Here is a 1,153,433-nt window from a genome sequence, read left to right on the forward strand (position 1 = left end):
AGTAAATTAGGGGAGTTGGACTGTTAGGTGTCACACTATGTATTTCTAAGTTCCAACCTATGTCTGAGCCTGTTAACGTCAGACTTTCGTTAATTGGCCGAGTACTTAGAGAAAGTGACATGTTGAAGTTTTTTCTTCTTCTTGGTTCTGCTGACTAAATTCAACACTTTCTGGATCTTGTCGATCCCTATGGTGTGAAGGTGGTTTTGTTGAACCGTCTCCTTGATGTTCTCATAGTCAGAGTAGCGACTCCAATACCAAATGGAGCGCTGGGATATATGCTGGACCCAGCACATCGAAGTTGGGTAGAATGTTATCTGTTGAGTTTACATCACCGTTGTCATTCGGTGATCGGTGCTGTTTCGGAACTAGATGTTTGTTAGGTGAGCTGTCATGTCCCTTCACAATCGGAGAACAGATGCATCTAAGACATGAGAGTCCACAAAGACGTTGGTTGTGGTCTCTATGGCATAAGGTGCTTCTTTAGGAGACCCCCTAAGAATCTCGTCAACCTCGTGGACCAAAGCTGCAGTGACGGACGTGACACACAAATTTTGGTGCAGTAATCGTTGTTGTCCATCAAGGTTCAGTCAAGGCCACAGGGGTGGTTCTACTGAAATTGGGAGTGCATGACTCCACTTGATTGGCTGCATTTTTCGATGTCGGAGTAGGTGTCACTCCGGTCTCCCCTGACAATGGCATGTTTTGAATCAGTTAGGCTGCAAAGGTAATTTTTGATTGTTTGGTGACTGTCAACTTTGTCCTTCAAAAATCTTTTTATGGTTAGCTCTTGCGGGCTACTCAGATCTGTGGTCCTTGATTGTTTAGTTCTTAAGGCTGATGCCACTTGGTAAGTATCAATTTGGTAAATACTTGGTGGAAGTCATTGTACAGAGCTGCTAATCTATAGCCTCCTTTTTGGCTTTTCTGTTAAGGAAGTAATGCGAGCTTGTTGCGTAGAAAAAAATAGAAAACAATGAAGATGTGGGCCTTTTCTCTCTTTTTTTTTTCTTATTTTTGGTGTTGCCTTGTCTTCAATTGATGTTGTAACAGATTTATCGTTTGTCGTTTGATAAGTAACTTGATGGTAATGATGATTTACCTTAGTTGTATCAATTAAGCTAGTACATAGGATCTAGAGGTTTGGAAGTACATTTTGGGTTTAGTTCGTGGAAGTTGTTCAGCATTTTTCTGTTTTTGCTGGAATCGGCCAGTTGAATGTACGGCTTTCTAAGTCTGACTGCTGGGCACAAGCCTCTGTTTCAAGGCAGCACTCTGACAGTCCAGCCTGAGCCACTCAGAGCAACACTCGGATGTCCTTGAATAAAGTGTACAGCAGTCCCATTACACACACGTGCGATTAGAGATTATTTAAAGCTGCCTAAAAAGGAAAAAAAAAACGGTGATCTTCACAGTGATTCCAAGGCTACACTAACTAGATATGCTCCCTGTTGGGCCTCGTGGGCCTGCAATAATAAGGACGCGACACTTAGAATAAAGAAGACGTAGTAGAATTCTCCAATCTATATGCGTACTGACTTTCTTCCCCCCCCAAACTCCTACCCTTCCTTCCCCCATGTGACTTCTCCGACTCGTAAAGGGATAGAGACTGGCAACATCACCCCCGGACAGATGTCCAAACGTCCAGCTTAACATTCTTCTACGAGGCGAGGTGGTTTTCTGATCTTTCGTTGGGGCCTCTCTCTTCGTTCGCCTGGCAGAGGCACTCCTGTCCTCTCGACTGGTTGCGCCACCTGGTGACGTGCCTCTTCACGGGCGACCCAAGGATAGTCTCTTGGCTCCCTTGGCTCAGGATCTGGTTCAGGGGGTGGAAGCTCACCCTCCTCCGTCTTAATGAGGTGTCTGAATTGTGAACTATTTCTTGTGATTTCGCGATCTGCCTCTTGGGCAGCCACCATGGTGCCTTTGATGGCAATGATCTTGAGTGGCTTCAGCACATACCGTGCCTCTGTCTCCTTTGTTGTTGCTTGTTGCAAGAGCACTTCATCGCCCACTCAGAAGTCCTTGGGCACCGCTCCTCTTCTCAAGTCTGTGTCCTTCAGAGCCCTTTCTTTTCTTTCGGTATCCCTTTTAATCATCTCAGTGTGTTCTTCCTCGTGATCACCCGGTGTTAGGCAGAATCCTGTGCAGTTCTCTTAGGGAGCACTACAGCAGATTAGGACTACAGGTATATGCAATAAATCCCCTTTGGTATCAGTCTGTACCACAAAGATTTAGTTGGTAGCTGTGGCTAAGCAGTCAGACTTATCTCAAGAAGGAGATGAGCGGTATTCAGGGTTTACACAATGGGACTACAATACTATGGAACAAGGAAGCACTGACCAAAGCTTTGTATCAAAAATAATATATATATTTATTTTACACACTCTTAAGTTCACACACAAATCAAATCACTATCATTAAAGTAAGTTAAAACCGTCAGGAAAAGTATACACAACTCCCTAATTAAATTGTAGACAAGTTTGAGCAAGAGTGAAAACTGAGCAAAACGGCACAGTGTAAACCAAGCAGAAATGGCACTCTTAACAATTTCATCAGAGGGAGGGAAAAGGACAAGTCCTACAGGATTAGACTCCTAAACGCACCAGCAACACTTCCCAATTGGATTGTGAACAAGTTAGGCAAGGCAATACTTTAGTATAAGCAATACTTTGGTGAACACCGAGCAAAATGGCACTTCAGCAATATAGAAAGGGGAAGGAAAGGTGGTTATGAGTTTAGATGCACCAACACATTTCTTAGTGAGAAACAATCTAGAGAAGGCGGTTGAAACAGATTTAGCCGGAGTCAAGAGGCTGGTGCAAGAGTCAATGGTACAAGGCAAGTGCCCAGGATCAAACTATTCTAGTAGCTGCAGTCAAGTCTTTGTTTAACAAGTTGAAAAAGGTGGTTGCAGATGTAAAAAGATAATGTTAGACGAAAGGGGCGGCCAACCCAGAAGGTAAGTAAAGGATTTGAAACACCTTTAGCAGTACCCAACGAACCGGGAGACCTGGCGGAACAATGTACCTTGAAAGGGGAAGAGGCTCCTGCGGTGGTTCCTGGGAGCTCCTGCAGTTCGGGGGATCCAGCAGAGGAAGAGAGGCTCTCGTCATGGAGGAAGGTTCGAGTTACTGCGCTGCCCAGGGATGAAACCAGCCGCGGTGATGCCAAGATGAATAAAAGGTACGCTCCTTTAAATAGCGGTCGTGGTGGACGGGTGCCTGGCTATCCGGTCTCCTAGTGCTTGGCACTGGCGATTCGACCACGGCAGGTCCGGGAAGGTGATTGGTGAACTGGTTGGCCCCACCAGCTCAAGGGAAGAAGGCTCTTGCAGGTGAAGATCTTCTCAAGTCGTTGGAGAAAAGTGGTGAAGATCTGCAGCAGGGCTTCACCGGTGGTTCAGTCGTTGCAGATATCTTCAGATTCTCGCCTCTTCGGCATCTTAGTTCCAGTGGCGACGTCTTGTCCTCCAGTCCTCAGGACCCTGCTTTTATGCAGCAAGACCCCCATTCATACAGCCTAGCTGTCACTCATACAGTGGGGTGGCTATTCTGACGGGATAACCCCCCAGCCTATCAGGGCAGAGTGCGACTTGGGTTGGCTAGGTAACCCTGTCCAGGGTGCCTGTTCCCCCTCCCACACATCCTGTCTACCCCAGACTCTGTGGCGCCGAGAGGAGGGCTTCTGTGCAGAAGCCCGCCAAAAGGACGAACAAAGGATCCCCGACCCGGGTTAGGATTTCAGAGAAAGACACAAGAAAGAAATATTAACAAAGATCTGGCAATAAAAACCTACCGGAGTAAAGTTAATAGTAAAATAAACCGGCGGTATGTTAGAGGCTGTCAGTAAAAGTGGTAGCCTAGAACAATGGGAAAATCCCATAGGGAAATATTTGTGGTCGAATATTTATAGTAGTAACCACTGCCACCAGCAAGAAACTTTGGAGAGAGGGACTGGACGGTACCCCCTCGAAAATGAACACTAGGGAAAAACTATTAACCCTTTCCAGTACTTCCATAGTGTGATGGTTTGTACTGGTTTTTGTTCATTATTTTTGACTAGTAAAGTCAATGGGGACTTTACATGCCCTGGGAGACAGTAGTCAGTCCCAGGGTATGGAGTCTATGTTTGGGGGTCGATAAGACACCCCTGTGTTACTGCAGTGAGGGTGCTGTGTAACACACATGTAAAAAGATGATACCTATGAGGGTGAGAAAAACCCCATAGACCATAAGCACACAAAAATAGCCTAAAACACACATCAGCAACATGTCTAAGAGTGGGGAAAAAAGAGTCTCACTCTTAGCAGGAGAAAAAAATAAACCCTTCAAATCCAGCAAAGCTGCTCGGGGACTCTATAGGTAAGGGAAATTAGCCATAGAATGAGAATTCTCCCTAACACCCGGATGTCTCACATTGCAGGTGTGCACCTCATACCGTATCATTAGTTCTGCTGGTGGCTTTGTGCAGTGTATTCCGGTAATCACGTAGTAGGCTGCACAGAGCCTGTTGAGGGTTTGCGCCTTTTATGTGGGCTCTCTGGATTGTCTTTTTAATGGAAGCCATAAATCGTTCGGCCATTCTATTAGCTTGTGGCCATCTGGGGATGATTTCTTTTGGTGGGTAAAACCCATGTGTTTGGCAAAGGCTGCAAACTCATGGCAGTTGAATATAGGGGTCCATCATCAGATTTGATTGTCCTGGGGATGCTCCTTTCACTGAGTACTTCATTGAATGTTGGTACCACATGGCGTATGCAGTAATTGCCACTTTCTTGATAATTGGGAATCTGAAATATTCATCGATAAACAGAAGATATTCTCCCGACTCCAAAGCCCATAAAAGTCGACCGCTACTCTGTCCCACGGCCGGTCTGGGATGTGCATCGGTTGTAGCGGGGCGGGGCCTCTGCCCTCGCTATGCATTGGCATGCTAGGCAGTTCTTGACCCACATGTCAACCAAAGAGTCTAAGAAGGGAAACCACACTTGGCGTCACAGCTGTCTTTTCCTATTGTCAGCACCCTGGTTCCCTTCATGCGCCGTCTTGATCACTTCGCTCTGCGTGTCGCAGGGATGACTAGCTGACACCCTATCAGCAGAGTGACATGGTCTTTGACAACAAGTTCAGTGTGTATCCTTGCCAACCTGTCCAACGCTTCTCTGCACACCCCTGGGTGGTTTAGGACGGCGCATTGGTAGTCCTTCCACTGGCTGTTGTTTGTCAAGCTGATGGCTATGCCATGGACGGGTCAGCGGTCTCGAGTGAGATCGCTGGTGGGAGTGCATTGGAGGCCACGTAAATGATATATTCAGTGTCACTCTCTCTGGTGACTGGCATGCCTGCTGGGTGGCGAGACACCAGAGCCTAGTGCTCCGTGATGAGTAACTGCCGCTATGCTCTCTTTTTCAGCCTGCGAGTAGACGGATTCAGGGGCTGCCAGAGCTCTGCTTGCATATGCAACGATGTGTCTGGGGTGTCCAGCCCATTGGTCTGTGACAGGATGTCCCCTACACCCGTAGGGCTCGCGTCGACTATGATTTGTGTGTGCCAGTTAGGATCGAAGTACACCAGGCGTCGGGCTTCAGCTAGAGAAGTCTTTATGGAGTCAAATGCTTCTTGGCATTCGGCTGGCCAGATGAACACTATCTTTCTGCAGCAGGTGTTGTAATGGTTTGGTGAGGGATGGGTAGTGGGGGGAGCTATATCGTGCACAGTCTCTGGCCATCCCTAGGAAAGATCGGACGTCTGCTGCCTGGGTAGGCTCCTGCAGGTTCGAGATGGTGCTGACCTTGTCTGGGTCAGGTGTCCTGCCATCCGCAGAGAAAATGTGTCAGAAGAATTTCAAACAAGTATATCAATGCTATAAGCTACCTTAATTGGATCACATGCCTAATGGCTTCCTGACAGACTTCAGCTGCTGGCGAGATGCCGAAGTTGAGGTTGTCGGTAACGATAAAGGCCCTCATGAGTGGCAACGGTGGTAATGCCCCTCCAATCAGGGTTGCGTTCCAACTGATGATACCCTTGATTCGGGTCCATTGTGGAGAACATCATGGATTTGTTGACTTGGACACCAGGGTGTCATTCTCTTTGTATGGCAGTGTTTGCCATTCTCATATCTACACAGCTGCAACCGTCTGGTCTGCCTTCCTTGGGCACAATGACTAGAGGACACTCCCAAGCGGCCGTGCCTGACGCCAGCTCGATGATGCCATCACTGAGTAGCTGGCTGAGTTCTTTTGACACTGCCTCTTGCAGGTGGAATCCCACCCTACTGGGATGTTGGGGATGGGCCTGACGGTATTGTCAATGTGCAGTTTAATGGGAGCTCCTGAGTCTCCTTAGTCCCGTGCATATGTGTGGGAAATTGTTTAGGATTGTCTCCTTTGTGATGAGGTTGACCCAAGTGGGGTTGGCATTCATGGTGAACACTTTCTTTCCTGGCGCCTGGAGGAGCGACTGAGTGAATCATGTCCTCATAGAAATGGATGTCGATGAGGCCTAGGCAGGACACAATGTGATAACTCAGAAGACATCTTCCTTTCGTCGGGCTCCGAATCACATGGAAGACTCTGGCCACCGTCAGACCCTTGTGTACGAGTTGACGCCTGAAGTGTCCTATGGAGTTGAAGGGGAAAGCGTTGCTCCCCATTGAAAAATGTTCTAACTCGTTTTGGCCAGCGTCGGTTTCTCGGGTATTTGATGGTACTCTTGTTCGCCCATGATGTTGATGGTGGCGCCAGAGTCGACCAGAAAGCAGAAATGTTTTTTTCCAATGTTGACAGCTATCCTGGGTGCCTCTCTCGCCTCTCGGTCGTCCATGATGAGGTTAACCTATTCGTCCTGATATGATTGGTCATAGTCGTCCCATCCATACGAGGGTGCTAATTGCTGGTGTAAATTGTATTCCTGGTATGTTTGCAGGGGTCCGTCGTTTTCATCTTTGAGTTGAGGGTTCTGGTCATAGTGTTCGTAGTCTTAGGCGTAGTCCGCCGAGTGGCATTCTTCAACGGCTCTCACATCGCCTCAGTCCTGGTTGGTAGAATCTGCTCTGGTATGTTGCGCCTTGGGGGTTCTGACCATACATTCTGCTTTGTGGTTGTGGAGCCATTTGCGGGGTGGGGAATGGCCTTCCTTCCTGTAGACGGACTGGAAGTGTCATTCTATTCTGCAGTTGGTGCACCTTGACCCAGAGTGTGGAAATGCTATTCCTCGGCAGTAGCGCTGCCTTTGTGGTCTGGGTCCTTGTGGACCGGCTCCCCAAAAGGGTGTGGCTCCTCTGTCACCTGGTCGCTGGATTGTTGGTTGGATCGCTGCAATGAATTCACCTTTGTCTTGCTTGGAGCTGGGGGTCCCCGTCATGGATGCTGTCTGTGCATCCACTCTCTCAAAAATACTCGCCAGCTTGCTCACTTCGTCGATTGATAGAGGTTTCAGTAATTGTTTCTTGAGGGCAGGGGACAGGCATACCTGTATCACTCGTAGTCTTATCACCTCATCCAATCCAATGAGAATGCATTGAACTGACAGTGTGCGCCTTTAACCCTCAGGCGAGTGAACTCAACTGTCTCTTCCCCTCTGTGCTTACACTGATTGAACATGTATCGTTAATAGTCTTGATTGGGTTCGATCACAAGCTTCTTGTTTAGGGTGTTTATTAGCGAGGTTGAATCTGGTTGTTCTTCTGGGGGGATTGTCTTAACAATGGTCTTGATTTCGCTGCCAACAATGTTTATGAATATGTCCTGTAGGTTAGGTGACTTTTCCTCACCAGCTGCTTTTACAAAATGGTTAAAGTCGTCCATCCAGTTATGGGGTCATTGTGAACAGGAGTGGCATGTGCAGCAGGGTTGACTGACCTGGGTGGAGTGGGTGGCGTACCTGGGTCGCTAATTGTGGCAGGTGTGGCAGTTGTGGTCTGGGTGCCCCTTTATGAGCAGGCCCCCTTGGTTGTGGTTGTTGTGTAGGCGTATGTGCAACCTGTGCGTTAGGCTCTGCGTGGTGGTTGACTTGGGTGTGCTACTGGCGTTGATTGGCACCATTTGCATTGTCTTCTATATTGATTTTCTTCTTAATCGCTCCTTTGCAGTATTTTTTTTTATTTATTTATTTTGATACAGCTGAAAAATCAATCAACTTTTCAAAATGACATAATTACAGAAATGAGACAATTAACAATTACACTTTCACTTTGGAACAAAACGAGAGACAATGAAGCAATTTAAAAGTTAACATAAAAGACAAAAAAAAAGGATTAACATATACATGTTGTAAAGACCAAAAGACTAATCAATTAGTTTCCCATGAAAATAGCAACAAATATATACGCATAAAATTGTGAAACGAATTGATTATGAATAGATTTCAGTAGGTAAAATGGTTTCCAAAAGATGAACCAGGGACTTTATGACCGAAAATCTGGGATTATTAAATAAAATGCTCCATGTCTCAATTTCATCCCGTTCCATATACAAATTCATCAGATTTGTAAATTGTTTAGCTCGTCTATCCTTTAACTTGGGACACGTTATTATTACATTTTGCAAAGTTTCTCTCACACTAAGAGATTCACAAAATCGACAACATTTTTCATCAGATGGAATAATTTTTCGCAGCACCAGCACTTCCCGCGTGGGCCATAAGTTCATCCTTAGACGTAAAAACTGATTCCTAATTTTTGCCGAAGGACATTTCAAAAGATAGTCGGCCACTTTCCCCATCCGTTTAATACCAAAGATTTTGGTATTAAAATCTCTATAATTTGAGCAAATGTCATAGTTTTGAATCCAGACCCATTGATAATATTTAGCTTTAGCACTTGTTGGATTTTCAATTAAATACTGTAAGGAGATATCAGCTTCCAGTAAGGTGTTCAAGACAAGAATTCGCCATTTTGAAGCAAAGGCCAGAGTGGAAGAGGACAAATAGCTGGCAACCGTACTCAATATGTTGTTATTAGTAACACCAAGCAAACACTTACGAAAAAAGGAGCACATTCTCCATTTAACCCTGCTAGATAATGAATTCAAACCCAATTCAAAACGCAGGATAGGCATGGCCAAACAGTTTGGCAAATGTAACGCCTTTCTCCAAAAAGCAGCCTCCAATTTATCCCATGAATGATCATTGGAGTACAATTTTGATTCGGCACCATATATAAGTATGGGGATGACTTTTGTTCATAAAACATGAACAGATGCTTTAGAGAAAATGTACCATACTTATAGACAAGAATTTTGGCCTGTGACGTGAGAGTCAAAAGTTTTGCTTGCAACATATTCGAATATCTAGAATCACCCACACTATTTAGGATGAATAAACCTAAGTATTTATATTCTGAGACTATGTCCATTGGTTCTTGTTGCAGACACAAAACTGCATTTTGTGATTTGGATCTCCCTGTGGGCCTACAAACCATGATCTGCGTTTTTTCCAGATTTACAGTTAATTGGTTCTCCAAGGCATATTCAGACAAGGCAGATAGTAAATTCTGGAGACCCTTTGGCGTTTGGGATACTAATACAAGGTTGTCAGCATAAAGGAGCCACGGGATGCGCTGACCACCCAATTCAGGGGCATCCGACAGTATTCGAAAAAAAGAATGACACATATAAAAAATGAACAAATTGAACTGTATTGACGCCAAGATGCACCCCTGTTTCAGTCCCAAAAAGGTGGCAAAAGATGATGATAGATGGCCTTCAAAAGAGAGCCTGACACGCATGGAGGTCTCCGTGTGTAACTGAATGATTATTGACAACAGAGAGGAAGGGCAACCAAGGGCATTTAGCTTGTGAAATAGCAGATTACGATTTATAGAGTCGAACGCTGAAAGAAAGTCAAATATAAAGATTGTTTCCTGGCCGCGTATTTAGACTTGAGCATGTTTAATGTAATCATATTAGGGAGAGTACTTAGGCCACTAACAAAGCCTGATTGCAGGGGATCTGTCTTGGAGCATTTTTTGCCCAGTTTTTCCACTGCCTCCATATTAATCGAGAGTAAATCTTCCCAGGAACATCAAGGAGGGAAATGGGACGATGACTAGCTGGATTGGCTCGATCACCCTTCTTATAGATGGGGATAACAATCGACTGTTTCCAGGACAACGGGATCTTCTGAGAAACATTAATGGTTTCAAATATAAGAAGTATGTCTGCCCAGATGTCCGGGAATCGTTTAAGATGTATGTTGGAGAGGCCATCCGGCCCAGGTGCTCTGGAATTACTTGCTTGTTTTATTAAGTACAAGATATCGTCCCTGTCAAAAGCTATATGGAAAGGAGGTAAGGAGTCAAGGATGAATAAACCTGACCGTGATGGGGGTGCTGCAAATAAAGCAGAATAATGCTGAATCCACCTTTCCTCCGTCACATCATTCGTTTGAATCGCCACCTGATGACCTGCTGTGGCTTGGTTTATGATGTTCCATGACTGTGCTGTGTTCTTAGAGGCCAAGGCTTTCAACATATTATTTCTATCAATTTGATAAAGCTTAGCCCTCAAACCTCTTACCCAGTTTCTGTACTTGGTTTTGATGTGAGAGAGGACGGATGCTCGCATAGATTGCGGAAGCTTAAGAGTGGCGCTCCTGTCTGCACGCAGCATGGCTTTCCTAGCTCTTATTTCATGATCATATATATGCAGATGGGGTGTTTGTTTCTGTTTGTGTGCAATGGAGCCTGGTTGGAACAATTGCATTAAATCATAGTATACTATATCAGCAGGGCAGAGGCCCAGCTTTCCACTATTCAGTTCAGCGTGATAGCAGTTTCCAAAAGCTGCCAAGGATGTCTCGGTCCATGTCAATCTATTCCTAGCAGGATTTACCTTAAAGGAGCCCGGGATGGAAACAGAGTTGGCTTGAGCAGCAAAGGAATTTGAGGTCCAGATCATATGTAACATATTACGGTCACTTACTTCTGAATGAATTATTTCAAAAGCTGTGACATTGTTTAGCATATATGCATTTGTATACATAAAATCAATAGTTCCCTCGCACCTGCCTCGATGCCAGGTAGACCTCAGTGGAATATCCGGTGGAAAAATTCCATTCAACATGAACAAATTGCGAGATTTCACGAAACTTGTCCAACTCCCAATACAAGTTTTTTCAGATTGACATGGAGGACCCAGACAATGCAGATATAAGTCACCAGCTATAAGGATAAGGTCAGTAAGGCCCTCAAGCATAACAATATCAAAGGCTTTGGCCATAGAATCCAAAAAGCAATCATCTGAAATGCCCACAGGATTCCAATAGACATTTATGGCGGCGCAAGATAACTTTTCCCCTAAGATTTTTGTCATTTGCAAAAAGGCGTTTGGTGAATTCCAAGGTTCGATTTTTAGGGTTGAAGACTGCTTAACAGCCGTCAGCAAACACGATGTAGGACGTCCCCAAGAGCCTTTTTCTGCTGGTATCAAGAGAACATCAAAATTGTTCCATGATGGAACATTAATAAACCAGGCTTCTTGCAGCATAATAACATCATGATCCAATAGCAACACATTCTTATTATTCAGCAAATGTCTGTTTCCTCTGGAATTCCAGCTAATGAAAGACAAAGCACATTTTACAGATACCTGATTCTAACATTGACTATTTTTAGAGTCACAATTGCATGTATGGGAAGTTGATAGTTGTTTTTTGCTTAAGGTTTGGTTTAGATGTGGAGTCTGTGGACAGTTTACTAAAGAGTCTGATGAATCCGACATGGTCTGGAGAATGAAGCCCAACCCAAACAGTTGAGATTTCACGGCCCATATGGTATTTACCACAATCCTCAAATTGATCCAAGGATTTACAGAAGTACGATTTGATTGGTTAATGAATTCTACAAGCTCAATGTCAATGGTACCAATGTCATCAAGTTCAGGAATCTCCCCAAAAATTGCAAAGACAGATGCACGATTGAGATTATATTGTTTGGCTGGCGTAGGCATGCAACGAAGTGTCAAAGCGTGAACCGCTGGGCACTAAGCCTACAGTCATGCGCTTTTGGTTTGCTGTCAAAAGCGAAGCTTTGATACTTTTCTGATTTACTGCACATACTTTAGTTTGAGAGAACGCAGAATTCTCAAAAAACTTGGTCAATGAGGACTGAATCAGAGTTTCCATGTCTCCAGCAGCAACGGTCTCAAAGGCAGACACATTTGGCTTAGTCTGAACTAGCGCCTGAGGGACGATTTGTCTAGGCAACATTTTGTAAGGATATTTGCGATGGCTGTGCGACAGGCGCAGAGGATTTAAGCATAGGGGCCTGTTCGCTCGTGGCAAAAGTCAAGTTTTTAGGAACAGATTTGGTTACCATATATTCATCGATGGCATGCCTTAATTCTTTAAGTCGCGTTTCTTTATCTACACAAATCATTGATGAGGCCGCATTGAATGAAAAGCCATTGGATGCCTGATTTTCATAAGAATTTTTAGACATGTCAGACGCCACACGAATCAAATCATTTAATGGACTATGATCTACAACCGGGGCTACTAGTGCCGGGATTGTCCGTGCTTTTCGTGTCTGGGATTGTGAAGAATATTTTTTAGCAATCACTTTGGCCGCAACTACTGAGTTTGCAGTCGGGATGGAAAGATTTTTGACAAAAGATTTGATTTGCAAGGAACATTTGGCCACAGCTTTGATGTTTTTAGATTTTTTTGTGGGGGCGGGCTTTTTGAACCCCAACCTACTAACATCAAATGGGTTTGTGTCAACATCAAACAATGGGTATGTTACTTTTTGTTGATGCTCTGGGGGAGTGTCATGTATACCACTCAGATGATCTGTTATGGGATTTAAAAACACGGAATAGTCTGATATACTTGTGAAGAAGGTGCAGTCTGAAGAGAAGTCTGAGAAGCTACAGACTTCCTACTACTCGATGGAATGTCAACATGTGACAGACTTTCCAATTTAATGGCAAGCGTAAGATGCTCTGCCAATAGCTGATTAAGTTGAGTAGAGTGCAGGTCAGCCTTTATGACTAAGACCTCAAACAACTTAGCTAAAGCTAAGATAGCAGTATTCATTGAAGTGAGAGCTACCCCTGTGTTTACACTGAGTTTCAACCAAACCAGACTCGATAATACCATGCGTAGCTATTTTACGCGGAATTGGGGCTATAAATGAGAAATTAGCTACGGAGTGAGCAGCACTAATATTTGTGAACAAATTAGGAGATTTAGATACATTTTCAGAAAAAGTATGAGTTGAAAAAGCAGTAGCATTTGTGTCAAGATCAATTACGGGCATGACCCCAGTATTCGAAATAGGAGATGTTTTCGAATTCAAAGAGTCACTTATGGATATGGCAGCGGTCTCAGGAGATTCAACGGGAGGAACAGCAGCGCCAGTCAACACGTTATTTAACAAAATGCTATCTGTGAGAGACACATTTTCTTTGGCAAAGGTGACTGTAGCAACAACCGCAGGGCCAGATTTTATCGAATCTTTTGTTATACCCTCCTCCGCTACCATCTTAATTGGGTGTACGTGAACTGAGTCCTTTTTTGCAGCAGCAGATGGTTGATTCATAGGGCCAAGTGGAGTGGGTATGTTATTTCCATTAAGTTCTGGAGGGTTCGGGAGACTTGAATCATAACAAAATGGTTGAATGTCCATCCCTACTAGCATTTCTGCTTTTGTTTTAGACTTTAAGTTCAAGTTGCTCACACGAGGGGTGCAGCTCAAACCAGGTTTCTTGATTATAGCAGATGACAAGTTAACGATTGAATTTTCTCCATTGGAGAAATGTAGAGCCGAGACTGGGGCATACCTGTTTTTAAGGAAGAAATGGCACGTTTCATTTTCACGAGGTACCAACTGCAACCAAATACAACCAAATTGCAGCGTAGAGAACCTCGCCACTCACCGCAACAAACGCGGCAAAGCGGGACTTGACTGGGACGTGCTCCGGTGCGCGCGCTTCCAATGCCTTATAGCACCGCCCACAGAGAACAGCAGCAAAGCCTATGAAAAAGAAATGCAGGTTAAATCTAGTCCAAGTATACTCGTGTAGAACGTAGTATGCTTCTATTTTAATTCATCTTCTGGGCGTTGTATTGCAAAAATGTCCAAAGTTCGAGTAGCACTGCAGGAAGTCAAAAAAGGGCTCAGCGAGGAAGCGGCTAAGCGGGACTTGACCGGAATTCGCTCCGGTGTTCCTTTGCAGTATTTCCAGTGTTCAAAACCCTCGTGGGTTAATTGGTGTGGGACAAATTTGTCAGTGTGTGATTGGCTCCTACACGTGTCTCTCTCCCCTGTGATGCTGCGGGCAAGCTGCAGTACGTGCCCCTGGCGTGTGATTAGTGGTCTGGCGCGGCCGTCGTAAGGAGGAGACGGGCCACACTGGTGCTGCACCTGTTGAGTGGCAGGTATGCAGGAAGGGCCGTCGTGTGGAGTAGACGGGTGCGATATGGCGGGGTCACCAGTAATGGGATGGGGGGGTTGGAGGCACCAACCTGTGTGCTGTACGTGAGCGCATGTGCATCGCCTCGTGGAGGACTGCTGGCAGAATGCTACACGGTCAATACGCCAGACAGCCGTGTTCTTCACTTCAGATGAGGTGTGTCGCTGGAGTGTGGGCGGTCAGAATGCCCCTCCTTTTTAAAAAAGAAAAATGTTTCAGCCCGGGATCGGGTGTAGCAACGCTGTGCCGCAGGATCGCTGGCACTCGGGATGTTGGCAGACCGCGCACTGGAGAAGGAGATTGGGAGGCTGGATGACGTGGTGAGAATCACCCACCAGCTGGAGGTCTCCGGTTCGCAGGATACTGCCTCGTCGCCAGTTGTTGGGCCTCATGGGCCTGCAATAATAAGGACGCGACACCGGAGAATTCTACGTCTTCTTTATTCTAAATCTACATGCGTAGTGACTTTCTTCCCCCCCAAACTCCTCCCCTTCCTCTTTCTTCCCCCACATGACTTCTGTCTCTTAAAGGGATAGTGACTGATAATACTCCCCTAACCTGCACAACTTACTCCTAATGCTGTGGCTGGAGTTCTTGTGTTCATTTCTGTGCAGTGCTGTGCAGCAAGATGTCGGACAGAAATGACAGTAGAGGACACCTCCATTGCAGCTGCACTTCATCTTACTGTGCCTTTCCACATCAGGGATCAACAAGCTTTGGGCCTGCGCAGGGAACGTTGGCTGAGACACTGTGAGAACTATCTTGCAGCCTACAATGTAAACGCGTCTGTCATGTTTGCCTGAAGGCTCCTGATTAATCTGGTAGGCGATGAAGAGGGAAATCTCATTCCTCCTTTCCCTCTGAACCAAGTGGAGTCCTACACTGGACGGAAGGAAGCACTTGGTGCGTATTTTGATCCTCAACGGAATGTTGAACATGAGCGACACACCTTCAGTATTAGAAGTCAGCCGATGGGTGCTCCGTGGATGCCTTCGCAGCCCGTCTTTGCAAATTAATAGCTTGCTGTGACTTTAACAAGTTCTTAAGCGAAGAAGCCATTCGGCTCTGGATCATGTTTTTATTTTATTTATATGCCCTTCATTAAAAAAAAAACTACTGGAGGAACCCCTTGCCACAATACTACTTGTGGACAGAATGAAAGCCAGAGCCGGAGCCCAAGCGACTCAGAAAGTGGCAAAGAATCTTACCAGGAAGCAAGTGTACCAAGTGTCCCACGGGGTAAAGAACACGTTTTCAAGCAACATTCCTCGAAGGAGGTACTCATCAAGGGGAAGATGTTGGCGTTGTGGCCTACCTTTCCCGCATGATGAAGGGGTAAAGTGCCCGGCTCTGGGCCAAAGTTGCAGTAACTGCAACAGAGAAAATCATCTATCCACTGTTTGCAACTCGATACCCACAAGAACAGGTGCAAGGAAACCCATGCTGATCAAGCAAGATACACATGCATATTGTAAGGAAAGACCTCCAAACAACCATCAGTAAAAAAAAATACTCCTAAGGAAAAGCGCTTGGTGCACCTCTTTGCAAGGAAAACAAGATTTATTTTATATACAAAAGGGAAAAAAAAGTGACGGAGCGTCGTGTGGAACCAAACTGCCGGTACAACATTCATTCGTTGCCAGGGTTTTTATCCTGGAGTTTTGTGCTGCTGATGTTCGGCTGAAAAAACTCATCGAAAAATGTGGAGGGGGTAAAGGGAGGCAGGGGGTGTGGGGAATAGGTAGTTACAAAAACTGGGAAAGGGGGATATGGTGGGAACCACCCAAATTTAAAAAAAATATATATATCTCTAAATTGTTCGGGCAAAAATCGATGGCAAAAACTCTGCAGGGGGAAAAATAACCTGTCAATGGAATGACCTAGAACCAAACTGCCACAGAGTTCTCTGTTAGTTCAAAGCAAGTATGAGGTTTTAAGGGAAGAGAGCGTTACTCGTGATGTGAACATTATACAGTGTTAACCCTACCCTTATTGGCTCCCACCTATATACATACTACCAGTCCCCTGGCCATTGGCCACATTCTAATACATCTGCCCTACAACACGTTTTCCCCCTACTGCGTCATCTTGTTCTCTGCTACCTGATTGGCGATGTATCTGGAATGTTACCCTCCCCATTAGGTTAGTCTAGTCATGTGGCGTGCAACTGGGCGTTAAGATGAGCTCAGTGGATAACTCCATGGTCAAATTTGCTCCTTAGAATAATGGTACGCTTCTCTTCATGCCATACATGCAGGCACCCACACTATGCTGCCCCGTCACTAAACTAAATTTGTTGGCATCGCCTCCTGCTACTCCTATCTCAAATCACATGGTGATTCACTCCTACCCCCCCCCCCTTATCAGCTGCCCCTCCCTGGAACTTTGTCTGAGCCTTTCGAGGACCACAGTAATCAGCCAAATTCTGATGGATTTAGATATTCTGTTTTACAGGCGCTAGTGCCCTAAATCTAGACTGGACATTTTGGCAGCTCAGACCTTTACCCCGGCTCGCATGGGTTTGTCCTTCGGGATGGGTACAGCACACTCCCGTGCTCGACCATTCACACTCATTTCTAGTTTTGCACTCCTACAGTTCAATACAATTAAATGTTTATCTGTTCGACCTGAAGGCCTCTATGTCCAGTTTCTCCACTTGGGGATATGATTTAAACTCTATTGCGCTATGCTGCCACACTTCCAACGGGGATTGCAAAATACTAGGCCTTACTTCCAATGTGGCAGTGCTTGGGTATTTCTCGCACCTTGGACCAGGGTCTACGTCATCATTGCTACATACTATATTTTGACTTCTATACTAAAATATCACTCGTACCTTATACCTGGGCCTATCTACGCTTCCATAACTATTACAAAACATCTATATCTATTCCCACTTTGCAAGTTCCACCCCCTGCAGCCGCGCACTTTCACTTTTAAGTGCACTAATAGATTTTCCTGAGTGTGAATCATTTGGGTGGGCATGGGTGTTGAGTGTGTATCCCAATATTCTAAATCTACACCAGTGAGAATGGATGTGAATGCGAGAGAGACCTGGTGAGTCATGTTCAGCAGGTGACCGGGCGATCCCCCATCATCTCCGCCTCCCAGATGTGGGGACAGGAATTACTATGCCTACATGATGACTGATCACCTGTTGGTGAACATAAGGCCAAATTTGTCATTGCTACTGGGGCACCGCTGAACACCATGTGCGTTTCACAGTTCAACAAGATGATGAATAGAGGGTCTCTGGAATGTCCCTTGTGTCCCCTATTCGCATGACTGCCCAAAGGACGAGAAATGACAGGTGTCAGTCACTGTTTGACCAAGCCCCAGGTGGACCGGTGCAGCACATGTCTGTGAGCAGATACTTGCTTAGGCAACTTTTATAACCCTTTCCAGCTGATGTCTTTGCGGATACAGGTGCCCCATCACTGGACCAGGTTTACTAATGGTAAATATCCAGCCGTGCTGGCGTCATTAGTGACACCATGACATAGTAACATTAGTCAGTAAGTAAACTCGCATCCCTGCACGAAGTTAAACAGACACACACGAAAAACATGCATAAACAGTTCTGTAGATAGAGGACATATGGAACTACAGGGATGTGTAAAGAACCTGGAAGAGCCGAATACTACTAATACTTAAGGAGTATACTACAATATATATGTAGGTAAACCATAGAATGGCTGTAGTGAATTCACATAAAGCCACAGGCCTCAGAATAAGGGACGAAGAGATGCAGACTCTGCAGCATGAAGCACAGGGCCAGTGCTCGCAGCCAAGGACAAGTGAAACATTCCTGCAAAAGAACAGAATAAATCCTCACTAATTGCAGACTGCAAAGCTCAGTTTTGCGGTCCTCAACCATGTGACTCAGCCAAGCTGAACAATAGCCATTTACCCGTGGTGGGAAGAGAAGCGTTCCCAGCAAAGACAGACAGAATTGTAACATGTGTTGCCCAATGCACATTGCAACCTGCAAGCACTCTCCCAGGCTAGGTCGCTCTGACAGTGGCAACAATTGGGACACAGTCTTTCTCATTACCTTGAGAAGGTACACTGAGCGCTGTGAACAGAACAAGGTCCCAGGTCTGCAGTGCCAAGCAGGGCACACAAATCCTGGGGTGTTGTGTAATGGGGCAAGAACCAATGGTAATCCTGTGACCCTGCAACAATGTAATAGTTTTTGGGGACGTCTCAGGCAAACCCACCTAACATGGAGGGACCAGTTGGACCACTCATATAGGAGATACCTATAGGTGATAGTATGATATGGCATTTGTAATGTGCCTATACATTAGTGTTTCAAGGTGCGACGAGGCAAGGGAGGACGGACAACAATCCTACTAGGCCAGGTGTCATTCAGATCGCGCAAGTGCGTGGGAAGGGGACAGGGACATTGCAGTACAAGGTAAAATGATAACGGGTAAAGTAATGGCCAGCATGTGGCAAGTGAATGGGTAAGTGCAGACATCAGGTGTCAAGGGCTGGTGGGGGACTGTGGGGGATACAGGAACAGTCCGCCAGTGCGGGGGTAGCCTGGTGGGCAGTTCAGGTGTGGGACGCTGGCGTGGGAGGACCTGGGCCCGAGATCGGAGGTGTCCACGTAGCCAGTGCAGTTCTGGTTACAGCCAGGAGGTCAGCAGAGGAAAGGAGGAGAAAAAGCAGAAGCAAAGCGAAAGGTTTTGAGGTGCTTCCGGAACCAGAGATGGTTCCCCTCAAGATTAAGGGAGGCAGGCAGGCTGTTCCAGAGGGAGGCACAAGCCGAAGAAAGAGATCTACCACCAACTCGTTGCTTGGAGAAGCAACTGACCCTGAGGGGGTTGGAGGTGGATGAGCGAAGAGCTCGAGAAGGAAGATATTTTAGAAGAGCGAGTTGAAGGTATTGAGGCCCCAGGCCCCATAAGGCTTTGTGGACGATGCAGAGGGTTTTGAATTTAATCCTCGCAGCCACTGGGAGCCAGTGCAGTGATTTCAGTCCTGGAGAGATGCAATCCCTGGACTTGAGGCCAAGGACAAGTCTCGCAGTCCTGTTATGAATAAGTTGCACAGGGCGGAGAGTGGAAGCAGGCAGATTTCGTAGAGGCTGTTGCAATGGTGCAGCCTAGAAAGAACCAGAGCTCTGGAGATAGGGAGCTTCTGGGGGAAGGAGAGGAAAGGAAGAATACCTCTGAGGAGGTGTAGTTGGTAGTTTGACTTCTTGGAGACGTCAGAGATGTGAGGAGAGAAGGAGAGTATGGAGTCGAAGATGACCCTGAGGTTTTTAGCCTTGCAGGTGGGAGCAGGAAGAGGGCCAAGAGAGGCTGGCCAGAGAGCTACAGGGAAGGAGGGAGCGGGTGTGCCAATGAGGAGAATCTCAGTCTTACTGGCATTAAGGCAGAGGTCATTAGCGGCACACCACTCCTGGATAGCGGATAGTCAGTTAGAGATGAGGGAAGGAGAGGAGGCGGCCGAGGGTAGCCTGAAAATGAGCTGGGTATCATCCGCATAGCACTGAAAGTTGGGGCAGAGAGCGGTGATGCGATGGGCAAGGAGTGCCAGGTATTGTTTGAACAGTCAGGGAGAGAGGTTGGACCCCTGGGGGACACCACAGGCATAGAAAAAGATAGTGGAGAGGAAGGACCCAAGTTGGACCTGGGAGGGTCGGTCAGAGAGAAAAGAAGTCAGCCATGCCAGAGCCTGACCAGTGATACCCAGGTCATCACGGAGACGGTTGAGCAGGATGGCATGGTTACCAGTGTCAAAGGCAGAAGAAGGATCAAGCAAGATGAGAACGCACAGGATGTTAGAGTCAAGGTTGGAGAGCAGGTCTTCACAGATGTTCAGGAGAGCAGTTTCCGTGCTTCTGGCAGCTCTGAAGCCAGACTGATGGTCATGAAGACAACCAACAGATTCAGTGCGATGGGCAAGGAGTGCCAGGTATTGTTTGAACAGTCAGGGAGAGAGGTTGGACCCCTGGGGGACACCACAGGCATAGAAAAAGATAGTGGAGAGGAAGGACCCAAGTTGGACCTGGGAGGGTCGGTCAGAGAGAAAAGAAGTCAGCCATGCCAGAGCCTGACCAGTGATACCCAGGTCATCACGGAGACGGTTGAGCAGGATGGCATGGTTACCAGTGTCAAAGGCAGAAGAAGGATCAAGCAAGATGAGAACGCACAGGATGTTAGAGTCAAGGTTGGAGAGCAGGTCTTCACAGATGTTCAGGAGAGCAGTTTCCGTGCTTCTGGCAGCTCTGAAGCCAGACTGATGGTCATGAAGACAACCAACAGATTCAGTGTGGAGGTTAAACTGGCCAGTTTCTCCACGAGGTTAACCAGGAAGGGTAACTGAGATACTCAATAGAACATGCTCTTAGGTTTCTGGGAAGGGTTAGGGGTTGTGATGTCACAGTGGGATGAAAGCTTGTGAGATGGTCTCAGGAGCTGTGATTGCTGGAGATTTTGTTATTTCCTGTATGATCATTGTCTGTTTGGAAAATAAGACAGTTCTGCTTTGTCCCATGGCTGAGTCCTGTGTCATTTCCAGGGGAGGGCTCGTGGGTACTGGGTACTCTGCTAAGCTGTGATATGTGGTGCGAACCCCCGATCCTCGGGTTGGTTTATAGTCTTTTCAATTAAAAAAAATGCATCGAAAAAGAAATCCATCGAAGTAAAAGCACCAAATGTATATGCATCGAAATGCTATCTTTTACATTTAAAAGTACATATCCATCGAAACTTGTCCTTTGAATATAGGAATGGACAAGTTTCGATGGATATGTACTTTTAAATGTAAAAGATAGCATTTCGATGCATTTATTTTTCACATTATAACGTTACATGGAGCTGTCCAGTGCTGAAATCTTCAAAGTATTTTGGCACTGGCCAGCTTCATGTAATGTTTCAGTGTTTATTAGGGTTAGGGGTGTGCCCTCCAAGGCCCCCCCACCTAACCCAACCATAACCCTAATCGAAATCCAACGAAATGTATTCAATTAAAGTGCATTTTGATGGAAATGGCTTTCAATTAATATAATTTGTTGGATATTAATTCAATGAATCGAATTTCGATGGGTAGGCTAGATAACCCTCTGGACTAGTTTACAATCACTCATCCACCTATCTTGGTACCGTCTGAGTTAAGTGTGTTTCAATGGGCTGGTAGGGTCCCCTGAAGGACCATGGAGGTTTTGCACAACGCTTCAATACAAAGAAAAAATGAGTATCTTCTGAAATTCACGTTCTCCAAGATGAAGCATCAAGAAGCAACCTGCTAGGACATGCAACTACCATTGAGATGAACATTGCATCCGTGATGTGTGCAATTTCCTCCTCTTCGAAGGCTTGGGGACACCTCAAAGGAGATCTCGTGACGCTCCACATTGATGAATGAATCACCCTGGTGGCACAACACTCTAGAAGAATACTGTAGGGAAGGCATGGTATCGAACAGTGAAGACAGATACAAGTGATAACAGGTCAATGGTGTTTATTGTACTTCAATGTGTTGGTTGAACGCCTATCTAAACCTAAAGCTAAGGATGGAAGCAAGCTACGACCATAAAATAATAACGCAGTCCTAGTAGAGTCTCTGTCAAAATAAAAGGGCCTATACTAATAAACCTATTGCCAAAATGTGTGGGACAACAATGTAGGCAAAAGAAAAGGGTTCAAGAAATTATGTCAGTATAGTTGAGCAGTTAGCTTCCTTTCCCCTTGGTTTCAGCACGGGACAAAGCGGCACGTTTGAGCTTCACACACACTCTGGCCTCTTGGCCATGAGGAAACCATTCAAAGCATAGGTATCGGCGCCTTCTGCCAAAGTCTCTCTCCCAATCACCGTCTCTCATTGCAGAGGGCTTGGTGTAACAGGACCTGGCTTAACAAACACCAAAGTTCCTTTCTTATCAGGATTTTCACATTCACAGGTTCGCAACTGGTCTCCCTTGTTCGGGTTTGGACCACGGATCCCCCATGTTCGGGCTCAGATCGCTTTAGCACAAAGTTCACGATTGGTCTCCCTTGCTCGGACCACAGATCCCCCTACCCCCTTGTTTGGGCTCAGATCCCTTTAGCACAAAGTTCATGATTGGTCTCCCTCATTCGGGCTCGGACCATGGTCTCCCGCAGTCAGACTCTGGCCTTTTGATCACAATTTCTGCTTCTCTCTCTCGTTCGGGCTGGGACCCGTTTGGTTTGCAAAACGTTATCACAGTTCACTTCCTTTAGCCTTCCCTCCTTCGGGCTTGGGCCTACACGTAGCATACAGAGTCTTTCGAATGGGCGTACTTTCGTTTTCCGCCGGACCACTGTTACTTTATTTTGCAGTTGCTTTCACTTTACAGTAGGTGGTCTCCCTCGGTCGGGCTTGGACCACTTTAATCTTGCTTTCCTTTTGGTATCAAAATTCATAGACTTTCGACTGTGCGATGGGTCTTCCTTAAACCATCGCAGGACCACTTTGATTCACTTCATTAAAAAAAAAGAACTTCAAGTCCCGTAATACCTTTCATGGGACTTTCATTTCCTGCTTTCTTTCTCAAATTCAATGTGCAGGATCCCCCTCCGGCCACACACATGCTTACCGGGAGTTCCTCTCTTGCCATGAGACTCACCCGGTTAGCGCGCTGCTGGTGAGCAACTTCTTTGGAGCTTTCTGGGTCGAGGTCCGGGTCTTCCCACTTGCCCATCAGGCACCTGGGCTTCTCTTGACATGCCCAGGGGAAACAAGTACTCCTGTGGATAGTCAGCAGGATCTGATCTGCCCACTCTGGCTCTTGGAAGGCGCAGCTCCTCAGCCCTGCTGCAGCTCTTCAATGACACAGGATCAGCATCTTGGCCCTCCGCTCCCTTCCAGACTCTCCAGGATTCTTTAAACGCTCCCCTCTGCTCTTCAGCTCCTCTGGTCCACACTGCACCCCAGCTCGCTCAAAGTGTCTCGGTGCTCCACCTTTATACTGACAGGGAGTGTTAATTGGAGTTAGGTGGAAACAGTTGTCCAGCCCTGCCTGACTCTACCTAGCCTCGTTGATGGGACGAGATGGAGGCTGCCCATAGGAATCCATGGTACATTGGTTCCTATGGGCAATCTTCATAGCTATGTTCCTCTTATTCCTCCTGGTGATTTTGATTGAAGGCACTGGGGAGATAGTATGGGAGTTGTAGTTTTCCCTAATGGTGGAGTGAAACTTTTGTAAGTGTTTGTGAGGTTGAAGGGGCAGATGTGTGGTTGTAGGTTAATGGGTTCTCGATGGTGATGTCCCATATTTACTGTGGGGATGGCGGATAGGGATATATTTCTTCTCCTATGCCTCCTTTTAATGTTAGTACCTGTTGGAATTGGGAAGGGGGCATCGGGACAGTATTCATAACCTATAAAGTTGGAGGAAGTGTCAGGTAGGGGTTTGTCAGAAAAGGGGGAATACTGCGTCTCTCCCGAGGGCATTCCTCCAACTGTCCCCAAGGACCACCTGCTCCGGTGATGATCCCGCACTGGTCCACCCCCCCGGTCTGGTTCCAAAAGCGATGGCTGTTCCCGGCCACCTGAACAAAGAATCCCTGGGGTCCTTGAGTGAGAAAGCCCTCCGGTTTCTCACAAAACCCATTCACCTACAAATACAAGTCAAGAAGGAAATAAAGTGTTTACTGGATAGCAACATCATTGAGCCAGCATCTGGTCCCATTCCGTGGGTGTCGCACATCATGGCAGTACCAAACAAAGGTGTGAAAGACGGCATACGCATATATGTTGACATGAGAAAAGCAAGCAAAGTAATTGGCAGGGAGATGGCTGCCAGGCATGCACTTAGATGACCTGATTAGTATGTTAAATGGGGCGTGATTCTTTTCAAAACATGATCTGAACAAGGGATGTTATCAGACTGAACAGGACATGCACTCCAGATACATCACCACGTTTGCTACTTACTGAGGTTTAATTCGTTACAAGTGTTTCCGTTTTGGCATATCCTCAGCTGCCAAGATATTCCAAGAGAGCATCCATAGAGTGATAGGTCTAGTCCAAAGCTCTCAACTACAGTGATGACCTCCTTTGTTTTTGGCTTCACAATCGAAAAACATGATCAAACATTGCTGCAAGTGTGTACCGCGCTGACGGATGGAGGTCTAATTCTCAACCTGAACAAATGTGTGTTTCACAAATCACACCAAGTTTTTGGGTATATTTTCTCCCAAAAAGCAATGAGCCCTGACCCCGTAAAAGTCAAAACCATCTCAGAAATCTCACCCCCTGAAAATGCTGGTGATGTTCGATTGTTCTTCGGGAGGGCCAGTTATTGCAGCAAATATATCGGGGATTTCACCACAATGAGCACGCCTCCGATAGAACTCCCCAAACAAGGCATTGTGTTTCAATGATTGCATGAGTGTCCTCAAATAAAATGAGACATTGCGTTGGCCGAACACATGGTGTGACGGTGAATGTAGCCCAGTAGGGGGCAATTCCAGCTAAACACTGTCCCAGGAGAGAGTCACCAAGAGCAGTAATAGACTATGCCAGCAAAAGCCTTTCAGATGCAGAAAGATGGTACACGCAACCTGAGAAAGAAGGACTGGCCATATATGAGAACCCATGATGCAAGATGCCACCAAGAATAGACGGATGGGGTCTGCGGCTGCAGGACTTTGATTTCACTATGATTCACAAACCAGGCAAGGAGTATCCAGCAGATTCATGGTGCAGCATCCACTTCCTGGTCTGACTACTGAGGCCCCCATGGCATCAGGAAGATATCAATTTTCTCACTCAAACTCTCCCATCTCGTCCGATATCGTCAGCTCTTGAAGGGGAGTGTACTCGGAGAGATGACACATTATGGAAGGTACAAGAGCTGATCGTGTTCCGGTGATGGGGGTCAGTATTTCCAGGAGGGTCTCAATGGAGAGGCATCTCAGTGGTGGAACTTTGTACAATTAAACAGGTGGCAGTACTAGTTTGTCATTTATATAGCGCCTTTATTGTGTTAGTATGGCCTCACTGTGTTGTGGGAACTCCCTCAGGGGACCGAAGTCCAAGATATGGGAAAATTGTCAGGAGGATTATAATAAATGTGTGCATTTTGGCCAAGATAGGGGTTAGGTGGGCTGGCTGAGATTCAATAAGATACCCATGAAGGTCAGGCATGTGGCTGGGTGCTGAGAAGTGATCAAGAGAGTGCACGAGTGCAAGAGACTTATGTGTCCAGCAAGGTTGAACTTTTCATCGTAGGTCGTTGATGTATACTGATGCAAGCGACTCGTTATGTGTCCAGCTAGATCACATTTTTGTCGTTGCGCGTAGCTGCGTTCTAATGGCAGACGTGTTGTGCTTTGTGTTTAGTCTGGTGTATGGAGGAGAATGCGTCCGCATGTGCCTGTGGCTGAGGTTCCATAAGCATGGAGTGCAACAAGTTTCAAATGCATTGGCTATATTCCAATGAATGCCTTAGTGCGCTAGCTACATTCAACCTTCACCTTGAATCTCTACATCAATGTACTGGCTACATTCTACATTCAAAAACAAAGAGGTGATGGCTGGAAGGTTTAGACTGAATCTTAACCACTGGCATTGCTCGGGGCAACCCTCCAGACCATCGTTCTTCGCCTGCCAAGCCATTACAGAAGGGGAAAGACATATGCAAATCAGGCTTGGCCCCACCCCAAAAGGGGAAGTCCAGCCCGAACTGCTAGGTCACATCCCTTCTGCACGAGACCACAAGCATCCCCAAACATGTTTCACCCTTGTTGGGGCTCATCAGTGAGGAGTAGCTTGGGTCTCTAGGCCCAGCAGGCACGGGACCCACGTCTGGGCATACCCGTCCCACTCGGGGTGACAAAGCAAAAACAAAGAGGTGATGGCTGGAAGGTTTAGACTGAATCTTAACCACTGGCATTGCTCGGGGCAACCCTCCAGACCATCGTTCTTCGCCTGCCAAGCCATTACAGAAGGGGAAAGACCATGTGCAAATCAGGCTTGGCCCCACCCCAAAAGGGGAAGTCCAGCCCGAACTGCTAGGTCACATCCCTTCTGCACGAGACCACAAGCATCCCCAAACATGTTTCACCCTTGTTGGGGCTCATCAGTGAGGAGTAGCTTGGGTCTCTAGGCCCAGCAGGCACGGGACCCACGTCTGGGCATACCCGTCCCACTCGGGGTGACAAAGCAAAAACAAAGAGGTGATGGCTGGAAGGTTTAGACTGAATCTTAACCACTGGCATTGCACGGGGCAACCCTCCAGACCATCGTTCTTCGCCTGCCAAGCCATTACAGAAGGGGAAAGACCATTTGCAAATCAGGCTTGGCCCCACCCCAAAAGGGGAAGTCCAGCCCGAACTGCTAGGTCACATCCCTTCTGCACGAGACCACAAGCATCCCCAAACATGTTTCACCCTTGTTGGGGCTCATCAGTGAGGAGTAGCTTGGGTCTCTAGGCCCAGCAGGCACGGGACCCACGTCTGGGCATACCCGTCCCACTCGGGGTGACAAAGCAAAAACAAAGAGGTGATGGCTGGAAGGTTTAGACTGAATCTTAACCACTGGCATTGCTCGGGGCAACCCTCCAGACCATCGTTCTTCGCCTGCCAAGCCATTACAGAAGGGGAAAGACCATATGCAAATCAGGCTTGGCCCCACCCCAAAAGGGGAAGTCCAGCCCGAACTGCTAGGTCACATCCCTTCTGCACGAGACCACAAGCATCCCCAAACATGTTTCACCCTTGTTGGGGCTCATCAGTGAGGAGTAGCTTGGGTCTCTAGGCCCAGCAGGCACGGGACCCACGTCTGGGCATACCCGTCCCACTCGGGGTGACAAAGCAAAAACAAAGAGGTGATGGCTGGAAGGTTTAGACTGAATCTTAACCACTGGCATTGCTCGGGGCAACCCTCCAGACCATCGTTCTTCGCCTGCCAAGCCATTACAGAAGGGGAAAGACCATATGCAAATCAGGCTTGGCCCCACCCCAAAAGGGGAAGTCCAGCCCGAACTGCTAGGTCACATCCCTTCTGCACGAGACCACAAGCATCCCCAAACATGTTTCACCCTTGTTGGGGCTCATCAGTGAGGAGTAGCTTGGGTCTCTAGGCCCAGCAGGCACGGGACCCACGTCTGGGCATACCCGTCCCACTCGGGGTGACAAAGCAAAAACAAAGAGGTGATGGCTGGAAGGTTTAGACTGAATCTTAACCACTGGCATTGCTCGGGGCAACCCTCCAGACCATCGTTCTTCGCCTGCCAAGCCATTACAGAAGGGGAAAGACCATATGCAAATCAGGCTTGGCCCCACCCCAAAAGGGGAAGTCCAGCCCGAACTGCTAGGTCACATCCCTTCTGCACGAGACCACAAGCATCCCCAAACATGTTTCACCCTTGTTGGGGCTCATCAGTGAGGAGTAGCTTGGGTCTCTAGGCCCAGCAGGCACGGGACCCACGTCTGGGCATACCCGTCCCACTCGGGGTGACAAAGCAAAAACAAAGAGGTGATGGCTGGAAGGTTTAGACTGAATCTTAACCACTGGCATTGCTCGGGGCAACCCTCCAGACCATCGTTCTTCGCCTGCCAAGCCATTACAGAAGGGGAAAGACCATATGCAAATCAGGCTTGGCCCCACCCCAAAAGGGGAAGTCCAGCCCGAACTGCTAGGTCACATGCCTTCTGCACGAGACCACAAGCATCCCCAAACATGTTTCACCCTTGTTGGGGCTCATCAGTGAGGAGTAGCTTGGGTCTCTAGGCCCAGCAGGCACGGGACCCACGTCTGGGCATACCCGTCCCACTCGGGGTGACAAAGCAAAAACAAAGAGGTGATGGCTGGAAGGTTTAGACTGAATCTTAACCACTGGCATTGCTCGGGGCAACCCTCCAGACCATCGTTCTTCGCCTGCCAAGCCATTACAGAAGGGGAAAGACCATATGCAAATCAGGCTTGGCCCCACCCCAAAAGGGGAAGTCCAGCCCGAACTGCTAGGTCACATCCCTTCTGCACGAGACCACAATTCTACATTCACCTAGATTCAGTGCAGTAGCGTCTTTCTACTTACACCTACATTTAACGCACTAACTATATTCTATCCAGTTCTACTGAGTGCAGCATGGGCTAAACTTGCCACATTAAAGTGAAATATACTGGATAACTTACACTAGTCTTCTAAGTGTGATACATGCACTAACCTACGCAATTTTCTATGAGCAATATATGGCATAACCTACACATTTCTTCTAGGTGAAAAATAATGGATAATGGATAATAATGGATAATCTACACAATTATTCTGAGTGTGATAAATGGGCTAATTTACCCAATTCTTCTGAGTGTGATACATGTGATGATCTACACATTTCTACTGACGCCCGATTACGGATAACGTACACATTTCTTCTAAGTGTGACAGATGTGCTAACCTACACAATTCATCTAACTGCAGCATTCAAGTTAACCTACACAATTCATCAAAGTGTGATGCATGCAATTGTTGGGACTGATTTTCTATACTCTGACCTGGTGGACCGATGTATAGAAGACCAACCTATATTGTGACGGGGACAACTCTGGGAGCTGTAGTCAAACCAGTTCACAGTAGCAGTGACAAGGGTCTAGGCGAAGTCCTGAGAGGTGGTGAACTTGTAAAGGGTCCACAATGAGTACATACAATGGGAATCACAAATTGCACTTAGACAGTATATATAAAAAATAGTTTATTTATGGCCAAATATCACTATGAAAAATTACTACTAACAAGTAGAAGTATCACACAACACTAATAATAGATTACATATATACAGTCACTAGAATAGGGCGCAATACAAATCAAACTCCTGTAAAGAAACTGAAGATTGGTTTCATGTACTATAGGTCCACAGAGAATTAACCCTAACTTCAAAGGTCCTTCCCTAAGTTGTCTGGGGCCTTATGCCCAAAAGTTCAGGACAAGTTCCGACACAGTTTGTGATGCAGGAAAAAATGAAGGTACGGTCTCTGGGGTCCCGTGACCAGTTCCATGGGTTAGAGGACAGTTTATTCTAACTAATAGAAGTGTCCCCAACTTTCGGAAGGCTTGCGCGAACAAGCAAAGCCAAGGTATATCAACAGTTTGAAAAAAAGTTGGGAGAACCTTTAGAGGGGGTTTAGGGGCAGGTAAGAACCACTGTAACTTACCCCCATACTCCGATCCTTCCCAGGACTTGGCAGGTCAATGGAAGAAGGTCAGAGGTTGCTTTTCCTGCCATTAGCCGCAGTCCTTGATTCACAGGGGTTGCAGGTTCTAGCTGATCTCCGATCAGTGTCTTTCGCTGGTGCAAGGACTCTCGGATGAAGAATGCAGAAAAACACGATGCAGGACCCCAATCAGGACTGGACTTGGCTAAGCTGTTTCAGATGGTGGTCACCGCAGCACGGCAACGCAAAGGGCCTCACTTGTTGCAGTCAAACTTTCCCTCCAAATCTCAGGTCCCCTTGATGCTAAGACTCCGAAATTTCGCTGAGGTCAATATTGAAGGGGAGGCTGAGGATCCCCCAAGATCCAGGCCTCAACTCGGAAAACAGTGAAATCGGTAGCATGGTAGCCCAAACTCAGAGCTGGTCAGCCACTGGACAGTCCCAGGACACTTCCGACGGCTCTTTGCAATGTACCGAGCAGACCTCAGCAATGGATGTTCCCTCCACACCCAGGGTAGCAGCTTCCTCACAGGACTGCTGAAGATCAATAGCAAGACAGAGCTCCACCAGGACAACAGCAGCAGAAGTGGGTCGCCAGGCCTCCTTCAATCTGGTCTCCGGTCTCGTCACAGGTCTCACAGCTGGACAGGAGTCTTGGCTCCTTCAGGTTACTCCAGGATCTCTGAAGAATGGGTAAGGGTTAACCTAAAAGCCAGGTAAGAGCCACATCTCCCACTAACCAATAGCAGAACTCGCCCCACACACTCCCCAGCAGTGGTCCTATAGGGAGCACTGAGGAGCACTCATGCACAACACTCATACACACTGAAACCAGTTTGTGGATTGTGACCAGACAGTCCCAGCCCACGTCCTGCCAGCAAACACACATAGCCCTCCAGTAGCCAGCCAAAGGCCTCTGATTTCCTGGGCACTGGGAGTCCATATAACGATTTTCCTGGCCTCACAAACCAGGAAGAAGGCTAAAAGACAAGATGGCCAAAGGACAAGCGAAAAACCATGTGGCATGGCCATGTTTGGACACTAGCCACAGTTAATATCCAAACTCGATAAAGCTAAAACGAAAAGCACCAAAAAATGGTAGAAAGTCACTGCTGCCACCACCTGGAGTAACCAAAAATTCTGTGAGTGTTAGTCTAAGGCAAAAACAAAAGTGTACCCCATTGTACTGCATTGTTCAATGATAAACGTTACCACAAGTTATGATAAATTACTAAAAGTAGTAACAAAGTAACTAAACTAAGGGAAACAATGTTTCCCGGTACTGCCAGCCTGAAGGACATGTCAGTTTCCCAGAACAGATGAGCAAAAGACAGTATAGTGAAACCTTTCACTGCACTGTAAAAAGTGCAGGTCAGGATCAAATAATAAAAGCAAAAAGTTTGGGGGTCCATAAAAATGAAAGGAAAGGTTCAGTAAAGAGAAATCTTTCCTAAGAGCAATGACGTACACAATTCTTCTAAGCACAATATAGTGGCAAACTAAACAGACCCTCCAGTTTATAGCGATTTTGCAATCCTGCAAAATGCTGTGAAAACGACCTTTTTTTTTTTAAAAGCACGAAATTGGCAATTTTTGCAAAAAATGACAGCAAAAAAATACACCAGTGCCAGGATCTCAAAACTTTGTTTGATGCAAGAAATGAGATGCACAAGCACAAAAAAGAACTATTATAATCTCATTACTTGCGCCTAAAAAAGAGCAGCCAAATCCACAAAGGACATCTGAAAGGGTGCATTTTATATGCACCTATTCAGATGGCCTTTTTCACCCCTTTGCACAAGTTAGGGGGGCATTTCTGCACATTTAAAAGTACATCCCAAATTTACAAACAAGATGCGCTTTTAAATGTGCAGAAATTGTAGGCTACCCTATGCACCTGCTTTGGATAGGCACACATGGGTGCTGCTCATGCAATATTTATTTTTATTTTTTGTTGTGTGACAGCAGAGGTATGAACCACTGCTATCACACTTGTATTTCTGTTCCTCAAATGAGATACAAATGCGTTTTTTGGGTCGCATTTTACAGTGGGACACCCCTTTATGGCCTGTCATGGTGAAATGCGCTGGGATCCTGTTGAACATTGTCAGGGGAGTGTTTCCGACACTAACATATTCAAGGCGGTTGGCCAGCGCACCATTTGTGCTACAACTCAGCCCTGTGGAAATGCGCAGGTCACCTTTTGAAAATAAGGTGACCTGCTCATTTCTATAAATGTGTTATCTAAAAATACCACATCCTCTGCTCTATTTTTAGATGCCCCATTTTTTGAGGATCAGGGCCAAAATCTACATTTTTAAAAAAATGGTCATAACATAAGAGGGAGAGAGGAGTGATCGGCAAGAAAGCCGAGGGAGAGCAGTGGGTCAGAGGGAGGGGGGGGGGAACGGTGGGCAAGAGAGCAGAGAGGAAGCAGTGCAGCAGTGGGCCAGAAATCAGTGGGAGCGGCGGTACAGAAAGCAGAGGGAGTGGCGGTACAGAAAGTAGAGGGAGCGTGTGATCGGAGGGAGCAGTGGGCCAGAAAGCAGAGAAGGAGCAGATGGCAGTAAAGAGGCACTGAGCTGCAGATTGGGAGAACAGGTGAGGGAAGAGTGTGATAGAATGGGAGAAAGGATGCAAAATGAAGTAGCATGAAAGAATAACTGCGGGAGGAATTGGGGAGCATAAGGTGCGAGTTGGAAGTATGATTTGGAGCGCGGCAGGGACTGGGGAGTGCAAATTGTGACTTGGAAGTGTGACAGAGCATGTGAGTATGTGTATGGCTGAGAGTGAGGTTCGGGAATACAAGCTGTGATGGGGAATTGGTGAGACGTGTGAGGTGTTTGGGGGATTGGAGAGCGTAGAATGGGAATATGTTTCATCCTTACAATACAGTTAATAATATTAACTAGGTATGCACATTAAACCAAAAATGCCAAAACAAACACTGCCCGGCCAGACACATCTGGAGCTCTTCCTATTAAATTGATACAAAAGCTACACATACTGACACCTTGGCTCTCGTGTAGCCTTGCACGCTGCCTCTTTCCTGCAATGTGCCAATCTTACACCCTCCAGTCAATAAAAAAAATGTGCAGCAACAATGCCACAATTGGTAAAGGTTTGTGCCGCAAAATTTGCCATTTCATGCTGCAATATCCTGGAGGGTTTGACTGAAGAGGGCAGTGCATATCAACACAGTGCTATGTGGGTGGTAGTAATGTAGTTGGTGATAGTAAAATTGTTGAAGAACTTCTTTGAGCTAAGGTACGTAAATGCATTCTTATTTTACAGGCTACTCCACACAGGTATGACGCCCAAAAGGCGAGTGGAATCAAATGTTGGAGACCAAGGGACTCATTTACATTGTTATCCTATGGAGGACAAGGGGCCAGGGTGGGGGCGACAGCTTTACTTACCCACTAATTCTTAATTCCCCAGATGTCGTTGTGGGTCGCTGGGGGAATTGATCCTGGGCCATTGGTTCTGCTGAGTGAAGGCCAGGAGTTGCGCGTTCGAGGATACTTTTGGTCGGATGCAGCTGCAAGATGCAACCTCTGTCAAAGAAGAAATGCAATGAATACCTCAGGACACCTCACAGGTTTTCAAGTTCCAGCGATGGTCCCCGCACACAGGTGATGACAGGTGTCCTTTCAGTCATGGTCACAGAAGCTGCTCCAGGACAGGATCTCTTGATTCTGAAATTCGGGGAGAGTGCGACTTGCGGCACACGTTGGCAACCACCGAAGTACCAGGTTTGAGGATGGAATGGTGATGCTTTTGCTGAGGTAGCACATGAGTCCACAGAGGGGCATGTCATGAGAGGCAATAGAATGGTTATTCCCTCAGAGCTGCGACAGCAGATTGTTGTCCTAGCTCATGAAGCAAATAGAGAGGGGATGTAGCTACGAAATGACAGATCAGGGACACAATGTGGTTTCCCTGGAATGATGCACTTGTCAAACGCACCGTCAGATCATGTCATCTGTGTCAGAGCACGATGTAGATGGATCACCCAGAGCCTCTTGGAATGTCAGTTACCAGATGCTGTATGGAGGCATGTTGCGGTTGACTTCTTTGGATCATTCAGAGATGGCACATACTGGTTAGTAATCATGGATGAATACTCCCAGTTCCCCATCTTAAAAATGGTTTCCTCTACTGCCGTCAGCACCATAATTCCAGAACTGGACAACATATTCTCAGCATGGGGAATTCCAGAGATGCTCCAACCCGACAATGGACCACCTTTCAGTGGTCTGGAATTTGCTTGATTCATGCAGTACATGGGGATTCATCACAGAAAGATTCCTCTTGTGTGGCCTCAGGCCAACAGAATGGTTGAAGGGCTCAGGAGTAGCCTGGTACCACAGGAAATTGTCCCGCAGAACTGATGTTTGCACAGAAGTGGAGGATGTGGCTCCTTCCTCTCCCCTGACCAGTGTCCGCTCCCAATTAAGAAGTGAATGGGGTGGCTCATGCAAGGAATCCGGACATGAAGAAACATGCTGGTCAACCGAAGTATGCTGTGGAATTGTCAATACAAGCTGGAGACCGAGTTCTGGTCTTTTGCAGACGAGAGACATACTCTCGTTTTGATCCAATACCTCTTACAGAGTCACACGCCAAAGTGTTGATGGTAATGGCTCAATTGCTTGACCGAGTAATAACAAGTCATGTGTTTTACTTCAAGAGATACCCTGAGAGAAGTGGAAGAAAGTGACGACGAGCAGTGCATTGAGGAATCTGTAAGTCATGAAAACTCTTGAGAAGAAAGTGACCCGATTGATTTGCATTCTAGACCGGTAAGGTGCATCCGACGGCCAGTGTACCTCATTGAAGAAATACAAGACAGCCAATCACTCAAGGGACATGGGGATTTTAGTTTGCCCAGGGGAGATGTTGGGTCCAGGGCATGACCGGGATATCCCTGAATCCGTGTGTTGCAGAGATGCTCGTCATGTGTATGACACGGATGGCAGTCCAGGACGTGAGATAATTAAAGGAGGTTGATGTTCACTCGGCTCAGTGTCTTTCTTGCTGCTCAGGGCCCTGTGTTCCTTGCGCAGGCCACTTCGATAACCCAGACCTCAAAATTCTTACCTGCAACTTAGCTCAGACCCTGTTGCCATGACACCCCATCTCAGTGTTATTTTGAACAATGCATTTGAGAATCTTGTTCCATGGGATACCATGCAACTCATCTGTATTTGGCAAGTAGCACCTGCCCTGGGCGCACCCTCTTACCTCCAGGCAGATAGCTTCCACAGGCCTCCACATAACATTACAAAGGGACATTAGCAAAGCCGAAACTATTGTCATTAAAATAAGAGCTTTAACCAGAGAGCTTGAAATAGGAGCTTTGAATGTAGGTTTGTAATGCTTTTCAATGCACGTGACCTGTGAGGATGGATGTGTCCGACCCATTTAACGGCCATTGCTAAGTGAAATCTATACATTTCTCCTCCCATTCCCACTCATTTTCCCTCCAACCACACCTCTTTTTGCACTCTTTGGCTGAATTTCTACTGTGTGGTGAATTTGTCAGCCATGTTTACTTCCAACATGGCGGACACCATTTGTTAATGTTAACAAAAAGTGTTTTGAATTGATTGATGCTTTAAAAAATATTTACTGAAGGGTTTCAGTTATGTTACATATTGTAATGTATTTTGTAATCCAAATAGCAAGTTACTGTTATAAAAATCTTTTTGGCAAAATGTCTGTAAAAATGTCCATGTACTTTTTCGTGGCTGTGTGTCTAGGGTGTTCTGATGAAGCAGAACCTGGTTGGATATGTAGTGTATTTCGTATTGTGTGAGTGTTAGCTGCTACATTGTATTGCCTTGTTATATTGGTTTTTATTAAGTCGAGTTGAATGAAAATTATATTCCGACTCCATCTAGATTTGACTTTCTAATAATTCCTGATTTTAGCAATTTTGAGAGAGTACTTCACCTTGCTTTTAGGAATTTTAACTCCGATTAATTTCATTTTTGCTTAGACATCGCCTGTGCTGCTTGTAACCAGCCCAAGATCTCGTGAAGGCTGATTGGGCTGCAAACTACAATTCCCCAGAGGAAATGTGGGTGCACATTTGAGCAGTTGTTAGGCGCGTCAGTGACTAGCAAGTCTGTGCTGGTGCTGATCCCTGCTTGGGATTTGGAGTACCCTTCCTTGCTTGATCGGTACGTACACACACTTACTGTAGAGCACTGCTTGCAACTCCTTATTATGCAGGCAGAGCAACAAACGCTGCTCCATGCACAAAAGGCACGGAGACAATACATTGTAGAAAAATATCTGGTCTTCAGTGCAGATACTGTATCGACATTGCTGCTCCCCATGTGGCTGATTGTACATTGAGCTGGGTGCCGGATAACAGCTAAGATAGCCAGGGGGATATTGAAAGGATGTCCGGCCAGCTGTTCACTCTTCTAGCACCTACTCCGGTTGAACATATTCACATCTGCCTGGGACATACTGTCCCCTTACCTGCAGACATCGTCAGTGATCCTATACCACCAGTAACTGAAATGGCACCCTTTTCTGGCTCCCTGAATGACACGACAAATGGCACTGGTCATAGTTTTGTCAGGATTTCTTTACTTAACACTAGATCTTTAGACAAGCATGCCATGGATGTGGGGATTACATAGTGGAGCATAATATTAATATCACATGTCTTATGGAAACGCGGCTACAAGACTCTAGTGGCCCTAACATACACGTGGCTACACCGGTGGATTATACTTTCTTTGTCCAAAATGGAGACTGTAACGGGGGAAGGGGGATTCTGGCTCAGAATTGCTTGAATTATTTTCAAGCACCTATCGCCTGCAAGGGCTGTGAAATGATGTTCCTTAAAACCACCCGGACTCCTAATAATTGCGTGAATATCCTGCCCATTTACTGCCCACCTAATGACATGCATGATTTAATGAGGAAATGGCAGATATCCTGTCATCCTTGAACTAACCAAACAACTCCACGATTGTGTTAGAAGATTTCAATAGATTGTTTGGCAACCCCCAGGATCCTGAAGCTACCTAACTTGAGCAAATATTCAAGATCAATGACTTCACTGTCTGTAGCAAAGAACCGTCTCCCCTTATGGGTAATGTGTTAGACTGGGTTGCTAATAAGAACCTGGTGCTCAGTCCGTTGCACATTGGATCTTTTATTTGGTCTGATCACTTTTTGTGACATTCAACTGAACATTCACGATCTTTGTAGCTCAGAAAAAGAATATCTTGAAGAAAGTTGCAAGGAGGAACTATAATAAGAATCGCCATAGTAATCTGGAACATTGACTCATAGTGCTTATGAACTCCACCTCCGATTGTGACTCTGCACACTCCCTCGTGTTGGAATATGGGGAGCCGTTGACTAGCTTATTGGACTGAGTAGTGCCCATTAAGTCTAAGACGCTTGGAGAAAAGATTAATAGATAGAAGTGGTATACTTCTGACTTGACCGCTCAGAAACAGGAGAAGAGCTGAAAGAATCTGGAAAAAAGATCCATCACAAGCAAATAAGGATACATGGACGTCTCTGGAAAAGTTGGTCCGCACAGAGATCCTGCTGGCCAAGAAGTTATTTTGACAATGAAATTGTTATATCCAAACATGACTCGAAGAAACTCTTTGAGATTCTTCGGGACTTGGAAAAGCCTAAAGCTGTGACACACCAATTTAATCCAACTATTGCAGACTGTAAAGCAGTCCAAAAGGCTTTTACAGAGAAGATCGCAGCAGCCCATGCTCATACTAAGAAAAACCTCAGCAATATTGACCAGGAAACCTTGTCTGTAACTACGGATGTAGGAAGTATGCCAGCCTGACCGACCTATCTTTGCCTTCAAACCTACTTCTAAAGGAGTTATGCCGGAAGTGCTAAAAAAAATGAGACCAACCACATGTGCTGGCAAGGTCCTCCCTTCCAAAATTATTCTGGAAAATAGTGAGCTCTTCCTTCCATTTCTGATCCGTTTCACTAATACGACCTGCAGGGAAAATCAAGTGCTGGACTTATTCAAAAATGTGCCGGTGACTCCCCTGATAAAGAAACAAGGGCTGGATTATAAAGTCTACACCCATTTTAGGCCCATCACAAATGTGCCCTTTTTTGATGAAAAGAATTGATAAACTGGCTATGTTGCAATTGCCAAACATCTGGAAAACTCAAGTCTTTCATTCTAGGCAATCTGGTTTCAGGTCTTTCTATGGCACGGAATGTATTCTGGTGGATCTGCAAACAGAAATGCTAGGAATCATGTACAAAAGCAAGGTTAGTCTGCCGATGTTGTTAGATCTTTCAGCAGCCTTTGACCTTGTGGACCACAAGAAGCTTCTGGGCAGATTGAAGAATATAGGTAATTGTTCCAGTGAAGTAGTCACCTGGATTGTCTTTTCTGCATAACACAATGTCTAAAATTGTATGGGGTGATGCTTTTTCTAAGCAAAACAAAAGAGTTGATGGCTGGAAGGTTTAGAATAAACCTTGACCTCTGGCATTGCTCTGGGGAACCCTCCAGACCATCGTTCTTCGCCTGCCAAGCCATTACAAATGGGGAAAGACCATATCCAAATCAGGCTTGGTCCCACCCCCAAAGGGGTAGTCCAGCCCGAACTGCTAGGTCACATCCCTTTTACACGAGACCACAAGCATCCCCAAACATGTTTCGGCCTTGTTGGGCATCATCACTGAGGAGTAGCTTGGGTCTCTAGGCCCAGCAGGCACGGGACCCACGTCTGGGCATTACCTTCCCACTCGGGGTAACAATAGCAAAACAAGAGTTGAAATAAACCAGAGATGCTGAAATACAGTGTACCGCAGGGCGCATGCCCCTCTCCAGCCTTATTTAATATTTACTGTCACCCTCTGTGCAATCTACTGGTTAAATTAGGAGTGTGTTTTACCAACTCTGCCGATGACACTCGGCTTGTCCTAGAATTAAGTGGAGAGTATGAATAAGACACTGAGAGGATCTCCCTAATCTATAGCTCAATCCAGAATTGGATGGCGACAAATGGGATGTGTTTGAATGCAGCCAAAACCAAGCTTTTGACCTTCACTTCATCCGAAGCAGGTGCTTAGCTTGCCGGCCAGTACTCTGGCTTTGCCATTGAGAACCACCTCATCAGTGCAGCTGCCAAGGTTAAGACCTTGGGGGTTGTCTTGGAATCTTCCTTGAGCTCGGATGTGTATATTCCTTATGTTCTCAGTAAAACACAATACAATTTGAGATTATTATGTTTAGTGAAACCTTACATTTTGGAAACCAATTCCAAACACTGGTGCGAATATGCCTAGGATGGATTACTGTAGTGCGTTGCTAGCTGGTGCAAGCAAGAGTAGCTCGGGGAGATTACAGATCTGCCCCCCCCCCCACTTAAAAGATTCTATCAAGGTGCTACATCCCGCGAGAAGCACTAGGTCTAGTGACAGATCGCGCTTGACCTGTCCCAGGAACAAGCGGACCAGAGGAAATGGCCGATCATTTCCTTTCCGGTACAGGTGGCTTTGGCCTGGAATAACGTGCTGACAGGAACTGAATGACCTTAGGAAGTGGCTGAAAGTGGTTCTTAGTAATTCTTTGCTCACCCCACCTTTGACCTGTCTGTTTTTGGTAATCGTTTCCTCTCCTTCTGTGCCCCGATGCCTGCGGCGCATTCCAAGTAAATAAATAGCTTAAATAAATAAAAGATGTCACTAAGATGTGATTGGTTGTACAGTTGTGCTTTTTTGCCACACAGCAGCCATTTTGTTTCACCGAATCGGCCAAGCTTCCAGGGATAGATGCTGCGGCCTGTGGGTTACTCATGCACCACCCCCGCTCCTAAAATGCTCCCTCCACTGGAGCCACAGGGTTTTGTATGCAGCATTAGAATAGAGAGAAGTGGGGATGTTTATTTTGAATTTGTTTATAAAGATGTTGCATTGAACAAATGTGACCTTGCAAACCGAAATTAAAACTGCCGAATGCAATGCCTGCATTGCCTGCATTGCGATCTTCTGTGAGTGCCAAGAGGGAGAGGGCGGGGCCTGGCCATTTCACCCATTGCAAAGCTTTGAATGTTCTCTGATCCTTACCGACAATTTGTTACGCGGTGTAATGGCGGCGCCATTACGCACAGATGGTGCCTGGTTTTTGCTTTGGGTGTAAGGCAACCTTCTGACCGAATCGAAGCAGAGTGCAAGTGTTGAGGACCACAGAATGGCTGTCCCAACGCATTCTGGGACCTGTGGTCTTCACTTCATGAACAGTGTTACTTCGCTGCTCTGTCTGGGATGAAGCGTGCCTCTTTTAATTTGACAAGCAAGAAGCTTTTTCGTGTTCACTTCCTCCTCACTCTCGGACGTGGATGCTTGCTGACCGGGAAAGGCGCCCAGAAATCACCCAGCAGGTGATGCAGCATAAGAGGGGCAGGGGCACCCTCCCTCTGTCCCTTTTGGGTAAACCTTTGCAGGTTACACTTTCCAAACGAACCAATGCAACTTGTGGCTGTGCCAGCGGAGACCACATCACTGGACAATGGTAAATAGTCATTGGAAGGTCCCATGCTCACCCACCGTGGAGAGCCAATGGAAGCTGAGGCCTGAATTCCCGCCCCTGCAATATCCAGGGATTGTCTGCTGTGCTGAGGCTGGCCTTATCAGAAGCTGCATCTACTTCATTTTCAGTCGTACCCAGTTTTAGTGCAAGTGTCAGATAATTAACGGGCTTTTCTTGGTTCCTGCACCTATTGAAATGTATCCAATTGTCAGCGATCAGCTCTGAACCTAAGAATGTCAGTTTATTCCAATGAAATCCCATTGGTTGGACGTGGGAGGTCAGGGAGGGGGCATTCGTCTTGGGGCATGCCCCCAGCCTTTCTGTGGATGAAACCAGGAAGGGTAAATGCGTTTTCCACTCTGCAGTGGGCTAACCTGGGATTCTCAAGTGGAGTGCTACCCTTTTATCGTTTGCGTTTTATGAGTGTTGCTGTGCAGGCTATTTGATGTGAAGGCACACACGACAAGTTACACATCAGGTTCTAACACTGGAACGCGTTCGTTGGGCCTTGTCCGAAGTAGGCGCCCCCGTGCATAAGCGAGCCAAATGACGCTGTAGCTGAAAAGGGAAATGCTCCATTACATTGGTATTCTAGACCTTTGCAACCGAGAAAGCAGCGTTTGGTTGCACGTTTCCAGTGCTTCATTTCATGTTGGATTTTGTCCGTTGGTAAGAAAAAGAATGGGCGGACCCTCTTTTTTAGGGGGCCTGACTCGAGAGGGTAGAGAAGTACAGAGATACGAGGGGGTTGAGTCAAAGGCTTCCCAAGCCAATAGCTTGATAGGAGGTTACTGAAGCCTTGCAGAAAGAGCTAGATTATTACTAGCTCAGAACAAAAAATCACCGTAGAGGAACAATACAATATAAATTTATTTAACAGGAAGACATTTTTGAGTTTTTTTGTGCCATTATGTGGCATATATGTATACAATAGATCTGCATTATAGTGGATTAGTATACAATAGTGACAGTCTATTTTCTGTGTTGTTTACTTTCACAACACATCAACTTTGTCGACACTTGAGTATGTGTTTCTGGTTCGGTAAATAGATGAAATGAGGCAGTGGCTGATGGAATTGGAGCAGCGCTGCACAGAGGATACCGAACTGTCTTCAGGACTTGGAGGTCGATTTCAGACTGGGTGAATGAGTGGGGCGTCATCCATATGAATGTTGATTAGCGCCATGGCTGTGGTCTGAGTAAATAGCAGATCTATTGTATACATATATGCCACATAATGGCACAAAAAAACTCAAAAATGTCTTCCTGTTAAATAAATTTATATTGTATTGTTCCTCTACGGTGATTTTTTGTTCTGAGCTAGTAATAATCTAGCTCTTTCTGCAAGGCTTCAGTAACCTCCTATCAAGCTATTGGCTTGGGAAGCCTTTGACTCAACCCCCTCGTATCTCTTTTGTCCGTTGGTGACTACCAGGTTGTTTACCCACTAAATCACATTTAGATGGAAGTAGCTCAAGTAATAAACTCTTGCAGGGACGTCATTTAGGGGTCCTCAGGGGTCGCAAATGCGACCCCTAAGGTCTCCCTTGCCACCTCCTTAAAAAAAAAAAAGTTTTTTTAATGCAGGGCCCTGGGCTGTGGCTAGCTCCATGAGGCTCTTTGCTTCTGAAGTGTCTGGCTTTCTTTTTCAGGCTTCTTAAAAATAAAAAAGAACAGGGGTTCCACAAGTCTAACACTTTCAGCAGTGACCCTAAATAAGAAAGAATGGGAATATCAAATAATTTGTCTTTCTAGAATTCTATACAATAATTGCTAGACTCATTAAAGGTTTATTTCAGGCACACTTCAGGGGGAGAGTCACTGATTTAGTCTGTTCTTAAACACCTCAACTCAGCCTTTCATCCTTCTGAGGTCGCGCTAAATGACTACCAACACAGGTTGGCTGATATTGTATGTATATTTGTTGTACATAAAGCGCTTAAGCGTAAGTGCTATATAATATCAAACCATTATCATTTGGCCATGGATGTCTGCTTGCATCCACACTAATTAGGTAATATGGGCCAAATGATCTTAATGATACATATGGCGTTCCATTCTTGTATGAAATATATATCAAATTATAGTGATATTGTAACCATATTTTTCGTAGCGTGCTTAGGAACAATGCTGTGTGATGTCACTTCCTGTTTTGTCAAGGGGTGAAAGGTCGTGTTCCATCGCTTCGTGTGATATCACTTCAAGGTGGGGTCAAATGACACCACTACCTGTGATGTCATCAGAGGTCAAGTGTCATATGATGTCAGTTTCGCTACCCCTGGCATTTTTGTGAAATGACGTCCCTGGACTCTTGCCTGCATTTACTAAACCATTCCATGGAAGTGCACAGGTAAAACGTACCAGCTGCTTTCAATTAACCCGCGCATCAAAGAACGGTCCAAATGTCTAACGACTTCCTTCCACCAAAAGTACACTCCTGAAGCAAACATTCTAAAGTGTATTCTATGTTTGGAAAAGCCTAAATCATTGGTTATCGTTCTTTACCCCATGATTAGTGGTGCACATGTTCATTTGAGCTGGACAGAGTGTTGTATAGTGGAAGACAGTTGAGCTTGGCGGAAAGTGGGCTGCATTAATTTGCTTAATTCCAGTGTCTGGCATACCAAGACTGCTAATGACCCTGCACGCTGTCTCTCTCTCGCTCTCTCTCCCACGCACGCTCTCACTCTCCCCTGCGCACACTGTCACTCTCTCGCTCCCATGCGTACACTCTTTCCCCCCCCCCCCCCCTGCACAATGTCTCTTCCCCCTACGCACGCTGTCGCTCTCTCTCTGGCACTCTTGAAGATATCCACTTATTCCCTCTTCTCCAACGCTCACCTTTGCTCTCAGCCCTTACTTTTTCCTCATCCTTCCACTCACTTGTTACATGGGGCCTGCTCACGGGTGCTGCGCTCATCAGCACCTTTAGAGGGCCAGTGCCTCAGTAGGTTGCTGGGGGACACCTGGTCTTAAGTGGGGGGCAGGGCGGGCCATACCTGTGACCATGCACACCCTGCCACCTTGCTGGCTCAAGGGCCCCACAGCATCATGGCGTGCAGGCCTGTGCTCACATGGGGTGGGCCTGCAGACCTAAATGAGAGACCGACTCAGTCATTCCTCTTTGGGAGTCTGCAGCCGTTCTGGTGCACGTGCCTGCAGGGGCTCCATTTATTAGCTTGTGCCATGACAGTCGCACATGGGAGAGACACATTCCCTTAAATAGGCAACACACTTGGGAGGGTCATACACCATATCACACTCACTTTTCTCTTACTCTCACCCTTTCTTGCTCATCTTTCCTCGTGCTCATCATCGGAACCCCCATCAACTGCTTCCTCCGTTACTCTATTCCCCATCTCATTCCATTGCACACCTGCACCCCTTCGCCTTGCACGCCCAAATTCGACCAGGCTGAAGAGTAGTTCCAAGGGCTTTGTGGGCTGGTTGGTCCCACCAGGCTCAAGTGGAGAAGACTCCTTGCGGATCTCCTCTGTCGTCGAAGTTTCAGGCGATTCAGACCTGCAGCAGGGCTTCACCGGGATGTCCAGTAGTTGCAGCAGTCGTCTTCCTTCAGCTCCTCATTAGTTCTCTCGTTCCAGTGGCAACTCCGCCATCCAAGTCCCAGAAACCTGCTTTTAAGCAGTTTTACCCCATTAACACAGCCTGGCTGTCAATCCCACAGCAGGGCGGCTGTCCTGGCAGGACAGTCACCTAGCCAATTAAACTAGAGTGCGACTTCGGTCTCCAAGGAGACCCTGTGCAGGGGGCCTCAAACCCCTCCCTCACATCCTGTCCACCCAGACACTCAGGCGCCTAAGGAGGGCTTCTGTGCAGAAGCCCGCCAAAGGACTGCGAACAAAGGAACCAAACCTGGTTTGGCGTGCAGAGTAAAACACAAGAAAGACCTTTACAAAAAGAAGTGGTGAATAAACCCAACTGGAACCAAATAAAATTAAAAGGGGTCCAGCGGATTAAAGTTCAAGGCTACCACCATAGCCTCTAACAGCACCGAGGCTATTTTCATAGCTCGCGGTAAAATAAAAATGGTAGATACCACTGCCACCAGCCAAATCTTAGAGAAAGGGGGACGAAATAATGTTCCATGAGAAACAGACAAAAAGGGACTCTATTGGAAGATAGTTGTACTGGGTCTGTAAATTTTAAAAGACTAGTAAAGTCAATGGCAGCTTTACATGTTCTGGGAGACAGTAGTCAGTCCCAGAAAATGGAGTTTAAAGTGGGAAGTCTAAAAAGACAACCCTGTGTCACTGCACTAAAGGTGCTGTGTGACACACAGTAAAAAAAGATGATGCCTATGGAGTAGGTGAGTCTCCATAGTCCATGAGCACAAAATGTACAACACACAGCAAAACGCATGTAAGAGTGGGAAAAAAGGCTTACGCTCTTACCAGTTGAAAAAATAAATCCTAGAAATCTAGCAAAGCTGCTGAGGGACTCGATAGGTAAGGGAAATTAGCCATTCTGGAGAATTCTCCCTAACATCGCTTAATGTGTTGTTTCAGCTGTCAAAGGTCATGTGATGCCACCTCCAAAAATGTTGTCGAGGTCAAAGCAGTTTTGAAAACGTGGCGTTAGCGCTGTTACTTCCACTGCCGCAACTTTGCTGCTGAGTGGATTTCCCACACGTTTCGCTTGCTTAGATGTCCGGTGCCCTGACACCTCACTGAGTGTGAGTTCTAGGGTGTGTCTAAAACCTGCTACGCGCCGGAATGGTACCCTAATATATGAAATGGCAGAAAAATTCACCTGGAAATGATGCAAACACACATGAAGAACATTTTGAAATGAGAAAGGTGCACCAATATGCTGTCATTAACCCATTATTGCCCAAAATCTACATTTTATCACGAAAAAGTACCCAGAACGGGCCAGAATGCTACCCTAATATATAAAACGGCACCGAAACTCACCTGAAAATGATGCAAACACACAAGAAGAACATTTTGGAAGTGGGGAAGTTTGATTAATGTGCTGTCATTAACCCATTACTGCCCAAAATCCACATTTTGTCACGAAAAAGTAACGGAATGGGCCGGAACGCTACCCTGATGTATGAAATGGCAGCAAAACTGACCTGAAAATCATGCAAACACACATGAAGAACATTTTGGAAATGGGGAAGGTTGAACAATGTGCTGTCAAGAACCCATTACTGCCCAAAATCTACATTTTCACACAAAAATGTACCCCGAACGGTAGCCTAATATATGGAAAGGCAGCAAAATCAATTGAAAATGATACAGATACACATGAACAACATTTTGGAAATGGGGAAGGTTAAACAATGTGCTGTCATTAACCCATTACTGCCCAAAATCCTCTGCAGTAAAAAGGCAGCTAATAAGTAAACTCAAAGAGGGACTTTGTGATGACATATATAATGTACTAGAAAATCCTCATCTCCCTAAATATACTCTAGTCACATAAGGGTAGAATTGTGACGCATTTGATTTGATTGAAATGAAGGGAAATTATATATTTGAAAATATTCCTAGAGGGTGACTACACCATACTCAACACTAGAGGGAGCAGTAACTGTTTAGTTTTGTTCATAGGTTTTCTTTTATGATATGATATGGCATTTATAACGCGCCTATACACAAGTGTTTCAAGGTGTGATGAGGCAAGGAAGGGGGCATAGAGGGAGGACAGACAAACGATCTTACTAGGCCAGGTGTCATTCAGATTACTCAAGTGCAACAGAAGGGGGAAAGAAAGGTGCGGGGGGAGGGGGAAGGGAGAGTGCAGTACATGGGATAATAATAATCAGATAAAATAAATAAAGAACGGCCGCTGGTGGCGAGTGCAGGGCGAGTGCAGACATAAGTGCCGGTTAGGGGACTGTAGGGATACAGAAAACAGTCCCCGGTGCAGTGTTGCCAGGGGGCAGCGCAAGCGTGCAACTGGCAGGGCTAGGGCCCGAGATCAGATGGGTGGCCAGGAACCCGTGCAGTCTCATTTTCAGCCAGGACTTCAGCAGGGGAGAGGGGGGCGGGGGGAAGCAGAAGCAAAGAGGAAGGTTTTTAGGTGCTTCCGGAACCGAAGATGGTTCTGCTCCAGTTTCAGGGAGGCGGGGCGGCTAGAGGTAGGCCCCAGCCGAAGAGAGAGATCTACCCCCAACCCGTTGCTTGGAGAAGCGACTGACCCTGAGGGAGTTGGAGGCGGATGAGCGAAGAGCTTGAGAGGGAAGATCACTTCCATATCCTTGTTTTAGGAAGTGGTAGCATTTCACATGTTTCTTCTTCCCTTAAATTTTGCAGCTTAATCTTTTCTGTGCTGATCGCCTTTACTTTAGATACAGGTCAGATTTATGTTTTCTTTCTCTTTGCAAGCCTTGAGCATAACAGTGCAACAATGGATTGCTTCCTGCTGACTAGAACATTTCTTATAGAATAGCTCTGCGGCAGCAACTTTGACAAATGTAGGACCACCCTGCCTTTTCACTACTTGGTTGGAAAGAGGTCTTCAAGTGGACAGGGCCCAGCCTTGTATGTGACACAGCAAGGATCATAAAAGGTCTTCAAGGCGGCTCAGCAGCTTATAAACACATTTCATGCAAACAAGGAAGCATGAATGCCTAAGAAGGGGCCCTTAAAAATCAGACAGATCATCTCTTCTTAGGAGAAACCTAGATATACATCATGAAGAAAGCAGTTTCATTGTTTTCTCTGTGTAATGTGTTATGTCTTGCTTTCTCCGCTGTTCCTTTGTTGTGAGCCTGGGTGCTGTGGAATGCTTGTAGAATGCCTGCCTCTGGAATGTTGAGAGAGTGTTTGAGAGCTCCGTGCAGCTTGGAGGCCGGGGCTCGAATGATGGCATTGAGGCTTCAGCGGCCAATCAGAGAGGATGTTGTGACATGGCTAATGGCTGAGGATGTCGGATGATGTGCCATTGAGGGGCACGGAGAGCATCACGCACTGTACAACGGTTTGCCGGTGCATGCCTCTAAGGGTTTGAAGAGGGTCTCGGAGGAGGAGGAGGTGTGTACTGATAGTATTGCTGCTGAAAAGAAAAAGCGGCAGGTAACATCTAGTGTGGGCACCCAGCATGGAATGCTATCCGAGCCTGAGCTGGAAGTTGTTTCAGGAGTGCTGTGTGTGTGCTGTCAGCATAGTGAACAGCTGGTTGCTGTGTTTGGAGAGCTGTGTGGGCACAGTCAGCTCAGTGAACAGCTAGTACCTGAAACAGTCAAGTTAGCAGTGATGGAGGTTGGTCCCAGCGTGTTTGGGGTCGTGGTCACAGGTACCAGCTTGACAGCTGCTCCGGGTATGGTGTGGATGGCACTATTCTGTATCCGGACTGCATTTCTGGGGAGCACGAATTGACTGTTCCCTGGGAAGAGCTCTGGGGTTTTTGCCTTGGTTGTGGGGCTGCCCTGGGTGATGCAAGAAGTCAATATACGGCAGTTTTCCACGAGCTAGATTAGGGCTATATGGACACTCTTGTGGCGCTAAGCCTGCAGTGGAAACAAGGGTGCAGTGGTGTTAGGCTGTTGGGCATGTGGACTGCAGATGGAAGCATCATACAAGTGAAGGTCAGAAGCATATTTGGATTAAGAGAGCAAAGGAAAATATTGTATACCTAAAAACTTCATAGCTTGTTTGGGGAAAAAAATGCAGAAATCTACTAGCAGGTCGCTGGGGGGGTGCGTGGGGGGGGGGGAGAGTCGGACTAAGGCAGCTCCGCAAGCTGTCGGGCGTTCCCCGCCCTGCCAGTGTGGAATTCAATGTTAACATAGTCTGACTATATAATCTGATAGGAGACCTGTTTCCTCAGTACATCATTTAATGTGAGCTGGAAAAGCGGTAGGGGTCTGCAAGGTGTTCCTCTCCCCCACCAGAAGATATAAGAAATTATATTTTGTTTTGAAAATCGACTTATTTAATATTAATGGTAAAGTAAGGAAGGCAATCCTTATTTTCTTATGTGCTTTAAAGACAGTGATTTTTTAGACAGTTTTTTTTAACTGATTATTATATAGAAATAATGATTGTAAGTAGGATAATATAAGTTTACCTGCTTTTTAACTGAATGGTATATTAGTGAAATTAAATACCAGAAAAAAGCACCTTACAGTCGATTTTTTTTCAGAAAATAATTTGACTGATTGCCTATATTGTATTTAATGCTTCAAAGAAGGACAACTTTATAGAATTTGAACAGTAAATGTTGGACTCTAATTGTAGAGTACTAGATTGATACTTTGGCCGGTATAGGGAGACTGGTTTAATTTCGATCTCTTGTTAGGATCAGATTCGCTTAATGACTCTATTAGACTCTTATATAGTTGCTTCTCTCTAGAGATATTATGGCCCCAAAATTGAGGTCATATATTTCAAAGAGAGGCACAATACAGACAAGTAACATCGTAGAAATAAGTCAGGCTCTGAAGGGAAATAAAAAAGGACTAGCAGATAAAAGGAATATGGCTCTGAATAGGTCAAGAATGGAACAAACCAAAATATCGAGCTTTCTCCAGAAACAAGATAAAAAATATAGTAAATGATGAAGAAATTATTATTCTACCTCCGGCTAATAGCTCTATGATGGACAATAATTAATTATTGAATTTATGTCAAGATTTTAGATGTCAATCTTTGGGTTTACCAGTGATCCTAGATTCATTACAGGGTGAACAGGATAAGGGTGATGTGCCCTATATGGACAATATAATAGGTATTGACCTCTCAGCTACACCGGACCTGGAGAAATTTTCCCAACCAGAGACAGGAACAGAGGGGGAGGATAGGGCATGGGAAGAAACCGAAAATGAAGTAGACTCTTCAATGAGCTGTGTAGCAAAATTAGATGCCCTCACCTCAATGGTGGATATGCTGTTAGGTATCTGCACAAAGGTATTGAGTGAACAAGAAATATTTAAGAAACTGGTATCAGAGGTATTAACCAATGTAAAAATGTATGTAATGTACGCGTCTGCGCGCGTTTCCCGCGATTTGGATTTTAGCGCGTGTGCGTGTTTCCCGCGACTTGGATTTTTGCGCGTGTGCGTGTTTCCCGTGACTTGGATTTATAGCACGTGTGCGTGAAATTCGCAACGTGAATTTTTCATCGCAAGTTTCAAACTCTTCATTTTCTAAAGACTATCTTAATATTTAAAATAGAAAAAAGAAACTCCAAGATTGGATCCATGGGAACTTCCTTTGCTTCATTATAAACTTTGAGACTTTGTTTAAGTATATTGAAGATGAAGAAGTACTGAAGAGACTGCTAACACATTCAAGGACCTAACTAAGAAGGCTGAATGATCATTAAGGTTCTTGGCAACTAGTAAGGAAGTCTTATCTTCCAATCACTTCTCTGGGCATTTTGAAGAGAAGTACCGGGTATGGTCTTTATAACTATTTTGAAAAGGATATAGTATTTTAAGGTCAGTAACCCAATGAGTAAATTAGGTGTTTTATATGCTTATGTTTTAACTACAGGTGATGAACCAGCTAGTCAAAAGCTTCCAGCCTGGTGTTTGTTAATTTGTCCCTTTCCCCCTTTCCCCTGGAAGTGTGGTAAACTGAGCAGTTAAATAAGTCTGAGCTCAGAGTGCCACATTTTGGGTGGATTGTCGGGGGTTCAGCAGCTTCCGCAGACACCAGGATCTCAGCCTGACAGAATGAAAGGCCTATAAAATTAGTCTTCCCGAGCTGTTATGAACCCTGACGAGACAACCATGGAGGCGTTGGGAGTAATGGTTAGGGAAATGCGGGAAGAGTTACGGGTGGCTCATCAGGCATATTCAAATCTTTGTCAAAGGATGGAGGAGTTAAATTTAAAGGTAACTCAAATACAAGAAGTAGAAGTTAGAAGAGAAGTAGAAGTTGCTGGGGGGTGCAGGAGACCCACCTGAGTTGGTGAGAGTGGGGGAAGAACAAGAATCTAGGCTTCCAAGAAGGGTGGTTTAGGAACTTTAGTTATGCCTGTTCCTTTTGCCGCCCCAAGCGTTTTTTGGGAGATTCAAAAAAGTTTCAAATATTTCAGACTCAGTGTGAATTGCATTTCTTAAGTCGTCCTGAGTTATTTTCCACGGATGCTTCAAAGGTCACATTTACTTTATCCTGTTTATCAGGAGAAGCTTCTGCGTGGGGAAGTCTTTTGGTGAGCCAAAAGAGTTTGGCATTGAATAATTATTCCCTTTCCCAGGCCGAATTTAAGAAAATGTTTGATAAAAGGCAGGTATCTCTAGAGGTTGATGGAGAACTACTGGAGCTGCGTCAGGGAGGAAAGGAGTTGATTTCTTATATCACTCAATTTAGAACTTTAATTCTAGAGAGTAGGTGGCCAGAGGAGAAGAGGGCTTCTTTATTTTATAGAGGCTTAAAGGATGAGTTAAAAGATGCTCGGGCTGGAGTTTTGGAGCGACCAACTACTTTAGATGCTTTAATTGATTTGGTAGTTCAGTTAGATTTTCGTTTAACTGAAAGACGTCTAGAGCGTAGACGTTCTCAGGGAGAGGTTAGTTTTCCGGGAAGGATGGAGAGGTCTAAGGTTGAGGTGGTGAACAGAGAAGTGAAGTTAAAAGTGAATGATCAGCAGAGTCGGGTGAGGGGTCAATTGTCCAAGGAAGAGAAGGCTAGAAGAAAGGAGAATAATTTGTGTCTATACTGTGGTACGAGTGGCCATTTTCTTGAAAACTGTCCTTTTACCCCCAACAAGATCTTCAATTCTTCAGGCAGAGTACAACAAGTGGCTAACACTATACAGACAGCTGTTCCTCACATAACTATGAACGTATCCTTGATGTTTGAAAAAGTAATCTTCGGTTCTGGGCCAATTATTATTGACTTGGGGGCTACGGGTAATTTTATGGACAGGGGATTGGCAAAGACATTAGGTGTTCCTTAAGTGGCAAAGAAAGAAGTGGAGCAGGTCAGGGCAGTTGACGGGACATCTCTTTCTTCAGGTCTGATCGCTCATAATACAGAGTTACCTGAGATGGAGATGACTGGAGGTCATAAAGAAAATATCTCTTTTGAGTTAATTGACACTCTAATCTTGAAAATGATTTTGGGTATGCCCTGGCTTACTCTTCATAATCCTAGAATTGATTGGGGTGCAAGAATTGTAGTCTTAGAATCAACCTTTTGTCAGGAACATTGTTTCTCAGGAAAAGATCATGAAGAGGAAGAAAGAGTCGTGAATTCAGTTTCATTTTTGCCTGCAGAAAGAAGGGCAATAGGTTTTGACATTGGAGAAGTGTTGGGTGAACTTCCTACTTGTTATCAGGATTTTTGGGATGTATTTGATGAAAGGAAGCTGGATAGTTGCCTCCTAATAGGTGCTTTGATTGCACGATTGATCTGGAGCCTGGAGCTATTTTACCTAGCAGTAGGGTTTATGCCTTGACAGAAAAAGAGAATGATTATTTGAAAGAATACTTAAAGGAAAATTTGGCTAAGGGATTTATGCAGCACTCTCAATCAGTGGCAGCTTCGCCATTGTTCTTTGTGCCAAAATCTGATGGTTCTCTTAGAACTTGTATAGATTATAGGGTTGTAAATAGAATGACTGTGAAAAATCGGTATCCTCTCCCTCTCATTTCAGAAATGTTAAATCAGATCCAAGGTGCCACCATATTTTCTAAATTGGATTTACGTGGAGCTTACCATCTTGTACGAGTCCAAGAGGGAGATGAGTGGAAAACGGCATTTAAGACCAGATTTGGACTGTATGAGTACCAAGTGATGCCTTTTGGTCTCTGCAATGCTCCAGCGGCTTTTCAATTTTTTATCGATGAGGTTCTTAGGGAATTTCTTGATATTTTTGTTATCGTTTATATTGACAATATTTTGATTTTTTTCCCAGAATTTAGAGAAACATAAGATTCATGTCCGACAGGTCTTAAGAAAATTGAGAGAGAATAATCTTTATGCTAAATTTGAGAAGAGTCAGTTCCATACTGATTCGGTAGAATTTTAAGGTTTTGTGATCACTCCTAGTGGCTTGGAAATGAATCCAAAAAAGGTGGAGGCAGTCCGTGATTGGCCAACTCCAACTAAGGTGAAGGAGGTCCAGAGTTTTTTGGGATTTGCCAATTTTTACCGAAGATTTATTCAGGGCTTCTCCAGTTTAGTAGCTCCAATTACTCGACTTTTGAAGAAAGGAGTTCCGTTTATTTGGGAGGCTAAGGCCAATGAGGCTTTTCAAATTTTGAAGGAGAGATTTGTTACCACTCCTATCTTGATTCATCCAGATACTTCCAAACCATTTTTTGTAGAGGCGGATGCTTTCAATGTGGCAATGGGAGCAGTGTTGTCTCAGAGGCATAATGTTACAGGGCAATTGCATCCAGTGGCCTATTTTTCTAAGAGGTTCTCTCCAGCGGAAGGAAATTACACCATTTCAGACCGAGAGCTTCTTGCTATTAAAGCTGCATTTGAAGAATGGTGACATTTCCTTAAAGGAGCACGTCACACTGTGACAGTATTAACTGACCATCGAAATTTACTTTTTTTGAAGACAGCAAGAACTCTGACGCCTCGACAACTTGGGTGGTCCTTATTTTTTGCAGATTATGATTTTGTAGTTACTTTTAAGCCAGGAAATCAAAATAAAAAAGCAGATGCTTTGTGACGGCAGTTTCCAGAAAGTGAAGTTAAGTTGGTCAGTGAGCCACTTCCATTAATCGCTCCTGAACGTTTTGTTCTTGCTGGAATTGAAAAGGAGAGTGACATTTTCAAGAAGGTACGGGAATGCATCTCTGAGACACAAATTGAAGATTGGGCTCGTTTGGATCCAGCTCACAAGATTAAAGATGGTTTACCTTATCTCAATAACAGACTCTATTTACCATCTATAGAACTTAGAGAACATTTTTTGAAGGAGTGTCACAAATCTGTTTTGGCAGGACATCCTGGATATCGGAAGACTCTGGAATTGGTCAGAAGACATTTTTGGTGGGATAAGATTCGACAAGATACACTTCATTTTGTTTAGACCTGTGAGGTTTGTGCAAGATCAAAGAACCTCGTCGGAAAGCCTTCTGGATTATTGGAGCCGTTACCTGTTCCACCGTGACCTTGGTACTCCGTGTCTTTAGATTTCATCACGGATCTTCCACAAGATAAAGGGTGTACATGGGTGTTGGTTGTAGTTGATTTACTCACTAAAGAAGCACATTTTATTCCAATGGAGGGAGAGGTTACCGCCGATAGATTAGCTCACAGTTTCTTGCAAGAAGTGGTTAGACTACATGGAATTCAGTCAGGTCATCTCGGACAGAGGGTCTCAATTTATTTCCACGTTTTGGAGAGCTTTTCATAAGAGGTTGGGAGTTGAGGTATGTCTCATCAGGTTACCACCCCGAAACTAATGGTCAGGTAGAAAGGATAAATCAAGAGTTGGAGAAATATTTGAGGTGTTATCTGCAGGCAGGTGAAGAGTGGGTAGATTTGTTGTGGGTTGCAGAATTCGCATATAACAACTGTAGTAAAGATGCCACTTCTATGTCCCCTTTTTATTTAGGACAAGGTTGTCATCCTCGTTTCCTAAGTATTGAGGTAAATAATGATTCAGGAAACCCTGAGGTGGAAAAAAGACTAGAAGTTATGAAAAGAAACTTGGAGAAGGCTAAAGGGGTGTTGGTGGAGAGTAAGCAAAAATACAAAAGGTTTGCTGATCTTAAAAGGAAGACAAGTCATCAATATAGTGAGGGAGATTTGGTGTGGTTATCAACCAAGTTTTTAAGAATTGAAGGAAGAAAGTTTTGCCCTCGTTTCGTAGGACCGTTTGTTATTGAAAAGGTGATAAATCCTGTGGCAGTTCGTCTTAGATTACCAAGACATATGAAAACTCATCCAACTTTTCATGTTAGTTTGTTAAAACCTGTGGTTAAAGGAACTAGATTAACACCTTCTCCTTCGGCAGTGGTGTTGAGGAAGATGCTTCAGAAGAATTTTTGGTTAAGAGAATTTTGGACTCTAGAAGAGTGAGAGGAAAGTTGCAGTATCTTATTGATTGGGAGGGTTTTGGTCCGGAGGAGCGCACTTGGGAAGAAGCAAGTGATGTGCATGCTCCTCGTTTGGTTGAAAGATTCCATGAGAAATTTCCATTTAAAAGTGGCCCAGGGACTGGGCTTTAGGAAGGGGGTACTGTCAGGTTGGGTTGACACATTCTCACATACAATGACATGTTCTCACATATATTGGGTCAGGGAAGGCACATATTTAGTATGGAAAAGTTTGGAGGAGTTATTATGGGTTTATATTTTGAAACCGACTATTTGGCCTTAACCTTAATTGCAGACTATGGAAAATGCCCCAAGCCAAGATGGAAGTTCTCAGCTTAAATTCTGATTGGCTGGTGATTGTTTATAGGGAGGACAGTGCCTTTCATCGTCATTGCCCAGCTGAGAGGACGTGTGCTAAGCTGCTCCTGCTTAACTTGTTCAGGGGTTTCAAGTTTCAAGCGGTCGAGCGGCTTCTTTGAGAAAATAACAGGAGTCGTGTTTGGAGTTTTGTTGGGACACAGGACAGGAGTGAGAAAATTCAATTTTTCTGAGGGAAGAACTTTCCCAAGACTTTTTCAAGAAAGAGCCTTAAAATTATTTCAGAGTGGAAGATTACTTTAGTTCTGAACTCTCTATCTACTAAACTTTGTAAAAAGGTTATATTGATTTAAAAGGTTCAAGAACGGAAGTACGTTCAACTAAAACAGAAGCACAAACGCTTGTTTTCTTATGCTACGTGACTTTTCAAAGCTAGTGCGTGTTTGAACCCTTAATAGCGTCTGCGCATGTGAATGTTAGCGCGAGCGTGAACTTTGTGCCACGTTGATTCTGCCGCGAGTGCGCATGGTTATTGCTACGTGGATTCTGTGCGTGAGAACATTGCTACGCGAACTAATCGCGTGAGCACGTGTATATTGCTATGTGAATTATACTGCATGTGTGCTAGAACATTGATACGAGGATCAATCGCGCAAGTACATGAATTTTGCTACAAGAAAACTAAAGTGCATGTGCGTATTTCCCACGTCTTGGATTTTTGCACGTGTGCGTATTTTTTCACGAGTTTGGATTGATAGCGCGTGTTTCCCGCGACTTGGATTTTTGCGCATGTGCATGTTTCCCACGACTTGGATTTATAGCGCGTGTGCGTGAAATTCGCAACGTGAATTTTCATCGCAAGTTTCAAACTCTTCATTTTCTAAAGACTATCTTAATATTTAAAATAGAAAAAAGAAACTCCAAGATTGGATTCATGGGAACTTCCTTTGCTTCATTATAAACTTTGAGACTTTGTTTAAGTATATTGAAGATAAAGAAGTGCTGAAGAGACTGCTAACACATTCAAGGACCTAACTAAGAAGGCTGAATGATCATTAAGGTTCTTGGCAACTAGTAAGGAAGTCTTATCTTCTAATCACTTCTCTGGGCATTTTGAAGAGAAGTACTAGGCATGGTCTTTATAACTATTTTGAAAAGGATATAGTATTTTAAGGTCAGTAACCCAATGAGTAAATGAGGTGTTTTGTATGCTTATGTTTTAACTACAGGTGATGAACCAGCTAGTCAAAAGCTTCCAGCCTGGTGTTTGTTAATTTGTCCCTTTCCCCCTTTCCCCTGGAAGTGTGGTAAACTGAGCAGTTAAATAAGTCTGAGCTCAGAGTGCCACATTTTGGGTGGATTGTCGGGGTTCAGCAGCTTCCGCAGACACCAGGATCTCAGCCTGACAGTGATCTAGCAAAAACAGAAATGGAAAATGGGCATTATTGGAAGGAGAATATGACTCAATGGTACCAATAGGCAAGGGTATTAGAGGAGGACAATATAAGAGGAATGGTCTGGGAAAACTTCTTCCACAACTTTGATATGGAATACCTAGAACCAGATAAGAAAGGTAAAAGAGAAACTACCTGGTCTAATAGTAAGGGAAGTTACCGATTAGACTATGGGTCTCATTACGAGTATGGAGGTAATGAAAAAAGGAAGGCGGATGGCATTACCGGCATCGTTAACGGGTCCGGGCCATTACGAGCCGACAACCCACCAATACCGCCACCGCCCATACTGTGCCCCTTCTTACCGGCATGCGCAAGTACACGTGCCCCTTCGTGGCGGAAATACTGGGATGCCGCTAACAGGAGGACATCACAAGTTACGCGGGCATGCACTTACCGGCATCCCGAAGGCAGTAATTGGGGCCTGCACGACGGCAATACAGGCATCGTGGACCACCCATAAATAGCAACCTGCAGTGTAGGCAACTGCCACAGGTGCACACAATCACCACAGGTGGAGTCAATGGAGCCTGTCCCAGTACAAAAGGAGAACACCCACACACCACACCCCTTCCTACACCAACATTATCCCACTAGATGTTGCAATCATGGGGCTGGAGGACATGCCTGTACTGCTACAACAACAACAGCAACAACAGGCAGCACAGAGGAGATGCAGGAGGAGGAGGAGGGTGAGACTGGCCCAGCAAGTTCCACCAGTGCAGCCAGTGGTACCACGTAGGCAGCCACCAATCCATCGCATCAGACCCAGTCCATTCAATCTAACCCCTGAGCAGATCCACAACCTGTACCGGTTGGACCGGGACACCATCACCACCATAGTGGGCATGATACACGATGACATCGTCAGCCTGATAGAAATCCGCACTGCCATACCCCTTCTACTGGTGGTGTTTGTGCTCCACTTCCTGGCCACAGGCACCTACCAGCACACAGTGGGGCAGCTGCATGGCATATCACAACCACTCTTGTCTCGCATGCTGACCCAAGTGCTTGATGCCCTCCTGAAGCATGCAAGCATCCACATTTCCCTGCCACGGACTGGCCAGGAGCTCGCTGACACCAAAGTAGGCTTCCATGCACTGGCAGGCATGCCCAATTGCGTTGGTGCCCTCGACTGCACCCATGTAGAATTGGTGGCCCCTCATGCCAATGAGGCAGTGCACAGCAATCGCAAGCAATACCACTCCATCAATGTGCAGATGGTATGTGACTCCAGCAAGATCATCACACATAGTTGCGCACGATATCCCGGATCTACACATGATGCCATGGTGCTGCGTAACTCCACACTACCCCGCTACATGGAGCGACATGCTGGACGACGTGCCTGGCTGCTCGGTAAGTTGCCTGACTGGGCCATGGCAGTGCATTGGGGTTGTGAGGTGGGGGGAATGCATACTCCACCTGGGTGGGATTGGGGAGGAGGGATGCATACGCCACCTGGGTGGGATTGGGGGGGATGCATACTCCACCTGCGTGGGATTGGGCGGTGAGTGGACAATGCATTCAGAGCTAAACACTGTTGTCCTGAACATCCCAACCTGAACATGACACATCAATGCCATACATAAGACCAATGCCGCACATCAATGACAACATGCCAGACGCACAAGCAGGCCATCATGGGTATGTCAAGCGATGCATGACTAAACATGATTACAACTGTGCAATACCGCTAGTGTGATTAGGTACAGAGTAGCATACACTGCAATAATGGGTGGCAAGACATTGTTCCGCATCCACAGTACATCCGCATCAGCATGCAAGTGAACACCCTGCATCATCTGTACAATGCAATCCACACTAGTAGAACATTGTGCTGTACACAATGCATCAAATGAACCTGTGTGCATACATCTAGGGACATGTGCATGTCAACACCAAATAGCTGCAGCCATGGCCGTTAATCCTAAAGGTGTCAGCTTAGATATTGACTCACACATACCTCTTTGTGCTCCCACGCAGGTGATGGAGGCTATCCCTTGAGCCGTGGCTACTTACCCCTGTACAGAACCCGCATAACCGGTACGAAAAGGAGTACAATTGGGTTTATACCCGTACCCGTGTTGTGATTGAGCAGACCTTTGGCAGGTCTGGTGGAGCACTCCTTTATGGGCCTGAGAAGGTGGCAAAGATCACCATGGTCTGTGCCATGCTGCACAACATGTGCATCCGGATAAACGTACCACTGCCACCTGACATTGACATGCATGCACCGGGTGAGGATGATGAGGATGATGATGGAGGAAAAGCAGCACCCCTGGCAGTTTGTGATGCACAAGATGGCCGTGCTGTACGCCAATCACTGATTGATGATTACTTCTGAACCACAGGGACGTTGATGGTTATGTGTCAGTACTACACTGAGCACTGGGACCGTGTGGACATGGATACAGGGTGTGTGGGGAGCTTGGCACTGTGCGCTGTCATGAATAGAATGAACACACACGAAATGAACAATGTCCAGTCATGAAATGATTTTGAACACAACGGGTGTATTAAAAAAATAACAATATAGTGCTTCCTCCCTCCACCACTCACACGCCCTCCTCCCTCCCCCCAAAACACCCAAACACCCCATACCCCCCCTTAAACACCCCCATAATTCTCTCAACACCACCAACACCCCCTCACCCATTGTCATCCCACACACGATGGGGTTGGATTGGCTATTTCCGGACTCTTTTTGTGTCGGGGGGCAGCATTTCTGTGTGCCTTGCACTGCGCCTCGTCATCCGCACAGGGCTTGAGGGAGTCAAGCTTGCAGGTGTGGTCGATGGGGTGGAGGTGGATGGATTTTGCACCGCCGGTGCAGGTTGTTGCTGCTGCATGTGTTCCAGCATCCTGCTAAGGACCTATGTGACCGCCCCTAAACTGTCACGAATGATTATGGCACTCGAATTGATGGCCGTAATGGTTCCAGCATTCGCCTCCCTTATTTCACAGCGTGTTTGCTCACCCTCTGGCACATACTGGCGCACCAGTTCGATCATTGAGTCCTGGTGGGGCTCTACCCTCGACAGGCGTGCCTCCATGTCAGTGGGGGCTGTGGAGGTGGAGGGTGCTGCGGCTGGGTGGGCATTGCAGGGCTGGCCTCTGAGGTGCTTGACAGATGCAAACTCCGCAGTTGAACCGCTGGTTCTTGCATGGGGCTAGACGGTGTGCCCTATGTGGAGTGGTGGGGGGTGGATGGGGGGCTTGGTGAATGGGGACATTCGACATGTATGGTGCTGTCAATGTCCTCGTATTCCTCCGCGTGCACATCCACATCGCTGCTGCCTCACCCACAGAACTGGTGGCAGCGGACTGCGTGCCATCAGCCTCGCCTTCAGCAATTGTTACCAACTCTGTATTTGCAGTCTTGTCGGCTGCTGTTATCTCCTCCTCAGCCGGCCTGGCCTGTACAGGTGCCCTGGGTTGCACTCTGGCCCGCAGTGCTGCCCCGGAGGTGGAAGGCCCAGTGCCCTCTGGTCGGTCCCTGGATGACTTGGAGTGTTTTGGAGCCCTTGGGGCAGTGTCCTGCCCTTCACTTTCTGCATCAGTGCCTGTGGGGGAACAAGAGATGCATGAGTTGGTGCTGTACAGTATTTCATTTCTCATAGGTGTGTAACACAGGGTACTTTCATGGGGGGGGGGCATATTGTTATAAGACGTGGCCTCTCCATTCGGTACTGATGTGTACCAGGTGGCATACCGTTGTATTGCGGTTTGGGTGATGTGTGACATGTGAATTATCCCTGTGTGTTGGGTGTCTGTTGGTAATGGGATTGGCACGCAGCATGCATTTCATTGTGCCAGGGTTTGGCCCTCCATCTGGACATGGATTTGTATATGTTTGTATGATGGGCCATGCATTGGCTTGGCTCACTTTCACATCTGTTGTACTACATCATGTTTTGGCCTACTGGGGTTGCAGGGTCACTCACCGCCATCTCCCGATGTCTCCGCACCCGTCTCCATTTCGCCGAAGCCCTCAATGGACTCCATATGTATGGTGGTACTGCAGGTCTCTTCCCAACGCATCAATTTTTACGGGGGAGTGGGCACCCCCACCTGTGGCCATGGCCTCCCTGCGATTGGATGCCATGAGGTTACGCACCCGGAGACGTAGGTCATCCCATCGCTTTTTACAGTCTTTGACCATCCGGGGGGTGGTGCCAACCGCTGTAACCTTACGCACAACCTCCTCCCATATTTTTTATTTCCTGAGTTGAACTTCCCTTTTGAGGTTGTTTGCGAACACCTCATCCGCATGGGCTGCAAGAGTATCAGCGAGCATGTTGAGCTCCTCATCGGAGAAGCGCTTCTTTAACAGGCGGGGGGTGGTCTTGCGGGTTGCTTTGGACATGCTGGATGGTATGGCCCTGCTCTCGACTCTGTAGCACTGCTGGATTGAGATGATTGCAATGGATTGTGTTTTTAAAGATGGCCACCGGCACATTTCCCGTTCCGATGCAATGACGTTACTTCTGGGTCCGGTATTACGAGCCCAGGAATTTGCATGATGTTATTACCGGGTCGTTATTAAGGGGTTGATCCTTGGCGGAGGCGGTATCGGCGGGTCCCGTGATGGCGCTATCTGGGGGGTTGGAGGGCCTTTAGCGGCATGGCGGTGCAGTTATTCTCGGCATGAGGGTTTGCGCGTGCTCGCGCACTCGTAATCAGCCGCTATTAGCGGCGTCAAGGGTGCACGGATGCGCTATTACCACCATGCCGGTAATGACTCCGTTTTTACCTCCATTCTCGTAATGAGGCCCTATATGTTTTTGACGAGAGGGATCGTAAGACATGTATCTTGTTTTGAACATATAGATACTTTGTTGAGTGATCACAAAGCACTAATATGTAGATTAGATTAACTAGTAAGACATGTCTTAATTGCCAAGAAGGAACCACACAGAATATACAAAGCTCCCTAGGCCGAAATAGTGTAATGTGGACAGAACGGAATTTAAAAGAATTTGATAAAATGTGTAACTATTTGCCACTAGTTGGTCAAGAGATTGCCTTAAATGGTTTAAATGTGATAACAAATCTGTTGGGTATAATACAGATAAACAAGAGAAATTGGAAAGTGGCACAAAAGAGGGTGCGGGGGGGAATACATAATAATGTCTTCGATAGCCAGATTAATAGTCATAAAAAAGAATTGAGGGATAAAATAAGAGAAATAAAAAATTTGGAAAATATGGAGGAAAGTTGGAAGAAAGAGGAAACATCATCACTAAAGACCAAATATAAGAACTTGTTAAGAGCATATAAACAGAACATCAATAATGCAAATTGGCGTATTATATTTGTACTCTGTAGGACCCATGATTCGAAAAAACATTGGTACTTGTGTCACCAATATATTTTAGATGAAAGAGGTACTGATATAAATGGAGTTGGTCAAGAAATGTGGATAGATTATATTTCCCGACTCTTCTTTGCAAAAAATAGTAGTAAAATTACTGAAGTACAGAATTGGAAGAAAGACGGGCCCACCTTTCCATTTGACCAACAAGACATCCTCCAGGTAATTAAGAAAATGAAATCCTGCCGAGCCCCTGGCCCGGATGGGGTGGCAAATATAGTTATTAAACGAAACCCCGCTAAATGGACATGACTATTATTCTACCTTTTTTTATCTATTTGGGAAAGCATAAAAATTCTGCAGTGTTGGCAAAACTAACTATTTTTGTCCCGATGTACAAAAAAGGGGACAGATAATTACAGAATTTTGGCTATGGCAGACAGTTGTAAAATCTTCTGCGCATTATTATTGAGAAATAGTAATAGGTGGAACAAGGAGGATCAACTACTGTCTATGCAACAAACAGGCTTTAGACAAGATAATAGCACCTAAGATAATTTGGTTACATTAAATTACATCATATCGGATACATCGGGGAAGAAAGGAACCAATCTATATTTCTGCTTTATAGATTATACTAAAGCTTTTAATAGCGTAGATGGGGGAAAACTGTGGGATAAACTGGAGAAATGGCGAATATGCTCGGTTATATTGCATTTCCCAAAAGAAATGTATAGGGAAACCACAGCAGTAATATGCCTGGATAAAGGTTCTAAATACTCTCCACCTATAAAAATCAATATGGGACTAAAACAGGGCTGTGTTACCTCTGGTACTTTACAATCACTATGTTGCAGACATGTGGGAAATATTTACGAATTTAAATAACTTCCCCCCAAAAATAGGGAAATGTTTATTAGCTGGTTAATGTATGCGGATGACACCGTTTTATTAGATAAGACACCGGTGGGCATGCAACGAATACTAAATGCTATACAACAGTACTCAAAAGAAAATAATTTAAGTATTAATATTGGAAAAACCAAGATTATGGTGCTTGGGGCGAAGAAAAGTAAGCCATCTAAAATTCCCTATGAATGGAAAATCGACTCCACAAGAATTGAGGTGGTCGAAAATTACCCATATCTAGGAATGCCTATTGTAAATAATCCCCCTCAAAAAATGTATTATGATATGATACAGCTGAAAATTACTAAAAAATGGAATCTGTTCCGAAACTATATGAACAAAAAAGGGAGCTATTCAGTGGAAGGCCTTTTGGAAATTTATAAATCATGTTTAATCCCGGGGGCTCTATATGCTTTGGAAACCGTGGGGGAAAAAAGTATGGGGAATCTTGGAAAGATAGAAGGGAAAATGTGGAAAACTGCACTATGTCTACCAAGATCAACGCCTAGAAGCAATCCGATGCAAATTGGGTATCACCTCACTAGAAACACTCAGGAAAGTAAATTGCTGTAAGATATATGCTAAAATGGTGGTCCCGAATAGCAAAGAGACAACTCTGATGAGCTTAATAGGAGAGGACATAAGCAAGAAAGAAAAGGGTAATATATTTATCCAAGGTTTAAAATCCACAAGCCTTAGATTTCTCAGTACTATTAATGTGAAATTATCCTTAATGACTAGTGATATTTGTCCGATGTTTAAAGAGCTCAAAAGAAAAGCTTATATCTGGGATGTTAGTACAAATGTAACTTATTTGAGTAATAAGTTAAGGTATAAAATGTATTCTGCACAAGGGCTAAAACCTTCCGCCCCTCGCAACTACTTAATTAAGGTCAGAAATAGAGAGTTTGCAAGATTTATAATAATGTTACGATTTAATATATTACCCTGCCATGATTATATTGACGCCTGGATGGCCATACCAAATGAAAAAAGATTCTGTAGGTATGGATGTAGAGAGATAGAAACCGCAAGGCACTTGCTAACCGAATGCCAAGAGCTCCGAGAATACTATGAGAAAGGCTATAAAGATCTGACATAATATAAATATGATTGTAACGGACCAATTTTGGTCTTGTATATACATGACAAAACCATTGATGTATGTAGGGGCAGCATTCTATATCTGGAAAAGAGTAGTGTCTGAGCAAACGCTTAAAGTACTGTAAGAACTGTTATCGGAATGGATGTCAAAGATGAATTTTAGGATTTTTATATTAGATATTGCAAGAAGTTAGTAAATGGCTGGGAATGTGATGTGATTTGACATTGGATGCATTAATGTATAAATGTAATTTTGATGAATTATTGGTATCGCTGTCTTTTGTATTGTATTTTGTTGAATCATGTTTTACTGTATAAAGGTTTTAAATAACCAATCTGCACTTCAAATAAATAAAACAAAATTTAAAAAAACATCAACACACTAAAAGACCTACAGAAAAACGGGACAGAAATCAGGAAAATTGGGTCATGTCAAAGGGAGTATTACTTAAAAAGAAAGGTTTGTATTTGTCGGAATCTTGGATTGTTTTGTTCTTGTCTCAAGGACAGGAGGAGAGATTTCCAAAGTTTGGCTGAGAGGACTGTGAAGGATTTTCCCCGTCTGTTAGCCCGATTGATGTTATGTAGGCACAAACAAGAAGGAGACACACCCATTGCTCTGAGGATGGTACAGCGAGGTAGTGACCTGTTCAACACCATACTTACCCAAAAAATCCTTGAACTCCTTAGACACTAGCTGAGAGCCACTGTCAGATAAACATCTTTTTGGGAAGCCTTCCCTCCAAAACAATTGCTCCAGAAACCTAATAATGCTGCCACTGGAAATATTTTTTAACACATACAATTCTGCCCATTTCGATAGTAAATCAATTACTACTAGCAAATAAATGTCTCTCCCTCCTCCAATGTTAAACGGGTTCAAAAGATCTAATGTAAATTCAACCCAGGGCATCCTTGGACATTTTCTTACCACTACGGGCACCTTCTGCACCCTGAGTCCCTTATCACCCTCCCCCTCTACACACTCGGTGCATCCTGTCACTTGCTCCTCAATATCTTTATCCACTCCAGGCCAACAAAACTCAGATCTCACCAAACACTTTGTCCTAGCTACACCCAAATGTCCAACATGGGCCAACTCCACAACTGATTTCCTCATGTCATGTGGCACCATCAATTGGTGTCCCCTATGCAAGTAATTCTCTTGAACCCATAGTTCATCGCTCACTCTGGCATAGCCTTCCATGGCCCCATTATATCTCCTGATGTCACCTCCGACCACCATTGCCAATACTTTCTGATAAACAGCATCTTCAAAGCATGCTGCACCCCAATCCTCTTTTCTCAGTGTGGTGTGAACTTGAAAAATGTCCCCCACCTCATCCGGTTCATGCAGCACATGTTCCTTAGTCGGTGGTTCCCTCACCAACAATCTAGATGGAGCATCAGCCACTACGTTGCTCTCACCTCGAACATGAATCATCGAAAATTGTAGTCCTTGCAACGCACTAACCCACTTCATGATGCGTCGAGAGACTCCTTCTAAACCACCTCTAGTGAAAATACCAACCAATGGTTTATGGTCCATGCAAATAGTGAATTCTCTTCCCCAAAAATATCTTTTAAATTTCTCGCAACAATCATGCTATTCAAATGCCTGAGATCAACATACAGTCTTATCGAACCATTGGGTTTTCTATCAACTACTATGGGACTGACCCATTCTGATGCCTCTACTCTCTCAATTACTCCATCCACTTCCATTCTCTTCAGTTCATCTCAACCTCTTTTCATAAAGCCAAAGGTATGGTGCGTAACTTTGCCACCTTGGGTATCGCACCCCTCTTGAGTCTGATTTTGTGCAAAAAACCTCTCAAACACCCTAGCTTATTGGCATTGTGTTCCATACCACACTTCCTGGTGTCTCCTTCATCCACTTTCGTGCTCATACTCTTCACCTTCAACACCTGTTCAGGATGACTCGCATCTAGCCTGATTTTATATTCCGCTTGATCACTCCAGGAGAGTAATTCTCCACTCTTATTTTTCCAAAGTGTGCATCTATGAAACTTCTCTTTCCACTCTTGCACGCTGATCAGGGTGTAGTCTGCACCACTGTCGATAAGCATAGAAACAGGTGCACCATGAATCAATGTAATAGACTAGGGCTTTATCTTTCTCACCCTTCCTGCAACGGCATTTACAGAATTTACAACCTCTCTACCAACTTCACAATACATATCATCATCACCATCCTCTCTGACCTCATGCACCTGACCCGAACCAAAACTAAAATTCTTGCAGCAGCGGGCAAGATGCCCCTTACTCCCACTGTCGTGACACACTATGTGAATTGCAAGACATTCCTTGTCAAAAGCTAAATGTGACAAACTTCCACATCTATAACATCTTCTTCCAGGTGCAGCCCTGAAGTCTCTGGAGGCACCAGCTCCTTTTGACAAACCCCTTGAGTCCTTCGAAGACACCCATTGTCTCCCCAAGACTCTACCACCAGTGGGCCGGTTTTCCTGACAATCTTCAGCTCTCTTGACTGCAATTTCAGGTTGCCGGGAAGTTCCACTTACACATTGTCTCTGGCAGGCTTTAGAGACCTTCTGCGCCACCCCATCTTCTGACCTTGTCCTATCGGACATTTAATCTGTGTTCCTATCCGCCTGAAGCGTTTTGATGCAAGTCCCTGTGTGTTCCACTTTCTTCGCTATTTCTATGGCCCTCTCCAAAGAAGGATTCCTTTCCTTCCACAACTCCTTCCTAATGTTATCATTGGAACACTTGATCATTAGCTGGTCCCTCAAGTGTTCATCCTGACAGTGGTCAAATCTGCACTTTAATTCCAGACCCCTGAGAGCTGTGATAAACTCCTCTATGCTATTAAGAGCACTAGCATACGACCCCCAGCCAGGGAAGCAGCCACCAACCTCCTAAGTGGAATGTCCACAACTCTGAACCAATACATTCCAATACAGAACATTGTGATGTATATACATAACAGTAACCAGGATAGCAATACTAGCAACCTATGATGTAATGTGATGACTAACTATAAGTAATGTGCAATATGTGATACATACAAGAACCCCTCTAACATCTCCCTTCCTTAACATACACAAACAGACCTCTAACACCTCACGCTTGGGATGGTTTGAGTGGCAGGTTTCTGAGTTCTGAGCAAGTTTTATAGTGACTGAATATTGGACCTGTCATGGGTCACTTGGAGATGGTTGTTTTTTTGGGATTGTTCTTTTGTCTCTCTGTTCCGTTCCCTTACTCTTGTTGGTTTTACCGAGGGTGATGTGTTATGTCTTGCTTTCTCCCCTGTTCCTGTGCTGCGATCCTGGCTGCTGTGTGTTAGGCAGGATTATATGCAGTACCCTTTGGGAACACCACACACAATTAGGACTACAAGTGACAGTACAAATTCCCCTTGTGTACAAGCCTGTACTACACAGTAAAGTGGTAGCGATGGCTGAGCAGCCAGGCTTATCTCAAGAGTAAGTGAGCAGTATCAATAGTTACACAAAGGACAGCAATTACTATGATTCAAACAAACACTGACTCAATGTTTCTGAGTAAAAGAATATACATTTATTTACACCAGTTATTGAACATTTCACTATTATCTAGCAGTTGAAAAATCATGTTTCTAATACACCACACCACACCCAATAGATTGTGGACAAGTTAGGCTCATGAAGTTTGAGCAAAATGGCATTTCAGTAATAAAAAGGGAGGGAAAGACAAAGTTAGACAGAAGTTGAGCAGCACCAACAAGTAAGTAAGCAGGGCAATCTAGAAAAAGGAACTACAGTGAGGAAATCAAATCAAGAGGCCAGGGCCAAAGTCAATGGACCAAAGTCTTTGCAGAGGATCACACAGTTCAGTATAGTTTGCGGTTAAGTATTTACCAAGAGTTCAGAATGAAGTTGGTCGGACGACAAGTTACTTTAAAGAATAGAGAAGGACAAGCCCTTGGATGGGCGAAAGATTTCACACACTTTCACCGTGGCTGTACGAAATGAACAACCGGGTTAGCACAGTATCTTTAGAGCAGAAGAATGCTGTAGCTGCGGAAGACGTTCCTGGCAGGTCCTGCATGCTCACGGTTCCTGAAGCGACTGTCGGACTGACAAGAAGGAGGAAGACTGGAGGGTCCTGCACTGCCCAGGGAAGAAACCAGCAGTGGAGCAAAGCAACAAATAAAAGGTGCGCTCCTTAAAACGCAAGCAGGGTCCGTTCCTCCTGGCTATCCGGTTCACTGTAGCTGTGCACAGCAAATTCGACCAGAGGAGGGAGGCCTGGCTAGCAGTTTGGTGAACTGGTTGTTCCCACCATCTCAAGGGGAGAAGATTGCTTGCAGATCTTCTCTGTCGTCGAAGTTTGGAGATTAGGACCTGCAGCAGGGCTTCACCGGGAGGTTCAGTCGTGGTAGAGGTCCTCTTCTGTCAGCTTCTCTTCAGTTCTCTCGTTCCAGTGGCGACTCTGCCTTCTCAGTCCCAGAGACCTACTTTTTATGCAGCTTTCACCCATTCACCCAGCCTGGCTGCCAATCGCACAACAGGGTGGCTGTCCCGCCGGGACAGTCACCAAAGCCAATCCTACCAGAGTGTGACATGGGTCTCCAAGGAGACCCTGTGCAGGGAGTTTCAAACCCCTCCCTCACATCCTGTCCCCCCTCAGACATTCAGGCACCCAAGGAGGGGTTCTGTGCAGAATCCCGCAAAAGGTCGGCGAACAAAGGAACCAAACTTGGTTTTGGCGCACGGAGTAAAACACGAGAAAGACTTTTACAAAAAGAAATGGCGAATAAACCCAGCCGGAACCGTATAAAAGTAAATATGGTCCAGCGGGCTTAAGTTCGAGGCTACCAAGATAGCCTAAAACAATACCAAGGCTATTTAAAATAACCGCACTAGGAAAAATAGGGTAGATACCACTGCCACCAGCTAAGTCTTAATGAAAAGGGAATGAAACAATGTTCCATGAGAAACAGAGAAAAAGGGATAAACATTAACCCTTTCCAGAACTCTATGTAAGATAGTTTGTACTGGGTCTGTGAGTTTAAAAAGACTAATAAAGTCAATGGTAACTTTACATGTTCTGGGAGACAGTAGTCAGTCCCAGAAAATGGAGTCTGAGTTGGGAAGTCAGAAAAAGACAACCCTGTGTGACTGCACTGAAGGTGCTGTGTAACACACAGTAAAAAGATATGCCTATGGAGTAGGTGAGGCTCCACACTCTATGAACACAAAAATGTTACACACACACAGCAAAACACATGTAAGAGTGTGAAAAAAGGCTCACTCTTACCAGGTGAAAAAGAAAATCCTAGAAATCCAGCAAAGCTGCTGAGGGACTCAGTAGGTAAGGGAAATTAGCCATTTTGGAGAATTCTCCCTAACACGGTGTAATGCTTGTAGAAAGCCTGCCCGTGGAACGTTGAGAGAGTGTTTGTGTCTGTGTGTTCCTTGGGAGGCAGTTGGAAGTGGGCTGCTGGATTGAGTGGGTGCGGGTGGATGTCTCCTATGTCTTTCTGTACTTGAAGATCCTTTTGTACTTACCTGCTATCTAATATCCTGGAAACATGTATCTAAGTAAAGAAGATACCTACCCCTGCCTGGCCTCCCTGTGTCATCACCGAAGTACCCACTTAACATAATGCAAAAGAAGTGAAACATTTCACCTCTTCTATCAAATACTGTCAGGATTCGCCCCTGGAAGTTATGGAGTGCCTGGCAACTCTGTTATCGGCTCAATCTACAGTCCGGTCCAGTCCTCACCCAATATGGCGGCTCACCCTTTAAAGCAAGGCCATGCCCACAGCCCAGCGCATTGTATCTGTTCTTTCCTCTGTTGCATTCAACGCTGCTGCGCTACTTTGTAGAGTGTTTTTCTATACATATTTTTTGCCTTCTTGCCCGCCTTGCCTTCTGTCCCTCCCGAGTCACTACGTTTTGTAGTCACCGTTCCTCTTGTTTGTTTTCCTTCGGTTCAGACTTTCGCTTTACTTAGTCTCCTCCTTTTTCCACCTGTACTTCTTTCCGTTCCTACCCGCTTTCTGGGTTTACCTATTTCTTACCTTTCTGTCTCTTCTTTTCTCCCTCCTCAGTCTTTGTCTTCCGAGCTGCACTCTTGCAGATTCTACGGTTTGCTCTGCTTCCCTGGCTTGTGGCTCATGTTCGCGGTTACGGAGCTACTTTCACTTTCACCGCGTCCGCGGCTCTGCTCTCCTACTCATCCGGTGTCAGTTGCTTCTCAGGTACGTGGGTTCCTTACTACTGCTCCTCGAATTTCTACTTTCACTCCGCCTCCCTATTCTGTACTTACCTTTGTAGTCTCTTGTACTTATCTTTCAACCTTATGGTTGCCATCTTCGCGCTCTATTGAGCTCGATTGCCATATCCCTTGCTATCGAACTGCCATAACCACCAGTGGAACCTTGGCTACAGATCAAAGAACAGAACTTCAGAAATCCATCACCATCATCCTGCATTATCAGTTAAAGAACAAAGTACTGTTGGAACTAACAGGGTTTTTTTTTTGCCAAAGAGGCTTTTTCCCTGTGATTTGGGGTTTGGCTCCTTGGAGTTCCCCTTAGCCAGGTTCCCCTTCCTGTCAACGTGGCCTCTGAGGAAGCCAGACCCTACTTACACGATGAAAAGAAGAAGCCAGTCAAAGAGAAGCCGACGACCGACCACAAGAAAGCTAGGAAGAAGTCAGCTGCTAATTCCAAGGACAGTTCGTCAGAAGGACCAGGTGAGGAGGAGGTTGGGGAGGCACGAACCCTATCTGACAGAATACAATGCCAACAGATTCCTATGGCATCCTTGGAGCAGTATCAGGAGCTGGCTGCGGCGATGCAGAACCTCACTGTGGAAGTGCAAGCACTGAGGACCGAGAATGTGGCTCTACAACAGCAAGTGGTCTTGCATAGAGACGACCGAGGAGACCTACCACCCATGGCCTTATCGTTTAGGAAGTATGATGGTCACCCAGGGGGCCGAAAGGATTTCTTAGATGCTTGCCAAGTGTACTTCACCTTCCGTCCCCACACTTATGAGACCGCCCGATCCAGAGTGGGATTCATCATATCCAACCTAATTGGTAATGCATTAGCATGGGCCACCCCTCTTGTGACTAACAATGACCCAGCTTTGAACGATTTCGACCGTTTTGTAAGCTCGTTCAAGGAGAGATTTGATCGACCCGAAGTTCTGTACACATCCTTCGAAGACATTTTGGACGTGAAACAAGGCACTACAGATGTAAAGACTTACATTTTTCGGTTCTTGAGACTCGCCACAAAGGCTGATTGGCCGGACTCGGCCAAACAAACCATCTTCAGGAGAGGTTTGCACGATGATATTAAAGACGAGCTGGCTCGTATCACTCGACCTACTTCTTTTCAGAAGCTCACAACGATAGCACTACAAATTGAGTTTCGCCTAAATGAACGCCGCCAAGAAAGGAGAAGACCTCGCCTTTTTCCTACCTCAGTACCCCCTTCTCAACCAACAAGAGAGCCCTGGAAGTTACAAACGCATGCAGATCGGAACAACCCGGGGTCCTTTAACCCCTTAGGAATGTAAGAGAAGCAGAGATGCGGGACTTTGTATGTACTGTGGCTCATCTAAACAGCTTCTTCGGAATTGCCCTGAGGTGCCACCTCAGCGGAAGGAAAATACCAGCCCCCGAACCTATGCAATGGAAGTACCAGTAGAGGAAGGCGAAGACAATCGTCTAATGGTCTTCAAGGTACAAATATGGTTGTTTGGTCCTGAACCTGTAGAGGTCTTGGCAATGTTGGACTGCGGTGCCGCAGGCAATTTTCTTGACGTAGACTGGGCCCGAGAAAATAGAGTTCCTGAACGACTCAAACAAAGACCTATCCCGGTTGAAGGGGTTGATGGTTCTCTATCTTCGGGCCCGATAGTCAAGGAGTCTGTTCCCTTACAGATGAAGTTGGGCCAGCATACAGAATTCATGGTGTTCGACATAATCAGGGCCGCACATTTCCCGTTGGTTATTGGCATTCCTTGGCTTAGGAAGCATAATCCCTCGATAGACTGGCCCTCAAACAGAGTGAGTTTTAATTCTTCATACTGTCAAGCTCATTGTATGGAGGTGCCCTGTTGCAAGACCAAGATGGAAGAGACTGATGTTCCGAAGAAGAGAACCGTTTCTTCCATACCTCTCCAGTACCAGGAATTTAGAGAAGTGTTCAAGGACATGTTGCTTAGGAGCCTACCTCCACACAGGCCCGAAGACTGTGCCATCGACCTGATATCCTCGGCACAAGTACCTTTTGGGCGCATGTATCCTTTATTGTTGCCAGAAAAGGCGACTTTGAGAGAATACCTAGATGCCCACCTACAGAATGGATTAATCCAAGAATCCAGGTCTTCCTGCGGAGCATCATTGTTCTTCATTCCCAAGAAAGAATCATCAGAACTAAGGCCCTGCATAGACTATCGAGGTCTCAACCAGATCACCATCCGAGACCGCTATCCCATGCCTTTGATAAGAGACATCTTGGAAGCAGTACAAGGGGCGCGTTATTTCAACAAATTGGACCTCAGGGGAGCTTACCATCTCCTGAGGAACTGCAAGGGTGATGAATGGAAGACTGCCTTTCGGACCCCTTTGGGTCTCTTCGAATATAAGGTAATGCCTTTTGGGCTGGTCAATGCCCCAGCCATTTTTCAACGGTTTGTTGACAAGACTTTCTCGGACTTATTGTTTATTTGTGTAGTTGTCTATCTGGACGACGTTTTGGTGTACTCTCGTACCCTTCCGGAATATAGGAATCGGGTCAAGGAAGTATTGTTCCGTCTTCAGACTAACCAACTACTGGTCAGACTGGAAAAATGCACCTTTGAAGCCAGTTCTGTAACTTATTTGGGATTCATCCTCTCAAGAGAAGGTGTACAGATGGACCCCAGTAAGATCCAGGCCATCCTAGACTGGAAGGAACCCCAGAACGTCAAGGAGATTCAGAGGTTCCTAGGATTGGCAAATTTTTATAGACTAGTACAACCAATAACTCATCTTCTCAAGAAGTGGGTTAAGTTTGTGTTCAATCAAGACCAAAGAGATGCATTCCGCTGTTTGAAGGAACATTTTAATTCAGCCCCCATTCTAGTACAACCAGATCAAAACAAACCATTCATCCTAGAGACTGATGTCTCCACTGGGGCGGTGGGAGTGGTCCTGCTGCAAAGGACTGAAGACGGATTAGAACATCCAGTCGCTTATTACTCAAAGACTTTGACTAGTAGCGAGCAGAATTATTCTGTCCTTGAGAAGGAACTGCTGGCAATGAAACTGGCTTGCCAAGAATGGCGCCGTCTCTTACAAGGAGCTAAACATTAGTTCCTCCTTCGCACTGACCACCGAAACCTAAGAGTCCTGCAACAGATGGAGTGTACCAATGCTCGCCATGCTCGATGGGCCTATTTTTTCTTGCAGTGTGATTTCCACATAACCTACATCCCAGGAACAGAAAATCAGGTGGCTGATGCACTATCCCGAAGTCAAGGAGAAGAGATTACTAGCTTTCAAGGTCACGATCTAGTGCTCCCAGGGGTTCAAAGAGTGGCAGCGGTGGTCACTCAAGATCATGACGGCCTATATTATCATGAGACGGCCCTGTACATACCATCCAAGACACTTCAGAATCGAGTCCTCAAATGGTGCCATGATACTCCATTGTCTGGACATCCAGGCATGCGCAAGACTCAAGAACGTATCTGTCGTCAATTTTGGTGGCCTACTATTCTCCAAGACGTCAACAGATACGTTTCATCTTGTCCGGTCTGTGCCCGTAATAAGAATCCCACGGGTAAGCCAATTGGCTTGCTACAACAACCCAGGATACCAGGACGACCTTGGGAACACATCTCTACGCATTTCATCGTGGAACTACCTATCTCCCATGGTATGAATACAATCATGGTAACCATCGACTCATTCAGCAAATTGGCACATTTCTCTGCTATATCTCACCTACCTTCTGCTCCAGAGACAGCTGCAGTCTTCCTACGTGACATTGTCCGTTTACACGGGTTGGCAAGAACTATAATAACGGACAGAGGATCACAGTTTACCTCTAAGTTCTGGTCTACCTTATGCCAATAGTTGGGTATTGACAGAGCTTTGTCCTCAGGCTACCATCCGCAAAGCAATGGTCAGACGGAGAGACTCCACTCCAATCTTGAACAGTACCTTAGGTGTTTTTGCAGCAATAAGCAGGAAGAATGGGTCTCATTCCTCCCTCAAGCAGAATTTGCCTGCAATAACGCTCTTCACACATCCATTCAGATGAGTCTGTTCTTCTGCACTTATGGTTACCATCCCCAACCTTTGCCATGGACCGGAACACCTTCCACCAGTGCACCTGCCATTGACAGCCTTTTGGCGGAACTCCTGGAGGTTCAGAAGACCGCCAAGAAAGCATTAGAGGCCAGCAGGCAGACACATAAGAAGCGGGCTGATCGGAAGAGAGGAACCAATCCAGACTGGAAGCCAAATCAACTGGTTTGGTTATCTACAAAGTTTCTGCCAAGATGGGTTCATACAGGCAAGTTTGCTCCTCGCTTTATAGGACCCTTCCCTATTGTATCCCAGATCAATCCAGTAGCCTACAGACTTATACTACCTCAAAACCTTCAAAGAGTACACCAAGTCTTTCACACCTCTCTGCTCAAGGAGTACAAGACAGACCCCTACTTACGGAAGACATCGGACCAATGTCCTCCAACCCCTCCTAGTCAGGAGGAGTACGAGGTGGCATATTTAGTGGACTCCCGTTACTGAAAGGGTCGTGTTCAATATTTGGTTCATTGGAAGGGCTATTCTCAGGAAGAAAGAACGTGGGAACCCGAGAGTCACCTATATGCCCCCAAACTTGTAAGGCAATTTCACCTACTTCACCCGGGGAAACCCGGAGGGCCCCCGAGAGGGAAGGGGTATACTGTCAGGATTCGCCCCTGAAAGTTATGGAGTGCCTGGCGACTCTGATATCGGCTCAATCAACAGTCCGGTCCAGTCCTCCCCCAATATGGTGGCTCACCCTTTAAAGTAAGGCCACGCCCACAGCTCAGGGTGTTGCATCTGTTTTTTCCTCTGTTGCATTCAACGCTGCTGCTCTACTTTGTAGAGTGTTTTTATGTACGCATGTTTTGCCTTCTTGCCCGCCTTGCCTTCTGTCCCTCCAGAGTCACTACGTTTAGTAGTCACCGTTCCTCTTGTTTGTTTTCCTTCGTTTCAGAATTTCGCTTTACTTAGTCTCCTCCTTTTTCCACCTGTACTTCTTTCTGTTCCTACCCGCTTTCTGGGTTTACCTATTTCTTACCTTTCTGTCTCCTCTTTTCTCCCTCCTCAGTCTTTCTGTCTTCCGAGCTGCACTCTTGTGGATTCTATGGTTTGCTCTGCTTCCCAGGCTCGGGCTCCCATTCGCGGTCGCAGAGCTACTTTTGCTTTCACCGCATCCACGGCTCTGCTCTCCTACTCATCTGGTGTCAGTTGCTTCTCAGGTACATGGGTTCCTTACTACTGCTCCTCGAATTTCTACTTTCACTCCGCCTCCTGATTCTGTACTTACCTTCGTAGTCTCTTGTACTTATCTTTCAACCTTACGGTGCATCCTTTTTTTGCACTCGTCATTCCGAGCCCTACCATCTTCGCGCTCTATTGAGCTCGATTGTCATATCCCTTGCTATCGAACTGCCATAACCACCAGCGGAACCTTGGCTACAGATCAAAGAACAGGACTTCAGAAATCCATCACTATCATCCTGCATTATCAGTTAAAGAACAAAGTACTGTTGGAACTACCAGGGTTTTTTTGCCAAAGAGGCTTTTCCCCTGTGATTTGGGGTTTGGCTCCTTGGGGTTCCCCTTAGGCAGGTTCCCCTTCCTGTCAAGGTGGCCTCTGAGGAAGCCAGACCCTACTTACACGATAAAAAGAAGAATCCAGTCAAAGAGAAGCAGACGACCGACCACAAGAAAGCTAGGAAGAAGTCAGCTGCTAATTCCAAGGACCGTTCGTCAGAAGGACCAGGTGAGGAGGAGGTTGGGGAGGCACGAACCCTATCTGACAAATACTACTGTAACAGTGCAGAGATAGTCTATGCATGTTGTGACAAATCTAGAGGTATTTCATGAGGCCAGTGAGGTGAGGCTGCTACCCGATAGTCCCCCTAGGGGTGGTACTCAGCAGGCGAATTGCATTGAGAGGGAAACCCCTCATGGGACCAATAACGATCCACTTGGGAGAACGTGGTATTCCCCTCCTTCACTTCTGTCCTCTACTTCCCTTCACCAACTCAGTCCCCACATTCCTTATCTTCTATTCAGACCATTCTGGTCCCCCGTACTTTTGTATGTTACAGTGGGGTGAAAGGTATAATTCACAAGAAAAGGATGAGGAAGAGGGACACTCACCCTAGCTTAATGCAAAAGACCACTGAGATTAAGGAGGCAAAAGCCCACCACAGAACTGGGATACTGGAAATGCATTGGAAGGACAGGGCCTCCGTATCCTTGTCCTTTACTGCTTTTTATCGTGTGTTCTGTCGTGTTTTCCACACAGGAGTTCATGTGGGAATCCTGTTGGTGCAGCTCTCTTTTGGTTTGGTGTACACACCCATGGGATACCCTTGTGGCACCCATGGGTGGGGGTACAACCCTGTGCCCCTAGTGTATGTTTTTGTGCACCTGTGTGTGGCCCAAAGAGCAGGGTACGGGCTGGTGGCAGCTCTGTGCTGAATTGAGAGGTGCCCTGAGCCTCCTCCATTTTGGGATGCCCAGGCCCTGCCATTGGAATCACTTGATTCCTGATGGAAACAAGATGGCCCCCGTGGCCTCTTGCCTTCCATCGCCTGTTACCTTGGTTTTTCCCGAAGTCCCGGGAATCCCTGACTCTGTCCCTTCCCCCTGACTGGCTGTTGGGTGGGAGTTCCATATATGGTAGTGTAGGAGAAGTGCCGACCAGACTGGCTAGAGCCTTCCCAACAACCGTATGTTGTGGGTACGCCTGTGGGTGGGACCTGGGTGAATGGAGTGTGTGACGAATACACATTCTGTGTTATGGGTGTCTAGTATCTGGTGTTTGACACAATGACTGAGACAGCCCTGCCCGAAACTGGTATGAATGCAGTGTGTAGTGTTGAATGGCAGAGTACTTGTCCGAATCCACATTCTGTGTTGTGAGTGTCTGGATGGAGAAGAATGGCCTGAATGCACTGTGCGCCTGATTGGCTGACTGACTGCCTAAATGCCCTTCTGAGTGATTGGTTGCCTGAGCGTGACCCAGCAGAATGAATGGGAGATCAACAGTATATCTGGGGGCCTCTCACTGCTAGAATTCGTTCAGAAGCTGGAGTTGAAACTGACTTGAAACTGAAGCTTATCCTTGAAGCCCCGCTGGAAGAGAAATAGTGCTGTTGCTCTACTTTGTCGGTCTGAAAGCTGCTGTGTCTTCAAGAACTGATCCAGCGAGGACCTGGTTAGGCGCCCTCTTCCTGAGCTACGAGGGACCATCGTGCACTGCTAGCATTCGCTGAAACACCCTGTAAATCAGCCTACTAAAGACTGTCAGCCGGAGACGGGGACCGCCGACGAGAAACTAAGAGAAGCACCGGACAGCCATCCACCGTCGTTGACAAGGGTTTGCAGGTTTGCTATAACTGCTGGAGGCACGTCGAAGTTAGTTGCCCAGAAGCGGGGACTGCTTGACGCTGTGCCGTTGACGACCGGAGCCACAACGCTCCCCTGATTAAGACATTTGATTCCCGGACGCGCTCGTCCGCACCGTAGACTGCCTTATCCCGCCAGAGAAGGCCAGGCCGTCGACACGCCGAGGAGTATCTGCTGGTGGATGTCCCGCCACCCAAAGACCGTAGAGACGCCGGACGACTCGACCCCCTTGCTGGGCCACAGTTCTTCACAAACTCTTTGCGGTCCTGAACTATCGACATCGAGGTGCCCCGCACGCCTCGTCCTTGCAGGACGTCTTCGACTCGTCGTCGAGCACCGCCAGGACTGACGCTGCTGCCTCACCGATGTTGTTCGGCCTTTTCTTCGTAGGATCTGGACGATCCGTGGCGCCTGCTTTAAGGGGAGCCACTCAAGAAGGAACAGTCGACGACCCGTCATCGAACTCTGCTATTCCAGGTACATTGGAGTGGTAGAAACATTGTAGAAGGAAATAAGACAAATTGAACAATATATGGACTGGGCTTGTAGTATATCTTTGTCTTACAGGTTGCTCCGGTGGGTGGATCTCCACACAGAACTGTGTCTAGTGGTAGGGGCCAATATTCTGCCACTTGTTCTAACCAACTGCTTTCCTCCTATGTCTATTGTTGGTTACCTTTATTAATTGATTTGTGTGACATTTAACCAGAGTACAGTTGATGTACTTTAATGAAATCTGATAATAATTGTGGTACCACTTAGAACTGTATATATTTGCCATTGTAGATTAACTGAGCACAAAGTGAGTTATTGTGATTGTGTATATAACCTTGAAACTTAATTATATAAAGACTGTGTTTTAACTAATACAGTGTGCAGACATTCCTTTGTAGGTGCTTGGGGACTACACTGTACTTAAGAACCAGCCCGCATCACCTCCTAGGAAGCGAGACCTTGATTGCTCGACTACGTTACCAATAATGGAGAATCTTGGCTGGGGTCCTCTGTGGCTCTCCTCTGCCATATAGAGAGCAGGAGTACAGACACCCCCCTCCGGTCCTTTACAGGAACCAACACACACATGGTACAGTTGTCAAGAAGCAATCCCAATCATAGAAATGGAAGAAGGACTCAATGGTCTGTGGAATCCACCCTGGAGGAGCAAGGAACAAGACGCTTGTTCTACGCCAGAGAACACAAAGGCTGAGAGCAGAGGCGTGTAGCAAGGAGAGAGGGCCAAGCAAGGTGGACCTGGCCAGTGGCAGGGAGAAAGGAAGCCAAACCGCCGAAAGCAGACTGAGAACGAAGACACGGGCAGCCAGAAACACAAGTAAGAATCCAGAGATGTGGAACCGTGGGAAAGAGAATGCCAAATGCAGCTGCAGCAGACAAACTCTGCTCCGCCACCTGATGAGACCGGAGACCACCCAGACGCTTCCCAAAGGTAGGGAAAGGGTTGGGCTGGTGGAAAGTGCATTAAGGGAGCTAGAGCAGCTAAAAACCCATGCAGGCATATCCCAAAAAGCACACAGGGGTGCAAGTGGTACTATATTTGATACAAACTTTGTAAATCATTAAAAGATATTCCGAAGAGCACAAGGGGATAACAGTGGCATTATACGTGATACAGATTTGATAAATCACGCAAATACATCCTGGAGAGAACAAAGGGGTAAAAGAAAGATGAGAATGTGGTAAAGCAGGGAAGTCATCCTAAAGATTTCAAAGGGATAAAAGAGAGGATACTCAGACTAATGCCAACCTCAAGAAAATGCCTATTTGTGATAGTACCTGGCATGAGAGTATACCAGGTCTGTCGGAGTGGTTGGTATGGTTTTTGGGTTGTTGGGCTAAGCCAGATGGGTATTTAAGAGGAGTATGACAGTGGCCATCTAATGAAAGGAACTGGATAAAAAAGGGGATAGGGAGGTGCAGTTTAGCGATGTCATTCCTTTAACAGTCTGGGGTAGGAAGGGGTCTGTGAGAGCACAGGAAGGGTTGGCAGTGCAGAGGATGTGAAGTGTGGAAAAAAAATATGAGCGAATGGGGGATGAGAATGTGGGATAGTGGAGAGAAGATACTGAGGGGTGGGAGGGAAAGGAGGCTAAGGAGATCAGGGATTTGTAAGCCTTTTGCAGTGAGAGACGAACGAATGAAGAATGGTCTGGGGAGAAGGGTAAAAACCGATGCTCCTGGATAGTTTATGACAGTAAAAATGGAGAGAAGAGATGAGGTTGGTGTAGCAGTGTTATGTGGCAGAGTGCAGGATGTAACGGAGTATGGGGAGTGATTCCTTGTAGGAGAAAAGAAGAATCTTGGAAAGGATTTTACAGCAGCAGGAGAGATGGATGTGCATATAGTATGATGAATCGGTAGTGATTCCCCCCAGAATTGTGGCCTTGGACCCTTTCCATGTGGCCAGGGGAAGGCAGACGCTTCCTGATCCCAACCCTGGGGGTGGTGTTCTGTGGGAGGATCACATGGGGTGGGAACAGGCCAGGAGGAAGGAGAAACTCCCTTGTTTAATTTTCCACAAAACCCCAATCATGGAATGGCTTATTGTAAGGTAGAATAAGTTAGGAAAACTAACTTGGTTGGCAGGGACTTCAAGTCCCATAATTCCTTCAGTACTGGGACGAGGAAGAGGGATGCAGAGGAATACTGCTGTGGGAGCAGTCAGCTAATTAGTGTAAATGACCTACAGCAGAGGGAGACAGAGGCTTAAAAAACACCCTGAGGTGCAGGAAGAGGGAGAGCATGAACAGTAGGAGCAGCAGGTGAGGAGAAAGCAGTGCGGGTCGCAGAGGAAAGTGAAGCTGGTGCGAGAAAAGACCCCGGGACCATTGTGCAGCCAAGAGCGTTGTCAAGTCCTGAAAGGGTCTTTGCCTCGAGCTATTCCTGTTGCAAAGGTTGTGCAGCGGGAAGCATAAGAACGTGACGCTTGCCCATTGAAGGTTTGTTGTGCAGAGGTTGCGCAGCAGGAAGCAGAAGTAGCAAGGGAAGTGTACCCTTGTTAAAGGCTTCAGGTGGCTGGGTTGCACCTGAGCCTCTACCGAGGGAAGGAAGCTCCAATTTTGAGTGGCGTGAGTGGAGGTGGACCAGACAAGGCTATTCGCCTGACCGCACAGAGCCACAATGTCAGAAGACCTGCGAACACCAAGCAGAGCTAGATTGAGCGACTTACCTGGTGAGTTCACAGCTTGCAAGTGACTTCAGGGCGCTCTGGCGCCATCCACGGCAGGCAGTTTCACTCGCGTGTGAGTGAGAGAAGCAGTGATTACAATTCTGAATACCGACCTGTACGAAACCAACAAATGTTTTAGTTATTAAACCAGAGTGACTGTGCAAGCCAGCATGTGAGTTGGTGGAAGACCCAAAAACCCTGTGGGGAAGCTTTAGTCCAAACAAAAGCGTACACACAATACCAAGCCAAGAGTATTTAAGACCCCAGCAATACCAATACAACAAACATTGCTCAAGGTCTCGGGAGGATAGCTCAGGGGCAACGTGCTTGCCTTGCAAGCAAGACGACATTGATCACCACAGGTTCGATCCCCGTGTCCGCGCCTAGAAACCACTGGGTATTAAGCGCGTTATAAACAACCGATCATATCAAATGACCTATCAAGGCAAGAGAGGAATATTGGGAACCCCAAGAGTTGTAAGACTTTCTGTTTATGTGTTGTAAAATACAGATCACTAGATGATGTAAACTGTCAGGTTTTGGTCTCGCCTGTCTTGTCCTGGTACCAGTGTTGGAGGAGTCCTTCTTCTTTGGCTTGCCTTCCTTTGGCGAGAAGAGGTAAGTCTGATCACTCCAAGCAGCCACCGTGCCGTCCCAGGAATAACTGGGGGGCACGGAGGCCGCCCAGAGAGCTGGGTCTCAATTAAAGGGAAAAAACCCTCTGGATAGAGGGAAAACCATGTAGTACAGTAGTGCAGAGAATCGAAGAATCTGTGCAGCCAATGGTGAGCTGGAATCAGGATCCGTGCTGAACTCCAAGACACTTGGAATGACGTACAAAGGCACACTGAACTATCCAATACGGAACAACACAGAACATAATACAAGATTGTAGCTTAGAAGCACAAGGGCATGGGAAACGCCACCGGAGCAGGTAAGGACAGTCGGGAGAAATAGAGAGAGCCAGGAGGAAGCAGACTGTGGCTCAAGAGCCACGAGAACCAGGAGTGGAACGAGAGCCGAGGAAAAGCAAAGGAACAGGAACTGCAAATAAAGAAAACGGGAAGAGAGAATGCACAGGAATTGCTCTAACCGATCAGAGGAAAACTTCCAGCGTTAATGCAACACAGAGCAGTTGCAACGCGAATCTCCCCATTACTTCCGCCTACTTGTTTCTGCAGCAGTGGCATGTCGAACGCTTGACAAGCGTGATGACGTTCTCGCCTTGCTACGGCGACCCACCATCTTGGATGGGGCATGCCATCTCCAACGTTGCCATAGCAAGATTGTCTTGTGTAGTTGCCACGGCGCTCTCAGTCCTCGGGGGGCGGGGTGGGAAGTGCGTAGGCAGAACAGTATGCCTCCTCGCATAACCAGCTCCTCCCGGCTTCCAGGGACTTTGGAGGTGAAGCTTCTTCAGAAGAGCCTTGGCATAGACATTGGTTGCTGGTTCCCAGGATCTGTCTGCCACTGATTATCCTTCCCAATCCACCAAGTATTGGATGTTCCCTCTATAATATCGTGAGTCGCATATTTGCCCGACTTTGAATTCTTCTTCTGGATTCGATATGTCCGGAACCTTGCCTGTCTTCTTCTTTCCATTGTAGGGTTTCAACAAGGACACATGGAAAACGGGGTGTATTCAACACCAGGAAAAAGGTAATTTGAGTTCGTAAGCCACAGGGTTTACCTCCTTGATCACAGTGAAAGGCATGTAGAATCTTGGGGAAAACTTTCCAGGTTTGAGCCTTCTGGGTAGATACTGTGTGGACAGCCATACTAAATCACCCTTGTGGAAGCGAATGGACGCTCTGCTGCGGCGGTCGGCATGTTTTCGTTCTGTTTTCGGCTTCCTGCAATGCCTGAAAGGTTTTTTGTTGAGTTTCTCAGAGATTCTTAAGGTGTGATTCAACTGAAGGCACGTGGGTGATGGCAGTAGGCAGGTTTGGGATCCAAAGAGGGTGAAATACGTAAGAGTCGTAGAAGGGACTTGTACCAAACGAGGTGTGAATAGAGTTATTATATGAAAACTCTGCTAAAGGTAGCAAGTCAACCCATTTGTTCTGCAAATAGTTGGAGAAACAGCGCACATACTGCTCCAATGTCTGGTTTAGTCCCTCCGTCTACCCGTTCCTTTCCGGATGGTACCCAGAGGACATAGCCATGGATATTCCTAGGTATTTACATAGTGAACCCCAGAACTCGGATGTGTACTGCACCCCGCGATCCGACGTGATGGCTTCCGGTAGTCCATGCAATCTGAATATGTCTCTGAGAAATATCAAACTCATTTCTTCAGCGGTGGGAAGTTTGGGTAATGGGGTGAAATGAGTCAGCTTAGTAAAACAGTCAACCATGACCATGATGGTGTTCTGTCTCTTTGACTCCGGCTGCTCGACTATAAAATCGGTCGATATTTTTTGACAGGGTCTAACTAGTAGATCTGGGGTACAAAGCTGTCCTGCAGGTAATCTCCTCTCCTTCTTTTGTTGGGTGCACACTGAGCAAGCCGAAACAAGGCTTGCTCAGTGTGTATAGGTTATGGTCTCTTGTCTAAGCGTAGGCCACCAAAAGTAACGCTGTATGAGTTCAATAGTGTTCTTTTACCCTCTATGCCCTCCCACAGGAGTATCGTGCGCCATCTTGATTATTTCCAGACGACATTCAGGAATAGGAATATACAACTGTGCGTCATAAAAGAACAAGCCATTCCTTTGTTGTAATTATGGGGCCAATCTTGGATCGGGGGATGCCGTTGAAACTCCGGTTGAAGTCATTTCAGCCAAGTATCAATAGTAATGGGAAAATCTTTCCCTGAGACGGTTGGTCCTTAAGTTGTTGTCCTGCCCGGCAAAGGAGATCGGCTATGATGTTTTTTGTTCCAGGAAGGAAGGTGTGAACCAAGGAATAGTGGGAGAAAAAATGAGCCCAACGGGCTTGACGGCTGTTCTGGCATACCAGATTTTGTAGCAACATCAAGTTACGGTGATCAGTCATGATTTCCGTCGGCCATTGGGCCCCAAGGAGCAGGTGCCTCCATTCCTGGCAAAGCTAGCTTAATAGCCAACAACTCTTTCTCCAAAGCGGAGTAGTTACGCTCCGCTGGCGAAAGAGTCTTGTAAAAGTAAGCCAATGGATGTTCCGTCCCGTTCTTCTGACCTTGCTTTAATACTGTTCCTACAGCGGCATCCGAGGCATCTGTTTCTACAACGTAGGGTTTCTGGTAGTTTGGCTGACTGAGAACCAGGGCGGTGGTGAACGAGGCCTTCAGAGAGTCAAATGCCTTTTGACAGGATGTCGATCACACAAACGGAACAGATTTCTTCAAAAGACTTTTGAGAGGTAACACTTGTTGAGAGAAGTGTGGTATGAATTTCCTATAAAAATTGGCCATTCCCAACACACGCTGGTGTTGTTTGACCGTGCGAGGGGCCGGCAATTGTTTTATGGCCTGTGTCTTACGTGAATCCATTGCGATCCCTTGGGCCGAAAGTATGTATCCTAAATAGGAAACTGATTCAGCATCAAAAACACACTTGTCCAGTTTCACTCACAATTTTTGTGATCTAAGCCTTTGCAGGACTTGACAGACGTGCATTTCATGTTCTTCGGACGAAGATGAGAATACCAATATGTCATCTAGGTAGACCACTAAACTTCGCATCAGGAGGTCAGAGAACAGATGGTCCATGTAATGTTGGAAAACTGTGGGGGCATTTGCCAGAACGAAAGGCATTACCTGGTATTGAAAATGCCTGTAGGGTGTCCTGAATGCAGTTTTCCACTCATCACCGTCTCTTATCCTGATTAAATGGAATGCCCCTCGGAGATCCAACTTTATAAACACCTTAGCAGATTGTACTGCCTCCAAAATATCGGATATCAGTGGCAAAGGGTATTTGTCTTTTATGGTGACCTTGTTCAATCCCCGATAATCCAGGCATGGGCGCAGTTCAGTAGTGTCCTTCTTGGGTATAAAAAAGAGGGACGCCCCCCGGGAGACTTATACTCCACTATCAGCTCATTCTGTAAGTGTTCATCCAGATACTGCCTTAATGCAGTCTTTTTCGGAGGGAGATGGAGAGAACATCCTGTTAGGCAGAATCCTGTGCAGTGCCCTTAGGGACCACTACACACAATTAAGACTACAGGTGGCAATACAAGTTTTACCTTTGGTACAAGCCTGTACTACTATGTCAGAGTGGTAGCAGTGGCGGAGCAGCCAGGCTTATCTCAAGAGTATATGAGCAGTAGCAGAGATTACACAAAGGTACCACAATTACTGTGACTCAAACAAACACTGACTCAAGGTTTCAGGTAGAAAAATATAAGTACATTTATTTTTAAGCCAATTGTTATAAACACAACACTTCTATTAAACTTAAACACAAACCACACGTCAAATATACTACAACTAACCAATTCACTTTGTAGGTAAGTACCCTGTGTTGGAATGAACCAGTGTTATGAACAAAACACATTACCGTGAATATGATTGCGATCACTTTTTGACAGTTCGGTCTACTAAATGAACGTGTATCCGTGGCATGAAATGCTACCGGGGCAAAAACACACTTAGCACCTGAGATACCCAGAGGGAGTTGGAGGCAAAAATCACAGGCAATATTTTGGTTGGGCAGACTGAATCGAGAAACACTCAGAGACAAGAGTTTAAAAGTCAAAGGGCCGGAGCCAGGGTCAAGTGACACCGGGGGCCTGTTGCCGAAGATCACACAGTCAGATAGTTCCGATTCAATGTAGCCAAGAGTACTCCAATATTGTCAATGTTCGGAAGCAAAAGTTATAAGAAGGAGGGAAGACAAGGGCAAACCTTCGAAATGAAGAAAAGGGGTTCACCCAGTTTCCTCAAGCAGAACACAGTACCTTATTCCAATGGTGCAGCTGGTGCCCTGGCAGTTGTTCCTGTTGGTTTCCCGCAGACCCACGATTCCTGGAGCTTCGTTGTGAAGGAGGACGTCTGAAGGGGGTCTGCACCACACAGGGATGAAGCCGCCAGCAGCGACAACGAATAAAAGGTGCGCTCCTTAAAAACAGGAGAGGCTCTTCAAATGGCTATCCGGACCACTACAGCTGTGTGCAGCGATTCTGACCAAGGAAGAGGATCCTCTGGCTGTGGAAGATGAGCTGGTTATCCCCACCATGCTCAAGGGAAGAAGACTCCGGACTGGATCTTCTCTTAGTCGTTGAAGGGTAGATAGCTCAGGACTTCAGCAGGGCTTCACCGGGACGGGATAGTTGCAGCAGCCGTCGTTCTCTCCGCTTCTCTTCGGTTCCTTGTAGTTCCAGTGGCGACTCTCTGACTTCTAGCCCAAGAGACCTGCCTTTTATGCGCAAAACCCCCATTCACACAGCCTGGCTGTCAATCACCCAGCAGGGGGGTTGTCCAGCCCGGACAACCACCTCAGCCAATCATGGCAAAGTGCGACTTGGGTTTCCTAGGATACCCTGTGCAGGGGGTGACTACACCCCTCCCTCACATTCAGCCCACCTAGACACCCAGGCACCTGGTGGAGGGCTTCTTAGCAGAAGCCCACCAAAAGACGGTGAACAAAGAAGGAGAACCTAGTTTTCCGCGCAAAGTAAAACACAAGAAGGACTTTACCAAAAAGAAATGGCGAATAAACCCAACGGGAGGCAAAAGAAAGACGATTTGGTCCAGTGGGTTTATGTTCGAGGCTAATATAATAGCCAAGAACAATACCACGTTTATCTAATATAATCGCGGTAGGAAAGTTTGGATAGATACCACTGCCACCAGCCAAGTCTAAATGTTAAAAGAGCAAAACAATGCTCTAGGAGGTACAGATAAAAAGGGATACGAATTAACCCTTTCCAGTACTCCATGGAAGATGGTGTGTACTGGATCTGTGGTAGATTGACTATGTAAAGTTAATGGCAACTTTACCCTTTTCTGGAGGACTGTAGTCAGCCTCAGAAATGGAGTCGGGGGAAGTCTCAAAGACATCCCTGTGCCACAGCACTGAAGGTGCTGGGTGACACACAGAAAGAAGGGGGCTACTGAAGTGGAGTACTTCAGAGTCCACAATCATAAAAACAGAGAAATACACATGGCAAAACATAGGTAAGAGTGGGGGAAATGCTCACACTCTCACCAAGTGGAAGAAAATTAACTCCTGAAGTCCAGCAAAGCTGCTGCGGGACTCACTAGGTGAGGGAAATTAGCCATAAATGAGAATTCTCCCTAACACATCCGATTAAAGGGAACTGTGGCTCCAGGCTGTAGATCAATGGCACAGTCATCGGTTCTGTGAGGGGGTAGTTCTTTGGGTCCTTCTGAGCCGAATACCTTTTGAAACTCGTGCTATTTAGTAGGCAAGGTGGTAGCCACGATTTGGGTGGTCGGGGTGGACTGAGACATCAGCACGGTTTCTTTCTCCAATACAGCAGTGAGGCAGTTTTGAATAAAGTGTTCTGACCCCAAGAACAGGGAATGAGCAGACCAATTTATGTAGGGATTATGCTTAGTTACCCAGGGGATGCCTAGTATGATGGGATAATGCGCTGTGCGGATCAGATCGAAAGAGAGGGTTTCCGTATGTTGCTGTACGGACATCCTCAAAGCAACAGACTGCTCCTGGATGGGCCCACTACTTAAAGCTTGTCCATCCACACCTTCTTTTTTTTTTATTGTGTTTGATTCAAAATAGAAACTTTACAATTTATAAAAAAATACTTTTAAAAATTCACAATTATTTCCATCTTTACAACAAACTTGAAGGATAAACATTTTTTAACATCAATTTTATACATCAAGTTCAAACATCACAAACATGTAAACAATCAATTTTGATATTCGGCTAGGAACTTCAGTTCAAATTAATTCATTTAAAGCAGAAATATCTTTCACAATTACTTTTAGAAAGTTGGTCAAACTAATTAGCAACTTATAACTGTTCCCCCACATACATCTATTCCATAAACTTAACCTCGAAAATTCAGTATCGGAATATAAGAAACTTCCCAAGTGTATAGTTCTTAATACATCAAAATATTTTCAGTAAATCACCAAATGTTTCAGGGATTCGATATTACCATGTATTTGACAAAATCTACAGTTTACATTTTGGGTAGTAATCTGTACACCTTTTTCAGCCCAACTAAGAATACGTTCATAGGTAGAGAATTGATTTAATCCAAACCCTATGTATAAGTTCCTTTCTACAAAATTTGGAAATTGGAATATGTATCTAGGTAGAACACCCTTTTTCATTCTAAATGGTGCATATTCTTTATACATCTTAAAGTTGCCAATATGATCAGATTGGCAACACCAGGTCAACAATTGATATTTACGTTTATTTGCAGGCAGACACAATATAAAATCATCTTTAGAAATGTTATTATCTTCTAAAATGTCATCCATTTTCTTAGCATAGTTAGTTAGTATCGATAAAGATCCCTGTTTTATTATTAGGCTGAGATCTACATATAACAAATTCCTAGGAGGACTTAACATCTTTCTATAATTATTCAGTTGTCTCCAATTCCACTTAGCAGAAAGTGGTAACAGTCCTAATTCATGTAGAATAATTGCATTTGGAACCGATCTAGCAAGACCTAATACTTTTTTCCACAGTTGCCCTTGAATCATATCCAAGAAATCTTCCATCCCTACCATGCATAGATCAAGAATGTATAATATGCAAGGTTCGATTTTCAACAGATAGAATTGAATAATTGGTATTAAGGTGAAGTTACAATATTTTCTTGACAAAATACACATTTGGGATATCAAAGGTTTAAGTCGATCCCTCAAAAATTTAGACCACCAAGTCTTGGAATTCTGGTCTACAAGAGTATAACCTAAATAACGCAGCTCACTAACCACTTCCAGCCCTTCCGTCCCAATTACCCAGTTGTATTTTTTATTTATTTTCTTACCATCTGAGAAAATCAGGATTTTAGACTTTGCTCGATTTATTTTCAGATTGTGATCCTCTGCAAAAAGGTAGAAGGCATCAAGCTTATTCTGCAACCCAAACGGGGTTCTATCAAGAAATAAAAAATCGTCTGCAAAGCTAATACTATTCAGTTTAAGATTACCAAGTCTCACAGGATAGCATATAATGTCTTTCCAGAGTATTTCGATCTGTGAAAGGTAAATATTAAATAATATTGCAGCCATAGAACATCCCTGTTTGAGTCCGATTTCAGTCGGAATTTCTTCTGTTAGAGTTCCTGATTTATTTACACGCACCATATAGTTGGTGTTAGAATGCAAGAGTGCAATCAATGCCACCAAGTGTACTGGGATCCCTAAGTATATCATAATCTTCCATAATAGGCTTCTTATAATAGTGTCAAATGCGGAACTCAGATCAATTGCTGCCATATAAACCGCTCCAGCTCCCATTGCTTTTGTTTGACGCTGAATAATAGATAGCATGGTAGCATATAGAGTGCACCCCATATCTTTTCGGAAACCCGTTTGAAATTTAGACAGAATATCATCCCTAAAAAGAATTTCCTGGAGTTCCTTTAAGATAAATTGGGAAAATACCTTAGCAGAGGCATCCGTTATGGCAATCGGTCTAAAATTTTGAGGGTCGTTTGAAGGACCCTTCTTGTATATTGGAACTATGATTGCAGAGCACCATGTAGTAGGAATACTTTTTGTTGCAAAAAGTGTGTTAAATTTAATCTTTAAATTAGGAGCCCAGAATTGTGGATCATGTTTCAACACACATGCTGGAATACAATCCGGACCAGATGCTTTAGTGTCATTTAGCTTTATAATAGCTTCTGTCACATCCTCTATCGTCCAAGGACAACATTCCAGCATACATTTCGAGTAATCAATAAAACGAATATTTCTAAATGTTTTAGGAAGAATTAATTTATCACAGATGTAAGTTACCCACGTAGCAGCTAAAATAGAAGGTTCACTTGTAATATTTGATACCTGCAAGTATCTAATCAGTGACCAGATGTTCCTGGTATCATGAGCCAATATGTTGTACATCGTGCGCTGATTGTCCTTAAGTGCCATGTCTTGCCTATAAACCCTAATCTGGTTCTTAAATGAAGAAATAATACACTTCTTTTCCTCACCATACTTAGTAGAACACATATTTAAACTCACTAATTTTCTTATTTTATAATTTTTTAGGAGTTTCAAATTATAAATTCTTTGATCAAATACATGTAAATGTCCACTCAAAGGAGTGGGCGGAGTACATTCGTATGCAATATCTAGCAATTTAGCTTGAATAATGTTAGTAAGTTCCACTTCCATTTCTGGTTGCATTAACTCAGAACTCCAATTAATGGATAAGAAATGCAAATCCTCCTTGATATTAGAGATCAATTTTCTGCAAGTGTGTCTATTCCATCTAATTGACAGACCTGGCCTGTCAGTCTCTATCAGTCTCAGAGATTCTTCCTTATCTAAACCCCAATTAGTTATATTTAAGCTAATGGAAATAGCAAAATGGTCTCCATAACCAAGGTTTAAAATTTGAGTTGGTTCACATAGGTTATACAAATGTGATGATAGAAAAAAATGATCTATGTATGAGCTACAATCATCTCGTTTCCAAGTATAACGATAAGATCCCTGCTTGGGGTTGACTAATTGCATGTCCCAACCCAACAAGTGTCGCACCCACTTTTGACCATTTATCATGGTTAGTGCTAGGCTCCCATTATCTTTACACATTAGAAGAGGATCAGCCCTATAGCAGGAGGAATTAAAATCCCCGCCTATGATAATCCCAACATATTGTGTAGTTGCAAATATGTCTTCCATAATTCCATCCAGTGCTTGCATAATTTGATCCCATGTAATTCGGGCTCTGTTCCAAAACAGGCTAATAATTACAAGAGTTATGTCTTGTAGTCCCTTTGGTATGAGTTGAATTACCAAAAGACTCTCATCTTTTAACATTAACTTAACATCAAAATTACATCGATTGTTTACAAGGACAGCAATACCACCAGACGGCCTACCTTTTGGACCCCTGGTTGCTTCCATAATATAAGAGCTAAAACCCTCAATGTTAAAAGGAAACATATGCATTGTTTCTTGCAAAAGAATTATTTCATGATTTTTACAAATTTTCTCTTTCAGAGACCACCTCTGGAAGTTTGCAAAGCCACAACAATTCCAGGATGTAACCCTAAATTTTCCCTTGCTACTCTAATGCATCCCCATTGGCCTTTACAGATGGACATGAAGTTCCACTTGGCTCAGATGTAACTCCTTTCAGTGCGACCACTAATGCAAGTAATTGCTTCAATGTGTCTGCACTGAAGTTGAGCTCTTGAACCACTTGAGTATTTACTACTTTAGGAATATCAACAGCAGGCGGGGTTGCTAGAAATTCTTCTGCATCCTTGGCATTCATAAAGACTGAAGGGGTAAGACTCAATTCCATAAAATTCACTCTTTGCTCCCAGACCATCTTCATAATTAACATCGACTGGAAACCACATATCATACGATGATTAAAGTGATTGCCAAGCCGTATCCAGTCCAGATCATCTGAGCAAAGAGTTCTTAAAAGAGGTATGGATTGGAAAGTTTTCAACATAAACGCTCTGTTCAAACTAGATCTACCATTTATTTGCACATCACTTTCCCACCCCATAATGACTGGCATTCCCGGGACCAGTATCACATCCTGTGCCAATTTATTATCACCTGACGAAGAATCACATTCCTCATTAATCAGCTCTGGTTCCATTTGTTCATCATTCACACAAGTTTTAGAATTGAGGCCAGATGTCACACTCAAAGCCTGCTTCTTTAATTTTGCCATAGATTTGTTCTTTCCCTTGAAAGTAGGTTCTCCATCCCCATTCTCATCTGCAATCATTTCCTCATCGAATTGATTATCACCATTAGTCATTATATTTCTATCTCCTTCTCCAGTTACCTCATTCAAATTATCCATGTTACCATCAGAATTGGTAACCAATGTAGTCAATGGGCCTCATTACGGGTCGGGCGGTCGGGAATTAACAGTGGCGGTAAACCCGCCGCCACTGTTAATTCGGGACCGCCTGATCCCGAGTCCTGCAGGCAGGAGGTGATCTTCCCGCCAGGTCTGACCTGGTGGGTTGAACACCTCCCGCCTGCAGGTGGACGTGGAAACACCAGCACCATCACGAGATGGTGCCGGTATTTCCACTTCCCCATTCCCATTGAGTCCTATGGGACTCAATGGGAATGGGGATTTACCGAATTCCGCCTCCGGAATTCCCGGGACACTAGGGCTGTAATGCTCTGGTAATTCCGGGAGTCACGGAGGCGGAATGGTAATACGAGTCCGGCGGTAACCAGGCGCTTTTACCACTGCGGTTACTGCCGGACTCGTAATGAGGCCCAATTTCTTTTTCTTTTCAGTTTTCTTCCTATTTACTGGGTAGAATTGTGATAGTGCAGATTGAACACCCATATTACCCATACCTGAGGATAAAGACTGACACATTTTTGGAGGGAGGGGATTACATTCTTTACCAGTCCTACTACCACTAGGACTATTTTTCGAAGTTCAGATGTTTAATGTTTTGCGTACATTTTTTTGGCTTCAATGCATCTACATTAGTACTATCTGGGATCAGATTCAAGTGCGCCTTAGAGTCATCATCCAGTTGTTGAGGGTCAATTCCATTCTCCTCAACCGCATGATTTGCTTTATTATTACAGGCACTAGATAACTTCACCTCAGCCCCTTTATTTGGATTCACATTCTTTTTTTTCTTTTCTTTTGCATTTTGGGTTTTGTTTCTCTTTGCTTCACTTTTCTGTGCACATGCTAAAGTTTTCTTCTCTCTCCTAGTCAAAACCACAATCTGTTTTTCGCACTCACTATCGGAGACATGATCATTCAAACTTCCACTCATCCCTTCATTTCTATCATCTGATAAGTCAATTAAATCCAAAAGCACTGACGGACTGTCTATTGCATCCCCACCAGGCAGCGGCTCTACTTTCGGTGACAGCAAAAACTTGCTCCCAATGTTAGATTCCCCTAAAATGGATTTTTTACCACCTCAGTATCTAATTTCAAGAGTTTGATGTCATTACTTAAGGTGCCTGTAGCATTTATTAAGGGATCAGGATAGTCGGGTTCTGGGTTAGACAGTCGACCTAAAGTAGGAGCCGCTATGTCAGCATATGTCTTCAACTCAGCATTCACCATTCTTCCATCCCCAGGAGTTTGTGTATAACAATCTTTAGGAGCTAATCTGCTTTTGTTATATACTAAGTTGGAAACAACATTGAAAGTAAACAACAGCCCCTTAACTTTATTAACCCTACACAGGAGCTCAGTTATAATTGCTCTCAGATCTATTAGGTCTCCGTGAGTTCTTTCATGTCCCTTATCTAATAGGTGCAATATCCTAGTAAGAACAGGGAAATCTACACCAAAACCTGGGGCATCACAGGCTCGTAAATCCAATTCCTCATCCCCTCTTGCGCAGAGATGTCTTTATGGGAGGGCAAAAGGGGCACTTGCCCCGGGCCCCCACCATGGAGGGGGCCCCAAGAAGGAGCCTTTTTTTTTTAAGTCAGTTTCCCCAAGGCAACAAAATTAAGTATTACACATCAGGATTTTCTGGTGTGCTGCTATGGATAAACCTATTTTCTGTCTGTTGTTGACAAGCACATTTTGTTCTGATGTTTTCTTCCTATAATGCTATGTTCACTGTGGTATACATAGTTTGCGTGGCACAACACCTGTAGCATTCTCACCTTTCTGTGGGGATTAAATTGATCATGTGCATTAGCCGAAGTTGAAATACATATTGATAAATGTGAGTGCCCCGATGGTTCAGAGGATAGCTCAGTGTGTTAAGCACTCATTGCGGAGATCTGGGATCATATGCAAGATGAATTTTTTTTAAATTATTTTTTATAGTTCATTACAAACTTTTAAAATGTTTACAATTCCAAATTCCAGCAAGGCCGACTCAGCGTTTCGAATGTATGAAGTTGTTAAGCCTATGTATATGTACTTTGTTATATAGCACTCCAGGTGTTATCATCACCAATGTACCTGTACTAGATAGCAGTTGCTATATAACCTAACATAGTGTCAGTATGGTGAAGGTCTAGAAATTGGCTTGTTTAGATGAGGAGTTGTAAAACCTGGGTAGGCACCTCCATTGATGACAATAAAGTGTTAGAGGTGTTTATGTATCCAAATTCCAGACTGTGAAACCAAAGCGCTCATGCTTGGATCCTGGCTTTACCAGCAGACGCTACAGTGATCCTGGACAAATCTTATGTCACTGACAGTACTGTACTGCCTTCTATGAAAAGGTTTGGTTCTCACATACTGGTGGCATTGTTTGGCCAATTACCTGATCTTTCCTATCATGTAGGCCATTTGAGTGGAAGGAGTTCTAGACAGAAGAGAGCAGACCAGATATTGCAGGCTTCTTACAAGCATATTTTAAGGTCTGTTTATGTGACAACAAACGGTTTGCTTTTTTGTACAATTCAAAGGTTTGTCTGCCCGTTTTTAAATACCATTGCACACGCCTGTGTTTGGGGTGTATTTAAAGCTTTACAATACAAAAGAGAAACCTATCTGAAGTCTTTGAAGATCTCATCCATTAGTGTGCTGGTATTTATATACCTTCCTTGATGATGGAGACAATGGAGCTATAATCATTCCCATTTTGCATAATATGTTTCTATAACGTTTTGTTTTGTAAATTGTTTATATTGGGTTATGTGATTTTCATATTTTCCAAGTCAGATCTGTAAAATTGGTATATTTTAGTTTAAGATAAAAACCAGAAAATAAATTGGTAAAGAGCAGAACTTGCAGAGTAGGTACGAATCCCAGCGTCACCTCTTAATGAATGTGTGATCCTGGGTATCTCATTTAATCTTGTATTTCCTCACCTGTCAAAATTGCAAGTCCCTAAACCTTTCAAAATGGTCAGCCCTTCAGAGGGATTTCGTTCTCAGGGTATGATCTTTAAAAAAGACTCACCCATGGTTTCACTGGCTATATATGGAGTTGCTTTCTCTATAATGATAGTGCGCATTGATATATTACACACCACAGCCACCTGCTTCTTTGCTTTCGAATGGCAACACTGCTTGAAAACCATGTCCCACATCTAATCTCAGTCTGTTTGGATATGGACACCTTCCTGGTATCTTCGAATCATCATCCACTCTCTATGCGATGGTATGTGTAGTTTTATCCTTATTTCCCTTGGTCGCCTGTATCCATGCCTGAGCACTTTTGCTGTCTCTGAGGCAGCTAATCGGAGTCGTTTGACTATTCTGGATTATGTGTACTTTTGTCATAAAATCTGTGTCCTGCAGTTATACCATGTCCAGTATACCTTCCACGTGGCTGCTATTGATGAAATGTTTGCTGTACCTATGCTTGAACGCAAGTACCCTCGTCGTAGACTGCTAATGTTGCGCTTGAAATGCTACTTGTTTATCACTCTGATTACAACAAGAATGAAGAGGGTAAGGTATCTGAATGGGAGATGACCATGCTTATTTTGATCTCTGTGATGCAGCATATCAAGCTATGGGTTGTTATCGTGATACGGGGTGCGGCCGGGGTGCGGCGCACTAGATATTCTATATCCATGAATTCCTTTGGTCTGTTGGAGGGGTGCCCCCGAGGTGTCCGTGCCCCGGGCCCCCAAAGTTCTTAAGATGGCCCTGCTCTTGAGTCTTCCCGTATATCAGCATTATACCTCAAACCAGTCTTTATCAAATTGCTCAATTTGTTCACTAGGATTCATACGAGGATTAAACATAGTTACTGATGGCTTTGTGACAATCACCGAAGGATTATCCTCTAGTCTATCTCCATTGCGAGATTTTCCAGCATAATCATCATTCTCACACGAATTTCCCGCAAAGGAGTGACAGTTTTGACCATAATGGGTTGGTAAACTAAAAATGTGAACATCCTCTCTGCCCACCATTTTCTTTGAGACTGGAGTAGATGGCCCCATAGAGAATCTCATTCTCTTACCCACTTCCATCTCAATTGTAGGACCAAGGATAGAGCAATCATTCAAGCCTCCTATCCCTCTACTAGAAAGATTTTTTGAATTCAACTTACTTCTCATCCACTCATCAATCTCTGTCTCATCGGGGCCAGTACAAGCAGGTAAGTTGAATTCATTCACCTCTTTAACGTTATATTTAACAAGAGAGGAGGCAAGATTAGTGGAGGCTCCAGGTACAATTTTAGGAGCATCCTTAGTTAGGCCACTCTCCTTATTATTACATTGCACCTGATCGATTTTAGAAACTTCAAAAGATGCCCCACCCTCTTCATTCAAACTCTGCAACTGTTCAATTTTTGAGGCATTCAAAGTAACCACTCCTGCGTCATTTGAACATAAGGCCTCGTCATATTTCGAGGAATTCAAGATTATTACACCTTCCTCAATCATATCCGGAAGTTGAGACAGATTATTAAGACTGTGTACACTACATTCATAGTCTATAACCTCTTCCTGGTTAACATTAAGGTTAGCAGGATCTTCATACACAGATCTTTCATTTGACAAGTCAATAGCTGCCATAACTGGACTCAGTACCCCCTTAAGCTTCCTACCACTTCTAAGCCCATTGACCATTTTCTTGGGGCTAAGAGCAGCAGCTCATGTGGGCACAGTTCAAATGCTATTCAATGTACAGACACCAATCCCAATACAAAATCACAGGTCACAGATTTGGCCTGATAAAAGCAAGCCGTTATGTGAAATGTTTAAATCAAAGAAAAATAGTTCAATTGTTATTCGCGTAATACCCGCATACCCGCCACCATGCCAAACAGCCCAACAGCCACTTCTTCCCACTTCCGATGCGCACGCGTGATGCGCGAGCAAGTGGTTTGAAGTAGGAAGTGGCTTAGGGGCGGGCCGGGGGGCGGGCAGGCAGGGGGCGGAACAAGCAACCACTTGCAGTTGCGGCCAATGTTGCGGCCAAAGACAGACGTGTGCCGCTTCCACTTGCCGACTACGCATGTAGTTCAAAAGCAGAATCCAAGGCAAATCCAAATACGAAGCAGTGAACAATGGAGCCGAATATCCCAGCCCAACAGCCACTTCTTCCCACATCCACACCTTCAACCGGTACAGCCAGTTCTTTCTTTTCTATGGGTATCTGTAACTGTCTTGCCCAAAGATGATCCATGAACACTCCTGCTGCGCCGGAATCCACCGTAGCATGTACTTCCACCGGAGCACGACCTGGAATCTCAATTCGTACAGCAAAAAGCAGCAGGTTGGAAGAAGATAAGGCACCCGCTGCATCCCCCAGAGGACTAGAAGTACGTTCCCGCTCGTAGGTCCCCACTACGAGCGGGAGCTGGCGTTTCCCGGTTTCCGGGCAGGAGCTACTGGGCAGAGTCTTACTAAATGCTCTGATGACCCACAATACATGCAGAGCCCCATTCTCCTACGGCGGGCTTGGTCTTCATCCGCCAGCGGCCCTCTGGTGGCCCCTATCTGCATGGGTTCTTCTTTATTAGTTGATTTGCTTTCGGCTGCCTGAGGAGAGGGTTGAACCCTTACTGGTAAACTGCAGGACTTTCTTCGTTCTAAACGACGTTCCTGAAGCCGATAGGCGATTTGCAAAACCAGTTTTATCAGGTCATCAAACGTAGGAGGGCGAGGAACCCGGGCCAACTCGTCTTTTAGGTCTTCCGCTAAGCCTCTGTGAAACAATGTGATGCAGGCTTCTTCTGGCCAAGCAGTTTGTTGAGACATCTGCTTGAACTTGGTTACATATGACAGTACGTCCAGGTTTCCATGAACAAAATCCAATAGGTTAGCCTCCTTCGTGTACGTCAGTTCAGGCCTGTCAAAAATTCCAGACAAAGCACCCAAGAATCTATCATAATCTTCCAATAATGGACTAGAGGGTACCACCAACGGGGTAGCCCATGCCAGGGCACTACCAGAAAGGTGGGATATCACAATCCCGACTTTGGATCGGTTCCGTGGGAAACACTCCTTGCCTGAATGTGAAGGCAACCATACAGGCATCCAGGAACTCTTTAAAGTGCTTGAGTTCACCGTTATGCTTCTCGATCTGTGGTCCCCAGTATTGTGCTGCTTCTCCCGCCGCTTCTCTCTGCAGCAGGGTTTGCCTGAGTACCGCGTTCTCTGCTTTCAAGTTCTGTAACACCACTGACAGGCCCTGCACCGCAGCCATGAGTTCTTGCACTTGTTCCATGCTGACCTTATTCTTCTTCTTTATTTTTTGGCGTTGCAAACTGTCAGGTTTTGGTCTCACCTGTCTTGTCCTGGTACCCATGTCGGAGTACTTCTTCTTCTTTGGCTTGCCTTCCTTTAGCGAGAAGAGGTAAGGCTGATCACTCCACAGCGCCGTACCAGGAATAACTGGGGGAAACGGAGGCCGCCCAGAGAGCTGGGTCTCAATAAAAGGGAAAAAACCCTCTGGATAGAGGGAAAACCCTGTAGTACAGTAGTGCAGAGAATCGAAGAATCTGTGAAGCCAATGGCGAGCTGGAATCAGGATCCGTGCTGAACTCCAAGACACTTGAAATGACGTACAAAGGCACACTGAACTATCCGATACGGAAGAACACAAAACGTAATGCAGGAATGTAGATCAGAAGCACAAGGGCGTGGAAGACGTCACCGTAGCTGGTAAGGACAGTCGGCAGAAATAGAGAGAGCCAGGAGGTAGCAGACTGCGGCTCGAGAGCCACGAGAACCAGGGGCGGAACGAGAGCCGAGGAAAAGCAAAGGAACTGGAAACTGCAAACAAAGAAAACAGGAAGACAGAATACACAGGTATTGCTCTAACCAAGCGGAGGAAAACTTCCAGCGTTAACGCAACACAGAGAAATTGCAACGTGAATCTCCCTGTTACTTCCGCCTACTTGTTTCTGCCACGGCGGCACGTCAAACGCTTGACAAGCGTGATGACGTTCTCGCCTTGCTACGGCGACCCACCATCTTGAATGGGGCATGCTGTCTTGAAATAGGGGAAATCTTCCTCGGGACCAGCCCTTGTTGGCATAAATTACCCAATTCAGCCCAAAATACAGGTTCTATTGTGCTGGGGCAGTGAACTCAAGCTAGTGAACAATGACACCTTCAAAATGTTTAGTATTTATTAAAAACAATGAATTTAGCAACACTTTGGAATTCAAGTATTAAAGAAGATTGCAAAGCTCATTAGAGCAACCACAAAACTCAGAGAAAACTACACAACTTAGAGAAATACAAAATATAGAGAAACATAGAATTTAGAGAAACACAGTCTTACGCCCCTTTCAGTCAGCGCTGGGAGACCCGGGCCCTCATAAGCTAGCTGTTGCCAGCCCCGCTCAGATGACAGAGCTGCAGGGTGCCGACAGGGCATCAGGTTCCGGACATCCACTCTTGCTAGGAGCAAGTCCACGGATCGATCTCCCACCTGATTCATGTGGGCATGCATTTTTGTAATCTTGTGCTGTCAGTCACCATGACGCACAGTTCCAGAACTTTCCCTGTGCAAAATATAGGCTTGCTCATGGAAAAACCCAGCTTAGTGAATTTCCACTGTGCTCCTTTCTGTGCCCCCCCCTGCTTGGAGCCCATCTGCGCGAAAGCTCAGGAATGTCTTATCAGTGCCTTCCCAGAGAAAGAGGATTTGTTTACATATCCATGCAGAGCTACAGAAAGGCAGAATATTCTAAGAGAAGCCGAGATGAATTAACCCATGTGAGCAATCTCTAAAAGGCATGCACTCATAGCATAGCACTTCAAAGATTGGCTATCTAAGCGCTATATAGGTGCTATAATGCTCCAAACACTCCAATACAAGTCTCTAGTAGCTATTAAACGGGGGCCTCAACCCTGCCTGTCTATGCACAATGCATAATGTGACCTACCACCACTACTAGGCCCGCATACTCCTTGTAGCTCAGTACTGCATAATCGAGGCGCTATCACAGATTACGCTATCACAGATTACTTTCAGCATTTACTTCAGCATTTTAGCACATGCTCTGAATAAACTATTGGCTTTCAGCGGCTAATGCTGTCATCTAAAGCCCTGATTGGCAATTTGGCAATTTGTGTATCACGACATTTGCCATCCCCAAAATTGCCATAGCGATATTGTCTTGTGTAGTTGCCACGGCGCTGTCAGTCCTCTGGGGAAATGCCTAGGCATGACATAAACACACATTGCCAAATCCAAGACAGAAATAGTGTAAGACCACTTTCTGGTCACTATTTGGTTGTTGGTGTAGAGGGGAAAGAAAGGTGGCAACCAGGCTGCCCTTCTGAAGAAGGTTATCCAGAGGGACAGAAGCATAGTTACAAAGGAATCCTAAAGAGCACTAATGTGATTCCTTGTTTCAACAAAAATGGTTTACAGTTTGATGCTAACTAAACCTTGTGAAGTTGTTTTTATTTGGAAGTTACCACTGAAGCACACTTTGTTCTTTTGTGAAGTATTAGACGGGCAGGCAAGTAAACCCGTGTGGCAAGTTGCTGAAGTAGAAGGCCTGGCATGAGTGAAAACCAGGTAGTAGTTTGAGAGTGCTAAACTGTGGTTCTAATAAAGAACTCTTTAAATCCGTTTTTACTCCGGGAGGAGTTGGAACACACTATTTCTTTTAAAATCAAAGGTATGGAATGGAATGGAATGGAATAGATTTGGTAAATGGCAACATTTGCCTGAGGGCATTTTGGTGCTTCCTACAGAGCAGTGAGAGAGCCTAGAAAAGAAAACATTTCAGAGCTTTGCGACAGCCAGAGGAATCAGGGTAGTTCTGACAGAAAGAGGTAGAGAATTCCAGAGAACAGTCGCATCCACTAAGAAAGCGCGGCCACCAATACAGCTAACCTGACCGATGGAACAGTTAGCAAGCAAGCGTTAGCTGACTGCAGAACTCGGCTCGGGATGTAGGGCGAGAAGTTTGCCATGAGGTATTCCACCCCCTGGCCATAGAAAGCTCGGTGGAGCAGGCAAAGGGCCTTGAATTGAATATGGTTGGCCACCGGCAGCCAATGGAGTTTGCGGAGAACAGGAGAGATCTAACAGCCACGAGGAGTAGAAGTCACCAATTGCGCAGCAGCATTCTGGAGGACTTGCAGGCGAGGAAGTATATAAGCAGGTTGGCCAAAGTACAGAGAGTTGCAATAGTCCAATGAGGACGTAACCAGAGCAGAAATGACAAAGACACAGAGATGCTCTGGGATATAGGGGATGACCCAACACAAGAGCCTCCGCTGAAAATGGCTCCGCTGGGACACAGAGCTGACTTGTTACTCCATGGACAAGGACGCAGTGAGTTTAACCCCAAGGTCCTTGACCATTGAGACTGGCTGAGGAAAGGGGCCCAGGGAGGCAGGCCAGAAAGCTGGCATCCAAAGAGTAGCAGCTGCAGGGGTGGGGAAGGCCACCACCAAAATCTTGGTTTTATCACTGTTCAGCTTAAGCCAGTTGGAATTCATCCATTCTGCCACGGCCTCTAGACAGGTACGAAATCTGGCAGCTGACTCAGGGCTGGAGAGGTCCAGATGAACCAGTATCTGCGTGTCGTCAGTGTAGGAATAACAGAGGAAGCAGTGAGAGAATATCAGTTTGGTCAAAGGCTGGACGTAGACGTTAAATATGACCGGGGAGACGGCGGAACTGTCATGATCTCTGCTTCCAAAAGGTCAGGGTTTTCCCAACTCCCTTGGAAGCAGATCCATAACCCAGGTTCCGAGTGCCAACCAGTCCCAATTGGGACCTTTTGGGCCCAGTCCTGGCGCCAGTGGCACCAGGCTCATAAATATGCCCAGTCCCAGCGCTGGAAGCGCCGGGCTCATAATGCTTGGGTGGACTTACCTGCAGCAGACCATGCTGCTTACTTGCCTGCCAGTTGAGCCTCTGATCCCCTTCTGTTTGGAACTACTTTTCCTGTTGGGTGGGGCTGGAGCCACTCCCTAGATTCAGAACACTGGAACTCTTCTGGAAAGCAGGAACTCTTTTCTTACCTAGGCGTGGCTGTGGAAGGAGACACCGAAGGACTACAGGAGGCTATTTAAACCACACCCGGTGGATGAATCTTGCTTTGCGTTATTCTGCAACCTCTGCAGCAGAACGCTCATCGTGTCTTCTGCATCCGGTCCTGGGCCTAAGGAAAAAGGCTTACCATCCTGAATCCAGTCTTCAGCAACACCTATAAAGACAAGAAAGAACAGGTTAGCATTCCGGCATCTGAAAGGCAAAGGCTTACCATCCTGAATCCAGTCTTCAGCAACACCTATAAAGACAAGAAAGAACAGGTTAGCATTCCGGCATCTGAAAGGCAAAGGCTTACCTACTCTTCGTGCGCTCCGGAGGTCTTCACACTGCATTCCGGCATCTGAAAAACAAAAGCTTACCAACTCTTTGCACGCTCCGGAGGCCTTCGGCGCTGCATCCCGCATCTGAAAGACAAAACAAGGTGCGTTTAAAGACATTGGGGAACTTTAATACTCACATGCCATTACTCCTTTCCACATCTAATCCAGTGGGTATTCCGGCACCCTGCAGCCGCTCCGAACTCGTACCTGCAAAATAAAAAGACAGTTAGAGCGCATCGTGAAGCAGGCAACAAGCGCTTACTTACGTGCTTCCAGGCGCTTCTATTCATCACACGGGCTCCATCTTCAACTCACTTCAGCCCGTCATCCGCCATCGCCGGAACCCTGCAAAACAAGAGACATCATTACTAAAGACTTTAAAGACATTTGAATGACTCGAAACTTACCGTTCGTGCAGTAAACGACGGACAGCAGTCCTCTGAAGTCAAGAGGCCTGCGCTACCTATCCAGTGAAGAAACTGGTTACAGCACCCTGCCCCGAGGCAGATGGAGAGCTCGGCATTCACTTACCTAAGGTGAGAGCGTTAACCTTTGGGGGTCTACAGGAGAGGAGAAGAGGAAAGAGATAGGGACACCCCAATAACCCCAGTTCATTAACCCCATATTTTCTATCTGCAGACATCTTACTCTACACGTCAGGCATACAGTGCACAGAGGTCCAGCCCAAGAGCCAACCGGGTGCTACACATCACCTTTGGAGATACGGTAGTCGCCCAGTCAAGACCGGCGCCTATGCGAGAATCAGGTGAGCGTTACAGAACGCAAAGCCCACTGCAAAACTCTCGCCCAGGCGCTATGGAAACCTCGGATACTGACCCCCTAGCCCGGTTACTTGGGGAACTAAGGGCAGAAGTGCATGCAGCTCGTCAGGAAACGAATGCTCTAAGAAGGGAACTAATTATTTCCAAGGAGAGAACAGACAATCTTGCTAGACAAGTGCTACAGTCACAAGCCGGACAGACCCCGTTACCCGCATCAGGGGCAAATCTTCCTTCAACATCCTCTATGAATCCAGTGCAGATCAACCTACCTGGGAATGTACCTCTGGCTCCGCCCGAACGATTTTCTGGTGACCCAAAGAGGTTTGCAGTATTTATCAATCAGTGCCGGTTGCACTTCTTATGCCGGCCAGCAGCCTTTCCAACTGATCAAGCAAAAGTAGCTTTTGTACTTTCGTACCTTAGTGGCAATGCGGCAGACTGGTCGATCCCTCTAGTTAATCAAGATGATCCGGTTCTCCATGATTTTCAAGCCTTTCAGCTTAGTATGGAAAAACTGTTCGCAAGACATTCACAGGGGCAGGCCTTGGACAATGAGCTTCTTTCGTTGCAACAGGGTAATCAAGACCTTTTGGCTTATATTGCATCTTTCAATAGACTAATAGTGGAAACTCAATGGCCTGAGGACAAAAGGATTACGCTGTTTTATAGAGGTCTACGTGGAGAGCTCAAAGACGTTTTAGCCCAAGTAGTGAATCCCCCACAAGACTGTTCGGATTATATAGACTTGGTCGTTCAAATAGATCACAGGCTGCAGAACAGGAAGGCCGATCGTTCCAAGTTTGATGCTCGAGTATTTTCCAAACCGCCAACTCCTTCCAAAGGAGTAGACTCCGGGAAACCCATGCAAATAGGGGGTCTGAAAGGTCCTCTAACACAAAGGGAGCGGGAAAGGAGGAAACAGTTGCAATTATGCCTATATTGCGGAAACTCAGGGCACTTTCTTCGAGACTGTCCGGTGAAACCTGCCAAGAAGGCAGTAGGAGCTGCAGTTACCAAAGTTACAAACTCTGAGCAGGGAAACGACCTCGCCCGACAAGAATAGAGGTCCTCTTGCCGAGCGTGAAAACCAGTTCAGTGACCTCGCATTTCGTGATACCTATGGTCCTCATTAGCCCTGATAACCCGGATCGATTACATGCAATTGAAGCTTACGTCGACAGCGGTGCCATCGGCAATTATGTGGATCATGAAATGGTTTTGAGGATGAATCTAACTCTTTGTCCCAAGGCTGTAAAGGACGTCATTACTACGGTGGATGGTACGGAGATAGCCTCCGGGCCAGTAATGCATACCACTCAAGAGGTGACGCTAGTAAGTCAAGATGGACACCATGAGAAGATCGTGTTCGATGTGATCAAGGCCCCTCAGTTTCAGATTATTCTAGGAATACCTTGGTTAGAGAAACACAATCCTCTGATCGATTGGCGAGCAAGAACGGTCCAGTTTCCAGAATGTGTCTCTACTTGTCACCCTCCACCTGGTATTGCACTGGCCGCAATTTCTTCAGAGACTCCCCAGTTACCTCCCGAATACCTAGAATACCAAGATGTTTTCCGGAAGGATCAGGCTAACTCTCTACCTCCTCATAGGTCTTATGACTGCCAGATAGACCGGATACCTGGATCTACTCCTCCTTGTAGTAGAATTTATGCCCTCACCGAGCCTGAGAACCTTCACCTTCGACAATACCTGGATCAATACCTGGCAAATGGGTTTATTCGTCCTTCCAAGTCCCCTGCTTCTTCAGCTTTGTTCTTCGTTCCAAAAAAGGAAGGAGACCTTAGAACTTGTATCGATTATCGCTCCCTGAACCAGATCACCGTTAAGAATAGATATCCGTTACCTTTGATCCCTGAACTCCTGGACCAAGTCAGAAAAGCATGCATATATACAAAGCTGGATCTTAGAGGAGCTTACCACTTGGTACGAGTAAAAGAGGGCGATGAGTGGAAGACGGCCTTCCGCACCAAGTATGGGCTATTTGAATATCAGGTCATGCCCTTCGGACTTTGCAATGCCCCGGCCGCCTTTCAATATTTTATGAACGATGTCCTCAGAGAGCTCATAGATGTATGTGTTGTTGTTTACATTGACGACATCCTCGTTTATTCTTCATCGGAATCTGAACATCGGAAACACGTGAAAATGGTCCTCGAAAGATTGCGTCAACACAAACTTTTCGCTAAGTTGGAAAAATGTGTTTTCAACGTGACTGAAGTTGAATTCTTGGGATTCATATTATCACCTAGCGGAGTGCGTATGGATTCGAAGAAGGTCGATGCAGTTCTCAAATGGCCATCACCATCCTCCGTAAAAGGTGTGCAAAGCATGTTAGGCTTCGCTAACTTTTACCGCAGGTTTATCCCCGAATTCTCTCGAATAGTCCAGCCCATCACTGCCTTGTTAAAGAAAAACAAACGTTTTGAATGGTCTACCGAGGCGGAACAAGCTTTCCAGGATTTGAAGACTAAATTTATCTCTGCACCAATCTTAAAACACCCTCGCCCCGAACTCCCCTACATCGTGGAAACTGATGCTTCAAGCCTTGCCATGGGGGCAGTTCTATCACAAAAGGACCCGGTAACCAATCAGTTGCATCCCGTGGCATTTTGGTCCCGCAAATTCTCGCCTCCTGAAATCAATTACACGATTACTGACAAGGAACTTCTGGCTATCAAGCCTGCCTTTAAGGCTTGGCGGCATTACCTGCTGGGGGCCCGACACACCGTTACTGTGATTACGGATCACCGAAACCTGCAATATTTGAAAACCGCAAAAGCCCAATCCTCTAGACAACTCCGTTGGGCATTATTCTTTGCCGAGTTTGACTTCATAATTACCTATCGACCTGGTACAAAGAACAGTAAAGCTGATGCCCTTTCTCGGATGGGAGTGGAAGAACACTTGATCAACCCCAAACCTGTACCAATCATTCCCGAACAAAGAATTCTGGGTGTAATCGCCACCGAATCCATAGAGGAAGTTAAGGATAAAGCCAGGCAACTTGTAACTCCAGCAGACATACAGAATTGGCATCTGCAGGGAAAGGACTTTGCAGTAAAGGACAACTTATTGTATTTCCAAGAACGATTATACCTACCCAGCACAGATTTACAGAAAAAAGTAATCTCTTGTTATCACGACTCTTTAATGGAAGGTCATCCCGGTATGGCCAAGACCTCAGAAAAGATCAAGCGCTACTTCTGGTGGCCGTCTTGGAAGAAAGATATCAGAGACTTTATAATGTCCTGTGGAGTATGCGCCCAAAACAAGAGTCAAAAGGAAAGACCAGCAGGCCTCTTACGCCCTATTGACATCCCACCTCGCCCTTGGCATACGCTTTCTATGGACTTCATCACCGATCTACCTCCATGCTCCAGATACAATACGATTCTAGTAATCGTGGACTTATTCTCCAAGATGGCGCATTTCATTCCGCTCAAAGGCTTGCCAACAGCAGCAACTCTGGCCCGAGAATTTCTCGAAAACATCGTCCGACTGCACGGTTTTCCTTCGGTTCTAATTTCGGATCGAGGTAGTCAATTTATTTCTCATTTTTGGCGAAGTTGCTGTCGGTCGGCTCAAATTGATGTGAGACTATCGATCAGTCACCACCCTCAGACCGACGGACAAACCGAGAGGACCAATCAAACTCTGGAACAGTATTTACGCTGCATGCTGCAACAAACTGAAAAAACTTGGAAAGATATCCTTTGGATAGCCGAATATGCCTACAATAACTCTGTCCATTCGGGAACTGGGAAAACCCCGTTTTTTCTTTTGTACGGCAGTCACCCTCGAACCTCGGAGTTGGATCCCCTCCAAGATCTTGAAACACCAGCAGAAGACTACCTGCATTCTACAATCACCCAAGCCTTTAAGGAAGCTGTTTCTCACCTTCAAAGGGCTAAAGAACAATACAAGAAAGGAGCAGATCAACATCGGAAGGAAGCCCCTCAATATCAAGTAGGGGATCAAGTCTGGTTATCCACCAAATATCTATCTCTAAAAGGGCCACGCACATTCAACCCAAGATACCTTGGTCCCTATTCCATCACTACCATAGTAAACCCAGTAGCGGTCAAGTTGGACTTGCCCCCGCACATGAAGATACATCCGGTCTTCCACGTCTCTCTATTAAAACCCGTGCAACCTCAAACCCGACTAACCAAATCTCCAAAACCTATCCAAGTTGATGGAGAACTCGAGTTTGAAGTTAAAAGCATTCTGGACTCCAAGATCTCCAAATCTAAACTATTCTACCTAATTGACTGGAAAGGCTACGGCCCCCAAGAGAGATCCTGGGAACCTGCTGAATATGTCCACGCTCCTCGCCTAATCAAAAGATTTCACCGAACATTTCCTGACAAGCCAAAACCCCCGGAGAAGCCCGGTTTGGGAGGGGCCTTGAGGGGGGGTACTGTCATGATCTCTGCTTCCAAAATGTCAGGGTTTTCCCAACTCCCTTGGAAGCAGATCCATAACCCAGGTTCCGAGTGCCAACCAGTCCCAATTGGGACCTTTTGGACCCAGTCCTGCCGCCAGTGGCACCAGGCTCATAAATATGCCCAGTCCCAGCGCTGGAAGCGCCGGGCTCATAATGCTTGGGTGGACTTACCTGCAGCAGACCATGCTGCTTACTTGCCTGCCAGTTGAGCCTCTGATCCCCTTCTGTTTGGAACTACTTTTCCTGTTGGGTGGGGCTGGAGCCTCTCCCTAGATTCAGAACACTGGAACTCTTATGGAAAGCAGGAACTCTTTTCTTACCTAGGCGTGGCTGTGGAAGGAGACACCGAAGCACTACAGGAGGCTATTTAAACCACACCCGGTGGATGAATCTTGCTTTGCGTTATTCTGCAACCTCTGCAGCAGAACGCTCATCGTGTCTTCTGCATCCGGTCCTGGGCCTAAGGAAAAAGGCTTACCATCCTGAATCCAGTCTTCAGCAACACCTATAAAGACAAGAAAGAACAGGTTAGCATTCCGGCATCTGAAAGGCAAAGGCTTACCTACTTTTCGTGCGCTCCGGAGGTCTTCACACTGCATTCCGGCATCTGAAAAACAAAAGCTTACCAACTCTTTGCACGCTCCGGAGGCCTTCGGCGCTGCATCCCGCATCTGAAAGACAAAACAAGGTGCGTTTAAAGACATTGGGGAACTTTAATACTCACGTGCCATTACTCCTTTCCACATCTAATCCAGTGGGTATTCCGGCACCCTGCAGCCGCTCCGAACTCGTACCTGCAAAATAAAAAGACAGTTAGAGCGCATCGTGAAGCAGGCAACAAGCGCTTACTTACGTGCTTCCAGGCGCTTCTATTCATCACACGGGCTCCATCTTCAACTCACTTCAGCCCGTCATCCGCCATCGCCGGAACCCTGCAAAACAAGAGACATCATTACTAAAGACTTTAAAGACATTTGAATGACTCAAAACTTACCGTTCGTGCAGTAAACGACGGACAGCAGTCCTCTGAAGTCAAGAGGCCTGCGCTACCTATCCAGTGAAGAAACTGGTTACAGCACCCTGCCCCGAGGCAGATGGAGAGCTCGGCATTCACTTACCTAAGGTGAGAGCGTTAACCTTTGGGGGTCTACAGGAGAGGAGAAGAGGAAAGAGATAGGGACACCCCAATAACCCCAGTTCATTAACCCCATATTTTCTATCTGCAGACATCTTACTCTACACGTCAGGCATACAGTGCACAGAGGTCCAGCCCAAGAGCCAACCGGGTGCTACACATCACCTTTGGAGATACGGTAGTCGCCCAGTCAAGACCGGCGCCTCTGCGAGAATCAGGTGAGCGTTACAGGAACCTTGAGGAACCCCACAGGATCTAGCCAAAGCCGCAGAAAAAAAAAGAAGGGAGTGATAGAATTTGACAACGGTCGGAGAGGAAGGAAGAGAACCAATCAAGTACGGTGCCCGAGAGGCCGGCACCTTCCAAGCGGCCTAGCAGGACTCCATGATCGATGTGTCAAAGGCGGATGACGGGTCCAATAGAATCGGAGCACTGACGCTGCCTCTTCATGAGTCCGCGCCAAGTCGTCCATAACAGAGACCAGGACACTCTTGGTCCCACGTCCTGGGCGAAACCCCGATCGTGAGGGGTTAAAGAATGGGGATTCCTCAAGAAAAGTGGAGAGTAGTGGACAGACCGGGGATTCAAGAAGTTTCTTCTGGAAAGGTAAAAGAGAGATAGGAAGGAAGTTAGAAGGGATCAGTGGATCCAACAAGGGTTTCTTTTACAGTGGGATCACAGAGGCCAGTTTAAGGGAGGCCGGGGTCACTCCCGCAGAGAGGGCTCTATTAACTGCTTCTGTCAACAAATGAGCAATGTGAGGAAGGATATCCTTAATAAGATTAAGAGGAATAGGATCAAGAGGGGATGATGACCTGAGCTTCGTAACAGCTGTGGTCACCTCTAGAACAGAGAAAGTAGGAAACACAGACCAAGAAGCGGCCGGCGGAGGCTCAGATGGCTCAGTATCATTTGCTGCTATTTTAAAGTTAGCTGTTTGTACCATCTGTTGCTACTTCAAAGTTAGCTGTTAGTACCATTTGCTGCTATTTTCAAGTTAGCTGTTAGTACCATTTGCTGCTTTTTTGAACTTGGCTGTGCCCAGTGACTACCCTGTGCTACCCCATCCTGTCTTCACCTAAACCCCCTCCACTACTCTCTCATTTCTTCCCCCTCCTCCAAGACACCTAGAGCACTCTCTGTCTCTCCTATTTTTTCTAACCATTTCTCCATTGACTATCCTACCCTTCTCACTGGTCTGGTAGGAAGAAGTTCAAAAAGGATATATTGGCCTCTAACCCTGGTCTCCCTATCGCTGACACCTACTCCAGTGCTTCTTCCAGACAGACCCTCACCGACATCCTCTTTGTCGTTCCTTCGCCTGACCTTTGGACTCCGCATATGGTCTCTGTGCTCTCTCCCTTCTCTTTCTCACCCATTAATGGTGGCACCCCGTGGGAGGCACTCCTGGACCCCTTCCACTCCTCTAAGGTAACGATTAATGTCTACTTTAATGGCACTGTCATGGTCCAAGGCCCTCAGGCCAACCTTCTCCTCTTTGATAGACACTTCCCAAGCCTCGTCAATTTCCTTTCTTCTCCTGCTGTCCCGTCTCTCCCTTCTTCAGCTACCTTGCCTCCCCCCTCTGCCACCTCCTTTGCTACCTTGCCCTCTCCTCCTTTCTCTTCTGCCCCACCTTGGGCTCCTTCTACACCTCCCCAGAGCGTACCTCTGATTTGTACCCCTCCCCGGAAGTCCTTCAAGGATGGCAATCTTCTCCATATTGACACTCTCAACTCTCGCACAGCTGTCAAACACTCCTCTGACATCTGCCGCCTCCTGGAAGAACTTGACCTAGATGTCCGCGGTCTCACAGAGACATGGTTCACGGCCAGCTCTGTCACAATCTTTGACACTCTCCCCTATGGCTACAAGATCCTCTCCGTGCCTAGATCCAACCGTTCTGGAGGTGGTGTAGCCTTTATTTATTTTTATTTATTCATTTCTATATATTCATTTCTATGGCGCCGGTAACTCACAAGTCTCGGGGCGCAGATACAAGGACACAAGAGACAAACAGAAAAATATGACGGGACAACTCTATGTTGAGGGTTTAGGTGTCAGAGGTATCTAGGAGCGTTGGATTAGTTGAAAAGATGAGTTTTCACCAGTTTACGAAAGCGTAGATAATTTGTTTCTTTCCTTATGTTAGATAGCAGGTTATTCCAGGTACCTGCTGTGATGACCAGGAAGGATTTACCCAATCCCAGCTTGCGTTTGTGTGTAGCCACTGCAATCCTGTTTGGATCCATTGATCTTAAACTGCGGCTGGGAGGGTATGTGTACATTTTGGATTCCAGGTAGCCTGGTGCCTTCCAATGAATGCATCTATGAGCTATTGTGAGGGCCTTGAAGTTGGTTCTACTTTCCACTTTGAGCCAATGTAGCTCCTTCCTGGAATTACTGATGTGGTTGGATTTTGATTTGCATATGATAATCCTGATCGCATTGTTTTGAATGATCTGATACACATGTAAGCTTATTTTGTTTGCTCCTACCATTAATGCATTACCGTAGTCTAGGCGGGATAGAATAGTTGCCCTGGCCACGGTAGCACAGTTGTTCTCGGAGAGGTATAGTCCCATGGATTTGAGAATCTTAGGTAGTAATTACATGTTTTTTTATGTATTGTGTCTGAGCTTTGGCTCCTAGAGATGCTTCCATCATCAGAACTAGGGTTTTCTCTTTCGCAAGTACTGATATTTGTCTCTTCAATCTGGAAATGGATGTAGTCTGGAGAGAGAGTGTTTCTGGCTTGAGAGGACCCAAAAACCACCAGCTCAGTTTTCTTGCCATTCAGGCACATCCAGTTTGAGTCCATCCATTGTTCAATGATATTGTATATTCTGAGTAAGTTGTCATTGTCTTTTTTTATGGTCCCCGCTAAGTTCTAGCATCAGCTGACTATCGTCATCGTAGTTAGTAAAAAAGATATTTACATGGTCTAATACATAGCATAGAAATCTGATGTTAAGATTGAAAAGTAGCGGTGACATGCTGGCTCCCTGAGGAACCCCACAGAGTATCTCTCTTTCCATGGAGAATTTGTCTCCCCAGTGGACTCGAGAAGTTCTGGAAGGACATTATCTATGTCTTTGCTGCTGGTGAACAGTTAGCCGTTTTACCCAGTGCTACTTCAAGCAGATTATGATCTAACAAATCAAAAGCTGCACTGAGATCCAACAAGATGAGGAGGCCTGCCTTTCCCTGGTCCATGATGCCTTGATCTTCCCGAAGTGGATTCCTGCCTCGGTCATTCCTATGCAGGCCTACTCCTCTTTCAAATGCCTTGTCTGCAGGCTTTCTCTCCTGGGCACTCTCTTACTGTGGCTACTATCTATCGGCCACCTAGTCAAATCACCTCATCCTCTCCAAGTTGGCAGACCTCACCTCCTCCCTCCTGGCCCCACCACTAAACTCCTCCTTCTTGGAGACTTCAACATCCATCTGGATGCTTCCTGTCCCTCCTCTGGACTCTTTCGTGACTTCTGCAGCTCTCTCTCTTTCTATTCTCCCCCCTGGCCCGACTCACTCTGCTGGGCACACTCTGGATGCTCTGATCTCTTCAGACCTCCGCTTCTCTATCCCTCTGACCACTCCTCTCTCCTGGAGTGATCACTCTCTCCTTTCCTCCCATCTCTCCCTCTCTACCCCTCAGGCCAAGCCAACTCCAACACTGCCCCCTACCTTCTCGGTCACCCGACCCATGAAGCATGTGTCAGTTGAGGCTTTCGATACCACTTTCTCCCCTCCTCCTTCTTCTCTGGCTGACTCACATCCTGACACAACCCTTTCCATGCTCTACTCTTCTATCTCTGATACTCTTGATGTTCTTGCCCCTGTCATGAAGATCCGCTTAAAGCCCAAAGCCAAGTGCAACTCTTGGTATGACTCTGACCTAGTTACCCTTAAACGCAAGTGTAGGGTGGCTGAGAAGAAATGGAGGGCTTCTTGTGTATCCTCTGACAAACTGGCCTGCCGCCTGCTCCATAGGCAATACCAGCTCCTTGTCCGCACTAAGAAGAGAGCCCATATCCAAGCCCGCGTCTTTGCAGCATCTAACAACTCGTCCGAACTCTTTAAAATCTGCAAAGAGCTGGCCAACCCTGCTGCAGTCTCAACCTCTCCTGTCACCTTCCAGGCTGTCTGCATGGCCCTTGCCTTTCATATCATCTCAAAAACCCAGGACATCCTGTCCACTCTCCCGTCCTCTCCTCCTCCTCCCGCTTCTCTCTCTGCTACCTCTGGCCACCCTGCAGCCGCCTCTCATCCCTCTTTCTCATGTTTTCCTCTGTTCTCCCCTGATGAGATTTCCAGAAAGTCCAATCTATGAAAGTCTCATCAAAACAGGTTATTTCCTGTTCATCCAAAACCATCAATGACCACATTGAAACCCTTGCTTGTGCTCTGGGTGACTTCTGCAACCACTCCTTCGCCTCTGGAGCCTTCCCCTCTGAAGCACTCTCTTGTGCACCCTCTTCTCAAGAAACCCATAGCCGACCCCTCTTGCCCGGCTAACTATCGCTCGATCCCTATCACTCCTTTCCTGGCCAAACTCCTGGAAAAGCTGGCCATCTCCCAGCTTAATCTTCACACCAATTCTGTTGGTTGTCTCCATGACCATCAGTCTGGCTTCGGAGCTGCCAGAAGCACAGAAAGTGCTCTCCTGAACATCCATGAAGACCTGCTTTCCAACCGTGTTTCTAATATCCCATCTGTCCTCATCCTACTCGATCTTTCTTCTGCCTTTGACACGGTCAACCATGTCATCCTGCTCAATCGCCTCCATGATAACCTTGGTGCATCTTTCTTTGGCAGTGAAGGTGCTTTGACATTAAAGGATCACTTTTACCTTGTGCTGCTGCCTGCATTCAGCGCTGGGAGTTCTCCAAAACTCGCGCTCTACGAACGCTCGCCTCGAGGAGGAGGCGGAGCTTTGCGGCGGTCACGTGACTCCTCACGTGACAATCTCTGCCCATATCAACAGGACGAGTGCACCCTTGTGGCATTAAGACCTGCAGGAGTAAAGCCCAGTGACTGTTGAGCGACTGTTTGGCGCACTGGGGCCGCACCAGAAAGGTAAAGACATCTACATCTACAATCTTTGCACTTATTATTACAATTACTTCTAATATCGGAGGCTTGTAATGAGATTAAGGAGTTCCCCTCTTGAGGAAGAGAGGGCTGGCCAGGATGGGTCATATCTGGAGGCAGGGAGCGAGGCTCGGCAGGGGGTACTTGCTGCCTCTGACCCTGTCATAATACAGTCGGTCTCCACTGCCACCCACGCCCTTAGCCAGATAGAGAGTCAGCAAACCCCTGAGGGGTTATTCCCAAATCTCCATATTCAGAAGGGTTGGAAACGAGGGCTGGAGTACACCCTGACGACAAGAAAGATTCAGAGTAGAATCAATGACCACTTTTGCAGAAAAAGAAACAAGAGTGCTAATGACTTGGTTGACATTATTGACTCCACCTGGCAACCATCTACCTATGATCATGCCAACTTGGAAAATACATCAATAGAGAGTGAAGAAAACAACCAAATGCCCTCTAACACCATTCAAGAAAACAGGGCGAGTTCGCCCATCCACCAAGACCAACAGGAAGGACCAACAGCTATCTTTTCTAAGGGATCTCCCTCACCTGGTGAAAGTACTTTGGCAGCTTTGAGTTTTGTTTTAAACTCTTTGGTCTCCGTATTTGACCTCCTGAAAACAGAAGTACAAACTCAAGCGGGCCTTCTTTTGGAGATGACACATGAAATCTCGAAGAATGAATCAGCACTGGTCGCCACAAATAACATCATGAACGCCATTCTGATTGAGGGAGTCAAACAAGGGTTAGACATTGCCCAAATCCATAACTTATTGAAAGAGGGAGCAAAAGGCAGTGTTACAACTCATGAGCTCTTAAAGAAGCTCCCTCTGGAAATTCAAAACCTTCAAAGCCAGAACGAGACTCTAACTGGAGAGGGTGCAAAAGACTACTTTGATGACACCCCACTTTCGGACTCAATCCTGGAAGAATTTCGAAGACTGGCAAATGTCGACATTGACACATTTGAAGAAATTGGAGACATCATCCAAAAAACTCACGGAGAAAACCCACAAGAGCAATTGACCGGCAGAGGGAACCAGAGCCACAAGTACCCTTGAAAACCAAGAGCAAAAAGTGGCAAAAAATGAACAAAGGGGGCAGACCTAAAGAGATTATTCTCTATACTCAACGGGACAAAAATACGAAGAAATCAAAAAATCAGAAAAATAAGGTTCAAAACAAAACAGGAAAGAACTCATTTCTGAAAAATCTGACTACTCCGTCTGGTGAAAAGTCAGTTGACCCTAGTGCAGCTGCATCGCCAGTCTCCAACTCTCCACAGACCTCAAATTCGCTTGATTCCCAGGCCAATAAGTGTGTATCCGGGAAAAAAGGGAAGAAAAAGGCATGCGTAATTTGCAAGGAGGGTCCCAGTGACATCAAAATTCAAACATCAAACTTTGACATGCAAACGGAACCCATCATTTCTCCATCTGCAGCCCCCAATATTCAAAATCAAAAATCAGCCCATACAAACATCAAGATTGCCCCAATATTTCTGAAACAAAAACTTCATAGGGGAAAACAAACGAGGCCAATTTGGAGGACAGACAAGCTGCTGTAAAATTAGCACCAGTTTTTTTAAAATCATTGGTGAAAACAGGCTCTGCATCTTCTCTCATTAATGCTCCTCCCCTAATAGCTGCCCAATGTGATGCCACCAAGCTTCAGTCCTAGCACAGTAGACTGTCGGAATGGGTTAGGGAAAATTCATAAATCTTGAAATACGTCCTCATGACAACGGCAGAGAGAAACTTGAAAGAAATCAGCACTGCCCTGCCACAAGAAAAGAAGTAACTGCGATGCCGAATATTACAATTCCAAAGTATGGCTTAGATTAGATCAAAAACAAGAAAAAATCACTTTGCAGATCAGTTCTACTATCGGAGATCAAAAAGAACTACAACTTGTTTCTCTTTGCCTCAGAAGACATTGAGTACCTCACCTTTCCGATCAGGGAAGATAAATTCTTCGTGGAGATAGCACTCACCTCTAGAAAGGCTCAACAGGCCCTCATTTTCAACAAACATGATCTGGCTACAGAAGGCCTTTGGGTATTCGAATCAGAGGAGGAAGGCAGGCGTGGCAATCGCCCGGGCTCAAAACAGACAGGAGTGGAGGACGCTCCTACTACTGCGGGCACCGCCAGAGTGACAAGAGAACTCCAAAGCAAAGCTTCTCCTGGGCCCAAATTAAATGAGAACCTGTTAACAAAACTCCCGGAAATTATCACCCAAATCTTCCTGAAACTAGGTGAGGAGCAGAACAGTCTTTAGACAAAGGGGTCTCAGATTAGACTCCTGGAACACCAGAGGGCCGAGTTTCTTGAGGAGAAAGCAGCTTAAAAATAATCTTTTAGAACAGAATGACATTCTGCTGCTCCAGGAAACATGGCTGGTTAACCCTATAGAAATAGAAGGCTTCACAGTACAAAATCTCAAGGCCTCACAAAAACTAAAAGGAAGACCAGCAGGAGGCCTATTAATAGTAACCAAAAACTCCTGTGTCAAAGAAATTGTTCCGCTATGCAACAATATGGTGGGCATTCAAGCCTGCAAAGCAGAGATAGGACTGAATGATTCTCGGCTCACTCTAATCCTGGTTAACATCTACTGGAACCCTGCCAGTTCAAAACTCAAAGACTTTATAGAATCCCTACACACCTTATTGTCAATGACAAAGAGCAAATATGAGGGAGCACAGATTATCATTGCAGGGGACCTGAATACTGATCGCATCAATCCAGGGAATGTGAGGACTGGCCAAACTAAACAAAGTACCATACGGAAAGGTAAACAATGGTGGGATTTTTTTCTGTCATGGGACCTGGATATGATAAATGAAAAAAGCAGGAGTGTGGAAATGGCTGGGCCAACCTGGCACCAAGGGGCTCTGCAATCAACATTAGACTATGTCTTTGTCTCATCTTCCCTCACCCTGCTCTTTCCCAGTCTTACCCTGGATTGGGAAGGGGGGGAGTGATCACGCCAGGTTGGAACTTTTTTTCCCCAACATTCAGAGAGCCTCCAACCTATATACTACACAGGAATTGGATGGTCACAAGGGTAAACTGAAAGTGGTCAAATACAGAAATGGGGGGAAAAAGTTGAATAAACATTTGGAGGCAGTCCCTCCTTCAATATGGGCAGATGAAATGCATCCAGAAAAATTTGGAAAGTTTGTGTGGTCTACCTGCCAACCAAGTGAAGTAAAGATTGTAGGGAAACAGACACACCTTCACCATTTCGATGAGGAAACTCACAATAAGAAGAGAATCCTGCGTCAAACATTACGCCACATAAGACAGAATGGAGCAGAAGACCTTCTAAGCTGTATGCAAAAGCTCAAAAAGGCTAAACAAGCATATCGGAATGGGACAAAGAATCACAAACACCAAAAACTCCAAGAAGATGGGGAGAGAATGCTCTTTCTCCTCAGTGCAAACAATTGCAGGAACTTTTGGGCTGCATTAAACCAACTTGAAACCGGCCAAAATAGTTCACTTTGCAATTTAGTTCCTGAGCACAAGTGGTTGGAGTATCTGTCCAAAAACTTTGAAGCAACTGGTTCCAGAGATCATTTCCTTCCAAATGTCACCTGGTCTCTTGCATTTACTGAGGAAGAAATTGAGGACCTTATTACATCCTCCTCTATCTCCAAGGCAGCAGATCCGAATGGCCTCACTTATCAGGTGCTCAAAAACCAACCAAAGTTATGGGCAAAGTTACTCTTTCATCTTTATCAAGAGATTCTAAAGAATAAAGTCTTTCCACCATCATGGAAGAATGCCCTTATCATTCCATTCTTCAAGGGGGGCGATAGGCGAAGTACAGCATGTTATCGACCCATCGCCCTCTTGGACATAGACAGTAAATTCTTTGAGATTAATATTGAAAGAACTTACTTCATGGGTGGACTCCAGACAGATCCTTCCTCCGCAGCAAACAGGTTTCAGGAAAGGCCTTTCTACTAGCCTCAACGGACTAATCCTGAACCTGTTGAGTGAAAGATCAAATGAGAAAGAAGGCTCTCCGCTATATGGGGCATGGGTCGATCTATCAAAAGCGTTTGACCTAGTAGACAGATCCCTCCTCTGGCAGAAACTAAATAAATGGGGGATCCCGGCACCCCTTCTGGCCATGCTCATAGAACTCCATAAGAACATTACCATCAGGGTCAGATTGGATGAACCCGGCAACCTATCGGAGACAATCCAAGTCCTCAAGGGAGTATGACAAGGTTGCTTGGGTGCACCGTTATTCTTCAACTTGTTTCTTTCAGATATTGGAGATTTTCTAGCCTCAGCATCATTAATCTGCCCTAGAATGAATGGAAGAAGACCCCATTGGTTGGCCTACGCGGACGACCTAGTGCTTCTGGATGGCTCTGCAATAGGGCTGCAACAACTTCTGTCCAAACTCAATGAATATGCTGAATTGAATGGTCTCATAATTAATCCATCTAAATCTAAGATCCTCATCTTTAAACATCCAAACAAAAGGTGACTTCGAGAAACTAGGTCTTGGGCAGCAAAAGAATTCCACATGTGGATGAGTTAATATACTTGGGATACGAAATCCTAGCTCACCCAACCTCAAACAAGGTGAGTCCCTCCATTCTTGGGAAGGCATCAAAAATCATTGCACAAATGAAAAATCTGAATGGAAGATTCTGCAAATTCTCAATAATTCCATTCAAGAGGTTCTACATAGATAAAGTTGTCCAGGTCCTCCTCGATGGCCTTGAGGCGAAGCCACTGTTGTATTGAGGGTCTCTTGTGGAAATCTTCCCTTCATCTTCCATTATGCACTCCGCTTGTTAGTCTGAGATTTGAGTTGGGACTGATCTCTTTGAGTTGCCGTGCGGAATGGAAGGCCATATAATTACATATAATTACAGCCAGTATATCCACTCTCTTTTTCGATGTAAACCAACATCTAAAAAAGGCAAAATCAAAACAACTTCTCGGCTTAGAAGAAAAGATTGGTTACATTTTATACCGGCTGGAATCAACAACAGAAACTCTCATACAACACCCTATGAAAGTAAAAAGAAAATTAGAAATGGAGGACTGGATTAAAACGATCGAGGGAGTCAGAAGCCTTAACCCCCCAAACCTTTTCCTGAAAGTGGACAGAAAGCTTGGTACCATCCCACACTACTTGGAAACATTTCCGGACCAAAGAATAAGAAACAATTTTCTCAGACTCAGACTGAACATAGCCTACATGGGTGAAATATTGGCTCAAAGAAACCAGGGAGAGAAGGCAATATGCCTTTGCAAGATCTGTGCCTCTCCGAACTTACAATCCCTCAAACACTTGTTGCTGGAGTGCGAAGGCACATGGTCGATCAGAGTGTCATTATTGGGGAGATTCGTAACCAGAGAGGAGAGTTTAGTTCAGGATGCATTTTGGGATAGACTGAGCTCTGGCCAAGAAGTAATGCTCACTGCTGTGATAGTAAAAATTCTGGAGAAGCTTGCTATCCTAATGAGCTATTAACAGACTGGCTTTGTCCATGAGCCTCCCACTTAATGGGATCAGTCTACTTAGTTAATCCCTGGTTTCTGAGCCTTTATTTTACTGTTCTATCTTTTTTTTAAAAAAATGCATGAAAAAATAGCTTTTTGTATGAAATTTGAATTTCTTAATACTCTTTTTGTAAAGGTTTTCTCACAAACCAAAAACAAATAAATAAATAAATAAAAATAACCTTGGTATAACTGATCAGGCCCTGGCCTGGCTGACTTCCTTCCTCTCCAACCCACCCTCCCAGGTCCAACTTGGGTCCTTCCTTTCCTCTATCTCACTTTCTACCTGTGGTGTTCCCCAGGGGTCTAACCTCTCTCCTTGGCTTTTCAACCAATACCTGGCACCGCTCACCCAATGCATTGCTGCTCTCTGCTCAAACTTTTAGTGCAATGCGGATGACGCCCAACTTGTTTTCAGGCTCCCCTATGCCACCTCTTCTCTCTCTCTCTCATCTCTGACTGTCTGTCCAGAGCTCTAGTTTTCTCTAGGCTGGACTATTGCAACAGCCTCTTTATAAATCTGCCTGCAACCACTCTCCGCCCTCTGCAGCTCATCCAGAACAGGACTGCGAGACTTGTCCTTGGCCACAAGCCCTGGGATCGTATCTCTCCTACCCTGAAATCTCTTCATTGGCTTCCAGTGACTACAAGGATTACAGTCAAGACCCTTTGCATTGTCAACAAGCCTTTCAGGTGCCTGGGTCCACAATACCTTGAACTCTCCCTCCGTAAATACCTTCCTACTTGAGCTCTTCACTCCTTCACCTCCAACTCCTCTCTGAAACTTGAGGAGAGCCATCTTCGGTTCCGGAAGCACCTCTAGACCTTCCTCTTTGCTTCTGCCTTCGCTCTTCCTCTCCCCTGCTAATCCGTCTGCTTTGGCACCGGGCACCTGGTTACCCTCTGATATCGGGCCCAGATCCCTGCCCTGCCAGCAACACACCCGCACTGCCCCCTGGCAACCCTTGCACTTGGGTCTGTATCTGCTGCCCTACAGTCCCCTTCCAGCACTTATCATGCACCCGTTGTCTACACCTTATTTCCATACTTGCCAACTGCTGGCTGCACTACCTGTTGTTGTTCTATCACATGTTCAGCACTTTCCACTGCTCCCCTGCCCCTCGCACTTACCCCTTTGCTCTCCCCTGCACTTGCACATTCTCAATGTCACTGGGCCTAGTAAGATCGTTGTTTTGTCCTCCCTTGTTTCCCCTCCCTTGCCTCATCGCGCTCTGAAACACTTGTGTATGGGCGCAATACAAATAAAATATCATATATCAATATCAGCCTCAGAAGGAATAGAAATGATTTTATTCATAAAACATGTGGACAAAAAATGACAGAGGGCCTGAGAGGAGGGAACAGGAACCGGTAAGCTAGTAGAGAGATTACGAACCACTTTGAACAACTCCCTGGGGTGATTTCACAGAAGTTTCGATAAGAGATGCAACAGAGACACGTTTGGCACATGAAATGGCAAGGTGATACTGGGAGGTGACAAGAGACAAGACAAGCTTGTCCCTGGGGGTATAAGTGCGCCTCAACATTCACTCCATCTGCCTGCGTTGTAGACGAAGAGCACGTAGCTCGTCCATGAACCACTGCTGAGAGGGGAGTGAAGATAGCCTAGATGTCTTGAGCTGAGCAAGGCTGTCTGCAACTGCGGTCAGAGTACTAGTTAAAGAATTCATGCCCACAGGGGACAGCCCTGAAAGTCGGGCAAGTATAAAAGAGGTAATATCAGATTTAGATACTGAGTGCCATCCACACCGCTGGACTAATTTGGCTGGTGGAGCAGATGGTGGGCCCTTAATGCCCCAGGTGAAGGGAACAACAAAATAATCAGACCACGGTATTTGAAAGGCCGCAAAAAGAGTGATATCAGCATCTGCTGAGAAAATCAGGTCCAAGGTGTTACCTAAGGAATGGGTCTGTTCATTGACCTTAAGATTAAAGTCACCCACAATTGCAATTTGTTATTTTTAACGCGCTTAATACCTAGAGGTATCTAAGCGCGGACAGGGGATCAAACCTGTGTTGCTCTGTGTCGTCTTGCTACCAAGGCGAGCACGTTGCCCCAGAGCTATCCTCCCGACACAGTGGCAAATCATCCTTACAAAGACAGTTGTTTACTTGAAGGAGACAAATGTAAAACCTGTTGTTACTCCAGGAGGAGTTGGAACCTATCACTTCTTTTGGTACATTTTTGATACAACTGAACGTTTTATTATCAAGTTTTTAATCCGCAAGAACTGTGTTGGAATTTTGTGGCAAAACAGAATTTCCTGATTTCTTATAAACTGTAGAGCAAAACCTTGCTCAAACCTGGGGAAGGGGAATTAACCCAGTTTATGAGAAAAGGCAGTGGCCATATTGTGAATGTGGTTTTATGTTATATATAATCGTTGGATTTAACTGCCATACATTTCCTTATTGATTTATTGAATGTACAAGTGTGAGGGACTGATATCCTTTTGTTAGAGTGTTTTCTTTAGTTTATTTTAGATGGGAAATCCTTGTCAGGGTAGAGATAGTGAGGTGTTTGTCCAACCTTTTAATTTAATAAAATGGCTAAAGTTGAAAACTCTTTACAAAGTAGTCCACCTCACATCTCTTACCCCTAACAATAGGTTATGAGATGCTGGATGGTTGGGGAAATCCAAGGTTCAGGACACGGGCAAAAGGGATAATGGAATTCAACGAAAATCTTGGAAGGCCTTATCACTGGAGTTGATAAAAGATGGAAGGAGCTCCTAAAGGAAGGGCCTCACTTTATTCAGATGAGGAGAGGGACGTCATTTCACCAAAATGCCATCGGTAGCGGAAGTGACATCACACGACCCTTGACCCCCCGATGACATCACAGGAAGTGATATCGGGGGAAGCGATGGAACACAACCTTTCACCCGCTGACACAACAGGAAGTGGCATCACATAGCATTGTACACTAGTAAAAATATGGTTACGATATCACTATAATGTGATGTACATTTCATACAAGAATGGATCGCCATATGTATCGTTAAGATCATTGTGTATAGGCCCATATTACCAAATTACTGTGAATGCAAGCAGACATCCATTACCAAATGATAATGATGTGTTATTATATAGCACTTACGCTTAAGCGCCTTATATAGAAAAAATATACACCCAATATCACCCAACCTGTGTTGGTACTCTTATCGACCTCAGAAGGATGAAAGGCTGAGTTGAGGCGTTTAAGAACAGACTAAATCAGTAACTCACCCCCTGAAGTGTGCCTGAAATAAACCTTTAATGAGTCTAGCAATTATTTTATAGCATTCCAGAAAGACACATTATTTGGTATTCCTATTCTTTCTTATTTAGGGTCAGTGATGAGTGTTACACTTGTGGCACTCCTGTTCTTATTCTTCTTTTTTTAAGGGGCCTGAACAAGAAAGCCAGACACTTCAGATTTAAAGAGCCACATGGTGCTGGCCACAGCCCATGAGCTTGCATTACAAAAAAAAAACAAACAAATTTAACTTTTTTTTCACTGTTTTTTTAGAGGTCGCAAGGGAGACCTCAGAGGTCGCAGTTGCGACCTCTGGCGACCCCTAAATGACGTCCCTGGATGAGGAGTTATTTAGTCTAGTGAGTTTCACCAAAATTAGGTTGACTGATTGGGGAAGGTGACCAGAAAATGGTCAGAGTATGAGGAGTCAAGGTGAAGACAGTGGCCGTAGTCATGTTCGGCAGGTTGAATTGACAGGAGTTGAGTTGCAGAGATTTGATTAAGAGGTCTAAGTCATTGGAAAAGAGATATTGAAGACTCAAGGAGGTCAATAGATGAGAATTATGCAAGAGGTGGTGGAGCAAGGAACTGAATACAAACGTACTCAAAAGAAAATGAGATAAAGGCATTGGGGAGAGAGGTGGATGGTGTGTCTTTACTGATCAGAAGACCTCCCATCCTGCCATCCTTCTACCCATCCTGCCATCCTTCTAGGATAATCAGTGAGAGTAGGAAAGTTAGAGGAATCAGTGTGAAGGGCTTCTAGTGAGGCTGCTGAAGATATGGTGTTTACCCCATTGATACACACAGGTTACTCGTTATCAGCACATAGCGGCCCATTTTACTATATAGTGTGGAATTTAGGGCCCAATTCTGCTAGAGGTGTAACACACCCATGGCCCTTAGTAAGATTGTTGTCTGTCTTCCCTTTGTCCCCCCTCCCTGCATCGTCGCTCCTTGAAACACTTGTGTATAGGCGCGTTATAAATGCCATATCATATCATATTTTAGGGCCATATTCTGCTAGAGGTGTAAATCATGGGTGAATTCCCCATTCGGAATGTACATTTGCTTTTTACACCAGTTTTCTATCTTTATAATGGGCCCTATTCTGCTAGAGGTAGAACAACCCCATGGGGATATCATTTTCAGGTGAGTTTCACTGCCGTTTTATATATTAGGGTAGCGTTCTGGTCCGTTCCGGGTACTTTTCGTAATAAAATGTAGATTTTGGGCAGTAATTGGTTAGTGACAGCATATTGGTGCACCTTTATCATTTCAAGATGTTCTTCATGTGTGTTTGCATCATTTTCAGGTGAGTTACGCTGACGTTTTATATATTAGGGTACCATTCCGGCCTGTTCCGGGTACTTTTTTGTGTGAAAATGTAGATTTTGGGCAGTAATGGGTTAATGACAGCACATTGTTCAACCTTCCCCATTTCCAAAATGTTCTTCATGTGTGTTTGCATCATTTTCAGGTCAGTTTAGCTGCCGTTTTATATACTAGGGTATCGTTCCAGCCCGTTCCGGGTACTTGTTCGTGATGAAATGTAGATTTTGGGCAATAATGGGTTAATGACAGCATATTGGTGCACCTTTCTCATTTCAAAATCTTCTTCATGTGTTTTTGCATCATTTTCAGGTGCGTTTTGCTGCCGTTTTATAATTAGGGTAGTGTTCCGGGTATTTTTTCGTGATAAAATGTAGATTTTGGGCAGTAATGGTTTAATGACAGCACATTGTTCAACCTTCCCCACTTCCAAAATGTTCTTCATGTGTTTTTGCATCATTTTCAGGTGAGTTTTGCTGCCGTTTTATACATCAGGGTAGCATTCCGGCCCGTTCCGTTACTTTTTCGTGACAAAATGTGGATTTTGGGCAGTAATGGGTTAATGACAGCATATTGGTGCACCTTCTCCATTTCCAAAATGTTCTTTGTGTGTGTGTTTGCATAATTTTCAGGTGAGTTTTGCTGCTGTATTATATATTAGGGTACCGTTCCAGCCTGTTCCAGTTTTACACCCTGCCCCTCGCTGTTCTCAGATATAGCTACTTCCACCACATCAACTTCCAAAGACGCGTTGAGTTCATTTACAATGACACTTGATTTGAAGTTTCCAACTATGGCCACTGTATGTGTCGACATCATCAACTCGATATGCAGATGTTCACGCCACCTGAACAACCAACACTAATGTCAAGAGTAGTTCCCAGGCAGCTCTCTCTCCAGTCTCTTACTGGCATTGACAGCAGCTACGTTGACAGGGACCTATCAGCAACTACAATGTCAGTACATTTATTAACAACAAGAAATTCAAAGGGACCAGATGTAGCTAAGAAACAACAATGCTGCGAACAATTATGTACAATTGCGAAGGATACCACTGTATCTGGATGCCCACACCTCACACCTGCACCCAGCAAACAGCACTTCCGAGGCCGTCTTGATGCGCGCGGCTGCTCAGTTATACGTGCTTCTGAGGTTTGGGGGTGGAGTCAATGTTCCTCATCCAATTGAGCCTAAAAAAAATAAAAATAGGTGTATTTTAAATGGCTATTTTATCATATACCAAGTCCATTGAATATACATGTCCACACAAGTTCACAGGTTCAGTCAATAGAGGTCTTCTGTGTTATCCTTGTCATGGAGGAAACAGACCTGGACACTCTGAACAACTGGACAGCAAACAGCACTTCTGAGCACTTCTCGATGCGTGTAGACGAATGCACGCGGCAGCTCGGTTAAATGTACTTCTGGGGTTTGGTGGGCAGAGTCATTGTTCCTCATCCAAATAAGTCTGGACACACAGAACAACTGGACAGCAAACAGCACTTCTGAGCACTTCTCGATGCGTGTAGACGAATGCACGCGGCAGCTCGGTTAAATGTACTTCTGGGGTTTGGTGGGCAGAGTCATTGTTCCTCATCCAAATAAGTCTGGACACACAGAACAACGGGACAGCAAACAGCACTTCTTGAGGAGCGTGCTACCATTTCCATGTTGGGGCATTCTCTGCTGTGGGTATTGCTGTTGTTGGTGCTGCTGTTATTTTGCTTGCGCCCCCTGGGGGCCTGGATGGGAGTTGTGTGTTGCTTGGTATATTTCATAAGGTATGGAGGTATTTCTTGGTGTTGGCATCTGTTGTGTATTCTGCGGTGGTGGGTGGTAATAATGTTGTGTTATATCCAAGTCCTAACCTGCTTCTAAATTCCCATACCCGCCCTCTCGGTCCCATTCCTCCAAAGGCGCTTCTTCCCCCCTAAATCTGCCATTCCTGTGCTGCTGACCACCATATTGCCACTCCTGGATGGGGTACTGCTGTCCACCTCCTGTAGTGCACCACTGCGAAAAATGAGCTAAAACAACATGGCGCCGAAGCGCGGCCATTTTGGGCATTCACTTCCATTACTGCAATGAAAGCCTATGTTTTCGTGGGCTCAGCAAGTAAACGTGCATTTTTGCAGTGGATGCAAGGTCACTTAATGATGTCATATGAACTAACTGTAGCGAATAGTTGTATTGTCTGCTGAAAGACGAGCCAGAAAGGGAGTCAGAGCAGTCTGCAGATGCAGTAATACTGAGTATTGGGAAAGAAGGGCAGGAAGAGAAGCTGGATGTTTCCACTTCCAATTGGAATTTTCCACTCTTGGCCCCTCATGCTTATTGTCTGCTCTTCGGGCGAGGGCAGTCTGGTAACCTAGAGGGGCGGGGACTCTCCCCATAAGAGAAGAGGTAGTCCTCTTAGGAAAGATTCAGATTGAACTGGACCCCGGGTGATGCAGTCTCGCTGAGAGGGAGGACGCGCCGCTCCAGACCCTGTTAGTACGAATTATCTCTCTGCTTACTAAGCAGTGTTGTGGTGGCCGAGATGAAGGTGTCTTCTGCAACCAGTATAACAGTGATGTGCTTATATAATTGTCTATATATGTTGTGTGTGTTTATAAGGTTTAAATAAAGGGCCTATAACGAGCCATTTTTCTTTTCTATAACTATTGGTTTAAGTGTGACTTCTTGCCTATCTGAGTCCAATAACTTGTTTTGTTAGGATCTAAGGGGACGTAAGTTCAAAGTCCCTCCACGTAGCCAAGCAAAACCAAAACACCTCCCAACTGCCCTTGTCCTCGTTCTGGACAAAATGCCACTATTCGGACATCCGTGGATCCCTGCACGCTGTCCGTCACCTCCATTTGTGCAGGTGTGGACACTGCCCCTCTACGGCTATTTTAGCCAGCTTCCTCTGTACCAGTTCTGTCTCATTTGCCTGTAATTGTTGTACCGTTTCCCTTTCACGTTCTTTTATTCGTTTGCAGTGGTGTACTATTATGCTCTGAATTTCCGCCGACCCCTTCGCTTCAATGCTTACAACCTTGTCTAGCACCTTCTGCACTTCCTTCGGTAAGCCCCTATTAATAACAAAGTAGAAAAGAGGAACTGATCAGTCCCACTCGTCCCCTGTCTCCACTCTCCACAACTCCTGAACCTTAATAATGTACTGCGCAGTGTCTTCGTCATCCCCCATAGCATATTGCATAATCGACTGTATGTCTGGCGTGTCAGGGTCGATGCGCCGAAGGCACCCCACAACTGTGCTCTGATGTTGTTGAACGGTGCGCATCATCGTCTAACCTCACTCCTGGGTTTCCTGCTTTAATCCACACATCGGCCTGGTCACCCACCATCACCACCAATAAACTTTTCATATCCCCCACAGGGAGGGGTACACGCACAGTCTGTTTTTCAAATGTATATATCCATTTTCCCTGCCCCCACTGTTGACGGCGGGAGCGCCATTGATCAAATTGTTCTTGTCCATCTGGGCACTAACCATGCACTTGTGTATCAAAGGCATAAGTAGCCCTGCTCTCTTCCCTTCTTCACTTCCAGCACTTCCCTTTTTCTTTGTCAATGCCATCCAGCCAAACCTCCTTACCCTCTCATCCCACAAATGTTCCTAGCAAGGTGTTATCTCTGGGGCCTGCTGTGCCTCCTCCCCACCGTCATTCTCAAACTCATCCACGGTACTCCACCCATCCTCTCCCTGTTCTCCACCTACTCCCCCTTCTCCTCTGTCAGACCTTACAGTTCCGTACCCTGTAATGGCTGCTCACCTGTCATTGTTTTTCTCTATGTGTACATCTTGTATTGCCATACTGTCCAGTCTAAACAAAATGTCCCCCCGCTCTTCACTCATCTAGACCGCTCCATTTTGTTTCGTTCTGTGCTGTTCGCAGTCATGCTAGTTCTGCTTGCGCTGATTCTAGGGCCCCTTCTAATTCCCTCTGCCTTGTGAACTCTTGGGGTGGAACGGATTCTGGAGTGGGTATGTACAGGTGTGGGGAGACTGTGGCATGTGTGGACACATAGGTTGGATTACTGCACCCCGTCGCTGGGAGTGCTGCTAATGGATATATCCCCTTGTGCTCTGTTCGGACTCCCCCTTCCTCTGTTTGTTTGTCCCCTTTGTATGCGCTCTGTGCCCCTCCCTCATTGGTATTTTCTGTGTCCTCGATCATCTTCCACAAATCTAAAATGTATTGTACCCTTGTATTTCGCTGCTAGGAATGTGGTCATGTGTTCCAGGATTCCCTTATTATGGATGTCCTCCTCGGGTTAGGCATCCACCTCGTGTTTCTGCCACCCAGTGTTTATGGTACTTCGCAATCTTCTCCTGGTACAAGAGTAAGGCCTTGTACATGTTTTCTAAAGGTGTCTCCCTTCCCATTGCAGCGGTGTATGCGTTGTAAGGCATCCCTATGCTTCTAATTGCGTACTGCACATGCTGCAGATGTCACAGCCCAAAAAATCTATTTGTTGTTCCCTCTTCCCCGTCAACCCATATTACTTTCCCTCCCCTCCTTTTCACGCTCACTCACTCTAGCACTCCATACACTCAAAACACACCACTATTTACACAATGCCCATCCTTGGGCCTCCACTCTACACAATAAAAAACACAAACACAATAAGCTAAAATAATAAGCTAAAATAACAACCACTGTACCTGAGCCCACTAATTATGCAGGGCTCCTATGTATTTCCTTTTTCCTCTGTTACACAATATAAGTGGTACCACCTTCTCCCCTCACTCGGGGAGGCTCCCTAACACTCTGTTTTCCTTTCCGTAATGTTCTCCTTAAAAAAAAAATCAATAATACTAAAAGCACAAAATCACACCCATACCATATACACAGCCTCGTTCCTCACTTGCTCGCAACCCACACTCTTACACATATACCCTGGCCCTGCTTGTTATCACTTGCAAGGGTATACTCACACGTGCGTGTTCACCCAAAATCCTCCGTCACGGGGTTCCAACAATGGCCTACACTCCGGAGCCACACCCCACTTCAAAGAGCAGACAGGAATTCTGTAAGAACAGTTCCTGCGAAACCTCTGATACTGACATATCTGGGACTGGTTTCTGCAGGTGGGCATCGCACCCCCAGAGAAGCGGCCTAGAAGCCTCCGTCAGTGCGGTGATCGCTGGGATCACGTCAGGGTCACCAAATGAAGGCATGCCCCTGAACGCTCATACCACAAAAAATTCAGCCCTGTAAGGAAAAAGGCCCAAGAGACACTTGCAAGGATAACAAGTACTTTTTTTCTTACAAAATAGAAATTCATCAGCAAAGAACTCTGATGCCGCTGAACATTCTGAGACCTGAAGGCACGTGCAGCACATTATAAGCACAAAGGACGTCACTAATGACGTCGTGACATATTGTACAATTCTACAATACGGATTTGAGGGACCCTATATGTGTAGGGCCTGCTTCGTAGGGGATGCTGGGCAAGTGGTCCGTATTCATCTGTCCATCTCCTTCCACGTGGGCGCTGCTGGGCTTGTCATCCGAGGTGAAGTTGGCCTAACAATGAATTGGCTACTAACACAAACAATGTTATTTTATTGTTGAAACAAGCACCTGGGAGATAGAGGGATGTGCTTGTGGGGAGAGCCGAGGTCACACTAACTCATATGCTTCACTCGCTCAGACAGACCAGAAACTCCCAAAGTCCTCCACCTTCATTTTTGGCCATAATTTGTTGCCACCCTGTACAAATCACGTGACCCATTTATGAAGGCCCGATAGCCTTGCTTTCTGATCTTAGTGATCGATTGAGGGGTGTAAACGTTTTATGGTCGGTGATCTGGGTTTGGATGGCCCTGTGGCATGCAGGGGTCTAAGAAAGAAAGCCTTGCAAAGCTGTATGTCTTGTGGGGGATCATTGGGGGGCAGGAAGGCCTTGCTATCTGTTCCGTGGGATGGTACTGCCAAGAGGCACTCTGCTCCCTTTTCATGATCTTGCAGGGCACATTCCTCCCGGTGCACGAGGGCCTGTAACTCCTAGGACAATGGAGGATCTTTTAGACTGATACCTGGCAGGGGTGGTGGTGGTATTTGCGCTCATGCAGGGGATCTAATACTAACACACAAAATGCTGTTCACCATGCTTGGGCCTAAATTCTAAGATGGCTGCCATTCGCCAAGATGGCGTTCACACCTTCATCTGCCATATGGCTTGTAATGCAGGCACAAAGGTGATCGCGCACCCTCCTTCATGTGCACCACCTCCCCCCTGCTCCCTGGATGTGCTCTATTAGCTTTTATTTCTTGTTTGGTATTGCCTAGCGGAGTGGGAAGACCCTCTCTCCTTCTCAATAATCCCTAACACAGGGGCTGTGCAAATCGCCCTTTTCAATTCTTTGAATCCTTCAATTGTCTCATCTGCCCATGTTATCTTACTTTTGCCTAGCTGTGCTTCCTTGGGCCCTTTTAAAAGTGGTTGAAAAAATGTACTGTATTAAAAAACCCAGGGCCTACCATAATTACATAGGCTTAGAAACTGTTGCATTTCCCTTACTGTCTCAGGTTTTGTAGTTTTCATGATTGCCTCTGCTCTCTCGGGTGTCACTTTTCTCCCTGCTTGAGAGATGAGCTGTCCTATGTACAGGACCTCTTACTGGCAATATTGTAGTTTTTCTTTGTCTACCTTGTATCCTTTCTCTGCTAGTATTGTCATTAGTCGAACTGAGTCCTCTCTGTACCTTTCCTCTGTGTCACTGCAAACCAGAATGTCATCTACATACAGAATTATCATGCTCTCGAGCTGTACCTTACTCAAGCCCATCTGAAGGACCTTTTTAAAGATTGATGGGGACTCACAGTACCCCTGAGGTAATCTTGTATGCTTTAATGTCCGGTCTTTCAGAAAGGAGATCAAATCCTGTGCAATATTTGGCTTTAGCTGGGAAGTTACATAATATTGTAGCAGTATTCGGGACCTAAGGAAATTCTGCTTCAACAGTTTTGTTTAGGGGCAGTTTTGTTTGGGCGCTCCCCAGTTGATTTATTCGTGTTAGGACGAAATTACCTAAGTAGAAAAGTCCTACCACCAAAAGTCTGACCCCCATTTATTAGCATATGTATATGTGGGGGGGGGGGGGGTAAAGTTAATAAAAATGTATAGGTGTAAGGTGGGGGAGCTTTGGGGGGTCTCCCCCCACTTATATATATGTGAATGAATTGAGGGAAAAACAGACATTTGGTGGTCAGACTTTTCAACTCGGTAATTTCACGCAGATCTGATTTATTCACTGGGTACACAGCCATGTTACATGGGGACTCTGATGGCACTAATATTCCCTGCTTTATTAAAGCAGAAATGGTCTCAAATATGCCTTCATCTGCTTCTCTCGACATATGATACTGTTTTGCACATGGTAGAATTGCTCCTGGTTTAAGCTTCATCTTTGCTGCTCCTGCTCCACTCAATAGACCCACATCATATGGACAGTTGGCACCTTTTCTAAGTCTTCCTGAAAACAATTACTATTTCTTTTTTACCAATGACCCTCTCTATGGTATCTCTCTATTCTCAATTCTCATCCAATAAGTAAGACTTATGAAAAACACTTATCATCGTCTGAATATTCGTCTCTTAACAAATCTTCGTCTGTAAAATCTGTCATTCTGTACCCTTCCTTAAGAGCTATTACTGTTCTCCATGCTCTTCCCTAATAATATGTCCTATGAACTATTACCTTTTCTCGATTTACAGCTGCTGCTCCTATCTCTATGGGAATTACCTGCCCTTCCTCATCATCCGTAGGTATTTCTGGTCTAAACAAAAATTCATCAGGTATTCTGAATATTTACCCTGTGAGTCCAGGAAGCCATTTCAACAAAATATTGACTCCATAAAAAATATTACTAGTTCTGAAGGAACCACTCGTAATGCTCTCTGGCTTGCAAAGGCTAATATAAATTATTTCACATTCATGTAATGTATCCCTGAAGTCGAGCACACTATCCCGTTGTCAGTAAAGGATATTGTCATTTTACGTTTTGTCATCAAGTCACGTCCTACTATATTGACTGGTGTCTGCCGAGAGTATAGTAGTGGCATTGACATGTCATGTTCACCTATAGAAAATGGTAATTTGTCTGTAAAGGGAATCAAAGGTGTGGCCCCAGAGAATCCCTGCACATTCAGGGCAATGCCAGACACTGGGTATTTTCTCTCTCAAACACAGGAACGAGTTGCTCCAGTGTCCACACGGAACAGAAATGTCTTGCCTCCAATCGTCACCCTGACCCTTGGTTCGTCTTGTGGGTCTGGTTTCACAGATAGTACTGAGCACATCAAGTCGCCCTCTGGGCCTTCCTATTGTGGGCATACCTTCATCCCTTTTCCCATAAAAGGATTCCCTCCAACTACTGTCTCACTCCTTATTCAGGGTGTAGATGCCTGTGTGGCTCCTGTTTTTGCTTTTCATTGTGGCACTGTTGCTTGATGCACTGGTGTATACTGTGGTTGCTGTGCCTGTGTTTGTTGTGTCTGTATGGGAACTTGCTGTGGTGGCCCTTGTGGTGACTGCATTTGCTGTGGGAACTGCTTTGCTTGCTGTATTTGTGGCACACTTGCCTGATACTGTGTGTGATCTTGGGCATAATATTCCTGTGAATCTGTATTATACTGCGGAGAATAGCTCATCCCCCTCTTGGAGCTTGCCATTTCTGTTGCATGCCTCCTCCTCTACTTCTTCATGTTGGGGTTATATGTCCTGTTCTCCCACAACTTCAACATTGTTGAGGCTGACCCCCATTAAACCCCCCTCCTCCTTTTGAAATCCTCCTCGTCTTCTGGGTGCATTACCTCTACCTCTTGGCCAAAGGTTATACCCACTCTGATCCATACGATCCACTATATTGCTTTGTTGTACTGACTGTACTTCATGTGTGGTCAGGCCTTCACTACTCGTCAATACTGCTCTTTCTATGGTAAATTTTGACAATTTCTTCTGAACTAACTGCTTCCTCCTGCTTTCTATTCTCAGCTGTTTTCTTATTTTTCTCTTGGAACAGTCGACAATGATGTACAATCATCAACTGAATTTCTGGCCATTGCTTCACTTTCATCCCTACCTGTTTCTTCATCTGCCACTGCACTGGCTCGGGCAGTCCCTGACATAAAATATGATAAAATAATGCCACTCTTTTATCCCACGGTTCTCTCGTCTTGAGACGCCAACATTCCTGAATCTCTTGAATAAAGGCAACATGATCTTCGTCCTCTCCCATTTTCCGAGTCATAATCACACCCGTCTGATGTGTCAGGATACTGTACTCCAAGCACCCTCCATATGTCTGCCCTGCAATTATTAAATGGCGCTCCATCATGTGTCATGTTCTGTGCAGTTACACTTGCATACCCTTCTCATCTTCAAATGTCATCAGCTCTCTCCCATAGGGTAGCTGCCAGTAGGCCTTTTACGTCACCTACTGCTAACGTCATTCCCACTGTCATTCTCTTTAATTCATAAATCCATTTTCCCGCAACCGCAGTCAGACTTGGTAATATACATTACAGATATTCCTTGTTCATCTGTGGCCACTGAATACATTGTGGTCATCCTCCCCCTTTCTCTAATAACAGGAATTGTGTAAACCCAGGTCCATAATCATATCTGCCTTAACTTTGCATCTTCCAGGTGGGCCTAGTTTTGCCATTCATCTTCTGCCTGCCAGTGACCTTAACCTGTTCATATAAGGCAGGGATATGTACCCTGCACTGCGCAACTGTGCTGGTGGTCATTCATAATATGGTGTCAGTTCTGGTGTTTTCTCTTTTGGGTCTTCTAAATCTGACCATTTTACCCATCTCTATATGTTCAGGTCAATCGAAAAGCTGCATGCGTCTTCTCTTCGTGCTTTCTCATTCTCCTCCTTTTCTTCGTCTGACATCATTATACCCCAACTGGTATGGCTGTCATCTCTTTCCTCATCATCAAGATCTAGTCTGCTTAGGGACAGTGTTCCATAAATGTGTTATCTGCCCTATTTCCTGTTTCCTTTGGCAGAGATCCTGCGATGCTCCACATAGCCTCGTAACAGCTTTTGTCTCTCATGTGCCTATATGGATCCCCGATCCTTTTCCCTATGCCTTCTGCCTCATGCTCGTCAGCTGATGTCTGTATTCTCTGTATTCCTTGCAGCTCCCTGCGGGCTGTTGTGATCCTCTCTTTTTCTCCCATCGCTCTCGTGTTTTGTTGGGTATCATACTCCTGTTAACAATATGATCTATTTTGTCATCTTTGTCCCCTACTCTTTCTCATATCTTCTTCTCTTCTCCTCATCTCCCTGTTCTCTTCTTCCTCTCGCCTTCTTTGCTACTTATGTTCTTTCAATCTTTGGGCTATCTCTGTTTCTCTTTTTTCTGTTTTTCATAACTTTTCCATACTTCCTTTCATTCACTTGTCTTCCTTGTATGCCATTTTTCGTTCCTTTTCCTTGTTTTCTTTGTCTTCCCTTTCTTTAACATCATCAATGCCCTTTCCATCTAACTTAAGTAGTATCTGTCCTCCCATCCACTTGTTGTGTACTATTGTCATGCCACTTGCTTTGTCCTTGATATGATATGGCATTTATAACACGTCTATACACAGGTGTTTCAAGGCGCGACAAGGCAAGGGAGGGGGAAACAGAGGGAGGACAAAAAACAATGATCTTACTACGCCTAGTGACAATCAGAGCGCGCGAGTGCAGGCGAGCGGGGAGGGGAGAAGTGCCTGGGGGGTGTGGGGGGGTGGGAGGATGTACAAAGGCAGCACAAGGAGAACAGGAACACAACAAGTAGTGCAGCCAACGGGTGGCAAGTGGGAGTGTTAGGAGTGCAGACAACAGGTGTCTGATAAGTGCAAGAGAGGGGACTGTAGGGTTACAGATACATACCAAAGTTCAGGGGGTGCCAAGAGGCAGTGCGGGTAGGCAGCTGGACAGGCAGGGGCCAGGGCACGAGTTCAGAGGGTATGCCAGGTGACCAGTGCGTGTAACAAGCAGGAGATCAGCAGGGGAGAGGAAGAGAGAAGGCAGAAGCAAAGAGGAAAGTCTTGAGGTGCTTCTGGAGCTGGAAGGGAAGAGGAGAGGAGAGGAGAGGAGAGGAGAGGAGAGGAGAGGAGAGGAGAGGAGAGGAGAGGAGAGGAGAGGAGAGGAGAGGAGAGGAGAGAGAGAGATTTTTCTGTGCTTTTGACCGCCAGACTGATGGTCATGGAGACAACAAACAGATTAATTGTCGATATATTGCCTCTAGTGTCAGACCTACACAACTATGTGATGATCTATCTTACATTTTTATCACTACAATTAGTGATATTCACCAAAACATCGCAAAAGCTGCTTCTACTGTGGCGGGTAGTAAGATTGACTCTTCCAACTTGCTGGAATTGCTTACTGAACACCCCAAATGGTCAGATTTCCCGATTTCTTTCAGAAGAATCTGTGTTAGCAGCTGTTAATAAGATCAAATCCTGCTCCCCGTCTGATGCCATCCCCATAGCCATCATGAAAACAGTTTCCCCCAGTTTTCTAGGTGAAATCACTGCAGCCATTAATAACTCTCGTCAGTCAGGGACTATTCCACCTGAGCTGAAGGCGGCGAGAGTGATCCCTCTACTAAAGAAGCCATCACTTGACCCCACTGTCCTTGGTAACCTTCGTCCAATTTCTCTTCTTCCGTTCCTTGCTAAACTGTTGGAATCCTTGGTGTCCCCTCTACTGTCTTCTTTTCTGGAATCATCCTCTCTTCTTGACCCAGCGCAGTCCGACTTTAGTCCTGGCAGAGGCACTGAGAGTGTTCGGGTCGCTGTCCAGGACGATATGGCCCGACTGGTGGACTCAGGCGGTGTCGGCGCCCTGATATCTTTTTTAAACAGTTTTTATTGATTTTTACAACAAACAATCAACATTCAACAAACCAGCAATATTTACCATAGTACTTCCATCATCTTGTACCTAACATTTAGTATCTGCTGTTTACCTTTTGCCCTCCCCCAACTCGAGCCTACTCCACTTCACATTCTGCTTCTCCTCCATCCTGGAGGATTTCCACTTCTGCATCCTCGGCAGATTCCTTGTCGCTTGAGCCGTCCTGGGTGGGCCCATACAGTGTAGCCACTAAATGTTTCTAGGCCATCAGGGTTCCTGCCTCCTCTCCCCCCCTCGCCCCAACCCTGCTGCTCGCTTCTTCCCACACTGCCGTTTCGGCTTTGGCCCATTTCTGAAGATCTCTCCACCAGGCTTCTACTCTCGGTCTATTGCATGCTTTCCACCTCATGGTAATTCTGCGCTTGGCCAGTATATATGCCAAGTCCTTAAGTTTGCTCACATGTTTCACATGTTTCAACTGGCGCGGTCTAGGGAACCCCCCCTACCATGCATGCCCATACTGATTTAACATTTATCTTGATCCCTTTCTCATTTAGCCGCTGGGCCACTTCTCCCCAGAACCTCCCAATTTCTGGACATGCCCAAAACATATGCGTCATCCCTGCATTTACTTCACCACATTTGGGGCATGTTTGTCGTTCAGCGTTCTTAAATCTAGCTATCCATTATAGCTGCTTTTACTGTAGCCTCGCCTTTCTAGACACCTTTTTATGGTACCCTTGGGCCCTTTCCCATAGTCTGTCACTGATAGGTTCCCCAACCTCTTCTTCCCAGTCTAGTCTTAATTGGATCACTTCTTTCCCAATCCTGGACATTAAGAGCTCATAGATTCTGGAGATCTCATGTCCCCCATCTGCCATGTCATATATCATTTCCATGGCTTTGTCAGGTTGCTCTTCTAGCGTTATTTCTGACCATGTCTCTCTGATCCGCCATACCATTCTAGTGTAAGTGATGTATTGCCCCACGTGTAGACCGGTTTCCTCCACCAACGCCCAAATTCCTTTATCTCCCCCTCCTGCCATATGTCTCCCACTGTTACGATCCCCACTGATTCCCATTGCCTACGAATCACTCTCCTCAGTTGTCCGTCCCCTCCGGTCAATGCCACTAGCGGTACTTGCGGAGAACATGGGGTTGGGTTCCCCATGACCTGACATGCTTTACGCCATAGCTTCCATCCCAACTCCAACATCCCCGGATGCCCTTTCAACTCTGATTTGGGGAGCCATATCACTTCTTTCAGGAAATACTCCAATCTCAACAGTCTGGACTCTGAAGTTTGGTCTTCAGATAACCATTTGGCCACGTGTTTCAATTGACTAGCTAGGTAATAGATCTCAAAATCCGGCCATTTTTTTACCTCCTCTACTATACTTGTTCTGCAATTTCCAAAGGGCAATTCTATTCCTAGTTCCATGCCAAAGAAATCCCCTGCATATGCTCTGAAGTTTGACAAAAAATCGCTTCGGTATCATATATGGTATATTCCCGAAATAGTGTAGTAATCTGGGCAATACAATCATCTTCAGCAACGCCCCCCTTCCCATCATAGCCAAGGGGAGCTTGGTCCAGAACTTCATGCTGTTTTCTATGTTCGCTACCGCTTTCTCAGTGTTGTGTTCTGCTTCCACCGTGTGGTAAATGTCTATCCCCAGGTATCTGAAAGTGTTGGTCTCCCATGGTATTTGCAAGACTGGCAATTGTTCCTTCGGAACCCCTACATACCTCCCCAGAGGGAATATACACGATTTCGTAGGGTTAACAGCGATGCCCGATAGCAACGCAAATCGCTCCATTATTTCTAGTATGTATTGGAGGTTTTCCTCAGGGTATCTTAAGTACAGCAACATGTCATCTGCATATTACGAAATTAGGTGCGGTTCCCCTTTTGTATGGATCCCGATTATCTCGTATTGCTGTCTCAAGTATATCACCAGGGGTTTCAGCGCTAGGATATGCAACATTGGCAACCACGGGCATCCCTGTCTGGTACCCGTACTGAGTTGCCACCTCTCTGAGATACACGCTCCTGTTTTAACTCTGGCTAGCGGTGCGCTATACAATAATTTCACCCATCTAAGGTACCCAGACCCCATCCCATATTTACTCAGAGCTGCCATCAGCCAGGGCCGTTTGACAGAGTCAAAGTGTCAGGAAAGGAAGAAGGCAATGAATATGGCAAGGGAAATGTGCACAAAATCGCACAGTGAACAACTTAGAATCTAACAACGTGCATACAATACCCAAGACTCATGCATACTAAAACCCAGGAGTGCAAATAGAGTGAAACAATAATACCAATATATGAAAAGGGATGTGGGGTAAGCACTTCGAACATCCTTATGACTGAAAGGAAAGTTGGCAAACTCCTTACCCACTATGCTATTACAGATACTGACAGCGCTAAGCCCACGTAGAGGGCAAGCAAGGACAGGATCTGTGAGCTGACACTCTAGATGATACTGAATAAGGAACATAGAAACAGTACACACGAGGACTGGAAAGACCACTTGAATGTCAGTAAGCCCACAAACCCTGTAGATCAGACAGGGACCTAGAAGGCTATAACAGCAATGGGTGGAGGATAACAAAATACATAAGAGCCAAGTCAAGGGGCAAGTAGGAATTGTGATTATAGAATAGAGAGGAAAACAAAAGGCATTCACACAGGAGCTAGTTACAACAGCACCCCACACCTAATTATCAATGGGAAATAAATGCAGAAGTGCAATGGAACACATGGAATGGATCCCAATAGAAAGCAAGGATCAGGAGCAGGGAAAATGATATCACAAAAGGAAACCTTTCCCACCCATCCAAGGAGAAAAGGCAGGAAGCTAAATCTATAAAGGGAAAGACTAATGCATCAGGTTTTTCAGTAGCAAAGGACAACATCAAAGAAACCGAGAACACAGGCAAATTGGGCTGCATCAAAGGGTAAAGCACAGAGAAAGGCTGCCTGCAGACAGAAGAAGACAGAAAGGGAAATCCAGAAAGCAGAAATCAATTAAGCACATAAATTCGAAATCCAGGGCAGAGGAACAAGAAACAGGAACTAGGAACTAGGCACAAAAGCTAGGAACCATAAACAAGGGACCAGTCACAACAGGAATACTGCAACAATGACCAGCGCTGGACTGAAGCAAACTGAGGCTTTTAAAGCTGCTTAACTAGCACACCCCTCAGGTGTGCCGCCTGCTGCTCCTGCAGCCACATGTGTTGCCTATCCTCCACCCAACCTTGTCCTGCAAGGGAGGAGGTGAAGCAGTGAGCCAGGCATTCTGGGAAGCATAGTCATTAGATTAAAGTAGCATGCTGGCTGCCAAAACCCTGGAATGGATCCGGAAGGGAAGAAACTTGGAAAATAAGGTTTTAGCGCTCCCAATTAATCACAGCACTGTAGCATAAGGTTCGGTGGAAATGTCCAGTAGGGAATAAACCCCAAAATATGCCCCCAAGTGGCGGGAACGGGAGCGAAGGGAGCGAGCCGTGACACAAAGGCTTTTATTGCATCCAGTGATACAATTGTGATCTCGCTCAGGTCTCCTTTCGTGTGCTCCATGACCCGGTGGAGCCGTCTAAGGTTGTCTGATATACTTCTACACGGGACATATCCGGTTTGATCAAAGTGTATGAGGTTGCTTATAACTTGTCTCATTCTATTGGCCAGTACCGCAGTAAGTATTTTGCTGTCCTGGTTCAGCATCGACAGCGGTCTATACGATCTGCAATCCATGCCTGGTTTATTGGGTTTGGGGAGTGGGATAATAATCGCTTCTCTCAGGGATTGTGGGAGCGTTCCTATTTCGAATGCCTCATTCAACATTGCCAGCAGTGGGGGGAGCACCTCCTTCCTATACATTTTGTAGAACTCGCTTGGGAGTCCATCAGGTCCCGGTGGGCAGTTGCACAACAACCTCTTCTAATTCTTCTATTGTGATTGGGGCATCTAGGCCCTCTCGCTCTTCAGCACTTATTTTTGGCAGACCAATGTCCTCCAGCGTCTCCATTATCACTGCGCTGTCGCTCCCTCCTTCGTCCCCGTACAATCGCTTCTAAAATTCAAGGAACTCTCCGTTTACCCCCTCTTGGGCATCCACTATTTGCCCACTCTCCCCCACTACTGCTCTGATCGCTGGTCTGGGAATCTCATTTTTATACAACCATGCCAGCATTCTCCCCGGTTTGTCTCCACCCACATGCTGCCTCTCTATATATGTCTCGTAGCTTAAATTGCACAATCTCTCCCAGTGTCCTGCACATTCCTGCTGTAGTTGGCTTATGGTTTCAGCTATCTCCTCGGAGTCCCCTCCTTTGCCCATCACGCTCTCCAGTTTTGTCTCTGCTTTCTGTAGTTCCTTCAGTATACCTCCTTGCAGCCCTTTGGATTTGGCTATGGCTGATCCTCTTATTACCACCTTAAACGCTTCCCATAGAGTGCCTGCTGAATCTACACTCCCAGTGTTGTTTTCAAAGTAATCAATAATTTCTTCTCTCAGGTCCTCTCTGAACACTGTGTTTTTTAATGCCTCAGCTCTGAGTCGCCACGTTTGGATCCTAGCCCTTGGAGGCAGATATTGCCATGTTAGAACCAATTGTGAGTGGTCCGATAGGACCCTCACCTTGTACTCTGTTCACACTATTTCCGCCATCATCTCTTGTATGGCAAACATGTAGTCTAACCTTGTGTACAAATTCTGTGGGGCCGAGTAATGCAAGTACTGTCTATCATATGGGTGGTGTACCCTCCACGTATCCTCCAACCGGAGCTCTGTCAACAGGGTCTTCAGGGCTTTGGCAGCGGGGGCATGTTTGTCTAGTTTCTCGTCTGACCTATCTACCCTTGGGTCCAATGTACAATTAAAGTCCCCTCCCCATATAATCGCCCCCCCTAGGTATGGATTGATTTTGTTGTTTAGGGTCCTGAAGTAAGCCACTGTGGCCTGATTCGGGGCATATGTATTTATAAGGGGTTGGTGCCCTGATTCTACTGGATCTATCAGCAGCTTTCAACACAGTCGACCATCCCATACTGTTGTCCCGTCTTGCCTAGATGGGTATATCTGGCGAAGTACTAGCATGGTTCACCTTGTTCCTGGCGGATCGTACTCAGACTCTCTCCATGCCGCCCTTTCTATCTACTCCCTGCCCTCTAAGCTGCGGACTACCGCAGGGTTCCTCATTGTCTCCAATTCTTTTTAACATCTATATTTGGGAACTTGTCTGTATCATACGCTCCTTCGGCGTCAGGTGTTACTCATACACCGACGACACTCAGATTCTGATACGTTTAGATCTAGATCAGGCTGAGATGGCGTCATGCCTGCGAAGATGCCTGACTGCTGTCGGTAAGTGGATGAACGACAACTGGCTCAAATTAAATGGAGACAAGACAGAGGTCTTGGTGGTGGGGTGCCCTCCTGATCCCTCACTCTGGGTGTCCTCTTGCTGGCCCATATCTTTTGGCAACCTTCCCATTCCTACTAAGAAACTGAAAAATCTAGGTGTGATACTATCGGCATCTCTCTCTATGGAGAATCAGATCACTACCGTTTGCCAAGTAGGCCACTTTAAGCTTAGTAGTTATGAAGAAAGTACTCCCCTGATTTCTGAGCTTCTTCGTACACCGGTGATAGCAGCTCTTATACTATCACGCCTGGACTATTGTAACTCTTTATATCTGGCTCAACCGAAGGGGCTTATTCTGAGACTGCTGCGTTTACAAAATCTGGCCACCAGAATGGCTACTGGCTCCCCTTATGGAGCACATATTTCCCCGGTCCTATGGTCTCTTCATTGGCTCCCTGTGAGCCAACGTATTAGGTTTAAGGCTTGGTGTATCCACTACTGCTGACCTTCTCATTGTGCCATTTTATCGGCGAGCACGGATAGGAGGCAGTGCCTTCTCTGTAGCTGTTGCCATTTTATGGAATGAGCTTCCTTTCTCCATCAAGAAATTAACCAATCACCTTGCTTTCGGCAAGGCGATAAAGACATTTCTCTTCTGAAAATGGTCTCCTTTTTCTGGCTTGTTCTTCCCATGGAACTCTCTCCTCTCAGCACCAAGATGCCCTCGGGCGAACGCTCAAGCTCTACAAAATTAATTAACATAACATTGTGAAGGTTAAGCTGGGCAATGGCCAGCTTTTCCAAGAGTTTACCCAGAAAAGGAGTAATGGAGAATGGGTGATAGTTAGCCGAACAGGAGGGGTCGGCTGAGGGTTTCTTAAGAAGGGAGTACTTCACGGGGGAAGGGAACGTTCCAGTGGCGAAAGAGTGGTTGCAGAAGTCGACCAAGGCTGGAGCAAGGGTGTCAATATGGTCCTTGATGGTTTTGGATGAACAGGCAAGAACCTGTTTTGACAAGACTTTCATAGATCGGACTTGTCTAGAAACCTTGTCAGGGGTGAACAAAGGAAAGTAAGAGAAGGGAGGAAGAGAAGTGGCCACAGGAAGGCCAGAGGTAGAGGAAAGAGTAGAGGAGGAAGAAGGAGGAGAGGAAGAGAGGGAGGACAGGGTGTCCTGGGTTTTAGAGATGAAATGAGAAGCCAAGGCTGTGCAGAGGGCCTGGAAGGGAACAGGAGTAGTAGAGACTGCAGCAAGATTGGACAGCTCCTTGCAAATTTTAAAGAGTTCGGCCAAGTTGTTAGATGCTGCAGAGATACGGCTTGATATGATATGGCATTTATTACGTGCCTATATACAAGTGTTTCAAGGCGCAAAGAGGCAAGGGAGGGGAAACAGAGGGAAGACAGAGACAGCGATCCTACTAGGCCAGGTGACATTGAGACAGCGCAAGTGCAGGGGAATTGAGATTGTGCAGCGGAGGGAGGGAAAAGTGCGGGAGGAAGGGGAGGGGGCAGTGCAGTACAAGGGATAACAGTGAAATAAATAAAGACAATAAATAATAAATAAATAAAAGAGCAGCCAGCTGGAGGCAAGTGCGGGGGATAAGTGCAGACATCAGAAGTCAAGTGCTAGTAGGGACTGTATGGACACAGTAACAGTCCCCGAGTGCAAGGGTTGCCAGGGGGCAGTGCGGTGTGCAGCTGACGGGGTGGGGACCTGGGCCTGAGATCAGAGGGTAGCCGGGTTACCACTGCAGTATCAGATTCAGCAGGAGAGAGGAGGAGACAACGCAGAAGCAAAGAGGAAGGTCTTGAGGTGCTTCCGGAACCAGAGATGGTTCTCCTCAAGTTTCAGTGAGCTAGGGAGGATATTCCAGAAGGAGGCCCCAGCAGAAGAAAGAGATCTACCAACAAATCGCTGCTTGGAGAAGCGGCTAACCCTGAGGGAGTTTGACGCAGCTCCAGAAGGAAGATATTTAGGAAGAGAGAGTTGAAGGTATTGAGGCCCCAGGCCCCAGAAGGCCTTGTGGGCAATGCAGAGGGCTTTGAACTTAATCCTTGCTGTCACTGGGAGCCAGTGCAGAGATTTCAGTCCTGGAGAGATACGATCCCTGGGCTTGAGGTCAAGGACAAGTCTTGCAGTCCTGTTTTGGATGAATTGCAGAGGAGGGAGAGTAGAGGCAGGAAGATTTAGAAAGAGGCTGTTGCAGTAGTCCAGCCTAGAGAGAACCAGAGCTCTGGAGACAGTGAGCTTCTAGGGGAAGGAAAGGAAAGGAAGAATACATCTGTGGAGGTGCAGCTGGTAGTGTGACTTCTTAGAGATGTCAGAGATATGAGGATAGAAGGAAAGGGTGGAGTTGAAGATGACCCCAAGATTTTTAGCCTCACAGGTGGGAGCAGGAAGAGGGCCAAGAGATGCCGACCATAGAGTGAGAGGAAAGGAGGGAGCAGGTGAGCCAATGAGGAGAATCTCAGTCTTACTGGCATTAAGGCAGATATCATTGGCAGCACACCACTCCTGGATGGCGGACAGATAGTCAGAGATGAGAGAAGGAGAAGAGGTGGCATAAGGGAGCCTGAAAATGAGTTGAGTGTCATCCGCATAGCACTGAAAGTTGGGGCAGAGAGCGACAATGTGGTGGGCAAGAAGTGCCAGGTATTGATTAAACAACCAGGGAGAGAGGTTAGACCCCTGGGGAACACCACAGGTAGAGATAAAGATAGAGGTGAGGAAGGACCCAAGTTGGACCTGGGAGGGTCGATCGGAGAGGAAGGAGGTCAGCCAAGCCAGGGCCTGATCGGTGATGACCAGGTTATCACAGAGACGGTTGAGCAGGATGGCATGGTTGACTGTGTCAAAGGCAGAAGAGAGATCAAGTAAGATGAGGACACAGGGGTGTTGGAATCAAGGTTGGAGAGCAGGTCTTCACAGATATTCAGGAGAGCAGTTTCCGTGCTTCTCTGAAGCCAGACTGATGGTCATGGAGCCAACCTACAGATTCCGAGTGAAGAATAAGCTGGGAGATGGCCAGCTTTTCCAGGAGTTTGCCTAGGAAAGGAGTGATGGAGATTGGACGATAATTAGCTGGTCAGGAGGGGTCGGCAGAGGGTTTATTAAGAAGAGGGTGCACAAGGGAGTGCTTCAGGGGGGAGAGGAAGACTCCAGTGGTTGCAGAAATTAGCGAGATCAGGAGCCAGGGTGTCAATGTGGTCCTTGATGGTTTTGGACGAACAGGGGTGAACCTGTTTTGACAAGACTCATAGATCCGACTTGTCTAGAAACCTTGTCTGAGGAGAACAGGGGAAAGGCAAAGAAGGAGGGAGGGGAAGTGGCCGAAGTAGGGCCAGAGGAAGAGCAGGGAGTAGAGGGAGGAGGGGGAGAGGAAGAGAGAGAAGACAGGATGTATTGGGCTTTAGAGATGAAATGAGAAGCCATGGCTGTGCAGAGGGTCTCAAATGTTATCCCTCCTAGGTTTGATTGGCGCCAATTGCTTACTTTTCTAGGGCCTAATAATTAGTCAAATCTTATTGCTATCGTTCTTATCATTTTTAAGCTTTCAACCTATTTTATCGCTGTCAATACAAAACACGTCAATATATTTTTTATACTGATATTTTTCTAAAATCCCCCAAAATACATGTGTACACTTTTTCTACAATCATCTTGTCTTATTTCCCTGATATATGTATCTCATTTGTATTTTACTACTTTTTGGAGTGTGTTGCGTACTCTTCCTTGGCTGTAGCTGCATTAATCCCTTAAATAATACCCTGTTTCAGAGTTTTTAGTGCGGTCCCTTCTCCCGCCTTGAGAACAGGTATCGAGGTATCTCCTTTTCCCTAACAAATCCTGTTACGTTCCCCTGCTATATACATGCAATACGGTCCCTCCCCTTTTATTTGCCACTTTCAATGTTTCTACTTACATCCGTTAATCTGCTCGAGGCCTTTGGTATCGACTCTTCCCCAATCGGCCAGTTTGCCTTCAGTCCACGGGGTGCCTGCGGGGAACGGACAGGAATTTCTTCAAAGGTGCCCCTGCCAACCGTCTCTGGTTCCACGTGTTATAGCGCCACTCTCCGCAGGAAACTCAGCAGTCTTCCAGCTAATGATGGAAGACGTCGAGCATCCGAGGGTCTGGATCTTGAACCCTCACCCCCAAGCATGATGCCCCCAGGCCACAACACCTTCCAAGAGGTCTTATGATACCTGTTTGCAGCGCTGAACCTTTATTACAGAGCAGTATGAAATATCCGAGAATGATGACATATTTTACATTTGTGATAGTGTGTGTGTAAGCGAGGCAGGCTTCTTGCACTGCCTAGACACACTCCTATGTGTCATGAAGCACTGCGTGCAGCAGATGACCACCGGAGGGGGAAGCAAGATCAGTTGAGCCTTGTAATTACAGGCTCCTCGTGGCCCTTCCAAGATGGCTGCCGCCTCCACCCCGCAATAGGCAGGCACTGCTGATGTGTACTGGTGTGCCTCTCACATCCCGATTGGTCAGGGCTGCCTTCTTCTGCCCTATCAGGGGAGCCGGAGGGCTTTAGCTGGCCCTTAAACAAAAGACCCACACCTAGGCCCCTGGGACTTGTCGGCAGCCTCATCCACATTGGAGAGCAACGGAGGATAGGAAGCATGATGCCTCGAGGCCACAACATCTCCTAAGAGGCCTTGTGATACTTGTTTGCAGCACTGAGCCTTTATTACAGAGCAGTATGAAATATCAGCGAACAATGACATATTTTACAGAACTTTTAATAACATTTGTGATGGTGTGTGTATAAGCGAGGCAGGCTTTTTGCACTGCCTGGAAACACTCCTGTGTCTCACGAAGCACTGCTTGCAGCAGACCGACCACCGGAGGGGGAAGCAAGATCAGCTGAGCTTTGTAATTATAGGCTCCTTGTGGCCGTTCCAAGATGGCCACTGCCTCCACCCTGCAATAGGCAGGCACTGCTGATGTGTACTGGTGTGCCTCTCGCATCCCGATTGGTCAGGGCTGCCGTCTTCTGCCCTATCAGGGGGAGCCGGCGGGCTTTAGCCGGCCCTTACACCGAATGCCCACATTTAAGGCCCTGTCTGAGCCTGTTCAGGCCGAGGAGGGCTCGGGGGGGGCTCCCTTTGTGCTCCTCTACATCTTCACATGGAACAGCAACCAGACATGCAACCTATCACCAAGCGATTTTGGGCCTTACTGCCCCACGCAATCTGCTTACCTGTGAGTGATGTCTGAACTTTTTGGTCCCGTTAACCACAACAACTGTTGATCCAAGGTGTGCCTAAACCTCTCTGTCTTTCGTGCCTTACCTAATCTCACTCATTCCTTTGCCACCACAAATCAAAATCTAGTGTGTGTTTTTAACATCTTTTGCACCCCACTTTGCATTGTATTTGTGTCTCCTTTTATCCAAATCTAAACCTGGTGAGTGTTTTTAACATCTTTTGCACCCCATTTTGCATTGCATTTGTGTCTCCTTTTCCCAAATCGATATCTGGTGTGCGTTTGCACCCATCTGAGGTACTAAAGTATTCCCAGGGCATCTGTTCGCTTTGCATTGTTTGCCTGCCTACTAGGGTGCCTGATGAGTTTGTGCTCGGACTGTGCTGTGCAGCCCCTCCTCTCTCCTCCAACTATCCTATGTCACTCATATGGCACTCACCATCTCCCCTATCTTCTCTAAGTGATACACTATTACCTATCCTCCCTCTCTCTCAAAAGCTTAAAAAAGACATCCTGACTACTAACCCTGGCCTACCTATCGCTGACACCTATGTCTGCGCAACTTCCAGACAGATCTTTACTGATATCCTCTTTTCTGTCCCCTATCCAGACCTATGGACTCCTCATCTCATCTCTACTCTTTCTCCTCTCTCATACTCACCCATTAATGGTGGAACTAAATGGGAAGTCCTCTTGGCGGGCTTTGCATCATCCAGGTGCATCATTAATGCCTATCACACTGGCACTATCGTGGTTCAGGGTCCTCAACACAACCTCCTCCTCTTTGAACGACACCTGCCATCCCTCATTAACTTCCTTCCCACTCCTGCTACTCCTTCCAGTCTTTCTGTCTCTCCCCCTGCAACTGGGGTACCATGCCCCTGTACCCCTCTTTGGAAAACCTTCAAAGGTGGAGACCCATTGCATCTAGCCTTGCTTAATGCTTGGTCTGCCATCAAACACACTGCCGACATCTGCCTCTTTTTGAAGACGTAGACCTTGATATCCTTGCTCTTACCAAGACGTGGTTCAAGGCCATCTCAGTCACTGCTTTTGACTCCCTTCTCCCTAATGGCTCTAATATCATCTCCAAGCCTCGCCCTAACTGTGGTGGCGTTGCTCTGATCTTCCCTGAGTGGGTCCCTTCTTCCCTCATACTCACCCAGCCTTACTCTTCCTTCGAGAGCCTGGTCTGCAAGCTGGCCATCTCTCCCACCTCCTCTCTGACCATTGCCACCATCTACAGGCCAACTGGCTTTACCACCCTGATCCTCTTTGAATGGGCTGATTTCTCCTCCTCTCTCCTCACAACTAAACTCCTTCTCGTGGGTGGTTTCAACATCCACCTGGACTCCTCAATCATGGCATCCACTCTCTTACGTGGCCTCTGCACCTCGCTCTCCCTCTCCATTCTCCCTTCTTGTCCCACCCACTCGCCTGGACACACACTTGATGCCTTCATCCATGCTGATCTTTCATTCTTCACCCCTCTCTCCCGGTCAGACCTTGCTTTCTCTCCGCTCACCTGGGCCCTATCAGTCCTCTGACCACACCCCCCAGCCTTGCCAGCCTCGTTCACAAACATCCATCCGATGAAACGAGTGTCAGCTGCTGCCTTTGCATCTACCTTCACCCCCCTTCCCCAACTTCAGACTCTACCTCTGACTCTTCTCTCAGCAACCTCCATCTTGCCATACTTATACCCTTGACATTCTTGCCCCAGTCATGAGGATCCCCCTGAAACATGCCTCCAAGCGTAACACCTGGTATGACTCCGAACTTGCAGACTTGAAACACAAGTGCAGAGCTGCAGAACGGAAGTGGCAGATATCAGGTGCGCCCTTTGACAAACTGGCCTTTCGCCTGCTCCAAAGGCAATACAGACTCTCCATCTGTACCAAGAAAAGGGCCCACATCCAGACTCAAGTCTCTGGTACATCCAACAACACTGCTGAACACTTTAAAATCTGCAGGGAACTAGCCAACCTTTCCACAGTCTCCCCCTTACCTCTTCCCTCCCAGGCCCTCTGCAACACACTGTCCACACAGTCCAATACGCCTCTCCCCTCCCGTTCCCCCAACCCCCAGCCTCCTATAGCCTCCCATCCTCCCTCTGCCTATCTATCATTCTCTTCTCTCCTATCAGCCCTGATGAGGTCACCAGCGTTTTCCGCTCCATGAAGGTCTCCTCCAAACAGGGTTCCCCCTGCTCCTCCAGAATCATTAAGGACAACATTGTCTCTCTTGCCCCTCCACTCATTTATTTCTGCAACCATTCTAGATCTTTCCCCTCCTCCCTCAAGCACTCCCGTGTGTTCCCCCTCCTGAAAATACCTTCTGCAGATCCTTCTTGTCCAGCCAGCTACCACCCCATATCTATCACTCCCTTTTTCGGGAAACTCTCGGAGAAGCTGGTCTTTCCCCAACTGACCCAGCACACTGAACTTGTTGGTTGTCTCCACGACCATCAATCTGGATTCTGAGCATCCAGAGGCACGGAAACTGCTCTTCTGAACACCTTTGAGGAACTGCTCACATCTCTTGATTCCAACTCTCCAGCTGTGTTCTCATTCTACTTGATCTCTCCTCTGCATTTGATACGGTCAACCACTCCATCCTCATAAAACGGCTCCATGATACTCTAGGTATCTCCGAGAGGGCACTGGACTGGCTGACCTCCTTCCTCAAAGATCGCCCATCCCAGGTTATCCTGGCTTCTTTCTCCTAACTGTGATGCTGGAAATGCGTTACCTCATCGACCGGAGCCGCAACGTTCCACCTTTGCCTAAGACATTTGAAATGAAGGACTCCCTTATCACCGCCAACCGCTTTGTCCCGCCGGAGAATGTCAAGGTCGTCGACGAACCAAGGAGAATCCATCAGTGCGCCAGGGGACCACTCCGGTGGTGATAGTGCACGGTATAAATATCCTTTAACATTAACACCTGAAGTCCACTAAGACCAACGAAGATCCAAAGGACACCCGTGGTCGAGTCCTGATCGTCGACGCCAACGCCGACACCCGACGCCCGCTGCCGGGCCTACGTTCTTCATTGAATCATCTTTGCGGCAACATACTCTCGTCATCGAGGTGCACTGCAGACCTCCTCTGCACAGGACGTCCATGACTGATCGTCGACGAGCACCGCGAAGGTCGAAGCTGCTATCTCAACGATAGGGTTCACCTTTCTTCGAGGAATCTCGACCACCCATGGCTCCTGCTTTAAAGGGAGTCCACTCAAGAGGGATCTGTCGACGAACCATCGAAGAACTCTGCTAAACTCAGGTACATTGGGGGCGTAGAACATTTTAATCGGAAATGACTTATTTTAAACACATATGGACTGGGCTTCTTGATACCCTTTATTTACAGGTTGGTAGTAGGAAAAAGCATTCTGCCATTGTTTAACCTAACTTGTCTTCCTTCCTATGTCTGATGTTGATTCACATTGCTAGTTGACTTGTATGCCATTGGAAACTGTCAGCAGTTGGTGAATTTTAAAGGAGTCAAGAGTTAACTGTGGTACCACATAGATATTGTACATATTTACCATAAGATTTGCCAGAGCACAAAGTGTATTATTAATTGTGTATATATATTGAACCGTATTTATATAAAGAACTGTGTTATCACTAACATAGTGTGTGGACATTCCTTTGTGGGGGCTTGGGGACTACACTGTACTTTAGAACCAGCCTGCATCACCTCCTGAGAGCTTAAGCCTTGATCGCTCGTCCATTGCTACCGCATAGAGAATCTTGGCTGGGGTGCCTCTACTCTGCCATATACAGGGCAGGAGTACATATAACCCTCTCCAGTCATTAGACTGGTGGCAGTGGTGGGATGATAATGGTTTTAGGAATCTGTGTGTAACCTTGCCACTTACAAAATATCCACACTTTGTTAAGTTGAGGTTTCGCTGTGTACTAGATAACTACATTACAAGCAAATTAATCTATTGCAAATGGTAAATTGACTAGGATGAGCTTAGAGGCTCTCCAGAGTGCTTGTGAAGCCAGGGAGTTAGACTTTGAAGGTAAGTCTAGGGCTGAGCTGATAGCTGCCCTGGTGGACTACCAGACTGATGGTGGTGCTCTTGATGAAGGGGGGAGGAAACCATTGAGGACCCTGCTGCTGGGGTTGTTATTGAATCTGTTTCTGGGGGTGCCACCACTCCTGCTGCCTCTATTCCGAAACCCAGCATTGTTTCTTCGGGGAATTCCTTGGAACTTGAATTATTGAGGATGAAATTGGACTTTGAATATAAAAAGTTGGAAACTGAAGCTGCACTTAAGAAGGAGGAGTTGGCACAGCAAGTGATACTCAAAAATAGGGATCTTGAACTCAAAGACAGGGATCTTGAACTTAAAAACAAGGACACAGAATGTCAGAGAATCCAGCTAGAGAAAGCTAGAGTGGAGACTTCAATCAAACCAGTTGAGAGTGTCAGGTCCCCTGCCACCAAGTTTATGAAAGATTTGGTTGGTGTGTATCTGGAGGGTTCTGATATCCTCCAAGGGATTGAAGCATTTGAAATGGCTTGTGGATTCCATGTTGTTGATGAAAGAGATTGGGCTAAGTGTTTATTAAGTAGAGTGCCTCAGCCTCAGACTGGATTTGAATGCATTCTGAAACTGAGTGTGGAAGAAAGGGGTCAGTATGAGTGCATGAAGTCTGCTTTCTTTGCCAAGTTTGGCAAGACACCTACCCAATACCTTAAATGGTTCAGGGAATACAAGAAAAGAGGGAATGTGTCTTGGGTTAGCTGTGTGAGTGCTGCACATTTGAACATGATAGGATGGATTGATGGATACAAGGGGAAATCTTTCGTTAAATTGTCCCACCTTTTGTTTTTTGAGCATTTTATTTTTCTGAAGCCTGTTCACCAGAGCGGCGTCAGTATGTTGCTGACCAGAACATTTTAGATCCCTTCAAGCTGGCCAGGCTGGCTGACAAGTGGGTCTCCCACTGTGTGCCCCCTAAAGAACCCAATGGAAAGGACAAGGACAAAGAAAAGGGGGCCTCTCAGATGTCTGAGCAGTCCCAAAAGGAGTCACAGTCGAATAAACATAAACCTTCCTCTCCTAAGACCCAAACATCTAGTAAAATGTAGTGGGGATAGGTTTTACGGGGGTGGGAGTAAGAGTAGTGGTCCTCCTGCTGCAAAGCTGGCTCCCAGTGGCTCCAGTACTGTACCTCACATTCCTGGCACTTGTTGGGACTGTGGGGCTCTGGACCACAGAAGGGTGACCCCATGTGCACAGGTAAGGCACTTGGAGTCCAGGCTGTCAGCCTGACCTACCCTTACTTCATGCCTGAGGTTGAGGCCACTGTCCTCCCCTCCTCTACAGGAATCACATATCTTGCTCCTGCGGAGATTTCCCTAGTGTCCCTTGGGGCCTGGGACCAGTACGCAGAAGTACTGGCTACACTCCCACAAAACACCCATAGATTTTTGAGAAGTGTCCTCTTGAATGGCTAGCCTTCTACTGGTTTGAGAGACACTGGGGCAAGTATGACAGTGGTGGACAGGACCCTGCTCATGCCAGAGAACTATGTAGGTGCTCCTCTGAGAACTACCAGGTTAGCTAGAGGGCCTCTCAAATTACCTCCTGTTGCCCTAGTCACCATCACGATTGCGGACAAGACAGCAAAGCTTCCCGTTCTGGTTCAGGACAATGTACCTGCTAACATTTTGTTGGGGAATGATCTAGTGGAGTTGGGGTTGATCTCTGATGGTCTACCCCTGACTGCTGCTGCAGTCACTATATCTCGGGTCACACCGGGTCTGACTAATAGTCAGTTACCCAAGCCAAGGGGGAAAACCCAAGGCAAGACGGAAGAGTAAGAAGGCCACCTCTGCGAAGGGGGCTCCTTCTCTCCCTGCTGCTTCAGCAGCACCCACTGGGATTGAAGCTCTTGACGGGTTGGGTCCAGCGGTACCCTGAGACTCAACTCCTGAGGGAGAAGAGCCAGAAGACCCTCCTGCGGGAGAGGTGCTCAACCCAGAGGATCACCCTGACCTTCAATGCCTGCTGGCTGAAGCGGGGCCCTCTAGCGAAGACTTCTATAAGGGTCAGAGAGAGTGCCACTCTCTCGAGGGTCTAAGAAAACAGGCCCAGGCACAAGGTGAAGTGCCTAGGTCTTTCAAAATAGATTTTGTAATGAGCCCACTAAGCCTGAACCTGGTGCCATCAAGAGGTTGGTGGTACCCCAGGTTTACAGGCCGTTCCTGTCGGTTGGCACATGAGGTGCCCTTAGCTGGTCACCTTGGGACCAAGAAGACTAAGCAAAGACTCTCTGCACATTTCTACTGGCCCCTGATGGGAGTAGAAGTGCAGTCCCACTGCCGGACCTGTCCGACTTGTTACTTGTCTGGCAAGACTGGAGACAGTGTCAATGCCCCACTGCAGCCTTTGCCAGTAGTTGGCAAACCATTTGAGAGGGGTGGCATTGACATTGTCAGTCCCTTTGACCCTCCCACATCAGGTGGACACCGGTTCATCCTGGTCCTGGTTGATCATGCCACCAGGTACCCTGAGGCTATATCCCTTTGGACCATTACAGCCAAGGTGGTTGCCAGGGCTCTCCTGGGCATTTTTAACCAGAGTTGGATTCCCTAAAGAGGTGGTCTCAGACAGAGGATCCAACTTCATGTCAAGTACATGCAAGCAATGTGGAAGGTATGCGGAGTAACCTATAGGTTCTCCACCTCCTACCATCCCCAGACCAAGGAGAAAATGGGATCTCCTCCTACCATGCCTGCTGTTCACCTACAGAGAAGTGCATCAAGAGGGTGTTGGTTTCAGCCCCTTTGAGCTTCTCTTTGGACATCCCTTGAGGGGGCCCCTTGTCTTGATCAGAGAAGGTTTGGAAGCCACCCCTCCCTGTCCTGCCAAGCAAGTGGGGGACTATGTGTTAGGCCTCAGAGGGAGGATGACACAGTTGATGGGCCAGGCGACAGCGAATCTTAAGGCCAGCCAGGAATTGAACAAATACTGGCATGAGCATAAGGCATCACAAGTGGATTGGACTCCAGGACAGGAGATCCTTGTGAAGGAGCCTATCAAGCCTAGAGCTTTAGCAGGTAAGTGGACTGGACCCTTCAAGATAATCTCCAAGATGGGCGAAGTCAACTATCTGGTTGACATGGGAGTCCCTGGGTTAGCCCTTCAGGTATTCCATGTTAACAGGCTCAAGCCTTTCCACAGACGAGGGGACGTCTCATGTCTTCTGCTAGCTTCCCAGCAAGAGGAGGATGAGAATTAGCCTTTTCCTGATTTGCTACATAGCAACCCTCAGGATGGCTCAGTGGAGGGAGTGTATCTCTCTCCCCATCTGACACCAGAGCAACAGAGGGCCTGCAGGGCTTTGCTCTGGCAGTATGCCCCTTTGTTCTCACTGACACTAGGCCTCACCCCGTGGTGCAAGAATGAAATTGACACAGGTGAAACTGTACCTGTCAAAAGTAGGTGCTATCGGATGTCAGATACCGTGAAGAACCACATCCAGACTGAGGTCGCCAAGATGTTGGATTGTCATGATGCCTGCCCTCGGGCATCCAGACCAAGTCCATCAACCCAGGAAGCAGGCATCATGTCATCTGGAGCAAGCCCAGCAACCCCTGTTAGGGGCCATCTGGGTACAGTCCTGGTGCCATAGGCGCCAGGCTCATATGTTTAAACTTACCTGATGCAGACCATGCTGCAAGGAATCCAAGCCCTTGTGAGGCTTGGAAGGGACTACTTTACCTAGGGAACTATTTTGTTACTTGGGTCTGGTTGTGGAGGAATACGTGGTTGTGGAGGAATACTTACCTGGGACTACTTTGGAGGCTATTTAAACCACACCCGAAGAGCAGCACATGCTTCGCGTTATTCTGCATCCTGCAGCGTGACGCTCACCGTGCCTGCAGTCAGCATCCAGCATCCTGCCACGCCCGCTTTGAGTCCAGAGCGCCTAGAAAGGAGGAGAAAGAAGAAGAAAGGTTAGAACAAGAACATTACTGGATTTCTTACCTGATTTCGGATTCAACTCATCTTTGAACCAGAAAAAGACTTCATTTTAAACGCGTCGCTTCGCCAGCCGCAGCGCCGCTCCATACTTACCGTTCCTCGCAGCACCACCACGGTCCGGCGCTGTCTCCATCACTTGGTTACCGCATTCCAGCACCTAAGGGGGAACAAGGAAAAAACGACAAGGTGAGCCAAGGGAACAAACAAGGACAATCTCTTCCCATCATATATTTACCTGATTTTACCGCCAGAGGTATTAATCACCAGAACGCCAAATCCTCTTTCGCCGCACCTGCATGAAAAGAGAAAGCAGCAAGTTTAACCTTGGCAACTTTTACCGGACAGTGTTGGATAACACAGACTCTTACCTGATCGCTTTCAGCTGCCACAAGATGATCTTCTTTTGGATCTAAGCTGCAACAGAAAACAAAGGAATTGGACAGAGTGATTACTCAGACATTGTGAACTCTTTAGAACTCTTCCAATATCTTCAAGCCAGTGAAGTAACTGGCCATCAACGCGCCCCTGCATTCCTCGCAGGATGGAGAGCTCATCATTCAAAACTATAAGGTGAGCTTTGTGAAAGGGGAGCTTTGTGAAAGGGAATATCGGAGGTGATAAGTGGGAACGCAGTGAGGTGCTAATACTCGAATCCACGGGTGGCTAATTCCCTTTCCCCGTCTTTAGGAGACCAATTCCATGGGTCAAGCAGACGAAGATAGGTGGGCCAGTCCAGTCAGTCATCTCTGCACTACGCATCACACTGTTGGAGAAAGTGGGAGTCTGGTTCCGTCCGACACCCCTGTGGGAGCCAGGTGAGCGTAAGAGAACGCAAAGCCTTCCTACAAATCCTCACTCGGGTGTCATGGAGACCTCAGAGACTGACCAATTGGCCCAATTATTAGGAGAACTTAGGGCGGAAGTACATGCCGCTCGCCAAGAAACTAATACCCTCAGGAGAGAGCTGATTGTTTCTAAGGAACGCACTGATGACCTTGCTAGACAATTATTGCAAAACCAAGTGGGGCAAACCCCTCTACCGGGACTCGGGGGGATGCCAACCCCTGTTACATCAAGCAACCCTGTGCAAGTGATTCTACCAGGAAATATCCCTTTAGCCCTGCCAGAACGTTTTGCGGGGGATCCGAAAAGATTCGCCGTGTTTATGAACCAATGCCGTTTGCACTTTTTATTCAGACCCAGAGCCTTTCCAAACGATCAAGCTAAAGTAGCCTTCGTATTATCCTATCTCAGCGGTAGTGCAGCGGATTGGTCAATCCCATTAGTCAATCAAGATGACCCTATTTTTCGGGATTTTCAGGGTTTTCAAATGAGCATGGAAAGACTATTTGCCCGACAATACCAAGGACAGGCCCTGGATAACAAACTTTTGTCCCTACGACAGGGTAACCAGGATCTGTTAACTTACATCGCAACCTTTAATAGGCTGGTGGTGGAAACTGGACGGCCCGAGGAAAAAGGGGTTACATTATTTCATTGTGGCCTTCGAGGAGAACTTAAAGATGCTTTGGCTCAAGTCGTGAACCCACCGCAAGACTGTGCCGAATACATAGACTTAGTGGTCCAGTTAGATCACATATAAAATATATTGTCCTGGAATGAACTATTATCAATAATGATTTGTTTCTTGCTTTTTTGGAACCATTAATAAGACAATGGAAAAGAAGTGTACTAATTAAATAAATAGTACTTTTTGTGACACCTTAGCACATTTATATAACTTTTAGATGTTCAATTATTGAATGAATGTTTGAATGCCTGAGTAGTAAAATGTTTTTTTAAGAATTGATTAAATGATTTTATAAAATGTTTTCTATACAAATCTAAACAAAATGAAAATGATGATTTGATCTTTACATTCCCTTGCCTTCCTCCTTCAGTTGTTTCCCCCATTTCCTGGTACCATTTTTGTTGTATTATATGTCTCCACCTCAAGGTACCAGTGAATGTTGAGGTTCCCACCTTGGGTTTTGTCCAGTTAGATCACAGACTTCAAAATCGAAAGGCTGATCGAGCCAAGTTCGAGAACCGGGTGTTGGTTAAACCCGATGCTAACCCCAAAGGAACAGAGGCCTCTGAACCCATGCAAATCGGAGGAGTTAAAGGACCCTTGACGCAAAAGGAAAGGGAAAAGAGGCGGCAAATGCAATTATGTCTATACTGTGGAACTTCAGGACATTTTCTACGGGATTGCCCTGTAAAACCACCTAAGAAAATGGTAGGAGCGGCTGATAAAAGCCACAAGGAGCCTGACTCGGGAAACGACCACGCCCGACAAGCGTAGAGGTCCGCTTGCCGAGCTTGAAGAAGGATACTCAGACCTCGCATTTCATCATACCAATGGTCATTATGGATCCAAGGCATCCATCACGTATGCAGGCAGTAAGGGCATACATTGATAGCGGGCCCTTAGGAAAATATGTGGACTACAAATTGACTTCCAGGATGAATCTACCTCTCTGCCGAAAGACCACCTCAGATGTCATCACCACAGTCGATGGAACTGAAATTGCCTCCGTGCCTGTAACTCATTCCACCACTGAGATGACACTATTGGGTCAGGATGGGCATCGAGAGACAATTGTGTTTGATTTAATCAAAGCCCCGCAGTTTCAAATAATACTGGGGATACCTTGGTTGGAAACACATAATCCTTGTATTGAATGGCGAGAAAAGAGAATAACTTTCCCGGATTGTGCACATACCTGTTATCTAAAACAAACCTTGAACAAGAACCTGGCCACTGTCGCTACTCCAGCCATGCAGTTACCTCAAGAATATCAGGAATTCCAGGATGTTTTCCAAAAGGAGCAGGCAAACACCTTACCACCTCACCGGTCATACGACTGTCAAATTGATCTCATCCCTGGTGCACAACCTCCATGCAGTAGGATCTACGCCCTTACGGAACCGAGAGCCTTCACCTACGACAATACTTGGACCAATACCTTGCCAATGGCTTAATTCGTCCATCCAAGTCCCCTGTATCTTCAGCTTTGTTCTTCGTGCCAAAAAAGGAAGGTGACCTTAGAGCGTGCATAGATTACCGCGCATTAAATCAGATCACGGTTAAAAACCGATACCCATTGCCTCTGATCCCCGAGTTACTGGACCAAGTAAAGGACGCTTGCATCTACACAAAATTAGATCTTCGAGGGGCATATCATCTGGTACGTGTAAAGAAAGGCGACGAATGGAAGACTGCTTTTCGCACGAAGTACGGATTATTCGAATACCAGGTGATGCCCTTCGGGTTGTGCAATGCACCAGCAGCCTTCCTGTACTTTATGAACGATGTCCTTCGTGAACTCATTGACATCTGTGTTGTTGTATACATAGACGATATCCTAGTGTACTCCTCTTCAAAATCAGACCATGTGGAGCACGTTCGTGCAGTCCTCGAGAAACTACGCCAGCACAAGTTATATGCAAAATTGGAAAAATGTGTTTTTCATACTACAGAAGTTGAATTTCTTGGATTTATCTTGACTCCAAAAGGAGTTCGAATGGACTCTCGAAAGGTGGACGCCATTCTCAAGTGGCCATCACCCAGTTCAGTTAAAGGAGTACAAAGCATGCTCGGGTTTGCTAATTTCTACCGCAGATTCATTCCAGATTTCTCGCACGTTGTACATCCTATCACAGCACTTTTGCAAAAAAACAAACGCGTCTTGTGGACTGAAGAAGCTGAGAATGCCTTCCAAGAACTGAAAACTAAATTCACGTCTGCACCGGTATTAAAGCATCCTCGCCCTGACCTTCCATATATACTTGAAACCGACGCATCCAGAAGGATCCTGAAACCGGTCAACTTCACCCAGTAGCATTTTGGTCCAGAAAGTTCTTGGAACCCGAGTTAAACTATGCGGTTACCGATAAGGAGTTATTAGCCATCAAATCTGCCTTCAAGGCTTGGCGGCACTATCTTCTCGGCGCCAGGCATACCATTACTGTAATCACTGATCACCGAAACTTGCAGTATTTAAAGACCGCCAAGGCCCAATCGTCTCGCCAACTTTGATGGGCATTGTTCTTTGCCGAGTTCGATTTTGTGAGCACTTATCGACCAGGCTGTAGAAATGGCAAGGCAGATGCCTTATCCCGAATAGGAATGGGAGAAGCATATTCAAACCCGGAACCAGTGCCTATAATTTCAGAACAAAGAATTCTTGGCATAACTACTTCACAAACACTAGAGGATATTCAGGTAAAGATCCAACAACTCTTCGATCCAACAGCCTTGCAGGACTTGGTAAAGAAAGGCTCAGACTACTCGGTCATCAATGACCTACCTTATTATCAAAGACAACTATTTCTACCACTCCCGGAACTACAAGAACTAGTCATATCCAATTATCATGACACCCTGATGGAAGGGCACCCAGGTATCGCGAAAACTGAAGCTAAAATTAAGAGACAATTCTGGTGGCCTACCTGGCGAAAAGACGTAAGGTCATTTGTAATGTCGTGTGGCATTTGCGCTCAAAACAAAAGCCAGAAGAAAAAGCCAGCTGGCCTTTTACAACCTTTGGATATTCCACCTACACCATGGCACACCTTATCGTTAGACTTTATTACAGACCTACCTCCATGTAATGGATTTAACACCATTCTGGTTATTGTGGATCTTTTTTCCAAGATGGCCCACTTTATTCCTTTAAAAGGATTACCTTCTGCTTCAATTCTGGCCAAGGAGTTTCTGGAAAACATCGTTCGAATACATGGATTTCCCTCTGTATTGGTCTCTGACCGAGGTAGTCAATTCATTTCACATTTTTGGAAGAAATGTTGTCAATTAGCGCAAATCGACGTGAGGTTGTCAACCAGTCACCACCCCCAGACCGATGGTCAAACAGAGAGGACCAACCAGACTCTTGAACAGTACCTGCGTTGTATGTTACACCAGACTGAAAGTGATTGGAAGGACATTCTATGGATTGCCGAATATGTATGCAATAACACTACATTCTGGAACTGGACAAAGCCCCTTTTATACCATATACGGGCAACATCCTCGAACCTCAGAACTTGACTCGCCTCAACACTTAGAAATGCCCACAGTGAACCATCTGCACGCTACTATTACATAAGCCTTCAAGGAAGCAACTGAACATTTGAAACTGGCAAAAGAAAAGTACAAGAAAAATGCTGATCAGCATCGAAGTGATGCTCCACAATACCAAATTGGGAATCCAGTTTGGTTGGCCACAAGACACATACCTCTAAAGGGAAAGAGGACCTTTAACCCTAGATATTTGGGACCTTACCCTGCTAAGGCCATTATCAACCCGGTGGCCGTAAAATTGGAATTACCTGCTAGTATGCGAATTCACCCTGTCTTCCATGTGTCACTTCTGAAGCCAGTACAACCTGGGACAAGACTAACCAAGCCACCTGAGCCCATCCTGATAGACGGGGAACCCGAATTCGAAGTAAAAAGTATCCTGGACTCCAAAATGGTTAAGTCAAGAATTTTTTATTTAATTGACTGGAAAGGTTACGGACCACAAGAAAGGTCATGGGAACCTAGTGACCACGTTCATGCACCTAGGTTGGTGAGAAGATTCCACCGGAATTTCACAGACAAACCAAGGCCAAGGGGAGGAACAACTCTAGGAGGGGCCTTGGGGGGGAGTGCTGTCATGATGCCTGCCGCCGGGCATCCAGACCAAATCTATCAACCCAGGAAGCAGGCATCATGTCATCTGGGGCAAGCCCAGCAACCCCTGTTAGAGGCCATCTGGGTACAGTCCTGGCGCCTGTGGCGCCAGGCTCATATGGGACATCAGTCCTGGCGCCATAGGCGCCAGGCTCATATGTTTAAACTTACCTGATGCAGACCATGCTGCAAGGAATCCAAGCCCTTGTGAGGCTTGGAAGGGACTACTTTACCTAGGGAACTATTTTGTTACTTGGACGTGGTTGTGGAGGAATACATGGTTGTGGAGGAATACTTACCTGGGACTACTTTGGAGGCTATTTAAACCACACCCGAAGAGCAGCACATGCTTCGCGTTATTCTGCATCCTGCAGCGTGACGCTCACCGTGCCTGCAGTCAGCATCCAGCATCCTGCCACGCCCGCTTTGAGTCCAGAGCGCCTAGAAAGGAGGAGAAAGAAGAAGAAAGGTTAGAACAAGAACATTACTGGATTTCTTACCTGATTTCGAATTCAACTCATCTTTGAACCAGAAAAAGTCTTCATTTTAAACGCGTCGCTTCGCCAGCAGCAGCGCCGCTCCATACTTACCGTTCCTCGCAGCACCACCACGGTTCGGCGCTGTCTCCATCACTTGGTTACCGCATTCCAGCACCTAAGGGGGAACAAGGAAAAACCGACAAGGTGAGCCAAGGGAACAAACAAGGACAATCTCTTTACATCATATATTTACCTGATTTTACCGCCGGAGGTATTAATCACCAGAACGCCAAATCCTCTTTCGCCGCACCTGCATGAAAAGATAAAGCAGCAAGTTTAACCTTGGCAACTTTTACCGGACAGTGTTGGATAACACAGACTCTTACCTGATCGCTTTCAGCTGCCACAAGACGATCTTCTTTTAGATCTAAGCTGCAACAGAAAACAAAGGAATTGGACAGAGTGATTACTCAGACATTGTGAACTCTTTAGAACTCTTCCAATATCTTCAAGCCAGTGAAGTAACTGGCCATCAACGCGCCCCTGCATTCCTCGCAGGATGGAGAGCTCATCATTCAAAACTATAAGGTGAGCTTTGTGAAAGGGGAGCTTTGTGAAAGGGAATATCGGAGGTGATAAGTGGGAACGCAGTGAGGTGCTAATACTCGAATCCACGGGTGGCTAATTCCCTTTCCCCGTCTTTAGGAGACTAATTCCACGGGTCAAGCAGATGAAGCTAGGTGGGCCAGTCCAATCAGTCATCTCTGCACTACGCATCACACTGGTGGAGACTGTGGGAGTCCAGTTCCGTCTGACACCCCTGTGGGAGCCAGGTGAGCGTAACATGGATCTGGGTGTAATTGAAACCTCAACCAGTGCTTGGTCCAGTCCAGTGGTCCTTGTCCCCAAGGCAAGTTCCCAGGCAGGTACCAAGGATTGGAGGTTCTGTGTGGACTACCGAGGGGTCAATGCCATCACCAAAACTGACACGCACACATTGCCCAGGGCTGATGAGCTCGTGGGCACCATAGGTGCTGCCAAATTTGTAAGCACCTTTGACCTTATCTCAGGCTATTGGAAAATAGCTCTGACGGACCATGCCAAGGAAAAGACTGCATTCTCAATACCTGAGGGGTTCTACCAGTTTAGAGTCATGTCTTTCGGGTTGAAGAACGCACCTGCCACCTTCCAAAGATTAGTCAATCATGCGCTCAGTGGGCTGGAGGCCTTTTGTGTGGCCTACCTAGACGACATTGTTGTCTACAGTTCCACCGGGGAAGAGAATTTGACTCATTTGGATAGGGTGTTGCAGTCCTTGCGAAGGGCTAACTTCACTATCAAGGCCACCAAGTGCCAGATAGCTCAGGGGGAAAGTCACTTACCTTGGTCATGAGGTAGGAAGGGGTAGAATCCAACCTCTCTCCAGTAAGGTACAGGATGTACATGACTGGGAGACTCCCACTGCTCAAACCCAGGTGAGAGCTTTTTTGGGCCTCATTGGGTATTACAGTAACTTCATGGTGGACTATGGAACTATAGCTGCCCCTCTGACAGCTCGGACTTCGCCCAAACAACCGAGGAAGGTTAATTGGACTGAAGACTGTCAGAGGGCCTCTGTTGGCTTGAAGGAAATTCTCTGTAGGGCACCTGTGTTGTGTGCGCCTGATTACAGCAAACCCTTAATAGTTCAGACTGATGCCTGTGACACCGGAATTGGAGCTGTCTTGTCCCAGTTAGATGACAAAGGGAGAGAACATCCTATCAAATTCATCAGTAGGCACCTCAAAGGTAGAGAACTTAGGTGGACTACTGTTGAAAAGGAATGTTTCATTATAGTTTGGAGCCTTATGCGTTTTAGGCCCTACCTTACAGGGTCTACCTTCAACATCCAAACAGACCATAAGCCCTTAAAATGGCTTATGCAGATGAAGGGTGAAAACCCGAAACTGCTCAGGTGGTCCATTAGCTTGCAAGGGCTAGACTTCAACATTGAGCATAGACCAGGGAAGAGTCATGATAATGCAGATGGCCTTTCCAGAAGGTATGTTGACCGTCTGAATGGCGGTGTCAGTCTCGTGGGAGATTAGACTACCCTAACCTCAGTCTGGGGGCAACTGTGATGCTGGAAATGCATTAGAGGGACAGGGCCTCCATGTCCTTGTCCTGTACTCCCTTATCATGTGTGTTCTGTGTTGTTTTCTGCACATGTGGGACTCCTGGCGGTGCAGCTCTTCCTCTTTTTGGTTGTGGTGAACAGACCCTTGGGATACCCTTATGGCACCCATGGGTGGGGGTACAACTCTGTACCCCTAGTGTATGTTTTTGGGCCCATGTGTGTGGGCTGGAGAGCAGGGTATCGGCTGGTGGAAGCTCCATGCTGAATTTGACAGGTGCTCTGAGTATCCTCCATTTTGGGATACCCAGGCCCTGACATAGGAATCAGTGGATTCCTGATAGGAGACAAGATGGCCCCTGTGGCCTCTTGGTTTCTATTACCTGTTAGCCTGTTTTCCCAAAGTCCTGGGAAGCCCTGACTCTGTTCCTTCCCCTGACTCGCTGTTGGGTGAAAGAACCATATATGGTATTGTGGGGAAGTCCAGGCCACACTGGCTGGAGCCTTCCCAAGGACTGTATGTTGTGGGTACACCCTTGGGGTAGGACCTGTGTGAATGGAGTGTGTGACCAATATGCACTTCATGTTATGGGTGTCTGGTATCTGTGTGTGCAACACAAAGAATGAGACAGCCCTGCCTGAAAGTGTATGAATGCAGTGAGGGTGGTCTGAAAGGCTGGGTGCTTGCCCCAATCCACATTCCTTGTTATGGGTGTCTGGTTGCAAGAGAATGGCCTGAATGCACTGTGAGCCTGATTGGCTGCCTGCCTCTATGAATGCCCTTCTGAATGATTGGCTGCCTGAGCTTGGCTCAGCAGTGTGAACGAGAGACAGAACAGTATATCTGGGGACCTCTCACCTACCAGAATTGTTCAGAAGCTGAAGCCGAAACGTGATGCTTAACCTGGAAGCCCAACTGAAGAAGAAGGTCTTGCTGCTGCTTGCCGTCGTCGAAATCTGAAGCTGTTGTGTCTGTCAAGGATGGTCCAAGAGAGGACCCGAACTACGAGGGGAACATCGTGCAGAAAGCTGATCTTCACCCAGGCACCCTAGAAATCGGTCCCGAAAGGCTGCAGACCGGAGACGGGGACCGTCGAGGAAGTGAAGTACCAGGACATGGAGGCCGTCGACGACCATCACTGTCGACCGGCGTTCGGAGTACCGCTGTTACATCGTCGACCAGAGCCACAACACTCCACCTTTGCCTAAGACATTTGAAACAAAGGACTCCCTTTCCATCGCTGTTGACCGCTTTGTGCCACCAGAGAAAGTCAAGGTCGTCGATGAACCGAGGAAAATCCGCCGGTGGGTTTCCCGTCACCTGAAGTCCACAAAGACCAACGAAGATCCGAAAGACACCCGTGGTCGAGTCCTGATCGTCGACGCCAACGCCGACACCCAACGCCCACTGCCGGGCCTACGTTCTTCATTGAATCATCTTTGCGGCAACAAACTCTCCTCATCGAGGTGCACTGCAGGCCTCCTCTTCACAGGACGTCCACGACCAATCGTCGACGCGCACCACGAAGGTCGAAGCTGCTATCTCAACAACAGGGTTCACCTTTCTTCGAGGAATCTCGACCACCCTTGGCTCCTGCTTTAAAGGGAGTCCACTCAAGAGGGATCTGTCGACGAACCATCAAAGAACTCTGCTAAACTCAGGTACATTGGGGTAGTAGAACATTTTAGTCAGAAACAAGACTTATCTTAAACATATATGGACTGGGCTTGTTGATACCCTTTATTTACAGGTTGCCCAGGTGGGGGGATCCTCACACAGAACTGCTTCATGGTAGTAGGACAAAGCATTCTGCCATTGTTTAACCTAACTTGTCTTCCTTCCTATGTTTGATGTTGATTCACATTGCTAGTATGCCAATTGAAACTGTCAGCAGTTGGTGCATTTTATAGGCGTCAAGACTTAACTGTGGTACCACATAGATATTGTACATATTTACTATAAGATTTGCCAAAACACAAGGTGTATTATTCATTGTGTATATATATATTGAACCTTATTTATATAAAGAAGTGTGTTATCATATAACATTGTGTGTGGATATTCCTTTGTTGGGGGCTTGGGGACTACACTGTACTTAGGAACCAGCCTGCATAACATCCTGAGAGCTTAAGCCTTGATTGCTCGTCCATTGCTACTGCATAGAGAATCTTGGCTGGGGTGCTCTGTGCCTCTGCTCTGCCATATAGACGGCAGGATTACAGATAAACCCCCTCCAGTCTTTACACTCCCCCACCTCTATCTCCAACTGCGGTGCCCCCCAGGGCTCCAACCATTTGCCCTTGCTCTTTAACACCTATCTTGCTCCGCTTGCACACCTCATTTCCACTTTCTGCCCAGATTTCCAGTGTAATGCAGATGACACACAACTCTTCTTCAAACTTCCCTCTGATCCTCTCCTTATTCCCTCCATCATTCCTGACTGCCTATATGCCATCCAGTCCTGGTGTACTTCCAATGATCTGTGCCTCAACTCGAGCAAGACTGAGATCCTTCCTATTGGGACTCCTGCTCCCTCTTTCTGCCCCTCACTCTGGCCGTCTTCTATGGGCTCTCCCCCTACTTCATCTGAAGCCAGAAACCTTGGAGTCATCTTCAACTCCTCTCTTTCCTTCCTCCCTCACATTCAAGACCTTGCCAAGAAAGCCAACTTTCATCTCTACCTCCTCAAAGGAATTCTTTCTTTCCTAACTTTCCCCCAGAAGCTCAATGGGCCTCATTATAAGTTTGCCGGTCTGGGAACTACGGTATCAGTAAGCCTGCCGGTACCGTAGTTCCTGGACCGGCAAACTACGAATTTTGCTTGCGGGTGCCTTTCTGCCCACTAGGTCTGAAAGGCACTTGCGAGCACAGCATGTCGGATGCACCGGCACCGTTTATAACGGTGCCGGTGCATCCGACCTCCCTATTCCCATTGAGCTCTATGGGGCTCAACAGGAATGGTGAGCATCCCGTTCCGGTGCCTGCGAAAGGGCTATTACTGAATCCGGCATGGCCGTAATGACCCGGTTATTGCCCATTTGCGGGCGCTGGACATTTTCGGAAGTTTGGGGGCAGCCTGCCAGTTTTACCGGCAAGGCTACCGCCAAACTTCTAATGAGGCCCTCTAGAGCTCTGGTTCTCTCTAGGCTAGAGTACTGCAATAGCCTTTTCCTGAATCTACCCTCCTCTTCTCTACGACCCCTCCAGCTAATCTAGAATAGGGCTGCCAGACTTATCCTCTGCCTCAAGTCCAGGGACCGCATCTCTCCAGCCCTAATAAACTCTCCACTGGCTCCCGGTTGTTGCAAGGATCAAATTCAAATCCCTCTGCATCATCCACAAGGCTGTCTGTGGCCGGGGACCACGCTATCTACAACTTGCTCTCACTAAGTACACTCCCTCCAGATCTTTACGTTCCTCTGGCACCAACTCCCTGTGTGTCAGTGCTTCGCTAAACAGTGAGCTGGTGGCCAATCTTTTTCCTCAGCAGGCTCCCTCCTATGGAACAGCTCATATTCTGGAAGCTCCTCAAGACTTCCTCTTGACCTGCCTCTTCCCTTCTTCCCTCCCCACCTAATACCCACTGTTGATGAGATTAGTGACCAGGGCCCTTATATGTCCTTCTGGGTCCAGGCCTCTCATACCCAATCACCTTCAGCCTCCGCTCTCAGCACTTGCCTTGGCACCCACCGGCCAATGCCACCACAGCCTGCACTTACACATTTATTGGCAGCTGACCACTGTCACCTATGCACTTACAGCTGCTCACTCCCAGCACTTCCCTCTGGGTACACCCAGCACTTCCCCAGCCTACTCCCTCATCCCTTCTCTCCCTCTGCACTTGCACGTTCTGAATGCTCACAAAGCCTAGTAGGTCTGCCAGTATCATTTCATTGTCATATTTGATTTTAATTACCTTGTACCCTCCATGCTGCCCTGTGGGTGCTTTGAAACACAATTTACTTGATGTAGAAGCACCTTACAAATGCACAATAAATAAATAAAAAATCTGCACCGCTACCAAACGTGCAGTGCCACTTTTTGGGCGTATCTATGTGCAGAATGGGATTACCGTAATAAACAATCTTGGACCCAATACCCGGGCAGACTCAAAGAATATGGCAAAGTACTACTTTATTATCAATTCAATAAAGTAGGGCAATCTGGCAAACAGCAAATTGTAGTTCACGCACTCATGGTTACAATTTAGGTACACAAAGGCTTTATACCTCAATATGCATCAACTATGACATCATCCTATGTGTCAAATAATAAAATCTATCGGACAAGGGAATTGGTTAGGGGAACATATCTACTTCTAGAACCTATAAGTGTTAGTAACTTTATTGGCTGTCCCTTCTCTGGCAGGCAAGTCTCGAACTTCCCTCCAACTACGTATAATACAGATTATAGCAGCACAACAGTAGCAGATTGGCTCATGCAACATTGTATGGTCATAGTAATATAGGCCCCCATGATAGGTTGGCATCCTCTCCCTACCTTGGACATTCGGCTCACTAGCAGTGCGTAAGGAATACGAAACTCAGGTGCAGAGAACAACGTCAGACTACTGCCCACTTGTCCAATTAGTTCTGTCATCTCTCATCAGCCAAACCTTCAACCAAGGCTTTTCCTTTGTACTTGACCTTGCTGGATGTTCTCTTCTCTGGACCTTTAAGGGGAGTTAAGAAACATGGTTATCTTCGGCCAGGGCTTATGAATAGGCCTTGTATTCTGGTCTTGCACTACGTGTGAAGAGACCACAATTTTGTCCATTTTGCCTTTCATTTAGTCCTATTTGATTCAATTGTTTCAGGTGTCATCCCCTCTTCGGCCTTTAGAGACTTGGTTGCTCCGTCTAACATAGGCTTTTCTGCATCTTTTATTGACAATACTTGGCATCCAAAGATGTTCGCTCATGTACTTAATCTAAGAGAAATATGTCCTGCGTACGTTGCTTATCCTTGGTAACTCCCTTTTTACCCTTCAGTAGCTTCTCGCTGTGGTATCCTTGATCTCTGGCCAGAAGCTATTCTTTGTTCATGCACTAATTTGTATTTCCAGCCCCTGCCAGCTCTGCAGCTCTGGTCTCTCTCCTACGAGCTCTTCGCTTACTATCATTGAGAGCTGGCGTACATTTTTCCAACATACGCCGCTTTATCCATTTTTATTTATTTATATATTTATAACGCGCCGAAGCTCGCAAGCATCAGGGCGCGACATTGACACGTGGACAGAATGATTCACAGGACAACAAAAAGAAGAGGAACGACAGCAGTGTCGAAACATAAATTAGTATGGCATAGTTCAGAGGTTATCTAAAGAGAGTGGTTTTGAGTTGTTTTCTGAAAGTTTGAAGATTGCTTTCGAGTCTCAGATGACGAGGTAACTCATTCCAGTTGGATATGGCTTTGGTAGAGAACGCTCTGCCTAAGCCCATAGCTTTTATTCTAAGAGGGTCTGGCTCCAGTAGTCCTTACTTTTCAGATCTAAGGCTACAGCTTGGTTCATACCATTTTTAAATTCCTGCTTGAGATAGGCTGGGGCTGTTCCATATAAGCAACGATGTACCAATGTCAAGGATTTGAATATGATACGTTCTTTCATTGCTATCCAGTGGAGATCTTTTCTGTCACTTGTTATGTGTTCTTGTCTTTATTTGCCTGAAATGGATCGAACTGCATTGTTTTGTATTATTTGACAGTGTTTGATACATTTACTACTGGCTCCCAAAAGCCGGGCATTTGCGTAGTCGAGACGTGACAGAATGGTGGCTCTAGCTATTGTGGCGCTATTTTGTTTATTTAGTTGAGGCCTAATGTGGCATAGAAGCCTTTGATAGTATTGGCAGTTCCGCTTGAGGTACGAAATTTGAGCCTCGGCTCCTAGTGAAGATTGTAAGTAAATTCTGAGTGTCTTAACTTTGTCGACACTTTGATAATGGAATCCTTTATAAGAAAGGAGGAGTAAGCTGGGTCTAGGTTGTTTAAGGCTTTGGTTGATCCAAATGTCATAAGCTCTGTCTTAGAGCCATTTAGACACACCCAGTGTGACTTCATCCACTTTTCAATGGAATTATACATGGCTGAGAGTCTATCGTTGTCGAGCGTATGGTCACCGCACAGTTCTAATATTAGTTGTGTGTCACCTGCAAAATTAGTGAAATAAATCCCAAGTTGTGAAAGAAGGGAGCAGAGACAGCGGAGATATAGATTGAAAAGCAGTGGCGAGAAGCTGGCTCCCTCCGGAACACCGCAGTCCATGGGTCTAGATGTGGTGGAGTGGCCCCCCAGGTGATTTTGGAGTTTCTATCTTCAAGAAAAGATGCGACCCAGTCAATGGTCTCTTCAGAGCAATTTCCTGCAGTGTCCAGGGCCTCTCTGAGCTTCCGATGATCTAATAAATTGAAAGCTGCCGAGAGGTCCAAAAAGATTAGGAACCCTTTTTTCCTTTGTCCAGGATGGCAAGCATTCTGGTTTGCAGGTCTAACAGGGCAGATTCAATGCTGTGTGCGCTTCCGAACCCTGACTGTTGTGAATGTAAAAGATTGTTCTTGTCAACATATTCCTGAAGTTGGTGTGTGGCTATTTTGTCAAGTATCTTTAACAAAAAGTTAAAATTAGTGATTGGAAGGATCTTGTTGATCCAGACCTGTTCTTTTTACTAGAGGAGTGACTGACAGTTTTTATTTCCACAGGGACTTTTCCATGTTATGTTTTCTACTGCAGCAAGCTTCTATATGTTTCGTCTACCTTGCGTTTCTGCGTGTATATATGATTTCTTCTTACTCGTACGCAACTTACTTTGCTTCTTCAGTTATAGCTTCATTCTTTAAGTATCGTTTTGGTGCGTAATTGTATCTTCTCCTTATGATGTCACTTTGCACCCGCTAGGTTTTCTTTATAACTCTTTAATATTCAGTCGTGCCTGCAAGTCTCCTGCTACCACTTTAGAACTAGCGTACATTCAGTACAGTTGTCTGAGTACATAGCGTCTCTCATACACTTGATGCAGTATTGGGATTATACCAGGTGTCATGCACAGTGTCTCCCTGTCTTTCATCCAGTATGACAGAGGTGAGGGGGTGGAGCCTAGCAGTAACGTACACGTCTGCTCCTCTACAGTGTCAATGCATATGCTAATTAGGAGGCTTGTATGTATTTTGCCCCATAGGGCCTGGCATAGCTCCCAAACTTTTGTTTTGCCAAGGTGGGCGAAAACACCGGATTTTTGGGTGGGTGTTAGCCCATTGAAGTGAATGGGTGCCTATGGGGCTTGGCGGGTGAGTCAGCTGATTGCAAGGCGGGAGGCACCTGCCAAAAACGTGTGAGTTGAGAGCTATGGACAGAGCTTCAATAGGTGAGTTTCCTGCATGTATAAAGGTCCTACAGTTTTGTTATTTTTTGTTTTGTGTATGTGTTAAAATGCTATCTGCAACTAATGCCAACAAAAAAGTAGCTGGGTGTGCACAAATGATGCCCTATGTAATGTAACCCATTTTGTAAAGTGGACCACTCTACTCTCTCGCTCCTTTCTTGACTTAAGTGTGCAGGAATCGCAGATCTCGGTTTTTGTTGTATCCACCCTGCGTCCCGCAACGCAGTGACGCAGGGCGTCTCAATAAAAGGCCCACCCCCGCGGACGGGGAGCAGTTCCGGGCACAGTGGCGAACAGAGTGTGGTGTGTCTTCATTTCGCTCCCGCTGGAGCAGTTCCGGGCACAGTGGCGAACAGAGTGTGGTGTGTCTTCATTTCGCTCCCGCTGGAGCTGCGCCACTGCGGCCTGCTGACAAGGCCCGGCACGTTCTGTCTCCCCGCGCGCAGAGGCGCGGAGGCAGGATTTAACAATGGCGACGAGGGGAACAGAACCCAGCACACGAGCTCGGAGCTCTGCCAGCTGTTGCTGACCCACGGCGACATGCAAACATTTTTTTTTTCAATCCTTTTTCCATGCCAAGTGAGCTCATTCTCAACACGGGCCACTGCTGGTTGGAGGGGACGCACTCCCTATGAACACCCATCGTGATGTGCAACTACCATCCATTGCCCACGAGGAGTCAAAGGCGCCATGGCACAGCATGGGAGGCCCCCACATTTGCTCCATACTCGAGGGTTCAAGGCTACTGCACGTGGTGAACGCCTAAATCGACGCAGCTGCCCATCCACCACAGCGTGAGACCTTCAACCACGGAGGGGCACAGTCACCTGGGGACAGGCATTAAGGGGAGGCGATCAAACCACATCGAGACACAGTGAGGCCCTGCCATGGCGACCGGCACGTCCACCCCCAGGCCCGGCACGCCTTCGAGACTTGCGGCCAATCTGTCAATGTCATCGCCACAAGCTCTCCCACAAGGGAACTCCTCGGCAATGATTCAGCCGTTTGATCCATTCACGGACCCATCATCAGTTGGGCCCCGGTGGCAGCTATGGATCCAAAAATTCAAAATGGCGATGGAATGCAAGGATATAACCACCGCCAGGAAGATGAGATCGCACCTGCTGCTAAACGTGGGGGACGAGGTACTACGGATATTTAACTTGCTAACCATTGATGATGGCCAGGACGTCTACCAGCAAGCGAAGGATGCCCTGACGGCTCATTTTCTCCCACAACTCAACCCTGATTATGAAACCTTCATATTCTGCACCACAATTCAGGCAGAAGAGGAGACCTTGGATGCCTACCATACCCGACTTAGGAAGCTGACAATATCGTGTGAGTTCACGAATGTCGAGAAAGAAATCGGGAGACAGCTCATCAACGGCATCCAATCGGAGAAAGGATGGTACTGAGTAAGCAGGGCATCTCTCTAACACGCATTCTGGAATTGGGTCGTCAAAGGGAACTGGCACATACCAGGGCTGCTAACATGGGGGCGACTCTGCAAAAACTACAGCCTGTCCTCACGACAGCCATGGTGGCGCATGTCACCAACAGACAATCCGTAAGGGATGAGGCTGGCGGCAACTACGCACAAGCTAGGTGGCAGCCACGAGTCCCGGGACCCACGGAGTGTGGATGGTGTGGTGGTCCGCGACATGGACGGTGAAACTGCCCCGCGCAAGGAACAACATGTGGGGCATGTGGCAGAAAGGACCACTATGCTATGGTATGCCGTCATCGGGCACCCCACAGCCGCCCCCGCATAATCCCCAAGAGAAGAGCGTGACCAAGAAGAAGAAGCAAGCCAATGCAAGGCGAGTCGAAACGGCAAGCTCGTCGACTGAGGAAGAAGGGGACGATGTCACAGGGACCCAACATGAATCAGGCTGGGAACAGTGGAAGAAAGGGAGAAAAGTCTACCTGGTGTCAGTCCTGAATCATGGACAGACGACACAGAAAAAAGGGCTCCGGAGGCGCAAATGCCAGGTCACTCTCCAAAACCAGCAGGTATGGATGACCATAGACACGGGAGCGTCCGTAAATGTCATGCCCACAAGCACGTTCCGAACACTGCAACCACAACCAGATCTGAAGAACACAGACACTCTACTGTTTGCGTATGGCTATAGGAAGCCCCTACCGGTGGTTGGCAGATTCCGCACCACCCTCAGCCATGGTGAAAACAGGCTCCCGTCAAAAATCTACATCGTAAATGCGGGGATCGAATGCCTTCTGACTGGGGATGCGGCTGAAGACCTAGGGCTAGTCAAGTTCGTCTGTCAAGTGAAGGAAGCACAAGAGGTCGAGAAGATCCTGGCACAGTATCCCAACCTGCAGAACGGGATATGGTGTTTGAAAGGAAAGACAATCAAGCTCCACATAGACAAGTCGGTCCAGCCAAAGGCTGTAAGACACAGGAGAACCCCGTTCCATATGCATGAACAAGTGGAGAAAGAACTTAAAGCACTGGAAGAAGCCGGCATAATAGAAGAGGCAACTGGGCCAACACCATGGGTCTCCCCGATGGTGGTCACAAAAAAAAAAACGAACAGCCGGCAAAAGTCCGGATTTGTATAGACATGCGTCTTCCGAATACTGCAGTCAAGCGGGAGCGCCACATCACACCTACGCTCGACGAAATCGTGGCCGATGTCACCGGATCGCAAGTCTTCTCCAAGGTTGATCTGAGAGCAGGATACCAACAGCTAAAGCTGCATAGGGACTCTCGATACATAACCACCTTCTCGACACACCTGGGCTTACGAAGATATAAGCGTCTAAGTTTTGGGATCTCGTCGGCTGCTGAAGTTTTTCAACAGACAATTCAGGAGGTCATCCGGGACATACTAGGTGTCCTCAATGTGAGTGACGATATCCTGATCCATGCTCAGGACAGAGAAGAAAATTTGAGGAGACTACAGATCTCTTGGGCAGGCTAGAAGACGCTGGGTTAACTATTCACAAAGAAAAATGTGAATTCTTCAAAACGGGAATATCTTTCTGTGGCTACAAGTTCAGCAGCACTGGCATTTCCCCGGAACCCCAGAAGGTTGCTGACATACAGGCTGCGAGTCTGCCAATGACACCTACTGAAGTGCGCAGCTTCCTGGGGATGGCCACATACTGTGGGAGGTTCATACGGAACTTGGCCACTCTCTCTGAACGCCTGCGAGAGCTTACCAAGCTGAACACAAAGTGGGAATGGGGGCAAGCGTGTCAGGAGGCTTTTGAAAACATCAAAGAGTCGCTGTCCGTCGACACAAAGATGGCGTACTACAACACCGAGCTCCCAAGGGAACTATTTGTGGATGCGAGCCCTGTCGGCCTAGGGGCCATCCTCATGCAGGTCACCAAAGAAGGGGAGAAGAGGCCCATTGCATATGCGTCAAGAGCTCTCACAATGACAGAGCAGCGACACTCGCACATTGAGAAGGAGGCAATTGCAGTACTGTGGGGGTGTCGTCACTTTCACCTCTATCTCTATGGCCGAAGATTCACGGCAGTTACGGATCACAAACCCCTGTTGCCTATCTTCATGGGTACATCATCTCACCCGCCGGCCAGAATAGCCAAATGGCTGTTGCACTTCCAGCAGTACAATTTTGAACTGGCCTATCAGCCGGGAAGTGGAAACCCGGCGGACTTCCTCTCAAGACACCCTCGTGCGGCGACTCCACAAGAAGTCCAAGTAGCCGAAGAGACCGAGGAACATATATGCCAGGTTGTGCGGGCTATGAGACCAAAGCCTGTCAGTATCGAGGACATTGAATTGGAAACACACAAGGACCCTTGCTGCGACCTGGTGAAGGATGCCATCATCTCAGGCGATTGGAAGTCCTTCATGAAGAACACCCATAACAGGACAGGGGAAGCAAAGGCGTTCCTCACAGGGATGTTCACCATACGACAGGACCTGTCAATCACAGAGCAAGGACTGCTGCTCAGGGGAAATCGCATTGTCATCCGGCCGAGCATCCAGGACAGAATAGTGGCGCTAGCCCATGAAGGCCACCAAGGGATGGCTCGGACGAAGGCTCGAATCCGGCACTGAGTGTGGTTTCCACAGATAGACGAGAAGGTCGAAAGGCTAATCAACACCTGTCTACCCTGCCAGATAACCAGAGCTCCACCGGATCCAGAACCAATCCAGTCAGCGGAACATGGTCTTGGCAGATGGGATGCAATCAGCATCGACTTTTGTACACTACAAGAAGGCCTCTACCTCTTGGTGGCCATTGACGATCACTCCCGATATCCCGAAGTCGAGGTAGTTGAATCCACGGCAGCGCAGGTGGTCATCCCTGCCATGGAGAAGATGTTTGCAACACATGGACTGCCCACCACAATCAAGAGCGACAATGGCCCCCCATTCCAAGGGGAGGAATTCAAACAGTACCTGCAGGAACTAAACATAGGGTACCATCACATCATGCCGAGATGGCCCCAGGCGAATGGTGATGTTGAACGGTTCATGAGGACACTCAACAAAGTGCTGAGGGTATCGAGAGCAAATGCCAGCCCGTGGAAAGTCGACCTTTACTGTTTACTACCGGGTCACCCCTCACAGCACGACGGGTGTTCCGCCAGCTGACCTCATGTTTGGCACCGTAATAAAGTCTTCTATCCCACATCACCCCAGCCGGAGCCCGGACGGATTTGACAAGGAGCGCACCGAAAGAAGAACGAGAGCCAACGCACACATGAGTGCCAAGAGGAGGTCGAGTCCATCCGACCACCAGGTGGGCGACCAGGTGGTCATGCTGCGGAACCGGACAAGGTCCAAACTAGACCCCCGCTACGAGCCGTTCCCATGGACTGTCAGTGAGAAACAAGGGACCATGATAACTGTAAAGAGAGGACGCCGACCGGTGACACGAAATGTGTCGTGGTTCAAGGCGGTGCCACGCAACCTGTGGACTGATGGCGAACGTCACCAAGAAGATGACTAATCCCAGTCGAACGAAGGAGACCCCGCTCACCTTCAGGAGGAGGTAGAATTGAGCAGCAGTGTTAAGGTGAGTATCACGAGAGTGTTGCGTACCTGTTGGCTTGGTTGCAGATTTTGACGTGGCAGCCAGACTGTCAACTGTTTCCAGGCGAGCGTATGACGCGGGGTACCGGCCTCTCTACAACCCAAGATTGGTACTGGGTGGAAGATGGACCGACTCCCAACATCATGGAGCGCTCTCTCCTGATTTGAATGACGTCAGGACAGTACAAGCACTGACAGGAGAGGCGGATGTTCTTAGTCCTTCAATCTGAGGAAGCTTGCCAAAGGGTAGTGTCCAGAAGAGCAAGTCCGGGAAGCGATGAAGCTGATGCAGTGAATGGCCGATGATCTAGTGCTGACCAGGGTAACCGGTGAGAAGTGACTGAAGCAGACCCACTACTGTCCACAGCGGTAAAATGGTATTGCAGGCAAATGGTAGCTGATGAGATGAGGACAGACCAGACAGAGGCAACCAACAGGTAGGCCAAAAGAGTCCAGTACTGAGCAGGGAGATAAGCACAGGCAGGAGGATGTGGAACTGACTCAGGAAATGGAAACCCACTGGGAGCAGAGATGGGAACCACTGGACAGAGAAGGGGAACCACCCCAGGGAAGACAGCCCAGGAGCAGAGAAAGGGAACCCCTCAGAAGGCAAGGCCGAGTAAGGCAGGAGACAAGGGAGGCCCAAAAGGAAGGGAGAGCAGGGCCAAGGCAGGAACAGACAGAGGCCAGGGCAGAGCACCAAGAAACAAAACGGGAACAGACTCGGAAGCCGAGCGAGTGGGTAACACGATCCGGAGCAAACCGCTTTGATGCGCGACTTGCTCCCTATCACCGCTCCTTTTATGGGCCGCCAGCACCTGAGAGGCTTGAGATGCAAGCCGGCTCGTTGCCTGGTTCTGGCAAGCCCAAAACGAGGCTTGGAAAGCAAGCCGTAGCAGTGGCGAGGGCCCAATCCACTGCGCATGCACCAAACCGTGACCGCGGTTGCCCGCGCATGCGCAGAGGAACACCAACACGGACCCCCGACATTCTCCCAGTGGCGGATCCCCAAGTGCGGAAGCGCAGGTAGATCCGCCAAGAGGAAGAGGGACAAACTGGCATGGGGAATCCCGGTCTCCAGGTAAGTGGCGTGACACTATGACCCCTCCCAGGAAGACCCGGGGCCCCAGGCTTCCAAGGAAACCGACTATAGAATTCACGCACAAGGCGGGGAGCGTGCACATGCTGGTGTGGTTCCCAAGTGCGATCACAAGCCGGGTACCCCTTCCAGTCAACCAAAAAATGGAGCACCCCCTGCGAAAGCGGGCATCACAGATCTCCTGAACCTCAAATTCGGGGACACTATGTACCAGGACAGAAGACGGACGAGAACAAGAACGTCCATAGGTGTCGTTGACATAGGGCTTCAAAAGGGAGACATGAAAAACCGGCCGCACATGCCAAGAATGGGGTAGTTGGAGGCGGAAAGCCACAGAGGACAGGCGCTTGATTATCTTAAATGGACCAAAATACCGGGGAGCCAACTTTATGGGCAAATTGTGAAGTGGCAGGTTCCTAGAGGACAACCACACCCTGTCCCCAACCTGAAAATCAGGTTCCACACTCCTCCTCCTGTCAGCCTGTGATTTCATATGTTCCTTTGCCACCAACAAGAACTTGCGTGCCATCTCATGTTGTTTCTGAATGGTCGTTATCAGAGTATCAGCGGAAGGAACCGCGCTGGGAGGCACGGGACGGACAGGCATTAGTTTCGGGTGCTGGCCTGCAGAACAGTACAACGGACTGAATCCCGTAGAGGAATGGACTGAATTGTTGTAGGAAACCTCAGCAAGGTCTAGACACGCCTTCCAGTTGGACTGAGTAGCGTTGGCAAAACAACGAAGGTACCCTTCCAGAGTCTGATTAGTCCTTTCGGTAAGGCCGTTGGTCTGTGGGTGGTAACCAGAGCTCAATGCTCTGTGGATGCCAAGATGGCCACACACCTTGCTCCAAAAAGAAGAAAGGAACGGAGATCCCCGATCCGAAATGATCTTTTCCGGTAGGCCATGTAACCGATAAACGTCATGCAAGAAGGCAGAAGCCATCTGGGCAGCCGTGGGTATCTTGGTGAAAGGAATGAAATGGGCTTATTTAGTGAAACAATCCACCACGACCATTATGCAGGTATATCTGTCAGAGGGAGGCAGATCAACAATTAAATCTGTGGCGATGGTGTGCCAAGGATAAGGTGCCAGTTCCGTTGGTAAAAGCAATCCCAAAGGCCGTCTCCTGGGAACCTTGGACTGGGCACACACGGGGCAACTCTCCACATACCTCTTGACCTCTCCAGCCCAACCAGGCCACCAAAACTGTCGGGATACCAGTTCTTGCGTAGCTCTAATTCCTCGATGACTCCCAATCAGTGAATCATGAAAGCTGTGTAATATGCCGTCGTGAATAGGCCCCTTGGGAATGTACTCCTGTTTCTGGAAAAACAGGAGACCATCACGTTCAGACATTGAAGGTTGCTGAAGAAGGGCCGTTCGTTCTGGATATATTCGGGTGGCGGTTGAGATAGACTGTAAATGAGGAGACAGCGTCATCAAGAAATGGTGTGGAGAAATCAACGGCTGATCCAGACTGGGGTTCCCATCCTCCTTCTCCAGGGATCGAGACAAGGCATCTGTCTTCAGGTTGGAAGTACCAGGAACGTACGTAACATGAAACACATATGGGGAGAAGAAGGCCCACCTGGCCTGGCGAGGTGTACGGCATTGTAGGGAACGTAAGTACTGCAAATTACGATGATCAGTACAGTCCTCCACAGAAAAGCGACCCCCAAGTAAAAGATGTCTCCACTCTTCAAATACAGTCTTTATGGCCAATAGTTCTTTCTCAATAACCGCGTAATTCCTCTCGCTGGGGGTAAGTTTGCGTGAGAAGTAGGCCACTGGATGTTCAATGGACGTCTCGGGATCATTCTGCAGAAGAACAGCCCCTACAGCGAAATCCGAGGCGTCTGCCTCCACGATGTAGGGTACTTTGTCTTGAGGGTGACGCAGAATAGGGGCGGTAATGAAAGCCGTCTTCAGGGAGTTGAATGCCTGAGTAGCAAGAGAATCCCATTTATAAGTAATCTTGCTGCTGGTCAACCTGGTAAGTGGCGCTGTAATTTGAGAAAAGTGCGGGATGAAGCGCCTATGAAAATTTGCAAATCCCAAAAAGCGCTGTAAAGATTTTCAGGCCGATTCATGGAATGAATGTGCGCTGAAAAAATGGCGCACACGTGCGAAAACGTGCGATTCGCAGTGAAATAGCGAAAATCGCAGTGCAAGTGCGATTATCGCATAGAAAACAGCGCACATCTATTCATGGAAGTCCGTGCACGTGCAAAATGTGGGATGTGCGCTGAAAAAGTGCGCGGCACACGCTGGCGCACAGGTCATCGAACGCCGTGCGATAAGGCCACAGCGAATTCGCACATAGCGCGGCGCACATAACAAAAGTAGGCGTAACATGGGGCGTTACACGCAGAATGGAGAACAACTCGTGAAAATGTGGCTGTCACGGGGGGAAGTACAGGAGGCAAGTGCGCGGAACGCCCACACGCTCGCCTACAACACGTATTCATGGAATCGAATAGGGAAAAACAGCGCACGGCCAAAGACGCGCACAGGCCCATACATGTCCGCCACACGAAAGCAGGCGGTAGCGTCCCTGCGCAGGAAAAAAATGTGTGCCAAATTGGGCGCTAACATAAAGCACCTATATACAGCTCTGATGAATGTCCCATACTGGGCCCTCTTGGACAATGACGTGCAAAGGGGTACGCGACAAAATAGGACACCCGCTGTGTGAATAATAGCATGTGCGTGTATTTCGGGGGTGCGCGAGAAGTTCTACACGCGACTGTGCTGGGTGCGTGTATTTCAGGGGTGCGTGAGAAGTTCCACACGCGATCGGGCCTGGGGGAGCGTGTGCGTGTATTTCAGAGGTGCGCGAGAAGTTCCACATGCGATCTTGCCTGGGGGAGCGTGTGCGTGTATTTCAGGGGTGCGCGCAAAGTTTTACACGCGAATGGCCTGGGTGCGTGCATTTCAGGGGTGCGCGAGAAGTTCCACACGCGATTGGCCTGGGTGTGTGTATTTCAGAGGTGCGCGAGAAGTTCCACACGCGATTGGCCTGTGCACGTGTATTTCAGGGGTGCGCGAGAAGTTCCACACGCGATTGGGCCTGGGGGAGCGTGTGCGTGTATTTCAGAGGTGCGCGAGAAGTTCCACACGCGATTGGCCTGTGCGCGTGTATTTCATTGGACCAAAGGCCCTGACAGCGCAGGCGCGTCTGTGTCGTGACACGTGCGGGCGTTTCACTGTACCCGGGGGAATGTTACAAGACCAAAAACTGCACGTCCGAGTGTCAGCCCGCATAATTGGAGGATAGGGCCTCAGTGCATATACGCGGAAGTGACGTTTGACGTGTGGTGCGGTTTAAAAGGTACGTGTAGTACGTCATTTCCTTGTACGTGCTTCTCGTGGAGAGCGAGTGGGTGAAATCTGTACTTCTTGTCGGTTCACACGCGATTTACTTCACAGCGTTTCTAGTTCGTACTCCCTGTTACCTCTGTCAGTATTTTTCTGATTTTCTCTTCGACCTGTTTCCTCAAACAGCGTTGACTTCTCCTTTTGTCCTGTCTCCTCAGAAGGTGTACAAATCTTCTTTTGACGGGGGTGTTGCCAATGCGCACACGCGCGTATTTTTCACGCTCTTTTCCCAGGCAGACAGTGAGTCGCGCACGTATTTACCAACTGTGCTAGCCCCGTGTGTAGCGTACCCCTTCAGAGGTCATTGTAGGCTGCGTGTGACACGCATACATTCATTTTTGTGTTTCTGGGTGCCACAGCGTAGTGCAGGTTCCTTTTCCCACGCACGTGGTCTACGAGGGGTCGCGTGCACGTCATTTTCTGTTTTAGGGGTGCCTGTGCGTTGCGTGACCCGTCATCTTTCCCCAGGGGTTCCATACAGCCTTGCTAGAGCACTTGGGTACGAATTCCATCTAGTACCCTACCCCTTTGACCCCAATTGCCCAGGACAATTGTCTACTGCAACTCCCATACGCACAACTCCATCAGTGCCATGGCTGGGAGGCGAGCAAGCGGTAAGGGTGGCAAAGGTGGCCGAGCCTCAAGAGGTGGGCGTGGTGGGCGTGGTAGGATTTGCAGACTACCCCTAGCCCCCCACGTGTGTAGGACCAGTCAGGGACACACATCACCCCCCATGGTTGAGGGAAACGTGGCTGACACCATCCCTGCTCAGCCCTTGTTGGACCGGCCCGTTGTGGCACCTGACCTAGCACAGGGTGACTCCCAGGCTGACTTCCAGGTCGCCAAGTCTAGGCCAGGGGTGGCGGCGCAAGCCAGTGTCACCAGGCCATGTGGTACAGGGGCAGCCATGTCATCTGCTGTCCCGAGTAGGCGGGGTGGGGAGGCTGCAGGGGCAGCTGCAGCTCCGTCCACCCCAGCTCTGACTCTCCCAGCCAGGACAGTGTTGGTCCCGGTACATCAGACTGAGGTTCCCCCTGCCATCATCACACTTCAGCTAATGCCTGCAGAAAGTCATGTGGTCAGTGTGCCATTGCACACTACTACTACACAGTCCACCGGTGCTCCTGCCTCTAGTGTCCAGAGCGGCGTAGGGCACTCCGTATCCCCACCACCCACAAAAAGAAAGAGGAAGAGTGCTCGTCCAGTACAGGCTGATGACCCCGACACGGCTACACGGTCCGGCACGCCAAGGAAGCCTAGCTTCAATGATGCCGAACTGGATGCACTTGTGCAGTATGTGTCCGAACATGACGCCGAAATGTTGGTCACTTCAGGGTGTAGGATCACACCTGCTCGACGTCAGGCACACTGGCAGTCCATCGCGGACAGCATAAGTGCCCTTGGGTTTGTGAGGCGCACAGCTGTTGAGTGCTACAAGCGCTGGAACGACCTTAAGCGCAGGGCAAAGAAAAAGCTGGCCTCAAGTCATGCTGCAACTCTGGTGACTGGAGGTGGGTCTCCACAAGAGGACATTGAACTCACTCTACATGAGCATGTTGCTGGGACCTACGTCACAGAGGAGCAGATCCAAGGTGTGTGAGAACTGCCAGATTACGAGGCATTGTCCGGTGAGTGCACATGCATGTGTGTGTGATCCATGTGTATATTGTTTGTGGGAGGGGTTCTGGTTGAGTGCCAGGTCAGGGTGTGTGTGCCTGAGTGTTTTGGGCCACCCATGTGCTTCATCCAATGCATTCAGCGCCCCGGGATTTGGGTATTACAGTATCCCTTCTGCCCACAGTAGGCATTTTGCACTACATCGCGCCAGTTGCCCTTGAAGTGGCATCTTGCAACAACATTGTTCCGTATTTAGCTGTGTTCATTCAGGCTGATTGTTGAAATTCACCCGGTTCTACTGCGCATCACTCTGCCCTGTTGTCACATATATGAAATGCCTATGGTACATGCCATCTGTGTGATGGCATGTGTCATGTATGTGTATTGGACATGCCACTCCCAGGCCAATGTGTGATGGCACTGCTAGCCAGTATGCAGCTAATGTGTTGCTCTTCCATCTTGGTGTCATCAGTGTCTGACATTTTCCTCCCCTTCCAACTCATGGACAGTGCATGCATGGCAGGGTTATAGTCATGTGGGACATGTGTAAATCAAGTACTGGTACTGTAGCTTGTCTGGCCTAATTGCGTGCCATGGTGCTAATGCCTGTTTCCATTTTTTGTCTTTCATGTTTTTGCAGAGGATGACACACTTGATGCTGTTGAGGGTGAGGAGATGGTGCAGGCCCAGGAGGGATCTGAAGCATGACCAGGCACCAGTGGGGGACGTGGTTTGGTGGTGGGGGAGAACCCTCTCTTGCTGCAGGCCATACTGTCCAGGGGTGTCCCTGGCTGCACCTCCCCAGAACTCTTTTCAGGTGTTGATTCGGATGAGACCTATGTGGATTCGCAGGTATGTGTTCATGGAAGGGATACTGTTCTGTCCGACCCACCTGCACCAGGGGTAGAGCCCACTATGGGGATGTCAGTGTCGGTAGGTGCGCCTGTGGTGGTTACGGATGCAGGGCCACACTCCGCAACATCTGATCCTGTTCCTGGGCCAGCAGATCAGAGGGGAAATGCAGTCCTGCAGCCTCAGGCAGTGCCGACACAGCAAGGCGCAGTTCGCCTTGCCCCAGACAGGTGTGGTGCCCGCCAACGCGGTGGCCGTCCGCCACCGGGCAATACCGCATGGGAGCAATCTATATATGGTATGGCTAACCAACAGGCAGCATCATCAGAAATGATTGCTCAAGCCATGGAGAGAGTGGCCACTTCCATTGTCTCCCCAGAAAGGCAGATGGACCTACTACAGCAGACAACAGACTCCATTTGCCAATCAGTCAGGGAGGACATGTTGGCGTCCAACAGGGACAGACAGGCGGCCCTGGACAATCTGAGGGAATCAATTTCTCTAGATGCCCAGGGACAGAGGGAAGCCCTGAGGGGAGAGGTCCGGCACCTCAGGCAGACTCTTGTGGACCTTGAGGCTTCCACTGTCACCAGGACGGAAAAGCTGCTGGAGCGCGTCACCCGTACGCTCTCAGCAGAGATGCAGGCAACTCGGGCGGAGGTCCGGGCAACACGCCGGGTGTTGCATGGGGATCTCTGCACCATATCCCTCCAGAACGAGGCCTTCCACACCCGCATGCTTGCTGCCATGGAGGACCAAACTAGGGCTTTGCGTGAGCTGCCTCCCATAGCACCACCACCTCCTGTGGCAGCAGCAGCAGAGGTTGAGGAGAGCGAATCCAGCAGTGAATCTCCCACGATTTAGTAGCCATGCAGGCCATGATCCCATGGAGGTGTTTTTTTTCCCCAACATTCACACAGGTGGCTGTTGGTGGGCACCCTGTCCTCGGACCTCCTGGGTGGCCTCCCCCACCCTCCCGTGGCCCACACATGGCCATTTTTGATTTTTTGTTGCAGTGTGTTGCCTTGTGTGGCTCCCGTGGGCATCCACTGTATTCCGGCTGGGCACATGCAGGCTTGTCCTGAGTTTGGGTTAGATGCTTGGGTTCGTGAGACACACACCCCTCCTGCTTCCCATTTCCATGGGCTTGCAAAAGGTGTGCCCAAGTGACAGTGACTTACACAGTGACGTTGGACTCCCACGACATGTGTGGGCAGTCTGTAGTCAATGCTGTGTATACATTCCTAGTGCATATTGTTGTTGTATTGTGCACTGCATGGTGTATTGATGTGTGCTTGTGCATCCATGTCTCCCTCCTAATTTGCAGGTTCATTCCTCATGTCTTCACAAGGCCGTCCACTTTGGAGATGGAGTTCATGTTGTGAGCAGTGGACTTCCAGATGTGCGTGGCAACAACACTGTACAGTTGGAGGTGGTGGATGTGCTGGCATTCTCATGTTGTAAGACTACGTATCCTTTACCTTAGTACTGTCATGTTTATGCTATGTCGATTGTATTGTGGTAAGTATTTGGTCATGTGTGTGTTATTTCTACATTTATGTGGGCATATTGTGTGTGGCCAGTTTCCATTAGGGACACTGTACTTTGTGACACGTTTCATGTTTGGGGGATGACTTTGTTTGCTCTCACATGGCATGTCATGCCATGGCGTGTTGGGTGGCGGTGCTGGGGAGGGGTTGGGTGACATGGCACTGTTGTCATGTTGTATCTTGCTAGGGGGTCATTATTTTAGCAGCATAGAAGTGTCTTTTGAACACAGCATTGGTGGTATTTGTGTAGGTAGGGAAGCACACAATGGAACACTTCCAGATGTACAATCTCAGGCTGGTATGGTTGTGACAGTTGACTGTCCATTGACACATCATAATTGTCAGTTACAATCATCATTGATTGTCAGCTGGTATGTGCCAGGGCTGTGTGCACTCCCCAGGGGTGTGATTTTATGTGAAGTAATTAGCCACGAGCTACGTACGGGCTGCCTCACCCCGTGCCCTTTCCCCTCCCATGCGCAGCGGGCATGCATGTGGTTGGGGATGTGGGGGCACCACCATGTCCACGGCCAGGCCCCGGCGTGTTGCAACGTTGTGCAGGACACATGCTGCCACTATGATCCTGCACACTACTGGGGGAGCGTATAACAGCTGCCCACCAGAACGGTCAAGGGAGCGAAAGCGTGACTTGAGCACTCCGAATGTGCGCTCCACGATGCCCCGGGTTGCAATGTGGGCTGTGTTGCATCTTACCTGGTGTGGCGTGGTTCCGAATTGGCGTCACCATGTGGGTGCTGAGAGGGTAGGCACTGTCCCCTGGGGAGGTGGTGATGGGTATCATTAGTGGGGTTGTGACATTACTCAGTATCTGACATACATGCATGCGCAGTGGCATTTATATTCACCGAGCAGCCATGTATCGCCATGCCGCCCAGCTTCTATGTCCCGGTTTAGGGTAGACATTCTGTAAATGAAACTGTCGTGGGTGGAGCCTGGATAGTTGGCGTATACTGAGGTGATGATTCCCTTGGCATCACATACTACCTGGACGTTGATGGAATGCCAGTGCTTGCGGTTTCGATAGATGTGCTCAGTTGCCCTGGGGGGACGTAGAGCCACATGGGTGCAATCAATGGCACCTAGCACTTTGGGGAATTGTGCCACCCTGTAGAAATCCTGGGCGACAGCCTGCCTTTCTGCAGGTGTTCTGGGCAGGTATATGTGCCTGCGGACTGATGGGCGTGCAGTGATGATGGCCAAGACCTGGTGTAGGCAGCGTGACTGCGTGGCCTGTGACATCCCCCCCACTATGGCACTTGTCTGCTGAAATGATCCAGTGGCCAAGAAGTGCAGTACATTAAGGACCTTCTCCAGGGGGCTGAGTGCTTGGGAGCACAGGGTGCTTGATGTGAGGTCATCCTCCCACTCACTGACCAGGTCGAGTATTATGTGAGGTGGAAACCTGTACCTCCCATACACATGGTCATCAGGCATCCCAAAAAGGCTGGTTCTGGGTGTAAAAATTCTGGCCCTGACTATCCTCCTCCTGCGGTATCCCACGGCCACTGCTGCTAGGAATGGTATATTCATCCTGGCGTCTGAGCTTGTTTGTTGTTTGCGTGCACTTTTATGCTGTGCGGGTCGACGTACGCCTACTTCCTGCTGGCGTACGTGTTTCCGGATTGGCCACGTTCGATTACATGAATACGTGTTGTAGGCGAGCGTGTGAAACTTCCCGCGCACCCCTGGAATACACGTACCCAGCCCAATCGCGTGTAAAACTTCTCGCGCACCTCTGAAATACCCGCACCCAGCCCAATCGTGTGTAAAACTTCCAGCGCACCCCTGAAATACACGTACCCAGCCCAATTGCGTGTAAAACTTCCCGCGCACCCCTGAAATACACGTACCCAGCCCAATCGCGTGTGAAACTTCTCACGCACCCCTGAAATACACGCACACGCTCCTCCAGGACCGATCGCGTGTGAAACTTCTCACGCACCCCTGAAATACACGTACCCTGCCCAATCACGTGTAAAACTTCTTGCGCACCCCTGAAATACCCGCACCCACCCCAATCGCGTGTGAAACTTCCCACGCACCCCTGAAATACCCACACCCAGCCCAATCGCGTGTAAAACTTCTCGCGCACCTCTGAAATACCCGCACCCAGCCCAATCGTGTGTAAAACTTCCAGCGCACCCCTGAAATACACGTACCCAGCCCAATCGCATGTGAAACTTCTCTCGCACCCCTGAAATACACGTACCCAGCCCAATCGCATGTGAAACTTCTCACGCACCCCTGAAATACACGCACACGCTAACCCAGGCCCGATCGCGTGTGAAACTTCTCGCGCACCCCTGAAATACACGTACCCAGCCCAATCGCGTGTGAAACTTCTCACGCACCCCTGAAATACACGCACACGCTCCGCCAGGCCCGATCGCGTGTGAAACTTCTTGCACACGTGTGTTCCCGAGACCCGTAATACACGTTCCCCGCTTTGCGTTTGCTGTTTGCCAGTCCGGTGAACTGGTCCAGGGTTGGCGCAGCCCTTGGCGATGGTTTTGCGATTTTGATGGATTTCCTTGCGCGAAGGCGTTCTTGGGGGCGTAACTGGCACTGCTGCAGGCTCGCTGCGCCACTCTGCGCCACGTCTGCTTTTGGTGGCGAGAATCCATGATTACGCTGTGCGCGGAAATTGATTTTATCGCACGCGGCTGGCGCAGACATTCGCACGGGCACGCTGTGCGCCAGCCGCGTGCAACACTTTTGTGAGGAATTACATGAATCGGCCTATTTATGTCCTGAGGCTGTTTCCAATCTTGGATGGCTTGAACTTTCTTGGGATCCATTTCTATGCCAGTATGATTGATCACGTATCCCAAGAATTCTATACTAGGTTGATGAAATGAGCATTTTTCTGCTTTGGCAAACAATTGGTTGAGTGATAAGCGACGAAGAACCTCACGTACATGTCCTACGTGTTCCTCAACTGAACTAGAAAAGACCAAAATGTCGTCCAAGTATATCCAGACCGAAATGCCTATCAAATCACTGAAGATGTTAGCCATGAACCGCTGGAAAACAGCTGGGACATTGCACATACCAAAAGGCATAACCCTGTACTCATAATGCCCAAAAGAGGTCTTAAATGCTGTTTTCCATTTGTCCCCGTTCTTAATTCGAACCAGATGATAGGCTCCTCGTAAGTCGAGCTTGTTGAAAATCCGGGCAGTGTGGAGGGTCTCCAAAATACTGCAAATCAACGGCAATGGATATCGGTCCTTTGTGGTTATATCGTTCAATTGCCGATAATCAACACAGGGTCTCGAGGTTCCTTCCTTCTTCTTAACAAAAAACAAAGGGAATCCTGCAGGCGACTTTGAAGGCGCTATGTATCCCTTTCTTAAGCATTCCGACAAATAGTCCTGTAACACTTGTCTCTCATCCTGGGTTAAGGCATACAGTTTCCCGTGGGGAATCTCAAAGACTAGCAACAAATCTATGGCACAATCAAAAGAAAGATGAGGAGGCAATGGAATATCCCCCGGCTCAGAAAATACATGTTCAAAATCGGCATACACTTGTGGAACTTGGGAAACGGAACAAAGACTAGACCCTTTGCCAAGGGATTCCAAGGGAGTCGAGGTAACATGAGTGCGGGCTGGTAGGCTGCAATTCTGAGAGCAAAAGGCGGAGGAAAAAGACAGAGTACGAGTCTCCCAATTGATGACTGGATTGTGATGTTGAAGCCAAGGTAATCCCAAGACCAGTTTGTTAATAGGAGACTTAATCACGTCCAAGGCAATATTCTCCAGGTGTTCGGCAATCCGAAGTGCCAGACCCACAGTGTGCAGACAGACGGGTCCGGAAGACAAAGGAGTACCATCGATGACCTCTACGGGCAGAGCCGTGTGTCTGGAAAGAAGTGGTATCTTGTTGATGGTAGCGGATGCTTCGTCAATGAAATTACCTGAGGCTCCACTATCCAATAACCCGTATACTTCCAAGATATTGGGCCTCATTACACGTTAGGCGGGGAACCAAGGTGCTATTAGCACCTTGGACCATGCTGGTAAATTACCGGCACCGCCTTGGAGGAAAGGGGAATTACCGCCCTATTCCAAGGTACCGGTAAACCCTTACCACCTACCTTGTAATGAGGGCCATTGTCTGGCAATTGTATTTGGATCTTCAAGGTCAGTAAGATGGCTGGTTGCATGGGTAGAGCACAGAACAAGATGGGACCTGTCGTTGCCTTTCCATTACACAACAGGTCCTCTCGTTTTCCGCCTTCTTCTTCTGAGGGCGTAAAGGACATGTACCTAAATAATGCCCAGCAGCCCCACAATAGAGACACAGGCGTAACGTTCTTCTTAGTCTCCTCTCCTCCTCCGATAAAGGACCCCTCATGGCCCCTAATTGCATGGGCTATGTTACAGACTCTGTGGAACCAAATGATCCGGCAGGTACACTGGTCATTCTGGGGTTAAACCTCTCAAACCGACGTCTTTCTGCCCTTCGTTCCGCTAGTCTTTGGTCTATCCAGAGCACCTGTTCGATAAGGCATTGGAGGGTCTCCGGCTTGGGGATATGGAGTAACTCGTCCTTGTAATCCTCTCTCAGACCTCGGCGAAACAGGGTCTTCTGCGTGATTTCTGGCCATTGTGAGTCGGTTGCCAGTTGGCAGAAAAGACTTATGTATGTGATTTTGTCGGTGTTTCCCTGTTTCATATCCATCAATTGGTTCTGCGCTGCTGAGGCCAGGTTGGGCATTTGGAAAACCTCCAGGAAAGCCTTCTCAAAGGCTACAAAATCATTCAATATGGGACTATTGATAGCCACCAAAGTTGTTGCCCAGGCGAGAGTATTCCCAGTTAAATTCCCCAGGATGTATCCAATCTTGGCCTTGTCATTGTTGAAATGAGTTGATCTGAAAAGGAAATGATCTGACAATGATTACAGAATTCCGCCACACGTCGCGGATCTCCATCAAACTTGATCGGAGTAGTACGCGCCAATGAACCTTCAGCCTGTGAGGCACTCGTTGCCCCCTGTGTTACCATTTGGCGTAATGCTTGATTCTCTTGATGTAGTGCAGTCATCTCTGCTCTGAGAGCTTGTAACTCATTCCGCATATCTTGATTGTCCTCCATCTCCAGATCCGAAGGCAGGCGTCTCAATCTGTTAAGGTGAGTATCACGAGAGTGGTGCATAGCTGTTGGCTTGGTTGCAGATTTTGACGTGGCAGCCAGACTGTCAACTGTTTCCAGACGAGCGTATGACACGGGGTACCGGCCTCTCTACAACTCAAGATTGGTACTGGATGGAAGATGGACCGACTCCCAACGTCACAGGGCACTCTCTCCTGATTTGCATGACGTCAGGACAGTGCAAGCACTGACAGGAGAGGCGGATGTTCTTAGTCCTTCAATCTGAGGAAGCTTGCCAAAGGGTGGTGTCCAGAAGAGCAAGTCCGGGAAGCGATGAAGCTGATGCAGTGAACGGCCGATGATCCAGTGCTGACCAGGGTAACCGGTGAGAAGTGACTGAAGCAGACCCACTACTGTCCACAGCGGTAAAATGGTATTGCAGGCAAATGGTAGCTGATTCGATGAGGACAGGCTAGACAGAGGCAACCAACAGGTAGTCCAAAAGAGTCCAGTACTGAGCAGGGAGATAGCCACAGGCAGGAGGATGTGGAAGTGACTCAGGAAATGGAAACACACTGGCGAGCCCAAAACGAGGCTTGGAAAGCAAGCCGTAGCAGTGGCGAGGGCCCAATCCACTGCGCATGCGCGGAACCGTGACCGCAGTCGCCCGCGCATGCGCAGAGGAACACCAACATGGACCCCCGACATTCTCTCAGTGGCGAATCCCCAAGTGCGGAAGCGCAGGTAGATCTGCCAAGAGGAAGAGGGACAAACTGGCGTGGGGAATCCCGGTCTCCAGGTAAGTGGTGTGACAGACAGGACGTGGGAGCAGTGGAGCGAACCGAACATGGGTGAGCCGGACATGGAAGGTGAGGCACCCAGTGAGACAGTGGGGCCTAGCCCCTGAGGGGGGCGATACGGTCTAAGAACTGCCACCAAGCCGCCCGCTCGGCTCAAAGACTATGTGGTAGTCTGCCCCATTAGAACTGTAAGAGGGGAGGCAACCGGGTTTTGTAGTTTAAGTGTCTGTATAATAGTATTTGACATGTTTTGCTTTAATGTTAAGTTGAAATAAAGGAGGAATGTTGTATCTGCCCTCCGTCCCGCAACGCGGTGACGCAGGGCGTCTCAATAAAAGCCCCGCCCCCGCGGAAGGGGAGCAGTTCCGGGCACAGTGACGAACAGAGTGTGTCGCTCCCGCTGGAGCTGCGCCACTGCGGCCTGCTGACAAGGCCCGGCACATTCTGTCTCCCCGCGGGCAGAGGCGCGGAGGCAGGACTTAACAGTTTTCCTTTTGCATTTCTCCGAGCACGCCAAGGTGATGGGTATCTTTCTTCTGGGGGTGCGTATTAATGCACAACATATGACACTTCTACGTTCAGAAGAAATTGATCGTTAACTAGAAAATAGCATGACGATTTCAGCATGATTATTATAGGTTTGTATCAAGCCAGCATTATAATTTTGTATTAAGGTTGTCCTCATAACTATTAATGTGATTATTTCTATCGTTGACCTCGCCAATCCAAAAACATTCTACGTATGTGTTCTTACTAGTTGTCGGAGGGCCTATAGCTCTTTCTAGGCGATCAGGGTGGATGGCGCATGCGCTTTACATAGGAGTTACGGGCGCATGCGCTCTAGCCAACCCTCGAGGGTGCATGCGCCCTTTCAATGCCATGAGGGCCGGGGCGGCGCGTTACGAGCGCATGCGCTCTTTCTAGGCGTGAGGGATGAGGACGCATGCGTTCAATATAGACGTTTAAGGTCTATGAGCTCTTTGTAGGCGTGAGGGATGAGGACGCATGCGTTCAATATAGACGTTTAAGGTCTATGAGCTCTTTGTAGGCGTGAGGGATGAGGGCGCATGCGTTCAATATAGACGTTTAAGGTCCATGAGCTCTTTCTAGGCCTGGGGGATGAGGACGCATGCGTTCAATATAGACGTTTAAGGTCCATGAGCTCTTTGTAGGCGTCAGGGAGGAGGACGCATGCGTTCAATATAGACGTTTAAGGTCTATGAGCTCTTTGTAGGCGTCAGGGAGGAGGGCGCATGCGTTCAATATAGACGTTTAAGGTCTATGAGCTCTTTCTAGGCCTGGGGGAGGAGGGCGCATGCGTTCAATATAGACGTTTAAGGTCTATGAGCTCTTTCTAGGCCTGGGGGAGGAGGGCGCATGCGTTCAATATAGACGTTTAAGGTCTATGAGCTCTTTGTAGGCGTCAGGGAGGAGGACGCATGCGTTCAATATAGACGTTTAAGGTCTATGAGCTCTTTGTAGGCGTCAGGGAGGAGGACGCATGCGTTCAATATAGACGTTTAAGGTCTATGAGCTCTTTGTAGGCGTCAGGGAGGAGGACGCATGCGTTCAATATAGACGTTTAAGGTCTATGAGCTCTTTGTAGGCGTCAGGGAGGAGGGCGCATGCGTTCAATATAGACGTTTAAGGTCCATGAGCTCTTTCTAGGCGTCAGGGAGGAGGGCGCATGCGTTCAATATAGACGTTTAAGGTCCATGAGCTCTTTCTAGGCGTCAGGGAGGAGGGCGCATGCGTTCAATATAGACGTTTAAGGTCCATGAGCTCTTTGTAGGCGTCAGGGAGGAGGACGCATGCGTTCAATATAGACGTTTAAGGTCTATGAGCTCTTTGTAGGCGTCAGGGAGGAGGGCGCATGCGTTCAATATAGACGTTTAAGGTCTATGAGCTCTTTGTAGGCGTCAGGGAGGAGGACGCATGCGTTCAATATAGACGTTTAAGGTCTATGAGCTCTTTGTAGGCGTCAGGGAGGAGGACGCATGCGTTCAATATAGACGTTTAAGGTCTATGAGCTCTTTGTAGGCGTCAGGGAGGAGGACGCATGCGTTCAATATAGACGTTTAAGGTCTATGAGCTCTTTGTAGGCGTCAGGGAGGAGGGCGCATGCGTTCAATATAGACGTTTAAGGTCCATGAGCTCTTTCTAGGCGTCAGGGAGGAGGGCGCATGCGTTCAATATAGACGTTTAAGGTCCATGAGCTCTTTCTAGGCGTCAGGGAGGAGGGCGCATGCGTTCAATATAGACGTTTAAGGTCCATGAGCTCTTTGTAGGCGTCAGGGAGGAGGACGCATGCGTTCAATATAGACGTTTAAGGTCTATGAGCTCTTTGTAGGCGTCAGGGAGGAGGGCGCATGCGTTCAATATAGACGTTTAAGGTCTATGAGCTCTTTGTAGGCGTCAGGGAGGAGGACGCATGCGTTCAATATAGACGTTTAAGGTCTATGAGCTCTTTGTAGGCGTCAGGGAGGAGGACGCATGCGTTCAATATAGACGTTTAAGGTCCATGAGCTCTTTCTAGGCGTCAGGGAGGAGGGCGCATGCGTTCAATATAGACGTTTAAGGTCCATGAGCTCTTTCTAGGCGTCAGGGAGGAGGGCGCATGCGTTCAATATAGACGTTTAAGGTCCATGAGCTCTTTGTAGGCGTCAGGGAGGAGGACGCATGCGTTCAATATAGACGTTTAAGGTCCATGAGCTCTTTCTAGGCGTCAGGGAGGAGGGCGCATGCGTTCAATATAGACGTTTAAGGTCTATGAGCTCTTTGTAGGCGTCAGGGAGGAGGGCGCATGCGTTCAATATAGACGTTTAAGGTCTATGAGCTCTTTGTAGGCGTCAGGGAGGAGGACGCATGCGTTCAATATAGACGTTTAAGGTCTATGAGCTCTTTGTAGGCGTCAGGGAGGAGGACGCATGCGTTCAATATAGACGTTTAAGGTCCATGAGCTCTTTCTAGGCGTCAGGGAGGAGGGCGCATGCGTTCAATATAGACGTTTAAGGTCCATGAGCTCTTTCTAGGCGTCAGGGAGGAGGGCGCATGCGTTCAATATAGACGTTTAAGGTCTATGAGCTCTTTGTAGGCGTCAGGGAGGAGGGCGCATGCGTTCAATATAGACGTTTAAGGTCTATGAGCTCTTTGTAGGCGTCAGGGAGGAGGACGCATGCGTTCAATATAGACGTTTAAGGTCTATGAGCTCTTTGTAGGCGTCAGGGAGGAGGACGCATGCGTTCAATATAGACGTTTAAGGTCCATGAGCTCTTTCTAGGCGTCAGGGAGGAGGGCGCATGCGTTCAATATAGACGTTTAAGGTCCATGAGCTCTTTCTAGGCGTCAGGGAGGAGGGCGCATGCGTTCAATATAGACGTTTAAGGTCCATGAGCTCTTTGTAGGCGTCAGGGAGGAGGACGCATGCGTTCAATATAGACGTTTAAGGTCCATGAGCTCTTTCTAGGCGTCAGGGAGGAGGGCGCATGCGTTCAATATAGACGTTTAAGGTCTATGAGCTCTTTGTAGGCGTCAGGGAGGAGGGCGCATGCGTTCAATATAGACGTTTAAGGTGCATGAGCTCTTTCTAGGCCTGGGGGAGGAGGGCGCATGCGTTGTATCTAGATTTTTAGACGCATGCGCTCTTTCTAGGCCTGGGGGAGGAGAGCGCATGCGTGGTATCCAGACGTTTAAGGTGCATGAGCTCTTTCTAGGCCTGGGGGAAGAGGGCGCATGCGTTGTATCTAGATTTTTAGACGCATGCGCTCTTTCTAGGCCTGGGGGAGGAGAGCGCATGCGTGGTATCCAGACGTTTAAGGTGCATGCGCTCTTTCTAGGCCTGGGGGAGGAGGGCGCATGCGTTGTATCTTGGCTGGAGTGCGCCTGCGCCAGGTACGGTGTCTGTGTTCTGGGCATGCGCAATGGACACCATTGACGCCCGGCAGCCTCTGTTGGATGGAGCTGCAGGTCACGTTCTCAGGGTGTTGTTCTTGTTAAAGGATCACTTGGGTTGCTGCCCCGGATCTCATTTTGAAACTGGATCATTACGAAGGATCATTGGTGAGAAATCCGTTCAACTTTGGGAGCCATGTCCCAGCTGGAGTCCGATGAGGTGAGCCATGTTTTGGGAGCGCAGTTGCTGGCATATAATAATAACCTGTGTTCACAGGGGGGCATGGGGGTGCATGGGGGGCGGGGAGGGGGTTGGATTTGGAGAGGGGTCCCATTGAAGTCAGTGGAGAGCAGCCATACTTACCCCGGTGGACTCATGTTTCTTGCCGCATTGACTTGTTGAGAGGGTGGAAGTTAGTCTGGCTGTGGGGAGGCAGGGCACCCTCCAAATCAGGGTGAGCTGAGAGTTCATCATGACCCCTCTCGGTCAGGCCCATTTTTTTTGGGGGGGGGGGGTTGGTTTGTAAAGCTTTTTATTGATTTCAGCTGCATTTTCCATTTAGTGCCACAGCAGTGACATCTCTGCTCTGTACATGCATCTGTGGAGGTCTCATGAGCGTTCCATTCATTTTTAGGAAGAATTAAAAGGAAGATGGCAGAGATCCCAAGTCAATCGGAGTGCAGCTTCAGAGACTCCTTTCACCATGCTGTGCCCCCCTGATAAGCTGCACTGCCCCTATTGCATAGATCTGCTTAATCCTTTATAAACCACTAATGGAAATAGAAATCTCATACCCTGTCAGGGGCACAACGAAACGTAAACTTTGCGGTCGGTTGGCGCAGCTAACTGGTGAATCGCACATCTTAAAACAAAATGAAAGCTGCGTGGCCCGGATTTATAGTGCGTTCTTTAATGATAATAATTGTTGGTATCGGATAAAACAGTATCAAAATCAGGTCGTTAGTAATCAGGGGGAAAAGACATCCACCGGTCTGACCAGTGCAGAAAGTTACCCCCAACTGAACATAAGTGAACGTTCCCTCAATATAATAGTAAACATTCCAGTTCAGCATTCCAAATAGATTCAGGCTCACCTGTATGTAATCAATCCAAAACATAACACTAACCCTTCAAATGTTGGCAGAAGCTTTAATTTCAGAAATGGTGGGAGAGGGGCAAACTTATTTCTGTGTGTCCTATCTAACTTCTTTACGCATTCTAATGAGGTTATTGTGGTGCAGCGTCAATGTTATAAGCAGTTAACTCCTTTCTCCTTTAAGTCTGAAAGCACCTACTTAATGAATGCTTTGAGAATGAGCACTCTTTCTACCCCCCCACCCTCCCTCTACCCTTCCAATTGCCCCCCAGACATCAAGTATTAACCCCGCCATCACGATTTCAATTGCCTTAAAATGTATGCATGTGAATGCTGGTGCTAACAATGAAACGTTTTACATTTAGTAATTGCTGGGCCTTTGTTAGCAGCAAAATCCCAGGTGCTGTTTAACATCTGTGTCCTGTTCTTTCTGGCCATGGATCTCTAGGTCAGTCAGGTCGAGTCAACATAGCCCAACATTTTGGGAGGGTTGGGTGGGCTATGGTGTTGCACCCCTGTACACTGTAGACAAAATACCAAACTCTGAAGTATCCCAGAACCGGGAATGTTATTGTCTTAAGGTTCAGGAGGGTCCACTGTTGGTTTGCACTCCTCTTGGGTGCTCAGCTCTGCACAGCACAAGCAGAGCCGACACACAGCAGATACTTCACAAGTTTGTATTTCTCCATTTCACTGCCTGTCCATGGAACGGCCTTCCCTTGAACAGATGACTTGACACTGTCACCCGGTGCACGCGTGTCCCATGCTACCTCACGGAGAAATGGGGCATCTCCGTAGGTCTCTGATCCACCAGAAGTAAGGAAGTGTGTAGATCTGAACTCCCAACAGTGCAGGAAGGAAAGAACCAGAAGACAGACCTTCTCCATTTATCCTCCAAGACTCTGGAACCTCCTACCAGTCAACATCAGACTCCCTCCCGCCCCTCATCGCTTCTAAAGTTCAGGAAAGAGCTCAAGCCCTTCCTCTTCAAGTAATGGCTTCCCCCTAACACCTAGGCCACCCACCTAGCACTCCCCATCCTACCTGGCACTCTGTGATCTACTCACCACTCTGTGTCTCTTCCCCTGGTTGATTGTAGATCCCTTGCCCTCCCCTTTTAGCTTCCTGGTCCCTTTTTCTCTGTTTCACTCAGTGTTCGAGTCCCCCCCTCCCCCCAATCCTTCATGATTATAAAGTGATCTGTTGCTTCCCAAAGCTAGGTCCTCACACAATAAATACCCTAATAATGATGATAATGCATGTGTGCAGACTGGAGCATCCTGGGTCTCCCTGTAGTCTCTGAAAACCTCATCCCACTCCAGCAAAGTTACTGTCTAACTTGTTTTGCGTTCCATATGTCTTTCCCAGATGTTACTGAACTAAATAGTCTTTGAATCGCTGGCATAGGATGCTGCATCCTTTCTGGGTATCCTGTGTGTTGTTGTCGACCATGCACCTGTGATTCCTGGACCCCTTCGGCATTGGACAATGGAAAATCTTGATTCTTGAGGATCATGAACAGTTCAGAATTGGGCTGCCAGGGACGTTATGCAGCGATTCCAGCAAAAGATGTATGCTTGGCTCTTATGCAACTGCTTGACTACGTCTCTTGAAATGTGTATCATTTGTTGTCACTGTTGGTGATCTTCTTTGAATGGTGATCATGGTGCATTCTCTGGCTGTCGCAGTGATGGCTCAAACCGCATACTGACGTTATTTGTCAATTTCCTGTTCTGAACTTGATGCTCAGCTTTGGTGACTGAGCATGGTAGCCCACACTCTTTTTCTTTGTTATGGTGGCGCCACATGATCCTTGACACATCTATGATGAGTAGAAACCAGAGAAGTGAATCGGGATGGTGGTTCATGGGTCTCGACCCATCAAAACTGCTGCAGGTGCTATATCTGTTCTGTAGTGCCACCAATCGTATTGCTCTAAGCTCTTCTTTATTTGCGTTGAACCCTTTTACTGTTGAGTTTATTGTCATCATCAGCTCCCAGCGGGGGATCTGGAGCCACTTGGCATTTGCATATGTTTGGAATCCAGGGTGTATGAGTGCTGAGAAGAACATCTGTGCTCTGCTGAATAGTCTGTGAGATGGCGGTACATTACCAAGTGCCACTTCAGACCGTCCCCATAAGTAGTTCCCTTCTCTCTTCACCCTCCGTATGCTCTCCTTCTGGCTAGTGTTGTCATTTTGGGAACTTGATGTCGATTGTATTGCCCTTTTCTTCCTATTGTTGCCTTCCTCCATTTTGGGGAAGCCTTCAATCTTCACGTCCTTACTCGGTGCCACCAATGACTGTATGTTGACGTGTGCTAGGGAGCATATCCCTCTCCATTTCGGTGGAAGTTTATCGTATGCTTTGGAGCCACAGGAGCAATAGTGGTCCATGAGCACTGCGGGTCCTGTGCCCATTTCAGGAATCCTTTCTATTCTTTTACAACCTTCATTTTCGCCTACTTCATTACTGCCGTCATGTTGGCAACATAGGGCTGGTGTTAGGGGAATTATAGCGAGAGGTCCATCTTCTTTATCCACCCAAGTCAGTAAACTTGCACTCTTGTCCCATTCTTTAAGGCACTTGTCATTTTCTTCTTGCACCTTGTTTACTGCAGCCTTTGTCAGTGTCAATGCTTTGCTTCCCACTACTCCATCTTCCCATCCATCCTTTATGTATACTTTCCCATATATCAGTATCTGTGGTCACTCCCAACAGCAGGGTTCTCCTCCTGTCTCCTTCGCTCTTCATTTGCATGGCAGATAATCTAACGTGATGCTTTTTGTTTCCCCCTTTTCTGGACCCTAAGTAATGTATTATAGTGCTTCCGTGTGCTGCCAGTAATTGCTCATTTGGTAATGTCTTAATGTAATTGTCTTCATAGGGGAAGGTCGCCCTAGACATCCATCTTAACGTCGCTGTCTTTCCTTGGAACCTTCCTCGAGTTTGGAACATTGCGCGGCACAGGAGGCATTGTGCTGTTGCTGCTGGTACTTCGGTTGCGACAAAGGTCCTGGAGGCGGCCATGGCATAGGGGATCAGACATAGCAGCTTTCCCATGTCGTGTCCCTACCAATTTTGGACATGTGCTAATACCACATGTTGTTCGTTAGGTGTGTAGTGTCAGTGAGATATGTGTCCACTCCCTTAATGTCTGTGTCAACACTGCGCTTACCTCCCCTTACCTTGTCAGCAGTGTCTTCTGTACCACCTGAAACAGTAGTCAATGCAGCTTGGGTTGGGGGCAATATTAGTGTTGGATACAGCATAAACGTGCAAAGCAAGGTAAAGCTGCCAGAGGGCAGTAGCTAGGAGGCCAGTGGATAGCAATAACCACACAGTTGTTGTAATTACTTTTATTAACATAACCATTGTTATTTTGTACTTGCGCTGCTTTTGAGCAGCTGATGAGATGATAAAGTTGCCCGCCTGAAAATCACAATAAAAAGCGTTATTGTGTTAGTGTTTGTAAGTACGCATAAGCGTACTTAATGAATAATCACTTAATGCCCATGTAAATATCTCTTCCCAAATGTTCTGTATAGAGGACACTCGGGGTGTGGGCAGAACAGGATATGCGCTTTGTCAAGTTGTGGGTATGTTTGGGCCAAATACTCTATAAATACTTGGTAGTGTATCTCGGGCGATCGTACTCTAAAATGTCTGGGCCTTCTGATAGGGTGGACAAATTGGTTGGAAAATGCTTCGGGACGGTCATCAGGAGGCCACATTGAGCACTTTAATCAACTCTAGGTAATGACAAATATCCCTGACTATATAACCGTCGCAGAACCCTGCATGTGCGAATAAGAACAATGCTAAGACAGGGTTAACGCAGTGTAGTGAACAATAAGGACTGTGCGTGCAGAATGATCAAGTTGACTCAAGGTGCTACAACATTTTTACTGAATTTGTTCGAGGCAATGGAAGAAATGTTGTACAGGATAATATATTGCTTTTGAGTACTGAGTGTCCTGAGTATGGGGACCACGTTCCTTTACAGGTCAGGTTGCACCAGTGGGGATATCAGGAACTTGGTAGCGTCTGACCATCGGGTGGCCAGCAGACTCTTGTTCACTTATATTTGGGACCTTATCAAGTTCAGGAATGGTTGGGATTGGGGCACTAGTACTTTCTTGTACTGTATCGTTGGCCCTGTCGATTTCTGTTGTGGCGCGCTGGGGTGAGGCCGATGCTTTGTCGGGCTTGATGTCTTGGGAGTGGTACCAGACCGACTTTCCTTCTGATATGATATGGCATTTGTAACGCACCTATACACAAGTGTTTCAAGGCGCGACGAGGCAGGGGGGGAACAAGGGGAGACAGACAACGATCCTACTAGGCCAGGTGTCATTCAGATCGCGCAAGTGCAAAGGGTAGAGGGAAAGGGAAAAGTGCAAGGGGGAGAGGGAGAGGGGGAAAGTGCAGTACAGGGTTAATAGCATACAGCAAACAGGATAAATAACAAGGGCCAGCTGGTGGCAAGTGCGAAGTAAGTGCAGACAAGTGCTGGGAGGGGGGGCTGTAGGGATACAGACACAGTCCCGTAGTGCAGGGGTTGCCATGGAGGCAAACATGTTCTAGTTTGACAGCTCTCTTTGTGACCGCCTCAACAGTGTGAGGGCCTGTAAAATGAGGCATGTTCCAGCATCTCGTGAAATTTTTCAGTAGAACGTGGTCCCCTATTTTAATGAGTGGTACCTTTTTGTATCTCTGGGATATTGTCGTCTTCTTGTGTGCTATCGTCCGACCTCCCCTGTGTGCGTTGTATCTGGTGAGAGATAAAAGAAGCGCTAGAAACAAGTGAATTTACATATTCATACATCTCATTTAGAAAAACCAAAGATGTTGATTCGCAATCTTTGATGGCCCTTGTGTGTGGAGCCAAAGGGAAATGCATACGGCGTCCTGTTACTACCTGTTACTACCTTGTTGGGCATTAAATGGTGGCCAGACTCAGGTTTGTTTCGTAATATGAACAGGGCCAAGGGCAGGAAGTGTAACCAATTATTTTTGGTGCTCTGCTGAGTTTTGGCTATGCTTTCTTTCAGGAGGGCGTTGAGGCGTTCGCACATCCCGTTGGCTTGTGGGTGATCTGCACAGGCAAATTTGTGTTTTATTCCCAACAGGGCTGTTATGTGTTGGAACAGTTAATTGGCGAAGTGAGGACCGTTATCAGACCGTAGCACCTCACATACTCCCCATCTTGGAAATACTTCTCGGACCAGAAACTTTGCTGCTCTGAGGGCATCGGCATGGAAACATGGCCCAGCCTCTATCCACCTTGAGACAGGGCAGACCACCACAATCATGTATTGGTAACATTGACATACGTTGATCATATCCACATAGTCAATATGGAGGTGTAGAAATGGGCCTTTCAGTTTGGGGGATTACTCCTCTTATTACTTAGTGAACTGCTGGCACATCAGACATTTGCTAATGAAATTTGCAACATGTGCATTCAGGTTGGAACAGATTCTCCAATGCGTGTTGCAATGACCCCTTTCCCCGTATGTGTGGGATGATGCATTGTCAATGCTGTTTTTAGTAATGCACGAGGCATCACTACTTCTCCTGTATTATTTTGTCGCCGTAGGGCGTCAGTAGGAGACATGGAACACCCTACCCTCTTTTTACCCATAGCTCCTTTTCATCCATTGGTGCAGCTGCATGTAGCTCCATTATCTGAGTTTTTGGTAGGTAATTGTATCCTTCCATTATCAACATTTGTCTCACCCCTCCCCTTTCTTTTTGTTTTTCTTTTATATCCCACATTTCTCCAAAATATGATGCACATTTTGCATGATAGTCTACTGCTTCATTCCCCTTTGAGATGGGGCCCTCTCAATTAGTATGTGCTTTGTACTTCACTAGTGCTAGTCCCACTGGGTATGTTACAACCTCTATTAGCTCTCCTAACAGTAGCGCATGCTGTACAGGTGTCCCATCTGCTCTCCTGAACCCTCTTCTCAGCCATCTTGCTAGCCCAGAATGTACCGTTGACCTTATCCGAGTAAATTGTTACCCTCTTTCCTTCACATTCCCATAGGGCTATTATCAGTGCCACTAATTCTGTTGCCTGTGCAGAATACTGTGGAGGTAATCGGACACTCTTCACTACTTTGTTTGTCCAGTCTACCTTCAGCCTGATTACCGCCGCCCCTGTTCTACTGATGCCATCACCTTGATCAATTGTTGAAGACCCATTAATATACAGTACCTCTCCCCCCTCAAGCTAATCTTCCTCTACCTTCCGTGTCTCAGTAAAAAAACTGTTTTTTAGTGCAGTCATGAGCCCATTCTGCAGGTTGGTGTACATCTGCTAATAACTGTGCAGGTTTTAGATTTTTGCATCTTACTATATTTAATTGTGGCCTTGATAGGATGATCTCCTACCCGGTTGCTCTTTGTGTTGTCAGTGTGCTTTTTTGCTTATGCAGCATCGCAAAGAGGGCATGTTCCACGTACAGTGTTGTGGAACAGCCCATAGTTATTGATGAAGCTTTTTCTACTGCGAAAGCTGCGGCAGCCAAGTGTTGTTCACAGGGGAAGTGTCCTTTCATTACCGGGTCTAATTGTCCACTGGAATAAGCAATTGACTTGTGACCCATGCTTGTTTTTTTATGTCAATACTGCTTTCATTACCACACCGTCGGAGTGTGAGAACAGGAAGAATTCCTTTTTGTAGTCTGGGGTCCCTAGAACTGGAGCTGTGGATATTGCTTTCTTCATCTCGTTGAATGCCTCTGTCATTTCCCTAGTCCAGCCTAGTTGTTTTGTTCCCCTTTGTGCTTCTTTCAGTGCTGTGAGTAGTGGACACGTGTATGTGCTATAATCAAAGACCCATGCTCTGCAATAGTTGCATAACCCAAGGAACCGCTGTAGCTCATATTGTTTTGGTTTGTGCGGTGTCAAGAATTGTCTGTGCTCTTTTTGGTGCTATGTGCCTGCTGTTTTTCGATATCAATTGTCCAATGTACAGTACTTCCTCTTGACAATATTGTAATTTTGCCTTATCTACCTTGTGCCCCTTTTCTGCTAGGACAGTGAGCATGTGCACGGAGTCCTTCCTGCATTCTTCTTCAGTAGTGCTACAGATGAGGATATCATCTACATACTGTAAGACTGTACTATCTCTTTGAACATTACCCAAATCCATCTGTATTACTCTGTTAAAGATTGAGGGTGACTTGCAGTACCCTTGTGGTAGTCTAGTGTGTTTCCATTTCTAGTTGCGGTACATGAAACTTGTCAAGTCTTGTGAATCTGGGTGTAGGTTAGGGTTAGGAACGCGTGGCTTCAGCTGGGATGCCACATAGGATTTGGTGAGGTTTGCTGCAACGGGGTACTTTGCTTCTACAATGTGGTTAAGGGGGCCGTAAATCCTGAATGAAACGCCAAGACCCCCTGTTTGCCTTGTGGACAGGGTACACTGCACTGTTGAATGGAGAGTCTGACGGTACCAAACTGCCCCTATCGATGAGGGCACTGATTGTTTCATAAATGCCTTCATCTGCTTCTTTGGTCAGGGGGTATTGTTTGACCCTTGGCAGAATTGCTCCAGGTTTCAATTTGATGTGCACTCCCCCATGCTCTTTATGCATCCCACGTCATAGGGACTTGTTGTCCATAGTGTGTCGGGTACTTTTGCTAAATCTTCTTCACAGAAGGAAGGTGGTGCTTCTAAGCCCATTGCCATCTTCTGTGCAATTTCCCTGTATGTTATGCGTAGCCAGAAGTACAGGCTCATCCCCAACATCATCTCGCCCTCCCCTTTCTTCTGTGAGAAGAGTTCCTCATCCGATACTTGTGTTAACCTGCACCTTTCTGCTACTGCAATTATCGCCCTCCATGCCTTTCCAGCATCATCAAGTGCATCTACAGTGACCCAATCCTCTCTTGCCACAATCCCCTCTATGTCAATTGCCACAAACTCTCCCTCTTTTTAATCTCCTGGTGTCTCTGGCCTGAAGAGGTACTCCCCAGGCCGCCTCGATACCTTCCCTGCAATGCCTGGCAACCATGCGAGGGCCATGTCTGTCCTGTACTGGAACATTTCTGGGACAACTGGCTCCCCCCTCTGTACCGTTTTTCCACAATATGCCTGAAGTATTTTTCTAGCAGTGAGCAAATGTATTCCAGGTGTGGAGCATACTATGCCTTTGTCTGTGAATGAGATGGACATGTTTAGTCTTCTCATTATGTCGCATCCCAATATGTTTACAGGTGCTTGTTTGGAGTAAAGTAGAGGTAAAGATAAGTCATGGTCTCCTATAGATAAGGAGATGTTTTCAGTAAAAGGAACCACTTCTTGAGCCCCAGAGAATCCTTGAGTGTTCATGGCATCGCCTGACAACGTAAATTTGTCCTCCAGTATACATGACCTAGTCGCCCCAGTGTCAACAAGAAAGGAAAAAGTTTTGTCCCCTATCACCGCCCTTATGCGAGGTTCCTCTGCAGGATTGGGTGTGACCGACAGGATGGGACACAGCAAGTTCGTCTGTGGGCTGTCCTATTGTGGGTACAATGATAATCCAGTCCCTGTGTAAGGATTGTCCCCCACTATGGTTACTCCCACCATTCTCTTGAATGGTACTGTTTCCATTGTGTCCATGGGTTGAGGCGGTTGGTCCTGTAATTGTGTAAGCTGTTGTACTGCTTGTAAGTGTTGGGGTAATGGAGTTGTCATTTGCTGTATTGTTGGTTGGGGTTTTGGCATTTGCAGAGGTGTTGGTTGGGGTGCTGGCATCTGTTGTGGTGTTTGCGTCGTCTGTTGCTGTATGTGCTCTTGATGTATGTTCTGCTGTGGCATATTTTGTTGTTGTCCTGCCTGGTGGATGTCTTGCGTGTAGTAACCGTTCTGCCCACCCTGGTAGCTCTGTTGCCCTTGTTCACCCCACCCTTGTTGCATGCCTCTGCTCCTGCATGTTCGAGAAATATGGCCTAACATCCTGCACATCCAGCACTGGGATGGCTCCCGCGCTTGCCATGGGATTCCTCCCCCCCTCCCTCACCCTGACCCTGTTGCATGGGCTGTGTTTATCCCCTAACCCCTCCATGGGTTGGTGTGATTGTGGTCCAAAACCCCGCCCCTGTTGGAACCCTCCCCTACCTCTATAGTTGTTTTGGTATCCACCTATTCACATGTATCCTGCCCCCGTAGGTGGTGCGTATTGTTGCATATTGTTATATTGTTGCTGTGGTTGTAGCTGAAGTTGGGGTTGTGAAACTACTGTCTGTGCCTGTGGGGCTGGGCTTGTTATGAGTGCTCCTTCTAGGGCATATTTGGACAATTTCTTTTGGATCAGTTTTGCTTCATCAGCCTTCCTTTCTTCTGCCTTTTGCTGTACCTTTTCTTGCCATAGCCTACAATGGTGTACTATGGTGAGTTGTATTTCTGGCCACGCCTTTTCCTCCATTCCCACCAATTTTTTCTGTACTGGATCTGGTAACCCCGGCATCAAGATATGATAAAAGATTGCTTTCGTTTTATCCCAAGGCTCCCGAGTTTCGAGGCGCCAGAGCTCTTGAATGTAATTAACAGGATCTTCGTCGTCACGCATCTTGTGTGATGTAATGGCTCCTATGTCTGATGTGTCGGGGTATTGTGTCCGCAGTGTCTGCCATACTGCGGCCCTGCAATTGGCAAATGGAGATCCGTCGTGTGCTGTGTTTTGGGTGGTCACCCCTGGTAGCCGTGCCCTATTCCAAATGTCGGGAGACACAAGGGAGTTGTCCTGACGTCTGGAATCAAGGGTTTACCTTTTTAGTTTCTGTAAACACAATATTATTCTGTCATGATCAACACAGTCCAACTTATTCTGTGTGTGATGGAACTCAAGTGACTAAGTAGACGGACGCTAATATGCAACATAATCAGCTTTAATGATTTAGCTGTTCATATGCTTATTTGATATACACATAATCAGCTTTTAATGATTTAGCTGTTCATATGCTTATTTGATATACACATAATCAGCTTTTAATGATTTAGCTGTTCATATGCTTATTTGATATACATACTTCTGTATCATTTTCTTGTTTTCTTATTTCTTCAATTTTTAACACATAGGGCCTCATCACGATTCTGGCGGTAACCCTTAAATGCGGCGGTAGCGCTATTACCGCCGCATTTAAGGGTCCACCAGATCATAGCTTCGGCTGATGTCCCCCCAGCTCTTAGCTCGGGGGAAATACGCCGAAATTTCGCGCTCATACCGCCGGCAGGAAATCCGCCGGCGGTAAGAGCACAAAATTTCCCCATTGAGCCCAATGAGGAATGGGGCATTCCCGAATGGGCTCAATGGGGAATGGGGATTTCCAGTTCCGCCAAACCCGTTATCCGGCGCTAATAGCGCCAGCGCTATTAGCGCCGGCGTTACCGCCCAACTCGTGAAGAGACCCATATTGTTTTTTGTGAAAGGATCATCAACAAAAATGTGTTTTACTTTTTAAATATTTACACAATGGTGCAGTGAAAATTGTGCGCAATCACCACCTATAGTGTAGTAACAAGCTAGGTTGCAATTCCAGGCAAGAGGGTGACCTAACACGTGGTCTACGTCTTGATGTAAATCAAACAGTTCATATGAATTGTAAAGGGGACAAAGATGGCACAATGGAGTGCGATGTCCTAAGACCTTTCGGCGGGATGCCTTCTTCTTTGGCCTGGATTAGGTCTCCCTATAAGTGGGACATAAAATAAGTAAGGGGGTCTATTAGTGCCTGGTGTTATTTTTTATTTTTAATTTTATTGGTTTAAATTCAAACCTTTAAAATGTTACAGAACAAGACAAAACAACATTTAACATCTTACAAGTATCACTCTTCTTGCTATGCCCCTGATGCCCTCTTCCCTTCTACCCCTTCAAATCTTAACTGGGGGCCACTCCCCAGAATGAATGTCTCACTGTTCAATCAACCCTTGATTTACTTTTAGTTCAGTGACTAGGGATCAGTCGCTCAAAATGTTATTTACCATCTCCTCAATTACTGCCAAAAATGAGGTCAGGGGCATAATTAGTTTCCAGTCCAACCCATTCCACAGACTCTGCCACCACTCCTCCACACTCAATGATTGGTGGTTTACATACCACTGGCCCAAATGAATGGATCTTTCATTTTTTAGGGAGGGGCAGAATAACACAAGGGGGGTCATTACGACCCAGGCAGTAAGTACGCCAACTTTACCAGCATGGTGTAAACTACGTTTACACCATGGTGGATGGCGGATTTACCGCCCCATTCCAAGGTGAGTGGGGCGGTAAATCCCCATTTCCCATTTTACCCTTCCCCATTCCCATTTTTGCCCCATAGGGCATAATGGGAGTGGGGAAGGCGCTAATTACGCCACCGTAAATTACGGTGGCGTAATTAGCACCAAGGCGGTTTAGCAGCCGTTAAAATCGGAATCAGGCGTTAAGGGTTAACGGTGGTGTTAACCCTTAACGCCTGAGTTGTAATGAGGCCCAAGATGTTTAAGGGATTCCAGCTCCTTGCAACAGAAGCAGCAGTTAGGGTTTGGATCAGTATCTCCTGTTCGAAGCCTGATGCAGTCTTTCGTTTTAAATGCATTCAGCCTGAATAACATGAAAAGTCTGCGTTGTTATTTGAAAGGCTGTACATGACATAAAAGTTCACTCCCAAGCCTCTCATCCTCGTCGTATCTTTCAAACTCTCTCTCGTCTCCTCTCCCCTCCAGCTCCCGACCCCTCCTCTACTTCTCCTCTTTCTCCTTCTGACTTTGTGAACTTCTTCTCTGAAAAAATTATTTCTCTTCGCCAAAAAATTGTCTGTACTCCTTCTTTTTCTCCTCCTCCCCTCTCCTTACACTCCCCCTCAGCTCACATGTCTACATTTTCTCCTATATCTCCCTCTGATGTCTCTCTCCTAACTAAATCCCATCCTACTGCCGCCCCTTCTGACCCTATTCCTACCCTTCTTATTCCTAAGATGTACCCCCTCTCATTCCCTACCTAACCTCCTTCTTCAACACTTATTTATCCACAGCCACCTTCCCCCCCAGCCTTCAAGCACGCCACTATCATCCCTATACTAAAAAAACCTTCTGCTAATCCTCTTCTTGCCTCCAACTTTCGTCCAATCTCCCTTCTACCTTTTCTCTCTAAATTACTCAAACGCTTAGAACGCTTAGCTTATTCTCAGCTCTCAACTTTCGTCACTACCCACTCTCTCGTTCCCCCCTCTCAATCTGGCTTCCGCCCCAAGCACTCCACTGAGTCCGCTCTTACCTAGGTCCTTAACTCCCTCTTTACCGCTCGCTATTCTAAACATTCCTCGATCCTCCTCCTCCTTGACCTCTCTGCTGCCTTTGACACTGTCGATCACCCCTTACTTCTCAACACTCTTTCCTTTCTTAGATTCAAAGGATCTGTTCTTAACTGGCTCTCCTCTTACCTCTCCCACCGCTCCTTCGCAGTCTCTTGGGGAGGATGAACCTCTACTACCTTCCCTCTTAATTACAGCGTCCCCCAAGGCTCGGTCCTCGGACCCTTCTTATTCTCTCTTTACACCTCTTTCCTTGCCCCTATTATCTCTTCCTTCGGGATTACTCACCATTTCTACGCCGATGACACCCAGCTGTTCCTCTCCTTTTCCTCCGTCACCTCTGACTTACATCTCAACCTCTCTTCATGTCTTACTGCCATTTAAGACTGGATGTCATCTCACTATCTCTCTCTTAACACTGACACGTCTGAAGTCTTGTTCTTTCCTTCCAACTCCCTACCCTCTCCATCTCCACCTCCATCCATTTTCGCCCTTCTAATCTTCCAATCTCCAACCATGCTCGTAATCTAGGCATATACTTTGACTCTTCCCTCTCCTTCTCTCATCATATCTCCCTCACTGCTCGGGCATGTGGCTATCATCTCTTCAACATCCGTAAAGTCCGCCCCTCTCTCACCTTCCATGCTACCAAACTCTTAATTTCCTCCATCTTCTCTCACCTTTTCTATTATTCTTCTCTCTTCTTCGGTCTTCCCGCTTCCCATCTTGCCCCCCTCAAATCCCTTTATCACTCTGCCATACGTACTCTGTCTACTCTCTTGACTCTATTTCCAACTCACTTTCTTACCTAGGATGGCTTCCTTTCCACTCCCAGCTTAAATTTCACTTGCTTTGTCTTGTCTTTAAATCTCTTCATGACCTTGCTCCTCCTTACCTCTCTTCTCTCCTCTCATTCTATACCCCCTCTCGCTCCCTTCGTTCTGCTGATCTCGTCTTACTTTCTGTTCCCCCACCACCATGTGCCTCTTCTCGTTTCCGCTCCTTTCTGCTTCTTGCCCCCTTACACTGGAACTCCCTACCTCTCTCTATCTGCTCCTCCCCCACCTATTCCTCTTTCTGCTCCTCACTGAAAGAACTTCTTCTTCACTCCCCTCCCTGATACCTTCCCCCTCTCTCTATCCCCTCCCTCCTTCTATTGTCCTCTCTCTGTTCTCCTTATCTTTATCTGTCCCCGTCTCTCCTATGATCTGCTCTTTTATTGCTCACTTCACTCATTACTCTCTCCCTCTCGATCCGTCTCTACCCCCCTCCTCTCCTCTCCCTTCTTACTTGCAAATTGTTCTAAATACTGATTTTTATGGTTTGATTCATATTTACTGTTTTGCTTCTACTGTTCCATGTTTTATGTGTTACTTGTTAACTGTAAAGCGCCTTGGATTAAGGCGCTATATAAAACAATAAAAAATACAAATAAAAGTACCATAATTGTGGCACACCTAGAAGAACTAAAAACAGGGTAGCAGAGGACTGACCTTTAGGGTATTGCACGTGGTAAATCCTTGGGTTGTGTCATCCACGTGTAAAATGTTGGGCGTTATGGGAGTAAAAGTTTTCCAAAACCACGACTGCTGTGAGACAAGAAGATACACAGGTGTATGGTTTGTGCGGGCACTATGCATCTATAGGTTGTGTGGTACATAGATTGCAGTACCCATGGTAACTGACAGAAGCAATTTCTCACCTTACTGGGTGGGCGTTATTTGCTGGCTTCTCTTGAAACCATGCAGGATGTACTTCATTATGGCTACGGCTCATGCAGTTCGAGTCACCATGTTACAAAGCCTAGAATAGGAAGAAGCATACAGTGGTTGCTGGGGGCTGACTTAAAGAAATCATTGGATCAACAGGAGATATTGTTTGACAAGATGAAGGGAAGGGAGTACTCTCTTACCTACGGGCTTGTATCCCGCTGGAAAAAGGCTGCATTGGGTTGCTGGCTGGAATGCGAGCAAACGGGAACCTCCTCGTGTTGTGCAATGAACTCCGAGCTGTGTAGAGATCAGTACAGTGCGCATGCGTGCACTCGATTAGTGTTTCTATTATGCGCATGCGCTACAGGGATGAGTCACGTTGCCAAGGTACCGCGTAATGCTTTGTGCGGTCCAGTGCAGGGTATCTACGGCTGAATCAATTACCGGCAAGTAAACTTAGTCACCTAGCGTCAGAGATATGGTGGGAGGTACTGGATAGTATCAGATTAATGTCACTGGATACTCTGTAAGTCGGAGGAAGCTGATCCAAATGTCTGCTGCGTCACCCAATATTGAGATCAGTAAGCCTTTGACGTCCCCTACTGCCAACCTGTGTCCCGCCGTTTATTTCTCCATCTCATAAATACACTTCCCAGCTCCCCCTTAATGTTTTCTTTATATGTGTGTTTCCATAGTACTTATTGTGGCCTTGTCCTGCCCTCTCTAATAAGGGCATCTGTGAGTATGCTGCCCTTTCTTCAGGTGTCCGTCTGTAGTGACGAATCTGGGTGTGTCCCCTCTCGTCCTCAATTTCCGTACCTATGTCTGTTAGTCCTACTGTGTGTGGCTGATATGGTGCGTCCTGTGCCCCTGTCAACCCCCCCATGGGCATGAGTGACCTCTATTTTGGATGATCACTGCCCCATCCCTTCTGCGCACTGCGAGATCCTTAAGCCTGTTATATGGTGTCTGCGGGGCTGCTCCTTCTGTTACGTCTTGAGTTATGGTGTCTGTGTTCTGTCCCTCATCCTTCTCTTCTTGTGACTTACATTCCCACAAGGTTCCTTCCCCCCGTTCGTGTCAAGTAGAGTTTCCCAGCCCCCTCCCTCTCCTCATTACTGTGGTTGTCGTCATTGTCGGATTTCTCGTCCATGTCGCTACAGAAGTCATTTGAAAAGTTTAATTTGCGTATGATTCGGTAGCGTACCATGACTGTGTTAAGATCAATGTCTGTGAGTTTACACTTATTCTCCTCTTCCCTTGTCACCATGGGTGCAATGCCGTTTCTTGTTGTACTTACCTTGAGTGTATTTGTACTGCCTACGGGGCCTCCCTTGGATAAGTTTGTATTGTCTCGTTCCCTCTGCTGTTCTTCATCTCGCCTCTTCCTATCTAGCTCTACCTTTATCGCGTTACTCACCCTTTTAATTGCACACTCATCCTCTCAATCACGTTCTCTTGCCATCCTTGCCGCCCTCAATTCCTTCAACCTCTTCTCCTCATACTTACGTGTTGCTTGTAGTAATATTTTCTTCCTCCATACTGCCCTCTCCCTCTCCCATTTTCTTTTTCTTCCTCTTCTTCTTCATCTCTGCTTTTTACAGTTCCTCCTTCATTTTCCTTTCCATTAACTTCCTCCTCTCCCTTTCTACTACGGCCAACCGTGCCTTTTGTGCCTGCTCCTGCAGTTCAGCTTCCCTTGCCAACTCTCTTTCGCTGCCTGTCTTCTTCTTTTAGTCTTGCTTCCTCGTCTCTCAGGAGTTGTTCTTCCCTTTCTACCTGTGTTGTCCTTCCTCTACATCCCTGTCCCTATTCCAAGCCTTCTATTGCTCTTGTTGCACCTTCTGCTTCGCCGGTAGTGAGCCCCTTCAATTTCAAAAGTATCTGCGCCGCCACCCACTCTTCCGGTCCTATTCCTGCAAACTGTTTTTGTGCACTGCAGCCCTTCCTCATCGAGTTCGGGGCTGCCGGCTGCCTGCCCTGAACCTTGTTGTTGTTCTGATTTGGCATACGGGGGGAAGGGTTTATATGTAGGATTAGAGTATCCTTTCGCTGCTTTTAATTCTCTTAATGGGTATATGCCCTGCTCCTCCTCCTCTGCATTATCAGATGTGCCTCTAGACGGTGCGGGAGGTGGAGTGACAGTGTCTGCTCCCTCCCCCTTCGCCTCCTGCATGCTCAGCATCCATGGCCTGTCCTCCTGGAACATACGCAATAGTTCAAATATCTCCATAAGTTAGCTAACTTCTTTGCTTTGTATGTGCTCTGTAAATGGGTCAGTAGTGATTGCAGCACGTCCCTGGAAAAATTGCTGTTAGGCATTCATGGTCTTGCTATTTTCCCTCCCGTGTTTTTGGACCATTGTATACTATATTTGACTATTTTCTTTGTAGGGCGGCAGTGTCTTGCAAAGGTGCTGGATGGCAGTTACTGACCCCCCACACCTCAGTGCGAATACATGGCAGCATTACCTTTTACCTGACCTCTAATTGAGGATTTCAATACTCTGCTGTCACGAGAGAAAGAACAAAAAAATGTGTTGTATGATACACTGCTTTTATAATGCTTCACTGTTTATGAGCCTCTGCGGCTCTGTACCTTACGCGGCGTACTCTGTGTACCGCCCCGCCTTCACCAGCGCTGCTGTTGTCTGGCGCACCACCTCAATCGTTCACAGGCACCTTCCATGCACTGTCACTTGTTCACCTATCTACCAATCCCAATGCCAGACTGCTAATTCTTCACCGCTTACAACACACCGTCCTATGCATCGACCTATTGGTGACATCACCAAGCTAAGTTGAACGTATGATAAACACTTTGTGCGTGCACAGAACAATGACCCGTTGTTTCAACCCCACATCAAATAACACACAAAACCCAAAATCCCACAGCTGTCTTCCCACCTCCCAGGAGTGGAGTAAATGCATTATCTCTCATGTGATTAAACTGCAACCGCCGTGTTGCCTGACGTGTGATACATCTCTCTCTGGGGAGACTTAACCAGTTAAAGCACCTTCCGCAACCTAACATAGCTCCTGCTAACTCTTACGGGAATATGTCATCTATGCACCGGACTAAAACGTCCCACTCATAGGAATACCACACATCTACATATATATCCACGGTCAAAGCCTGTTGAGTGAACGATCCTTACTTAACACAGGAACCTGTTGCCTCGCAACCTGAACGCTCAATGAACATAGAAAAGGGACACCTACCTCTGCTCCGGTCCCTACCCCCATGCACGTGCTACCACAGTTTCAATACCACTACTTATCACAAGTTATCCCTCCCACATACATCAAGCCCACCCACACCATACATTTGCTATTTGCGTGGACCACAACTTACTTTCTCTTCTGCGTCTGTCGGCGCCGCTCGGCCGCTGGCTCCCTGTCATCTGCTCGTCTCACCCCCCCTCCGAACTGCGTGGACACCTCGCCGACTGCAGGCGGGATCATTTTGAAGTCAGCTCCCGACGACCAATCTTCGGTTCCGCTGTCTGGTTGTCTCGTAATTCCCGCAGGGGTCCTGCAGTCCTCTGAGGTCCGACGGCTAGGGAGGCAGCACCTGGCCGGGCTGACATCACAAACTATCTCAGCAGTGCCTCCAACTTGTTAGGGGGGGAAGTCCCAGGCAGGCAGAGCCGTGCTAGGAGTCCACGGACACCCAGCTCATGGAAGGCCCTAACTCCTTCCCTTGTCCCACAGAAGTCGAGGTCCACACAGGTAGCAAGAATGACACTGCAGTTTATTACAGACAACAAACACACAGGGGTCATATGCATGGACGGAAGTCCAGGCACATATTGCCGCATTCAGGCTCGCAGGCCAGTTTTCATGACGTGTGATGTCACATTCTGCGTCACTCGTTAGGCTCCCGAAAATTATCGCCACTCAGGAAAGGCCACTGAGTGGTAGTTCCAGCATAGGAACCTATAGAGATAGGAGGTTATTGGAGATGGCTGTGTCAGGTGGTATAATTGGGTCATCACCGGAAATTGCCTTCTGAAACTGTTAGTGAGCAAGCCCTGTGATTTGGTCAGTAGCCCCTGCCATCTGTCCCTGGACCCAAGGGTACTGATTGGTCAAGTCGCGGGCTCCCCAAGCCTGGAACAAACTTTGTTCCAAGCCCGCAAGACACCTGTTAACAATACATGTATACTATGTGTCAGCAAGGTGCAACTATGTGTCAGCATCTACAATGTTGTGAGGGTAACTAATGACATGAGATCGTCCATTCCCATCGCACAGAGTAGCAAGCGAGTAGCAACTTTGTTGCAGCTGCTGTCTTGGTCGTGGGACGGCTGCTCCTTCCCTGCCTTCGTGTCTTGGCGCGATATCATCTCGGCCGTGTCACGTGTTAGGGGACCATGCTTGAGAGCTCAATTGCTCTGAATTAGTCTGTATTTTCAGGTAATATTCTTTGCTGCTGCCGGTGTCACCTTGGCTCTGCGTGTGGAATGTTGGTTGCAACATTTCGGCATTGGTAGTGTCTTAGCTTCAGGCGCGGTAATTCTGCGTACACAGCGCTGTGTGAGGCTTGAGATTTCTCTGAGACGATCATGGCCTACTGTATTTCCTAAGGCCTGGTCTGGCTTCCATTACGTGTCTCCCATAGAGTTCATAGGTTAGTGTGTGCCATGGCTGGTCAGGTCCCTCGAGTGTTCCTGTCATACCATAGGGCTAGATGCATATAAGCACCTGCAAGCATGTACACACGCTCTTCTTTGCCTAATGGTAAAATAATAAACGTGCCGACAGTATGTATATGTCACTGGCTTCTAACTCGTAGAGCTGTACGCGTGTGTGAGTGTCCCGAATGTGTGGACTGCATGTGTGCTTCCTGTCTAATGTGGCTGTGTCGTTGTGATGTCTAACGACTTGAGGCATGGCTTCTTGGTGCTGTAGTCAATTCTGTCCATGTAGTTTTTTTCCAGCTTTGTCTTGTGTCTCTTTGTCCACTCTAGGTAGAGTTCGTATTACTGCAGGGTTGTGTGGTCTGCTGGCAGAGTACCTTTTGTGGTAATTGTCCATCGTGGGAGCAGTGGGGATTGGTGTAAGCTAATACGATCGGTGGCAGTATTGTCGTTGGTGGTGCTTCCGGTTTGAGGGTTTTTCGGGAGGGAACGCATATTTGGATTTTCCCTCTTCACTAGAAGGTTCGAGTCCTGCAGTTTCACGGTGCGGCACCTCTCAGCAGCTGCAAGAAGAACGATCGTCTGTAACGGGACAGCTGTTTTTCTCAGCTTCCGAAGGGAATATGAAGAAAATTCTGGTGCAGCTGGCTTCAGGCCTCAGGAGAGCAGAACAGCAGGGGATCTATAGCAACCATCGCCACCAGGTAGTGACGTGGGAATCATGGATGCGGGCAGCATTATGGGACCCAGAGGGAAATTTGGCAGGAGAATGCACGGGATCACAAGCAAGCGATGTCCCAAGTCTCAGGCTTTCACTCGAGATGGTGGCGTTGCTGCAGGTTACCCCTAGGTAGAGCTGGACAGTTCGCTGGATGGCCCAGGAACACTTCTGAGGGGGCTCGTTCGGTGGGTAAACAGGGGGCACCGAGAGTAGTAGTTCCCACTACTCCAAAGGGACGAAGCGCCTTGGCAGGCCGCCTTGATCAAAGACTCAAGCAGGTGTCTGATGGGGCAGCAGAGTTTGAAGGGTGCCAAAAGCTTACAAAACGTCTCCAGCGGTGTTCCTTCTGTAGGAGACTTGGCTCCTTCTGTAGTTCGGTCAGAACACAGGTGATTGTCCTGGAATGGCTGCATAGCCGCTTCTTTTATCCAAGATTAGCTTTGCGCCCAAATCAAGGACTTCAATAGACAATCTGATCTCTTGCAGGCATCCCAGACGTGGACCAATCACGGGCAACAGTGGTCTCAGTCATTCAGGCACTCCGGGCATCCTGGCACCAGTGGTGTCAATTGGGACGAGACCGTACCAGCCCACTTCCTGGGCACAAATACGTGCAAAGTGAGTCAACGCTGCCTGGCATCCTTGGTTGCCAGGCAGCGTTTACTTGAATTTGTGAGCAATGCTTGCCATATAATTAAACCTCGCCCGGACGGAAGGTGGCGGGAACGCAAGTTGCATTTCGCCTCTCCTCGTCACCTCTCCTCGTCACCATACAAGTGATTGAAAAGGCTTTTACGTGTTTTTGTTACGCTGCACGACATGAGCCCCAATGTGACTGAGAATCCTACACTTTTTCTCTAATGTAATGAGCATGCAATATGGTTGAAGTGGGGAAAGAATGGAGTAATGTTACCTTTTTTACATCTGGAAATAGACTTAACCAAATGGGCGCGCCATTTTGTTGTTCCTTTCGGGCGTGACTGTTGTATGCTGTGATTGTCACTTCCACTTCTCTCCCTTTTCAGCTATTACACTGGTGATAGTAATCACATGCTGTAGAGTCATGTGACTGCACCCAAGAGAAAGGCTCAGGGCTGTGTTCTGCCTCCCCATTGTTTTGTTCCTATCAGAGGTAAGTACACAACTTAAAGCAGGTGGTTCTTACCTTCCCTGCTCCCTTCTTAAGGAGTTGGGCAAGTCACTCCTTGAACTCTGATGCCCAGGCAGGTCCTTCTCCCTAAGCATTGATAGACATGATAGCATCATAAGGGGCCATAAGACTGTGTATTCATTTCTTTTTGTTACACATTAGCATGCACGGATGCGGCGCCAGGCAATCCGCTGGTTAGGAATGCAAGCTTTTCCACTATTGAAAGCCTCAGTTCCATGCCAGCTGCTCGCCATTTCCTTAGCTCCCTCTCTCTGCTTGAACTGTCACTGCTGCTGCCCCTCTCACAGCATGCCTCTGGCTGCCTCTCCCCCTCTTCTGAAAAAAAACAACTTGCCTGCCACAGTCTTCTCCCCGTCTCTTGCAGCTCGAGGCTGCCAGTGGATATGGGAAAGGAATTTACCTGGCAGCCATCTTGGAGTTCATTTACACCGGATTGCACTCTTTTTATGCGCCATTTCTCATCTGATAAGAATGCCCTTATCATCCAGGGACTCTGCCCAGCCATGGCCTGGCCTGTACTTGGTGCTGACTGTACATTTGGACTTTTATATTCAGGCTACAGACTGGTATTTTGCTTTCAGACAAGATCCACGTGTGTTCCACTGTTTCTCTTTTGCTATTAGAAAAGGTGAGTAGAGGATTCCATGGAAAACAGACACTAGAGGACATATTACCTATTCTGCAAGGGGAACTATTTCAAGTTGCAAGCTACTAGCCAGACATTAAAATGCTCTGTCCCCCCCCCCAGCTCTCCACGTGCAGTTCCATGCCTACCAATATGAAATGAATTCAATTTTTTAAGTTTAATTACTGCCATGCCCACCATTTCTTACTCACCAAGAGGGAATTATGACTTGCCAATGGCTAGTGGCGAGTTCACGTTTGCAAGGGCAAGGGAGAACCTTTCTGGTCAAGGCAGCACAATATTGGAACAAATTGCCAATGGTCCTACGGCTAGAGGAGAACTATCAGAATTTCAGGAAATTGCTGAAAACCTTCCTGTTCCAATAATGTGTGCAGCCTATATTATTTCTTTGACCGAGTCTAAACTGCCAACAGAGATTACTATGTGAATTTTATCTTTCCTGGTTCCCCGCGCCCTGATGCCCGCAGGCTTTCGGTGCGTTAAAAGTATTACATTACATTTGGAGTCCTGCTATTGTATGTAGTTCTATGTCCATTTCATGACTGATCACATGATGTACCATTTTCCTTTTGGACACACAGGTTCCCTTCCATGACGCTTCTGCCTATTTCTCTGAAGAGGAGTGGAAGCTTTTGCAGGAATGGCAGCGGGAACTTTACAGGAATGTGATGAAGGAAATTCACCAAGCTTTGATCTCACTGGGTAAGATTTCACTGTCCAAAGTGTCCCCTCACCCTCCTCTTCTCCACCTCTCTTCTCTCCTCTATTCCCCCTCCTCTATTCCACCCCCTCTTTCCCCCCTCTTTTTTTTTTCTCACCCTCTTTTCTCCCCTCTATGAGAAGAAGGAAAAGGAGGGAGTTCCTGGGGCAGACCAGTTTGGAAGGTAATGCAAAATTCACAGGATTATAGCTACACCAGGAGCACAGGTGCAGGACTCAGGTCGAGGGTACACGCGGGGGGACGGAGTCTACCCACTTTATTCAGAGGGTTGACTCAGTCCCCCCCAACCCCAGCTAAAAGAGAAACATTGGATGTCCTCTTTGAATTCATGAATTAAAACCGACCTCAGGGATCAAACCGCAGTCGTCAGGTGTGCAGGCCTTACACTATAACCTGATGAAAAATAACAAATGACTTGAGGTGAAATTTCCCATTTCGGTACTGCAAGTCCCAGGGAAAACATTTGTATTGGTTCTTAGAGTTTAAAACATTCACATCTTTTAACGTTTTCAAAAAAAACTATTAGAAGAAAATATACTGTCCTGTTAAGTTTGTGTGGTTATGCAAAGCCAATTTAATGAAATGTGCATATTTCACCTTGATATGCTAATTTCTGGCAATGTTGCATCCCATTGCGTTTGTTGATGAGTCCGCCCCACTTTAATTTTTAGAACTTGACGCCTGCACAGGTGTCGATCTCTAACACATTAATCGGGAATGGATCTGCCTTTCTGCCCCCATCCTGCTGCCCCTACCTGTAACCGTCTGGGAGCCTCTCGCCTTGTCCTTTCAGGTCTCACCTTAATAGTCTGACTTTCTGTATCCCTACTACTGTCCTCTTACTGTTTTCCCTTCTTGTACAGTACTCCGCTGCTTATCCACTAGGTGTATGCAACCAGTGTGGGGAGATTACCTCTGGTGGTATTTCACAGTAAAACTGCCGGTGGTAAGGGTTTCCCAAATTACAAGTTGGATTTTTACATTGAAAATGTGCACAGGTGGACGTATACATTGGAAAATGCTCCTAAAACCTTTTTGAATTTTTGTCTCTGTACTGAAGGGAAGCTCAGGCACCTGCCTTCTCTTCAGGGATATCATAAGGCGCTGGAAAGTGGGCATCTCTGATGCCCACCCTCTCACCAACTTTACCATGTAATGCATAAAAGGGTTGCCATGTTTCTTTTTTTCATAAAATAATTTACAATACTAATAAGGACCACTTCTGTACATTTGGTGGTGGAAATAGATTACAAAATAAACAAACGTTGGCAATGCCAAAGGTTTGGGCTTTTGGCAGGCATGGGAAGGGCACTTGCCAGGCACAGCCATAGTGGTATTAGCGGACTATTGATGGTAGCAGGTACAAGATGGTGCGAGTACCTGGGCATGCCTAATACTTATAGACAAGTCAAAACTGTTGGCTTTGCCAATGCTTGTTTTAACAGGACTTTAGTGAAGGACACGCATTGTGCTTATAAATCGAATGGGTGAAGGCAGACTTGGTAAGCCAATTTTATTACACCAGTAGCGGGTAGACTCTCAGAATACTGCTTTGAAAAAACGCTGGCAGGCACTTTGAGTGGCAAGTTTGATGGTAAGGCTTGATTAAAGCAAGCCCAAAGAGTTCCTACGAGGAAATGTTTTCAGTGGGGAGGGTCAAAAACTGGGTGGGAATGGTCATAGGGATAAGCAGGGCCATTTGCAGTCAATGGGTGTGCAAATAACCAAACGACACCTACAGACTGTGTGTCGTCATATGCCATTTCTCCCTTTCTGTATTCTAATGCAATACTTTCGGTTTATAGGTGTCTCAAGCGACACCTAATAGCCCAAACTAAAAATGATGCAAGTGTTATTCCTGGAATACTTTATCATTATATTATTATTATCAGGGTATTTATTGACCACAGAGCACTTTACAATCTTAGAGGGAAGAACATGGTGAGGGGAGCAGAGAAACGAGGGAGTAGGGAGCAGCAAGGAATCTACAAGCAAGCAGGGGAGAAAACAGTTGGGGAATCAGATCACCCAGTCTCCGGTAGAGTGGGGGAGTGGAGGGTGCGTGGACCTAGCAACCAGGGGAGAAAACAGTGGGGGACCAGATCACCCAGTCTCTGGTAGAGTGGGGGTGTGGAGCGTGTGTGGACCTAGCATCCAGAGGAGGAAACAGTGGGGATCAGATCACCCTGTCTCCGGTAGAGTGGGGGAGTGGGGAGTGGGGAGTGGAGGATGGGTGGACCTAGCATCCAGGGGAGGAAACAGTGGGGATCAGATGAGCCAGTCTCTGGTAGAGTGGGGGAGTGGAGCGTGTGTGGACCTAGCATCCAGGGAAAGAAACAGTGGGATCAGATCACCCAGGCTCCGGTAGAGTGGGGGAGTGGAGCGTGTGTGGACCTAGTATCCAGGGGAGGAAACAGTGAGGATCAGATCACCCAGTCTCCGGTACAGTGGGGGAGTGGAGTGTGTGTGGACCTAGCATCCAGGGGAAGAAACAGTGGGATCAGATCACCCAGGCTCCGGTAGAGTGGGGGAGTGGAGCTTTTGTGGACCTAGTATCCAGGGGAGGAAACAGTGAGGATCAGATCACCCAGTCTCCGGTAGAGTGGGGGAGTGGAGCGTGTGTGGACCTAGCAACCAGGGGAGAAAACAGTGGGATCAGATCACCCAGGCTCCGGTAGAGTGGGGGAGTGGAGCTTGTGTGGACCTAGTATCCAGGGGAGGAAACAGTGAGGATCAGATCACCCAGTCTCCGGTAGAGTGGGGGAGTGGAGCGTGTGTGGACCTAGCATCCAGGGGAAGAAACAGTGGGATCAGATCACCCAGGCTCCGGTGGAGTGGGGGAGTGGAGCTTGTGTGGACCTAGTATCCAGGGGAGGAAACAGTGAGGATCAGATCACCCAGTCTCCGGTAGAGTGGGGGAGTGGAGCGTGTGTGGGCCTAAGTGTTGGGGAGTATACCAGGAACACCACTATGCTGGCACTGGGCCTGGGGAAAACTCTGAATTGGGTGGATTTTCAGGAATACCATGTGCGAAGGTAGTATTTACTGACTCTTTGAATGTTGTCTCTGAAGGCACATCGCGAGGCATCTCGTTGGAGTGCTCTAGAAGTGCCTAATCACACAGCGTGAGCTAGAGGTGAAACCTTTTAAACAAGGACTTTGGCATTTGTTCTTGATAATATAATGAGGAGGTAATACACAGAGAAACTATTGAGAATTTATGTGGCAAGCATCACGTTGGGAAGTATGTTTTCTTTAAGTTATAGTGGAATGTACTGCCATCATAGCCGGTAAGACTACAAGTAAAGGGGTAGTGCCAGTGGGTGAGTTTCTGCTGCCTGATAGTTTGCCAGTGGTACAGGCTTGTATTGGTTTGCACAGAGGTATGGCCTTTTTAACGCAATGGTAGTCATTTGCTCCAGGAGAAGGAGCAAAATGACTACCTAGTGTTTCATGGCAAGCCCAGCCATTTTGACCTTTTGCCCAAGTGACCTCTGAATCGGGCTCATAAAGTCTTCCCTGTATACGTGGGATACAGTTGGAGTAGGGTGAGGGTTTAGCAGAAAACTCCAGGCACATTAGTTTTTGTGTGCTAGTTGGGCCTGCAATACCTTTTAATCTTGGCATCCTGACCCAACAGCCAAAAAAGCCGTATGCGGGAGCACTTTCTATATCCCAGGACTAGTGATTTGACTCTTTGATCTTTACAGGGTGATGACATCCTGACCCGGAGTGATGGATAGACGCAGCACTACTGTCTGCAAGAGTAGTAGGGAAACAGCCTGAAAGCGTGTCACTTTTTGTTTTACTCCCAGGCTCCCAGGACATTGTGTCTAGAGAATTGAGCCCCCCTGCCTGCTTCCAGCCACTGGCCATTTTTGTCCATTGGCTGGCGAGCGTCACACTAAACCATGGTAAAGAAGGCAGTGGACGATAAAGGAAAACCTTGGAATGAACGTCAGGTGGGCTTCCAAAGAATACACGAGATTACAAAGCGTACAAATTAAACGTTTCATCTGGATTCTTTCTTTTTTAATGCTTAAATCAATGGTTACATGTGCAACTTTGTTAAAGTTTTGCATTTCTTTAGGAAAAAAAAGCAGGAGGAAAGTGGTTTGTAAGGGTTTTGCTGCGGGCTGAACTAGTAGAAGGTTGCGTGTTTTTCCCCCGCTTTTATTGATCAGAATGACGTACATTTACTTCCTGGTTTCTCACTCTCCAGAAACCAGACCAAGCTAGTCCCCGGCTTCGTAACCGTAAATATACAAGCTCAAGACTTCTTGGTTTACTTTTTGCGATTGTGTGATTGATGTAATGAGGACAACGTCCTTCTGTTGTGTGTATTTAGAGGAAATCAACGTTTTCGTTTTTCAAGCCTTTGTGCTTCGGCATATTTATCAGAGTTGTTTTCCGCAGTGTGATTATAACATAGAACTGACTTTACCACATTATCTGAATTTTGCCTTTTTTTCATTGGTCTTTTTTCTTCCTTTTTACATTTCTTACCTGTTTTACTCATGGAATTGCCCCTTCTCCTACATCTTTCTCGCTCAAGCTTCCTTTGCTACTTTTCACATTTAATATGGCACTCCTTACCCCTCCTTTACCCCCCAAAAGACCTGCCTCCTGTGGAGAAAGCCCCAGCTGAGTTCTGTCAGTCTGTTTTTGCAAGGTGGCTGGTGCTGGGTGCTGGCTGCTGGGGCTGTCTTTAGTTGGTGCAGCCAACATTTGTAATACAAGGAAGATGTGATGTCATAACTCGCTTGCAGAAATAACTTGACTATATGTTAGCAGTGGAGTGAAAGGCAGATCTAAGTGGATGTAAGTCCACCTTCCAGACAACCACCAGAAGCACATTTCCTCCATCAATTTGTACCAGAGATCCAACAACTGATCGAAACAGTTCTGAGAGTCGAATGGGTTTCACCCTTCTGAGGAGGCGGAGCTAATATGCACAATTGGGTATTTTTTGATATATGGTTTCTTAACGATAGTTTAGTTTCTCCAGCATCGGGTCTGGCATGGATTCACATGCTCATGAATATTCCCTGTTATCAGGCCGGGAATCCTCGGTAAAAGAAAAAACTGTTTCACTTTCACTTACCAATGGTATTTCTCCTTTGAACCATTCACTGCACTCTGGGTCACACTGCCCCCAGCCAATGACTGCCCTCCCTAAGCCCCCCCGACAGCCATCTTCAGATTTTTACTGCACATTCAAGTGTTAGGAGTCCTCGAATTTTACTCCGTGAGCTAGTCCATGTTTTTAGCGCTTTTTTTGAGAAAAAGTCCTATTTTTGTCAAACAGAGCTCCCATCGGCCGACAAGCGGGGATCAGTTTGTCAGTGTATTTCAATGTCCCCTCAAGGGCACGGATTGTCAAATTCGTCAAATTTCCAGAATGCCATCGGGCCTACTCCACACTCCGGACCATGTCGGAAGAGAAGAAAGGGGGAATCTCCCTTTTCAAGCTCCGCTCCAGCTGCAGACTGCGGAAAGTGTTTGTGGAGGACAAACCCTTTCAGTTCTGCTCTCTCCACAGAGAAGGAGATTGCGATATCTGCCTTGGGTTCACCAAGAGAACCATGAAGGATCGTCACATTAGACTGGTGGCGTGGCTCAGCGCCAAGGCCTCTGCCCCGTGCCCTAAGCGGGGGCATGCCTTACCCAGGACCAGCCGGTCAGAGGAGCAGGCTTCTAAGACCTTTGATGGTGCTCCTTCCGTGGAGGCCCAAGACCAGGCCAGGCACTGCGAGTCCGTTTCTGTCTGGGCCACCGTGCAAGCGGGTCCCGCGATGGACAGGGAGCGATCTACCTTACAATCTTCATCCATCTCCAGCCATCGATCCAGCTCCGTCTCAGAGGAAATCGGCCAACCTGGCTAAGCTGTGGCAGAAGCCTGAAAAGCCTAAGGTGCAAGAAAAGGCGGCCGACCTGCCGAAGAAGGCCCAGGAGGTGCAAGACAAATTGTTGATGATCGAGATGGTGATGGCTGCTCTCTCGAAGGCCAAAGGGGCTGACCCTGTGAAGGTAGCTCTGACTGTGCCCAGAGTCTCCCTACCCCCGAGGCGGGAGGCCTTGGCCGGAGCAGTGGAGAGGACACAGGAAAAGAGGATGCTGTCACGAAGCCCGAATCAGACCCTGCATGATGCAAAACAAAAGGGGGGTGAAGGCCTCGGGGAAGGCCATACTCCGAGGCACAGATGCTTCTTCTTCGAAAGAGGAAGACACAGCGTCCATACACACGATCCACAAGGATCTGGGGGACGGCGGCGGAAACGGGACGACAGCGAAAATGGCGACAATTCGGGCCCTAGTAGGTCTACCAATCCAACTACTCTCAGAGATGTATCACTGGACACCCTTTTGACCCTGCACACGGTGGCGAAAATTCATAAAATTATGCGGCCCCGGATCAGCCTCCGGCAAAAAGGGGGGGGGGAAGTGCCATTCAATACCACCTCTACACCCGTGCTGCGTGCCTTTCCCCGTGGTGGCCCCAGGCACGGGGACAGCCACGACAGATGACGGCAACATCGACACAGCAGGTGGTTCTCCTCATCCGAGGGTCGTACCCACATGATGACGTGGGGTTGTTCCGTGCCATGGTCGCCAGAGCATCCAAGCTCTTCCAGCTAGCACCAGAGGAGACCAAAAAGGAAGGTTTCCTTTACCAGAGGCACAAGTCCAAAAGGAAAACCATCATGGCAGTTCCTCTCCTGGATGACGTTTGGGAGGAAGGCCTGGCCCTGTTGGAAGAACCGAGCCACGGCCCTAGCCAAGCGGGATATGCTGGAGAAAAAGTACAGGGTGCCGGAGTCCGCACCCAAGTGCCTACGGGCCCAACCGTCCCCGGACTCTGTGCTGTCAACCTCTGCGAGGAAGAAGTTGTCTAATCCCTCGTCATCGTCCTCCGTCCCTCCGGACAGCGAGGTAAAGACGCTGGGTGCCATGGGGAGAAGGATCATCTACTCCGCGGCATCAACCGTCAAAGCATCCAAAGCACTAGTGATCCTGGCCAGGTACGACAGGGAACTGTGGTACAAGCTGGCCCTGTTTCTGGAGTTCCTACCCAACGACAAGTGGGTGGAGGAGAGCTCCCTTCTCCAGGAAGGGGTAGTGGCACCGGACCATGCCATCACAGTGGCACTGGACATCGCCGACACAGGTTTCCGACAGATGGGGAACAGTGTCTGCCTCTGTTGTCGAGGCTGGCTGAAGGCCACCAATTTCCACCAGGCGGTCCAAACGAGTGTACTGGACATGCCCTTTGACAGGGACAACCTCTACAGGAAGACCGTCAATGAGTCCTTACAAGCCATCAAGACTGATACAGAGACAGCTCATGCCCTGGGCTCTCTCCAACAACGCTGCTCTTCCTTTTGCGCCTCCGGAAGAAGGTCCAGCTGATCAACAAAGGGTTTCGGTGGAGGTTCCTCATTGTACCGTCAGCACTTCTGTTCCACGACCCAGGAGGCCTAAATGGGCCGTTCCATGGCTTTCGGTGGAAGTGGCCAGCGCTGTCGTTGCCCCCAAGGTGTACCACAGGTGCCCAAGCAATACTGCACTGGCCTGGATTTCGGGCCCCCACCCACGCACCCTGGTTGGAGGCCGGCTGGTGGGATTTGTCAGCGAGTGGAAGAAGATCTCCACCGACAAATGGGACTGGGGGTAGCAGGGGTGTCCCCCGCAGGTTCCATGGCTTAATATCGCTGCAACAATATGGCGATATTTTTGTATGCCGATATTAACGCATGGAACCGCTGGATACTCTTGCCCGCGGACATACCCTGGAGTTTCAGCAAAAGTGTCAGCGTATCCCTCCAGTGACTCGGCAGGAGCAGCACATCCCTCGGCTCCTGCCGGAGGTACGGCCAAGCTGGGAAAAGGGGCGATGAAGCTAGTTCCAAGACGACTCCGGGGCTGCAGAGTCTACTGCAGATACTTGTTAGTCAAAAAGAAGACCGGGGGCTGTAGGCCCATTCTAGATCTGCGGCATCTCGACAAGTACCTCAAGTCCCAAAAATTCAGGATGGTCACGTTGCAGCACGTGCTTGGCCAACTGGAGGAAGGAAACTTCTTGACGCCGCTGGATCTGGAGAATGCATACTTCCACGTCCCCATACACAGGAAGCATCAGAAGTTCCGATGCTTTGTGGTGCAAGGAAGACCCTACCAATTTAAGGTCCTTCGTTTCAGCCTGAAGTCGGTGCCCAGGGTGTTTACGAAGTGCCTGGTACCAGTGGCGGCCCATCTACATCTACAGGGAATACAAATGCACCCATACCTCGACGACTGGCTCATCCGTGCCAAATCAAGGGAAGTAGCCATCGAACACATGGGAAGGACTGTCTGGCTGCTGACAGGTCTGGGGTTCTCAGTGAATTATCCAAAGTCCTGCTTGATTCCATCGCAGAAGGCACTGTTCCTGGGAGCCAGGCTCAACACGGTCTCCTGCCTGGCGTCGCCCTCTGGGGAGAAGCTAGCGGCCATTCTGGGTAAGGTTCAACGGCTGTTGTCACCGAAGACAGCCATGGTGCAGACCATCAAGTCATTGCTCGGCACGCCGTGAATCTGCCTTATCCGCCTCTGCAGGTTACGGTTGCAACCTCTTCAGGAGTCCCTGGACGCTCGCTGGATACAAGTGTCTGGAAGCTTCACAGACAAGATCCCTCTTGACAAGTAGTTCCATTGGGCGATAAGGTGGTGGGGTGCCGACTCCAAAGTCGCCTGGGGCACAGGGTTTCAGAACCCCCATAGCAGGAGACGGTCTAACACACATGCTTCCCTGGAGGGCTGGGGAGCCCACACTGGACGTCTGAACGCCAGAGGCCTGTAGCTGCTGGAGGAGAAGGATCTCCACATCAATATCGGGGAGCTGCGGGCAGTGTTCTGTGCCCTCAAGTCATTCCTTATATCCCTGAAGGGCAAAGTGGTGAGGATCTTTATGGACAACACCACCACAATGTTCTACATCAGGAAGCATGGGGTCACCCGATCCCCAGCGCACTCCAGAGAGGCACAGGACTTGTGGCACTGGGCCTTCAGCCAGGAGATTTTCCTCACCCCCTTTCCCCTGGCGGAAGTCAAGAACACTGTCGCTGACTCCCTCAGCAGGGAGTTGCACTCCCGCCACCAGTGGGAACTTCGGCAAGATCAGGTGGACTGCATCTTCCTCAAGTGGGGCAGACCCCAAATCGATCGGTTTGCGACAAACTCCAAATGCCAGAAATTCACCAGCAGGTTCCACCAGCCCTGGAGCATAGGGCATGTGTTCTCCTTCCCGTGGGACATATTCTCCTTCCTGTGGGAAAGCCTGTTCCTATACACGTTCCTTCCGCTGACGCTCCTCCTGCCAGTCATCAATCAAATCAAACGGTGCTGATGCAGGATGATACTAGTCCCCCCGGAGTGGCTGAGGCAGATTTGGTACCCGGACCTTCTCAGCCTGTCAACGTCACCTTCGGTCAAGCTGCCAGTGGTTGGGGATCTGCTCACCAGAGAAGGAGGCGCAATCCTGCATCACAAACCAGGATCGCTGAACCTTAGGGTTCGGCTCCTGCAGCCCTAGGGTTCTGAGGGTACGAGTTGCCGGCGAACTGTAGGGAGGTCATTGCCAAGGCCAGAGCTTTGTCAACTCCCAAGTGCTACGGGCACAAGTGGAAGCGTTTTGTTGTGTGGTGCTGTTCACAGAAGATCAATCCTCCTGAAGGTCCCAGCCCAGCAGATTCTTCCATACTTGTTGTCCTTGGCCAAGGCAGGGCTGAGGAACGCTTCTATGAAAGTGCGTCTGGAGGCTATCCCCTGCTACACCAGGTCTCCAGGATGATCTTCTCTTTGGTCCCACTGTCTCGCCAAGGAGTTCCTCAAAGGACTGTTTCTATCTTTCCCGCCAGTGAAGGCCCCTGGCCCGGCGTGGGAATTCGACGTGGTGCTGACAAGACTCATGGAAACCCCCTTCGAGCATATGTATCAGGCCTCTCTCGTTCCTCTCATGGAAAACTGCTTTCCTCGTGGCCATCACCTCTGCCAGGCGGGTGGGTGAGATCCAGGCCCTGCCCTGCAGTGGTGCTACGGACGCACCCCTCCTTCGTGCCAAAGTTTCTGTCGGAATTCCACCTCAACAAACCTTTGGTGTTGCCTGTGTTCTTTCCAAAACCTTTGTCGCCGGCTGAAAGTACTTTGCACTTGCTGGACGTTGCTCGTGCTCTGAAGTTCTACATGGCACGCACAAAGAGTTTTCGCAAGACCTCTCAACTGTTCATGAACTTTGGTCCTGTGAACCATGAGAAGGCTTTGTCCAAGGCTTCCATTTTACGGTGGCTCCCCGGCTGCATCACTCACTGTCATCGGTTGGCGAACCAGCCGTCCGAGAGCCCATTCCTCCAGAGCGATTGCTGCGACAATGGCATTCCCGTCTGGTGTGCCCCTGCTGGACATCTGCAGGGCTGCTACACGGCGGTCCACGCACACCTTCACGAGATTTTACTGCGTTGACAGGGATTCCAGAGAGGAGTGCTGCAGGTCCGGCCAAGCAGTGCTTCACAACCTGTTTGTTTGAAGGTGAGCCTCTTCCGGAGGTAAAAATAATTGCTTCTGTTGAGCCTTGCCACCTCCTGTGGTTATGCATGAGCATGTGAATCCATGCTGGAGAACAATAGTTACAGGTAAGTAACTTGTTCCATCCAATACAAAGCCCGGGGATCGGTGGTAGCAGTGCCCTGCTGAGAGAGTTCTGATAGCAGTTCTTGGGTTTCAAAAGCTAGTAAATGTGTGCAAATAACATAAAATTCAACACTTAGAAGACAGAGTTTAAGTTGGCCTGGGCCATCCATGATTCAATTCCAGTAGGATAACTTGCCAGACTGCGAACGTCCCCTGGAGATGACATATTCAGATGAGGTGCCTCAATTTCTCCCACACCACCAAATATCAGGTTTTCGTGGGAAATCCTCCATGTTTCTTCCAAAAATGCCTGTTCCTTTAATCAGACTAACCATTGTTCTGTGCTGTACTGCCTGACTGAAAAGCCATGACTTAAAACCTGCAAGCTCCACGAAGCGGAGGCAAGTGGTGTTTGCGGGTAATTACTGGGAGCCTCTGATTGGCAGCAGCGCTAGCATTCTCCAGGTTATGACGGAGAACACCCAAAGCCCGACGGCAGCAAGAACTCGGCAGCAGGTAAGGCATGGCAGACCCCAGGCAACAGATTGATACAAACCAGGAGAAGGAATCCGCTGCATGCCCCCCAAGTAAAGAGCTGTGAAACTCGGGCCTGGTAGAACGGCTTGCGAAGGGTCTACTGGGTTTAACAGAAAAAAATCACCTTGCGAAAGTCTGTCCACCATAAATGACCGATTGGCAGCATTGAATTATGAAATGCCAACTACAGAAAAGAGTATTCCAAATGTAGAGCTTCTAGCTCCCTCACCAATGCCATCAAGAAAAAAGCATGGAAAGTCAAGGCTCGAATCAAGAGAAACCCCACAATGAAAAAGAAAAGAATTTCTGACTCTTCATCAAAATCATACCCTGCAAACCCCCAAAGGACTGGAAACGAGGACGTGCAGTGTGGTGTGACAGAGGAGACGGAGACGAATAGAAATGTCACCCCGTCAGGATTTGAAGGAGATAAATTCGTATGGGGAGATGGATCATCTAGCAGCAGCAGCAGCAGGCTTTGTACGGTCTGACCGAAAAAGCTACCACCAAAGGTTCGAACACCAAAAGTTCGAAACTTTGGTGGTAGCATTGCAGGTAAGTTAAAAAAAAAAAAAAGATTGAGGGGGCTGCAGGGGTGTCCCCCGCAACACCCCGCTCACTATACTTTACAGTATAGTGAACGGGGGTTGCGGGGTCCCCGTAGTCTGTGTGTGTTTGCATGAGAAAGGTGCAAACTTTTGGTAGTTTGCACTTTTCTCATGCGACCATTCCAGCCGCGGCAAAATCAGCCACGGCCGGATCACTTAGAATCGCAGCAGCTGCAGGTTTCTATCCTCCGTGAGGAGTATACTGGAGCACCCCTGCGATAACAGGACGTCAGAACAGGGGAGGAACTCAGAGAGAAGAGGTGACCCACATTCAGCACATGGTGATGGTAGCGTTGTCCATCTCACTGCAAGACCAGGGCACTCTAATAGTAATGGCCCATGCAAAAATGACAGGAATGGAAAGCTTTGTTAATAAGGTCGAAGAGAGACTGAACAAAGAAGCGGACACCTCAATCAAATGGCAAAGCCAGCTATATGACATGGCAAGAAGAGAGCCAACGGACAAAGCCCTACTAATGGAAGCAGTAGTGGAAGATTGCAAATGGATGTGGAGCCAATGGAAAAGGCGCATTAAGGGAGAGGGGAGAACTAAGGGATTGGGCGGGTGATCGGAACAGAGTTGTTCAGAGAAAAAAGGAAACAGAGACACTACGAGCCTGATAAATCCCCCGGGGGATGGCCAGAGACAAAGACAGACTGAAGATCCTGAAAGGAGCAGTGAAACTCGAGCGAGAAATGGAACAAAGGCCCAAATTCAGAAATTCTAACGGTACTTGAATCAAGCCTGAATCAGAAAGGGGAGGAGGTGTTGGCTGAAAGGCCTGGTTACTGAAGTAAATACCTTCTCGATATTCCAACAATCACAAGCCCTGGGAGGTCCAGAGGGTAACCCCCAAATTGTGCACAAATAGATAAACAAGGGGGGGAGGAACCAAAAATATAAAAACTCAGAGGAAAAGAAAGTCAAATGGATCAAGAGCTTTCTTAAGGACATAAGAAACCCCCCCACCATTAGATATGATACAACAATTGAAGCATCCCAGAAGAGAATTGGCGATGTCCCAGAAAGAATCTCCACAAAATTCCATGGTTTCGGCAAATACCCTCTTGAGACCTCTAATGGAGATGCAGGAGATTGACTCCTCGTCAGAGACTTGTTTAAGTGATCTGATAGAAACAATGGAAAGGGAAGAAGAGGACGAAAAATTGAATAATGTAAGCTGCTCTGATTGGGCAGAAATAGAGCAACAGGTGGAGGGAATAACTGGCCCGATTTTGGGGCAGACTATATCACATACAGAGAAAGGAACATTCAGCCTGCTAGCAAAGAAAGATCCTGCCTTTAAAACATTGGAAGAAAAAAAGATTAGCCCTTGGAGAGGTGCTACAGGAAGATCTCCGAAGAATATCATTGTGAACAACCAAAGCATGCATAGAGAAACTGCCAAAAAAGAGGAAGTGAACTTCAAACGAAACATTAAGATAGAATATGCCTGTAGAGAATAACATTTTTTTTTAAAAAAAATTGTATTGTATGTAGCCACATTTTGGCTTTTACAAGAAAGAAGATCATCGTTCTGCGAATTCAATGAATGAATTAATTAAAATCTTCTTACTCCTTCAGGTGGTGTTTGGTTTTTCCATTAATGCAATTTTCTGTAAGGCTTTGTTTAAAATCTTGGTCTCTGCGATTGACCATCTCGTTTTTACTCCAGAGATGAGGCGAGCCCACCACGTTTCTTCTTAGCACAGATCACAGGAGGAAAGCAAAGGGCGAAGAAAAGCTGTCCTTACTTCTGTAATTGCTGGGCATGATAGCATCAGATGTCTGATGGATTCAAGTTGGTGGTTCTCTGGGCACAATCTACATTAGTTAGAATTAGCCTGCTATCTTCTCTCTTAGATTTCACGCGTAGGGAGAAGATTGAGCCGTGCTCTCATATAGGTACCTCAACTTTTTGTCAGGAAATGTAATGATGTACTCCAACAAGTCTTTGTTTTCTTGTGGTCGGAGGGAGATGGAACATGGACTTGCTGGTTGCTGTTTTTCTTGGGTGGATGTCCAGTCGAGATCTCCCATTTTCTGTTTTACTCTCTCAGTGGATTTGATATCAAAATTTCCTCCGTACATGCTACCGACTCAAGTAGAGAATTTTTCTTTTCCACCCAGGTGTTTAGCATGCGACAGGTTCCTTTTAGTGATTTCATCGGTGATCAGTCTGTACACTTTTGGACTCTCTGGCATTAGGATGTTCCTGCACAATTGCATACTGGTGTGTTCTACCATAGCAGCTAAAGACAGCAGACCCAATTCCTGACGAATTACTGAAATGGGAGTGGACTTCGGCAGATTAAGCACGGAATGCCAAAGGAAACCTTTTAATTTAGGACATAGCGTTGAAGGAATGGCTGGGCTTGCATCCATCCCGTAGGTGATGGTCGGAATCACTTTAGATTTATATTATTGGAGAGTGGGGATCAATGAGAACCTGCCGTATTTTCTATCGATTGCTCGAGTTTGAGCCGTTAGATTACAGACTTTGCTCCAGAGGGCTGTTTGCATTCCGGCATCAACTATTGAGCAGTCTATTGTTACACCAAGATATTTGAAAAGAGGCACTTGTTCCACTTTGGTCCCGTCCACGAACCAGCTGTGTTTCGAGCTTCTCTTTGGTGCTTTCTCCAAAATCAGAATTTTAGTCTTGCCTTTGTTCATTTCTAGGTTGTTTTGCTCAATGTAGTGGGCTAAGTTGTTCAGTTGGACTTCAAAGACAACTCAAGTTTGGTCCAATAAAATAAGGTAATCAGCATAGAGTAGCCTGGAAACTGCTGAAATCCCGATTTTTGGGGGAAAGGCCCAGACCGTTGAAGCTGTTCCTTGGTAATCACCTAGGAAAGCGATAAACTGGGCGGGAGCAAGCGGGCAACCCTGCTTTACTCCTCAGTACAATGGAATTTCCGCTTTGTGTCTGAGTGTAGGGCGACAAGGGGACCCAGGATGGATGCAGGGCACTTCCACTCCAAGAGTTTATTCCACAGCTTCTCTCAATCTACCCGATTGAAAGCCTGAGTGAGGTTGATGAAGGCTAAGAAGACTTTCAGGGCACCATACCTGATCTTGCTCTTGATAATGTTCAGAAGCATTATGTTGACAGAGGTGTTAACATTTTTTAGGAACCCTGTTTAGAGAGGATCCATGCAGGGAGAACACTTAGCTCAAGCTTGAAATCTTTCAGGAAGCAGGGAGGCACAAAGCTTTCCAATGCTATCCAGGAGGGCTATCGGGCAATAGTTGGTCAGATCTTCTCTGGTGCCCTTCTTGAAAATAGGTAGTCCAAGATGCTGGGATTGATTTTGCGTCTTTACATCGGGTAAATATCTGACTGATAAACTTAACCCACTCCTCCGGATGGTGGTTCAAGTCTGTTTGTCAGGCCATCTGGACCAGGTGCTCTAGATGATTTCAGCTTCTTGATGGTTCTTAAGATATCGTCTTTATCGGTCAGGTCTTCCCATCCGATAGTATTGCTTTTGATCAGAGTTTGGATGGAATCAGCTGGGGGTTTGAAGAGCACCTAAAAATAGATTGCCTATTTGGATTCACTTAGAGTTAGTGAGCGCCTCATTTATCTGGGAGGCAGATGATTGAACAAGAGACCAGAATTCTCTAGTTTTCTTACTGCTCAAAGTTTTGAGCCTAACTTCAGAGTCCTGTTGATAGAGGATAAACCCCTGAGCCATGATTTGTAGATTCTGGTCTCTGCTGCTAGGGCTGCTCTTGTTACCCACGTGTTTTGTTTCGTTACGGCTCTTTGAAGCTTTCTTAAGTAACGTATTTTATCCACTAGCACTTTGCTGTAGCCGTGTTTTGCTGGAGGGGCGGCTTTGGATCTTGAGTTATTAGCAACTCTGTACTTAAGCAAAAGAGGTTGGTAGTTGAGGATGACTGGCGGCCCTCCTTGATCTGGCAGGGATACTTGCTGACTGTACTTTCTAGATATAACAATTAAGTCCAAAGCCGAGAGTCTTAGTTGAGTTTGTTGCTGGTTCGGCTCAACGTTCAGTATCCAGGATGGATTCTGGGAGCAGCAAGCACTCCAGGTCACCGATAGTAAGTTATGATCGCTGGCTGCCGTTCTTTGAACTGTAAAGTTCGAAATTAGGGGTAGCATGGCGTGAGAAAGAAACATATAGTCCAAAGTTGCAAAGGAAGTATCTCTTTTCCAAGTATGGGTTAGCGGCCCATTGTCCAAGATTGTGGCAGCATTGTACAAGTTTCACGAGTTCATCAGTTCTAGCCATGCTACACCACATTCTTCGAATCTTTTGTCGATTGGTTCAGTGGACGTTGTATAGGTTGGATACTTGGTGTTTTAGTCCCCGCAAATGATTATGTTCGGTGTTTGGTAATCGACGAGGAGCTTGTTGATCACTTCTGCAACTGAAGTACAGAAGCTATCATTAGTGGTTCTCTGAGGGTTCCAGTAGAGCGTCATGATCGCTAATTGAGTCCTTTCCGGCTTCAAGTTCGGAGCTTTACAGTACTCCCAAGTAAGAACAATCAGATGGCCATAAGATTCCGATATTTTCTTTTTGATGTTGATGCCGTAATCGGCACGGGCAGCCAGAAGAAGCCCCGATGAGGGATGACCAAGCAGTCCTTTGGTGGCAGGGGAGATGATCACTGTGTAGCTGTCGAGCTATGTGTAGCCATGTCTCTTGTAGTCAAAGGACGTCAAAGTCTGCAAGGTTTGTGCCACCTGGTTGAGTGAGGTGGAGGTGGCGGTGGCCTCTGGTGTTCCAAGATCCCATTATCACAGAGGAGTGGCTGGCCTGAACGGTGGTATTCAATGTTTTCGTCTGTGGTTGCTATTTCCTGGTTTTCGAGTCCAGGACTTTTGGCAGCCACGCCCAGAGGCCTTTACGCTCGTTCATGGAGTTCTCTTTAGTCATTAGATCCGAACCCTGAGAGGCTGTGTCATGTACACTGGGCCTAGGGGCCATGGACCGCAGTGAGCTTGGAGTCACTTTGGCATCGGAGATGCGGTCCGGCTCGCACCCTATTCTAGTTAAGGGGCCAGTACGTTGGTGCCTCGGACTAGATCTCCTTGCACAGATGTCGGAGTGGTAGCGATGAGCCCGGACGTAAAAATTGTAAGAACAGCCCGACGACTGCTCCGTGGATGGACGGGAGAACCTGCCCCCTCTCAGGTTTTTATACAGTTCGTCCGTTCTAGAAGTGTAGCAGGGGTTTCTGTGCTCAGTCTTCCTTGTAGTCGAGAGAATAGATTTGCTTTGTTCAGAAGGTTCGATTTCAATAAGCCTGAAACCCTTTTTTAGAAGATCGTTGTACACTTCTGGTGAGAGGGTCTGGACCTCACTTGCCCGAATGTGCAAGTAAGCCTTGACCATCCGTTCTCTATGGTAGGGTTTGATCAAGGTGATATCGTCCGTTTTAAGGTTTTCAATTGGCTTAGTCGAAAGAAGGTACAGAACTGTTCTTCTATTCAGTACAAAGTCCTCTTTTGCAGTCAAAGTCTGTTCTAATTTAAAGATTTTTGTAGTTACGGAGGACCTGTGGTTGTTTTTCATCTCTTGGTGGGCTTTGGATCTATCGCGGTCCTCATGTATCCAGGAGATATTATGGCTGCAATCATCGTCTTGCTCGTATGTCGCAGATCTCGGGTCCTTTTTTGGCCCTTTCGTATCTAGGGTTGGTGTCTGGATAACCTGACTGGACGAGGTTTTGTGCTTCCCTGTTGGCAACCTGTGGTTGTAGTCATATTTAGATCTTTTCCAGTTGTTCGGTTTATAGCTATGAGCTGTTGGGGACACCTCCAGGCCGATTGTAGCTCTTACCATCGGGGAAAACCTGGGCAAGACGTGAGGGTCTTGGTCCGTGTGTGTTGATAGATATATAAGCACTTGGTCGGCCAGAAAGTCCGTGACAGTGAATGGAGACTTTGCCAAATCCACCACTACTCCTTTGGAGTTTGTTTTTTGCACTATGGCCAGGATGTTTACACACAACTTGTCAATGTCCGATCTGACAAAGGTCACCTGGTAAAACCAGCCGCCCTCAGCGGGACCAGCTAAAGGACCTCGTAATGCGGCGGTAAGGAGTTAACGGCACCGGCACCTTTACCAGCGTCGTTAACCCCTTACCGCCAACCTTGTAATGACCCCCTATTTGTTTCTCTGGGATGGGGATTTACTCACAGTCCATGCTTGAGTTTCGGGATTTTGGAACATTAAGGGTTCTGGTCACCAAAGATTCTGGTCACCGGATAGCGGACTCTGCTGGCAAAAGACAGCTGGGCAAAGATTTGGTCACCGGATGACAAGGACAGCTGGATGGCAGGGTTACAGCGGGCATGCAGTTAGTGAGCAGCAAGCCGGTCTGCTCACAGGATACTTCCCAAAAAGGGTACCACAGCGTTTCACTTTGGGTATTGGGATTTTAGTGGGTTTTTCTGAATCTAGGCCTTGCAGTGGGATCTGGAATCAGCTATGCTTTGGCCTTGCAGTGGGATCTGGAGTCTGGCAGGATGAATGTAGAAGATCAGGAACGCAGGCACAGGAAATTCAGGAAAGAGTTTGTCTAGAGTTGTCAACCACCCTTTATATAGAGCATGGTGACATCCCAGAATTATTGGTGGGCAGAATTGAGCCCAAGACTCGGATAGGTCAGCTTAAGTTAATCGCCTCCTCGAGGAAGAGTCTCAGTTTGAGGTTGCATTTTATGAGGTGAAAAGCCTTCCCACAGTCCTTGTAGTCAAAAATCCATCATAACATAATTTACACATTTGTACAGTTGTGGCACTTTAACAAATCACATGGGCAGATTACATATTTTATGTAGAGCATAGCAGTCCAATCCTCACGGTTGTAGGATCTTGTTTCGCCCATCTACCAGTTTTTCACACTTTTCAGTGAGAATTATATTACTTAAAATTCTATAACTTTACACATGTGTCTAGATTATTATTAGACATATCAGTATTAAATTTTACAGTGGCATCCTGTACACTTTCCTCAGAATATCCACTTCTTTCTATTTTCTGTTCCCAACATGGCAGTGAAGTCTACGACGTCTTAAATTAAAGCCCATAAAATCACATTTAAACAGTTAACTTTTTACATTATTGTTAAGTCCTGTTGCACAGATAAGTCTTACAAGTTTTATTAATAACATAGGGCCTCATTACGAGGCTGCCTCCAAACCGGGCTCCATTACCGGGTTCCTGCAATGAGGAATAACTGGGTCATTCTGACATAGGAGGACCCGGTAATTCCTCCTTGCAGGAACCATTCCCCATTCCCATTGAGCCCCCATAGGGCTCAATGGGATTGGGGATGGATGTAACAACGGGCACATTACAAGTGTCCCGTTGTTACCTCCCTCTTCTCCTCGCGTGACCCGGAAAAGACGTCTGGTTTTACCAGACGTCTGATCCGGGTCCCGCAAAGGGAGCCTCGTAATCGGCTCTGACGGAATGAAGGGGGGCGGTCCCGTATGGGCCCCCTTCATTCCGTCAGCGCCAGGGTCGTAATGAGGGCCATAGTCTTTGGAAGCAAATGTTCAGTATTGTTCGCCATATATGGGCATAGCTTCCAAGGCTGCTCTTGAGTTGGCTCTGAAACTCCCAGCAGAAGTCACAGGGAGGTGTGATTTTCCTTTTTCACATCTTCGTGTCCCAAATTTCCATTGTAAGAAGCCCCAGCCCAGACTGAAGTCTGCCAAGGTAGCACTTAGCACTTGTGTGTCCGGCAATCTACTGTGAGGGGCCTTCTGTTGCTAGCATCCACCAAGCAGAAACCTGTTTTGGGCTGATTTCCCCCCATGTAGCCACTGCTTTATGATTCCTTATCTTACTTATTTTTGTCTGAATCAGAAGAAAGCCTGCTTAATAAAACCTCCTGTGTATATATATATTTCACAGAACACAATCCCCTTTCACATTGCTCGGCAAGGATAAGTTTTCAACATTTGTACTTTTAAAACTGGCATTTTCTTCTTTGGTTTGCAAAAGCCCATTTTGACAAGTGGCGAAAGCCGGCATTTTCCTTTCAAATTCGGTTTTATCTGACTTCCCAATATTGTTTTGCAGCCATAGTTAGTTTCTTGTAGGCAGCAATTTGTTTGAACACAGATGCACTGAAATTAACATAGGCCCAGAGGGCTGGAGTTTCTTTGAATTATTGATCTTTGACACTTTGTAACTCAAAAAGTAAAGCGTTTCCCATGCGGCTGAAAATGAAGTTTCTTTTATTTTCCCAGGTTTGGCTTGAAAGAGCCTTTCATTCAGGGATCATGCTTTCTTCTGCTGAAGCACAATGGGGTATGGATGGGCATGCCCAAGCTTAATTAATAAATATCCTTCTCTCTCCCTCTCCCTCTCCCTTTCCCTCTCTCCCCCTCTCAACTCTAGCCCTAACATACAACACAATTTCTCAACCCCTAGCCCTAACATACAACACAATTGGTACCACTCTCTCAATCCCAACATCTTATCTTCACTCTCAACACGACAAAACTCTCCTCTAAATCCTTCTCCACCTGCTGAACACTCCTCTCTGGTGCTTTTTGTAGTCCCCTTCCTGTCTATAAAGTTCTCTGAGCAGCCATTGGATACTCAGATATTTCCATGAGCCACTCTCTTTCTGACCTATTTCCAACTCCTCGCATCTCTTCCCCTTCTGGGCTGGAATTTTGCCTGGTATTCTTCATAAGGCCTTTAGTCGCACCACCTTTTCATCCTCTATGGCCCGCCTGTTCTGCGGCCGCTGGCATTGTTTGTACTCTTGTTCCCTCCTGTACTTGTTAAGTCATTGTCCAAAAAGGGCTTGCATAGTATTTCCTTTTCTTCCCTAGCAGTGTGTAGTCCCTTGCTGGATCCATTTCAACCACTTCTGCTCCACTGCTCCCCTGTAGATTGTCTGGGATTGTGGGGTAGGTGTTGGGGTGTCCCATTCGGCTCCTGGATGAGGGAGGATAGTTAATTTGTTCCAGAGCAACAATTCCATTCCTCATGTTCTGAGCAGATCTTGTCTGTTGGTTTTGGGTGCATTGTGGTACTTGTAGTTTTTATCTGTACTGGGCTGCTTTCAAGGTACCATTATGCATTCTAGGAAAATTGGAAGTCCTGTGCATGCTGGTAGCTGTAGGCTCTCACATTGAGATACTATGCTGTTCTGTTCGCCATGACGCCCGGGAGTCGCATGAAAAATTACAGACCTGGCCAGGGCAGAGACTAATAGGCATCAGGACAGGGTAAGAGGTACAATATACAAGTGTGTACACATTACGGGTGAGGGGGGTTGGGGATGCAGGTCCCTTTTAACTTGCACATACAATTTCTAAGATAGATCCGACGTTGACCTGGTCCTACCCACGCTTGGTAGGGGGTCGTCATATCCATGATCATGTTTTTCCTCTCTCCCTCGATTTTGTATGCAGTTTGGGTGCTGAGGGTAGGCGGTGCTAGACATTGAGTTATTTTGATGAAAATACCATGCTAAGCATCAAAAGCTGTAGAAGATCTCTAGTACATGCAAGATACTCGCACCAATGGTAAGTTGATGCGCTGAAAGACGACTTCAGCTTGGCAATTTAAGTTGAAGTAGAATTGGGCATTGAAAGATGACCGGCTCCTTAAGAGAGATAATGTGACTAACCTTTCTAAGCATTTATCATTGATCCAAACCTTTCTATATGGGTCCATAGGATGCCAAGAAGGGCATATTTAAAACAGCAGATTTGTCCTCTTGTCGACGTAAACGTCCTGAGGCTGAGTGTGTCCGCGTGCATGTGGACTATCCAGGAAAAACACATTGGTGCAATCAGGTTCTTCAGTGAGTTGAAATGGTCTCTTCTACCTCATTCCTGAAAACGGTTTTAAAGAATCCTTTGTGATGATTTGTGAACATTTTCTATATTTCCTCGCCCTCTTCATTTTAATATTTCCGCATGAGTCCTCCCTTTTACCGCTGCCTCTATCCCTAACCATCTTACGCTGTTCTTGCTTATTCTTTCCATCATCTGTATGGCAACTGTCATGACCTTTTTCTTCCTCAGGCTACCCTTTGAAGTCATTGTGGTGTGTGTTTAGGAAATGTACGCCAACTAATTTGTCATAATTACTGTTTCTGATGCTTGTGAATCTGCTTAGAATCACATTCTGTGCATATAGCCCGACATCTAGTAGAAATCGGGGAGTATTGCATCTTTCTTTCAAAGATCGAAAGGGGACGTGGACATGGGCGTGACTGTAACACTACCCCCAATGTGACGTGTAGTGTACCCAAAATCTCTAACATGTCGAGGTCCATCAGATTGTTTTTTCCCGCCAACCTAGTTGGTTGCCTATGCAGACTTTGCAAGAGTTTTTTTTATATTGCTAACTTTGTCCCAACGACCTACTGTCATCTAGTCTCCTGACTAATCTTCTCGACTGCTGCCTCGTGGGGTTCCTGCCACCGAAGAAATCTACAACTGCTTGACAACTGTCGACTAGCTGGCTTCGGCCCTCTGGCCAGGCTCTTACAGTAGGGAGAGTGGGGTCTTGGATTTATTCATCTCTAAGAATGTGTTTCCTTTACCCCTTTCTTTCTCTTCTTTGTCTGGCTGCCGCTACGGTCATCTATGGAGAAGACACCCTTTACATTTTGCCCGTCGTGAATCAGCAGGTTTCCTTGGATGGACACCCATCGCCGTTGCAATCGGTGTCTTGCTCGAGACCACGACGAGCAATCATGTGAGGCCTGTAAACTCTTTCGGATAAAAACGTTGAACGACAGACAGACTAAACGGTGGATGGCCTACGCTATGCAGGCAGCAAGCCTTTTCCCCAGTTGGCACCATGGATTCGGATGACGAGGAATCTCTCTGGAGCCATGGCTCCGAATTGGAAGACATCGACCTCTCAGTGGAGCCTGCAGGCTCCCAAATGCCTGTCCCCGGCCTGACAGACAGGCCACCGGCTCTGTTATGGGGAGATTACACCCCGGCGACAAGGGCACTTACGCACCACGGGTACAAAAACACACAACCCCTAAGGCCTCTTTGATGGAATCATCGAAGAAGCGCACAGTGCCAACAGGGCTGACAAAGGTTTTGCCTGCACCTACCTAACCTCAAAGTTCAGCACCCTCCACGCAACCACTTTCACGGGATGAGACTGGGCATCCTTCTGGAATGGGGGATCACCCTAAAAAACATAGTCGTCGACACACCGTCCAAGGGCGCACAAGCACCTAAAGCTTCAGTGGAGTCACCGATCACGACTGTGCTTTCAGGTGCGTCGAGACCTTCGATACAATCGCTGAAAAATTTGCGAAAGCCAGGCGGCTATTATTTCAGCGGCCACAGAGCACAAAGGCACCCCCTCTCGTCAAGAGGAGTATTCTGAAGCCCCCAGGCTCTCTCTAAGGCCTTATTGGGATAATATCCCCCTCCTGAGCAAACCTTTCCATTTCCAGACCCTTCTGCTTCTTCCCTATGGACTAGGGAGAGGTTTGAACAATACATGGACAAAATGGCCCAGTTTATTGACTTTTCTGACAGGTACAATACACCAAAAAGACCCAGCAAAGAGGACTCCTGCCCCATTGTCTTGATATGGGCAAAATCTTCCTCGGGGCCAGCCCTTTGAGAGCAAAAAATACCCAATTCAGCCCAAAATACAGGTTCTATTGTGCCGAGCAGTGAACTCATGCTAGTGACAAATGACACCTGCAATAAGTTTTAGTATTTATTCTAAACAGTGAATTTCATTTACATTTTGAGATTCAAGTTAGAGAAGATTACAAAGCACAAAACGTAGAGAAATGCAAAATATAGAGAAACATAAAACTTAGAAAAACATAGAGAAACATAGAGAAACACAGTCTTACGCCCCTTCAATCAGCACTGGGAGACCCTGGCCCTCATAAGCTAGCTGTAACAAGCCCCGCTCAGAGGACAGCGCTGCTGGGTGCCGTCAGAGCTCCAAATTCCGGGCACTTGATCTTGCTCGAACCAAGTCCACAGGTCGATCTCCCACCTGAGTCATGTGAGCATGCATATTTTATAATCTCGTGCTGTCCGTCCATGACGCACAGTTCCAGAACTTTCCCTGTGCAAAATATAGGCTGGCTCATGGAAAAACCCAGCTCTGTGAATTTCCGCTGTGCTCCTTTTTCTGTGCCCCTCCCTGGAGCCCATCTGCGCGAAAGCTCAGGAATGTCTTATCAGTGCCTTCCCAGAGAAAGGGAGATTAGTTTACAGGGCTACCGTTAGAGAGGCAGAATATTCTAAGGGAAGCCGAGATGTATTAACCCTATTAGAGCAAGCTCTAAAAGGCATGCACTCATAGTTTAGTGTTCATAGCGCTTAAGACTGGCTATCTAAGCGCTATATAGGTGCCATAATGTTCCAAACACTCCAAAAATGTCTATTAGCTACAGAGCTGGGGCCCTCTCCCTGCCTGTCTATCAACAATGCATAATGTGACCTATCACTCATACTAGGCCTGCATATTCCTTGTAGCTCACTACTGCATAATGGAAGTGCTACAACAGACTACTGTCAGCATTTTGGCACATACTTTGAATACACTATTGGCTTTCAGCGGCTAATGCTGTCATCTAAAGCCCTGATTGGCAAAGTTGCAATTTTGTGTATCAATACACCCATTCCTTACAAACTGCAGAAATTTGCCATCTCTGCACAGGGACACCAGGAAGATATCTTGGATGTCTCAGAGGATGCAACACAGGAGGGTACTTATGAGGACCTTAATCCTTTTGCACAAGACACGGCTGATGAAGACCCAGACTGGGTTCAGGATCAGTCAGAGGATCAGGGCCCTTGGCTATCACCAACTCATACCCCTGACCCGGACGTCATCTGTCTATATCCCCCTTCTCCTACACAGGGGGATTCATCACCGGTTGACGACCAGTTGTTGTTTAATGCTATTTTAAAAAGAGCAGCCAATCATTTCCAAATTGCAACTACCACTTGGAAGAGGGCAGGGGTTCCACTGTCTTCATCGGAAGTCCCTCTAGACAAAGACTGTAAAAAGCATTATGCCCTGGGTAAAGGGGTCACAGCCTCTGCGGCCCACTCCACAAGGATTGCCAATAATACCATTCTCCTGGCCAGTTACAGTGATGCCCAGTGGGGCCTAGTTCAGGATGGCCTTCAAGATGTTCCAGAGCCCACCGGATCACCCCTACTGGCGGTCGTGACTGAGGGCAGAAAAGTCACCCATAACATATTGAAGAACACTCTGGACTCTGCTGAAATTACTGGATGCACCCTAGCCCAGGGGACCTTGCTTAAAAGACACACCTGGTTAAAGAACTCGAGCTTTAAACCCGAAACTCAGGCCTCTTTGATCAACAAGCCAGTGGAGGACTCCAACCTTTTTGGGAAGGCTGTTGATGACGCACTGGAGACGGCAAATAAAAAACACGAAACACTAAAGTCGCTTAGTCAGATCACAGCTAAATCCTTCCACCAGCATGGGGGCTCTAACTCACGCCAGTCCTTTCGTGGCCAATCCTTTTCCCCGCTCTTCTCAAGGACAATACGGCTCAGGGAGTACCCTCTGGTCCTCAGGCCAAGGCTCATCTGGTAGCCACCAATACCAACAAAGAGGCCCTTGTGGGGGCAACGGTAAAGGCAGGAACTCTACTCCTAGAGGCTCCCGCCTTCCACCTCAGTGACTCGCCGGTTCGGGTCCCCTCCCACGCTTCCCCGGTCAGGGGGGCCGCTTGTCATTAATCTATGCCTGGTAGGGGATCACATCAGACCAGTGGATGCTAAAGACTGTTGCCCACGGCTACTGCATCGAGTTCCTCCGGCCACCTCGATACCACCCACCAAGAAGCAGACGCCTGTCGCCAGAACACCTGGGCATCCTGCTGGAAGAGGTTCAGGTCCTGCAGTAAAAGGGTGCCATAGAAGTCGTCCCCAATCTGCAGGCAAACAAGGGTATTTATTGAGCGTAATACCTTGTACCCAAAAAAGATCTCACCATATACCCTGTTTTAGACCTGCGCCCCGGCAAACAAGTATGTCAAACCTCAAAAATTCAGGATGACAACACTGCATGAGGTAATCCCACTGCTGCAGCAGGGGGATGACATGGTCACATTGGACATGAAAGATGCATACTTTCATATTTCAATGTTGCCAGCGCACAGAAAGTACCTCTGGTTCATGATGGAGGACACCCACTATCAGTTCAAGGTTCTCCCCTTCGGCATTGCCTCAGCACCACGGGTATTCAAAAAGGTACTGGTGGTAGTAGCTGCTCACCTGCGCAGTCAATCCATCCCAGTCTATCCTTACATGCCAAACAAATACCCAGAAGACGGTAGATCTCCTCTTCAACCTAGTTTTCTCTATCGACGAGAAGAAATCCAGTCTAAACCCCAATCAAGTCAAACAGTTTTTGGGGGCTCTAATTCGGACCAAAGACAGCCTTGTCTTCCACTCCAACGAGAAGGTTAAAAACGTGCTGTTCCAGATCCCTCACTATGAGCCAATCACCAGGTGATGGTATGCAAAGCCATGCGACTGTTGGAGATGATGGCTTCCTGCGTCTACCTAGTTCCGGATGTTCGTCTGCGCATGCACCCCATGCAAGAGTGGCTCTCAAGCCAATGGTGTCAGGCCAGTGGGACAATCTAGTGGTTGTCTCAGCAGCCCTCATTCAGTCTCTGCTGTGGTGGTCAAGGGAAACCTTCTGCAGGGGAAAACCTTCACCACCCCCGCAGTAGAAGCCACTCTTACCACAGACACATCTCTGACTGGGTAGGGAGCTCACCTGCTTCAACAGACGTGCACAGCATGTGGTCCTCAGCGGTAGCATCTAATACATCAACCTGTTGGAACTGCTGGCAGTGTTCAAGGCCCTGAAGGCCTTCCAGACACACCTCTAGGGGAAGACAGTTCTAGTTCACACAGACAGTACTACAGCCATTTATTACTTAAACAAACAAGGGGGCACTCACTCTCTTGGGTTGTCCAAACTGTCCCACAACATATGGAAGTGGGCTCTCAAACAGAAAATGTTCCTCCTTTCACATGTTCCAGGAGAACGCCATCTTCTGGCGGACATAATCAGCAGAGACTTCCCTCTACCCGTAGAGCACGGGTGGCGGCTACAGGAGGACATTGTACTCAACGTCTTTGCAGAATGAGGCTTCCCAGAGATCGATTTATTTGCCACACTGGAGAATGCCCAATGCCCAGATTACGCCTCCAGGTACCCTCAGAACCGCTCCAAGAGGAACGATCTTTGGATAACATAGTCTGGGAAAGTTGTCTAAGCCCACCCCCCCCTGCAACTTCTACTCCCCCCGCCCTCCCCAAATTCCCCTGCTCAAGAGAATAGTGCACAAGATGCACCAAGAGCCAGTCAGGATGATTCTGGTGGCCCCTATGTGGGCCGTCAGCCTTGGTTCTTCTCATGCAATGTCGGTCTCCCCTCCCAGGAAGCTGCCGGCCCGTACAATATGCTGTCTCAAGACCAGCGGGAAACACCACATCCATGCCCTCAAACTCTCAACTTTGCAGCCAGGCTCCTGAGGTCATAGAGCTCGGGCAACTCCAGCTCCCTCAAAGATGCATGGACATACTCAGAGAAGCTTGGAAACCTAACGCCAGGCATTGTTACTCCAGCAAATGGAAGTGTTTTGTCATCTGGTGTAATGGCAAGGGCATCAATCTTATTGAATGCTCACCTAAAGATATTGTCCTGTACCTAATCCACCTGTTGGATTCAGGACTGGTTTTCAATTCTCTAAAGGTCCACTTAGCCGCACTTTTGGTGTACACTACATCCCAGAGCAAGGTTTTATGGTGGAAAATTCCTGTAATTAAAGCCTTTATGGAAGGGGTAAAGAGACTTCATCCCCCTATTTCCAACCCAGCTCCCGGGTGTGACCTGAATGTTGTTCTTACCAGACTAATGGGGCCTCCCTTTTAACCAATGCACAAGGCTAGCCTTGAAGCACTCACCTACAAGACCACCTTTCTGGTGGTGATCACCTCTATTAGGAGAGTTAGTGAACTGCCGACCCTCTCAGTTCAGGACCCATTTGTCACGATTCACAAAGATAAGGTAGTTTTGCGCACACTCCTTTGCTTTGTGCCTACATTTATCTCCAAGTTCCATGTAAACTAGTCTATAGAACTACCCACCTTTTTCCAGAAGCCTACTAACGTGGCAGAAAGAAACCTCCAAATGCTGATGTAAGGAGAACGGATATTTACTATCTGGAAAAACAAAGCCACTTAGAAAAACAAATCAGTTCTTTGTTTCTGTGGCAGCTGGTAGAGAAGGGGACCCTGTCTCTAAACCAGCTATCTCCAAGTGGATCGTAAACTCTATCACACTGTGTTACACTCTTGCCAAGAGAGATTTACCCTTCATGCCTAGAGCACACTCTCGGGGCACAGGGGCTACCATAGCATTCATTGCAAATGTTCCTCTTCCATTTGCAAATCAGCAACATGGAGTTCTGTACACAGCTTTACACAACACTACTACGTAGATACACACTCTAGGTCTGATTCCCATGTGGGACAAGCAGTGCTAAGATATCTCTTCACTACTGTTCCTTCACACATCCCACCACTATCTCTGGGTACTGCTAACTAGTCTATGCAGCAGATTCACAAGCATCAGAAGACATGCACTACTCGCCATAATAGCATTTCTGATGATTGTGTCTGCTTAGATTCACATGCGCCCACCCTTCCTCCCCTCATGAAGTAGAAGGAACACAGACCTCTTACACCTTTCTCTCTTCTGTACTCTCTCACGCTGACTATAAGGCTCCCTCTCGGCAGAAAAACCACAACCAGAGGGACTTCGACACGTGAGGGACTTTGGGTACACTACATGTCGTTAGGGATAGTGTTAGTCATGCCCATGTCGATGTCCCCTTTTGTTCTTCGAAAGAAAGATGCAATACTCTGCGATTTCTGCTCGGTGTCGGACTATATGCACAGCATGTGAATCTAAGCAGATACATTCAGAAATGCTATTATGGTGAGTAATGAATGTCATATGGATTTGACAAGGCAGGCAAACCTGGAAAGACTGATTTTCTCTGGTCAAATCCAGGACGACTCTTCTCGTACACTAAGAAGGACATCTACTCTGTATCCTGAACATTTTCCGAATGTCTTGTTTCGGTAGACCACTAACGAAAAATTAGGAACCATGCTGATACACATGGGGATAATGTGTATGGTTGTTTCTGATCAAATACTTTCCGTTCCACTTTTCCTCGCTTAAATCTTTGTCTTCTTTCTGTATTATTATTGTTTACCTTCCTCTCTTAACGCATCTCTCAATCCAATAAACACTAAATATGTAATTTCCTAATGACCATGCTTTGAAAGACTGAAACAAAAACAAATGTACATTATGACAGTACGTTAGGAGGATATTCTGACTGTCCTGACCAATCTTAGGGAAAGGACAAAAAAAGACATTCGCCATTGTCACAGTTTGGGATTGTGTTATAGAGATGGGCCAAGAGCTGGCCTTTTAACTGCTTCTTTAGAATAAAACTAGGAGCTCGGCAGACGCTTAGTTATTTATTTATCAACCAGTTGACGTCTTGTGAATTTTGGAGAATACACTCAATCAATCATGTTTCCAGTGAACCTTCTAGTGTGGTATGGGTTCTATAAAGGAGTCAATTGGAACTCCTTGTTTACGTACAAGTAAATACTGTTCTTCAGAGTTTAGTCTCACTCAGAAGATCAAGAACCAGAGTGCACAGCCCCAAATTCTGTGAGAAGTGTCCATTTGCGATTGCATGAATTTATGCTACTGTATGACGTCCTCTCACATCTTTCTCTTGTGACAACTCTTCTTATACTGTGAATTTGTTTTACAGGATCTAGCTATCCTTGTTTAAATCGTACATATTCTTCTAATCAGTGACCTACCTTTATATATCTTATAAAGATTTTCTGTCTGCTTTGGTTCACAGGTCCTCTTATTACCACCACTGTGTGCTCACTGCGAGCTAAAGAAAAAGAGCAGATGTTCCTCTTGGATGACCAGTACTCTGAGACCAAACACAGGATTGACTATTCTCCAAGTGAGTAAGACATGTTTCCGCTGAAATCGTCACTAGGCATACATGTTTGGTGGTATCTCTGTGGTAAATCCACTGAGGTACTACCAAATGGATTTACTGTTACCACCACTTGGTCTGGTGGAATCACTGCTGGACTACAAGTTGTGGTAGGTGGTGTTGGCCCCTATTTATTAGAGGCCTCAAGGAGGATTTTGGCGGAATTACCATCTGAGGTAATTCCACCAATTTGTCATTTTTGTTAACTGTGAAGCGGAGGAATTACTTCCCAGCCTTTTTCTCCAAACCCGTAATTCTGTGGTGTGGTAATGCGGAGGTAATTCAATAGTAATTCATTTACCACTGCATCACCATTTTTGGCCACACCAGCGAACTCCTAATGAATGAGGCCCATTGTCTCTCTGCACCTACTACACACGATCATATACACAAGCAAGAGGGCTAGCAGCTGCTCATGTGGCAATCAAAGTCAGAATCTGATAGTATGCCGAATAGAGTGATATATCTGGGCTCTCAAAGTAGATCTTAAGAAAAATCTCCCTGATTTCTGGTCATAGTAGTGGGATTGTAACTTTTAGGATTCAGTGACCACCTGGGATAATCGCCAACAAGAAGTCTAAAAGTGCAAGACTGAACTATAAAATCAGTACATAGATTTGGAGTTCTATACAGATGGCACTCTGGCAACCTTTAAGACCAGAGGAATTGAGTCAGCTGGCTGTACCAAGGCTGACATGGTGGCAGCCATTAAGAAGCTGACCTCTCTGTCTAGACCTTTTAATGCCTTAGCCTTGTTAACGGCCTACACAGCGAGACTCGTCTCACTTAGTAGACAGTTCCTCTTCCCTAGTAACTGCCTCACCCTCGCTCATGCACTAATCCTACCCAAACGTGACTAGTACAACATTCTGTTGATGGACACCTCCTCTGCAAATCTAAGCAAATTACAACTACTGCAGAATAATTCTCTCCGCTCTGCTCTTGGCCTTAAGTGCTCTGATCACATATCAGCTACTAGACGTGCGGTACACTGGCTCCCTATTAAAGCTCGGGTTGAGTTTAAAACCCTATCTCTCACTGTGTTCGCAGTGTGGCCCCACAATAGCTCAACAATTGCTCCAAAATGGCTCATGGTCGTGCCCTCAGATCCAGCTCCAGCATTTCGCTGCATGCTCCCCGCTTCAAATAGAAAAAAGCAGGTGGGGGGAGCTTCTGTGTTACAGTACTTGCCCTCTGGAACTTCCTTCCTCCAGCTTTCAGAAAAGAGAAATCTTTCTCTACTTTTAAAAAACTTGTCAAGACCTGGTTTTTTGACAGAACCGAGTAATTTTTCCTTCTGCCCCTGATCCATGGCTACTAGCTCTACTCACCGTTCTTTCTTTTGCCTATGTATTGACTGTTTCAAAGTATTTTGTCCTCCCACGTATTCCTCATCTTTGATATTCAAGTCTGCTTGCAGCTTGCTTGGGAATTTCTTTTTTATAGGGTTGAGCGTTGTGCAGCGTCGAGTCTTGGTCCTCGAGGTTCTCCGTATGATATGGCATTTATAACGCGCCTATTCACAAGTGATTCAAGGCGCGACTGTTACGCTCACCTGGTATCCACAGGGACGCCACCCAGCCGGGTCGCTCGCTGGTATGCTTCTCAGCTTTGTCCTGATGTGGTCTGCGGGGAAGGTTCTGCCTGAAAATACAGGAGGACTGTGTTCAAGACTGACTGACTGGGGTAAGTATCCTCCCTCCACCCCGTATGAATTCAGTCACTCTGGTGCCCTCTCCTCAACTTGTGGTAGAATTAGGCGTGCACTCCGTCCTGCCTTCTTTGCAGGGGCGCGTTGTCTTTCATGGGCGAGTGCGGTCCAGTTACTTCACTGACGCCGGCCCGTTTGATATTGTTCAGGTAGGTCTTATTGCTGTTCTTTAGTTGTGTTGCTATCCTGCATGCCTTTCTTTCTTTAAAATGTCTCTTTTTTTCCACCTTAGGTATGCAGAGCTTCAGCGCGGCGAACTGCCTTGGTTGAGCCCCGCTGGTAAATGATGGCGCATTAAGAGCGCTATGATGCGGTAAGTAAGCGCTATGCGCAGCGCTCCGATGTCTTGCCTTTGCTAACCTGTGTTTTCCTTCCTTGTAGGTCACTGTGTTCTGCAGCGCAAGTGGAATGTCCGGAGTGGTGCCAGCCGAGGGGCGACCAGCCAGGTAAGCCTGTTGAGCAGTTCGGAATTTGTAAATGTCTCTACTGCTTTCTTTAATGTTGCCTCTATCTTCCTCTTTCAGGTCGTTCTGTCCGGGAGGCGTGCAGATTCGAGGAAGCTGTTCTCAGTAGCTGCGAGTGTTTAAAGATGAAGACTGCAGGTAAGATGATGCTGCTGCTAATGATGTTCCTTTTGTCTCCTTGCAGGTTCTGCTTCTCCGAGGTTCGAGGGAATAGCTGGACACGGTGAGCGTCACGGTGCAAGCTGCAAAGTGACGCGAAGCGCGTTGTCTTGCTCGGGTGTGGTTTAAATAGCCCCAACAAAATAGTCCAGGTAAAGTAGTCCCTAGGCTCCCACACCCAAAACACTAGACTGCATAGCTTGGTTCTTAGGAACCAAGCTATGTGGATGCCTCCATGTTGGCTGACAATACAATAAAGTAGTTCCCAAACACATTGTTGTTCATGGTGTATGAGCCTGGCGCCATAGGCGCCAGGACTGGCCCCGTGAGTGCTTTTGAAGAGGATGCCAGGCTCTAGAGGCCTGAGTCCTGACTCTAACTGGCCAATGGGTTTGCCAGAGAGGGTTTTGGGCGAGGGTCGTGACAGCAACGAGGCAAGGGAGGGGAAACGGAGGGAAGACAGACAGCTATCCTACTAGACCTGGTGACATTGAGATCGCGCAAGTGCAGGGGAAAGGGGGAAAGTGCAGGGGGAAAGGGGAGGGATCAGTGCAGTACATAGGATAATCAGTAAAATAAATAGAGATAATAAATAAAAGTGCGGCAACTGGTGGCAAGTGCAAGGGTAAGTGCAGACATCGGTTGTCAAGTGCTAGTAAGGATTGTAGGGATACAGAAACAGTCCAAGAGTGCAGGGGTTCCAAGGGGGCAGTGCAGGTGTTCAACTGGCGGGGTGGGGACCTGGGCCCGAGATCAGAGGGTAGCCAGGTAACCAGTGCAGTTTCAGATTCAGCAGGGGAGAGGAGGAGAGAAAGCGGTAGCAAAGAGGAAGGTCTGAGGCGCTTCCGGAACCAGAGATGGTTCTCCTCAACTTTCAGAGAGGCAGGGAGGCTGGTCCAGAGGGAGGCCCCAGCAGAGGAAAGAGATTTACCACCAACTCGCTACTTGGAGAAGTGACCAACCCCGAGGGAGTTGGAGGCAGATGAGCGAAGAGCTCAAGAAGGAAGATATTTAGGAAGAGAGACTTGAAGGTATTAGAGGTTGCAGGCCCCAGTCCCCAGAAGGCCTTGTGGACAATGCAGAGGGTTTTGAACTTAATCCTCGCAGCCACTGGGAGCCAGTGCAGAGATTTCAGTCCTGGAGAGATACGATCCCTGGGCTTGAGGTCAAGGACAAGTCTCCCAGTCCTGTTCTGAATAAGTTGCAGAGGGCAGAAAGTAGAGGCAGGCAGATTTTGAAAGAGGCTGTTGCAGTAGTCTAGCCTAGAGAGAACCAGAGCTCGGGAGACATTGAGCTTCTGGGGGAAGGAGAGGAAAGGAAGAATACCTCTGAGGAGGTGCAGCTGGTAGTGTGACTTCTTAGAGGCGTCAGAGATTTGAGGAGAGAAGGAACGTGTGGAGCTGGAGGTGACCCTGAGGCTTTTAGCTTCACAGGTGGGAGCAGGAAGAGGGCCAAGAGAGGCCGGCCAGAGAGTGATAGGAAAAGAAGGGAGCAGGTGTGCCGATAAGGAGAATATCTGTCTTACTGGCATTAAGGCAGAGATCATTGGTGGCATACCACTCCTGGATGGCGGACCGACAGTCAGAAATGAGAGAAGAAGAAGAGGTGACAGAAGTGGGTCTGAAAATGAGTTGAGTATCATCCGCATAGCACTGAAAGATGAAGCAGAGAGCGGCAATGTGGTGTGCAAGAAGTGCCAGGTATTGGTTGAACAGCCAGGGAGAGAGGTTAAACCTCTGGGGAACACTACTGGTAGAGATAAAGATGGAGAAGAGGAAGGACCCAAGTTGGGCTTGGGAGGGTCGGTCGGAGAGGAAGGAGGTCAGCCAAGCCAGGGCCTGATCTGTGATACCCAGGTTATCAAGGAGACGGTTGAGCAGGATGGCATGGTTGACTGTGCCAAAGGCAGAAGAGAGATTGAGTAAGATGAGGACATAGGGGAGATTAGAATCAAGGTTAGAGTGCTGGTCTTCGTGGATGTTCAGCAGAGCAGTTTCCGTGCTTCTGGCTGCTCTGAAGCCAGACTGATGGTCATGGAGACAACCAGCAGATTCAGTGTGAAGATTAAGCTGAGAGATGGCCAGCTTTTCCAGGTGTTTGCCCAGGAAAGGAGTGATGGAGATCGGACGATAGTTTGCCTGGCAGGAAGGGTCTGCAGAGGGTTTCTTAAGAAGAGGTTGCACAAGGGAGTGCTTCATGGGGGGGAGGGGAAGACACCAGTTACAAAGGAGTGGTTGCAGAAATCAGCCAGAGCATGAGCCAGGGTGTCGATGTAGTCCTTGATGGTTTTGAAGGAATAGGGGTGAACCTGTTTTGACAAGTCTTTCATAGATCGGACTTGTATAGAAACCGCGTCTGAGGAGAACAGGGGAAAGGCAGAGAAAGAGGGAGGAGAGGTGGGCACAGAAGGGCCAGATGAAGAGCAGGGAGTAGTAGGAGCAGGAGGGGGACAGGATGTCTTGAGTTTTACAGATGAAATGAGAAGCTAGGGCTGTGCAGAGGGTCTGGGAGGGGACAAGAGAGGTAGAGACTGCCGTCAGAGCTGTCTGTGAACCATGTCTCAGTGAGACCGAGGACATCGAGGTCCAGTTCCTCCAGGAGGTGGCAGATGTCAGAGGAGGTGTTTGACAGCAGAGCAATAGTTTAGAGTGGCAATATGGAGGAGGTTGCCGTCCTTGAAAGACTTCCGGGCAGGGGTATAAATCAGAGGTGCGCCATGCGGATGTGTAGTAGCAGCCTGAGGGGGAGGGGGGGGCAGAAGAGGATAGAGGAGAAGGCATGTGGAGGCGGGGAAGGCGTGAAGAGGAGAGGGGGGGCAGCAGGAGAGGAAAGGAAATGAAATTGATGAGGCGCAGGAAGCGTCTATCAAAGAGAAGGTTGGCTTGAGGGCCTTGGACCAAGACTGTGCCATTCCAGTAAATGCTCATGATGACCTTAGAGGAGTGGAAGGAGGCCAGGAGGGCATCCCACCGAGTGCCACCATTAATGGGAGAGGACGAGAAGGGAGAGAGCACAGCGACCATATGTTAGAGTCCATCAATCCAGCGAGGGAACGACAAAGAGGATGTCGGTGAAAGTTTGCCTAGAGGAAGCACTGGTATAGGTGTCAGTGATGGGGAGGCCTGGGTTGGAGTCCAGGATGTCCTTTTTAAACTTCTTCCTACCAGATTTACTGAGGAGAGCAGGATAGCCGATAGAGAAGCCGTTAGAAAAGATGGGAGAGACAGAGCACCATAGAGTAGGTAGGTAGGGAGAGGAGAGGTAGGGAGTGGGAAGGGGAGAACACTAGGGAAGGACACATGGCAGGGCTGGGTGCAAGCAGACCAGACAGACGGGACAGTTTGACAATAAGGCAGGATGACCGACGCTTAGATTTTAAATACTTTCACAATGCAACTTTAAAAACAGGAGAAAAACACAAATAGGTTTGAGAGTCTACATGGTCAGGATTGCAGGGTAGAATGATGTTCTAAGCCTAACCCGGGACACTTTTACCTTCCTTAGTGGCTACTGGTTGGTGCCTGGCAACTGGCTTCCCCTGCTGACACCTGCAGACAGTGGTGGGAGCCGCCACATGGGAGCCACCCTTTGCCTTGGGGCCCTTAGCCACAGGGGCTGCTGCGCAGAGGGCTGCCCTGGGAGGGTCAGGGATTTCCAACAGCACACCAATTGGGGGAGGTGGGCGTGCTGGGAGGCGGGAGGGAGCTGGAACAGAGAAATGGATGCAGTGGAGGGCTGGGGAGGGAAGGAAAGAGGGTGTCCTACGGCGCTGCAAGCGTAAAGATTTTAAGCAATATTAACAAATTAACAGTATGAGACCCAGGAGGGTCTCCAGTCACGCTGCTGCTCTCACCTGAATACGCCAAAAGTGGCGAGAGGGAGACTCTGCAGCCCGCTAGGCCTGGGACACGAAGGATCTGCCGCCAATCTGGGGAAGTGGGCGCGCTGGGAGGCGGGAGAGGGCTGGAACGGGGAAATTGATGCAGGGGAGGGGTGGGGAGGGATGGAGTGCTACACCGCAGCGAGCGCAAAGGTTTTAAGTAATATTAACAAATTAACAGTATGAGGCCTAGGAGGTTCAAGAGTCACGCTGCTGCTCTCACCTGAACATGCCAAAAGTGGCGAGAGGGAGAGGATGTCGATGCTGGTATATGAAGCACACGTGCTGACCATTACCTCATTTCTTTTTTTTCCGCGTTGCTGTGTGCTTCAGAGCTACTGGCCTCTGCAAAATTTTGATAACGTTTGTGGTCAAATCAATTTTCTTCAAATAAGTCCTTGACACCGAAGACGGGCTTAAAGCGGTGTACAGACTGTGGGCCAAAAATGTCCATCATAGACCCGCACTGCATCTGTCTCTGGTGTTTGGAGTTAGGCCACAAGGTGGATGACCGTGGCTCATGTCAATCCATGACTGTCAAGGCCTTGCAGGAAAAGAGGGGGGAAACTCGATGCATGTGACTTTGTGTAATGTACTTATTTTTTCTTTGGCCTGTATATATGTATTTTTGTGTAACTTGAAAGGGGCCCCAGGGGTCCCTAACGTCTATGAAAACAAGGCGAGTCACCACACACGATAGATACGCCAGACATGAGGTTGTATTCCCAAAGCTAGGGTTTATTGCAAAGCAAAAGTCTCAGTTGGCCAACTCGGTCTCGCGCCCGCGACGTGTATCTAGAGACCTCGAGGGACGCAAGAGAGTGAATTACGTACATCAGTTACATATATACAAAATGCATATCAATCAGCTATGACATGTTTAACACCCCCCTTTTATTGGGTTTCTTTGAACTTGGTGTGATGATGGACATCTCCGACAACTATGACACCTTCAAACATCTATTCTAGTAACAATTTGCAATTTGTGAGTGCGGAGGCATCTTTTAGTTGTTGAATAGAAAACAGTGCTTCTGTTCTTGGAAGCGAGCTACATACGGGGGGGGGGGGAAGAGTTGCATTCCAAACCTTGCTATCTATTAGGTGCTATTCGTGTCCTGGGAGCCGACACGCTCTAGCGGGCTCAGCAAAGGGGGGCCGTAAGAAAAGCATAATTCAAGCCTTTAGCCATATTATTCGAACATATTCTACCATATAACGAGACTGGCTGGCAGCTGCGAAATGATTAAATGCCATGCAGCTCTGCTTCAAGGCTACATTCGGGAGGGAGCTGGGCTTTCTTCCTGGCGCTGCCTACGTTGTGTTTCAACGAACTCTTGTTATCCTCTCGGCCCTGCGGCCTTGTCCTTTTTACGTACAGACAACAATGTTTCACAGTCGAGCAGTGTAAGCGGAAAATATACTGCGAAGCAATATGAACGGAAAGCAATGAGCAATGGTTAGAAAACAAAATGGCGATTCTTGTTACATCAAAATGGCCGTTCATTGGCAAACTCGAAAACCTATATTCTGTCATATCGTGCATGAGACGGTTGGCCCACGGCCACCAAAATACGTTTTCGGTCACAAAGTAGAGGTATCAATTTTTCTAGACTGACAAACTAAGCTGAGAATTCTCTTGTGACCACTGCGCCCTGATACCTTTGGGTCTGGCGCGCAATACAAATAAAGAAACAAACAAACAAAACAAACAAGTAAGTCCTCTTCCAAATCCCCAGCCTTTACCCCATCTAAAAGAAAGTCATCCTCTGAATCGAGGGATGTTTACCCCGTTAGTAAACATCCAAGACATCGAAGAGGATCGAGGACTGGTACATGACGCTTTTCATCCTCTTTTCAGAAGAGTAAAAAATGGCATCACAGGTCATTGTTGTCTTCCTCTCCTAAACAAGTTTTGTTCCCAAAAAAGAACTTGACTCATGCGGATTTAGAAATATTCCAATGGAAAAGGCTTGAAGTTTTCCATAGGCAAGCTCCTCAGAGTGCCCCTCCTAAAGAATCAGAGAAAAGGAGTCACCCCTCGGCGTCTGACAAGGTCAGTTGGGAGTCTTGGATGTCTCCTTCTCCCGCACCTCAAGGCACGAGTAGAGGGACTCCTCGACACAAATCAAAGGAGTCTTATTCGATGTGCAAGAAATAAACTGTGCCTGCCCCCTCAAAAGCCTTCATCTACGGAATCAAAGCCTTCTTTGAAGATATTGAAGCCGTTGTGTTCATCTCCTGAACCTTTGATGCATGTCATCCATCTGCAGCCATCAAAGAATTTTAAACTGTCAGCTCATTCGCTGACAGCTTCGGGATGGTCGTCGACGCCTTTGACGCCTTCAACTTTTATCGGAGAATTCAGTGCTCTCGAAGACTGCAACACCTATGGCTGAACAGACCAAGTCATTCAAACCCATTCCTCGACCTGATTTCTTCAGGCAAATGGGATCAATTTTTGGGGAAGATGAAGAGGTTGATCAGCCCCCCCCCCCCCCTTTTGGTTAGAGTATGGAACACCAAATGTTCGAGAAGAACTGATTTCTGATGAGTCTAAGATGCAAAATCTAGTAGAAACTCTTAAAGAAACCAGCAGTTGGGGAAACATCACCAGCCACTGAATTTGGTATCCCAGAGGTAACCGGTTATTCTGATCCATCATACAGATCTGTTATTTGTGAAGTGGCTGAATATCTAGGGTGGTCTAAACCCGCAGCTATTATGGAAACTGATGGCCTCACGGATATCTTAGACAGCGGTCTGGTTCAGGAGGCTGTTACCATTTCATGCAGCCTTAAGGGTGACAGTTATGGAAAATTGGCTAACACCAGATTCTGTTCCAATTGTTAACAAAAAATACAGAACTGCTTCTGTTGACCCTACTTTTCTGAACAGGCACCCCACACCAGAAAGCCTGGTTGTTCAAGCAGCAACAGTTTCTTCTAAAGCTGCAGCGTGTCCTTCTACTCCTGCAGAGAAAGGGTAGAAGAATGGACTCTTTGGAAAGAGAGTATTTAGTGCAGGGAGCATGGCACTAAAATCAGCAAATGCTACTAGTGCCTAAGCTAAATACACACACACACCCTTTGGGGTGTAGATGCTCTTGCAGCAGAACACATTCCAGAGGGAGAGAAAAGGGAAGGCTTTTTAAGCCTAGTACAAGATGGAAAGATGCTATGGGGCAGTCTTTACAGTCCAGCCTAGATACAGTGGATTCAGTAAGCAGATCCATGGCTGCCAGTACAGTGCTTAGGTGCATCTCTTGGCTAAGGAAATCAGGATCTGCAGATGTCCAGGCACGTTTGCTTAACATGTAGCTTAATGGAACCTCTCTATTTGGAGAAAAGGCTGATAGTAGCCTGGAGAAACTGCACGCTTCTCGAGCTGCAGCAAAATCATTAGGGGCGGCAATCGGCCTCAATCTTCAGGTCAAGGATTTCCTTTTCGTTTGTAGTCCTCTGTCCCTAGAAGAAGAGGTCAATTCTCGCAAAGGGGCCAGAGAAGAGCACCTTGTGGAGACCGAGGTAGAGGAGGAAGAACTCCCTGTTCAACACCCACGGTTACCCTCAGATGCAGGTGGAACAGCAAAATGACTCCCTCACCCACAAGTCAGTGGTAGGAGGCAGACTGTCATAGCATATTCCGAGTTGGCGAAGCATAACTTTGGAGGCATTGGTGTTACAAACCGTAACAGATGGTTACTGTCTTCCATTCCTAAAGAGACCTCCCGATTGCCCCCTGAAAACCAGATCAGCCTTGGTTACAGATCCGCTCCTTCAACAGGAGATTCTCACCCTTTTGGAGAAAGGTGCAATAGAATTGGTACCGGCAGCTGAGAGAAACCCTACTTTCTAATCCCCAAGAAGGACGGAGTCGTGCAACTCATCTTGGACTTGAGATACTTGAACAAGTTCCTCAGGAAGGACAAGTTCAAGATGGTAACTCTTTTGCAAATCCTTCAGGCCCTTTGACTCCAGGATTGGTTGGTGTCCTTGTATCTTCAGGATGCTTACTTTCATGTACAATACATCTGAAACTCACAGAAAGTACCTGAGGTTTGCAGTTGGCAGTTGTCATTATCAGTTTTGGGTTCTGCCTTTCGGGCTCACCTCATCCCAGAGGGTCTTCACCAAGCTTATGGCAGTGGTGGCAGCAAGTCTGAGGGGAGGGGATTTGCATCAACCCCTACTGGCTGATCAGGGCTGTTTCTCCGGAACAGTCTGAGTCATCTCAATTGCACCTGCCACTTCCTCCACGAGCTGGGCTTCTCCCTGAACTTAAAGTCCCATTTGACACCTTCTCAATCGCTTCAATTAATTGGACCAGTCCTGGATTCAGCCTCGGCAAAAGCTTTGCCACCCGTGTTAAAGGCTCAACATCTCTTGCAGATGGTCCAAAAATTCCAGAGTGCCCAATGTCTTTCGGCCTACTACTTCCTAAGGTTGCTCGGCCTCATGGCATCCTGCACTTTTCTGGTGCCAGAAGCCCATCTGAGAATGAGATCCCTTCAGTGGGCTCTCAGATCCCAGTGGTCTCAATTCTCTGGCAGAATGACGGACCTTCTCCCGGTACTGACAAAGGTCACCCAGGGTCTCCTGTGGTGGGCCAGCCAAGAGAATGTGATGAGGAGAACCCTTTTGGCAACCATGGCCGGCGACAACAGTTGTGAGCCTCCCTCACAGGATGGGGAGCGCACATGAGAGATCTTTCAATAAGCAGACGCTTGTCTGTCGGAGTCCAGACTCCATATCAACCTTTTAGAGCTGAGGGCAATCAGACCAGCGCTGATGGCCTTCCAGCCCTCAACACGGGTGAAAAGTGTCCCGATAATGACAGACAACACAGTAGCGGTGCACTGCCTCCACAGGAGAGGGGTCGTTGGGTCACTGCCTGTGTGCAGAGAAGCAATGCAGCTCTGGTTCTGGGCACTTAGAGAACAAAGCACTCTTCTGGCAGTTCATCTAGCCGGAAAAAAGAGCATGGTGGAGGACACTCTGAGCAGGCAGAGCCTGATCTCCCACGAGTGGGAACTAGCTCAGGAAGTCCTTCTGGAAATCTTTGTCCTTTTGGGAACCCCTCAAGAGGATCTATTCATGACCACTGTCAACTGGAAGTGCTAGCTGAAATATTTGTCAAGATGATCAGCTTTTCATCGGTTATGCCAGTCAAAGATTAGGGTTGGTGGTCACAAAACAGTCTCTAGATGGATTGCCATGTGTGCATAACAGAATGTTACTCTTTTGCCGGCAAAGACTCACCCATAGGTTTGAGGGTGCATTCCACTAGAGCGGTGGCTGCTTCCTCGGCTCTGGACAGAGGTTTACCAATGAGAGACATTTGCAGAGCGGTAACCTGGTCGTCACTTAGTACTTTCAGTATATTTTACAGTGTAGGTTCTTTAGCAGGAGAGGAAGACAAATTTGGCAAAGCCATCCTCCATAATATAAACAAATAGGCAAATTCTTGGCACCCACCACATAAGTAAAACTGCTTTGGGAATCTATCAAAAATGAGGAATACTTGGGAGGACACAATCCATTCGAAGAGCAAGTTACTTAACTGTGGTAACGTTGTGCTAATGTTCTTTTGACTGAATGTTCCTCTCACGTATTCCTCATCGAATTTACGTGTCTTGATCCTTCCTTTCCCACAACATCCAGATTGGCTCCTCCTATGACACAGCATGCAAATTAAAGGAGGGCAAAAACTAAAAACAGAGTTAACGGTCAGCACGCATTCTTCATATACCAGCGCAGAAATGGCAGGAACTACGAGACGATTCTTGGGCATTCGGAAGCTGGAGGAAGCAACTTTACTGTCACCAAGACCTGAAGGCGATCAGGCATGCAAGAGCAGAGACGCGGTAGAAGGCAGAGAGACGTCGAGGCAGTCCAGAGTGGAAGGCAAGTGGCAGAACTGCACCACATAAGTGTGACCGGGACCGAAGACGCCAGAAAGACCCGTTGAGTCAGCCCAAGCGAAGTGGGGACCCCGGGGCATTTCGGCCACCGCGCCAATCACAAATTTGGAACTTTGCAATGCCACATAAATGATTAAGAGATTGGTTGGTTGTAAATCAAAAGGGCAGAATATTAATTCAACCCCTAATATGAGTGCATGGAATGCCGATATGTGGAAAACAAAGTGAAAGCACTAGAAATACTGAGTCAAGGAAAAGATATACAATTGTAAATGTAAAGAAAGACTGTTTCACATATATAGAAATAAGACGTCCTGGCAAGGAAGTAAACCAGACAGTTGGACGTATATGGGAAGTTCTGGCAGGAGAGTATACCAGGCAGGTGAGAACACACTGGAAGTCATGGAAGGGGAGTATTCCGGGCAATTACCAACCTACAGAGAAATCCCAAGAAAGGACAGTGTGTTATTCAACAAAGAAGGAACTTTGTAAAGAAGGAAACCACGCAGCTTTGTACCTATCATAATTGGTCTGGACCAAGGGAAAAACACAAAGAACTGTTAGAACTAGAGACATTGCCATCCTCTGGAACAAAGGTTCTATTACCATGGAGAACCTTTGTGTTGGAGTTGTTAAATGTTTAGTTTTTGTAGTGTGAGGGTCAGGATAGAACATTTGGCACAAGGACGGCTTTTGATTTCTGACAAAGACAGATCTTTAGTTTTTGGTTATAGGTAGGGAAATTGCCCTTCAAGCAGTGTCAGTGTCATTTTCCCAACACATCAAAGTCTTTCACCAAAAACATGGCAACTTTGTGTCCGGCTTTAATTTCTATCCCCTCAAATTTGATGTTAGGAGTGGGATGCTGAACCAGGTGACACAAACTGGGATCCCACCAAACCTTTACAACTGTTATGTTATGGGACATTTGTAGAGAGCCTTTTACCATTGGTATGATTCAAAGCGCTGTGGGTTGCACGCCCTTGGGGACCTTAGTCCAGGTCAGAGAGAGTTGTGTAGTAAATAGTGCTTGGGTGCACTCGGCATGTGTGCAGCCAGGGTGGATTAGGTGGTGTGTAGCTGCATTCTAGTGCTAGGCGTGGTGTGGTGGTTTTGAAAGATCAGGTCAGTAGAATGTTTGCAACAAGGCCAACTGGGCTTGGGTAGCTGCAGTCTGGCGGTGGTGGAGTTTGTGAATGGGATTGTGTGCAGCTGGGCTGATTTTTGTGGGTTATAGCTACGTTCTAAAGACTGTTGAGGTGATCATGGAGGTGTACAAGTATGTGTGCAGTTCTGCCGAATTAATCAAGGGGTATAGCTGCATTCTTTTGTTTGTTGTTGGTGCAGAGGAGAGAGTTAGTATATTGGTGTGTTTGAGTGTCTGTGTGGATTGGAGGGAAGACCCTGTTCCCAATGACCTTCCAGTGTCTGTTGAGGTCACAGTATCTCCCTTTGGGGCTATTAGACTATGGTCCTCCCTGTGTCTTGATTGGTCTGCAATTGCTTATCGGAGTACTGCTGCGCCCTGGTCAGTTCTATCAGTCCTAACATTTCATCCTCGATAACGGCTGGTGTTGTTGAGCCCGGTTCTGCATCTGCGTCTATGGGCATGCCTGTGTCTTGCTGAGTCTGCAACTGTTTGTCGGTGGTACTTTCTCAGTGTGCAGTTGCACTAACAAATGTGCAAGTACATCCTAGAGATGATAACTGGTACTCGGTGAACCCGAAGGTCCAGCATCTGGCCAGGCCTTGTTTGTGCTGTCTGACTAGCACAGTTACAAACACCTTGAGGTCCCTTGCAAGTACTTGCCTCGCCAGTTTTGTTGCCTGATTTCCAGAGCGAATTCCCTTGATGGTGAAACTAACGTTGGAGCATAAGTGCTTTTGGATCTAGATTTTTTCGGGTCCCGGGTAATGGTTTACAGTGGGTGGTCGGGTAATCCTGTCCTAGTTTATGGTTCAAATTTGTGAAATAACACCACATGAAAGTCTTTTGCGAGAGTTCATTGTGCTAGGGTGCTCACTTGTACAGTAAATGCAGCTTACCATCCAACAATTAGAAGACGACTTTGCCATTGAAATAAGTCCTCATGAGACCATCTTTAGTATTAAACAAAATATCCTAACAAAATTTACCAGTGCAATTAACCATCAGAAGCTCCCTTTTCCCTGTCGTCCCTTACTAGATACTTTCATATTAATAGACCCCTCTCGATTCTTAGCTCCCTTCACTGGATTGACTGTGGCTCTCGATCAGGGTGATAGTGGCTCACCCCTAGGTCCCCCTCTTCTGGGCGCTGACCCTTCTTTACATTCAATGTTCTCTCTTTAGTTAGTTCAATGTTTGCAGGATTCACTTTCCTTTCTTTCGCAGTGCTTGTAGATCAAAGTCTTTTGATTGTAAGGGGATTTTAATTGACCCTTTGTATGACCACTTTGACCTATTTCGCTGGCCTTCCTATGGCCTTCTGGTATCTGTAGTTTCTCTCATATGGGTCTCGACCAGAGGCTCTCAAGTTAGAACCCATGTGGTGCCGGTTTCCCTCTGCAGCTGGTCTCCCCTTCAATACTTGTTACAGTTCTTTACATAGTTCATTAAACCTGGTTCAAACTTGCCACTTTGTGATTCTTTCACTCAACACAGCCCGGTTCTTATCGATTCTCCACTCACCGGCTGTGATGAACCGTTTGGCTTTTGGCTTTCCTGGATGCAAGGCCGGTACCACGAGTGCGGGCGCTTCCCTCAATCCTGCTTGTCGGCATAAGTTTGTCCTTTGTACCGTTGACATCTGCTGCAAGACATTTGTGCTACTGTTTGCGGTTTTAGGCTCTCTTCCACAAAGGGTCTGTGGGCCAGGGATGAAAATGGCAAGGTCACTTCTCTCCTCGCCACCCTCTCGATTCCTGCCGCCTTTCACCTTCGCTTGAACTGCTGCTCCTGATTAGCCATCTCATTGTGCTGTCTGCCGCGCTCTCCTTGCTCGTACTGTGCTCTTAATCCACCTTTTATCCCTGTGGGAAAAGGAAAGGGCTGTTGGCTGTATGATTCAGGTTAATTGCCTGACTTTGATGCCGGGGTTGGTTCATGTCAAGTAGACAGGGCTTACATTGGTCCACTGTCTTGGGTGTGTAAAGGTGTTCGTGTTGGAATAGGGGGAGAGGGGTTGGAGTGTCAAAGTATCCTACAGGGATGGCTTTCATATTTGGGTTTGGGGTGATCTCGGAAGGGTAGGTTATAGAGGGTTTTCGAGAAAAGCGAGAATGACCAGAGTTCTTATTGTGACCTGAATATGGAGGTTTGTGGGAATGGTAGTGAATTGTCAAAGTAGCCTGGGTGCTCGGAAAGTGACAGAGGGACTGGATTGGTAGGGTTCTTGAAGCGGATGGGAATAACTGGGATTGTAAAATAAATGAGGGGGATTAAGGGAACAGTAGTGCCTAACCCTAGGAGAGTGGGTTGTTCGGGACAGAATAACTAGAGGAATGTGGAAAAGAATGTTTGGGGGTATCCGGTTTGTGGTTCATAACAGGTTTACGAGATGTGAATGTATTGTTGGCTTTACTTTGGGTAAGGAAGATTCAGTGGGTGGAAGAGATGTGGGAATAGCTTATAAAAACTTCAGAGACTTCATTCCCCTCACCATTCTCCCTGTGTTGGTGCCTCGTCTCACCTGGTGTCATGAACCGTCGCCTGCGTCCATTCTGGACTTCGTGGTCCCTGACCCATAGAGGACTGAATGCAGTAATCCTCCCAACATGGCCGCCTGATACGGAACGCAGCCTGCTAGTCTTTGCGCTCCACGCTTTGCACACTACTAAACAGACACGCCTCAGCGGCGCTCCGCGTCTCAACGCTACCGCTCGCTGTAGTTGGACATGTGTTGCCCGAGTTCGCTCAGGCCTTTTTCCTCACTCCTGTTTTCCAGTTCCTTGAATCCCCCCCCTTCCTTCCCTCTAATTTACCTCCGAACTTCCTGGATTTTCGCCCGCGCTCAAGTCACGCGTTCCGTGCCTCCGAGCCCGGACACTATTCCTTCCTGGTTCCGCCCTGGACTTCAGAACACATCCTGGAATTGAAACATCTTTCTCACGCTGTCATGATTCCTTCCCCTCATGTCCCCAGCCCTCCAAGATGTCAGGCTGGAGCCAGGCTATGATCACCTACATGGCCCTCCAAGGGCCTCTCCATCCCTCCAAAGACCCACTTGGAGTCAGACTTGGCGCTTGTGGCACCAGACTCACTCTCTCCCATAGGATAACATTGGGGATTGGACTTGTAGTGCATTGATGGGGACAAGATGGATGCCCCCACATATTTTGGTTCCCAGAACTGCATGTGCAGTCTAATCTTTTGGGTGTGGTTCAGCCCAGAGACACCTGGGATACCCAGAGACTATTTAAGCTACGCCCAGGCTGAGAAACATGCTTTGTGTTTTCTGCACCTGCAGCGTGACACTCACCGTGTTCGGATCGGTCTCCAGAAGGCCTGCATCTTTCTTCTGCACTCAGCTCCTACAAGAACAAGAACACCATTAGGTACAGCCTTACCTTGCAGCGCTTCTGCCCATCATTCATCGCTCCTTCTGTTCTGCAGGCATCTTCGGCGGTGTCATTCCCATCCCGGCACACCGCTTCCTAAGGAAAAGGGAAAAGAACAGAAAAAAGGCATTAGTAAGCATTCAGCAAATCTTCGCTTATTTTTAAAGACTGTACAAGCTTCAAACGCTTACCTGAATCCCAGCCGCTCTGGGGGAACTCTGTCTCTGGAACTTCTCATCCATCTGCAAGAGGGAAAAGACACTCCAGGTTAGCGTGGAAACATCTAGAGGCGCCGCATACCGTGCTTACTGACCGCATTTCTTCTTCATAACTGGCATCCACGCTGAAAACGTCGCGGCACCTAAAAGACACAGAAAAAGAACTCAGTTCAATACAAATACGAAAGGGTCGCATCGCGCATCGTGTTCTCATTCACCTTGAGCGCTACTCATCTCAGCAGCATGTCACCATCCCCGGACACCGGCCATCATCGAAGGAAGAGAACTATTCAAAAGACTCATTATACTTACCTTTCGGACTCTTGCCAGTGAAGTAATTAGGCAGCAACGAGCCCGCATCAAACAACGCACCCCTGCGCTGAAAGCAGGACGGAGAGCACACTTTCCAAGAAAACAAGGCCCAGTCTCCAGTCGAGTAGACTCCAGGGAAGGGTTTGAGGTCGTAAGAGGTCAGAACAGGCTGAGTGACGCCCCTGTGGATATCAGGTGAGCGTTACACACGCTGGAATACGAAGACCAGCCGAAGACCAAATCCCAGACCGTGCGAAAGAAGTAACCAAAGAAGGTCACAAGCAAACAAGAAAAACAGTTGAGAAGGGGAGAGACTTGTGACAGATTGAGATGCCCAAAGAACCATAAAGATACAGAGATGGAAGCCGCGGTCCAAGATCTCATGCGAGGCATGCAGGAACTCGCCACAGAAGTTCAAAATCTTAAGGCAGAGAATGCTGCGTTAAAGCAGCTAGTCCTGTCTCGTGATTCTGCTACTAAGGAAAGAGTCTTGTTGGGTGGAGTAGTGGACAAATTTGATGGTTCTCCAAAGACCCTTCGTGCCTTCTTTGATTCATGTTTGGTACATTTCACTTTCAAGCCCTACTACTTTTCCACTCCTAGAGCAAAAGTGGGGTTTATGATATCACACCTCACTAGTAACGCCTTGACCTGGGAAATCCCCCTAGTCAATTTGGGCGACGCCCTCCTGGATGATTACAATGGGTTTGTGGAAGCCCTAAACGCCATGTTTGATCGCCCTGAACAGGTTTACAGCACTCAAGAACGTCTACTTGATTTTCGACAAGGATCCCAGGATATGCTTACATATGTGACTCGTTTCAAGCAATTTATGAAGGAAGCTGATTGGTCCCAAGAGGCCCTCTTCACCCTTTTTTCGAAGAGGCCTGCATGAAGAAATAAAGGACGAGTTAGCCAGGGTAGCTCGCCAAAATTCCTTCCAGGCCCTTTTGGACCTTTCCCTGCAAATCGACTTTCGAATCCAGGAAAGAAGGGCAGAGAAAAAGAAGTCTAAATCTTCATTCCAAAAAACTGCCATAGACCATCCTTCCAGTCCAGATCCCGCAGTCTCTCCGACCTCGGATCCAGAACCCATGCAACTGGGGGCCTTCTGTGGACCCATTACCCCACAAGAAAGGATGCGCTGTATTCACACTGGCCTCTGCATGTATTGCACCTCCGATAAACATCTTGTGAGAGAGTGCTCTATCGCTCCCCCATGGCGTTCGGGTAACGCCAGCTCCCAATCCTAGATGGGGCACAGTTTCGGGAGAGTGGTGTCTGCTTCACATCAATTCCTTCCTTGAACTCTCCTGGACAAAACAACCTTGTGATTCTACAGGCATTCCTATCGCCTTCCAAGAGAGAATCCTACCCCATCATGGCATTAGTGGATTGTGGAGCCATGGGCATATTCATAGATCATGATTGGGTCACTACTCATCACATTCCATACGAAACACGAGTGACTATGCAGCCTGTTGAAGCTATCGATGGAAGACCCCTGTCTTCAGGACCCATAACCCTTCAAACCAAGGAGCTTCTTCTTTCCTTTAACCACCACCAATAGAGAATTAAATTTGATATTATACGATCTGCCCACTATCCTATGGTTCTAGGCATGCCCTGGTTACAGAAGCACAACCCCTACATTAATTGGACAGCAGGCTCTTTGTTTCTTGGTTCGGAACATTGCATGTCCCACTGTTTGTCCCTAAACACCTTACCAAAGCCCCCTGATGACTTCCAAGAAACTCAGCAAGCACCAGTCACCGTCTCTCACGTCATCCAGATTCCCAGGGCCTACCAGGCTTACGCAGATGTGTTCTCCGCAGCCATTGTCAAGCCTTACCACCCCACAGACCTGAGGATTGTGCCATCGATACTGAACCTTCGGCAGTTATTCCTTTCGGAAGAATGTTTATTTTGTTAGAACCTGAAAAAAGGGCCCGCCAGGAAATACCTGGATACCAATTTGGAAAATGGAACTACTCGCCCGTCCAAATCCCCGGCGGGCGCTTCTGTTTTTTGTTCCCAAGAAGGATTCCAAGGAGCTTAGGCCATGCCTGGATTACCGCAGCCTTTTTTTTAATTTTTTTTTTTAATGTGTTTATTGGTTTTTTACACAGTTAACTCATTGATAGACAATGTGGTATGCATAACTCAAGAACAACATTGTGTAACTTTCCCAAACCTCCTTTCCCTCCCCCTTCCAACCGAGACCACCGAAAAGTCCTCAGTCTTCTTTAGGATCTCGTGCCGGGCCGGGACTGTTCCGTTTTGTCCGAGGCACAGTCCTGCGCCTCCGGGTGGAGTAGTGGCACCGTAAGCGCCACCCAACTGAGCAAATCAGCGCTGGAGTCGAGGCGCTGCACGTGAATCGCTGTTTCCCACACTGCAGTCTCAGCAGCTATCCATCTCCTGAGGTCACCCCACCAAAGGGCCTCGGTCGGACCTCTGGCGCTCTTCCATTTCATAGCTATGCGCCTCTTCGCGGTGATGTAGATCAAGTCAGTGAGTCTATTCAGGGGCTTATTCTTGCTGCTTCGCTTGTATTGCCCCAATATGCAGGCTGCCGGCTCACGTATTTCTACTTCAATCCCTGCAGTCGCCACCCTCTCCTTCACCTGGGCCCAGAACCTCTGGATCGTCGGACAGCCCCAAAACATGTGGGTCATTCCTGCCCTTGGCTCGTGGCATTTTGGGCATGTCTGGGTTGTAGCGCCTTTGAACTTAGATATAGCTTCGGGCGTAAGGTAGGCCCTATTGGTGATGTACAGCTGGATGAGTTGAAGACGGGCATTCCTGGAAATCTTTCTATGGTAATGGGTTATTTTCTCCCATGCTTTGTCTTCAAATTCCAGGCCCATTTCTCTTTCCCACCTCCCTTTGCATTTTAGTTCATTCTTGGTCGAGCCCTGCAGAAGGGCCTCATATATTCTGGAGATTTCGCGGCCGCTTTCAGCAGTATCCAGTATTGACTCAACGATTTCATTTTCTATGATTTGGACGGTAGTCTCCGGCCATCTAATCTTCAGGGCTTGTGTCACTGCTCTGTGGAGCAAGAACTGGCCTGTGGGCAGGCCTGTGGATTCACTGAGGTCCGTGAATGTCATGAGTTCCTGATCGTGAACAAGGTCCCCAAGTACTGCCACCCCATAGGGTTCCCACTGGGTGCGTGTTTCTATGTGTCCCCATGAGGATTTAGCCATGACTGCCGCAATGGGGATCTGCGGGGAGTACGGGTCTGGCGGTCCCACTGTTCTGCAGGCTCTCTTCCAGAGCTGAGTTCCAAGCTTAATCAGGTAAGGATACTGTCTTAACGCCCCCTGTTCCACCCACAGCAGGTCTCGGAGTAGCAGTCGAGGCAGGGCGGGTTGAAGTAGTCGGGTGTCTGTAGTGGCTTCGTCTGCCATCCAATGTGTTACATGTCTCAGTTGGCTGGCCAGGTAGTACAGTTCGAAATTAGGGACTTTCAATCCCCCTTTTTCATAGGGCCATTGGAGAGTGTCGAGCGCCACCCTGTGCCTGCCACCCTGCCACAGGAACCCTCTACAGAGTTTGTTCAGTTCCCTGAAAAAGGCGGGGGGGGGGTGCAAAAGGGGATGTTGGTGAAGCAATGCAGTAGGCGGGGGAGTGCCACCATTTTGAGGAGACCTGCCCGCCCAGCGACAGAGAGAGGGAGCTTACCCCAAAAAACCATGGACTTAGCCAGTGCATCTTTTGCCCTGACTGTGTTGAGGATGTGTTCGGTACTCGGGTTACGGTGAATGGTAACGGCCAGGTATCTAAAGGATGTCACCTGCCACTGAAGGTCCAGGGGGGCAGGGATCTGTGCTCCTCACTATATAGCGCAGCGAGGGGGTAGAGACAAGACTTGTCTTTATTAATCTGAATGCCTGTGTGTTTGTGGAAACAATCTAAAGTCTCCAGAATGCGGGGCAGGAGGTGCTCAGGGTCATGTAGGTACAGCAGCATGTCATCTGCGTACATGGAGATAAGATGTGTCACTCCGTCCAACACAATGCCTCCGTCTCCGTATTCCTGGCGGAGATATGCAGCAATCGGTTCTGCAGCAATAATGTATAGCATGGGGGAGAGAGGGCATCCCTGCCGTGTGCCTCTGTAGAGGGGCCATTTGTCTGAGTAAGTCTTGTTAGTGCGCACCCTGGCGGTGGGGTTAGTATAGATCAATTGGGTCCATCTAAGGAAGGCGGGTCCAATCCCCATCTTAGCCATAGTGGCATATAACCATTCCCATCTCACCGAGTCGAAGGCCTTGGTGGCGTCCAGTGACGCTACAGCGTATTTCTGGGGCCCTCGCTCGGTGCTATATATAATGTGGTGTAATCTACGCAAGTTTTCGGTAATGGAGCGCCCTGGCACGTAACCAGTTTGGTCCTGGTGAATCAGCACAGGAATCACTCTGCGTAATCTGTTAGCGAGGAGTGCCGTCAGTATTTTACTATCTACATTTAACATAGAAAGTGGCCTATATGACCCACAGTCTGTCCCATCCTTCCCGGGTTTCAGCAAGGGGATAATAACTGCCTCTCTCATGGAGTCTGGGAGCGTGCCTTGTTCATAGGCTTCGTTATATACCTGCGCTAGCAGTGGGGCAAGGGTCCCCTTGCACGTCTTATAGAATTCCCTGGGTAGGCCATCCGTGCCCGGCGCCTTCGCAGAGGGTAGTGTTCTAATTATTGCCACCACTTCCTCAGGGGTGATCGGATCATCTAGGACTTCGGCCATCTGTGTATCTAGTTTGGGTAGCTTTATGCAGTCCAGGGCATCCTCGATCCCGGAGTCGGGTGGAGGCAGGGTCGAAGAGTAAAGGTCACGATAGAACTCGGAAAAAACAGAGTTAATCTCTGCCTGGGTGTGCGCATTAGTACCATCTGGTCTGCGTACATGGCAAATGGGGGTACTGGGGGTTTCTCGCCTGTACAGCCACGCTAAGAGTTTCCCAGGTTTATCTCCCAGGGCATGAGTCCTTTCCGTGTGCTTAGCATAACTTAATTTCCCAAGGGTCTCCCAGTGCGACAGACAGGCTTGTCGTAGTTTGGTTATTTCCTGCAAATGTTCAGGAGTCGAGTCTGCCTCGCTCTCCAGTTCTCCCAGCTCCTTTTCCGCACCCGCCAGGGAATTTACGATGGATCTCTGGGCACCCCCCACCGTGGCTATCATTTCCCCCCCTCATAACCACCTTATATGCCTCCCATGCGGTGCTGATATATTCTACACTATCTAAATTATTTTGCCAGTATTCCTCCGTACTGTCTTGTATGTGATCGCGGAAGGCCGCATCGAGCAGGGCCTCGGCTCTAAGTCTCCACGTGGGAACCGGGGGTCTAGGCGGGTACACCTCCCAGGTGGCCAACATGGGGGAGTGGTCAGACAATACCCTTGGTAAATAATGTGCGTCATGGAACATGGCTTGCTGCCCATGACTGACTAGAATATAGTCTAGTCTAGTGTGGACATTGTGTGGAGGGGAGAAGGAGTATTCTCGCCGCTCCGGGCCCAATTCCCTCCACAGGTCACAGCTGGATTACCGCAGCCTTAACCAGTACCCTCTCGGACCGTTAACCATTGCCTCTCATCTCAGACATCCTGGAAGCGGTCAGAGGTGCAGTCACAAAATTAGATCTCAGGGGCGCCTACCATCTTATTCGTATAAAGGAGGGTGACGAATGGAAGACGGCCTTTAGAACACAACTTCGGCCATTTTGAATACCTGGTTATGACCTTTGGACTTGCTAATGCCCCAGCAGTCTTCCAACGTTTTATGGATCGGGTATTTTCTGACATGCTGTTTTTCTTCGTCATTGTATATCTAGATGGCATACTCATCTACTCCGAGGACCATACAAAACATGAAAAGCACGTAAGGGAAGTCTTACAACGTCTACGTGAACACAAACTCCTGGCCAAACCCGAGAAGTGCCTTTTCCATGTATTTACTGTTCACTACCACCGATTCGTTCTTAGCCAAAAGGGGATTGGAATGGACTCTTCGAAGGTTGATTCCATTCTTTCTTGGCCTGTTCCCACTACTGTAAAGCAAATTCAATCCTTCCTGGGGCTTGCTAACTTCTACAGAAAATTAATTCCAACTTTTTCTGAGATCGTGCCTCCTATACATTACTAAAGAAAGACACTCCTTTTCAGTGGACCTCAGCCCAAGATTCGGCGTTTCAACGGTTGAAGTCGGAGTTCAAACAAGCTTCCATCCTTGCTCAACCCGACACTGACCGACCCTTCATTGTTGAAACTGATGCCACCAACTTCACCATTGGGGCAGTCCTGAAACAGGAACTTGCTGACAAGTTAGAACACGCCATCGCCTATCTTTCCCGCACCTTGACTCCCAGTGAAACTCATTATTCCGTCCTGGAGAAGGAATTGTTAGCACCAGTCAGGCCTTCACTGATTGGCGTCAACTCCTTCTAGGAGCCAAACATCCAGTACAAGTCCGCACGGACCATCGGAACCTTCAAGTCCTACAATCCCTAGAATGCAGAAACAGTCGTCAAGCCCGTTGGGCTTTCTTTTTTGCCCAATACCAATTTCAAATCCACCATTTCCCTGGAACACATAACATTATAGCCAATGGCTTGTCCAGACGTCCTGATTATGGAACCCTTGAAGACCGGACCTTTCCTAAAATGTTTCCGAACACTATATTTGTTGCTCAAGCAATTCCTCTCCTGGAGGATATCCGAATCCAAACTCAGTCCTCGGAACCTTGGAAGGAGTTTAGGAGAAACAACCGATGGAAACTCAAAACAAAAAACTGATATCTATTCAAGGATAATCGATTGGTTATCCCCACTCCTGGATTGAGACAAAACATCACAAGCTTATGTCATGATAACTTCCATTCAGGACACTGTGGCATCACCAACACCCTCCATCTAACGCAAAGACAGTTTTGGTGGCCAAGGATGAAGGACGATATCAAGATCCACGTCCAGACTTGTGCAGTCTGTAACCAGAACAAACACGACAATAAAAGACCAGCAGGTCTCCTGCTCCAACCGGCAATACCAACAAGACCCTGGGAAATCATCGCCACAGATTTCATCATGGAACTACCGTCTTCCAGAGGCTACACAACCATAATTGTTACCATAGATCTGTTCACACATATGGCTCATTTTACGCCTTTAAACAAGCTACCATCCTCATCTGAACTTGCTGGAATTTTCCTAGAACACATATTCCGGCTTCATGGACTACCTTCCAAGATCATTTCTGACCTAGGACCCCAGTATATATCCCAGTTCTGGAAACAGTTAAGCTACGTTGGATTCCCAGTATACGACATGTCTTCGGGTTATCACCCACAGACCAATGGAGTTACTGAACGAGTAAACCAAACCCAGGCGCAATATCTTCGTTGCTTTGCCACCAAGGTTCAGGATGATTGGTCACTCCTAATACTTGTGGCCGAGTTTGCATACAACAATTCGGATCATTCAGCTATCAAGACTAGTCCTTTCTTATGTAGTCAAGGATTTCATCCTTCAGTACTGTCGTCCATTCTTCCTCACCCTACCCCAGTTCCCCCAGTTGATTCCTGGATTGAGACATTAATCAATGTGCACAAGGAAGCTAAAGAACACCTAGAAAAGGGCCGAAGAGACGTTAAACATTATGCCGACTCCAAAAGAAGACCAGGACCTTCCTATTCAATAGGCGATAAGGTCTGGTTATCCTCAAAACTCCTACCACGCCACCTACCCAGGTTTTACAGACCCTTTTCTATAAAAGAAATCGTCAATCCAGTGGCCTTTCGACTCAGTCTACCAGAATCATGGAGGAGGATCCATCCTGTCTTCCACACATCTCTGTTGAAACCATATGTTCAGCCCTCTCGAACTGCTCCAAGATCTACCCCAGTGATTGTCAATGACCAACTCGAATACGAGGTCTCCAGAATTTGTGACTCTAGGTACTGACGTGGTCAACTACAATATTTGGTCAAATGGAAGGGGTATCCTCCTAGTGAACGCACCTGGGAACCCATGTCAAACATGAATGCCCCCAGGCTGATTCGAAGATACCATCTTATCCATCCAGGCAAACCCGGAGGAGCTGGGCTTCAGAGATGGCATACTGTCATGAACCGTCGCCTGTGTCCATTCTGGACTTCGTGGTCCCTGACTCATAGAGGACTGAATGCAATAATCCTCCCAACATGGCCGCCTGATACGGAACGCAGCCTGCCAGTCTTTGCGCTCCACGCTCTCCACACTACTAAACGGACACGCCCCCGCGGCGCTCCGCGTCTCAACGCTACCGCTCGCTGTAATTGGACGTGTGTTGCCAGAGTTCACTCTGGGCTTTTTCCTCACTCCTGTTTTCCAGTTCCTTGAATCCCCCTCCTTCCTTCCCTCTAATTTACCTCCGAACTTCCTGGAATTTCGCCCGCGCTCGACTCACGGCATTCTGTGCCTCTGAGCCCGGACACTATTCCTTCCTGATTCCGTCCTGGACTTCTGAACGTATCCTGGAATTGAAACATCTTTCTCACGCTGGAATCCGAAGACCAGCACACAGGCTTTTATAAATCCCAGACCGTGTGAAAGAAGTCACCAAAGAAGATCACAAGCAAACAAGAAAAACAGGTGAGAAGGGCAGAGACTTGTGACACCTGGGGTATTCCCTCGAGCATAACCCCGGGTTCCCTTACCCAGGTGATCCTCCCCCCACTGGCTGAATCCAACAACGATGGCCGTGTCCTGGCCACCTGAATAAGGGATTCTCAATGTCTTGCAGGGAGAATACCTTCAAGTTTGTCACACGTTGCATAAGGGCCCAAAAAGAGCATATACGAAAGTAATGGCCCCTAGGAAAACTGGCTTAAAAGGGGGGAAACCAAATGGTAGATATTTACTGACTGCTAAAGGGAATCTGGCTATAGGTGGTCCGGGTCGAGAGACTCCCATTATCTCCAGATTTTTTTGGATTCCCCAGACATTGACAGTTTATAGTGATTTGGTCGAATTTCTTTTTCAATTCGTTTTTTTTTTAAATGGGGGTGGGGGGGTGGTCCCCCCAACCTCCCTTTTTTTTCTATTTTTTTTATTTTACCCCTTTTTTTTACTTACCTAACCAAAAAAAAACATATAAATAAAAAAAAATAATAAATTCGACTTTTTTTCCGACATTTTGACTGACCACCGACATAGACATTAGGGATCAGTTAATTGAAATGAAGTCCTTAATTGTTGATAAACTGGGTGGCTGCCTCTGAGAATTGATGGGTGAAATTAAAATCCTGAAATACAATGTTGCCACATTATCATTTAAAATAACTATAGCGAGTCCCAAAATGTATTGGGCTCTGTTTCTAATGGCAAACTGCCTAAGGCCTCACAATGGAGGGGACATTTAACATCAACCCTGTCCGTTGCTTTCAGTGGTTAAAGGGTCTTGTCTGTTGGCCAAGGTAACGGTGGTCCGGCCAGCTTTGAGAGGACTCCTCTTTTTAATCTAAGGCAGGACCATAAGCAAAAATCAATGCAATCAACATCTTGGCCGAGTGCTCGTAGAGTAACTAATATCCAGCCTGTGGTTGAGAACACCAATATATCTGATATATTTTATTTATAGCGCGCCTATACACAAGAGTTTCAAGGCTCAACGCGGCAGGGGAGGGGAACAAGGGGGACAAGGCAAGACAACTATCTTACTAGGCCCAGTGACATTGAGATCGCGCAAGTACAGGGTAGAGGAAGGGGAAAAGTGCCGGGGGAAGGGGAGGAGGAGCAAGTGCAGGACATAGGATATAAACATTGAAAACAAGAAGTGCGGCCAGCTGGTGGCAGTGCAGGGATTAAGTGCAGACAGCAAGTGTTAGATAGTGCAGGTAGGTTGGGGTGACTGTAGGGTTGCAGAGAGGCAGGGAGGCTGTTTCAGAGGGAGGTGCCAGCCAAAGAGATCTTCCCCCAACTCGTTGCTTGGCGAAGCGACTGACCCTCAAGGATTTGGAGGTGGAGGAGTGAAGAGCTCGAGTAGGAAGATACTTTAGAAGAGAAAGCTGGAGATATTTTGGTCCCAGACCCCAGAAGGCCTTGTGGACAATGCAAAGGGACTTGAACTTGATCCTTGCAGCCACTGGGAGCCAATGGAGAGATTCCAGTGCTGGAGAGATACGGTCCCTGGGCTTGAGGCCATGGACAATTCTCCCAGTCTTGTTCTGGATGAGTTGCAGAGGACTGAGTAGAGGCAGGCAGATTTAAAAAGAGGCTATTACAGTAGTCAAGCCTAGAGAGAACCACAGCTCTAGGACAGAGAGTGTCTGGGGGAAGGAGAGGAAAGGAAGAATACCTCTGAGGAGGCGCTGTTGGTAGTTTGACTTCTTAGAAACGTCGGAGATGTGAGGAGAGAAGGAGAGTGTAGAGTTGAAGACAACCCTGAGGTTTTTAGCCTCACAGGTGGGAGCAGGAAGAGGGCCAAGGAAGGCCAGCCAGAGGGTGAGGGGAAAGAGAGGTGCAGGTGCGACGATTAGGAGGATCTCCGTCTTGCTGGCATTCAGGCGGAGATCATTAGCGGCCCACCACTCTTGGATTGCAGACAGAGAATCCGGGATGAGTGAAGAGGCGGCAGAGGGGAGTCTGAAAGCCAGCTGGGTGTCATCAGCATAACACTGGAAGTTGGAGCAGAGAGCAGTAATGTGATGGGCGAGAGGTACCAGGTATTGGTCAAACAACCAGGGAGAAACGTTAGACTCCTGGGGAACAACGCAAGCAGAGAGATAGAGGAGAGTAAGGACCCAAGTTGAACCTGGGAGGGTTGGTCAGAGAGATCTAATGGTGAAAGATCTGTAAGTAGGATTGGGGAGCGGCTGAGAAATCCAACTTTTGTCACCATGGCTAATGTCCCAAGACCCCCATGTAATTCCTTTGAGGATGCATTGAAAAACAAATGCATCCCTTGGATAAGAAATGTTTCTACTGTCTATATCCAGATCTTCCTTAGGTCATGGGATCTTGCCGATGGAATTTTGGCAGTTGACTTTCAGGCATTTCCACCAAAGGGTTCTGCTTACTTGATTAGATATCATACCCCTATATTTACCAACCGAGAGATGGCTGATACTCGGGAATTCAGACATTGTGTATTCACTTCAACCCAGGGGTCTGTATGTCGGGCCAGGGAGAGTAATGAAAGAAGTAGGTGAGGGAGATTTGAAAGATGTGGAGTGACTGGGACAGGGCTCTACTAGCTGCATACCGGACATGGGTTGTCATCTCCTGTCTTGGAATATTGCTGGAATTGCAAAAACATTGAGCATTCAAGTTGGATTGATTTTGTAAGGGGCTTTCAGTTGACCCTTTTCCAAGAAACCTGGGCCATAGAGGTGATTGCCATTCAGGAATCTCAAGCTAAGATTTACAGGTCCCTGCTAGAAAAGGCCCTAGAGGTAGACCAAGTGGTGTCTCCTCATGTTGGTGGAGACTGTCAGGCGATTGTCTGAACCACAGATATAGAAGAGCTTCAGCATTTGGCTGTTTGCACTGGGGAGGACCATTGAATCCTTTTAATCTTCATAGCAGACCATCTGAAGCCAATGTGTTGGCCACAGTGGAAAAGATACAAGAACTATTAAACTCATGGAGGGGATCCAATCATATGAAGACCCATATGATTATGACAGTGACTTAAATTTGCAAATGGAACCAATAAGAGAATTGGAGGGATTGTGGTAAGACCAGGATAGGGACTGGGATATTCCCACCTTGCTAGCAGCATCACCTAAGAAGAGGGTTTATACAGCCTGCATTTTATATAACATGGAACTCAGGTCCTGTAATGGCAGGTTTATAGAAAGTCAACCCTTATTGGGCATAATGGTAGCACCCTCATTGATTATGTTATGGTCTCGGCCAAGGATTGGGCTAGGGTAAGCAAGTTTAGGATCCATGAAAGAATTGAAAACGATCCTAAACCCCTGAGTATTTGCTTCAGTCCTAATAGGGCCACTCACTCATCAGTAGAAGCCTTCCAAAATGGTGGAAATTATTGCTATTACAGGTCATGCCTATAAACCGGTGAAATGGACCAGGATGGTTGAACGGGACACAAAGCCAGTTTATATATGAGTCAATTCTGGAAAATCTTGCAGTTATCTGTTCAGACAGTGTCTCTGATATAGAGTTAATTTTGGAATTTGATAAGCTGATAGAGAATCTAGTGCCTCATTTGACCTCTGCAGGGTCCAGACCCAAACGGCATTCAATAACTAAACCTGGCTTCTATGATATAAGCCTGCAGGGTGGCAAAAAGTAAAATAGTGCTATGTCTGGGTTTAGCTAGGTCTGTGGACAAGACACCACTCTGATTGTATAGATCTGACTAGAAGTCAAAAACGAAAGACAAGGAAAAAGGAAGACTTTGTCGCACAAAAATGAGACGAGTTACTAAAGACATATGAAGGGGATTATACCTCTTATTGGAAGTTGATAGTGGGCGAGCATTTGAATGTGGGGGGAGGGGATTAGCTCTCCAATGTTACATCTCGGCAGATACTTGGTGGCAGCACTTTTCAAATTTGTATGGGATCCCTATTGTGAGACAAAATCAGAATGTTTTGCTGGAGTTGTACTCAAAATGTAATTTTGGGGAAGAGACTCTTGTTTAATATAGAGCAAGTGTGGAAGGCTATTGAGACTCAAAAGAGCGGAAAAGCATCTGGGCCAGTTAGAATCCCCTCAGACCTTTTATTAAGACGAGCCAGAGGTCTGGGGTCCAATTCTGTATAAAATCTTTAATGCAGTGACTAGACAGGGTATTGTGCCTGCCTCCTGGCAAACTGTGGTAATCATACCTATATATAAAAATATATATCGACCCTTTTGCAAGACAGAGACAACAGATTAAAAATTCAAAATAAAATGGTTTATTAAATCAAATGTCAGGATGGTAGAAGGCTTAACATGACCTATGCTAAGGTGGGATTGCCCTACCTGGACGAAACTAAGGAAAGTCTGAGTGAAAGAGTTCAACTTAAGGCTATCTGTGTCCAAAACCTGTCCTTGCCCCCACAACTAAAGTTAAACCATGTGTTGGGATGTCAGTAATTAAAGAGATGGTGATCAACACAAAGTTCAGAGCTTCGTCCAGCTCTTAGCTTGATCTTCAGCTCCCCTTCCACAAGTTCATGAAAGTGCCCCAAAAGTCTCAAGATTACCTTTCCCAAGTACAAGGCAACACAGTTCTAACACAGTTCTGCACAATCCTCAGGCTTCCCTTCCCCAAGTTCCAAGCAACACAGTTCAAAAGAAACGGGTCTTGTGGCTCCGTCCTCAAGACAGCATTTGCAGTTCATCATTTTGTAGGGTTCCCTTCCCCAAGGCTTCAATGTAGCAACTGATGCTGGTCTTAGTCTTTCAATGTTTAACAAAACCCCAGGCCAACCTGACCCTCCTTCTGGTTTGCATCACCAGCTCACTTACAATGCTTCTTCTTGTTTTATTTGCACAATGTCTTTGGCTTTTCCAATTCAGGCTCCCTGTTCTAGGCGCAGTTGTCAGACCACACTGTCCACCCATCACAGGCCACACAACCAGGAACCCAGGACTCTTCAGCGCACACAGGTTCTTCTGTATTTGCCACTGTGTCAAAATTCACATTCACTTAGTTTATCTTTGTCGGCCTCTTGGCTTTATGTGCAGGTTCACACTCTCCTGGCTTCTGGTTAGGCTCTTGGCTTTGCCATAACGTGTCACACATCTCATGACAGTCTTTGGCCTTGCAGTACCTAATCCCTTCATAAAGTTCACTTTGGTGGTCTTGTTCATGCCCCACCTTTCTGTCGCACTCTTTCACAATTGCGCTCTTTTCCGTAGGTTGCTTTCAAATGGGCACTTTACCTTTTAGCTTTAATCAACTATTAGCTTTGCCCATAATGTTTCATTCAATTCGATATTGAATATGTGTAATTTTGCTTTGTTTCAAGTTTTTTCCTTCACTTCGGTATTCAATGTGTGTGATTTCACTTAGCTCCGTATTTTCATTCAGTTTGGGATTCAATATATGTCATACAATACTTTTGGTACTCATGCGTAGCCCCTAGGAGGGTCCCCGGCTCTGAGTGACATTTCCTTCCACTCACCAGTCTTTGGTGTTCCTCCTTCGGTGACTATGCGGCTTCTATTTTGCTTCACAGGCGAGTGGGCCAGTCTGTGCGAGCCTCGCTCGCACTCCTGGTGCTTCCTCGCACACGCCAGCAGCCCTTTTCTCCTACGCAGACAGCGTCCTCTCCCTTCTCCCTGACTTGCAGCTCAAGCTGCTTTCTCCAAACAACAGAGGCTCGCACACCTGTGGTAGCCTAACGGCCTGACTCGCCGTGGGCACCACAGGCCTTTTGGGACATCGGCTGGCTTCCTCTCAGGCCCCACCACAGCTGCCTCCTCACTATACAGGTCCCCTGCTGGTCTCTCCTACACCGGCCTCCCTCCCTGTTGCTCCCTTTGCTGCTCCTTTTGTCCCCCTTTGCACACCTGCAACCACTTGACAAGTTGCTGGTGTGGACTTTTAATTGGGCTTGCCTGACCATAATAAAGGGACATGCCTGACCTTCAAAGTACTGTGTATGCATCTTCCTCGTCCCAGTACTAGAGTAGTGAAATTAGGTTTCAGTGTTCATTACTCTTTCGCCTCTTCCTCGTCCCAGTACTGTCAGAGGTAAAATGTGGGGAAACAAGGGGAGAGGTTTTACAGTAGCCTGTACATGCCTTGCGAGGGTTGGTTTGGTCTTCAGTAGGGAAAGTGGGATACCATGTCTCACCTACCTTACCCTTAGCCCCTCTGTTTTTCACTCTCTGCCTGTGTTTCCAGATTGGTACTATGCCCTGGTTTTTTCTTAGTCAGTGGGAAAGGGATACCAATACCCCATAACTGCCTCAGGGATAGAAGACTCTTCATGAAAGGGAAATGCAGATGTTAGGCAAGATTTGGAGAAGTACTCTATGGGTGCACTACACCAACCTTGACGACCTGGCAATAGGAACCCAACCTTTGGTAGAAGTCTGTACTACACAGGTTGGTAGCATGATTGAGCAGCCAGGCTTATCTCAAGAGGGGTCAATGTGAGCAGTAGGGGAGTTACACAGAGATTCCCAGTAACAGGTATTCAAATAAACTCTTACACACAAGGTTTCTTGATTAAACAATTATTTAACAGTTAATTTGAGTAAGCCTTCTTCAGAAGGGGCAATATAATAGTAACCCACAAATACACTCCAAAATACACACTTAGTTTCTCTAAATCAGTAAATACCCATTTGGGATGGAACACAGACACGTCCTACACCCTCAGGTGACTTAAATAGTTAGGACAATGTGGACATTAATATATCACTGTTGCATTTAGAGCAATACTTAGGAGTATGTCAAAGAAAAAGGTTATTCGAACAAAACAAGAGATATCACAAATATTCTGAAGCAGGTAAGTACTTTTGGAAACCCCCATTGCAAAGTAAGTTAACCCCTTCCTGGAAGGAAGACCAAACACTAAGTCAGAGGGAAGAAGAGTTATTCAGATAGCCAGGCCAGGCCAAAGTCGATTGACAAAAGTCTAGGTGAGCTGAAGCAATTCTTGTAGGTAGGTAAAAGTCTTGCACAATGTTTTAGAAGTCTTTGTAGAAAAGAAGAAATCAAAGTAGACGTCACGTCCTTGCAGGGCTTCTCTTTTCGAGGCAAATTCGGAGCTTCAGCACAGCAGAAGGGCTTCACCGGGCAAACCCAATGGTCCACGAGTTGCAACAGGCATCTCTTTCAAGTTCTTCTTCGGATTCCTTCGTCCAGTGGTCGACTCTGCCTTCCAACCCAAAAGTCTTGCCTTTTATGCAGGTTTCTCCAATTCATTCCAGCCTAGCTGTCAGTCACCCAGCAGGGTGGCTGTCATTGCCGGACAGCCAGCCGGCCAATCACCTAAGAGTGCATTCCTGTCTCGTACAGGAAGTTTCAGGCACCTCCCTCACTTCCTGCCCCTGCCAGACACCATGGAGCAGAAGCGGTCTTCACTTGTGAATCTACGCGACTCCACACAGAACCAGGAAATCAACACAGATGAGCTCACACAACACAGCGCGCCACAATTGGGAATATGAACCTGTACTTTTAAATTAAACCGCAAGATTGTAAATTTGGTAAAGTACATTTATTTGACATCAAATGTTTTGAGAATATTCAGCGATTTGCATTTTTATTTACTCACGTTCCAAAAAGTTCGTTTCGAGGCACACGATGTTCCTTTGCTGTACACAGGGTCTTAGATCATCTCACAATACAGCGCCACAATTCGAAATATGAAACTGTGGTTTAAAAGCAAACGGCAAGATTGTACATTTGGCAAAGTACATTTATTGGACATCAAATGTTTTGAGAATATTCAGCGATTTGCATTTTTATTTGCTCACGTTCCAAAAAGTTCGTTTCGAGGCACACGATGTTCCTTTGCTGTACACAGGGTCTTAGATCAATGAATTTTTATTTGCTCTCGATCCAAAATATTTCGTCTTGAGGCAAGCGATGTTCGTGTGCAGTACACAGGGTGTTGGTTTACGATAAAATAAGCTCTTCGGTCGCACTGATAATCGCATGGCTGTTCCAACAACGAGGCACTAGGCCACCACAATGGTCTGTATGTTGCATCTAGCCGTTAGTACCGCGTAAGGGCATACTTGTACTTGGCGATCGTCCCACAAAATGGTCAGGGTGCTAACGTTGTTCATGCGGAGAAGCAATTGGCGATTATAGAAGCCATCCGCCGGTGTCTGGTACTCGTGACACAGACAATAATGGATGATGTATCTATTTGAAATACATAAAAAATGAAATTAGTCTCACCATCAGATCTTTATTAAAATTATTCATTTTATATATTAGGTCTGGAAATTATTTCATAGCTAGGACAGTGCAACTGGGTTTTATACGTCAAGGGGGGGCTGTAGGATACTGAGACAGTTCCCCAGTGCAGGGGTTGACAGGGAGTGCAGGTGGAGAGTGGAAGGGCCCAGGACCGAGGTCGCAGACAGTGGACCAGTTGTAGCAGGGGAGAGGGAGAGAGAAAGCAGAAGCAAAGAGGAAGGTTTTGAGGTGCTTCCGTAAAAGGAGACGGTTCTCCCCAAGATAGTGCGCGGTACAAAACAATATGCCACATAGAACGAACAAGTACAACTTAACCCGTCTTTAAAGCTACTGTATAGTAATTAAATTGCGGTATAAACTCATCTAAAGAGTTACTTACATTATATTTGCATTTTCCATTGTGTCTGTGCGTAGGGCAGCCCCGAAATACCACTCCTTCTATGCCGACGTTATTTCTTCTAATGAACGAACATGAAATGGCTTTCGTTTCTGAAATTATATTCATTATCGTTTCTTACGTGGTCCCGGCCTGTCAAGGTCAAATAACAATAGAACCTTATACTGAGTCGTGGGCCATTCTGGCACCCGAGAAAAAATCAAAGCAGCTGACCTTCACTTTGAACGAACACACATTCCTAGTTAGCTACATTCAGTGTAAGGCCGTCTCACAGGACTTGAAATTTACACTCCATCTTTGCATTTTGTCTGCGTGCTTTGCAGCCCCACAGAACCATAAATACGGAGACATTCTATATTTTTTGAAAAATGATTTATATTACTGTTTGGTTTAATTTAATGCGCAAATGAACAAGGTTGGATAGATAAACATATTCAATGGGCCTGCGACATGAGGAGACTCGAGAGAACAGACAATCAAATTACAATCATTTAAACCGTGATGTGTATTTCTCAATGAGCTCTTCTTTAGGTGGACATGGAACAGAGGCAATGTTGGGTGGCAATGCAGTTGTCCCCTGCACAGGTTCGTTCACAACTCCATTTATGTGCCTATCTAGGACGTCAACAATAAGTCTCTCAATAAACTCATATTGCATATCCTCAAACACTGGTTTGATCACCCATTGTTTACTTCTTTTAGTGAAGGCCTTATTGTAGCGAAGCGTCCCTAAAGTTCCGGTCGTCCTACTTTGTTGACGGCCAACATTATGGTTATGAGCCAAGACCGCTAAAAGAGTCCGATTTATCATGCCCTCCATGCCAAAATGCAATCGTTTTGGCCTGTACTTTAGGCACATATTGTGGAACACCTCCAAATCTCCTGTGTGGCAGAATTCCGTGAGTCCCCTCAAAGCTTTTGTTATAGTTTTATCAAATACAATCTTTTCAATGGCTTTGTGAGTGGGTGATGAAGGAATCAACCACTTCTTCTTCCGTGCCTCCTCTGTGGACAAATGGCCATGTTCACAATTGTGGAAATGTTGGTTCGTGTTCCAGCGGTGCACGTTTGTACAGTGTAGCATTACTGACCGCCATTTTTCCAGTAGAATTTCCAACGACCCTCCACATGTTTTTGAGCTCCACCAAAGATGGTTGCTGATTGACTTGGACCACTGTGAAATACCTTGCATATCTTTTTTTTACCTGCAGCCGACAATTTTTTATTGATTGTTTTTGCAAGATGCCAAACGTCAAATTGGTGATTTATATTTTTGTACTCTTCTCTCATTGTCTTGGCAATTGAAACGTGTCTGTCCGTGGCTATCAGGTCGATCACCATTCCCCGCGATTGTAGTTCTTGCAATGATGCTACAAAGCCAACTTTCGCCATGGCCACTGAGGATGTACTTTGTGACACCTGCACGACCACCGAACTCACAATTTTCTTACTTTCCATGTCCTGAAAGTGGTAGGTGCAGTACTTGGCTGAAAATCCTGGGCTGTCGCACTGTCCATCACCGGCTAGCCTGAACCGTTTGCCCGCGAATGTACTATCAATAGACATTTTTTCCATTCTCCAAGCTTCGCTAATGGCTGGAAATAGATAATCGGTTTGGTATTTGTAGAACTGAGTTTTCGCAATGAAATGGATTCCCACAAACTGAAAGAAAGACTCTAATTTTTTAAAACTTGAACCACTAAAAAGTGCAGCCGCTGCACAAAGTAGATTGCCTGCTGGCAGTTGTCCCAGCATGGGTTGTGCAGACCATGAGAAAGGATGATATTTTGTACAGGTGGCATGTATTTTAAGGTTAGTGCCTCGAATTGCACGAGTCACATTAATCAATGGCTCCCCACATACTTCCCCACCTACCGAATGCCCACATTTCAACCGAATAATAATATCAATCAAACAACTATCGAATACAATGAATTTGGCCTCTTTCCTTATACTGTCACTCTGCATCCCAGCTGGTTCGGCCTGTAACGTTGAGGACATGTCACTCACATGAAAGGTAGAATCTCTGATATCGTCTTCCGCTATGTTCAGTGATATTGAAGGTGTTTCATTGTAGTCCACTTCATTCTCTTCCATTGCAACATCTGTTCCTTCTCCGGCAATGGGTGAATAGGACAATTTCTTCAACTTTCTCGCGGTCATAGTTTTTTCGGGTGTGGATTCTGTGAATTTATCTCCGACTGCATCCGAACTACCAGGAGGACATTCACTATCAATGGCTGGATGTGGTATAGCTCCGTTGTCAATCACTTCATATTCTTCCCATTGGCACGATGCATCTCCAGTCCCAAGTCCCTGCCAAAAGGTTTGACAAGCAACATCTCTCGTTCGCTTCACTGTCTGTGTAGATCTAGTTCGTACACCCACTCGCAACTAGAGGACAGATTGGAAAAGGGATGTTCAGTTTAAACACAACTTACAGTATTGAACTATTAACAGTGAAAAACAACATAATATAGTGACCAGGACACTAACCTTCTTTTGCTTTCTTTTCTTTGAAACTTTCTTGCCTCAAACTTCAACATCAGGACGCTGTTGCTCCGACTCGTGTGTGCATGTCTCCACTTCCTCTTGCGCTGCAACGACTATTTTCATGATAAGCACATCCATCACGCACTGACGCTCCATCGACTCCCTGAAACATAGAACTTTCATTAGTATGTATAATAATATCGAAAACACAAAATGTACTTGGGGACCAATACCCACGTACATCTCAATAGCAAAACACGAATGAACGCTTTGTGTAGAACATTCAAACGACAATTATTCACGCATTGTTGATCTAGTTAGATGGAACTGTCAAGATCCATACCTCGGGCTCCTCATAGACTTCCATTGATGATATTATTGAAGATGATGCTTCAGTGACTCCCTGAAACACAGTAATTGCATTAGTATGGTTTTCTATTTTGATAAAAAGAACAGAAACTTTGTGCAGGCGTGAACGGCTCATCTAAATAGACCTGCACAAATGATCAGTTGTCTAAAATAAATAATGGATATGTAAATATGATTCGATTTGCTCGATCGTTGGAAGTGTCACCACCCAGAGATCTGCATCATCTACTAGGGGTGATGTTCTTGTAGAAGAAGCTCCGTCATCTCCCTGAAACATAGTACTTGCGTTAATAAAGAAGGAAGTATAGCGGATGTAATCACGTCATATGATTTCGCTTGATCGAACTGTCAGTATCCATACCTCGAAATGCATAAGAACATCAAGGGACGATGTAACTGCGGTGCACACTTCTGCAAGCTGTTGCGCCGACCCGTAACTGCATGCTCCCCCTTCTTCTTGGACTAATGCTCCATCGACTCCCTGAAACATAGGACTTTCATTAGTAATGAACACAATATTGAAAAAAGAAGACACATAGGAGGGCGACGGAACTGTCCTGAAACGTACCTCGAGCATCTGAGTGACATCAACGGTAGTCGTCAATACGTTGGACTCCTCAGCATCTCCCTGAAAGACAGTACTTGCATTATTTTGGATAACAATAATTATAACTGAAAACAAAGACTAGAGGACGAGTACAAGGGTGTACCATTAGGTAAAATAATTACACGATAAATTAAAACTATTGATTTACATGCCTAAAACAAGTCAGTGGCAGAATAGCCAAGTAAGATTACCCGATAGGCGCTTGAAGTGGCTGATGACTGCAATAACGACACGGATGGAGAATCTTCCGCCTTCATATTGAGTGGATACATAAATGGGGAAATTATTGTTAGCTAATGCTACACACTACCGCAAGGCCGAGAGATGAATACGTAAACTTGACTCACCAGTGGAGGGATGTGGACGAATAGAGTGGGAATAGCGGTTGAGAGCAATTTTCGCCTCGCTCGCGGTGTGTTCTTCTTTATTAGCAATGATGTGGAGTACATGTCAGAGGTAAAGTGCCTGCTGCAGATGCGGTATCGATCACCCCTCTTGTCCGCAAAGACTTCTAGGACTCTACTTTCAAGCTCAGACGGTGGATATCCGCATTCGGACCCATTCTCTTATCTGATCTATTGTCTTAGGGAAAACATGCATTATAGTACCTTCAGATTTATTATGGGTCTTCGAAGGGCAACCGCCAATGGAACAGGCAGGCATTGTGGAAAGTTCTGAAAAGTAAAGATCAACAATTCTCTATGAATACCAATGTAAACTCAGAACATGTGACTAGTTCCTTGCATGTACCGTCTTGAACGAAAAGAAATTGGACGCAAAATGATTATGGTACATGGCCTTACCTTGACGAACAAACAGTTAGATGCAGGGATCAGAGTAGTTTCTTGTCGTAGAACAGGGAGCAGTTCACAGGTTGCAAACTGAGGAGTTTCCTCGAAGTGGTCACGGAAGTTCACAGAGACGAAGAGTAGATAACCAGCACCTTCACGGGTTGACTAGCAAAGCGCAAAGAAGTGCTCATTAGAAATATGAAGTGGGTTATAAAGGATTCGAAACAGGGGTGTGTTTGTGAATGAATGACGTGTATATGTCGTGGCATTATGCGGTTTGCAGGGGGGCGTCCAGCGTGAGGGGGAATGCTTGGCAGGAGACCCGGGGTCTGGAGGTAGACATGGGAACAACAACCCATGCTCTATAGACCACTTTGAAGTGTACATGGTCTTTGGCACCTCTTGGCCTTTATCGCTCCCTGACAGCTCCACTTGCCAGCACAAGTACCCCGGTGCGAACTGCCTTTGATAGGGCGGGGGGTGGATTGGGGCGGTGGTCGTGCGGACAAGACACAGGAAGACTCGTGAATGGAGACACACTTATGTGGATTGCAGGGGGGCGTCCAGCGTGAGGGGGGATGCTTGGCAGGAGACACGGGGTCTGGAGGTAGACATGGTATTTAGTATTTTAGTATTTTATTTATTTCTATAGCGCACCAGGCCCAGGGGCAACCGGGCGCTTAACTTAGTTACAACAAGATGAAGGCATGACAAGGCATGTGACAAAGTATTACAGGAGTATTACAAGAAGATTTACAAAATTTACAGAATATACATTCAAGCGAATATAGATAAGGCAGTGATTTACAGGATAGTTAATAATGGATGCAGAGTAGGTCAAAGTGCAAGTAGGGCAGTAAGCTGGTGTTAGCTGTCTTGGGCGGATAGCCAAGCTTTGGTAAGGTGTTTGAATTTCAGGAAGGAAGGTTCTGCTCTAAGGTCATTGGGGAGTGAGTTCCAAAGTTTGGCTGCCAGGATGGGGAAGCTGGTTCCACCTGATCTTTGGAGATTAAAACGCGGGATGACAAGGCAGTTGGCTTGGGCCGCTCTGCGAGGTCTGGTGGAGTTGTGGAAAGAGAATCTGTTTGCCAGGTAGCGAGGGGCTTGGTTGTGGAGGCATTTGTGTGTGAGAGCCAAGGACTTCAAGGAGATGCGATGAGGGATAGAGAGCCAGTGCAGGTTGCGCCTGGTGTCAGATATATGCTGGCGCCTAGGAATGTTAAGGGCCGCTCTGATCGCATTGTTTTGGACAATTTGTAGCTTGTTTAAGTTGTGGAGATTAGTACCTAGATAGAGGGCATTACAGTAGTCGACCTTGGATAGTACGAGGGTCCTGGCCAAGGTTACGCAGTTGGCAGTGGTTAGGAACGGGCGACAGGCGGTGATGAGCTTGCAAGTATACGCTGCTGCAGATGAGACATGGGAACAACAACCCATGCTCTATAGACCACTTTGAAGTGTACATGGTCTTTGGCACCCCTTGGCCTTTATCGCTCCCTGACAGCTCCACTTGCCAGCACAAGTACCCCGGTGCGAACTGCCTTTGATAGGGCGGGGGGTGGATTGGGGCGGTGGTCGCGCGGACAAGACACAGGAAGACTTGTGAATGGAGACACACTTATGTGGATTGCAGGGGGGCGTCCAGCGTGAGGGGGGATGCTTGGCAGGAGGCACGGGGTCTGGAGGTAGACATGGGAACAACAACCCATGCTCTATAGACCACTTTGAAGTGTACATGGTCTTTGGCACCACTTGGCCTTTATCGCTCCCTGACAGCTCCACTTGCCAGAACAAGTACCCCGGTGCGAACTGCCTTTGATAGGGCGGGGGGTGGATTGGGGCGGTGGTCTTGCAGACAAGACACAGGAAGACTCGTGAATGGAGACACACTTATGTGGATTGCAGGGGGGCGTCCAGCGTGAGGGGGGATGCTTGGCAGGAGACACGGGGTCTGGAGGTAGACATGGGAACAACAACCCATGCTCTATAGACCACTTTGAAGTGTACATGGTTTTTGGCACCTCTTGGCCTTTATCGCTCCCTGACAGCTCCACTTGCCAGCGCAAGTACCCCGGTGCGAACTGCCTTTGATAGGGCGGGGGGGGGTGTGGATTGGGGCGGTGGTCGTGCAGACAAGACTCGTTTGCCGCAGGGCCTCACCAAGGAGAGGCCATCTAACTGCATGTAAGAGGCAGGCTGCAGGATCTAGTACATGGAAGGCAGGGGGTGAGTTTATAAATACCTCACCCTCCCAGGAGAATATATGGGTGCAGTTCACCCTGGAGACCCTGGATGCCTAGGCAGTTAGTCAGCAGCAGGCTGGCCTGTGGTGGCAAGGCGGCACGGGCCAGAGGGGGTCATCTCTATACCCGGTGCCCAAAAGGATGATTTATTATGATCAACCATATTGATTATTTACCTATAACCATGTTTTGTGTCAATAAAATCCAACGGCCTTCCTTTTATTGCCAACGCTTGAACAAAGTGGTGTGGTAAGTATTTTTGGGGGAGGAGGCAAGGCCGGGAGGCTTGATGCCAACCCGCAAAATAACATATGTATGTCTGCTGCATATGGGTTCAACGGTTATGTGGATTGAAGGTGGGCGGCCTGCGTAAGGGAGGATGCTGGCCGGAGACATGTGGTGTGACAAGACAAGGCACAGGAAGACTATTCAATGGAGACACACTAGATTCATTTAAAAAATCAAAACAACCATTGTTAAAATATATGTTGGGTTTTATTTTAGATCTTAATTTCAATTGAACATAAATAATAAACATTACACATTGTAAAGTTGCGGTTGCAGCACATCCAGGGAAAATCCGCGGTATTGTCCACTGTCGCTGGGGAAATGTTGTCTAATGGCAAGTACCGCACAGGCAGGTATTACTCTCCGAACGCGGTGTCCGAGCCTCCCGTGAAGCCACCAAGTGAAGCAACGATAGGCCACCAGCCTGTACCACCTGTGAAAATGAAAGATGCAAACTGTATTAAAATGACAAAACTTTCTTATCACTGTCGATTCAGGTAAAAAATGTCATTCTGCTTTGAAAAAAATTCTATCTAGAAAATGCACAATATGGAACCAATTTACATGCATTCGAATGATATGTAGATGTAATTTTATATGTGGGAGACGACCATGACATAGTAGTGGCATCACTGACATCACAACCAGAGTATACTTGCTCGTTACTCGGATTACGCGGACGAACAGCGCCGCGAAGTTCGTGCATAAGCACCATCATCATCCTCAACACGGTCCGTGAGAGGCAGGCTTCCCTGAACTCTGGCAGCTCGGTGATGCATTACGGACTTGGCTCGCCTTCCGAAATGTAGGCCAGGCATCCCGAGTTTTCTCGGCAGCAGCAGTTCTCCTCCTCAGTTGGCATTAGCTCTCACCGATTGCACGTGCACCAGGTGGAGACGCCGTCCATGCGACATGGTCCAGGCTCTTCATCCGTTGACTGGTCTTCCCAACTGCCGTCCGAATCCCCATCGTTTTCGCGTGCTTGCCTTTCCAGTAGTTCTTCCTCGGTGTACTCGGGCTCGTACATATACGGCATTATTGTAGCCATTGTGTGGTAAAGAAAGTAAAATAATTTATAGCGAGCGGTGGTACTGGTATCTGTTCACACGGGCTACAATCAACGAAGGTAGCTGACCAGAGCACAGAAACGAGTCACAGAATACTCAAAGTAACACAGAGAGAGGAATGGAATCGAAAATCTGCTGCTGTGTGTTGTGAAACGGTGTGTTTATACTTATTGAGGAAAGAGGCGTCCTGCCATTTCCATGGCGACACTTCATTAGCTGAGGCGCAGCGATTCTTGACACGAAACGGGAAATGGGCGGTACGCGTCTGCTGATGTCAGGCTCAGGGGCGGGGGATTTGATTTAGTGCCGCAAAAGCAGGTGAGCCAGGGCGATGGGGGGAAATGATAGGATTATCATAAAATGGCGGATGTTTTCGAGTGCGTTAATGGACGAAAAGTCGGGTAAGGTCCATAGGAAAGTTTTCTACGATCTACCGATTTATGCTTAAAAACACATGGCCGAACCATAGGAACAATAAAAAAAAAGTCCCGGAACTATCCTTTAACAAAGGCACTAAGCCTGGTTTGGCTTGCAGAGTAAATCTCTAGAAGGAACTTTCCACAGAGAAATGGAGAAAAAATGAAGACCGGGCCATTTTGTCATAAATGGCACCCTTGGATACTTTACTGCAGCTGCGGACGGAGCCCGCGGTAAAAGCACACCACAGTAGTTAAAAGTAAACCACTGTCAGCAGTCATTCAGAGAAGAAAGGGTACATAAAAATGTTACATGTGAAACTAGACAAAGGGGATACTAAGTAACCCCTCCAGCACCCTATTGTAAGAAAGTGTGTGCTGGGTATAGAAAGTTACAATATAAGTAAAGTCAATTTCACTTTACTGCTATTGGAAACAGTAGTTATCCAAGGGAAAGGTATTTAAACCTTTGGGAAATCTGAAAGACTTCCCTGTGCCACTGCACTGAAGGTGCTGTGTGCCACAATGTAAAAAGATGATGCCTGTGGAGTTTGTCAGACTCCACAACCAAAAGAAACAGTGTTCAAATCATATAGCAAAATACATGAGAGAGTAGGGTTAAAGGGTCTCATTTTCTCCAGGTAAGAAATTAAAGTCCTCAAAATCCAGCAACGGTGCTGGTGGTCTCTAAGGTAGAGAGGAATTAGCACATTCCTGAGAATTCTCCCTAGCAGCGGAATACTGCGTCTCACTTGAGGACATCTCGTCCCCAAGGACCCTCCACCCAGGTGATCCTCCCTTACTTCTCCGCCCCACAGTCAGGATTCAAAAGCGATTGCCTTTCCCTGCCCACCTGAGAAGAGGACCCAAAGGGAGTAGATGTGAGGACGCCCTCAGGTTTCACAGTTGATGAAAACAATATTATTAATGACCTCCAGGTGGGGTTTCAAAAACAAAAGAGCCCTGCCGATTAAAGTTTCGGCTGTTCCTGTTGTTCCAGAAGCACACTGTCCTGTTCAAGATGAAGTTGTATGCTGTATTTGTTAATCTTAGAACCGCCTTTGACAGTGTCTCACGGGAATCCCCCTGGCATGTTTTGAGGGATTAATTTCCGTCATACAGTCCCTGTAAACTGAGAATAGGGCAGTGTGTTTTGGTTTGGCTGGAATTTAACCGCTCCTTTCGATGTGGTAAAGGGGATTAGGCAAGGATGTGTCCTTGCCCCCTTACTTTTTAGTGTATAAATTGGAGAAATAATTAAGGAACTCGGTCAGAGGTGTATGGATAGCCCCAAGATGGGTCCGGGTAATTATCCTGCTCTATTTCATGCTTATGATGCAGTGATTTTATCTACAGCCCCTAGAGGCTTAAAGGCAAATTTGAATGTATTGCTAAAGAAATGTGAGGAGCTTGAAATGCAATTGAACACTGAAAAATAAAACGACTAAGGTCTCATAGTTCTCCAGGTATAGTCCATTAAACATCTACGTGTATAAATGTGAAGGGGTTGGCACAGGTGCAGAGGGACTTGGGGTAGGGGAGTAGTGGGGGGTTAGTGTAGGGAAAGGGAGGTTTTCCTGTCTAAAGGCATAATATATAACCGAACTGCAGATGGTCCTCACAGGTTGCCAACACTTGTAGCAATCTAGGAACGTTTTGTGGGGCAACAAATTCCATTAAAAAAAAAAATGTTTAACTTTCTTTTTTAAAACAGTGGTGCAATCTCTCCGGCAGTTTAACTATACTAAAGGCAGGCAATACCAGTCTCTGTTTTTGGAGCAGAAATCTGGGGTTACGGTAATTTGCAGTCTCTCCAAAATCGAAAATAAGTTTTTGAAAAATCTGCTTAGGTTGCCGCAAAGTTCACCTGCTGCATTATTACTTTTGGAACATGACATCAGCTCGATAGGTGACTTAGTTGCACCAACGCCCGTTTTTAACTGGCTTAGACTGTGGAGTACGGATAGCCTTGGGAAGTATCAAGATGCATTAAAACATGGATCAAGTCTGGAGGGGAAATCTATACCCTGGGTTGCACATGTTAAAGAGCAGCCAATGGGTTAAATGAGCATGCATTATGGAAGCCCCTGACACCATGGATACATCTGCCTTATCCAGGATTAAGAAAGCAGCAAGTTCAAGGAAAAGAGAAACAGTGATAGTGGCTGCTATAAACCTTAAACTGGTCCCAGACTATTTTGAGGGTTAAACAGATTATGGTTTTGAGTGTTACCTAGATTATATACACGCGCCATTTGAGAACATTGAAATTCTGTAGAAATTCAATTGCGCCCCATATTGTATTTGTAGTAGATAGTTATGTTCATAGGGCCTGGCTCCTTGGAACGAAAATATTGGGAAAGATGGAGGATGGAAGTAAATCAGACCCTTTGCCGTAGGTTTGTTGGGAAGTGTGGTAGCTGTTCGTTTTCTATGTAATTATTAGAGGCTGTGAGCTAGTTCTGTTTGTTATGAACCTCTAAAGATTTGCTCAATTTTAATCTGTTATATCCGTTTGGATTTTTAGACAGGATGAATTTATGGTAAATATTTAATGTAAAATGCATTTCTTTTGATCGTTTTACCCCCTTCATATAGAACTGATCCTTCATATGGACTCATTGAAAAAGGTTGTTGAAGTTCTGTGCATCAGTTGATATCGGTGGACTCCAATTCCTACAACCACCGAAGTACTAAGACAAGTAGGATTAAGGAAATTATGCATAGCTGCAGCAGCCCCAAGCTCAATGAGCGTGCTAGTTGTTTTGAGAAAGCATCTATCTGCGGGACATTTAAAAATGGCAACCAAACTCTGATAAGAGGTTCAGGAGAAGACGTTGCATCTCCCTTGGAGGCGTGCAGAAACTTGAGGCACAAATTGGTGTGGCAGAGCCAAGCGGCTCACCAGCAAAGAGAAAGAATCACTGCAAGAGCAAGCAGGGCCGCAGAAATGCCAGTAACCATGAGACGATTCCTGGGCGTTCGGCAGTTGGAGGAAGCAGCGTTATCCTCCCTGAGAACTGAAGGCGAGCAGACGTGCAGGAGCAGAGCAGTGGACTAACGCAGAGAGATGTCAAGGAAGTCATTGCGGAAAGCAAGCGGCAGACCCGTGCCGCGTACGCGTGACTGGGACCGAAGACGCCAGGAAGAACCGGTGAGTCTGCCCAAGCGAAGTGGGGACCCCACGGCAAACATAATTGGAATTTTCTAATGCCACAGCAACAAATTATAGAGATTGTAAGTCAAAGAGGCAGAATACTAATACAACCCGCATAGAATGCCGATATGGGGAAAACTGAAAGAACATTGAAAGCAGTGGAAATACTGAATCAAGGAAAAGATATACAGTTGTGAATGTAAAGACAGTTACACATGACTCTATGGGTCCCCTCCACTTACCCTCTTGTGAGGCAAAAAAACCTTGGTGTCAGCCAGGCCTACAGATAAGGGATGTATCGGCCAGTTTTAATCCCTAAAAATTGGCAAATATTCCCAAAAAAAGAAAACGGGGAGTAAAAATACTCCCTCAAGCAATGGGAAAGACATTTTGAATCTTTTGCCCCTGCTTTCACCGTCACTCCTCCATTAGTGCACATAGTACCACAGAAATAAACTATTTTAACTGCCTTATTGAAAGAAGTAAACCTGTGTCTTTTAACGTGCACGAATAACTAGGTGTAAAGAAATAAATATTACAAAAATACTCCCATTGGGAATTGGACGTTTACTCCCAACTTTAAAAAATGGGGAGTAAAATACTCCCATCTCCAAATCTTATCTGGAGCACTTGTGTCCTCTTTGATTCCTCTCTCCCCTTCTCTCCTCACATTGCAGACCTTGCCAAGAAGGTCCACTATCAGCTGCACCTCCCTTTCCTCACCTCTCCCAGTCCCCAGAAACTCAATTTCTGCAAAGCTGTGGTCCCCTCTAGGCTTGATTGCTGTAACAGCCTCTTCCTCAATCTTCATTCGTCCCCTTCGACTAATCCAGAATAGGACTGCAAGACTTATTCTTGGTCTCGAGCCCAGGGACCACATCTCTCCAGACCTAATTTCTCTCCACTGGCTCCCAGTAGCTGCTAGGATAAAATTCAAGACCCTCTGCGTCATCCACAAGGCTTTTTGGGGCCTAAGACCCCACTACATCCAACTCTCCCTAAATACCTCCCTGCTAGAGTATTTCGGTCTGCTAGCTCCAACTCTTTGCAAATCAGATGCTTCTCTAAGCAAAGAATGGGGGTGGGGGGGTCGATGCCTCTACTCTGCAGGAGCCTCCCTCTGGAATGTCTCCCTGCCTCTCTCAGGCTTGAGCCAGGCCTCTTTAAGTCCCAGAAGTTCCTCAAGACCCTCCCTTTCTCCTCCGCCTTCACCCGCCCCCTCCACTGCTAACACCTTCTGCTGCCTCATTGACTGGATGCCTGGTTCCTGCTGAGTACTACAGGGATCAAGCCCCCCCTGCACTTACCTGCATTCCCTGGCACTTGCCTTAGCACTTGCACCCTCGCCCTTTTTTCTTCCCACCTCAGCACTTGTTTTTGCACAATCTGGCACTTACCCCCCACCCCACCTCTCTCGCACTTCTTTTATGCACTTGCATGATCCGAATGTCACAAGGCCCAGTAGAACCGCCATGATTCCCTTGGGAGACAGTGCACGATATAAATTCTGATAACATAACATCAAACCATTATTGTATCTTTCTCCCCACCCGCCCCCTTTTTATTTTGGGATATTAGGTGGCGCTGAAAACCCTACCTTAAAAGCCAACACTATTGTCACCATCATAACATTAACATAAGCCCTTCAAATAGGTGCTTTGATTGTGGGTCTTTAATGCTTTTCCAATGGAAATGACATTTGAGGAGGGATACACAGTTGTAATCCCACCCATTCCCTGCCCCGGGCCAATTTAATCCCTATGGCTAATCCCACCCATTCCTGCCCATTTCGGAACTGTTTGATTTTGAGTGAGTGCTACATGGTACAATTGTCCGTCCTACCCCCTCCTGCAATCGCCCTGCTTCACTTCACACTCAGCAACTCTCCGAAATAAGCACACGGGAGATCAGAGGTAGAAGGGTATTTGCATATAATGAAAGCATGTATCCAAAGCGGCTGGGTGGACTGCTCTGCTCCCCCAGGCCGCAACATCCTTATATACAGTTTAGGTCGCTATCCCAGTCCTAAACAACATTACTCATGTCAAAGGGGATGCCTGCGGCCTGCATCCGGGCCCATGTATGGAGTGTAGCAATCAGAACCCAAGCGATAAATGTGTTCAAGTTCTTATAATGGACTGTTTCCTGAGCACAGGGCAATGTGGCTGTGGGTTCTGGTTACAGCTTGTTAGGCACTGTTCGGTCTGTGTACATTCTCTCAGAAATGGTTTTCGATCCCTGGAGGCATGACGTCACGCATTCCACAGCCACAGTGACCTTGCCGGTGCCAGATCCCATCTCCTCCTGAACAGGGGGAAATAGAAAAAACACATAATTAGATCATGTAACATACGCCCACTTTTCTTTTTCATCTTTCATTTTTACAAGTGTTGCCTAATATTTCGCATTTCTACATTTTCCATACCCTTCCTAGCTATAAATTTTATAATAGCGATGATGCAATATATACACAGTAATAGTATTACCAAGATCATGATGCCTGCTGCAATTTTGTGTCCAAGTTCTCTCATAGGCCCCGTTAGCCACGCCCACCAATCCATTGATCCACCGCCATCTAAAGCTATCTGTTGGTATATCTTTGCCTGTTGTTTTATTACTGCAATGTCTTTTGTTATGATGCCGTCTTCTTCCAAATATACACAGCAAGAATTGTTAAAAGTACCGCACACGCCTCCTTTGTGTGCTAAAGGTAAATCTAAAGCCATCCTATTTTGCATAGCAGTTGCCCCTATGCTATGTATATCTTTTTGTATGTGCCCTAATGCGTCTGCTGTAGAATTGGCAAACAGTTCTAATGAGGCAGATATGTTCACTATGGCCCTTTCTAGTTCAGATATTCCCAGTGATAGGATCAATATTCTTACAAATTGGTGGAACCCTGTGTTACGTACCACCAGTAGGTTCTCCCTGCTGTCCCTTTTTGCCCTGTGTACCCCTTTATTTAATACCAAAATGGTCGCAAATGCCCTATGGTGCAGACCCCCTCCCATTGTCTTGGCAATGTTTTATAGGCCCGCGCTTCACATAGCCAATACACCCCTGGTGTGTGTAGGTGTATTTGGTAGCTATTTCCATTATACAGTAACCCGTTGTATATCGCCAGGCCCACAAAATAGCTTGTTTCATTTCTACTCCCTGTGTCCTTACACCTACAATTATCTTGTCTTATGATGCGTCCCCTTGCATCCGCTATATCCCCGTGTATGTCATACATGGTTACATTTTGCTCTCTGCGCCCATCCTCATCATAACACGTGCATATTACTTTTAAATCCATAAATGTAACTTTCTCTTGTGTCTATCGTGATTATCCTGGAACAGTGCTTGTATCTTCCTACCGCATAGTCCTGTGGTTTCGCTCCTCCCCCACCCCCTGATTTAATGCAAAATGGTGCAAACGGTAATTCTTGGGACGTAAATGAAGGTACAGCCTGTCCTGTCCTGTTTCATCCTTTCTAGCCCCTGCCCTTACACCCCCCACCCATTTTTCCATAGTAAATGGTTCTGCCACCAGCAGTGTCCCTTGTTGTGCATGCGTAGGGAACGGTGAACATAACTAGCAGCTGGATATGTTGAAAGTATCGGCCACCGCCTGGGTGATGTTGAGGAAGCCGTTCATATGCCATTTTGCAGTGGAGATCGACAGTAGTGAGAGCATGAGCCATAGGCACAGGCGCATCTGGAAGACAAAAATAGACATATATTTATCCAGATACCACTGTAGTAACTTTTTTGGTACATACTTTCTGTACTTTTCTCACACCCTCCTTTCTGCTCCTGTCGTGCGCATTTCTTTCCATGTATTCTTTTCCTTTTTCACTCTTTTCAGTTGACTGAGGTGTCTCATAACTAGACCTTCACCATCCCATTGGTCAATACAGTATACAATGTTACTTATCCTGTCTGTTACAGTGTATGGTCCTTTCCATTTAGGTTGAATTTTTTGCAATTCTACCCTCATTACATTACAGTGTCCCCTATGTGTAGGGGTATGATCTCCTTTCTTGTTTTATTGTGTTTCCCTGCTGTGTCAATCTCTGTTTGTGCCTGTGTTTCTATTGTCATTTTGCGGATGGCCTGTAATCTATTTACCAATGCTGATATGTAATGTGCATCTAAAACTTCATAATCTTTGGGTGCCCCCTTTGTCAGTGGCAGCAATAACTTCTCAGTGCTGGGCATGCTTCTTCCGAACAGTATTTCATAGAGTGAGTACCCGGTAGCTGAGTCTTGTCTTGATCATATTCCGTGTAGTACGAATGGAAGCAGTAAGTCCCACTGTGATCCTTTTTCATCCATTATTTTGAACAGTTCCTTTTTAATTTCCATATTAAGTCTCTCCGCCAATCCCGCACTCTCCGGCCGATATGGAATGTGAAATTTCTGTTCTATTCGTAGTTTGGCACACAATGTCCTTGTTAGTTCAGCGGAGAAGTGCCCGCCATTGTCTGTCATTTTTGATGGGATGCCAACCCTGCTATTATGTCCTGTAGTAGGATGTCTACCGTTGTTTTTGCAGAGCAGTTTCTTGTTGGGAATGCCTCTGGCCATCTACTAAATGTATCAATGATCACCAGTATGTATCTGTGTCCTCTTGCTGTTCTTGGTAGTGGACCCACGTAGTCTAGATGGATATGTTATCATGCTTCTGTACTTCGGTGCTCGTGTTGGAGTAGTCCCATCTTCTTTTTTCCTCTTCTGTCTCTTTTCCAGCATGTCACGCAGTTTGTCACGTGCGTTCGCCAATCTTCCCTTATCGTTGGCCACCAGGCCATTGCTGTCAGTCTCCGTAACCCATTCTCTCCTCTCTCGTGTGTCCAGTAGCCGTGGGCCCATTGCAAGACATCTTTCCTCAGGATGGTGGGCAGTATTATTACCCATTGTCCATGCTGTTTGTGCCACCATGTGCTGTCCTTTCTTCATACAACATTGCATTCTTTATTTGCGTTGATGAACTCCATGAGTGCATCGTCTTCCTCCTGTAAGTCTGCCAGAAGTTTCTCCCTTCCTTTCTGTTCCTTTGTCTTTCCCCTGTGTAGTGTTATTTTCAGTGGTCCCTCCCCTGCTTTGACATACCAATCCTCCTCCTCTGTCTGTGGTTCTGGGGGTGGTGGCATTGGCCATTCTTCTTCCAATACTTCTCCTTGCTCTGTTGTTTGGGTCCGGACCTGTTCTTGCAGGGGCACCATGGGGGGTGCCGGTGTACGTGAGTATTCTTTTATTGCCAATTTTGCTGTTGCGTCTGCCGTGTTGTTTCCTTCAGTCCATCGTCCTTTTTGTCTTGTGAGCTTTTGTTTTGATGATCCATATTCTATTGTGCTGTCCTGATAATTCATCAATGTCTTTCCATTCCTGCTCGAATTGTATAGCTGAACCATCGGTCCCTCGATAGTGTTGGTCTCACCACCATTGCAAGTATATGGTGAGCCCTTTAAACACATAGGGCCTCATTACGGCCTGTGCAGAATGGGTTAACGGGTCCCGCTAATGGGTGCGCACCCGTTAACACCATTCTGCACGATTACAAGCTTCCCTCGCGGGACCCGGTAAGGAACGCCTGGTCAAACCAGGCATCGTTACTGGGGTCCCGCGAGGGGAAGAGGGAGCAAACAACGGGCCGCTCGTAATCAGCCCGTTGTTTGCTCCCTCTCCCATTCCCATTGAGCCCTATGGGGTCTCAGATGGGAATGGGGAAGGTCCGGGCCCGGTTTCCCAGAGGGAGGAATTACCGGGCCCTCCGTACTCGGAATGGCCCGGTAATTCCTCATGCTGGTAACCTGGTAAAGGAGCCCGGTTTGGCAGCAGCCATGGAGCTAAAAGCTCCATGGCTGCCGCGAAACTCGGAATGAGGCCCATAGTCAGTTGTGCTGCCACTGATCATTTTGCTTGTACACTACCGCTGCTGCAGCATGTAGCTTGTTATTTACATATGTAGAGCTCCCATCACAATAGAATGTGGGGCCATAAATATCTTTATCTGGTGCACATGCCCTGAATATGTTGTGTAACGTGTTCACCGTTTCTGCCCTGCATTCATGTGGCTCGTCTACCTGTATACAGTCTACTGGTATGTACTTCTCTCCTCCTTCCTCAAAGTGTAGTGTGATTGTAGTTAATAATGCAATCCATTTACCTATCCTCTGTATCCTGACATTCCCTTGATACATTTTGGAGGATAATAACATCTGTAGACGTTTGTGGTTTGTTTTAATGATGCATGTAGCCCCTCCCGTTATGTATCTAAAGATGTTGATTGCTCAGTATAGTGTGCATAGCTGTCTCTCGCATTTGGAATATTTAAATTCTGTTATTTTGTAGTTCAATGAATTACATGTGAAGGCGAGCGTCCCCAAATAGCACAACCCTCCCCGTGATGAGAGGCAATAATGGACTCTCCCAAAATGGGAATGAGTCTAGGACCAAGTGCGGGTGAGCTTAATGGAAGTTTTATCTAAGTCAAATAGGGCATGCTAAGAACTCTGCAAACTCTGAGAGCGCTCTGCCTGACAATCGCAAAGACAGGCGTTTATATTTACAAAAAGTGTCATAAGAACCTACACACTATAGGGGGCACATGTACATGGGGATTGGGTGGCGTCGACTAACTATATGTGCAGCTGTGATGCGTCGCTCCGTGGTTGGTGGACACCGCCGGGTGCCAACGTGGGGTGGGGTGGGCAGGTCAGCTGGGCTCATGCGTGAGGTGCTGCCAGGCCAGGCTTGGTCAGTGTCATTGATGGACGTCGTTCTTGGCTTTCTGCCCTAATGGCCATGCACACCTCATTCATTCGATACTGCAATCTCAGTTGTCCTGTAAATCCTACAATAAGTTATTCTACAGGTTAATACAGCACCGGAGGAATGCACATTGGGTGGAATACTTTGACGATACATCAATACATGGTTACTGGTTTCCTGTTGACTAGGTGTCATGGGGTCAGATCTCGGGGCCCGGTGTGAGCTGTCCGAGTTTTAGGTCTCGTTAGAAGTAATGACAGATGCTTTTACACAATGTTGGCGCAATATTAGGTGTCTTATTTTACAAGTGCCATTAATATGGGGTGAACTGGTGGGTCGTGGGACCTATGAGGGAGCACCTCTGGCCTTTGGTTATGGTCAGGTTTTACTGCTGGGTTGTAAATAATTCAGGTGGCTGGCCATGGCCATGTGAGCTGAGTGGGAAAAATGAATGCTTGAAGTGGCTCCAGCCGAATTGGGGGAGGTGAGGCGGTGTAGCTCGGGCCTTTGCCTTCTCTGGCAGGCTTCAGTGGGAAGGGAGGGGAAGTGACCTTGGATATGCCCACGATGATACTCTTCTCGTATGCTGCAAATTATATTGAAAACAAAGGGATTCGTATAATGTATAATGCTTATTGATTTTCTAAAGGGTTACATGTCTACATCGTTGGCGCCTTTACATAGTCATTTCAAATATGTTAACTATACCAACGTTTCTATTAATCACTACAGGGTGAGTATTTGCAAAAATAGCAGCTCTTACATTATATGGTAAACACGATACGTGAGGTAGCATTAGGGCTGGTGGAGCACACAGGAACAGACCAATATGGTTGACAGCAGTACTACATGTTAAACTCATACATTCACATTTGATGGCATTCTATGTATCTCTTTAAGCAATTTACATGAGCTCACAATACTGTCGCGCTTGTGTTCCTTTGCACTCTAGCAGCATCAGGGTAGTCATGGCATAAGGACTTGGTATCACTCTCTTTACATTACCCCTAGAGAAGCACATAGTAGGAGGCCAGGGTCCCTGAGTGTGTGCGCATACTGAGGGGGTTTGAGTATCGTGACCATTTTGTCACACGCTAACACATTCTTCTATTCTTACAGTGTTTGTAGAATTTGACAAAGGGGTCGTGCAGAAGGAATATCATTGTGATGCAATATATAAACAGTTTCTTGGTATTGGATTGAGGCTTTTGTTTCATCGGGGACGGTTTACAGTTATTTTCCAAGCCAGCCCCGCTGCCCGGGTCACACTGAGGATAATGATGCACTGCGGAAGGTGAAAGATACAGTGTTTGTTCTAACACTAGCTCATGTCCGACTGTTCGTGGGAACGGGCTTTCAGCGGATCTGCCAGCGAGCGGAGGCAACGGGGGTAGGCGAGGACTCTCTGAATGTGGCGTTCTGGTTTTCAAAATGGTTTCCAGGACCTAGCCTAATACAGTACGTTTGGTCAGTGTGTCAGCCAGTGGTCCACCCACCACCTGGGCCCTGGTGGCAGGGGGTCCCCTGACGAGTCATGAACATCACAAGGAGGGGACTGCAGGGGAGAGGGGGTCCCTTGGACCTGTCCCCCCATACACATGCCACCAGTTGATGCGTATCCCCATATTTTTGTGTCAATATGGCAGCCTGTGTACTTTCTGATATGATGGGCCATATGTAAAAGGTCATGTCTGGATTTGGGCTTACTAACGATGGTGCTCCGTTCAATAAATCCTTCAATTTCTGAAAGGCCCTCAGTGTGTTCTTCAGTCCAATCAAACCTATCGGATCGTAATAGGTCGTATAGTATTTTAGTGTGTTCTGCAAATAGGGGAGTAAAGTTCCTTGAGAATACCAAGATCCCTATTGCCCGGTGTAGTGCAGTGTGATCCGTTGGGAGGGGCAATGAGTTAATCAGTTGCAGCCTGTCCCTGCATATGCTTTTTCCTTTTCCTGATATTGTTACCCCTAGAAATCGTACCTCTGTTTGGCAAATTTGTGCTTTCCCACCATTCAGTTTGAGTCCCCATTTTTGTAGTGCCACTAGCACCTCCCCTAGATGTGTCCGATGTAGTTCTTCTTTCGCGCTACACACCAATACGTCATCTACATATTGGATGACATTTTTCATGCATGTTAAGCCCTGCATTATTCGTTTCATGGCAGCGTGGAATATTGTGGGGCTGTCTCTGAGTCCTTGTGGTAACACATTCCAAACATACACCACCCCTTCAACCGTGAATGCTGTTAGTTCCCGTGAATCCTCGTGTAATGGGAGAGAGTAGAACCCGTTAGAGATATCTAAGACACGGAAGACCCTCATGCCTGGCTGTATTTTTGCCATCATTTCCGGAAATGAGGCAACTGACTGTGGTCTGGACTGTAGATGTTTGTTGATTATGCGGTAGTCAATTGTTAAACGGAATGAGTCATCAGGTTTCTTGGCTGCCCATACCGGTGATACAAATGGTACCCACCCTGTATGTTCTGTAATGGCCCCCCTCTCCTGTAGGGCCCTTAGTATATCATTTATTTGTTCTGCCGCCTCAGGGGGAATTCCATGGAGGCAGCCATCTTGGATGACTATCTAAGGAAACTCTCTGGAATCAAGCCTGCCATCTTTGAATGGTAAATATACTATGCATCTTCCTATCCTGTGGGACACAAAGGCCAAAACTGTTGCCTTTGCCAATGCTTGTTTTCTTTAAAGTTACACCGTTCTATACTTATTTTAAAAGAGGAACTGTTCCAGAATGGTTACTTTTTAAAATAAAAGTACTTTGGATGCACTGTGTAGTATTGCTATAGCCCTTTTAAAATGTGTGACTGGCTTAGTATAAATCGTGCAGCGGCGGCCATGGTGTAGTGCTTCACGAGGTGCAAGTATGCGAGGAGGATCGGCTACATCCTCCTCGCAGCTCTCCCTTACAGCCTCCCCTCGGCACTTTCCGGGACCGGCCCGGACTGGCCTTGTCTGGGGTGTGCTCTGCTTTCTGACCGGCAGGCTCCGCTGAAGCTACAGCCTCAAGAGCCTCAGAGCTCCTGCGAACGGATCATTCAGGCTTAAAATACGAAAAGATGGCCTTTCGCTGTTAATTCCATTTTTCTTTTCTCTTCTGAAAGCGGGTGAGCATCGGGCAGGTGACTTTTTAATTGTAATGCAGTGACGCTCCTTGGACTCTGTGTGATTGGTCACCTCTGCACTATGCCTGTCCAGCTGTTGTCCTGAACAATTATCAGAGAAATAAGACTGTGGTAATTGACACGCCATGCAAGAACAAAACATCCATAAACTGAACATACTTCAAGTCCGTGTGTAACTGTGCTCTTTTTCAGGAACAGGAATCTCATTGCGTTGTGGAACAGCTTCAGACTTCAGCCACCCTCTCCCAGTCTGTTTCCAAAGTGTCCCATGTGAGCAGATGCTGCCTGGAGCCACATACATGACCTCATTCCTGCTCCGCGGAGCTGCTTACTGAGGTGGCTACACAGGGGCTCTGTATCAGCTTGCTATGGCCACTGGTCTGGGAACACCGCCTGGCTTAAACATGTGGTAAAAAATGACCTATTTAGAGGCCTAAAAGATTAACAAATGCCTAACATTCTTGGGAGCTGTCCAAGAAATATGCAGCACGTTCTGTGAGCCCACACTGTGTACACATTACTTCCAGCGCTGACATGGTCAATAGATGTGGCTGGTGTACAGAAATGCCGCCGCATGTTTATTCTGGTTATGCACTCACAGGTTTATCACGCTTTTCGCAGCCAGTCCCATTACACAGTAGTGGGAACAGGCACTGACGTGGCTCCAGAAGGAGATGGGAATGGCACCCATGCTCTTCTTCCCTATGTCTCATCATGGGCTCCTACCTCATGCATCATATACACTCAAAACATCGGATGCTGTGTGTGTGCTTTTATAGTGCACTACTTATCATGCGGAGGGATACACACGAGGAGATGGGAATGGCACCCATGCTCTTCTTCCCTATGTCTCATCGTGGGCTCCTACCTCATGCATCATATACACTCAAAACATCGGATGCTGTGTGTGTGCTTTCATAGTGCACTACTTATCATGCGGAGGGATACACACGAGGAGATGGGAATGGCACCCATGCTCTTCTTCCCTATGTCTCATCGTGGGCTCCTACCTCATGCATCATATACACTCAAAACATCGGATGCTGTGTGTGTGCTTTCATAGTGCACTACTTATCATGCGGAGGGATACACACGAGGAGATGGGAATGGCACCCATGCTCTTCTTCCCTATGTCTCATCGTGGGCTCCTACCTCATGCATCATATACACTCAAAACATCGGATGCTGTGTGTGTGCTTTTATAGTGCACTACTTATCATGCGGAGGGATACACACAAGGAGATGGGAATGGCACCCATGCTCTTCTTCCCTGTCTCATCGTGGGCTCCTACCTCATGCATCATATACACTCAAAACATCTGATGCTGTGTGTGTGCTTTTATAGTGCACTACTTATCATGCGGAGGGATACACACACCATGGAATGCCACACAGTCCTTGGTGTCAACTCTCTCGGGGAAACTAGTGCTGCTCAGCCTCCAATCAACACATTCTAAGAATAAAAAAACAAACAAATGTGCACATGGCAAGTGCAACATCTCAACATGTGCAATTAAACTGGACAATCTTAATTTGCAGCACCCAGCGCTGGTTATGCAATCTGACCCCTTGAGCAAGTACACCTTTGACCTGCAGACCAATGACCTATGCCAATATACTCACTGGGAAAGACATGTGGCTGGCTGCTTTTGGAGTTGGTTACATGAGTTTCTCTGTCTCATCGTCTGTTTTTATTTTAAAAATGTCATTGATAGATGTGTAGAACAGCTTGTGAATGTTGTTACAACCCAATTGCACACATATATGATCGGAATCAAGCCAGCACACAATGACCTTTTTTAGTTTGGAGCATTAGGTGTTGCTTGTGACGCCTATAAGCCGAAACGATTGCATTAGAGTCCAGACAGCGAGAAATGGCATATGAGGAGGGACACACAGCTTGTAGGTGCTTGGTTATTTGCCCTCCCATTAACTGCCCCTTACCATGCTAATCCCTTTGGCCATTCCCACCCTGTGCCTGCCCCGACCCGCTCAACTCTTTGTGCTAACTTCACAAGAGCGCAAACTGTTGGCATTGCCAATGCTTGTTTGTCTTGTGCGCCTGGAAACATCTTTTGTTGTATAGGCGCCTTACAAATATCCAATAAATAAATATATGCAAATATGAAATCCTGGCAGGCAAGTAAACCAAGTAATTGCAAACCTACAGCGAAGTCCCATGAAAGGTCAGTGTGTGATCAGACGAAGAAGGAACTTTGTAAAGAGAGAAACCACAAGGTTTAACAGCTTTGTACCAAACATATTTGGTGTGGACCAAGGAAAAACACAAAGATCTGTCAGAACAAGAGACATTGCCATCCCATTGAAGAATCCAGGGAAAGGGAGCCGCCCTCTGGAACCAAGGTTCTTATTACCTTGGAGAACGTTTGAGTTATATTTTCATTTATGAACACTTTTTGGAAACACCAGATTTAAGACATTTCCCTTCTCACTTTATTATTTTGTTGTAGTGAGGGGTCAGGATAGAATGTTTGAACACAAGGATGGCTTTTTATTCCTGACAAAGACCGATCCTTTGTTTTTGGTTATACATAGGGAAATTCCTCTTAGAGCAGGGTCAGAGAGCACTTCTCCCAACCAGTTTATGTTAATACAAGTCTTTAACCAAAAACATGACAATTTTGTGTCTGACTTTCATTTCTGACCCCTCACAGGAGCCTCGCTTTAAAGTTAAATACCCTTATATCCAAGAGGTCCAAAAACATAAGTGAGTAAGCCATGTGGGGGTGGTGGTCCACCCAAGACTAGTGACTGCCTACTGAAAATCAGAGTAGTGGTGGGTACTTTAAATTCCTACACGCCCAGATGTTGCTTAGGATTGTCTGAAGACTGATCACACGAGAGGTCACTCTAGTTGCAAAGGTCCACTTTTGGAGTACAAGCTGCGAGTTTGATGTGGACTAGTGAAGAGGGACCGGTGGGTGAAATTCCACAGCTATTTTGTGCTCTTTGGGCTATGGGAGGGGATTCTGCTTTAGCAGAAGAGATGTGCTGAACAAGGAAGCATCTCAGCAGTGTGTGTGCACAGCAAAGAAAGTGTGCTTTCAGCGATACCATTGGGTGAATCGGACAATAGTGGACATTGGGCTAATTAGACATGAAGACTGCTTACCAGTTCTTGCATCAATTCAGAAAGAGGACAAGGCTGTGCCCATCTCTTTGAGTAATGCACTGTGGTCTCTAATCGGAACAACATCCCTGAATTAATGAGTATTCTTGGAAAAGAGGATCTTGGGGAAAGCAGAGTTTTCTAAGCCAAAGAGGGGCTCTTGAGGACCTGAGACACCAGGTCCATTTTCATTTTAAAGAGGAAATACCAGAGAACACAACATATTCTGGAAGGCGGAGCTCCTTTACAGCGCGACTGCTGGAGGCGCTTCTTGCTCAGAGTCCTTTCCCATTGTAGTTAGCCCTTGCAGTTATGTTATGTTATTTTGCATTTATATAGCTCCTTATATACCATTGGTATGGTCTGAAGGCGCTGGTAGGTTGAACGCCCTTGGGAACCGAAGTTCGGGTCAGTAGAGAGAGTAGAGAGAGTCTAAAAGGTGCGTGTGTGCACCAGGTATGTTTGCAGCTGGTGCGGCATTCAAGTGGTAGCTGCTTCTTAGCTGTAGGTGTGGTGGTTGAGAGATCAGGAATATGTGTTCGCTCTGGCCGGCTTTATCCAGAATGAGTGTGGCTGCGTGTGATAGAGAACCTGTAGCAGCGGACAGGTTATCAGGAAATGATAAAGAACAAAACGGTACAAAGGGGCAGACCTCACACATCACAGCAGGTGGAATGATTGCTACAGTAACGACAAGGACTACAACTCCCAGAATGCCTCAACAGATGCATTCTTTAAATAAAAGCCAACAACAGGGAAAAGAAAACAGGGAAAGAAGGCGAGAATCCACATTTCCTTATGACTAGACTCTCCCAGTTAAGGGTGAAAACTAACGCTGATGCCGCGTGTATGAAGCAGGAAGGAGGGGAATTGGCATTGGCTGTACTGCGCCCAGAGGCAGCACCTGTGATTAATTGCTGAGGAGGAGGAGGGGCACACAGGTTTAAAGCTGCACTAAACGCCTCAACGTGTGTCTCATTTTTCAGGAGTGGAAGGCGACGGCCGGCGTGTATTCCGAGTGGGAAGAGACCAGCTCACAACACCGGTGGGCTTATTAGAGGAAGAAGGGAACTCCGCAGGAGGAACCCTTATCGAGACGGCAGGCAACACTGTGTGCGGAGCAGAGCACAGCACAGTCACCACGAGAGGGACTGTTCACAAGGTGATAAAAAAAATACTGAAGTTTTGAGTTTGCCCTTTCACTTCAAGGACGGCAAGAATACTGGAGGAACTTTACATGCCAGATCGCAATCAAAGGCTAGATCTCTCCCTACCGCGGGTGCTCAGACGAACGTGTGAAGGAAACCGCTCAGCACGGCACGAACGAGGGTGCTAACAGAGGACTTTAACCCGTGAGGTCACGGTATAAACTGAGTGGGGGAAAAGTGGAAATAGTTGAATGGCCGTGACAAACTGCCGGTTAAAACATACCGATCCATTGTATTCCTTCATGGTATGATATAGTTTTCTTGGAGGTAAACCTGAACCTATGATTACGGTCACATTCTGAAAAAGGAATTTTGAGAAGCCTGTTTGGCACTTTAATTTCGAATTGAGACTTTTTGCATAACCTCCCTTGTTGCAACTTGAAGTGCTATAAAAAAATAAATATCATTTGTCAAAATCCTCTGGTGTCTCCGGCTCACTACTTAACAGTGGTGGCAGCGGTGGGATGCTGTAGAGACACGTCTACTTTGACATAATGGAAGCAGTCATCAAAGCATTGGCTGAAGGCCAACAACAATTACAACAGCTGGTACAGGTTCAAGGACATCAAGCCCAAGCAGATCGACAAGCCCTACAACAGGCTCTACAGGTACAAACAGCAGCCCAAGAGCAGGGCAGGGAAGCTCTGCGAATTCTGGGAGAATCAGTAGCGGCGCACAGGACACATCCAGCCATTCCACCCACAGTGCTTCAAAAATACCAAGCAGGAGACGATCCCAGTTTCTTCTTTGTGAATTTTGAACGCATAGCCCGAGCGGCACAATGGCCCCAGGACAGATGGTCTTTCTTTTTGGCGCCCCTGCTCACAGGAGTAATGCAAGGGGCATATCAGGCGGCCAATCCGAACGGGGACACCCCATATGTGGACATCAAGAAGTCAATACTGGAGAGGCTAGGGATGGATGAGGAATCCTATAGGCTCCAGTTTAGGGAAACCAGACTAAAACCTGGCGAGAGCCCAAGACAGTTGTTTTACAGAATACAAGATCTAACGGAGAAATGGTTGCAAACCAATACCGCCACGATCGGGCAAATCAAGGAGAAGATAATGCTCGAGCAATTTATTGAAGCACTGCCAGGTCCTATCCAACGGTGGGTTAGGCAACATCACCATTTGAAATTGTCTGAAGCCATAGACGTGGCCACAGCCTACCAAAAAGCTGGAATTCCTCGCTGTGTGGCAGCACCAACAGCAAAGCATCACTATGATCTTCCCGCCTTACGCAGTAACCACCGGGGAAGTGCACCTGAGCCACGAGTCAGACAGGAACCTAAGGCAACCAACGGAACCAACATAACAAAAGGACAGGTGCCCCAATGCTTTGAATGCGGGGAATGGGGTCACATCGCCCGGTTCTGTGCAAAGAGAAACAAGACCGAACCCATGGAAATGGGCACCTTACAACCGCAGGGGAATAGAAGAAGACTTCCCTATGTGATAGAAGTTACTGTGGATGGTCATCCTCAACAAGCCATGATGGATAGTGGAAGCCAGCAGACAGCCATACAACGCCATGTGAGTAAACAAGATCCAGGACAGGTGAGAACTATTAACATTAAATGTGTACATGGGGACGTTAAAGGGTATCCCACAAAAGACATTGTGTTAGGGTTACAGGGAGAAGAAATACCCGTTAAAGTGGCATTTATACCCACCCTACCCGCACCCGTACTAATAGGGACAGACATTCCAGAATTTGATGAATGGTTAAAGGAAGCTCCCTTTTCACAAACCGAGATAAGAGGGAGGAATCCAAGGGGAAAACTCACCAAGAAACAGAAAAAGGAAAATAACCAGGCTGGGCATCCGGGAAGAGATATTGCCCTTATAGATTGGAGGGTTGGCGATCATCTGCCATCCTTCAGGACTGAAGTCGGTCTTGACGAGACTCTAAAGCGAGCTCGCGAACAAGCTTTAACCATAAAAGACTCACCAGTTACCACTCCCTACTTCAAAGAAAAACAAGGGCTTTATTACAGAGTGACCCGAGGAACAGACAACCAAGAGAAGGAGCAACTGTTGGTTCCTCAGTCATATTGGAAAACCTTGATCCAACTGGCACACGATCATACTACAGGGGGTCACTTAGCTGAAAATATGACGGGAAAGAGGGTGTTACAGAATTTCTACTGGCCTGGGATTTATGCTGAAATAGCTAAATATTGCCAAGAATGTGTCATATGTCAGAAAACGAGCAATCATATCCCGGCTCGGGTACCCCTGAAAAGAATGCCTTTGATCAAGGAGCCCTTTCAAATGATAGGTATAGACATAGTCGGTCCGTTAGAATCCTCCAGTAGAGGATTTCGGTTCCTCCTGGTCATAGTGGACTACGCCACCAGATATCCCGAGGCTTTTCCTCTAAGAGGTATCTCTGCCAGACAAGTGTGTGATGTACTGTTACCATTCTTTGCTAGAGTGGGAATACCCCTTGAGATAGTGACAGACCAAGGGAGTAATTTCATGTCGGTAGTAATGAAAGAGGTGTGCAAAACCTTGGGTATACACCACTTGAGAACCTCAGTGTATCACCCCCCAGACAGATGGGTTAGTGGAGAGGTACAACAAGACTATCAAACAGATGATAAAGAGAGCCACCAGCCCTACCGGTTTGGGATGGGATCGGGTATTGCCATGGGTTTTAATGATACTCAGAGATACCCCTCAGTCCTCTACAGGTTACTCCCCTTTCGAGTTGTTATTCGGAAGACAATCCAAATAGGTGTTACAGATCCTAAAAGATAAATGGGAGCAACAAGAAGAAACGTCCCTCACCGAATATGTTCAGGACCTAAGAGAACAGCTGGGAAAACTGAGGGATTTTGCTCAGGAAAACTTGGGTAGAGCACAAGAAAAACAAGAGAAGTACTATGATCAGGGAAGCAGACCTAGATCCCTGAAGATGGGGGACAAGGTACTGGTGCTACTACCGACCCACACAAACAAAATGCTGGCTCAATGGCCCGGGCCATATCAGATAACAAAAATATTAGGACCCGTGAACTATGAGGTGGAACAACCAGAACGTAAAAACAAGTATCAGAATTATCACATCAATTTACTCAAGTTGTGGAAGGAAGGAACCCAAAGTGTGCTGTGTTCAGCCTTATCCGACACGTCTGTCCCAGAACAATTAATCCCAAACCATCCTTGTGGTATACGAGAAGTGCAGTTGGGGGAGCAACTAAGTGAGTCCCAAAAAGCTGAGTTGTTCTCTACTCTAAACCCGATATCCGAGACCTTTTCTAGCATACCAGGACGGACCCATTTGGCTATGCATTCAATACCTACAGAGGAGGGAAAAACGGTACGCCTCAGACCATACCGGATTCCAGAAGCAAAAAGGGGAGAGATTGCCAAGGAGATGGAGAACATGTTAGAATTGGGAACCATTGTGCCTTCAAAAAGCGTCTGGTGTTCCCCTATAGTATTAGTTCCCAAACCGGATGGCACCACCCGGTTCTGCATGGACTTTAGGCAACTAAATGCTATTTCCCGCTATGAGGCGTATCCGATGCCCAGAATTGATGAGCTCATAGAAAAACTGGGTTCAGCCACATACCTAAGCACACTGGATTTAACAAAGGGATATTGGCAGATTCCCCTCAACCCAGTCGACCAAGAGAAAACCGCATTTGCCACACCACAGGGTCTTTTCCAATTTACAGTCTTGCCTTTTGGGCTACATGGGGCCCCAGCAACCTTCCAAACCCTATTGGACAAAATACTGAGGCCTCATGATCAGTATGCAGCTGCATACTTAGACGATATGGTAATATTCAGCAAAACATGGAAATAACATTTGGCACACTTAACCCAAGTAATAATGGCATTGAAAGAAGCCGGGTTACACATTAACCCGAAAAAATCAAAATTGGCAGCCAATACCACAAAATATCTGGGGTATGAAGTAGGGGGCGGAATGGTAACCCCACTGTTAGATAAAATCCAAGCCTTGCAAAAGCTAAAAATGCCTGAAACCCGAAAAGAAATTAGAGCCTTCCTAGGATTTGTAGGGTACTACAGGAGATTCCTGCCTCATTTTTCTACCATAGCAGCCCCACTTACGGACTTACTAAAAACAAATAGACCCCTACATATATCCCATGAAGCAAAACAGGCATTCCAGACATTAATACAAATGATTTCCTCCAAACCAGTTATCCATTGCCTGGATTTCGGCCAAGAGTTTTACTTACAAACTGATGCCTCGGGATGTGGTCTAGGAGGGGTACTCTGACAGGGTACCAAACAAAACCTGTGTCCCATTGCATTCATCAGTAGGAAGCTACTTCCACACGAGCTTCTGTATTCAACCCTTGAAAAAGAATGCCTGGCAATTAAATGGGCAGTAGAGTCCCTCAGATACTACCTATTGGGGAGGAGGTTTACCATCTTCACAGATCACGCACCACTGAAATGGTTGGCAACACAAAAAGACTCCAACCATAGAGTACTACGGTGGTTCTTAACTCTACAACCATATCACTTCATAACAGTTCACAAACCTAGAAGGTATCAATGTGTGGCGGACTATTTATCCAGAGCATTGGACATGCCCGAACGGCATGGGTCTTCGTGAGGAGTATGTGATAGAGAACCTGTAGCAGCAGACAGATTATCGGGAAATGATAAAGAACAAAACGGTACAAAGGGGCAGACCTCACACATCACAGCAGGCGGAATGATTGCTACAGTAACGTCACGGACTACAACTCCCAGAATGCCTCAACATATGCATTTTTTTAAATAAAAGCCAACAACGGGGAAAAGAAAATAGGGAAAGAAGGCGAGAATCCACATTTCCTTATATGAATAGACTCTCCCAGTTAAGGGTGAAAACTAACGCTGATTCCGCGGGTATGAAGCAGGAAGGAGGGGAATTAGCATCGGCTGTACTACGCCCAGACGCAGCACCTGTGATTAATTGGTGGGGAGGAGGAGGAGGGGCACACAGGTTTAAAGCTGGACTAAACGCCTCAACGTGTGTCTCATTTTGCAGGAGTGGAAGGCGACGGCCGGCGTGTATTCCGAGTGGGAAGAGACCAGCTCACAACATCGGTGGGTTTATTAGAGGAAGAAGGGAACGCCGCAGGACGAACCCTTATCGAGACGGCAGGCAACACTGTGTGCGGAGCAGAGCACAGTCACCACGAGAGGGACTGTTCACAAGGTGATAAAAAAAGTTTTGAGTTTGTCCTTTCACTTCAAGGACGGCAAGAATACTGGAGGAACTTTACATGCCAGATCGCAATCAAAGGCTAGATCTCTCCCTACCGCGGGTGCTCAGACGAGTGTGTGAAGGAAACCGCTCAGCACGGCACGAACGAAGGTGCTAACAGAGGACTTTAAGCCGTGAGGTCACGGTATAAACTGAGGGGGGGAAAAGTGGAAATAGTTGAATGGCCGTGACGAACTGCCGGTTTAAACACACCGATCCATTGTATTCCTTCATGGTATGATATAGTTTTCTTGGAGGTAAACCTGAACCTATGATTACGGTCACATTCTGAAAAAGGAATTTTGAGAAGCCTGGTTGGCACTTTAATTTCGAATTGAGACTTTTTGCATAACCTCCCTTTTTGCAACTTGAAGTGCTATAAAAAAATAAATATCATTTGTCAAAATCCTCTGGTGTCTCCGGCTCACTACTTAACACTGCGTTGGGCCTGAGGAGAACGCCTGGCTGGGGGGTGTAAAAACCAGCAATGTTTACATAGAGTGATGTGGAGTGAGCGGGAGAATGTAGATATGAGAACAGTTATACCGAATGGTGTCATAGTATCTCTGTGTTCTAGTTGAGTGGTGGTGTAAGGGAGAGAGTAAGCGTGGGGTGTGGTATGATGTAGGTTTTTCAAATGTTCCCTTCATTCCAAGGCAAAATATGTATGTCACTCAGTTCCGTGCGGGTAGGTTTGTTCTATGCATTTTGTTCGCTCTACAAACCCATCTGCTCCATGCGTTCATCGGCTCTACATACTCATCAGTTCTGTACACTCATCCGCTCCACTCGTTCGTTCCACACACTCGTCCGTTCCACTCACTCGTCAGCTCCTCATACACTCGTCCACTCCAAATACTCCTCTGCTCTATACCCTCGTCCGCTCCAGACAGTCGTCCAGTCTACACCTATGTCACTGTGGGAAGAAGCTGGATATGCAGGGTGGCTACCTGGCGCAGGTGTTTATTTAGAGTTGCCTTGACCCACACCAACATGGCAGCCAAGACAGAATGTTCCCTGACAGATCCAAAGACCTGACATCCCTGGTGGTCTAGTTTTAACAGGGTGCGGCCTGAGGCTGTAAAACCATGCCCCAGACCACACCCTGTGCTTAGCATTTCTTCTGCTACCTGCCAGATCATTGTAATGCTTACAACTCCTGTTTCCACGTGTACGGAGACTGTAGCTTACCGGTGCATGCCTGAACTCACCTGCAGCCGTATTCATCCGCAGATTTCACTGTCAGAGTTCTGCTTCAGCCTCCGTCTTGACACTCAATTGAAATCGTAGCCGATCGAGGTCCGCAGCAATCGAAGCTCCTGGAAACACGAAAAACACAGTAAGAGACTGAAGTTTATTTCTGATCCCCACCTGAGTTTTCCATTTAAAAAAAACTTACCCGAACAAGTGATCAGGCACTTCTTTCATTCTTCACGCTGCGGCCAATCCGAAAAGACAATATTTTGCAAGATCCGCACCTGTGGAAAGGAAGAGAAAGAGACTTGTTAATGCGCACCACGCCACCGGACTAGAACTAGAACTAACAGTACGAAACAAGCCGCGCTCCACACCGCAAGCTGCTAAAACTACTGGAAAGACAAAGCAGCCTTGTATAAGACTTACCTCCATATCTTCGGCATCCAGTGCGTCGCAGCCGGCCTGGACCACTACTCAGTGAAGCAACTGGAGTCAGATGCTTACCAGATACCTTCAGCCCACCTTCATCCAAATACGGTGAGCACAACCTCCAGCATGCCTAAGGGAGACATAAAGGGGAGGTGGGGGTGGCTAACTGGGAGACACATGTTGAATATCTTCATTTACTTACCCCTAGGTCTTCACCCAGACCTCCTTCACACATCCTACCTGAGACTGAGTTCTACCGGGTCCCTCCCAACCTCACTGTTCACCTAGGCTTTGGTTCTTCAGGGGATCAGTGGGGGAAGGAGTGGCTTGGGTATTCACCATAGCATGGTTATCCAGTGGTGCAACGCTTCGGAGCAGTCCTGACCAGGCACTCCGGCAGGGCACCAGAGGTAAGTGTTCTAACCTTAAAGTGCATGATGGTCGCCTTCGAGGAGGTGTTGCCTCCTCCTACCATGTCTCATTTGCATGCAGGGAGGTTCCTCAGGCTGGAGTTGGTTTTAGCCCTTTAAACTGCTTTGTTCCTACATTGATGGGCTCCCTTGCCTTAGTCAAGGAAGGATGGGACGCTCTCGCTCCAATAACAGACTACATGGATTATGTTCTAGGCCTTATGAAGAGGTTGGGAAAGATGATACCCACAGCATCTCAGAACCTATGACAAGACACGCTCTCATCAAATCGTGGTCTGATCAGAACGACTCCCATATTGTATTAAACCAAGGCAAGAAGGTTTGGAAATGGAGGCTAACATGCCTCTAAGATCCACAACCCTGGAGTTTGCAAAGGAGAATGCCCACAAATGATGTTTGTGTGTGTTGGGCTGCTCTGGTTGGCCGGCTCTCAAAGCTTGAATGGACCATATTTCTATAATTGGTGATTATAGTTGCCCTCTACCCTCAGATTTGGCATAAAATCTGACATTGTGCCAGGAACTTTGTCATCTGCTGGGATTTGATCCTGAAGTGTCCAACGGAGAAGTCGGACCTGAGGATGACCAGTGAAGCTCTGCACCAGCATCTTTTAGGTCTCTGAAAATCCGACGAGAAAGTTCTGCCTCTATACCACGAAAAATCGTGCCTGGTGTCCTTTACATTCAATCCAGTGGGACAACAGGATCCATTCTTCAGGAGGTATTTTCATGGCTCTTCACCTCTATGTACTTGCCTGTACGGCTGCGCCTCGGACACTGAGCACTGCACCCTCTTGCTATCTTGTCATAGCTGTCGCCTCTACTGGACCTCTTACTCAATTGTACATACGAGTAGTGAGACCCGAGTACCATATTTAGAGACTCCCAGTGGCATGTCCTGCTGACCTTTTTCTGTATGGTGACCTTTGCACCAAAGGGTCCCCTTTTCTGGGTCTCTTATCTACTTTCCCTGAATCACTATTCCACTGCCTGCAATTCATCAGAGGAGTCCCGCTGACCTTGGCTCAGCAGCCAGGTTTGCTCCTCCAGGGTCAGGCTCACTGGCTGTGAACCAAGACTGCTCCCACTCCTGCTCCAAGGATTACCCCTGCACGCTCTTCCCTGGGATATTACTGACTGCTTTTCTTCATCTGAATCTTCTGTTTTGTTCCATCTGTTTGTGGCTGTGGGGCTTCAGTGCTGGCTCCAGTGCTAGCCCGTCCGGAACCAAACTGTAACCTTTCCTGATGGAGGCATTAATCTTCTAGGCAAGCTGCCATCCTCAGTTTTGGTGAGTCCTTTAATCCCTCCTGGGGTCGTCTACGGTTGGGCTCCAATTCTTCACTCGCTATTGACATTGGATTCTTGCGGAGTAAGAAATGGTTTACTGTGTGTATGTGTAGAATGGAGGTAGTGAGTAACTTTTTAATGCCTGAATACTAGCTTGCAACTTTTTGCCCACTTGTTCTATGGGTTTGAAGGCCTTGAGGGCACAGTGTGCAAACCCTTTACTTACACCATAAGAGAACATTGGTGCATTGCTTCATATGGACCCATATTCGTAATATTGGGATTTGCTGAGCAGAGGCGGGTGGGTGATTGTGTTTCAAAGGCTTGTGGACCTTACATAATAATCCATTTGGCTTTCTAAGTTTGTATTCCGCTTCTATGAAGGTATTGTAGATTTTGCTTACTTTAGTATTTTGTAGTTAATTCATATGCACAACCTAATTGTGTACAGAATATATTTGTATTGATATCATAAGGGTGTAGAAGTCATACTCGGACACAAGGGTGGCATGATTTTGGGTAAAGACTTTTAATAAAGGAAAGGGTTGGAAAAATACTGCATGTCCCTAAAATTAAGAGGTGTTTCCCTGCCTCTAAAGAAAATAATGAAAATGCCAGGAAGTCGAAAACTAAAAGATTGTCAGTCACTGTTAAATACGTCTGCCCTTAACACTAGTATACTACCAGAACAGTGCAAGGAATGTCTTTACTTCAATTAAACAGCGTTCTTTGTGTTCTCAGTAAACAGAAAAGTCTCCAGGTTTGCTGAAAAAACATGGAGCAAAATGTTAAAAAATGGCAAGGGCCAAAGCTGGGGAGTGATGCCCCTTTTGCCCTAGGTTTATTCTTTCAAGACACTGGATAACACACAAAGAATTGGCCCTTGTATCCCTAGTTCTTCAATCTCACTAACTTGGCATACTCTTCCACCAAGTATAGGTTTCGCTTGATCAATTCCGGAGTCTTTGTTCCCCTGCTTTTCAATGTTCTAATTGTGAGCGAGCCCCGACTCGCAAAGGTGTTCCTTATAAAAAGTCCCTTCTACTGGGTCCAAGTCCCTTCTGGCTTTAGACCTGGTTTCTGATAAGGGTGCAGGCCCCAGACTCACACAGGTTCGTTGCCACTTGGTTCACTCTCCTACCAAGTATGCAACTCTTTTTCAATCTCTCTTGGGTGCCAGACCCTCTTCTTCCAACTCGTAAATTCACCCTTAAGCTTCCCCGGTCCTCCAATATGTTCTGATAAACCTGCGTACCTATTTTCTCTTTTGACTGGTACCAGCATTTCCCCAGCTCTTGTGTTGCTCGTGGAGGCTCGGGCAGCTCCCTAGTGAATGGCAGGGTTTGCAGCGGTACCAGAGGCGTCTTTCTCCGGTTGCACATCCTGCCTTGCAAGCAGCTCACGGGTGCCGGGTTCGCCTGCATGGAGTATCGGCAACCACTGTTGCGGAGAATTCTCTGTATAGGCTAATTTCCCAAACCTAGTGAGTCCCCCAGCAGCTTTGCTGGATTTTTGGGGTTTATCTTTTTCTCCTGCTAAGAGTGAGACTCTTTTTCTCCCACTATTAGGCATAATTTGAGAATGTCCTTTGACTTTGTAATGTGTTTTATGGGCTATGGGGTCTTTTACTCCATAGGACTTCATGTGTTTTTGGGATGTGTGTTACACAGCACCCTCAGTGTAGTAATACAGGGGTGTCATAGTGACCCCCAAACATAGACTCCATACCCTGGGACTCACTACTGTCTCCCAGGGCATGTGTAGTCACCATTGAATTTACTAGTCTTAAATTGTGAAAAGAACCAGTACAAACCATCATATTGTGGAAGTACTGGTAGGGGTAATCAGATTGACCCCGGGTCTGTTTTTCGAGGGGGCACTGTGCAGTCCCTCCTCGTCGAGTTTCTGGCTGGTGGCAGTGGTTACCACGCGAAATATTCCACCGGAATATTTCCTATGGGATTTTCCCATTCATTTCATACGCACAACTTTTTTTGGTGCAATGTTAAAGATACCGCCTTGTTATTTAATATTTATTCCCCGGTTGGGTCTTTTTGTCAGGACTCGGTTTTAAAATGGAATTAGTGTTTGCCTCTGTAACTCCAACCCAAGTCGAGCCCTTTGTTCCACTTTTGGCAGGCTTCTGCACAGAAGCCTCCAAAAGTGGTGCCACTCTGTCTGGATCTACAGGATGTGTGGGAGGGGGGAATAGGCACCCTGGACTGAGTTGCCTCGGCAACTCAAGTCGCACTCTTGTGCGATTGGCCCAGTGGTGAGCCGCCCGGCTCACCACTTAGCATGTTTGAGTGACAGCTAGGACTGATGAATGGGGGTTTTCTGCATAAAAGCAGGGCTTTGGGGACTGGAACTTCAGAATTCACCACAGGACCTAAAGAATCCGAAGAGGGAGAAGCTGAGCCGACCGGCAATGACGACACCAGCGGTGGAGCCCTGCTGAACCGACTCACCACTTCCCAACGACAGAGAAGATCTTCTTCCTGGAGAGTCTTCTTTCTTTGAACTGGTGGGGTTAACCAGTTTGCCCTCTTTTCACCTTCCTGGATCGTCTCGTGGTCGAATCGCCCGTGCCAAGCACCCCGGCGGCCAGATAGCCACGCTTCACCACTACCGTAAATAAAAGGGTAGTACCTTTTAACCGGGAAACTCCGTGGCTGTTTTCTTCCCTGGCAGTGCAACGACCTTCAGCTTTCCTCCACGTTGAGATCTTCTCTTCCCCTGGACGAAGCACCAACTTGCACCCGCTGCCAGGAACAACTGCCCCCGCTGGTGCTTTCTCACCATTTCAGGTACTGTGTCCCGCCTGGTCTCCCTTGCAACAGACTGTTCAAGGTGTCCCGTAAATCCTTGACTCTCTATCCTGGGGTGACCTGGGACCTATTAACTAACTTTTCCGAACTGATCCAACTCCTTTTTGAACTATCTGCAAAGACTTTTAAAGTGTACTTCAACTGTGTGATCTTGGGCACATTCCGCCTTGCTCTCTCCAAGAGTGGGCCTGGCCTATGAACTTTCTTTCTCTACAGTAGACTCTGCCTTTCTTGACTTGCTGTGGTTCTTTTAAAAGTGTTGGTATTGTATGTTTTCATATTTCGGCCTTTTCCCCTCACCTTTTTAAATAATTATTGGAGTGCCATCTTGGTTAAGCGCTCACCTCTGTATTTGATAATAAGTGGTGTTCTTTTCCTAAGACTTGTCGAATAATTAATCAGGGAGGTGTATATATTTCTAGTGACTGTGTTTGAACTTGCTTGACATATTAGTGCCAGTGTATTTTTACAAGTGTGTTTTTAAATAAAAAATTATATACTTTTATACCAAAGCTCTGGTCAGTGTTTGCTTGTGCTACTGTATTTTTGTACCTAATGTGTATACTCTATATACTGCCTAACTCTTCTTGAGAGAAGTCTGACTGCTCAGCCACAGCTACCAGGTAAATCTGGGTTGTGCAGACTGCTACCAATTGGGTTTACTGCCAACACCTGTAGTCTTAAGCTTTTTGCAGTGGTCCCTAAGGCAACTGCACAGGTTTCTGCCTAACAACCACCCTGTTGGTCCTTCCTGCTCGGACCTTTGTCAGGCTTTCCTTCGCCTCGCTTTGTGGCTTCCCGGTTGGCTTTTCTGACCTCCTGGTGCAGGCATCCTGCTGTTCCTCCTCGGAGGATCGTTCTCTCTGATCTCCACAGCTGAGCTCCATTTGAACTCCCACGCCGGCCAGCTGTGTTCAATCAGGCACTTGACATTGCGAAAAAGACTAGACCACTCACTTTGTTTCCTCTGAGTGATCTTCTTCCCTGTACTGGTTTTCCCTTCTGAGGCACGATACAGTATTCTTTAATAGGTGCAGGTTTTCAAGTACATTAGCGTCACTAACCTTGCAACAGATTATATTGGTTCTGCCCAAAAGGTAGGGGGAAGGATTTGGTATCTGAGAAGGGACTGGGTTTAACAAGGCAGAAGAATACTGTGTTGTCTGAGAACAGTCGTCCCCAATTCCATAGGGGGCTTCCCTCACCATGTGATCCTCCCCCAGTGTGCCACCCCGAGGGGCATTATTGTACTGTGGATGCACTGCCCTGGCCCCCTGGAAAATGTCTACCCCAATGGAAGAAGGGGTGATATCCTCAGATTCGTCACATACATTTCCTCTTTTGCTGCTGGTTTCTTCATCTCCAATCGACGAGCTGGACAAAGTCTACATTACCTTGCTCTTTACCTTACTCTACATGGAAGCAGAATGGCTGGAGATCAAGGAACTAGCACATAATTCTGGGGTTACTGTCTTTATGGAGGCTCATCCAAATGAGGGGCGAATGATCCATCACTAGCCTGAACTTCCTACAAGCGAGGTCATATTTTAAGTATCTCACCCCCATCTTATAGCTAAGGCATCCAATTCGATTGTCGCATACTTCTGCTCCCTTGGGAAGAGCTTCCCACTGATGTTAAGCATTGGGTGCTCTGTTCCCTCATATTTCTGGGATAAAAGTGCGCCTAGGCCAACTTTCGAGGCATCTGTTTGAAGAGTAAATTCCTTAGTGAAGTTGGGCACTTTCAATACCGGGGCACTGCAAAGGATGTGTTTTAAAGTGTTGAAACTGGCTTGCTAAGTTGTATCCCATTTAAGCTTTTTAGGTTCTGTGTTTTTTAAATGCATTGACAAGACATAAATTAGTTTTCAAAAATTGATTAGCAGAGTTTGCTAATTAAAATGTTTTTAATTAGCAAACAGACCCATTTGATTAGCAATTTCATACTAATATTGTTAATGTCACCAGAAGCAATTTGTACCAAATACATGAAATGAGCAACAATACAGCAGTTTTGCGTACTGCTGAAATAAGACATTAGTGAGAGGAGTCAGGTCTTGCAAATTCTTCAAAGTTGAGGCTAGACCTGCAGGTCAGGTAACTTAGTTTACCTATTCAACCTAAGAGAAATCCACTCTACCCATAGCAACGGAAGACAACACATTTAAAATGAGATTTCTGTAAAATGGTGCATGTCACTACAAACGCACTTTGTTTGGCACACTGCTGCCACCCAGAGGCCAGCCATGCACAGTGAAATATGTATTTGACATTTACTGCAAACAAAGTAAATGTTAACTAAACGTTTCAAACATCCCTTCATAAAATACTTGGCTGCGCGAGTGGGCGGAAAGACTTTGCGAGCCATAGATGAGTGTCTGTAAAACATAAACGGTTAGCTGCATGAATGGACACAAATAAATAGATATGATAAAAAGGCTCTGAAAACAGTTTGGCCAGCCTGAAGGAGGTAATACATGATACAATCAAAAAGCAAACCGAGTTCTAGAGGCCTAGCTACAGTGTTTTCTATTGCAATAGATCTGTAGATGTACAAACTGGATGGAACTATTGATCATTACTTTGCATAAGAATTTAGTTTGCTTTATGTATTCATTATGTAAAAGGGAAGATGGGCTAAGCAGAGTGCGATTGCGTAGCAGGCAGAGAACTGGCCAAACTAGGTGGAATATTGTAGTTTGTGGTCCTTTCACTTTCAGGGTACCTGGTATAAAACAGGGTGATAATATAGAATGTCAAGGAGTATGGGTTCAGTCATGCTTTGAGCACCAGTTGTATGCAACCTGCAGGTTACAGAACTAGGCTTGGCATCAAACGCATTTGATCATGGACATTTTCAAACGTTCACTAGTCAACGTGATGCATCTTACCCAAGAAAATGAAATATAGTTGACACTATGAAATTGAGATGCACTAACCTAAACTTTACTGTAAAGCATGGAGATGATGCAGTGGTATAGATTAATAACGAAATTAAAATAACGAAAAACGTTATAAATAACAACATATCGAATATTTTGTTTAAATGATATATGGAGTGTGGGGTAAGAGATTGAAATGAGTGGGGGGTTTAAGGCGGGTAGTAAAGCTAGGGAAACGGCTTTGGGGGACCCCCCCCCAAATTAAAAGGGAGATACTCGACATTTTTTTTATTTATAATTAGTAATGAAAGTTCATTATTTCATTAGTTATTATCACAAGGAACTGATGCAGTGTTTTACAGTATCAATACTGTAATTATGCATTATATAACAACTTACATTGTAGGCATGGATTTGCATGACTGTCTTTTTAAAAGATATAAAGTAGACATATGCTGGTCTTTGTCAGACAAGCTCTAGAAAGCTTAATAAAAGTATCATCCCGATTTACTTCTGGTTTGTAATTTTTTGAAAGAAATTCTTGCCTGACATTCCTACACATGCCTTTCTCGTTTGGTTTTGGGTACTGTGGCTTCTTGTACTGCTCTCACTTTCTCGGTTTGAGGCTGTAACAGTCCATTGCCAACAAAAAAAACAAATATTTAATAGCAGACTGGGCCAAATGGTGCTTTCTTGGGTTGGAAGTAAGACTGCCTTCTTGGAGCCCTGGTAACCTGGTAGAGGTGTAGTACATGCCCCTCCCAGGTATTACTGTGAATATCTATGTAATTGAAGTAGGCCCTGCAAATCCAGAGAACTGTCTTAGGACTTGATCCATTAATCTCTGAAAGGTTGCGGGTGCCCCATGAAGACAAAATGGGAGCACTTTGAGTTGAGATGGTCTCACAGGAGTGGAGAAGACAGTCTTTTCTCGGTCAGAAGGATTTACTGGCACTTGCCAATAGCCCTTAGTAAGATCAATCGTGGAGAGGAACTTTGCAGATCCCAGTCGATCAATAAGTTTGTCCATCCTAGCCATAGGATAGTTGTGTAACTGGGATAGTGCATTTGACTTTCTAAAATGAATACAAAATCTCCAGGATTGCTCCGGTTTTGCCACCAGGACCATTTGTGAGCACCAGGGACTTTGTGATGGCTCTATAATATTTGAGGCCAACATTTGCTCCACTTCCTGCCAGACAATCTCTCTACGTACCTCTGGAATCCAGTAAGGTTTTAAATTAACAACTTTATCAGGAGGGGTACGCATATAATAAAAATACCCTCTACCCTCCTGGGTTCACTGATAAACACATCAGGGAATTACGTTAGTAGATTTTGTATATCGTGTTTATTACTGGGTGGTAAATCAAAAGGAAGTAAACTGATTTCTTCTGCTTCATCAGTCGGGAGATTGCCCATCACCACTGTAGTTGTCTCAGCTGGGTCCTTCCTCCATTCTTTTAGTGGGTTGATTTGATACACCCAAGGTTTGGCCCGTCATTCTGGTTGTGCTATTCTATAATTACAGGGTTCCATTTTTTTCTAATAATAATAATATTAATAAGAAGAATTATTATTATCATTACTGGGCAACAATGGTGTTGTCATAATTAGCTTTCTGTTTTTCTTGGGATTTATCTAGGTGAGTGTGAGCTATGAACCTCACTACGACCATGTGTTCCTTTAAACGTTGTGCTGGTCTGACACAAAGGTAACATGGCCTGCTCCTGTTCTCCCCATGTTTCCCTAAGCATATCAAGGGTCCTGTCCGTACAATAGTTTGAATGGAGAGAATCCTAGAGAAGCTTCAGGGGTTTTAAGGATAGCAAATAGGGCCCAGGGGTCAGCTTTTTAAGAACCGTCTTTAGCGTCTTATTTAATCATTCCACTAGCTCTTCGGGTTGTAGGTGATTAACCAGAGTTCTAAGAGTCTTAATTTGTAGAACTTCTTTTACCTCGTCCACCAGCCGATTCATGAAAGTCATTCCCTGATAATAATATATGATTATTTATATAGCGCCTATACACAATGTGTTTCAAAGCACTTCAAGGCAAGGGAGGGAACAAGGGAAAATACAATGACATTCTTACGGGCCATGAACAGTGAGGATGTGAAATTAACTATCGTACTCGGCCTGATGTCATTTCAGATAGCGCAAGAGCTAAGACATATCTAAGGAAGGGATGGGGAGAGTGGGAAGGAAATAGAAACAGACAGGCGACTACCATACTAGGCCTGCTGACATTTCTGGTAGAGCCGGACAAAAACAAAAGGTGAGGAAGAGGGTTGTAGAAAGGGAGGGGAGGAACAAAACAAGCGACTATCGGACTAGGCCTGATGACATTTCAGATTGTGCTGTGGGGGGAGGAGGAAAATAAAACAGGTAAGGGGAGATGGAGGTGACAAACGAGGTTGCTATCATACTAGGTCCATGGACAATTCTGATAGAGTAAGTGCAAAGAAGAAAGTAAGGAGAGGAAATGGGAAAAGGGAGAAAAGGAGAGGAGGAGAGAACAAGAGAGTATGCAGTCAAAAAGAGTGGAGAAGCAAGAGGGGAGAGTGAATACAGTCAGTAGTAGCACATAATGCTGTCAGCCAGGATACAAGAAGAAGATGGGAACAGCATGATTCAATGCCACCATGAGTACAAGATGCAAAGGAAGCCCAGCATGAGAGTTGAGAAAGAATGACGCACAGTGAATCCATGAAGTCTATAAAAGTCAAATCTGGCATTGGCTACAAGACGGTGATGATGAAGCCAGAATGTATCGGGACAGACTCCTGCAGAAGTAGGCTGGAGGGGGGGAGGGGAGAGGGGGAGCCAGGTAGAAGAATCAAGCAAAACAGGCAACACCTGTGTGCGAGAAGGGTGGGGGCGCCAAGGGTACATCACGGGTGGACCAAAGGGTGGGGGTAGGGGTTGGCTGGTGGTTATAAAGCAACAGGGGGGGGGGCTAATCTGCCATCTATCAGTAAGGATCTCTTTGGGAAATCCTACTTGGGACAAAAAGGGAAGTGGGTGCTTTAGAATTTGTCGTGTTGGACCTCATAGGGAAAGCTTCTGGTTCCCTAGCTTGGAAGATTCTAAAGGGCAAACAATGTCCATCCCTATACATGAAAAAGGAGGATCAATAATAGGGAGGCCTTGCAAAGGAACTGAAGTTGGGACATGAGAGCTGTTTTTTTTTACATAATGGGCAAGTGAATACAATGTTTTTACCTTTGCATAAACCCCATGCCAGTAAAAACGATTAAATATTTGTTTTAGCAGCCCCCAAATGTCCTGCTGTAAGATTGGCATGGGCAATTTCTAGGACCATTTCTCTATGCCTGCGTGGTACCACAGTTTAGTAGTGAGACAGCATCTGGTCCGCCATCACCCCTATGTAGTCCATGCCCAAGGCAAAAAGAATTGTCCCTCCCCCCCCCCTTCCTTCTTCAATAATGACCTTGAGTAGGGCTTTCGCTTGTACTTGATAGTTGTGCTGAGTGAAGGCTAATTCGGGAATAATTTCAGCATCCATTTCATGAGCTGGGGCCTTCTTTACCTCGGAGGCAACCAAAGGCTGTAGATCTGTTTCCCCAAATCCTTTTGTTCCTTTCTGTGTCTTGTAATTCGGTTTTCTCTATTCACCCGTGGAACAGGGCCTTCTCCAAGATACCTTGTGACACTTTCTCCCTGGGTTGGACATGATGGGTTTATTTGCCACTGTTCTGTCAGAATATTTTGACAACCTGTCTATATTCTGGGTCTATTACCCCGGCCATTAAATCCAGGCCAGATTTCCAGGCCAATCCTGACTTCGAAGTTAACCTGATCCAAGTCCCAGGAGGGGGGAGTCCATACTAAATCTGTCAGTATTAGTTGTCTTTCACCAGGTTCTGCTACTGGTCAGGTCAAATCCTATGGATTATTTAGTATCCACTGTGGAGTTACTAGCACACTTAGTAGGTTTGATAACATTAAGGTTCCCCCAGTTTGTGTCAACCAGGTCAGATGCCATTCCTGACACCATATGTAATGGTACAGAAGTCGGACTCAGACACAAGGGTGGCATGATTTTGGGTAAAGACGTTTATTAAAGGAAAATGGACTAGAAAAATACCTCTGTCCCTAAAAATTAAGAGGGGTTTCTCTGCCTCTAAAAGAACTAATGAAAATGTCAGGCAATCAGAAACTAAAGAATTGTCAGTCCCTGTCGTGTCCAAAGAAAACCTACTTCTCACAATATACTACTATAACTGTGCAAGGCATATCTTTACTTCAAATGCAGTGTTCTTGGTGTTCTCAGTAAACAGAAACGTCTCTAGGTTCGCTGGTAGTAACTTGATGCAAAATAATGTTAGTACCAAAGCTGGGGTAATGCTCCTTTCTCCTAGGTTTATTATTCTTCCAAGACACTGGATAACACACAGAGAATTGTCCCTTGGCTTACTAGTCTTTCCATCTAAGTATTTTCATTGAATAGATTTTCCATTGAATTTTAATCTAATGTGGTTTAATACCACTTTCCATTGAAAACCTGTATAACAATTCTTTTATTTATTTTTTAATTGGGGAGGGGGGAGGTCCACGTCCAACTTTAACCATTTAACCCTTTAACCCAAATACACATACATACATTTTCGATGGAAAATCTTTCAATTAAAACACTGTAACCCATCCCTTGTATTCCCAGTTCTTCAATCTCACTAATTTGCCATACTCTTCTACTAAGTATAGGTTTCGCTTTATCAATTCCAAAGTCTTTGTTCCCCTGGTTTTCAATCTTCTAAATGGGAGTGAGCCCTCACTCGCAAAGGTGATCCTTATAAAAAGTCTCTTCTGTTGGGTCCCAGTCCCTTCTGGCTTTAGACTTGGTTTCTGATATGGGTGCAGGCCCCAGACTTGCACAGGTTTGTTGCCCCTTGGTTCACTCTCCTACCAAGTATGCAACTCTTTCAGTCTCACTCAGGTCCCAGACCCTCTTCTTGCAACTCTTTTATATTCACCCTTGAGCTTCCCTGGACCTTCAACACATTCTAGTAAACCTGTGTACCTGTTCTCTCTTTTGACCGGTACCAGCATTTCCCCAGCTCTTGTGTTGCTCATTGAGGCTCCGGCAGCTTCCTGGTGAATGTCGGGGTTTGCAGCGGTTCTGCAGGCGTCCCTTTCTCTGGTTGCATGTCTTGCCTTGCAAGTGGCTAGCAGGGGCCGGGGTCACCTGGAGTTAAGTATCAGCAACCACTCAGTCGATCCTTCCTGCTCAGACCTTCAGGCTTCCCTGCCCCTCGCTTTGTGGCTTCCTGTTCGGCTTCTCTCTGCCTTGTCTGGTACAGGCGTCCCGCTTTTCCGCCTCAGAGGATCGTTCTTTCTGAGCTTCACAGCTGCGCTCCTTTTGAACTCACGCGCCAGCCTGCTGTTTTCAGTCAGGCGCTTGACATTGTGAAAAAGACTAGAGCAATCATTTTGTTTCCTCTGAGTGATCTTCATCCCAGTACTGGTTTTCCCTTCTGAGGCAGGACACTCCGTATTATCTAATAGGTGCAGGTTTTCAAGTCTATTAGTCACCAACCTTGCAACAGAGTATATTGGTTCTGTCTGAAAAAGGAGGTGGAGGGATTTGGTATCTGAGAGGCAGAAGAATATTGCATTCTCTGCGAAAAATCATCCCCAATTTCATAGGGGGCTTCCCTCCACATTCAATCCTCCCTTGGTGCACCACCCCCAGGGGGTTTATTGTCCTGTGGACACACTTCCCTGGCCCCATGGGAAAGGGCTTCCCCGCACCACACAGGTAAGAAAGGACGATATCCTCAGATTTGTCAGAATATATTGAGTTATAATCAAAAGTATTTACTGTACTCTTGATTAAGAGCTGCTTTGACTGCCTGTGCCATTCCACCACTAGGAGAGGCAGGAACCAATTAAGTAAGTATCCTGAAGCCAAGTAGTAGAGCGATGTATCTGGGCGCTAGAAATGGAGCCTAAGAAAAATCACCCTAACAATGCATTTCTTTCTTCATGCAACAGGTAATGTGATGAGCAAACCTGATGTGATGTTCAAAGTAAATAACGAGGCACCTGTAGCTCCGAACCATCCGCAGGACCCGGAAGGAAGGGAAGGAAATGGATGCACGGGCACAGGTGAGGAGGATTTACTTTTATTTGTTCATGTTTTTGTTTGGTTTAATACAAACGTTTCACAAACAATACAATTACAATACAAATACAAGTTATATTCAAAATAATCGGCAAGAGGAAGGGCTCTGAATAACGTTATCCTGATTCAAAAGTTTGTTTAAACACACCTGTGATCCATATAAATGCCCAAACTCAGTGATTTCGTTAGAAGAAATGATGTGCAACTTTCTCCTAACAGCTATGTTGTGGTGAAGACCCTGCAATTCTTACCTGAAAGGGTCACCATGATCACTTTGCTGTCTATCATTTTCTTGTGTAATGGCACTGAAATAGTAAGGGCCTTTCCTTACATGTAACAACATTCAAATGAAATTGTCTTCTTTACCCTTAGCCCTACAACACCCAGGTCACACCTCTGTGAACTATGTGCCCCAAACTCACCTCCCCATAGACAACGCTCTTTAACGTACATTCTACACCCATCCACATAAGAGCGAAGCATTCTTGTACTGTTCCTTTTTGCGGCTTGCAACTATACCCAACTCTTTGCGATGCAGGCCTCGAAGCACCAACAGAGGAAAATGGCATCAAGTGTGTTATATAACATGCAATATGGTTACCTAATACTAATTAGGAATATACTACATAGCATGTTTAGTGTTCAGTTGAATATGGACTAGTTTGCCAACACTTCATCTGAGGGTGAGGGTTGAAGAGTGAGAGACCTAGCAAATGCGATGGAGCCTTGCATCCTCTTTTGTGGTGTGAAAGAGGTGCAGTAAGTGGATGTGGATTGAGATAGCTGAATAGTTCTTATTTAATAAAAAAAACAGGTGTTTCACAACCTAGTCCTCGGGGATCCCGTACTCGGGTGGCCAGGGAAAGGCCATCGCTTTTTGATCCAGACCCTGGGGTGGACAAGCGAGAGAGGACCACCTGGGTAGGGGCTCCTCTGGGAGTGGGGGAGAAGCACCCAATGGTGAGACATGGTTTCCCCCCTTTTCCCACAACCCATCTAACCCCTGTCCCTGCTTATTTTATGGGAAACTACAGCTCCTATAATTCCTCCCCAATGTATATTGACAGCAGTACTGAGCCAAGGAAGATGAGGAATGAGGTCAGAAAGATTACCTCCACTGACTTGCATTGGCTCTGTCCCTGTAATGAGGCCAAGCAGAGTCAGGCACGTAGTCCTAACAATACACACCTGCCGCTTGTTAGCACTCCCTGTGAGGATAAAAGGTGGCGCGCACAGGCACATGCCTAGCAAGGCTGGGTCCGCGAAGGAACAGCTATTTTGGGGCTAATGCAAACCATGCTGTGGCAGTTGGAAAGCCAACAGGCTGATCAGCAGTTGCAAGGATTGAGAGAGAGCCAGGCGAATATTCCACACTTTTCTGAAGCCGTAAGCGTTCCCAGACCCAAACAGAGTGAGTGGAGGAAAGAAACCTTCAAGTTGCCAGAAAGCAGCCCGCGACCCTCCCGGGTGAATGGCGGAGTTGGGGTGGAGCAGAGGAGGCGTTGGTAACAGCCTTGACTGCTGCTTAAATAAGATGAAAGAAAACCAATTAACACGACCAGTGAGTTATCGAAGGCAACAAAAGTCTGGTTAGTGTTAAAAGCTAAAGTAACTGTGATCTAAAAGTTGAAGGTTGCGGGTGTGATGATAAAACCCGAATGGAAAAGGACAATTGTGGAATTGTAAAAGAAAAGGATACAAAGTAAGAGTGGTCCTGCGAGTGTGAGAAACCAAAAGGTGTCTCACCCACTAGTCGCCGGGGATCTAGCATCCAAGTGGCCAGGACACGGCCATCACTTTTGGATCCAGTTCCTGTGGGGTGGACCAGTGTGGGAGGATCACCTGGTTGAGGGGGTCTTTGGGGAGTGGGTCACCGGATAGTGAGATGCCGTGTCCCCTTCCCTGTAACACATTTACCCCCATCCGACCCGGTACGATATTTAGGAACTGTACCCCTGCCCCCTTTACATCACAAACACTTTCTCAGACAGCCCACTATAAGGGAAAACAATCACCCGAGCTGTGTACCTGACATGTTCCAATAGTATGGTCATGCGAGGTCAGGCAATTATCGAAAATCACTCACACCTGACTTCCATTACACTTCCCCACACAGATAAGACTGAACATGAGAGCACACTGAGCGAGGCAAAGCACATGAGGAAACAGCAGTTTCGAGGTGGCAGCTGAGCAAGACCGCAAAACCGAAGGATCGCAAGGAGGGAAATTCCCCTGACCTTTTAGACAACAAACCTTTTACTTTCCAGAGACCCCGAGAATAAAAGGCATAAGACCAGGAAGCCACGCTGAAGAATCCTGCATTGTGTGCCGTAGTTACCCGGGGCCCTCCCGCGTCTGTAATCAAGGTGGGGAGAATCACCAGCCGCCATGGTACCGTCCTTGGCTCCAAGAAAAAAGCAGCATCAGTGAAGACCACATAGCCAGTGAGTTGGGGAGACCGGTACAAGACCGGTCTGTTTTTGTAGCCAAGGTTGCAAGCAGCAACATTGTATGCCGAGCACTGGAACAAACATTGTTAAAACATGTGTTATAAGAGACGCAAGTGAAGTTAAACTGCTGATGAGTGAGTGAACTTTAAAGCAAGCTACAATACCTTTGTCAGAGTTGTCCTGCACCGTGTGGGTGCTCAATCAAAGGTCGGTATCCAGCTGAGAAGTGACAAAATTAGATACATTTGGTCCGAGCCTGGCAGAGGGAGATCAATTGAAAGAGAATTAATAAGTGTGAATCAAAGTGGTCCTGAGACGGGTCAAGCAAAATACTGCGTAAAGTCGAAAGTCTTTGATTTTGATCAAGTCGAGAAAGTTTGGAAAAGTATGTGAATTTTGATCTGATCCCGGCAGAGGGAGACCAATTGAAGGTTTTGTGTCAAAGTGGGTCTATGCCTGGCAGAGGGGAACCCGGGGTGAACAGAAAATCACCAGAGAATTTGTACATGTGAAATCCTAGGAAGAAAGGAACTTTGATGTTTGTTGTGTTGCATCAGGCCCTCCACAATAAGAGACATTGAATGTCAAAGGGACGTTGGTACAGAAGGCCCTGATGTTGAAGTTTTGAACTGCATCCTCGTGCAAGAAGCCAGAGACTGTGCTAAGGTCGTGTGCTGCCTTGTCCCGTGCTGAAAACGTCAGGAAGGAAAGCCAACAGCTTGAATATCCCGACATATCATTTCTTGAACACTTTTCCTTTGCATAACATTGTTTCCCACATTATTTGTATTTGGCAGTAAGGATTGGTAATAGGTTTATTAGTATAGACCCTTTTATTTTGAAAGACTCAACTAGGACTGCGTTATTATTATTGATGGTCGTAGCTCACTCCCATCTTTAGATTTAGGATAAGGTAGGTGTTTTTTCAACCCAATTGAAGTTTGATAAACACCCTTGAACTGTGATCACGTGTCTTACTGTTTGATACCATGCCTTCCTTACCCAAGGCAAAGTCGTACCTTCGAAAGTCTCTGTGAAATGTTATTTATGTATTTCATTTATAAAGCACACAAACAACCCGTAGGGATTGAGGCGCTGCTGCAGGTACAAGTTAAGTAAGCATAGTTTGTCATACAGTTAGTTACAAAGCAAGTTAGGGAAGCGTAGTTTATCAGGCAGTTAGCAGGAGTTAAATCTGTAATGAGAACAGTAGCTAAGTTACAAGGAAGAGAAGTGGTATCCTGCATGATGGAGAGCAGAGTGCAGTAAAAAAAAGTACAAGTCTTAAGGGGGGAGTGGGAGGGTGAGTGGGAAGGTATCGCAGGTTAGGAGAAGAGCTGGGTTTTGAGTGCTTTGCAAAAGATCTAGTATGGTTTCTCTGCCCTGAGGGAGGGTGGGAGGTTGTTCCAAAGTTTTGCTGCGATGCAGGGGAAGCTGGCACCTCCTGCTTCGCATCTGTTGACTTAGGCACGACTAGGCACTCAGTGTAGGGAGACCTGGTGGCTCTTGAGGCGGGTGCCTTGGAGATTCTGTGTGTGAGGTACGGGGTAAGCATTTGAGGGTGATGCATTGGAGTTTTAATTCGAATACGTTGCTGTATGGGGAGCCAATGTACTTCTCTTCTAGCTTTGGAGATGTGTTCTCTTTTTGGGATGTGGAGGGCCACTCTGAGGGCATTGTTTTGGACGATTTGTAATCTTTGTATATTTCTCGCTGAGGTGCCTGCGAAGAAGACATTAGTATAGTCTATCTTGGAGACAATGAAAGTGCGTGCAATTGTGAGGCAATTCTTTTTAGTGAGTAAGTGGCTGGCTGCGTTCAGGACCTTGGTGGAATAGGCTGCAGAGGAGGCAATGGCGCTCACTTGCCTGGACATGATAAGGGATGCCTCTAGGTAGACTCGTACAGTCTTCACGGTTGATGAGACGGGAATTTGCAGTTATCTATCTTGAAGGCAGAGTACTGTTTGTCAAGGGACTTCAGGGCATTTGGAAGGCTGACAATTAGAATCTGTCTTATCGCTGTTAAGGCAAAGGTGGCTGGCTGCAATCCATGCCTGTATGGTTGAGTAGATATTGTTGAGGGAGGTGGAGTCTGCTGTGTAATTGCCTGATAGAGGGTTCAAGATTTGAGTGTCTTCGGCATAGTTGGTGTAGGCTAATGAATCGAGGCTGTTGAACAGAGGCCTTGTGAAGATATTGTAGAAAGTTGGGGCAATGCGGGACCACTGTGGAACGCCGCAGGTGATGGCAGACGTTGCGGAGTGTGCATTCTCTGAGAAGACTCTCATAACCATTCCTTACAGAAAGGATGCGATCCATGCAGTGGCAGGTTATGAAAAATTGGCGTGTGTGGTGATGTGGTGACACAGAATTGGCGGTTGACCAAGTTGAATGCCGCGGATAGCTCTAGGAGGAGGAGCAAAGCGGAGTTTCCTGCATCTCTGATCTTGTCAAGTTGATGCTTTAAATCTAGAAGGCCAGATTCTGTCCCATGGCGATTGACGCAGCCCTAGAATTTGTTTGCCTTCCAGGAAGTGCTGAACCTGCAGGTAGGCTGCACAGTGTAAGATTTTTAATAAGAATGGGACTGTGGTGATTGGCCTATAATTTGTTGGAATTGCAGGGTCAAGGGTGCAGTTTTTTTATGAGAGGGAGGACCCATGCTTCATTGAGGCTGACCGGGACGGTTCTCTTAGCGAAGGATTTATTTATGAAGGCGGTGATGACTGGGGCTAGCACATCAGCGTAGTCTTTGATAAAAGTTGCAGGGCAGATATTGCCTTTGCATTTGGTGGGTTTTAAGCTTTTATTCGAATTGAGCACTTCACTTTCAGAAAGAGTTCTGAAGCAACTGTGTGGAGGATTTGGTGAGGGGGGCGCAGCTGATATTGTTAACTATGGGATGGATCTTGAGTAGGATTTTCTGACACAACCTCTGCCCTAATAGCCCCTGTCCTCCCCAATCCAGAAACATGTCCACACACACAAGCCCCAAAGATCCCTCATTGGGCTATCAGGTCTCCCCAGCATCCCATCATTACAGTTTATATGGCATTCCTGGATTCAAGTACATAGGGCAGTGTTCACTTAACATGGAGAAAGGACTATCCGCAAGGTCTCGTGAGCAGCAGTCAAGTCTCTGTTCAAATCCCTATATAAGCCACACCCAGGCATACGGCCACACTTCACGTTACTCTGCCTGGAGGCAGCGGAATGCTCAGTGTTCCTAACCAGCCCGCAGAAGCACGTTCAAGAGGGAGCCCCTCTGCCATCAGCGGAACTTCACAGCCTCCTTACTTACCTGTTTCTCCTACGCGACGGCCCAGGCTCCTCCCCGTGGGTTCGGATTGCGACGACTCTGCAGATTCCAGCTACCGCGGCTCTTCACAGCATCCAGTCACCGCGGCTTCTCTGTTCTCGCGCCTGCTCGTCTTTGAGCGGCGTTCCGCCCTGCATTCTGCAAAGGGGGAAACGGTAAGAGGAAAAGACAAGACGCCTGTTAGGAAAGACATAGGCAACATAAGGCAATGACTCAGTAACAAGGCAAGAAGCCTGTTAAGGACATTGGCACAAGGACTCAGTAACAAGGCAAGAAGCTTGTTAAGGACATTGGCACAAGGACTCAGTGACAAGGCAAGAAGCCTGTTAAGGACATTGGCAAGAAGCTGGTTAGAAATAAGGACATTGGCAAACAAAGCCCCAAGCCTGCAGAAGAGCAAGCTGAGCCAGTAAAAACAGTGGTGCAGGAAAAACAACGCTCTCAGCAACGCAGCAACACATCCCAAGCCACAGCAGGTCTGGGCTGTGCATACATCAGTCTAGTAACTGGTGATATTGAACTATTGCGCCCCTGCTGAAGACAGAGAGCAGGACGGAGAGTTTACTTTCCAACTATTGCAGGTGAGCTTACACACAGGTGGGAGGTGTTCACAGGGGGGAAGAGAGGGAGATTTAGTTACTTCCCAGTCCCATACTCAGTCACTTGTTTCCTTGATCCCACCATAGACGCAGTCATTCTAGAGAGGACAAAAGAAGGATACCGAACAGAGGTTCCTGATACTCCTGCAGAGCTAAGGTGAGTGTAACACTTCCTGAGCGATAATTTTAGCATTCAAGGTGTTGATTTTACTTGGTAGTGCTGTCTGGATATCTGAGCACCACGATGCATCTTTGGTGAGTGACGTGGGTGGAGGGGCAGGTGCTTCAAGGTCTCTGAAGATATTGAAGATTTCTTTTACATCACAATTAGCATGACTCATTCTTGAGTTGAAGGAGTTGGATTTCGCTGCAATGGTGGCAGATTTGTAAAGTCTAGCTATTTTTCCTTAAGCCATTTTTTAGAGCGCTTGTCGGTTCCTTTAGCCATGCTAGCTGGGATTGCCGTTTCTGGGAGCGCAGTTCAAGTAGGTTGGGGGTAAACCAAGAGTGTGTCTGACTTTTTTGGGATTTGCGGTAAGCTAGGCAGGCTATGGTGTTCACTTCATTGGACAGGATGAGAGCGTAGGTGTCCACTATTGAATTGGGGTTGGATTTGAAGGGCGGCTGGAGGTCAGGGTTGTTTAGCAGGGGCAGGATGTTTTCTTTGGTGAACTTCTGTGAGCTTCTGGTATGGCAGGTGGTGGGTATGGTTTTGGGTTTGTTAGGTTGAGGAATGGAGAAATGGACGATGTAGTGATCTGACCAAGGACAAGGGGTGGTGTTACTGGTGGAGACCTGGCAGTTATGGTCAGCAATCCAATCTAAAGTGCGTCCTTTGCAATGGGTTGGCTTGGTGCTACGCTGGTAGAAGACTAGGGTGGCAAGGTCACCGGCTAGAGATGTCGCTAGCGGGTCGCTTGGGTCAGATGGGCTTAGATTGAAGTCCCATAGAAACACATGTGTATGAGCTTGATACAAATACAATATCACTATCAATAATAGGATGATTTTAGAGGAGGCTTTTAGATTATCCTGGAGAATGTTAAGGCGCCTTGACTGGAAGTTTTGAATGGGGCCGGATGGCCGGTATATAAGGTGGATGGTGATGGTACAGATGGGTGAGAGTTTACATTTGAGCGTTAAGAGGTCAGAATTGTCTTCGATTAATGTATTGCACCGGCAGAGGCAGAGGCCCCAATCCCAGAGGAGCCACAGCCTCTGGTCAGAAATGACCACCAAATCCACGTCCCCTCCCATGTCACCCCGGTCGGGGGGCGATTAACATCCTTCCTCATGGCATGGGAGGGAATAACTTCAGACCAGTGGGTCATAAAGACGGTGCCCCACAGTTACTGCGTGGAATTCGCCCGACCTCCACAATTCAGACCGCCGTGCTCACGGTGCCTTTCACCAGACCATCTGGAGATCCTGAACCACAAGGTGGAATCGCTTCTGGGAAAGGACGCCATAGAAGCCGTCCCTATTCTTCAGGTAAACAAGGGTATTTATTCAGTGTACTTCCTTGTACCCAAAAAGGATCTCACCATGTGCCCTGTTCTAGATCTGCACCCAGCGAACGTGTTTATAAAACCCCAGAAGTTTTGCATGGTAACACTGCAGGAGGTGATTCCATTGCTGAAACAAGGGGATTACATGGCAACATTGGACATGAAAGATGCATACTTTCATATTTCAATGTTTCCAGCGCACAGAAAATACCTGAGGTTAATGATCCAGGACAGGCATTACCAGTTCAAGTTACTCCCCTTTGGGACCTCCTCGGCGTCCAGGGTGTTTACCAAAGTCCTGGCAGTGGCGGCGGCACACCTGCGCAGACTATCAGTCACAGTTTACCCTTACTTCGACGACTGGCTCATTACGGGGGACTTGTTCGACATTTGTTTTTCAAACAACCAAAAAACATTAGATCTCCTGTTCAGTCTGGGTTTCTCAATCAACGGAAAGAAATCCAGTTTAGTCCCCAGTCCAATAAAACTATTTCTCGGAGTTCTAATTCAGACGATGGACAGTCTCGTCTTCCCCTTCAACGAGAGGGTTCAGAACATGCTTTTTCAGATCCCTAAATTTGTAGCCAGTCGGAAGGTGACGGTGTGCAAAGCCATGCGCTTGCTAGGAATGACGGCGTCATGCATATACTTGATTCCCCGCGTGCGGCTGCACATGCGTCCCATGCAAGAGTGACTCAACAGCCAGTGGTGTCAGGCCAGCGGACAATGGGAAGATCTGGTAGTTGTCTCGCCAGCTGTTACACTTCAGACTTCCCCGCGGGCATCCTTGCAGAATACAACTTCTTTACAGGCTCCTCTATGGTCCAGGTACAAGCTACCATGGCGTCTGTACAAACGTCGACGCACTCCAGGTCACGTGACACGTCTTGTATGTGGAAGACGTACAGCAAGCCACGCCGCTCTTACGACTATAAAACCACCGTCTTCCAAGGGGCTCGTTGCTGCTTATTAGCGTTACCAGCTACACGCGGTTTCATCCGTTTCCTCTTGGTGTCTCCTTAAACGAATCCTTATCTGAACTCCTGGTTTTGACCTTTTGCCTGACTTTTGGATTGCCTCGTCTCCTCCCTTATTCTTGTCGTGATCGTCTGGTTGTTGGACTCGAAACGCTACTGGATATGGCTCTCTTCTGTGTCTTGCGGTTCTTTCCTGGTCGCCGCTCTGCTCATCATTTTGCTGTCTACATCAGGATCATCTCTACAGCTACTCTACTATACTCGTGTACTCGGGTACATACCTACTGTCTTCCATGGATTTTGTCTTCTGTTGGATTCTGGGGCATTGAGTGACTTTCCTGTGAGATTGCTCTTTAGTGCATGAACGCTCTCCTGATCTGCACCAACCCGGCATTAGTGCGTCCCTCGTGCCGTTCGGGGTTACTTACCTATACTAACTTCCCTGTTTGTTATTTTCTCCTGTCGTTGTCTTCAGAATCCTGGACTCCTCTTACTCCATTTATCTTTACTCAGGTCAGTTGTTATCACTTCTATAACTATAGTGGGAACCGATACTGATCTAGTTCAATTCCACTCATTTGTGTTATTCTTTGTAGATTATCCCGGGGAAACACAACTCCACTCCAATATCTATATAGGTAGTTGTCTAATCATTTCAACTGTTCTAATCACCTGTATAATATCAACCCTGTCTAATATCTTGGTATTATTTTGCAGCATTGGTATTGGCGGTGTGTGTTCTCCCCGCTCTTTTATTCAATTGACATCTCTGTCTGTTCTAACTGAAACAGCAGAGAGATACATTGTGGAAAAGAGCCCCTCTTTGAGGAAGCCTGAGTCTTGTACTCAGGGGAGCTGGGATGGAAGGCTGAATTCGGAATCCTATACCACCAACATCTCCAAGGTCATTTTCTCTGCATCTTCGGCCTATTCGGAGTGGTGAGTAACAGAATTAGCAGCCTTACAAAATGTCAACAGAGGCCAGTGGTGCTTTGAATCAAATCGTGCAAATGGTCACAGATCTACGTACCGACTTGACCAATACACAAGAAGCACTGCGCCAACGTATGGACGCCATTCAGTCTTTGGTTACCACACCAGCATCACAGATGGCTGGTGCCGGAGCTACGGCATCCGCTTCAGGGTTTCCACCCCCACAGCAGGAACCAAACCCGATCATGCTTACAACCCAGTTCCCGCTAGCTCCTCCTGAACGCTTCCTAGGCGACCCTAAGCAATACCGAACCTTCATCAATCAATGTAAATTGCATTTTCTTTGTCGCCCCGCCTCATTTCCCACATCTACAACCAAAGCGGCTTTTGTTTTGTCTCATTTGGGAGGCACTGCAGCCGCATGGGCTAACCCGTTGTTGGTATCTAATAGTCATGTTCTTTACAAGTGTGATGCTCTTCTTGCTATGATGAGTAAAGTATTTGATACACGTTATACTACTCAAGCTACTGATCTGGAACTCTTAAAACATCGACAAGGAAACAATTCTTTATTGGTTTATTTGGCACGATTCAATCAGTTGGCAGCAGAAACTGACTGGCCTGAAGAAAAGAAGACAACTGTCTTCTATCAAGGTCTCTCAGATGAACTAAAGGACATCCTCTCCACTGTTCCTGTAGTTCCCGCGGCATTCGGGGAACTGCTAGATTTAGTTCTTCAGATTGATGCTCGTAAGTCCGAAAGATGCGGCAAAAAGAAAACATTGTTCAGCACGGTTTCAGCAGAGGCCTCATCTTTGTCATCTCCTGCGCCTGAACCTATGCAGATTGGGGTGGTTAGGGGACCACTTACCCCTGCTTAACGAGAATATTGTCGATCACACAATCTTTGCATGTATTGTGGGGCCTCTGGTACCTGAGTGTACCAAAAAACCTAAAAGAAAGGCGGGAAACGCCAAATCCCGACAGTAGACAGAGTCCCTATGTCGGGAAACTCACCCTTGGACTCTACATTATAGAATCCGAGTCATTTAGTCCGCTTACCTGTTACATTTTCTTTAGATCATGGTGTTTCATTCCAGCCAACAGCTGTGATTGATTCAGGTGCAACAGGTAATTATGTTGATCAATGTTTTGCCACCATGTCAAGAATACCACTGGTTCGCAAAACTATACCTGAAACAGTGGATGGTTCACTTCTTGTCTCAGGAATGGTAACTCACCAAACAGTTCCACTCCATATGAGTACTGATGAAGGCCATACTGAAGACATATCATTTGATATCATTAAAGCACCAGCTTACAAAGTCATTCTGGGTATTCCATGGTTGAAACTTCATAATCCTGCCATCGACTGGTCGACATCTCAGATTCAATTCCCTTCCAATATGTGCAATACTCGATGTACTACATTACTCGGTATTACCCATGATAGTCCAGTCAGGGCGCTAGTTTCACCTACGATGCATATCGGAGCTGTCTGTAAAAACGTAACCTCTGTGATACCTTCTCAATATGCAGATTATACAGATGTTTTTGACAAAGGGATGGCGGAGACTCTACCCCCACATAGAGCTTATGATTGTCCAATAGACCTAATTCCGGGAGTAAAAATACCATCCGGCAGAGTGTACTCCCTCACTCTCAAAGAAGATGAAGTTCTTAAAGATTACATAGACAAGGCTTTGACCATGGGATAATATTCGTTCTTCAAAATCACCTATTTCATCACCACTTTTCTTTGTCCCTAAGAAGGAAGGGGATCTACGTCCTTGTATAGATTATGGTGCTTTGAATGCAGCAACCATAAAAAACCAGTATCCTCTTCCTCTGATTTCTGTCCTTCTTGATCAATTTGGTTCTTCCAAAATATTCACTAAGCTTGATCTCAGAGGAGCTTACAATCTCGTCCGCATGAGAGAGGGGGACGAATGGAAGACCGCATTTAAAACACGTTACGGTCTATTTGAGTATCTTGTCATGCCTTTTGGGTTATGTAATGCCCCGGCCACCTATCAAGCTTTCATGAATGATCTGTTTTACGACATTCTTGACCAATTTGTTGTTGTCTGCCTGGATGACATTTTGATTTACTCTCAAAACCAGGAAGACCACGAAAAACATGTCAAGACAGTACTCCAACGTCTGAGGGAACATAGATTGTTTGTTAAAGCCGAAAAATGCATATTTCATGCCTCAGAAGTGGAATTTCTGGGATATGACCTTACTAGCAATGGTGTGCGCATGAGTCAATCCAAAATTAATGCGATCCTGGAATGGCCTGTGCCCAATTCAGTCAAATCATTACAATCATTCCTGGGATTTGCACATTTTTATAGACGCTTCATCAATGGGTTTTCTGAAATATCTGCACCACGTACCTCTCTGACAAGTGCCAAAGTATCATTTGTATGGTCTTCAGAAGCTCAGAAAGCCTTTGATAAATTAAAATCAGCCTTCACTTCCGCTCCTGTCCTCAAACATCCTGATCCCGAGCTTCCTTTTTTTGTTGAAGCTGATGCTTGAGGTTATGCCATTGGGGCGGTATTGTCTCAAACCTGTCTGCATTCTGGAGAGATTCATCCTGTTGCCTGTTTCTCTCGTAAAATTGACAGCTTACGAAAAGAATTATTCCATCACAGAACGCGAACTTTTAGCCATCAGAGACCCATTCTTGGAATGGAGGCATCATCTTTTGGGGGCCAATCACCTTGTAACTGTATACTCTGATCACCGCAGTCTGTTAGCCTTCAAATCTATGAAATGTCTTACGGCTAGACAGGCGCGGTGGCATTTATTCTTTTCACAATACCAATTCGTTATCACATACCGTCCTGCTAAAGCTCAAGTTCCGGCTGATACTCTTTCGCGCTTCCATGCGGATGGTCAGTCTCAACAGATCGAAGCTGTTCCTCTTCTACCAAACAAGGTTGTTTGTGGTTGTTCAGTTCAGCCCTCTTTGCGTTCAATCATCCTTGATTGGGGTTCAAAACATCCAAAAGAGATCATTGACCTCAATCTGGAAATCATTCAGGGTATGCCATTCATTCAAGGGCGTGTCTATATACCCTCAGGTCAAGCTAGAGATTTAGCTCTTCAGTGGTCTCACGATTCCTTGATTGCTGCACATCCAGGAAGTCAAAAAACTCTTGAAGCCTTACGGCGTTGGGCTTGGTGGCCTTCCATGGTTCGTGATGTAAAGGATTACATTTTGACTTGTTCCATATGCACTCAGTGTAAAACTTCTAGAGCCAAACCAATTGGATTGTTGCAACCTCTTCTTGTGCCGTACAAACCTTGGCAGATGCTGTCAATGGATTTCATTGTGGAACTTCCTGACGTTCAGGGCTAGGACACTATTTGGGTAATCGTTGATTACTTCACTAAATATGCATTGTTCATACCTTGTTCTGGTTTGCCTGCAGCTCCAGAATTGGCGAAACTGTTCTTTGGTTTACCCTCGGTTATTGTTTCCGATCGTGGCATGCAATTTACATCACGATTCTGGAAGGCTCTTACAGTTTCTTTGGGTATTGAGGACAGGTATTCCTCGGCTTACCATCCTCAAACGGATGGGCAGACTGAGAGAACTAATGCTACCATCGAACAGTATCTACTCTGTTTATGCCTTCAGTACCAACAGTCTTGGTTTACTTCTTTACCTTATGCAGAATTTGCATATAACAATTCTATGCATACATCAACTGGAGTTTCTCCCTTTTTTGCCCTGTATGGTGGTCATCCTAGGGCACTTCCACTTGATCCGGTGTTACCGGCCATTAATCCTGCAGCAAAAGATTGCATCAGAGATCTCGATAAGATTCATCGGGACGTACGTTGCCATTTACTCCGAGCTCAAGATCGTGCCAAGAAGTATGCCGATGTGCATCGATCACCTGCTCCAGTCTATCGCAGTGGCATGAAGGTGTGGTTATCATCCCGCAATTTGCGAATTGCAGGCAAACGCTCTCTTCTGCCCAAATTTGTGGGACCCTATGTCATTACTGATGTCGTCAATCCTGTGGCAGTTAAGCTTTCTCTGCCGCGATCTTGGCGCATACATCCAGTCTTTCGCTTCTCCTTGATCAAGCCTTTCATCCCTGGGACCCGTCTGCCTACTCGTCCTTCGCTGATCTTGGTGGATGGTGAGGAGGAATATGAGGTCTCGCGTATCCTGGACTGCAGGGTGTCTAGGGGTACGTTGTTCTACCTCGTGGATTGGAAGGGGTATGGGCCTGAGGATCGTACTTGGGAGCCACTCTCCAATTTGCATTTTCCGGTTCTTCTGAGGAGCTTCCATTCCGCCAGGGGGTTGCCGGTGTCTTTGGGGGAGGATGCTGTTACACTTCAGACTTCCCCACGGGCATCCTTGCAGAATACAACTTCTTTACAGGCTCCTCTATGGTCCAGGTACAAGCTACCATGGCGTCTGTACAAACGTCGACGCACTCCAGGTCACCTGACACGTTTTGTACGTGGAAGACGTACAGCAAGCCACGCCCCTCTTACGACTATAAAACCACCGTCTTCCAAGGGGCTCGTTGCTGCTAATTAGCGTTACCAGCTACACGCGGTTGATCCTAACGGACAGCACTACAGCAATGTATTACCTGAACAAACGGGGGGGCTATCTAAGCTGTCCCAAAACATTTGGATATGGGCTCTCAAACACAAGATGTTTTTGTTGTCCCAACATGTTCCAGGGGAACTCCATCTTCTGGCAGACGTACTCGGCAGAGATTTTCCTCTGCCAGAAGAATACGAATGGCGACTACACGAAGACATTGGGCCTCAATACAAATCGCCCGGTATGGAAACAACGGTGGCGGTAAACCCGGCGCCACCGTTGTTTCCATGCCGGACAATCGCAACCCCTGCAGGCGGGAGGTGATGTTCCCACCAGGTCTGACCTGTCGGGTTTAACAACGCCCGCCTGCAGGCGGACGAGGAAACACCGGCAGCATTACGAGATGCTGCCGGTGTTTCCATGATCCCCATTCCCATCGAGTCCCATAGGACTCAATGGGAATGGGGATTAACACCATTCCGCCTCCGTGATTCCCGGAAAACCGGGGTTGCAATGCCCCGGTAATTCCGGGAATCACTGAGGCGGAATGGTAATACGAGTCCGGCGGTAACCAGGCGGTTTTACCGCCACGGTTACCGCCGGACTCGTAATGAGGCCCATTGTATCCAACATCTTCGCAGAATAGGGCTTCCCAGGGATCGACTTGTTCGCTACTCAGGAGAACGCCCAATGCCAAGACTACGCCTCCAGGTACCCCCAGAACCGATCCAAGGGGGGACGGTCTCTGGATAACTTGGTCGGGGAACTTGTCTACGCTTCCCCCCCCCCCCCGACTCCCCTTCTCAACAAGATAGTGCACAAGATGCACCAGGAACCAGTTACCATGATACTGGTGGCCCCCATGTGGGCCCGCCAACCCTGGTTCGCTCATCTAATGGAAATGTCCCTCCCCCTACCAGTAAAACTACCCTGCCTGTACAAAATGTTGTCTGAGGACAGGGGGGAGACCCTACACCCATGCCTACAAACCCTGAATTTAGCAGCTTGGCTCCTGAGATCATAGAGTTTGGACACCTGCAACTCCCTCAGAGGTGCATGGACATACTCAGGGAAGCGAGAAAACCGAATACACGTTATTGCTATGCCAGCAAATGGAAACGTTTTGTCATCCGGTGCAATTCCAGGGCGTCAATCCCATCGATTGCTCACCCACACTCATTGTGCTGTATCTAACCCATCTGTTGGACACTGGGTTAGTCTTCAATTCCCTAAAGGTTCATCTGGCTGCTCTGTCAGCCTACACCACTTCACAACAAAAGGTGTTGTGGTGGAAAATACTGGTGATTAAAGCCTTTATGGAAGGGTTTGAAAGGATTTATCCTCCTATTTCTCACCCAGCCCCTAGATGGGATCTGAATGTGGTTTTGACCAGGCTCATGGGAGCTCCCTTTGAGCCTATGCATAAAGCAAGTCTGAAAGACTTGACTTATAAAACAGCCTTCCTAGTGGCTATCGCTTCTATCAGAAGGGTTAGCGAACTACAGGCTCTTTCTGTTCTAGACCCCTTTGTTACAGTGCACAAAGATAAGGTAGTTCTGCGCACACATCCCAGATTTGCGCCTAAATTCATCTCAAAGTTGAATGTGAACCAATCAATCGAACTACCCACTTTCTTCCAGAACCCTACTAATATGGCTGAAAGAAGCCTACACACACTGGATGTGGGCAGGGCAGTCATGTTTTACCTGGTAAGAACTAAACCACTGAGGAAGACTAAACAGTTCTTCGTTTCAGTGGCAGCTGGTAGAGAAGGGGATCCAGTCTCTAAATCTGCTATCTCAAGGTGATTGTCAAATGCATCACACTATGTTACACTCTTGCTAAGAGAGAACTGCCCTTCAAGCCTAGAGCACATTCTACTCGAGGCACCGGGGCATCCATAGCATTCATTGCAAATGTTCCTCTCAAGTCCATTTGCAAAGAGGCAACCTGGAGTTCTGTGCACACCTTTACAAAACATGGTTGCCTAGACACTCATTCTAGGTCTGATTCTCAGGTGGGACAAGCAGTACTAAGACCTCTTTTCTGTACTGTTCCTTCCCACAACCCACCTCCAACTCCGAGTACTGCTCGCTAGTCTATGCACAGCATGTGATTCTAAGCAGATTAACAAGCATCAGAAGACCTGCATTACTCAACTTAATAGCATTTCTGATGATTATCTGCTTAGATTCACATGCGCCCTTCCTGCCTCCCCTCTCGGGGTGGAAGGAACATAGACGTCTTACTACTTTCTCTCTTTATGTACTCACTCACTATAGCCTTGGGCTCCCTCATGGCAGAATAAATACAATCGGAGGGACCTCGGCACGTGAGGGATTTTGGGTACTCTACATGTCATGATAGGGATAGTGTTATGGACACACCTATGCCGACGTCCCCTTTCAGTCCCCGAAAGATAAGATGCAATATTCCGCAGTTACCACTTGATGTCGGACCATATGCACAGCATGTGAATCTAACTAGATGCAATCAACAGAAATGCTATTACGGTGATTAATGCATGTCATATCGCTGCATGTGAGCAGCAATGGCCATGGAGACGCCAGGAGCAGTGCAGAAGCTCCTGGGGGTTCAATCGTTCAGTGAGATAGCAAACTTCACCCTGGACCGATAAGGAGAGCTGGAGTGTGCGGAGCCATGCTGACTGCTGGGGAAACGTCTGCACACTCTAACCTGGAAAGCAGGAAGAAGCCATACCGAAGGGGCGTGAGCAACGTCTGGTACATTGAAGAAGACCGGCGAGTCTACCCAAATCAACTGGTGACCACAGGGCATTCCGACAACCGCGCCAGCAATTGATTTAAAGGTACAAGATTGCTGATGCAGAAAATCTACAAAGGCAACGTTTCTTTGGGTCCAGTGAAGACACCAAGGAACTGTTTGCTAAAGAGACATTTTGCCATCCTGTTTTAGAATACAGGGCCAGGGGACCATCCTCTAGATCTAAGGGTCTTTACCTTTAGGACATTTTTGGTGGAGACATTCTTACACTTTAGGGTTTGAACACTTTTTCTAACTTCAATTTGAAGGCATTGCCTTGTGCCTTTTGTTTGTGTATAAGTGTGAGAGTCAGAATAGGCTGTTCTGGACACGAGGACGGTTTTTCAGTTACTGACATCCTGACACAGACAGATCCTTAGTTTTAGTTTCTAGGTAGGGAAGTCCCATACTTTGAATAGGGCTGGAGCGGCGTTTCTGACCCCGCATAGTACATTACTATACAAACAAAAACATAATGCTACAACTCAAAGTCAAATAATCAAATATAAACCTGGATCCAGAGCCCTGTTTTTTAGCTGTTTTCTGACAGGAATTCCTAGCTCCTGACGGAGTGAAAGGCAAGAATATTCCAACTGGAAGCCTCTGATGCAGAGAACAAGTGTTGCAACATATTCACCTGTGGTACTTCAAGATGTAGCTGATCTAGACTCCTCTCGGACGCTCACAGGATCAGGACTTCAGTGGTATTCTACCATTACATCACAGAATATTTCTTCAAAGCCCATTCAAGGTTTGCATAAAATACAGAAAATACAAAAGAAGGGAGCAAGACTTTGGAAACAGCATAACCCGCAATGAGAACTTTTAAAGGTACACTCCCATGCATACTTTCTTAAACACTGAACTAATGCAAAAAAGGTCTGGGAGCCCCTCTTCCGAGAACAAACAAGGCCAAATAACCTGTTCTATGGGAAGGTGCCCACTCGGGAGGGTCTACAACGACGCAACTAACAAACTAATGCAAGTTGCACCTTGGAGAACAGCAATCGATTTGTAAAAATAATATGAACCTGCCTCATCTTACCCCTACTTGTTCACTTCTGTGAGGACACATTTTAGTCTGTCTTCCCCACATCATGTTTCATTTTGAAAATACAAAAGTTAGGTTGCGAAACATTTGGGTAAAACATATCAGGACTTGTCTTAACAGGATGACTGCTCTTCAACTTAGATGGGCAGCGGCACAGTTCAGAGTTGAGAAGTGCCTTGCGTGCAGTAAAGTCTTGTTGATCCAGTCCGTGTCAGATGGCAGTAATCATGGCTTTTCAAAATAAAGCAGGGAGTTGAAAAGAATAAGTGTGAAATTCCTCCCGACAGAAGGCAACTGGAGTGCTAATTTCTGTGATGAATGAAGACTTTTCTGATGATGTTCTGATGTTCACCTGGCAATTACTTGAATGCTATATAAAGAGAATATGCAGTTCCCCCATAAGTGTGTGACTGTGACCTTTGGATGTACAGAACCTATTGAGCGCCTCCCTAGAAGACCGCTTGACTCCACAGCTGATTTACAGAGTGGAAATCACTTGTCTCTTGGATGAACAGTCCGGTTTTGAGAGCATGTCTTAAGTTGGCATGATTTAGGTGCATCTAAAAGAAATCATGGGTACTATGAAAATAGATATTCCCTGATGAGCAAAAGCAGGCATACGTTGGGAGAGGCATAAACGAGGTTGCCTGTCAGTCATACTAGAGGATATACTAGAAGGATCCCTGGCCATATTGACCAATAATTTGATGGCAATCTACCAAAGGACAAATGGTGGGAATAATATTGGGACAGGGCAAAATATTACTACCCAGCTGAATGGTCCGAGCCTTGCTGAACCCAAGTTCATCACAGATCCTATTGCTCTTGAATTACATTGTATTCCTTTGTTGTAGCCCTTGTTGCGTATAGCAAAAATACAGGAATTTGCAATGAATTTCCAATGAAATGACTCCTGCTCTGTAGGAGCACAGGGATGATTAGTTGCTAAACCGCCTGCTCAGCCCCACACTACTATTAAACCAGCATTGATCCCAATCGTAGAGCCTTTGCCTATTTTGGCAGTCCAGGCCGAGGGCAAGCTATATCTTCTGGGGGGGTGCGCTGATAATAATAGCAACCCAAACAGCTTTAGTACATATGGACACAAAATAAAAATGTCCAATCAAGCCCATAGAAAAATAGGAACTTTTAATAAAAACAATCCATGCACTCCACTAATTAAAAACGCTGAAACCTCACCCTTTTAAAAGAAACACAGGGAATGCAGAACTTTGATATGAAAGGGCACGCTGGGTTGATAAGTGGGGGGTGTTCAGGAAAAGGATTTAGAAGCAATGTAAATGATTTAAGGATGTCTTCGGAAAGCATTGAAGGGGGCGTAAAAGTAACTCTGGTGCTTTAAAGAGGACCAGGCCGGCAGGCCCTCTTAAAAATAACTTGATGGACCCAGGATTCTGTGTGCTTCTGCTGCGATCAAGTTGATGTCGAGCTGTTGGAGCCATAAAAATCTGTTAGTAAATTGACTTTGAGTCTGTTTGGTGTGCGATCTCCTGTTGGGTTGTCAGATTTCTCTTTCGTCGCGTCGAAGACTTTCAGCAGGTCGAGTCAGTGTGCAAATAGTTTGCGCCCAAGTAGTCGAGCCGATGATCGTATAGATCGATTCCCTCCACTGCAGTGGATACAGCCGGTTTCTGGGTGTCTACAAAGGCAGGCAAATGGTATGCAGATCCATAAAGTGCCAAAAGCAGCACTGCGGGTCCTGTAGCGGCTAGAAGTACTATGTGACAAGGCCAATAACCTGGTTCTGTCATAAGGGGATGGGAACCCCTCTGAGCTGTGGGTGTTAGGCCTCACAGGGAAAATTCTAGAGCTAGTACTACCCCTCAGGTGGGCACTGGCAGTTAATAGGGCCCAAATTCCCCCTGGTCCCCTAGTGCTAGTATGTATCTAAGCAGTCCACCATTGTCTCCAGTCATGCCTCCACAACAAGATACTTGTCGCTGATCTATGATTTCTCTTGAAGACATCCGATTCCCAAGAAAAACCAGCGAGAAGGACCAGATGGGAAATAATGTTAAAGTGCCAGACACCAACTGCCAGCAGACCAAGAGCAAACCCTGTATCATCCAGCACTCAGCTAGTACAGGAGGAAAACTGAGGGGGAGAGCTGTGCCGCCTCCACTGCAAAGCAGGCCGGGATGCTGTGGTGCAGATGCATGGCACTCACTGAGCTGCAGGACTCAACCCTAGACCACCAGGGACTATTACATGGCATACAGCCCCTTCCATCACTGCAACTTACCTATGGATCCAAAGAACAAAGGCCCCGAACACGAACTCTAGGCCTCAGCCTCCCAGGCTGCCATTACTATTCCATGGCAGACCTGCCTGGGGCAAGTTGCAGGGGCTTAGCCCCCTTTTGTGAATTTGGCCACAGACAACACCTATTAGGAGGTGAAGACTGGGCCAAATTGGCCAGGGCCAGAGGCTCAGTGCAGACAGGAGGAGGGGGATAAAAGACCTTCACAGAAGCAGAAAGTATGAGTTATTCGGGGGAGGTGAGAGGCGGAGGAGGTGGAGGACCAAGAGACCAGCAGTCCGGAAGAGAGGGCAGTGAAGAGTGCAGCCGATTTCTGGAGAAGGTGAGGTGTTGGCTAGTGAGTGAAGTGGTACTACAGTGAGAGAGTGCATGTTAGTGTGGTTAAGAGTCAGTTTAAGGAGTGATTGTGAAGTGTTCTGGGTGAACGGAGGGTGTCTGAATAGTAGTAGTAGTAGTAGTGATTGGATGGAGGAGGAAGTATTAGTGGTGTGGAGTAGGGAGTAGCATTTGGAGAGAGAAGGGAATAGTATTGTGAAGGACATAGTAGTTGAAGGGGGGCTGGAGTAGTGTAGAGGTGGATGGGTAGTAGTTGGAGGCAGTAGTAGGAGTGTGGAGATGAGTGGTCAGTGGAGGAAGGAGAGAGAAGCAACATCAAAGGGAGGAGGCCAGACCTAGAAGAGGGAGTGCCATCAGGGACAGAAGATTGGAGGGAAGAGTGAAGAGAAGTAGGTGGAGTTGAAGAAGGGAAGTAGAAGGAAGAGTAGGAGCAGGAGAAGGAGATGTGATTGTGGTTGGATGAGGATTGCTTCTACAAGGGTGTCTGTACAGCAGAATTACCAATCCCATTACAACACTAACAACTGGATACAGTAGGTAACATTAGGAAGTCCCTGAGGGAGTTTAATGAGAAAAGGCCTGCTGCCTTTAGGCCTTCGCTTCTGGTCAAAGGCAGTTTTAGACAGTGAGGGGGGAGATTAATCTACTTTATCTGCTAGCCTTGGGTTTAGGGAAACCTGAGTTAGCAAGGAAATTCAAATCAAGATGGGAGGGAGGGACAGCCCTAGACCCCACAAGAATTTCAGTAAAAACTTTGAAGCCTTGGAGTGATTATTGTGCCATCTGTGATACTATCAAGTCGATTGCAGATGTCTCAAGGTGATTAAACAGGGTTCCAGCTGCTTCTGGACGTATGGGTTGCTGGGAGGTCCAATCCAGGGTCTCCAGGGACACTGTTCTCAGTTCTGCATTTCCAATCCAGGACGTTGTCTGGCATCTACAGGGAGTCCTTCACCTCCAGTGAACAGGATTCTGGTTCCAGTGCCCAGCCAGCCTACGAGGCTTAGTCCAAGAGCAGTGTGCCCCCACACCTCTCCTGTTCCATGGGGATGTTTAGGGGGCAGACCTCCTCTTCTGCCTTGGAATCCTCTGTCTTCACATTTATGGCAGAGGGCTATGGGGTTTCGCTGTAGCCCCAACAGAGTTCCAAGTAAATTCTTATTGTTCTTCTGAGAGATCAGAGATGCATCAAAGAGGGAGGAGTTTCATCTCCTGATAAGGGTAATGGTGGGAAACCGTAACAAGGGATTGGTCCAAAGTAAGCCTTCTGTAAGGTGGTCTAATCTAGGCTGTTGTAACAAGTGCCCTTTGCCGCCTTACTTCCTGCTCAGAGTGCCTTTCCCTGCAGGGAATGGAGGACAGAAAGTTGTAGAGAGCCCTAGCAGAGATGAAGAGGATGGAACCGCTCGTGTAGGTACTAACTCAGCCTCCTTTCCATGTCTGCTAGCTTCAAAGGAACTCCAGTGGTCAGCACCCTGGCTCTCCGTATATTGGGCTGTGGTCCGGTGGCTGTCGAGTACCAGAGTGGACAATGAGCAAGAGAGGCTCCTTTCCCAAACGATGCGGGTATGATATGATGTGGCATTTATAACACGCATGTACACAAGTGTTTCTAGGTGCAACAAGACGAGGAGGGGGAAACAAAGGGAGGACAAAATAACAATCTTTCTAGGCCTTGTCATTCAGATTGCAGAAGTGCAGGAAGAGGGAAGGGTTATCAGGAACACTTCTGTAGCTGTCAGCCTTTTAAAATTCAACAGAAGCATCAGAAGAGGCATCAGCAGCAGAGCGAGCAGACTCGTGGAGAGAGAGACCAGTGAATTTGCCTCCAATAGATAACCCTGGGACATCTGTGAATACTGAACTAATGAAAGAAAGTCCCATTGGCGTTATACACATTTTGAAAGGAGGTAAAAGAAGAAAGGTTACAACTATCAATGCCAAAGCAGAGGGGAGGCAATATTGAAACAAATTAGGAACCCTAGTTTCCAAAGCAATGAAAGGTCAATAGTTAGGAAAAACTATAACCAGCAATGCCCAAGTAAAGAACAGATAATATTGCAGAAGGTTTGTAACCATTATTCCCAGCATAACAGGCAATATTTGAGCAAGACAACAAGCATTACTTAAGCCAAAGAAGGTCAAATACAACAAAGAAACATTGCCAACAGTTACATGGTGTAAAAGTAGGAAATTGGAAGGGGTACAAGAGATACCCTCCTTGTGTAAAATATCAAGGAGAAGGGAAACGTAACCTGTATTGCATGTGGCAAATAAGTCGATGGAACAAACAACATCAATGTGTTGTATCCTCACAGAAAGAGTTGTGAATGTTCATGTTGTTGAGGTACTTCTGGTGGTGTTATTACTGGTTGTCCTAGAAGATAAGTGGACCAGGAAGAAGACATTTAAGAACTGCATTGTGGTTAAAGGCTATAGTGGAAAGAAGTGGCAAGGCCACTGATGTGTTTGATGAACTGTGGTCAGATCATCCTGACAAAGGTATTGTTGATGAAGAAATGCAAAAGTATTTGTTTTTCAAGGAGAAGTTGTGTTTAAATGTTGACTACAAGTACGATAGTCTTTCGTTTCGTGGAAACTTTGACAAATGCCAAGTGAAACACTTTTCGCCGCAAGAAGAACTTTGCGTCATATTCAGACCAGAGCTTGACTTCTGAAAGGAACTTTCTTATTTGGAATTTTGGTTGAGAAGACCCTGCGTTTGAACTTGGGAAAGGGGAGCCGACCCTGGTTACAAGGATATATAATTACAAAGTTTGTTTGACTCCAATTGTTTTGTTAAAGTTGTACTGCCATATATTACATATAAGTTTGTTGTATATTTAAGTGTGAGGGACAGATTCCTTTTATTAGAGCATTTTCATTTAGTCTTTGATGGGCATCCTCTTTAGGTTAGGGATAGCTAGGTGTTTATCAAACCCTTATAAGTTAATAAAATGACTACTTGTGAAAAACGTTATCAAGTGGTCCGTCCGCATTTCTGACCCATCACAGCTCCCAACATAAATAGGAAACGGCACACAGGAGCTTGTCCCCCGACTTTCATCCACACAGCTCCATTGATATGTTTAGACCAGTAATAAATGTCATTCCACAGGAAAAAACAATCATTAATGCCTGAATGCAAGAGGTAAAAATGTATCTTTTCATTTGCATTAATAAGTTGGGGCAAATAAATGTTTATTTGAAAAACACTAATGTTTTACAGTTAAAAACCTATTTTTAATCGCTAAGAAAATACTTCCATTGGAAATGGGGCTTACTTTTTTACTCCCTAAAAATAATTTTACTCCCAATTTTAAAAAATAGGGAGTGAAATAGTCCCACTTCAAAATCCTATCTGCAGCACTGAGCAAGAAAACAAAATTTGTTTCCAAGAAACATTGGTATCGTAGCCAGATTATAAGGTATGTTAAAAAAAATGATAGGGGTGTCCTTCTACAGTGAATCGACCAGCTTTAAAATATTCTGTTGTATACGAATTGTACGAATGACAATTGTTCGAATAACAATTGACCTTCTGCACAATTGACCGAATTTAAACTGTCAATTAGGATATGAAAGTGGTCCCTTCTATTTTTACCACGGCGGGGGAAGTGGCGCTTTGAAACACAATTCTGTTGTGTAAAGCGCTTTACAAATTCTCAATAAATAAAAATAAGTGCAGTGCATCAGGATGGTCATGACACCCAATGTTCTCCATTTCTTGTGAAAACTACCAGTAGCCTTTCCTAACACCTTTTTTTATAAATTATTAAATACAATTTCATCCCCGTTCTTGCAGGTAAATAGGAAGCTGTGAATATGGTGGGATACAAAGAAAATATTGTCCGGACGAATAGCCATTCCGCTGTTTCGAGATTATCATTGAGTGGTCACTTGAGAACAGATGACTCTGCTGCATGCTTAAGACAGGGACGTGGGATCAGATTTCCGTGTTATGCCCACCATCAATAACACAGAGATATCCTTCATTACAGCGTTGGGTGACGCCACCAGAACTGGAGACACTGAAGTTGCTGAATGCAGATTCCAGCAGTATGGGTGTTAGTTGCAGCAGGGGCAAACGGGTTTGTTTGGAAGCGTTTGTGAAAGGCTCCTCTCCACAGCACCCAATGGAGTAACTGTAGCTGAGTCATTCTTTCTTTTTTTAAAATAATTTTTATTTATAGGAATGATTATGCTTACAATATATATGAATATCAATATCATCACACCTTCAAAGGATTAAAATATACATTGTTAATATATTAAGTAATATAAACTACCATAAAACCATCACAACATTTAGTTCACACAGTCCTATTATATTAATGGTAGTTATACGTTATATCTATTGAGGATGCAACCTCTTGGGACACATAGTACAAACAAAGACAAATACATCACAATTCTAAAAAAATAAGGGCTCCATAATGTGAGATATAAGTCTTGACGATCCTTATTTAAGAGTAGGACTTTCTTATATTTCGAAAATATCTGCATCTTTACTAAACAGTCTTCTATAGTAGGCTTTTTTTAAGTGATGACTAATGGTTGGTGTGCTCTTCCCCCCTTTGGCGTCCATACTTGGTACCAGATGATGAGACCACTCGTACCTCCTATGGAAAACCTTGAGAATGGACTATGGAAAACCTTGAGAATGGACTGTTAGGCAAGATTGTGTGCAGTACCCTTTGGGAGACCACATCAACCTTGACCTCCTGGCAATAGGAACCCAACCTTTGGTATAAGTCTGTACTGCACAGGTTGGTAGTGTGGCTGAGCAGCCAGGCTTATCTCAAGAGGGGTCAATGTGAGCAGTAGGGTTTTTACATAGAGGTTCACAGTGATAAGTATTCAAATAAACGTGTACACACAAGGTTTCTTGATTAAACAATTATTAATTTATTTAACAGTCAGTTGAATAAGCCTTCTTCAGAAGGGGGCAATATAATAGTAACACACAAATACATTCCAAAATACACACTGTTTCTCTAAATCAGCAAGTACCCATTGGGGATGGCTCAGATGATTCCTACACACTGAGGTGACTTAAATTACTAGGACACTGTAGACATTAATATATCACTGGTACATTTAGAGCAATACTGAGATTGGTGTCCATGAAAAGGGTTCAAGAATAAAATAATGGTTAAACAAACATTCTGAAGCAGGGAAGTACTTTTTAACCCTCCAATGCAGAGTAAATTAACCGTTTCCTGGAGGAAAGGTAAAGCACAAAGTCAGAGGTAAGAAGAGTCTTTCAGGGAACCAGGCCAGCCAATGTAATTGAGCAAAAGTCTAGGTGAGCTGAAGCCCTTCTTGTAAGTAAATAAGTCTTGCACAATGTTTTAGAAGTCTTTGTAGAAAAAGTAGAATCAATGTAGGGCCACAAGCTGGGAGGCGTGTGAGGGGCAAAGCTGCAAGCAACTCTGTAAAGGCAACCAAGACAAGTCTCAACTGAGAACAAGTCGGGCTACACAAAAAGAGGTAAATCCCCTTAGTTTTACAGTACTTTTGGTTAGAAGAAATGGTTCCAGCTGGCTTCTGTTCCTGTGCAGCTCTGCAGATCCTGTTGTTCCTGGTCCTCAGTCGTGGGGACAAAAGTTAGGATGCCTGGGGACTCCTGCACTGCAATGGGATGGTCAGCAGTAGCAAAGGGCAAACTTCAATTCAGCTGCACTTTGCGGTTTCAGGTCCTTGCATCTCAGCAAATAGCACCACCACAGTTCTCAGCTACCACTATGGACTTTCCTTGCATCTGGGGTCCAGCAACCTGTTGAGCTGGCTCAGGCTTGGTCAGTCCTGCTTCCTGGGAGTCTGGAGGATCTTCCTGGAGCTCGGGTCTGACTTAAAAGCGATGCACTCAATCTGGTGCTCCTCTCCGTGGCACTTCGGTTCGAGCAGCAGTGAAAGTACAGCCAGCTCCGAGAGGATGTCCAGACGAGTTCACTTTGGAGTTAATTGGTCCCACCAACCCAAGGGGAGAAGTCGTCCTTGCAGGGCTTCTCTAGTCGAGGCGAATTCGGAGCTTCAGCACAACAGCAGGGCTTCACCGGCAAACCAATGGTCCAGGAGTTGCAGCAGGTGTCTCTTCCAAGTTCTTGTTAGGATTCCTTCGTCCAGTGGTTGACTCTGCCTTCCAAGCCAGAAAGCATCGCCTTTTATGCAAGTTTCTCCCATTCGTTCCAGCCTAGTTGTCAATCGCACAGCAGGGTGGCTGTCCTTGCTGGATAGCCACCCGGCCCATCACCTTTGGGTGCATTCCTGTAACCAAAGGGATGAAGCACAGGGAGTTTCGGGCAACTCCCTTACTTCCCGCCCCTGCCAGACAATCTGGAGCCAGAGGCGGGCTTCACTCATGAATCCCGCCAGGGACAAAACGTAGAAACGGACCACACCTGGTTTTGCGCGCAGAATAAATCTCAAGAAGGACCATTCTAACAAGAAATGGCGGAAAAAGAAGACTAGGGCCATTTTGACAAAATGGGCACCCATGGGTGCCTTACTGCAGCTGCGAACGCAGCCTGCAGTAAAAACACACAATGGTAGGAAAAATTAAACCACTGCCACCAGCCATTAATTGTAGAAAGGGTAACATACACATGTTACATGAGAAACTAGACAAAGGATATAGGAAGTAACCCCTCCAGCACCCTATTGTAAGATAATGTTGGGTCTACAAAGTTAAAAACAGGAGTTTCACCAAGAGAAGGTATTTAAACCTTTGGGAAATCTAAGAGACTTCCCTGTGCCACTGGACTGAGGGTGCTTTGTGACACAATGTAAAGATGATGCCTATGGAGTTTGTCAGACTCCAAAGTCAAAAGAAACAAATCAAAGAAAAACACATGGGTGGGGGGGAAAAAGGCTCTCGCTCTCTCCAGGCTAAAAGTTAAAAGTTGCTGGGGGTCTCTAATGTAGAAGGGAATTGGCACATTTCTGAGAATTCTCCATAACTTGGACCTTTGCTAAAACGTGCTGGGAATCTTGCACGGCTTCTTGCAGAACAGGTCTCCTACTTCCCCAACTCTGTGAACATCACCTCGCTGTTAGAAACCTTTAGCCAAACTGCAAAGAAATTGGAAGATACTTTTGCTACCGAAACATTTGGCTGTTCGAGAAGCAAATCGTCCGCCCCCAGTATACTCACTGGATCTTTATCATCAAGCGATTCATTGGAGATCATGGAAATGCTGGTGCCAAGCCCACAGCAGAGGGGACTTTTTATCCCGAAGTCTTGTGTTCCAAATGGCAGATCCTAATATCTGAAACCAAGGTTACAACACCACCATTACAACAGCGTCTAACAAGAGCAAAGCCCTTTTCGTAGCAGCTCGAGCACTGCTGAAACCATCACCAGACCCAGAGGTACCAGAATTCCAGAAGTGTGGGGCTGACGATACTTTCTTTATCAACAAGATCAACGCTATCAGGCGTAACAAGCGGCACTAAATCCATACCCCCCTCCGTAACTCACCCACCCCCATGGCCATTTAACCCCGGATTGACTTCTCTCCCCTCTCGGCCAAGGTTCTCTGTACATGCATGCATCCTTAAAACTGGCCCTGCACATCGATGACATCCTCCTTGTCACTAGGGGTGTCACAGTATTTATTTTACGACGATACGATAACCTTCTTGCCAAATGACGGTATATCATGGTTATCGCAGTATAGCGGGTGGAGTTAACTAATCTTAACAAATATTTTCTAAAAGGTCATAAATTGTCAGATTTATCAACACAAACAAAATCAGGCACCCAGGGCCAGAATTGGGCTTTTCAACATACTTTCCACTGAAATGCCACCCCTTGCTTCCACCAAACACAAACACACGTGTGGAGAGGAGGAGGAGGAGGGGGGGGCGGGCAGCCCTGCTGCGACTGGCAAAGCAAACTGAATAGCTTTTCTTAAGTGGTCATTTAAGCTTTTAGCTCCCCCACTGGCTACTGGTGAAGATGAACATGTTGCCATCTTGATAACCTGCATGTCGCACGCACGCACGCACACGCACACGCACTCTCTCTTTACGTTACAGCCTTTAGTTTACTTGCGGGCCAAACGGTGTTCAGTAATCACGTACATGTTACCCTTTGGTATGGCAGCAGGGAATACCCACAGAGAATAGTGAATTTTGAAGTGTGACTTATATGTAAATTCAATGAAAGAGCCAGGGAAATCCCCCAATGTCATACGTTTAGCAAACATTATCCATTATAAATATATAAACCCCAAAGCCGCCAACCCAAATAAACCTGTTTCCTTCTTGGCACTGTATTTATTCTTTCTATTGCTAACATATTGATTTTGTGTCAGGCACGTGTGGTTTATGGAATGGCATTAAAAACTGCTCCATCTGAAACTACTTTGCAGATGGCGCACCCAACAGTGCAAGACCAAGACTGTGCAGCACTTGCTTACTGCAGCCTTTACAAATCAGATTGAAAAGCACACTTAACGGTATACGGGTATAAACAATGTGACAGTTATTATTGTTCAATTAAGTGGTTCACGGTATCTTTAACGGTATACCGTTATACCGTTACATCCCTACTTGTCACCATCCTTAAATGTACTGGTCATGCCCTTTCAGTTATTATTAGGATAGACAATGCCTCCCTCAGGAAGGGTACGTTCCCAGATCTCCTAAAAACAGAATGTACATGCCCACTCTTGGAAAAGTCCCCACTCGACCCGGAAGACCTAGCAAACTATTGGCTGATTACAAGTCAGCAAAGTCATTGCGTAAGTAGTTGCTAATATACTACTTACAAAAATCAAGCAATTCTGCCTGCTCCTGGATTACTAATCCGGGTTCCACCCCAAATGCAGCTCTTAGGCTCTCCTCCCCATGTTGGACGCACGGAGTAAGGTGGTCTCGTAAACAGGATGACACACTCTGGCTCAGGTTAAATTCACTTATTCCAGCTTTCTAAAAGTTCTTTCACAGTTTGACAAAAGTTCACGTATGCCTCTCTCTATCGGGCTTGGACCTTTCAATCAAAAAGTACCTGATTCAACATAGATCTCCCTCAGCCGGGCTCAGACCTCTGAATTACAGCACTTGCAGGGGTTCCCTTCCCCAAGCTTCATTCACATTCTATCGGGGTTCCCGCCCCCCAGCTTATTTCATGTTTCCGGTCTCCCTTAGCCGGGCTTGGACCTTTCACTGATGTTGAAGTTTTTCGAATGTGCGAGGCTTTTATCATAGACCTCCGCAGGACCACTTCGACTTTCACTTCAGCTTTCCCTTAATGTTATTTGCCGCAATATCTCTTGGTATTAGTAGTTCTATACCTCAATCAGAAAAGTTCAAAGAAAGCTTCCTCTTCAACCAATCACCTTTTAACTTCCTCTTTTGTCAGGGTTCATCTTCACCATTGCGCATCTCAGAGTTTGTTCACTTTGCCACTTTATAAGACGACATCATACATTTCGTGGAGATTTTCGAGTGGGCTATTTCCTTTCGCCGGACCACTCTGCTACTCTATCACTGGCTTCACAGCTATTTGTAACTAACAAGTTCATTACTGGTTTGCTTTCTTTCACGTCTCATCAGCATGTGCGCAACCTACAATTGTGCAATACACTGTTGTGGCTTCAATCTTTTCGTGGCACAAACAAGCCATTCATTTCTTTAGCTAACTCACCAGTTGTGTACATTCCTTTCTTGTCTTTGTAGCTTTGATTTACGAGCCAAGGTTGATGCCACAGGCTTGGCCTCATCTCCCTAGCTCTGTTGTTCACCCAGGAGGGTTGCTGGCGTGCTTGAAACACAATGCAGGCTTTTTCTTGTCTGGACTGTGGCTTTCTTCACATCTCCTTCACCGTTTCCCAGAGGCAACAACCTCCTGCAGGGTACTTTAGGGTTTTCCTACTCCTCGCTATGGTCCCTCAGTTGGTTGTCCTTCTCCAGTGGGTTCCCCTTCACTCCGGAAGATCTGCTTCGTCTCGTTTCTCACCTTGCTCTGAGTGTGTCTCTATGTTCCGCTTTTTATCCATTTGGGGGAGGGGGGAGCTAATGGTTATCAGATATATGTGATTAAGGTTAAGTGCATGACTTGATTAACGGGACATGTTCAATGAGATATGTAAGTGTTAGCCGCTATACTCCTAGTCACCCTCTTTCTCTGCCCAGTGTATATTTAGAAGGGGGCAGTTGGGACGTTGCAGAATCCTAAAAATCGGATGGGTTATGGGCACGGGAAAGGGGGGGAATACCACGTCTCACCATCGGTTGCCTCACCCTCACTCCCACTCCCCGACGATCCCCCACCCAGGTTATCCTCCCACACTGGTCCACCTCCAGGGTCTAGATCCAAAGGCGATGGCCGTGCCCTGGCCACCTGAGAGAGAGAGATACCCGGGGACTAGCAAGTTAGACAATGTCATGACCCATCAGACACGCCCCTTCTGGACCTCCTGGTCCCTGTCACGCCGGGGCTTGCACTCTGTTGTACTACCAGTATGGCTGCAAACACTGAACGCTGCCTACCAGTCTTCGCGTTCATTGCAGCACACTCGATAAAATAGCCACACCCCCGCGCTTCCGCACGTCTCAACGCTACTGTTAGCTGTGGCTAGACGTGTGCTCCGTAGTTCGCCTTCACGGAACCTTGTTGCTTTCCTGGTTCCCGGACCCTTGCTCCATTCTATCCCTTCTCCCTCTTACCCAACCTTCTCCCGGAATCTGTGCACCCGCCTCCGAGTGCTTCTTTCCCTTATCTTTTCCTGGAGTTTACGATCAATCCCGGACAAGAAGTTGAACGAACACTGGAAGCTGAAGACGGCCGAGCGGGCTTGTACAAGACCCGAACCATAAGGAAGAAAACTTCTACAACGGAATCCATCAAGAAGCGAAAACAGGTGAGAAAGTTGGAAACCTGTGACAGACAACCTTTGGTTTCTCACACTACCCAAGATGCCTGTGACTTCTGGTTGCCTCGCTGTGTAGCTGGCACAGTCCTGGACCCCTGGTCACCAAAATGTTTTTAACAGTATAAGAAAACAGAGGTTATGTGGTAAAGGCGGACCACCACAAATACGTCCGGAAGTCACCAGCATTGAGTTTGAGTCTAGCTGTCGCCTGACATGGTCAGTGTTGGGTCGGGATCTAGTTGCACTCCGATTATTGCTGAAATCTTCCCTAGGACCGCTGTCCAGAACGCTCCTATTTCGGGGCAGGGACCATGCCAGGTGGACAAAGTCGGCTTCCGAGTGCCCGCAGCGAGAGCAGGAGGCGGATATTGTCGTCCTCTGGGTGTGCAGTTTTGCTGGAGTGTGGTAGACCTGATGGACAAAGTTGAAGTGAATTTGTTTGTACCTTGTGTTTATTGTCACTTTCTTTGTGAGTCGAAGTATGTATGACCAGTCTTCGCCAGGTAATGTTCAGAGCTCTCTCCCACATTGTTCGAGCTTTTGAGCAGCGTGTGAGTTTTTCAGTTAACAGGGCTTTATAGATATTCGACACCAGGCGGCCATCACCTTGGGCCTGTATCACTCTCTGGAGCAGTGGCCATGTCAGGGGGTTGGAGTGGGAATGTAGCAATGTTGGTTTGCATGGCGTGTCGGGTTCGGTAGTACATGAAGACGTCCAGGGCGTTGTCACTTCCTTTGTCGCAGGCTTCCTGGATCGACAGGAACGTGCCTTTTGGAAACAGGTCGCACAACGAGTGGATTTGCAATTTCTTGGTCCATAGCTGGAACACTTTTTCTGATGTTATATGTATCCCCGGAATGCTTCTCACCGGAAGGAGGGGAGAGTATCTGGTTTGGATTCCATTTCTTCAGCAATTTTTTTTCCATATCGTGTGCGTCGTGACCATTGTGTTCATCGGTGTTGAGGGTGTCGGTGGTTCATTGAATATGACTGCATGAAGTAGATAGGGCGTTGCTAGAGCTCTTTGGATTTGCACGTGTGGCTGCATGGAATGTGTTGCATACCAATGGCTCAGGATCTGGGCTTGCGCTGCCCAGTAGTAGCCCTCTATATCGGGTAAAGCCAGTCCACCTTGCGTTATGGGCAGGATCATAATGCTGTGCGCTACTCGGGCAACCCTGCCCGCCCAGACTAGGTTGAGAAGGATGGACTTGATTTGTTGTAAGAATTTTTGTGTGAGTAGTAGAGGAATATTTGTTAAGAGAGAGTAGTTTGGGGCGAATTACCATTTCTAGGGACACTCTGCCCCAAAGTGTGAGGGGAAGCGTTTTCCATCTGTTCACTTTAGCTTGGATAGTGTCGAGTGTCGTCTCGTAGTTGTCTTGTATGATGTCAGTGCTGGATCTGGACATAAGAATCCCTAGATATCTGACCTTCGAGTGTTGCCAGTGGAAGCCAAAGTCGTCCTGGAATTCTTTGGTTGATTCTGTGAGAGGGAAGATTATCGATTTTGACTTATTGATTTTTAGTCCTGAGAAGTTGCCGAATTTGAGAACTGCTCGCATCACTGGGTTCAGGTTGTTGTGTGGGTCGCGAAGGAAGATTGCTATGTCGTCGGCATATAGTGAAACCACCAATTTGTGCGGGCCGAAGGCGAGACCTCTGTGCAGGTGATAAAGCCTTAGGTCAGACGCTAGGGGTTCCATGACCAGGGCGAAGAGCAATGCTGACAGTGGGCAGCCCTGTCAGGTCCCTCTGCATAGGAGGATTTCGGAGGAGCTTTTGTTTCCAAGTTTAATTTTAGATGTTGGGTGTTTGTAGAGGAGGCCTATCATTTGGATAAATCGTTTGCCGAGGCCCATTCATTCTAATATTGCAAATAGAAAGGGCCATTCCACAGAGTCGAATGCTTTCTCGGCCTCGAGAAGCACTGCTAATGCTTGGTTTTCTGGGTTAAGGGCCTCCATTGCTCCGAACATTCTTCTGAGGCGGAATGATGTGTTTCTGCCTGGAACAAATCCAGCTTGGTCCGCCAGCACCATTGCGGGCATGAGTGGCATCAACCTTCTAGTCAGGATTTTTGCAAAGATTTTGTTATCAAAGTTTATTAACGATATGGGCCTGTAGGAGGCGCAATCTTCCTTGGGTTTACCTGTTTTGTGTAGGAGAATGATATTCGCCATGTAGAGTGTTGGTGGTAGCTGGTCTTTTGCTATGGCTTCTTCGTAGACCTGGAGTAGAAGAGACGCTAGGATGTCCGCGAAGAATTTGTAAAATTCACCTGTTAGGCCGTCAGGTCCTGGGGCTTTAGTGCTCGGTAATTCCTTGATGACTTCTAGGATCTCTTCCGTAGTGATGGGTGCGTTCAACGGCTCACGTAACTCGGCACTCGTCAATATAGTTCGGTTGTGTTTAGGTATTGTGTTATTTCAGTAGCATCCCTGGAATAATTGGAGTTATGTAGATTTTGGTAACATTTAGGGAATGTTTCTAATATGTCGTCTTCAGAGCACACCAGGGTTCCCGATGTGTCCAGCACTGCTTCGACTGTCGTGGGTTTTCGTTCTGCGGTGATCAGTCTTGCAAGTAGTGCACCGGGTCGTTGACCTTCGCCGTACTGGCGGATCTTGTGGTGACTTGCTAGGAATTTTGCTTCTCTGTCTGCTAGTGTTCTGAAGGTTTCTAGTTCTGTCTTAAGTGCAGCTAGCGAGCTGGGAATATTTGTGACTGTTGCTGCTTGTTCAAGTGTTTTGTGGCGATCTTCGCATGTGTTTAATTCTTTCTTCAACCTCCTTAAGATTCCATTTTCTTTTGCTAGGCACACACCTCTGATGAAACATTTCAGTGTCTCCCAGAGTGTTCCCGGCGATGCTACCGTGCCTTGGTTCATCTCTAGAAATGTGCTCAGTTCAGAACGCAATTCATCGGCAAAGATTTGATCTTTGAAGGCTCTGTGCTTGAATCTCCATTGGGGTCTGGTGAAGTCGCTCCGAGATGTTGTGCACACTAAGGTGACCGCTGAATGATCTGAGATGGACCTGGGGAGAATTTGGCATTCACCCCATTGAAGTCTACTATGAGCCGACACAAAGATGTAATCGAGTCTCGAGCTGGATTTGTGTACCCAGGAGTAAAAAGTGAATTCCTGAGAGTCACAGTGTTTGCTTCTCCATATGTCAATGAGATCATGTGCTTTGCATATTTCGGTTATTTGTAGACTCGCCTTGGAGCTTGGGGCGGTTGTCTTGTGTGTTTTGTCTATGCGCGGATCGAGTGGGGTATTTAGATCGCCACCTCAAATTATTGTGGCTTCCCTGTTTGATTCAATGTGGGTCTGGACCCAGTCGAAGTTATTGGAGCCATCTATGTTGGGGCCTTAGGAGTTGATCATGATTATTTCTTCCCCATCTATGGTTCCGTGGACGAGCAGTGTTCTTCCTTTGGAGTCGTTCTGGGTCCGGATTAGCTTGAAATTTGTTGTTTTATTAATAAGTATGGCGACTCCTCTTGTGTATGATGAGAACGAGGTGAAGTATCTGTGGCAACCCCATGTTTTTGCCCAGTGGTTTTCTGAGTTAGGTCGTAAGTCCGTCTCTTGGATAAGGGCCACATCGACGTTATGACGACGGAGGTAGTGTAACAACTTCCTTGTTTTGGAAGGCTAGTTGCCCCCTTTAATGTTCCATGTGGCTAGTTTGAATTTGCTTACTGTTGCTACGTCGTTTCTGCTGCTTTGTTTCTGTTTGGTGTTTTTGGTGCTTAAAGCGGCTTTTCTTGAGTGCTTGTCGTTCCGAAAAAGATATTCATATATTCGAACTGGAGTCGTTGGTCCCGGTCGGGATCGGGTGGGGCCGGTTTTGGCCCTGGTCGGTGCACGTCTCAAACTGCTGGCTTGTTTCTTCTGGGGACTCTTCGCCCAACTTGAGTCCCATCTTCCCTTTTCCCCTCCCTGTCGGGCAACCCCCAACCCGCCCGAAGATAACCCCTCCCTAGATAACTTAGTGAACAGTGCTGTGCTCGGGCGCTGGTGCCCTCCAAGGAACTCCTATCCCGAGGTGTATATAACAGACTTTTGCTCATGTTCCGATCCCCCAAGTTGAGCTGGATGTGGAGCTTTTTTCAGGCGGATCGCTCCCGTTCCTCTCTCTCCTTCGTGGTCTAGGCATTTCACTTAATGGGCAGCATCCAATATTGTCTAGAAAGGTGTTGGCTTCCTCTGGTGACGTGAAGAATTGTGTTTTTTCAGCATGGAGGATGCGTAATTTGGCTGGAAAGAGCATTGAATATTGGATTTGTTCCTGTCGGAGGCGGCGCTTAACTCCACCAAAGGTTCTGCGGGATGCTTGCACCGCCGGTGAGAAATGAGGGAAAATTTGGACTTTGTCGCCATCGTATTGAATGTCGCCCTTGTCCCTGGCTAGCCTGAGTATTAGGTCGCGGTCTCTGAAATTCAGCAGTTTGGCGATTATAGGGCGGGGTGCCGTTCCCGGGATTGGGCGATTGGTTGGGATCCTGTGAGCCCTTTCAACTACGAATAGAGGCGAGAAGGTGGTTGCTCTGAAGATTTCTTTGCATAGTTCCACAAAGTCTTCCATTTTCGCAGGATTTTGTTACTCTCTGATCCCTACCAGCCTAATGTTGCGGCGGCTGCGCCCTTCTAAGTCTTTGTTTTTGGGGACGATTTCTTTTACTTGGCGCTCTAGTGATGTCACTTTGGAGGACAGGGATGTGGCGCTGTCTTCAAGATCGGAGACCCTCTGTTCTACGGTGTCTAGCCTTTCGCCATGTTTATCAAGGCAGTGTTGTATTTGGTCCACTTTGGATGAGAGGGTGTCGATTTTGGCATCTAGGTTGCCTATGCCTGTTTTGAGTTCGAGCAGTATTTCTCGTATGTCGAGAGATTGGGGGGGTGTTGATTCGGTTTCCTGTTCCATGCTTGGTGTTGGCGCTATTTCTCGATTCATCTGCTTGGGAGTTTTGGCTATGGCCCCGGTTTCGAACATTATTTTCGCTGCAATTTGTCTGTTTTGCCCATGCTGGTGTGGTTTCTTTACTTTGCTGGGTCGGCGGCGCGGCTCTCAGCTTGGATGAGCGTGTGCTGTTTGGAGTTACGCTTCTGGTTGTAGAGGGCACACTCGACTGTCCTGGGGGTGCTACTGGTCTTATGCGTTCTGATTCCAGCGGAAGATTGAGTGGGCGGCTTGAGTGATATTTATGTGGGGCAGTGGTTGTCGAGCCCCGCTGTTGAATAACAGGAGCTTTCTTCGTGGCTGCCGCTGCCGGGCTGGTAGCTGGAGCTTTCGTGGAGTTATCGCAGCGTTGGTGGGGCTTGTCGTTGCCAATATTAGAGTCCACTTTTCCCCCCGCTACTTTTGTGAATGTGCGGGAGTTGCAGGCTGTTCCTCTGTTGGGTAGGCCGGGGGCCACCCCGGCCGCTGAGGGTGTTTGGGCAGCGGTACCGGCCCAAGCGGTGAAACTTCGTTCTGTGCTGTGCCCTTTGTTTGCTTGGCCGTGATCAGGGTACTGTTGGCGGAGCGTTTGGCGATGATGGGGCCCGGAGCAGTTTGGGTTTGAGGAGCTGGAGAGTTCGTAGCACGCCGAGGGCTTTAATGTTCTTCCTCAGACGGGCCAGAGCGGCCTGGCTGGAGTAGCCGCGTGGGCCTCTCGCCTGCTCACCGCACGGGTTGTCTTGACAGCGATCTACGATGTTGGAGGAACGTTCGCTGGGGCTGGGTCCGTTGGGATTTTGAGGAGTCGGAGGCTTGTGGATCGTCACGGGCTACAGCGAATCTCACCCCTATGGGGTCGGAGGTGCAGGGCTGGGCCCGTCCGCCAGCCGCTTGGGAGCCTGCAGGCCGGGCCGGAGACCTGGGGTGGGGTGGACGAGGTTGGGGCGGCGTTTCTCCTACCTGGCGCCGGCGGTGTGTCCGGGCTCCTTCCCTCTCCGCTTCAGCTGTGTCTGGAGGGCCCCGTGAGCCGGAGGTGAAAGGCAGTGCCCAGCCCGACTGGAGGCCCGATGTCGCAGGTAGGCCGGGCGGGTTCTCAGCCGCCTCCGCTATGCTCGGGCCGCGGGTCTCCGGCCTGCCGCAGGCACCACATCCAGGTGGCCCGGGCGCTGTTCTCTTTGCTCCGCAGCCTGCACTTTGGTTGGGACCGGGGGCGTTCACTTGGGTGAGGATGTTGCCGGAGGATCGATTACCACGTTGCCGTAGTGCAGCGCTGTTGTGGCCTTTCTCCCACCGACGCAGCGTTGACCAGGATGTTGGCGGATGGCGTTGAAACTGGTATCCGCCAGACGCTTGTGTCTTGGGACACGATATCGTGACCGATGGAGGGGGACTTGGGGGTGTATGAAGCTATTTTGCCAGGATCTTTCTCGGGATCGGTGCGGAGCTCTCTAGTGAGCTGCCATCTTGGACGGCTCTCTAGCGCCCTCTGGGCATTTTCTACAATTTCTATAGTAACTATTGTGCCTCTGTTATTTTTGACAGTGAGGATGAAACTACAAAGGAGTTCCCAACAAACGGAAAAGAAAATAATGTGTCTTGGCTCAATTATTTTAAATCTATATTAATGCCGTAGCCACCAAATTAGCAAATTCATATACATATGGACCTACCCGCAGCAGAGCTTGAATGTCTAATCTTCTTGTTGCCGCTGATGCAGTTTTGATTTCAAAGAATCCAAGTGAGTTGCAAAAGCAACTGATGTTTGAGTCCTTGTGCTTAATGAATGGTTTGATGGTAAACATTAAACAAAGTGTATGATATGCCATGGACAGGACTGGGGAAAAGATCAAGCTATTTTTACTGCAAAGTGGAAGGGAACTGCATAGAACTGTGATTTTACGTATTGCCCTACCATCATTGGTCAATTTTTTAATTAATTTAATTGAATATTTGCAACTGAGTAAACAATGGCTCTTACCCGTTCTCAGGGCAAGAAGCATCCAAATCTTAAAGCTTTCTTGATCGGTCTTCCTACTACACATGAATGGTTAATAGTGGGGCTAGACAAATACTTGTGGAGAACACAGAAGTTGTGATGAAAACCTCATTCTTTAAGTGCTGCAAATAAACATTGCTGTGCCATGATTTAATGATTTTTTATTTATAACGCGCCTTTGTACAATTGTTTCTAGGTGCCACAAGACAACGGAGGGGAGACAGAGGGATTACAAGACAAATATCTTACTAGGCCTAGTGACCTTCAGATCATCCAAGTGCAATGAGAGTGCAGGGAAGAGGGTGAGGGGAGAAGTGCAGGGAATGGGTAAAGGGGAAGTGCAGCCAGGGCACCAGGGCTCTGAGTAAGTGCAAGGACGGCAGAGGACTACACGGGTGCAGTCCCAGACTGTAAGTGCTGTGTAGGCCAGGGGGGGCGTGGCACCCTGTGTGACTCGGAGGGCAACCACGTCACTAGTGAGGACGAGCATACAGGTAGATTAGTAGAGGACAGGGAGAGAGAAGGAAGAATATAGGAAAGTCTTGAGCAACCTCCGGAAATTCAGGTGATCCGGTTCAAGTCTTGAGAGGGGCAGGGAGGCCATTCCAGAAGGAGGCCCCTGCAGAGGAGAGAGATCTACTGCCCGCTCTCTGTTTGAAGAAACGTCTTACCCAGAGATAGTTTGAGGTAGCTGAGCGGAGGGCTCTAGAAGGAAGTTATTTAGAAAGACAGTCTTGGATAAAGAGAGAGGACCACAGCCTCAGAAAGCCTTGTGGATGATCAGTGTTGTTTTATGTATTCATGTGAGCTTTCTAAAGTTACTGATCTAAATTTGCAGATGTTGTTCTTGAGGCTTTCCCGGTATTTCATTTAAATCAGAAGTGTGATGTCAAAAATGTTTTGTTTCGGTTTATATAATTAGGGCACTACAGTTTTTATTAGCATTTTGTATGATTTGTTTATATGTGATAATTGTAGTAATATTTGTATTGGATACTTCATTCATTTTATTTATATAAGCATGTTTAATGGATTTCCTCTGAAATAAACATTTCTTGAGTTGAAAAAGGTTGAGATGCCTAACAATTGGTCAAATCTCGAAGAGATGCTAGTATTGAGAAGTCCAAGCCACTGTGCCCTTTCTGTCTCCGATAGCAGACCTAAAGTAGAAAAGTGGACCTGATCACAGCAAGCACACATGGTCATACTTCTGAAGTTTACTAAGAAGAAATTGGATCCATAATTATGATCGTGGGAATGGGGCATACAGATGGTCTTGATGGATGGATACATTGTTGCTAGTAGAGTTGGTGGAGAACAGGAGGAACATGGTCAGGTTTTATTTGCAGCAGACGGGAATGCAAAATTTTGCCAATCACTTTGAGATGATATTAACAAGTGCTTAGCACAGCACAAACATCTGGGAGCAACGGGAAAGAAGCTCACATTCTTTTCCTCATGGGCACACATTACCAAGGGCCAGGAAGGGATTCCTAGAAGGTCTCACTCCTTCAAACTAGAAACGCTTCAGTGGTGTATGAAGTAAATTTGAACAAACCGTGGCCTATTCAGTCATCGGTGGACACCAAGCAATCGTGGATGTTGGCAGGCGACATTCTAACTCCATTCATATGGAGCAGTGTCTGGGTGTTGTGTGCATAGGAACTTTAAAGAAAACCTGATGCAAAACAAGTGACTGAGCTTCAAAAATGTAGATCGAAGAACATGGGAGTAGGTGCTGTGCCTGAGGCAAGTGTGGCAAAGTCCCATGTTGAAGGTTCACCACCCGCTCTGTGATGCAGGCCCTGGAGACAGTAGATCGAGGTTCCCCAGTTGATCACCAGCCTTGTGTCAAAAGCCTCTTCTAGATAGCTGTGTATTATATTGTGTACATTTTCATGATCATCAATGTATATATTCAAACTGGTGCCTGTCACCAGTCACTGCATTACCCAAGCAGATGTACACATGTATTCTTTTAAAGTTGTTTGTGTTCAAACTAGGCCTCCTGCTGAGGCTACTGTATTATGACATAATAGAATTTGATGAGTGCATACAAGGAGCTCCTTGGTGAAGCACAGGCGGTTTATGCAGCCTCATTGTGGAGAGGGGCATTCAGATTAACCTATCCATCTGTGCACCCAATGGACCCTGAGGATTGGTGGCTGAAAGCCTGAGACCTAGAAGAAGAGTCTGCAGAATGATTCAAAATGCTCACGCTGGTTGCAGGAGGAAGGACGACTGCGTGTTCATAGAAGTGGATGGTGTGGCCGATCAGAAGGACACTGACACTTTGATGCCATTTTAGCTGGTTTTATTGAACAATAATCAAAAAGGCCTATATTTCCCTATTGCAATAGGGTACTCCCTACCTATATAAATAACTAAAGTGCTCGTCAGTCATTATGTTACCAAAGAAAAGAATAAGTCAGCTGTTCAAAACCTAATTAACTGATCCTACCACTATTCTAACCAAAAGTAAGGCTAGAAGAATGGCTCACTCCTCCTGATTGTGGGCCTCATCACGAGTTTGGCGGTAGCCCTTGAATGTGGCGGTAGCTCTGTTACCGCCGCATTTAAGGGTCTGCCAAATCATGGCTTTGGCCGATTTCCTCCCAGCTCTGAGCTGGGGGGAAATCTGCCGAAACTTTGCCAATTTTCTGATCGGTCAGATGACAAGCACAAGAAGCCAGTACCACCTGGCAAGGAACTGCAGAGAGCCCTAGACCATCTGAAGCTGGTGGACTTCTGGAGACAGGTACACGGGGCAAGGAGAGGGTACACACACTATAGCGCATCTCACAGAATATTTACACTGATAGATTACATACTCACTTGCACGACTTCACAGGGATTAATATTAGAGCCCGAACACTTTCAGACCACGCCCCAATATTGGCAACATGGGCACACACACGCGGGAAAGCCCCAATACCAACGTGGCGACTCTTGGCAGAGGCTCTGGGTGAGGGAGAGTTTCAAGAACATCTTCAGTAAGCAATAGATGACTACTTTGAACATAATGAAGGGAGTGTAGAGAGCAACGCCACACTCTGAGATGCGTTCAAGGTCGTGATAAGGGGGGCAGCAATCGGCAAAATGGGAGGTCTAAAGGGAGCGGCCATAGAGGAACTTAATAAACTGGGAAGGCAGATAGAAATAGAGGACACAGGGCGCAGGCAGCGGTGGAGGAGCCTAAGGAATTGATGCAGATGAGAACAAGATGCATAGAACTCTGGGAGAAACTGGGACGGTTGAATTATGGGAGGTATCTGCAAAGATTGCATGCGGAAGGGGATAAGCCTAGTAGACTCCTGGCATGGCTCACTAAGCAAGAAAATAAGAGAACCCATAACAGTGCTAGAAGACGAGACAGGGACAGAGATTAGGAGCCAAGAACACATTAACCACTCCTTTGCGGGCTTCTACGAGAAATTGTATGCCCCTAATCCAGAAGTCGACCCAGAGGACATAACTGACGCGCTAGCAGAGATAAGACTGCCAAAGTTAACAGAAGAGCAAGCCCAAATACTTGACGCCCCACTCACAGAGAAAGAGATAACGAGTGTAATAGCAGGACTCCCCACAGGTAAATCCCTGGGCCCGTACGGACTCCCAGAAGAGTTCTATAAAACATTTAAAAGCACCATCGCCCCAAGGCTATTGGAGACATATCAAGATGCATATGAAAGCGCACGATTACCGACCAGTATGTCAGAATCAATTATTATACCAATCCTTAAACCAGGGAAACCACCCACAAAGTGCACCACATACAGGCCGATTTCCCTCATTAACCAGGACACCAAAATACTAACGACGGTTCTAGCTAACCGCCTGAAACAAGTGATCCCTACATTAAAGCCTCCAGATCAAAAAGGTTATGTTCCAGGATGGAATACATCATGGAACCTCCGTAGGCTACACCACGTGATAGATAGAACAAACCAGGGGCGAAGAGACTGCGCGATAGTGTCTCTCGACGCAATGAAAGCATTTGAGTCGATGAACTGGGGGTGGCTGATGAGGGTTCTTGCCCACTTTGGCATTGGGGAGGGGTTCCTTAGATGGATCAGGCTACTGTATAGGAAGCCTAGGGCCAGAGTGAAGACAGGACGACATATCTCAAAAGACTGGAGGATCTATAGGGGAACAAAACAAGGGTGCCCACTATCACCAATGTTCTATATCTTGGCCCTCGAACCGTTAGCGGTCTTCTTTAGAGCAGAATATGGAGACACAGGGATAGAGGTAGATGGAGTGCTCCATCAAATTTCGTTATATGCAGACGACATGCTGTTGTTTGTGGGAAACCTGCGCACTAGTCTGCCCTGCCTCCTGGAAGCAATTGGAGCATACACCAGACTCTCAGGTATAGCAATCAACAAAGAGAAATCCCTGATCTTCCCCCTGGCTGCCCTGAGGTGGGTCCCCCCGGCAGAACTCCCAGACCTAGGCCTAACATGGGCAACTCACTCCTTCAGATATCTGGGAATAGTGGTCCATCATGGCACCGCAGACTCCCACCAATACAACACGCAGGCAGCCCTAGAAAAAACACGAAAGTGCATGACCTTTTGGAGAACACTGCCACTAGGAATGATGGGTAGGGCGGCCCTCTTGAAAATGGTGGTACTCCCGCGCCTGTTATATTACTTCACAAACATTCCGCACAGTATCCCCAGGGCCTTCTTTATTGAACTAAACACAATAGCAAGAAACTTCCTGTGGGCAGAGGGGAGAAACAAGATCGCAATAAAGATCCTGCAGAGAGATTATGAAGAAGGACTCATTAGGCTGCCGGACTCTGAAAAATACTATTTAGCTGGGCAGCTGCAATTCGTGGTCAAATGGCTGGTTGAGGGTGAAACAATCGACACAACCATTTTCCAGCCAGCACTGAAAACACATTATCTAAGAGAAATACTGTGGCTGGACAAACCCCTGCTCAGAACTCTACCGTATCTGCTTAACTTCGCAGTGAGGTTGTGGAATAGAGCATGGAAACTACAGGGGACAGAAGATCCCTATTCGGCACAAATCCCCGTGGCGGGCCTAATGGGCATCGACCCAAATGCGCTAGCAACGTACCGAATTCAGTGGGAAGCCAAAGGCATAGCACAAATTGGGCACTTGAGAAAAGAAGGAAGATGGGCAGACTTCAAGAGCTGGTGGAAGAACACGACATAAACGAAGGCCAATTCATCCTGTAGAACAGATTAATCCTCAGAATTAAAAGTAGATGGCCGGAATGGGAAGACCAAGAGGACGTAACAGGAGCATTGGATATGTGGTACGACATATCGGAGGGAGCACACACTACCTCCAGGCTATATGAACAAATGCTAAGACCCCACATTGAACAAGGGTTGCATATAAAACAGCGTTGGGAAGAAGAACTCCACAGACCATTTAGTGACCAAGAATGGAGTAGGGTGCTAAGATACTTCAAGGCAGTGTCTATCAATGCAAGGTTCAAACAAGCACAGCTGTACGTAACACATAGAGCGTACCTCACACCTAAAAGGATGAACATGATGTGTAGGGATGACCGCAGCGGGTGCCCCCGATGCTCAGCTGATGAAGCAGATATGGTTCACATGTTTTGGACATGCCCAGTGGTCCAGACTTTCTGGAAAGGAATTAGGATCAAAATAACAGAGTGTACTTCAGATACAGGCGGAGCACCCGGAGTGGTACCTGCTGAGCCTCTTCCCACGAGGGGGCAGAGACAAAGCGCATCTTGCAAAGATGAAAGACTTGATATGCATATTAGCCAAAAGAAGGATAGCGATGTCCTGGAAATCAAGAGTTGGGCCGACCGCAGAAGCATGGTGGTTGGACCTCCGGAAGTGGACACTAGCGGAAACCACAGAGTGGATAAGAGCAGTTCAGAGAGGGGAGGTGGAAACAGCACAGAAAATAGCGGCATTGAACTCCCTGGTGCAGGACTTATTTGGACAAGAGGGAGAGGAAACCGACGAAGAGGACCCGGAGGAGGTACGGGGATACCAGAGGACCCAAGACAGTGGTGCACAAGTAACCGAATAATAGACAGTACGAGCACGGACGCCGATGCTGCCCAACAAGTAGCTATAGGCAGAGGAAGCAAGGTCGTCAGACAACGCCAGGATAACGATTGTATGTTATATATGTATATGTGTTGTTAATTGAAAACAATACAGAAATGTAAAGAAAAAAAAACGTTGCCGATTTTCGGCACGTGATCTGCCGGCGGTAAAAACGCAAAATTTCCCCATTGAGCCCAATGGGGAATGGGGAATTCCCGAATGGGCTCAATGGGGAATGGGCAATACCCGTTCCGCCAAACCTGTGATCCGGCGCTAATAGCGCCGGTGGGTTTGGCGGTAGGGCTAATAACGCCAGCGCTATTAGCGCCGGCGTTACTGGCCAACTCATGATGAGGCCATGTCTCTTTAGTAAAGTTCTCCTTTGCTTCAAGGATATTGCTAGAAGGCTATTTTTAAATAGTCTTTTGTCACCTTCTGTACAGGTTTTTTTTAACTCTTTCCTATGGCCTTTAGGTTTTCCTTCTTCCCTCAGGATTGACTTCCAGGAATCCCTTGTAGCTTTCTGTCTTATCCTTTGTCCTAGGCTGATCTGCCTTTTGGATTTCTTTAACACACTTTTGTATGAGGTATATGCTTTCTGGATCATTCATGTTCTCCCTCTCCTGGGGGGATTTGTTTTTTTGAGCTTTGGGGGATCCTGTGTGGTTTTTAGATAAATGGTCTTTCCCTCTGGTGTTCGAATATAGTGATAAAAATCAGCAACACTCCCTGGTTGTTCTGAAAATACCTCGGGGAACTGATCTAGCATGCTGCTAATGTCGCTCTGTTAGGATTGTGATAGATCTGGGGAAACCAATGTGTTTTTATGATCCAAGTCCGTGAGGAGGGTGAGTGGGGCAATAGTGGTTTCTATACTGGGGTCTACCTTGCACTCTTTTTGCAGGTTGACATGAAGGACTTGTGTTTTCAGGCGTCTAACAGATTGGGAGATAAGGTAATTCAAGGGGTCCTTTTTTTCCAAGACTTAATAAGGACCCTACCACTTGGAAAACATCTTTTTCTCTGATGTGCGAAGGAGAAACAAGACTGTCCACACGAGAAGGATTGTGCAACTGTGTTTTTATTGTAGACGGCTCGTTGATGTTCCTGAAATTGCCCCAGATCTTTCTTTGCAATTTCTCTCAACGCAGCCATGTAGGTTTAGTTTCTGGGCGGTTTGGGAAATTGGTAGAAGGGCCTCCTCTCTTTCTTCCCAAGTCTCCTTTAGCATGTTTATGACATCTCGGGGTTCCCTCCCATATAGTAGTTTGGATTGGAAATATCCAAGTGAAGTCTGTGTGGTTTTCCGGACTGTGAATAATGCCCAGGGTATCGTGACATCCCAGTTTTTCCCATTTGTTTCCACCAGTTTCTTCAATATTCTCTTTAACAGCTGGTTGAAATGTTCTACCAGATCATCTGTGTGGGGGTTACTTGATTTAATCACCAATCAGCCTAGACAAGTAGCGATCCAATCTTGGAATTGCTGGGTGCCTAGTCTGAAGCAATAGATCAAAATGTCACATGAGTTGAACAGATTATGTACTAATGAAAAACCTAAGCTAAACATGCGTTAGATTCCACATGCCACGTATTGTTGCTTTATTGTGCATAGCTTGAAATGTGTTTTTCTCCTTCTTGTTTTTGTTTTGTGTTTTATTCTTGATTATTGAAGTGGTCAAACAAAAAACACAATCAATAGATGTTGAATTTTTTATTATGTGGTCTAATTCATAAGGATAAGTTTTGACTTTGAGAAGCCATTTTGCATTAAGGAGAGCGCTGCAACACTCAACTTCTAACTGGTTCTCGCTGTTGTTTTTGTTGTGTTTCTCTTCACATTCACTTGTGTTACTATCGGTCCAGTGTTTAAATAGGTGTCATGATTCCTGCCCCTCATGTCCCCAGCCCTCCAAGATGTCAGGCTGGAGCCAGGCCACAATCACGTACATGGCCCTCAAGGGCCTCTCCATCCCTCCAAAGACCCACTTGGAGTCAGACTTGTCGCTTGTGGCACCAGATTCACTCACTCCCATAGGATAACATTGGGGATTGGACTTGTAGTGCATTGATGGGGACAAGATGGATGCCCCCACATATTTTGGTTCCCAGAACTGCATGTGCGGTCTAGTCTTTTGGGTGTGGTTCAGCCCAGAGACACCTGGGATACCCAGAGACTATTAAAGCCACACCCAGGCTGAGAGACATGCTCTGCGTTTTCTGCACCTGCAGCGTGACACTCGCCGTGTTCTGATCGGTCTCCAGTAGGCCTGCATCTTTCTTCTGCGCTCAGTTCCTGCGAGAACAAGAACACTGTTAGGAACAGCCTTACCTTGCGGCGCTTCTGCCCATCATTCATCGCTCCTTCTGTTCTGCGGGCATCTTCGGCGGTGTCATTCCCATCCCGGCATGCCGCTTCCTAAGGAAAAGGGAAAAGTACAGAAAAAAGGCATTAGTAAGCATTCTGCAAATCTTCGCTTATTTTTAAATACTCTACGAGCTTCAAACGCTTACCTGAATCCCAGCCGCTCTGGGGGAACTCTGTCTCCGGAACTTCTCATCCATCTGCAAGAGGGAAAAGACACTCCATGTTAGCATGGAAACATCTAGAGGTGCCGCATACTGCGCTTACCCACCGCATTTGTTCTTCATAACCGGCATCCACGCTGAAAACATTACGGCACCTAAAAGACACAGAAAAAGAGCTCAGTTCAATGCAAGTACGAAAGGGGTGCATCGTGCTCTTACTCACCTTCAGCGCTACTCATCTCAGCAGCACGCCGCCATCCCCGGATGACGGCCATCATCTGAGAAAGGAAAGGAACGATTCAAAAGACACATTATACTTACCTCTCGGACTCTTGCCAGTGAAGTAACTAGGCAGCAACGAGCCCGCATCAATCAACGCGCCCCTGCGCTGAAAGCATGACGGAGAGCACACTATCCAAGAAAACAAGGTGAGCTGTGGATCAAAGGGAAGGGTTGGACCCCGGGGAAGAAGTGGTTCAAGCACACAGAGACAATAGGGAGTTAAACTCTACCAATCCTGTGTTTCAGGCCCGGTCTTCAGTCGAATAGCCTCCAGAGAAGGGTTTAAGGTCCTAAGAGGTCAGAACCGGCTGAGTGACGTCCCCGTGGATACCAGAGGAGCATTACAATAGGATAGCAGATGTTGGGAGCCCACCAGTGTATTTCTATTCTGGGGATGGTAAACCGACGTTCTTGGGGTATTATCATAGACAAATAAGGTTATCAACAGTTTGAGTCGAATAGAGACCTTGACCTGTTCCAGTTGCGTAGCGAGAAATCCCCCTGATCAACTCTATGCCCCTGCCCTGAGAGCAGGAGTCAGGGGAATAGAATTCCCAGGGAAACCCTCTGGGGAAGAACACCCTGGTGGCTTCGTTCTGAGCTGGGGATGTTGATGACGCAGGACTGGTTCCCTCTCTGCCCCTTTAAACGTGGACTGATGTCACCTGTAGGAGTAGGATAGGGCACAGGTAAGAATGTTGTCAAAAAATGTGAAAATTATCTTGCAAAGGAGAGAGAAGTACCAGCTTGCAGTCTGCGACCGTCTGCTTGCTGGTTATCTGCGATGGCCCGGGTTGTATGTGTCTCGTGCTGTGAGGGAACGGGTGTTAAAGAGGTATTAGAGAGGAGATGAGTTGGAAGAGCGGAAGATTGGTAACCCGCCTGGGTCCACTACAAGCCGGCTCCGGGAACTCTGTAGGAGCAAGGAAGGAGTTAGAACACCAGAGGGTGCGGATGAAGGATTCTGCTGTGCAGGTAAGAGGAAAAGGTTAGAAGGGAGCAGTAGATCAGAAAGTGGCAGAGTGGAAGTTACCGTTAGCTCATACCCTATTGACAGTAGCAAGGGATGTTTCAGTTTGGTTTTTGAAGGCGAACCTGAAGAGGGATGAGAACAGGCAGACCTACTGAGGAATGGGAAAGGATTAGTGTGAGTTATTTCGGGAATCACAGGAAACGGCAAAAGGAATCGAAAACACTTGCAAAGTGTCGGTAACCAAAGAAGTAGTGACGTGCTGCTTCCATGAACTCTCACCCTGATATCCGCTGCGAGGAGCGACGGGGACAGGAAGCTACAGGCCGAACCCAGCACCACTGGAACGGCAAACTTTGAATGGATTGTGTCCTCCCAAGTATTCCTCATCTTATGATATTCGTATCTCGTCAGCTTCGCTGCTTCGGAAAAATAATTCTCAGCAGACGCGCTGTGCACAAGGTCGTGGCATCGATGTCCCTCAACGGTCTCCGTACTGTGTCAACATCACCATCAGTATAAGTAGCTTGTGCCGTGCCCATTGGCTTGTTCCGTTTTTCCGATTGCTTCAGTCTCGTGTTAACGGCACGCTTCGAATTTTCTTCAAGAAAATGTCTTCTTCTACCCCTTCAACTCCTAAGATGGGGTTCAAAAAAATGTGTTGACTGTGGCTCTAAAATGTCGCTTACTGACCCCCACCGCGTTTCTCTGGTGCCTGGGTTCGGACCATCGGACCGCGACTCTGGCTCCTGTCAGTCGATGACAGAGAAAGCTCTTTGTGAGAGGAAAGGTAAACTGGCAGTGGGGCTGGAAACTTCCAAGGCCTCTTCGAAGACCTCTTCGAAGGCCTCTTCAAAATATAAAGTCAGTCGAATCGAGAGATTCAGAACAGCGCAAACATTCAAAGAGATCCTGATCACGTAGTAGATCAAGGCGTTCTTCAAGATGAAGAGGAGACACAGATCTGCCTCCTCTTTGTCCGACACATCTACCGAATTGGTAAGATGTCTGACTAGGTCGGATTCCCCAAGAAAATGGGAAGAATTCAAATAGCAAATGATGAAGGTCTTTGAGAATGCGGCCCGACCCCTTCAAAGAGACCTCGAAAGAGCCAGACCCCAGTCGCTCCCGTGGACGACGCAGGAGAGTCAGAAACTACTAAGGCCAAGTCCAGTAGTAAGGAGGAATCTCGACAATCTCGACCCAACGTTAAAACGTCAAAGGCTCCTCGAGATTAGAGTGATTCCCCGATAATGGCTAAAAAGCATAAATCGTCGAAGCACTCTATGAGTTCATTGGCGCCGACTACCTCGATGCCGAAGCAAAAGGAGAAATCGGCTACTTTATCGAAGTCGTCATCGACGATTTCGAGGAATCCTTTGATTCCCTCGAGACAAATACCTAAATCAGACTTTTTTAAGTCCATGTCCTCGATGTTTGAGGAAGAAAATGTCTCGGAGGAAGAAATTTCTCCTTTTTGGATTAAATTTGGTATTAGAGATGTGCCAGAAGAATTGAGTGACCCCGAGTCAAGACTGAGACCTGTGTGATACCCTTCACTCTGCCAATGGCATTAATACGTCACCTGAGTTAGTTTAAAAAACCTGATCCTGCAGAACATGCAGATTCCAGGTACAGGAACTTGATGAACAGAGTTGTTGAATATATGGGTTGGGGCAGGTCTTTACCAACTTTTGAACAAGATATGACTGACATCCTGGGCCAGAGTCCTCAAAAGGCCCCTTTCATAGGGCTCTTTTAAGAACAGTGGTTTCAAATTGGGAGACTCGAGTCTGTTGCAGCAGTCAATAAAGACTTTCCTAAAAAATATAGGCCATCAGGCAGTGATCCTGATTTTCTGAGTAAACACACTACACCAGAAAGTCTAGTGGTACAAGGTGCTTCCTCGACAAGACAGTCGGTTTATCCATCTATCCCCAAGATAGAGAGGATAAAAAGGTGGACGCTTGGGCCCGCAAGGTATTTTCCTTTGGCAGTATGGTCCTTAAATCAGCAAATGTTGCCTGTACCCTGGCCAGGTTTACCCATACCCTGTGGGATTGCGTAAAGGCGGCAGCTGAACATATTCCAGGAGGTGAAGCAAGGGAAGGCTTTCTGAATATTGTGAAAGATGGTAAGGAGGCATTGGGGGAATGTCTCCAATCTGGATTGGATACTGTTGACAGCATCAGCAGATCCATGGCTGCAAACACAGTACTGGTCAGATTTGTGTGGTTGAGGAAGTCTGGGTTTGCACCAGACATGCAGGCCAGGCTACTCAACATGCCTTTGGATGGCTCAGGACTTTTCGGCAGTAAAGCTGATGAGAGCTTAGAAAAACTGCAGACCTCAAAGGCGGCAGCTAAGTCACTTAGCGCCTCTATGCGACCGCCTCAAACCTTATTCGGGCTCATCTTCCTGGAGAGGTTTTTCTTTTCAATACTACTCCTCATTTGGTAGAAGAAGAGGACAGGCCGCGCAGAAAGGTAAAATAAATTTCCCTCCCTCGTAGTGGACGAGGAAGAGGTGCGAAATCAGCCTCAGCAGTGCCATCTTTGCCCTCAGCTGCTCCTGCAGCCGCCTCCAAATCTCTCGGAGACCTTACCACACAATGCCCCGGTGGGAGGCAGAATCTCTCAGCATCTGAACGAATGGCTGGGCATTACTTCAGATGCTTGGGCACTGGAAACATCCTGAAAAGGCCTCGGGACCATGCACCGGGAGCCAACTCTGTCAAAATTCCAGATCCGCTCCTTGTGCAGGAAATTTTAACCCTGCTAGAGAAAGGTGCAATAGAACATGTACCTGAAGTGGAGATGAACAAGCGTTGGTACTCCACTTAATTTCTCATCCCAAAGAAGGATGGAGGACTGAGAAACTTGGACAAGTTCCTCAGGAAGGACAAGTTCAAGATGGTAACCCTTTCTCAGATCCTTCAGGCTCTCCAACTCCAAGACTGGTTGGCATCATTGGACCTTCAGGATGCTTATTTTCATGTGCCAATCCATCTCAAGCACAGAAAGTACCTGAGGATCGCGGTTGGCGGCTCTCACTATCAGTTTCGAGTTCTGTCATTCTGGCTGACCTCTGCCCCGAGGGTATTTACCAAGCTGATGGCGGTGTGGCAGCGAATCTCAGTAGAGGGGGGATTCACGTCTACCCCTACCTGGACAGTTGGTTGATAAGAGCTTGTTCCACCGAACAAGCTCAGGAACATCTTGCCATCACCTTCCACTCCCTAAACAAGCTGGGCTTCTCCCTCAATTACAAGAAGTCCAATATGATACCATTCCAAAGACTCCAGTTTATTGGAGCAGTCCTGGATAGTTCCTCGGGCAAAGCCACGCCTCCCGAGGTGAGAGCTCTCCACTTTCTGCAGATGGTAACAAAATTCCGGATTGCCCAGTGTCTACCGGCCTATGATTTTCTGAGGTTGCTCGGCCTCATGGCGTCCTGCATTTTTCTGGTGGCAGAGTCTCGACTGAGGATGAGATCTCTTCAATAGGCCCTCAGAATTCAGTGGTCGCAATTCTCGAGGAGTATGTCGGATCTTCTGCAAGTCCCAAGCACTGTTGCTCAGGACCTACTACGGTGGGCTTGCAACGACAATATCCTCAAAGGAGAATCTTTTTGGCAGCCATGGCCAGAGATGACAGTAGTGACGGACGCCTCACTCACTGGGTGGGGAGCCCACACCAACGATCTGACAATCAGCGGTCGTTGGTATCAATCAGAGTCCAAACTACACATCAACCTTTTGGAGCTGAGGGCAATCGGATTAGCGCTGAAGGCCTTCCTGACCTCTGTATGGGGAAAGAATGTCCTAATAATGATGGACAACACAGTGGCCATGTACTACCTCAACAAGAAAGGATGCGTAGGGTCACTACCACTGTGCAGAGAGGCAATGCAGCTCTGGTTCTGGGCAATACAAGAAGGAATCTCTGTCTGCAGTTCACCTAGCCGGAGAGCAGAACACAGCGACAGACGCTCTGAGCAGGCAGAGCACAGTATCCCACAAGTGGGAACTAGCTCAGGATGTCTTTCAAGAGATCTTCACCCTTTGGGGAACCCCTCAGGTGGATCTGTTCGCGACCTCGGTCAACCGAAAGTTCGATCAGTACTGCTCAAGGGACTTTCCCCCAAGAGGAGCTCTAGGAGACGCATTCGTAGTTGACTGGGAATTAACACTTCTGTATGCGTTTCCTCCAGTCCCTGTGATTCCTCACATAATCAGGAGGTTGGGAAAGTTCAGGAAAACCATGACCTAATTGCCCCGGATTAGGCCAGGAGAACATGGTACCCGGACCTTCTGGACATGTCCATCTGCCCTCCAATACGTCTTCCACAAAGAAAGGATCTTCTCTCGCAAGAGGAAGGTTGAGTTCTCCATCCAGAGGTCAAGACATTCAACCATCACGCATGGTTTCTGAGAGGTTGTGATATAAGGATTGGGACCTCCCAGAGCACGTAATGGAGATTTTGCTTCCGGCCAGAAGGCCAGCAACTAAGTCTCTGTACCAGTGTTGTTGCAATAAATTCAGTAACTGGTGCAGGGAAAGTAATGTGGACCCTTTTCAATGTGGCACTCCTATGGTGCTTTCTGTTCTGCTGCATTTAGCCAATCTGGGGCTCCAGATCGGAACAATTAAAGGATATTTGGCTGTGCTGTCTATTTTCAAGCACTCATCGGACAAGGTTTCCTACTTCAAAATTCCATTGATCATCCAATTGCTGAAAGGGCTCACTAATGTGTACCCTCCAGTTCCTTTTCATGTCCCGACTTGGGATTTAAATCTTGTACTTCAGTTTCTAACTTGTATACCTTTTGACCCTCTGCATTCCTGTCCCTTAAGGCTTTTAACATTAAAAACGATCCTTCTTGTGGCCTTAACCTCAGCCCGTAGGGTTAGTGAGTTGCAGGCTCTCTCATGCAAACCTCTGTACACTATTTTTTACAAGGGTACTTAAGGTTAAACATTATTTCTTACCAAAAGTAGTTTTTGACTTTCACTTGTCACAAAAAAATTCTACCAACGTTCTACCCTCCTCATTTAGGCAAAGAGGAGAGGTTTTATAGACTGGACCCAAAAAGGGCTCTCTGTTTTTATATATCAAGAATGACAAAATTGCATCAGGATGACCAACTTTTTGTGGGTTATACTGGCCATAAATTGGGATTAGCGGTGACAAACCAGACCATATCCCACTGGATCATTTTGCCTATAGTGGAGTGCTACAGATTGGCTGGAAAGAACCCACTGGATGGGCTTCGAGCCCATTCCACGAGGGGTATGGCTACTTCTGCGGCTCTTAAGAGGGGAGTCCCTGTAGCGGAAATTTGTTCAGCCGCAACATGGGCATCAATGCCATACCTTCATTAAGCATTACTGCTTGGATGCCTCTTCTTCCCATGAAGGATTATTTGCTAAGGCGGTACTTCATTCCGTCCATGATACAAATAATTAGTACTCCCACCTCCAAAAATGTCCACTGCTATGGGAGTCTATCCTAAAATGAGGAATACGTGGGAGGACACAATCCATTCGAAGAACAAGTTACTTACCAACTGTAACATTCTTTCGACTGGTTGTCCCTCCCATGTATTCCTCATCGCCCCTCCCATCCTACCCCGCAGTACAGTTTGCGTTATTTACACATCTCTCTCACAAAGCGTTTTCAGTCCTGAGGCACGCCTGGGTGTTCCTCGGATATTTCCTTGAAAAAACAGAACTGAAGCCAACGGGCGCGGCAAGAGCCACTTACACTGCTGGTGATGTTGATGCGGTACGGAGACCATCGGACATCAACGCCACAACCTTGTGCACAGCGCCCTCTGCCGAGGATTTTTTTTTTCCAAAGCAGCGAAGCTGACAAGAGACGAATATCATAAGATGAGGAATACGTGGGAGGAACATTCAGTCGAAAGAACGTTACAGTTGGTAAGTAACTTGTTTGTCTCTCTCTCAACGCCATTTTAGGGGTTGCGTGGCTAATGTTTTGAATCCCTTTACACCTTCTCCACAGGGACCATTGCTTAACCAAAGGCATGACGGGTATTGATTTAAGCAATTCTTTGACCTCTTGCAATAATCGAGACATGAAGTTAGTACCTTGAACTGTAAGGATCTCCTTCAGAAATCATTTTCTCGATGGGAAGGGTAATAGATGATTAATATTTGCTGTGTGGTGTTATGCAGGGGATATGCTTCTGGATAACAAGTGGCATAATCCATGCTCACCAGGATAAAGCGGTTTCCCAATCTAGAAGTTCCTAGGGGGCCTAGGATGTCCATCGTTATCCACAAGAGCTGAATTTCGATAATGGCTAGTAGTAAGGGGGCTATTGGAGTTCACAGGTCAGCACAAAGTATTTTATGTTGGCAAAAACTCCTGGCCAGTAGAACCTGGGAATTATCAGGTTTGGGGTTTTTCCCACTCCTTGATGAGCAGATGTGAGTGAGCTAGCTCCAAAACAATTTGGCTATGTGTTTGATAGCTGTGTTCAGTGTATTCCCTCTGTTATATCCCCTGATAAAGCAACCCTTTTTTAAAAAAAATTAAAGGGACTGGCTTGACTGTTTGGTGATTTTCTACCCAGGGAAGTTCTGCCTCCCCAAATCCCTTTGACCATCTGTTTCCTTTTGTACCTCCACCTCTTGGGGCACAGGGAACTTTTTGTTTTTTTTCGAGGATCCATTGTGCTACTTTTCTCCCTCTTTTACGGTGTAAGGATTATTTCTGTGATTGTGCAGAATTTTAATATCCCCTTCCAAATTAGGATCTCTCACCCCTGCCATAACATCCAACCCATATCCACACCAAGCCTAATTTCGAGATTAGTCCTTGGGGAGGGGTGAGAGCAAGACAGGTGTGAATCGGGTGTCTCTTGCCAGGTGGAATTACAATGTCTTCTGTACTTTGGAGTACCTATGGACTCTGCTGTGGCTACCGTAGGGGCTTTGACATTGGAGCTTACTTTAGTAAACAGTACGGTTCCCCCAACTTTTGGCAGTTGGTAGAGATCCCACGACTGACACCATATGTGGCTGGTCAGAAGGACGTGGACCCTGAGGATTGGAGGCTGGTAGCCTAAGACCTAGAAGAAGAGTCTGCGTAATGATTCAAAATGCTGACGTTCGTTGCAGGAAGAAGGAGCAGAGCCGCAGACGGGGTAGGGCCTGAGCGGGCAAAGCCCACCCAAAATCTCTAAATGCCCACCCATCAGTGCTATGTGGGCATTTACAGATGTCATTGTTGCTGCGGTGTGCCCAACTACATTAGCTTCAGGCCCCACTTGTTAGACAATTCTGGCTACGCCGCTGTGAAGGAGTACTGCATGCTCATAGAAGTTGATGGTCCGAAGAAGGACACTGAAACTGGGGTGCCATTTCAGCTGGTTTTATTAAACAATAATCAAAAAGGCCCATCTTTCCCTTTTGCTATGGGGTATTCCCTGCCTATATAAATAACTAAGGTGCTCATCAGTCGTCGGGATGTTTGTATAGGTGTGCTGTCCAAAAACGAATACTAACTGAGCCTACCACTATTCTAACCAACAATAAGGTCAGTAGAAAGTCTCCTTTCTCCCGATTCTCTTTTGTAGAGTTCTGCTTTGCTTCAAGGCTATTGCTAATAGGCTATTTTAAGTAGTCTTTTGTAACCTTGTGTAAAAGTTATTGCAACTCTTTCCTAAGGTCTTTAGGTTTTCCGTCTTCCCTCTGGATTGACTTCTAGCAATCCCTTGTAGTTTTCTGTCTTATCCTTTGACTTAGGCTGATCTGCCTTTTGGATTTCTTTAACAGACACTTTCTTATGGGGTATATGCTTTCTGGATCATTAATATTCTGTCTCTCCTGGGGGATTTGGTTTGTGGCGTTTTGTTCTTATAGGCTTCCCTTGTCTTTACTCCATAGAATTCTTTCTCTTATTGGAGTGTTATTTTCTCCCTCTAATTTGCTTTGCTCTCCAGCTTTTAAAGAACATGGTATTTTACCTTCTTCCCAGAGTACTTGTGCCTAAGTTTGAATAGTCTCTTTTTCAAGCTTAAAGATGTTCTTTCTCAGAATATTACAGTTCCAGTTCTTGTGAGTTTCACTGGGATGAGTTTCTCCATATTTGTAACGATTCCCTGGCAGCCTCCCGGTTCTCCTTGTTACCCTTGATATCCTCAGGGGAACATCTCGGGGGCCGATGCCTGCTCGGGTCTACTTCATTTGTTATTTATTCTGCGGGTGCCTCAGTCTCTGTTGGTTCCCTCTCGGCTGTCACGTATCACTGCGTGTAATTGGCTGTCTTGTTGATTCTTCAGATGAGTGGTTTCGTCGTTATTATACACCCTGCCCACCACAAAGCGTTTGTGGTCCTGCCACTAACAGGACATGAGTTCCTGTCTCCTTGGCTTCTCTGTTTGCTTAGATGACGGCTGTCAAGTGACTCACTCTCTCATCCGGAGCACTATCGAAAGATGTGCGCTCCGTGGGTCTTGGCAGCTCTGCCTCTCTCCTTGGTTTAAGCAGTCAACAAACTGCCATCTGGGCAGTTTTACTATTTCCCAATCAACTACAGAAGTTATTGGAACCAATCTGCAGCATTTTCCCAGGTGGATGGACCAAGCCTGGAAGAGATGAGAAACTGTCCAGAACCAAATAATCAAACTGCAAATGAGAAGAACTCTGAGGTGAGTCAACCTGGGTGTCTGATTGGGGGATGTCTGGGTGCATACATATTTCCTGTGACTTCATATTGGAGATCCAAAAACCATTCTTCCATATGAAAGTCTGTCTGAAGCGGGGCCTCATTGAAAGGAGGGAGGGATGTGAAGAAGTCCAATATTGTAGGCTGGGACTGAGTAGAACTTACGGGTCTTGTGACTCCACCCACTTTCTGATACAAGCCCAGAAGGTGTATACAGAGGCTTCTCTATGCTCCCCAGTCCATCACAAGATTTAGGCCCATAGCCCCTCTAGAAACTTAAGCTATCCCTGTCCGTCCGAGGATGGTCGGCCAGAGAAGTGAGTATCATGGAACAGGAGTATCCTCAAGGTTAACTTATATAAAAGCCATGGGACAGGCTTTAAAGTGACAACCTGGCTACTAAGAGGGAGACGTGCTCTGTGTCAACCAATAGCTACATGTCTTCAAATCCACTAGTGCACTAGGAAGGAGGAGTATACGGTACAGGTGCCAATAAAGTAGGGAAAAACAATGGCTCTATTCACCCACGAAGCAACCCAGGGAAGCTGTTTGCCCACTAGCCTAGAGGCTCCTTACACATATGAAAGGGAGTCTGATGTACCTTAATCCGCATGTTTCATCCATGGTCCTGGTGAACTTGCCTGAAAGAAAGCTGGTGTTTCAGGACCAAAGGAAGTTGCTGCTGGAAGCCTTGCATGTAGCTGATGAATGGAATTTGACAACTGTTAGCCGAGTGAGCCATGAACCTGCTTCTGCGGATATCCGTGCAGCCAAAGACATTCTGTTTGAAGACTGGTTTCAGTGTTGGTGTTCTGACAGGGCCAGTCCCTATGCAAACAAGGACCTTTAGGGGCTTGCGAGCTTTGGCAGAGGGAAGGAAACCTTTGTGTATGGACCACAAGCAAAGGACTGCACTACCTATTGGATGCCAGATACAGTGGGGAGAATTGTGTATCCAAGATGGTGGTCTGCCCTAAAGTGTGAACCGCAGAGCCATACGCATACCCACCCGATAAGCTGCATCATCTGGGGAATCGATTTCCTGGCATGACAGCTTGGCCCATGGCAATACACAAGTGCAATCATTTAAATAGGTGCCCAGGCGAGCCCACTGCTATGTAAAAGGGGGAGTGGGAAACTGAGAATGGTGTGCGAATCCGAATTTGGATGGTTGTAGTAAACTGATGTTGTGGGATGGAGCAGCAAGGAAGGAACGAACGAACGAACGAGAAAGATAAAGGGTTAGAGGAGCAGACCATGAAGGGAAGCAGACAGAAAGAGGAGAGATATGAGGATATGGAGGAGGTGGAATAGATATAAAGGAGGCATGACTGCAGGTGAAATAGTCAGGAAGGGGCAATAAGGAGAACGTAGAGAGACCACCAGGCCAGGGGAGAGGATCAAAGGTGAAAGAGACAGGGGCAGTATATAGAAGGAAGGCAGAAAGAGGGAGAAAAGCAGGAGCGAATGAGATGAAGAGGAACTGTAAGGCAGGGAAGGGAGAAATCAGAGAGAAGAGAAATTGAATCGGAAAAGACTAATGGGTAGAAGGATGTGAAATAAAGGTAGAAAGAGGAAGAAACAGGAGGGAGGAGAAAAGGACCAAAGATGCAGAGGCAAAAAAGAATGCAAGGAAGCAGCCAAAAGTGGAGCGAGGAGGAGCTGTCAAACTGTGTACGGTAGGAGCTGGTGAGGACAGAGAAAGACTGATGGAGATGGGTTATAGGGCAGAAAAGAGTAGATGGTCAGTGGCCCAAAGGAAGAGGTCTCCAAAGAGGGCAGCCAGAGAGGGGTCTGTTGGAGACCTCAGCTTCTGAACAGGTTCCTAACTTGGTGGAGTAGTACAAAGGAGTTGCTGACCAGCCAAGAAAGGTTTACACCTCACAAACACAATAAGTAGGAGGACGTCCTGAAATGAAAACCGCTATAAAAGCCAATCAAGGGACTGCATCCACCAAGAAAGAAGCGTGGGGCAATTAACTTCACAAAGACTGCGAGCGACTGTTTCTTGTCCTCCCAAGAAGGCAAAATCTGAGGGAGAAAGGGAAGGACCAAGCGCCACAGTTCTAAATAGGAGCCTGAAATGTTTATACTCCTAATTTCCCTTAAGTTACCTAAGTAAAACCAATCCCTTGGGTTTTCTCTTTGTTGAATAAAGGCCCTTCAACTATAGATCTTTGCCATTTGAGTTATGTAGGATCCCTTGGCCTGTGACTCAACCCGCAAGACAAGTGAAGAGGTTCAGAGATGAAAGAGGAGATTGTGACAGATTACATATGTGTTGTCATGATAGAATGGAGACAAGCAATGGGTCCGCTGCCAGCGTCGGCCTCCTCCTCCTTCCTCGGTTACAGTAGCAGGTGGTTCACAATGTCTCCAAGTGGTCTAATTGGGCCAGAGCAAGGACCCCTATGCCACCAGACACCATGGGGAGAGCATCCACCACTGAAAGGAGAGACTGTACCTATGACTAAGTGCCCACACATCTTTGAGGCAGCCTGACGGAGTGATACAGTGACAAACGACTCTGACTGCCCTCTAATTGATCACATATGGAAGCATAGGAATTGGATGGAAATTCAGCAGGTTCAGTGGATCAAGAGTTTGGTATAAGAGGAGTGAGGTGGGATGTGTAGTCTACTGAACTGGGGTTTGCTCTTGCTTAGGAACCGCCCCTTAATTGAATTGGTGAAAGTTGTTAGGGAGCGGGGCTACTGTGTAGAAGCAAGGTGTAGGTGGTATGGTAGAGGGGTTGCTGTGTATAAGGAAGGGGTAAGTGGTATGGCAGAGGAGCTACTGTGTAGATCAAGACATACGTGGTATGGGAGAGGTGCTACTGTGTAGATCAAGACATAAGTGGTATGGGAGAGGTGCTACTGTGTAGATAAAGGCATAAGTGGTATGGCAGAGGATCTACTGTGTAAAAGCAAGGCGTACGTGGTATGGGAGAGGTGCTACTGTGTAGATCAAGACATAAGTGGTATGGGAGAGGTACTACTGTGTAGATCAAGACATAAGTGGTATGGGAGAGGTGCTACTGTGTAGATCAAGACATAAGTGGTATGGGCGAGGTGCAACTGTGTAGATAAAGGCATAAGTGGTATGGCAGAGGATCTACTGTGTAAAAGCAAGGCGTACATGGTATGGGAGAGGTGCTACTGTGTAGATCAAGACATAAGTGGTATGGGAGAGGTGCTACTGTGTAGAAGCAAGGCGTACGTGGTATGGGAGAGGTGCTACTGTGTAGATCAAGACATAAGTGGTATGGGAGAGGTGCTACTGTGTAGATAAAGGCATAAGTGGTATGGCAGAGGATCTACTGTGTAAAAGCAAGGCGTACGCGGTATGGGAGAGGGGCTACTGTGCAGATGCAAAGCGTAGGTGGTACGGGAGAGGGGCTGCTGGGTAGAAGCAAGGCGTACGTGCTATGGGAGAGGGGCTACTGTGTAGAAGCAAAGCGTAAGTGGTATGGGAGAGGGGCTACTGTGTAGAAGCAAGGCATAAGTGGTATGGGAGAGATGCTACTGTGTAGATGAAGGTGTAAGTGGTATGGGAGAGGGGCTACTGTGTAGATGCAAGGCATAGGTGGTACGGGAGAGGGGCTGCTGTGTAGAAGCAAGGCATAAGTAGTATGGAAGAGGGGCTACTGTGTAGAAGCAAAGCGTAAGTGGTATGGGAGAGGGGCTACTGTGTAGAAGCAAGGCGTAAGTGGTATGGGAGAGGTGCTACTGTGTAGATGAAGGCGTACGTGCTATGGGAGAGGGGCTACTGTGTAGATCAAGGCGTAAGTGGTGTGGGCGAGGTAGACGACCTAGTGGTTGTGATCGGAGTGCAAAACCTTTGAATTTTCACAGACACAAAGTAAATGGCCACAAAGCTCACTGGGGGTAGGTATGGAATTAGCTATGAAAGGGGTAAAAGATTTATTAGCACTGTCTACAGTAAAATTCTTTATTCTGTTTGTGTTTTATAATTTCATTCAGTAGTATGATTTTCCTGGACAATAATACTGCTTGCTCGTGAAGTCTGAAGTGGGTTTTGAGTCCTTATGTGGCACTTGCATCATAGGAGCGGCACCCCCATTTCATTTCAAATGTCTATTCTGAGATTCTAACTCTTTACAATCTGGGTAAGCCATTTGGCAAGTTTGCTGGCAACTTCCTAGTTTTCGTTTAAAGAAGTCCAAGGCCTTCAAAGCAGTGACTGATCCAGCATGTGAGATGTTCATAGGCCGCCACAGGATCCAAAGGATATCCTTTCAGTGAGTGTGATGCGTGTACCCCTCTTCCTATCCCAGTAAAAGGAGATGGAGTAGTGGGGTTTGGGGGGATGCTGGTATGACGTACCAGGAAAAAAGATGAAAAAGCCTGCTCCATACTGGTCCGTCCATGTGAGTGATTTCGGGAGACTTGAGTAAATTATAAAAAGCTGCAAGGAGCAGGTCTTTGCTCAGACATGGAAGTCTCCCACAATCTGTCTGGAATTCCCAGATGGCAGGATCTCTTCACCAAGATCTATCTTCTGACAGAGCTTCAGAATATGGATTTCATTGTGAGAGGTTCTGCATGTGTCACATTTAGACATGTGCTTCTGAAACAAATATGTACATGGGAGAAACTTGCTGTGTTCTAGGTGAACCAGGTGTGCATGTCTATAGGTGACCTATGCTCTGTTCCAAGATTCTGCTACTCTGCTAGAGATGGTCACCGATCTTCACCCTATAGGCTGTTGCAATTAAAAGCTCTGCCTGTGAATTTCTACTCACCCACTAATCACCGTAAAGTACCATAAGCTCTTATACATACATGTTCCAGGACTGAGGTCACAAGCCCCGTCTAAGCTACTTGCCGTCTTAAAGTGACTCTTTTTGCAGTAGTGTTATGCAAGTTACCTAAAACTCAAATCGTTATTTTAATATTGGATTTCTGCAGTAGTCGAAGGTTACAATGTTTAAACCTACTATCTCTTGAATTGCTTTGCAGTCTTTCCATTTCTCAATACTGACCTTTCTTTGAGGAAAGAAGAGATGGTTTCAATTTCCATTGATCCTCTCGTTGCCGAAATGGGAGAAAGCAGCACCGACCCCAACACAGGTACTTTTCCATAATGCCTCAAATTTCGAATATTGTCAGATCAGTCAGTGAGTGACTCTTCTCCAGCAAGTAACTGCATATGTTCTTTGTCTTGGATTCTGTGGTCCGTTATGCTTTGGTGTTAAAGGCACTCCCACAAATGCGCACACCAGAAAAAAATACAACCTGCTACGGGAAAAAGGCCAAGAGATTCTTGCATGGATAACACATTTTAATCCTATAAAAAATAAGCATGCCAGCAAAGAACTCTGCTGCTCAAGAACCTTCTGCTGAAAAATGGTACAAGCAGAATGTTATAAGGAAAAACATGGTCATCAGTGACGCACAAATATACAGTAAAAACCTGCGTGGGTGGTTGGTGAGACCCTACACATGATCCGCCCACTCGATAGGAGATGCCAGATCACTGGCCCCAGCCTCGTCAGTCTGTCTTCCATCACTTGAGATCTGCTGGACTCATCTCCAGGGAACCAAGGTCGAGTTCGCAATGAGTTACTATGTAACAGAAAGCTACTCTATCATTATGGCGTGCACCTAGGCGGCTTGGGGACTGGCACAGTGGGAGGCTTACTATCAAGCTGACCCACACATTCTTCACTCATTCATCATCGCACTAGCCACACACAAGGCTTCCACCATCTCTTTGGACTATAGTGTATCCCACCATGTACCTCGGATTACAAAGTTTGTCATTATGAAATAAGGTGGAATGGTCGTATTCGTTTAGATCTTTTATGGGCAGTGGGTTTATGGGAGGTGGTCTGGTGTCACCTACTATCGTGGAATTCATGGGTCTTGGACTGGGACAGCTGTGGGTGTCATAACTCATGGTTGGCTGGGTGGCGGCCGGCGGCGTGCTTTGGCCTGGCTGTGATAACCATCCACTGTGAGACACCTGGTACTGTCTTGCAGCCTTGCATGGGAACATTACTTCTTGGGATAACGCGTCTTAGCAACAGTTGTGGAGCAAAGGAACGTTTATATGGAGGCTAACAACGTATATTGATTTATTTCTTTATTTATTTATAGAGCACAACCTTGCCCGGATGCATCTGGGCGCGTAGTTACAAGAAGGTGGTTACAGGCAGGTATAACCTGTTCCCCCAGGGGAACAGTCTTAGCAAAGATGATTCAATAAAACTTAAAAAAACAGAACTTAAAACAAGGGTGCAGGTTACACATAATTACTCCAGAAACATATAAGGATACTAAAAGCTGATGCAAGGGATGCAAATGAGAAAGAGAGGTAGAAGGAACGTAAAGAGTTAGAAAAGGGATAAGAAGTGCTAATGTAGTTACAAGGTGAGTGCCTATGGTGAAGATGTAGTAGGCTCATCAAGCTTGTTTAGTTAGAGTTTGGTTTTGGTCTTGAAGGTGTGGAACGTAGGTTCTGATCTGAGAGTGGAAGGGGTGGTGTTTGAGAGTTTAGCTGCAAGGACTGGGAAGCTTGTTCCCCAGCAGACTGCAGCATAAATCTAGGTATGGAGAGTGTGTTGACATAGGCTGATCTCAGAGGTCTGTTCGCGACATGCAGCAAGAAACGGTTAGTCAGATAAGCTGGTGCCAGGTTGTTCTGAGCCTTGTAGGTTAAGGCTTAGGTTTTAAAGGGATGGTCTAGTAAAAAATTTTATTTAAAAAATAGATAGGCAACATAAAAAAAAATACTAGCATTCTCCGTTTTAAAACTTCCTATGTAAAATTTTGAGCTATTCAAGCTCAAAATTCGCAAAAGCAAGCAAATGGGCGCATCCATTTTGTGAAATGGAGGCCCTCCTGTGCTGGCTTTTGCTTTTGCGGCACTAATGAAGGAAAAGCCAGCCAGCTGTAGTAAACAAAGGCTACCGCTGGGTGGCTTTCCCTTCATTAGTGCTGTAGGCAGAGGACGGGGACCGGAGACCAGAGCAGGAAAGCTGCAGCTGAATCTCGGTAAGTGCTATTTATTTATTTTTTAAAAATAAGCACTAGCTGCGGTTTTTTTTCCTGGAGGAGCCCGGAAAACTTAGAAATAAAACCGCAGCTTTAAAAACATTGTATTTATGTTTGCGGTCGCTTTTGAAGTGACCGCAAACATAAATACAACGTTATTGTGTTGGAAAACGCTGCGGTTTTTCTTTCCAAGTTTTTCAGGCTCCTCCGGCTCGGAGGAGCCTGAGAAACTCGGAAAGAAAAACCACTGCGTTTTCCAACACAACCGTGTTGTTTCTGCCTGAATCTGCTTTACCATTTGGGGCTCTCGGGCTCCCCATGGGGAGCTCGAGAGCCCCAAATGGTAAAGCAGATTCAGGCAGAAACAACGTGGCATTGCGGAAAACAACCGCGTTGTTTCTTCCTGAATCTGCTTTCCCATTTGGGGCTCTCGGGCTCTTGGAAAGAAAAACCGCAGCGTTTTCCAACACAATAACGTTGTATTTATGTTTGCGGTCGCTTCAAAAGCGACCGCAAACATAAATACAACGTTTTTAAAGCTGCGGTTTTATTTCTAAGTTTTCCGTGCTCCTCCAGCCCGGAAAACTTAGAAAAAAAACCACAGCTAGTGCTTATTTTTTTTAAAAAAAAAATATATAGCACTTACCGAGATTCAGCTGCAGCTTTCCTGCTCTGGTCTCCGGTCCCGGTCCTCCGCCTACAGCACTAATGAAGGGAAAACCACCCAGCGGTAGCCTTTGTTTACTACAGCTGGCTGGCTTTTCCTTCATTTGTGCCGCAAAAGCAAAAGCCAGCACAGGAGGGCCTCCATTTCACAAAATGGATGCGCCCATGTGCTTGCTTTTGTGAATTTTGAGCTTGAAAAGCTCAAAATTTTACATAGGAAGTTTTAAACGGAGAATGCTAGTATTTTTTTTTTATGTTGCCTATCTATTTTTTAAGTAAAAATTTTTACTAGACCATCCCTTTAAGCGAAATTCGCTGCACGACGGGGAGCCAATGAAGGTTGCATCTGATGTCTGAAATGTGAGATCTTCTAGGGATGTTGAGGGCCGCCCTCATGGCATTGTTTTGTGTAACTTGTCAATGTTTTTTTGACTGGTCCCTAGGTAGAGAGCGTTACAATAGTCTATTTTTGCCATGATTAGTGTTCTAGATAGGATGATGCAGTTCTCAGTGTTCAGGAAGGGTCTGCAGGCTGTGATGAGTTTACAAGTATAGGCCGAGGCAGATGCTACGGCATTAGTTTGTCTAGTTCGAGATAGAGTTGCGTCAAAATAAATGCCTCAAGTCTTTGCTGCGTTCGACACTTTAATGATGTTGCCGTCTATGGTGAATGATTTGTAGGCTAGGTCAAGTTTGGCCAATTTGGAATGCGATCCAAGGATGAGTAGCTCCAAGCCTGGATGATTGAGTAGACGTCATTAAGTGCCTTTGCGTCAAGAGCAAAGTCACCAGAGATAGGGATGAGTATCTGGGTGTCGGCAGCGTAGTTGGTGTATGAGACACCCAGATAGTCAAGTATGTCAAAGAGTGGCTTGGTAAACACATTGTATAATGTGGGAGAGACACAAGATCCTTGAGGGACTCCAGAAAGGACAGGGGCAGGTTCTGTAGAGGCTAGGGGAGAGAAGACCTTCATAGTTCTATTCGCTAAAAAGGAATTAATCCAAGACGATGCTGAGTTTGAAAAGTGCGCAGCAGTTTTGAGATGGCGCCAGAGAATTTTATGATCGACCAAGTCGAATGCGCTGACAGATTGAGCAAGAGGAGGCGTGCCAGCTTGACCTTATCTTTTAGGTCGTCAATTTGAGTTTTTAAGTCAATCAAGGCAGTTTCTGTGCCATGTCCAGGTTGGTAGAAGGTATGGTACTGTGGTAATAGGGCTGTAGTTGGCAGGGTTGCTGGGGTCAAGGGAGGGTTTTTTGATTAATGGGATAACCCACGCATCCTTAAGGTTATCCAGGACGATACCTGATTTGAAGGAGGCATTTATAAAGGTAGTGATAAAAGGCGCAAGGTCATGCGCGGCCTCCTTGATGACAGGTGCAGGGCAGGTATCACCTTGACAATTTGATGGTTTAAGCTTTTTGATCATATTTTCCACTTGCGCAATGGATAATGGAGAGAAGCTGAAAGGTTTTTGGGGGCGTGTAGGGACTAGGAATTTAAACAATGGTGTGTTCATGGTAAGATCGGTAAGGTTATTATTTTTAGCATTTATTTTGGCTTGCAGTAAGGCAATTTTATCTAAAAGTGCTTTTTGAATATTTGTACACCAGGCAGCGTCAGGCGGAGAAAATCACCATAGGGGCAACAGGGGACTCTATTTCCTTGAGGATCTTAAAAAGTTCCTTCGTGTTTGATTGGGCCTGCAAGATACGTTTGTTGTAGACATCTTTTTTGGCTACAAGAATAGCAGCTTTATAAGTGGACGAGGCCAGAGTTGGGTTGTTTTTGTTAACAAGGGAGGGTATATATTTTTTTTTCACAGGGACTCCGCCTTTCTTTTTTCTTTGCGTAAGTCTCTAAGGTGGGGGGTGAACCAGGAGTTCAGATGAGAATGAGGTTTCTGTTTCCGCAATTTTAGTGAAGCAATAGTATCGAGGGCTCTGAGCATAGCCTGGTTATAGATATCCACTAAAACTGTAGGGTCTGAGCTGGTGGTCGGAGAGGTATTTAGTAGAGGGAGGATGATGGGAAGAAGTTTCTCATTTGAGATAGCCTTCTTATTACGGGTTTGAGTGGCAGGGGCTAGAGTGGGTTTGCTGATTTGAGGACTGGAGTTAATTTCAAAGGTTATTTTGTAGTGGTCTGACCAAAGGCATGGAATCACAGAGATCAGGTTAAGCTTGCAGTTTAGGTCAGCAACCCAATCGAGAGTTGCGGCCTTTGCTATGAGTGGGCTCTTTGATGTGTTGTGTGATGCCAAAGTCAGAATGTTTAGGAGGTCAATGGCTTTGGAATCATTCACATCTTGGTGGCCTAAATTAAAGTTGCCAAATAGAAGGATTTGCGAGTTGGACTTGGTACTAGAGGCAAGAATGGACGTTATGTCATAAATAAATGAGGTTGGGGGGCCTATATAGGAGATGTGCTGTAATAGTTTTGTTGGGGGATATGGATAACTTGAAGGAAAGAAGTTCAGCAGATGGAATCTGGATGTTGGGCATCAACTTAAGTTCGAGTGAGCTTTTGAAGATGACGGCTATTCCTCCACCCTTGGATTGGTTGGTGTCTCTGTCTTGTCTAATGATGGAATATTTGTCTGGAACTGCAAGTGAAAGTGAAGGCCTGGATGTAATATGCAACCAAGTTTCGGTGATGGCCAAGAAGTCTAAGTTATCAGAAGTAATCATGTCAGCAATATCAAGGGCGTGTGCCAAGAGGGATCGGGTATTAATCAGGGCACCAATGAGCTTCTTATTATTTGCCTTGATATGGCATATAGTTGGAGGCGGTGAAGGGTTTAAGTTCGTAGCCAGTACTGAGGTTAGGATGTGTGTAGGAGTGTGGTCGTTGACTGGTCGTGGGAGTTTGGAGTTAGGATAATGGCCCTGGTGGCGCGCCCCAAGTTGGAGTCTAGCTGCTAGTCTCCGGTTTCTGACGTGTGAGGTGCAAGGTTGACTCCAGTGAGTGCAGGCGACTGCAGTCTGGTTCAAAGGTAATTGGATACGAACTTGACGAAGGCTTGTAATTCTGTTAACGTGAGGATGGGTATGTATAGGAAACACGTGGAGTCTCGTGCCTAGTCTTAGATTGCGGGCGTAGGTGACGATGGGCTGAGTCGGTGGTGTGGCTATGCAAGCTGTACTGGGTGACTGATTGGTGGAAGCACGACAGCGTCTTGAGCCAAGTCTCAAGTTTCTACTGTAAGTGGTGCAAGGGCGATTCGGTATAGGTTTAGAAGCAGTGTCAGATCCAGAGTGCTGGGTCGTTCAAGTAAGGGTTGGGTGCAGCCATGCTGGATAAGATTAGTGTAATGTGTGAAAAAGAGGGGAGAGGTGTCGGCAGGGGTGCAGCTGAGCACTAGTAGTGCTTGAAGGCACAATCATGAACAGAAAAAGTAAGGCATAGGATCTGAAATACAGTGATTGCCAATAAGTGAGCTGCAACCGGAGAGACCAATGCGGTAGGCAGGATGAGTCTAGAGTTTGCAACATTTTACACTCTACCACCGTGGGCTAAATGCAGTGTCAATGGCACAGTGGACTAAATACAGTATCGATAGCGCAGTGGGCTAAATACAATGTCAAAGGCTAAATGCAATGTCGAAGGCACAATAGGCTAAATACAATGTCAAAGGCGCAGTAGGCTAAGTACAATGTCAAAAGCTAAATGCATTATCAATGACATAGGGCCCGATTCTCAACATGGCGCAGTGAACGTGCTAAATAGCATGATTCACTGCGCCATTTCATGACGCCCAGGCACCACTGCTATTCTGAAGTGGGCCTGGGCGTCATCGGAAAGCACGACAGTGCTTTCGTGAATATCCGCCTGTTTCCTTTCGAAACAGGCGGATGAAGCTCTCGCCAGCAGTTTCGCTAAATAACGAGGAAATCGTTGTTTAACGAAACTGCTGCCGAGAATGAAAACAAAAGCACGTGCTGGCTGGAGCCCTGCCATAGGAATGACGGCTGTGGCAGCCTGCCGGTTTTATTGATTTTAAAAGCATTCTTAAGCATAATTGGCCCAGATTAATGGACAGCAGTGCACAGGAGTGCAAAGAGATAAGATGTGGGCCTTTTTGAAAGTTGTGGGGGAAAGTGGAAAATCAAAATAAACCCACGTGCTTCCTGGAGCCCTGCAGCCTGCCGGTTTTACTGCATTTTAATGCATTTTTTTCCGTTATTGGGACATCATTTCTCACCCACCTCACACACCAAACGAACTGCTTCTTGTGGCACTCCTCCGTACGGCACCAATTGTGTGCCGTACTCCAGTGCCAATTTCGAGCACTTGCAATATTGGAGGAGTGCCACAAGAATAACCATGAAAAGGCATGATTAACGAGAGTGCCGGTTGCTAGGTCGGTTTCCAGCCCTTCCTAGCAACCGGCACCCTTATTCCAAAAGTGGCGCAATAATTCCGACTTCGGAATATTGCACCACCTTTAGAATAGGGTGTAATTACTGAAAATGTCGTTAGCTCTTTTAACGACATTTTCGGCAATTACCACCCAGTTGAGAATCGGGCCATAGTAGGCTAGATGCAGTGTCAGAGGCGCAGTGGGCTTGATGCAATCACAATGGCAAAACAGGCTGAATGCAGTGACCTAAGCACGGCAGCAAGGCTCAGTGTAATAGGTGGTTATAGGCAAATAGGGGCACAAGTAAAGCACTAGCAGTCATTTGTGGGCTGGTAAGCTAGCAAGGCTGTGAATTAGAGCGCAAGGTTTACAAAGGGCAGTGATTACATGCTTAGTGACTCGGCTGGTATGTTCAGAGCGTGAGGCATAGTGTGCTGCAAGCAGTAGGCCGTGTAATCCACATTACAGACATAGACAGAATAGGTAGGCCCTTGTGCAGCATGTAGTAATAACAGTGGCAACAGGTAGATTGAAGGCGTAAATAGGGTAGGCAGTGTTCAGGAGTCATTGATGAACAGGGCAAACGTGGAGGGCGTAGCCTAAGAGGAACAGGGGTGGATAATCTGGGTCTCCGACATCTGACTAGGGACGGTAGGTGGGCAAGAAGAGAGTTGTTTCCAGGTAGTAGCAAGGCAATTTAGGACTGCTTACCCGCCTGAAAGATGGTGTTGGCAAGAGAAGGTTGATCGCAGGTTTTGGTCGCATGGGCAGAGTTCCTGGCCCTAGCCTCTGTAGACTCTGGACAGGCTCAGGATAGGAGCCTTCTTCCGAGGCCTTACTCCGGTGGGCCGGCGCTCGCTGATTGGCTAATGAAGGTTGCCACAGCCAATCCGGGGGCAGCCAGTCTCTTGCACAGGAGGTGGTTGAGGCTAGGTCAGGCACAGGGAAACGTGGCAGCCATTTTAATGCAGGCACGCGTTTCATTGCAAAATGAGCGACTTTCTGTGATGAACAAAAATGAAGAACGCCTGTGTCTCACAGAGCGGGTGGAATCCAGGAATGTGATATATTCAAAAGTAGATCGTGCTCAATGAATAAAGCAGATTGCGGTCCAGTTTTCTGGAAGGGGCTTGCTGGCACTCGTGAAATGTGCCCAGCAGCTTACCTTGCTGTACAACCAGGGCGGGATCTCTCGGGCTGCTCCTGCAGCGTGGGCATCGCCGATGAGCTCCTGCTCAGGTGGGCGGGACGTGTGTCTCTTTATCATGGGCCTATTCAGGTTTCTTCGTTAGGTTTGTGTCTACTGTGCAGCCATACAGGCCCAAATGTTTCTACCATAACTACAAAATGGCAGCTCTTTATACGCGCGCTTTAGGTCTAAGCATCTATATTTCGTATACTATTGCGTTCAGGCAGGGTCTCTTAATACGCCTCACTCCCCCCTGGCACATCACACATGCGTTTATGGGATTCGCCTTACTCTAAAGCGCCTAAGGGGGGCTGCGATAGGTTCATCTCCTTCCCAACAGTGTTCTTCCTTAGCTGGTAATTTATAGCTCAAAGATTATGTTTAGGTCCGTCATTTATCGGCAAAGCATTTCCGGACCTCCTTTTATTACCGGTTTCATGTGTTCTTGAGAAGTGTAACGGATATTAAGACACGGCACACTCCAGCCAGAGGCTTCTTTCACTGACACTGAGGTGGCGCACCATAAAACATGCTCTTTTATTTTTATTTGAACCCTGGGTTCTTTCTTGAAGAGGCACCCAACCCATCTCACACCCACCTTAACAAACACCCCATGTCGCAATGGACCATGAACCAGGCCGGTGTGTAACAAAGAAATATTTAATTATTTCTAAAATTCAAATGAAAAATCAGAGCAAACACTTTTTTAGGCAGCAATCACCAGTGTGGTGACAATCTAATGCAGAATGTTATAATGCAATTAATTCAACTTTCTGACATCATCTACATAAACCTTAAATAGAAATGGAAATAAAATCACTTTTTTTTTTCACAATCATTGATGGCACTTATGTTATACCCTCCCCCTGCAGCACTCCCCCAAACACCTGCTTACTAAATTCTGTGTGGATGGAAAACAGTAGCAAGGAGTCAGCAAGAAGAGGGAAAAATCGGTTTTGAAATTCAAACCATCACTCCAGAATGGGACATCAAAGAAGAAAATGAAAACCTTAAAAATGACAAAATAGCACACTCGGATTTCACTTGTTAATTGTAGATCAATTTACACTTGCTGTATTGTGTGGCTGCACTAAGGAGACACGGAAGCTGACAGGCTACTGAGCAGGGTACTAAAGCAACATGAACACAGGTGAGAAAATCGATTTTGGGAGGGAAACGATGAAACAAAAATCACACGCGGGAGAATTGCAATTTCTTATTTCACACATGCTTTGCATTGGGAAACCGCTACGAAAATGGGCTTAGCAGGCAAAATAGGAAATTGTTTTTTTTTTTATGGAAACAAAGACACAGAACAGATAGGATACTAAGGGGAATGGATGATTTATAGGATGATGTTATGGTTTTCTTAATGGGAAATGCAAGACGGATTTCTAAAGGAAAGCAAAATATATGGGTAAAATTGGTTTTGTGAGCACAATGATTAGTTCTACTGAAACTATATTTTAAGGCTATAATTAGTAAAAACACTCGACAATATTGTTACTTTCCAAGTGCAACAATAATTAACATGAATTTTCAATGGGGAATTAATTTATTCCAAATGATACTAGGGACTTACGCAGGTAACTGAAGAAAATAGAAAAGCAATATGCTAACAGATCTAGACTAAACATATTCTTCTAGGGAAAGGGTGAAGAGGGTATACTGGCAATTTGGAAAATGACTAGGGTTTTTATGGGATTTTAATAGGGTTGGAACATGATGCAAGGTAAAATAGCGGGATATGCAGTTTTTGGCAACTCGGTGATGGGATACTTACAAGGCAAGCTTGGGTTTGGTAATTTGTCTTCCAGCAGAGTCTCTAGACGGTGGTGCCACGGATCTGGTCACGGGCAGTGGGGTCAAGAGATCTGGTTACTAGGTCAGCTGGGCTCTCCGGGATGGAACAGCTGGACAAAGTCTGGTCACTGTGGACAGCGGGATGGGTCAGCTGGGCAAAAAGGTCTGGTCACTGGATTCTCCTAAAGGGGATCAGTGGCCTTTCCTCCTTTCTCCCTGGATTATTAGGTATGCCTGGGTCTGTATAGGTGGTTATGTCTGGTTCTGCATTTGGAGTCTTGGAATCTTGAAGGGTGAATTTTGAAAGTTGGATCTCCCTATTTTATATAGGCAGAGTGACATCATAGATGGGCGGAAGTACTCAGGATTTACCCCTTGCATGGGTTAGGCCAGGCTACAAGTGTCCCCTCCTCCCTGCAGACGGATTTGTTATAGGGAAGTGACATCAGTTTATGTGTGCATGTTCTTATGACTCCCTTTGTCTCACAATCCTATTTTTCACAAAAGTGGGTTATGGAACAAAACTTTCTATTTGCAATAGTCACCATCATAAAAATCAGATAGGCAGATCCCATATTTTACAAGGAATATGCCGGCTCGAACGCCAATTCTGTCCGATGTCGCCTCGTCCTTGGGTACAATTTTGCCATTTTCAGGAGAAACCTATCTAAAATTCCACAAATGGCTACACATATGCATAATGGTATTTGGCATAGATTCCCCAAGTTTAATATCTGTGCTATGTATGCTTCCCCCATAAATGGATTTTCCCTGCAATTTCATTTCCCCACGTGCCACAGAGATGCACATAGTCTTATTGTGCTTGTCTGAAAATCACATTAAAACTGTCATACTATCGCCATGCTGCTTATTGAGATTGCAGAGAAAAATGTCTTAATATGAAAAGGTCTTTAAATCAAATGGGCTGGATTTGTCCCAAATGTGGGCGGTCTTTCCTACCCCCCCCCCGCCACCCCCAGCCAAAAGGTCTTCCCTGGGTCAGCTTGCACAAGGGTTTCCATGACTCACCTTTGAAGTCCTCCAGTGGATACTGGGAATGAATGCAGAGGAAATCACACCTACAAGGCAAAACATAGGGCTTCTCCCCCACCCCCTTCCTTTGTCCTTGGGAGCAGTTCTGCCTGGCAGTCTGGGAGAATCTGTAATTATCATGTGGTCAGTGCCATGAGAACAGGGCACATGCCCCTGCAGACTTAGTCATTGGGTGGTGCGAAATTAGCCTTTAAACCAAACGGGTTTGACAGGAAGGCCTGGCCTCAGCTAGGCTGTTGAAGTCCTTTTTTTGGGGGAAAAACATAATATACATATCTTTGCAGCCCTTTGCCCAAATGTACAATTGTGTTTCTGTGCGAGCTACAGTAGTATTTCACATTTAGCTTTCCCAAGGTCATTTTCTGCTTTGCAACAGATTTACATCTCATCTCATTTCACAAAATGCGGTTTCTCCCGCACACAGCTTCCTTTGCATTTACTTTCTGAAATGATTTTTATAGATCTGGTCAGTTTCTGGAAACAGAGATATGTTTGAAAATGGTTTCTTAGTGATTGACACGAGGCAAGAGAGAGCATCTTTTCTTTGAAGTACTTTGCATGTGTTGGTTTATTTCAAAAATGTAAATCCAAGCCGTGTGGATTTGAAGCAGAATTCTTTTGCTTTTCATGGACTTTACTGATGAAACAATGCTGTTCTGGGAGGGATGGCTGTATTTGATGATGATCAAAATGAAATACACGGCCGATGCCGTTTTAATTGCAGGTCATTTTCTTGTGCAGCCTTGAATGTTTAAATGACAGAACAGCAATGCACAGCCATTCTGAATTTGAGCTGTTTTCTCTGGATTCACATGAATGACAACAAAGTGCAGCTATTCTTGGGATGGCTGTGTTAAACTCTCGCCCCATATGTGCTCAGCAGACAAAAGCACAGCCATTTTTGGGTGACTGCAGAAATGCAGTTTTTGTTGTAGGGGGTTCTGCTTTAGGCCTTAAATGTACCCCACAGAAGGAAAAGAAACCTATAGATTGAGAGACCTGAAAGGCTCTTTTCTGGCAGTCACTATGTTGGGGAGATTTTCTAAAAGGCCTCAGATGAAGGCTCTGTGAAATCAACCTGATTGTGAAGGTAGTTTCCCTAAGTACTCTTTGAGCGGTAGCACGGCAGAGCAGGCAAGGTTTCCTTCTAAGGAGGGGACACGGGTTGCAGTAAAGTAGACTGAGATACACTTGACCACACAAAGGGAATTTTCACTAATAGTTCAGTGCTTTGGAAGAATTTAGAATAGTTTCAAAGTTTGTCCATGACAAAACCAATAGGACATGTAAAATAGGCAGCTCCTGGTTATGGGTCAGAACTGTGAAAGTTACCAACTTTGTTGGGGAGCATCAGTAGACGAGGCAATGCCGATGTCGAGGGACCCCACTGGAGGATGTCTGAGTCCACCGGAAGGAGTCTGCAAAGGTGGATTTGAGATCCAGATGCAGACGTTGTCATGATCTGGCGCCACAGAGGGAGACCTGCATGCAGACATTGTCGTGGTCTGGCGCCACAGAGGGAGACCTGCATGCAGATGTCGTGGTCTGGCGCCACAGAGGGAGACCTGCATGCAGACGTTGTCATGATCTGGCACCACAGAGGGAGACCTGCATGCAGACGTTGTCATGATCTGGCACCACAGAGGGAGACCTTCATGCAGACATTGTCGTGGTCTGGCACCACAGAGGGAGACCTGCATGCAGACGTTGTCGTGGTCTGGCGCCACAGAGGGAGACCTGCATGCAGATGTCGTGGTCTGGCGCCACAGAGGGACACCTGCATGCAGACGTTGTCATAGTCTGGCGCCAAAGAGGGAGACCTGCATGCAGACGTTGTCGTGGTCTGGCGCCACAGAGGGAGAACTGCATGCAGACGTTGTCGTGGTCTGGCACCACAGAGGAAGACCAGCATGCAGACGTTGTCGTGATCTGGCGCCACAGAGGGAGACCTGCATGCAGAGAAGAGCAGGAACAGCAGTGGATTAGTCGTCCATGCATTACAGAAGTTGGGGTGACGAGGATGTGGAGAGCAGCTCCAGCATGGGATTGGGACGACTGTGGGTTGCAGGGTCTGCAGCCAGGGAACCTAGCAATGGGTGGATGAGGTCACTGGATCCCTGTGAGGTGACCCTTAAGTTGGTGGGCGCTGCTACATCAGCACTGCAGAATATGAAGAATGCTGACGCTTCGAAGTCAGCAGATTCTCTGTTCTGTGCTTCAAGCCTCTAAGCATTGGAGGATGCTCTGAAGAAGGGATAGCAGCAAAGCCCAGCCTGAAGGGTCCACAGATGGAGCAGGGACCTTCCGACTGCAAGAATAATGCGGTTGAGGCTCCAGTAGCAAAACGCTGCTCCCACTTCTGTGACAGCGATACACATGGACGGGAGATTCAGGAGGGGGAGGGGGGGGCACTCGCTGCTGCACAGGTAGAGGATCTGACTTTATCTTCCCTCTGGTCCCAAAGTAGCATAGCTTTGCTTTACTGGAGTACACAAGTCCAGCATCAGATCCTCCAGCAGGTGCCTCAGCAGCGTCTGTGGTTACTGTTTCTATGGAGCAGTTCCAAGCAGTCGCCTACCTAAAGGCTACTGGTCTCCTCGGATATACACCGTCACAGGCCTAGGGCTAGTCCAAGCCCTTCAAACACATCGCATGCTCCATCCAGTCACTGGAGGCCAGCCCTAACAGTGTTCAGTCCTAATCGCTGGCACACACAGGGATGTGGATTCAACCAAACATGTGTAATACACATAATATTAGAATTGATTGACACACTTCTTTCTCTAATGTAATTTATTCTAGTTCTATTAATGTTAAAAGGTTTTGTTTTAAATAATTTTCAAATTGCAACATTATTCACATGCAATCATTGCATTTAATGAACTAACAGCCAAATGTTTTATCAATGTTGGTAAACTACTGTTTTCACGAGGTGACATAAATCCAGGAACAGCAGAGTCCCCTGGTGCCAGGCACGTGAATTACACTGCAACTGATTTCCCTGCCAGGAAGAGAATACATGCATATATATATCTATATATATAGATATCGCTATGCGCAGTAGAGGGCGCCATTGGATAACAAAACCGAACAGTGCATCCACCCATTGGGCACTCTATGGGCTGTTGCTACCTGCATCTGTTTTGGCATCTATAGTGCAGGGTTCTTGTTCCCATCTATAGCTTGCATCCCACCACTGCCAGCCGTTTCTTTAGGGACTTGGGGAGATCAGCCTGCAAGTGGTAGGCAGGGTTAAGTTCACCTGACTCTTCCAGTGGTGGCTAGGCAGGGCAGTCCAGGCTTCACCCTTAGAAGGGAGAGGGGTGGCACAATGACGGCATGCCCCATGCTATATTACTGAAAGTAAGGTCATTTATGTTGCCAGTAAGTGCTAATATTTTGACATGGAGCAGTGTACACTGACTAGTCCCGAAGTGAAACCAAACGAAAGCTCAAGTAAGTCATCAATAATCCTTATTACGTCATCAATAATCCTTATTACGTCATTAATACGTTTGGGACCGTTTCAAAGTTTGTCCACGGAAATCAACGGGAGAAAGGCAATCGGCAGTTCCCGGTTATGGTACCAGCTTTTTTGAGGGGTGCAGCGGAGGGGACCCCACTCGAGGAGATCCAGCTCAAGTAGCTCGAGGCTTGCCAGAGAGGCGGCTCAGGGAATTGCAGAGGGGAGTCGGCTATCCAGAGCAAACCATGTCGAGGGTGCGGTCCCCAGGAGAGAGCACTGCAGATCCTCCCTGCACCGAAGCAAGGAGACAGTGTTGGGGATTTATTGACTGCACCCTTTTATCACTTCGAAGCCTCTTGGTGTCTATTGCTTGGGCTAAGATTTCAAGATGAGAGACGTGTGGAATACAGCCTAATCCAGAATGACTCTCGTGTTCTCTTGAAGCCAGTCCCAAGAGGAATGTCCCCAGTCTGGCAAGTCTGGAGATGGCCGTTATGACTAGTGTATGTCTAGCAGACGTAGTGATTGCTGTGCAACATACCTCGCTATGTGTTGAACCGATTCCCGGGCGAGCTTATTCGAGGCTCTATGAACCATGCACTCTTTGCCACTAGTGACCATTGAAGGAAGTGCAGCCTCGGGAGACTTGATGCAATCTCCCCAGTGTTAACCGAACGCAGGCCACCTCCTTCTGTGCTGACTGATTAGAAATCAGAAGACTCCCCCGAGACACAGGAAAGGGTGCCGGCGTGCATCACAGAAGCCCAGGTGATGAGGGCGCAGAGGCGAGTTCCAGCGTCCGGACAGAGCAGGTCGCAATGCATTCTAGGGTCCCGGCCGTCCCGCCAGATGCGATCCCCAAGTCAGTGGATAAGCAACGGAATATGAAGAAAGCTCACCCCTCAGATCAAGTCAGCAAATGCTCTGCTCGGGGGGGAGGGGGGTGTAAGAGAATGAAGCGGGAACGGGGGCAGAGGAGGCCTGAAGAGTTCAGGGATGAAGCAGCCACTTTCTGATGAACACGAGTGCAGCTCACTTCATGTAAAGAGCTGCAACTTCCCAAATAAACCTGCACATTAAGATGGGAAGAGACTCTAGGATCAAGGTAACTGCAGCCCAGGTGGCAAAGGCTAGATGTGGTTGGATTATGCAGATTCACTCCCAGAATAGCCCAGTACCCTCAATGCCCACAGCTGCGCCTAGCTGGCCTGTCTAGAGAAAGTGGTTGTTGGTGGCGGTCAGGGCCTAGTGAGCGTGTAGAAAGGCTTTGATCTCCTGTTGTCTTCTGCACACATGTCCATGTTTTCCTACCCACACTGCTTCGTCCATTCTAAACGTGCCTCACCTTGACCAATAGACTAAGTAGGGGCCGAGTCACTATTCTGGAGTCACTGCCTTGCATTGACAGTCGACATGCTTCAAGGGTTCACTTGAGCGCATCTCCACTCCATCGCCCAGCCGTGTTTTGTAATTTGTAATCTTCTATGTTGAACCAGCCCTCGCATACCTTCTCCCTTGTCTGCAGTCACATTTGAACTTGCTCTCATGTTTCCGCACAACTTGTTTACGTTCGAAGATAATTGGAGCCAGGGATGTTGCTACTAGGCCTGGAAAAGATCTGGGGCTACGTTAATGACAGGACTCTTGGGACTCGGGGCTAGCTAGCCATTTGGTTGTAGCCCCTGAGCTTCAATCCAGGGCTACAACCAGTAGACACGGGGTTATAGGCCCCTAAACCACCCCCCTAGCAACACCTCTGATTGGAGCACGATGCAGCCAGACTTTCAGAAACATTCCCCCTGCTTATTTTACCTTTTCATAGCTTTCCCTGTCCTTTATTCGCCATTTTCTCAGCCCCTCCCTCCAGTTAACCCCATTCACACAGACAACAGTCTGTAAACCTGTAGCCGGAGCACAATACAACACTTTTCGGACAAGGTTCGGTGCTCTTTGACAACTACAGTGGTGATCTGGCACAAAATCATGGTTTTCCAATACAGTATGCTAACACTATTGAAGTGTGTGTGCTTGTGTGTGTAGATTAACCATACTTTTTACACTTTACTGTATGAGAGTAAGGAGAAGTGACACAGTGGCACGGAGCCTGGGTGCTGCTGCTGCTTTCACTTTAAGCAGTTTTCCCAGAAAGCACTGCGGTCTTCAAAGCCAGCTCCAACGGCGGATGCGGAAAGTGAGGGAAAAGAGTTCAGCGGTGTTCCGCAGGGTATCGTGGGCCGAGGGCCTGTTCCGCTTTAGTTGCATGGTTAACTCCTGACTGTACACCACTGTAAAGACCGGGGGTGGGGGGGGTGTCTGTACTTCCGCTCTCTATATGGTAGAGGGGAGGCACAGAGGACCCCAGCTAAGATTCTCTATTTGGTAGCTATGGTCGAGCAATCAAAGCCTAGCTTCTCGGGAAGTGATGCGAGCTGGTTCTTAAGTACAGTGTAGTCCCCAAGCACCCACAAAGGAATATCCACACACTGTATTGGTTGCAACGCAGTCTTTATATAATTGATGTTCAAAGGTATATACAATATCACGATAACTCACTTTGTACGCCGAAAATCAGCAATGGTAAATATAGACCGAGTCTAAAGTGGTACCACTAACGTTATTAGATCTCATTAAAGTGCATGCGGTCAGAATGACACACAGATCAGAATAAAGAGGAAACCAGCAGTAGCGAGAGGAAGGAAAGCAAGATGGTTGAGCAATTGGCAGAATACTGACCCCGTTTACCTAGACACAGTTCTGTGTGGAGATCCCCCCCCCACCTGGGCAACCTGTAAAGCAAAGATGTATCACAAGCCACGTCCATATATTGTTCACACTAGACTTTCCAATAGTTCTGCAACCCCAAAGTACCTTGGCGTTGTAGGGTTCCGCGTCAGGGAATAGACGGCCCTTCTTGAGTGTCCTCCCTTTCAGGCAGGAGTCACGGGTCGTCGAACATCCGACAGAGAACAGGTCGTGCTACGACGGTGAAGTGGCCGCATTGTTTCTAGCGGTGCTCGTTGATGGGGAAGTGTAAACGTCCTGCCAGGAAGAGGCGTGCGGGGCACCTCAGTGTCGATAGTTCTGGACCGCAAAGTGTTGAAGAACTGTGGCCCAGCAAGGGCGTCGAGTCGTCGGCATCTCTGTGGTCTTTGGGTGGCGCGAAACCCACAGGTGGATGTTCCTTGGCGTGTCGACGGTCAGGCCTTCTCCAGCTGGATACAGCAGCGACGATGTGGACAAGAGCGTCCTTGGATCAATGAAGTTCTTAGGCAACAGGAGTTATGCAGCAATTCCCGTATCGGGTCGGCAGCCTGTCGAAGGTCTGTCTACCAGGGAGCTTAGGCAAAGATCAGCTGTCCACGATGGTCCCTCATAGCTCGGGAAGAGGGTGCCTTACCAGTTCCTCTCTGGGTCAGTTCTTGAAGCACAGCAGCTTTCAGATTGTGAAGGAGAGCAACAGCAATTCTTCTCATCCAGCAGAGCTTCAAGATCAAGCTTCAGTTACTCCAGTTACTCGTCATAGTAGACTTCAGCTTCTGAACACGATTCCTAGCAGTGAGAGGTCCCCAGATATACTGTTGATCTCCCATTCATTCCGCTGGGTCACACTCGAGCATCCAATCACGACTACGGTCATTCATGCAGGCAGGCAGCCAATCAGGCACACGAGGTATTCAGGCCATTCACTTCTCTCCAGACACTCACAACAAGTTATGTGTATTGAGACAAGAACCAAGCCATTCAACACTACAAACTGCATTCATACCGGTTTCGGACAGGGCTGCCTCAACCATTGTGTCAACCACCAGATACTAGACAGCCACAACATAGAATGTATATTTGTCACACATTCCATTCACCCAGGTGCCACCCACAGGCATACCCACAACATACGGTTGTTGAGAAGGCTCTAGCCAGTCTGGTCAGCACTTCCCTACACTACCATATACAGAAATTCCACGCAACAGCCAGTCAGGGGGAAGGGACGGAGGCAGGGCTTCCCAGGACTTCGGGAAGATCAAGGTAATGGAAGGAAAGAGGCCATGGGGGCCATTTTGTCTCCATCTGGAATCTACCGATTCCAATGACAGGGCCTGGGCATCCCAAAATGGAGGATGCTCAGGGCACCAGTCATTTCAGCACGGAGCTGCCACCAGCCTGTACCCTGCTCTGTGGGTCACACACAGGTGCCCAAAAACATACACTAGGGGCACGGGTTGCACCCCTACCCATGGGTGCCATAAGGGTATCCCATGGGTCTGTTCACCAAACCAAAAGAGAGAGAGCTGCACCACCAAGAGTCCCACATGAACTCCTGCGTGGAAAACACGACAGAACACACGATAAAAAGCAGTAAAGGACAAGGATATGGAGGCCCTGTCCCTCCAATGCATTTCCAGCATCAGTCGCCTCCCTCCCCCCGACTGAGAGTAGGGTGCCTAATCTCCCACGGGATAGGCACCCTCATCCAGACGGTCAATATACCTTCTGGAAAGGCCAACTACGTTATCGTGACTCTTCCCTGGTCTGTGCTCAATGGTAAAGTCTAGTCCTTGCAGATTAATGGACCACCTGAGCAGTTTCGGGTTTTCACCCTTCATCTGCATAAGCCACTTAAGGGGCTTATGATCTGTTTGGATATTGAAGGTAGACCCGGTAATGTAGGGTCTAAAACGCCTAAGGCTCCAAACTATACTAAAACATTCCTTTTCAACAGTAGCCCACCTAAATTCCCTACCCTTGAGTTGTCTACTAATGAATATGATCGGATGTTCTCTTCCTTTGTCATCTAACTGGAACAAGACAGCTCCAGCTCCAATTCTGGTGTCGCAGGCGTCAGTTTGAATGATAAAGGGCTTGCTGTAATCAGGCGCACACAACACGGGTGCCTGACAGACTTCCTTTCAAGCCATCGAAGGCCCTCTGACAGTCTTCCGTCCAATTAACCTTCCTCGGTTGCTTGGGTGAAGTCAGAGCTGTCGGGGGTGCAGCTATTGTTCCATAGTCTGCCATGAAATTGCGATAATACCCCGTGAGGCCCAAAAAGGCTCTCACCTGGGTTTGAGTAGTGGGAGTCTCCCAGTCATGTACATCCTGTACTTTACTGGGGAGAGGTTGGATTTGACCCCCTCCTACCTCATGACCAAGATATGTGACTTTCCCCTGTGCTATCTGGCACTTGGTGGCCTTGATAGTGAGGTTAGCCCTTTTTAACGCCTGCAACACTTTATCCAGATGAGTCAAATGCTCTTCCCAGGTGGAACTGTAGACGGCAATGTCGTCTAAGTAAGCCACACAAAAGGCTTCCAGCCCACTGAGCGCATGGTTGAACAATCTCTGGAAAGTGGCAGGGGCGTTTTTCAACCCGAAGGCATGACTCTAAACTGGCAGTCCCTCTGTTGTTGAGAACGCCGTGTTTTCCTTGGCATGGTCTGTCAGAGCTATTTGCCAATAGCCTGAGGTAATGTCATGATCTCTGCTTCCAAAAGGTCAGGGTTTTCCCAACTCCCTTGGAAGCAGATCCATAACCCAGGTTCCGAGTGCCAACCAGTCCCAATTGGGACCTTTTGGACCCAGTCCTGGCGCCAGTGGCACCAGGCTCATAAATATGCCCAGTCCCAGCGCTGGAAGCGCCGGGCTCATAATGCTTGGGTGGACTTACCTTCAGCAGACCATGCTGCTTACTTGCCTGCCAGTTGAGCCTCTGATCCTCTTCTGTTTGGAACTACTTTTCCTGTTGGGTGGGGCTGGAGCCACTCCCTAGATTCAGAACACTGGAACTCTTCTGGAAGGCAGGAACTCTTTTCTTACCAGGAACTCTTTTCTTACTTAGGCGTGGCTGTGGAAGGAGACACCTAAGCACTACAGGAGGCTATTTAAACCACACCCGGTGGATGAATCTTGCTTTGCGTTATTCTGCAACCTCTGCAGCAGAACGCTCATCGTGTCATCTGCATCCGGTCCTGGGCCTAAGGAAAAAGGCTTACCATCCTGAATCCAGTCTTCAGCAACACCTATAAAGACAAGAAAGAACAGGTTAGCATTCCGGCATCTGAAAGGCAAAGGCTTACCATCCTGAATCCAGTCTTCAGCAACACCTATAAAGACAAGAAAGAACAGGTTAGCATTCCGGCATCTGAAAGGCAAAGGCTTACCTACTCTTCGTGCACTCCGGAGGTCTTCACACTGCATTCCGGCATCTGAAAGACAAAAGTTTACCAACTCTTCGCACGGTCCGGAGGCCTTCGGCGCTGCATCCCGCATCTGAAAGACAAAACAAGGTGCGTTTAAAGACATTGGGGAACTTTAATACTCACGTGCCATTACTCCTTTCCACATCTAATCCAGTGGGTATTCCGGCACCCTGCAGCCGCTCCGAACTCGTACCTGCAAAATAAAAAGACAGTTAGAGCGCATAGTGAAGCAGGCAACAAGCGCTTACTTACGTGCTTCCAGGCGCTTCTATTCATCACACGGGCTCCATCTTCAACTCACTTCAGCCCGTCATCCGCCATCGCCGGAACCCTGCAAAACAAGAGACATCATTACTAAAGACTTTAAAGACATTTGAATGACTCGAAACTTACCGTTCGTGCAGTAAACGACGGACAGCAGTCCTCTGAAGTCAAGAGGCCTGCGCTACCTATCCAGTGAAGAAACTGGTTACAGCACCCTGCCCCGAGGCAGATGGAGAGCTCGGCATTCACTTACCTAAGACATCTTACTCTACACGTCAGGCATACAGTGCACAGAGGTCCAGCCCAAAGAGCCAACCGGGTGCTACACATCACCTTTGAAGATACGGTAGTCGCCCAGTCAAGACCGGCGCCTCTGCGAGAATCAGGTGAGCGTTACAGGTAAGGTCGAAGGTGCTCACAAATTTGGCAGCACCTATCGTGTGCACGAGCTCATCAGCCCGGGGCAATGGGTGCGCGTCAGTTTTGGTGACTGCATTGACTCCTCGGTAGTCCACACAGAACCTCCAATCCTTGGTACCTGCCTGGGAACTTGCCTTGGGGACAAGGACCACGGGACTGGACCACGGACTGATTGAGGGTTCATTATCACCCACATCCAACATCTTGCCGACCTCAGCCTGGATGTGGTTCTTGACGATGTCTGACATACGGTAGCATCTGCTTTTGACAGGCACACTGTCACCAGTGTCAATCTCGTGCCTACACCACGGTGTAAGGCCTGGTGTCAGTGAAAACAGGGAGGCATACTGGCGGAGCAAAGCCCTGCAGGCCCTCTGCTGCTCTGTTGTCAGATCGGGAGAGAGATGTACTCCCTCCACTGAGCCATCCTGAGGGTTGCTATGTAGCAAATCAGGAGGGGGCTCACTCTCAGCCTCTTCTTGCCCTGAAGCTAGCAAGGGACATTAGACTTCGGCCCGTCTGTGGAAAGGCTTGAGCCTGTTAACATGGAATACCTGGGGGACTACCCCAGAGGCTCCCATGTCAACCAGATAATTGACTTCGCCCATCTTGGAGATGATCCTGAAGGATCCAGTCCATTTATCTGCCAAAGCCCGAGGCTTGGTAGGCTCCATCACGAGGATCTCCTATCCCGGAGTCCAATCCACTTGCGATGCTTTAAGGTCATGCCAGTACTTATTCAATTCCTGGCTGGCCTTAAGATTCGCTGTTGCCTGACCCATGATCTGTGTCATCCTCCGTCTGAGGCCTAACACATAGTCCCCCACTTGCTTGGTGGGACCTGGAGGGGTGGCCTCCCAACCTTCTCGGATCAAGGCGAGGGGCCCCCCCTCACGGGATGTCCAAAGAGTAACTCAAAGGGGCTGAAACCAACACCCTCTTGAGGTACCTCTTGGTAAGCAAACAGCAGGCATGGCAGGAAAAGATCCCACTTCTTCCTGAGGGGCTCTTCCAAAGTGCCTAACATGCCCTTGAGAGTTTTTTTAAATCTCTCAACCAAACCGTTGGTCCGGGGGTGGTAAGAGGTGGAGAATTTGTAAGTTACTCTGCATTCTTTCCACATGGTTTTCATGTAACTCGACATGAAGTTGGATCCTCTATCAGAGACAACCTCCTTACGGAATCCAACACAGGTGAAAATGCCCAGGAGAGCCCTGGCAACCACCTTGGCCATAACCGTCCGAAGGGGTATAGCCTCAGGGTACCTGGTGGCATGATCTACCAAGACTAGGATGAACCGGTGTCCACCCGACGGAGGGTCAAGGGGAGCGACGATGTCGATGCCAACCACTGGCAATGGTTGCAGTGGGGCGATGACTCTGCCTCCAGTCTTGCCAGACAACTGACAAGTTGGGCAGGTCCTGCAGTGGGACTCCACTTCTACTCCCATCCGTGGCCAGTAGAAATGGGCCGAGAGCCTCTGCTTCATCTTCTTGGTCCCAAGATGACCAGCTAAGGGCACCTCATGCGCCAACTGCAGCAGGAAGGGCCTGTAAACCTGGGGTACCACCAACCTCTTGAGGGCACCAGGCTAAGGCTTAGTGGGCTCACTAACAAGGAGCTCACCCTCCCAATAAATCCGAAAGGTCCTAGGCACTTCTCCTTGTGCCTGGGACAGGGCCTGTGTCCTCAGACCCTGGAGAGAGTGGCACTCTCTCTGTCCCTTACAGAAGTCCGCCCCGGAGGGTCCCCCTTCATGCCAACACGCATTGAAGGTCGGGATGATCCTCCGGGTTAAGAGCCTCTCCCAAAGGAAAGTCTTCTGGCTCGTCTCCCACAGGAGTTTAGACAGGATTTACCACTGGACCCAGCCCGTCCGGAGCATGGATCCGAATGGGTGCTGCCAGAACAGCGGGAAGAGCAGAGGCTCCCTCCACAGGGGTGGCCTTCTTACTCCTCCATTTCTTTCGTGCCTTGGGTTTCCCTGTCGGCAAGGGTACCGGGCTCGCAGCCAGACCCTGTGTGACCTGCGATCGGGTGACCGCCACAGCAGCCATGGGTAGACCATCTGTGATCATCCCCAACTCAACCAAATCGTTTCCCAACAAAATGTTCGCAGGCACGTTTTCCTGAACCAGGAGCGGAAGCTTTGCTGGCTTGTCTCCAATCGTAATGTTGACTAAGGCTACAGGCGATAATTTAGGAGGCCCACCAGCTAACCTGGTGGTTCTCAGAGGAGCACCTACATAGTCCTCTGGCTTGAGCAGGGTCCTGTCCACCACTGTAATGCTTGCCCCAGTGTCACTCAAACCAGTTGAAAGCTGGCCATTTAAAGAGGACACTTCTCAAAAACCTACGGGTGTTTTGTGGGATAGTCGCCAGTACTTCTGCGTACTGGTCCTAGGCCCCAAGGGACCCTAAGGAAATCTTTACGGGAGCATCGAAGGTGATCCCAGTAGAGGAGGGGAGGACAGTGGCCTCCACCTCAGGTACGGAGGAGGGGTAGGTCAGTCTGGCAGAGTGCCTTACCCTTACACTTGGGGTCACCCCTTCTGTGGTCCAGAGCCCCACAATCCCAACTAGTGCCAAGAGTGTGGGGTACGGTACTGGAGCCACTGGGACCCTCTTTGCAGCAGGCGGACCACTACTCTTACTCCCACCCACAACAGACTTCTCTCCACTAGGTTTTTGGGTCTTCGAAGAGGAAGGTTTTGGTTTACCAGACTGTGACTGCTTTTGGGACTCCTCAGCTTTTTGAGAGGCCCCCTTTTCTTTGTCCTTGTCCTTCCCACTGGAGTCCTTACGGGACACCCGGTGGGGGACCCACTTGTCAGCCAACCTAGCCAGCTTAAAGGGGTCCAAAATGTTCTCGTCAGAAACATACTGACACAGCTATGGTGAACAGGTTTCCGAAAAACCAAGAGCTGAGACAATTCAACAAACGTTTTCACTTTGTACCCATCAATCCACCCCATCATGTTCATGTGCGCAGCACTCACCCAGTCAATCCAAGACACATTCTCTCGATTCTTAAAATCCCTGAACCGTTTAAGATATTGGGTGGATATCTTAAACTTGGCCATTAAAGCAGACTTCATGCACTCATACTGACCCCTTTCTTCCACACTCAGTTTCAGAATACAGTCATATCCAGTTTGAGGCACTCTGCTTAACAAACACTTCTTAGCCCAATCACTCTTGTCAACATCGTGAATTGCACAAGCCATTTCAAACGCTATAATCCATTGGAGGATATCAGAACCCTCCTCATACACACCAACCAAATCTTTCATGAATTTGGTTGCTGGGGACCTGACACACTCAACTGGTTTCGCTGAAGTCTCCACTCGAGCTTTCTCTAACTGGATTCGCTGACATTGTGTCCTTGTCTTTGAGTTCAAGATCCCTATTTTTGAGTTCCACTTGCTGTGCCAACTCCACTTTCTTAAACTCAGCATCTATTTCCAACTTGCGAAATTCAAAGGCCAATCTTAATAACTCAAGCTCAAAGGAACTGCTGGGGTTTGCAACAGAGGCAGCAGGAATGGTGGCATTCCCAGAATCCGGTTCGGCGACAACCCCCGGGGTAGAGTCCTCATTGGTTGCATCCCCCCCTTCAAGAGTTTCACAATCGATCTGGTAGTCCACCAGGGCAGCTATCAGCTCAGCCCTAGACTTATCCATAAAGTCTAACTCCCTGGCTTCACAAGCCCTCTGGAGCGCCTCTAAGCTCATCCGAGTCAATTTACCATTCGCAGTAGATTCCATTGCTTGTAATGCAGTTATCTTGTACACAACTGAACCTTAATTTAACAAAGTGCAGATATCCTTCGTAAGTGGCACGGTTATACACTGAGTCTTAAAACCATAAGCATCCCACCGCTGCCACCAGCTGTAAAGACCGGGGGAGGGGGGTCTGTACTTCCGCTCTCTATATTGTAGAGGGGAGGCACAGAGGACCCCAGCCAAGATTCTCTATTTGGTAGCTATGGTCAAGCAATCAAGTCCTAGCTTCTCGGGAGGTGATGCGAGCTGGTTCTTAAGTACAGTGTAGTCCCCAAGCACCCACAAAGGAATGTCCACACACTGTATCGGTTACAACAGTCTTTATATAATTAATGTTCAAAGGTATATACTGTCATGATCTCTGCTTCCAAAAGGTCAGGACTCGCCCAACTCCCTTGGAAGCAGACCCATAACTCAGGTTCCGAGTGCCAACCAGTCCCAATTGGGACCTTTTGGACCCTGTCCTGGCGCCAGTGGCACCAGGCTCATAAATATGCCCAGTCCCAGCGCTGGAAGCGCCGGGCTCATAATGCTTGGGTGGACTTACCTGCAGCAGACCATGCTGCTCTTACCTGCCAGTTGAGCCTCTGATCCTCTTCTGTTTGGGACTACTTTTCCTGTTGGGTGGGGCAGGAGCCACTCCCTAGGTTCAGAACACTGGAACTCTTCTGGAAAGCAGGAACTCTTTTCTTACCTAGGCGAGGCTGTGGAAGGAGACACCTAAGCACTACAGGAGGCTATTTAAACCACACCCGATGGATGAATCTTTCTTTGCGTTATTCTGCATCCTCTGCAGCAGAACGCTCATCGTGTCTTCTGCATCTGATCCTGGGCCTAAGGGAAAAAGGCTTACCATCCTGAATCCAGTCTTCAGTAACACCTATAAAGACAAGAAAGAACAGGTTAGCACTACGGTCTTCAGTGACAGCGCATCTCTTACCTGGTCCATCGGCTGTCACCAACGCCTCACGCTGCATTCCGGCATCTGAAAGACAAAGGCTTACCTACTCTTCGCGTGCTCTGGAGGTCTTCGCACTGCATTCCGGCATCTGAAAGACAAAAGCTTACCAACTCTTTGCACGCTCCGGAGGCCTACGGCGCTACATCCCGCATCTGAAAGACAAAAGAAGGTGCGTTTAAAGACATTGGGTAACTTTATTACTCACGTGCCATTACTCCTTCCCACGCCGAACCCAGTGGGTATTCCGGCACCCTTCAGCAGCTCCGAACTCGTACCTGCAAGATAAAAGGACAGTTAGTGCGCATCGTGAAGCAAGCGACAAGCGCTTACTTACGTGCTTCCAGGCGCTGCTATTCCTCACACGGGTTCCATCCTCAACTCATTTCAGCCCGTCATCCGCCATCGCCGGAACCCTGCAAAACAAGAGACCTCATTACAAAAGACTTTTAAAGACATTTGAAATACTCGGAACTTACCGTTCGTGCAGTAAACGACGGACAGCAGTCCTCTGAGGTCAAGAGGCCTGCACCCTTATCCAGTGAAGAAACTGGTTACGGCACCCTGCCCCGAGGCAGATGGAGAGCTCGGCGTTCACTTACCTAAGGTGAGAGCGTTAACCTTTGGGGTTCTACAGGAGAAGAGAAAGGGAAGAAGAGAGAGACACCCAATAACTGTTAGACGATCCTCTGCACACCAGTTCGCTACACATCAGAACACTGCTCACATATCTCCACCATCCCCTCCCACGGTTCCAGGCTCAGGTGATTCGGTTAACCCAAAGAACCGGAAACCCCGTACCAGCTTTGGTGTACGGGCTCGATTGCAGCCCTTTCTGCATTGGCAATTGCCTTGGAGAGCGTATGGCAGAAGGGGCGGTGTTACGTCACCACGTCGGTCACGTGATCCAGAGTCACGTGTCCTTGTTGGACGTCACATGATCCAGAGACGTCACATGACTCCCAGACTCACAGTATAAAGGTCTGAGAGACAGAACACTCATTGCTTCTCAGCTGGCTTCAGACCCTGTTTGGCGTTACTACTTGCTCCTTGCTATCTTGATCACGGAACTCTACCTCGGACTCCCTCGGACACCCCTTTTGTACCTTTGCTTGGAACTGTTGACCTGTTGCCGGACTTTGGACTTCACCTCGACTTGCCTTTGGATCATCCCTGGTTACCTTGCTGAACTTCTACGCCCTTTCCCTTCTTGGGATTCAAGTCAAGCCCTCTCTCCTACAGGTGGCTATCCCTTCATCCACGCTAACCTGCGGTTCTACCATTCCAGGGACCGCCGCATCAACTGAGTCTCGAACCTCTCTGCTAGGTTACCTGGGTTACCCTTACACCAGATAGGTAAGACATTTTAGATCCTTTTTGTTTATCTGACTGTGTTGTGATTGCCTGGTACTTAACCCCATTCCTTCTTGACAGCAGCATCGGTGTTCCAGAGGCTCCATGGATCTGGGAAGACATCTCCCACCTGTGGCCTCAAAGGTCGCACAGCGGGTCTCTATTAAGTTCCCCTGTGCGTCACTTGGGGACAGAGGACTCATCGGTCTACACGACACTCAAGTCAGAACAATAACCCCAGTTCATTAATCCCATATTTTCTATCTGCAGACATCTTACTCTTCGAGTCAGACATACAGTGCACAGAGGTCCAGCCCAAAGAGCCAACCGTGTGTTACACATCACCTTTGAAGATACGGTATTCGCCCAGTCAGGACCGGCGCCTCTGCGGGAATCAGGTGAGCGTTACAGAACGCAAAGCCTACCGCAAAACTCCCGCCCAGGCGCTATGGAAACCTCGGATACCGACCAGCTAGCCCAGTTACTTGGGGAACTAAGAGCAGAAGTGCATGCAGCCCGTCAGGAAACGAACGCTCTAAGAAGGGAACTGATTATTTCCAAGGAGCGAACAGACGATCTCGCTAGACAATTGCTACAGTCACAAGCTGGACAGACCCCATTACCCGCATCAGGGGCAAATCTTCCTTCAACATCCTCTATGAATCCAGTGCAGATCAACCTACCTGGGAATGTACCTCTGGCTCCGCCCGAACGATTTTCTGGTGACCCAAAGAGGTTTGCAGTATTTATTAATCAGTGCCGGTTGCATTTCTTATGCCGGCCAGCAGCATTTCCAACTGATCAAGCTAAAGTAGCTTTCGTGCTTTCGTACCTTAGTGGCAATGCGGCAGACTGGTCGATCCCTCTAGTTAATCAAGATGATCCGGTTCTCCATGATTTTCAAGCTTTTCAGCTCAGTATGGAAAAACTGTTTGCAAGACATTCACAGGGGCAGGCCTTGGACAATGAGCTTCTTTCGTTGCGACAGGGTAATCAAGACCTTTTGGCTTATATTGCGTCTTTCAACAGACTGATAGTGGAAACTCAATGGCCTGAGGACAAAAGGATTACGCTGTTTTATAGAGGTCTACGTGGAGAGCTCACAGATGTGTTAGCCAAAGTAGTGAATCCCCCGCAAGACTGTTCGGACTATATAGACCTAGTCGTTCAAATAGATCACAGACTGCAGAACAGGAAGGCCGATCGTTCCAAGTTTGATGCTCGAGTATTTTCCAAACCACCAACTCCTTCCAAAGGAGTAGACTCCGGGGAACCCATGCAAATAGGGGGCCTGAAAGGACCACTAACACAAAAGGAGCGGGAGAGGAGAAAACAGTTGCAATTATGCCTCTATTGCGGAAACTCAGGGCACTTTCTTCGAGACTGTCCGGTGAAACCAGCCAAGAAGGCAGTAGGAGCTGCAGTTACCAAGGTCACAAACTCTGAGCAGGGAAACGACCTCGCCCGACAAGAATAGAGGTCCTCTTGCCGAGCGTTAAAACCAGTTCCGTGACCTCGCATTTCGTGATACCTATGGTCCTCATTAGCCCTGATCATCCGGATCGATTACATGCGATTGAAGCTTACGTCGACAGCGGTGCCATCGGCAATTATGTGGATCATGAAATGGTTTCGAGGATGAATCTAACTCTTTGTCCCAAGGCTGTAAAGGACGTCATTACTACGGTGGATGGTACGGAGATAGCCTCCGGACCAGTAACGCATACCACTCAAGAAGTGACGCTAGTAAGTCAAGATGGACACCATGAGAAGATCGTGTTCGATGTGATCAAGGCCCCTCAGTTCCAGATTATTCTAGGAATACCTTGGTTAGAGAAACACAATCCTCAGATCGATTGGCGAGCAAGAACGGTTCAGTTTCCAGAATGTGTCTCTACTTGTCACCCTCCACCTGGTGTTGCACTGGCAGCAATTTCTTCGGAGACTCCCCAGTTACCTCCCGAATACCTAGAATTCCAAGATGTTTTCTGGAAGGATCAGGCTAACTCTCTACCCTCCTCATAGGTCTTATGACTGCCAGATAGACCTGATACCTGGATCTACTCCTCCTTGTAGTAGAATTTATGCCCTCACCGAGCCTGAGAACCTTCACCTCCGACAATATCTGGATCAATACCTAGCGAATGGGTTTATTCGTCCTTCCAAGTCCCCTGCTTCTTCAGCTTTGTTCTTCGTTCCAAAAAAGGAAGGGGACCTTAGAACTTGTATAGATTATCGGGCCCTGAACCAGATCACCGTTAAGAATAGATATCCGTTACCTTTGATCCCTGAACTCCTGGACCAAGTCAGAAAAGCATGCATATATACAAAGCTGGATCTTAGAGGAGCCTACCACTTGGTACGAGTAAAAGAGGGCGATGAATGGAAGACGGCCTTCCGCACTAAGTATGGGCTATTTGAATATCAGGTTATGCCCTTCGGACTTTGCAATGCCCCGGCCGCCTTTCAATATTTTATGAACGATGTCCTCAGAGAGCTCATAGATGTGTGTGTTGTTGTTTACATTGACAACATCCTCGTTTATTCTTCATCGGAATCTGAACATCGGAAACACGTGAAAATGGTCCTCGAGAGGTTGCGTCAACACAAACTTTTCGCTAAGTTGGAAAAATGTGTTTTCAACGTGACTGAAGTTGAATTCTTGGAATTCATATTATCACCTAGTGGAGTGCGTATGGATTCAAGGAAGGTCGATGCAATTCTCAAATGGCCATCACCATCCTCCGTAAAAGGTGTTCAAAGCATGTTAGGCTTCGCTAACCTTTACCGCAGGTTTATCCCCGAATTCTCTCGAATAGTCCAGCCCATCACCGCCTTGTTAAAGAAAAACAAACGTTTTGAATGGTCTACCGAGGCGGAACAAGCTTTCCAGAATTTGAAGACTAAATTTATCTCTGCACCAATTTTAAAACATCCTCGCCCCGAACTCCCCTACATCGTTGAAACTGATGCTTCGAGCCTTGCCATGGGGGCAGTTCTATCACAAAAGGACCCAGTAACCAATCAGTTGCATCCCGTGGCATTTTGGTCCCGCAAATTCTCGCCTCCTGAGATTAATTACACTATTACTGATAAGGAACTTCTGGCTATCAAGTCTGCCTTTAAGGCTTGGCGGCATTATCTTCTGGGGGGCCCGACACACCGTTACTGTGATTACAGATCACCGAAACCTGCAATATTTGAAAACCGCAAAAGCCCAATTCTCTAGACAACTCCGTTGGGCACTATTCTTTCCCGAGTTTGACTTCATAATTACCTATCGACCTGGTACAAAAAACGGTAAAGCTGATGCCCTTTCTCGGATGGGAGTGGAAGAACACTTGATCAACCCTAAACCTGCATCTATCATTCCCGAACAAAGAATTCTGGGTGTAATAGCCACACAATCCATAGAGGAAGTTAAGGATAAAGCCAGGCAACTTGTAACTCCAGCAGACATACAGAATTGGCATCTGCAGGGAAAGGACTTTGCAGTGAAGGACAACTTATTGTACTTCCAAGAACGATTATACCTGCCCAGCACAGATTTACAGAAAAAGGTAATCTCTTGTTATCACGATTCTTTAATGGAAGGACATCCCGGTATGGCCAAAACCTCAGAAAAGATCAAGCGCTACTTCTGGTGGCCGTCTTGGAAAAAAGATATCAGAGACTTTATAATGTCCTGTGGAGTATGCGCCCAAAACAAGAGTCAAAAGGAAAAACCAGCCGGCCTTTTACGCCCTATTGACATCCCACCTCGCCCTTGGCATACGCTTTCTATGGACTTCATCACCGATCTACCTCCATGCTCCGGATACAATACAATCCTAGTAATCGTGGACTTATTCTCCAAGATGGCGCATTTCATTCCACTCAAAGGCTTGCCAACAGCAACAACTCTGGCCTGAGAATTTCTCGAAAACATTGTCCGACTGCACGGTTTTCCTTCAGTTCTAATTTCGGATCGAGGTAGTCAATTTATTTCTCATTTTTGGCGAAGTTGCTGTCGGTCGGCTCAAATTGATGTGAGACTATCAACCAGTCACCACCCTCAAACCGACGGACAAACCGAGAGGACCAATCAAACTCTGCAACAGTATTTACGCTGCATGCTGCAACAAACTGAAAAAACTTGGAAAGATATCCTTTGGATAGCCGAATATGCCTACAATAACTCTGTCCACTCGGGAACTGGGAAAACCCCGTTTTTTCTTTTATACGGCAGTCACCCTCGAACCTCGGAGTTGGATCCACTCCAAGATCTTGGAACACCAGCAGTAGACTACCTGCATTCTACAATCACCAAAGCCTTTAAGGAAGCCGTTTCTCCCCTTCAAAGGGCTAAGGAACGATACAAGAAAGGAGCAGACCAACATCGGAAGGAAGCCCCCCAATATCAAGTAGGAGATCAAGTCTGGTTATCCACCAAATATCTACCTCTAAAAGGACCACGCACATTTAACCCAAGATACCTTGGTCCCTATTCCATCACTACCATAGTAAACCCAGTAGCGGTCAAGTTGGACTTGCCCCCTCACATGAAGATACATCCGGTCTTCCACGTCTCTCTATTAAAACCCGTGCAACCTCAAACCCGACTAACTAAATCTCCAAAACCTATCCTAGTTGATGGAGAACTCGAGTTTGAAGTCAAAATCATCCTGGATTCCAAGATCTCCAAATCTAAACTATTTTACCTAATTGACTGGAAAGGCTACGGCCCCCAAGAAAGATCCTGGGAACCTGCAGAATATGTCCACGCTCCTCGTCTAATCAAAAGATTTCATCGAACATTTCCTGACAAGCCCAAACCCCCGGAGAAGCCCGGTTTGGGAGGGGCCTTGAGGGGGGGTGCTGTCATGATCTCTGCTTCCAAAAGGTCAGGACTCACCCAACTCCCTTGGAAGCAGACCCATAACTCAGGTTCCGAGTGCCAACCAGTCCCAATTGGGACCTTTTGGACCCTGTCCTGGCGCCAGTGGCACCAGGCTCATAAAGATGCCCAGTCCCAGCACTGGAAGCGCCGGGCTCATAATGCTTGGGTGGACTTACCTGCAGCAGACCATGCTGCTTACTTACCTGCCAGTTGAGCCTCTGATCCTCTTCTGTTTGGGACTACTTTTCCTGTTGGTTGGGGCAGGAGCCACTCCCTAGGTTCAGAACACTGGAACTCTTCTGGAAAGCAGGAACTCTTTTCTTACCTAGGCGAGGCTGTGGAAGGAGACACCTAAGCACTACAGGAGGCTATTTAAACCACACCCGATGGATGAATCTTGCTTTGCGTTATTCTGCATCCTCTGCAGCAGAACGCTCATCGTGTCTTCTGCATCTGATCCTGGGCCTAAGGGAAAAAGGCTTACCATCCTGAATCCAGTCTTCAGTAACACCTATAAAGAAAAGAAAGAACAGGTTAGCACTACGGTCTTCAGTGACAGCGCATCTCTTACCTGGTCCATCGGCTGTCACCAACGCCTCGCGCTGCATTCCGGCATCTGAAAGACAAAGGCTTACCTACTCTTCGCGTGCTCCGGAGGTCTTCGCACTGCATTCCGGCATCTGAAAGACAAAAGCTTACCAACTCTTCGCACGCTCCGGAGGCCTACAGCGCTACATCCCGCATCTGAAAGACAAAAGAAGGTGCGTTTAAAGACATTGGGTAACTTTATTACTCACGTGCCATTACTCCTTCCCACGCCGAACCCAGTGGGTATTGCGGCACCCTTCAGCAGCTCCGAACTCATACCTGCAAGATAAAAGGACAGTTAGTGCGCATCGTGAAGCAAGCAACAAGCGCTTACTTACATGCTTCCAGGCGCTGCTATTCCTCACACGGGTTTCATCCTCAACTCACTTCAGCCCGTCATCCGCCATCGTCGGAACCCTGCAAAACAAGAGACATCATTACAAAAGACTTTTAAAGACATTTGAAATACTCAGAACTTACCGTTCGTGCAGTAAACGACGGACAGCAGTCCTCTGAGGTCAAGAGGCCTGCACCCTTATCCAGTGAAGAAACTGGTTACGGCACCCTGCCCCGAGGCAGATGGAGAGCTCGGCGTTCACTTACCTAAGGTGAGAGCGTTAACCTTTGGGGTTCTACAGGAGAAGAGAAAGGGAAGAAGAGAGAGACCCCCAATAACCCCAGTTCATTAATCCCATATTTTCTATCTGCAGACATCTTACTCTTCGAGTCAGACATACAGTGCACAGAGGTCCAGCCCAAAGAGCCAACCGTGTGTTACACATCACCTTTGAAGATACGGTATTCGCCCAGTCAAGACCGGCGCCTCTGCGGGAATCAGGTGAGCGTTACATATACAATATCACGATAACTCACGTTGTACTCCGAAAATCAGCAATGGTAAATTCAGACAGTTTCTAAAGTGGTACCACTAACGTTATTAAATCTCATTAAAGTGCATACGGTCAGAATGACACACAGATCAGAATAAAGAGCAAACCAGCAGTAGAGAGAGGAAGGAAAGCAAGATGGTTGAGAAAGTGGCAGAATACTGGCCCTGTTTACCTAGACACAGAGCCCCCCCAACTGGGAAACCTGTAAGGCAAAGATGTATCACAAGCCCAGTCCATATATTGTTCACACTAGACTTTCCAATAGTTCTGCAACCCCAAAGTACCTTGGCGTTGTAGCGTTCCGCGTCGGGGAATCGATGGCCCTTCTTGAGTGTCCTCCATTTCAGACAGGAGTCACGGGTCGTCAAACGTCCAACGGATAACAGGTCGAGTTACGATGGTGAAGTGGCCAGGTCGTTCCTAGCGGTGCTCGTTGATGGGGAAGCGTAAACGTCCTGCCAGGAAGAGGAGTGCGGGGCACCGTGGTGTCGATCGTTCTGGACCGCAAAGAGTTGAAGAACTGTGGCCCAGCAAGGGCGTCGAGACGTCGGCGTCTCTGTGGTCTTTGGGTGGCGGGGAAACCCACCGGTGGATGCTCTTCGGCGCGTCAACGGTCAGGCCTTCTCTAGCTGGATACAGCAGCGACGATGCGGACGAGAGCACGGTGGCTCCATGGATCAATTAAGTTCTTAGGCAACGGGAGCATGGGGGCTCCAGTCGGCGACGGCGGCCGTCGACAGTGGCGGACAACAGTCCGGGCGCTTCTCCTTGGAGTTCCGCAGCAATCCTCGTATCGGGTCGGCAGCCTGTCGAAGGTCTGTCTACCAGGGATCTTAGGCAAAGATCAGCTGTGCATGATGGTCCCTCGTAGCTCGGGAAGAGGGCGCCTTACCAGGTCCTCTGTGGGTCAGTTCTTGAAGCACAGCAACTTTCAGATTGCGAAGGAGAGCAACAGCAATTCTTCTCGTCCAGCAGCGCTTCAAGATCAAGCTTCAGTTACTCGTCGTAGTGGACTTCAGCTTCTGAACACGATTCCTAGCAGTGAGAGGTCCCCAGATATGCTGTTGATCTCCCATTCATTCCGCGGGGTCACACTCAAGCATCCAATCCCGACTACGGTCATTCATGCAGGCAGGCAGCCAATCAGGCACACGGTGTATTCAGGCCATTCACTTCTCTCCAGACACTCACAACAAGTTATGTGTATTGAGACAAGTACCAAGCCATTCAACACTCCAAACTGCATTCATACCGGTTTCGGGCAGGGCTGTCTCAACCATTGTGTCAACCACCAGATACTAGACAGCCACAACATAGAATGTATATTCGTCACACATTCCATTCACCCAGGTCCCACCCACAGGCGTACCCACAACATACGGTCGTTGAGAAGGCTCCAGCCAGTCTGGTCGGCACTTCCCCACACTACCATATATGGAACTTCCACCCAACAGCCAGTCAGGGGGAAGGGACGGAGGCAGGGCTTCCCGGGACTTCGGGAAGATCAAGGTAACAGGTGATGGAAGTCAAGAGGCCCTGGGGGCCATTTTGTCTCCATCCGGAATCTACCGATTCCAATGACAGGGCCTGGGCATCCCAAAATGGAGGACGCTCAGGGCACCAGTCATTTCAGCACAGAGCTGCCACCAGCCCGTACCCTGCTCTGTGGGTCACACACAGGTGCCCAAAAACATACACTAGGGGCACAGGGTTGCACCCCTACCCATGGGTGCCATAAGGGTATCCCATGGGTCTGTTCACCAAACCAAAAGAGAGAGCGCTGCACCGCCAGGAGTCCCACATGAACTCATGCGTGGAAAAACACGACAGAACACACGATAAAAAGCAGTAAAGGACAAGGATACGGAGGCCCTGTCCCTCCGATGCATTTACAGCATCACAACCAGCCTCTCACACCGGAGACGAGTTGAGCTGAGCGGAGCACTCTGAGAGCAGGTGAGCAGGCATATTGAAACACAGAAAGCTTGACCCTTTGCGTTGCCCTGTGTGCTCTGAGTTAGCTACGCCAGGAAATTTAGAATCCAGGAGAGGGGGAGGGGGGGTTAACACTTTCAACACCACAGAGACTGTCGGGCTCAGTCCCTTTGATCTGTGTAGTGGCAGACCCCAAACAAATCCCCAATAACATCTCATATTATGGTGAACACTGCAGAAATAAATCAACATCCCTGTGTTATGAATGATTTGACAGAACTCAACGACTACGACGAGAATGAGAACAAGACTGTTTTGAGTGCTGTTTTCAGCACAGATGAACCTATGCCTGACCCCAGCGGGTACCCGCTGACACCAAGTGTGGAAATTCTATCCAAAACCACCTCATACATAAACATTTTACAGGTAGAGGTTCCTGATGCTCCTGACGTGGAATTAGACATCCTAGCACAGAGATTCATAGTGGAAACAAAAGAACCAATGGAACCAGCGGAAATAGCTACAAATAAAGCTTTGGTTAGTCCTACGACATTAGTGCATGATGAATTAAACACTTTAGCAACTACCACCTTTGTGGCCCCGTTAGCACACATCCTAGATGTAGGATGTAGTGGCACTCCATAAGGGAATACTAAGTAAACTTCACCTCAGAAATCTAGTATAACCAACAAAGCCGAACCACCTGCTATATACACATTTGGCTTAAATCCAAAGAAATCTTTAGCTAATAAACCTCTACAAAGTGAGGCATCAAGCCTGTGAAAGCCTAGAGGTATCACTCCAATCTCGTCACAAGGAACCCAATGGTTCTTTTACACTAGGAAGAATGAGTGCCATGTACTGGCAATGGGAGATAACAAGAACATGGTAAACAGCAAGGCTCCTCCATCTCGGGTAAAAACCACGAGCCTGCAAAGACATTCCGAAATAACAAGAACTGAAGACACACTGACACAGGGTCTAAACGGACCACAGACAAAAGCCACACTGCTGGCTCCTACATAGCATGCCACGTTGGATGACAGTGGCCAGTATTCAGAAGAAACCACACCCTCACTGAAGGCTCTGAAGATTGACATCGATCTTCAAGATTGGGTGGAAATAGTAAGTGCAAGAGATAAATTATTAACACAAGCCCCCAGAAACACGTGGAATAAAACCAGAAATAAATAGTCAGTCCTCCACTAGCAAGAGACAAAGGATGTAATCTGCTGATAACCGCTCCCTCCCAACAGACAAAGACTTGTTGATGGATCTAGTAGCTTCCCAGAACAAAGGAAGGAGGAAAATACCCCTAATAACACCATTGATGCAAATATGATAACAGCATTTGCTATAACCAAGGCCCCTTTCATGATGTTAATTGAAAACCAAAATGATCAATTCAAAGATCAGACAACAGTGATTGCCATGCTTCACACTAAACTGATATATGTAGAAGGATTCATCACAGCACTTAAAAATAATCTGGATAAAAACACGGAACAGATCACCCACATATTGAAAAGTATAATTGAGCCAATTATTTTGGACAAGGAAAGAAGATTGGAAAGATTCACCATTTAATACACAAGTCAAAAACCAGCTGCTGATGACTGATCCCCGTAAAGATGGCCTCGGACAAGAACAACGAATTGTGGCCAACGAAGACTCTACACCACCCACGGGTCGAAAAAAATTGATGCTCAATCAACAGCAAGAAGATGAAAGACACAATATTTGTAGAGGAAGACCAGGGCAGGGACCAAATGTCCAGAAATAAGGACGCAGTAATAAAATCATTGCATACTGAGATTACTCCAGTGGCCATCACACTAGATGACAGAGACACAACCCATAGTTGTGGATAGCGACAAACAGAAGGAATTGTGTCCCCAACCACCGCCCAAGACCTTTAACATCTTTAGTAAACTAGGAGGGGTGAATCGGACTGCATGGGAGCAAAAGATTCTCTGCATCCAAAAAGACTTGCTTTAGAGGAAAAATTAAAACCTAACATGGTGCAGAGGAAAACATACAGGAAGAATCCCAGCAGAAAAGGACAGGGAACAAGAGTGTGATGAGCAGTACAACGATGAGGATCATAGCTCTCCAAACGAAGAGGAAGGGTTTGTCCCAATAGAAGAACATGAGCCAAAACCAATAACTTTGTTAAAAGTTAGATTCTCGGCCAAAGCGCGGGTCGTTGAAAGAGGATCACCAAGAAAAGAATGGAAGTCTAAGGTACATCCATTGCCAGACAGGCGAAATCTGGGATGCAGTAAATGACCTGAAGGACCCAGACCAACAACTAAGAGATGTATATAAGACACTGGATCTTAAAAGGAAGGGTCTCATGGGAGGGTAGAAGAGGTATTGACAACAGCAGTCGGAACAGCATTCAACAGTATTCAAGGACAAGAGCCTTGAAATTACAAGCAGGATGGACCATCAAGACAAGAACACCACATACAAATTCCATCTAGAGAGGGTGTTGAAAATTAATGATAAGTTGATCCTGAATAGAGCGAATGTCATTATGCTCATTCACAGCTTCTCAGAACTTAAAGCAATTCAATCGAAGGACTTGCATTTGATAAAGATTCCAGATGAACACCGGCTCGACCAGGTTGTGATCCACTTTTTAGAACCTAAAGTGAAGGACCTCCTGGAAAAAGAAGGTGCGAGATTATTGACCATGGATTCAGCCTGAAAGAACTGGACGCAAGCAACTTGACCCTGAGAAAGCTACAAGAAGGCTCCACCCGTTGGTCTAAGAAACAGGAGGAAGACGACATAAGTTCTCCTTTGGGCGCTCCTGACAAAAACTATACCAATGAGGAAGGAACTGGCTCGGTGGCAAGGGGATGGAAAACCCAGCCCTTTAGACTGGTCACGCAAGTCATGCCTAGGGGGAGCAAAGGTTATTGCAATCAAACTGGTAAAACAAAAACAAGAATCGAATGATGAAGACTTGTGCTGTCTAGCAGTCACATTGGCCTTTAAATCATAACGCCTACAGCATACAAAAAACACCATTGCCACCCTCTATGAAGCAATGACATTTGGATCCTGGAATACCAGGGGTTTCTCGCACCTGTTCGGGAAAGGAGATCTGGTCTTCGAAGAATAGGACGTCTTGTGCCTCCGGGAAACTTGGTTGAGGGAGGCGCCAATCCTGCAGGGTTTTGAAATCTATTTGAACCCTGCCCCGAAAGGGGTAGCTGGGCAACCTACGACAGGGATGATTATTGCCATCCATAGATCTTGTGGCTGGACGGTGTGTTCTACGAGGAACCCAACTCCTTTAGTCCAACTCACTGTACTAAAAAATAATCTTTACAGTGCGCGACATTCTAGGTCACTTATGGCTTGTAACCTCTATTGGAACCCAGCGTCACTTATGGCCACAAACTTCCCTAAAATGTTCATGAATTGCATCAACGAGGAAAGGGTTCCCCACAGTAATATAGACATAGTGCTATCCGGCAACCTGAACATCGAATGCTTCGACGAGGCCCAAGAATTAATAATCGATTTACCAAAACACTTGACACCAAAGGTAACTACGGTCTTCACTGTAGGGAGGAATAAAAAAAAAAAGAAACCTACATACTCAATGACCACCTAAAGGATTACATCCCCCCCCCCCCCCCAATGACAACTTGGAAGAGAGACCAGGCTAAAATCCTGGATTATGTATTTGCCATAAAGAATTTACAGGGAAAGTTGGGAACCATGGAGGGTAATAAATAGCACACGTAGTGACCACAACTTCATACAGATAAAAGGTGGTCAATGGTCTGAAGGACAGTCCCTTTTTAAACAATCTCAGTCTATCTCTAAGTTGGACCTAACGCCAGGCCAGAATCGCTTAGGAATTAACTGTACAGCGCTGGAGGTCCTCACAGACTCCCTAACAACTGGCTTCACTAAAGATGAAGGAGGAAATGCTTTACCCGCGGGTGTTAAAATCATATGAAGTTGAAAGTCCATAAAAAAGAAGAGAATATTCAGCAAAGCACGTATTTAACCAAGAAGTGGCGGACAGGAAGAAAGCTCTAAACAAATGACTACAGGCTCATAGAAAATGTGCAACAGCCATAACTGCTGAGGCAGTCAGACTGGGCAATCAATCGCTGAAAAACAGGTTCCAATATCATAGATGCCGGCTATTCCAACTGGACGGTGAGAAGCTGTTATCTACATAAAATGCAGCCAGAATTTGGAAGACATTTAACGCATTAACAGCTCCTCAGGATGCCCTGCTTGGCAACTCAGTATCATCAAAAGTATGGGAGAACCACTATGGTAGACTGTTTAACAGTGAGGGCGTCCCTGTTCCAAGGCCGGTTGCAGTAAGTAGCAGCGTATGGTGCTTTAGGTTTGATAAGGAAGAAATAGTTACCTTGATTAAAAAATCAAGCACTTCAAGGGCCGCAGGGCCAGATGGCCTTACCAATGTTATCCGTACAGATCTGGATCTGTGGGCAGACTTCATGGTGAAAGTAATCGAGAAAATTAAAACCTCAAAGACGATACCCCAGTCATGGACACAATTGATCGTGGTGCCTATCTACAAGAAGGGCGGCGATAGGTCAGATCCTACTAACTGTAGGCCTATCGCCCTTCTTGATGTAATAGGCAAATTGTTTTCAGCAATTCTTTTGAAAGAGCTGAACATCTGGAGTGTGGCCACAAAGCATCAGGATCCTTGGCAGTTGGGATTTAAAAAGGGCACAGGTACAGCCCTGAACCTATTTTTGATTAACCTTTTCAAATGCAGTGTGAAAGCCACTAAGAACAGAAAAATCTATATTGCATCAATAGATTTGGCACACACATTTGATTCAATAGACAGAAAAATACTTTGGTTTAAACTACAAAAATGGGGATGCCCGATTGACCTAAGAGACGCCTTGGAACTTCTCCACACTTCGACCACAATCGGAGTTGGACTCGACAAGAAAGGTACCCTGTCCAGTGATATACAAACCTCAAAAGGAATAAAGCAAGGTTGTTGTTTTGGCACCGGCAATTTTTAATCTTTATACCTCAGACTTTGAAGAGGCGGTTATCAGTGCGAGATGTTTTCCATCACGTATCTCTGGAACAGCAGTGGGTAGACTCCTCTACGCTGATGACACTCTGTTATTAGATCAAACCGAGATAAGGCTGCAGCCACAACTAGATGCACTGGTGACCTACGTCGATTCTAATGCGTTAAAAATAAACCCCAAAAAATCGAAGGTCTTCACGTTGGGTAACGCCAGGGGGATACAACACACTGAAAGAGCCTGGTATCTACAAAGGGAGAAAGTCCCAGAAGTTGCAACAATGGTGTACCTTGGATCATCCTTGAATAACAGCATTAATGATTCCTTTGGATTGATAGCAATAAATCTAAAGCAAGGAATTTGGCCACTCGGGCCAGAATTATTAAGCAAAAGTACTGTAAGTTCTCACTATCTCCAGTTATCGAGTTCTACAAACTCAAGGTCATGCCTATACTTGCATACGGTGCCGAAACTCAACTTATGCATGCAGAATCAGTCTGGCGACAAGCCGAGGGCATCTTCTGGCAGAGCGTCCTTAACCTGCCCAACTCACTACCTGCCGAAGCGATACGGAGAGAGCTGAGGTAACGTCACTGTATGCAGTCATGGAGTGGAAAACATTATCTCTCTTAAGAAAATGCCTGAGTTCTCCTGGGGAAGGTGGCTTTGAAGTATTGAAAAAAGCCCTAAAGGAAAATAACGAAAAGACTCTGCTTGAGTGGAGAAGTATGTGCACTGCAATACTACAAAATCTGGCACTCTCGGAAGAAACGCTTTTAGAAAATTCAGGGCATGTGAAAAAAAAACTACTTGATCTTGACTGGATATCTACAAAAGAACGTACGCTTTAATCAAAGCTGGAGGGGTAAAAGGCACTGACTTCAGAAGAAGAGGAGCAATTCCCAGCTATATAAAGACACTTCCATCACTTGTTCTGAGACATGAGTTTATGAGACTCTGCTTCAACTTGTATCTCACAAAGGAAGTAACGGAGAGACGCAAGTCTGAAAGCGAGCGCAATTACTCCTGCAGATTCTGCCCTGAGCCAGTTGAAACATTATTTCATCTCACTATACAATGTTCGACCCTGAAGGTCTTAAGAACAAAATACTTGGGTAAATTCTTAAATTATTCCATCATGAGGACACCCAATGAATAGTGGGACTTCCTGATTCAAGGGAAAAGAACTGTGACATTGGCATTGCGATCTTCCCTAAAGGATATCCTTGAAAAGCCAATGGAAAAATGAAAGAGTTCGAAACTCATTGGAGGCGAACATAAAGATGAAGGAACACCTTATTGCCCAAAGCACGTTCTGTGTGTTATACTCTTACTCTTTCCAGTGACCATAGGCTCTTTTTTTCTTTTCTGTTCTCTATTAATTATTTCTCTTAATTATTTTTATATAAGTTAAATTGAATTTTTAAAGATTTTAGGAAGTTTGGTAATTAATCAGCATAAAATGTTTAAATTGTAAACTGCAAATATGATTAATAAAAAAAAAAAAACATGCTAAAGATGTTTTGCCAAAATGAAATTTGTGCTTATTTTCCAGGGAGTCGCGAAAATGCTAAATTTGCATTTCTGATATACGACCAATCCCGAATGTTAATATTAAGTGTTTGCTGTCATATAAGCTGCCTAGACCACCATTTCTCTTGCATGCAAGTCAGTTTTGGAGCAAATTGACTTGCGTTTTAAGCACCTTCTGTCCAATTTCGGCCTGAACACTTCCCTGAAACGTTGGTCCTGAAGACTGCTCAGTGTTACACAAGAAGCAAGTGGTCCGGTAAACTGAGCCGTTTTCCCAAAGCTTTCTAGGTTCACCCTTCTGCCACCTGCTAACATGAATGATGCCTCCGGGCCTGACGGTGCGCGTTACAAATAAAAAAAAAAATAAAAAATAAATAAAAAATAAAAATGGACCGTTGCAGCTGGGGCAAGTGGTTGAGAAGTCATGGTTTATATGCAGATTATTCCCAGAGGGGCCCAGTCTCACCTGGAATCCTCAAAGGTTTGCTGGCGGGGCCCAATAACTAGTCGGTCAACAGCCTCAGGGCTTTGCCCTCCGCCTAGAGCCTGCATACTGGAAGCCATCCTAGCCTGAAAGTGTCTCCAAGGTCACCTTCCTCACCCTATTATCCTTCAGTACTGACCTTTGGGTGCACTGGTGTTTGTGGTGTCTCTTTACTGCGACATAAAGCACTATAGAAGCATACACGTGTCATAACTTCATAGTAAGTCACGTAACCCATGTAGTCCCTGCTCAGGAATCCTGAGCTGTGCAGTGACAGCACTCAGCATATCACAGGAGTCCCCCTCTTTCTGAGTACCAGATGTACAGCAAATCTTAGAATCTGCCACAACTATCTGTCTGCTGGAGTTCTCCTAAAGGCTAAAGCCTTTTCTAACTAAATGTCCGGGGTTCCTCTCCAGTGGGTTCTCCTCAGGAATGACTCAATGATTGTGCCTTTCAGATCCCCAGGTCTTCACCCTTCCTGTTCTTTCTGTGCCCAGATGTTTCTCTCTCTCACTCTCTCTCTGCAATCATCCGCTCTTCTAGGGTCTACCCCCATCCTTAGATTTACCTCCTTACCAATACTTCTCCGTCTCCACACTACTTCTACTCTCTCCTCTTTATGCCCATACTACTCACTCCTCTATGCACCACTACCACTCTCCTCTATGCACCACTACCACTCTCCTCTATTCACCACTAAAACTCTCTCCTCTATTCACCACTAACACTCTCTCCTCTATGCACCACTATCACTCTCCCATCTGTACACCACTACCTTACCCCCCCTCTGTAGACCACTACCACTCTTCCCCTCTGCACACTGCAACCACTCTTCCCCTCTGTACTCTGCAACCACTCTTCCCCTCTGTACTCTGCAACCACTCTTCCCCTCTGTACTCTGCAACCACTCTTCCCCTCTGTACTCTGCAACCACTCTTCCCCTCTGTACTCTGCAACCACTCTTCCCCTCTGTACACCGCAACCACTCTTCCCCTCTGTACACCGCAACCACTCTTCCCCTCTGTACACCACAACCACTCTTCCCCTCTGTACACCACTACCACTCTCCCCTCTCTACACAACTACCACTCTCCCCTCTCTACACAACAGCTACCTCTCCCCTCTTTACACCACTACCATTCTCCCCTCTGTACACCGCTACCACTCTCCCATCTCTACACCGCTGCCACTCTCCCATCTCTACACCGTTGCCACTCTCCCATCTCTACACCGCTGCCACTCTCCCATCTCTACGCCACTGCCACTCTCCCATCTCTACGCCACTGCCACTCTCCCCTCTCTACACCACTGCCACTCTCCCCTCTCTACACCACTGCCACTCTCCCCTCCCTACACCACCACCACTCAACCCTCTGTACACCACCACCACTCTCTCCTCTTCACACAATTCCTACTCCTCCCGCCCCATTTTTCATTCAGTCTCCTTTCACTTCCCTACTCACACTTAGCATCCCACTGAAACAACCACACACCCAAACACACATTCACTTTCAGTAGCACTTTTTCTCACCAAATAATACCTCACCTTATGCACCGCCTGTATAATCTTCCTCCAAGCTGGGCTGCACGTCCTGCCTCTGCTTGGTCTCTTGAGTCACCTCTGCCTTATCTGACGTCACCCAAACACCCCACAACTGCTTGTCTTACAGTTTTCCCTTCATACTAAGGTGGTCTAAGCCCCAGCCCTTATGTGCAGGTCCACTGCATTTTAGTAATGGCAACCTGCGGTGGTGAGTTGATATAGTTCAAGTTCCAGTACATGAGGACCTTGTTGTTGCCCTCTTAGCTGTGCGGTGGATGGAGTTGTACTTTATGCACAGACAATCTTCTGGTGCGCACTGCAGCTCCTCTTCTCTGCACCGCTTGGTGTAGTTCTCCAGGTTGTGGAGCTGGTCACCTTATTAGAATTGCAAGTTAAGATCTCCAGGCTCCCAGTCACTGCAGATAACATGGACGCAGGGGTTCTGTTTCTCACAAGGAATGCTGCTAGCTGTTCTTGAGAAACAAAGTAAGAGACTGGCCAACCTCATGCAAGAAAGGTATTCTGTGAGTGTCAGTTGTCCTATATGCAAACAAACTGGCCCTTCAAGAAGGGGCAGGAATGGGACCCTCCCAACTCCACCTACCTGCTCTGTGGTAGAACTGGCTCCGACTTCTACCCAAGGTCCCTCTACGGACCTTGTTACAAATTGTTTGTCCACAGTAAATCAGTAAACTAAAAGCTGATAGTCCATCCCTACAATTGTTATTTCTTTATATGTATCTCTTTTTCTCTTGCTCCTCTTTCTCCTTGCTCTCTCGCTCTCTTCTTCTCCTCTTGCTCGCTCACGCTCCTCTCCCTCTCACTTGCTCCTTTCCCTCTTGCTCCTCTCTCTCTCTCCCTATCTTGCTCCTTTCCCTCTCGATCGCTCCTCACTTGCTCCTCTTTCCCTCTCACTCTCTCGCCCTCTCTCTCTCTTTCTCTCTCCATTACTCACTCTCTCCCTCTCTCTCTCTCTCCGTCTCTCTCTCGCTCGCTCCTCTTCCCCTCTCGCTCGCTCCTCTCTCTCTCCCTGTATCAATCTTGTCTTCCTCTGTCTACCAGCACCCTTTAATACTTTCCAGTTCCTCATTGCCTTTGCTTCTTGCACACACTCAGACTCGCACACAAATACAAATAGCCCCTACAATCTCCCAAACTGGGCACCTCTCCCACACGCATTACTTCATCTGTACTCGCATCCGCTGTCTCCACAGTCTCCTCCGCACTCTGCTGCACCTTCCGCTCTCTCCTTAGCCTCTCTGTCCACCACCTCTCCACCTGACCTCACCTGAATGTCCCTCATTGTACCCCTGTCTCTCCAGGTAAGGTCTTCCTCCCCCTTCCTGTTGGTCTTTTCTATCACCTGTCTCTGTGGACCAATCTTTCCCTGTGATTTTCCTTGGGGTTGGACCTTCCTGGCACCAGATGCAGGTCTTTGGCGTGGCAGTGCTTGCTTTTGTCATGTTGACCCTCTAGCCTCTCATTCGGTGGCCATCCTTGCTTTTACTGGAGCCCTGGCAGCTGCCGGCAAAGCGGGTTTCTGAGCTGTCATTTTGCTTTTCTTGTTCAGCACCAGTCATGTTGGTTGCTGGTTGTCATAGTGCTTAAACAAAGGAAAGGGAACTCGGGCCAGAAAGCTGGCAAGCAAGTGCATTGTACCAGATAGTAGTACCAGTCTCTACACAATACAAGGCACTCTTATGGGGTTTAGGGACTACTCCCCCTCCAACAGCCCACTTCTGGGGTAGATTAATTCCTGGCGTACACCCTCGTCGGCTGCCTACCACGGTTGGGAAGGCTCCCCACTCCCACCTGATGGTCCAAGACCCTGGCCCTGCCACAATGAGGAATGATCCCACCCCATTGACTTTGGTCAAGCATCCCTTAGTCTTCTGCCTATTTCAACCAAAATGGTTGCATTTAAGGAAGATGTTAGGGTTTGTTACCATGGGCAGCCAAGATTTCTTCCCTGGAATTTGGTCCTGCCCCCACTATCCATTGGGTTGGCAGGATTCGGTGCAATATGGGACAGCTGCAAATCACCAGCCAACTCCCATAACCATCCATCAACTGCTGCTAAAAACCAGTGCAATCTACGATTCACCAGCACAACCCTGATCATTGCATGCGATCACCCACTAACCTCAATATCACTGCAACTTGACGTGCACAACTTCATGACCTCCAAACAACCCACACTAACACGCATCATATGCCCAACCAAACCAACCTGCATCACAGAATTAATACATGTCCAGGCACGCTCTACAACCCATAGAACATCGGGTCAGTTAGTCACGAAACCACACTTCTGCAGTTCATTGTTTCAACATACTAACCGCGTGGAAGGCCCTCAATGCCAGACCATACCTGACCCAAACACATACCCGTATTCTACGGCATCCCAATTTAGCAGAGTTGTTTCTCCTCACGCCTTGGGGAAAACATCCTGAATGCATTTCATACCTGGTGAAACGTCCACATCTGTGACCGCTGTCCACTTCAAGAGACCATGAAATTGGTGAGAATTCCACGTTACAAACTATACCTAACGTAACATAGTTCCATGAGCAACTGATGCACGTGTGAGTTCCCATCTGGCTGAGTCAGGGTGTGAAAAGCTCCTTTAACATACATCACAGCGTGATCCATAGGGTCTGACACCACGGCATTGTCCTCCTCATTCATTCACTCACTCAGTCCTACCCAACCCTCTGATAGACATGTTCAGGGCAGCTAGCCCCTCTACCTCCATCCATCCCCGCACATACAAAGGCTTTTCATTCGATTTGATCTCCTCATTTTCCAAAGAGAACCCTCCCCGATGAATAATGCACTGCTTGGCAGCATACCCATGTGGTTTCATATTGTGCCTTATTTTATTTGTAGAAATGGCACGGTACGAGGTTGTTTCACTCCGCATAAAGGATGAGGACGAGCCCTATTTTATGGATCACCAGGAAAGTAGGAGAATAAAAAGGACCTTCAGCCACTCGGGTGAGTAAATACTTTTTCGCTGCTTGGATAGGAGCACACTATTCTGGCACTCAACCTAACACATGTGTAGCATTCATGGAATTGCTTGCTTAAGTAGATCATTTTGCAATATCCTATATTCTTAAATGTGCTCTATTTTTGTTGGAACGCATCCCCTCATTAAAAGGCTTCATTTTTTAAAATTGTGTAAGACTGGCCAGACCTTCCAGTCAGCTTTATCATGACATAATTGGGCACTGCCCAAGCTGGCACTGTGGAGCCGATGGCAAAGGCCTTTAAGAGTAGGAGTTAGATGTACCCACAATAAGGCCTACTCCAGTGGACACTAATGCTTTTAGAACATTCTATCAAAATGTTGTAATAGAAATTCCTTTCCCGAGAGCCTCAGTGGGTGTCAATTATACGAAAACCAAAACAAATATATATAATTGGAAAAAAAAACTCGATCCTTTTGTTTTCGGTCCTATTACGTCGATCCTTTTGCATTCGATCTTTTTACAGTCGATACTTTAACTGGACACCGCCTGCAGTGCTGGCATTAGAGGCCTGACTCCATCCCAGGGCAGAATAGTTTAGTCTTTTTTCACTGTAGCCATTTTATTGTACACCATCACTGTTTCCCTTGCAATACAATGCTGTGTTGCTTCACAGTTAGGTTTGTGCTATATGAAAGCTAGCCCATATGCATACAGCACACATGGATAGGGCTTTGCGACCCAGGCCCGACATCCAACTACGAGATATCTTTAAGAGCAATCTTCTACCTGAAAGCGGCTCCTTTTCCCTTGTCTGCTTTGGGTACTTGATCAGCGCTTAGTTGCCTCTGGGTTGCAGTGCTTTATAAATCTGAATCAAATCATGGCGTGGGGGTCACAGGGCCCCCCCTCTTAGTCCCTGTGAAAAACCAGAGGCTGTTTCAGAGCCTAGTCCCCGGGGATCCCATTGCTCAGGTGGCCAGGGAAGGGCCATTGCTTTTGGACCCCAACCCTGGGGGTAGACAAGCGAGGGAGGATCACATGGGTAGGGGGTCCTTGGGCAGTGGGGGAGAAGCACCCGATGGTGAGACATGGTACCTCCCTTTTTCCACAACCCATCTAACCCCTGTCCCTGCTTATTTTATGGGAAACTACAGCTCCCGTTATTCCTCCCTGCTTTACATTGTCAACACTACTGAGCCAAGGAAGATGATGAATGAGGTCAGAAAGATTACCTCCACTGACTTGCATTGGCTCTGTCCCTGTAATGAGGCCAGGCACATAATCTTACACCTGGGGGAGCGGTGGAGCAGTGAACCAAGATGGCGGACCTCTCCTAAGCTCTAATGCAGTCTGGGGCCCGAAACCTATATCTCTCCGCCAGATCGCCAAAGCGAATTAAGACCACAGTGACACTGCATCTGTGGCCCTGCTGAAATCCTGGATATGGCTTTCTCACTGCAGATAGCAACGTGTCCAACAGCGCCTCTACGTTTGGCCTGGCTCCTATTCCCATGAAGTCAAGGTGAGGGGGAGGGGCAGCCGACACAGAGGAGCCTGCCGTGAAGACCAACAAGCCAATCCGTGACGCAGTGGTTGGAGAGTGTGGATAGCGGGGGTGCTGTGCAAGATTATCGCTTTTTCTGGACTGAACGCTGGGCAGCTCCCTGCCCTTCGTGCTCCTGCTCTACTGAAGCACAGCAAAGCGGGTGGCGCTGAGGTGTCACACCAAGTAAGGAACAGAGTTGTTGTGCCTGAGCAGATGCCCCCGCCCTTCCACTGAACAGGGCTTGGTTCATTGGTGGTGGTGGTGGATTGTGTGCAGCGGAGTGGGTAAACTATTGGAGCTCGGCACTGCCGATTGATTGAGGCGAGGGATGCGGACTACTGGAGGCGGCCTCGGACCGGACTGGGACTTGAGGTTGCTCACGATATACCCTATGTGTGCAAGGGTCGGCATTGGTTCGACGAGGGAGATGCCCCGGAGTGACTTTGGCTACTATCAAGGGTGCTCTGCAGATGTTTGTTTTCACTGCCTGAATTACGGTAATGTGACTTGGCGAGCACATGTGATAGCCGCTGTGCTAACAAACTAGTTGCTTTGAAAACAGTTGGAGTGCCCAAGTGAGATATACACTGTGGGGCTACAGGGTGTATTCTGTGCAGTGGCTGACCGGGGAGTCTTGGGGGTTACTGGCATATAGACCAGCACTGCAGCCCATTGTGAAGGATTGTGAAGTGGGGTCTGGTTGGTGCTCACCCCCCAAGTGCATACACCTGTGGCTGCACATCCCCGCCCCCATATACCACAAGAATGGCTAAAGGGGCTGGGACCAAAAAGGGGGGAGCCATGGACCGGTTCACCACACCAACGCTGAAGGCCACTGGCAGCGCGAGCGGGGTGGTCCCTCCTCCGGGGCAGTGGAGGCCTAGCAGTCTGCAAACCCACCAGATCTTCAGTCTATACTTGAGATGGTGCAACAGGTTTTTGCATCGGTTAACACTAAACTGAATGGGATCACAGCTGATGTGTCAACTATAAGGGCCCAACTTGAGAAAGAGACCCAGCGCATCACTGGTGCAGAAGAGTAGATTAGCACTGTGGATGACACCCTCACGTCGCTGCAGACAGCAGTGTCTTCTCTCATGCGAGAAATGCGACAAGTTAAATCCAAATGTGAGAACCTGGAATCTCGTTCCAGAAAGAAAAATGTGCGCGTCATCAGTGTCCCTGAAGACGCAATCAAGGGCAACGTGGAGAAAGCTGTGGCTGAGTTGTTCCGTGACTTGCTCAGCGATCCTCGATGGTCACCACATTTCAAAGTTGAATGGGCACATAGAGCGCTGACAACTAGACCTAAGCCCGGCGACTACCCACGTCCCATCATAGCACACGTATTGAATTAGTGACAGGTACTTGATTTTACGAGCTGCGAAAGACAGGAACTCAAAATGGGCTCAAGCATGGTTCATATGTACCAGGATTATACAGTCACAGTGCAATAGGAACGCTGCACATTCATGGGAGTTTGAAAGTTATTACGTGAAAGACGCACACTGTATGCCATGCTGTTTCCAGCGTGCCTCAAGAACCAATTTAATAACAAGTCCTTTTTTTTTTTTTCACCGTTCCTGAGGAGGCTGTGCCGTTTATTAAATTCCATTTCCGTTACCAGCTGGACTGGTGGAGGCTCCAGTTTGAAAAATGTGGTAAAATGTGCGGCGAACTCACTTGGTGATTGTGTAATTATTGAATTTACGAGTAGATGGTAAGTATGCTCAAACAATATTGAATATACGTTACAAAGGGCTGCCAGTCTGCATGGTAATGTCTGCACCCCACGCAGGTGCAAATAGGAGGCGGGGACGTTGTGGATATGTGATTGGGGTGGGTTATTAAAAAACAGCACTGGGAGAAGGTTTGTATGAGGTTAGGGGGAAACACACGTATCAGGACAGACACAAAAGAATTACAATTGCTCAAATGGCGAACACAACTGGACTGGCCGCAGATGTTCTTATCCTGGAATGTCCAGGGGTTGCGGAACCAAGTTAAAGCTTGCAAAAGTATGTCTTATGCTAATAGAAAAGGGGCCACATTGCTATCTTTACAAGAAACACATTTGATGGGGCAGCAAGCGGAGCGGTTTTCTGAAAGCTGGGGGGGGGTCTTAAATACTATACCTCATACTCCACGAGAGCTAGAGGGGTGATGACACTTATACATCACTCCCTGCAATTCACATGACTTTGTACTGAAGTGGATGAGGGGGCCGATCTGTTTTGGTGCATGGTACACTCTGCGGGAGGGAGGTTCTCCTAGTTAATGTGTATGGCCGCAATATTGATGATTCTGAGTTTTACGAGGGAGTATTTGACCTATGTTCAAAATATTTGATGGCCTTAATATATATATGTGGGGGAGAGGGGCATGAGCACAACTCTGTGCACAAGAATGGATCGCACTTCTGATGCGCCTTGGGATCTCGCCAGAGCTACCGGGGCCATTCATACTCCTATGTTAAACTTAGATCTGTTGGACGTGTGGAGAACAACGCAAATGAATGAGGGACTGTACATACTATTCATCTGTACATGACATACATTCTAGGATTGATGTATGGTTGGTGTCTGACTCATTCAGGACAGGGGTGACGGGTGCTAGATTCTCTCTCATATCTTTTAGTACCACTTTCCCATTTCATTGTGACTGCATTTAAATTCAGGGGGATCTGTGCCACTTTAAACCAGCAGCGCGGAAAGACCCAGTGTTTACTAACAATGTATGGGATCAGATAGCAGTGTATTTTGAAACCAATGTGGGAACGGTTGATTCGGCGGCTACGGTGTGGCAAGCGTTTAAGGCTTACATAAGGGCAGTGATATTGTCCACAGAGTTTGGAGTGCTAAAAGCCATTAGAAAAGAGCTAGCACAATGTGAAAATACACTCTCGAGACTCCAGCGAGAATATGCTACAACTCCTACCCCTCAGCTTAGATATGAGGTAAAAATTGGGTTAGATGCGTTCAGAGTGGCGCTGACAGGGAATTGAAATATATGGATCGAACTCTGGTAGTGAGATGCTATGCCAAAGCTGAAAGGCCTGGCAGGTTGTTGGCTCGCACTACAAACAAGGAAGGGGCATGACGCACATCACGTTTATAAAGAACCTTGATGGGCATGTAGTGCACACCAACGATGACATTAATGCGCTGTTCCATCGGTTTTATACCTCATTGTATTTGCCTAAAGGCATGCCCTCTGAAGCTGAGATTGCCCAGTATTTAGGCACGATCCAGACGACTCTATTGTCGGAGGGAATTGGAGAGTTACTAGATACTCCTTTGACCCTTGAAGAAATCAAAACAGCTATAAAAGACTTATCGAATGGAAAGTCCCCCGGGTCGGATGGATTTGGTGTAGAGTTTTGCAAGGAGTTCAAGGATACACTAGCCCCTCATTTGTTGAATGTATGGGTTGAGGCACTCAAAACTGGGAAGTTTCCTGAAACTATGCGTGAAGCAATTATCTTATTTTTGAAGGCAGGCAGAGAGGCAGATGAGTGTGGGTCATACAGACCTGTATCGCTCATAAATATTGACGCCAAATTCTTCGCTTCAGCAATTGCTGCGCAGCTTTCACCATTGATGCCACACATTGTTCACAGCGACCAGTCTGGTTTTATACCTGGCAGGCTGACGGCAGGAAATGTAAGGAGGTTCTATAACATTCTTGGGAGGATCCCTGGAGATAGTCAAGCCGTTGCTGTGATGTTGGACATGCAAAAGGCCTTTGACACAGTGGGCCTCATTACGAGGCTGGCGGCCGCGGAATGAACGATGCCGGTAAGGGACCAGCACCATTCATTCCAGGCCGCCATACTACGAGTTCTGCAGCGGGTCCCGCTTTGGACGCCTGGCCAGACCAGACGTCCTAAGCGGGACCCGCTAGCATTACAGGATGCTAACAATGAGCCCGTCATTAATGGGCCTGTTAGTGTAAAGACTGGAGGGGAGTCTGTACTTCTGCTCTCTATATGGTAGAGGAGAGGCACAAAGGACCCCAGCCAAGATTCTCTATTATTGGTAACGTAGTCGAGCAACCAAGGCCTAGCTTCTCAGGAGGTGATGCAGGCTGGTTCTTAAGTACACTGTAGTCCCCAAGCCCCCACAAAGGAATGTCCACACACTGTATTAGTTAAAACATAGTCTTTATATAATTAAGTTTCAAGGTTATGTACACTATCACAATAACTCACTTTGTGCTCAGAAAATCCACAATGGCAAATATATACAGTTCTAAAGTGGTACCACAATTATTATCAGATCTCATTAAAGTGCATCAACTATACTCTGGTCAAATGTCACACAGATCAACGAATAAAAGTAACCAACAATAGATATAGGAGGAAAGCAGTTGGTTAGAACAATGGGCAGAATATTGACCCCTACCAACTAGGCACAATTCTGTGTGGAGATCCCCCCCCCACCTGGGCAACCTGTAAATTAAAGATATATCATAAGCCCAGTCCATATATTGTTTTATAAGTCTTATTTCCTTCTATAAGGTTTCTACCCCCCCTCAATGTACCTGGTAGAACAGAGTTCTTCGATGAGGCGTCCATGGATCCTTCTTGAGTGACTCCCTTTAAAGCAGGAGCCACGGATCATCAAGAGGCCTCGAAGAAGGTGAACTTGGTGTCAATGAAAAGTTCGATGGTGCTGAGTGAGACCACAGCGTCGATCCAGGCGGTGCTCGTCTGCGACGTCCTGCAAGGATGAGGTGTGCGGGGCTCCTCAGTGTTTGATAGTTCAGGACCGCAAAGAGTTCGGAAGAACTGTGGCCCGTCAAGGGTGTCGAGTCGTCGAAGTCTTTGTGGTCTTCAGGTGGTGGGAAACCCACCGGCGGATGCTCCTCGGCGCATCAGTGGCCTGGCCTTCTCTGGCGGGATAAGGTGGGCGGCGTTGCGGACGAGTGCATCCGTGAATCAAAAGTCCTAGGTAAAGGAGCGTGTGGCTGCGGTCTCCAGTGGCACGCCGTCAAGCGGTCCCCTCTTCTGGGCAACCCGGCTTCGACGGGCCTCCAGCGGTTACGGCGATACTCCGAACTCTGGTCGACGGCAATGGACTTTAGAGGGTCTGACTTCCAGGGAGCTTTGGCGAAGGTTGGCGGTGCTCGATGGTCCCTCGAAGCACGGGAAAAGGGCGCCTTACCAGGTCCTCTCTCGGATCAGTCCTTGATGAACTCGCCAGCTTTCGGATCGGGTCGAAACAAATGCAGCATCAGTTCTCATTCTTACAGCTGGGCGTCAAGGATAAGCAGTTCCAGTTACTCTTCAAGTGTCAACTCAGCTTCTGAACACGAATTCTAGCAATGAGACGCCCCCAGATATACTAGCTGATCTCCCATTCATTCTGCTGGGTCACACTCAGGCAACCAATCGGTCAGAAGGGCATTCATGCAGGCAGGCATCAAATCAGGTGCATAGTGCATTCAGGCCATTCACTTCTCTCCAGACTCTCACAACAATGTATGTGTACTGGGACAAGTACCCAGCCATTCAACACTCCACACTGCATTCATACCAGTTTCGGGCAGGGCAGTCTCCGTCATTGTGTCAAACACCAGATACTAGACATCCACAACACAGAATGCGTATTTGTCACACACTCCATTCACTCAGGTCCCACCCACAGGGTGTACCCACAAAATACAGTCACTGGGAAGGCTCCAGCCTGTCTGGCCTGGACTTCACAACAATACCATATATGGAACTTCCACCCAACAGCCAGTTAGGGGGAAGGGACAGAATCGGGGCTTCCCAGGACTTTGGGAAAACAAGGTAACAGGCAATAGAAAGCAAGAGGCCACTTGGGCCATCTTGTTTCCTATCAGGAATCAACTGATTCCAATGGCAGGGCCTGGGTATCTCAAAATGGAGGATACTCGGAGCACCTGTCAAATTCAGCATGGAGCTGCCACCAGCCCATACCCTGCTCTGTGGGCCACACACATGGGTGCCATAAGGGTATCCCATGGGTCTGTACACCAAACCAAAAGAGAGCTGCACTGCCAGGAGTCCACCATGAACTCCTGCACGGAAAACACGACAGAACAAACGATAAAAGGCAGTAAAGGACAAGGATACAGTGGCCCTGTCCCTCTGATGCATTTCCAGCATCACAGTTAGCATCCTCCCCATTCCCATTGACCCTATGAGGGCTCAATGGGAATGGGGACGTACCGGGTCCGGGTCCCGCGAAAGGGAATTACCGGGCCCTCCAAGGTCGGAATGGCCCGGTAAGTCCCCTTTTGCGGGACACGGCCCGAGTTTGGAGGCCGCTTTTAGCGGCATTGCTACCTCCAAACTCATAATGAGGCCCAGTGTCTTGGCCCTTTTTATGTCAAATGTTACTGTCATGATCTCTGCTTCCAAAAGATCAGGACTTGCCCGACTCCCTTGGAAGCAGACCCATAACCCCGGTTCCGAGTGCCAGCCAGTCCCAATTGGGACCTTTTGGACCCTGTCCTGGCGCCAGTGGCACCAGGCTCATAAAGATGCCCAGTCCCAGCGCTGGAAGCGCCGGGCTCATAATGCTTGGGTGGACTTACCTGCAGCAGACCATGCTGCTTACTTACCTGCCAGTTGAACCCCTGATCCTCTTCTGTTTGGGACTACTTTTCCTGTTGGGTGGGGCAGGAGCCACTCCCTAGGTTCAGAACACTGGAACTCTTCTGGAAAGCAGGAACTCTTTTCTTACCTAGGCGTGGCTGTGGAAGGAGACACCTAAGCACTACAGGAGGCTATTTAAACCACACCCGATGGATGAATCTTGCTTTGCGTTATTCTGCATTCTCTGCAGCAGAACGCTCATCGTGTCTTCTGCTTCTGATCCTGGGCCTAAAGGAACAAAGGCTTACCATCCTGGAATCCAGTCTTCAGCAGCTCCTGTAAAGACAAAGAAAGAACAGGTTAGCACTACGGTCTTCAGTGGCAGCGCATCTCTTACCTGGTCCATCGGCTGTCACCAACGCCTCGCGCTGCATTCCGGCATCTGAAAGACAAAGGCTTACCTACTCTTCGCATGCTCCGGAGGTCTTCGCACTGCATTCCGGCATCTGAAAGACAAAAGCTTACCAGCTCTTCGCACGCTCCGGAGGCCTTCGGCGCTGCATCCCGCATCTGAAAGACAAAAGAAGGTGCGTTTAAAGACATTGGGCAACTTTATTACTCACGTGCCATTACTCCTTCCCACGCCGAATCCAGTGGGTATTCTAGCACACTTCAGCTTCTCTAAAGCTCCGAACTTGTACCTGCAAGATAAAAGGGACAGTTAGTGCGCATCGTGAAGCAGGCTACAAGCGCTTACTTACGTGCTTCCAGGCGCTTCTAGTCCTCACGCGGGTTCGATCCTCAACTCTCATCAGCCCGCCATCCGCCATCGCCGGAACCCTGCAAAACAAGAGATATCATTACAAAAGACTTTTAAGACATTTGAAGTGCCCAGAACTTACCGTTCGTGCAGTTAACGACGGACAGCAGTTCTCTGAGGTCAAGAGGCCTGCACCCTTATCCAGCGAAGAAACTGGTTACGGCACCCTGCCCCGAGGCAGATGGAGAGCTCGGCGTTCACTTACCTAAGGTGAGGGCGTTAACCTTTGGGGTTCTACAGGAGAAGAGAAAGGGAAGAGGAGAGAGGCACCCAATAAACCCCAGTTCATTAATCCCATATTTTCTATCTGCAGACATCTTACTCTTCGAGTCAGACATACAGTGCACAGAGGTCCAGCCCAAAGAGCCAACCGTGTGTTACACATCACCTTTGAAGATACGGCATTTACCCAGTCAAGACCGGCGCCTCTGCGGGAATCAGGTGAGCGCTACAGAACGCAAAGCCTACCGCAAAACTCCCACCCAGGCGCTATGGAAGCCTCGGATATCGACCAGCTAGCCCAGTTACTTGGGGAACTAAGAGCAGAAGTGCATGCAGCCCGTCAGGAAACGAATGCTCTAAGAAGGGAACTGATTATTTCCAAGGAGCGAACAGACAATCTCGCTAGACAATTGCTACAGTCACAAGCCGGACAAACTCCGTTACCCGCATCAGGGGCAAATCTTCCTTCAACATCCTCTACGAACCCAGTGCAGATCAACCTACCTGGGAATGTACCTCTGGCTCCGCCCGAACGATTTTCTGGTGACCCAAAGAGGTTTGCAGTATTTATTAATCAGTGCCGGTTGCACTTCTTATGCCGGCCAGCAGCCTTTCCAACTGATCAAGCTAAGGTAGCTTTCGTGCTTTCGTACCTTAGTGGCAATGCGGCAAACTGGTCGATCCCTCTAGTTAATCAAGATGATCCGGTTCTCCATGATTTTCAAGCTTTTCAGCTCAGTATGGAAAAACTGTTTGCAAGACATTCACAGGGGCAGGCCTTGGACAATGAGCTCCTTTCATTGCGACAGGGTAATCAAGACCTTTTGGCTTATATTGCCTCTTTCAACAGACTGATAGTGGAAACTCGATGGCCTGAGGACAAAAGGATTACGCTGTTTTATAGAGGTCTACGTGGAGAGCTCAAAGATGTGTTAGCCCAAGTAGTGAATCCCCCGCAAGACTGTTCGGACTATATTGACTTAGTCGTTGAAATTGACCACAGACTGCAGAACAGGAAGGCCGATCGTTCCAAGTTTGATGCTCGAGTATTTTCCAAACCACCAACACCTACCAAAGGAGTAGACTCCGGGGAACCCATGCAAATAGGGGGCCTGAAAGGACCACTAACGCAAAAGGAGCGGGAAAGGAGAAAACAGCTGCAATTATGCCTCTATTGCGGAAACTCGGGGCACTTTCTTCGAGACTGTCCGGTGAAACCAGCCAAGAAGGCAGTAGGAGCTGCAGTTACCAGGGTCACAAACTCTGAGCAGGGAAACGACCTCGCCCGACAAGAATAGAGGTCCTCTTGCCGAGCGTTAAAACTAGTTCCGTGACCTCGCATTTTGTGATACCTATGGTCCTCATTAGCCCTGAACATCCGGATCGATTACATGCGATTGAAGCTTACGTCGACAGCGGTGCCATCGGCAATTATGTGGATCATGAAATGGTTTTGAGGATGAATCTGACTCTTTGTCCAAAGGCTGTAAAGGACGTCATTACTACGGTGGATGGTACGGAGATAGCCTCCGGACCAGTAACGCATACCACCCAAAAAGTGACGCTAGTAAGTCAAGATGGACACCATGAGAAGATCGTGTTCGATGTGATCAAGGCCCCTCAGTTCCAGATTATTCTAGGAATTCCTTGGTTAGAGGAGCACAATCCTCAGATCGATTGGCGAGCAAGAACGGTTCAGTTTCCAGAATGTGTCTCTACTTGTCACCCTCGACCTGGTGTTGCACTGGCAGCAATTTCCTCGGAGGCTCCCCAGTTACCTCCTGAATACCTAGAATTCCAAGATGTTTTCCGGAAGGATCAGGCTAACTCTCTACCTCCTCATAGGTCTTATGACTGCCAGATAGACCTGATACCTGGATCTACTCCTCCTTGTAGTAGAATTTATGCCCTCACCGAGCCTGAGAATCTTCACCTCCGACAATACCTGGATCAATACCTAGCGAATGGGTTTATTCGTCCTTCCAAGTCCCCTGCTTCCTCAGCTTTGTTCTTCGTTCCAAAAAAAGAAGGGGACCTTAGAACTTGTATAGATTATCGCGCCCTGAACCAGATCACCGTTAAGAATAGATATCCGTTACCTTTGATCCCTGAACTCCTGGACCAAGTCAGAAAAGCATGCATATATACAAAGCTGGATCTTAGAGGAGCCTACCACTTGGTACGAGTAAAAGAGGGCGATGAATGGAAGACGGCCTTCCGCACCAAGTATGGGCTATTTGATTATCAGGTCATGCCCTTCGGACTTTGCAATGCCCCGGCCGCCTTTCAATATTTTATGAACGATGTCCTCAGAGAGCTCATAGATGTGTGTGTTCTTGTTTACATTGACGACATCCTCGTTTATTCTTAATCGGAAACTGAACATCGGAAACACGTGAAAATGGTCCTCGAGAGATTGCGTCAACACAAACTTTTCGCTAAATTGGAAAAATATGTTTTCAACGTGACTGAAGTTGAATTCTTGGGATTCATATTATCACCTAGCGGAGTGCTTATGAATTCAAAGAAGGTCGATGCAATTCTCAAATGGCCATCGCCATCCTCCGTAAAAGGTGTTCAAAGCATGTTAGGCTTCGCTAACTTTTACCGCAGGTTTATCCCCGAATTCTCTCGAATAGTCCAGCCCATCACCGCCTTGTTAAAGAAAAACAAACGTTTTGAATGGTCTACCGAGGCGGAACAAGCTTTCCAGAATTTGAAGAATAGATTTATCTCTGCACCGATCTTAAAACATCCTCCCCCAGAACTCCCCTACATCGTTGAAACTGATGCTTCGAGCCTTGCCATGGGGGCAGTTCTATCACAAAAGGACCTAGTAACCAATCAGTTGCATCCTGTGGCATTTTGGTCCCGCAAATTCTCGCCTCCTGAAATCAATTACACTATTACTGATAAGGAACTTCTAGCTATCAAGTCCGCCTTTAAGGCTTGGCGGCATTATCTTCTGGGGGCCCGACACACCGTTACTGTGATTACAGATCACCGAAACCTGCAATATTTGAAAACCGCAAAAGCTCAATCCTCTAGGCAACTCCGTTGGGCACTATTCTTTGCCGAGTTTGACTTCATAATTACCTATCGACCTGGTACAAAAAACGGTAAAGCTGATGCCCTTTCTCGGATGGGAGTGGAAGAACATTTGATCAATCCTAAACCTGTACCTATCATTCCCGAACAAAGAATTCTAGGTGTAATCGCCACACAATCCATAGAGGAAGTTAAGGATGAAACCAGGCTACTGGTAACTCCAGCAGACATACAGAATTGGCATCTGCAGGGAAAGGACTTTACGGTGAAGGACAACCTATTATATTTCCAAGAACGGTTATACCTGCCCAGCACAGATTTACAGAAAAAGGTAATCTCTTGTTATCACGATTCTTTAATTGAAGGACATCCCGGTATGACCAAGACCTCGGAAAAGATCAAGCGCTACTTCTGGTGGCCGTCTTGGAAAAAAGATATCAGACTTTATAATGTCCTGTGGAGTATGCGCCCAAAACAAGAGTCAAAAGGAAAAACCAGCCGGCCTCTTACGCCCTATTGACATCCCGCCTCGCCCTTGGCATACGCTTTCTATGGACTTCATCACCGATCTACCTCCATGCTCCGGATACAATACGATCCTAGTAATCGTGGACCTATTCTCCAAGATGGCGCATTTCATTCCACTCAAAGGCTTACCAACAGCAGCAACTCTGGCCCGAGAATTTCTCGAAAACATCGTCCGACTGCACGGTTTTCCTTCAGTTCTAATTTCGGATCGAGGTAGTCAATTTATTTCTCATTTTTGGCGAAGTTGCTGTCGGTCGGCTCAAATTGATGTGAGACTTTCGACCAGCCACCACCCTCAAACCGACGGACAAACCGAGAGGACCAATCAAACTCTGGAACAGTATTTGCGCTGCATGCTACAACAAACTGAAAAAACTTGGAAAGATATCCTTTGGATAGCCGAATATGTCTACAATAACTCTGTCCACTCGGGAACTGGGAAGACCCCGTTTTTTCTTTTATACGGTAGTCACCCTCGAACCTCGGAGTTGGATCCACTCCAAGATCTTGGAACACCAGCAGTAGACCACCTGCATTCTACAATCACCCAAGCCTTTAAGGAAGCCGTTTCTCACCTTCAAAGGGCTAAAGAACAATACAAGAAAGGAGCAGACCAACATCGGAAGGAAGCCCCCCAATATCAAGTAGGAGATCAAGTCTGGTTATCCACCAAATATCTACCTCTAAAAGGACCACGCACATTCAACCCAAGATACCTTGGTCCCTATTCCATCACTACCATAGTAAATCCAGTAGCGGTCAAGTTGGACTTGCCCCCTCACATGAAGATACATCCGGTCTTCCACGTCTCTCTATTAAAACCCGTGCAACCTCAAACCCGACTAACTACATCTCCAAAACCTATTCTAGTTGATGGAGAACTCGAGTTTGAAGTCAAAAGCATCCTGGATTCCAAGATCTCCAAATCTAAACTATTTTACCTGATTGACTGGAAAGGCTACGGTCCCCAAGAAAGATCCTGGGAACCTGCAGAATATGTCCACGCGCCTCGTCTAATCAAAAGATTTCATCGAACATTTCCTAACAAGCCCAACTGTCACGCCGCTTCCTAGACCACGGACACACCTCCCCACTCGCCCCTCCTTGCCTACCCATTCCCGCACTTCCCAACACTCGTGCACCGTACCCCCCACTCACGTCGCACACATCAGGGCACGGCATGGCATATATGGGGGAGCGGGTGTTTATCGCCCTTCACGGCGGTGGCAGATCAACTGGAAGCTCCGTCACTTCAGGAACTTACGTCCTTTGCGGATCCCTGGCTGTCGCAAGTTGTTGCCTCGTTTTGTGGGCCCTTATAGGATCTCCAGGGTTTTGAATCCTGTGGCCCTCAAGCTTTCGGTTCCCCTTTCTTGGAGGATTCACCCGGTCTTCCATACTTCTCTCTTGAAACCTTACCTAGCTCCTACCCGTGTCCTGGTCCCGCCCGCTCCTGTCTCGGTGGATTCACAGGATGTTTATGAGGTTAGTGCCATCCTTGGGTCCCGTTTCCATCGGGGTCGGCTTCAATGCCTGGTGGATTGGCTGGGCTATGGTCCCGAAGACCGCTCTTGGGTTCCCGCCCGGGATGTCCATGCCCCGCTTTTGGTTTCCCGCTTTCACAGGGACAGTCCTGCTAGCCCACGGGGTCGTGGGCCTTTGAGGGGGGATTCTGTCACGCCGCTTCCTAGACCACGGACACACCTCCCCACTCGCCCCTCCTTGCCTACCCATTCCCGCACTCCCCAACACTCGTGCACCGTGCCCCCCACTCACGTCGCACACATCAGGGCACGGCATGGCATATATGGGGGAGCGGGTGTTTATCGCCCTTCACGGCGGTGGCAGATCAACTGGAAGCTCCGTCACTTCAGGAACTTACGTCCTTTGCGGAGACCGGCGCTTCCCGGCGCTTCACGGATCACGTGACTTCGGTTGCCTAGCAGCATTGCAACCCTTTCGGGTCACGTCACATGTGACTATACGTGCGTCCCTTCCGAGGATAAAAGGAGTCGGTGAACCGAAGGCGTTGCTTCACAGCTGTTTAGTTTCGGATCACGTGACATCTCTCTTTGTTCAAGGACCTGCTCTGATTCTGACCTCGGCTTGCTCCACGGACTCCTCTTGCTTAACCCTTCAAGTACTTTTGGATTTACCTATTACCGACTCACGCCTGCTCCACGGACTCCTCTTGCTTAACCCTTCAAGTACTTTTGGATTTGCCTGTTACCGACTCACGCCTGCTCCACGGATTCCTCTTGCTTAAGCTATTCATTGGCTAGGACCTCGGTCCTACAAATAGGTGGTTGCCTGTTCTACCCTACAGCACGTTTCCAGCCTAAGCTAGGAGACCCACGCCTTGACCCAAGCACTCACAGGTATTCTGGTAGCTTTGGGGTTTATGTACATGAAGGTATTCGGGCCCTGCTTAACCACTGTATCTTGCTTTACAGCGCTCAAGGGGTTCTTCCGGCTGTTCCCGCGTCCTGGCTTTCCGGACTTCCACCTGTGGCCTTAATATTCACACTGACCATATAATAAAATCGGTCAGGGTGTTTCTTGGGGACAGAGGGGTTGTTCATACTCTACACGACCAACGAACTTCGTAACACCAACCCCCCGGAGAAGCCCGGTTTGGGAGGGGCCTTGAGGGTGGGTGCTGTCATGATCTCTGCTTCCAAAAGATCAGGACTTGCCCGACTCCCTTAGAAGCAGACCCATAACCCCGGTTCCGAGTGCCAGCCAGTCCCAATTGGGACCTTTTGGACCCTGTCCTGGCGCCAGTGGCACCAGGCTCATAAAGATGCCCAGTCCCAGCGCTGGAAGCGCCGGGCTCATAATGCTTGGGTGGACTTACCTGCAGCAGACCATGCTGCTTACTTACCTGCCAGTTGAACCCCTGATCCTCTTCTGTTTGGGACTACTTTTCCTGTTGGGTGGGGCAGGAGCCACTCCCTAGGTTCAGAACACTGGAACTCTTCTGGAAAGCAGGAACTCTTTTCTTACCTAGGCGTGGCTGTGGAAGGAGACACCTAAGCACTACAGGAGGCTATTTAAACCACACCCGATGGATGAATCTTGCTTTGCGTTATTCTGCATTCTCTGCAGCAGAACGCTCATCGTGTCTTCTGCTTCTGATCCTGGGCCTAAGGGAACAAAGGCTTACCATCCTGGAATCCAGTCTTCAGCAGCTCCTGTAAAGACAAAGAAAGAACAGGTTAGCACTACGGTCTTCAGTGGCAGCGCATCTCTTACCTGGTCCATCGGCTGTCACCAACGCCTCGCGCTGCATTCCGGCATCTGAAAGACAAAGGCTTACCTACTCTTCGCATGCTCCGGAGGTCTTCGCACTGCATTCCGGCATCTGAAACACAAAAGCTTACCAGCTCTTCGCACGCTCCGGAGGCCTTCGGCGCTGCATCCCGCATCTGAAAGACAAAAGAAGGTGCGTTTAAAGACATTGGGCAACTTTATTACTCACGTGCCATTACTCCTTCCCACGCCGAATCCAGTGGGTATTCCAGCACCCTTCAGCTTCTCTAAAGCTCCGAACTTGTACCTGCAAGATAAAAGGGACAGTTAGTGCGCATCGTGAAGCAGGCTACAAGCGCTTACTTACGTGCTTCCAGGCGCTTCTATTCCTCACGCGGGTTCGATCCTCAACTCTCATCAGCCCGCCATCCGCCATCGCCGGAACCCTGCAAAACAAGAGATATCATTACAAAAGACTTTTAAGACATTTGAAGTGGCCAGAACTTACCGTTCGTGCAGTTAACGACGGACAGCAGTCCTCTGAGGTCAAGAGGCCTGCACCCTTATCCAGCGAAGAAACTGGTTACGGCACCCTGCCCCGAGGCAGATGGAGAGCTCGGCGTTCACTTACCTAAGGTGAGGGCGTTAACCTTTGGGGTTCTACAGGAGAAGAGAAAGGGAAGAGGAGAGAGGCACCCAATAACCCCAGTTCATTAATCCCATATTTTCTATCTGCAGACATCTTACTCTTCGAGTCAGACATACAGTGCACAGAGGTCCAGCCCAAAGAGCCAACCGTGTGTTACACATCACCTTTGAAGATACGGCATTCACCCAGTCAAGACCGGCGCCTCTGCGGGAATCAGGTGAGCGCTACAGTTACTGAACTACGGTTTTGGTCCCTACTTTGTCTCATGTATACGTTTACTGTACTCTCACCCATTTGCCCGTGTTTGTACTAATAATGGTAGGTGCTCCCCAACTGTGGCGTTGGAAGGCTGTACAAGACGAGGATGTCCATTGTCACCGCTGCTGTTTGCACTGGTGACCGAACCGCTGGCTGACCTGATCCGACATCAGTACTGAGGGGCCGGATTGCCCCTGGGTGGGAGGCCTGAGGTCATCTAATTGTATGCTGATGATATCCTTTTGTACATTGGAGACCCTGAAATACACTCAGCTAAGGTATTAGCAGCAGTTGTGGAGTTTGTCATGACCTACAGAACGCGCCCCTTTTGGACTTCCTGGTCCTTGTCTCAACGGGGCTTAGACTCCCTAGTACTCCCCGGCCAGCGTGAAACACCTTCCTCGCTCTACATGTTGGACGTAGCGTGTTCTATTAATAGACCATGCCCCCCGCGGCTCCGCGCGTCTCAATGCTATTGCGAAGTAGCGACCAGACGTGTGCTCCGTAGTTCGCGGTATTGTTTCCCTGATTCTGTCCCTACTAATTCCGTTCCTAGTCCCTCTCCTTTCTTTCTTACTTCCTGGACTTGTGTGCTGTGTAGTGCACTTTCTTAATTTCCCAGATTTCTGGATCGTTGCATCCCGAACTTTGAACGCACGCTGGAGTCGGAATAGACTCGTGCAGCCTTATTCAAGACCCGATCCGTCTGCAAGAAGGCATCGACCAAGAAATTCAGCAAAGATCAGACTCAGCTGAGAAGGCGGGGGGGGACTCCTTGACCGTTTGAGACTCCACCCGACCGAACTCGATATGGAAATCGAAGCAGCCGTTCAGGACCTAATGCGTGGCATGCAAGAACTATCAATCGAGGTACAGAATCTCAAGGCGGAAAACGCAGTTCTCAAACAATTGGTTTCTATCCCGTGATTTTGCCACAAAAGAAAGTGTGTTGCTGGGCGGCATAGTTCACAAATACGATGGGTCGGCAAAAACCCTTTGTGGATTCCTGGATTCATGTTTGGTCCGCTTTACTTTTAAGCCCTACTACTTTTCGACTCCCAGGGCTATGGTGGATTTCCTAATTTCTCACCTTTCAGGAAATGCATTAAGCTGGGCTACGCCCCTCGTTAATTCCGGCGATGCGCTCCTAGATGACTATGTTGGGTTCATACAGGCCCTTAAAACCATATTTGATCGCCCAGAGCAGGTTTATAGTGCCCAGGAACGCCTGTTAGACTTTCAGCAGGGATCCCAGGATATGCTCACCTTTGTAACCCGATTCAAGCAATTAGCCAAGGAAGCTGATTGGTCCCCTGAGGCGAGTTTTACCCTTTTCAGGAGAGGACTAAATGAGGAGATTAAGGATGAGTTGGCCAGAGTGGCTCGCCCAAACTCATTCCAGGCACTAATGGACCTTGCCATGCAAATAGACTTTCGAATACAGGAAAGGAAGGCTGAGAAGAAGAAATCCAGAGGAAATCCTCCGAAAGTGTCCTTTGAGAGTACCACCAAGATGGACACAAACCCAGGCTCAGTCACTGAACCAGAACCCATGCAGATAGGAGCCTTCCGTGGACCTATATCCCTGCAAGAAAGGATGAGAAGGATTCATACGGGGTTGTGCATGTATTGTGCCTCAGAAAAACACTTGGTTAGGGAGTGTCCTCTAGCCCCTCCTCGGCGTTCGGGAAACGCCAGCTCCCGATCCTAGATGGAGCAGAGCTTCGGGAGAGAGATGTTTGCTCCACATCAATTCCATCCTTGAACTCTCCTGGACGAAACAATTTGGTGATACTGCAGGCCTTCCTATCGCCCTCCAAGAATAAGACCTATTCCATTTTGGCCTTGGTAGACTGTGGAGCTATGGGAATTTTCATTGATCAAGATTGGGTTGTTAGTCATATTCCAAATGAGACACGAAGAACCACGCAGCCGGTGGAAGCAATCGACGGAAGACCCCTCACTTCAGGGCCCATAAGCCTGCATACTAAAGAGATCCAGCTTTCTGTAAACCATCACCAAGAACGGATTAGATTCGACATCATTAAGTCAGCTCATTACCCCATGGTATTGGGTATGCCCTGGTTACAGAAGCACAATCCGTACATCAATTGGACAGCAGGATCACTATTCCTAGGCTCAGAGTTTTGTATGTCTCACTGTCTATTCCTGGATCCCTCCTTGACACCCCCTAAAGAACCACTAAGACCAGCAAACACCACTCATGGTTTCCAGTATCATACAAGTCCCTGAGGCCTATCAGGGATATGCTGATGTATTTTCAACTGCCATAGTCCAGGCCTTACCCCCTCACAGACCTGAAGACTGCGCCATAGATACAGATCCCTCAGCAGTGATTCCCTTCGGCAGAATGTTCATCCTTTCCGAACCGGAGAAAAAGGCACTCCGAGAATACCTGGATACCAACCTTGAAAATGGCACAATAAGACCTTCAAAATCTCCAGTGGGTGCTTCGTTGTTCTTTGTTCCCAAGAAGGACACCAAGGAACTCAGACCTTGCCTCGACTATCGTGGCTTAAATCAATGCACCCTCAAAGACCGGTACCCATTGCCCTTGATCTCGGATATCCTGGAAGCTGTGAGAGGCGCCGTAATATTCACGAAGTTGGATCTCCGGGGTGCCTACCATTTGATCCGTGTCCGGGAAGGAGACGAATGGAAAACAGCCTTTAGAACACCCTTTGGTCACTATGAATATCTAGTCATGCCCTTTGGACTAGCTAATGCCCCCGCAGTTTTTCAACGTTTCATGGATAGGTTGTTCTCTGACATGTTATTCCTTTTCGTCATTGTCTATCTGGACGACGTATTGATCGTTTCCAAGGACCATCTAAAGCATGAAGAACATGTAAAGGCAGTATTACAACGACTCCATGAACATAAACTATTAGCCAAACCAAAAAAATGCTTGTTTCAGGTTTCTTCTGTTTATTACCTAGGATTCATCCTTAGCCTAGAAGGAATTGGTATGGACCCTTCAAAGGTAAAGGCCATACTGGCATGGCCCGCTCCCACGTCCGTGAAACAAGTTCAATCGTTCCTGGGGCTTGCCAATTTCTACCGGAAGTTCATATCCACCTTTTCCGAGATCGTTCAGCCAATCGTTGCTCTCTTGAAGAAAGACGCCCCCTTTATCTGGTCTACACCGCAAGATAAGGCATTCCAACGTTTAAAGGCAGAGTTCACGCAAGCCCCCATCTTAGCCCAATCCGACATAAATCGACCATTCCTAGTGGAAACGGATACCTCTAACTATGCCATAGGAGCGGTGTTGAAGCAGGAATTTGAGAATAAACTGGAACACCCCATTGCTTACCTTTCACAAACCCTGACTCCCAATGAGACACACTACTCCGTCCTGGAAAAGGAACTGTTAGCCACCCGCCAAGCCTCCACTGAATGGCGACATCTACTTCTGGGTGCTAGACATCCAGTTCAGGTCCGCACGGACCATCGGACTCTTCAAATTCTACAGTCATTGGAGTGTAGGAACAGTCGTCAGGCATGTTGGGCCTACTTCTTTGCCCAGTACCAGTACCACATCACTCATGTTCCCGGATCACAAAACCTGATTGCTGACGCCTTATCTCAACGTCCTGACTATGTAACTACTGAAGATAGGGCCTACCCTAACATGTTTCCCCACACAATCTTTGTAGCTCAAGCAGTCAATCTCCTGGAAGAAATTTGAGTGCAAACCCAATCGTCTGATCTGTGGAAGGATATTTCAAGGAAGAATCAATGGAATCCAAGAGTCAAGGAAGGATATTTATTCAAGGACAATGTACTGGTCATTCCCGCACAGAAATTACAACAAAGAATAATAAACCTCTGTCATGATACCCTTCACTCCGGACATCGTGGCATAACCAACACCCTCTGCCTCATACAAAGACAGTTTTGGTGGCCTGGAATGAAGACCGACGTACAGCAGTACATTCAAGCTTGTGCTATCTGTAGTCAAAATAAACATAACAAGAGACCGGCGGGTCTTCTACTGCAACCTACACTGCCAACAAGGCCATGGGAATTCATTGCTACAGACTTCATTGTGGAATTACTACCTTCCCGAGGATACATGACTATCATGGTTACCATTGACTTGTTCACTCATATGGCTCATTTTTACACCCCTGTGAAAGCTACCATCCTTGTCCAAACTTGCTGGAATCTTTCTGGAACACATATTCCGTCTGCATGGACTTCCTTCCAAGATCATATCTGATCGAGGACCTCAATGTGTCTCACAATTCTGGAAACATCTATTGCTTTTTGGGAATCCAACGCGCCCTCTCATCAGGTTATCATCCCCAAACCAACGGGGCCACAGAACGTGCTAATCAGACCCTGGAACAGTATCTTCGATGTTTCGCCACCAAGGTTCAGGATGACTGGTCGCTCCTGATACCCGTGGCTGAATTCGCCTACAACAATTCCGATCATTCAACACTTAAGACCAGCCCCTTTTATTGTAGCCAAGGTTTCCATCCATCGGTTCTACCCTCTGTTCTCCCTCACCCCACACCGGTACCTATTGTCGACTCCTGGATCGAAACCCTCATCAACGTACACCAGGAGGCCAAAGAAAACTTGGAGAAGGCCAGAACACAGACTAAGAGGTATGCAGATTCCAAAAGAAGACCAGGGCCTTCCTATGCAATTGGTGATCAAGTTTGGTTGTCCTCGAAATTACTACCCCGACATCTACGGCCAAACAAATTGGCCCCTCGGTACTATGGTCCATTTCCCATTAAGGAAATAATAAATCCAGTCTCATACCGGATCAAACTACCACACTCCTGGAAGAAAATTCACCCAGTTTTTCACACATCCTTATTAAAACCCTACATCCAATCCTCCCGGAAATCCTGCAGACCCCCTCCTCTGCTGGTTGACAACCAACTGGAATATGAAGTGTCCCGAATTATGCGACTCCAGGTATAAACGGGGTCAGCTTCAATACCTGGTTGAATGGAAGGGATATCCTCTTAGTGAAAGAACCTGGGAACCACTTTCTAATCTCAAGGCCCCTCGACTGCTCAGAAAATTTCACCTCATACACCCGTGCAAACCTGGAGGAACGGGTCTTCGGAGGAGGCATGCTGTCATGACCTACAGAACGCGCCCCTTTTGGACTTCCTGGTCCTTGTCTCAACGGGGCTTGCACTCCCTGGTACTTCCAACATGGCCGTCCAGCGTGAAACACCATCCTCGCTCTACACGTTGGACGTAGCGTGTTCTATTAAAATACCACGCCCCCTGCGGCTCCGTGCTTCTCAATGCTATTGCGAAGTAGCGACCAGACGTGTGCCCCGTAGCTCGCAGTATTGTTTCCCTGATTCTGTCCCTACTAACTCCATTCCTAGTCCCTCTCCTTTCTTTCTTACCTCCTGGACTCGTGTGCTGTGTAGTGCATTTTCTTAATTTCCCGGATTCCTGGATCGTTGCATCCTGGAACTTTGAACGCACGCTGGAGTCGGAAGAGACTTGTGCAGCCTTATTCAAGACCCGATCCGTCCGCAAGAAGGCATCGACCAAGAAATTCAGCAAAGATCAGACTCAGGTGAGAAGGGGGGAACTCCTTGACAGAGTTAGGCCGACATTCTGTCTTACGTCTGAACTCCTCCAAATCAGAACTGTTTCCACTGATGGAGGTTACATGTAGACCGCTAGATGCAGCAGGCCTGTCATGGGCAGCAACACAATTCCGGTATCTGGGAATCGGAGTGGCTTGCACGAAAGTTTTGATCTACGAGTAGAATTATGGCGATTATTTGACTAAGCTGAAGGCTAAATTGGCAAGATGGCGCCATATTCCACTGTAACTCGCTGGGAAACTGGCCTTGATAAAGAGGTTTGTTCTTCCCAAATTGTTGTACTATTTCTATAATATACCGATGTGGCCGGCTGGAGCATTCTTCTTCGAGGTCAAGAGGATGTGCTCTGCATTTGTTTGGGCAGGAGGAGCAGTGCGCGAATGAGGTGGGCAGGTTTGACTCAACCATATGAGAAAGGCGGGCTAGTAGCTCCTGATTTCAAACTATACTACGTAGTGGCACAGCTACATTATGCTACATATTGGTCAAAGGGGGATTTAGGTGTGCCTCTTGCTCGATTAGAGTGACTACAGCAATACTAGTGCGCGCCGGGAATGCATACTATAATGCACACGCATTAGATCCCATCGGCGCGACTAGGGACAGCTGCGGGAGGCTGAACAAGAAGACGAAGACACTGCACCCATATGATAACAATTTACCGATTTGGGGCGTGAAGGCAGTGAAACCCACCACTGACAAATCCATAGAGAGAGTATGGAAAGGGGCCAGGATTCGGGTAATGGGAGACTTGTTCACTGTGGGAAAGTTCGTTGAATGGGTTGAGGTGAATTCATTAGTCAGAGTTGTGACATTCCAGAGACAGCAATACTTGCATATCAGATCAGCTATTGCCGGGCGCTGTGTGAAGTACATATTGGCACAAGAGGGAGGCAAAAAAAAAAGCATCTCAACTTTATACAAGCTAGCGCAAACAATGTTGAGTAGCGATGGGCTGGACAATAGGGTGAAATGGTCAGTGAATTTGGTTGTTGAGATCTCTGAAGCACTGTGGAAACGTCATTGTTAATTAATAATAGTACTCTAGACATCCATTGTAAACTGGTTGCACTACACACTGGCCATGCTCTTGAAGTTTGGCTCCTCTAAAGTTAAGAAGTGTCCCAGATGCTGCACGTTGGGGGCTGACAGTGCACGTTATGGGACTGCCCCAGAATAGCCGATTACTGCAGGGAGGTTACAGACATATTGGATGATATAGTGGGGCAAAAACTGCATCTCAATGTATACTGGGTTATACTGAGAGAATGGGGAAGGTACAGAATAAACTGCTTAATAAGCTTGTTAATGCCTAAAAGAACTATTTTGCAACGCTGAACAAGGAGTCCCTTCATGCGGCAGGATTGGCTGCATGAGATGATCTGGGCTAACATGGAAGAACTTTACATATCGCCCATGCCAGAGACTCATTGCCCTAAGGTTATATGGCAGGACATCTGCTTATATTTGGCCAATGCTATTCATGACTGATGTAGATAATATGTGGTTGGTGCAGTGTGTTGTCCTTCATGGCTAGAAGAGTCTTCATTCACGGTTCCTACACCCTGTGCCTTAGAGGATATTTGATGGTGTGTTTGTAATGGATCTCCACACAGCCTTAACTTTATGTGATATCAGGTGCTTGTTTAGATTGTGTTCTCTTCTTTCCATTTGTCTCTTTTTCTTTCTTTTCTTTTTTTTCTCGACAAACTGTACCCCAGTGCATAATACAGGAATATGAGAAAAATAAAACTGTGCACACCTGCCGCTTGTTAACACTCCTAGTCAGGATAAAAGGTAGGGCGTGCAGGCACACTCTGGGTGAGGCTGGGTATGAGAGGGAACAGCTCTTTCGGGGCTGAGGCAAACCAGACTATGGAAGTTGGAAGGCCAAGGGGCTGATCGGCAGTTGCGAAGAATGAGAATTCCACACTTTCAGGAATCCGTAAGACTTAAACTGAGTAAGCGGAAGAGGGAAACCTTGAAGGTGCTTGAAAGTGGCCCGCAACCCTCTCGTGTGAACGGCGGAGTTGGGGAGGAACAGAGGATATCATGATATGGCATTTATAAACCGCCTATACACAAGTGTTTCAAGGCGCGACGAGGTAAGGGAGGGGGAACAGAGGGAAGACGGACAACGATCCTACCAGGCCAGGTGTCATTCAGAATGCGAAAGTGCAAGGGAAGGGGCAAAAGGAAAGTGCAGGGGCGGGGGAGGGGAAAGTGCAGTACATGAGATAATAAATAACAAGATAAATAGAGAGCGGACAGCTGGTGGCAAGTGCAGACATAAGTGCTGGTAGGGGGACTGTAGGGATGCTGAAAACAGTGCCCATGTGCTGGGGTTGCTGGGGGAGGCAGTGCAGGTGTGCAACTGGCAGGGCTGGGCCCTAGATCAGATGGGTGGCCAGGTAACCAGTTCAGTAAAGTATCAAACCCGGCTTCAGCAGGGGAGAGAGGGAGAGAAAGCAGAAGCAAAGAGGAAGGTTTTAAGGTGCTTCCGGAACCGAAGATGGTTCTCCTCTAGTTTCATGGAGGCAGGTAGGCTGTTCCAGAGGGAGGCCTCGGCCGAAGAGAGAGATCTACCACCAACTTATTGCTTGGAGAAGCGACTGACCCTGAGGGAGTTGGAGGCGGATGAGCGAAGAGCTCAAGAGGGAAGATATTTAGGAAGAGAGAGTTGAAGGTATTGAGGCCCCAGGCCCCAGAAGGCCTCGTGGACGATGCAGAGGGTGTTGAACTTAATCTCACAAGCACTGGGAGCCAGTGCAGAGATTTCAGTCCTGGAGGGATACGATCCCTGGGCTTGAGGCCAAGGACAAGTCTCGCAGTCCTGTTCTGGATGAGTTGCAGAGGGCAGAGAGTGGAAGCAGGAAGATTTAGAAAGAGGATGTTACAATAGCCCTGTCTAGAGAGAACCAGAGCTCTGGAGACAGTGAGCTTCTGGGGGAAGGAGAGGAAGGGAAGAATACCTCTGAGGAGGTGCAGCTGGTAATTTGACTTCTTGGAGACGTCCGAGATGTGAGGAGAGAAAGAGTGTGGCGTTGAAGATGACACCAAGGTTTTTAGCCTTGCAGGTGGGAGCAGGAAGAGGGCCAAGAGAGGCCGGCCAGAGAGCTACAGGAAAGGTGGGAGTGGGTCAGCCGATCTCAGTCTTACTGGCATTAAGGCAGAGGTCCTCAGCGGCACACCACTCCTGGATCGCAGACAGACAGTCGGAGATGAAGGACGTAGAAGAGGTGGCTGAAGGTAGCCTGAAAACGAGCTGAGAGTTATCCTCATAGCACTGGAAGTTGGGGCAGAGAGCGATAATGCGGTGGGCAAGGAGTGCCAGGTATTGGTTGAACAGCCAACGAGAGAGGTTAGACCCCTGGGGGACACCACAGGTAGAGAAGAAGATACAGAGAGGAAGGTCCCAAGTTGGACCTCGGTGGGTCGGTCAGAGAGGAAGGAAGTCTGCCACGCCAGGGCCTGACCAGTGATACCTAGGTTATTACAGAGACAGTTTAGCAGGATGGCATGGTTGACAGTGTCAAAGGCAGAAGAGAGATCAAGCAAGATGAGGACACAAGGGGTGTTCGAGTCAAGGTTGGAAAGCAGGTCTTCACGGATGTTCAGGAGACCAGTTTCCCCTGCTTCTGGCAGCTCTGAAGCCAGACTGATGGTCATGAAGACAACCAACAGATTCATTGTGGGGATTAAGCTGGGAGATGGCCAGTTTCTCCAGGTGCTTGCCCAGGAAGGGAGTGATGGAGATTGGGCGATAGTTAGCCGGGCAAGAGGGATCGGCAGAGGGTTTCTTAAGAAGAGGGGGCACAAGGGAGTGCTTCAGGGGGGATGGGAAGACTCCACTGGCGAAGGAGTGGTTGCAGAAGTCAGCCAAGGCAGGAGCTAGAGTGTCAATGTGGTCCTTGATGGTTTTGGAGGAGCAGGGGGGAACCTGTTTTGACGAGACTTTCATAGATCAGACTTGTCTAGAAAGCTCATCAGCGGAGAACAGGGGAAAGGCAGAGAAGGAAGGAGGGGAGGTGGCTGCAGAAGAGCTAGAGGAAGAGCAGGGAGTAGAGGGAGGGAGGGGAGAGGAGGAGAGAGTTTTAGAGATTAAGTGAGAAGCCAGTGCTGTGCAGAGGGCCTGGGAAGGGACAGGAGAGGTAGAGACTGCGGCAGGACTGGCCAATTCCTTGCAGATTTTAAAGAGTTCAGCCGAGTTGTTAGATGTCTCTGAGATGCAGGCTTGGATATGAGCTCTCTTCTTGGTGAGGACAGAGAGTCGGTATTGCCTTTGGAGCAGGCGGCAGGCCAATTTGTCAGAGGATGTAAAAGACGCCATTTCCTCTCGGCCACCCTGCACTTGCGTTTTAGGGTGACGAGGTCTGAGTCGTACCAGGAGTTGCACTTGGCTTTGGTCTTCAGGCGGATCCTCATGACAGGGGCAAGGATATCAAGAGTATCAGATATAGCAGAGTGGAGCGTGGTGAGGGCTGTGTCAGGGTGAGAGTCTGCCAGGAGGGGAGGAGGAGGTGAGAAAGTGGCCGCCAAAGCCTCAACTGATACAGCGTTGGTAACGGCCTTGACTGCTGCATGAAGAGCGTTTATGAAAGAAGACCAATTAACACGACCAGTGAGTTATTGAAAGTAACAAAAGCGCAGTTTGTATTAAAAGTAACTGTAACCCAAAAGTTGAAGGTTGCGTGTGTGCCGATAAAACATGTAATGGAAAGGACAATTGCTGAATTGTAAAAGGAAAGGATACAAAGTAACAGAGTGGTCCTGCAAGGGGAAATCACACATTCGAAAGTCTCTGTGAAATGTTCTGAGTTGAAGTGTATAACAACGGGACCCAATGGCAAGAAAGTAACCGTGATCCTGAAAGAAAGTTGAATGAGTGAAAAGCAAAGTATGTGAACTCTGAATATGCCAAGAGGGCAAAGTATATGAACTTTGAAAGAGGCCAAGAGGGCAAAGCAAAGATAAAGAAACACCAAGAAGTATTGGTGTTGCATATGAACTTTGAATGAAAAAGACTAAGAGGGCAAACTGTGGAGAATAAGAAATGCAAGTACCAAGAGACATTTGTGTTGCAAGATGAGGAAGATTGTGGTTTGTAGAATTGTTTAAAGAGAGGGTGAAGTGGTTATGGAGAGGTCCACGTAAAATCCTTGCAGTTTCGAAAGTCTTCGACATTGAAAAGAAACCTAAGACAAAACGTGCGGAAGGGAACCCCCACGAAGAGAAAGACATGCTTGAGCCCGGCAGAGGGAAGCCTGTGCAGAACTGAGAGAAATTGAGAAAGTGAACATGAACGGCGAAGCAGGCTCGAGCCCGGCGGAAGGAAGCCTGTGTTGAATTGTGGGAAAGTGAATGTGAAAACTAGAACTGTGTATTTCTGACAAGGCGGACCAAGCCTTAGGAAGTGATTGAACTACCAGAAGCTAGAAGCCCAAGCCTGGACTGTTGAATTGTACCAGTAAGCCAAAGTGTGCAAGACTGACAGAACTGTGCCATCCACCTATCCTTTTTAAGAAACTCTCAAGACCCTGTGGTGCTGAACGTGGGGAAGGTAGGTGTTTATTTCTTTTGAGACACTATTTTCCTTTTGTATTCCCATAACGCATTTGTCATTTTGAGAAGAAGGGCAAGTTGTTTTTTTTTTAATTGAATGTTTTAGTATAGGACTTTTTATTTTGATTAGACTGACGTGGACTTGTTTATTTGTTTACTCCCAACAGGTCTCAGACCATGAGGTTTTCACTGTGTCCCTGGGGATCCTTGTTGGACTTGCCTTGTGGAAATAGAGAGATTATGACTAAGAGCAAAATGAAATGGGCACAAAGGCCTCAGAGTCCTGAGTGCCAAGACAATTCCCAGCTGAGAAATACTTAAGAGGTTCAGGAATAGAAAAGTGCAGGAAGTCATTAGGATTCCTCACAGATTGGTAATGAATTGCCAGAAAAATGGTGCAGCAGGGCAGAAAATTCTGGATGAAAGATAGTCAGAAACAACGACTACCAGCTGTATGAATGGGGCAGGACGTAGGCCCACTGCAACTGGGGAAAATAAATAGATTAACTTGATGGAACCTATCAACACATGATCTTACAACCATGGCTAAAAGTAGGAAGTAGGGAAAACGCCAAAGATAAGGACAATGGAGACATGGCCTGTATGAGGTCCACACAAGAGCAACTTGGCGAAGCAGTTCTTCCGAACCACGGTACCTCAGGGCAGCTAACCAAGAGCCAGCATACCGCAAGGAAGGAAAGAGCAACAACTTCCATAATCAGGATCAGGCCTGAAGCTAGACCCACCAAAACAGGCTGGCTGAGAGAGCAGGTCTTCTGGTGCTGTAGCAGCTATGAAGGCTGGCCAAGCTTCTAAGGCCTAGAGAAATGAGAGCCTGAGAGGCTGCTAGACCTCAGAATACCAAATAGAATAAGACTGCTTATAAGCGGGAGCAGCACTGTATCGTGAGAGAGGAACTCTATCCCTTGCAGTGATGGGGGCATTGATTGCCCCCTGCCTGACACATGGCACTGATGCATGAGAGGGAGGGGGGAATGGCTGGGGAGAGGGAGAGCTGGTTGAAACAGGAGAGCAGCTTCCTATGTGTCAAGTTTACCCTATTTGTTTGTGGGGAGACTTTTTACTCCTGTTTGGTTGGGATCCTCTGTCTATTTTTAGAATAAAAGTGACTCATTCAATGTTTAGCTAAAGAGCCTAGAGGAGGAAAGGAGGCAGAATAAATAAAACAGAGGTATACCAGAAGGAGTGAGGTGGCTGGAAGGGAAGTCCTAGAAGAAGAGGGAGGAGGCAACATAGAACATTAAAAGGACAGACGTGGGGCTTGGTGACACTGTGAGGAGGGAAGTGAAGGATAAAGAGGAGGTTCCTAGAGAAGTCGCTATGAGGGTAGCATACATGCATTTTAAAGATGTTGGTGAAGGAGAGGAAAGGGAGGGGGAGACAGCCAAGAAAGGGCTATGGTAGATGGGCCGGAACCCTCAGACTGGGAGGCAAGCAGGACCACCTCCCCAGTACATAGACTACTATAAGAGGCCATCTGACCAGTGGCCGCTCTGGAGCTTCCAGACCTTTGTCTTCCACCTAGGCCTATCACGCAGGAGTGCATGGGGACCCAGACAGAGGAGTCGCTCCAGAAACCCAGGTCTGGTAGCTGAGGACCTATATCAATGACCCTGCAGGATGTGTTGACAGTTAAACCCCAACCCCTTGGCCAAGGAGTTGGGAGCAAACAGCAGAGGACCTGAGCTTACATACAACAGAGCCAAGAAAGAAATGCAGGCACTCTCAAATGCCCAAGACTGTGACTATAAATGGCGGATGCATCCCGGGAAGGAGTTGTAGGTTGGAGATGTTATTGTATTGCATTTTCTTAAGTGGACTATAAGTGTCAATCTGGAAAAATGAATACCCTTCATTTGAAAGATAGACGTAACTTGGTGGCCGTGGGCCAAGCATCTTATGCACCAAATTATAGAAATATAAACTGCTATGCTTGACCAACGAGCGGGCATTTTAAATGTAGCAAGGATCGCCATTTTGCTTGTTAACCATTGCTCATTGCTTTCTGTCTAAAAACTGCTTTGCAGCTTGCAATTCTTGCGGATTCTGCTTACTCTGCTCAACTGTTAACATTGTTGTCTGAATATGAGCAAGGACAAGGTCGCAGTACTGAAGAGTTTGTTGAAACTCCAATGAAACAGCTAAAGGCTTGAATTATGTTCTTCTTACGGCCCCCCTTCGCAAAACCCTTTAGAACGTGTCGGCTCCCAGGACACGAATAGTACCTCATAGATAGCAAAGCTTGGAATGTGGCTCTTCCCCCGTGTGCAGCTTTCTTCCAAGAACAGAACCACTGTGTTCTGTTCAACTAAAAGATGCCTCCGCACTTTCTAATTGCACATTGTTACTAGAATAGACATCGAAAGTGTTATAATCGTCATACTTGTTGGATATGTCATCCCGAGTTCAAAGGAACTTAATAAAGAGGGGTGTTAAACATGACATTGCTGATTGTATGATATGCATTTTGTATATATGTAACTGATGTACGTAATTCGCTCTCTTGTGTCCCTCGAGGTCTAGGAAACTCACGTCGCGGGGCGTGAGATCAGAATTGGCCAATTGATACCATTTTTTCCTTGCAATAAACCATAGCATTGGGAATTTGAACCTCGTGTCTGGTGCATATTTTCGTGTATGGTTATTGCCTTGTCTCCATAGCACGGGGGACCCCTAGGGGCCCCTTTCAAGATGGTGCCCGAATAGGGACCCTCCCCCACTTGCCCCATCGTATACGTTGTAACGGAGTAAAGGCGGAAGAACGGCGAGGACGGGACGGTCGAGCCGGGATCAAGAAGTGTACGGGGCGCCCTGTAGAAGTGAGGAGAGATTCCTTCTGCAGATCTGCACACATCTGATCCCTGATCGACGTACCGGGCCAGAGGGCAAAGAAGACGAGGGTCCCGAGACGAGGCAGAAGCCAGAGAAGCGCAGACACGACGTTGGGAGAGGTTGCGTTAGAACAGGCGACTTGTTTTATCAGGCGAGTCATTCCCCGATTCAAAGAGAAACCTGATTTTTGGTAGAGTGTTGATTTTGCAAACTCAAACGTCCAGGCAAAAGTGGCTAACCAAAGGGGAAGGTTAAACAAACATGCCTGGAGTACTGTCCACTTTAGCGAGGCTTTTCAGCTGCGGTAGACAGTCCGTGGAATATGGCCAAAGTGCACCGCCTGGGGGAACGCCGGCTTATGATATGTATGCAAAATATGGTGTGGGTGCGATAAATATTTTGTGAAATTTGGCATAGGCAAACTACAAAGCAACCTGACCATCAGTGGCCGATTAATGGTAGTTTTGAGATTGGGAGGATAGATAACCTAGAAAGGGTGCTAATTAGAAAGAAAGCGCGACCTGCAGCTTTTGAGACTGTCAAATATTGGAGGAGGGAAGCAATGCTCCGACTTAGGAGTAGAGAGAAGCATGCGCGTAGGCACAAAACGAAGCTTGAGGTAGCAGAAGAGAAGGAAGAGGAGGAGAGGACGGCAAGTCTAAGACGGGAAGGGAGACGTGACCAGATGAACATAGACAGAATATACCCGCAGCGGGAACTACACATAGCAGACGAATTAATGGAACATTTGTTAACTGACACTGGTCGAAGCCCAAAACCAGAATCGAAACCAAACACGTCAGCAGTGACTGTGCAGGCCCAACCGGTAGCTCTCATACCCACTCCCGCAGCCCAAGCACTTCTCCTCACGCAAGCGTTAACCCAAGCCCCGCCCACAGCGCGAGCTCTCCCACAAGTGCAGACCGCGGACACACAATTTCCCAGCATCCAGGAAGGCCCTTCCCAGATGCCACCTGTGTCACTTGTCCCATCTGCACCTCCTGCTCCAGAGACAGATTCAGCACCATCCGCCCCTCCCAAATTCGAAATTGAGACCGGGGAGGCGAGAGGCAGGGCTGAAGGAACAGAATTTGGAAGGGTAACTCGAAGCGCGATCAGCAAAGAAAGAAAGATTGAATTACGGCAAGAGGCAGAAATGTACACAGAAGGAAATGATGAGACAGCAGCATTGGACTCATTGTATGGGTACTGAAGAAGCGACGAGAGACAAGTAGTGTTGGAATGCATGGGGGACATTTTGGTGGGAGAATGGAAAAAGATACTCGGGAATTTACCACCACAGCGATAGTTAGATTTGAATAAATTGGCACGCAGTGGGCAAAGAGATGAGGATGTAAGAAAACGTACACAAACTCATTGAAGTAAAAAATGAAATGGAAGACAGATATGCTGAGATGTTTTCTACACCTAAGTATAGTAGAGAGTTTATTAAGAAAGGTAGGAAGGAGGCGCCAAGGTTGAATATGAAAAAATCATGGCAGGGAGTTTTTCCAGGTGGTACAAAACATTTGCTGGTACCGGGACAAATAGGTGATAAAGATTGCAGGTATGGGTAGGGGAAACAATGCGATCAATGTCGAACAAAAGAATGTCAGTAAAGGAAGTAAGTGAGATATGTAATGGGTACCCATTGGAGATGAGAAAAGAAGCGATGCAAACGATAGTAGGGGTGTTACTGCAGCAGGTCATTGGATACAATAGAGGTAGAGGAAACGCACAAGGCAGAGGAAATTTGAATAATATGCATGGGGTGTCATTGGGATTAAATAAATGTGCGTATTGTAAGGAGGAAGGACACTGGCGAGCGCAATGCCCGCACCTACAGAATAGAGGTGGGTTTGGTCAGAGAAGGCCTCATAGAGGACATCAGGGGTCAAACGGCCCAAACAGAAATAACATGCAGCAGCAGGTATATATCACTGGAGGTACTCAAACCCAATCCTATGGTCAAAACCAAGCGCAACAGAACCAGGCATCGAACCAAAGTGTTTCGAACCAAAATCAGGGCGGGCAGGGCCAACAGAGAAATGATCAGAGTGGAGGACATCGAGGGGGAAATGGGAATATTTTTGATACACAACCAAACACGTGTTATAGCAGTAGCGGTGACTACACATCGGACGATGTGTTATTTTCGCGATAGGACAGCCCACGACAGGGGTCGGAACCAGTGTCTATTCCCGTGAATCAGAGAGGACCCTACGTAGAAATGAGAGTCAGGAATAAGGAGCACTGTTTCCTTGTAGATACAGGGGCACAGAAGTGCTCGATAGACCACCACTTGGTTCCGGAGATACCACTGTCGGGGCAGAAGAATGTTTCTGTAGGGTTCGCAGGTACACCAGTAATTAACCCCATGTCCGAAGCTGTCCCAATTACAATAGGACCATTCACAGAACAGTGTCAGAATTTTCTTTTGACAGAAAATTGTGGAGAGAACTTGCTAGGATTAAATTTGTTGAGAAAATTGGGGGCAGCCATACATTGTACGGCAGACGGGGTGTTCCTCACGATGTGGCCTCACGATTTGGGGTGACGGAATTTATGTCAAAAGAGTTGCCAGAAGAGCGAAGTAGAGTACCAACCTGTCTGTGGGCAATGCATGATAACGATGTAGGATGCTTGAAAATAGAGCCAGCAAAAATAACTTTGAAAGAAGGTGTCACACTACCACAAATTCCCCAGTATACAATTCCTGTTGAAGGTGAGAAGGGATTGTAAAGCATTGTTACTGACCTGGTGAGATTGGGGGTGGTTGAGGAAATTGCAAGTAGCACGTGCAACAGCCCGATTCTTCCAGTTTACAAGAAAGGAGGCAATGAGGTAGCCTATCGTTTCATAATTGATCTGCGCGCATTAAACAAAGTGGTAGACCCACAATTCCCTTTGGTCCCAGATGTCACAACAATACTGACAATGATACCGGCCACTGCAGAATACTTTAGTGTAGTTGATCTGAAGAACGCGTTCTTTAGCATTCCAGTGGATAAAAGCAGTAGATATCTGTTCGCGTTCACTCTAGGAGGTCGATCATTCACATTCACACGCATTCCACAAGGATATACAGAAAGCCCGAGCATTTACAGCAGAGCGCTAAAAGAGTAGCTAGACATGCTAGAATTACCCGAAGGTTGCGTACTCTTGCAGTACATAGATGACTTGTTATTAGCTGCTGACACAAAAGAGATCTGCAAAGAAAGTACTATATTACTGTTGACACACCTAGCGACCCATGGTCACAAGGCAAGTTTGAAGAAATTCCAGTATAATCAGAAGGAGGTGTCTTATTTGGGTTACCTACTTTCAAAAGAAGGGAGAAGATTAACACCAGAACGCATAGAAAGTATTTCTAGTATGCCTATTCCAAAAACTCAAAAAGGAGTGAGAGCTGTAATAGGCATGGCTTCTTATTGTCGGCAGTGGATCAGTAATTTTGCGTTGATTGTGAAGCCGATGATAAAGTTAACTAAAAAGGATGCAGTGATGCCTTTACAGTGGGATGAGGAATGTCAGAAAGCGTTTGAGCAATTGAAAGCTGCATTGTGTGCTGCGCCAGTTTTAGGCACTCCTAACTATAAAAAGATCTTTAGACTATTTGTGAGTGAGAGTGAAGGATGTGCATTGGCGGTTTTGACACAGGAACAAGGTGGAAGAAATAGGTTGTGCGGCTATTTTTCTTGCGCGTTGGACCCTGTAGCGCGCGCACTACCACGATGTTTGCGATCTGTCGCAGCGGCTGCTGCGTCAGTGAAACAAACGGAAGGAATGGTATTGGGGCACACTTTAATTCTGATGGTGCCACATGCTATAGACGTTCTATTAAATAGGACACAGACGCAACACCTCACCTCAGCTAGACTGACAAGATATGAGCTCATCTTGTTTGCACCCCACATCCAAATTATGAGGTGTAGCGCATTGAATCCTGCAGAATTAATGCCACTGCCCATAGCAGAAATTGGTGACAACGAATCACCACCCCATGATTGTTTAATGGTCACTGAAGAAGAAACGAAGGGAAGGATTGATTTGAGCGATATCCCACAGAAAGAGCCAGATGGGGAGTTATTTTGTGATGGCTCTTGTTTTAAATTACCTGATGGCACATCAAAGGCCGCATATGCTATCACTACCCTAGAGAGTGTTGTAGAAAGCAGAAGAATCCCCTACAATTCGGCGCAAGCCGCAGAAATAATAGCACTGACCCGAGCCTTCTATGAGAAATTGTACGTGAATATTTATACTTATTTATTTATTTATATTTATATAGCGCGCAAGCAGCCCAAGGGCATTGAGGCGCTGTTACTTGCATGAGCTTAGTTACAGTGGTACAGACGTGGTAGCAGTAAATGGCCCATTGCATACAAACACAGACAATAGGTATCATTACAGCTTATTTGATTGGTCAATACAGATTAAGCAGTGGGTCCTATGGTTGGTATTCATGCCGCTACGACCGCTACTGACGGCCAGTACGCCTTTGGCGTGGTTCACAACTTTGGCCGACTTTGGGCTGAGAGGGGTTTCTTGACATCACATGGGGCCAGGATTCAGCATGGCCCTTTGATTGTGCGATTGTTGTCTGCACTCACGTTTCCAAAGCGCCTAGATATAGTGAAGTGCGAGGCACATAAGAAAGTAACATGTAGAATGGGAGAGGGAAACGCATTTGCAGACAGGATTGCGAAGCAAACAGCCACAGATTTGGGGAATAAAATGATGACAGTACAGACTGAGGAAGTACCTTGTATGATAGAGAATGGAGTTGCCACAGTCAAAGAAATGCAGACTAAGGCCACGACCGAAGAAATTCAGGGGTGGGCTGAGGGCTCTGCTGAGTGAGATTAGGAAGGATGTTGGGTGGACAAGGAAACACAGAACTGGATGTTGCCAAATTGTTACGTAACCGCAATGGTTACAATGGCGCATAGCCCTACCCACATTTGCGCGAAGAAGATGGTACAGCATTTATCCACAGTATGGAAGAATGAGCACATAAAAAAGAATGCAGAAAGGCTAGTGCAGAATTGCATTACGTGCCTGCAACACAATGTAGGGAAGGGAACCGTGACTCCAGCAGGTAGTTTCGGCCCACCCTCCATGCCATTTAAGGTGGTCCATTTTGATTTCACAGAAATGGAAAGGTGCCAGAACTACAAATATGTGTTAGTGGTAATTTGTGCATTCAGCAAGTGGGTGGAGGCATATCCTTTAAAAGACTGTACTGCCATGTCCACAGCAAAAGTAATGTTGAAGGAGTATTTCTCCCGGTTTGGGTTGGCCCGTGTCCTGTGGTCAGACAACGGCCCCCACTTTGTGGGCGCAGTAGTGCTACAGATCTATGCAGGTCTGCAAATAGAGAAGAGATTCCACAGTTCCAGGCATCCCAGTTCTGCCGGGCTTGTGGAGAGACATAACGGAATCTTGAAGTAAAAGATAGCAAAAATCTGTGCTGGGAGAAAGTTGAGTTGGGTTGATGCATTACCCCTGCACGTCTGTGCAGGCTAAAACTGGGCTCTCCCCCTATGAAATTGTAATGGGGAGACCGGCAAATGTATGGTGCGCACCGCAGCCCAAATGATTATGTGAGGTCGAGCATCCTATGTTAAGCACGTACTGTGGCCTTTTAATGCAGAAGTTGCGTTTAATTCATCAGCAGGTACAGGAGGCGTTACCAGTGCGATACACCGGACCGGGGCACTCGCTGGAGCCTGGAAGCTGGGTCCTGATTAAGAACTTTGAGTGGAAGACAGCATTAGCACCCAGGTGGTGCGGTCCCTATCAAGTACTTTTGGCAACGCAGACGGCCATCCAAGTAGACGGACGGAAGGCATGGATCCACGCAACACATGCCAAAAGATTCCCAGGACTGCTGACAACTTCCGACGACCAGAGAAAGGAAACGGTCTCGGAAACGAAAGAACTGTTGCCAGTCCAGTGCCAAAGCATCAGCCTGAGCGAGAAGTGAAATTTGAAACAAAGCGCAAGGGAGAAGTGAAACTCGAAACAGAGCCTGGGGAGGCTGCCAGTAAGGGGAAAGGGCGAAAAGTGCCCCAACGTTGCTCGACAGAAACAACATCACTGCCGAGTGACACAAACCCTGCATGGCAAACACGGGCAGAAACAACGCGTGCACCCCTTTGGCGCCCACCAGTTTCTGCAAATGCACCAAAGCCAAAGAAAAAAACTACATCATTGCCACGACACTCATCGCTACCCATCATTGTGCCACAGGCTGACACTGAGCCTGATACTGGAAATGCAACGGCACTATTCACGGATCATCCAATACCAGGAGTGAATCGGTATAATTTGCGGCCTCGACAGGCAAAGTGATCCACAGATCTTCGGTGCTTTTCTTTTGCCTTTGGTTCCACTAACGGACGGAGTAGGAGCCAGGGGCGTAGAGGGGAGAAGTGTGAGAATTGTGCAAGTCGGACAATTCAAGACTCATTGCTCCTCGGTGCGCTTATAAAAGTACATGTGTCAGGAGCCAGAGCAGGACAAGCTGTAAGCACATAAAGTACTAAGGCTGATAGAGTACACGTGTCCTAAGCCAGAGCGGGACAAGCTGGATGCACATAGTACTCTATCAATAAAGAACTGTTCGGAAATCGGCTGAGCAGTGGGAGAAAGAACAACTAATCTTGCTCGGAGTGGATAAATGATCTTGGCTGTGAAAAGGCTGGCAGAATTGAACTGTGACATTTTCTCGTTTGAACTTTTCTGGCATGAAGAACGAGAGACATTTGCGACGAACTTTGCCAGCAAGAAGAAGGACGATGACCGGTTTCAGCCTCCTCCTGCACCCCTGCTGAAAAGATAATAGATTTCGAGACTGTAAATTTAGGGAAAAAGCATGGTAAAAGGAATAAGGTACTGATTTGGACATTCGTCCTGTGTTTCTTAAGTATAGTACCAACAATAACAGCTATTACACTATGGTTCCTGGAGTACGTACACCCATTAGAAACACTTTTGCCAAAAGCAGCTACTTAAAGCCTGGTTCATGTAATCACTGGTACTTTGCCCCCAAGGGAAGAGAGACATAGAGAAGGATACGGCAACAATACATTGTTGCTCATCATGAACATGACCCACGGGGTTTTAAAGAAAAAAGATTGCTGGGCTTGCGGAAAGGGAAAGGCTGGTATGTACAACCGTTGCCATTGATTTATTCATGTGAGGTAACATTAAGTGCAATGTTCTTTGGGAAATGGAACAAGAGTAATACGGGTCAGCTAGATGAGACCAATATGAATGAATTTGAGGAAGTGATCATGAGACCTGTGGGTTGTTCTATATTCCAAAATATGGCTCCCAGGACACGAATAGTACCTCATAGATAGCAAATCTTGGAATGTGGCTCTTCCCCCGTGTGCAGCTTGCTTCCAAGAACAGAACCACCGTGTTCTGTTCAACAACTAAAAGATGCCTCCGCACTTTCTAATTGCACATTGTTACTAGAATAGACATCGAAAGTGTCATAATCGTCATACTTGTCGGATATGTCCATCTTCATCCCGAGTTCAAAGAAACGTAATAAAGGAGGGTGTTAACCATGACATAGCTGATTGTATGATATGCATTTTGTATATATGTAACTGATGTACGTAATTCGCTCTCTTGCGTCCCTCGAGGTCTAGGAAACTCACGTCGCCGGGCGTGAGATCAGAATTTGCCAATTGATACTATTTTTTGGTTGCAATAAACCCTAGCATTGGGAATTTGAACCTCGTGTCTGGCGCATCTTTTCGTGTATGGTTATTGCCTTGTCTCCATAGCACGAGGGAGCCCTAGGGGCCCCTTTCATAAGTGGTCAAGAATAAGACTCAGACACAGTGGCATGCTAAGTTTTTGCTTATGAAATAGCAGGGTTGTGGAAATCCTAACTCTTAGGGGTTTCCCTGCCTCAACAAAACGTAGGAACCTCTGTGTCAGGATGTTAAACAAAGTGTCTTCAATCCTGTGTTGAAAATCCTAAGCTGACCCTTACACTCTAAACTAAATACAAAGTGAAAATGAGGGATTTCTCTGAGCTATAGACGGATAGCTTTCTCTTGAAGTTTCAAACCGAGTTCTACGGTAGAGAAAAGAAATAGTTCCACTAGGAAAGGGGGATTCCCTTCTAGATTTCATCTAGTGGTTTTGATAATATTTTATCACAGTTCCAAGTTGTTCAAGCGGGAACATTATTGCTTTGAGCCTCCTCAAAAGTATATAATTTTCTTGAGTTAACAGTTCTCTTGAATCACAGCATAGTTCTCTTGAATCCTTAAAGGTGTATGAGTCATACCTTTTCTGTTATACACTTTCTCAATCCTCCTTCCTTTCCCTGGTGTACTCTCCTGCCAGGGTATCGTTCCTTGTTCCTGAAAAAGGGGTATGAGCCTTCCCTTTTTATCCTTCATCTTCTTATACCTAGTTTACTCCCCTGGCAGGGTATCATAACTTTCTTGCTTGGGTGTGAGTCCTAGATTTTTTGTTTGCCTGATTCACTAACCTGCCAGGGCTTCTCTGCTCTGTTCAGTTTCCCTTTTATCCAGCTCACAACGCTTCTCCAATATTGGGTCAGCGACCCTTTCTCATTAACTCCACTGCCTTTATTTAGGCTCTTGTTCTCAATAATGTTTATGTCTGCAATAGTTCCACTGCCTTTCCTTTGGCTCTTTTACTCAACAATGTTCACACCAGTAATAAATGTATGTAGTTAGGGTCTTTCTTTCAACAATGTGCGTATCAGTAAGAATTGCACTGCCTTTACTTAGGCTCTTTCAACAGTATTCATATCAGTAATGATGTCACTGTCATTACTTGGTTTCTCTCGTGTAGTTTGCAGTGCATGGCATACACCCAGAAGTGCCCCGGTAACCCTCTCACACTCCCTAGGCTTAACGGCTCTCTGCAGCGTCTTCAACGGTACTGGTGTTTCACCGGCATTTGCACTTCCAGTGCATTGACTGGCAGTGCGCCTTGTGAGTTGTTCGCTTTGCGCTTTGCCTTCTGTGTTCATCAGCTGCGGCTGCCCGAAACAGAAAAGCACCGAACTTCTCCCGTCCTGGTTTCTCCGCACACAGTGCCATCTGGACTCTGCGCTGCATTCTGCAGTCTGCTCCTTCAGTGTCAGTATCCGTCGGGTACCTCTCCAGTCTTTGGCTCTCTCGTTCTCCTGAATTTTGTTCACTTGTGTCCTTTTTAAGTGTCCTGATCTTCCTCTGCAGTTTCCAACAACTAGAATGCGGCAGTGGCTACCATGTCCAGTCATCCTCATTACAATATCCCTCTTCCTCGTCCCAGTACCAAAAAAAGGGAGGTGGGGGAAATTAGGTTCTGGGCTAGAAAGACCTGGGAAGTCAGTATGTAAATTACAATAAGCCATCTAGGAGTGTTGCGCTGGCACATGGTTGTCACTAAAAGTTATAACTGAAGGGTTGTCTTTTCTTGTCTCCCTGGAGCTTCTTCTCTCCCACGTGTTACAGATGACCACCCCCGGGCCAGAGTCATCTAGCTTCTGCCTTTCCCTGGCCATGTAAGAGAGCCTTCCTTCCAGGGAAACAGTGACCAGGTTGTCAGATTATTCACAGGATCCATTTGGTGAATCTACCAAACGCTGAAGCCTGATGAAACCCAACAAGAAGCCATCCTGTGAGTTTTGTTTGCCACGAGCAACCCGGTTATGGATTCCCAGTGTCCGATATTCCAGGAAATTCCTTAATGGAACTAGGAAATAATTTAAAGGGATTGCTTTATCTTCGTAACTTAGATCCTAATAAATCTGTGTTTGATCCTATTACCCTGTTGATCTTGTGTTGATCCTAATCCTCTTCGTGAATGGTACTAGGTCTCTTAGCAGCGAGGGGGCGCTCTACCACATGGAAGGGCTCAACCCAAAATTCCACCTCACATTTGTCATGGTACGGGGCCTTATTAAAGCACAGCACTTGCTATTTTCTTGCCTTCTTGGCACTTGAGGTCCTTTAAGAAAAATGTAAGGTTGTGGGCAAATCTGTGGGAGCAGAGGCTGCTGTTACTTCGACAGTGTGTAGCAATTCAGAGTTCATGTTTCCTAAATGCAGACTTTGGTGTTTTTTGTTTGCAGCATCTATTTGAGTCTTTTCTGGATCTTGCTGCTCAGTGGCCAGAACACATTGCCTATGTGAGGCTTGGTGCAGGTGTATCATAAGGTAGCATGAGTCAGTGATAGTCAGAAGATAAAGTGACCGATTTGCACGATACATGATACCAGAGGGCAGGAAGCCAGCTGGAGGGTGCTAGTGTAGACTTCAGTGGTGTAGATTAGGGTAGGAATGGAGTTGGATGGAAGTCACAGGACACTTCAATACATTCCAATACACAGAATGGGTTGCTGACATTTTCGTCAGTACTGGGGTCCACACCACACAGCAACGTATTGCAGCATAGCCTAACCCAGTGCAGAACAGTTCAGCGTGATTTAGCGAAGCATAACATGTATCTGAGCATGGCATGGTTTGAATTAGCAGGCATATTGTGATGTGTGTCACAGGGGATCAAGGCCAACCTTGATACAGCCTGTCACATAGGACATCTGGGACAAAGACATTTGACCAGACCTTTACAGCTAAGTTCTAACAGTTTTTTGGGGGGGTTTGTTACAAAGCATGCAAAAAAAGAAACTGGTCTTTCTTAAACTCAGTGTGCAAGGATCATTCAATTAAGTTCTCAGTGGGGCAACTCCAAATGTGGTTAACCCCAGAATGTCCTCCCATGTGCCTCTGGGGTCCACAGACACAGTTTTGGGTTAATCTCAAGTCGTTGCAAGTTCTTTCTGTCCAAGAGGGTTCTTTGTACCTTTGTTTGCAAGTCTCCATTTGTTTTCATATCGATCAGTGATCTACACTGCTGCAGCGATTCACTGCGAGCAGGGTTTCTGGGCACCAGAACTCTCAGACGGTATAGCTCAAAGTCTTGCCACACACGGGGAAACTATGCCCTAGTGCTGATACCGTGCAAAATTGGGTCTGGGGTTGAAATGCTGTGACGGAAATGTTCGAGGGAGAAAAGACAGAAGATTATTTTTCAGAAATACCCTACAGTCTTTATTCCCCTGAACATTTCTGACTTGGCCCCTTCCCCCTGCCCCCATCCACGCCCCCAACCCCCTACTTACCTTGATGCGGCTGCCGACTCGCTGTGTCCCTGCAATGCCGGTTCCCTTACAATTCCGTGATCGGGAACCGGCGCTGCAGGGTCATTTCTTTTTTTTGGGGGCTTTTGGGGATCGGCTGCGCGGACACCCCCACTGCCTCCACTCACAATATAGCGAACAAGGGTGCAGGGGACACCCCACGCAGCCCTTGGCCCCGAATGGGTAATGTGGTCAAAATCTTTGGACGTTCCAAATTTTCGAACGGCTGAAATTCGGCCAAATCACCCATTCTGTCTTTTTTTCCCTCAAACACTTTGGATGATTCTCAAAATTGCACTTGCACCGGTGCAAAGTTTCTGTTATCTGGCCCTAGGTGATTATTTCCATCTTCTTGTCTAATTATTAAATCACTTTGCTTCCAGTGCCAGTAGAAAAGGATTCCATTTGTCATAAAAGATTTGTTCTCGAATCATCCAGTCTATAAATAACCTTTCCATAACTAGCTAGAATGGCTAGTTCTTTTAACCAAGCACTGTAATCAGGCTTGTCTTTCAGTTTCCATAATCTGCCTATGTTTTTCTTGGCAATCATAAGTACTGCACCTATCCACCTAGTTGTGTTCATAAATGGACTCCAGTTCTGAAAAGTTGTGTAACAAAGCTACAAGTGACTTCTTGGGTAACCGTAAACCTCTATATGTTTGAACTAATTTTCAGACTGGATCCCAAGAGTATTTCATATTGGGACACGACCAAAGTAAATTAACTATATCTTCTTGTATGACCCCCATCTTCAACAGTCATTAACATCTATTAGATTAATGTTACATTAATGTGATCTCCTACAGATCCTTCACTGAAACACTGCCTAAAGTCTCCTCCCAGGTGGCCAGGGAAAGGCAGATGCTTCCTGAGCCTGATCCTGACCCTTGGGGATGGTGTACTGCGGGAGGATCACCTGGGAGGAGACAGAGCCCAGGGAGGTGAGGAGATCCCGTGGGATGAGACGCAGTATTTGTCCTCTGAAAGGAAGTGCCTTTCTGGGTTGCCAAAACAGGTAATGGTGTATTGTCATTATGCTGTCCCTCATTCACATATAAGATCGGTAACCCGGGGTACAAGCTCTGTTAAATCTGAACAAGCCTTGTCAACAGACAGATCTTTTAAGAATAAATAACCTCCTTACTCCCTATGTAAAACGATCTAGAAAAAATGCCTTCAATCAAGTGTATTCCTCTGTAAGAACTAATTCTGACAATTTCTTTTTCAATGAGTTTAAGGGAAGTAGAGCTACCTTTAAAATTAACTCAGTTGTTGAACGAAACACCTTTGATGAAGGGGACTACAAGTCCCATAATCCCAGAAATACTGCAATGAGGAAGAGGGCTGAAGTAGCATGCAGCTGCAATAGTCGGGCAAATAAGCCTAACAGCCCACACCTGAAGGAACCTGGAAGGCATAAAAGGCCCCCTCGGGTGCAGGCAATTAGGAGTGAAAGGAGCTGGAACTGTGACTGGAATGCGAGGAGTTGCAGAAGATAGAAGGCACAAGGCTGGCAAACCAAGGCGAAGTGAGAGTGCAAGAGGGACGCCGGAACGTGGAGACAGCAGATTTCCCCTGCTTCTTCTGAGAGGGCCCTGTTCCCCCAGACTGTGAAGTGCAGAGGCTGCGCAGCAGAAGGCGTGCAGGAGAGTTGTCCTTCCCCATGTGAGTCTGATTGCCGTGCAGAGGATGTGCTGGGGACCGAGGCCTGGAGTAGTTGTCAAGCCGTGTGTGTCTTGAGCGATGGGGCTCCATTAATGTGTGGCCAGACTGGCAACACCTTTACAGGGGAAGTGTGTGGGTACCTAATAAGCCAGACGCAGTAGAAGTTGTGGCAGAACTCGGAAAAGCAGTGTGACCCGCAGAGCAAGTGTCAAAGAAGCCGGTGAGTGAAGCACAGCGGTCTAAGACCTTGCACGATCATTGCCTGTAAGAGTATCCAGCTCCCTGTTAACTCACATAAGATTTAAAGTGAGGAGAAGTTGTTTGTTTTAGCTGAAATACCCTGTTGCACTTGCATATAATGGTAAAGACTTTATAAGACTGTTGCTATCTAAAGGAGTGGTCGCTTGTCACAAATTAGATGGAGTGAACGCTGCAAAGGCCATTACACAATTCCTAACCATGACAATACAATTGTTGAAACCTTTAACTTGTGCAAACTACATCAAGGAGTGGTTGAGTGTGCCTAATTGTGATTCATAAAAACAGACTGAACTCTATTCTTTCTTTTAATATGGCATACCTTTAATTCATGAGAAGTTGGAGTATTTTCTATTAAAGAAGAGAATAAGCATTGCCCAAGCCAAGAGCTTTCCCGTATTAATAGTGAAACCAGCCTTTCTCCGAGTTAAGCAATTTAAATGTTCTATGAAGTTGATAACAGTTAATTGGCCTTAGATACAAGTGTACAAGCATTGCCTGAATCTAAGAGTGGCACCAAGGCTTTTGGGTAATTACTTAGGCTGATAACTGGGAGAAAGGTGCAGGTAAAGTTGGGGAAGGGAAACTGGCTGCTTGTAAAGGCTGTTCTGAAGTGGGACACAACCTCTAGTGCCAGAGACTGTGGATGACCGAGAGAAGTGAGTCTTAAAGGCAAAACCAGGTTGTTATTGTGGCAGGCAGACATGAGAGGCAAAGAGGTTGCCCCTTTTGAAGAGAGTTGTTGAGAGGATGAGTATCTTGCCTGCCTGAAGTTGTTGAAGTACTTTAAAGTGTATCTTATTGAAGACTTTCTAGAAGTACAAATCGCTGAAGCTGTGGTGGTATACATTGTGGCCAGTGTATGCAACATTGTAGTAGCCTAAACAAAGTGGAGTACTTTGAGATAAAGGTGACTGTTCTCATATGGAATCAAGCAGAAGTGAAGTTGTTGAAGTGGAAGCAGCAGCACTGAGAAGTCACCCTGACAAATATAACATTGTGAATTTTAAAACTGTAATCAAGAGAATACTAACTGTTAGCCAAGAACTGTGTATCACTCCAGTTTTGGATGTTGCATTTCTTTTGAACTGTGGCAAGCCTTCTTGAAGAGGTGATAAAGCACCGTGGCTGGGATTACCATTGTTGCTGTTTGGTGGAAGTGGAAAGTAGATATGCTATTATTTGAACTGTGGTTAACACATTTTTACTTTGACTTTGAAACATCAAATACTGATTTGAGACATTTCTTTCTTTGGTTGAACACTTACAGAATTGACCTTGAATCCTGGGGAAGGGACATCGCCCAGGACATTAGAAGGTTATTCAGAGACTGTGAATGTTGTTCATGTTATGTTGCATTGCCATATATGTTTTGTGTATTTGTTGCTTAGTGTGAGGGCCAGTTATCCTGTGTTAGTGTTTTCCCTTAGCTTTGGTTAGGCAGGGAAATCCTCATCCGAGTAGGGAGAGTGAGGCATTTTGAATATATTTTCTTTAATAATAAAATGTCATGTTGATAAATCATCAAACAGTTGTCCCTACTGCATTACTGACCCCTCACATCTACCAGTCACGATAAATCTTAAACTGAGTGAGTTTTTGTCTGGATTCTCTTATGGGTATGGCGTTTGTGATTACAGAACATTGTGATTCAGAAAACTGGTGTTTCAATAATTCGGCCTATTTACTCTTCACTATTGATGGCTTTGGTTTCAAATAGATTTCACGTGTTTGTGATTAGAGAGTAATTATTGTGACTTTCCTCTTTCGATCTGACACAGAATATAAGGTAAAGCTACATGAGGAAATGCCACTCATGGATAGACATGGAAAGGCCTTGTTAATGCAGCTCCTTAATTGACAATATCACCATGTTTCCTAATTGGATAGGTCGTTTCTTGCTTGTATTTCTTCAATACATAGCAGGCCATTTCCTCTGCTCAGTATATCTGAGATCTGTACTTTTCCACACTGCAACCATATTGGCCGGTCCAATGTATGGTTTTCTTTTCTGATTGCTTTGCTTCCCCAGATTGGTTCTTCCTTATGGAGGAACAGGTGCACTCCTAGATGATTGTATGAGCGTACCCATGTCAGTATGTCCGTACTTAAAATTCTGTGTTTAATCATGCTTGAAGGGGTCTGGAACAAAGTATAAATGCTGTATGTTTCCGATAGGGTCTTTTGACAGCATTTCCCATTTTGGAGAGTCTTCTGACTCATTTGCCACATGAAGAATTTGATGAAGTTAAGTTGCAAGTAGTAGATCTCAACATCTGGCATGAATAGACCTCCAGCCGGTGTATCCGTCTGGTGTTTGTTTCTGTTGATTCTCAGTTTAGCGGCGTCCCAAGGGAAATGGCTGAGGTACGATGTCATGGTCTTGGGAGAGATTGGAATCATCCCCATGTATTGTTCAGTTTTGGCGAAATTACCATTTGAATGCTCTGGAATTTCCCCATAAGCAACATGATCAATGATGACCTCTTGTTAAGGACCTTTTTTAAATGTCCCCCTATGGATTGGAGATGATCTTGCCTTGTATAATGCACCCTCTGTTTATCCTAAACTCTAAGCATTTCAGATTATTTTCTACCACTCTAAAATCAAGATTTGTGATTGGTTCTTTATGCGATTAAGGTCTCCTCCACATTGCTTCGCATTTCCACCAATTCATGTTATAACTTGAAAATGATAAGTCTGATGATTGCAATATAATGTGATAATGTGTTGAATCTATTGTTACGGTTCACTAATCACTAACATTGCCATCTGTTTGTAGGGAACCGTAGATTTCTCTTATTGGTGCAATTATATCTTTGATGCAATCATTCTGATGTATTGCTATTTCTGGGAGTCGAGAAATAATAACAAGAGAATCTGGGAAAGGGAGCATCATTGACGCGTACATCTAGAGATGTTAAATGGATGTGAAGAGTAGTCTCCACTGGAGACAATAGTGCATGTTTTGTTCTATAATATGGGTATTTTAATTATAAATTCAGCACCCATGTAGAGAAGCCTATCAACGTTCACACCAGAAAAAATAAAACTCACTAGGGAAAACAGCCCAGCACACCTCTTGCAAGCAAAACAAAGTTTTATTTCCACAAAAATAGAAATGCACAAGCAAAGAACTTTGCTGCCACGGAACGTTCTGATAAAATCAGTACGAACAACACTTTATGAAGGCAAACAGGATCATCAGTGAAGTAAATTACATACTGTGCAAACCTGCGTGGCTGGTTGATTGAGACCTTAGGCTACCTGCTCCATAAGGGATGCCGGGCCAATGCTCCCAGCCCCTTCTGTCCATCTTCCTCCGCGTGGGTTCCTCCTCTCACGTCATCAGTGTGAAGTTACTACTGATTGGCAATCATGTGAAGAAAAACAATGCAGATTCTATCTCTAACCTGATGTGCACCTGGTACTGCATACATGGGCTAAGAGGATACTTCGGACCATCGCTTCTGTTAGGCAGAAACCTGTGCAGTACCCTCTGGGACCACTGCAAAAGATTTAAGACTACAGGTGTTGGCAGTAAACCCACTTGGTAGCAGTCTGTACCACACAGATTCACTGTGGTAGCTGTGTCTGAGCAGTCAGACTTCCCTCAAGAAGAGTTAGGCAGTATATAGAGGATACAGAATAGGTACAGAGGCACAGTAGTACAAGCAAACACTGACCAGAGCTAGGTGTAAAAGTATATACTTATTTATTTTAAAGGCACACTCATAAATTACACTAGCACGGAAAAAGGTAAGAAAGTCAAAACACAGTCACTATTACTTATATGTACATCCCTAGTCATTTGTTGGTCAAGTCTAAGTTAACACCACTTATTTCCAAACAGGGGTGAGCGCTTAACGTTAGATGGCACTCCAACAAGTTAGTGAAAAAGGGAGGGAAAAGGCAGAATTAATGAAAGCAGCAAGGTAAAACACTTTTCACATAAGGTTAGAAAGGCAGTCAATTGTAGAACAAGGAGAATTGGTTTGAGGCCCGCTTTAGAGAGAGCCAGGCGAAAATATGCCCAAGATCACACAATGTCACAAGTCTTTGCAGGTGAGTAGAAAAGGTTTTACTGAGTTTAGAAAAGTTTAGTTAGGGTGTCCCAGGCTTACCCAGGTTCGAGCGCCGAGGGCTAAATCTACCCCGTACAATCGGTGGCAAGGGAAGCTGGGCGGAACACAGTACCTTTAAAATGGAAAGGATCCTCCAGCGGTGGCAGTTGTTCCTGGTAGTGGGTGCAAGTTGCGGCGTCGTCCAGAGGAAGAGGTGATCTCGACGTGGAGGAAAGCTGAAGGTCGTTGCACTACCAGGGATGAGACCAGCCATGGAGTTTTCCGGTTACAAAGGATTTTACCCCTCTTTCGCGGTTGAGGTAAAAAGTGGTATCCCGGTTGCCGGGGTGCTTGGCACAGGCAAGGCGGCCACGAGATGCTTCGGGACGGCGAAAAGAAGGCAGAAACTGGTTGTCCCTACCAGTTAAGGGAAGAAGACTCTCCGGCGGGAGATCTCCTCTGTCGTCGGGAAAAGTGGTGAGACGGTTCCGCAGGGCTCCACCAGTGGTGTCGTCTTGGCAGGTCGGCTCGGCTTCTCCCTCTTCGGCTTCTTAGGTCCTCTGGCGACTTCTGAAGAACCAGTCCCAAAAACCCTGCTTTTATGCAGCAAACCCCCATTCATACAGCCTAGCTGTCAAACATGCTAAGTGGTGAGCGGGGTGGCTCACCACTTGGGCCAATCACACCAGAGTGCGACATGAGTTGGCAAGGCAACTCAGTCCAGGGTGCCTAAACTCCCTCCCACACCCCCTGTGGTACCCAGACAGAATGGCACCACTTTGGAGGGCTTCTGTGCAGAAGCCTGCCAAAAGTGGAACAAAGGCTCGACTCGGGTTCAGGTTTACTGAAGTGAACCTAGACGCCATTTTGGCGGCGAGTTCTGGCAAAAAATCCCAACCGGTGAATTTATATTAAATAAATAAACCGGCGGTATCTTTAACATTGCACCAAAAAGTGGTGCATTAAAAACAATGGGAAATCCCATTGGGAAATATTCCGGTGGAATATTTCCGTGGTATCCACTGCCACCAGCCAGAACTCGGCGAGGGGGGACGGGACAGTACCCCCTCGACAACAGACCCAGGGGCAATCTAATTGCCCCTACCAGTACTTCCACAGTAAGATGGTTTGTACTGGTTAAGTTCCTAAGTTAAGACTAGTAAAGTCAATGGTGACTTTACAGCCCCAGGGTGACAGTAGTCAGTCCCAGGGTGTGGAGTCTATGTTTGGGGGTCTCTATGACACCCCTGTGTTAATGCACCGAGGGTGCTGTGTAACACACATTCAAAAACCAATAATAGCCTATGGGGAAAAAATACCCCCTAGCCCATAAGCACATAGCAAGTCAAAGAAACACTCTCAAGTCATGTCCAAGAGTGAGGGTAAAAGAGTCTCACTCTTGGCAGGAGAAAAAAATAAACCACAAAAATCCAGCAAAGCAAGTGGGGGACTCACTAGGTTAGGAAATTCAGCCTAAACAGAGAATTCTCCCGAACAGCTTCTAACAAACTACAGCTTGATTCCAGAGACGTTGGTGCCCAACCAAATTTTCCCACCCTCGTTTTAGCTATGTTGTTGTACCCCTCCAGGCACCGCGCAGCACAAATCATGCGACCGATGGTGACTGATCCCTGTTTTCAGATATTTTTTGATCAATGGTTGGTGGTCTGGGACTAACTGCTATCTTGGAATGCGCAGGGTCTTGGGGCTGGGGCTTTTGGGTGCTATTACATAAAGGTGGGACAGGAATGGTCTGAGGCTAATGTTCTCTTTCTCATGGGATCGTTTTTCACGGTGAGCCTGCATATACTGTATTTCTATGTGTGTAACTCGGGCTTGCAGCTTTGGCTTCAGTGCAAAGCTAGGCCTCGATTCCAATATGGCTGCTACTATCTAAGATGGTGTTTGATTTCCCCATGTATGCTAGGGCAAAAACATGCACCCCGTCCCCAAATTATTGCCTCTAGTGACATCCCATCCGCCCTGTAACCTCCCCTATCCCCTGCTGCACATTGACAGGCCTCTGTTTTATGCTGTGGGAGGAGCCTGGGAAGATCGTTTCTCCTTCCCAACATTCCCCCCTTTCGTTAATACTACATTAACAAACTCCCATGTTATCCCCCCCCTGTTCGTTTTCACCTCTTCTTTCCCTTTCCAGTCTTTCAGTTTCCAAATATGGAGGTGACCCTTCCTTGGGCACCCATGCTTTACATATGGCCCGTAAATGTTTTCCCACATGCGTATATTGCTCAGGGGAACATGTGTGTGTGTGTGTGTGTGTGTGTGTGTGTGTGTGTGTGTATATATACTTCTGAGGCTTGTGGAATCTGCTTAGATCACATGCTGTGCATAGGCCGACATCTAGTGGAAGCTGCGGAGTATTACAGTTTGTTTTTCGAAAATCGAAAATGGGCGTCGACACAGGCGTGCCAGTAATACTATCCCTAGTGTGACGTCCACTGTACCCAAGATCCCTCACGCGTCTAGGATCCTCAGATTGTTTTTTTCCGCCATACTGGTCGGAAGCATCTTGCGGAGTTCCCTGGCCTTAGCCATACTTTTGCTGTTATTATAATTATAATTCTTATTCATTCCCTTCCCCACCCCAACGTCGACCCTCGACCTCGACGACGGCTGGAGAAGTCATCGACCGTCGACTGCTGCACGACGGATCTGGGCCTCGGAAGGCCGCTGGCCTCGGCCCGGGCCTAGTAGGCCGCTGGCCTCGGCCCTTACAAGTAGGGAGAGTGGGGGGTGGTACATACTCTTCACTCTTGATATATAGTTACATTTTATATATTCCTACACTTAGCAGCCCGCTGCCATAAGGTGCGTATGGAGGGTACCCCTTTTCAATTCTGCCCCAAGTGCAATCGCAAATACCCTTGGGTCGACAGGCACGCCACGTGCAATCTCTGCTTGCCGAGGGATCACCCCGAAGCGAACTGCAGAGCGTGTAGTAGGTTTAAACCTAAGACACTTAAGGACCGTTCGACAAAGCGTTGGGCCCACCACGCCAGGCAGGAGGCCATGGCAGCGGAGGGCGCCTTCAGCGATGGCAGCGACGCCGTACTTTCGGACGGCGAGGGCATTACGGCGTCGAAAGACAGCCGGCGAGCGCAGGTCCCCGACCTCGGAAGGTCGTCCGGCAGGGCGGCTATGGGGAAGACCCCCGGCGACGCAAGCGCTACACACCTAACACACACTAAACACACTAAGACCAACCGGACCTCAACGACGTCGACTTCCCGGAAAGAGGCACAAAAAGAACGGTCCGACTCGGTGTCAATGATGGCGTCATGCATTTACCTGGTCCCCCACGCGCGTCTGCGCATGCGTCCCATGCAAGAATGGTTGGCGAAACAGTGGTCTCAGGCAAGTGGTCAGTGGGACGATCTAGTGGTCGTTTCGCCAACACTCGTACAGAGCCTACACTGGTGGACAAGAGAGAATCTCGCAAAGGGGAAACCCTTTTACGATCCCGAAGTACAAGCCGTGGTGACTACAGATGCATGCCTGACTGGGTGGGGGAGCTCACCATCTCCACCACAAAGCTCAGGGTCTCTGGTCTCACTCAGTAGCCAAGAACCACATCAATCTGCTAGAGCTTCTGGCAGTATTCCGAGCGCTAAAGGCGTTCGAGCCCCATCTACTGGACTTGTCGGTGCAGATCAGGACGGACAGCACGACAGCCATGTTCTATCTGAACAAGCAAGGGGGGACTCGTTCGCCAAATCTGTCCAAGCTTGCCCAGAAAATATGGATATGGGCACTCAGACGGAACATCTTCCTGTCATCACAACATGTTCCAGGGGAGCTCAATTCCCTAGCGGATGCTCTAAGCAGAGACTCCCTCCCAGAAGAACACGAATGGGTCCTTCACAGAAACGTAGTAGAAGATCTCTTCTCTCGGTGGGGTTTTCCCCACTATAGACCTATTCGCCACAAGCGAAAACAAACAATGCCCAGGATTTGCATCCAGGTTCCCCCAGCCAGACTCCCAAGGGAATGCCCTGTGGATGAACTGGTCAGGGATGTTTGCGTACGCTTTTCCACCAACTCCTCTCATCAGGAAAGTGGTGTACAAAATGAACAAGGAATCGATGACGCTCATCCTAGTTGCTCCCATGTGGGCGAGACAACCATGGTTTCCACACCTACGCAGGATGGCGGTGTGCGAGCCCATCAGACTCCCAGCCTGGTACAACCTACTGTCCCAGCAACAGGGTCAAACAGTGCATCAGGAACCCAACTCTATGAACCTAGCAGCATGGCTCCTGAAGTCATAGAGTTTGGACATCTCAAATTACCACAGAGGTGTATGGACATTCTAAAAGAGTCCAGGAAACCAAATACAAGGCACTGTTACTTTGATAAGTGGAAAAGATTCGTTATCTGGTGCCAGAATAAACAAATCAACCCGGTTGATTGCACTCCTTCCAACGTTGTGACATACATGCTCCACCTGCTGGATGCAGGGTTGGTTTTTAACTCGCTGAAAGTACACCTGGCAGCCCTCTCGGCTTACACCACATCCCATAACAAGGTCTCGTGGTGGAAAGTACCAGTGGTTAAAGCCTTCATGGAAGGAGTAAAGAGACTTCACCCTCCTATTTCGAACCCACCGCCAGGATGGGACCTCAACGTGGTGCTAGCTAAGCTCATGGGACCCCCATTCGAACCCATGCATAAAAGTAGTCTCAAACACCTGACTTATAAGACGGCCTTCTTAGTAGCCATTACCTCCATAAGAAGGGTCAGTGAAATTCAGGCTCTGTCAGTGCAGGATCCTTTCTTTACTATCCACAAGGACAAACTGGTTTTACGCACACACCCTAGGTTCTCACCTAAATTCATATCCAAGTTCCATGTAAACCAGTCCATCGAGCTTCCGGCTTTCTTCCAAAACCCGCAAAGCTCGGCTGAGGTGAAACTACACACCCTAGATGTGCGTAGGGCGGTCCTATACTATGTAAATAAAACCAGACCGCTAAGGAAAACAGATCAACTGTTTGTCTCCGTAGCTACAGGCAGAGAGGGGGATCGCGTCTCTAAGGGCGCTATCTCGAAGTGGATTATCAACTGTATACAGCTGTGTTACTCTCTTTCTGAAAAGACTCTGCCTTTTACGCCAAGGGCCCACTCTACTAGAGGCATTGGTGCCACTCTGGCTTTCATTGCAAATGTTCCCCTCGACACCATTTGCAAAGCAGCTACTTGGAGCTCTATTCACACTTTTACTCAGCATTACTGCATTGACACTCATTCCAAGACAGATACACAAGTGGGACAAGCGGTTCTAAGACACCTGTTTGCTCATGACCCTTCTCACATCCCACCTCCTTCCTCTGGTACTGCTCGCTAATCTATGCACAGCATGTGATCTAAGCAGATTCCACAAGCCTCAGAAGGGATACATTACTCACCGTAATCGTATTTCTGATGATTGTATCTGCTTAGATTCACATGCGACCCACCCTTCCTCCCCTCCGAGAGAAGGCGCATGATTGCTTGTAGTCTTAGCTTTCTGTCTATCTGCTTGGATTATCTGTACTCACGCTACTCCTCATGCTTCCTCATGTCAGAAAAAATACAATCTGAGGATCCTAGACGCGTGAGGGATCTTGGGTACAGTGGACGTCACACTAGGGATAGTATTACTGGCACGCCTGTGTCGACGCCCATTTTCGATTTTCGAAAAACAAACTGTAATACTCCGCAGCTTCCACTAGATGTCGGCCTATGCACAGCATGTGAATCTAAGCAGATACAAGCATCAGAAATACGATTACGGTGAGTAATGTATCCCATATATATCCCCGGCCCAGTGTTCTGTGTAGTTCTCTGGGTCAGGTTGGGGAACCGTGATGGTGGCTGCAGGGTCAAGACGTTGCTCTTTCGCAACCATGCGTGGCTTATTTGGATAGTCAGTCTGAACTGCGCTATATTTTGTACCCTGAGGTGCTTCCTGTACCCCAATTGAAACCTTAATTGCGCTGCTAGGCATTGCTTTGGCACAAGTCCCAGCTGGCAGGTGCAGAATATTACCAATATGACCACGGGAACCAACATCTTCACGATGTCACCAATCCAGGATGGTGCCCAAGAAAAACATTATCAAACCTATCGGTCTCTTGTATGCCCGCTTCTGCTTGCATATGAGTGCTGAGAACATGCAGGGGCCCTATTATATTCTTAAGGGACCTGTTTTCCGCATCGTTAGGAGGTACGTAGGTAAAGCATTAATCACCAATTCTTTTGCAAACCCCTCCCTCCATGGCAGTGAGGAGGTCCAGCACGTATCTATTCTGCAGTATCATCAGCCTGATTGCACGCATTTCCATTTTGATCACGTTGAGGCCTTGCTCTGTGTCATTGGCCAGCTGGATCACTTCCCACTGCACAATCTGGATCCACTTGGCATTCGTGGCAGTCTGCATCCCCGGTAGCAACATTGATGCAAAAACAATTTCTTCTTTGCTGTACTGCTGGTACTGATCTGGTATTTTTCTAAGTAATTGTGAGGAATCTTGTGTTAGGAAAGACTCCTTTTTGTTTTGACCTAGACTAACACTCTGAGAATTTTTGGTTACTCTAGGCATGCTAAATGGACAAGCTGGTGGCAGAGGTGACTTTAGACCGTTTGATTGGTGCATTTCCTTGTAGCTTTACTGTGTTTGCCACCTTTGGCTACTAACTGTGCTAGTGGTGTGGAGGGAACATCAATTCTCAACGTCGGCTCGGAGTCGTGGTAAAAGTTGTCACTTGTGTGCGGGTACAATTCCCTGCCGCGACTTGGAGAATGTCGAGATATGCTACATGGTAAGATTGCTGCAATGGGCATCATGCCGTATGCCTAATCTGTAATGAAAAACTGATCAATTAAACCGTCCTGCCTATCCAAAAATGTATTAACAGGCCTGCGTGGACATATCCAAAGGGGTGACAAAATATGAGGTAAATGATTAGTCCCTCAAAAACATAGTTCCATCATGCCCCCACAAGAAGAATTGAAGGCAAGAATCTAACAGCATGTCCACATACATGGTGAGGCCAAGCAAGATGCTAATCACGAACCTACTATATTACCGGCATAGTCGTAGGCACTTGTGCATAGCTATTCACATGGAATCCTCAGAGATTAACCAAGGTGTGCAACCTCGGTGTACTGGGGTTGCAACAATTTGTTCCACTCCACAGATACATTGAGACCATGTGTGACTGAATCCAAGGAATATATTCATCGTTGCTCTATCCTATGTAGCATGGTGCCCACGTCACCACCTCGTGATGAGGCCCTTATGGGTTGTAGTACAAACCACCTTATATCCCAATCAGTATGGTCTGCCCTGGTGAAATGCTCCACCAGGTGTTTGTCTTGTACCTTATTTCGTATGCATGATTTATGCTCAGGATCTGTCTTGAGGTTTTACCCACATAGATGAGTGAGCATGGTGTGAGAGACGGGCCTAAACGACCGGTGGGGGGTGTCTGTACTTCCGCTCCCTATATGGTGGAGGAGAGGCACAGGAGACCCCAGCCAAGATTCTCTATTCGGTAGCAATGGTCGAGCAATCAAGGCCTGGCTTCTCAGGAGGTGATGCAGGCTGGTTCTTAAGTACAGTGTATCCCCCAAACCCCCACAAAGGAATATCCACACTCTGTATTGGTTAGAACACAGTCTTTATATAATCAAAAGTTAAGGTTATGTACATTTATCATAACTCACTTTGTACTCTGGCAAAATCTACAATGACAAATATTTACAATCCTAAAGTGGTACCACCCTAGATCTCATTGAAGTGCATGAACAATACTGTACAATGTCACACAGACCAATAGAGTGAAACCAGCAATAGAGAGAGGAGGGAAAATAAGATGGTTGAGCAATAGGCAGAATACTGACCCCTACCACTAGGCACAGTTCTGTGTGGAGATCCCCCCACCTGGTCAACCTGTAAAGAAAGATATAGCACAAGCCCAGTCCATATATTGCTCTGCAAGTCTTATTCAATCCTATAATGTTTTTACCCCCCAATGTACCTGGTGGAGTCGAGCTCCTCGAAGAGGCGTCGACAAACGTCGAGGGACTCGCTGTTCGGCGACGGGGAATCGACGGCCCTTCTTGAATGCCTTCCCTTTCAAGCGGGAGGCACGGGGCGTCGAACGTCCGTCGACAAACGAGGTAGAACGATGTCGAAGAGGCAGCAGCTTCGTCCGAGCGGTGCTCGTCGGCGTCGGGGCGTCGGCGTCCTGCAAGGCGGAGGTGTGCGGGGCACCTCGATGACAATAGTTCTGGACCGCAAAGATTGTAGAGACGGAAGCCCAGCAAGGGCGTCGAGTCGTCCGAGTCTTTGAGGTCGTCGGGTGGCGGGAAACCCACCGGCAGGTTTCTCCTCGGCGCGTTGGTCGGCCTCGACTTTCTCCGGCAGGATAAGCGGTCGACGATGCGGTCGAGAGAGTCCTTCGATTGAATGTTCTTAGTCAAAGGAGCGGACGGCTCCGGTCGTCGGCGGCACAGCGTCAAGTGGTTCCCACGGCTGGGCAACACAACTTCGACGGGCCTCCAGCGGTTTCACAAACCTGCGAACCCTGGTCGACGGCAATGGACTTCGACGGCGTCGATGTCCGGGTGCTTCACTTCGATCTCCTCAGCGGTCCCGTCTCGGGTCGACAGCCTTTCGAGGGTCTGTCTTCCAGGGCGCTTCGGTGAAGATGGAGCGGTGCTCGATGGTCCCTCGGAGCACGGGAAGAGGGCGCCTTACCAGGTCCTCTCTCGGGTCAGCCCTCGACGATCTCGTCAGCCTTCAGATCGGTCGAAGCAAATGCCACAGCAAGTCTTCTTCTTCCAGCTGGATGTCGAGGATCAGCAGTTCCAGTTACTCGTAGAGTGGAGACTCAGCTCCCTGGCTGCTTTAGGAGCACAATGGTCGCTTCTCAACCAAAGGTCCCTTCTGAACACTTTTCCAGTGGTGAGAGGTCCCCAGATATACTATCCTCTCTCTCATCCACGCTGCTGGCACACACTCAGCAGCCAATCATACTGCAGGGCATTCATGCAGTCAGTCAGCCAATCAGGCACACAGTGCATTCAGGCCACACTCCTCCTTTCCAGACACTCACAACAGGGAATGTGGATTGGGACAAGTACCCAGCCATTCAACACTACACACTGCATTCAGGCCAGTTTCGGGCAGGGCTGTCTCAGTCTTTGTCTCTCATGCCAGAAACCAGACAACCACAACAAGGAGTGTATATTGGTCACACACTCCATTCACCCAGGTCCCACCCACAGGAGGTACCCACAACATACAGTCACTGGGAAGGCTCCAGTCAGTCTAGCTGGGCCTTCACAACAACACCATACATGGAACTTCCACCCAACAGCCAGTCAGGGGGAAGGGACAGAGACAGGGCTTCCCAGGACTTTGGGAAAACAAGATAACAGGCCATAGAAAGCAAGAGGCCACAGGGGCCATCTTGTTTCCTATCAGGAATCCACAGATCCCAATGGCAGGGCCGGGGTATCCCAAAATGGAGGACACCCGGAGCACCTGTCAATTTCAGCACGGAGCTGCCACCAGCCCATACCCTGCTCTGCGGTCACCCACAGGTGCCCAAAAACATACACTAGGGGCACAGGGTTGTACCCCTACCCATGGGCGCCATAAGGGTATCCCATGGGTCTGTTCACCAAACCAAAAGAGAGAGCTGCACTGCCAGGAGTCCCACATGGACTCCGGGGCAGAAAACATAACAGAATACACGGTAAAAACAGTAAAAGGACAAGGATTCAGAGGCCCTGTCCCTCAGATGCATTTCCAGCATCACAGTCGCCCACCCCAGACTGAGGTGGAGGGTGTCTAATCTCCCACGGGATAGACACCCTCATCCAGACGGTCAACATACCTTCTGGAAAGGCCATCTGCATTATCGTGACTCTTCCCTGGTCTGTGCTCTATGGTGAAGTCTAGCCCTTGCAGGCTAATGGACCACCTGAGCAATTTCGGGTTCTCACCCTTCATCTGCATAAGCCGCTTCAGGGGCTTATGATCTGTTTGGACCTTGAAGGTAGACCCCGTAAGGTAGGGCCTAAAACGCCTAAGGCTCCAAACTATACTAAAACACTCCTTTTCAACAGTAGCCCACCTAAGTTCTCTACCCTTGAGTTGTCTACTGATGAATATGATAGGGTGTTCTCTCCCTTTGTCATCTAACTGGGACAAGACAGCTCCAATTCCGGTGTCGCAGGCATCTGTCTGGACGATAAAGGGTCGGCTGTAGTCAGGCGCACTCAACACAGGTGCCCTACACAGACTTTCTTTCAAGCCATCAAAGGCCCTCTGACAGTCTTCGGTCCAATTAACCTTCCTAGGCTGTTTGGGTGACGTTAGAGCTGTCAGGGGGGCAGCTATGGTCCCATAGTCTGCCATGAAATTGCGATAGTACCCAGTGAGGCCCAAAAAGGCTCTCACCTGGGTTTGAGTAGTGGGAGTCTCCCAGTTCTGTACATCCTGTACTTTACTGGAGAGAGGTTGGATTTGACCCCCTCCTACCTCATGACCAAGATAGGTAACTTTCCCCTGAGCTATCTGGCACTTGGTGGCCTTGATAGTGAGGTTAGCCCTTTTCAAGGCCTGCAACACCCTATCCAGATGTGTCAAATGCTCTTCCCAGGTGGAACTGTAGACGGCAATGTCATCTAAGTAAGCCACACAAAAGGCTTCCAGCCCACTGAGCGCATGATTGACCAATCTCTGGAAGGTGGCAGGGGCATTCTTCAACCCAAAAGGCATGACCCTAAACTGGTAGAGTCCCTCAGGTGTTGAGAAGGCAGTCTTTTCCTTGGCATGGTCCGTCAGAGCTATTTGCCAATAGCCTGAAGTAAGGTCAAAGGTGCTCACAAACTTGGCAGCACCGATGGTGTCCACGAGCTCATCAGCCCTGGGCAATGGGTGCGCGTCAGTCTTGGTGACGGCATTGACTCCTCGGTAGTCCACACAGAACCTCCAATCCTTGGTACCCACCTGGGAACTTGCCTTGGGGACAAGGACCACTGGACTGGACCAGGGACTGGTTGAGGGTTCAATAACACCCAGATCCAACATCTTGGCGACCTCAGCCTGGATGTGGTTCTTAACGGTATCTGACATACGGTAGCACCTGCTTTTGACAGGCACACTGTCACCAGTGTCAATTTCGTGCTTACACCACGGTGTAAGGCCTGGCTTCAGTGAAAACAGAGAGGCGTACTGTTGGAGCAAAGCCCTACAGGCCCTCTGTTGCTCTGTTGTCAAATCTGGAGAGAGATGTACTCCCTCCACTGAGCCATCCTGAGGGTTGCTATGCAGCAAATCAGGAAGGGGCTCACTCTCATCCTCTTCTTGCCCAGAAGCTAGCATGAGACTTCCGCTCGCCTGTGGAAAGGCTTGAGCCTGTTGACATGGAATAGCTGAGGGGCTACCCCAGGGGCTCCCATGTCAACCAGATAATTGACTTTGCCCATCTTGGAGATGATCCTGAAGGGTCCAGTCCACTTGTCTGCCAAAGCCCTAGGCTTGGTAGGCTCCATCACAAGGATTTCCTGTCCTGGAGTCCAATCCACTTGCGAGGCTTTAAGGTCATGCCAGTACTTATTCAATTCCTGGCTGGCCTTGAGATTTGCTGTTGCCTGACCCATCATCTGTGTCATCCTCCGTCTGAGGCATAACACATAGTCCCCCACTTGCTTGGCGGGACCCGGAGGGGTGGCTTCCAAGCCTTCTCTGATCAAGGCGAGGGGCCCCCTCACGGGATGTCCAAAGAGTAACTCAAAGGGGCTGAAACCAACACCCTCTTGAGGTACCTCCCTGTAAGCAAACAGCAGGCATGGCAGGAGGAGATCCCATTTCCTCCTTAGGGGTTCTTCCAAAGCCCCTAGCATGCCCTTGAGAGTTTTATTAAATCTCTCAACCAGACCATTGGTCTGGGGGTGGTAAGAGGTGGAGAACTTGTAGGTTACCCCGCACTCTTTCCACATGGTTTTCATGTAACTCGACATGAAGTTGGATCCTCTGTCAGAGACAACCTCCTTGGGGAATCCAACACGGGTGAAAATGCCCAGGAGAGCCCTGGCAACCACCTTGGCCGTAACCGTCCGAAGGGGTATCGCCTCAGGGTACCTGGTGGCATGATCTACCAAGACCAGGATGAACCGATGTCCACCTGAAGTGGGAGGGTCAAGGGGACCGACAATGTCGATGCCCACCCTCTCAAATGGGGTACCAACCACTGGCAACGGCTGCAGTGGGGCAATGACACTGCCTCCAGTCTTGCCAGACAACTGACAAGTTGGGCAGGTCCTGCAGTGGGACTCCACCTCTACTCCCATCCGTGGCCAGTAGAAATGGGCAGAGAGCCTCTGCTTAGTCTTCTTGGTCCCAAGATGACCAGCCAAGGGCACCTCATGCGCCAACTGCAGTAGGAAGGGCCTGTAAACCTGGGGTACCACCAACCTCTTGCGGGCACCAGGTTCAGGCTTAGTGGGCTCACTAACAAGGAGCTCACCCTCCCAATAAATCCGGAAATTCCTAGGCACCTCTCCTTGTGCCTGGGCCAGGGCCTGTTTCCTCAGTCCCTCGAGAGAGTGGCACTCTCTCTGTCCCTTACAGAAGTCCGCCCGGGAGGGTCCCCCTTCAGCTAACAAGCATTGAAGGTCGGGATGATCCTCCGGGTTGAGAAACTCTCCCACAGGAGAGTCTTCTGCCTCTTCTCCCAAAGGAGTTGAGTTTGGGTTTTCCACTGGACCCAGCCCGTCCGGAGCATGGATCCCAATGGGTGCAGCAGGAAGAGAAGGTGCTCCCTTCACAGAGGTGGCCTTCTTGGTCTTCCTCCTTCTTGCCTTAGGCCTCGCCTTTGGCTCGGGTATCTGACCCACAGCCAGACCCGGTGTCACCTGTGACCTAGTGACGGCAGCAGCAGTCATGGGAAGACCATCCGAGATCAACCCCAACTCTACTAGATCATTCCCTAACAAAATGTTAGCAGGGACATTGTCCTGAACCAGGACAGGAAGCTTCGCTGTCTTGTCTCCAATCATGAGTGTGACTAAGGCTACAGTTGATAATTTGGGAGGCCCACCAGCTAACCTGGTGGTTTGCAGAGGAGCACCTTCATAGTCCTCTGGCCTGAGCAGGGTCCTGTCCACCACTGTCATGCTTGCCCCAGTGTCTCTCAAACCAGTAGAAGGCTGGCCATTCAAGAGGACACTTCTCAAAAATCTACGGGTGTTCTGTGGGATAGTCGCCAGTACTTCCGCATACTGGTCCCAGGCCCCAAGGGACACTAAGGAAATCTCCACCGGAGCACCAAATGTGATCCCGGCAGAGGGGAGGACCGTGGCCTCCACCTCAGACATGGGGTAAGGGTAGGTCAGGCTGACAGCCTCTACTCCAAGTGCCTTACCTTTACACTTGGGGTCACCCCTTTTGTGATCCAGAGCCCCACAGTCCCAACAAGCGCCAGGAGTGCGGGGTATGGTACTGGAACCACTGGGAGTCTGCTTTGCAGCAGGTGGACCACTACTCTTATTCCCACCCCCAGATGACTTATCCCCACTAGATTTTTGGGTCTTAGGAGAGGAAGGTTTTGGTTTACCCGACTGTGACTGCTTGGGGGACTCCTCAGCTTTCTGAGAGGCCCCCTTCTCTTCGTCCTTGTCCTTCCCACTGGAGTCCTTAGGGGACACCCGGTGGGAGACCCACTTGTCAGCCAACCTAGCCAGCTTAAAGGGGTCCAAAATGTTCTGGTCAGCCACATACTGACGCAGCTCTGGTGAACAGGCTTCAGAGAAATGCTCAAAAAACAAGAGGTGGGACAATTCAACAAAAGTCTTAACCTTGTATCCATCGATCCACCCCATCATGTTCATGTGCGCAGCACTCACCCAGTCAACCCAAGACATATTCTCCTTTTTCTTAAAATCCCTGAACCTTCTAAGGTATTGGGTAGGTGTCTTGCCGAACTTGGCAATCAAAGCAGACTTCATACACTCGTACTGACCCCTTTCTTCCACACTCAGCTTCAGAATACAGTCATACCCGGTTTGAGGCACTCTGCTTAACAAACACTTCGCCCAATCTCTTTTATCCACATCATGAATCTCACAAGCCATTTCAAACGCTTCAATCCATTGGAGGATATCCGAACCCTCCACAAATACGCCAACCAATTCTTTCATAAACTTGGTGGCTGGGGACCTGACACTCTCACTGGTTCTAGCTGAAGTCTCCACTCTAGCTTTCTCTAGCTGGATCCTCTGACATTCAGTGTCCTGGCTCTTGAGTTCAAGGTCCTTATTTTTGAGTTCAAGATCCCTATTCTTGAGCTCCACTTGTTGAGCCAACTCCTCTTTCTTAAGCTCAGCATCTATTTCCAACTTGCGGTATTCAAAGGCCAATTTCATCCTTAATAACTCAAGCTCTAAGGAATTGCTGGAGTTTGGAACAGAGGCAGCAGGAATGGTGGCATTCCCAGAAACAGATTCAGCTGAAACCCCAGGGGCAGAGTCCTCATTGGTTGCATTCCCCCCCCTCATCAAGAGTTTCACTATCAGTCTGGTAGTCCACCAGGGCAGCTATCAGCTCAGCCCTAGACTTATCCACAAAGTCTAACTCCCTAGCTTCACAAGCACTCTGGAGAGCCTCCAAACTCATCCGAGTTAATTTGCCATTCACAATAGACTCCATTGTTTGTAATGCAGTTACCTTGTACACAACTAAACCTTAATTTAATAAAGGGCAAATATCCTTTGTAAGTGGCACGGTTATACACTGATTCTTAAAACCATAAGCATCCCACCGCTGCCACCAGTGTGAGAGACGGGCCTCAACGACCGGTGGGGGGTGTCTGTACTCCGCTCCCTATATGGTGGAGGAGAGGCACAGGAGACCCCAGCCAAGATTCTCTATTCGGTAGCAATGGTCGAGCAATCAAGGCCTAGCTTCTCAGGAGGTGATGCAGGCTGGTTCTTAAGTACAGTGTATCCCCAAGCCCCCACAAAGGAATATCCACACTCTGTATTGGTTAGAAACACAGTCTTTATATAATCAAAAGTTAAGGTTATGTACATTTATCATAACTCACTTTGTACTCTGGCAAAATCTACAATGACAAATATTTACAATCCTAAAGTGGTACCACCCTAGATCTCATTGAAGTGCATGAACAATACTGTACAATGTCACACAGACCAATAGAGTGAAACCAGCAATAGAGAGGGGAGAGGAAATAAGATGGTTGAGCAATAGGCAGAATACTGACCCCTACCACTAGGCACAGTTCTGTGTGGAGATCCCCCCACCTGGGCAACCTGTAAAGAAAGATATAGCACAAGCCCAGTCCATATATTGCTCTGCAAGTCTTATTCTCTCCTATAATGTTTTTACCCCCCCAATGTACCTGGTGGAGTCGAGCTCCTCGAAGAGGTGTCGACAAACGTCGAGGGACTCGCTGTTCGGCGACGGGGAATCGACGGCCCTTCTTGAATGCCTTCCCTTTCAAGCGGGAGGCACGGGGCGTCGAACGTCCGTCGACAAACGAGGTAGAACGATGTCGAAGAGGCGGCAGCTTCGTCCGAGCGGTGCTCGTCGGCGTCGGGGCGTCGGCGTCCTGCAAGGCGGAGGTGTGCGGGGCACCTCGATGACAATAGTTCTGGACCGCAAAGATTGTAGAGACGGAAGCCCAGCAAGGGCGTCGAGTCGTCCGAGTCTTTGAGGTCGTCGGGTGGCGGGAAACCCACCGGCAGGTTTCTCCTCGGCGCGTTGGTCGGCCTCGACTTTCTCCGGCAGGATAAGCGGTCGACGATGCGGTCGAGAGAGTCCTTCGATTGAATGTTCTAAGGCAAAGGAGCGGACAGCTCCGGTCGTCGGCGGCACGGCGTCAAGTGGTTCCCACGGCTGGGCAACACAACTTCGACGGGCCTCCAGCGGTTTCACAAACCTGCGAACCCTGGTCGATGGCAATGGACTTCGACGGTGTCGATGTCCGGGTGCTTCACTTCGATCTCCTCAGCGGTCCCGTCTCGGGTCGACAGCCTTTCGAGGGTCTGTCTTCCAGGGCGCTTCGGCGAAGATGGAGCGGTGCTCGATGGTCCCTCGGAGCACGGGAAGAGGGCGCCTTACCAGGTCCTCTCTCGGGTCAGCCCTCGACGATCTCGTCAGCCTTCAGATCGGTCGAAGCAAATGCCACAGCAAGTCTTCTTCTTCCAGCTGGACGTCGAGGATCAGCAGTTCCAGTTACTCGTAGAGTGGAGACTCAGCTCCCTGGCTGCTTTAGGAGCACAATGGTCGCTTCTCAACCAAAGGTCCCTTCTGAACACTTTTCCAGTGGTGAGAGGTCCCCAGATATACTATCCTCTCTCTCATCCACGCTGCTGGCACACACTCAGCAGCCAATCATACTGCAGGGCATTCATGCAGTCAGTCAGCCAATCAGGCACACAGTGCATTCAGGCCACACTCCTCCCTTCCAGACACTCACAACAGGGAATGTGGATTGGGACAAGTACCCAGCCATTCAAAACTACACACTGCATTCAGGCCAGTTTCGGGCAGGGCTGTCTCAGTCTTTGTCTCTCATGCCAGAAACAAGACAACCACAACAAGGAGTGTATATTGGTCACACACTCCATTCACCCAGGTCCCACCCACAGGAGGTACCCACAACATACAGTCACTGGGAAGGCACCAGTCAGTCTAGCTGGGCCTTCACAACAACACCATACATGGAACTTCCACCCAACAGCCAGTCAGGGGGAAGGGACAGAGACAGGGCTTCCCAGGACTTTGGGAAAACAAGATAACAGGCCATAGAAAGCAAGAGGCCACAGGGGCCATCTTGTTTCCTATCAGGAATCAACAGATCCCAATGGCAGGGCCGGGGTATCCCAAAATGGAGGACACCCGGAGCACCTGTCAATTTCAGCACGGAGCTGCCACCAGCCCATACCCTGCTCTGCGGTCACCCACAGGTGCCCAAAAACATACACTAGGGGCACAGGGTTGTACCCCTACCCATGGGTGCCATAAGGGTATCCCATGGGTCTGTTCACCAAACCAAAAGAGAGAGCTGCACTGCCAGGAGTCCCACATGGACTCCGGGGCAGAAAACATAACAGAATACACGGTAAAAACAGTAAAAGGACAAGGATTCAGAGGCCCTGTCCCTCAGATGCATTTCCAGCATCACACATGGGCATTGAATGATGTAAACGGCATTCTTAGTAAGACAGTTTGTGTGCCCCTTGAGTTGCCATTTGATGTTTCTGTGTTCACACTTGTGCCTGGTCTCCGCATAAGGGCAAGCAGCACAGTTACCCCATTTGTAGTGGCCAATGATCAGAGGTAGGCCCCACTGATTCCTTACTGTCTGGTGTGTTTCCCTATCCACATATGGGTGCACCAGTTTTTGCCTTGGGTTACTATTTCGCTTAAAAGTGATCATTGGTTTTTTCGCAAGGCTCCCCGGATGTCTAACCAGGTGCCAGTTTTTATGAATGTTTTTCTTAATAGCATTACCTCTAGGGGAACAGGTGGAGACACAAATAAATTGGTTTCTCACCGGCTTCACCCTGGGGGTCAAGCACACTTCTCTGTGTGTATTAGATGCCCTTTTCAGGTTTTGTCTCACGTTTTTTCGGGTATGCCCTATAAATAAGTGTCTCTTCAATTTGGTAGCATGGCCTACAAAATCCTCTTTTCTGGTACAATTTGTACAGATTCTGAGAAACTGCCCATAAGGCAGATTGAGTTTTAAGCCATCAGGGTGAAAGCTTGAGTAGTGTAAGAGGGAGGTCTTGTCAGTAGGTTTTCTGTTAAGTGTAATTTCTAAATTGTTACCTGATTTTTTGAATGACAAGGTCCAGGATGCTCACTTGTATCATGTCCTATTCAATAGTAAACCTAATATTTGGGTCACGGGTAGTAACCCATTCAAAGTACTCTAAAAGGGATGAGCTTGTTCCTCTCCAAACCATGAGAACGTCATCTATATAACGTTTCCATGTCACTGTTGGGGAGAATTCTCAGAAATGTGCTAATTCCCTCCACCTTAGAGACCCCCAGCAACTTTGCTGGATTTTTAGGACTTGATTTTTCTAAGCTGGAGAGGGTGTGACCCCTTTCCCTACTCTCTCATGTATTTTAATGTGATTTCTTTATCTCTGTTTCTTTTGGTTATGGAGTCTGACAAACTCCATAATCATCATCTTTTACATTGTGTCACACAGCACCTTCAGATTTCCCAAAGGTTTAAATACCTTCTCTTGGATAAACTACTGTTTCCAAGAGCAGTTAAGTGAAATTGACTTTACTTACCATTGTAACTTTCTAGACCCAGCACACCCTATCTTACAATAGAGTGCTGGAGGGGAGGGGTTAACTAGTATCCCCTTTGTCTAGTTTCTCATGTAACATTTGTTATGTTACCCTTTTCGCAATGAATGACTGGTGGCAGTGGTTTCTTTTGAACTACAATGGCGTGCCTTTACCGCGGGCTGCGTTCGCAGCTACAGTAAAGCACCCACGGGAGCCATCTTTGTCAAAGTGGCCCCCGGCCTTCTTTTTTCGCCATTTCTTTGTGGAAAGATCCTTCTTGAGATTTACTCTGTGCACCAAAAAAGGTTTGGTTTCTTAGTTTGTTTGGCCTTTGGCGGGATTCACGAGTGAAGCCCGCCTCTGGCTCCAGGATGTCTGGGGTAGGCAGGAAGTGAGGGAGGTGCCCGAAACTCCCTGTGCTTAGTCTCATAGGAGACCCAAATGCACTCTGTGTTGATTGGCCAGCTGCCTGTCCGGCAAGGACAGCCACCCTGCTGGGTGACTGACATCTAGGCTGGAATGAATGGGAGAGAACTGAATAAAAGGCGAGTCTTTTGGCTTAGAAGGCAGAGTCGACCACTGGACGAAGGAACTGAAGAAGAACTTGAAGAGGACACCTGATGCAACTCCTGGACTGTTGGTTTGCGCGGTGAAGCCCTGCTTCAGTGCCAAAATGCCAAGTTTGCATCGACAGAGAAGCCCCTGCACGGACGACTTCTCCCCTTGAGTTGGTGGGACCAATCAACTCCAAAGTAAGCCACCTGGACATCCATCTCGGAATTCTCGGTTGAATTTCCGCAGAGTTGCTGCTGGAAACCGTGTAGCCCAGCCAGGGAGAGGAACACCAGATTGTGTGCATTACTTCTAAGCTGGCCTAGAGCTTCAGGAAGATCCCTTGAACTCCCAGGAAGCAGGACTGACCAAGCCTGAGCCCCCTCAACAGAGTGCGGGACCCCAGAAGCAAGGAAATTCCATCTCGACAGCCAGGAACCACAGTGTTGCTATTTGCCGTAGACGCAAGGAGCTGAAACACTGAACAGCCACTTAAAGTGAAGTTTGCCGGGTGCACGTTTTGACCGTCCCAGTGCATTGCAGGAGGCCCCACGATGTCCTCCCTGTTGTCCCCACTACTGAGGCCGAGGAACAGAGAGATCTGCAGAGCTGCACAGGAACAGAAGTCATCAGCTGCACCTTTTCTTCATTTCTAAGGTACTGTAAAAAGTCTGAGAGAACTTAACTCTTACTGTAGAGTGCTTGCAACGTCTACAACACACAAGTCTAATCATCTTGTGGCCCTACATTTTATTCTTCTTTTCATCAAAGACTCCTAAGAACTTGTGCAAAGATTTTTCCATTTACTTACCAGAAGTGCTTCATCCCATACAATACTTTTGCCCATTGACTTTGGTTTAGCCTGTTTAACTGAATGACTTTTCTAGGAAAATCTAAAAGTATTTGCTTGCTTAAGAATATTTGTGATCTCTTGTTCTAATAAACTTTGCTTTTTACCAACTTGTAAAAGTATTCTAAATGCCAACAGTAAGATATTAATGTCCACAGCACCCTAGTTATTGAAGTCACCTGTGGGTGTGGGTTCTGTCTGTGGGCCATCCCAAAAGGGTCTTTACTGATTTAGAAACTAAGAGTGTACCGTATTGAAGTGTATTTGTGTGTTACTTTTATATTGCTCCCTTCTGAAGAAGGCTTCTTCTAACTGATTGATGAATAAATTAATAATTGTTTATGTAAGAAACCTTGAGTGTAAGAGTTTATTTGAATACTTGTAACTGTGAATCTCTGTGTAACTCCACTACAGTTCACATTGACCCCTCTTGAGATAAGCCTGGCTGGTCAACACACTAACAAAGCTGTGTAGTACAACCTTATTCCAAAGGTTGGGTTTCCTATACCTGTAGTCAGAGTTGCTTGTAGTTGTCCCAGAGGCTACTGCATACAAACTTTGCCTAACACTGGTGGTAGGCGGTGAGGATATTGTAGAGTTGTTACATTGAGAATTTGCTTTACATTCGTTCAACTAAAAACCTTCACAAGGCTAAACTCTACTAGAAAAGCAATTGTAACATGCCAGATATGGATAACTTCAGGCAGGAAGCCCTGATCATTTTAACAGTAGAGCAACTGAAAGAAATGTGTAAAGTCGTGAATCTCCCAGTTAAAGGAAAGAAAAATGACTAATTTCAAGATTGTTGAATAATCAATGTCTGGGCAGTAGGCCTGTCACACCTACTATCCCAGGAAATGTAGAAAATTATAATGAGGATGAGAATTCAGAGTCTAACTCTAATATTGTTGAAGTGTCAGAGGCGTCTCAGGAAGAGAGCCCCTCTTTACCTCAACAGGCTCTTATGCCTCAACCTTTAGCCACAGGGACCCTACCAGGTCCAGTACTGAGTCCAGAATTTGTCTCTATTGAAAAAATGAGACTTGAGTTAGAGTTCAAAAGATTGCAACTCCAAGCTGAAAACAAACATCAGGACATCAAACTAAGGGAAATGGAAATGCAACATGCTCTTGAAATGAAGAAATTGTCTCTTGAAAATGTTCCTATCCGAGTCTTCTAGGTCTTCCAGTCTAAAGAGACCTTGCATGCATGCCTAAAGAAGCAGTGAATATGTATCATGTGAAACTTGATATTTTGGATTATATGGGTGCTTTTGAATATAACTATGGGATTCAGGGTTTCACAGGGAATCAGTTGATTCCTTGGCTTTTGTCTAGGCTCCCCCGGGTTGCAACTGATGCTGTAATGGAGGTGGGGGAACTTGAAAGATTGGAGTATGAAAATGTGAAGCTAGCTTTCATAGCTAGAATTGGGGAAACTCCTTCCCAGTACCTTAAGCTGTTCAGGACCCTCAAAACGACTGATGGTACCCCATGGGCTACCTGGGTGTGTGAATATTTGAAAAACTTAGATGGTTGGGTTAAGTGTCACAGAGTGAACTCTTTTGAAGGAATTCAAAATCTCTTTTTGTTTGAATCTATTTGTGATGCCTGCTCTCCTGAGGTGAGACAGCACTTGGCTGACTCTAAAGAGATTGATCCCAATTAGCTAACAAAAGCTGCTGACTTGTGGGTTGCCAACAGGGCTACTCACAATGATTCTGGGGCCACTCATGAAAAGGATGAGGGGAAGCAGCACAAGAAAGGCAAAGAGAATTCTAAAACCTCCCATCCAAATGAGGGCCACAAACATAAGACGGGTAAGCCACATGGGAAACCAGGTTAGTCTGGTGAAACCTCCGGTGCCAAACCAGAGGGAGGTCAGCCAAAGCCCCCATTTGTCAAAAAAATTGGAAAATGTTATGCTTGTGGGTCAACTGACCATGTGAAAGGGGATCCCAGATGCAAGGGTAAACCTTCAGGGTTCCACACTGCCTCATTAGCCTTCATCCCTGAGGGAGAAGTACATTTTATTCAAGTCGAAACTTTCAACTATTGGCTGAAGACCCCATTGGAGTCTCTGCCAGTGTTTCTTTAGTATCGCTGGGTCTGTGGGAACAGCAGAATGTAGATGTGTATAACTCTATACCAGATAACACAAAGGAATACTACAAGGACAATGTACTTGTAAATGGTCAGGAGACCCCTGCCATTAGAGACACTGGGGCCAGCATCACAGTGTGGATGAAACCTTTTTCAAACCTGAGGATGTTGCTAAGGCACCCAAAGGCCCCACTAAGCTTGCTGTAGGGCCCTATCCAGATGGTTCCAATACTACCAGTTCTCATCCAGTGCAAAAATATGACTGTAACAATACCTGTCAGTGTACAAAGTGAGGTGCCTGGGAGAGTCCTGCTGGGAAATAACTTTAAAACTCTTGGAGTTGTATCAAGCACCCCCAAGACTCCCAGTAAAAGGAAGCAGGATCAGACTTGGAATGCCAGAGAGCTCACTTATGACTCTCAGTGGGTTGTCACAGAAGAACCTATAACACCCAGTCCACAGGAAAAGCCAACTTCTATTTCCAGGAAGAACGAGACAAAGGGGAAACCCAAGGTCTCAGGGAACAAGAAAGATAGCACTCCTGTGCATCAAACCAGGACATCCCTGAGAGGACAGTCCAAAGTCACACCAGTGACTACTCCACCAGCTGAGGCTGAGTGTGAGATCCAACCAGAAGAGGTTGAGTCAGCTACTGATGACACAGAGCTGGAAGAAGACCTTCCCCCTGCTTTTAGATCTGGATCCTAAAGACCATCCTGAGCTGCAGTATTTACTGGCAGAAGGTGGCCCCTGTAGGGCAGACTACAGCAGAGGGCAAAGAGTGTCCTACTCTTGAAGGGCTTCGCTAACAGGCAGCTTCCCAGCTGGAAGGGCAAGAGTCAGGGAAGCACAGGTTGTACTGAGAGGATGGCCTCCCCTACAGTGAATCTATTGAGTCTACCCCAGGAGACTACAGAAGACTTGTAGTGCCCCAGGAGGTGAGACCTCAGTTTCTACAGTTAGTCCATGAGATTCCTTTGGCTGGTCCCTTAAGTTTTAAGAAGACCAAGGAAAGGAATTATTTTTATTTCTACTGGCCTAAAATGGGGTCTGATGTAGATAAATTCTGTAGAAGCTGTCACACTTGTCAGACATCTGGCAAGAATGAGCCACGAATGTGGCACCTTTTTGGTGCCTCTCCCAGTGGTGGGAGTCCCTTTGGAGAGGGTTGGAATCAACATTGTTGGTCCCCTAGACCCTCCAACATCTTCAGGCAACCGATTTATATCGGTTGTGGTAGGCCATGCTAGCAGGTATCCTGAAGCAATACCCATGAGGACTGTCACAGCTCAGGCCGTTGCTAAGGCACTACTTGGTATTTTTCCAGAGTAGGTTTTCCTAAGGAGGTTAACTCTGACAGCGGATCAAACTTTGTCCCACTACATGCAGGCCATGTGGAAAAACTGTGGAGTGACCTACAAGTTCTCAACAGCCTACCATCCCCAGACCAATGGGTTGGTAGAGAGGTTTAATAGAACTATGGAGAGCATGATAGGTGCTTTAGAAGAAACCCTTAGAAGAAAGTGGGACCTTCTACTTTCATGCCTTCTCTTTGCTTATAAAGAAGTCACTCAGAAAGGGGTTGGATTCAGTCCTTTTGAGCTTCTCTATGGTCATCCAGTTAGAGGTCCATTGCCCCTAATCAAGGAGGGTTTGGAGAGGAGTACTTCCCACAAGCCAGTGAGAGTCACTGACTATGTGTTCGGTCTCCAAAGGAGAATGACACACATGATGACAGACGTTTCAGATAACTTGAAAGCAGGTCCGGCTCTGGTGAAGCATTGGCATGACCAGCAGGCCAACATGGTTGAGTTTACTCAAGACCAGCTAGTTCTAGTTATGGTACCTACAAGGCCGATGGCCTTACAGAACAAATGGATTGGACCCTTCAAGGTTGTGGGAAAGCTTGGAGAGGTCAAATATTTGATGGAGTTAGGCAATCCTAAGGAGGCCCCCAAGGTCTTTCACGCCAACTGCCTAAAGGCCTATGTCTCTAGACCAGAACTTGGAGCTTTGCTCAAGAGGAGGAGGAGGAGAGTGAGCTTCTACCTGACCTCCTTAGGGGACAATCTTTAAATGGAAGGCTAGAAGGAGTTAATCCCTCTTCTGATATGATATGATATGGTATTTGTAACGCGCCTATACACATGTGTTTCAAGGCGCGACGAGGCAGGGAGGGGGGGACAAGGGGAGACAGACAACGATCTTACTAGGCCAGGTGTCATTCAGATCGCGCAAGTGCAGGGGTGGGGGAGGGGGAAAAGTGCAAGGGGAAGGGGAGGGGGGGAAGTGCAGTACAAGGTAAGTGGCGTAACGTAATAAATAAATAAATAGGGCCAGCTGGTGGCAAGTGTGAGGTAAGTGCAGAACAAGTGCTGGGGGAGGGGGGGGGGCTGTAGGGATACAGAGACAGTCCCGCAGTGCAAAGGGGTTCCAGGGCATCAGTGCAAGTGGAGAGTGGCAGGGCCCAGGGCCGAGGCCGTTTAGAGTGGTCCAGTTGCAGGATCAGTGCAGTTTCAGTGAGGAATTAAATTAGCTGTTCAGCAGGGGAGAGGGAGAGAGAAAGCAGAAGCAAAGAGGAAGGTTTTGAGGTGCTTCCGGAACCGGAGATGGTTCTCCTCAAGTTTCAGGGAGGCAGGAAGGCTGTTCCAGAGGGAGGCCCCTGCCGCGGAGAGAGATCTACCCCCAGCTCGTTGCTTCGAGAAGCGGCTAACCCTGAGGGAATTGGAGGCGGATGAGCGAAGGGCTCGGGAAGGAAGATATTTGGGAAGAGAGAGTTGAAGGTATTTAGGACCCAGGCCCCAGAAGGCCTTGTGGACAATGCAGAGGGTTTTGAACTTTATCCTCGCAGCCACTGGGAGCCAGTGTAGAGATTTCAGTCCTGGAGAGATACGGTCCCTGGGCTTGAGGCCAAGGACAAGTCTCGCAGTTCTGTTCTGGATGAGTTGCAGAGGGCGGAGAGTGGAGGCAGGCAGATTAAGATAGAGGCTGTTACAGTAGTCCAGCTTCGAGAGAACCAGGGCTCGGGAGACACTGAGCTTCTGGGGGAAGGAGAGGAAGGGAAGAATACCTCTGAGGAGGTGCAGCTGGTAGTGTGACCTCTTGGCGACGTCAGAAATATGAGGAGAGAAGGAGTGTGGAGTCGAAGATGACCCCAAGGTTTTTTGCCTTGCAGGTAGGAGCAGGGAGGGGGCCAAGGGAGGCAGGCCAGAGAGCTACAGGGAAGGAGGGAGTGGGAGTACAGATGAGTAGGATCTCAGTCTTACTGGCATTAAGGCAGAGGTCATTGGCGGCACACCATTCTTGGATAGCAGACAGACAGTCAGAGATGAGGGAAGGAGAGGGGGAGGCTGAGGGTAGCCTGAAGATGAGTTGGGTATCGTCCGCATAGCACTGGAAATTAGGGCAGAGAACGGCGATGCGGTGGGCAAGGAGTGCCAGATACTGGTTGAACAGCCAGGGAGAGAGATTAGATCCCTGGGGGACACCACAGGTGGAGAAAAAGATGTCGGAGAGGAAGGACCCCAGTTGGACCTGGGAGGGTCGATTTGAAAGGAAAGAGGTCAACCAAGCCAGAGCCTGACCAGTGATACCCAGGTTTTCCCAGAGACGGTTGAGCAGGATGGCATGGTTGACAGTGTCAAAGGCAGAGGAGACATCGAGCAGAATGAGAGCACACAGAGTGTTGGAATCGAGGTTCAAGAGCAGGTCTTCACGGATGTTCAGGAGAGCAGTTTCCGTGCTTCTGGCAGCTCTGAAGCCAGATTGATGGTCATGAAGACTACCAACAGATTCAGCATGGAGGTTAAGCTGGGAGATGGCCAGTTTCTCCAGGAGCTTGCCCAGGAAGGGAGTGATGGAGATAGGGCGATAGTTAGCCGGGCAGGAGGGGTCGGAAGAGGGTTTCTTGAGAAGAGGGTGCACAAGGGAGTGCTTGAGGGGGGAAGGGAAGTCTCCAGAGGTGAAGGAGTGGTTGCAAAAGTCAGCCAGGGCAGGAGCCAGGGAGTCGATGTGGTCCTTGATAGTTTTGGAGGAACAGGGGTGAACCTGTTTAGACGAGACTTTCATAGATCGGACTTGTCTGCAAACCTCGTCAGCAGAGAAAGGTGGAAAGGCAGAGAAAGAGGGAGGAGGGGTGACCGCAGAAGGGCCAGAGGAAGGGTCGGGTAGGGAGGGAGGGAGGTGAAAGGAGGAGAGCGAGGACAGGATGTCCTGAGTTTTATAGATGAAGTAAGAGGCCAGTGCAGTGCAGAGGGCCTGGGAGGGGACAGGAGAGGTAGAGACTGCAACAGGGTTGGCCAGCTCCTTGCAGATTTTAAAGAGTTTGGCGGAGTTGTTTGATGCCGCAGATATGCGGGCTTGGATAAGGGCTCTCTTCTTGGTGAGAACGGAGAGCCGGTACTGCCTTTGGAGCAGGCGGCAGGCCAGTTTGTCAGAGGATGAACATGAAGCACGCCATTTCCTCTCTGCAACCCTGCACTTGCGTTTTAGGGTGGCGAGATCCAAGTCATACTAGGAGTTACATTTGGCTTTGGGCTTCAGGCGGATTCTCATGACGGGGGCAAGGATATCAAGAGTAACAGATATAGCAGAGTGGAGCATGGAGAGGGCTGTGTCAGGGTGGGAGTCAGCCGAAGGGGCAGGGGGGGGCGAGAAGGTAGCAGCAAAAGCCTCAACTGACACACGCTTCATGGGTCGGATGACCGAGAAGGTGGGTGGCAGTGAAGAGGGTGGCTTTGCCTGTGGGGTAGGCAGGGTGAGGTGGGAGGATAGGAGAAAGTGATCACTCCAGGAGAGAGGAGTGGAGAGAGGGACGGAGAGGGGAAGGTCAGAAGAGATCAGAGCATCAAGAGTGTGCCCAGCAGAGTGAGTAGGCCCAGATGGGAGAATAGAGAGTGAGAGAGAGTCGCAGAGGTCACGAAAGAGACCAGTGGGGGGACTGGAGGCATCAAGGTGGATGTTAAAGTCGCCAAGAAAGAGGAGTTGAGTGGTTGAGGACAGGAGTGCGGAGGAGAGGTCAGCCCACTCAGAGAGGAAGGAGGAAATTTGACCAATTCTGACACTGGAACAACAAGAGGAGTGCAAAGCTCTGTTAAATCAGTTTGCCCCTCTGTTTTCACTATCACCAGGCTTCACACCTTGGGGCCAGCATGTGATTCTCACTGGTGACTGTTTACCTGTTAAAAGCAGAGGTTACAGAATGGCAGACCATGTGAGAACCCACATAAAGGAAGAGGTCAACAAGATGCTTGATCTCGGGGTAACAGAGGCATCTACAAGTTCATGGTCTAGTCCAGTTGTACTAGTATCAAAGGCAGGATCCAAGGAGTTGAGATTATTTGTGGACTATAGAGCCCTTAATGCAGTCACCACGACTGATGCCGATCCTTAACCTAGGACAGATGAGCTGTGGCCAAACTTGGTTCAGCCAAGTACCTCAGTACATTTGACCTAACCTCAGGCTATTGGCAAATGGCTCTGGCAGACAATGCCAAGGAGAACACTGTATTTTCAACCCCAGCAGAACTCTACTAGTTTAAGTTTATGCCTTTTGGATTAAAGAATGCACCTGCTACATTCCAAAGGATGGTGAATCATGTTCTGAATGGGATGGAGGACTTCTGCATGGCATATTTGGATGACATTGCAGTATTCAGCCCTACTTGAAAAGAACATATTGACCACCTAGGATATGTATTGCAGGCTCTTAAGCAGGTCAATCTGACCATAAAGGCAAGTAAATGTCAAATTGGTCAGAGTAAAGTGGTCTACCTTGGACATGAGGTAGGAGAAGGTGAAATCAGGCCATTGCCTAGCAAAGTACAAGCGGTAGCAGACTGTGCCTCCCCTACTCCTCAAACCCAAGTGAGAGCCTTTCTAGGTCTCACTGGTTATTATAGGAACTCTCCATACTTTATCCCTTGAATGTGGTGATCTCACCCAAATTCCCCAAGAAGGTCAGGTGGAATGAGGAGTCAACTAAGGCATTAAAGGACTTGAGCAAGCCCTTTGTCAAGCTCCAGTCTTAAGAGCTCCTAACTTCAACCAATCCTTTATTGTACAGACAGATGATTCCAATACAGTATAGTTGCAGTTCTGAGTCAGCTGGATGAGAAAGGCAGGGCACGCCCAATCTGCTTCATCAGTAGGAAACTGAAGGAACCCGAGACAAGGTGGGCAACCATAGAACGTGAGTGTTTTGCCATTGTGTGGTCTTTGAAGAAGGTTAGACCATACTTGTATGGATCTACTTTTGTGATTCAAACAGACCACTAACCCTTGTGATGATTAATGCAGATGAAGGGGGGGAATCCTAAATTGTTCAGATGGTCAATCAGCCTACAGGGGTTTGATTTTACCATTGAACATAGGTCAGGGTGTAATCACCAAAATGCTGATGGTCTCTCCAGAAAGTATGACTGACTGGAGTAAGGAGATTCATCCAGGGGTGGATTAAATTCTCCTGTCCCTTTTAGTCTGGGGGGTGCGGGGGGACGAGTGTTAGGGAGAATTCTCAGAAATGTGCTAATTCCCTCCACCTTAGAGACCCCCAGCAACTTTGCTGGATTTTGAGGACTTGATTTTTTTTAACCTGTAGAGAGTGTGACCCTTTTTCCCACTCTATCGTGTATTTTAATGTGATTATTTTTTTTTACCTCTGTGTTTCTTTTGGTTATGGAGTCTGACAAACTCCATAGGCATCATCTTTTACATTGTGTCACACAGCACCTTCAGTGCAGTGGCACAGGGAAGTCTTTCAGATTTCCCAAAGGTTGAAATACCTTCTCTTGGTTAAACTACTTTTTCCAAGAACAGTAAAGTGAAATTGACTTTACTTACCATTGTAACTTTCTAGACCCAGCACACCCTATTTTACAATAGAGTGCTGGAGGGGTTACCTAGTATCCCCTTTGTCTAGTTTCTCATGTAACATTTTTTATGTTACCCTTTTCGCACGGAATGGCTGGTGGCAGTGGTTTCGTTTGAACTACTATGGTGTGCCTTTACCGCGGGCTGCGTTCGCAGCTACAGTAAAGCATCCACGGGAGCCATCTTTGTCAAAATGGCCCCCAGTCTTCTTTTTTCGCCATTTCTTTGTGGAAAGATCCTTCTTGAGATTTGCCATGCGCACCAAACCAGGTTTGGTCTCTGTTATTGTTACCTTTGACGGGATTCATGAGTTTGTTTGTTTGTTTGTTTATTTGATATGGCGCAGCCGAGACCCGAAGGTAGTTGGGGGCAAGCATTACAAGGATACTTATCAGCTTAGTTACACAGTGGTTATATGCATACAGGGTTTACATATTTACATACACAGTATTTATATACTTACAAAGTTATGTACAGGCATAGTCATCTGTACAATGTTACAGTGGGTGATCATATTACTGAGAGAAGTGGGCAGAGGAGTTTCTGCTGGTGGTAAGGTGGCATATGTGCAACTGGCAGGGAGGTCAGGAGGGAGCGCTGTCTGGGTGTGGGGGAGATTCATCTGGATCTTAATTTGGACATCATTGGTCCAAAGCCATGCTAGAACTTTTCGCCTAAATGAGGGGCAGGGTTGGTCAGTTCTGAGCTCAAGTGGGAGTTTGTTCCAGGATTGGGACGCTGGAACCGCCAGCTGTGTTCAGTTTGTATCTAGGAACCTCTAGGGTGAAGGCGTTGGCTGATCTCATGGGCTGGTTTGAGGTTTTCCTATTGATTCTCCCTGTAATGTACAGAGGTGTAGTGTTATTTAGACATTTGGAGGTCAGGGATAGTGTTTTGAGGAGGACCCTGTCTTTTATGTTGAGCCAGTGACCATTTCTTCTGAATGCAGAGATATGATCTCTGTTGGGGATATTGAGAGCTGCTCTTGAGGCATTGCTTTGGAGTCTTTGTAGTTAGTCTATGATATACTTATTGGAGCCCGCATAAAGTGCGTTGCAATAGTGCAGTCTCGATAGTATGCGTGCGTTGGCTAGGGTGATGTGGCTGGTTTCAGAGAGGAATGGTCTGCAAGCTCGGATCAGTTTGCAGGTATATGCTGAGGAGGATGCTAGTGAGTTGACTTGCTTCTTGAGGGAAAGCACAGAGTCGAGATAGAAGCCAAGGGTTTTAACAGCAGGTACCACTTTAATGTTGTTGTTGTCGATATTGAAGGTGGCGCAGTTGGGGTCGATTTTTTTTTTATGGCCGTCTCAGAGCCTAGGATTAGGAGCTCAGTTTTGTCGCATTCAGGCAGAGTCCATGGGATGCCATCCATGCCTGAATGAGGTGGTATATCTTATTTACTAAGGCAGAGTCCTCCAGGAAGTTGCCCGAGGGGGGGATGAGGATCTGGGTGTCATCTGCGTAATTGGTGTAGGTGACACCCAGTCTGTCCAACTTGTCGAACAGGGGCTTAGTAAATATGTTATACATGGTGGGGGAGATGCAAGATCCCTGAGGTACCCCGCAGGGGACTTGAATGGGGTCTGCAGCTGCGAGAGGGGAGAAGACTCTCATGGTGCGGTTTGCTAAGAAGGATTGAACCCTGGTTAGGGCATCACTTGAGAAATGGGCGGCTGACCTTAGGTGGTTACATAAGACTGTGTGGTCCACTAGGTCAAAAGCCGCCGATAGGTCAAGGAGGAGTAGCATAGCTGAGTTCCCTGTGTCCTTTAGCTCGTCGATTTGAGTCTTGAGGTCGATCAAGGCTGTTTCTGTGCTGTGGAGGGGGCGGATTCCGGACTGACGAGTTCCTAGAAGGTTGTTGGTTTCCAGGTGGTCCTGTATTTGTAAGTATGCTACTCAGTCGAGGATTTTGAGTAATAAGGGGACTGTAGTGATAGGTCTGTAATTAGTTGGCATGGAAGGGTCCAGAGTTTGTTTTTTGAGCAGAGGGAGTACCCAAGAGAGTTTAAGGTTGTTTGGCACTAGGTTAGTTGTGAACGAGGCATTAATGAGATTAGAGATGAAGGGGGCTAGATCTCTAGCTGCATCCTTTATAATTTGGGGTGGGCAGCTATCTCCTTTGCAGTTGGAGGGTTTGAGCGAGAGAATATTTTCTCTTTCAATAGTAGAGACTTTCCTGAAGCTGAATTGAGGGGTGGTGCAGTCCTGAGTGGGTGGAGATGGTTGCTGTTGGGGTATAGTCTCTGCTGGGAGGAGCAGAGAGTCTTTCTTTTTTGCAATTTTCATCTGGAGGGATGTCATTTTGTTCGATAAGGCATTTTGAATGTCAGTACACCATAGCTTATCCTTGGGAGTGTTATCCACCTCTGGTATGGGAGATTCCATTTCACGGAGGATAGCGAAAAGTTCCTTCGTGTCTGATTTGGCCTTTGATATTCTATTGTTGAAAGTGTCCTTTTTTGTGCTGATTATTTCTTTTTTGTACAGTTTAGAGAGGTTTGTTAGTCTAAGCTTATTTTCTTCAGTGGGCCAGTGATTCCAAATGGATTGTAGCTTGTGGTTTTGTGCCCTTTATTCTTTCAATTGGGGTGTGAACCATGCATTGAGGTGGGCTTTCTGTTTGCTTTTCGAGTTTTGACCGTTGCAACAATGACTAAAGCTTTGGTCATGGTACGGTTGAAGATTTCGACTAGTAAAGTGGGATCTGTGTTACTGGGTGGGTCATTGAGGTCAGGGAGATGATGTGGTAGTAGCTTTTCTGCTGTGATGTCCTTTTCGCACCTAGTAGTGAGGGAAGGTGCCATGACTATAGTATTAGGGCGGATAAGGTCCAGAGAGGCAGAGAAAGTGACTAGGAAGTGGTCGGTCCACGGTTGTGGTATGGTGTTTGTAATAGTAATATTGCAGTTTAAGTCAGCAACCCAGTCTAAGGTCCTTCCTTTGATATGTGTTTGAGAGGTGACATTTTGTGTCAGGCCGTAGTCCTTTAGGATAGCAGCAACCGAGTGAGCATGTTTATCGTTATTATCGTTAAATCCGAGATAAAGGTCGCCCATAAGCAATATTTGCGCGTGGTCTTTGGTATTATTGGCTAGGATGCAGTTTAGGTCATCTTTTGAAAGAGCCAAGTGGTCCAGGAGGTCTATAGATCACGTGTACGGTTAAAGTCTGGTTGTTGGATTGGTGGAGTTTGGCAGTGAGGGTCTCGCAGGATGGGTTGGGTGGAGCATTGGCAAGCCTGAGAGCTAGGTTGGTTTTATGGATAATGGCTAAACCGCCACCTCTGGCGTTGGGTCTGTCTGCTCTGACTATCTGGTATCCATCTGGTACAGCTATCATGAGGGCAGGTCCTGCAGCCTCATGGAGCCATGTTTCTGTTATGGCCAGTAGGTCCAGATTCTCGTTGGTGAGTGTGTCAGCGATCTCGGTAGCGTGGGCCACCATGGATTTGGCATTAATTAGTGACCCAGATAGTGATAGGATGCTAGTGTTTTTTGTCTTAGGGGAAGGTGTCGTTATAGATACGTTAACTCTCTGAATGGTTCTGGGAGTAGTATCTGGATGGTCGGAGGACAGTTTGTGGGGGTTATGTTGCTGTGTGCTTTTGTTGGGTGATTCTCTGGAGTGGAGTGTATTACATATGAAGCTTTTATTGAAGTTTGTTTTGGGATCGTAGAGACGTGGTAGTCTTGCTCGCAATCTCATATTTCTGTCCTTGGGGGGGGGGGGGGGGGGGGGGCATGATGTTGGAGCGGGAGTGGCCATGGTGGCGAGGAGGCCTAGTAGGATTTGGAGTGTCAGGGTCCCTAGGATTTTACTCATGATCAGGGGTATGGTACAGGAGGTAGGTGGTGCTAGATGCACTAGTATAGTTTGGGTAGGGCTGCTATATACTTATGCATCGATCATGGGTAGGCACAGTTAGTCTAGAGGCAGCATTCAAATGGTGAGGCACAGTTAGGCTAGATGTGACATTCAAATGGTGAGGCACAATTAGGCTAGATGCGACATTCAAGTGGAAGACACAATTAGGCTAGATGTAACATTCAAGTGGAAAACACAATTAGGCTAGATGCGACATTCAAGTGGAAGACACAGTTAGGCTAGATGCAGCGTTCAAACGGTGAGCCCAATGTGGCTGTTTACAGCATGCAGTCATATGAGTGGGCTTAACAAGTGGGTGGAGGTTAGGCAATTGGTATAATTGCTGACGCTGACAGTAGGTCAAGCACTTAAGTTAATGCAGATATAAGGCAGCATTGTGCAATATGGTATTGAGTAGAGTGGGGTGCAGTGAGCACAGGCTGGTGACCATATGCCGTGCTAGGTAGTTGCATGTTAAGGGAGTGGAGTCATGAGACTATTTCTGATAAGGCGTTTGCAGGAGGGGGTATGTGGGCACGTGGTCGAGTTTGTTGAGAGGAGCTGACTGACGAGGTAGAGATAGTTAGTGGAGATCTTACCGTGTAGTTCACAGATTTGCAGTCAAGATGCTCGCAATAGGTTGTGGCGCAGAGGGTGGAGGCACTTGCAGCGTTCATGGGCCCTGGTGCTCTGACGCCTCTGGACAGGCTCAGGACAGGAGCGTGCCTTGTGTAGAGTGCCTTAGGAAGATGTGCCGGCTCATGCCTTCCGGCTCCCTGCGGGTCTGGAAATAGGAGGCTCGGCCAATGGGGCGCCTCGGTTGTGGCTCTGGTTGCCTAGCAACCGGGCGCTAGTGGAGCAGCTTCCATTTTAGGTGATCTGATTCTCGTGGCAGCGTCGGACAAAAAAGGGCAATTTGCAGGATACATGGGGTAGGCGATTTGCCTTGCTGGTACATCTACTGGCTTTTATGTACCTTGTCAGGGGATCTGCTACACATGGCCAGGGCGGAGATACAGCTGTGATTCGTCATGTCATGTGATTCGATGAGTGAAACCCGCCTCTGGCTCCAGGGTGTCTGGGGTAGGCAGGAAGTGAGGGAGGTGCCTGAAACTCCCTGTGGTTAGTCTCCTAGGAGACCCAAATGCACTCTGTGATTATTGGCTGGCTGACTGTCCGGCAAGGACAGCCACCCTGCTGCTTGACTGACAGCTAGGCTGGAATGAATGGGAGAAACCTGCAAAAAAGGCGAGGCTTTTTGGCTTGGAAAGCAGAGTCGACCACTGCACGATGGAACCGAAGAAGAACTTGAAGAGAACGTCTGCTGCAACTCCTGGAGCGTTGTTTTGCCCGATGAAGCCCTGTTGCAGTGCTAAAACACCAAGTTGCATCGACAGAGAAGCCCCTGCACGGACGACTTCTCCTCTTGAGTTGGTGGGACCAATCAACTCCAAAGTAAGCCACCTGGACATCCATCTCAGAGCTAGTTGAATTTCCACAGAGTTACTGCTGGAAACCGTATAGCCAGGGAGAGGAGCTCCAGATTGTGTGTGTTGCTTTTTAGCTGGCCTAGAGCTTCAGGAAGATCCCCCGGACTCCCAGGAAGCAGAACTGACCGAGCCTGAGCGCCCTCAACAGAGTGTGCGACCCCAGAAGCAAGGAAAGTGCATCTCGACAGCCAGGAACCGCAGTGTTGCTATTTTCGGTAGACGCGAGGAGCTGAAACACTGAACAGCCACTGAAAGTGAAGTTTGCCGATTGCGAGTTTTGACCGTCCCAGTCTATTGCAGGAGTCCCCCAACATCCTCCCGCTTGTCCCCACGACTGAGCCCCAGGAACAGCGAGACCTGCAGAGCTGCACAGGAGCAGAAGTCATCAGCTGCACCTTTTCTTCATTTCTAAGGTACTGTAAAAAGTCTGAGAGAACTTATCTCGTACTGTAAAGTGCTTGCAACGTCTACAACTCACAAGTCTAATCAGCTTGTGGCCCTACATTTGATTCTTCTTTTCATCAAAGACTCCTAAGAACTTGTGCAAAGATTTTTCCATTTACTTACCAGAAGTGTTTCATCCCATACAATACTTTTGGCCATTGACTTTAGCTTAGCCTATTGAACTGAATGACTCTTCTAGGAAAATCTAAAAGTATTTGCCTACTTAAGAATTTGTTGTTCTAATAACCTTTTCCTTTTACGAACTTTTAAAAGTAATCTAAATGCCAACAGTAAGATATTAATGTCCCCACCACCCTAGTTAGTGAAGTCACCTATGGGTGTAGGTTGTGTCTGTGGGCCATCCCAGAAGGGTCTTTACTGATTTAGAAACTAAGAGTGTACAGTATGTAAGTGCATTTGTGTTACTATTATATTGCTCCCTTCTGAAGAAGGCTTATTTTAACTGATTGAATAAATTAATAATTGGTTATGCAAGAAACCCTGAGTGTAAGAGTTTATTTGAATACCTGTAACTGTGAATCTCTGTAATTCCACTACAGCTCACATTGACCCCTCTTGAGATCAGCCTGGATGCTCAACACGCTACCAAAACTGTGTAGTACAAGCTTATACCAAAGGTTGGCTTTCCTATACCAGTAGTCAGAGTTGTGTGTAGTGGTCCCAGAGGGTACTGCATACAAACTTTGCTTAACAGTTACCAACATTTCTGCAAAATTCTGTTGTTTGAGGTCATTGTCTTGACCCAAAATATAAAGATTTTCAAAATTGGCCATGTGTAAATTGTCTACATCGGGCACAAATGTAGCGCCCATTCTCACTCCTCTCAGTTGTTTATATATTTGCTTCTTGAAGAGGAAATAATGTTCTGACATTCCCAGACACGCACATTCTGAAATAAAACCTGTCGGTGAGATGTGCGACATGGTACGTTGTTCCAGGCATGTTCCCAATACATCCAGGCATTCCATCTGAGGAGTTGATGTGTACAATCCCACACCCATCATTACCAGGATGTCACCCTGGTTTATCCTGACATCGTTAAGAATCTTGATCGTATCTGTGGTATGTTTCACGTATGCAGGCATTAACTGCACAAAGAGTTTGAGGAGGAATTCAGTGTATATCGATAAAGGCTCAAAAAGGGAGTTTATAGCTGATACAATTGGTCTACCCCAGGGATTTTCCTTGTGTTTGTGAACTTTATGTAATATGTAAAAAGCCCCTAACTTGGGGTGATTTTTGCATAGGAAGACGCTTTCTTCTTTGCTTAGCCATTCTTCGTCAGAGGCATGCCTCATCAAGCTGGTGATTTCTTCCTGAAGTCCGACAGTGGGGTCTTGGTCTAATTTCTTATATGAGCCCACGTCGGCTAAGAGTCGTAAACACGCCTCTTCGTATTTCTTGTTGTCCATTTTGACAATCCTTTTGCCTTTATTAGCAGGCTTAATGGTTATGTCATCTTTGTCACATAAATGTTTGAGGCTCACTCTTTCTTCTTTATTCAGATTATCTGTGTGGTAATTATTTTTCTTGAGGGCCTCATGCATCTGTTTTATGCCAATGTTCTCAAATGCCAGTCTCCGGAGGGCATGTATGAGAAGGTGTGGGTTAAAATGTAATTTTATTTTGTGGCCTGTGATGTTTGTCATTTCCTCCTGGGTCTGCGCTTACCTCTCTACCTTCAGTTTTCTGATTGGCTAAATATATTTCAAAAAAGGGTTTTATCCGGATATTCCGAAAGAATCTGTGTAATTCCATTTAGCACGAAAGGGCGTTTTTGAGGGACTAATCTTTTACCTCATATTTTTGTCACCCCTTTGGATATGTCCGTGCAGGCCTGTTAATACTTTTTTGGACAGGCATGACAGTTTAATTGATCGGTTTTTCATTCCAGATTAGGCATATGGCATGATGGCCATTGCAGCAATTTTACCATGTAGTATATCTCAACATTCTCCAAGTCGCGGCAGGGAATTGTACTCGCACACAAGTGACAACTTTTAGCACAAGCACAAACAATAAATTGTCTTCACAGACAGGGAGTTGTTTGGTTTTCCATGTACTTCTAGGTTGGTTTTTGCATAGGGGTAAGACTGGAACAGTCCCATTGCCATCTTCATGAATAGTCACAGCGCACCCGGAATCTGAACCACACGCGTTGACACCACAATTCGTTTGAGAACGCTTTCGGATTGACTAGCCATAGGTATGGATTGAGTGGACCTTTGCTACCGCACAATGCAGCGGGTTGGCAGAAAAGCTGCTGCTGCTCACAGTTTTTTTAGGAAGTTAGCACCTCTGGCCCGAGGTCTGGCAGTTCACTCAACTAGACGGGAGAAACGAGGTGTAAAGGGGGCAACTCTGGCTAGTCTTTAGCAGCTTGTATTGATTATACAGCACCAAACATGGATACTGGGAGATGGTTTATTATTGATCATGCCTCTGCGTATTTTAGACTCATTTATTAAGCAAATCTTACTTGTGAATATGTTACAAATAACCTTGGGGTAACATAATGGTGTTTGATGTTATCCTTGTGTGTAGATATCAATATTGAGGAAGCTTGACTCCTCTGCTGACACTACGTGAAGTAATTCGTTTTTGCAACAGACGTCCCCCTGAGGGAGCGGACATGTCGTTTAGGTAACTGATATTAGAGACAGCTACGTTAAAAGTAAGTGCCTCCGATCCACGGTGCATTTCGACTAGTGATAACAAGGAAGGCGGGTATTTGAATATATTTTGTTATGTTTGACGCCTTTTGTAGGTCAGCTGGACTAAGGAATTGTGTTGTCGACATTTAATTTATGATTGGGAGACTTGATAAAGAGCCAACCCAGAAGTTGGACTTCCAAGATTATTGGCATTCTTCGGTGAACTGCTAAATGTAAGTGTCATCAATCTTGACATTTACTCTGTGCCTCCGTCCCTTGCAGGCTTCTCTGAACTTGTACCTCTGGAGCACTGAGGATTAGGTCCTGAGTTTGCGCTACCCCCATTAGTTGAAATTGGAGGTGAGTTTGAACTGATATAATCACGCAAGATTTATATGCATTATTTAAATATGCCATAGTTATAATGAAAAGAGGTTGGATTGTAATTAGATTGTGTTCTTTGTTTTTTGTAGAGTAACTGTTGGAAGACCTCTTCCACCGGATAGTGTTATAAGTGTGAGGCAAGACTCATGCCTCACCAATCTCCTGAAGAAGGTCGGACCTACGGCAGACTGAATTTGAAAACCATATTTGCCGACTGAAACATATGTAGACCATAATCAATAAGCTCAGATTGCTATTGTACAAAAATACACACCGTTAGGCGACATGGGTGTGAACAATTAAAATACTTTGTGAGCCTATAAAAAGGGTTCCACGCACGAGTTGACTTTTAGGTATTGTTTAAGTTGACATTGGTTGTGTGATTGCTAGTATGTGTATGAATGATGTCAAATGTGTGATTTATCTTCATTATTGAAGCACTTTAGTACTTAGTTGTATCTTGTAATAAATTAATTTTTGTATTGAAATAATCTGTTAGTGTTATCTTTCCAACCTCACCACGAGGACCATTTTCTGTATATCACTTCCTTAAGAGGCACAGTTGGATCTATACAGAGCACTGACTGCCACTCGCACCTATGAGTATCTGTCCCAACCACAACAATCCTTTTAGTCGACACAACCAAGCCCTGCACATCTAAGGACAATATCATGCCTGCCACAAGCTCTGTATTTACCACGGGTCGAGAAATGAAATCTGATGGTACCTGCCAACACGCTTTGCCAATCTGGGGCACTGCATCAAGCAACACTATTATTCCATAGACAAACATGTCTGGGTCCACGGGAATACCGCGGACCACCACTTCCCCTCCTCTGGCCTGAATGATGACCATTGCCCTTATGGCACGCATGCACAGACCACCCGTGGTCCGTATAGGAAATGGTCATGTTCAGCTTGCTAAACAAATCCTGTTCCAACAGATTTATGGGGGAGGCCTCGGATTATAGTAAGGGTGCACGCACCATTTTTACTCTTATTTTGATAGCTATCTCTTTTGTGTAGGGAACTGTTGTGACAGCCCCATAGAATCCTTGCGTGACGAGTTTCACCTGTATCGACCATATAAATTAATTGCTTATTACCTATCTTGGCGCCCACCAAGGGTTCCTCGTCAGGGTGGGTAGCCATGGGCAGGACTGGGCACGCAAGAGCTTTCTGTGGGCTGTCCTAGTCAGGATACATGTTGGTACCCGGAAAAGTGAAGGGGCTTCCTCCCATGACATAGACCCCTTCAGTAGGGTGGCTACTGTTCCATTTGGCCCTGCGTTGGGTGTGGACATCCAACCTCCTTGTAAAGTATTCTGTTGGGCCGCTTGAGGCTGCACACTAGGTGGTGCTTCAGCCTGCATGTGTGGGGGTTTGGGGGCAACTGGGTTTAGGCCTGATGTAGTTCATAAGGTATGGTGGTAAACCTGTGCGGTTGCGGTAGTGTTGGGGCATGTTGACTCTATGCGTTGTACCCCGACCCTGCCTGCTTCTGCATTCTCTAGCAAAATGCCCTAATTTCCCGCAGCTCAAACACTGAGACGGTCCTATAGCACCTCGAGGTCCCATCCCACTGAACACCCCCTCTACCTCCTCAGTTTCTTGGGAACCCTCCTCTTCACCACTGCTGACCTACTTCATGCCACTCAGGATACTGATGCAGGGGTCTACCACCCCACTGCCCCTGTCCTTCACCTGGCCAAAACACTGCTATCCGTAAGTCTGCGCGAGCTGCAGCCTGCTCTGCTGAATTTGTATTTGTATGCATTGTTTTATATAGCGCCTTAATCCAAGGCGCTTTACAGTTAACAACAAAAACACATCAAACATGGAACAGTAGAATCAATAACAGTATACATGAATCAAACCAGAAAATTCGGCATGTAAAACAATTTGCATATGCGAAAGAAGAGGAGAGGAGGGGGTGGGGAAGGAAAGAAGAGGGAGAGTAGTGAGTAAAGTGAGTAGTAGGAAGAAAGGAGATTTTAGGAGAGAAGGGGAAAGATGAGGGGAACCAAGAGAAGGGTACTAGAAGGAGGGAGAGAAGGGTGAGAGGGGGAAAGGTGTCACTGAGGGGAATGAAGGAGTGATTTCAATAAGGAACGGAAGGAGGAATAGGTGGGGGTAGAACAGATAGAAAAAGGTAGGGAGTTCCAGTGAAAGGGAACAAGGAGCTGAAAGGAGCGGTAACGAGAAGAGAAACAAGGGGGTGGGGGAACAGAAAGTAAGAAGAGATCAGCAGAACGAAGAGAACAAGAGGGGTGTAGAATGAGAGAAGCGAGGAGAGGTAAGGAGGAGCAAGGTCGTGAAGAGATTTAAAGACAAGCAAAGGAAGTGAAATTTAAGTTGGGAGTGGAAAGGAAGCCATCCTAGGTAAGAAAGTGAGTTGGAAAAAGAGTCGTGAGGAGAGAGTAGACAGAGGGTGCGGATGGCAGAGTGGTAAAGGGATTTGAGGGGGGCAAGATGGGAAGGGAGGAGACCGAAGATGAGAGAAGAACAATAGAAAAGGCGAGAAAAGATGAGGGAGGAGATTAAAAGATTGGTAGCATTGAAGGTGAGAGAGGGACAGACTTTACAGATGTTAAAGAGATGGTAGCGACATGCCCGAGCAGTGAGGGAGTTATGATGAGAGAACGAGAGGGAAGAGTCAAAGTATATGCAAGATTACGAGCATGGTTGGAAATAGGAAGATTAGAAGGGGGAAATTGAATAGGAGGAGAGGGAGAGGGAGAGGGAGGAGGAAGTGCTTTAGAAGGAAAGAGCAAGACTTCAGACTTGTCACTGTTAAGAGATAGTGAGATGACATTCTATTTTTAATGGCAGTAAGACAGGAAGAGAGATTGAGATGTAAGTCAGAGGTAAAGGAAGAAAAGGAGCTGGGTATCATCGGCATAGAAATGGTGAGAAATCCCAAAGGAGGAGATTATGGGGGCGAGGAGTGAAGTGTAAAGAGAGAATAAGAAGGGTCCGCAGACAGAGCCTTGGGGAACGCCGTATTCGAGAGGGAAGGTAGTAGAGGTTTGTCCGCTCCAAGAAACGGCGAAAGAGCGCTGGGAGAGGTAAGAGAGGTAAGAGGAGAGCCAGTTAAGGACAGAGCCTTTGAATCCAAGGGTGGAAAGAGTATTGAGAAGTAAGGGGTGATCGACAGTGTCGAAAGCAGCAGAGAGGTCAAGGCAGATGACGATTGCTTAGAATTGTTAAGGCCATAGGTAAGAGCGGACTCAGTGGAGTGTTTGCGGCGGAAGCCAGATTGAGAAGGGGAAGGAGAGAGTGGGTAGTGACAAAAGTTGAGAGCTGACAATAGGCTAAGCGTTAGAGTATTTTAGAGAGAAAAGGTAGAAGTGAGATTGGGCGAAAGTTGGAAGCGAGAAGAGGATTAGCAGAAGGCTTCTTCAGTATAGGGATTATAGTGGCATGCTTGAAGGCAGAAGAGAAGGTGGCTGTGGAGAGACAAGTATTGAAGGAGGTTAGATGGGGTATGAGAGGGGGTAAATCTTGGGAATAAGAAGGGTTGGGATGGTATCGGAAGGGGCAGCAGTAGGGTGGGATTTAGTTAAGAGGAGAGAGACATCAGAGGGAGTAATAGATGTGAGCGAGGGGGAGTGTAAGGAGGGGAGTGGAATGAGAACAGACAATTTTTTGGCAAAGAGAAATAATGTTTTCAGAGAAGAGGTTAGCAAAGTCAGAAGGAAAGAGAGGTCAGGAGTGGGAGGGGAGAGGAGACGAGAGAGGGTTGAAAGATACGAGGATGAGAGGCTTGGGAGTGAAGGAGGTTAGAAAAGTATGCGCGTTTTGCAGAGTTAAGGTAGGAGTCGTATAGAGAGTGATAAGAGAAGTAGAAGGTTTGGTTTGGAAGAGTAGGGGATTTGAGCCGGCAATGCTCAAGGCGACGGAGGAGACGACACATGGACAGGAGGTGAGGAGATAGCCAGGGTTTGGAAGGCTTACGAGTAGGGCGGAAAGAAGAGAGGGGGGTAGAGTTGATCGAGACTAGAGATAGAGGAGGATAGAGAGGATAAGGCAAGGTCAGCCGGCAGGGAGGAGAAATCAGCGAGGGGTGGAAGAGAAGAAGAGCAGGTATCAAGGAAGAGTGAAGGGTTAAAGTTCCAGAGGTCACTTTGAGTAAAAGATATGGAGGAGGGTAAAGGAGAGGGAGGTGAAATGCTGGGAGTAAGGGAGGAGGAGAGCAGAGCATGATCAGGTAGATAGATGGGTAAAGAGGACACAGGAGAGGAGGAGTAGGTGGAATTAGATAAGATCAAGAGTGGAACCAGAAGAGTGAGTCAGAGGAGAGAGAGAAGGTAGGAGTCGAGGATCAAGAGAAGAGGTGAGGGTTGAGGGGAAGTGGGAAGGTGAAGGTTGAAATCACCAAGTACAGTGAGGGGAGAAGGGGAGATAAGAGAGGAGGTGGTCAAGGTTGTCATAAAAGGAGGAGAGGGGGCCAGGATGTCTATAGATAATTAGGAAGGACGTGGGGTGATGGTAAGTAAAGGATTTATACAAGTATTAAAAAGAAGGGAAAGTAGGAAGGGACAGTGTAGAAGTAGATGAAAGGTATTTAGGATGGAAGAGGACACCAACACCTCCACCACGACCAGTGGGACGAGAGACATGAGAAAAGGAAGAAGAAGGGTAGTAAGAGAGGCAGGGACAGTAGAGTTGGAGGTGGGATCCAAGTTTCAGTTAGACATAGGAAATGAAGGTTGAGCCAAAAGAACATGTCTAAGACAGCTACAAAGGGATCTGGCATTCCAAAGAGCAATATTGATTAGACTGGAAGGTTGGATTGAAGGGTAGATGAGGTTAAGACGATAAGGAAGGGAAGAAATTGAAGGAGGTGTACGGGGGAAGGGGTTGAGCAAGGGAATGGACATGAGGAATAGGGGACGGATGAGGAGGAGAGGAATGGGGAGGGCAGGGAGCGGGGCGGAGGAGGTGAGAACAAAAGGTGAAACAGAAAGGAGATATCTAGCGATGCGCATGACAGCGAGGGTGAGAGATTGCCGAAGGTAAGAGAGTGGAGAGCAAAGAGCAGAGTGCAGCAATGGTAGGTCTGTAGGGTAAGGTGGTGACAAATAGGGGGAAGGGAGAAGGAGCCTATAAGGAGGCGGGAGGCCAGTACAGGAGGGACTCAGGAGGCAGTAGGTGGCGGGTAGATCAGGAGGGCTTGGGAGGGGGCAGTATGAAGGTCGAGGAGGAGATTAGCAGACTATGGCTTAAAGATATCTGGCGGTGGCAGGAAATCAGTAGGAGTGAAGAGAAGGGATGGAAGGGGGAGCAAGCAGACAGGGGGAGGGAGGTGCTAATGGGGAAGGTAGCAGGTAGTTTGCTGAAGTGTTAATTATTAGAGGACAAGTGGTGGTAGGGGAATAGTGGTAGAGTATATCAGGCTTTAGCTATGGTGCTTGTTAAAGTAGGGAAAATGCAAGACAGAGGCCAAGGAGGTAGAAGGTGTCTGCAAAGAGGAGGGCTGCGATGGGTAAAATGGGTCGTAGACCGTGGCAGTTAGATTAGGGAAAGGTGGATGGAGATGGCTGCAGGGCGTCCATGAGGTAGTTCACTCTCCACAGGCTCAGAAGTTGGGAACTGGGGTAATGCTGGCACTATGACTAGGCAGGAAAGAGGATCAGGAAGATAATGTCACGTTAGAAACTGGCAGTCCAACAAGAAGAGAGAGGACACTGGAGTCACTCTTCTATATCACCAGAAGCCGGAGCAGTCAGTTACAGCAGAAAGATGCAGCAATGGACAGTGAGTCCGGAGAGACCAATGGAGGTGAGGCAGACTGATAGGAGTGGAGAGGCAGCAAAGGTGCAGTGAGATCCAGATATCACTTCTGTAGCCGTAAGATCCGTGTCAGCAGCAGAGCAGGACCAAAGAAAGCAGAGAAGGGGCAAGAAAATCACCGCAGTCCAGTGGAGGGGGGCGGTCCACCAGAGGGAGAGAGAGTGGGGTGAGAAGCTGAACCCATTGATTAGTAGCATGCCGACCAGCACACCGACCAGCAGCACCACCAGAGGGACAAGTCGACCGGGGCAGAGAAGACCACAGTCACAGGTGGGGTCATGGAACAGCCGAGGCACCCTCCATGACTTGGACGAGGGGCTGGAGTACCCACCAAAGAGCCGTGGTCCTGGTGGGAGCAGTTAGCAGGCAGAGGAAGAAAGGAGGGCCAGAGCCCTGAAGAGACTCTACCAGAGGACACCCAGCCGATGGAAGGGAGGATGCAAGCAGATGTGCATGGAGCTCGAAGGGCCATACTGGCCAGTTGATGGAGGAGTGGCAGAAGGGAGACAGCAGCGGTAGGCAAGGCAGGCGCACCAGTATTCCCAGCCAAGAGCACCTCCAACATGGGACAAGTCAACCGGAGCAGAGAAGACCACAATCACAAGTGGGAGTCTCCCAGCCCCAGCAGCAGAGGCCGAGGCCGGAGCAGTTGCAGCACCCCTGATGTGCAGGAGTCCCCACTGCAGATCCGGAGTCCAGGCGGGAGCTGTCTGCAGGCAGAGGAAGACAGAAGAGCAAGAGCCATGAACAAAGGCCAGCCGATGGAAGTACGGCAGTAAGCAGACGCGAGCGGAGCCCGAAGAGGCTCGCTGGCCAATTGATCGAGGAAAGGCAGATGGCGGCGGCAGGCGAGGAAGGCGCAGATCCACCCAGGATCAGGGCTAGAAGGCCAAACCGATGCCGACAGGCCTGTGGCTGAGAGGGGTGGGCACAGTGGAGAGGCCCCCAGAGCACACAAAGCAGGAGCTGGACGAGGATGCAGCAATGGCATCCAGGGAAGCAGTCACAGCAGGAGCAGGGCAGATCCGGGGAGGGAGGCGGCAGACAGCAGACCAGCGGAGGAGCCCTGGAGCAGCCGGCAGAGGCCCAGTGCACCCGCTCAGGGATGTGAGCAGGAAGGCCCTACAGCAGAGAGGCGGCTGCCAAATAGTATGGAGGGTTTAAATTCCAGCGAAGCTCGAATTTGAATTTGTCTGTTTGCCTTCACCACCCCTTCCACTGCTATTTTAGCTAACTTCTTCAGTACTAGTTTTGCTTCCTCCGCCTGCAACCTTTAAGCGGTTTCCTTTTCTCGTTCTTTTGTCTTCTTACAATGGTGTATTATCGTCAATTGCTGCCCACTTCTCCGCTTCTACTTCCTTGGGCAATCCCCTTTTGATAACAAAATAAAAAAGAGGAACTGATCGGTCCCACTGGCCACCAGTCTCCGTTTGCTACATCTCCTGCTGTTTTAAAATGTATTGACCGGCATCTTCACCGTCCAACATTGTATACTGCATTATGTATTGTAAGTCAGGGGTATCATGGTACGCCTGTGGCAGCGCGTCGCACACTTGTGCCTTATTATTATTAAAAGGACCCCCAATCGTGCCCATTATCTAGTTTTACTCCAGGGTATCCTGCCTTGACCCACATGTCTCCAGCCTGGTCCCTCACGATCGCAACAAATAGGCTTTTCTTGTCTCCTACAGCCAAAGGAACCCCCTCTGTTTGTTTCTCGAAGTTTTTATCCATCTGCACCCATGGCACATAATTCGCCCTCCCTGGTTCCTTGTGTATCAACGGCATTTGCTTGTGTAGTGCTCGCCCCGCTTTCCACTCACCACTTCCCTTTTTCCTTGCCACTGCTAGCCGCCTGAACCTGCTCCTAAATCGCTCATCCAACAAACATTCTACCCTTGGCATAATTTCTGGAGCCCCTTGCACCTCAACTCCCTCTTCTTCGAACTCTTCCATACTGTGCCAGTCTCAGTCTTGTCCCTCTTGGTGCCCCTCCCTGTCTGACCTTACGTTCCCATAACCTGCACTTTGTGCCCATCGATCTTTACTACTGTGCTTCTCGTCACGCACATCCTTAATGGCGGTGCTATCCAATCTGAACAGAATGTCCCTGCCTTCCACTCGCCCAAACCACACCCTTGTTTGTTTTCCTTTTCTTTTATTGCCTTCATCCTGGTCTACTCTGCTTGCGTTGCCTCCAATGCCTTCTCTTACTCCTTCAGTTTAGTGCTATTTGGATTTGGTGGATATGGGGGTGGAGCAGTGGCAGGCTCGTTGGGTTGGTGTATCCTGTGGTTGGGTGGGTGGTGAGTGGTGAGTGGATAGAGGCCCTCTCTAGGCACAGGCTGTGACACTGTTGTTGTTACTACATTTGTGGGGCACTACCTTCGCCCTGGCGCATACACCTGGCGGTATCCTCCACATCCAACACCATTTTCCACATGTCTAAGATCTCTTTTCGTTTCTGCAGTTGTTTACACTAATACTTAGCGATTAGAAACGTGCTCATGTGCTCTAATATCTCTTTATTATTAGAACTGTGCTCTGGCCCGGGGTGGGGCATTCCCCTTTGGGTATCTACAAACCACTGCTTGTGGTACTTCTCTATTTTATCCTTGTACAATGGCAGCACACTGTACATATACTCCAGCGGAGTCACTGCCCCCCTATTAACAATGAAATATTCAACAGAACCTTTTAGTTGTACGTCGCACAATGTTATCATAACCGTCCCTACCAATCCTCCGTTCCCACATCCCGGACGCCTGCTGTTCATGCAAACCCCTTCCCATCTTCACTCACTCTCACCCTTCTCACACAGCACAGTCCCACTATTTTCAGTGACCCTCCCCAGGCCTCCACCGAGTTCACAATAACAGCTCGATACACTAAAACAATAAACTAAAATAATAAGCTAAAACAACAACCACTACCTTTTCTCTTTCCCCTGCCTGAATTATATTGGGTACAGGAAGCCGAGGCCTCTAATTTTAGAGCTCCTACCCTTGTATCCTCCTTATCACAGTAAAAAATTGCGCCACCATCTCCCCTTGCTCTGAGAGGTTCCCACAATCCTTTTTTCCTCCTTGTAATCTCCTTAATAATAATATAAAAATAAAAAAGCTGCCACATGGCCTTTTCCACACTATTCTGTCAGCCACATATGCACACACTTCTTTTTCCCCACTCACCCTTACACCTTTTTTTGTTGCTTGTAAGAGGTGTTCTTAGTTTTGAGTGTTGACCCAAGCTCCTCTGTCACGGGGTCCCACCAACGGCCTGCACTCGCCTAGGAGCCGCGCCCTGCTTCGAAGTGCAGACAGGTATTCTGTGAAACCACTTCCTGTACACCACTGCGGGTTACTTGCTTGGGACTGGTCACTATAGGTGGGCGCGGCCCCTCTGCAGATGTGGCCTGGAAGCCTCTGTTTTTGTGGGGGTCGCTGGGATCACATCGGGGTCACCAAAAATGAAAAGAAGCCCCTCAACGCTCACACCAGAAATAATGCAACCCACTAAAGAAAAAAGCCCAGCACACCTCTTGCAAGGAAAACCAAGTTTTTATTTTCACAAAAACAGAAATGCACCACTCTGCTGCCACGGAAAGTTCTGCTAAAATCAGTACGAGCAACATTTTATGAAGGCAGACTGCATCATCAGTGATGTAAATTACATACTGTGCAAACCCGTGTGGCTGGTTGGTCTAGAACCTATACACTGGATTGGCTACCTGCTCCATAAGGAATGCCAGGCCATTGGTCCCAGCCCCTTCTGTCCATCTTCCTCCACATGGGTTCCTCCTCTCGTGTCATCAGTGTGACGTTACCACTGATTGACAATTATGTGAAGAAAAGCAATACATGCTCAATCTCTAACCTGATGTGCACCTTGTACTACAGTCATGGGCTAAGAGGATACTTCGAGGCTGTGGCTTCTAACAAACTACAGCTTCATTCGAGAGACGTTGGCGCCCTCCCAAAGTTCCCCACCCTCGTTTTTAGCTATGTTGTTTTACCCTCCCAGCACCTTGCAGCACAAATCGCGCAACCGATGGTGAAGGTGACTGATCCCTGTTTTCAGATCTTCTCTAATCGATTGGGGGTTTAAGTTTTATGGTTGGTGGTCTGTGACTGGTATCTTGGAAAGCTGAGGGTCTTGGGGCTGGCGCTTTTGGGTGCTATTACTTAGTGCTGGGACAGGAAGGGTCGGAGGCTTGTGGCCTCCTTCTTGTGGGATTGCTTTTCATAGTTTATTTATTTCATTTGTAAAGCGCACATACAACCTGTAGGCTTTGAGGCGCTGGTGCAGGTACAAAGTGCTAGCCGAGCTAGTAGGGAAACAGGCATAGTTACGTACAGATACAAGGTAAGAGTAGGTAGATCCTAATGGCAGTTATCATACAAACACACAGAATCATGAGTCAATGTAGTTGATCCTACAAAATAAACCTTAGGGAAAGTTGCATACAGGTACAGGGTTATATAGGTATGACCTAAAGGCAGTTGTTGTGCAAACATAAAGAAGCAGACCCGACTGTCCGTTATCCTTCAAAACAAAACCTCTGGGCAGTGGGGCAAAAGATAGTTGAAGGGCAGGCGAGTGGCCTGTGGTAGGGAGTTCAGGTTTAGGTGAAACGCTGAGTTTTTAATGCTTTGCAGAAGATCCGGTAGGATTCCTCTACCCTCAAGGCGGGTGGGAGGTCGCTCCAGAGCTTTGCAGCAAGGTAGGGGAAGCTGGAGCCTCCGGCTTTACATATTTTCACTTTGGGAACAATAAGTCTGTCAGTGTAAGGGGTCCTAGTGTGTCTTGAGTTGTGGGCTTTGACAATACTTTTGGAGATGTATGGTGGAGCTGTGTTGGAAAGGCACTTGTGGGTGATGGATAATGTTTTGCAGATAATCTGCTCCTGAATGGGGAGCCAGTGTGCATCTCTTCTGGCACTCGAATTGTGCTCTCTTTTCGGGATGTTCAGGGCTGCTCTGAGGGCGTTCTTCTGGATAATTTGAAGTTTGAGGATGTTTCTGGATGTGGTGCCATTGAATAGGACATTGCAATAATCGATCTTGAATGATTGCATGGGCAATGGGTAGGCAAATGTTTTTTGAGAGGAAGGGTCTGGCTGCATTGAGGATTTTGGTGGCGTAAGCTGCCGAGGAGGCCATGGCACTTACTTGTCTGGTCATGTTGAGTGAGGCATCTAGGTAGACCCCTAAGGTCTTTACGGTGTTAGAGAGTGTAGTGTATAGTGAGCTCTTAACCCCCCGTGGCTTCGCAGTGCGCAATCTTTCTGGGATATGAAATGTTGGCAACATGAGACCGTGAAGGGTTTATGAATCGCTGCAGCTCTGGCTTTGCTCACTGGTGCTCAAGCTACAATCTATTATCGCCTGCATACACTTTCTATGTATGTGACTCGAGAGCAAAGCTAGGCCTCAATTCCAATATGGCTGCTTCTATCTAAGATGGGTTTTGATTCTCCATGCATGCCAGGGCAAACACATGCAAACCCCTCCCCACAATATGGCCTCTTGCAACATCCCCCTGTCCCCTGTTACCTCCCCTAACCCCTGCTGCACCTTCACATGCCTTTTGGTTTCATCTGAAAGCGCTAGGGGGCCTGGGAAGGTTGTTTCTCCTTCCCAACACCCAGATTACAACTTTTAAGAGCCTCAAATAGGTTCTGCCCTCGACCCTATTGAGCACCCTTTCTACGTCTATGGATAGAACATGCTCCTGCCAAGGTATGTGCAGTAGCAATATCATGTTATCTTCCATAACTCTGTTGGGTATAAAGCCTGTTTGGGCATTGTGGTTTTTTTGGGGTTACCTGCTGGGGCCTATTTGTGATAATCTTTGCCAATAACTTCATATTATTATTAATCATTGAGATTCGCCTCTGGCTGGAGCAGAGTGTAGGATCTTTATCCAGCTTGTGGAGCACAAGAATGCTAGCCTTACAATTTATTTTTTGTGTCAAGCAAGACGCGCAAATGTTTCAAATGCTGCTTCGCTCTGCAAGCTTTCTAGTCCAGGTGCCTTATTTCTTTGCACATTTGTGATGGATTCATGTACTTGATTTTCTGTGATTGGATATCCTTGGTACGTTCTATCTGACTCACTGGCTGCAGCTAAGTCTATGCGCTCAAAGAAGGACTTCATGTGGGGTCTCGAGTGGTCTCAGAAGTATGAAGGGTTTTATAGAATTCACTGTACATCCTTTCAATGTTACCTTGCCACCTATTCCCCGTGTACAGTATCTCATGTGCCTAACCACGTTTCTACCACTATGTCGCACAGCTTCACACGTCCTATTAAGTATTGCCTATTTAAATTAGCAACTGCATTGCCCATCAGCTTTGCCCAGCTCTGCATAGCCAGTGTATCTTACTTGCTGTACTGCCTATCAGAATAGCCTTGGTTACTACTTATTGTATTGAATATTAGACCAGCCTGTGCTTCACTCATTGTATTGCCTACAGAACATCCTGTGTTTATACCTACTGAATTACATATTAGAACAGCCTGTGCCTTACCCACTGTACCACCTTTTAGTTCAGCTTGTGTTCTTATTGCCTAGGAACCTACACCGACACCTACCTGGTTCGCTCTTCGCTTGTGACCTCGTGTCATGAATCATGCTTTTGCTAATGCCGTCGTCAACTTAATGTTACTTTGCCTTATAAGTACTCTACTTCATCCAATTCCTAGGGTGCACATTTCAGCCATACCCTCCCCATTTCAGGGTGGAATTAAAACTACTGCTAACATGACCCTCAGGCCTTCCTTGATTAGAAAATTTCTACCACGCTCCAACCAAATCAGGCCCACTTACTTTCTGTCACCTCTCTTTCCTACACAGGATGAAACACCTTTGGTCTCAGAAGCTACCAAACCCTCACCCGACCTCATAACGCCAACTTAATGGATTCAGCGTTTCTCAAGCAGCCCTAAACCCAACCAACCCTGTATCACAAGTTGGAGAAATCTTAGATTAGGCTCTAGACTCACCAATCTTGCTTTCACCTCCACTATACCGAACACTGGGACTCCCCTCAAGAAACGCATAATGAGCCCTAAATCTAAACTAAATGCTGAGCCTGGCACCCCATCCCCCCACTTCAACTGCCCAGACAAGAACATGGTTAAGAAAACACACAAAACTAAAGGAGCACATATTAATGGCAGATCTTTAGTAGCCCGTGCCATTGACATCGCTGACATTATCATGGCCAACCAGTTAGATTTCTTAGCCGTCACAGAGACTTGGCTCCACAGAGCAGCTGGCCCAGCCCTTTCTTTAGCTGTCCCAGAGAATTTCACAATCCTCAGGTTGGATAGAGAAACCTCTAAACGGGGAGGCATTGCTTTCATCTCCAAATCTTATTTGGGATTGAGAGCCACCCAGCACATGCCTCTACTCTCTGCTGAACTCCTCTCAGTTAAATTACCCCTATCAGCCTCACTTACCATCACCATGCACCTTGTTTATAGACCTCCTGGCCCCATCATTTGAAGAAGACAAAACGGCCCTCCTTAATACTAATACTACACCTGGCTCTCAAACTATAATATTCAGCGACTTCAATTTAGGCTTGACCGATCCAAGCCATGCCAAAGCAACTATCCTAGCAAACACAATCACCGAAGCAGTCCTTACCCCCAGGAGTAATGCACCTACGCACACAAAAGGCCGCACTCTGGACTGCAGATATCAGCTGCAAAACTTCCATAACCACAACTGAACCCTGCGCTTGCACAGACCACTACCTGATTTCGTTCACCATACAAGACATCCCACAAACCAATTCAGCCAAGACCATGGCCCCTTCAGCATTAACAAGACATAAAAGTAATATAACAGTCAATAACCTCTTGCCCCTCATCCAACCTATTACCAACCCAGCTAACCTCGCCTCAGACCCTATGGCACTTGTTGACTTGTACAACAATACTATGAACCTAGCTATCGACTCAATTGCCCCGCTTAAACTTAGTAAAGAAAAAACAAGAGCTCACTTGAACTCCTGGTTTACTCCCAGCCTGAAAGCCTTACGCAATGTGAAAAGACATGCTGAAGCTAAATGGAAAAAAAAACATCTCTATAGCAGACATATATAAAAAGGAAATCATTCAAACAAAAAAAGATACATTTAATGAAATAATTTAAAAAGCTAACTCGAGCACAAGGGAACTCTTCTCTAGCCTAAGGGAATTAGAATCCCTACCACTCCTAATGACGTGCATTAAAAATAAAACCTGGTGTATGGACATCCAAAATGCCCTTTGCAACAAAATATCCATGCTCCAAGAGAAAATTGCAGCCAAAAAAACACGCTACTTAAGAATGTATTAGTGACACAAGAAACCATACTACAAAAAGTCGCCACTAAACAAACTAAACCAAGCAATCAGTTTAAATTCAAACCTATCTCAATTCAAAAGGTGGAAAATATCATCACCTCACTTACACCCTCCAGATGCCTTGGGAACATCTGCCCAGCTCCTAATTATTAAAGAAGCAGCTAGCGACCTAGCTCCTTTCATTACCACATTCATTAACTCCTCCTTCAAAACCTGTTAAGTTCCCACTAACTTGAAAGACGCCTGGGTACTATCCCTCTTAAAAAAGCCAACTCTAGACCCAAGCGTACCCACGCACTATAGGCCAATTACAACGGTACAATTTCTCCTCAAAATCCTTGATAAGGCTGTATACCTCCAGATTCAATCTTCTCTGGAGATTAACAACTTACTAGGTACCCGTCAATCAGGATTTAGACCAAGACACGGGACAGAGTCTGCCTTTATCGACCTAAATAACCAAATGGACGAGCGGACCCAGTACCAATCACATGTGGAGTACCACAGGGATCCTGAGTCTCATATATTCACTAAGCCTCTATTCGATCTACTAGTCTGGATGTTGCATATACCAACTATGCTGATGACGCCCAGATTCTCATCCCTATCCCTATCCAAGAGGACTATGACACAGATGTAGCCTTGATCAACAAAATCTACCTATTCATACAAACCTGGATGGCCACCCATGGCCTATGCCTCGATGATGAGAAGACTGAGCTCTTTCTTACTCATTGGGTCAACTAACAGGCTGAACAAACTCTCTCCACAATATAATTCCTTCATCATTGATGGAATAAACTTCAAAGTCTCCAAGGAGGTAAATACTTTAGGTTTTTATCTGGATTTGGCACTAAACCTCAATAAACAAGTCAAATCCACAGCCTCCGCCACTAGCTACACGTGCAAACTGATCCACACATGCAAACCATTCCTTTCCATGGAAAGCTGCATTACGATTGCACGTGCTGTCAAAGCTGGACTATTGTAACGCCCAGTATTCGAGTACCAGTAAACATAACGTCAGTGAACTGCAAATACTCCAAAACGCAATGCCTTGAACTGCCATAGGCCTCCCGAAAACTCATATTTCCCATGCCAGACACTCCACCACTTGGCTCGCCCTAAAAGACAGAATAAAGTTTAAATCATTAAACCTCACTTTCAAATGTCTTGCCAACAAGGCTCCTCAATACCTGGTGGAGAGTTTCACCAGACATACCTCAGAACACCCGATCAGAAAGGCGCAAACCAACAGTCTTAGAATCCCTGAATTCAAACTCAGAAAACAGGAGGAACCAGCTTTCCAGTCATGGCTGCCCAATTATGGAACTCCATCACTGATGCCTTAAGAGCTATACCATCCTTTCATACCTTTTAAGAATAGTGCAAAACTATGGCATGACCATTGTCTACATATATATATTCTCAGTCATAACATCAGTAACTTCTTTAGTAAAGGATTGTGGGCGTGCAATTGCACCTTGCAAACCCATTTACCATATCATCCCACTGTTAGATCGTTGATAAAAAAAATAGGTAACACTATCTAGAGAAGAATTGTATTTAAGTGTGTCGCATTGTGGGATGTATATGGAGATTAGATATCAGTTGAGTTGAATAGGATTGGAAGCGTGAACGTTTGAGCATAGATGAGGTACAGTCCCTCTGTTGTCTCATCTCCTCAGTGTGATGTGTGGTTTACAAAGGCCTGGGCTTCTAAATCCAGGAGAGCTATTGGATGAGTAAGGACCTACCCTAATGTAAAGGCACATTTAAGTGATGGGCCTTTGAATCAGTCATCTTGATTGATCTCTCAGCTTGGCGTCCTTTGGAGTGGGTTCCGTTCTCATGGTTGTCCAGTCTCCTCCTGGTTTGCTGGGAAAGGATTTATGATTTTAATATCTGCTTCATCTCTCTTGATTTGCTTCTGATTGCACACTGTATCCTAACTGGCCAACGCTGTCTAGGGCATTGTGTGAAAGATATGTATTGTTGACATTTAAATTATGGATCTACACTAGGGTAACATAACTAATCTGTTGTCCCTGACAGACAGTCTCATCCCACAATTGTGGTCAAGAAAAACAGACAGTCATTTTCATAAAACTCAAAATATATTTAAAAGAAGTAAGTCTATTCAAAGATGGTCTCCAGCTTTATACCAGAAAATCACTACAATTTTATATACACATAAACCATCAACAAAACGATTTACCCTGCCTATATGAATGTAGCTACTTAAATGTACACAAACATTAATTTCCATAATCAATTCTAGGTATATTATACACTGTTAAGAAGGATTTCTGAACTCTGATCAGGAGGGGCAGAGGTTCAGAAGGCCAACCTAATTTCTTGGAACAGGATAACATCTGGACAAGCCAGGCCAATCAGGGTAGCTATGGCAGGCGGTCAGAACTAAGTCTCAGGAGGGGTGAGGGTGACTGCAGGACCTTAATGAGCACACAGAGCAAGGACACTTACAAATTTATCCAGACAGGTGTTATATCAAAAATATAGACACATTTATTACAAGGCCTTTGTAACATAGACCATAGCACAGAATCACAGTAACACTAAGTAAACCACTACATCACACTCAATACAATATATATACAAGACTAGGTGGGGGTCTAAAGGGGTGACTGCACGAAGTATGTCGACAACCTAGATGGGAAGGAAACCGGCAGTGCACTTAATCTTTAGGCCCAGTTCTACATCACTAATTCACCTAACTAAGAGGCAGTCCAAGCCCTAAGAAGAGGGGAGCCTTGTGCTCAATAGTACATGCAATGCAAATGCACGCAGTTGTCCAATGGGCAGAACAGGGTCTATTCAGGGGTCTGCAGCAGCTGGGGAAGGTGGATAAGGTGATGAAGAATAGGTTCCCACTATTCAAGAAGGACCTCCACTTAAAGGCAGAGGCAGTTCGAGAGTTCAGGATGGAGTCGCTATTTCGCAATAGCAGTAGACAGGAGAGGGGCCCCCAGGGGCCACTTGTGCGTAAAAATGGGCTCTTGTGCTAGGGGCCACCATTTGGGGTATTGAGTACCCACCGGTCCCTGATGCAAGCAGACCCAAACTTCGGCAGCTCAGTCCACTTCGCTTGCAGTTTCGAATGTGGCAAAAAGGACGTCTCGGCACCTTTTTAGTTCCTGAGATACAGCGATGATTCCCAAACGGGGCAGTGGCGATTTCTCTGCTCAGGGTGGATGAATCGACCCAGTTTCACTGCAGCAGGCTTCAGGGGCAAGAGGGTCACAAATGCAGCGGACTTGCAAAGGACGTTGCCGCGACAGGGCCAACACAGTAACCGTGGTTACTCCGGTCCTGGCGCACTCGTCTCACTTCAGACCTGGGAACGCCAAGTGTACGAAATTCAGTGTGAGGGTGGCGGGGACACAGAGCTTGCAAGGTACCAAGTTTCAAGGGCCTCCTCGAAACGGCGGCGGAGACAGAACAAAGGTCCTGCATAAACCGGTCAGCTCACTTGTTGGTTCCAGGGCCACTTCCGAGAAAGCTTACGTGCAGGGTTTGGTGAAGGTGCTGAGAATAGTTGGTCCCACTATTCCAGTGGGTCAAAGCGTCTTCACAGACCCTCTAGGACGACTAGATGCAGAGGGGTCCCACAGGACGACAGCGGGCTCAGGGTGCCAAACCTTCCAGCAGGTCACCAGCGGTTCCTCGACTCAGCTTCGTAGTTGCAGGATACTTGGATCCTATCCTTTGTTCAGTGAGAACTCAGGAGATCAACCTGGTAGTGGTGTTTTCAGACTCCTCTTATCCAAAGTTCCCCTAGCGCCAGAACAGAGAGGACCCAATGGGAGATCTGCTCACAAGCACACACTCCATACGTGGACCAATCACGATCCACGGTGGTCCCAGGCATTCATGGCCCGCCAGATTCTCTGGCACCCAGGATGTTTATTGGAATCAGACATTCCAGCCCAGATCCTGGAGGCACACACACAAGGCATGCAGAAGCCCGCGAAAACATTGGGATTTGCGGGAAAATGCATGACCAAATAAGGACTGGCCCGGGTCGACTCTACCTAGGGAATGTGAAGGGGCAAGATGGCCAAAGGACAGGACAAAGAACCTCGTGGCATGGCCATTCTGGAGCCAGGCCACCTATTCGTGCAAAATGCGGTTAACACGGCAGGAAAGGGTTAAAAAGAATGCGAAAAGATAGCTGTCAGCAGTCCTATCCACGACACATCTGCACATTTCATAAAAAGTCCAGTCAGAGTATCTAGGGCCTCTGGAAATGATTATAGACCCAAGTGTGCTGTATAGTAAAAAGCTGCAACATGGGGAAAGGACTAAGAGAAACAAAGTCTCCCAGTACTGACTGTCTTAAGGGCATGTCAGTTCCCCCATAGAACAATGAGCGAAAGACAAGAGGAGTGCATCTGAAGGCTGTGCTTCTCTGGCAAAGTCAGTCAATGGTGTCTAAACAGCAGCAAAAAGTTTGGGGGTTGACACATGGAGGAAAAATTACATACAACTATGAAATCTTTCCTAACATGCACTCTAAAAGATACTATGCATTTTAAATGCACTCCTGTCATTCCTTCTATAAAAGCAACACAGTATACTTCAATACTAGCACTGCCCCTTATCTGCTTATGTGTGTACATATTGATATGAAACCATTTCAAAACTTCTTCAAAAATACTTGACTTTTTCTAGTATCAAAAACAGTATGGTATTGGAGAAAAGGTATTATTTGTAAACAAATTTGTTTTACATAGCTGGCTTGTTTAAGTGTGGGGTTGTAAATATACTGGTTATGTGCAGATCAACTAAATGTAGTCGAGAACAAATGATGACTGAATGCTACAGGAAAGGGTAAGGAAAATAATACTCTCAAAGATTGCACACTCTTCTGTGAACACGTGTGCAGTCCTTTCAGAATAAGTATATGCAGCTCTCTCTGAACATGTGTGCACCTTTCAATCTGCATGTGTGTACATCTTTCACTGTACATGTGTGTAGTTTTCAATCTACTCCTATTTATTTGCCTTCAGATTTGCAAGTTTCTTTTGGGCTTGAGGTGTAATAGTCTGCAGTAACAGGTACCATGTTAAAACACGCTTGTCCGTTCATATTACACCTAAGACTGCCTGTGCGTTTCAAGATAAGGGACTTCAAGGATTTAACACTTTGCATGATTTTCTGTGAACTGGATGAATTTTCGGTGCTCAAATCTGTTGCGTGAACATATAATTTACGACTAAACTCACCTGGCCGCAAATATGTCTGATACCACATTAGGAAATAGTAATTCATGAGGACACTCTGATGTGTGTTTCTAGCTCGGCACAAGCCAAGGATTGTGTTTAATGGTGCTTAATTTTACTAAAACATTTCTGTAATTAAGTTGCACCAAAATGCTGTTGGTACCTCCTAAATATAAAAATTATTTTGTAAGGTAATGAAATCTCACTTGTTGTTCAAATTAAATGGGAGACACAGGGCGCCATATTTAACACTGCACCTTTGTCACATTAACATCCTCCCCTTTGACTCCCAGCCCCTTTGATTCCCGTAATTTTACCATGGATAATAAAATGGGCAATTGGCATTTATTTTGGGGGTTTCTGTACTTACATACTACTATGTCCGTTCCCCTTTCCTCCATACTTTTGGGACATTCCGTCCATTGGTACGGGACGGGAGCACTTTTGAAGCATCCGAAAATAATAGTTTTTGTCCTTTTTATTTTTACACTGGGCCAATGCACGTGACCGTAGCCCCACGTTCCTGAGCTCCGCCCCACGCATCGCCCTTAAGTCCTTTTCTCTGCACGGTCGGGGTCAGACGCACTTGCATCTTGGGGAATGTTTTTTCTTTTTGTTCCCTTGTCTTTCATCGTCCTGCTCCGGTTCCATGCTCGTCTTCCTTCCGTCTATGCCGATCTTGGATTCGTGTCCTGTTCTTCATGCAAATGTTGTTTCGCGAGGGCGGATCCCCATTCTTTCTGTCTGGAGTGATTAGGCCGTTACACTCGTGGGACCCTTGCTTCTACCGCGACTTCCTCTCCATCCGTGCACTCCAGTCGGCCTGTCAGGTGGGAGGAGGTGTTCCAACGAATTCATTTAATTCCATTCCTGTTCCGCATTTACAGCAGTCTATCGAAGAAAAAAGGAAGCGTCCGGTAAGTTCCTTCCTTTTTAGGGTACCCCGGCCAGGGGACTCCTTTCTGGGGTCTTCTGGTTCCGAAAGGGGGCCAAGTGGCTCTGGTACCAGGGCTCTCCCTGAGGTGTCCCAAAAGGGATCTAGGCTGGACTCCGGAATTTGTTCTGAGGCCCCCTTTCAGGGGGCTGTCCGGGCCGGATCTTAATCCAAGGTTCCCCATCTGGGGGCTAAAGTTAGGCCCAGTATTTCTGTGGCTGTTGTCATCAGGGTAGTTCCTGAGGTTTCCAGGTCTGAAACTAAACATACCGAGACTAGTCTCCAGGTTTCCTGTACGCCTGTACGGTGACTAAAGGCACTGAGATTACCCCTGAGGATCCCTGACTAGGGGCTATAATTCAAACTGGCAAGATCGAGGGGCTCCCTCAGAGGGCTCTGGCTACCCGGAGTGAACCTAAGACTTCCACAAGCAATCCTGTGGTCGAACCGATCCTGCTGAGGGGGCAAAGAAGGAAGGCAAACGCCTTAAATATTCAAGTACCGGCACTGCTGAGGTTCCCTCACCGAGGGCTAATTCTTCAGCAGATTCTAAGGGGTCTCAAAAGCACTCTAGATCTGCTAGCACCGGCTCTGCCGAGGTTCTCTGTCACAAGGCTAGAATGGACAAAAAGTCCCCTGATACCCCTGTGGTGACAATGGCCTCACTGACACCTGTGACGCAGTTCACTTCAGGCAGTAACAAAATGGCGTCCCAATCCACACGGTCTGAGGTGGCCATTTTGACGACTTCTCTCACACCAGCGTTCTCAATGGCTGGTACAGAGGGGCCTGTTTTTGGGGCCAGCTCAGCCTTTTCCACAGAATGTGGACAAGAGGAATCGGTTCTGCCCTCCAATGTATTGGCGTGCTCATTTTCAGCTGCCACACAGTCTCGCTCCCTCCTACATCCGCACCCTTAGTTGGTGGATCCAGCTGGTGGAGGGCCACCCTGGCAACCAGCCTCTTTGCATTCCTGGTGTATGCCGCTTCAGAGCGGCCTTTACCCACTCCTGTGCCTAGATCTTCCTCTGAGGACATGTTTTTGACAAATTCCAGCCCCTTATGCACTCAGACCAGATGAAGGCATACCTTAAGGATCTATTCAAAGAAATGTATCCTAAACCTCTCGAGCCGCAGCCTGCTCAGGCAACTCCTCAGCAGTTTGTGGTAGTGCCACCCCCTCCTCTTCCAGTGGGGCCCCTTCTCCACTACCACCACTGCCTCCACGTTCACCTGTACTTAAGACTCCCACTGCGCAGTCAAGTCTGCCCACAGGGTCTGAGGTGCCACATGCTACGGATCAGTTCTCTGTTCCCACCGCATTGGATAAAGATCAGGCAGACCAGGATAGCGAGGACCCACCCCACTCTGTCAGAGCTTTTCATGAACGGGTTCTGGATATGATGACGTTGCTAGATATTCCGATATCCGAGCCTCCGGCTCCACAAGAAGGTGTAGTTTCAGGTGCCTTCACTTTTTCGACACGGGAGCGCGTGGGCCTTTTACTTCAAAAGGATGTGCTAGCTGAAGCATGCAAGGTTTGGGAAAACACTCGTTCTGGGCAGCACCTGCACAGGAAATTTGGCGCTTGTTACAAGCTACACTAGTCAGACATCCCCTTGACTGCATGTCCAATCCCCTCATCAACAGTGGTAGCAGCAGCTATGCTCTGGTCTAAGCCTTTCTAGACATCCCCTACGGCAGCTTCTCAGGTTCTGTCCAAGGAGGACAAGCTTCTTGATGCCATTGGGGGAAAACGTTTTTTCCAATTCTACTCTCCAGCTGCGACAGGCGAATACCAAGGTCATCCTGGCAGTGGCAAATCTCAAGCTGTGGAAGGAGCTTTTTGAGTTTCAGGAATGTATCCCTCTTGACAGGCTCGAAGATTTTAAAGAAGGCTTATCTGATGCCAGAGTTCTGGCTCAGGACCTTCTGGAGGACACAGCCCATCATGTAGACAATTCCGCTCATGGCCTTATGGTTGGAGTAAACATCTCCCGCCAAGCGTGGCTGCATGCTACAAAAGTTCTCGAAGAAGGTTCAAGACAAAGTACTTGATCTTCCCTTCAAAGGTAAAGAATTGTTTCACTCCTGCACCATTGAGGAACTTAATAAATCAAAGGCAAGCATGCAAACAACTACATCTTTGTCTATCCTTGCCTAATTCCCAGCTAAAGCGGCCTATAATCGGCGGTCTGGTGGGCCTTGCTGCAAGCAACAAAGGCAAAGTGGCCGTTTTTTTCTAGGTCATAAGCCTCCTCTTCGGCTGCTAATAAACCATCTAAATGATGTTTTCCATCGGTCGCAAGAGATTCTGGCGGGAGGACGAATATAGTCTCATCTGGAGGCGTGGCAGACCATCACAGAAGACGGATGGGTTTTGTCCATCGCCCGAGCAGGCTTCCGCTTGCCCCTCCCTCATACCCCACCCTCTCATCCTCCTCTTCAGCAGATGGATGCCCTCCATCAGAACCGAGTTACAGAAAGTTCTAGACCTCAGAGCAGTGGAAACTGTTCCCTTGCGTGGCAAGGGGAGAGCTATTGCTCTCATTTGTTTACAGTGCCCAAACCCAACAAAGCTGGCCTGCGCTCTATCCTCGACCTCTCCAACTTCAATCTCTTCCTACCCCAAGAGAAATTCAAGATGATTACGCCCAGCTAGATAAGGTTGTCTCCCGGGAAGGACGATTGGCTCAGTGTGGTACATCTTCAGGACGCTTACATGCATATCCTGATCTGGGGCCCACATCGGAAATACCTGCGGGTTTCCGTGGGAACGGAACACTTCAGTATCAAGTGCTACCGTTTGGTCCCAGCTCTGCACCACGTGTCTTTGCGAAGATGATGGCGGTCATCGCAGCAATCCTCAGATTGCAAGGAATTAATGTATATCTGGATTTGGACGATTGGCTTCTGCAGAGTCCTTGCCCACGGCTGCAACAGCCAATCTTCAGTCACTCCTCCTGTTCCAACTGGGGCTCTCTGTGAACTGGCGGAAATCGTCTGACGGTTGCTTAAGACCTGATTTTTCTAGGTTTCCGTTGGGATACTCTCGGTGCCAGAGTGTTCCTGATGAAGGATAGAATTGTGGACTTATCAGCCACGTGCCAGCTTTTCCTTCAGTCCTCCCACATGTCGGCCTGGTGGTTTCAGAGGCTGCTGGGCCTTATGACTTCTTGCGTGTTAGCCCTACCTATTGCAAGACTGAAAATTAGGCGCACACAGCTTGCTCTTCGGAACTGCTGGGCTCAAGCTGTGGACCCGGACTCCAAAATGATTCCGGTTCCATGCTCCATGATGGCGGATCTTCAATGGTGGTCATTCGCCAGCAACCTTTCAGTAGGGACCGCCTTCCAGGAGCCCTGCCCACAAGTCATGCTTACAACAGACTCCTCCCTTCTAGGGTGGGGGGGGCAACACTCTGTCACCTCGAGGTATACGATCTGTGGATATCCCAGGCCAGAATGTCCCATATCAATTACCTAGAGCAGTTTTTCTAGCATTGAAAGCTTTTCAGCCCTCTATCATCAACAGAGTGGTTCAAATTCTCACTAACAATTCCGTAGCAATGTTTAACATCAACAAGCAGGGGGGGTACCAGGGTCCCCTCCTCTGATGGATCTAGCTATCCGGATTTGGTATTGGGCGGTCCAGCACAATGTCTGGCTACAAGCCATGCACATTCCAGGTCACATCAATGTTGCATCAGAATCCCTGAGCCACCAGTCTGTGTCGCGTTACGAGTGGGAGATGAGCAGCGATGTTCTTAACAGGATCTTCCAGCAATGGGGTTCTCCAGCGGTGGACCTCTTTGCAACCTCAACTAACAGGAAACGTCCTCTTTATGCTTCCAGGGGCGGTCTCGTCTTCTTTGGAGGATACTCGAGATTCCTTAGAACAATATGAAGGTTTACGCCTTCCCGCCTTTGCCATTGATTCATCAGTCGTTCTGGAAACTCGGGAGCGCTTCCAACTGGACTTTCCTCTTCATAGCTCCTTGGTGGCCAGCCAGGTTCTAGTTTTCAAAGCTGCACCACCTATCGGTATGCACCCCGATCAGTTTGCCGCAGATTCCTGACCTCCTCCACCAGAGCAATCGCCAGTTGTGGCACCCCTCCCCTCAATCCTTCAGCTTGGCAGCCGGGTGCCCGAGTTCAGGTCCTTAGTGCAGTTTAACCTTTCAGATGATAATATGCACATAATTCAAGCAGCACTGCGAAGGCTCAGTACAAAAGCAAATGGCTTTGTTTTTGTCATTGGTGTCTAGCTAAACAGCTTGATCCTCGACAGACTTTTATTGACTGTGTCTTATCTTTTATATCAGACCTTGCAACCTCTGGCATCCACATATTATTGTGGAGGAAGTACCTATCTTCCATTGCAGCTTAGCTGTCTACAGACAGTTGCTCATTTTCACTGGCAAACCCAGTAATAAAGAGGCACTTGGCAGGTCGTCTTCGTCTTTCCTCCGCTAGGTCTCCTCACCCAAAATGGGACCTGAATGTGTTCCTTACCGCTTTGTGTCATAAGCCATTTGAACCTATGGCCACTAACGAGCTCAAGTACCTTGCTTGGAAAGTGGCCTTCTTGATTACGGTAACATCTGCAAGAATAATAAGTGAGCTTCAAGCGCTCTGTCTAAATCCCATTCCCAACGTTCCACAAGGATAAGGTTTCCTTCCAAAAATGGTCTGAGTTCCACATAAACCAATCCATATCGTTACTGGTTTTCTTGCTGAACCCGGTCTGTGATGCAGAGAGGGTTCTACATAACCTAGACGTCAGACGAGCTCTGAAGTTTTACCTCGACAGAACAAGTTCTTCACAACTCTTTGTTACGTTCGGTGACCCAAAAGGGAAACCTGCTTCAAAAGGGTCCATCTCACGCTGGATCGCTTCACGTATCTCAGAGGCTTACACAATTCAAGGCCTCCAGCCCCCAAAGGGAATTCATGCACATTTGGTCTGTGGCAAAGTGGCTGCTGTTGCCTTCCTGAAATATCCCTTGGGAGTCCAAAGCCAAGGCTGCTAGGTCGGCTCCCCCTTTGGCTTTTTGCTGACTTTGGGGCTCATTACGAGTCTGGCAGTAGCCCTGTGAGTAAAACCAGCAGGCTGCCGCCGGACCTGTAGCGAATTACCGGCGCCGGACTTGCCGGAATTACCGGGGCGTTACAGCCCCAGTGGCCCAGTAAATCCAGCGCCGACAATTCTGCAAATCCCCAGTCCCATAGGACTCCACAGGAATGGGGACGGCGGCACCATGTCGTAATGGTGCTGGTGTTTCCGTGCATCTCTGTAGGCGGGTGCCGTTACGCCCACCAGGTCAAACCTGGCAGGCGGAACGGCACCCACTCGCAGAACTCATAGATTGTCATTCCGGAAAATGGTGCCGGCACGGTTCTACCAGCACCGTTAATTCCGGATCAGCAAACTTGTAATGTTTGTCTTGTCTTGGAGAAGAAAGGGCATTTTGGATTATACCCATGACATTAGTTTCAAAGGAGACACAATAACTTTGATGGGACAACCCATGAAACCACGCATGAAGAGAATTACAATTTAATCAGAAATATAAAGAGAGATCTCCACATATACCACCAAGTCATCTCAAGCTCGGGCCTTGAGAACGACCAAATGGGTCGAAACACATGTCGGCTGACTTTTGTTTCATGAAAATTACAAAGAATAACCCACTTTGTCGGACTTTGAAGATCAAAAAAAGCATTTGTCATAACTTTTGTGTTATAAGTGATTTGCCATTTACACTTACAGAGAGAATCTGTTTATGCTTGAGCGTGAATACGATCTCTCAGCGGGTTTACTGGTGTATTTTAGCCCACTCCTGCTTCTGCTTTTCTGCTCTTCATCTATGCGATTTCCTTTCAGCTTGGTGTTTAAACCTACACAATTATTTTTCTTTGACTGTATCAATGTCATTGTTTTTCTGTGGCTTAACTTTCTTAGTTATTATAGGGGCAAGAAGATCCATGGCGTCTTTCAAGGCAAAATGATACACATCACTTTTTTCCTCCAAATTATTTTATAATTTTGGTTCAAACTTGAAAGTAATGGAGTCATTGATGTAACGCTCACCTGATTCCCGTAGAGGCGCCGGTCTTGACTGGGCGTATACCGTATCTTCAAAGGTGATGTGTAACACACGGCTGGCTCTTTGGGCTGGACCTCTGTGCACTGTATGTCTGACTCGAAGGGTAAGATGTCTGCAGATAGAAAATATGGGATTAAGGAACTGGGTTATTGAATGTCTCTCTCTTCTTCCCTTTCTCTTCTCCTGTAGAACCCCAAAGGTTAACGCTCTCACCTTAGGTAAGTGAAGGCCGTGCTCTCCATCTGCCTCGGGGCAGGGTGCTGTAACCAGTTTCTTCACTGGATAAGGGGAGCAGGCCTCTTGACTTCAGAGGACTGCTGTCCGTCGTTTACTGCACGAACGGTAAGTTTCGAGTAATTCTAATGTCTTTAAAGTCTTTAGTAATGATGTTTCTTGTTTTGCAGGGTTCCGGCGATGGCGGATGACGGGCTGAAGTGAGTTGAAGATGGAGCCCGTGTGATGAATAGAAGCGCCTGGAAGCACGTAAGTAAGCGCTTGTTGCCTGCTTCACGATGCGCTCTGTCTTTTTATTTTGCAGGTACAAGTTTGGAGCGGCTGCAGGGTGCCGGAATACCCACTGGGTTAGATGTGGAAAGGGGTAATGGCACGTGAGTACTAAAGTTCCCCAATGTCTTTAAACGCACCTTGTTTTGTCTTTCAGATGCGGGATGCAGCGCCGAAGGCCTCCGGAGCGTGCGAAGAGTTGGTAAGCTTTTGTCTTTCAGATGCCGGAAAGCAGTGTGAAGACCTCCGGAGCGCACGAAGAGTAGGTAAGCCTTTGTCTTTCAGATGCCGGAATGCAGCGCGAGGCGTTGGTGACAGCCGATGGACCAGGTAAGTGAAGAGCTGTCACTGAAGACCGTAATGCTAACCTGTTCTTTCTTGTCTTTATAGGTGTTGCTGAAGACTGGATTCAGGATGGTAAGCCTTTTTCCTTAGGCCCAGGATCAGATGCAGAAGACACGATGAGCGTTCTGCTGCAGAGGATGCAGAATAACGCAAAGCAAGATTCATCCATCGGGTGTGGTTTAAATAGCCTCCTGTAGTGCTTAGGTGTCTCCTTCCACAGCCACGCCTAGGTAAGAAAAGAGTTCCTGCTTTCCAGAAGAGTTCCAGTGTTCTGAATCTAGGGAGTGGCTCCTGCCCCACCCAACAGGAAAAGTAGTTCCAAACAGAAGAGGATCAGAGGCTCAACTGGCAGGCAAGTAAGCAGCATGGTCTGCTGCAGGTAAGTCCACCCAAGCATTATGAGCCCGGCGCTTCCAGCGCTGGGACTGGGCATATTTATGAGCCTGGTGCCACTGGCGCCAGGACTGGGTCCAAAAGGTCCCAATTGGGACTGGTTGGCACTCGGAACCTGGGTTATGGATCTGCTTCCAAGGGAGTTGGGGAAAACCCTGACCTTTTGGAAGCACAGATCATGACAGTACCCCCCCCTCAAGGCCCCTCCCAAACCGGGCTTCTCCGGGGGTTTTGGCTTGTCAGGAAATGTTCGGTGAAATCTTTTGATTAGGCGAGGAGCGTGGACATATTCAGCAGGTTCCCAGGATCTCTCTTGGGGGCCGTAGCCTTTCCAGTCAATTAGGTAAAATAGTTTAGATTTGGAGATCTTGGAGTCCAGAATGCTTTTGACTTCAAACTCGAGTTCTCCATCAACTAGGATAGGTTTTGGAGATTTAGTTAGTCGGGTTTGAGGTTGCACGGGTTTTAATAGAGAGACGTGGAAGACCGGATGTATCTTCATGTGCGGGGGCAAGTCCAACTTGACCGCTACTGGGTTTACTATGGTAGTGATGGAATAGGGACCAAGGTATCTTGGGTTGAATGTGCGTGGCCCTTTTAGAAGTAGATATTTGGTGGATAACCAGACTTGATCCCCTACTTGATATTGAGGGGCTTCCTTCCGGTGTTGATCTGCTCCTTTCTTGTATTGTTCTTTAGCCCTTTGAAGGTGAGAAACAGCTTCCTTAAAGGCTTGGGTGATTGTAGAATGCAGGTAGTCTACTGCTGGTGTTTCAAGATCTTGGAGGGGATCCAACTCCGAGGTTCGAGGGTGACTGCCGTACAAAAGAAAAAACGGGGTTTTCCCAGTTCCCGAATGGACAGAGTTATTGTAGGCATATTTGGCTATCCAAAGGATGTCTTTCCAAGTTTTTTCAGTTTGTTGCAGCATGCAGCGTAAATACTGTTCCAGAGTTTGATTGGTCCTCTCGGTTTGTCGGTCGGTCTGAGGGTGGTGACTGGTCGATAGTCTCACATCAATTTGAGCTGACCGACAGCAACTTCGCCAAAAATGAGAAATAAATTGACTACCTCGATCCGAAATTAGAACCGAAGGAAAACCGTGCAGTCGGACGATGTTTTTCGAGAAATTCTCGGGCCAGAGTTGCTGCTGTTGGCAAGCCTTTGAGCGGAATGAAATGCGCCATCTTGGAGAATAAGTCCACGATTACTAGAATCGTATTGTATCCGGAGCATGGAGGTAGATCGGTGATGAAGTCCATAGAAAGCGTATGCCAAGGGCGAGGTGGGATGTCAATAGGGCGTAAGAGGCCTGCTGGTCTTTCCTTTTGACTCTTGTTTTGGGCGCATACTCCACAGGACATTATAAAGTCTCTGATATCTTATTCCAAGACGGCCACCAGAAGTAGCGCTTGATCTTTTCTGAGGTCTTGGCCATACCGGGATGTCCTTCCATTAAAGAATCGTGATAACAAGAGATTACTTTTTTCTGTAAATCTGTGCTGGGTAGGTATAATCGTTCTTGGAAATACAATAAGTTGTCCTTTACTGCAAAGTCCTTTCCCTGCAGATGCCAATTCTGTATGTCTGCTGGAGTTACAAGTTGCCTGGCTTTATCCTTAACTTCCTCTAGGGATTCTGTGGCGATTACACCCAGAATTCTTTGTTCGGGAATGATTGGTACAGGTTTAGGGTTGATCAAGTGTTCTTCCACTCCCATCCGAGAAAGGGCATCAGCTTTACCGTTCTTTGTACCAGGTCGATAGGTAATTATGAAGTCAAACTCGGCAAAGAATAATGCCCAACGGAGTTGTCTAGAGGATTGGGCTTTTGCGGTTTTCAAATATTGCAGGTTTCGGTGATCCGTAATCACAGTAACGGTGTGTCGGGCCCCCAGCAGATAATGTCGCCAAGCCTTAAAGGCAGACTTGATAGCCAGAAGTTCCTTGTCAGTAATCGTGTAATTGATTTCAGGAGGCGAGAATTTGCGGGACCAAAATGCCACGGGATGCAACTGATTGGTTACCGGGTCCTTTTGTGATAGAACTGCCCCCATGGCAAGGCTTGAAGCATCAGTTTCCACGATGTAGGGGAGTTCGGGCGAGGGTGTTTTAAGATTGGTGCAGAGATAAATTTAGTCTTCAAATCCTGGAAAGCTTGTTCCGCCTCGGTAGACCATTCAAACCGTTTGTTTTTCTTTAACAAGGCAGTGATGGGCTGGACTATTCGAGAGAATTCGGGGATAAACCTGCGGTAAAAGTTAGCGAAGCCTAACATGCTTTGCACACCTTTTACGTAGGATGGTGATGGCCATTTGAGAACTGCATCGACCTTCTTTGAATCCATACGCACTCCGCCAAGTGATAATATGAATCCCAAGAATTCAACTTCAGTCACGTTGAAAACACATTTTTCCAACTTAGCGAAAAGTTTGTGTTGACGCAATCTTTCGAGGACCATTTTCACGTGTTTCCGATGTTCAGATTCCGATGAAGAATAAACGAGGATGTCGTCAATGTAAACAACAACACACACATCTATGAGCTCTCTGAGGACATCGTTCATAAAATATTGAAAGGCGGCCGGGGAATTGCAAAGTCCGAAGGGCATGACCTGATATTCAAATAGCCCATACTTGGTGCGGAAGGCCGTCTTCCATTCATCGCCCTCTTTTACTCGTACCAAGTGGTAAGCTCCTCTAAGATCCAGCTTTGTATATATGCATGCTTTTCTGACTTGGTCCAGGAGTTCAGGGATCAAAGGTAACGGATATCTATTCTTAACGGTGATCTGGTTCAGGGAGCGATAATCTATACAAGTTCTAAGGTCTCCTTCATTTTTTGGAACGAAGAACAAAGCTGAAGAAGCAGGGGACTTGGAAGGACGAATAAACCCATTTGCCAGGTATTGATCCAGGTATTGTCGAAGGTGAAGGTTCTCAGGCTCGGTGAGGGCATAAATTCTACTACAAGGAGGAGTAGATCCAGGTATCAGGTCTCTCTGGCAGTCATAAGACCTATGAGGAGGTAGAGAGTTAGCCTGATCCTTCCGGAAAACATCTTGGTATTCTAGGTATTCGGGAGGTAACTGGGGAGTCTCTGAAGAAATTGCTGCCAGTGCAACACCAGGTGGAGGGTGACAAGTAGAGAGACATTCTGGAAACTGGACCGTTCTTGCTCGCCAATCGATCAGAGGATTGTGTTTCTCTAACCAAGGTATTCCTAGAATAATCTGAAACTGAGGGGCCTTGATCACATCGAACACGATCTTCTCATGGTGTCCATCTTGACTTACTAGCGTCACCTCTTGAGTGGTATGCGTTACTGGCACGGAGGCTATCTCTGTACCATCCACCGTAGTAATGATGTCCTTTACAGCCTTGGGACAAAGAGTTAGATTCATCCTCAAAACCATTTCATGATCCACATAATTGCCGATGGCACCGCTGTCGACGTAAGCTTCAATTACATGTAATCGATCCGGATTATCAGGGCTAATGAGGACCATAGGTATCACGAAATGCGAGGTCACGGAACTGGTTTTCACGCTCGGCAAGAGGACCTCTATTCTTGTCGGGCGAGGTCGTTTCCCTGCTCAGAGTTTGTAACTTTGGTAACTGCAGCTCCTACTGCCTTCTTGGCAGGTTTCACCGGACAGTCTCGAAGAAAGTGCCCTGAGTTTCCGCAATAGAGGCATAATTGCAACTGTTTTCTCCTTTCCCGCTCCTTTTGTGTTAGAGGACCTTTCAGACCCCCTATTTGCATGGGTTTCCCGGAGTCTACTCCTTTGGAAGGAGTTGGCGGTTTGGAAAATACTCGAGCATCAAACTAGGAACGATCGGCCTTCCTGTTCTGCAGTCTGTGATCTATTTGAACGACTAAGTCTATATAGTCCGAACAATCTTGTGGGGGATTCACTACTTGGGCTAACACATCTTTGAGCTCTCCACGTAGACCTCTATAAAACAGCGTAATCCTTTTGTCCTCAGGCCATTGAGTTTCCACTATCAGTCTGTTGAAAGACGCAATATAAGCCAAAAGGTCTTGATTACCTTGTCGCAACAAAAGAAGCTCATTGTCCAAGGCCTGCCCCTGTGAATGTCTTGCGAACAGTTTTTCCATACTGAGCTGAAAAGCTTGAAAATCATGGAGGACCGGATCATCTTGATTTACTAGAGGGATCGACCAGTCTGCCGCATTGCCACTAAGGTACGAAAGCAGGAAAGCTACTTTAGCTTGATCAGTTGGAAAGGCTGCTGGCTGGCATAAGAAATGCAACCGGCACTGATTGATAAATACTGCAAACCTCTTTGGGTCACCAGAAAATCGTTCGGGCGGAGCCAGAGGTACATTCCCAGGTAGGTTGATCTGCACTGGATTCATAGAGGATGTAGAAGGAAGATTTCCCCCAGATGCGGGTAACGGGGTCTGTACGGCTTGTGACTGTAGCAATTGTCTAGCGAGATCATCTGTTCGCTCCTTGGAAATAATCAGTTCCCTTCTTAGAGCGTTCGTTTCCTGACGGGCTGCATGCACTTCTGCCCTTAGTTCCCCAAGTAACTGGGCTAGCTGGTCGGTATCCGAGGTTTCCATAGCGCCTGGACGGGAGTTTTGTGGTAGGCTTTGCATTCTGTAACGCTCACCTGATTCCCGTAGAGGCGCCGGTCTTGACTGGGCGTATACCGTATCTTCAAAGGTGATGTGTAACACACGGCTGGCTCTTTGGGCTGGACCTCTGTGCACTGTATGTCTGACTCGAAGGGTAAGATGTCTGCAGATAGAAAATATGGGATTAAGGAACTGGGTTATTGAATGTCTCTCTCTTCTTCCCTTTCTCTTCTCCTGTAGAACCCCAAAGGTTAACGCTCTCACCTTAGGTAAGTGAAGGCCGTGCTCCATCTGCCTCGGGGCAGGGTGCTGTAACCAGTTTCTTCACTGGATAAGGGGAGCAGGCCTCTTGACTTCAGAGGACTGCTGTCTGTCGTTTACTGCACGAACGGTAAGTTTCGAGTAATTCTAATGTCTTTAAAGTCTTTAGTAATGATGTTTCTTGTTTTGCAGGGTTCCGGCGATGGCGGATGACGGGCTGAAGTGAGTTGAAGATGGAGCCCGTGTGATGAATAGAAGCGCCTGGAAGCACGTAAGTAAGCGCTTGTTGCCTGCTTCACGATGCGCTCTAACTGTCTTTTTATTTTGCAGGTACAAGTTCGGAGCGGCTGCAGGGTGCCAGAATACCCACTGGGTTAGATGTGGAAAGGAGTAATGGCACGTGAGTATTAAAGTTCCCCAATGTCTTTAAACGCACCTTGTTTTGTCTTTCAGATGCGGGATGCAGCGCCGAAGGCCTCCGGAGCGTGCGAAGAGTTGGTAAGCTTTTGTCTTTCAGATGCCGGAATGCAGTGTGAAGACCTCCGCAGCGCACGAAGAGTAGGTATGCCTTTGTCTTTCAGATGCCGGAATGCAGCGCGAGGCGTTGGTGACAGCCGATGGACCAGGTAAGTGAAGAGCTGTCACTGAAGACCGTAATGCTAACCTGTTCTTTCTTGTCTTTATAGGTGTTGCTGAAGACTGGATTCAGGATGGTAAGCCTTTTCCTTAGGCCCAGGATCAGATGCAGAAGACACGATGAGCGTTCTGCTGCAGAGGATGCAGAATAACGCAAAGCAAGATTCATCCATCGGGTGTGGTTTAAATAGCCTCCTGTAGTGCTTAGGTGTCTCCTTCCACAGCCACGCCTAGGTAAGAAAAGAGTTCCTGCTTTCCAGAAGAGTTCCAGTGTTCTGAATCTAGGGAGTGGCTCCTGCCCCACCCAACAGGAAAAGTAGTTCCAAACAGAAGAGGATCAGAGGCTCAACTGGCAGGCAAGTAAGCAGCATGGTCTGCTGCAGGTAAGTCCACCCAAGCATTATGAGCCCGGCGCTTCCAGCGCTGGGACTGGGCATATTTATGAGCCTGGTGCCACTGGCGCCAGGACTGGGTCCAAAAGGTCCCAATTGGGACTGGTTGGCACTCGGAACCTGGGTTATGGATCTGCTTCCAAGGGAGTTGGGAAAACCCTGACCTTTTGGAAGCAGAGATCATGACAATTGATTCACAAGTTAATTTATTAAGATTTTGACCTGTTATTTCAACATTATTAGCCCTCGGAACCCTTTTTTTATTTCCATCTTCAGATAAAACTGATCAAAGAATGATCTGACGAGGGGCTTCTCGACAAAGAAATTTGCAAGATAATTTCCCAATTAGAAAGAATCCAATCGATCATTTGACCTTCATCATGTGTAGGACCCCTCACTAGTTGAAAGAAATTCTGATTATCCAGAATAGATAAGCAGTCAGAGGCATCTTTATCATTGGGATCAATGTATCCTACATTTAAATATCCCAAAATAATAGAGTTTGGCATCATAAATGTCTGAACAGCCTCCACCCAAGAATTTGTTTTAATCTGGCATAGCCACAGGTGGAGGATATGAACAGGTAAAATTGTACAAACATTTAGGGTTGACTAATAATTTAAAATGCAATAATTCACATCCTGGCACAGCCTGGATTACTGATTCATGTATATTCAGTGTTTTAGAATAAATTAATTCAAACCCCTCCTCCAACGTGTTTGAGCGATCCTTCGCCCATTCACATCTTAAAGACGTTTAATTGCATTCTAATAAAACCATGTTCCATGACAAACTCGGTCAGAAACGAAGAGTTGATTGAAGTCCATCAACTAGGTCAGTTTGCTAAACGGGAACCTGATTTGTTGATGGTTATGTTTGACTTGTTGATGCCAGGGCTGTGGGAAGGTCTCTAGCATGAGAGTGGGCGCACTTTTGTATGGGGTCACTTATCGACTGTATAATCTGTGTGGGGTTGTGCAGAGAGCAAATAAAGACGAGGAAAGTTGATGTGTGTAATTCGGTAGTGGCGAGTGCAGGGAATTACTAACTGAAAGGTGTACCAATAGGAAAACCAAAAGTCTGCTAGAATCCAGCAGGATAAACACTCTCTTGGGTGTTCACAAATAAATCAATTTTCCAGGTTTGGGATGCCGATTCATGAAGTCTCTTCCAAACAGTCTGGTTGCAGTAAATTGTACTAAAGGGAAAGGTCTCTTGAAGATTAAGAATTGGGAGCATCCTGGCTTCTGCTCAAATGTCCAATAGAGGACCCTTGTCTTTGAGTTTCAGGTTCTCAGGGTTCCTGAAACTGCATCTCTGGAATCCAAGGCAAAGGCCTTCTGACTTCACCCTGTCCTGGGCTTTGAAGAGTCAGGCTTTCACACTGGTGCAAAAAAGTAGAAACAAAGAGGTTAAGAGTTCCAGCGTTTGGGGACCAGCAAGGAGAATGAAAGCTGGACTGGGCACAAGGAAGATTCAGAACAGTGAGAAGACATTGCGATTGAGAGTGCAAGAGGCATATAAGAGAGTAAACTGTAACTAGAGAAGACTGATAGGGCTGTGGTAAACTGTGGATGCATTTGAAGACAATGAAAAGAAAATGAAAGAGGAGATGGAATTGAAAGGAAAGCCAGAAAAGAGAATGGAGTGAATCATAAATGGGGGCAGGGCAGAAAGGCAAAGTTAAAGGGAGACTGAAGAGGTGCAATGTCGAAGGCAGGAAGTCCCAATAATTGAGGCAGTAGTAGATACAAGCAGAGGTCAGCTTTTTAGTGCCATTTGAGGTTAGAAATTGACAGATTGTATACATATTAAACAAATGATAATGACATGATTGAGAAACATTATGTAAGGGTGCAGAAGGTGGAGACTGACACCCATGTGGCATAATGGTTGCAAAAGACTTTTATTTGGTATCAAAATAAAATAGAAAACCTAACGTTCCCTGTCTCTGAGGGGTTTCCCTGCCTCAACCAAAATGGTAAGGGCGTCATCAGAATGTTTGTGAAAATCAATAGTCCACCGTGGTGTGTCCAAAAGTCCCAATCTCTGACCCTTACACTTATAACTAAACTGAAGAGGTAGCGGATCTTCTTGGTCCAGAAGAATGGCTCACTTCTTCTGGATGGCTGATCACAGTTCCAATTGTTTGATGGGATCTTTACCTGAGCGAAGGACTTACTTGACCAGGCCTCAATCCCGTTCCAAGGCACAAAACAAAGTTCCAAGTTGTAATGCCAAAAAGCAGAAAAGTTCTCAATTTAACTCTAAAGGTAAAGTTCCAGTTCAAACATCAACATTCCTTATTGCCCATAGTTGCTTCTTCACTATTGGGTTCCTGGAGAATGCCTCCCTTCTCCAGCTGTCTGACTCTCAGCCCTCCCCCCCCCCCCCCCACCACACAAAGTCCGGGAGAATGACTCCCTTGCCCTGGCCTTTCTCAGGCTTTATATCACAATGCCTGGGGGGAATGACTCCCTTGCCCTGTCCTTTCTCAGGCTTTATATCATAATGCCTGGGGGGAATGACTCCCTTGCCCTGGCCTTTCTCAGGCTTTATATCATAATGCCTGGGGGAATGACTCCCTTGCCTTGGCCTTTCTCAGGCTTTATATCATAATGCCTGGGGGGAATGACTCCCTTGCCCTGGCCTTTCTCAGGCTTTATATCATAATGCCTGGGAGGAATGACTCCCTTGCCCTGGCCTTTCTCAGGCTTTATATCATAATGCCTGGGGGAATGACTCCCTTGCCCTGGCCTTTCTCAGGCTTTATATCATAATGCCTGGGGGGAATGACTCCCTTGCCCTGGCCTTTCTCAGGCTTTATATCACAATGCCTGGGGGGAATGACTCCCTTGCCCTGGACTCTCTTTTCACTTGGTTTCACGGTTTCAACCTTGCCAGGGAAATGACTCCCTTCCCTGACTTTCCTTTGCTTTGTTCTCAAACTCCCTTGGCTTTGCTTTCACAGTTCACACCACCAGTGGGAATGTCTCCCTTCCCCTGGTCTTTCTCAGGCTTTATATCACAATGCCTGGAGGAATGTCTCCCTTCCCCTGGTCTTTCCCAGGATTTTTATCACAGTTCACAATGCCAGGGGGAATGTTTCCTTTCCCTGGCCTTTCTCGTATGCTGTAGTCGATGTGAGTCCCAGACCCGTATAACAGTTCCTTGAGCAATTAGTTTTGGCAGACCTGGTTCACAAACCCGCTGGGTACTGCGACAAAGAGGATGAGTAGTGTCTCTGACGTTCCTCATTCAGCGGTCTAGGATGCTTCTGGCATCCTCTTTAGTTTCTTTCGCTCTCCTGCTGCTTCCGAGGCACTTGCGGTATCTTTGCAGTGTTTCGTTATGGGCATGTTGCGCGTCTCTGCACAACCGCACTGTCTGGCTGCTTCCAGCGTCGGGACTCCCGTTTCCCCAGTTCTCCAGTTGGCCTATGCGTGGCGGACCGAGTAGGGATGCCTCTGCTCCTCTTCTCGCCTCCTGGATAACAACCTCTCCTTCCCATGCTGGACATTCTTCTAGCCCGCGGTTCCTCTGGGGAGCATTAGACAGCAAGGTAAATTCTTTGTCAGTCTTTATTCGGAATGGGAGATATCTGGACTTCTCATTCAGGTCGCAATGGGGATTCGTTATGGCTCTCAGTACCTCTTACTGAAGTCATAGTAAAGTCATCCCTACTCTTCCTCATCTCAGTGACTGCTGCCTCTTCAACCTTGCAGACATACATGGAAGAGTGTAACGTGTGTGGCGTGCAAGAAGGGGTGTGTGAAGGGGTTGGGTGGAGGTCTGGAATACTCTGTTCTCCTTAGTCATCCTTGTCCCCAGAGGGGGAGTCTCTCCCCATGAGACCCCCCACTGTTTACCACCCTCAGGGGGACTATCAGGTAGCAGTCTCATCTCCGTGGCCTCGTCAGAAAGGACTCCCCCTCAGGGAGAAGTGATGACATCTAAGAATTCGTCACATAAGAGGTATGTGAAGAAAAGGAGAGGGGGGAGGAGAGAGAGAGAGAGAGAGAGAGAGAGAGAGAGAGAGAGGGATCAAAGAGGACACCAAGATTTTGTGCAGACGGGGAAATGAAAGGGAGGAAAGGAGAGAGGGAGAGGAGAGGGAAATAGATGATTGAAAAAAGAGAACTTCTGTTATGGAAGTGTAAAAGTGGAGGAACCAAGAGTGCCTCCAGGATTGGATTTCAAGCCGGCACGCAGAAAGAGAGGTGTACAAAGAGTCAGAAAAGGAGACAAAGATCTGAGAGTCCTTTGAATAGAAATGAAAAGAGAAACCAAAGGAAGCCATAATAGAAGAAAGCATAGTAGTGTAGAGTGAGAACAGGAGAGATTCAAGAAAGGAGCCCAGAGGGACATTGAGAGTAGACAATGCACTTAAGAACTTTAGATAGAAATGGCATAAGAAAAATAAGAAGAGCGCTAGTGGGAGGGAAGGGGTCCAAGGATGATCCTTTTTTAAGATACGAAGGCTAATAGAGTTTTGAAATCCATGGGGAAGGTGGATGTAGAACGAGAGAAATTGAAGAGAGCGATCAAGAGAGGCATGAGATGGGGAAATACTCTATGGAAAACAAAAAAGTGATGGGTGGAAGGTTTTGAATTAATCTGAACCACTGGCGTTGCTCTGGGCAACCTTCCACACCACAGTTTTTTAGCCCGTCTGCGCCATTGCAAAAGGGGTCCAGCCATATGCACATCAGTCAGGTACTGCCACCAATGGGGGCAGCCCTGCCCGAAATGTCGCTCAGAGCAATGCCAGTGGTTCAGATTCATTCAAAACCTTCCACCCATCACTTTTGTGCTTACAGAAATACTCTATGGACCAGAGAGGAAGGTATAGGATCCAGAGGAGAGGCAGTAGGGTGGGCTTGATCAGGAAGCAGAGTATTATCGGAAGCAGGTAGGAGAGAGCAGGAAGAGTGGGAATGAGAGGGGGTAGAAGGAGGTGGCTTGGAAGGATTTAAAGAGGAAGAAAAGAAGTACAAAGTTGAAAGATTCAAAGGGGTCATGAGACTAAGAAAACAAGATCTGGAAAATATTGCGGTCGTGTCAACACCCCCCCACCCCCGAACCCCTTACTTTCATCTGTCCTCTTACCCAAATGGTATTGGGGCTATCCTTCTCCCACCTCATCACCTTCTTTACACCCGATCAATACTCTCCGTTCAACTTTCTCCTTCATCTCAACTCTTAATAACCCTGCAGCTCGCCAATCGACTCCAAACACCTTCCCCTAGCTTCTCCTCACACACTGCTAGGCTGAACTGGCTGCTTTTTATATTGTATACTCCCCTCCTCCTGGGTGGAGTGTAGGGACATGGATTGCAGCTATGTGCTACATTTGGGGTACTTTTCTCTGTGACTGGGTCATCAGTTACTTAAATGGAAGTTGACCTAATCCTATATTAATTCATTCCACCATCTTGGATTCGAGAATATGTCCTAGACTTGTATGGGGCCTACATTCCTGCCCCCTGAACCTCTGCTGTCATTTCCTCTTTCCACCAAGGTCCCCTCTGTTTTTTCAGCATCTACATCGAAAGGCCTTCTGTAAGACTGTGAAGCGGTCTGGTGTAATTGCAACTCCTTTGCCACAGGAAATGTGTAACTTTGTAACACTTGCAACACTCACCTGAGTAGAAGAATAGCTTTCCTCTGGTGTACAATGCAAGTCATTTTCAGATTGTTCACAGTTTTCGCATCTGCTCAAAGACGTTTTTGCCCCTTTTTCTAAAGAGCTTCCCTGCCTAGGAATCCAAATCTAAAGATCAGTCTGCATCTTCTCATCGATTATATAAACAGTCCTTGTGTCCAAACTATATCTGACACTCATACAAACAATCAAAGGTGCAAGGTAAATGTTCTGCATTTTACTTAATAAAATGTGTATAGAAATCAAGTATGAAAATTTAAACAATCTTTGAATCCAGGAGGGGGGGTCCCTTCCCCTGGATTATTTCAGGTAGGATAGCCAAAGTGTTCTTTACAGTCTGAGTCTAAAAGAGTACCTGGGAAATGTTTCATGAAGCACTTTCTTAAGGAATGTGAAAAGTATTTTCCTCAAACAATGATTCCTCTGAAATAGTAGAAATGTCTTTTCCCACAACACTGTTTGAAGGATAGCAAAATAAGTCTTTTCAACATTAGAATTGCCTATTTTTCACAACTACTTCATAAATGACAGGATTGCAAATTGTCTATTTCACGCTACTTTTGCAAGGATGGTTTCCTGGTATACTCCCCTGCCAGGAATTCTTCATTTGACTCTTTAGATCTCCTGGTATACATTCCTGCCCCTGTTCTTCCAAAACCATCAAGGACCACATTGAAACCCTTGCTCCATCCCTGGCCTATTTCTGCAATCGCTTAAGGCTGCTACCACTCTGTGCAGCTCTGTTGCGAGGGATCCATCTCAGCGCCCACAAGCACGCCGGAGCATGCAGATCCCCAGCAACATGCCCACAATGTAAACCCTGCAAAGATGGCCGCCCCTGTTCCCAGCAACATCCATTCTGCAAGTGAAGAATGCTCAGATTGGCCAGATGCCCTTTATGGCCCAACTCGCCCCCCCACCCCCTGAGCCGGATGGCGGAGCCAGCCGTTATTCAAGGCTGTGTTGTAAGGCTGCTACCACTCTCTGCAGCTCTGCTGCGACCACGATCCCAGGAGGGATCCATCTCTGTACCCGCAAACATGCCGGAGCATGTAGATCCGCAGCAACATGCCCGTGATGTAAGCCCTGCAAAGATGGCCGCCCCTGTTCCCTGCAACATCCATTCTGCAAGTGAAGAATGCTCGGATTGGCCAGACGCCCTTTACACCACGACAATCCCGGACCTTTCCCCAGGTGCACCCCGACTCCAACCACTCATCTCCCCCTCCTTGCCTCACGAGACCCCCACCATTCTAGAGCCCCTTCGCCGTGTAGACCCATTCCATTACAGCATCTCACATTTAACAGTACAGCGTAACTACCGCCCTCACCTACCCCACGCCTTCGTGCCACCTGATGCCTCCTCGAGGAACCATAAACTGAAATCCAGACTCCCCTTCCCTATCCCACACCCCCTCAAACCTGCACATACCTGTTTCAGAATCACTCACCTAGGCAATAGAATACACCACAATCACCACCAGCACATAGACACCCTCGAGTGGCACACTCCCCAGCCCACTGAACCCATTCACCACATCTCCACTAGAACCACCATTTCAACCCTTCCACTGACACTTCCTCCGATGAATACCTTTTATGGCTCCCACCTAGCTCACCCATCCGCTTCTCCCCACTCATCCAGTCCTCAGGCAATCACCTCCATGCCTGCTGCCTCACAATGCACCCCATCCACCACACCCTCCGCACTGAACCTTGCCTGATCACTCCCTGCCCACGCCCTGGACATACACAACCTCATCATCACCCAAGAGCTTGACCTACTAGCCATTACAGAAACCTGGCTCCACAAAGCCTCAGGCCCGCCCTCTCCATAGCATTACCCAATGGCTATGCCCTACATAGACAGGACAGGGCGTTGCGCTCGTATTCAGAGACTTCTTAAACATCAGACCATCCGTAAGCCCCAAGGAAATGAAATTCGAACTCCTCACTGGCAAACTAGCCATCTCACCAAGGGACACAGTGTCCATCCACATCATATACCGGCCCCCAAGCCCTTCCGCCTCCATTGAGGATGACATCACGCTAATGCTAGGAAACATCAAGCCCACTTCCAGGAGTATAATCCTGGGCGACCTGAATCTAGGTCTCTACGACCCCACTAACACATCCACCACGGCAGTAGCGAGTTCCCTATCCAATCCCGCCTTCACACATAGAGTCTCCACACCTACACATGCGAAAAAGGCAGAACCCTGGACTGGATAGCTGACCTGAACAATCACATCCCTATCACAGACATACTAACCTGCCCTTGGTTCGACAATTGCATTGTGTCCTTCTCCCTCCGGCCAATGAAACTACCTCCGCCCGTGCCTCCTTCCCTGTCTCCCACCCTCTCACATTGTTCCCGCAGACTAACTAAAGAATCCATCTCACCTCTCCTCACTCCTCTTCTATATGAAAATCTTTCTACACCAGACCCAAACCCCCTTACCCACATCTACGCCAACAACCTTGCCCATGCTGTCAACATGGTTGCCCCCTTGCTGGCTAGGAAAGCCAAACCTGTGGGTCACCTCAACCCATGGTTCACCACTGAGTTACACGCATTGCGTTCTAAAAAAAGACAGGTAGAAATCACCTGGTGAAATAACCCATCTGATGCCTTGAAAACCGCTTTCATTACTATTGCCAAAGAATACAAACTGTCCATCGTCACTTTAAAAGCGACCACATACAACACAAGAATCTCCAACACCAGCTCGAATTCTCAAGAAGTCTTTAGAATCCTTAGAAAATTGGAAACACCATCCACACCCCCCCTCACCCATCATTAAAGGTGAGCCCTAGTGCAATAGCATCCAAAAAGCTGTGTGCCAAAATCACAACCTTACAACAGAAAATAATATCCAAACAAACGCTCATCACCTCCCCGACTCTTGCTCCCCCCACCAATATCCCATCCTCACCCCTTTCCACTTTAGGGAAGTGTCAAAAGCAGAAACAGCCACGATACTTAACAAACTGAAACCCTCCAAATGCAAAGGCGTCATATGCTCCCCGAATATCATCAAAGACTGCTCAGAAACCCTCACCCCTTTCATCACCAAATTCATAAACGCCTCCTTCTCCACAGTCACTCCCAACCTCAAAGAATCATGGATTCTCCCCTACTAAAAAAAAGCCTCTGCTAGACCCCTCAAATCCCAACAACTACCGCCCCATCACTACAGTCCGCTTCCTTGTCAAGATTCTGGATAAGGCAGCCTATGAGCAAATCCAAGATTTCCTGGAATCCAACCACATCCTCGGAATGCACCAATCCGGTTTCAGACCAGGTCACAGAACTGAGTCAGCACTGCTGGACCTAAAATACCAGCTGCATGCTTTCAGAGACAGAAAAAAGCCAGCCCTATTTGATCTGGTAGACCACAACACTCTCTGCCACCACCTCAAGTCAGCCGCACACTTCTCCCAAGAGGCCACAACCTGGATAGCCTCCTTCTTGGAAGGAAGAACCATGAGTCTTCTCAGACATTGCCAGCGCCTCCCGCCCCTCTCCGGCATCCCACACCTATCCATTGTGGGGTATCTCCTCCCTCCCTCTACAACATTTCTACTAAACCTCTCTTTGACCTCCTTGACTCCATCGGCATAGCCTATACCAACTATGTCAATGACACCCAAATCTTTCTCCCCCTCACTGGCACCTACGACAGATTCCCGCACAATCAACAATACCTATGCTACCTTTATCTCATCCATGCTTCCCACAACAGCAAATGGTAGTTGCCCATTCATTGATGCATTCAGTTGAGAAATTGTCTCATCATCAGTTGGAAATTGATATATCTGAACTCCATTGCTGACCAGTTCACTCATAAGTTTAATCTTAAACTTGTGCAGCTCAGTTTTAGAGATGGTGTCTGCTTTGGAAATTACTGGAATGATGTTGACCTTGCTGTCGAGCTTCTTCATTGTGAGTAGATCCAGAGTTTTCAGGGAATGGCCAGTAGGAGCAAGAAAGTAAAGGCAGACGTGTACGCGTGTATCATGATATCTGTATAGAGCACGCTGAATTTTCAATTCTTCTTGGAGGTATGCTTCAAACTGCTTATCTATGTAGTCTACAATAGGCATGTAGCTGTCTTCTTTGTTTATCTGGTCACCAAATCCTACTGTATTTACGATGGTTAATTTCAATCGCACATTACTTTCTTGGAGCTCATAAGTCTGTGCTTTCAGCTTTACGTAGGGTTCGAAGTGTGTTGATTCATAATCCTCAAAATTTGTGTTAAATAGTGTATCTACTAACGTTGACTTCCCAATGCCAGTCTCTCCAACACATAGTATATTAAAGCAGAACCCCTAACTGCTCTGGTAAACTGTCAAAGCCCACATGGCCAGCAAGAGGCAAGCTACGGAAATCCTCAATGTGCTCGCCATCATGTCCATTTTGAAGACTACTGGTTTGTTGAGCTCTTATTTCCAAAGCAGACTGATAGCTCAACTGCCGCGCTAGTACCTATGCTACTATTCAAGCTTGGATGGCCATGAATAATCCCTGCTCAACGATGACAAAACAGAGACCCCCGGGGGGAGAGGGGGGATCTCTGACCATGCTTAAAAAAACTAATACTCAACCTTCACCATTGATGGCATCCACATAGCAGTCTTGACATCAGTCAGAACTCTCGGTGTCTATCTGGATGCCTCCCTCAACCTCACCAGACAAGTTAACGCTATCGCCTCCTCTGCGGCTTACACAGCCAAACTCATTAACGCCTCCAGACACTTCCTCACACCGTCCAGCTTCCTCACCATCGCCAGAGCAATCACGGGCGTGAGGCTTGATTACTGCAACCTCCTATTCGCCGGAACCTCGAAACACAACTGTAACGCTACAGTCCCCTCTCAGCGGTTAAGAGCCACCCGTTGGCTGCACTTTTCTTTACCTGCACTGAGCCACTAGTTGGCTGCACTTTTGATTACCTGCACTTCTCCACCTCCCCCACTTCTTCCCATCTACTTCCCCGCACTTGGCACTTGCGCGATCTGAATTGCACAAAGCCTAGTAGGATCATTGTTTTTTCCCCATATTGACATTGCATAAATGGAGATGTGTTCAAGTTCTTTCTGTCAACATATATTGGCTTGTGGCAATGCATGTTCCAGTTTTCCCCAAATTGATATCTCATGTAAGGAGATTTTTACAACTTTTGCCCTTCAACTTCTTCATTAAAATCTCTTGGCTTGTGGCAATGCTTGTTCCAATTTTCCCCAAATTGACATTTCAAATAACAAACTTGTTTTTTTAAAAACAATTTATTTTAATTTTGTGCATTTGTTTCAACAAAACCTTAAGCACATACGAACAATAAAACCATCAACACACCAATAGACATACTATTTAACAAATGTTAAAATAGAGATAAAAAGTTAAAAACTGACAATAAAAGCCAATCTGAAGTTTACAATTCCTTATCAGTAAAAAAAGAATTTCATTTGTTTAAGAGAACCAGCCATTAAGCCCTAAAGTGCTTAAAGAGAATATATCTAAACCCACAATAAAAGAAACGAATACATTTGTAAAATCTAATTTGATTGAATTGCTAGAAGGCATTTTTCCATACATGGGAAGCAGCTGCTACAGTCGGGCTGGATTCAGCGATGCACACTTTAAAGCTAGCATCCTCTAAGTCGCTCCCCCCACGGGGGCCTACTAGTAACGGAGAATTCAACCTTCACATAGATGCACCTCATTAATGTAAACCAAAATGTATGTCTAATCAATATAGCATTACAAATATCTCAATCATAAACGCATCCACAACTGTCCTGTGCTTTACAGGGTGACCAGAGCATCCCACCATAAAAGTGACTACATACACATCACAAAATATTTCATTTATACAGACCATATAGTCTAAAAGAAATCCTATCTCTAAAAGTCCACAACTGTAGATTTAATTATTACAAGTTATTGGCAAGTCTTAGTCTTGAGTGCATGCAAAGGCACGATTCTCTTCTGCCTCAATAGCTATCATTAGTTTGTTGTTACGCAACCACATCAATGTGGGTGTTCATATCTAAACCCAACATGTTTAGTTCCTTTTCTGCACTATACAACATGCAAACAGCCTATGCGGCCCAACTCCCATCAACTGGTTAAGTCAACTAAAGCTAAAATGCTTAGTTCAATCATACTTCAGTTGTGTGGAGGATACACGTATCGACTTCTAGTCGGTATTCTTAAATGCCATCCAGGGTAGTTGTATGGATAAGGCAACACCACCACTTGAAACTGTGTGGTTAGGCACCAAAGTTGCTGCAGAATCGATAATTTCTGCACAAAAATCTAGTATCCAGTAAGAAGTCTTGAACACCCAAATCTTTAAAACGGTGATCTGGTTCTTGAAGTACATGAATTCGATCATTCAGCCACGTGTCACTGCTCTAATTGTGTTCCTCTTCTGGTACACGCCGTGTAGTGGAGTATATCTTCTCGCTCTCAGTGTTGGTGTGGAGATATGGTGTGGATTCAGTTAAAATACTGCATCTAGTTCGTATCGTAAACTGAATTAGGATTCAGCATCATGGAGGCCATTCCAGAATTGGTCAGACTCGATAAAATCCATACAGGGCACAAGCGATGTGTAGCCCTTCAAATAAGCACTGTGCAGAACTGGGCATGCCGTTCGGATGTGACGAGTGGTTTCAACTTCAGTTTTACAGAGACAACACTTACGGTCCTCATATGTAATACCAGACCTACTACCGACATGCTCCAAAGTAGGGAGGATATTAAAACGCATGCATGATCGTGTTAATTGCCTACTGGAAAACCTAGTGAAATATTTGCATAATGAATTAAGGTGAAACCCTTGATAGCTATATTCTTTAATATTCCTTTTGCTGCAAAGCATACAAGCTATTGTTCACATCCCAGGCACTGATTTTCTTCTTCGATATGGCCGATACATTGGGAAGAGTAATCCAATATGTCATAGTTGTCCCAAGTTTGTGCAATTGAGTATCAACCAGGTCTCGTAGTTCCGCAATGAAACGGTTGGTTTGTTCAGAATTATATTGTTGTGCAATGAGTCCCAACAACCAATCTGTATTTAATAGAGGAAAGTCAATACAAAATACAATGTAGCAGCATCCATAAGGATCTCAAGGACGGTAACCCAAGCTCCTGTCTTAAAGCTTCGACTTGGACTGATGAGGGGGGGGACTCCCAAGATGGAACAAAGGGTTTTACCCTCATATTTTGTTCGGAGAGGACCACTGAACCATACAAAATGCCAGGAACAATGCTCGTTTTTATAAATGTTGACATATCCCTCAACATTATTACCACCCTTAACGCCAATACATTTTTTCATAACCAGCTATTCTCTTACAACTCTGAGGACTACAGGGTTGCCATGATAATCGTATCTAGGACTCGGCTTAATAGGGACGCCCAGATAAGTGTAGGATTCAACCACATCAAGAGGTATAATGGTCTATCGTCCATGTCTAGCTTGATTTTAATTCTTATCTGGTCACCAATGATTAAAATATTAGTCTTTGAGATGTTAATGCAGAGACAGTTTTGCTTGGTATATGCTACTATCGCATCTATTAAGTGTAGTAGGCCTATCAGTGTATAGTCCAGCCGAACAGTGTCATCTGCATAACCAACCATGCTATTTGTTCGCCCCCATTTGATGGTGGAACATTTCGGGCGGCACTCAAACTCCCCTAGTCCTAATTAGGGTCCATCAGGGAAGCCAAATAATCCCCATTGAGTCCTCTTACTTGGGATTGTCTTTCCAGGTAAAAGTAGTTGTCCCTACTCCTTGCCTGGAGTCGGAAGTTTCAACGAAGGACATTTTGCCCCCCTCTAAGTCCGTTTCTGTACCACTTTCTACACATCCTAGAGAACTGCGATATAAGAAATCGATGGCTCTATTACTGACCCTACCTTAAGAAACTTTGTTCTTGACTCCAGAAACCTTATTATTACTAATGTGGTTAAACCAAGACTGTTTGAATCCAGGGAGGCCCTCAAGAATAAAATCTTAGCCTGCCTCAATCTAAATGTGGGTCTCAAATGTGTGAGAACTCAAGACTTGTGGGACCTCCGCAGAATACAGATCGAAAACTGGTGTAACTCTGACAACACCGACTGTATCTCGGTGGGATGTGACTCTAGTAGTTAACCTCGGTTCCTCACTAGGATTACAAAGCTGAAGCATTGCTCATTACACACTAATCTGAAAATGGTCTTGAATCGATATGTCTCTCTTCAGATGACCCGTTCAATGCTCTTTATACAATAGTTCTTGTTTTAGTCTTATGCTTTGAGGATGTTTCATATTGATTATTCCTGCTGCACTTTTTTTGCATGATATAATTCTTTGTTTCGTTCTTTTTGCCATTATGTATCTTTATTCATTTTACTCTGCATTGTTTATGCCATGCCTACTACCTGGCCTGTTTACTTTGTATTTGTTTGTTTGTAGGCACCCTCAAGCCTAAGGGTCAATGGTGCGCGATAAAAATGATATAAAATCAAACTAATGGCTACATTCAAATCTGAAATAAAGAGATTGAAAAGTAGGTGTGCTAACACACATCCCTGCTTTAGTCCCACGTTTGTTGTAACTGATTTAGATATCAAACCCTCACTATTTAGGCATACAACCACTGATGTGTCTAAATAGAGTGCCTTTAGCCAATATAGCAGACTGGGATCAGTTCCCAAGTGGGTTAGTTTAGCCAAAAGTTGGGGACAAGAGGCTAAGTCGAAGGCTTTTGAATAGTCCTCAAAACAAAGGTAGAACCTCCTGGAAAAGTGGCCTCCGATCTTACCCATTGCACAATAAAGTGCATCAATGAGGGTTGCTGGTCGCTTTGTAAAAATACTCGCCCTAACATCAAAGGGTTTGTAACCACATATGCCTCGAGATTTGTGACTGCGACATATGCTAGTTTCCAAAACTGGGTCTAGGACAGTGGGTTTAAAAGAGAAAGAATATAAGTAGGCTGTGTGATGAATCCAGTGATGTCATCCCTCCCTCTCCGGGGCCTCTACCTGATCCTGACCCTGACGCTGGAGGTGGAGACAATCCTCATGGGAGGGAGGTAGACTCACTGACGAGCATGGTATCCCCTTTCCACTCTGGGTATGTCTCTCCCTTTAGGAATAATGCCTATGAATGAGAGCGGCTCGTGGACTCAACCGAAAAATCCTGTTTGAAGTTAAAGGAAACGACACACTTGAATGTTGATAGAAACACAGTGAGTCTGGGACTCGCAACCAAGTATGAGAAAACAAGGAACAGCCCATACCCCCTGAAAGTGGAAACTATTAGAAGTGTAATTCAGGGGAATGGCAGCCCCCCGACTTAGGGGAAACCTAGAAGTTGAGATGGTAAAAAGTCCTGTTAGGAAAGTGTACCAGGCATTGTGATTAAACTGGAAGAGTCAAGAAGAGGAAGTGCAACCTCGTAGGTGTGTGCAGTCCAAGAAGGGGGCCAACCCCCCTGGACTGGAAAATGTACATATTCTGGGGAAAGAACTGTGAATATGAAATTGTGAAAATCAAGGAGAGAAAGAAAACCCCCTTGATGGTGTATGAAATCCAGGGAAAGGGAACCATATACCCCTTGGATTGGAAAGTTGAATACATTGTGAAAGTCAATGCGAGGAAGAGAACCCCTTCATGGTGTGTGAAATCCAGGGGAAGGAAACCATACCCCCTGGATTGGAAAGTGGCATATTGTTCAAAAGCAAAGTGAAGAAAGTCCTTGCAGGAGAACACACCTGGTAAATTGTTTGCGGGCCTGGGACCCGCACCCAGTAAATATATTTGAATGTTATAGCTCTACGGAAAAAGGGAATCGTACCCACTGGACCGGGTAATGGGAAACAGTGGAAAAGGCATCAAGGGAGGAACCGTATCCCTTGAATTATTGTGTTTGTAAACTATAAAGTGCCTGAAAAACTCAGTGGGAGAGAAACCCCTCCTGAGAATTGTGAGTGTGAACTGACAAGAATCTGAGAAACTCAGGCAAGGCCCCCCCCCCCCCTCCTGAGGATTGTGGAACTTGTATTATTTGTTTGTTTTTGCACCTTTTGGAACCTCGTGTTGGAACTTTGGAAAAAGCTACAAATGGCCCCTTGAAAACGATATCCCTTTGCGCTTTATTTTGAGTTTGGCATGTAAGGGTCAGGTTAGAATGGAGAACATTTTCATTTTTGACATTCTGGCACAAACAACCATTAGTTTTGTTGAGGCAGGGAAACCCCTCTTAGTAATTTGGCGAGATGTCTTTTTCCAACCCTCTTTTGTTTCTTTAATAAACGTCTATAGCAACCATCACAATGCCCCCTGTCTCTGAGTCTTGCTCCTAACTCCTTACAGCTGTCAGAGGATGCCGGTTCTAAGGGGTAAGCACGGCTGGGGGTCTGCCCAAGCTCCAGTGCACAGACACCCTTACAGAACTCTATATTTAGGGTGATTAAATCATCTAAGTCACTCTACCTCACTTCATGCTTGTGAACCACACCAGTTGCCCAGTCAGGTGAGGGTGTGGCTGAGCTTGCATTACGCATAAAGGCACAGTGGAAGTAAAGATTAGATAGGATACCTTTCCACCAAAGGTGGAGCCTCTCTCCCTGCACACACACACACACACCTTGTGATCTTTCAGTTGCAGGAGATGTCAGTCCATCAGCTATAGATTCTCGCCAGCAGCTATTTACCCAATAATTGATTGTTATTCTCATAATCTTCAGATGTTGCACCAAAGATTTCCTAATGGATTAAAGATGTGGTGGGCTATTTGGCCTACATGAATGTATAGCTGTGAAAATGTCCTCTGCTTAGATCCGCGGACGTGTAGGAAGGTGACAATCCTGAGCCAGTAATGATGTGCTTGATGTGGCATGTATGTGGAGGATCCCCATGTCCTTGCCTGGGACCCCAGTACCTGGCAGGGAACAATCATATGGCCTCACCACAGGCCAGTCCCAAGGGCCCCTCCCCAGTTAAGAGCGTACAAATCTCTCTAGTCAGACCCAAATATACAACCTGAGATTGAAGGGTTTCCCATTAAGGTGACCCCTCACTTTATTCTGAACAAATGTAGTGCAAGTCTGGATACAGTTACTGCCTCATCCAGCACTTCAGGAGAAGCCCATTTAGACATTTGCTGGATCCGCATTGGGCTTTGCAGTCCTGCAAAGTGTCTTTCAAGGCTATGATTTCCTGAACACTGGTAAACTGGAACAGAAGGCAAATTTACAGCACAATTGTTCCCTAGGGAGTTCATTTTGTGCTGCGAGAACAGGTTTATAGTCATAATGTCGACAGACAAAAATGTCGAAAAATAAAATGTCGACTTTTTTTTCAATGCATTTTTTTTATATGGGGGGGTTCCCCCAACCCCCCTTTTTTAATTTTTTTTTAATTTTTTTTTAATTTTTCCCTTTTTTTTAGCTCCCAAACCCCTAAAATAAATATATAATTAAAAAAAGAGAAAGTCGACATTTTTTTGTCGCCATTTTTTTGTCGCCATTTTTTTGTCGCCATTTTTTTGTCGCCATTATGACCGTCCACCGCGAGAACATTGTATCCATTTTCCTGCTCACTCAGCATCACAAATTAATCTAAAGAGTTACATAATTTACCAGAGTGTTTCCAGCTCTGAATCCACATGCTGGAAACCCCACCAGAGCTCCCAGCTCAGTACAGACAGACGTAAGGAGGGTCAAAGAAGCATGTGTAAAATCCAAGATGGTAGACAAGCTAGATACACAATTGGTCCCACCCCTTATTCCAGATTATCCCCAGGTGCACTCAAAGAACCCAGCCAATCTCAGCCCTCACTCAATTACCCCTTGCAGGTGCAGATCCTCTGTGATCTGCCCCCCTACAAGGAGAAGGGGAGCATCATTTAAATACGGGCAGCTCCAGTTTCTGAATGTGGATAGTTTGAGCAAGTTGTGTATGGCAGTTGGAGGAGTTTGTAGGGCGATATGGGGACTGTGGAGACTGTTGGAGGTGAGAGGGGTAAATTCTTGGAGGATGTGTTGGAGGGAAGGGATAACATTGGGTGGTAGAAGATTGAAAGAAGCTGTAACATTAGGCGGAGGTGATAAGAGGCAGATAGAGACGAGAGGTGGTTGTAACATTCGTAGAAGGTAGTGAAGAACTGGACAAGAGTGGTGGGGGGGGAATTCAGTAAGAGCAAGAAGCTTCGGTGTGGCAGCTGTTCTGTGGGCAAAACCAGAGGGTAGGAGGAGGAAGCAGAACTGATCCCCGCCCTGTCAATGTAGTGCTTGGTACCCCAGCGTGACAAGTCCTTTCTGGCTGCACCCAAACCACGTTCAAAGTGGTTCACAGCAGAGTTATGGACCCTAAAAAAGTCACCAGGCCATAGACCGCATGTGGATTACTGCTGAGCTAGCCCAACCTTTCACATGTCTTCTTGGCTCCATAATGACGACTTTAAACATTCCTAAACCTTTAGGTGCCAAATACAGTCCAAACGGTCTTTCAAGTTTTTAAAGAGTTGATCAAGCCAGGATCGGTATTGTGATTTTATGTTCAGATTTATGACAATGGTACCGGTTTATTTATTTGAATAAGGTTTCTCATTTTTGTGAGCCCGCTTTTGCTTCCTGTAGGTAAATCTTTGATTTACAAAGCCACAAAGCTTTGACGTCCCTCCAATGACTAGTGCTCCTCTCTGCAAAGCCCTTTGCAGCGTCCTATTCAAGACCTGATTTACCTGCTTCGGCAGCACCTGCTGCTGTGCTGGTTTCCTAGAGACTCTTGTCCTCTGCCAGATGCTCAGAGCTACAACCTATCCTTGCACAGCTCATCTTCAGTGTAGTAATGCCTCCTCCTTGCATGGCAAGGAACCACCTTAGATGCTGTTTGCAGTTATGTCACCACTCAGAAGAAAGCGTCTGCACGTTCTTCAGGGGCAGCATGCTTGCGGCCCGTAGTACACCTGCATTTCTCTCGTGGGCTGTGCTCAGCAAGATCTGGCCCTTACTGCAGTAGCTTCATCCACTGGACTCGTTCCGGGAGGGTTTCTGCACATCCAGGGGGTCTGGCATGGCCCTGCTCTCAGTCATTGCTCTCAGGAGGTCTGCAGACAGCAGGGGGGAGGGGGGCTCTACACGCTGATTTGTTTAGAGTATTCAGCTGTGTTTGACACAGTGGACAACCGCGCTCTTCTATATTCGTTGGGTCAGTTTGGGTTCTCACTAAAGGCCTGGTCTTTGTTTTGTACAATGTGGTCAGGCTACCAGTTGCCCTTTCCTTTCTTTAAATTATTGTGGTTCTCTTTACTGTGGAATATACTGCCTTTTACTGTAACCCACCACCAGCTTTATAGGAAACACACCTGGGCATTATTATTGTAAATAATCATTAATTAATTGTCCACGCTAATGCAATAGCTGTGACCTTTTATTAAGAATGTTTGAACAGGGAAACCTACTGCTCCAGGCAACCCACTCTATAGTCCCCACTGTGCCAACTGCACCACAAGCAGATTATACCAACCTTGCTTATTCACACGTAAATATTTATTTGGAAGATGGTAACAATTAGAGCATAATGGCTCAACTTCTCACTGGATGCAGTTTGTTGGGATTAAATCATGGCAATTCTCTGACAGCCGCCTTCATTACCTTTGGACAAAGGCACTGTGCATGGTCCCCCAGGCATACCATCAACAAAGTCATCCACTGCTATTTAGAAAATTCCACTCAGATTTCCCTAGAATCCATTATCTCAAAAGATCTGAATGGGAAATCAAGCTTTTGCAGGGACAGCACTTTGTATGGAACTCCTGCTAAGCATCTGGTCAACTCTGGGCCATTCAGGTTTCTGGACGCAATTGAAGACCTATTTAATAACGATTAAGGGCCGACCAGAATCTCAACATCAAATCAGATTTTGGGTTGTTATGCTGGGCTCTTTGTTCCCAGTATACTTAGTGGATACTGGGGGCTCTGCTCTTTTTAACATGGCATCATAACAAACTCTCATACAATCGGATGAAAGAATTGGATGCCAATTACTATTGTACTGCGTCACAATACTAGGAAAGAAATAATAAGCATTTTCCCTTTAAAACAAACACTTCTTCCATCCATCATCATGCCTTGCCAAATGTATAATCTTTATAAACTATTTTATATCAACTAAAAGAATTTGGAAAATATTGAAAAGACATTTGTATCACAAGAAGATCTGGTTTCTAAATCTTTGGCATAATTCCTTTATAGGGTATGCGTTATGTTGTACTACAGCTCTACTACAGCTAGTAACATGCTTTTCTCCTTACACCATCTCCAGACAGAATTATCGTCTTGAAGAAAATGATCTAGCTATAGACTCACTTGTCAAATGCTAATGACTGACTCTCATTTCACTCCAACAGGCGATGAAAGCAGGAACAGGAGAAAGAAAGTGAGAGACTATATAAAAAGAAATGTACCATGCAAAACATTTACAGAGGCAATCGACACAATGGTTCTCCAGAATTCTAACCAGGAAACGAACACAAGATGCCAGATGTTGCCAGAATCTTATCAGGAAGTTGGTGGTAAGGCAACTGCTGAATGTGAAAGCGGTTTCTGCAATCCGAAATATTTCAGTTTACCACAGGGAAGCTCAGCCGCAGGAAGATCAGAAACTTATAATGAAAGTGGAATTCATCTGAGGAATTCACCATTTCCTAAAGCTCTCCCAAGCACAGAACACAACCAGAGAGTGTACACATGCCCAGAAGGTGAAACAGGCTACCGTCTGGAGGGTGGAATTTCTCGATCGATGAGAAGGAATTCAAGAGAGAGACCATATGCATGTACTGAATGTGAGAAAAGCTTCTTTCAGAAGAGCCATCTTATCACACACAATAGAATACATTCAGGGGAAAAGCCATTCATTTGTGTTTTCTGCCACAAAAGATTCAATCGGAAGGATTATCTGTATGAGCACATAAGAATACATACTGGGGAGACGCCCTATAAATGCGCCCAATGTGAGAAAAGCTTCATTCGGAAAAAAGATCTGAATTACCATCAACGAAAACATGCTCACAACATCAAAAATATCAAATGAAGAAATAGAAGCTATAGGGCATGAAACAAGACCCTCCTTATTTAGAGTAGACCATTGAACAAAAAGTGCAACAATGTTTATTAACAAGTTTAAATGAGTTATTATGGAAAGGAAAATGGTTGTGTGCCCTGCGATCGAGGTAAACCGCTTAGAGTGGTGTGGTACGAATGTTGTGGGGCACGATCTATGTGTCAAAGTTATAGTGGTGTGTGTTTAGAATAGAGCGAAGCTGTGGCCATATTTAACTGTAGCATGGAGGGCTGTTGTCAAAGCCGCTTTCCCTAGGCCATGGTGGGATTCATTAAACTGAAGGTTGCAGAAGATGGAGGGTTAGCTTTCTAAATGTAGGACAATGGATTATACACCAAATGCTTTACTGAATACATAGAAAATTGCTAGATTAGTGGTATTCAAACTTTTTTATATATTATAAAATATTGTTGCTGCCACCCCAGATATCTGCTTGTATTTTCTATTAAAAGCGGTCACCATATTCCTGTTTTACAAAGCCTCGCATCCCCCCCTGCCCCGCTTCCGTACTTCCGTCAGCCCCCGCGGGAGTGGGAGGAGGCAGACCTACAGTTTGAAGACCACTGGTGTAGATTGTAATTGCAGGTCAAGAGATTTGTAGGTTGTTTGTGGCTGTAAAGTGTGCTTAAGCATATGTACACAAAGTCTCGCCAAATGTAAACTACAGTTATACAAACTGACAATTCCAGTGGCATGTGAATCCCTGGCCTTGCTGCAGCAATGCATTTTTAACTTCGGATACATAATCTGGTAAATTCAGAAAATATATTTCCTTCTAATTTCAAAAGTTGAAAGGTTGTGCCAATTATCTTAGATTTGTCTTAACTAAAATGTGTAAATAATGAGACTTGGGAGATGGGCTTGGCGGTCTTTTCATCTTTGTACAGAGTCTACGAGAGGTAGCATGCTGTAACTGAGGCGATGCGATCTTACTGGCCTAGTGAGGCAGTGAAGTGCTCACGTCTTTAGGAATTCAGAGGTTAGACCCTACCTTGGCCAGAAACTCTTAAATCCTGAAAAGCAACACATTGCTAAAGGCGTAATTGTGTAAGACTCGTCTGCAACAGTGTGCCTGAAAGTTTCCCCAAAGAAGCATGACATTAAATGGGACTGCAGTGTGAACATTCAATATCACATAGTGCACGGCTTAGTTCATCCTCCACGATTTACTCTGAGAAGATGCGCTGAAGACAGAATTAACCTTATTGTTCTTGAACTGTAAAATACATTTTGCAGGCAAAAAATAGCACTTATTGGTACTACACTCACTGTGATGTCATGAAGATGTTAGTAATTACACAGAAATATAGCTGAGGTTGACACAAATTGAATAAATAACACAACTCATGATTAACAAAAACATTGTCTTTACCCAAAAGCCCAAAGGATTAGTCCATTCCCCACATCACCAATGTTCATACATGTGTAAAACAGCACGTATTTATCACCAATGGTCCCAATGGTAACAAAGACACTATGTAAAAGACATGCGCTTCCTCTTGTCTCATCACATCGAGAACGGCATACAAAAAACACAACAATCCAATAACAATGTCTTTGTTAAGATTGGGACCATTGTTGCTAAAAACGTGCTATTTTACACATGCATGAAAGTTGGTCATGTGGGGGGATGGCCTAATCATTTTGGATTTTGAGTAAAGACAATGATTTTGTTCATTATGAGTTGTGGCGTTTATTCAATTTGTGTCAACCTCGGCTATATTTGTATGTCATTATTCTGAGGTTTTAAAACAGGGGCACCCCCACGCGTTTTGTTATAGATGGAGATGATCACCCCCCACTGTCAGCATGGAATCTGTTATTACTATTGGACAAGCCATGTCTTGCTTCCTCTGCTGCTGGCAGTGAGGAATGAAGAGAGACGCTCTGGGCTGAAGGATCTGCAGTCAGAGGGTGTGGTATGTACATTTCATTGACTGATTCAAGTGATGGAGGAGGATAAGGCAATGGGAAGTGTGCAGGGCAGGCCCACGGGCATGGCTTTTGAATGACGCTGGGAAAGCAATGAGATGGTGTGTTGCACTACTGCACACATACAGGGCAGTGATCTACACACAAGGCACACAGTAGTCCTGCATTTCTAATGCTTTTATCAGATTGTGCTGAATTTCTATCAAGAATGTTACTTTTAAGTGTCATGAGCCCTCTGTGCACCCATTTGCCTCTAGGCACTAAGAGGCTATTCTAATCCAACCAAAACTGCGAGTTGATGTAATGAATTATGTTCTGCCCTGATTTTGATCAGGTGTGTGGTGTACCTCCCATACTCCTACCAAAGGACACAACGGTGATTGGCTTTTGATGGCATATCACGGTTGTATGCAGTGCATTACACTGGAAAAAGAAGTGCAGGTGCTCGCCAAAGGGATCAGGGAACCAAAAAATAACCACAATCTGATTTTACTGGAATAGCCGTTTCCATCGCGGTCACTGTCTATTGGGTAAACGGGCTAGTAATGTATGGCAGTGTTGTGGACTTTTCACCCCATCACACACCACTTACCCCGACATTCACTATTTTAGGCAGTATTGTGAAATAAATGTTGACTCAGGCCCAACTTTCCCTGCCCGACCCCCATGAGGCAGAGTCACCCCACTGGGCACAATCTACCTCATCAAGCACAGTCAATCTCCCCGTTGGGCATAGTCCTGGACCGTCTACCCTCCTCCTGGTCAGACACTGACACCCCAGCAGGCTCCAATCCATCTGGTTCAGTCACCCCCAAATAGATGACGACAGAATGAAAACGCGACCAAAAGAGACTACAGAGTCCATGTTAAACAGTGACTGACTGCCAATGATGGGAGGCATTCAAGGGTTGTAAAAGAGGGCAGAGTCCACGTTAAACAAGGACAGACTGCCAGTGATGGGATGGCATTGCTATCTTTGGCTTCATTGCCATTGATTTATGAACAAGAATGGTATCAGGAGAACAAGAGAGACTGAAGAAGGTGGACAGACAAATAAGAACTTAAATCGGTATATTCATTTTATTAAGATTTATCTAAAAAACACTTCAACACATATTAATTTAATTAATTCTAAAAGACATTTTGCTAATCATACAACCTTACATACACACTCTAATGCAATGTTTAAATAATGTACAGTGCTGATATTACATGATATTACATTTAGGAATGAACTGTGGTTTATAACATTGTGAATGTTTTATAAACTCAATGAAAAGAAGTGGTTTAATGAATTGATCAGCTTCTTTAATTTCTCAGCACTGTACATTATTTAAACATTGCATTAGAGTGTGTATGTAAGGTTGTATGATTAGCAAAATGTCTTTTAGAATTAATTAAATTAATATGTGTTGAAGTGTTTTTTAGATAAATCTTAATAAAATGAATATACCGATTTAAGTTCTTATTTGTCTGTCCACCTTCTTCAGTCTCTCTTGTTCTCCTGATACCATTCTTGTTCATAATGCTTGGTGTTACCTCTAGGTATCAGTGAAAGTTGAGGTTCCCACTTTGGGTTTGTTGTTCATTGCCATTGAACCATGGTAAAAGAAAGGGCAGAGTCCCTGTTAAACAGAGACAGACTACCAATGGGGAGTCATTCAAGCATGGTAAAAGAAAGGGCAGAGACAGACTGCCAATGATGCATTGCCATTGAAGCATGCTAAGAAAGGGCAGAGACAGACTACCAATGGGGAGTCATTCAAGCATGGTAAAAGAAAGGGCAGAGACAGACTGCCAATGATGCAATGACATTGAAGCATGCTAAGAAAGGGCAGAGACAGACTGCCAATGATGCAATGACATTGAAGCATGCTAAGGGAGGGCAGAGACAGACTGCCAATGATGCAATGACATTGAAGCATGCTAAGGGAGGGCAGAGACAGACTGCCAATGATGCAATGACATTGAAGCATGCTAAGAAAGGGCAGAGACAGACTGCCAATGATGCAATGACATTGAAGCATGCTAAGAAAGGGCAGAGACAGACTGCCAATGATGCAATGACATTGAAGCATGCTAAGAAAGGGCAGAGTCCCTGTTGAACTAGGACAGATTGCCAGTAATGGGATGGCATTCTGGCGTATTAAGAGGAAGAAAAAGGCAATCGGACAAGGAAAGGAGGGGCGAATGATCAGGAGAGTCCACAGAAGAATCGCAAAAGGAGAGGCAAACCTTAATGCGAGAGATATACAAAGAATGTGTACATTACACAAAGTGAGGCGGGCGGAAGAAACCAGGAATAAGAAAGCACAAAAAAAAGAGATCGCATGAGCAGTGAAGGGATACAATTCGAAAAAAGGCAGAAAGGCGGCAAATGCCAGAAGAGATTGAATGGCGGAAGATGGAAATCACACAAGGAGAGGGGAAGCAAAGCAAGTCTGAGAAACCAGACAGTGGCTCACCGGATAGTCCCCGGGGATCTGTCATCCAGGTGGCCAGGACACGGACATCGTTTATGGATCCAGTTCTTGGAGGTGGACCAGTGTGGGAGGATCACCTGGATGGGGGGGGGTCCTCGGGAGTGGAAGTGGGACACCGACAGGCGAGACGCGGTATCCCCTTCCCTGTAACACCTTTACCCCATCCTACCAGGTAGGATACTTAGTAACTCAACCCCACATCCTTTCCCGGCACAAACACTTTCTCACGGACAACTCACGCTGAGAGAAAACGGACTAACACCCGAGCCATATACCTGACATGTCACAACACAAGGGTCAATCAATTACTGATCATTAGACACACCTAACTTCATCACACTTTGCCACATAGATAAAAGGCGGAGCACGAAAGCACACTGAGCAAGACAAAACATGCGAGGAAGCAGCAGTTCCAAGATGACAGTTTAATACGAGGAGAAAGACGGCAAGACCAGAGAGGGTTGCAACGAGTGAAGTACCCTTGACCTTTTCAGAGAAAAAAACACTACTTTCTCAAGCCTTCGAGAACAAGAAACATAAGACCTGGAATTAAAGCTGAAGAGGAGTGCATTGTGTGTCGGAGGTACCGGGGGTTCTCACGCGTCAATAGCCAAGGCGGGGAGGAGCAATTGCTGCTGTGGTGCTGTCGTTGGCTCCTTCAACAAAGCAGCACCAGTAAAGTCAGCACAGCCAGTGAGGTGGGGAGACTGATAGTAGACTGGTCTGTTAGAACCAAGGTTGCAAGCGGAACATTGTATGATGACATCTGATGAGAACAGTGTGTGAAGCGTATGTGATGAACGACGTGAATATAACATCTGAGGAATGACTGACCTTTTTGTAGCCAAGCTACATACCATATACAGAGTGTCCAGCACCACATGGCTGCTCATTCGAAGGTCTCTGTTATGTATCCGACTGAGAAGTGGCAAATGTAAATTGTGAAATCGAAGTGGTTCTGCAACGGGTCAAGCTAAACCCTGTGCACATTTGTAAATCTTTGATAGATAATACAAACTATAATTGGTCCGAAACCGGCTGAGGGAGACTAATTGTGTAAATGAAAGGATCTGAGCCCAGTTGAGTGGTGAACCGGGAGTCGCCCAAGAGAGAATATTCTCTGAACATTGTAGAAGGGGATCTGAGCACGGAAGTGGGGGATGCGGGGTGAACTGTGAGTTACCCGAGAGGATATTCTCTGAACATTGGAGAAGGGTATCTGTGCCCGGAAGAGGGGGTTCCAGGGTGAAGAGTGAATCACCTAACTTGAGTACTTGTAAGAGGAAAGGAACTTTTGGTTTGTTTTGGTATATCGGGCCCTCTGCATCAAGAGACTTTGATAATTTAAGAGACTTGGGCACAGAAGGCCCTGATGCTGATAATGTATCAGTGTCCTCGTTCCAAAGAAGCCTGAGAGTGTGCTATGCTCGAGTGAACTGCCTTGTCCTGTGCTGAAAACGTAGGGAAGGGAGACCAACGGCTGAACATCCTGACCTATAATTTTTGTGAACACTTCTTTCTTTTTCTTGAACACTCCTTCACACTATTTGTATTTTGAAGATGGTGTTTAGCAATAGTTTGTTTTTAGTATAGGCCCTTTTATTTTGAGGAGACTCCACCAGGACTGCATTATTATTTGATGGTCGTAGCTTGCTCCCATCTGTAGATATAGGATTAGATAGGCATTTATCAAACCCTTGTTAAAGTTCAATAAATCCCCTTGAACTGTGGTCACGTGTCTGTCTTGCTATTGATACCATGCTTCCTTACACAAGGCAGCGGCGAGAAACACAATAGTCCTGCAAGATGTCTAAGGAAAAGTAATGTAACGTTCCTTTGTATAGTGCACCCCGCCCCTCTTATGTTTGCTTCCTTGTTGTGTGACACTGCAAGAAAGGAGTAGGGGTTGGAGTGTTAGTGGGGATAGAGGAGGAGGCAAAAGCAAAACCTAAGGTGTGTATGAGTGCAGGCCAGAAGTACCAAAGTGCCAGTGTGGGCTGTGTGATGTGTGGTGGTGACAATTGAACATGTGCTTTTATATGGAAGATGGAACCCAAGATCCATTACAGGACAGCACTCCCAAGACTGGATTAGTCACTGGTGTGCCGGGGTGTGTGATGGAGCTAAATGTGTGAGCTCTGGCATTGCTCCACCAATATTAGTGGGGGTGGTAGTAGGCATAAATGTACTGCATACGAGATTGTGTGTCTAGTGTAAGGTGGTAGGAGATGGAGGGGTGAGTCGTTTGGAGGTAGGGTAGTGGATTTGGGTTATGTGAAGACTACAGTTATTATAATGCTATGCTAGGATGAACCGTTTGAGTTCCAGTCTGGGGTTGATATTGGAATGGCTTTTTCTTGTGCTGTTGTCCATCGGGATGCAAAGTGCTTTTTTTTTTCTTCTGGTCTCTGTTTCGTGACAAGAGCAGGGAGACTGACATGACTGAGTCCGATCTTCTAAACTTCTCGATTTTGGTATTGCTCACATGGGAGTAGTCTTTGATGGTGAGGCTTACCAAAATGGGTCGCATCTCTGTTTTGTCCTGGTTTCCAAGGTTAGTCTTCTGGCTTCCAAAAGGTGGGTCCAGGTCTGTGATGCTCATTTATGTTGTAAAATGGGCAAAGTCCTTTGTTTCTGGGTTGCACATCTGTCTGATTCCATTTTCCCCGTGGGTCTTTGCGTCCCAAGTCTGGGATGGCTGCTGGCCAAGATTAGTAGAGTATGCTTCGATTTTGGTCTGGTACTAGATAAACTCGATTCACCAACACTCACTTAGGCTACTACAGAGACCAACTGAGGGGCTCCCCGACCACTGAGTCCCAGGGGCTGCGGGAAGGCTTCCTGCAGCCTCCGGAGCCTATAGATAGAAGTGTCCCTTCTTATCGAATCTGTACCTGTACTCTGATCGAGCAACCAGATAATCTGGGACTCAAAATCACTAAATCAGAAAAGTGGTGGCACTAAGAGGTGAAAGCACCGGCCCAGTTAACCTTTTGCTGGTGTGGGAATAGTTGTGCTGCGTTAACCGTATTTCACACTGAATACAGAAAGGATGTGTAGGTCACGTCCTTTGCACCGGGACTGTGGTGCCAACGAAGTGACATCAACTTTATTAGAGCTTCAGGGGTTAAAAAGCTGATTGTATGGTTGAGATTCACAGGCAAATACCAGTTTCATTAAGAGTTCCTAACTTCAATGCACAAAGGGGATAGGAGGAGATGGGTGGTTTGGGGAACAAAAGGTAACCTCATAAATGCACACACTCATAGACACAATATCGAACTTCCACAAACATTACAGCTATAGGTACTATCCGTGTGTATTTCTTGGTGAAGCCATGAAGGGGTTACTGCTTTTTCAGCATGGTCCCTTCATATGCCTTATCATTATGCTGTGTGTTATTGGTACATGACACGTCACAGGTCTCACCTTCTCTGCCGCTGGCAATGGGGCTTAAAGCAGGAAGGTCCAGCTCGATTTATCCAGAGACTGGGATGAGAGCCTGATATGCATCTTTTCAGACCTTGCGTAACCAGAAAATGGTTAACAAAATGGCTCCATTTTTGCAGGATGTATTTTTCAGAAAGCTGGGACTTTGGTAAAAGTGGGTGTGAAAGGCAAATGCTGAAAATAAAGGAAAAGACTTATTGTAATGTACACGCAATGCCAAGGTGCTCCATGTGCAAGTAGCGAATGCTGCTGTGTCCAAGATCACACATGCAGTTCTATGCATATCCTGCCCTCGATGACCATGAAGAACATTTCAATTCAGACCTACCTGCACAAAATGGTGTGCTTTGCACAACATATGCATTGGGGGTCATTACAACCCTGGCGGTAGGGGGTTAACAAGGCCGGTAGAGCTGCCAGCACCGTTAACCCCCTACTGCCTCATTACGAGGTCCGCTCGCGAGACCCGCTAAGGACGCCTGGTAAAAGCAGGCATCCATAGCGGGTCCCGCGAGATGTCCAGCATGCTATTAACGTCATTAACGGGCCCGTTGTTAGCATGCTCCCCATTCCCATTGTGCCCTATAGGAGCTCGAACAGGAATGGGGATGGGTTCCCTGAATGGGGAAATACCAGGCCCTCCAAGGTCGGAATGGCCCGGTATTTCCCCATTCAGGGAACCCGGACCCGGTACCCGGAGTGGGGGTAGCCATGCCGCAAATAGCGGCATGGCTACCTCCAGTGTTGTAAAGACCCCCATTGTTTCCTAAACTTGGTGAATTAGGCACTTTGAGCCTCATTACGAGTTTGGCGGTAACTGAAAACCTGTAGGACTAACCAGAACTCATAATCCGGTGGAAATGCCACATTTCCCACTTGTGGTAGCTTTCATTCCGTTTGGAGGAATACTCACTGCAAATACCACCAAGTGCGTAAAATAATGAGGCCCTTTGCGTGTATAATCCCCTGATTAGAATGACATAAACGAGTTCTCCTTTTTGCTCCGCTGCCATGTTGCAATCTATAGATCTGTTCCGTTGTTGATGTTAATTTCACTAAACGCTTGGGCTTCTAATAGTAACAGTTGACATTGGGGAGTAAGACTGGTTTCGATATTTTTATCCCATGTGAGGGATCAAAACTGAGAGCCAGACACAAGGTTGTCATGTTTTTGTCAAAGATATTTATTAAATGAAAGTGTTGGGAAAATGCCTCTGACCCTAAGCTACAGAAGAGATTCCCTACATATAAACCAAAACGAAAGATCTGTCTGTGTCAGGATGTCAATAACTGAAAAACCATCCTTGTGTCCAAAACATCCTATCCTGACCCTTACACTACAAACAAACCAATAAAAGTGTGTAAGGAAAATATTTTCAACTTGAAACTGGCAAGAAGTGTTCACAACTGAAATAACAATTCCAGCAAAAGTGTTTTCCCAGGTGGAGGCCATTGGTTCCAGAGGGTGGATCCCTTCACCTAGATTCTGATGTAGAATGGAAACAGTCTCTTATACTAGCAGTTCCTTTCTTTCCTGCCTTGCTTCACAAGGTTCCTGTTTAGGCAACACATTCTGTAACTGTCTTTCTTTGACATCAGCCTTTCCTTGGTTCAAGCAACAACTACCATTCCCTCCTTGGTTCAGAAAATCAACACCAATCTTTCCTTGATTCAGACAACACAGTTCTTCTTTAGCATTCCTGGGGTTTGCAAATTGCCTGGTATCCTCCCCTGCCAGAACTCTCTATATATCTCTGCTGACTGGTATCATGCTTACCATGACTTTTCATGCGTTTTACAGTTTCTCAGTGTTACCAATGCTGTATGTGTTGTTCTTGGTTTTGTATATATGTTTGTGCTAAGGTTTGCCCCACATTTGCAATTTAGGTAGTCATAGTATAGTTCATTGGGGTTTGTACTTTGCTTTTTCTGCATTCATACAATTCTTCAACGGTATTGGGTTCAAATTGTTGTCGGCACAGTCGATGGAATTTCCCGGATCCCCACTGGCTTTGGGTAGGCTCACTGGCTTTCTCCAGCATCTCTGGTTCGGTTTGCACTTCTGCAGCGTGCTGCTTTCACCCGCTTTCCGAACTGGTGGGTGTAGACGTTCTGACAGCTTCCCTCTTGGCTCTGCCCTCAGATGCCTGCTTCCCTTCAGGTCCCGCAAATGGAGAAGGCCACCTTCTTGACTTGCCGAGCGCCCAGGACCTCTCTTGTGGCCCCCAGCATCTCCCCAGCACTTCTTTTTGGTACAGCGTCTCACCCTCTAAGATGGCGGCCTCCTCTGCTCTACCACACCGGTACATGATCTTCGTGTTCTTGAGCTCTGTGATAGGAGTCAACATCTCCTCCTGCACTGATTCTCTGAATAGTGCGCTCACCAGGTTTAAATGTCCCACGCACAGGTGTTTTGGAAAAAATAGACTGCACTTTGAGTCTCATGTTCGTGGTATCTTGTTCAAACCCCTGCATCCTACGTGTCTCACTACATGGGGAATTCTGGAAGTTGAAGCCCATAGGTGTTTTTGTATACATGCTATTTGAATAATTCTTTTAATTAATTAAAAAAAAAATGCACTTTGGAAGAAAAAGGTGTGGTGTTGGCTCTGTGTGTGTTTGTCATAGTTAGGTACTTGACCAGAAAAATATGGAGAGGTTTCTTTACTCCTTCTACAAGGGGGAACAAGCAATTGGCAGTAAGCCATTGGGGTTTTTGGTATAAGAGGAGACCTTTCTCATGGAAAAGGAAAAAGGTGTTTGGCATTAGAGGGTCTTCATCAAGGGAAAGGTGAAGAAACTTTGTCTCATCCAATGAAGTCATGAAATCTCCCCGGTATTTGTCCCCTCCCATGTGATCCTCCCTCATAAAGCCACCCCCAGGATCAGGTAGCGGCTGCCGCCTCCTGGCCACCTGGGAGGTGCTCACTGGCGGCGAATCCGTGATGACTCCATTGGCTTCATCACACCCGGTTTCTGTTTGTTTGTCCATTGTCTGCTTGAGTTTTTGGCAACACTTTGGTGTAACTCCTGCCTTTCATGGGCAAGACTGGTTCAGAAAATAGTTGATGATCAACTTGGCCTCCGTGGGACATTGAAACTCACCGATGAAATACATATGCCGCTCAAGGAGCCACCTCTGAAATAATTCCCCTTAATTAAGTGTTCCATTCGCAAGTATCAGTCACACGCAGAGCTTGATTGCACAGCCCTGGCTCTGCGCAATCACTTACGCTGCACCCAGGTCTCTTAACGTTATGTTCTTACGGTATTAAATATGGTTTTCAATCTTTTTTTACATGCATTATTTTGACCTCAATAAAAAGAACTATAAACGTGAATCATTTGATGGATGTTTACATGTTTCTGAAGAAACTGCTTAATTGGGTGGGTATTCGTGATTTCATTATATTTCTGCGGCATTTGTCGTGTTATTGAACAATGGCGAGAATGAAAGTAAAACACATTCCAAACCTTCCAGATATCTGTCTTTTTTGTGTGAATGAAGGGGGCCCCAGTTGCAACATCTGACCTGACTAATCATAAATCTGATTTGTACCACTTCCTAATCGAGCATTGCCTTCTCAGTGCAGGTTGCTTGATGCAACAGGATGTGGTGCCCAACTGGCACAAGCCACTATGGAATGTATTGCATCCTATTTACCCATTTCTGTAGGATTCACCACCCACTCACTCCTGCAAGCATTTTTGATAAGTGTTGGCAGCTCTCCCCTTGTGATTTGAACCATGCTGTGATTTTGTATACTGTATGTTTATTTTATTCTGTTGCACAAACACACACTTCAAAGGACTTTAGTAGATCATTTATGTAAGACTATATTTTATCTATTGATAATCGCTTAACCGTTTGCCTCCACGCTGCCTGCGCTTGTTGTGGGGCTTTTGATACACCTTATTTTGCGCAATGTCCACCTCGTAAAGTGGAGAAACCTGCATGAAATAGGATATATTCAGTAGAAAATCGTAGTTACGAGATGGTTATGTTGTTTTTGCCCCTAAAGCCAGTAGCATATTGTTAGAATGCATGCCCATGCTGTCCACTCCAATATGTGCCAATACCCGCCTATATAAAAAAAACTTTTTATATACACTTAAATGTATATGTGTGTATATATATATCTGCAACCCGACAGCATAGCTCCAGCTGTCCCAACCAGAAATAAGAGAAACATCACTCCTGAAAACCTTATCCCTCTGATTCTACCTACTCTTAACTCCATTCCGGACCACACAGATTCTTCAACCATGGTAGACTTGTATAATAAAGTAATGCTATCTTCTGTTGACATTATAGCACCGCTCAAGCTAAGAAAAAGCAAACCTCGCAAACATGTGAATACCTGGTTCTCTCCCCACCTTAAGGCTATCAGCTATCAGACAGGAGAAACAACGCTATGAAAAAATCTGGAGATCAGATCCATTAGAAAATAATAAGAAAAACTTAAGCAACTTAGCTTCCCAGTACAAAAAAGAAATGATCCTTGCAAAACAAACCTCTTACAACCTTCGAATCTCTCAAGCAAAATCTAACACTAAAGAGCTCTTCGCAATTCTGAAAGAAATAGAAACCCTTGTCCAGTCGCCTGACTCCTGTATCAAGGACAGAAATTGGTGCACAGATATACAAAATGCTCTAGCCAATAAAATTACCTCTCTGCAAACTAAGATTAGTAATAAAGAATCCCTTCTCTCCATCTCTAAATCGAGCAACACTAGCCCCTCTTTGGCACAATCCATCCCGATACCGCCTCCTGTGCCTATTCCCCACTTCAACTTCAGTAAAGTATCTACTAAAGATGTTGAAAAAGTTATTCTTACACTCAAACCTTCGAATTGCCACGGGGACCTATGCCCTGCACAATTGATAAAAGATGCAGCTCGTGAACTCTCACTATTTATTACCAAATTAATAAACGCATCCTTTACATCAGGCACCATACCCAACAATCTGAAACAATCTTGGATCCTCCCGCTCCTTAAAAAACCTAATATAGATCCCTCTACTCCCACCAACTACCGTCCCATTACTACGGTGTCGTTCTTACTCAAAATCCTTGATAAAATAGCGTACCAACAAATCCAACACTACCTTGAACTTAACCACCTTCTTGGAGTCCGACAGTCAGGCTTCAGACCCCAGCACGGGATTGAGACTGCGCTTATAGATCTTAAGGCACAGATAGATGAGTTGAGAGATGAGGGCAAGACAGCACTACTGTTACTTCTTGTTCTCTCAGCTGCATTTGATCTGGTCAATCATGAGTTCCTTTGCACACAGTTACAGTCGGCAGCCCACTTCTCCCAAGAGGCAACTGAATGGATTCAGTCCTTCCTCAAAAACCGTACTATGCGGGGTTTTTTCCCCATCAGCAGCTGCTGACCCTACGCCCATTACCTGTGGTGTGCCACGAAGCTCCTGTGTCTCCCCTACTCTGTACAACATTTTCACAAAGCCCCTTTTCGACGATCTAGATGGCCTGGGTTTCACCTACACTAACTACGCTGATGATACCCAGATCCTCATCCCGCTGACGGGGGATTATGACAAGTATTTGGCCTTTGTAAATAGAGTGTACCTCATCATCCAGGCATGGATGGCCTCTCATGGTCTATGCCTGAATGATGACAAAACAGAACTCCTTATCCTAGGCACCGCACCCAACCTTAATAAACTAGGCCAAAATTACTCTTCTTTTGTAATCGACAATAATAACATCACTGTAGCCAAGGAGGTTAAAACCTTTGGCTTCTATTTAGACTCAACACTCACCTTCAAAAAACAAGTTAATGCCATGGCATCCGCCACATCCTATACATGTCAACTTATTAGAGCAGCCAAACCGTTCCATTCACCGAATAATTGCATCGCTTTAGCTAGAGCGTTGATCCTGTCCAAGCTGGATTATTGCAACGCTCTCTATGTAGGCAGCAACAAATACGTCACAAATAAAATTCAAACTTTACAAAACAATACCTTAAGAGCAGCCCTAAGCCTCCCGAAGAAAGCCCATATCTCAGAGACTAGACGATTGGTCAATTGGCTTTCTACAAAAGACAACATTTTCCCTAAATCTGTCTCTCTGACTCATAAATGCCTACACCAAGCTTCCCCTCAATACTTGACAACGAGATTTACCAGACCGGTTTCCTGCCGCCCCTCTATAAAGGCCATCTCAAACGTTCTTCTAGTGCAAAGATTCATACGTACTATGTCGTGAAGGAACAGCTTTCCTGTCAAAGCAGCACAATTTTGGAACCCCCTACCACCATCCCTCAGGGAAGACCTTCCCTACCCACAATTCAGATCCAATACCATCTTATGGATCAAGGAACATGACATCTAATGCATTTCCACCGCCGCGTTATACTATCAATTCTGTAAATTGTATATCCTTTCATCTTCTATGCTTAGATTTATTTACAACCTATAAACTATGTGTATTTACCTGTATTTTATACACAGATGTATCGGTCCTAATGTTGTGATGCTCCCAACACTGTAACCCAGTTGGATTAATCTACTGTGTGCTCTGTAACCTAAGCCGTACACTCCTCTTGTCGCTTTTGCGACCTGCTACCCACGGGTTAGCTGCGCTTACAAATAATAAACAGAAACACACCCATCCACTGATTTCTCCCCCCGCAAACCCAGATTATTTTTCAATGCAAAGACTTGAACTGTAATAATCTTCAAACAGGAATGAGGTCTAGACACTGATGTTCAATGAATGAGAATCTGAACTTCAAAATGATAGAACTAAATAACGTTTTCACTAATAAAGGGAACATTTGATTCATGAATTCAACCAAGAAAACACATTATTTTGTGTAATTTATATGTGCATGCTTGGATGGAAGTTGATACACGTCTTCATACTTCACCCTGGTACACTCATCAACAATACCAAACTCTGTGCCTGAGCAGCACACACGCTGAATAAAATTTAGGAAGACTCTGATAGGCCTGGGTATTTCTTTTTTTGTTTGCTTTTCCCACAGACTAGTCCTCTCATGTTCAAAATAATATTTTTCTGCTGGCTGTGCCAATACGTGCCCCGCCCCTCAGAAAGCAACAGATGAAGGTATTTTTGCTCCCCCCCACTGCCATAATACGTAAAGTCTTTCAGTCAACACATACAAATTCATGCACACAAAAGCCTCAGCCACTCACTATTCTACGTAAACACACCACACCTCTGATCCACTCCCACATGGTTTCAAACTTGCAGCCGCCTACAGCTCCCCAGCTTTCACTCACACATTCATTCACATGCACAGACACTTTCCTTTCATTGCAAACGTGCATTCACAAATAGACACTTTAAAAAAATCTTCCCTTCAAACTTAGGGGTGGGAGCGAACCTGTCTCCCAGCCTCTCCCCATATATTGCCCTGTCGGAGCTGACCCACCAAAAGCCCTGAGGCACCCCTCAGTCCAGTTCCTTCCACCAGCCAGATATTTTACCTCTCCAGGCAGGCTCTCCCCTTCCCTCCATGGCCTCACACCCTAAAAGTGCCTTCACTCCAGTTTCTAATGCGAGGAGTGAACAACAAAGCCGGTACTTAAAAAAGAAAGCTCCCTGCAGCCTCTTCCTTAGCTGACAATTGTGAGGGGTAAGAAATGAAAGGCGGACACAAAGTTGTCATATCTTTGGTTAAAGACTTTTATTCAAATGAAAATGGTTTGGGAAAATGCCTCTGAGACCCTATTCTAAAGGTTTCCCTACCTAGAACCAAAAACTAAGGATATGTCTGTGTCAGGATGACAATAACTGAAAAGTCTTCCTTGTGTCAAAAATGTCCTATCCTGACCATCACACTATAAACGAAACAATAAAACAATAAAAGTGTGAAAGGAAATGTCTTGAACCTGATTTTGGCAAAAAATGGTGCATAAAGCACAGAGAATTGAAAAACCCCTCACTACTGGAACCCAGGGGGAAGTAGAGATTGACCGATTATTATCACATACAACTTTACAACACCATAAATATGTCACATAAAAAATACATTGCAAAGGAACTCATTTGGACTGAAGACAAAATAGAGCAATCTAAATGGAAAAATATGTATAAATCTTATTTTATTGATAAATATTAAAAACAATATATATTCATACAATAGTGCATCACGAAAAACACAAAAGACGACTGTCTATGTAATAGAACATACAAAAAGGGAGAGGGGAGATTTTATCAATCCTCCTTTCGCATTTGGAGAATTTGACTATAGCAGTTGTGCTTAAATGCTATTCGAGAAAAAGAGTGTCGACATGTTTCGGCCAGAAGTCAGATTAGATATGTTCTCAGGTATCCATTCAGGAATAAGTGAAATGGCCATCTTCAGGACAACAAATTTCTTTGTGATGAAGCTGATGTGTAGTTTAGATAAGACATCGTGATTTAGTTCCACAGGGTCAAGTGTGCTGGAGTAGATGCAAAAGTTCATCCGTCTCAGAGTTATTTTATGTACGTTTGGCGGCAGCTAGCGGCACAAATCGTAGGGACTATGGCAAGGTGTACCACATCCTTGAAAAACTCCTGTGTGGCTCAGAAGAGAGCTCTTATATGAATCGTATTGGGAGTCCGGGCGTGTAGTTCAACAGACTGGTTTGTTCAACAATACGACGTCCGTCGAGATCTGGATAGCAGGGGAGCCGGGATCAGTCGTTCGCTTCGGGTGCTCGGGTGGTTAACCAGCACCCAAAGCGAACGACTGATCCCGGCTCCCCTGCTATCCAGATCTCGATGGACGTTGTATTTTTGAACAAACCCGTCTCCAAAGTCCGTCTCCAGCCCCTCAGACACTCCTGTGTTGGTCCTCCAACACAGGGAAACCAGCACCTCGAGCAAAAGGAAATGGGCAGCCTTCCCACACGGCTCCCTTCACCTTGTTCAGCCTGCCCCAGGGAGTCCCAGCTCCCATGCCAGGGAGTCCCAGGACCGCCTCTCTCCGTAGTCCTCAGCGTCTCAGCATCCTGCTCTAGTAGGAATATCTGCTTCTTGCACCGGCCTCCTTGCTGCTTCTCCTGTCGCTCTTTTCCCCACTGGGCTGGTCTCCTTTTATACACCTGCAGCCCCTTGACAGGCTGCAGGTGATAATGTCCAATTAGCCCTACCTGACAAAAATCAAAGGGACATGCCTGACCCTCGCAGCTCTTACCAGGCATCTTCTTCGTCCCAGTACCAGAATGGTAAAAGAGCATAGTCTTCATTGCTTTTAAGTTGCCTCTTTTTCATGCCAGTACTTAGGGGAACTGGCTTATAACAGCCTATGAAGGTTGGGGAAGAGTTGGGTTGGTTGTTAATGGGGAAAGGGGATACCATGTCTTGCCCAAGGGCACCCCACTCCCAGTCACCAAGGACCCTCCACCCAGGTTATCCTCCCTCGCTTAGCCGCTCCCAGGGCCGGGATCCAATAGCAATGGCCTTTCCATGGCCACCTGCGCAGAGGATCAAAGGGGTTTAGGAGTGAGAATACCCTGAGGTTTCTCACAATACCCTTCCCCTAAAGATCTGGTTTCCCGCTCTAGGGCTGCTGCTTGGATGATAATCATGCAGTATGACTAGTTCCAGAGCTGCTGTAATATTTATTTATGATCTAATCCTCTTACATGAGTGTATCCAAAATAACAGCTATTACTTAGTACTTTTTCCACTAAGAATCCGAGTGTAAACATTAACTTTGTCCAAAAAAAGATTTATTTTTGCAGTTGAATTTTAAAGCATGAAAATATATAGTGAATACAGAGACACTAACACAATTGTTGTCTAAATACACATAAGTAAAAAACAAACAAATGAAAAAGAACAACAAAGGCAAATTTACAAAAGACACACACTAAGTGTACTCAAAACATGAATGAAATAGTCTAACTTATACACATAGTTTATTGCTTTTCTCTAAGCAGGTCTGCCTATGTATGCGAAAAACATCATCCCAGTTTGTTATGTTGTAATTTGCAGGGGTGTTTATAGATCTAATCTGTAGACGCCCATATGCGGTTCGACGAAGCGAGCCACCTGCAGGGCATAATGTCAATAGTCTTCCTCAGGGCGGTTGTGTCATATAACCCTAGGGGGAGCAGACAAGAAATGTTTGGAAAATATTCTTCTTTGAGAAAAATAGGATGAGAATACAAAGAAAATGTTTACAAACAGATAAGGGACTGTTTTAATAATTACAATAGGTTAAAAATGACTGATGGTTTGTCCTTCAAGAAAAACATACCCAATCATTATAATGGGTAATCAAGGAATGTAGGGAAAGCTGGTAGTGACCCTTGTTTCGTGCGGAGTGTGTGGCGCAGAAGTGAAGGGTAAACCAAGCAGTGATCCACCTAGCAGATCTGTGAGCAAAAAAATAAACAATTGCTAATTTATCTGAAAAGTTCTGTGATTTCCCTATATTAGTTTCCTTATCTTTGCTTTTGTGCTCACTTAAATAACGTTTGTTTCATCATACTTGGTGCGTTTTTGTGTACGGGGTAGCTTTCACGGAGAAACCGAATGCTTCTAATTTTAATTTGCAAACTTCAGGATTAGTTCTGCCATAAAAGGTCCTGGATGCAGGGTAAGTGCTGTGATCTTATTGTAATGGCAAACAGAACTTTTTACAGCTGTGTTCTGAATTCTCAATCGATATGCAATGTTAGGTACTACATTTTTTTTTTCTTTGTCACAAAAGTTTTCAATTAGGGCTATCCGCTGGGACCTACTTTGGGTGAAGAGGGCACTGAGAGGAAAATGGTAGAGTAGTATGACTTATTCAGTGGGAATAGGGTTGCTTGCTATTCTTTGACAACTCCCTGTCGGGTGCTAGTCACTCTAAATAAAAAATTGTAAATCTATTTTACTCTCCGTCCATTATTTTCTTATGATTTGATTATCTAAAGCCCCTTTTGAATCAAGGGCTTATAATGTAGCAGAAAAGTACGTTTTAGGTGGATTTCCTTACCTCCTGCGTCAGTTTGATAGGTGAATGGCTCCCTTTCTTCTCCGGCGCTGCGCGTTGCAAAACGGCACGCAGCGAGTATCTCATTAGGCGAAGTTTGGCTTTTAGATAAACAAAGCTTGTTTCCTAGTGGTCACGAGGTGCGAGCCCCCTGCTCTCGAATGTATCTAACATTGTGACTGGGTTTGAGGAGCCAAGCCTCAATGGGATGCCGGGATCATTGTCCTGGTAACGTGGTTTACTATGTTTGCATAAAAAATGCTCAACACAGCGTCCAACATGATTTATTAATGACAACAAAAGAGGGGTGTAGAAACAAATACTTGTTTCTATTTTTCAGTATCCAGATGGATGCACAGATTGTGTGGCATGCACCGCCTCTCACTATGTTTGTTGTGTGCAAACCGAGGCTCCCGCGGCCATTGGTTGCTATGGTAACCATACCCGATCTTTTGCTTAACATGATGATTTTTATTTAAAAAAAACAAGCTGTTTTCTTACAAAGAAAAGAAAAAGACAGCCATTTGTGTGGCATACGATCCTTTGTAAACTAATGGAAAGAATGAGACGTGTGACAATTGTTAGTCATGGTGGCTTTGTTTGATCTTTGTTTCACATGGAAAGAAATATCTACATAAGAGAGGAGGGGGCTAGGATGAGCCATTTCTTTAGTTGCATCCAGAATGCTGCCTGCACTTCTCCTACTCTATTTTGATAGGGATTGTATGGCAAATCATAATTTATAACTTTTGAACTGTTCATTGATCGCTCTCTAAAATACTGTTCTTGTAGCTCAAAGTCTTTACTTTGGATGCTCTATACCTGTTTGCACCTGTCATGGATTTGAACCATTTCAAATCATTCCACCATCGCACACGCCACAATAATGTGTTTGGGAACACTCAAAGGTTTGGATTGTGTGTTGAAACACTTTGGGTCATTGGTGGCTGATTGTAATTTTTGCTTGTATATTTGGGTTTCTGGTGAGCTGGATTTTTGGATATGCCTATGTCTTGTAATTGAGTGAGAGATGGCTCTCAGTACCCAAATAGAAATAGTATCAGCATCCGAGTGACTCGGCTTTGCCGGGGAGTTTTTTGTTCAGTCGTCGTTTACAGATTTACAGACTTACAGCAACTAGGCTATAGGTTGTTTCTATAGCGGAGGAAGGAATTCCTCATTCAATCCTTTAATGTGCATTTCCATTCTGTGAATCCAGCGTACTTCTTTCTGGAGCAGGCATCTGCCCACATTAATTGAGTGTTTGACAGGGTCCAAGACCCACCACAAAATATCTTCAGCAGAATGTTGTAATTCCAAAAAATGGTTGATCAAGGGAGCAGTGGTAGTTTTGCACCTGATTCGTGAACGATGTTCTGAAATTCGAATGTGAACAGATCGAGTGGTTTGCCCTACATATCTTAAACCACATGGGTATTCAATGCAATACACCACTTGTTTTATTTTGCAATTTGTTAGTGATGGTAAGGTCCATGTGCGGTCACCAATCTTGAAGGCCTTCATTTTTTTGGTGAACTTACATATGGTACAAGCACCGCAGGGGTAGTGTCCTGTTGCTGATCTCAGACCCCATAAACCTGTTTTTGGTAGTGTCTTCCGAAAATAAGAATGTACTAATTTGTCTCGTTCATTTTGAGTTCTTTTCAGCGCAAACCTTGGCATAGGTTCCTTGAGCAGGCTAAGTTAAGCAACTGACCAATGTTTCGAGATAAATTTTTTTAACTTGGAAGGTATGAGGACCATGTGTAATGACACAAGTTAATCTGGATGGTTTTGTGTTTGTTTTGCCGGGTTTGTAGGTGACAATAATGAGTCCTGATCAGTAAAACAAGCCCGTTTTATTGATCTGCTAATCATTCTTTTGGGATATCCTCTTTCCCAAAGTCTATCACCTAACTAATTTGCCTGTTCATAAAAATCAGTTAAATCTGTATGATTTCTCCTTACCCAAAGGTACTGTCCATAAGGCAGGTTTTCCCGTATGTGCCGAGGATGGTCACTCATATAATGTAAAAGTATTTCTCGCGCTTTCTTTTCTGTAGAGGCAACATTTCAGTTTGCCTTCATCCTGCTTAATTTTTAAATCCTGAAAGAAAATGCTCGATTGTGAATTGAATATTGTGGTCAATTTGGTTGAGCCATATTAGGAATGACTCCAGATCCATTGATGTTCCGTCCCAAATAAAAATGTCATTGGTGAAACATTTCCAATTCGAAATGTTATTGATGTATGGATTTTTGTCGCACAAGATGTTGTTGGTCTCAAAATTGGACATGAACAAAATCGCTAAACTGGAAGCAAAAGCTGCCCCCATTGCGGTGCCTTTGATTTGCAAGTAGACATCTCCATTAAATTCAAAGTAATTTTTACAGAGTGCCAGGCTCATAAGATCTATGATAAATTGTGTGGCACCCGTTTCTGCAGATTGAATTGGGTCAGATGCTCTCGCTTGCAATTAATCGCCTGTTCTTGGGGAATACTTGTGTACAATGACTTTATGTCCATTGTCACTAGTATCTGTTTATTTTTATCGAATAGTAGGTTTTCAAATATCTGAATCGTGTGGGTTGTGTCTCTTAAATAAGTATCCGTTAGTGCACTCATAGGTTTGAGAAAAATGTGCACGGATTTGGATGATAATTATGACTTCATGATAATCAACAGCCTCCCCTATATGAGAAGGAGGTTCCTTAGTCTGGGTTTCCCACTTCCAAATAGGGCGTCTGAAGTAAAACCATCTTCCTTGCATGAAAAAAAATGGGGATTTAGGAAGAGGTCTTTTATTTGCATTTTGTTGTATCATTTCAAAGTTAGGAAAGTCTGTGCCAATTATTGTTTCTTCCGGTAACCCCAGCATAACAGCAACATTAATCCTGGAGGATTAACTTGGATGGTAACTTGAGTTCTACGATATCTCTGTCTCCATGAACACAGGTAACCTTTATTGGGGTTCCCCGTCCAAGTTCTCTGGTATGGATTACATTAGATTGGATACATCAAACTTTTTTTTTAGAAAAAAGCTAGTTCTCTTATATAGTGCCTTTCTGACACTTTTGGTTGCCTTGCTGCACGTGGCTCTCTAGGAAAAAGGAGTTGAGGTGGTCATTTGCGGCAGAGTGGGAGTGGCAGATGTGAAACCTGTGGTGTTGATGAGGTCTGGTTGCAGTTACCCGGTTCCTGAATGCCGATCTGATTACTATGAGTGGGGACACTTGGGAGTATGTTAAGCATAGGGTAGAGCTCACGGTCTGATAGACTACTGGGTCTGGTTGATGTTGGCGTGTTATTTAGGGCCATAGAGGAGCGCTTAATCATGGCTTGCTTAGTGTTGACGTGCAAACGACTAGGCCTCTGGCAGCCATCTATTGGGGATTTTTATTGTAGTGGTCCGAGATTTTGAAGGGGAACTGGTTAGTTGCAATGGTGGAACTAGTCCTAACCATGCAAAAACAACCTGCAACCCTGCATTCGTACGACTGTCCCCTTATAGATAGTCCCATTTCGCTATCACACATTGCCACTGTCAATAGCTCTCTCTCTTGCCCTCTCACAAATAGATACAGTGTACCCCATGTACAACAAAACATGGATCTGTGAATTGGCTGTCTGGAAGTTCCATGTATGACCCTAAACTACATGCTGGGGTTTAAGACCAGCATGAACCTTTCATTCCGGGATATGAGTGCTTGAAATCTGAGCACCAGAGGTGTTCATTTCATTTCACCTTTCTTAGTATGCCGATTGGTGGGCTAGGTGATGCATGAAACCTCACTTTAACATGCTTAGGTGGCCTGCTCTGATGTTCTTCGGGGTGTCACCCTTCGGGCCAGTGCAAGGAATTTGTCAGGTGTTTGTCAGGGCAGTGACCAGAATCCCTCTACAGTTCTCCTAGAAGGAACCCCTGCTGTCTCCAACAAGCCTTCAAATCCTCACACAGAGGCAAAATGGAATTCCCCTTGCACCCTCAATAACTACTAGTTGCCAGTGTTGAGGCAGCACCAGGCCTTGGCTTTAAGAGTGATGCTGCTGCAACACCACTAATGGTTCTTTATGCTGAAATTAGGAGCAACAAGGGAGGTGTGCAGATTTCTCAGTCACCCACAATGTTGGGTGCGCCACCCCTTGGCCTTGCACAAGGTGTGTCTGCTAAAAGCAGGTTAAGAGAAGCAAGTTGGCAGTCAGACAATGCCTCATTCCATGCTTGGCGGTATTTCAATGGTAATTCTGTGGAATTACTGCGAAACCAGATACTGTTACTGTAATAATGTGGGTCCCACGCTTGCTTAGGTTACTTCTTCTTAAGTTTATTGCCAGTTCTTAAGTTACATATATTACAGGACATTAAGACATCTGATAGACAAACACCGGCTCCCATCACCCAGGGCAGGGAGGGACCAACTGACACTAAGTAGAACATTCACCACCAAGGCATTCTCTCACTCATACATCAACATTCCACATGACATCACCAGGCACTTCACAAGCCACAGCAGACTCAGACAAGCACTATACAACACATCTCCCTCCGTTACTGGAGCACACATACAAAGGCACACACAACACTAGCACCCCACAGACAAACACGTCATAACACATCTCCATCTTTAACACATATAAAAAAAGCATGAACTCACAGCAAACATCTGCACCCATCACAAATCAAGCCCACACCAATATGCTAGTTCCACATGAGACTCCCACAGATATGCAAATCCGAAATTGCCCCAATACATATCCAAATAACTTTCCATCAAAACACAATTCTCCTTCCGTCTGTCCCTGCCACGAACAAACTCTAGACTCACACTCTAGAACATTCACCAAGGCAGTCTCTCACTCATACATCAACATTCCACGTGACATCACCAGGCACTTCACAAGCCACAGCAGACTCAGACAAGCACTATACAACACATCTCCCTCCGTTACTGGAGCACACATACAAAGGCACACACAACACTAGCACCCCACAGACAAACACGTCATAACACATCTCCATCTTTAACACATATAAAAAAAGCATGAACTCACAGCAAACATCTGCACCCATCACAAATCAAGCCCACACCAATATGCTAGTTCCACATGAGACGCCCACAGATATGCAAATCCGAAATTGCCCCAATACATATCCAAATAACTTTCCATCAAAATACAATTCTCCTTCCGTCTGTCCCTGCCACGAACAAACTCTAGACTCACACTCTAGAACATTCACCAAGGCAGTCTCTCACTCATACATCAACATTCCACGTGACATCACCAGGCACTTCACAAGCCACAGCAGACTCAGACATACACTATACAACACATCTCCCTCCATTACTGGAGCACACATACAAAGGCACACACAACACTAGCACCCCACAGGCAAACACGTCATAACAGTTCCCACCACTTGGTCCTGTCTGTTTACCATGCGATTACAAATGGTGGTAGGGCGGTGACTCCATTGGGGATTTTTGGCGTAAATGCCACCTGTGAAATTACCAAGTAGTAGTTTTCCCCCAATTTCTAGAGGAAAAGTGGAGGATTTACCTCCAGTCTGAGGTAATTACCACTCTGTAATTCTTCCGGTGGTAATTCTACCAAAACTTGTAATTTGAAAGTGTGCGGGAAATATGGAGGTTATTTTTTTGGTGGAAATGGAATTACCTCCACTTTTTTTTGTTGGTGGAAATGGACTTACCTTCACTTTTCTTTTTGGTGGAAATGGAATTACCTCCACTTTTTTTTGTTGGTGGAAATGGAATTACCTCCACTTTTTTCCTGCATGCCGATACTCAATGAGGCCCAAAGTGTTTTGGGCTAGGGCCGAACAGAGTGTAAAGTTCTCTATCCACACACAACACTAATTCTTGCCAGAGGATTGACTGCATGTGTGCAGGTTCGCAGTCCAGGACCACAGGCCCACAGAGGTTTGTGCACTTCCCTGATCATAGCCTGCAAACGTTTTGGGAACCACAGCTCCCTTCCGCCTCCCATCCGCCCCACCCCGGACACTTACCATTACAAGTGTCCTTCGCTAAAGACCCCAAGCTGACTACAATGCACACCTTTTTGCATAGCCTACTATCCAACAATGCGAAAACCACCTCACAACTACTGCTACTAGGTGACTTCAACCTAGGGTTTAACGATCCAGCAGACATGCATGCCTCCACCATAGCCAATACTATTTCATCACTCGGACTCTCACAAAAAGTCAACCTACCCACTCACCTGAAGGGAAGAACCCTAGACTGGGTTGCCGATGCTAATTGCTCAGCGGTCATCTCCTCTACCACACCACTACCTTGGACCGACCATTCCTTGGTCTCATTTAACCTACTGACCCCCAGACCACCTACCACAACTGTGTCACTGGCACCACCCTGCCTAACAAGAAATAGGAAAAATATAACAGTAGAAAGAATCATCCCAGCCATCCTCCCAACGCTAAACGCATTGCCAGACAATCTAGATCCCAACACACTAGTTCATGAATATAATAAAATTATGTTAACTACCATGGACAAAATTGCCCCACTTAAACTTCGCACCAGCAAGCCCAAAACCCATTTAAATAAATGGTACACACCTGAACTCAAAGCCCTGCGTCTAAAAAAGAGAAAATGTGAATCTGCCTGGAAACTATGCCCTTCCAGTAAAAAGAAAGCCATTCTTGATACGATTTCTCATCAATACAAAGCTGAAATCTGTTTAGCTAAACGGAACTCCTACAACAATCGCATTGCTAATTCCAACTCAAGTATGAAGGAGCTCTTCTCCATATTGAAGGAACTTTAGTCACCCATTGGCACACCCGACACCTGCACCAAGGACAAGACTTGGTGCGCAGACATCCAACATGCTCTAGCAAATAAAATAAGCACCCTACAAAACAAAATTCAACTAAAAAAAGACTCCTTAAACCTCACCAACCCTTCCACACCTCCGCCTAATGCTTTACCAAGCACACACACTAACTCATTTTCCTTCTCTAAAACCACCATCCTGGAGGTCGAGAAAATTATACTTTCTCTCAAACCCTCAAACTGCAAAGGCGACATCTGCCCTGCACACATAATCAAGGACGCAGCCAGAGACCTGTCGCCCTTCATTTCCAAACTTATAAACGCATCTTTTTCCTCAGGTAGCATCCCTTCCAACTTAAAACAATCCTGGGTGCTCCCCCTCCTTAAAAAGCAGACGCTTGATTGTCTCATCCCCACCAACTACCGCCCCATCACCACGGTACCCTTTCTACTGAAAATCTTGGACAAAGTGGCCTACGTCCAGATTCAAAAATACCTAGAACTACACAAATTAGTAGGCTCCAGACAATCAGGTTTCCGCCCGTTACACAGCAAAGAAACAGCCCTCATTGACTTGAAGACCCAAATTGATGACCTGAGGGACAAGGGAAAGACAGCACTCCTCCTCCTACTTGACCTCTCCGCGGCATTCGACCTTGTCGACCACAAGGTCCTCTGCAGACACCTGGACTCAGCTACTCACTTCTCCGCAGAAGCCATCAGATGGATTGAATCCTTTCTGAGCGAGAGAACAATGAGTCTTCTCCCCATCAGCAGCAGCAGACCCCTCTCCTATTACTTGCGGAGTCCCGCAGGGCTCATGCGTCTCCCCCACATTATACAACATCTTCACCAAACCTCTGTTCGACGATCTGGATCATCTGGGTGTCACCTACACCAACTATGCAGATGACACCCAGATTCTCCTCCCACTTTCAGGGGATCGCAGTAAGGACAGAGAGTTGGTGAATAGGGTGTATCTCATCATTCAGGCATGGATGGCATCTCATGGCCTATGTCTGAATGATGACAAGACAGAGCTCATCATCCTGGGTACCCCCGCTAATATCAATAAATTAGGCCTTGAATATGCCAAATTCAACATAGACGGCAACATTATCAAAGTATCCAGGGAGGTAAAAACCCTCGGCTTTTACCTGGATGCCACTATGTCATTCACTAAACAGGTCAACTCACTAGCATCCACCACTGCGTACACCTGCAAATTAATAAGAGCAGGCAGACCATTCCTATCCAATGATAGCTGTATGATCTTGGCAAGAGCACTCATACTCTCCAGGCTCGATTATTGTAATGCCCTATATAGCGGTGCTAACAAAGCCATTACCCATAGACTACAAATCCTACAAAATAATGCCTTGAGAGCTGCCCTCGGCATCAATAAAAGAGAACACATCTCCACTACCAGACACCAACACAAATGGCTCTCCACCGACAATAAAATCAAACTAAAGTTGGCCTCCCTAACCCATAAAGCCATCAACAATGCTGTCCCTAGTTATCTGATGGACAAAGTAAAGAGAAAGTCATCCATCAGACAAACAAGAACTATCAATTCCAACTGTCGGATAATTCCCAGATTCAAACTCTCCACCATTGGAGGTAACAGCTTCCCTGTGAAAGCTGCTACATTTTGGAACTCTTTGCCACACAACCTGAGAGCCGATCAACCCTATTTGCACTTTAGAAGGAATCTCATCAGTCATTTGAACTCCAACAACCCCCGCATTTAATTGTACATTTTACACCTCTGTATAGATACTGATACTTTCTGTTAGAGGCCTTTGCTCTCGCCACAAACAGCCCTGTACATATCTGTATATTTCACGCCTTTGTATAGATATTGATATTTTTATGTGTGAAGATTTGTATTTTTCTCATTCCTGTAACCCTTAATTGCATATGTCTATAATTTTATCTCAACTGTATATTTCTGTAACATTGTAAGCTTCGCCTATTCTTTCTGCCTGCGCCCTGCTGCCCCTGGGTATGGTGCGCCATATAAATAAATAAACAAACAAACAAAACAAACAAACCTTACACAGACCAAGGGCCAAAGGATTGTGGAGGCTGGGCACAGAGCACAGTGGTTCTATGTGAAATCTTTCTTTTGTTGTTCGCCTACCAGAAAGACCAATTTTTTTCGTCGTCTCGCAAAAAGCGAAAATAGCACAACCCTTTGCTCCCCCCCACCTTTGATGGCAGGATGTCTGTGAAATTGCGGGGATTCACCCCCCGATGACCCCTTCCTCAGCTGCTGCTGCCCACCTCCCCTAGCCCAATAAACGCACAAACACGCAACATACACACACAAACTCGTACCTGATCTCCCGCGATGGCTCTTCTTGCACCTGATGTGCCTGTCAGCCCCTGGGGCATGACGGTTTGATTTAGAAAGACTGCTCTGTGCAATAGAAAAATACATTTTCACTTAATACCAGCACATTACCATAGTGTGAGCCAGGAGTGAATCCAAGATGGTCTTCAGTCCGAAAATAGTTTTAGGCAGGCTGTGTTTGTCCATTTGACAGCAGGAGACTGATTGAACCACAAGGTAGCCCTTCCCGAGTGCACAGGTGCAGACCTTCACAGATGGGTCACCCCAGTAGTAGGATTTAGGTCCAAAGTCCCAGTCATGGAGGAAGTTTGGCAGAATGAGATTGGTGACTAGAGCTGAAGAGATAGGATGACTGGGGATTGGCAATTGAGGAGGAGCTTTGAAGGAGAGTTCTGGATTTGGAGACAACTGAGGGGGGAGGGAGGAGGAGGAGGAGGAGGGGGAGGAGGAGGAGGAGGAGGATAGTAGTAGCAAAGTATAGCAAGAGGAGGGGTTTAAAAATAAAGGAGTGGATGGAGGTGGACCCTACCAAGAGGAGGACATTGGGAATAGCAAGGAGGTTTGAGGTGGAGTTTATGAAAGGAAGGAGGTTGGATACAGAGGGGACATTGCAGGCAGATAGCATGAAGAAGAGGAGGAGGCTGGAAGTAGTGAGAAGATCGCTTGTTGAGAAAATCAGGAGGAGAAGGTTTGCAATAGCATGGAAAGCAGTAGTAAGAACTATTGAGAGGTGAAATGTAGAGAGAAAATTGGTTGTGCGGTGCACCAGAAGGAGGCAGAACATGGTGAGGAGCTGCCAGAGAATGATAGCAGAGGTAGGGAGTAGGAACAATAGAGGAGCTTAAGAAAGGAAGCAATCGGAGGTTGGAGTAAGATAAGTGATTAAGAGATGCCAAAAGGATGAGGTTGGTGGAAAAGAGGAGCTTGAGGAAGGGAGCAATCGGAGTTAGGAGGTTAAAGCAAGATAAGTGATTGAAAGAGACCAAAAGAATGTGGTTGGATCCAGAGAAGAGCTTGTTGAAAGGGGTTCTCAGAAGGAGGCGGTTGAAGCAAGAGAGGTGAAAGAGCAGAATGAGGATGTTGGGGCGAGAGAGGAGTTTGACAAAGAAAGAGATCAAATGAGAGTGGAAAGAGAGTTAACTCCGTGTGTTCTCATTCTGCTCGATCTCTCTTCTGCTTTTGACACTGTCAACCATGCCATCCTGCTCAACCGTCTCCGTGATAACCTGGGTATCACTGGTCAGGCTCTGGCGTGGCTGACCTCTTTCCTTTCCAATCGACCCTCCCAGGTCCAACTGGGGTCCTTCCTCTCTGACCTCTTTTTCTCTACCTGTGGTGTCCCCCAGGGATCTAATCTCTCTCCCTGGCTTTTCAACCAGTATCTGGCACTCCTTGTCCACCGCATCGCCGCTCTCTGCCCCAACTTTCAGTGCTATGCGGACGATACCCAGCTCATTTTCAGGCTACCCTCGGCCTCCTCCTCTCCTTCCCTCATCTCTGACTGTCTGTCTGCTATCAAGGAATGCTGTGCCGCCAATGACCTCTGCCTTAATGCCAGTAAGACTGAGATTCTACTCATCGGCACACCCACTCCCTCCTTCCCTGCAGCTCTCAGGCCGGCCTCTCTTGGCCCTCTTCCTGCTCCTACCTGCAAGGCAAAAAACCTCGGGGTCATCTTCGACTCCACACTCTCCTTCTCTCCTCATATATCTGACGTCTCTAAGAAGTCACACTACCAGCTGCACCTCAGAGGTATTATTCCCTTCCTCTCCTTCCCCCAGAAGCTCACTGTCTCCCGAGCTCTGGTTCTCTCGAAGCTGGACTACTGTAACAGCCTCTATCTTAATCTGCCTGCATCCACTCTCCGCCCTCTGTAACTCATCCAGAACAGGACTGCGAGACTTGTCCTTGGCCTCAAGCCCAGGGACCGTATCTCTCCAGGACTGAGATCTCTACACTGGCTCCCAGTGGCTGCGAGGATTAAGTTCAAAACCCTCTGCATTGTCCACAAGGCCTTCTGGGGCCTGGGGCCTAAATACCTTCAACTCTCTCTTCCTAAATATCTTCCTTCCCGAGCCCTTCGCTCATCCGTCTCCAACTCCCCCAGGGTCAGCCGCTTCTCGAAGCAACGAGCTGGGGGTAGATCTCTCTCCGCGGCAGGGGCCTCCCTCTGGAACAGCCTTCCTGTCTCCCTGAAACTTGAGGAGAACCATCTCCGGTTCCGGAAGCACCTCAAAACCTTCCTCTTTGCTTCTGCTTTCTCTCTCCCTCTCCCCTACTAAATTCTTCACTGAAATTGCACTGAATCTGCAACTGGGCCACTCTCACCGACCTCGGTCCTTGGCCCAGCCACTCTCCACTTGCACTGCCTCCCTGGCAACCCCTGCACTGTGGGACTGTCTCTGTATCCCTACAGCCACCCCTCCCCAGCACTTGTCTGCACTTACCTTGCACTTGCCACCAGCTGGCCCTATTATTTATTTTTATTCTGCTTACCCTGCACTTCCCCCCTCCTCCCCTTCCCCTTGCACTTTTCCCTCCCCCCTACCCCTGCACTTGCGCGATCTAAATGACACCTGGCCTAGTAGGATTGTTGTCTGTCTTCCCCTTGTTTCCCCCTCCCTGCCTCGTCGCGCCTTGAAACACTTGTGTATAGGCGCGTTACAAATGCCATATCATATCATCCTCATATCATAAAGAAGCAATAGGAATCCCATAGAGTAAATTGGATAGAAGGAAAATCATCGGAGGGAGGAGGGTAGCCAGGAAGACATGGAAGGTTCCAGCAGGCTCGGTTAGCCCAAGGAAGGTAATAGAGGCGGGAGGAGGAGTGAACTGGGACAGGAAGCTTATAACGGGCTTAGAGAGGAGATGTGACAATGACATAGTAATGACAGCTCAGATCCAGTCCGGTGTTGGGACCCTCCTTTTAAGTTTCAACCAATCACCAGAATGCAAGATCATCACAAGGACTGTGATGCCAGAGCCAGGGTTGGATGGCATGCTGCTGCAAAAGTGAGTTATTCTCCTCCCTCCCTGAGGAGACCCAACAAACTGGATTGGGTGCGGTTTGTCATACTAAGAGGGTGTGGGGAAACCTAAAACGTGGTACTAATACTTTGGGGCTCATTTTACAAAAATCATAAATTGCATGCAGGAGTCCACCTACGTGCGCACTTGTGTGTGAGGGGGTCCCCTGCATGCAATGTTTGACACTCAATGTAGAGAGGTAAAACTGGAGATTAAAATGAGCCGAAACCACCTTTATTGTTCTGACTTGCTCTCTGCTTTGAGAGACATACAATTAATACTACCTGAAAATACACTTTACAGACAGCATTTCATAATGGATTCCAATGGAATCCACCTGCTATACGCAGGATGTAAAAGCAAAGATCATTCCATTGCAATCCTTACCTTTACATTTGCATAGACATCTCATGCAGGCGTAAAACTAAATGCTCTCATGAGAAATGAGGAGGACAGCAAAGCAGAGACGCCGTTGGTGGTTTGCTGCCCTCCTACGTCTTAGGGCGGCTGTGAAATGAGCTGGAGCATAAAAGAAAGCATATGCTTTCCAATTACCCTCCAGGCTATTAGACAATGAACCACTTTGGTTTTGGTTTTTGGACCATTTTTCTAACTGGGTAAGGGGGCCCCTCGATAATCTGCAGTAGGTTTGTTTATTTGGTATTGTGCGCCAAACCCTTGGCGCAGTGGTCAAGACAACTTAAGCTTAGTTACAGAATATGTCCAAGAAGCATATAAATATACAAAACAGATGGAAAAAAGGATGCTGCCAGATCAGTTACAGTGGCATAAGGAAGGAGGCAAGGAAAAAATGCATGCAGCAGAGGCAACAGTGCAAGGTACCGAGAAGGTAAGCTAACAGCCATTCGTTCGTAGCCATTTAAGTACATTAAGTCTAAATTTAGGATATGGTTGTTCCTTTCTGAGGTCATGCGGTAATGCATTCCAAGTTTGTGCTGCAATAACTGGGAAGCTAGATCCTCCAGCTGTAACACGTTTAAATCTAGGCATTTCCAGGGTGTGGGCTTTGGCTGCTCTCGTTGGACGTATGGACGATCTTCTGTTTATCCTTTCAGCAAGGTAGGGTGGAGCTAAATTGTTCAAGCATTTGGAGGTGAGGGAGGCATTTTTTAGGAGTATCCTGTCAGATATTTTTAACCAATGAACCTCTCTTCTAGCATCTGAAATGTGTTCTCTCATAGGGATATTCAGAGCTGCTCTTAGGGTGTTATTTTGCATTCTTTGAATTTTGTCGATGACATTTTTATTGGCACATGAGTAGAGAGAGCATTACAATAATCTAGTCTCGACATTACGAGGGCATGGGCCAAGGTGATGCAACTCGAGGTAGACGGGAATGGTCTACATGCTCGGATAGGTTTACAGGTGTAAGCTGCGGAGGATGCAAGTGAATTGACTTGTTTCTTGAGTGAAAGAGTGGCATCAAGATAGAAGCCTAGTGTCTTGACCACTGGCATCACCCTGATGAGATTGTTGTCAATATTGAAGGCGGTATCGCTGGGGCTGAGTTTTTTTATGTTAGTTTCAGAGCCTAGGATTAGTATCTCGGTTTTATCATCATTCAGGCAGAGGCCATGAGATGCCATCCATGCCTGAATGAGGAGATATACTCTGTTTACTAAGGCTGTCTCCTCCAAAAAGTTGCCGGAAAGGGGGATAAGGATCTGGGTATCATATGCATAATTTGTGTAGGTGATACCCAGTCTGTCCAATTTGTCAAACAGAGGCTTAGTAAAGATGTTGTACATAGTGGGTGAGACACAGGATCCCTGGGGTACTCTGCAGGTGATTTGAGTTGGGTCAGCTGCCGTTAATGGGGAAAAGACTTGCATTGTCCTGTTGGCCAGGAAGGATTGGACCCAGGCTATGGCTTCCCCTGAAAAGTGAGCCGCCGACCTAAGGTGGTTGCATAAAACTGCATGATCCACTAGGTCAAACGCTGCAGAGAGGTCCAGGAGAAGTAGCATAGCGGTTTGTCTCTTGTCCTTCAACTCGTCAATTTGAGTCTTAAGGTCTAGCAGGGCAGTTTCTGTTCCGTGGAGTGGTCGGAAGCCAGACTGTCGTGATCCTAGTAGATGATTAGCTTCTAGGTATTTCTGAATTTGAATATAGGCTACTCTATCAATAATTTTAAGTAGAAATGGGACAGTGGTAATAGGTCTATAGTTGGTGGGGATGGTAGGGTCTAGCGTTTGTTTTTTAAGCAAGGGGAGGACCCAAGATTCTTTGAGGTTATTAACTTGAGAGACTGGTAGCTAGAAACTCTGGAGGAAACCTTGCTTTAAATCCTCTAATTTTATTTTTGTCTATCATGTGTTATGTCCCCAAATAAAAGCTTGTGTAATTTGACATTCTGGTCTTGGCTACTTCTTAAACCATTTTCTTTAAATGCGACAGTTTTCTTTTTTTGAAATGCCTCTACGGCCCTCATTACGACCCTGGCGGATTTTTTCCGCCATCGACGGACTTTCCGGCCATGGCGTAAAGTCCGTTTACGCCATGGCGGATGGTGGACTTACCGCCCCATTCCGAGGTCGGCGGGGCGGTAAGTCCCCATTGACCCATTTACCCTTCCCCATTTCGGCCCCATAGGGTATAATGGGAGTGGGGAAGGAGTTAATTACGCCACCGTAAATTACGGTGGCGTAATTAACACCAAGGTCCCATAGCGCCATGGATTTTTCCGCCCGCAAAAAGCGGGCGGAAAAATGACCATGGCGCTATGGGAACTCGTAGTTGGCGGTAAGGGGTCGGCGCAGCTAACGCTGGCGCAAACCCCTTACCGCCAGGGTCCTAATGAGGCCCTACGTCAGCAACAAGCAGGGGGATACATAGAAGATTTTAGTGCTGGGCATGTGGCTCTTGGTCTCATTTTGAAGTAAAATTCTGCTGGATTTATTTTTACCAAACCAAAAATGGCACTACTCCCTTGTTTAAAAAAAATCATTCATTTTCACTAAGGAATAACAAAAAGTAAATGAAACACTTTTTTTGCTGCTCTATAATTTATAACAGTCGGGTGGATTTGCATTAAACCCCAAACAAATGATTGAGAAAATGTTATGCTAATGCATCACATTGGGCAGCGGGTATTAGCCAGACAAGTCAATAAAAAGGCATACGTTTTACATGAATTCTAATGTAATGACCGTGAACCTATAAAATATAGGCATTGCCAGGATCACTTGAAGAATTTGGGCTAGTGGAGTGCAGCATATAGATGGGGTGGACAATGTGCAGCAGTGTTGAGAGAATGCATGGACCATAGTTACCAAGAATACAATACAGTTGCCTATATTTGTCTTTGGTATAACTTCTTCCTGATTAGTTACCAGTCTCTAAAGTAGGGTTTCATTTCTCGAGCCTCATTTACGCCTCTCCAATGTAACCTCCTCCAGTATCTCACACAGCCTGTTCCTTCCCTAAAAGCTCCTTTTGCCTCAAACCGCTCCTGCTGCACACCTTCACACTCACTAGTCTCCGGAAGCCTTTTGGCAATCTGCTCTCCTTATACAAGAGCCTGGCCCCATCCCCGGGGACTGTCCTTGCTCATTTATGTTCAGGTGGAAGCACATTTTAGCTTCAACTTTGTTTGGCTCCTTTCTATCAACCTTCCCTCTTCCTTGGAAGCTCTGTCCCACCATCCTTTGTTTCATGAAGCAAGCTTTTTGAAGGGCAGGGAGTCATCTTTGATTATCAGTGCGCATGTGTGGGAGAGTACCACATCCTAAGCGGTAAGCACTTTGTGACTCCCACCTGCACTTAGTGCTTGCGAGTAACTGGCAGTAATTTGGGGAGTTGCCGTGAGGAGAGGGTTACACTTGTGTGCACTTGCCTTCTCTCACTGTGTTGCCGTGTTAGGCAGAAACCTGTGCAGTTCCCTTAGGGACCACTGCAAAAAGTTTAAGACTACAGGTGTTGGCAGTAAATCCAATTGGTAGCAGTCTGTACCACCCAGATTTACCTGGTAGCTGTGGCTGAGCAGTCAGACTTCTCTCAAGAAGAGGTAGGCAGTATATATGGAGTATACACATTAGGTACAAAAATACAGTAGCACAAGCAAACACTGACCAGAGCTTGGGTATAAAAGTATATAATTATTTATTTAAAAACACACTTGTAAAAATACACTGGCACTAATATGTCAAGCAAGTTCAAACACAGTCATTAGAAATATATACACCTCCCTGATTAATTATTCAACAAGTCTTAGGAAAAGAACACCACTTATTATCAAATACAGAGGTGAGCGCTTAGCCAAGATGGCACTCCAATAATTATTTAAAAAGGGAGGGAAAAGGCAGAATTAGAAAAGCACACAATACCAACACTTTTAAAAGAATCACAGCAAGTCAAGAAAGGCAGAGTCTACTGTAGAGCAAGAAAGTTCATAGGCCAGGCCCACTCTTGGAGAGAGCAAGGTGGATTGTGCCCAAGATCACACAGTTGAAGTACACTTTAAAAGTCTTTGCAGATAGTTCAAAAGGAGTTGGCTCAGTTCAGAAAAGGTACTTAACAGGTCCGAGGTCACCCCAGGATAGAGAGTCAAGGATTTACGGGACACCTTGAACAGTCTGTTGCAAGGGAGACCAGGCGGGACACAGTACCTGAAATTGTGAGAAAGCTCCAGCGGGGGCAGTTGTTCCTGGCAGCGGGTGCAAGTCGGTGCTTAGTCCAGGGGAAGAGAAGATCTCAACGTGGAGGAAAGCTGGAGGTCGTTGCAGTGCCAGAGAAGAAACCAGCAGCGGAGTTTCTCGGTTAAAAGGTACTACCCTTTTATTCGCGGTAGTGGTGAAGCGTGGCTATCCGGCCGCCCGGGTGCTTGGCATGGGAGATTTGACCACGAGACGATCCAGGAAGGCGAAAAGAGGGTGAACTGGTTAACCACTCCGGTTCAAAGGAAGAAGACTCTCCAGGATGAAGATCTTCTCTGTCGTCGCGAAGTGGTGATGCGGTTCAGCAGGGTTCCACCAGTGGTGTTGTCGTTGCCGGTCGGCTCAGCTTCTCCCTCTTCGGATTCTTTAGGTCCTGTGGCGACTTCTGAAGTTCCAGTTCCAAAGCACTGCTTTTATGCAGAAAACCCCCATTCATCAGTCCTAGCTGTCACTCAAACATGCTAAGTGGTGAGCCGGGCGGCTCACCACTGGGCCAATCACACAAGAGTGTGACTTTAGTTGCTGAGGCAACTCAGTCCAGGGTGCCTATTCCCCCCTCCCACACATTCTGTAGACCCAGACAGAGTGGCACCACTTTTGGAGCGTCTGTGCAGAAGCCCGCCAAAAGTATAACAAAGGGCTCGACTTGGGGTGGAGTTACAGAGGCGAACACAAACGCCATTTTAAAACCGAGTCCTGGCAAAAAGACCCAACCGGGGAATAAATATTAAATCAATGACCCGGCGGTATCTTTAACATTGCACCAACAAAAGTGGTGCGTTTAAAATGAATGGGAAAATCCCATAGGAAATATTCTGGTGGAATATTTTGCGTGGTAACCACTGCCACCAGCCAGAAACTCGACGAGGTGGGACTGCATAGTGCCCCCTCAAAAAACAGACCCAGGGTCAATCTGATTACCCCTACCAGTTCTTCCACAATATGATGGTTTGTACTGGTTCTGTTCACAATTTAAGACTAGTAAAGTCAATGGTGACTTTACATGCCCTGGGAGACAGTAGTCAGTCCCAGGGTATGGAGTCTATGTTTGGGGGTCACTATGACACCCCTGTGTTACTGCACTGAGGGTGCTGTGTAACACACATCCCAAAAACGCATGAAGTCCTATGGAGTAAAAAGACCCCATAGCCCATAAAACACATTACAAAGTCAAAGGACATTCTCAAATCATGCCTAAGAGTGGGAGAAAAAGAGTCCCACTCTTAGCAGGAGAAAAAAATAAACCCCAAAAATCCAGCAAAGCTGCTGGGGGGCTCACTAGGTTTGGGAAATTAGCCTATACAGAGAATTCCCTAACACGCAGTAGTCCATTAAATACATCCTTATTCTAATTAAGCATTAGTATTATATTTCCATTTTTGCTAAACTTACTTTGGGGGGTTTGGAGGGCATGGCCATGGGTGCACAGTATGCCCGACTGATTCTTTTGGATAGATGTTTCCTTAAAGGGTTAGTGTCATCTTTGGGGACAAGCCCCTGCCATGTGGCTGTGGTTCGGTGGGGCGAACAAAGGTGTCCTCCACAAACCACTCTGTTCTTGCATTATTTAAAGGGTGAGCACACTGACCCCCATGGCCACCCCACAGTTCACCCCAAGTACCAGGCAGGGAACCTTTTCACAAAGGTCCTCCACCCCATTCCCCTGCCAAGCACGTTTTACACTTTACTTCTAGGACTGCCCTTAAGATGTATATGCATGCCATATTTTCCAAAGGAAATAATTGAAATCCTAGCAGTGAAAGGGTTAATATATTCAGGTGGGTCAAAAAGAACACAAGAAGGTCAGATCTGCTGTACATTCATATATTTGCTGAGCTGGGTGCAGCTGTGTCGTGCTTTGTACTGTGTTGGGCAGCGACCCGTGACACACGGTGAGAAGTTGAAAGGCTAAAGCTGTCCAAATATCCTATGAGATGTCAATTTGGGTTACCTTGGACAAGCATTATCAAAAGCCAAGAGATAAAGTAGAAGAAGTTGACACAGAACGTGAACAAGACATCATATATTGAATGCCAATATGCGGGAAGTTGGATCAAGTAATACCTGAAGTCAATAAGGTATAAACAGTGAAGAAATGCAGCTGTGTTATACTTGGAAGAAAAGTGAACATTGTAGTAAGACCTGGTGAAAGATACTCATCCGGCTGTGAGCCCTTTTTGGAAAGAGATATCAGGCTGGAGAGTAAACCAGGAAACCATAAGGTAGAGGAAAGGAAAAGATTAATTGAAAGATGCCTGGCAGGAGAATACACCAGGATATCATTTTTTATCTGTTGTGTGAAAGAGCACTTCATTTGAAGCAGTTGTTGAAGTTAAACAATTTGCGGACCTGAGAAAAAATATTCTGTGGAACAGACGTTTGCTTTGCAACCTGAGGAACGTATTCATCGACTTCAACAGAACATTTTAAACAGTTTTCCTGAAATATTTCAGGGGAAGGGAATCGACCCCTGCATACAATAATTCTCATTAGGGTAGGATAGATAGGCCTTTATCCAACCTCTTTTTATTTGAATAAAAATGGCTAATGTTGAAAAAATTACAACTTTGTGTCTGCCTCTCATTTCTTGCTCCTCACAGCGTGCAAGTAAAATCAAAACAAGCTCCCTCGACAAAATGGAAAAAGTCAAAGAATTTGAAAAATTGCCCACCAGTGGTGAAAAGGGTGGGCTTGCAGACATTTTTAAGGAACATTTTGCAAGCTACAATGTCGGGGCTGCTGCCCCTACAATTAGTGATGCTGTAACTTCGTCTAACTCGCCGATTATCATTGAGAACTCTCAGCAAATGGAGACTCTTCAAATTCCCTGGGCTCTTTCAGCTCTGGGCCGGTCGGAGCTCCGGTTGACGTTGCATCTGGAGTGGAGACGGCTACGAACTTGGGTGTTGGGGGGACTCTCTTAGTAGTGGCTTGTGGAAAGGCAGTTAGAAAGGCATGGTATCGCAAGTAGGCACAGACACGAGAGATACACTGTTTCAAAACCTTTATTGAATAGAAATGTGGTTGGAGACTGCCCAAGTTGGCCTATCGCTAGGATGGGAGTAGTCTCGACCATCATACTAAAGTCAAAGGTAGTCCAAAGTTTGTCAGTCAAAATAATAAAGCTGTCTGTGTCAAACCTATGCTTGTCCTCACTTTCTCTAATACAATCATGTGTACCGGATTGGATCAAAGTAAAAATGTAAGTCAAAGTAATATCTGGATGGCTCTGGAGCTGTTCCACAGCTCCCTTCCCCAAGCTTGAGCCACTCGGGATTTCACAATGTTCCATAGACTTAAACAGTTCAGCAACAGGATGTCCAACACAAAGGAGCCTTCCCCTCGCTCCCTTCCCCAAGTTCCAACCACTTGGGTCAATCGCAGTTCCATGTATTGGGACAGTGCGTATTCATGTACTCTTAGGTCCCGTTTCCTTTCCTCCATACTGCATGGGCGTCCCTCGCTAGGGACGGGAGACAGAACCGTTTTCACCAGAAAAACCTTCTTGTCCTTTAAATTTAGAGGAGTGCGGGGGCACGGCCTTGGGAGCATGCGCTCCCCTGACTCCGCCCCCCAGCGCCACTGCTCAGTCCCCTTTTCCGCATCGACTGGAACGGGCCGATTTCACCAGCGCTCCTGGGTTTGGCTTCGGCCATGTAATACCACGCACCCTTACCCGGATACTTTCTTCTGTCTTTTTGTTTTCTTTTATCGATCAGGTACTCGGTCCTCTGGCGTCATGCTCCTCCCTGGCGCATGTCGACTTCAGCGGGCGTCCAGCCTGCAAGGGGCTCTTCCCTACATCCGTTCCCCACGCTCTTTGCCTCCGCTGCCTTGGCCCCGACCATGGCTGGGAGGGTTGTACTGCATTCAACGCACTTTCATTGCGTGCTCTGAAGAACAGACTAGCTAGTTGGAGGGAGCTCTTTCAGAAGTCGCCTCCAGAGGACTTGAAGTACTTTGTCAGACATAAGTCAAGGCTCTTGGGAGGGCCTCTCCTTTCCAGCACAACCTGCAAGGGCGACTCCTTCCCAAGGAAACGCCTGGGCGGGAGGAACCTCTCAGGTTCTCACACCAGCACGGGTACCGAGGCTAGTTCAGCTACTGGCTGCCAGGCCGAGGGGTCTGTGGATCCTTCTGTAGACAGTGCAGAGGGAACGCAAGGTTCTTTTACAAGGTGTACACCCGAGGGGCTATGCCCTTGTACCAGCAACAAGTCCAAGGGGGTGCCTGCACGCAGCACTGCTGGCGATACTGGCGAGGGCGGCATGCCTACCAGGCCTCAGCCTGTCGTGCAGGGTAGGTCTCAAGCTCCACCGCCAAGAGACCTGGAGGAGGCCGGGCCCGGTAAGCCAGGCACCATGACTTCGGCATATGGCATGCAGCTCAACAAGATGCCAGCCATGCCAGACAAGATGACCGCTCGTCCTATACCGCCCTGGAGAGCGGAGCAGGTGGGAGAACGAGTTACAAGGTGGGACTGGTGTCAACCAGGTACATGGCCTACAGCTTATCCATCGGCATCGCAGGGCAGGTTTACCCCGTAACCAGCTAGGCTGAATACTCACCGGCAAAAGCAGCCACCCGCTACCCTGTCAATATCTGCTGCCACCCCACCGGCCTGCGAGGACAGGCTCTTTGAAAAGTTCCTCACTCTCATGAGATCTCCTCAGATGGGGGCCATCCTTAAGGATGTGATCAGGGACATGCTCCCTCCGGCCTCTCCGCCTGCGCCTATGGTCATTCCTCCTATGGCTCCAGTGCCGCAGGCCCTGGTGCAGCCCCTGCTTCCCACGCCGGCACCTTCGATGGCAGCTCCCCTGCCTCCCACAGTTCAGGCAGTTCTGAACCAGCCTCCGCTGCAGCCTCCGGCTCCAGTCTCCACACCTCAGCCCTCGGTGCCCAGCACTCCTCCAGCCGCTCCGGACCAGCCAGATTCCCTGGTGAACACAGATGAGGAAGAAGACTCCAACACACCATCGTCTGCCAAGGTCTTCCACAAACGACTTGCAGGTCTGGCAGAGTACTTGGGCCTTCCTCAACCCGAAGTCCAACAACCGGAGGCAGGGATACTTGCCGAGGTCCTCATTCTATGCCCCGTGGCTAGAACGGGGATCCCGATGTAGAAGGACGTAGCCACCTGGCCAAGAAGGGGTGGCTCAAACCCCACTTGGCACAGCCTGTCAATCGGCACCTGGATGCCAAGTATAGGCAAATGGAGGGGGATCCACTTTTGCTGTCGGCCCACCCTCAACAACACTCTTCAGTGATTACTGCAGCGTCACTCTACTCAAAGCCTCAGTTGTCCTCAGCCACCTCTTCCTCAGCGCTGTTAGGCAAGGAGATGATGATCTTGGAGCCGTACGGGAAGAGGCTTTATTCCAACGCTTCGCTGCATCTTTGTCAATCCAAAGCGGATGCCATGCTGGCAGCCGTTAACCAGAGGCTTTGGCGGGAAATAGCCGACTTCCTTCCAGATCTTCCGGTGCAGAGCCAGTCACGTTTTAAGGTGGGACTGGCAGAGGCTAAAATGGTGGCGCAAGACATCATGGCGTCCACCGTGGCCCATATTGACACCTCTGGCCGGGCCATATGCATCGCCATCGACATGAGGACTGCCTGGCTTTGGGCTACCAAGTTTAACCCAGATGTCACGGAATGCATATTGTACCTTCCATTCGAGGGTGGTGACCTCTTTCACTCCACCAGCGACGAGGAGCTAGATAAAAAGAAAAACAGTTTGTAACTGCAAAGTCTTTATCCTTACGAAGGCCATGCCAAAGGCGTACACCCAGTCACATCAACGCTCCAACAAAGGTCGGGTGTTCGGGGGGGTTTCCACAGCTTCCAAGAACAGAGGTCCAGGCAGCCTGACCGTTTTCCGAGTCAGCACCGGCACAAGCAACAAAAGGGTCAGGAGGGGGCTTTCTTCAGTCACCCTACTCCGCAACAGCCTCAGAGGGAAATAAGGCATTACGCGTCCCATCGGGTCCACGTGTCTCCGGTGGGGGGGGTGGGTAGGCTTGCCCTTCATGCTCAGTTTTGGTGTCAGAGGTTTGCGGACCCCTGGATCCTCTCTGTAGTATCCAAGAGGTACTGCTTACTTCCTCCCCTCCACTCCCACAGATTGGGAAAGCAACTCTGTCGGCAGAAATTCGGTCATCGTTGAGAGCCAGGTAGTGGAAGAAGTCCCAGCCTCCGAGCAAGGATTGGGCTTCTACTCCAGGATTTTCCCCATACAGAAGAAGAACCAGGCTGGCCTGAGGATTGTGGTGGACCTCTCCACTCTCAACTTCTCCCTCCCTCTTCAAAGATTCAAGATGGTTATGCCAGCACTCATTGCAGAGACATTGTGCAAGGGAGACTGGATGTGCTCCCTGGATCTGAAGGACGCTTATCTACACATTCTGATTTGGCAGATGCATCGCTCCTTTCTGCAGTTCAGAGTCACGGGCTACCATTTCCAATACAAGGTGCTACCCTTCGGCCTCAGTTCAGCCCCCAGGGTTTTTACCAGGCTCATGAATGCAGTGGCAGCCCTCCCCAGGGCCACCACATCTACCCGTACCTGGATGACTGGCTCGTCAGGGCGAGATCTCCGCAGGCAGTCCACCAAACTTCCTCCGCCCTTATGCTTACACTCCACGAGCTGGGCTTTTCGATGAACCTCGGTAAGTCTCCGCTGCAGCCTACGCAGAGACTGACCTTTCTGGGCTTTATGGGACACGAGCTCCGAGAGAGTTTTCCCCTCGGAGGACAAGGTCACGGCCATCAAGAGGGCCACTACTCCTCAGCCTGGTGGTACCAACATCTATTAGGTATCATGGCAGCTGTCCTACTGTCTGTACCCCACACAAGACTCAAGATGAGGAGATTACAGCTGCACTTGGCAGCCTCATGGAATCAGGAGCGGGGCTCCCAGGTGGAGATGGTCAGCATTCCTCCTTCTCTCCACCCGGACCTCGCATGGTGATCCAGGCACTGCAGTCTGCGGACGGGCAAGCTGTTCTGACAGCTGGCCCGCAGGTCAACATCACCACAGATTCCTCCCTGGAAGGCTGGGGGGGCCACTCGGGACAACCTGTGTCCATGGAGTCTGGTCCCTGCAGGAGCAGTAGACTCATATGAACTGGCTGGAGCTGAAATCCATCTGGCTAGTTCTCAAAGCTTTCCTTCCGCTCATTCCTTCCACAACGCCACCAGCATGTACTATGTCAACAAGCAGGGGGGTACCAGGGTCCCCTCCACTGCCATCCACCTTCCAAACGAGTCCAACCTGGAGGCAGACAGGCTCAGCTGACCAGGATCCGACAATTAAGAGTGGCAACTGACCAATCTGGTGCTGCTGGGGATCTTCAGCAGATGGGAGAGGGATCCTCAGGTGCATCTCTTGGTCTCCTGGGACAACAAGAGGTGCCAGCAGTTCACATCCTGGCTGGGGAAGGGCCATGGCTCCTTGGGCGACGCGTTCCAGACACAGTGGAACGGCATGACAGCATATGCCTTCCCTCACACACCCCTGATCCACAGTGTCATCTGCAAAATAAAGAAATCTTGTCACCTCAGCATCATTCTGATAGCTCTGTGTTGGCCAGCGAGACTATGGTCCTTGGAGCTTCTCAGCCTCTCGGACAGGCCTCCCATTCACCTGCCGATGGGCCCAGCTCATCTTCTTGCGCAGCAGGGTCATCCACCCGGCTCCACAGAAATTAGATCTTGCAGCATGGTTCCTGAGCAGGTCACACTGAAACACCTGGGTCTATCGAAGGCTAACCTAGAAATCATTCAGAGCGCTACGAGCAAGGCTACTAGGAGCCAGTACAAGAGTAAATGGACTAGGTTTTGTCACTGGGCGGACCCTAAAGAGATCAACCCCCTTACGTGGATGTTGGATGTTGTGCTCTCCTTCTCTGCACACCTTGCTCACTCAGGCATGCAGGTGGATACATTACGCCCCTATTTGGCAGACATAGCTGCAAGGGGCCTACAGAAATTCTCCTCCTCCAACCCTGTTGTTAAGCGACATTTAGCAGGCCTTCGACAGGCCATTCCCGCCCATCAAAAAAAGCACACCCTGTGTGGTACCTCAATGTATTGTTGGGCTCCTTGGCGCACAAACAATTCCAGCCAATGGCGTCCGCGGACATCAGGCTGGTTAACATTAAAACAGCTCTGTTGGTGGGCCTCACTTCTGCCCACAGAGTCAGCTCGATCCAGGCACCGGTGGCTTCAGAACCCTATACTACTTTTCACAAGGATAAGGTGGTCCTGAGAACACACCCGTGTTCCTACCTAAGGTAGCCTCTGCTTTCCATCTGAACGAGGAGATGGTCTTACCTATGTTTTTTGCTGACCCTAAAGACGATGCTCAGAGGGTATTGCACTTTCTGAATGCCAGGCACGCTCTGAAATTCTATCTGGACAGGACCAAGTGTACAGGAGGGCGCAGAGTCCTCTGACGGGCCCATAGGTCAGAGCACACCCTCTAGTACATGTAAAACCAGATAGCTGCACCTTGAGGAGTTTGGGGTGCAGGATTCACATACTCCAACACAATTCAATAAGGACAACTCAATGGATCAGCACAGAGACTGTTAAATTCAAAAGGGTTTATTTTATGCCACTGCTGACACAGTGCAGACCTATCCGCGGTAGTCAAGTTCCCTCATTCAACCACCTCCCCAGCATTACACAGAGCTCATTTTATAGCAAAATGTGAGGGAGCAATCTGCCCCCACCTTTTCCTGCACAGTCTTAGACAACTTCATTGTTAAACATTAGCTCATTGGGCAATTATTTTTAATTGGACTAACCCTTCAGAATGAAATACGCTCTAGCATGCATTCCTGACTCTTCTTCGGTGCTCTGTTCAATTTATAATTTGTGCAGCTGGATTCTTCAGATAAAGTTTTCAGAAACAGCCTAATAAAAAGTCTAGGTTCTGCCCATTCGTCAGGTTTCTGACAGCTTACCACCCTTGAATGTTTCAACTTTAAAATGATCTCATTCTACACTTTCTGCTCATTTTAGACACATTTTCAGTACATGCATTTTCATTAAAGGCATTTAGCCCAGGCGATTTTCTGTCTATGTACAGAAAATGTTATTGTCCATTCTGTGCCTTGCCACCTTACTACATCATGGTAATGACATGTTTCTACCTTATAAATACAATGCTTTTTTGAATACTTGTATATACTAACATTATGAATGCCAATTTCACATAATTACAACATCATATTAGTCCGTACGACTTTCTCTGCTTAGGTTTAAGTGGGGGAGGGGGGCCTCCACTTAATTCAGCTGTTGATTCAATATATATTTAATTTGGGTCCTCCATTACACTCCCTCGTCTTGAAAGTTGCGTTGTTTGTAAAACAACAACTTTAAACATATTCAATGTCTATTTCTCCTTAACCCTTTAAGTGTCATTGTTGTCCCCCCCCAGTGCCACGTTTTTTTTTTTTTTAAAATCGCGGTACCCACCGCAAAACCCACCCAACATTTCCCCCGTCATTAACCCCTTAAGTGCCACCGACGAGCCGGCTCGTCAGTGGCAACCTGGAGCGGTTTTTACCGACGAGCCGGCTCATCGGTGGCATTTAAGAGGTTAATATTTATCTAAACACATCTCAACACAATCTTATACTTCGGCACTTACTGACGTATTGTCATTCTTAAAACAAACGTGTGTGTCATCTCCTTCCATGTAAGCCCTACTTCCTGTAATTGTGTGCCTTTAATCTAACTGTATGCCTTGGACGATTCACAGCCATTGTGAGACTCGAGAGGTTTGGTCAAACTTTGAGGTAAGCCCTTAGACCATTGTCTCTTCATATGTCCCACCTTGTCTGCAACTCCCGCCCCAACAAAGTACACTCTCTCCTTGATCACCTTCTCCTGCCCATGCATATTGTTTTCACTTTGTCCTTCCCTATTTTCCACACTTTCCTTTTCTGTATCTTCCATTGTAGTTGTCATGAGTTTGGCGTTAGTGGACCGTCTGCGTGCTGTTGCCTTTTCCTTTCCATTGTGCTGTTTTCACAGTCTGTCTCCCAGGTTCTTTTGATGCTTAGACCAGAAGTTCATTGTTTTTTCTTTTCACATTGTTTCTCTTTCAAAAGGGTTCATTGTTCAATAGGTTCACAAGAAGGGACGGTTCAGCATGGGGATGCAGGGTTGGGGGAGTCTTTTTTGCAGATGCAATTCAGCGTCTGGCTTTCACTGGGTTCCTCTATGACCTCATTCTCTCCTCACGCGGTTCAACGTTAATTTCCCAAGGCATACAGGACCCTCGATGTGTACCTGTAATAAAACCGGAATGAGTTTCTTTTGTAAAATAAACAGGTCTCTACTATTTAACACATTTCCTACCAACCCATTTCCTTAAAACCTCTTTTCGCATTGGCTCTTATACCTTATTTCCTAGAAATTGCGAGACTTTCCCTCTTACTTGACACCCCTGCCTCCTAGACAAGCTACAAAACATTTCCTTTTAAACATTTCCCTTTTGTGGGTCATTTTCACACCATAACTAAAATAGCCCCCATTCCTAGCTCTGTGTCAGCTGGCTTAGAAAATGATTTTTGTTTTCAACAACACACAATACATCACGTCCTTCATGGGACACATTTTCCCCTTCCGGGTGCCACATGCTAAGGAGACAAAACAATTAAAGAAAGATGTCTTCTTCTTTCCTGGTCTCCTAGGCACGTCCGTAGTAGATGACAGAAATGTCCTTGGGAATCCCTGTCGTCTGTAGAAAGTCAAAATAAAGGCGAAAGTCATTCGGGCATTTGCAATGGGTCAGGTTTTCTTCACGACTTTAACCCCCTTCCTCCTTTTCTGCTAGCAAAAAATACTCTCTGGGTCATTCTTCCCTATTCGTTGGTGCACATAAACAACTATTTTCCAACCACCCGCGGGGATACTTAATTTCAGCTTGGTTCTTTGCTCAGTTTAGCTGCATTCTTCCAGGTTAGCAGGAAATTCTTGCAGGTTAGCTGCACATACTTCCTCAGTTTAGCTGCATTCTTCCAGGTTAGCAGGAAATTCTTGCAGGTTAGCTGCACATAGTTCCTCAGCTTAGCTGCCATTCTTCCTATTCTTTTATTGCCGTTCGTTGGACCATGGTCTTTGCTTGTGCTTTGTGTTCATCCTAGGGAGATAAAACAGAGGCGTTTCGCTGCACACCATCCCGGTCTAACTTGATCTAGCCTACCTCTGTCTTCTAAGACTATGGCACCAATTCTTACTATGTGCCTCCTCCTTTTATTGTTCCCATTAATGTTTGCCTATTCTAATGCTTGCATATCTCTATCATATCAATCCTTTTGACATTATGAACATGAAAAATGATTACTCGCCTTCAATTTTACTTCTGTTTTCTGTGGTTGTCTGAAATGGCCATATTGACATCTATTTCGCTACTCTTTCCACACCTGATTATACCTATCTTGGGAAAAACAGCTAACTTTTGAAGACCTTGTGTCTCTTACTACCTTTTTCCTGTTACTCACCTGGATCCTCTTACCTTTAGTGTTGATCAATTGCGAGTCCACGCCCTTTTGGGGTGAACTAGTACTTACCTTTTTCTTTTTCTCCCTAGTTTAAGGCCATGCAGACAATTTCTTTTGCTTTCATGCAAGAGGTCCATAGCGGGTCTGTAAATAAATCAAAATTGTTACTGGCATTCACAAGTTGTTTTGCTTACTTCACCATATTTACTTTAAAATGGTTTGTGCGAGTTTCCTTCGTTAATTGACCCAATTTTATCAGCCATGCTCCTTTTCTTGGTCTTCATGGTCTCCTGATGTTTTTAATTGCCCAACGCTCCTTTTTTTTCTGTTAGCCTGGAAACCTCATAAGTGCTATTTGTTTTCCACTTTTTGCTTTTTTTTCGATTTATGCTTTTGAGTGTATCCCTTATCCTTTTATTCATTTGCCCAATTGTTCCCATTTCTCAATTTTCCCTTTATTCATTTTTTATTCAAGATAACCACTACTTTTCAGTATTTCCTGATTTATTTATTTATGTGACTAATCCTTTTGTGCTTCGTATAACAGACACTTGACAGACTAGACAAACACCAGCTGGACACACACATACCTGCCTTATAATCAATACCCCGACATGGGATGTAAACAAACCCCTTTGATGCCGTCTTTAATCGTCACCTAGCCTAATCGTCTCCCCACTGTGGGCCCTGAGTTCACGTTTCTTCTGACCACTCTTTAAAGCGCAGGAACAAGGCGAAGCCTTATGTTTTTATCTCAGGTGCCCCCCTGGAAATCCTTACGTTTTTATCTTGGGTGCCCCCCCCCGGAATCCTTACTTGAACCACTACTGTCCTTTATGATTCTTATTTCATTCTGCTTGCTCTTTATTTATTTGCCATATTTCTCTATTTTATGGCTGCCTTTATTTTCCTGGAGGCCATCTGTTTCTAGCTCATGTCTGCAAATGTTCATAATTCGCAGCCTGTGCCTGAATTTCTAAAAATATGTAATTATTTCTCCACCAGGTCATACCGCTGGCTATATTCATTATGCTGCAAAAATACTAAAAAATGTTACTTCTCACTCACCCAATCTCATTGGCCTTCTGCCGCATTCATGCTTTCAAAATTGCTTGTGTTTAACTAAGGCATGCCCTAGATAACCAGGCTTTCCTTGGTAACCGCGACACTGTCGTCATGCTTTCACGCTTTGTCATTCAAGTCTTTCTTCATCCATCTAATTCCTATGATACCAGAATCTCAACCGCCCGTCTCAAACCAAAAGCTTTTCCCCATTTAATAAAATTATTTTCCACTCCGGCTGACCAAGCCTCAAAATTGTAAACTACCACCCCTGGTATGACTCCATGCAGAATGTCCTACCAGTCGTGGTGGAGCTCCTAGAAAAAAGCCTTTAGGAGCACCCCAAAAAACCCCTTCACTACATATGTGCTATCTTCAGAATTCCCCAAAAGCAGGTCACAGATGATCCAGTAACCTCCTTTAATTTCAGGGGGCATTCTAAGTCAAAAATGATAGGACGCATGAATGGCAATGGACCATTCAGCTACAGGGCAGTGCCTGCTCCTGCCTGCACGTTGATTTAAAACCCCATGTAAAATCACTTGCTCCTCATCTCATTAAGTTTATCACTACCTCTTTTAATTCTAACACTACTTCTGTAGCTGTAAAATAACCCTTGCTCATGCCATGCCAGGTTACATGCTACACTCTGTTGCACTTTTTCGTTAGAGTGCCATTGCAGGGACTTCATTTGGGGGTCGCCAGGGGTCGTGGCTGCAGCCCCTGAGGTATCCCTTGTTTCTCCGCGGTCTCCTTTTCTACCCTAAAATAAAAAATGTAAAAACTTTTCCTACAGATATGTCATCAGACGTCACGGGTCATGAGATGTCACTTCCGCTACCTCTATCCTTTTGGTGGGACGACATCCCTGTGTCATTAGTTCCCTTTCAATATCATATATGCTAATGCCTCCGGCCCTTTCCTTTCCCCGCCATACTTAAGGAAACCCTGCTCATTCATTTCTCGTGTCCTTATTAGTGTTAAATTGTATTACTACAATGCCATCCCTGCTGGCATCTCACAAAAGTCCTCACAGGCTCTACAAGTGCAGAGTGCCGCAGTATGCATCTCTCAGTATTCTTTGAAAGAATACACATGACTTTGCGCCAGATGAGTTGCTCGCTGGCTATCCATGGAGGAAAGGCTACTTTTTTAAAGTCACAAATCTAAGTCTTACACAGCGCTGGCATATTTAACTGATGCTGCTGCTAGGGTCAGTTCAGCCCAGTGGCGGCTGGTGACTTTGGAAGTTGATGGGGCGTACATATCTTGGCGGGAATTTGGAAGCGAGCTAGGCCACCTCACACCAACCAGTGTGCCGGTGGCTTCTCCCTCTGCAAGGCATTTTGGAAAAACGGCTTCCAAGATGTGCAATTTACTGTCCAAGCCCAAAGAAATATGACATCACAAATCCTGGCCTAGTTATGAGTCTAAACAGCCTGGAATCCACTGAAATGTCGGCAATTGTTTTTTCCCAGCTCACGGACATCTGGACTGGACTAATGTGAAGGCATTAACAAATAATGCATACGAATACAATCTTCTAAAATAAAGCACCTATCAACACCCCCAAAGGCAGTTCACAAAAACTGGGACCACTGTGCCTCTGCCATACAACGCACATACACAATAGACTTAACTAAAAGTCCACATCTCAGAAATACAAAGCAATATCTGAGCCAAGGTGTCTGCAAACACAGAGTATGAAAGCCACGTGTCCAAACAGCACACCGTTGAGTGACATGTATGAGGGTGGTGGCATTCACATCTATGCACAGACACAGACTCTGCCCTTTACAGGATCTCTGCCAGCCCAGAAAGGGGTTGAGAGCGAGGAGACAGCTAAATTAGGCTATAACCTCCATTCTCTAGCTCTTTCAGGGCCACACACGCTATAGAAAGTAACATTCACACACTGACTGCCATATTCCATTTGCCTAAGTTGCTGGCAGTCCTGCATGTATGTGCCACTGGGACTGCTGGCACACTGACCCAGCCAATATCTTCTGTGATGCTCAGCCAGGGTCAGGTTGCCTACCTGCACCAGGCTGCTTTCCACCCCACAATATAAAGAAATAGAAATGGAGCTATTGTCCTCACTGGTTCCCTATTGGGTGCGCAGGATGGTCATACACTGCCTTGAATTCCCCTCGTCATGCAAGGATTAAAATCCCAATTTAACAAGTCAATTGGGTGCGCTCACCCTGCAACCTTAGTGTTAAAATTCACCACTACTGCTAGCATTCTGTTTCCATACAGCACTTAACAATACATACACACATACGCACGTGTCACTGCAGGGCCTACCTAGGTGAGAAGCTTTTCCAACATGCAATGTGAGAGGCAAGCATTTCTTAAATCCTGCGCTACCCCCCAGTACTCTTGCTCATTGACTCCTTGTCACCCACTGCTGTCCCCATTAACCAAAGGGACTAATGCCACAGGGCTAAACTCCCCCGTCTTGTCCCCAAATCATGGAATGCTTTTCTAGTGAACTTGGCGCAGAACCATCCCTTCTCATTTCTCGCAAAATTCTCAACCCTGCTTTGGTTACCTACCTCTATCAGTTCCCCAAGCAGTGTCTGTACTTATCCCCCTCTTGCTAAATTAACCACTATGCTGTGTTTTACTTAATATACTCTATCCAGTGTGAGCTTAACATGCAGCTCATTCATAGTAACTACAATATGTATCTATTTGTCCTATAACCACAGGCTATGCTTCATCACACGGCCCCTAGTGTATTCCTTTTACTGTAATCTGCAAGCCCCTTCCTTGTAATGGCACCACAATGCCTATGGGCTTCTGTGTGCTCCATGCTACTAGGAATCGCTAATTCCTTGCCACATGACAGTAGACCCCAGAGACGCTTTTATTGGAGGGCACATGGGGTGGCCGCGCAGGGCCCCCCACAATGCTGCCTGGTCTGAAGTAAGATTCCAGTTTACATCAGGCTTAAGTAGCACATGCCAGGAAGATTTGATTGAATGCTGCTGAGGCTTCAAACCCATTGCCTGTCGGTTTTGACAAGTACATTCTGCCTTGATCAATGAAAACATGCACTACTTTTCGTTTTCATTGTGGAATACATAGTTTGGGTAACACGACCTTTGTAGCGTTACTTCCCCTCTGTGGGAATGTTGCTGATCGTGTGCATTAGCCAAAGTTGAAATCCATATTCATCCACAGAGGTTCAGAAGTTGTCTCAGTGTGTTAAGCACTTATTGTAGGGATATGTGTTCATGTGAAGGATCAGAAGGGCACATCCCAGTGAGGCTGGCTGAACCGTTTTTAAATCTGAAGTTCACAAATATACCTGCACAATTACTTGGGTTTGCAGCACAAGCGGCACGATTAGCAGCACTGTTCCTGCACCAGATAAGGGTTGAAATTAGTTGGCTCAGCTGAGCATTCTTAAAACCTAAGCAATCCCTTAAAAGATGTGCATAGAATATCTGTCCAAGCGCCAAACAAGCATGCAAATTCGAGACTGTGCAGCAAAGGTGTTCATGCTTGTATCCTGGCTATGCCAGCAGACGGCACAGTGATCCTGGTCAAATCATATAGCATCCCTTGCATTACTGTGCTGTTTTCTGCAAGGTTTTACCTACTTGCATGCGGGAACTCCCCTTGATAATGGAGAACTGGCGCTTACATCATTCCCATGTTGTGTAGCCCCCGTCTGTAATATTTGGGGTTTTAGAATTGTCAGGTTTGGAAATACGGGTTGCGTACTCTTGCAAGTCAGTTTTATAACATTAGATTGTTTTAGTTCATGTTGAGAGCTGGAAGAGAAAGTGCTCAACTGCTTGGAATTGCAATATTGGCACAAATCCCAGCTTCACCCCTTAAACGCTGTGTGATCCTGGGCATCTCATTTAATCTTTTATACATTTTAAATGCGTGTCTTAAATGCTGCACGGCCGCATAGTATGTCTCACAGAAAGTAAGGCCTCTAGGCAATACTGAATGTTCCCACACAGATGCCTCTCATAAGCCGGGTGAGACGCGCACAGGCTATCAGAAAACTAATGCATTTCTTTGCCAAAACTCATTGGCACCACGCAAAGATGTCTTTTTGTCCATGCCCATTCATACTTATCAGAATGCATCACTCTTGTTGGCCCTACGGACCCTTCCTGTCAGTCCTATATATATATATATATATATATATATATATCTGCCTTTAACATTCACAACTGGGCTGTTCTACCATGGAACTCACTCATTTTGTATGTAAAGCACCTTATTTTTAAAAAATACATGCAATGTATAAGACGCATTCACTCGAGCTTTTTCCAGATCTCTGAAATAGCCTAACAATTACATCGGCTGTCCGCCTGTCTTTTTTTTTCATACAGCTTTGCAAGGCAGGGTCATTTGCCGGGCAGTGTATATCTCAAAAACTGTCTTTGCACATTCCTTTCTTGACAAATCACTGCTCACTATTGTGGGCCATAAAGCAAGCATGTTTTTATTTCTCTTGTCACGCTCTTAACGCACGAGAACAGCACTTCCCAAAATCACTACAACTCAATCATTTTAATGTGAAAATCCACCTTTCTTAGCATGATTTATCAGTTATTTTGTCTTCTACGGGGACATCACAAATCTAACTCTATAGCTACTGGTTTGAAACAAAATATGTTTGCTTAAAGTGTACCAGCTTTTCACAGGCTGTTTAACTCTTTTTGGGCGGCAATCACCACAAATGTGTGTGCTTTAAACTATAATATCTGATCACCTGTTTTAATACAATTTTTCGCAATTTCAAAACCTTGGCTTGACGCCAATTTTTTAATTTAGCTTAAAATATCATTTTTAGACTAGTTCCAATATTTTTACAGTGCACATTCACTTATGCCCTAAGATAAATCACATGATCAGCCGTAACCTACAACAATTAGACAACATAACGTGACATGTCGAAATCAGACACGATCCGGTCTGCTGCATGCAAGCCCCTCGTGAATATTTTACTCTTGTTATTGATTTTTAAATGCAGGTAATGTTTTTGGTTTGTTCCCAAATCTTGACTGCCATTATTCTTTTTCCCGTGTCCCTGTCTCTATCGGCTAGGCTAGTTTTCACTCACCTTTTGTTCTCCCGCCGACCCTTGGGTTCACTTCCTTCTTCAGGTTTTCGTCTGGTCCGCTGCCCGTAGGAATGGAAATGGAGATTTTTCATAAATACGGGCTCCTTCTGGTCCCACCTGCAGTCTCAATTACACTACCATTGTCTATGGGGAGCTTCACAGTCTACTCAGCCCGAAATAGCAAAGGATTCGTGGTTTTGCCGAAGACCTAAAGTTACTTTGTGTCAACGGCATTAGGTGTCTTATTTTAATCAATAGTTGATGGTCAAGAACCATCCTCTGCTGCCAAATGTACAGGAGGGCGCAGAGTCCTCTGACGGGCCCATAGGTCAGAGCACACCCTCTAGTACATGTAAAACCAGATAGCTGCACCTTGAGGAGTTTGGGGTGCAGGATTCACATACTCCAACACAATTCAATAAGGACAACTCAATGGATCAGCACAGAGACTGTTAAATTCAAAAGGGTTTATTTTATGCCACTGCTGACACAGTGCACACCTATCCGCGGTAGTCAAGTTCCCTCACTCAACCACCTCCCCAGCGTTACACAGAGCTCATTTTATAGCAAAATGTGAGGGAGCAATCTGCCCCACCTTTTCCTGCACAGTCTTAGAAAACGTCATCGTTAAACATTATCTCATTGGGCAATTATTTTTAATTGGACTAACCCTTCAGAATGAAATACGCTCTAGCATGCATTCCTGACTCTTCTTCGGTGCTCTGTTCAATTTATAATTTGTGCAGCTGGATTCTTCAGATAAGGTTTTCAGACACAGGCTAATTAAAAGTCTAGGTTCTGCCAATTCATCAAGTTTCTGACAGCTTACCACCCTTGAATGTTTCAACTTTAAAATGATCTCATTCTATACTTTCTGCTCATTTTAGCCACATTTTCAGGCATTTAGCCCAGGCGATTTTCTGTCTATGTACAGAAAATGTTATTGTCCATTCTGTGCCTTGCCACCTTACTACATCATGGTAATGACATGTTTCTACCTTATAAATACAATGCTTTTTTGAATACTTGTATATACTAACATTATGAATACCAATTTCACATAATTACAACATCATATTAGTCTGTACGACTTTCTCTGCTTAGGTTTAAGTGGGGGGGCCTCCACTTCATTCAGCTGTTGATTCAATATATATTTAATTCGGGTCCTCCATTACACAAGGGCTTTGGCAAGTCGGACGCTCTGTCACCTTCGAGGGTCAAGGCCTGGTTATCGGGTATCCAAGGCCTCTATAGCAAGATGGATGGTTTCATCCATCAAGGAGTCCTATGAGGGGCAGCATAAACCGTTTCCAGCTAACATGCACGCCCACGCTGTCAGAGCCAAGGCCACAGTCATTGCATTCCAGCAGCAGGTGCCGTGGCTGGTTATCAGCAGGGTGGCCACCTGGGCCACCCCTTCGGCTTTCTGTAAACACTACTGTTTGGACGCTGGCTCTAAGTCAGATGTGACTTTTGGACAGGCGGTTCTAAGGAATCTGTTTTCTTAAGGAGGGTCTCCTCCACCCTGGTGCTACATTCAGTTATAATCACCCATGCAGTGTAGTGGAAAGGCGACGGGACATAAGAGTAATTAATAGTTACTCACCGTAGTGACTAACGTACTCTTAGTCCATTGTCCCCTTTCCTCCATACGTCACACCATCCTCCCCCCTAATAATACTGGTGTCATTAGGCAATGTTAAATATTGTTGACGTGTCAATGGGCACTAGGGAGAGGCGCCGGAGGTGGAGCAAGGGGAGCGCATGCTCCCAGGGCCGCGCCCCCACTCATCTCTAAATTAAGGGGGAAGAAGGTTTTTTCTGGTGAAAAAGGTTGTCTCCCGTCGCTAGCGAGAGATGCCCATGCAGTATGGAGGAAAGGGGACTATGGACTAAGAATATGTTAGTCACTACGGTGAGTAACTATTTATTTTCTCAAAAAGGTCGCTATTCATCAAAGTCTTTTTGGACTTCTAAATTTCACATTATATCAGTTTTCAATTGTTTTTTTCTCTATGAACGTCACAACAGACTTCACTTACCTTGATTTCTCTGGGGATTGTCTTCCCCATCAGTCTAACAATGTTTCAACAGATCCTCATCTCAAGGTTTAAAGTTTCTTTTGCAAAGTTCAAAGTTCATTTAGGTAAGGAGAGGTTTTCTTTCTCCACGGACTCAGTAGCCCTTCTTGTTACCTTTCTTCAGGAAGTTTCAAGATTACAGGCTTTAGTCCCTTTCACTTGGTTATCACTCGTTGCGCTCTGGGCTCCATTCCCCAACCTTTCAATCACTTGTAACAAATCTTCCTATCAGAGACTTTCGACAAACGCACGGTATTCCTCAGCCCTGTGCGCGACCGCTCTGATACCTGGCTTACATTTCACTTTAGTCGTACCCCTGACGCTCTGGGTCATGCCCCTGGCACTCTGTAGTTCCACTATAGGTCTCAGACCCCTGGATTCTCAGACGTGGGTCCCAGACCCTTAGGTTCACTTTCAAAACTTTCACAAATATTAATCGCAGTTCATTTCCAGAGATAGACTCACTTGGGATTTTTAGCTCGTTTTTCCTTCCTTGCGCAAATCCCCTTTTTAGGCTTTCTCTTATACTTTTATTTCAAACTTCACACAACTCCCCTTCACTTTAGAAAGCTGCTTTAAATTTTTACAAAGTCTTTTTCTTGTCCCGGGGCTTCTTGCACCCTCTTTAAACTACAGTTCCCATAATGCCTCTCTCCCTTAGGTTATGGAACTTTACATTCAAGGCTTTTGCATAGCTTCCTTTCCTTTCTTGACTTCAATAGTGCCACTCGCACTCTGCTCCTTTTATTTGGAACAAAAGCCGTCCTCTAAAGCTTTCTTTCACACATGCACCTTGTTTCACGAAACTCACTGGTCGCTGCGTTATAGTCTGCTGGTTTCTGCTGCTCTCAGCTTTCAGTTGGGGTCTTCCTCACTGCCCCTCTGACACCTGGGCTTCCATTCACACACCCAGGGGAAACCAGCACTCCAGTGGACACAGCCAGCTGGCTGCAGTCCGTCTTCTCCAGCTCTTTAGAGCCACAGCTCCTCAGCCACCCTGCAGCCCTTCCCAGACACCGGGCCAGCACTTTGCCAGCCCTTTTTCCTCAGGAGTCTCCAGGCAGATTCCTTTTCCCTCTCCTGCTTCTTGGCTCTCCAGGTCCTCTCTGTACTTCAAGCTCACTCAACTTGGTGTTTTTGGCCCCACTTTGTACACCTTGCTGGCTCCTTAATGGGCTTCAGGTGTTGGTGATAATGGTCTTGTGCCTGACCTTGCCTGTCCTAAGCGGGACATTGCCATAGAGTAGGTAGGGCTGCTGCGTGTTTCTTTTCCTGGGTAATCTTCACTTCTCCTGGTTGTCTCTTCTTCTCTGTACTCTGGCAGTCAAAGAGGAGATGGGAATTATGGGAGATGTAGTATCTTACAGAAAGGAAAGGAAAGTTGGGTAGGTTACTGTCAGGAAATGGGGGATACCATGTCTCGCCTTTAGGTGCTTCTTCCCCACTCATGAGGACCTTCTATGCAGGTGATCCTCCCTCCCCTGTGCAGAGAGGTTGCCCCGCTCAAGGATCGTAAGCTGAAAGTGTAGTAATGTTGAACAAAGTGCAGCGGCCCAGAGGCAAGTGCAAAAGACTGGCGGGGGAGCCTGGGACCTGTAGTCTCTGGAGGTGAAGCAGGCAACCAGTCAACAAAAACTGAACAGAGTTAGGGAGGAGAAGGAGAATGGTGAGAAATAAAGGAGGTTAGCAGGGAAGAGGGAGAGAGAGAAGGAGGAAGAGGAAAGGTAGGTGTTGAGGAGTTTTCAGAACTTAAGGTGCTCTGGGTCAAGACAGAGTGGGGTTGGGGGAGATGTGGTGTGCAAGCTGCCTGATGTAGCGTCTCATGGAGCACTGCAGGCGCGCCGGGGTACGGAGGCAAGTACCTGTGAATTTGAGCGCGGTTTCATACAATATTGATAAATTTGGTGTATGATATAGTCGTTCACCCACCCACCAAGTTTGGGGGGATTTGGTGTTGTGGTTCCCATAAAACGCTGTGTGTTTGCTGCAGCCCTGTGCGGCCTCCTGAAGGATCCGGAACGCCCCATGGGTTTGGAGGTGGCGCCGTCTGCTGCGGCTTGGTGTGTAGCTCTGCCGGGCGCTCGTCCTGACTCAACCAGCGAGCGAATGAACAAGGGAACCTGAGGGCGCACCAGCAAGAAATCGTCAGCACCGGAGACACGTGCGGCCTGGAGGTGCATGCGGGTGCTCAGGTGACCACCGTTAAGCACTTGTACATGCTCTAACACTGAAGAAACCCTGCCACCCAGACACACTCCTTCAGTGACAACCCTACTGGAGGTGAGGTGGCCCCTTCCCGCCTGACCCGAGCCCATACATCACGTCCCAGCACACGTATAACGCTGACTGTCTGCTGGTCCCTGGGTGCGGTCGGCGTGGGGGATGTGGGACCCACTATGCATACAACCCTGAATCCGACCAGGTACAGATTATCGGCACTACGAGGAAGATCTGTAGCGATCAGATGCCCCCCCCCCACACAAACTGCAGGCTCTCAACCCACATGCTCAAGCCGTTTTCGGCTACATGAACGTATTATAAACCCTCGGGCTGTGTGACCTGGCTCGTCTGGGACAGTGAAAACTTGTGGAGGCAGCGGGACAACTCGCTCACGCAGACCAGAACAGCAGGACCCTCTAAACACCTTGCAACATGAAGGACAGGGCTTCAACACAACGAGGTAAGGCTGACCGCCCGCTACAGACAATGACATACTACCTGAAGCAGCTTATCCCAGGCTCCCCGGGTGCCCCGGGCGCAGAGACTGGGACCGCACCACCAACCACGGCTGTCCTCCGCATACCATCGTTTGACCAGCCTGTCCCGATGCACTGCATTTTTTGTATGCGGCGATATGCCTGGAGTAAGAAGCATGCGCTCGGAGTGAGCAGTGCTAGCAACGGCGGTACACCTGCTGACGCCACACTGCAGACAACTACGTGCAGGACTGGAAGTGGACACTAAATCCAGAATCAGTCGCTCCCCCCCCCACATCCTGAAACTTGAGGAGAACCATCTCCGGTTCCGGAAGCACCTCAAAACCCTCCTCTTTGCCTCTTCTTTCTCTCTCCCTCTCCCCTGCTAAATCCTTCACTGAAACTGCACTGAATCTGCAACTGGGCCACTCTCACCGACCTCGGTCCTGGGCCCAGCCACTCTCCACTTGCACTGCCTCCCTGGCAACCTCTGCACTGCGGTCTGTCTCTGTATCCCTACAGCCCCCCCTTCCCAGCACTTGTCTGCACTTATTTTGCACTTGACACCAGCTGGCCCTATTTATTTATTTATTTTATTCTACTTACTTGTACTGCACTTCCCCCTCCCCTTTCCCCTTGCACTTTTCCCTCCCCCTACCCCTGCACTTGCGTGATCTGAATGACACCTGGCCTAGTAGGATCGTTGTCTGTCTTCCCCTTGTTTCCCCCCTCCCTGCCTCGTTGCGCCTTGAAACACTTGTTTATAGGCGCGTTACAAATGCCATATCATATCATATCATACCCCTCCAAAATACCATGATTGTCGCATGCTGAATAGTTAGGAACAAGGGGGAGGCTGAGTGGCCAGAAATATAAGGGCTCGCGACTGGGGCACATCAAGCACTACTGACCCCTGAGACAGTTGAGCTCCTGGCAGGGTCAACGACACAGGCACCACACCCGGAATTGCGATGCTATGGTGTGGATCCCTGCCCCCAAGGATGATATGCACCAGTGCTCCAAAGTAGGCTGCACCCATGACGGAAAGGCTGCGGGGAGTCACAGCAAACTCGAATCACATGGGGTGGTAGTTACATTTTCAGGACAGACCGCGAATGCTTGATACCTGGCACAGGGGACATATTATGCAAGATAATCACGTCAATATACCAGACCCGCAGCCTCAGAAACGAGAGCCACGGCCCCGGGCTGCTATTGAAACTTGACACATTTCTAAATCACGGTCAGGCTACTGTGAAGCAAAGAACCTGGTCGCAAAACCTCACGATTCCACCACCCATGCCACCCACGTCTTTGTGAGTCTGGGAGGCTGTACAATGCCCAAGGGAGCGGCGGCTAAAAAAGGGAAGGGCACCATTGAGAGGTACACAACACCTACACCTAAAGCAAGCGATAGGAATAATTCCGGCCCCGAATCAGCAATGCAGAACGCAACGGGGGCTACGTCTGCCACCATGGACCCTCAAGCGGAATTCGCCTCTATGCAACAAGGCTTTGTGGCATTGAATGACAGACTAGATGACATCAACACAAATGTGACCACGATTAAAAACCAGCTTGAGAAACCTACGAACCGTATTACAGAGGCGGAGACCCGGATCAGCAACACGGAAGACGCGCTTGAAGCACTACAGAGGACCGTGACAGAAATGGCCAAAGACCTGGGAACAGTGAAACTTAAGTGTGAGGATTTGGCAGCCAGATCCCGATGCAACAATGTGCGCATAGTGGGAGTTCCCGAAGATGCGCTGAAAGGCCCGATGGAAATATCAGTGGAGGGATTGCTCAAAGACTTGCTAGGCGACCCTGGCTGGTCCTCGATGTTTGTCATTGAAAGAGCGCACAGATTTCTTGCACCCCGTCCTAAACCAGGCGCCTACCCTAGACCTATTATAGCCAGTTTGATGAATTACAGGGACAGGGACTTGGTGCTCCGAGCAGCAAGAGACCAGCAAGAACTTACTGGGCTCTAGCATCGTCCGGATCTTTCCAGATTACACTCTGGCAGTACAACAGGAGCAACGCTTGTTCATGGGCGTTAAGAAGATGCTACGCGAAAGTGGAGTTCCCTATGCAATGCTATACTCCACCAGGCTGCGTCTACAGCACAATAATGAGACCTATTTTTTTTTTTGTTTTACCTTTCCCGAGGAAGCTGCTTCCTTTGTTGAAACTAGCATCCTGATGCCAACTAAAGAGATAGCTAGTACCTTCGAGGAGAACGGAGGTGCCCCACCATAGCCTGTATGAGATGGCATGAAGAACTAACTAATACTACATTTAAGAAGGTAGTATTGGCTACAGGAGCAGATGCTTAAAATCCGTATCTCACTCATATATATCGCTGCCTGAGAAGCGCTGTTACAACATTGAATGCCTTTGGTCATTATATGTGCACTGGAAATACGTGTGTGGGCAACCTTTGGGCAGCCATGTCACTCGCCTACGTTGATAGACCAAAGAGATAAGAATCCAGTCTCGCTCTCACTGCTTGCAATTCTATTTGTTGGATAATAGGTATAAATGACAGTATTCACACTGTAGTTTCTTCAAGTTTTTTACTTTATTTTGATGCCTTTTAATTATGATATGTATACAGGTGTGTCTTTAGCGGTTCTTTGAAACCTATTCTATATTGAGTTCATTAGGTTATTGGATCCGATGTAGGAGGAACAATTGAATTGGTAATCATTCAGTTGCTGTCTTCCTTATTCATAAGGTCAATGCTTAATAGGCTTTAATGTCATTCAATTGTTGCCTTTAGATTCTTATTTCATTGCATGACTGAATTCATTGTCATTCAGTTTTTGCCTTCAATTTGTTTACTCTTGCGTTCTTGAAGTTTGTGGATCCTTAGTTGAGTAAATAATTGGATAGGATATCGATCAATTGCTGATTTCTTTATTGGTAGGTGATGATGACTTTGTGTTACACGTTGCTTTTGAGGTAGTTGAGATTATACGGTCATTCTGGTGATTTGTTGATGGGTACAAAGGTTGCCCCTATTTATTTTGTGATTTCTCCTCAACACGTGTTTCACTGCCTTATGATATGGCGGTTCATCAGGAGGTGCATCCTTTTTGTTTGATATAATGATGCCTACTAAGTTTTTAAGTTGTGAGTCGATAAAGGATATTGTTGCAAGGATTTTCTTATTGGTTTTCCATTTATTGCATTACTTTGTTATAATCCTCAAATTATAGCTATAGCTGTAATCAATTTTTAACTTTTGGATTTCAGCCTGAGATACTCATGTGCTCTCATCCTTATGCTGTCCACTGGTTGGGGTAATTTAAGTACTTCTGGGAGTGAGTATTGTGTATATTGGGGTGTCTTGCTTCAAGCCCAATAGATCAAAGTTAGCTTCCTTGTTTTTGTAGATTCGACTTTTTCTGGTTGCCGCGGTCCGTTTGCCATGGCATTCTCCTATGCCTCGACAGCCGCGGAAGCGCCCCCTAATGCGGGTGAACGGTTTTGTTAAGTGGGGAAGAATTCAGGAGGGTGGGAAATGCATAGTTGAAGTTTGGGGAACTATAAGGGAGGGGTGTGAGGGGAAACAGGAATTGGTGGGGAGTTAATGTTAAAAATGCACAGACATGCACAACTTGGTCACAAGGTATTAATGCACAACACTTGATAAATATGGTTTCTATTCAAAACAGTGCACACTATGGCTGAGTAAGGTTTAAGGGGATTTAAATTGATAAGTTGGAATGTGAGAGGGCTGGGCGTACATTAAGAGATCTGGTGCACAGATTGCATTCTTCCAGGAGACACATCTACTGGGCCACCAGACAGACAAGATTGCACCCGGCTGGGGCAGTAATCGCTTCTACACATCCTACTGAAGCCGGGCACTCGCATTAATATATAAAACAGTACAATACACACACATAACGGCTGAGTGTGATCCAGAGGGGAGATACGTGATTGTGCACAGGAAATTGTCCGAGATGGAGGTACTCCTCATTAATCTCTACGGCCTGAACACGGATCACACCAAGATCTTTCAAAAGTGCACCAAATATCCAACTGCTCACATAATCATGGGGGGATTTCAATACGATATTGAATACTAAATTAGACCGCACGTCCAACAGCCCTAGATCACTCACGCAAGCTGCACGCACAATAAATATGCACATGATGGACCTGGACATGCGTGATGTCTGGCGAGCCCTACAAGGAGAGAAGCGAGTGTACACCTTTTACTCATTGGTGTATAACATGCACTCGAGAATTGATATTTGGCTGGTACCTCAAGAAGTTCTGGGGTGGGTGTCTGAGGCAACGCTATTACCTAGGTCCCTTTCGGACCACTTTCCGGTGGTGCTGACCTTACATATTCCCAAAAGAACCCCACGGAGACCTCCTTGGAGATTCAAAGCCACAGCTCTATTAGATCACATGTATAAGACCAATCTGACCCAGCACATTGATGAATATGTCAAAAAAACAAAGGCACGGTAGGGAGCCAAGTGACTCTATGGCAGGCCTTCAAGGTATATGTAAGGGGGATTGCCATGTCGACGGAGCTGGGAGTACTCAAAAAGATTTGCAGAGAACTCGGGAGGCTCGAGGGGAGCATAGCCAAATTGCAAGAACAATATGCCACAAACCCAACAGCCCAGCCCAGACCAAACTAAATATTAAAACTCAATTAGAGAAGTACACAGAGGCAGCTGAACAGGAAATCCGCTATTTTGACCGGCCCGTGGCCGCTAGATGATACGGAGAGCAAGACCGACCGGGTAGACTCTTAAACACAGATGCGAAGATATTTGCTAAGATATTGGCCACACGACTGAACTCTCTAATGCCGCACATGGTCCATGAGAACCAGGCCGGCTTCGTACTAGGCAGGTCCACGGCAACTAATGTCTGCTGCTGCTATAAAATTCTTGCATCGATACTGTAAGACACTCAGGGGGTGGCACTGGCACTTGACATGCAAACGGCCTTTGACACGGTCTACTGGCCCTTCCTATTCAGGATACTAAATAACTACGGGGTTGGGACGAATTTTGTGAGATGGGTGCGGATATTGTATACAAAACCCTTTGCCAGAATTTGTGTTAATGGGATCCTATCAGCGATTCTGGGACTGGCAGGTGGTACCAGACAGGGCTGCCCGCTATCCCTTTTACTGTTTCTGCTGGTTATAGAGCCCCTAGCGGATCTCTTGAGAGCTCGGAGCAGCAGGTTGGGAATTTTGATAGCCGGTAGGATAGAGAGCATCACCCTATATGCAGACGATATAATTCTGGATTAAAAAAAACCTGAGACCACCCTTTGCGGGGCAATTCGGTTAGTCAGGGAATTTGGGGAATACTCCGGACTAAAGCTGAACTCAACTAAATCTGAGGTCTTTCCACTCACAGATGCCACTAAAAAAACTATAGAACTACATGGGCTCATATGGGCCCCTGAACGGGTGAAAAACCTGGGCGTTGAAATAGCACGCAATTCACAAAATGTCAGTGTTAGGGAGAATTTTCCAGAATGGCTCATTTCCCTTACCTACTGAGTCCCTCAGCAGCTTTGCTGGATTTCCAGGATTTTCTTTTCACCTGGTAAGAGTGTGAACCTTTTTCCCACTCTTACATGTGTTTTGCTGTGTGTTTTACAATGTGTGTGATCTTGGGCTGAGGAGCCTCACCTACTCCTCAGGCATCATATTTTACTGTGTGTTACACAGCACCTTCAGTGCAATAACAAATGGTTGTCTTTTAGACTTCCCACCTCTGACTACTGTCCCCCAGAAAAGATATTTTCTTAACTTTATTTAGTCTATTTAACCACAGACCCAATACACCCCATCTTACATGGAGTATTGGAAAGGGTTAATATGTATCCCTTTTTGTCTGTTTCTCTTGGAGCATTGTTTCGCTCCCTTTTCATCAATACTTGGCTAGTGGCAGTGGTAACTACCCTATTTTTCATACCGCGGTTATCTTAAATAACCCTGGAATTGGTTTAGGCTATTTTGTTAGCCTCAAACATAAATCCGCTTGACTAAATATATTTTATTTCGGTTCCGGCTGGGTTTATTCGCCATTTCTTTTTAAAAATGTCTTTCTCGTGTTTTACTCTGCGCGCCAAACCAGGTTTGGTTCCTTTGTTTGCCGTCTTTTCGTGGGCTTCTGCACAGAAGCCCTCCTTACGGAGCCTGAAAGTCTGGGTAGGCAGGATGTGAGGGAGGGGTCTTAGGACCCCTGCCATGGGTTCCCTTGGTAACCCAAGTCACACTCCTGTTGATTGGCTGGGTGACTGTCCTTGCCAGGACAGCCACCATCCTGTGTGATTGACAGCCAGGCTGTGTGAATGGGGGAAAACTGCATAAAAAGTAGGTCTCTGGGACTGGAAAGGCAGAGTTGCCATTGGAACGAAAAAACCAAGAAGGAGCTGACAGAAGAGGACCACTACAACGACTGAACCGCCAGGTGAAGCCCTGCTGCAGGTCCGAATCTTCAGAATCTGACGACAGAGAGAATTCTCCAGGAATCTTCTTCCCTTGAGCTGGTGGGACCAACCAGTTCGCCCAAACTTCAAGCCAGGACCCCTCCTCTGGTCGAATTCTGTACATAGCTACAGTGGGCCAGATAGCCAGGAAGGTCGGACCCTGCTTGGGTTTTATGGAGCACACCTTTTATTTTTTTTTGCTCTGCTGCTGGTTTCTTCCCTGGGTAGTGCAGGACCCTCCAGTCTTCCTACTTCTTGTCAGTCCGACAGTCGCTTCAGGAACTGTGAGCCTGCAGGAACTACCAGGAATGTCTGCTTCAGCTACAGCTCCCTCTCCGTTTTAAGGTACTGTGGAAATCCGGTTGTTCGTTTTGTTCAGCCGCTGTGAAAGTGTGTGAAATCTTTCGCCAATCCGAGGGCTTGTCCTTCTTTTCTTAACACTAACTTTTCTGCCGACCAACTTCGTCCGGAACTCGTGGCACGAACTTTACCGCGAGCTACCCTGAACCGTGTGATCTTGAGCAAAAGACTTTTGTCCTAGTGACTTTGGCCCTTAGCCTTTTTTACCTGATTCTATCACTGTAGTTCCTCTTGCTCAACTGCCCTGAGTACATACCTGTTGGTGTGGTTCAATTTCTATTAACTTTGTCTTTCCCTCCCTTTTAAATTGCTGGAGTGCCATTTTGCTCCCACTTCATTTTGTGAGCTTAACTTGTCTGGAACTTATTGGGAGTGGTGTGGTGTATTAAGAGTGATTTTTAAACTGCTTTACCTTAGTGAAATGTTATACAACTGATGTGTAAATAAATGTATATTCTTTTACTCGGAAACCTTGAGTCAGTGTTTGTCTGAATCATAGTAATTGCTGTCCTTTGTGTAGCTATCTGATACTGCTCACTTACTCTTGAGATAAGTCTGGCTGCTCAGCCATCGCTACCACTTTACTGTGTAGTACAGGCTTGTACCAAAGGTGAATTTGTACTGTCACTTGTAGTCTTAATTGTGTGTGGTGTTCCCAAAGGGTACTGCATATAATTCTGCCTAACAGTCAGTTCCTTAAACTATGCAGCAATCACAGACGCGCCATGTGCTAATCTGGAACAGTGCGGGCGCTACCAATCTCGCTCATGGGCTCATGATCATCTTGCCTAAATTGTTGTATCTGTTCCCCACTGTCCCCATATGGCCGGGCAGAACATTCTTCACCAGAATCCAAGGGGCATGCACAGCATTTGTCTGGAACGGGCAACCTAGGGTGAGCTGGAGTAGACTTACCCAAACGTATCCACAGGCTGGCCTTTATGCCCCTGATATTGAAATATACTATCTCGCAGCGCAGGCATATTACACCACATACTGGATATAAGGGAACCCCCAGGCTCCACACTCAGCAATTGAGACACACACACTAGGCCGACCGAGGCTTCTGCACAGGGCAGCGGCCATGGTAAACAATGACAACACTGTTAACCCGACGCTGGTGACGTGCTCAGCGTGGACCAGAATGGCTGGCCGCCCTGGGCGGGAGGTCCTACATCACCCAAACATGCCGCTGTGGAAGCTCACTACCCCCCCCCACACACACACACACACACACACACACAGGAAAAGACCCTTGCAGCACACTGAAGCGACAAGGGAATACTCCTGTATGGGGATCTATTTCTATTTGTTGATAACATGTTCATCAGCTGGGAGAAGATTACAAAGACCATAGGGGGCAACCCAATACAAAAGTTACAATATCTAAGGCTGCGCTGGGCTGCGTTCCCCACTGAACCACAGATACATCTGGGACTGGGATATATGTTCACATCCAAAGTGACCAAGACATCTGTTTCCACATTATATAAAATTGCGCAATCCACCAAGGAGGTACTATCTCTAGAGGATAAAGGGAAGTTGGAAGTTGACCTGGGTTATACCATCACCAATCTGCAGTGGGCAAAACTGTGTGCATTGACAAGAAATGTCTCACATAACTCGCGCTATTGGCTAATACATTACAAGGTCTTGAACAGGGCCTATTCCACTCCGGCCAGAATCAAGTCCATATTTCCCAATGCTGACGGTAAATGTCCCAGATGCAAGAGCGAGGAAGCGGGCATGCTCCACATGTTGTGGTCATGCACGCATCTGTCTAAATACTGGGCAGGTGTGTTCAAAGCACTTGATGAAATGGCATCAACCTGTTGTGTGGGATCCGGGCATATGCATGTTGGGTACAGTGAGTAAAATGAATCCCACCTGGCACAAGTTGCTTAATCTCAGTCTGATTCTAGCCAAGTGTGCAATATTGATGCGCTAGAAATGTTCCCAACCTCCCACAGTACAAGACTGGGAAAGAGACATGACATGGGCTAATGACTGTGAAGAAGTGTATGCCAGCCTACTACCTGGGCACAGCCGCCCCAAAGACATATGGAGCAGATATAAACAATGTGTGAGGGATGCGGACTCGGAAGCACTGTAATAATGTTTCAAGGTGTACTTGCTTGTTGTGGAACAAACAATGATGAAGTTGATATTATACTGTCATGTTATGAAGATGTGTCTGTGTAAGTTAAAATAAAGGTTTTAAAAAAAAAGACGGAGAGAGGCAGGGAGGCTATTCTAGAGGGAAGTACCTGCAGAGGACAAAAATCTACCCACAGATCTCTGTGAAAGCCGCTCACCCGCACAGAGTTGGAGGAGGACGAGCAGAGGACTCTAGAGAGAGAGAGTATTTAGGAAGAGACTGTTGTAGATAGTGCAGGCAACGGCCCCAGAAAGCCTTGTGGATAATGCAAAGGACCTTGAAATGAATCCTTGCAGACACGGAGAGCCAGTGGAGGGATTTCAGCGCCAGAAAAATGCAGTCCCAGGGCTTGAGGCCCAGGATATGTCTTTACGTTCTGTTCTGGATGAGTCATAGAGGACGGAGATTAGAAGTAAGAAGATTGAGAAAGAGGCTGTTGCAGTAGTCCAGTCCAGGGAGAACCAGGGCTCTCAAGGTGATGAGCCTCTGGGGGAAAGTGAGAAAAAGTAGAATACCTCTGAGGAGGTGCAGTTGGACTTTTTGGAGATGCCTGAGATGTGCAAAGAGAGTGGATAGAGTGGAGGCAAAGATGACACCAAGGTTTTTTGCCTCCTTGGTAAGTGAGGGTGCAGGGCCAAGGGAGGCAGGCCAGTGAGAAAGTGGGAAAGTGGGAAAGCGGGAGCAGGGGTCCCAATGAGTATGATTTCTGTCTTACTGGCATTCAGGCATAGATTGTTAACAGCACACCAAGCCTGGTTTGTTTCTAGACAGTCAGGGATGAACCAGGAGGAGGCCGAAGGTAGCCTGAAAGAGAGCTGCGTGTCATCTGCATAAAACAAAGTTAGAGGTAAAGCTAGAGATCCTGTGGGTCAAGGGGGACATGTAGATATTGAAAAACCAGGGGGGAAGTTATATCCATGGTGGACACCACAAGTAGAGAGAGTGGTAGAGGAGATAAAGGGCCCGAGTTCCACCAGGGATGGCGGGTCAGAGAGAAAGGAGGCCATACATACCAGGGCCTGATCTGTGATGCCCAGAGTATCACAGAGATGGGTGATCAGCTTGTTGTGGTTTACCATATCGAAAGCAGAAGAGTGGTCGAGAAGAATGAGGACAGAGGGAGAGTTGGATTCCAGATTTGAGAGCAGGTCTTCACAGGTGTTCAGAAGAGCAGTTTCCGTGCCTCTGGATGCTCTAAAGCCAGACTGATGGTCATGGAGACAACCAACCAATTCAGTATGGAGGGCAAGTTGAGTGATAGCCAGCTTCCCCAAGAGTTTTCCCAGGAAAGGGCTGATTGAGATCAGGCGATAGTTTGCTGGAATGGACGGGCCGGTGGAGCATTTTTTGAGCAGAGGGTGCACAAGGGAGTGCCTGAGAGGAGAGGGGAAAACTCCAGTGGTGAATGAGAGGTTGTAGAGATCGGCCAAGGCTGGAGCGAGAGTATGCATATTGTCCTTGATGGTTTTTGAGGGGCAGGGGTCCACCTATTTGGAGGAGGCTTTCCTAGACCAGACTTCTATAGAGACCTCATCAGGTGTGACAGGGGAGAGGGAGGAGGCAGGAGGGGGTGGGGAGCACGGCCGTGGAGGGACCAAGAGATGTTGGTACAGAGGGGGAGCAGAAAAGAGAGGACATTATGTTGTGTGTTTTGGTGGTGAAGTATGTGGCCAGGGCCGAGCAAACGGTTTGGGTAGGTACAGTAGAGGAGCCGGCTGTGGTATGGTTGACCAGTCCCGTGCAGAAGCATTTGGCCGTGTTGTTAGACGCTGCGGAGATGCATGCTTGAAAGTAGACTCTTTTCTTGGAGCGGATGCAGAGTTTATATTGCCTGTGAAGAAGGCGGCAGGCCAGTCTGTCTGAGGGTGCATCTGAAGATCCCCATTTCCATTCCGCTGCTCTGCACTTGCGTTTAAGGGCAGCGAGATTAGAGTCGTACCAAGAGTTGCACTTTTTAACACTCTTCAGTCAGACCCTCATGACCGGGGCAAGAATGTCAAGAGTGTTGGAGATGGAACGATGAAAGCTGGAGAGGGCTGTGTCCGGGTGGGAGTCGGCCGCAGGAGTAGGGGGGAGAGTAGGTGGCGGCAAAGGTAGCCACTGACACTCTTTTCATGGGTCGGATAACCTTGAAGGCAGGAGGTGGTGTAGGGTGTGCCATTGCTAAAGGAGAAGAGAGCTTCAAGTGAGAAGAGAATGATCAGTCCATGAAAGTGAGGTTGTGAGGTGAGAGGAATAGAAAACGGGATGTCTGTGGAGATGGAAGCATGTAAGGTGTGGCCAGCAGTGTGCATTCGACCAGAGGGTAGAATGGAAAGAGAAAGGGAGTCGCACGCGTTTGGGAAAGGTCCTGAGAAATCTGGAGAGTCGAGATAGATGTTAAAATCCCCCAGCAGGAGGTGTTGGGAAGAGGAGGAGATGAGAGAAGAGGCTAGGTCAGACCATTCAGAGAGGAAGAGGGCGGACTGGCCGGGCGGTCAGTAGAAGGTGGCCAGAGTAAGAGAAGTGACGGGGGAGAGAGAGCCTGCAGACGAGTCTTTCAAAGGAGGAGTAGACCTGAGTGGGAATAATGGAAACAGGGATCCACACAGTAAAGATCAAGGCTACTCCACCTCCTGGCCTTCTGGGTCTGGGCATGGAGAGGATCTTTTAGGCTTTAGGGAGAAGTGTGTCAAAACTTGTAACAGAGCTGTCCTTAAACCATGTCTCAGTAAGAGCAAGAACATCAAGGTCCAGGAGGTGGCAGATGTCAGAGGAGTGCTTGACAGCAGAGTGAGAGTTTAGTGTGGCAACATGGAGCACGTTGCCACTTTTGAAAGACTTATGGGGGTGGTGCCTGGAACTGAGGTCCCCCTTTTAAGCGGTAAGAGTGCCTGAGAGATAGAGGCAGAGGAGGCAAAGATGACAAGGGAGTCAGTGAGGAGGGTGCAGGCAAGGTAGCCAGGAAAGTGGAAGATGGCAAGGGAGCCAGTGTGGGAGGGCTGCATGAGGCAAGAGGGCTCCAGATGTGGCGTTAGTGGGTGTCCAGGGCAACAGGGTTGTAGAGGCTGACACGGTTGTCAGTCTAGTGGGAGTGGACAAGGGAGACAGTACAGTTGAAAGTGACACAGGGTAGTTGTGAGGGAGGTGGTGAGCTTAGAAGGGGGACATAGATGGAAAGGGAGCCTGGCCGGCGGTATAGGGAGGTGGCAAGGGAGCCTGTGAAGAGTAAAGCGGAAAGTTGATAAGGCGAGGAAGGAGCCTATCTAAAAGAAGGAGGTTGGGTTGAGGTCCTTGTACTAGGATGGTACCGTTCCGGTTGATATTCAATGGCTGAAGTTGGATGAGGAGGATTATTTTAATGCGTCTGCAGTTCACTTTTGCTCTTGCATAGTTAATAATATTGTATTGAAGGTTCAGGATGAACCTATTATACGTGGGTATACTTTTTTACTGCTGGAATCAGTAGGTCTTAAGAATATGCAAGCTGGTGGTTTTTGGGGGGCGTGTATACCTCTGATGTCAAGAAAAATTCTATCGGATTTACGGTGGAGAATTTGGGAGTAGGAGGATATCCTATGAGAAGGAGGGACATGATTGTGAAAGGGTCTTGGGATTGGTTGCCTGCCATCCTGTCTAATTTTAGAGGACAGTGACGGGGATTCTAAACTTCAATGTATTTCTCGTTTTAATTGGAATACTAAGGGTTTGATTGCTATGATGTTTTCTAAATGTAAGTCCAATGATTTTCTATTTTTTCAAGAGACATGGCTGGTTCATTCCCCAGATGGATGGATGGATGATTTTAAGGTTTTTACGCGGAATGCGAAGAAAGGTCCTAGGAGCAGACCATTGGCAGGTTTGCTGATTGTGATTAAAAAACAACTTGTGTCTCTCTTGTGAGGAAGTGTGCACAGACAACAAGGCCATTTTGGCCGTAGAAGTCTGCCTTAGAGAAGGAGTAGAGGTGCACCATTTTTTATTGATCAATCTATATTGTAACCCGCGTGCGGTTAAGGACAAAGATATTATAGACCAACTAGATTGTATGTTACAATTGTGGGCCTCTATTACAGCTACTTCGGGTGTACTGTGTGCAGGTGACTTAAATTGCTTCTTCGTTGATGAGGGTCAAGTGGGAGCGGAAGACCCTGCCCAGGTCCCGTGCACCCAGCCATGTAAGGTTATGTCCTGTAAGGGAACGATACCCAGATCTGGCTTGTGCATAGTAAATGGTAATGTTATGGGGGATGTCCCCGTTCAACATATCTGCTCAGGGCCCATCTCTACATGCACCATTGATTTTATCTTTGTTTCCCATTTTATGATGGATAGGTTGCTGCCCTTGAATGTTGTTGGGGACAATCCTAGTGGATATGCGTATCTTATAATGACTCTAAAGGTTACGAGGCATCAAGGCTCACCATCTTCTTTGGCTTGTCAAATGTAATTACTTATGGGGAAAACCATTAGTAAAATGTTCTAATGAGGTGGCTCAGATTGGGGTCAATGGTCCCTGACTAAATAATTCTTTTAGTGTGCTTTTCACAAATGCTACTTAATTGGCAACAAATAGCCACGTTGGTGTCAAATGAGAGCAAAAAACCTTTATGGATCAACGTGTAGTCTCTTTAAATATTCATAATAGAAATCCTAAACGGCTGTTGAGACAAGCTTTGCGAGCCATAGCTGTTCAAGCCAATGGGGATAAACTGAGGGAGGATAGTGCCTCCAGAAAAAGAGAAACACCATTATAAAAACTGGATTAATGTCCACAAAATCGGGTAATTTTAACTATATTAATTTCCCAGGACTCTAGAGGTTTATGCTGGGTCCTAAATAATCTGGATAGACATCAGATTAGGATCCAAATGTACTGCATTGCCGAATCAGAATGGATTACCTTTTACACAGGGGAATTTTATTTAGCCCAGTTAGATTCTGTGTGCTATTTTTCCTCTATTTCCTATTGTTCTATGGCAATTGAACTTTGATCAAGAGGCTCTTTCCAAATTGAAACCTATTATAGCATTTATAGCATTTGGACCTGATGGTCTGTCAAACTTTATTAAAAAAAATATATATTCTGAGATGAGGTCAATTATTTTATGGTGCCCTTTTAACCAAGTACTGTTACAAATGGAGTTTCCCCCTTTCTGGACATTGGCTGTAGTGGTCCCTATACTAAAGGCTTCCCCTGCCAATTACCAACCAATATCGTTAATAGATTCAACCTCTAAGGTACTGGCCAGTTTTGTGTGAAGTGTAAGGGAAGCATGGTATCATAAGTATGACACTGACACAAAAGTTAGAAGTTTCAAAACCTTTATTAGATTCTTGGGGTCTGGAAAAACTCCTACTTTGCCTTATAGCTAGGATAGGAGTCGTCTATCTCATCAAATAATAAAGAAAACACAATCGGTCTGTCAAATCAAAATGGCTTATACTAACAAAACCTAATGCCTGCCCTCTCTCTTATACACACATTGTGTAAAGGGGAATGTGTATGCAAAGGAAAGTCAGTGTTCTAACATAAAGGATCAATTTGGCTGAGTCAGATCTCCTCCCCACGTTTGACAGCACGGTGTAAGGCGGCCCCTGTAAACATGACGGCACACTCTGGCTCAGTTTTTCAAAAATAGGCACTTCAAAACGTGGGTCGAGGCACGCCTGGCCTTCCACGTTAAATTCACTTATTCCAGCTTTCCAAATGTTCTTTCACAGTTCAACAAAAGTTCACGTAGGTCTTCCTCCGTCAGGCTTGGACTTCTAAAGGCATCAATAGTTCCCATAGGCCTCCTTCAGTTGGGCTCGGGCCTTTCAATCAAAAATACCTGATTCAATGTAGATCTCTCTCAGCTGGGCTTGGACCTTGCAATTATAGCACTTGTAGGGGTTCCCTACCCCGAGCTTTATTCATTCTTTAGGGGTTGCCTTCCTCTAACTTATATCATGTTCTCGGTCTCCCTCAGCCAGGCTCGGACCTTTCACTGATGTCGAATCCTTTGAATGTGCAAGGCTTTTACCCTAGACCTCCACAGGACCACTTCGACTTTCACTTCAGCTTTCCCTTAAAGCTATTTGCCGCAATTTCTCTTGGTATTGGTAGTTCTATACCTCAATCAGAAAAGTACAAAGAAATCTTCCTCTTCAAGCAATCACCTTTTAACTTCCCCTTTTGTCAGGATTAATCTTGACCATTGCGCATTTCAGAGTTCATTCACTTTGCTGTTTTATAACAAGACATCAAACATTTCACAGACATTTGAGTGGGCCATTTCCTTTTGCTGGACCACTCTGCTACTCTGTATCACTGGCTTCACAGTTATCTGTAACTTACAAGTTCATTACTGGTTTACTTTCTTTTGCGGCTTATCAGCACATGCACAACCTTTAATCGTGCGATACACTGTTGCAGCTTCAATCCTTTCTTGACACAAACCAGTCTTTCATTTTATTTTGCTAACTCACCAGTTCTGTGCATACCTTTCTTGTCTTTGCATCTTTGATTCACGAGTCAAGGTTGATACCACATGCTTGGCCTCGCCTCACCAACTCTGTCGTTCACCCGGGAGGGTCTCTGTTGTCCTTGAAACACAATGCAGGCTTCTTCTTGTCTGGGATTTGGCTCTCTCTGTATCTCCTTTACGGTTTCCCAGAGGCAACGACCTCCTGCAAAGAACTTCAGGGTTTTCCTACCCCTCGCTCTGGTCCCCCGATCGGTCATCCAGCTCCCGTGGCTACGCCTTCGTCCCAGATCTGCAGCTTCTCGTGTCTCACCTTGGTCAGAGTGTGTCTCTATGCTCCACTTTTTATCCATGTGCGGGGGAGCTCATGTATGTGATTAAGGACAACAGCCTGACTTTTCCTGACCTGATTAACGGACAGGTCCAATTAGAAATGTAAGAGTTAGCCTCTTTACTCTCAGTCTCCCTCTTCTTTGGCACAATGTTTATGTATAAAGGAGGGGGAGTTGGGGCATTGGAGAATCCTAAAAAATAGGATGGGATATGGGCACGGGAAAGGCGGGATACGTGTGTCACCATTGGTTGCCTTAACCCCACTCTCTGAAGATCCCCCACCCAGGTGATCCTCCTGCACTGGTCCACCGCCAGGGTCTGGATCCAAAGGCGATGGCCGTGCCCTGGCCACCTGAGAGAGAGATTCCCAGGGACTAGCAAGTGAGACACCCTTTGGTGTCTCACAGAAGGCACCTTGTCCTTTGTGCTGAAAACCCCCAGCAATTGAGCATCTTTCAAAATGTCTTTTGCAAAACAAGGCAGGCATCTCGATGAATGGCTTTTTGATCTCTTTATAAGCCAGTGGTACAATTGACAAACAATTCCCCCTCTTTATTGCTAGCCTTGACCTCTCATCTGACTTTGATAAGGTGGATAAAGTCCGGCTGTGGTCCAAATTGAGTGAGTGGAGGATTCTTGAAGGGCTGTTATCTATGTTGATCCTATTTGATTCTAAGAATGTGTTAAAAGTCAGAATTAATGTGGATGGTCTCCTTTCGGATAAGGTCATTGTTAATTTTGGTTTTTGCCAGGGGGGCATACTTGCACCCCTTGTATTTCATTAATATATTTCAGATCTTCCATTGGCTTTTGGGCAGGTTTCTCTTTTCCCTCCAAGGATGGGCACCTTGGAATTAGGATGGCCTGCATATGCGGATGACATCCTTCTTCTGGACTGTACACCAACTGACTTGCAGAAAAGGGTAGACCTTGCGGCATCTTATCTAGTGGAACATGGTTTGTTAATTAATCTGAATAAATCCAATGTTTTATGTTTGAACGCTCCTTCAAAATATGAAAAATGTGTGTGGTTGATTGCCCGAAAAAGAATTGCACAAGTACCATCGATAAGATATTTGGGTTATTTGTTTCCCCCTTACAACCAAATGTGGTTGGTGAAAAAGAGTCCAAGCACGTTTTTGCGTGAATGCGAGAAATATTTAGGGAAGATGGAGTAGACCGTTGATATGAAACTTCCTGCCATTAAATGTAGGCTCTGAGCGCTGGACAAGAATGAGTTGTTGCAGCATATTTTCTAAATTATCGCTGTTTTACCATCTGGCAGGTGGGACGGAAGCATGTCCACCAGTATTTCATGCTCGACCTTAAATTATTAAGTCACTGCTAAAGGTTCAAATTGGAGTAAAGCTGAGACCCTCTCCTAAAAGTTCTCCCACTTGGAATATAAAACCAAGAATGAGACACCATCAGAGAAAAACATAGTCACATAGATACATTTAGCATCAAAAAAGCACCTGTGCGGAGAGAGTCCACAACATATGTTTCGCTAGTGCTCTTTCATTACAATCTTTGCTCTTTAAATACTGTTTTTTCTACATGTAAATAACACAAGGCCCTTGGAAGATAAATCACTGGCAGGGTGAACAGAAAGTTCAGTGAATAATCCTAGGGAAGAACAAATAAGACATGCTGGGGAAAATTCACCACGTGTTCCTTTCTATCCTTAGCCTGAGGCCAGAGTGGAGGGTCACCACTATCTGGCATTTGTGCGTGCTATTTTGACTGCAAGCTATTTCCTCACTGTCAGCCTTTCAAGCCAGAACACAAATTCAACTTCACCAAAGTAACAATCCTGGAGATTGAAAAAATAATACTCTCGCTCAAACCAACTAACTGTCGAGGCGACATATATGCCCAGCCCAACTGATAAAAGACGCGGCCAGAGACCTTTCCCCATTTATCACCAAACTTATTAATGCTTCCTTTGCATCAGGCACTATACCAGACAATCTTAAGCAATCATGGGTCCTCCCCCTCCTTAAAAAGCAAACCCTGGACCCCGCCATCCCGACTAACTACAGGCCAATCACCACGGTACCATTTCTGCTAAAAATCCTAGACAGAGTGGCCTACCTACAAATCCAAAAATATCTGGAGATGCACCAACTATTAGGTACCAGACAGTCAGGCTTCAGGCCTCAACATGGCACCGAAACTGCACTTATCGATCTCAAAACCCAGGTCGATGAGCTGAGAGATCTTGGAAAAACTGCCCTACTCCTCTTGTTGGACCTCTCAGCGGCGTTTGACCTGGTGGATCATGATGTGCTTTGCACCCACCTGGAAACCGCGGCCCACTTCTCCACACATGCCATTGCATGGATCAGGTCGTTCCTAAGCGGCAGAACCATGAGGGTTTTCTCCACCTCCGCAGCGGCTGACCCAGTACCCATCACATGTGGCGTCCCCCAGGGATCCTGTGTCTCTCCGACCATGTATAACATCTTCACGAAGCCCCTGTTCGATGATCTGGACCTTCTTGGTGTCACCTACACAAACTATGCAGATGACACTCAGATTCTCATCCCACTTTCGGGGGATTATGAACAGGATTTGGCCTTGGTGAACAGGATATACCTCATCATCCAGGCATGGATGGCCCATCATGGTCTATGTCTGAATGATGACAAAACGGAACTCATCATACTGGGGAACACACAAAATATCAAAAGACTGAACAATGACTACTCATCATTTGTCATAGATGGCAACACCATTAAAGTAGCGAAAGAAGTAAAAACACTAGGTTTTTACCTTGACTCTTGCCTCTCCCTAACAAAGCAGGTGAATGCGATGGCCTCTAGCACCGCTTACACCTGTAAGCTGATTAGAGCAGCTAAACCATATCTATCCACCGCCAGCTGGCTCACCCTATCAAGAGCCCTGGTATTATCCAAATTGGACTACTGCAATGCACTATACATAGGGTCCAATAAACACACACTGCAAAAAATCCAAACCCTGCAGAACAATGCCCTTCGAGCCGCCCTAGGAATCCCAAGAAGAGAGCACATCTCAGACGTCAGAAGACAATCTAATTGGCTATCCACAGCTGACAAAATTAAACTCAAAACAGTATCACTGACTTTCAAAAGTATTAATGTCCTAGCCCCCAAATACCTAACAGAAAGATTCAAAAGGAGAACTTCTAGCAGACCTACTAGAGAAGCATACACCAACCAACTAGCCGTGCCCCCATTTAAACTGAGCACAGCCGGAGGCACCAGCTTCCCTGTCAAAGCGGCCCAGCTATGGAACTCCCTCCCATCATCCTTAAGATCTGTCCAATCTTATCCACACTTCAGACTCAATTGCATTAAATGGCTCAAAGAAAATGACCTATAACCTACTAGACTAGGACTATTCACGTCTGACCCACCTGTTAATCCGCAGCCAAACGCATACTGTGTTCATCACCCGCTTAACCCACCTTGCTCCTGACACTCAATGCTTACTGTGTACACATCCCTGTGCACACTCACCTGCGCATGTAACCACGCATACTGTCATCACTTAACTAATGATACACCATGTAACCTTCCTGAAATGTGTAACTGTAACACGTACATTGTCATCATTTACTGCTAATGCACCTTGTAACCCTCCTGAAATGTGTAACTGTAACATGTAAGCTTAAAGTATTCTTGAACACGCGCCCGGATACCCTCGGGTCTGGCGCGCGCTACAAATAAATAGACAAACAATGGGAAAGAGCAGTGCCTGCAGTTTGGCACACACATCTTTTGGGACTTCGATGTTGTGTACTACAGGCAAAATTGTCATGCATCATTTTTAACAGAGAGAAAAGAACTGGTGTTCATTTAATGTATATTTCCACAAGTGGCCCTTTGAACATCAGTTCTACTATATGTGAGATCTTAAAAGCATGAGTTCTGATATACAGGTTGGGAAGAGAAAGGAGACTCTGTACTAATGTCAATGGCCATTATTTCTTGTATTGCTACATCTTACTTTATCAATGCATTGCTAACTGATACAGATGAAAAAGGAGGTTTGAGCAACCGGTCAAGTACCTGGCAGCAGACAGGTAGACAATGTAGAAGAAAACAAGCCCCTAACAAAAATAAGTGCACAGTCATTAGGAAGGCACCAATTTTCTAGCCAAACGAGCTGATGATGGACCAAAAGGAGCTGGTTAGATCCCATGTGCCAGTGGGCTCGTGGGCTTGTTCAGCAATACCTTTCAGCTTCTTCATTGCTTTGCGAACAGAAGTGGCAGTGTCGGGCACATAGCCACAGCAATATGCCCCTAGGAATTTGCATACGCTGCCCTTTTCTGCACATATATCTAAAACCAGCCTATTTTGAAGGGCCACAAGGCATAGCACCTGTAATTCTACAGTGATATTACTCAATATTTCAGTGGTGTCATTAATGGTTGCTTTTAACAATCTAGCCAGCTGACGGATATGCCTAGAGTTTATGCCAGGGCCAGACCAGGGGATGATTGCTTTAATAAGATCACCAAATAACTGTGCACCATTATCCTGAATAACAGTTATGCATTGCCTGGTTGGGTTGTCAACAACAGGGGGTCTAATAGATAGACAGATACCCTATGTTGGGATATCACTGCATCAGCTGTAGCTATTATCCTATTTGCACTCAGATTCAATTATGTTTTTGTTTCTGCATATGTTACTGCTTAACTGCCATAACGTTCCAGCTACTATACTGCCAATGTAATAACACAACGTGACTGTATAGCTCAAATGTGAAACTGTCACAGTTTGCGCGGGTTCTGTGACTTTCTGCTCTAACCTGTGCCTGTTTAAATTGATCATATGCTATGTGCCAAGTATAGTAGTATCGCTGTTTTGGCCAGGTGTTGCAACACGGAAGCCTTATGTTCCTGCAAAAATGATAGAATATACTGTATTATACTGATTTTTGACGCTCTGCTCTAGTGATCCCCCTCAATAACATATATGTTAACTAACAGCCCTATACTTTTATCTTTATGCTAACTAGCCTATTGCATACATAGTCACATCACTGTATTCCAGGCCTGTGTTACTGTACTCATAAAGGCATGCATTACACTACTGAAATGTGGTCCACGGCTTGCTAGTACAAGTCACTGCAGCTGCTACCCCACATTACACAAAAAACAGTTTCTAGAACCTACCTCTTACCATTCCAGGTCCACTAGAATCAGCCGAAAGACCTCTGGGGCGACACCACCCTGCTGCAATCGGCACCAGGCGCTCCCAATCATGCTATGCTAGTTAGCTATCGTCATGTTCCCCTTCTGTATGATTCAAAACAGCACACCCTGTACTGGGAGCTACTTTGTCAGTTATAAAAATGGACTCTCCAAATCGGCCTGCCCTCGGCATCACCCCATCCCTTGCCCCACTCTGTTCCTACCTTCGCTACAACCTTTCACAACCAACCACCCAGTTGCCATGGACTCCTACTGCCACACCCATAGCAAAAACATGCTTACCACCCCCCAATCTTCGGATCAGTTGCACATGCGCACTACCTTCAAAGAGAACCATTCCAACCACATTCTGGGAAAGCCCAGACTCCAACGCCTTAGGTCAAGAACCAAGTATCACCACCACTGCATTACACCAGACCAAAAACATCTCAAGCCATCACCACTCTTGCAGTGTTTCTGTCAACATAAGCCTACCATCCGAACTAAACCACTTCCTACTACATTGCACCCAGAAACCTCTACAGCCGCTGAACTCGGTAGGCAGAAACCACTCACAGACTTTCATTGCGCCCTCATTAATGCCTGCTCCCTAGGAGAACATGCCATCGAAATATATGACCTCATCACAGAGCTAAAACTAGACATGTTAATAATCACAGAATCCTGGCTCCATCAAGCTTCTGGGCCCCTTCTGATGCCGGCAATCCCACCAGATTATACCATCCTAAGAACCGATAGGTCCCACTCTCACGGCGGTGGAGTAGCTATCATAGCCAAAACTAAACTCAACCTGAGATCATGCCACATTGAAAATATTATGGGCTACGAAATGCTACTATCCAAATTTGCCACCAATGAAAAAACAACTATCAACTTCGTAGTGATCTATAGATTACCCAATTCCAACAACCATCCCGAAACAGACATTCCTTTATCATTAACTCCTCTCATCAAACCCAACACTAAATGCATCCTTCTTGGAGATTTGAATTTAGGCGTTAATGACATCCTAGATCCCAAAGCGGAAGCCCTTTATTCGGCCCTCAAGGATATGAGCTTCACCCAATTAGTGAACGACCCTACTCATAATAAAGGCAGAACACTAGTTTGGATCCTTTCGCTCAACACTACCATCACCATTGACTCTGTCTCCCCCCTAGACTGGACGGACCATCGCCTTATCAAGTTCACTATTATCACTGATGAACCCTGTCCCACCAACCTGAAGGTATCCAACACCTACGAAATGAGAAATCTCTGCAGTCTCACGCTGGAAAATGTTAATCCATTGCTATGCAAAACGTTAGACACCCTGCCTACCTCTGGCGATAACCCTTGCCTTCTTGTAGATGCATACCAATATTATCTAACCAACACTGTCAATGCCATAGCTCCCCTAACCACTCAAATAAAACGCAGCATCAAGCAATCCTGCTTCTGGTTTAATGACGACCTAGTTCTACTCAGAAGAAAGAAACGTGCCGTTGAACATGCCCACAGGAGAAACCCCACTACTGAGTCTGCCAAGCCCTCCGGGCGGCTAATAAATCCTATACAACCACCATCATTACGTACAAAGCCAATGCCTATAACACTGGCATTAATAACGCTGCCTCCGATTCCAAAGAACTCTTCACCACATTCTGAGACAATTGGAAAATCCCTCCCCTACCTCATTCCCCACCAACTCCAGTAAAGAATGGTGTACCACAATTCAAGATGCCTTAGCTGCCAAGATCGACCTCCTTCAAAAGAAAATCGCAACCAAAAGGCAATTTCTTGCCGACAAATCCCACACAGACAACCACACCCTGCACTCAACTGCTAATGTGAACCCTAAATTCTCCTTCACTCCAGTCACACAAAAATGAGTGCTCAACACCATATCTAAACTTAAAGCCTCTAACTGCAAAGGAGATTCCGTCCCAGCACAAGTAGTCAAATCCTGTGCCCATACTCTCACTCCGATCATAACCAACTTTGTTAACGCTTCTTTCAAGACCAATCTAGTCCCAGCCAGCAACAAAGAAGCTTATGCTACACCCCTACTACAAAAACGTCCCTTGATCCAACTGTGCCCACTAACTATAGACCAATAACAACAGTCCCGTTTCTACTCAAAATACTTGACAAAATAGCTTACAACCAAGTGCAAACTGATTTGGAAAACCACCAGCTTCTGGGCATTAGACAATCTGGATTTAGGCCTAACCACAGTACGGAAACTGCACTGTTGGACTTGAAAATTCAAATGGACACTATCAGGGATTAAGGTAAACTTTGCATTCTCCTCCTGCTGGACCTATCTGCAGCGTTCGACCTTGTGGATCACAACAAACTCTGCGCCACATTAGCTAAAGACTTCAACTTCTCTACTGATGCCTCCTTGTGGATTAAATCATTCTTAGCTGAACGAACCTCCAGAGTCTCTATAGGAAAAGAAACTGCCGACCCTATCCCAGTCCCTATTGGAGTACCCCAAGGCTCCTGCCTCTCCCCTACTCTCTATAACGCATACACAAAGCTCCTTTTCTCAGCCTTAGACGATATGGGTGTCATCTACACCAACTGTGCAGATGACACCCAGATCCTCATTCCACTCTCAGGGAACTACACCCAAGACACGCTGGCAATCAATAAAATCTATACTATAATATAAAACTGGATGGCACTCAACAGCCTCTGTCTTAATGATGACAAGACTGAGATTCTCATAGTGGGTTCCAAGTCAAAAATATCTACACTTCATCCAGACTACCCCTCCATCAATATCAACGGCAGCATGATACCTGTCCTGAAGCAAGTGAAAACCTTAGGAGTATATCTGGATGCAAACCTCACAATGACTAAGCATATCAGCACTTTAGCATCCTCCATGTCCTACACCGTAAAACTAATTACCCTCGGCCGGCAGTTCCTGACTCCTACCAATTGCATCACCTTGGCGAGGGCCCTGATCTTATCAAAACTCGACTATTGCAATATATTGCTACTCGGCACCTCCTCCACCAATCTCAAAAAATTACAACTAGTACAAAACAAAGCCCTACGAGCTGCCCTATGCATTAGAAAACATGACCATATTAATAAGACCAGGAGAGATCATCACTGGGTGCCCATTGAAGCTAGAATCATCTTTAAAACTCTATGCATCACTTTCAAATGCCTCCAAGAAAAATCCCCCATCTATCTGAACAGGGCCATAACCAAAAAAGAGTCAACCAAAACCCTGAGATCCAACAACCAACTACTCTTAGCGATGCCCCGCTATAGAAACGCCAGAGCAGGAAGCAGCAGCTTCCAATACCTAGCACTCAAACATTGAAACTCCCTCCCACTAAACATCAAACAAGAGGAAACCCTTTCAGGCTAAAAAAAAAAGTGCTAAAAACCTGGCTATTTAATCAATACTAAAATAAGCACAGGACGACTAGTATTACTCACTGCCTTTCCTTACTTGTGCATATCATCTATTCACCTTATCTACCGACCTCCCGGCCCCTTAGGATCATTTGAAGAAGACCTTACAAACATCTTTTCTAACAACCTCAAGAACTCCTCCCAAAGCATCCTACTAGGAGACTTCAACCTTGGTTTCAGCGACCCCTCTGATGCCAATGCCACTCTAATAAACAACACCTTAGAGGAATTAGGTTTTATCCAGAACATTTCAGAACCCACCCATATCAAAGGCAGAACACTAGATTGGCTAGCTGTGCACAATTGCCCAATCCTAGTCTCTTCTATAATGCCACAGCCCTGGATTGACCACTACTTGATCACATTCTCATTAGAGGCTATATCCTCGCAACCTGACAGTATAGCTCCAGCTTTCCAGACCAGAAACAAAAGAAACATTACTCTTGAGAATCTTATCCCCCTAATCTTACCCACCCTTAATGCCATTCCGGACCGCACAGATCCTTCCACCATGGTAGACCTGTACAATAATGTAATGCTATCCTCTCTTGATATTATAGCACCTCTGAAGTTGAGAAAGAGCAAACCTCGCAAACATGTGAATATGTGGTTCTCTCCACATCTTAAGATTCTCAGAAAGGAGAAAAGACGCTGCGAAAAAATTTGGAGATCAGATCCCTCAGAAGATAACAAGGAAAACCTGAGCAAATTAGCCTCCCAGTACAAAAAAGAAATTATCTTGGCTAAACAATCTTCATACAATCTCCGAATCTCTCAAGCCAAATCTAATACCAAAGAGCTATTTGCAATTCTGAAAGAGGTAGAATCCCCTGTACAGACGTCTGACTCCTGCCTCAAGGATAAAAATTGGTGCACGGGTATAGAAAAGCCCCTAGCCAATTAAATCACCTCCTTACAAATGAAGATTAGCATCAAAAAAGATTCCCTTCTCTCCACCAAACCTAGCACCACTAGCTCTTCAATGTCACACTCTACCTGGACGCTGCCTCCTGCGCCAATTCCATACTTCGACTTTCGCAAAGTATCCACCAAAGAGGTTGAAAATGTTATTCTCACGCTCAAACCCTGGAATTGCCATGGGGACTTATGCCCTGCACTATTGATAAAAGATGCAGCTCGTGAACTTGCACCATTTATCACAAAACTAATAAATGCATCCTTCACATCAGGCACCACACCTAATAACTTTAAACAATATTGGGTCCTCCCTCTCCTTAAAAAACCCAACCTAGATCCTTCCTCTTCAGCTAACTACCGTCCCATCACCGCAGTGCCGTTCCTACTCAAAATCCTCGATAAAATAGCATACCAACAAATCCAACACTACCTTGAACACTACCACCTTCTAGGAGTCCGACAGTCAGGCTTCAGACCACAGCACAGAACTGAGACTGTACTGATAGACCTTAAGGCACAGATAGATGAGCTGAGAGATGAGGGTAAGACTGCACTACTGCTATTTCTCGATCTCTCCACTGCATTTGATCTGGTTGACCATAAAATCCTCTGCAATCACCTACAATCGGCAGCCCACTTTTCTCAAGAGGCAACTGACTGGATCCAATCTTTTCTCAACAACCGTACTATGCGAGTCTTCTCCCCACTAGCAGCCGCTGACCCGACGCCCATTACCTGTGGCGTACCTCAGGGCTCCTGTGTCTCCCCTACCTTGTACAACATTTTCACAAAGTCCCTTTTCGATGATCTAGATGGTCTGGGTATCACCTACACTAATTATGCAGATGATACCCAGATCCTCATCCCGTTGACGGGAGAGTATGACAAGGATTTGGCCTTTGTAAATAGAATGTACCTCATCATCCAGGCATGGATGGCCTCACACTGTTTATGCTTGAATGATGACAAAACAGAACCCCTCATCCTAGGCTCCACACCTAACCTTAACAAACTAGGCCAAAACTACTCCTTCTTTGTAATTGACAATAACAATATCACTGTAGTTAAAGAGGTCAAAACCCTCGGCTTCTACCTTGACTCTACACAGTAAGCGATATTCAATCAACACTACAGCTAATTCAATGCCTAGTCTGGGATGCTGAGAGAAACCCTTATTGATATATTTTTAGGTCCAGTTCATGTACTCTGGATGACAACCCTTATATAACACCCCTCTCTTAGAATCCCCCTGATGCCACTGAGCCAAGAAGTAGGTCTGTTTTGCAAATTTAAAAGGTTTATTTGGAAAATTAAACAATATATATATATATATCACACTTCTATAAATAAATTGATAATGGATAGTACACTTGTAAATATGAGCAGTAATCAGCAATAGGTAATCCTACAGTAGCACAGTTCTTTACAATCAATGAGGAGTTAGTATAGGATGGATAAGGTAGCAAAATACTTTTATGGTTTCAAGGGAAAAGCAATGAGGAATAAAATGCAGTACAGCAAATAAACTTGATATGATTTCAACCAACAACAATGTAATCACTTTTTCTCTGGCAATTCCCCCCCCCCCTATGCAATGTAAGAAATGGAAAGAGGAGCACACAGTTCTCAGGAATGCAATCAAATACAATACGAAATTCAGTTCCCCCCCCAGCAAGCTTAGAGGAAACAGGTAGAAGTTTGAAACACAGGCCAAAATGCTTTTAAATGTGATGGCAACGGATGGGAAAATGTGCTAACTGATTTTAATTCCCTCTAGATATTCAGGGTGAGTGAGAGATGCTTGTTGGTATTAGTTCAGGCTCACTTTAGCAATGCTCTGAGTTATTACCAGGTTGCAAACAATTTTAACAAAGGAAAGAATGGAGCTGCTATTTTGACAAGTGGAGAATTTGAGCCAAAATCGGAAATCACGGTAAATTTTGCGAGTGCGTAAATCGCGATTACGGAAAAAGTATAGGTAGTAGGTTCTAGGTTCGTTGGAAAGCCTAGTATCACAGCTTTAAAATGAAAGTTAAACCACGTTCCTAGGACAAACGGTTCCGGAGATACAGACAATTTAATAAAGGTAGATTTCCGGATTTAAAGTAAAACTCAAAATGACAGGTGACAGCTTGCAGCTGCAAAATTGACAGGTGACAGTTGTGCAGCTTTAAAAATGACAGATGACACGATTTCTAGGAGGCAGTTCTACTTAGGTTAAAATAGCTTGAATTAAATTATTTTAACTAAGAGATTGGTTCTGCACAGTTCTGCTAGGTACTCACAATATAAATTTGAAATAGGCCTCGTCACGGATCTGGTCAACACGTCCGGCGGCGGTTCTGTCTGCACGGTGGGTCAATCAGGCACCGGTTCTGCTCACAGCGATCCGGATCTCTGGTTCTGCTCACAGCGGTCTGGGACAGCTCTGCTCTGCTGGTCTAGCCTCTCTGGATACAGCGGCCTCTGGTTCTGGATACTGCTCTGCTTTCCGGTCCGGATCAAGTGGATTCTGGATGTAACACTGCTTTCTGGGTACTGGCAAAGATTCTTGGCAAGAATTCAGACAGCTCGCCCGGCTGTGGAATAGATTGCAAATGATTTTAAGGATGCTGAGGCCTGCTGAGAAGAGTTCTCAGTTTGTGGGTTTAGGCCCTTGCTTTAAGTTCTGAAGTCAATTTCTGGTCTCTGAAGATTGATGGATGTGAAGTCTGGAGTCTCCCGGCAGAGCGTCCCGCAGAAAATGGAATCGAATGTCTCTACCTGTCCCAGCAGTCTCTTTTTATGTGTTTTGGAAGTGGTTATGTGCGTGGCATAACTGAGCCTGCCCCTCTCTACTTGTCATTGGCCCGATTCTCCCCTCTCCCATGATTGGGGGAAGGAAATGGATTGTCATCATGATGAGGTCTGTTTATGGGTCAGAGGATCCTCCACATGTCAATTTGCCCACAAATCTATATTTGATTCAAATATATATTTCCCAGATACACAATTTGTTGAAATTACATGTACACATTATATATTCCTTATGGTCCATGCTTGTCCGCCTCTGATCTTCCTGGGGGCTTGCATTCAAAAATGACAACATTTTGCGCTTTTTGACTGGTTTACCAATATCGGACATTTACCAAAACTTACACACATGTGCGCAAAGAGTATGGATAATAATTGATGAAGTGTCAGATTTTTAACATGCAGACATTTGGAGTAAGACCCTATTTTCCGCTAGCAACCCCCAGCATACACCACAGGGTGCTAACACCTCTTAAAACGTGCACAGAAAAATCACAAGAATAATGATATTACTTATATAATTCTGACAAGTCCGTACTATGAATTATCCATCTTTTTTAAAATTATGCTCTGGCCCAGATGGGTATGGTTTAGGTTCCAAAGCACATGGAGGAAGCTTCTGTCTGCCCCCGCCTCCAGCTCGGGTGGCTCCCAGAGGCACTTCTCCTCCCACTTCTCCCAAGAGGAAGCCACTTTACGGCCCCCCCAATATAACATTTGCCTGAGTCTAGGACAAGGCTTTGTTCAACCTCCTGCGGTGCCCCTCCCCTAATCTAATCAGAGAGGTGTCAACTCCTTTTGGTGGGGAAGCAGGATGCAGCTAGGCCTGGGAAGAGTGGCTGAGCAGGTTTCTCCTGTCGGGGGTAGTTGTCAGGCAGAATTCAGCTAAATGTCACTTTAGTTCCCAGTTTAAATCAAACTTACACTTTTTACATATACATTACATAATTACTTCCTTCAAGTCATTTCAGAATATAGTTTTACATTGTATCCACCTCTTAGCAAGTCTTTCCTTGGTCTGGTTTGGGTTCCTCTGTTCAGTTTTACACCAAGGTCTGGTGGTTTTAAAACGCCGGCTTTCTGATAGTGGTGAGTACCGGTATTGCAACCATTTTTAGGATTAAGAAAATGAATTCCCCACAGTTCTGAGTTGCTTTTTGGCAATCAGCATTGCCATTCCCAATGGTTTCAGGCTACTGTGTGTGTAGCCCAATGGTGGTTTTAGGCAGTGCCCTCCTGTGCTCACAACATAGGCAAAAATGGGTGGCAGCCTATTCTTCATGTTTTCCCTGTGCACTCTCTGGGGAGTTCTGGCCATCATGATGTTTTCCATGCCAGTACTGCACAGTTTTATGGTAGGGCTTGGATGCATGGGTAAAAACATCCCACAAGCCCCCGCTCTTTCGATGGCCATTCTGTCCTTTCACTGATGGAACTCGCAATATCTGGGATGTTCGCCTCCTCTTCTTCCAATTCCATAGATGTCACAGTTCAGCTTCTTTTCCTCCCTCCAGTCGATCAATCAGTTCTCCTTGCTGGTCCTGATGGGAGGATTGGGCGGTACCCCGGGCCCCTCGGATCTTCGCTCCCGGTCCCCAGGTCACCTTCCGTGGTCAGTCTCCATGTTTTCTTTCTCCTAGGATGACAAAGGAAAGCGGCAATACCTATTCATAGACATTTATCCCCCACTATTGATATAGTGGGGCGACATATACATTTTATTCTTTAATAGACATAGCATTCCAATTTTTAAAAACAAGATATAATTCAGAGACAGTGGCTTACAAGCGTCATAATATTTTAGAGACTATATATGGGATATTTTATAGTTGGAACTGAATTACTCTGGAGCGGCCCCCTCTGGTATTGAAGAGGACTCCTCCAGTTGCTGCAGTGTGCGCCTGGGATGGCAACACTTCAGCTGATTAATATGTACCCACTTATCTTCCCCTTCTGCCAAATTACCTTTGGGTATGCGGATTTTGTAGGCAACAGGGGAGATCTTGTCTATAATTTCAAAGGGTCCCTTCCATGGTGGCAAACATTTTCGCTGTTTGGCCTGGTTCCTTTGGAAATTGTATAGATAGACCCGGTCTCCCACATCATATTCCTTCCTGGTGGTTTTCAAATCATAGTGCGTTTTCATACTCTCAGCTGATCTTTCTAGATTCTGCTGAGCATAGGCAAAATCATGTTGGAGGTGTTTCCTTAAATTCTCCACATACTCATGAGTTGTGGAGGCATTTATCAGTGTCTGCTCTTGGGTCCTGTAGAGCAAATGCTGAGGAAGCACCATCTTGCGTCCGGTCATCAACTCAAATGGTGACATTTTAGTTGTAGATGAAGGGGTAGATCTGATGGCCATTAGGACCTGAGGTAGTCGGATATCCCAACTTGGCCCAGAATCTGCCACAAACTTTTTTAAGATGCTCACAATGGTTCGGTTGTATCTCTCCACTGCTCCAGAAGAAGCTGGCCTGTAAGCAATGTGTAGCTTCCTTTTGACCCCCAGTATCTCCCACATCTTTGTCATTACTTCACTGGTGAAGTGGCTACCTCTGTCTGACTCAATCCTTTGAGGTAGACCAAAACGGGAAAAGATGTGGTTAATCATCAGGGCAGCTGCTGTTTCTGCCTTGAAGTTTGGGGCCGGGAGACATTCCACCCACTTGGTAAACAAGCATGTAACGGTCAACATGTACTTGTTTCCTCTAGACGAGCGAATTACAGGGCCTACAAAGTCGATTTGCAAATCTGACCATGGCAGTGTCATCCCCCTCTTTTCGAGAGGCGCACGGTGTGTGAGGGATGATGGCTGAAATTGTGCACACACAAGACACCCCTTCAAGTATTGGTCGAGGTCCTGCCCCATGTGTGGCCAGTATGCAACCTCTCTTAAGATTTCCAGTGTTGTGTGAAATCCCCTCTGACCAGCGGTGGCCGCATCATGGGCGTGACTTAACATCAGGCTTCGGAATGAGGTAGGAACCACCCACTGATCATGGCCGGCTTGGGATTTCCTTACCAACAAACCGTCTTGGATTCGGAACATTTTTGGACATTTCATCAACACTCTTAGGTCCTCTTTCCCGATGTCATCGGTATCCGTCAAGGGAAAGTTCTCAGGGTCCTCAATGTGTTGGTAAAACTTACCAACTATTGGATCCCCCTTCTGAGCTGTGATTAAATCAGCATCAGGGGTCTCCTTACTCCATTGTGCAGTTGAAAGATCATTGTGAGCATTTGTCTGGGTCCTAGTGATAGCAGTGACCTGGATTTCCCCCAACAGGGACTCTATTTCTATTAGATCCCCTTGGATGGCCCCGGTTTTGGCCAGCTGATCAGCTAAGTCATTTCCAGTTTTGTTTGGTCCCTCTACTTTGGAATGACCCTTGATCTTCTTCCAGTAGATGGTCATCCCATTCGATGTGACCAGATCATCAATATTTTGGATTAACTTCCCATGTTTCAAGGGTTTGTTATTAGCACATAACATGCCTCTGGTTTTCCAATTGACCAGGTGCTCCACGAACCCGTTCCGTACATAATCCGAATCTGTGATTATGACCAGTTCGTGGAGTTGATGTTGGACAGCAGTGAGGATGGCCTGATGCACAGCCATCAATTCTGCCACCTGACTACTTCGGGGACCAATTTTGTATCCAGCGGAGGGTTCTGGGGTCTCACTCACCCATGCATTCCCTACGCCGGCCACCAGTTCTTTCTCCCCGTTGTTGTCAACATGGTGCGAGCATCCATCCACATAGACAGTGGGCATTCCCTCACACTTGTGTTCTTCAAAGACTTTGTGTGGGGAATTAAGGTATGCCTCCATGTTGTCCTTGATTTTTAGACTTCCGTCCTCGAGACAGTTTTCTCTGGCACAATCATGCAAGACTGCCAGACCTTGCGCGAGGGGACTCTTCTTGTTTTGGCCATATCTGACCTCTACAGGAAAGCCTTGCATTGACAGAATCCAGGAAGTAATTCGGGAATTACTCACATTTCCGGCCTGGATTCTGTCACTTTGGAGATATTGCAGAGGCTGGTGTGGAGTCTCCACTATGATGTGTTCCCCCTGGATAAACGGGCGGTAATTCTTCAATGCCCACACCGTTGCCAGGAGTGCCTTCTCACAATCGTTGAATTTTTCCTCCACAGAGGATAAAGTTTTGCTCGCATAGGAGATTACTTTATTGACCTTGTCATGCTTTTGGTATAATACTGCCGTCAAGCACGTATTAGAGAACCCTGTCTCCAGGAAGAATTCCTCGTTTCTGACAGGGTAAGCTAGGCAAGGCACTTGAGAGGCTTCTTTTGAGTTGTCTTACTGCCTTGGATTGTTCTGGACCCCATTGCCACTTGACCCCCCCCCCCCTTCAGGAGATGAATCAGGGGTCTGGTGATCTCTGCGGAGCCCTCAATGAACTTTCTGCTGTAATTAGTCAGTCCAAGGAGGCTCCTTAGTTCCCGCAGAGTTGTGGGGTCTTTCAGTTTTTGGAGTGCTTCCACCTTCTTTTCCTGGGGACAGAGACCCTGAGGAGTAATCTCATGCCCCAAGAAATTAACACGGGTTCTACACCACTGTGCTTTCTGAAAGGAAAGTTTTTGCTCCGGCGGCCCTCAACTGTGTCAGAACATAACGGATCTCCGCTATGTGTTCCTCCACAGATGAACTTTTGATGAGGACATCATCTACATAAGCCAGGTTACCCCTCGCACCCAGGTCGGGCATGGCCTTATGTAGGAAAATGTTGAATTAATTGCCGGAGTTGAGGTATCCGAAGGGAGTCCGGGTCCATGTGTACTGCTGGCCCCCAAAGGTAAAAGCCAGTTTGTATTGGTCCTCCCTACTGACAGGCACGGTCCAGTATCCATTGGTCAGGTCTATTGCGGTGAATACCTGTGACCCCTGAATCTGGGCCAGCCCTTGGTCAATGTAGGGCAGAGGCCATCGGGAAGTATGGACCCGTTTGTTGAGCTCCCTAAGGTCGGCGCAGAGTCTCCACTGGCCGTTTGGCTTCAATATTCCCAGCACCAGATTATTGAAGGTGCTGTGTACTGGACGGATTATTCCCCGGGACTCAAGGTTCTTAATTATTTCAGTAAGGGACTCCATGGATGCGAGAGGCAAACGATATTGCTTCACAAACACTGGAGTCATTCCAGGGTCCGTGGGAATTGTTGTGGTGTGGATGTCGGTGCGACCACAGTCATATGAGTCTACCGCAAAGAGATCTTGGAAATCCAAGAAAACTTGTTTCAACTTTTGCTTCTGTTCCAGAGTCACGCAGGCATCAGCTAGGTTGACCCTCTCTTCCACCATCTGCCTGAAGCCTGGAAAGACTTCTGGTTTGGCTATCTCTGCGGCCTCCTCCAGCTGGGTGGTGAAGTCCCTGGTCAGAGTGCTGATTTGGACTGGAGGCTTCAGGTGGGAAAGGCAGCCCTCATGGACCTGGAAAATCACCTCATCCCTCCTGAAGTCACAAGTCACATCTTCCTTACCATAAGGGCAAGAAGTGTACATCAGGAAGTTCCCCCCCCATGCCGGGTGAAAATCCTGTCTGGTGTTGTGTTGTCATCACTGTCACTGTCAAAACAGTCCTTGGGGATTGGTCCTAACAGTTCATTTCCTAGATCAATGGAAAAATGTCAGTCATCAGCTGCCATTCCAATAATGGTGCCTGCGGCTAGAGTAATACTCTTTAAGTCGCTGTTATCCACCTCTATTGGAATGTTCTATGTTGACTAATGGATTTGGGTTTACCCCCAACCCTTGCTGTTGGAGAGAAACATTTAGATGTATGTAAGCATCAGGGTTTTTCAATGTTTGTCCTCTTTTAACTTTCACTTCCAGGGAGAATTGTCGGGTCCTTTCTGGGATGGTGACTTCCTCTTTAATATGAATTTCAACTGCATAAGGTAGCAATTGAGCTGACCTAAATGCTTTTTCTGAATCATCAAAGCCCATGGGATTATCCGCTAATCGGGACCAAGCTTTGAAGTTTATTAGGTCCAAACTAATGGCAAAGCGATTGAGAATGTCACTGCCTGAGTAAAAGGCGGCAGTGACGTCTCGCACAACCCAACAATTATGGACTATGCTCTTGTTGCCAATGGAGATTTTGAGCATACACCTGCTTGGCAGGAGATGTTTGGAATTGGATGTTTCCAGATCCATTTCCCATTTGTCTATCAGTTTGAATGTGGGAATGGCTGGATCTTTTGGGAGTTGGCGGAACATGGCTTCGCTGATGAAGCTCTTACCGTTGTTCACACACACTCGAGCGAGAACAGAGTCCTTCCCATCATTTAACTGAACAGGGATGAACAACTGCTTTCCAATTTGCTGAATATCAGCCAGGCTCTGAGCTGATTTCACATCTTTCTGGACTATAGGAGTGGGAGTGTCTGATTGTGGATTGGTAAAGAATTTCAGAGTGTTTCCTTCCAGTGTGGAATACCACCTTAAACTGGAAGGAAGGTTGATTTTCAGAAATAGAGAGGACCCCCCCACCACCAGTCTGTTGTCCTACTGCTATTACTGTCACGTCTGGAATTTGGTTCTTCTGGATGTGAAATTCTTCTTGGTCAGATTTTTGTTCAACCATGTGGCAGGTGCCATTTAAACTAACATGGTTGACACTCTGTTTTAATTTTATTGGTCGGCTAGTCTGGGTCCAGAGGACCTTGTTTACACAATCTATTAGGGGTGACAACCTTCTCAGGAGGTCGTTCCCTAGTAAACAAGGGGTGCCCTCTGGAGTCACTACTATGACCGGGTGTTTCAACCTGTGACGCCCAATTTTAATGTCCAAATCTGCAGTCCCCTCGACAGGAATTTCCTTCCCGTCAAAGTTCTGCAGTTGTCCAGGAAGAGAGGTGAGAGGAATACGGTAATTCTCCCCCCTTCCTGCATTTAGTTCATCAAAGGCCCTTTTGGACAGAAGGGTAGCTTGGGATCCAATGTCCACCAGTGCCAAAATTGTACCCTGCCCCTGTACTTGTACCGGGGCATAATATCTTCCCTCCTTCTCCTCAAGGGGGCACAGATAATGCACATTTTTGGAGAACTGGTGGGCTAACTTTCTGGTTTTGGACATTGCTAGCGAAGAGATTTGGGCAGAATTATGTGGAGAGCCTGGGGAATCTGAAAGAAAAAGTTGGCAACTGGAAATGGTTTCGGGTTCTGGGCCGCCCCCCCCTTTTTGGAGGCAGTCATCAGGATGAGTTTGACCCATGGGATTTTGGTATTGTCGGTTCTGGGATGAGATGATGGGCGGCGGTAGCTCAGTCTCCACATCTCCCCAGTCTGAATTGGCATCCCTTGGGACCCATTTTTCCTTGGGAGGAGTTCCCCCATCTCTGAAGGAGAAGATCATTTTCCCAGGATCTTCTGAGGACCCCTCTCCCTCAAATTGGAAGACCTGTACCTCCTCCCCAAAGTGGGTCTGTTTGGGTCATTTGTTTCTCCTACCCCGCACCCCTCTGCTCCTTGGGTGGCAGACTTTCAGGGGCAAGAGATTTTGTTTCCGGTTCCTGGTTTTCCAGGGGCCGTTTACAAGTTGGGATAGAAGCTTCCTCCAAGGCTTTACTCCCCCCTTCCCCTTGTGCCTCCTCCCTGGGAACAGGTGGGTTATCGGGGTGCTGCCCCCGTCATTGTTCTGGTGCACCAGGTCCAGAGTTTGGGGCATTCTGCGGTGGCATGCTCATCTGAGGGTTCTGTTGAGCCCTCAGTATGTGACCCAGATCTCGTGCCATATTTTGGACCTGGTGCTCAAGTTGTGAAACCCGCTCAGGCTGATACGGGGCTCTATTTTCTCCCCTGGGCTGATCCCGGGAAGGGTAGCTATCCCTTCTCTGGTAATTCCCCGGATTGGGAAGATTCGGGTACCCCTCCACCCTTGGCCTCCCCTCTCCCGGATTAGGTTGTCTGGGTTCAGGGAATTGGGGAAAGAAGGATGGATGATTTTGGGGCTGGAAATTGGGTGGATACCTGGGGAAAAAGTTCTGCCCAGGATTTGGTGAATTTCTGCCCTCCTGGGGGAAGTTAGGAGGGAAGTTCCCTGGGTCAGGTGCTTGGCTGGATCCCCCCCCTTGCGCTCGAGGAGTACACACATAACCCAGGATGGGTCGGTTTCCCTTGTAGCGGGGACTGACATAATCAGGGGAGTGAGTGACCCCATTTGTGGGACTACCTCCTTGGCTCCCTGTCTGTGACTGGCCCGAGGGCCTTCTGGGCTTGGCATTATTAGGTGCAGGTAGGTTTTTAGGCCCCCCCATCTCCAAATCCAAAACGGGGGTGACCTTTACCTCTGCCACCTTGGCAGCAGCAGGGGTGCTGTTGGTTGTGGGGTTTTTCTGCGTATTATTTTTATTTTCGATGGGCTTCTGCACCTCATAGATCCGGGTAGCCTGTTCAATGACCTAGTCTAAAGATCTTTTCTCATGAAAATCTCTCACGAGCTGGGTCATTATGTATTTGGGTAAGGCATGGAAAAACGTACTGATAAATTCTCTGCTATCCGTGCGCACCCTTCTGATGGTTTGCGCAAAAGCATGCTTTAATTCTTGCACAAACTCTTGTGGGGCCTGATCCTCCCCACATTTCAGATTGTAGGCTGCCTTGCGAGCCTCTTGAGGATTTCTGTGCACAGAAAAATGTTTCAAGATGGCCGCCCTGTATGTGGACCACCTCCAGCCCTGCAAAGAAACTAGAGTATTCTGGTGAGAAGGTCCATTTGACGTACTGGATGCAGCTACTACTTTCCTTCAAATGGAAAGTCTCCATCATTTGCTCATAGAGCTCCAAGTGTTCCCAAACAGAATACTTGGCGTTCTTATGATAAGGCGTGATGACACTCCTTATTGCCTTTATTTGTTTCAATGGGTCCTTAAGCAAGGCCCTTTTTGCCTTATTGGCCTTTTTGGTTCAGGTAACCCTGGTCCATTCATCCTCTGACTCAGAAGCACTGCTCCCAGAGGTGCCCGTCTGATCTTCCAGGTTTTCCCGGATTCTGCGAGCCTGGGAATGGCTGGCAGAATGTGGGGACCTGGTCTCCTGTGTCCTGTAATGCTCAGAGGAGTCTTCCAATCCCTCCTTGCTGCCAGGATTTGATGGGTACCCCCCCACTGACCTAACTGGGCAGAGGTTTTCAGGATGCCCTTAATGGGCCTACTCTCTCGGGGTTCCCAACTAAATTGCACTGTGCTTGGGTGCCCATACCCAGATGCCCGCCCATCCATTCCTGGGAGGTACTGGCCTATGAGCCCCATACTTCTAGCTGGATAGTAATCTGCCATCCCTCTGGCCCTGGGCTCATGTGCGCGAGGGGACATGGGGGTGGCAGAGTCCAGGGACTGGGAGAGATGAAGGCCTCTGGTACTAGGGCTCCTGCAGTTATGCTCAGGAGTTTCTCTTTCCCAGCGAACCTCATCTCTATCCGCCCTTGCTTCCTGTTGCAGTGCAAGAGCCTGCGCTTTCAGTTCCTCAGTTAAGGCATTACTAGACTCCATCAGTCTCTCCTGCATCGCTACCTGTTGCTGGAGCCTATCATTGTGCTGGCAGAGAGCCTCATTCTCTCTCTGTGCCTCCTGATTGGTCCTGGAGTACTGGGCCAGTCTCTGCTGCAGGAGAGTTAACTCCTGAGTCCCATTCCTACTGACCTGCTCCTTTCTTGCCAGAGCCTCCTCCACCCTCCTGGTGTGCTCTAACAAGTTCTGGTGTTCTTTTTGGAGGTCACCCAGTCCCTGGAGGGCCCGGTGATTTTCTTCCATTTTCCTTTTTAAGTGGCAGACTTCCTGGCCTAAGGTATCCCTTTCCTGACTAAGAGCCTGCATCTGTGCCGCCAGGTCATCCCTTTGCCTTTGGAAAGCACCAGCTTTCTGGCACTCCTGGTCAAACTCTGCCTGGGTATCCAGGTCTTTCAAAATCAGCTTATTGCTCTCTGCCTTCTCCCTATCTAGGTGGCTTTGCAGGGTGACTGCCTGCTCAGCACATGCCCTATTGAAGTCTAACTGTTGCTCCAGCTTTTTCTGGCTCTGCAGTAGGGAGTCTAAACCTTCTTGGTACTCCTTCTGCAAGGCCAGAAATCTGGTATCCTGGTCAGTCTTTTCCTGTTGCAGCACATCCATATCCTCCTTTATTTTAGTGATGTATTGTCTGCTGTCCTTTTCTGACTCCTGGCTCCTGAGCAGCCTCTGCTCAGAAGAGTCCAGATCAGATTGGCCCTTCTCTAACGCCATCTGTTGCCTTTTGCCAGATCTTGGCCTTCAGTACCTTTGTCCTGCATGGCTCCCATATATAGGTACAAATATGCCTCTATCTTGGCAATCTTATTATGTTCATCTTTGGCTTTGGGGGCTATATATAGTTCACTCAGGGCCACATGTAGGGGACCCTGATCTCTCCATATAGCTGACCCTGTTTCAGTGACCTGTTGCGCGATTGCCTGCAACCAGACCGTTTGGTCCTGATGAGTCCACTCACCTCTCACAAATAGCTTATGTAAGAAGTGCTCTCTGGCTATTTTGATGTCTACCAGTGTCGTCATTCTGGAATTTGAGTTCCTTCCTGACTTACAGAAGTTTGTATTTTATTTTGCAAAACAGACCTTCTCCTTAGAGCGTTCCTTTGAGGAGTGCTTTACAGCGTACCACAGCGTGGTGATCCGACTGGATGTATGTATCCCGTCAGTTAGCACACTGTATTAAGCTGCACAAGTGCTAAATCTAACCCAGATGGTCCCGGCTCCGAGCCCCCACTTTTGTAAGCGATATTCAAGCAACACTACAGCTAAGTCAATGCCTAGTCTGGGATGCTGAGGGAAACCCTTATTGATATATTTTTAGGTCCAGTTCATGTACTCTGGATGACAACCCTTATATAACACCCCTCTCTTAGAATCCCCCTGACCCCACAGACAAGAAGTAGGTCTGTTTTGCAAATTTAAAAGGTTTATTTGGAAAATTAAACAATATATATATATATCACACTTCTATAAATAAATTGATAATGGATAGTACACTTGTGAATATGAGCAGTAATCAGCAATAGGTAATCCTACAGTAGCACAGTTCTTTACAATCAATGAGGAGTAATCCTACAGTAGCACAGTTCTTTACAATCAATGAGGAGTTAGTATAGGATGGATAAGGTAGCAAAATACTTTTATGGTTTCAAGGGAAAAGCAATGAGGAATAAAACGCAGTACAGCAAATAAACTTGATATGATTTCAACCAACAACAATGTAATCACTTTTTCTCTGGCAATTCACCCCTCACCCCCCTATGCAATGTAAGAAATGGAAGGAGATGGAAAGAGGAGCACACAGTTCTCAGGAATGCAATCAAATACAATACGAACTTCAGTTCCCTCCCAGCAAGCTTAGAGGAAACAGGTATAAGTTTGAAACAAGGCCCAAAATGCTTTTAAATGTGATGGCAACGGATGGGAAAATGTGCTAACTGATTTTAATTCCCTCTAGATATTCAGGGTGAGTGAGAGATGCTTGTTGGTATTAGTTGAGGCTCACTTTAGCAATGCTCTATGAGTTATTACCAGGTTGCAAACGGATTTTAACAAAGGAAAGAATGGAGCTGCTATTTTGACAAGTGGAGAAATTGAGCCAAAATCGCAGTAAATGTCGCGAGTGCGTAAATCATGATTACGGAAGTCGGTTCTAGGTTCGTTGGAAAGCCTACAATCACAGCTTTAAAATTAAAGTTAAACCACGTTCCTAGGACAAACGGTTCCGGAGATACAGACGATTTAATAAAGGTAGATTTCCGGATTTAAAGTAAAACTCAAAATGACAGGTGACAGCTTGCAGCTGCAAAATTGACAGGTAACAGTTGTGCAGCTTTAAAAATGACAGATGACACGATTTCTAGGAGGCAGTTCTACTTAGGTTAAAATAGCTTGAATTAGATTATTTTAACTAAGAGATTGGTTCTGCACAGTTCTGCTAGGTACTCACAATGTCTCTACCTGTCCCAGCAGTCTCTTTTTATGTGTTTTGGAAGTGGGTGTGTGCGTGGCATAACTGAGCCTGCCTCTCTCTACTTGTCATTGGCCCAATTCTCCCCTCTCCCATGATTGGGGGAAGGAAATGGATTGTCATCATGATGAGGTCTGTTTATGGGTCAGAGGATCCTCCCCTGGTCAATTTGCCCACAAATCTATATTTGATTCAAATATATATTTCCCAGATACACAATTTGTTGAAATTACATGTACACATTATATATTCCTTATGGTCCATGCTTGTCCGCCTCTTATCTTCCTGGGGGCTTGCATTAAAAAATGACAACATTTTGCGCTTTTTGACTGGTTTACCAATATCGGACATTTACCAAAAATTATACACATGTGCACAAAGAGTATGGACATTAATTGATGAAGTGTCAGATTTTTAACATGCAGACATTTGGAGTAAGACCCTATTTTCCGCTAGCAACCCCCTAGCATACACCACAGGGTCCTAACACCTATTAAAACGTGCACAGAAAAATCACAAGAATAATGATATTACTTATATAATTCTGACAAGTCCGTACTATGAATTATCCATCTTTTTTAAAATTATGCTCTGGCCCAGATGGGTGTGGTTAAAGCACATGGGGGAAGCTTCTGTCTGCCCCCGCCTCCAGCTCGGGTGGCTCCCAGAGGCACTTCTCCTCCCACTTCTCCCAAGAGGAAGCCACTTTACGGCCCCCCCAATATAACATCTGCCTGAGTCCAGGACAAGGCTTTGTGCAACCTCCTGCAGGTGCCCCTCCCCTAATCTAATCAGAGAGGTGTCAACTCCTGTTGGTGGGGAAGCAGGATGCAGCTAGGCCTGGGAAGAGTGGCTGAGCAGGTTTCTCCTGTCGGGGGTAGTTGTCAGGCAGAATTCAGCTAAATGTCACTTTAGTTCCCAGTTTAAATCAAACTTACACTTTATACATATACATTACATAATTACTTCCTTCAAGTCATTTCAGAATATAGTTTTACATTGTTTCCACCTCTTAGCAAGTCTTTCCTTGGTCTGCTTTGGGTTCCTCTGTTCAGTTTTACACAAAAGTCTGGTGGTTTTAAAACGCCGGCTTTCTGATAGTGGTGAGTACCGGTATTGCAACCATTTTTAGGATTAAGAAAATGAATTCCCCACAGTTCTGAGTTGCTTTTTGGCAATCAGCATTGCCATTCCCAATGGTTTCAGGCTACTGTGTGTGTAGCCCGATGGTGGTTTTAGGCAGTGCCCTCCTGTGCTCACAACATAGGCAAAAATGGGTGGCAGCCTATTCTTCATGTTTTCCCTGTGCACTCTCTGGGGAGTTCTGGCCATCATGATGTTTTCCATGCCAGTACTGCACAGTTTTATGGTAGGGCTTGGATGCATGGGTAAAAACATCCCACAACACTTACCTTCAAAAAACAAGTCAATGCTATGGCATCCGCCACATCTTATACATGTAAACTCATTAGAGCAGCCAAACCATTCCTCTCACCATTCAACTGTATCACCCTAGCTAGAGCTCTAATCCTGCCCAAATTGGATTATTGTAATGTTCTTTATGTAGGCAGTAACAAATATATCACAGACAAAATTCAAATCCTTCAAAATAATGCTTTAAGAGCTGCCTTAAGGCTCCCAAAGAAAGCTCACATTTCAGAGACTAGAAGATCTGTTAATTGGCTTTCAACGAAAGACAACATCTTCCTTAAATCCGTCTCTCTGACTCTCTGAAATGCCTACACCAAGCGGCCCCTCAATACTTGATAACAAGATTCACTAGACCCGTATCCTGTCACCCTTCTAGAAAGGCTAACTCTAATCTCCTGACAGTGCCAAGATTCAAACGTACTATGTCTGGAGGGAACAGCTTTCCTGTTAAAGCGGCACAATTTTAGAATTCCTTACCACCAGCCATTAGGGAAGACCTCCCTTAGCTACAATTCAGATCCAATACCATCCACTGGCTCAAGGAACACAATACCTAATGTTTCCTGCTGCACAACACTATAACTATTGCAAATTGTATATAACCATGTATATTTACTGATCCTCTGTTTCGTCACATTATATATTTCGTAAATATTGCATATCTGTTGTAACTATAATTTGATGTATCTGCTCTCATTGTTTCTGATGCTTCCAACAATGTAACCTCAGTTGGACTCTATTTATGGCGCTACTTTAACTAAGCCTTACAATCCTCATGCTGCTTCTGCGCCTTGCTACCCTTGGGTTAGGTGTGCATTACAAATAAACAAACAAACATATCCTTAACACTTTAATTGTAAATATTATGCATCCGTAACACTATCTTCTTTGTAAGGGTCTGTGGCCATTTGTCATTATCAAGCTGTCTGTAACTTCGCTGTGGCACCTTAGGGTTTGGGCGTGTAACAAATGCAATAAATAAATAAATAAATACAGCAGGAAATACAACTGCCAAACAGCAATGTCCACTCCAATGTGGAGGTAGCCAAGTGTAAACGTTAAGCCCACAAATGAAATACACTAAGTCACCAACATAAAAGGGAACATGGTGCCGTCTCTGGGAATGGTGAATGTCATGTTGCAGTTGGTGCTATATCCTAGGAATTTGAAACCATTGTTCTCAATACAAATGGCCCCTATTATGTTGGAGGCCCAGAGAAGTAGGGAAGGGATGGAAAAATGAATGAGGGTTATCATCCAATACCTGTGTAGTAGGTAGAACTGGGGTTGCTGCAGTCACGAGGCCAGCCCGGGAGAAAAAAGGAGTAAACGCGTCCGACAAAGGGAAAGTAGTATTTGGGAGGATGACAAATTCACAGGCTCCTTTGCACAGCACCTGCTGTTGTAATTGAGCATATAAGGAGGAGGAGAAGGAACTTAAAGCATAGCGGATATTAGCTACTGCCAGGGCTATTTCTTTAAATATAGGTATAGTTTCTATGCGTAATATAGTCACATGTAAAGCAGAATATGAAGCAAAGAATGGGAGGGGCAACTTTTGCAGCGGGAGCCATTCCTCTACAAAGGCAGGAAACTAAGCATACATAGCAATTCCTGCTTTGAACCATCTTATGCGTTTGATGCAGAAGTGTAACAAATACGTTTCTGCTCATTAATTCACAGTGATAATGCTGGTCAGGGGCTAAAGTTGTCATAGTAACATTAGGAAAAGGGTATAGGTGTAGGGTTTATCAAAAGGGGCAAATACATATTACATAATACAAAAGCGCCAAGCAGGATCCAAAAACAAGAAAAAAAAGAAGGCACAATCTTGAGCGATAACTGTGTAATACTTCATATTTGTAGGACAATGGTCTTTTGTCATGAGAAAAACTATGGGCATGGTCACTTTATCCGTGGAGGCGGCAAATATATTTTTGGAGTGTCCAAAATACTTCACCCCCAGGTAGTCTTTTAAAGTTGGCGGTCTTGACCACTGGGGTTGCTGTTCTCTCCTGAGAGTATTGCAGAATAATCAACTTTTCATTGACAGTTTGATTGAAGTATTCTTGGTCCCAGTTTAAAGCGTGGCCCCTCTGTTGGTCCTGCAATGTCTTTGGGGCACACTGTAGCTGGAGAAAGCAATCCAAGTTCCTTTTTCGCAGCAGCACAGCAGGAAGAGTAGAGGTGCTTTCTTCGCATGACTGGCATTGGATCCAGTGTTTGTCTATCACACTAAACTGCTGTCTGTGTGGACAGGAGCACCCGCACTGCCCCTTTCCACCTGGGTTGCAGACCAGAGGTACATTGAAAGTTCTTAGTGAAAATCCAGTCTCCTGGCAAAATAGTGTCCTGACCCCTTAAGGGGCTGGGGCAGGCAGCCCTTGACCCGTTTATGAAAAATTGTTTTGTTTTTTTTTGTTTTCTTTTTTATTTGGTTTCAAAATAAACCTTTAAAATTGTTTCTTTCTCAGTCACATTACTCTCGTTTTACAGTCCCACACGCTCACGCAATAAGTTTCTTAGTCATCTTCCGCCATATTCATAGATTCATTTAGGCTAGATTAATTGCGAAGCAGATGTGGGATTTGCCTCAGTTAAGCAAGTTTTTAGATCCTTTAAGAACATTACCAGTCCAAACATGACTTTTCGGTTTGAGCCATCGAACATGGTTTTCCACCAGTCCATGGCACTATAAGTTTGGCATTCTTTAAAAAGTGGTCCGAACAGTTTAGTTCGTAATGATCTAAACTTTTTACAAAATAGAGTCAGATGTTTTAGAGTCTCCTCTGAGTGATTACAAAAACGACATGTTGTATTTGCATTTTCGTTCGGCTTCCAAGATTTTGTGCGGTCTTTGGTCTGAAACAGATTGAGTCGAAATTGCAAAAATAGTAATCTGGTGTTTTGATCAGGTGATTAAGTAAGACTGTAATTTGTCATACTCGCGGGCTTCTGGTGGAACGTCTTTCATCAAACGTGAGCTTTCTCGCTCTATGGAGGTTCGATGACAATCAGATCTCCATAGCGTCAGTTTTGCTTTATCAGGGTTTTTTTATCAGAGTTTCGGTTTGTATGTTATTTATGTCCATTAACCCTATACAAAGGTTACTCCACTCTGATAGTACCGTGTGTTGTAGGTCAGAGGCTGGGTTTTAAAGGATTTTGAATTGTGGAACTGGATTGTCTAACAAAGTCTTCCTGTACAGGGTAAGTGCGTTCCAACTCACCCTCGCTTTTATTGATATCAACCCCAGTTCGTATCGTATGTTACTTGTAGGACAACCCTTTGGTAGATGTAGTGCTCTAGTCCAGAAAATGTTCTCCAGTGTGTCCCATAATTCATATGGACAACCAAACATGTTTTCAGCACCGTATATTAAAGCTGGTACAGCTTTTTGTCGGTAAAAGTCGGTCATTGGTTTTGCAGAAAATTTTCCGTACTTTTTATTTATAATCGCGGCTTGACAGGCTGTTTGCATTTTCTTTTTGTTTCTTCAACCCATGGTCCGTCGTTTATGTTCGAACCTATCAAGGATCCAAGGTATTTGATGTGGGATGATGTTCTGAGAGGTGTTTTTTCTAGATACCAAACAAATTGTTTGGTTCCTCTCTTTTGGTTTGACAGATTTCGTAGTGTCAGTACTTCACATTTTTGTTTATTTATGCAGAGATCATTTTCGTTGACGAACTTTTCAAGGGCATCTAACCTTCGTTGTAGCCCTATCGGAGTAACATCTAAGAGTATTAAATCACCTGCATATATTAACCATCCTATATGAGAACCATGGATTTTTGATGGAAAAGTTGCTACCCTGTTAAGGGTATCTCCTATATCCGATATAAATAGGTTAAATATGATGGCCGCCAAAGGACACCCTTGTTTCACGCCTTTTATATGTTTTTACTGGTTTAGATAGTGTGCCGCCTCGGTCTAGTCTAATCTGTATGGTTGTATCTGAGTGCAGTTCTTTTATTGCAGCGAGTAGACTTGCCGGGCACCCCCAAGCTTCAAGTTTAGCCCATAAGATATGTCGGTTGACACTATCAAAGGCATGCGAGAAGTCAATTGATGCCACATAGATTGGGACGTTGGTCCTAATTGATTTCATTTTTAGTAGATTCAGTAGTAGAGTATTTAAGCTACAACCAACTCCTTTGGCAAAGCCAGCTTGTCGGATATCAATGTGATTTGTTTCTATCGACCATGCTGACAGCATTTTTTGCAATTGACGTGCGTAGATCTTACCCAGCACATCAAGCAAAGCGATTGGCCGATAATTCTTTGGGTTGGATCTGTCACCTTTTTTAAATATTGGTACTATGATGGCGTTTTTCCATGTTTTCGGTGTCGTACATTTGGTTTTTATTCTTTCGAACAACATGCTGCAGAATTTGGCCCATGCTTCAAGATTTTGTTTTAGCATATGGTTTGTCAGCCCATCTGGACCTGGGGCTCTTGAGGCGCTTGAGTTTATGATAGAGCTCAAGATGTAATTTTTGTCGAAGGACAGATCCCATGACGTTAATGTTTTAGCATTTGTTTTACCTTTTACTTTTGAGCTACTAAACATTTCTGTGTAATGTTTTATCCAAGTTTCCTCTAAGACTAGTGACATTTGGATTGCATCTTCTGTTGCAGCCATGTTGTTTATTAAGGACCAAAATTCAGAGGAGTTGTTATTTTTTTGTTTTTTGAGCATCTCTTCAGAGTTGTTTTGAAGCAATGTTGCGTTATAAACCTTTCTCCAGATACAATATTTTTGGGTTTCAAGTTCTTTCCCTGCAAGAAAAAGACTTTTATCTTTACACGATAGCCTTCGGATTTCTCTGCGCATCATACGTTTTCGTTGTAATATTTGAATATCAAACTTGTGCTTGTGTTGCAGTCGCCGTTGTTTAAGCCCTTGTTTATGTTCTGTAAATTGCATAAGTATGTGTTGATATTCAATCGCATCAGATGTTTGTGCCATAATGGATGTGATCTGATTTACGTCACTAGTTTTCAGATTTAACTTTATCCTTCCTGAGCGGTATGAGATGTCGTGTATCCATAATTTTTGTGTACTTTTTTTGCTAGAAGTGAAGGTCATTTTTAGGAGATTATGGTCACTGTGTTCCATCTTACATACTTTCAATTCACAAGCTTTTGGTAAAAAGGATTCGGATACAAAGAAGTAATCAAGTGTTGAGTACTGGTTTTCTCTACTCCATGTTGGGTTTGCCGGTATGTCTCCGTTTCCATTGAGAATTGTCATTTTTCGAGAATCCATTTCGAGGCACCATAAATGAGTCGCTTCCTCGTATGCCCTTTTTCTACCTGTTTTCGATACATTCTTTGTATCTATATTCACACAGTCAATATTCAAATCGCCACAGATTATTATTTGAGCAACGCTTGAATTTTCGAGAATTTCGTCTAGAGTTGCAGTCACTTGGTCAATAAATGTTAACGTTCCTGTTGCGGTCTGGTTCCAGTAAAGATTGATAATATAGAGGAACTCAGACCCGCAAGTGCCTAGTATCTTTATTCTGGCAGTTTGTATATAGGGTGTAACATTCTTGGACTCAATAATCCTAAGGCCAGATTCTTTTTTTACAGCTATTAATAGTCCAGCCATTGGTCTACCCTTTCTCTGTTGGATAGCAGGATTTAGGACTATCTCAAATTCGGAAGAGAGTGGGCATTCCCTTAACCAAGTTTCCTGAAGGCAAAGTAGGTCTAAACTCTGCGACCATTGTGTGTGGAACAAATGGGTAAATCCGCGCGTATTCCACGATACAACATTCAGTGTCCGGTTTTCCCAATGGTTCTGGCATTACTTTCGCTGTTTATTATTTAGAGTGGATGCCAGCCAAGCCCAGGTTTTGTCTTCATTGTGTTTTGCATTGTCGTTTCCGCCGATCGTTTTGTCGAATTTTGTGGTATTGCCTTCGATCGTTATTTCGATTTGCTCCTCTAGTTTTTGTCGACCTATTTCTTTTGTTTTAGGTTTTGTTTCTGTAAGCGTAGGTGACAGATTTGCCCTGCTTACCGGTGACTTTTCATTTGTGTTACAATTTTCTACGTTCTTCAGGGTTTCGTTGGTCGTGCCCTTGATCAGGCGTTCTTGTGTAGCATCGTTGTGTGGCCTGAAGTACAAATCAAAGCCCAATGATAGTAATGCAGGTACTGCATCTAGTAATAGATCTCTTATCCTTCTTGAGGCAAGATGTAAAGTTACTATATCATTTCTTTGCTCACAGTGGAATTCTACAATTTTTAGGGCTTCTGGGATTATGGTTCGCAAGCTAGGCACAAGATGGAAAAGCCTGGTTATATAGTACCGGTTTAGAATAAAGTTTTCCATCACCTCGACCTTTTCTAAGATCAGTCTTTCAAATGTTGAGTTTTTTTTCGTTGTTTTATGATTTGTCTTATTGCACCGGGCAATAGTTTTTGCTTCGTTTTTAATTTGTGGTTGTGAATCTAATGTATTTTGAATTTGACGCGATTTCTGTATTTTATTTAGCTTTTCCAAGGCGTTTTCCATCTTTAGTGACTCAGGAGCGTAGTCCTTTGCTTCCTGACTATAGGCCATTTTTTTTGCGCGCTTTTCCTCCATTGTCAGAAAAGGAGTACCCGGCTCTTCATTAGTGTTTAGATCTGTATTTTTCGTCATCAATTTACAGATTCTATGTTGTTTCCGTTGTTTTACAGCACTCTGAAGTTGGGCAGTGGAAGGCTCATTTGTATCTGCAAGATCGACATTTACGATCAATGGACCTACTGTTGATTTGTTTGGTTCCTTTTTTTCGGGACACTCCAGCTCTATTTAAGGGATTTCCTCAACATCATCATATGTGGATAAGTTAATCAGGTCGTTTTCGTCATTTTGTGATGTTTCATCATTTTGTGATCCATCCAGAGACTTGGAATTTTCAACACTCGTGATTTTTTGTTTCGGTGTTGTTTTCTTTAGATTTTGTTCTTTAGTCTCAGTGTTGTTATGGACCGTTAGATTGACGGTTTTTATATTTCTTAAGAATTTTCTTGATCTGTTTCCATGTCTCAACCTGTTTGTTAGTTGATTTTTAGTTTTTTTGCCCTGGGTTTTTGTTTGTCCAAAGGTAAAGGTTTTAGTTTGCCTCATAGGGCAATTTACTCCTTTGAAGATGTCAAAAGTAGATAGATTTTTATTGGATTTTGTCTCCGGTTTTTCTGTAGTTCCCAATTTTCCTTCTGTGCTTTCATTTGATATCTCAAAAGGAGTTTTGGATGATGAAGGAGTTTGTGGGTCCAGTATTGCTAGGTTACTCACTTTGCGGCTGTCTTCCAACGCTTCATCAAAGGAAGTCAAATCTTGAGTTGCTAGATCTGTGCCTGTATCTTTCAGTACTGGTTGATCCGCGTTTGTAGTACTGTCTATCATTATTGCCTCTTTTGTTTTAGAGCATAGAGTGTCACAGCTTTTCGTATTAAGTACGGTATTCTTTGTTATTAAATCAAGTTTAGAGATTCCAAATCTACCATTTGTTACTATATGGCTATAGGTTTCTATTGGGATGGTTGGTTGTCTACATCTTCCTAGATTTGGAATATCAGTGCCTTTTGATGTCACGGGAATTTCTGCAGGCACTTTCTCAACGTTGGTGATTTCCATATATTGCTCAGGATTTTGTCTGAATAGTTTTAGGGCTTCTTTAGCTACTTCCGCAAGAAGTTTTTTTTCCTCCTTGTTATTTTGCATCTGCGCCGAGACTGTTTCTAACAGAAGATCCATTTTACTGCTAATGGTAGAGAGATCCTTTTTGTAGTTCGTGATTTTTCTTTCAGCTTCCATTTGTTTTGTGTTTTGAAGAGCCGATAGAGTTGTGAGATCTTTGATGTTTTCATTTAGATGTTCATAAAGCTTAATAAATGGGGCAATGGACATGCCCATAGCTGCCATAATGATTGCCTGTAAATCTTTGCCTGACAAAGTGTTTTGCTCAGGCTTTATGTACCGATCTTTTCTATCCTGTTTTTGTTGAAAATGTCTTCTAGAGTTCCTAATTTTGGGGTAGGGACCCTCCATTAGTGAGGAGTCAGATGATGTGCTATCGGATGTTTGAGACTGACAAAAGTGTCGTTCCATGTTTCTTGGGGGTTGTGTGTCATGCTCAGATGTTATAGAATCTGGCCTTGTTTTAGGATTACTCTTTGTTTCTTTTTCGCCGAGTTTAAGCTTTTTTCGCTGTGAACATTGCAGTGTTGGAGAACTACTAACATGAGTTTGTCTGCGTTTGAGGATGGATTTGTCTCTTGATATAGTATTTAACTTAGTGTTTGGAAGGGAGGCTTGTGTTGGTGTTTTCGCTCTTTCAGGTGTGCGTATGGAAGATATTTGGGCAGTGTGTGGTTTTTGCTGGTCATGTCGGGCTTTGTTGATCCGAGCTAGATCGGCTATTAGTTTCTCTGCAATGCCAATAGAATCCCGATGGTTTTCCAAACTATGTGCAGTTGGCGATGTGCACAGCGTTTTTAATGTAGTTTTAGTTAGGTGTGTATTTTGAAAATCGTTAGGGGAGTTTGTCTTTTCTTCATTAGTCAGTGTTCCGTTATAGAAAACGTCATCAGTCAGGTTCCCACCAACTTTTCCACACATATAGGCTGGAGAAGTTGACGCGCTTTCATAGATTGAGAGGCTTCGTTTCTTGTTGTGCAGAGTGTTTATTTGCTCTGTTGTGGATAAGGATGTGTGGTTTTCAGAGCATCCCATTTTTTGCGAAAGTGGTGAAAGCGGCTTATTCAGTGGTCTCACCTGCTGTGGGGTCAGAGTGGTGATGCTATTTATCACTGCGTCACTATTAAATTCAGACGTTTCTACCTCAAAGGGCGCCACAGAGGGCGTTGTTTCTACGCCAGCATTCTCCTTTTGTTTGTGATTCCCAGGTTTCTCTATAGTGAGGTTTGAATGTGTCTGTGGCACTTCAATCTGGGCACATTCAGAGTGCCTGGAATGAATGTGTGTCATGTTTTCCGCAGAAAGCGGTAGTGTCTTACAATTCCCATTTGCACTTTCACTTTCGGTTTGATTGTCTGGTATAGTTTCTGCGCAGTGCACCCCACCAGACATCATCATGACTGTGTCGTTTGGTTCATCTGAGTCATACGAAACATGCGAGTCATACGGGTGAGATATACTTACTTGCCTTGTTTGAACTCTACGTCGCGGAGATGGAGGAAACTCTGTGGCGTCTTGCTGGGGTTCCGACTGCATCTCTTTCCTCGTTTGGGCTCTTGTTTTCTGTAGCTTTGATGGTGGGGCAACAGATCCATCTGTGCGCCAACTCATTTCTGTTCCTTTCTATCAGCTGTGCTATATAAAAGGCGAACTCAGATATGGTGAGCCAGGAGCTCTGCCCTCGCAATCAACGCAAAACAGCACAACAGCAAAAGCTCGCCCTTTCTCCGAGGGCTTACACCGCAAGGGCATCGAGGCGGCCTTCTTATGGTCAGCTGACTCAGCCGACCTGATCTTCTTAAGGGCACACGCACCTCTTAGAGCAGTTACTGCGATTGTAGTTCGAGTGAATAAATGAATGGATTCCGTATCTCGTAGGCTCTCTTTCCCCACGTAACGCAGCACAACAGCAAAAGCTCGCCCTTTCTCCGAAGGCTTGAATAATGGACAATGCTTTAGTAAGCTCCTTACAATAGTCAATCAGCATAGGATAGGCCACATCAGACAGTTTCTTTGGGTGATGCAAGCCCCACACATTGGCTGGGCGGCTCATGACCACTTCATAGGAGACAACCCTACTCCAGAATATGCAACAGTTCTCATAGAAAGTAAAGGTAAGGTGTCCACCCAGCTTAAGTTGCTAATTGCACACATTTTGGATAATTTATTCTTAAGTGTGGTATTACAGCGTTTCACTAAACCTGCTGCCTGTGGGTGATGTATTGCATGAAACTGTTGCCTTATGCCCAATGCCTGATATTGTACCGTACCTTCTGTTTGTATTTTAACTTTTGTTTATTGGCAGGAGATTAAGACAGGTGCAGTACAGTGTGAGGAGAGACAATCAACGTCATAATAGCGTACAAAGGTATTACAACATGTCAATTTCAGACATCCCCCGGTGAGGGGGATTACTAGCATAGAAGGAATACATGACACGTTTCTTATGAGGAGTTGGGCTGGGTTGGTGGGGGGGGGTGGAGCTCCATTCAACCTCGTCCCTGTTGTTCAAGTAGCTGCAGAATTCTTACCACACATTTTTGGGGCGCGGAGTTAACGGCAGAGATCCGATATACTCTTCTTCACACCTTTGTACCCAGGTGAGTGCCTTCAACCACATTTGTAGGGTGGGGGTTGCAACGCTTCCAGCATTGTAGTATACATCTTTTGGCAACAGTAGTGCTCACATTTAAAAATGTTGACATCTTCTGTTCATTTTCCCCAACCCAAATACCAAACAGGCTAATGGGTCCAGGTCTACTGGGGACCCAATTATTTCTGAGAGCACTTTTGTCACTTTCACCCAAAACAAATTATGCACAGCGCAGGACCAAAACGTGTATATGATCTGCCTTGCCTGATCTACACTTCGGGCATGTGAGAGTCGGGGTGCGTGAGAATTTCGCCACTCTATACGGTGTGTAATTGAGCCTGTTGAGGAGTTTGTATTGTATGCCGCGGAATCTGGCACTGAGGAAAACTTTGCGCGTATGTGCGCACATTTTGCTCCACAGCTCCTCAGTAATTTCTGTTTCCAGCTCTCTAGCCCATGCTTCTCGTGGTTTGGAGGATGTGTTTACCTCCTTCCCCAGCTGCATTTTGTACAGAGAGGATATTATGCCCCTGCTCCCTGCGGGGTTTGCTATGTATTGGAGTTCAGGTGAGTCTGGGGGTTCATCTGGGTATGAAGGCCACATTGCCCGTACCGCTGCTTTGAGCCTGTAATATTATAGCATCTCGAGCGCGGAATTGGAGTGTTCAGGCCACCATGTTTGAGGGGTGATAAATGTACCATCAGGTAATAGGTCGGTTAGGGCCCGATAGCCCAGATTTTCCCAGTGCCGCAAGAGTTGTTGGTCGTGTGTGGGGGAGTGTCCAGGAAATTGCCATATGGGGAGCCACTTATAATATGGGTATTGCTCTTGCTTAGGATGCAGAATACTCTTCCATGCTTTGATCGTGGTGGCCACTGGGTCTGATGGAGCATCTGTCCGGAATGAACGGTGTAGTAATAGGGTCATGATGTTGGTCCCATCCCCTGCAAGTTACTCTAATTTTACATGCAGGAGCGGGTTTAGGTGCGTGTACCAGTGGGAGGCATGCTGGGCCTGCGCTGCGTTCCAGTACACTGACCGATCCGGGGGCGTGAAACCCCCTTTTTCATAGGGTAAAGTCATCTGTTGCCACTTCTTGTGGACTGCTCCGCAGTGCCAAAGGAATTGGGCGCACTCTGAGTGGAGCCGCTTGTGCTTTCTGGGCCAAACAGGTACGTTAGCAAAGATATATAGGAGCTTGGGGATCAATACCATTTTTATTAGGGAGAGCCTGCCCGCAAGGGATAGTCGGAGATTGCGCCATTTGAGCATCTTGGATTCAATGAGCTGTGCCATTGTCTCATAGTTGTCCGCCAGTAAGGAAGCTCTGGTCAGTGACACCTGCACCCCGAGGTATCTGATGCCACCCGGGGACCGGCGTAGGGGATATTCGCATGCCGGTTGTTGAGTTGCTGTAGTGAGAGGGGAACATTTCTGATTTAGAAAAGTTGATGGTGAAACCGGAGTATGTGCCTATTTTTGTTATGTCACGGATGATCGGGTCTAGGAATGTAGAGGGGTTTCTGACATACAGGAGTACATCATCTGCGTATAGCGAGATGATATCCGGCGCATCCTGCAACCGAATACCCTTACTGGAGTGTTGTTCCCTTACATGATCAGCCATAGGTTCAATGGCAAGCACAAAAAGGATGGGGGAGAATGGACATCCCTGACGAATGCCCCTATGTCGCACAAAAGGTGAGGAGGGAATAGAGTTCACCAGCACCCTGGCCAACGGCCCCATGTATAGTAGTTTTATATAGGAAATCATATTTGGTCCCACTCCCATTTTTCCCAGTAGGGCCCATAAGTATTGCCATGAGACCATATCAAATGCCTTTTGGGCGTCCAGAGTTACTGCAACTGCATCCGCGTTCGGATCTATTCTGGACAGCACATTAAATAGGCGATGGATGTTAAGCGCCGTAGAGCGACCGGGACAAATCCACTTTGATCGGCGTGGACGTACCGTACCTTTTGAATGTTACGAGAGTGTTGTATGTACTTGCCTGCATATGTCAAAGGAAGGAAGGTGTGTTGTATCTGGCTTCCTTCCCCGTATGGATGTCTGCATACGTGTGATGTTATTGCAGAACCCTGTGTGAGTGAGAAGAATGTTTATACTTGTTTGAAGGTCCTGACCCAGGCAGTTGATGGAGATGTAGCCTGGGTGGTGGGAGCCAGTAGGCTCTCCCATAGGATCCTAGCTCCTTTATTTCTACTACTTGGGGCCCGATTCACAGAAGTGTTTTAGAATGGCACAATCCCATTGGAAAACACACTGTGAATCAGGCCCTTAATGACTTGATGAGACCTGGTTTCCTATAACTAAATAAACTACTTATGAAGATACCTGCTGCCTCAAAAACCTACTTTCTTATGTTACAGCACCTAACATACAGATCAATGATTTTTTTTTTTTGCAAAATGAACCCCATTATCGCTTCATATTGAGCGAGGGGAGACCATACCTTAAAAAATATTCTTTTACAAGGGTTTTGGCTGTACTCAGTGCAGTTTTATCTCTCAAGGGAAATGCCTCTACCCATTTACTGAACATACAGACGATTACCAAAACATATTTGTATTTCTGACAGGGAGGCAACTCAATAAAGTCCATCTATAGTGCTTCGAATAGGAAGTCTGGGGGGCCAAAATGACCCTTTGGTGCTCCTTCTGCCTTTCCAACATTGTATGTGGCACATAAAATACAATTTTTACAAAACGCTACTACTGTCAAGGAGTTCCCCCCCTTCTCACCTGGGTACGGTGTTTGCCGGTGTCTTCGATCGCTGCCTTCTTGCGAACGCTCCTGGTCTTGAACAGCGCTGCTCGAGTCTCGTCTGGTTCCAGGTTGCATTTAGTTCCGGGAGCGTGGAGTCCAGGAATCCGGGAGTCTGGGAAAGCTAGTAATGCTCGGAATCAGGAAGGGGGAAAGGGTCAGGAGCGGGAAATGGCACTGGGACAAAGGAAACAATATCGCGATCTACGAACACACGTCTGAGGCTACTCTGCAATAGCATTGAGATGCGCGGAGCTGCGGAAGGCGTGGTCTATAAATGGATCACGCCGCGTTCAGCGCATTGGAGCGAGCAAGTGCTTTAGCGCTTGTAGTACGGAATGTAAGCCCCGTTGAGACAAGGACCAGGAGGTCCAAAAGGGGCGTGATCTGAAGTTCATGACAACTGCTGCTTCGCAAATATTTGGGTTCCTTCAAAGTATAGTAAATAAATGTATCATACCATCTTCCACTATGTGAGATGTTCCATGGGTGACTAATATCATGATTATGTATCTGTTTGGCAACGTCCATCTCCCCATCCTCAAAAACTGCATCAATCTCCAACTGTTTCAAATCCTGAAAGGTAGCATCTGCTTGGATACTGACGATCATGTCAAGTGTATTCTCAAAAGGGGATGGTCTGTTGTGCGTGGACAGGAAACCTAAGTGGGAGAGTAAGGGGTTTGAGCAGTTGTCTTTGCAATTGCCCCTGCAAACACATTGCCGTTCCCCACGTGGTCAGTTATTTTCTTATGGGCACTGCATTTTATAATAGCAAGATGGCTTGGCAAGGCCAGTGAATTGAGCAATTTGTGAATAAGTTCGCCATGTTGAATGTTGGTTTCATGGGAGGTAAGAAAACTGTGTTCCTTCCAGAGCCTCCCAGAATTATGGGCAACCCCAAATGCATACTGACTATCAGTATAAATGTTCACTGCAAGTCCAGAGCTGCGCTCACATACTCTGGTTAGCACTATAATTTCAGCCACTTGTGCTGAATGCTGAGGTATTTTACAGGTTTCCACAACTATTTATGATGTGGTTATGGCATAAGCTGCGGTGGACAAATCATCGCGTAGTTTGAAACCAGCCATCAACATATACAATGTCATCAGTCTTTTCTAACGGAACATCAGTCAAACCAACATGTCCCTTTGTCATTAATATACAATCATGCAAGACATCAAGTTCATCAGAAGGGAAGGGCAACAGGGTGGCAGGGCTCAGGGTATTACATCTTGGCAAAGTAATGTTAGGTGCGAACAGGGCAACTCATATCTAGTGAGCCGTGCATTAATTAAATGTTGTGTCAGTGTTCTGTTCAGGAGAATATCTATTGCATGGGACCAACAACAGTTAAAGAATGGCCAAATACTATGGTTTCTGCTTGTTTCACAGAAAGGGCAGCAGCTGCTTCCCCCTTTGGGCAATTTGGCAACCCTGTAGCCACTGGGTCTAGAGTGGTTGAAATATAGGCACATGGCCTTTTTTTCTTCCCCTTTTGGTTCAGTTAGTTCGAACAAGGCACACCCCTTTAATTCATGCACAAACAGAGCAAAGGGTTTAGTATAGTCTGGCGTTCCTAACACAGGAGAGTTACATAGCGTTGATTTGAGTGCCTCAAACTTTCCTGATGAGATGGAGTCCAAGGGAGAGGTACATGAGTAGTGTAAGTAGTAAGTTCCAGGAAGGGCTTAACTAACAAAGAAAGGTTTGGAATCCATTGTCTACAGAATGAATTAATCCCCAAAAATCCTCTAACCCCTTGCTGTGTGATGGGTACTGGTATGTGAAGTATCATTTGTATTCGTTGAGGGTGCAGTTTTTTCTTTCCCTTAGTAAGTAAATGACCTAGATAAGTGACCTGCTGCTGACAAAATTGTAGCTTATTTGTGGAATCCTTATGTCCCAATGGAGCAAACAACATTAGCAGGCACATGGTCTGCAGTCCAGAAACCCTTCCCTGGTATCTGCCGCCATAAGTAGGTCATCAACGTACTGCAATAACACAGTGCCTGGAGATGGGGTGAAAGTGTATAATTGTAATTCCTGGCTGTAAATGCTTGAGCTCTTTGTGTATCCCTGGGGTGCTCTACAAAATGTGTAAGAGTGACCGTCTATGTAAAGGCAAAAAGGTACTGGATGTCCTCATGTATTGAAATGCTGAAAAAAATGCATTCTTTAAATCCACAACTGTGAAGTATTGTGCAGAGGGAGGGACCATAGTAAAAAGTGATGTCATATCTGTAACAACTGGGAACTGGGGCACCACAATTTTATTGCTAGCGTGCAAATCTACCACCATTCTCCATTCAATAAGTGAGCCTTCCTTGCCATCCCTCTTTTTCTGAACTGGCAAAATTGGGCTGTTACATGGACTCCCTGCTATTTCTTTAACTATCCATTTAGCCAGTAAATCTTTAATCACTCCCCTTAACCATAATAATTCTTCCAGGGATATTTTGTATTTGGGTAACCTTGGGAGTATGGCATTGGTTTTAACATGAATTTGAATTGGACCTGCTTCCATTACAGCCTACATCATTTTTACCTGATGTCCACACCCTTTTATCCACTTTCTCAAGTTCGGTGGTAAAGTGTTAGTGGTGGAAAAATAACATTTAGCAAAAGATTCAGCAGAGCAAGAGAGGTAGATGCCATCCAGCGTACAGTAAATGTTTGCATGCAAGTGTTTCAATAAGTTCATGCCCAAAAGATTGAAAGCACATTTATCTGTTGGCAACAAACTGAGCCACACCATGCAGGAAATGGGCCCTATCTGAAAGCGAATGGGCTCTGATACTGGAATACGGACTGGAACATTAGAAAATCCCACTGAGGTGTTCATTTTCCTGGCGATGGGTATTGAAGGCACTCGTTTGTGGGAACTAGAAGTATTGTTTGCTCCTGTATCTAAAATGAACTTCTGCTTCTTTTCAGCATTGCAGAGTTCCACATATGGACCTGTGGGGTTAATAGGTAATTGTACTCTGCCTTTCCCCTCTCCTGTGCATCTATATGTTGTATAATAATCTGGATATGACTGCTCTTCATAATAGTCCCTGGCAGAATAGTGCTGTCCCAGCCTTGGATCAAAATAATTAGACTGTCCTTGACCCCGGTTTTCCGCACTATTACCATCGAATTTACTCTTACTGCCTCTTGTTATTCCTTGTCCCATAGACCTTCCTCTACCCCTTGGACGTGTGGGACATTCCCAAATCCAGTGATCTGGGCTCTTGCAATAATGGCATCCATCATCCACTATTCCTCCTCTGTATGCTGCAGGAGCACTTACCCCTCTCCCTCTATACATTCCTCTCAATATTCCTCTTCCTCGCGACATACCTCTCCCTCTGCCTCATTCTAGAAATGCTTGCTGCATTAATACTTTTGTCTTTAAATCTTTTCATTTTCTTTCCTTTTCACCCTTTTCATTTGAATGCCTATTCACATAATATCTGGCCATGATCACAATTTGAGCCACAGTCTGCATGGGCCATGTTGATTCATATGTATGCGAGCAGCCCTTCCACAAAGTGTGAACAAAAGGATGTTTGCCCTTCTATGTTACCTAGATCCATGCCACTGTAAGAGGAGAAAATCTAATCCTTCCTTGCAGAGTACTTCACTACCGATTTTTGCCTTCGTCCTGTCTACAGGCCATTGATTTATCCCAGTTCATTTGTTTCTGGGGCAATATTTGCTAAATTCTTTTGATAACAGCCCTGGGTATGGCCAATATGTCTTCATGCAATTTCCCCGATTCCCCTCTAAAATTCTCTATTTCTTTCTTCTCCAAATCCTCTCAATTGATTGCCGGTTCGTCACTATTCTTTGAAAGAAGGGATAAGACATAAAGTTCATACTGAGTATAGGTCACTCATTGCAATCTCCTCAATGCAGTTACTGTGGATCTACCTTTCTCAGACTGTTCTTGTCCAGAAAATTGCACCTTTGTAGAACCTGAACCACATTTAGCATGAGAGCTGTCTCGTGTCCAGAAATCACTCTGTCCCAGAACATTTCTGAAAGGATACCCTCTTCTCTATCCACAAACCTTTGTAGAAGAGTCACTTTTGTATCCCAGGTACCCTTGCAATCCATCAACAAGTGTCTTATTGTCTGCCTCCTTGGATCTTTACAGATATTGCACCATTTCTGTGCTTCCTCACCCCGCCCCCATTTGGCAAGCACCTCCCCTGTGTGCACTAGGTTCAATCAGAATCTTAAGAAACTCTGTCTGGCCTTCCAATCAGGGAATTGTTTCAGATATTTCGGTAGATATCCCAGTATTTTGTCGTATATTGAGAGTGAACTTGCCAGAGTTGCTTTACGCATCGCTGCTATTGTTTTAATCCAGTCCGCTCTATCTATTTCTTTTTTGGCTTTTAGAGGATTACAAACCAATGTTTCCAGATCTGTGTCTTCTCCTTCCAAGATCTCAAGTACTAAGGTATTCTTATTAGTTAGCACAGCTGATTTAGATTGGCTCTGGTAATATTTAATATCTGCATACTGAGTGTGTGCTTCTGATGTTTTAATTAGATGATAGAGAAAAACCAACTTCCAAGCTGCCTGTGAACCCAAAGATCTTAAACCTAGTTCGTATCTTAGGCTGGCGGTCGAGAGACTAAGCGGGAGACCTAGCACTTTCTTCCAAACTAGTCCTTCCCCCTTTTGCCAGTTAGTATTCCAGAGAAGTGAATTGGCCTCCAAACCATAGAGGATCACTGGGATCAATTTGGCTGTGTAGTATTTGATTATGGGGATTAAAGAAAATGTGCAGTATTTAGCTGATAGTTTCTTCATTTGGGCTACCGAATGTAGGGTCTTCTCATTCAAGTCCATATGCATTTGTGCTATGGATGGCGATGCATATACAATATAACCCAGGTAAGTCACTTCCTCCACTGTCGTCATTAGTTGGCCCTTTACCGACCATTGGAAGCTCTGAATTTTCCTTCCCGCTCTGTTAAACACTACAATCTTTGATTTGCCTGGATTAATTGAGAGCATTTAGTTTGGCATATTTGCCCACTGCCTCTAACAGGCGTAGCCCTACTGCTGTTTTACGTACTAGAACAATGTAATCGTCATAGGTCACCCAACTGATCTTACTTTCATTTATTTTTGGGCTGGCCAATGCCTCTGCGTCCAGAATTCTCCCCATATTTGCCAGTTACAAATTAAATGGAAGGGGGGGCCACCCTACAACCTTGCCTTACTCCCCTTTCTACCTTGTTGTAGTCTGACAAATAGCCATGACAAATAGCCATGTTTGTCTAACCTCACACTTATAGAAGTGTCTTTTTGTAAGTCTACTAGCATAGCCAAAATATGGTTTGGTATCCCCCAGAGCTTACTAACTTTGTTCCACAGGCGCTCTCTATTTACTTGATCAAAAGCCTTAGAAAGGTCTATCCAAGCCCCATAAAGTGGAATGTCTCCCTTTCCCCTTAATATTTCACTGAGAACACTCAGGATTAGCCCATTTAGGGCTGTTGATAGACCGTTCCGAAAGCAAAACCTGCTCTCTTTACCCATTGCTCCAAATATTTCATTCACAATTTCTCAAACAACTTACTTTCAATATCAAGGAAGGCGATTGGTCGATGGTTTGCCGGGTTTAACCGGTCGCCCCCTTGAAAATAGGGATGACTATAGCAGTCTTCCAAGATGGAGGGAACTGTTTCCTTTTTAATATTTCCTTGAAAAGTGGGTTTAATATTCAAGACCAAAGGCCCACGTTGTTTTTGAGGACCTGATATGACAACCCATTTGGGCCTGCTGCTCTAGAAGAGGAGGATTTACATATTATCTCTGCGATATCTGTTTCCTCAAAGTTCATACCCCAAGGTACTTCCTCATGCTTATGTAGGGTTTTAGGAGATCGGTTCTTATATTTAGATGAAAAATATTCCATCCGTTTTACTTCTGTAACCAAGTTGCATTGGGCGCTATTGTGGTGAGATTCCAGATCACTATTCTGTTTCCTACACTGTCTCCATATGTCGGGAGATAATATGCATGAGAAAAGTTGGTCACTATCCACTAATGTTAATGGGCCTGTGTGTATAATTTTGTTAGTCTGATTAGACCACTTTCAGGGTTATGTCTGATGTCAGGAAAATCTTTGGTAAAAGACAACAGCTCCCTCCTATTCCGTGGTACATGTACATGTTGAGTCGGATGATCTGGGCTAAACCCCGGAACTTCCCTCTTAGGGGCCCCATTAGTGGAGATGGGGGCTTTTGCGAGCCACTCAAGTAAGATTTGCGCTCCCTGTTCACACCCAAATTAATTTAAGTTAAAGTTCTTGCGGTCTATATCCTTATACTTAGACTACTCCTCAAGTGACTGTTTTTTATATTTCTCAAACTGTAATCCAGATAACTCATGCACAATGATATTATTTGCCTTTTAAGGACTGAGTTTTAATGACTATAGAGGCAAGGGCGGGCCCCTTCATACCTGCTTTAATCCATTGTTCCAACCATGATACAATGCTTGCCCGAGTTTCTGGAAGTACGGAACCCTGAGTAGAGGGTCCCTTGTCATTTTCACCAATTGTATCTTTCTTACCATCCATATTATATGGAGGCAGAAGAGGTTGTCTAATCAAAGAGTCTGCCTCTGAATACTTGGATAGTGCAGACGCCATTTTTTCATGCACAAGTATTTCTCTGTCCTCCTGTTCCCAGTCCTCTTTTAGCTTCTGTTGATCATATGCTGTAGCCTTATCTTTTTCTGACTGTGGCTTCCGTTTCTTAGCTGTGCATCCCTCGATGTGTTCTGCCTCTCGTTATCTTCCCATTTTTCATAAGTGTCCCACTGAAGTAATCTAATTTCCTTTGATAACTTTGCTGACAACCTTTCCCTGAGGTACCCTAACTGTTCTAAGTCAAAAGTCTCATGCGCGGGAATTTGTAAATTGGGATTGTCATCAATATATCAGTGCCATTCCTTCAAAAATAATACCACCCCAGTCCTTTGTTTTACCATTAATGTCCTCCCCGGGGAATCTTCTGGGGGAGTTGGAACATACTGTTCAGGTTTTATTTAAGTGTTTTCTACACCCACAACATTTGGTGCTTGCATTCCACATATTTCATGTGCATCAATACACCTGTGATCACAAGGTTGCAATATGTCTAGGTTCACTTAAAGCAGTGGTCCCCTAATATTGCAATACTAAAGAAAAATATAGCATGTATTCATACAATTTTTTCAATCAGCCCCAATCTCACCAGTTATTCCATAGTTCTCCTCTTCCATTCACTCAGTCCAGTCTGTGCGAGTATCTCTAAAGTGTGAGAAACCTGAGGCGTTTCTCCCAGGCTATTCCCAGGGATACCTGACTCAGGTGGCCAGGGGAGGGCCATCACTCTTGTATCCCAAACCTCGGGGCGGACAAGTGAGGGAGGATCACCTGGGCTGGGGGTCCTTGGGGACTGCGGGAGGAGTGCCCTCGAGTGAGACACGGTATTCCCCCCTTTTTCCAACATAACCCCACCCAACATTCCCTCATTTGAAATAGGATACTGTTGACAAAGTCCCATTATGCCCCAATATCTTTCTGTAAAACACAAAAACCCCTTTATCCACCATCATACACTTACCCCCTTCAACCTCACAAAAACCCACATAGTTTTTCCATAATCACTCAGAAAAACTACAACTCCCACAATCGCTCCACATTGTCTTTTCCAAAAACCTCTGGGACGAGGAAGAGCAAACCCAGAGCCACGAAGATTACCCATAGGAACCAATGCACCATGAGTTCCTATGGGCAGTCTCCGTTTTGTCCAGCTAAAGAGGCCAGGTCAGGCCTCCCTTTTCAAACACTTAAATCTGATTCTAGTTGACTCTCCCAGTATAAAAGGTGGAACATGCAGGCACACTCTGAGTGAGCTGGGGAGGCTGAGAGGATCATGCTGTCCAGAGGAGCCAAGGAGAAGCGGATGGAAACCTGGGAAAGATCCTTCAGACGGTGGACAGGCTGCCAAGTCACTGGGTCTGTGAGTGCAGGAGAGACTGTAATGTGGCAAGAGAGCTGTGCTTACAGGCAGACAGACCAGGGGCAGCTGGAGCTATCTGGCAGGACCCAAGCCAAGGCTCATCCCCTGGGTGTAACTTTGAAACCCAGGCCTCTGAGGGGCAGGTGGGATGACCCTGACATTTGAAACCCCACAACTCCCAGAGTCTGCAGAATGCTGTTTTGGGGAGCTGATGTAATGGGAGCGGAATAGAGACTGATGCATTATGGACCTTGATGTATAGAGACATTTTCTGGGGATTAAAAGTGCATTCTGGGCCTGGAAGTCCAAAGACATTTATTCTGTGAACTTTGGGAGGGGTCAGAGCCGACCGAGGGAGACCCATTTGTGAATTAATGTGATTTGAAGCTTGGGGAAGGGAACCTCTACAGGTGCTGTGATTGCCGGGTCTGAGCCCGACTGAGGGAGACACTGAGAGGTGGAGAGAAGCTGGTGAATTCTATGTTGTGTGTTCATGATACCCACCACCCTGCCGCATGAGTGAAAGAGTTGGGGAGGTGAAGCAACTTCTGTGGTATCGTCCTTGGCTCCCAGATCAAAAGGTGCGACCCAGAAGTCAACACAGCCGGTGAGTTGGAGAAAACTGTGCCATGCTTGTTTGTGTTGAATTGAAGGTTGCAAGTGGCAAAACCGTATCAAGAGCAAATGAATTTTGACTAATGGAACGTGGAGAAGTAATTAACTGACTAGACGGTGAGTGATTCAGTGTTGATAGAGTGGTCCGGCATAGTGAAAGTGCCCAGTCAAAGGTCACTGTTCAATCCGAGCCATAGAGAAAGATTGAACTGTGTTTTGACAAGAGACGCCGAAAGGGGAAACGGAATAAATACTCAGTGTGGTCATGTGGGTGTTTGTGAAACCCTTCACACATTTGAATGTTTTAGATTGCTTGAACCTGGAAAAGTAGTGTGACCAACCGGCCCGAGCCCAGCTGATGGAGACCTGTGAACTTAAGAGAATCTGTGAATTGAAAGGTCCGCTCCCGGCAAAGTGAGGCCTATTTTAAACAGTGAAACCACAAAGTTTGCGAATCTTTAAGTTTGTGAACTTTTTACAGCATAGAAAAGGAACTTTGTTTTGAATACGTCCAGGGCATCCTGCGAAGCAGAGACTTCTTATGGGAATAAGAGACTTTGCCATGCAAGGCCCTGAACTGTGTCCTGAACTGCATCCTCGTGGCCCAGAAGCTCAAGTGTATTCTAGAGCCTGCGTGTGCCACCTTGCCCCATGCTGAAAACATTGGGACGGGAACCTTAATTCTCCGTCATTTTGATGCATTATTTTTGGACACTGTTTTCTTTTACATACATATTTTCCCAGCACATATTTGTAGTAGTGTAAGGAAAGGCAAGAGGTTTTGTTAGTATAGGCCACTTTGTATTGACAGACATCACAAGGACTGTTTTATTTGTTGGTTTATGGTTGAGCCTCCTCCCATCTTCTACCCATACTCTTCCATAAACACCCTTGAACTGTGCATCATTTGTCTGTCTTCAATATTGATATCATGTCTTCCTTACAAAAGCAAAATGCTGTTCCATGCGAGGACCTTGGTCAGTGTAAATCAATGTGTCAGGAAATCTGGTGAGGTCAGACTTAGACCATGACTGCAGGAAAACAGTCTAAATTGTGCAGTGCACTCCATGGTCGGTCGTCATCTGTCGCCTTTTCTCAACCTTGGTACACAGTCCATCTGGATTTACTCCCAACAAGGTCCCATCTGCAGGGTGCCATTTGCTAAAAGCTGCAAATTGGAGTAAAGCGGAGAGCCCCTCCTAAAGGTTCTCCCGCCTGGAATATAAAACCAAGAATGAGACACCTTTCTCAGAATAACATAGTCACATAGATACATTTATTTAGCATCAAACAAAGCACTCGAGCAGAAAGAGGCGACAACATATGTTTCGCTAGTACTCTGACTTACTTACAATCTTTGCTCTTTAAACATAACACGTAAATGACACAGGGTCCTTAGAAGACAAATCACTGGCAGGGTGAACAGAAAGTTTGGTGAGTAATTATAGTGAAGAACACATAAAGACATGCTGGGGAAGACTCTGCATGTGTTCCTTTCTCTCCTTAGTCTGAGGTCAGGGCAGGGTCACCACCATCTGGTAATTGTGGGTGCTATTTCTGACCGTAAACTATTTCCTAGCTGCCAGCCTTTCAATGGGAAAAAGCAGTGCCTGCAGTTTGGCACACAAACATCTTTTGTGACTTTGCTGTTGTGAACCACGGGCAAAACTGTCATGCAACATTTTTAACAGAGAAAAGAACTGGTGTTCATTTAATGTATATTTCTACGTCACCTTCATGTGCTTTTAGAGATGGACCCATCAGATTTACATTCTATTGCTTTCGTACTCTCGAAGTCCTGGGCCCAGAATTGTGTCGGAGGATTTCTCTGGCCGACTTTGTAAACTAAAGAAAGGGAATCTTTGTTCCATCTGTTGCTAAAATGTCAGTCCCTTACCCCAAGAAGACTGTTTTATCTTTTGCAATTTGTGGTGTCTACCTCTTCTTCAGTATTCACTGAAAATGTATGGCCTAGATTTCATGAGCACCACTTCCATCTCACGTTTGGCAGCCCTTTCAGTTTCCTTCTCGGAATAATAGATCAGTTGGGGGGATCTTTCGCATTTAGCTAAGACTCACTTAAGCTTAAACGATGGCTGATCTGGCTACTGTGGGCACACATTCATTTCGTTAGTAGTGTGAAGAGTGTAATTTATCCAAGAATCTTTTAAGGGCAATTGAAGAATGGTCTGGATACTGCGAGGATTGATGAATTATTAGCATGTGAAGACAGTATTATTTTTTTTTATCTATCTTAATTTGTCTTAGTATGTTTATCTATGTAGGTTTGGATATTGTGAATTGCTTATTTAAGGTTTCGTAATGTAACCGTGTCACAATAAAAACATAATTATCTTTACATAAGACCTGAGGTTCCTTGTTGATTGGACCAATACAGATTGGTTGTGCGCCCTACAATGTTATCCTTTCACGCCACCTGTGAATTTAAGCATATAGCAATGAACTCCTAAGTGGAATGCATTGACCGATTCTTTTTTAAATCCAACAGGTGAAGAAAGCAAGAGCAGGGAAGGTGCAGTTGGGTTTTCTGTGTCATGTTCTGAAAAAACTCCTTCATGCAGTGCTTTTTCAGACAACATCAACGCAATGGTTTTCCCAAGCTCCAACTTGGAAGCACATTCTAGAAGCCAGGTTTGGCCTGAACATTATCAGAAACTTGGAGTAGAGAATACTGTTCATGGTGAAACTGGCGTCAGAGATCCAGTACAGGCCAACTTGCATCAGGGAAGCCCGGACATAAGGTTTTCAGATGCATATGATGAAGGCGAGAGAAATCTGATGAATTTACCATTTCCCAGCGATCTTCCAATCCCAGATCATAATCCGAGAGTATACGCTTGCACAGAAGAGGATCAAAACTACAACTCAAAGGGAGAATTTACTAGAAAAATAAGAACAAAGTCACGAGAGAGACCATTTCCTTGTAACGAGTGTGAGAAAAGCTTCTTCCAGAAGACTCATCTCATCACACACCATAGAATACATTCCGGTGAAAAGCCATATATGTGTACTTTCTGTCACAAAAGATTCAATCGGAAAGACTATATGGATGAACACGTAAGAATCCACACTGGAGAAAGACCGTATCACTGCACACGATGTGAAAAAAGCTTCTTCCGGAAAAGTCATCTAAATTACCATCAGAGAAAACACACTCAAAACATCAAAAACGGAGCAGAAAGAAAATGAAACAAAGACGCCTAAACCAATCCTATCACAAGGATTAAATGCTGCACAAAGATGCCTACACCAATCCTATCACAAGGATTAAATGCTGCACAAAGATGCCTGCACCAACCCTATCACAAGGATTAAATGCTGCACAAAGATGCCTGCACCAACCCTATCACAAGGATTAAATGCTGCACAAAGATGCCTGCACCAACCCTATCACAAGGATTAAATGCTGCACAAAGATGCCTGCACCAACCCTATCACAAGGATTAAATGCTGCTTGAGACATTTACAAAGGCTTACAATGAAAAGGAGAAAGAGCACTTATGTTGGAGATTAACCATGTCATTATGGTAAAATAAACTGTCAAAGTGCTTTCTTGGGTGCAAAGAAAATTATACCAGTTGTTGCAGGATGAGGAATGAACAGAAGGCTTGAGACAGCAGGTTGCATGGACCCTACCAGTTATGGGTTGAAATACATAGATTGTGTAAGGTCTATAAGGCCAGACGAGGAGATGATCTAATAACATCAGGCATTCCTAACAATGTAAGAGGGCACAGCTTCAAGGAAGGCACAGTTCAGTGAGGCATAGCCTACCCCGACTCTAAGGTAGGACGATGGTCCAGAGCTTAGGTTTCCTACTCTACAACGGTTCGTAATCTGGGTTGTATGGAGGGTTTTACACAAAGCCATTCACAATTCATTTGTGGTTCACACAGTTACTCACAAGTCCTCAATGGTGCACACATAGTTGCAATTCTCGGGGTGCCCCCAAAGCAAGGGTTCCGACCTTGAAGATTACCAGTGAATTCTGGCCATCCTGGCCAAGCTTAGTTTGTGCTGGGATCTGACCTAGTTGCCTGTTCAGGTCAAGCAGGAGCCCCACTGCAGGCTCAGGGAGCACTCCTGGCTTGCATTCTCAGTGAGTAATAAAATATAGTTGTATATAGTGCTACAAACCCGCAGGTATTATCCCACTGCATGGCTCAATTTGTCGACCTCAGAAGGAGGAAAGGCTGAGTTGTCCCTGCCGGGATTTATACCTGCATCAGCAGGCTCTGCACAGATGTCAGATGGAGCACTCATCTGGCTGTGCTATCTGACCGGCTTTTTAGGAAGTATATTTTAGTTTCAATAGTAGCTTTGCCAGTCCCACCAGAATCCGGACAATGGTCCCGACTAGCCTATGTCTTTCTCTCTCTATTGGGGTCATTAGGTTTTCTTCTTGCCAATTCTGGGCCCAGGCTAACCAGGATCTTCACTTCTCTGGCACTTGTACCTTGGCTACACCTCAGCTCAGGCCCAATTGCTCTCACGTCCTGCCTATCGGGGCCCTTTCTAGCCTTTGGCCCTCCTGGCTTGGTGAATGATGGTTATCGGCTTTGCACCTCAGTGTCCACTTCCACCTCCTCTTTGACCTATCTCCATTTCCAACTTCTCCATGCCTCTGATGTCCTCCTTTACATCCCTCCTCCTTCCCCTTATTATGTCCTCCCTCCACTGCCACCCTCCCGCGCACAAGTCTCCTCCCCTCTTTCCTCTGTCTCTGTGTGTCTTCCTCACTCTTCTCTATCTATCATCTCAACCTCTTTCTTAAAGGTCGTCTCTCCTCCTCCTTCCTTTCTCTCTCCCCTCAGAGGATTTTTGAAAACCTGGGACTTTTTTGCTTAACTTTGCCTCAGGAGTGTTAAATTGGTGTGTCAAGTGGGTTTGAATGGTAAAATAAATGTTTTGCTACTGAATGTAGAGGCAGAGGTTGCCCACTACCTGGTTCTGATTCACTGGGCCTCATTCCGAGATTGGAGATAGTCATGGCGCTATTAGCGTCATGACTGCCTCCAATAACGGTACCAAGTCCGCCCTGGTTCAATGGGGACTTACCGGTCTATTCTGACCTTTGCGGGACCGGTAAGTCCCCATTGAAAAAGCCATTCCCCATTCCCATTTGAGCCCCCATAGGGCTCAATGGGAATGGAGAGGGCGCAAATAACGGCCCGGCGCATGCCAAGGCCGTTATTTGCGCCCTGGTCCCCTAACTGGAACCGTAAGGTACGTTTGGTCCGACCAAACGTACCTTACGGGTCCCGTTGGGGGACCTCGGAATAGGGCGCAAAGGGATTACCGGCACCGGTGTCCTTACCAGTGCCCAGTATCCCTTTGCGCCCAACTCGGAATGAGGGCCACTGAGTAGAAGGTATTATTGATGCCGAAAAGAGGGTCGGGCGATTTTTCTTTCCACGTTCTGGTGTTTGGTTTACTGCACCTTGGTTCTCCGAGCAGTGTGGCAAGTGGTTCCTTTTAAGATGACGGTGTGACTCTGCTGGATTTTGTGATTGCGATGTGGGCTTCCCCTGCAGTTCTATGTGGGGATGTCCCGACACCAGACACCCTGTCAGGTCTTTACCTCACCCCCTGTTCTCTGGAACCAGATGGTGGGGGTTCCATGGAAAGCAGTGGCTTGGGTATTTGTTGAATATTGGAGTTTGGAAGAAATTGCACTCCTACCGTCTGTCTGGGGTGTGGCACGTCGCTGGGGTATCCTTTCTGTACTGTTTACCGGGGTTGCATTGGTAGCGGGCAATGCTTTCCATGGACTGCATGCTCCCCCGGTCCTCCTCAACTGGCATTTATAATTTCACTGTGTAACCGAATGCAGAGGCCATCACACAAAGAAGGAGCCATCTGTGCCCCTCACCTTTGTTTAGAACCGATGGAATGTTTATAAAATGGTAAAATTAAACAGAATGGACTGGTTGCCTCTTTGAAGACTCTGTACTGCTATAGTTGCTCACGGTTGGGCACTCCCCTACTACAATCCACAGACAATTTCAGAAAATAAATGTGTTCTGCTTTGCACTTAACCCAAGGCCACGGTTTGTGAGGTGGTGTATGTGCAAAAAACAACACAGCCCTCATTCAAAGTGTGTGTTTAAAATCTTTCATTTCAAATTTCCTTTACAAAACCATAAATGCTTTTTTCTACTCCTATTTTTCACTATCTTTGCACCATTATGTGCCCCTGATTACCACACATTCTCTCTTTGCAGTCAATGAAGTGAGGATTCCCTTTTTATTGTTCAAAGATTAGAAATGTTCTGCTTGCGTTTTTGTTACTTGGTTCATCCCACTGTGACTCCCATCTGATGATGAAACACTGTGACTCCCATCTGATGATGAAACATTGTGACTCCCATCTGATGATGAAACACTGTGACTCCCATCTGATGATGAAACATTGTGACTACTCCCATCTGATGATGAAACACTGTGACTCTCATCTGATGATGAAACACTGTGACTCTCATCTGATGATGAAACACTGTGACTCTCATCTGATGATGAAACACTGTGACTCTCATCTGATGATGAAACACTGTGACTCCCATCTGATGATGAAACATTGTGACTCCCATCTGATGATGAAACACTGACTCCCATCTGATGATGAAACACTGTGACTCTCATCTGATGATGAAACACTGTGACTCCCATCTGATGATGAAACACTGTGACTCTCATCTGATGATGAAACATTGTGACTCCCATCTGATGATGAAACACTGTGACTCTCATCTGATGATGAAACACTGTGACTCCCATCTGATGATGAAGTGTATGGGACTTCGAAAGCGAATGCATTGCACCATCTCAGTGTTAGACTTCAGTTAGTCCAATAAAGGCATGAAAACCTGGATTTGGTTGGATTCCATGAAAGGATACATACACTTCATATTTGCATTTCCGTGAGAAATACCTGGTAATACATGTTCAGATATGCACAAAGGTTAAGATGGTCCATGCAAGATTCTTGATTCATAGAGACGGGAGTGGTGTGTTCATCTAGTCATGTCTGTTAGATTATAAGAAATTCTGCACAAACATCTTAACTGTCTTAACAATTGGTAAACTATATGTGGTTCATGTAATTGGTAACCAGACACATTCTGGAAATGTGCAAGTGACACAGCACCCAAAGTGTGACGCGCTCGAAGACCCACAGCCTGTTTTCTTTATTTGCAGCTCGGTGGTGTCTAGGATTTGCTGGGGACAGTTGCAAGTTCCTCATTTAATAAAGCAACATATGTGTCTGCAACACCCCTTTGCTTCTTCGTTAAAACCACCATCTCTTTTGTGAATTGAACCCTGTGCTTCTGATTGGATGTGCTTTGTCAATAAAGGTCTTCACCACTCCTGCATGACGTGGAATGTCATTGACATGTATGTCGTGCAATAAAGCAACACCACTATTTATGTTAATAAAGCACCATGTTTAACGTTTTCAAAAGGGGACTAAAGGACGATGGGCCTCATTATGTGTTTGCAGGTATCCCGGCGCGGTGCCAGTAAATGGTAATACGGTTACCGGCACTTGGTCTGCTGCTGTTTCCGGCAAATTAGAAGTGCATGTAAGGGTGTGTTAATCCCCATTGCATGGAGCCCTATAGGGCTGCATGAGGGGATTGCCGGTAATACCGACTGTTGCTTGTGGGCTGTCTGATTTACCTCCAACGATTGGCTAAAAACGTACCAGTAACTGAAAATTACCAGCACCTTAATTCCGGACCGTCACAGTTATGAGGCCCAATGGTTTCATCATTTCTATTTATGTGTCAAAACACCAAACAATTGTTTCCAGATGTTGAGTTGAAGATTGTGTTAAGAATGTGTTGGCACTAGTGCAGTAGGCGCAGAGGAGAGTTTTGTTCATAACAAATTTGCAAAGTAGCAAGAGATGTTGCCTGGTTTGGTGCAGGCCCTGGATTGGCTGCTCATGATGTCGAAGTATGGAAAATGAGCACAGGTTGCCAAAGATTCTATTCGATGCGATTGCTGCCCTCGTGTTTTACATTATCCCGGCAGTGCCTTCGCTTACTTTACATAAAGGGATCATTCACTGGCGGAACTGCACATCAAGGGTGGTTCTTTTCACATAAATGTCTGACATTGGAGAACTTCATCGACTTCACGACAGAGGAATAACAGGAATTCCAGACGGTCGGTCCGTCCATTAAAAGACATATCTTTCTGGGAATGGGCCCTTCCTTGGGTAGAAGTGATGACACCTTGTGACTCGCCAGAGTCACCAAATGAGAAGGGATTTAAAGGGTATATTTCATCAGCTGGAAACAAGATATGGGCAAAGTATTGAAGTACACGATTGACATTCTGCCACTTCTAGTGAAATACAGTAACGTTAAGCACTTGTGTAGAAGTGCCTACCATGAAGCACGTGCAGTTAGGGCCAGTAAAGGCTGTGTAACCTTCTTACATATAGTAAAGGATTCAGAAACATGAAGCATGCAAAATAATGAGATATAGATTTAAATGCTAGCACTTGTAGGTGTAGTAAGCCATTAGAAGCACTCCCAACAAAGTGCTACTTGGGACTATTTTCAAGGCTGGACCACTATTGGCTGTAGCATAGATTTGGAAGTTTAAAACATAATTTGACTATAGGGCATGTTAAAGTACACACGTGTGCAATGTATATAACCTCTAGATTGGTCTCTCAAATGCTATGCGTTTACACAATATGTTTCTGCCGTTTGAGTCATGATGTTTGCAAAGTTGTGCAGCATATGTTTTATGATGTGGCTCGTGTGGGGATATTAAGCAAGTAGAAGCGCTCAATGTGAATACATTGCAGGTTGGGCCATGGAAAACCTTAGAACTTTCCAGTTGTGATTAGGAAATATGTAACATGCTCTGGGTAAATGATTATAAAGTGCTCTAAGGAAAGTGCTTAATGTGAATAACCTGCAGGTTAGAGCACCAAAAACATGGAACCTTCCAATTAAGTTTAGGGAGTAGAACACCTGTAATATGCAGCGTTTCCCAGTACATTATTTATGTTTTGGTTCAATTTGGCACATCAATCATCATTGGATGCTCTAAGAAAAGTGCTTAAAATTTATCATTTTCATTTTGGACCACCAGAAATAATGAAACATTCCAGTTATATTTAAGAAGCAGAACAAATGTGCAGAGTTTCATGGTTAATAATGTATGTTTTGCCCAATCTGTCACATTAAGCAACACAAAGCACAACAGGATAAGTGCTTATCCTATTAAAATGGTTTTTAATGTAACCAGAGGCACTTAATAAACAAAACAAAAAAACAAACAAAAATGATAAGAGCTTGGTGTGAATAATTACAAGTATGTTTCGGACATTGAAAACCACAGAACCTACAACTTATGTTCAGGGAGTAGGAAACGCGTATTTGGTAAATTAAGCAACATCAGGTCCTCTGAGATAAGTGCTCACCATAATTTGTAAGTTGGGCCACCAAATATCACATTAAGCAATATCAAGTGCTCTTACAAAAGTGCTTAACGTGCATACTTTGTAGATTGGGTCAGAAAAAATCATGAACATGTCCAGTTTTGTTTCGGGACTGTGAGGGTGTCTAAGAAGGAGATCGACACAAAGGTGGCATGATTTTGGTTATATACTTTTATTTAAGAAAATGGAAAAGAGGTCCTCGCTATGTTTAACTTCTAAGAGGGGTTTCCCTGCCTCAGAACTAATACTAAAAGGGCCTGTCAGGATATCTGTCAAAGAATATACCACTGTCCTGTGTCAAAACCTACTTTTATCTCTCACACTATAAAACTGAAGCGTAAACTAACAAAGTCCTTTCTCCTATTCCTGGATTGTTTCTTAACCAGAAATGTTCCGTCAAATATAAAACTCAGGGAGAATGACTTCCTTCCCCTGATTTGCAGGTTTCAAAAACAGTCTTCACAATATTCTCTCTGGGAGAATGGCTTCTTTGTCCTGGTGTGATTCTGTACAAGTTCCAATGGAACCGGGGGAATGACTCCCATCCCCGGGCATCACCAACTTGGCTTCTATTTCAGGACCAAGTGAATGCCTCCCTTCTCTTGGTCTGCTCTTGACATTAAAAAACAGGGAGAATGACTCCCTTACCATGGCATCTCGCTACTTCTGCTTTATTACCAGGAGAATGACTCCCTTCCCCTAGCGTCCCTCTACTTCTGCTTTATTTCCAGGAGAATGACTCCCTTCCCCTAGCGTCCCTCTACTTCTGCTTTTTTTCCAGGAGAATGACTCCCTTCTTCTAGCGTCCCTCTACTTCTGCTTTTTTCCCAGGAGAATGACTCCCTTCCCCTAGCGTCCCTCTACTTCTGCTTTTTTTCCAGGAGAATGACTCCCTTCCCCTAGCGTCCCTCTACTTCTGCTTTTTTCCAGGAGAATGACTCCCTTCCCCTAGCGTCCCTCTACTTCTGCTTTTTTTCCAGGAGAATGACTCCCTTACCATGGCATCTCGCTACTTCTGCTTTATTACCAGGAGAATGACTCCCTTCCCCTAGCGTCCCTCTACTTCTGCTTTTTTCCAGGAGAATGACTCCCTTCTTCTGGTATCAGTTGATATTAAGAGCTTTTAGATTGATACACACTTTGCCTTTGTAATTTGCTTTCAACAACGTGAATCTTCTTGGGATCCGAGATCCTTCCCTTGTGAATAGTGGACTTGTCTCCACCACTAAGCTGAGGAAGATTTCCTTTCTGCTTTAATGCCTCTTCGTTGGGGTCCCAGACCCTTCTTATATAACCAGTGGTGTTCTCTTCCCCACTGTTTGCGACAGTGCCACAGACCCTTCCCTGGGGGTCAGTGGGCTCTTCTTCCCCACTGCGATTGTGGACAGGGTTCCAGACCCTTCCCCAGTGGTGCTTCTCATCCACTGTGATTGTGGACAGGGTCCCAGACCCTTTCATGGTGGCCAGTGGACTTCTATACCTCTGCCTTGAGGGCGACTCCCTCTGACACTTGCTTGGATCTGTTTCGGGTCCAAGACCCTTATCTTGCTTGGGTTCCAAACCCTTTCTTTCCTCCCCTTTTTGTCAGCCCCCCTTGGTTCACTCTCCTGGCAAGTACTGCCATGAAGACGATTACTCAAATGATCAAGTTCCGTTAAATTGTTGTCATCCGTCGCCCGTCCTGGAACATATGGAATAGATGGCTTCTCCAGCGCCATTGACCTTCCCGTTACGCTGCCTTCTAACGTGACATTACGCTCTAGTCTTTTGTCTTTTTTTTTTTCTGTCAGCGTGCCGGCTACATCTGTGGAATGCCACTTGACTGCTGCACGTTGAAACACGCTTCTTTGGAATCTTTGGCTCAGACGCTTCATTTCTTCCATGTTTTTTCTCTGTTGCTCTCTCTGTCCATTACACCCCTCCTTTCTTTGCCGTTTGCAGCCCGCATTCTTGCTTGCCTTCAGTTCCCGTTTCTGTGCTGCATGCTTTGGCCTCCTTTATTTTGCCAGACTCATTGCCTTGCATTTCTTTTGTTGCTACTTCCTTGCCTTTCCTCCGGTCATCCTTTGGCAAGACACTTCCTATTCAAATATCTTACCTGTGTTTGCTCTCAATGGGACCATCTGCCTCTCTCTCCCTGCTTGTCTTCTCTCCTGGAAGCTACAGTTTATATCTCCCACTGGATATCGGAACATCTTGATAGACTACAAGGCGCAAGTTAGAAGGGTTTTTTTGGCAAGCCATCTGGCTTTTATTCCCTTCTGTGGTCCTTCCGGGCAGGAGTCTGTTTTCTGAGCAAGTGCTTAACTGGCATAGTGGCTTCTTCCCGGGATCGACTTTATCTCTTCATGGATCGAAAGTCTTCCAGGAAAAAAGGTTTCTCACCACCCTTGGACGATTCTTCCATACAGTTCAGCTGAGAAGATTCTGGTGAGGAGGGGCTTGAATCGGACAAGAGTGACACGTGTACTCAGTATTTCCAATTTACATGTATTTATTCTCAAGCTTTATGTCCCAACCAGTTCACGTGTAACACCCTTTACCTTTACTGGCTTCGGGACACTCTGCCAGTTCTTGCTTCTTTCAGAAGCATTGTGCAGGCCTTCCGTGTTTCCTAGGCTCCTGCTCCAGGTTTTTTGTTCATGCTCATCGGTCCAGCAGTGTAGGTGCTGTTGCAGGACCATGCGGTTCACCTTCTCAAGGTCGCACTATCACTTTTCAGCCTCCAGCCACGTTCCTGACCAGATCCACACCACCGGGCAAAGGATTCTCGGTGTCTGCTTCTCATCTCCATTGAATGGCTGCTTCCGGCTCCCCTAGAGCGTTCTCCGCTCCACCTTTGATTCTCCTGGGCTGAACTGTGTCCTCTGCTGCTTTCCTTCTTGGCTGGCCCGCATCCAGACAGTTCTCTCCGTAAATGAGTCATTCATTTGTTTTTACATTGTTTTGGTGACCAATCCCCCATGAAGCACTAAAATTGTTTCTCTCGTTCCATGAGTCACTCTTCATAGTTCTTTGGGACCACCTCTTCTCAGTTCTTGCATTGGGTTGACCTTTGCTCTTCTGACAATCTTCACCTCAGTTGATGAAACTGACCTGATATTACATTTTGCATCTTGGATGATCTTCTTCGTCTCAGCTGGTGAAAGTGACCTGATGTTACAATAGCATATGGTTGTCAGAGGGGGTAAGGGTGAACAGGTGCTAGAGTTTTCACGAAGGTTTGGGTTTGAATGTTATGCCATCTATCACCCAGGGGGTCGTCCTTACCCCCAGTAGTGGAGTCCCACCCCATGAAGTCCTTTGCATTAAACCACCTCTATGGGGAATATTGGGTAGCGGCCTAACCGCTGCTTTTCAACCTTTACATCCGGCCCTTTCTCGATCTCTTGAACAAATTGGGAGTGCAATATACAAATTACGCTGATGACGCTCAGGTTGTTATTCAGTTTAGTGGCTCATACAGCAGCGATTCGGAAACCATTAACCAAATATATAAAGCCATACAAGATTGGATGGCTTGCAATTCTCTTGACCTAAACGATAAAAAGACTGAACTCCGTATTGTGGCATCTAAAAACACTTGGGCAAAACTTGATCCTCACTACGCCAGTTTCTATATTGCCAACAATACCATTGTTGTTCAAAAGAAAGTCAAGACCTTAGGAGTAGTCCTTGATGAAGAACTCTCCATGAAATCCCATGTTTCCAGCATTAAATCTAGTTGTGGTATTATAAACAAGAGAATTAGATATATTCGACCATTCATATCGGAGGAGAACTGTGCTCTCTTGTCCACTGCATTAATAAATTCAAGATTGGACTATTGTAACAGCCTCTTGGCGGGCACCACAGCCTCTAATATCCAATCTCTACAAGTGGCCCAGAACAATGGCGTACATAACATTTTCAATCAGTCGCGTCGTACACACATCTCCACTTTCAGGAAAAAACTCCACTGGCTTCCCATTAAACACTGCATAACGCACAAGATGCTTAGCACGTCCCATAAATGCCTCAGTCTCAGCAGTCCTATCTATATGTCATCCTGTATAAGCATCAAACCTAATGTGTGGAACCTTCGCTCTTCCTCTGCGGTCAATCTCAACCATCCCAAATTCAGGACAGCCAAATTTGGAGGTACTACTCTTGATGCTCAGGGTCCCCTTCTCTGGAAAACACTTTGAGCTGGAATGCGGCAGATCCAGAGTTATAGCGCATTTAAATGTGCCGTAAAGACTCACTTCTTCAACTTGGAATTACCTCCTGACTTTCCTTTCCTTCTGCCTCTTCTGCCTGTTTGTCTTGTCTTGTTCTGTTTCTGTGTGCGCCCTGAGGCCCACGGGAATGTTGGCGTGTTACAAAAATTAAAATAAATAAATATAAAAATAACCTCCCTGGCCTCATTGGAAGGGGTTTAGCGTGCGCTAAAATCAATTTCCGCGCACAGCGTATTCATGGATTTTAGCCTCCAAAACCAGCCGTGGCGCAGCGACCCTGCAGCAGCGCCAGTTACACCCCCAAGAACGCCCTCGCGCAAGGAAAAGCCATCCAAATCTCCAATCCAGCGCAAAGGGCTGCGCTAACCCTGTACCAGTTTACAGGGCTGCCAAACAGCAAACGCCAAGCGGGGAACGTGTATTACTGGGGTTCGCGTGAAGTTTCACAAACGAAAGGGCCTTTGCGAGTGGGGTACGTGTATAACTGGGGTTTGCGTGAAGTTTCACACGTGATTGGAGCAGGGTACGTGTATTACGGGGTTTGCGGGAAGTTTCACACGCGAAAGGGCCTGTGCGAGTGGGGTACGTGTATAACTGGGGTTCGCGTGAAGTCTCACATGCGATTGGATCCAGGTACGTGTATTTCGGGGGTGCGCGGGAAGTTTCACATGCGATAGGCCCTGTGCGAGTGGGGTACGTGTATTACTGGGGTTCGCGGGAAGTTTCACACTCGATTGCAGCAGGGTACGTGTATTACGGGGTTCGCAGGAAGTTTCACACGCTAAAGGGCCTGTGCGAGTGGGGTACGTGTATAACTGGGGTTTGCAGGAAGTTTCACACGCAATTTCAGCAGGGTACGTGTATTACGGGGGTTCGTGTGAAGTCTCACACGCGATTGGATCCGGGTACGTGTATTTCGGGGGTGCCCGCGAAGTTTCACACGCGAAAGGGCCTGTGCGAGTGGGATATGTGTATAACTGGGGTTCGTGGGAAGTCTCACACGCAATTACAGCAGGGTACGTGTATTACGGGGGTGCACGGGAAGTTTCACACGCGAAAGGGCCTGTGCGAGTGGGGTACGTGTATTCCTGGGGTTCGCGTGAAGTTTGAACTTCACGCGAAAGGGCAATGCCCGTGCGCGATACGTCACAGACGCGCTTACACGCTAAGGGCCTTTGGTCCAATGAAATCGCGTAGGTGTGCTGACCCGCTTACGTGCTAAGGGCCTTTCCTTGAATTACACGCTGACGTGCAATTTTTTCACGTGCCAAATCACTCCGTATCAAGCTGGCCACGCATACACACACAGAAGACCACGCTCCTGCCCTGAAGGCCATTTTCCTGCCCCCCAGAGCCCCGAGCACGTTCCCACCTGCCATCTGCTGCTGCTGCCTGCCTGCTGCCCACGTGCCCTGCTATTTGGTGCCTGCACATCAGCCATCTGCAGGGGTCCAGTTGCTGTGTCCACCCCTGCTGGAACAGAAGACTCCCGACTGGGATACCATTGCTCCACAGCCCAGCCCCAGGACCCAGTTGCCCACCCACTTCTGCCTCTGGGGTTGCCATGTCGGACACATCTCCATCTGGCACCATTGGTACCACTGGCAACCACTGCCACCGAAGTTGGTGTCCTGGTGGAGCATGTCCTGGGGCATTATGATTATGATGCCCTCTTCGGAACATCACGCACCAACAAGGAAGGACGGGAGAGGATCTGGGACAACGTAGTGGTTGCCATCAACGCGGAGGGGGTGGCAACCCGCAACATCAAGCACGTCAAGAAGCGCTGGGAGGACTTCAGGTCCAGGACCCTCCACAAGGCCCGGTGCCTCACGGAGGGGGGCTAGGCACGCATGAGTAACATCCAGATGAGGGTCCTGGAACGCGTAGGCCCAGCGCTCCACGCCCAGATCCTTCGGAGGCATACCCGTCTGGGGTTGAGCGGTAAGTAGCCAAGCATTGTGAGACAGTGCGCTGGTAGTCTGATGCTTGCCTGTATGTGTGACATAGGCCATGTATGGATGTGTGTGTGCAGGGACATCATGGTCATGCATGTGAGACCAGTTATGTGTGAAACACATGGTTGCTGCATGTGTTTTAATGCAACATGGGGAGCTCTATGCGGAATGCACACATGAAAGCATGGCTGTCTCTGTTCCTGGACATGAAGGGGGGGGTGAGGAATGGGTGCTGATGTCATGTACATGTATGGTGCACATGTGTGTGTGTGTGCCTGAGAAGTGTGTGTGTGTGACTTTGAAACACCATGGATGCATGTGACTTTGAAGGCAACATCTTGGTTTACAGGGGCCCTTCTACATGGATGTTGATTGCAGGCGCCAGGACTGTTTCTGCATGTGTGTTGTGTGCATCACCCATATGTTGTGGAATGACAGGATGTAAGTGACATTTGACAGTGCCACTCATGTGTTATTGCTTCCTGTCTAGGGTATTTTGTACTGTAACCTGATGCTTGTGTTCTATGTCTCCCTCTACACAGCGTCAAGTGAAGAAGAGGGCGGAGACGGCGCTGTGGAGCCAAGCGGCGGGATGCCTCCACTGGGGGGAGACGCAAGGCCCAGCCACCCTCCCAGGAATTACCATCATCCGGGAGCGAGGGGGCTGGTGCTGCGTCTGCCACAACGGCTGTGGCGGAAGGGCCGGGTGAGCCCCCACAGGGGCTTCCAATGGCGGAAGACGGTGTGGAGACATCCAGGTTGGTGGTCTCCACAGAGGAGGAGGAGCCCGCTACTGAGCCGCACATGGGTCCTGGTGGGGGTAGTACCACTGGTGCAAGTGGTGCAGTCCAGGGTCAGGAGGCAGCACAGGTCACCGCAGAGGGGCCTGTGCATGTCGCTGTCCCTGACCCTGTGACTGCACCATCATGCATCAGCAGGGAGGCCCCGTCCCAGGCCCGTCCGCAGGTAGGGGAGAGTGCCATGTCATCTGCCTCTTCACTACCTGTGGACGAGGGGTCCCAGGTACGTATGGGCTCCGTCCTGGTTGGTGGGTTCCTACATGTGTCGCGCACTCTGGCGGACCTCTCCTCTGTGTGCGCCAGTCGTTCTCCACACCGTCTTCCGGCCCAGATTTCACCAGGGCCCCCTGTGGACCTGGCCTGACCAACACAGCCAGCTTGGTGGAGCTCACATCCCTGCCACAGTCGGGAGTCGGCGGCCCAGCAGGGGTGGACACCACAACTGTAGACCAGCTGATGGAGGATGTGCAGGCACCATCAGACACGGCACATGTACAGCAGCAGCAGGAGCAGGCTCTAGGTGGGAGCAATGATGGCTCGGGGCCATCAACATCGGAGGGGCAGGCATCGGCCAGAGGGCAGGAGGACCCAGGAATGGGAGTGTCTTCCGTGTGGCACCGGGTGGGCCAGCAGATAGGTGCGGAGCAGCGGCGGGCGGAAGAGGCGCGGCTCACCATGGTCAGGGCGGAGTTCTCCATGTGTCGGGCTTTGAGGCGGGAAGAGTGCCTCGAGGCAACTCGCAGGGAGTTGGAACAGGCCATGAGTGCCTCCCTGCAAGACCTCGGGGCCAGGACAGAGGCCCGCCTCCGGCAAATAGACATGGAGTTCGATGATGCCCTGGCCCGGGACACCAGAGTGAGCCGCTGGACTTGCCCGCCGCCATTGTATATAGTTAGATAGTGTTAGGTTTCCTTTTGTTTTTTCTTTATTTTGGTTGCGCTTGGACAATGCACCACGTTTTTGTATATAGTTTTTTATTAGGTGGTATTTTTGATAGGTTTCATTTCATCAGTTGGGCTCATGGACCCTGGATTGTTCATCTGTACATAGTTCACCATTGGATTGTTCTCTTTTTTTTTTTTTTTTTCAACATGGAGCAATGGTTTTCACTTTCTTTTTTCCCTTGGATTTGCTTTGTTGGACTGTGACTTTGGACACCATTTCTTTTGGATTTCTTTGGATTATGATTTCTTGTTTTTTATTCTTTTACGGACATGCAGCTTTTCTTTTATTATTCCCATTGTTGTGTGTTTGTCATGCCCGCGCCACTGGCGCACGCATTGGCAACCATCATGGACTACTTGGTACTCATTTATCCTCCTAATACTCCTTGAACAACTCCTTTTCACGCCTTGGTCTTTTATTTCCATTTGCTCAACTTTGGTTCTTTCTTATTTTATTCAATTAACTACATTTACCATAATGCACCTGGCTACAGTCCTCAATTCCTGGCTATTCTCATTCATCGTTATTGGGACCACAATCCCCAGAAGCCCTAGCGGACAGTGCTGCTTCCACCTGCTCAGGACCAGAGAGGGAGGAGGCAGATTGTCTTCAGGTGTACTGCCCCAGGTGCTGTCAATTAGCCTGCCTCAGAACAGGGCAGGGCTGTATATAAGCACCTGCTTGCAGGAGCAGTGTCTTGCATCTTGAGTTCTCCCTGCTCCTATTTGCCTTGACCCTTTACTTTGTATGCTGTTCCTGTTGCTGCATTATGCTGTTTTGTTCCAGTGCCCTTTCCGGGCTCCCTGCCTTGCAGCCGATCACGCTCCGCTGCCTTCTACCTACAGCCCTTGTCCTCTGGGCTTCCTGCCTTGCAGCCTATTACAGTCCTCTACAGTCAGCGGCCCTGCTTCTCTGGGCTCACTCCTTGCTGCCCCACTCCTCTGGGCTCCTTGCCCTGCAGCCTGCCTCACTCCGGCTGCCTACAGTCCTTGTCCTCTGGGCTCCCTGCCCTGCAGCCTACCTCACTCCGGCTGCCTACAGTCCTAGTCCTCTGCAGCCCGCCTCACTCCAGCTGCCTACAATCCTTGTCCTCTGGGCTCCCTGCCCTGCAGCCTGCCTCCCTCCGGCTGCCTACCGTCCTTGTCCTCTGGGCTCCCTGCTCTGCACGTGAATTGGCAGTGTGGGTCCTCCCAGGTGTTCCCTCTACACCCCCCACTGCCCCTGCAGGCAGCCCACACCACAGGGGACTACCCTGCACCCCTGCTCATGTCTCGCATGCAGCCCATCTACCATGGGCATGCCCCCCAACCAAGCCACATGTCAGCTTGCACTACTGATCACCCACTCATGTCCCCTTGCACCCCCACCCCCCAGCAGTGCAGGGCACCTGCCAGCAGGCCCCCACACATGTCCCCCTGCACCCCGACCCCCCAGCAGTGCAGGGCACCTGCCAGCAGACCCCCACTCATGTCCCCTTGCACCCCCACCCCCCAGCAGGGCAGGGCACCTGCCAGCAGGCCCCCTCTCATGTCCCCTTGCACCCCCACCCCCCAGCAGTGCAGGGCACCTGTCAGCAGGCCCCCACTCATGTCCCCTTGCTACCCCACCCCCAGCAGTGCAGGGCACCTGCCAGCAGGCCCCCACTCATGTCCCCTTGCACCCCCACCCCCAAGAGGTGCAGGGCACCTGCCAGCAGGCCCCCTCTCATGTCCCCTTGCACCCCCACACCCCAGCAGTGCAGGGCACCTGCCAGCAGGCCCCCACTCATGTCCCCTTGCACCCCCACCCTCCAGCAGTGCATGGCACCTACCAGCAGGCCCCGACTCATGTCCCCTTGCACCCCCACTCTCAGCAGTGCAGGGCACCTGCCAGCAGGCCCCCACTCATGTCCTCCTGCACCCCCACCCCCCAGCAGTGCAGGGCACCTGCCAGCAGGCCCCCACTCATGTCCCACTCATTTCTCCCCTACACGAAATAAAGATGCACAGTCATGGCCCACCTCTACATCAAAAAATACCACATCACGCCACCCCATTCTTGAGACGCAATGATTTCCCAATCCACCCCACACTGGCATGCCTATCTCAAGACACAAACCAAAACTCAACTATGCACATCAACACATGTCCATCACTCACATACACTGGTTGGCATTGCCTGTGTAAACCCACAATTTCACATGCATCAACCCAATGAGCAAATCCCACACATGGAACTAAAATATGAAAATGTATTATGTACATAAATAAATTAAATGAAAGCATACCAAAATATCAAACATGAAATGAAAAGCATGTGAAAAAGATGAAAGAATGAAAATGATAAGCAATGCAAAAAAATTTGAAAGAAAAACAGTCCAAACTCTCCCTCCACCTACGCAAATCCAAAAAAAGGTAAAAAAAGATATCCATTGTTTCATGTTCATAATGATAAATAAAAATGCGAAATCAATCCATAGTCCAACTAGTTACAATACATTGTCCTGAAAAAAAGCCATTACTCCATGTCCATAATGAAAAAAAAAATCCAAATGAATCTATAATGTAACTATATACAACCCATTGTCCAAAATAAAAATCCATTAATCCATGGGCAAAAATCCCCAAAAAAAAACAATCCATTGTCCAACGATGTAAAGGGTCCATGAGCCCAACTAAACAAATGAAATCTACCTAAGAAACTACCTAAAAATATAACTATATACAAATGTGTGTGGCATTGTCCATTGACCACAAATAAAAGGAAAACGAAAAGGAAACCTAACTCTAAAAACTATTTACAATGGCAGCGGGCTAGTCCAACGGCTCACTTTTGGATGTCCCGGGCCAGGGCATCATCGAACTCCTGCCCAATGTCCTGGAGGCGGACCTCTGTCCTGGCCCCAAGGTCTCGCAGGGAGGCACTCATGGCCTGTTCCAACTCCCTGCGAGTTGCCTCGAGGCACTCTGCCCGCCTCAGGGCGCTCCACATGGAATTCTCCGCCCTGACCGTCGTGAGCCGTGCCTCTTCTGCCCGCTGCCGCTCCGCATCTATAGCATGGCCTAACCGCTGCCACACAGAAGACACTTCCAGTCCTGGGTCCTCCTGCCCTCTGGCCGATGCCTGCCCCTCCGATGTCGAAGGCCCCGAGCCATGATGGCTCCCACCTTGTTGCTGCTGCTGCTGTGCCTCTGCCTGTGCCCTGGCTCTTGCTGCCTGCACATCCTCCTCCGGCTGGGGTGCAGTTGTTGATGTGGCCACCCCTGCTGGACGTCTGACTCCCGACTGTGGCAGGGATGTGTCCTCCACCAGCCTGGCTGCAGGGTCAGAGGCAGCTTCACAGGGTACCCAGGTGATACATGGGTGGGAAGATGGCATGGAGTATGACTGGCGCATAGGGGGTTCAGTTGAGGAAGGGGTCGGAACAAGGTCCAGAAAACTGAGGAATCCGGCCCTGGTGAGCTGTCCCAGTAGGTCAACGAGCCATTCGAGAAGACGTGCAGTCTCCTCATGAAAAGACTGCAGGTCACCTCGCATGGCCCATTGACGCAACGCCACCCCACCCAGGACAGGCTCAACCCGGTCCCGGATAGCCACGTCCGGAGGGAGAGAAAGGCCAGTTGTAAGCGTATCCCCTCCCTGAAAACGGGTCTGGACGTAGGCATCCCTGCTGGTGCGGGATGATGCAGTCACAGGATCGGGGACAGGATTACACACAGGCACCTCTGCGGCGGCCTGTGCTGCCTCCTGTCCCTGCACTGCACCACTAGCACCAGTGGAATGCCCACCTCCAGACCCCCTGCCTGTCCCTTGCACGGCCTCCTCCACCACCAAACCCCCCACCAACCTGGATGACTCCGTGCCATCTTCCTCTGTCGCACCCTGTGGGGTCTCAGCTGCCCCTTCTGCTGCCGAGGAGTCCAACTCTGACATCCGCCTATTGGACCTTCCCTCGGCAGCTGCGGCCTGGCATGCGGCACCGGACTCCTCACTCCCCGACAAGATGACAACGTGGGAGGGGAGCCGGGCCTTGCGTCTCGGCTGGCGGGATGATCCCTGCCGCTGTGCTCCACAGCACCCTCTCCGCCCTCTTCAGTTGACGCTGCAGACAGGGAGAGATAAAACACAGGCATCAGGGCACTGTACAATGGACTGATACACACGACAGTTGCACATGAGTGGCATTGTTTAACTATAGACACGACATCACACTCCACGACACACATGTCATTTTAACTCACACACATGAACATTGCAACAGCAATATTGCACCAGGCAGCACCATCCATACACATACAACAGCATGAACAGCCAAAGGTGAGCCTGACATCACATGAAACACAAGGAGTGCACTAGACATGCACACACGCCACCACACTTACATGCATGTCTACATCTCCTCCAACTGTTGCAGTGATGAGATCGCCATACATGTAACATCTGCCATTCATCCTCCTACATATCAGGGTCACGTGCATCCATGTTGCATCACAGTTGCACACTTGTCAGATACACATACATGCACATGTACACAGTGCAGATACATGCATTATGAACCACCATCCATGCCACAACCATGCCAATGTACATACACAGAAATTCAAACATGTGTGCTCCCACACCTGCATTTGCCCAGCATGCTTACCAACACATACACCATCAAAGTGTCTCACAACTGAGAGGACTCACATGTGGCAGCCTCACGCCCATGTTCATACACATCCCTACATGGCCCTACATAAACACATGTGCAACCTGCACACTACTGGCACACCACGACACGCACACCGTACTATCAACATGCATGTACACTTACCGCTCTACTCCAGACGGGTCTGCCTCTCAAGGATCTGGACGTAGAGCGCTTGGCATATGCGTTCCAGGACCCTCATTTGATGGTTCGACAGCTGGCCCAGGCGCCCCTTGGCATCCGCTGCCTTAGCGAGGCGCCGGGCCTTGAGAGTCCTGGACCTGAAGTCCTCCCAGCGCTTCTTGACATAATGTAAGTCGCGGACTGCCACCCCCTCTGCCTTGATGGCAGTCACGATGTCCATCCAGATCCTGGTCCGACCTTCATTGTCGGCGCGCAAATTTCCAAAGAGGGCATCATACTGCCCCAGGACTTGCCCCACCAGGACACCAACTTCGGGGGCAGTGAAGCTGGTGGCCCTCTGCCTCTCTGGCTGGGGGTTGTCAGTGGTGCCAGATGTTGCAGTGCCCGACATGACAACCCCAGAGGCAGGAGTGGGTGGGCAACTGGGTCCTGGGGCTGGGTTGTGGAGCGATGGAATCCCAGTCGGGAGTCTTCGGTTCCAGCAGGGGTGGTCACAGCAAATACACCGATGGCTGACTTGCAGCCAGCAAATGGCAGGGCACGTGGGCAGCAGGCAGTCAGGCAGCAGCAGATGGTAGGTGGGAGCGTGCTCGGGCTCTGTGGGGCAGTAATTCAGCCTTCTGGGCAGGAGCGTGGTCTTCCATGTGTTTTCGCGTGGCCAGCTTGATACGGAGTGATTTGGCACGTGAAAAAATTGCACGGCAGCGTGTAATTCGAGGAAAGGGCCTTAGCGCCTAAGCGTGTCAGCACACGCACGCGATTTCATTGGACCAAAGGCCCTTAGCGCGTAAGTTACATTACGCGCTGGCATTTCCCTCATAGCACGTGATGACAGAGCACACGTGGAAAAACTGCACGTCCGATTGTCATCGCGTGTAATTGGTGGAAAGCGCCCGCGTACACGCGTATCTGACGTGTACGTGTGGGCCAGTTTAAAAGCTACGTGTAGGACGCCATTTCCTTGTACGTGCTTTTCGTGGAGAGCGAGTGGGTGAAATCTGTACTTCTTGTCGGTTCACATGCGATTACTTCACAGCGTTTCTAGTTCGTACTCCCTGTTACCTCTGACAGCTCTTTTCTGAATTTTTGTTGGGCCTGTTTCCTCAAACAGAGTTCACTTCTCCTTTTGTCCTGTCTCCTCAGACAGCGTACAATTCTTCTCTTGGCGGGGGTGTTGCCAAGGCGCACACGCGCGTATTTTTCACGTTCTTTTTCCAGGCAGACGGTGAGTTCCGCACGTACTTAGCAACTGTGCTTGCCCCGTGTGTCGCATTCTGCTTCAGAGGTCATTGTAGGCTGCGTGTATTAAGCATACGCTTAGTTTTGTGTTTCTGGGTGCCACAGCAAAGTGGGGGTTCATATTTTCACGCACGTGGTCTACGAGGGGTTGCGTGCATGTTAATTTTTGATTTTGGGCTGCCTGTGCGTTGCGTGACCCGTCATCTTCCCCCAGGGGCCACAGACAGCCTTGTTAGAGCACTAGGGTACGAATTCCATCTAGTATCCTACCCCTTTGACCCCCAATTTCCCAGGACAATAGTTTACTGCAACTCCCATACACACAACAACATCAGTGCCATGGTTGGGAGGCAACTAAGCGGTAAGGGAGGCAAAGGTGGCCGACCTTCAAAAGGTGGGCGTGGTGGGCGTGGTAGGGGACATGGCCGGGATTTGCAGGGTGCCCCTATACCCCCATGTGTGGAGGAACAATCAGGGACACCCATGCCCCCCCCCCATGGTTGAGGAAAACGTGGCTGACACCATCCCAGCCCCTGTTGGACCAGCCCATTGTGGCACCTGACCTGGCACAGGATGACTCCCTGGCTGACTTCCAGGTCAGCAAGTCTAGGTTACGTGTGGCGGTGCAAGTTGTTGTCACAAGCCACGTGGATCTGGGGCAGCTATGTCATCTGCTACCCCAAGTATGCAGGTTGGGGAGGCTGCAGGGGCAGCTGCAGCTCCATCCGCCCCAGCTCTGACTCTCCCAGCCAGGACAGTGTCAGTCCAGGTCCATCAAACTGACGTTCCCCCTGCCAACATTACCCTGCAACCAATGCCTGCATCAAGACCTATGGTCATTGTGCATTCCCACACTCCTACTACCCAGTCCACCGGTGATTCTGCCCCTACTGACCAGAGCGGCGTCAAGCACTCTGGCTCTGCTCCACCTTTAAAGAAGAGGAAGAAGGGTGCTCTGGCACGACAGGCTGAGACCCCAGACATGGCTACACACTCCAGCACGTCAAGGAAGCCTAGCTTTAATGACCCGGAACTTGATGCACTTGTGGCCTATGTGTCAGCACATAGCCGCGAAATGGTGGTGACTGCAGGGTGTAAGATCACACCTGGTCAATGTAGGGCACACTGGCAGACCATCGCGGACCACATAAGTGCCCTTGGATTTGTGAGGTGCACAGCTGATGATTGCTACAAGCGGTGGAATGACCTGAAACGCAGAGCAAAGAACAAGCTGGCCTCAAATCATGCCGCTACTCTGGTGACTGGCGGTGGGTCTCCACAAGAGGACAATGAACTCACTGAACATGAGTCTGTTGCTGGGGCCTTCGTCACAGAGGAACAGATCCAAGGTGTGGGAGAACTACCTGATTATGATGCATTGTCCGGTGAGCGCCCATGCATGTGTGTGTAATGCATGTGTATGTTGTTTGGGTGACGGGTTCTGATTGAGTGCCAGGTGAGGGTGTGTGTGCCTGAGTGGTATGGGTCACCCATGTGCTTCATCCAAAACATTCAGCTGCCTTGGATTTGGGTGTGACAGTATCCCTTCTGCCCACAGTAGTAATTTAGCGCAACATTACGGCAGTTGCCCTTGAAGTGGCGTCTTGCAACAACATTGTTTGTATTTTTCAGTGTACGTTCAGGCTGATTGTTTCAATTCTCCCACTTTTGCTACGCATTCCTCAGCCCTATTGTCACATTTGTGACATTCTTCTGTCATTGATGAACCCCACATTGGCCCACATGTGTTACCTTGATTATTGGCCTGATCACATACATTTTTGGGGCCTGTTTGAATGTGGAACATGATAGTTGTTTCCTGTCATGTTGAAGTGCACAACCATTGATGTGTACATCGGCCTGCAATCACTGTATTTTTGTACACTGGATGTGTTGCAGTGTGTGGCACATGCCTATTTTGTCACACTATGTAGCATTTTTCATCTCATCATGTCCATCTCACATGGATAGCTGACAGTATTCATTCACTGACATATGGATGTACTTGTGGAATCTACCATGGCTATGGTGCATGCCATCTGTGTGATGGCATGTGTCATGTATGTGTATTGGACATGCCACTCACAGGCCAATGTGTGATGGCAGTGCTACCCAGCATGCAGCAAATGTGTTGCTCTTCCCTCTTGGTGTCATCAGTGTCTGCCTTTTGCCTCCCCTTCCAACTCAGTGACAGTGCATGCATGGGAGGGTTATAGTCATGTGGGACATGTGTAAATCATGTACTGGTTCTGTAGCTTGTCAAGCCTATTTGTGTGCTATGGCGCTAATGCCTGTTTCCAATTTTTGTCTTTCATGTTTTTGCAGGGGATGACGCACTTGATGCTGTTGAGGTTGAGGAGATGGTGCAGACCCAGGAGGGATCTCAGGCACGACCGGGCACCAGTGGGGGACGTGGTGTGGTGGTGGGTGAGAACCCAATCTTGCTGCAGACCATTCTGTCCAGGGGTGTCTCTGGGTGCACCTCCCCAGACCTCTATTCAGGTGCTGATTCGGATGATGAGACATATGTGCCGTCGCAGGTAAGTGTTTCTGGCAGGGATTCTGTTCTGTCCAACCCACCTGCACCAGGGGTAGAACCCTCTATGGGGATGTCAGTGTTGGTAAGTCCGCCTTTGGCGGCTGCGGATGCAGGGTCACACTCCACAACATCTGATCCTGTTCCTGGGCCAGCAGATCAGAGGGGGAATGCAGTCGAGACCTTCCACACCCGCATGCTTGCTGCCATGGAGGACCATACCAGGGCTTTGCGTGGGCTGCCTCCCATAGCACCACCACCTCCTGTGGCAGCAGCAGAGGGTGATGAGAGCGACAGCAGCAGTTCTCCCACATTGGCATAGCCGTGCAGGCCATGAGCCCATAGGGGTGTTTTTTTTTTCCCAACATCCAAACAGCTGGCTGTTGGTGAGCACCCTGTGGCCCTCACATGGCCATTTTTGATTTTTGATTTTTGATTTTTTTTTTACAGTGTTGCTCCCGTGGGCATCCACTGTATTCCGGCTGGGCACATGCAGACTTGTCCTGAGTTTAGGTTAGATGCTTGGGTTCGTGAAACACACACCCCTCCTGCTTCCCGTTTCCATGGGCTTGCAAAGGGTGTGCCCATGTGACAGTGACTTACACAGTGACGTTGGACTCCCATGAGCTGTGTGGGCAGTCTGTAGTCAATATTGTGTATACATTCCTAGTGGATGTTGTTGTATTGTACACTACATGGTGTATTGATATGTGCTTGTGCATCCATGTCTTCCTCCTAATTTGCAGGTTCATTCCTCATGTCTTCACAAGGCCGTCTACTTTGGAAATGGAGTTCATGTTGTAAGCAGTGCACTTACACATTTGCGTGGCAGCAGCACTGTACAGCTGGAAGTGGTCGATGTGCTGGCATAATCAGGTTGTAAGACTACCACTACTTTAAATGAGTACTGTCATGTTTATGCTATGTTTGAGGTTGTGTAGCTGCATTGTATTGTTGGTAAGTATTTGGTCATGTGTGTTAGTTCTACATTACTGGGAGCATATTGTGTGTGTCCAGTTTCCATTAGGGACACTGTACTTTGTGACACTTGTGTCATGTTTTGGGGATTGCTTTGTTTTGCTCTCACATAGCATGACATGCCATGGTGTGTTGGGTGGCGGTGCTGGGGAGGGGTTGGGTGACATGGCACTGGTGTCCTGTTGTATTTTGAAATGAATTTAGCAGCATAGAAGTGTGTCTTTTGATGACACAGCATTGGTGGTGTTTGTGTAGGTAGGGATGCACACAATGTAACACTTCCAGGTGACCAATCTCAGGCTGGTATGGTTGTGACAGTTGACTGTCCCTTATGTCATCATCATTGATTGTCAGATTGTATGTGCCAGGGCTGTGTGCACTCCACAGGGGTGTGATTTGAGGTGAAGTAATTAGCCACCAGCTGCGTACGGGCTGCCTCACCCCGTGCCCTTTCCCCTCCCATGCGCAGCGGCCGTGCATGTGGTTGGGGATGTGGGGGCACCATCATGCCCACGGGCAGGCCCCGGCGTGTTGCAACGCTGTGCAGGACACATGCTGCCACTATGATCCCGCACTCTACCGGGGGAGCGTATAACAGCTGCCCGCCAGAACGGTCAAGGGAGCGAAAGCGTGACTTGAGCACTCCGAATGTGCGCTCCACTATGCCCTGGGTTGCAATGTGGGCTGTGTTGTATCTTACCTCGGGTGGCGTGGTGGGGTTCCGAATTGGCGTCATCATGTGGGTGCTCAGAGGGTAGGCACTGTCCCCGGGGGAGGTGGTGATGGGTATCATTAGTGGGGTTGTGACATTACTCAGTATCTGACATGCATGCATGTGCTGTGGCATTTATACTCACCGAGCAGCCATGTATCGCCATGCCGCCCAGCTTCTAGGTCCCGGTTTAGGGTTGACATTCTGTAAATAAAACTGTCGTGGGTGGACCCTGGATAATTGGCATATACTGAGGTGATGATTCCCTTGGCATCACATACTACCTGGAAGTTGATGGAATGCCAGTGCTTGCGGTTTCTATAATGTGCTCTGATGCCCTGGGGGGACGTAGAGCCACATGGGTGCAATCAGTGGCACCTAGGACTTTGTGGAATTGTGCCACCCCGTAGAAATCCAGGACGGCAGCCTGCCTTTCTGCAGGTGTTCTGGGCAGGTACATGTGCCTGCGGACTGATGGGTGTGATGGCCAAGACCTGGTGTAGGCAGCGTGACTGCGTGGCCTGTGACACCCCCCCACTATGGCATTTGTCCGCTGAAAAGAATCAGTGGCCAAGAAGTGCAGTACATTGAGCACCTTTTCCAAGGGGCTCAGTGCTTGGGAGCACAGGGTGGGTGATGTGAGGTCATCCTCCCACTCACTCACCAGGTTGAGTATTATGTGAGGTGGAAACCTGTACCTCCCATACACCTGGTCATAAGGCATCCCAAAAAGGCTGGGTGTGAAAATTCTGGGCCTGATTATCCTCCTCCTCCTGCGGTATCCCACGACCACTGCTGCTAGGAACGGTATATTCATCCTGGCGTCTGAGCTTGTTTGTTGTTTGCGTGCACTTTTATGCTGCGCGGGTCCACGTACGCCTGCTTTGGCGCACATCCTGGGATTTACATGCGAACGGACTTCCATGAATCGCTGTGTGCGGGTTTCGCTGCGATTTTCGCACTGGCACTGCAATTCACACACTTTCGCACGCTTGCGCTGAAAATTTCAGCGCACATTAATTCCATGGATCGGCCTGTATATGTTTTAATAATGTAAGGAAAGTGCTTAATTTGGATAATGTTCAGGGTGGGCAGCAACACCTATGGAGCTTTCCAGTTATGTTTAAGAAGTAGGAAACATGTAAGGTGCAGAGTTTCTGGCCAAATGGTTTCTTTTTTGGTACAATTTCACACATTAAGCAAGATCAGGTGCTCTACGAAAAGTGCTTAACATGTAAACTTTGTAGGTTGGGCCATCAAAAACCATGGAATTTTCAAGTTATGTTTAGGAAGTAGGAAACATGCAAGGTGCAGAGTTTCCTGGTAAATGAATTATGTTTTTGCACATTAAGCAACATCATGTGTGCTATGAAAGGTCCTTACTGTTCATCATTTGGAGGTTGAGTGAGCCACCAAAAACCATATGGGAAGTATGTAAAATGTAAGCTGCAGAGGTTCTGTGTTAATGATTTATGTTTTGGCGATTTGTCACAATCAGCACCATTAAGTGCTGTAAGAAAAGTGCTTAACGTGCATAATTTGGAGGTTGAGACACCAAACGCCATGGAATTTTCAAGTTAGGTTTAGGAAGTAGGAAACATGCAATGTGCAGAGTTTCTTGGTAAAATATGTATGTTTTGGCATATTAATCAGCATGAAATTCTCTCAGAAAAGTGCTCAACATGAATAATGTGTAGGTTGGGCCACTGCAAACCAGGAAACTTCCAAATATGTTTGGGGAGTAGGAAACTTATAATATGTAGAGTTGGGGACATTAATTATGTTTTGGCCAATTTGTCACATTATGTATTAAGTGTTCTAAGAAAAGCACTTAACGTGAATAATGTGTAGTTTGGATCACCAAAAACCACAGAACGTTCCAGGTATGTTTAATTAGTAGGAAAGATTTAGGGGGTAATTCATAGAATTTAGCATACAAGTGGCGCACGCGGCTGGCACACAGAGTGCGCGTGCGGCAGTCTGCGCCAGACGCGTGCGCCAAAACCCATTTTGACACACAGCGTATTCATGGATTTCCCAACCCATTTTGAGCCGTGGTAGAGAGTGGTGCAGCGACCCTGCAGCAGCGCCAGTTACGCCCCCAACCCGCCCCGTGAGCCAAAAACATCGTACAAATCCCCTACATGGCGTAAAGGCCAGTGGACCAGCAAACAGCCCCCTAACTACAAAACCACACTAAAAACGGCACATAGCCCTCACGCGGCAGCAAAATCGTTTGTAAAACTCCATGCGCACAACTCGGAATACGTGTATCCCGCTCGCACCAGCGAAATCGCGTGTAAAACTCTCTGTGCACCCCTGTAATACACGTACCTCACTTGCACCAGCAAAATCACGTGTAAAACTCCACGCGCACCCCTCGGAATACATGGATCCCGCTCGTGCCAGTGAAATTGCATGTAAAACTCCCCGCACACCCCTGGAATACCCGTACCCCACTCGCACCAGCGAAATCGTGTGTAAAACTCCATGTGCACCCCTCGGAATACGTGGATCCCGCTCGTGCCAGCGAAATTGCATGTCAAACTCCACGCGCACCCTTCAGAATACGTGTATCCCACTTATGCCAGGAAAATTGCATGAGAAAAGTCCCCCTGTGGTGTGGGCTGCCTGCGGGGCATGGTCTGGGGTGATGGGCTGCCTGCGGGGCATGCCCAGGGGTGATGGGCGGCCTGTGGGGCATGGTCTGGGGTGATGGGCTGCCTGTGGGCATGGTCTGGGGGTGATGGGCTGCCTGCGGGGCATGGGGAGGGTGGATGTGCTGCTTGCGTGTATTCTGGGGTACGCCTGGAGGTTTATATGCGATTTTGATGGCATGAGCGGGGTACGTGTATTCCAGGGGTGCGCATGGAGTTTTACACGCGATTTCGCTATCGCGAACGGGGTACTCATATTCGGAGGGGTGCGTGGGGAGTTTTACATGGGTTTTTGCTAGCGCGAGTGGGGTACGTGTATTCCGGGGTGCGCGTGGACTATCACACGCGATTTGGCAGTGTGCACCCTCCCGGGTGTGTCCCTCCTCCCCATGCCCCGTAGGCAGCCCATCACCCTAGACCATTCCCCACAGGCATCCCATCACCCCAGACCATTCCCCACAGGCAGGCCACATGGCACCTTGCACTCGGGAGCACTGACTCATGTCCCCCACACCCCTATTGACAGGCACCTGCCAGCAGGCTCCGACTCATGTCCCCTCACATCCCCCATTGACGGGCACCTGCCAGCAGGCCCCGACACATGGCCCACCAAACATGTCCTAACAAAACAGACCCATGGCCCTAATGCCAACCCAAATCCCCCTTGCCCCCCAGTACAAGCATGCAACCACCACTGCACCCACTCCCAAATTACCCATGCCATGACAGTCTCAAAAGAACCACCATGCCCATGCATAAATGCACAACAGAGCCACACAGTGTCAACACATGACTGAGGTCATGTACACTGAGACATGCACAAAACCAATGATAGTACACAACACCAATCATGAAGTTCAAATAAATGTATTAAAAACATAATAAAATAACAAAGAAAATCAAACTTGCTAATTAATAAATAATGAAAGCTACTACAAAAAAAAAAATGAAAATCCAATGAAAAACAAAAATCAACAGCATGAAAAAAGAAAAGTAGTCCATCGCCAATGTCAACATGAATCAAATAATCCCAAAAAAAGAACCATTGATCCATGGGAAATTTTAAAAAAGAAAGTATGTACACATCTTCAACTATATACAATCCAAGTCCAAAGGGTCCATGATCCCAAAGCAAAAGGAAACCTACAAAAAAGTCCTATAAATAAAAAACTATATACATAAGGTGGAGAAAAGTCCATTAATTCCAAATAAAAAAAAAAACAAAGGAAACCTAACCCTAATGAACTATGTACAAAGGCAGCGGGCAAGTCCAGTGGCTCACTTGTTGATGTTCCGGACCAGGGCATCATCCAACTCCACGTCGATGTTCTGGAAGCAGGCCTCTTCCCTGGCCTCGAGGTCTCGCAGGGATGCATCCATGGCCTCCTCCAACTCCCTGCGCGTTGCCTCGAGGCACTCAGCCCGCCTAAATGCCCTGCACATGGAGTTCTCTGCCCTGACCATAGTGAGTCGTGCCCTCTCCGCCCGCCACCTCTCTGCATCTATTTGCCGGCCCAACCGCTTCCACACAGAAGACACTCCCAGTCCGGGGTCCTCCTGCCCCTCGGCCAATGCCTGCCCCCGGGGTGTTGATTACCCCGAGCCATGATGCCTCCCACGCTGAGCCTGCTGCTGCCTCCGACGCCACTCCCTCTGGCACCACAACGGCCTCTGGGCTGATGGAATCCACTGGCGCCGTCGTGCACGTGCCCTGCCCGATCTTCTAGCACATCCTCCATCTGCTGGGGTCCAGTTGGTGGGGTGGCCACCCCTGCTGGACCTCTGACTCCCGGCTGTGGCAGGGATGGGATCTTCACCAGGCTGGCTTTGTTGGTTGGGGCAGATCCACAGGGGGCCGTAGTGGCATCTGGGCCGGAAGACGGCATGGAGAACGACTGGCGTATATTGTGCACAGAGGAGGAGAGGGCCGCAAGACTGGCCGACACATAGAGGAAACCCCCGACCATGGTCCCTCCCAACTGGGCCACGTTGGCACACAGCTCTTCATGATGACGTGCGTGGTCCCCCCAAGAAGCACGCACGTCATCACGAATGTCACGTGTGCGCAACGCAACACCAATCAGGACGGACTCAATCCAGTCACGGGTCCCCTTGTCTGCAGGTAGAGGAGTGCCAGATGACGTGGACCTCCCCCCTACATGTGGACGGGCCTGGGACGGGGCATCCCTGCTTGTGCATGGTGATGCAGTCAAAAGGACTGGGAGGGTGACTGGGCCTTGCGTCGCCGGCCGGTGGAGGCATCCCTGCCGCTTTCCTCTACAGTGCCATCCCTGCCCTCTTCTTCACTCGCTGCTGTGTAAAGGGAGACATTGAACAAAAGCATCAGGGTACTGCACTACAGTCCCCTAGACACAAAGCAATAGCACATGAGTGGCACTGTCAAACGTCACTTCCATCATGTCCCTCCACAACACATAGGACAGTGGAGGCAACAGGAATGGCACATGCAACATGCATTGGCATCCATGTCCAATGCACCGTAGATTCATGCAATGGTGGGCTGATACTCACATGGAGCATGGGACATGCTGGTCACATGCACACACAACACCAGAGGGTCATGCACCTGGCCCCGTATACCCCCAGACACAGTGGATACAAGGATGACTAGGCTGTATCAGTGAATCAGCACATCTTCTGGGACATGTGTCATGCATCCATGGCACACACACTACTCAGACACACTGACATGTACATCATGCATGTCCATGACAGCAGCACACATGTCTCACACCCCAAACATGTCAAAGTACAGACACATGCATGCATACATGTGTGCGTTTTGCATGCTGCTCAGCATGATGTATTGTAACACATACACCATCCATGTGGGTCACGCCTGACTGGACTCACATGCAGTACCATCATGTCCCTGCACACACACACGTCCAAACATGACCCATGCAGCCAAGTAGCTAACTACCAGCACACTGCAACATGCCCTTTTTTAAACGTGAATGCATGGCCACTTAGCGCTCAACTCCAGACGGGCGTGCATCCCGAGGATCTGGTGGTGAAGCACTGGCCGAATGCGCTCCAGGACCCTCATCTGCTGGGTGGTAAGCTGGACCCGGCGCCCCACTGCATCTGTTGCTTTCCAGAGGTGCTGGGCTTTCTTGAGGGTCCTGGACTTGTAGTCCTCCCAGCACTTCTGGACGTGTTTTATGTCACAGGGTGCCACCCCCTCTGCGTTGATGGCACCCACTATATCCTTCCAGATCCTCTTCCGTCCTCCTTTGTCGGCGCACAATGGTGTGAAGAGGGCATCATAATGTCCCAGAACTTGCTCCACCAGGATACCAACTTCCTTTTCACTGAAGCTGGTAGCCCTCTGCTTCTCTGCTGGGGGGTTGCCACTGGTGCTGGAAGGTGTTGTGTCGGACATGGCAACCCCCGAGGCAGGTGTGGGTGGGCAACTGGGTCCTGGGGCTGGGCTGTGGAGTGATGGAACACCAGTCAGGAGTCTTCTGTTCCAGCAGGGGTGGTCAGAGCAACTGGACCCCTGCAGATGGCAGATGTGCAGGCACCAAATGGCAGGGCATGGTGGCAGCAGGCAGGCAGGCAGCAGCAGATGGCTCATGGGAGGCTGCTCGGGGCTCTGGGGGGCAGTAATTCGGACTTCTGGGCAGGAGCGTGGTCTTCCGTTTGTTGTCACGTGGCCAGCTTGATACGGAGTTTGCGTGCATTCCGAGGAAAGGCCCTTAGCGTGTAAGCGTGTAGGTGACGTAACGTGTGTGCGAGCGTTTCCCTCTGCACGGGTTGAATGTCCCACGTTGGTTTCCATCGCTCTGTACATGCTTTTCGTGGAAAGCGGTGCATGTGTTTTCCAGACGTTGGGGTTCACACGTGATTACTTCACAGCGGCTACAGTGCGTACTTCTTCTTTTGGCGTGGGTGTTGGCTCCGCATTCGTCTTCTACACGCAAGGCAGACAGTGAGTCGCACACGCTATTTTTCCTACTGTGGGTGTCCCTGTTAGTCACGTACCCCTTTTTTCGGGCATACTAGCCTGCGTGTTGATCACTTACACATTGTTTGTGTTCCTGGCTGCCACAGCATACTGCGTGTGTTTTTTTACACGCACGTGGGCTACAGGGGTTGTGTATCTCTTTTTCTTGCTTTTTTGGGATGCCTGAGCATTGCGTGACGCGTCATTTCTCCTAAGGGGCCACAGAATGGGGCATTCATCGTAGCTGTATATACGTGCTTTGTTGTTTGTGTGCCCTTTTATACAGCACGGGGACCCTTCCGCCTCCTTTTGGGTGGCGGACGTGTTTAGGCATGTGCGTGTCTTTTGGCATGCACGTGTTTCTCCTATTCGATTCCATGAATACGTGTACTTCGCGTGCGTGTGGGCGTTCGGTGTATTTCACAGCAGTACTCCCCGGTTATGCCCTTATTTTCACGCGATGTTCCCCATTCCACGTGTTCCGCCCCCTTTTTGGTGTGTGCGCTAACATTGTGCGCTTATGCTGTGTGTATCTCGCAAATCCCACGGAAAACACGTGCAGGGCCTTCCATGAATCGCACGCGTGAGCTTGATTTTTCACGCTTGCGCCAGCTTGCGCCATGGATTTCGGCGCACATTTGTTCCATGATTTGGCCCCAAAATGTGAACATTTCCTGGGCACGTGTTTCATGTTTTGGCTCAATTTGGAACATTAAGCAACATTCTGTGTTCTATGAAAAGTGCTCAACAGTCATCATTTGGATGTTTAGTGCCCAAAAGCCGCCCAACTTTGCAGTTATGTTTAGGAAGTAGGAAACATGCAACGTGCAGAGTGTCTTTGCACATTATTTATGTTTTGGTGCATAAAGCAACATCAAGTGCTCTAAGAAACGTGCTTACCGTGTCTACTTTGTAGGTGGTCCTAGAATAGGCCTAGGGAACAGAAAGCATGTCACGTGCCGACTTTCAGCAAACGTGATTTATGTTTTGCCTCCGTTTGGCACCTTCCTGTAACAAAAGGGTTTATTGTGCATAATTTGGAGGCTATTCATTAGACTTTCCTGCTATGTTTAGATAGTAAGAAATATGGAACGTGCAAATAATCTCATTGATTTAGGTTTTCGCATAATTTGCCACATTAAGCAACATTATGTATTGTTCACGTTAAATGTTGTAGAATGTAAGAAAATGGCTTCATTTGAATAATTTGCAGGTTGGACCATCAAAAACCATAGAACTTTCCAGTTAAGTTTAAGAAGTAGGAAACATGTTATGTACAGAGGTTCTGGGTAAAGGATTTGTGTTTTGGTGCAATATGGCACATTAAGCATAATTTGCCTGTTCCACCCGTGGTAAGTGTTTTTGCCCCTCTGCTGGCCATCCAGCCTCTATTTTGCGGCTACTGGCACTTGCAAGCCCCCGTTTCCCTTGCGTGCAGGCCTCGCTTCCCTCCCCGCTTCCTGGTTCCTCCTAGTCCCGGCCACCCTCCCCCTGATTGGCCCATTGTCCGTGTTTGTTTGCCCATAGCGTTCCGCAGCTAGACCCTCTGCTCATTTGCCTGCTCCAACTGTGGTAAGTGTTTTTGCCCCTCTGCTGGCCATCCAGCCTCCATTTTGCGGCTACTGGCGCTTGCAAGCCCCCGTTCCCATTGCGTGCAGGCCTCAAATCCCTCCCCGCTTCCTCCTAGTCCCGCCCACCCTCCCCTGATTGGCCCATTGTCCGTGTGTGTTTGCCCATAGCGTTCCACAGCTGCACCCTCTGCTCATTTGCCTGCTCCAACTGTGGTAAGTGTTTTTGCCCCTCTGCTGGCCATCCAGCCTCCATTTTGCGGCTACTGGCGCTTGCAAGCCCCCGTTCCCATTGCGTGCAGGCCTCGATTCCCTCCCCGCTTCCTGGTTCCTCCTAGTCCCGCCCACCCTCCCCCTGATTGGCCCATTGTCTGTGTGTGTTTGCCCATAGTGTTCCGCAGCTGTACCCTCTGCCCATTTGCCTGCTCCACCTGTGGTAAGTGTTGTTGCCCCTCTGCTGGCCATCCAGCCTCCATTTTGCGGCTACTGGCACTTGCAAGCCCCACTTTCCCATTGCGTGCAGGCCTCGATTCCCTCCCCGCTTCCTCCTAGTCCTGCCCACCCTCCCCCTGATTGGCCCATTGTCCGTGTGTGTTTGCCCATAGCGTTCCACAGCTGGACCCTATGCCCATTTGCCGGCTCCACCCGTGGTAAGTGTTTTTACCCCCCTGCATCCCACCTTCCGACCCGCCCACCAAGCCTTGATTGATCACACCTCTGCTCTTAGCAGACACTCCTAGGGCAGCCCTCTGCCCGGCAGCCCATCAGCTAAGGACCCTGAGGCAAAGGACGGCTCCGACAGTGATGGCTCCCGGTCGTATCTGCAGGTATCCGCAGGAGAAGCAAGAAGCCAACAATAAATAAGTGTGGCAAGGGCATGGACTGAAACAATTACTTCAAGCTGTATTACCCTACCACTCAACCCCGGAAGCTAAACTGTTGAAAACTCTTCCATATGTGGTGTAGCTGCATTTAGAAAGTCCGCCTAATAGCATATCTGTGGTCTAGTTTGCATTTAGAAAGTCTGCCTAATGGCATATCTGTGTTCTAGTTTGCAGTTAATAGCAATCTTGGTGTAATTGCATTTAGAAACACTGCCTGGTAGCATATCTTGGTGTAATTGCATTTAGGAAATCCGCCTGATAGCATATCTTGGTCTAATTGCATTTAGAAAGTCCGCCTGATAGCATATATTGGTGTAATTGCATTTAGAAGTCCACCTGATAGCATATCTTGGTATAATTGCATCTAGACAACCCACCTAATAAAATATCTGTGTTCTAGTTTGCAGTTAAAAAGACTGCCTAATAGCATATCCTCGTGTAATTGCATTTAAAAAGACTGCCTGATAGCATATCTTAGTGTAATTTGCATTTAGAAAATCACCCTAATAGCATACCTGTGGTGTAATTGCTCCTAAAAGTCTGCCTAATAGCACATCCTGGTGTAATTGCATTTAGAAATTCTGCATAACAGCATATCTGTGTACTAGTTTGCATTTAGAAAGACAGCCTAATAGCATATCTTGGCATAATTGCATTTAGAAAGTCCGCCTCATAGCATATCTGTGGTGTAGTTGCTCCTAGAAGTGGTTGCATTTAGAACGTGTCCCTAATAGCATACCTGTGGTGTAGTCTACACTTGGAAAGTTATGTTATGTTAATATATTTGTACCGCGTTAAAGCCCGTAGGCACCCAGACGCCGAGAGCAGAATACTGTAGCAAGAACTACCACAGAATTACTCTAAAAGAAAGAGATAGGTTTTTAGTTGTTTGCGGAAAGTAAGGAGGTCTGAAGTTTTACGCAAGAATGTTGGCAGAGCATTCCATGCTTTAGCTCCTTGGAGATGGAAGGCTCTACCCGTACCTCGGGTGCGTTTCACTCGATGTTGTATAAGGAGATTGGCGTCTGCTGACCTGAGATTTCTCTTCGGCTGGTAAATGCCAATGATATCTTTGAGGTATGCCGGAGCGCTGCCAAAGATACATTTGTGGCATGTGGTCATCAATTTAAATTGGATTCTATTTTTTACCGGGAGCCAGTGTAATTTTTTTCTGGCTATCGATGTGGGTTCGGAGTACTTCATTTTAAAAATGACGCGAATAGCCTTATTTTGGATTTTTTGTAACTCTTGGATGTCTGCATTGCTTGCTCCACCCAAGAGTGCATTGCAATAATCAATGCGAGGCAAAATAACGCCTAATAGCATACCTAGCATATTTGTGGTGTAACCTACACTTAGATAGTGTCCCTAATAGCATTCTGTGGTATAATTGCACTCAGAATGTCTGCCTAATAGCATAACTGTGGTGTAGTTGCTCCTACAAGTGGATAGAAGCTGTGGTGTAGTCTACACTTAGAAAGTCTGCCTAATAGCATATCTGTGGTGCAGACTACACTCAGGAAGTCCCTAATAGCACTCTGTGGTATAATTGCACTCAGAATGTCTGCCTAATAGCATAACTGTGGTGTAGTTGCTCCTAGAAGTGGATAGAAGCTGTGGTGTAGTCTACACTTAGAAAGTCCGCCTAATAGCATATCTGTGGTGCAGACTACACTTAGGAAGTCCCTAATAGCACTCTGTGGTATAATTGCATTTAGAAAGTCTGCCTAATAGCATATCTGTGTTGTAGTTGCTCCTAGAAGTAGATAGAAGCTGTGGTGTAGTCTACACTTAGAAAGTCCGCCTAATAGCATATCTGTGGTGCAGACTACACTTAGGAAGTCCCTAATAGCACTCTGTGGTATAATTGCATTTAGAAAGTCCGCCTAATAGCATATCTGTGTTGTAGTTGCTCCTAGAAGTGGTTGCATTACAACGTGCCCCTAATAGCATACCTGTAGGGTAGTTGCATTTAGAAAGTCCGCCTAATAGCATATCTGTGTTGTAGTTGCTCCTAGAAGTGGTTGCATTACAACGTGCCCCTAATAGCATACCTGTGGTGTAGTTGCATTTAGAAAGTCCGCCTAATAGCATATCTGTGGAGTAGCCTACACTTAGAGAGTGTCCCTAATGGCATATCTGTGGTATAATTGCCAGCTTTGTTCCGCTTAGAAAGTCTACCTAATAACACATCCGCGGTGTAATTGCATTCAGTAATTCGGCCTATTAGCTAATTAGATAACCTAAACAGAAACTGTGATTTAGTTGTACGTAGAAGCAGTGAATAATCCCACCCTGTGGTATAGTTGAATTTAGAAACTGAGAATAATCTCACCCTGTGGCATTATTGAATTAACCCTGTGATATAGCTGAAGTTAGAAACTGTGAATATACCCACCCTGTAGTATAAGTAATTTGAGAAACTGTGAATAATCCGACCCGTGGTATAGTCGAATTTAGAAACTGTGAATAATTTCACCCCATAGTGTAGTTGAACCTAAAACTGTGACTAATCTGACCTATGGTATCGCTGAACTTGGAAATGTGAATGGTACCACCCTATGGTATGGTTGAACTTAAAAATGTGAATAATATCACTTGTGGTTTAGTCAAACTCAAACTGTGAATAATCTCACCCGGTGGTATAGTTGAACTTACAAAGTGCGAAATATAGCGGTAGTACAGCTAATCATAGCGAATGTGTACAGCTAAACATCCGATGGTATAGTTGTAGTGGGAAGGTGTGAACGAAACCATCCAACGCCAACTATAACACAGCTCAAACTAACAAAAGCACGAGTCCCCCAAACCCACCAAAGACCTCTGAAAATGACCTCCTCGTGCCCACCTCCCTTCCCGCCCCCCCTACCATCCATACCCCCCACCAACCCATACTGCCCTCCACCACATCCACCACCCATCCCTTATCCAAACACCAAGCCAGAGGAGCACGATGGCGAGCCAACCATCCTAAGACCACGCCTACTCCCATCCCCACCTCCCACCCGCCTACTATCAACATTCCCGCTTCCGACACCCACCCGACCAACGGGCAACCTCACCTACCCTCTCTCACACTCCAACACAGCAAAAACACTGAAGGGAAAACGTACTTGGTCTCCCTAAATTGCTCAGTACTCATCGCCACTCCTGTCTCAACCCACCTCCTCATCCTCCCAATCTTGATCATTACCACCCTCCCCCCCTGCCTCACCGTACCTGAAACCCCTCTCCCTCAATTTCTCACCGACCACAACTGAAACTCCAAATCCAGTCAAACCAGTCCAACCCCTCCCCCCCAAACCCACCAACTCAACCGCCCACCTACTCTTCACATCGACCACCATGCACCCCCCCACTAGCTTCCCATCTTCCGCCCCCTCCTCCCCCACCGCCCTCCTGCAACTCCCTCATCACCCTCCTGTACCAAAGTTAATTGCATCCTTTTTAATGCCCGATCTGTAGGAAAAAACAGACCCAGCATCTTTGACCTCCTCGCCTCTGACAAACCGGACCTGGTCTTTATCATGGAAACCTGGTTCTCTGACGACTTCGCCCGATTGCCAACGAGGCATTCCCCCCAGACTACTCCCTCATCCCACTATAAACCGTCCCTCTAGAGGAGGAGGAATAGCAATTGCCTTCAAATCTCACTTCTACGCCTCAATCATCGACAACCAGACATCCATTCCTTCCTGCAAATCACAGTGACAATAGTTCATAAATTGTTGCGAGACAGTCACTGCGCTTGAAACTAATTTTCCTCTTCCATAATACTCTATTCAGTAACAAGTCATCATATTATTCAATTCGAAGCAATAAAGTCCACAAAATGAAATCAAGGTGATGTTTTCTTTATATTGTTGCTGTGCAGTACAACAATGATATAGCCGACACATGTTTCCACCAGTGCGGTCTTCCTCAAGGCTATTTGTGTCCATGTAAACCATATTAAAATATAAGCAAATAAATAGTCGTTACCATTCATAACAAAATCAACACAGGAATTCCTGGTAAAAACAAATCATAATTAGCAACATAAATAAAAAAGCAAATTGTCAAAAAACATATCACGCTGGTTGTTGAGGGTTGGGAAGTGTGAACATCCATGGCAATCAAGGTGCAAGGTAAAAGAAAAAGCATTCCCAGTTAACTATGCCTTCGGAATTCACATATATAGTGATGCAGTTCCTATAAATCATTGTTGCATTTCATTAACTGTTTTAATGTACTTATGAATAACGTGGTCCAGAACCCATTAATGGGATACATGCGTTTGGTGCAACCATCTACCAATTATATATTGTCAAAGTTCTTAATCCACCACACCATAACTGTGTTTATTTTATAGAAAAACATGCTTGAATCTAGACGGGTGTGGCACCCAAAGTGTGCTCCCCTGTATTCTAGCCAGAATATTGGTGATTCTCTTACCCTGTCTGTGTTTGAGCTTCAATATCTGTATTTAACGATATGCGTTACCGTTAGTGTGTTTAATATGTGCTCCTTTGCGCATGGAATCATGCAATTAGTGATATTTATGCCCACCTTATATTCCACTCAATGTTCCAATCCTGATTAAACGCTTCTTCTATTGCAATCAAAATTTTGGGTTAAATCCCCGTGCCCTAGAATAAGTCAGAAATATGAGTCCACTAATGTTATCTGTTGCCAAACTGCAAAAAGTGTGCCACAAAATAGAATTTTCCTCACCTGTTGTAAAAGGGTCAGATTTCAAACCCCTCCAGGTACATCTACTTCAATAGCCAATACCACACAAGGGGCCGGCGGCGGGTGGGGGGGGGGGGGATGTAAGCGGAAGTGGCAGCTCAGACAAAGACACAGGCCGACCAGGAATCTTGACGAGGTCAACCGTCAAGAAGAGATTAGCACAGCAACAACAATAGATTTAGTTGTTAATTTATCAGACCATAATTTGACCAGAGAGGAGATTGCCATACTCAACAAGGGACATTCCTTTGCACCAGCAACCAATAATAACTATGTCAGTTTTCAAATTGACCTGTTTAAATAGTGCGTAAATTAATTTTTTTTTTTTTGTTGCAACCCAAGTTCGCACGTTTACACCATCATTAACAAAAGAACCTTTGAGTACCTTAACTGTGACACACCTCAACAGCATAGAAACTCTGACGTCACTCTGTACAGAAGCGAATTCAGACTTGGATTCAATCTGTTTGGACCTTGGAATACATCCAAGGAATTTGAAAATTTGGGAATTAAAGAACCCCTCTAAATTCACTCCTCAAATTACTTTGGATAACGTTATAGATATTTTTCACAAATCTATGATTAAAGACATACATTGGACAATGGACAAGTCCTTGAATCATGGTTTCAAGAAATTTGACAAATCAAAACACAATCTCACCAAAGATGAATACAAAGCACTGAACTCCCTGCCTAATAATCATCTGATTACTATTAAAGAGGCAGATAAAGTGGGTAATGTAGTGGTGCTTAATACAGTTGACTACATAAAAATGGGTATGGATCCTTTGAACACACCACAATGCTATAGGACTTTGAAGAGCAATCCCACAAAGAATATAGTTATTGAGTTGGCTAATCTAATCTCTAAACGGCATACTATGGGACTTCTTACGGATGAGGAAAAAAAGTTTCTAACAGTTGCCAATCCTACAATACCAACAATTTATTTTCTACCAAAAATTCATAAAGTGTACCAACAACTGCCAGAAGTAAGGCCAATTATGAGTGGCCTAGGATGGGCCACAGAGGGCCTCTCGCAATACTTAGATGAGGCTCTCAAACCGTTTGTGTTGAAAATAAGATCGTACATCTGAGATAGCACGCATGTACTTAAGTTTCTAGAATCTATAGAATGGCACACAAACTACTTATTAGCCACTTTGGATGTTACAGCATTATACACAAGCATTGGTCATGACTTAGCAGTGAAGGCACTAGAATTCACTTTTAGGAATTGTTCGGCTTCACATTGGAAGCATGTTGAAATGTTGAAAGAATTTCTAATTTTTACACTGAAAAACATTTGGCTATTTAACGGCCAATTCTTTCTACAAGAGAGAGGAGTAGCTATGGGTGCCAAATTTGCGCCCTCTTTGGCAAACCTCTGAGACATCATAGGTTGGAAGAGATTCATAGATATTATTGTGATATGGAAGGGTACATCAAATTCATTTGAGGAATTTGTTACCTATGCAAATAACAACAAATTTGGTATTCAGTTCACGGGGCATGCCAGTCCATTACAGATAGATTTTTTAGATCTACACATATTCATTTCAGGCAACACAATACACACCACGACTTATCATAAACCCACTGAGGTGAATTCAGTTTTACATGCAGACAGCTGTCATCAACGGAAAACCAACGATAACATACCTGGCGGAGAATTTTTTAGAGCACGCAGGAATTGTAGTAGAGATTCAGACTACAGGTCAGAAAGCAAATTACTTACACATAGGTTTCTTGAGAGGGGATATAGCCTGAAAAGTATCAATCTTGCAGTAAATAAATACAAGCATACCAAACAGAAAGAACTGGTCAACAAGAGCACTAAAGACAAATACCAAATCCAACCGATTGCAATTATAACACAGTATACCAAAGACAGCAACACTTTGTATCGAATGGCAGCCAAACATTGGGATATTCTCAAACAAGATAAAGATTTGACTCCTTTTCTTACTGATAAGCCCAAATTCACATTTACACAAGCGCCAACCATTCGAAAAAAACTACGTCCGTCTTTCTTGAACATCAGACCAGAAACGCAGAGACAAAGCTGGTTAAAATGTGAAGTGGGCTTTTATAAATGTGGACATTGTAATGAATGCAAATGTGCTTGGGATAAATGCAAAACCTTTAGAGATCAGTTTGGCAGTGAAATTAAAATCAGGGACCACATTAATTGTAAAACATGCTATGTTGTGTATATCATCCAATGTGTATGTGGTAAAAATGGTGTTGGCAGTACTATCACAGTTGTGTATACGCATCAGGGAACACTTGTTAAGTTTGAAGAATATAGAGCCTAAGACACCGTTGGCCACACACTGGCAACACCAGATGGACAATATGGGTGATCTAAGATTTTTGAGTTTGATGAAAGCCAAACAAGAAAAAAGAGGGGGTAATTTAGAGCTGCTACTACGGAAAATGGAAGCCAAATTAATTTGTCTTTTACGAACTACAGAACATGGACTTAATTCATATCATGAGATGTATGTATTTTTATGACTGTAACACAGTAATATATATCAAGAGATTTTGTAAATTAACTGGGGATACATGTTGTTTGCAACCAAACACCAATTTTTAGACCAAAGTGTTATACACTACCTAATAACATCAGGCATTCTTTTAATTTATTATTGAGCGCACTATAACATAGCAAGAATAATTAATTCTATTACTCACAATTGAGTTACAAATAATCTGCATTGGCCTTTACAAGCACATTGCGAATGCAAAGCGTATGTTTACACATACGTTGGAAAGGTAAAACAAACATCATATATAAAATACATGTATTATGAGATTCAGGTTCTAATTACACCCATTAGAATTCACAATGTCGTTAAGACATCTTATTTGATGCAGTGAACTATCTAAACAACAAACTAGCCATGACGCATATTGTTTACAATGTGACGTCACGCACTGCATTGCGCGCGACGCCATCACGTAATGTGCGGCCGCAACGGCTTATAATAGAGTTACAAATAAACTACATTGACCCTTACAAGTATATCGCTAATGCAGAACGTATTTATATATATATATGTTGAAAAGGAATAATAAACACTATATCCATAATGTATCTACCATGATGCTTAGTTTTTAATTATACTCATTAACAATTACAATGTCGCCATGACATTCTACTCGAATTTGAGACCGATCCAAACTACAAACCAGTGATGACGTATATTGTTTACATTGTGACGTCATGCGCAGCATTGCGCCTGACCTCATTACGCAAAACGCGGTCGCCATTTTGCTTTGTAGCGGCTATTTTTAACGAGAGAAAACAGAATGGAGGTTTCATTGGATGGCGTGATGATGCCAGTCTAGGGATTGACCCTTTTACAACAGGTGAGGAAAATTCTATTTTGTGGCACACTTTTTGCAGTTTGGCAACAGATAACATTAGTGGACTCATATTTCGGACTTATTCTAGGGCACGGGGATTTAACCCAAAATTTTGATTGCAATAGAAGAAGCGTTTAATCAGGATTGGAACATTGAGCGGAATATAAGGTGGGCATAAATCTCACTAATTGCATGATTTCATGTGCAAAGTAGCACATATTAAACACACTAACGGTAACGCATATCGTTAAATACAGATATTGAAGCTCAAACACAGACAGGGTAAGAGAATCACCAATATTCTGGCTAGAATACAGGGGAGCACACCCGTCTAGATTCAAGCATGTTTTTCTATAAAATAAACACAGTTATGGTGTGGTGGATTAAGAACTTTGACAATATATAATTGGTAGATGGTTGCACCAAACGCATGTATCCCATTAATGGGTTCTGGACCACGTTATTCTGAAGTAAATTAAAACAGTTCATGAAATGCGACAATGATTTATGGGAACTGCATCACTATATACGTGAATTCCGAAGGCATAGTTAACTGGGAATGCTTTTTCTTTTACCTTGCGCCTTGATTGCCATGGATGTTCACACTTCCCAACCCTCAACAACCTGTGTGGTATGTTTTTTGACAATTTGATTTTTTATTTATGTTGCTAATTATGATTTGTTTTTACCTGGAATTCCCGTATGGATTTTGTTATGAATGGTAACAACTATTTATTTGCTTATATTTTAATATGGTTTACATGGACACAAATAGCCTTGAGGAAGACCGCACTGGTGGAAACATGTGTCGGCTATATCATTGTTGTACTGCACAGCAACAATATAAAGAAAACATCACCTCGATTTCATTATGTGGACTTTATTGCTTCGAATTGAATAATATGATGACTTGTTACTGAATAGAGTATTATGGAAGTTGAATATTAGTTCGAAGCGCAGTGACTGTCTCGCAACAATTTATTAACTATTGTCACTGTAGGATGAATCTTTTGTGGAGGATTCTCAGGTTGTGAGACTCCCGCAGCTGGATGATATATTTGGCAAATTATAATAACTAAACAGACCGAGTGATTAGCGCACAGGACAAAGTATCAATCCACTACGATTTAATCAGTCTTCCTGCAAATCACTCCTCGTAAAACTCTCCCTCCCCACTTCATTCTCCCACAGATTCCTAATAAGCTTCAGACCCCCTGGCTATGATAGACAATTCTCAAACAACCTCTGCGACTCTATTGCCACCCTCCACTAAACTATCCCAACCTCACCCTCCTAGGAGACTTCAACATAGGGCTTGACACTCCCACCAACCCTATGACACACTCCGGTTGATGGCCTTGACACGATTAACCTCCAACCCCACATAAACGGCCCGACTCCCTATAAAGGACACACACTTGATGCCATCTTCAGCTCCCACAACCTGATGCATCTAAACCCTCCTACCCCTATCATCTGGACCGATCACTTCATTGTTTCTTTCGCCATTCGCTCACCCAACCCGCTCCCCTTACCCGAACCTCTGAATCTACGCAAATGCTGGAAGAAACTAATAATCTTTCCTGACCTAGCCGACGCACTCCTTCAGTCTCCACCCCTACCTCTGTATTCAATGAACAACTAACCCCTGACACCTTTGACTCATGTCTCAACACCTCACTAATGCGGCTCACACCCTCTTGCAAACCATCAACTCACTGTGGCTTTTCCCTAGATGGTTCACTCCTGAACTGAAGACCACTAAACAACTACATAAATCCCTAGAACGCAAATGGCGGAAAGACAACCCCCCCACTCCCACCCTCAGCAGATCGACCTTGGACCGGCACCTTCGTCAGTACAAGGCTGAAATCCAGAAAGCAAAAAAAGCCCATTACAACTCCGGAATCCTAAACTGTAAAACCCCCAGCAAAGAACTTCACAAAATCATCACCAAATTCACCAAACCATCATGCATCACCACCCTCCCGACCCCCTCACAATCACTGTACAACTCACTCTCTCTCCACTTTTACACCACAGCTCTCGAAAGAACAAATACTCTAACCGACAAACTAGCTCTCTTACACCCACCAGGCAATCCACCCTCCATACCAGCCAACCCGCCGCCTGCGACCACTTCCCAAACAACGTTCGACTCCTTCAGTCCAATATCAACTGACCAATTTCTCAAACTTCTCTCTGCCTGCAAACCATCTGGCTCTCCATTGAAATGTTTGCATCCACCTGCACAGGAGAAGATGCAAGAACCATCATAAACGACTCCCTTTCCTCTGGAATTTTTCCCGACGCATTTAAAATGGTTCATGTCAAACCTCTTATAAATAAAAAAGCTTCTCTCGACCCTCTTGAGCCCAAAAACTACAGCCCCATCTCAAACACCAGATTCCTAGCCAAACTCATTGATGGAACCACCTACTCCCAACTAGATACCTTTGTCGAAGCCAACAATCTCCTAGACCCCGCTCAATCAGGTTTCAGAGCCCGACACGGAGCCGAAACCACCCTAACCTCAATCTGGGATGACCTTAAAAACACGGCAGATTCTGCGGGATGCGCCACATTAATCCTTCTTGGCCTATCCACCGCCTTCGACACAATCAACCACTCAATCCTGCTTGACCGCCTCCACTCCCCAGGAATTCGTGGAAGCGCCCTCAAATGGATAGCATCCTTCCTCAACAATAGAAAACAAATGACCCTACTCTCCACCTACTGCTCCCTAGCCCGACCAGTCGACACCTGAGTTCCACAAGGAGCATGCCTATCAGCCCTCCTGTTTAACCTCTACATGGCCCCCATCCCAAGAATAATTTGCTTACACAACATCCTGTGCTACAACTACGCCGATGACACTCAACTAATTCTAAAACTCCTAAACTCAAAACCCAACTGCCGACCAGACCTCGCTTCCTGCCTCCTCGACATAGATCTCTGGATGACCACAAACCACCTCTTGCTAAATCCCTCCAAAACCGAAATCATGGTATGTGGCAACACCGAACTTCTTTCTCGCCCACTACCCTGGCCATCTACCATTGGCAACTCACCAACACCCTCTAATTCAGTGAAAAACCTTGGATGCACCCTAGACTCTGACCTAACCCTCTCACACCAAGTCAACAACGTCTCAAAGTCCTGCCACTTCCACCTTAAAACTCTAAGGCCCATTTTTCCATACCTCTCCTTTCCCAACAGACTCTCTGCTCTCAAATCAATTGTTATATCAAGACTGGACTATGCTAACCCCCTCTACCTCGGAGTGCATGCATACCAACTGAATAAACTAGAAAGAGCACAAAACGCTGCAGCCAAACTGCTACTAGCACTTGGCCCAAGAGACCACACCCCCAAAGCCCTCAAAACGCTGCATTGGCTTCTGGTTGCCCGAAGGGTGACCTTCAAAACCTTATGCATTTCTCACCGAGCACTGCATAAAACCGGACCTCAATATCTTCAAGACAAACTAAAACCCTATCACCCGGCTCGTACCCTTAGATCAAGCTCCGCCGGCCTCCTAGTCATACCAAAACCAAACTCAGCCAGTTTAGGTGGATCATCATTCTCAGCCTTGGCCCCACTCTGTGGAACGCACTCCCACCCCACATCTGACTCACCGAGGACCTCATGTCTTTCCGCAAACTACTGAAACATGGCTCTCCCCCTAAAACCGACCTGTGACTGGATAACATCAGCTCAATAACATCAGCCCAAAATCCTAGCTCTTAAATAACAATCCAGCATCATGATCTGAGCAAGAAATCAAAAGATAATAACCGCTAAGGTAAACTAAAAAGGACAAACAAAATAGAATGAGAAAAAGGATTATAGCAGTGAAGTGGATAGAAAGAATTAGTTGTAGGAGAGCAGTAAAGTGGTTGAAATTATTGAAATGGATGAAATAAATGTAAAGGACAAGAAGATCAAAGGGGACGAGGGGAATAAAGTGGATAACAGCAATTCAACTCGCCCAAACTTCCAGATCATAAATAACAATAACAATAACATAAATAACAATCCAACATCAAGATTCCAAGCGAGAAATCGAAACTAATAACCACTAATGTAAACTAAAAAGGACAAAAAAATAGAATGAGTAAAGTGGAACAAATCGGTGAACAGGATAAAAAGTATAAGTTGTATGAAAGCAGTAAAGTGGCTGAAATTAATGAAATGGATGAAATGAATGTAATGGACGAGAAGAACAAAATGGACAAGAAGAATAAAGTGGAGAGGATGGAAAGATGAATACATGATACGGATGAGTGCACAGAGCGCACTGAACTGGTAGAGTGCATGAAACAGGTCTATGGCATGGAAGGCAAGAGTGCATGGTACAAGTGGAACAAATAGAATGGACGATTCAAGTGCATGTAACGGGTGTAGTGCAAGGGACAGATGGAGAACATGGGACGGTTCGAGTGCGTGCGACAAGTGACATGAGTTGAACTGACAATGGCATGATGAATAGATGAAGTGAGTTGAGCAGATGAAGTCGGTAGAGCAGATGAATGTCAGAGAAGAGGATGAAGTGCGTATAGCGGATGAGAGCGTAAAGCGGATGAGAGCACAGAATGCATGAGAGCGTGGAGCAGATGAGAGCCTGGAGCAGATGAGAGCGTGGAGCGGAGGTAGGCTATGGAGTAGATGATAGCATGGAGCGGACGTAGAGTTTTGAGCAGATGTAGGGTGTTGAGTGGATGTAGGGTGTGAAGTGGAAGTAAGGTGTGGAGCAAATGTAGTGTCTGGAGCGGGTGTAGAGTGTGGAGCGAGTGTAGAGTGTGAAATAGGTCTAGAGCGTGTAGCGGATCTAGTGTGTGGAGCGGGCGCAGAGTGTGGAGCGGGCGTAGAGTCTGGAGCGAGCGGGTGATGTATGTGTCACAACGAGTGATGTATGTGACAGAACGGATGCTGTAGGTAGAATGTACGGGTCAAGTATGTTGAATGGAACAGATATAGAGTGTGGAGCGGGTGTAGAGTATGGAGCGAACAGATGATGTATGTGGAATGAACGGGTGATGTATGTATGTGACCGGACGGATGATGTAGGTAGAAGGAACGGGTCAAGTATGTTGAATGGACCAGATATAGAGTGTGGAGCAGGTATAGAGTATGGAGTGAACGGGTGATGTATGGGTGATGTATGTGACGGAACTTGTGATGTATGTGACGGAACAGGCGATGTAGGTGGAAGGAACGGGTCAAGTATGTTGAATGGAACGGATGTAGAGTGTGGAGCGCGTGTAGAGTATGGAGCGATCGGGTCACATATGTGGACGAAACGGGTGACGTATGTGGATGGAACGGGTGAAGTGGATGGACCAAGTGAAGCATGTGGGAGAAATTAAGTATAGGGTTGGAACCGATGAAGCATGTGAGTGGAACGGACGAACTGGCTGGAACGGACGAACTGGCTGGAACGGACGAACTGGCTGTAACGGACGGACGAGCTGGGTGGAGCAGACGAGCTGGGTGGAACGGGTGAAGCATGTGGAACGGGCGAAGCATGTGGAATGGGCAAAGCATGTGGAACGGGTGAAGTACGTGGAACGGGTGAAGTATGTGGATGGATCGGGCAAATGGGTGGGTAGAATCAGGGCAAGTGGGTGAATGGAATAGCAAAGTATGTGGAAGGAATGGGTGAAGTAGGTAGATGGAACAGAGAAAATGGATGTATGGAACGGGTGAAGTGTATGAATGGAACGGGTGAAATGTATGGATGGAACGGGTGACGAAGTATGTAGATGGATGGAATGGATGAAGTATGTGGAAGGAACGGGTGAAATGTGCGGAAGGAACGAAGAAAACGGGTGAAAAGTACAGGTGAAGCATGCGGAAGGAACGGTTGAAATAGGTAGAATGAACAAGTGAAAGTGGGTGTAGGGAATGGGTGAAGTGTATGGATGGAACGGATGAAGTATGTGGATGGAACGGGTGAAATATATAGATGGATGGAACGGGTGAAATATATAGATGGATGGAATGGGTGAAGTATGTGTAAGGAACGGGTGAAATATGTCGAAGGAACTGAGAAAATGGGATGATGGAAAGGGTGATGTATGTGGATGGAACGGGTGAAGTATGTGGAGGAACGGGTGAAGTATGTGGATGAAACGGGTCAGGTATGTGGATGGAACAGGTGTAGTATATGGATGGAACGGGTGAAGTATGTGGTTGGAACGGGTGAAGTATGTGGTTGGAACGGGTGTAGTATGCTGTTGGAACGGGTGTAGTATGCTGTTGGAACGGTTGTAGTATATGGATGGAACGGGTGGAGCGTTTGGATGGAACGGGTGAAGTGGATGGATGGAACGGGTGAAGTGGATGGATGGAACTGATGAAATTGATGGATGGAACGGGTGAAGTATGTGGAAGGATGGGTGAAATATGTGGGTGAATCAAGGGAAATGGATGAATGAAATGGGTGAAGTATGTGGATGGAACGGGTGAATTATGTGGATGAAACGGGTGAAGTATGTGGATGGAGCGGGTGAAGTATGTGGATGGAGCGGGTGAAGTATGTGGATGGAGCGGGTGAAGTTTGTAGTTGGAACGGGTGTAGTATGTGGATGGAATGGGTGTAGTATGTGGATGGAATGGGTGAAGTGGATGGATGGAACTGATGAAATTGATGGATGGAACGGGTAAAGTATGTGGAAGGACAGGTGAAATACGCGAATTAATCGAGGGAAATGTATGGACGAAACGGGTGAAGTATGTGGATGGAACGGGTGAAGTATGTGGGTGGAACGGGTGGAGTGGGTGGAACGGGCGAAGTGGATGAAATGAAAGAAGTATGTGGACGAAACGGGTGAAGTGAGTAGAATGGATGAAATAGGTGGATGAATGGATGAAGTATGTAGATGGAAAGGGTGAAGTGGGTGGAACCGGTGAAGTGGTTGGAATGAAAGAAGTGTGTAGATGAAACTGGTAAAGTGGGTGGAACGGATGAAGTGGGTGGATGAACGGATGACGTATGTGGATGAACAGACGAAACTGGGTATATGAAACAGGGCAGGGAGATGGATGGAGGATGCATAGAGAACAGATAACGCGGCAATGAGCAGACCAGATGATGATGCAATAACATGTATAGACTGGACGAAGTGCATTGATTAGAAGGAATACATAGAACTGATGGAACCAATTGTTTGCTTAGAACTGAGCGAGTACATACAACGGATGGAATGCACGGAACAGATAGAGAGCACGGAGTGGACACTTAAAAAAAAACACAAAAAAACAAAAGCAAAAAAAAGTTTCAAGAGCACGGAACGATCTGTAGTGCATAAAACAACCCAAGTACATAGAATGGTTGGAGTGCATGGAACGGCTGAAGTGCATGGAACTACTGGAGTGTGCTCGATCTCAAGATATAAACCACTTTATCACATCTCCACGCTTACTCTCTCCTTTGCACCACCACTCAACTAGAACACAGCGATACTATGACACCATTCGTTATAGCTGTTCTCATACCATCACCTGCCTCATACTCCCCATCATCCTATCTAAAACACAGCTGGTTACACACCCTTCAGCCTAGGCGTTCTCCTCAGGCCTAACGCAGCCTGAATATTTCTGGATAACAACTTGCCAGAACTAACACATACTCTTGATCTCCTAGCCACCACACCTACCGCTAAGAAGCAGCTATCACGGGAATGCAACACCGCTGCACACATATCCGGTGCTCACATGCACCTTATGACTCTCTCTCACTCTACTGACTTGAACTTCGGTTCCCGAGTTCCAGAGGGCGTTGAATCTACCAGCGCCTTGAGATCATACCAGTGACATAACATAACATAACATTAGGCATTTTTCACATTAAACGTTTTAGAATGTCCCCAGAACGGGGAAAGCATAGGAAGTAGGTTCGAGGTAGCATGCGTAAGTGTATTTGTTTTCGCTCACATACATTTTAAGCAAATAGTTGGATCTCTGAAGCGGCTCCGTTTTCTTTGTGCTTGTGCTTTTGAACTGCATTTTCTGTTCCCGGCACTGCGAGCAAAGGAGTGAAGCTCTTGCCGGGGACTGCATTTCCGCAATCCGCTTCCTGGAGGAGGCGGAGTTACAGCCCCCCACGTGAGTGGTCACGTGAGCAACCCAAGCTCTCATCCCTGCGCCAGAGTCACCCTTGCGGCGTAAAGCCCGTCGGGGAAAAGGGCACTGACTGTTGTGCGGCTGTTTGGCGCTGTTCAAATGGGAGACTGCGGAGGTGTGCCCTCTTTGATCCTGTTACCGACAAAAAAGGTAAATTTTGCGTATTGGTGTCCTCTCGCTCCATCAACACACAGCCTTGTTGCACAACCAAAATGTCTTTAACTCCGCAAATTCGCAAAACCAATGTGTCTTCACCTGCGGTGGCCTCCATTACACCAATGGAGGTTGTCGCAACCAGGTCTAAAAGTAACTTGAAAAAAATGACATCATCCACATCAATAACTTTGACTCCGCGTGCAAAAACACGCCTAAAAATGCAACTTGCAAGCAAAGATATTAGGCAGTTTTGCCCAGTATTAAAAAATTCTACCCTACTATGTACAATGTCCTCTCCCCAACAAGATGTCCTCAATGTAGAAGGTATATCTCAACAAGCTAATGAGGCACAAATGGAAATCCCTATAAGCCCCTCCATGAGGTGCAATGAAGAACAAATTGAACCAAACCTAAATATACCAAATGCAACATTGGACTTAATTCAAGTGGAATCCTTGAAGCAGGCTGTTATGTCGAACACTGTAGAGTCGGAAGTTTTAGAAAACACAATCATGCTTCAATCCACAAATCAAATTGAACAAAAGAAAGATCCAAAACTCCAATTGGATAAAATAACAGAAATACAAGAGGAGGATCTTAATGATTCGAATGAGGAGGTCTTCGTAGAAGAAGTCAAACAAATGACGCCTAGAAGTGTGAATACATCTCTCACTAGGTCACCGACGGACTATCACCAACGATGCTCAATGGACTCTACCATTTCGGAGGCTGCATCCTACATACTTCCAACGCCAAGACATTGTGAATCATCACGTGAAAAAGAAAAGGCTCCTGTTAATGCCAGGCTTTTGGAAGTTACTCTTATGGCAGTAAACACAACAATCAAGAGTTTGTTCAAGCTATTTGAAACTCTTGAATGTAAGATTAATCTACAATCCGCCAAGATTGACCATATAACTTCGTGGATTCAAACACAAGCGATACAAATGGAGACAGGTGGCCGAATTGAAGAACCATATAATGATCTATCCAAAAGTATTGAAATTGTGACTGTTCCCACTACATATTCTGCCACTCTTCCAACATTTGAGCACGTCATTTGTCCAATTGAAGCGGATCCGCACGTAAGTACACAACAAAATACATCATGGATAAGTGTTGAGAATTCGCCTAAAAAAGTGAAGCAACCAGCAAATGGAGCTCAATATGATCTATTTAACAAACAATCACGGAATAAAGGTCGTGCAAGACATTTTATCACTAAACCGTTCCAATCTATGAAACGAAATAACAAAATAACTAATCGAATACTCCGTGCACAAACAGTGGACCTGACTGCTCCTGCAAAGTCTAGTGTTGGCCAATCTATTGATGATGACATTTCAGGTCAAAAGGTCCCTGTTACACTTACATCGTCGAATTATCATATACCACAAATCAATGAGTCTCCATTAAGTCAACTGGTTTCTTCTTTGGAAACAGTAATCCCAAACGAGCCCGCATTAACAATGAATCCAGTGACTCAGGAAACCTATCCAAAGGCTCAATCAATTGATATAACTGAAAAAATAATGCAAGGAATCTTGCCAACAACGGAGAGACCACAAATTGAACAACTCAAAGCTGCGGTAGATGCATACATTCTCCAGCGTACATCTGAGATAAAGGAACTGGCCGCAAAAAAAAATTCACAGATCACTGTGGCGAAATGCTCTGTGGACACTGTACAGCATAGTAAAGCGCTTGCTGAAACTCAGTGTGTAAAAGACAGAGAAAACAGAAGACATTCTACACTCAATGTCTGGAAGGTTCCAGAGGTAGTAAACAAATCCCATGGTGATGAGACATGGCACGATCAAAATGAGAAAATTAAATCAGTAATCGAATCTTATCTGGATACTCGTTTAGGATCGTTCCTCCCGCCAAGATGCTTATTAGAGAAACCGAATAAAGTAACGTTTTCTGACGAACAAAGATTTGACAGTGATTTTGACCTATGTCAAAAGACTAAACAAGTGACCAATGAATCGAACAGTAAATAATTCTCCAAAACTCAAGAACCTATAACAAAACAACAAAAACAGGACCTAAAAAGAAAACAAACATTTGCAAACCATCATACATTAATTTTAAAATGTCGTGCGGCTCCTTACTCTCAATATGATCTGTCTCGCACAAGTGTACTTAACATCTTTAGTGATGTGCCAGACCTAGGAGACCTCACCTCATTTGACATTAGCCATGTGGAATTTATTTGTGATACCAATTTGGGGATTGTGCGTTTATGGATGAAATCCGGGCTAGTTATGAATTACCTATGGCAGGCACGAATTAAACTCTTTGCAATGGGTTTTCTGCTTGCTCAAGATCCGGAAAGAAACAATAGCGAAACAACCCCGGAGGAACAAGTAATGGCTACTCCATCTACAAGTGTTTGCCAGTGCTTTAAATGCAATGCTGCTGATTCTGTATTTCCTAATGCCCGTCTCTCTCAGTCATAACCACCACCGACTCAAGAACAATATGAGCAAAAAGTTGACTTCGCCACACTTGTAAGTTGGAATACAAGGGGTTACTCCCATCTTTTAACTAACCCTAACTCCTTCTTGAATGACGCAGACATCATAGTCCTTCAAGAGACATGGCTAAGTGATGTACCACTATGGGATAACCATGTCATCGTAATTAACCCTGCAATTATAGCTCCAAAAGGTCGCCCGATGGCAGGGCTTCTTGTAGCCGTTAAGATGGGAACTAAAATACAGTTACAAGCATGGGAAAACCCCAATAAGTTCATACAGTTGGTAAAAATCTCGATGGAGTCCAAAAGGCTTGCATTAATAAACATCTATAGAAACCCATCCGCGATTACAGATCTATGTTTTTACAAAGATCTATCTAATATGTTTGATATAATTGCACAATCTAAAGAAATAACTGATGTTATTCTAGCGGGGGACCTCAATATTGATGTTTTCAAATGTGAACGGGGGAAAAGAACACAGGATTACAAAAAGTGGAGTTCTCTCATGAAGCTATTTAACATGAGAATGGCTAATGGATCATTACCGGGAGATATTCCGCAACATGATACGTGGCAAAGAGGAACATCGACAAGCATTATAGATTACATATACCTATCAGCGGGGCTTTTTATGTCATCTATTGAATTTAAGATAATCAAGCAATCGAGCAGTGATCATCATATGCTATCTCTATCATGGCCGAGAGACATACAGGAAAATAGTATTAAATCTCAATGGATGCCGCAAAAACTGGCAATCAATAATGCAAAATCACGATTTAAGTGGACACCGACTAAACTGATAAGTCTAAATGCAAATCTAATACTACAAAATGACTCACGGAATACTCATACATATGTGGAAGCACTTGCCACCTACAAAACCCATTTTTATTCCTTCGGGACGCTCTCACCCTCATACATATGATCAGTTACTATCTAAAAAAAAAAAGGAATATCGTAAAGAGCTGAGATTAGCCAGACATCTTCCCTGGCCTGAAAATGAAGAATTAGGTAAAACTCTAAAAACTCGTTATAGATCCTGGATACGGGCTCATAAAGGACAGTTATTTCAACAGGATGGAGAGACCTTTTTGAAAGCTACAATAAGTAAGAATTCTGCACAAATATGGCAATTACTCAATCAAAAACTAAACCCAAGCATTCAGCAATCATAACTAAATGGAGTAATTGAAAGTCAATGGGTAGCACATTTTTCACAATTGTACACAGATAAAGCCTTTCAGTATGATCCTAAGAGTTACTCAACAGTGACCTGGAACATTGAATGTTCAGAAGAAATAATTGAGACGCTCATAACTAAATCTTCATCCTCGCGAGCAGCAGGCCCAGATGGCATAACTAATTATATGCCCAAACAACACCCACAACTTTGGGCCAAGATACCGAACAACATATTCCAACACATATTAAAGATACGGAGGATTCCAGACTCATGGCGTAAGTCTATCATTGTGCCAATCTTTAAAAAAGGAGACCGTAGCATACCAGCTAATTACCGCCCGATAGCTCTATTGGATTCCCCAGGCAAAATATTTAATAGATTAGTCTTAACGGCCTTCAATACTTGGACACTTGAAAATAAAATCAGAGACCGTAATCAAACAGGCTTTGTTCGCGGATTGGGAACGTCTGTAAACCTAATGATTCTCAATGCATTAAAAGCTCAAGCACAACAAACAAAAACAGCATTATTTTTCACATTTATTGACCTAAATGCTGCGTTTGATTCAGTTTCTCGCGTAAAACTTCTTCAAAAATTATTGAAAGCACAGTGCCCACAAGATCTAATCGATATCATAGCCGCTCTTCATTCAGGCACGTCCATTCAAATTCGGTTGTCCTCTACTGGCCTGCTTTCTTCAGCAATTAACACATCAAGTGGCTTGAAACAAGGGTGCATCTTGGCCTCATCACTTTTCAACTTTTTCATTCATGATGTTCAAGAAATATTTTACAACTTACCTACTGACTCACCGAAAATGAACGGTCTTACAATACAAGCATTATGGTACGCCGATGACCTTGTGCTAATTTCTAAGACACCGATAGGCCTCCAAAAGTTAATAACTGCACTCTCAATCTACTTTGAAAATAATGAGCTGTCAATGAATATAAAAAAATCCCAGATTGTAGCTGACACCCCTGCGAGATCACAAAGAACTAAGTTCGTATGGAGGGTCAAAAATATTACCCTCGATATTGTCTCAAGCTATAAGTATCTGGGTACTCAATTTGAAGCCAATTCAGTGACTATTGACCATCATCGTTAACTACAAAGTAAATTGAATATAGCAATTTCCCAGTCTAAATTGATTCTTTATAAATATGGTAAATTTTCCATCAAGCCTGCCCTACATTATTGGCAGCAAAAAGTAACTCCTACAATTTTATATGGGATGGAGGCACGAGCTTTAACTGACGTGAAAGATCTAGATAGAATGGAAGCAAAATTTTGGAGAAACATCTTACACCTTCCACAAGCAACCCCGGTATCATGCATAAGGTATGAACTCGGTCTTACATCGCTCAAGGCAAGATATCATTGGCAGCTGTGTGCATTTTTCAGGAAATGCTTATTGAACATCGAAACTGAATCAATTCTAGCTGTACTTGCGGCATATTTATTTAACTCAAATCATCGATTTATAGTTAAATGGGCCACCTATGTCTATCAAATAATGGCTGTAGCTGAAGTAGACGTAGAAACTCTAACACAGAACACTAACCGAGTAAAAAAAAATCTTCTACCAGGACTGGTTGGCGAATCGTACTCTTTGTCTGCAATATAAAAATGTTAGTAGTTATGTGTTTCCAGACAAAAAAATGGGAACTGTTGAAACTTACCTGTTAAAATCACCATCTCCTCAACTTTGCACGGCAATCTTGAGAATGTGTTTTAACTTGTGGTTGACCCGAGACTTACTGGCACAGCAGAAACAAATAGACAAGTCAGATAACTTTTGTAGGTTCTGCCAAAAGACATCACAAAAAGAAACTTTAGAGCACATAGTAGTGGAATGCCCTGCGCTGTGCCCATTAAGGAACAATGCATACAAGAAACACATGACTGTGGTTGCTAATGTACAGCAGAATATGAGATGGGCCTATCTGCTAAACTCAACGAATATGAGTTTATTTATTGCTTCTGTTGAGTTTCTGAACAATCTTAGCTTGTATACACCATGCGACACTTGATTCTTTTATAAAATCTGTCCTAGTTACAATGACATGTCAGATGCACTAATATGCTTAAGTTCATGAGGCTTAAGGTCATATTATAATATATTGTAAAAATTATGATGGCATTAATGTATTTCATGTATTTTACTTATTTTTTCATATTTTACTTATATTTCGAAGTATTCTTGTAAAAAATCTCTTTTGATTAAAAACAAGAAATAAAATAACAAAAAAAAATTAAAAAAACAAAAAAACAAATAGAATTCACTCTGTATGAGTTTAGACAGGATGAGATGGGAGGAGGGAGCAGAGGTCCTGTTAGAAAGGGGTAACGGGTGTATTAACCAATCACAGCTTCCTTATGCAGAGCTGAAAGCTCACACTACATAATTATTGTGGCCACATTTTAGACGAAATTCAAGCTGTGATATAATCTCATGAATAGCCGATGGATTTCCATCCCAGACCTCACCTCACTTCAGGGTTCTGGGTTCCCCTCCAATGGAGGAAAGAGGCAATGGTCACAGATCCAATGCCCTATGTCCACATTGAACGATGGGAATGACGACACAAGGGGACCTCCCATCCAAAGCAAATCCACATGCAAAGGACTATTGTGGATGAAACTCATTCAGGTTGGTCTCCACATGACCTTCATAGGATAAATGCACTAGATGTACCCCTAGCATGTCTACTCCCCTACCTCACATTGCGCACACAAATCCCTGCACGCAGCGGTCTCATGCTGATCAGTTATCATATGATCATTAATGGCGCTCTGACGAAGCTAGAAATGCAGGGCTCTAATTTAACGGGTCTTGGGCACTCCCATCCGGATACACACTCTGGATTCCGGGACTTCTGGCTGCACCCATCAGCAGCCCAGGTGTTTCATCTGCCTCTTCCTATGGCCAACTAACAACTACAACCCCCCCCTTTCCCTACAGTGCCACGTGTAGCGAGGCCACCAAAATGGCAGAAGAAAAGACCACTTTACATTAGATTACATATCGGTTTACACTTGTGAAGAGCTTTAGAAAACCCCAAAATATAACTCCAATAAAGTAAAGCCCAGGGAATTCATCCACGATGATTCGAAATGCCACACCTAGCAGTAGAAAGAAGACAGGTGTGATGTAATGCCACAACTACCAGTAGAAAGAAGACGGGTGTGATGCAATGCCACAACTAGCAGTAGAATGAAGACAGGTGTGATGTAATGCCACAACTACCAGTAGAAAGAAGACAGGTGTGATGCATTGCCACAACTAACAGTAGAATGAAGACGGGTGTGATGTAATGCCACAACTACCAGTAGAAAGAAGACGGGTATGATGCAATGCCACAACTAGCAGTAGAATGAAGACGGGTGTGATGTAATGCCACAACTACCAGTAGAAAGAAGACGGGTATGATGCAATGCCACAGCTAGCAGTAGAAAGAAGACGGGTGTGATGCAATGCCACAGCTAGCAGTAGAAAGAAGACGGGTGTGATGCAATGCCACAGCTAGCAGTAGAAAGAAGACGGGTATGATGCAATGCCACAGCTAGCAGTAGAAAGAAGACAGGTGTGATGCATTGCCACAACTACCAGTAGAAAGAAGACAGGTGTGATGCATTGCCACAACTAACAGTAGAATGAAAACGGGTGTGATGCAACGTCACAACTAGCAGTAGAAAGAAGACGGGTGTGATGCAATGCCACAACTAGCAGGAGAATGAAGACGGGTGTGATGCATTGCTACAACTAGCAGTAGAAAGAAGACGGGTGTGATGCATTGCTACAACTAGCAGTAGAATGAAGACGGGTGTGATGCATTGCTACAACTAGCAGTAGAAAGAAGACGGGTGTGATGCATTGCCACAACTAACAGTAGAATGAAAACGGGTGTGATGCAACGTCACAACTAGCAGTAGAAAGAAAACGGATGTGATGCAATGTCTCAACTAGCAGTAGAACAAAGATGGGTGTGATGCAATGTCTCAACTAGCAGGAGAATGAAGACGGGTGTGATGCATTGCCACAACTAGCAGTAGAATGAAGACGGGTATGATGCAGTGCCAGAACTAGCAGTAGAATGAAGACAGGTGTGATGTAATGCCACAACTAGCAGTAGAATGAAGACGGGTGTGATGCAACGTCACAACTAGCAGTAGAAGGAAGACGGGTGTGATGCAGTGCCAGAACTAGCAGTAGAATGAAGATGGGTGTGATTTAATGCCAGAAATAGCAGTAGAATGAAGATGGGTGTGATTTAATGCCACAACTAGCAGTAGAAGGAAGACGGGTGTGATGAAATGCCAGAAATTTACAAGACGCTGTAATCCAGCGAATGGAGGTGGAGTCAAGAAATCCTTGGAATAATGCCGGAAACCATCATCATGACGGTGCCTAGTCCTCTCCGCTGCACTTGCACGATCTGAACGTCACGCGGCATAGTAAGATCGTTTGTCTTTCCTCCGCCTGGAAACGTTGTGCACAGGCGCGTTATAAATAACAAATCATATCATAAAGTTAAATAAGAATCATATTCTTCCACGCGGTGGCGCCAGAGACCAGACAATAGGAATATTTTTTTAACATGCGAAATGCAGCACTGTTCATCCTTGGGATGGTGTCTGAGCAGAAGTAGATCATAAACGAAGACTTGAGCCAGAGATGGATACATGGGATGAAACACAGGATGAAACACAGAATGAAACACAGGATAAAGTGCTCCCCTACCACGTGTCATGGGATGAAACACAGGATGAACCACAGGATAAAGTGCTCCCCTACCACGTGTCAATGGATGAAACACAGGATGAAACACAGGATGAAACACAGGATGAACCACAGGATAAAGTGCTCCCCTACCACGTGTCATGGGATGAAACACAGGATGAAACACAGGATAAAGTGCTCCCCTACCACGTGTCATGGGATGAAACACAGGATGAACCACAGGATAAAGTGCTCCCCTATCACGTGTCATGGGATGAAACACAGGATGAACCACAGGATAAAGTGCCCCCCTACCACGTGTCATGGGGTGAAACACAGGATGAAACACAGGATAAAGTGCCCCCCTACCACGTGTCATGGGATGAAACACAGGATGAAACACAGGATAAAGTGCTCCCCTACCACGTGTCATGGGATGAAACACAGGATGAACCACAGGATAAAGTGCTCCCCTACCACGTGTCATGGGATGAAACACAGGATGAACCACAGGATAAAGTGCTCCCCTACCACGTGTCATCGGATGAAACACAGGATGAAACACAGGATGAAGTGCTCCCCTGCCGCCACGCGTTTACACAGCAAAGCGTCAGAGACACAGACTTTCTCATGAAAGAATGCAAGATAATCTGCTATTGTGTGAAAATCTCGCCAAAGGGAGTGTTGTATAGTCACCCGTGCCTCGGGTGGGCCACACTCGCACATGCATACGAACACTCGCACACAGAGACACGGGACGCAATGTTGCCTCTTACGAGTCCCGGCGGCAACTGCCCGCACGGACGAACTTTATTCCACTGCGCATGCGCGCTGCCCAAACGAGGCTCGTGCATGCGCCATAAGTAACTGGGACATCACATCCCCTTTTTTTCTTTATCACCAACACAACATAACATAATGGTGCAACGGCAATGCAAACTGTCAACCATAAACGGGTTACCCCACCACAAACGAGGATCCATTGTGGCCTCGACTCATTCTCCTGATTCCAGGACATAGTCCTTGAGGTGAGCAGGCAGTCTACGCTCCCTTCGCACTGGATACCTCGACGTGCCTTGCGTTGCTCTACTGGGGCTGTCTTCCGCAGGGACGACGGCCCTCGTGGTAGCCTCAACCGGGACTTCTGGAATCGCCTCGTGATGGGGTATCTCCTCCCGATCAATGGTCTCTGTCGACGTGTCCACTTTCTTAAAGAAAGACCTGTTGCGGGTGACTGTGCCACGTTCACAGGCTGCCGTCACCATGGTCCCTTTCACGTGGGTGACCGTCCACGGGCGAGGCTCGTATGGCAAAGCCAATTTGCCCTCTGGGTGACGGTTCCGAACTGACACTGAATCGCCAACACACACCTCTTTGTCTTGCAGACCTCGTCTTTCACTCTCCTTTTGATTGCGCATGGCGCGCTCCTCTCGAACTTTTTTGTTGTCTATGACTCCTGGTTCCCGGCCTTCCATTTCCGGTATCATGCCCCGAGGGCAGCGCCCAAACAGTGCTTCCGTGGGGGCAACCCCCGTTGACTGGTGGGGAGTGGTCCGGTACTCTCGCAGGAATTCTACGAGCTTCTTTAGCAAATCTTCACCCCGACTGGTGGAAATCCTTAGCACTTTGTTCAAAGTACGCATTAGCCTTTCGGCCTCTCCGTTGGTGCGAGGCCATAGCGGGATACCCTGCGGTGGTTGATCCCCCTTTCTCGGAGATATTGAGCAAACTGGCTGCCGGTAAACGGAGGTCCATTGTCCGAGCAAATCACTTCCGGGAATCTATGTGTCGCAAACATTTTGTCGAGGGCTCTCGTGGCAAACTCCGTCGCTGTGGATTTCACCACCTCCGCCTTGGGATATCTTGACCATTGGTCCACCGCAACTAGGAAATACGTGCCCCGACCAGTCGAGCCAAAGTCTACATCGACAGTTCCCCATGGCTTTTCGCTCCGTTCCATGGAGCTTATCGGTGGGGCTTTGTCCCCTGGAGTTGCCGCTTGACATGACAAACATCTTCTCACGAACCACTCAACCATCCCCTCCAAATCAGGAAACCACACCTTGGGCCGGAGTCTCGCTTTGGTCTTAACAACCCCTTGATGCCCAATGTGAGCCAGTTCCAGGACACGAAGCCTTAATGCCTGCGGGATCACAATCTGCCGCCCTGTTAGAATTAGCCCATCATCAGAGACGGATAGCTCATCCCTTACCCTCCAGAGTGCCTGAAGGTCCTTTTGGGCATCAGACTGTCGCTGGGAGTTGTTTCGCAGTACCTCCCTCCAATCGCCACTTCTCACCGCTGCTTTGATGATGTGAAAAACCTCATCCTTGGATGATTCCGTTGCTATGTCAAGCCTCGATAGCGCCACTGGTAATGCCCCATCTACCACATGACAGAGCAGCCCTTGACAATCCGACACTGCCTCGTCCTTGTCTGCGTTCTCCGCGTTGGGGTGTCGTGAAAGATAGTCTGCCGGGTTGTTGGTTCCCGGTCTATATATTAGCCGAACCCTATATTCCATTAGGGCCAACATCCATCTCTCTATTCTGGGTGGCGGCTTTGAAGACACGCCCACCAGTATGGGCAGCAACGGCTTGTGGTCGGTCACTACCACAACGGGCTTGCCCAAGATGTAAAGACAAAAATGGTGGCAGCCCCACAAAATGGCCAGAGCCTCTCTTTCAATTTGCGAGTATCGCATTTCGGTGTTGGAGAGAGCCTTACTCGCATAAGCGATGGGTCGCATGTCCCCTCTCACATCCGGCTGCAGCAGCACCGCCCCAACACCCACGGGACTGGCATCCACAACAATCTCTGATTCTACTGAAGGGTTGAAATACGCCATGGTGTCCCCATCGGACAGGGCATTCTTGAGGGCTTGAAATGCCTCCTGTTCTTTACTTTCCCACCTCCACACGGCATCATTCCTGGTCAACGCCCTGAGGGGTTCAGACAAGGAGGCCAAACCCTTGATGAAACGCCCACAGTAATTCACCATCCCCAGGAAGCTCCTTACCTCCCTGGGGGACAGTGGCGCCGCGGCCTCACGAATGTCCTTGATCTGAGCCGGGTCAGGCGACACACCAGCGGCGTGAAAAATAAATCCAAAAAACGCGATCCGGTCTTTGAAAAATTCGCACTTTTCACGGTGCAGGGTAAGCCCCAGATCGTTCAGCCTTTTCAGCGTGCCTTCGAGTCTCTTCATGTGCTCTGCTTCCGAGTCGGCAAACACTAAAATGTCGTCGCTCATATTCAAAAAGCCTTTGAGACCTGCCAGCGCCCCCCTAATAGTGTTCTGGAAGACTTCGGCAGCTGATGAAATGCCAAAGCTCAGACGCTTAAATTGATAGAGGCCCTCGTGCGTTGTGAAGGTCGTGATGAATCTAGAGTCCGGGTGGAGCTCCAGCTGGTGATAGCCTGCTCTTAGATCTAATTTCGAGAAGACTTTCGCACCCTGCAGTTCTCCTATGATATCATCCAGGGTCGGGGTAATGTGTCTCTCCCTCTTAATGGCGGCATTGGGGAGGCTCATATCTACACAAATGCACACCGCTCCGGGCTGTTTTGGCTTGGGGGCAACCACGATGGGCGAAACCCAGGGTGTTGGGCCTTCCACCCTCTCAATAATGTCCATACTAAACGAGTGAACGGAGCTCCTCCTCCACCTTTTCCCGAAGGTGAAATGGGATCCGCCGATGCTTGAGAGCCGTAGGCCTGATTGTGTCGTCAATATGTAGACGAACCGGGGGAGCCTTCAATTTCCCAACTCCTACAAAAATGCCAGAAAACTTGTCCAACAGCTTCTCAATGTCCACCTGGTATACCTCCAGCGCAAAGTGTACTAGGCTCAGGGCCTCGGATGCCGCACAGCTGCGCAGCGAATGGGGGCTCACGTCCGTGACGAAGAATCAGGCCTTTATTGTCTTTCCGCCCTTGGACACAGGGGCTACAAAAACGCCCTTGATGGGAAGCGGAGTGTCTCCGCCAAAAGTAAAGATCTTCGCCGTTGAAACGTCCAGCGCGGGTGGTCCCGGAATCATCTGGTAATGTTCAGAGGCAAGCACACACACAGAGGCCCCCATGTCAATCAGCACCTGTGTTGGCACCCCTTGAATGTCTACGACACATTTGAGCTGTCTCTTAATCCTCGCCCCTGTGGCGATGCTTGAAATGAAGAATACTTTGTCTTCCTCTTCCTCTTCCTCCTCAGCCATCTGAAGCCTCTGCATCTCCTGTTCCAACGCCGCAATGATCCTCTGGCTCCTTGAACCACCACCACGTATCCTGGCCGGGCCCCTATGCACAGGCACCGGAGCGGGGGCGCGACACATCCGGGCGTAGTGTCCGGGTCCGTTACATCTACCACATGACCTCGATTTGGCCGGACATTCTTCAGAGTGCGGCAAGTCATATCCTCAATTCTGGCAAATAGGTCCCGTCCCAGTCAGAGGACGAGCTTCCTGCCATTTCTGACCCCACTTGTCTTTCGACGTCATCTGTTTACCAACCGCAAACGCCTCCTCCGATTTTCCCGGATGCACTGCCGCGTCCATTTTGGCACCTCTCGATTCCGCCAGTTCATAAGTTCTACCACTGTCCAAGATCTGTTGCAGGGTCCAGCCTGGTTCCCTCAACACTTGTCTACGTAGCTTGCCTGAGCCACACCCTTGGATTACTTGATTCCTAATCAAGGATTCTTCGTTGTCCCTTCGACAGGTCGTGGCCATCAGTCGCAATCGAGCGCAAAACTGATCAAGTGACTCCTCATCCCGCTGCTTTTCACCACCGAACAGAAACCTCTCATAATCAATGTTGGAGAGCGGTATAAAGTGATTCTCCAAAGCAGTCTTGACAGCATCGTAGGTGGCTACCTGCAGGTTAAGGGACTCATAGATGCGTAGAACATCCATGCCCGCCGAGTACAGGAGGGTGGCACACTTCGCATCGTCATTGGTTATCCCAGTTGCCATAAAGTACATATCAAGTTTTTTTATCCACAGCAACCATCTTGGGCCCAGTTTCGAAGGGGGGCCTGACGTATCAAACTCTTGCATGGGTAGCAAAGCCCCCTGTTGTGCCTTAACCACCACCGCCGCTGTTTCTGCCTCTCCGTCACTTTCTGCCATGTTCACAGGTCGCACAGGCACCTCCTTGTGGCTCAGAGGCCGCAAACCTGACTTGGGTGGGCAGTGCACGTACCTTGAGTCACTGTATAGTGGAATTCAGCATACCCTCCGGATCTTACAATGTTGAGTGCCTTCTCCTGTGCCTGCTTTTCTTTCCAGCCGCCCTTTGTGTGGTAGCTACCAGTTGTGGGCTGTCCTCTGGTATGGTGAGGACTGCCAAAGTTCCCAAAAACTGTTTGCTTCTGGTATGAGCAGCGCACAAGCACCTTTTCAGGCCGCTACTGCATCATACCGAATGTTAGAACACCGTGATTCTGCTCGCGCCGGGTCTGTGACTCGCCACGGTGTAGCGTTGCTAATGTTGACATGCAGCGCTTGTGAAGCGAACGCTCCGCTGCATCCCGCCTCGTCACCAGTTGTTGTATAGTCACCCGTGCCTCGGGTGGGCCACACTCACGCATGCATACGAACATTCGTACACAGAGACACGGGACGCGATGTTGCCTCTTACGCGTCCCGGCGGCAACTGCCCGCACGGACGTACTTTATTCCATTGCGCATGCGCGCTGCCCAAACGAGGCTCGCGCATGCGCCATAAGTAACTGGGACATCACAGGGAGCTTTATGCAAACAAATATCATTGAGCAAGAAAGTGAGAACAGCTCCAGGCGCGGCTCAACAGTTATGTTTCCAAGCGCTGCTTTTGAGTTGGTGCAGATTGCTGGTCTTAAGTCACAGTGATGTACTGTAGTGTAAAGTGTTCTTGTAGTGTCAGAAAGAAGGTTCTATTTCGGGGGGTGCGCACTCAATTGCAGAAGAGCCAGTTACTCATTCATGTACTTTGGTGATTACTTACCGGTAATCGTCATTACTTCACGTTTAGGTCTTCCTCGTCACAGAACTTACTTTAAGAGATGAGTCCCCACTCAGGAGAACATGTGCTTCACAAAGCCCCTAAAATAATGCTGCTCTTCCAATTCTGTTTGACTCTCCCTCTAAACTGGGTATAAAAGCACCACTAACTCACTCAGACTCTCCACTAGAGGCTGGTTCACAAAGAGGCGTGGACTGGGAACCAGAAGAAGCCCTGAAATTCATTTTCAAAGTCGCCCCATACCAGGGGTGTTGCTGGGTCTGGAAAAAATCCGGGGTACGCTAATGTTGAGACTGTCGTGACTCGGCTTTAGCTAGCCTTTTGGTTGTAGCCCCTGAGCTTCTATCCGGTGCTGTAACCAAAAGACCCGCAGCTGTAGCCCCTTCAGCCGCCCCTAGCAACGCCTCTGCACCATATTACACATTTGCAACAAGCCGAACCCTTTACCTATGGGGAACATTTGAAATACCACACAAAAGACGCCCGGGGTGCAGAGGCCTACCATGAAAAAGCCAGAGTTCCCTAAAGGCCAGCCCACCCCTGTTCACAAGTTCCTTTTATCCAGTTTAGTTGTACAGGCGCTTTCTTTAGTTACGGTAGCTTATATATTGTGACGATTACTTTTCCCATATTCAAATTTCTAATAATATTTTCTAATATGTCCTTTGAAGTTGTCCCTGAAGAAGAGCACAGCGAAGGCTTCATTTTACCCAGCAGTGTGAAACACTTGTTGGCCCGTTTTGTTTTGAATTTGAACCTATTGTAGTATATGTCATTAGAATGTATTCTTAATATGTGCCCTTGGGGCAGATAAATGCAATATTTCTTCAGTCCACTGTCATTCTAGGAACCATTGGGTCTTTGGAATATGGAGTCCAACAGAATGATTACATATTTTTCTCAAACATGTCATCCATTCAGTACCATTGTAACATGTGCATTTGATCGAAACGGATTAAGGGTGTTAAAGAATCCAGTATCCGCTCATTAATTCATCTCAAATGTTGTGGATGGTCTCCGTAATGAAGATTACTCCCAATTCCACCGTTCCTCCTCACAGTACTTGCACGGCCCTCACACACCCTCTTCGCAGTACTTGCACGGCCCTCACACACCCTCTTCGCAGTACTTGCACGGCCCTCACACACCCTCTTCTCAGTACTTGCACGGCCCTCACACACCCTCTTCGCAGTACTTGCACGCGCCCGCAATCACTAGATGGCCGCACTCATTTGATACCCATAAGAGGTCTGTCGCTAAGATTTGGCCCTTTATGTTCCAGATCGGGCGGTCGGGGTGGGGGAGGAGGGAAGAATACACTGTCATTTTAAGGATTGCTGGTGGGAAGGTGTGTCGCTTTCAAGAAAGAAAGTCATGTGGTGAGCTACAGCACAACCAGAAGTAATGAAGATGCCCGAGACGTGGTAGAGTAAAACCTACAGTAAAATGGTATAGATTTATAAGAAACATGGAATCCCCTATGCACAGCACTGAATCCCATGAATGCAGCATGGAATCCCCTATACACAGCACTGAATCCCATGAATGCAGCATGGAATCCCCTATACACAGCACTGAATCCCATGAATGCAGCATGGAATCCCCTATACACAGCACTGAATCCTATGAACGCAGCATGCATGGAGTTCCTTATTCACAGCACTGAATCCCATGAATGCAGCATGGAATTCCTTATACACAGCACTGAATCCCATGAACACAGCATGGAATTCCTTATACACAGCACTGAATCCCATGAACGCAACATGGAATGCCTTATACACAGCACTGAATCTAATGAACGCAGCATGGAATTCCTTATGCACAGCACTGAATCCCATGAACGCAGCATGGAATCTTCTATACACAGCACTGAATCCCATGAACGCAGCATGGAATTCCTTATACACAGCACTGAATCCAAAGAACGCAGCATGGAATCCCCTATACACAGCACTGAATCCCATGAACCCATGCAGGGTGGCAGAGAGGAAATGGCGTGCTTTATGTTCATCCTCTGACAAACTGGCCTCCCGCCTGCTCCAAAGGCAATACCGGCTCTCCGTTCTCACCAAGAAGAGAGCCCTTATTCAAGCTCACATCTTTGCGGCATCTAACAATTCGGCCAAACTCTTTAAAATCTGCAAGGAGCTGGCCAACCCTGCTGCAGTCTCTACCTCTCCTGTCCCCTCCCAGGCCCTCTGCACGGCACTGGCCTCTCACTTCATCTCTAAAACTCAGGACATCCTGTCCTCACTCTCCTCCTCTCATCCCCCTCCCCCTATTCCCTGCTCTTCCTCTGGCCCCTCTGCAGCCACCCCTCCTCCCTCTTTCTCTGCCTTTCCCCTTCTCTCCACTGACGAGGTTTCCAGACAAGTGCGATCTATGAAAGTCTCGTCAAAACAGGATCACCCCTGTTCCTTCAAAACTATTAAGGACCACATCGACTCCCTGGCTCCTGCCTTGGCTGACTTTTGCAACCACTCCTACGCCTCTGGAGTCTTCCCATCCCCCCTTAAGCACTCCCTTGTGCACCCTCTTCTTAAGAAACCCTCTTCCGACCCCTCCTGCCCGGCCAACTATCGCCCAATCTCCATCACTCCCTTCCTGGGCAAGCTCCTGGAGAAACTGGCCATCTCCCATCTTATTCTTCATACTGAATCTGTCAGTAGTCTTCATGACCATCAGTCTGGCTTCAGAGCTGCCAGAAGCACGGAAACTGCTCTCCTGAATATCCGTGAGGACCTGCTCTCGAACCTTGACTCTAACACCCCGTGTGTTCTCATTTTGCTCGACCTCTCTTCTGCCTTTTATACTGTCAACCATACCATCCTGCTCAACCGTCTCCATGATAACCTGGGCATCACTGGTCAAGCTCTGGCGTGGTTGACCTCTTTCCTCTCCAATCGACCCTCCCAGGTCCAACTTGGGTCCTTCCTCTCTGACATCTTTTTCTCTACCTGTGGTGTCCCCCAGGGATCTAACCTCTTTGCCTGGCTGTTCAACCAATATCTGGCACTCCTTGCCCACCACATCGCCGCTCTCTGCCCCAACTTTCAGTGCTATGCGGATGATACCCAGCTCATTTTCAAGCTACCCTCGGCCTCCTCTTCCCCTTCCCTCATCTCTGACTGTCTGTCTGCTATCCAGGAATGGTGTGCCGCCAATGACCTCTGCCTTAATGCCAGTAAGACTGAGACTCTACTCATCAGCACACCCACTCCCTCCTTCCCTGCAACTCTCTGGCCGGCCTCTCTTGGCCCTCCTCCTGCTCCTACTTGCAAGGCAAAAAACCTCGGGGTCATCTTCGACTCCACACTCTCCTTCTCTCCTCACATAACTGACGTCTCTAAGCAGTCCAACTACCAGCTGCACCTCCTCAGAGGTATTCTTCCTTTCCTCTCCTTCCCCCAGAAGCTCACTGTCTCCCGAGCCCTGGTTCTCTCGAAGCTGGACTACTGTAACAGCCTCTATCTCAATCTGCCTGCCTCCACTCTCCGCCCTCTGCAACTCATCCAGAACAGAACTGCGAGACTTGTCCTTGGCCTCAAGCCCAGGGACCATATCTCTCCAGGACTGAAATCTCTACACTGGCTCCCAGTGGCTGCGAGGATTAAGTTCAAAACCTTCTGCATTGTCCACAAGGCCTTCTGGGGCCTCGGGCCTAAATACCTTCAACTCTCTCTTCCTAAATATCTTCCTTCCCGAGCCCTTCGCTCATCCGTCTCCAACTCCCTCCGAGTCAGCCGCTTCTCCAAGCAACGAGTTGGGGGTAGATCTCTCTCTGCGGCAGGGGCCTCCCTCTGGAACAGCCTTCCTGCCTCCCTGAAACTTGAGGAGAACCATCTCCGGTTCCGGAATCACCTCAAAACCTTCCTCTTTGCTTCTGCCTTCTCCCCCCATCTCCCCTGCTAAATTCTTGACTGAAACTGCACTCTACCCGCAACTGGGCCACTCGCCACGTGCACTGCCTCCCTGGCAAGCTCTGCACTACAGGAATGTCTCTGTATCCTGACACCCCCCCTTTCGCAGCAGTTGTCTGCACTTACCTTGCACTTGCCACCAGTTTGGTCCTATTATTTATCTGTTGTTCCACTACCCTGTACTGCACTTTCCCCCCTCCCTTTCCTCTTGCACTTTCCCTTCCCTCCACCCATGCACTTGTGCGATCTGAATGACACTTGGCCTAGTAGGATCGTTGTCTGTCTTCCCTCTGTTCCCACCTCCCTCCCTCGTCGCACCTTGAAACACTTGTATATAGGCGCGTTACAAATGCCTTATCATATCATATCATGAACGCAGCATGGAATGCCTTATGCACAGCACTGAATCCAATGAACGCAGCATGGAATGCCTTGTACACAATACTCAATCCCACGAACGCAACATGGAATCGCCTATAAACAGCACTGAATCCAATGAACTCAGCATGGAATTCCTTATGCACAGCACTGAATCCCATGAACACAGCATGGAATCCCCTATGCACAGCACTGAATCCCATGAACGCAACATGGAATCCCCTATATACACCACTGAATCACATGAACGCAGCATGGAATCCCCTATACACAGTACTGAATCCCATGAATGCAGCATGGAGTCCCCTATAAACAGCACTGAATCCCATGAACACAGCATGGGATCCCCTATACACATCACTGAATCACATGAACGCAGTATGGAATCCCCTATACACAGCACTGAATCACATGAACGCATGGAATCCCCTATACACACCACAGCACGGAACCCCCTATACACAGCACTGAATCACATGAATGTACCATGGAATCCCATATACACAGCACTGAATCCCAGGAACGCATGGAATCCCCAATTCACAACACTGAATCCCATCAACGCATCGTGCAATTCCCTATACACAACACTGAATCTCATGAATGCAGCATGGAATCCCCTATACAGAGCACTGAATCACATGAACGCAGCATGGAATCCACTGAACACAACACTGAATCCCATGAACGCAGCATGGAATCCCGTATACACAAAACAAATCCCATGAATACAGTGTGGAATCCCCTATACACAACACTCAATTCCATGAGTGCATCATGCATTCCCCTATAAACAACATTGAATCCCATGAAACACAACATGGAATCCAACATAAATACTGAATTTCATGAACGCAGCAAGGAATTCCATTAACACAACACTGAATCCCATGATTGCAGCAAGGAATCCCCTGAACACAACACTGAATCCCATGAACAAGCAAGGAATGCCATATACGCAACACTCAATCCCATGAATGGAGCATGGAATCTCCTGTACACAGCACTGAATCCCATGAATGCAGCATGGAATCCCACATTTACAACACTGAATCCCATGATTGCAGCATGGAATCCCCTATACACAATACTCATTCCCATGACCGTAGCATGGAATCCTTTATACACAACAATGAATCTCATGAAGCAGGTGCAAGTGGATCTAGGTCACCTGGCCCAAGCACCACCCACCTGGTGCCTTCCTGCCTGCCGCTCTTTTTCACCACTTAGCAAGCCCTGCCCACCTGGTGCCTTCCTGCTTGCTGATTTTTTGCCCTACTTAAGGAGCCCTCCAGCCTCTTTTCCTTTGCTGATGGGGAGCAGGTGCAAGTGGATCTAGGTCACCTGACCTAAGAGCCACCCACCTTCTTAGCCCTGTCTCTTCCTTCCTGCTCTTAACTATTAGATCAAGAGTGTCTCTCGCCTGGGCGTCCGAAGCGAAGGGCGTCCGAAGTGAAGGGCGTCCGAAGCGAAGGGCAGACGATGAAAAGGGCAATTCCTGTTTGGACCTGTTCGGACCAGGAGGACCCAGGGCCCGACCCCCTGCTCAGACAGCAGGTAAGCATGCACCAACATGTGTTACTCCCTCTGTCCCCACAGGCCATCCCCACCCCCTCTGGTCCCCCCGTGATGTTCCCTTGTGCCCCACCATTCTCGCACACAGGTGTTGCCTGTTTTGCTTGTTTCTTCTACCCTACTCCCCCCTCACCCTCCTCAACCCGCTCAAGCCTACTTCGGCAGGAGTTTGTCTTGATAAATTCTGGTTTCACCATCACCACCTTGTGGCCAATGCTGGATTTTACTTTTATGGACTTCATGGAGTCACGGTGCGTTACCCTTTCTCAACTCTCGTGCTGGACTTCCTTTGCATCTTGTACTCATGGTGGCCCTGAATCCTGCTGTTCCCATCTTCATCTTGTATCCTGGTTTGCAACATTATGTGTTACTACTGACTTCTGCAATTGTATTCACTCTTCCCTCTTGCTTCTCCACTCTTTTGGACTGCTTACTCTCTGTTCTCTCCTCCTCTCCCTTTCTCCCTTTTCCTATCTCCTCCTCTTACTTTCTTCTATGCACTTACTCTATCAGAATTGTCCCTGGACCTAATATGATAGCAACCTCGTCTGTTTCCTCCACCCTCCCATTACTGTTTCCCCCCACCCCTCCAGCACCATCTGAAATGTCGTCAGGCCTAGTACGATAGTCGCTTGTTTTGTTCCTCCCCTCCCTTTCTGCACCCCTCTGCCGCACCTCTTGTTTTTCTCCGGCTCTACCAGAAATGTCGTCAGGCCTAGTACGGTAGTTGCCTGTCTGTTTCCATTTCCTTTCCACTCTCCCCCTCCCTTCCTTAGATATGTCTTAGCTCTTGCACTATCTGAAATGTCGTCAGGCTGAGGACGATAGTTAATTTCACATCCTTACTGTTCCTGGCCTGTAAGAATGTCATTGTATTTTCCCTGGTTCCCTCCCTTGCCTCGAAGCGCTTTGAAACACATTGTGTATAGGCGCTATATAAATAAACTATGATATATCATATCATGAATGCAGCATGGAATCCCACATAAACAACACTGAATCCCACGAATATAGCATGTAATCACCTATACCCAACACTGAATCCAATGAATGCAGCATGCAATCCCCTATACACAAAATGGAATCCTGTGAATGCAGCATGGATTCCCCTATACACAAAACTGAATCCCATGAATTCAGCATGGAATCCCCTATACCCAACACTGAATCCCATGAACGCCACATGGAATCCCACATACACAACCCTGAATCCCATGAATACAGCATGGAATCCCTATACCCAACACTGAATCCCATGAGCGCAGCATGGAATCCCCTATACACTACACTGAATCCCATGTACGCAGCATTGAATCTCATCTGTAGTGTAAGCTACATAGTGCAACTTCTGACTTTTTGGAGACCTCTTGGTACTGGGATCGACAAAAGATGGGGTGATGCTTTAGTACCGGCACTTCTCCAATATTTTTAATGGCGCAGTACTAGCACTTCTCAACAGTAAGCAGGTGCTCTGGGATACCGTTGCCATTTCAAGCACTGTGTGGGGCAGGACGTAATGCACAGCGGCTCCGAAGATAGCTGTTGTGATGGAGTGGCTTCAATCAAACAGTGAAAACCTATTTCAGTTATTTACCCCTGGCTTACATTTCCACTTGGATCGATGCATTGAATATCGATAGTCATTAGATATTCACCATGTGACAAACAAAAAGGCGCACGTAAGGTTGGGTCAGGGTGTTCTTTTGCCTTTGTTGCCGAGTCCTCACAGTGGACAAGAAGTAGCAGCTCTCTCTGTTCTCTGTAGATTTCAAGCTCTGCTTCAGGCAATAAAGGACTTCCTAGTCTCTGATGGGTCTCTAGACTTTGCTTTCTAGCGGGCAGTGCTCGGGTATTAAGTCGTCAGTTCCTCACACTCAAGTGCTTGCTTGCTCCACTCTGGGCCTTAGAACTCAATGTACCACAAGTCCGCCTTTCTGAGTGCACATGTGTTCTTGCTCCGCTCTGTTCATTAATAGGCAGCACTTCCTTCTTATTTTCTTTCGCTGGGAACTTGCAACTCAGTTTTTTACCGTTCAGCATTTGTGCAATGCTTTGCTTTCCTCTCTGCACTGGCCCCAGAGGTTCGTTGACGGAATGATTTCGTTATTTTATGTAGCGCACCAAACCTTTAGGATGTCCAGGTGCTGGCCATCAAAATGCTAGTGGAAAAAGAAGGCCACAGATAAACCTACAGCCACATTCTGGACCCTCTGCAGTTTATCAATGAAGCGCAGTGGAAGGCCGGTCTAGCAGTACCTTCTGAAGTTTATCAATGAAGTGCAGTGGGAGTCCGGTCTACCAGTACCCTCTGCAGTTTATCAATGAAGTGCAGTGGGAGTCCGGTCTACCAGTACCCTCTGCAGTTTATCAATGAAGTGCAGTGGAAGGCCGGTCTAGCAGTGCCTTCTGCAATTTATCAATGAAGCACAGTGGAAGGCCAGTCTAGCAGTACCCTCTGCAGTTTATCAGTGAAGTGCAGTGGAAGGCTGATCTACCAGTAAGTACCCTGTGCAGTTTATCAATGAAGCGCAGTGTAAGGCCAGTCTACTAGTACCCTCTGTATTTTATCAATGAAGCACAGTTGTAGGCCGGTCTAGCAGTACCCTCTGCAGTTAATCAATGAAGCACAGTGGAAGGCTGGTCTACTAGTACCCTCTGTATTTTATCAATGAAGCACAGTTGTAGGCCGGTCTAGCAGTACCCTCTGCAGTTAATCAATGAAGCGCAGTGGAAGGCTGGTCTGATAGTACCCTCTGCAGTTTATCAATGAAGCGCAGTGGAAGGCCAGTCTACTAGTACCCTCTGTATTTTATTAATGAAGCGCAGTGGAAGGCCAGTCTAGCAGGAGTTTGAATAGTCCAGCCTGGAATTCGCTAAGGTTTCCACTAGGAAGGATATGTGATGAGGGGGGGCAGCAACGTGTATTTAACTCTCCATCAGACTTGATGAACTCCATCCTTGTGCTCAGTAACACCATAAAGGTGAGACATTTCTTTGCATCCCAGGCTCGTTATTAGCATCTACATTCAGGTATCATCGAATTGTTGCTACACAGGCTGTGATCATTTCAAAACACCAGCTCCCCATACCTGCTGCTTCGGGTTTTATCAGACATAAATCAAAAAATAGCTCTGATCCAAATGCTATTAAATACGGCACCACGCACTCGTTTATATAAACTTCACTTGACAAATGTTGACATGTTTGAAGGAAACTAAATAGAAACCGTCACGTGTTTTGCTGATTGTTTCGGAGCGCGTTTTCCTATTTCCTTCTTCTTTCAAATAATGTTTTCTTTATATTTTTGTAAATATGCTCAATTTACAATATTTGTATCAATTCTCAGATACTTTTCATGTTTTTTTAAATGGCCTGAAGAATGCGGGTCTAGCATGACACGCTTGCCACCATGAAACACTACTCCATGCTTTGACCACGAAATGGCCGATTCGTGGAATTTCTGCGCCGAAAAACAGGGATTTGTGCGCCCTTCTGCCCGCAAATCCCCATTTCTTAAACAGAGATTTGCGGGCAGAATGGCGCACAAATCCCCGTTTTTCAGCTCACAAATTCCATGAATCAGCCATGAATCAGCACCAATGTGCTTAGATCATTTCTACTAGTGTGTATCACAACTGCACAACGTCCTGTGTCATGAACACCAGGTGCAAGCGTGAAACACAGACCTTGTGGCGAGTCCCCTTGTTTGTTTTGCATTGAGACGCTGCACCTCAGCGGCACCTCTGGGAGGATGTTCCTGCTGTTCTTTGGAGGAGAATTGGCAGGTATTTTGGTGCCACAGTGGCCTTCTGGGTGGCCAGAATGATATACAGATGTGCACTTCTCATCTGGCCGGACACAGTGATATGCAGAATGCTTGCAGGCCTTCCTGAAAGGGTCCCAACCTTTAGGGCAGGTGGCTCATCCTTGCTCTCAGCACAGAGCTTTTCATATTTTTGCCACATCTTTCAATAAACTGGGTGTTCTTTGACTCTAGTCACTGCCTCAGACTCTTGACTGTGCCGGGTCCCTCTAGGTTTGATCACTTTTGCAGAAATAACGACCTTTAGTCATTTAGCCGATGGATTCTTCAAATCCCAGGAGAGTTTATTTGGATCCGACGTCTCCATATCATTTTCCACGAATGTTGCCTTCAGGATTTTAAAGACCTCAAGGGTGGTAATAACGGCCCAGTATTAATGTACACCGGCATATTAACGAACCGGCTAACTACCAGTTTCCCGGTGAGGTGTGAATGACCTCCAGCTAAGCAGGAGGTCATTCCGCCATCTTGCCATGAAAAATCACTGGTATTCCAGGTGCCGGTAACACCGGCAAACAGCAAAATCCCCCATGGAATTCAATGGGACTCCATGGAATGGGGCTTTACACCCACTACCGACCCTGTAATCCAGCGGTAATACTGCCAGACCGAGTGCCGGTATTGGTAATTCCGTTTCGCAGGTATTCTGGCAGATTTACCACCAGGATACTGGCAAACTTATAATGAGCCTGAATTGTCTGTGTGGGATCTGGGGAGTAGGGGCTGCTGGGCGGTGGGCAACGATCATGGGATGAGTTGTGGCCGATGAGGAGAGAGGATCCCACGTCTGGGACTCAGTTGGCGGTATGCACAGACGTTCCCACCTGCTCGGGCCAACTCTGATAGGTACAGTGTAACGCATGCCTTTCTGAGGCAACCCACCTATTATCTCTTTGCCAGTGGTCCAGACTACCCTGTCTATCTTGTTTTTGAATCTTCGAAATTTTTAGACTTTGCCTCCCGCCCATGTCGCATGATGCATGTTGTTTTATGCATGTTGCATGATGCATGTTGTGCGATGCATGTTGTGCGATGCATGTTGTGTTATGCATGTTGTGTTATGCATGTTGTGTTATGCATGTTGTGTTATGCATGTTGTGCTATGTGTTAGGAAAGATTCTCTTTACTGCACCTTTCCTTCCATCTTTATGGAACCCCCAAACTTTTTGCTTTTATTTTTCAATCTCACCTGTACTTTTTGCAGTGCATTGAAGCCTTAAGCTTCAATGCACTGGCCTTTGCTCACATGTTACGGGGAAACTGATATGTCCTTAAGGCTGTCAGTACTGGGAAACAGTGTTTCCCTTAGTCTTGTGACTATGTTGCTACTTGTGGTTACTTCTGTATCACGTGGTAACTTTTTATCCTTGCACACAGCAGCTTACACTGCAGTGCAATGGGGTTCATTTTTTGCCCTAGACTAACACTCAAAGGTTTTTTTGGTTATTCTGAGGTGCTTAAGAGATGGACTGGTGGCAGCAGTGACTTTTCCCCACTTTTTGGGGAATTTCGTGTTAGCTTAACCGCGTTTACTGCGTTTGGCTACTTACTGTGGCTACTGGCCCATTCTTTTTGCATCTTGTTGTTTAGCCTTCTTCCAGGCCTCAGAGGCCAGAAAGATCCTTATAAGGACTTCCAGTGCCCAGAAAGCAGCAGCTTTTGGCGGGCTACTGGAGGGCTGTGTGTGTTTGCAGGCAGGATGTGGGCTGGGTCAGTCTGACCCTAATCCACATCCTGGTTCCTGTGTGTCTGAGTGGTATGCATGAGTGTTTCCACCAGTGGTACTTATTGGACACTGTGGGGTGTGTGTGTGTGGGCTAGTTCTGTCATTGGCTAGTGGGAGTTTCGACTCCTACCTGACTTTTAGGATAAGAAGAGGGCCCCTACAAGAGGGCCCCTACATGCATTTCTCAGAGATCCTTGAAGAATTTGAACGAGCCAAGAATCCGTCCAGCTGAGAAGACCTGCAAAGAAACCTGTAACCTGTCTGAAGGAGGCCTGGCAACCAACTTCTGCTGCAGTCCTGGTAGAGCCCTGTCTGTCTCTTGATTTCCAGTAGGCCTGCGAAGGTGCTACGACCCCTGGATTGGAGGGACCATCCATTCCCGAAGCCTACTCAGTGCCCAACGCAAAAACCACTTTCGGAAGTGCCTGGGAGTCGTCCTGTGGCTGACCAGCTTCGTTTTTGGGCTACCAGGTTATCTTCATTGCCGTTCCGAGTTTCTGCCTGAAACTTGGCACACCCTCAGCGAAATTTCGGCGTCCTAGCACCAAAGGGACATGAGAAAAAGCGTAAAGTCCGACCGCAGCTTCTGAGTCCTGCTGCATCGCTGTGCGCGGCGTGCCCGGTCTGAAACCTGCTTTTCTGACCCCCCTTCAGTCCCAAGAAGGGTGCTGCATCATTTGTTTCTGCATTTCTTCACCAAGAGTTGTTGCACCAGCAAATGATCCTAGCTGGATAATCACTCGAACCTGCAACCCGTGAAAATTGTGTACTGCGGAATTCGGTGGGAAAAGCAAGCCAGGACACCCTTCCTTTGTTCTGGAAAGTCTTGGGAAGATTCAGAGTGAGGGGGGTAAGTTATTCAGCTTTTAACATACCCCTACACTCCCATTGTAAGTGAATGGACTTATAATACTCTTTATCTTAAACCTATTGGCTTTGCCAATACTTGCCTTGGCAAGACTTCTGACTGTTGGGGGTAATTGTGGGCACTTGTCTATATTGAACCCTGGCTCTAAGAATCCATCACTGGACCCCAGAGACCCTACCTACATTTTCTCCTGCCTCCTAACTTCTGTGTCTTTGTATCCTGAACAATAGGGCACAAGGCCCCAGGCAATTTAGGGTTGGACAATATTAGTTAGGGACAATCTCCATGGACCTTTTTGTATGTGATACTCACCTATTCATTCCCTTGCAAGAGTATTTTGATTTGTATTATGCACTTGAACCTGTGACTGTATATATGTATTTTAGTTTGATGGTATTAGTTGATAAATCTACCTGCGTGTATTAATTTTTCTTATAGTGTGTTTGGCCATAATTAAATAACTGTATTTTTATACATCCTGTCTAAGTGGAATTTGTGACTCCCATTGTGTGACCTCATTGTGGACCCTTTACGCTCTCACCCCTCTGAAGAACTTCGCCTAGACCGCCTGTCACTGCTACCTTAAACTGGTTTGGCTACAGCTCCCCAGAGTTGCCCCTGTCACAATATAGGTTGGCCTTCTATACATCTGTCCACCAGGCCAGAGTATAGGAAATCAGTCTTAACACTATGCATGTTGTGTTGTGCATGCTGTGCTATGCATGTTGTGCGATGCATGTGGTGGGGTGGGATCGGTTTATTTTTTCCTGCAGCGCATAGGCTTGCCAGTGTTCCACTATTTTGTTATTCTGGATCATCTTGGCATTTTCTTCCCATTTTTGTTTCTTTTTTCCTTGCTCTGCTTTTTTCTGCCCTTTGATATATATTGTCACCATTCCTTCATGATGTCCCGAGTGCTTAATTTTTATGTAGCTCTTAGCCGTACGCGCTATAGAAATAAATAAAGAATAGCAGCGCTCTTCTCATGTCCAGGTCTGGCTGCCAACTGCTGCCCTGAATATCTGTTATTATTGTTCTTTTTGGGATGGGGTGGAAGTCTCTAGCTCCTCCTCAGGTTTCAGGGCACTGGCAGTATTTCTCCCAAGTCCCCCTCGTAGCCCTGCAGGAGGTGTGATGTGATAGGTGGCTGGCTTGAATCTGTGTTCCTCATTGGCTGGCACTTTGGCAGCCCTATCCTCATCCCAGCCTGGTACCGTTTCCATGGTTTCTATATTATGGAATTTAATAGTTATTTTATGCTGTGCCAGTCCCCACCTTAGTGGAGTAGCACCACCAAACCGTGTCCAGAAAGTGGCGCATAGTGCCCCCGGCCACCAACCCCCGGCTCCCAGCCCCCGGCTCCTTGCCCCTGGCCCCCGGCTCCCAGCCCCTGCCTCTTGGCCCCGGACTGTCGGCCCCCGGCTCCCGCCCCCTGGCTCCCAGCCATCAGCTCCCTGGCCCCTGGCTCCCGGTCCAGGCTCCCGACCTCGGCCACTGGATCCTAGCCCTCGTCCCCTGGCTCCCAGCCTCCAGCTTCTTGACCCCGGCTCCTTGCCCCTGGCCCCCGGCTCCCAGGCCCTGGCTCCCAGCCCTTGGCCCGGCCCCCGCTCCCAGCACCTGCCTTTTGGCCCCAGGCTCCTGGCTCCCAGCCCACGGCCCCCAGCAGGGGAATCCAAACCTAAGACTCCAGAGAAATGGAAAAGCACATCAAAGGATGGGAAGCAGGAAGTGGGCGCAGAGTTAGACAAATATGAACGGTTTGTCCAAGTAAAAGAGGCAATGGGAGGTGTGGCTTGAGAGAGTGATAGTTTGGAAGCCTGTAAGACTAGAGAAGAGTGATGAGAGCACTCCACTGATCAGGAAAGTCGCCTAGGAGCGAGAGTGGAGGCTGCGATGGGGAACTCTAGTCTTTAGTGAGTAAGTAGTGCTACGATGGGCTGGAGTTGGGATCCCAGGCGCCCTAGAAGTATGGAGGCTTTTTGTCTGTTAGGTGCTACGTAGCCAGTCACCCCCATGATTGATTCCCCGGTCAGCTGTCAGAGGTGGCAGAGCTCAGGGTAGACCGTGTGCCAAGTGAATGCAGTGGGCATGCCAGAGTGCCATGCCTTTATGACATAATAATTGGGCAGGGCGGGTGACATTTACTGTGAGATAAAGGTTTAGATCGAAAAGGCCAAAAATCATGAAAGTTGACTTATTGTTGGCATAATCTTTCAGATTCTTGTCCTTTATAGCACCCACCAGCCCAAGAGCAGAGGCACTCTTTGCAATGTGTGGAACCCAGAGCTGGGCGTTGTTGGACAGTAGCACATTACTGTGGACAAAAGGGTGGAACTTGTGGATTTAGTTGTGCAAGAGGCATTGATGGAACAGCCACTTTTTTGGTGTTTTGGGGAACTTGAGGATGGCGGGGGCATTCCAAACCTGCCAGAGATCCGCAGGGTCAGCGCATGGCATGAGAAAGGAGACCTGTGTATGGGTCCTTTCTTTGTAGGTTAGCTTGGACCCCAACCTTCGGATGGACTTTCTATGGGAGGTGCAAGAGGGGAGAAGTTTGGCAGCTTTGTATGATGGTGTGCCATGCACGATTGCTTTGCAGATGAAGCAAGCTGTCTTCAATAGGATCCTAGCAGGGAAGGGGGCCAGTGAAGCTCACGCAGCGAGGTAGCGGTGGGCGCATGCAATGAGGAGGGCTATGGCATTATGGACAGCCTTGAGAGGAACAGGTGCATCGCTGGGATCCCAATAACACAGTGTTTCTGTGAGGGATTCGACCATCTGCACGGGGAGTGCTGATTTTTTAGGAAATGGAATGATGGGAGATCAACCTCTAAAAATATGTGGGGCTAATCCACACACATTTTCCAATGCTCACTGCACAACAAACACCTACTCCAGTGTACTCTGGGGGGCACAGCCTACAAGCGGTGTCCTCCCTGTCCCATTTGTGTGATAGATGACGGCAAGGGGTGCATGAAAACATCCAGAGGCGAAGGGGAACACCTTCCTCCTCCCATGGCCAGCCCAACTAAATATCAAAGGCTCCATGGTTTGTCCCTCTTCTATTGTCTAAGTTCTGTGTGGTGTCGGTGCATACTGATGAGAGTTAATTGAAGCAGGTCTATGAATAGGCCTGGTCACAGAACAATGGGCAGGAAAACTAACACCTCTTTGATATGTAATGTTTCACCTTGAAGCTAGCTCCCACTTAATGTCCTGCCTGGGACAACTGTTTACAGTAGGCAAACTCCCTTTCAGAGGTATGGTATGGTATTGTGTATTTATAAAGCGCCTATACACAGGCTAGTGTTTCAACGCGCTCAAGGAGGGTGGGAACATGGGGAAAAAACAAACAGTTGCTCAGAGTCCTTGAAATTCTGAGACAATAATAGTCTGCACAGGCTGAGTAAGTGTGTAAAAAGTAAATTTAACAGTATAGGGTAAAGCAAATAGGCCTGACAGCGATTCTGCAGTTTTAGACAGTGCAATTAAGGGGTCAAGACAAGAGAGAACAGAAATACGAACTTCGGCGCAGTGCGTAAGGATTGAGCAAGTGCACAGAGGGACACAGGGAGGGGGAGTATCAAGTGCACCTGGTCAGTTGAGACTGGGGTAAGTGCAGAGAGAGCCACTCTCTTGGGTTAATTTCTCACTGCATTGAGTGTGGGTGGGGTGTAGGGGCCAGGGGCAAGTGCGAGAGAGGACTGGCGGGGGTGCCGGGGACCAGTGAGATTCTGAGGTACACCCAGCAGCCAGTCAGCAAGCTGTAAGGAGAAGGAGGGAGAGAGGGAAAAAAGTCGAGAGAGAGAGAGAAGGAACAGGAGAAGAGGAAAGTCTTGAGGAGTTTCCAGAACTTAAGGAGATCCGGCTCGAAACAAAGAGTGGCAGGGAGGCTATACCAGAGGGAGACACCTGCTGAGGGTAAGGATATACCTCCAAATCTCTGCTTGGAGAACCGGCTCACTCGCAGACGTTTGGAGGTAGATGAGCAGACCGCTTGTGAGGGGCAGTATTTACATAGGAAGCATTGGAGGTAGGTGGTCCCAGGCCCCAAGAAGCCTTGTGAACAATGCAAAGGGTCTTGAATTTGATCCTTGCTGCCACGGGGAGCCAGTGAAGGGATTTCAGCGCTGCAAAGATGCAGTCCCTGGGCTTGAGGCTAAGGATAAGTCTTGCAGTTCTGTTCTGGATGGGTTGCAGAGGGTGCAGGGCAGAAGAAGGGAGGTTCAGGAAGAGGCTATTGCAATAGTCCAGCCTGGAGAGAGGGATACAGTATGTGATTTGAGGGAGACAGAAGTCTGCTCTCACCACAAACTTCAAGGGAGACCTGCACTTTGATCAAGAGTCACAGAGGGCTCAGTTAACCAGAGAGACACTTGGATCTACAACAGACAGGAAGATGGGTCGGACATAGAAGTACATGCTTTCACCCCTTTCCTTTCTTGTTGCAAAGCACTCCGGTCCAGGCCTCACGCATAACAGAAGATTGTTGGTGGGGACCCTGGAATAGTTCCTTAAGGTAGGCTTAGCCTGCACCAATCACTCAGGCTCATTTGGCTTTAAAAAGGGGCTGAGCCCCCCACTTACCAGATCTGAAGGCTTGACCAGAAGCAGGAAAGAAGAACTCCGCTTTGGACCCTGGCTGAAGGTACAGTCTGCCTTACAGCTTCTGCCAGTGAAGGAAGGCCAGGATTTCCAAGAGGGAAGCAAGATCCCTCCCCTAAAAATCTCCCAGGGAACAGAGGGAGATACCAGACTCACTTATTTTTTGGAGTTTAGTGATCTGTAGTCAGACTTTTTGGAATGTATTAGCTATGTGCATTGGGAAGGGAGAATAGCTTAAAATAGTGACTCTTTCTCTGGAGATTGCAGAATCTTTAACCATGTCCCATCATGCTAGAAACACTAGTGTACAGGCGCGTTATAAATGACTTATATCATATGGCATGTGAAAAAATAATATATCAGCTGGTGAGGGTTGAAGCTTAGCTTGGGATTCTAGATCCCTGGCCCCTTGTGTCAGACGAGCGCCATCTGAGCGAGTTCCTGGCCCTGGTTTGCGGCTTCTGTTGGGGTGCGTGATTCTGTGCTGTCTGAATCCTGCTGTGATAATTGGCAAGTGGTTCCTTGGCCACTGACTATATCAGAGGTGCCAAGGACCGGTCAGGATGGAAAGTCATCTATATGAATTTTCCAGAAGGATATATGCGTTTCCCAGCTATTCCAGTCAAACAGATCAGACCATGTGTTCCTCACTGGCCGCTGAACCTCTGGATCAGAACCTCTTTTTTGGGCCCGGCCAGGTGCGGTTATTATTGTGCCCTCCACGAGTAGGTGTTTGGGCATTTTGTTTTTCTGAATTGGGTCCCAGATTTACTCTCTGGAAGAAGAAGGATCTTGGTGTTTGCAATGAGTGCATCTTCTAGCAGGGATGTTAGAGAGCAGAACCACGGGGATCCACACTGGGAACCCTTTTCTTTGCTTTTATCAAGAAAACACACATCTTACAAATCAGTCATCTTACCTACTCCTCCAAGTACTCAGCACCAGGTCCCATAATGCAACACTACTCAACACCCCTTGCCACCCACTTCTCACAATAACAAGCAAGAAAGACTTTTCCAGTGGCGTTCTGAGGCTACACAACATCCGACCCGCATTCCTTTAACCAAGGGGTTTTATTTGTACATGTGACATGCGGCCAGTACTAGCCCGTCCTCCTTCTCAGGAGCCCCGGGTTCTGCCTGCACTATCCCTACCTGCATCAGCCCTCTCAACAGGTAAGTCGGTGAGTGTTCTCTTCTCTCCGCTGTAAAGAACGTGGTGGCCAGGATCCAGAGCTCCGCGTCCTTGGGTGCTGGGCCCCAGGTGCCATCCTTGTGAATCCTAGACAGGTCACGCCCAGCAGGAACTGTACCCCTCTGTGGACGGGTCAGCGGGTACCACATGCACTATGTTCTGCATGTCCCAGCACATGCGTGTCCTGCCCCCTTGCTCTACCCACATGCGTGTCCTGCTCCCTTGCTCTACCCACATGCGTGTCCTGCCCCCTTGCTCTACCCACATGCGTGTCCTGCCCCCTTGCTCTTCCCACATGCGTGTCCTGCCCCCTTGCTCTTCCCACTTGCGTGTCCTGCCCCCTTGCTCTACCCACATGCGTGCCCTGCCCCCTTGCTCTACCCACATGCGTGTCCTGCCCCCTTGCTCTTCCCACATGCGTGTCCTGCCCCCTTGCTCTTCCCACTTGCGTGTCCTGCCCCCTTGCTCTACCCACATGCGTGCCCTGCCCCCTTGCTCTACCCACATGCGTGCCCTGCCCCCTTGCTCTTCCCACTTGCGTGTATTCCCGTCTGCACTATTCTGACTCATTCATTAACAGGGATCATCGTTTTCTTCCCTCAGCTCTCTGATCCGGGGGGAAATTATTCCCAGTATCCCCTGTCTAGAGCACACACTACATTCACCCTCCCCCCCACACATCCCTGTTGGCTAGAAGGAACGGCCCACACTGTCTATTGCCCCATTTTCGCACAGCCTGATTGGGCAGAAAGGGACATGATCTCTGGTCCTTCAGCTCCTTGCCATCCAATTAGTCAGGCCTGCTGAAGGGCTAATATTGTACCTTGCAAAGTGCAATTTTGTCTCAATGCTGCCCCTACAAAAGGGCTGTTTGGATGTTTTTAGGGACAGAACGGAGGCCTTTGGTGCTCCTATGCTGGTACCACTTGGTGCTCCTACGCTGGCGCCCCTTGGTTCTCCTCTGCTGGCGCCCCTTTTTGCTCCTCTGCTGGCGCCCCTTTGTGCTCCTCTGCTGGCGCCTCTTGGTGCCCCTCTGCTGGCACCCCTTGGTGCTCTTCTGCTGTCACCCCTTGGTGCTCCTCTGCTGGCGCCCCTTGGTGCTCCTCTGCTGGTGCCCCTTGGTGCTCCTCTGCTGGTGCCCCTTGGTGCTCCTCTGCTGGCGCCCCTTGGTGCTCTTCTGGCGCCCCTTGATGCTCCTCTGCTGGTCCCTCTTGGTGCTCCTTTGCTGACACCCCTTGTTGCTCCTCTGCTGGTGCCCCTTGGTGCTCCTCTGCTGGTACCCCTTGGTGCTCCTCTGCTGGCGCCCCTCGGTGCTCCTCTGCTGGTGCCCCTTGATGCTCCTCTGCTGGTCCCTCTTGGTCCTCCTCTACTGGCGCCCCTTGGTGCTCCTCTGCTGGTGCACTTTGCTGCTCCTCTGCTGGTACCCCTTGGTGCTCCTCTGCTGGTGCCCCTTGGTGCTCACCTTGGTGCTCCTCTGCTGGTGCCTCTTTGTGCTCTTCTGCTGGTGCCCCTTGGTGCTCCACTGCTGGCGCCCCTTGGTGCTCCACTGCTGGTGCCCCTTGGTGCTCGTATGCTGGCACGCCTTGGTGCTCTTCTGCTGGTGCCCCTTGGTGCTCCTATGCTGGTGCCCCTCGGTGCTCCTATGCTGACACCCCTTGGTGCTCCTCTTCTGGTGCCTCTTGGTGCTCGTTTGCTGGTACTTCTTGGTGCTCCTCTGCTGACGCCGCTTGGTGCTCCTCTGCTAACGCCCCTTGGTGCTCCTCTGCTGGCGCCACTTGGTGCCCCTCTGCTGGCACCCATTGGTGCTCCTCTGCTGGTGCCCCTTGGTGCTCCTCTGATGGAGCCTTTTGGTGCTCCTCTGCTAGCGCCCATTGGCGCTCCACTGCTGGTGCCCCTTGGTGCTCCACTGCTGGTGACCTTTGATGCTCCTCTGCTGGAGCCCCTTGGTGCTCCTCTGCTAGCACCCATTGGTGCTCCATTGCTGGTGCCCCTTGGTGCTCCTCTGCTGGTGCCTCTTGGCGCTCCCCTGCTGGCGCCCTTTGGTGCTCCCCTGCTGGCGCCCTTTGGTGCTCCCCTGCTGGCGCCCCTTGGTGCTCCCCTGCTGGCACCCCTTGGTGCTCCTCTGCTGGTGCCCCTTGGTGCTCCTCTGATGGCGCCCCTTGGTGCTCCTCTGCTGGCGCCCCTTGGTGCTCCTATGCTGGTGCCCCTTGGTGCTCCTATGCTGATGCCCCTTGGTGCTCCTCTGCTGGTGCCCCTTTGTGCTCATCGGCCGGTGCCCCTTTGTGCTCATCTGCCGGTGCCCCTTGGTGCTCATCTGCCGGTGCCCCTTGGTGCTCCTCTGCCGGTGCCCCTTGGTGCTCCTCTTCTGGCACCCATTGATGCTCCTCTGCGGTGCCTCTTGGTGCTCCTCTGCTGGCGCCCCTTGGTGCTCCACTGCTGGCGCCCCTTGGTGCTCCACTGCTGGCGCCCCATGGTGCTCCTCTTCTGGCCCCCCTTGGTGATCCTCTGCAGCACCCCTTGGTGCTCCTCTGCAGCGCTCCCTGGTGCTCCTCTGCAGCACCGATTGGTGCTCCTATGCTGGCGCCCCATGGTGCTCCTCTGCTGGCACCCATTGATGCTCCTGTGCTGGTACCCCTTGGTGCTCCTCTGTTGCTGCCCCTTGGTGCGCCTCTGCTGATGCCTCTTGGTGCTCCTCTGCTGGTGCCCCTTTGTGCTCATCTGCCGGTGCCCCTTGGTGCTCATCTGCCGGTGCGCTTGGTGCTCCTTTGCCAGTGCCCCTTGGTGCTCCTCTGCTGGCACCCCTTGGTGCTCCTCTTCTGGCACCCATTGATGCTCCTCTGCAGTGCCTCTTGGTGCTCCTCTGTTGCTGCCCCTTGGTGCTCCTATGCTGATGCCCCTTGGTGCTCCTCTGCTGGTGCCCCTTTGGGCTCATCTGCCGGTGCCCCTTGGTGCTCCTCTGCTGGCACCCCTTGGTGCTCCTCTTCTGGCACCCATTGATGCTCCTCTGCGGTGCCTCTTGGTGCTCCTCTGCTGGTGCCCCTTGGTGCTCCACTGCTGGTGCCCCATGGTGCTCCTCTGCTGGCCCCCCTTGGTGCTCCTCTGCAGCGCCCCTTGGTGCTCCTCTGCAGCGCCCCTTGGTGCTCCTATGCTTGCGCCCCATGGTGCTCCTCTGCTGGCACCCATTGATGCTCCTCTGCTGGCGCCCCTTGGTGCTCCTCTGTTGCTGCCCCTTGGTGATTCTATGCTGGTGCCCCTTGGTGCTTCTATGCTAGTTCCCCTTGGTGCTTCTATGCTAGTGCCCCTTGGTGCTTCTATGCTAGTGCCCCTTGGTGCTTCTACGCCGGTGCCCCTTTGTGCTCCTCTGCTGGTGCACCTTTGTGCTCCACTGCTGGCACCCCTTTGTGCTCCTCTGCTGGCGCCCCTTGGTGCTCCTCTGCTGGCACCCCTTGGTGCTCCTCTGCTGGCTCCCCTTGGTGCTCCTCTGCTGGCGCCCCTTGGTGCTCCTCTGCTGGCGCCCCATGATGCTCTTCTGCTGATGCCCCTTAGTGCTCCTGTGCTGGCACCCTTTGGTGCTCCTCTGCTGGCCCCCTTGGTGCTCCTCTGCTGGCGCCCCTGGGGCCCCTTGGTGCTCCTCTGCTGGCGCCCCTGGGGCCCCTTGGTGCTCCTATGCTGGTGCCCCTTGGTGCTCCTCTGCTGATGCCTCTTGGTGCTCCTCTGCTGGTGCCCCTTTGTGCTCATCTGCCGGTGCCCCTTGCTGCTCCTCTGCCGGAGCCCCTTGGTGCTCCACTGCTGGCGCCCCATGGTGCTCCACTGCTGGTGCCCCTTGGTGCTCCACTTCTGGCCCCCCTTGGTGCTCCTATGCAGCGCCCCTTGGTGCTCCTCTGCAGCACCGCTTGGTGCTCCTATGCTGGCGCCCCATGGTGCTCCTCTGCTGGCACCCCTTGGTGCTCCTCTGTTGCTGCCCCTTGGTGCTCCTCTGGTGATGCCTCTTGGTGCTCCTCTGCTGGTGCCCCTTTGTGCTCATCTGCCGGTACGCTTGGTGCTCCTCTGCCGGTGCCCCTTGGTGCTCCTCTGCTGGCACCCCTCGGTGCTCCTCTTCTGGCACCCATTGATGCTCCTCTGCGGTGCCTCTTGGTGCTCCTCTGCTGGCGCCCCTTGGTGCTCCATTGCTGGCGCCCCTTGGTGCTCCACTGCTGGCGCCCCATGGTGCTCCACTGCTGGCCCCCCTTGGTGCTCCTCTGAAGCGCCCCTTGGTGCTCCTCTGCAGCGCCCCTTGGTGCTCCTATGCTGGCGCCCCATGGTGCTTCTCTACTGGCACCCATTGATGCTCCTCTGCTGGTGCATCTTGGTGCTCCTCCGCTGGTGCCCCTTGGTGCTCCTCTGTTGCTGCCCCTTGGTGCTTCTATGCTAGTTCCCCTTGGTGCTTCTATGCTGGTGCCCCTTGGTGCTTCTATGCTAGTTCCCCTTGGTGCTTCTATGCTAGTGCCCCTTGGTGCTTCTATGCTGGTGCCCCATGGTGCTCCTCTGCTGGTGCCCCTTTTTGCTCCTCTGCTGGCGCCCCTTTGTGCTCCTCTGCTGGCGCCCCTTTGTGCTCCTCTGCTGGTGCCCCTTTGTGCTCCACTGCTGGCGCCCCTTTGTGCTCCTCTGCTGGCGCCCCTTGGTGCTCCTCTGCTGGCGCCCCTTGCTGCTCCTCTGCTGGTGCCCCATGATGCTCTTCTGCTGATGCCTCTTGGTGCTCCTCTGCTGGCGCCCCTTGGTTCTCCTCTGCTGGTGCCCCTTAGTGCTCCTGTGCTGGCACCCTTTGGTACTCCTATGCTGGTTCCCCTTGGTGCTCCTCTGCTGGCCCCCTTGGTGCTCCTCTGCTGGCGCCCCTTGGTGCTCCTACGCTGGAGCCCCTTGGTGCTCCAACGCTGGCGCCCCTTGGTGCTCCTCTGCTCGTGCCCCTTGATGCTCCTCTGCTGGTGCCTCTTGGTGCTCCTACGCTGGCGCCCCTTGGTGCTCCTCTGCTTGCGCCCCTTGGTGCTCCTACGCTGGCGCCCCTTGATGCTCCTCTGCTCGTGCCCCTTGATGCTCCACTGCTGGCGCCTCTTGGTGCTCCTCTGCTGGCGCCTCTTGGTGCTCCTCTGCTGGCACCCCTTTGTGCTCCTCTGCTGGCGCCCCTTGGTGCTCCTCTGCTGGCACCCCTTCGTGCTCCTCTGCTGGCTCCCCTTGGTGCTCCTCTGCTGGCTCCCCTTGGTACTCCTCTGCTGGTGCCCCTTGGTGCTCCTCTGCTGTGCCCCATGATGCTCTTCTGCTGATGCCTCTTGGTGCTCCTCTGCTGGCGCCCCTTGGTGCTCCTCTGCTGGCACCCCATGATGCTCTTCTGCTGATGCCTCTTGGTGCTCCTGTGCTGGCGCCCCTTGGTTCTCCTCTGCTGGTGCCCGTTAGTGCTCCTGTGCTGGCACTCTTTGGTGCTCCTCTGCTCGTGCCCCTTGATGCTCCTCTGCTGGTGCCTCTTGGTGCTCCTACGCTGGCGCCCCTTGGTGCTCCTCTGCTTGCGCCTGTTGGTGCTCCTACGCTGGCGCCCCCTGATGCTCCTCTGCTCGTGCCCCTTGATGCTCCACTGCTGGTGCCTCTTGGTGCTCCTCTGCTGGTGCCTCTTGGTGCTCCTCTGCTGGCACCCCTTTGTGCTCCTCTGCTGGCGCCCCTTGGTGCTCCTCTGCTGGCACCCCTTGGTGCTCCTCTGCTGGCTCCCCTTGGTGCTCCTCTGCTGGCTCCCCTTGGTACTCCTCTGCTGGCGCCCCTTGGTGCTCCTCTGCTGCGCCCCATGATGCTCTTCTGCTGATGCCTCTTGGTGCTCCTCTGCTGGCGCCCCTTGGTGCTCCTCTGCTGGCACCCCATGATGCTCTTCTGCTGATGCCTCTTGGTGCTCCTGTGCTGGCGCCCCTTGGTTCTCCTCTGCTGGTGCCCCTTAGTGCTCCTGTGCTGGCACTCTTTGGTGCTCCTATGCTGGTTCCCCTTGGTGCTCCTCTGCTGGCGCCCCTTGGTGCTCCTCTGCTGGTGCCCCTTGGTGCTCCTACGCTGGCGCCCCTTGGTGCTCCTACGCTGGCGCCCCTTGGTGCTCCTCTGCTCGTGCCCCTTGATGCTCCTCTGCTGGTGCCTCTTGGTGCTCCTACGCTGGCGCCCCTTGGTGCTCCTCTGCTAGCGCCCCTTGGTGCTCCTACGCTGGCGCCCCTTGATGCTCCTATGCTAGCGCCCCTTGATGCTCCTCTGCTCGTGCCCATTGATGCTCCACTGCTGGTGCCTCTTGGTGCTCCTCTGCTGGTGCCTCTTGGTTCTCCTCTGCTGGCACGCCTTTGTGCTCCTCTGCTGGTGCCCCTTGATCCTCCTCTGCTGGCGCCCCTTGATGCTCCTCTGCTGGCTCCCCTTGGTGCTCATCTGCTGGCGGCCCTTGGTGCTCATCTGCTGGCACCCCTTGGTGCTCCTATGCTGGCGCCCCTTGGTGCTCCTATGCTGGCACCCCTTGCTACTCCTCTGCTCGTGCCCCTTGATGCTCCTCTGCTCGTGCCTCTTGGTGCTCCTCTGCTGGCGCCCCTTGGTGCTCCTCTGCTGGCATGCCTTGGTGGTCCACTGCTGGTGCCGCTTGGTGCTCCACTGATGGCGCACCTTGGTGCTCCTCTGCTGGCATGCCTTGGTGGTCCACTGCTGGTGCCTCTTGGTGCTCCTCTGCTGGCGTCCCTTTGTGCTGCTCTGCTGGTGCCCATTGATGCTCCTCTGCTGGCGCTCCTTGGTGCTCCACTGTTGGTGGTCCTCTGCTGGTACCCCTTGGTGCTCATCTGCTGCTGCCCCTTGGTGCTCATCTGCTGGGGTGCTTCTACGCTGGTGCCCCTTGGTGCTCCTATGCTAGTGCCCCTCAGTGCTCCTATGCTGGCGCCCCTTGGCGCTCCTATGCTGGCTACCCTTGATGCTCCTCTGTTGGTGCCTCTTGGTGCTCCTCTGCTGGCATGCCTTGGTGGTCCACTGCTGGTGCCGCGTGATGCTCCACTGATGGCGCACCTTGGTGCTCCTCTGCTGGTGGCCATTGATGCTCCTCTGCTGGTGCCCCATGATGCTCCACTGCTGGTGCCACACGGTGTTCCTCTGCTGGCGCCCCTTGGTGCTCCACTGTTGGTGCTCCTCTGCTGGTACCCCTTTGTGCTCGTCTGCTGCTACCCCTTGGTGCTCATCTGCTGGGTGCTTCTACACTGGCGCCCCATGGTGCTCCTCTGCTGGCACCCCATGGTGCTCCTCTGCTGGCACCCCTTGGTGCTCCTCTGCTGGCGCCCCTTGATGCTCCTCTGCTGGCACCCCTTGTTGCTCCTCTACTGGCACCCCTTGTTGCTCCTCTGCTTGTGCCCCTTCGTGCTCATTGGTGCTCCTCTGCTGGTGCCCATTGATGCTCCTCTGCTTGTGCCTCTCGGTGCTCCTCTGCTGGTGCCTCTTGGTGCTCCTCTGCTGTTGCCCCTTGGTGCTCCTTTGCTGGTGCCCATTGATACTACTTTGCTGGTGCCTCTTTATGCTGCTCTGCTGGTGCCTCTTTATGCTCCTCTGCTGGAGCCCATTGGTGCTCCTCTGCTGGTGCCCCTTGGTGCTCCCACACTGGCGCCCCTTGGTGCTCCTCTGCTGGCACCCCTTGGTGCTCCTCTGCTGTTGCCCCTTGGTGCTCCTATGCTGGTTCCCATTGGTGCTCCTCTGCTGGCGCCCATTGGTGCTCCTCTGCTGGCGCCCATTGGTGATCCTCTGCTGGTGCCCCTTGCTGCTCCTCTGCTGGCGCCCCTTGCTGCTCCTATGGTGGCACCCCTTGGTGCTCCTATGCTGGTGCCCCTTGGTGCTCCTATGCTGGTGCCCCATGGTGCTCCACTGCTGACGCCCCATGATGCTCCTCTGCTGGTGCTTCTTGGTGCTCCTCTGCTGGCACGCTTGGTGCTGCTTGGTGCTCCACTGCTGGTGCCGCTTGGTGCTCCACTGCTGGTGCCGCTTGGTCCTCCACTGCTGGCCCCCCTTGGTGCTCCTCTGCTGGCCCCCCTTGGTGCTCCTCTGCAGCGCCCCTTGGTGCTCCTCTTCAGCGCCCCTTGGTGCTCCTATGCTGGCGCCCCTTGGTGCTCCTCTGCTGGCACCCCTTGGTGCTCCTCTACTGGCACCCCATGATGCTCTTCTGCTGATGCCTCCTGGTGCTCCTGTGCTGGCGCCCCTTGGTGCTCCTCTGCTGGCGCCCCTTGCTGCTCCTCTGCTGGCGCCCCTTGCTGCTCCTATGGTGGCGCCCCCTGGTGCTCCTATGCTCCTGCCCCTTGGTGCTCCTATGCTGGTGCCCCTTGGTGCTCCTATGCTGGTTCCCCTTGGTGCTCCTCTGCTGGCGCCCCATGATGCTCCTCTGCTGGTGCTTCTTGGTGCTCCTCTGCTGGCACGCTTGGTGCTGCTTGGTGCTCCACTGCTGGTGCCGCTTGGTGCTCCACTGCTGGTGCCGCTTGGTGCTCCTCTGCTGGTGCCCCATGGTGCTCCACTGCTGGCCCCCCTTGGTGCTCCTCTGCTGGCCCCCCTTGGTGCTCCTCTGCAGCGCCCTTTGGTGCTCCTCTGCAGCGCCCCTTGGAACTCCTCTGCAGCGCCCCTTGATGCTCCTATGCTGGCGCCCCATGGTGCTCCTCTGCTGGCACCCATTGATGCTCCTCTGCTGGTGCGTCTTGGTGCTCCTCTGCTGGTGCCCCTTGGCGCTCCTCTGTTGCTGCCCCTTGGTGCTTCTATGCTGGTGCCCCTTGGTGCTTCTATGCTGGTGCCCCTTGGTGCTCCTCTGCTGGTGCCCCTTTGTGCTCCTCTGCTGGCGCCCCTTTGTGCTCCTCTGCTGGTGCCCCTTTGTGCTCCACTGCTGGCACCCCTTTGTGCTCCTGTGCTGGTGCCCCTTGGTGCTCCTCTGCTGGCTCCCCTTGGTGCTCCTCTGCTGGCGCCCCTTGGTGCTCCTCTGCTGGCTCACCTTGGTGCTCCTCTGCTGGCGCCTCTTGGTGCTCCTCTGCTGGCGCCCCATGATGCTCTTCTGCTGATGCCTCTTGGTGCTCCTGTGCTGGCGCCCCTTGGTGCTCCTCTGCTGGCGCCCCTTGGTGCTCCTCTGCTGGCGCCCCATGATGTTCTTCTGCTGATGCCTCTTGGTGCTCCTGTGCTGGCACCCCTTGGTTCTCCTCTGCTGGTGCCCCTTGGTTCTCCTCTGCTGGTGCCCCTTAGTGCTCCTGTGCTGGCACCATTTGGTGCTCCTATGCTGGTTCCCCTTGGTGCTCCTCTGCTGGCCCCCTTGCTGCTCCTTTGCTGGCGCCCCATGATGCTCCTCTGCTGGTGCTTCTTGGTGCTCCTCTGCTGGCACGCCTGGTGCTGCTTGGTGCTCCACTGCTGGTGCCGCTTGGTGCTCCACTGCTGGTGCCGCTTGGTGCTCCTCTGCTGGTGCCCCTTGGTGCTCCACTGCTGGCCCCCCTTGGTGCTCCTCTGCTGGCCCCCCTTGGTGCTCCTCTGCTGGCCCCCCTTGGTGCTCCTCTGCAGCGCCCCTTGGTGCTCCTATGCTGGCGCCCCATGTTGCTCCTCTGCTGGCACCCATTGATGCTCCTCTGCTGGTGCGTCTTGGTGCTCCTCTGCTGGTGCCCCTTGGTGCTCCACTGTTGCTGCCCCTTGGTGCTTCTATGCTGGTGCCCCTTGGTGCTTCTATGCTGGTGCCCCTTGGTGCTCCTCTGCTGGTGCCCCTTTGTGCTCCTCTGCTGGCGCCCCTTTGTGCTCCTCTGCTGGTGCCCCTTTGTGCTCCTCTGCTGGCGCCCCTTGGTGCTCCTCTGCTGGCGCCCCTTGGTGCTCCTCTGCTGGCGCCCCATGATGCTCTTCTGCTGATGCCTCTTGGTGCTCCTATGCTGGCGCCCCTTGGTGCTCCTCTGCTGGCGCCCCTTGGTGCTCCTTTGCTGGCGCCCCGTGATGCTCTTCTGCTGATGCCTCTTGGTGCTCCTGTGCTGGCATCCCTTGGTTCTCCTCTGCTGGTGCCCCTTAGTGCTCCTGTGCTGGCACTCTTTGGTGCTCCTATGCTGGTTCCCCTTGGTGCTCCTCTGCTGGCGCCCCTTGGTGCTCCTCTGCTGGTGCCCCTTGGTGCTCCTACGCTGGCGCCCCTTGGTGCTCCTCTGCTGCCACTCATTGGTTCTCCTCTGCTGGCAACCCTTGGTGCTCCTCTGCTGGTGCCCATTGGTGCTCCTCTGCTGGTGCCCCTTGGTGCTCCCACACTGGCGCCCCTTGGTGCTCCTCTGCTGGCACCCCTTGGTGCTCCTCTGCTGGCGCCCCTTGGTGCTCCTAGGCTGTTGCCCCTTGGTGCTCCTATGCTGGTTCCCATTGGTGCTCCTCTGCTGGCGCCCATTGGTGATCCTCTGCTGGTGCCCCTTGCTGCTCCTCTGCTGGCGCCCCTTGCTGCTCCTATGGTGGCACCCCTTGGTGCTCCTATGGTGGCGCCACTTGGTGCTCCTATGCTGGTGCCCCTTGGTGCTCCTATGCTGGTGCCCCATGGTGCTCCACTGCTGACGCCCCATGATGCTCCTCTGCTGGTGCTTCTTGGTGCTCCTCTGCTGGCGCCGCTTGGTGCTCCTTTGCTGGTGCCGCTTGGTAATCCACTGCTGGTGCCGCTTGGTGCTCCTCTCCTGGTGCCCCATGGTGCTCCACTGCTGGCCCCCCTTGGTGCTCCTCTGCTGGCCCCCCTTGGTGCTCCTCTGCAGTGCCCCTTGGTGCTCTCTGCAGCGCCCCTTGGTGCTCCTCTTCAGTGCCCCTTGGGGCTCCTATGCTGGCGCCCCATGGTGCTCCTCTGCTGGCACCCATTGATGCTCCTCTGCTGGTGCGTCTTGGTGCTCCTCTGCTGGTGCCCCTTGGTGCTCCTCTGTTGCTGCCCCTTGGTGCTTCTATGCTGGTGCCCCTTGGCGCTTATATGCTAGTGCCCCTTGGTGCTTCTATGCTGGTGCTCCTCTGCTGGTGCCCCTTTGTGCTCCTCTGCTGGCGCCCCTTTGTGCTCCTCTGCTGGTGCCCCTTTGTGCTCCACTGCTGGCACCCCTTTGTGCTCCTCTGCTGGCGCCCCTTGGTGCTCCTCGGCTGGCTCCCCTTGGTGCTCCTCTGCTGGCACCCCTTGGTGCTCCTCTACTGGCGCCCCATGATGCTCTTCTGCTGATGCCTCCTGGTGCTCCTGTGCTGGCGCCCCTTGGTGCTCCTCTTCTGGCGCCCCTTGCTGCTCCTCTGCTGGCGCCCCTTGCTGCTCCTATGGTGGCGCCCCCTGGTGCTCCTATGCTCCTGCCCCTTGGTGCTCCTATGCTGGTGCCCCTTGGTGCTCCTATGCTGGTTCCCCTTGGTGCTCCTCTGCTGGCGCCCCATGATGCTCCTCTGCTGGTGCTTCTTGGTGCTCCTCTGCTGGCACGCTTGGTGCTGCTTGGTGCTCCACTGCTGGTGCCGCTTGGTGCTCCACTGCTGGTGCCGCTTGGTGCTCCTCTGCTGGTGCCCCATGGTGCTCCACTGCTGGTCCCCCTTGGTGCTCCTCTGCTGGCCCCCCTTGGTGCTCCTCTGCAGCGCCCTTTGGTGCTCCTCTGCAGCGCCCCTTGGAACTCCTCTGCAGCGCCCCTTGATGCTCCTATGCTGGCGCCCCATGGTGCTCCTCTGCTGGCACCCATTGATGCTCCTCTGCTGGTGCGTCTTGGTGCTCCTCTGCTGGTGCCCCTTGGCGCTCCTCTGTTGCTGCCCCTTGGTGCTTCTATGCTGGTGCCCCTTGGTGCTTCTATGCTGGTGCCCCTTGGTGCTCCTCTGCTGGTGCCCCTTTGTGCTCCTCTGCTGGCGCCCCTTTGTGCTCCTCTGCTGGTGCCCCTTTGTGCTCCACTGCTGGCACCCCTTTGTGCTCCTGTGCTGGTGCCCCTTGGTGCTCCTCTGCTGGCTCCCCTTGGTGCTCCTCTGCTGGCGCCCCTTGGTGCTCCTCTGCTGGCTCACCTTGGTGCTCCTCTGCTGGCGCCTCTTGGTGCTCCTCTGCTGGCGCCCCATGATGCTCTTCTGCTGATGCCTCTTGGTGCTCCTGTGCTGGCGCCCCTTGGTGCTCCTCTGCTGGCGCCCCTTGGTGCTCCTCTGCTGGCGCCCCATGATGTTCTTCTGCTGATGCCTCTTGGTGCTCCTGTGCTGGCACCCCTTGGTTCTCCTCTGCTGGTGCCCCTTGGTTCTCCTCTGCTGGTGCCCCTTAGTGCTCCTGTGCTGGCACCATTTGGTGCTCCTATGCTGGTTCCCCTTGGTGCTCCTCTGCTGGCCCCCTTGCTGCTCCTTTGCTGGCGCCCCATGATGCTCCTCTGCTGGTGCTTCTTGGTGCTCCTCTGCTGGCACGCCTGGTGCTGCTTGGTGCTCCACTGCTGGTGCCGCTTGGTGCTCCACTGCTGGTGCCGCTTGGTGCTCCTCTGCTGGTGCCCCATGATGCTCCTCTGCTGGCCCCCCCTTGGTGCTCCTCTGCTGGCCCCCCTTGGTGCTCCTCTGCTGGCCCCCCTTGGTGCTCCTCTGCAGCGCCCCTTGGTACTCCTCTGCAGTGCCCCTTGATGCTCCTATGCTGGCGCCCCATGGTGCTCCTCTGCTGGCACCCATTGATGCTCCTCTGCTGGTGTGTCTTGGTGCTCCTTTGCTGGTGCCCCTTGGTGCTCTTCTGTTGCTGCCCCTTGGTGCTTCTATGCTGGTGCCCCTTGATGCTTCTATGCTAGTGCCCCTTGGTGCTTCTATGCTAGTGCCCCTTGGTGCTCCTCTGCTGGTGCCCCTTTGTGCTCCTCTGCTGGCGCCCCTTTGTGCTCCTCTGCTGGTGCCCCTTTGTGCTCCACTGCTGGAGCCCCTTTGTGCTCCTCTGCTGGCGCCCCTTGGTGCTCCTCTGCTGGCTCCCCTTGGTGCTCCTCTGCTGGCGCCTCTTGGTGCTCCTCTGCTGCCGCCCCATGATGCTCTTCTGCTGATGCCTCTTGGTGCTCCTGTGCTTTCGCCCTTGGTGCTCCTCTGCTGGCGCCCCTTGGTGCTCCTCTGCTGGCGCCCCATGATGCTCTTCTGCTGATGCCTCTTGGTGCTCCTGTGCTGGTGCCCCTTGGTTCTCTTCTGCTGGTTCCCCCTGGTTCTCCTCTGCTGGTGCCCCTTAGTGCTCCTGTGCTGGCACCCTTTGGTGCTCCTATGCTGGTTCCCCTTGGTGCTCCCCTGCTGGCCCCCTTGCTGCTCCTCTGCTGGCGCCCCTTGGTGCTCCTCCTCTGGCGCCCCTTGGTGCTCCTACGCTGGCGCCCCTTGGTGCTCCTATGCTGGCACCCCTTGGTGCTCCTCTGCTGGTGCCCCTTGATGCTCCTCTGCTGGTGCCTCTTGGTGCTCCTCTGCTGGCACGCCTTTGTGCTCCTCTGCTGGCGCCCCTTGATGCTCCTCTGCTGGCACCCCTTGATGCTCCTCTGCTGGCTCCCCTTGGTGCTCATCTGCTGGCGCCCCTTGGTGCTCATCTGCTGGCGCCCCTTGGTGCTCCTATGCTGGCGCCCCTTGGTGCTCCTATGCTTGCGCCCCTTGCTACTCCTATGCTGGAGCCCCTTGCTACTCCTCTGCTCGTGCCCCTTGGTGCTCTTCTGCTGGCGCCCCTTGGTTCTCCTCTGCTGGCGCCCCTTGGTGCTCCACTGATGGCGCACCTTGGTGCTCCTCTGCTGGCATGCCTTGGTGGTCCACTGCTGGCTCCCCTTGATGCTCCACTGCTGGTGCCTCTTAATGCTCCTCTGCTGGTGCCCCTTGGTGCTCCTCTGCTGGTGCCCCTTGGTGCTCCTCTGCTGGCGCCCCATGGTGCTCCTCTGCTGGTGCCCCTTGGTGCTCCTCTGCTGGCGCCCCTTGGTGCTCCTCTGCTGGTGGCCATTGATGCTCCACTGCTGGTGCCTCATGGTGCTCCTCTGCTGGCGCCCCTTGGTGCTCATCTGCTGCTGCCCCTTGGTGCTCATCTGCTGGGGTGCTTCTACGCTGGTGCCCCTTGGTGCTCCTATGCTAGTGCCCCTTGGTGCTCCTATGCTGGCGCCCCTTGCTACTCCTCTGCTCGTGCCCCTTGATGCTCCTCTGCTGGCATGCCTTGGTGGCCCACTGCTGGTGACGCTTGGTGCTCCACTGATGGCGCACCTTGGTGCTCCTTTGCTGGCGTCCCTTTTGTGCTGCTCTGCTTGCACCCCTTGTTGCTCCTCTACTGGCACCCCTTGTTGCTCCACTGCTGGCGCCCCTTGGTGCTCATTGGTGCTCCTCTGCTGGTGCCCATTGATGCTCCTCTGCTTGTGCCTCTTTATGCTCCTCTGCTGGTGCCTCTTTATGCTCCTCTGCAGCGCCCCTTGGTACTCCTCTGCAGTGCCCCTTGATGCTCCTATGCTGGCGCCCCATGGTGCTCCTCTGCTGGCACCCATTGATGCTCCTCTGCTGGTGTGTCTTGGTGCTCCTTTGCTGGTGCCCCTTGGTGCTCTTCTGTTGCTGCCCCTTGGTGCTTCTATGCTGGTGCCCCTTGATGCTTCTATGCTAGTGCCCCTTGGTGCTTCTATGCTAGTGCCCCTTGGTGCTCCTCTGCTGGTGCCCCTTTGTGCTCCTCTGCTGGCGCCCCTTTGTGCTCCTCTGCTGGTGCCCCTTTGTGCTCCACTGCTGGAGCCCCTTTGTGCTCCTCTGCTGGCGCCCCTTGGTGCTCCTCTGCTGGCTCCCCTTGGTGCTCCTCTGCTGGCGCCTCTTGGTGCTCCTCTGCTGCCGCCCCATGATGCTCTTCTGCTGATGCCTCTTGGTGCTCCTGTGCTTTCGCCCTTGGTGCTCCTCTGCTGGCGCCCCTTGGTGCTCCTCTGCTGGCGCCCCATGATGCTCTTCTGCTGATGCCTCTTGGTGCTCCTGTGCTGGTGCCCCTTGGTTCTCTTCTGCTGGTTCCCCCTGGTTCTCCTCTGCTGGTGCCCCTTAGTGCTCCTGTGCTGGCACCCTTTGGTGCTCCTATGCTGGTTCCCCTTGGTGCTCCCCTGCTGGCCCCCTTGCTGCTCCTCTGCTGGCGCCCCTTGGTGCTCCTCCTCTGGCGCCCCTTGGTGCTCCTACGCTGGCGCCCCTTGGTGCTCCTATGCTGGCACCCCTTGGTGCTCCTCTGCTGGTGCCCCTTGATGCTCCTCTGCTGGTGCCTCTTGGTGCTCCTCTGCTGGCACGCCTTTGTGCTCCTCTGCTGGCGCCCCTTGATGCTCCTCTGCTGGCACCCCTTGATGCTCCTCTGCTGGCTCCCCTTGGTGCTCATCTGCTGGCGCCCCTTGGTGCTCATCTGCTGGCGCCCCTTGGTGCTCCTATGCTGGCGCCCCTTGGTGCTCCTATGCTTGCGCCCCTTGCTACTCCTATGCTGGAGCCCCTTGCTACTCCTCTGCTCGTGCCCCTTGGTGCTCTTCTGCTGGCGCCCCTTGGTTCTCCTCTGCTGGCGCCCCTTGGTGCTCCACTGATGGCGCACCTTGGTGCTCCTCTGCTGGCATGCCTTGGTGGTCCACTGCTGGCTCCCCTTGATGCTCCACTGCTGGTGCCTCTTAATGCTCCTCTGCTGGTGCCCCTTGGTGCTCCTCTGCTGGTGCCCCTTGGTGCTCCTCTGCTGGCGCCCCATGGTGCTCCTCTGCTGGTGCCCCTTGGTGCTCCTCTGCTGGCGCCCCTTGGTGCTCCTCTGCTGGTGGCCATTGATGCTCCACTGCTGGTGCCTCATGGTGCTCCTCTGCTGGCGCCCCTTGGTGCTCATCTGCTGCTGCCCCTTGGTGCTCATCTGCTGGGGTGCTTCTACGCTGGTGCCCCTTGGTGCTCCTATGCTAGTGCCCCTTGGTGCTCCTATGCTGGCGCCCCTTGCTACTCCTCTGCTCGTGCCCCTTGATGCTCCTCTGCTGGCATGCCTTGGTGGCCCACTGCTGGTGACGCTTGGTGCTCCACTGATGGCGCACCTTGGTGCTCCTTTGCTGGCGTCCCTTTTGTGCTGCTCTGCTTGCACCCCTTGTTGCTCCTCTACTGGCACCCCTTGTTGCTCCACTGCTGGCGCCCCTTGGTGCTCATTGGTGCTCCTCTGCTGGTGCCCATTGATGCTCCTCTGCTTGTGCCTCTTTATGCTCCTCTGCTGGTGCCTCTTTATGCTCCTCTGCTGGTGCCCCTTGGTGCTCCTCTGCTGGTGCCCCTTGGTGCTCCTCTGCTGGCGCCCCATGGTGCTTCTCTGCTGGCGCTCCATGGTGCTCCTCTGCTGGTGCCCCATGGTGCTCCTCTGCTGGCGCCCTTTGGTGCTCCTCTGCTGGTGGCCATTGATGCTCCTCTGCTGGTGCCCCATGATGCTCCACTGCTGGTGCCACATGGTGCTCCTCTGCTGGCGCCCCTTGGTGCTCCACTGTTGGTGCTCCTCTGCTGGTACCCCTTGGTGCTCATCTGCTGCTGGCCCTTGGTGCTCATCTGCTGGGGTGCTTCTACGCTGGCGACCCATGGTGCTCCTCTGCTGGCGCCACATGGTGCTCCTCTGCTGGCACCCCTTGGTGCTCCTCTGCTGGAGCCCCTTGGTGCTCCTCTGCTGGATCCCCTTGGTGCTCCTCTGCTGGCGCCCCTTGATGCTCCTCTGCTGGCACCCCTTGTTGCTCCTCTACTGGCACCCCTTGTTGCTCCTCTGCTGGCGCCCCTTGGTGCTCATTGGTGCTCCTCTGCTGTTGCCCATTGATGCTCCTCTGCTGGTGCCAATTGATGCTCCTCTGCTTGTGCCTCTCGGTGCTCCTCTGCTGGTGCTCCTTGGTGCTCCTTTGCTGGTGCCCATTGATGCTACTCTGCTGGTGCCCCTTGGTGCTCCTTTGCTTGTGCCCCTTGGTGGTCCTCTGCTGGTGCCCCATGGTGCTCCTCTGCTGGTGCTCCATGGTGCTCCTCTGCTGGTGCTCCATGGTGCTCCTCTGCTGGTGCCCCATGGTGCTCCTCTGCTGGCACCCTTTGGTGCTCCTATGCTGTAGGCCCTTGGTGCTCCTCTGCTGGCACTCCTTGGTGCTCCTCTGCTGGCAACCCTTGGTGCTCCTCTGCTGGCCCCCCTTTGTGTGCCTCTGCTGGTGCCCATTGGTGCTCCTCTGCTGGTGTCCCTTGGTGCTCCCACACTGGTGCCCCTTGGTGCTCCTCTGCTGGCACCCCTTGGTGCTCCTCTGCTGGCGCCCCTTGGTGCTCCTAGGCTGTTGCCCCTTGGTGCTCCTATGCTGGTTCCCATTGGTGCTCCTCTGCTGGCGCCCATTGGTGATCCTCTGCTGGTGCCCCTTGCTGCTCCTCTGCTGGCGCCCCTTGCTGCTCCTATGGTGGCACCCCTTGGTGCTCCTATGGTGGCGCCCCTTGGTGCTCCTATGCTGGTGCCCCTTGGCGCTCCTATGCTGGTGCCCCATGGTGCTCCTCTGCTGGTGCCCCATGGTGCTCCTCTGCTGGCGCCCCATGGTGCTCCTCTGCTGGTGCCCCATGGTGCTCCTCTGCTGGTGCCCCTTGGTGCTCATCTGCTGGCGCCCCTTGGTGCTCATCTGCTGGTGCTTCTTTGTGCTCCCCTGCTGGTGCCCGTTGGTGCTCCACTGCTGGCGCCCCTTTGCGCCCGTCAGCCTCTTGAGTCACATTGCATTATTGAAGAACCGGCCGAGCCACAGTCCCGTGCAGCTTGATTTGTATATTCGTCCTAGTCAGACATGGCGCCAGACATTCTAGTATAGCTGACTCTTTGCAGCGGTGCCAACACTTGCTGCCCCAAGTCATGGTACCCACTGGCTGTGCAATGCAGAGCAGAACACTAGCCCCCAGGAGGTGTGAAACAGTTTGCTATGCCCTGTTATGCCTTCATGTTAGGCCCAAGCCATACTATGTCAACTTACACCGCAGTGGCCGGGCCGGGGATCCCGCGTACTTGGCGCCCCTGACTTACACTATCACAGGGCACACATTCAGGCCTCCAATGAGAAGCACTTGCGGCAGCCCACCCATGGCGTCACTGAGGCTCAGATGGCGGCAGCCCACCCATCCGTCACTAAGGCTCAAAGGGCGGCAGCCCACCCATGGCATCACTAAGGCTCTGATGGCAGCAGCCCACCCATGGCGTCACTAAGGCACAGATGGCGGCAGCCCACCCATGGCGTCACTAAGGCTCAAAGGGCGGCAGCCCACCAATGGCGTCACTAAGGCTCCGATGGCAGCAGCCCACCCATGGCGTCACTAAGGCACAGATGGCAGCAGCCCACCCATGGTGTCACTAAGCCTGCAGCCCACCCATGGCGTCATTAAGGCACAGATGGTGGCAGCCCACCCATGGCATCACTAAGGCACAGGAGGCGGCAGCCCACCCATGGCATTACTTAGGCTCAGATGGCGGCAGCCCACCCATGGCGTCACCAAGTCTCAGATGGGGGCAGCGCACCCATGGCGTCACTAAGGCTCAGATGGCGGCAGCCCACCCATGGCGTCACTCAGGCTCATATGGCGGCAGCCCACCCTTGGCGCCACTCAGGCTCATATGGCGGCAGGCCTCCCATGGCGTCACTAAGGCTCAGATGGCGGCAGCCCACCCATGGCGTCACTAAGGCTCAGATGGCGGCAGCCCACCCATGGCGTCACTAAGGCTCAGATGGCGGCAGCCCACCCATGGCATCACTAAGACTCTGATGGCGGCTGCCTACCCAGGGCGTCACCAAGGCTCAGATGGTGGCAGCCCACCCATGGCGTCACTAGGGCTCATATGGCGGCAGCCCACCCATGGCGTCACCAAGGTTCTGATGGCAGCAGCCCACCCATGGGGTCACTGAGGCTCATATGGCGGCTGCACACCCATGGCGTCACCAAGGCTCATATGGCGGCAGCCCACCCATGGCGTCACCAAGGCTCTGATGGCAGCAGCCCACCCATGGCGTCACTAAGGCTCATATGGTGGCAGCCCACCCTTGGCGTCACCAAGGTTCTGACGGCAACAGCCCACCCAGGGCGTCACTAAGGCTCAGATGGCGGCAGTCCATCCATGGTGTCACTAAGGCTCTGATGGCGGCATCCCACCCATGGCGTCACTAAGGCTCATAAGGCGGCAGCCCACCCACGGCGGCACTAAGGCTCATATGGCGGCAGCCCATCCATGGCGTCACTAAGGCTCAAATGGCGGCAGCCCACCCATGGTGTCACTAAGGCTCAGATGGCGGCAGCCCACCCATGGTGTTACAAAGGCTCTGAATGCGGCACCCACCCATGGCGTCACTAAGGCTCAAATGGCGGCAGCCCACCCATGGTGTCACTAAGGCTCTGATGGCGGCAGCCCACCCATGGCTTCACTAAGGCTCAGATGGCGGCAGCCCATCCATGGCGTCACTCAGGTTATGATGGCGGCAGCCCACCCATGGCATCACTGAGGCTGATATGGCGGCAGCCCACCCATGGCATCACTAAGGCTCATATGGCGGCAGCCCACTCATGGTGTCACTAAGGCTCTGAATGCGGCACCCACCCATGGCGTCATTAAGGCTCAAATGGTGGCAGCCCACCCATGGTGTCACTAAGGCTCTGATGGCGGCAGCCCACCCATGGCTTCACTAAGGCTCCAATTTTGGCAGCCCACCCATGGGGTCACTAAGGCTCATATGGCGGCAGCCCACCCATGGGGTCACTAAGGCTCTGATGGCGGCAGCCCACCCATGGTGTCACTAAGGCTCCGATGGCAGCAGCCCACCCATAGTGTCACTAAGGCTCCAATGGCTGCAGCCCACCCATGGCTTCACTAGGGCTCAGATGGCGGCAGCACACCCATGGCATCACTAAAGCTCTGATGGCGGCAGCCCATCCATGGTGCCAATAAGGCTCTGATGGCGGCAGCCCAACCATGGCACCCCTAAGCCACAGATGGCAGTAGCCCACCCAATGCGGCCCTAAGGCTCAGTTGGCGGCAGCCCACCCATGGCGTCCCTAAGGCTCAAATGGCGGCAGCCCACCCATGGTGTCACTAAGGCTCAGATGGCAGCAGCCCACCAATGGCTTCACTAAGGCTCTGATGGCGGCAGCTCACCCATGGCGTCACTGAGGCTCAGATGGTGTCAGCCCACCCACGGCATCACTAAGGCTCTGATGGCGGCAGCCCACCCATGGCGTCACTAAGGCTCAGATGGCGGCAGCCCACCCATGGCATCACTGAGGCTCAGATGGCGGCAGCCCACCCATGGCGTCACTAAGGCTCTGATGGCGGCTGCCCACCCATGGAGTCACTGAGGCTCAGATGGGGGCAGCCCACCGATGGCGTCACTAAGGCTCAGATGGCGGCAGCCCACCCATGGTCTCACTACTGCTCTGATGGTGGCAGCCAACCCATGGCGTCATTAAGGCACAGACAGTGGCAGCCCACCCATGGCGTCGCTAAGGCTCTGATGGCGGCTGCCCACCCATGGCGTCACCAAGGCTCAGATGGTGGCAGCCCACCCATGGCGTCACTAAGGCTCATATGGCGCCAACCCCCCCATGGAGTCACCAAGGCTCTGATGGCAGCAGCCCACCCATGGCATCACTAAGGCTCATACGGCGGCAGCCCACCCATGGCGTCACTAAGGCTCAGATGGCGGCAGCCCACCCATGGTGTGACTGAGGCTCTGATGGCGGCAGCCCACCCATGCATCACGTGGGGTCAGATGGCAGCGACCCACCCTTGATGTCACTGAGGCTCAGATGAAAACTCTGATGGCGGCAGCCCACCCATGGCGTCACTAAGGCACAGGAGGCAGCAGCCCAGCCATGGCATCACCAAGGCTCAGATGGTGGCAGCCCACCCATGGCTTCACTAAGGCTCTGATGGCGGCAGCCCACCCATGGCATCACCAAGGCTCTGATGGCAGCAGCCCACCCATGGCGTCACTAAGGCTCATATGGCGGCTGTCCACCCATGGCGTCACCAAGGCTCTGATGGCAGCAGCCCACCCATGGCGTCACTAAGGCTCTGATGGCGGCATCCCACCCATGGCGTTACTAAGGCTCATATGGCGGCAGCCCACCCATGGCGTCACTAAGGCTCAAATGGTGGCAGCCCACCCATGGTGTCACTAAGGCTCAAATGGCGGCAGCCCACCCATGGTGTCACTAAGGCTAAGATGACGGCAGCCGACCCATGGTGTCACTAAGGCTCTGAATGCAGCACCCACCCATGGCGTCACTAAGGCTCAAATGGCGGCAGCCCACCCATGGTGTCACTAAGGCTCTGATGGCGGCAGCCCACCCATGGCTTCACTAAGGCTCAGATGGCGGCAGCACACCCATGGCGTCACTAAGGCTCTGATGGCGGCAGCCCATCCATGGCGCCACTAAGGCTCTGATGGTGGCTGCCCAACCATGGCGCCCCTAAGCCACAGATGGCGACAGCCCAGCCATGGCGTCACTCAGGTTCTGATGGGGGCAGCCCACCCATGGCGTCACTAAGGCTGATATGGCGGCAGCCCACCCATGGCGTCACTAAGGCTCATATGGAGGCAGCCCACCCATGGTGTCACTAAGACTCTGAATGCAGCACCGACCGATGGCGTCACTAAGGCTCAAATGGCGGCAGCCCACCCATGGCGTCACTAAGGTTCCAATGGCGGCAGCCCACCCACGGCTTCACTAAGGCTCCGATGGTGGCAGCCCACCCATGGGGTCACTAAGGCTCATATGGCGACAGCCCACCCATGGGGTCACTAAGGCTCTGATGTTGGCAGCCCACGCATAGTGTCACTAAGGCTCTGATGGCGGCAGCACACCCATGGCTTCACTAAGTCTCAGATGGCGGCAGCACATCCATGGCGTCACTAAGGCTCTGATGGCGGCAGCCCATCCATGGCGCCACTAAGGCTCTGATGGCGGCAGCCCACCCATGACTTCACTAAGGCATAGATGGCAGCAGCCCACCCATGGCGTCACTGTGGCTCTGATGGCAGCAGCCCACCCATGACGTCACTAAGGCACAGACGGTGGCAGCCCACCCATGGCGTCACTAAGGCTCTGATGGCGGCTGCCCACCCATGGCGTCACCAAGGCTCAGATGGCGGCAGCCCACCCATGGCCTCACTAATGCTCTGATGGTGGCAGCCCACCCATGGCGTCACTAAGGCACAGACGGTGGCAGCCCACCCATGGCGTCACTAAAGCTCTGATGGCGGCAGCCCACCCATAGCATCACAAATGCACAGATGGCGGCAGCCCACCCATGGCGTCACGAATGCACAGATGGCAGCAGCCCACCCATGGCTTCACTAAGGCTCCGATGGCAGCAGCCCACACATGGCGTCACGAATGCACAGATGGCGGCAGCCCACCCATGGCTTCACTAAGGCTCCGATGGCAGCAGCCCACCCATGGCGTCACTGAGGCTCAGATGGTGGCAGCACAACCACGGTGTCACTAAGGCTCAGATGGCAGCAGCCCACCCATGGCGTCACTGAGGCTCAGATGGCGGCAGTCCACCCATGGCGTCACTGAGGCTCAGATGGCGGCAGCCCACCCATAGCATCACTAAGGCTCAGATGGCAACAGCCCACCCATAGCATCACTAAGGCTCATATGGCGGCAGCCCACCCACGGCGTCACTAAGGCTCAGATGGCAGCAGCCCACCCATGGCGTCACTCAGGCTCATATGGTGGGAGCCCACCCATGGCGTCACTGTGGCTCAGATGGCGGTAGCCCACCCATGGCGTCACTAAGGCTCTAATGGTGGCAGCCCACCCATGGCGTCACTGAGGCTCATATGGCAGCAGCCTACCCTTGGCGTCACTAAGGCTCTGATGGCGGCAGCCCACCCATGGCTTCACTAGGGCTCAGATGGCGGCAGCACACCCATGGCATCACAAAGGCTCTGATAGCGGCAGCCCATCCATGGCGCCACTAAGGCTCTGATGGCGGCAGCCCAACCATGGCACCCCTAAGCCACAGATGGCAGCAGCCCACCCATTGCGGCCCTAAGGTCAGTTGGCGGCAGCCCACCCATGGCTTCACTAAGGCTCCGATGGCAGCAGCCAACCCATGGCGTCACGAATGCACAGATGGCGGCATCCCACCCATGGCTTCACTAAGGCTCTGATGGCAGCAGCCCACCCATGGCGTCACTGAGGCTCAGATGGTGGCAGCACAACCACGGTGTCACTAAGGCTCAGATGGCAGCAGCCCACCCATGGCTTCACTAAGGCTCCGATGGCAGCAGCCCACCCATGGCGTCACTGAGGCTCAGATGGTGGCAGCACAACCACGGTGTCACTAAGGCTCCGATGGCAGCAGCCCACCCATGGCGTCACTGAGGCTCAGATGGCGGCAGTCCACCCATGGCGTCACTGAGGCTCAGATGGCGGCAGCCCACCCATAGCATCACTAAGGCTCAGATGGCAACAGCCCACCCATAGCATCACTAAGGCTCATATGGCGGCAGCCCACCCACGGCGTCACTAAGGCTCAGATGGCAGCAGCCCACCCATGGCGTCACTCAGGCTCATATGGTGGGAGCCCACCCATGGCGTCACTGTGGCTCAGATGGCGGTAGCCCACCCATGGCGTCACTAAGGCTCTAATGGTGGCAGCCCACCCATGGCGTCACTGAGGCTCATATGGCAGCAGCCTACCCTTGGCGTCACTAAGGCTCTGATGGCGGCAGCCCATCCATGGCTTCACTAGGGCTCAGATGGCGGCAGCACACCCATGGCATCACAAAGGCTCTGATAGCGGCAGCCCATCCATGGCGCCACTAAGGCTCTGATGGCGGCAGCCCAACCATGGCACCCCTAAGCCACAGATGGCAGCAGCCCACCCATTGCGGCCCTAAGGTCAGTTGGCGGCAGCCCACCCATGGCTTCACTAAGGCTCCGATGGCAGCAGCCAACCCATGGCGTCACGAATGCACAGATGGCGGCAGCCCACCCATGGCTTCACTAAGGCTCTGATGGCAGCAGCCCACCCATGGCGTCACTGAGGCTCAGATGGTGGCAGCACAACCACGGTGTCACTAAGGCTCAGATGGCAGCAGCCCACCCATGGCGTCACTGAGGCTCAGATGGCGGCAGTCCACCCATGGCGTCACTGAGGCTCAGATGGCGGCAGCCCACCCATAGCATCACTAAGGCTCAGATGGCAACAGCCCACCCATAGCATCACTAAGGCTCATATGGTGGCAGCCCACCCACGGCGTCACTAAGGCTCAGGTGGCAGCAGCCCACCCATGGCGTCACTCAGGCTCATATGGTGGGAACCCACCCATGGCGTCACTGTGGCTCAGATGGCGGTAGCCCACCCATGGCGTCACTAAGGCTCTAATGGCGGCAGCCCACCCATGGCGTCACTAAGGCTCAGATGGCGGCAGCCCACCCATGGCATCACTGAGGCTCAGATGGCGGCACCCCACCCATGGGGTCACTAAGGCTCTGATGGCAGCTGCCCACCCATGGAGTCACTGAGGCTCAGATGGGGGGCAGCCCACCCATGGCGTCACTAAGGCTCAGATGGCGGCAGCCCACCCATGGCCTCACTAATGCTCTGATGATGGCAGCCCACCCTGTGGCGTCACTAAGGCACAGACGGTGGCAGCCCACCCATGGCGTCACTAAGGCTCTGATGGCGGCTGCCCACCCATGGCGTCACCAAGGCTCAGATGGCGGCAGCCCACCCATGGCCTCACTAATGCTCTGATGGTGGCAGCCCACCCATGGCGTCACTAAGGCACAGACGGTGGCAGCCCACCCATGGCGTCACTAAGGCTCTGATGGCGGCAGTCCACCCATAGCATCACAAATGCACAGATGGCGGCAGCCCACCCATGGCGTCACGAATGCACAGATGGCAGCAGCCCACCCATGGCTTCACTAAGGCTCCGATGGCAGCAGCCCACCCATGGCGTCACGAATGCACAGATGGCGGCAGCCCACCCATGGCTTCACTAAGGCTCCGATGGCAGCAGCCAACCCATGGCGTCACGAATGCACAGATGGCGGCAGCCCACCCATGGCTTCACTAAGGCTCCGATGGCAGCAGCCCACCCATGGCGTAACTGAGGCTCAGATGGTGGCAACACAACCACGGTGTCACTAAGGCTCAGATGGCAGCAGCCCACCCATGGCGTCACTGAGGCTCAGATGGCGGCAGTCCACCCATGGCGTCACTGAGGCTCAGATGGCGGCAGCCCACCCATAGCATCACTAAGGCTCAGATGGCAACAGCCCACCCATAGCATCACTAAGGCTCATATGGTGGCAGCCCACCCACGGCGTCACTAAGGCTCAGGTGGCAGCAGCCCACCCATGGCGTCATTCAGGCTCATATGGTGGGAACCCACCCATGGCGTCACTGTGGCTCAGATGGCGGTAGCCCACCCATGGGGTCACTAAGGCTCTAATGGCGGCAGCCCACCCATGGCGTCACTAAGGCTCAGATGGCGGCAGCCCACCCATGGCATCACTGAGGCTCAGATGGCGCCACCCCACCCATGGGGTCACTAAGGCTCTGATGGCAGCTGCCCACCCATGGAGTCACTGAGGCTCAGATGGGGGGCAGCCCACCCATGGCGTCACTAAGGCTCAGATGGCGGCAGCCCACCCATGGCCTCACTAATGCTCTGATGATCGCAGCCCACCCTGTGGCGTCACTAAGGCACAGACGGTGGCAGCCCACCCATGGCGTCACTAAGGCTCAGATGGCGGCAGCCCACCCATGGCGTCACCAAGGCTCAGATGGCGGCAGCCCACCCATGGCCTCACTAATGCTCTGATGGTGGCAGCCCACCCATGGCGTCACTAAGGCACAGACGGTGGCAGCCCACCCATGGCGTCACTAAGGCTCTGATGGCGGCAGCCCACCCATAGCATCACAAATGCACAGATGGCGGCAGCCCACCCATGGCGTCACGAATGCACAGATGTCAGCAGCCCACCCATGGCTTCACTAAGGCTCCGATGGCAGCAGCCCACCCATGGCGTCACGAATGCACAGATGGCGGCAGCCCACCCATGGCTTCACTAAGGCTCCGATGGCAGCAGCCCACCCATGGCGTCACTGAGGCTCAGATGGTGGCAGCACAACCACAGTGTCACTAAGGCTCAGATGGCAGCAGCCCACCCATGGCGTCACTGAGGCTCAGATGGCGGCATTCCACGCATGGCGTCACTGAGGCTCAGATGGCGGCAGCCCACCCATAGCATCACTAAGGCTCAGATGGCAACAGCCCACCCATAGCATCACTAAGGCTCATATGGCGGCAGCCCACCCACGGCGTCACTAAGGCTCAGATGGCAGCAGCCCACCCATGGCGTCACTCAGGCTCATATGGTGGGAGCCCACCCATGGCGTCACTGTGGCTCAGATGGCGGTAGCCCACCCATGGCGTCACTAAGGCTCTAATGGTGGCAGCCCACCCATGGCGTCACTGAGGCTCATATGGCAGCAGCCTATCCTTGGCGTCACTAAGGCTCTGATGGCGGCAGCCCACCCATGGCTTCACTAGGGCTCAGATGGCGGCAGCACACCCATGGCATCACTAAGGCTCTGATAGCGGCAGCCCATCCATGGCGCCACTAAGGCTCTGATGGCGGCAGCCCAACCATGGCACCCCTAAGCCACAGATGGCTGCAGCCCACCCATTGCGGCCCTAAGGTCAGTTGGCGGCAGCCCACCCATGGCGGCCCTAAGGCTCAAATGGCGGCAGCCCACCCAAGGTGTCACTAAGGCACAGATGGCAGCAGCCCACCCATGGCTTCACTAAGGCTCCGATGGCGGCAGCTCACCCATGGCGTCACTGAGGCTCAGATGGTGTCAGCCCACCCACGGCGTCACTAAGGCTCTGATGGCGGCATCCCGCCCATGGCGTCACTAAGGCTCAGATGGCGGAATCCCGCCCATGGCATTACTGAGGCTCAGATGGCGGCAGCCCACCCATGGCGTCACTAAGGCTCTTATGGCGGCTGCCCACCCATGGAGTCACTGAGGCTCAGATGGGGGTAGCCCACCCATGGCGTCACTAAGGCTCACATGGTGGCAGCCCACCCATGGCCTCACTAATGCTCTGACGGTGGCAGCCCACCCATGGCGTCGCTAAGGCTCTGATGGCGGCTGCCCACCCATGGCGTCACCAAGGCTCAGATGGTGGGAGCCCTCCCATGGCGTCACTAAGGCTCATATGGCGGCAACCCCCCATGGCGTCACCAAGGCTCTGATGGCAGCAGCCCACCCATGGCATCACTATGGCTCATTTGGCGGCTGCCCACCCATGGCGTCACCAAGGCTCAGATGGTGGCAGCCCACCCATGGCGTCACTGAGGCTCATATGGCAGCAGCCTACCCTTGGCGTCACTAAGGCTCTGATGGCGGCAGCCCACCCATGGCTTCACTAGGGCTCAGATGGCGGCAGCACACCCATGGCATCACTAAGGCTCTGATAGCGGCAGCCCATCCATGGCGCCACTAAGGCTCTGATGGCGGCAGCCCAACCATGGCACCCCTAAGCCACAGATGGCAGCAGCCCACCCATTGCGGCCCTAAGGTCAGTTGGTGGCAGCCCACCCATGGCGGCCCTAAGGCTCAAATGGCGGCAGCCCACCCAAGGTGTCACTAAGGCTCAGATGGCAGCAGCCCACCCATGGCTTCACTAAGGCTCCGATGGCGGCAGCTCACCCATGGCGTCACTGAGTCTCAGATGGTGTCAGCCCACCCACGGCGTCACTAAGGCTCTGATGGCGGCATCCCGCCCATGGCGTCACTAAGGCTCAGATGGCGGCAGCCCACCCATGGCATCACTGAGGCTCAGATGGCGGCAGCCCACCCATGGCGTCACTAAGGCTCTTATGGCAGCTGCCCACCCATGGAGTCACTGAGGCTCAGATGGGGGCAGCCCACCCATGGCGTCACTAAGGCTCACATGGCGGCAGCCCACCCATGGCCTCACTAATGCTCTGATGGTGGCAGCCCACCCATGGCATCGCTAAGGCTCTGATGGCGGCTGCCCACCCATGGCGTCACCAAGGCTCAGATGGTGGCAGCCCACCCATGGCGTCACTAAGGCTCATATGGCGGCAACCCCGCCATGGAGTCACCAAGGCTCTGATGGCAGCAGCCCACCCATGGCATCACTAAGGCTCATACGGCGGCAGCCCGCCCATGGCATCATTAAGGCTCAGATGGCGGCAGCCCACCAATGGTGTGACTGAGGCTCTGATGGCGGCAGCCCACCCATGCATCACGTGGGTCAGATGGCAGCAGCCCACCCTTGATGTCACTGGGGCTCAGATGAAAGCTCTGATGGCGGCAGCCCACCCATGGCGTCACTAAGGCACAGGAGGCAGCAGCCCAGCCATGGCATCACCAAGGCTCAGATGGTGGCAGCCCACCCATGGCGTCACTAAGGCTCTGATCGTGGCAGCCCACCAATGGCATCACCAAGGCTCTGATGGCAGCAGCCCACCCATGGCGTCACTAAGGCTCATATGGCTGCTGCCCACCCATGGCGTCACCAAGGCTCTGATGGCAGCAGCCCACCCATGGCGTCACTAAGGCTCAGATGGCGGCAGCCCACCCATGGTGTCACTAAGGCTCTGATGGCGGCATCCCACCCATGGCGTTACTAAGGCTCATATGGCGGCAGCCCACCCATGGCGTCACTAAGGCTCAAATGGTGGCAGCCCACCCATGGTGTCACTAAGGCTCAAATGGCGGCAGCCCACCCATGGTGTCACTAAGGCTAAGATGGCGGCAGCCGACCCATGGCATCACTAAGGCTCATACGGCGGCAGCCCGCCCATGGCATCACTAAGGCTCAGATGGCGGCAGCCCACCAATGGTGTGACTGAGGCTCTGATGGCGGCAGCCCACCCATGCATCATGTGGGTCAGATGGCAGCAGCCCACCCTTGATGTCACTGGGGCTCAGATGAAAGCTCTGATGGCGGCAGCCCACCCATGGCGTCACTAAGACACAGGAGGCAGCAGCCCAGCCATGGCATCACCAAGGCTCAGATGGTGGCAGCCCACCCATGGCGTCACTAAGGCTCTGATCGTGGCAGCCCACCCATGGCATCACCAAGGCTCTGATGGCAGCAGCCCACCCATGGCGTCACTAACGCTCATATGGCTGCTGCCCACCCATGGCGTCACCAAGGCTCTGATGGCAGCAGCCCACCCATGGCGTCACTAAGGCTCAGATGGCGGCAGCCCACCCATGGTGTCACTAAGGCTCTGATGGCGGCATCCCACCCATGGCGTCACTAAGGCTCAAATGGTGGCAGCCCACCCATGGTGTCACTAAGGCTCAAATGGCGGCAGCCCACCCATGGTGTCACTAAGGCTAAGATGGCGGCAGCCGACCCATGGTGTCACTAAGGCTCTGAATGCAGCACCCACCCATGGAGTCACTAAGGCTCAAATGGCGGCAGCCCACCCATGGTGTCACTAAGGCTCTGATGACGGCAGCCCACCCATGGCTTCACTAAGGCTCAGATGGCGGCAGCACACCCATGACGTCACTAAGGCTCTGATGGCGGCAGCCCATCCATGGCGCCACTAAGGCTCTGATGGTGGCTGCCCAACCATGGCGCCCCTAAACCACAGATGGCGGCAGCCCAGCCATGGCGTCACTCAGGTTCTGATGGGGGCAGCCCACCCATGGCGTCACTAAGGCTGATATGGCGGCAGCCCACCCATGGCGTCACTAAGGCTCATATGGCGGCAGCCCACACATGGTGTCACTAAGACTCTGAATGCAGCACCCACCCATGGCGTCACTAAGGCTCAAATGGCGGCAGCCCACCCATGGCTTCACTAAGGCTCCGATGGTGGCAGCCCACCCATGGGGTCACTAAGGCTCATATGGCGGCAGCCCACCCATGGGGTCACTAAGGCTCTGATGTTGGCAGCCCACGCATAGTGTCACTAAGGCTCTGATGGCAGCAGCCCACCCATGGCTTCACTAAGGCTCAGACGGCAGCAGCACATCCATGGCGTCACTAAGGCTCTGATGGCGGCAGCCCATCCATGGCGCCACTAAGGCTCTGATGGCGGCAGCCCAACCATGGCACCCCTAAGCCACAGATGTCAGCAGCCCACCCATTGCAGCCCTAAGGCTCAGTTGGCGGAAGCCCACCCATTGCGGCACTAAGGCTCAGTTGGCGGCAGCCCACCCACTGCGTCACTAAGGCACAAATGCGGCAACCCACCCATGGTGTCACTAAGGCTCAGATGGCAGCAGCCCACCCATGCCTTCACTAAGGCTCCGATGGCGGCAGCCCATCCATTGCGTCACTGAGGCTCAGATGGTGTAAGCCCACCCATGGCGTCACTAAGGCTCATATGGCGACAGCCCACCAATGGCGTCACTAAGGCTCTGATGGTGGCAGCCCACCCATGGCGTCACTAAGGCTCAGATGGCGGCAGCCCAGCCATGGCATCACTGAGGCTCAGATGGCAGCAGCCCACCCATGGCGTCACTTAGGCTCTGATGGCGGCTGCCCACCCATGGCGTCACTGAGGCTGAGATGGGGGCAGCCCACCCATGGCATCACTAAGGCTCAGATGGCGGCAGCCCACCCATGGCCTCACTAATGCTCTGATGGTGGCAGCCCACCCATGGCGTCACTAAGGCACAGACGGTGGCAGCCCTCCCATGGCGTCACTAAGGCTCTGATGGCGGATGCCCACCCATGGCATCACCAAGGCTCAGATGGTGGCAGCCCACCCATAGCATCACTAAGGCAGCCCACCCATGGCTTCACTAAGGCTCCGATGGCAGCAGCCCACCCATGGCGTCATAAATGCACAGATGGCGGCAGCCCACCCATGGCTTCACTAAGGCTCCGATGGCAGCAGCCCACCCATGGCGTCACTGAGGCTCAGATGGTGGCAGCACAACCACGGTGTCACTAAGGCTCAGATGGCAGCAGCCCACCCATGGCGTCACTGAGGCTCAGATGGCGGCAGCCCACCCATGGCGTCACTGAGGCTCAGATGGCGGCAGCCCACCCATAGCATCACTAAGGCTCAGATGGCGACAGCCCACCCATAGCATCACTAAGGCTCATATGGCGGCAGCCCACCCACGGCGTCACTAAGGCTCAGATGGCAGCAGCCCACCCATGGCGTCACTCAGGCTCATATGGTGGGAGCCCACCCATGGCGTCACTGTGGCTCAGATGGCAGTAGCCCACCCATGGCGTCACTAAGGCTCTGATGGCAGCAGCCCACCCATGGCGTCACTAAGGCTCATATGGCGGCGCCCACCCATGGCGTCACTAAGGCTCAGATGGCAGCAACCCACCCATGGCGTCACTAAGGCTCAGATGGCAGCAGCCCACCCATGGCGTGACTGATGCTCAGATGGCAGCAGCCCACCCATGGTGTCACTGAGGCTCAGATGGCAGAAGCCTACCCATGGCATCACTCAGGCTCAGATGGCAGCAGCCCACCCATGATGTCACTGAGGCTCAGATGGCGGCAGCCCACCCATGATGTCACTGTGGCTCTGATGGCAGCAGCACACCCATAGCGTCACTAAGGCTCTGATGGCGGCAGCCCACCCATGGCGTCACTAAGTCTCAGTTGGCAGCAGCCCACCCATGGCATCACTGAGGCTCAGATGGCGGCAACCCACCCATGGCGTCACTAAGGCTCTGATGGCGACAGCCTATCTATGGCGCCACTAAGGCTCAGGTGGTGGAAGCCCACCCATGGCATCACTGAGGCTCAGATGGCGGCAGCCCAGCCATGGCGGCCTGAAGCCACAGATGGCTGCAGCCCAGCCATGGCGTCACTCAGTCTCATATGGCAGCAGCCCACACATAGCATCACTAAGGCTCATATGGCGGCAGCCCACCCACGGCGTTACTAAGGCTCAGATGGCAGCAGCCCACCCATGGCGTCACTAAGGCTCAGATGGTGGCAGCCCACCCATGGCGTCACTAAGGCTCTGATGGCGGCACCCCACCCATGGCTTCACTACTGCTCTGATGGCGGCAGCCCACCCATGGCTTCACTGAGGCTCCGATGGCAGCAGCCCACCAATGGCTTAACTAAGGCTCCGATGGCAGCAGCCCACGTATGGCCTCACTAATGCTCTGATGGCGGCAGCAACCCATGGCGTCACAAAGACAAAGACGGTGGCAGCCCACCCATGGCGTCACTAAGGCTCTGATGGCGGCAGCCCACCCATGGCGTCACCAAGGCTCAAAGGGCGGCAGCCCACCCATGGCGTCACTCAGGTCAGATGGCAGCAGCCCACCCATATCATCACTAAGGCTCTGTTGGATGCAGCCCACCCATGGCGTCACTAAGGCTCATACGGCGGAAGCCCACCCATGGCGTCACTAAGGCTCAGATGGCGACAGCCCACCCATGGCGTCACTAAGGTTCTGATGGTGGCAGCCCACCCATGGTGTCACTAAGGCTCATACGGTGGCAGCCCACCCATGGCGTTCACTAAGGCTCTGATGGCGGCAGCCCACCCATGGCTTCACTGAGGTTCTGATGGCGGCAGCCCACCCATGGCATCACGTGGGGTCAGATGGCAGCTGCCCACCCTTGATGTCACTGAGGCTCAGATGACGGCAGCCCACCCATGGCGTAACTAAAGCTCTGATGGCGTCAGCCCACCCATGGCGTCACTAAGGCACAGATGGCGGCAGCCCACCCATGGCGTCACTAAGGCTCTGATGGCGACAGCCTATCTATGGCGCCACTAAGGCTCAGGTGGTGGAAGCCCACCCATGGCATCACTAAGGCTCATAAAGCGGCAGCCCACCCATGGAGTCACCAAGGTTCTGATGGCAGTAGCCCACCTATGGCATCACTAAGGCTCATATATCGGCTGCCCACCCATGGCGTCACCAAGGCTCAGATGGTGGCAGCCCACCCATGGCGTCACTAAGGCTCATATGGCGGCAGCCCACCCATGGGGTCACTCAGGCTCATATGGCAGCAGCCCACCCATAGCATAACTCAGGCTCAGATGGCGGCAGCCCACTCATGGTGTCACTAAAGCGCTGATGGCGGCAGCCCACCCTTGGCGTCACTAAAGCGCTGATGGCAGCAGCCCACCCTTGGCGTCACTAAGGCTCTGATGGCAGCAGCCTACCCATAGCATCACGAATGCACAGATGGCGGCAGCCCACCCATGGCGTCACTAAGGCTCTGATGGTGGCAGCCCACCCATGGCTTCACTAAGGCTCTGAATGCGGCAGCCCACCCTTGGCGTCACTAAGGCTCTGATGGCGGCAGCCCACCCATAGCATCACGAATGCACAGATGGCGGCAGCCCACCCATGGCGTCACGACTGCACAGATGGCGGCAGCCCACCCATGGCTTCACTAAGGCTCCGATGGCAGCAGCCCACCCATGGCTTCACTAAGGCTCCGATGGCAGCAGCCCACCCATGGCGTCACTGAGGCTCAGATGGTGGCAGCACAACCACGGTGTCACTAAGGCTCAGATGGCAGCAGCCCACCCATGGCGTCACTGAGGCTCAGATGGCGGCAGCCCACCCATGGCGTCACTGAGGCTCAGATGGCGGCAGCCCACCCATAGCATCACTAAGGCTCAGATGGCGACAGCCCACCCATAGCATCACTAAGGCTCATATGGCGGCAGCCCACCCACGGCGTCACTAAGGCTCAGATGGCAGCAGCCCACCCATGGCGTCACTCAGGCTCATATGGTGGGAGCCCACCCATGGCGTCACTGTGGCTCAGATGGCGGTAGCCCACCCATGGCGTCACTAAGGCTCTGATGGCGGCAGCCCACCCATGGCGTCACTAAGGCTCATATGGCGGCGCCCACCCATGGCGTCACTAAGGCTCAGATGGCAGCAGCCCACCCATGGCGTCACTAAGGCTCAGATGGCAGCAGCCCACCCATGGCGTGACTGATGCTCAGATGGCAGCCGCCCACCCATGGTGTCACTGAGGCTCAGATGGCAGAAGCCTACCCATGGCATCACTCAGGCTCAGATGGCAGCAGCCCACCCATGATGTCACTGAGGCTCAGATGGCGGCAGCCCACCCATGATGTCACTGTGGCTCTGATGGCAGCAGCACACCCATAGCGTCACTAAGGCTCTGATGGCGGCAGCCCACCCATGGCGTCACTAAGTCTCAGTTGGCGGCAGCCCAGCCATGGCTTCACTAAGGTTCTGATGGCCGCAGCCCACCCATGGTGTCACTAAGGCTCAGATAGCGGCAGCCCACCCATGTCACTAAGGCTCAGATAGCGGCAGCCCACCCATGGCGTCACTAAGGCTCTGATGGTGGCAGCCGACCCATGACATCACTAAGGCTCAGATGGCAGCAGCCCACCCATGGCATCACTGAGGCTCAGATGGCGGCAACCCACCCATGACGTCACTAAGGCTCTGATGGCGACAGCCTATCTATGGCGCCACGAAGGCTCAGGTGGTGGAAGCCCACCCATGGCATCACTGAGGCACAGATGGCGGCAGCCCAGCCATGGCGGCCTGAAGCCACAGATGGCGGCAGCCCAGCCATGGCGTCACTCAGTCTCATATGGCAGCAGCCCACACATAGCATCACTAAGGCTCATATGGCGGCAGCCCACCCACGGCGTCACTAAGACCCTGATGGCGGCAGCCCACCCATGGCGTCACTAAGGCTCAGATGGCGGCAGCCCACCCATGGCGTCACTGAGGCTCAGATGGCGGCAGCCCACCCATGGCGTCACTAAGGCTGTGATGGCGGCTGCCCACCCATGGAGTCACTGAGGCTCAGATGGGGGCAGCCCACCCATGCCGTCACTAAGGCTCAGATGGCGGCAGCCCACCCATGGCCTCACTAATGCTCTGATGGTGGCAGCCAACCCATGGCGTCACTAAGGCACAGACGGTGGCAGCCAACCCATGGCGTCACCAAGGCTCAGATGGTGGCAGCCCACCCATGGCGTCACTAAGGCTCATATGGCGGCAACCCCCCCATGGAGTCACCAAGGCTCTGATGGCAGCAGCCCACCCATGGCATCACTAAGGCTCATACGGCGGCAGCCCACCCATGGCGTCACTAAGGCTCAGATGGCAGCAGCCCACCCATGGTGTGACTGAGGCTCCGATGGCGGCAGCCCACCCATGGCATCACGTGGGGTCAGATGGCAGCAGCCCACCCTTGATGTCACTGCGGCTCAGATGAAAGCTCTGATGGCGGCAGCCCACCCATGGTGTCACTAAGGCACAGGAGGCAGCAGCCCAGCCATGGCATCACCAAGGCTAAGATGGTGGCAGCCCACCCATGGCGTCACTAAGGCTCTGATGGCGGCAGCCCACCCATGGCATCACCAAGGCTCTGATGGCAGCAGCCCACCCATGGCGTCACTAAGGCTCATATGGCGGCTGCCCACCCATGGCGTCACCAAGGCTCTGATGGAAGCAGCCCACCCATGGTGTCACTAAGGCTCAGATGGCGGCAGCCCACCCATGGTGTCACTAAGGCTCTGATGGCGGCATCCCACCCATGGCGTTACTAAGGCTCATATGGCGGCAGTCCACCCATGGCGTCACTAAGGCTCAAATGGCGGCAGCCCACCCATGGCGTCACTAAGGCTCAAATGGCGGCAGCCCACCCATGGTGTCACTAAGGCTCTGAATGCAGCACCCACCCATGGCATCACTAAGGCTCAAATGGCGGCAGCCCACCCATGGTGTCACTAAGGCTCTGATGGCCGCAGCCCACCCATGGCTTCACTAAGGCTCAGATGGCGGCAGCAGACCCATGGCGTCACTAAGGCTCTGATGGCGGCAGCCCATCCATGGCGCCACTAAGCCTCTGATGGTGGCTGCCCAACCATGTCGCCCCTAAGCCACAGATGGCGGCAGCCCAGCCAATGCGTCACTCAGGTTCTGATGGGGGCAGCCCACCCATGGCGTCACTAAGGCTGATATGGCGGCAGCCCACCCATGGCGTCACTAAGGCTCATATGGCGGCAGCCCACCCATGGTGTCACTAAGACTCTGAATGCGGCACCCACCCACGGCGTCACTAAGGCTCAAATGGCGGCAGCCCACCCATGGCGTCACTAAGGTTCCAATGGCGGCAGCCCACCCACGGCTTCACTAAGGCTCCAATGGTGGCAGCCCACCCATGGGGTCACTAAGGCTCATATGGCGGCAGCCCACCCATGGGGTCACTAAGGCTCTGATGTTGGCAGCCCATGCATAGTGTCACTAAGGCTCTGATGGCGGCAGCCCACCCATGGCTTCACTAAGGCTCAGATGGCGGCAGCACATCCATGGCGTCACTAAGGCTCTGATGGCGGCAGCCCATCCATGGCGCCACTAAGGCTCTGATGGCGGCAGCCCAACCATGGCACCCCTAAGCCACAGATGTCAGCAGCCCACCCATTGCAGCCCTAAGGCTCAGCTGGCGGAAGCCCACCCATTGCGGCCCTAAGGCTCAGTTGGCTGCAGCCCACCCATTGCGTCACTAAGGCTCAAATGGCGGCAACCCACCCATGGTGTCACTAAGGCTCATATGGCGACAGCCCACCAATGGCGTCACTAAGGCTCTAATGGTGGCAGCCCACCCTTGGCGTCACTAAGGCTCAGATGGCGGCAGCCCAGCCATGGCATTACTGAGGCTCAGAAGGCGGCAGCCCACCCATGGCGTCACTAAGGCTCTGATGGCGGCTGCCCACCCATGGCGTCACTGTGGCTCAGATGTGGGCAGCCCACCCATGGCATCACTAAGGCTCAGATGGCGGCAGCCCACCCCTGGCCTCACTAATGCTCTGATGGTGGCAGCCCACCCATGGCGTCACTAAGGCACAGACGGTGGCAGCCCACCCATGGCGTCACTAAGGCTCTGATGGCGGATGCCCACCCATGGCGTCACCAAGGCTCAGATGGTGGCAGCCCACCCATAGCATCACTAAGGCTCATAAGGCGGCAGCCCACCCATGGCGTCACCAAGGCTCTGATGGCAGTAGCCCACCTATGGCATCACTAAGGCTCATATATCGGCTGCCCACCCATGGCGTCACCAAGGCTCAGATGGTGGCAGCCCACCCATGGCGTCACTAAGGCTCATATGGCGGCAGCCCACCCATGGCGTCACTCAGGCTCAGATGGCGGCAGCCCACTCATGGTGTCACTAAAGCGCTGATGGCGGCAGCCCACCCTTGGCGTCACTAAAGCGCTGATGGCAGCAGCCCACCCTTGGCGTCACTAAGGCTCAGATGGCAGCAGCCTACCCATAGCATCACGAATGCACAGATGGCGGCAGCCCACCCATGGCGTCACTAAGGCTCTGATGGTGGCAGCCCACCCATGGCTTCACTAAGGCTCTGAATGCGGCAGCCCACCCTTGGCGTCACTAAGGCTCTGATGGCGGCAGCCCACCCATAGCATCACGAATGCACAGATGGCGGCAGCCCACCCATGGCGTCACGACTGCACAGATGGCGGCAGCCCACCCATGGCTTCACTAAGGCTCCGATGGCAGCAGCCCACCCATGGCTTCACTAAGGCTCCGATGGCAGCAGCCCACCCATGGCGTCACTGAGGCTCAGATGGTGGCAGCACAACCACGGTGTCACTAAGGCTCAGATGGCAGCAGCCCACCCATGGCGTCACTGAGGCTCAGATGGCGGCAGCCCACCCATGGCGTCACTGAGGCTCAGATGGCGGCAGCCCACCCATAGCATCACTAAGGCTCAGATGGCGACAGCCCACCCATAGCATCACTAAGGCTCATATGGCGGCAGCCCACCCACGGCGTCACTAAGGCTCAGATGGCAGCAGCCCACCCATGGCGTCACTCAGGCTCATATGGTGGGAGCCCACCCATGGCGTCACTGTGGCTCAGATGGCGGTAGCCCACCCATGGCGTCACTAAGGCTCTGATGGCAGCAGCCCACCCATGGCGTCACTAAGGCTCATATGGCGGCGCCCACCCATGGCATCACTAAGGCTCAGATGGCAGCAGCCCACCCATGGCGTCACTAAGGCTCAGATGGCAGCAGCCCACCCATGGCGTGACTGATGCTCAGATGGCAGCCGCCCACCCATGGTGTCACTGAGGCTCAGATGGCAGAAGCCTACCCATGGCATCACTCAGGCTCAGATGGCAGCAGCCCACCCATGATGTCACTGAGGCTCAGATGGCGGCAGCCCACCCATGATGTCACTGTGGCTCTGATGGCAGCAGCACACCCATAGCGTCACTAAGGCTCTGATGGCGGCAGCCCACCCATGGCGTCACTAAGTCTCAGTTGGCGGCAGCCCAGCCATGGCTTCACTAAGGTTCTGATGGCCGCAGCCCACCCATGGTGTCACTAAGGCTCAGATAGCGGCAGCCCACCCATGTCACTAAGGCTCAGATAGCGGCAGCCCACCCATGGCGTCACTAAGGCTCTGATGGTGGCAGCCGACCCATGACATCACTAAGGCTCAGATGGCAGCAGCCCACCCATGGCATCACTGAGGCTCAGATGGCGGCAACCCACCCATGACGTCACTAAGGCTCTGATGGCGACAGCCTATCTATGGCGCCACGAAGGCTCAGGTGGTGGAAGCCCACCCATGGCATCACTGAGGCTCAGATGGCGGCAGCCCAGCCATGGCGGCCTGAAGCCACAGATGGCGGCAGCCCAGCCATGGCGTCACTCAGTCTCATATGGCAGCAGCCCACACATAGCATCACTAAGGCTCATATGGCGGCAGCCCACCCACGGCGTCACTAAGACCCTGATGGCGGCAGCCCACCCATGGCGTCACTAAGGCTCACATGGCGGCAGCCCACCCATGGCGTCACCGAGGCTCAGATGGCGGCAGCCCACCCATGGCGTCACTAAGGCTGTGATGGCGGCTGCCCACCCATGGAGTCACTGAGGCTCAGATGGGGGCAGCCCACCCATACCGTCACTAAGGCTCAGATGGCGGCAGCCCACCCATGGCCTCACTAATGCTCTGATGGTGGCAGCCAACCCATGGCGTCACTAAGGCACAGACGGTGGCAGCCCACCCATGGCGTCACCAAGGCTCAGATGGTGGCAGCCCACCCATGGCGTCACTAAGGCTCATATGGCGGCAACCCCCCCATGGAGTCACCAAGGCTCTGATGGCAGCAGCCCACCCATGGCATCACTAAGGCTCATACGGCGGCAGCCCACCCATGGCGTCACTAAGGCTCAGATGGCAGCAGCCCACCCATGGTGTGACTGAGGCTCCGATGGCGGCAGCCCACCCATGGCATCACGTGGGGTCAGATGGCAGCAGCCCACCCTTGATGTCACTGCGGCTCAGGAGGCAGCAGCCCAGCCATGGCATCACCAAGGCTAAGATGGTGGCAGCCCACCCATGGCGTCACTAAGGCTCTGATGGCGGCAGCCCACCCATGGCATCACCAAGGCTCTGATGGCAGCAGCCCACCCATGGCGTCACTAAGGCTCATATTGCGGCTGCCCACCCATGGCGTCACCAAGGCTCTGATGGAAGCAGCCCACCCATGGTGTCACTAAGGCTCAGATGGCGGCAGCCCACCCATGGTGTCACTAAGGCTCTGATGGCGGCATCCCACCCATGGCGTTACTAAGGCTCATATGGCGGCAGTCCACCCATGGCGTCACTAAGGCTCAAATGGCGGCAGCCCACCCATGGCGTCACTAAGGCTCAAATGGCGGCAGCCCACCCATGGTGTCACTAAGGCTCTGAATGCAGCACCCACCCATGGCGTCACTAAGGCTCAAATGGCGGCAGCCCACCCATGGTGTCACTAAGGCTCTGATGGCCGCAGCCCACCCATGGCTTCACTAAGGCTCAGATGGCGGCAGCAGACCCATGGCGTCACTAAGGCTCTGATGGCGGCAGCCCATCCATGGCGCCACTAAGCCTCTGATGGTGGCTGCCCAACCATGTCGCCCCTAAGCCACAGATGGCAGCAGCCCAGCCAATGCGTCACTCAGGTTCTGATGGGGGCAGCCCACCCATGGCGTCACTAAGGCTGATATGGCGGCAGCCCACCCATGGCGTCACTAAGGCTCATATGGCGGCAGCCCACCCATGGTGTCACTAAGACTCTGAATGCGGCACCCACCCACGGCGTCACTAAGGCTCAAATGGCGGCAGCCCACCCATGGCGTCACTAAGGTTCCAATGGCGGCAGCCCACCCACGGCTTCACTAAGGCTCCAATGGTGGCAGCCCACCCATGGGGTCACTAAGGCTCATATGGCGGCAGCCCACCCATGGGGTCACTAAGGCTCTGATGTTGGCAGCCCATGCATAGTGTCACTAAGGCTCTGATGGCGGCAGCCCACCCATGGCTTCACTAAGGCTCAGATGGCGGCAGCACATCCATGGCGTCACTAAGGCTCTGATGGCGGCAGCCCATCCATGGCGCCACTAAGGCTCTGATGGCGGCAGCCCAACCATGGCACCCCTAAGCCACAGATGTCAGCAGCCCACCCATTGCAGCCCTAAGGCTCAGCTGGCGGAAGCCCACCCATTGCGGCCCTAAGGCTCAGTTGGCTGCAGCCCACCCATTGCGTCACTAAGGCTCAAATGGCGGCAACCCACCCATGGTGTCACTAAGGCTCATATGGCGACAGCCCACCAATGGCGTCACTAAGGCTCTAATGGTGGCAGCCCACCCTTGGCGTCACTAAGGCTCAGATGGCGGCAGCCCAGCCATGGCATTACTGAGGCTCAGAAGGCGGCAGTCCACCCATGGCGTCACTAAGGCTCTGATGGCGGCTGCCCACCCATGGCGTCACTGTGGCTCAGATGGGGGCAGCCCACCCATGGCATCACTAAGGCTCAGATGGCGGCAGCCCACCCCTGGCCTCACTAATGCTCTGATGGTGGCAGCCCACCCATGGCGTCACTAAGGCACAGACGGTGGCAGCCCACCCATGGCGTCACTAAGGCTCTGATGGCGGATGCCCACCCATGGCGTCACCAAGGCTCAGATGGTGGCAGCCCACCCATAGCATCACTAAGGCTCATAAGGCGGCAGCCCACCCATGGCGTCACCAAGGCTCTGATGGCAGTAGCCCACCTATGGCATCACTAAGGCTCATATATCGGCTGCCCACCCATGGCGTCACCAAGGCTCAGATGGTGGCAGCCCACCCATGGCGTCACTAAGGCTCATATGGCGGCAGCCCACCCATGGCGTCACTCAGGCTCAGATGGCGGCAGCCCACTCATGGTGTCACTAAAGCGCTGATGGCGGCAGCCCACCCTTGGCGTCACTAAAGCGCTGATGGCAGCAGCCCACCCTTGGTGTCACTAAGGCTCTGATGGCAGCCGCCCACCCATAGCATCACAAATCCACAGATGGCGGCAGCCCACCCATGGCGTCACTAAGGCTCTGATGGTGGCAGCCCACCCATGGCGTCACTAAGGCTCTGATGACGGCAGCCCACCCATAGCATCACAAATGCACAGATGGCGGCAGCCCACCCATGGCGTCACGAATGCACAGATGGCGGCAGCCCACCCAGGGCTTCACTAAGGCTCCGATGTCAGCAGCCCACCCATGGCGTCACTAAGGCACAGACGGTGGCAGCCCACCCATGGCGTCACTAAGGCTCTGATGGCGGCTGCCCACCCATGGCGTCACCAAGGCTCAGATGGTGGCAGCCCACCCATGGCTTCACTAAGGCTCATATGGCGGCAACCCCCCCATGGCGTCACCAAGGCTCTGATGGCAGCAGCCCACCCATGGCATCACTATGGCTCATTTGGCGGCTGCCCACCCATGGCGTCACCAAGGCTCAGATGGTGGCAGCCCACCGATGGCGTCACTGAGGCTCATATGGCAGCAGCCCACCCATGGCGTTGCTAAAGCGCTGATGGCGGCAGCCCACCCTTGGCGTCACTAAGGCTCTGATGACGGCAGCCCACCCATGGCTTCACTAGGGCTCAGATGGCGGCAGCATACCCATGGCATCACTAAGGCTCTGATGGCGGCAGCCCATCCATGGCACCACTAAGGCTCTGATGGTGGCAGCCCAACCATGGCACCCCTAAGCCACAGATTGCAGCAGCCCACCCATTGCGGCCCTAAGGCTCAGTTGGTGGCAGCCCACCCATGGCGGCCCTAAGGCTCAAATGGCGGCAGCCCACCCATGGTGTCACTAAGGCTCAGATGGCAACAGCCCACCCATGGCTTCACTAAGGCTCCGATGGCGGCAGCTCACCCATGGCGTCACTGAGGCTCAGATGGTGTCAGCCCACCCACGGCGTCACTAAGGCCCTGATGGCGGCAGCCCACCCATGGCGTCAGTAAGGCTCAGATGGCGGCAGCCCACCCATGGCATCACTGAGGCTCAGATGGCGGCAGCCCACCCATGGCGTCACTAAGGCTCTGATGGCGGCTGCCCACCCATGGAGTCACTGAGGCTCAGATGGGGGCAGCCCACCCATGGCATCACTAAGGCTCAGATGGCTGCAGCCCAGCCATGGCCTCACTAATGCTCTGATGGTGGCAGCCAACCTATGGCGTCACTAAGGCACAGACGGTGGCAGCCCACCCATGGCGTCGCTAAGGCTCTGATGGCGGCTGCCCACCCATGGCGTCACCAAGGCTCAGATGGTGGCAGCCCACCCATGGCGTCACTAAGGCTCATATGGCGGCAACCCCCCATGGGGTCACCAAGGCTCTGATGGCAGCAGCCCACCCATGGCATCACTAAGGCTCATACGGCGGCAGCCCACCCATGGCGTCACTAAGGCTCAGATGGCGGAAGCCCACCCATGGTGTGACTGAGGCTCCGATGGCGGCAGCCCACCCATGGCATCACGTGGGGTCAGATGGCAGCAGCCCACCCTTGATGTCACTGAGGCTCAGATGAAAGCTCTGATGGCGGCAGCCCACCCATGGCGTCAATAAGGCACAGGAGGCAGCAGCCCAGCCATGGCATCACCAAGGGTCAGATGGTGGCAGCCCACCCATGGCGTCACTAAGGCTCTGATGGCGGCAGCCCACCCATGGCATCACCAAGGCTCTGATGGCAGCAGCCCACCCATGGCGTCACTAAGGCTCATATGGCGGCTGCCCACCCATGGCGTCACCAAGGCTCTGATGGAAGCAGCCCACCCATGGCGTCACTAAGGCTCAGATGGAAGCAGCCCACCCATGGCGTCACTAAGTCTCATATGGCGGCTGCCCACCCATGGCGTCACCAAGGCTCTGATGGAAGCAGCCCACCCATGGTGTCACTAAGGCTCAGATGGCGGCAGCCCACCCATGGTGTCACTAAGGCTCTGATGGCGCATCCCACCCATGGCGTCACTAAGGCTCAAATGGCGGCAGCCCACCCATGGTGTCACTAAGGCTCTGAATGCAGCACCCACACATGGCGTCACTAAGGCTCAAATGGCGGCAGCCCACCCATAGTGTCACTAAGGCTCTGATGGCGGCAGCCCACCCATGGCTTCACTAATGCTCAGATGGCGGCAGCACACCCATGGCGTCACTAAGGCTCATATGGCGGCGCCCACCCATGGCGTCACTAAGGCTCAGATGGCAGCAGCCCACCCATGGCGTCACTAAGGCTCAGATGGCAGCAGCCCACCCATGGCGTGACTGAGGCTCATATGGCGGCAGCTCACCCATGGTGTCACTAAGACTCTGAATGCGGCACCCACCCACGGCGTCACTAAGGCTCAAATGGCGGCAGCCCACCCATGGCGTCACTAAGGTTCCAATGGCGGCAGCCCACCCACGGCTTCACTAAGGCTCCAATGGTGGCAGCCCACCCATGGGGTCACTAAGGCTCATATGGCGGCAGCCCACCCATGGGGTCACTAAGGCTCTGATGTTGGCAGCCCAAGCATAGTGTCACTAAGGCTCTGATGGCGGCAGCCCACCCATGGCTTCACTAAGGCTCAGATGGCGGCAGCACATCCATGGCGTCACTAAGGCTCTGATGGCGGCAGCCCATCCATGGCGCCACTAAGGCTCTGATGGCGGCAGCCCACCCATGGCTTCACTAAGGCTCAGATGGCGACAGCACACCCATGGCGTCACTAAGGCTCTGATGGCGGCAGCCCATCCATGGCGCCACTAAGGCTATGATGGTGGCTGCCCAGTCATGGCGCCCCTAAGCCACAGATGGCGGCAGCCCAGCCATGGCGTCACTCAGGTTCTGATGGGGGCAGCCCACCCATGTCGTCACTAAGGCTGATATGGCGGCAGCCCACCCATGGCGTCACTAAGGCTCATATGGCGGCAGCCCACCCATGGTGTCACTAAGACTCTGAATGCGGCACCGACCCACGGCGTCACTAAGGCTCAAATGGCGGCAGCCCACCTATGGCGTCACTAAGGTTCCAATGGCGGCAGCCCACCCACGGCTTCACTAAGGCTCCGATGGTGGCAGCCCACCCACGGCTTCACTAAGGCTCCGATGGTGGCAGCCCACGCATAGTGTCGCTAAGGCTCTGATGGCGGCAGCCCACCCATGGCTTCACTAAGGCTCAGATGGCGGCAGCACATCCATGGCGTCACTAAGGCTCTGATGGCGGCAGCCCATCCATGGCGCCACTAAGGCTCTGATGGCGGCAGCCCAACCATGGCACCCCTAAGCCATAGATGTCAGCAGCCCACCCATTGCAGCCCTAAGGCTCAGTTGGCGGAAGCCCACCCATTGCGGCACTAAGGCTCAGTTGGCGGCAGCCCACCCATTGCGTCACTAAGGCTCAAATGGTGGCAAACCACCCATGGTGTCACTAAGGCTCAGATGGCAGCAGCCCACCCATGCCTTCACTAAGGCTCCGATGGCGGCAGCCCATCCATTGCCTCACTGAGGCTCAGATGGTGTCAGCCCACCCATGGCGTCAGTAAGGCTCATATGGCGACAGCCCACCAATGGCGTCACTAAGGCTCTAATGGCGGCAGCCCACCCATGGCGTCGCTAAGGCTCTGATGGCGGCTGCCCACCCATGGCGTCACCAAGGCTCAGATGGTGGCAGCCCACCCATGGCGTCACTAAGGCTCATATGGCGGCAACCCCCCATGGGGTCACCAAGGCTCTGATGGCAGCAGCCCACCCATGGCATCACTAAGGCTCATACGGCGGCAGCCCACCCATGGCGTCACTAAGGCTCAGATGGCGGAAGCCCACCCATGGTGTGACTGAGGCTCCGATGGCGGCAGCCCACCCATGGCATCACGTGGGGTCAGATGGCAGCAGCCCACCCTTGATGTCACTGAGGCTCAGATGAAAGCTCTGATGGCGGCAGCCCACCCATGGCGTCAATAAGGCACAGGAGGCAGCAGCCCAGCCATGGCATCACCAAGGGTCAGATGGTGGCAGCCCACCCATGGCGTCACTAAGGCTCTGATGGCGGCAGCCCACCCATGGCATCACCAAGGCTCTGATGGCAGCAGCCCACCCATGGCGTCACTAAGGCTCATATGGCGGCTGCCCACCCATGGCGTCACCAAGGCTCTGATGGAAGCAGCCCACCCATGGCGTCACTAAGGCTCAGATGGAAGCAGCCCACCCATGGCGTCACTAAGTCTCATATGGCGGCTGCCCACCCATGGCGTCACCAAGGCTCTGATGGAAGCAGCCCACCCATGGTGTCACTAAGGCTCAGATGGCGGCAGCCCACCCATGGTGTCACTAAGGCTCTGATGGCGCATCCCACCCATGGCGTCACTAAGGCTCAAATGGCGGCAGCCCACCCATGGTGTCACTAAGGCTCTGAATGCAGCACCCACACATGGCGTCACTAAGGCTCAAATGGCGGCAGCCCACCCATAGTGTCACTAAGGCTCTGATGGCGGCAGCCCACCCATGGCTTCACTAATGCTCAGATGGCGGCAGCACACCCATGGCGTCACTAAGGCTCATATGGCGGCGCCCACCCATGGCGTCACTAAGGCTCAGATGGCAGCAGCCCACCCATGGCGTCACTAAGGCTCAGATGGCAGCAGCCCACCCATGGCGTGACTGAGGCTCATATGGCGGCAGCTCACCCATGGTGTCACTAAGACTCTGAATGCGGCACCCACCCACGGCGTCACTAAGGCTCAAATGGCGGCAGCCCACCCATGGCGTCACTAAGGTTCCAATGGCGGCAGCCCACCCACGGCTTCACTAAGGCTCCAATGGTGGCAGCCCACCCATGGGGTCACTAAGGCTCATATGGCGGCAGCCCACCCATGGGGTCACTAAGGCTCTGATGTTGGCAGCCCAAGCATAGTGTCACTAAGGCTCTGATGGCGGCAGCCCACCCATGGCTTCACTAAGGCTCAGATGGCGGCAGCACATCCATGGCGTCACTAAGGCTCTGATGGCGGCAGCCCATCCATGGCGCCACTAAGGCTCTGATGGCGGCAGCCCACCCATGGCTTCACTAAGGCTCAGATGGCGACAGCACACCCATGGCGTCACTAAGGCTCTGATGGCGGCAGCCCATCCATGGCGCCACTAAGGCTATGATGGTGGCTGCCCAGTCATGGCGCCCCTAAGCCACAGATGGCGGCAGCCCAGCCATGGCGTCACTCAGGTTCTGATGGGGGCAGCCCACCCATGTCGTCACTAAGGCTGATATGGCGGCAGCCCACCCATGGCGTCACTAAGGCTCATATGGCGGCAGCCCACCCATGGTGTCACTAAGACTCTGAATGCGGCACCGACCCACGGCGTCACTAAGGCTCAAATGGCGGCAGCCCACCTATGGCGTCACTAAGGTTCCAATGGCGGCAGCCCACCCACGGCTTCACTAAGGCTCCGATGGTGGCAGCCCACCCACGGCTTCACTAAGGCTCCGATGGTGGCAGCCCACGCATAGTGTCGCTAAGGCTCTGATGGCGGCAGCCCACCCATGGCTTCACTAAGGCTCAGATGGCGGCAGCACATCCATGGCGTCACTAAGGCTCTGATGGCGGCAGCCCATCCATGGCGCCACTAAGGCTCTGATGGCGGCAGCCCAACCATGGCACCCCTAAGCCATAGATGTCAGCAGCCCACCCATTGCAGCCCTAAGGCTCAGTTGGCGGAAGCCCACCCATTGCGGCACTAAGGCTCAGTTGGCGGCAGCCCACCCATTGCGTCACTAAGGCTCAAATGGTGGCAAACCACCCATGGTGTCACTAAGGCTCAGATGGCAGCAGCCCACCCATGCCTTCACTAAGGCTCCGATGGCGGCAGCCCATCCATTGCCTCACTGAGGCTCAGATGGTGTCAGCCCACCCATGGCGTCAGTAAGGCTCATATGGCGACAGCCCACCAATGGCGTCACTAAGGCTCTAATGGCGGCAGCCCACCCATGGCGTCACTAAGGCTCAGATGGCGGCAGCCCAGCCATGGCATCACTGAGGCTCAGATGGCGGCAGCCCACCCATGGCGTCACTAAGGCTCTGATGGCGGCTGCCCACCCATGGCGTCACTGAGGCTCAGATGGGGGCTGCCCACCCATGGCATCACTAAGGCTCAGATGGCGGCAGCCCACCCATGGCCTCACTAATGCTCTGATGGTGGCAGCCCACCCATGGCGTCACTGAGGCACAGACGGTGGCAGCCCACCCATGGCGTCACTAAGGCTCTGATAGCGGATGTCCACCCATGGCGTCACCAAGGCTCAGATGGTGGCAGCCCACCCATAGCATCACTAAGGCTCATAAGGCGGCAGCCCACCCATGGCGTCACCAAGGCTCTGATGGCAGTAGCCCACCTATGGCATCACTAAGGCTCATATATCGTCTGCCCACCCATGGCGTCACCAAGGCTCAGATGGTGGCAGCCCACCCATGGCGTCACTAAGGCTCATATGGCGGCAGCCCACCCATGGCGTCACTCAGGCTCATATGGCAGCAGCCCACCCATAGCATAACTCAGGCTCAGATGGCGGCAGCCCACTCATGGTGTCACTAAAGCGCTGATGGCGGCAGCCCACCCTTGGCGTCACTAAAGCGCTGATGGCAGCAGCCCACCCTTGGTGTCACTAAGGCTCTGATGGCAGCAGCCCACCCATAGCATCACGAATGCACAGATGGCGGCAGCCCACCCATGGCGTCACTAAGGCTCTGATGGTGGCAGCCCACCCATGGCTTCACTAAGGCTCTGAATGCGGCAGCCCCCCCTTGGCGTCAAGAAGGCTCTGATGACGGCAGCCCACCCATAGCATCACGAATGCACAGATGGCAGCAGCCCCCCCATGGCGTCACGAATGCACAGATGGCGGCAGCCCACCCATGGCTTCACTAAGACTCTGATGGCAGCAGCCCACCCATGGCGTCACGAATGCACATATGGCGGCAGCCCTCCCATGGCTTCACTAAGGCTCCGATGGCAGCAGCCCACCCATGGCGTCACTGAGGCTCAGATGGTGGCAGCACAACCACGGTGTCACTAAGGCTCAGATGGCAGCAGCCCACACATGGCGTCACTGAGGCTCAGATGGCGGCAGCCCACCCATGGCGTCACTGAGGCTCAGATGGTGGCATCCCACCCATAGCATCACTAAGGCTCAGATGGCGACAGCCCACCCATAGCATCACTAAGGCTCATATGGCGGCAGCCCACCCACGGCGTCACTAAGGGTCAGATGGCAGCAGCCCACCCATGGCGTCACTCAGGCTCAAATGGTGGGAGCCCACCCATGGCGTCACTGTGGCTCAGATGGCGGTAGCCCACGAATGGCGTCACTAAGGCTCTGATCGCGGCAGCCCACCCATGGCGCCACTAAGGCTCATATGGCAGCGCCCACCCATGGCGTCACTAAGGCTCAGATGGCAGCAGCCCACCCATGGCGTCACTAAGGCTCAGATGGCGGCAGCAGACCCATGGCGTCACTAAGGCTCTGATGGCGGCAGCCCATCCATGGCGCCACTAAGCCTCTGATGGTGGCTGCCCAACCATGTCGCCCCTAAGCCACAGATGGCGGCAGCCCAGCCAATGCGTCACTCAGGTTCTGATGGGGGCAGCCCACCCATGGCGTCACTAAGGCTGATATGGCGGCAGCCCACCCATGGCGTCACTAAGGCTCTGATGGCGGCTGCCCACCCATGGAGTCACTGAGGCTCAGATGGGGGCAGCCCACCCATGGCATCACTAAGGCTCAGATGGCTGCAGCCCAGCCATGGCCTCACTAATGCTCTGATGGTGGCAGCCAACCTATGGCGTCACTAAGGCACAGACGGTGGCAGCCCACCCATGGCGTCGCTAAGGCTCTGATGGCGGCTGCCCACCCATGGCGTCACCAAGGCTCAGATGGTGGCAGCCCACCCATGGCGTCACTAAGGCTCATATGGCGGCAACCCCCCATGGAGTCACCAAGGCTCTGATGGCAGCAGCCCACCCATGGCATCACTAAGGCTCATACGGCGGCAGCCCACCCATGGCGTCACTAAGGCTCAGATGGCGGAAGCCCACCCATGGTGTGACTGAGGCTCCGATGGCGGCAGCCCACCCATGGCATCACGTGGGGTCAGATGGCAGCAGCCCACCCTTGATGTCACTGAGGCTCAGATGAAAGCTCTGATGGCGGCAGCCCACCCATGGCGTCAATAAGGCACAGGAGGCAGCAGCCCAGCCATGGCATCACCAAGGGTCAGATGGTGGCAGCCCACCCATGGCGTCACTAAGGCTCTGATGGCGGCAGCCCACCCATGGCATCACCAAGGCTCTGATGGCAGCAGCCCACCCATGGCGTCACTAAGGCTCATATGGCGGCTGCCCACCCATGGCGTCACCAAGGCTCTGATGGAAGCAGCCCACCCATGGCGTCACTAAGGCTCAGATGGAAGCAGCCCACCCATGGCGTCACTAAGTCTCATATGGCGGCTGCCCACCCATGGCGTCACCAAGGCTCTGATGGAAGCAGCCCACCCATGGTGTCACTAAGGCTCAGATGGCGGCAGCCCACCCATGGTGTCACTAAGGCTCTGATGGCGCATCCCACCCATGGCGTCACTAAGGCTCAAATGGCGGCAGCCCACCCATGGTGTCACTAAGGCTCTGAATGCAGCACCCACACATGGCGTCACTAAGGCTCAAATGGCGGCAGCCCACCCATAGTGTCACTAAGGCTCTGATGGCGGCAGCCCACCCATGGCTTCACTAATGCTCAGATGGCGGCAGCACACCCATGGCGTCACTAAGGCTCATATGGCGGCGCCCACCCATGGCGTCACTAAGGCTCAGATGGCAGCAGCCCACCCATGGCGTCACTAAGGCTCAGATGGCAGCAGCCCACCCATGGCGTGACTGAGGCTCATATGGCGGCAGCTCACCCATGGTGTCACTAAGACTCTGAATGCGGCACCCACCCACGGCGTCACTAAGGCTCAAATGGCGGCAGCCCACCCATGGCGTCACTAAGGTTCCAATGGCGGCAGCCCACCCACGGCTTCACTAAGGCTCCAATGGTGGCAGCCCACCCATGGGGTCACTAAGGCTCATATGGCGGCAGCCCACCCATGGGGTCACTAAGGCTCTGATGTTGGCAGCCCAAGCATAGTGTCACTAAGGCTCTGATGGCGGCAGCCCACCCATGGCTTCACTAAGGCTCAGATGGCGGCAGCACATCCATGGCGTCACTAAGGCTCTGATGGCGGCAGCCCATCCATGGCGCCACTAAGGCTCTGATGGCGGCAGCCCACCCATGGCTTCACTAAGGCTCAGATGGCGACAGCACACCCATGGCGTCACTAAGGCTCTGATGGCGGCAGCCCATCCATGGCGCCACTAAGGCTATGATGGTGGCTGCCCAGTCATGGCGCCCCTAAGCCACAGATGGCGGCAGCCCAGCCATGGCGTCACTCAGGTTCTGATGGGGGCAGCCCACCCATGTCGTCACTAAGGCTGATATGGCGGCAGCCCACCCATGGCGTCACTAAGGCTCATATGGCGGCAGCCCACCCATGGTGTCACTAAGACTCTGAATGCGGCACCGACCCACGGCGTCACTAAGGCTCAAATGGCGGCAGCCCACCTATGGCGTCACTAAGGTTCCAATGGCGGCAGCCCACCCACGGCTTCACTAAGGCTCCGATGGTGGCAGCCCACCCACGGCTTCACTAAGGCTCCGATGGTGGCAGCCCACGCATAGTGTCGCTAAGGCTCTGATGGCGGCAGCCCACCCATGGCTTCACTAAGGCTCAGATGGCGGCAGCACATCCATGGCGTCACTAAGGCTCTGATGGCGGCAGCCCATCCATGGCGCCACTAAGGCTCTGATGGCGGCAGCCCAACCATGGCACCCCTAAGCCATAGATGTCAGCAGCCCACCCATTGCAGCCCTAAGGCTCAGTTGGCGGAAGCCCACCCATTGCGGCACTAAGGCTCAGTTGGCGGCAGCCCACCCATTGCGTCACTAAGGCTCAAATGGTGGCAAACCACCCATGGTGTCACTAAGGCTCAGATGGCAGCAGCCCACCCATGCCTTCACTAAGGCTCCGATGGCGGCAGCCCATCCATTGCCTCACTGAGGCTCAGATGGTGTCAGCCCACCCATGGCGTCAGTAAGGCTCATATGGCGACAGCCCACCAATGGCGTCACTAAGGCTCTAATGGCGGCAGCCCACCCATGGCGTCACTAAGGCTCAGATGGCGGCAGCCCAGCCATGGCATCACTGAGGCTCAGATGGCGGCAGCCCACCCATGGCGTCACTAAGGCTCTGATGGCGGCTGCCCACCCATGGCGTCACTGAGGCTCAGATGGGGGCTGCCCACCCATGGCATCACTAAGGCTCAGATGGCGGCAGCCCACCCATGGCCTCACTAATGCTCTGATGGTGGCAGCCCACCCATGGCGTCACTGAGGCACAGACGGTGGCAGCCCACCCATGGCGTCACTAAGGCTCTGATAGCGGATGTCCACCCATGGCGTCACCAAGGCTCAGATGGTGGCAGCCCACCCATAGCATCACTAAGGCTCATAAGGCGGCAGCCCACCCATGGCGTCACCAAGGCTCTGATGGCAGTAGCCCACCTATGGCATCACTAAGGCTCATATATCGTCTGCCCACCCATGGCGTCACCAAGGCTCAGATGGTGGCAGCCCACCCATGGCGTCACTAAGGCTCATATGGCGGCAGCCCACCCATGGCGTCACTCAGGCTCATATGGCAGCAGCCCACCCATAGCATAACTCAGGCTCAGATGGCGGCAGCCCACTCATGGTGTCACTAAAGCGCTGATGGCGGCAGCCCACCCTTGGCGTCACTAAAGCGCTGATGGCAGCAGCCCACCCTTGGTGTCACTAAGGCTCTGATGGCAGCAGCCCACCCATAGCATCACGAATGCACAGATGGCGGCAGCCCACCCATGGCGTCACTAAGGCTCTGATGGTGGCAGCCCACCCATGGCTTCACTAAGGCTCTGAATGCGGCAGCCCCCCCTTGGCGTCAAGAAGGCTCTGATGACGGCAGCCCACCCATAGCATCACGAATGCACAGATGGCAGCAGCCCACCCATGGCGTCACGAATGCACAGATGGCGGCAGCCCACCCATGGCTTCACTAAGACTCTGATGGCAGCAGCCCACCCATGGCGTCACGAATGCACATATGGCGGCAGCCCACCCATGGCTTCACTAAGGCTCCGATGGCAGCAGCCCACCCATGGCGTCACTGAGGCTCAGATGGTGGCAGCACAACCACGGTGTCACTAAGGCTTAGATGGCAGCAGCCCACACATGGCGTCACTGAGGCTCAGATGGCGGCAGCCCACCCATGGCGTCACTGAGGCTCAGATGGTGGCATCCCACCCATAGCATCACTAAGGCTCAGATGGCGACAGCCCACCCATAGCATCACTAAGGCTCATATGGCGGCAGCCCACCCACGGCGTCACTAAGGGTCAGATGGCAGCAGCCCACCCATGGCGTCACTCAGGCTCAAATGGTGGGAGCCCACCCATGGCGTCACTGTGGCTCAGATGGCGGTAGCCCACGAATGGCGTCACTAAGGCTCTGATCGCGGCAGCCCACCCATGGCGCCACTAAGGCTCATATGGCAGCGCCCACCCATGGCGTCACTAAGGCTCAGATGGCAGCAGCCCACCCATGGCGTCACTAAGGCTCAGATGCCAGGAGCCCACCCATGGCTTGACTGAGGCTCAGATGGCAGCAGCCCACCCATGGTGTCACTGAGGCTCAGATGGCGGAAGCCTACCCATGGCATCACTCAGGCTCAGATGGCAGCAGCCCACCCATGATGTCACTGAGGCTCAGATGGCGGCAGCCCACCCATGATGTCACTGAGGCTCTGATGGCAGTCCACTCATAGCGTCACTAAGGCTCTGATGGCGGCTGCCCACCCATGGCGTCACCAAAGCTCAGATGGTGGCAGCCCACCCATAGCGTCACTAAGGTTCATATGGCGGCAGCCCACCCATGGCGTCACCAAGGCTCTGATGTCAGCAGCCCACCCATGGCATCACTAAGGCTCATATGGCGGATGCCCACCCATGGCGTCACCAAGGCTCAGATGGTGGCAGCCCACCCATGGCGTCACTAAGGCTCATATGGCGGCAGCCCACCCATGGGGTCACTCAGGCTCATATGGCCGCAGCCCACCCATAGCATCACTCAGGCTCAGATGGCGGCAGCCCACCCATGGTGTCACTAAAGCGCTGACGGCGGCAGCCCACCCTTGGCGTCACTAAAGCGCTGATGGTGGCAACCCACCCTTGGCGTCACTAAGGCTCTGATGGCAGCAGCCCACCCATAGCATAACGAATGCACAGATGGCAGCAGCCCACCCATGTCGTCACTAAGGCTCTGATGGTGGCAGCCCACCCATGGCTTCACTAAGGCTCTGAATGCGGCAGCCCACCCTTGGCATCACTAAGGCTCTGATGGCGGCAGCCCACCATAGCATCACGAATGCACAGATGGCGGCAGCCCACCCATGGCGTCACGAATGTACAGATGACGGCAGCCCACCCATGGCTTCACTAAGGCTCCGATGGCAGCAGCCCACCCATGGCGTCACTGAGGCTCAGATGGTGGCAGCCCAACCACGGTGTCACTAAGGCTAAAATGGCAGCAGCCCACCCATGGTGTCACTGAGGCTCAGATGGCGGCAGCCCACCCATAGCATCTCTAAGGCTCAGATGGCGACAGCCCACCCATAGCATCACTAAGGCTCATATGGCGGCAGCCCACCCACGGCGTCACTAAGGCTCAGATGGCAGAAGCCCACCCATGGCGTCGCTCAGGCTCTTATGGTGGGAGCCCACCCATGGCGTCACTGTGGCTCAGATGGCGGTAGCCCACCCATGGCGTCACTAAGGCTCTGATGGCGGCAGCTCACCCATGGCGTCACTAAGGCTCATATGGCGGCGCCCACCCATGGCGTCACTAAGGCTCAGATGGCAGCAGCCCACCCATGGCGTCACTAAGGCTCAGATGGCAGCAGCCCACCCATGGCGTGACTGAGGCTCAGATGGCAGCAGCCCACCCATGGTGTCACTGAGGCTCAGATGGCGGAAGCCTACCCATGACATCACTCAGGCTCAGATGGCAGCAGCCCACCCATGATGTCACTGAGGCTCAGATGGCGGCAGCCCACCCATGATGTCACTGAGGCTCTGATGGCAGCAGCCCAGCCATAGCGTCACTAAGGCTCTGATGGCGGCTGCCCACCCATGGCGTCACCAAAGCTCAGATGGTGGCAGCCCACCCATAGCGTCACTAAGGCTCATATGGCAGCAGCCCACTCATGGCGTCACCAAGGCTCTGATGTCAGCAGCCCACCCATGGCATCACTAAGGCTCATATGGTGGCTGCCCACCCATGGCGTCACCAAGGCTCAGATGGTGGCAGCCCACCCATGGCGTCACTAATGCTCATATGGCGGCAGCCCACCCATGGGGTCACTCAGGCTCAGATGGCGGCAGCCCACCCATGGTGTCACTAAAGCGCTGATGGCGGCAGCCCACACTTGGCGTCACTAAAGCGCTGATGGCGGCAACCCACCCTTGGCGTCACTAAGGCTCTGATGGCGGCAGCCCACCCATAGCATCACGAATGCATATATGACGGCAGCCCACCCATGTCGTCACTAAGGCTCTGATGTTGGCAGCCCACCCATGGCTTCACTAAGGCTCTGAATGCGGCAGCCCACCCTTGGCATCACTAAGGCTCTGATGGCGGCAGCCCACCCATAGCATCACGAATGCACAGATGGCGGCAGCCCACCCATGGCGTCACGAATGCACAGATGGCGGCAGCCCACCCATGGCTTCACTAAGGCTCCGATGGCAGCAGCCCACCCATGGCGTCACTGAGGCTCAGATGGTGGCAGCCCAACCACGGTGTCACTAAGTCTAAGATGGCAGCAGCCCACCCATGGTGTCACTGAGGCTCAGATGGCGGCAGCCCACCCATAGCATCACTAAGGCTCAGATGGCGACAGCCCACCCATAGCATCACTAAGGCTCAGATGGCGACAGCCCACCCATAGCATCACTAAGGCTCATATGGCGGCAGCCCACCCACAGCGTCATTAAGGCTCAGATGGCAGCAGCCCACCCATGGCGTCACTCAGGCTCATATGGTGGGAGCCAACCCATGGCGTCACTGTGGCTCAGATGGCGGTAGCCCACCCATGGCGTCACTAAGGCTCTGATGGCGGCAGCCCACCCATGGCGTCACTAAGGCTCATATGGCGGCAGCCCACCCATGGCGTCACTAAGGCTCAGATGGCAGCAGCCCACCCATGGCGTCACTGAGGTTCAGATGGCAGCAGCCCACCCATGGCGTGACTGAGGCTCAGATGGCAGCAGCCCACCCATGGTGTCACTGAGGCTCAGATGGCGGAAGCCTACCCATGGCATCACTCAGGCTCAGATGGCAGCAGCCCACCCATGATGTCACTGAGGCTCAGATGGCGGCAGCCCACCCATGATGTCACTGAGGCTCTGATAGCAGTAGCCCACCCATAGCGTCACTAAGGCTCTGATGGCGGCTGCCCACCCATGGCATCACCAAAGCTCAGATGGTGGCAGCCCAACCATAGTGTCACTAAGGCTCATATGGCGGCAGCCCACCCATGGCGTCACCAAGGCTCTGATATCAGCAGCCCACCCATGGTATCACTAAGGCTCATATGGCGGCTGCCCACCCATGGCGTCACCAAGGCTCAGATGGTGGCAGCCCACCCATGGCGTCACTAAGGCTCATATGGCGGCAGCCCACCCATGGGGTCACTCAGGCTCATATGGCAGCAGCCCACCCATAGCATTACTCTAGGCTCAGATGGCGGCAGCCCACCCATGGCTTCACTAAGGCTCTGAATGCGGCAGCCCACCCTTGGCGTCACTAAGGCTCTGATGGCGGCAGCCCACCGATAGCATCACAAATGCACAGATGGCGGCAGCACACCCATGGCGTCACGAATGCACAGATGGCGGCAGCCCACCCATGGCTTCACTAAGGCTCCGATGGCAGCAGCCCACCCATGGCGTCACGAATGCACAGATGGCGGCAGCCCACCCATGGCTTCACTAAGGCTCCGATGGCAGCAGCCCACCCATGGCGTCACTGAGGCTCAGATGGTGGCAGCACAACCACGGTGTCACTAAGGCTCAGATGGCAGCAGCCCACCCATGGCGTCACTGAGGCTCAGATGGCGGCAGCCCACCCATGGTATCACTAAGGCTCAGATGGCGGCAGCCCACCCATGGTGTTACAAAGGCTCTGAATGCGGCACCCACCCATGGCGTCACTAAGACTCTGATGGCGGCAGCCCACCCATGGGTTCACTATGGCTCAGATGGCGGCAGCCCACCCATGGCGTCACTCAGGTTATGATGGCGGCAGCCCACCCATGGCATCACTAAGGCTGATATGGCGGCAGCCCACCCATGGCTTCACTAAGGCTCATATGGCAGCAGCCCACTCATGGTGCCACTAAGGCTCTGAATGCGGCACCCACCCATGGCGTCACTAAGGCTCAAATGGCGGCAGCCCACCCATGGTGTCACTAAGGCTCTGATGGCGGCAGCCCACCCATGGCTTCACTAAGGCTCCAATGGTGGCAGCCCACCCATGGGGTCACTAAGGCTCATATGGCGGCAGGTCACCCATGGGGTCACTAAGGCTCTGATGACAGCAGCCCACCCATGGTGTCACTAAGGCTCTGATGGCAGCAGCCCACCCATAGTGTCACTAAGGCTCCAATGGTGGCAGCCCACCCATGGCTTCACTAGGGCTCAGATGGCGGCAGCACACCCATGGCGTCACTAAGGCTCTGATGGCGGCAGCCCATCCATGGCGCCACTAAGGCTCTGATGGCGGCAGCCCAACCATGGCACCCCTAAGCCACCCATGGCAGCCCTAAGGCTCAAATGGCAGCAGCCCACCCATGGCAGCCCTAAGGCTCAAATGGCGGCAGCCCACCCATGGTGTCACTAAGGCTCAGATGGCAGCAGCCCACCCATGGCTTCACTAAGGCTCCGATGGCGGCAGCTCACCCATGGCGTCACTGAGGCTCAGATGGTGTCAGCCCACCCACGGCGTCACTAAGGCTCTGATGGCGGCAGCCCACCCATGGCGTCACTAAGGCTCAGATGGCGGAAGCCCACCCATGGCATCACTGAGGCTCAGATGGCGGCAGCCCACCCATGGCGTCACTAAGGCTCTGATGGCGGCTGCCCACCCATGGAGTCACTGAGGCTCAGATGGGGGCAGCCCACCCATGGCGTCACTAAGGCTCAGATGGCGGCAGCCCACCCATGGCCTCACTAATGCTCTGATGGTGGCAGCCCAGCCATGGCGTCACTAAGGCACAGACGGTGGCAGCCCACCCATGGCATCACTAAGGCTCTGATGGCGGCTGCCCACCCATGGCGTCACCAAGGCTCAGATGTTGGCAGCCCACCCATGGCGTCACTAAGGCTCATATGGCGGCAACCCCCCATTGCGTCACAAAGGCTCTGATGGCAGCAGCCCACCCATTTCATCACTATGGCTCATTTGGCGGCTGCCCACCCATGGCGTCACCAAGGCTCAGATGGTGGCAGCCCACCAATGGCGTCACTGAGGCTCATATGGCAGCAGCCCACCCATGGCGTCACTAAAGCGCTGATGGCGGCAGCCCACCCTTGGCGTCACTAAGGCTCTGATGGCGGCAGCCCACCCATGGCTTCACTAGGGCTCAGATGGCGGCAGCATACCCATGGCATCACTAAGGCTCTGATGGCGGCAGCCCATCCATGGCACCACTAAGGCTCTGATGGCGGCAGCCCAACCATGGCACCCCTAAGGCACAGATGGCAGCAGCCCAACCATTGCGGCCCTAAGGCTCAGTTGGCGGCAGCCCACCCATGGCGGCCCTAAGGCTCAAATGGCGGCAGCCCACCCATGGTGTCACTAAGGCTCAGATGGCAGCAGCCCACCCATGGCTTCACTAAGGCTCCGATGGCGGCAGCTCACCCATGGCGTCACTAAGGCTCATATGGCGGCAACCCCCCATGGAGTCACCAAGGCTCTGATGGCAGCAGCCCACCCATGGCATCACTAAGGCTCATACGGCGGCAGCCCACCCATGGCGTCACTAAGGCTCAGATGGCGGCAGCCCACCCATGGTGTGACTGAGGCGCCGATGGCGGCAGCCCACCCATGGCATCACGTGGGGTCAGATGGCAGCAGCCCACCCTTGATGTCACTGAGGCTCAGATGAAAGCTCTGATGGCGGCAGCCCACCCATGGCGTCAATAAGGCACAGGAGGCAGCAGCCCAGCCATGGCATCACCAAGGGTACGATGGTGGCAGCCCACCCATGGCGTCACTAAGGCTCTGATGGCGGCAGCCCACCCATGGCATCACCAAGGCTCTGATGGCAGCAGCCCACCCATGGCGTCACTAAGGCTCATATGGCGGCTGCCCACCCATGGCGTCACCAAGGCTCTGATGGAAGCAGCCCACCCATGGCGTCACTAAGGCTCAGATGGAAGCAGCCCACCCATGGCGTCACTAAGGCTCATATGGCGGCTGCCCACCCATGGCGTCACCAAGGCTCTGATGGAAGCAGCCCACCCATGGTGTCACTAAGGCTCAGATGGCAGCAGCCCACCCATGGTGTCACTAAGGCTCTGATGGCGGCATCCCACCCATGGCATTACTAAGGCTCATATGGCGGCAGCCCACCCATGGCGTCACTAAGGCTCAAATGGCGGCAGCCCACCCATGGCGTCACTAAGGCTCAAATGGCGGCAGCCCACCCATGGTGTCACTAAGGCTCTGAATGCAGCACCCACCCATGGCGTCACTAAGGCTCAAATGGCGGCAGCCCACCCATGGTGTCACTAAGGCTCTGATGGCGGCAGCCCACCCATGGCTTCACTAAGGCTCAGATGGCGGCAGCACACCCATGGCGTCACTAAGGCTCATATGGCGGCGCCCACCCATGGCGTCACTAAGGCTCAGATGGCAGCAGCCCACCCATGGCGTCACTAAGGCTCAGATGGCAGCAGCCCACCCATGGCGTGACTGAGGCTCATATGGCGGCAGCTCACCCATGGTGTCACTAAGACTCTGAATGCGGCACCCACCCACGGCGTCACTAAGGCTCAAATGGCGGCAGCCCACCCATGGCGTCACTAAGGTTCCAATGGCGGCAGCCCACCCACGGCTTCACTAAGGCTCCAATGGTGGCAGCCCACCCATGGGGTCACTAAGGCTCATATGGCGGCAGCCCACCCATGGGGTCACTAAGGCTCTGATGTTGGCAGCCCAAGCATAGTCTCACTAAGGCTCTGATGGCGGCAGCCCACCCATGGCTTCACTAAGGCTCAGATGGCGGCAGCACATCCATGGCGTCACTAAGGCTCTGATGGCGGCAGCCCATCCATGGCGCCACTAAGGCTCTGATGGCGGCAGCCCACCCATGGCTTCACTAAGGCTCAGATGGCGACAGCACACCCATGGCGTCACTAAGGCTCTGATGGCGGCAGCCCATCCATGGCGCCACTAAGGCTATGATGGTGGCTGCCCAGTCATGGCGCCCCTAAGCCACAGATGGCGGCAGCCCAGCCATGGCGTCACTCAGGTTCTGATGGGGGCAGCCCACCCATGTCGTCACTAAGGCTGATATGGCGGCAGCCCACCCATGGCGTCACTAAGGCTCATATGGCGGCAGCCCACCCATGGTGTCACTAAGACTCTGAATGCGGCACCCACCCACGGCGTCACTAAGGCTCAAATGGCGGCAGCCCACCCATGGCGTCACTAAGGTTCCAATGGCGGCAGCCCACCCACGGCTTCACTAAGGCTCCGATGGTGGCAGCCCACCCATGGGGTCACTAAGGCTCATATGGCGGCAGCCCACCCATGGGGTCACTAAGGCTCTGATGTTGGCAGCCCACGCATAGTGTCACTAAGGCTCTGATGGCGGCAGCCCACCCATGGCTTCACTAAGGCTCAGATGGCGGCAGCACATCCATGGCGTCACTAAGGCTCTGATGGCGGCAGCCCACCCATGGCTTCACTAAGGCTCCGATGGCGGCAGCTCACCCATGGCGTCACTAAGGCTCATATGGCGGCAACCCCCCATGGAGTCACCAAGGCTCTGATGGCAGCAGCCCACCCATGGCATCACTAAGGCTCATACGGCGGCAGCCCACCCATGGCGTCACTAAGGCTCAGATGGCGGCAGCCCACCCATGGTGTGACTGAGGCTCCGATGGCGGCAGCCCACCCATGGCATCACGTGGGGTCAGATGGCAGCAGCCCACCCTTGATGTCACTGAGGCTCAGATGAAAGCTCTGATGGCGGCAGCCCACCCATGGCGTCAATAAGGCACAGGAGGCAGCAGCCCAGCCATGGCATCACCAAGGGTCAGATGGTGGCAGCCCACCCATGGCGTCACTAAGGCTCTGATGGCGGCAGCCCACCCATGGCATCACCAAGGCTCTGATGGCAGCAGCCCACCCATGGCGTCACTAAGGCTCATATGGCGGCTGCCCACCCATGGCGTCACCAAGGCTCTGATGGAAGCAGCCCACCCATGGCGTCACTAAGGCTCAGATGGAAGCAGCCCACCCATGGCGTCACTAAGGCTCATATGGCGGCTGCCCACCCATGGCGTCACCAAGGCTCTGATGGAAGCAGCCCACCCATGGTGTCACTAAGGCTCAGATGGCAGCAGCCCACCCATGGTGTCACTAAGGCTCTGATGGCGGCATCCCACCCATGGCGTTACTAAGGCTCATATGGCGGCAGCCCACCCATGGCGTCACTAAGGCTCAAATGGCGGCAGCCCACCCATGGCGTCACTAAGGCTCAAATGGCGGCAGCCCACCCATGGTGTCACTAAGGCTCTGAATGCAGCACCCACCCATGGCATCACTAAGGCTCAAATGGCGGCAGCCCACCCATGGTGTCACTAAGGCTCTGATGGCGGCAGCCCACCCATGGCTTCACTAAGGCTCAGATGGCGGCAGCACACCCATGGCGTCACTAAGGCTCATATGGCGGCGCCCACCCATGGCGTCACTAAGGCTCAGATGGCAGCAGCCCACCCATGGCGTCACTAAGGCTCAGATGGCAGCAGCCCACCCATGGCGTGACTGAGGCTCATATGGCGGCAGCTCACCCATGGTGTCACTAAGACTCTGAATGCGGCACCCACCCACGGCGTCACTAAGGCTCAAATGGCGGCAGCCCACCCATGGCGTCACTAAGGTTCCAATGGCGGCAGCCCACCCACGGCTTCACTAAGGCTCCAATGGTGGCAGCCCACCCATGGGGTCACTAAGGCTCATATGGCGGCAGCCCACCCATGGGGTCACTAAGGCTCTGATGTTGGCAGCCCAAGCATAGTGTCACTAAGGCTCTGATGGCGGCAGCCCACCCATGGCTTCACTAAGGCTCAGATGGCGGCAGCACATCCATGGCGTCACTAAGGCTCTGATGGCGGCAGCCCATCCATGGCGCCACTAAGGCTCTGATGGCGGCAGCCCACCCATGGCTTCACTAAGGCTCAGATGGCGACAGCACACCCATGGCGTCACTAAGGCTCTGATGGCGGCAGCCCATCCATGGCGCCACTAAGGCTATGATGGTGGCTGCCCAGTCATGGCGCCCCTAAGCCACAGATGGCGGCAGACCAGCCATGGCGTCACTCAGGTTCTGATGGGGGCAGCCCACCCCTGTCGTCACTAAGGCTGATATGGCGGCAGCCCACCCATGGCGTCACTAAGGCTCATATGGCGGCAGCCCACCCATGGTGTCACTAAGACTCTGAATGCGGCACCCACCCACGGCGTCACTAAGGCTCAAATGGCGGCAGCCCACCCATGGCGTCACTAAGGTTCCAATGGCGGCAGCCCACCCACGGCTTCACTAAGGCTCCGATGGTGGCAGCCCACCCATGGGGTCACTAAGGCTCATATGGCGGCAGCCCACCCATGGGGTCACTAAGGCTCTGATGTTGGCAGCCCACGCATAGTGTCACTAAGGCTCTGATGGCGGCAGCCCACCCATGGCTTCACTAAGGCTCAGATGGCGGCAGCACATCCATGGCGTCACTAAGGCTCTGATGGCGGCAGCCCATCCATGGCGCCACTAAGGCTCTGATGGCGGCAGCCCAACCATGGCACCCCTAAGCCATAGATGTCAGCAGCCCACCCATTGCAGCCCTAAGGCTCAGTTGGCGGAAGCCCACCCATTGCGGCACTAAGGCTCAGTTGGCGGCAGCCCACCCATTGCGTCACTAAGGCTCAAATGGTGGCAAACCACCCATGGTGTCACTAAGGCTCAGATGGCAGCAGCCCACCCATGCCTTCACTAAGGCTCCGATGGCGGCAGCCCATCCATTGCGTCACTGAGGCTCAGATGGTGTCAGCCCACCCATGGCGTCAGTAAGGCTCATATGGCGACAGCCCACCAATGGCGTCACTAAGGCTCTAATGGCGGCAGCCCACCCATGGCGTCACTAAGGCTCAGATGGCGGCAGCCCAGCCATGGCATCACTGAGGCTCAGATGGAGGCAGCCCACCCATGGCGTCACTAAGGCTCTGATGGCGGCTGCCCACCCATGGCGTCACTGAGGCTCAGATGGGGGCTGCCCACCCATGGCATCACTAAGGCTCAGATGGCGGCAGCCCACCCATGGCCTCACTAATGCTCTGATGGTGGCAGCCCACCCATGGCGTCACTGAGGCACAGACGGTGGCAGCCCACCCATGGCGTCACTAAGGCTCTGATAGCGGATGTCCACCCATGGCGTCACCAAGGCTCAGATGGTGGCAGCCCACCCATAGCATCACTAAGGCTCATAAGGCGGCAGCCCACCCATGGCGTCACCAAGGCTCTGATGGCAGTAGCCCACCTATGGCATCACTAAGGCTCATATATCGTCTGCCCACCCATGGCGTCACCAAGGCTCAGATGGTGGCAGCCCACCCATGGCGTCACTAAGGCTCATATGGCGGCAGCCCACCCATGGCGTCACTCAGGCTCATATGGCAGCAGCCCACCCATAGCATAACTCAGGCTCAGATGGCGGCAGCCCACTCATGGTGTCACTAAAGCGCTGATGGCGGCAGCCCACCCTTGGCGTCACTAAAGCGCTGATGGCAGCAGCCCACCCTTGGTGTCACTAAGGCTCTGATGGCAGCAGCCCACCCATAGCATCACGAATGCACAGATGGCGGCAGCCCACCCATGGCGTCACTAAGGCTCTGATGGTGGCAGCCCACCCATGGCTTCACTAAGGCTCTGAATGCGGCAGCCCCCCCTTGGCGTCACTAAGGCTCTGATGACGGCAGCCCACCCATAGCATCACGAATGCACAGATGGCAGCAGCCCACCCATGGCGTCACGAATGCACAGATGGCGGCAGCCCACCCATGGCTTCACTAAGACTCTGATGGCAGCAGCCCACCCATGGCGTCACGAATGCACATATGGCGGCAGCCCACCCATGGCTTTACTAAGGCTCCGATGGCAGCAGCCCACCCATGGCGTCACTGAGGCTCAGATGGTGGCAGCACAACCACGGTGTCACTAAGGCTCAGATGGCAGCAGCCCACACATGGCGTCACTGAGGCTCAGATGGTGGCATCCCACCCATAGCATCACTAAGGCTCAGATGGCGACAGCCCACCCATAGCATCACTAAGGCTCATATGGCGGCAGCCCACCCACGGCGTCACTAAGGGTCAGATGGCAGCAGCCCACCCATGGCGTCACTCAGGCTTATATGGTGGGAGCCCACCCATGGCGTCACTGTGGCTCAGATGGCGGTAGCCCACCCATGGCGTCACTAAGGCTCTGATGGCGGCAGCCCACCCATGGCGCCACTAAGGCTCATATGGCGGCGCCCACCCATGGCGTCACTAAGGCTCAGATGGCAGCAGCCCACCCATGGCGTCACTAAGGCTCAGATGGCAGGAGCCCACCCATGGCGTGACTGAGGCTCAGATGGCAGCAGCCCACCCATGGTGTCACTGAGGCTCAGATGGCGGAAGCCTACCCATGGCATCACTCAGGCTCAGATGGCAGCAGCCCACCCATGATGTCACTGAGGCTCAGATGGCGGCAGCCCACCCATGATGTCACTGAGGCTCTGATGGCAGTCCACTCATAGCATCACTAAGGCTCTGATGGCGGCTGCCCACCCATGGCGTCACCAAAGCTCAGATGGTGGCAGCCCACCCATAGCGTCACTAAGGTTCATATGGCGGCAGCCCACCCATGGCGTCACCAAGGCTCTGATGTCAGCAGCCCACCCATGGCATCACTAAGGCTCATATGGCGGATGCCCACCCATTGCGTCACCAAGGCTCAGATGGTGGCAGCCCACCCATGGCGTCACTAAGGCTCATATGGCGGCAGCCCACCCATGGGGTCACTCAGGCTCATATGGCCGCAGCCCACCCATAGCATCACTCAGGCTCAGATGGCGGCAGCCCACCCATGGTGTCACTAAAGCGCTGACGGCGGCATCCCACCCATGGCGTCACTAAAGCGCTGATGGTGGCAACCCACCCTTGGGGTCACTAAGGCTCTGATGGCAGCAGCCCACCCATAGCATAACGAATGCACAGATGGCAGCAGCCCACCCATGTCGTCACTAAGGCTCTGATGGTGGCAGCCCACCCATGGCTTCACTAAGGCTCTGAATGCGGCAGCCCACCCTTGGCATCACTAAGGCTCTGATGGCGGCAGCCCACCATAGCATCACGAATGCACAGATGGCGGCAGCCCACCCATGGCGTCACGAATGTACAGATGACGGCAGCCCACCCATGGCTTCACTAAGGCTCCGATGGCAGCAGCCCACCCATGGCGTCACTGAGGCTCAGATGGTGGCAGCCCAACCACGGTGTCACTAAGGCTAAAATGGCAGCAGCCCACCCATGGTGTCACTGAGGCTCAGATGGCGGCAGCCCACCTATAGCATCTCTAAGGCTCAGATGGCGACAGCCCACCCATAGCATCACTAAGGCTCATATGGCGGCAGCCCACCCACGGTGTCACTAAGGCTCAGATGGCAGAAGCCCACCCATGGCGTCACTCAGGCTCATATGGTGGGAGCCCACGCATGGCGTCACTGTGGCTCAGATGGCGGTAGCCCACCCATGGCTTCACTAAGGCTCTGATGGCGGCAGCTCACCCATGGCGTCACTAAGGCTCATATGGCGGCGCCCACCCATGGCGTCACTAAGGCTCAGATGGCAGCAGCCCACCCATGGCGTCACTAAGGCTCAGATGGCAGCAGCCCACCCATGGCGTGACTGAGGCTCAGATGGCAGCAGCCCACCCATGGTGTCACTGAGGCTCAGATGGCGGAAACCTACCCATGACATCACTCAGGCACAGATGGCAGCAGCCCACCCATGATGTCACTGAGGCTCAGATGGCGGCAGCCCACCCATGATGTCACTGAGGCTCTGATGGCAGCAGCCCACCCATAGCTTCACTAAGGCTCTGATGGCGGCTGCCCACCCATGGCGTCACCAAAGCTCAGATGGTGGCAGCCCACCCATAGCGTCACTAAGGCTCATATGGCGGCAGCCCACTCATGGCGTCACCAAGGCTCTGATGTCAGCAGCCCACCCATGGCATCACTAAGGCTCATATGGTGGCTGTCCACCCATGGCGTCACCAAGGCTCAGATGGTGGCAGCCCACCCATGGCATCACTAATGCTCATATGGCGGCAGCCCACCCATGGGGTCACTCAGGCTCAGATGGCGGCAGCCCACCCATGGTGTCACTAAAACGCTGATGGCGGCAGCCCACCCTTGGCGTCACTAAAGCGCTGATGGCGGCAACCCACCCATGGCGTCACTAATGCTCATATGGCGGCAGCCCAGCCTTGGCGTCACTAAGGCTCTGATGGCGGCAGCCCACCCATAGCATCACGAATGCACAGATGGCGGCAGCCCACCCATGGCGTCACGAATGCACAGATGGCGGCAGCCCACCCATGGCTTCACTAAGGCTCCGATGGCAGCAGCCCACCCATGGCGTCACTGAGGCTCAGATGGTGGCAGCCCAACCACGGTGTCACTAAGTCTAAGATGGCAGCAGCCCACCCATGGTGTCACTGAGGCTCAGATGGCGGCAGCCCACCCATAGCATCACTAAGGCTCAGATGGCGACAGCCCACCCATAGCATCACTAAGGCTCAGATGGCGACAGCCCACCCATAGCATCACTAAGGCTCATATGGCGGCAGCCCACCCACAGCGTCATTAAGGCTCAGATGGCAGCAGCCCACCCATGGCGTCACTCAGGCTCATATGGTGGGAGCCCACCCATGGCGTCACTGTGGCTCAGATGGCGGTAGCCCACCCATGGCGTCACTAAGGCTCTGATGGCGGCAGCCCACCCATGGCGTCACTAAGGCTCATATGGCGGCAGCCCACCCATGGCGTCACTAAGGCTCAGATGGCAGCAGCCCACCCATGGCGTCACTGAGGTTCAGATGGCAGCAGCCCACCCGTGGTGTCACTAAGGCTCAGATGCCAGCAGCCCACCCATGGCGTCACTAAGGCTCAGATGGCAGCAGCCCACCCATGGCGTGACTGAGGCTCAGATGGCAGCAGCCCACCCATGGTGTCCCTGAGGCTCAGAAGGCGGAAGCCTACCCATGGCATCACTCAGGCTCAGATGGCAGCAGCCCACCCATGATGTCACTGAGGCTCAGATGGCGGCAGCCCACCCATGATGTCACTAAGGCTCTGATGGCAGCAGCCCACCCATAGCGTCACTAAGGCTCTGATGGCGGCTGCCCACCCATGGCATCACCAAAGCTCAGATGGTGGCAGCCCACCCATAGTGTCACTAAGGCTCATATGGCGGCAGCCCACCCATGGCGTCACCAAGGCTCTGATATCAGCAGCCCACCCATGGCATCACTAAGGCTCATATGGCGGCTGCCCACCCATGGCGTCACCAAGGCTCAGATGGTGGCAGCCCACCCATGGCGTCACTAAGGCTCATATGGCGGCAGCCCACCCATGGGGTCACTCAGGCTCATATGGCAGCAGCCCACCCATAGCATTACTCAGGCTCAGATGGCGGCAGCCCACCCATGGCTTCACTAAGGCTCTGAATGCGGCAGCCCACCCTTGGCGTCACTAAGGCTCTGATGGCGGCAGCCCACCGATAGCATCACAAATGCACAGATGGCGGCAGCACACCCATGGCGTCACAAATGCACAGATGGCGGCAGCCCACCCATGGCTTCACTAAGGCTCTGATGGCAGCAGCCCACCCATGGCGTCACGAATGCACAGATGGCGGCAGCCCACCCATGGCTTCACTAAGGCTCCGATGGCAGCAGCCCACCCATGGCGTCACTGAGGCTCAGATGGTGGCAGCACAACCACGGTGTCACTAAGGCTCAGATGGCAGCAGCCCACCCATGGCGTCACTGAGGCTCAGATGGCGGCAGCCCACCCATGGTATCACTAAGGCTCAGATGGCGGCAGCCCACCCATGGTGTTACAAAGGCTCTGAATGCGGCACCCACCCATGGCGTCACTAAGACTCTGATGGCGGCAGCACACCCATGGCTTCACTATGGCTCAGATGGCGGCAGCCCACCCATAGCATCTCTAAGGCTCAGATGGCGACAGCCCACCCATAGCATCACTAAGGCTCATATGGCGGCAACCCACCCACGGCGTCACTAAGGCTCAGATGGCAGAAGCCCACCCATGGCGTCACTCAGGCTCATATGGTGGGAGCCCACGCATGGCGTCACTGTGGCTCAGATGGCGGTAGCCCACCCATGGCGTCACTAAGGCTCTGATGGCGGCAGCTCACCCCTGGCGTCACTAAGGCTCATATGGCGGCGCCCACCCATGGCGTCACTAAGGCTCAGATGGCAGCAGCCCACCCATGGCGTCACTAAGGCTCAGATGGCAGCAGCCCACCCATGGCGTGACTGAGGCTCAGATGGCAGCAGCCCACCCATGGTGTCACTGAGGCTCAGATGGCGGAAGCCTACCCATGACATCACTCAGGCACAGATGGCAGCAGCCCACCCATGATGTCACTGAGGCTCAGATGGCGGCAGCCCACCCATGATGTCACTGAGGCTCTGATGGCAGCAGCCCACCCATAGCGTCACTAAGGCTCTGATGGCGGCTGCCCACCCATGGCGTCACCAAAGCTCAGATGGTGGCAGCCCACCCATAGCGTCACTAAGGCTCATATGGCGGCAGCCCACTCATGGCGTCACCAAGGCTCTGATGTCAGCAGCCCACCCATGGCATCACTAAGGCTCATATGGCGGCTGCCCACCCATGGCGTCACCAAGGCTCAGATGGTGGCAGCCCACCCATGGCGTCACTAATGCTCATATGGCGGCAGCCCACCCATGGGGTCACTCAGGCTCAGATGGCGGCAGCCCACCCATGGTGTCACTAAAGCGCTGATGGCGGCAGCCCACCCTTGGCGTCACTAAAGCGCTGATGGCGGCAACCCACCCTTGGCGTCACTAAGGCTCTGATGGCGGCAGCCCACCCATAGCATCACGAATGCATATATGACGGCAGCCCACCCATGTCGTCACTAAGGCTCTGATGTTGGCAGCCCACCCATGGCTTCACTAAGGCTCTGAATGTGGCAGCCCACCCTTGGCATCACTAAGGCTCTGATGGCGGCAGCCCACCCATAGCATCACGAATGCACAGATGGCGGCAGCCCACCCATGGCGTCACAAATGCACAGATGGCGGCAGCCCACCCATGGCTTCACTAAGGCTCCGATGGCAGCAGCCCACCCATGGCGTCACTGAGGCTCAGATGGTGGCAGCCCAACCACGGTGTCACTAAGTCTAAGATGGCAGCAGCCCACCCATGGTGTCACTGAGGCTCAGATGGCGGCAGCCCACCCATAGCATCACTAAGGCTCAGATGGCGACAGCCCACCCATAGCATCACTAAGGCTCAGATGGCGACAGCCCACCCATAGCATCACTAAGGCTCATATGGCGGCAGCCCACCCACAGCGTCATTAAGGCTCAGATGGCAGCAGCCCACCCATGGCGTCACTCAGGCTCATATGGTGGGAGCCCACCCATGGCGTCACTGTGGCTCAGATGGCGGTAGCCCACCCATGGCGTCACTAAGGCTCTGATGGCGGCAGCCCACCCATGGCGTCACTAAGGCTCATATGGCGGCAGCCCACCCATGGCGTCACTAAGGCTCAGATGGCAGCAGCCCACCCATGGAGTCACTGAGGTTCAGATGGCAGCAGCCCACCCATGGTGTCACTAAGGCTCAGATGCCAGCAGCCCACCCATGGCGTCACTAAGGCTCAGATGGCAGCAGCCCACCCATGGCGTGACTGAGGCTCAGATGGCAGCAGCCCACCCATGGTGTCACTGAGGCTCAGATGGCGGAAGCCTACCCATGGCATCACTCAGGCTCAGATGGCAGCAGCCCACCCATGATGTCACTGAGGCTCAGATGGCGGCAGCCCACCCATGATGTCACTGAGGCTCTGATGGCAGCAGCCCACCCATAGCGTCACTAAGGCTCTGATGGCGGCTGCCCACCCATGGCATCACCAAAGCTCAGATGGTGGCAGCCCACCCATAGTGTCACTAAGGCTCATATGGCGGCAGCCCACCCATGGCGTCACCAAGGCTCTGATATCAGCAGCCCACCCATGGCATCACTAAGGCTCATATGGCGGCTGCCCACCCATGGCGTCACCAAGGCTCAGATGGTGGCAGCCCACCCATGGCGTCACTAAGGCTCATATGGCGGCAGCCCACCCATGGGGTCACTCAGGCTCATATGGCAGCAGCCCACCCATAGCATTACTCAGGCTCAGATGGCGGCAGCCCACCCATGGCTTCACTAAGGCTCTGAATGCGGCAGCCCACCCTTGGCGTCACTAAGGCTCTGATGGCGGCAGCCCACCGATAGCATCACAAATGCACAGATGGCGGCAGCACACCCATGGCGTCACGAATGCACAGATGGCGGCAGCCCACCCATGGCTTCACTAAGGCTCCGATGGCAGCAGCCCACCCATGGCGTCACGAATGCACAGATGGCGGCAGCCCACCCATGGCTTCACTAAGGCTCCGATGGCAGCAGCCCACCCATGGCGTCACTGAGGCTCAGATGGTGGCAGCACAACCACGGTGTCACTAAGGCTCAGATGGCAGCAGCCCACCCATGGCGTCACTGAGGCTCAGATGGCGGCAGCCCACCCATGGTATCACTAAGGCTCAGATGGCGGCAGCCCACCCATGGTGTTACAAAGGCTCTGAATGCGGCACCCACCCATGGCGTCACTAAGACTCTGATGGCGGCAGCCCACCCATGGCTTCACTATGGCTCAGATGGCGGCAGCCCACCCATGGCGTCACTCAGGTTATGATGGCGGCAGCCCACCCATGGCATCACTAAGGCTGATATGGCGGCAGCCCACCCATGGCTTCACTAAGGCTCATATGGCAGCAGCCCACTTATGGTGTCACTAAGGCTCTGAATGCGGCACCCACCCATGGCGTCACTAAGGCTCAAATGGCGGCAGCCCACCCATGGTGTCACTAAGGCTCTGATGGCGGCAGCCCACCCATGGCTTCACTAAGGCTCCAATGGTGGCAGCCCACCCATGGGGTCAGTAAGGCTCATATGGCGGCAGGTCACCCATGGGGTCACTAAGGCTCTGATGGCAGCAGCCCACCCATGGTGTCACTAAGGCTCCGATGGCAGCAGCCCACCCATAGTGTCACTAAGGCTCCAATGGCGGCAGCCCACCCATGGCTTCACTAGGGCTCAGATGGCGGCAGCACACCCATGGCGTCACTAAGGCTCTGATGGCGGCAGCCCATCCATGGCGCCACTAAGGCTCTGATGGCGGCAGCCCAACCATGGCACCCCTAAGCCACCCATGGCAGCCCTAAGGCTCAAATGGCAGCAGCCCACCCATGGCAGCCCTAAGGCTCAAATGGCGGCAGCCCACCCATGGTGTCACTAAGGCTCAGATGGCAGCAGCCCACCCATGGCTTCACTAAGGCTCCGATGGCGGCAGCTCACCCATGGCGTCACTGAGGCTCAGATGGTGTCAGCCCACCCACGGCGTCACTAAGGCTCTGATGGCGGCAGCCCACCCATGGCGTCACTAAGGCTCAGATGGCGGAAGCCCACCCATGGCATCACTGAGGCTCAGATGGCGGCAGCCCACCCATGGCGTCACTAAGGCTCTGATGGCGGCTGCCCACCCATGGAGTCACTGAGGCTCAGATGGGGCAGCCCACCCATGGCGTCACTAAGGCTCAGATGGCGGCAGCCCACCCATGGCCTCACTAATGCTCTGATGGTGGCAGCCCAGCCATGGCGTCACTAAGGCACAGACGGTGGCAGCCCACCCATGGCATCACTAAGGCTCTGATGGCGGCTGCCCACCCATGGCGTCACCAAGGCTCAGATGGTGGCAGCCCACGCATGGCGTCACTAAGGCTCATATGGCGGCAACCCCCCATTGCGTCACAAAGGCTCTGATGGCAGCAGCCCACCCATGGCATCACTATGGCTCATTTGGCGGCTGCCCACCCATGGCGTCACCAAGGCTCAGATGGTGGCAGCCCACCAATGGCGTCACTGAGGCTCATATGGCAGCAGCCCACCCATGGCGTCACTAAAGCGCTGATGGCGGCAGCCCACCCTTGGCGTCACTAAGGCTCTGATGGCGGCAGCCCACCCATGGCTTCACTAGGGCTCAGATGGCGGCAGCATACCCATGGCATCACTAAGGCTCTGATGGCGGCAGCCCATCCATGGCACCACTAAGGCTCTGATGGCGGCAGCCCAACCATGGCACCCCTAAGCCACAGATGGCAGCAGCCCAACCATTGCGGCCCTAAGGCTCAGTTGGCGGCAGCCCACCCATGGCGGCCCTAAGGCTCAAATGGCGGCAGCCCACCCATGGTGTCACTAAGGCTCAGATGGCAGCAGCCCACCCATGGCTTCACTAAGGCTCCGATGGCGGCAGCTCACCCATGGCGTCACTAAGGCTCATATGGCGGCAACCCCCCATGGAGTCACCAAGGCTCTGATGGCAGCAACCCACCCATGGCATCACTAAGGCTCAGATGGTGGCAGCACAACCACGGTGTCACTAAGGCTCAGATGGCAGCAGCCCACACATGGCGTCACTGAGGCTCAGATGGTGGCAGCACAACCACGGTGTCACTAAGGCTCAGATGGCAGCAGCCCACACATGGCGTCACTGAGGCTCAGATGGCGGCAGCCCACCCATGGCGTCACTGAGGCTCAGATGGTGGCATCCCACCCATAGCATCACTAAGGCTCAGATGGCGACAGCCCACCCATAGCATCACTAAGGCTCATATGGCGGTAGCCCACCCACGGAGTGACTGAGGCTCAGATGGCAGCAGCCCACCCATGGTGTCACTGAGGCTCAGATGGCGGAAGCCTACCCATGGCATCACTCAGGCTCAGATGGCAGCAGCCCACCCATGGCATCACTAAGGCTGATATGGCGGCAGCCCACCCATGGCTTCACTAAGGCTCATATGGCAGCAGCCCACTCATGGTGTCACTAAGGCTCTGAATGCGGCACCCACCCATGGCGTCACTAAGGCTCAAATGGCGGCAGCCCACCCATGGTGTCACTAAGGCTCTGATGGCGGCAGCCCACCCATGGCTTCACTAAGGCTCCAATGGTGGCAGCCCACCCATGGGGTCACTAATGCTCATATGGCGGCAGGTCACCCATGGGGTCACTAAGGCTCTGATGGCAGCAGCCCACCCATGGTGTCACTAAGGCTCCGATGGCAGCAGCCCACCCATAGTGTCACTAAGGCTCCAATGGCGGCAGCCCACCCATGGCTTCACTAGGGCTCAGATGGCGGCAGCACACCCATGGCGTCACTAAGGCTCTGATGGCGGCAGCCCATCCATGGCGCCACTAAGGCTCTGATGGCGGCAGCCCAACCATGGCACCCCTAAGCCACCCATGGCAGCCCTAAGGCTCAAATGGCGGCAGCCCACCCATGGCAGCCCTAAGGCTCAAAAGGCGGCAGCCCACCCATGGTGTCACTAAGGCACAGATGGCGGCAGCCCACCCATGGCTTCACTAAGGCTCCGATGGCAGCAGCCCACCCATGGCGTCACTGAGGCTCAGATGGTGGCAGCACAACCACGGTGTCACTAAGGCTCAGATGGCAGCAGCCCACCCATGGCGTCACTGAGGCTCAGATGGCGGCAGCCCACCCATGGTATCACTAAGGCTCAGATGGCGGCAGCCCACCCATGGTGTTACAAAGGCTCTGAATGCGGCACCCACCCATGGCGTCACTAAGACTCTGATGGCGGCAGCCCACCCATGGCTTCACTATGGCTCAGATGGCGGCAGCCCACCCATGGCGTCACTCAGGTTATGATGGCGGCAGCCCACCCATGGCATCACTAAGGCTGATATGGCGGCAGCCCACCCATGGCTTCACTAAGGCTCATATGGCAGCAGCCCACTCATGGTGTCACTAAGGCTCTGAATGCGGCACCCACCCATGGCGTCACTAAGGCTCAAATGGCGGCAGCCCACCCATGATGTCACTAAGGCTCTGATGGCGGCAGCCCACCCATGGCTTCACTAAGGCTCCAATGGTGGCAGCCCACCCATGGGGTCACTAAGGCTCATATGGCGGCAGGTCACCCATGGGGTCACTAAGGCTCTGATGGCAGCAGCCCACCCATGGTGTCACTAAGGCTCCGATGGCAGCAGCCCACCCATAGTGTCACTAAGGCTCCAATGGCGGCAGCCCACCCATGGCTTCACTAGGGCTCAGATGGCGGCAGCACACCCATGGCGTCACTAAGGCTCTGATGGCGGCAGCCCATCCATGGCGCCACTAAGGCTCTGATGGCGGCAGCCCAACCATGGCACCCCTAAGCCACCCATGGCAGCCCTAAGGCTCAAATGGCAGCAGCCCACCCATGGCAGCCCTAAGGCTCAAATGGCGGCAGCCCACCCATGGTGTCACTAAGGCTCAGATGGCAGCAGCCCACCCATGGCTTCACTAAGGCTCCGATGGCGGCAGCTCACCCATGGCGTCACTGAGGCTCAGATGGTGTCAGCCCACCCACGGCGTCACTAAGGCTCTGATGGCGGCAGCCCACCCATGGCGTCACTAAGGCTCAGATGGCGGAAGCCCACCCATGGCATCACTGAGGCTCAGATGGCGGCAGCCCACCCATGGCGTCACTAAGGCTCTGATGGCGGCTGCCCACACATGGAGTCACTGAGGCTCAGATGGGGCAGCCCACCCATGGCGTCACTAAGGCTCAGATGGCGGCAGCCCACCCATGGCCTCACTAATGCTCTGATGGTGGCAGCCCAGCCATGGCGTCACTAAGGCACAGACGGTGGCAGCCCACCCATGGCATCACTAAGGCTCTGATGGCGGCTGCCCACCCATGGCGTCACCAAGGCTCAGATGGTGGCAGCCCACGCATGGCGTCACTAAGGCTCATATGGCGGCAACCCCCCATTGCGTCACAAAGGCTCTGATGGCAGCAGCCCACCCATGGCATCACTATGGCTCATTTGGCGGCTGCCCACCCATGGCGTCACCAAGGCTCAGATGGTGGCAGCCCACCAATGGCGTCACTGAGGCTCATATGGCAGCAGCCCACCCATGGCGTCACTAAAGCGCTGATGGCGGCAGCCCACCCTTGGCGTCACTAAGGCTCTGATGGCGGCAGCCCACCCATGGCTTCACTAGGGCTCAGATGGCGGCAGCATACCCATGGCATCACTAAGGCTCTGATGGCGGCAGCCCATCCATGGCACCACTAAGGCTCTGATGGCGGCAGCCCAACCATGGCACCCCTAAGCCACAGATGGCAGCAGCCCAACCATTGCGGCCCTAAGGCTCAGTTGGCGGCAGCCCACCCATGGCGGCCCTAAGGCTCAAATGGCGGCAGCCCACCCATGGTGTCACTAAGGCTCAGATGGCAGCAGCCCACCCATGGCTTCACTAAGGCTCCGATGGCGGCAGCTCACCCATGGCGTCACTAAGGCTCATATGGCGGCAACCCCCCATGGAGTCACCAAGGCTCTGATGGCAGCAACCCACCCATGGCATCACTAAGGCTCATACGGCGGCAGCCCACCCATGGCGTCACTAAGGCTCAGATGGCGGCAGCCCACCCATGGTGTGACTGAGGCTCCGATGGCGGCAGCCCACCCATGGCATCACGTGGGGTCAGATGGCAGCAGCCCACCCTTGATGTCACTGAGGCTCAGATGAAAGCTCTGATGGCGGCAGCCCACCCATGGCGTCAATAAGGCACAGGAGGCAGCAGCCCAGCCATGGCATCACCAAGGGTCAGATGGTGGCAGCCCACCCATGGCGTCACTAAGGCTCTGATGGCGGCAGACCACCCATGGCATCACCAAGGCTCTGATGGCAGCAGCCCACCCATGGCGTCACTAAGGCTCATATGGCGGCTGCCCACCCATGGCGTCACCAAGGCTCTGATGGAAACAGCCCACCCATGGCGTCACTAAGGCTCAGATGGAAGCAGCCCACCCATGGCGTCACTAAGGCTCATATGGCGGCTGCCCACCCATGGCGTCACCAAGGCTCTGATGGAAGCAGCCCACCCATGGTGTCACTAAGGCTCAGATGGCGGCAGCCCACCCATGGTGTCACTAAGGCTCTGATGGCGGCATCCCACCCATGGCGTTACTAAGGCTCATATGGCGGCAGCCCACCCATGGCGTCACTAAGGATCAAATGGCGGCAGCCCACCCATGGCGTCACTAAGGCTCAAATGGCGGCAGCCCACCCATGGTGTCACTAAGGCTCTGAATGCAGCACCCACCCATGGCGTCACTAAGGCTCAAATGGTGGCAGCCCACCCATGGTGTCACTAAGGCTCTGATGGCGGCAGCCCACCCATGGCTTCACTAAGGCTCAGATGGCGGCAGCACACCCATGGCGTCACTAAGGCTCATATGGCGGCGCCCACCCATGGCGTCACTAAGGCTCAGATGGCAGCAGCCCACCCATGGCGTCACTAAGGCTCAGATGGCAGCAGCCCACCCATGGCGTGACTGAGGCTTATATGGCGGCAGCTCACCCATGGTGTCACTAAAACTCTGAATGCGGCACCCACCCACGGCGTCACTAAGGCTCAAATGGCGGCAGCCCACCCATGGCGTCACTAAGGTTCCAATGGCGGCAGCCCACCCACGGCTTCACTGAGGCTCCAATGGTGGCAGCCCACCCATGGGGTCACTAAGGCTCATATGGCGGCAGCCCACCCATGGGGTCACTAAGGCTCTGATGTTGGCAGCCCAAGCATAGTGTCACTAAGGCTCTGATGGCGGCAGCCCACCCATGGCTTCACTAAGGCTCAGATGGCGGCAGCACATCCATGGCGTCACTAAGGCTCTGATGGCGGCAGCCCATCCATGGCTCCACTAAGGCTCTGATGGCGGCAGCCCACCCATGGCTTCACTAAGGCTCAGATGGCGACAGCACACCCATGGCGTCACTAAGGCTCTGATGGCGGCAGCCCATCCATGGCGCCACTAAGGCTATGATGGTGGCTGCCCAGTCATGGCGCCCCTAAGCCACAGATGGCGGCAGCCCAGCCATGGCGTCACTCAGGTTCTGATGGGGGCAGCCCACCCATGTCGTCACTAAGGCTGATATGGGGGCAGCCCACCCATGGCGTCACTAAGGCTCATATGGCAGCAGCCCACCCATGGTGTCACTAAGACTCTGAATGCGGCACCCACCCACGGCGTCACTAAGGCTCAAATGGCGGCAGCCCACCTATGGCGTCACTAAGGTTCCAATGGCGGCAGCCCACCCACGGCTTCACTAAGGCTCCGATGGTGGCAGCCCACCCATGGGGTCACTAAGGCTCATATGGCGGCAGCCCACCCATGGGGTCACTAAGGCTCTGATGTTGGCAGCCCACGCATAGTGTCACTAAGGCTCTGATGGCGGCAGCCCACCCATGGCTTCACTAAGGCTCAGATGGCGGCAGCACATCCATGGCGTCACTAAGGCTCTGATGGCGGCAGCCCATCCATGGCGCCACTAAGGCTCTGATGGCGGCAGCCCAACCATGGCACCCCTAAGCCATAGATGTCAGCAGCCCACCCATTGCAGCCCTAAGGCTCAGTTGGCGGAAGCCCACCCATTGCGGCACTAAGGCTCAGTTGGCGGCAGCACACCCATTGCGTCACTAAGGCTCAAATGGTGGCAAACCACCCATGGTGTCACTAAGGCTCAGATGGCAGCAGCCCACCCATGCCTTCACTAAGGCTCCGATGGCGGCAGCCCATCCATTGCGTCACTGAGGCTCAGATGGTGTCAGCCCACCCATGGCGTCAGTAAGGCTCATATGGCGACAGCCCACCAATGGCGTCACTAAGGCTCTAATGGCGGCAGCCCACCCATGGCGTCACTAAGGCTCAGATGGCGGCAGCCCAGCCATGGCATCACTGAGGCTCAGATGGCGGCAGCCCACCCATGGCGTCACTAAGGCTCTGATGGCGGCTGCCCACCCATGGCGTCACTGAGGCTCAGATGGGGGCTGCCCACCCATGGCATCACTAAGGCTCAGATGGCGGCAGCCCACCCATGGCCTCACTAATGCTCTGATGGTGGCAGCCCACCCAAGGCGTCACTGAGGCACAGGCGGTGGCAGCCCACCCATGGCGTCACTAAGGCTCTGATAGCGGATGTCCACCCATGGCGTCACCAAGGCTCAGATGGTGGCAGCCCACCCATAGCATCACTAAGGCTCATAAGGCGGCAGCCCACCCATGGCGTCACCAATGCTCTGATGGCAGTAGCCCACCTATGGCATCACTAAGGCTCATATATCGTCTGCCCACCCATGGCGTCACCAAGGCTCAGATGGTGGCAGCCCACCCATGGCGTCACTAAGGCTCATATGGCGGCAGCCCACCCATGGCGTCACTCAGGCTCATATGGCAGCAGCCCACCCATAGCATAACTCAGGCTCAGATGGCGGCAGCCCACTCATGGTGTCACTAAAGCGCTGATGGCGGCAGCCCACCCTTGGCGTCACTAAAGCGCTGATGGCAGCAGCCCACCCTTGGTGTCACTAAGGCTCTGATGGCAGCAGCCCACCCATAGCATCACGAATGCACAGATGGCGGCAGCCCACCCATGGCGTCACTAAGGCTCTGATGGTGGCAGCCCACCCATGGCTTCACTAAGGCTCTGAATGCGGCAGCCCCCCCTTGGCGTCACTAAGGCTCTGATGACGGCAGCCCACCCATAGCATCACGAATGCACAGATGGCAGCAGCCCACCCATGGCGTCACGAATGCACAGATGGCGGCAGCCCACCCATGGCTTCACTAAGGCTCCGATGGCAGCAGCCCACCCATGGCGTCACTGAGGCTCAGATGGTGGCAGCACAACCACGGTGTCACTAAGGCTCAGATGGCAGCAGCCCACACATGGCGTCACTGAGGCTCAGATGGCGGCAGCCCACCCATGGCGTCACTGAGGCTCAGATGGTGGCATCCCACCCATAGCATCACTAAGGCTCAGATGGCGACAGCCCACCCATAGCATCACTAAGGCTCATATGGCGACAGCCCACCCACGGCGTCACTAAGGGTCAGATGGCAGCAGCCCACCCATGGCGTCACTCAGGCTCATATGGTGGGAGCCCACCCATGGCGTCACTGTGGCTCAGATGGCGGTAGCCCACCCATGGCGTCACTAAGGCTCTGATGGCGGCAGCCCACCCATGGCGCCACTAAGGCTCATATGGCGGCGCCCACCCATGGCGTCACTAAGGCTCAGATGGCAGCAGCCCACCCATGGCGTCACTAAGGCTCAGATGGCAGGAGCCCACCCATGGCGTGACTGAGGCTCAGATGGCAGCAGCCCACCCATGGTGTCACTGAGGCTCAGATGGCGGAAGCCTACCCATGGCATCACTCAGGCTCAGATGGCAGCAGCCCACCCATGTTGTCACTGAGGCTCAGATGGCGGCAGCCCACGCATGATGTCACTGAGGCTCTGATGGCAGTCCACTCATAGCGTCACTAAGGCTCTGATGGCGGCTGCCCACCCATGGCGTCACCAAAGCTCAGATGGTGGCAGCCCACCCATAGCGTCACTAAGGTTCATATGGCGGCAGCACACCCATGGCGTCACCAAGGCTCTGATGTCAGCAGCCCACCCATGGCATCACTAAGGCTCATATGGCGGATGCCCACCCATGGCGTCACCAAGGCTCAGATGGTGGCAGCCCACCCATGGTGTCACTAAGGCTCATATGGCGGCAGCCCACCCATGGGGTCACTCAGGCTCATATGGCCGCAGCCCACCCATAGCATCACTCAGGCTCAGATGGCGGCAGCCCACCCATGGTGTCACTAAAGCGCTGACGGCGGCAGCCCACCCTTGGCGTCACTAAAGCGCTGATGGTGCCAACCCACCCTTGGCGTCACTAAGGCTCTGATGGCAGCAGCCCACCCATAGCATAACGAATGCACAGATGGCAGCAGCCCACCCATGTCGTCACTAAGGCTCTGATGGTGGCAGCCCACCCATGGCTTCACTAAGGCTCTGAATGCGGCAGCCCACCCTTGGCATCACTAAGGCTCTGATGGCGGCAGCCCACCATAGCATCACGAATGCACAGATGGCGGCAGCCCACCCATGGCGTCACGAATGTACAGATGACGGCAGCCCACCCATGGCTTCACTAAGGCTCCGATGGCAGCAGCCCACCCATGGCGTCACTGAGGCTCAGATGGTGGCAGCCCAACCACGGTGTCACTAAGGCTAAAATGGCAGCAGCCCACCCATGGTGTCACTGAGGCTCAGATGGCGGCAGCCCACCCATAGCATCTCTAAGGCTCAGATGGCGACAGCCCACCCATAGCATCACTAAGGCTCATATGGCGGCAGCCCACCCACGGCGTCACTAAGGCTCAGATGGCAGAAGCCCACCCATGGCGTCACTCAGGCTCATATGGTGGGAGCCCACCTATGGCGTCACTGTGGCTCAGATGGCGGTAGCCCACCCATGGCGTCACTAAGGCTCTGATGGCGGCAGCTCACCCATGGCGTCACTAAGGCTCATATGGCGGCGCCCACCCATGGCGTCACTAAGGCTCAGATGGCAGCAGCCCACCCATGGCGTCACTAAGGCTCAGATGGCAGCAGCCCACCCATGGCGTGACTGAGGCTCAGATGGCAGCAGCCCACCCATGGTGTCACTGAGACTCAGATGGCGGAAGCCCACCCATGATGTCACTGAGGCTCTGATGGCAGCAGCCCACCCATAGCGTCACTAAGGCTCTGATGGCGGCTGCCCACCCATGGCGTCACCAAAGCTCAGATGGTGGCAGCCCACCCATAGCGTCACTAAGGCTCATATGGCGGCAGCCCACTCATGGCGTCACCAAGGCTCTGATGTCAGCAGCCCACCCATGGCATCACTAAGGCTCATATGGCGGCTGCCCACCCATGGCGTCACCAAGGCTCAGATGGTGGCAGCCCACCCATGGCGTCTCTAATGCTCATATGGCGGCAGCCCACCCATGGGGTCACTCAGGCTCAGATGGCGGCAGCCCACCCATGGTGTCACTAAAGCGCTGATGGCGGCAGCCCACCCTTGGCGTCACTAAAGCGCTGATGGCGGCAACCCACCCTTGGCGTCACTAAGGCTCTGATGGCTGCAGCCCACCCATAGCATCACGAATGCATATATGACGGCAGCCCACCCATGTCGTCACTAAGGCTCTGATGTTGGCAGCCCACCCATGGCTTCACTAAGGCTCTGAATGCGGCAGCCCACCCTTGGCATCACTAAGGCTCTGATGGCGGCAGCCCACCCATAGCATCACGAATGCACAGATGGCGGCAGCCCACCCATGGCGTCACGAATGCACAGATGGCGGCAGCCCACCCATGGCTTCACTAAGACTCTGATGGCAGCAGCCCACCCATGGCGTCACGAATGCACATATGGCGGCAGCCCACCCATGGCTTCACTAAGGCTCCGATGGCAGCAGCCCACCCATGGCGTCACTGAGGCTCAGATGGTGGCAGCACAACGACGGTGTCACTAAGGCTCAGATGGCAGCAGCCCACACATGGCGTCACTGAGGCTCAGATGGCGGCAGCCCACCCATGGCGTCACTGAGGCTCAGATGGTGGCATCCCACCCATAGCATCACTAAGGCTCAGATGGCGACGGGCCACCCATAGCATCACTAAGGCTCATATGGCGGTAGCCCACCCACGGCGTGACTGAGGCTCAGATGGCAGCAGCCCACCCATGGTGTCACTGAGGCTCAGATGGCGGAAGCCTACCCATGGCATCACTCAGGCTCAGATGGCAGCAGCCCACCCATGATGTCACTGAGGCTCAGATGGCGGCAGCCCACGCATGATGTCACTGAGGCTCTGATGGCAGTCCACTCATAGCGTCACTAAGGCTCTGATGGCGGCTGCCCACCCATGGCGTCACCAAAGCTCAGATGGTGGCAGCCCACCCATAGCGTCACTAAGGTTCATATGGCGGCAGCCCACCCATGGCGTCACCAAGGCTCTGATGTCAGCAGCCCACCCATGGCATCACTAAGGCTCATATGGCGGATGCCCACCCATGGCGTCACCAAGGCTCAGATGGTGGCAGCCCACCCATGGCGTCACTAAGGCTCATATGGCGGCAGCCCACCCATGGGGTCACTCAGGCTCATATGGCCGCAGCCCACCCATAGCATCACTCAGGCTCAGATGGCGGCAGCCCACCCATGGTGTCACTAAAGCGCTGACGGCGGCAGCCCACCCTTGGCGTCACTAAAGCGCTGATGGTGGCAACCCACCCTTGGCGTCACTAAGGCTCTGATGGCAGCAGCCCACCCATAGCATAACGAATGCACAGATGGCAGCAGCCCACCCATGTCGTCACTAAGGCTCTGATGGTGGCAGCCCACCCATGGCTTCACTAAGGCTCTGAATGCGGCAGCCCACCCTTGGCATCACTAAGGCTCTGATGGCGGCAGCCCACCATAGCATCACGAATGCACAGATGGCGGCAGCCCATCCATGGCGTCACGAATGTACAGATGACGGCAGCCCACCCATGGCTTCACTAAGGCTCCGATGGCAGCAGCCCACCCATGGCGTCACTGAGGCTCAGATGGTGGCAGCCCAACCACGGTGTCACTAAGGCTAAAATGGCAGCAACCCACCCATGGTGTCACTGAGGCTCAGATGGCGGCAGCCCACCCATAGCATCTCTAAGGCTCAGATGGCGACAGCCCACCCATAGCATCACTAAGGCTCATATGGCGGCAGCCCACCCACGGCGTCACTAAGGCTCAGATGGCAGAAGCCCACCCATGGCGTCACTCAGGCTCATATGGTGGGAGCCCACCCATGGCGTCACTGTGGCTCAGATGGCGGTAGCCCACCCATGGCGTCACTAAGGCTCTGATGGCGGCAGCTCACCCATGGCGTCACTAAGGCTCATATGGCGGCGCCCACCCATGGCGTCACTAAGGCTCAGATGGCAGCAGCCCACCCATGGCGTCACTAAGGCTCAGATGGCAGCAGCCCACCCATGGCGTGACTGAGGCTCAGATGGCAGCAGCCCACCCATGGTGTCACTGAGGCTCAGATGGCGGAAGCCTACCCATGACATCACTCAGGCTCAGATGGCAGCAGCCCACCCATGATGTCACTGAGGCTCAGATGGCGGCAGCCCACCCATGATGTCACTGAGGCTCTGATGGCAGCAGCCCACCCATAGCGTCACTAAGGCTCTGATGGCGGCTGCCCACCCATGGCGTCACCAAAGCTCAGATGGTGGCAGCCCACCCATAGCGTCACTAAGGCTCATATGGCGGCAGCCCACTCATGGCGTCACCAAGGCTCTGATGTCAGCAGCCCACCCATGGCATCACTAAGGCTCATATGGCGGCTGCCCACCCATGGCGTCACCAAGGCTCAGATGGTGGCAGCCCACCCATGGCGTCACTAATGCTCATATGGCGGCAGCCCACCCATGGGGTCACTCAGGCTCAGATGGCGGCAGCCCACCCATGGTGTCACTAAAGCGCTGATGGCGGCAGCCCACCCTTGGCGTCACTAAAGCGCTGATGGCGGCAACCCACCCTTGGCGTCACTAAGGCTCTGATGGCGGCAGCCCACCCATAGCATCACGAATGCATATATGACGGCAGCCCACCCATGTCGTCACTAAGGCTCTGATGTTGGCAGCCCACCCATGGCTTCACTATGGCTCTGAATGCGGCAGCCCACCCTTGGCATCACTAAGGCTCTGATGGTGGCAGCCCACCCATAGCATCACGAATGCACAGATGGCGGCAGCCCACCCATGGCGTCACGAATGCACAGATGGCGGCAGCCCACCCATGGCTTCACTAAGGCTCCGATGGCAGCAGCCCACCCATGGCGTCACTGAGGCTCAGATGGTGGCAGCCCAACCACGGTGTCACTAAGTCTAAGATGGCAGCAGCCCACCCATGGTGTCACTGAGGCTCAGATGGCGGCAGCCCACCCATAGCATCACTAAGGCTCAGATGGCGACAGCCCACCCATAGCATCACTAAGGCTCAGATGGCGACAGCCCACCCATAGCATCACTAAGGCTCATATGGCGGCAGCCCACCCACAGCGTCATTAAGGCTCAGATGGCAGCAGCCCACCCATGGCGTCACTCAGGCTCATATGGTGGGAGCCCACCCATGGCGTCACTGTGGCTCAGATGGCGGTAGCCCACCCATGGCGTCACTAAGGCTCTGATGGCGGCAGCCCACCCATGGTGTCACTAAGGCTCATATGGCGGCAGCCCACCCATGGCGTCACTATGGCTCAGATGGCAGCAGCCCACCCATGGCGTCACTGAGGTTCAGATGGCAGCAGCCCACCCATGGTGTCACTAAGGCTCAGATGCCAGCAGCCCTCCCATGGCGTCACTAAGGCTCAGATGGCAGCAGCCCACCCATGGCGTGACTGAGGCTCAGATGGCAGCAGCCCACCCATGGTGTCACTGAGGCTCAGATGGCGGAAGCCTACCCATGGCATCACTCAGGCTCAGATGGCAGCAGCCCACCCATGATGTCACTGAGACTCAGATGGCGGCAGCCCACCCATGATGTCACTGAGGCTCTGATGGCAGCAGCCCACCCATAGCGTCACTAAGGCTCTGATGGCGGCTGCCCACCCATGGCATCACCAAAGCTCAGATGGTGGCAGCCCACCCATAGTGTCACTAAGGCTCATATGGCGGCAGCCCACCCATGGCGTCACCAAGGCTCTGATATCAGCAGCCCACCCATGGCATCACTAAGGCTCATATGGCGGCTGCCCACCCATGGCGTCACCAAGGCTCAGATGGTGGCAGCCCACCCATGGCGTCACTAAGGCTCATATGGCGGCAGCCCACCCATGGGGTCACTCAGGCTCATATGGCAGCAGCCCACCCATAGCATTACTCAGGCTCAGATGGCGGCAGCCCACCCATGGCTTCACTAAGGCTCTGAATGCGGCAGCCCACCCTTGGCGTCACTAAGGCTCTGATGGTGGCAGCCCACCGATAGCATCACAAATGCACAGATGGCGGCAGCACACCCATGGCGTCACGAATGCACAGATGGCGGCAGCCCACCCATGGCTTCACTAAGGCTCCGATGGCAGCAGCCCACCCATGGCGTCACGAATGCACAGATGGCGGCAGCCCACCCATGGCTTCACTAAGGCTCCGATGGCAGCAGCCCACCCATGGCGTCACTGAGGCTCAGATGGTGGCAGCACAACCACGGTGTCACTAAGGCTCAGATGGCAGCAGCCCACCCATGGCGTCACTGAGGCTCAGATGGCGGCAGCCCACCCATGGTATCACTAAGGCTCAGATGGCGGCAGCCCACCCATGGTGTTACAAAGGCTCTGAATGCGGCACCTACCCATGGCGTCACTAAGACTCTGATGGCGGCAGCCCACCCATGGCTTCACTATGGCTCAGATGGCGGCAGCCCACCCATGGCGTCACTCAGGTTATGATGGCGGCAGCCCACCCATGGCATCAGTAAGGCTGATATGGCGGCAGCCCACCCATGGCTTCACTAAGGCTCATATGGCAGCAGCCCACTCATGGTGTCACTAAGGCTCTGAATGCGGCACCCACCCATGGCGTCACTAAGGCTCAAATGGCGGCAGCCCACCCATGGTGTCACTAAGGCTCTGATGGCGGCAGCCCACCCATGGCTTCACTAAGGCTCCAATGGTGGCAGCCCACCCATGGGGTCACTAAGGCTCATATGGCGGCAGGTCACCCATGGGGTCACTAAGGCTCTGATGGCAGCAGCCCACCCATGGTGTCACTAAGGCTCCGATGGCAGCAGCCCACCCATAGTGTCACTAAGGCTCCAATGGCGGCAGCCCACCCATGGCTTCACTAGGGCTCAGATGGCGGCAGCACACCCATGGCGTCACTAAGGCTCTGATGGCGGCAGCCCATCCATGGCGCCACTAAGGCTCTGATGGCGGCAGCCCAACCATGGCACCCCTAAGCCACCCATGGCAGCCCTAAGGCTCAAATGGCAGCAGCCCACCCATGGCAGCCCTAAGGCTCAAATGGCGGCAGCCCACCCATGGTGTCACTAAGGCTCAGATGGCAGCAGCCCACCCATGGCTTCACTAAGGCTCCGATGGCGGCAGCTCACCCATGGCGTCACTGAGGCTCAGATGGTGTCAGCCCACCCACGGCGTCACTAAGGCTCTGATGGCGGCAGCCCACCCATGGCGTCACTAAGGCTCAGATGGCGGAAGCCCACCCATGGCATCACTGAGGCTCAGATGGCGGCAGCCCACCCATGGCGTCACTAAGGCTCTGATGGCGGCTGCCCACCCATGGAGTCACTGAGGCTCAGATGGGGGCAGCCTACCCATGGCGTCACTAAGGCTCAGATGGCGGCAGCCCACCCATGGCCTCACTAATGCTCTGATGGTGGCAGCCCAGCCATGGCGTCACTAAGGCACAGACGGTGGCAGCCCACCCATGGCATCACTAAGGCTCTGATGGCGGCTGCCCACCCATGGCGTCACCAAGGCTCAGATAGTGGCAGCCCACCCATGGCGTCACTAAGGCTCATATGGCGGCAACCCCCCATTGCGTCACAAAGGGTCTGATGGCAGCAGCCCACCCATGGCATCACTATGGCTCATTTGCCGGCTGCCCACCCATGGCGTCACCAAGGCTCAGATGGTGGCAGCCCACCAATGGCGTCACTGAGGCTCATATGGCAGCAGCCCACCCATGGCGTCACTAAAGCGCTGATGGCGGCAGCCCACCCTTGGCGTCACTAAGGCTCTGATGGCGGCAGCCCACCCATGGCTTCACTAGGGCTCAGATGGCGGCAGCATACCCATGGCATCACTAAGGCTCTGATGGCGGCAGCCCATCCATGGCACCACTAAGGCTCTGATGGCGGCAGCCCAACCATGGCACCCCTAAGCCACAGATGGCAGCAGCCCAACCATTGCGGCCCTAAGGCTCAGTTGGCGGCAGCCCACCCATGGCGGCCCTAAGGCTCAAATGGCGGCAGCCCACCCATGGTGTCACTAAGGCTCAGATGGCAGCAGCCCACCCATGGCTTCACTAAGGCTCCGATGGCGGCAGCTCACCCATGGCGTCACTGAGGCTCAGATGGTGTCAGCCCACCCACGGCGTCACTAAGGCCCTGATGGCGGCAGCCCACCCATGGCATCACTAAGGCTCAGATGGCGGCTCCCACCCATGGCATCACTGAGGCTCAGATGGCGGTAGCCCACCCATGGCGTCACTAAGGCTCTGATGGCGGCTGCCCACCCATGGAGTCACTGAGGCTCAGATGGGGGCAGCCCACCCATGGCGTCACTAAGGCTCCGATGGCGGCAGCCCACCCATGGCGTCACCAAGGCTCAGATGGTGGCAGCCAACCCATGGCGTCACTAAGGCACAGACGGTGGCAGCCCACCCATGGCGTCGCTAAGGCTCTGATGGCGGCTGCCCACCCACCTTCTCGGTCATCCGACCCATGAAGCGCGTGTCAGTTGAGGCTTTCGCTGCTACCTTCTCGCCCCCTCCTCCCCCCTCGGCTGACTCCCACCCTGACACAGCCCTCTCCATCCTCTATTCCTCTATATCTGATACTCTCGATATCCTTGCCCCCGTCATGAGAATCCGCCTGAAGCCCAAAGCCAAATGTAACTCCTGGTATGACTCGGATCTCGTCACCCTAAAACGCAAGTGCAGGGTGGCAGAGAGGAAATGGCGTGCTTCATGCTCATCCTCTGACAAACTGGCCTGCCGCCTGCTCCAAAGGCAATACCGGCTCTCCGTTCTCACCAAGAAGAGAGCCCTTATCCAAGCCCGCATCTCTGAGGCATCTAACAACTCGGCCGAACTCTTTAAAATCTGCAAGGAGCTGGCCAACCCTGCTGCAGTCTCTACCTCTCCTGTCCCCTCCCAGGCCCTCTGCACCGCACTGGCCTCGCACTTCATCTCAAAAACTCAGGACATCCTGTCCTCGCTCTCCTCCTCTCTCCTCCCTCCCTCTCTTCCCGGCCCTTCCTCTTGCTCTCTTGCAGCCTCCCCTCCGCCCTCCTTCTCTGCTTTTCCACCTTTTTCTGCTGATGAGGTTTCCAGACAAGTCCGATCTATGAAAGCCTCGTCTAAACAGGTTCACCCCTGTTCCTCCAAAACCATCAAGGACCACATCGACTCCCTGGCTCCTGCCTTGGCTGCCTTTTGCAACCACTCATTCGCCTCTGGAGTCTTCCCATCCCCCCTCAAGCACTCCCTTGTGCACCCCCTCCTCAAGAAACCCTCCTCCGACCCCTCCTGCCCGGCCAACTATCGCCCAATCTCCATCACTCCCTTCCTGGGCAAGCTCCTGGAGAAACTGGCCATCTCCCAGCTTAACCTCCATGCTGAATCTGTTGGTAATCTTCATGACCATCAATCCGGCTTCAGAGCGGCCCGAAGCACGGAAACTGCTCTCCTGAACATCCGTGAGGACCTGCTCCTGAACCTCGATTCCAACACTCCCTGTGTTCTCATTCTGCTCGATCTCTCCTCTGCCTTTGACACTGTCAACCATGCCATCCTGCTCAACCGTCTCCGTGATAACCTGGGTATCACTGGTCAGGCTCTGGCATGGCTGACCTCTTTCCTTTCCGGTCGACCCTCCCAGGTCCAAATGGGCTCCTTCCTCTCTGACATCTTTTTCTCCACCTGTGGTGTCCCCCAGGGATCCAACCTCTCTCCCTGGCTTTTCAACCAGTATCTGGCACTCCTTGCCCACCGCATCGCCGCTCTCTGCCCCTACTTCCAGTGCTATGCGGACGATACCCAGCTCATTTTCAGGCTACCCTCGGCCTCCTCCTCTCCTTCCCTCATCTCCGACTGTCTGTCTGCTATCCAGGAATGGTGTGCCGCCAATGACCTCTGCCTTAACGCCAGTAAGACTGAGATTCTACTCATCGGCACACCCACTCCCTCCTTCCCTGCAGCTCTCTGGCCGGCCTCCCTTGGCCCCCTTCCTGCCCCTACCTGCAAGGCTAAAAACCTTGGGGTCATCTTCGACTCCACACTCTCCTTCTCTCCTCATATATCTGACGTCTCTAAGAAGTCACACTACCAGCTGCACCTCCTCAGAGGTATTCTTCCCTTCCTCTCCTTCCCCCAGAAGCTCACTGTCTCCCGAGCCCTGGTTCTCTCAAGGCTGGACTACTGTAACAGCCTCTATCTTAATCTGCCTGCCTCCACTCTCCGCCCTCTGCAACTTATCCAGAACAGAACTGCGAGACTTGTCCTTGGCCTCAAGCCCAGGGACCGTATCTCTCCAGGACTGAAATCTCTTCACTGGCTCCCAGTGGCTGCGAGGATTAAGTTCAAAACCCTCTGCATTGTCCACAAGGCCTTCTGGGGCCTGGGGCCTAAATACCTTCAACTCTCTCTTCCTAAATATCTTCCTTCACGAGCCCTTCGCTCATCCTTCTCCAACTCCCTCATGGTCAGCCGCTTCTCGAAGCAACGAGCTGGGGGTAGATCTCTCTCCGCAGCAGGGGCCTCCCTCTGGAACAGCCTTCCTGCCTCCCTGAAACTTGAGGAGAACCATCTCCGGTTCCGGAAGCACCTCAAAACCTTCCTCTTCGCTTCTGCCTTCTCTCTCCCTCTCCCCTGCTAAACCTGCTTAACTCCCCACTGAATTCTGCACTAAACCTGCATCTGAGCCACTCTCAGCGACCTCGGTCCAGGTCCCAGCCACTCTCCACTTGCACTGCCTCCCTGGCTCCCCCTGCACTGTGGGACTGTCACTGCATCCCTACAGCCCCCTTCCCAGCACTTGCTCTGCACTTACCTCGCACTTGCCACCAGCTGGCCCTTTTATTTATTATTTATTATTTATTTATTTTTACGCTACTTACCTTGTACCGCACTTCCCCCCCACCTCCTCCCCCTGCACTTTCTCCTTTTCCCCTTACCTCTGCACTTGCGCGATCTGAATGACACCTGGCCTAGTAGGATCGTTTGTCTGTCTTCCCCTTGTTTCCCTCCCTCCCTGCCTCGTCGCGCCTTGAAACACTTGTGTATAGGCGCGTTACAAATATCATATCATATCATATCATATCATACCCATGGCGTCACCAAGGCTCAGATGGTGGCAGCCCACCCATGGCATCACTAAGGCTCATATGGCGGCAACCCCCCCATGGAGTCACCAAGGCTCTGATGGCAGCAGCCCACCCATGGCATCACTAAGGCTCATACGGCGGCAGCCCACCCATGGCGTCACTAAGGCTCAGATGGCGGCAGCCCACCCATGGTGTGACTGAGGCTCCGATGGCGGCAGCCCACCCATGGCATCACGTGGGGTCAGATGGCAGCAGCCCACCCTTGATGTCACTGAGGCTCAGATGAAAGCTCTGATGGCGGCAGCCCACCCATGGCGTCACTAAGGCACAAGAGGCAGCAGCCCAGCCATGGCATCACCAAGGCTCAGATGGTGGCAGCCCACCCATGGCGTCACTAAGGCTCTGATGACGGCAGCCCACCCATGGCATCACCAAGGCTCTGATGGCAGCAGCCCACCCATGGCGTCACTAAGGCTCATATGGCGGCTGCCCACCCATGGAGTCACCAAGGCTCTGATGGAAGCAGCCCACCCATGGCGTCACTAAGGCTCAGATGGCGGCAGCCCACCCATGGTGTCACTAAGGCTCTGATGGCAGCATCCCACCCATGGCGTTACTAAGGCTCATATGGCGGCAGCCCACCCATGGCGTCACTAAAGCTCAAATGGCGGCAGCCCACCCATGGCGTCACTAAGGCTCAAATGGCGGCAGCCCACCCATGGTGTCACTAAGGCTAAGATGGCGGCAGTCGACCCATGGTGTCACTAAGGCTCTGAATGCAGCACCCACCCATGGCGTCACTAAGGCTCAAATGGCGGCAGCCCACCCATGATGTCACTAAGGCTCTGATGGCGGCAGCCCACCCATGGCTTCACTAAGGCTCAGATGGCGGCAGCACACCCATGGCGTCACTAAGGCTCTGATGGAGGCAGCCCACCCATGGCTTCACTAAGGCTCAGATGGCGGCAGCACACCCATGGCATCACTAAGGCTCTGATGGCGGCAGCCCATCCATGGCGTCACTGAGGCTCATATGGCAGCAGCCCACCCATGGCATCACTAAAGCGCTGATGGCGGCAGCCCACCCTTGGCGTCACTAAGGCTCTGATGGCGGCAGCCCACCCATGGCTTCACTAGGGCTCAGATGGCGGCAGCATACCCATGGCATCACTAAGGCTCTGATGGCGGCAGCCCATCCATGGCACCACTAAGGCTCTGATGGCGGCAGCCCAACCATGGCACCCCTAAGCCACAGATGGCAGCAGCCCACCCATTGCGCCCCTAAGGCTCAGTTGGCGGCAGCCCACCCATGGCGGCCCTAAGGCTCAAATGGCGGCAGCCCACCCATGGTGTCACTAAGGCTCAGATGGCAGCAGCCCACCCATGGCTTCACTAAGGCTCCGATGGCGGCAGCTCAACCATGGCGTCACTGAGGCTCAGATGGTGTCAGCCCACCCACGGCGTCACTAAGGCCCTGATGGCGGCAGCCCACCCATGGCGTCACTAAGGCTCAGATGGCTGCTCCCACCCATGGCATCACTGAGGCTCAGATGGCGGCAGCCCACCAATGGCGTCACTAAGGCTCTGATGGCGGCTGCCCACCCATGGAGTCACTGAGGCTCAGATGGGGGCAGCCCACCCATGGGGTCACTAAGGCTCAGTTGGCGGCAGCCCACCCATGGCCTCACTAATGCTCTGATGGTGGCAGCCAACCCATGGCGTCACTAAGGCACAGACGGTGGCAGCCCACCCATGGCGTCGCTAAGGCTCTGATGGCGGCTGCCCACCCATGGCGTCACCAAGGCTCAGATGGTGGCAGCCCACCCATGGCGTCACTAAGGCTCATATGGCGGCAACCCCCCCATGGAGTCACCAAGGCTCTGATGGCAGCAGCCCACCCATGGCATCACTAAGGCTCATACGGCGGCAGCCCACCCATGGCGTCACTAAGGCTCAGATGGCGGCAGCCCACCCATGGTGTGACTGAGGCTCCGATGGCGGCAGCCCACCCATGGCATCACGTGGGGTCAGATGGCAGCAGCCCACCCTTGATGTCACTGAGGCTCAGATGAAAGCTCTGATGGCGGCAGCCCACCCATGGCGTCACTAAGGCACAGGAGGCAGCAGCCCACCCATGGCATCACCAAGGCTCAGATGGTGGCAGCCCACCCATGGCGTCACTAAGGCTCTGAAGGCGGCAGCCCACCCATGGCATCACCAAGGCTCTGATGGCAGCAGCCCACCCATGGTGTCACTAAGGCTCATATGGCGGCTGCCCACCCATGGCGTCACCAAGGCTCTGATGGAAGCAGCCCACCCATGGCGTCACTAAGGCTCTGATGGCGGCATCCCACCCATGGCGTTACTAAGGCTCATATGGCGGCAGCCCACCCATGGCGTCACTAAGGCTCAAATGGCGGCAGCCCACCCATGGCGTCACTAAGGCTCAAATGGCGGCAGCCCACCCATGGTGTCACTAAGGCTAAGATGGCGGCAGCCGACCCATGGTGTCACTAAGGCTCTGAATGCAGCACCCACCCATGGCGTCACTAAGGCTCAAATGGCGACAGCCCACCCATTGTGTCACTAAGGCTCTGATGGGGGCAGCCCACCCATGGCGTCACTAGGGCTGATATGGCGGCAGCCCACCCATGGCGTCACTAAGGCTCATATGGCGGCAGCCCACCCATGGCGTCACTAAGACTCTGAATGCGGCACCCACCCACGGCGTCACTAAGGCTCAAATGGCGGCAGCCCACCCATGGCGTCACTAAGGTTCCAATGGCGGCAGCCCACCCACGGCTTCACTAAGGCTCCGATGGTGGCAGCCCACCCATGGGGTCACTAAGGCTCATATGGCGGCAGCCCAGCCATGGCGTCACTCAGGTTCTGATGGGGGCAGCCCACCCATGGCGTCACTAGGGCTGATATGGCGGCAGCCCACCCATGGCGTCACTAAGGCTCATATGGCGGCAGCCCACCCATGGCGTCACTAAGACTCTGAATGCGGCACCCACCCACGGCGTCACTAAGGCTCAAATGGCGGCAGCCCACCCATGGCGTCACTAAGGTTCCAATGGCGGCAGCCCACCCACGGCTTCACTAAGGCTCCGATGGTGGCAGCCCACCCATGGGGTCACTAAGGCTCATATGGCGGCAGCTCACCCATGGGGTCACTAAGGCTCTGATGTTGGCAGCCCACGCATAGTGTCACTAAGGCTCTGATGGCGGCAGCCCACCCATGGCTTCACTAAGGCTGAGATGGCAGCAGGACATCCATGGCGTCACTAAGGCTCTGATGGCGGCAGCCTATCCATGGCGCCACTAAGGCTCTGATGGCGGCAGCCCACCCATGGTGTCACTAAGGCTAAGATGGCGGCAGCCGACCCATGGTGTCACTAAGGCTCTGAATGCAGCACCCACCCATGGCATCACTAAGGCTCATAGGGCGACAGCCCACCCATGGCGTCACTAAGGCTCAGATGTCAGCAGCCCACCCATTGCAGCCCTAAGGCTCAGTTGGCGGCAGCCCACCCATTGCGGCCCTAAGGCTCAGTTGGCGGCAGCCCACCCATTGCGTCACTAAGGCTCAAATGGCGGCAACCCACCCATGGTGTCACTAAGGCTCAGATGGCAGCAACCCACCCATGCCTTCACTAAGGCTCCGATGGCGGCAGCCCATCCATTGCGTCACTGAGGCTCAGATGGTGTCAGCCCACCCATGGCCTCACTAAGGCTCATATGGCGACAGCCCACCAATGGCGTCACTAAGGCTCTAATGGCGGCAGCCCACCCATGGCGTCACTAAGGCTCAGATGGCGGCAGCCATGGCATCACTGAGGCTCAGATGGTGGCAGCCCACCCATGGCGTCACTAAGGCTCAGATGGCGGCAGCCCACCCATGGCCTCACTAATGCTCTGATGGTGGCAGCCCACCCATGGCGTCACTAAGGCACAGACGGTGGCAGCCCATCCATGGCGTCACTAAGGCTCTGATGGCGGATGTTGTAACGCTCACCTGATTCTCGCAGAGGCGCCGGTCTTGACTGGGCGACTACCGTATCTTCAAAGGTGATGTGTAGCACCGGGTTGGCTCTTTGGGCTGGACCTCTGTGCACTGTATGCCTGACGTGTAGAGTAAGATGTCTGCAGATAGAAAATATGGGGTTAATGAACTGGGGTTATTGGGGTGTCCCTATCTCTTTCCTCTTCTCCTCTCCTGTAGACCCCCAAAGGTTAACGCTCTCACCTTAGGTAAGTGAATGCCGAGCTCTCCATCTGCCTCGGGGCAGGGTGCTGTAACCAGTTTCTTCACTGGATAGGTAGCGCAGGCCTCTTGACTTCAGAGGACTGCTGTCCGTCGTTTACTGCACGAACGGTAAGTTTCGAGTCATTCAAATGTCTTTAAAGTCTTTAGTAATGATGTCTCTTGTTTTGCAGGGTTCCGGCGATGGCGGATGACGGGCTGAAGTGAGTTGAAGATGGAGCCCGTGTGATGAATAGAAGCGCCTGGAAGCACGTAAGTAAGCGCTTGTTGCCTGCTTCACTATGCGCTCTAACTGTCTTTTTATTTTGCAGGTACGAGTTCGGAGCGGCTGCAGGGTGCCGGAATACCCACTGGATTAGATGTGGAAAGGAGTAATGGCACGTGAGTATTAAAGTTCCCCAATGTCTTTAAACGCACCTTGTTTTGTCTTTCAGATGCCGGAATGCAGTGTGAAGACCTCCGGAGTGCACGAAGAGTAGGTAAGCCTTTGCCTTTCAGATGCCGGAATGCTAGCCTGTTCTTTCTTGTCTTTATAGGTGTTGCTGAAGACTGGATTCAGGATGGTAAGCCTTTGCCTTTCAGATGCCGGAATGCTAACCTGTTCTTTCTTGTCTTTATAGGTGTTGCTGAAGACTGGATTCAGGATGGTAAGCCTTTTTCCTTAGGCCCAGGACCGGATGCAGAAGACACGATGAGCGTTCTGCTGCAGAGGTTGCAGAATAACGCAAAGCAAGATTCATCCACCGGTTGTGGTTTAAATAGCCTCCTGTAGTGCTTAGGTGTCTCCTTCCACAGCCACGCCTAAGTAAGAAAAGAGTTCCTGGTAAGAAAAGAGTTCCTGCCTTCCAGAAGAGTTCCAGTGTTCTGAATCTAGGGAGTGGCTCCAGCCCCACCCAACAGGAAAAGTAGTTCCAAACAGAAGAGGATCAGAGGCTCAACTGGCAGGCAAGTAAGCAGCATGGTCTGCTGAAGGTAAGTCCACCCAAGCATTATGAGCCCGGCGCTTCCAGCGCTGGGACTGGGCATATTTATGAGCCTGGTGCCACTGGCGCCAGGACTGGGTCCAAAAGGTCCCAATTGGGACTGGTTGGCACTCGGAACCTGGGTTATGGATCTGCTTCCAAGGGAGTTGGGAAAACCCTGACCTTTTGGAAGCAGAGATCATGACAGTACCCCCCCTCAAGGCCCCTCCCAAACCGGGCTTCTCCGGGGGTTTTGGCTTGTCAGGAAATGTTCGGTGAAATCTTTTGATTAGGCGAGGAGCGTGGACATATTCAGCAGGTTCCCCGGATCTCTCTTGGGGGCCGTAGCCTTTCCAGTCAATTAGGTAGAATAGTTTAGATTTGGAGATCTTGGAGTCCAGAATGCTTTTGACTTCAAACTCGAGTTCTCCATCCACTAGGATAGGTTTTGGAGATTTGGTTAGTCGGGTTTGAGGTTGCACGGGTTTTAATAGAGAGACGTGGAAGACCGGATGTATCTTCATGTGCGGGGGCAAGTCCAACTTGACCGCTACTGGGTTTACTATGGTAGTGATGGAATAGGGACCAAGGTATCTTGGGTTGAATGTGCGTGGCCCTTTTAGAGATAGATATTTGGTGGATAACCAGACTTGATCCCCTACTTGATAGTGAGGGGCTTCCTTCCGATGTTGATCTGCTCCTTTCTTGTATTGTTCTTTAGCCCTTTGAAGGTGAGAAACAGCTTCCTTAAAGGCTTGGGTGATTGTAGAATGCAGGTAGTCTACTGCTGGTGTTTCAAGATCTTGGAGGGGATCCAACTCCGAGGTTCGAGGGTGACTGCCGTACAAAAGAAAAAACGGGGTTTTCCCAGTTCCCGAATGGACAGAGTTTTTGTAGGCATACTCGGCTATCCAAAGGATATCTTTCCAAGTTTTTTCAGTTTGTTGCAGCATGCAGCGTAAATACTGTTCCAGAGTTTGATTGGTCCTCTCGGTTTGTCCGTCGGTCTGAGGGTGGTGACTGGTCGATAGTCTCACATCAATTTGAGCCGACCGACAGCAACTTCGCCAAAAATGAGAAATAAATTGACTACCTCGATCCGAAATTAGAACCGAAGGAAAACCGTGCAGTCGGACGATGTTTTTGAGAAATTCTCGGGCCAGAGTTGCTGCTGTTGGCAAGCCTTTGAGCGGAATGAAATGCGCCATCTTGGAGAATAAGTCCACGATTACTAGAATCGTATTGTATCCGGAGCATGGAGGTAGATCGGTGATGAAGTCCATAGAAAGCGTATGCCAAGGGCGAGGTGGGATGTCAATAGGGCGTAAGAGGCCTGCTGGTCTTTCCTTTTGACTCTTGTTTTGGGCGCATACTCCACAGGACATTATAAAGTCTCTGATATCTTTTTTCCAAGACGGCCACCAGAAGTAGCGCTTGATCTTTTCTGAGGTCTTGGCTATACCGGGATGACCTTCCATTAAAGAGTCGTGATAACAAGAGATTACTTTTTTCTGTAAATCTGTGCTGGGTAGGTATAATCGTTCTTGGAAATACAATAAGTTGTCCTTTACTGCAAAGTCCTTTCCCTGCAGATGCCAATTCTGTGTGTCTGCTGGAGTTACAAGTTGCCTGGCTTTATCCTTAACTTCCTCTATGGATTCTGTGGCGATTACACCCAGAATTCTTTGTTCGGGAGTGATTGGTACAGGTTTAGGGTTGACCAAGTGTTCTTCCACTCCCATCCGAGAAAGGGCATCGGCTTTACCGTTCTTTGTACCAGGTCGATAGGTAATTATGAAGTCAAACTCGGCAAAGAATAATGCCCAACGGAGTTGTCTAGAGGATTGGGCTTTTGCGGTCTTCAAATATTGCAGGTTTCGGTGATCCGTAATCACAGTAACAGTGTGTCGGGCCCCCAGCAGATAATGCCGCCAAGCCTTAAAGGCAGACTTGATAGCCAGAAGTTCCTTGTCAGTAATCGTGTAATTGATTTCAGGAGGCAAGAATTTGCGGGACCAAAATGCCACAGGATGCAACTGATTGGTTACCGGGTCCTTTTGTGATAGAACTGCCCCCATGGCAAGGCTTGAAGCATCAGTTTCCACGATGTAGGGGAGTTCGGGGCGAGGGTGTTTTAAGATTGGTGCAGAGATAAATTTAGTCTTCAAATCCTGGAAAGCTTGTTCCGCCTCGGTAGACCATTCAAAACGTTTGTTTTTCTTTAACAAGGCAGTGATGGGCTGGACTATTCGAGAGAATTCGGGGATAAACCTGCGGTAAAAGTTAGCGAAGCCTAACATGCTTTGCACACCTTTTACGGAGGATGGTGATGGCCATTTGAGAACTGCATCGACCTTCTTTGAATCCATACGCACTCCGCCAGGTGATAATATGAATCCCAAGAATTCAACTTCAGTCACGTTGAAAACACATTTTTCCAACTTAGCGAAAAGTTTGTGTTGACGCAATCTTTCGAGGACCATTTTCACGTGTTTCCGATGTTCAGATTCCGATGAAGAATAAACGAGGATGTCGTCAATGTAAACAACAACACATACATCTATGAGCTCTCTGAGGACATCGTTCATAAAATATTGAAAGGCGGCCGGGGCATTGCAAAGTCCGAAGGGCATGACCTGATATTCAAATAGCCCATACTTGGTGCGGAAGGCCGTCTTCCATTCATCGCCCTCTTTTACTCGTACCAAGTGGTAAGCTCCTCTAAGATCCAGCTTTGTATATATGCATGCTTTTCTGACTTGGTCCAGGAGTTCAGGGATCAAAGGTAACGGATATCTATTCTTAACGGTGATCTGGTTCAGGGAGCGATAATCGATACAAGTTCTAAGGTCTCCTTCCTTTTTTGGAACGAAGAACAAAGCTGAAGAAGCAGGGGACTTGGAAGGACGAATAAACCCATTTGCCAGGTATTGATCCAGGTATTGTCGAAGGTGAAGGTTCTCAGGCTCGGTGAGGGCATAAATTCTACTACAAGGAGGAGTAGATCCAGGTATCAGGTCTATCTGGCAGTCATAAGACCTATGAGGAGGTAGAGAGTTAGCCTGATCCTTCCGGAAAACATCTTGGTATTCTAGGTATTCGGGAGGTAACTGGGGAGTCTCTGAAGAAATTGCGGCCAGTGCAACACCAGGTGGAGGGTGACAAGTAGAGACACATTCTGGAAACTGGACCGTTCTTGCTCGCCAATCGATCAGAGGATTGTGTTTCTCTAACCAAGGTATTCCTAGAATAATCTGAAACTGAGGGGCCTTGATCACATCGAACACGATCTTCTCATGGTGTCCATCTTGACTTACTAGCGTCACCTCTTGAGTGGTATGCGTTACTGGCCCGGAGGCTATCTCCGTACCATCCACCGTAGTAATGACGTCCTTTACAGCCTTGGGACAAAGAGTTAGATTCATCCTCAAAACCATTTCATGATCCACATAATTGCCGATGGCACCGCTGTCGACGTAAGCTTCAATTGCATGTAATCGATCCGGATTATCAGGGCTAATGAGGACCATAGGTATCACGAAATGCGAGGTCACGGAACTGGTTTTCACGCTCGGCAAGAGGACCTCTATTCTTGTCGGGCGAGGTCGTTTCCCTGCTCAGAGTTTGTAACTTTGGTAACTGCAGCTCCTACTGCCTTCTTGGCAGGTTTCACCGGACAGTCTCGAAGAAAGTGCCCTGAGTTTCCACAATATAGGCATAATTGCAACTGTTTCCTCCTTTCCCGCTCCCTTTGTGTTAGAGGACCTTTCAGACCCCCTATTTGCATGGGTTCCCCGGAGACTACTCCTTTGGAAGGAGTTGGCGGTTTGAAAAATACTCGAGCATCAAACTTGGAACGATCGGCCTTCCTGTTCTGCAGCCTGTGATCTATTTGAACGACCAAGTCTATATAATCCGAACAGTCTTGTGGGGGATTCACTACTTGGGCTAAAACGTCTTTGAGCTCTCCACGTAGACCTCTATAAAACAGCGTAATCCTTTTGTCCTCAGGCCATTGAGTTTCCACTATTAGTCTATTGAAAGATGCAATATAAGCCAAAAGGTCTTGATTACCCTGTCGCAACGAAAGAAGCTCATTGTCCAAGGCCTGCCCCTGTGAATGTCTTGCGAACAGTTTTTCCATACTGAGCTGAAAAGCTTGAAAATCATGGAGGACCGGATCATCTTGATTAACTAGAGGGATCGACCAGTCTGCCGCATTGCCACTAAGGTACGAAAGCACGAAAGCTACTTTAGCTTGATCAGTTGGAAAGGCTGCTGGCCTGCATAAGAAGTGCAACCGGCACTGATTGATAAATACTGCAAACCTCTTTGGGTCACCAGAAAATCGTTCGGGCGGAGCCAGAGGTACATTCCCAGGTAGGTTGATCTGCACTGGATTCATAGAGGATGTTGAAGGAAGATTTGCCCCTGATGCGGGTAACGGGGTCTGTCCGGCTTGTGACTGTAGCACTGGTCTAGCAAGATTGTCTGTTCTCTCCTTGGAAATAATTAGTTCCCTTCTTAGAGCATTCGTTTCCTGACGAGCTGCATGCACTTCTGCCCTTAGTTCCCCAAGTAACCGGGCTAGGGGGTCAGTATCCGAGGTTTCCATAGCACCTGGGCGAGAGTTTTGCGGTAGGCTTTGCGTTCTGTAACGCTCACCTGATTCTCGCAGAGGCGCCGGTCTTGACTGGGCGACTACCGTATCTTCAAAGGTGATGTGTAGCACCCGGTTGGCTCTTTGGGCTGGACCTCTGTGCACTGTATGCCTGACGTGTAGAGTAAGATGTCTGCAGATAGAAAATATGGGGTTAATGAACTGGGGTTATTGGGGTGTCCCTATCTCTTTCCTCTTCTCCTCTCCTGTAGACCCCCAAAGGTTAACGCTCTCACCTTAGGTAAGTGAATGCCGAGCTCTCCATCTGCCTCGGGGCAGGGTGCTGTAACCAGTTTCTTCACTGGATAGGTAGCGCAGGCCTCTTGACTTCAGAGGACTGCTGTCCGTCGTTTACTGCACGAACGGTAAGTTTCGAGTCATTCAAATGTCTTTAAAGTCTTTAGTAATGATGTCTCTTGTTTTGCAGGGTTCCGGCGATGGCGGATGACGGGCTGAAGTGAGTTGAAGATGGAGCCCGTGTGATGAATAGAAGCGCCTGGAAGCACGTAAGTAAGCGCTTGTTGCCTGCTTCACTATGCGCTCTAACTGTCTTTTTATTTTGCAGGTACGAGTTCGGAGCGGCTGCAGGGTGCCGGAATACCCACTGGATTAGATGTGGAAAGGAGTAATGGCACGTGAGTATTAAAGTTCCCCAATGTCTTTAAACGCACCTTGTTTTGTCTTTCAGATGCCGGAATGCAGTGTGAAGACCTCCGGAGCGCACGAAGAGTAGGTAAGCCTTTGCCTTTCAGATGCCGGAATGCTAGCCTGTTCTTTCTTGTCTTTATAGGTGTTGCTGAAGACTGGATTCAGGATGGTAAGCCTTTGCCTTTCAGATGCCGGAATGCTAACCTGTTCTTTCTTGTCTTTATAGGTGTTGCTGAAGACTGGATTCAGGATGGTAAGCCTTTTTCCTTAGGCCCAGGACCGGATGCAGAAGACACGATGAGCGTTCTGCTGCAGAGGTTGCAGAATAACGCAAAGCAAGATTCATCCACCGGGTGTGGTTTAAATAGCCTCCTGTAGTGCTTAGGTGTCTCCTTCCACAGCCACGCCTAAGTAAGAAAAGAGTTCCTGGTAAGAAAAGAGTTCCTGCCTTCCAGAAGAGTTCCAGTGTTCTGAATCTAGGGGTGGCTCCAACAGGAAAAGTAGTTCCAAACAGAAGAGGATCAGAGGCTCAACTGGCAGGCAAGTAAGCAGCATGGTCTGCTGAAGGTAAGTCCACCCAAGCATTATGAGCCCGGCGCTTCCAGCGCTGGGACTGGGCATATTTATGAGCCTGGTGCCACTGGCGCCAGGACTGGGTCCAAAAGGTCCCAATTGGGACTGGTTGGCACTCGGAACCTGGGTTATGGATCTGCTTCCAAGGGAGTTGGGAAAACCCTGACCTTTTGGAAGCAGAGATCATGACAGTACCCCCCCTCAAGGCCCCTCCCAAACCGGGCTTCTCCGGGGGTTTTGGCTTGTCAGGAAATGTTCGGTGAAATCTTTTTATTAGGCGAGGAGCGTGGACATATTCAGCAGGTTCCCAGGATCTCTCTTGGGGGCCGTAGCCTTTCCAGTCAATTAGGTAGAATAGTTTAGATTTGGAGATCTTGGAGTCCAGAATGCTTTTGACTTCAAACTCGAGTTCTCCATCCACTAGGATAGGTTTTGGAGATTTGGTTAGTCGGGTTTGAGGTTGCACGGGTTTTAATAGAGAGACGTGGAAGACCGGATGTATCTTCATGTGCGGGGGCAAGTCCAACTTGACCGCTACTGGGTTTACTATGGTAGTGATGGAATAGGGACCAAGGTATCTTGGGTTGAATGTGCGTGGCCCTTTTAGAGATAGATATTTGGTGGATAACCAGACTTGATCCCCTACTTGATAGTGAGGGGCTTCCTTCCGATGTTGATCTGCTCCTTTCTTGTATTGTTCTTTAGCCCTTTGAAGGTGAGAAACAGCTTCCTTAAAGGCTTGGGTGATTGTAGAATGCAGGTAGTCTACTGCTGGTGTTTCAAGATCTTGGAGGGGATCCAACTCCGAGGTTCGAGGCTGACTGCCGTACAAAAGAAAAAACGGGGTTTTCCCAGTTCCCGAATGGACAGAGTTATTGTAGGCATACTCGGCTATCCAAAGGATATCTTTCCAAGTTTTTTCAGTTTGTTGCAGCATGCAGCGTAAATACTGTTCCAGAGTTTGATTGGTCCTCTCGGTTTGTCCGTCGGTCTGAGGGTGGTGACTGGTCGATAGTCTCACATCAATTTGAGCCGACCGACAGCAACTTCGCCAAAAATGAGAAATAAATTGACTACCTCGATCCGAAATTAGAACCGAAGGAAAACCGTGCAGTCGGACGATGTTTTTGAGAAATTCTCGGGCCAGAGTTGCTGCTGTTGGCAAGCCTTTGAGCGGAATGAAATGCGCCATCTTGGAGAATAAGTCCACGATTACTAGAATCGTATTGTATCCGGAGCATGGAGGTAGATCGGTGATGAAGTCCATAGAAAGCGTATGCCAAGGGCGAGGTGGGATGTCAATAGGGCGTAAGAGGCCTGCTGGTCTTTCCTTTTGACTCTTGTTTTGGGCGCATACTCCACAGGACATTATAAAGTCTCTGATATCTTTTTTCCAAGACGGCCACCAGAAGTAGCGCTTGATCTTTTCTGAGGTCTTGGCTATACCGGGATGACCTTCCATTAAAGAGTCGTGATAACAAGAGATTACTTTTTTCTGTAAATCTGTGCTGGGTAGGTATAATCGTTCTTGGAAATACAATAAGTTGTCCTTTACTGCAAAGTCCTTTCCCTGCAGATGCCAATTCTGTATGTCTGCTGGAGTTACAAGTTGCCTGGCTTTATCCTTAACTTCCTCTATGGATTCTGTGGCGATTACACCCAGAATTCTTTGTTCGGGAGTGATTGGTACAGGTTTAGGGTTGACCAAGTGTTCTTCCACTCCCATCCGAGAAAGGGCATCGGCTTTACCGTTCTTTGTACCAGGTCGATAGGTAATTATGAAGTCAAACTCGGCAAAGAATAATGCCCAACGGAGTTGTCTAGAGGATTGGGCTTTTGCGGTCTTCAAATATTGCAGGTTTCGGTGATCCGTAATCACAGTAACAGTGTGTCGGGCCCCCAGCAGATAATGCCGCCAAGCCTTAAAGGCAGACTTGATAGCCAGAAGTTCCTTGTCAGTAATCGTGTAATTGATTTCAGGAGGCAAGAATTTGCGGGACCAAAATGCCACAGGATGCAACTGATTGGTTACCGGGTCCTTTTGTGATAGAACTGCCCCCATGGCAAGGCTTGAAGCATCAGTTTCCACGATGTAGGGGAGTTCGGGGCGAGGGTGTTTTAAGATTGGTGCAGAGATAAATTTAGTCTTCAAATCCTGGAAAGCTTGTTCCGCCTCGGTAGACCATTCAAAACGTTTGTTTTTCTTTAACAAGGCAGTGATGGGCTGGACTATTCGAGAGAATTCGGGGATAAACCTGCGGTAAAAGTTAGCGAAGCCTAACATGCTTTGCACACCTTTTACGGAGGATGGTGATGGCCATTTGAGAACTGCATCGACCTTCTTTGAATCCATACGCACTCCGCCAGGTGATAATATGAATCCCAAGAATTCAACTTCAGTCACGTTGAAAACACATTTTTCCAACTTAGCGAAAAGTTTGTGTTGACGCAATCTTTCGAGGACCATTTTCACGTGTTTCCGATGTTCAGATTCCGATGAAGAATAAACGAGGAGGTCGTCAATGTAAACAACAACACATACATCTATGAGCTCTCTGAGGACATCGTTCATAAAATATTGAAAGGCGGCCGGGGCATTGCAAAGTCCGAAGGGCATGACCTGATATTCAAATAGCCCATACTTGGTGCGGAAGGCCGTCTTCCATTCATCGCCCTCTTTTACTCGTACCAAGTGGTAAGCTCCTCTAAGATCCAGCTTTGTATATATGCATGCTTTTCTGACTTGGTCCAGGAGTTCAGGGATCAAAGGTAACGGATATCTATTCTTAACGGTGATCTGGTTCAGGGAGCGATAATCGATACAAGTTCTAAGGTCTCCTTCCTTTTTTGGAACGAAGAACAAAGCTGAAGAAGCAGGGGACTTGGAAGGACGAATAAACCCATTTGCCAGGTATTGATCCAGGTATTGTCGAAGGTGAAGGTTCTCAGGCTCGGTGAGGGCATAAATTCTACTACAAGGAGGAGTAGATCCAGGTATCAGGTCTATCTGGCAGTCATAAGACCTATGAGGAGGTAGAGAGTTAGCCTGATCCTTCCGGAAAACATCTTGGTATTCTAGGTATTCGGGAGGTAACTGGGGAGTCTCTGAAGAAATTGCGGCCAGTGCAACACCAGGTGGAGGGTGACAAGTAGAGACACATTCTGGAAACTGGACCGTTCTTGCTCGCCAATCGATCAGAGGATTGTGTTTCTCTAACCAAGGTATTCCTAGAATAATCTGAAACTGAGGGGCCTTGATCACATCGAACACAATCTTCTCATGGTGTCCATCTTGACTTACTAGCGTCACCTCTTGAGTGGTATGCGTTACTGTCCCGGAGGCTATCTCCGTACCATCCACCGTAGTAATGACGTCCTTTACAGCCTTGGGACAAAGAGTTAGATTCATCCTCAAAACCATTTCATGATCCACATAATTGCCGATGGCACCGCTGTCGACGTAAGCTTCAATTGCATGTAATCGATCCGGATTATCAGGGCTAATGAGGACCATAGGTATCACGAAATGCGAGGTCACGGAACTGGTTTTCACGCTCGGCAAGAGGACCTCTATTCTTGTCGGGCGAGGTCGTTTCCCTGCTCAGAGTTTGTAACTTTGGTAACTGCAGCTCCTACTGCCTTCTTGGCAGGTTTCACCGGACAGTCTCGAAGAAAGTGCCCTGAGTTTCCACAATATAGGCATAATTGCAACTGTTTCCTCCTTTCCCGCTCCCTTTGTGTTAGAGGACCTTTCAGACCCCCTATTTGCATGGGTTCCCCGGAGTCTACTCCTTTGGAAGGAGTTGGCGGTTTGAAAAATACTCGAGCATCAAACTTGGAACGATCAGCCTTCCTGTTCTGCAGCCTGTGATCTATTTGAACGACCAAGTCTATATAATCCGAACAGTCTTGTGGGGGATTCACTACTTGGGCTAAAACGTCTTTGAGCTCTCCACGTAGACCTCTATAAAACAGCGTAATCCTTTTGTCCTCAGGCCATTGAGTTTCCACTATTAGTCTATTGAAAGATGCAATATAAGCCAAAAGGTCTTGATTACCCTGTCGCAACGAAAGAAGCTCATTGTCCAAGGCCTGCCCCTGTGAATGTCTTGCGAACAGTTTTTCCATACTGAGCTGAAAAGCTTGAAAATCATGGAGGACCGGATCATCTTGATTAACTAGAGGGATCGACCAGTCTGCCGCATTGCCACTAAGGTACGAAAGCACGAAAGCTACTTTAGCTTGATCAGTTGGAAAGGCTGCTGGCCGGCATAAGAAGTGCAACCGGCACTGATTGATAAATACTGCAAACCTCTTTGGGTCACCAGAAATTCGTTCGGGCGGAGCCAGAGGTACATTCCCAGGTAGGTTGATCTGCACTGGATTCATAGAGGATGTTGAAGGAAGATTTGCCCCTGATGCGGGTAACGGGGTCTGTCCGGCTTGTGACTGTAGCACTGGTCTAGCAAGATTGTCTGTTCTCTCCTTGGAAATAATTAGTTCCCTTCTTAGAGCATTCGTTTCCTGACGAGCTGCATGCACTTCTGCCCTTAGTTCCCCAAGTAACCGGGCTAGGGGGTCAGTATCCGAGGTTTCCATAGCGCCTGGGCGAGAGTTTTGCGGTAGGCTTTGCGTTCTGTAACGCTCACCTGATTCTCGCAGAGGCGCCGGTCTTGACTGGGCGACTACCGTATCTTCAAAGGTGATGTGTAGCACCCGGTTGGCTCTTTGGGCTGGACCTCTGTGCACTGTATGCCTGACGTGTAGAGTAAGATGTCTGCAGATAGAAAATATGGGGTTAATGAACTGGGGTTATTGGGGTGTCCCTATCTCTTTCCTCTTCTCCTCTCCTGTAGACCCCCAAAGGTTAACGCTCTCACCTTAGGTAAGTGAATGCCGAGCTCTCCATCTGCCTCGGGGCAGGGTGCTGTAACCAGTTTCTTCACTGGATAGGTAGCGCAGGCCTCTTGACTTCAGAGGACTGCTGTCCGTCGTTTACTGCACGAACGGTAAGTTTCGAGTCATTCAAATGTCTTTAAAGTCTTTAGTAATGATGTCTCTTGTTTTGCAGGGTTCCGGCGATGGCGGATGACGGGCTGAAGTGAGTTGAAGATGGAGCCCGTGTGATGAATAGAAGCGCCTGGAAGCACGTAAGTAAGCGCTTGTTGCCTGCTTCACTATGCGCTCTAACTGTCTTTTTATTTTGCAGGTACGAGTTCGGAGCGGCTGCAGGGTGCCGGAATACCCACTGGATTAGATGTGGAAAGGAGTAATGGCACGTGAGTATTAAAGTTCCCCAATGTCTTTAAACGCACCTTGTTTTGTCTTTCAGATGCCGGAATGCAGTGTGAAGACCTCCGGAGCGCACGAAGAGTAGGTAAGCCTTTGCCTTTCAGATGCCGGAATGCTAGCCTGTTCTTTCTTGTCTTTATAGGTGTTGCTGAAGACTGGATTCAGGATGGTAAGCCTTTGCCTTTCAGATGCCGGAATGCTAACCTGTTCTTTCTTGTCTTTATAGGTGTTGCTGAAGACTGGATTCAGGATGGTAAGCCTTTTTCCTTAGGCCCAGGACCGGATGCAGAAGACACGATGAGCGTTCTGCTGCAGAGGTTGCAGGATAACGCAAAGCAAGATTCATCCACCGGGTGTGGTTTAAATAGCCTCCTGTAGTGCTTAGGTGTCTCCTTCCACAGCCACGCCTAAGTAAGAAAAGAGTTCCTGGTAAGAAAAGAGTTCCTGCCTTCCAGAAGAGTTCCAGTGTTCTGAATCTAGGGAGTGGCTCCAGCCCCACCCAACAGGAAAAGTAGTTCCAAACAGAAGAGGATCAGAGGCTCAACTGGCAGGCAAGTAAGCAGCATGGTCTGCTGAAGGTAAGTCCACCCAAGCATTATGAGCCCGGCGCTTCCAGCGCTGGGATTGGGCATATTTATGAGCCTGGTGCCACTGGCGCCAGGACTGGGTCCAAAAGGTCCCAATTGGGACTGGTTGGCACTCGGAACCTGGGTTATGGATCTGCTTCCAAGGGAGTTGGGAAAACCCTGACCTTTTGGAAGCAGAGATCATGACAGATGTCCACCCATGGCGTCACCAAGGCTCAGGTGGTGGCAGCCCACCCATAGCATCACTAAGGCTCATAAGGCGGCTGTCCACCCATGGCATCACCAAGGCTCTGATGGCGGTAGCCCACCTATGGCATCACTAAGGCTCATATATCGGCTGCCCACCCATGGCGTCACCAAGGCTCAGATGGTGGCAGCCCACTCATGGCGTCACTAAGGCTCATATGGCGGCAGCCCACCCATGGCGTCACTCAGGCTCATATGGAAGCAGCCCACCCATAGCATAACTCAGGCTCAGATGGCGGCAGCCCACTCATGGTGTCACTAAAGCGCTGATGGCGGCAGCCCACCCTTGGCATCACTAAAGCGCTGATGGCAGCAGCCCACCCTTGGTGTCACTAAGGCTCTGATGGCAGCAGCCCACCCATAGCATCACGAATGCACAGATGGCGGCAGCCCACCCATGGCGTCACTAAGGCTCTGATGGTGGCAGCCCACCCATAGCTTCACTAAGGCTCTGAATGCGGCAGCCCCCCCTTGGCGTCACTAAGGCTCTGATGACGGCAGCCCACCCATAGCATCATGAATGCACAGATGGCGGCAGCCCACCCATGGTGTCACGAATGCACAGATGGCGGCAGCCCACCCATGGCTTCACTAAGGCTCTGATGGCAGCAGCCCACCCATGGCGTCACGAATGCACAGATGGCGGCAGCCCACCCATGGCTTCACTAAGGCTCCGATGGCAGCAGCCCACCCATGGCGTCACTGAGGCTCAGATGGTGGCAGCCCACCCATGGCGTCACTGAGGCTCAGATGGTGGCAGTACAACCACGGTGTCACTAAGTCTCAGATGGTAGCAGCCCACACAAATGTTGTCACTGAGGCTCAGATGGCGGCAGCCCAACCACGGTGTCACTAAGGCCCAGATGGCAGCAGCCCACCCATGGCGTCACTGAGGCTCAGGTGGTGGCAGCCCACCCATGGCGTCACTGAGTCTCAGATGGTGGCAGCCCACCCATAGCATCACTAAGGCTCAGATGGCGACAGCCCACCCATAGCATCACTAAGGCTCATATGGCGGCAGCCCACCCACGGCGTCACTAAGGCTCACCTGGCGGCGCCCACCCATGGCGTCACTAAGGCTCAGATGGCAGCAGCCCACCTATGGCGTCACTAAGGCTCAGATGGCAGCAGCCCACCCATGGCGTGACTGAGGCTCAGATGGCAGCAGCCCACCCATGGTGTCACTGAGGCTCAGATGGCGGAAGCCTACCCATGGCATCACTCAGGCTCAGATGGCAGCAGCCCACCCATGATGTCACTGAGGCTCAGATGGCGGCAGCCCACCCATGATGTCACTGAGGCTCTGATGGCAGCAGCCCACCCATAGCGTCACTAAGGCTCTGATGGCGGCTGCCCACCCATGGCGTCACCAAAGCTCAGATGGTGGCAGCCCACCCATAGCGTCACTAAGGCTCATATTGGCGGCAGCCCACCCATGGCGTCACCAAGGCTCTGATGTCAGCAGCCCACCCATGGCATCACTAAGGCTCATATGGCGGCTGCCCACCCATGGCGTCACCAAGGCTCAGATGGTGGCAGCCCACCCATGGCGTCACTAAGGCTCATATGGCGGCAGCCCACCCATGGGGTCACTCAGGCTCATATGGCAGCAGCCCACCCATAGCATCACTCAGGCTCAGATGGCGGCAGCCCATCCATGGTGTCACTAAAGCGCTGATGGCGGCAGCCCACCCTTGGCGTCACTAAAGCGCTGATGGTGGCAACCACCCTTGGCGTCACTAAGGCTCTGATGGCAGCAGCCCACCCATAGCATCACGAATGCACAGATGGCAGCAGCCCACCCATGTCGTCACTAAGGCTCTGATGGTGGCAGCCCACCCATGGCTTCACTAAGGCTCTGAATGCGGCAGCCCACCCTTGGCATCACTAAGGATCTGATGGCGGCAGCCCACCCATAGCATCACAAATGCACAGATGGCGGCAGCTCACCCATGACTTCGCTAAGGCTCCGATGGCAGCAGCCCACCCATGGCGTCACTGAGGCTCAGATGGTGGCAGCCCAACCACAGTGTCACTAAGTCTAAGATGGCAGCAGCCCACCCATGGTGTCACTGAGGCTCAGATGGCGGCAGCCCACCCATAGCATCACTAAGGCTCAGATGGCGACAGCCCACCCATAGCATCACTAAGGCTCAGATGGCGACAGCCCACCCATAGCATCACTAAGGCTCATATGGCGGCAGCCCACCCACGGCGTCACTAAGGCTCAGATGGCAGCAGCCCACCCATGGCGTCACTCAGGCTCATATGGTGGGAGCCCACCCATGGCGTCACTAAGGCTCTGATGGCGGCACCCCACCCATGGTGTCACTAAGGCTCATATGGCGGCGCCCACCCATGGCGTCACTAAGGCTCAGATGGCAGCAGCCCACCCATGGCGTCACTAAGGCTCAGATGGCAGCAGCCCACCTATGGCGTGACTGAGGCTCAGATGGCAGCAGCCCACCCATGGTGTCACTGAGGCTCAGATGGCGGAAGCCTACACATGGCATCACTCAGGCTCAGATGGCAGCAGCCCACCCATGATGTCACTGAGGCTCAGATGGCAGCAGCCCACCCATAGCGTCACTAAGGCTCTGATGGCGGCTGCCCACCCATGGCGTCACCAAAGCTCAGATGGTGGCAGCCCACCCATAGCGTCACTAAGGCTCATATGGCGGCAGCCCACTCATGGCGTCACCAAGGCTCTGATGTCAGCAGCCCACCCATGGCATCACTAAGGCTCATATGGCGGCTGCCCACCCATGGCGTCACCAAGGCTCAGATGGTGGCAGCCCACCCATGGCGTCACTAAGGCTCATATGGCGGCAGCCCACCCATGGGGTCACTCAGGCTCATATGGCAGCAGCCCACCCATAGCATCACTCAGGCTTAGATGGCGGCAGCCCACCCATGGTGTCACTAAAGCGCTGAAGGTGGCAGCCCACCCTTGGCGTCACTAAAGCGCTGATGGCGGCAACCCACCCTTGGCGTCACTAAGGCTCTGATGGCAGCAGCCCACCCATAGCATCACGAATGCACAGATAGCGGCAGCCCACCCATGTCGACACTAAAGCTCTGATGGTGGCAGCCCACCCATGGCTTCACTAAGGCTCTGAATGCGGCAGCCCACCCTTGGCATCACTAAGGCTCTGATGACGGCAGCCCACCCATAGCATCACGAATGCACAGATGGCGGCAGCCAACCCATGGCGTCACGAATGCACAGATGGCGGCAGCCCACCCATGGCTTCACTAAGGCTCCGATGGCAGCAGCCAACCCATGGCGTCACTGAGGCTCAGATGGTGGCAGCCCAACCACGGTGTCACTAAGTCTAAGATGGCAGCAGCCCACCCATGGCGTCACTAAGGCTCAGATGGCGGCAGCCCACCCATAGCATCACTAAGGCTCAGATGGCGACAGCCCACCCATAGCATCACTAAGGCTCAGATGGCGACAGCCCACCCATAGCATCACTAAGGCTCAGATGGCGACAGCCCACCCATAGCATCACTAAGGCTCATATGACGGCAGCCCACCCACAGCGTCATTAAGGCTCAGATGGCAGCAGCCCACCCATGGCGTCACTCAGGCTCATATGGTGGGAGCCCACCCATGGCGTCACTGTGGCTCAGATGGCGGTAGCCCACCGATGGCGTCACTAAGGCTCTGATGGCGGCAGCCCACCCATGGCGTCACTAAGGCTCATATGGCGGCAGCCCACCCATGGCGTCACTAAGGCTCCGATGGCAGCAGCCCACCCATGGCGTCACTGAGGCTCAGATGGCAGCATCCCACCCATGGTGTCACTAAGGCTCAGATGGCAGCAGCCCACCCATGGCGTCACTAAGGCTCAGATGGCAGCAGCCCACCCATGGCGTGACTGAGGCTCAGATGGCAGCAGCCCACCCATGGTGTCACTGAGGCTCAGATGGCGGAAGCCTACCCATGGCATCTCTCAGGCTCAGATGGCAGCAGCCCACCCATGATGTCACTGAGGCTCGGATGGCGGCAGACCACCCATGAGGTCACTGAGGCTCTGATGGCAGCAGCCCACCCATAGCGTCACTAAGGCTCTGATGGCGGCTGCCCACCCATGGCGTCACCAAAGCTCAGATGGGGGCAGCCCACCCATAGTGTCACTAAGGCTCATATGGCGGCAGCCCACCCATGGCGTCACCAAGGCTCTGATGTCAGCAGCCCACCCATGGCATCACTAAGGCTCATATGGCGGCTGCCCACCGATAGCATCACTCAGGCTCAGATGGTGGCAGCCCACCCATGGCGTCACTAAGGCTCATATGGCGGCAGCCCACCCATGGGGTCACTCAGGCTCATATGGCAGCAGCCCACCCATAGCATTACTCAGGCTCAGATGGCGGCAGCCCACCCATGGCTTCACTAAGGCTCTGAATGCGGCAGCCCACCCTTGGCGTCACTAAGGCTCTGATGGCGGCAGCCCACCGATAGCATCACAAATGCACAGATGGCGGCAGCACACCCATGGCGTCACGAATGCACAGATGGCGGCAGCACACCCATGGCGTCACGAATGCACAGATGGCGGCAGCCCACCCATGGCTTCACTAAGGCTCCGATGGCAGCAGCCCACCCATGGCATCACGAATGCACAGATGGCGGCAGCCCACCCATGGCTTCACTAAGGCTCCGATGGCAGCAGCCCACCCATGACGTCACTGAGGCTCAGATGGTGGCAGCACAACCACGGTGTCACTAAGGCTCAGATGGCAGCAGCCCACCCATGGCGTCACTGAGGCTCAGATGGCGGCAGCCCACCCATGGTGTTACTAAGGCTCAGATGGCGGCAGCCCACCCATGGTGTTACAAAGGCTCTGAATGCGGCACCCACCCATGGCGTCACTAAGACTCTGATGGCGGCAGCCCACCCATGGCTTCACTATGGCTCAGATGGCGGCAGCCCACCCATGGCGTCACTCAGGTTATGATGGCGGCAGCCCACCCATGGCATCACTAAGGCTGATATGGCGGCAGCCCACCCATGGCTTCAAAAAGGCTCATATGGCAGCAGCCCACTCATGGTGTCACTCAGGCTCTGAATGCGGCACCCACCCATGGCGTCACTAAGGCTCAAATGGTGGCAGCCCACCCATGGTGTCACTAAGGCTCTGATGGCGGCAGCCCACCCATGGCTTCACTAAGGCTCCAATGGTGGCAGCCCACCCATGGGGTCACTAAGGCTCATATGGCGGCAGCCCACCCATGGGGTCACTAAGGCTCTGATGGCAGCAGCCCACCCATGGTGTCACTAAGGCTCCGATGGCAGCAGCCCACCCATAGTGTCACTAAGGCTCCAATGGCGGCAGCCCACCCATGGCTTCACTAGGGCTCAGATGGCGGCAGCACACCCATGGCGTCACTAAGGCTCTGATGGCGGCAGCCCATCCATGGCGCCACTAAGGCTCTGATGGCGGCAGCCCAACCATGGCACCCCTAAGCCACCCATGGCGGCCCTAAGGCTCAAATGGCAGCAGCCCACCCATGGCGGCCCTAAGGCTCAAATGGCGGCAGCCCACCCATGGTGTCACTAAGGCTCAGATGGCAGCAGCCCACCCATGGCTTCACTAAGGCTCCGATGGCGGCAGCTCACCCATGGCGTCACTGAGGCTCAGATGGTGTCAGCCCACCCACGGCGTCACTAAGGCTCTGATGGCGGCAGCCCACCCATGGCGTCACTAAGGCTCAGATGGCGGCAGCCCACCCATGGCATCACTGAGGCTCAGATGGCGGCAGCCCACCCATGGCGTCACTAAGGCTCTGATGGCGGCTGCCCACCCATGGAGTCACTGAGGCTCAGATGGGGGCAGCCCACCCATGGCGTCACTAAGGCTCAGATGGCGGCAGCCCACCCATGGCCTCACTAATGCTCTGATGGTGGCAGCCCAGCCATGGCGTCACTAAGGCACAGACGGTGGCAGCCCACCCATGGCATCACTAAGGCTCTGATGGCGGCTGCCCACCCATGGCGTCACTAAGGCTCAGATGGCGGCAGCCCACCCATGGCATCACTGAGGCTCAGATGGCGGCAGCCCACCCATGGCGTCACTAAGGCTCTGATGGCGGCTGCCCACCCATGGAGTCACTGAGGCTCAGATGGGGGCAGCCCATCCATGGCGTCACTAAGGCTCAGATGGCGGCAGCCCACCCATGGCCTCACTAATGCTCTGATGGTGGCAGCCCAGCCATGGCGTCACTAAGGCACAGACGGTGGCAGCCCACCCATGGCATCTCTAAGGCTCTGATGGTGGCTGCCCACCCATGGCGTCACCAAGGCTCAGATGGTGGCAGCCCACCCATGGCGTCACTAAGGCTCATATGGCGGCAACCCCCCCATTGCGTCACAAAGGCTCTGATGGCAGCAGCCCACCCATGGCATCACTATGGCTCATTTGGCGTCTGCCCACCCATGGCGTCACCAAGGCTCAGATGGTGGCAGCCCACCAATGGCGTCACTGAGGCTCATATGGCAGCAGCCCACCCATGGCGTCACTAAAGCGCTGATGGCGGCAGCCCACCCTTGGCGTCACTAAGGCTCTGATGGCGGCAGCCCACCCATGGCTTCACTAGGGCTCAGATGGCGGCAGCATACCCATGGCATCACTAAGGCTCTGATGGCGGCAGCCCATCCATTGCGGCCCTAAGGCTCAGTTGGCGGCAGCCCACCCATGGCGGCCCTAAGGCTCAAATGGCGGCAGCCCACCCATGGTGTCACTAAGGCTCAGATGGCAGCTGCCCACCCATGGCTTCACTAAGGCTCCGATGGCGGCAGCTCACCCATGGCGTCACTGAGGCTCAGATGGTGTCAGCCCACCCACGGCGTCACTAAGGCCCTGATGGCGGCAGCCCACCCATGGCATCACTAAGGCTCCGATGGCGGCTCCCACCCATGGCATCACTGAGGCTCAGATGGCGGTAGCCCACCCATGGCGTCACTAAGGCTCTGATGGCGGCTGCCCACCCATGGAGTCACTGAGGCTCAGATGGGGGCAGCCCACCCATGGCGTCACTAAGGCTCCGATGGCGGCAGCCCACCCATGGCGTCACCAAGGCTCAGATGGTGGCAGCCAACCCATGGCGTCACTAAGGCACAGACGGTGGCAGCCCACCCATGGCGTCGCTAAGGCTCTGATGGCGGCTGCCCACCCATGGCGTCACCAAGGCTCAGATGGTGGCAGCCCACCCATGGCATCACTAAGGCTCATATGGCAGCAACCCCCCCATGGAGTCACCAAGGCTCTGATGGCAGCAGCCCACCCATGGCATCACTAAGGCTCATACGGCGGCAGCCCACCCATGGCGTCACTAAGGCTCAGATGGCGGCAGCCCACCCATGGTGTGACTGAGGCTCCGATGGCGGCAGCCCACCCATGGCATCACGTGGGGTCAGATGGCAGCAGCCCACCCTTGATGTCACTGAGGCTCAGATGAAAGCTCTGATGGCGGCAGCCCACCCATGGCGTCACTAAGGCACAAGAGGCAGCAGCCCAGCCATGGCATCACCAAGGCTCAGATGGTGGCAGCCCACCCATGGCGTCACTAAGGCTCTGATGGCGGCAGCCCACCCATGGCATCACCAAGGCTCTGATGGCAGCAGCCCATCCATGGCGTCACTAAGGCTCATATGGCGGCTGCCCACCCATGGCGTCACCAAGGCTCTGATGGAAGCAGCCCACCCATGGCGTCACTAAGGCTCAGATGGCGGCAGCCCACCCATGGTGTCACTAAGGCTCTGATGGCAGCATCCCACCCATGGCGTTACTAAGGCTCATATGGCGGCTGCCCACCCATGGCGTCACTAAAGCTCAAATGGCGGCAGCCCACCCATGGCGTCACTAAGGCTCAAATGGCGGCAGCCCACCCATGGTGTCACTAAGGCTAAGATGGCGGCAGTCGACCCATGGTGTCACTAAGGCTCTGAATGCAGCACCCACCCATGGCGTCACTAAGGCTCAAATGGCGGCAGCCCACCCATGATGTCACTAAGGCTCTGATGGCGGCAGCCCACCCATGGCTTCACTAAGGCTCAGATGGCGGCAGCACACCCATGGCGTCACTAAGGCTCTGATGGCGGCAGCCCACCCATGGCTTCACTATGGCATCACTAAGGCTCTGATGGCGGCAGCCCATCCATGGCGTCACTGAGGCTCATATGGCAGCAGCCCACCCATGGCTTCACTAGGGCTCAGATGGCGGCAGCATACCCATGGCATCACTAAGGCTCTGATGGCGGCAGCCCATCCATGGCACCACTAAGGCTCTGATGGCGGCAGCCCAACCATGGCACCCCTAAGCCACAGATGGCAGCAGCCCACCCATTGCGCCCCTAAGGCTCAGTTGGCGGCAGCCCACCCATGGCGGCCCTAAGGCTCAAATGGCGGCAGCCCACCCATGGTGTCACTAAGGCTCAGATGGCAGCAGCCCACCCATGGCTTCACTAAGGCTCCGATGGCGGCAGCTCACCCATGGCGTCACTGAGGCTCAGATGGTGTCAGCCCACCCACGGCGTCACTAAGGCCCTGATGGCGGCAGCCCACCCATGGCGTCACTAAGGCTCAGATGGCGGCTCCCACCCATGGCATCACTGAGGCTCAGATGGCGGCAGCCCACCAATGGCGTCACTAAGGCTCTGATGGCGGCTGCCCACCCATGGAGTCACTGAGGCTCAGATGGGGGCAGCCCACCCATGGCGTCACTAAGGCTCAGATGGCGGCAGCCCACCCATGGCCTCACTAATGCTCTGATGGTGGCAGCCAACCCATGGCGTCACTAAGGCACAGACGGTGGCATCCCACCCATGGCGTCGCTAAGGCTCTGATGGCGGCTGCCCACCCATGGCGTCACCAAGGCTCAGATGGTGGCAGCCCACCCATGGCGTCACTAAGTCTCATATGGCGGCAACCCCCCCATGGAGTCACCAAGGCTCTGATGGCAGCAGCCCACCCATGGCATCACTAAGGCTCATACGGCGGCAGCCCACCCATGGCGTCACTAAGGCTCAGATGGCGGCAGCCCACCCATGGTGTGACTGAGGCTCCGATGGCGGCAGCCCACCCATGGCATCACGTGGGGTCAGATGGCAGCAGCCCACCCTTGATGTCACTGAGGCTCAGATGAAAGCTCTGATGGCGGCAGCCCACCCATGGCGTCACTAAGGCACAGGAGGCAGCAGCCCAGCCATGGCATCACCAAGGCTCAGATGGTGGCAGCCCACCCATGGCATCACCAAGGCTCTGATGGCAGCAGCCCACCCATGGCGTCACTAAGGCTCATATGGCGGCTGCCCACCCATGGCGTCACCAAGGCTCTGATGGAAGCAGCCCACCCATGGCGTCACTAAGGCTCTGATGGCGGCATCCCACCCATGGCGTTACTAAGGCTCATATGGCGGCAGCCCACCCATGGCGTCACTAAGGCTCAAATGGCGGCAGCCCACCCATGGCGTCACTAAGGCTCAAATGGCGGCAGCCCACCCATGGTGTCACTAAGGCTAAGATGGCGGCAGCCGACCCATGGTGTCACTAAGGCTCTGAATGCAGCACCCACCCATGGCGTCACTAAGGCTCAAATGGCGACAGCCCACCCATTGTGTCACTAAGGCTCTGATGGGGGCAGCCCACCCATGGCGTCACTAGGGCTGATATGGCGGCAGCTCACCCATGGCGTCACTAAGGCTCATATGGCGGCAGCCCACTCATGGCGTCACTAAGGTTCCAATGGCGGCAGCCCACCCACGGCTTCACTAAGGCTCCGATGGTGGCAGCCCACCCATGGGGTCACTAAGACTCATATGGCGGCAGCCCAGCCATGGCGTCACTCAGGTTCTGATGGGGGCAGCCCACCCACGGCTTCACTAAGGCTCCGATGGTGGCAGCCCACCCATGGGGTCACTAAGGCTCAAATGGCGCCAGCCCACCCATGGCGTCACTAAGGTTCCAATGGCGGCAGCCCACCCACGGCTTCACTAAGGCTCCGATGGTGGCAGCCCACCCATGGGGTCACTAAGACTCATATGGCGGCAGCCCAGCCATGGCGTCACTCAGGTTCTGATGGGGGCAGCCCACCCATGGCGTCACTAGGGCTGATATGGCGGCAGCCCACCCATGGCGTCACTAAGGCTCATATGGCGGCAGCCCACCCATGGCGTCACTAAGACTCTGAATGCAGCACCCATCCACGGCGTCACTAAGGCTCAAATGGCGGCAGCCCACCCATGGCGTCACTAAGGTTCCAATGGCGTCAGCCTACCCACGGCTTCACTAAGGCTCCGATGGTGGCAGCCCACCCATGGGGTCACTAAGGCTCATATGGCGGCAGCTCACCCATGGGGTCACTAAGGCTCTGATGTTGGCAGCCCACGCATAGTGTCACTAAGGCTCTGATGGCGGCAGCCCACCCATGGCTTCACTAAGGCTGAGATGGCAGCAGCACATCCATGGCGTCACTAAGGCTCTGATGGCGGCAGCCCATCCATGGCGCCACTAAGGCTCTGATGGCGGCAGCCCACCCATGGTGTCACTAAGGCTAAGATGGCGGCAGCCGACCCATGGTGTCACTAAGGCTCTGAATGCAGCACCCACCCATGGCATCACTAAGGCTCATAGGGCGGCAGCCCACCCATGGCGTCACTAAGGCTCAGATGTCAGCAGCCCACCCATTGCAGCCCTAAGGCTCAGTTGGCGGCAGCCCACCCATTGCGGCCCTAAGGCTCAGTTGGCGGCAGCCCACCCATTGCGTCACTAAGGCTCAAATGGCGGCAACCCACCCATGGTGTCACTAAGGCTCAGATGGCAGCAACCCACCCATGCCTTCACTAAGGCTCCGATGGCGGCAGCCCATCCATTGCATCACTGAGGCTCAGATGGTGTCAGCCCACCCATGGCCTCACTAAGGCTCATATGGCGACAGCCCACCAATGGCGTCACTAAGGCTCTAATGGCGGCAGCCCACCCATGGCGTCACTAAGGCTCAGATGGCGGCAGCCATGGCATCACTGAGGCTCAGATGGCGGCAGCCCACCCATGGCGTCACTAAGGCTCAGATGGCGGCAGCCCACCCATGGCCTCACTAATGCTCTGATGGTGGCAGCCCACCCATGGCGTCACTAAGGCACAGACGGTGGCAGCCCATCCATGGCGTCACTAAGGCTCTGATGGCGGATGTCCACCCATGGCGTCACCAAGGCTCAGATGGTGGCAGCCCACCCATAGCATCACTAAGGCTCATAAGGCGGCTGCCCACCCATGGCATCACCAAGGCTCTGATGGCAGTAGCCCACCTTTGGCATCACTAAGGCTCATATATCGGCTGCCCACCCATGGCGTCACCAAGGCTCAGATGGTGGCAGCCCACTCATGGCGTCACTAAGGCTCATATGGCGGCAGCCCACCCATGGCGTCACTCAGGCTCATATGGAAGCAGCCCACCCATAGCATAACTCAGGCTCAGATGGCGGCAGCCCACTCATGGTGTCACTAAAGCGCTGATGGCGGCAGCCCACCCTTGGCGTCACTAAAGCGCTGATGGCAGCAGCCCACCCTTGGTGTCACTAAGGCTCTGATGGCAGCAGCCCACCCATAGCATCACAAATGCACAGATAGCAGCAGCCCACCCATGGCGTCACTAAGGCTCTGATGACGGCAGCCCACCCATAGCATCACGAATGCACAGATGGTGGCAGCCCACCCATGGCGTCACGAATGCACAGATGGCGGCAGCCCACCCATGGCTTCACTAAGGCTCTGATGGCAGCAGCCCACCCATGGCGTCACGAATGCACAGATGGCGGCAGCCCACCCATGGCTTCACTAAGGCTCCGATGGCAGCACCCCACCCATGGCGTCACTGAGGCTCAGATGGTGGCAGTACAACCACGGTGTCACTAAGTCTCAGATGGTAGCAGCACACACAAATGATGTCACTGAGGCTCAGATGGCGGCAGCCCACCCATGGCGTCACTGAGTCTCAGATGGTGGCAGCCCACCCATAGCATCACTAAGGCTCAGATGGCGACAGCCCACCCATAGCATCACTAAGGCTCATATGGCGGCAGCCCACCCACGGCGTCACTAAGGGTCAGATGGCAGCAGCTCACCCATGGCGTCACTCAGGCTCATATGGTGGGAGCCCACCCATGGCGTCACTGTGGCTCAGATGGCGGTAGCCCACTCATGGCGTCACTAAGGCTCTGATGGCGGCAGCCCACCCATGGCGTCACTAAGGCTCACATGGCGGCGCCCACCCATGGCGTCACTAAGGCTCACATGGCAGCAGCCCACCCATGGCGTCACTAAGGCTCAGATGGCAGCAGCCCACCCATGGCGTGACTGAGGCTCAGATGGCAGCAGCCCACCCATGGTGTCACTGAGGCTCAGATGGCGGAAGCCTACCCATGGCATCACTCAGGCTCAGATGGCAGCAGCCCACCCATGATGTCACTGAGGCTCAGATGGCGGCAGCCCACCCATGATGTCACTGAGGCTCTGATGGCAGCAGCCCACCCATAGCGTCACTAAGGCTCTGATGGCGGCTGCCCACCCATGGCCTCACCAAAGCTCAGATGGTGGCAGCCCACCCATAGCGTCACTAAGGCTCATATTGGCGGCAGCCCACCCATGGCGTCACCAAGGCTCTGATGTCAGCAGCCCACCCATGGCATCACTAAGGCTCATATGGCGGCTGCCCACCCATGGCGTCACCAAGGCTCAGATGGTGGCAGCCCACCCATGGCGTCACTAAGGCTCATATGGCGGCAGCCCACCCATGGGGTCACTCAGGCTCATATGGCAGCAGCCCACCCATAGCATCACTCAGGCTCAGATGGCGGCAGCCCACCCATGGTGTCACTAAAGCGCTGATGGCGGCAGCCCACCCTTGGCGTCACTAAAGCGCTGATGGTGGCAACCACCCTTGGCATCACTAAGGCTCTGATGGCAGCAGCCCACCCATAGCATCACGAATGCACAGATGGCAGCAGCCCACCCATGTCGTCACTAAGGCTCTGATGGTGGCAGCCCACCCATGGCTTCACTAAGGCTCTGAATGCGGCAGCCCACCCTTGGCATCACTAAGGCTCTGATGGCGGCAGCCCACCCATAGCATCACGAATGCACAGATGGCGGCAGCCCACCCATGACTTCGCTAAGGCTCCGATGGCAGCAGCCCACCCATGGCGTCACTGAGGCTCAGATGGTGGCAGCCCAACCACGGTGTCACTAAGTCTAAGATGGCAGCAGCCCACCCATGGTGTCGGCAGCCCACCCATGACTTCGCTAAGGCTCCGATGGCAGCAGCCCACCCATGGCGTCACTGAGGCTCAGATGGTGGCAGCCCAACCACGGTGTCACTAAGTCTAAGATGGCAGCAGCCCACCCATGGCGTCATGAATGTACAGATGGCGGCAGCCCACCCATGACTTCGCTAAGGCTCCGATGGCAGCAGCCCACCCATGGTGTCACTGAGGCTCAGATGGTGGCAGCCCAACCACGGTGTCACTAAGTCTAAGATGGCAGCAGCCCACCCATGGTGTCACTAAGGCTCAGATGGCGGCAGCCCACCCATGACTTCGCTAAGGTTCCGATGGCAGCAGCCCACCCATGGCGTCACTGAGGCTCAGATGGTGGCAGCCCAACCACGGTGTCACTAAGTCTAAGATGGCAGCAGCCCACCCATGGTGTCACTGAGGCTCAGATGGCGGCAGCCCACCCATAGCATCACTAAGGCTCAGATGGCGACAGCCCACCCATAGCATCACTAAGGCTCAGATGGCGACAGCCCACCCATAGCATGACTAAGGCTCATATGGCGGCAGCCCACCCACGGCGTCACTAAGGCTCAGATGGCAGCAGCCCACCCATGGCGTCACTCAGGCTCATATGGTGGGAGCCCACCCATGGCGTCACTAAGGCTCTGATGGCGGCAGCCCACCCATGGCGTCACTAAGGCTCATATGGCGGCGCCCACCCATGGCGTCACTAAGGCTCAGATGGCAGCAGCCCACCCATGGCGTCACTAAGGCTCAGATGGCAGCAGCCCACCCATGGCGTGACTGAGGCTCAGATGGCAGCAGCCCACCCATGGTGTCACTGAGGCTCAGATGGCGGAAGCCTACCCATGGCATCACTCAGGCTCAGATGGCAGCAGCCCACCCATGATGTCACTGAGGCTCAGATGGCAGCAGCCCATCCATAGCGTCACTAAGGCTCTGATGGCGGCTGCCCACCCATGGCGTCACCAAAGCTCAGATGGTGGCAGCCCACCCATAGCGTCACTAAGGCTCATATGGCGGCAGCCCACTCATGGCGTCACCAAGGCTCTGATGTCAGCAGCCCACCCATGGCATCACTAAGGCTCATATGGCGGCTGCCCACCCATGGCGTCACCAAGGCTCAGATGGTGGCAGCCCACCCATGGCGTCACTAAGGCTCATATGGCGGCAGCCCACCCATGGGGTCACTCAGGCTCATATGGCAGCAGCCCACCCATAGCATCACTCAGGCTTAGATGGCGGCAGCCCACCCATGGTGTCACTAAAGCGCTGAAGGTGGCAGCCCACCCTTGGCGTCACTAAAGCGCTGATGGCGGCAACCCACCCTTGGCGTCACTAAGGCTCTGATGGCAGCAGCCCACCCATAGCATCACGAATGCACAGATAGCGGCAGCCCACCCATGTCGTCACTAAGGCTCTGATGGTGGCAGCCCACCCATGGCTTCACTAAGGCTCTGAATGCGGCAGCCCACCCTTGGCATCACTAAGGCTCTGATGACGGCAGCCCACCCATAGCATCACAAATGCACAGATGGCGGCAGCCCACCCATGGCGTCACGAATGCACAGATGGCGGCAGCCCACCCATGGCTTCACTAAGGCTCCGATGGCAGCAGCCAACCCATGGCGTCACTGAGGCTCAGATGGTGGCAGCCCAACCACGGTGTCACTAAGTCTAAGATGGCAGCAGCCCACCCATGGTGTCACTAAGGCTCAGATGGCGGCAGCCCACCCATAGCATCACTAAGGCTCAGATGGCGACAGCCCACCCATAGCATCACTAAGGCTCAGATGGCGACAGCCCACCCATAGCATCACTAAGGCTCATATGACGGCAGCCCACCCACAGCGTCATTAAGGCTCAGATGGCAGCAGCCCACCCATGGCGTCACTCAGGCTCATATGGTGGGAGCCCACCCATGGCGTCACTGTGGCTCAGATGGCGGTAGCCCACCCATGGCGTCACTAAGGCTCTGATGGCGGCATCCCACCCATGGCGTCACTAAGGCTCATATGGCGGCAGCCCACCCATGGCGTCACTAAGGCTCCGATGGCAGCAGCCCACCCATGGCGTCACTGAGGCTCAGATGGCAGCAGCCCACCCATGGTGTCACTAAGGCTCAGATGGCAGCAGCCCACCCATGGCGTCACTAAGGCTCAGATGGCAGCAGCCCACCCATGGCGTGACTGAGGCTCAGATGGCAGCAGCCCACCCATGGTGTCACTGAGGCTCAGATGGCGGAAGCCTACCCATGGCATCACTCAGGCTCAGATGGCAGCAGCCCACCCATGATGTCACTGAGGCTCGGATGGCGGCAGCCCACCCATGATGTCACTGAGGCTCTGATGGCAGCAGCCCACCCATAGCGTCACTAAGGCTCTGACGGCGGCTGCCCACCCATGGCGTCACCAAAGCTCAGATGGGGGCAGCCCACCCATAGTGTCACTAAGGCTCATATGGTGGCAGCCCACCCATGGCGTCACCAAGGCTCTGATGTCAGCAGCCCACCCATGGCATCACTAAGGCTCATATGGCGGCTGCCCACCCATGGCGTCACCAAGGCTCAGATGGTGGCAGCCCACCCATGGCGTCACTAAGGCTCATATGGCGGCAGCCCACCCATGGGGTCACTCAGGCTCATATGGCAGCAGCCCACCGATAGCATCACTCAGGCTCAGATGGTGGCAGCCCACCCATGGCGTCACTAAGGCACAGACTGTGGCAGCCCACCCATGGCGTCACTAAGGCTCTGATGGCGGATGTCCACCCATGGCGTCACCAAGGCTCAGATGGTGGCAGCCCACCCATAGCATCACTAAGGCTGATAAGGCGGCAGCCCACCCATGGCGTCACCAAGGCTCTGATGGCAGTAGCCCACCTATGGCATCACTAAGGCTCATATATCGGCTGCCCACCCATGGCGTCACCAAGGCTCAGATGGTGGCAGCCCACCCATGGCGTCACTAATGCTCATATGGCGGCAGCCCACCCATGGCGTCACTCAGGCTCATATGGCAGCAGCCCACCCATAGCATAACTCAGGCTCAGATGGCGGCAGCCCACTCATGGTGTCACTAAAGCGCTGATGGCGGCAGCCCACCCTTGGCGTCACTAAAGCGCTGATGGCAGCAGCCCACCCTTGGTGTCACTAAGGCTCTGATGGCAGCAGCCCACCCATAGCATCACGAATGCACAGATGGCGGCAGCCCACCCATGGCGTCACTAAGGCTCTGATGGCGGCAGCCCACCCATGGCTTCACTAAGGCTCAGATGGCGGCAGCACACCCATGGCATCACTAAGGCTCTGATGGCGGCAGCCCATCCATGGCGTCACTGAGGCTCATATGGCAGCAGCCCACCCATGGCATCACTAAAGCGCTGATGGCGGCAGCCCACCCTTGGCGTCACTAAGGCTCTGATGGCGGCAGCCCACCCATGGCTTCACTAGGGCTCAGATGGCGGCAGCATACCCATGGCATCACTAAGGCTCTGATGGCAGCAGCCCATCCATGGCACCACTAAGGCTCTGATGGCGGCAGCCCAACCATGGCACCCCTAAGCCACAGATGGCAGCAGCCCACCCATTGCGCCCCTAAGGCTCAGTTGGCGGCAGCCCACCCATGGCGGCCCTAAGGCTCAAATGGCGGCAGCCCACCCATGGTGTCACTAAGGCTCAGATGGCAGCAGCCCACCCATGGCTTCACTAAGGCTCCGATGGCGGCAGCTCACCCATGGCGTCACTGAGGCTCAGATGGTGTCAGCCCACCCACGGCGTCACTAAGGCCCTGATGGCGGCAGCCCACCCATGGCATCACTAAGGCTCAGATGGCGGCTCCCACCCATGGCATCACTGAGGCTCAGATGGCGGCAGCCCACCAATGGCGTCACTAAGGCTCTGATGGCGGCTGCCCACCCATGTAGTCACTGAGGCTCAGATGGGGGCAGCCCACCCATGGCCTCACTAATGCTCTGATGGTGGCAGCCAACCCATGGCGTCACTAAGGCACAGACGGTGGCAGCCCACCCATGGCGTCGCTAAGGCTCTGATGGCGGCTGCCCACCCATGGCGTCACCAAGGCTCAGATGGTGGCAGCCCACCCATGGCGTCACTAAGGCTCATATGGCGGCAACCCCCCCATGGAGTCACCAAGACTCTGATGGCAGCAGCCCACCCATGGCATCACTAAGGCTCATACGGCGGCAGCCCACCCATGGCGTCACTAAGGCTCAGATGGCGGCAGCCCACCCATGGTGTGACTGAGGCTCCGATGGCGGCAGCCCACCCATGGCATCACGTGGGGTCAGATGGCAGCAGCCCACCCTTGATGTCACTGAGGCTCAGATGAAAGCTCTGATGGCGGCAGCCCACCAATGGCGTCACTAAGGCACAGGAGGCAGCAGCCCAGCCATGGCATCACCAAGGCTCAGATGGTGGCAGCCCACCCATGGCGTCACTAAGGCTCTGATGGCGGCAGCCCACCCATTGCATCACCAAGGCTCTGATGGCAGCAGCCCACCCATGGCGTCACTAAGGCTCATATGGCGGCTGCCCACCCATGGCGTCACCAAGGCTCTGATGGAAGCAGCCCACCCATGGCGTCACTAAGGCTCTGATGGCGGCATCCCACCCATGGCGTTACTAAGGCTCATATGGCGGCAGCCCACCCATGGCGTCACTAAGGCTCAAATGGCGGCAGCCCACCCATGGCGTCACTAAGGCTCAAATGGCGGCAGCCCACCCATGGTGTCACTAAGGCTAAGATGGCGGCAGCCGACCCATGGTGTCACTAAGGCTCTGAATGCAGCAACCACCCATGGCGTCACTAAGGCTCAAATGGCGACAGCCCACCCATTGTGTCACTAAGGCTCTGATGGGGGCAGCCCACCCATGGCGTCACTAGGGCTGATATGGCGGCAGCCCACCCATGGCGTCACTAAGGCTCATATGGCGGCAGCCCACCCATGGCGTCACTAAGACTCTGAATGCGGCACCCACCCACGGCGTCACTAAGGCTCAAATGGCGGCAGCCCACCCATGGCGTCACTAAGGTTCCAATGGCGGCAGCCCACCCACGGCTTCACTAAGGCTCCGATGGTGGCAGCCCACCCATGGGGTCACTAAGGCTCATATGGCGGCAGCCCAGCCATGGCGTCACTCAGGTTCTGATGGGGGCAGCCCACCCATGGCGTCACTAGGGCTGATATGGCGGCAGCCCACCCATGGCGTCACTAAGGCTCATATGGCGGCAGCCCACCCATGGCGTCACTAAGACTCTGAATGCGGCACCCACCCACGGCGTCACTAAGGCTCAAATGGCGGCAGCCCACCCATGGCGTCACTAAGGTTCCAATGGCGGCAGCCCACCCACGGCTTCACTAAGGCTCCGATGGTGGCAGCCCACCCATGGGGTCACTAAGGCTCATATGGCGGCAGCTCACCCATGGGGTCACTAAGGCTCTGATGTTGGCAGCCCACGCATAGTGTCACTAAGGCTCTGATGGCGGCAGCCCACCCATGGCTTCACTAAGGCTGAGATGGCAGCAGCACATCCATGGCGTCACTAAGGCTCTGATGGCGGCAGCCCATCCATGGCGCCACTAAGGCTCTGATGGCGGCAGCCCACCCATGGTGTCACTAAGGCTAAGATGGCGGCAGCCGACCCATGGTGTCACTAAGGCTCTGAATGCAGCACCCACCCATGGCATCACTAAGGCTCATAGGGCGGCAGCCCACCCATGGCGTCACTAAGGCTCAGATGTCAGCAGCCCACCCATTGCAGCCCTAAGGCTCAGTTGGCGGCAGCCCACCCATTGCGGCCCTAAGGCTCAGTTGGCGGCAGCCCACCCATGGCGGACCTAAGGCTCAAATGGCGGCAGCCCACCCATGGTGTCACTAAGGCTCAGATGGCAGCAGCCCACCCATGGCTTCACTAAGGCTCCGATGGCGGCAGCTCACCCATGGCGTCACTGAGGCTCAGATGGTGTTAGCCCACCCACGGCGTCACTAAGGCCCTGATGGCGGCAGCCCACCCATGGCGTCACTAAGGCTCAGATGGCGGCTCCCACCCATGGCATCACTGAGGCTCAGATGGCGGCAGCCCACCAATGGCGTCACTAAGGCTCTGATGGCGGCTGCCCACCCATGGAGTCACTAAGGCTCAGATGGGGGCAGCCCACCCATGGCGTCACTAAGGCTCAGATGGCGGCAGCCCACCCATGGCCTCACTAATGCTCTGATGGTGGCAGCCAACCCATGGCGTCACTAAGGCACAGACGGTGGCAGCCCACCCATGGCGTCGCTAAGGCTCTGATGGCGGCTGCCCACCCATGGCGTCACCAAGGCTCAGATGGTGGCAGCCCACCCATGGCGTCACTAAGGCTCATATGGCGGCAACCCCCCCATGGAGTCACCAAGGCTCTGATGGCAGCAGCCCACCCATGGCATCACTAAGGCTCATACGGCGGCAGCCCACCCATGGCGTCACTAAGGCTCAGATGGCGGCAGCCCACCCATGGTGTGACTGAGGCTCCGATGGCGGCAGCCCACCCATGGCATCACGTGGGGTCAGATGGCAGCAGCCCACCCTTGATGTCACTGAGGCTCAGATGAAAGCTCTGATGGCGGCAGCCCACCCATGGCGTCACTAAGGCACAGGAGGCAGCAGCCCAGCCATGGCATCACCAAGGCTCAGATGGTGGCAGCCCACCCATGGCGTCACTAAGGCTCTGATGGCGGCAGCCCACCCATGGCATCACCAAGGCTCTGATGGCAGCAGCCCACCCATGGCGTCACTAAGGCTCATATGGCGGCTGCCCACCCATGGCGTCACCAAGGCTCTGATGGAAGCAGCCCACCCATGGCGTCACTAAGGCTCTGATGGCGGCATCCCACCCATGGCGTTACTAAGGCTCATATGGCGGCAGCCCACCCATGGCGTCACTAAGGCTCAAATGGCGGCAGCCCACCCATGGCGTCACTAAGGCTCAAATGGCGGCAGCCCACCCATGGTGTCACTAAGGCTAAGATGGCGGCAGCCGACCCATGGTGTCACTAAGGCTCTGAATGCAGCACCCACCCATGGCGTCACTAAGGCTCAAATGGTGACAGCCCACCCATTGTGTCACTAAGGCTCTGATGGGGGCAGCCCACCCATGGCGTCACTAGGGCTGATATGGCGGCAGCCCACCCATGGCGTCACTAAGGCTCATATGGCGGCAGCCCACCCATGGCCTCACTAAGACTCTGAATGCGGCACCCACCCACGGCGTCACTAAGGCTCAAATGGCGGCAGCCCACCCATGGCGTCACTAAGGTTCCAATGGCGGCAGCCCACCCACGGCTTCACTAAGGCTCCGATGGTGGCAGCCCACCCATGGGGTCACCAAGACTCATATGGCGGCAGCCCAGCCATGGCGTCACTCAGGTTCTGATGGGGGCAGCCCACCCATGGCGTCACTATGGCTGATATGGCGGCAGCCCACCCATGGCGTCACTAAGGCTCATATGGCGGCAGCCCACCCATGGCGTCACTAAGACTCTGAATGCGGCACCCACCCACGGCGTCACTAAGGCTCAAATGGCGGCAGCCCACCCATGGCGTCACTAAGGTTCCAATGGCCTCAGCCCACCCACGGCTTCACTAAGGCTCCGATGGTGGCAGCCCACCCATGGGGTCACTAAGGCTCATATGGTGGCAGCTCACCCATGGGGTCACTAAGGCTCTGATGTTGGCAGCCCACGCATAGTGTCACTAAGGCTCTGATGGCGGCAGCCCACCCATGGCTTCACTAAGGCTGAGATGGCAGCAGCACATCCATGGCGTCACTAAGGCTCTGATGGCGGCAGCCCATCCATGGCGCCACTAAGGCTCTGATGGCGGCAGCCCACCCATGGTGTCACTAAGGCTAAGATGGCGGCAGCCGACCCATGGTGTCACTAAGGCTCTGAATGCAGCACCCACCCATGGCATCACTAAGGCTCATAGGGCGGCAGCCCACCCATGGCGTCACTAAGGCTCAGATGTCAGCAGCCCACCCATTGCAGCCCTAAGGCTCAGTTGGCGGCAGCCCACCCATTGCGGCCCTAAGGCTCAGTTGGCGGCAGCCCACCCATTGCGTCACTAAGGCTCAAATGGCGGCAACCCACCCATGGTGTCACTAAGGCTCAGATGGCAGCAACCCACCCATGCCTTCACTAAGGCTCCGATGGCGGCAGCCCATCCATTGCGTCACTGAGGCTCAGATGGTGTCAGCCCACCCATGGCCTCACTAAGGCTCATATGGCGACAGCCCACCAATGGCGTCACTAAGGCTCTAATGGCGGCAGCCCACCCATGGCGTCACTAAGGCTCAGATGGCGGCAGCCATGGCATCACTGAGGCTCAGATGGCGGCAGCCCACCCATGGCGTCACTAAGGCTCAGATGGCGGCAGCCCACCCATGGCCTCACTAATGCTCTGATGGTGGCAGCCCACCCATGGCGTCACTAAGGCACAGACGGTGGCAGCCCATCCATGGCGTCACTAAGGCTCTGATGGCGGCGGCCCAGCCATGGCGTCACCAAAGCTCAGATGGTGGCAGCCCACCCATAGCGTCACTAAGGCTCATATGGCGGCAGCCCACTCATGGCGTCACCAAGGCTCTGATGTCAGCAGCCCACCCATGGCATCACTAAGGCTCATATGGCGGCTGCCCACCCATGGCGTCACCAAGGCTCAGATGGTGGCAGCCCACCCATGGCGTCACTAAGGCTCATATGGCGGCAGCCCGCCCATGGGGTCACTCAGGCTCATATGGCAGCAGCCCACCCATAGCATCACTCAGGCTTAGATGGCGGCAGCCCACCCATGGTGTCACTAAAGCGCTGAAGGTGGCAGCCCACCCTTGGCGTCACTAAAGCGCTGATGGCGGCAACCCACCCTTGGCGTCACTAAGGCTCTGATGGCAGCAGCCCACCCATAGCATCACGAATGCACAGATAGCGGCAGCCCACCCATGTCGTCACTAAGGCTCTGATGGTGGCAGCCCACCCATGGCTTCACTAAGGCTCTGAATGCAGCAGCCCACCCTTGGCATCACTAAGGCTCTGATGACGGCAGCCCACCCATAGCATCAAAAATGCACAGATGGCGGCAGCCCACCCATGGCGTCACTGAGGCACAGATGGCGGCAGCCCACCCATGGCTTCACTAAGGCTCCGATGGCAGCAGCCAACCCATGGCGTCACTGAGGCTCAGATGGTGGCAGCCCAACCACGGTGTCACTAAGTCTAAGATGGCAGCAGCCCACCCATGGTGTCACTAAGGCTCAGATGGCGGCAGCCCACCAATAGCATCACTAAGGCTCAGATGGCGACAGCCCACCCATAGCATCACTAAGGCTCAGATGGCGACAGCCCACCCATAGCATCACTAAGGCTCAGATGGCGACAGCCCACCCATAGCATCACTAAGGCTCATATGACGGCAGCCCACCCACAGCGTCATTAAGGCTCAGATGGCAGCAGCCCACCCATGGCGTCACTCAGGCTCATATGGTGGGAGCCCACCCATGGCGTCACTGTGGCTCAGATGGCGGTAGCCCACCCATGGCGTCACTAAGGCTCTGATGGCGGCAGCCATCCCATGGCGTCACTAAGGCTCATATGGCGGCAGCCCACCCATGGCGTCACTAAGGCTCCGATGGCAGCAGCCCACCCATGGCGTCACTGAGGCTCAGATGGCAGCAGCCCACCCATGGTGTCACTAAGGCTCAGATGGCAGCAGCCCACCCATGGCGTCACTAAGGCTCAGATGGCAGCAGACCACCCATGGCGTGACTGAGGCTCAGATGGCAGCAGCCCACCCATGGTGTCACTGAGGCTCAGATGGCGGAAGCCTACCCATGGCATCACTCAGGCTCAGATGGCAGCAGCACACCCATGATGTCACTGAGGCTCGGATGGCGGCAGCCCACCCATGATGTCACTGAGGCTCTGATGGCAGCAGCCCACCCATAGCGTCACTAAGGCTCTGACGGCGGCTGCCCACCCATGGCGTCACCAAAGCTCAGATAGGGGCAGCCCACCCATAGTGTCACTAAGGCTCATATGGCGGCAGCCCACCCATGGCATCACCAAGGCTCTGATGTCAGCAGCCCACCCATGGCATCACTAAGGCTCATATGGCGGCTGCCCACCCATGGCGTCACCAAGGCTCAGATGGTGGCAGCCCACCCATGGCGTCACTAAGGCTCATATGGCGGCAGCCCACCCATGGGGTCACTCAGGCTCATATGGCAGCAGCCCACCGATAGCATCACTCAGGCTCAGATGGTGGCAGCCCACCCATGGCGTCACTAAGGCACAGACTGTGGCAGCCCACCCATGGCGTCACTAAGGCTCTGATGGCGGATGTCCACCCATGGCGTCACCAAGGCTCAGATGGTGGCAGCCCACCCATAGCATCACTAAGGCTCATAAGGCGGCAGCCCACCCATGGCGTCACCAAGGCTCTGATGGCAGTAGCCCACCTATGGCATCACTAAGGCTCATATATCGGCTGCCCACCCATGGCGTCACCAAGGCTCAGATGGTGGCAGCCCACCCATGGCGTCACTAAGGCTCATATGGCGGCAGCCCACCCATGGCGTCACTCAGGCTCATATGGCAGCAGCCCACCCATAGCATAACTCAGGCTCAGATGGCGGCAGCCCACTCATGGTGTCACTAAAGCGCTGATGGCGGCAGCCCACCCTTGGCGTCACTAAAGCGCTGATGGCAGCAGCCCACCCTTGGTGTCACTAAGGCTCTGATGGCAGCAGCCCGCCCATAGCATCACGAATGCACAGATGGCGGCAGCCCACCCATGGCGTCACTAAGGCTCTGATGGCAGCAGCCCACCCATGGCTTCACTAAGGCTCAGATGGCGGCAGCACACCCATGGCATCACTAAGGCTCTGATGGCGGCAGCCCATCCATGGCGTCACTGAGGCTCATATGGCAGCAGCCCACCCATGGCATCACTAAAGCGCTGATGGCGGCAGCCCACCCTTGGCGTCACTAAGGCTCTGATGGCGGCAGCCCACCCATGGCTTCACTAGGGCTCAGATGGCGGCAGCATACGCATGGCATCACTAAGACTCTGATGGCGGCAGCCCAACCATGGCACCCCTAAGCCACAGATGGCAGCAGCCCACCCATTGCGCCCCTAAGGCTCAGTTGGCGGCAGCCCACCCATAGCGGCCCTAAGGCTCAAATGGCGGCAGCCCACCCATGGTGTCACTAAGGCTCAGATGGCAGCAGCCCACCCATGGCTTCACTAAGGCTCCGATGGCGGCAGCTCACCCATGGCGTCACTGAGGCTCAGATGGTGTCAGCCCACGAACGGCGTCACTAAGGCCCTGATGGCGGCAGCCCACCCATGGCGTCACTAAGGCTCAGATGGCGGCTCCCACCCATGGCATCACTGAGGCTCAGATGGCGGCAGCCCACCAATGGCGTCACTAATGCTCTGATGGCGGCTGCCCACCCATGGAGTCACTGAGGCTCAGATGGGGGCAGCCCACCCACGGCGTCACTAAGGCTCAGATGGCGACAGCCCACCCATGGCCTCACTAATGCTCTGATGGTGGCAGCCAACCCATGGCGTCACTAAGGCACAGACGGTGGCAGCCCACCCATGGCGTCGCTAAGGCTCTGATGGCGGCTGCCCACCCATGGCGTCACCAAGGCTCAGATGGTGGCAGCCCACCCATGGCGTCACTAAGGCTCATATGGCGGCAACCCCCCCATGGAGTCACCAAGGCTCTGATGGCAGCAGCCCACCCATGGCATCACTAAGGCTCATACGGCGGCAGCCCACCCATGGCGTCACTAAGGCTCAGATGGCGGCAGCCCACCCATGGTGTGACTGAGGCTCCGATGGCGGCAGCCCACCCATGGCATCACGTGTGGTCAGATGGCAGCAGCACACCCTTGATGTCACTGAGGCTCAGATGAAAGCTCTGATGGCGGCAGCGCACCCATGGCGTCACTAAGGCACAGGAGGCAGCAGCCCAGCCATGGCATCACCAAGGCTCAGATGGTGGCAGCCCACCCATGGCGTCACTAAGGCTCTGATGGCGGCAGTCCACCCATGGCATCACCAAGGCTCTGATGGCAGCAGCCCACCCATGGCGTCACTAAGGCTCATATGGCGGCTGCCCACCCATGGCGTCACCAAGGCTCTGATGGAAGCAGCCCACCCATGGCGTCACTAAGGCTCTGATGGCGGCATCCCACCCATGGCGTTACTAAGGCTCATATGGCGGCAGCCCACCCATGGCGTCACTAAGGCTCAAATGGCGGCAGCCCACCCATGGCGTCACTAAGGCTCAAATGGCGGCAGCCCACCCATGGTGTCACTAAGGCTAAGATGGCGGCAGCCGACCCATGGTGTCACTTAGGCTCTGAATGCAGCACCCACCCATGGCGTCACTAGGGCTGATATGGCGGCAGCCCACCCATGGCGTCACTAAGGCTCATATGGCGGTGCCCCACCCATGGCGTCACTAAGACTCTGAATGCGGCACCCACCCACGGCGTCACTAAGGCTCAAATGGCGGCAGCCCACCCATGGCGTCACTAAGGTTCCAATGGCGGCAGCCCACCCACGGCTTCACTAAGGCTCCGATGGTGGCAGCCCACCCATGGGGTCACTAAGGCTCATATGGCGGCAGCCCAGCCATGGCGTCACTCAGGTTCTGATGGGGGCAGCCCACCCATGGCGTCACTAGGGCTGATATGGCGGCAGCCCACCCATGGCGTCACTAAGGCTCATATGGCGGCAGCCCACCCATGGCGTCACTAAGACTCTGAATGCGGCACCCACCCACGGCGTCACTAAGGCTCAAATGGCGGCAGCCCACCCATGGCGTCACTAAGGTTCCAATGGCGGCAGCCCACCCACGGCTTCACTAAGGCTCCGATGGTGGCAGCCCACCCATGGGGTCACTAAGGCTCATATGGCGGCAGCTCACCCATGGGGTCACTAAGGCTCTGATGTTGGCAGCCCACGCATAGTGTCACTAAGGCTCTGATGGCGGCAGCCCACCCATGGCTTCACTAAGGCTGAGATGGCAGCAGCACATCCATGGCGTCACTAAGGCTCTGATGGCGGCAGCCCATCCATGGCGCCACTAAGGCTCTGATGGCGGCAGCCCACCCATGGTGTCACTAAGGCTAAGATGGCGGCAGCCGACCCATGGTGTCACTAAGGCTCTGAATGCAGCACCCACCCATGGCATCACTAAGGCTCATAGGGCGGCAGCCCACCCATAGCGTCACTAAGGCTCAGATGTCAGCAGCCCACCCATTGCAGCCCTAAGGCTCAGTTGGCGGCAGCCCACAAATTGCGGCCCTAAGGCTCAGTTGGCGGCAGCCCACCCATTGCGTCACTAAGGCTCAAATGGCGGCAACCCACCCATGGTGTCACTAAGGCTCAGATGGCAGCAACCCACCCATGCCTTCACTAAGGCTCCGATGGCGGCAGCCCATCCATTGCGTCACTGAGGCTCAGATGGTGTCAGCCCACCCATGGCCTCACTAAGGCTCATATGGCGACAGCCCACCAATGGCGTCACTAAGGCTCTAATGGCGGCAGCCCACCCATGGCGCCACTAAGGCTCAGATGGCGGCAGCCATGGCATCACTGAGGCTCAGATGGCGGCCGCCCACCCATGGCGTCACTAAGGCTCAGATGGCGGCAGCCCACCCATGGCCTCACTAATGCTCTGATGGTGGCAGCCCACCCATGTGGTCACTAAGGCACAGACGGTGGCAGCCCATCCATGGCGTCACTAAGGCTCTGATGGCGGATGTCCACCCATGGCGTCACCAAGGCTCAGATGGTGGCAGCCCACCCATAGCATCACTAAGGCCCATAAGGCGGCTGCCCACCCATGGCATCACCAAGGCTCTGATGGCAGTAGCCCACCTTTGGCATCACTAAGGCTCATATATCGGCTGCCCACCCATGGCGTCACCAAGGCTCAGATGGTGGCAGCCCACTCATGGCGTCACTAAGGCTCATATGGCGGCAGCCCACCCATGGCGTCACTCAGGCTCATATGGAAGCAGCCCACCCATAGCATAACTCAGGCTCAGATGGCGGCAGCCCACTCATGGTGTCACTAAAGCGCAGATGGCGGCAGCCCACCCATGGTGTGACTGAGGCTCCGATGGCGGCAGCCCACCCATGGCATCACGTGTGGTCAGATGGCAGCAGCACACCCTTGATGTCACTGAGGCTCAGATGAAAGCTCTGATGGCGGCAGCGCACCCATGGCGTCACTAAGGCACAGGAGGCAGCAGCCCAGCCATGGCATCACCAAGGCTCAGATGGTGGCAGCCCACCCATGGCGTCACTAAGGCTCTGATGGCGGCAGCCCACCCATGGCATCACCAAGGCTCTGATGGCAGCAGCCCACCCATGGCGTCACTAAGGCTCATATGGCGGCTGCCCACCCATGGCGTCACCAAGGCTCTGATGGAAGCAGCCCACCCATGGCGTCACTAAGGCTCTGATGGCGGCATCCCACCCATGGCGTTACTAAGGCTCATATGGCGGCAGCCCACCCATGGCGTCACTAAGGCTCAAATGGCGGCAGCCCACCCATGGCGTCACTAAGGCTCAAATGGCGGCAGCCCACCCATGGTGTCACTAAGGCTAAGATGGCGGCAGCCGACCCATGGTGTCACTAAGGCTCTGAATGCAGCACCCACCCATGGCGTCACTAAGGCTCAAATGGCGACAGCCCACCCATTGTGTCACTAAGGCTCTGATGGGGGCAGCCCACCCATGGCGTCACTAGGGCTGATATGGCGGCAGCCCACCCATGGCGTCACTAAGGCTCATATGGCGGTGCCCCACCCATGGCGTCACTAAGACTCTGAATGCGGCACCCACCCACGGCGTCACTAAGGCTCAAATGGCGGCAGCCCACCCATGGCGTCACTAAGGTTCCAATGGCGGCAGCCCACCCACGGCTTCACTAAGGCTCCGATGGTGGCAGCCCAACCATGGGGTCACTAAGGCTCATATGGCGGCAGCCCAGCCATGGCGTCACTCAGGTTCTGATGGGGGCAGCCCACCCATGGCGTCACTAGGGCTGATATGGCGGCAGCCCACCCATGGCGTCACTAAGGCTCATATGGCGGCAGCCCACCCATGGCGTCACTAAGACTCTGAAGGCGGCACCCACCCACGGCGTCACTAAGGCTCAAATGGCGGCAGCCCACCCATGGCGTCACTAAGGTTCCAATGGCGGCAGCCCACCCACGGCTTCACTAAGGCTCCGATGGTGGCAGCCCACCCATGGGGTCACTAAGGCTCATATGGCGGCAGCTCACCCATGGGGTCACTAAGGCTCTGATGTTGGCAGCCCACGCATAGTGTCACTAAGGCTCTGATGGCGGCAGCCCACCCATGGCTTCACTAAGGCTGAGATGGCAGCAGCACATCCATGGCGTCACTAAGGCTCTGATGGCGGCAGCCCATCCATGGCGCCACTAAGGCTCTGATGGCGGCAGCCCACCCATGGTGTCACTAAGGCTAAGATGGCGGCAGCCGACCCATGGTGTCACTAAGGCTCTGAATGCAGCACCCACCCATGGCATCACTAAGGCTCATAGGGCGGCAGCCCACCCATAGCGTCACTAAGGCTCAGATGTCAGCAGCCCACCCATTGCAGCCCTAAGGCTCAGTTGGCGGCAGCCCACCCATTGCGGCCCTAAGGCTCAGTTGGCGGCAGCCCACCCATTGCGTCACTAAGGCTCAAATGGCGGCAACCCACCCATGGTGTCACTAAGGCTCAGATGGCAGCAACCCACCCATGCCTTCACTAAGGCTCCGATGGCGGCAGCCCATCCATTGCGTCACTGAGGCTCAGATGGTGTCAGCCCACCCATGGCCTCACTAAGGCTCATATGGCGACAGCCCAACAATGGCGTCACTAAGGCTCTAATGGCGGCAGCCCACCCATGGCGCCACTAAGGCTCAGATGGCGGCAGCCATGGCATCACTGAGGCTCAGATGGCGGCCGCCCACCCATGGCGTCACTAAGGCTCAGATGGCGGCAGCCCACCCATGGCCTCACTAATGCTCTGATGGTGGCAGCCCACCCATGTGGTCACTAAGGCACAGACGGTGGCAGCCCATCCATGGCGTCACTAAGGCTCTGATGGCGGATGTCCACCCATGGCGTCACCAAGGCTCAGATGGTGGCAGCCCACCCATAGCATCACTAAGGCTCATAAGGCGGCTGCCCACCCATGGCATCACCAAGGCTCTGATGGCAGTAGCCCACCTTTGGCATCACTAAGGCTCATATATCGGCTGCCCACCCATGGCGTCACCAAGGCTCAGATGGTGGCAGCCCACTCATGGCGTCACTAAGGCTCATATGGCGGCAGCCCACCCATGGCGTCACTCAGGCTCATATGGAAGCAGCCCACCCATAGCATAACTCAGGCTCAGATGGCGGCAGCCCACTCATGGTGTCACTAAAGCGCTGATGGCGGCAGCCCACCCTTGGCGTCACTAAAGCGCTGATGGCAGCAGCCCACCCTTGGTGTCACTAAAGCTCTGATGGCAGCAGCCCACCCATAGCATCACAAATGCACAGATGGCGGCAGCCCACCCATGGCGTCACTAAGGCTCTGATGGTGGCAGCCCACCCATGGCGTCACTAAGGGTCTGATGACGGCAGCCCACCCATAGCATCACGAATGCACAGATGGTGGCAGCCCACCCATGGCGTCACGAATGCACAGATGGCGGCAGCCCACCCATGGCTTCACTAAGGCTCTGATGGCAGCAGCCCACCCATGGCGTCACGAATGCACAGATGGCGGCAGTCCACCCATGGCTTCACTAAGGCTCCGATGGCAGCAGCCCACCCATGGCGTCACTGAGGCTCAGATGGTGGCAGCCCACACAAATGATGTCACTGAGGCTCAGATGGCAGCAGCCCACCCATGGTGTCACTGAGTCTCAGATGGTGGCAGCCCACCCATAGCATCACTAAGGCTCAGATGGCGACAGCCCACCCATAGCATCACTAAGGCTCATATGGCGGCAGCCCACCCACGGCGTCACTAAGGGTCAGATGGCAGCAGCCCACCCATGGCGTCACTCAGGCTCATATGGTGGGAGACCACCCATGGCGTCACTGTGGCTCAGATGGCGGTAGCCCACTCATGGCGTCACTAAGGCTCTGATGGCAGCAGCCCACCCATGGCGTCACTAAGGCTCACATGGCGGCGCCCACCCATGGCGTCACTAAGGCTCAGATGGCAGCAGCCCACCCATGGCGTCACTAAGGCTCAGATGGCAGCAGCCCACCCATGGCGTGACTGAGGCTCGGATGGCAGCAGCCCACCCATGGTGTCACTGAGGCTCAGATGGCGGAAGCCTACCCATGGCATCACTCAGGCTCAGATGGCAGCAGCCCACCCATGATGTCACTGAGGCTCAGATGGCGGCAGCCCACCCATGATGTCACTGAGGCTCTGATGGCAGCAGCCCACCCATAGCGTCACTAAGGCTCTGATGGCGGCTGCCCACCCATGGCGTCACCAAAGCTCAGATGGTGGCAGCCCACCCATAGCATCACTAAGGCTCATATTGGCGGCAGCCCACCCATGGCGTCACCAAGGCTCTGATGTCAGCAGCCCACCCATGGCATCACTAAGGCTCATATGGCGGCTGCCCACCCATGGCGTCACCAAGGCTCAGATGGTGGCAGCCCACCCATGGCGTCACTAAGGCTCATATGGCGGCAGCACACCCATGGGGTCACTCAGGCTCATATGGCAGCAGCCCACCCATAGCATCACTCAGGCTCAGATGGCAGCAGCCCACCCATGGTGTCACTAAAGCGCTGATGGCGGCAGCCCACCCTTGGCGTCACTAAAGCGCTGATGGTGGCAACCACCCTTGGCGTCACTAAGGCTCTGATGGCAGCAGCCCACCCATAGCATCACGAATGCACAGATGGCAGCAGCCCACCCATGTCGTCACTAAGGCTCTGATGGTGGCAGCCCACCCATGGCTTCACTAAGGCTCTGAATGCGGCAGCCCACGCTTGGCATCACTAAGGCTCATATGGCGGCAGCCCACCCATGGCTTCACTAAGGCTCCGATGGCAGCAGCCCACCCATGGCGTCACTGAGGCTCAGATGGTGGCATCCCAACCACGGTGTCACTAAGTCTAAGATGGCAGCAGCCCACCCATGGTGTCACTGAGGCTCTGATGGCGGCAGCCCACCCATAGCATCACTAAGGCTCAGATGGCGACAGCCCACCCATAGCATCACTAAGGCTCAGATGGCGACAGCCCACCCATAGCATCACTAAGGCTCATATGGCGGCAGCCCACCCACGGCGTCACTAAGGCTCAGATGGCAGCATCCCACCCATGGCGTCACTCAGGCTCATATGGTGGGAGCCCACCCATGGCGTCACTAAGGCTCATATGGCGGCGCCCACCCATGGCGTCACTAAGGCTCAGATGGCAGCAGCCCACCCATGGCGTCACTAAGGCTCAGATGGCAGCAGCCCACCCATGGCGTGACTGAGGCTCAGATGGCAGCAGCCCACCCATGGTGTCACTGAGGCTCAGATGGCGGAAGCCTACCCATGGCATCACTCAGGCTCAGATGGCAGCAGCCCACCCATGATGTCACTGAGGCTCAGATGGCAGCAGCCCACCCATAGCGTCACTAAGGCTCTGATGGCGGCTGCCCACCCATGGCGTCACCAAAGCTCAGATGGTGGCAGCCCACCCATAGCGTCACTAAGGCTCATATGGCGGCAGCCCACTCATGGCGTCACCAAGGCTCTGATGTCAGCAGCCCACCCATGGCATCACTAAGGCTCATATGGCGGCTGCCCACCCATGGCGTCACCAAGGCTCAGATGGTGGCAGCCCACCCATGGCGTCACTAAGGCTCATATGGCGGCAGCCCACCCATGGGGTCACTCAGGCTCATATGGCAGCAGCCCACCCATAGCATCACTCAGGCTTAGATGGCGGCAGCCCACCCATGGTGTCACTAAAGCGCTGAAGGTGGCAGCCCACCCTTGGCGTCACTAAAGCGCTGATGGCGGCAACCCACCCTTGGCGTCACTAAGGCTCTGATGGCAGCAGCCCACCCATAGCATCACGAATGCACAGATAGCGGCAGCCCACCCATGTCGTCACTAAGGCTCTGATGGTGGCAGCCCACCCATGGCTTCACTAAGGCTCTGAATGCGGCAGCCCACCCTTGGCATCACTAAGGCTCTGATGACGGCAGCCCACCCATAGCATCACAAATGCACAGATGGCGGCAGCCCACCCATGGCGTCACGAATGCACAGATGGCGGCAGCCCACCCATGGCTTCACTAAGGCTCCGATGGCAGCAGCCAACCCATGGCGTCACTGAGGCTCAGATGGTGGCAGCCCAACCACGGTGTCACTAAGTCTAAGATGGCAGCAGCCCACCCATGGCGTCACTAAGGCTCAGATGGCGGCAGCCCACCCATAGCATCACTAAGGCTCAGATGGCGACAGCCCACCCATAGCATCACTAAGGCTCAGATGGCGACAGCCCACCCATAGCATCACTAAGGCTCAGATGGCGACAGCCCACCCATAGCATCACTAAGGCTCATATGACGGCAGCCCACCCATGGGGTCACTCAGGCTCATATGGCAGCAGCCCACCCATAGCATCACTCAGGCTCAGATGGCAGCAGCCCACCCATGGTGTCACTAAAGCGCTGATGGCGGCAGCCCACCCTTGGCGTCACTAAAGCGCTGATGGTGGCAACCACCCTTGGCGTCACTAAGGCTCTGATGGCAGCAGCCCACCCATAGCATCACGAATGCACAGATGGCAGCAGCCCACCCATGTCGTCACTAAGGCTCTGATGGTGGCAGCCCACCCATGGCTTCACTAAGGCTCTGAATGCGGCAGCCCACCCTTGGCATCACTAAGGCTCATATGGCGGCAGCCCACCCATGGCTTCACTAAGGCTCCGATGGCAGCAGCCCACCCATGGCGTCACTGAGGCTCAGATGGTGGCATCCCAACCACGGTGTCACTAAGTCTAAGATGGCAGCAGCCCACCCATGGTGTCACTGAGGCTCTGATGGCGGCAGCCCACCCATAGCATCACTAAGGCTCAGATGGCGACAGCCCACCCATAGCATCACTAAGGCTCAGATGGCGACAGCCCACCCATAGCATCACTAAGGCTCATATGGCGGCAGCCCACCCACGGCGTCACTAAGGCTCAGATGGCAGCATCCCACCCATGGCGTCACTCAGGCTCATATGGTGGGAGCCCACCCATGGCGTCACTAAGGCTCTGATGGCGGCAGCCCACCCATGGCGTCACTAAGGCTCATATGGCGGCGCCCACCCATGGCGTCACTAAGGCTCAGATGGCAGCAGCCCACCCATGGCGTCACTAAGGCTCAGATGGCAGCAGCCCACCCATGGCGTGACTGAGGCTCAGATGGCAGCAGCCCACCCATGGTGTCACTGAGGCTCAGATGGCGGAAGCCTACCCATGGCATCACTCAGGCTCAGATGGCAGCAGCCCACCCATGATGTCACTGAGGCTCAGATGGCAGCAGCCCACCCATAGCGTCACTAAGGCTCTGATGGCGGCTGCCCACCCATGGCGTCACCAAAGCTCAGATGGTGGCAGCCCACCCATAGCGTCACTAAGGCTCATATGGCGGCAGCCCACTCATGGCGTCACCAAGGCTCTGATGTCAGCAGCCCACCCATGGCATCACTAAGGCTCATATGGTGGCTGCCCACCCATGGCGTCACCAAGGCTCAGATGGTGGCAGCCCACCCATGGCGTCACTAAGGCTCATATGGCGGCAGCCCACCCATGGGGTCACTCAGGCTCATATGGCAGCAGCCCACCCATAGCATCACTCAGGCTTAGATGGCGGCAGCCCACCCATGGTGTCACTAAAGCGCTGAAGGTGGCAGCCCACCCTTGGCGTCACTAAAGCGCTGATGGCGGCAACCCACCCTTGGCGTCACTAAGGCTCTGATGGCAGCAGCCCACCCATAGCATCACGAATGCACAGATAGCGGCAGCCCACCCATGTCGTCACTAAGGCTCTGATGGTGGCAGCCCACCCATGGCTTCACTAAGGCTCTGAATGCGGCAGCCCACCCTTGGCATCACTAAGGCTCTGATGACGGCAGCCCACCCATAGCATCACAAATGCACAGATGGCGGCAGCCCACCCATGGCGTCACGAATGCACAGATGGCGGCAGCCCACCCATGGCTTCACTAAGGCTCCGATGGCAGCAGCCAACCCATGGCGTCACTGAGGTTCAGATGGTGGCAGCCCAACCACGGTGTCACTAAGTCTAAGATGGCATCAGCCCACCCATGGCGTCACTAAGGCTCAGATGGCGGCAGCCCACCCATAGCATCACTAAGGCTCATATGGCGACAGCCCACCCATAGCATCACTAAGGCTCAGATGGCGACAGCCCACCCATAGCATCACTAAGGCTCAGATGGCGACAGCCCACCCATAGCATCACTAAGGCTCATATGACGGCAGCCCACCCACAGCGTCATTAAGGCTCAGATGGCAGCAGCCCACCCATGGCGTCACTCAGGCTCATATGGTGGGAGCCCACCCATGGCGTCACTGTGGCTCAGATGGCGGTAGCCCACCCATGGCGTCACTAAGGCTCTGATGGCGGCAGCCCACCCATGGCGTCACTAAGGCTCATATGGCGGCAGCCCACCCATGGCGTCACTAAGGCTCCGATGGCAGCAGCCCACCCATGGTGTCACTGAGGCTCAGATGGCAGCAGCCCACCCATGGTGTCACTAAGGCTCAGATGGCAGCAGCCCACCCATGGCGTCACTAAGGCTCAGATGGCAGCAGACCACCCATGGCGTGACTGAGGCTCAGATGGCAGCAGCCCACCCATGGTGTCACTGAGGCTCAGATGGCGGAAGCCTACCCATGGCATCACTCAGGCTCAGATGGCAGCAGCCCACCCATGATGTCACTGAGGCTCGGATGGCGGCAGCCCACCCATGATGTCACTGAGGCTCTGATGGCAGCAGCCCACCCATAGCGTCACTAAGGCTCTGACGGCGGCTGCCCACCCATGGCGTCACCAAAGCTCAGATGGGGGCAGCCCACCCATAGTGTCACTAAGGCTCATATGGCGGCATCCCACCCATGGCGTCACCAAGGCTCTGATGTCAGCAGCCCACCCATGGCATCACTAAGGCTCATATGGCGGCTGCCCACCCATGGCGTCACCAAGGCTCAGATGGTGGCAGCCCACCCATGGCGTCACTAAGGCTCATATGGCGGCAGCCCACCCATGGGGTCACTCAGGCTCATATGGCAGCAGCCCACCGATAGCATCACTCAGGCTCAGATGGTGGCAGCCCACCCATGGCGTCAATAAGGCACAGACTGTGGCAGCCCACCCATGGCGTCACTAAGGCTCTGATGGAGGATGTCCACCCATGGCGTCACCAAGGCTCAGATGGTGGCAGCCCACCCATAGCATCACTAAGGCTCATAAGGCGGCAGCCCACCCATGGCGTCACCAAGGCTCTGATGGCAGTAGCCCACCTATGGCATCACTAAGGCTCATATATCGGCTGCCCACCCATGGCGTCACCAAGGCTCAGATGGTGGCAGCCCACCCATGCCGTCACTAAGGCTCATATGGCGGCAGCCCAGCCATGGCGTCACTCAGGCTCATATGGCAGCAGCCCACCCATAGCATAACTCAGGCTCAGATGGCGGCAGCCCACCCATGGTGTCACTCAAGCGCTGATGGCGGCAGCCCACCCTTGGCGTCACTAAAGCGCTGATGGCAGCAGCCCACCCTTGGTGTCACTAAGGCTCTGATGGCAGCAGCCCACCCATAGCATCACGAATGCACAGATGGCGGCAGCCCACCCATGGCGTCACTAAGGCTCTGATGGTGGCAGCCCACCCATGGCTTCACTAAGGCTCTGAATGCGGCAGCCCCCCCTTGGCGTCACTAAGGCTCTGATGACGGCAGCCCACCCATAGCATCATGAATGCACAGATGGCGGCAGCCCACCCATGGCTTCACTAAGGCTCTGATGGCAGCAGCCCACCCATGGCGTCACAAATGCACAGATGGGGGCAGCCCACCCATGGCTTCACTAAGGCTCCGAATGCAGCAGCCCACCCATGGCGTCACTGAGGCTCAGATGGTGGCAGCACAACCACGGTGTCACTAAGGCTCAGATGCCAGCAGCCCACACATGGCGTCACTGAGGCTCAGATGGCGGCAGCCCACCCATGGCGTCACTGAGGCTCAGATGGTGGCAGCCCACCCATAGCATCACTAAGGCTCAGATGGCGACAGCCCACCCATAGCATCACTAAGGCTCATATGGCGGCAGCCCACCCACGGCGTCACTAAGGGTCAGATGGCAGCAGCCCACCCATGGCGTCACTCAGGCTCATATGGTGGGAGCCCACCCATGGCGTCACTGTGGCTCAGATGGCGGTAGCCCACCCATGGCGTCACTAAGGCTCTGATGGCGGCAGCCCACCCATGGCGTCACTAAGGCTCATATGGCTGCGCCCACCCATGGCGACCCTAAGGCTCAGATGGCAGCAGCCCACCCATGGTGTCACTGAGGCTCAGATGGCAGCAGCCCACCCATGGCGTGCCTGAGGCTCAGATGGTGGCAGCCCACCCATGGTGTCACTGAGGCTCTGATGGCAGCAGCCCACCCATGGCGTCACTAAGGCTCAGATGGCAGAAGCCCACCCGTGGCGTCACTGAGGCTCAGATGGCAGCAGCCCACCCATGGCGTCACTGAGGCTCTGATGGCAGCAGCCCAACCACGGTGTCATGAATGTACAGATGGCGGCAGCCCACCCATGGCTTCACTAAGGCTCCGATGGCAGCAGCCCACCCATGGCGTCACTAAGGCTCAGATGGCAGCAGCCCACCTATGGCGTGACTGAGGCTCAGATGGTGGCAGCCCAACCAGGGTGTCACTAAGTCTAAGATGGCAGCAGCCCACCCATGGTGTCACTGAGGCTCAGATGGCGGCAGCCCACCCATAGCATCACTAAGGCTCAGATGGTGACAGCCCACCCATAGCATCACTAAGGCTCATATGGCGGCAGCCCACCCACGGCGTCACTAAGGCTCAGATGGCAGCAGCCCACCCATGGCGTCACTCAGGCTCATATGGTGGGAGCCCACCCATGGCGTCACTGTGGCTCAGATGGCGGTAGCCCACCCATGGCGTCACTAAGGCTCTGATGGCGGCAGCCCACCCATGGCGTCACTTATGCTCATATGGTGGCGCCCACCCATAGCGTCACTAAGGCTCAGATGGCAGCAGCCCACCCATGGCGTCACTAAGGCTCAGATGGCAGCAGCCCACCCATGGCGTGACTGAGGCTCAGATGGCAGCAGCCCACCCATGGTGTCACTGAGGCTCAGATGGCGGAAGCCTACCCATGGCATCACTCAGGCTCAGATGGCCGCAGCCCACCCATGATGTCACTGAGGCTCAGATGGCGGCAGCCCACCCATGATGTCACTGAGGCTCTGATGGCAGCAGCCCACCCATAGCGTCACTAAGGCTCTGATGGCGGCTGCCCACCCATGGCGTCACCAAAGCTCAGATGGTGGCAGCCCACCCATAGCGTCACTAAGGCTCATATGGCGGCAGCCCACTCATGGCGTCACCAAGGCTCTGATGTCAGCAGCCCACCCATGGCATCACTAAGGTTCATATGGCGGCTGCCCACCCATGGCGTCACCAAGGCTCAGATGGTGGCAGCCCACCCATGGCGTTACTAAGGCTCATATGGCGGCAGCCCACCCATGGGGTCACTCAAGCTCATATGGCAGCAGCCCACCAATAGCATCACTCAGGCTCAGATGGCAGCAGCCCACCCATGGTGTCACTAAAGCGCTGATGGTGGCAGCCCACCCTTGGCGTCACTAAAGCGCTGATGGCGGCAACCCACCCTTGGCGTCACTAAGGCTCTGATGGAAGCAGTCCACCCATAGCATCACGAATGCACAGATGGTGGCAGCCCACCCATGTCGTCACTAAGGCTCTGATGGTGGCAGCCCACCCATGGCTTCACTAAGGCTCTGAATGCGGCAGCCCACCCTTGGCATCACTAAGGCTCTGATGACGGCAGCCCACCCATAGCATCACGAATGCACAGATGGTGGCAGCCCACCCATGGCGTCACGAATGCACAGATGGCGGCAGCCCACCCATGGCTTCACTAAGGCTCTGATGGCAGCAGCCCACCCATGGCGTCACGAATGCACAGATGGCGGCAGCCCACCCATGGCTTCACTAAGGCTCCGATGGCAGCAGCCCACCCATGGCGTCACTGAGGCTCAGATGGTGGCAGCCCACACAAATGATGTCACTGAGGCTCAGATGGCAGCAGCCCACCCATGGTGTCACTGAGTCTCAGATGGTGGCAGCCCACCCATAGCATCACTAAGGCTCAGATGGTGACAGCCCACCCATAGCATCACTAAGGCTCATATGGCGGCAGCCCACCCACGGCGTCACTAAGGGTCAGATGGCAGCAGCCCACCCATGGCGTCACTCAGGCTCATATGGTGGGAGACCACCCATGGCGTCACTGTGGCTCAGATGGCGGTAGCCCACTCATGGCGTCACTAAGGCTCTGATGGCGGCAGCCCACCCATGGCGTCACTAAGGCTCACATGGCGGCGCCCACCCATGGCGTCACTAAGGCTCAGATGGCAGCAGCCCACCCATGGCGTCACTAAGGCTCAGATGGCAGCAGCCCACCCATGGCGTGACTGAGGCTCGGATGGCAGCAGCCCACCCATGGTGTCACTGAGGCTCAGATGGCGGAAGCCTACCCATGGCATCACTCAGGCTCAGATGGCAGCAGCCCACCCATGATGTCACTGAGGCTCAGATGGCGGCAGCCCACCCATGATGTCACTGAGGCTCTGATGGCAGCAGCCCACCCATAGCGTCACTAAGGCTCTGATGGCGGCTGCCCACCCATGGCATCACCAAAGCTCAGATGGTGGCAGCCCACCCATAGCATCACTAAGGCTCATATTGGCGGCAGCCCACCCATGGCGTCACCAAGGCTCTGATGTCAGCAGCCCACCCATGGCATCACTAAGGCTCATATGGCGGCTGCCCACCCATGGCGTCACCAAGGCTCAGATGGTGGCAGCCCACCCATGGCGTCACTAAGGCTCATATGGCGGCAGCCCACCCATGGGGTCACTCAGGCTCATATGGCAGCAGCCCACCCATAGCATCACTCAGGCTCAGATGGCAGCAGCCCACCCATGGTGTCACTAAAGCGCTGATGGCGGCAGCCCACCCTTGGCGTCACTAAAGCGCTGATGGTGGCAACCACCCTTGGCGTCACTAAGGCTCTGATGGCAGCAGCCCACCCATAGCATCACGAATGCACAGATGGCAGCAGCCCACCCATGTCGTCACTAAGGCTCTGATGGTGGCAGCCCACCCATGGCTTCACTAAGGCTCTGAATGCGGCAGCCCACGCTTGGCATCACTAAGGCTCATATGGCGGCAGCCCACCCATGGCTTCACTAAGGCTCCGATGGCAGCAGCCCACCCATGGCGTCACTGAGGCTCAGATGGTGGCATCCCAACCACGGTGTCACTAAGTCTAAGATGGCAGCAGCCCACCCATGGTGTCACTGAGGCTCTGATGGCGGCAGCCCACCCATAGCATCACTAAGGCTCAGATGGCGACAGCCCACCCATAGCATCACTAAGGCTCAGATGGCGACAGCCCACCCATAGCATCACTAAGGCTCATATGGCGGCAGCCCACCCACGGCGTCACTAAGGCTCAGATGGCAGCATCCCACCCATGGCGTCACTCAGGCTCATATGGTGGGAGCCCACCCATGGCGTCACTAAGGCTCATATGGCGGCGCCCACCCATGGCGTCACTAAGGCTCAGATGGCAGCAGCCCACCCATGGCGTCACTAAGGCTCAGATGGCAGCAGCCCACCCATGGCGTGACTGAGGCTCAGATGGCAGCAGCCCACCCATGGTGTCACTGAGGCTCAGATGGCGGAAGCCTACCCATGGCATCACTCAGGCTCAGATGGCAGCAGCCCACCCATGATGTCACTGAGGCTCAGATGGCAGCAGCCCACCCATAGCGTCACTAAGGCTCTGATGGCGGCTGCCCACCCATGGCGTCACCAAAGCTCAGATGGTGGCAGCCCACCCATAGCGTCACTAAGGCTCATATGGCGGCAGCCCACTCATGGCGTCACCAAGGCTCTGATGTCAGCAGCCCACCCATGGCATCACTAAGGCTCATATGGCGGCTGCCCACCCATGGCGTCACCAAGGCTCAGATGGTGGCAGCCCACCCATGGCGTCACTAAGGCTCATATGGCGGCAGCCCACCCATGGGGTCACTCAGGCTCATATGGCAGCAGCCCACCCATAGCATCACTCAGGCTTAGATGGCGGCAGCCCACCCATGGTGTCACTAAAGCGCTGAAGGTGGCAGCCCACCCTTGGCGTCACTAAAGCGCTGATGGCGGCAACCCACCCTTGGCGTCACTAAGGCTCTGATGGCAGCAGCCCACCCATAGCATCACGAATGCACAGATAGCGGCAGCCCACCCATGTCGTCACTAAGGCTCTGATGGTGGCAGCCCACCCATGGCTTCACTAAGGCTCTGAATGCGGCAGCCCACCCTTGGCATCACTAAGGCTCTGATGACGGCAGCCCACCCATAGCATCACAAATGCACAGATGGCGGCAGCCCACCCATGGCGTCACGAATGCACAGGTGGCGGCAGCCCACCCATGGCTTCACTAAGGCTCCGATGGCAGCAGCCAACCCATGGCGTCACTGAGGCTCAGATGGTGGCAGCCCAACCACGGTGTCACTAAGTCTAAGATGGCAGCAGCCCACCCATGGCGTCACTAAGGCTCAGATGGCGGCAGCCCACCCATAGCATCACTAAGGCTCAGATGGCGACAGCCCACCCATAGCATCACTAAGGCTCAGATGGCGACAGCCCACCCATAGCATCACTAAGGCTCAGATGGCGACAGCCCACCCATAGCATCACTAAGGCTCATATGACGGCAGCCCACCCATGGGGTCACTCAGGCTCATATGGCAGCAGCCCACCCATAGCATCACTCAGGCTCAGATGGCAGCAGCCCACCCATGGTGTCACTAAAGCGCTGATGGCGGCAGCCCACCCTTGGCGTCACTAAAGCGCTGATGGTGGCAACCACCCTTGGCGTCACTAAGGCTCTGATGGCAGCAGCCCACCCATAGCATCACGAATGCACAGATGGCAGCAGCCCACCCATGTCGTCACTAAGGCTCTGATGGTGGCAGCCCACCCATGGCTTCACTAAGGCTCTGAATGCGGCAGCCCACCCTTGGCATCACTAAGGCTCATATGGCGGCAGCCCACCCATGGCTTCACTAAGGCTCCGATGGCAGCAGCCCACCCATGGCGTCACTGAGGCTCAGATGGTGGCATCCCAACCACGGTGTCACTAAGTCTAAGATGGCAGCAGCCCACCCATGGTGTCACTGAGGCTCTGATGGCGGCAGCCCACCCATAGCATCACTAAGGCTCAGATGGCGACAGCCCACCCATAGCATCACTAAGGCTCAGATGGCGACAGCCCACCCATAGCATCACTAAGGCTCATATGGCGGCAGCCCACCCACGGCGTCACTAAGGCTCAGATGGCAGCATCCCACCCATGGCGTCACTCAGGCTCATATGGTGGGAGCCCACCCATGGCGTCACTAAGGCTCTGATGGCGGCAGCCCACCCATGGCGTCACTAAGGCTCATATGGCGGCGCCCACCCATGGCGTCACTAAGGCTCAGATGGCAGCAGCCCACCCATGGCGTCACTAAGGCTCAGATGGCAGCAGCCCACCCATGGCGTGACTGAGGCTCAGATGGCAGCAGCCCACCCATGGTGTCACTGAGGCTCAGATGGCGGAAGCCTACCCATGGCATCACTCAGGCTCAGATGGCAGCAGCCCACCCATGATGTCACTGAGGCTCAGATGGCAGCAGCCCACCCATAGCGTCACTAAGGCTCTGATGGCGGCTGCCCACCCATGGCGTCACCAAAGCTCAGATGGTGGCAGCCCACCCATAGCGTCACTAAGGCTCATATGGCGGCAGCCCACTCATGGCGTCACCAAGGCTCTGATGTCAGCAGCCCACCCATGGCATCACTAAGGCTCATATGGTGGCTGCCCACCCATGGCGTCACCAAGGCTCAGATGGTGGCAGCCCACCCATGGCGTCACTAAGGCTCATATGGCGGCAGCCCACCCATGGGGTCACTCAGGCTCATATGGCAGCAGCCCACCCATAGCATCACTCAGGCTTAGATGGCGGCAGCCCACCCATGGTGTCACTAAAGCGCTGAAGGTGGCAGCCCACCCTTGGCGTCACTAAAGCGCTGATGGCGGCAACCCACCCTTGGCGTCACTAAGGCTCTGATGGCAGCAGCCCACCCATAGCATCACGAATGCACAGATAGCGGCAGCCCACCCATGTCGTCACTAAGGCTCTGATGGTGGCAGCCCACCCATGGCTTCACTAAGGCTCTGAATGCGGCAGCCCACCCTTGGCATCACTAAGGCTCTGATGACGGCAGCCCACCCATAGCATCACAAATGCACAGATGGCGGCAGCCCACCCATGGCGTCACAAATGCACAGATGGCGGCAGCCCACCCATGGCTTCACTAAGGCTCCGATGGCAGCAGCCAACCCATGGCGTCACTGAGGTTCAGATGGTGGCAGCCCAACCACGGTGTCACTAAGTCTAAGATGGCATCAGCCCACCCATGGCGTCACTAAGGCTCAGATGGCGGCAGCCCACCCATAGCATCACTAAGGCTCAGATGGCGACAGCCCACCCATAGCATCACTAAGGCTCAGATGGCGACAGCCCACCCATAGCATCACTAAGGCTCAGATGGCGACAGCCCACCCATAGCATCACTAAGGCTCATATGACGGCAGCCCACCCACAGCGTCATTAAGGCTCAGATGGCAGCAGCCCACCCATGGCGTCACTCAGGCTCATATGGTGGGAGCCCACCCATGGCGTCACTGTGGCTCAGATGGCGGTAGCCCACCCATGGCGTCACTAAGGCTCTGATGGCGGCAGCCCACCCATGGCGTCACTAAGGCTCATATGGCGGCAGCCCACCCATGGCGTCACTAAGGCTCCGATGGCAGCAGCCCACCCATGGTGTCACTGAGGCTCAGATGGCAGCAGCCCACCCATGGTGTCACTAAGGCTCAGATGGCAGCAGCCCACCCATGGCGTCACTAAGGCTCAGATGGCAGCAGACCACCCATGGCGTGACTGAGGCTCAGATGGCAGCAGCCCACCCATGGTGTCACTGAGGCTCAGATGGCGGAAGCCTACCCATGGCATCACTCAGGCTCAGATGGCAGCAGCCCACCCATGATGTCACTGAGGCTCGGATGGCGGCAGCCCACCCATGATGTCACTGAGGCTCTGATGGCAGCAGCCCACCCATAGCGTCACTAAGGCTCTGACGGCGGCTGCCCACCCATGGCGTCACCAAAGCTCAGATGGGGGCAGCCCACCCATAGTGTCACTAAGGCTCATATGGCGGCATCCCACCCATGGCGTCACCAAGGCTCTGATGTCAGCAGCCCACCCATGGCATCACTAAGGCTCATATGGCGGCTGCCCACCCATGGCGTCACCAAGGCTCAGATGGTGGCAGCCCACCCATGGCGTCACTAAGGCTCATATGGCGGCAGCCCACCCATGGGGTCACTCAGGCTCATATGGCAGCAGCCCACCGATAGCATCACTCAGGCTCAGATGGTGGCAGCCCACCCATGGCGTCAATAAGGCACAGACTGTGGCAGCCCACCCATGGCGTCACTAAGGCTCTGATGGCGGATGTCCACCCATGGCGTCACCAAGGCTCAGATGGTGGCAGCCCACCCATAGCATCACTAAGGCTCATAAGGCGGCAGCCCACCCATGGCGTCACCAAGGCTCTGATGGCAGTAGCCCACCTATGGCATCACTAAGGCTCATATATCGGCTGCCCACCCATGGCGTCACCAAGGCTCAGATGGTGGCAGCCCACCCATGCCGTCACTAAGGCTCATATGGCGGCAGCCCAGCCATGGCGTCACTCAGGCTCATATGGCAGCAGCCCACCCATAGCATAACTCAGGCTCAGATGGCGGCAGCCCACCCATGGTGTCACTCAAGCGCTGATGGCGGCAGCCCACCCTTGGCGTCACTAAAGCGCTGATGGCAGCAGCCCACCCTTGGTGTCACTAAGGCTCTGATGGCAGCAGCCCACCCATAGCATCACGAATGCACAGATGGCGGCAGCCCACCCATGGCGTCACTAAGGCTCTGATGGTGGCAGCCCACCCATGGCTTCACTAAGGCTCTGAATGCGGCAGCCCCCCCTTGGCGTCACTAAGGCTCTGATGACGGCAGCCCACCCATAGCATCATGAATGCACAGATGGCGGCAGCCCACCCATGGCTTCACTAAGGCTCTGATGGCAGCAGCCCACCCATGGCGTCACAAATGCACAGATGGGGGCAGCCCACCCATGGCTTCACTAAGGCTCCGAATGCAGCAGCCCACCCATGGCGTCACTGAGGCTCAGATGGTGGCAGCACAACCACAGTGTCACTAAGGCTCAGATGCCAGCAGCCCACACATGGCGTCACTGAGGCTCAGATGGCGGCAGCCCACCCATGGCGTCACTGAGGCTCAGATGGTGGCAGCCCACCCATAGCATCACTAAGGCTCAGATGGCGACAGCCCACCCATAGCATCACTAAGGCTCATATGGCGGCAGCCCACCCACGGCGTCATTAAGGGTCAGATGGCAGCAGCCCACCCATGGCGTCACTCAGGCTCATATGGTGGGAGCCCACCCATGGCGTCACTGTGGCTCAGATGGCGGTAGCCCACCCATGGCGTCACTAAGGCTCTGATGGCGGCAGCCCACCCATGGCGTCACTAAGGCTCATATGGCTGCGCCCACCCATGGCGACCCTAAGGCTCAGATGGCAGCAGCCCACCCATGGTGTCACTGAGGCTCAGATGGCAGCAGCCCACCCATGGCGTGCCTGAGGCTCAGATGGTGGCAGCCCACCCATGGTGTCACTGAGGCTCTGATGGCAGCAGCCCACCCATGGCGTCACTAAGGCTCAGATGGCAGAAGCCCACCCGTGGCGTCACTGAGGCTCAGATGGCAGCAGCCCACCCATGGCGTCACTGAGGCTCTGATGGCAGCAGCCCAACCACGGTGTCATGAATGTACAGATGGCGGCAGCCCACCCATGGCTTCACTAAGGCTCCGATGGCAGCAGCCCACCCATGGCGTCACTAAGGCTCAGATGGCAGCAGCCCACCTATGGCGTGACTGAGGCTCAGATGGTGGCAGCCCAACCAGGGTGTCACTAAGTCTAAGATGGCAGCAGCCCACCCATGGTGTCACTGAGGCTCAGATGGCGGCAGCCCACCCATAGCATCACTAAGGCTCAGATGGTGACAGCCCACCCATAGCATCACTAAGGCTCATATGGCGGCAGCCCACCCACGGCGTCACTAAGGCTCAGATGGCAGCAGCCCACCCATGGCGTCACTCAGGCTCATATGGTGGGAGCCCACCCATGGCGTCACTGTGGCTCAGATGGCGGTAGCCCACCCATGGCGTCACTAAGGCTCTGATGGCGGCAGCCCACCCATGGCGTCACTTATGCTCATATGGTGGCGCCCACCCATAGCGTCACTAAGGCTCAGATGGCAGCAGCCCACCCATGGCGTCACTAAGGCTCAGATGGCAGCAGCCCACCCATGGCGTGACTGAGGCTCAGATGGCAGCAGCCCACCCATGGTGTCACTGAGGCTCAGATGGCGGAAGCCTACCCATGGCATCACTCAGGCTCAGATGGCCGCAGCCCACCCATGATGTCACTGAGGCTCAGATGGCGGCAGCCCACCCATGATGTCACTGAGGCTCTGATGGCAGCAGCCCACCCATAGCGTCACTAAGGCTCTGATGGCGGCTGCCCACCCATGGCGTCACCAAAGCTCAGATGGTGGCAGCCCACCCATAGCGTCACTAAGGCTCATATGGCGGCAGCCCACTCATGGCGTCACCAAGGCTCTGATGTCAGCAGCCCACCCATGGCATCACTAAGGTTCATATGGCGGCTGCCCACCCATGGCGTCACCAAGGCTCAGATGGTGGCAGCCCACCCATGGCGTTACTAAGGCTCATATGGCGGCAGCCCACCCATGGGGTCACTCAAGCTCATATGGCAGCAGCCCACCAATAGCATCACTCAGGCTCAGATGGCAGCAGCCCACCCATGGTGTCACTAAAGCGCTGATGGTGGCAGCCCACCCTTGGCGTCACTAAAGCGCTGATGGCGGCAACCCACCCTTGGCGTCACTAAGGCTCTGATGGAAGCAGTCCACCCATAGCATCACGAATGCACAGATGGTGGCAGCCCACCCATGTCGTCACTAAGGCTCTGATGGTGGCAGCCCACCCATGGCTTCACTAAGGCTCTGAATGCGGCAGCCCACCCTTGGCATCACTAAGGCTCTGATGGTGGCAGCCCACCCATAGCATCATGAATGCACAGATGGCGGCAGCCCACCCATGGCGTCACGAATGCACAGATGGCGGCAGCCCACCCATAGCGTCACTAAGGCTCTGATGGTGGCTGCCCACCCATGGCGTCACCAAAGCTCAGATGGTGGCAGCCCACCCATAGTGTCACTAAGGCTCATATGGCGGCAACCCACCCATGGCGTCACCAAGGCTCTGATGTCAGCAGCCCACCCATGGCATCACTAAGGCTCATATGGCGGCTGCCCACCCATGGCGTCACCAAGGCTCAGATGGTGGCAGCCCACCCATGGCGTCACTAAGGCTCATATGGCGGCAGCCCACCCATGGGGTCACTCAGGCTCATATGGCAGCAGCCCACCCATAGCATCACTCAGGCTCAGATGGCGGCAGGCCACCCATGGTGTCACTAAAGCGCTGATGGCGGCAGCCCACCCTTGGCGTCACTAAAGCGCTGATGGCGGCAACCCACCCTTGGCGTCACTAAGGCTCTGATGGCAGCAGCCCACCCATAGCATCACGAATGCAGAGATGGCGGCAGCCCACCCATGTCGTCATTAAGGCTCTGATGGGGGCAGCCCACCCATGGCTTCACTAAGGCTCTGAATGCGGCAGCCCACCCTTGGCATCACTAAGGCTCTGATGGTGGCAGCCCACCCATAACATCACGAATGCACAGATGGCGGCAGCCCACCCATGGCGTCACGAATGCACAGATGGCGGCAGCCCACCCATGGCTTCACTAAGGCTCCGATGGCAGCAGCCCACCCATGGCGTCACTGAGTCTCAGATGGTGGCAGCCCACCCATGGTGTCACTGAGGCTCAGATGGCGGCAGCCCACACATAGCATCACTAAGGCTCAGATGGCGACAGCCCACCCGTAGCATCACTAAGGCTCAGATGGCGACAGCCCACCCATAGCATCACTAAGGCTCATATGGCGGCAGCCCACCCACAGCGGCATTAAGGCTCAGATGGCAGCAGCCCACCCATGGCGTCACTCAGGCTCATATGGTGGGAGCCCACCCATGGCGTCACTGTGGCTCAGATGGCGGTAGCCCACCCATGGCGTCACTAAGGCTCTGATGGCGGCAGCCCACCCATGGCGTCACTGAGGCTCAGATGGCAGCAGCCAACCCATGGTGTCACTGAGGCTCAGATGGCGGAAGCCTACCCATGGCATCACTCAGGCTCAGATGGCAGCAGCCCACCCATGATGTCACTGAGGCTCAGATGGCGGCAGCCCACCCATGATGTCACTGAGGCTCTGATGGCGGCAGCCCACCCATAGCATCACTAAGGCACAGATGGCGGCAGCCCACCCATGGCGTCACTAAGGCTCAGATGGCGGCAGCCCACCCATAGTGTCACTAAGGCTCTGATGACGACATCCCACCCATGGCGTCACTAAGGCTCATATAGCGGCAGCCCACCCACAGTGTCACTAAGGCTCATATGGCGGCAGCCCACCCATGGTGTCACTAAGGCACAAATGGTGGCAGCCCACCCATGGTGTCACTAAGGCTCAGATGGCAGCATCCCACCCATGGCGTCACTAAGGCTCATATGGCGGTAGCCCACCCACGGTGTCACTAAGGCTCCGATGGCAGCAGCCCACCCATGGCGTCACTGAGTCTCAGATGGCGGCAGCCCACCCATGGTGTCACTGAGGCTCAGATGGCGGCAGCCCACCCATAGCACCACTAAGGCTCAGATGGCAACAGCCCACCCGTAGCATCACTAAGGCTCAGATGGCGACAGCCCACCCATAGCATCACTAAGGCTCAAATGGCAGCAGCCCACCCACAGCGTCATTAAGGCTCAGATGGCAGCAGCCCACCCATGGCGTCACTCAGGCTCATATGGTGGGAGCCCACCCATGGCGTCACTATGGTTCAGATGGCGGTAGCCCACCCATGGCGTCACTAAGGCTCTGATGGTGGCAACCCACCCATGGCTTCACTAAGGCTCATATGGCGACAGCCCACCCATGGCGTCACTGAGGCTCAGATGGCAGCAGCCCACCCATGGTATCACTGAGGCTCAGATGGCGGAAGCCTACCCATGGCATCACTCAGGCTCAGATGGCAGCAGCCCACCCATGATGTCACTGAGGCTCAGATGGCGGCAGCCCACCCATGATGTCACTGAGGCTCTGATGGCGGCAGCCCACCCATAGCATCACTAAGGCACAGATGGCGGCAGCCCACCCATGGCGTCACTAAGGCTCAGATGGCGGCAGCCCACCCATAGTGTCACTAAGGCTCTGATGGCGACATCCCACCCATGGCGTCACTAAGGCTCATATGGCGGCAGCCCACCCACGGTGTCACTAAGGCTCATAAGGCGGCAGCCCACCCATGGTGTCACTAAGGCACAAATGGCGGCAGCCCACCCATGGTGTCACTAAGGCTCAGATGGCAGCATCCCACCCATGGCTTCACTAAGGCTCATATGGCGGCAGCCCACCCATGGCGTCACTAAGGCTCAGATGGCAGCAGCCCACCCATGGCGTCACTGAGGCTCAGATGGCAGCAGCCCACCCATGGTGTCACTGAGGCTCAGATGGCGGAAGCCTACCCATGGCATCACTCAGGCTCAGATGGCAGCAGCCCACCCATGATGTCACTGAGGCTCAGATGGCGGCAGCCCACCCATGATGTCACTGAGGCTCTGATGGCGGCAGCCCACCCATAGCATCACTGAGGCACAGATGGCGGCAGCCCACCCATGGCGTCACTAAGGCTCAGATGGCGGAAGCCCACCCATAGTGTCACTAAGGCTCTGATGGCGACATCCCACCCATGGCGTCACTAAGGCTCATATGGCGGGAGCCCACACACGGTGTCACTAAGGCTCATATGGCGGCAGCCCACCCATGGTGTCACTAAGGCACAAATGGCGGCAGCCCACCCATGGTGTCACTAAGGCTCAGATGGCAGCATCCCACCCATGGCGTTACTAAGGCTCATATGGCGGCAGCCCACCCACGGTGTCACTAAGGCTCATATGGCAGCAGCCCACCCATGGCGTCACTAAGGCTCATATGGCGGCAGCCCACCCATGGTGTCACTAAGGCTCATATGGCGGCAGCCCACCCATGGCGTCACTAAGGCTCCGATGGCAGCAGCCCACCCATGGCGTCACTAAGATTCATATGGTGGCAGCCCACCCATGGCGTCACTAAGGTTCATATGGTGGCAGCCCACCCATGGTGTCACTAAGGCTCTGATGGCAGCAGCCCACCCATGGCGTCACTAAGGCTCTGATGGTGGCATCCCACCCATGGTGTCACTAAGGCTCAGATGGCAGCAGCCCACCCATGGGGTCACTAAGGGTCAGATGGCGGCAGCCCACCCATGGCGTCACTAAGGCACAGATGGCAGCAGCCCACCCATGGCGTTGCTAAGGCACAGATGGCAGCAGCCCACCCTTGGCGTCACTGAGGCACAGATGGCAGCAGCCCACTCATGGTGTCACTGAGGCTCCGATGGCAGCAGCCCACCCATGGCGTCACTAAGGCTCAGATGGCGGCAGCCCACCCATGGCGTCAATAAGGCTCTGATGGCGGCAGCCCACCCTTGGCATCATTAAGGCTCAGATGGGAGTAGCCCACCCATGGCGTCACTCAGGCTCATATGGTGGCAGCCCACCCATGGCGTCACTCAGGCTCATATGGTGGCAGCCCACCCATGGCGTCACTGAGGCTCAGATGGCGGCAGCCCACCCATGGCGTCATTAAGGCTCTGATGGCAGCAGCCCACCCATGGCGTCACGCAGGCTCATATGGTGGCAGCCCACCCATGGCGTCACTGAGGCTCAGGTGGCGGCAGCCCACCCATGGCGTCACTGAGGCTCAGATGGCGGCAGCCCATCCATGGCGTCACTAAGGCTCATATGGCGGCAGCCCATCCATGGCGTCACTAAGGCTCATATGGCGGCAGCCCACCCATGGCGTCACTAAGGCTCATATGGCGGCAGCCCACCCATGGCGTCAGTGAGGCTCAGATGGTGGCAGCCCACCCATGGCGTCACTAAGGCTCAGATGGCGGAAGCCTACCCATGGCGTCACTGAGGCTCAAATGGCAGAAGCCCACCCATGGCGTCACTAAGGTTCATATGGTGGCAGCCCATCCACGGCGTCACTAAGGCTCCAATGGCAGCTGCCCACCCATGGCGTCACTAAGGCTCCGATGGCGGCCATCCACCTATGGTGTCACTAAGGCTCCGATGGCAGCAGCCCACCCATGGCGTCACTAAGGCTCAGATGGCAGCAGCCCACCCATGGCGTCACTAAGGTTCATATGGTGGCAGCCCACCCATGGTGTCACTAAGGCTCTGATGGCAGAAGCCCACCATGGCGTCACAAAGGCTCTGATGGTGGCATCCCACCCATGGTGTCACTAAGGCTCAGATGGCAGCAGCCCACCCATGGCGTCACTAAGGGTCAGATGGCGGCAGCCCACCCATGGCGTCACTAAGGCACAGATGGCAGCAGCCCACCCATGGCGTTGCTAAGGCACAGATGGCAGCAGCCCACCCTTGGCGTCACTGAGGCACAGATGGCAGCAGCCCACTCATGGTGTCACTGAGGCTCCGATGGCAGCAGCCCACCCATGGCGTCACTAAGGCTCAGATGGCGGCAGCCCACCCATGGCGTCAATAAGGCTCTGATGGCGGCAGCCCAACCTTGGCATCATTAAGGCTCAGATCGGAGCAGCCCACCCATGGTGTCACGCAGGCTCATATGGTGGCAGCCCACCCATGGCGTCACTGAGGCTCAGGTGGTGGCAGCCCACCCATGGCGTCACTGAGGCTCAGATGGCGGCAGCCCATCCATGGCGTCACTAAGGCTCATATGGCGGCAGCCCATCCATGGCGTCACTAAGGCTCATATGGCGGCAGCCCACCCATGGCGTCACTGAGGCTCAGATGGTGGCAGCCCACCCATGGCGTCATTAAGGCTCTGATGGCAGCAGCCCACCCATGGCGTCACGCAGGCTCATATGGTGGCAGCCCACCCATGGCGTCACTGAGGCTCAGGTGGTGGCAGCCCACCCATGGCGTCACTGAGGCTCAGATGGCGGCAGCCCATCCATGCCGTCACTAAGGCTCATATGGCGGCAGCCCATCCATGGCGTCACTAAGGCTCATATGGCGGCAGCCCACCCATGGCGTCACTGAGGCTCAGATGGTGGCAGCCCACCCATGGTGTCACTAAGGCTCAGATGGCGGAAGCCTACCCATGGCGTCACTGAGGCTCAGATGGCAGCAGCCCACCCATGGCGTCACGCAGGCTCATATGGTAGTAGCCCACCCATGGCGTCACTGAGGCTCAGGTGGCGGCAGCCCACCCATGGCGTCACTGAGGCTCAGATGGCGGCAGCCCATCCATGGCGTCACTAAGGCTCATATGGCGGCAGCCCATCCATGGCGTCACTAAGGCTCATATGGCGGCAACCCACCCATGGCGTCACTAAGGCTCATATGGCGGCAGCCCACCCATGGCGTCACTGAGGCTCAGATGGTGGCAGCCCACCCATGGTGTCACTAAGGCTCAGATGGCGGAAGCCTACCCATGGCGTCACTGAGGCTCAGATGGCAGAAGCCCACCCATGGCGTCACTAAGGTTCATATGGTGGCAGCCCACCCATGGCGTCACTAAGGCTCTGATGGCGGCAGCCCACCCATGGCGTCACTAAGGCTCTGATGGTGGCAGCCCACCCATGACTTCACTAAGGCATAGATGGCAGCAGCCCACCCATGGCGTCACTGTGGCTCTGATGGCAGCAGCCCACCCATGACGTCACTAAGGCTCTGATGGTGGCAGCCCACCCATGGCGTCACTAAGGCTCTGATGGTGGCAGCCCACCCATGGCGTCACTGAGGCTCTGATGGCAGCAGCCCACCCATGGCGTCACTAAGGCTCAGATGGCGGAAGCCTACCCATGGCGTCACTGAGGCTCAGATGGCAGCAGCCCACCCATGGCGTCACTGAGGCTCAGATGGCGGCAGCCCATCCATGGCGTCACTAAGGCTCATATGGCGGCAGCCCATCCATGGCGTCACTAAGGCTCATATGGCGGCAACCCACCCATGGCGTCACTAAGGCTCATATGGCGGCAGCCCACCCATGGCGTCACTGAGGCTCAGATGGTGGCAGCCCACCCATGGTGTCACTAAGGCTCAGATGGCGGAAGCCTACCCATGGCGTCACTGAGGCTCACATGGCAGAAGCCCACCCATGGCGTCACTAAGGTTCATATGGTGGCAGCCCACCCATGGCGTCACTAAGGCTCTGATGGCGGCAGCCCACCCATGGCGTCACTAAGGCTCTGATGGTGGCAGCCCACCCATGACTTCACTAAGGCATAGATGGCAGCAGCCCACCCATGGAGTCACTGTGGCTCTGATGGCAGCAGCCCACCCATGACGTCACTAAGGCTCTGATGGTGGCAGCCCACCCATGGCGTCACTGAGGCTCTGATGGCAGCAGCCCACCCATGGCGTCACTAAGGCTCAGATGGCGGAAGCCTACCCATGGCGTCACTGAGGCTCAGATGGCAGCAGCCCACCCATGGCGTCACTGAGGCTCAGATGGTGGCAGCCCATCCATGGCGTCACTAAGGCTCTGATGGCGGCAGCCCATCCATGGCGTCACTAAGGCTCATATGGCGGCAACCCACCCATGGCGTCACTAAGGCTCATATGGCGGCAGCCCACCCATGGCGTCACTGAGGCTCAGATGGTGGCAGCCCACCCATGGTGTCACTAAGGCTCTGATGGCGGCATCCCACCCATGGCGTCACTAAGGCTCAAATGGCGGCAGCCCACCCATGGCGTTACTAAGGCTCATATGGCGGCAGCCCACCCATGGCGTCACTAAGGCTCAAATGGCGGCAGCCCACCCATGGCGTCACTAAGGCTCGGATGGTGGCAGCCCACCCATGGTGTCACTAAGGCTCAGATGGCGGAAGCCTACCCATGGCGTCACTGAGGCTCAGATGGCAGAAGCCCACCCATGGCGTCACTAAGGTTCATATGGTGGCAGCCCACCCATGGCGTGACTGAGGCTCAGATCGCAGCAGCCCACCCATGGTGTCCCTGAGGCTCAGATGCCGGAAGCCTACCCATGGCATCACTCAGGCTCAGATGGCAGCAGCCCACCCATGATGTCACTGAGGCTCAGATGGCAGCAGCCCACCCATGATGTCACTGAGGCTCTGATGGCAGCAGCCCACCCATAGCGTCACTAAGGCTCTGATGGTGGCTGCCCACCCATGGCGTCACCAAAGCTCAGATGGTGGCAGCCCACCCATAGTGTCACTAAGGCTCATATGGCGGCAGCCCACCCATGGCGTCACCAAGGCTCTGATGTCAGCAGCCCACCCATGGCATCACTAAGGCTCATATGGCGGCTGCCCACCCATGGCGTCACCAAGGCTCAGATGGTGGCAGCCCACCCATGGCGTCACTAAGGCTCATATGGCGGCAGCCCACCCATGGGGTCACTCAGGCTCATATGGCAGCAGCCCACCCATAGCATCACTCAGGCTCAGATGGCGGAAGGCCACCCATGGTGTCACTAAAGCGCTGATGGCGGCAGCCCACCCTTGGCGTCACTAAAGCGCTGATGGCGGCAACCCACCCTTGGCGTCACTAAGGCTCTGATGGCAGCAGCCCACCCATAGCATCACGAATGCACAGATGGCGGCAGCCCACCCATGTCGTCACTAAGGCTCTGATGGGGGCAGCCCACCCATGGCTTCACTAAGGCTCTGAATGCGGCAGCCCACCCTTGGCATCACTAAGGCTCTGATGGTGGCAGCCCACCCATAACATCACGAATGCACAGATGGCGGCAGCCCACCCATGGCGTCACGAATGCACAGATGGCGGCAGCCCACCCATGGCTTCACTAAGGCTCCGATGGCAGCAGCCCACCCATGGCGTCACTGAGTCTCAGATGGTGGCAGCCCACCCATGGTGTCACTGAGGCTCAGATGGCGGCAGCCCACCCATAGCATCACTAAGGCTCAGATGGCGACAGCCCACCCGTAGCATCACTAAGGCTCAGATGGCGACAGCCCACCCATAGCATCACTAAGGCTCATATGGCGGCAGCCCACCCACAGCGGCATTAAGGCTCAGATGGCAGCAGCCCACCCATGGCGTCACTCAGGCTCATATGGTGGGAGCCCACCCATGGCGTCACTGTGGCTCAGATGGCGGTAGCCCACCCATGGCGTCACTAAGGCTCTGATGGCGGCAGCCCACCCATGGCGTCACTGAGGCTCAGATGGCAGCAGCCCACCCATGGTGTCACTGAGGCTCAGATGGCGGAAGCCTACCCATGGCATCACTCAGGCTCAGACGGCAGCAGCCCACCCATGATGTCACTGAGGCTCAGATGGCGGCAGCCCACCCATGATGTCACTGAGGCTCTGATGGCGGCAGCCCACCCATAGCATCACTAAGGCATAGATGGCGGCAGCCCACCCATGGCGTCACTAAGGCTCAGATGGCGGCAGCCCACCCATAGTGTCACTAAGGCTCTGATGGCGACATCCCACCCATGGCGTCAATAAGACTCATATAGCGGCAGCCCACCCACAGTGTCACTAAGGCTCATATGGCGGCAGCCCACCCATGGTGTCACTAAGGCACAAATGGTGGCAGCCCACCCATGGTGTCACTAAGGCTCAGATGGCAGCATCCCACCCATGGCGTCACTAAGGCTCATATGGCGGCAGCCCACCCACGGTGTCACTAAGGCTCCGATGGCAGCAGCCCACCCATGGCGTCACTGAGTCTCAGATGGCGGCAGCCCACCCATGGTGTCACTGAGGCTCAGATGGCGGCAGCCCACCCATAGCACCACTAAGGCTCAGATGGCAACAGCCCACCCGTAGCATCACTAAGGCTCAGATGGCGACAGCCCACCCATAGCATCACTAAGGCTCAAATGGCAGCAGCCCACCCACAGCGTCATTAAGGCTCAGATGGCAGCAGCCCACCCATGGCGTCACTCAGGCTCATATGGTGGGAGCCCACCCATGGCGTCACTATGGTTCAGATGGCGGTAGCCCACCCATGGCGTCACTAAGGCTCTGATGGCGGCAACCCACCCATGGCTTCACTAAGGCTCATATGGCGACAGCCCACCCATGGCGTCACTGAGGCTCAGATGGCAGCAGCCCACCCATGGTGTCACTGAGGCTCAGATGGCGGAAGCCTACCCATGGCATCACTCAGGCTCAGATGGCAGCAGCCCACCCATGATGTCACTGAGGCTCAGATGGCGGCAGCCCACCCATGATGTCACTGAGGCTCTGATGGCGGCAGCCCACCCATAGCATCACTAAGGCACAGATGGCGGCAGCCCACCCATGGCGTCACTAAGGCTCAGATGGCGGCAGCCCACCCATAGTGTCACTAAGGCTCTGATGGCGACATCCCACCCATGGCGTCACTAAGGCTCATATGGCGGCAGCCCACCCACGGTGTCACTAAGGCTCATAAGGCGGCAGCCCACCCATGGTGTCACTAAGGCACAAATGGCGGCAGCCCACCCATGGTGTCACTAAGGCTCAGATGGCAGCATCCCACCCATGGCTTCACTAAGGCTCATATGGCGGCAGCCCACCCATGGCGTCACTAAGGCTCAGATGGCAGCAGCCCACCCATGGCGTCACTGAGGCTCAGATGGCAGCAGCCCACCCATGGTGTCACTGAGGCTCAGATGGCGGAAGCCTACCCATGGCATCACTCAGGCTCAGATGGCAGCAGCCCACCCATGATGTCACTGAGGCTCAGATGGCGGCAGCCCACCCATGATGTCACTGAGGCTCTGATGGCGGCAGCCCACCCATAGCATCACTAAGGCACAGATGGCGGCAGCCCACCCATGGCGTCACTAAGGCTCAGATGGCGGAAGCCCACCCATAGTGTCACTAAGGCTCTGATGGCGACATCCCACCCATGGCGTCACTAAGGCTCATATGGCGGGAGCCCACACACGGTGTCACTAAGGCTCATATGGCGGCAGCCCACCCATGGTGTCACTAAGGCACAAATGGCGGCAGCCCACCCATGGTGTCACTAAGGCTCAGATGGCAGCATCCCACCCATGGCGTTACTAAGGCTCATATGGCGGCAGCCCACCCACGGTGTCACTAAGGCTCATATGGCAGCAGCCCACCCATGGCGTCACTAAGGCTCATATGGCGGCAGCCCACCCATGGTGTCACTAAGGCTCATATGGCGGCAGCCCACCCATGGCGTCACTAAGGCTCCGATGGCAGCAGCCCACCCATGGCGTCACTAAGATTCATATGGTGGCAGCCCACCCATGGTGTCACTAAGGTTCATATGGTGGCAGCCCACCCATGGTGTCACTAAGGCTCTGATGGCAGCAGCCCACCCATGGCGTCACTAAGGCTCTGATGGTGGCATCCCACCCATGGTGTCACTAAGGCTCAGATGGCAGCAGCCCACCCATGGCGTCACTAAGGGTCAGATGGCGGCAGCCCACCCATGGCGTCACTAAGGCACAGATGGCAGCAGCCCACCCATGGCGTTGCTAAGGCACAGATGGCAGCAGCCCACCCTTGGCGTCACTGAGGCACAGATGGCAGCAGCCCACTCATGGTGTCACTGAGGCTCCGATGGCAGCAGCCCACCCATGGCGTCACTAAGGCTCAGATGGCGGCAGCCCACCCATGGCGTCAATAAGGCTCTGATGGCGGCAGCCCACCCTTGGCATCATTAAGGCTCAGATGGGAGTAGCCCACCCATGGCGTCACTCAGGCTCATATGGTGGCAGCCCACCCATGGCGTCACTCAGGCTCATATGGTGGCAGCCCACCCATGGCGTCACTGAGGCTCAGATGGCGGCAGCCCACCCATGGCGTCATTAAGGCTCTGATGGCAGCAGCCCACCCATGGCGTCACGCAGGCTCATATGGTGGCAGCCCACCCATGGCGTCACTGAGGCTCAGGTGGCGGCAGCCCACCCATGGCGTCACTGAGGCTCAGATGGCGGCAGCCCATCCATGGCGTCACTAAGGCTCATATGGCGGCAGCCCATCCATGGCGTCACTAAGGCTCATATGGCGGCAGCCCACCCATGGCATCACTAAGGCTCATATGGCGGCAGCCCACCCATGGCGTCAGTGAGGCTCAGATGGTGGCAGCCCACCCATGGCGTCACTAAGGCTCAGATGGCGGAAGCCTACCCATGGCGTCACTGAGGCTCAAATGGCAGAAGCCCACCCATGGCGTCACTAAGGTTCATATGGTGGCAGCCCATCCACGGCGTCACTAAGGCTCCAATGGCAGCTGCCCACCCATGGCGTCACTAAGGCTCCGATGGCGGCCATCCACCTATGGTGTCACTAAGGCTCCGATGGCAGCAGCCCACCCATGGCGTCACTAAGGCTCAGATGGCGGGAGCCCACACACGGTGTCACTAAGGCTCATATGGCGGCAGCCCACCCATGGTGTCACTAAGGCACAAATGGCGGCAGCCCACCCATGGTGTCACTAAGGCTCAGATGGCAGCATCCCACCCATGGCGTTACTAAGGCTCATATGGCGGCAGCCCACCCACGGTGTCACTAAGGCTCATATGGCAGCAGCCCACCCATGGCGTCACTAAGGCTCATATGGCGGCAGCCCACCCATGGTGTCACTAAGGCTCATATGGCGGCAGCCCACCCATGGCGTCACTAAGGCTCCGATGGCAGCAGCCCACCCATGGCGTCACTAAGATTCATATGGTGGCAGCCCACCCATGGTGTCACTAAGGTTCATATGGTGGCAGCCCACCCATGGTGTCACTAAGGCTCTGATGGCAGCAGCCCACCCATGGCGTCACTAAGGCTCTGATGGTGGCATCCCACCCATGGTGTCACTAAGGCTCAGATGGCAGCAGCCCACCCATGGCGTCACTAAGGGTCAGATGGCGGCAGCCCACCCATGGCGTCACTAAGGCACAGATGGCAGCAGCCCACCCATGGCGTTGCTAAGGCACAGATGGCAGCAGCCCACCCTTGGCGTCACTGAGGCACAGATGGCAGCAGCCCACTCATGGTGTCACTGAGGCTCCGATGGCAGCAGCCCACCCATGGCGTCACTAAGGCTCAGATGGCGGCAGCCCACCCATGGCGTCAATAAGGCTCTGATGGCGGCAGCCCACCCTTGGCATCATTAAGGCTCAGATGGGAGTAGCCCACCCATGGCGTCACTCAGGCTCATATGGTGGCAGCCCACCCATGGCGTCACTCAGGCTCATATGGTGGCAGCCCACCCATGGCGTCACTGAGGCTCAGATGGCGGCAGCCCACCCATGGCGTCATTAAGGCTCTGATGGCAGCAGCCCACCCATGGCGTCACGCAGGCTCATATGGTGGCAGCCCACCCATGGCGTCACTGAGGCTCAGGTGGCGGCAGCCCACCCATGGCGTCACTGAGGCTCAGATGGCGGCAGCCCATCCATGGCGTCACTAAGGCTCATATGGCGGCAGCCCATCCATGGCGTCACTAAGGCTCATATGGCGGCAGCCCACCCATGGCATCACTAAGGCTCATATGGCGGCAGCCCACCCATGGCGTCAGTGAGGCTCAGATGGTGGCAGCCCACCCATGGCGTCACTAAGGCTCAGATGGCGGAAGCCTACCCATGGCGTCACTGAGGCTCAAATGGCAGAAGCCCACCCATGGCGTCACTAAGGTTCATATGGTGGCAGCCCATCCACGGCGTCACTAAGGCTCCAATGGCAGCTGCCCACCCATGGCGTCACTAAGGCTCCGATGGCGGCCATCCACCTATGGTGTCACTAAGGCTCCGATGGCAGCAGCCCACCCATGGCGTCACTAAGGCTCAGATGGCAGCAGCCCACCCATGGCGTCACTAAGGTTCATATGGTGGCAGCCCACCCATGGTGTCACTAAGGCTCTGATGGCAGCAGCCCACCCATGGCGTCACTAAGGCTCTGATGGTGGCATCCCACCCATGGTGTCACTAAGGCTCAGATGGCAGCAGCCCACCCATGGCGTCACTAAGGGTCAGATGGCGGCAGCCCACCCATGGCGTCACTAAGGCACAGATGGCAGCAGCCCACCCATGGCGTTGCTAAGGCACAGATGGCAGCAGCCCACCCTTGGCGTCACTGAGGCACAGATGGCAGCAGCCCACTCATGGTGTCACTGAGGCTCCGATGGCAGCAGCCCACCCATGGCGTCACTAAGGCTCAGATGGCGGCAGCCCACCCATGGCGTCAATAAGGCTCTGATGGCGGCAGCCCACCCTTGGCATCATTAAGGCTCAGATCGGAGCAGCCCACCCATGGCGTCACTCAGGCTCATATGGTGGCAGCCCACCCATGGCGTCACTGAGGCTCAGATGGCGGCAGCCCACCCATGGCGTCATTAAGGCTCTGATGGCAGCAGCCCACCCATGGCGTCACGCAGGCTCATATGGTGGCAGCCCACCCATGGCGTCACTGAGGCTCAGGTGGTGGCAGCCCACCCATGGCGTCACTGAGGCTCAGATGGCGGCAGCCCATCCATGGCGTCACTAAGGCTCATATGGCGGCAGCCCATCCATGGCGTCACTAAGGCTCATATGGCGGCAGCCCACCCATGGCGTCACTGAGGCTCAGATGGTGGCAGCCCACCCATGGTGTCACTAAGGCTCAGATGGCGGAAGCCTACCCATGGCGTCACTGAGGCTCAGATGGCAGCAGCCCACCCATGGCGTCACGCAGGCTCATATGGTGGCAGCCCACCCATGGCGTCACTGAGGCTCAGGTGGCGGCAGCCCACCCATGGCGTCACTGAGGCTCCGATGGCGGCAGCCCACCCATGGCGTCACTAAGATTCATATGGCGGCAGCCCACCCATGGCGTCACTAAGGTTCATATGGTGGCAGCCCACCCATGGTGTCACTAAGGCTCTGATGGCAGCAGCCCACCCATGGCGTCACTAAGGCTCTGATGGTGGCATCCCACCCATGGTGTCACGAAGGCTCAGATGGCAGCAGCCCACCCATGGCGTCACTAAGGGTCAGATGGCGGCAGCCCACCCATGGCGTCACTAAGGCACAGATGGCAGCAGCCCACGCATGGCGTTGCTAAGGCACAGATGGCAGCAGCCCACCCTTGGCGTCACTGAGGCACAGATGGCAGCAGCCCACTCATGGTGTCACTGAGGCTCCGATGGCAGCAGCCCACCCATGGCGTCACTAAGGCTCAGATGGCGGCAGCCCACCCATGGCGTCAATAAGGCTCTGATGGCGGCAGCCCACCCTTGGCATCATTAAGGCTCAGATGGGAGTAGCCCATCCATGGCGTCACTCAGGCTCATATGGTGGCAGCCCACCCATGGCGTCACTAAGGCACAGATGGCAGCAGCCCACCCATGGCGTTGCTAAGGCACAGATGGCAGCAGCCCACCCTTGGCGTCACTGAGGCACAGATGGCAGCAGCCCACTCATGGTGTCACTGAGGCTCCGATGGCAGCAGCCCACCCATGGCGTCACTAAGGCTCAGATGGCGGCAGCCCACCCATGGCGTCAATAAGGCTCTGATGGCGGCAGCCCAACCTTGGCATCATTAAGGCTCAGATCGGAGCAGCCCACCCATGGTGTCACGCAGGCTCATATGGTGGCAGCCCACCCATGGCGTCACTGAGGCTCAGGTGGTGGCAGCCCACCCATGGCGTCACTGAGGCTCAGATGGCGGCAGCCCATCCATGGCGTCACTAAGGCTCATATGGCGGCAGCCCATCCATGGCGTCACTAAGGCTCATATGGCGGCAGCCCACCCATGGCGTCACTGAGGCTCAGATGGTGGCAGCCCACCCATGGCGTCATTAAGGCTCTGATGGCAGCAGCCCACCCATGGCGTCACGCAGGCTCATATGGTGGCAGCCCACCCATGGCGTCACTGAGGCTCAGGTGGTGGCAGCCCACCCATGGCGTCACTGAGGCTCAGATGGCGGCAGCCCATCCATGCCGTCACTAAGGCTCATATGGCGGCAGCCCATCCATGGCGTCACTAAGGCTCATATGGCGGCAGCCCACCCATGGCGTCACTGAGGCTCAGATGGTGGCAGCCCACCCATGGTGTCACTAAGGCTCAGATGGCGGAAGCCTACCCATGGCGTCACTGAGGCTCAGATGGCAGCAGCCCACCCATGGCGTCACGCAGGCTCATATGGTAGTAGCCCACCCATGGCGTCACTGAGGCTCAGGTGGCGGCAGCCCACCCATGGCGTCACTGAGGCTCAGATGGCGGCAGCCCATCCATGGCGTCACTAAGGCTCATATGGCGGCAGCCCATCCATGGCGTCACTAAGGCTCATATGGCGGCAACCCACCCATGGCGTCACTAAGGCTCATATGGCGGCAGCCCACCCATGGCGTCACTGAGGCTCAGATGGTGGCAGCCCACCCATGGTGTCACTAAGGCTCAGATGGCGGAAGCCTACCCATGGCGTCACTGAGGCTCAGATGGCAGAAGCCCACCCATGGCGTCACTAAGGTTCATATGGTGGCAGCCCACCCATGGCGTCACTAAGGCTCTGATGGCGGCAGCCCACCCATGGCGTCACTAAGGCTCTGATGGTGGCAGCCCACCCATGACTTCACTAAGGCATAGATGGCAGCAGCCCACCCATGGCGTCACTGTGGCTCTGATGGCAGCAGCCCACCCATGACGTCACTAAGGCTCTGATGGTGGCAGCCCACCCATGGCGTCACTAAGGCTCTGATGGTGGCAGCCCACCCATGGCGTCACTGAGGCTCTGATGGCAGCAGCCCACCCATGGCGTCACTAAGGCTCAGATGGCGGAAGCCTACCCATGGCGTCACTGAGGCTCAGATGGCAGCAGCCCACCCATGGCGTCACTGAGGCTCAGATGGCGGCAGCCCATCCATGGCGTCACTAAGGCTCATATGGCGGCAGCCCATCCATGGCGTCACTAAGGCTCATATGGCGGCAACCCACCCATGGCGTCACTAAGGCTCATATGGCGGCAGCCCACCCATGGCGTCACTGAGACTCAGATGGTGGCAGCCCACCCATGGTGTCACTAAGGCTCAGATGGCGGAAGCCTACCCATGGCGTCACTGAGGCTCACATGGCAGAAGCCCACCCATGGCGTCACTAAGGTTCATATGGTGGCAGCCCACCCATGGCGTCACTAAGGCTCTGATGGCGGCAGCCCACCCATGGCGTCACTAAGGCTCTGATGGTGGCAGCCCACCCATGACTTCACTAAGGCATAGATGGCAGCAGCCCACCCATGGAGTCACTGTGGCTCTGATGGCAGCAGCCCACCCATGACGTCACTAAGGCTCTGATGGTGGCAGCCCACCCATGGCGTCACTGAGGCTCTGATGGCAGCAGCCCACCCATGGCGTCACTAAGGCTCAGATGGCGGAAGCCTACCCATGGCGTCACTGAGGCTCAGATGGCAGCAGCCCACCCATGGCGTCACTGAGGCTCAGATGGTGGCAGCCCATCCATGGCGTCACTAAGGCTCTGATGGCGGCAGCCCATCCATGGCGTCACTAAGGCTCATATGGCGGCAACCCACCCATGGCGTCACTAAGGCTCATATGGCGGCAGCCCACCCATGGCGTCACTGAGGCTCAGATGGTGGCAGCCCACCCATGGTGTCACTAAGGCTCTGATGGCGGCATCCCACCCATGGCGTCACTAAGGCTCAAATGGCGGCAGCCCACCCATGGCGTTACTAAGGCTCATATGGCGGCAGCCCACCCATGGCGTCACTAAGGCTCAAATGGCGGCAGCCCACCCATGGCGTCACTAAGGCTCGGATGGTGGCAGCCCACCCATGGTGTCACTAAGGCTCAGATGGCGGAAGCCTACCCATGGCGTCACTGAGGCTCAGATGGCAGAAGCCCACCCATGGCGTCACTAAGGTTCATATGGTGGCAGCCCACCCATGGCGTGACTGAGGCTCAGATCGCAGCAGCCCACCCATGGTGTCCCTGAGGCTCAGATGCCGGAAGCCTACCCATGGCATCACTCAGGCTCAGATGGCAGCAGCCCACCCATGATGTCACTGAGGCTCAGATGGCAGCAGCCCACCCATGATGTCACTGAGGCTCTGATGGCAGCAGCCCACCCATAGCGTCACTAAGGCTCTGATGGTGGCTGCCCACCCATGGCGTCACCAAAGCTCAGATGGTGGCAGCCCACCCATAGTGTCACTAAGGCTCATATGGCGGCAGCCCACCCATGGCGTCACCAAGGCTCTGATGTCAGCAGCCCACCCATGGCATCACTAAGGCTCATATGGCGGCTGCCCACCCATGGCGTCACCAAGGCTCAGATGGTGGCAGCCCACCCATGGCGTCACTAAGGCTCATATGGCGGCAGCCCACCCATGGGGTCACTCAGGCTCATATGGCAGCAGCCCACCCATAGCATCACTCAGGCTCAGATGGCGGAAGGCCACCCATGGTGTCACTAAAGCGCTGATGGCGGCAGCCCACCCTTGGCGTCACTAAAGCGCTGATGGCGGCAACCCACCCTTGGCGTCACTAAGGCTCTGATGGCAGCAGCCCACCCATAGCATCACGAATGCACAGATGGCGGCAGCCCACCCATGTCGTCACTAAGGCTCTGATGGGGGCAGCCCACCCATGGCTTCACTAAGGCTCTGAATGCGGCAGCCCACCCTTGGCATCACTAAGGCTCTGATGGTGGCAGCCCACCCATAACATCACGAATGCACAGATGGCGGCAGCCCACCCATGGCGTCACGAATGCACAGATGGCGGCAGCCCACCCATGGCTTCACTAAGGCTCCGATGGCAGCAGCCCACCCATGGCGTCACTGAGTCTCAGATGGTGGCAGCCCACCCATGGTGTCACTGAGGCTCAGATGGCGGCAGCCCACCCATAGCATCACTAAGGCTCAGATGGCGACAGCCCACCCGTAGCATCACTAAGGCTCAGATGGCGACAGCCCACCCATAGCATCACTAAGGCTCATATGGCGGCAGCCCACCCACAGCGGCATTAAGGCTCAGATGGCAGCAGCCCACCCATGGCGTCACTCAGGCTCATATGGTGGGAGCCCACCCATGGCGTCACTGTGGCTCAGATGGCGGTAGCCCACCCATGGCGTCACTAAGGCTCTGATGGCGGCAGCCCACCCATGGCGTCACTGAGGCTCAGATGGCAGCAGCCCACCCATGGTGTCACTGAGGCTCAGATGGCGGAAGCCTACCCATGGCATCACTCAGGCTCAGACGGCAGCAGCCCACCCATGATGTCACTGAGGCTCAGATGGCGGCAGCCCACCCATGATGTCACTGAGGCTCTGATGGCGGCAGCCCACCCATAGCATCACTAAGGCATAGATGGCGGCAGCCCACCCATGGCGTCACTAAGGCTCAGATGGCGGCAGCCCACCCATAGTGTCACTAAGGCTCTGATGGCGACATCCCACCCATGGCGTCACTAAGACTCATATAGCGGCAGCCCACCCACAGTGTCACTAAGGCTCATATGGCGGCAGCCCACCCATGGTGTCACTAAGGCACAAATGGTGGCAGCCCACCCATGGTGTCACTAAGGCTCAGATGGCAGCATCCCACCCATGGCGTCACTAAGGCTCATATGGCGGCAGCCCACCCACGGTGTCACTAAGGCTCCGATGGCAGCAGCCCACCCATGGCGTCACTGAGTCTCAGATGGCGGCAGCCCACCCATGGTGTCACTGAGGCTCAGATGGCGGCAGCCCACCCATAGCACCACTAAGGCTCAGATGGCAACAGCCCACCCGTAGCATCACTAAGGCTCAGATGGCGACAGCCCACCCATAGCATCACTAAGGCTCAAATGGCAGCAGCCCACCCACAGCGTCATTAAGGCTCAGATGGCAGCAGCCCACCCATGGCGTCACTCAGGCTCATATGGTGGGAGCCCACCCATGGCGTCACTATGGTTCAGATGGCGGTAGCCCACCCATGGCGTCACTAAGGCTCTGATGGCGGCAACCCACCCATGGCTTCACTAAGGCTCATATGGCGACAGCCCACCCATGGCGTCACTGAGGCTCAGATGGCAGCAGCCCACCCATGGTGTCACTGAGGCTCAGATGGCGGAAGCCTACCCATGGCATCACTCAGGCTCAGATGGCAGCAGCCCACCCATGATGTCACTGAGGCTCAGATGGCGGCAGCCCACCCATGATGTCACTGAGGCTCTGATGGCGGCAGCCCACCCATAGCATCACTAAGGCACAGATGGCGGCAGCCCACCCATGGCGTCACTAAGGCTCAGATGGCGGCAGCCCACCCATAGTGTCACTAAGGCTCTGATGGCGACATCCCACCCATGGCGTCACTAAGGCTCATATGGCGGCAGCCCACCCACGGTGTCACTAAGGCTCATAAGGCGGCAGCCCACCCATGGTGTCACTAAGGCACAAATGGCGGCAGCCCACCCATGGTGTCACTAAGGCTCAGATGGCAGCATCCCACCCATGGCTTCACTAAGGCTCATATGGCGGCAGCCCACCCATGGCGTCACTAAGGCTCAGATGGCAGCAGCCCACCCATGGCGTCACTGAGGCTCAGATGGCAGCAGCCCACCCATGGTGTCACTGAGGCTCAGATGGCGGAAGCCTACCCATGGCATCACTCAGGCTCAGATGGCAGCAGCCCACCCATGATGTCACTGAGGCTCAGATGGCGGCAGCCCACCCATGATGTCACTGAGGCTCTGATGGCGGCAGCCCACCCATAGCATCACTAAGGCACAGATGGCGGCAGCCCACCCATGGCGTCACTAAGGCTCAGATGGCGGAAGCCCACCCATAGTGTCACTAAGGCTCTGATGGCGACATCCCACCCATGGCGTCACTAAGGCTCATATGGCGGGAGCCCACACACGGTGTCACTAAGGCTCATATGGCGGCAGCCCACCCATGGTGTCACTAAGGCACAAATGGCGGCAGCCCACCCATGGTGTCACTAAGGCTCAGATGGCAGCATCCCACCCATGGCGTTACTAAGGCTCATATGGCGGCAGCCCACCCACGGTGTCACTAAGGCTCATATGGCAGCAGCCCACCCATGGCGTCACTAAGGCTCATATGGCGGCAGCCCACCCATGGTGTCACTAAGGCTCATATGGCGGCAGCCCACCCATGGCGTCACTAAGGCTCCGATGGCAGCAGCCCACCCATGGCGTCACTAAGATTCATATGGTGGCAGCCCACCCATGGTGTCACTAAGGTTCATATGGTGGCAGCCCACCCATGGTGTCACTAAGGCTCTGATGGCAGCAGCCCACCCATGGCGTCACTAAGGCTCTGATGGTGGCATCCCACCCATGGTGTCACTAAGGCTCAGATGGCAGCAGCCCACCCATGGCGTCACTAAGGGTCAGATGGCGGCAGCCCACCCATGGCGTCACTAAGGCACAGATGGCAGCAGCCCACCCATGGCGTTGCTAAGGCACAGATGGCAGCAGCCCACCCTTGGCGTCACTGAGGCACAGATGGCAGCAGCCCACTCATGGTGTCACTGAGGCTCCGATGGCAGCAGCCCACCCATGGCGTCACTAAGGCTCAGATGGCGGCAGCCCACCCATGGCGTCAATAAGGCTCTGATGGCGGCAGCCCACCCTTGGCATCATTAAGGCTCAGATGGGAGTAGCCCACCCATGGCGTCACTCAGGCTCATATGGTGGCAGCCCACCCATGGCGTCACTCAGGCTCATATGGTGGCAGCCCACCCATGGCGTCACTGAGGCTCAGATGGCGGCAGCCCACCCATGGCGTCATTAAGGCTCTGATGGCAGCAGCCCACCCATGGCGTCACGCAGGCTCATATGGTGGCAGCCCACCCATGGCGTCACTGAGGCTCAGGTGGCGGCAGCCCACCCATGGCGTCACTGAGGCTCAGATGGCGGCAGCCCATCCATGGCGTCACTAAGGCTCATATGGCGGCAGCCCATCCATGGCGTCACTAAGGCTCATATGGCGGCAGCCCACCCATGGCATCACTAAGGCTCATATGGCGGCAGCCCACCCATGGCGTCAGTGAGGCTCAGATGGTGGCAGCCCACCCATGGCGTCACTAAGGCTCAGATGGCGGAAGCCTACCCATGGCGTCACTGAGGCTCAAATGGCAGAAGCCCACCCATGGCGTCACTAAGGTTCATATGGTGGCAGCCCATCCACGGCGTCACTAAGGCTCCAATGGCAGCTGCCCACCCATGGCGTCACTAAGGCTCCGATGGCGGCCATCCACCTATGGTGTCACTAAGGCTCCGATGGCAGCAGCCCACCCATGGCGTCACTAAGGCTCAGATGGCAGCAGCCCACCCATGGCGTCACTAAGGTTCATATGGTGGCAGCCCACCCATGGTGTCACTAAGGCTCTGATGGCAGCAGCCCACCCATGGCGTCACTAAGGCTCTGATGGTGGCATCCCACCCATGGTGTCACTAAGGCTCAGATGGCAGCAGCCCACCCATGGCGTCACTAAGGGTCAGATGGCGGCAGCCCACCCATGGCGTCACTAAGGCACAGATGGCAGCAGCCCACCCATGGCGTTGCTAAGGCACAGATGGCAGCAGCCCACCCTTGGCGTCACTGAGGCACAGATGGCAGCAGCCCACTCATGGTGTCACTGAGGCTCCGATGGCAGCAGCCCACCCATGGCGTCACTAAGGCTCAGATGGCGGCAGCCCACCCATGGCGTCAATAAGGCTCTGATGGCGGCAGCCCACCCTTGGCATCATTAAGGCTCAGATCGGAGCAGCCCACCCATGGCGTCACTCAGGCTCATATGGTGGCAGCCCACCCATGGCGTCACTGAGGCTCAGATGGCGGCAGCCCACCCATGGCGTCATTAAGGCTCTGATGGCAGCAGCCCACCCATGGCGTCACGCAGGCTCATATGGTGGCAGCCCACCCATGGCGTCACTGAGGCTCAGGTGGTGGCAGCCCACCCATGGCGTCACTGAGGCTCAGATGGCGGCAGCCCATCCATGGCGTCACTAAGGCTCATATGGCGGCAGCCCATCCATGGCGTCACTAAGGCTCATATGGCGGCAGCCCACCCATGGCGTCACTGAGGCTCAGATGGTGGCAGCCCACCCATGGTGTCACTAAGGCTCAGATGGCGGAAGCCTACCCATGGCGTCACTGAGGCTCAGATGGCAGCAGCCCACCCATGGCGTCACGCAGGCTCATATGGTGGCAGCCCACCCATGGCGTCACTGAGGCTCAGGTGGCGGCAGCCCACCCATGGCGTCACTGAGGCTCCGATGGCGGCAGCCCACCCATGGCGTCACTAAGATTCATATGGCGGCAGCCCACCCATGGCGTCACTAAGGTTCATATGGTGGCAGCCCACCCATGGTGTCACTAAGGCTCTGATGGCAGCAGCCCACCCATGGCGTCACTAAGGCTCTGATGGTGGCATCCCACCCATGGTGTCACGAAGGCTCAGATGGCAGCAGCCCACCCATGGCGTCACTAAGGGTCAGATGGCGGCAGCCCACCCATGGCGTCACTAAGGCACAGATGGCAGCAGCCCACGCATGGCGTTGCTAAGGCACAGATGGCAGCAGCCCACCCTTGGCGTCACTGAGGCACAGATGGCAGCAGCCCACTCATGGTGTCACTGAGGCTCCGATGGCAGCAGCCCACCCATGGCGTCACTAAGGCTCAGATGGCGGCAGCCCACCCATGGCGTCAATAAGGCTCTGATGGCGGCAGCCCACCCTTGGCATCATTAAGGCTCAGATGGGAGTAGCCCATCCATGGCGTCACTCAGGCTCATATGGTGGCAGCCCACCCATGGCGTCACTCAGGCTCATATGGTGGCAGCCCACCCATGGCGTCACTGAGGCTCAGATGGCGGCAGCCCACCCATGGCGTCATTAAGGCTCTGATGGCAGCAGCCCACCCATGGCGTCACGCAGGCTCATATGGTGGCAGCCCACCCATGGCGTCACTGAGGCTCAGGTGGCGGCAGCCCACCCATGGCGTCACTGAGGCTCAGATGGCGGCAGCCCATCCATGGCGTCACTAAGGCTCATATGGCGGCAGCCCATCCATGGCGTCACTAAGGCTCATATGGCGGCAGCCCACCCATGGCGTCACTAAGGCTCATATGGCGGCAGCCCACCCATGGCGTCAGTGAGGCTCAGATGGTGGCAGCCCACCCATGGCGTCACTAAGGCTCAGATGGCGGAAGCCTACCCATGGCGTCACTGAGGCTCAAATGGCAGAAGCCCACCCATGGCGTCACTAAGGTTCATATGGTGGCAGCCCATCCACGGCGTCACTAAGGCTCCAATGGCAGCTGCCCACCCATGGCGTCACTAAGGCTCCGATGGCGGCCATCCACCTATGGTGTCACTAAGGCTCCGATGGCAGCAGCCCACCCATGGCGTCACTAAGGCTCAGATGGCAGCAGCCCACCCATGGCGTCACTAAGGCTCTGATGGTGGCATCCCACCCATGGTGTCACTAAGGCTCAGATGGCAGCAGCCCACCCATGGCGTCACTAAGGGTCAGATGGCGGCAGCCCACCCATGGCGTCACTAAGGCACAGATGGCAGCAGCCCACCCATGGCGTTGCTAAGGCACAGATGGCAGCAGCCCACCCTTGGCGTCACTGAGGCACAGATGGCAGCAGCCCACTCATGGTGTCACTGAGGCTCCGATGGCAGCAGCCCACCCATGGCGTCACTAAGGCTCAGATGGCGGCAGCCCACCCATGGCGTCAATAAGGCTCTGATGGCGGCAGCCCACCCTTGGCATCATTAAGGCTCAGATCGGAGCAGCCCACCCATGGCGTCACTCAGACTCATATGGTGGCAGCCCACCCATGGCGTCACTGAGGCTCAGATGGCGGCAGCCCACCCATGGCGTCATTAAGGCTCTGATGGCAGCAGCCCACCCATGGCATCACGCAGGCTCATATGGTGGCAGCCCACCCATGGCGTCACTGAGGCTCAGGTGGTGGCAGCCCACCCATGGCGTCACTGAGGCTCAGATGGCGGCAGCCCATCCATGGCGTCACTAAGGCTCATATGGCGGCAGCCCATCCATGGCGTCACTAAGGCTCATATGGCGGCAGCCCACCCATGGCGTCACTGAGGCTCAGATGGTGGCAGCCCACCCATGGTGTCACTAAGGCTCAGATGGCGGAAGCCTACCCATGGCGTCACTGAGGCTCAGATGGCAGCAGCCCACCCATGGCGTCACGCAGGCTCATATGGTGGCAGCCCACCCATGGCGTCACTGAGGCTCAGGTGGCGGCAGCCCACCCATGGCGTCACTGAGGCTCAGATGGCGGCAGCCCATCCATGGCGTCACTAAGGCTCATATGGCAGCAGCCCATCCATGGCGTCACTAAGGCTCATATGGCGGCAACCCACCCATGGCGTCACTAAGGCTCATATGGCGGCAGCCCACCCATGGCGTCACTGAGGCTCAGATGGTGGCAGCCCACCCATGGTGTCACTAAGGCTCAGATGGCGGAAGCCTACCCATGGCGTCACTGAGGCTCAGATGGCAGAAGCCCAATCATGGCGTCACTAAGGTTCATATGGTGGCAGCCCACCCATGGCGTCACTAAGGCTCTGATGGCGGCAGCCCACCCATGGCGTCACTAAGGCTCTGATGGTGGCAGCCCACCCATGACTTCACTAAGGCATAGATGGCAGCAGCCCACCCATGGCGTCACTGTGGCTCTGATGGCAGCAGCCCACCCATGACGTCACTAAGGCTCTGATGGTGGCAGCCCACCCATGGCGTCACTAAGGCTCTGATGGTGGCAGCCCACCCATGGCGTCACTGAGGCTCTGATGGCAGCAGCCCACCCATGGCGTCACTAAGGCTCAGATGGCGGAAGCCTACCCATGGCGTCACTGAGGCTCAGATGGCAGCAGCCCACCCATGGCGTCACTGAGGCTCAGATGGCGGCAGCCCATCCATGGCGTCACTAAGGCTCATATGGCGGCAGCCCATCCATGGCGTCACTAAGGCTCATATGGCGGCAACCCACCCATGGCGTCACTAAGGCTCATATGGCGGCAGCCCACCCATGGCGTCACTGAGGCTCAGATGGTGGCAGCCCACCCATGGCGTCACTAAGGCTCTGATGGTGGCAGCCCACCCATGGCGTCACTAAGGCTCTGATGGTGGCAGCCCACCCATGGCGTCACTGAGGCTCTGATGGCAGCAGCCCACCCATGGCGTCACTAAGGCTCAGATGGCGGAAGCCTACCCATGGCGTCACTGAGGCTCAGATGGCAGCAGCCCACCCATGGCGTCACTGAGGCTCAGATGGCGGCAGCCCATCCATGGCGTCACTAAGGCTCTGATGGCGGCAGCCCATCCATGGCGTCACTAAGGCTCATATGGCGGCAACCCACCCATGGCGTCACTAAGGTTCATATGGCGGCAGCCCACCCATGGCGTCACTGAGGCTCAGATGGTGGCAGCCCACCCATGGTGTCACTAAGGCTCAGATGGCGGAAGCCTACCCATGGCGTCACTGAGGCTCAGATGGCAGAAGCCCACCCATGGCGTCACTAAGGTTCATATGGTGGCAGCCCACCCATGGCGTCACTAAGGCTCTGATGGCGGCAGCCCACCCATGGCGTCACTAAGGCTCTGATGGTGGCAGCCCACCCATGACTTCACTAAGGCATAGATGGCAGCAGCCCACCCATGGCGTCACTGTGGCTCTGATGGCAGCAGCCCACCCATGACGTCACTAAGGCTCTGATGGTGGCAGCCCACCCATGGCGTCACTAAGGCTCTGATGGTGGCAGCCCACCCATGGCGTCACTGAGGCTCTGATGGCAGCAGCCCACCCATGGCGTCACTAAGGCTCAGATGGCGGAAGCCTACCCATGGCGTCACTGAGGCTCAGATGGCAGCAGCCCACCCATGGCGTCACCGAGGCTCTGATGGCGGCAGCCCATCCATGGCGTCACTAAGGCTCATATGGCGGCAGCCCATCCATGGCGTCACTAAGGCTCATATGGCGGCAACCCACCCATGGCGTCACCGAGGCTCTGATGGCGGCTGCCCACCCATGGAGTCACTGAGGCTCTGATGGCGGCAGCCCACCCATGGCGTCACCAAGGCTCAGATGGCGGCGCCCACCCATGGCGTCACTAAGGCTCAGATGGCAGCAGCCCACCCATGGCGTCACTGAGGCTCAGATGGCAGCAGCCCACCCATGGCGTCACCGAGGCTCTGATGGCAGCCCACCCATGGCGTCACTAAGGCTCACATGGCGGCGCCCACCCATGGCATCACTGAGGCTCAGATGGCAGCAGCCCACCCATGGCGTCACTGAGGCTCAGATGGTGGCAGCCCACCCATGGTGTCACTAAGGCTCAGATGGCGGAAGCCTACCCATGGCGTCACTGAGGCTCAGATGGCAGAAGCCCACCCATGGCGTCACTAAGGTTCATATGGTGGCAGCCCACCCATGGCGTCACTAAGGCTCTGATGGCGGCAGCCCACCCATGGCGTCACTAAGGCTCTGATGGTGGCAGCCCACCCATGACTTCACTAAGGCATAGATGGCAGCAGCCCACCCATGGCGTCACTGTGGCTCTGATGGCAGCAGCCCACCCATGACGTCACTAAGGCTCTGATGGTGGCAGCCCACCCATGGCGTCACTAAGGCTCTGATGGTGGCAGCCCACCCATGGCGTCACTGAGGCTCTGATGGCAGCAGCCCACCCATGGCGTCACTAAGGCTCAGATGGCGGAAGCCTACCCATGGCGTCACTGAGGCTCAGATGGCAGCAGCCCACCCATGGCGTCACTGAGGCTCAGATGGCGGCAGCCCATCCATGGCGTCACTAAGGCTCTGATGGCGGCAGCCCATCCATGGCGTCACTAAGGCTCATATGGCGGCAACCCACCCATGGCGTCACTAAGGCTCATATGGCGGCAGCCCACCCATGGCGTCACTGAGGCTCAGATGGTGGCAGCCCACCCATGGTGTCACTAAGGCTCAGATGGCGGAAGCCTACCCATGGCGTCACTGAGGCTCAGATGGCAGAAGCCCACCCATGGCGTCACTAAGGTTCATATGGTGGCAGCCCACCCATGGCGTCACTAAGGCTCTGATGGCGGCAGCCCACCCATGGCGTCACTAAGGCTCTGATGGTGGCAGCCCACCCATGACTTCACTAAGGCATAGATGGCAGCAGCCCACCCATGGCGTCACTGTGGCTCTGATGGCAGCAGCCCACCCATGACGTCACTAAGGCTCTGATGGTGGCAGCCCACCCATGGCGTCACTAAGGCTCTGATGGTGGCAGCCCACCCATGGCGTCACTGAGGCTCTGATGGCAGCAGCCCACCCATGGCGTCACTAAGGCTCAGATGGCGGAAGCCTACCCATGGCGTCACTGAGGCTCAGATGGCAGCAGCCCACCCATGGCGTCACCGAGGCTCTGATGGCGGCAGCCCATCCATGGCGTCACTAAGGCTCATATGGCGGCAGCCCACCCATGGCGTCACCAAGGCTCAGATGGCGGCGCCCACCCATGGCGTCACTAAGGCTCAGATGGCAGCAGCCCACCCATGGCGTCACTGAGGCTCAGATGGCAGCAGCCCACCCATGGCGTCACCGAGGCTCTGATGGCAGCCCACCCATGGCGTCACTAAGGCTCACATGGCGGCGCCCACCCATGGCGTCACTGAGGCTCAGATGGCAGCAGCCCACCCATGGCGTCACTGAGGCTCAGATGGTGGCAGCCCACCCATGGTGTCACTAAGGCTCAGATGGCGGAAGCCTACCCATGGCGTCACTGAGGCTCAGATGGCAGAAGCCCACCCATGGCGTCACTAAGGTTCATATGGTGGCAGCCCACCCATGGCGTCACTAAGGCTCTGATGGCGGCAGCCCACCCATGGCGTCACTAAGGCTCTGATGGTGGCAGCCCACCCATGACTTCACTAAGGCATAGATGGCAGCAGCCCACCCATGGCGTCACTGTGGCTCTGATGGCAGCAGCCCACCCATGACGTCACTAAGGCTCTGATGGTGGCAGCCCACCCATGGCGTCACTAAGGCTCTGATGGTGGCAGCCCACCCATGGCGTCACTGAGGCTCTGATGGCAGCAGCCCACCCATGGCGTCACTAAGGCTCAGATGGCGGAAGCCTACCCATGGCGTCACTGAGGCTCAGATGGCAGCAGCCCACCCATGGCGTCACTGAGGCTCAGATGGCGGCAGCCGATCCATGGCGTCACTAAGGCTCATATGGCGGCATCCCACCCATGGCGTCACTAAGGCTCAGCTGGCGGCATCCCACCCATGGCGTCACTAAGGCTCGGATGGTGGCAGCCCACCCATGGTGTCACTAAGGCTCAGATGGCGGAAGCCTACCCATGGCGTCACTGAGGCTCAGATGGCAGAAGCCCACCCATGGCGTCACTAAGGTTCATATGGTGGCAGCCCACCCATGGCGTCACTAAGGCTCTGATGGCGGCAGCCCACCCATGGCGTCACTAAGGCTCTGATGGTGGCAGCCCACCCATGACTTCACTAAGGCATAGATGGCAGCAGCCCACCCATGGCGTCACTGTGGCTCTGATGGCAGCAGCCCACCCATGACGTCACTAAGGCTCTGATGGTGGCAGCCCACCCATGGCGTCACTAAGGCTCTGATGGTGGCAGCCCACCCATGGCGTCACTGAGGCTCTGATGGCAGCAGCCCACCCATGGCGTCACTAAGGCTCAGATGGCGGAAGCCTACCCATGGCGTCACTGAGGCTCAGATGGCAGCAGCCCACCCATGGCGTCACTGAGGCTCAGATGGCGGCAGCCCATCCATGGCGTCACTAAGGCTCTGATGGCGGCAGCCCATCCATGGCGTCACTAAGGCTCATATGGCGGCAACCCACCCATGGCGTCACTAAGGCTCATATGGCGGCAGCCCACCCATGGCGTCACTGAGGCTCAGATGGTGGCAGCCCACCCATGGTGTCACTAAGGCTCAGATGGCGGAAGCCTACTCATGGCGTCACTGAGGCTCAGATGGCAGAAGCCCACCCATGGCGTCACTAAGGTTCATATGGTGGCAGCCCACCCATGGCGTCACTAAGGCTCTGATGGCGGCAGCCCACCCATGGCGTCACTAAGGCTCTGATGGTGGCAGCCCACCCATGACTTCACTAAGGCATAGATGGCAGCAGCCCACCCATGGCGTCACTGTGGCTCTGATGGCAGCAGCCCACCCATGACGTCACTAAGGCTCTGATGGTGGCAGCCCACCCATGGCGTCACTAAGGCTCTGATGGTGGCAGCCCACCCATGGCGTCACTGAGGCTCTGATGGCAGCAGCCCACCCATGGCGTCACTAAGGCTCAGATGGCGGAAGCCTACCCATGGCGTCACTGAGGCTCAGATGGCAGCAGCCCACCCATGGCGTCACCGAGGCTCTGATGGCGGCAGCCCATCCATGGCGTCACTAAGGCTCATATGGCGGCAGCCCATCCATGGCGTCACTAAGGCTCATATGGCGGCAACCCACCCATGGCGTCACCGAGGCTCTGATGGCGGCTGCCCACCCATGGAGTCACTAAGGCTCTGATGGCGGCAGCCCACCCATGGCGTCACCAAGGCTCAGATGGCGGCGCCCACCCATGGCGTCACTAAGGCTCAGATGGCAGCAGCCCACCCATGGCGTCACTGAGGCTCAGATGGCAGCAGCCCACCCATGGCGTCACCGAGGCTCTGATGGCAGCCCACCCATGGCGTCACTAAGGCTCACATGGCGGCGCCCACCCATGGCATCACTGAGGCTCAGATGGCAGCAGCCCACCCATGGCGTCACTGAGGCTCAGATGGTGGCAGCCCACCCATGGTGTCACTAAGGCTCAGATGGCGGAAGCCTACCCATGGCGTCACTGAGGCTCAGATGGCAGAAGCCCACCCATGGCGTCACTAAGGTTCATATGGTGGCAGCCCACCCATGGCGTCACTAAGGCTCTGATGGCGGCAGCCCACCCATGGCGTCACTAAGGCTCTGATGGTGGCAGCCCACCCATGACTTCACTAAGGCATAGATGGCAGCAGCCCACCCATGGCGTCACTGTGGCTCTGATGGCAGCAGCCCACCCATGACGTCACTAAGGCTCTGATGGTGGCAGCCCACCCATGGCGTCACTAAGGCTCTGATGGTGGCAGCCCACCCATGGCGTCACTGAGGCTCTGATGGCAGCAGCCCACCCATGGCGTCACTAAGGCTCAGATGGCGGAAGCCTACCCATGGCGTCACTGAGGCTCAGATGGCAGCAGCCCACCCATGGCGTCACTGAGGCTCAGATGGCGGCAGCCCATCCATGGCGTCACTAAGGCTCTGATGGCGGCAGCCCATCCATGGCGTCACTAAGGCTCATATGGCGGCAACCCACCCATGGCGTCACTAAGGCTCATATGGCGGCAGCCCACCCATGGCGTCACTGAGGCTCAGATGGTGGCAGCCCACCCATGGTGTCACTAAGGCTCAGATGGCGGAAGCCTACCCATGGCGTCACTGAGGCTCAGATGGCAGAAGCCCACCCATGGCGTCACTAAGGTTCATATGGTGGCAGCCCACCCATGGCGTCACTAAGGCTCTGATGGCGGCAGCCCACCCATGGCGTCACTAAGGCTCTGATGGTGGCAGCCCACCCATGACTTCACTAAGGCATAGATGGCAGCAGCCCACCCATGGCGTCACTGTGGCTCTGATGGCAGCAGCCCACCCATGACGTCACTAAGGCTCTGATGGTGGCAGCCCACCCATGGCGTCACTAAGGCTCTGATGGTGGCAGCCCACCCATGGCGTCACTGAGGCTCTGATGGCAGCAGCCCACCCATGGCGTCACTAAGGCTCAGATGGCGGAAGCCTACCCATGGCGTCACTGAGGCTCAGATGGCAGCAGCCCACCCATGGCGTCACCGAGGCTCTGATGGCGGCAGCCCATCCATGGCGTCACTAAGGCTCATATGGCGGCAGCCCACCCATGGCGTCACCAAGGCTCAGATGGCGGCGCCCACCCATGGCGTCACTAAGGCTCAGATGGCAGCAGCCCACCCATGGCGTCACTGAGGCTCAGATGGCAGCAGCCCACCCATGGCGTCACCGAGGCTCTGATGGCAGCCCACCCATGGCGTCACTAAGGCTCACATGGCGGCGCCCACCCATGGCGTCACTGAGGCTCAGATGGCAGCAGCCCACCCATGGCGTCACTGAGGCTCAGATGGTGGCAGCCCACCCATGGTGTCACTAAGGCTCAGATGGCGGAAGCCTACCCATGGCGTCACTGAGGCTCAGATGGCAGAAGCCCACCCATGGCGTCACTAAGGTTCATATGGTGGCAGCCCACCCATGGCGTCACTAAGGCTCTGATGGCGGCAGCCCACCCATGGCGTCACTAAGGCTCTGATGGTGGCAGCCCACCCATGACTTCACTAAGGCATAGATGGCAGCAGCCCACCCATGGCGTCACTGTGGCTCTGATGGCAGCAGCCCACCCATGACGTCACTAAGGCTCTGATGGTGGCAGCCCACCCATGGCGTCACTAAGGCTCTGATGGTGGCAGCCCACCCATGGCGTCACTGAGGCTCTGATGGCAGCAGCCCACCCATGGCGTCACTAAGGCTCAGATGGCGGAAGCCTACCCATGGCGTCACTGAGGCTCAGATGGCAGCAGCCCACCCATGGCGTCACTGAGGCTCAGATGGCGGCAGCCCATCCATGGCGTCACTAAGGCTCATATGGCGGCATCCCACCCATGGCGTCACTAAGGCTCAGCTGGCGGCATCCCACCCATGGCGTCACTAAGGCTCGGATGGTGGCAGCCCACCCATGGTGTCACTAAGGCTCAGATGGCGGAAGCCTACCCATGGCGTCACTGAGGCTCAGATGGCAGAAGCCCACCCATGGCGTCACTAAGGTTCATATGGTGGCAGCCCACCCATGGCGTCACTAAGGCTCTGATGGCGGCAGCCCACCCATGGCGTCACTAAGGCTCTGATGGTGGCAGCCCACCCATGACTTCACTAAGGCATAGATGGCAGCAGCCCACCCATGGCGTCACTGTGGCTCTGATGGCAGCAGCCCACCCATGACGTCACTAAGGCTCTGATGGTGGCAGCCCACCCATGGCGTCACTAAGGCTCTGATGGTGGCAGCCCACCCATGGCGTCACTGAGGCTCTGATGGCAGCAGCCCACCCATGGCGTCACTAAGGCTCAGATGGCGGAAGCCTACCCATGGCGTCACTGAGGCTCAGATGGCAGCAGCCCACCCATGGCGTCACCGAGGCTCTGATGGCGGCAGCCGATCCATGGCGTCACTAAGGCTCATATGGCGGCAGCCCATCCATGGCGTCACTAAGGCTCATATGGCGGCAACCCACCCATGGCGTCACCGAGGCTCTGATGGCGGCTGCCCACCCATGGAGTCACTAAGGCTCTGATGGCGGCAGCCCACCCATGGCGTCACCAAGGCTCAGATGGCGGCGCCCACCCATGGCGTCACTAAGGCTCAGATGGCAGCAGCCCACCCATGGCGTCACTGAGGCTCAGATGGCAGCCCACCCATGGTGTCACTAAGGCTCAGATGGCGGAAGCCTACCCATGGCGTCACTGAGGCTCAGATGGCAGAAGCCCACCCATGGCGTCACTAAGGTTCATATGGTGGCAGCCCACCCATGGCGTCACTAAGGCTCTGATGGCGGCAGCCCACCCATGGCGTCACTAAGGCTCTGATGGTGGCAGCCCACCCATGACTTCACTAAGGCATAGATGGCAGCAGCCCACCCATGGCGTCACTGTGGCTCTGATGGCAGCAGCCCACCCATGACGTCACTAAGGCTCTGATGGTGGCAGCCCACCCATGGCGTCACTAAGGCTCTGATGGTGGCAGCCCACCCATGGCGTCACTGAGGCTCTGATGGCAGCAGCCCACCCATGGCGTCACTAAGGCTCAGATGGCGGAAGCCTACCCATGGCGTCACTGAGGCTCAGATGGCAGCAGCCCACCCATGGCGTCACTGAGGCTCAGATGGCGGCAGCCCATCCATGGCGTCACTAAGGCTCTGATGGCGGCAGCCCATCCATGGCGTCACTAAGGCTCATATGGCGGCAACCCACCCATGGCGTCACTAAGGCTCATATGGCGGCAGCCCACCCATGGCGTCACTGAGGCTCAGATGGTGGCAGCCCACCCATGGTGTCACTAAGGCTCAGATGGCGGAAGCCTACCCATGGCGTCACTGAGGCTCAGATGGCAGAAGCCCACCCATGGCGTCACTAAGGTTCATATGGTGGCAGCCCACCCATGGCGTCACTAAGGCTCTGATGGCGGCAGCCCACCCATGGCGTCACTAAGGCTCTGATGGTGGCAGCCCACCCATGACTTCACTAAGGCATAGATGGCAGCAGCCCACCCATGGCGTCACTGTGGCTCTGATGGCAGCAGCCCACCCATGACGTCACTAAGGCTCTGATGGTGGCAGCCCACCCATGGCGTCACTAAGGCTCTGATGGTGGCAGCCCACCCATGGCGTCACTGAGGCTCTGATGGCAGCAGCCCACCCATGGCGTCACTAAGGCTCAGATGGCGGAAGCCTACCCATGGCGTCACTGAGGCTCAGATGGCAGCAGCCCACCCATGGCGTCACCGAGGCTCTGATGGCGGCAGCCCATCCATGGCGTCACTAAGGCTCATATGGCGGCAGCCCACCCATGGCGTCACCAAGGCTCAGATGGCGGCGCCCACCCATGGCGTCACTAAGGCTCAGATGGCAGCAGCCCACCCATGGCGTCACTGAGGCTCAGATGGCAGCAGCCCACCCATGGCGTCACCGAGGCTCTGATGGCAGCCCACCCATGGCGTCACTAAGGCTCACATGGCGGCGCCCACCCATGGCGTCACTGAGGCTCAGATGGCAGCAGCCCACCCATGGCGTCACTGAGGCTCAGATGGTGGCAGCCCACCCATGGTGTCACTAAGGCTCAGATGGCGGAAGCCTACCCATGGCGTCACTGAGGCTCAGATGGCAGAAGCCCACCCATGGCGTCACTAAGGTTCATATGGTGGCAGCCCACCCATGGCGTCACTAAGGCTCTGATGGCGGCAGCCCACCCATGGCGTCACTAAGGCTCTGATGGTGGCAGCCCACCCATGACTTCACTAAGGCATAGATGGCAGCAGCCCACCCATGGCGTCACTGTGGCTCTGATGGCAGCAGCCCACCCATGACGTCACTAAGGCTCTGATGGTGGCAGCCCACCCATGGCGTCACTAAGGCTCTGATGGTGGCAGCCCACCCATGGCGTCACTGAGGCTCTGATGGCAGCAGCCCACCCATGGCGTCACTAAGGCTCAGATGGCGGAAGCCTACCCATGGCGTCACTGAGGCTCAGATGGCAGCAGCCCACCCATGGCGTCACTGAGGCTCAGATGGCGGCAGCCCATCCATGGCGTCACTAAGGCTCATATGGCGGCATCCCACCCATGGCGTCACTAAGGCTCAGCTGGCGGCATCCCACCCATGGCGTCACTAAGGCTCGGATGGTGGCAGCCCACCCATGGTGTCACTAAGGCTCAGATGGCGGAAGCCTACCCATGGCGTCACTGAGGCTCAGATGGCAGAAGCCCACCCATGGCGTCACTAAGGTTCATATGGTGGCAGCCCACCCATGGCGTCACTAAGGCTCTGATGGCGGCAGCCCACCCATGGCGTCACTAAGGCTCTGATGGTGGCAGCCCACCCATGACTTCACTAAGGCATAGATGCAGTGCTTTAAGTGGGCCGGGGCCTGCCGGGGCCGGGCCCCGGCAGTCTCCAGAAAGTGGGGCTGAGCCGGGGCCCAGCCGGGGCCCCCCGTCCCACACAACATTGCGGGATGCATTATCCCGCCGCAGCCGCAGCCGCGACGGGAGATGCGCCCGTCATTATGTTGGCCAAGCTGACAGAAGTGCCAGCCAGCCACAGCGACGCTGAGGCTGGCGGCACTTCTGTCAGTTAGTGTAACTCCCTCTGATGACCCCTCATCAGGGTCATCAGAGGAAGTTACTGTCCCTTTATTTTCCCTCCCCAGGTCACTGACCCCCGCGGGCTCCGTGATCTAATATGCAGATTAAATCATGGAGCCCGCGGGTTCGCAGAGGGTGAAAGCCACCTCGGGCTCAGTGATAGCAGATAGATCACAGAGCCCGAGGTGCCTTTCTCCGTCAGCAAAGCTTTATAAAAGATGCCTTGAACTGTGTACGTTTCAAGCCATCTTTTATAAAGGTAGAAATATTTCTATGTTTATAAAAGACGGCTTGAAACGTGCACAATTCAAGGCATCTTTTATAAAGCTTTGTCGACGGACAAAGCCACCTTGCGGTTTGTTTTGTCCGTCATGCCTTGAATTGTTTACGTGTCAAGCCATCTTTTAGAAACATAGAAACATGTTACAAATATCTATGTTTATAAAAGGTGGCTTGAAACGTACACAAACCATAGTAAGCTAAGCACACAAGTGTGCATAACTTACTATGGTTTGTGCACTTTTCAAACCACCTTTTATAAACATAGAAATATGTAACATTGCTATGTTTATAAAATATGGCTTGAAAAGTACACACACCATAGTAGTACGCATACAAACATATAAATGCTCACATACATTTATATATTTGTTTGCGCACCTTACTATGATTTGTGCACTTTTAGGCCACGCCCACAATGAAAGCCACGCCCCCAAACGAGGGCCCCCCCTCAATTTCTTACCCCACTTAAAGCACTGCATAGATGGCAGCAGCCCACCCATGGCGTCACTGTGGCTCTGATGGCAGCAGCCCACCCATGACGTCACTAAGGCTCTGATGGTGGCAGCCCACCCATGGCGTCACTAAGGCTCTGATGGTGGCAGCCCACCCATGGCGTCACTAAGGCTCTGATGGTGGCAGCCCACCCATGGCGTCACTAAGGCTCTGATGGTGGCAGCCCACCCATGGCGTCACTAAGGCTCATATTGCGGCTGCCCACTCATGGCGTCACCGAGGCTCTGATGGCAGCAGCCCACCCATGGCGTCACTCAGGCTCAGATGGCAGCAGCCCACCCATGGCGTCACTCAGGCTCAGATGGCGTGATGATGCAAATGAACAAGCAACTGATAAAGGCGCCCACCACCACATGGCAACCACTGCATTACCATGGTGACGGGTATCCCTATCAATGCGAACGTTGTCATCTATGTTCTTTAAAATGAACCTTTTGCTACTAATGTAATTGAGCATCCCTTTAAGAGAAAGCGATAGAGGCCACACGCAACTTTAGTCTCTCTCCGTCCCTCAAAGTCCCTGACTGTGGGTCCCCTCCGCCCTTGAGTGCCTGCTGCTGTACTGCCCTCGTGTGGATACCTCCTGCAGTGCACTTCATTGCGTTTCATGTTTGATTTGCTTCTTGTTCTGTTTTGTTTCTTAGCTCATCTGCTTTCGTGATCTAAGGCTTTGTGCGGGAGGCTGCAGCGTTGCATGTCATCCTGTAACAAGGAACAAAATGTATAAACCCACAAGTGACCGAGAAACCGGTACCATGTGTAGCCAACTTGTGCAGCATACATGACACACTGTGTTGGTGTATTTGTTTCTGCTACTTCTTTGACTCTATTGCCATCGTGTGGCCAAATGTAATACTGCAGTTAACAAATGTCATTATTTAAAACTGCACTTCTTACTATGGGGTTTTCTCCCGCACAATCCTGCCGACATGTATATGGTGCACTTTGTTTTGAGTATAGTTCCTTTTTTTTTACTTCTCTAGCTCATTTGTATGGAGTGTTACATCTGTTGACGTTATAAACGATTGCTGTAAAGAACTTTAAAGCTCAAGAAAATGTGTAAACATTACGAGTTTCAGACATCTAGACAGGATTGGGATTATTAATTTGGTCACATGTAGACAGGATTGTGAATATTAACTTGCGTCACATCTAGACAGGATTGTGAATATTAACTTGCGTCACATGTAGACAGGATTGTGAATATTAGCCCGCATCACATGTAGACAGGATTGTGAATATTAACTTGCGTCACATGTAGACAGGATTGTGAATATTAGCCCGCATCACATCTAGACAGGATTGTGAATATTAACTTGCGTCACATGTAGACAGGATTGTGAATATTAGCCCGCATCACATCTAGACAGGATTGTGAATATTAACTTGCGTCACATGTAGACAGGAATGTGAATATTAACTTGCGTCACATCTAGACAGGATTGTGAATATTAACTTGCGTCACATGTAGACAGGATTGTGAATATTAACCTGTGTCAAGTCTAGACAGGATTGTAATTTTTAACTTGCGTCACATCTAGACAGGATTGTGAATATTAACTTGCGTCACATGTAGACAGGATTGTGAATATTAACTTGCGTCACATCTAGACAGGATTGTGAATATTAACTTGTGTCACATGTAGACAGGATTGTGAATATTAGCCCGCATCACATCTAAACAGGATTGTGAATATTAACTTGCGTCACATGTAGACAGGATTGTGAATATTAACTTGCGTCACATGTAGACAGGATTGTGAATATTAGCCCGCATCACATCTAGACAGGATTGTGAATATTAACTTGCGTCACATGTAGACAGGATTGTGAATATTAGCCCGCATCTCATCTAGACAGGATTGTGAATATTAACTTGCGTCACATGTAGACAGGATTGTGAATATTAACTTGCGTCACATCTAGACAGGATTGTGAATATTAACTTGCGTCACATGTAGACAGGATTGTGAATATTAGCCCGCATCACATCTAGACAGGATTGTGAATATTAACTTGCGTCACATGTAGACAGGATTGTGAATATTAACTTGCGTCACATGTAGACAGGATTGTGAATATTAACTTGCGTCACATGTAGACAGGATTGTGAATATTAACTTGCGTCACATCTAGACAGGATTGTGAATATTAACTTGCGTCACATGTAGACAGGATTGTGAATATTAGCCCGCATCACATCTAGACAGGATTGTGAATATTAACTTGCATCACATCTAGACAGGATTGTGAATATTAACTTGCGTCACATCTAGACAGGATTGTGAATATTAACTTGCGTCACATGTAGACAGGATTGTGAATATTAACTTGCGTCACATCTAGACAGGATTGTGAATATTAACTTGCGTCACATGTAGACAGGATTGTGAATATTAGCCCGCATTACATCTAGACAGGATTGTGAATATTAACTTGCGTCACATCTAGACAGGATTGTTAATATTAACTTGCGTCACATGTAGACAGGATTGTGAATATTAGCCGGCATCACATCTAGACAGGATTGTGAATATTAACTTGCATCACATCTAGACAGGATTGTGAATATTAACTTGCATCACATCTAGACAGGATTGTGAATATTAACTTGCGTCACATCTAGACAGGATTGTGAATATTAGCCCGCATCACATCTAGACAGGATTGTGAATATTAACTTGCATCACATCTAGACAGGATTGTGAATATTAACTTGCGTCACATCTAGACAGGATTGTGAATATTAACTTGCATCACATCTAGACAGGATTGTGAATATTAACTTGCATCACATCTAGACAGGATTGTGAATATTAACTTGCGTCACATCTAGACAGGATTGTGAATATTAGCCCGCATCACATCTAGACAGGATTGTGAATATTAACTTGCGTCACATGTAGACAGGATTGTGAATATTAGCCCGCATCACATCTAGACAGGATTGTGAATATTAACTTGCATCACATCTAGACAGGATTGTGAATATTAACTTGCGTCACATCTAGACAGGGTTGTGAATATTAGCCCGCATCACATCTAGACAGCATTGTGAATATTAACTTGCATCACATCTAGACAGGATTGTGAATATTAACTTGCATCACATCTAGACAGGATTGTGAATATTAACTTGCATCACATCTGGACAGGATTGTGAATATTAACTTGTGTCACATCGAGACAGGATTGTGAATATTAGCCCGCATCACATCTAGACAGGATTGTGAATATTAACTTGCATCACATCTAGACAGGATTGTGAATATTAACTTGCGTCACATCTAGACAGGATTGTGAATATTAACTTGCATCACATCTAGACAGGATTGTGAATATTAACTTGCATCACATCTAGACAGGATTGTGAATATTAACTTGCATCACATCTAGACAGGATTGTGAATATTAACTTGCGTCACATCTAGACAGGATTGTGAATATTAGCCCGCATCAGATCTAGACAGGATTGTGAATATTAACTTGCATCACATCTAGACAGGATTGTGAATATTAACTTGCGTCACATGTAGACAGGATTGTGAATATTAGCCTGCATCACATCTAGACAGGATTGTGAATATTAACTTGCATCACATCTAGACAGGATTGTGAATATTAACTTGCATCACATCTAGACAGGATTGTGAATATAAACTTGCGTCACATCTAGACAGGATTGTGAATATTAGCCCGCATCACATCTAGACAGGATTGTGAATATTAACTTGCATCACATCTAGACAGGATTGTGAATATTAACTTGCGTCACATCTAGACAGGATTGTGAATATTAACTTGCATCACATCTAGACAGGATTGTGAATATTAACTTGCGTCACATCTAGACAGGATTGTGAATATTAGGCCGCATCACATCTAGACAGGATTGTGAATATTAACTTGCGCACATGTAGACAGGATTGTGAATATTAGCCCGCATCACATCTAGACAGGATTTTGAATATTAACTTGCATCACATCTAGACAGGATTGTGAATATTAACTTGCGTCACATCTAGACAGGATTGTGAATATTAACTTGCGTCACATGTAGACAGGATTGTGAATATTAACTTGCGTCACATGTAGACAGGATTGTGAATATTAGCCTGTGTCACATCTAGACAGGATTGGGAATATTAGCCTGCGTCATATCTATACGGGATTGTGAATATTAACTTGCATCACATGTAGACAGGATTGTGAATATTAGCTTGTGTCACATCTAGCCAGGATTGTGAATATTAACTTGCGTCACATCTAGACGTAATTGTGAATATTAGCCTTTGTCACACCTAGACAGGATTGTCAATATTAACCTGTGTCACATCTAGACAGGATTGTGATTATTAACTTGCGTCACATGTAGACAGGATTGTGACTATTAGCCTGCGTCACATGTAGACAGGATTGCGAATATTAGCCTTTGTCACACCTAGACAGTATTGTGAATATTAACTTGCGTCACATCTAGACAGGATTGTGAATATTAGCCTTTGTCACACTTAGACAGGATTGTCAATATTAACCTGTGTCACATCTAGACAGGATTGTGATTATTAACTTGCGTCACATGTAGACAGGATTGTGACTATTAGCCTGCGTCACATCTAGGCAGGATTGTGATTATTAACCTGTGTCACATCTAGACAGGATTGTGATTATTAACTTGCGTCACATTAATTTATTTATTGTTTGCTTGTTAGGTGCTTATACAATAAGAATATACTGTTTCAAAGCACCCACAGGGCAGGGAGTGTGGGAGAGTGAAAAATACATTATAACACAATATTTAAGTGCAGCGGGCAAAGAGGGAGGGGGATTACCCTACAATGCCTTATGAGTATTCAGAACGTGCAAGTGCAGAAGGGAAGAGGGTTAAGTGCTGGGGAGTCCGAGCCCATGGGAGAGCCATGGACGAAGTGCTAGGAATTTGAGTGTTAGATGGCTTGGGCCGTGCGAGGGTAAGTGCGAGTCTCCAGAGCGGAGGGAGTGCAGATGCAAGTGCTATGGAAAGACAGGAGCTGGGAAGAATTGGTGTGGGAGGTCAAGGCCCCGAAGATAAACAAGGGCTAAGGACAGTGATTCATCAACTGTGTGGTCAGCAGAGGAGAGCAGGAGGGGAGGAGGAGGAAAAGAGGAAAGTCTTAAGGAGCTTCCTGAATTTGAGAAGATCCTGATCAAGCCACAGGGGAAGGGTATTCCAAAGGAGAGAGCCCACAGAGGAGAGTGAGCGACCCCCTGCCTTCTGTTTAACAAAGCACTTTACACACACAAAGAGTTGGTGCCAGAGGAGCAAAGAGGTCCATTTGAATTTAATCTGTGCAGCAATCAGAAGTCAGTGAAGACTTTTAAGTGCAGGAGAGATGCGGTTCCAGGGTTTAAGGCCAAGGATATGTCTTGCTGCCCTATTCTGGATAAACTGGAGGCGTCGCAGAGTGGAAGAAGGTAGATTCAGGAGGAAGTTATTGCAATAGTCAAGCCTAGAGAGAACTAGGGTTTGAGTCACATTGAGCCTCTGAGGGAAAGTGAGAAAAGGTAGAATTCCTTTGAGAAGGAAGCGCTGAAAGTGGGACTTCTTAGCAATGTCCCGAGTGTGAGGGAGGAAGGAGCAAGAGGAGTCAAAGATGACTCCAAGGTTCCTGGCTTCAGTTGAAGGCACATGGGGAGTGCCCAAGGAGGAAGGCCAGAGTGAAGGGAAGAAGGAGGGTGCAGGGGTCCCAATGGGATGGATCTCAGTTTTACAGGTGTTGAGGAAGAGATCATTGGAAGTGCACCAGGACTGGATGGAAGAAAGGCAGCCTGGGATTATGGAGGGTGCAAGAGGGTCAGCAGGGAGTCTGAAGAAGAGCTGTGTGTCATCTGTGTAACAATGGACGTTGGAGGAGAAAGAGGAGATGAGGTGTGCAAGGAGATCAAGGTAGATGTTAAAGAGCCAGGGGGAGAGAATAGGGCCCCGGGGGACACCCCAGGTGGAGATGGAAGTAAGAGAGGAGAAGGGGCCTAGGATGGCTTGGGAGGAGTGGTTAGTGAGGAAGGAGGACAGCCAATCCAGTGCCCGTTCTGAGATACCAAGTGTATCATGGATCCTTTCTATGAGGATGCAATGGTTGACTGTGTCAAATGCAGAGGAGAGGTCGAGAAGGATGAGGACAGCTGGGGAATTGGCATAGAGAGAAGCAAGCAGTTCTTCAGGGTGTTCAGAAGAGCGGTTTTCGTGCCTATGGATGCTCGAAATCCAGATTGATGGTCGTGAAGGCCACCAACAAGTTCAGTCTGAGAGTTAAGTTGGGGCAAGTCCAGCTTCTCAATTAGCTTCCCCAGGAAGGGGGTGATGTAGATAGGATGATAGTTGGCAGGGCAGTTAGGGTCAGAGGATTTTCTTTTTTTTGGGAGTGGGCACACAAGGGAGTGCTTGAGTGAGGAGGGGAAAGATCCAGTGACAAAAGAGTAATTGCATAAATCAGCGAGAGCAGGGGCAAAGGAGCCGATGTTATCCTTGATGGTCTGGATGAGCAAGGGGAGACCTGTTTAGAAGAGACCTTCATGGAGCGGACAATTCTGGTAACTTCTTCAGGTGTGACGGGAGAGAAGGAGGAAAAGGAGGAGGGAGGGGGAGTGTGGCGGAGGGGGAGTGGGATGGGTTGTGAGGGAGTGTAGAAAGGGAGGTCAGAATATCCTGAGTTTTGGTGGCAAAGTGTGAGGCCAGTGCATTGCAGAGGGCCTTGAAGGAGAAGGGGAGGAGACTGCGGAGGGGTTGGCTAGTTCCCTGCAGATACTGAAGAGTTCAGACGTGTTATTGGATGCGTCAGATACCTGTGCCTGGATGTGGCCTCTTTTCTTTGTACGGATGGCGAGTCTGTATTGCCTTTGGAGCAGGCGGCAGGCCAGTTTATCAGAGGATGTGCCTGAGGTTAGCCTCTTCCATTCCGCTTTCCTGCACATTCGCTTCAGGGCTGCAAGTTCAGTGTAATACCAATTATTACGCTTTGAGACAGGTTTCAGTTGGATCCTCATGACTGGGGCAAGGATGTCAAGAGTGTTGGTGATGGAAAGATGGAGGTTGCTGAGGGCAGAGTCAGAGTTGTGGCATTCAGGGGGGTGAAGGTGAAGGTGGAGGCGAAGACAGCCGCAGTTACGCATTTCATCGGACGGGTGTTAGTGAATGAGGTTGGTCTGACTTTTGGGGGGCCGTAAGAGGGCCAATGGGACCCAGATGGGAGGAGAGGAGGCAGTGGTCTGACTAGGAGAGAAGGGTGACTAGTGGTGAGGAGAGATAGAGGTCTGTGCATGAGTGCATCCAGAGTGTGTCCAGGTGTCTGGGTTGGCCCAGAGGGGAGAATGGAGAGGGAAAGCGAGGAGCAGAGGTCAGTGAATGGAATGGATGCAGAGCCAGGGGAGTACAAATGAATGTTGAAATCACCAAGGAGGAGAAGGTTAGAGGTGGAAGAAAGTAAGGAAGAGCAGAACTCAGCTCATTCAGAGAGGAAAAGAGAGGTGACGCCCAGAGGCCGGTAGATGGTAGCAATGGTCAGGGTGGAGGTGAGAGAGGCGACCAACTTGCAAACCAGGCTCTCAAAAGAGGAATAGGTCTGGGTAGGTAAGATGGAAGCAGGAACCCACTCAGGGAATATTAAAGCAACCCCCTCGCCAGTGCGGGGAGGTCGAGTATAGGAGATGATCTTGAAGCCATCAGGGAGGAGGGTGTCAAAGGCAGTGACTGAGCTGGCACAGAACTAAGTCTCGGTAAGAGCAAGACTATCAAGGTCAATGTCTTCAAGAAGGAGACAGATGTCAGAGGAGCGTTAGTTGGCTGACCGGGTGTTAAGAGTCGCCAGGTGGAGGTGGTCAGCGCTTTTGAAGGTTTTCTGAGGTGGGCTACAGGGGCGTGGTACACCATTCAGAGGAGGGATAGGGTGAGTAGAAGGGGGAGATGCAGGTGAAGGAAGGAAGGAAGGAAGTTAATGAGAGAAGGCAAGATGCAGTCAAAGAGGAGGAGGAGGTTGGGTTGTGGACCCTGAATCAGAATGGTGCCAGTGTGATAGACATTAACGAAGCAACGAGAGGATCCGAAACCAGCCAAGAGGACTTCCCACTTGGTGCCACCATTAGTAGAGGAGTGTGAGGGGGGAAAGAGAGTGGAGATGAGATGGGGGGTCCAGAGATCAGGAGAAGGGACAGAGAAAAGGATCTCAGTGAATACCTCTCCAGAGGAAGCACTGACAAAGGTGTCTGCAATGGGAAGTCCAGGGTTTGTACATGGATTTCTTTTTTTGTGCTTTTTCCTGCCGGGCTTGGAGAGGGATGGGAGATAGGTGATAGTGTAGCAGTTACAGAATATAGGAGAGATGGAGAGAGCCATAGGAGGGCAGAGGTTTAGCCAAAGATTGAGGGAGGAGCGGCAGCACCGCACAGTTCTGGCTAAACTCACTAGGGGGCCTAGTAGATTGAGATGGAGAGAATAAGTGAAAGCAGCAGGAATAGAATTACATTGGAAGAGTGGCACAGAGATTTTACTCTACAAACATAGTATTGACTTTAAAAATGGAGGCAGCAATCAATGCAGAGGAGATGGTGGACTGGTAATGCTGAACCCCCAAATTCTCCTTCTTATATTTTAATTGCTCTGTCTCGGTTTTTACTTTGTAAATCGTGACACCCCACTGCAGCATCCCATGTTTCTATCTCACACATTGCCCAGGGGAGGGGGCGTGAATCCACACAGCAGAGATTTTTTTGCAGGAAGCAAAAATGAAGCCCCTCCTGCTTATTTTTCTCCTGGTCCTCTCCTTGCTATGCCTGGGACATCTCCAACCTTGTTGTACCATATGGGGGCGGGAAGGCAGTCTCCAGAGCTCTGGGCTGTCGCCCAGGTGAGGCACACCACAAGGGGGGGGGGCCTTCCGAGCACTCCCTGTGTTGCTTATCCCCACTCTCAGCAGAGCTGTGCTTGTCCTGTCTCGGTCCGCAGGCTCGTTCTCCTCCTCTGTCCCAGAGCTCTCTCCACGACTAATGCAATAACCTAGGCAGGCTCACAATGAGAGAAGGAGGGCTCTGAGAACTGCTCAAAGCCCACTCATTGATTTCCACAAGAGCCACTGCAGCCGATGCTAATGCTGAGCAGGGCGCGCCCACTCGTCGGTTTCCAAGAGGCCACCGCAGCCGATGCGAATACTGGCCAGGTCTCACCCATGGGATCCAAGATGTGCATTTTCCCAGATTCTGTGTCGGAGTTCCGCAACGGGAGCCAATCCCTTGGACGGTGGCCATCTTGGCCATGCAGGCCATTGCGGGACCGGGGCACCAGTCTTGTTTCATTGTGCAGAAGGTGCAAGTTCAGTGGATGGGTGCCAGGAGTCCAGCGGTGGGGTCATTGTTAGGGAGAATTCTCTGTTTGGGCTGAATTTCCTAACCTAGTGAGTCCCCCAGCAGCTTTGCTGGATTTCTGGAGTTTGTTTTTTCCATCCTGCCACTCTTGGACATGAATGTGTGTAATTCCTTTGAATGTCAATGTGTTCTATGGGCTTTGGGGTCTTTTATCCCATAGGGTCTCATATGTTTTGCTATGTGTGTTACAACGCACCCTCTGTGCCGTGACACTGGGGGGTCCTAGCGGATCCCCACCATAGACTCCATACCCGGGGACTGACTACTGTCTCCCCGGGCATGTAAAGTCACCATTGGCTTTACTAGACCTAAATTTACTAACAGAACTAGTACAAACCATCCTATTGTGGACGTACTAGTAGGGGTAATTCGATTACTGTTAGGTCTGTTATTCGAGGGGGCACTGTCCCTCCCCCCTCGTCGAGTTTTGGCTGGCGGCAGTGGACATTACTTGTTATATTCGACCCCGAACATAACCCTATGGGATTCTTCCCATTGTTGGAGGTTAATACTTTTTCTCGTTAATCTCTGACATACCACCGGTTTATTTATCTTAAATAAATCCATCGTTTGGTATTTTCTGCCTGAACTCGGTTTTTAAAATGGCGTCTGTGTTCGTCTCTGTGACTCCTAAACCAAAGGTTGAGCCCTTTGTTCCACTTTTGGCGGGCCTCTACACAGAGGCCCTCCAAAGTGGTGCCATTCTGTCTGGGTACCACAGGAGGTGTGGGAGGGGGTTTAGGCACCCTGGACTGAGTTGCCTTGCCAACTCAAGTTGCACTCTGGTGTGATTGGCCCAAGTGGTGAGCAACCCCGCTCACCACTTAGCGTGTTTTGATTGACAGCTAGGCTGAATGAATGGGGGTTTTCTGCATAAAAGCAGGGCTTTTGGGACTGGATCTTCAGAAGTCGCCACAGGTCCTAAGAATCCGACGAGGGTAAAGCTGAGCCGACCTGCAACGACAACACCTCCGGTGGAGCCCTGCGGAACCGACTCGCCACTTCCCAACGACAGAGGAGATCTCCCCGCCGGAGAGTCTCTTCCCCTGACTGGTGGGGACAACCAGTCCCCGTTTGCTTTTTCTTCGTTTCAGGACGTAGTGGTCGAATTGCCCTTGCAGAGCACCCCGGCAACCGGATAGCCACTACCCCTGTACCGCGACCAAAAGGTGGTGCCTTGTGACTGAGCACTCCGCGGCTGGTCTCTTCCCTGGTGGTGCAACGATCTGCAACTTTCCTTCGACTACGAGATCATCTCTTCTCTTGGCAAAGACCCGACGTGCATCCACCACCAGGAACAACTGCCCCCGCCGGAACTGTCTCTCCACAAATAAGGTACCGTGTCCGCCTGGCTTCCCTTTCTGCCGGATAGAGTGAGGTGTCTTAATCCTCGCCTCTCCATTGGGTCGCCTCCAAGCTTTCTTAAACTTTCTGTTCTGAACTGGTCCAATCTTTCCATAGCAATTTGCGGTAAAGACTCGAAGCGCATTTCCACTGAGACACTTTTTGGGACATATCACCTTGCCTCTCTCCGAGTGGGCCTGGCCTCTGAACTTTGTGATCTGCAGTAGACCCTGCCTTTCCTGCCTTGCAGTTGTTCGTAAAAGTGTTGGTGCCGAGTGATTTCATAACCTGCCTTATTTTTCTCTCCCGTCCTAACGAATACTAGAGTGCCATCTAGGTTAAAGCATTCACCTCTGTCTGCAAATAAGTGGTGCCGTTGAACCTAGACTTGTCGAACTATTGTTAGGGGGATTGATTTGTTTCCTTATAGTAATTGTGATTGAAGTTGTTTGCCGTATTAGTGCCAGAGTGTTTTCTATAGATGTTTCGTTATAAATAAATACCTTTATATCTTTACACCGAAGCCTTGTTCCGTGTCTGCTTGTTCTACTGTGTAGATTGCCCTATATTGTACACTCCACATACTGCCTAACTCTTCTTGAGGGAAGTCTGACTGCTCAGCCACAGCTACCAAGTGAATCTGTGTGGTACAGACTGCTACCAAGTGGGTTTACTGCCAAACACCTGTAGTCCTAAATCTTTTGCAGTGGTCCCAGAGGGAACTGCACAGGTTTCCGCCTAACAGTCATCAACACTTCTCCTCCAACTCTTCTCCAAAACGGGGGGAAAACACTGCAGGAATAGGGGTTTTGGGCCCTGGGCAAGCAGGAGCTCACAGCAGTTGCATCCGCTCCAGAAAAAAAAAGTATACAGTAGATGGCTCAGTAGTTGTCTGAAGGAGGCTGCACCAGTCTACAGTTAGGCAGCATGCAGGGAGCCAGGGGAGACAATTCTTGCAATATGATTATCTTGTATGAGGCATTCCCAGCATTCTGAATCCGTGGCGGTGGCTTCCCTTTGCTGTTGCTCATTGACAGGGAGACAACACTCCTGTTGTCCTCGATATAGACAGGATTGTGAATATTAGCCTGCGTCACATTCATATAGAATTGTGAATGTTAACCAATGCCACATCTAGAAAGAACTTATTAGCATACATCACTTCTTGATAGCAACACCACTAACCAACCGACTAAAAATCTCACCCTTCTGCATACACCTTTCAAACTCTAACCAAACACAACCACGCCTCTAAAGCACACCAAACCACGCATACTTCACTACACCCCAACAGCAAAACAAATCACCCACAGCCTTGCACAACAGAACACAACAGCTATCAACCGAAAAGCACACCTACGCTCAGCGAACAGTGTTAACCGAAGTGAAGCTGTCAACAGCCCATCACTGCTCTCTTGCACTTTTTCCCGCTCAGTCCCACTAACTCTCCACACACCCCCTTTCCTTTTCAGATCCGCCAGAGCACCGGGGGACCACTTCGGTGGTGATAGTGGCTGATACAAATGTCCCTTAACATTAACATCAAATTTAATGAAAGAAACCCCATTTCTGTGAATGTCAGAGAAGAGGAACGGAAGTGCAAGTTAAAATGGTAGTGTCTTAAAATGAAGAGTCATGCTCACTTTTTATCTTCCTGCCCAGTGTACATCGCTTTACCGCGTGTAGTCATGTGTGGAGTAATACATTGAACCCCTGTGAATATCCATGGTGAATACATTGAATCCCTGTGAATATCCATGCACGGGGCTGCATGGAAGACTCAGAGATCAAGGAGTTGGTGGTTTCTCCCAAAAATGTGGACTGAATCTGAGGCCGAATCTTGGGAAGTGCTGTGCCGTCACATCTGGATTCGGGATTGGAGAACAGCAACAGAAAAAAGAACACTGCTGAAACCTACCTTATTAGGGTCAAGACTGCTGGGATTCCGGTGGCAAAAAGCACTTGCTTCCGCTAAGGGTGGGCAACTTTAAGAAATGGTTTTGCACGACAGTTCTGTCATCAGCATTGTGACACACGCAGTTGGTTGCATACAGCCCCATTTGCTCCCCTCTTTCCTCTGACCCCATCCACATATATGTTAACTTTAGAGGTACATTTAACACAAGCACAGCACAAAAATAACAACACTGCGGGGCTGTTGTACGTATAGGGAATTGACTAGTGGGAGTTCCTTTCAGAGCTGTCCTGGAAATTCTGAGGCCATATGTGGCAAAAGACATGCAGATCCCCTCATTTGGATATGTATTGTAAGGAAGGTGTGGTATCAAGGTAAGACAGACACACATGGCCACAGTTCAAGGGTGTTTATTGAACTTTATCAAGGGTCTGAAAAACGCTTATCTAAAGCTAAATCTAAGATGGGAGCAAGCTAGGTCCATCAAATAATAATGCAGTCCTATGGAGTCTCGTCAAATAAAAGGGACTATACTAAGAAAACCTATTGCCAATCCTTACCTCTAAGTTACAGATAGTATGGGGTAATGTTCATGTAAAAGAAAGATGTGTTCACAAAAATGATAAATCAGGATGTTCAGGCCGTTGACCTCCCTTTCCCATGTTTTTAGCAAGGCACAAGGCGGTTCACTTGAGCGTAGCACACTCTTGGGCTTCTTTGGCACAAGGACAGAGTTCCTTTCACCAACATCAGGGCCTTCTGTGTTCAAGTCTCTCACACTCATAGTCTCTCGAGTCAGAGGGCCTGATGTACCAAAAACAATGAAAAAAAGTTCCTTTCCAAATATTCAAGTTTGGCGAGTCACTCTTCACCCTGGACCCCCCTCAGCCGGGCTCAGATCCCATTTGATACAATTAGTCTCCCTCAGCCAGGCTCAGACCAATTTCACTTGAAATTGGCTATCAAAGACTTTCAAATGTGCACAGGAGTTAGCTTGACCCGTTTGCAGGACCATTTTGATTTCACACTTCAATCATTCGCTAATGCTCAGTTTTATACCAAACAGAGATCTTTGAGTGAGCACCCAAGTGGCTCTGGACCACTCTGTATCTGGTACCTATTTCGGTTTCATAAAGTTCAGTCACATGCTAGTCATCTTTCCTCATACAATGTTGCCACTTGCAACTAGGAGCATCACACAGTCCAGTGTGCTATCAGTCTCTCCGACTCACAGGTTATGCTGAATTCACTGGCGTTGCTTTGTTGTCAGAACCAAGGACAGTACCATGGCGGCAATCACTTCTCCCTGCCTTGGCTATCAATGCAGGAGGGCCCCATATACTTTCGACACACACTGCACCGTTCTTCAGCTACAATTCCCGATCTTATGTTTCTTTTCCTCAAGGCCTCTTGAAAGTTGTGTTTCTTCTCCAAAAAGGTCAAGGGCAGTTCCCTCCTTGCAGCCCTCTCTGGTCTTGCCACTTTTGTCCTTGGTTTAAACTGTCATCTCGGTATTGCTGCTTCCTCGTGTGTTTTGCCTTGCTCATAATGTGCTTTGATGCTCCACCTTTTATCCGTGTGGGGAAGTGTGATGGAGGTCAAGTGTGGGTAATTATCATTAATTGCCTGACACTTGTGTTGGCCTATATCAGATATACAGCTCTGGTGTTAGTCGGTTGCCGCTCACAATGAACTGTCCGTGACAAAGTGTTTGTGTCGGGAAAGGGGGGCTGTTGAGCATCTAGGTATCCTACCAGGTAGAATGGGAAAAAGGTGTTACTGGGATGGGGATTGTTAGGCAGAATTAAATGCAGTACCCTTTGGGAACACCACACACAATTAAGACTACAAGTGACAGTACAATTTCACCTTTGGTACAAGCCTGTACTACACAGTTAGAGTGGTAGCAGTCGTGAGCAGCCAGACTTATCTGAAGAGCAAGTGAGCAGTATCAGATAGTTACACAAAGGACAGCAATTACTACGATTCAGGCAAACACCGACTCAAGGTTTTCAAGTAAAAGAATATACATTTACTTCACTCTTCAGTTGTATAACATTACACTATGATAAGCTGTCTAAGAAATCACACTCTTAATACACCACACCACTTCCCTTAAATTCCAGACAAGTTAAGCTCAAAAAAAAGGGAGGGAAAGACAGAAGTTAACAGAAATGAATTCACACCAACCGGTAAGTACTCAGGGCAAGCGAACAAGAGGGGACTACAATGATAAAATCAGATTGAAAAGGCTTAGGGCCAAGGTCAATGGTTCAAAAGTCTTTTGCTCAAGATAACACAGTTCAGTGTAGTTTGCGGTAAAGTTTGTGGCACGGTTTCTGCACGAAGTTGGTTGGTAGAAAAGTTAGTTCAAAGAGAAGAGAAGGACAAGCCCTCGAATTGGAGAAAGATTTCAAACACTTTCACCGCGGCTGAACGAAACGAACAACCGGATTTGCACAGTACCTTAAAACGGAGAGGGAGCTGTAGCTGAGGCAGACTTTCCTGGTAGTTCCTGCAGGCTCACAGTTCCTGAAGAAAGTGTCGGACTGATCAGAAGTAGGAAGACTGGAGGGTCCTGCTCTACCCAGGGAAGAAACAAGCAGCAAAGCAAAGCAACAAAGCAGCAAAGCAATAAAAGGTGTGCTCCTTAAAACCCAAGCAGGGTCCGACCTTCCTGGCTATCCGGCCCACTGTAGCTCTGTACAGCAAATTCTACCAGAGGAGGGGTCCTGGCTTGCAGTTTGGGTGAACTGGTTGGTCCCACCAGCTCAAGGGAAGAAGTTTCCTGGAGGATCTTCTCTGTCGTCGGATTCTGAAGATTCGGACCTGCAGCATGGCTTCACCGGGCGGTTCAGTCATTGTAGGGGTCCTCTTCCATCAGCTCCTCATAGGTTCTTTCGTTCCAGTGGCAACTCTGCGCTTCCAGTCCCAGAGACCTGCTTTTTATGCAGTTTTTCCCCCATTCATACAGCCTGGATGTCAATCACACAGCAGGGTGGCTGTCCTGGCAAGGTCAGTCACCCAGCCAATCAAACTGGAGTGCGACTTGGGTTACCAAGGGAACCCATGGCAGGGGTCCTAAAACCCCTCCCTCACATCCTGCCTACCCAGACTCTCAGGCGCCTAAAGGAGGGCTTCTGTGTGGAAGCCCGTGAAAAGGCGATGAACAAAGGGACCAAACCTGGTTTGGCGTGCAGAGTAAAACACGAGAAAGACATTTACAAAAAGGAATGGTGAATAAACCCAGCTGGATCCATAATGAAATATATGTGGTCCAGCGGGTTTATGTTTGAGGCAAAAATAATAGCCTAAAACAATACCATGGTTATTTAAGATAACCGCGGTATAAAAAAATAGTGTAGATACCACTGCCACCAGCCAAGTCTTAGCGTAAAGGGAGTGAAACAATGCTCCAAGAGACACAGAAAAAAAGGGATAAGAATTAACTCTTTCCAATACTCCATGGAAGATGGGGTGTACTGCGTCTGTCGTGAAAGTGACTAAATAAAGTTAATGGCAACTTTATCTTTTCTGGGGGACAGTAGTCAGCCCCTGAAAATGGTGTTGGTGGGAAGTCTAAAAGACAACCCTGTGTCACTAATACACATAGCAAAAAACATCTAAGAGTGGGAAAAAGGCTCACACTCTTACCAGGTGAAAAAATAAATACTAGAAATCCGGCAAAGCTGCTGAGGGACTAAGTAGGTAAGGGAAAATCAGCCATTTATGAGAATTCTCCCTAACACTCGCCCCCCCCCCAGACTAAGGGACAGGAGGATTTAATCCACTCCTGGATGAATCCTTACCTCTAGTTGGTTAAAAACATCCTAGAGAGACCATCAGCATTTTGGTGGTGACATCCTGCTCTGGGCTCAATGGTAAAATCAAACCCTTGCAGGCAGATTGACCACCTTAGAAGTTTTGGGTTTTCCCCTTGCATTCGCATTAACCATCTCAAGGGTTGGTGGTCAGTTTGAATCACAAAAGTAGATCCATACAAGTATGGTCTAAACTTCTTCAAACTCCACACAATGGCAAAGCCTTCACACTCTATGGTTGCCCACCTTGTCTCGGGTTCCTTCAGTTTCCTACTGATGATGAAAATGGGTATTCCCTAACTTTCCCATCCAGTTGACTAAGTACTGCACCTATACCTATATTGGAGGCATCTGTCTGCACAGTGAAGGGTTGGAGGTAGTCAGAAGCTCTTCGGACTGCTGCTTGACATAGGGCTTTCTTCAGGCCTTCAAAGGCTTGAGTGCACTCCTCATGCCATCTGACCTTTTTAGGGAATTTTGGAGAGGAGACTACATTCAAGGGAGAAGCTATGGTCCCATAGTTCTCTATGAAATTCCTGTAGTACCCAGTGAGACCTAGAAAAGCTCTCACTTGGGTTTTAGTAGTAGGGGTGGCCCAGTTTTGCACAGTTTGTACTTTGCTGGACAATGGACTTATCTCACCTCCTCCTACCTCGTGACCAATGTAGACCACTTTACATTGACCAATTTGACATTTGCTAGCCTTTATGGTCAGATGGGCCTGCTCGAATAGCCTGAAAAACACATCCCAGGTGGTCAATATGTTCTTTCCATGTAGGGCTGAACACTGCAATGTCTTCCAAGTATGCCATGCAGATGTCCTCCATCCCATTCAGAACTTGATTAACCATCCTTTGAAATGTAGCAGGTGCATTCTTTAGTCCAAAAGGCATAACCTTAAACTGGTAGAGGCCTGCTCAGGTGGAAAATGCAGTTTTCTCCTTGGCATGGTCTGTCAGGGCTATTTGCCAATAGCCTGTGGTTAGGTCAAATGTACTGAGGTACTTGGCTGAACCAAGTCTATCCACCAGCTCATCTGTCCTAGGCAAAGGATGGGCATCAGTCTTAGTGACTGCATTTAGACCTCTATAGTCCACACAGAATCTCGACTCCTTGGATCCTGCCTTTGGTACTAGAACAACTGGACTAGACCATGGACTTGTAGAGGGCTCTATAACCCCGAGATCAAGCATCTTGTTGACCTCTCCTTTGATGTGGGATCTCACATGCTCTGACATTCTGCTGCAACCTCTGCTTTTCACAGGTAAACAGTCACCAGTGAGAATATCATGTTGGCCCCAAGGGGTCAAGCCTGGTGATAGTGAAAACAGGGAGACAAACTGATTCAACAGAACTTTGCACTCCTCCTGTTGTTCAGAAGTCAGCTGAGAAGAGAGATTAACTCCTATGTTTTCATCCAAAGGTTAGCCCCTGAGGATGTCAGGTAGAGGTTCACTCTCCTCTTCCTCTTGAGCTGAAGCTAGAAGCAAAGCTTCTACTTCTGGTCTCGAGACATAAGCCTTTAAATGGTTGGTGTGAAAGACTCTGGGAGCCACCTTAGGTCTGCCTGAGTCCACCAGATAGTTCACCTCTCCAAGTTTGCCCACAACCTTGAAGGGTCCTTTCCATTTGTCCTGCAAGGCCCTCTGCCTTGTTGGCACTATAACTAATACAAGCTGGTCTTGAGAGAACTCAACAATGCTGGCCTTCTGGTCATGCCAATGTTTAACCAGAGCCTGCCCTGCTTTTGAATTACTGCTTGCTTCTGCCATCATGTGTGACATTCTCCTCCGGAGACCTATCACATAGTCACTCATTCTGACTGGCTTGGGGGAAGGAGCACTCTCCAACCCCTCCTTGATCAGGGCCAATGGACCTCTGACTGGATGGCCATAGAGATGTTCAAAGGGACTGTAACCAACTCCCTCCTGAGGGACTTCTCTATATGCAGAGAGAGAAGGGATGGCAGTAGAAGGTCCAACTTTTTCTTAAGGGGTTTTTCTAAAGCACCTATCATGCTCTTCATAGTACGATTGAACCTCTCTACCAGTCCATTTGTCTGTGGATGGTAGGCTGTAGAGAACTTGTAAGTGACACCACAGTTTTTCCACATGGCTGGCATGTAGTGGGACATAAAATTGGATCCCCTGGCAGATATCACTTCCTTAGGAAACCCTACTCTGGTAAAAATACCAAGTAGAGCCTTAGCCACAGCCTGAGCTGTAACAGTTCTCATAGGTATGGCTTCAGGGTATCTTGTAGCATGGTGTACTACAATCAGGATAAACCTGTTCCCTTAAGATGTGGGGGGGGGTTCAAGGGGACTGACAATGTCAATGCCCACCCTCTCAAAAGGAACTCCCACCACTGGGAGAGTCACCAGGGGTGCCACATTCTTGGCTCCACTCTTGCCAGAGGTTTGGCAAGTGTGACAGCTCCTACAGAATTTGTCAACTTCTGAACCCATCATAGGCCAGTAGAAGTAAAGGGAGAGCATTTCCTTGGACTTTTTGAAACTCAAGTGACCAGCCAAAGGTATCTTGTGGTCTAACTGTAGGAACCGGAGTCTGTTGGATAGGGGCACTATAAGTCTTTTGCAGTCCCCAGGGGTAGACTCAATTGGTTCACTGTAGAAGAGGCCATCTTCCCAGCTTATCCTTTGCTTCCCAACTTTTTGCCCATCAAGTTGGTTAGCAGCCTGATGTTGAAGACCTTCAAGAATAGGACAGGACACTGTCTCTGTCCTTTACTGAAGTCTGCCCTGTTTGGTCCACCTTCTGCCAGTAAAGACTGCAGCTGAGGATGGTCAACAGGGTCAAGATCCCCAACTAAGACAGTGTCTTCTTCCAGATCTGACTCTTCCGAAACTGGCTCAGCCACACAAGGTTGCACCTCACACTCTGCCTCAGCAGGTGGAGGGATCACAGGTGTGATCTTGGACAATCTAGGTGATGTCCTTGTTGGTAGCACAGGGGTGCGGTCTGTCTTTTTCCTGGAGGTCTTCGGTTCCCCCTTTGCCTCATTCTTTCTAGAAATAGCAGTGAGCAACTCCTGTGGAGTGGGAGTGATAGTTTCCTCTATCATCTCCTCTGGAGATCCTCTCAAGGTTCTCTCCCTTGCAGACCTAGTGGGCTCCTGTCCCCTCTTACTGGGAGGCCTGGGGGTGCTTGACACAACTCCAAGAATGTTCAGGTCATTACCCAACATGACTCTCCCAGGTACTTCACTCTGCACACTAACAGGTATTTTGACAATCATATCATTACAGAGGATGAGAGCTGGTAACTGGGGAAGCATTTGCACAGGGCCTCCAGCTAACCTGGTGAGGTGTTTGGGTGCCTTAGCAACATCCTCCACCTTGAAAAACGATTCATCCACCACAGTTATGTTGGCTGCAGTGCCTCTGATGGCAGGAGTCTCCTGACCATTTACAAGAACACTATCTTTATAATACTCTTTAGTATTATCTGGGATGGAATTGTAGACATCTAAATTCTGTTGTTACCACAAGCCGAGGGGCAAAAAAAAAACACTAGCTGTGATGGGTTCATCAGCCAGTAGGTGAAAGTTTCCACTTGCCATAGGGACTTCTTCCTCTGGGGAGAAGCCTAAGGAGACAGTGTGGACCCCTGAAGGTTTACCCTTGCATCTGGGATCCCCTTTCACATGGTCAGTTGACTCACAAACATAACATTTCCCAAATGTCTTAATGAATCCATCTGGTTTGGGTCCAGATGGTGCACTAGTCTGATTTGGTTTCCCTTGTGGTTTACCCTTATGTTGTTGTTTGGGGCCCTCTTTTGGATTGGAGGTATTAGAATTCTCTTTGGTTGTTTCCCATCATCCTTTTTCCGAGTAGCCCCAGAATCCTTGTCAGTAGCCCTGTTGGCAACCCACAAGTCAGCAGCCTTAGCTAGCGTCTTTGGATCTATCTCCTTAGAATCAGCCAAGTGCTGTCTGAGCTCATGAGAGCAGACATCAAAAATAGACTCCAACATTACAAGATTTCTCATTCCTTCATAAGTGTTTACCCTGTAACCCTTAATCCAACCATCTTAGTTTTTCAAACATTCACATACCCAGGTATCCCAAGGGGTACCATCATGCTTTTTGAGGGTCCTAAACCTTTTAAGGTACTGGGAAGGGGTCTTCCCGAAACTAGCAATTAAAGCTAGCTTCACACACTCATAATCCATTCTATCCACATCCCCCAACTCCATCACAACATCAGATGCAACCGTGGGTAGCCTATAGAAGAACCAGGGAAGCAGCTGATTCCCTGTAAGACCTTGCATACTATGGTTATATTCAAACATTGCCAACCAATCAAAAATATCAAGCTTAACCTCATACATACCCACATTTCCTTTAGGCATACAGGGTCTCTTAGGACTGGAAGACCTAGAGGACTCTGGGAGAGAAGCATTTTCAAGAGACAATCTTTTCATTTCTAGTTTATGATTCAACTCCATTTCTCTGAGTTTCAGTTCTTGATGTTTTTGTTCAGTTTGAACATTTAAACATTTGAATTCCAGTTCAAGCCTCATTTTCTCTAGAGCAATGAATTCAGGACTAAGTGTAGGACCTGTGGGGGTCCCAGTGGACAAGGGTTAAGGTTGCTGAGCAGGTAAGGGAGCAGATAGACCCGCATTAGGAGATACATCTACTTCTTCCAATTCATCAGTAACAGATACATTATCATCCTCAATACTTTCCACATTTGCTAAGGATTCAGGCATTTCAGACCCGCTCCCTAGACTTGGACTCTTTAACAATGTTTCAATCAATTCAGACTGTTTGCCTTTGGCAGAGAGTTTCCTTTCTTTACACATGTTTCTTAAATAATCAGCAGTGTAACTCAGGAGTGTCTCCTGACTGTGGCTTTCCATATCGGACATGATTAATATTGCTTTTTAGTGATGTTAGCCTTGTGGTTAGTTGATCCAAGGTAATAGAAGCCCTCTAAGTGTAATTACTATACTTTGATCCTCACCGCTGTACACCAGTGTTAGGCAGAATTATATGCAGTACCCTTTGGGAACACCACACACAATTAAGACTACAAGTGACAGTACAATTTCACCTTTGGTACAAGCCTGTACTACACAGTAAAAGTGGTAGCGATGGCTGAGCAGCCAGACTTATCTCAAGAGTAAGTGAGCAGTATCAAATAGTTACACAAAGGACAGCAATGACTATGATTCAGGCAAACACTGACTCAAGGTTTTCAAGTAAAAGAATATACATTTATTTCACTCTTCAGTTGTATAACATCACACTATTGTAAGCAGTCTGAAAAATCACACTCTTAATACACCACACCACTTCCCTTAAATTCCAGACAAGTTAAGCTCACAAAATTAAGTGGGAGCAAAATGGCACTCCAGCAATTTAAAAGAGAGGGAAAGACAGAAGTTAACAGAAATGAATTCACACCAACAGGTAAGTACTCGGGGCAAGCGAACAAGAGGGACTACAATGACAAAATCAGATTGAAAAGGATTAGGGCCAAAGTCAATGGTTCAAAAGTCTTTTGCTCAAGATAACACAGTTGAGTGTAGTTTGCAGTAGAGTTCATGGCACGGTTTCCGGACGAAGTTGGTTGGTAGAAAAGATAGTTCGAAGAGAAGGACAAGCCCTCGGATTGGAGAAAGATTTCAAACATTTTCAACGCGGCTAAACGAAACGAACAACCGGATTTGCACAGTACCTTAAAACAGAGAGGGAGCTGTAGCTGAGGCAGACGTTCCTGGTAGTTCCTGCAGGCTCACAGTTCCTGAAGTGACTGTCAGACTGATCAGAAGTAGGAAGACTGAAGGGTCCTGCACTACCCAGGGACGAAACCAGCAGCAGATTAAAGCAGCGAATAAAAGGTGCGCTCCTTAAAACCCAAGCAGGGTCCGACCTTCCTGGCTATCCGGACCACTGTAGCTCTGTACATCGAATTCGACCAGAGGAGGGGTCCTGGCTTGCAGTTTGGGTGAACTGGTTGGTTCCACCAGCTCAAGGGAAGAAGTTTCCTGGAGGATCTTCTCTTTGGTCGGATTCTGAAGAGTCGGACCTGCAGCAGGGCTTCACCGGGCCGTTCAGTCATTGTAGGGGTCCTCTTCCACCAGCTCCTCGTAAATTCTTTCGTTCCAGTGGCGACTCTGCTCTTCCAGTTCCAGAGACCTGCTTTTTATGCAGTTTTTCCCTCATTCATACAGCCTGGCTGTCAATCACACAGCAGGGTGGCTGTCCTGGCAAGGTCAGTCACCCAGCCAATCAAACAGGAGTGCGACTTGGGTTACCAAGGGAACCCATGGCAAGGGTCCTAAAACCCCTCCCTCACATCCTGCCTACCCAGACTCTCAGGCGCCTAAAGGAGGGCTTCTGTGTGGAAGCCCGTGAAAAGGCGATGAACAATTGGACCAAACCTGGTTTGGCGCACAGAGTAAAACACGAGAAAGACATTTACAAAAAGAAATGGTGAATAAACCCAGCCGGAACCGTATAAAAACATATATGGTCAAGCGGGTTTGTTTGAGGCTAATATAATAGCCTAAAACAATACCATGGTTATTTAAGATAACTGCGGTATAAAAAATAGGGTAGATACTACTGCCACCAGCCAAGTCTTAGCGTAAAGGGAGCAAAACAATACTCCAAGAGACACAGACAAAAAGGGATAAGAATTAACCCTTTCCAATACTCCATGAAAGATGGGGTGTACTGGGTCTGTGGTAAAAGTGACTAAATAAAGTTAATGGCAACTTTGGTTAATGCTGGTAATTCCTGCGTCCACGGTGCCAGTGACTAGCTGGCCCACACATCGTCTCTCTCACAAACTAAGTTTTAGATACTTCTTTCCCCTGCTTACTCATGTGTTTAAAGAAAACACTGAGCCAGTCCACCATGAATAGACCTAAGATTGCGCCATTGCTAGTTTTATCTCTCTCTTCTTAATACACGCTCGCTCTACAAACATGGCGTGGAAATCTCCGACTATACCAATGATCTGAAGCCTGATTTTTTTGGTATTACAGAAACCTGGCTCAACCCTGACATACCCACCCAGGCCACACTCTCCTTGCCTGACAACTACACTCTCTTCAGAGCAGACCGTTTGCTGGGCAAAGGTGGTGGAGTGGCAATGATGTGCAAGTCAAGCCTTGAATGTCACGAAATTCCCCACACTTCTCCTGAAGGCTGTGAGAGTCTATGGGTAAAAATAAAAACTTCCCCACAACACTACACTAAGCACACTCACGATTTATCGTCCACCTAAAACCATGCCCCTTTTTGAAGAACAGTTTAGTGATCTCCTAACCCAGATCTGTGCCACTAAAGGCCCTGTTATGGTCATGGGTGATTTTAACTATTGGGCTAATGACCAGCAGGACAAAGCAGGTACCAACCTTATGGATACCATCACCTCCTTTGGCCTTACCCAGTGGATGGAGTCTCCCACGCAAAGCAAGGGACATACCTTAGACTGGCTGTTGTCCCAAAATACCAACATTTCTGACATCTTGGTTACACCGTGCATCTGGTCGGACCATTTTCTCATCCAAGCTAACTCTCACTACCGTCTCCTCCTCCCAAACTTAATATGAACCCACGTATTCAAAAAATGTCTCGCAATCTGAAGAATCTAACAGCACCAAAACTCACTGAACGACTGTCAACCAAGCTTCAATCCCTAGACAACTTTGATGATCCCACAAAATTGATTAACCATCTGTCAACCAACATCAAAGAAGCAGTTAACGACCTTGCCCCTCTGAAGATGAAGGCAATAAAGACTGAAACCACAAAGAACACGTGGTTCAATAATGAAATCCTCACAGCTAGACAAGAAAAGAGAGCTCTTGAAAGAGCTTGGAGAAAAGACCCCAACGATAACACCCTAACCAAATACAAAAAATCCATCCTCAACTACAAAAAGCTCATTACTGAAGCAAAGGCCACACACTATAACGACAGAATAGTGAATGCTAAATCTAACACTGGGGAGCTATTTAAAATCTTAGTGGAATTTCAAAATCAGCCTCCTCCCACGAACAATATTATCAAGGATGATAAGTGGTGTCAGGGCATTCATGATGCCTTTCTACTCAAGATCGATTCTCATAAAGAAAAAATCAGTAAAGCCCTTGGTAGCGTAGCCATTACACAATCCACTACTGATACCACTTTACCCAACACCTGTGAAAATACTATCCCTCCATTCTTTTTCACGCACTATACTGAAGAGGAAGTATTCAAAATCATTCAGGATCTCAAAGCCACATCTTGTCCAGCAGATGACTGCCCCACCAGTATCCTTAAGGAGTCTTTAGAGACCCTGGTCCCATGGATTACCAAACTGGTTAACCTCTCCTTTGATGAGGGTCTAGTGCCGGACCTGCTTAAATCAGCATGGATCACTCCTCTACTGAACAAAGAAGGCCTAGACCCAGCCAACAATGACAATTACAGACCCATAACTAACGTGCCCTATGTTCTCAAGATACTTGATAAACTGGCCTACTTACAGCTACAGGCCCATGTTGAAAAATACGATATCTTGGGCACCCGTCAGTCGGGATATAGGGCTAGTCATGGAAATAAGACAGCTATGCTTGATCTCAAATCTACACTTGCTAGCATAGCTGACAAAAACCAAGCTGCTCTGCTCATGCTATTGGACCTCTCTGGGGCCTTTGACCTAGTTGATCACAGCTTACTAGTGTCAAGGTTCGGAGAGGCCGCCAATTGCTCTGCAATCGCATCCAAATGGATTGCTTCCTTTCTGGGTCCCAGAATGGCAAGGGTTTGCGTGGGTGATAAACAATCTTCTCCTATCTCTCAGACATGTGGTGTCCTTCAGGGATCCTGTCTGTTGCTGCTGCTCTTCAACCTTTACATCCGGCCCCTTCTCGATCTGTTGAACAAACTAGGAGTGCAATATACAAACTACGCCAATGACACTCAGGTTATTATTCAGTTGAGTGGCTCATACAGTAGTGATTCGGAAACCATTAACCAAATATATAAAGCCATACAAGATTGGATGGCTTGTAATTCTCTGGCCCTTAATGATAAAAAGACTGAACTCCTTATTGTGGCATCTAAAAACACCCAGGCAAAACTGGATCCTAACAACGCCTCTTTTCATATTGCCAACAACACCATCACAGTTCAAAAGAAAGTTAAGACCTTGGGACTAGTTCTTGATGAGGAACTCTCCATGAAATCCCATATTTCTAACATAAAATCTAGTTGTGGTGTTATAAACAAGAGAATCAGATATATTCGACCATTCATATCGGAAGAGAACTGTGCCCTATTGTCCACTGCATTGATAAATTCAAGATTGGACTATTGTAACAGCCTCCTGGCGGGCACCACTGCCTCTAATATTCAATCCTTACAAGTGGCACAGAACAATGCCATACGTAACATTTTCAATCAGTCACGTCGCACACACATCTCTACTTTTAGGAAAAGACTCCACTGGCTACCCGTTAAACACCGCATAACGCATAAGTTGCTTACTACGGCCCATAAATGACCCAGTCTTAGCAGCCCAACCTATCTGTCATCCCGTATAGGCATCAAACCCAACGTGAGGAACCTTCGCTCTTCTTCGGCGATCACTCTCAATTATCCCAAATTCAGGACAGCCAAATTTGGAGGCACTACACTGGATGCTCAGGGTCCCCTTTTGTGGAACACTCTTCCAGCAGGTATACGGCAGATCCAGAGCCATACTGCGTTCAAACGTGCCATCAAGACTCACTTATTCAACTTGGAATCATTTCCTGACCCATTTCTCCTTCTTCCTCTTTTCTTGTTTGTCCTCGTCTTGTTCTTGTTCTATGTGCGCCCTGAGTCCCACGGGCATGTTGGCGCGTTACAAAAATTAAAATAAATAAATAAATATAAATTTTTCCTGGGGGGCAGTAGTCAGCCTCAGACAATGGAGTCAGTGGGAAGTCTAAAAGACAACCCTGTGTCACTGCACTGAAGGTGCTGTGTAACACACATGGAAGAATATGGTGCCATGGAGTAGGTGAGGCTCCCGTGCCCAGATCACACAAAAAGTAGAAATACACATAGCAAAACACATGTAGGAGTGGGAAAAAAGGCTCACACTCTTACCAGGTGAAAAAAAATGTATCCTAGAAATCCAGCAAAGCTGCTGAGGGACTCAGTAGGTAAGGGAAATCAACCATTTCGGTGTCCCACTTCCACTCCCCGAAGACCCCTCATCCAGGTGATCCTTACACACTGGTCCACCCCCAGGAACTGGATCCTATAGCGATGGCCGTGTCCTGGCCACCTGGATGACAGGTCCCCAGAGACTAGCGGATGAGACACCATCCAGTTTCTCACAGTATTGACTTCATGGGAAGTGATATCATGGAAAATAACATGACAAGAAGTGTCATGAGTCTTTGAACCTCTCTAGGGCATGATTGCTAGTGACATTAAAATAAGCTTCGAAGAGGGAAGTACGGAAGGAACTTTGTAGGCTCAATAATAAAGATCTTAGCAAGGAGGATGTGAGTGCACAGAGAAGAAGGATACACCGTGAATAGAACCTTTGCTCTGAATCTCAAAGACACATTACACCAAATGCTAAGAGCCTTGGGGAATCACAATTCAAGAAATGTTTGGGCTTTCGTAAATAGGAGAGAACAGAGACAAGTGATCAACCAAAGTGATGTCATACAAGAGTCTGAATGGTTGAAGCACTTCTCTGCTCTATATGGACCTCTGAGTGACACTCCTGGGTCTGGTCAAGGCAAGAGTAGGTGGGGCTTAAATCGCAGTAGGGACTTGGTAAAGGGGGCCCTTATGAAATCATCAGGATGAAGGGCCTCAGGTCCCAAAGATGAAACCAATCAGATCTTCAAATCAAATGGCATTTTGTGGTTGAATATTTTCTTTCATCTTTTTGGGGAAATCGTCACTTCTAGAACTATAACCGCACTCATGGAGGGAGGCCATAGTAATACCTATAAACAAGAAGGGAAATTGGGCGGATCCTACGAACTACCACCCAATTGCCCAATTTCCCCTCTAGATATAGATAGTGAAATATTTGCAAGCCTAGCACTGAAGGATCTCAAAAGGTTTGGTAAAAACTCATGGTATACTTGAGAAAAATCAAATTGGATTTAGGGTGGGCCTGTCTACCACACTGAACAGCCTGATCTTCAGCACAACATCAAGTCAGAGCTTTCTGAAGGCTGGTCCAACTCTGCTCGGGCCTTTGGTTGATCTGTCCCAGGCTATCGATACTGTAGACGGAGAACGGTTATGGTGGAAATTGAGGCAATGGGTAATCCCAGACTCACTCCTATCCATTATCATAGAGCTCCACAACAAGTCATTTTTGAGGATAATGCTGGATGCCAAAGGAAATCTGTCTACAACACGAAGTGTGATTTTCAGCACCAAAGAGAATGTAACTCTAAACAATCATATTGGGCCCGGGCATAGGCAAGGGCTGCAGCAGTGACGCGTTTTTAATTATTTTTTTAATACATTTGTATTTTGCAAATAGATGTCAGACCGACGCTCCAAATGGAGCACCCTACAGCCCTGCAGGAGCTGGCCCCAACAGGGGGGGGGGGATTAGAGGGGGCAACTACCCACCTTGCCCATCCCGGCTCCACCACTGGTGTCTCTATAATTGTATGATTAATATGTTTTTATGAATCATGATTCTATCACTTTTATCAAAGTTATTAAATTAATTTTGAGTTATTGGTTTTATTACTCAATTGACTTGTATATGAAACTATGGGGGTCATTCCGAGTTTGGAGGTAGCCATGGTGCTATTAGCTATTAGCACCATGGCTTCCTCCAAATCCGGGTCCGGGTCCGGTCTGACTGAATGTGGACTTCCCGGGTCATTCTGACCTTGGAGGACCTGGTAAGTCCCTATTCAGTAAACCATTCCTTGTTCCCATTTGTGCCCCCATAGGGCTCAATGGGAATGGGGAAGGCGCTAATTACGGGCCCGCAAATAGCGGGCCCGTTATTAGCGTCCTGGTCCCTTAGCGGGACCCGCTAAGGGCGTCTGGTCTGACTGGTCGGAATAGGGCGGTGAGGGTTTACCGGCACCGGCATCCTTACCGGTGCCTGTAAACCCTTACCGCCCAACTCGGAATGACCCCCTATGTAATCTTTTATTTATTTGTGTTGTGTTTATGTTGCCTTTTGTGGCTTTGTTGCTGAATAAAAGTATTTGATTGACTGGCTGGCAATATTGTGGTTGCAGAGAGGAAAGACATCCTTTAGAGAAGAACTATTGCAGGGGGGTCATTTATTCTTGCATTCCTGGGGGCAAGAAGAGTTGCAATCAGGTCTCGTTGATAATGCTGTAGTTCCCTTGACTTCAACTGTACCCAAACTTAAGGAATTTGAAATCCACCCGAGTATTGCCGTGAAGGATTTGCCCTAATCTGTGTATCCGTGTCTTTGACAACCTTTCCATGAAATAATACAGGGAATCAATACATATGGGTAGATCCATCCAGAAACATGTGTGTCCAGAAAAGAGATGGTTCCCATCCCCAGATCGATGACGTCTCTCCCACTCTGGAATTACATGTTTAATGGACGGCGTGTGGCGGAACTGGTAGTTTCTTGTTCATACGCAACAAACCCAAGGAAGTTGGGTGTAAAAACGCCTCCTCAATGGGCACCCACTTCAGAATGTGTGCTGAGGTCGAATTAATGCAATCATTTGCACTAACCCTTGTGGGAAAGAGCAATCCCCGGGGAAGGCAAAGACTCCCATTTGGGCCAAGCTCTGCGTCACTCTTAGAGGTGTTTTACCTCTATTGCCTTCTCTATCTCAGATATGGCCCTCCCAGGGGGTTGCCCTCCCAGGGGGTTGCCCTCCCAGGGGGTTGCAATGGAAGTATGTTCAAGAGGTAGAGTAGCTCCAGGAGGTGGCCATCTTGATTACTCACATTTCCCCCTTAATGTCGGCCCTAATCCCAAATATTTAAAACCCTTTTTTGCCCAGTGATAAAACAAAGTCTGACTTTAAGGTTTTCCGTGCCAGGACATTTCGGAGAAGCATAATTCTGGCTGCTGAGGTGCGGCCAGTTGTGGACTAGCAGAGAACCCTGTGAGATGCACCAGTGGGGTGTGGCCAGCTGTGGACTAGCGGAGAACCCTGTGAGATGCACTAGCGTGGTGTGGCCAGCTGTGGACTAGCGGAGAACCCTGTGAGATGCACTAGCGTGGTGTGGCCAGCTGTGGGCTAGCGGAGAACCCTGTGAGATGCACTAGCAGGGTGTGCTAGCAATGGACTAGCGGAGAACCCTGTGAGATGCACTAGCAGGGTGTGCTAGCAATGGACTAGCGGAGAACCCTGTGAGATGCACTAGCAGGGTGTGGCCAGTTGTGGACTAGCGGAGAACCCTGTGAGATGAACTAGCAGGGTGTGGCCAGCTGTGGACTAGCGGAGAACCCTGTGAGGTGCACTACCAGGGTGTGGCCAGCTGTGGACTAGCGGAGAACCCTCTGAGATGCACTAGCAGGCTGTGGCCAGCTGTGGACTAGCGGAGAACCATGTGAGATGCACTAGGAGGCTGTGGGCAGCTGTGGACTAGCGGAGAACCCTGTGAGATGCACTAGGAGGGTGTGGCCAGCTGTGGACTAGCGGAGAACCCTGTGAGATGCACTTGCAGGGTGTGGCCAGCTGTGGACTAGCGGAGAACCCTGTGCGATGCACTAGCTGGGTGTGGCCAGCTGTGGACTAGCGGAGAACCCTGTGAGATGCACCAGTGGGGTGTGGCCAGCTGTGGACTAGCGGAGAACCCTGGGAGATGCACTAGCAGGGTGTGGCCAGCTGTGGACTAGCGGAGAACCCTGGGAGATGCACTAGCAGGGTGTGGCCAGCTGTGGACTAGCAGAGAACCCTGTGAGATGCACTAGCTGGGTGTGGCCAGCTGTGGACTAGTGGAGAACCCTGTGAGATGCACTAGCAGAGTGTGGCCAGCTGTGGACTAGCACTAGCAGGGTAGTGAGTTCTCTCAGACAGCCCTTTAAGATGAGGAGCGATACCCTGGAGATGGATGGGGATGCAGATTTTATTCATACATCAATAATCAAGATGACACAAATAGTTTGGCAAAGTTTGTCTGTTTTAATGTCAAGTATCTAAATCAGGGAGTATAATGAACATCAGGAATTGCTCAATCCTCTGGCTCTACTTACTTCATAAAAAACTGGACTTTTATATCCAAAACTTGTCATCATTGACATTTTGACCTGCGTCATTACCAACGTCATCCTATGTGGCAAACTACAAAAACCTAATGGAGGGTGTGATTGGGTCTAAGTGTATTTCTAAGTATAGGCTCTATATCTGTATAGAGCAGTGGAGGAATGTGATAGGATACTTAACATCAGGTGGGGCAACTAAGCCCTCGCCTCAAAATGGCCACTATGAACATCACTAAATGTACGATGTCCCATTGGCTACACAAGCTATAGGACCCCCAACTACGTGGTCCCCTACAATTGGTTAGCTCCTAACACCCGTCCAGTGTTTTTCCACCTACATCTAGCAGCACGCCGACTGAACAACCAGGTGCGGGTGAGCTCGTCTTAACACGAGCTTCCCACCAATTAGCATATCATCCATCATCACCTCAATGGTCCAGTGTCAATTAATGTTTGAAGTTTGGCCTTGAGTCTTTACTGTGCTCTGAGAATTTTTAGGGAGTGTGGGCACCAGCCGGCCTTAGTGCGTAGGTGTGATCATCTCGACCGTCCAACTTCCTTCTACCATGTGACTGGACACCATGAAATCAAGCCTTTTCGTGTATTTGATTTTATTCTTCAGTTGACTTCTGATGTCTTTTGTTTTTGCTTGACCTCTCTGAACAGGAGCCTCTGTTCCTTCACGCTAATTGTATCTAATGTCAGCCAATTCCAGTTTGATAAGACCTTGGCTTTCTTGGATCAGTCAACTCCTTAGCTGAGCTTTTATTCTGTTTAATTCAATTGCTTTTCTAAACTGCGACACTGAAATTAGGCCTTCTTGCTTTGTTCAGTACTGCTTATATGTGTAGTGGAAACATCCATCCTTTACTTGTCCATATGTATCTATATATGTATATGTTGGGGCTTGCCGCAGTCTAACTATTCAAAAGCATGGGGCTAGCTTGATGATTGCTTTGCTGCTTTCATTTCATTGCATCTGTACACGTTTAAACTAAGTATCTTCATCAGGTCTGTGGCATACGTCTCTTCACCTTGATTCCAAGATGTCACTTATCCTTGATACTTTCTTGATGGTTTATAAATTGTCTGCATCTTCTGGTCTGTTTATCTCTTCTATGGGTGTCGATTCACTTTGTATGACGTCACCATTCATCTTTGCCTTTTAGTTTCTCTGCTTCTTCAGGAATCTCGTTCAAATGGCCATCATATTGTCTTGTATGCAGGTATGGTTTCCTTAATGGATACTTTACCTCCCATATTCTCTTAGGTATAGGTACTCTTATGGGTTCTGTACAGAGTCTGCGCTTTTCTCTTTGTTGGTTTAACTGTTCTGTGTACGTCACATACTTTGGTTCATACTTTTCAGGTAATGTAGGCCGGGCAGTTGGAGTCATGGTACTTGGCTCATCCTCTACACTCCCCCCTCTGGGTGATTCATCGACCACTCCCACATCATTTTTTACATCTGGACATCCTGATCTGAAGAAATGCTTCGTAGGGATCCATATTTTTAGGACTCCTTTCAGGCATCCAGCTGATTTCACATGTTCATCCTTGTTCCATGTCATGAGCATGCACTGTGCACTTGGACTGCAATAGAGCCATCTTTCCACATACTTCTTATGGCCCTTTGGATACAGGAACTCTGTTCCCTCAGGTGCATGGATGCTGGCTTTTACAAAGTCTCAGATTTTTTCATCAGTCAGATCTTTAGGCTTCTAGTCTTGGTTCGACATCAATCATGATCTTCATCCCTATGGCTTTCTATGCTGTCTTCTTGCATTGTGTGATTATTATCTTGATCACACAGAATCCAAGCATCACTAATACTAGCAGAGCTCCGAGAAATTTGAACATGTCTGCCATCCATTGTAGAACCCACGAGAAGAGTGATCCAGCTGCCATCAGCAATGTCTTCTACTTCCTCTATCATCTGGACATGGAGTTTTGTCAGCATGTCTATGGCCTCTGTCAATGTTCCATTCTCGTCATCATGAGAAGGTATATATTTTCTAGAGAGTCATCAGTCGTATGGCTCTCATCTCTTCTCTTATTGAATTGAATCCCTTTATGGTCATATTAATCGGCTGCAGCCATTCCCATCTGGTGAACTGAAGCCACTTGGTATTTGCTCCAACCTGGATCCTTGGCATGAAGATCAACGTGAACACTGAATAAGTCTGTCTGAACAATCTGTGTTAATCTGGAATAGCAAAGGCTTCTATTGATTTGGCAGAAAAGTAGTTATCGCTCTTTATTCAATTTCTCAGCACCACAGATCTCTTCTTCCTCAGATGAGCATCTGCTTTCAGGAAACTATTAATGTTCAGGTCACCTTTAGGAATAACCAATGCAGGAACATGGACATTCGCCAATGTGCAGATTCCTCCCCAATCTTTAGGCAATCTGATGTAGGCCTTGGATCCACAAGCCCAATAATGATTACTGCTGTTCTGATATTAATTCCTGGTGCATCGAAGATTCGTCCACAGTTCTGATTCTCCCCCATTTTTCTTGTACCATTGTTCCTGAAGCACAATTTAGAACTATTCAATGGTACTATTTGTAGGGGTCCTTCTCTGTCTTCGACCCATGTCAGCAGTTTAGCAAGTTTTGGCCATAATGGCTTACACAACATTCGTGCATTCTCGATTGTTGGTTGGTATTGACCTATTATTACCCAGTCTCTACAGATTACCACTCCTTCTTCCCAGCCATCTGGTGATAGGACAGTTCCCCAAATCTGCATCTGGCCTCTGTTCTTCCATCTTCAGATGTCTTCTATAGAGTGTCCTGGAACTTTCCTTTTTTATTTAACTCTCTTCTTATTCCAGTTCCTTTTACTACAGGTTTCTCGTATCTGATCACAATATTCTTTGTCTTGGCATTGTTTCTTGTCTTTATGTCTTGAACATAGTAACCTTCACTTGGATCTGTCCATTCAGTTGCCCATTTGAGAGAGGCTGTTCGACCCATGAACTTGCCTCTTGTACTACAGGAAGCTAGGTGCACTATGCAGTGTGCAGTTAGGACATCTATTTCAATAGCTATGAAGATCTTTGACTTCCGCATGCTGTATGGCAGGAGTGCACGTACAAAGCATTCTTCATCTGACGTCCTTCTTATAACTCCTTTCATGTGTTGGTACCACATGTTGTTTCCCAAGTGTGCTGGGCTGTCCAGATAATCATTCAGTTCATAATTATCTTCTTGAGGGCTTCTTTTGGTTCTCAGACTCTTCATGTAGTTTTCGATGACTACGTCTCTAAATGTATCCACATAGCTTCTTCTGGCTAGTTGGTTTGCAGGAACATCCATCCGAGTTCCCTGCATAGAAGAAAGTTCAGCAAGTCTTTCTCTATCCATCTGTCTTTTTCTAGCAGCAGCTAATGACGGCCATAAAGATTCTGCTATAATCTCAATGCGTGACTTTTCTGTGGGATTTGTGCTTGGGCCTCTTGTCACTGGACCAGGTGTGTCTGCATATATTGTCTGTTTAGGCCCAACCTTTATTAACCCCTTATTTGGCCTGATCCGCCAACCCTGTCTCTGCCGTTTAAAAGTATTTTCTGAAACAAGTGCTGTGTGTGATTGATTACTAACAACATCCATTTCAAGCTCCGGTAACATCCCCTCTTTTCGTGGGAGAGGAATAACTATGTAGGGTCTAGGCTGCCTTGTAGTTGCCACGCTCACCTTTTCCTTCTGCTCAGAAACATATACAGGAGTCTTGGCCCCATGTGCTCCTTTATAAAATGCAGTTCTCAATGTCAGTGAAAGCAACATGAGTATGAATATAATGCGTGTGCAAATGACACACAGGTATGTTACTTTGCAGCATCTGCTCCTTGGACAATGTGTCCGTCTGTTCTGATGGGGCAACACAATGTTACTATTGAAATTCCCCTTCTCAGGCATTTGATGCTAAGGAAGGAAAAACAAACTTTAATGGCTCTGCATTTTAGATTGCTCTCTGGAAGCTGCTGTCTTCTTTCAGCATTCGTCCTCGATCAACTATCTTCTTTCTGGATGCTAAGAAATGACCTTATCTTTCTCTCTGGAACCAGTCTTTTTCCCCCACCAGTTGGGATGCAAATTTTCCTTTATTGTGAAGAAAAATGCCGTCTGAGTTCTGCTTCATATATTAGCTCCCAATCGATGCCTCAAATCTGCTTCATTCTATATGACATGGTGCTTCCCTGTCAGCATGAACAAAACGTGTTTGTCTTTTATTCACTTCCTCGATCTGTCCCTCTGAGGAAAGTTTCTACAGCGCTCTGTGGTTTCTTTCAGAATAGATGCTCACCTGGATGATACTCTCCAAGATCCTATTCAAGTTTGCAATGTTTCTTGGATCTCTAAAGGAATTTGTGCACGTCAGTGTGCCTCCCAATAAGATGTGGAAACTCTTCTATTAGACAAAAGAACATCACACTGACCAGACTATGTGCTGTGGCAGCTGATAAGGGCATTTGTGTTTTCTTCACTCTACTCAGGCAACCTCATAAATGGTTCTGCAATGACTGTGAGCAATCTTCTTATTATCTTTTCATTGTCAGGATCTCGAATGAAAGCTGGAATGCGGCAAGTTCTCCCCACCAGTGATGGCGTAACACCAACTCAAAATACATAAGTACGTGCCTAGAAAGGTCATCACTGGGTAACATCATGAGCAGAACCAAACAAGAGCTCTGTGTGGAAAGAATCAGGGTATTGTACCCTCTTCCAATTGCTGTATCCAGGATCAGAATCTGGCATATTCTTATTCTTATCAAGGTTTAAGCATGCCGTAGTACAAAGTCAATAAGCTACTGTGCCTTTAAGAATGCAGATCTTCCCTTAACCCTGAAACTAAGATGCACAGAGTGTTTGAATGTGTCCTTTTACCCGTTTATTTATAGTTAGAAAGGGAGTGTCCAAAATGAAGCCACAGTCCAACTAAAGGGTTCTTTACACTTTCCACTTGTCAGGTTATGCATCCTTCTTCATCATCAATCTCTTCTGCATGTGCTGTGGTTCTTCCCTGATTATTTCTTCACAGAGGGGTGCAGGCAGAGGGGTTTTTGCAGAGTAGATTTTTATATCTCCCAATGAGATCCAAGCGCGCCTACCCTGCAGTTTGACAGCAGATGACGTTAGTTCCTCAACGACAAAAGGACCGTTGAACCTGGGCTCGTCCCACCTTTCCCTTGTGTGGTTACGAACTAGGACTGCATCTCTGGGGTATACTAGGGGAAGTTGAAATTCCAGAAGTCGTGTTGTTGAAGCATCTCCTTCTGTGCTCTGTACTGCCCTACACCCTCGTCTCAGCAAGTGTCCTAAAATTACAGAAAAACTGGAAGTCATACGGTTCAAATAGTTTTGCAATTCCAATCCTAAATCTTGTGATGTCGGCTGAGCATCACTTCTAACTCAGGATGGAGGCATTAAGGGTGTTCTCATTCTCCTTCCTGTCACGATTTCTTGAGGCGTAAGATGGTAGTCAGAACCTGGGAGGTTCCTCAATGCATATAATGCCAGTGGTAGGCAGTGCAACCGTCTTTCTTCAGAGTAAGCTTCAACTTGGCTATTCTTTCTTTTAACAAGCCGTTGACCTTTTCACAGATTCCATTTCCTTGCGGATGATAAGCCGAAGAAAACTTGTGCTTTACACCAAGCAACAAGCTAATCTGTTCGAAAACTGTATTTACAAAGTGAGGTCCATTATCCGATCTCATTACCTCTCACGCTCCCCATCTGAGAAACACTTCTCGCACTAAAAACCTAGCTGCACAGGTAGAGTCTGGGTGTGTGCATGGACCTGCCTCTATCCATCTAGAGAAAGGACACTCTACAACAAGCAAGTATATATATCCATTGCACACTTGTATCATGTTGACATAGTCAATATGCAAGTGCTGCAAAGGGCCATTGGGTCTTGGGATGGCTCCCCTCACTATGCGCAGTGTATGCCCAGCCATGAATTGTTGGAAAACAATACAATTTACCATATAAAATGCAACGTGCTCCATTAGGTTCGGTACATGCCAATCCTCAGCAATAGTTACAGCAAGATCCCCCCTAGTTGTATGCGCTGGGTAGTGTAGCTGTTCCAGCGCAACGCTTAATAATGCTATAGGCATCACTGGTTTACCAGTGCTGTCTTGTTGCCACAATGTCTTGGGAAGATAGCTCAGGGCCAGCATGCTCGCCTTGGAAGCAAGACGACACGGAGCACCACAGGTTCGATCCCCGGGTCCGGGCTTAGAAGCCTCTGGGTATTAAGCACGTTCTAAATAACCCATCATATCATATCATATCATAATGCTTCAAAGGGGTTTAAAGAACACCCTCTTCACTTCCACAAATTCTTTTCCTCTTGCGGTGTCTCCCCTTGGAGCTCCACTATCTGTGTTTTAGGCATATGATTATATCCTTCAACCACAATCATTATTTCATTCATCCTTTCAGTTACATCAATGGTCTCAATATTCATCATCCCAGTATCTGTATTTGATATGTGCTTAGCTTCAGCGTCTGCTACTTGATTTCCACGCGACATAAAATCTGTCCTGAGCTGTGCATTTAATGACTGATATGCCCACTGGGAGTTGTAGTGCCTTAATAAGTATGTCCAATAAGGCTGCGTGCTGCACTGGCGTGCCGTCCGCTCGGAGGTAGCCCCTCCTTTTCCAGCGTGCTAATCCTGCGTGCACCATCAACATCACGTAGGCGAGTCGCTGTACACTGTTACTTCCTGGTCTGCGTGGTTCTGAATCGCGAGTATCAATGCCAATAATTCTGCAGCTTGTGCTGAATAATGAGATTGCAATTGAGTACTAACGAGCACTCGAAATTCTCCATTTGCCAGATGTTTCACCACAGCGGCACCTATGTATCTTTGTCCATCATTTTGATCGATTTTCGAAGACCCGTCAATGAAAACAATCTCTCCCCCTGCGAGTGCATTTTCCTTTACTCTAGGGAGCTCATCACAGAACTCTTCATAGTTTGCGCAATCGTGCAGGGGCTCTTCTTCTGTGATTGGCTCAGCTATAACATAGTTGGGTTCACTATTTTACATCAAATGATTTTAATCACTGGATTTGATATGACTACCTCATAGGCAGAAGCCCTTTGCGAGTTCAACGTCCCTTTCGGTTTTTCCAAAATGGCAAATAGTGCGTGTTCAACAAATAACGTCATAGGATATCCCACCACTATGCTTGTAGCATTTTCTATGGTGAACGTGGCGGCTGCCAATCTTTGTTCACATTGAAAGTGACCTCTCATTACTGGGTCCAAAATTCCACCGTAATTTGCAAGGGGCATGTACCCCAAAGTGGTTCTCTGTGTGAGTACTGCTGTCATAAAAGTACCATCTGTATGCAAGAATAAAAAGTATTCCTCTGCACAATTGGGGATCCATAGAACTGGGGCTGTGCAGATTGCTTTTTTCAATTCATCAAACCGTTCTCTCATTGCCTTAGTCCACACGATTTTTTCTTGCATTGCCTGTACTTTCTTCAAGGCCTGTAAGAGAGGCCTTGTATATGAGCTGTAGTCAAAGACCCATGCCCTAACATAATTACATAGTCCCAGAAAACTCTGCATCTGTTTATTAGCTTTATTTTAAATGGCCTCAGCTCTTTCAGGGGTGACCTTCTTTCCCTCATGTGAAATTAATTGTCCTATATACAACACTTCTTGTTGACAATATTGTAACTGTTCTTTGTCAACCTTATATCCTTTGTCAGCAAGTATAATCATCAGATGAACAGAATCATGTCTGCACTCTTCCTCTGTGGTGCTGAAAACTAAAATGTCATCTACGTATTGCAGCACAACGCTTTCCAAAGCAATATTGCTCAAGACCATCTGGAGGATTCTGTTGAAAATTGATGGAGACTCACAGTACCCCTGGGGCAGCCTTTTGCTTTTTAATCGCACTTGTCTAAAAGTAAACAATGTCAAATCTTGTGAGTCTTTGTGCAATGGGATTGAGAAAAAACACATTTATTAAGTCAATCACTGTGAAATATTGTGCATCAGCAGGTATATTACATAGAATTGTAGACGGGTTTGGGACTAGAGGGAACTCTGCCTCTACAATTTGGTTTATTGGCCTTAAATCTTGTATTAGTCTCCAAGACCCCCCCCTTAGATTTTTTGATAGGATAAACTGACGTAGTACATGGTGTCTCTGACATCACTAAGATACCCTGCTCCATCATGGCAGAAATTGTCTGGAAAATGCCTTAATCTGACTATCAAGACATGGGATATTGTCGTGCTTGAGGTAAAATTGCTCCTGGTTTTAATTTAATCTTCACCTCCCCAACCACTTTCAGTAAGCCTATATCATAGTGGTCAGTTGTCCATAATGAAACTAGCATTTTCACCATATCTTCATCAAAATATTCAGGACGCTTCTGTGCTGGCATCATTCTCTGCTGAACTTCTCTCTTGATCGCCTTTACACAATAAGTAATGCACATTTCAAATATCACAAAATCAGCAGATAGATAATCTCCAAACAATTCTTCATCATTGACATCAATCACTCTGCAGACTTCTTCGATGGCAATTATTTTGTTCCATCGTCTACCCTTATCATCAGTTGCATCAAGTAAAGTCATAGTGCCTCAGACTATAGCTGCTTCTATGTCTAAGGGAAACATTTGGCCCTCCTCTTCATCCATGGGTATCTGAGGTCTGAATAGAAACTCATCTTGTATCCTCATGGTTCTACCTATTAGACCTGGTAGCCATGTTAACAGAATGCGTATCCCATAATGGAACACCTCGGATTCAAGCGGTATCGCTCTAGGAGCTATCTGCCCTGAGAATGCCATGATCATTTCACATATGGTTAAATAATGCATTCCCGCTGTTGAGCATACTATGCCTTCATCTGTAAACGAAATGGTCATATTCAATTTTGTCATTAAATCTCATCGTAATATGTTGACAGGTGTTTGCCTCGAATAAAGCAGTGGCATCTTCATATCGCATTCTCCTATCGAGACTGGTAATTCTTCTGTGAAAGGAACTTGACTCATTGCTCCTGTAAAGCCCTGAGTATTCATCGCATTGCCAGACATTAAAAATGTGCCTTCACGTATACACAAGCACGTTGCACCCGTATCCACTAAGAACAAAAAAGCTTTGCCGCCTATATTTACGTCTGTCCTCGGTTCTTCGTGAGGATTCGGTGTAATAGATAGGATTGAACACATCAGGTCTCCCAGTGAGCTGTCCTATTGTGGATACAGTCTCACTCCATCACCCGTGAATGGATTTCCTCCATCAGCAGTGACACCTCCTATTCTACGTGTCATTGGCGGTTCTGTATTTGTATTCTGCTGAAGTTGCTGCGATTGTCCTTGCGGTTGGTTATCTGCCATTTGCTGTGATTGCAAGCCTTGCTCCACTTTTGGCGCTTGCTGCTGCACTGTTTTATTTTGCGCAAAGCCATTGCCGCTCTGCTGCGAATATGCAGGTGGATTTGGCATTCCCTGTCTCGAAACTGATAATTCTGCACCATGCCTTGGCATCTACACATACGAGACATGTGCCCTGTCATTCTACATGTCCAACATATAGGCGGTGGTCTCCCCATCTGCCCATATTGCATATTCTGATTACTGTTTTGCATATTCTGAAAACCTCCCTGAATATTCTGCCTATTCCCTTAATTACCTAGCCAACCTCTTCCTCGATATCCCCTTCCTTATGGAGCATATCCATTATTTGTCTGATCAAACTGTCTTTGGTTATTCACTTGTGGCATGTTCACCGCCTGCTGTGAATTTGATCCGCCTATGCTAGTTAACATTGCCCCTTCGATGGCATACTTGGACCGTTTTTTCTGAACTAATTTTGCGTATCTACTTTTTTGCTATTCTTTTCCTGTAGAAGTCTCCAGTAATGTGCAATGGTTAACTGGATTTCCGACCATGGTTTAGCTTCTATACACACTAATTTCTTGAGCTACTTCTGTACTTGCTCTGGCAGCCCTTGGCATAATATATGATAAAATACAGGCATAGATTTCCCCCAAGCCTCACGAGTCTCGAGCGTCCAGGCGTCTTGGAAATTTAGAATGTAAACTAACAGATCATCTCCTGCCTTCATCTTTTTTGTCAATATATATCCCATATCGGAAGTATCCGGATATAGTACTCGTAGCGCTTTCCAAATTGCTGCTTTGCAGTTATTAAATGGAGCTCCATCATGCACAGTGTTGACTGTAGTCACACCAGGGTAACCTGCCCGTGTCCACACGTCATCAGCTCCCGCAACAAGTATGGCGATTAGAAGACCTTTAATATCCCCTATTGCTAATGTATTCCCTCCCGTCATTATTTCTAACTCATGTATCCATTTTCCAGCATCAGAAGTTAAACTTAGGAGTTTACACTTTAATTTATATCAGTCCATTTGGGGCCACGGTGTATAGTGCGGTCTGGCCCTTCCCTTTTCTAACAAGGGGAATTGTGACGCTCCAAACTCATTCTCATATCTCATCATTTGTCTCTCTACGGCCGGGGTAATATTCCCACATCGCTGTCTACCTGGCAATGATCTTAACCTGCTTACATAAACGGTGGCCGTGGGGTTGCCCCTTATGTTGGTCTGACTGTGTCAGTGGCTCCGATGCCTTACACATAGGTATTTTTAAATCTGACATCTTACTCCCCTATCCATAGGCAAATATCCCTCTGGATCACATACATCACTTCTCTCTTCCCTCTGGAAGGTTTCTCTTTCTTCGTCTGATACTTCTTGTGCCCAATTCGTGCGACTTCTCTCATCATCGCTATTTAATGTTAGTCTGTCTAGAGACAGCTCCTTGTGTTTTGCACTACAGGCGGCTTCCCCGTGTCATACAACTGAGTGCTTTCAAGACGATCATTTTTTCCCTTCCCTTGCGATCCTTTCTGGGCTTGCATTTCGTGGTATACTTTGTCGATCGTTTCCCCAATACATCGCAAGTCAAACTCGTCTTCAAGATTTACTCTAGACGTACCTGGCAATGACTCAGATTCGGAAAAAAAATCCTCTATGTCTTCCCATGCTACCTATGGGTTGCGATTTCCTACTTCCCTTTCCAAATAATCAACATCGTGTGCTCTCTGTCTTCTTTTGCGTTCCATGTCATCATCGACTTCTCTGCGCTTTCTCGCTTCCTCTCTTACTCTGCCTTCCTCTTTATTTTTCATATTCCTTCGTTCATATGCCCTTCATATCTCCTCATCCCTTCACCTCTGTATTCTTTTCGCTCTTATCCTTTCCTGTTCATCATCTTCTATTCTTTTTCTTCCTAACCTTTCCTGTTCATCAGCTGTTCTTTGTCTATTGTCATGTTTTCTTTGCTCTTCTGCTCTCTGTTGTTATTTGGCTTGCTCATCTTGATATAACTGTTCTCGTCTTTGTCTATCTTTTCTTTGCGCTCCTTCATCTTTCAATTGTTCCTCTTTATCTTTGTCTTTTCTGTCTTGTTCATCTTGATCTCCCGTTTTGTCTTAAATCCTTGTTGACTTTACCATTGAGTTTAAGTAGAATCTGACCTTGCACCCATTTGTTCTGTAATAGCGCTATCTCATCCGTTTTATCCTTTTCTCCTTTGCATCTCTTTATTTCTCTCATTATATCTAGAGATGTACTTGCTCGATCACTTCTCTCCTTGTCGCATCTCTCCTTGACCCTCAGGATTTTGGAGGTTGTATCTTTCTCAGTATCTTTCTCTGGGCCCTCGTCACTACTTTGCGTAGGTGACTCATATGACAGATTGCTATATCCTGTCTCTGCTCTAAGTTTCCTTAATGGGTATGAAACCTTTGTCATTCTAAGTTTTGTCTTTTATTTCAGATGGGGTGGGCGGAGCAGAAGGCTCTTCACCCCCCTCTTTCCATATGTTGAGTATCCAATCTAAAGGAGGCTCCTCCTCCTTTTTGTGTTCATATAATTTCCAAAGTTCTAGACTCGCTAGGTGCTTTTCTAACTTTTTTCCTGTGTACGCTGCATGCAAATATGTCATCATATACTGCTGAACTGCCTTCAATAATGATCCACCTTGTGGCCATGGCATAAACATTTTATCTGCGGTTCCTTTAACCCATTCTGCACTGTATTGTTTAAGTTTAAGCGTGTGCTTCGGTAGCTGTTTTCAGAGATGCACTAATGGAGTAACCTCTTCCATTTCTTTTTTTTTTAATTTCAATTTTATTGTTTTTGAAGGTAGAAGTTTGACATTCAATTACAAGCATTTTCCACCCAAAAGTCATGTAAGAAAAAATATGAGAAACAATATATAAAACATATAGGGCCTCATTCCGAGTACGGCGCTAACCAATGGCGCTATTAACGCCTTGGTTGACGCCGTACCCGGACCGGCAGCGCCTTGGTGGATGGTGGAATTACCGCCCCATTCCAAGGTCGGCGGGGCGGTAATTCCCCATTCACCAAGGCTCTTCCCCATTCCCAAATGAGCCCCCATAGGGCTCAATGGGAATGGGGAAGATGCAAATAACGGTGACCGTTCATTACGGACACCGTTATTGGATTGGAGGCCCCTTTGCGCCCTCAACTTTAACACCTGCTCAAAGCAGGCTTTAAGGGCGAGGGTGCAAAGGGAACTCGGAGTATGGCGGTAAGGGATTACCGCCACCGGTCTCGTTACCGGTGGCCGCTATCCCTTACCGCCATACTCGGAATGAGGCCCATAGTGTCTTTGTAGATCGCATACATTTTCCATAACATTATCAAAACCAAATACCCTCAATCCCCCTCCTCCCCCCTTTTCACATAGTGCCATCTGAAGGGCTAGAAGAGAGCAGTTTTTACATCTGAAAAATGTTTCAATTTATAACATAAGGCACATGAGCATAATAGAACCTGTGAATTTGATGTACCAGACATTGGCCCTCATTACGACCCTGGCGGAAATCGAAAAACAATGGCGGAAATGCAATACCGCCATCGAATACCGCCCGTTGCGATTATGACCCGTCACCGTAAAGTACGATGCCATTAGCGACACCGTAGTGAACGCCAACGCTAACTGCACCAAGTACGCGCACGCGCGCACTGCGAAACCGTAATTACCACCATGGCGCAACGGTACGGGAATTCTGACCCTAGCGGACATGTACCTAACGCCATCAAGCATGGCGGAAAGTACCATTCCGCCATGGTGAGAAGTACGGCATCGCAAACCAACCGTAAAAGGCCTTACTGAGTGCCTATACACCACTCCCTGGCCACATTGCACAACTCCTCGTAGGTGCAATGAAGTCAAACAATGCAACCAGTGAAATGTACAAGTCACCCATGCATGCCAACGAACAAATGAATGTAGGGGCTCCAAGTGCCTTGTGAGTGGCCATCCATATTAGCCATGGCACCATTGCCGTACTGATGCAGCACAGGCATGTCAAGCTCCAAGTACAGCAACATGAACTGAAAACTGAGACAAACAAAAACAGGCCCCCCATCGCTTGACACCAGTGCAAGGCAACATACAAAGAAGTATCCTGAGTGAGACTGCACCAGCCCTGTACTCCTGCCAGTAAACAAACCAACCAGCAGCATAAGCATGTACCACACAAGTTGGCAGAGTGACTGAGCAGCCAGGCACATCTCAAGAGGGGCCAATGGGAGCAGCAGGGCACAGATGGCACGAATACAGAAGCCATTCCAATGGACATGACCTCAGTCTCCCTCAAAGAAACGCACGCAAACACAGGCACCTGTGACCAGCCATATTCTGAAAATCACATCATTCCACCAATCCACCTGGCTGACCGGCATCTGTAACACAAAAGCCAATCCCCCTCCCATGAGCATTACATCATTAAAACAGTCATAATGGCAGCCCCTATCCCTGACCTTGCTGGCCTCCGTAGGCAAACGCGCCCAGTACAGTACCACGCAACTATGCTCAGAAGGCCGAACCCAAAGCAGATCTCCTCACAATACATCGCTCCACGAATAGGAATATGCTACATAACTTGCAAAGAATAACGCTACAAGGTCAATATCATAATCAAATTTTAATGCACAACAAAATCACCCGGGCCATACAGCTATTAGGTCATGAACTCCAAATCATATCTCATAATTGTGGGCTGCATCCGCAATAATTGACCAGCTTCTTCTTGTGTGACGCCCTGTTCCTCCATGGTACACAGGGGCTACATCCACGTTCAAAAAGGCAACATGGAAGCGCCTAGAACCGCAGGGCCGTCCCATTAGGTAGGCACTAGTCCAGCTGAAAGGTCGATATGTTGCTCCTAGCCACTAGTACTGCGTAAGGGCATGTGGCCCATTGGCGATCGTCCCATAAGATCGTAATGGTGCTCCACTGATTAACACGAAGCAGCAGGTGTCGGGAGTAAAAGCCATCTGCAGGAGTGGCATACAGATGGCAGCGGCAAAAGGGGAGGAGATACCTGTCACCCAAATGAAACGAAAAAGAATAGTATGGGCATCTGAACTCCATTTGAATTACTCACTTCAAAGATCACACTAAATCCACAGCCATATGCATGCTAGCCCACTCAAAAGGATTATTCGCACCCAATAATCACTTGCCAATCATAACCATATAAATCGAGGTGAAAACACTATTACAAACGAGTGTTTGTGTGCATGCGTCTGTTAAAACAGAATCCATTAGATGGGATTAGTAACGTGCATAGACACAAGTGTCTGAAGGCGCGTCGAGACAGGGAGGGTTAAACAAGGGCAGATCGACGATGGTCCCACTATGGCAGCCCTGCATCACATAGCGCAGAGGAAGTTGATAGATTCCAAAAAGCCATGTACATGGCAGACTCTCTATTAAATCATCTGTCCATGCATCCATACATCATTCCCTCATCCTGGTATAAAAACGCCTGATTATTTACTCACATAACATTAGAAATTTCCATAGAATCTGTGCTAAATGCAGTCTGCAAAATCCACTGTGCTCCAGGCCGGAATTCTAGTGTTGTGAAGTAACATGTATTTGGGAACGTCCTGCCTTATCCTCCACTACGCTATTGCGCATCCCATACTATTCATATCAATCATTGCATTCTCGGCATGGCCCCTGTCCCAAGGACATCAAACAATAGAACTTTCTATCTGCAGTCAGACCTGTGGGCGTCTCCACGCCGCTAGCTGGAAACCGAAAGCGCTGTCCTTCGAATTCCTCATCTGCAACATCACGTCGAAAAGGCATCTGTGACCGCTTGAAATCACAAATCCATCCATTTAGTGCGGCAGTGTGTGAAAATGGCAACTGGCTACACTCACAAATGGGACGCCCCGCCCGTCGGTGAACCGCGGTACAGCGCTGCATGAGGGTCCACCGTTAATCGAGTACTACATTCCACGGACCCTTCACAAGTATGTTCCCGACTGCAAAGATAGTATGTGAAACAATGGGAGCATAGCAGATTTAACATATGAAGCAAGATCTCACTGCCATCGGGATGAAATACCTGATTGTAATAGCAAGATGCCATGCGTCGATTTGCAGCGTTGTGTGCGGGACGTGCTCGCCCAAAGGGGATTGCAGCTTGCACAGGTGGAATGAATCACCACAGGTGGAGGCTATACAGCTTGGAAACACATAAATTGCACACCCAACCCCCTCCCACAACCACACCCACTCCAAAATGCTACCGGCAGGACTTGCGATGTTGGCCCTGGGGGACCTGATAGCACTGCAAGTACTCCAACTTCAAGAAGAAGACGAACACCAACTACTACAACAACCGGCCGCACAGAGGAGACGCAGGAGGAGGAGGAGGGCAAGGCAGGGCCAGCAAGGCCCACCAGCACAGCCACTACCACCACGCAGGCAGCCCGCAATCCCACGCCTCCGAGCACATCCGTTCAACCTCACTGATGAGCAGATCCACACCCTCTACCGTTTGGACCGGGACACCATAACCGCCATTGTGGACATGACACACGCTGACCTTGTCAGCATGATAGATAGCCCAACCGCCATCCCACCCCTACTGAAGGTGGTGTCTGTACTCCACTTCCTGGCCACAGGCACCTACCAGCACACAGTCGGACAGTTGCATGGCATTTCACAGCCACTGTTGTCACGGACACTATTGCAAGTGCTCGATGCCCTCCTGAAGCATGCAGACGACTACATCTCTCTACCACGCTCGGACCAGGAAATTACGAACACAAAAGTGGGATTCCATGCACTTGCCGGCATACCGGGTTGCATTGGTGCCATCGACTGCACCCATGTGGAATTGGTTGTCCCACATCCCATGGAGGCCCAGTACCGCAACCGAAAACAATATCATTCTCTTAATGTACAAATGGTGTGTGACACAAACAGGATCATTACACATTGTTGTGCCTGATTTCCTGGATCAACCCATGATTCCATGGTCTTTCGGAACTCTACAATACCACGCTACATGGAGCGACATGCAGGGAACAGATCCTGGCTACTCGGTGAGTCTCACTTCATGCATGATAATGTGGGGTATGTGATGCGGCAATGACCTGCCAGGAAGGGGGGGGGGTGCTTACGTAGCAATGTCATTCCTCAAACATCCTTTATTGTCCACATACAGGTGATGCCGGGTATCCACTGAAGAGATGGCTCCTTACACCACTCCGGAACCCACAGGACCAGCATGAGGAGGACTGCAACCATGCCCACTCACGTACCCGTGTAGTCATAGAACAGGCATTCGGCCTACTGAAGGGTCGTTTCCGCTGCCTCAGCAGGTCTGACGGGGCACTCCTGTACCGCCATGAGAAGGTTGCTAAGATGGTCATGGCATGTGTCATGCTACACAACATGTGCATACGTAGGAATGTGCCCATGCCCCCTGACGCAGAACTGCAAGCACCAGAATATGGTCATGATGTGGGTGGGGATGTGGCAGAACCTGAAGGAGTCCGCGAGGCACAGGAGGGCCGTGAAATTCGTCAGATTATCATAGAATCATGCTTCTAGCACTCACGCCTGGTGGTTGATACATGGACACGGGAGTTGTGGCACTGTGTGTGTCTGGAACATGCACAATATGAACTGTACGCCTATGATGGCCTCATACACAAAGATCAATGTGCACACATCTCATTGGATGATTGTGAAATGTTTATAGCAAATGTGAAATTGTGTTACACACCCCATCGACCTGCCACCCAAGTAAGCCCAACACACCCCCTCCACCCTCCTACCTCCCCCCCGAACACCAGTGTCCAAGGATGCTCATTGTCAGTGGGCAGACGCTATTGCAAGCCCCCTCTCCGGGTATCAGGGGCACCCCTGCCTGTGGAGCGCAGGTTCCTCCCAGATCTACGTTGGGGGCTGCCCTGGACGGAACTTGCAATGGATGATGTCTCTGCCTGCTCACGTCCATGCATGTCCCTAAGGGTTTGTGAGAGCTCAGTGAGCACACGGCGCACAGCGGCAAGTTCAGCACATACGTCTTTGGACGTCGCATGCAGTTCCCCCCTCAGGCTCTCGGTGCTTCTCTCCATTTGTACTCTCAGGCTCTCGGTGCTTCTCTCCATTTGTTCTCTCAGGCTCTCGGTGCTTCTCTCCATTTGTTCTCTCAGGCTCTCGGTGCTTCTCTCCATTTCTGCCCTTAGTGTCTCTGTACATGTTTCTATGGCTGCCTTGGTACCCCCACATTCATCAGCATGCTCCTTGAGGAGCGTGGCCAGTTGCTGCTGTTGCTCGATCACCTGGTCGAGGGACTGTTGCCTCTGCTGGGCCATGGCCATTTGCGGTGGTGTCACAGAGGGGCTGATCACCTCATGTTGCCTTGACACAGGGCTTGTGGGGGATGGCCAGTCGTCGTCTTGTGAGTGCCCCTGCGTGGTATCCTCATGTTGTACGGGATGAAACAAACAGGGTGATTGAGACAGGTCATGGATGGATCGTACATCGACATCACCGTTTTCTGTGTCGGAGCATGCTGCCATTAATGCAGTGTCACCTATGGTGCTGCTGCCACCAGAAGCAGTGCCTTCTGTGGCATCCATTGGGGGGGCCTGTGGTGGTGTTGTGGCCATGCTGGCTGCTGGGGTGCCTGTTGAAGTCCCCTCCTGTGTGCTGCCACTTGATTTGTGCTGCTGCCGTGTCTTGATGCGTGCAGCTGAGGTGGAGGGTCTTTGGCCGTTGGTCTTGGCCCTCTTTGCAGGTGTGCTGGTAGGGGTGTCCTGGAGCTCGTCGTTTGAATCGGACCCTGTGGTGGAGTAAAGGAGGGCGAGCGTTATTAATGGGTCTGTGGAAATTGGAATGGCAATGTATCACATGCATTGGGGTGGTACCTGAGGGTGATTTGGGTCAGGGCCTTGGAGGTGGTTTCATTTTTGTGTGGAATGAGGGTGCAGTTGTATTGCAGCCTGCAGTTAGGGGGTGCCTGCTGCACGTGTAGAGGGTGTTTTTAGGAATTTTAATTATTTATTTATTTAATTTGACTTTTAATGTCCGCTATCAGGCCAATGTGAGTGGACGTTCTCCTGGACATGTGTTTCTGTTGCACTATGTGGACACATGGTACTTCACATGATTGAACATTGTGGTTTTAGCATAGTTTTATTTGGGCCACCTACCTGATTCTTCGGATGTCTGCACTCCTTTCTCCATCCCTCCGACTCCCTCTATGGTCTCCATTCCAATGGTGGAGGCACAGATTTCTTCCCAGGGGGTCAGCTTGATGGGTGATTCCGATCCTCCCCCGGTAGCTGTGGCAATGTTACGGTTGGCGGATAGTATGCTCCGTACGCGTATCCGCAAGTCGTCCCATCGCTTTCTGCATTGCTGTGGGTTGCGGGGTGCGGTCCCCACCGCACTTACCCGCTGTGCCACCAGGGCCCATATGGCATTCTTGTTTGCAAGTGCCGTCCTGGTCATTTGCGTCGAGAAGACGACGGCAGCATTCTCCTGGAGGGTCTCTGTGAGCACCGTGAGTTCCTCACGTGAGAAGTGGACCTGCCGCTTGCGGTCGCACGCTTTTTTCGCTACTTTTCCCATTGTTTTGGTTTCACTAGGGTGGATGACGGGTTGGGATGTCTCTCAGGGTAGTGTTTTTAATGGTTGTGTGAATGTTCTGATTTTATAGGTGTACGGCGTGCTGTTTCCCGTTCCGGGACCATGTTTTTGCTTCTGTTTGCGTATATTTACGGTCACCGTATTTTCCGATTGCCGCTCTCTACGGTGACCGCTATGTCCGGTGGCGGAATTGCACCTAGGTCGCCGTACGACGGCGGTGAGGGGCGTTTTGGGGACATTTCCGCCATCGCGGACTTTGCACTTCCGCCAAGGCGTAGTGCTCGTGCCCGATGGGTCAGAATTAGCCGCACTTTACTCTGTCGTGCCATGGCGGAAACGCTATTTACGCTATGGCGATCAGGTCAGTTGCTTTCCGCCAGGGTCGTAATGAGGGCCATTGTCAAAAGTTGTGTAGATTGTCTCTGATTTTTATAACGCTTTGCACACATTCTTCTTATGTAATATATTTAGCACGAAATTCTGACCATGCGTTCTCGACTGGGGTGCGATCCCCATGTAGGGCTGCGGTCAGGTTGTCCATTCTATAAATGTTTTGGGCAACACCCAACCATTCAGTTTTGCTAGGGAGCGTAGGTCTCTTCCATACCATGGGGAGACAGGCTCTTGCGGCCATCAGTAGGCCTTGTATCATTTTGGATGCTTTCATGGTCATGTCTTCCGTTTCAACCAGGCCAAATAGGATCAACAATGGTTGTTTCTCTCTTTCGTCACTATCTATTTCCTAGATCCAACTGAGAACTTCCGACCAGTAAGTTTGGACCACCTCGCATCCCCACCACATATGCCAATAGTCGGCCTGCTTCCCACAACCTCTCCAGCAGTATGGGCTTACCCCTTTGTACATTTTGGCCAACCGAATTGGATCATATTGCCATCTATACATTAAGTTGATGGCATCTAATTTGTATTGGCAAGATATAGATGATTTCGCCGTTCGTCTACATATTTGTAACCATAATTTATGTGAGATCTGCCTGCCCATGTCTGTTTCCCATCTGTTCTTCAGTGTGAGGGATGGTGTAATAGTGACCTCAATCAATGCCGAGTACATTGCACTTATTAAACCTCTAGAGCTCGTACATGTGTTAAGAATTCTTTCAAACGGGGTGAGGTCCCTTTATAGCTGGTTCTTCCATATTGCCCTTGTCATCACCCCCTTGAGTCTCAAGTATAGGAAGACCGAAAGTGGGCCTATGCATAGTGCCTCCTGAAGCTCCTGAATAGTGAAGAAGGTGTTATTTCTCCACAATTGTCCAGCCCTTTCTAGTCCCGCATCGTACTAGGCCTCAAAGCTCCCTGAGTCCAGGATAGCGTCTCGAATCCCTGGTGCCCATAAGTGTCTCAGGGGAGAGGGCCAAGTCGTAACTCCCTCCATTTTCTTGCCGGGCTTCCATATTGCCCATATTGTTAAAATAATGGAGTGAGCTTTAATGCTATTTCGTAGTTGGGGCCCCGGAACCCATAGCCATTCACCTAGGATGAATGGACGGAGATGGTAGTTGTCCAGAGCTATCCATTGTGGTTCTAACTGCTGCCTAACGTGCGGGACGAGGACACGCAATTGGGCTACTCTATAGTATGTTTCTATGTCCGGTAGGCCTACCCCTGCATTGTCCTTTCGTAATTGAAGCAAAGATCCTGGGACTCTGGCCTTTTGGCTTTGCCACAGGAAGGTTGACAGTGACTTTCTGGTATCCGGGAAGTATTCTTGGGGCATTTTAATAGGGAGCATTTGGAACAGGTACAGTATTTTGGGGAGAATCACCATTTTTATAGCATTCAAACGGCCAAGCCAAGAGATGGTGAGTCTGGACCACCTTTGGATGTCTCTTTGAAGGGCAAGTGAGAGTGGGGGGAAATTAGCTTGGTATAGGGATTCCAGATCTCGAGTAACATAGATGCCCAGATATCGGAGTGTGGAGAGGCTGACCTTCACTCCTAGGGGAGCAAATCGTTCCACTTCAGAATCTCTACTTTTATCAATTGGGAGGAGGATTGACTTTCCCGTGTTTATTTTCAGGCCTGCCAATTCACCATATTTTTCAATTATGTCGAACTCAGCCGGGACTGAATTCAAGGGATCCGTTAGGTGCAGTAAGATATTGTCAGCATAGAGGCCCAGTTTATATTCACATTCTCCCACTTTAATTCCCATAACTCTATCATCCTGCCTTAGTTTCTGCGCCAATGGTTCAAGGGACAGCACAAATAATATCGCTGACAGTGGGCAACCCTGCCTTGTTCCCCTTTCCAAAGGAAACCATAGTGAGTAGCCTCCGTTCACTGTCACTGATGTTGTGGAAGATGTGTACAGTGCCTTAATGGCGTGACGAAGCTTTGAACCCATCATATTCCAAACTAATACCCTTTCTAGGAAGTCCCACGCCTCCCTATCAAAGGCCTTTTTGGCGTCTAGAGACAGAAGATGGGTCCCCTCCCATTCCCTGTGCTTCGTGTATTAAATGAAGTGTTTTCCTCATAGTGTCCGCGCCCTGTCACCCAATGACAAAGCCAACTTGATCAGAGTATATAAGTCGTGGTAAGTACGTTTCGAGTCGGGCCACAATGACTCTAGCGTATATTTTGGCATCAATGTTAAGCTGAGAGATGGCTCGATATGAGCTACAGCATTTGGGGTCTCTCCTTTCTTTTGGAATGATGGCGAGAAGGGCCTGAGAAAAGGACGGGGGCGCTTGGCCTGTTTCAAAGATGCGGTTGAACAAGGATGCGATGAAGGGGGCGATGAGTGTGGAGAATGTTTTGTAAAAACCGGGTGTAAACCCATCATCCCCCGGTGCCTTCCCCGTCTTTAAGCATTTTATGGTGTCAGTAACTTCTTCTTCCGTGACTGGTGTATCTAAGGATTCGGCCTCTATGTGTGTGAGTGTGGGGACCCGAACTTCTTTAAGGTATGTGTCAATACTTCCTAGGGGAGGGGGGGGGTTCGCATGTATACAAATCTTCATAGAAAAAGGCAAATGCGTCTTGTAATCCTTCCGGGGATGTTACTATCGTATCTATAAGGGTGCCATCTGTTCTCTCAATGAAATCGACCGATCTTTCTGCCTTTTGCGCTCGGAGACGGGCCGCCAGGAGGGCATCTGCTTTGTCGCCCTTTTCATAATATTTTTGTTTTAGATATTGTAGGGTTTGAGCTGTTTTGCCTACGATAAGTATTTTTAGTTCTTCTCTGAGCTTTCTGGCTTTGGCAATATACTTGGGTCTATCACGTGGAGAGGGCTGCGCCAGTTTTTGGGCTGTAGAGAGCTTCTTCCTAATGTTTTTTTCTCTCAGAGCGCATTCTCTTTTTTTTGTGCCCTTTCCCTAATAAGCACCCCCCTCCAAGTGGCCTTGGCTGCCTCCCATACGGATATCTTCCCAACCTCTCCTGTATCATTGGCAGAAAAAAATTGCTCGATCTCAGTTTCAAGGTTTTCTTTGAAGACCGAGTCAACCCATAAGGAGTCGTTGCATCTCCATTTAGTGTTCCGGGGAGCAAGGTCGTTCCAGCCTATATCCACCATAACCATGTCATGGTCCGACCATGCGGCGGGGTGTATATTAGCCACACAAAGTATCCGTAGCAGGCCGTCAGAGAGGAAGATGTAATCGATACGCGCGAGTGTGTCGTGGGGGAGGTGGTGGAAAGTGAAGCCTATATCTGTTGGGTGTAGATGGCGCCAACTGTCAGTGAGGCCGTATAGGTCAAGAGTTATTTTGATTTCAGCTTCTTCTCGGGAGGTCGGTGGGTTATGTGCATCTGTACTAGTTTGCCTATCCACTGAACTATCCATCCACGTGTTAAAGTCTCCACCAAGGGCTATATGTCCATGTGCCATGCTAAAAACCTTCTCTGTGATTTTGTGGAGGAACCTATTCTGCCCTTGATTAGGTGCATAAAGTGTAGCAAGAGTGACAATTGTGCCACAAATATTTCCTACAACTACAAGAGTCCTTCCCTCCTTGTCCGACCAAGACTCAAGAGTTGCCATTCGGAGACCTTTGCAAATTAAAATCCCCACTCCCGCCTTTTTTGAGATTCCAGAGCTCCAGAAGGAGAGGCCTACTTCGCGAGATGGAACCGCTTTCTCCTCCCCTCTTCGATATCGTGTCTCTTGAAGAAATAGAATATCTATGTTTGACCGCCTGAATTCTCTGGCCACCATGGATCATTTTGTGGGGGAGTTCAGACCTTTCACGTTAAGTGTGCATATGCTTAATGTATCATTACAGAATGTAGGTGATATCTCGAGCTTCGTGTGAGTGCTTGAATGAACAAATCGTCTGCTTCATTGCCCATGTCATGTTAGGTAGTTCGGTGTGTGATTCATCATTTCTGAATTGGATCTCGATAAGTCCTGAAGAGGTCAAGGGTTGACCCGTCCAGCTCGTGTCCGGTCCCTTCGTGGTCCCGTTCTGTATTCTTCTGCTTTCCAGCCCTGCCTTCTTATGCACTATATGTCATCCTCCCACCCCTCCCTTCTGCCCCTCCCCTCCCCCCTATACATTCGGCGTCTGGTCCGTCCAGGTTGACACCACCCAGTCGGTCTCGGACCACCAATGGAAACCGCAAAACAAGCGGTCCTATCCTAATGTCAACATATTTAACAGTGAGCCCCCAACCCGATGCTCATAATTCAACAAAAACAACTTATAGATATGAATTACAACCCCCCTCTTAGTCATCGTTTCAGTGTCTATTTTACCTCATATGTCTATTGGGAAACCCCGAAGACATCCCACCAGAATCAGTGACTCTCGTGTCGCATGTGACTCTTCATCCCCCTCTCTCTAAATCAATGTCTCGAGAGGTATCCGTCCTCCACAGATATAGCCATGCGAACATTCAGGCCCCAGCTTGATGTTTGTATGACAGAAATTAAACAATTAGATATGAATTCTGACCCTGGAATCGGGTTCTTCGTTGACTTATGCCGAGCATAAATTCTCCATCAAACACACCTAAATTGCTCCAATGTCCGTCAGGTGGCGCTCGAGCGCCCAGCTTCGACCATACCATCCACCCCACCTTTACTTTGCCTCGTGTGGCCTGACGAAACATTCTGGAATCAGAGTTAATGTTCCATGTCCTGTGAATTGTTCATCCTCCTGAACTTCCTGGATCCCTGAATCTTTCTGCGCCGCGGGCCCTTGATGCGCCACTCACCATCCTCTTTTCGATTCACCAAGGGAATGGGAATTAGGTCCGATATACAGTCTGCAATGTCTTTTTTCCGAAATAAGTTTCATTGTCGAACCCTCCCACTCAAAAGTGAGTGAGAAAGGGTAGCCCCATCGATATCTGACACCTTTGTCCTTCAGCATCTTTGTGATTGGGTAACACTTCTTCCTCATTGCCAGCGTGAGTGATGATAAGTCTTGGTAGAGTGAGATATTCGAGTCGTCCAGTGAAAGTTGCGAAATGTGTCTGGCCTTTTCTAGGATCCGAACTCTGTCCACATAATTGTGAAATCGAGCTAGTACTGATCTCGGGCCTCCTGGTCTGCCTCCAGCTCTGTGGATGCGGTCAATTTTGGGTTTGTCCACCGATTCATCTTTAAAGAGGAGCTTCAGAATTGTGTGCAGGGTTTGCTTAAGATCAAATGCGGTTTCGCCTTCTTTTTCGGGAACGCCGAACACACGTATGTTGTTGCGGCGTTCCCTGTTTTCGAGGTCATCAACCTTTTAGGCGTATTTCCTCTTCCCTGTGTTCTATATATGCAATGCGGTGGTCCATTTGGGCCTGCAGCGTATTCAGGGAGGTTTTATTGTGTTCGACTTGTTCCAGCCTGTCTTCCATTTTGTCCATCCTTTGTGTGATTTTGTCTATTTTGCTGCCAATATCAGCTCTCATGCTTCTCATTTCGGTGAGTAGATCAGCGACGTCTCCCTTGGCTGCAGCTGCTTCAGACCCTGCAGTCGACATCTTGGACTCAGTGGGTGACTTCAGGGGATCGTGGATTGGTGTAAACTTATATTTCGCCAGTTTGCCCTTAAGGTCCATGGACAGTGGGACCCTAGCAATGGGGTGTATGAGGCTTAACTGTGCCTGGTAAGACTACAATGCTGGGGTAGTCATTTGGGAGGTATGTGCTTGTGTGTACGAGCTTTGCCTTCCAGTGGCCAAAAGTGGCAGAGGCAAGGTGATGTTGAAAGCCCCCTTAACAATCAGCCTCTTGCATGTGACCATCCACCATTTGATTCTGCTTGTTTCTGTTTTGTTTGAGTAATCACTTTCCTGTGTTGTGGCGCGTCAGATGGTTCCGGGGCGATTCCCCAGGGAGGCAGACATCAGTTTGTGGCCTGCTGGCGAACCCATTAATTAGCTCTCATGCGTGTGGGCCACACCGAGCGGAGTGTTGGAGCTCTGTTCTTGGATCAGGCAAGGTTAGAGGGATATGGGGGATCTGAGGAGGGCACACGCCCTGTCCCACAGGGGCCCAGCCCTCAGTCCTTTGCTGCCAGAGGGAGATCTTCTGGCGCCCTCTATTCCGGAGGTCCTTTGGCACTGTAGCTTGTTCCTCCTTTCCAGGGTCCTAGTTTCGTACTGTTAGTCCCAGCCAGTAGTTGTGCCCCACGTGGGTCAGGAATCAAGAGTCAAGGGCAGGTAGCCAAAAGGCAAAACAGATTATGACAGGTGCGAAGCCAATCAATGGGCTCACTCTCCATGCGACCTTCTGGTCGCGCTGACACCCAAGAGAGGGCCTGCTGTCCACTTTGTCTGTAGCATTAGAAGAGGGACTGCGTATGATGAGATGGTGGCAAAACAAATAGTTTGTAATGGAGGTATATTGTCAGCCCTCTGTGTTTAGGGCGCTGTGACGAATCAGGTAACTGGGCTGAGAAGAGCCGGTACTGCTTTGTTGCGGGATGAGGGTGATTCCATGCTACGCGGGAATGCATAGTCTCCACGCGGGCATCTCCAGCTGCTGTGACCGGAATACACGCCTGAGGTGAAAACAGCGGAGATCCCTTAATCTGGGTTTGTTCCACGGCAGCCTCCTCACGGGTGTGTAGGGACGGTGACGGCAGTAACTGGTAGTCGAGCGGTCCTCTTCCAGGTCCATCGTTCGCGGGAGTGTGGGTACGCACAACTTCCTAGGGGCCGTGAACGGCTTAGGTGGGCTTCGTGGGGCCACCTATGAGTCGAGCGTGTCGTTGCACATTTACCTTTTGATGGGCCCTGGCAGCGGTGTGCATCGCTGTGCACGCCTGAGTTCCGCGCGTATCACAGCTTTGTGAACACACGAGAGCGCGGCGGGAACTCGCAGGCATTCTCTGCCGTCCTGCGCCAGACTATGTAGAAGGGGATTTCTCCTAAAAAAAAGCACTGTTTCAGGTCGTGTTTTCTGCCAGAGCGTCCTGGTCACTTCCGACGGCAGAATCTGATGATATTGAAGTCGGGGGGGGGGTCTCGTGGTGGGGGCTCACTCCACTTTTCAGGACCCTTGCACGGAGCCTACACGAAGAGTAAACCCATCCATGCGCCGTCCTCTGGTGGCCCACCTCTTCCATTTCTAACCTTCACTTTTCTCTCTGCTACCACTCGCTTATGCTTTTGTTACAGTTTCCAATTTACGTCTCAATCAAAATACACTTCTGAGCAAGCACCAATCGTTGCAACTCCAATCCTGTCACAACACAAATTTTTACTTTAATCTTGTTAAAATACAACCATCAAAGTTCAATTTTAAAACAATCCATTTTCGTGTCTCAATTCACGCTTTTCTATTTCATAAAATGTTTTCTTTCAACTCTGATGTCATCACCCATTTCAATCACAAAAAACAAACAGACAGACTTGCCCGGCCACATGTACTGTTCACAATCTTCTTCTTTAGACTCGTCTTGCCCTCTAAGATTGCTCCGATTAGAACTTAAACCTATCTCTTTCTGGATCGTCTTTAATCGATCCCGTCTCCTACGTCATCCATTTTATGGGACTCTACATAAGGGTTTCTGGTAGCACTCTTTAAAGTCTAGGAACACGGTGTATTATCTTATCGTGGCCTCACTCACGACTGTTCTTCTGTATGTATTGCTCAGCCACACTCAAGTCAATATGTAATTTTGCATATACATATATATTACACTCTTATTTTTTTGTTATATTTTATTCCGTCTCCCTCCATTACTCTCTGTTATTTACTATACATGCATCCCTTTGCCACACTCTTTGGTCTATTTACTCACAGATCGCATGTTTTTCTTCTTCGGACCCTCGGCATCACCGCCTTCATTACCGTCTCTTTAAGCCGCTTTTCGATCCACTTCTCGTAGATGTGAGAGGGGTTTCCATCTGAAAATAGGGGTCCCGTTGTTAAACCATGTTCTCATAAATACCATCTGATTATGAATGTTGGCCTAAGGGAATTCACATTTGTATTAAAAACTGCGGTTAAACAGATCTAAATAGAGTTGACTTAGTTGCCATCTTGGAAACATCTGCCATTTTGATTCTAACTCCTGCTTTCTGTCCTGAAATGGTTAACTGTGTTTTCAGCTGCCACTGAGCAGAGTGAACTTTGAGCCTATGTCAACATTAAAGTTGATGAGAGCAGAATGTTTGTTCAGTGCAAAGAGACCTTGGGCCTCATTAGGACCCAGGCGGTAAGGGGTTTACGCCGGCGTAAACCATGGCGCCCCTTACCGCCTGAGTACGAGTTCCCGTAGCGCCATGGTGATTTTTACGCCTGCTTTTTGCAGGCGGAAAAATCCATGGCGCTAAGGGACTTGTTGTTAATTACGCCACCGTAATTTACTGTGGCGTAATTAACGCCTTCCCCACTCCCATTATGCCCTATGGGGCAAAAATGGGAATGGGGAAGGGTTAATGGGGATTGGGGACTTACCGCCCCGCCAAGGTCGGAATGGGGCGGTAAGTCCGCCAACCCCCATGGCGGAGTTGGCAGCTTAGCGCCATGGACCATGGTGCTAATAGCGCCATGGTCCTCCGCCAAGGTCCTAATGAGGGCCCTTGTAATCAAGATGAACTGCCATTCAAAGTGTTATCTGTGTCTACAAGCCTCATCTTCATTCAAACAATGGAACACAATGCAAAGCAACTAAAGCTGTGTGCTTTGGGAGAAACCCTTTGTGCTCATCACTTGGAACTAGACTTACCCTAAAGCTCAAGAACAAGGAAGAGTCTACATGGCCAAGAAAAGCAAAGTTTGTCATCATTGTATTTTGTGTGTAAATGATTGTGTCTTAAACCTGGAAACAGCAATGCTGTATTTGCTATGTGAACTGGGCATGAACTCTAGAAACTGTGTAACTTGAAGAGGGGCTGGACAATGTAACCGGGCTTGGGGAAGAAAGTATAAATACTGTGAGTTTTGTAATGTCCGGTACTCTCTCCCCTCACAGTGTCTGCTGGTACACACTGTGAGGCTCTTGAGAGCCCGATAGCTATCTGCTTTCACATTTGTATCTTTACAGAATAAAAAGTTATACTTATAACTTTGACTTCGTGACTGGCAGATTTCATCTTTGGTGGTACTAAGCCTCGATATTCCTTGCTGATCTATCAGATGGTGCCCGAATAGGGACTCTCAAGATTGATGTCACCTTGCTGATCAAGGACGCGGCTACCGGACCGGGATCAGAGTGTGAAAAGGGGCCCATTTTTGTATGAGACGCGACACCTCAATAGTACTGCACAATCCGATCCCTGGACGCTGCGCAAGCGGTTTGAGAGGACATTTTGATGAGGGTCCCCATATCGAGGTGGGTATTTTTGCCGAAATTGCCAGCCATGTCGATCCTTTGTAATCCGATCAGACCCTTGGTATCTTTGAAATCAGGTGAGTCATGCCCCGATTCCTAAGAATCCTGATATTGGTTGTAGTTTTGCACTTGCAAGTACAAATGACTACAGGTAACACCAGTGATCTGACATGCCTGGGAAACTGTCTTCCTGTTTCAGGGTTTTATTCCGCAGAGATAGACAAACTTTGGGACGAGGCCAACCGGCGCTACCCGTTGGGTCACTGGCTTGTTTAATGTACTGTAAGAACGGCCTAAATAGTATTGTATTTAATTATATTTGGCACAGACAAACTAGACATGCTCCCGAACGTCATTGGCCAGTCTATGGTAGTTTTGAAATTGCTCACATAGAGTATTTAGAGTCCATATTGTTGAAGAAACAGGCTAGGCTTGCAGCATTTTATGTAATTAAAGATTGGAGAAAGGAAGCTATGCAGCAAGTTAAGACTAAAGAAAAACATGCATGTAGACACATGTCAAATACTGAAAAAGCATTATTGTATCATCAACAGAAACAGTCAGAATCTATTAGAAGTATGGATAGGGCTTTTCAACTTGGAGTACAGAAAATATATCCGTCTCAGGATTTTCAGACAAACTTATTAATACGCTTTTAATAAGCTACTAAATTAGCTTGCACATTTTGCAACTGCAACTGCGCCTCCTCTGTATGTGCCTCCTGCTGTTGTTCCTCTTCCTTTTGTTATTCCTCCTCCTGCACCTCCACCCTTACCAATAGTTGCCGTTCCCATTATTCCGTCTACACCACCAGCGGTAGTGTCTCCACTACCTATTGAACAAGATTTGTTTGAACATTCTTTTCCAAGTGGTTCCGCTCCACTTGAAGTGGTTGAAGGGGCAGGAGCTGATTCAAGAATAGTGACTCGTGGTACAGTATCTAAAGCTAGAAAAAGAGAATTGTATGCCTGGGCTAAGAAATATATAGAAGAGGGAGAAGAATCAGCTGTTTTAGTTGCGATTTCTGTCCAAGAAAGTATTCCCGAACAGGCTATTTTGATAGTGGGAATGAGAAGGCATTTAGCTGATATTTGGAGTGATTTGATGGACATGAATGTCCCACAGGGGTTGAGGGATTTGAATGTTCTTGCCCACTCAAGGGACACTGCAGAGAAAGTACATGAGCATGTTAAGAAGGTATTTGAGTTTAAAAGGGGACTAGATCTGTTACAGAAAGATGAATTAGATGGTAATAGATTGAAAGCCTCATATGTGCAGGAACAATTTCTTCCTTCATTGAAACCAGTGAGTAAAGAAACGCGCATTTGCACAAGAGACACTCTTAGATGGATTTTGGATGTTTCAATTTCTCCCATTGAAGTGCATGACACGTTTAGTCAGTTTGCTCCCGCAATGCAAAGGAAAGTGTTACAGGTGATGGTAGAGTATTTACAAGATGAGTTTATGAAGAGAAAGGTTTGTTGTCCCGCAGATTTGATGGTCATTTATAAGAGAGCATTTTCGCCTGATACTGCTTTGACCCCGGTCCGCCCTTATTTGGTCATGCACTTTCCCGTGAAACCCAAAGCTTTCGCTGGCTTCTGCTTGCCTTGTGTGTGTGCCTCCAGGATGTGGGCTGGGATGTCTGTTCCCAATACACATCCTGGGTGCCAGAGAGTCTGGAGTGTCCTGAATGCCTGGGACCACCATGGTCTGTGATAGGTCCACGTATGGTGTGAGTGTTTGTGAGCAGATCTCCCATTGGGTCTTCTCCGTTTTGGCGCGAAGGGAACTTTGGATCAGAGGAGGCTGAAAACACCACTACTATGTCGATCTCCTGAGTTCACACCGAACAAGGAGCCAAGTATCCTGCAACAAGAAGCTGAGTCGAGGAACCGCTGGTGACCGGCTGAAGGTTTGGCACCTGAGCCGCTGTCGTCCTGCGAGACCCCTCTGCATCTGATCGTCCTAGAAGGTCTGCAAAGGCACTTCGACCCATTGGAATAGTGGGATCAACTATTCCCGGCACCTTCATCAAACCCTGCAAGTAAGCCTCTTCGGAAGTGTCCCTGGGCCAACAAGTTGGATGACAAGCTTATGCAGGACGCTTTGCTCTGTCACCGCCGCTGTTTCGGGGAAGCCCTCGAAACTTGGTCTACTGCTTGCTCTGCGTCTACGGCACCCTCACAGCGAATTTTGTACACTTGGCATTCCCAGGTCTGAAGTGAGACGAGTGCGCCTGGACCAGAGTAAACACAGTTACCGTGTTGCCCTGCTGTGGTAACAACCCGTGCACGTCCGCTGCATTTGGGACAGCCTCGACCCTGCATCCTGCTATGCAGGATCTACATGGTGTCGAGACGTCCTGATCATTGCAACGTGAACTGAACTGGAGAAGTCTGGGTCTGCCTGCGTTGGGGACCGGTGAGTAGTCCATACCCCAACCGGTGGCCCCTTGCGCAGGAGCCCGTTTCTTTTCTACCGCTGTTGCGAAATAGCAACTCTATCCCGCACTCTCACCCTGCCTCTGCCCACAAGTGGAGGCCTTGCTTGAGTAGTGGGGACTTGTTCTGCATCGCTTCATTCACCGTCCTGAACTGCCTGAGACCCTTGACGAGACTCTAATTTATCCATTGGCACCACCGCGTGCAGGTACTTTTCAGCATAAGGCTCCTCTCTTCGTAGGGCTCGGACTTCTTTCTAGTTAGGTGTATTTCTATTGTCGAACTGGGTCTAATGACTACTTGCACTGCCTGTTTTCCTCCCCATGTAGGTGGTCTACATATTACGTGCTCATAACTCCTTAGACCCCTCGGTCTTGTGTATATATTGTATTGATTGTGATGTGTTGTTTTACTTTAGTATTATTGTGATTCTTTGCTATGGTCGATGTTACAAAGGCCTTGTGATAAATGTGTCTATATTTTTAATATAACACCTGTCTGGAGTCATTTGTAGGTGTCCTTGCTTTGTGTGCTCATTGAAGCCTTTCCGTCACCCTCACCCCTCTTGAGACTTAGTCTTGAACGCCGCCATTGCTACCCTGATTGGTCTGGCTTGTCCAGAGGTTACCCTATTCCAAGAAACTAGGCTTGCCTTCTGAACCTCTGCCCCTCCAGGTCAGAGTTCAGAAATCCATCTTAACAAATTGGTGTACAGTGGTGGGATACGACTGAAGGTATCCAGTGTTGCGCACAAGCGAAGGTATTTCAAGTTATTCCTACCAGGACACATAGTGAATTGTCGTAGTATAACTTTTTAAAGGCCATAGTCCTATCTAACAGTATGGAAACAAGTACCTTGTTAACTTTAAATGCTTCTAAATCCGAAACATTGAAAAAGATGTGTGCTCAGAGAGGTGCCGCCTCTCAAGGCACCAAAATGGAAATGATCCAAAGAATCATGGCGTGGCAAGAAGCTCAGTTTAGCGCTATAGCTTCAGAGGACAGTGCAGAAGGAGGTGGGGCTGCTCTCACTGGTAGAACTGACAGTTCTGCCGCTGCACTGGTCCACAGCTACCATGAGGACAGGGAGGATGAAATGTACAATGTTTCCTCTGCCAGTGCTGATGGGGAAGCCATACTTGAATTCAAGAAGCAAGAGCTGCTGTTTAGGCAGAAGGAGCTTGATTTCAATATGGCCTAACTAAAGATAGAACAGGCAGAAAAACAGAAAGACAGGGATAACCAGTTGGAACTGGCCAAGCTTCAAGTTGCCAATGGATCCAAGGGTCCTGGACACGGGTCTGGAGCCTCCTCTCATCCAAGGTTTCCAAAAGATCTGCTCAGTGTGTATGAGGAAAGGAATGACATTATGGACTGGCTGAATACATTTGAGTATGCATATGAAGTTCAACAAGTTGACAATGCTGATAAAATTGCCTGGTTACTTAGCAGACTGCCCCATTCTGGCTGTAGTGCCATTATGAAAATGTCAAATGCTGAGAGAGCAGATTTTGCAATGTTGAAGCAGACTCTCATTTTAAAGTTTTGAAAGACTCCTGCCCAATACTTAAAAAGATTCAGAGTATAAAAAAAAAGAAGGTGGTACTTGGGTATCTTATGTAACTGAATCCTTAAAAAACTTGACTGGCTGGGTCGAAGGTTATAAGGTTTCTACCTTTGAAGGTATGATAAGTCTTGTCATGCTGGAACATATTTGTGCATCTCCTTCCCCTGAGCTTAAGCAGCATTTGGCAGATTCAAAGGAGATAGATCCTAAGAAGCTGGCCATTGCAGCAGATTTATGGGTATCACATCGAGTGTCCCATAAGGACAAGACTCACCCTGGTAAGCAGGAGGAAGGGAAAAAGTCCAAAGATAAGGAGGGTGGAGAATCTGATAAATCTTCTTCCCAAAAGGGCCACAAAAAGAAAAATAAGGGTAAGACACAAGAGAACTCACAGGGTAGTGGAGGTCAGCCTCCGAAACCAAACTCTGGTTATAAAAAGCCTCCCTATGTAAACAGACCCAATGGATCTTGTTTTGCTTGTGGAGCAACTGACCACGTGAAGGGGGATCCCAGATGTAAGGTCAAAATCTTGGGGGTCCACTCTGCTAATCTGGCCTTCTCCTTCTACGAGGAAGAAGAGATTACCGGAGCATCCTTCTCCTCAGACTCCTTCCCCAGTGGGATAGAAGCTGAGGTCGTTTTAGTTTCCCTGGGTTCCTGGGAGCCTAAAGTTGCAGAAGCTTATGCTAGGATTCCAGATAACACCAAGCACTACTTTAAAGACAGTGTTCTGATCAATGGAGTAGATACTCCAGCTCTTAGGGATAGTGGGTGCAGTCGAACTGTAGTGGATTCTACCTTGGTAGACCCAGAGGAAGTTGCCAGAGCTACTCTGATGCCCACTAAAATGGCTGATGGCCCACCTCTCATGTTCCCAGTAATACCTGTAAATCTTACTATCAATGGTACAGCAGTCAAGACTCCAGTGAGCATTCAGAGGAGTGTCCCAGGAAAGATCTTGTTGGGCAATGATCTGAGAGCTTTAGGGCTTGTGGGAGATACTGCTGACAGACACTGCACAAGGTCTCAAACGAGGGCAGCTTTGGCCAAGACCAATGCCCTGCCCCAGCCAAAGGGGAAACCCAAGGCTAAAGGAGTCAGAAAACCAAAACGAGGGAAAGAAAATATTCCCCCTAACTCGCCTACTACTACGGTGGAGGTAGTTGCTCAATCACCCGGACCTGACGAGGAGGTGGTGATGCCTGAAGTATTTGACCCCAATGACAATCCGGAATGAAACGATTTGTTAGTAGAAGGTGGTCCTGACGGGGAAGAATTCAGTAAAGGCCAACATGAGTGCCCATCTCTGGAAGGCCTAAGGAGACAGGCATGCTCCCAGCTTGAGGGTGAACCTCCTGGGAAGCATCGGATTTATTGGGAAGGTGGACTCCTGTATAGTGAGCCCACAGAGTCTACAGAAGGAGACCATAGGAGGTTGGTGGTTCCCCTTGCTGTAAGACCCTTCCTCCTGAAGCTGGCACATGAAGTGCCCCTTGCTGGTCACCTTGGTATTAAGAGGACCAAGCAAAGGTTATCCATGCACTTCTACTGGCCCAAGATGGGTGTGCAAGTAGAAAGTCACTGCAGGAGCTGTGTCTCCTGCTAGTTATCTGGTAAGAGTGGCTCAACTAGCCAAGCTCCATTGGTACAACTCCCAGTTGTGGGAGTACCATTCGAGAGGGTAGGGATTGACATAGTTGGTCCCCTTGACTCCCAAACATCCTCAGGCAATAGGTTTATCCTGGTATTGGTCGACCATGCCACCAGATATCCTGAGGTTATCCCATTGAAAACTGTGACTGCCATGTCAGTCGCAAAAGCTTTACTCAGCATCTTTACTAGGGTTGGCTTCCCTAAAGAAGTTGTGTCTGACAGAGGCAGCAACTTTATGTCGAAGTATATGCAGGCTATGTGGAAAGAATGTGGGGTCACCTACAAGTTTTCTTCTGCATACCACCCCCAGACCAATGGTCTGGTGGAACGGTTTAACAGGACCTTAAAAAGTATGATTGGGGCTCTGGAAGAACCTCAAAGAAGAAAATGGGATCTTCTTTTACCATGCTTACTGTTTGCCTGACGAGAGGTACCACAGGAGAGTGTTGGCTTCAGCCCCTTCGAACTTCTGTTTGGTCACCCTGTGCGGGGACCCTTAGCCATAGTCAAGGAGGGATGGGAGATGCCCACTCCCCCTATTACGACCAACATAGTAGACTATGTGTTAGGGCTCAGAAAAAGGATGGTACTCCTGATGGGTCTGGCTAGTGATAAGTTGAAGGCAGGACAAGCCCTGGTGAAACATTGGTATGACCAGAAAGCTTCCCTCATCAACTTCACACCTGGTCAGCAAGTCCTGATCATGAATCCCATAAGGCCTAGAGCTTTACAGGATAAATGGTCAGGCCCCTACACAGTGGTGGAGCCCCTGGGTAAGGTCAACTATTTAGTGGACCTTGGAAGGCCTGGTGAGGCCCCAAAAGTGTTCCATGTAAATAGGCTGAAGGCTTTCATCCCAAGAGTTGAAATCGCAGCACAGCTATTGGCCTCAGATGTCGAGGAAGAGGAGTCAGAACCTCTCCCTGACCTGTTCCAAAGCAGTCCTTGAGATAGCTCCTTTGAGGGTGTCCGAGTGGCCCCTCACCTGACTTCTGATCAGCAGGCTGAGGTGAAAAGTTTGCTTAGCCAATTTTCCCCCCTGTTTTCACAGTCCCCTGGTTTGACACCTTGGTGCAAACATAACATAGACACAGGAGACAGTGTACCTACCAAAAATAGGGGATACAGGATGTCAAAGTACGGTCTTACATTAAAACGGAGGTCAACAAAATGTTAGATCTTAGGGTGATTGAACCCTCTAGTAGTCCTTGGTCTAGCCTGTGGTTTTGGTTCCAAAAGCAGGTACTTCCGAATTGAGGTTCTGAGTGGATTACAGGGCTCTGAATGCTGTCACCAAGACAGATCCACACCCCTTGCCTCGAACAGATGAGCTGGTGGATACCTTGGGTGCCTCCAAGTACCTCAGCACATTTGACCTCAATGCAGGCTATTGGCAAATAGCCCTCACAGGACATGCCAAGGAGAAGACAGTGTTCTCAACTCCAGAAGGTCTTTACCAGTTCAGGGTAATGCCTTTTGGGTTGAAGAATGCACCTGCCACTTTCCAGAGGCTTGTGAATCATGTGTTGAATGGGTTGGATGAATTCTGTCTTGCATATCTGGATGAAATAGCAGTTTTCAGTGCCACCTTGGAAGGTCATGTGAAACAACTTGGGGTTGTGTTACAGGCTCTTCGGAAAGCACACTTGACCATAAAGGCCAGTAAATGCCAGATTGGACAAGGCTCAGTGGTTTACCTTGGACATGAAGTAGGTGGAGGGAGGATACAGCCTCTACCCAGTAAAGTACAAGCAGTACAAGACTGACCTACCCCTACTACACAGACCCAAGTGAGAGCCTTCTTAGGACTCACAGGGTATTACAGAAATTTCATGGCAGACTATGGCACCATAGCTGCCCCTCTGACTCCTCTCACCTCTCCGAAGAAACCCAAGAAAGTAACTTGGACTGAAGAGTGTGAGAAAGCCTTCAATGGCTTAAAAGACTCCTTGTGCCAGGCCCCTGTCCTCAGGGCCCCTGATTACCAAAGACCTTTTATTGTGCAGACAGATGCCTCTGACATTGGGATAGGAGCTGTACTATCGCAAGTAGATGAGAAGGGTAAGGAACACCCTATTGGTTTCATTAGCCGCCAGTTTAAGGACAGAGAGCTCAGATGGTCCACAGTAGAGAAATAATGTTTCTCTGTTGTGTGGGCCCTACAGAAGCTGAGGCCCTACCTCTATGGGACCAACTTCACTGTGCAAACTGACCATAAGCCCTTAAAGTGGGTGATGAACATGAAGGGAGAGAATCCAAAGTTGATTAGGTGGTCCATAGGTCTACAAAGCTTTGACTTCACTATTGAGCATAGGCCAGGTGTCCAACATAGCAATGCTGATGGGTTGTCCAGAATGTTTAACCGACCTAAACAAGAAACTCATCCAGGGGTGGATTAGTTCCCCCTGTCCTTAGTCTGGGAGGGGCGAGTGTTAGGAAAGATTTCATTATTGTATGTAATTTTCCCTCAATGTGGCAACCCCCAAACTTTTTGCTGCTGTTTTACACCCTGATCTAGACTTTTCTAGAGAAGCGCAGCCTTCCGCCGCACTCCTCTGGGCTTTCGCTCCATTCTTACGGGGAAACTGACATGCCCTTAAGGCAGTCAGTACCAGGAGACTTCGTTTCCCTTAGTCCTTTCCTCAAGTTGCAGCTTTTGTGCAACATGAAACAAGAGTGCACTGTAACTTACTTTACCACGCTCTTGGGTCTCTAGTCATTCCAAAGGCCCTAGAAACTCTCGCTGGACTTATTATGAACTGTGCAAGTGTGTCACGGACAGGACTGGTGGCAGCTATTGTTTTTCTTGTGTTTTGGACCCTTTTTAGCCATGTTATCCACGCTTACCGCGTTTGGCACAAATGAGTGGCCTGGCTCCAAAATGGTTTGTCCTGTCCTTTGGCCATTTTGCCCCTTCACCTTCCCCAGGTCGAGCTGACCCGGATCCGTCCTTATTTGGTCATGCACTTTTCCGCGAAACCCAAAGCTTTCATGGGCTTCTGCCTGCCTTGTGTGGATGCCTCCAGGATGTGGGTTGGGATGTCTGTTCCCAATACACATCCTGGATGCCAGAGAGTCTGGAGTGTCTTGAATGCCTGGGACCACCGTGGTCCGTGATAGGTCCACGTATGGTGTGAGTGTTTGTGAGCAGATATCCCATTGGGTCCTCTCCGTTTTGGCACGAAGGGAACTTTGGATAAGAGGAGGCTGAAAACACCACTACCATGTCGATCTCCTGAGTTCACACCGAACAAGGGATAAGGAGCCAAATATCCTGCAACAAGAAGCTGAGTCGAGGAACCGCTGGTGACCCGCTGAAGGTTTGGCACCCTGAGCCGCTGTCGTCCTGTGAGACCCCTCTGCATCTGATCGTCCTAGAAGGTCTGCAAAGGCGCTTCGACCCATTGGAATAGTGGGATCAACTATTCCCGGCACGTTCATCAAACCCTGCAAGTAAGCCTCTTCGTATGTGTCCCTTGGCCAACCAGTGGGCTGACCATCTTACGCAGGACGCTTTGCTCTGTCACCACCGCCGTTTCGGGGAAGCCCTCGAAACTTTGTCTACTGCTTGCTCTGCGTCCATGGCACCCTCACACCGGATTTTATACACTTGGCATTCCCAGGTCAGAAGTGAGATGAGTGCGCCCGGACCAGAGTAAACGTGGTTGCCGTGTTGCCCTGCTGCGGTAAAAACCTGTGCACCTCAGCTGCATTTGGGACACCCTCGACCCTGCATCCTCCTACGCAGAATCTACACGGTGTCGAGGTGTCCTGATCATCACAGCTGAACCTGCCAGCAACATGAACTGAACTGGAGAAGTCTGGGTCTGCCTGCGTAGGGGCCCGGTGAGTAGTCCATACCGCAACCGGTTGCCCCTCGCGCAGGAGCCCGTTTCTTTTCTACCGCTGTTGCGGAATAGCGACTCTATCCCGCACTCTCACCCTGCCTCTGCCCACAAGTGGAGGCCTTGCTTGAGTATTGGGGACTTGTTCTGAATCGCTTCATTCACCTTCCTGACCTGCCTGAGACCCTTGACGAGACTCTACTTTATCAATTGGCACCAGCGCGTGCAGGTACTTTTGAGCATAAGGCTCCTCTCTTCGTAGGGCTCGGACTTCCTCCTAGTTAGGTGTATTTTTGATGTCGAACTGGGTCCAATGATTACTTGCACTGCCTGTTTTCCTCCCCACCTAGGTGGTCTACATATTACGTGCTCATAACTCCTTAGACCCCTCGGTCTTGTATATATATTGTATTGATTGTGATGTGTTGGTTTACTTTAGTATTATTGTGATTCTTTGCTATGGTCGATGTTACAAAGGCCTTGTAATAAATGTGTCTATATTTTTAATTTAACACCTGTCTGGAGTAATTTGTAAGTGTCCTTGCTTTGTGTGCTCATTGAGGTCTTTCCGTCACCCTCACCCCTCTTGAGACTAAGTCTTGACTGCCTGTCATGATCTCTGCTTCCAAAAGGTCAGGGTTTTCCCAACTCCCTTGGAAGCAGATCCATAACCCAGGTTCCGAGTGCCAACCAGTCCCAATTGGGACCTTTTGGACCCAGTCCTGGCGCCAGTGGCACCAGGCTCATAAATATGCCCAGTCCCAGCGCTGGAAGCGCCGGGCTCATAATGCTTGGGTGGACTTACCTTCAGCAGACCATGCTGCTTACTTGCCTGCCAGTTGAGCCTCTGATCCTCTTCTGTTTGGAACTACTTTTCCTGTTGGGTGGGGCTGGAGCCACTCCCTAGATTCAGAACACTGGAACTCTTCTGGAAGGCAGGAACTCTTTTCTTACCAGGAACTCTTTTCTTACTTAGGCGTGGCTGTGGAAGGAGACACCTAAGCACTACAGGAGGCTATTTAAACCACACCCGGTGGATGAATCTTGCTTTGCGTTATTCTGCAACCTCTGCAGCAGAACGCTCATCGTGTCTTCTGCATCCGGTCCTGGGCCTAAGGAAAAAGGCTTACCATCCTGAATCCAGTCTTCAGCAACACCTATAAAGACAAGAAAGAACAGGTTAGCATTCCGGCATCTGAAAGGCAAAGGCTTACCATCCTGAATCCAGTCTTCAGCAACACCTATAAAGACAAGAAAGAACAGGTTAGCATTCCGGCATCTGAAAGGCAAAGGCTTACCTACTCTTCGTGCGCTCCGGAGGTCTTCACACTGCATTCCGGCATCTGAAAGACAAAACAAGGTGCGTTTAAAGACATTGGGGAACTTTAATACTCACGTGCCATTACTCCTTTCCACATCTAATCCAGTGGGTATTCCGGCACCCTGCAGCCGCTCCGAACTCGTACCTGCAAAATAAAAAGACAGTTAGAGCGCATAGTGAAGCAGGCAACAAGCGCTTACTTACGTGCTTCCAGGCGCTTCTATTCATCACACGGGCTCCATCTTCAACTCACTTCAGCCCGTCATCCGCCATCGCCGGAACCCTGCAAAACAAGAGACATCATTACTAAAGACTTTAAAGACATTTGAATGACTCGAAACTTACTGTTCGTGCAGTAAACGACGGACAGCAGTCCTCTGAAGTCAAGAGGCCTGCGCTACCTATCCAGTGAAGAAACTGGTTACAGCACCCTGCCCCGAGGCAGATGGAGAGCTCGGCATTCACTTACCTAAGGTGAGAGCGTTAACCTTTGGGGGTCTACAGGAGAGGAGAAGAGGAAAGAGATAGGGACACCCCAATAACCCCAGTTCATTAACCCCATATTTTCTATCTGCAGACATCTTACTCTACACGTCAGGCATACAGTGCACAGAGGTCCAGCCCAAAGAGCCAACCGGGTGCTACACATCACCTTTGAAGATACGGTAGTCGCCCAGTCAAGACCGGCGCCTCTGCGAGAATCAGGTGAGCGTTACACTGCCGCCATTGCTACCCTGATTGGTCTGGCTTGTCCAGAGGTTACCCTGTTCCAAGAAACTAGGCTGGCCTTCTGAACCTCTCTCCCTCCAGGTCAGAGTTCAGAAATCCATCTTAACAGGAGGTTCCTCTGATATTTGTTCCCAAAGTAGAAATTCCAGCTGATGCTGCAGCAGGCACACCAAGCACTACTATTGAAGCACATTATGTCTCACAATTTGTTCATGTCCCATTTTCTAGACAGGAAGTGAATACCATTAGACAAACAATTCCAGATATTAGGAAGAATCCAACAGGATTTTATAAAGAAATTGAATCTGTCTTGCATTCATCAGTTTTCATGCTGGGTGATATAGATTTGATGTTCCCTGTGATCCTACCTGCTGATTTATGGAAACAGATTAGAACTGTAGATGATCAGGCAGGGATGGGTGATGCATGGGTTAACTTGGTGCGAATAGATGGGGAAAGGAAGAATGGTGAGAAACCGCCACAAGTGATACTTATGTTGCCAGACAGAATATTAGCTAAATTGAAGACTTTGGTTCCAGAAAGAAGAATAGTTTGGGATAAGCTTACAGCTTCCATCCAAGGGAAATCTCAAAGGGCTGAATTTTTTAATCGATTTGAACAAGTGTTTTCAGATTTCAGTGGTCAAGACTTAAGTACAGAGTCAGGGAAGAGGCTGTTTGTAGACAAGTTGGTGCGTGGATTGTTACCTGAAATTCAATCACAAATTATGACTTCCGAGAGCGCTTGGCAAGCGAAATCACAGTCTGAAGTATTACATATGGCTCAGTACTGTAAGAATGGGGTTAATACCAAAAAAGAGAAGGTAGAAAAGAAGAAAGGAGACTTGAAAACTAAAGTATTGTTGCAGCAAATAGTTAGAGGAACTAGGAGTGGGAATATGCAGTTTAGAGGTCAATTTACACCACAGAGTAATGCGCAACTGGGACCTGTACGCATGAACCAGTGTGCATATTGTAGACAGGAAGGCCATTGGCAAGCACAATGCCCGATCTTTCAGCAGAGATCAAAAAGCACGTATGGTGCCATGGGTAGACGATCCAGGGGCCGTCCTGGGATAGGGGGTCCTGGTAGAAATCAGTTTGCTCAGAATCAACAGTCATCTTCACAGGATATTCAGCAAAATAGTGTCATTAGTGGGAACATTTTTGATAATCCTTCGACTGTTTATTTTTCTGAGGATCTTGCATTTGATTACATACTGTTCCGCTAGGAGAGCCCAAAGCAGAGTCTGGAACCTGTACCTATTCCCGTCGATCAGAAAGGGCCCTACGTTAAGATGCAGGTGGGGAATAGGAAGCATCTATTTTTGATAGATACAGGAGCATAGAAGTGTTCCATTGATCATTCACGGGTTCCGAATATTCCTCTGTCAGGGCAGAACAACATTTCTGTAGGGTTTTCTGGTACGCCATTGGTTAGTCCGGTCTCTCAACCGGCACTGATTGCACTGGGGCCATTTACTGATTCATGTCCATTTTTTTTGACGACAAATTGTGGTGAAAATTTGTGAGGGTTAAATTTGTTGAAAAATTGAATGCTGTAATTCATTGTTCTCCAGATGGAGTGCATCTAACGATTTTGGCCCAACAAAATTCCATTCGACAGTTTTTGTCTAGACCTTTACCATCTGAATTAGATAAGGTTCCGAGATGTTTAAGGGCAGTTAATGACAATGATGTTGGCATTTGTCAGGTGAGTGCCCACCCTCCCGAACCTCCTCCTCACCTTGACTTTCAGAGAAGCTGTCCTTAGAATCTGCGGACTTCTTCTTGCGGGTCTTCCAAGGATCTGTCTCCTTCTTCTCCTTTGATTTTTTATCCTTTGTATCGTGTAAATAGGGTCTGGCTCCCTCAACGGCCACCGTGGCAGAATTAGGAACCTGCTCCTGTCAGGCATCGAGCAGCCGAACCCCCAGACCAGGGAAAAAGCCGGTTGGCACAAAAAACCCTGGTATAAGAATGTCTTCACCAATATGTGACGTTGTGATAAGATGGAAGTTGAAAAACTTGCAGTCCGTATATATTTGGAAAAGTTCCACAGAACGAATACTGGGGGGCTGTAGTCTGGACGTAAGCTGGTAAGTAAGTACAGTTGGTATCCAAAGAATAATTCCATGCTAGAGAGATCTGGACACACGGAATTCTGGGAGATGCAGTTCCGGAAGAAAGCAAGGTAGGTTGAATACAACCAAGCTGGTAGCTTAGTATTCTTCTTGGATGTAGCTGCCACTTCAGCTAGGAAGAAGTAAGAAAGGAAATGGCAATAGAAGAAATGACAAAAGGCAGGGAGATCAAAGAACTGATTGCCGTACACGAAAGGAACACACTGGCAACAGCAAACAAAAAGAGGCAGAGTCAGCACAAGTTGCTGAAAGAGTGAGATGCGAGATCGCAGAGCCAGTAACAAAACAGCAGGTAAGAATAGTTGAATGCCGCAGTAAAAATCTGTGCCGAAGTAAGAAAGGTAGAGGAAATAAAGCAAACGAAAGATGGAAGGCTGAAGAGCTATGGAGGAAATGGAGGCGAGGAAATCAAAGGCAAACTCCGAAAAGGAAGGGAGCTTCAGAAGGCAGGCACCAGAAAGGAAATACAAGCGGAGGCTCCAAAGAGTAACTGTGTAACACACACAGCAGTGCGGTCTGAAACGAAGACAGATACAACACGCTGTGTTGAGGGGGTAGACCATAGATATACCACCGGCGGCCATATTGGTAGAGGACTAGACCGCTACCTCCGGTCCTTGAAATGGATACCTAGTGACGCCAAGCATGCCACAGCTTCCAAGGGCGAAGCCTGACAGTATGCCTCCTTCCTCTTGGGGTTCCCCCGGGTTTGCCCGGATGTAACTGATGGAACTTACAGATTAGTCGAGGAGCATGGATGTGACTTCTGGGCTCCCACGTCCTCTCTTCCACCAAGTACCCTTTCCAATGTACAAGATACTGAACTATCCCTCTCCGATAACGAGAGTCTACCAGGTAGCACACTTCGTACTCTTCAGGCTCACAGGGTTTGGTCGATGTGATCCGCTTAACCCTTCTTCGGTAAGGATCTTCCTTATGTTCCTTAAGTAAGGAGGAATGAAAAACTGGGTGGACCCGGGTGAGACTCTTAGGTAATCTTAGTTTAAAGGCCACTGGGATGATTCTTGCCTGGATGGGGAAAGGTCCGATGTAGCAAGGAGCGAACTTGCCCGTGTGGACCAATCTCGGAAGGAACTTAGTTGATAGCCAGACCAGCTTACAAGGCACCCAGTCTGGATAAGGTCTTCTCCTAAGATCAGCCCATCTCTTGTGTTCTCGTTGGCTGTCTTCCAGCGACTTGACTGCAGTAGCCTGTACTTTTTTCAATTCAGTAAGGAAACTGTCAATGGTAGGTGAGCTGGTAGTTGTTATCCCAGTCCAGGGCAGGTGCTGCGGGTCGTAACCATACATACAGTAGAATGGAGTCGTACGGATGGAAAAATGCATTAAGTTATTATAAGCGAATTCCGCTTGAGGTAGGAAGGTTGCCCAGCCATCTTGTTCTGTGTTGCAAAAGCATCTTAGGTACTGTTCCATGTCAGATTTGAGCCTCTCGGTCTGGTCATTACTCTGGGGATGATATCCAGAAGAGAGAGCTATGTGTATACCCAGCTGTTGGCATAAAGAGGACCAGAACTTAGAAGTAAACTCTGTGCCTCTGTCTGACACTATGGTTCTGGGTAAGCCATGGAGGCGGACCACATCTCGTAAAAACACTGATGCTGTCTTTGGAGCGGAAGGAAGGTGTGTGAGGGCGGAAAAATTAGCCAATTTGCTGTATGAGTCTATTGTTACCATTATAGTGTTCGTGCCCTTGGATCTAGGGAGATCCACAATAAAGTCTGTTGAAATATGTTCCCACGGACGGCTAGGCACTGGAGGTTGTTGTAACAGCCCTATTGGTTTGCTGGTCCCTGTCTTGCGGGTAGCACACGTTGGACAGGTCAGTACATAGTTGGCGATATCCTTTCTTAAAGAAGGCCACTAGAAGCGGCGGCCGACCAAATCCTGGGTCTTCTTGATTCCTATGTGTCCTGCCAAGGGCGAATAGTGACACCAGGAAATGACTTGCGACCAGAGAGATTCTGAAGGAAGGTATAGTGCATCTCCATAATAATAAAGACCATCTTTAACGCTACACTGCAACCGTTCATCAGCTGCACCATACGGCTGGTTGTACTGCTGTACGAGTTCTTGCAAAAGCAGGGTTATAGTAGAGATGACTTTTAGTCGAGGGAATATCCGTTCCTGCCCTTGATAGATTCCTGAGTCTTCACTGTGACTGCGGGACAACGCATCTGCGACCTGATTCTCGGTACCTGGTATATAGGTAATCTGAAAATCATACTGTGAGAAGAAATATGCCCATCGAGCATGACGGGAGTTTGAGCATTCCATCTGTTGAAGAACGCGCAGATTCCGCTGGGCTGTGCGTATTAGAAATCTATGGGCTGCCCCTTGGAGTAAGTGACGCCACTCCAGACAAGCCTGTTTTATTGCCAGTAATTCTTTCTCGGGGACAGAATAGTTGCGTTCGCTGGGTGTCAGGGTCCTTGAGTAATATGCCACTGGATACTCCAACTCATCCTCTGTCTTCTGTAATAGAACTGCTCCCAAAGCCCCTTCCGAGGCATCCGTCTCTCGAATGAATTGTCTTTCCTGATCTGGATGGACCAGGATTGGAACCGTCGTGAACAGAGCCTTCAAAAGTTGAAAGGCCTTTCGGGGTTCTTGGTCGAAGACAAACTTGACTCCTTTCTTAAGTAAAGCAGTGATTGGCAAGACAATCTTGAAAATGTTTGGAATAAATCGTCTATAGAAGTTTGCCAACCCCAAGAGTCTTTTCACCTCCTTAACATTTTGTGGCTCCTTTCAGTCCAATACTGCCCTCACCTTGGTAGGATCCATACAGATGCCATCACAGGAAAGAATTAACCCTAAGTAAGACACCGATGTGGCCTCGAATAGAAATTTTTCTGGTTTTACCAGAAGATGGTTAGTCTGAAGACGATGAAGCACCTCCTTCACCTTTCTCCGATGCTCATGCAAGTTTGACAAGAAGACTAATATGTCATCTAGGTAGACAACTACTGACAGATACAACATGTCCGCAAAAATATCTTGTCCATGAATCTTTGGAATATTGCCGGAGCATTTACAAGACCGAAAGGCATGACTCAATATTCAAACAAGCAAAGAGGGGTCCGAAAGACTGTCTTCCATTTGTCTCCTTCTCTTATCCTCAGGAGGTGATAAGCCCCCCGAAGATCGAGCTTGGTGAAATATACTGCACCTTGTACGGCTTCCAGAATGTCTCGAATAAGCGGCAATGGATATCTGTCTCGTGTTGTTACTTGGTTCAACCCTTGATAGTCAATGCACGGTCTGAGTTCAGACGTGTCCTTCTTAGGAATAAAGAAAAGTGAGGCCCCACAAGAAGTTTTCGATTCCTGAATCAGTCCATTCTGCATGTTGGCTTCTAGATATTCCTTCAACACCCTTCATTCAGGGAAGGATAAAGGGTACATCCGTCTGAACGGAATAGTAGCGTCAGGGGTCAGTTCTATGGCACAATCCTCGGCTCGATGGGGAGGTAGTTGCCTGGGCAGGGTGTCTTGGAAGACTTGGGCGTACTCCTGATACTGTAGAGGAACTGAGGAGACTGCCTAGACTTGGTGTGGTCAGTTTTTTCCATGTCTACTGAAGTGGGAGAATGGAAGACCAGGCTCCCGTCCTTCACCTCTCGCGCTTGGCCTAAAGGGTCACGGCCCAGGCACCCGCCACGAGAAGAGTTTGCCCATCTACCAGACGACCAAATACCCTGGTACCGGAACATACGGATGTGTCCATCTGCCTGCCCAGAAGCCCGCCCTGGCCATGCCGACACCTGCGGCGCGGATCAACTAGACTAAAACCTACACGTCGTTAGAGATGCCATGACGACCTAGCCAACGGTCAGCACACCTGTACAAATATACACACAGGACACTCCCGCACCAATCTACACGAAGAATATACTCAGTGCTATGACGTAGGCGACAGACATACTCACGGACGTGCATCTTTATTATTTTCCAAATAGGCTTTCAAAATGCAGAAACGCAAGACGCCTCATGAACTCATCTAAAAAGCTTGCTTACGCTTCTCCTAAACCCAGGTGCCTCAATGAGAAATATAATGAAGACACGATACTGGTCATAAGACAATATGGTACTGTAACCTAAAGCGCCTGTGCACCAAACGGTTCCACCTATACACCAGGCCTAAGTAGGCCGCAAGCAAGAGCTTCCATGGACGTTAAAAGAACAAGAGTCAGGTTGCTGATCCTGCAGAATGAGCCCGGCGAAAACAAACAGCCAAGGTCGCAATGTTGCAAACCCACATTCCGAAAGCAGACCATCAAGGGCACGATGTTGCAACCTCGCACGCCGCACACCAACGTTAAAGTCACACCTGCAAATTAAACCAAGCACACAGTGGAAAAACAATATTAATTGTGCAGAATTCTGCCTCAAACACGATCCCACCTCACGTGACCAAGCCGAACCTGACAGGATGCCAAGCCCAGGAGAAAGAAGGCGTCTGGATCCCTCGTTACAAGACATAGGCAGATACAATTAAAAGGCTCAATGGACATATGCGACAGTGGGAGTAGTCGGCCTTTCAGCTTATGAATAAGTCCTCACATTGTCTGCACGTACCCATAGTGAAACATTGTTGCAAATGACAGGTACACCGAGAGCTGGGAACAGCGATGGTCCCAGGCTGGGAAGCTTGCGGGTGCACCAATCAGAACATGGGGCTCCTATCACTGACGCCATTAACATTAACCAATCATCAGGGGTCTTCATGTAACAATTCTCATGTATCTAATTGTAGGGACAACCCAGATATATCACCTGACTAACCCTTGTCCACTAATATTGTTCTCTATACGTAGGCTATACTAACCCTACCACTCGAGCAACCAATTAAGAGTGGCGATAGGTTTTTTGCTAACTTTCCAAGGTGACGCAAGTAGCGCGTCATGCAAAGGTAAAAAGGGCCTGCGAGCCCTACGATTGTGTGTGTGTCAGGACGGACGCGTACGATCCTTGACCCATCCCTGCCGTTTTTGTTTAATAAACAGCAGAGTCACCTTGCTTCTTACGTGTGTCTCATACTCTATCTCATCTGGGATATACGGGAGGAGTTGGGGCCTCCCTGCCCGGAGGTCTGCGGACGGCCCGGCCGACCCCGGCAGAATTTCCCCCCCGACAAGTTGGAGGCACTGCTGAGATCTGTTTAAGATCCGCCTTTTTATTTTTACTTTTTCCAGGCACTCCCGTTGCGAGGAGGCCCGGCGGCACGGCCCCCTCTGCCGTTGCCCCCTTCTGAGGACTACAGGACCATCGCGGAGCTGCGAGAAGACCGGACAGCGCAATCCGGATATTGGCCCTCGGGAGCCGGTTGAGAAGTATCCCGCCCGCGGTTGGCGAGTGTCCAGACGTGGTCCAGACGAGGGGAGGTGACGAGCCGCTTGGAGGGGTGCACGCAGTCGAGCGGCCCCGCATCAAGAGAACTTGGTGAGCATGCCACGCACAACAAGCAATGTGAAATTGTGAGGGAGGGGGGAGGAATTAAATACGGGAGGTGGGAGGTGTTGCATAGGTGCGCGGCGAAGGTTTGACAATTTAGTGTTGACAATGGAATGAATGGTAGTCGAACGAGTGCGAGAGCAGTCGGCTACGTCACGCGAGAGAGGGGGGCGGAGCACGAAAACATCACGTGCGGCCGCTCGTAGAAACTGATTGGCCTAGGTCGCGACTACGTGTAAGGGTGGGTGTGTGTGGTTTCCTACGATTTGGCATTTATTGATCAACGAGTAGATGAGGATCCCTATTGTTCGAGCAAGAAACTCGATAGGTAGATGACGTTTCCCTGTAGGCGGTAGCTAGTTAGTTGCCCAATACGGAAGATAATTGGCTGGTTAAGCCCTCCTGTTGAGGGGCGTATCACACGCGAGGCGATGCAGCGTGCGCAGTCCGATTATATTATTGATTTGATTACCTTGTTCCAGGAGTGACAGGAAGACAGCTGTAGGGTTAACGGGGGTAGATTGCAAGTGTATTTTGAACTTAAAGAATATATGAAGAACTTACCAGTAGCTCGAAGAGATCGGTGACGTCACCAGTAGGGCTTTCATAGGATATCGCGAGCACAAGGCATCTTCGTTTTGAGAGTGGTGGGGAAGAGAACTGTGGTAAGGGAGTGGAAACGGAGATGAACGGTAAATGAGTTGATCGGGGAAAGGCGAAACGGGGGACGTGGCTGCGCACGGAGAACGCCGGCCACGGCAAGTGTAGAAGGGGAGGAGCACGTGAAAATAGGACGACTGTATAAGAGCGTCATAAGGGGTACGCAGCCGCAGGGGGCTACGTGCGCCTCGCCCGCAGGGGGCCGTAAGGGTGTTGTATAAAGAAAGAAAGACTGAAGAAAATATACAAATGTAAAATACCTTATTTTTTATAATTTTCCTTAGCGGACTATCGCAAGTCCCCAGACTTACGGGGCCAGGTAAACGATATAAGGTTGTATATTGTAAACTGCTAGTGAGATAAACTGCTACCAGATAGGGGAAGGGTAACAAGTGGAGCGCTACTATGTCATACGGGACAGGATCGGGAGGGTGGGGGAACACCCTCACTACCCCACTACAACACATATGCACAACACTGCCACCCCATAGGGAGAAACTGATTAAGTATAGCATAGAATGGACCCAGGGGACGGATAACAAAATGCTAACACCGTGGCCGCCTAATGGCAGCTTCGATCCATATGCCCAACATTCACTGCTAAACCATCTGCACAATACATACAAGGGGAAGAAGTTGGCAAACCATGTGGAGGTGTTTAACTTATGGAGGATGTTCCAAGGGTCCAGACCAGGACCAAATGGAATGTTCACTATGGGGGAAATACCGGAAGAGAAAGAGATTAAGGAGGAAGGAGAGGATGGGAAAAAGGGGAGTGAAGGCCCAAAGAACACGGCGAACGGACGAGAGGGAGGAGAAAAGAATAATACATCAGATGACATAAAAAAGGAACCGAGCAACGAGATACCCATAGCAAAGGGAGTGAAAACAGAGGGAGGGGGGTTGTACCCTTTAAGAGAATTAGGAGAAATAGAAAGAGGACAGTTAAGGGCGGCTGAGGGATACTCGAACCCGGCATACAGCCCTCCACCATATGTGGCTCATAGGAAGATGCCAGCAGGGGAGGGGAGGACTGGAGAAGACCAGACTGTGGAAATAGGAAATGATGAGTGGGTAGCTGCATAGATATTATTAAAATTACGAGGTTCATTAACAGGAGAAGAGAAGGAGGTAGTAAAGAAAACAGACGAGGATAATGCCAGGGAGAGTGAAATGAGGGGGGAAGAGCTATTACGACAAAAGGAAGAGATTTTGGAGGAACGACTAGCAAAGCTAAGGGATGAGCAGAATGAATTGATCAAACAGCTCGAGAGGGAGGAGAGAGAGAGAGCGAGGAAAAGGAAAGAAGGTAAGAACGAATTGGAAAAAATAAGGGAACGGAATGAGGAGCAAAGGAGAGAAGCTGAAAGGGTAAAAGCAGCAGCAGAAAGGGTATCAAGAGTAGTGTTGCGAGAAAAGAAAAGGGAAGAAGAAGAGAAAGAAAGAGAAATGGCAATGTGGAAGAGGAGATTACTATCAGAAACAACTAAGAAATATGAAGAAGGGAGGGTGATAGAGAGTATAGTAGAAAGAGAAAGGGTGAAATGGGAAAGGAAGAAAGAAGATGAAAGAATATTGGAACAGATGAGCAGTGAAGTGATGGAGGAATTAAAAAGGAAAAGGGAGGAAAATAGTAGGGAGATGGAGGAGAGAAATGAAGGAGAAAGAGAAGATAGGAGAAGGGAGAGTGAAGAATGGGGGGATGTATATAGAAACACAGAAGTAGCAACAACATCAGCACAAAGGGGAGCGGGTAATAAAGGAGAAAAAGGAGAACTGGACCTAATAGACTTACAAACAGTAACGATCAAGGGGAAAAAGACCGAGTGGGGGGTGCCGTTTATGACTGAGTTTTGTAGTGAGGAAGAAGGAGGAGTGGAGAAGGAAGGAAGAAACAGTGAAAGGGAAAGCTTAGATAAACTATACATCACCCGGACCAACACAGACTCACCATGGATCAGTAGGAGAAAGGATGAGCTGGAGAGAAGTGAGGAGAGAGAGCAAGGAATAGCGGAAAGACAGACACATGAGGCCGCACCATCCCCATCCCCATCACGCCCTCCCCCATCGCACCCAATATGCTCAACCACCTCACGCTCGTTACGCAAAATAAAACTTGCGCCCTTCACAGACGAACTGACACCCTATGCATGTCGGCTTAGAGACCTCCCTAGTCGCAGGCAGGACAGACGAATACACATGCCCACATTAAATACAGGAAATGATGGAAGAAGGGGAAAAGATGGAGAAGAAAGAGTTACGAGCAGGGGAAATAAGGACGAAATTGAAGATGTAGAAGAAAGGGAAGAGGAGGAAGGGTGTGAGGACTCGATATTATGGAACACAAAGGGTGAAACGAGACATAACTTAATGCCACTTTTGGAGAGAGGAGGGGTTAGACCACAGTATGTCCCTTGGAAGCATACAGATAAAGAAAATATAAAATGCAGGCTCCCATCATTAAGTGGAGGTGCGGGTAAGTGGATATATGAAATGGAAAAACACACCGCAGGACAGAAACTGGCAGTAGGAGATGTAAAGGGCCTTTTAATATCAATATTAGGGGATAGAGCGGATGACATTTGGAAGAGAGCGGGATTCCATGGGGTAACAATAACAAACACATCGCATGATGGGGCACCATTCGCAAACTGTAGACATGCACTATGGCAGGCCCTGAGGGTACAGTACCCAGACACATCAGACATAGGAGCAATTACCTCCCGCAAGATGCGTGAGAATGAAGATCCTGTTGATTATATCCAGGAGATCCAAGAGAAGTGGCGCATGGAAACTAGAGAGCAATGGGATAAAACACCAGCAATATTCTATCATATACTAGTACAAGGGCTCCCAGAAGGAGTTCAGAAACAACTAAAGAAAGTAGTGGGAATGGAAGCAAAACCATGGCCAGAAATACAACTGACTATAGTGCATCATTGCAGGACATGGCAAGGAAAAATGAAACAAAAGGAAGAGGACAGGAAAACGGAAGAGGCTAAACTAGTACAGAAAAAACTTACTAAATACACAATGGAAGGGGCACTAATAACTACGCCCACAACAATGACCCAAAGCCCCACACAAGTAGTGGCTGCACAAGATTCCGCCCAAATACCACCTTCACAGACTGTAACACAACAGGCGCCGCCACTGCAACCATACACAACTAACATGGGAGGAGGACACCCAATGCAAGGAGCTGGGTATTATAATTATAACAGGCGGAGAGGAGGATTTATGAGAGGGAGAGGATACGGATATAACACCCAACAGCAGGTGGGAGGACTTAGAAATTCCTACCCCACAGGGCAACCAGTATACCAGAACAACACAGGGAGCTTCACATGGCAGAGTAGGGAACCACCGGTGTGTTGGAGTTGTGGACTATTAGGGCACATGTCACGCACGTGTAGAGTTAGACCAGGAACACCATCATGGAGTGAACAGGGACAACCAAGGCCCTCACAGGAACAGCAGGGCCTACAGCAACAGCAGACGTTGCAACAGGGAAATGAACAACAACAACAAATAACACAACAACAGCCACAGACATATTCACTGCCACAACAACAGGTAGCGATGACACAACAACCCCAAGCACAACAAACACAACTGGGTAGGGTGACGGTCTTGGGACACAACCCTTACACAGGAAATGGCCAATCATTGTACCCTCAATAGGACAGCCCACAGACGGCCTTGGTGTGTCCCATCCTGTCAGTAACACCTAATAGTGCGGAGGAGCCACGCATAGAGGTAACGATAGGTGACAAAAAATTATCATTCCTTTTTGACACCGGGGCGACCCGGTCTTGCATAAGGGAAGGTAAATTTAAGATGTCAGGCGAAGCCATGAACACCCAAGGATTCTCTGGGGCTAGAGGGTTGGTTCCCTTTACTGATAACATTCCCTTATCTATTGGAGATTATGATCTGTCAGTTCCACTTCTATATTATAGTGCCTCACCAGTAAATATACTGGGGAGAGACATAATGAACAGGTTGAATATGACGATCTCCTTTACTGAGGACGGCATAATTTGCTCTACTCCAGGGATTAACATGCTCACAGCACGACAGATTATGCAAGCATACTGCGGACAGACAGCGATTAGGGCGGAGCCAGTAGATGGCGAACTATTCCAGTATGGAACAGATATGGCATTTGCATGGATGCCAGGGATAGAAGGGAAAATATGGAGGAGGCCAGCAGCCTATCTGTTCAGACCAGAAACACCTGTTAATGAACCAGAAGGAAAGGTGGTTCTAATGGACATTGAGAGCATTATTGCAACAGCTGATTATATTGCTGTGCATGCCCAAGACAAAGAAGGAAGAGCATGGAGGGCCGTGATAGCATTAGCAGAAGGATGTAGGCTCACCCAGGTGTCAGATGAAGAGCTGTTCTCAGAAGAAAAGGAGGAAGATGAAATGGTGTTCATGATGAGTGTAGAAATATGGCTAAGAGTGGCTCACAAACAAGTAGCACAGAAAATTGCAATGGCACTTGAAGCACCCGCATGCACCCCAGTCCCCTTCTTTAAGGAGGATATGTCAAAGGTACCCAAATCATTGTGGACTACTAGCCCCTATGACGTGGGGTGCATAAAAAGCATAGGGGGAGTAAGGATAAAATTGAAAAAAGGTGCAATACTCCCCACAGTGAAACAGTACCCACTGTCAAAAGAGGCAGATGAGGGCATATATGAAACCATAACGGCCCTTATAAATAATGGCATATTGGTCCCCTCAGAATCACCATGTAACACGGCTGTGTACCCAGTGCGCAAGGCTAAAGGGGGGTCTTGGCGCTTCATACAGGATCTCAGGCCCTTGAACAACATAGTAGAAGCAGAATATCCCGTAGCAGCAAACCCGGCCACAATATTGTGTGGCATTCCAGCAGAAGCATCACGATTTACTGTGATCGACCTTAAAAATGCTTTTTTCTCAATACCATTGCACCCAGACTCACAAGATCTGACGAGCTTCACTTACAGAAACACTAAGTGGAAGCACACCAGATTGCCACAAGGGTATTGCGAATCACCCTCAATTTTCAATAGAGTAATACAGATGGATTTGGGTAACATTGAAGTGGAAAGCACAGTGTTGCAGTATGTGGATGACATAATAATTTGCAGTACAAACGAAAGAAAATGCAGAGAGGACTCCTTAAAGATGTTGACAATATTGGCTGAAAAAGGTTACAAGGTAGACATGGAAAAGATACAGTACTGTCAAGAACAGGTACTTTACATTGGTCAACTTATATCCCAACATGGAAGAAAGATTGCACCACAAAGAGCACAGGCCATTTCAAGCACTCCAATGCCACAAACTGTGAGGGAACTGCAGCAATTCCTGGGGCTGTGCAACTACTGTAGAGCATGGGTATTTGATTACAGTTCGTACATAGGACCCCTGCTTGAGGCGTTAAGGGAAGCTAATAAAGGGGAGAAAAAGCTGGGGTGGACGATGGAAATGAAAGAAGCTTTTGATGAATTGAAAGATGCGATATCAACTGCTCCAGTACTGGCATCCCCAGACTATGAGCGACAATTTTTTATATTTTCACATTGCGACTCAGCAGTAATGAAAGCAGTGTTGGCTCAAAAAACAAGCATGGGCTACAAACCAGTAGCATTTTACAGCGGCCACTTAGATCCTGTGATGTTAGGTCACTTCCCTTGCGAACAAGGTCTCGCTGCAGCTGCTTTTGCAGTGGAAAAAGCATCAGCAATCACCATGGGGTGCCCAACTACACTGTTTGTGGAACATGCACTATTTGCAATATTGAATAAACCTAAGTCCACCCTAACCACGCAGAGGGCATCAGGTTATGAGATCATTTTATCCAGAGCTGAACTATCAATTGTTAGATGTAGCACGGTCAACCCTGCAAGGTTCCTAGCAGAAGTAATTGAGGAGGGAGATTATGCTCATGACTGTACGCAAATAACTGAAATGTACTCATGTACTAGAAAGGTTGAAGAAAACGCACTAGAGGGAGGTGAGCTCTTGTTTATTGATGGGTCATCAACTATCGATCAAGGGGATGGGATAAGGAGAACTGGGTGTCATGATCTCTGCTTCCAAAAGATCAGGACTTGCCCGACTCCCTTGGAAGCAGACCCATAACCCCGGTTCCGAGTGGGACCTTTTGGACCCTGTCCTGGCGCCAGTGGCACCAGGCTCATAAAGATGCCCAGTCCCAGCGCTGGAAGCGCCGGGCTCATAATGCTTGGGTGGACTTACCTGCAGCAGACCATGCTGCTTACTTACCTGCCAGTTGAACCCCTGATCCTCTTCTGTTTGGGACTACTTTTCCTGTTGGGTGGGGCAGGAGCCACTCCCTAGCTTCAGAACACTGGAACTCTTCTGGAAAGCAGGAACTCTTTTCTTACCTAGGCGTGGCTGTGGAAGGAGACACCTAAGCACTACAGGAGGCTATTTAAACCACACCCGATGGATGAATCTTGCTTTGTGTTATTCTGCATTCTCTGCAGCAGAACGCTCATCGTGTCTTCTGCTTCTGATCCTGGGCCTAAGGGAACAAAGGCTTACCATCCTGGAATCCAGTCTTCAGCAGCACCTGTAAGACAAAGAAAGAACAGGTTAGCACTACGGTCTTCAGTGGCAGCGCATCTCTTACCTGGTCCATCGGCTGTCACCAACGCCTCGCGCTGCATTCCGGCATCTGAAAGACAAAGGCTTACCTACTCTTCGCAGGCTCCGGAGGTCTTCGCACTGCATTCCGGCATCTGAAAGACAAAAGCTTACCAGCTCTTCGCACGCTCCGGAGGCCTTCGGCGCTGCATCCCGCATCTGAAAGATAAAAGAAGGTGCGTTTAAAGACATTGGGCAACTTTATTACTCACGTGCCATTACTCCTTCCCACGCCGAATCCAGTGGGTATTCCAGCACCCTTCAGCTTCTCTAAAGCTCCGAACTTGTACCTGCAAGATAAAAGGGACAGATAGTGCGCATCGTGAAGCAGGCTACAAGCGCTTACTTACGTGCTTCCAGGCGCTTCTATTCCTCACGCGGGTTCGATCCTCAACTCTCATCAGCCTGCCATCCGCCATCGCCGGAACCCTGCAAAACAAGAGATATCATTACAAAAGACTTTTAAGACATTTGAAGTGCCCAGAACTTACCGTTCGTGCAGTTAACGACGGACAGCAGTCCTCTGAGGTCAAGAGGCCTGCACCCTTATCCAGTGAAGAAACTGGTTACGGCACCCTGCCCCGAGGCAGATGGAGAGCTCGGCGTTCACTTACCTAAGGTGAGGGCGTTAACCTTTGGGGTTCTACAAGAGAAGAGAAAGGGAAGAGGAGAGAGGCACCCAATAACCCCAGTTCATTAATCCCATATTTTCTATCTGCAGACATCTTACTCTTCGAGTCAGACATACAGTGCACAGAGGTCCAGCCCAAAGAGCCAACCGTGTGTTACACATCACCTTTGAAGATACGGCATTCACCCAGTTAAGACCGGCGCCTCTGCGGGAATCAGGTGAGCGTTACACTGGGGCAGCAGTGGTAAAAATGATGGAGGTACCGGTGTGTGTGGCAATGAAATGTGTACAATTACGACAGCATTACTCCGCTCAAGCAGCGGAATTAGTTGCACTGATCTTGTCGTTGAAGGAAAGCTTTGACAAACGAGTGACCATATACTCCGACAGCGCATATGTTACATCCACTGTCCACTCAGGGCTTTCGAAATGGAGAAGAAGAGGGTTTAGGAGAGCTGATGGCACTCCAGTGCAACATGCCCTCTTATTGGCTGAACTAATTGAAGTAATAAATGACCCCCAAGAATTAGCCCTAGTAAAATGCACCGCACACACCAATGGTGAAGACCACGTCTCGAAGGGGAATGCAGCAGCAGACGCACATGCGAAGTATGCTGCATACTTTGGTGAGATATGGAACCCCCCAGAGTCACAGAGAGGGAGAGGGAGGGGAATGGCTAAGGAGATGTTGATAAGAGAAGGGTACACCCATCTCCCAGCCACGCAGATTATGGAGCTACAAGCGGCTGCACCAATGGCCGAAAAAGAAATATGGGTAAAAAGAGGATGCACAATGTCACCAACCGACGCACTATGGCGCCAGGGTGGCACTGGGAAAGTTGTAATACCATTGGCACTTTTGAACACCGCCCTGAGCCAACTACATCATCCAGCCCACACAGGCAAGGAAGTAATTGCAGCACGAATTAGAGAAGATTGGTTCTGCCCCGAGTTAAATTCTCATGTGTCAAATTTTATCAGCAATTGTCTCACATGTCAACAGTTTACGGCCGGCCATACCCTAAAGGTGATAAGAGGTACTATACCCCGGCCAGAGGGACCTTTCCGGCATCTCCATATTGACTATGTTGATATGATCAACATATGTCAAGGAAATAGGTATATGATTGTAGTAGTATGCCCATTCTCTAGGTGGATTGAAGCAGGGCCCTGTTCACACCCAGATGCATTTAGAGCAGCTAAATTCCTAGTGAGGGAGGTCTTCCCCAGGTGGGGAGTGTGCGAGGTGTTAAGGTCAGACAATGGCCCACATTTTGCAAACGAAATGTTCCAGCACATCACATCCTTGCTGAACATAAAGCATAAATTTGCATGTGCATACCACCCACAGGCCAACGGTGTATGTGAACGCCTGAATGGCCTATTAAAGGAGGCAATTGCAAAGATACAGCAAACAACAAAGAAGAGTTGGTTATATTGCCTTCCATTAGCCCTATTTGAGCTAAGGGATAGACCAGGGTCCGACCACCACCTCACCCCACACGAGGTGGTTACCGGACGTCAAATGCGCCTTCCCCTAACGCCAACATCAAGAGCATTTACCGACCACGAAAGCACAGCGAGTGTTCTTGGTGATGAAATGTACCAATATGTGTCTTCTTTGATTACTAGTGTAGTGTTTGTGTCTCAACAGCTCGAGCGCACACGGGGCGGGTCTAACAGCAATCAACAAGAAGACGCGGATAAAGAATTGGAAAAGGAAAGACTGTGTAAAATTGCTAAAGGTGAACACGTACTACTTCGCAATTTCAACAGGAAATGGAATAGTCCACGATTTACTGGCCCCCATCTGGTAGAGGAGGTATCAACGAGAGCAGTAAAGCTACAGGACAAGCGTGCCTGGAACCACCTACACGATGTAAAGATCTACAAACTCCAGACCCGCCCCAGCGCCACCGACAGGTCCATTGGGAGAACAGCAACAACATCACCAACGGAGGAAGAAAGTTCTACCACAGCCAATGACCCAAGTGTTCCCATACCCTGTCACTCCCCAGATTCCCCAGAGACAATAACTGAAGAAGAAAGGGGTGATCCCCATACTGCCCACCCCATGGTCACACGCTCAAAGAGTAAAGATACTTCCGCCAGTTGAGCCCAAACCCCCTGCCCATTGAGCCCCACCCCCTGGCGCATTGGCCGGGAATCGAACCCAGGCCTCCCGCGTGGCAGGCGAGAATTCTACCACTGAACCGAACTGAAGGACATTGCCTTGCACATGTACACATGTAAACACGTGAATGCTCTCTTTTCTTTTCTCTCGCACATGCAGGAACTGCGTATTATTGTACTGCTAAGAAAATAGATAACTAACAAATTCACTGCCCAGGAGTAGATGGTACCCTCAGACGATAACTACCCAGAAGAATTGTCACACCAATTTGTATATGAAATAAAAAGGCCAATGTACCTGAAAAGGAGAAGGGTACGTGTCTACTACACAGCATTCCTCTTGGCCATAGAATACTCAATGCCCCACCTCCACCCATACTTGCCTGTCCTAAGAGATAGATCGCTTAGAGTAGCGTGGGAACAGCTCTTCGCCTGGGCACTGAATGACTATTTGATAGGGAGAGCTTAAAAAACAACAACTAACATTTAATAACCAGCATATTGAGAATTTTCAGGCGGGCAACTTTAACGTCGCAAGAATACGCTGCCAGGACTGCAGTAAGGTAAGAGCAAAATGCCGGTGAAATTAGCATATGTAATAAAAATAATAGGGATTTTGATGATCACCGGGTTCTTGGCTGCCTCTGTATTGCAGTACAGCTATGCTTTCAATATTATTGCTTTACCCAAACCTAATACACCCCCATCCCCAGCTGCAACAGGTGTTACGTCAGGTGATACTAGTAAAATTGCACACAAGCAAAATAGAGTTCAACGCAGCACATACTCAGATAATAAAGGTATTGATAATTATATACAAGATTCAGCACACGTCTCAAACAACATATGGTACCAACACATGACCCGCATTGGTAAGCAGACAACAGAGGACAGCTGCTACGTTTGGTCATTAATACCATACGCCATGAGCGCTTCTCGAACATTCGTTGCCACAGAAATAGATGAAAAGACAGCACGATGCATAATATACTTGGCACTGTTCCAAACGAAAGGAAGATTCCAAGGGACAGTGGTGCATATGGTGTGGAAAACACGAGACTCATACCCATATGAAAACAACTTCCTCAAGACCTATTTGAGTTACCACAAGAGCAGTCTACATGCTGAAGCATTCAAATACATAACAAGTGGTCCTGCAAAAGGGGAAACAAAGAAAGTAACACTGCAGTATTTACCATGTGATTGGTACGCCACTGAAGTTCCTGGTAAACCCGGATGTTGGGAGAGGCCATTGGTGACGATAACAGGGAAGGTGTACCTGGACAACAATTAGGAGATAGGAGTGATTGGCAGCAACATGGTAACAAAAGAAACTTTCTCAACTATCGAGGCACACAACCACAGATGTTGGACGACTTGGATCAAGTACGTACCCATGCTCACGTGGATAGAGACGGATGAAGACCCAATAACAATACTGCCGCTGACTGCGCCTAAGGTATGCTACCAACATAAAGGAGAGGTGGACGTAGGATACAACACCAACTGTGCAAGCGTGATGGAGTTACCTGAGGGGGGAGCAGGAACAGCAGTAATAATGGACCATTATTGGGCCTGTGGAGAAAAGGCATACCATACACTGCCTCCCCTGTGGAATGGTGTGTGCACAATGGTGCACGTCAATGTACCATCACTAGTGGTACCCCAGAAGCATGTGAATGTGGCGAACTTTCCCAAAATGGATGAAGGGGACAAGAGAAAGAAGAGATCTGCACCACCTCAGGAGGAGCAAGGGAACAGGACCAACGGCAATGATACTGTCCTAAATAGAAGGAAAAGACAAGGAGAACCTCTGACAGGAAATTACCTATGGGGAAGGTCGGAAACGGCACTCACTTCAATTCCGCCAGAACACAGACTATTCAGCAGAGCAGCAATGTTCTTCTCCTCAATAATACATCCGGGACTGCAGGCTTACGCAAACGCAAAATGGCTCCAGATAACTAGATGGGAACTAATGATGACCATCAATTCTACAGTAAATGGATTTAACGCAATAAAAGAGGAGCTGCGAGCTATAAGGATGGTAGCACTCCAGAACAGATATGTATTGGACCTCCTCACAGCCATGGAAGGAGGAGTTTGCGCAAAGATAGGACAATCATGCTGCACGTTCATTCCTGCCAACGATGCTGACAATGGTACACTGACAGAAGCAGTTTCACAATTGGCCCAGATGCACTCCAAAATGATGTATGAAAGTAAAGGGGTGACAAAGGATGAGAGCTGGTTTTCACTATTATGGTCATGGATGCCATCTTGGCTGTCAGATGGACTGAAAATTATAGTTTGTTGTACTATTTTGGCTAGAGCTACACTGATCATAATAAGATTTTGGAAGGCTCGGAAGGCACGCACCACTGACGAGTTGCTTGAAATGGTCGGTATGCACCCCTTGATGCCAGCAGATGACGGCCAACACACAGGCATAATCATACAAGAGAGAGAGAAGCTGTGCAACCAGATCATCACCAACCATCTGGACCCACCATCGGTGAAGATCGAGAACCCAAGAAACCCCAGGAGCTACATAGGGAAATGGGTATACTGTACTCCTGGAGGAACCTGTGAATATATGTACTGGTCATTTGAAGATCATGTGAACCACTATGGACATTTAGGAGGAATAACTAAGATATGGAGAGTAAGAGGAGATAATGAAAAGGATATGTTTGTGGTCGACAAGTCGACCAGAGGGGGGACTGAAGTGGGAGAATGGAAGACCAGGCTCCCGTCCTTCACCTCTCGCGCTTGGCCTAAAGGGTCACGGCCCAGGCACCCGCCACGAGAAGAGTTTGCCCATCTACCAGACGACCAAATACCCTGGTACCGGAACATACGGATGTGTCCATCTGCCTGCCCAGAAGCCCGCCCTGGCCATGCTGACACCTGCGGCGCGGATCAACTAGACTAAAACCTACACGTCGTTAGAGATGCCATGACGACCTAGCAAACGGTCAGCACACCTGTACAAATATACACACAGGACACTCCTGCACCAATCTACACGAAGAATATACTCAGTGCTATGACGTAGGCGACAGACATACTCACGGACGTGCATCTTTATTATTTTCCACATAGGCTTTCAAAATGCAGAAACGCAAGACGCATCATGAACTCATCTAAAAAGCTTGCTTACGCTTCTCCTAAACCCAGGTGCCACAATGAGAAATATAATGAAGACACGATACTGGTCATAAGACAATATGGTACTGTAACCTAAAGCGCCTGTGCACCAAACGGTTCCACCTATACACCAGGCCTAAGTAGACCGCAAGCAAGAGCTTCCATGGACGTTAAAAGAACAAGAGTCAGGTTGCTGATCCTGCAGAATGAGCCCGGCGAAAACAAACAGCCAAGGTCGCAATGTTGCAAACCCACATTCCGAAAGCAGACCATCAAGGGCACGATGTTGCAACCTCGCACGCCGCACACCAACGTTAAAGTCACACCTGCAAATTAAACCAAGCACACAGTGGAAAAACAATATTAATTGTGCAGAATTCTGCCTCAAACACGGTCCCACCTCACGTGACCAAGCCGAACCTGACAGGATGCCAAGCCCAGGAGAAAGAAGGCGTCTGGATCCCTCGTTACAAGACATAGGCAGATACAATTAAAAGGCTCAATGGACATCTGCGACAGTGGGAGTAGTCGGCCTTTCAGCTTATGAATAAGTCCTCACATTGTCTGCACGTACCCATAGTGAAACATTGTTGCAAATGACAGGTACACCGAGAGCTGGGAACAGCGATGGTCCCAGGCTGGGAAGCTTGCGGGCGCACCAATCAGAACATGGGGCTCCTATCACTGACGCCATTAACATTAACCAATCATCAGGGGTCTTCATGTAACAATTCTCATGTATCTAATTGTAGGGACAACCCAGATATATCACCTGACTAACCCTTGTCCACTAATATTGTTCTCTATACGTATGCTATACTAACCCTACCACTCGAGCAACCAATTAAGAGTGGCGATAGGTTTTTTGCTAACTTTCCAAGGTGACGCAAGTAGCGCGTCATACTAAGGTAAAAAGGGCCTGCGAGCCCTACGATTGTGTGTGTGTCAGGACGGACGCGTACGATCCTTGACCCATCCCTGCCGTTTTTGTTTAATAAACAGCAGAGTCACCTTGCTTCTTGCGTGTGTCTCATACTCTATCTCATCTGGGATATACGGGAGGAGTTGGGGCCTCCCTGCCCGGAGGTCTGCGGACGGCCCGGCCGACCCCGGCAGAATTTCCCCCCCGACACTACCTTGGTGCAGGGTGCTTCCATGCAGTGGTTTCTGCAGAACAGGGAATTGAAGCTTAAACTGTTGGAAGTCCAATCGATAAAGAGGGTTGTGTTTACGCAGCCATGGAATTCCAATAATGATTGGGAAATGTGCTGCTCTAATGATGTCAAATGTCATGTATTCTTGGTGCTCTCCCAACATCATCCTAAACGGAATGGTTTCTCTTATGATGGGTCCAGAAGAAAGGGGGGTACCATCCACTCCTTCCACCGAAATGGGTCTTTGTTCAGCCTGTAAAGGTATTTGATTTTCCTTCACCCAATCAACATCAACAAAGTTGCCTTAGCACCGCAATCCAACATTGCCATAACTTCCTTCGGTTCTGATTCGGTCAATCATAAATGAACCTGAAAAACCATCAGACAGTTGTCTTCCGACTCCTCTACTGATCTGGTGTGGTTGCAAGGACAATAGACTTCTCCCCCATTATCTCCCTTGCATAGGATCTGGGGCAGGTGTTTCCCTTACACCTTGGAGGAACTTCTGGGCAATTTCTAAGGAGATTCTTAGATGAGCCACGATACATGCATAGTCCGGCTTCCTTGTGTCTCTTGCGTTCTTCAGGCGTCAAAGGACCATGAGTGGTGCCAATCTGCATGGGTTCTTCGGTTAGTAGGGTATCCTTAAGAGGAGGAAGGGAAGGTCCCAAAGGAGGGTAGGAATGGGATTTTCTTCTTTCCTGACGTCTTTGTCCCATGCAATACTCAATCTGTAGGGCCAAAGTGACCAACGCTTGAAATGTGGCAGGTTGGACAACTCTGGCTAATTCATCTTTTATTTCCTCATGCAATCCACGCCTGAAAATGGTCTGTTGGGCTGAGTCCAGCAATCCTGCCTTGGCTGCCAACTTCTGAAAGCGGGATACATAAGACTGCACATCGGTAGTTCCTTCATGGGAATCCAGAATTGGCCTCAAAAGAGGTATAGAGAACCTCAGGACGGTCAAAGCGTTCCCTGAACAGACCTAGGAACCGATCAAAATTGTTCAAGGCAGTATCGTTATTGGTTACCAACGGCGTTGCCCACGCCAAGGCATTGCCACTCAAGTTCGCTATCATGAATCCTACTCGAGTCCGGGCGGTCTCATAAGTGCGAGGTCTGAAAATGAAGTGGATCTGACAAGCATCCAGAAAGTCCTTCAGTGAACTGGGGCTACCATCATACTTCCCAAATGATAATGCCATAGGAGGCAGGTCACCTCTGCTCTCATCGCGCACTACCACTTGTTGGCGGAGCATGACATTTTCTGCCCACAAGGCTTGTACCTCTGCCGTAAGGTTCTGCATCGCGGCCACCAGCTCCCGGTACTGTTTCAAAGACGTTATTTCATTAAGGGGTTTGCCCCACACTATGGTGATAGTCCCTCCTACCAAGTGAGGATTAATATATTATGTTATCCAAAAGAAGGGACACTTGCATCATCACTAAAACAACATTTTACCCTCAAACATTTAGAACCTTACTGACAGCCACTAAACCAATGTGGGCTGTGTATACAAATAAAGAATACCAATTACAAACTATTCACTAAAAAACATATTTTTAATTAATTTACTTTATAATCCCGGTTCCTATAAATGAGGGTACATACAAACAACAACACTTTACTACATGGGCAGTTTTGGTTCTTTTACTCAACCTAGCCAACCCTAATCACCTATAGGGTGCAACAACATATACTTTTCTTAATATACATGTGCAGAAAGAAACTTGTAACACTGAATGTATTCAAGTTCATTAACAGTTATAATTCTTGTTAGTCACCTTTAAAGCGGTATAGAGAGTTCCCCTATATCTACAATCAATCCTTAAATCGTTTATCCAAAGTTTTTTTGTCATGTCCAAAGATACCTAATAAAAAACAAATGTCTCTCTTCACCCAAAGGGAAATAGGTATAGGGCTGTAGTTCTCACCTCTGTCTACAGGATGGATTTTCTCACTTTCAGAGGGGCTTATCAAGTTCTTCTTAAAATTCTTTTTAAAACGGACAACACTGTACCCCAATCAATAGGTGTGAATTGCTAGATCTTTTCCACACCTAATGTAAAGTACATAAAACTTCATCAGTTTCTTCACAAATCTGAAAACACCTAGATATTAGCAGATATACCTAGGTACCCTTACCTCAATATAGGTCAAGCTGCATGAATTAAGCAGAACCTAGGACACCCACTCTTCCAGTCACGTGTACTGTAAAAGGGTCATCAACTATTTAGTAGGTCAATTAGATTCCAATGTCAGGTCTGTAAAAAAAAACTAAATGTCAGGCCTATAATACTAAACAGACCCATCCTTGTTTATCTAAGGAGTCGCTAATACTTGCTGAAAGAGTACAAGAAATGTCAACTATACTCAATCCAGCTCCAATCCTTAGCTTACCTCTATTAACGGGACAGCGTTCCCATATGATTACTCCAGTCCGTGAATCTGTGCTCCTGCCAAACCCCGAATGAGTAGCCCTTAAATACCCACGGGATGTTTGTCTCGTCGCAAATTAGTGACGTAATCACGTCCAACGTAACGTAATGACGTTTCCTTATGACCCCAATCTCCAATCCGTCATCGTCTAGGTTCCTATGTGTACGGTCATAAAAACAGACCTAAAACGACCCACACCTTGGATCATTCTATTAAACATAGGATTGGGACAGCAATGTTGCCCTTGCAGAGTACATCGTAACGTCCACAAGTGAGTGACGTCATCGCGTATAACGTGCCGCGGTGACGTCGTGTCATGGCTACACTCCATAGACCATAACCAACTGCTACTACGCTGCTCCAATTTGACACGGAAAACTCGGAAATAGGAACCCATAACGCTAAATCCAAACACTTCATTTAGGTCGCTATGCAAACCTCCATGGATCTATGCTACCAGGTCACACAGTTCCTCATGCCGATAAACAGCAAATGTACCGGCCTGTATCTCAATTTCCATAATTCGTTTTTATACAATTGGAAGTACATTCAAACATTGTTTTTCTTCTCAAACCTTTGTATCATGAATATAATGTACATTCATTATATATAATTCAACACATCCCATTTTGGAATACTGTGATATTACAATGTATTTTTAAATCAACAATCTCTGGTTTTACACTACCATTTAGAGCCCCATCCTGAAATGTCACTTCAGACTCTATTATGGAGTTCTACAGTGTTCTAGACATACATGATTAATTGCCATCATTGGTTGTCCTAACTGACCATCACAGATTTTAGGTTATTTTAGGGAATGACCATAGGAAGTGCAAGACTTTGCACCATACCAGTATTAATCCCGGTGATTGTTTAGATTAATTTTCATTTAACATTATGCCACTCAATATTCTCATTCAGCCCTGTCACATGGCTGTTGGTCAAAAAAATAAGTTTCTGTTCCAAATTAATTAATTTCCTATTGATTTCTTCCTGATTCTTCCCTCTGATCTTCTTCTAGATGCACAACTCAAATTCAACAAAGGAATGGCCCTTCTGGTCAAAATGTTTGACTAATGGGGCTTTGTCAGTGTGATTTTTTAGGCAGCTCTTATGTTCAATCATGCGTGTCTTACATTTCCTATTGGTCTTCCCTATGTATAATAATGCACAGGGACATCTAATCATGTAAATTACATTATCTGTTTGACAATTAGTATGTTCTTTCATTGTCCACTCTGATTTTAAGCCCAAATTGACAGAAGTCATTATACATGTTTGGGGGAACATGACACAATTGCCACAAGGATGGTGTCCTACCACCCTGGGTAAACCCCAGAGAGTACTTTGTCTTGTCCCTGTTTTCTGAATGTCATTTTTCATGACTAGATTCTGAATGTTTGTGCTTTTTTTGAAAGCCACCAACGGTTGTGGGATGGTCATGATTTTCTTCCAATTTCTGCGAACAATGTTCTTTACTTTATAGGAAACATTGCTAAAAGTGTTCACAAACACCAAAGGGCTATCCTGTTTCTCTTTGTTTCTTTTTTCAAACAGAGCCTCGCGATGGTTATTAAATGCTCGCTTGCCAGATTGTTTCACGATTTTGGCTGGATACCCTCTATTTGTTCGTTTTTCAATCAATATATTGGCACCTTCTTCATAGTCTGACTTTGTACTGCTATTGCGTTTCAAACGACCTTATTCAAATGACCTTATTTGTGGCTACTTTCTGTCCCGTTCTCTACAACTATATGTCCTGTCTTTTTGGAATGCGCTTCGATTCCCGCGGGCTTTAGCGCTATACAAATAAAATAAATAAATAAATAAATAAAAAGCAACTTAAGCCGTGTGCTTCGGGAGAAACCCTTTGTGCTCTTCTCTTGGAACTAACTAGACTTACCCTAAAGCTCAAGAACAAGGAAGAGTCTACATGGCCAAGAAAAGCAAAGTTTGTTATCATTGTATTTCATGTATAAAGGATTGTGTCTTAAACCTGGAAACAACAATGCTGTATTTGCAATGTGAACTGGGCATTAACTCTAGCAACTGTGTAACTTGAAGAGGGGCTGGACAATATAACCGAGCTTGGGGAAGAAAGTATAAATACTGTGAGTTTTGTAATGTCCAGTACTCTCTACCCTCATGGTGTCTGCTGGTACACACTGCTAGGTGCTTGAGAGCTAGATAGCTATCTGCTTTCATATTTGTATCTGTACAGAATAAAAAGTTATACTTATAACTTTGACTTTGTGACTGGCAGATTTCATTTTTGGTGGTACTAAGCCTCGATATTCCTTACTGATCTATCATTGTCAAACTGTCTCTTGCAAGGAGTTGTCTATTCTATCCAGTTCTACGGGGAGCTTCACGTCCTGTCAGCCGAATGGCAAAGGTTGTGCAATATTGCAGAGACTCTAAAGTTACTTATGTCGACGGCCGATGGTTATCTTGTCTAACCATCCTATCTCTGCTACCAACTGAGCTGGTTGTTCCCAAACAGCCCTTTAAGATGAGTAGCAATACCATGGAGATGGATGGGGATGCAGATTTTAGTCACACATCAATAATCAATGTAAGCAGTACGTTGACTGAACAACCAGTTGCGGGTGAGCTCGTTTTAGCACCAGCTTCCCACCAATTAGCATATCATCCATCATAACCTGAATGGTCCAGTGTCAATGAGTGCTTTGAAGTTGGCCTTGAGTTTGTACTGTTCTCTGATAATGTTTAAGGAGTATGGGCACCAGCCGGCCTCCGTGCGTAGGTGTGATAATCTTGTTCATCCAACTTCCTTCTATCACGTGATTGGACACCATGAAATTGAGCCTTTTTGTGTATTTGATTTTATTCTTCAATAGTCCTCTGACGTCTTTTGTTTTTGCTTGACCTCTCTGAACAGGAGCTTCTGTTCTTTCATGTTAATTGTATCCAATGTCAGCCAGTTCCAGTTTGATAAAACCTTGGCTTTCTTGGCTCAGTGAACTCCTTAGCTGAACTTTTATTCTGTTTAATTCAATTGCTTTTCTTAACTGCGACACTGCAATGAGGCATTCTTGCTTTGTTGAGTACTGCTTATATGTGTATTGGAAACATCCTTCTTTTCTTAGTCCATTTGTATCTATAGAGGTATATGTATATGTTGGCGCTTGCCGCGGTCTAACTACTTAAATGATGTGGCTAGCTTCATGATTGCTTTGCTGCTTGCGTTTCATTGCATAGGTACACGGATAAACTAAGTATCTTCATCAGGTCTGTGGCATAAGTCTCTCCATCTTGATCCCAAGATGTCACTTATCCTTGGTACCTCTTTGTGCTTTATAAATCGTCTGCCTCTCTGGTCCGGTTATCTTTCTAAATGGGTGTCGATTCACTTTGTATGACGTCACCATTCATCTTTGCCATTTAGTTTCTCTGCTTCTTCAGGAATCTCGTTCAAATGGCCATCATATTGTCTTGTATGCAGGTATGGTTTTCTCAATAGGTACTTTACTTTCCATATTGTCTTAGGTATAGGTATTCTTATGGGTACTGCACAGAGTCCACACTCTTCTCTTTGCTGGTTTAACTGTTCAGTATACGTCACATACTTTGGTTGATACTTTTCAGGTAATGTTGGCGGGGCAGTTGGAGTGGGGGTACTTGGCTCCTCCTCTATCACCTCCTAATGCTTGGCGGCACAGAGATCTTAGGTGGAGCCGAATATCTCCAATACTAACTCACAAAGTTCCATGTGGGACTCCTAAGCATCCTGAGCTCCTGTCTTTTGGTACATTGTACTGCAACTACATAAAGCTGTGATTTAGTTCTTGAACACAGACAGTAAGCTTCTTCTGCATGTTTCAGGCTTGGTCTCCCACTCTTATGGGCAGATTCCTGCTGGTGGCATCCTTATTCCTGCCACAATAGCTGACAACTCTCGCATCTGGGCTGGAGGGTTATATTTATTTTATATTTGTATTTATTTAAAGAACCGAGTTATCAGTTTCAATCAGAAATGACTTAAAATAATGAATGTGCAGATGGTGGAGGCATTTCCACGGAGGGTTCCTGTACAAGAGCATAATGATGAGAACAAGTAGTGAGATAGTTTATGAGGGTTTAAAACATTAGGACATATGCCAGGGACAAAACAAACGAACAGAAACACAATGTATGTAAGAAAACAGGTGACTTGCAAAGGAAGCAATACCCTAAGAGGGCACGATCTCCAAATTAAAGAGGATTACTAAATACATATAGAAATTTACATGATTAGGTGCCACTGGAGGCAGCGGTGGGGGTCAGGTAAAGAGGATGGCGGAGAGGGCAGGGGGAGCTCCCTCATTGGCAGGTAAGTGACGTTTAAGCCGAACTTTGAAGAGAACCACAGCTGGGCTAGCTTTGATTGTTATGAGCAGTGGGTTCCAGTGGAGCAGGGCAAGTAGGGTGAAATAGCTCAAACAAGAGGAGGCACAAAGAGGGCATGGGACATGGAGGTTGAGTACAGAGGAGGATCAGTAGGAAATGAGATGGTGAGTAAACCGAGATGCAATCAGACAGGTGCTGAGGAGCAAGATGATTGATAGCTTTGTAGACTAGGAGAAGGAACTTGAAAAGAGAGTGGTTGTGCATGGAGAGCCACCCAGCACTTTTTCTGTAGGTAGCACTGTGGTGGCAGGGGTCTGGATAGGTTGTGGAGAGTGCAAGTAGCAAAGTTACAGAGTTTGTCTAGAGGGAAGAACAAGTAAGGAGGAAAACCAAGCAGTAGGCTTGAGCAATGGTCAAGTTTTCTTAGCACAAGAGCAGAGATTAGAGTTTGTGTAAAGTGGTTAGTAAGAAACGGATGCATTTTCCAAATGTTAAGGAGGTTAATAAGAGCAGCAAAGGCAGTGGTAGTGATGAATTGTTGCAGTCATAGGTTGCTATCAAATAGGACCCCAATATTGCAGGCCTTGGGTGAAGGATCAAGAAGGTCAAACAGGAAGAAGATAGGAGGGGGAACGGAGGGATGGTAGTGGAATCTGGGAGAAAGATGTCTTCCCTTTTTCCAGAGTTCAGCATGAGGCAGTGGAGAGCCATCCAGTGATTAATTGCACTGAGACAGTTGGCAATCCTTTTCAAGATGGCTGAGGTGTAAGAGGGAAAGGAAAGAAATATTAGAATGTCATCAGCAAAAACATGATAGTGAAAGCCAGTGGATGAGATACGCCTTCCTAGGGCAGAGGTATAAAGGGTGAAGAGCAGAGGTCCAAGTACTTATCCACTGGTGATGTCAACAGGGAGAGGGGTAGGGTCAGAGGGTTGTGAGTGCTAAGAGATTTTAAAGGATGGACCTTCAAGGTAGGATGCGATTCAAGCAAGGGCAGATTTGCAATACCCACAGACCTGTAGAGGGAGGAGGAGAGCGGAGTGGCCATCAGAGCCATAAGCAGCCGAAAGTTCCAAAATGATGAGCATAGAAGAGAGTTTGGAGTGGTGACCATTAGCGAGAAAGTCGTAGACATGCATGAGTGCACACTCAGTGGGGTGTTTACTAGGGAAGCCAAATGGAAGTGATCTCAAGGGGAAACATCCTCAAGGTACTTTATTACCCCCTCATATAATAATGGGAAAGGAGAAAAACTGGGGGATAGTTTGCTGGGATTTTTGGGTCGGTAGAGGGTTTCTTCAATAGGGGTGAGACAGTTGCAGATGTGAAGGTGGCAGTGAAGAGCTGATTTGCGTGCGTGAGTGCGTGTGTGTGTGTGTGTGTGTGTGCGTATGTGTGTGTAGAGGATGGGGTAGAAAAGACATTTCAAACACCCCCTGGAAATTAATCTCCTTGGCGTGCCCCCCACAGAGCGGTTTATGGAAGAAGCCTGAGAAGTGACACCAAAGGAGACTCAGGCAATTATACCATTTTCAAAAGTCAAAGCTGGTGGATTTGACAATGATTGTTTACTTTTTATATTGAAGTTCTTAAGGAGGTCCATCTTTTATGCACTCCTAGTTTTGAAGATGAAGTGGACTGAGGTGCACAAGGCAAAGGTTATTTTCCCAATGTAGAGGAGCAGGTGCATGCCTCTGTAGGAAACCTCGCCCCCTACCTCCTATATGTTGGAGGCATGAGATTGTGCCGTGTTTGACACCAGCAGTTGTGCCAACACTGTAACGTGCGTTTGAGAGAAGATACCCATTGAGACAACCCTACTGAATGTATCCCTGAAGGGATGACAATTTGAGGGAGGAACTCGCTGAAGGAATATGAGAAAGAGCAGAGAAAAGAAGCCAGTGACGTCACAAAATATTATGTACAACGTCCAAAGATACTGGCTGAAGAATATGTATAGATCCTGAAGAGACTAATGACGACGTAAAGAATCAAGTGAACTTTTAAATTGCGAAAAAGGAGATTACAAATGTACAAAGTAATGCAGAAAATCAACTGTTCAATAAATGTACAGATGCTGAAACGCAAGTAGATTAAGTCATCATAGAAGCTGGCTATACGTAGTGAATAGAGGGCAGGTGAAGCTGCCATTATATAGAAGCTGGACATCGGTATTATGAATTTAGTAAGCCAGGACCCATGAAGAGGGAAGGGAAAACTATGTCACAGCAAGAATATGCAGAATCGTGGAGCTGCAGGTCAAGCCTGAAGCAGCCACGGTCAGCTATCTATTCTGGAAAGGAGAAAACGTGTGAAGAATGAATCATCCCTTGTTAAGGTGCAAAGAAAGAACACCAGGAGTGTCAAGTCTAATTCATTTAGAGCATTTAAAACCTGCAAAATGTACCTAATTGTGGTCTCCTGTCACGTGAGCCAAGGATGAAAATAGAGTTTGGACTTGGAGTCCCAGAACACGATAGTGAGTGCCCGCACTCCCATGTATTCTAAAGACAAGAATACTTTTGCAAGGCCAAGTTCAAAGACAATCTTCATGGCAGAAGGCATGGGTGATGAGAGATGTTGGGCTAATTGGGTGGGGAGGTACAGTCAAGTCCACCTCCTGGAACCTGGGTCTGAGCTTACCTGCTGCTAAGTGAACCGAATGTGCCAGACCTGGAACAAGTGTGCCAACCAATTGTAGTGGTCCATATAACGAAGGACCTTGTAGTTTGAGAACCAATGAGAAATCGTGTATCTTATGTTTCTGAAGATTACATGTTTTAGAGTTAGGCATAGGTTGTCCACCTGACAGTAGGCAGCCAATCACAACCCTAGTTTCTATAGAATATATACTTAGATGTTCCCCTTAAACCAATCCCAATTCTTAGCAGGTTTCATTATTGCCACGTAGTATGATGTCACCTCTGACGTATTTTTAGTATAAAGTTGGTTTGGTTATTTGGACTCGTAATTTATCTGTGTGATCCCATACATTCCATATACACGTTCCAAAAGGGCCATAAACTCACCAATATTGCTCCATTTGTGTTGTAAAGTGGTGAATCCAGCTTTCTTGTTTCAAAATTATACACCTGTGCCTTCAACAGTTCGACTCAAAAATCGATTCAAATGCATCCAAATCCCAGACAAATATGAATTGTCACCTGAAGCAAACTTGCCCAAGCCTCCCACCCAAAGGTATATTAGGTAATGGGCAGAGTCGGATTGGCCGTCCATGGGGAGTGGGGGCCGGTTTCTGGCCATGCCTGGGCCGTTTTGGAAGGAAGAAAAATAGAAAAATGTCTTTATTTTTTTTTTCAAAAAGCTTTTCATCCTTCTTAGGTTGACAAATGAGTACCAACACAGGTCGGCTGATATTGTATGCATATTTGTTCTATAAAAAAGAGCATATGCGTAGGTGTTATGCAATAACATATTATCATTTGGCATTGGACGTCTGCTTGGATTCACAGTGATTTAGTGTACTTAGGAACAATGCTATTTGATGCGACTTCCTGTTTTGTCAAGGGGTGAAAGGTCGTGTTTCATCGCTTCCCAGGATGTCACTTTGGGGTGGGGTCAAATGACATCACTTCTGGTGATGTCATCAGAGGTCAAGGGTCGTGAGGCGTGGGGTGGGCCACTTTTGTTTGGGTGACCGGGCCTATTTCTTGTCCCAGTCCGACCCTGGCAATGGGTGGAAACGCATGGCCTTGCAGCCTGTTCTATGTCTGTCTTTCCTTTGAGGTAGCCAGAGCTCACAAGTGAACCTGGCAGCGCATAAGGCAATAGAAACAGGTTGGGGTTCACAATTACAGGAGAAATGTGCAAAAGAGGGAGTGTACTCAAAGATTAAGGCAGGAAAATAGATGCAATAAAACAGAAATGGTACAAAGTGGACTCTCGAAAACAAAGGAGGACACATGCAGCGAGTGAGTAATTGAAAATGTAACCACATTCATTAAAACATTCATCTTGCATATGTCAATGGGGGTGATCTGAAGCCAAAGCCTCGTGCAAGGTCACGGGGTCATGCTGCGGCCGCTGGCTCTTGCAGCCTCGCCCAGCTGTACTGTGCCTACATTACTCTGGTGTTCACGAGGTGAGCAACCCCTTCAGTGCCAAGGGCGAGTATGCTCGTCCTTTCTGCATAGACTTGCACTCTAGCCTGGCAATTCAGCAGCTCCTCTGCCCGGCAAAACAAATGCATACTTCGCCCTGCCAGTGAGGCACAAGTCAGCCACTGTACCCCCAAACCCCGCGGATTGCATTGCTTGTTAGAGCCTTCCCTCTCCTCTCCTCTCACTAAGGACCAGAGAGGAAAGGGGCACCGACAAAGGCAGACTAACCCTGGGCCTCTTCTGGGCAGGAGAGCGTCGAATTCTCACCCAGGTAGAGGGGCAACGCCGCAGTCTGGGGCGCCCTCCATGGAAATAATATTAAATATACATGTCCAGGGCACCCCAGGAGGGCTCCGGAGTTCTCTATTATGAACTCGGATAAATTAACTCCTGCTGGTGCAGGACGAGTCCATTGGATGTAAGGTTCACACAGAGCGGCCCCCTCCGCCCCGGTGCCCCTAATGCACTCGGTTGCTTCCCTTTCCAATGACCTTTGCCCTTTCACACCACACTAGGCTATCCCCTTACCCTGGATCCTTTCCACGGACCCACAGTTCCATGAGTTCCGGAAGCCAAGCTGCCAAGATCAATAAAAATAACTCTAGTTGCGATTAGCGAACTCCCACCAGGGGGCACATGGGGGACCAGGGCCGTTATTTGAGAAATCACCGAATGCAGAGTGTCAGCCAATAGGGTGCTTCTCCAAACACTGCCACGCTGGCAGCCTGACATGGGCCCACCAGCGTCCCCTTCACTGCGAAGGATCAGCCTCGGGCACGAGGAATGCGCGAGCCCCATAACTGGGCATTTGTCCATTAGCTATGCCATATGTATCACCCATTTCTCATTCCTGCGTGCTCCTTTCTCCCTTTCCCCTCCAGCAAGCTGCTGAATGAGACATTTCCCTTTGGTTTGGCATAACAAGGCCGCAGATTTATTTTCACATATATATAACCACAGAAAACCGATATTGAAAATAGTTCCAAAGATGTGGCGACTGCTCCTCGACAGATATTGAAAATAGTTCCAAAGATGTGGCGACTGCTCCTCGACAGATATTGAAAATAGTTCCAAAGATGCGGCGACTGCTCCTCCTCCTGCTTCCCCCTTTTTATCCTTGTCCATTGCAGGCCCAACTCCCCCAAGACCTTCGAGTCTGAGAACCGCCTGCCCCTGCAGGTATTTGCGGACTGGAGGAGCGCCGTTTGTTGGGGGGAAGCTGAGCCACAATTTCTACCGCCAGACACCCCCACCGTTTAGGCTCCCAGGAGGCGCTGTCCAGAATGGGTGAAGCCCCTTCCGGTTTAGCAATGGCTCATTCGGAGTCTTTCTCTTCTCATTGGTCGCCACAACACCGCCACGCCATAGGTGGGTTACCGCCCACCGTGGCTCCCTCCTTTCCTCGCTTATAGCTCCAGTAGCTTCGTGCACACATTCCAGAAAAACAATTCCATTCCCAGCGCCGACAAATGCACTCCATTTCCTAAGTAATATTCCTTGTTTTTGAGGTTTATCAATCCATGCCTGATATGATGAAAGCCCCTTCCTTTGCAATATTTGGCCATCGCACAATTCAACATCCTCCTTGAATTCTCCACAGCTGCATGACTCTAAGCGCACCTCCATTCTTGTCTGGGAATGATTTCCGACCACACTATTTCCGTCTCCCCATTTCCGCCGACAGCTCCTGTAAGGAAGACATAATTTCCCACATCAGGATCCCCCTTCCTAGACTGGCCAGGTCGTTGCCACCGAGGTGCACCACCAACACATCGGGCCTCCGCCGCTTACTCAGGAGTCTGCACACGTGCCCCCGCAGCTGTGCCCACTTCATACCTGGCACCCCATGCCATTGCACCCGGTATTCCCCGGCGGTCAACTCCTCTTGTTTGACCGTCCAGCTTGCCCCGGCCCTTGACACAAACGAATGGCCCACCACCCAGACGGACCGTCACTTTCCTTTCGTCTGTGCTACTGAGAGGAGATAGGGGGAGGAACCGTTAATCTTACATTTTTTCAGGCCTGATATGCCTCTTAAAACAACCAGACTTCCAACCCCCAATCTGCTTGATTGCCTCTGCTCCCAAGCCCATCCCTGCTGCTGACGTGGCTGCCCCTATCCTGAAGGAATGCGTCCCGTACACCCCCATAGAGAACCCTGCTTTTACCAGAGCCATGTCCATCACTCTTTTAAACTGAAAAAGGCTTAGTGCTGACCCATCACCATGTACTAGAAAAGGCTCCCCGTCTTCCATGTGAATCCTCAACCTCAAATACGCGCTTACACAGCCCACTGGACAAACCGGGCTGTTCAGGGTGCCCCCCAGCGTGATGGTTCTGCCCTTCCCTGTTTGATCAGTCTTGGATCTCCTCAGAAATATGTACACCTGCTCGCCTTCTACCTCCACATCACACCTCCTCAGGAAACTCAAACCTTTACCCTTTTTGTTGGCAGGGACCAATTCGCTTACCCTTAGAGCCCCAAAGAATGCCAGTGAGAAGGCCGCTGCAAACAATGCTTTTTCACACTCGTCCCTACACACCCATGCCAGGCTCCTGATCATTTCGTGTAATTTCCCACATCTATGGGCCGCCTCTCATCCGGCTTGGTTTGCACCTGCTTGGCCCAACCCCTCATCGCCATAATAATGTAATGTTCCTTTGTGGGATCGGCCTGCCCCCCAATTTGTAGAAATGTGCAATAGCTGCCAGGTGATAAACAACCCAAGATCTGGACCTTCCTTGTTGCCAACACCATCCCACAAAGGCCCGCACAGGCCTTTCCCTTTCCATCTCAGGCAAGATGCTGTTCTGAAAGGCTAAGAATCGGTCCCAGCACCCTCTATATCTTTGCACTGTGCCAGGTGCCAGTGCAGCGTTGATCAGCGTGCTCAGATCTCCCCAACCAAGCACCACCATTGTCTGAAATGGTGTCATCCTCATGCTCGCCTCTGGGTGATTTTCCAGAAAATGTTCCCACTGTAAACGAGAAAGAGAATCAGCAGCCACATTTTTAACCCCGGGGATATGCCGTGCCCTGACCTCTGCATTCAGCTGCAGCAAGCACCTTGTGAGCTCCCCGAGTAGCCTCAGTACCCTGCCATTCCTGCTTGTCCCCTGGTTGATAATCTGAACTACCGCTAGGTTGTCAGACCAGCCATCACCTTCTTGTCCTGCAGCTGCTTTGGCCAGAGCTTGAATGCCACCACTATCGGGAACAATCCTAACACTGTAATGTCCCTGGTGATCCGTTCCGCCTGCCATCGTGCCGGACGTGCTTGTCAGCACCATCTCCCTCCCAAGATAGCACCTAACCCGGATGCCCCTGAGGAGTCGGTAACCAGCTTCCGGCTACTCCCAGGCCCCAGGTTTTCTCTCCACAGCAACACCCCATTAAAACTGTCAAAAATGCATCCCACATTTTAAGGTCCTCTTTGACCTCAGTCCCCAGGCGCACATGTTGCCCTGCATGCTGCAAGCCCACAGTTTTTAGCTCAACACTTCTAGCAAACACTTTTCCTGCTGGAATCACTTTGCCTGCAAAATTTAGATTGCCCGCTAGGGACTGAAGCTCCTTCAGGGTGGCTTTTTCCTTGCCCAACATTGTCGCAATTACCTCTTTCAATTTCACCACTGCTTCTTTTGGCAGCCTGCATTCCCCGGCCACTGAGTCAATTTCAATTCCCAAAAACACCAATGTCGTGACCGGACCCACTGTTTTTCCCTTTGCAAGTGGGACCCCATATTCTTTCATCAGCCCCTGGAACACCCCCATGAGTTCCTCACAGTCCTGCGTTCCTTTCCTCCCAATAAACAGGAAGTCATCGAGATAGTGGAGTATCCCCCCAACCTTGGACCTTTGCCTTATTGAAAATTCCAGGAATCGGCTGAACTTTTCAAAATAAGCACATGAAATTGCACACTCCATCGGTAAACATTTGTCATAAAAGTATTCCTCCAGAACCCTGAACCCTAGCAAATGGTGGCTGTCCTTATGTATTGGTAGTAAGCGAAAGGCAGATTCTATATCGGCCTTCCCTATGAGGGCCCCTCCCCCTAAGGCTTTCACCAATTCCACCGCATCCTCAAATGATGTGTAGTGCACCCTGCATTGCTACTCTGAAATGCCATCATTAACTGACTCTCCCACCAGAAAAGACAGGTGCTGGATCAATCTGTACTGCCCCACTTCCCATTTGGGTACCAGGCCCAGTGGAGACACTACAAAGTTTTTCAGCGGAGGTGTGGCGAATGGGCCAGCCACCCTCCCCAATTGTAATTCCTTCCCCACCTTTAGTGCCAAAACATCAGGCATTGCCAAGGCTGACCTCAAATTGCAAGCCTCCCTTGGCCAAATGTGCCCATTGAAAGGAATCTTAAAACCCCACCTGAAACCTTCTAACAACATCTTTGCATCACCCTTGTCACAATATGCATTCAGAAATGGAATCATGGCCTGTAAACGTATTGGCGTTGGTAGTTGTGTTGTAATCATGCTTGCTTTTGTCTTTGGTTTTTGTGCTGCCCTTTGCCTTTCTCTCTCTGCTCGAGGAGCTGTGTCCCCTTGAGCTCAAGCCCTTGGAGTGCCTGAACCTGCATGCCTTCCCCTCTGCAAACAACCAACATTCCGGTAACTCCCCCTGGTAGCTGGAGTGGTTATTCCAGGAGGAGTTCCCGCGAAAGGACCCCCTCCCCCTGGAGTAGGACCCCCTGTCCCTGCCCTGTGCTGGTCTTTCGCTTGGAACATTCTCACCCACTGGCCTGGCTGGTACCATCTTCTCAATGTACCCGCCCACATCCACTTCATCCAAGGTCATTGCTGGCCAGACCTGCATTTTGAGTCTAAAACCCTTCTCATAATTGATCCATGCATCACCCCCTTGCTTTAGATTCTGCTCATGAATATATTGCTCGCATGCCATCATAGCCACCCCGTCCTGTGGGAATTTCTCCAACATGATGGTGGCATACACCCGGAATGCCCTCAACCAATTATGAATAGTGAGCTCAACCTTGGGCCTCTCTCTCTCCTTCTTTTCCTTTTCCCTTTCCGTTGGTTCACTGAACCCCTGTCCCACGGGCTCCATCCCCACCAACTCCAAAATATCCAGAAACTCTTTCATCCATACCCACTCTTTGTAAGCCAGAGGGATGTGCCACGCCAGCGAGTTTATCGCCACTCTGGCTGGTGCAAATCCTGGCATGGGCCTCCCATATATTGTGGCATTGCTAGCCGACTCTTGCCCCTGAATTATGCTGGGAGCCCCCCCTGCCACTCCTATTCGGCCATCCAATGCCCCTGGCATCCTGATATTATTAATCACTGCCCCATTAGGAACCTGTGAAGTGGCCTGTGCCCCCCACCATGGCGTTCCCCCGAGCTGAGGAGCAAATGAGGAGGTTGCACCCCGTGGCACCTGCCCCGTTCCACCACTCTGCCCCGGCAATGCCCCCAAACTGTGCCGACTCTCAACCAGCCCCCCTTGCTGTACCATGCTTCTCTCTTGCTGGTAAATTGCTTCAGCCCCCATACCCACTTGGTTAAAAGCATTATTATTGTTACAAAGCATGTGCCCATTTGCTCCTGTTCCCCATGCTTTCATACATTCCATGAACATACCTTTAACCATCTCCAAGATGGTAGGACCCTCAGCTGCTACCGCCGGTGTGGCTACAGGTGCGCCGCGAGGACCTTCCATCATCCTTGGAGCCTCAGCAGGTAAAGGTGCCGGTGTGGCTGCAACCTCCTGCGCCCTTCACGCAGCTCTTTGCAAACTTGCTGTCCCTTAACAAGAGGCTTCAAACCTCCCTGATGCCCTGTGTCCTCCCAACTTCTGGGATTGCTTGGCAGTCACTTTCGAGCCCGCTTCGCACAGCTCGTGATTTCTTCCAAACTGCCCTTGAAAAACAATATTGTTGGAGCTTTCGAGTTCGGGTCCAGAACCCTGCTCGTAGTGCTTGCAGGCAGGCGGGGAGCTTTACCGCTGAGCCAGCCCTGACGCCTCCGTGCTCACGGAACAATGTGTCCCTTCCCTGCGTTGCCCCACTCCTGCCGGGCGTTTTCCATTGCAGGCGTGCCTTCACCAGTACTCCCTCGTGTTGGCCGGGCTGTGTTGATTGCAGCAGCCTTCGCTTCCGGGATCGAGCCGTGCTCAGCTGCTCGCGATCAGGTGACCGGCGCGTCCCTCCTCCTTCTGGCGCTTTCTTCCCTCACTGGTCGCAGAAACCGCCGGATATGGACCACCTCCTAGCCGCCGCTTCGACGAACATCAGCAGCCGGCACCTCCTGCTGCCCCCTCGCTAACAGCCTCTTTCCACGGACCCGCCGACCGAGGACAGCTTCTTCCCCGCTGCACCTGCCGATACCTCACTGCAGACGACAGCTCCTCCGACCGGGGCTCCACTCCTAGTTCGCCGGCCCCACGGTAAGTGGCAAGTGACTGATGACACGAATAACGAGCTGCTGTAAAACGAAGTCGTCACAAATGAAATCTTCTCGAACAAAATCTTCTCCTGGATGGCGGGCGCTTGGCTGCTGGAAGAGCTGCAAGTGCTCCTGTGCCGGGCTCCCGCCGCTTATGAAGCTCAAGCTCCTCCCCTTTCTTTTGTTACCCTTCGCCGGCTTTGGCAGTGCTTTGGCGCTCTTTTGCACCTTTTCTTGCCCTCTCCTCTGCCCCCTTGGGGGGAGCGGTGGGGAGAGCGGAAGGAGGAAGGCCCCTGCCCCGGTTATCGGGGTGCCTCCTCCATTTCGCTTCGCTCTCCGTTCGTCACCTTCACTCTGCACTTCCGCTCACTCCCAGCTCTGCCGCTGCAGCTGTGTGAGCTGTACCCGCCGCAAACACTGGCATCAGAAACTGTCAATATGAAATCATCCACCACCACGCTGGCAGCCTGGCATGGGCCCCCCAGCGTCTTCTTCACTGCTAAGGGTCAGCCTCTGGCTAGAGGAATGCGCGAGCCTCACTCTGCACTTCCGCTCACTCCCAGCGCTGCCAATGCAGCTGTGTGAGCTGCAGCCCCCGCAAACACTGGCATCAGAAACTGTCAATATGAAATCTTCCACCGCCATTCTGGCAGCCTGGCATGGGCCTACCAGCGTCCTCTTCACTGCTAAGGATCAGCCTCTGGCTAGAGGAATGCGCAAGCCTCACTCTGCACTTCCGCTCACTCCCAGCGATGCCGCTGCAGCTGTGTGAGCTGCAGCCGCTGCAAATGCTGGCATCAGAAACTGTCAATATGAAATCATTCTCTTTCATAAAAGGACAAAACATAGCTTGCATCAACTCTGGTATCGATGGAACCTGCTCAATATGAAGCGGCTGGTACTGTTGCATTTTTAATGGTATAGTGTTCATTTATATGAGTGAATTTGTAGTTGTATACAGTGAGTGTTTGAACCACAACATTGTTACTGCTAATATTTCTAAACTTAACTCTTTATTAGATGAACCTTAACTCTAATTCACATTATGTCTTTATATTGTATGTCAGTGATTTTTTGTGTGGGGAGTTTGGTGTATAACATACAAATGTACGGTGTATAGCTGGTAAGATAACTCACCGGGTTGAGCTCCTGCTGCTGGGATCTGTGTGGGATCTGTAGGTCGCACGTTTGAATCCCGGCAAGGCCAACTTGGCCTTTCATCCTTCGAAGTCGATAAATGAGTACAAACTTTGGTTGGGTGATAAGTATATGTAAATACGTTGTATGTACAGCGCTTTGCGTAAGTGCTACATAAGTAGCATATCATTATCATTCTATAAGTGTATGGCATATGTGTTAATGGTGTGTGTGTGTGCGTGTGAGTGCATGAATGAATTGCATAAGTGTGTATGACGTATGTGTTTATGGTGTATGTGTGTGTTTGAGTGTATGGCTTGTGAGTGTATGAATGAATTGCGGAAGTTATATGTGTGTTTTGAGTGTATGGCGTATGAGTGTATGGTGTATGAGTGTATGGTGTATGAGTGTATGGCATATCAGTGTATGGTGTATGAGTGTATGGCATATCAGTGTATGGTGTATGAGTGTATGGCATATCAGTGTATGGTGTATGAGTGTATGGCATATCAGTGTATGATGTATGAGTGTATGGCATATCAGTGTATGGTGTATGAGTGTATGGCATATCAGTGTATGGTGTATGAGTGTATGGCATATCAGTGTATGGTGTATGAGTGTATGGCATATCAGTGTATGGTGTATGAGTGTATGGCATATCAGTGTATGATGTATGAGTGTATGGCATATCAGTGTATGGTGTATGAGTGTATGGCATATCAGTGTATGGTGTATGAGTGTATGGCATATCAGTGTATGGTGTATGAGTGTATGGCATATCAGTGTATGGTGTATGAGTGTATGGCATATCAGTGTATGGTGTATGAGTGTATGGCATATCAGTGTATGGTGTATGAGTGTATGGCATATCAGTGTATGGTGTATGAGTGTATGGCATATCAGTGTATGATGTATGAGTGTATGGCATATCAGTGTATGGTGTATGAGTGTATGGCATATCAGTGTATGGTGTATGAGTGTATGGCATATCAGTGTATGGTGTATGAGTGTATGGCATATCAGTGTATGGTGTATGAGTGTATGGCATATCAGTGTATGGTGTATGAGTGTATGGCATATCAGTGTATGGTGTATGAGTGTATGGCATATCAGTGTATGGTGTATGAGTGTATGGCATATGAGTGTATGGTGTATGAGTGTATGGCATATCAGTGTATGGTGTATGAGTGTATGGCATATCAGTGTATGGTGTATGAGTGTATGGCATATCAGTGTATGGTGTATGAGTGTATGGCATATCAGTGTATGGTGTATGAGTGTATGGCATATCAGTGTATGGTGTATGAGTGTATGGCATATCAGTGTATGGTGTATGAGTGTATGGCATATCAGTGTATGGTGTATGAGTGTATGGCATATGAGTGTATGGTGTATGAGTGTATGGCATATCAGTGTATGGTGTATGAGTTGGCAAGAGTGTTTGATCTGTGAGCATTGACATAGGAGTGTGCAGCAAACAAATGTCAGATTTATTGCACATGGGAGTATGGCGTCTGAGTGTACATACGTCTTATCAGTGTGTGGCATGTGAGTGTATACCGTATAAGTAGTTTATGTGTGTTGAAATGCACATTGTATACTCCTCCTATATGTGTGAAAACTGAAATCAAAATAAGTTTTGAATTTGATGTGAGCTTTTAAATGTGTCAGAGACGTGGCATAGCTGTACATTTTGCACTTTGAGGTACCAGTAGTAAGACTGGGACACAAGCGGGACATGTTTTTGGGTATAGACTTTGATTGGTCAGGAAAGGTTTTGAAAAAGGCCTCTCTATGCCTAAACCTAAGGTGGATTCCCTACCTCAAAATAACTAATGAAAACAGGTGGGATGTCCAAAGTATAGTCTGTCCCAGTCAAGCCCCCAAAACCCCAACAAAATGATGCAAGGGTGAACTCACTCAACAGAAGATAGTCTTCATCAAGGGAACATATGAACAGCAAGTCGGGTTCCAAAAGATGCAAATACCATGTTCAAGAAATAATGTTTCAATATTAGGGGGGCTACTCTTTTCCCCTAGACTTCAAACGGACAAATGTCTTTCCAGCCTCTTCTCAGATAAAGCACAAGGATTTCCCAAAGGATTCAACTTGTTTATAAGTCTGAGAGTTTTAAAACCACTTTGGTTCCAACCTTCTATTTTGGAGCAAATCCCAGACTCGCAATACTTCAGGGGTATTGGTGTACTCTCCTGCCAAGATCCTGTGAAAAGTCAAGAATAGAACCAGGACACAAGTTTGCCATGTTTTTGGTCAAAGACTTTTATAGAAAATAAAAGATGTTGGGGCCCTGATCTAAGAGGAATTTCCCTACCTAAAACAGAACTAAGGATCGGTTCATGTCAGGATGTCAAAAACAAAACTGTCCTGAGTCCAAAGTTCTATTCTGACCATCACACTGCAAACTAAGCTAAAAATGTCTGCTGTTCCGGCTCTCTGGTTTCCCACTCCTCTGAGTAAGGTGCAGCTCCCGCTCGCCAGTCACCACAGCAGCTGTGTATGTCCCATGGTTTGGGCTGCTTACATTTCCCAGGCACAGGGGTGTGCCGGAAAACACTAGAGCGCTTGTTGAGTTTACAATCTCTTTTGCTGCATTCATTCTTCCTTGTCCCAGTATTTCAAGGATTCTGGGAACTGAAGTCCATTGGTGACAATTGACTTATGGAATCTGAATAAGCATTAAAAGGTTTTGATGGTAAGTCAATTCTGTTTGATGGATAAGTAGAGTTAAAAAAGGTGATTCCATCAGATTGATAAGGTTGGTGCCGAGATTTAATGAGAGGGCTTTCCCAGTTCTTCATAGGAAAAGGAGTAGATGCACGACAATAGGCCTTGAGGGTGTCACACATGGGGAGGTTATCTTCAAGGGAAAATGGGGGATACCATGTCTCACCCGATTGAGCTATGGCATCTCCCCGGAGGCTGTCTTCTCCTATGTGATTCTTCCTCATAAAGCTGCCCCCCAGGGTCAGGATCAGATAGCAGCTGCCGTCCCATGGCCACATGGGAAGTGATTATCCCTGGGAGATCAGTGATAACTCCATTGGATTCATCATAACCCGGTTCCCTGCTTTCAAACGTACTTATGTGCTCTACTTCAATTGGGCGCAGGTCCCAGACTTGCAATTATTGCCCAAAATAGACTGTTAACTCTCCTGCCAAGCTAACATTTCTTTTGTCTTGCGTTTACTTGCTAAACATTAATTTGTCATGGATTCATTATTAACTGGGGTAACTACCCCCTTGCTTCTTCGTATTTCTCTCAGTGTATTAGACAAACATTTTCTCTGATCTTCATTCTGTCCTTTCTGTGCTTTTCTCAGCTTCCCCAGACCTCCTCTTACTTTCCACCAGCCTGTATACCTTTTTTTTTGGTTTGTGTCTTTTGGGCTGTGGCATTCCGTCCTGAGGCTTCGGTAGCCATCAGGCTTGTTCTTGCTTCGGTTTCTCGTTCACAGTGTTCTGCATCCCTCCTGTAGTCGACTCTCACCTCAGCGTTGATGTGGACACAGTAAGTTGCTCCTGCGCCTATTTGGTAAGTGAGCTTCAGAGTAGCCAACTTACGGGCTGCATTAATCCTCTCTCCTTACCCAGCAAATGGTGTCTGGTCTCTGTGTCAGTCTCACGTCTACGTGCTCTGCTCTCCAACTGACAGCTTCGGTTCCTCGGTCACAGCTACCCAGAGGGATTTTCCTTTGGCTCTCAGCTGTTCTACGTTTAAACTCCTGTGTTGGGAAAAGGAGTTGCTTGGAATCAATCAGATTTGTCAAAGAACGAGACTGCTCACTTCGGTTCACCCGAGTGATCTTCATTCTTGTAGTCCTCTTCCTCGTCTCAGTGGATGGTTTCAGATGTAATGAATTAAAGTCATTCTCAGTTAGATCTTCAGTCTGAATGATATTTAGTTGGTTTGAAGATGGTCATCCCTAATACCATAAGGGGCTTCGCTTCCCAGGTTATCCTCCACCTGTGCACCACCCCCAGGGGGATTATTGTACTGTGGACTCAATGCCCTGGTACCTTGGGAATGGTCTCCCCCCAGGGGAGAACGAACAGCATTCTTATATTCATCACACATCCTTTCCCTTATGCTACTGGTTTCTCCATCTCCAACGGGGAACCGGAACAAGAAGTCAATATTACCTTGTTCTTTGTCTCTTCAGTGTTCCACACAAAAGCAAAAAGGTTGGAGATCAAGAAACCAGCACAACATTTTGAGGTTTGTATCTTTATGAAGGCTCATCCATGTCATGGGTGAATGATCTGTAATGAGTCGAAACTTCCTACTAATGAGATAGTATTTCAAAAAGCCCACAGACCACTTTATGGCAAGAGCCTATATGTTATGTTATGTTATGTTATTTTGCATTTATATAGCGCCTTATATACCATTGGTATGGTCTGAAGGCGCTCGTAGTTTGAACACCCTTGGGAACCGAAGTTTGGGTCAGTAGAGAGAGTTCAAAGGTGCGTGTGCACACCAGGTATGTGTGCAGCTGGTGCGGAATTCATGTGGTAGCTGCTTCTTAGTGATAGGTGTGGTGGTTGAGAGATCAGGAGTATGTGCTCGCTCTGGCAAGATTTATCCAGACCGAGTGCGGCTGCGTTAGGCCTGAGGAGAACGCCTGGCTGGGGGGAGGGGGGGAAACCAGCAGTGTTTACTTAGAGTGATGGGGAGTGAGCGGTAGATGTTGATATGAGAACAGTTATACCGAATGGTGTCATAGTATCTCTGTGTTCTAGTTGAGTGGTGGTGTAAAGAAGAGAGTAAGCGTGGGGTGTGGTATGATATATGCCCTTTCAAATGTTCCCTGCATTCCTAAGCATATTATGTACGTCACGCAATTCTATGGAATCAGGTCCGTTCTATGCATTTTTATTCACTTCAGGCGTTCAGGATTGCCCTACACACTCCTGTCTGCTCGACACACTCACGCACTCTAGTCCGCCTTGCGTGCTCTAGTCTATCCCTCATTCTCCAGTGTGACCTACGCATGCTCTCATGTATTCCATACGCATGCACTCCTGTCTTCTCCGCGCATGCACTCCAGTCTACCCCGCGCATGTACTCCTGTCTGCCTACGCACTCATCCACTCTGTATACTCGTCTGCTCTTTATACTCGTCCGCTCTGTATACTCATCCGTTCTGTACGCTCATCTGCACTGCATGCTCATCTGTTCTGTATGCTCATCCGTACTACACACTCATCCAGTCCACATACTCATCTGCTTGACATACTGCTCGTCCGCTCTACGTAGTACTCAACCGCTCTACGTACTACTCATCCACTCTACATACTCATCCGTTCAACACACTCATCCGCTCCACACATTCATCCGCTCCACACACTCATCCTTTCCATACATACTTCAATTGTTGCGTAATTCTTCTCTCTAGCGAAGAGAGTGCGGCTAATGAACAATACCGCATTTCTATTCCTTCATACTCATAGGACAAAACAGCTCCTAGATCAACCAGGTGTCAGTCTGAAGAGAAAATGATTTGCTGAAATCCGCTACTTTCACAACTGGGGTACTGCAACATTAAGATTTTAAAGTATCAAAGCAGGCCTGATCTGTTTTGTCACATTTGAGTTTCTGGGCTCAGCGTTCTTTAGTTTGTCTGAGACATGAGGTTATGGAGGAGTAGGCAGGGATGCTCAAGAAATGCTTCTTTCTCCTGCGAGCGGCAAAAAAGATCTTACCGTTCCTATACTTTTCCAACAAAACAACCACGATCATCGCCCTCGTCATATCCAGAGTAGACAACGCCAATAGTTTATACTTGGGTATGCCTGAACGACTTCTAAAAAAACTACAGCGCATACAAAATGTGGTAGCCTGATTGCTTCTCAAACTACCCCGAAGAGAACACATCACATCTGCGCTGAAAACACTACATTGGCTACCAATAAAACAACAAATACAATTCAAAACAATGTGCATCGTGCACAGAGCAGTACACAAACAAGGCACTGAGTTCCTGAGAGACAAATTGCACCTACATCAACCAACAAGAACGCTCAGATCAAGCAACGACATCTGCCTGGAACCGAAACCCTGCAATAAAAGAAAACTCGCAGGATCTTCTTTCTCTCACCTGGCGCCGAAAACTTGGAATTACCTACCAAAGAACATACACAACACAAGAAACCACCTACTGTTGAGGAAACTACTAAAAACCTGGCTCTTCACTTCATAACTAGAAGACTGCCCACAGAGACACACACAGAACTGAAACAACAATGAATGAAGAGACAGACCCTGATTCACACTAAGCAATCGACAGGGAATAGATTCTAAGGAAGACACTCTACGACGTAGCGAGCGGCTAACCGAGAGATAGCCATGATAGGAAACTAAAGACCGAATGCATAGCAAGACCAAGACGGAAGTACTAGGACGAATCATCAATAGCGCCCTCAAAGAACAGGGAACACCCATCCCTTAGCTCAGAAACCAGCGGGTGAGGAATAGACATAACCAATCACATTATACAAAGCTCATTAGGATACAACGGAGAATGTGCAGCGCCATCACACATGCAACAACCGAATAATAGATTTTAAGGAAGATACCCCACAACATACCAAACGACTAACTGAGAGATAGCCATGATAGGAGGACACTAAAGACTGAATACATGGGCTGGCCAAGATGGGAGTACTAGGAAACTCAGCAATAGCACCCTGGCCCTGAATCACACCTAGTGCCAACAGACCAATATCACAATAGATAACAAGGGAATAGGGAACCCCCATCCTCAGCACCCACAACAGAGGGATAGAAATTAGACACACCCAATCACGCTATACAATGCTCATTGAATACATCTGGGACTGCGCCGCACCATCACACGCTACAGTCAGACAGCCAATAAGAGATCAGTAACAAACCCACCCACAGGAATACAACTCAAATTAGAACCAGGATACAGAACCCACTAACTTTACTTTCAACTCTCTGCATACCCAACCCACCAAAAATTCACACAACCATCTCTCACCCAGCAATCCGCACGCACCTTACAACACTACATCAACAACATACAAACAACACATAAGCAGCACCAACAGCACACAAGGTCTTGCCCGGTCGGATACTTGCAGCAAAGCTCAGCACACTGTGTATACCAAACTGAAGCCACCAACAGCACACCACTTCTTCCACTCTCCTACTCCCTCTCCACCCGACTAACCCTACCTGCCCTCCTTCTTGGTTACAGATCTGCCAGAGCGTCTTGGGACCAATTCCGTTGGTGACAGTGCGCTATATAAATACCTTCAACATAACATAACATAAAATGTCTATAACACCAATTCAAGAAAACCTCTCAGATGTCGTTTTGTGTTAGGTATGGATGCCTCCTGCACTGCTTTAACCTTTTTAACTTGGGGTTGTAAGAGCCTATTGCTGACAAAAGAACCCCGAGTATCTGACCGCCGACTGGGCCAATTGGCACTTTTTCAGGTTGGCAGGAAGGCCGGTTTCCCTTAAAGCCTGGGTAACTTCATAAAGATGTCTGAGATGTTCTTCCCAGGTCCTACTGTGAATAACGATATCATCCAAGTAGGCCCCGCAAAACTCAGAAAATGGTTTGAAGACCCGGTCCATTCATCTCTGACAGGTTGCCGGTGCCCCAGGTAAACTGAAGGCTCATAACTTGAATTGAAATAGTCCCACAGGAATGGGGAAAGTGTTTTTTTCCCTATCTGCTGTATTCACTGGTACTTGCCAGTAGCCTTTAATTAGATCAATCGCGGAGCAAAATGTTGATGAACCCAATTGGTTGATAAGTTTGTCTATCCTGGTTATGGGATAGTTATTAAATTGAGATAAAGAATTTAACTTCCTGAAGACAATGCAGAACCTCAACGATTCATCTGGTTTTGATACTAATACTATTGGCGAGCACCAGGGGCTTTGAGATGGCTCTATCATATCCAAGCCCAGCATTTTCTCCTCTTCCTGTTGGAATATTTCTCTTCTGCCTTCTGAGATTCGATAGGGGTTTATTTTGACAACAGAGTCCAGAGGGGTATGTATGAAGGGAAAAAATTCCTTCACTCTCCCAGGTTCGCTGTCAAAAACATCAAGGAATTGGTCTAACAATTCTAACAGGTTTTGTATGCCCTGTTTCCTTTCAGGAGATAAATCTACAGTAATTAAGTTGTTTTCAGCTGTTTTCTCAGTCAATAGACTGGCCATCAAGACCAAAGTTCTTGCAACAGGGTCTTCTCTCCACTCCTTCAATAAATTATTATGGTAAATCTGGGGTTTGACCCTTCAGTCTGGTTGTGACACCTGATAATTGCAGGAACCTGTTTGCTCAAGGATGTCTTAAGGACTGTGCCACAAGGAAATCATTTTATGTTCTGAAGTAGGGAACAATACTAACACTTTCTGACCAACCGACAAAGAATCGGTGACAGCATACTGGTCATAGTGGGCCTTTTGATGCTCCTGAGATCTACTAAGATGCAAGTGTACAATTGATCGAACCACATCCATATGCTCCTTCAGACATTGTGCTGTTTGGAATAGGGTAACATAGGCTCTTCTCGTTCTTCCCATGTTTCCTTCAACATGTCAAGTACATCTCTAGGTTCTCTTCCATAAATAAGCTTGAATGGTGAGAAACCCAGAGAAGTCTGGGGGGTCTTCCGGACTGCAAATAAGGCCCACGGTACCATAGTGTCTGAATTTCTCCCATTAGCTTCAACTAATTTCCTACTAATTATTTTCAAGGTCTTATTCAAAAATTCTACTAACCAATCAGTTCATGGGTGGGAAAAGTTTAAATCTGTAGCATTTCTTTGATTTTGGCAATAAATTGGCTTATGAAAGTTGTCCCTTCGTCATTCAGAATCTCTAGGGGAGATCCAGCTCGAAATAGGAATGGAAGAAGATGTTTAAGGATTTGTTGGGTAGTGTTGGACCTCATAGGAAAGGCTATTGGGTATCGGGTAGTGTAGAGTACTACATTTCTCAGTTTGTAGGGTTCTAGAAGACCAACAATGTCCATTCCAATTCTGAAAAACAGGATATCAATAATGGGAGAGGGTGCAAAGGTACTGGAGGGGGAATATGGGTACTGGTGTTTGGGCAAATTGGGCAAGTCTGGACAAAGTTCCTAATTTCAGTATGCACCAGGGACAAATAAAGGCAATTTAGAATTTGGGCCTGGGTCTTAGAGGCCCCTAGATGTCCAGCCATAAGGTAGGAATGTGCAATCTCAAGCAACATTGTCCTATAAGTGCAGGGTATGACAATTTGGGAAAGGGGGGTCCCATCAGGTCCAACACCACTGCGGTATAATAGCCCACTCTTAAAAAAACAGAAACTGTCCTTCTTTAGGCCTTCTTTCATCCACAGGAATGCCCCTGAGGAGGGCTTCTGCCAAGATTGGGTAATTTTGCTGTGTGAAGGGTAAGTCATGTATAATTTCTGTGTCATCTTCTGCAGATGGGGTATGTTTTACTACAAGGCCAATGGATTTTTCTATATCAGCTTCCCTAAAGCCTTTATTTCCTGTCTGGTTTCCCTGGATCACGTTTTTCTATGATTTTTGGGAATAGCGTTCTCTCAAAAATCCCTTAAGCTACCTTTTCCCCAAATTTAATGTGGTTGCGGTGGTTACTGTCATTCTGCCACAGTATTTTATTATCCACGCGGAAGTCTGGATCAATTACAATGGCTAAGGCATCTAAACTATGCTTCATGCCATCCCAAACCTTGAGGTCAGTCTGATGTACGTCCCAGGTGGTGGAATCAATACTAAGTCAGTGGGAATTAATTGTCTCTCTCTGGGCTAATTCCCTACTACTGGCATATCAAACCCTATTGATTCTTTAGTGGTGACTGAAGGAATAGTAGCACACTCACTATGTTTGGTAAATGTCGGGGTCCCCCAGTTTGTATCAACCAGGTCTGATCCCACTCTGACACCATATATGAGTTACCAGTAGTAAGACTCAGGCACAAGAGTGACATGTTTTTGGGTATAGACTTTTATTGATCAGGAAAGGTTGGGGAAAAAGTCCTCTCTATCCCTAAATTTAAGAGGAGTTCCCCTACCTCAAAGGAACTAATGAAAACAGTCAGTATGTCCAAAGTATAAAGTCTGTCACAGTCACGCCCCAAACCCCACTTCTGTCCCTCACAAAATAAACTAACAAAATGGTTCAAGGGTGATTAAAAAAATAGAGTTCATCAAGACAACATGAATGTTCTCCATCAGCCAGGCTTCCAAAAGATTCAAAAACAATGTTCAAAAAAATAATGTTCCAATTTTAGAGGGTTTGAGGTAGGTGACAAGATTTACCTGTATAATTTTCAGAGGAATCAGACCAAGGAACAGAAATGTCTTCCGTCCTGGCATGGTAGCTTTGAAATTAGAGACAAAATCTCACCTGTTGGCTATAAAATCCACATTCCAAAAGGAGAGCTGACGGAAGAGAGAAGGGTGCATATCAATCGGTTGAAAATGTGTCATCCAAACAAACTTTACAACTGATTGAGGAGCCTTATGAAGCTTCAATCAGAACAGAGGAACCATTTGAGGAATTAAAGGTAAAACGAAAACCCTCAGATGGAAACTAAAATATATATACAGAGAGTAATTTAATTAATACTCATCAAAAATGTAAAACAAATATGGTCTTGAAACTGTCTAATTGAAAATGTAATGAATGTACTATAATTCTATTCAATGTTGTCCCATAATTCTATTACACGTTTCTCAAATTCTTTGTAATTTTTCCAGGGAAATAAATTCTGTACGAAATAAATAACCTGTCTTTTTTACTCCAGTCTGTAGAACGATTGATCTCCTTCCCTTCCAGTCTGGGAAACATAGGAATGGAGTCTGTGGAGGACCCCAAGGACCTGGGAAAGGAACCTAGAAAAACAAAAAGAGAGGGAGGGTTTTCATGACCATAATCTGGAACCCGACCACCAGGAGGTGGAGGACAGAGTGTCCACTGCTGTAGGAAGAAAAATGAGCAGAATGTGCTTGGTGGAAAAATGAACAGTGATAAGAAAACCCCACTCCCCTTCTGTTTCCCACAAGTAATCAGGATAATAGAGCTGGGGGGTCTGTGGTGTTTAATGTTTATCTTCTGCCATGGAAATACACACTGGCAGAATGAAAGGATAGCCTCCAAATTTGAACACAGGCACAGCCAAGGTGCCATCTGAATTCACTTGTGTATATTTCTGCAGTTGAAACAAGGAATGTGCGAAAAATAAAATTAGAGCACAGAAAGGAACTGGAAAAGTCACATTGTGAATTGATAGACAAAAGGCAGCATTTCCCTTGTAAATGCTACACATACAATGCTGTGTACATTGTAATCAAGAGGAATACACTTATCCAAAAGGCCCTGGCATGTGGATGACGAAGACAGAAACATGGACAGATGATTCTACATGGAAAGCAGGGCTTTGCAAACAATGAAACTGCAATGTCTAAAAGTGTGTGCATTTCGCAGCTCGATATAAAGACATAGAGAAACATTTTCCCTTGCCAAAATGAACTTATCATGTGAAACACGTGTGTATGAGCGCGATACAAATAAAATATCATATCATATCATAGCATATCATATCATGAGAAGGGCCTTGAAACCATGATAGCGAGATGCAAGTTATTAAAAATAAATAAAAGGCTTCACTGAAAAATAAATGCAGCATATTGAAAAGGCAATATTTTCTTTCAGATGCAATATTTAAAAGGCCTTATGGGCCCAGGAAATGTATGAGTGTAAGTTTTGATGTCCTGAGAAGGAGTCAGTTGTTGGGCAGAACACTCAAGCAGTGATCAAGGAGTGTTATTGGGGGCCTATTCTCTGAGATAAACAGCAGGATGACCATTAGCTTTGAGAGAACGCAGACTAATGGTTCTACTCCAGACTTAAACCAACAATGATAATAAGTTAATGTATTCCCCTATAGGCAAATACCATGGGATGAATTTGTTAAACTTTGAAATGAACACAGTTCATGGCCAGTGTACCGTGGAAACTATACTCTTTTAATGGAACTGGGTACCGGAAAGGGGTGCCCTCACTCAAAAACAAAATTCTCAACTGTCACCACTCCCCAAACGTGGCCTTTTAACAAAGGTGTGTTGAATATAACAGAAGCCTGGGTTTTGGTGCTTGTTAGGGAAGTGCTTTGCCAAGTGAAACCAAGTGTAATTCTCCATTGAAGAATGCATCAATTGAAGAATGTCTTTCCTGACAGTGAGAAAGGGACCCTGATCATAGTAAGATCGCAGAAAGAATTTGGATTACCTCTGGGTGAAGTTGCAAGGAGGGTTCTATCAGTTCAACGTATTTTCAAATGTCCGTGTGATTTCAAAACTGTTAGCATTTTCAAGTGTGCAGGGAAATTAAACATTCAAAGTGCTGCATGTGAAATTGTTTTGAAAACCAAAAATGTGCATTTATTTAAAACTAAACCTCATCAGGAAAGGCTAATGCTCATGAACTAGTAATGTCCCTAGGTTTTATTAAACTTTGACATGAGAGGGGCTTGTGGTGCAAGAGGGTGAAACTGTTGATTTAGCCTGTGTTCCGTGGACCAATCTGAACGGCAAAAGTAACACCCCAAAAGTAAATGTTTGTATTGAAGCTTTGTTTTGTGCCACAGAGAAGGTGGTGTGCTCTTGCTGAGAGGTGTGAATACACTCTGCTGGATGCAGCCTGTCTGTGGCCCTTTAAAATGAACGTTTGGCAGTATGCTGTCTCCCACTGTACAACACTGATCACATGCACAGCTTTGACTGTTACACACTAAAAGCATTTCTCTTTCAATAAAGTTGAAAGCCGCCTGTCAAACGTATCCAATGTCCTGTTCTATATCACTTCTAATTTATATAACAAATGCCTGCAAAGGGACATATTCTAATTAGACAATAGTCACTATCGAACACTGAAACGTATGCATGCTATTTGAAAAAGCTAACAATATTATTGACAGTTATGTAATGATATAGCACATTCAGAAGAATCTTTCAGCAGAAAAAACACTTCCAGACCAGAAAGCACTTTAAATATGCACAATTTGTGTCAAGTCGCCCCTTTACTTTAAAGATTCAGGGCATTGCAGAGCCATTTTTGGTGGAAAAGGAAGACAAAGGGGGGGGGGGGGGAAATGTAAAAAGGGGGAAGGAAAAAAAAGAACAAAAAATGGGAGGGAAGTTGGAGGGAGATGAGGAAAGGTGGAAAAAGAAGACAAAAGAGGGACAAGAAACAGTAAAAAGGGGGTTTGAGGATGATAATTCCACAAAATCGTAATAATTAAATAAAAAAGTAATACAAACTCAGGTGTCAGCTATTCAAAAATGTGTTAGAAATCTGAAAGAATGTCCTATTACTGCAAACATATATAGCTTGTCATCTGGAATGTGTGACATATAAAGATAAGAACTCAAATAACAATACATGGTATAGAGTATTTATTACCAATGTAAATTATGCATTTTTGCATTGTACATGTGAAATACATTCGAACTTGCTCAGTTCCATATATCAAATCACAAAGCATCAATTTCCTAATTGGGATATCATATACCAATATGATTGGTAACTCAGCAATTGTCAAATCATGTTACATATTACTCATGAGTTTGGTGCGTCCATTAGTTAGGCAAAAAAGCCCCGTGACTCCAAAGATGATCCATCCGCTGAAGTCCATCAGACATAATTGTCTCCAGTCAATGAGTCTATTTTATGTATTTCCATCTAAGAATACAAAATAGCATAACTGCAGGTAATCTTGACAAAACATTCACTATTTATAGATAGCAATGTAAGTTCAATTCTTCGTTCATCCCTTACAGGATCACAGTATTCAATCTGTGTATCCAGTATGCTTCTCTTTGTTCTAGTTATTTATATACATCACAAGAAAGTGTTCTATTTTTTGCATTTTGTAATTATTTGGCATTCAGTGAGGACTTTATTCCAAAGTGCTGAATCAAAAAAGTTACAGTACAATAAAGTGAAAATTGATTAGATCACAAAATCTTTCCAGGTAAATATTTAGGTACAATAAAGGAAGGTTACATAGAGAGTTAGGACTGAAGAAGCTAGGTATTTAGAAGAGTGTGAAATGCAGGGTGAGAAGTAGCAGAACGGAAAGGGAAGGAGACAGAATTCCAATGATAGGGAGCAAGAAGAGAGAATGAGCGGAACCGTGATTGGGCACAAGGAGGACGAGGGACTGATAGCAAGAACTGGGATTGAGAATGAAGGGAACGAGTGGGGGACATAGAAGGAGACCAAGGAGGATAGATAAGTGGTAGCAAGCTCATGGAAGGATTTGAATACCATACAAAGAATATTGAATTTGAGCCGGGAGGAAAAAGTCAGGCAGCCAAGCGAGGACAGAGATTGTGAAATGGAGTCACGGGGGGATAACTGGTAGAGAAGACTTGTAGAAGCATTACAATTTGATTTAAGAGGGGCCAAGCAAGAAAGAGGAAGACCAAAGAGAGTAGAAGTACAGGGAAAAAGGCCAGAGAAAATAAGAAATGCGAGCAGGAGTTTGGTTCTAGCATCAAATACCTCCAAAAGGTGGAACCATAATTGAGTAATTGAATGGCGATATTCCTTAAGATGTCTATCCATTGCAGAATTAGAATTGTCAGTCCTGATGTTGGATCTGTTTGTGTTCATGTCATCTGAACCTGTACTTCCTCGAAGTTTGGCCAACATAAGACCACTAGAAATCCCCAGCCTATCAAGAACCCTCACTGTGACACCTCATGCTCCTAGAATTCAGAAAAGAACTAAAGATCCACCTCTTCAAGGTGTCTCTCCTCCTCAGCATCGAGTCCATCACGTCACCCCTCAAGCCACCACCTGACCCACTGGACGACGCCCGAAAGTGCTCCGTTATGCATCTCTACTTTTGTACACCTCTGTAAAGCACTTCATTTCTTCTTGAAGCTCGGTCCATGCTCAATAAATACCATAATAATAATAATAATAATAATAATAATTAATAATAATAATAATAATTAATAAAGAGTGAGGTAGGTGTTTAGAAGGTCCAGGTTTGTGCTGATTGTGATGTCAAACTGTGATGGGGTGTCAGGATGTGAAGGAGTTGCATCAACAGTCCCAAGTGTGTGCTGATTGTGAGCGCATAGTGTAATGGGATGTGGGGGAATAACTGAGTTGCATCAAGGAGAGATTGGCGTTTGGCAGGTCCAGGTGTGTGTTGCTTTTGATGTCACACTGTAGGGTGACCAGACATCCCGCTTCTGCCCGGATTGTCCTGGAATTAGGGCCTCTGTCCCTCTTTTTTATTTAAAAACCCCAGTTCCGTTTTTGTGAAAAGGCAGGGTGACCATTGGTAGGATAACGGGTGTGACTGTAAACATCCATTTATCATTAAGCTGTCCAGAGACAGCCTCAAACTCACAACCCTTTGGTTAGCAGGAACGTGCACTGAGTCATCGTGCCACAGAGACTGCCTATGTAACTGCTTCATTAGTAAGACCTAAAATAGTAATCAGAGCAAAAGTTGCTTTGTTTTCAGCATGCTTACAGTCACAATCAAATCTTTCAACTTTATTTCTAGGGGAGTGACTGGACCCAAACCCCCTTCCGCCACCCTCCTTCCCCAGTATCTCACTACTGTTTGGTATTCAAGGTAGTCCCTTTCAAATTGAAGTCCTATTTTTGTGTTGATACCCTGTCCCAGTTTTTTTTTATGCTTACCCTAAATACTGTGATGGGCGTTTGGGGGAGGATGAGTTGCATCGAGGAGAGATTTTCTTTTGACATGTCCAGGTGTGTGTTGATTGTCCTGGAAAGCCCGCAGCGGGGGATCCCGTGGGGTAATTTTGAAAAAAATAAAAATTACACTGGAGGGGACCATGAACATTTGCACTTTGTGTGGGATTCTTTTGGATACATTAGGGTGGAGTATGGAGACTCTGTTGAATCATTTGTGCCAAGTGTTGCCTGGCTACAGGGGCAAAGATTCTAAAATACCTTAGGAAATGGGTGCAGGAAAGTAAGGGTAAAATGATAATTTCTTGGCCTATCGAGGGAATCTATGATACAGAGATATTGGAGAACTTGCATACTTTTTTGACTACCAGGCATAAGGGCTCGAAACTGGAGAAGTGATGAAATATCTTAGAATTGTGGAGGATGTATGAAAAAGGCGGGAAGGGCCATAGTGTTAAAATCGTGTAAGAAGGGCCAAAAATGTAGGGTGCAGGAATTCCTTTTGCACTGTCCCCATATGGGTTCTATCCTTTTCGTTCATAAAGTGGTAAACAGACCCTGATTTTGAACCTCCTTTGTCTCCAGCGGCTACTCCAGTGGTTGCAAGACAGACATGGGTAGCACCTCCATCAGTTGCAATTTCTAAGAATTGTGATCTCGAGGAAAGTGAAAGAGTAACTCTGTCAAAGGTTAGGGCTGCAGAGAGGTTGAGAATGGAGAGCAGGAAGGGAATAACCCCTCCAACTGCTAGATTAGCAGACAGATTAAGGGTGGAAGAATGAGGGTGAGGCGACAGCTAGAAGCATGGATGAAGGAGCACGAACGAGAGAGGTTAGGCCTTTTGATGTTAGGATAGAGGATAGGCTGTGAAGTGCAGTAGAGACACAAGTGCAGTAAAACACGAAAGAAGTGCTGAGGCTAGTGGAGGAACAGGTAATGCTGTTACGGCAGCAAATAGATGAAGAACAGGAAGAAGGGAGAAGACAGGTAATGGATGTAGAAGAAGGAAGATGGAGGCATGGGCAGGTTCTTGTTAGGTTGGATCAATCGTTTATCAAAGCGGTTGAGGTGGACATGGAGGATGAGGATGCTGCCGCAGGTACAGGGTTTGACAGGGAGGACGGGAGATGGCACCCTATGCTACTGCTGAACATGCTTCTGTGCCTGTAGAAGCATCAGGGAAGGTGACAATAAGAGTAGAAGATGAAGAGGAATGGGAATCGGATGTTGAGCAGGGAGAGCAGGTTGTATTCTCCCTACCTCCCTCTCCAATAGCAGTGATAAAAACATCTCCGAGGGAACAGATCGAGATACTAAATCCAGAGGACCCTCCAGCAGCTCCAGAACCGGTACGGAACCAGAACACAATGTGCCCTGCTAGGCTCTGCAGCAAGCTTCCTAGGTGGGAAGCGGCAGAAGATCCCTGTACCCAAACTCCAGGACAAGGCAGCTGCCTGCCACACCCTCCTCAGATTTGGGTCGTCCACCTTAACGGACGACACAAGACAGTGAAGAAGCTAGGATAAGTGCATCAACAAGAGTCTACCAATGTCCTCGTTAAATTACATTTTCGAGCCTGTCAAGTTCCTCAAGCTGCAAGTGACTGCAATGCTGACCGTTGTGATGCAGCAGTCGCTAAAGCCGTCTGAGATGCCTCAACCACTGCTTCAGAACCACCCAACCAGCACTGAGACAACGAGTCTTGATCCTGAGCCGCCATGTAGGCCAGCATACAGCCAACCATCCAGCTTTTCTTGCTGAACTGTCTGCTGCCTGATACTCGCAGCTGTCTCCCATCTTGAACTCTGTGGCAGAAGCTGCAAAGCACCCTGACATCGACTCGACCCTGTCAAGCACCAAGAACGCCTACAAACACAAGGTACATTGTGGTTATGTCCCCCTAGTCCTTCTTCGAAGGGCCCTAGGGACATTTTCCAACCCATTGCTACCTTTGTATTGAAACCAAGTGTCCTTGAACTGCTGCAATTATTTATTATACCGACTACCCTCCTGTCAGTATCCAGAGTGCATTCCTTTTCCTTCTTTGAAACTGTCCTCTGAATTCCCTTACAGGGTGGGCTGTATTTTGTAGTGTGCTAGAACTGTATGTTGTTATAATAATAAAGTAGATATTTGTATACAACCTTGACTGGACAGTCCCTTTTATTATTGGGTAATCAATGTATTTTCACTGTGTTGCAACTAACCAACGAACCACAACCTTTCAGAGATAAGCCTGCCCTTCCATCCATATTACCAAAAATGGACAAGGAGGTTTATAATGTGCTTGTGTTTCCAATCTGTTCGGATCCCTTCTGGTCTACTAGAGGTGTGGGGCTGATTGATGGTTTAGAAACCGATATTCAATCCTGGACCACTGGTGCCCCGGAAGTTGATTCGTCACACCCATACACTCCGATTCCCAGTAGCATTTACATATCATGGTCATTGTTGAGAGCACACAAGGTTACCCCAGAGGTACTGTGAGTCTCTGCGTGTATTTAACGGGGTGGTTAAAATAGATTTGGGCAATTTAGATGTGTCCGGTAATTAAGTATGTGGATGATTTGTTAGTCTGTAGCACTTCAGAGGAGCAGTGTTGAGGAGACTCATTAACGCTCCTTACCCTGCTTGCGGAGAATGGGTACAAAGTGGACAAAGAAAAATTGCAGTACTGCCAGAAAGAGGTTGTATATTTCGGCCAAGTAATATCGCCTGCAGGAAGGAAGGTAATGCCAGAGAGAGCTACCACAGTTCAGTATACGCCTCAACCAGTCACAGTGAAACAAATGCAGCAGTTTTTGGGTTTCTGTAACTATTGTAGATTTTGAATCTTTGAATACTCTAGTTATGTGAGGGCCTTATTGCATAGACTTAAGGAACTAAAGGCTGTGAACATCAATGCTCCTGTCTTAGCGACCCCGAATTACAAGAAACCATTTCATTTGTTTTCGCATTCAAACAGGCAATTGATGACAACGGTCATGACCCAGAAAACATCACTAGGCCACAAACAGTTCCCTTTTGAGCAGGCTTTAGCGGCAGTGGCTTTTGCATGTCAAAAGCCTTCAACCATCACTGTGGGTTGCCCGGTGACATTGTATGTGGAGCATGCAGACTACATGATCTTAGAAAAGTTCAAGTCGACTTTGACGACCCAAAGAGTTTCAGAATCTGATGTTATTCTATCAAATGCATAAATACATCCCGTGCGGTGTCAACTAGTCAATCCCGCAACATTTCTAGCAGAGCCAGTGCAGCCTGATGATATTGTTGTAATTGTAATTATTTATTTGTACAGCGATTATACACAAGTGAAGTGCTTCAAAGCGCTTCAAGGCGGGAAGGGAGCAAGGAAATACAGTAGTCATTCTTAGGCCTTGAGGTTTCTGAATTATCCAACAAAAAAGTAACTAGCATACTAGGCCTGACGGCATTTCTCCTAGTGCAAGTGTATGAAGTGTTTCTGGCGAAACAAGATTAGGGAGGGGATGAAAAGGGGGGACAAGACAACTTACTAGGCCTAGTAAATTCAGGTCATGCAAGTGTACAGACGGACGTGCAAGGGAGGTGGGTGGGGGAACAAGTGTGCCCAGTTCGGCAGGGCCCTGGGTTAAGTGCAGAGAGGTTAACCCTCTCATGGAACGTATGCTGAATGTGCAGTAGTGCTGAGCATAGTGCAGAGGCCGGAGGCAAGTGCAAAGACTGGTGGGGGAGCCTGGCACCTGTGATGCTCTGAAGGTGAGCCAGGCGACCAGTCAGAAAGCTGAACACAGTTAGGGGAGAGATGGAAGGGTTAGGAAGGAGAGAAAGAGAGAGGAAGTTAGCAGGGAGAGGGAGAGAGAAAGTGGAAGAGAAGAGGAAGGTCTTGAGGAGTTTCTGGAACTTAAAGAGCTCCGGCTCAAGGCGTATAGAACCAGGAAGGCGGCTCCAGAGAGAGGCACCTGCAGAGGATAAAGATCTACCCCCAAATCTCTGCTTGGAATGATGACTCACCCGCAGAGAGTTGGAGGAGGACAAGCGGGGGGCTCTAGAAGGAGAGTATTTAGGAATAGTGTTGTAGATAGAGCAGGCCCTGGCCACAGAAAGCATTGTGGACTATGTAGAGGGCCTTGAACTTGATCCAAGCAGCGAGGAGCCAGTGGAGGGATTCCAGCGCCAGAGAGATGCGGTCCATGGGTTTGAGGCCAAGGATAAGTCTTACAGGACTGTTCTGGATGAGTTGTAGCAGACGGACAGTAGAAGTAGGAAGACTGAGAAAGAGGCTGTTTCAGTAGTCCAGCCTAGACAGAACCAGAGTTCTGGAGACGGTGAGCATTTGGGGGAAGGTGATAAAAGGTTGAATACCTCGGAGGAGGTGCAGCTGCTGATGGGACTTTTTGGAGATATCCGACATGTGAGAAGAGAAGGAGCGAGTGGTGTCGAAAATGACCCCCAGGTTTTTTGCCTCACTGGCAGGTGGGGGCGCAGAGCTGAGGGATGTCGGCCAGTGAGAAATAGGGAAAGTGGGGGCAGGGATCCCAATGAGGATGATCTCTGTCTTACTGGCGTTGAGGCAGAGATTGTTAGCAGCACACCAAGACTCAATTACGGACAGTCAGTCAGGAATGAGCGAGGAGGAGGAAGAGGCTGAGGGTAGCCTGAAAGAGAGCTCTGTGTCATCCACATAACACTGGAGCTTAGAGGTGAAGGTAGAGTTCCTGTGGGCCAGAGGAGCCATTTAGACATTGAAGAACCAGGGGGATAGGTTAGAACCCTAGGGGACACCGCACGTAAAGAGAGTAATGGAGGAGAGAAAGGACCCAAGTTCCACCTGTGAAGGATGGTCACAGAGAAAGGCGGCAAGCCACGCCAGGATGTTCATGATTGTACCACTCATGAGGGGGAAGCGGAAGAGAGGATGAATGTACAAAATGATGCCTTGGAGGGAGGTGAGGTACTTTTTGTTGATGGGTCTTCAATTATTAATGGGGACACAGGTGAGAGGCATACAGGTGCAGATTTGTGGACTTTGGGGATGGGGAATATCGGGTCGGATTGAAGAATTGGTTGCTTTCACATTGCTCCGCACAAACAGCAGAACTAGTGGCACTTATAAAGGCTCCAGAAATGAGTAAGGGGACAGCAGTCACTAGTTATTCTGACTCAGTGTATGTCACCTCCACTGTGCATTAAGAGTTATCAAGGTGGCAGAGAAGAGGGTTCAGGAGATCCGACGCGTCCACCTGCCAGTGGGTTGAGGTTGGTCGCTGCATTCATCCTGATGCTAAATCAGCAGCAAGATTTCTGGTTAGAAAGGTATTCCCCCGGGGGGGAATTTGTGAGGACTTAAAATCCAACAATGGAACCCCCTTTTGTAATGCCTTGGTTGCATAAATGACTTTGCTCTTAGGAATCAAGCACAGGTTGTGCTCAGTGTAGCAATTGTAGGCCAACAGGATCGTGAAAAGGTTCAATGGGGTCCTTAAGGCACATTTAGCAAAATTGTTTAATGAATTGAAAAAGTCTTGGTACCACAGTCTTCTTCTTGTGCTGTTTTATTTGAGAAATCAGCCAGTAAAAGAGCATCACCTCTCTCACCTGCATGCATGGTATCAGGCACACACAAGACCGCAGAGGTCCTAGGAGAGGCGTTTAGGGAGCACCTTAGGGCAAAACTAAACGTGTTAAGATTATATCTTCACAGGTTGTGTCTTCTCACTAACAGACTACAGGAGAAAACATTAAGGAAACTGACAATCAACGCAAGACACAACTGCTCCCGGGAGACTGCATCTTCATCCAGACCTTGACTGAACGTCGTGTGCATGGGACTCCTCGCGTGGTTTACGCAACTTCGACCGCTCTGAAGGCAACAAGAATTGGATTCACCTTAGTGATACCCGAAGGGGTACCGGCACCCCTTCACTGGAACAGGAGCAGGCACAAAATTAAGCATGCCCTAAGCACCCGCCACTCATTCAAGTGGAAAAGGGGGGTGGAAATGAAGATCTGGACCTTGAATCTTTTTGTTTAGGAAAAGAGATGCCTACATTTGCAGATTGTGTTAATATTAGTGCCTTATGGTTTTATGGTCCTCTTGTCATCATGTCTGAAGATGGCAACAAGTGTAAATATAGAAGGCTCAAATGTATCTAGTTTTGTGGAATTCAGAGATGCAATGTCAAGAGAAAAAATAAATGTTGATGTTGATTTTCTGGATAATGGGGATGAGGAACTGCATCGCACCCCAAATACACATAGTTTGGCAGTGGATGATATATGGTAGAGTCATATGAGGAAGGTGGGGAGAGAGAGGTCAGTAGGAGTTTGCTACATCTGCTCTCTCACCCCCGTGCTTCTGGTGTCCCTAGGGTGTTTACCCCGAATGAGGTGAAGGTAGCAGATGCTCTGTGCCCAGTGTACCCGGCCTTGGGCAGGGTCCGAGGGCAGTTTAAAGGGCAGTCAGTTACGGCATCAATCAAACCTATCGATGAAGACAGCTCTGTTGCTGATCATAAAGAGCAGAAAAACATCCAGTGTATCCAAAGAGCCCAATGGAGTCCAAATGTTGCGATCTTTTCAAACATTGATGGGAGCAAGGGTTGAAGAGTTGCAGAGCTGCAGCAATGAGGGATTATCAGAAGAAGGGGTGTCACAAATAAACCAAGAATGTGGCAATGTGTGGAGAAGTTACTTGCTGCATCTGACGTGGCTCAAAGAGCCAGAAAAACCTGTTAATATACAGACACTTGCCCATTTTTCTCTGTGTTTTTAGGGCTATGACACAGTGCCCGTTGGCACAAATGGAAACTGTAGTCGCACGCTTCGCATCGCTGATCTGGCTGGAGGTACGCTGCCCTTCTGGACAATCTTTGGATCTGTGGATCAAATGCATATAGGCAGTTACCTCCAGCCTGGCGAGGTGTGTGCAGTTTCTCTACACTCCACTTGCCAGTCCTCATCATCCCTGAGGAGCATTTGGTCCTGGCTGATCTAATGCGCACAGCTACATCTGTGACCTCTTTGTCCCCTCTGTCCCCTGCTCCCCCATCATCAACTTATATGGAGAAATTAATGACTTTGGTCAACAGGTTTCTTTTCAGCAAGACACTTCCTCTCTTCAAGGATCTTTTTTGCTGCAACATCCAATGAAACACAGCAAAGAGAAAGCTGAACACAGCAAAGAGAAAGCTGAACACAGCGAAGGGACAGCTGAAACACAGCAAAGAGGAAACACAGCAAAGAGAAAGCTGAACACATCAAAGGGAAAGCTGGAACACAGCAAAGAGCAAGCTGAACACAGCAAAGGGAAAGCTGAAACACAGCAAAGAGAAAGCTGAACACAGCAAAGAGAAAGCTGAACACAGCAAAGGGAAAGCTGAAACACAGCAAAGAGAAAGCTGAACACAGCAAAGGGAAAGCTGAAACACAGCAAAGAGAAAGCTGAACACATCAAAGGGAAAGCTGGAACACAGCAAAGAGAAAGCTGAACACAGCAAAGGGAAAGCTGAAACACAGCAAAGAGAAAGCTGAACACAGCAAAGGGAAAGCTGAAACACAGCAATGAGGAAACACAGCAAAGAGAAAGCTGAACACAGCAAAGGAACAGCTGGAACACAGCAAAGAGAAAGCTGAACACAGCTAAGGGAAAGCTGGAACACAGCAAAGAGAAAGCTGAAACACAGCAAAGAGAAAGCTGGAACACAGCAAAGAGAAAGCTGAACACGGCAAAGGGAAAGCTGAACACAGCAAAGAGAAAGCTGAACACAGCAAAGGGAAGCTGGAACACAGCAAAGAGAAAGCTGAACACAGCAAAGGGAAAGCTGGAACACAGCAAAGAGAAAGCTGAACACAGCAAAGAGAAAGCTGAACACAGCAAAGGGAAAGCTGAACACAGCAAAGAGAAAGCTGAACACAGCAAAGGGAAAGCTGAAACACAGCAAAGAGAAAGCTGAACACAGCAAAGAGAAAGCTGAACACAGCAAAGGGAAAGCTGAAACACAGCAAAGAGAAAGCTGAACACAGCAAAGGGAAAGCTGAAACACAGCAAAGAGAAAGCTGAACACATCAAAGGGAAAGCTGGAACACAGCAAAGAGAAAGCTGAACACAGCAAAGGGAAAGCTGAAACACAGCAAAGAGAAAGCTGAACACAGCAAAGGGAAAGCTGAAACACAGCAATGAGGAAACACAGCAAAGAGAAAGCTGAACACAGCAAAGGAACAGCTGGAACAGAGCAAAGAGAAAGCTGAACACAGCAAAGGGAAAGCTGAAACACAGCAAAGAGAAAGCTGAACACGGCAAAGAGAAAGCTGAACACAGCAAAGGGAAAGCTGGAACACAGCAAAGAGAAAGCTGGAACACAGCAAAGAGAAAGCTGAATACAGCAAAGGGAAAGCTGAACACAGCAAAGGGAAAGCTGAAACATGGGAAAATACATTCACTTTCTTATAGGAAAAATAGATTACTTTACCACGACACCGGATGTGTGCTTATGTTAAATGTTCTGCAGTGTGGGAAAGTTTGCCATGTGATTACTTAACTTAGGAAGACAACCTTATTTAAATCCTACAAAATAAAAACACATCTGCTTGTTTATGTACTTCACTGAAGAGTAAAGTAGGGCTTTTGCTTCACCACGAAAACTCCCAAGTACGCATCGCTCGTAACACTCCGTGGTTATAACCTCATAGGCCTCTGGAGAGGTCATTATCATTTGTCATAATGACCTTTCCCAAATGTATGTCCCTCCGCCTTGGGCCATGACTTGGTGGCGGGTCATTATCCCATGATAATTACTCCGGGCCCCTCTGTCTATTTGGCTATAATAATACATATGTCACTGGTGTCAGAGCTTATAGAAATTCCCCATTAGTGGACTTCAATTAGTGCAATTTATCATACATCGGTCGCGCCTAGAAACACGTGTGTACAGGCACGTTATAAATGACTTATCATCTATAGGAAACGTTAAATAATGTCATTGATTTCCCTTTGTCAGTAAATGATTCATACAATCAACACATTTGCAAGCTATTGATGAAAGAGGGGGATGGCCGGGGGGATGGCAGACAGTCGACCAGTCCAGCTCGAGAGGAGCCCGAAGCAGGACATTTCGGCACAGGCCCACCGGTGCTGGCTCTTTGCCCACGCCGCGTTTGGCGCAGGTCCCGTTCGGGATGCGCCCGAGGGGGCCTAACACCAGCTCCCGTCCACCAGCTCCCTTCCACCAGCTCCGTCCACCTGCTCCCTTCCACCAGCTCCCTTCCACCAGCTCCCTTCCACCAGCTCCGTCCACCAGCTCCCTTCCACCAGCTCCGTCCACCAGCTCCCTTCCACCAGCTCGCTTCCACCAGCTCCGTCCACCAGCTTCCTTCCACCAGCTCGCTTCCACTAGCTCCGTCCACCAGCTCCCTTCCACCAGCTCGCTTCCACCAGCTCCGTCCACCAGCTCCCTTCCACCAGCTCCCTTCCACCAGCTCCCTTCCACCAGCTCGCTTCCACCAGCTCCGTCCACCAGCTTCCTTCCACCAGCTCGCTTCCACTAGCTCCGTCCACCAGCTCCCTTCCACCAGCTCGCTTCCACCAGCTCCGTCCACCAGCTCCCTTCCACCAGCTCCCTTCCACCAGCTCCCTTCCACCACCTCCCTTCCACCAGCTCGCTTCCACTAGCTCCGTCCACCAGCTCCCTTCCACCAGCTCCCTTCTACCAGCTCGCTTCCACCAGCTCCCTCCCACCAGCTCCGTCCACCAGCTCCCTTCCACCAGCTCCGTCCACCAGCTCCCTTCCACCAGCTCCGTCCACCAGCTCCCTTCCACCAGCTCGCTTCCACCAGCTCCGTCCACCAGCTTCCTTCCACCAGCTCGCTTCCACTAGCTCCGTCCACCAGCTCCCTTCCACCAGCTCGCTTCCACCAGCTCCGTCCACCAGCTCCCTTCCACCAGCTCCCTTCCACCAGCTCCCTTCCACCAGCTCGCTTCCACCAGCTCCGTCCACCAGCTTCCTTCCACCAGCTCGCTTCCACTAGCTCCGTCCACCAGCTCCCTTCCACCAGCTCGCTTCCACCAGCTCCGTCCACCAGCTCCCTTCCACCAGCTCCCTTCCACCAGCTCCCTTCCACCACCTCCCTTCCACCAGCTCGCTTCCACTAGCTCCGTCCACCAGCTCCCTTCCACCAGCTCCCTTCTACCAGCTCGCTTCCACCAGCTCCCTCCCACCAGCTCCGTCCACCAGCTCCCTTCCACCAGCTCCGTCCACCAGCTCCCTTCCACCAGCTCGCTTCCACCAGCTCCGTCCACCAGCTTCCTTCCACCAGCTCGCTTCCACTAGCTCCGTCCACCAGCTCCCTTCCACCAGCTCGCTTCCACCAGCTCCGTCCACCAGCTCGCTTCCACCAGCTCCGTCCACCAGCTCCCTTCCACCAGCTCGCTTCCACCAGCTCCGTCCACCAGCTTCCTTCCACCAGCTCGCTTCCACTAGCTCCGTCCACCAGCTCCCTTCCACCAGCTCGCTTCCACCAGCTCCGTCCACCAGCTCCTTTCCACCAGCTCCCTTCCACCAGCTCCCTTCCACCAGCTCCCTTCCACCAGCTCGCTTCCACTAGCTCCGTCCACCAGCTCCCTTCCACCAGCTCCCTTCTACCAGCTCGCTTCCACCAGCTCCCTCCCACCAGCTCCGTCCACCAGCTCCCTTCCACCAGCTCCGTCCACCAGCTCCCTTCCACCAGCTCGCTTCCACCAGCTCCGTCCACCAGCTTCCTTCCACCAGCTCGCTTCCACTAGCTCCGTCCACCAGCTCCCTTCCACCAGCTCGCTTCCACCAGCTCCGTCCACCAGCTCCCTTCCACCAGCTCCCTTCCACCAGCTCCCTTCCACCAGCTCGCTTCCACCAGCTCCGTCCACCAGCTTCCTTCCACCAGCTCGCTTCCACTAGCTCCGTCCACCAGCTCCCTTCCACCAGCTCGCTTCCACCAGCTCCGTCCACCAGCTCCCTTCCACCAGCTCCCTTCCACCAGCTCCCTTCCACCAGCTCGCTTCCACCAGCTCCGTCCACCAGCTTCCTTCCACCAGCTCGCTTCCACTAGCTCCGTCCACCAGCTCCCTTCCACCAGCTCGCTTCCACCAGCTCCGTCCACCAGCTCCCTTCCACCAGCTCCCTTCCACCAGCTCCCTTCCACCAGCTCCCTTCCACCAGCTCGCTTCCACCAGCTCCGTCCACCAGCTCCCTTCCACCAGCTCCCTTCCACCAGCTCGCTTCCACCAGCTCCCTCCCACCAGCTCCGTCCACCAGCTCCCTTCCACCAGCTCCGTCCACCAGCTCCCTTCCACCAGCTCGCTTCCACCAGCTCCGTCCACCAGCTTCCTTCCACCAGCTCGCTTCCACTAGCTCCGTCCACCAGCTCCCTTCCACCAGCTCGCTTCCACCAGCTCCGTCCACCAGCTCCCTTCCACCAGCTCCCTTCCACCAGCTCCCTTCCACCAGCTCCCTTCCACCAGCTCGCTTCCACCAGCTCCGTCCACCAGCTCCCTTCCACCAGCTCCCTTCCACCAGCTCGCTTCCACCAGCTCCCTCCCACCAGCTCCGTCCACCAGCTCCCTTCCACCAGCTCCGTCCACCAGCTCCCTTCCACCAGCTCCCTTCCACCAGCTCGCTTCCACCAGCTCCGTCCACCAGCTCCCTTCCACCAGCTCCCTTCCACCAGCTCCCTTCCACCAGCTCCCTTCCACCAGCTCGCTTCCACCAGCTCCGTCCACCAGCTCCCTTCCACCAGCTCCCTTCCACCAGCTCCCTTCCACCAGCTCCCTCCCACCAGCTCCGTCCACCAGCTCCCTTCCACCAGCTCCGTCCACCAGCTCCCTTCCACCAGCTCGCTTCCACCAGCTCCGTCCACCAGCTTCCTTCCACCAGCTCGCTTCCACTAGCTCCGTCCACCAGCTCCCTTCCACCAGCTCGCTTCCACCAGCTCCGTCCACCAGCTCCCTTCCACCAGCTCCCTTCCACCAGCTCCCTTCCACCAGCTCCCTTCCACCAGCTCCCTTCCACCAGCTCGCTTCCACCAGCTCCGTCCACCAGCTCCCTTCCACCAGCTCCCTTCCACCAGCTCGCTTCCACCAGCTCCCTCCCACCAGCTCCGTCCACCAGCTCCCTTCCACCAGCTCCGTCCACCAGCTCCCTTCCACCAGCTCCCTTCCACCAGCTCGCTTCCACCAGCTCCGTCCACCAGCTCCCTTCCACCAGCTCCCTTCCACCAGCTCCCTTCCACCAGCTCCCTTCCACCAGCTCGCTTCCACCAGCTCCGTCCACCAGCTCCCTTCCACCAGCTCCCGTCCACCAGCTCCCTTCCACCAGCTCCCACCAGCTCCCACCAGCTCCCTTCCTGGACTATTGTCAGTCTGTTGAAGGAAGCCACGGCCGCTGAACAGGCGAAGCTGTGCTGTGCATTCCATGAATCAGCCCACATCCAGAACACGGAATTATTCGCATTTTGGATGTCAGTATCATTCAAGAAACGGTGCTTGTGTTAGGTCCCTCTTCCGCGTGCCCTGATGCCGCTATACAGGGGTGCCAAAACATGGCGCATTGACATTAGCGCCCATCTGCTGTAGAGCTTGGCCTTGAAGTCCGCTGATTTCATCAGGACCAAACAGCAGTTTCTCCTGCCCCCCTCCCTCCATAGCCCCCACCAATCTGCTTCTTTCCCGAGTCGCAACGTCCTCGCTGCACAGAGGCCCCCTCAGAAGTCATAGCTAAGCGGGTGATGTCCTTTGCCCAAATGAAGACCTCCTAGCCGTAACACATTCCAGACTGGAGATCAATAGTTTGACCAAAGTACCCCTCATTTGTGATACGGCACTACAAAAAATAAAAACATGTTAGCATATTGATATCCGCCACTCAACCGTGTGGGGGCAAAACTGCCCCAAATAACAGTAAATGCGGGAGGTCAAGGCAGAAAATATCAGGAGCTGTGTGGGGTGGTCGGGCGGTAGCACTCATCAGCGAAATCTACCAACCCTGCTGGGGTGTATGGCTATTACGAACCCACATCTCTGTCTGCATTTTTCAATATTTATTTTTCCACTACTAGTATTCGTGCACATTTAAATGTGTTATTGTTCAAAGCATGTACTCTTCTGCAAAGGGCACACTTGAATACGCGTGTTCCCTATTGGCTGACCGCAGCATGGCCGTAAGCGTCTCTGCCACCACCAGGGCAGGGTCCATGGAGCCTGAATGAGGGTCTCCAGCGCCTGGTCTAAGGGTCTTCTCAGTCCTCTTCCATGCAGCCTGAGGGACTCACCATGCGGCCCGAATGAGGGGCCCCAGCGTCTGGCCTAAAGGTCGTTTCGTCCCTCATCCATGCGCCAGAATGAGAGGGTTCAACATCTGGTCTAAGGGTCTTCTCACCCATCATCCATGCAGCCTGAGGGACTCACCATGCGGCCTGTCTGTGGGGGGGGAGTCTCCGCCCCAGGGGGGCTTCTTGCTCTGGAGTGTTGCTATCTTGCAAGCAGGTAGGGTTCCACTTCGGGCCATAAGGATTGCGTTGCTCTCCAGGTTTCCTGTGAAGCAGGGGTGGCTTGTCCATAATGAGCGAGGGGGGGTGTCACTCCACCAGGTCTTGGCCTCTCTCAGCCATTATGGAGGAGCCAGCTCAGTGAAACACCAGCACCGCTCAGCTGCTTTTTTCAACTGAGGGAGCGCTCTGAACTGTCAAAGGGAAACACTGTTTCCCTTTTTCTTTTCTTTTTTTTTATTTATAAAATTATATTATGGTTCAACAAAGAACCTTTACAAAACATTAAAAACAATTGAACAGTCACATAAAATGATTATCTAGAATCAATCCAATCGACATTAAACAACAAAAACTCATGATCAGCTCTCAACATCAAACGCTAGGTTACACTGAATCAGCAGTTTTTCCAATTGGAATAACATTTTTGCCAGAGCTATGGTAAGTTTAGTACCATCCCCTCTCATCGCTCTAAGCCAGAATGATTCACGTGCTATTTCAGAACCCGCAGGGCAACTTTCTCCCAAACATAGTTCTCTTAATGGCTCAAGATTGGAACAATACACAACCAGATGTTTCAAAGATTCTTTTCGGTCTTGTGATTGACAAAAACAACAGTAGCGAAAACCTGATTCCGCTTCACACAACTTATAATGTACACGGCCCACTGTAGGAAGTTGATTTAACTTAAATTTCATGTAAATGTTTCTAATTTTCGGACAAGGACATTTCAAGATATAGCCTGGCCGAAAGCTCCTTTCAGTCTCAAAGAAGGCCTGGCCACTGTAGGTTTCCTACATAGGCCCTCATTACGACCCTGGCGGAAAGGGGAAAACGATGGCGGAAATGCAATACCGCCATCGAATAGCGCTCGGTGCGACTATGACCCGTCACCGCAAAGTACGAAGCCATTAGCGACACCGTAGTGAACGCCAACGCTAACTGCACTAAGCACGCGCGCGCGCGCCATGCCAAACCGCAAACACCACCATGGTGCAGCGGTACGCCAATTCCGACCCTAGCGGACATGTACCTAACGCCATCAGGCATGGCGGAATGGACCATTCCGCCATGGCGAGAAGTACGGCATCGCGAATCAACCGTAAACGGCCCCACTGAGTGCCTGTACACCGCTCCCTGCCCACAAAGTACAACACCCTGTAGGTGCAATGAAGTCACAATGCAACCATTGAAATGTACAAAGCACCCATGCATGCCAACGAACAAAAGAAACACAAGAGGGGCCAATGGGAGCTGCAGGGCACAGATGGCACGAATACAGAAGCCATCCCAATGGACATGACCACAGTCCCCCCCCCCGAAACGCACGCAAACACAGGCACCTGTGACCAGCAACATTCCGAAAATCACATCATTCCACCAGTCCACCTGGCTGACCGCCATCTGTCACACAAAACCCAATCCCCCGCCCCTGAGCATGACAACATCCAAACTGTCATATAGGCAGCCCCCATCCCTGACCTCACGGGCTCAGTAGGCAAACGCGCCCAGCACAGTACCACGCAACTAAACCCCGAAGCAGGAACCCAATGCAGATCTCCTCACAATACATCGCCCCACATATAGGCACATGCCACATCACTTGCAAAGAAAAACGCTACACGGCCCAAATCAGAATAGAAATTTAATGCACAACAAAATCACCAAGCCCATACAGCCATCAGGCCATGAACTCCAAAACACATTTCACCATTGTGGGCTGCATCCGCAAGAAATGACCAGCCACTACTTGTGTGACGCCCTGTCCCATCATGGTACACAGAGCCACAATCACGTACGAAAAGGCAAAAAGGAAGCGCACACAACCGCAGGGCCGTCCCAATGGGGAGGCACTAGTCCAGCTGAAAGGCCGAAATGTTGCTCCGAGCCACCAGTACTGCGTAAGGGCATGTGGGCCACTGGCGATCGTCCCATAAGATCGTAATGCTGCTCCACCGATTAACACGAAGCAGCAGGTGTCGGGAGTAAAATCCATCTGCAGGAGTGGCATACAGATGGCAGTGGCAAAAGGGGAGGAGATACCTGTCAACCAAAAGAAAAGAACAAGAACAGAATGGCCATCAGAACTACATTCGAACAACTCACTTCAATGAGCACACGAAATCCACAGCCATATGCATGCCAGCCCACTCCAAAGGATCATCAACACCCCAAAGCCACTTGCGACTCATAACCATCTATACCTAGTTGTAAACACCATCACGAACGAGTGTACCTGTGCATGCGTCTGCCAAAACAGAATCCATCAGATGGGAATGTTAACGTGCATGGACACAAGTGTCTGAGGGCGCGTCGAGACAGGGAGGGCTCAACAAGGCCAGATAGACGATGGTCCCACTATGGCAGCCCTGCATCACATAGCGTAGGGGAGGCGGATAGATCCCAAGAAGCCCTGTACATGCCAAACTCTGCACCAAATCACCTGCCCATGCATCCATTCATCATTCCCTCATCCCGGGATCAAAACGCCTGAATAATTACTCACATGACATTAGAAACGTCCATTGAGTCTGTGCGTAATGCAGCCTGCTACATCCACAGTGCCCCAGCCCGTAAATCCAGTGTTGTGAAGTAACATGTATTTGGGAATGGCCGGCCTCATCGCCCACGTAGCTATTGCGCATCCCAAACTATTCATATCAATCATTGCTCCCTCGCCATGGGCCCTGTCTCAAGGACATAGAACAATAGAACGTTATATTTGCAGTCAGACCTGTGGGCATCTCCTCGCCGCTAGCTGGAAACCGAAAGCGCCGCCCTTCGAATTCCTCATTTGCAACATCACGTCGAAAAGGCATCTCTGGCCGTTTGAAATCACTAATTATTCCATCGAGTGCGGCTGTGTGTGAAAATGGCAACTGCCTTCACCCACAAATGGGACGCCCCGCCCGTCGTTGCAACTCGGTACAGTGATGCATGAGGGCCCACCGTTACTCGAGTACTACGTTCCACTGACCCTTCACAAGTCCGTTCGCGACTGCACAGATAGTATGGGAAACAATGGGACCACAGCAGAATGAACATATCAACCAATCTTACACGCCCATCGGGTACAAATACATGATTGCAATAGCAAGATACCATTACCCGAATTGCAGCGTAGTGCGCGGGACGTGCTCGGCCAAAGGGGAGAGCCGTTTGCACAGGTGGAATCAATCACCACAGGTGGAGGCCATACAGCCTGAAAACACATAAATTGCACAGCCAGTCTCCTCCCACAACCACAGCGAAATGCTACCGGCAGGACTCGCGATGTTGGCCCTGGGGGACCTGATAGCACTGCAACTACTCCGACTCCAAGAAGAAGACGAACAACAACTACAACCAGCCGCACGGAGGAGACGCAGGAGGAGGAGGAGGCCAAGGCAGGGCCAGCAAGGCCCAGCAGCACAGCCACTACCACCACGCAGGCAGCCCGCAATCCCACGCCTCCGAGCACATCCGTTCAACCTCACTGATGAGCAGATCCACACCCTCTACCGTCTGGACCGGGACACCATAGCCGCCATTGTGGACATGACACAGGCTGACCTAGTCAGCATGATAGATAGCCCAACCGCAATCCCACCCCTACTGAAGGTGGTGTCTGTACTCCACTTCCTGGCCACAGGCACCTACCAGCACACAGTCGGACAGTTGCATGGCATATCACAGCCACTGTTTTCGCGGACACTATTCCAAGTGCTCGATGCCCTCCTGCAGCACGCAGACGACTACATCTCCCTACCACGCTCGGAGCAGGAAATTACGAACACAAAAGTGGGATTCCATGCACTTGCCGGCATACCGGGTTGCATTGGTGCCATCGACTGCACCCATGTTGAATTGGTCGTCCCACATGCCATGGAGGCCCAGTACCGCAACCGAAAACAATTTCATTCCCTGAATGTACAAATGGTGTGTGACTCCAACAGGATCATTACGCATTGTTGTGCCCGATTCCCTGGATCAACCCATGATTCCATGGTCTTGAGGAACTCTACCATACCACGCTACATGGAGCGACACGCAGGGAACAGATCCTGGCTACTCGGTGAGTCTCATTGCATGCATGATGATGTGGGGTATGTGATTTGGCAATGTACTGGCAGGAAGGGGGGGGGGTGTGCGTACGTATCAATGGCATTCCACATCCTACGTTTATCGTCCACATACAGGTGATGCTGGATATCCACTGAAGAGATGGCTCCTCACACCAGTCCGGAACCCACGGGACCAGCATGAGGAGGACTACAACCATGCCCACTCACGTACCCGTGTAGTCATAGAACAGGCATTCGGCCTACTGAAGACTCGTTTCCGCTGCCTCAGCAGGTCTGGCGGGGCACTCCTGTACCGCCATGAGAAGGTTGCAAAGATGGTCATGGCATGTGTCATGCTCCACAACATGTGCGTACGTAGAAATGTGCCCATGCCCCCTGACGCTGAACTGCAAGCACCGGATGATGGTCATGATGAGGGTGGGGATGTGGCAGCACCTCAAGGAGTCTGCGAGGCACCGGAGGGCCGTGACATCCGTCAGCATCTCATTGATGTATGCTTCTAGCACTCACGCCTGGGGGCTGATACATGGACACGGGACTCGTGGCACTGCGTGTGTCTGGGACATGCACAATATGGACTGTACGCCTATGATGGCCTAGTACACAAAGATCAATGTCCACACATCTCATTGGGTGATCGTGCACTTTTTATGGCATATGTGATATCATGTTGAACACCCTATCGACCCGCCACCCAAGTGAGCCCAACACACCCCCTCCACCCTCCTACCTCCCACCCGAACACCAGTGTCCAAAGATGCTCATTGTCAGTGGCCTGTCGCTATTGCAAGCCCCCTCTGCGGGTATCAGGGGCACCCCTGCCTGTGGAGCGCAGGTTCCTCCCTGATCTACGTTGGGGGCTGCCCTGGACGGAACTTGCAACGGATGATGTGTCTGGCTGCTCACGTCCATGCATGTCCCTAAGGGTTTGCGAGAGCTCAGTGAGCACACGGTGCACTGCGGCAAGTTCGGCACATACGTCTTTGGACGTCGCATGCAGTTCCCCCCTCAGGCTCTCGGTGCTTCTCTCCATTTGGACTCTCAGGCTCTCGGTGCTACTCTCAATTTGTGCCCTTAGCGTCTCTGTACATCTCTCCATTTCTGCCCTAAGTGTCTCTGTTGATGTTTCTATGTCTGCCTTGGTGCCCCCACATTCATCGGCATGGTCCTTGAGGAGTGTGGCCATTTGCTGCTGTTGGACGATTAACTTGTCGAGGGACTGTTGCCTCTGCTGGGCCATGCCCATTTGCGGGGGTGTCACAGAGGGGCTGTTGTCCTCATGTTGCCTTGCCACAGGGCTTGGGGGGGATGGCCAGTCGTCGTCTTGTGGCTGCACCTGCGTGGTATCCTCATGTTGTACGGGATGGGACAGACAGGGGGATTGGGACAGGTCATGGATGGATCTGACCTCGACATCCCCGTCTTCTGTGTCCGAGCATGCTGCCATCAATGGGGTGTCACCTATGGTGCTGCTGCCACCAGAGGCAGTGCCTTCTGTGGCATCCATTGGGGGGACCTGTGGTGGTGGTGTTGTGGCCATGCTGGCTGCTGGGGTGCCTGTTGATGTTCCCTCCTCTGTGCTACCACCTGATTTGTGCTGCTGCCGTGTCTTGATGCGTGCAGCTGAGGTGGAGGGTCTCTGGCCGTTGGTCTTGGCCCTCTTTGCAGGTGTGCTGGTAGGGGTGTCCTGTGGCTCGTCGTTTGGATCGGACCCTGTGGTGGAGTAAAGGAGGGCGAGGGTTATTGATGGGTCTGTGGGAATTGGAATGGCATTGTATCACATGCTTTGGGGTGGTACCTGAGGGTGATTTGGGTCGGGGCCTTGGAGGTGCTTTGATTTGTGTGTGGAGTGAGGGTGCAGTTGTTTGGCAGCCTGCAGTTTGGGTGTGCCTGCTGCACGTGTAGTGCGTGTATTAGGGGTTTTTATTTATTTATGTATTTATTGTGGGTTTTAACGTGCGCTATCAGGCCGATGTGTGTGGACGTTATCCTGGACATGTGTTTCTGTTGCACTATGTGGACGCATGGTGCTTCACATGGATGGACTGTGTGGCTTGTTATATCTGGCCCACCTACCTGAATCTTCGGATGTCTGCACTCCTTTCTCCATCCCTCCGACTCCCTCAATGCTCTCCATTCCGATGGTGGAGGCACAGATTTCTTCCCAGGGGGTCAACTTGATGGGTGATTCAGGACCTCCCCCGGTGGCTGTGGCAATGTTACGGTTGGCAGAGAGTATGCTGCGGACGCGTATCCGCAGGTCGTCCCATCGCTTGCGGCATTGCTGTGGGGTGCGGGGTGCGGTCCCCACCGCACTTACCCGCTGTGCCACCAGAGCCCATATGGCCTTCTTGTTTGCAAGTGCCGTCCTGGTCATTTGCGTGGAGAAGACCACGGCAGCATTCTCCTGGAGGGTCTCTGTTAGCACGGTGAGTTCCTCACGGGAGAAGTGGACCTGCCGCTTGCGGTCGCACGCTTTCTTCGCTGCTTTTCCCATTTTTCTTGGTTTCGCTAGGGTGGTTGACGGGGTGGGGTGTGTCTCAGGGTAGTGTTTTTTGTGGTTGTGTGGTTTTAGTGTATTTATAGGTGTACGCCGGGATGTTTCCCCTTCCGGGCCCGTGTTTTAACTTCCGTTTCCGTATATTTCCGGCCACCGTACTTTCCGGTAGGCGCACACTGCGGTGACCGCTAAGAGGGGTGGCGGTATTGCACCTGGGGCCCCGTACGGCGGCGGTGTGGGCCGTTTTGGGGTCTTTTCCGCCATCGCGGACTTTGCACTTCCGCCATGCCGTGGTGCTCGTGCCCGATGGGTCGGAATGGGCCGCACTTTGCTCCTTCGTGCAATGGCGGAAACGCTATTTACGCTGTGGCGCTCCGGTCAGTCGATTTCCGCAAGGGTCGTAATGAGGGCCATACTGTCAAATCCAGTCCAAGTCAAACAGCTTTCTCTTACCATTTGGAAGGCCTAACAACAGGTGCTCAGAAGCCGCGTTTATCACCACAGGCACTTGTTTCATTTGATCAGAGAATGTCACAACTGATCTAACATTTCCTTTATGTAAAAGAACATGCAGATCTTGATATAATGAATTTTTGACAGGCGCCAAAATTCTAGCATACATTGAAAGTCTGCGCCATGTGGCTCTTGCTGATAAAGAAACTAAGTTCATGCCAAAGTATCGAATTGGGCACGGACGTGGCCAGACCCAAGGTTGTTTTCCATAGCTGGCCCTGCAGCCTATCCAAAGCTTCGTCCAAATTCGCTAGACATAAATCCAAGACATACAGTAGAACTAGTTCCACCATGAGCAGATTAAAGTCTATCAATGGTTTTAGAGAGAATGTACAGTATTTACCAAGGATGATCCTCATTTGTGAGAGATTTATCTTTCAGCCCCTTCAACCAATGCGTTGATGAATTCGATACTGTAAGGTGCTAACCCAAGTAGCACATTGTTTTTACCTTTGGGATGTTTGACCCATCTAAATTCCATTGATATGTTTTAATTCGTCTCGAGTTGGCAAAGACTATAGAGTTAGATTTTTTGGAATTAGCTTGCAGATTATGTTCAGAGGTGAATCTTTGAAAAGCATTTAGTTTTAATTGCAAACCTGATGGCGTTCTATCCAGTAAAATGATATCATCTGCAAAGCAGAGCCAGTCTAAGTGAATAGAACCCAACCGTACAGCAAACATTCCCACCTCTACCCAAAGCGTGACTATGGGCCTCATTACGACCCAGGCGGTAAGTTACCGCCTGGGCCGTGACTTTACCACCATGGCGTAAACTACGTTTACGCCATGGTGGTTGGCGGACTTACCGCCCCATTCCGACCTAGGCGGGGCGGTAAGTCCCCAATCCCCATTTACCCTTCCCCATTCCCATTTTTGCCCCATAGGGCATAATGGGAGTGGGGAAGGCGTTAATTACGCCACCGTAAATTACGGTGGCGTAATTAACTCCATGGTCCCTTAGCGCCATGGATTTTAACACCTGCTAAAAGCAGGTGTTAAAAGCACCATGGCGCTAGGGGACCTCGTAATCAGGCGGTAAGGGTCGGCGCTGTTAACGCTGCCGTTAACCCCTTACCGCCTGAGTTGTAATGAGGCCCTATGACCGCTATATAAAGATTAAAAAGAGTCGCTGCCAGGTTACACGCCTGATTCACACCCGCCAGGGTCACGACGGCCTCTGTGATGGCACCATCCCGATTAACTCGCACTTGAAAAGAAGTGTTGGTGTGAAGATTGGCAGTTAGTTGTACCAAACGCCTGGAGAACCCGATCTTGAGCATTTTGACCCATGGTAGGTTTCTTATCACAGCATCAAACGCGCATGAAAGATCTAAAGCTGCCATGTATATGGGGCCAGTTACAGTAATATTAGTAGGGGACAACAAATGTGCAAGTACCATTGCATTCAGAGAAGTACCGACTTGCGCTTTTGAGTAAATATCATTAGTTTCAATACAATTCTCTAGATGTTTTAAAAGGAGAATAGCAAAGATTTTAGCTGCTGAGTCCATCAGCGCAATAGGCCGATAATGTTTTGGGTCACTAGGTTCCCCTTTTTTGTATAATGGAATAATTGGCGCATTACACCAGGATTGAGGTATTACTGCAGTACATAAAATATGTTCGAATTTCGCATGCAAAACTACAGCCCAAAACTTTGGGTCAGATTTAAAAATACAAGGTGGCATCCCATCTGGCCCAGCTGCTTTGAATTTTTTGATTGGCCAATTGCCCATTCTATATCCTCAATGGAAAAGGTTAAATCGTTACTATGTAGGAAATTTAGAGGCATATGATTAATAGTCATAAATGACGTTGCTAGCCTACATTTTGAGGATATAAAGGTTTCCCAAACCTCCACAGGAATTACAGTTTTGATAGACATATCACTGCATTTGCTCGAGTCTTTTAGCATATCCCAAATGTTTCGAACATCACGTTGGCAAATTAGCGCAAGTATCTTCTGGTTTTGTGCACAATGTATTTGATGTTTGATCACCTTCAGATTACACTTATAGTTACTCAAGATTAGATGTTTTCTAATAGCATAGTCTTCAGGTGAAAAACAAGCCTTTTTTAATGATTTTAGTAATGTGTTCTCATTAGACTTATGTCTCGCAATCTCAAATTCCTTTTTCTGTGCAACCAGCGTCAGATCTTTCACATGAGCTCTGATTAAATGTGCATTCCAATTTTCAAACTCAAAGGAAGAGCACTCATTCTCATCTCTGCGCTTCAAGTCTCTGTTGACCAAATAACTCATGGTTCTACTTAATTTGGGGGACCAATGAACAGAAACAGTGGACCTATTCACCAGCTCAAAGCAGCTTCTGAATTAACTTCAAGTAATGCATAGCGAACAGTAACTTCTAAACTGATGGGCGAATGGTCACTATATTGCACAGGAACTACCAACACAGGTTTAACCATTGCTAAAACATAACACGATACAAAAAAATAGTCGATACAAGAGGCGGCCGGCCCCCTTGTCCAAGTTATTGTCACCGTATTAGAGCAAAAATCAACCAAATAACAACTCCAGCTTTCAAGATATTGTGACCATGATCTTCCTCTATGTAGAGCAGAGGAGTGACCACTCCTCAAAGCAAGCAGGGTATTTGTATGTACTCCAGCTAGAAATAAAGCATTGAAATCTCCACCAATGATAATAAAAAAGTCAGGATTGGCAATTACTGCAGCTTCAAAGACCAAATCAAGCGAATCAAGTGCACATTTCAGAGGATTGAAGTAGATTCAGCCCACTAAAAATATTGTTTGAGGATCTTCTAAAAAGTGATACTCTACCACCAGAATGTTGTTCTGCATCCAAAACAATTTAGATTTTACATGAGTTGAAATTTTAATTAAAATGGCCAACCCACCTGAGGGCCTTCCACTCTCACCCATGGCAACAACTTGTGAATATGTTTCAAATCCATCCACATAAATAGGGGATTTAGACATCGTTTCCTGAATGAGCAATACATCAGGAATATCTACATGTCTACAAGAATTTATCAACTCTGTTACATTTTCAAAGCCGCAGCAATTCCAAGAATTGATTCTTAATGAATCTTGCTACACAGGTTTAGTAGATTTAGCTATTTCAGAATTGTAGTTAATAAAGGAGCTAACCATGCCATACTGGCAGAGTTACCAGCCAAAGTGGCCAATTGTGGCAGTATATCAGAGGTTAACTGCCCTAAAGCTGTAATTTCAGCAGGCAAAGGCAAAGCTTTCTCAGGAGAAGTCAGCGGGGATCTAAATATGCCTCTGCCTCCACCATTGAATCAAATAATCGGATCGAGAGACCATACTGCTGCAAAGCTGGTCTCTGGGGCCAAATTAGATTCAGGATGTTCAGAGAATTTGTTCCACAGATCATACAGTAGTATCGTATACCAGCATGCAAACCTATTGAACTGTCATTGGGGACTAGATCGCCCAATCCAATTCTTAAGGAACTCTCCACCACAGGTTTTGGTTTAGCACATTGCCCAGTTTTCTTCTGTGAGGTAATTGGATAAAACTGGAGCAGTTGGCTTTGAGTGTTTTTATCTAGCGATGCTCGTACATCCAAGGACGACCACCCTGACTCGCGGTCAGACACTTTTTTTTGCAAACTCTCTTGGAAATCAACATTCTGTTTTAATGGAATTAGTATACTTTTTTTGTTCTTTAATTTATTTGAATTTTTTTTTCCGTTGTCCAAGCGCCATCTTGGTTTGCTATGTTTAGCATTCTTTTTGACTCATCGTTCAATTGTTCTAGATCTATATGTGGGTAAATCGTTAGTTCAGGTACACCAGAATTATCTGTTTGAGCTGACTCCATCAAGTCTTGTTAGGGAGAATTCTCCAGAATGGCTAATTTCCCTTACCTACTGAGTCCCTCAGTAGCTTTGCTAGATTTCTAGGATTTATTTTTTCACCTGGTAAGAGTGTGAGCCTTTGTTCCCACTCTTACATGTGTTTTGCTGTGTGTGTTTAACCCTTTTGTGTTCATGGACTGTGGAGACTCACCTACTCCATAGGCATCATCTTTTTACTGTGTGTTACACAGCACCTTCAGTGCAGTGACACAGGGTTGTCTTTTTCAGACTTCCCACTTCAAACTCCATTTTCTGGGACTGACTACTGTCTCCCAGAGCATGTAAAGTCACCATTGACTTTATTAGACTTTTTAAATTCACAGACCCAGTACAAACTATCTTACAAAGAGTCCTGGAAAGGGTTAATAGTTAAACCTTTTTGTCTGTCTCGCATGGAACATTATTTCTTTCCCCTTTCTTTAAGATTTGGCTGGTGGCAGTGGTATCTACCCTATTTTTCCTACTGCGGTCTATTTAAATAGCCTTGGTACTATTTTAGGCTGTAGCTGAGGCAGACGTTCCTGGCAGGTCATGGAGGCTCACGGTTCCTGAAGTGACTGTTGGACTGACACGAAGTAGGCTCTTTTTATTGCTCTGGCATGTTGATGTTGCAGTTTGCGAGAGTACAATCTACGATCAGGCACCTTAACTGAAGTAAGATCAACTGAACTCTTGCTAGCTGTAGAGCACATTTCGGCTTTATTGATCTCTTCCATAACTTCAAGGAGATGAGATGGACTACTAGGATTGTCACAAAATTGCGTTTTATCTAAAGAAGGTGATCTTGTTGGAGGTGGAATTATTCCAGTAATTTTATAAGTAGATCTCAAGTCCGTCATCAGAAATCTAAAAATATCATCTAATTTCAAGGAGGGAGAGTCCAACTTCAAAGCATTTAAGTTTACAGCCTCCTTTACAGAATACATATCACTTGCTTTGTTTATACAGATGTCAGTGATACCTGTAGACACCACATAAGTTCCCAATGCAGTATTCATTGTCAACCCTGTCTCCAGGGTTTGAGTAACTGCGTTTTTCACTGAGCGATTAGATGGAATATGTAGTCAATGGAACCATGCGTCCTCTCGTGCCCTTTATTGAGCAAATTTAACACCCGTGACATTACAGGAAACTCAGCTAAATGCCCATTAACTGTTTGAAGTGCTAACAGTTTACTCACATCTTCATCGCAGCTGTTATGGTAGTTGGGAAAAGACTGTGAAACTGAAAGAGGCAACCCCTCATTATGGTTCATACTCGCTGGAAACACAGTTTGAGGACCATTTGGGGAGCTTGTTGAGTTATAACGTGGCTGTAGTGAATTGTGCTCATATGCAACAGAATGAAAGACCTGGTCCTGCACCTGCAGAACAAGCCCACACATTTCTCTTTCTTCAATGGGCAATGCCAACATGGGGGATGGGCGTGTCAAGGGCACACGACAGCGCTTGCTCCATTCAGCCTCAACAACAGGTGAGAGAATGGAGGCATCAGAGGTACAAGCATCCTGAGTTATAAGCTGGTGAATACGCTGAGCATACTGGCTACTTTGCACCACTGGCTTAAGGGGTACATCACTTGCGGCTGGTGTTTTATGCTCCCAAGGATCCACTGGCTGATCTAGTTGGTGATAACTTACCAGCGACAAAACCAAGACCACTGCTAAATTCAACCGCCAAAGATTATTGGGCATAGGGAACAGTTTCCAGATCCATTGCACGTCCCGTGCGAGTTGAGGGTTCGATCATTGGCAAATAAGTACCATCATTAGAAACCCTATCGTATGAGGCATGGGATTGGGACAGGGCCGTCAGATTTAGACTAGATTTAGCACGTTTGTTATTCAAACATTTCCCGCTTCGCAGACTCCCAACCATAATACAGATATGGCTGTAGATTACTAAAGTAAGAAAATGTGATCACAACACACGTGTTCTGGAGAAGATTCTTTCGGAAATTTTCAAGCTAAATCACTGGTCTAAGTTATCCCATTTGCAACAAAAGAAAAATGAAGGCGCTGTTGTTCTCAATATTTACCATTTGCAATACAATTTAAATAGTTAAGATTCACCGCGCCTAAATGCTGCCACGCCGAACAGCCGAACTCACTTCTGCTCACTTCATGCACTTCACCAAAACACGTGTCGGGGGTTGCTGTTGGTACTCTTGTTCAGAGGAGAATTGCCTAGAATTTTGGTGCTGGACTGGAGGGGGGGGGGGGAGGGAGGGAGAGAGAGAGAGAGAGAGAGAGAGAGAGAGAGAGAGAGAGAGAGAGAGAGAGAGAGAGAGAGAGAGAGAGAGAGAGAGAGACTTGGTCTGAGATGATTTTTGCGAGTGGGGTTGGAGGTTTCTACAACAAAAATTGCCTTTGTTGCACAACCTCCCTCTCCACCAGCCAAAATCAGCTCTCTGATAGATGTCTAGTAAAAAATACCAATCCTGCTCCCTAGACCACCAGTGCCTGGCTCGGGACCCAGGAGGCAGCATGTATTTTTTTTTACTGGGCATCTATGTTAGATGTCCAGTAAAAAAAAAAAAAAAACAACGCCCCCCCCGTGCCACACAATCACATTCACTGTGTGTGAGGCACTGGGGCCCAGGTCTGCCCAGTAAAGAATGCCAGCACATTCTGCTGGGATTCCTAGTGCGTCACATGCAATGTCAAGCCTGACCCCTGAGCCTCCCCAGCGCCTCGCATGTACACACAATTGATTATCTGTGCATATGAGGCACTGGAGGGCAATTAGGGAAGGAATACCATTTATAAATGACCATCTGATAGATACCCAGTAAAATGTACCATGACTGGGCCCCCCGTCCCCTTGCACGCACACAATTACTGTGTACCTGTGAGGCACCCTGAGCCTCCGGGGGCGGGCATGGCAGTTTTTCATTGGCATCTATGCCGAATAAAAAATGCCATGGCTGTACCGTGGGACCCCAGCTCCTAACACACATCTGCCCCCTTGGTCCCCCAGCGCCTCGCAATCACACATAATCACATTCATCATTAATGTGATTATGTCTGACTGCAAGGTGTTGGCACATCATGGTGCAGGCATGGCATGTTTTACTCTGCGTGGTTGATAAAGCAAGCATGATACGTGTTATTATGTAGCTCGACTGGCATTTTAGTACAGCCAATTTGGAAATGTGTTCATACTTTGGCATGCATTTTTTAATGGTAAAGCCAATTGGAGTATGTTCTTATGTGGGGATACTGACATATATTGGCAGAACAAACGTGGACATGTTTTCTTATAATATCATTACGCCATTATGCGCAAAGCAAGCATGAGCATTTTCTTATATGGGAATAATAGGGTATAATGGTGCAGTCAGCATTACATTGTATGTGCACAGCCAGTGTGAACATGTTTTTTACTGCCACAGATTGTGGGCAGAGACCTCATGAAAATGTGTGGAGAAATGCGGGTGTGCACTGATTGTGACATGCATCTGTTGGATTTTTTTCATGTTACCCTACAAAACCCAATTGCAAACTATTTCTCTTTTTACCCAATTTCTTTTTAAAGTGAGCCGTAAAATGCACATTTTCATCCATTATTTAAAAAAGAATCTCGGGGGGAGAACCCCTGCAAACCACTCCCCTTGGGTGGTGTGGTCTCCATCGCTATGCTCGATCGTTCAGCCATATCTGGGACAAATATTTACACCCTTCGAGTTAAAAAATGCATCAGCTGCCACTGTTGTGAAGGAAGCACGTGCGTGCTGTGTGTGATAGGCAGCAGTCCCTGCAGAGCGCGATGAAGCCCCTGGAACATTATCCGTCAGGGGAGGTTGAGTGAAAGATATATGCTGCTGGAGTAATGGGCTCAGGGTGTGCGCAGCCTGTCCCGGCAGTGGTAACCGGACACCCACCTTGAGTGCATGCAGAGGCACGTGCCCTCTGCCCACCTCGTGCACGTCTCGCTTGCAGCACGTCCACGCGTGCAGCAGCCAACAGAGGGTCCAAGCTGAAGCTACCACAAACATAAATACAACATTTTAAAAGCTGCAGTTTATTTCTAGGTTTTCCGGGCTCCTCCAGCCCGGAAAACCTAGAGAAAAAAAAATGCAGCTAGTACTTATTTGTTTTTAAAAAGAGCACTTACCGAGATGCAGCTGCAGCTTTCCTGCCTGTAGTCTCTGGTCCCCGTCCTCCGAGTCTGGCACCAATGAGGCAGAAGCCACCCAGTGGTAGCTTTTCTTCACTACAGCTGGCTGGCTTTTCCTTCATTAGTGCCACAAAGGCAAGCACAGGAGGCATCCATTTCACAAAATGGATGCCTCCTAGTGCTTCCCATTTTAAAGTTTGAGCTTCATTTGCTCAATACTTTGCATAGGGACTTAAAAAAATATATATTTTAGGTATTTGTTTTATTATTGCCCATCTTTTTGGCTAATAATATTTCTGACCAAACCATTCCTTTAAAGAGTTTTGGTTCGATTTTAAATCTTTTCACTTAAATAATTATAATCATATGAATATACAATACATTATATAAAATTAGATTAAACATGGGCATCAAACTGCATGCGTAATCCCTTTCGTCGATGCATTGAATCGAAGGCACAGGATTTTCCTTGGACTTGCGTCGATTTTGCAGTGGCCCTAAACACCCCAGCGAGTGGCCAAGTGCCTTGCACGAGAGATTACGCACAGCGTGGGCGTAGCTTGCGCAGAGGGCAGGGAAGGGTGCGGAACACTGAAAATGGGGAAGAACATGCGAAAAAGTAGGCGTTACGAGGGACGGCCGACAGGCAGTCTATCGCACGCCCACTATTCCATGGAACAATAAGTATTCAGGGAAATGGCCATGCAAAGCCCTCATACTATCCGACAACTGAAGGTAGGCGTACAGACACTTGCGCACAGGAATCACTGTGCAGAGGTAAGATCGGGTGTTGGATTTAGGAGTGCGTGCATGCAGTTAGGGTTCCGAACTAACTTAGGGGTGCTCATATGCAGTGTAGCTGGGTGTAGGAATGGTTTACAGGGGTTTGTACACATTTTGCCAGGTGCTGATAACAGTTATGGGGAACCCCGCGCATGGTCCCCGAGATGCAGGCCTGCTTGCGGGGGACCCCACACACTGTTCTGAAGGTGCATGTATTCGGGCAAGGGGAGCACGCAAAGGTGGCTGTTGCTGGCTGTTTGTTATCTCCGTGGGGGCATGTTGGGGGCGTCCCGAATGAGGACATCCGAGATGCACTCATTCAGATGCTCTTTGGGAATTGGGGTGCTCCATTTTTGGCGCAAGTAAGGAGATACGCTTGGATCTTTCCTTTGCATCCGTGCTGGCCACTGTCTGCATTGAAGTGTTTAATACTGTTAATAGGCATGGATCTATAAGGTCTGCCTTCGGGCATGGTTTAAAGCACTAACTTGCAAAATAGGTTCAGCAGAGTGTTTCTGCATGGTGATTGGTTATTACTACAGCAACATAGAAATAGTGGCCATTAGGCGTGCACAGGTAGTCCTTATTTTTGAGTAATAAGTGTTTTTTTGGAAAAGAAGTTGATGTGCAGTTTTTTCAAAAGGCAACACCACTTAAGTGTATAAGCAAATGTGGTGTGTACGTATTAGATGTAGTTCCTTATAATGTAACGTATATGACATGTTCAAAGTTTTGTAAGTAAATAATGTCATGCATCCACAACATATGTGTATTTAGCATTCTGCAAGTGTGCGTATTAGCAGTGTTGCAGGGTTATTTCAGTCACGTGAATACAAGGATTCGTGCAGCTGTTATTACAGTATAGATGCGCACAATGTTTGTGCATCGAATTATACGTATTGTATGTTCGGCGTGCATCTATGGTGTTTTGTACATAGAGCAAATGATTGTAGTTCCCGTTTTGCATGCACGTCTGTACATTTGTATGCACTGCTTGTGCATGCATTTTTCCATATGTCTATGGTGATTGAAAGCCCTTTAATTTTATTTAAATGTAGGGAAAACTGCGTTAATGATTTGAGACTCCTGGGTTTTTTGGCTGAAGCCTGAGGCAAGTGCTAACTGTGTCACCAGGTGTAACATGAAAGTGGAACGGCTTTATTGTGCTGCTAAATGGTAAGAAATAATTGACAAACTTCCCGTCCTACACAATAGTGGTAAAAAGTCTGATTTCATTTTAATACAGGCTGGAGGGAATGATTTTGGCTACCAAATAGGAAGTGAAATATATTTTGATATTCTTACTAACTTGGTACCTGTAGCAGGATTACTTACAGAAACAAAAATGATCATTTCATGTTTTGCAGCACATAACATGTGGTTATGTGGTGCTGCTAATCCTCATAAAATCAATCGTGCTCACACGAATGTAAATACTTGTGTATGTACATTTTCAGATCAACATGGCCTACATTTTATTGTTCACCGGAACATTAAGTCACATTGACATTATTTCTAGGCTTGATGGAGTACATTTGTATATTGAGGGGAATAGTTTATTATGAACCAATATTTGTGAAGGCTTACCTTATGCTTTGCAGTAATGTGCTGATTTAATTTTGTTTTTGAATACAGCATATTGTTTTTTCTTTATAAAGTGTTATGTATGCTTATCTTTAGTGTATGTTGTAATGTGTACGCAATGGGTGTATGCATTCGTTGTGTGTTGTCATAATAATGTTGGCTGCACATTGTTGCCTGAATTATGTATGTTCTTGCTTCTGTGTATGTTGTAATGTGTGCACAGTGGCGGTGAGTGTTTATGTAAGTGGGTGCTTACATTATAAAATGTGTTGGTGTGTGGTCATGTTTGCTGCATATAGTTGCTTACATGATGTATTTCCTTGCTTTATTGTATGTTGTAATGTGTACGCCGTGGGCATGAGTGTGTATGCTGTGTGTGGTTCTCACTGCTGTGTGTATGGTTGGTGTGTATTTTGCACTTTGTTCATGTTTTATTCTGTCAATAATGTTATTGTGTATGTGTGGTATTATAGATTCATTGTAAATCATTAATCTCTCACAGTTGCCCGAGTGCTTTTCAGTGCATCAATTCCAGGGGAAATCGAAATGCGGCAGAAGGTGTGAAAATCAGAGCCGCCAATCTTGAGATATTTGGGCCGACATTTTGTTTTCCAATGGGAAGAGCTAAAAGCTGTTCAAAGCGAGATCAAGGTAAACATGTTAAACTATGACGCTGTTAATGCACTGTTCTGCGATGTTTCAGGCACCGGCGGGTGACCCCGAATATACTGAGGGGCATTTCCAAATGTTCTCATGCAAGCCTTCCGGAGTCATTCGGGAAAGTCCTTTTCTGAAAGTCCACAGGAACTTCAAGCTTATAATGTGCATATATGACTGTGGAGATGGGCAGGCCCTCCACGGTGGCCCACAGAGGCCATTATCCGGATTAAGGACCAATCCTGCCCTAGATGTATAGCCCAATGTTTCTAGCAATCTGAGCTGTGCTCTCAATATTGCCAACAGGCAGCTGGGAACTTAGACCTTAGACCCAAGGAACTGCAGAGCCCCCCTTGCCAAGCTGCATCCGTGTAGAAGGGGTGTCGATGGAAGAACTGGGGGCAGTGGCAAGGCACGTGGTAAGAGGCTGAGGCACAACTGATCTCGAAGAACGTTCATGATTGGGTTATGCGCTTCATCCAAACAGTGCTCTGGAGCATCCGCAGCCCTTTGAGCCAATCGGGCAGGGCCGGCAGTTTTTGAAATCCTGCCCTGGATTAACCAGAACTAATAGACTAATGACTTATCTTACTGCGTTACTCCGTTACTCCGTTACTTGTACTTTATGGGAGATAACGTGGGAAAGATCTACATTTCCTCATAAGACTTTCACATCCCACAGGACTGCTGTGTACGTTAGAGAGTTCTTGTCATCTCTTAGGCCGTAGCCAGAACAATACAGGGTCCAGTCCCATGATTTTTAATTGGACGGAGGCCAGTCTCTAACTTCAGCGCGACTGGCGGAGTGTACGTGTGAGGCTCAGTGCTGGCTCCAGGAAGGTCTTTTCACCGTTCTTAAGGACACCAGATGAGGCATAACCGCATGGCCTGCCCCATAGAGGGTGGCATTGCCTATCTGGGCTGTATATGCCCACATCGCCAGCAGGACAACCTGTCCCCCGAAGCACTGGCAAAGGCCGGAGTAGTGCCCGCCCCTGGTTTCATGGTGAAGTCCAGGGACACTTTCTACAGACTCCGTCTCCAGGGCACCCCAAACAGTCAGCGTGGTGCCTAGTCTGCCTGTGTACAGTGCTCGCAGGCACTACACGGCGGAGCCTGCATTCCGGGACACTATAGGCCCATGTCAATGCTCTGGACTGGACTCCCCGCGCCTTGGGAGGCGTCACGCCCTGTGCTCTGGTCTCCCCTCACTACCAGGCAATGATGGGCGCCTGTGTAAGAAAGCACACAGCAAGGCGCCTCGCGGGCCACATGTAACACCTCCAGGCACACACGAGTGTGATTATTTCCTAGAGCCAGCGAGAGGCGTGCATACTGCATGAGTGCTCTCTCTTGCAACCCCTTTGGGTGGGCTTCCCGCTGCACATGATGCAGAGAGAGAGAGAGAGCAGCCATGTCTAGCCAGCGCCAGTGGGGGCCAGTCTGACATGCCCCCTGCCATGCCCTCTTATCAGGCGAGTCACGCCTTTCAGCTCCCACACACACACGAGGGTGCTGTCAGCACACACAGAGCTCAGCAGAGTAATGAGCTTTGCGGGGAATAAGCCCCCCTTGTTCCGTGTCCACTGAGCTGCTGAGAGATCTCCCCAAGCACTGATGGCAGGAAGCGATGACAGGCCCAGACAATCACTCCCCAAACAGCAGATAAGGTGTAATCTCCGCCTTCTGGCAAATGAGTCCCACCTCTGACAAGCACAGGAAACCCCTGGAGCAGCACTGCTGAAAACCCCCAAACAACCCCCGCCCCCCAGCCCACCCCATGGACAGGCCTCGATGGGGAAATGCCAGCAGATGGGCCGAGAGAAGGCCTCCCGGTGGGGGTCACCCAAATATACCACCCTCTCCCAATGCGTTTCATGAAAAAAGAAATGGGACTTCATAGAGTGACTGGAGGGAGGGTGCGGGGGGGGGGGATTTGGGGTATGTGATTAACGCCCCCCCCCATGCCCTGGAGTGTTATCATGACTCAGAAACCAGCATCAGGGGGTGTCTTCTGCTTCCACCAGCACCCCCGACATGTCCGCCGCGTGCCCGACCCACTCTGCATTCCTTTTCGGGGCATTTCCAGAACTCACGTCTCTTCACCTTCTCCGGAGAGTAAACAAAACAACAATCGTTCTCATGGGCGTAGATGCAGGTCTATTTTATTTATTTATTGGGTATTTATAAAGCACCGATACACAATGGGCCCGATTCATTGTATAATCTGCGCTGAAAATAGGGCACTTGCGCGCGAAATCGTGCACAAGTCCACGTTCGTTGATTCATAGAACACAATGCACAGGGCTTACCGATGACTTGCGAGGAATCCGCGCCGGTCCGCCACGTCACTGCACGCCGATGAACGTCTTGCGTGAGACTCCAAGAGAAGGCCGTCCAGCCCTGCGCAGTCACCTAAAAAGTGGGCGGAACACGTGGAATGAGGAAGAACAAGCAAAACTGTGCGCGTTACAAGCGACATTCCACCGTCAAACAATCGCACTGAGCAGAACAAATGTATTCATGGAATTGAACAGGGAACGCCGAGTCGCGAACAATCCAGAAACACCTACATCACGCGATAGCAGGCGCAAACATCAATGCACACACTAACAAATGCATAAAAAGCACACATGCTAAACAAACGCACGGATTCAGGCACGATGAATGCACCATTGGTTGCAGCAGTCATCCTGGGACACCGCGGGAGGAGGAGGAGGATGGCCAGGGCCTCGATCTTCCACCCAAAGACCAGTCTTTTTGGGATGCCAGAAGACCAGGTCTTTGGCAGGTATAGGTCCTCCCCCCATATCATCCTAGACCTCATCACAGAGTGGGAAGATGACCTCACATCACCCACCCTGTGCTCCCAAGCACTGAGCCCCCTCCAAAAATTGCTCACTGCTCTGCATTTATTGGCCACTGGCTCATTCCAGCGGACCACCGCCATAGTAGGTGGTATCTCCCAGGGCATGCAGTCTCGCTGCTTACACCAGGTGTTGGCAATCATAACTGCACGTCCTTCTGTCCACCGGCATATCTATGTGCCCAGAACACCGGCAGAAAGGCAAGCAGTGGTCCAGGATTTCTCTGGGGTGGCGCACTTTCCAAAAGTGCTAGGTGCTATTGATTGTACACATGCTGCTCTACATCAACCTAGAGCAACAGAGAACATCTAACGCAACTGGAAACATTGGCACTCCATCAGAAAGGCAAGCAGTCTCGCACCTCGTCCATTTCATCCCTGCTTTTCACACAGACTCCCTGACGGATGCTAGGCAGCTGAAGCCACCTGGTGCAGGTAGGTGCAATTATCCATGCACCCCTGTACTTTACACGAATTGTGAGTGCATTTCCGAAAATATTTGAAAGAAGCATAAATATTTTTGTTTTGGTGCGGGACAGCAGTAATTACAGTGCTTGACAGTGCACTACTGTGCATTTGTTGGCAAAACATCCTGCTGCCTGCCACATTTCGATTTGTAGATATTCTTTGATTTGGCCAGCACTCACAGTCACCATGTGATGCCTCCATAATGGCCGCATGAGCACAAATCTACATTGAGGCAGTGTGTGCAAGCTGCCTGCCTACATCCTGCTCTGGCTTGGCTGAGGTGCTGCTTAATTCAACCAACGAGGGACCAAGAGGCAGGAGCCAGCCCCTGTTCCAAGGCCCACTTCCAAGGCCCCTGTCTGCTTCCCTGTCTGCTGACAGGCCGCTTGATGAGACTTTCCACCACTGCCCAAACCTCCTCGAGGTTGCTATCCCTGGACTACTTGGACTACAATGAGTCACTTACCTCACTCTGCATGGGTTAGTTACCTCCTTATGACTGCCCTGTACCCCCATTGGTGCCTGTACTGCCAGCTCTCCCTGTTTTATACTCAATTAAGTTGTTCTGTACTCACCTTTACTATCTGACTCCCACTGCATTCCCTTAACATCAGGGCCTTGCATTTAACTTGAAAGTCAAACTTGGTGTATTTTGCATTTAACTTTGGCCATTGTTTGTAACCTGCTAGCCCAGTGACTACTCTATACCGCTGTACTTGCATACTCTTCCATCTGACTCCTCTCTCTTCCCACCCATGGCACTTTCTGTTTCTCCCCTCTACTCCAACTGCTTCTCTATCAACTATCCTTCCCTGCTCACTAAGTCTGGAAAAAAGAAGTGTAAAATGGATATCTTGGCCTCCAACCCTGGTATCTCTATCGCTGATACCTATACCAGCACTTCTTCCAGACAGACCCTCACTGACATCCTCGTTGTCGTTCCTTCACCAGATCTATGGACCCCGCATATGATCTCTGTGCTCTGTCCCGTCTCCTCCTCTCCCATTAATGGTGGCATTCGCTGGGAAGTCCTCATGGATTCCTTCGATTCCGCCAGAGTCATCCTTAATGTCTACCTTAATGGCACTGTCATGGTCCAAGGCCCTCAGGCCAATCTCCTCCTCTTTGATAGGTGTTTCCCTCACCTCATCAACTTCCTTTCATCTCTGGCTGTCCCTTCCTCTCATTCCTTTGCAATCTTGCCCACTCCTCCCTCCTCCTCTGCCCCACTTCAGGTTACCTCCACTCCTCCGCAGGGAGTACCTCTGATTTGTACCTCTCTTCAGAAAGTCTTTAAGGCTGGCAACTCTCAACTCTCGCTCTGCTGTCAAAAACTCCTCTGACATCTCACACCTCCTCGAAAAACTGGACCTTGATGTCCTTGGTCTTAAGGAGACCTGGTTCACTGCCAGCTCTGTCACAAGCTTTGACACTCTACTCCCTGATGGCTACAAGATCCTCTCCCCACCCAGATCCACCCGGGACAGAGGTGGTGTAGCCCTGATCTTTCCTGAGTGGATTCCTACCACTATCTTTCCCACTCAGATCTACCCTTCTTTCGATTGCCTTGTCTGCAAGCTCTCAATCTCTCCTAGACACTCTCTTACTGTTGCTACTGTCTACCGGCCCCCTGGTCAAATCGCCTCTTTTTTCTCTCAGTGGGCTGTCCTCTCCTCCTCCCTCCAGGCCTCAACCACTCCACTCCTCTTCCTTGGTGACCGCAACATCCACCTCGATTCTCCCTGTCCCTCATCTTTGCTTTTTCGTGACCTCTGTGATTCCCCCTCTCTCTCTATCCTCCCCTCTGGCCCGATGCACTCTGCAGGTCACACACTTGATGTCTTGATCTCCACTGGCCTCCCCCTTTCTATCCCTTTGACTACTCCGTTCTCCTGGAGTTACCACTGCCTCCTCTCCTCTCATCTCTCACTCTCATCCCCTCAAGCCTACCCCAACCATGCCACCTACCTTCTCGGACATCCGGCCCATGAAGCGCGTGTCAGTTGAGGCTTTTGCTGCCACCTTCTCTCCCCCTCCCCCCCCGGCTGACACACACTCTGACTCGACCCTATCCCTTCTCTACTCTTCTATTTCTGATACTCTTGATGCTCTTGCCCCTGCCTTGAGGATCTGTTTGAAGTCCAAAGCCAAGTGCAACTCCTGGTTTGACTCTGACCTTGCTACACTTAAACGTAAGTGTAGGGCGGCTGAGAGGAAATGGAGGGCTTCTTGTTAATCCTCTGACAAACTGGCCTGTCGCCTGCTCCAAAGGCAATACTGACTCTGTCCTCACCAAGAAGAGACCCCACATTCAAGCTCGTGTCTCAGCGACATCTAACAACTCGGCCGAACTCTTTAAAATCTGCAAGGAACTGGCCAACCCTGCTGCAGTCTCTACCCCTCCTGTTGCCTCCCAGGCTCTCTGCAATGCCCTTGCCTCTCACTTTATCTCAAAAGCCCAGGACATCCTGTCCACCCTCCTCTCCTCTTCCCCTCCTCACAGCTCTCTGTCTGTGCCTGCTGACCCCCCCTCAACCACCCTCCCACCCCCCTTCTCTTCCTTTCCTCTTTTCTCCCCTGATGAGGTCTCTAGACAAGTCCGATCTATGAAAACCTCATCAAAACAGGTTCATCCTTGTTCTTCTAAAACCATCAAGGACCACATTGACATCCTCGCCCTTGCCGACTTTTGCAATCACTCCTTTGCCTCAGGATCCTTCCCCTCCCCTCTAAAGCACTCCCTTGTGCATCCTCTTCTCAAGAAACCCACAGCTGGTCCTTCTTGTCTGGCTAACTACCACCCAATTTCCATTACTCCCTTTCTTGGCAAACTCCTGGAAAAGCTGGCCATCTCTCAGCTTAGCCTTCATTCCGATTCTGTTGGCTGTCTCCATGACCACCAATCTGGCTTCAGAGCTACCAGAAGCACGAAAGTGCTCTCCTGAACATCCGTGAAGATCTGCTCTCCAACCTTGACTCTAACATCCCCTCTGTCCTCATCCTACTCGATCTCTCATCTGCCTTTGACACGGTCAACCATACCATCCTGCTCAACCATCTCTGTGATAACCTGGGTATCACTGGTCAGGCTCTGGCCTGGCTGACAACTTTCCTCTCTGATCGACCCTTCCAGGTCAAACTTGGGTCTTTCCTATCATCTATCTCCCTCTCGACGTGTGGTGTTCACCAGGGGTATAACCTCTCACACTGGCTTCTCAACCAATACCTGGCAACTCCGCCCACTGCATTGCCATTTTCTGCTCAGATTTCCAGTGCTACGCTGACAACACGAAACTCATTTTCAGGCTGCCTTCTGCCACCTCCTCTCCCTCTCTCATCTCTGATTGCTTTACTGCCATTCAAGATTGGTGTTCCGCCAATGATCTTTGTCTGAACGCCAGCTAGACTGATATCCTCCTCATCAGCACACCTTCCCCATCCTTTCCCCTCACTCTCTGGGCGACCTCCCTTGGCCCTCCTCCTATCCCCACTTGCGAGGCTAAGAACCTCAGGGTCATCTTTGATTATACCCTTTCCTTCTCCGCCTACATCTCTGATGTTTCTAAAAAGTCAAACTTCTTACTGCACCTCCTCAGAGGTACTCTGCCTTTCCTCTCCTTCCCCCAGAAGCTCAATGTCTCCCAAGCTCTGGTTCTCTCTAGGTTTGACTATTGTAACAGCCTCTTTCTAAATCTACCTGCCTCTTCTCTCTGCCCTCTGCAACTAACCAAGAAAAGGACTGCAAGACTTGTCCTTGGCCATAAGCCCTGGGATTGTATCTCTCCAGCTCTGAAATCTCTCCATTCTCTCCCAGTGGATACAAGGATTAAATTCAAAACCCTCTGCATTGTCCACAAGGCTTTCTGGAGCCTGGGTCCAAAATACCTTCAGCTATCCCTCCGCAAATACCTCCTCTCTCGAGCTCTTTGCTCCTCTACCTCAAACTCCCTCAGGCTTAGTCGTTTTTCTAAGAAATTACCTGGGAGTAGATCTCTGTCTTCGACGGGGGCCTCCCTCTGGAACAGCCTCCCTGCCAGTCTAAAACTTGAGGAAAACCATCTCCGGTTCCGGAAGCACCTCAAGACCTTCCTCTTTGCTTCTGCCTTCACCCCCTCTCTCCCCTGCTGATCTGTTCTCTCTTGGCACCGTGCACCTGGACACCCTCTGTCTTTTGGGCCCAGGTTCCTGCTCACCCTGCCACCCTCCCGCACTCCTCCTGCACTAATCAGACCTACCCTGTCTGCTGCCTTAAATCCAGCACTTGCCAAATGCTGGCTGCACTACCATTTTTGTTGATTTTATTATTTGTTTATTTATTTAATATTTATTCTGTTTCTCCTTTGCTGTGCACTTTCAACTTCTCCCCCTTCCATGCACTTTTCCCCTCCCCCTCTCCCATGCACTTGCGCGTTCTCAGTGTCACTGGGCCTAGTAAGATCGCTGTTTTGTTCTCCCCTGTTCCCCGCCCTTGCCTTGTCGCGCTCTGAAACACCTGTGTATAAATAAAATATCAATGTCAGTATCAATGGTCAGGTTGTGTGTGATGCTAAGGGCATCATTACTGAAGTGTGTGCCAACAATCCTGGCAGCACACATGACATTTATATCTTCAGGATGTCCCCCCTACACCAGGCTCTAGAAGCTGGAAAGCATGGCAACACATGGCTCATTGGTGAGTATGAATGGCCATGCACATGACAATGACAACCATTCTCACCTCTACAGGGGACAGTGCCTACCCTCTGAGCAAATAAATACATGATGACGCGCATAAGCAACCCAAAAACACCTGCCGAGGAAAGGTATAACACTGCCCACATTGCAACTCGGGGCATAGTGGAATGCACATTTATAGTACTCAAGTTACGTTTCCGCTCCCTTGACCACTCTGGAGATATGTTGCTGTACGCACCACCAGTAGTCTGCGGGATCATTGTGGCAGCATGTGTCCTGCACAATGTTTCAACACAGCGTGGCATCACAGTGGGCATGGTGGTGGCACACCATCCACACCCACAGGCCCACCGCTTGCGTATGGCTGGGCAAAGGGCACATGGAGAGGCTACATCCCAGGTGCCATTCAGTGATGACAATGGGCCAATCCAATGTGCCCACCCTGAGAAAGGCCCTTGAAAGTGCATGCCTTAGAACTAAAATGACATTTCATTTTGTGTTTTCCAAAGAAACACATTGAAGAGTGAGGACACCACTACCACCATGCCAACCATTTAATGAAATCACCCCTTTGGTACCAAAAACATCCCATATGTCTAACTAACATACCTGTCAAATGTGTAAGCAGGCATAAATCCTGAAACATGTCTGGCTGCAAGCCATACATGTCCTCATAAATTAACATGGACACAAAATACAAGAAGCACAATGGCATATTGATGCACGCATGTCCTGGAAAGTGCATGATGCGCACACACATGTCCCTATTGTGGGATATAAAAGCAGTGCATTATCAATGTATGTTACACAATCTGGCAACATGATCACAATAAACCCCATCCCAAAAACAAAAATAAACAAGAGGTCATTGACAATTGTGACAAAGAGGGCGACCCACCAGAATGAACACACCCAGGCATGCAGCAACTAAAGTAGCCATTCCATAACCATCAAGATAAATGCACATCTCACCTGTCCCCTCGGCATGCAGTCGACATTCACATTTCATCCCATGAAATAGCCATCATTCCCTGATGGAAGGATCTGCAGACAATGAACAAGGACCACGTTCCCCTAGCAGTGACATACAACCCATGCACACAATAACTCACACGACAACCATCAGCATGTGTCCCAGCACACATGCAGCAACACCTGCACACTGCATGCAACTCAAACACAGTAAACACACACACTGACAAATAACCCCCAAACTGCCTGTCCCCCTGAATGACATGCAGCAAATGTACATGTCACATATCCCCATTCACAAGACGATGGCACATACACAACGCACACATGTTAAATGTAAAATCTTTAATCTTAAAGGTATTTGTACCGTGCACCGTCACCAACGGAGTTGGTCCCCAGGTGCTCTGGCGGATCTGCAAACGAGAAGGTGGGATGGGTTAGTTGGGTGAAGAGGGAGTAGGATAGTGACAGGAGTGGTGTTCTGTTGGCAGCTTCAACTCGGTATACACCGGGTGCTGAGCTTTGGTGCGAGTATCGGATCAATGTCAGTCCTAGTGTGCTGTTGGTGCAGCTTATGTGTTGTTGCAGCGTTTTGAAGTGCGTGCGGGTTGTTGTGGGAGAGATGGTTGTGTGAGTTTTTTGAGTGAGATAAGTATGCAGAAGTGTTGAGCTTCAGTCAACATCAGTCAACATGCTGCATGAAAATGAGAAGACATCACATAGGCAAATAATTGAGCCCCCAAAAAAGCAGGGACACTCCTGGAAGACTATCAATGACATGAAAAGGCATGCCATCGCCTCCGTAGTATTGGGACAGTGCAGTGAACACAGTCATCGGAGCCCATGATGCAAAGCACAAGAATGTAAGTACACAAATACTCACCTCTTGCACTCCAGGCAGGATCATGCTTGATGCAGTAATTCACAGAGGCCAATATCACAATGGAAGCCTGGCCATAGAGGCAACTGCCATGGAAGACATAAGCAGACAAGACAAAGCTATATGACACAGCAAGCCAGGATAAATGCATGCTAAATGTAGGATGAAAAAAAAAGTGCATTGTCAATGCAGACTTCATTGTCATAGCATACAATTGGTCTAATTCTGCATTCAATTGAATGCAGCAGTACCATGCACCCAGCTGCGGTCACCCTGAAGTAGCAAACACCATGGTGCAGCATGCATGGGACATGCATGTGAAAACACCAACACGGCAAAATGTAATGTGCTGGTTCACAAAATAGCATCCCAAAAATGTGCATTAATGCATCCATGGTTGTGGCTCGTAACTGTGGCTGCACCATAATTCGGGAACCCTAATTAAGAGAGGCCAAATGCGCCATTGAACCATTACTTCACAAACACTGCAAGGGAGGTGAAGTGTCACTCAGTACACATGGCCAAAGTGCAATGAGACACACACCAGCACAACCATCAACACCTGTCCCAGGCCACAAACAGCCGGCTGGCCCTGCCACCCACTCCCAACCACCCAAGAAAGGCCCACACAGTTGGAACTCCCACAATTTTGAATAGGAAACCAGTGGTCCCACGAATCCATAGAAACAACACATGGCCAGACCTATCACCAGAACCACACCCTATGAAACATGCACTTATGAAGAAGTACTTGTGCCCCACAGGACAAGCCAATCCCAAGTGATCACACACAGTGCAAGACTCCCGGCCAAACACCACACAAGCGTCTGAAAATGCCCTTCACTTACCTGCACAGGGTACCCACCTGCCTTGCATACGATGCAACCCATCGGGAGACGGATCCACTAAATTCAACGACATGCATAATAACAGAAAGAACATGCACATCCATGACAACACATGAATGGATTGTGAAAATATGCAAAATATGCAGAGTGCACCCACTGCAGAAGCACCACAGGGTGCAAGAGGGTGACAGGACATATGTTGCGATCTTCCCATGAGTGCAGAATAGCACAACAGAGAGAGGGAGAGAGAGGGCGAGGGAGTAACAGTGAGAGGGAACACCAAGTTAAACACACATCAAGTACACTGCCTGCATTGTAGATGGCCAATAACATGCACTACTCCACAGTATGTGCAGGCTTAGATGAGTTGACCGAGGGAGCTAACACAGTGACATGAGTACCACTTTAAAAAACATCCTGGCACTGTAGCATGCAAAGCAAATATAAGTAAAGTTGCACATGCAGCAAACATGGGAAACAATGACGCATGCTCAACATGCAAGATAGTGCTCATGCTTACCCACTGACTGCGCCGGCATGGTGTGAATCCCACATCACCTTCACCAGGAACTGTGTCTCCAAATAAGTGACAGCTGGGCCAGTGCCTGGTGAAGGGCATGGGGAGCATGGACGTCAAAGGTGCAGGTGTCTCCCCTGGGGTAGCAGTCACTGCCAGATCACAGATTATTGAAACAACATGGGAGAAGACATTACAACAGGCATGGTGAAGTAACATTCACACAACAATCATGTGTGAGAATACACTGAACCCATAGTTACCTGCACATGCCACCCTGCACACCACCATGCAAACATGCAAGTGGACCTCACTGTGCATGCATGCATGTCCACCACTGCAAACATCATGGCCTTGAGAGGTTAACAGCAAAATTCAAGGAATTATTTTTTTTTATAAAACCTGGGCAACTCAAAAATAACATGCCAACATGGGGTCTACAAAAGTATAAAAAAATTAAAATCAAAAATGTCCATCATGGACCAGGGAGTAGGTGTCCATTTAGGAGAGACTAGCGGCCGGGTGCATGTTAACGTCCACAGAGGACCCAAAACAAAAGAAAAACACCCCTCCATGGGCTCACGGACCGCATGTCTATGGTGGACGGGGAGACATGTCTGTTATGGCGTGGAAGTGGTTCTGGAGGCTCACCATGCAGTGCCCTGGCCTGGTCCTCCGTGGCAGCCGCCATGCGTGACACTGATGAATGCACCAGCAGACTGAGGGCTGTGAGGTCACTATGAACAACCTCACAGGTTGCAAGGAGTTCCTCTGCAATTGGCTGCCTCAATACTATCACCTCTTGTTGGAACAGTCATCTGGTGACTGTGTCTTCCTCATGGATTGCAGCTCTCTGGGCCAGCAACTCAAGCCTAAGGGCTTCCCTGTGTGCCCGACCCTCTGCATGCAGGGATGTCTGAAGACACTGCATATCTGGCCGTCGGCTCCTGTTGTTGGCCTCCATGCGCAGCAGCCTGTGTGAGCAGTATGTGGACCGCATGACCTGCAGCTGTTGCTCCACCTGTGTTACTGGGGGGATCATGGAACTGGCCACCCTATCCATGACTTCAGACAAACTCTCATAGGTAGCACCCTGTCAGTATGCGGAACACAACATCTTCTGTTCCCATACTGCCTGCCCAGCCTGCACACGTCCCCCACATGTGCAGGGCCCACGCCTGCCTGATCCAAGGGGCATGGCCCTTGCTGTGATGCCCCTGTCTCTTGCTGCAGAACTGCAACCCTTTGACATCTGCCCCAGGAATAGAAACCAATATCTGGGAGTGTGGCCTTGCAGCCGTAACCACCACAGACGGACATGCCACCACTGACTGGCCTTGTGGAGACACCTGACCCCCTGCAGACTCACAGGCCCCAACTGCTGCGCTCATTGATGCACTCACCTCAGCCAGCATTGAGGACTGCACATCCAGTTCAGCATCAGAGTCAGTTGAGCCAAAGAGTCAGAAATGTCTGCAGAACAGCTCAGGATGGTCTGTAGCACCACTGGGTTTTCACGGCTTGCCACGTCCTCCACTGGTGGTCTGAAGCATCACAGACTCTTCCTCTTCCTTCTCCTCTGCATCTGGTGTCTCCTCACCTGCACATGGACAGAAAAAGACATGTGGATTCATGTGCAACTTGTCTACAGTAAACATGTGTATCACATTGCTGTCATGCAACTAAATGCAGGACATGTCGCCATAAGAAATACAGCATCCACACACTATGGACAACAAGCTATCTCATCATGGCATGTGCAGACTTGAAACAACATTCCTCCCTCAGGGCCATGCTGCCAGTGGACACATTGCCAACCAACAGGGTCGTTAAGAAGCACATTATGGCCCATGGCACCGCAAACTGTTGAATAATACCAGTGAAATGGGCATGGACATGTGGCTCTGTGGAGTGTAATTCCATCACATGGCAACAGGCAGACACACATATCACATCCAAGTCGGCATCCATCACATGCCACACCAGTGTTGTCTTGGTACAGTGACTGTACACAATGGGAACATGCCGTAAGTCTGGGGAAAAGGAAACAGTCCCAGTTGAAGTATGACTGTAAGAGTGACACCTAGCAAAGGTCTTTGAAGTGGAGAGAGTAAGTAAATGCAGTTGGAGATAGGAACAAGGTACAGTGACCCACAAGAGGGAGAGGGGCGTGGACACATGGAGTGTTGGCTGAGTTTGGGAGGGTAACAGGGATCAGGCCTCACAAGGGTTTGCCTGAGTAGTCGTTGCCATTGGGGCACAGTCTATATATATGCACACTCACTCAGGGCACACCATAAAACATGTTGGGTGTCATCTTGGATGTTCTATGTAGCATGGAAGCACATACATACCTGTGTGAAAAGAGATTCTATACCCTGCAGGGCATGAAGTGTAACTCTTATTTTGGACAAATGCTCATGTCTAGCAGAGCAGAGTCATTGACATCAAAGATGCATCAAACTGTGCACGTTGTGGTATCCTGTAGCAGATGTTGGGGTATGCTAGTGGGGGATGAGTACTGTTACACGGGCATGTTCAACTGATGTACAACACATGGTTTGTATCCACTCTTGTGCACAGTGGACAGGAGTCAGTACACCCCATGACATAGTTCACCCGGGGCAGTCATTCCAATGCAGCCAGACGTGCACCACAACCATACATCTTGGAGATGCTTTACTTCACTTACTCAGGATGCACAATGTTTGGCACTCACTGGATGTGTCCTTGTAATTTTCCAGGCTTCCCACGCCTTGCACCTGCTCCAGTAGAATGAATTGGCTCGTAGCCTCTTCATGCTGGGTCAGCTCCTCCTCCTCTGGTGACCCCTCTCCAGTTGCCAGAGCAGAGGCGAGGTTGCCACCCAGCTTGGACTTGGTGTGACAGGTGAGGTCATTCCAGCATTTCACTTCCTGAGCAGCAGTGTGATTCTCAAACCCTAAGGCATTGGTCTCATCCGTGACATGCTGCCAATGCGCCATACGCTGAGCTGGTGTGTGTGCTCCCCTGATGCTGGCACATGTCACGGTTGTGAAGGGTCATGTAGTCTATGAGGATCTTGAGTTCTTCATCATTCTTCCTCAACGTGCCAGTGTTCTGTGCCGTGTCATGGGGTTGAGCCTGTTCCTGCTGTGCAGGCTTTGCCTTCTTGCCACAAGGCTGGCTGGGTCCACTCTGGGGTCCAGATGCCGGACCACCAGTTGGCTGTGGCATGGCATTACTCACTGGGGCTGGGACAGCTGATTCCACAGTACGTCCCTTAGCCTTTCTGGCTCAGACAGCTGCTTCCACAGTACAACCCAGAACCCATGGGGCTGGGACAGCTGATTCCGCAGCACGCCCCTGACCCCGGCCCCTTCTGCCCCTTTCCCTTTTGAGGCCTTTCCACTCATCTTCAAGATGTAACAGAAATATGGAAGGCACAACAAGTAATTGTCCTGGGCAATTTGAGTGAGGGGGCAGTCTACGTGATGGAAGATGTAGTTCGATGGTCCGGTAAGGCTCAATGGTACCACAGGTGTGAAAAATACTGTATGCGTACCACACAGGCACCCCAAAATAAAAAATAAATGTGTACGCGATACCGGGATAGCTTCCGAAAAAGAAAAAAGTGGTACGCGATACGCAGTGGCACCCAGCTACACAAAAAATTCATATGTGATCCCCGGAAAGCTACTCGAAAAGTAAGAATAGTGGTATACAATACACAGGGGCACCCAGAAAAATGCTTACGGGACTCACCATTAGACTCACAAAAATCAAAAGTAGATGCGCGTGTGCACGGAGGCAAAACCCCCACCAAAATAAGAAGTTTGTACAGTCCCTGAAGTGAACAGATTGCGTGGCACCCCAACATACGCAGTACTCCACTCGTCCATCTCCTCCCCTTCGCAGGCTCATCTGGAGTTGCTTCTACATGTACTAATGTATCCCCGAATATGGCGTGTTGTACGTCTGCGTGCAGCCCATGTCACGAAAGTTACGTGCTGAGGGCCTTTCCTCAGATTTCACATGTCCACGCTTTTCTCATTTTTTATGCGCAAAATCCTTTCACTCTGTTTCCAGCTTCCTACATTGCAAGACACGGAAGACCCACGCACATGTCTCCATGCCATTTTACCTGCCTCCTACTGCCCTGTGCAACCTCCAAATTTGCCATCAGCTGCTGCCTATATAGTGTTTGTGCCTGCTGCCTACCTGCATTGTGTTTGGGGCGGCTGTTGTCAAGCCATTGCCAATGCTCCTGTCTTTGGCCCTGTGACCACCTCAGATGCTTCATTGGACTCCTAGATGCCATTCCACCACCACCACCGCTTCACAGCCCAGCTCCAGAACCACCTTGCCCACCCACACCTGCCTCAGGGGTTATGATATGGTATGATATGGCATTTATAACGCGCCTATACACAAGTGTTGCCATGTCAGCTGCATCATCTTCTGACCAGAGTGGCAACCCCATGGCAGTGAGGCAGAGGACTGTCAACTTCACCACCAGGGAAGTTGACATCCTGGTGGAGAAGGTCCTGGAGCATTATGATGCCCTCTTCCACCCTGTGATGCAACACAGCAAGGAAGGACGTCCGCAGATCTTTGATGGGATCTCGGATGTCATAAACTCAGAGGGGGTGTCACTCTGCACCTTGAAGACCGTGCACAAGCGCTGGTAGCACCTGAAATCCAGGACCAACGGCAAGGCCCTGGGCTACGTCCAAGCCGGTGCACCGCAGAGGTGCACCATGTGCGCAGGGGCCAGATGTTGGCTAACAACATGCGAGTCCTGGAGAAGTTCTCCCCGGCATTGCACTCCCAGGTCTGCGAGTTTCATCAATGTCTGGAGTCAACTGGGGAGTAGCCACCTGGTGCAATGTTCTATGGTGCATGTGCTCTGTGCATGTACCTGCATGTTGGCAGTGACTCGCTTAGGCTTACAGAAGTATGTTTCTGAGACGGATGTCTGCATGCATGCCTCCATGTGTGCATTCAGACCTATATGTATTTTAAATGTGCTATTACTTGTATTGTGTGTTGTAGTAGTGGCTTGCAGACCGTGCACATGCAATGTTGCTGTGTCTGAGACGTGGCCGTGTGACAAGTGGGCCAGTTGAGGTAGTGTTGCCTGCGTCATGTGCATGCATCGTGTTCATGTGTATGTGCCAAAAATGTGAATGTGGGACTGGGCATCACTCATGCCTGGATGCAACATGTGCATTTGGATGTCTGGCTTAGTCACATAGAGGCATTGCTGTTCACGGTACTCTGATGTTATTGGTCATCGCACTGCTTGGGGTCTCTCAGTTGATGTGTGAGCATGACATGTGTGTGTGCTTGTTGCTATGGCATGCTCACATGTGCATGTGCAAATGATGCATGCGCGTATAGCATACGCAATTGATTGGTTGTGACAGTGGCAAGTAGCTTGATGTGATTGTGTGGAGTGATGGCCAGGCAGGTGTCTGCATGGATATGGATTGCATGTCCATGTGTGTGGGTGTGGAGGTTGATGTTTGTTCCCTTGGCAAGTCATGTTCATGTGAACGTTGGTGATGCCATGCCATATTTGGTGCAGTACACTAATGTTTTTGTTCTGTGTCTTCTTTTCCACAGTTGTATATGATGAAGAGGGCAGAAGCAGTGCTGTGGAGCATGGCTGCAGGGATGCCTCCACCAGACCGAGGTGCAGGCCCCACCAACGCCACTGTGACAGCTCATCTTCGGGGAGCGATGTGGCTGTGGCAGCACCAGTGACATCGGGCATGGCTGCTGGGGGTGAGTCCAAGAAGATGAAGGTGGGAGGGGACTCCTCAGCAGCAGTGGGGACAGGTGATGCCACACAGGGGCCATGCATGGCAGAAGACGCCCCAGGAGTCATCCATGTTGATGGAGGGGGAGGTGGAGGAGGTGACTGTTACAGCCCAGCCCATGGGGTCAGGTGTGGTGTTGAGGTGGGTGTGCCTACTGCAGTCCTGTCCCAGGGGCATCAGGCTGTGCAGGCTACCGTGGAGGTGCCTGTGCAAAATCTAGTCCCTGGGCCAACGAGTGCAGCACTGTGCACCTGTCAGGATGCCTCCACCGAGACCCACCACCCAGTGTCAACTGATATGTCCACCCAGACCGACACCCCTTACCATCTGGTGTGGCCATCCGGCATTATGTGCTATCACTGCTGGCCAGGTTGATGAGGCGGACAGGTGTAATTCATAAAGATGGGCAGGTCACTTGTGGTATGCTTGCCCATCATCACAGTGAGCTATACCGCCTCGTCGTCTGGCTTGCAGCATGCCTGTTCTTTGGTGTCCTCCATGGGATGTTCACTGCTGCAACCACCTCCTTGTCTTCCTCCTCTGTGTGCCAGTCCTCTTGGGTGCCTTCCAGCCCAGATAGCAGCAGGGCCTCCTGTGCACCTGTTCCACCCTCAATGCCCCGACTCGTGGAGACCACATCCCTGCCTGAGTTGGTAGTCCAAGGCACATCAGCTGAGGTGGTCAGTGTGCCTACCCAGGCACCGGCAGGGTCATGGGCAATGGATGGACAGCAGGAACCCATGAGCAGTGCAGCTGCCATACTCCCCCGGGTATCATCATCAGCTCAGAGGGCATACCCTCATAGCAGGCACTGGGCACTGTTCAGTGGGTGGTAATGAGGAGGAGGCTATTTGTTGCATGGCCGACCACCGAAAGGAGGAAGATGCGAGTGTCTTCCGTGTTCCAAGGAGATGAAGAGCAGATTGGAGCAGAGAGGCAGCAGGCTGGGGAAGCAAGGGTAGCGATGGCCTGGGCTGGGATTGCGCTGTGTTGGGCATGAAGGCATGCTGCCATCCTGGAGGCCACTTGCAGGGATGCCCAAGTGATAGAGACACAAATGCTGGAGAACCTGCAAGCCCTCCAGGCAGCAACGGAGGCCCACCTGAGCGATGAGGTTGTGGCACTGCACTCAGCCCTGGTGGAAAGCCTCAGTGAGATTGGAGAGGAAGAGGACTAGCCCACTGCCTTTGTACAAAGTCTTTTAGGTCTAGTTTTCCTTTTTTTATTTATTATTTTCCCCAGAATTTGCAGACTTTCCTTCCCAGTTTTTATTGTATATAGTTCTTTAGGCATAGGATATTAGTTTTATTTTATATTTCACATGGACTGCTTTGAGCTTGATTCCCCTTTTATTTTTGTACATATTTATATCCAATACATCGTTCTGTGTGGTCCATTCCACGTTTCATGCAGTTCATTTGTTTGTCGGCCTGTTTGCAAGTTCTATTTTCAGCCAGTGCATCTCTTCATTGCAAGTCATGTGTCTTGTGGCGTGCATTGTCATGACCCATAGAACACACCCCTTCTGGACTTCCTGGTCCTTATCGCGGTGGGGTTTGTATGCATTACTACTCCCAACATGGCCGTGTCACATGACTCGCCTCGCAACGGCCTTACGTCGAACACAGCACGTTCCATAAATATGCCACGCCCCTGCGGGCCTGCGCGTCTCAACGCTATCAACAGGTAATAACTAGACGTGTGTTTGCTGCTCGACGAATTCTCTATTTCCTAGTTCCTGCTCCCTAATTCTTCTCCTTCCACCCTTCCCTTTCAAATTGCTCCTGGAATCCTCGCATTAGCGACCGTTACCTCCTTCCTGGACATAGTGTACCCACGAGTATCCTGGAACTCTGAACGCACGCTGGAGTCAAACGAGACTCGTGCGAGCCTATACAAGACCCGATCCGCCCGCAAGAAGAATCTTCCCGCGGAACTGAGCAAGAAGCAATCTCAGGTGAGACGGGGGAGATTTACGACACGCATGCTTGTGTGTTGTTGTTGCTGGGATGGTTGCAGATGGAAGGATGAACATGTGCCTGACATGTGGGGGTGGGTCTATCAGATGACTGGGCCTGCACTATATGTTTTCATTTGCATTTACATGTGCAGCATCATTGTAAGTTTGGCATCAGTGTGGTTGGGGTGGAGGGAGGTGGGCTCACTGTGGAGGAGTTCCATGATCATGGTAAAAGCACGTTTGTTTGTCATTGCTGGATAATACCCATGTTATGCAGACACGCCCACCAGCATGTGAAGTCACACGCTGCCTTCTCTCATGTGTCACTCAACCTCTACCACTGGAATGCTGTAGTGGGCCATGTTTGCTCTTCCAGAGTGGCAGCACAATTCTCCAGTCTCTGTGACTCATGCTCTTTCTGACTGCCCTACCATCACCCATGCATGGCCCTGTCATGTGATTGTTCCCAGACTTGTATTTGGCCACCCATTCCACCCAGGTCATTGATGCTCAGGCTGTGACATGCCTAGCCATTGTTTGTGGATCTTGCAACTTCTTTTGGTAGGTTTGATTCTGTCGTGGGCACACTTTCAGTTGCTGTGGATTGATGCCTTGGCAATATGCCATGGGCAACATGCACATGGATTTGCATTCACTTGTCACATGTGTATGGGGGGCTGATTAAGGCCTGGAAGGGTGTGTGAGCAGACGCTCCACTCATGGATGGATCTACAGTGCTTCCAGTTATTCGTATTTGCAGTGTATATGTTGGTGTTGCACTTCAGGGTACTGTCAGACCACAGAATTTCAGATGAGCTGCAGACATGCATTGCACTGGTATTGTGAGAGACTGTTTGGGGGCTACCTGGGGGGGTGTCACAAGTGAGGGGGGCTGGTGGGTGGTGTCTAGTCTGGAGGGGGCTGACTGGGAGGTGTCACAGGTGAGGGGGGCAGGTGGGTGGTGTCCAGTCTGGAGGGGGGCTGGTGGGTGTTGTCCAGTTTAGAGGGCTGCCGGGGGGGTGTCAAAGGTGACGGGGGCTGGGCATGGTATCCACTCTAAAGGGGGATGCCAGGGGGGTGTCACAGGTGAGGGGGCTGGTGGGTGGTGTCCAGTCTGGAGGGCAGCTGGTGGGTGTTGTCCAGATTGGAGGGGGCTGTCCAGGGGCGGTCACAGGTGAGGGGGGTTGGGAGGTGGTGTCCAGTCTGGAAGGGGATGCCTGGGATGGTGTCACAGGCGAAGGGGGAATAGTAGGTGGTGTCCAGTCTGGAGGGGGGCTGGTGGGTTTTGTCCAGTCTGGAGGGGGATGACTGGAGGGGGTCACAGGTGAGGAGGGCTGGGGGGTGGTGTCCAGTCCGGAGGGCTGACTGGGGGGTGTCACAGTTGGGGGGTGCTGGGGGTGTCATCAACAAGGTCGTCGCTCCGCAATTTCCAATTGTGCCTGATGTGACGACAATATTAACTATGATTCCGGCTTCAGCTACTTACTTTAGTGTTGTGGATCTGAAGAATGCTTTCTTTAGTATTCCTATACACAAGGACAGTAGATACTTGTTAGCGTTCACCTTAGGGGGGCGATCATTCACCTTTACCCGTGCACCGCAAGGTTACACGGAAAGTCCTAGCATTTATAGTAGGGCTCTGAAAGAACAGCTTGTTACCCTTGAATTGCCCTCTTCTTGTAAATTGCTTCAGTATGTTGATGACTTGCTTTTAGCTGCTGACTCTGAGAGCGCTTGTAAGGAGCGCACTGTGTTATTGCTTATTCATCTGGCTAAACATGGTCACAAAGCTTTGCTTAAAAAGTTTCAATATTGTTGTCAGGAGGTCACCTATTTAGGCTATCTCCTGTCAAAGGAGGGAAGAAGATTGACACCTGAACGAATAAAACACATTTCTGGCATGTCTGTCCCAAATACGCAGAAGTAAGTTAGAGCCTTGATAGGAATGGCTTCTTACTGTAGGTTTTGGATCCCAAACATTTCACTAGTGATTAAACCGATGTTGGCTTTGACGAAGAAGGGCATTTCTTCGCCATTGCTGTGGAACGCGGAACACCAGCAATCATTTGATCTGCTCAAGACTGCATTATGCTCGGCACCAGTTTTGGGCACACCAAATTATGAAAAGGCCTTTGTGTTGTTTGTTTTTGCATGAATGTGATGGATGTGCTTTGGCTGTATTAATGCAGGAACATGGAGGGAAGAATAGGCCATGCGGTTACTTTTCTTCCGCCCTAGATCCTGTAGCATGCGCTTTGCCAAGATGTTTGAGAGCTGTCGCTGCTGCTGCTGCGTCTGTAAACAGAGTGAGGGAATGGTCCTAGGCCATGCTTTAACCCTAATGGTGCCTCACTCTGTAGATGTTCTACTGAACAGAACCCAAACACAACACCTCACTTCCGCATGGTTAACGAGATATAAATTGATCTTGTTTGCTCCTCACATAAAAATTAAGAGGTGTTGTGTTCTTAATCTGGCTGAACTCTTACCTTTGCTGCAAGGTGCTGCTTGCAGTGAAGAA

At 49.1% G+C, this 1,153,433-nt stretch overlaps 6 protein-coding genes and 1 pseudogene across 7 annotated transcripts; 2 read left to right on the plus strand and 5 right to left on the minus strand.

Moving 5' to 3' along the window:
- The first annotated feature begins 192,475 nt into the window (after nt 1–192,475).
- LOC138491096 (zinc finger protein 33A-like) lies at nt 192,476–704,575 on the plus strand. Of its 2 annotated transcripts, XM_069617410.1 has the most exons (8): nt 192,477–192,726; nt 215,371–215,491; nt 245,288–245,398; nt 325,905–326,018; nt 388,220–388,330; nt 435,576–435,683; nt 575,023–575,187; nt 699,693–704,575. In XM_069617410.1, exons 1-8 carry the CDS (start codon nt 192,703–192,705, stop codon nt 700,391–700,393), a joined length of 1,455 nt encoding a protein of 484 aa, XP_069473511.1. In that variant the 5' UTR covers nt 192,477–192,702; the 3' UTR covers nt 700,394–704,575. The 2 variants fall into 2 exon arrangements, with proteins under 2 accessions (XP_069473512.1, XP_069473511.1); XM_069617411.1 differs by lacking the exon at nt 575,023–575,187 and having other exon boundaries at nt 192,476–192,726.
- LOC138493390 (septin-10 pseudogene) lies at nt 536,479–571,923 on the minus strand (annotated as a pseudogene).
- Nucleotides 704,576–792,082: 87,507 nt separating the features above from the next.
- LOC138492778 (S-antigen protein-like) lies at nt 792,083–793,498 on the minus strand. Its single transcript, XM_069620140.1, has one exon. The coding sequence runs from the start codon at nt 793,496–793,498 to the stop codon at nt 792,083–792,085; it is 1,416 nt and encodes a 471-aa protein (XP_069476241.1).
- A 475-nt stretch (nt 793,499–793,973) lies between these two features.
- On the minus strand, nt 793,974–795,440 carry LOC138492780 (S-antigen protein-like). The gene has a single exon (XM_069620141.1). It carries the CDS (start codon nt 795,438–795,440, stop codon nt 793,974–793,976), a length of 1,467 nt encoding a protein of 488 aa, XP_069476242.1.
- A 128-nt stretch (nt 795,441–795,568) lies between these two features.
- LOC138492781 (S-antigen protein-like) lies at nt 795,569–797,239 on the minus strand. The gene has a single exon (XM_069620142.1). It carries the CDS (start codon nt 797,237–797,239, stop codon nt 795,569–795,571), a length of 1,671 nt encoding a protein of 556 aa, XP_069476243.1.
- Nucleotides 797,240–797,367: 128 nt separating this feature from the next.
- LOC138492782 (S-antigen protein-like) lies at nt 797,368–799,161 on the minus strand. Its single transcript, XM_069620143.1, has one exon. The coding sequence runs from the start codon at nt 799,159–799,161 to the stop codon at nt 797,368–797,370; it is 1,794 nt and encodes a 597-aa protein (XP_069476244.1).
- A 302,299-nt stretch (nt 799,162–1,101,460) lies between these two features.
- LOC138492783 (putative uncharacterized protein ENSP00000383309) lies at nt 1,101,461–1,112,713 on the plus strand. The gene is made up of 8 exons (XM_069620144.1): nt 1,101,461–1,101,682; nt 1,102,120–1,102,212; nt 1,107,091–1,107,163; nt 1,110,013–1,110,153; nt 1,110,493–1,110,756; nt 1,110,945–1,111,058; nt 1,111,549–1,111,662; nt 1,111,782–1,112,713. The coding sequence occupies exons 1-8, from the start codon at nt 1,101,461–1,101,463 to the stop codon at nt 1,112,711–1,112,713; spliced, it is 1,953 nt and encodes a 650-aa protein (XP_069476245.1).
- The last annotated feature ends 40,720 nt before the right edge of the window (nt 1,112,714–1,153,433 follow it).

Source organism: Ambystoma mexicanum, chromosome 10, assembly GCF_040938575.1.
Source record: "Ambystoma mexicanum isolate Mex_15411 chromosome 10, UKY_AmexF1_1, whole genome shotgun sequence".
Taxonomy (NCBI): Eukaryota; Metazoa; Chordata; class Amphibia; order Caudata; family Ambystomatidae; genus Ambystoma; species Ambystoma mexicanum.

What these genes read in the sequence shown, in the direction of transcription:
- LOC138492780 (XM_069620141.1), bottom strand. Translation starts at nt 795,440, where the DNA reads ATGGGTGCCAGCAGAGGAGCACCATGGGGCGCCAGCATAGGAGCATCA.
- LOC138492781 (XM_069620142.1), bottom strand. Translation starts at nt 797,239, where the DNA reads ATGGGTGCCAGCAGAGGAGCACCATGGGGCGCCAGCATAGGAGCATCA.
- LOC138492782 (XM_069620143.1), bottom strand. Translation starts at nt 799,161, where the DNA reads ATGTGGCACCAGCAGTGGAGCATCATGGGGCACCAGCAGAGGAGCATC.
- LOC138492778 (XM_069620140.1), bottom strand. Translation starts at nt 793,498, where the DNA reads ATGGGGCACCAGGAGAGGAGCACCAAGCGGCACCAGCAGTGGATTACC.
- LOC138491096 (XM_069617410.1), top strand. Translation starts at nt 192,703, where the DNA reads ATGTCCCAGCTGGAGTCCGATGAG. An exon ending in CCCAGCTGGAGTCCGATGAG is followed by an intron (nt 192,727 to 215,370) that starts GTGAGCCATGTT and finishes TTGGACACACAG; the next exon opens with GTTCCCTTCCATGACGCTTC. An exon ending in AAGGACCTTCAGCCACTCGG is followed by an intron (nt 435,684 to 575,022) that starts GTGAGTAAATAC and finishes TCACTCCAACAG; the next exon opens with GCGATGAAAGCAGGAACAGG.
- LOC138492783 (XM_069620144.1), top strand. Translation starts at nt 1,101,461, where the DNA reads ATGGCACCCTATGCTACTGCTGAACATGCTTCTGTGCCTGTAGAAGCA. An exon ending in AGAACGCCTACAAACACAAG is followed by an intron (nt 1,102,213 to 1,107,090) that starts GTACATTGTGGT and finishes CTGTGTTTTTAG; the next exon opens with GGCTATGACACAGTGCCCGT. An exon ending in AGCTCGCTTCCACCAGCTCC is followed by an intron (nt 1,111,663 to 1,111,781) that starts GTCCACCAGCTT and finishes CCCTTCCACCAG; the next exon opens with CTCCCTTCCACCAGCTCCCT.